We start from the raw sequence: 1,128,932 nt of genomic DNA on the forward strand, positions 1-1,128,932 counted from the left end.
TCAAAAAATCATAGGGACATACTATAAAAGCATATACTCCACAAAGTATGAAAATCTGAAAGAAATGGCTGATTTCCTTCATCTATATGACCTACCTAAATTAAATCAAAATGAGGTTAATCACTTAAATAGACCTATAACAAACATGGAGATCCGAACAGTTATCAATAATCTCCCAACTAAAAAAAGCCCAGGCCCGGATGGATTCACTGCTGAATTTTACCAGACTTTTAAGGAAGAGCTAACACCATTGCTTCTTAAGCTTTTCCAGGAAATAGAAAAAGAAGGAATTCTACCAAACTCCTTCTATGAGGCCAGCATCACCCTGATACCAAAACCAGGCAAAGATAGAACAAAAAAAGAAAATTACAGACCAATCTCCCTCATGAACATAGATGCAAAAATTCTCAACAAAATATTGGCAAACTAAAGAAAATCACAAAGGCCCAGAGGCAAAGACAGAGTGATTCATACGGTGGTCTTGGGGGACTTCAAGGCAGAGGAAACGGCCAGTCCTGAGGCTGTTTAGGGAACTGATCTATAGGAAGGAGGCCTGTGAGGCCAGGGAGTAAGCTGGAGAAAAGTTAGAGAGGAAGCAAGGCTGGGTCTGAGAGCCAGCAGGACTCAGCCTTCCTATCTGAGTCGGCCAAATTCCTTGCTGCTAAATGTGCTTGTTGGCACTTTAAAGGTTAATGCTGCCACCAGTCTACTTGATGGAAATCACACACTCAGATACAGGCATTAAAATCATGTAGCAGACATCTATGACGGGTGAGGGGGCGGGGGGCAGTGGTCAGACATCTGGATTATTCACAAAGGGGAAAATAGCATTTAATACCTATTTCAGGAATGGGAAGATGGCTCAGTTGGTAAAATGCTTGTCACACAAGTATGAGGACCTGAGTTCAGATCCCCAGTGCTCACATAAAAGCTGGAAACAGCAACACATGCCAGGGAGGCCAGAGACAGGAGGATGGTTTGCTGGCCAGTTAAGTCTAGCCAAACCGCTGAGCTCTAGGTTCGGTGAGAGACCCTGCTTCAAAATTAAAGTGGAGAATAATTAAGGAAGACACCAACCCTGAACCTCTGACTTCCACAGTCACACACACATATGAACACACATGTATGCCACAAACACACACATGTTAAAACAACGTCCCCCACCTATTTCAGAGGGTGGAGTTTGAAAACCCCTCTTTTGACACACATGCATTGGAGCTGACAGAGGGTCAGATCATAATAAACCCTGTGATTTATGGCTGCCTGGGAAGACAGGAAAGCAAGAGGGACTTGGAGGTCCTGCCATAAAAGCACAAAGCACTGAGGCTTCAGAAGGGAGAGAGACACAGAGACACACAGAGGATAGGAGCTGGTGTCTGAGTGATGTCTGACTCGTTTGAGCAATGGCCTTTCTCGAACGGGGTGCTGTCATTCTTTTAGGGCCTGGGGCGAACGTTTGTAAATGTTTCAACCACACCCTGTAGGTTCCTATCTTGAAAGGAGGACATCTTCAGTGGTTCCTAACAGAAGAGGCGGGAGAGGCAGAAATAACGCTGCTGACAGCATTTCTCCACGTGCAGTTCAGAGACCTGTGCAACATGGCAGAACCACATTGCAGGAATCTTTGAAGAAAACCAGACTTCTAGCCTCAGGTTAGATCTTTGGAATATGTAGGTGTGGGACCCAAGAACCTACTTTTTTTTTTTTTTTTTTTTTTGAGGCAAGTCCAACAGATTGCCTGTTTTTTGTATTTTTTTTTTAATGAGAGCCAGAGAGAGAATGGGCACTCTAGGGCCTCTTCACTGCAATCGAACTCCAGACACGTGCACCTCCTTGTGAGCATGTGTGACCTTGTGCGCTTGCATCATTGGGCATCTGGCTTATGTGGGACCTGGAGAGTCAAACACGAGTCCTTAGACTTCACAGGAAAGTACCTTAACACTCAACAATCTCTCCAGCCCAAGAACCTACATTTTATAATTTATTATAAGAATCTGTTGTCTAAGTTGAGTGTCGGGCACATGCCTTTAATCCCAGCCCTAGAGAGGCTGAGGTAAGAGGATCTCAGTGAATCCGAGGCTAGCCTGAGACTATATAGTGAATTCCAGGCCATCCTGGGCTACAGTGAGACCCTATTTTGAACAAAATCAAAAGACAAACAAACAAAAAAGAGTCTTATGTGCACTAAAGAACTTTTGTTTTGGTTTGGGGTATTTAATCTACAGGACTATGTGTGCTAAGACTGCACTATACCACTGAGCTGCATATAAACCCCGTACTCAGACTGTATAATATTTGCCTGTGACTTCAGCACGTATACACCCACACCACAGCCTGAGTAACAGACTGAGGGGAGGAAATCTGATTAAGAAATAACGATCTTGGGCTGGAGAGATGCACAAGGGGGCGCACGCATCTGGAGTTCGTTTGCAGAGGCTGGAAGCCCTGGTGCGCCCATTCTCTCTCCCTCTATCTGTCTTTCTCTCTGTGTCTGTCGCTCTCAAATAAATAAATAAATAAAAATTTAAAAAAAAAGAAATAACGATCTTGCCGGGTGTGTTGGCGCATGGCTTTAATCCCAGCACTTGGGAGGCAGAGGTAGGAGGATCACTATGAGTTCAAGGCCACTCTGAGACTACATAGCGAATTCCAGGTCAGCCTGGGCTAGAGTGAGACCCTACCTTGAAAAACCAAAAAAAAAAAAAAAGAAAGAAAGAAAAAAGAAAGAAAAGAAATAACAATCTTGTAGTTCCAACTGATGCCCAATTTTATTTTCATTTTTTGTTAGACAAGGTCTCACTTTATAGCTCAGTCTGGCCTCAAACTCATAATCTTCCTGCCTCAGTCTCCAGAATAGGATGACAGCTGTTTACCACCACATATGGCTGACAGCTTTTTCTTGTTCTTGCTATAGCGTGTGAATGTGTGTGTGTGCACACGTGGTACATGGGCATGTGTCTATATGTACACGCCCTGCATACACACAGGCAGAGGCCAGAGGCAGGCATCCAGTGTCCTTGTATACCTTTGTTCTGCCTTAGTGCCCTGATGCATCGTTTCTCAGGGAGCTCCCGTGTTCATTTAGGCTGCCCGTAGCTAGTGAGACTAGCTGCCCAGACTGCCCCAGCCATCCTTCCGTCTCTATCCACTTCGGTGCTGGAGTTCCAGGCCTGTGCAGCCATACTAGACTTTCTTACACAGGTGCTGGGAATCAAACTCAGGTCCCCGTGCTTGGGTGGTTAGCACTCTTACCTGCTGTGTCGTCTCCTCAGCCCCCAACATTAGTTTCTTTTTTTTTTTTTTTAATATTTTTTGTTCATTTTTTATTTATTTGAGAGCGACAGACACAGGGAGAAAGACAGATAGAGGGAGAGAGAGAGAATGGGTGCACCAGGGCTTCCAGCCACTGCAAACGAACTCCAGACGCGTGCGCCCCTTGTGCATCTGGCTAACGTGGGACCTGGGGAACCGAGCCTCGAACCGGGGTCTTTAGGCTTCACAGGCAAGCGCTTAACCGCTAAGCCATCTCTCCAGCCCAACATTAGCTTCTTATGCACATACAAAGGGTTAGAAAAGAAAGAGGAGGTAGAGAGAGGCCATTCTTGACAGGCCAGTAGGGACTCTAGATGTCAGGCTCTCTGACCTTGACCTTGAGTTCCTCTCTTGAGGCCAATAACAAAAAATCATGTGACAGGAGAGGAGACAGGAATGAGGGCAGTGTCAAGTTGGGGATGTTTGTTAAGGGGATGGGACATTAGACACGCCAGGGTATGTGGGACCCACATGAAGCCAACCCCAAAAAGGTATGACTCTCAGAAAGGATCTGGGTGAGTTGGGGAAGAGGGGAGGATGTTTACTTTTTGCCTTAAGCCTTTTCATGTCTTCTGAAATTTGCTTATACCTATTTAAAAATAAAGAAATTCTCCTTGGTGGGGGAGCCTCATATTTTTACAAAATTATTTTGTTTTTTATTTCCACTGCCCAAGAGCAAGCCACAGTTCCTCCACCCATCAAGGCTCTGACTACATCAGGCACCACAATGTATGCTTTGCTGGGAGGAAACAGCTGTTATTCAAGAGCCCTTTCTGCTATTGGGAATTCACACCACAGAGGGATGGAACAGAAAAGAGGACTTTTGGATGAAGATAAAAGAGAAAGAAAACATAGTTACCGTGACCTTGGGACCAGGAACTATGTTTTCCTGACATTGTTGGTAACAAAATGCCAGGGAAGCATTTTGGAGCACTTCAAGGACCCAAGACTGTGGAAAGTCACAGCTAGGCAGTGATGGTCACCCGAGAACATGTTCTTGCTCGGCTCACCAGTTCATTCCTGAGATGCTGGAAACCTGATCTGTGCCCAGGAGTGAGCTGTGTTCCCACCTCCTGGTGACATTTCAAGAACAGGGATGCTGTTCGGCCTGCCCAGTGCTCTGGTGACCTTCTAGTGTTGCATGGATGACACATCACAGGATTTCCTCAACTGCGCCCTGGCGTCCTGTTGGGACGGCTTTCTCATTTTTTCCATGGCACACAGTCATTGCATCACAGTGCAAACAGGCCGTCCAGAGATGCTTCTGTAAACATGAGTCACATGAAGTTAAAGGGACCCATGTTCAGCTGGGGACAATAATTCTCCAGGCAGATAGATCGTCTTTGCATCAGGAGTGTGCTTTGATGAGCGTCATAGAATTTTGTCCCAAGATGTCTGAGCCGTGAGTGCTCCAGGCAGCGGTCACCGTGGCCTGCAGAGACACTTTGCCCTCCCTCATCCTCCTTCCCCTCCCAGGATGCCGTTCTCCAGCTGTCACATCAGAAAATGGCACTCAACTGTGTCGTGTGAGCTTTGTTTTTATTTCCTTCTCCCCTCGATTCCTTTTTCTTTTCTTTCTTTCTGTCTTTTATTTTTCCTTTTTGTCTCTCTGGTACTGGAGATCTAACCCATGCTAGGCAGTTGTTCTACTGCTGATCTATATCCTCTCTTTTCACTTCTTTTTTAGAGGCAGGGTCTCACTAAGTTGTTGGGAGTGGCCTTGAACTCTCTTTGGTCCAGATAGACTTTGAATTTGTGATTCTTTTGTCCCAGCCTCCTGAGTGGTTGGGATTTCAGGCCTACACCATAGCCAGGCAGTGTGAACCCTTTCAGGGGAGGACTGCTTTCCCCAAGTAGAGCACCAACATTACAGTAACATACAAGTTCTTCAATATTCAACTTGGAAAACCCAGGAGTTTATTAGGCTTCCTTACAGAGCACGAGAAAGGGACTATTTCCAGGAACCTAGATGGCCTCAGAACGACCTGAGCATGGAAAAGCCTCACTCCAGCATGGGTGATGGCTTCATACTCACATAGCTCGAGTTCCCCAAATCGATCTCCTCCCAAGGCTACAGGATCTCCTATAGCCTTGCATTTAGCTGGAACTATATAGCTATATAACTACATAGCTGGGTGCATGTGGTCTCAGGTGAGGATCTCAGGCTGCTCCCCATCCCTCATCTTCTTTGGGGGAACATCAACAGGCCCAATCTTGAGGACCTGTTGTGAGTGGTTACAGCTATTCCTGCTCATGATGGTAATGCTTGTTTGACTCAGAGGATAGGGCGGCCTGACAGTTACTATAACAGAATACCTGAGCCTGCATAATTTTTAGAGAACAAAGGTTCATTTTGACTCATAATTAACAGGAGTGGGAAATCTAAGATTGGGAATCCACATCCCTTGAAGGCCTCACGATGCTTCACAACATGTGAAGGTGAGAAGTAGATCACGGGGGGAGGGGTGTGGTTAGCCCAGTTTATAACAATCTGCACCTTTTGTTGTTTGTTCCATCTGGTGTCAGGTAGCCCAGGCTAGCCTGGAACTTGCTATGTAGCCTCGATTGGCCCTGACCTCCTCCTATTTCTGTGTCTAGAGTGTTGGGATTACAAGCATGTGCCAATATTCTGTAATCTCTTATTGAACTAACTAATGCAGTTCTGCAAGAAAGGCCTGAATACCTCTTGAAGACTCCACCACCTCCCAAGACCGTGACATGGAGACTCAAATTTCAACATGAGTTTTGGAGGAGACAAAACATATTCAATGGTGGCACATACCTTTAATCCCAGCATTCAGGTGATAGGAGAATCACTGTGAGTTCAAGGCCACCCCGAGACTACATAGTGAATTCCAAGTAAGCCTGGACTAGAGCAAGATCCTACCTCAACAAAACAAAAATCCACACACTCAAACCACAGCAACTTCCTCAAGCTTCTCTCAGGTCCTTGATGCTATCACCTTGCCCAGCCTTGGTCACCTCAACCAGAACAGGCACAAGTCTCCTTCTTGCTTTGCCTTAAAGAATAAAGGCCACACACATCAACCTGACAAACAGCCTGCTCGGGATGTCTGCCTGCTGAAATTCCATCTCCTTTATGGGTCCTCAGAGCTACTTGTTCCTAGATGATCTTGATGAGTTATGATGAGCTCATGACCCCTTGTACTATAGGATTTCTGGCCTGTTCTTCTTTGTTTGTAATCACAGGTTGACATGTGTGTGTGTGTGTGTGTGTGTGTGTGTGTGTGTTGTGCATACATGTACGCATGTTTATATTTGTGTGGGTGCATGCGTATGTGTGGATCGTCCTGCTCTCCACCTTACTTATTGAGACAGGCTCTCTCACAAATCCCGGGCTCACTGACTCAGAGAAGCTGGCCAGCTTGCCCCAGGGATCCCCAGCCTCCACCTCCTGAGCACGGGATTGCACGTGGGGCATCAGGCCTGCTGAGCAGTTACATGGGTTCTAATATCTGAGCTCAGATCCTCAAAACCATTCTTCGCTGACCGAGCCAGCTCCCCAGCCCTGATTTGTCTTTGGTTATTAATGTGCACACCCCTTTAGAAAGACTCTTGGAAATCCCCTGAAAGTGCTGCCCAGTGCTACGTGGGCTGTACCTCTTATTCCTAAGCAGTGTACTGTGACAAACCATTTGCCTTTCTGCAGTGAGCAGCAAGGATTATCTTGTGTCTGACAGCACTTGGTAAAAAAAAAACAACAAAAAACCAACCCTTCCAGAACATTGCTTGCTAGCTTTATAATTACTCTGTCGTTAGCTTGATAGAAGCAATTCAGAAGGACAGAACAACATGTGTTCAACAATGTACCAAATACAGAAGAATTAATCTGGGGCTTGATGTCATGATACACTCTCAATCTCTTGCCTCTAAAATGGCGAGAGGAGTAGGGACACCACCCCTGTCACCTCACTGTGCTCAGTGCTAAGGTCTCCAGGTGAAGGCCACACCCCTTTGTTCTCTGCCTGCAATGCTGAGCGAGCTAATTCTGAACCAGCTCTGTGGCCTATACCTCCACATCTAGGCAGACAAACTGAAAATAACAAGGCCAGTAAAATCCTTCATTGAAGTTACCAGGGAAGAATCAAAGGCTAAAACCCCCTGTGGTCTCAATGCTGTGGTAATCTAAATCTGAATACGGTCTCAGCCATGCAAAGCTGCCTCAACTTTGTTCAGAGGTGACCAGCTTTGGTCCTTATACCGTCGGGTACATGCATCCGAACAGCAGCCCTCATCTCTCTCCCAGTCTTCTGCAATCTGCAGTAACCAGCTTTCTTTGCATTCTGCATTTAGATTCTCCTAGAGTCACATATTAACACATTGTATACAATTGCACGGATTTGCCACCCCAGCTGTGAACTCTCACATCTTCTTAAACTGGGATGGAATCTGTTACCTACTGCGTGTATGAGTGAGTGAGTTAATTGAAATTGGATTACGTTATCTTTATTTATTTATTTTGTTTGGTGCTGAGGATTGAACCCCAGCCTTGGCACACTAAGTGTGTGCTGTGACCCTGAACTGCACCCGCAGACCCTGGACAGATCACCTTGTTGATATGCTTAAGTCTTTTTTTCTTAACTTTTTTTTTGTTTATTTTTATTTATTTGAGAGCCACAGACAGAGAGAAAGAGGCAGACAGAGAGAGAGGAAGAGAAAATGGGTACGCCAGGGCCTCCAGCCACTGCAAACGAACTCCAGACATGTGTGCCCCCTGTGCATCTGGCTAACGCGGGTCCTGGGGAAATGAACCTAGAACCTGGGTCCTTCAGCTTGACAGGCAAGAGCTTAACCACTAAGCAGTCTCTCCAGCCCTCTTTTTCTTTTGTTAATTTTTATAATTTTATTTTTTATATGAGAGATGAAAGAGAGTGAGAGAAGGAGAGAGAGAAAGAGAAAGAGAGACAGAGATCCACACCAGGGCCTCCAGCCAGTGCAGTCAGACTCAAGATGTGTGCTCCACCTTGTGCACATGTGCGTCTGACTCACATGGGTTCTGGCAAGTTGAACCTGGGTCCTTAGGCTTTGCAGGCAATCCCCTTAGCCATTAAGCAATCTCTGCAGCCCTCTTCTTTCTTTTTGATGGGGTCTCATTTAGTCCAAGCTTATCTCAAACATGCTCTTTAGCCGAGACTGGCCTTGAACTCCTGATCTTTCTGCCTCTACCGAATGCTAGGATTACATGTGTGCCCTACCACATCTAAGGATTGAATCCAGGGTTTCATCTATACTAGGTAAGCACTCTATCAGCTGAGCCCTATCCCCAGCCACAAGCCAAGTCTTTAGACGTCCTAACAGTGCACTATTTTCTATTGCACTTGCTTCAGTGCTATAAAAAAAAAAAAATGCATGTAACTCTACTACATATTTCAAATGCCAATTCACATGAGGGAACAATTTCCCATCAGTGTTATCTAGATTTTTCTCAAGTTCCCTAGGTTGAGGTCAGTCTTTGTAGCCAATGTTGGGTTCCTGACCCAAACATAACCCGTGCCAATTATGAAAAAAGAAAAAGCCAGTTTTCCATCGTTTGGATAAAGAGACGACCGTGGGAACATGCACAGCTCTTTCTGTAATTCTGGTAAAGTCAGTGAAAAGCCAGCCCAGCCTGGCTCTCCTGTGCGCCCACGCGGAAATGGGGACACATGAGCGCCGTGGAGCCAGAGGAAGCGGAGTGAGAGGAAATGGGCGCATTTGGCGTGGCCCAGTTCTGCAAGTGGATCAGAGGGACGGGCAGGTCTCATCCCGGAGGGGACTATCTCCTCGGCTATGCACTGGGAAACACTGAAGGAATCTTGAAACCCTGGCATGGAAGGAAAAAAACACGGACCCAGTCTAATCAAGGAAAAAGAAAAAAAAAAACAAGTGCAGACGCAGACTCACGACCAGAAATGAGTCATTAGAGCCGTGCTGATGAGCGCTAGAAATAGGAACCAAGTGTCTGAGAGAACACACACTAGACCGTCTCACTGCTTATTACACAATTCGGAATTATTTTACAAGGAAGGTCTAATGACATGGGAAACCTCTAGTGGTAAAGCTTGTAAGACCTAAAGCTGCATACCCAGCATAATATTATAAAGAAAAATATTTCTTTTCACATAGAAAAGTCTAAAAGAAGATGTGCTAACAGATTTAAGGGCAGCGATTTCTCAATAATGATAGACCAGGGAAGGGGTTCATGAGGCCTCACCCTCCCTGAGGAGCTATTGGGGATAGTGGTTGCTGGGGAAGCGGGGGACATTTTCTTCAGTGGCATAACCACTGGTGAGTTGCCCATACTCCAGTAGCTAACCTGCCGCCCATGCACATGCAGTCAACACTAATTAAACTCAACGTGCTACACACACAATAGGGGTGAAAGTAGGAGGTGATGAGTTGGGAAGAAGAAAGCTTTCAGGAGGGGAAGTGCAATAAGGAAAGGTAATGGGAGCTCACGTGACCAAAATATACATGTATATAAAATTGTCAAAATAATTAAGAGCCGGGCATAGTATCGCATGCCTTTAATCCTAGCACTCAGGAGGCAGAGGTAGGAGATTGCCATGAGTTCAAGGTCACCTTGAGACTACGCAGTGAGTTCCAGGTCAGCCTAGGCTAGAGCAAGACCCTCTCTTGGGGAAAACCAATATTAAGGGCTGGAGAGATGGCTTAGCCGTTAAGCGCTTGCCTGTGAAGCCTAAGGACCCCAGTTCAAGGCTCAGTTCCCCAGTACACAAGGGAGTGCATGTGTCTGGAGTTTGATTGCAGTGGCTAGAGGCTCTGGCATGCCAGTTCTCTCTCTCTCTTTCTCTCTCTCTCATAAGAAAAAAGGCAGTCTGTTGGGGTTGCCTCAAAAAACAAAACAACAAAATAAAAATTCTTCTAACATAATCAGTACTTTGAAAATCAGAAAGAAACTTAAAAATAATCTATGTAGGGCTGGAGAAGGTGCTTGCCTGCAAAGACTAAGGGCCCAGGACCAATTTCCCAGTACCCACCTAAGCCAGATGCACACGGTGGCACGTGTGTCTGGAGTTCATTTGCAGTGGCTGGAGGCCCTGGTGTGTCCATTCTCTCTCTGCTATCTGCCTCTCTCTCTCTCTGTCTCACATAAATAAATAAAAATTTAAAAATCTATGTAGTCAACAGCAAATGCAAAGCTTCCCCAGGAATGAATACATAAGTTAGATAGGAGTGTGCATTTACATCAGGGTGACTATGGCACTGGCCATGGGGATTTCACAATTTCTCTGTGGGAGGCTTTACCATTTCCTTAATACTGCTTTTTTAATACTGCTTTTCTCCAGTGAGAGTCTTATAATCCCCATTAGTAAGCATGCCATTGAGCTAGGGAAGGGCTCCAGGATCAACTGGATTCCTTCTTGCAGGAATTTATACTGGATTACCAGTGGGTTTGGGAAGGGGGAGAAAGAGAGGAGACACAAAATGATGCCAAGATCAAGAGACAGCTACAGTAACAGTTAAGCCATAATGACCTCCAAAGAAGTGGCCCTATAGTCTCTCTGACACATGCCCATGTGAATTACCTCCCACACTGAGCCAAGCCACATGTCTTATTTGCCAGTGTGACGGATAGGTACGTGATGGGCGTCTACACATTGGTGCTGGCCCTTTTAGAACCCTGAGTCCATCATCCCATTAAGAAGCCCAGGATAGGGGCTGACAGTGTAGCTCAGAGGCAGAGCACACACTTAGCATTTATGAAGCTCTGGGTTCCACTCCAAACCCACCCCCTCCAGAAAAAAAAAAAATAAATAAAGCTCAGGATTAACAACACTATGCTGAGAGCCCCAGCTCTGCAAAGTGAACCCAGAAGAGACAGGTAGAGCTACTGGTCGATGCACTGAATTTTAAAAAACTTAGAAAAAGAAATCATTAGCACTCCCAGCTTGTTACCAGCAACAGGTTACTAGGGCAGTTAGAGCAAGGGGACTCTGTTGCTGGCCTAAGCCTTGAGTTCTCTCATATCCAAAGTGCTCCTGTAAGCCTAGCGGAATGTCTTGGGATTCTTTAAGATTTATTTCCATCTTCCACATGGCCCCCTACAGCCTGACAGTACAGCCTATCATTTTTAAAAAATATTTTTACTTATTTATTTGACAGAGAAAGAGGGAGAGAGAGAATGGGCGCACCAAGGCCTCCAGCCACATCAAAGGAACTCCAGACACATGCGCCCCCTTGTGATCTGGCTAACTTGGGTCCTGGGGAATCCAACCTGGGTACTTTGGCTTTGCAGGCAAGTGCCTCAATCGCTAAGCCATCCCTCCAGCCACACCCCACCCCCGCCGAGCCTATCATTTTTAGGCAGTGGTTCTCAAACTCCGCTTCAAAGAGCTGAGCCAAACCATGTCTCCCTTCCCTGAGACAGAAATATATCTTGTCTCTTGATGATCTGCTGAGTTTCCTGGATTACACACCTCACGTCCTAAGAGTGCGCTCGTGCTCTCTCTCTCTCTCTCTCTCTCTCTCTCTCGCTGTGTAAGTAAGAAGATATATGTTCTCTCCATTCACCTCACACTGTTTTTCACACCAGTCCCAAGTCCTGCTTCTGCTTGTGGACCTCCTTATGGTTTACTTGGCTTCTTGCATGTGACCTCCCAATTGGTGCTCCAGTCCCTCCCCGCCCGAGCCCTCTCCATACAGGCACAACGTTAAAGCACAGGTGTGTCGGAGTTACTCTACACCTCTGCTTGAAAACTCATAAAGGCATCCACACAGGGTAGTGCTCAAACTCCTTAGTCTGCATCATATTGGACCATCATGAAGATATCTAATTTAGGATGTCACCTTTGCAGCTGGGGAGATGGCTTAGTGGCTAAAGGTACTTGCTTGCAAAGCTTGTTGGCCTGGGTTCAATTTCCCAGCACCCGCACAAAGCCACATGCAAAGTGGTGCATGCATCTGTGATCTTATGACAGTTGAAGGATTCAAGAGGATTTGAGACTCCTGGACCCACAATGACATTTCTTTTTTTTAAAAAGTATTTTATTGGGCTGAAGAGATGGCTTAGCAGTTAAGCGCTTGCCTGTGAAGCCTAAGGACCCCAGTTCGAGGCTTGATTCCCCAGGTCCCACGTTAGCCAGATGCACAAGGGGCGCATGCGTCTGGATTTCGTTTGCAGTGGCTGGAGGCCCTGGCGCGCCCATTCTCTCTCTCTCTCTCTCTATCTGCCTCTTTCTCTCTCTATCACTCTCAAATAAATAAATAAAAAATGAACAAAAAAAATTAAAAAAAAAAGTATTTTATTTATTTATTAGAAAGAAGAGAGAGAGAGAGAGAGAGGATAGGTGTGCAGGGCCTCCAGCCACTGCAAACGAACTTCAGATGCATGTGTCACTTTGTGCATCTGGCTTTACATGGGTACTGGAGAATCGAATCCAAGTCCTTACTTTGCTTTAAGTGATAAGCCATCTCTCCAGCCCCAAACCCTGATGTTCTTGTTTGCAGCAGCAAGAGACCTTGTCTCAAAGAAGGTGGAGTATAAACACTTCAAAGTTTTTCTCTGACCGCCACATGCATGCCATGCCTGTATGTCTACACGCACAAATATAAGCAAACAAACATCAAACAAATAATATCTTAAAAACATATGTTACCTCTGGGAAGTGAGAACGTGAGGAAGAGGCAGGGAGGGGCATTCATCAACAAATACTCATTAGCACTAACTGTGTTCCACGCACAATTTTAAGTTCTGGGGATATGCAGAAAAAAGGATTTATGGAGTTTACATATGAGAAGAGAAAAATGAAGCCATTGGTATCTGCTCATGAGAGGACCAAGTAACTAGGGGTGTGCCCTGCGAACTGGGGAATGCGGTTGCTTGTATAGTCCATGCCATCGGCTCCAGTTCTTTCCTCCTCTCTACACAGTGAGCTTTGCCATGTGGCTCTGTAGTGTCGTCCATGCAAATTAGAACTTACCTCAACTTTGGGCTTGGCCATGAGACTTGCTTTGGGATGTTAGCAGGTGGGATATGATTATACTCATTCCCCCCCACCTTTTTGAGGTAGGGTCTCACTCTAGCCCAGGCTGACCTGGAATTCACTATGTAGTCTCAGGCTGGCCTCAAACTCACAGTGATCCTCCTACCTCTACTCCCAAGTTCTGGGATTAAAGGCAATCGCCACCATGCCAGTCAACCCTCTTTTACTTCCACTTCTGACAATGCCCCAGGCAGACTGTTCGTCAGGAGGTGAAAGACATGAAGCACAACTGAACCACAAGTAGATGGTTGTCTCATAACATTGAGTTTTCAGGGTGGCTGGTCATTCTGCATTGTCAGGGCAACCACTGACTGATCCAAGGGGTGTTAATTCCATCTTCTGAGAGGTCTATATGACATCTGTGGTGGTTTGATTCAGGTGTCCCCCCATAAACTTAGGTGTTCTGGATGTTGGGTTCCCCAGCTGAAGGCAATTAGAAATTAAAGCCTCCTGGAGGTGGTGTATTGTTGGGCTTATGGGTGTTATAGCCAGTTTCTCCATGCCAGTGTTTGGCACACTCTCCTGTTGCTATGGTCCACCTTACGTTGCCCTAGGAGATGATGTCCACCCTCTGCTCATGTCATCATTTTCCCCTGACATCATGGAACTTACCCCTCGAGCCTGTGAGCCAAAATAACTTCTTTATTCCCACAATCTGCTCTTGGTTGGGTGATTTCTACCAGCAATGCGAACCTGACTGCAACAACATCCATGCAACGAAGATGCTAGTCTAGAGGGACTGGGCGGCTATTAGGAAGGGCTTCTCCTGTTCCTTAGTTCTATACGAGAAAAATTCCCATAGAAGGAATATCTTCATATATCTATTTCATCAGTGCCTAAGAAATCTGAGGGTCTTTTCTTTATAGCCTGAGAGAGCCACTTAATAAGATAACATCTCCCTACCAATCAGGAGGTCCCAGTGGGGTGAGATAGCTCTTCATTGCTACATTGGCTCAGAACTGGTGGATTCTTTTAGTATACTCTACTAGTTGTGAAACCTAATTTAACTTTTGCCAAAATTAGTGAGTTTAACAAAATAATATACTCTACCTTCTCTCTCCTGAAAGATATCTTTTCATGTAAGAGGGTATTGTTAATTTGGTTTACTGTCCTCCTGTCTATCCAATCACTCATGGTAACTGGAGAACAGTATGTAGGCATGAGGGTTCTAAGGAAATTTAATGCAACTGATTCTGAGAGAGCTCACAGAATAGGAGAAGGAACCCCACCTGACGTAAGGTGGTGAGATCACTCCATATGAGGTAAGAGTGATGCCGTGGAAGCATAGACTCACCCCATTGGATGGGCCAGAGACTACAAGGATCAGGTGACTTGTGATGAGTTTGACAGGCAAGGAGTAGCTGATGGGGTACAGGATGGGAAGAACACTTCAGGAAGAAGGCGAGCAAAGGCATGAATGTAAGATTCCCCCATGTAGGCAGAGGGGTGTCAGGGAGTATATTAGTTACATTCTCATTGTTGTGAACAGACACCTGACCAGAAGCAACTTAAGGAAGGAAAGGGTTTATTTTGGCTTACAATGCCGGGGAGACACATTGTTGCACTACTGATAGGAAAGCATGGTGACAGCAGTGGGAAGCTGGCTTGTCACATTGCTGTCAGGAAGCAGAGGGAGAGTAGGAAGCAGAGCCAGGCTAAAAACCTGAGATCCCCACCCCTCCCTGTGGCCTACTTCCTCTAACAAGGATCTATGTCCTAAAGGTTCCACAGCCTTCCCAAACATCCATTAGCTGAGGGCTAAGTATCAAACACATGAACTTCTGGGGGACATTTCACACTCAGACATCAGGGAGGGAGTAGAGACAGCAGGGAAATAAGGTAGAAATTCAAATGGGAAGAGCCTTCTGTGCCTCACGGAGGGGTCTGGACCTGGTCCCATAGGCACTGTGGAGCAATGAGGACCCTAAAGGAGAGTGATATATTTAGAATTTGCATAAGTAATGGATCCCTCTTGCAGCAATGATTTGGAGGCAGACAAGGAAGCTTATTGTCCCTTGCACTAGCTAAGGGGGGCAATAAAGACCATCTGGTGGGAAACTGCAGAAGTGAAGGAATGGGAGTGCTAGGGATGGATAAATAGATCTGGTCCTTGAATCATAAGAGGCAGGGGTTTCAAAGATAGCTTCCTAGGGGTCTGGGGAGATGCCTCAGCGGTTCAAGGTGATTGTTTGCAAAGCCTGCTGGTGCTGGTTCTATGCCCAACTCACCCACATAAGCCAGATGCAAAAAAAAAAAAAAAAAATGGCACAGGTGTCTGGTGTTCATTTGCAGTGGCCAAGAGGCCTGATGGGTATGCACACACACACACATAGCTTTCTGCGTAAACAATAGGTGGCTATCTTCTAGACAGTGACACCATTTGCTGAGGTTAGGAGATCGAAAATAAGTCCTCCTGAGTGCCTGTGTACAGGAGGGCACTATGGGATCTCATACATACACTCTGTAGGCAGCTATATATCCAGAAATCCGGGTGCAACTGTCCTGGCAGGAGAGGGAGAGTCTAAGGAGACACTTGTGCCCCTCACTTTGGATATCAAATTATCTAAATTTCTCCAGGAATCTCATGTTAGGAGAAGGAAAAGGCTGGAGCCTGGCACAAACCCGAGGAGAAACTTGACTCCTAGAAACAGATTTCTCACAGTTCTGACAACTTGTCAAGTCACCTGGCAGGAGAGACTGGAACCCAGACAAAAGTGATGATGGTGGGACCATAGCTTGACCACCACTGCCTAATGCACCTGCCTCTTGCCATCTCTTGACACCTAAACCTCCTATGACCCGAAGTGGGCTGGGTGGGGAGGCACTGGTCCTCTTTATTTGTTTCTTTTCCCAATATGGCCACATTGAATAAATCTCCTCTCTGTGCTTTTCACTATTGCTTATTTCTTTAATTGGCCTATTGAGGTCATGTGGCTGAGTGAAGCTTAAGGGAGCTCCCAGGGCCCAGGCCCTTGCTTATTTGCCTCCCCAGAGCTTGAGAGTCCTCTCCTCCTTGGGGATGATTTTTGGAAGCTTAGAAAAATCCTGAATGGTATCTAAGTTACTGTAAGAAATCCCAGACAGGGGACCCCTGCTCACTTCTTTGTTATCAGAACCCTCCAAAGAGCCTGGGCATGATACATTCGGTGAATAGAGGCACCAGGTTCCTTGTCCTTTGGACATCACAGATAGAGGAAACAATATCATCAGATCCCATGCCCTGGAGGTGATTCTGTAAATTCAGCCTATGAATTTGTCAGGCTCAGAAATCTCATCATCCCATGCTTCCCAGAGATCCTGGGTCAGCCCTTCCTACTGCACCATTCAAATCACCCATTCAGAAGAGTGGTTCTGAGATCACTTCTTAGAAATACAGATTCCCAGGACCCATGGATGGATATTTTTACTTAGTGGGTCTGCGTTGGACCCCAGGAAACTGTGTTTGAAATCAGCTCCCGAAGTGGTTCTGTTGCCGGCTCAATGTGCCCCCTGTTTTGAGCACAGCCGTCTGCATGGGGCCTTCCTCAGCCGACGGTCCACATGTGTTCCCTTCCCTTCACTGAGCTCTGGCTCCCGGGAAGCTGCCATCCAGGCCACTGCGCTCTGGGCTCCTTTGTTAACCTTGGGCCCCAAACACTGAGAGAGAACGACAGGAGGAGGTAAGAGGCAGGAGGGAGGACAAAGAGGGTGGGATGGGTCCCCTAGCTCTGTCCCCAAGCTGCACCTCACCAAGTTCTTCCCCAGCTCCCTTCCTTTAGGTTTGGGAGAAATAACCACTTTCCAGGCCGGCAAATGGCTGGGCGTTTCCCTGTTTTTAATCTCCTGTAGCCTGTGCTGTCTTCTCTAGGTAATTCCTCCACAACACTCTCAATTACCTTTTTGAGTGTACCCTCCGCTTCCTGCCAAGACAGGAAAACAAAAACATTGCCTGGAAAGGGTCGATAATTCCGGGCTTGGTGCAGCTCAGTTCAGTTCAATTCAGCAAACATTGACTGAGCCAGGTCCTCTCTGTCAGGCTCTGTGCCAGGAGCTGGGGACAGGGAAAACATGGGCACAGAACCCACCTGCAGGCACCCAGCCACAGCTTCTGGGAGGTTGGATGGTGGGTGCAAGGAGAAGGTGAAGGGGGATCAGGGGAATGCCACAAAGGCCAGCCTATCTCTACCTCTGCCCAGGGCGGCAGGCAGCAGAGGCTTCCCAGACATGGTGACACCAAATATGGGTGGGCAGAGAAAGGAGGAAAGAGAACAGTTGGGGCAGAACCAGGTTGATGGCATGTCAGTACATAAAGGCAAGCTGGCCTTGCCAACTCCGCAAAGGGTGCAGCCGGGTCTTGAGCCATGGTGCTCCCCTCGACAAACCCTGCTCAGGGTGCCCCTTCCTCTGGGTGATCTGTGTCACCTGGGTGCCTCCCACTCTTTTCAAATTGCTGTAATTTGGGCTTCTTTCCTCCTCAAGCGGTCCTAAATCCATCGGTTTCCTCAGGCCCCATACTTCTCATCAGAGTGATTTCTGGGAGAACACAGAGAGGTTTAGAGTCAAGACTCTGGGCACCCTGAGGGGAGGAGGGAAGAAAAGTTCTGAAATGTGCCATTGACCTTCCATTTGGGATTCCTGCTTCTGTAAACTACTATGGGCCTTCAAGGAGATGAAGCTCTTAAATTTCACTTCCTCCAGGGAGACTTCCTGGAAGCCTAACCAGTGCTCCTTCTCTTCCTGTTTTTCTTCCCTTTGTTCTCTCTTTCTTTTTGTTTGTTTGTTTTTCCTTCCTTCCTTCCCTCCCTCCCTCCTTCCCTCCCTCCTTCCTTCCTTCCTTTCTTTTTTTTTTTTTGGTAGTGCTGGGAATCAAACTCAGGTCCTATGCATACTAAGCATGCGCTGTATTACTGAGCAAAAACCCTGTTCTTCTCCTAGCCCCTTAAAAATAATTTGAGGCAGGGTCTTACTACTAATTACTCACGCTGGCTTTGGGCTCACTCTAGCCGGAGTAGGTCTTCAAGCTTTTAGTTGAACTGCCTGAGCCTCTTGTGCCTCCGGGATCACAGGCAACGAGGCCTGTTCCTCTTATTTCCGTTTCAGTCTTTGCTAATTTGCTATGATCACCAGCTTAAATAGCCCACTCAGCTGCTAGAACCCCAGACATTTTTCTCTAGGATCCAGCACTGCACCTAAGGCAGTAGAATATGTTTGTTGGACTGAATTAAAAGGATTCTTGGGCTGGAGAGAGGGCTTAGTGGTTAAGGCACATGTCTTTAAAGCCTAAGGACCCCCGTTTGATTCTTCAGGTCCCATGTAAGCCAGATGCACATGGTGATGCATGTGTCTGGAGTTTGTTTGCACTCTCTCTCCTTCTGTCTGTCTGTAATAAATAAATAAAAATAAAATCTTTAAAAAAACGATTCTTGGGGGCTGGAGAGATGGCTTAGCGGTTAAGCGCTTGCCTGTGAAGCCTAAGGACCCCGGTTCGAGGCTCGGTTCCCCAGGTCTCACGTTAGCCAGATGCACAAGGGGGCACATGCGTCTGGAGTTCGTTTGCAGAGGCTGGAAGCCCTGGCGCGCCCATTCTCTCTCTCTCCCTCTATCTGTCTTTCTCTCTGTGTCTGTCACTCTCAAATAAATAAATAAAAAAAAACAAAAAACAAAAAAAACAAAAAACGATTCTTGGGCTGGGCGTGGTGGCGCACGCCTTTAATCCCAGCACTTGGGAGGCAGAAGTAGGAGGATCGCTGTGAGTCCGAGGTCATCCTGAGACTACATAGTGAACTCCATGTCAACCTGAGCTATAGTGAAACTCTACCTCAAAAAACCAAAAAAAAAAAAAAAAAAAAAAGAAAGAAAGAAAGAAAGAAAAGGATTCTTGCTGCAGTAGAAGCAGAATAATAGGGATATTGTGATTTTTGTTTGGATAAGGTGGAGACTATAGCTCAAGTCAGAGAAGGGACTTGCGTCTTTTGTGACACAGCTCATAAATAACAATGCAGGATGGGGGGATTTGGAGCATAGCACACCTGCTGACTGCAAGGGCTCCATGGGCTGCTGGGCTTCTCATTCATATGGACACAGCGCAGCGCTTTCTGCCCCGTGCTGTTTGAGCAGGAAAATGCAATGCGCGCACTCCTTGCTGGTTGGTTGCTCCTGCGTGGAGCACATTCCCATCAACTCAGCCGCTAAAGCGCTTGCTGTGCAAACATGAGTTCAACCCCCAAAGCCTACATCTAAAAGGCCAGGCCCAGGGACATGCCCCTGTAATCCCAGTGTTGGAGAGGCAGAGATGGGCCTTGCTCAACACTGCTGACTGATTTCAAGGTGTCTGTGTGAACGTGGCCTGATTTTGCAGTTTGGGATCCAGAGATTTGAAGCAACGCATGTATGATCGCACCAACAAGAGGCAGAACTTAGATTCAAATTGTGACTCCCAGGCTTGGCCACCCTGCTTTCCTCTGGGAACTGTTCACCAATTTCAGATTTAGGAGAAACCAGACAGATTGCATCAAACACAAGTCTGTTGGTGCCCTCTACTGTCCAGTTCAAACATTGCCAGCGGTCTGCTTTGAAAAGCAAATGGTAAGGGAGGCAGTTAACTTCATGCTTAAAATAAGCTGTGAGCTACCAAGTGCACCCACAGAAGTCCATAACATGACAAAGGAAACCCAGACATGCTCCATGCCATCAACTTGGAAGTTCTGTTGACCCTGCCCACGCGATTTCAGCTATTCTCCTAAGTGCTTGCTCTGGGAATGAACAAGCACACTCCCTCCTTAACCCTACCCAGCACCTCCATGACTATGGTCATCACACTACATGCTAACTGCCGGTGGACACATCTCTCTTCTTGAGCTCAAGGCTGGTGTGGCTCACCTTCAGATTTCCTCCCTGTCTTCTTTATTTCACGTGAACCTGTTTCTTCAATGGTTATGACAGCCGGAAGAACAAATGAACAAAAGAGGGCAACCGGGCTGAGGAAATGGCTCAGTGGATAAAGCGCTGGCCATGCAGCTCTGAGTACCTCAGTTCAGATCCCAGGACCCCTCGGCAAGCTGGTAGGTGTGTCGGGCTCCTATACTCTTAGTGGGCTTAGAGTGAGAAGGAATTTGGAGATCAACACTTTTCCTGAGGCTTGTGAACCAAGTGATGGACACTGAAAGACTTTGCCTAAAAGTGAGGGGGAAGGTGAGGAAATCTTCCCTTGACCTCCACATAGATGCAGGGCCATGTGGACACACAGTACATTTAGACAACGAGGGCAATGGCCAAGCGAAGGGCTGAGGGGGTAGGGAAGAGCACTGCAGAGGGAAGTTTTGAGTTCAGAACTACAGAATTTACTATTCAACAAGGTCCCCACATGATCCCAGGGGATGCCAGTAAGCTGGCATCATTTTCAAACTGGGGTACAGGGAAGTGGCAGGTGCCAGTGAGTCGCAGGACAAATGGAGGGCTTTGGGGGTGGTGCTGTTTGCACAGGGTGCCCACCTTGTAAAACTGCACAGAGCGGCTTATAGCTGGGCACTCGGGATTTCTATGTTATTCTTTAATAAACCATGTACTTGAGTTAAGTGTGAAAGGGGCAACTGGAGCCTCAAGCCTATTCCAAGGGAGGGGTGCCTTGCTGAGGTTATTTGAAGTAGTTTTCCCCATTTGCCGTCTCAAAGTTCAGCTTCCTCACCCATGCTGGGCAAATAAGTACTCTGCTATTGGGCCACCCCTCCCATCCAAGAGAGTCTAGTCTCTCTCTCTCCTCCTCCCTCTCTCTCTCTCTCTCTCTGTGTGTGTGTGTGTGCGCGCAGGTGTATTGTGTGACGGCACATGCACATGTGTAGAGGCCAGAGGCCAGCCTCTAGTGTCATTACTCAGGAGCCACCCACTTTTTTTTTAACCACAGACTCTCCCATTGGCTTGAAATTCAATATGTAGGCTAGACTGGCTGAGTAGTGAGCCCCAAGGATCTGCTTGTCTCTGTGTCCTTGGCACTGGGATGACAAGATAGACCTGATTTAAAAACAAAACAAAACAAAACAAAACTTGGGGCTGGGGAGATGGCTTAGCAGTTAAAGTGCTTGCCTGTGAAGCGTAAGGACCCATGTTTGACTCTTCGGGTTGCACCTAAGCCAGATGCGCAAGGCGGCAGACACAAGTGCGCGAGCTCACACGTGCGTACCAGCTGGTGGACAAGCCTGCAGTTCAGTTTCACTAGTTGGAGGCCCTGGTGTGCCAATTCTCTCTCTCATTAAAAAAAAAACAAAACAAACAAACAAACAAAAAAAAAACAGACCAGTCTATTGGGTTTGCCTCAAAACAACAACAACAACAATAATAACAACAAAAAACCAAACCCTAGGGCTCTAGGATGAAACTCAGGTCCTCATGTTTGCAATGCCAGCATTTTACCCACTGAGTTACTTTTTCAACCCCTGGAAGCTACTTTTGGTCTCCTCACACTACTGAAATTGATCTCCTGTGACCAGCCCCTCCTTCTCTCTCTCTTCCTTGAAATACTCCCGTTTTGAACTTCTAGAGACCCTGTCTCCACTCCCCTTTGCAGGTGTTCTGACCGCGCTGTGCTCGGCCTGCCCTGAGAGCTGTCCCAGGATGAGCTCATCCCCTCGCCTGACTAAGCCCATGCCGATGACTCACCATGACTATCTCAGCCCATCCTCACTGGGGACCATCTGTCCAGATGTCCTTTTGACACTTGTGTTGGAACATCTCAGCCGCACCACCACTCGGGACAGTGTACTCTTCATTTTCCTCAGTAGCTCTACTTTTTCTGTATTCCTATTGTCAGTGAGTGGCCACACTGTCTCCCGAGAGCTAGGCCAGGCTCCTGCTCGCTGTCCCTTGCCTTGTCACCTTGGAATATACATGTGTACTTGGGTGAGGAAACGACGACACGGAAGGCCTAGTGGCCCTGTGCTGGGGGCCCTGGTCTCCCTCCGTGCTCCTGCCATGCATGGTGAGAACAGGAGGTTGCTGCGGATGCCCAGGTGGCTGTTAGACTTTCAGCCTGGATCTCTGAATGGGAAACACACACAGCAGACCTGTACTTGATCTAAATCAAGCCCAGCTGAGCAAGCTTAAGCCTGTGGGTCCGCAGACCCGTGAGCGGCACACGGTTGTTGGTGGCAGTAAGCTGCTAAGCTGCATGCCCGCTTCCACACCTTGCTTTCCTCATCTTGCCCATTTTGCTTTCCACATTTTCCCTGACTTGTTTGTCTCATTTCCCAGTGCAGCTGCCATAGTGCAGGCTTTACCAGCCTTGCTTGGACTCTTAAAAGTCTCTCTCATTGGGCTGGAGAAATGGCTTAGTGGTTAAGGTATTTGCCTGAGAAGCCTAAGAAGCTTAGTTTGATTCTGCAGAAACCGTGTAAGTCAGATGCACAAGGTGATGCATGCATCTGGAGTTCGTTTGCGGTGGCTAGAGGCCCTAACAAACCCATTCTTTCCCCTTCTCTCTCTCTCTCAGTAAATAAACAAAAATTAAAAGGTCGTCTTCATAGGGTGCTTACATTTTATCTTGTCCCTACTAGGCTCAGCTCTGTACTATATAGAACAAGCACTTTTCCTAAACTTTAACCCCTAGCTCTGTGTGTGTGTGTGAGTGTGTGTGTGTGTGTGTGTGTGTGTGTGTGTGTGTGTGTGTGGTGTTGTGTACCATGGCATGTGTGAAGGCTGGAGGACAACTTTGGGGTGCCAGTCCTCACCTTCCATCTTGTTTGAGACAGTGTCTCTCGTGAGGGCCAGGCTGGCCGGCCTGCGACCTTCTGGGCTCTTCCTGTCTGCTGCTGGGATGACAGACACGGGTGTAACTTGTGTCCAGTTTTATGTGGGTTCTGGAGATCTGAATTCTGAACATCAGACTCGTGCAGCAGGTGCTTTTTTCCTCTCTTTTTTAAAAAATTATTTATTGAGCTGGAGAGATGGCTTTGCAGTTAAGATGCTTGCCTCCAAAGCCAAAGGACCCAGGTTCATTCCCACATAAGCCAGATGCCCACACAAGGGGGCACATGCATCTGGAGTTCGTTTGGAGTGCATGGAGGCCCTGGCGCGCCCGTTCTGTCTCTGTCTCCTCTCTCAGCAGGTGCTTTTAACCAATGAGCCATCCCACCCCTTCTGCAGGCCCCTCAAAGGCTTGCCACCACCCTTAAAGAAATGTCCATGCCTGCGTCCTAGGAAGCCCTCAGAGCTTGTTCCTTTCTCAGAATTTCTGTTCCACATCCCGCCCTCTGCAGCCTCTTTCAGTTCATTACTGGCATCATGCCCTTTCTTGCTCTGGGCCCTCCGTGATGCCTTTTCCCTCTGCCTGGAATGTGCTCCCATTCCCCTGGCCCAACTTTTTCTGTCTCATGCTCCTCAGCTGTGAACTGAGCAGCGATTCCCTAGGGGAGCTCCCTGTTGAATCCTACTGGTCTAGGTGAGACTCATTTTTCTGTTTGTTCCCATAGCATCAGATTCATTTTTTCTATTGGTTTCCACAGCATCCTAGGCTTTTCCCATTGAAATATTTACCAAACTAACTCTCAACTCTAATATGCTTGTCTTGATCCCAGAAGACTCCCACCAAGCAGAACTATGTCTAGTTCCTTGATCCTTGTATTCCCAGCACTTAAACAGGGGCTGGGACAATCCTCGTGGCTCAAGAACTGCTTGTTGAATGAACATTGTGTGGAAATAATACGAGCACGTTAAATACTTCTGAGAAGCAAATGAACGTCAAAGAAGGGACTTACAGAGGGTCTAGTCATTCTTTCACTACACAGATGGTTAAACTGAGGCTCAGAGAAGGTCTGGAGACCATGGGCCTGGAACCTGCCCATGGCAGATCTGGAATTAGGGAGCTGTAGGGATTGTGTGGGCTTTGTTTGCTCTCTGACTTGTTTAAGAATGAAAGATGATTATCTGCCATGTGGGAGGCCCTAGATACAATCCCTCCCTGGCAACTGAAGTGGGCGGGGGAGGAGTCTTACTATCTTGTTCCGCAAAGTGGGGTCTGAAGAGCAGCAGCATCAGCAGCGTATGGTAGCTCATTAATTCCTGGGTTCTGCCCTTGACCCCTGAACCAGCAGAATCAGAGTCTTCATTTTAACAAGATCTCTGGGAGCTTGTAGATAAGATAAAGATGAGATGCTCTGGTTTGTGTGAGCAGGAGGACAGCTGGGATAACTAGGCTGGCTTTAAAATCTTTCTGATTCCATGAAAACTGAAAAAAAATTGGACTGGAGAGATGGCTTAGCGGTCAAGCACTTGCCTGTGAAGCCTAAGGACCCCTGTTCGAGGCTCGAGTCCCCAGGATCCACATAAACCAGATGCACAAGGGGGCGCACGCAGCTGGAGCTCGTTTGCAGTGGCTGGAGGCCCTGGTGCGCCCATTCTCTCTCTATCTGCCTCTTTCTGTCTTCTGTCACTCTCAAATAAATAAATAAAAATAAACAAAAAAACTTTAAAAATGGCCAAGATCTTATGGCATTCAGCACATGTCATAGACAGAAGGTCAAAAGCATAAATCCCTTATCTCCAACGCTCTACATAGTCTAGAAGTCCAGGGGTAAAAGTGTGAACCCCTTTACCTCCAGAGTTCCACGGTGTGGAAGTCCAGGGCCTAGACTGATGGAGGGTGGAATTCAACTTTAGATAAGCTGACTTGCATGGTGAAAGAACCTTGAATATGGTGAAACTCCCAGGAGCTGAAAGAATATTCATGATGCCTGATGCTTTAAATTTCCAACCAGCTCCCAACCTTGTAGCTCTTAAAGTGAAATGATGTCGGAATGGACATTTACTTATGCAGACAATGCCACCTTGGCTGCTTGAGATGGTGATGAGGGTAGTGAACTTATACTAGCTAGTGACACTGGAAGCTGGTGTAGCCTGTTTGGCAAATACTGCTATATGTAGCAACAACTAAAAAGTCATTGATTGGGCTGGAGAGATGGCTTAGCGGTTAAGCGCTTGCCTGTGAAACCTAAGGACCCCGGTTCGAGGCTTGGTTCCCCAGGTCCCACGTTAGCCAGATGCACAAGGGGGCACACACGTCTGGAGTTCGTTTGCAGAGGCTGGAAGCCCCGGTGCGCCCATTCTCTCTCTCTCCCTCTACCTGTCTTTCTCTCTGTGTCTGTCACTCTCAAATAAATAAATAAAAAATTAAAAAAAAAAAAAGTCATTGATCCCCTTGGACAGAGTTACGGCAGGCACTAAGGAGGGAACCTAAAAAGATCATTTAACAGAAGTGAAAAATTACATGCATGGAGATATTTATTATAGCTAAAATATTAAATGAAATCACTGAACAAATTATTGATATGATATCTTCATGAAGACCACCCAAATCACTTAGGAGAACAATCTGTCCCATGTCACCTGCTTGGAGACCAGTGGTGGATAAGAACATGGTCCCTATCACTGCCTGCATGACCTTGGACAAGCTTATTTAACCACCCTATGCCTTCATTTCCTCATCTGGAAAAGAGAGATAATAACAATATCTACTTCACAGGACTGTTGGATGACTACATGACTAATTAAGTTCATTAAAGGGCTCAAAATAGTGCCTCTCCATAGATTTATATCGCTATTTTTGTTAACATTCAGATGGCACGGCTGGATACTGCCACGCTGCCCGACACCAGAATGCTTTTCTTTCTGCAGAGCCTGAGATATCCCATGGTAAATCCGAGCCACTCAAGGAGAGTCCCCAGTCTTCCTTGAAGGCAGCCAGCTTTCCCAAACAAACGAGCGGATAACGGATCTCTAGGGTGAATTCATTATGTCTTTTGTGGTTGTTACTCTGTCATCTTTGAGACAGTTGATCTGGGAGCTTCTTGAATATGCCCTGGCCCTACCACTGAATTACGCCCAGGTGCAGTAAGTCCGCCAGAAGTGGACCTGGACGTGCAGCTCGGTAGTGTCCATATGGATGCACATATATGTGCTCACACGAACCCAGCTTCCTTTTGTCCAATGCTAGCAGCCACCATTCAATGAAAGGCTGGTGTGTGCCAGTTGTTTGCTGCCGTGACCTCACAAACATCAGTCCTAAGCATTCACCCCGAGGTGGGTACACCATTTGTCCTATCTCACAGCCACAGCCTCTGAAGTTCAGATTCTTTCGTTCTTTCTTTTTTGGTTTTACGAGGTAGAGTCTCACTTGAGCTCAGGCTGACCTGGAATTCTCTATGGAGTCTCAGGGTGGCCTCGAACTCACAGTGATCCTCCTACCTCTGCCTCCCCTCCCGAGTGCTGGGATTAAAGGTGTGCGCCACCACGCCCGGCTAGATTCTTAAGGAGTTTGCTTGACGTCTCCCCAGAGAAAGCTGAGGGGTGTGTAGAGTATGTGTGGCATGGTATATTGTCTCGTATATGCACATGTGTGTGCAGATGTATGCACCATGCATACGCATGCAGAAGGCAGAGAACTTCAGAGGCCCTTCTCTATTGCTCATCCACATACTTTCATGAGACAGGGTCTCTTCCTCAATCTGGAGCTGCAGTTTTTCAGTTAGTGAGCCTCAGCAATTCTTCAGCCCCTCCCCCATCTGATTAAAGACATATGTGACCATGTCAGCCGTTTTTTTCCATGCTTTCTATAGTCTCAGGTCCTCCCAGTCCCTCGTGCCTAAGTGGCAAGTGCTCTTAACCACTGAGCCATCTCCCCAGCCCTGAAGCTGAGATTTTAAACCCAAGTTTGTATAATGCCAAGCCCACACTTGGAATAATAATCCTGAACTGCCTCCTTATGTAGGAATGTAAGCAAAATGTTTATAATAAATGCTAACTGTGATGGTTTCAATGTGAATGTCCTCCATAGCCTCAAGTGTTTGTATTTAAGCTTCCTACTTTGTCCCAGCTGGCGGGACCTCTGGGAAGTGGAGCTCTGCTGGAGGAGGAGTGGCACTGGGGTGGCAGGTCTTGAGCGTAACCAGTGTTGAGGGCCAGCTTGCTCCTCCTGCTTGCTCTATGTGGCTGAGGAATGGCTGCCAGCTCTGCCATGATGAAACCTCCCCTTGAAACTGCAAAACCCTTTCCTCCCATAAACTACTTCAGTTTGGGTGTTTGTCTCTGCAAGGAGAAAGTAACTGCTATGGTAACGAAAAAAGAAAATAAAATACTAAGTTCAGCCCCCCAATAGTATGTGTGCAGGCAGACAAAGCCTTGAGAATATTTTCTGAGCAAGAGTGAAAGACTTGTGTATTTGTCTTTTTAAAACATTTCCTTTGGTGACGGTTGCTATTTGGATCCCACAAATTTGATTTTACATAGTTATTCTCTACTGGCAAAAATTCTGTTCTTTAAGCTCAGTCATTCTCAGCCTTGGTTGCAAATAGAACTCATCTTTATGGGCTTTTTATTTTATTTTTTAAAATAAATTTCTTTCAAAAATTTAAGTTTTCTGAGACAGAGTCTTATGTAGCCCAAGCTGGTTTCCATCTTCATGTGTAGTTATGACTCTGAACTCCTGCTCCTCCTGCCTCTACTTCCCAAAATGCCTATGTGAGGGCTGGAAAGATGGTTCAGTGGTTAAAGGTGCTTATAGTAATCCTGTCAGCCTGAGTTTAATTCCCCAGCACTCATGTACAGCCAGACACAAAGTGGCACATGCATCTGTAATCCCTATGCATCTGTGGCAAAGAGAGACAGAGCCGGGATAATTCAGAACCTCACTGGCCAGTTAGACAGGCACATACACAGTGGTATCAAGCAAACAAAAACAAGCATAAAACAAGGAAGACCTTGTCTCAAGCAAGGTGACAAATACCTGAGGTTGTTCTCTGACCTCCACATATGCAGAATAAATAAGAAATCCATGACTACTGAAAAGAAGGAAATACAACTATTGTTCACAGACAGCACATTTTACAAATAATGCCAACACCTGAAATGAATCATTAGCTATGTTCATTTAGCAAAAGGAGCTAAACCGTAGATCACAGACAGCCACTAAAACATGGAGGTTTGAAAATACCTGAGATGGTTGATCGCTGGCTATTAACTTGACAAGATCTCCAGGAATATTTGTGAGGGATTTTCTGTATTACTATTTTCTATATTTTCTACATCCTAACTGTGAGCAGCACTATGCCATGGGCTGGGGTCTTGGACTGAATATCAAGGAGGGAGATGAGCACCCCTGTTTACCACTCTTTGCTTCCCTGTGGTCTGAACGTGTCCAGGTGCCTGAAGTTCCTGTCATCAGGTCTTCCCCACCATGAGGGATTGTAACCCTGAACTGTAAACTGAAATAAACTTTTCCTTCTTGAAGTTGCTTCTCGTCAGGTATTTTGTCTCGGCAGTGAGAAAGCAACAAATGTAGTACTATTTATATAGTAACAACAAACCCCATAAAATATTATGAAACTATAAGTGATTGAACGAAATAGAATTGAGTGCCTAGTCCCACTTGTATAAAGACTCTTGATTTAGGAACATGGTCTAAATATATCGTAAGTGGGTTGAAAAATTTGTCAATAAACTTTAATTAAATGGTGTGGTATTGGGTCAATTGAATAAAAAAGAGAAGGAAAGAAAGAGAGAGAAAGAAAGAAAGGAAGGAAGGAAGGCATTAGATCCTTCCCATCATATACAGAATATATAATGGACCATAGGTATAAACATGAAGGAGAAACTGATTAATAAAGATTCTAAGAGAAAATATGGCAGAATATCTTCAAGTTCTTGGAGTAAGCAACTAAAGTTTTGTTTGAGAAATTTACTTTATAGTTCATGCTGTCCTGAAATTCAATATACATATAATTCAGACTGCCTTTGAATTCATTATAATCCTGTTGTCTCAGTTTCCTGGGTACTGGGATTACAGGGGTGGAGCCACCATGCCTAGCTGATTTTTTTTCTTTCAAGGTAGGGTTTCACTCTAGCCCAGGCTGACCTGGAATTCACTATGTAGTCTCAGGGTGGCCTTGAGCTCAGAGTGATCCTCATATCTCTGCCTCCTGAGTGCTGTGATCAAAGGTGTGTGCCACCATGCCTGGTTTAACTGAATTTTTTAATTGAGTTTTTGAGAGTTAGGGTTTTGTGTAAATCAGGCTGGCCTTGAAATTGCTACATAGCAGAGGATGACCTTGAACTTCTTATCTTTCTGCTTCTAATGCAGACCAGAAGCAAGATAGCCTTCTTCTAAAGGTCATCAGTTTAGGAGCACAGGCTCAAAGGAACATGGATGCCACCCTACCCTGGTGAGACTAGAACTCTAGTCTGATTCTTCTCTGGGCTTTTCCTTGGCTTAGCACTCTTTCGAAGTCAGAACTCCTCCCAGGCTCAACAATCAATATCCTTCATTTACATTCGGACTTGGCAATGAGGCTCATCTTAATTAGATGCATAATTTACGTAAATAGACCTGATTCAAGCCTCCAAGTGAGATTCTTCCCCTGTCCTCCCACCCCCTGAACTTCCTGTAGCCTGGGAGCTTTCCTGCTTTATTCTCTCTCTTACTTTGACTCTTTTCAAAATAAATCCTTCACAATTTACCCCTTTCTCTGTTTATGTTTCTCATTGGTTTGCTAAGTGTGGACAATAACTCAAGACTTGAGAGCCACTGGCTCAGGGGTTTTAAGCTCACCCAGAGCTCAGCTCTCTCCAGTAACACTTCCACCTCTCAAGGCCTGGGATTACAGGTGCGTCTCACCATGCCCAGTTTATGCAGTACTGGAGGATGAATCCAGGGCTTCATGCATGTTTGGCAAGCATGCTACCAACTGAACTACATCCCTGACCTCACAGTGATATTTAAAAGAAGATATAAAGAAGTACAAATTAAGAGAAAAGCTTGATCAATTGGACTTTATTAAAATGAGTAACATCTAATCACTAGAAAGCATCACTATGAGAGCTAGAAGGCAAGCCACAGCCTTAGTAGAGAACATTAGCAATACACATGTCTCTGACAAAGGATTTGTATGTACCATGTATCAATAAGAAAAAGGCTAATCCATGAACAAAATAGGCTCAAGACTAAAGATTACTACACAAAGGAGGGTATCCAAATGATCAATCAGAGTATGCAAATGCTATCCTTAGTTAGGATTAGGCAAATTAAAACCACTTAATACTTCTCTCCCCCATCATTTTCTGTAATTAAAATGATAACATCTGGTGCTGGCAAAGATATAGAGAAACTGCAATTCTCATACATTGATGACGAGTACAACCACTTTGGAAAGCCATTTCCACAGTACTTATTAAAGTCAAGTGCATCTTACGTCTAAGCAATGTGCGTCAGCACAGGCACAAGACGAAAGGTCTCTATTAATTCATCAGCATACACATACGCAAACCTCCTTCGCCGCATCATTTACAAGAGCCAAGGTGGACACAACCCAAATGTCCACCAACAGTTGAGTCAAAAGCTGACATCCTTCCACGGCCGACTGCTATCAGTGGGAAAGGCTGTGTTACTGCTATACTTAACCAGGGGGAATGGATGTCAAAACAGTTTCATGAAAGAAATCAGACACTAAGGAGCACAGTTTTGGGTTCCATTAACATGAGCCTCAAAAACAGACTGAATAGACATGGACCAACCCAGCACTTGTTGCTCTTCTGCTTCCTCCCTGCTGCTGTGGTGCTGTGTTGCTGGTTTCCTGTCCCTGCTATGTTGGTCTCTACCTTTTGGAACTGTAAGCCAAAATAAATTCTTTCCCTAAACAGCTGCCGGTCTAGTATTTTGTCTCAGCAATGAGAGGTCATTGACTGGGAAAGGAATCTTCTGGAAGGTTGAATCTGGTTTATCCTTTTATTTTTCTATTCTACAATTTTTTTCATCTTTTTGTTACTTATATTTAATTTTAGAGGCAGCATCTCACAGTATAGTCCAGGCTGGACATGTATTAGCCAGGGTTCTCTAGAGGAACAGAACAGAGAGATGAAATATATTTACAATGGGATTTATGAGATTAATTTGCAAGATACAGGCTGGGTAATCCAACAGTGGCCAGCTACAACCGGAGTCTATGAACCTGGTAGTGCTTAGTTCACAAGGCTGGATCTTCAGCACTCCCAGTCTGGTGTGGGAGGCCTGAAGGACTCCTGGAGAGCCACTGGTCTTCAGTACGTGTTGGAAGGCAAAGAATGTGGGTTCAGATGTCAGTGAAAGATGGAGTAACAGTGATGCACTCACCGTCAGTGAGCAAAGGCAGCCTGCAGAAAGGCCATTCCCCCCACCCCCGCCCCATCCTCTTTACATATAGGCTGCCTTTAGAAATTGCTGCTCACTGTGAAGGAAGTACTTTTTCCCTCACAGTCCTGCCCAGGTGGTATGTCTCTTATTTGATTCCTGATCCGATCAAATTGACAATAGAGATTGACCATCGCAGGGCTCAAATTGAGATCCTCCAGCCTCAGCCTTCAGAGTCTTGACTTTCAGGCGCTCCTCATCGTGCCTGACCCTCGATCCCTTCTTTATTTTGACTTGGTGGTGACTTTAAAGGTGAATACAGTGTAAGTATACACTGAGCTATGCTCCCAATATTGGTGCACTAGATAGATAGATAGATAGATAGATAGATAGATAGATAGATAGATAGATAGATATTGTAGATATGTTAGGCTTAAAAAAAATCAAAACTGGGAGTGCATGTTTTTAACACTTTTTTCCTTCCTTTTCTTTCTCCTCCTCGCTTCACCTCTTTCTTTCTTGTGTCTCCGCAGTGTATCTGAAAAGATTAGCTGTCCATATGTTGACATCTTTCCACATTTTCCTTACTGACACTGGTGCTCTTCCCCAGCATTGGCTTTCCTTAAATAGATCTTGGCTCCTCTCTTCTTTGACTTTAGGGACGTGTTAAACTTACGATCACTGCAGATACAGTCTCCGGGAGCTGCCTCTCATCACTGTGGGAGGACAGGCTCATTAGTCCTGATAGTTGTCCTGGTATGTAGATCCCTGGTCCTCCACCCTAAGTGCCCTTGTGTCTGCATGCTGTGCCTCCTCCTGGAAGAGAGGCTGTGTCTCTCAGGACAGGCTTTGGAGAGGAAGGGCAGACAGCACCAGCATCACCCAGCACTTATCAGACATGCAGAGCCCCACCCAGATCAACTAAATCAGACAGTTTGGGCAGGCCAACAATCTACTTTCACCTGCCCTCTGGGTTCTCAGGCGGCCCCAGAGTGAGAGCCCCTGGACCACAGAACGCCCCACTAGACTTTCTGGAGCAACCAGGCCTCCTCTTCTTTGACTCTGTTTCACTGGAGGAAGTTACCAGCTGAGGTCCTCATCCCTGTTTCTTCTTCAACCTAGCCTCATCTAGTTATTTGATCCCCACTCAGCATTTCCTCACAGTTTCTAGTGGGTTCATGGCATTCTTTCTTTTGTTCTTTCTTTTTATTTAATATAGCTCAGGCTGGCTTGTAACTCATGAGCCTCCTCTCTCAGCCTCCTGAATGCTGGGATTATAGGTGTGTGTCACCTCACCCAGCCTTCTGATAGATATCCCTAAAAGTTTTAATTATAAAATAGACAACAGGGCTGGACAGATGGCTTGGTGGTTGAGATGCTTGCCTGCAGAACCAAAGGAACCAGGTTCAATTCCCCAGGACCCACATAACCCAGATGAACAAGGTGGCACATGCGTCTGGAGTTTGTTTGCAGTGGCGAGAGGCCCTGGCACACCCATTCTCTCCCTTTCTGTCTCTCTGAAATAAACAAATAAATAATAAAATATACAACATAAAACTTGCCATCTTAACCATTTTTAAATGTCCAGGTTCAGTTCATTCACATTATAATATGGAAATCTTTAGAACTCGTCACCTTCCAGAACTGAAATTCCTCATTTAATTTTTTTAAAATATTTTTGTTTTATTATTTATTTATTTATTTGAGAGTGACAGAGAGAAAGAGAGAGAGACGCCAGGGCCTCCAGCCACTGCAAATGCACTCCAGACTTGCGCATCTGGCTAATGTGTATCCTGGGGAACTGAGCCTCGAATTGGGGTCCTTAGGCTTCACAGACAAGCGCTTAACCACTAAGCCAGCTCTCCAGCACTATATTTTGTTTTATGAAACAGGGTCTTGCTATGCAGTGCAGGATAGCCTTGAACTAGCGATCTTCTTGCCTTAGCCTCCTGAGTGCTAGGATTGTAAGTGTGTGCCACTGTGCCTGCTTTAATTCACACACGTGTGCATGTGTGTGTGTAGATGTGCATGGACCATGGTGCACACGTGGAGGTCAGGGGACAGCTTTTGGGCATAGGTCCTCACCTTTTACTTTATTTTGAGGCACAGTCTTTTGTTCTCCAGTCTGTTCACTGGTCTAACTTCTGGAAGCTTCTCCTTTCTCTGCCATAGGCATGCTAGGATTACAGACATCTGTTGCAGTGTCTGGGTTTTATGGAGGTTCTGGGAATCCAAACTCAGGCATGGCAAGTACTTATTCCACTGAACCACTTCCCTAGCCCCTTGATACTTTATTATTATTATTATTTTATTTTTTATTGTTTTTGGTTTTTCAAAGTAGGGTCTCACTCTGGCTCAGGCTGACCTGGAATTCACTATGTAGTCTCAGGGTTGCCTTGAACTCACGGCGATCCTCCTACCTCTGCCTCCCGAGTGCTGGGATTAAAGGCATGCACCACCATGCCTGGCTCCTTGATACTTTTTGAAAAGTATATATATTTTTAACTATCATTTGTAATTTTGGGGGAATATGAGTCAGTAGTACTCTGTATGATATTTTTGTCTTATTGTGCTAAAAATAGATACAATGTACCATTTTGACCATTTGTATGCTATAGTTAAGTGTCATTAAGTACAATCATATTGTGCTGCCATCAACATTATGCACCATCCATCTCTGAATGTTTCCCCCATCCTAATGGAAATTCTAAAATTCTACCCTCATGAAGCCACATCTATCCCCACCCCTGGCAATCACCACTCTCCTGTCACTATGGATGGGACAAGTGGGAGCATACAGTGCTTGTCTTGTCTTGTGTGTCTGGTTGATTTTACTCGGCATGATGTTTTCAGGGTTCCTCCGTGTAGCAGCATGCGTTAGGATGCCATTCCTTTTGAAGTCTAGATATTGTCCCATTCTGTGTATATAGTACACTTTGTTTATTCATCTGTAAGTGAACACTGGTTGCTTCCACATTCTGGGTCTATAAATAAGGTTTCCCATCTCTACTTTCAACTCCCTTGACTTTGAGGAATTTAGTAGAATTAATTGTTAGGTTATATGGTAATTCTAAATTTCAAGTTTTGGGGGAACTGTTCTGCCATTGTTATATTCCCACTAGGGGTGCACAAGGGTCCCAATTGCTCTATGGCCTTTGCCACCAATTAGTATTCATTTTGATTGGACATCAGCCATTTTAATGAACGTGAGGCGTGATTCCCCCTTTTACTCTGTGGATTCCATTCTGACTGTACTGTAGTCTCCTTTGATGCACGTGCACAAGTTTTTCATTTTTTTAAAAAATATTTTATTTATGAAAAAGAGGGATAGAGATTGAGCACGTAAGGACTTCGTGTCACTACAAACAAGTTCTAGACACATTGGCCACCTTGGGCATCTGGCTTTATGTGGATACTGAGGAATCAAACCCAGGTCCTTAGGCTATATAGGTAAGTGCTTTAGCCCCTAAGCCATCTCTCTGGCCCCAAAGTTTTTCATTTTGAAGAAGTTCAATGAGTCTGTTTAAAATTTTTATCTTATGCTTTTAGTAACTTATCTAGTAAATCATTATCAAAGTCAATGTCATAAAACTTTTCCTTAATGTTTTCTTCTCTGTGTGCCTCCACTATGCAATCTCTAACAGTAATTTCCAATTGTCTGCTAGTTAAACATCAATATCTAACTACACCACCCCCACTCCCCTGTGCCATGAACATGTGTGTTTAAAACATGGCAGCTTTGCTACTAATTCAGAGTATAGGCATATAGCTTGCCATAGCACTTACTTTCTCAGGGTTGAGCAAAATACCTGACCCGAAGCAGTTTATAGAAGGAAAGGATGTATTTTGGCTTATATTTTTAAGGGCAATTTCATCACGGAGGGGAAGACATGGCAGGAACAGATAGCCAGACATTGTATCTTCTCATCAGCGGGAAGAAGTAGAGAGAGAGCTAGGTGCAGGAAGTGGGGCTGGACCATAAAACCCCAAGAGCTCCCCATCCCAGTGACATACTTTCTCTAATAAAGGCCCACCTCCTTAAAGGCTCCACAACCTTCCTGAATACCACCAAGGGGGATTAGGTATTCAAACACGGGGGGGGGGGGTTATGGGAGACATTTCACGGCAGATGAAGGGCCCCCAGCAGTAGCAGAACAGCATAGATATGGGAATCAAACGGAAGCTGCTAAGTCTTGTGTTAACACTTTGCCTCTGCCGCTACTAGCTGGGTGGCCTTGGGTAAATTCCAGAACCTCTTTTAAGCTTGGGTTTTAATTTTCTTATCTTTAAAACCGGGATAATAACACTTACTACGACATTTTGTTATGAGAATGAGAGATAATTCATGTAAATATCTTGCTCGTAGAGGCTGTGACCTCTAATTACTAATTTCATTGTGTGAGACCCAGGTGTCTCCTGCTGTTTCTCCTCTGCTCAGCCTGCAGCTTGGGAGCGCCTCCGGAGGCCAGCCTGGCACATCTTGTCTATGGATGGATCAAGGTTCATTCTTGAAGGAAACCACTGACGAGTCCTCAGGCCTCTGCGCAGCTGTACTACTGCCCTTGCCGGAGGCCAAGTCCTGCCTTTCCTCTCCTTGCAACTCTTGCAACTCTGAGTATCAGAGACCCACAGTGCCCTAGGCAGCACTGACCAGGACTGGATGCCACAAACAGTTGATGCCACAAACAGTTCCTCTGGCCTCAAGGAATCATTTGAGAGCTAGGTGACCAGCTTGAGTTAGCTTTAAATTCATTTAAAAAAATTCTTTATTTATTTAGTTGAGAGCAACACAGAGAGCGAGAGAGAGCAAGAGAGAGCGAGCGAGAGAGAGATAATGGGTGCATCAGGGCCTCCAGCCACTGGAAACGATCTCCAGACATGGGTCCTGGAGAACTGAGCCTCGAACCGGGGTCTTTAGGCTTCACAGGCAAGTGCTTAAATGCTAAGCCAGCTCTCCAGCCCTTTAAATTCCTTTTGAGTTTACCGATAGCTTTTCGTTGTTGCTGATAACCACAATTCCTCCTCCTGAATTCCTCCTATTGTACTACAACTGCAGACAAGTTTAAAAACTGGTGAGGGCTAGATGGCTTAAGATGGATTGATTCATTTCTGCTTTTCTTAAATTTTTTTTTTTTCTAAGATAGCATCTCTCTCAGGCTGGCCTTGGACTTATAGCAACCTTCCTGCCTTTACTTGAATATTGGGAATACAAGCATTCACTAAGTATGGCCAACTAAGTTTTTGCTTTTTAAGATGGTTCCACATGTTATTAATGGGAATGTTGAATTCTTGCTGTCCCACAGGAGCCTCTAGAGCAAAAACTTTATATATTTTTGACTTTAGCAATTGAACCCTGTGTTTCCTGTATGCTAAGCACACATTCTGCCCCTGAGCTACACTGCCAGTTCCAGATAGACACTTTCTTTTTTTTTTTTTTTTTTTTTTGGTTTTTCAAGGTAGGGTCTCACTCTGGTCCATGCTGACCTGGAATTCACTCTGTAGTCTCAGGGTGGCCTTGAACTCACGGTGATCCTCCTACCTCTGCCTCCCGAGTGCTGGGATTAAAGGCGTGCGCCACCACGCCCGGCAACACTTTCTGCTTGTGAATGAAATTTAAGGTTAGCTAGCAATAAGCCTGAAATATAGGTACAAATCTGCTTCCAGTGCATTTCACGGAAGGCGCCATCCACTTCCTTCTTCGAACTGATCAAACACGTGCAAGGGACTTCCCCATTGCTAGAGCCTTTTCAACTTTCCATGACCTCCACACCTCCCATTTCCTCATTCCTTTCATCCTCCCTTGGGACAGTGATTCTTGGCTTGGGCAGTGGCTGCTAACAGTGACAGATTCACCTTTGGGCACAGCAGGCCCACACAGGGTACTCTCCTGGGTATCCTGGGCCACATCCTGGCTACTGTTGACTCTGGGAATGACCTTTTTCTCTCCAAGGCTTGGATGACATCCTCAGGAGCTCGAGGCACCTCCCACAATGGTCTACTTCCTTTTTTTTTTTCCTGTTTATGTTGGGTCTTCAGGTCAGTAAGGATTTTTTCTGTCCATGTTGTCACAATACTGTGTCTCACTGTTTTGCACCCCAAAGACATTATTTTGAGGGATGACATCACAGACTTCAACACAACACTTGTAAAGGGTTTCCTTAGCTTCCCTAATTTTCTGCGTTTACTTGGAGGTGATGGTGTCCTGACAGGGCTGGAGAGATGGCTTAACGATTAAGCTGCTTGCTTCTAAAGCCACAGGACCCGGGTTTGATTCCTCAGTACCCATGTAAAGTCTGATTCACAAGGTGGCACATGTGTCTGGAGTTTGTTCAAAGAGGCTAGAAGTCTGGCATACCCATTCTCTCTTTCTATCTGTCTCCCCTCTGTAATAAATAAAATAAAATAAAACAAAATAAAATAAAATAAAATAAAACTTCAAGCTAAAGGCCCATATCATTGTCTGACCTTGACAGAATTCAGTGAAGGTGACTTTAGGAACCTTTGGATGGAAAGCTCATCTTTCAGTGGAGTCAGTTGCATTTCTTTCCCAGCATGCAGCTGTGACTCCTTAGTCTTTTTGTAAGTTGCAAACTGTCTTGGAAGATTCCCTTTAACAAACTCTAATTCATCTCCTCTGCCATGATCTCCATGATGCCTCCTGTATTTATAGAAGTAGCTTCGGGGAGTTCACCCCCTTTTTATGTAGCTCAATCTTCCTTTATGCTTCTTTTTTTTTTTTGTTTTTCGAGGTAAGGACTCACTCTAGCCCAAGCTGAACTGGAATTCACTCTGTAGTCTCTCAGGCTGGCCTTGAACTCACTGTGATCCCCCTACCTCTGCCTCCAGAGTGCTGGGATTAAAGGCATGCGCCACTACCCCCGGCTCCTTTATGCTTTCTGTTTTGGGAATGTGGCACAGGAAATCTTGGCTTACAACTGGTTGGCAAAAAAGAGAGGGTTACACATGCAAAAGTCAGATTATCTCTGATTCTTCTCTAAGAGCAACCATCAGCAGTGTCTTCTGTGGCACTTTTACATTTTTATGAAATCAGATAAATTATTTCTTTCCACATTTTTCTTGGCGTAGTTGAGACACACACCATCTACTTCTGTCGCAAGGAAAAACCAGCCACTTAAGGTTGCTCCAGGTAAGGGATAGATGCAGGATGCTCCAGTGCCTATGTCAATTCCTTCTGCTTTCAATTGCTTTTGTCAGAATCCTGGTGACCGATCATATCTTCTACCCAATGACTATAGTTGAGTCTCAAGAGATGTGGGAATTCCTCTCTCCAGTGGGATAGCAATAGAAAGTCCACAATCTTCCTGTAGGAGAGTCTAATCTAGAGGTCTGGGTGCTTCAGCATCTTTAAAAATATTTTATTTATTTATTTGCAAGGAGAGAAAAAGAGAGAGAGAGAGAGAGAGAGAGAGAGAGAGAGAGAGAGAGGCGCCTAAGCGCACCAGTGCCTCCTGCCACCGCAAGTGAGCTCCAGATACATGTGTCACTTTATGCATCTGGCTTTATGTGGGTACTGGGGAATTGAATCCAGGTCATTAGGCTTTCCAGGCAAATGCCTTAACCACTGAGCCATCTCTCCAGCCCTCCTTCTGGGTCTTTTACATTAAGATTCTAAGGCTTATGTTCCTACTCAACAGGGTGTCTCACCTCTTGCTCTTTGAATGTGCAGTCCTCCCTCCATGTTCATGGGGGATTGGTTCCAGGACATTCTATGGAAATCAAAATCCTGTATACTCAAGAACCTTGCATGAAATGGTGCTGTGTATGCATGTAGTTAGAGCGCAGATGTGGTCACTTGAAGAGGCAGATGTTGACTAATCACTTCACTCTCTTATCCCTGCGCCTTCCTGCCTCCCCCAGCCCCACCTCTGCTCTGAGAAGGAACACAGCAGGCCCACTCTTAGAGAGCGTCTTCGTCTCCCACTCTGTCCTCCATTGCCTACTTGACTCCTAGCATGTCGTCTAGGCACAGACCCACTCCTCTGGTCCCATAAAGATTGTCCTCTTGGGATAGGGATAACTTGCTTTATTCCTCAGAACAAAAGCCCCTCTCTCTGGCTTCAGGACCCCCCCCATCCTCATTCATGGTATACTAACTCCTCAATTACAGCCCCTTCCCACAATGAAATCTGTCTCAAGTGAACCTGCTTTAAATTTCTTTCTTTTAGGGCTGGAGAGATGGCTTAGCGGTTAAGCACTTGCCTGTGAAGCCTAAGGACCCCGGTTCGAGGCTCGGTTCCCCAGGTCCCACTTTAGCCAGATGCACAAAGGGGCGCACATGTCTGGAGTTCGTTTGCAGTGGCTGGAAGCCCTGGCGCGCCCATTCCCTCTCTCTCCCTCTATCTGTCTTTCTCTCTGTGTCTGTCGCTCTCAAATAAATAAATAAAAAATGAACAAAAAATATTTTTTAAAAAATTTCTTTCTTTTATTATCTTCTATATATAACCTATGCGATCCTCTTGCATGTGCTAACCATTTCTAGATTATCAAATCTGACACAATGTAAATGCTATACAAAAATTGCTATGCTGTAGATTCAATTTTTGACACTTTCATACGTGTGTACAATGCAGTTTGATCCTCCTTCCCCGCTTACTCTCTTTCTTCTCCCTTCCCCTCCCACTAACAGCCTTCTTCCCTCTACTTTAGAGATGCTTGATGTTTATTGCCAGTAGGAAACAGAATCTGTCTAGATGCCCATCAATTGATGAATGGATTATGAAGATGTGGTACTATGTAATGGAGTTTTAGTAGGCTATTGAGAAAAATGAAATTATGAAACTTTCAGAAAAATGACGAACTGGAAAAGATCAGAAACACCAGCACCACATGCTGGCTCTCATATGCAGATCCTTGCTTCAAATTTCTAGTTTAAGTAGGAATGAGGATGGAGGATGAGGAAGGGAAAGAAAAACTAAGAACGTGTGGATATACTGTAATTTTAAAAGCCAAGAAGAAAAATGTCAGTTCATGTTCAATACAGATGCATTTGTTTGCCTGAATATTTTCCACCTGGGGTTGAATTTTCAGATGCAGGATCCATCGGCACAGAACCAGAACTGTGGACCCTGAAGAGGGAAACCCAAGGATCAGGGGACACGGAGGCCACTGTGTTTCCTTCCACACCACCACTGGGAAGAGCTGCCAGAATTCGCCCTCATCTTCATTGCTCCTGTCTTTGTTTTTGGCTTTTTGAATAAACGGAGTCTGTACCTGAGAAGAGATTTTGGAGGAGGTTTGGATGGAGGTGAAAACCGTGTCCTTAGAAGCTTGGGTTTTATAGTTGACAGCCAGGCAACGCCCCCCTCAGTCCTGGGCTTCCCTCAGAGTGGCCGGTTATTCTAGTGACAAGGACAAGCAGAGTGTCAGATTCATCCAGTATAAGACAAAGGTGTTGGAATTCCCTCTGAGGTTTGGTTTGACAGGTTCTGTCTGCTTCTGATAGGTCACATGGAATTCCTTCTGTCTTCATTCAGAACTGAATTCGGAAGCTTGAGAGAGCAGTTAAAGGTGCTTGCTTATAAAGCCTGACTGCCTGGGTTTGATTTCCTAGCACTTACATAAAACCAGGTGCACATATGTCTGGAGTTCATTTGCAGTGCTAGGAGGCCCTGGAGCGCCCATGCTCTTTAGCTCTGTCTCTCTCAAATAACAAATAAGTAAGCAAAGAACAAATAACTGAATTCTGTGTGGACACGTAACCCATTATGTGAAATTCTTTTTTATATATATTTAAAAAAATTTTTTGTTTATTTTTATTTATTTATTTGAGAGTGACACAGAGAGAGAGAGACAGAGAGAGAAACAGAGAAAGAGAGAGAATGGGTGCGCCAGGGCCTCCAGCCACTGCAAATGAACTCCAGACACATGTGCCCCCTTGTGCATCTGGCTAACGTGGGTCCTGGGGAATTGAGCCTCAAACTGGGGTCCTTAGGCTTCACAGGCAAGCGCTTAACAATTAAACCATCTCTCCAGCCCAAATTATTTTTTGTTTATTTGTTTTTATTTTAGACACAGAGAGAGAGAGAGAGAGAGAGAGAGAGAGAGAGAGAGAGAGAGAGAGAGGGAGACAGACAGAAACTTGTCATGTCAGGACCTCAGTCACTGAAATTGAACTCCAGGTGCTTGTGCCACCTAGTGGGCATGTGTGACTTTGCACTTGACTCACCTTTGTGTGTCTGACTTGTGTGGATTTGGAGAGTTGAACATGTGTCCTTAGGCTTTGCAGGCAACTGCCTTAACCTCTAAGCCATCTCTCCAGCCCTAGTATGCAAAATCCCTCACAGGCTAATGTGCCCCAAACTAATAGGGATGTAATGAGCATGTTAACTTTGGATCTGGGCTCCTCTTCTAAACCTACTTTCTGATTGCAGCTAGCTCTCAGGCTTGCTTCGTTGGTGAGGTATTTGTGCAAGGACAAGTCATTATGAGTAATCTTTACAGGAAGAGGAAGTAGGTTAATTTTACCTTAAAAAGTCTGTGGGATGCCAAAGCTGGTGGGCTATGCAAAAAGATGGGCTTATGCTAGTTTTTAAAATTGGCTTGGAAAGAACTGTGACCAGATTTTTCATCCCAGCTAATATTTCTGAGTTTGAATTTAGCAGGAGATACTTCCAACAATGTAACCAAAACATGATCAGGGAGGTGTGTGTGTGTGTGTGTGTGTGTGTGTGTGTGTGTGTGTGTGTGTATACATTTGAGATATATATATATATATATATGACATTTTTTTCCTACTGAGCTGGTTGACTCCACATATTATTTTTATGAGTCCAGAGTCTTCTGCCATTGTCAGTTCTCTGCTCAAATGCCCAGTCCAAACCACAGATCTGAATAAAATACCATCTGGCTTACATGGGTCCTGGGGAATCGAACCTGGATCCTTTGGCTTTGCAGGCAAGCACCTTAACCACTAAGCTATCTCTCCAGCCCTCCCATAGCTTCTTTACAGTCCTCCACTTTCCCTGTCTCATTCTTACTCTTTTTAAAAATGAGGTAACAGTGGGAGCTGGGGAGATATCCCAGAGGTTAAAGGCAATTGTTTGCAAAGCCTGTCAGCTTGGGTTCAATTCCTTAGCACCACATCAGGCCAGACCCCCAAAGTGGTACAAGTATCTGGTGTTTGCTTGCAGCTGCAAGATACCCTGTCATGAGTACCCACATATACACACACATGCAAGTAAATAAACTAGTAAAAAAGCTTTTAAAAAAATAAAGTAAAATTCACATTAAATACAACAATTAAATAGAGTGATTCACTGGCATTTGATTAATTTACAAGGTGGTGTAAATATCACTGCTATCTAGGTTTTTATTTTATAAATGTATTTATTTATTTGAGAGAGAGAAAGAGGCAAAGAGAGAAAAAGAGAGAGTGAGAAAATGAGTGCTCTAAGGCCTCTAGCCACTGCAAACAAACTCCAGATGCATGTGCCCCCTTCTGGCTTACGTGGGTCCCAGAGAATCAAACCAGGATCCTTTGGCTTTGTAGGCAAATGCCTTAACCACTAAGCCGTCTCTCCAGCCCTGCTATCTAGTTTTGAAGCATTTTCACCGCCTCCGAAAGCCCCTCATTCCCACTCTCCCAGCCCCTGGCCGTCTAGTCTGCATCTCCGTGAATTTGCCTATTCTGGATATTGCATATAAATGGGATTATACAAGTTCTGACTTTTGTGTCTAGCTTCCTTTGCTTAGTCCAGTGTTTTCACATCTCATCCTCATGGAAGCCTGTCTCAGCGTTTCAGCATTCCACTGTATGAGGACCACATTTTGTTTATCCATTCATCCACTGATGGCCATTTGAGCTACCACTATCTTTTGGCTAGAGTGGCTAGTACCTGCATGTCATGTGTTTGTTTGCGTCTCATTTTCTATTCTTTTGGGTATGTCTGTATCTGGATTTTCTGCCTCCTATGGTAATTCCATGTTCAATGTGCTGAAGAACTGCCAGACTGTTCACTTTTAGGTTCAGTTACCACAGTGCATTCAAGAGAACATCTGTCACAGTTCAATTGTAGGGTGTCTTTGGTTCCAGTAGGCTGTACACATACTGGGATTGTGTCTCAAATTCACACATGAATCTCTAGTACCTGACACAGAGCAGCACAAGGAAGGTACTCAATAAACGCTGTGGGATTAGTCGGGCTTTAGAAAAGCTACGTACACTTTCATCTTTATGGAAGATGTGGTGCATGTGGTGTGAGTGAGGCTTTGGAATCTGAGAGGTAACCTAGATGGTATAGGGAGTGGGTGGGGTCTGGACGGCTTGATGAACTCCTTTGAACGAAGGGAAAGGAAGACCAGGGTGGTAGAACTTGTTTTCCACCTGCTTGACTTTTACTATTGGTTTGCCTTTGACTAACTCATTGTCATTCTCTGGGAAGATTCATTCTGAAAAGATTGAATATTTTAGTGAATTTTAGTTTTTGTTTGTTTCATGCAATTTTTTTTTTAAATATGAGCTCATAAATGAAAGCTGTGTGTGTTTGGACAATGCATTTGAGGGGAGAGTTGGGGGCAGAGTGCAAGGCAGGGCAAATACATTGCCAGACACTCTCTCTATGTTCCCTAGGGACTCTTGCAGGACTTCAAGATTGCAAGCTACCTGCATATTCCGAGGCTCTTTTGGTGGCTTGGAGACACCTCTGTTCTACAAAGATGAAGGAAGTATTTACAGACATAATTACATATTATTCCACAAATATTTTTTTCTAAGCAGTAGAGAGAATTTAAAGATCCAATAATGGTTGGGGGCATAGCTCAGTAGTATAGAGCGTTTACTTTGCAGGCATAAGACTCTATATTTTTTCCCCATAGCATGAAATAAATAAATAAAAAGTAAACAAAAATCAATCTTTCTGAGCAATATTTAGTAGTATCCTCTGCTAAAAAGGGGGCCTCTAATCCCCTGCTCATGTATTTACACTTAGAATGAAAGATTTCATGACCTGAACTACCAAATACTTATATTGCTAACTGAATGGATTCCTGTCCCATGAGAGCATTCCCTCGGAAAATGTTTTGCCCTGTACCTAAAAGCTGAACATGCGAATAAACAGGCCTTGTCTTGTCCTGACACTGGCTCCTTTGCTCTCATTTCCTCTCCTCTCCTCTCTTTTTTTCTCTTTCTTTATCTCTTCTGGCAAAATGTCTTGAAAACATGGCATTTACATTTCACCTTCATGTTTCATCTCCCTAGATTTTTGCTTCTGAATTAGTCTGCCAAATCAGGGATGAACTGAGTCCTCTAAACATTTCCAGATTGCCATTTCTAGGGCCCAGCTTTACTTGTCCCCCAGCAGTGCTCCTTGCTGTCCCTTGCCCCTGTTTGTTCCTTTATTCCCACTGAAGCACACTGGTGAGCAACCCTCCTAGAAACAAGCGCTGAACCTCCAAATCTCTGTTTGTTCAGACTGAGAGACAGGAGTTATTTCAGGCAATGATAGGAAAGATGGCTTACACAGATGTCTGAATTAGCCAAAAAAAACCCACGATGTTCTTACCATTAACTTTCTCACTTGCTGTCAGCAAACCTTAGACTAAGCAGCAATAACCAACGTGATTCCTTTCCCACTGTTAACCCTCTCATCCTCTTTTTGTGAAGCTTTTCTTGGAAATTTGGGACCTTTAGAAGAAATGCCTTTTTTGTAGGACAGCCTGATTTACAAATAGAAAGGAACCATGAAGCTAATATCCTTGGCGTTTGCTTCCTTAGCATTTGCTTTCACATCAGAACAGGCGTAAAGACAAACACTGCAGTATCATCTACCACTTCTTTGGGTGCGTCTTTGAAGGGAACTCACAGTTTTCTGGGGAGTGCCCGCCGGCCGATAGTCCCTCTCGTTCCACCATGACGCCGTTGCACTAATGGTGATGCTGTAATCCCGTAAGTAGCACTTCACAAGTGATGCAGGGAAGCCCCAGTCCGTCCTGGAGACCTCAGGGCCGTCTCGGAACTCTCGCCTCCACCGGCTTTCCGGGGCTCATGTTACCCGATGCGCTTCCTCTGGGGAAACCTGTGCAACAGGTCTTTGCGCTCCATTTAATGTGTCAGAGCTTTAATTGATTCTTTACCAGATCTATCCGCCCCGTAATAGCAGTGCTAAGCGCAGGGCGTGTTTTACAGGAATAGTCACTCAGAGTTAATTTGTTGTCACATAGCAGACAGACTGTTTCACAATGAAAATAAATCTGTTTTGTGCCTGGAGAATTTCTGCTTGATCAAGGATGCTCTGGCGACATTGACAGTGAGGTCCTGGGTTAGTACTGAGGTAGCTCCAGGGACAATGGAGACGTTGCCAGGTTTTTCTTCTTTTCTTTTTTCTTTTGCATGTGTATGTGTGTACTGTGTTTATATGTATGGGGGTGCATGTGTGTATGTGCACATGTGTATGTGTGAGGAGGCCAAAAGTTCACGTGGGGTGTCTTTCTTGATCCGTGGGCACCGTATTCATTCATCTGTTTGGTCATTATTTTTCAGTTGCAGACGCCTTGTGCAGGCAAAGGTAGTGATCTTGTGCAGAGACACATCCTCTGCCTCCACCTTCTTTATTGACACAGAACCTTTCATCTGAACCCAGAGCTCAGTGACTCAGCTAGACTAGCTAGCCAGCTTGCCCAGGTTCCCCTGTCCCTGCCTCCCCAGGGCTATTACTGGTTGGCTGCCATGCATGCCTGGCATTTATGTGGGTACTTGGATTTGATCTGTGTTCACCACTCTATCCCTCCTTGCCAGCTAGGAAAGGAAAGAACCCACAAAACCGAAACAGATTTGGTAGAGAAGAGGGGTGCTATAGACCTATGAACCTCAAATTCCTAGGCCACATGACAAGGGTAATCTCCATACCCTTGTAATTCCAGATCAAATATCTTCATGTATGTTATCTTGTTTAACCCTCTTGATGATCTCACAAGAAAGGCAGGGTGTCTACCATTATCCTCAATTTACTGATAAGAAAACAGAGACCCAAAGAGGCTTGTGACTACTCAAGAAACCACAGATAATAAGTGGCCAAACAAGGCTAGATAGCAGGTGCTCGTTTTTAGTAATTACTATCTTAGTGAGCAGCCAAGAGTGCCCCAGAAATAGCAGGCTGCACAGACCCACCCCCTACCTCCCATCCTCAGGCCCTCATTCTTCCTGCTGGTAGAAATTCATGGGAATTCTGCATGCTGAGCAATATTAGTTTACATCACAAAATAATCGAAACTTTTACTTCTATCTCACCAAAGTCCTAAAGAAAGTGGTTTTTTTGGTGACAGAACAGATCCTCTATTCTGCTTTATGTTCTTTTCTTTCTCCCCCCATTTTCCTTTTTTTTCTTTTGGTTTTCTGAGATAGGGTCTCACTGTAGCTCAAGCTGACCTGGAATTCACTATGTAGTCTCAGGGTAGCCTCAAACTCACAGTGATCCTCCTACATCTGCCTCTCAAGTGCTGGGATTAAAGGCGTGCACCACCATGCCCAGCTTCCCATTTTCTTTTTACTTGCTCTATCAATCCATCTTTCTATCCATAATACATCTATCATCTATTTATTATTCATTCACTCACCTATTTTACAATCATCTTCTCTCTTTAGTCCAGACTCCTATCCCAGATCTCTTCTTACTTTTCTTTTTTTTGAGTTAGGGCCTCGCTTTATCCCAGGCAGACCTGGTATTCACCATGCAATCTCAGGGTGGCCTCACACTCATGGCTAGACTCTTACCTGTGCCTCCCAAGTGCTGGGATTGAAGGTGTGCGCCACCACAGCTGCCTCCCAGCCTCAGATTTCTTCAACCTCTTTCCATTTCATGTATCTTTCTCTTCTTTCCCCCTCTTCTCCTCCATTCCCCCTCTTTATCATCCTCTTCTTCTTCCTTTCCCTCCTTTCTCTCTCTGTTCCTTTCAACATAAATAGAAACATTTCCTTAATCTGCATAACAGATCAGGAGAAAGACTCCAGTGAAGACAGAAACATCTGTGCCATGTTGGAAGTAATAGTGTGGGTGATAGAGTGGAAGAGGGAGAATCAGGAAAATGGAATTTTCCTCAGTGACTGAAGAAGTTAAAAAATACTACTGTTTACTCATGTCATTTGTCCCATTTGACAGATGGGAAAGTAGAGGCCCAGCTTCTCAAGGTCATGCAGCTGGTGACAAGAGCAGCTTTAAATCTAAATTATTGATGTGCATGTCTATGTCTCTTAATGAGTCAATTTCTGGTTTCTGGATAATTCAACGGGAAGTGTATCACTTTATTGCTGAGATCAAATACCTGACAAGACATTAAGGGAGGAAGGGTTTATTTTGGCTCAAGGCTGGAGGTATAGTCCTTTATGTCAGGGAAGGTGTGGCAGTGGGAATGACCCCCAGCTGAGTGGCAGGGCCATGAGGCTGTTCAGAAAGAAGAAACAGGGGAATGCTCAGTCATCTTTCTCTTTCTTCCCTTTTTATTCAGTCCATCCTGATGGTGCCAACTCATACTCAGGACAGATCTGGAAAAGTCCTCACAGATACACTCTATGCCTCATTAATGCCTTGGATGTTTCTTCATCCAGTAAAATTGCTAATAAATTGACCATCACAGGAAGAACATTCAGATGACCGAGCTTCGGCCAGAAACAGTGACACAGAGGTCAGTTAGTAGAGAGAAGGACACAAATCCTGACCTGTGAGCCATGGTTTCCTGGTACTTGACAGGGAGCAGGTGATGGCCCCTGTTGTCATAGGACAGCGGGATCCTGCAGGGAGGGAGGGAGGGTGCCGAGGGTGGCAGGTTTGGTCAGCACTCAAACTGTGGATTCTGGTGATTCAGGATCAGCTGCACACAGGGAAGCCTGAGAGAGCTGGGGTAATGCTGAGGAAAAATGTGCTGATACTTGTCAAACAATCAGAACAAAGAGGCCGGGTGTGGTGGCGCACGCCTTTAATCCCAGCACTTGGGAGGCAGAGGTAGGAGGATCGCCATGAGTTCGAGGCCACCCTGAGACTCCACAGTGAATTCCAGGTCAGCCTGGGCCAGAGTGAGACTCTACCTTGAAAAACCAAAGAAGAACAAAGAGTTCCAGCAACATTTCCTCATTGTAGAATGGGCTTGATAAAAATTAAAATACAGAAGGGCAGAAGAGAAAGTGAACCATTGTAAGTCCTGACTCACACACCTATTAAAATCCTGAAGGAATTCTTCTATATTTTTTTATGCAAATACTAAGATGGTCACAGAATAGTAGACTATTATTTGTAGTTTGTTTAATATTAATTAAAAATTAATCTTTGGGGGAAAGGTGAGATGGCTTAGTGGTTAAGGCATTTGCCTGAGAAGCCAAAGGATGCAGGTTTGATTTCCCAGGACCAACAATAGCCAGATGCACAAGGTGGCACATGCATCTGGAGTTTGTTTGCAGTGGCTGAATGCCCTGGTGTGCCCATTCTCTCTCTGTCCCCCTCAGTCTGCCTCTTTATCTCTCAAATAAATAAAATAAAATTAATAAAACAAAATTAATCTTAAGAATGTGTTAGATTTTATTCTATGGTCCAGAATATCAGTCTTGTGTGCTCCACGTGACCTGAACAAATGTCTATTTTACTGTGTTGGAGTGGCATCCTCTATCACTGTCAACATGATTAAGTTGGTTAAGGGCGTTATTGAGATTTATTAACTTTTACCAAATTTTAATGTACTTTAAAATTGCTGAGAGAGCTGGGTGTGGTGTTGCACGCCTTTAATCCCAGCACTCGGGAGGCAGAGGTAGGAGAATCACCATGACTTTGAGGCCACCCTGAGACTACATAGTGAATTCCATGTCAGCCTGAGCTACAGTGAGTCCCTACCTCGAAAAACCAAAGGAAAAAAAATGCAGAGAGAAATATTGAACTGTCCAACTATGTGCATATATCTACATCTACTTCTTATTTTTTGTTCTTTTGGGGGGTGGGGTTCGAGGTAGAGTCTCACTGTAGCGCAGGCTGACCTGGATCTTACTCTGTAGTTCCAGGATGGCCTTGAACTCACAGCAATCCTCTTACCTCTGCCTCCCAAGTGCTTGGATTAAATGCATGTGCCACCAGACCCGTCTTCATTTTTCCTTCAGGTATTTTAAATATTTATTTGTTATTCTGTTTTTTCCAGGTAGGGTTTCACTCTAGCTCAGGCTGACCTGTAATTCAATACGTAGTCTCAGGGTGGCCTTGAACTCACAGCGATCCTCCTACCTCTGCCTCCCAAGAGCTGGGATTAAAGGTGTGTGCCACCATGCCTGGCTTTCAAAGATTTATTTTTAAGCACAGATGCTTTTATGATTCTGATGTGTTCTTGGTGAAGTGACATATATGACCATCCCCATGTCTTGTCCTTCTTTCTTATGGGTAATGAACATGCCTTATCATGATTTCTACTCTGCCTACCTTTCATAGATTTTTTTTTTTGTGATGTCTTTCCTCATTCTTTTACCTTTACAGGCATTTAAAAACATATTCATTTATTTATTTATTGTGTGTGTGTGCGTGTGTGTGTGCATGCACGTGTGTGTGTGCATGCACGTGTGTGTGTGCATGTGTGTTTGCTGTAAACAAAGTTCTGATGCTTTTGCTGCCTTTTGCATCTGGCTTTGTGTGGCCGCTAGGGAATTGAACCTGGCCTGCCAGGCTGTGCAAAGAGGCACCTTTAACTGCTAAGCCATCTCCCAGCCACTCTTTATTCTTCTTTTTTAAAAATTTACTTATTTATTTGCAAGAAGAGAGAGGGAGACAGAGACAGAGGAAGAAAATATGGGTGCACCAGAGCCTCTAGCCATTGCAAATGAACTCTAGGTGCACGTTCTATTTTGTGCATCTGGCTTTCTGACTCAAACCCAGGATCCTTAGGTTTTACAGGCAAGTACCTTAACCAGTGAGTCATCTCTTCAGCCCTCTTACTTTCTTAAAATATTTATTTATTTTGAGAGAGAGATGGAAAGAAGAGAGAAGGGGAGAATGGGTGTGCCAGGGCCTCTTGCTGATATAAATCAACTTCAGACACATGCACCACTTTGTGAGTCTGTCTTTATGTAGGTACTAGAAAATCAAACCAAGGCTTTCAAACAAGCACCTTTAACCAACGCGCCATCTTTCCAGCCCCCAAACCTGGTATTCACATAGGATTTTTATTTCTCTCTCTCTCTCTCTCTCTCTCTCTCTGTGTGTGTGTGTGTGTGTGTGTGTGTGTACATGCATGGGTATGCAGGGTCTTTTTTTAAAAAAAAAATTTATTTATTTGAGAGCGACAGACACAGAGATAATGGCAGATAGAGGAAGAGAGAGAGAATGGACATGCCAGGGCTTCCAGCCTCTGCAAACGAACTCCAGACGCGTGTGCCCCCTTGTGCATCCGGCTAACGTGGGACCTGGGGAACCAAGCCTTGAACCGGGGTCCTTAGGCTTCACAGGCAAGTGCTTAACCGCTAAGCCATCTCTCCAGCCCATGCAGGGTCTTTTGCTTATGTAAGTGGAACACCTGATGCTTGCACTACTTTTTCCACCTGGCAGTACAACACACAGCCGTTTATTTATTTATTTATGTGTGTATTTATTGGTTTTGTTTTAGTGCTGGGACTCAAATATAGGGTCTCACACATGCTAGGCAAATGCTTTATCACTGAGCTATATTCCCAGCCCTACACTTAGACTTTTATAGTCTACTTAGAGTTAATATTTTACTACAACAGGCAAAATAGGGAAATCTTACAATGACATAGCTTTCTTTTCTCCATAGACATACTATTTATTACATTTGCATCCACTGAAAACACAACAGTAGTAAATGCTCCTGTTTTAGCTTTCAACAGTCATAGATACGTTAAAAACATAGAGGGCAAGTGGTATTTTATTTACCCCAGCAGCTGCCATTTGTATTGATGGTTGCTTTTCATTTTGGGAGCGTTTCCTGTTAGTCTGACGATCTCCTTTCACTTGTGTCTTCGGGCCTGCCTGCTGCTGCTGCTGGATTCTCTTCGAGTCTCTTCATCTGCAATGTCTTTGTCTCATCTTCATTCCTTTAAGACATTTTCACTGCATATAGCACTGATTGAGTCTTTTTCTTCCAGAACTTCAAAGAAGTTCATCTGGCCTGCGTGGCTCACAGGAGAAATCTTAATAGTTATTTATAGCATTTGTGCTCCAGAAGCAAGCATTGTTTCTTTCCAGACTCAAAATGTTCTGTTTTTCTCCATGTGTATTTAGCAATTTTATTAGCATGTATCTGGACATTTGTTTGAGTTTGTCTTGTTTGAAATTTATTTTCTTTTTAAAAATATTTTTAGTTATTTATTTATGAGAGAGAGAGAGAGAGAGAGAGAGAGAGACAGACAGACAGACAGACAGACAGACAGACAGACAGAAAGAAAGAAGGGGCACACCAGGGCCTCCAGCCACTGCAAACTCCAGACGCATGTGCCACCTTGTGCATCAGGCTTTACGTGGGTCCTGGGGAATCAAACCCGTGTCCTTTGGCTTTGAAGACAAGCACTTTAACTGCTAAGCCATCTTTCCAGCCCTGTTTAATTTCTAAAACATTTAAATTTATGTTTTTCACCAAATTAGGGAAATTTTGGCCTCTATTTTCCAAGATTTTTTTTTTTTTTTTTCTCATTCTCTTCGCCTATCTCTTATTTTCTTTAGGGACTCCAGTGACATGAATGTGAAACCTTCTGTGTCACTCTCACAATTCCCTCAGGCTCTGCTGCTTTTCATGCTTTATTCTCCCTCTTATTAAATTTGGTAATTTCTATTCATCTGTCTTCATGTTCAAGGATTCCTACCTCTGTCACCTCCATTCAGTTACTGAGTTTGTCCAGTGACTTTTAATTTCTGTATATGACTTTGGACTTGCTGTGTAGCCTAGATGACCCGAGTTCCTGGTCCTCCTGCCTCTATCTCTCAAGTGCTGGGGTATCAGACATGTACCACCACACAATCTTAGATATATTCCACATTCAAAATTTTCATTTCATTCTCTGTAGAGTTTCCTTTTATAAAACATATTTTATTTTTATTTATTTATTTGACAGAGAAAGAGGGAGAGAGAGAGAGAGAGAGAGGGAGAGAGAAAGAGAGAGAGAGAGAGAGAATGGGCGCACCAGGGCCTCCAACCACTGCGAAAGAACTCCAGACATATGTACCCCCTGTGCATCTGGCTAATGTGGGTCCTAGGGAACAAAACCTGGGTCTTTTGGATTTGCAGGCAAACACCTTAACTGCTAAGCCATCCCTCCAGCCTTTTTTTTAAAAAAAAATATTTTTATTTATTTACTTATTTGACAGAGAAAGAGGGTGAAAGAGAGAGAGAGAGAGAGAGAATGAATGGGCGCACCAGGATCTCCAACCACTGCCAATGAACTCCAGACGTGTGAGCCCCCTTGTGCATCTGGCTAACGTGGGTCCTGGGGAGCTGAACCTGGGTCCTTTGGCTTTGCAGGCAAATGCCTTAACCACTAAGTCATCCCTCCAGGCTTTTTTTTTTTTTTAAAGGCAGGGTCTCACTCTAGCCAAGGCTGACCTGGGATTCATTCTGTACTCAGGCTAACCCCAAACTCGTGGCAATTCTCTTACCTCAGCTACCTAAGTGCTGGGATTGAAAGCGTGCACCATATTGGGTGTGGAGGCACATGCCTTTGATCCCAGCACTTGGGAGGCAGAGGTAGGAGGATCACTGTGAGTTTGAGGCCACCCTGAGAATACAGAGTGAATTCCAGGTCAGCCTGGGCTAGAGCAGAACCCTACGTCAAAAAACGAAAACAAAAAAAACCAAAACAACAAAAAAGCATGCACCAACACAACTGGCTGCCTTTCTTGTTTTCTTTCTCACCTACTTTCTTTCTTTCTTCCTTCATTTATGTATTTTTTAGAACTAGTGGATTTATTTATTTATTTGCAAAGAGAGAGACAGAAGAGAATGCCACTGCAAATGAACTCCAGATACCTGTACCAGTTTGTGCATCTGGCTTTCTGTGGTACTGGAGAATCAAACCCAGGGTCCTTAGGCTTTGCAGACAAGTACCTTAACCACTGAACAATTTCTTCAGCCCTCTTCCTTTCTTAAAACATTTATTTATTTTGAGAGAGAGAGATGCTGAGACACCTCCCCAGTCCCCTGTCGTTTCTGTTCTTTTGCTAAAAATGTTTTTTTTTTTTTTTCCAAATTTTTGAATATGTGTGTGGAGGGCCTGTGGTGTGTTTGTGTGTATGTGTGTGTGTGTGTGTGTGGTGTGTGTAGGCCAGTGAACAACTTCAGGTATTATCCTAAGGAACACCATCTACCTGTTTTTGAGACAGGGTCTCTTATTGGCCTTGAGCTTACCAATTAGGCTAGACTGACTGACCAGTGAGCCTTTGCCTCCTCAGTGCTGGGATTACAGGCATGTGCTGCCATGCCCAGCATTTTCCATGGGTAGTACAGACTGAACTCAGATCACTTCACCCATGGAGAACTACTGCCCCAGCCCTGAAAACTTTCATCTTACCGTTCACTTTGAAAGTCTTCCTCTTTATCTCCTGGGCCATGTCTATGACAGTTGCTTTAGCATCTTTTATAATTCCAACAGCAAGATAATCTAATTTGAGTGCTTGATATCTTTATTTATTTGTTTTATTAGAGAGAGAGAGAGAGAGAGAGAGAGAGAGAGAGAGAGAGAGAGAATTGGCATGCTAGGACCTCAGCCACTGCAATTGAACTCCAGATGCTTGTGCCACTTAGTGGGCATGTGATACCTTATGCTTGTCTCCCCTTTGTGCATCTGACTTACATGGGATCAGGAGAGTAGAACATTGGTCCACAGGCTTTGAGGGCAAGCACCTAACTGCTAAGCCATCTCTCTAGCCCCTTGACATCTTTTCACTGCTTTTATCTTCCCTCGCTCCGTCCCTCCCTCTTTCTTTCTTTCTTTCTTTCTTTCTTTCTTTCTTTCTTTCTTTCTTTCTTTCTTTCTTTCTTTCTTTCTTTTTTGTCTTATGGGCACAGCCACTGCAAATAAATTCCAGATGCATGAGCCCCCTTGTGCATCTGGTTACATGGAACCTGGAGAGTTGAACCAAGATCCTTTTTGCTTTTCAGGCAAACACCTTAAGTGCTAAGCCATCTCTCCAGCCTTCACTGCTTTTATTCTTGGTAGATAACATGATATTCTTCTTCTTTATAAACTAAAGTATCTTGGGATTCTATTTTGGGCATTTAAAATATTGTTTTGTATTCAGTATCTTATTAAACTCTGAGTTTTAAAAAATATTTAATTTATTTATTTATGAGAGAGAAAGACAGATAGAGAGAGAGAGAGAAAGAGAGAATGGGCATGCCACTGGGCCTCTAGACACTGCATGCTAACTCCAGACACATGTGTCCCCTTGTGCATCTGGCTTATGTGAGTCCTGGGGAATTGAACCCCGGTCCTTGGGCTTCACAGGCAAATGCCATAACTGTTAAGCCATTTCCCCAGTCCCTCAAACTCCATTTTTTAAATGATTTCTCAGGCCCCATTAGATTCAGATTGCAAGTTTTATTTATTTATTTTTAAATATTTTATTCATTAAAAAATTATTTGTTTATTTATTTGAGAGCGACAGACACAGAGAGAAAGACAGATAGAGGGAGAGAGAGAGAATGGGCGCGCCAGGGCTTCCAGCCTCTGCAAACGAACTCCAGACGCGTGCGCCCCCTTGTGCATCTGGCTAACATGGGACCTGGGGAACCGAGCCTCGAACCGGGGTCCTTAGGCTTCACAGGCAAGCGCTTAACCGCTAAGCCATCTCTCCAGCCCTTATTCATTTATTTGAGAAAGACACACACACACACACACACACAGAGTCAGAATGGGTATGCCAGGGTCTCTAGCCATTGCAAACAAACTCCAGACACATGCAGCACCTTGCACATTTGGCATAAGTGGGGACTAGGGAATCAAACCTAGGTCCTTAGGCTTCACAGCCAAACATCTTATCTGCTAAGCAATCTCTCCAGCCCAATTGCAAGTTTTATATCCTCTTCAGTAGGGCATTGTTCCAGTGAAAGTTTAGTTTTCAAACCTCTGCTATTGTGTCTTGGGTCTATTTGTTGCTTGTGCCACTTAGAGTCAGTCTGAGAGGTGAGAGGTTATTGAAATCATAGTTCAGTTCTCAAGGCCAGGCAAGAAATCATACTCCTGCACTCCCAGCACTTGGGAGGCTGAGGTAGGAGGATCTTGAGTTTGAAGTAAGCCTGGCTACACGGTGGGTTCAAGTATAGCCTGGGCTACAAAGGGAGACCTGTTTCAAAGAAAACAACAAAAAAATAAAGGAAGAAAGAAAGCAAAAAAATAGAAACCAAGAGGCTATGGAAATAGCTTGGTGGATAAAGCACTTACCACATAGCAATGAGCACTGGAGTTCAGATCCCTAGATTCCATGTAAAAGCTTGAAGCTGAGGTATGCTTTTGTAATGCCTAAGCAAGATGGGAAGTAGAGATGAGAGAATTTCCCAGAAGTTCATGGGCCAGCTAGCTGGCCAGTGGAGCGGCGAACATGTGAGATCCTGCCTCAAACAAGGTGGCATATGAAGACCCACACCAGAGTGTCCATTCTGTGGTACATGTGTGCCTACACTCATACACACATGAAGATGCACACCTTCTACACATCCCAACACTCCCTCCCCTTTAAAAGAACATAACAACCCACCACAGAAACAAAAAACAAACAAAAAAAGCAGATTCCTGAAGCCAGCGGTGTGGTGGTGCACACTTTTCATCCCAGCACTCGGGGGGCAGAGGTAGGAGGATCACTATGAGTTTGAGGCCACCCTGAGACTCCATAGTGAATTCCAGGTCAGCCTGGGCTAGAGTGAGACCGTACCTCAAAAAACCAAAAAACAAAAAACAAAGAAACAAAACCAAAAACCAAACCAAAACAAACAAACAAACAAAAACTTAGATTCCTTCCATACTTTTAGACTGGATGAACCTCTTTCCCACTCATCCAGAAAAATGATTTTGGCTGCAGATAACACCCCACTCTCACAGCCTTATGATGGGGCCTAAAAGGAGGAAAACCTGGGAAAGTTATCATCCCCAGTTTGCTACTCTCAGTTTGATCCCCATTCCTAACCTTCCCCCTTTTGTTTACTTTTTATGTAGCTGTTTTCTAGACTGTGTTTAGTTTTAGTTGTAATTAGAGATTAGGGACAGATGGGGTATAGTGAGATTCTCTATAATGTCTGGCAACAGAATCCTTAATGCTCCTTCAGGTTTTATTTTTTAGAGTTTTGATCTTCCCAGGATTTATTTTGATGTGAAGAATGATACATCACCAATGTTGTAGGAAACTGTAGGCAAATGAGCCAGGAACATCAGAGGAGAGACAATATAGGATGCACTTGCAAGTTTGAGGTCTTGGATCTAACCTTCCCCAACCTCAGTTTCCTCATTGGGGTGGTGGGGATAATGATAGCATGTGCCTCATGGGGTTACTGTGACTATTCAGGGAGACAATGCTAATGAAATATTTTGCACCGTGTCTGACACTTAGTAGGAGCTTAATACATGGCAGTTACTGTGGACGTGATGAGGGTGATCATTATTGCTGTAATGACACACAATGAGACCATGTCACCATACGCGTGAGTCAGGCGCATGGATGGCTTGGGAAACCACAGTGCATGCTTTAGGTGATGCAGAGCCATCTCTGTGCCCCAGAATGGGTGTGAGTCCCGGATGAGAGACATGGCTTTGAGTGTTTACGATCAGGATTCATAGATCGTTCCACGGTAGCCATTTAGTTGATCAGGAGGTGTTGAATGTAGCTGTGAATCACAAGACTGCAGAGAGACCAAGGAAAAAGATACGTCACCCTGTGGTGGAGAATCACGCACTGGCCCCACAGCCAGCCTGCCAGGATTCAGCATGGCAGGGCAGGTATAGAGGCCTGCATTGCATAGAGCTGGACAGTTGAAGTGGGCCAATCAGCTCAAACTAGTGAGATAGAAAATGGTATTTGAGTTGGACCCATACTGTGAGATATTGCCCTTAAACCCTTTTCACTCGGTGACGTGTATGTGCACAGGTGTGCATATGTGTTGGCACACATGTGTGTGAGTGTGGGTGGAGGCCAGAGGTGGACATCGGGTGATTTCCTTGATCACTCTCCCCCTTCTTTTTCTTGTGGGGTGGTGGGCATTCAAGGTAAGATCTCACTCTAGCCCAGGCTGACCTGGAATTCACTCTGTAGTCTCAGGGTGGCCTCGAACTCACATTGATCTTCCTACCTCTGCCTCCCGAGTGCTGGGATGAAAGGCGTGCTCCACTACCCCGGCTCACTCTCCACCTCTACTGAGGCAGGGTCTCACTTGAACCGGAGTTCGCTGATCTAGCTAGTAGAGCTAGCCCTCTTGCCCTTGGGGATGTCTTATCTCAGCCTGCCAAGTGCTGGGATTATAGGCAGGCCCACCCTTCATCTATGTGGGTGTCGGGGATTCGAACTCAGACCATCATGTTTGTGTGGCAAGTGCTTTACCAACTGGGCCATCACCCCAGCCCCCGACTTGGAAAATTTTAGTGGATTCTTTTTCCATCCATAAATATGAGCCTACACTGCAGCCCTCATTTCTAGCAGCTCTGTTGCTCACTTCTGACATCTCATTGTCTCTGGGCTGTAGAATTCCTTGGCTTGATGTACATCCATTTCCTGCGTTGTTCCTCTTGTCATCTTCATTGTCAGCTCCACCCACCACCTCCCTCAGTCTCAGATCCCTTGCCTGTGACCCACTCTTGATCCAGGAAATCAGAACTGTGCACGAGGCTCACAGTCAGAGCAACTTGATACTCAGTAAATGTACATCTGTCCCATCACCTGCTAAACACTCCGATGTCTCCCTATGGCCTTCAGGATGAGGTCCCAGCTCTTCTGGGCTGGGTCAGGTAGCTTTCTTGTCAACCTCTGCACCCTCCATCACCTGCAGTCACCCCTTCCTGACGCTTGTCCCTCTTGTGGCGCAGCAATCCAGATCTGCTTTACTTCCTGCCGCTTGCTTGCCTGCAGTGGCTCCGGAGGCCCATCCGCCGGCACACGCCTGTGTTCCCCAGACCGACTCCAGCTCACTCTTTAAGACTTCCCTCAGCTCTCAGTCATCACCTCCCTCTCCTTCCTGAGTGTCTCTGGTACAACGCAGTGTGATGAGCTGCCGCACCTGTGCACTCCAGGAACACTGCACTTCCTAGGGTGTGGCTCTATCACCTTATGTTAGAACGGTCACATTGCGTGTCCTCCTCACTGGCTCCTTGCCGTCCTCAGCATTGTATCCCTAGAGCCTCGAGTGTCTGGGTATTCAATATATGCATTTGTTGAACAGAACTGTATCTTTGTGGAGGGGCATAGTCATTACACGCTGTTATATTCTCAGACCACCCCTCCTGGTGTTTCAGATCTCTGCCCTGTGCCTTCAACTTGAACCCCTGGTTACTTCTTTGAGCTGCCTCAGGATTGGCACCTGGACCTTGTGTTTAGTTTGAGCCTGGCTTGTGGTGTTCACTTCCCGCCTTGTTCTCGGTCTTGTACTGATCTTCTGGTTTGGATACCTATTGCACACTGTTCCCTGCGAGCCAGTGGTTTCTTTTCATCTGGGTTGTCTGAGCTCCCAGACACAGCTTTCTCTGTCCAATCGACTTTGTCACCTCAGAAAATTCTGTCTCCTCAAAATTCCTTGGGAATAAGACTGGAGACATTAAACATTATTGTAAGTTTTGTTTGTAATAATGACTTGATTAAAAAAATGTCCTTTGAAACAACCTATCTGTGCGTTGTGTGGTTTTATGATGTTTACAGGGTACTTTCACACATTTTCTTTCACTCAGTCCTCATAACGATCTTGCATGATGGGCTATTATCCCCATTTTACAGATGAGAAAATTAAGGTGCAAATAGTTGTTTGAGGTGTCGTTGACAAGAGAATGAGAGCCTGGGGCTCCACTGAGATCTTTTCACTCTAAGAGTTTGCTGTCCCTGGTGTCTGTTATGACATTCAAACCTTGGACGTCTCTTGGATATGTCAGGCTGAGAAGAGGCCCTCTCCAAATCCATTCTCTCCACTGCTGTTAGCGTGACTTAAACCAACCCTTGAATTCATTTCTGATTTCTTCTCTGATTGTAATCCTTCAGCAAACCCTTGTTCTTCATCCAACCATGTGTGGCTTTGCTGACCCTCGTCTGTCTTACCACTTTTAACAATGTCTACCACCACTTACCTTTTCCTAAAAGCCAAACTTGAACTGCAGATGCATGCGTACTTAGTTCTCCTTGGCATCCTAACTCCCACCTCTACCCTGCCTGACTTTTGCTAACACTTCCTATCTAGTTTAGGCAGTACCTCTACTTTGGAACTATTTATTGTTTCTAGAAAAAAAGCATTTGTTCACGTGTCTGAGTGCACACATGCATGTCATGGCACACACGTGGAGGTCAGAGGACAATCTCGAGGTATCTTCCTCACCTTCTTTGAGACAGGGGTCATTTGCCACTGCCAATGAGTGTCATAATGGCTGGACCATGAGCTGGACTGCCTCCCCTTGTCATAGGTGAGTTGTGATCACAGACACGTGACAGCTTGAGCCTGGCTTTATGAGGGTGCTGGGTAAGATCAAATTCATGTTGGCAGGCTTTGTAAACAAGTGCCTTTAACCACTGATCCATCACTACTCCCCCAACCTAGAGCTATTTTTAACAGGTCCCAGCCTCACATGCCACTATCTCCTTTGTGGGGTCACTGGGTTAGCCATGCACTTGTCCCAGCACCTGTCACCCTCTATGACATTGTTTTGATTCTTTCTTTAGCACCTTTAGGAGATGTCTTACCATATCCATTAAAAAAAAATACACACACACACACACACACACACACACACACACACACGTACAGGCCCAAGTCCCATGTTTGTAGACATAGTACTCAGCACGAAGGACAGCGCATGTTTACTTACTGGATGGACAGTTTGGTGGTTGGATGGATACATGGATAATTTGATGGCTATAGGGTGGACTGGATGGATGAACAGCTACACGCATGGATGGATGATGGGTGGATGAACAGGTGGGAGGAACAAGGAAATTCAAGATGTTATTTCAAACCTAGGTCTTTGACTAGTTAGAATGCATTTCCCTTCCCTCTTTTGTGCACAAAATGGCAAAGTATGATTCTTCAATAGAATACAAGAAGTAGGGTTAATTTTTCTTCCCATGGAATATTTTCACCATTGAGCTTTAGTGGAAGCGCAGTTACCAGGATCAGCCCCTGCTTTCCAGTTGCCAGAGGCCCAGTCAGCTTATCTGTAGATCATACTAACCTCCCAGTAGTTAGAAAGAACTTCTTGAACCTCCTGCTGCAGCCCTGACACTGGCGTCCATGATTGGTGGTTTTGAACTAATCTGGATGACTAATACTTCTTTCAACGGGTGCATTTTAACACATTCAGTCACAGCTTGCCTTATTCATGACTCTGCTGCAAATGACAGGAAACAAATTCAACTCAGATAAAGGAAGGACCCTTACTGCCCCCTGTCAACCAACCGCAGCATAGTGCGGGTCCCGCAGCTCTCCCCACAGTTGAATGAACCTAAGGATTCCACCACTCAGGTGGCTTCAGTTCGTGAGTTTGCTCCTCCAAATGGCTGGGCTACAAGTCTGGCCGTCTCTGCAAATGTGTCCTTTAGCTCACAACCCAAGGACGAAAAGACAAAATTCCCAAGGAAGAGCTTTCACCAATGTGGTTCAGGTGATGTGACTGTTCCTGTGGCCAGAGGGTAGAGCGCTGAACCAGCACCTCATACACTGTGGGTCTAAGGAGGCCCAAATAGGACATTTTCTGCAGCCCAAACTCTTATCTTGGCATCTTGCTTATCTTGGTGTCTTGCTTATCTTGGTAACTTAGATCTTTTTGAAATATATATGTTTAAAATTTTTTATTTTATTCAGCCAGGTGTGGTGGCACATGCCTTTAATCCCATCACTCGGGAGGAAGGATCGCCCTGAGTTCAAGGCTACCCTGAGACTACATAGTGAGTTCCAGGTCAGCTTGGGCTAGAGTGAGACCCTACCTTGAAAAACTGAAAAGACAAACAAACAAAAATTTTTATTTTATTATTAGAGAAAGACAGAGAGAGAGAGAGAGAGAGAGAGAGAGAGAGAGAGAGAGAGAGAGGGAGAGAATGGGCATGACAGGGACTTCAGCCACTGCAAATGAACTCCAGATGCATGTGCTACCCTGTGTATCCAGCTTATGTGGGTACTGGGGAATTGAACCTGGGTCCTTAGGCTTGGCAGATAAGCTCCTTAACTACTAAGCCATCTCTTCAGTCCTGTCCCTTAGATTTTTAAGATGTAGGATCAGGATAAGGAGTATTTTTTTAAAATTTATTTTTATTTATTTATTTGACAGAGAAAGAGGGAGAGAGAGAAAGAGAGGGAGGGAGGGGGAGGAATGGGCACACCAGGGCCTCCAGCCACTGCAAACGAATTCCAGATGCGTGCGCCCCTTTGTGCATCTGGCTAATGTGGGTCTTGGGGAATTGAACCCTCCAGCCCTGTTTTTTAAAATATATTTTATTTATTTGATACAGAGAGAGAGAGAGAATAGGCACGCCAGGGCCTTCAGCTACTGCAAACAAATTCAGACGCATGCTCTGCCTTGTGCATCTGGTTTACTTGGGTCCTGAGGAATTGAACCAAGGTCCTTTGGCTTTGCAGGCAAATGCCTTAACCGCTAAGCCATCCCTCCAGCACAGGAGCGGCTTTATTGTCCTACTTCCCCCTAGAAGCACTTGCTTCTCAGAATTTCATCCATGACCAGAGCCCTGCCCTCCTGCTGGGGCATCTGTCCTTCTAGAGGGATCATCTACACACGGCCCTGCATAGCAGCTTCTTTTCTCACTCTCAGCATTGGCCATTGCGCCAGGCCCTTAGGGGGCGCTCGATATGCAGTGAGGGAAGCAAATCAAGGTGCCCCGTGGACTCCGAAGACAAAGCAGATGATGCACCCAGTGGGGGAGGCTGTGGAGCACTGTAAGGGGGCCAGCTGTACCCCTTGCCCGGTGTTTCCAGCGTGACTGCTTCCAGACAGTGCTCTGCTCTCCTCTAAACTTCTGCTTCATCGGAGTGGCCTATTCCTTTCACCCTCCCAAGGCAGACACAGCAGGTAATGAAGAGAGTTTCAACACATAAACCAAAAGGATGCGTGTTCTTTCTTGGCATATGATTTGAGTGATCACAGATAAAACCACAGTGATCTAAATACAATGCGTTATTTGTTGAAGTAATTCAGGGGTAAGAAGGCTAAGATGGCAGATCCCCCGTCACTGGGGACCCGGGCTTGCTCTTGTTTGCCCAGCTTGTTGATCCCAGGTAACGGCCCAAGTCATCATCACACGTAAATCAGGAACCCTGGTTCAAACCAGGCAAACAAGAGTGATTAAAAGGAGAGGGGAAAGGCATGCTGATAAAGTCTTTTAAACTTTTCTTTTCCCCTCCCTCCCTCCCTTCCTTCTTTCTTTTTTGAGTCTCCCTCTATAGTCCAGGGTGGCGTGGAACTCACCATCCTTAGCCTCTGTGGTGCTGGGATTATAGACAAGAGCCACCACATCTGGCTTTAGCATTTTCAGGGATCTCCACGCACTTTATTTCTATCTCATAGATGGAATTTAGCTCTAGATCTGAGCAAGAGCTGCAAGTGTGTACGTAAGGACACGTGTATCTATTCACTTATTATTTGTCCAGTGATGTGATGTGGTGCGTGTTTGTGTATACACACACAGGTGCATGTGGAGATCAGAGGACACACTTGGGTGTCATCTCAGGAATGCTCTGCCTCCTTTACCCATACCACTCACTGTAAAGGAAGACTTGGGGTTCCTTGCCAATACACCAATATATACCAACACACCAATAAATTTGGGGTATCCTTGGATGTTTGTCTTATGAGTTTAAAGAATTAAAACCCACAGGCTAGAGGTAAGATTTAGAAACTTCATTAGATTAAGAGAAGGAAAGAGGAGAAAGTACAGAGATCTCCTGCCATGTGGGAGGCAGGAGGGGGTAGAGACCATGGGAGAGTAGGGGACCCCTTCCCCCATTGTCCCAGCCTAGTTGGGCTCGGGTAATAGGGACTTATCAGAACAGGTGGCTGGAGGTTTGGGGGTCAGGTAATATGAACAGCTGAAAAGAAACTGTGCCCCACCTGGTAAGCTAGTATTTATAATCTTATTGTGGTGGGCCTTACCCTCAGGCTCAGGCGGATCTGAGAGAGACAGCTGATTGGTTTGGGCTCAGGCGCTGGATCAGGAAAAGGCCAGCACACCTGACTAGGGGGCAAGAGAGCTGATTGGATGAAACTGGATCCCAAGTTGAGCTCTGGTTCTGCTGAAGCAGGTGGTGACGTCTCTTCTGCCTCTCTCTTTGGACTTTCTACTCACCGGTTACCTGGAAACAAAGCTACCCAACTAATTCCCTCTCACCACCATCCCTGACATTTTATTTCTTTTCATGAGCATTCTGGGGATTGAACTCAGGTCCTCATGCTTGCAAGGCAAGCACTTTACTGCGTCCCCAGCCCATGGAACATGCCGTCATCCCAAGCAGCTTTGTGCTGTGATTTAGCTGGGAGCTCTGTTACAATGGGAGAAGTCGGAAGTGGACATTGTCAATGTCCCTCAATTGTGCCAGGAAGGAAACAGAGGTAGGAAAGGAGGACACAGCCTGCAGCGCCCGCGCTCTGCTTCAGGGGGGCTTTTGTGGAGGAAGACCCGGCCTGCCATCATCGCTGCTGCCAGAGCTCATCTTCCTCAAAGGGAACCTGATCAGATCCCTGCTCTGCTCAGGGTTTCCTGTGAGCCAGACTGCCCAGCGTGGCATGCCAGGCATCCACACCTGGCCCCATGTTACCTCCCTCCCCTTAGCAACTGCCATTCCTACGCAGCAGCCACACCCGGCTCCTCGTCATCTTTAAACATGCTCAGCCTGTTTCCTCCCTCTATTTGGGCAGCACCTGGAATGCACTTTCTTTTGGTCTTTGCATGAAATGTCCTCAATATTGAGCTTTCAAGTTGAAGCTCACCATTACTTCCTCCTTGGGTCCACAGACCACCGTTCTTCCCTTTGTGACTGCTTAAAGCAGTCCTCAGGTTTCTCATACTTTTTATTTATTTATATTTAAATATTTTATTTATTTATTTATTAGAGAGAGAGAATACTAGAGAGAGAGGGAGAGAAAGAATGGGCATGTCAGGGCCTCCAGCCACTGCAAATGCACTCCAGATGCATGCACCACCTTGTGCATCTGGCTTTACATGGGTACTGTGGAATAGATCCCAGGTCCTTAGGCTTTGCAGGCAAGTGCCTTAATTGCTAAGCTATCTCTCCAGCCCCACTTATTATTATTATTATTATTTAATTATTTTTATTTATTTATTCGAAGGTGACAGAGAGATAGAGGCAGGTAGAGACAGAGAGAACAGGCGCGCCAGGGTCTCCAGCCACTGCAAACGAACTCCAGATGCATGCACCCCCTTGTGCATCTGGCTAATGTGGGTCCTGGGGAATTGAGCCTTGAACCGGGGTCCTTAGGCTTCACAGGCAAGCGCTTAGCTGGTAAGCCCTATTATTATTTTTTAAAAATATTTTATTTATTTGATACAGAGAGAGAGAGAGAGAGAGAGAGCGAGAGCGAGAGCGAGAGAGAGAGAGAGAGAGAGAGAGAGAGAGAGAGAATTGGCATACCAGGGTCTCCAGCCACTGCAAGCGATCTCCAGATGCATGCACCACCTTTTACATCTGGTGTACTTTTAATTTTTTTTTGAGATGTTTTGCTATGTAGCCCTGTCTGGCTTCAAATCACCACATTCCTGCCACAGCAGTGGGATGATAGGCCAGCTAGATTATCCACACTGCTTTCCGTGTTTTCCTCATCACTGACCAATGAGGATGGCACCATCCCCTGGGTAGGGAGTCCCCGACTGAATAAAAAGCAAGGAAGCCAAGCACCACACTCAGTCCTGGGCTTCTTGATGGTGGACACATGACCAGCTGTCCCACACGCCTGCTGCCATGACTTCTCCACTCTCTTGTACTCTACCCTCTAACTGGGAGCCCAAATAAATACTTCCTCAAGTTGCTCTTCTCAGGTATTTTGTCACAGCAACAAATAACTAATTTAGCAACCTTATTTAAAGCCACACACCCAGCTTTCTTTGGCCCTGACTCCTTTGATTTTCTTTTTAGCAAATAACATCACCTCACATTTTCTTATGTATTCATATTTCCATATGTTATTTATTTATTTTCTGTACCTCCTATAAGAAAGTTTGCCAAATCTGATAGGTATTTACCTTAGGGATTTATGAACAAAAAAATGAAATTTTTTGTACTACTTGGGAATTCTGTCAATTATTATTCTTTGGGAAAATGTCAACTATTTTTTAAAATACTTTGTTTTAAAATAATGAGTGACCATAATAGTAAAGAGGGAATCATTGTTTTTCTATGACCGTGTTGTATCAAATTATGAATCAATGTGTTGTGATAGCATTTATATTTCAAAACCATGATTTGTACCTGATACATGTATTTGATAACACAAAAGATTAAGAGAAGGTGGTATTAGTATAAATTATCTTTTTGTATTGTTTTGTTTTGAGATAGGGTCTTTCTCTCACCCAGGATGACCTGGAATTCACTCTGTATTCTCAGGGTGGCCTCAAACTCATGGTGATCCCCTACTTCTGCCTCTCAAAGTGCTGGGATTAAAGGTGTGCGCCACCACTGCCCGCTTGGTATAAATTATCTTTTAAGTGACAAGTATTCCAGGTGTGGAAAAACTTTTATTTTGCAATGATTTGCATTTCCGTTTCTGTTTTTTCTTATTTATTTTTGTCTGTGTGTGGTTGCAGGTTCATATGCATGTGGAAGCCAGAAGGTGACCATGGATATTGTCCTCAGGAACACCATTCACTTCTTTTTGAGACAGGGACTCTCACTGGCTTGGAGATCGCCAATTAGGATAGACTGGCTGGCCAGCCAGCTTTTAGGGTCCATCTGTCTTCACCTCCTCAGTGCTAGGATTACAGGTACACACTACCGTGCCTCATTTTTTATGTGGATACTGGGGATAAGACTTAGGTCCTCATACTTATGTGGCAGATGTTTTACTCACAGTGTTATCTCCCCAGTTTCAGCCTCTTTTCTTTCTTATTTTATTTGGGTGGGGGGGGAATATGGGCCAGCCAGGGCCTTCAACCACTGCAAACAAACTCCAGATGCGTGCGCCCCCTTGTGCACATGTGTGACATTGCACTCTTGTGTCACTGTGTATCTGGTTTACATGGGACCTGGAATTTGAACATGAGTTCTTAGCTTAGCATGCAAGTACCTTAACTACCAAGCCATCTCTCCAGTCCTGCCTCTTTTTCTTCCAATTTTTAAAAATATTTATTTTATTTTTATTTATCTATTTGAGAGCAACAGACACAGAGAGAAAGAGGCAGAGGAGAGAGAGAATGGGCGCACCAGGGCCTCCAGCCACTGTAAACGAACTCCAGACGCGTGCATCTGGCTAATGTGGGTCCTGGGGAATCCAGCATTGAACCGGGGTCCTTAGGCTTCACAGGCAAGCACTTAACCACTAAGCAATTCTTCCAAATTTTTATTAACAATTTTTATAACTATAAAAAAACCCCATGGTAATACCCTCCCTCCCCCCACTTTAGCCTTTGAAACTCCATTCTCCACCATATCCCCTCCCCATCTCAATCAGTCTCTCTTTTAATTTTGATGTCACGATCTTTTCCTCCTCTTATAACGGTCTTGTGCAGGTAGTGTCAGGCATTGTGAGGCCATGGATATCCAGGCCATTTTGTGTCTGAAGGGAGCATGTTGTATGGAGTCCTACCCTTCCTTTGGCTCTTACATTCTTTCCACCACCTCTTCCGCATTAGACCCTGAGCCTTGGAAGGTGTGATACAGATATTGCAGTACTGAGCACTGCGGTCATTTCTTTCCATCATTGTGATACCTTCTGAGTTGTCCCAAGATCACTGCCATCTGAAAAGAGAAGATTCTCTACCAAAAGTGAGAGTAGCATTAATATAAGGGTATGAACATTAATAGGAGTGCTAACTGGGCAGTTTGATAAGCATAACATATGCATTTAGCCAGACAATAGCAGACGTTACACCCCTAGGGCTCATGACTATCCCTGTTTTAAGTTTTTAGTATCAGGGATGTATTTCCTCCCATGGATTGGGCCTCCAGTCCAATTAGAGGGCACTTTTTTCCCCTCATAACAGACATGCCACTATTGCACCCGTTGGCTCATTTGGCCTGGTTGGCCAAATATAAGGCTTTCGGTGTCCACTGTTGAGTATCTTCACTGGTGATTTCTCTCTCTCCCATTGAACTGCATGCAGAATGGCTTCTTCCAGTTTTCTGTCAGCTGGCCTACATAGAGGAGGTTATCAGCTCAGTTCCAACAGGATTTCTCAGTGGCCTTGCAGCCCAAGTATGTTGAGGCTTCAGCAATAGGGTCTTACCATCTATTCCTGGTGGGAAACCAAGGGCCTTGGCAATGGCCTATAATGTTTTGGGGGCATCCAGGACCTCCCTGGCCAACAACTCACTGGAAGGTATTTCATTCCTGGCACTGAAAATTTTCTAGCAACAGTCTATGGCTCCTGAGTGTTCCATTGTCCAAACAAGTAGGATTCCATATTATTTATTTATATCCTCTTAGATTTTGACTAGTCCTCCCTCCAACTTTCCTTTACTCAGTCTCTTCCCCTGACCTCATTTTGGTCCTTTTCACCCCCATTAATTTATTCTTCTACTTACATATATACAATACCATCCTATTAAGTACCCTCCTCCCTTCCTTTCTCTTCCTTTTATATCTCTTTTCTAGCTTTATGGCCTCTACTACTGAGTTTTTTCCTTCACATACAGAAGCCCAGTCGTCTGTAGCTAGGATCCACATATGAGAGAGAACATGCAACGCTTCTGCCTCTTTTTCTATAGAGTGTCTCACTATGTGCCCTTGAATGTCATGGAACTCACTATGTAGGACAGACTACTTTGAAAGTGCCACATTCCTCTTGCCTCTTCTGCCATCTGAGATTATAAGCATGCACCAACACATGCAGTTGAATTGTTAAGAGTGAACCCAGAAGCATCTCCAAGTTGGGTATGTAAAGTTAGGTTCATAGAAGCTCATTCCCTTAAACACAAAAATATTTTGTATATTATATTCACCTCAATAAGTACCTAAGAAGCTTGCTCTGTCTATGTGATCCAAAGTACAGATCCCCCCTATTATGTTTCCATTTTTTCCCCTAACCAATAAACCATAAGCTCTAGGAAAGCAGGGGCAGACTGGTGAGCTCCAGGCCAGTGAGAGCCTCATCTCAAAAAGAGGTAGAAGGGGGCTAGAGAGACAGTTCAGCCATTAAGGCATTTGCCTGCAAAGCCTGAGGACCAGGGTTCAACACCCATGTGAAGCCAGATCCACAAGGTGTGCTTATTTTGTCTCTTTCTCTGTCAAATAAATAAACAAAATGCTAAAATATCATTCTTTAAAAACAGAAAAGAGGCAGATGGCACACCTCAGGAATGACATCTAGCTTGTCCACTGACCTCCTCCACACGTGTGTGCTCACACAGTTATTTGTGCATGCATGTGTGTGTGTGCATGCATGCGCGCGCGCACACACACACACACACACACACACACATGAGCATAGGAGCAATAATTTGTAAGCATTAACAAAGTCCTAAACAGTCCTTAAGTTCTGGGACTAAATGTCACCAAGGAGGTGAAAAATAGGTCCACAGGCAGCTATAAGACTCTGATAGAACAAATGGAAGATTACATGGATAAAACGACACCCTGTGTTCACAGAAGAATTAACATTGTTAAAGTGGCCACAATACCCAAAGCAATTTGTGGATTTAATTAAATTTGTATTATAAATTCTCATGGCAGTATCACAGCAGACATATGGGCCACTGGAATAGAACAGAAGGCCTAGAAATAACCCACAGGCTGGTGTCCCACATAAGGCCACAGATGCACGAGAACAGGGAAGAGTGCGTGGATAAATCATATGGACGAAACCTATAGATATGCAGAAAGTTCTCTTTGACACTATTTCATGCCACACACACACACACACACACACACACACACACACACCAATACCAATAGAGAGAGAGAGAGAGACAGACAGACGCACATGCACACTCAAAATGTATGACACTTAAACATAAGTCCTAAAACCATAAACATGCTATTAGATGTTAGGGGGCAGCTCTATAACTTTGATCTAAGCAACGAGTTTTTGGGTGCAACCCAAGCAAAACACAGCCTATGGAATGAGAGGAGATATTTACTCTATATCCAATCAGAAGCCAGTTTCTGAAACACGTGAGGAACTCATTCAACTCAAAAGCAAATTCCCAGCTACATAGAAGTGTGGTGGTGGATGCCCAGCAACTGAGAGGCAAAGATGGGAGGATCAGGAGTTCAAGGCCATCGTTGGTTGCATAGTGAGTTTTAGGCCATTCTGGGTTACCTATCACCAAAAAACCTGCAAATTCCCACCTAAAAATAAACAAAAGATCTGATTAGATATTCTTATTTATTCATATTTATTTTTGGTGTGTGTGTGTGTACTGTGTGTGATATGGGGTGTAATGTGTGCATATGTATGCCTGGGTGCAGGCACCCTGTGTGCACGTGCAGAGACCTCAGGAGAATGCTGGGTGTCCTCCTCTTTGTTGCTTTCTTCTTCCTTTCTTTTTTTCTTCCCTTCCTTCCTTCCTTCCTTCCTTCCTTCCTTCCTTCCTTCCTTCCTTCCTTCCTTCCTTCCTTCCTTCCTCCTTCCTTCCCTCCTTACTTCCTTCCTTCCTTCCTTGCCTCCCTCCCTCCCTCTCTCCCTCCCTTCTTTCTTTCTTTCCCTCAAGGCCCAGTGATTCTTTGGTCTCTCTGTCCCTTACAGACCAGAGTTACAGATATATGTGGTCATGCCCAGCTGTTTGTGTGGGTGCTAGGGAGCTGGGGAATTGAACTTGGGTCATCTCAGACCCTCTTAGAACTTGATGCTTGGGTAGCAAACACTTTTAACAACTGAGCCATCTCCCCAGTCCTGATAAAACAAAGAAACATCACTAATTATCAGGGGAATGTTTCATGTGTCGAAACTCCTATTGTGAGGCAGTAAGAAGGTCAAAACTTCATCTAAGCATGGGACTTAGCTTCAGGGCTGTTGAGAGACTCTGCTAGTGAGAAGCCCCACAGTGTTGGACTTCCAGAATCATGAGCCCAAATAAGCATCTTTTCCTTGAGAAGCTAGTCTATCTCAGATATTTTGCACTAAAAGACCACACAAAGTTCTGTGTTTGGCTTTTGGTGGTATTAAGCTAAAGTCCCTGTGAGAGGGAGTGAGGTGGCTTTGATAGGCAGTTAGGTTGACTAGACCTCTGAAAGTAAGAAGCAGAAATGGCTTTGGGCCTATCCTTGCAGTCTCCACTTTGCTAGAGATCAAAGTATGATCTTACTTCTTATCTCTTTCCTAGATCTGTTTTCCTATAAACAACCTGGGCCCCTCCTGGAGGGAGGTCTTTCCTAGGATTTAAACATTGTGGTTGGCCAAATTCAACCAGGGAACTTGTTGTCATGGCTAGCCTCTTCCTGAGACAGCCCTTAGCCCAGACCAATCACTATCCCTCTGGGTCACCTGAGCCAGAAGGTAGGGCCCACCACCATAGGGCTATGCAGACATTTGTGAGGGAAGAGCAAAGTCTCTGGGCTGCCTGGTCACTCCTGAACCTCCACCTTCTGGTTTTTCCTAGGGGTGAGGGGCAAACCCTGTAACCCCTACTTCCCACATGGGCTCTTTACGCCTCCTGCTCCTGCCACATGGCGTGTCTGGCTAATGTGGGATCTGGATAGTAGAATGTAGGACCTTAGGGTTCGCAAGCAAGCGCCTTAACCACTAAGCCATCTCTCCAACTTGATTAAAAGCATTTCTAAAGGTAAACACAATGAACCAGGTATACTGTCAGTAACAGTCCAGGAATAGGCCTCCCAGGCCGAGAATGGAGGCCTTGTGGGTGAAGTACCCTTTTCTGAAAAAGCCACGGGTGTGTAGAAGGTTTGGCTGCATCCTTGGCTGATTGGAATCCCACATTAGCCAGACACACAAAAGTGAGGTAAGCACAAGCTCACACATGCCCACAAGGTGGCGCAGCATCTGGAGTTTGATTGCAGTGGCTGAAGCCCTGACGTGCCAATTCTCTCTCTCTCAAAAATAAAAATATGTTTTTAATCAATTCATATGAACTTTTTATTTTAACAATAATGGTAGCTATGACTGTAGACAGAGGTGGATTAGGAGCATTTCAGCAAACATTTTTTGTTTTGCTTTTATTTATTTATTTATTTATTTATTTATTTATTTATTTATTTATTTGAGAGTGACAGACAGGCAGAGAGAGAGAGAGGGGGGCACAGAAAGAGAGAGATAATACACACGCCAGGGCCTCCAGCCACTGAAAACAAACTCCAGATGCATGTGCCACTTTGTGCATCTGGCTGACGTGGGCTCTGGGGAATCAAGCCTTGAACCGGGGTCCTTAGGCTTCACAGGCAAGCACTTAACTGCTAAGGCATCTCTCCAGCCCCTTAGCAAGGGCTTCCTGAAGGAAGGCCATGCCCATTAGAAACGTCCTGTCCGATATGGAGGAGGCAAGCCTACAGGAGGGGACTGGGTCTCTTTTGTAGACACTCTAGTCAAGGAAAAGACAAGATAGTGGTCAGTAGCTGGTCTCCACAACTTGGAGGGTGTAATACACAGCCACGGCGTGACATCTTGACTTCCACTTCATCATGGATCAGCTGACACAAAAGCAGCCAAATGCGGGGACTGCCTCAGCTCTCCACACCCTTGGACAGCGAGGCCACAGAAGCAGGGCCGGAGCAGGACCTGCCCTCCTCCTTATGAACGTAATAGTATGTCTGGGAGCTGATGTGTGTGGACCACACGTGAACCAACTGCCAGACAGGGCTGGTGATACTGAGACTCTGAGGCAGCAAGGTGTAGACTCAAGATTGTCGAAGGAAGGCACGAGGTTTGCAAGGGGGAGGGGGCTGTACGGCCTTGCGAGCTGTGGCTCTTGGAGGTCAAGGTGGCTCAGCTTCAATGCCTCCCTACTTCCTGAGTGATCAACAGACCATGCACTGGGTAGACCGCTTTGACAAAGTTTGTCTGTAGCCAAGGGCTACATGGTAGCTATGAGACAGATTCTTTCCCCGATCTCAGCCCTAATTGTGGGGGTAGGGGAAGGAGAGAGAAAACCAAAGGCCTTCTTTAGTCTCTGAAATGCTAGAAGCTACTAGAACCTGCTTCTACTGACAACTGTGTGTGAGGAAGGCGCTCTGGTTTGCATCTGCAATGTCCCCCTGAGGGAGGAGGTTGCATGGAGTGGGGTGTCCTCCCAGGGCTTGTTTCCTGAAGGGCATCCAGGGTGTCCAGGGGGACCCAAGTCCACCATGACCACATTTGGAGCACTCAAGTCTCATTCTTTTTCTTTTTTTTTTTCGAGGTAGGGTCTCACTCTGGTCCAGGCTGACCTGGAATTAACTCTGTAGTCTCAGGGTGGCCTTGAACTCATGGCGATCCTCCTACCTCTGCCTCCCGAGTGCTGGGTCAAGTCTCATTCTTTATTTGTGTCTCAGTGGAGAATGTTCCAGGCACACTCCCAGGAACTAGAACAGATGGTGGGAAGAAGTTAAACAAACACAAGTCAGTGTCATAGTGTCTGGTATGGTCATGGCTGGACTCCATGATGCTCAAAGGAATGGGCAGTGAGGTCACGGACTAGGGTGGTTCTTTTCTTCCCAGGGTGGGCATCAGTGACATTCCCTGGCTGGCGAAGTGAGTGTGCACACACAGAGACACATCTCATGTGGTAGCAGCAAACATAGCTTGCGGCTTTAGAGAGGAGGCTGGGAGGACAGCATGTGCAGGGCGGCGGGGCTTCGCCTGTTACCGGGGAGCCAGGAACAGCAGTCAGCAGACTTCAAGGCTGTCAGGCGAGCTCACTCTGGGCTGTGGAAGTGCTTCATGATCTGACTTCTCTGCTATGGTGTCCACTACTTCCATGTGGCTACTGAGTCCTTGGAATGGGACCACGGCAACTTGGGAAGCGGATTTTAAATGTTACTTAATTTTTGGTCATCTAAACTTCAACGTAAAGAGCTACCATCGTGGCTGATAGTTATCCCATCAGAGAGCACAGTGAGAGAGACCTGCCTGGAGCTAAATTCGGAGTTTGGGCTCTGGAGTCAGGCAGAGGGGATTGGCTCGGTCTCTTTCTAGCCTTGGGAGCTCGGATAAGCAAGTCACTGCCGCTTCTGTCTCTTCTTCTCTAAACTGTGCAATGGCACCAACCTGTTAACCTTCAGCTTGCAGGGAACAGTGCCCATTAGCAGTCTAGCTCTGGGGCTGTGGAGACGGCTCAGTGGATAGGAGTTCTGGCTGGGTGGGTGGGGGGCGGGTTGGCTGGAAACATTTTGATCACTGTGTCTTGCTGATCAGCCAGTGTAGCAAAACCAACCAACCAGCCAACCAAACACAACAAAACATGGTGAGACTCTGTCTCAAGGAAATAAGGTGTAATAAGAGCAATAGAGGAGGACATGTGACATCCTCCTCTGGTCTCCGCACACATGTGCACAGGAGTGTGTATACACACATGGGCGCACACACAGAGACACATCTCATGTGGTAGCAGCAAACATAGCTTGCATAATTCTGTCACACTGAGAACCGGCAACTGTAGACCAAGGTGAAGCCCCTGAGAACTTTTAAGGTATCTAGGAAGCTCACGGACCTCAAGCTTGGAAAGGCAAGGGTGGCCTCTGAGGTCCCAGCTTCTGCTAGGAAAGAGCTAAGCTAGTTTGGCAGACTCCTTTTCTGAGGGTGTCTCCAAGGCCAAGGAGGTTTATCATTCTTATCCACCTTGCCTTTGACAAACCCTTAACGAGACTCTGGGACAAGTGGACCAGAGTGAGGGAATGGGGAGCTGGACTCCATGATGCTCAAAGGAATGGGCAGTGAGGTCACAGACTAGGGTGGTTCTTTTCTTCCCAGGGTGGGCATCAGTGACATTCCCTGGCTGGCGAAGTGAGTGTGCAGCCAACAGGCCCGTGCCCTGGCTGCCAGGGATGGGTTGAAGAGGAGAAGCATTGTCCTAGGAAGTTGCAAGTCACGTCCACTGCCCTGCCTCTGCCTGTAAACCCAGAAGTACCTCACTGCCAGTCATTCTGACTTATTAAGTAACAGAGCTGGGTGAGGATGAGATTGCACGGCTCTGTGTTCTCTGACATTCCTCACGGCCTGTAGTGCTCCAGCTATGTGTTCCGGGGGCTGAGAATGCCCCCACTGGCCTCCAGTCCCCATCTCTTCTATACTCTGTGGTTCCGTGTGTCTGGAAGTTACTTCCCTCATGGCCCTGCCTGGTTTCCTGGTCCTCTTCTCACATTCCCAGCCCATTCTTCTAACATTTAAGCCCTGTGGGGACCTGGGTGGCATTTTTTTTTTTTAAATTATTTAGTTTCAAGGAGAAAGAGAGGATGAGAATAGGCACACCAGGGCCTCTAGCCACTACAAACCAATTCAAGATGCATGTGCCGCCTTGTGCATCTGGCTTTATGTGGGCACTGGGGAATTGAACCCAGTTTGTTAGGCTCTGCAGGTAAGCGCCTTAACCATTGAGCCATCTCTCCAGTCCCTGGGCTGTATCTCATAAGTCAGACTCATCTGTATTTTGGTCTTCATTCCATAGCCTCTTCCATCTACTGTTACTCTCTGCCAAAAGAAGGTCCTTCCAATCCACGCACTACCCCATCGCTTGAATAAGTCTGTGTCTTCAAGGCCTTTCCAAGCACCCTAGCCACACTGCCTTCTCCACTTGGGTTTTGACCTTGTTCCCCTCCTTTGAGAGGATATTTGCTCCTGAACAGAAAGCATCCTATCACTGCTGCTGTCAGGAAATCCTCCAACATAGAATTCCCAAAATAGAATCTAATCTGATGGAGGGGTTGGGGTCCTGGGAGATTCTTTTCCCTGACAAAACCCCTTGACCTTTTTCTCCCACACAGTCTCACTTGGTTTGGTGAAGTGCCAAGATTCTCACCAGAGAACAAATGTCCAGAGCATCACCCATGACCCTCATCGTGGGTCTCTGGGGCAGGGAGTCCAGGTGATGCCATCAGACTCCAAATCTAGCCAATCTGAGCACCTGGCTATATTAGAATGCCAAAGACGGGTCATTTGCAGTTTCACCTGAAGGGCTGTTTTTGTTCTTTTGCTCCAGAACTTCCTACCAGGCTCAGCTGTTTCTTAAGACCAATTCTAGAATGGCAGGGTAAAGCTACATTGTCAATATGGGGGAGGACATTGATTACTAGGAAAGCACACATCTCAGTTGTCCAAGACAATATCCTCATTAGAGGTACCCTGGCCTATGGTGTAAGAGCAAGCTCCCTTCTGCTTTGCACAACATGATGACAGCCCTGGTGGGAATGATGAATAGAATTAGAGGCAGGTCTAGGTTTACATCTCTCCTCTAGTAGTTTATTTTTTATTTTTATTTATTTGTAAGAGAGAGAGAGAGAGAAAGAGAGAATGGGAGCACCAGGACCTCTAGCCACTGCTAATGAACTCCACAAGCATGTGCCCCTTGTGCATCTGGTTAATGTGGGTCCTGGGGAATTGAACTTGGGTACTTTGCCTTTACAGGCAAATGCCTTAATCACTTAGCTGTCCCTCTTGCCCAGGATTTTTTATTTTTAATTTTTATTAAGATTTTCCATGATTATAAAATATATCCCATGGTAATTCCCTCCCTCCCCAACCCCACACTTTCCCGTTTGAAATTCCATTCTCCATCATATTACCTCCCCATTACAATCATTGTAATTAAATATATACAATATCAACCTATTAAGTATCCTCCTCCCTTCCTTTCTCCACCCTTTATGTCTCCTTTTCAACTTACTGGCCTCTGCTACTAAGTATTTTCATTCTCACGCAGAAGCCCAGTCATCTGTAGCTAGGATCCACATATGAGAGAGAACATGTGGCGCTTGGCTTTCTGGGCCTGGGTTACCTCACTTAGTATAATACTTTCCAGGTCCATCCATTTTTCTGCAAATTTCATAACTTCATTTTTCTTTACCGCTGAGTAGAACTCCATTGTATAAATGTGCCACATCTTCATTATCCACTCATCTGTCGAGGGACATCTAGGCTGGTTCCATTTCCCAGCTATTAGAAATTGAGCAGCAATAAACATGGTTGAGCACGTACTTCTAAGGAAATGAGATGAGTCCTTTGGATATATGCCTAGGAGTGCTATAGCTGGGTCATATGGTAGATCAATCTCTAGCTGTTTTAGGAACCTCCACACTGTTTTCCACAATGGCTGGACCAGATTGCATTCCCACCAGCAGTGTAGAAGGGTTCCTTTTTTTCCACATCCCCACCAACATTTATGATCATTTGTTTTCATGATGGTGGCCATTCTGACAGGAGTGAGATGGAATCTCAGTGTAATTTTAATCTGCATTTCCCTGATGACTAGTGATGTAGAACATTTTTTTAGATGCTTATATGCCATTCATATTTCTTCCTTTGAGAACTCTCTGTTTAGCTCCATAGCCCATTTTTTGATTGGCTTGTTTGATTCCTTATTATTTAACTTTTTGAGTTCTTTGTATATCCTAGATATTAATCCTCTATCAGATATATAGCTGGCAAAGATTTTTTCCCATTCAGTAGGTTGCCTCTTTGCTTTTTTCACTGTGTCCTTTGTGGTGCAAAATCTTTGTAATTTCATTAGGTCCCAGTGGTTAATCTGTGGTTTTATTGCCTGAGCAATTGGGGTTGTATTCAGAAAGTCTTTGCCAAGACCAATATGTTGAAGGGTTTCCCCTACTTTTTCCTCTAGCAGTTTCAAAGTTTCTGGTCTGATGTTAAGGTCTTTAATCCATTTGGACTTAATTCTTGTGCATGGTGAGAGAGAAGAATCTATTTTCATCGTTCTGCAGATATATATCCAGTTTTCAAAATACCATTTGCTGAAGAGGCTGTCTCTTCTCCAGTGAGTATTTTTGGCATTTTTATTGAATATCAGGTGGCTATAGCTACTTGGGCTTACATCTGGGTCCTCTATTCTGTTCCACTGATCTACATGTCTGTTTTTGTGCCAGTACCATGCTGTTTTTGTTACTATGGCTCTGTAGTATAGGTTAAAATCAGGTATGGTGATACCACCAGCCTCTTTTTTGTTGCTCAGTATTATTTTAGATATTCGAGGTTTTTTTGTGATTCCAAATGAATTTTTGGATTGTTTTTTCTATTTCCATGAAGAAAGCCTTTGGAATTTTGATAGGGATTGCATTAAATGTGTAGATTGCTTTTGGTAAGATTGCCATTTTCACGATATTGATTCTTCCAAGCCAGGAACAAGGGATGTTTCTCCACTTTCTCGTGTCTTCTGCAATTTCTCGCTTGAGTGTTTTAAAGTTCTCATTGTATAGATTCTTTACTTCCTTGGTTAGGTTTATTCCAAGGTATTTTATTTTTTTTGATGCAATTGTGAATGGGAGTGATTCTCTGATTTCATCCTCTGTGTGTTTGTTGTTAGCATATATGAAGGCTACTGATTTCTGTGTATTTATTTTATATCCTGCTACATTGCTGTAGGTTTTGATCAGCTCTAACAGCTTGCTAGTAGAGTCTTTAGGGTCCTTTATGTATAGAATCATGTCATCTGCAAATAATGATAACTTGATTTCTTCCTTTCCAATTTGTATCCCTTTTATGTGTGTCTCTTGCCTTATTGCTATGGCTAAGACTTCCAAAACTATATTAAATAGAAGTGGGGACAGTGGACACCCTTGTCTTGTTCCTGATTTTAGTGGAAAAGCTTCCAGTTTTTCCCCATTTAGTAATATGTTGGCTGTAGGCTTGTCATAAATAGCCTTTATTATATTGAGATATGTTCCTTCTATTCCCAGTCTCTGTAGGACTTTTATCATGAAGGGATGTTGGATTTTGTCAAATGCTTTCTCTGCATCTAATGAGATGATCATGTGATTTTTGTCCCTCAACCCGTTTATGTAATGTATTACATTTATAGATTTGCGTATGTTGAACCATCCCTGCATCTCTGGGATAAAGCCTACTTGGTCAGGGTGAATGATCTTTTTGATATACTCTTGTATTCTGTTTGCCAATATTTTGTTGAGAATTTTTGCATCTATGTTCATGAGGGAGATTGGTCTGTAATTTTCTTTTTTTGTTCTATCTTTGCCTGGTTTTGGTATCAGGGTGATGCTGGCCTCATAGAAGGAGTTTGGTAGGATTCCTTCTTTTTCTATTTCCTGGAAAAGCTTAAGAAGCAATGGTGTTTGCTCTTCCTTAAAAGTCTGGTAAAATTCAGCAGTGAATCCATCTGGGCCTGGGCTTTTTTTAGTTGGGAGATTATTGATAACTGTTCGGATCTCCATGACATGTTTGTTATAGGTCTATTTAAGTGATTAATCTCATTTTGATTTAATTTAGGTAGGTCATATAGATCAAGGAAATCATCCATTTCTTTCAGATTTTCATACTTTGTGGAGTATATGCTTTTATAGTATGTCCCTATGATTTTTTGAATTTCTCTGGAATCTGTTGTGATGTTACCTTGTTCATCTCTGATTTTATTAATTTGTGTCTCTTCTCTCTTTCTTTTGGTCAGATTTGCTAAGGGTTTATCAATCTTGTTTATCCTTTCAAAGAACCAACTCTTTGTTTCATTAATTCTTTGGATTGTTCTTTTTGTTTCTATTTCATTAATTTCTGCCCTAATCTTTATTATTTCTTCCCGTCTACTGATTTTTGGTTTGCCTTGTTCTTCTTTTTCCAAGGCTTTAAGGTGAAGCATTAGGTCGTTTACTTGCGACCTTTCTAATTTCTTAATATAGGCACTTAAGGCTATAAATTTACCTCTTAGAACTGCCTTCATTGTGTCCCAGAGATTTTGGTATGTTGTGTTCTCATTATCATTTGACTCTATAAATTTTTTGATTTCCTTTTTGATTTCTTCATTGACCCACTCATCATTTAGTAGTGTATTGTTTAGTTTCCATGATTTTGTGTATGCTCTATAGCCTTTCTTGCTACTGATTTGTAGTTTAATTCCATTGTGGTCAGATAGAATGCAAGGAATTATTTCAATTTTCCTGAATTTGTTAAGATTTGCTTTGTGTCCTAATATATGGTCTATTTTAGAGAATGTTCCATGTGCTGCTGAAAAGAATGTATATTCTGCAGCCTTTGGATGAAATGTCCTGTATATATCTGTTAGGTCCATTCCTTCTATGACCTCATTTAGTCCAGATGCCTCTCTGTTTATTCTTTCCCTGGATGACCTGTCAATTGATGAGAGTGGGGTGTTAAAGTCACCCACCACCACTGTGTTTGGTGTTATCTGTGACCTTAGTTCTAATAGTGTTTGTTTGACGAATTTGGGAGCCCCCATGTTAGGTGCATATATGTTTAGGATTGTAATGTCCTCCTGTTGGAGTGTGCCCTTGATCAATATAAAGTGACCTTCCTTATCTTTCTTGACTAACGTCGGACTAAAGTCTACCCTGTCTGATATTAGGATAGCAACCCCTGCTTGTTTTCTAGGCCCATTTGCTTGAAACACCTTTTTCCAACCTTTCACCCTAAGATAATGTCTATCCTTTGTAGAAAGGTGAGTTTCTTGGAGACAACAAATTGTAGGATCCTGCTTTTTAACCCAGTCTGCAAATCTATGTCTTTTCATTGGGGCATTGAGACCGTTGATATTAAGAGATATTATTGAAAGGTGTGTATTTATGTTTGCCATTTTTTTTTGTGTGTGTGTTTCTGGTTCTACCTGTGCTCTCTTCTGTTAACTGGTACTTGAGTATAGCTTGTTTTTTCTAGGTTCCTTATATGTGTGCTTTTCCTTTTCTTCAGCATGGAGGATTCTATCAAGTATTTTCTGTAGAGCTGGTTTTGTCTTCAAATACTCCTTTAACCTGCTTTTGTCATGGAATGTCTTTATTTCTCCATCTATTTGAATGGATAACTTTGCAGGATAAAGTAACCTTGGTTGACAGTTGTTATCTTTCAGAACTTGGAATATATCACTCCAAGCCCTTCTGGCTTTAAAAGTTTGTGTTGAATAATCTGCTGTAATCCTGATGGGCTTGCTTTTGTAGGTAACTTGATTTTTCTCTCTAACTGCTTTCAATATTTTTTCTTTGGTGTGTGTGCTTGGAAGTTTGATTATAATATGGCGAGGAGAGGTTCTTTCTGAGTTTTGTCTCCTGGGGTTCTAAAGGCTTCCTGTATCTGTATTGGCACCTCTTTCCCAATTTGGGGGAAATTTTCCTCTATGATTTTGTTGAAGATGCCTACTATGCCTCTGGAGTGGAGTTCTTCTCCTTCTACTATGCCCTGAATTCTTATATTGGATCTTTTCATAGTGTCCCGAATATCTTGAAATTCCCACTCATTCTTTTCTATAAGTTTGTCTTTCTCTTTGTTGGACTGCATTAGGTCTGCCACCTGGTCTTCTAGCTTAGATATCCTGTCCTCTCCCTCATCCATCCTACTGGTGAGATTTTCTACAGAGTTTTTTATTTCATTAACTGTGTTCTTCATTGCTAGTAATTCTGACTGGTTTTTCTTTATTATTTCTATTTCCCTATTTATGTCTTGTATTGCCTTCTTTATTTCATTAAATTGGTGTCCTGCCTCTTCTTTGATTCCTTTGATTTCCTCTTTGATTTCTTCTTTGATTGTTTTCATGTGTTCTTTGACCTCTTTGAACATATTTATAATTATTCTTTTGAACTCTTTCTCAGGCATTTCCTCTAACTCTTTCTCACTGGAGGACATTTCTGATGCATTAATACTTTTAGGTGGGTTTATATCGTCTTGCTTTTTAGTGTTTCTTGTGTTATAATGTATATATTTTTGCATCTTGGATTAAGTTAATGCTTGGATTTTCTAGCTAGCTGTGTATTCTTAGCTGTATCAATTGATTTGATGTAATATATTTTCAGGGTAGGACCTTAAGCTATTAGGTGTGGCTCTTAAGACTCTCAGAGTATCTACAAAGATGTTCTTAGGGGTTGAGTTTCCCTGCTATAGGAGTATTCAAGCAGGCTGAGTGGAATAAAATACAGGTAGATTCTAAAATTTAACTAAACACTGTACACATTCAATCAAAAACAGCCCCGAGTATGTATGCAAGAGTAGTTATTATAATGACCAGATCCTCTATCAACAAAGAGGTTTAGATTTCTGGTCTGTTGAGGTATCCAAGTCAGCTTGTGACCAAGTGAGACCCTTCCCTGGTGCAATCCCAGTTACCTTGGGTGATTTTGGTCTCAGTCAAGTTGCTCCCTGGGTCGTCGGGCTGCTGTTCTGATTTCTGGAGCTGGGCACTTGCTTTTCCTATGGGGCAAACTGAGCCACTGCTGCTGCCTCTGCTGCTGCTGTGTCCACTGCCGCTGCTCCCCCTGAAGCTGCTGCTGCGGGATCTGCCGCTGCTGCCGCTCCTGTGTCTGTTGCTTCTGGGGCTGCTGTTACTGGTGCTGGAGCCGCTGAAGTTGCTGCCGAACTCTGCTCCTGCTTGGGTCCTGCTGTCAGCCCAAGTTGGCGTGGCTGGGTCCCGGGCCGCTGCTGTGTTCGCTGGAGCTGGGTTCAGGCGTTGGGGGAGGGGAGGGAGCCGCGGCTGCTCTGGTTGTCTCGCTGCTCCACGTGTTCTTCTACATCGCGGTCTGCTCCTCCGCTGCTCGCTGCCGCTCTCCCCTCACATTTCTGAGTTGCAGAGAGCGCGGTGTGAGGGGAAAATCCCGCACCTGGCTTTTCCTGCGGCTCGAGCCGAGTCTGGCGGTTTTCTGCTGCGCCGCGGCCGCGGCGGTTGGCCGAGCTGCTGGAGTCGCTTTTCCCGCCTGTGCGGGCTCTGGATGCTCTGGATCTCTCCTACTTCTCCGCTGCCGCTTCAATTTCCCATACACCTCACTTTTTAGTAAAAGTGTGTATTTTGCTGAGTTTTTTTGGTCTTTTTCCCCCCTAGGCTGCTTTGGTGTGGTACCTACGCCGCCATCTTAACCGGAAGTCCCTGGATTTTTTTTTTTTTAAGGCAAGCCCAACAGACTGGCCTTGACACATGTGCCCCCTTGTGCACTTATGTGATTTTGTGTGTCTGGCTTATGTGGGTCTTGGAGAGTCAAACATAAGTCCTTAGGCTTTGCAGGCAAGCACCTTAACTTCTAAGCCATCTCTCCAGCCCTCCTCTATTATTTGAAGGTGGTAAGTGAGTTCATTATCTTTGAGTCCCAGTTTGTTCATCGATCAAATGTGGTTCATAATGCTGGGTACCTCATAGAAGGTGAAGAGGATGAAGGGAATTCACATTTCAAGGACTGCTCGCAGTTGAGGATAATGTAAGTGCTCAGTAGGTATAAGTCAACATCAAATGTATATGAAGAGCAGGAGCAATGGAGATAGATCTGTGGTACGAGCATCCGCACCATCCATTGGGTTTTAGAAGGAAGCACTTGATTAGAAAGCTGTGAACTTTTGGCCTTTCTTTATCTTTTGTGTGTATGTGTGTGTGTGTGTGTGTGTGTGTGCATATGACCTGTGTGTTTGTGAGTATGGGTGTGAATGCCATGGCCTATATGTGGAGGTCAGAGCACAATCTTGGGTGTTGGTCCTTGCCCACCCCCTCATTTGAGGCTGGCTCTCTTTGCTGATCTCTGCTGCATAAGCCAGGCTGGCTGGCTGCCAGGCTTTGGAGGGTTGTCCGTTCTCTGTCGTCCATCTCCCAGCAAGTGTGCTAGAGCCACACTCCAGTGGCATTCATCTTTATATGGACTCTAAGGAGCCGGACGCAGGTCCTCATGCTTTCGTGGGAATCATTTTACCCACTGAGTCCCTGGCCCCAAGTTTTGGCTCTCTTGTGACTATAGAGCTAAGGACACTGATTGTGGCTGACAAGAGTTGGCCTGAACGTCTCTATAGATTGCCTGAGTTTTGCTACCCTGTGTCCTCCCTGCCCTCTGTCGCTTCTAAAGAGGGTGGGCATGGAAGTCAGCCTCATAACTCCCATGGTACTGTTATTGACAGTCCCCTACAAGCCATAGAGCTGGGAAACGTGGAGAAGGCAAAAAGACATTAGCAAGTAGTAAAAGATAAGAATCAATGCTGAAGTCTCCAGTCTACTTCTTCAAAAGCAAAAGCCAGAGATAGCATGAAGAACCTGCCTGGCAAGGTAAGTATATCATCACTTCCTCCCTCCAAGAACATTCTTGACAGGGCATTGTGTGATAAAATTGTCTTAAGTAACCCTCAATCTGACATTAAAAATCCAGGGGCTTGGGCTGGAGAGATGGCGTAGCAGTTAAGCGCTTGCCTGAGAAGCCTAAGGACCCCGGTTCGAGGCTCAATTCCCCAGGACTCATGTTAGCCAGATGCACAAGGGGGCGCACGTATCTGGAGTTTGTTTGCAGTGGCTGGAGGCCATGGCGCGCCCATTCTCTGACTCTAAATGCCTATTTCTCTCTCTGTCACTCTCAAATAAATAAATAAAATATTAAAAATAATCTAGGGGCCATTATCTCTCTCTCTCTCTTTTTTTTTTTTTTTTGCATGTATAGTAACTGGTGTGATGGTGGTGGTTGCTTGTGTGGTGTAGGCGCATGTATATTCAGATGTACTTGCAGGCATGGAGAGGCCAGAGGGAAAGTCAGATAGCCTTCCTTTGTAGCTCATCTGCATATTTCCTTGTGTGTGTGTGTGTGTGTGTGTGTGTGTGTGTGAGAGAGAGAGAGAGAGAGAGAGAGAGAGAGAGAGAGAAAGAGAGAGAGAGAGAGAGGGAGAGGGAGAGAGAGAGGGAGGGATTCTCTGAATGTGGAACTGCAGTTTTCATGAGCTCTAGCAATTCTCTGGTCTCTGTTTGCCATAGGACTGGCGTTGCAGATGTTCACAGCCATGCATAGCTAGGGTGCTGGGGCACTCAGGTGGTCTTGGGCCCTTGTGCTTGTGGCAAGCACTCTTGTTCTTTGAGCCATCTCCCCACCCCCATTATATTTGTTCTACAGATAGCGGAGCAGAAGATCAAAAAGCTTAATGCTCTTTTCTGTGTTGGTCCAGTTAATAAAATGAGAGTGGAATTTGAATGAAGCCTCTCTCTTTCTCTCTCTCTACTATAGAGATAGGGTCTAATGTAAATCCAGTCTGTTCTCAAGCAAACTCCTTCTGGTAGCTAAAGGTGACTTTGAACTTCTGATTTTTATGCCTCCACCTAAGTTCTCTTATTTATATCCTAGATTTTCCCCCACCTTCTTTCTTAGTGAAATGGGGCCATGAAATCAATTCTGAGGTCATTGTTCTAACCTTGGTGGCCATCAGGCATCAGAAAATAGCCAAGCATAGAAGAGGACCAGTATGGAGTTCTTACCAAGTAGGAATGGGAGTCTGACTTTTCTAGACCATGTCCCTGCAGAAGGACATTAAAAATACCAGCCTCAGGGGGCTGGAGAGATGGCCTAGTGGTTAAGGCACTTGCGTGTGAAGTTTAAGAGCTCATATTCAAATCTCCAGGTCCATATACCCAGACACACAGTGATGCAAGTGCACAATTTTGCACACACGCACAAGGGGGCATGTGCATTTGGAGTTCATTCATAGCAGGCTGAAGGTCCTGGCATGCCCATTCTCTCTCCCTCTTTGTCTCTTTATCTCTCTCTCTAAATAAAAATAATAGAGCCAGGTATGCATGCCTTTAATCCTAACACTTGGGAGGAAGAGGTAGGAGGATTGCTATGAGTTTGAGGCCAACCTGAGACTATAAAATTCCAGGTCAGTCTGGGCTAGAGTGAGACACTACCTTGAAAAACCAAAAGATAGAACAAAATAAAATAAAATAAAGTAAAATAAAAATAAATTATAAAAATACAAGCCTCCCCTGGTCCGGTCTGCCCTTTCCCCCCACCATGAAGCCTGGGTTTCACTCTAACTTCTCTACTGGAGGTTCTATTCCTCTTCCACCAGCCTTGTGCCAACAGACTTGGCTCTAAGTCCTTCTTACCAGACTCTTTTCATTCCTCTCCACCACAGGCTGGTCACCAATATAGCCAAGCACACGTGAGAGTGTCTCACGTTTCCTTTTCTTTGCATCTAGCAACATGTAACTTCTCTGGAACCTGGTGAGAATTACCCAAGTACAGAAGTGCTAACCATAGCCTCTCAAAATGCATGGAGTCTTTCTGTGTTCCTTGAGCTGGCAATGCCAAGAGGCACTGCTCTCTGTCCATGGCACTAATATGACTGAATGTTCTTATTTTAGTTATATCTTGTCTGCCATACCTCTAGAAGTACCAATGTCTTCCTGGCCTTTAACTCTGATGTTTATGCTTCTGGCTTTCAGGGAAGCAACACAAAGCATCCCCATGATCTGTGCCTGATCCACCAAACATTCCCTGGACATCAACATCAGATCCCTATGATCTGTGCCTGATCCACCAAATATTCCCTGGACATCAACATCAGATCCCTATGATCTGTGCCTGATCCACCGAACATTCCGTGGACATCAACATCAGTTTCATCAAACAAACACTATTAGACTTAAGGTCACAAATAACATCAAACACAATTGTAGTGGGAGACTTCAATACCCCATTTTCATCAATTGAAAGGTCATCCAGGCAAAAAATAAACAGAGAGACATCCAAATTAAATGATGTCATAGAACAAATGGACTCAACAGATGTCTATAGAACATTCCATCCAAATGCTGCAGAATATACATTTTTCTCAGCAGCACATGGAACACTCTCTAAAATAGACCATATATTATGACACAAAGCAAATCTCCACAAATGCGGGAAAATTGAAATAATCCTTTTTACTCTGTTGCAAATCAGCAACAAGAAAAGCTGGAGAGCATGCAGAAATTCATAGAGACTGAACAGTACACTATTGAATGATCAATGGGTCACTCAGGAAATAAAAAAGGAAATCAATAAATTCATAGAATCAAATGATGATGATAATACAACATACCAAAACCTATGAGACACAGTGAAGGCAGTCCTAAGAGGGAAATTTATAGCTATAAGTGCTTATATTAAGAAATTAGAGAGATCACAAATAAACAATTTGCTTTTTACCTTAACGCCTTGGAAAAAGAAGAACAAGGCAAACCAAAAATCAGTAGATAAGAAGAAATTATAAAGATTAGGGCAAAACTTAATGAAACAGAAACCAAAAGAACAATCCAAAGAATCAATGAAACAAAGAGTTGGTTCTTTGAAAGGATAAACAAGATTGATAAACCCTTAGCAAATTTGAACAGAAGGAAGAGAGAAGAGACAAAAATTAATAAAATTAGTGATGAAAAAGACACCATTACAACAGATACAAAGAAATTCAGAAAATTATAAGGACATACTTTAAGAATATATATGCCTCTAAATTTGAAAATCTGAAAGAAATGGATGATTTCTTTGATCCATATGACCTACCAAAATTAAATCAAGATGAGAGAAACCATTTAAATAGACCTATAACAAGTATGGAGATCCACGAAGTTATAAGCAGTCTTCCAACTAAAACAAGTCCAGGACCAGATGTATTCACTGGTGAATTTTACCAGACCTTCATGGAAGAACTAGCATCAATGCTTCTCAAGTTTTTCCATAAAATAGAAGAGGAAAGAATTCTACCAAGCTCCTTCTATGAAGCCAGCATCACCCTCATACCCAAACCAGACAAAGACAGAAAAAAGGAAATTACAGACCAATCTCTTTCATGAACATAGATGAAAAAATTCTGAACGAGATATTGGAAAATGGAATACAAGAATATATCAAAAAGATTATTCACCCCAACCAAGTTGGCTTTATCCCAGGGATGCAGGGATGGTTCAACATATGCAAACTGACAAATGTAATACATTATATAAACGGTATGCAGGACAAAAATATACCATTATCTCAATAGATGCAGAAAAGGCATTTGACAAAATCTAACATCCTTTCATGGTAAAAGTATTACAGAAACTGGGAATAGAAGGAACATATCTCAACATAATAAAGCTATTTATGACATACCTACAGCCAACAAAATACTAAACGGAGAAAAATTTGAAGCTTTTCCATTAAATTCAGGAACAAAACAAGGGTGTCCACTGTTCCCACTTTTATTTAGTATAGTACTAGAAGACTTAGCTATAGCAATAAGGCAAGAGACACACATAAAAAGATACAAATTGGAAAGGATGAGATCAACTTATCACTATTTACAGATAATATGATTCTATACATAAAAGACCCTAAAAACTCTACTAGAAAACTACTAGAGCTGATAAACACTTTTAGCACTGTAGCAAGATACAAAATAAATACACAGAAATCAGTAGCTTTCCTATATACTAACAACAAACATGCAGAGGATGAAGTCAGGGAATCTCTCCCATTCACAATTGCCTAAAAATAAATAAATAAATAAATGAAAGTACCTTGGAATGAACCTAACCACGGAAGTGGAGTATCTCTACAATGAGAACTTTAAAACACTCAAGTGACAAATTGCAGAAGACACATGGAAATGGAAAGACTTCCCATATTCTTGGATTGGAAGAATCAATCGTGTGAAAATGTCAATCTTACCAAAAGCAATCTACATATTTAATGCAATCCCATTAAAATTCCAATGGCATTTTTCACAAAAATAGAAAAAAAAACAATCCTATAATTCATTTGGAAGCACAAAAACCCTCAAATAGTCAAAAAGATTTTGAGCAACAAAAATAAGACCAGTGGTATCACCAAACCAGATATTAAGCTATATTACAGAGCCATAGTAGCAAAAACAGCATGGTATTGGCACAAAGGCAGACATTTAGATCAATGGTACAGAATAGAGGACCCAGATGTTAATCCAGGGAGCTACAACCATTTTATTTTTGACAAAAATGCCAAAAATATTCAATGGAGAAAAGATAGCCTCTTCAACATGTGGTGCTGGGAGAACTGGATAACTATATGTAGAAAGATGAAAATAGATCCTTGTCTTTCTCCATGTACAAGAATCAAATCCAAGTGGATCAGGGACCTTAATATCAGACCTGAAACTCTGAAATTGCTAGAGGAAAATGTGGGGGAACCCCTTCAACATATTGGAATAGGTAATGACTTTCTGAATATAACCCCAATTACTCAGAAAATAAAATCAGTAATCAACCACCGGTATCTCATGAAATTACAAAGCTTTTATACAGCAAAGGACACTATGAATAGACCAAAGAGACAACCTACAGAATGGGAGAAATCTTTGCCTGCTATACATCTGACAGAGGATTAATATCCAGAATATACAAAGAACACAAAAAACAGAACAATAAGAAATCAAACAACCCAATTAAAAAGTGGGCTATGGAATTAAATAGAGAATTCTCATCGGAAGAAATACAGATTGCATATAAACATCTGAAAAAGTATTCTACATCCTTAGCCATCAGGGAAATGTAAATTAAATCTACCTTGAGATTCCATCTCTTTCCTGTCAGAATGGCTACCATCAAGAAAACAAATGACAATAAATGTGGGTGAGGATGTGGCAAAAGGGGAACCCTTCTCACTGTTGGTGGGAATGTAATATTGTACAGCCATTGTGGACATCAGTGTGGGTGTTTTGAGACAGCTAAAAATAGATTTACTATAGGGCTGGAGAGATGGCTTAGCAGTTAAGCACTTGTCTGTGAAGCCTAAGGACCCCGGTTCGAGGCTCGAGTCCCAGGACCCACCTTAGCTGGGGCAGTCTCTCATTGTCCTGGAGCTCATGAATTTGGCAAGAGTGGCTGCCAGTGAGTCCCAGGGACCCTCATGTTTCCACCTCCTAAGTGTTCGAATGAGCAACATGTGCCATGCCTGGCATTTTTATGTGGGTACTAGGGACAGAACTCACATCCTGAATTTCCCCACAGGATCATGTCCCTGGCCCTTAACCTACATCCTCGTTATTTCCAGTACACTTAGTATTATTGTCTAGACCTAACCTCTCATCTGGTGTTAGTTTCTTTCTCCTGGAATATTTTTCTTTTAAAAACAACGATAACTTTTCTTGCAGGGAAAATTTACTGGTGCATTATTTCACGTTCTTTTCTAAGGAGATTTAATTTAGCTCCATTGTTTTTTGAGGCAAACCCAACAGACTGACCTTTTCTTTTATGAGAGAGTGAGAGAGAGAGAGAGAGAGAGAGAGAGAGAGAATTGGTGTGCCATGGCCTCCAGCCACTGCAGTTGAACTCTAGACGTATGTGCCCTCTTGTGCCCATGTGCAACTTGGAATGCTTGTGTCACTGTGTGTCTGGCTTACATGGGATCTGAAGAGTCAAACATGAGTCCTTAGGCTTCTAGGCAAGTGCCTTAACAGCTAAGCCATCTCTCTAGCCCTTAGCTCCATTTAAAAAAAATGTTATTTTTGAGGTAGGGTCTCACTCTAGCCCAGGCTGATCTGGAATTCACTCTATTCTCAGGGTGGCCTTTAACTCAAGGTGATCCTCCTATCTCTGCCTCCCGAGTACTGGGATTAAAGGCATGTGCCACCACGCTCAGCCCTTAGCTCCATTTTTGGAGGATTTTAAAAAACTCTTTCTTCTGGCTGTTTTAAAGTTCTTTTTTTTTTTATTAGTGTTTTTAACATTTATTTTTTTTTAAAGATTATTTTTATTCATTTTATTAGAGACAGAGAGAGAGGGAGAGAGAGTGAGAGAGAATGGGTGCACCAGGGCCTCTAGCCACTGCAAACGAACTCCAGACACATGCACCACTATGTGCATCTGGCTTATGTGGGACCTGGAGAATCGAACCTGGGTCCTAAGGCTTAGCAGCCACATGCCTTAACTGCTAAGCCATCTCTACAGCATCATATATAATTTTTGGGTGCCATGTGTATGTGTGTACATATGTGTGAACTCCTACCTCAAACATAGTGGAAGGTCAAGACCCAAATTTGACATTATCTTTTGATCTTCACTTTTTTTTTAATTGTTGTTGTTTTTGAGGTAGGGTTTTACTCTAGGCTGACCTGGAATTCACTCTGTATTTTCAGGGTGGCCTCGAACTCTCAGAGATCCTCCTACCTCTGCCTCCCCAGTGCTGGGATTTGCCACCATGCCCATTTTTTTTTTTTTAATGTGAGAGAGAGAAGAGAGAGAGAGAGACACTTGGCATGCCAGGGCCTCCAGCAACTGCAATCAACCTCCAGACGCTACTGCCACCTTGTGAGCACGTGCGACCTTGCACGCTTGCATCACTGGGTGCGTCTGGCTTATGGGATCTGAAGAGCTGAATGGGTCCTTAGGCTTCACAGGCAAGGACCTTAACCACTAAGCCATCTCTTCAGCCCTTGTTGCTGTTTTTAACAGTTACTAATTGGCGTCTGACTTTCCTTAAGCTGCTTCCGCTAGATGTCATTGAGCTTCTTACATCTGTGTGTTTATGGATTTCTTTTCAATTCCTTATGCTTATGTTTACTGACCGAGCTATCTCCTCAGCCCTATATTTTCTTTCTTTTGTGAAGAATTAACTAATTAACTCTTCGCTTTTATGAGAAAACACTAAGCTTGGAGCTGGGAAGATGGCTCAGCAGGAATGAGCACTTACTGCACAAGCATGAGGGCCTGAGATGGCTGGAGTTCAATCCCCGGTACCCACATAAAAAGCTGGGTGGGATTCTCAGGCCTGCAACCCCATGCTATGGGAGCTGGAGACAGGACAGTCTCTGGGACTTGCTGGTCAACTAGACTGAACAAAAGCGGCAGCTCCAGGTTCAGTGAGCTCTCTCTGCAGGAGAAGAAAGAGAAGACATTCACTGTCCTCCTTCAGCCTCTGCATGCGCGCACACACAAACCACATCAAACCCATGACACACCATAAAAATCTTCAGGCTTTACAAAGTATACTACATAAAACCTAAACTTCCTGTAATCAGCAGGAATCCATGTTCTGAGGTTTAGTTTATATTAGTTAATACGTTTTGAAAAGGTTGATCTTTTTGTCTTGGCTTTTTATTTTTATTTTTATTTTTTGGTTTTCCAAGGTAGGGTTTTACTCTAGCTCAGGCTGACCTGGAATTTAGTATGTAGTGTCAGGGTGGCCTCGAATTTATGGCGATCCTCCTACTTCTGTCTCCTGAGTGCTGGGATTAAAAGCATGTGCCACCACGCCCGGCTTTTGTCTTGGCTTTTATGAGAAGTATATATGGTCAGCATAAGAAAATTTATTTGTAATTTGTACAGTGAAGATCTTTCAAACTTTCCAGAGCTTACAGTATTTTTTTTGTAAAACAATTTTTTAAAAATTTTATTTTAGGGAGGGAATTAACATGGGATTTTTTTTTATAATCATGAAAAATGCTAATAAAAATAAAAAAATAAAAATTTTATTTTAAATTATTTATTTATTTGAGAGAAAGGCAAGAGGAAGAGGCAGTTAGAGAGAGAAAGGATGGGCACATAAACAAACTCCAAATGCATGTGCCACCTTGTGCATATGGCTTATGTGGGTCCTGGGGAATTGAATCTGGTCCTTTGGCTTTATAGGCAAGCAACTTAACTGAAAAGCCATCTCTCTAGCTTTGTAAAACAACTTTTATTGACACAGAAATTTGTTTAATTTGTTTTCAGAAATGAAACAACATTGCTAACCTTTCAAACTTGTAGAAATATAGAAAGTAGAATTTAAAAAAAAATAATCCAGTTCCCTTGAGGTTACTGCGTTCTCACAGACACCACAGGACCGGAAGTCTGCTGGCACATGATATGCTTTGAACATACATGCCTCTGCTCCTGGCCTTCCTTTAGTCTGAAATAGCCTGCATTCTCTACGTGCTAAATCACTGCTCTCTGAGGCCTGTCTGAAATGCATCTCTTGCTCCTTTAAGCCCCCAGCTCTTTCAGCAGTTAGTGTCCTGGTCTCCATGTACTGCTAGGCCTTACATGCAGCTCTGTTCTGCTCCTTGCCTTGAAAGCATAGCTCCTTCTACTTCTTAAGTCCACCTGCTTTTGTGTGTTATCTATTTCCTTGATTTTTTTCTTTTTCCTTTGTATTTTTATTTATTTATTTGAGAGCGACAGACAGAGAGAGAATGGCGCGCCAGGGCCTCTAGCCACTGCAAATGAACTCCAGACATGTGCGCCTCCTTGTGCATCTGGCTTCACAATCAAGTGCTTAACTGCTAAGCCATCTCTCCAGCCCTCTTTTTCTTTTTTTTATTTCAGGCAGGGTCTCACTATGTAGCCTAGGCTGGCCGTGAACTGTTGATCCACTTGCTTCAGTTTTCTGGGGGCTTGAATTACAGGTATTCCTTAGAATTTTTCTTTGATATATATTATTTTTTAATTTATTTGAGACACACAGAAAAAGAGGGAGAGAGAGAGAGAAAGAGACAGAGAGAAAGAGAGAATGGACCAGGGCTTCTGCCACTGCAAACGAACTCCAAACAAATGTGCCACCTTGTGCATCTGGCTTTATATGGGTACTGGGGAATCAAACCTGAATCGTTAGGCTTCATAGGCAAGTGAGCCACTGAGCCATCACTCCAACCCTCCTTAAAATTTTTCTATTGGATTTAGAGCAGCATCCCTTGGTCCTTAATTTCCTATGCTCCCTCTTTACTTTAAAAAATTGGGACTTCATCCATTTATCACACAATTCATCTGGGAAAGGAGCACAACTCATTGCCATTGCTGCAGAGTTGTAAGTAACATCTTCCTTATGGTTTTCCCCTCACAGTGCCTGTGTATCTTTTTCATCATCACCACAGCTAGCCAGCAGGGAGGAACCTTCCAGCACAGTTCCAGTTTGATTTCTTGGTGTCCTGTAATTGAAGCACTTGGTGTCTTCAGCAAGATGGTCTTGTCATCTAGTTCTGGAGTGCAACCAAAAGCAGCGGCAATGGCCTGTATTGTTTTGGGAGCTTCAGAGACCTCACTGACCAGCAACTCAAGGTGGGGGGGCTTATCTCACTTCTGGACTAGGATTTTCTGTAACAACCTGTGGCTTCTGAGAGCAGCATTATCCACTCATGAAGGATACCTCTGCTCAATCTCTTTCTAAAAAATTATGTTTTTTTTGGTCTGGAGAGATGGCTTAGCGGTTAAGCGCTTGCCTGTGAAGCCTAAGGACCCTTGTTCGAGGCTTGGTTCCCCAGGACCCACGTTAGCCAGATGCACAAGAGGGTGCACACATCTGGAGTTCGTTTGCAGTGGCTGGAAGCCCTGGCATGCCCATTCTCAATCTCTCTCTCTCTCTCTCTCTCTGTCTCTGTCTCTCTCTCTGTCACTCTCAAATAAATACATAAAAAATGAACAAAAAAATTTTTTTTAAATTATGTTTTTAAATTGGCTAACAAAAAAGTAGGTTCTCATATGGCTTACTCATAACATCTTTGGCTTTTGTTAACCCTTCTCCACCCACTCCCACTCTCAATCCTCTCACCCCATCCCCGTTTAAAATCTTCCCACCTGCAGCCTACTGCCCCCTCCCCTTAAGTCCTTCCCTCTTGCCCCCGTTATACCATTATATACAACATTGTCAATAAAAATTCCTTATGGCATGAAGTGGTGGCACATGCCTTTAATCCTAGCACTTGAGAGGCAGAGATAGGAGGAACACTGTGAGTTCGAGTCCATGCTGGGACTAGAGTATGTTCCAGGTCAGCCTGGGCTAGAGTGAGACCTTACCTCAAAAATGCCAAAAAAATATTTTTTATGGAAAGAACTATATTTATGCAAGTATTTTTAGTTCAGTGCTTAACAATAGTAAGACACTGAAGAAACGTTTCTGGAATAAAGATTAAATGTTTATCACATGTTTTGAGCCAGTATTCATTCATTCCCTCATTCTTCTTTTTCTTCCATTGCCTCTCTTCCTTTTTCTCTTTTCTTTCTTCTCTTTCCTTCCTCTCACTCCATTTCCTCCCTTTTCCCCCATCCTCCTTGTTCTTTTTTATTCTTTTTGTCAGCCTTCTCCCATCCTTCCCATCTTCCTCCTTCTTCATGATGTGTCTCTGTGACTGTGTGTGCGTGTGCGTGTGTGGTGTGCATGCATGCATGCGTGTGTGTGCGCATGTGTGCTTGTATATGTGTGCAGGTGTTTGCACATGGGTGTGTGTGCCTGTGGAGGCCACTGGGTGACACTGGATGTCTTCCTCAATCATCCTCCACCTCAGTTTTTGAGACAAGATGGGGGTCTCTTTGCTGAGTTTAGAGCTCAACAATTTGGAAAGACTAGCCAGCCAGTGAACCCAAGGGTCCCTCCTCTCTCCATCTCCCCAGATCTGGAACTATAGGTATGCTTCACTGCACCTAGCTTTTATGTGGGTGCTGGGAATCTGAACTCAGGTCCTCATGTTTGTGAGGTAGGTACTTTACCATCACCCCAGCTCAAGGCAGTAGTTATTTGAAAATTTGTTTTTATTAGTTATGGACATACTTAGTATGTTAACAACACATGTTGGTCCCATCCTTTCCCTCCTCCCTGCCCCTGTTCTGAAGAGGCCTTTCTTGTTGGGGATGCAGGTCATCCCCATGGGGATTGTGGGTCATGCATCGTGAGGGCAGCAGTCGGCTATGGGGGTGTGGCAATGTCTCTGTGCATAATGTCCCAACTTGTGGCTCTAGAAATCTTTCTTCCCCCTCTTCCACAAAATTCTCTGAGCCATGTCGGGTGCATTTTAAGTCTACTTCAGTGATGGGCTCTTCGGAGCCTCTGGATCTCTGGTTTGGTAGGTGTTGCGTATCCTCAGTGTCTTTCTCCATCACCCTTGTGCTGATATCAGGTTCACCAAGACAGCAGCACTCTTGCTCATTTCCCCAATTCCTCTGTGGTTTCAGCTGGGGCTGGGGTGGAGTGCGCTGGGTCATTTATGTCCTCAGGTTCAGCTCCCATCTGAAAAAGAGAAGCAGATTCTCCAACAGACAGTGAAGTCAGCACAGGTTAAATGGGATAAGCATTATTAAGTTAGAGAGAAATTAATGGGTATAGTCCCTCTTATAGCCCAAGATTAGTAGGAGCTTGATATTGGAAAGCAAAGTCATTATTTGGATATGATTCTGACTTGTTTCACAGTTCCAGATATGGGTTCCTTTCTACCGGGCAGGTCTGTTAGCCAATCCAAGAGCAGTTGTTTACCTACCATGGCTGTGTGCCACTATTGCACTTGTGTGAGCATCACGTCAGGTTGTTTGCTTCTGAGTCGCTGAGCCCTGGAATTGCTTGGGCAGATGTTGGCCACTTTCTCCCAGTAGCTCATGTAGTACTTTTTTTCCCTTAAATTTATTTAGTTAGTTATTTTGAGAAAGAGGGAGGGAGGGAGCGAGAGAGAGAGAGAGAGAATGGGTCTGCAGCCAGTGCAAATGAACTAGACGCATGCACCACCTTGTGCATCTGGCTTACTGGGGAATCAAACCTGGGTCCTTAGGTTTTGCAGGCAAGTGCCTTAAACACTAAACTATCTTTCCAGCCCAAAGTAGTACTTTTAAAACTCAATATACATAAAATCATTCTGGAAGCTATGAAATGCAGATTCTGATTCAGGAGTAGAGCCAGAAATCGATACTTTTCACAAGCTCATAGGCCACGCCTGTGCTAGTGATTTGAGGCTCATACATTGAATTATAGCAGAATGGAGGCAGTTCCCCTAAGCCCCCACAAGGGGGTGCACTGGGCAAACATTTCTACAGTTAACTTGGAATAATGTATTGAACAAATTCGTATCCCTTGCTTTTCAGCAGCTGTTTTGCTAATTGTTATCTATTTCATGGAGGAGGTACAGTTTAACCTCAGTCTTCTAAAAATAGAGCTTCCTTTAAGCCTTATTGTGCATATTTTTCCGAGATTGTACTTATATAGAAGCTGGAAACATTCAGTAACTTTGCTAGAAATGTCAAGACTACTACTGAAAGTTATTCAGCATGATTCTAACAATAACAGTAAAAGTAATAAGGACAATAGCAGTCAGCACGTGGTCCCTACTAAGTGTGGAGAATAGCCTTAGTGTGGTAGTTGACAGATGTGGTTTCATTTAATCCAACCCCTCCACCCTCTCCCCCAAACCCCTTGAGTTAGGTAATGCTCTCATTTTACAGGTAAGGAAACTGAGTTTTTACAGGGAAGCAAAGGAGATTTAATTGAGAAAACAGCAAGAAATCCCCGAGTGTCACGGCAGGCCTGCTTACAATTTGAGGAGGCATTCCAAGAAGAGACAGAAAGAGGGAAAGAAAAGGCTGTGCTTTTTATTTTTATTTTTAAGGTTGTGCTTTTTGAATTAGAAATCAGGAAAGGGGGCAGGCTTGGCAGTGAACTTGAATCCAAAGCTCGAGTTCTGGAAGTTTTGAGTGCAGAGCAGAACTTGGATAGGCTCCAGAGAAGGTACTCCTGTGTGCTGTGCTGCCTTCTAGAAGCGTCTGCTGGGCACACAGCAGCGGTCGGCGATTCCTGGTGCGTCTTTCTCTTTAATACACTTACATGCTGTCCGACCTCTCAAAGGACACAGTTCAATCATGGGCAGCCCAGGTACGGGCTGTACAAGCACCATCTAGTTCCGGGATACTTTCAGCAACTCCCTTAGCTCACCCCCCTCAAAAAAAAAAATCAATCCCCCCAACATACTCTAGCACTTTCTCATGCTTTCTTTCCCCCAGCCCCTGAGAACCACTCATTCATGTTATGAATCTAAGTGTTCCCCATCTTGGCTCTGTATGTAAACAGAGCCACGTACGTGGCCTTTCTTGTTTGTGTGTTTAGCTGCTGCTTTTGCTTTTTTTTTTTTTTTGGTTTTCCTCCGAGGTAAGGTCTCACTCTAGCTCAGGCTGACCTGGAATTCACTATGTAGTCTCAGGGTGGCCTTGAACTCATGGCGATCCTCCTACCTCTGCCTCCCAAGTGCTGGGATTAAAGGCGTATGCCACCACACCCAGTTTATCGTGTTTGGCTTCTTTTGCTGAGTTCGTTGTCCTCAAAATGTACCCATGTTGCAGCATGAATCAACACCTCCTTCCCTCTTATGCCCAGGTAATATTGCATTGTGGGGGTGGGTATGCCACACGTGCTGATGATCGTAGGATTATTGTGGTGGTTTGATTCAGGTGTCCCCATAAACGTAGGTGTTCTGAATGCTAGGTTCCCAGCTGATGGAGATTTGGGAATTAATGCCTCCTGGAGGGAGTATATTGTTGGGGGCGGACTTATGGGCTTTATAGCCAGTTTCCTCTTGCCAGTGTTTGGCACACCCTTCTGTTGCTGTGTCCATCTTATGTTGGCCAGAGGGTGATGTCCACCCTCTGCTCATGCCATCGTTTTCCCCTGCCATCGTGGAGTTCTCCCCAAGCCTGTAAGCCAAAGTAAACCTCTTTTTTCCAGAAGCTGCTCTTGGTTGGGTGATTTCTATCAGCAATGTGAACCAGACTGCAACAATTATCATCACAGGAAGGTCGGGAAACAGAATCTGAAGCCCACGGAGAGGCTAGTTCGGACAACAAACTCGAGTCTCATCTCCATGAGTGAGAGCACTTAGGGAAAGGAGGGACGCTGATCCCAGAGGCGCTTAGAGCTCCCAGCCGCAGGTGCGAGTCCATGGAGGGAGGTGTGGCCTGGGAGATGGGAAGCCAGGAAGAAACAGACTCACAGAAGACTTGGGGGCCTCCTCGGGAAGTCGCAAGGTGGAAACAGTGAGAACACAGCACAGAGGATCAGTATGACATACCGCAGCTGTGGCCATGTCCTTGGTGTGGCTTTTTTGGAACGAGTGGTTGTGCTGCCCGTTAGCTGTGGGAAGCAGAGTATATGCATGGACAGCAAGTAGTTTGAATGGAAACTGAGGAGAAATGGAGAGTTAAGTTATACTGATTTCTCACAGTAGTGAAGAATCAAGTCAAATCTGTAATTCTGATAATTAAACTAATCCATTTGAGATGTATTACATAGTTCTTATGTGGGGCATACAAACACTCATAGCTGCTATTTATTTATTGTTTGGTTGAGATAGGATCTCACTCTAGTCCTGGCTGATCTAGAATTCACTATAGACTCGGGCTGGCCTCGAACTCACGGCGATCCTTCTACCTCTGCCTCCTGAGCGCTGGCATGAAAGGCGTGCGCACCACGCCGGGCTCTAGCTGTTTCGTGTGCACTTTCACTGTGGCAAGCACTTCGCACACGCTGTCTTATGCTGTGCTCTCTGCGCTGCATCAGGACCAAAGCCTGGCTGGTGCTTCAAGACCCTCAGCAGGCTGCTCGCTGACTCACCTCTACTCGGAGCCACAGCAGCCAGTTGGGTTTATTTCGACCCACGGAAAATCCATGTTCATGGCAATAAACCTCAACTCCAACCTGAAAACATCCTCTTATGTTTAAGTACCTAAAAAGAAAAAAAAAAATCAATTAAAAATCAATTTAAAAACTCCCGCTCTATTGTGACCATCTTTTCAAATAAAAATGCTGATGGTTCATGTGTAGGTTCAAAAAGGCAATCACTATTGGCCACAGTGCACCTTCCCCTCAGAAGTGCTGAAAGCACTAAGATGTCACTGTGCTGAGAGAACATGGTGGAACAAGGATTTTCTTTCCCACCTCAGCTCTGCTTGAGAAGAACAAGTTGACTTTGTGTATCTTTCAGCCCCAGAAAAGGGAGCTTGTCTGAGTGAAAGAGTAAGTTTCATCTGAACTGTTTTCATGTCTTCACGGAGGCCTGAAGCCTTGCCAACACTCACGCGTAGGAAACCAGCCCCCAGACACCTTGGGCAGTCTGCCTCAGGCTCTGCCAGGAGTGAGGCTCACCCAGGGCGAGTGCCCCTGGTCCTTGAGGCGCCCCACACGCGTTAGTCGGCACATCACCTGCGTGTCACAAGTACCTCTGGGCTGTGTGGAAGGTTTGTTTCCTAATACGTTTCAAAGGATAGTGCTTAAAAGTGTAAGGTCACCACTTTCATAAAAAAGAAGAAACATTTCTTCGATGGAGGAATAAATAAATAAAAATGGGGTCATTCATTTTGTGAACAACTAGGGAACTAAAAAGCAACTCTGTCTTTTTGATACAACTTGTAGGGTGTTGTGCAGCAAGTTCCTTGGCTTTGAACCCTAACACTCCCCCCTGGAAGGAGAAGGGGTGCTAGTGAGGCTCAAGTGCTAAACAAGTCCAGGAGAGCTGAAACCTACGAAGGTCACAGGACCCCTCCCTAAGGTTGAAGGAGTTGTATCAGGGAGGCAAGGTCTAGTGATGCAGCTCTGCTGGGCCATCACCTATGCTGGGGTGTCATCTATTGGCCGGCCATCCGTCCCTGTCTGAGGTGAATGGACATTTTCTTAAGTCTTCCCAGGCAGAGCTTCACACAACAGTACAACTTGAAAGGAATGCTTACAGCTGGAATGCCTGGCGACGCGCCTGTGATTCTGGTTCTCCAGAGGCCAGGGCAGAAGGGCTGCAAGCTCAAGGCCAGCCTAGACTACATAGTGGAACTTTGCCCCAAAGAAACAAACAAACAAACAAAACCTTCAGGGAAATAGCACATTTCAAAATGGCATAAAAACCTGAACTATGTATTTTCTTTTTTTTTTTTTTTTTTGTTTTTTTGAGGTAGGGTCTCACTGTAGCCCAGGCTGACCTGGAATTCACTATGGAGTCTCAGGGTGGCCTCGAACTCATGGCAATCCTCCCACCTTTGCCTCCCGAGTGCTAGGATTAAAGGCGTGAGCCACCACGCCTGTCTGAACTATATATTTTCTTTTTAAAAAATTTTTTTTTTAAAATTTATTTGAGAGCGACAGACACAGAGAGAAAGACAGATAGAGGGAGAGAGAGAGAGTGGGCGCGCCAGGGCTTCCAGCCTCTGCAAACGAACTCCAGACGCGTGCGCCCCCTTGTACATCTGGCTAACGTGGGACCTGGGGAACCGAGCCTCGAACCGGGGTCCTTAGGCTTCACAGGCAAGCGCTTAACCGCTAAGCCATCTCTCCAGCCCTGAACTATATATTTTCAATGGATAAAGCCATATATAAAAGCATACATTAAGGATAGGTACCTGTCTTTTAAAAAGTATTTTTATTCATTTATTTGAGAGAGTGGGGGGAAGGCAGATATATAGAGAGAATGGGCACGCCAGAGCCCCTACCCACTGCAAACGAACTCCAGATGCATGTGCCATCTTGTGCATCTGGCTTATGTGAATACTGGAGAATTGAACCTGGGTCCTTAGACTTCACATGCAAGTGCCTTAACCACTAAGCCATCTTTCCAGCCCCTGATACCTGTCTTTTGATTGTGGTTGCCTTGGTGGCTGGCAGGTGATGGTGGTGATGGAAGAATTGGAACCCAAGGAGGCTGAGGAGGATTTCAGCTAAGTCTATGATAGTCCTCTGAAGTCTTGTCTTGGAATCACTAGGTGTCTCCATGGCCCTCTTTAGGGGATATTCTAAGTCAAAACTATTTTCATAATAGCAGTGTCTTAGTGTGTTCACGCTGCTATGACAATATACTGTAAATGGGGTGGCTTTTACACAATCGAAACATTTCTTCAGTTCAGAGGCTGGTAAACCTGGCTCATAGATCATTCCCAGTAGCCTCTCATAAAGGAATGGTGAAGGCAGCTTTCTGAGTCCTCTTTTAAAATAAGGGCATTAATTCTATTTAGAAAGGCCTCACCCACCATGATCAGATCACCCTCCAAGGTCCCACCTCCTCATCCCATCACCCCGGTGATGAGGTTTCCAACATTTGAATGCGGAGGGGATACAGACATTGAGTTCACAGTAAACATCAAAGTGCTGTTTTCCTTTTGCACTGGGCTGACATTTGCACTGAGGGCACAAAACCAGTGGCTGTAAAGACGAGCTGGGCTTTAACACAAATCTTGGCCACAGCCCTAAACCACGCTCTCGGTCTGTGTAACCTGAATGCCACACAGTCAAAGGAAAAGATAAACTTGCCAGCCCACTCAAGAATGACCTTGATCACTGTCATCTTTATTAATTGATTAAACCTGGCCCTCGCCTATGGCATCAAAAAACATTTGGGGCAATGTGTGACAAAGTATAGGTACAGCACCTCTGCTGCCCCCCCACACTCCACCCCACCCAGGCACAGTGAGTGTGCGAAGGAAAACACTTGTCTGAGTTGAGAGCTCTTTTCATGGACGCCCTGATCGACAGGCAAACTGTGGTTACTCAGATGAGGGGATTTGGCAGATGTTTTCCTGTAAATGAACCCAATGAGCCTGCCACTTCAAGAAAAACAACTGACTCTATTTGTTAGCAGTGAACAAATACATGTTTTCAAGCGAAATTTAGTCCTGGAGAATTTACTTCTGCCACCACGAACTTGACAAGGTGGCAATACTTGCATACATTTCTGGTGAGTGGCCGTGGTATGGCCACGTGGGAATTTTGCTATTGCATAATTGATCAAATGCAGCAACATTTGGAAGAGGTACACAGCCAATGAGTCCATATTTTCCAAATATCTCTGCGGGTCATTACAGTATCATTTTATTCTGTTTCTCTGCATTTTCCACTCTAAAAATTATTTGGGACTGGAGAGATGGCTTAGCAGTTAAGGTGCCTGCCTTTGAGGCCCAAGGACCCAGTTTTGATTCCCAAATACACACGTAAGCCAGATTCATAAGATGGTACATGTGTCTGGAGTTTGTTTACAGTGGCTAGAGGCCCTGGCATGCTCATTCTCTCTCTTTCTATCTGCCTCTTTCTCTCCTTCTCAGGTAAATAAGTAAAAATATTAAACAAATTTTGAGGGCTGGAGGGATGGCTTAGCTGGTAAGGTGTTTGCCTTCAAAGCCAAAGGACCCAGTTTTGATTCCCCAGGACTCATGTTAGCCAGATGCGCAAGAGGGTGCCCAAGTCTGGAGCTTGGTTGCAGTGGCTGGAGGCCTGGCGTGCCCATTCCCTCTCTCCCTTTCTCTGTCAAATGAATAAATAAAATAAAATAAAATAAAAATAACATAAAATAAAAAAAGCCAGGCATGGTGGAACATGCCTTTAAAAAATATCGATGTTGGGCTGGAGAGATGGCTTAGCGGTTAAGTGCTTGCCCTTGAAGCCTAAGGACCCCGGTTCAAGGCTCGGTTCCCCAGGTCCCACGTTAGCCAGATGCACAAGGGGGCGCACGCGTCTGGAGTTCGTTTGCAGTGGCTGGAAGCCCTGGTGCGCCCATTCTCTCTCTCCCTCTATCTGTCTTTCTCTCTATGTCTGTTGCTCTCAAATAAATAAATAAATAAAAATGAACAAAAAAAATTAAAAAAAATATTGATGCAAGATTACTGTTATGGAGGAATTGTACCACTGTAGGCTCATGTGTTGAAGTCCTAACCACTAGCACTACAGAATCTAACTCTATGTGGAGGGGAGCCCTTTAAAGAGGGGGTGGAGTTGAAAAGAGGCTGTGAGGGTGGGCTCGAATAAGGTGTGACTGGCACCCTTCCAGTGCGAAGAGACTCCAGGGGCCTGGGCACAGGGAAGGAAGGTCACCTGGGGGACAGTGAGAAGTCAGCCACTGCAAGGCAAGCAGAGAGGCTCCAGAGGAAAGGACTCCTTTTCACCTTTTTCTCAGGCTCCCGGCCCCCGGAACTGTGAACAAATAAACTTCTGCTACTTAAATTGATTTGTTTTGGCAGCCCTAAAAAGCCAATACAATAGCTTATTTTGTGAGGAAACCAGATTCCTGGAACTAAAGTTATTTAGGGGTGTGGCAGCAAACAACATATATAGATCTTAAGAACCTTGTCTACTTCTTCCCAATTATATTAGACTTTCTCTTTTATCATCATCATCATCATCATCATCATCATCATCATCATTATTGCCATTCCTTCTTTTCTCATTTCCCTGGCCCAAATGCCTTGCAGACCATGACTGCCATGGTTGTTGGCATGTGTGCACATACATGCAGAAAATGTAAGGTTACAGAATAACAAGTAATTGGCTTTTGCTTCCTTGTGTTGGTGCTAAGAGAACACCCTTTTTCTCTGTGCTACTATTGTGAGAGGAACTGCAAATTCAGAGAGAAGGGATTTGATCTTGGCCCAAATATCACAACAGAGGCATTTGGGGTTTACGTGGAGACCTTTTAAAATGAAGAAATGCAGGGAGTGGTGGTATGGGCCTGTAATACCAGCACTCAGGAGGCTGAGGTAGGAGGATTAGGAACTCAAGGCCAGCCTAGGCTACATAGAAAAACCCTGTTTCAAGAAATAAATGACAAGAAGGAAATAGAGAAAGGAAGAAAGAACACATGGACAGAAGTTCACCTGGAAAATAAGGTGAGGGCCTTACTTTTCAAAGCTTAGGGCCAACATGAAATCAGTAGGATGAACATCATCCATCTCGCAGCCCAGTGTGTGCCTTTGGAGGGAAGAGTGATGCTTCTGTTTGCAAGTCATGGCAGCCTGCCAGTATTTTGAGATGAGCATTTGCCAGCCTGGGGTAGGTAAAGTCTGTAGGACAATTTAAGAACACATTTTCCCCTCTTCCTGACTTGGAACTAAAGCCCACTTTCTTCCTTGCTTGGAAACTATGAGTTGAGTTGGTGCCCTTGAGCCTGTAGTGGGCAGTGGGTGGCTTGTGGCTCCACACAGGCTGGACCATGTCTGTCGTCATGGAAACAATGCCAGCAACAATAGCCATGGAGCCCTCTCTGCTCACCTGGGCGACCGCTCCTCTTGTTTCATCCAACAACACACAATTCTATGAGGCTACCCCATGGGAAAGACTAGCTGGATTTGCTTCTCGTTCTGGGCGCACAGTAAGACTATTTCCCAGGCTCCCTTGCAGTGACCCGTGGTGAGTGTGTTTGGCGACAAGCATGTTCGTGAAAGCACTGTCCCTTGCCACGTGACCCTTTTCTCCTCCTCCATCTGCGCAGATGACAAAGCATCAAAAGCTTTGAACTTGGAGGGCAGCTGCCACTCAGTAGGACCCATTTTGGACTCCAGGAGAGTAACCCAACAAACGTCTGTTGGGTTAAGGCACTGAGAATTTCGGAGTTTGCCTTTTAAAGCAACTTGTGACACCTACATTAATATTCATTCCCATATTACAGGAGAAAAAGCTGAGTTCAATTTAATTTAGGCTGAATTAGTTTATCCAAAGTCCAACTGTGAATAAGTTCTAAGTTCTTTTTAATTTTTTTTAATTTATTATTATTTTTTTTTATTTTGAGAGAGAGAGAGAGAAAGAGAGAATGGATGCCCAAGGGCCTTCACCTGCTGCGAAAGAACTCCAGGCATGTGCGCCCCCTTGTGGCACATGTGCAACATTGCGTGCTTGAGTCACTGTGCATCTGCTATGTGGGACCTGGAGATTCGAACATGAGTTCTTAGGCTTTACAGGAAAGCACCTTACCTGCTAAGCCATTTTATAAGCCAGGATATGTATATATATATATATATATATATGTTTTATTTTTTTTATTTTTTTAATTTTTCGAGGTAGGGTCTCACTCTGGTCCAGGCTGACCTGGAATTAACTCTGTAGTCTCAGGGTGGCCTCGAACTCTTGGCAATCCTCCTACCTCTGCCTCCTGAGTGCTGGGATTAAAGGTGTGCACCACCACGCCCGGCTATATATATATATTTTTTAAATATTTTATTTATATATTTATTTGAGAAAGAAAAGGAGGGAGAGAGAAAGAGAGAAGAAGAGGCGCTTAGAGAGAGAATGGGCACACCAGGGCTTCTAACCACTACAAATGAACTCCAGACACACATGCCACTTGGTGAGTCTGGCTTTACACGGGTACTGGGAAATCAAACCTTAGGCTTATGTCCTTAGGCTTTGTAGGCAAGTGCCTTAACTGCTAAGCCATCTCTTTAGCCCCATAAGTTGTAAGTTCTCCAGAAGCCTAAGGTGTTTGTATTTCTTCAGGATGGAAGGGTCAAATGGTAGAGAATGATGTGTGTGTGTGTGTGTGTGTGTGTGTGTGTGTGTGTGTGTGTACATGTGTATGCATGCATGTATATGTATTATCATTCTACCAGAATTTCTGGGCTCTATGACTCCTCAGGTACTCTCTATCGTTTTTGGTGGATACTTGGGTTTGAACCCAGAGTCTTGTGCCTAGAAAGTGCTCTACCAACTGAACTACACCCCCAGCCCTGACCAAGGTCAGCTCTGGTGACATAATGCACTCTAGTCCAGGGATGGAGACACCTCCATGCACTCTGCACATTGCTGGGCAAGAAGCAGTGGCCCACACAAAGAATGAAATCCCCTCTCAGGCCTCTGTGTCACTGACCAACAGGATCCCAGCTCTTAGGTGGAGGCCAATCTGTGAGAGAACATGGCTCAGTAAGAAGTCAGCCTTTCCCAGGGGTATTGGTATCGGCAGCCTGGCAGAGCCTGTGGGAGGATGCAGCCTCAGTCACTGAGGCACATTGGCATGTGGAACCTCCACTGGAGTCCCCTGCTCTGGCCCTCTCCTGCCCTTATCAGGGCTGTCTCACCTTTCTTTTGTAGTTATGTCAGAATGGGATTCTGCATTTGTGAGGCCTGCACAGTGACAGGGTTCGTTTCCCAGGCACACGCCCATTCCTTTGCTGCTTGAAAGTTGAGAAAATGTTCCAATGTTGGTGTTCAAAAGTCACACAGTGACTACTTAGGACTGATGCCTTCATTGCAGGGATCAGAAAAATGACGCCAGGGAGATGAAGGTCATATAATTGGCCGGTACACATTTGAGTCCTCATTACATGCTCAGATTTTCTCCCCTTTGCAAGATTAGCTGCCCTGGGGGCAAGAGACCTAGAGGCGCTAAGGATGGTATCAAGAATTATATTGGATAGCACCCTTGGGAATACCCTTGTCATGGAGCAAAAGAGATAGGATTTAGCAGAGGGAGAAGTTTCACTGCTATGTAGTTGAGACAGCCACCTCTGATCCCACAGGGAGATTTGAAGCTGAGGTGGCCCTTTAACATGTTTCAAACTGAGGGGAGAGGGCTGAAACTGTGTCTCCTCACCAGAACTGGTCATTGCCTCTGGGCTACGACCTTGAATGAGAGCAGCCTCCAAGGAGGGGCTGGGTTATGACTGGGGTGAGTGGTGGGGGAGGTGGGAGGGAAAAGGAAGTGTGGGAGGTATGTGAATAGCTCAGTCCTGAGCGGAGGATAGGAAACTGAGCTCCTGTTTACACTTACGGATGGACTGAGGTTTGGGGTCAGGGAATCTTAGTTTACCTAGCTGTGCGCGGAGCTGGTAGAACTCAAGGTTCTGTTCTCAGCTCTCACCTTTAGAGTTCGAAGTGGGAGCCTGATGTCACTGCAGCAGAAAACAACAGAAAGGTTACTGGTGAGGCTGGCGGACTTGCAGGCATGGAAGTGGCCATGGAGCCCTGAATGCGTGTACTGGAGGAGAGCTAAGAGGTCAGGCTTGAAATAGAGAGGGAGAAGAGATTGGCAGCTGGGCCAAGTGTGTGTGTATGTGGAGGGAAGCCTGATGCTGAACTACAGAAAACCTTGCTTCTCCCAGGGACCTAAGAACGTCCTGTATCCTCTGAGGAATTGAAGTTTCCTGGCAGTGGGGCCTTGGGAGCAGCAAGAGCAGGGTAGTAAAGTCCTTCTTTGAGGGAGTGGTGTTTGGGACAGGAACTCACTCTTTATCTCAGGCTGGTCTCAAACTCAAGATCCTCTTACCTCAACCTCCCAAGGGTTGGAAGTACAGGCATGTGTCAACATACCCAGCTGAGAGGGCACCCTAATAATGCCTGAGACTTGAACGAGGCTAATCCCTCTCTATCCAATGGATCCCTACCTGCTAGGGACATCAATGCTTTCAGTCACTGAAGGCATCTGAGCAGGCATTCCTAGTACCTGGGAGGCATCTGCTCACTCACTCATTCGTTTACTGATTTTTGCAACAGGGTCTCCCTTATACCATTCTAGCGGGAACTCATGTAACAAGGATAACTTTGAACTTCTGATTCTTCTGCCTCTGCCTCTGCCTCCTGAGTACTGGGATTATAGACACATGTCACCACACCTGATTCCCATGGCGCTGGATTTCAAGACCGGTGCTTCATGCATGTTAAGAGAGCATTCTACCAACTGGCTTTATCTCCAGTCCTGGGAGGCATATAGTCTGCCGTGAAAAGTTGTGAGCAACCTTGAAATGGGGGGAAATGACTCCCCAGGACCTTGTTTAGAGCATCCTGCCTGATTATCACCACCTTTCCTTGCCTCTGAGCTTTTTTGATAACTATAATTCATAGAAAACTGCTGATAGTCATGCAAATGATTCTGGTTCATAGAAATGCAAATGAGTTTTGTCCAGTGGTGATGCACTTGGTTATTGCATTTTGGATATTGGCTATTTTTCATTTATTTGTAAATTCCTCTTAGCATTCTAGATTATCTTGATATCCATGTTCACCCTAGGATTCTTTGGTCTGGTTGTATCATCTTATTGATTCTCCTATCAATGTGTTAAGTAAATATTTGACATATGCTAATTGAGAAAAAAATAGATTAAGGTTAATTACCTCTCAGTTTGGTTGGTCCAAAGCTGAGTGAAGCTGAATGGCACTGTGTGGGCTTACAGAGCTGGCCGGATGGGGAGGACTGAAGGGGAGGGGCTTAGCTTCTAGTTTACCACTCTATGCCAATGAGAGGAAACCGATTTTTATTAATTAAATATTTTTGTTCATTTATTTATGCATTTATTTGAGAGTTACAGACACAGAGAAAAAAGCAGAAAGAGAGAGAGAGAGAGAGAGAGAGAGAGAGAGAGAGAGAGAGAATGGGCGCATCAGGGCCTCCAGCCACTGCAAACAAAGTCCAGATGCATATGCCCTCTTGTGCATCTGGCTAACGTGGGTCCTGGGGAATTGAGCCTTGAACCGGGGTCCTTAGGCTTCACAGGCAAGCGCTTAACCGCTAAGTCATGTCTCCAGCCCAGAAATCGAGGAATTGAAGTTTCCCGGCAGTGAAATTTGTTTTTGTGAGGTAGGGTCTCACTCTAGCCCAGGCTGACCTGGAATTCACTATGTAGTCTCAGGGTGGCCTTGAACTCACAGCAGTCCTACCTCTGCTTCCCAAGTGCTGGGATTAAGGCTTGTACCACCATGCCCAACTTTGATTTTTTTTTTTTTAAGGAATTTGATTCTTATATGTGTTTTTCTTTTTTTTTTTTCTTCACAACAGGGATCATCCACATAAGATTTAATCAGAACCAAGATGACATGTGTTGGATTGTGTCACCCCAAAATATGTTGAAGTCCTAATTCTTAGGCCCTGTGAATATCTGAAAACATGATCTTTGCAGCTGATAAAGTTTAAGTTAAGGCCATTAAGCTAAGCCTTAATCCAATATGATTGTGTCCTTACAAGAAGGGGGCATTCGGACATTGAGTCTCGTGTGTGCCCAGGGAGATATCATGTAAACATGAACACAGAGATTGGGGTGGCCTGCAAATCCTCCCTCACAGTGCACAGAAACAACAAACTTTGCTGACATGATCTTGAGCTTCCAGAACTGAGAGAGGACACATTCCTGCTCTTTAAACCCACAGTTTGTGGTGAGGCCACCTTAGGAAACTGCTGCATGAGGATTCAACAGCTGCATGAAATACTCACCACCAGATTGTGGCTGGCTACCCGCTCTTCACCACAAAGAGTGTAATTAGGAGCGTAGAGTGCTTCAGGGCCTCAAGTACCTTCAATACAGCCACCACTCCAGTGGGAGGCTCTTCATCGTTTTGGTTGGAAAATATGAAATACAAAATAGTGTGCCCAGTTGCAATTTGACATTGTATAATTATGTAAACGACCCTCACTGAATCTTCACAGAGGAAGTGAGGATTGCTTGAATGACATTCAGTTACTGTGTCCTCAATTTTCTAATCAGAACTTCCCGGGACTGCACTTAATTAAGCTCTTTCCCCCAGATCCTGGCATCTGACAGGCTCCCATAGTAATGACCAAGCTTTCCAAGCTGGTTTCCCCTGGTCTCTGCCCCACTCCCGTGGCCGGTGAAGGTAGTTTGGGCTGATACAAGGTCTTGGCTTTTCCTACAGCCTAGCCTAGAAAAAGCTGCTTGAGTTTAAACACTATTTTTTTGAAATTTTTGTTGAATGAACTTTTCAGCAAGAACATGTCTACCAAAGAAAACCCAGAAAGGCCTGGATAGGGGTGACCCAGGGGCGGGGCCACTCTCTTTCTGTCTTGGGGGGTCTCTGGCTATTCTATAGAATGCTGGAGGAAATGGAGTGAGTGTGTAGTGAGCCTGGAGAATCTACATTATGCATCCCTCAGGCCAGAGTCTTTAACCAGATCTGTCTACGGATACCCTTGAAGCCTGTCAGATGCCTAGTACCACGTGCATTTCCTGGACCAAGTATACACTGGATTCTGATGGCGAGATCCAGTCAATTGCTTTCCTGCAGGAAATTCTGGTAAATATTAAAGCTGAGTGCTGGGGAGGGCAGCAGTGGAAAGGCAAGGACAGAGAATGGGGATTCTGTTCTGTGACTTCCTGGCTTGCCACAGTGTACTTGGCATTTAGGAATGCCTATTTCCTACGATGATTACTTCATCCCCCAAGCTCCCTTTCTTTAATCTGAGAGATACCACTCTGTCTTTTTTAAAAAAAAATTTATTTGTATTTATTTATTTGAGAGTGACAGACAGAGAAAGAGGCAGATAGATAGATAGATAGATAGATAGATAGATAGATAGATAGATAGATTAGATTGATAGAATGGGTGTGCCAGGGCCTCCAGCCCCTGCAAACGAACTCCAGACGCGTGCACCCCCTTGTGCATCTGGCTAACGTGCGTCCTGGGGAATCGAGCCTCAAACCCGGGTCCTTAGGCTTCATAGGCAAGCGCTTAACCACTAAGCCATCTCTCCAGCCCAGTACTCCGTCTTTTGGATCCAGCATGCTCTCAACCCGTAGAAACAACATGAAACAAACTCAGTGTCATCTTGTGGGCACAAGATCTGATGCCCTGGCTTTCAAACAGCAATCCGTGGAGTCACTCCTGGCACCTTCAGAACATGTCTTCTGGCTTTCTTTTCATTAGCCACTTCTAGTCTCCTGCTGGGGCGCTTCTCCCCACCCAATAGAGGGATGTCTTCACCTCTTCGACCCTGGGGCATCATAAGGCAGTGCCTCAACTCTGCTGCTGGACACAGCTCAGTGAGGTGCCGAGGCCCACAAGAAAGACATCGGTCTCCTGTGGCTGCTGCTGCTGCTGCCAGCTGAAAAGACGACTGCCCACAGGTCATGGCTGTACTTTTGCCTGGCAGGATTCCAGGTGAGGAGGTCTCTTCTCTATTCTATGCCATACTTTGACCCTGGCAAAGAAAATATATGCTGGGATGGCTTAGCCACAGCCAAAAACCAAAGCCTCAAGAGCACAGTCAACAAGTAGTGGCGCGTTCCAGTTGGGGCTGTGGAATCCTGAGCTGACAGCGGGCGGTGGCACCCATGTAGAGCTATCTCTGTCAGTGTCTCTTCTCATAACAACAAAGATCCCGTACAAGGTATTTGCTTGTCCTGGCGTGAAGCAGCAACTATGGCTTGTGTTCCTCTGACACGCAGACTTCACGGTGCCAGTTGCCTTGTAGCTGCTTAGTAAATATTTATCAAAAAAAAAACCCAAACCTGCAGGACCAAAACTGTCTGGTCAATTGTGCTCTCAGAACACAAACCTCTACTACCTTTTCCTGTTAGCTGGAAAGAAGATTCTAGAGCAAACAGGGGATATCTACCTAAGAGCCTAGCAGAAGTAGGAGCTTCGACTGGACAAGCTGAAATCATAATAAAGGAAACTACTGGATAGTCGCCCATGTTGGGGCAGGGAGCTAGAAAGTGACTCTAAATAAGATTTTCTCTTTTGTTAAAAAATATTTCTGGTTCCTCAATTAGCTCATTATTATGACGTTTGGTTTACAAAAGAAAAGATGACTTAAGTGTGTGGAGCTTGTCCAGGTCTGTGGATCTCTCAGTTTGAGAGGAAATCAAGCCTGCATGCAACACGAGACTTGTGTGCCTTACTGGCCCTCTGGAGCACCGGTTGGGCCGTCCCCAAGGGGAAGCGCCCAGCTCCTGGTCACCGTGGTTTGCCAGCCCATACCAGCCAAGTGCAGTCAGGAGACGGGCCTCACACTTGCTACTTAAACATGGGGAAGAATTATTATACTAACCATGCATGTCTGCATGGACTCGTCAGAACACATTCCATGTGTTTTATTGTACTTAAATCACTACAAAATTAGGTAAGGAAGCCAGCATTCTTTTTCCTTATGTAACTAAGTGAATATGATTTCAAGGTGTTTTTGTACACGTGTAAAAAGCTATACATGTGCATGGAAAAGTATCACATGAAACAAAAATGAACAGTAAAGAAGCCCTGATCCCTACTCTTTTTTTTTTTTCAGGATTTTATCAATTCTGCTGCCTATTTTCTCTGCAAGTACAAGTACACGCACATATCCACACGCACGTGTGCATTTAACATAGCTGCATAGTTACATGTAGCCACTAAACAGAAAATTAATGTAGTTTCCTGTCATATGTGTGCATGTGCGCTTTTGTTTACACTAAAGATTGTAGTACAGTGAGTTTGTTTTCCTCTTGCATTTTTTTTTTTTTGTGTGTGTGTAATTTCTCTGCTGGTTCCTCATCCATTCATTTGCTTAGCAAATAGAGACTGAGAAGCCGTGCTGTTCCCTGCACTGTGACAGGGTGTGGGAGCATATCCAAGAGGAAAAGAGATCAACCTCACAGTGCCGCCGTCTCCTGCCATCTACCGTGGTCAGTGTGTGTGGCCAGAGAGCCGCTGCAGGGGTCAGCCTCAGGGGCGTTTCCCACCTCTCTTGAGACGGGCTCTCTCCCTGCCCTGGTGCTCACAAATTAGACTAGATTGGTTGGTCAGTGAGCTTTAGGGATCCTTCAGTCTCTGCCTCCCCGCACTGGAATTACAAGGGCATGCCACCCCATTGGGCATTTTTTGTTTTTTTTCCAGCCAGGGTTTCGCTCTAGCCCAGGCTGACCTGGAACTTACTATGTAGTCTCAGGGTGGCCTCTAAATTATGGCAATCCTCCTACCCCTGCCTCCCAAGTGCTGGGATTAAAGGCATGAGCTACTGTGCCCGCCCCCCTCCGACTGGGCATTTTTATGTGTTCTGAGGATCAAACTCAAAGCGCTTTGCCCACTGAGCTATTTCCCCACTCCCCTGGGAGAGTTTGATGGACCCTGGGAGAGGCTAAGAGAATGGAATGAAAAGGTGTTTGGCTGGTACTAAAAACGTGGTTGCTTTCCATGAACAGCTTGAATTGTTTTATTTACTTTTGTTTATTTCAAAACAATTCCATACAGAAAATAAAGTTGCACCAAGCTCCAGTTATATTTTAAATATGACTTCAGGCTTCTGATGTTAGCCATGACGAGTCACTCATCTTGGTGCTTGCCACGGAGCTGGGCCTTAATATATATTTATGGAAAAATGCACGGATGCATGTGCGGATGAATGAATGATTTGTTAGGACAAGAGCCTCACAACTGAGGTGCTTGTCACACTTAGTTCTTCCACAACTCTGATGACCTGAGGACCTGAGGAGGTGGTGTAACACTGACCATCACCCCAAGGTTAAACTGGGGACAGCCAGCGGCATTCCTGACAGAGGGAGGAGGGAGGCCAGGAGAAATGTGCACAATTATAAAGAAGGAGCTTGAAGAGAAAACATTTTTTTTTTTTTTTGAGGAAATGTCTTGTTGAAGACAACTTAAAAATGAAGGAAAGGACAGTGATCACTTTTGTGGCACCACCCCTTTCCTGTCACTGTGGAGAAAAATGAGTGAGAATATTAGACCAGAAAGAGAGGAATCCCAGTTTCCATGCCTATGCTGCTTGCCAGGTGTGCTGACAGATTTGCCTCAGGGGACACCCTGCTTCACCCAGGGGGAGGTCTGCAGGCCAGCTGGGAAACAGTCATGATGGACTGAGTGGTAAGTTTTTAGAATGGGAAACTGACTTCAAAAAAAAAAAAAAATTAAACTTAGGAGTCCCAGGGAAAGGAAAAAAGGAGGTCTTTGGTTGAGAGAAAGAAAAAGAAGACAGAACTTAACAATCACATGAAATTGATGAGGACAAGGGACTATAAAGCTGGCGTGAAATTAGAAGCTTGATCAATGGCAGTAGTCAGTGAAACAGCCCTAAACAAGGGACAAAGAGTTTGGGACCAGTTTTCATGGCCAACCTGACTGGTTTTGGAATTTTCTAGAAGACATACACACCTTAGTGTGTGACTGTAAGGGCATTCCCAGAGAGGTTTAACTGAGGAGGGAAGATCCTAAATATTGGTGACATCTTCCTATGGACTGGTGTTCAGACTGAATAAAAAGGAGAACGTGAACTCAATACCAGCATTCATCTCTCTCTGTTTCCTGATCGTGGTTGCAATGTGACCAGCAGTTTCATGTTCCTGCTGCCGTGCCTCCCCCACTGTGGTGGACTGTGTCCCCTTGAACTTTAACCCCAAATGAACTCTTCCTTTCTTAAGTTGTTTCTCATCAAGAATTTTGTTCCCAGTGAAGAGAAAAATAACTAAGACAACTGGACAGGGACAGGAGGATTGGAGAAAGGGACTCCAGAGTTCATGACAAAAGCCAAAGTGACATGTCTACACTTGGCCCATGGCCAGTCTGTTTATCCCTCCTCTCTCAAAGATAGGATCTTTAAAAGGAAGGGTAGAGCAACGACTATGTGGAATGGGTGTTGCAGCCAAAATAAAGCTCAGGAGACAATAAGAACCAGGCCCAGAGGGGCTGGATCCCAGAGGCTGACGGAACTGGGGCCACATGAAGCTGCCACCCACAATGTGTGAGAGGCTCAGGAGCTGGTGTGCACAGCCGAATGCAGGCGCTGACCCCATGTGCAGAGTTGAGGTGGACTACACGCTTCCTCGAGATGTGTTGCTTCCATCTGTTGGAAACACTATAATGATTTCAAAGAAGGCACTGCAGAGTCATCTTCCAGAGCAGTTTTAAACTCCTCAGCACCCAAATCTATAGTATCTACCATGTCGTGGTCCCTTTCCATCTGCGGGCACCAGAAAGCAATAGACCATCCGCACATGCCGAGAGGGGTCTCTGACTCCCAGGATAGCATTATAGAACATGATGTCGATCTTTTGGGAAAAATTACGCAGTTACCGTAAGGGGAGATTCAGAAAATAATCTTTTCACAAGAATGTATTAGGAATGCTGACTGATAGAGATGTTTACCTGGAGATTTCTAGGCCTTGTTAGAACACTCTGCTCAGTTCTGTCTCATTTTACATTTTAGCCAATTCAAGCTGGGCTGTGCTAGGGAGGAGGTAGAAATGACAAGGGTGTGGGTAACAGAACTGGGGGCACAGGGTGTGATAGAATAACCGGTTAAAACTAGATCCAGTAGGATTTGTTGATCTCAACCCTTGTATCTATAAACAACCTCTTAAGAATAGGACAGGGTTTATAGGGTATGAAAAATGGAATTTTATATTGCTAGAGGGTCTTAAAATAATCAGTGAAGAGTGATTCTTTAAATATTTTATTTGAGAGAAAAAGAGGCAGATAGACGAGACAGAGAGACTGAGAGGAAATGGGTGTGCCAGGCCCTCTAGCCACTGCAAATAAACTCCAGTCATGTGCCACTATGTGCACCTGGCTTACGTGGGTACTGGGGGATTGAACCTGCATTTAGGCTTCAAAGGCAAGTGCCTTAACCACTAAGCAATCTCTCCAACCCAAAATGTGATTCTTACACAATTCTTTTGGGTCCTAGACCATATCAATGGGAATAAAATTATTGGGATGATAGTTGTTATAATCCTGTTCTATTTAGTTATTTCAGATGACATATTCACATTCTGAGTGTACACACACACGTCTGAACTAGAATAAAATTCAAATGGGAAAATAAATTAGCTGCCATATAAGGAATTGGAGGCATCAGTGTGTGGTAGAGAAAAATGATAGGAAATCATTACTTGTAATATAACTTTCCCATTGGATTTTTGTGGTTGAGCACTCTCCAGAAAGCAAAGATATTCCCATAATAAGTCTCTGGAATTCTGGAAGTTGGAGAGAAGCCTTGGAGACCAAAGAGTGGGCAGCCAGCAAGAGCAACATGGAGGAGAAAGGACGAGTTGGATGGGGATTGGCGGGGTGTGAGCCTTTTCTTCACAGCATCAATGGAATCTGTCATGAAGTTTATCTTGTTTACTCTTGCTCAGCGGTAAGTACTCTTGCTGCAGCCTGGTATGAAGCTTTGCGGTCTGGCCCAAGTGTTGATGACATCATGGAAAAGAGCATTCTCCTATGGAAGGCAATCATTTTAACACTAAGTTGGAAATATCAGTAGACAGTCAATGTAAAGCTAGTGGGTGGAACTTCAACTAATAAACAGAAGTCACAGCAAGGTTTTTCTGTAGCGGGAAGAACAGTTGTGAGTATCCTATTACTGAGGTTTATAATCAAGCTACATGATGCTTTTTTTTTTTTTTTTTTTTTTTTAGCTAAAAGAAAGCATTTTATTTTGTATCTATATTCATTGGACACTTGCTGTTCCAGTCAAATTCTCTTATGTGAGATATAGGATAGGAGATCATATGATATCATTTCTGCTTCTTAAGTAAAAAAAATGTATCAAGGGATTATGATCAGTGTGCTTTGTGTATATTTATTGTGGTTGTCAACACAAATTTAAAAAGTGAGTGCAAAGTATACAGCATATTCAAGGGAAGTAAAATAAAATTAAAACATGAAAGATGTCATTGTAGCAAAAGGTCAGCCCAGAGAAGCATAAGCTGTAACCAGATAATAATAAGATGAAATGGAGCTATGTACACTAATATTCACTATATAAAGAGTGAAATGATCATAAGACATCTATAAAAGAGAAATATTTCATGTTTAACTCACTTTTTTAAAATTTAATTTATTAGTTTTCTTTTCAGTGAATACAGGCAGTTTGGTACCATTATTTAGGCTCATCTGTGATCTACCCCCTCCCATTAGACCCTCCTTGTTATTGAAAATGGGTCGTGCATTGTGGAGTTAGCCCCCAGTTATTAGTATGATAAATGTCTCTGAAAATCATGACCCAACATGTAACTCTGACATTCTTTCCGCCCCCTCTTCCGCAAGATTTCCCTGAGCCATGTTGGGTTCATTTTTGGTCTGCTTCAGTGCTGAGGTGTTGGGGGCCTCTGAGGCTCTGGCTCTCTGATTTGGTAGGAGTTGATTTTTCTCTGCATTGATCTCCTTCCCCTTTGTGCTGGTATCCAGTTCACAGGAAAACATCACCCTTGCTTATTTCGCCAGTTGTCCTTAGTTTCAGTTGGGCCCCTTCTGAGGTATGTTGGGGCAGCTCTCTTCTTAGGATCTGCATCTATCTGGAAAAGAGAAGCAGATTCTCCAACGGAGAGTAAGTTAGCACCCAGAAAATTGAGATAACACTTACTTTTTTGATAGACAGTTTGATAGGTGTAGGCCCTCTTATACCCAGTGATTGATGGTAGCTTGATATTGTAGAGTGGGCTTGTGTTTGGGTATGGTTCTGACTTGTTTCCCAGCTCCAGCTAAGGGTCTAGTACCACTGAGTGGATCAGTTAGCCAAATCAAGAGCAATTGATTCCTCACCATGGCTGTGTACCACTATTGCACTTGTGTGGGTATCACATCCGGTTAATTGTTGCTACTTAGGTTAAACAATGTGTTGCTTGGACAGATCTTGGTCACTTCCCCCAGTCGCCTATGTAGCGCCTTCTGGCAGTAGACACGCTGACTGTCTGGGGACTGACTCTCTCCTGGCTTCCAGCCATGTCATTCCATTTTGCGTGTGTCAGCTGCGTATGGAGTCTTCAGCAATAGGGTCATGATGCTTTTTAAAGGAGAAATAGGATTAAACCTGAGGAAGGAATACATTTTAATTTAAACCCTTAATATTCCTTCCCAGCTTAAAAATTAATTTTTTCATTTTTGTTTATTTATTTAGAGTGACAGAGAGAGAGAGAAAGAGAATGGGCACACCAGGGCCTCCAGCCACTGCAAATGAACTCCAGATACGTGCACCCTCTTGTGCATCAGGCTTAGGTGGGTCCTGGGGAATGGAGCCTCAAACTGGGGTCCTTAGGCTTCACAGGCAAGTGCTTAACTGCTAAGCCACTTCTCCAGCTCCCAGCTCAAAATCTATGCATTTGTGGTGCTGGGGATCAAACCCAAATCCTCCTGAATGGTAGGCTTCATTTTTCAGCCACTATTTCTTTAAGTTTTGACAGAAATTTCCTGGGATGGCTTAATTTGTATTTACCACATTTTTAACCGTATGTTCTTTTGTAAAGTAATTTGGAAGGGTGGATGAATAGTCTGACCTTGAACTCTGGTATATTTATACCCAGATCTTAAACTTTCTTCTTAGTAAGTGGATAACCATGACAATATTATCAACCTTCTTGGAGCTTTACTTCTTCCTCTGAAAAAGAGTACAACATCATATATGAAAATGTCATAATGAAATCCATTATTATGTTTAATTGTGCTAATAAAGCTTTGTTTAAAATTATTTATTTATTTATTTATTTATTTGAGAGCGACAGACACAGGGAGAAAGACAGATAGAGGGAGAGAGAGAGAATGGGTGCGCCAGGGCTTCCAGCCTCTGCAAACGAACTCCAGACGCGTGCGCCCCCTTGTGCATCTGGCTAACGTGGGACCTGGGGAACCGAGCCTCGAACCGGGGTCCTTAGGCTTCACAGGCAAGCGCTTAACCGCTAAGCCATCTCTCCAGCCCTAATAAAGCTTTTTAAAACAGTATAATAATCATATTCACTTTGAGTGTTACTATGATTGTTAAGTGAGATAATGTATATCAAATTGTTAACCCAGACCCTACCAGGTGCAAAATGTTAAAAATATTAAGAACTATTAGTGTGGGAACACTTTGAAACAGACTTTCGCCCGTTGATCTATCAGGCACATTAGAATCCACGGTCAACGTTAATAATAGCTTGTCCCCACTAGTCACATACAGAGTCAGTTTGCTCAATCCTGGATCAGAATTTAGCTGTAGAATTCCAAAGATTGGGCAGCTGAGCCCCCTAAACGTGCCTGAGTGGAACTTGGTCCCTGACGAAAGCCTAACAGATTGGCTTTTTTTTTTTTTTTTTATGAGAGAAGGAGAATTGGCACACCAGAGCCTCCAGCCACTGTAATTGAACTCCTGACACGTGTGCCACCTTGTGCACATGTGTGACCTTGCACATGCATCACCTTGTGCTTCTGGCTAATGTGGGATCTGGGGAGTTGAACATGGATCCTTAGGCTTCTCAGGCAAGTGCTTTAACTGCTAAGCCTTCTCTCCAGCCCATGATTACATACATGCGTGCATGCACACACACACACATACATACATACATACATATATATATATACATACACACACATACATATCTATATCTGTATCTATATCTATCTATATCTATATCATCTATATATTGATTGGTGTTTTTGAGGTAGGGTTTCACTTTATCTCAGGCTGACCTGGAATTCACTATGTAGTCTCAGGATGGCCTCGAACTCACGGCGATCCTCCTACCTCTGACTCCTGCATGCTGGGATTAAAGGCGTGTGCCACCATATTCAGCTCCATGATTATATATTTTTAATGTCGACGTTATTCATCACGTATTTATTTCTTTAAACATGAAATGTGGGGTGGGGGCTGGAGTAAGTTGATGGCTTTATTACCAGTCACTGTGGGCTGGCGGCAGGGCTACATGCAGCTCCTGCTGGTAGCCCCTCCCTGTCTTACCTACATTTAGAAATTCAGCTTCAGACAAGGTATCAGCTCCTCCTTGTTTCAAGCCATAGGTTCACGTATCATCTGAGGTTGCTTTTCCTGAATTCTGTATTTGTCAGTTGTGCTGTGACAAAATACCTGAGGTACAGGTTGAAAAGAAGAAAGATTTATTTTGGCTAATGATTTTGGAGGATTTGTTCCATGACCACATGGCTCCGTTGTTTTGGAGCTGTGGTGAAGCCAGTAATCACAGTGGGAAGCAATGGGTGGAGCAAACCTTATGATGGCCAGGAAGCAGAAAGGAGGAGGAGCCACAGTGCTGAAGTCCCCTTCAAGAGCATAACCTCACTTCCTACACTTGGTTCTGCCTCCTAAAGGATGTACCCCCTCCCACAGAGTCACAGACTGGTGACAAGGACAGAGCCAAACCATAAGGCTCCCCTTGACTATGTAAGTAACACTTTCATTAATCTCTGCTCAACAATTTAAGTGTGTTCCTGAATGCTATGTACCAAGTTGTTTGTGTTAAAAAAGGAGAGTAAACAAATTAAAATAATTTTCATTATAATTTTTTAGTCTGTAAAATATGCATCCACCTGAATTCAAGTTTTTAAAATTAATTAAGTTAAAAATTTAAACTTTCAAGTAGTTTTTTCCATTTTCATATATGTATTCAGTATATTTTGATATTACTCTTCCTAGTTACCCTCTTTTATTATATACTTCCTCCTTCCATTAACACCTGCTCTCTTCCTCCTTAATCTCATTTTACTTTCATGTCTTTGAAAAAACTGAGTTAAACTAGGGTTGCTTGCATGATCATGGGTAGAAGGTTATTTACTATGGAATGGAGAACTTAACAGTGGCTATACCATTGATGAACCTGACTCTCCTCTCCAGCATCCATTAGCTGCCATGAGCTACCCTGGAGGCCTGGGGTCTCATGTATCCTCCCATCCCATGGTGAAGTACTGACAAGTTTAGTCTTGTGCAGGAAACCACAGCTGCTGTGAAATCATTGTGCGAAGGCCATGTTATATCTGGAAGACAGCGTTTTGCAGCCCTCCTCTCCATCCTCCTGCTATGACATTCTTTCTGCCCCCTCTTCTGTTGAGGTTTCCTGAGCCTCATGGTGGAGAGGGCTTGGGTAAGCTGTCCTATTAGAAGCTGAGCCTACAGTAGCTATTTATCTTGACAATTTTGCCAGCTACACATCTCTGCCTTTCAAAAGCACATTTAATGAATATCTAATGACAAATGTTTATAGTCTAATATTATGCTAGAAGATTATCCAGTTATACAGGATTATTCAACTTTGTAAAATAAAGTACCTGTTGGTGTGTGTGTGTGAACACAGCAAAATGTGAGAAGTTGGCATTAGTTTTTGAGAAGATTGTGGCTAAGTTGAACTGCATTCATGCTTGTTATGCTTCCCTCCCCAAATTAAATGATAAGACTATTATGGGTACATTTCATTATTTTTATATTATTGAAATGGGCTTGTTTAATGTCACAAGTGTCAATTATGGGATTGCCAAAATAGTTACTTTAGGTAGATGCTCTTTTCTATTTGTATACTGTTATGATGTCTGTAATTTGCTTTAAATTACTTGAGCACAGATGGTGTGAATGTGGAAATGTGTGTATGTGAGTGTATGCATATTAGTCGGAGCTACACTCTACAAGTTGACAATTTACACTCCAGGGGTAATCACTAGCATTTGATCAGAAGGCTACACTCCAAAGGCAGTTGCTGTAGTTGTCATGTTGTGTCCACCTCAAACACCTTGTATGTTAGTCAAGAACTCTACCACCAAGCCGCATCACCATCCCACTATCAGAGACTAATAATTAGGATGATGACTGTCACAACTGGCTTTTCTTTTCTTTTCAATAAAAAGGGAAGAGGGCTGGAGAGATGAGTCAGCAGTTAAAGGTTCTTGCTTGCAATGTCTGAGTACCTTGGTTTGATTCCCCAGTACCCATGTAAAGTCAGGTACATACAAAGTGGCACATGTGTCTGGAGTTCATTTGCAGTGGCAAAAGGTCCTGGTGTGCCCATTCTCATTCATTCTCTCTCTCTCTTTCTCATGCACATGGTCTCTCCCTGCAAACAAATAAGCAAAAAAAAAAAAAAAAAAATTAAAAATTAAACAAAGTAAAAAGGAATGGGGTTTCATGGATAAAGTTTATATTTGCATAACAGATGTTGGTCAAGACAATGAACCTGAGAGTCTTTAATGATCAGAATAGCTAAGACCCTTGAAGACTGGGAGAATTTGGTGCTAAAGCCTGGTATGGTGTGGAGAGACTACAACATAGCCAAGGAGCTACTTGAGGAACAGTCAGGATGGGTGGCACCCCTTTCCTAAAGGGGATGCAGCAGAAATGAGATGCTCACCATAGCTCAGAAGCTAACCTGTGCTGCTAGTGAGCCTATGCCTTTGTGCTTGCAAATAAACATTGTTTTTTTTAAAGACATCAAAAAGAAGAAAGACTAGTTGAAAAGAAGAAGGAGGTCAGTGGGAAAGGGAATGAGGGAAGGGTTACAAAAGAAGGCAACAGGAGGAGATCATGATGAACATACACTAGGTATATATTAACACATAATTTTCACAAATTGTTAATAGTTTTTAGAAAACAAGAACTTCCTGTCTCCCAATCTCTGCGACAAGTCCTCATGCTTGTCCTCCTATGACAAGTGAGGGGCTGTGACTCTACTTCACATCCTACGTAGTGGCCCCATGCTATTGTTCTCAGCTAAAACTCTGTGATGAAAGAGAACTTCACACTTCTCATCCTGTCATTCTCATCTCCAGAGGAACTGTCCAGAAACATTCCAGGGGAGTCACGATGAGTAAGATTCTACAAAAAAGGCAGTGGGTGGTGATGTCACAAAATCTACTGGGCCAGCTTCGCCACATTTGCTGTGGTTCACGGTGAAGAATACGGAGACTTAAACACATTCAGTCCGCAGGGTTCAATAGCTTTGGGAGCTCCTTTGAGACCTCCATGTTGCATCAATTGCCAAAAAAGTCTCTGTTGCTATTCTGCCTGAAACCCATCACAGGACAGAGCAGGCTACTCCTTCAGTGGTCTTTGTAGGACTAGAACCTAACTCCACAGCTTTCCTGGAGGGTGAGTAGAATGAGCAAACATACACAATTTCCTGTGAGTTATATCTGAAACATCAGGAGAGGAAAAAAAAAAAAAAGCAAACAATGGCAAAATAACCAACTACTTTAATCTGTCTTCTTATAAACACCAAAGTTGTGAAATAAAGCTGGCAATCCCAGAGATCAATTCTAGAACCCCAGAGCATCAACACTGCCTTGCTTTCAACTCCAATGAAATGAGAGTTCAGAGTAGAAGGAAACACAAATCTGAAAATTGGCACATTGCAAGTCATTATTCTGCCTCATTTTGGAACAAATCCTATTATAAGTGGACAGCAAAACACAATTTTATGGAACTTGCAGTAACTGTCTGGACCAAAATGAAAGAAGGAGTAATTGGGAATATTTATTTTAAATGCCAAGTAAAAAAAAAAAAAACACCAGTTTTCATAACAACAGAAAGTATCCTTAAACTGAAGCATTTTCCTTGTCCTCCGGCCTCTCTCAAAATCTTCATAGCCCAGAGCACTCTTACTCTTTCTTAATCTTTTATTTATTATAATTAAATAAAAGACATATTTAGACATTTTTTTCCTAGCTTCCCTCTCCCCATGAAATTTTAATTCCATAGATATATCTGTACTGAATGCATATCTGTGTTTTACATATAAGAGAAATAAAATTGTTTTTCACTTCTTAGAGAAATTTTCTAATTAATTTTGTATGGCATACTTGGTGGCTGCTGTGTTTTGAACATATCTCCTCTAAGTTTTTGTGTCAGAAATGTAATCCTCCAAACTCCTATATGGGTAGTGCTTGGAGGTCTATCTTAAGAAAGTTATTATGAATTGAGTGAAGTGATGAGGATAGAGCTCCTGTGATGGCCTTAGTGGCCTTATAAAAGGAGAAAGAGTCCTGAGCGAGCACATTTGCTTTATCTTGCCATGTGATACCCCTCACATGTCTTGATGCAGTTGATGGTTTGAATAGGAAACATTCCCAACAGGTTTATGCACAGGAGATTGGCCTCCAGCTGGGGGTCGTGGGAACTTCAAGAAGTAGGACCTAGCTGGATGGAGCAGATGGCGGGGAGCGTGACTCTGCTGGCCCCTGTGTCTCTCTCCGCGTCCTGGCCCTTGTGAAATGAGCGGCTCCGCTCTGCCACACCGTCTCCGTCATCAAGTTCAGCTTCAGCTCAGACCCAACATAATGGAGCCCAACACCCATGGGCTGAAATCACAATGCCATGAGCTTAAAACAAATCTTTCCTTCCTTACATTGTCTATATCAGGTATTTGACCATGGTGACAAAAGGTCCTGACCAGATATGGGATTCTCCATCTTGGAAGTCACATCTTTAAAACTGTTAAGAAGTAAATCTCTGTTCTTTTTACTTACCCAGTCTCAAGCATTATGTTAAACACACTAAGACAGTGGCTTAAGAAGACAGAGATTTTATTTTCTCATAGATTTTGAGGCTAGAACTCTGATATCACAATATCAGCAGGGCTATGCTCCCTCTGAAAGCTCTAGGGGACATTCCTTCCCAATCTTATCACTGTCATGGCTCTAGAATTCCCTTGACTTGTTGCTGGAGAACTCCCATCTCTGCCTCTATGTTCACCTTTCTGTGTCTGTCTGTGCCCTAGTCTGTCTCTTAGAAGGACACACTCATTGGATGTATAGCTCACTCCCAGTAAGTATCCCATCTTTATCCTTACCTTAATGATAGCAATTCTCAAATAAAGATACATTCCAAGGATCTGGATGGATATGAATTTTGGAGACTCCTGTTCCGTCCACCTCAGGCCTCAGAAGCCAGTTTGCACTGTTGTTTTGCTAAGTGGCTATGTAGCAGTGCCCACCAAATTGCCCTCTACATGTTTCTTTATGCCATAGATCAATGCTGCTCTCAGCTTTGGTCAGTTGGCAGTGATAAATGGGGTGGCTCAAAACTCATCAAAGTGCTGAGAATAAGGGACTCTTGGGAGCTCAGTGCTAAAAGGGACATCTATATCATCCCCTCCGAGGCTCAGGGAATACTGCTGAAGAGGAGGTAGAAAGCACAATATAGCTAGAGGATGAGGGAGTGGTATGGAGCACTGTTTTCTGGACATATGTGGCCATTGTATTCACCACCCAGCAACTATTGTCACCCGCACAAGACCTACACAGTATCGAGCTAATCAGGATTCCATCATGGATGACAGAGGAGGACATGAACCCTCCTCCCTCCCTGACGAGTCATCGGGAGTTAATGGTTGCTGGGGGAGTGGGACACTCTTTTTTTTTTTTTTTCCTTTTTATTTTTTCGAGGTAGGGTCTCACTCTAGGCCAGACTGACCTGGAATTCACTATGTAGTCTCAGGGTAGCCTTGAACTCATGGTGATCTTCCTACCTATGCCTCCTGAGTCCTGGGATTAAAGGTGTGTGCCACCATGCCTTGCTAAGAGACTCTTTAATGGTGTGGCCACACACATCTATTATAAAAAAAAAATCACACCCATGTTTATGCCAGCAACCCTAATTAATTCAGTATGCCACCCCTGCACACACACATGCAAGATAAAATATTACATCAACTTAGAAGAGGGGCTAATTAGGAAGGAGTTCAGAGGAAGGAGGATGAGGAGGGATGACAAGAAGAAGTAGTGGGAGGGTATTATGATCAAAATACATTATATACATGTATAAAAATTGTTCACAAAGATATTGAAAATAGGTACCAGTTTACCTAGAGAAGTGGATGTTTCCCACTATCAGAAAAGCTTCCTACAAATCCTTCTGGTGTCTTGCTTTTTGTTCTTCACAATAACGGTGATTGGCAGGGTTTTTAAATTTTATTTTTTATTTTCTCCATGGATTAAGCACCTGGGCTCTATCTAACAAGAATCTTATCCAAGGCAATTCACCTGCTAAATAGGGCAATAGGCATGGATTCCCCACTCTGGATTTTTTAGTTTCCAACCCATAATATGTCTTTTCCATAGATACTGTCCACCAACTGCCCTCCCCATGTGGTGGGCAAACCCTCTCATTCTTAATGCACCCTGATTTTCCCTGACAACCCTTTTAACAAATATGTGAATAACACTCCGCAGAGGGCCATTTCTACTTTCATTTTCTGTGATTTAAAAGCCAAAAGCAATGTGCAAAGTGTGTTTCTTCTTCCACACTTCCAAGTTCTGCTGCAGGATCCAGCGTCTCCTGCCCCGGACAATGTGAATGAACGCTGCGGGAGAAGCAGGGGTTTGATGTCTCAGCCGTCCCACCCCCTGCAGCCTCACCACATAGCGTTGCAGTTGTCACCACCGCTGTTCCCTGGGAAGTGAGTTCCCACTGGCTCACCACACATGTGCAGATTGTGTGGATTCTAAGGGAGATAACACCCCCATATTCTGGAACAAAGCTTGTATTTGCTACAGCATGTCCCAGTAACTAGTAAGACACATCCTGCTTTGAAATCAGAATAGTCTTGGAAAGCAACATTTTGATGATGGCATGATGATTTGGTTGTGTGTGCGTGTGTGCGTGTGTGTCAGAGAGAGAGAGAGAGAGAGAGAGAGAGAGAGAGAGGGAGAGAGAGAGGGAGAGGGAGAGGGAGAGAGAGATTCCTAACCATGTTCCTCACGTCATCTAGCATGGAGAACCCAAAACTTCTAGAATATTTTTATGAAGATATATCACGTAACATATCTCTTTGCCATCTTTTTTTAAAAAATATTATTTATTTATTTATTTGAGAGTGACAGACACAGAAAGACAGATAGAGGGAGAGAGAGAATGGGCACGCCAGGGCTTCCAGCCTCTGCAAACGAACTCCAGACGCATGCGCCCCCTTGTGCATCTGGCTAACGTGGGACCTGGGGAACTGAGCCTCGAACCGGGGTCCTTAGGCTTCACAGACAAGCGCTTAACCGCTAAGCCATCTCTCCAGCCCATCTTTGCCATCTTTTTAAAAACTTAAAAAAAATGTTTATTTGCAAGCAGAGAGAGACAGAGAGAAAGAGAACGAGAATGAGAGAAAGAGGGGGGAATGGGCATGCCAGGGTCCCCTGGCACTGCAAATGAACTCCAGATGCATGTACTGCTTTGTGCACCTGGCTTTACATTGGGTACTGGGATTTTGAACTCTAAGCCTCCAGGTTTTGCAAGCAAGCACCTTTAACCACTGAGTCATCGCTCCAGCTCTCCTCCCTGTCTTCTTATCCTGGCCTTATTTTACACAAATTCCTCAAAACAATGGCTTGTGGATGGCGCTTCTCCCTAGCTTCCAGAGAGATGCGGCATCCTCCTATTTGAACGGTCCTGGCCATTTCATTGGAATGTCTGAGCGGGCAGCCTGGTCTGCAGCGTTTTAGTCATGGTATGTTAGGCCGTGCTGGGACAACACTCCCCACCTTAATAAACAAGCCTGTGTCTTTCGTGGACCCATTGTGGGATTTGGTTCTCAATCTCTTTATTGTGGGACCCAGGCTGAGGACGCTGGCCACTGAGGAAGAGGCAAAAAGAGAAGTAGAGGCTCATAAAAGTTTAACTCATCAATTAAGTTCCATGGCCTCACCCAACTTCAGGAAGCAGAGCGATATTCACACATAGCCTCTTGCCTCTTTAGGTAGACCAAGAACCCTAACCCTGTGGGATTCAGATCTCAGGTGAAACACACCTAAATACAGGAGCTCAGCTTCCGAGTACCCCTCCCTTTTTGGGTCTCTGACCCTCTGCCTTCTCTTTGTCCTGCCCCTGCTGCCCCTGGCATCTGGTTCCGTGGACACTTTGCCTTATGGCCAAGTATCTCTGCTGAATCATGGGCAGATTAACAGTGAATCTTTTCATTCCTCAGAACAGGGCGCCTTTCGGTCAAATTCACCTTTCTCTTCTACTATCTCCTAATTGTAACTTTTTTTTTAATTTATTTTTTTTAATGTTTTTTTTTTTTATTTTTATTTATTTGAGAGCGACAGACACAGAGAGAAAGACCGATAGAGGGAGAGAGAGAGAACGGGCGCGCCAGCGCTTCCAGCCTCTGCAAACGAACTCCAGACACGTGCGCCCCCTTGTGCATCTGGCTAACGTGGGACCTGGGGAACCGAGCCTCGAACCGGGGTTCTTAGGCTTCACAGGCGAGCGCTTAACCGCTAAGCCATCTCTCCAGCCCTCCTAATTGTAACTTTGATGCACTACTGTGCAAAGACTTCATCTGTTAGGAGAGGGGGAGGGGGCAGAGCCACCTGGAGCAGATGAGGCAAAGGGAGTGGCCTCTGCTTTGATTTGTTCACCACCATCTCTGCCAACCTTCCTTCTTCAGGGTTAGGCAAAAGATCCCTGGGAGCAAGGCGGCCAGCTCACCCCTAGAGATGACCTAAAGCGTTCTGCTCAGTTCCTCCAGGCTATATAAGCCAATGGCTTTGGACTCTTACGGGCTGGGGGAGACAGGCAGAATGGCTCAAAGGTAACGTGACAGCGCCTCTGTGGTGAGGTATTCTGTCCTTAGAAAATCTTCCGTGGTTCTCCATAATACTGGGCACGGCCACAGGGCCAGTTATCATGCGGGCAGGGCTCCTTTTCTTTTGCTTTAGCTTCAGTGCTGACATCCCTTCTAGACTACAGCGGTGCTGGCTGAGTCTATATTTTTAGATGGGTCCCAGCTGGCTATTGCCTGTCTGCTGTGGCTGCTGAAAAGGAAGAAACAGCTGCCCCATAATACAAGCGTCATTATATTCTTAGAGGTGGGTTGATCAGATTTACAATCCCCAAGGCTAGCCCTGCATTTTGAAATGCTGCATTACGGTGGTTTATATTCATTCATTACTTTGGTTTACATTCATTTTGGAGCTCTTTTTCTTTATCTTTTTCTTTTTCTGTTCTCTCTTCTCCTCCCCTCTCCTCCCCTCCCCTCCCCTCCCCTCCCCTCTCCTCCCCTCCCCTTCCCTCCCCTCCCCTCCCTTCCTCTCCTCTCCTCTTCTTTTCTTTTTGTTTTTGGAGGCAGAGTCTTGCTCTAGCCCAGCCTGACCTGGAATTCACTCTGTAGTCTCAGGGTGGCCTCAAACTCATGGCGACCCTCCTACCTTTGCATCCTGAGTACTGGAATTAAAGGCGTGCGCCAGCATACCCAGCCTTTCTTTCTTTTTTTAAGAAAAAGTGAGAGAGCGAATATGAATTGGCACACCAGGGCCTCAGCCACTGCAACCAACTCCAGACACTTGTGGGCATGTGCAACCTTGCATTTGCCTCACCTTTGTGCGTGTGGCTTATGTGGGATCTGGAGAGAGCTGGAACGTGGGTCTTTAGGCTTCACAGGTGAGTGCCTTAACGGCTAAGCCATCTCTCCAGCCCTGGAGCTAGCTCTTGACCTAGCACCCTAGGGTCTTGCTTGCATCTCCCGGAAGCAGCTTTATAGCAGAGTGGTGCTCTCCCACCTTCCCTCCCCACAGGCCATCATACTCTCTTTCAGTTGTTATTTTATACTCTGATCAAATCATACAGTGATCATATCTAAATACTACCTGTTTTCAAATTCTCCCCACCATGGCAACCTTTGCAGAAGGCACTGTGAGTCTTCTTTATACCAATTGGTTTCTAATTCTACCACCACGATTTGCACATGGTCCATGTTCATAGATAGGTAATTTTTTTTTGAGTGACCACCATGTGACATCCTTGCTGAAGAATGTTTGATGGCTTCCCAGAACTCTAGACTTCTTCCTAACTTTAAGTATTTAGCTAAGAACCACTTAGTGTGTCTTGGAGATTGGGGACTTAATGTATATTTTGGGGTCTGTGACTGAAGGCCTTCTGTTTTATCCCAATGCTTACCAACTCTCATAAGCTCATGAAGGCTATCCTATATCATGTCCACATTAGCTATCACTTGAATTACTATAATGGTCTCTTGCATGTTTTCCTTGCACTTGATTCTCCCTCACTTAAATGACTCATAACCTCTATATTCTGAGGTAAGCACTGGCCATGTTGTTTGCAGGCATTGATTTTGAAATAATCTATAATGACCAACTGATTGCTATGCTTACTGATGAGGGAATTCTGAAAGCTGAAATTAAACCAACTTGTTGCTTTATTCAGCCATTCATCTAGTCCTTCTCAGGAGCATTCATTCACTTCCTGTCTTTTCTCTCATTCAGAGTGTAGTCACCTATACTTCATGAATGAGAGTCAGAGGCTTTTCACAGCTAGATGAATAATGCCTCCATTGGACAACCAGACAATGTTTCCTCTATATCCATGTCTCTAAATCACACCCTGAGTGCCCATGGATGTTATTCTCTTTGGGTAAAGCAACCCAGGGTTCTGGAGTTGCAAAGAGCCTGGGAAGCTGTTGTCTACTAATGCCATCGGAGGGAGCAAGGGCAAAAGTTAAATGTACTGTGCTATCATGCACAATAGTATAATTAAATACCAGTCTGTGTGAATGCATGTTTCTAATGCTCTTACAATGCAAAGGTTTTCTTATCATTATGAAACACTATTATGGGTTAATGAGAAAAAGAGGCAGAATACCAACTCCATGCTATTCACGTAATTTTCCCCCATTAGGGGATTTGGGCTGAAATTGATTTGGAGACACTGTAACTTTTCGGTTTTATATCTTTTTACTATTTCCTTTTAAAAATATTTTTATTCATTTATGAGAGCAGGGGGGAGGAGTGTGGGCGTGCCAGGTCCAATCGCCATTGCAAATGAACTTCAGATGTGTTGCAGTCAGGTTTGCATTGCTGGTGGAGATCACTCAACCAAGAGCACCTTGTGGGAAAAAAGAAGTTTATTTTGCCTTACAGGCATGCGTAGGAAGCTCCATGGCGGCAAGGAAAACAATGGCATGAGCAGAGGGTGACATCACCACCTAGCCAACATCAGGTGGACCATAGCAACAATAGAGTGTGCCCAACACTGGCATGGGGAAACTGGCTATAACACCCCTAAGCCCACCTTCAACAATACACTGCCTCCAGGAGGCTTTAATTTCCAATTGCTATCAGCTGAGGAGACTAGCATTCAGAATCCTAAGTTTATGGGGGACACCTCAATCAAACCGCCACATGGTGCCCCTGGCCCCCATAAACTGATAACCATATATGATTTAAAATGCAATGCATTCATCCAACATTTAATGTCCCCATAGTTTTTTTTTTCCTAATTTTATTTTATTTTATTGACAACTTCCATAATTGTAAACAATATCCCATGGTAATTCCCTCCCTCACCCCACTTTCCCTTTGAAACTCAGCTCTCCATCATATTCCCTCCCCACTCAGTCTCTCTTTTATTTTGATGTCATCATCTTTTCTTCCTATTATGATGGTCTTGTGTAAGTAGTGTCAGGCATTCTGAGGTCAGGGATATCTAGGCCATTTTGTGTCTGGAGGAGTATGTTGTAAGGAGACCTACCCTTCCTTAGGCTCTTACATTCTTTCCGCCACCTCTTCCACAATGGACTCTGAGCCTTGGAAGGTGTGATTGAGATATTGCAGTGCTGAGCACTCCTCTGTCACTTCTTCTCAGCACCATGGTGCCTTCTGTGTCTTCCCAAGGTCACTGCCATCTGAAAAGAGAAGGTTCTCTAACCAAAAGTGAGAGTAGCATTAATAAATGGGTATGAACATTAAGGGAAATGCTTACTGGGAAGTTTGGAGAGCATAGTATATACATTTATCCAGACATCAGCAGACGTTACACCCCTAGGGCTCATGACTACCCCTGTTTTAAGTTTTCAGTATCAGGGATGTATTCCCTCCCATGGAGTGGGCCTCCAGTCCAATTAGAGGGCAGTTGGTTTCCACCATGATTAGACATGCCACTATTGCACCTATTGGCTCATTTGGCCTGGCTGGCCAATATAAGGCTTGCAGTGTCCACTGTTGAGTATCTTCACTGATGATTTCTCTTTCTCCCATTGAACTGCATGCAGAATGGCTTCTTCCAGCTTTCTGTCAGCTGGTCTACATGGAGGAGGTTATCAGCTCAGTTCCAGCATGATTTCTCAGTGGCCTTGCAGCCCAAGTATGTGGATGCTTCAGCAATAGGGTCTTACCATCTATTCCTGGTGGGAAACCAAGGGCCTCGGCAATAGCCTATAATGTTTTTGGGGCATCTAGGACCTGCCTGGCCAACACTGGAAGGTATCCATCCCTGGCACGGAAAATTTTCTAGCAACAATCTATGTTTCCTGAGTGTTCCATTGTCCAAAAAAGTGGGATTCCATATGATTTATTTATATCCTCTTAGATTTTTATTAGCCCTCCCTCCACCTTTCCTTTACTTGATCTCTTCCCCTGACCTCATTTTGGGCCTTTTCACCCCCATTAATCTATTCTTCTACTAACATACTGCAATACCATCCTATTAAGTGTCCCCTCCCTTCCTTTCTCTTTCCTTTATATCTCTTTTCTAGCTTACTGGCCTCTGCTACTGAGGCTTTTCCTTCTCACACAGAAGCCCAATCATCTGTAGCTAGGATCCACATATGAGAGAGAACATGCAGCACTTGGCTTTCTGGGCCTGGGTTACCTCACTTATTCTAATCCTTTCCAGATCCATCCATTTTCCTGCAAATTTCATAACTTTATTTTTCTTTACCGCTGAGTAGAACTCCATTGTATAAATGTGCCATATCTTCATTATCCACTCATTAGTTGAGGGACATCTAGGCTGGTTCCATTTCCCAGCTATTGTGAATTGAGTGGCAATAAACATGGTTGAGCAAGTATTTGTAAGGTAATGAGATGAGTCCTTTGGATATATGCCTAAGAGTGCTATAGCTGGGTCATATGGTAGATCAATTTTTAGCTGTCTTAGAAACCTCTACACTGATTTCCACAATGGTTGGACCAGATTGCATTCCCACCAGCAGTGTGGAAGGGTTTCTCTTTTTCCACATGCTAACCAGCATTTATGGTCATTTGTTTTCATGATGGTAGCCAATCTGATAAGAGTGAGATGGAACCTCAACATAGTTTTAATCTGAATTTCTCTGATTACTAGGGACATAGAACATTTTTTTTAGATTCTTATACACCATCCGTATTTCTTCTTTTGAGAACTCTCTATTTAGTTCCATAGCCCATTTTTTAGTTGGTTTGTTTGATTTCTTATTATTTAATGTTGTGAGTTCTTTGAATAACCTAGGTGTTAATCCTCTATCAGATGTATAGCTGACAAAGATGTTTTCTCCCATTCTGTAGGAGCCTCTCTGCTCTATTCACAGTGTCCCTTGCCGTACAAAAGCTTTGCAATTTCATGAGGTCCCTGTGGTTGATCTGTGGTTTTATTTTCTGAGCATTTTGGGCTATATTCAGAAAGTCTTTTCCAAGACCAATATGAAGGGCTTCCCCTACTTTTTCCTCTAGCAGTTTCAGAATTTCAGGTGTAATATTAAGGTCTTTGGTCCATTTGGACTTAATTCTTGTGCATGGGGAGAGATAAGGATCTACTTTCATCCTTCTACAGAAACACATCCAGTTTTCCAGCACTGTTTGCTGAAGAGGCCGTCTTTTCTCCAATGAGTATTTGTGGCATTTTTGTCAAAGATCAGGTAACTATAGCTACCCAGACTTACAGCTGGGTCCTCTATCCTGTTCCCTTGATCTACATGTCTGTTTTTGTGCCAGTACTATGTCGTTTTTGTTACTAAAGCTCTGTAATATAGGTTAAAATCAGGTATGGTGATACTATCAGACTTATTTTTGTTGCTCAAAATTATTTTACATATTTGAGGATTTTTGTGCTTCCAAATAAATTTTTGGATTTTTTTTTCTGTTTCTGTGAAGAATGCCACTGGAATTTTGATGAGGATTGCACTAAATGTATAGATTGCTTTTGGTAAGATTGCCATTTTCACAATATTGATTCTTCCAATTTAAGAACAAGGAATGTTTTTTCATTTCCTAGTGTATTCTACAATTTCTTGCTTGAGTGTTTTAAAGTGTTCATTATAGAGATCTTTCACTTCCTTGGTTAGGTTTATTCCAAGGTATTTTATTTATTTTTTTGATGCAATTGTGAATGAGAGTGATTCTCTGATTTCATCCTCTGTGTGTTTGTTGTTAGCATATAGGAAGGCTACTGATTTCTGTGTGTTTATTTTGTATCCTGCTACATGGCTATAGGTGTTTATCAGCTCTAACAGTTTTCCAGTAGAGTCTTTAGGGTCCTTTATGTATAGAATCATGTCATCTGCAAATAATGATAACTTGATCTCTTCCTTTCCAATTTGTATCCCTTCTATGTGTGTCTCTTGCCTTGTTGCTGTGGCTAAGATAAAAGCCCCCATAGATCAATCCCAATGATGTTCAAACATCTCCATAGGCCAAGATCTTTTAACTGAGCCATAATACCAAAAAATTTTCCCCAAACCCATAATGGCACAGAATTAACATCACACTGCAAAAGATGACATTGGGCATAGCAAAGAAATATTCAACCAATACAAGATTTAAAAAGGGCATACATAAAACTCTGTAGCCTCAAGTCCAACAACTCTAGCCAGTGACAAATCTCCAAGTCTGATAATTCTAACCAGCAACAAGTCTCTGGAGTTCCAATTCTGCCCCTCCAGCTAGGCTACTCACAGTCCTTAAAAACTTCATTTGGGGCTGGTGACTTTCCTTAGCAGCCAGGTCGTGGTCCCAGCATCTCAACTGGGTCTCCACTGTAAGCCAAGGTTCATCCTCATGGCTCCATTGGGTCTCCATGCAGGCATCCAGTAATCCTGCTTCACACTACCCATGGACATTTCTAAAACACAAGACTGCATTGCAAACTCAATGACCCTCTCTTCCCTGCATTTCTTATATTCCACAATACCAGTTAGGGTACCAATTTGTTAATATAGAGGTGAATAAAGCAGACTTTGAAGAACAGGACACTCTTTAAGCACTCAGACCCCTTCAAAAGAGTCTACATTCATCCCATTGCCCCAGTGCAGGTCAGATGGCCCAATAACAACGGTTGTAATCTCTCAAACAATTTGCAGGTGAATGGGCAGCAGTTTCAGTACAAGGATTTCATTTATTTTTATTACTTTTATATATATAGTGTACATATAGCCATGATGGTACCATTGTTGGCCTTCTCCCTATTGTGCCCCCTGCAGATTGTGGGTGTTGCATTGTGGGAGTGGCCAACAGTTATGGGGGTCAGGCAATGTCGCTGTGCATAATGACCCAATTTATGACAATCTTTCTGCTCCCTCTTCCGCGAATTTCCCTGAGCCACATTGGGTTCATTTTAGGTCTATTTCAATGATGGGAGGTCTTGGGAGTCTCTGTGTCTCTGGATATCTGATTTGGTATGAGTTGAGTGTTCTCTGTGTCTGTCTCCTTCACCCTTGCACTGATACCAGGTTCACCAAGAAAGCACACAGATTTCATTTTTTCTGTGCCACATCCCTCTGCTCATACCAGTCCATTTCTATGCAATGCAACCCTGCACAACTTCTCAGGATGTGGGCATAACAGCAAGCCTCTCAAACTGCTTCTAGACCAATCCAAGCAAAGCTCTTTCTCACCCTCATTAGCCAAATCTCACAGTCCATAGTTCTTACTGCATTCAGGTCTTTCAACTCTGACCATAATAGTCCATCAAGCTGTACTTATGGCACTGCAAGGCGTCTCTTAGGCCAAGGTTTCAAATCCTTCCACATTCCTCTTGAAAGGGCCAAAGCCATACAGTCAGATGTCCAGCAGCAGCCCCACTCCTCGGTACCACTTTACTGTTGCATTCAGGTTCACATTGCTGATAGAAATCCCCCAACCAAGAGCAGTTTGTGGGAAGAAAAGAGGTTTATTTTGGCTTGCAGGCTTGAGGGGGAAGCTCCACAATGGCAGGGGAAAATGATGGCATGAGCAGAGGGTGGACATCACCCCCTGGCCAACTTAAGGTGGAACACAGCAACAGGAGGGTGTGCCAAACACTGGCATGGCAGGGGGACTGGCTATAACACCCATAAGCTCACCCCCAACAATACACCACCTCCAGGAGGTGTTAATTTCCAGTTGCTATCAGCTGGGGAGACTGGCATTCAGAATACCTAAGTTTATGGGGGATACCCAAATCAAACCACCACAAGATGCATGCACCACTTTATGTGTCTGGCTGGATGCTGGGGAATTGAATCTGGGTGTTAGTCTTTAACTGCTGAGCTATCATTCCAGCCCTGTAATGTTTTCTTTAATTTCTTAAATTAGTAAATAACTGTCAGGTAGGTTGCCTTTTTTCTTTGAGTTGTTAGATTCTGTGCTAACAGTAAGCCTAATAGAGACCCGTGCATGCACACATACACACACGTGCGCATGAGCCCACCACTAAGTTTTTTGGTTTGTTGAGGTAGGGTTTCACTACAAGCCAGGCTGACCTAGAATTCACTATGTAGTCTCAGGGTGGCCTTGAACTCACAGCGATCCTCCTACCTCTGCCTCCCGAGTTGTCAGACAGCTTAGGCTTGCTCATATGCAATTTGAGCTAAGGAAATGCAGACTAAGGCTGAATTGAGACAAAAGACTCAAGGCTTCTGAGCACATGGAAGAGCCAGCATTGCACCCTTTGTTGCCCCATCTGTCTACCTCAAGCTTCCTTTGTAGATGAGGATGACTTTGAACTTCAGATCCTCCTGCCTCTCCTTCCTGAGTGCTGGGATTACAGGTATACACCACTCTGTTTTTTATGGTGCTAGGGATCAGAGCCAGGGCTTTATGCATGAGATGTAAGCACTGTACCAACTAGGATACAGCCTGGGTCTTTTCTGTCTTATATTATGCTGCTTGTTACAGCATTCTCCTCTAACTTCTTTAAGACATGACTAACATTCTATCTGTAGATATGAAATAGGGTTTGGACAAACAAATAGATAACTACACGTTGTCTACTCAAGAGAGAGCTAACACATCAGATGGTAAGGCTTCATATGCCTGCTGGAGCAAGTATATTTTCCATTACCATTTTATAAATAGTTTCAAAATGTTAGCTGCTTATCATATAAATGTAACAAAAGAGAGACCAAACATTCTAAGTACCACTTAAATTAGTTGACTATAAGAAAAATTTCTGGCTAAATTGAATCTTGATGGGAAAGCGATTTACTTATAACTTTTATTAACAGTCTCAGTTAGTAACTGGATTGGAATATGAATTGCAAATTTTGACCTTCATAATCAGTATTAAACTGGAAATAGACTAATTTAATAAATTTATTAAAAATTACTTTATCTCTTCCTTCTATGCCAGTATTGGTTATAAATATGTTTTTCATAAAAAGCTTAATTAACTTGAATTTCCTAAATTATATCTATTGATTTGGTTGATCAAACAAATTAATATAACTTTCTTTAGGATTATGATATCACAAATTATGAATTTTAATAAATGAAGTCATAAAATATATTATAAAAGATTTATAAAATTATAGAACACACACACGCATATATATGACTTTACATGGGAAAATCAGCTATATAGTTTATGGTTTCTGCTTTTACACTTTTTGGATCTGAAGCAAAAAATGTTGGTTACTTTGGTTAGAGATTATAATTAATAAAAATGCTGAGGTTGGGCTGAGGTGATGGCTGGTTTGCAAAGCCTGATGGCCCAGGTTCAATTCCTTAGTCCTCACGTAAAAGCTAGGTGCACAAAATGGCACATGTGTCTAGCATTCATTTGGAGTGGCAAGAGGTCCTGGTGTACCCAATCTCAATCTCTTTCTCTGCAAATAGATTAAAAATATTTTTTAAAAAATGCTGAGATTGCCAGGCATGATAGTGCACGCCTTTAATCACAGTTCTCAGGAGGCAGAGGTAGGAGGATCACTGTGAGTTTGAGGCCACCCTGAGACTACATAGTGAATTCCAGGTCAGCCTCATCTAGAGTGAGACCCTACCTCAAAAAACAAAACAAAACAAAAAAGCTGAGATTAAGCTGGCATAATACTTTACAAAACCTACATGTGCAAGATCATGAATATATTTTGACTGTTTATCAAGGGAATTGTTATAAAGGTTGTAAACTACATAGCTAGTATACATTTATTATACACATATAACATGTATGCATCTAGCAAGTGTAGATATACACATACATGTAATCTGCCATATTAATAGATTTTGACAATTTTCCTTGTAAACAGACAGAAGATCCATGATCTTATATACACATAGTTATTCTGTAAGAGGCTATTCCAGTGTATATTACATATGATACAAGATGTGTGTATTCTTATACATTGACGCAGATGTAGTATAAATTTTGAAAGTCTAAGATCTTTTATTTTTTAAAAAATACCTTATTTATTTGTAAGAGGAGAGGGAGAGAGATTGAGAGAGAATTGGGTGTGCCAGGGCCTGTGCCCCACTGTAAATGAACTCCAGTTGCACACACCACTTTGTGTATCTGGCTTTATGTGGATACTGGGGAGTCAAATCCAGGTCGTTAGGCACTGCAGGCAAGTGCCTTAACCACTGAGCCATCTCTACAGCCTGACCTTTCATTTTTGGAGCCATTTGCAAGTACTTCACCAGCCTGGTGCCCTATCATTATGACTAGTATATCTAAGATTTACATCAAGCAAAACCAGTTTTCTCTAAAATTACAATACAACCATCAAAACGGACATATTACTGGTATATTAGTATTACCCCATATCCTTGAACTGCATTCATATTCCTTCCTCCATACAACATTCTTTTTTCTTTTATTTTTAAATTTTATTTTTATTTTTACTTTTTATTTATTAATATTTTGGTTTTTTGTGGTAGGGTCTCACTGTAGCTAGCCCAGGCTGACCTGGAATTCACTATGGAGTCTCAGGGCAGCCTCAAACTCACAGCAATCTTCCTACCTCTGCCTCCCGAGGGCTGGGATTAAAGGCGTGCACCACCACACCCAGCTATTTTTAATATTTAAAAAAAAATTTATTTGTTTTATTTGAGAGAGAGAGGGAGTGAGGGAGGGAGAAAGAGAAAGAGACAGATAGAGAATGGGCACATCAGGGCCTCCAGCTGCTGCAAACAACCTCCAGATGCATGTGCCACCTTGCACATCTGGCTTATGTGGGTCCTGGGTAGTTGAATCTGGGTCCTTTGGCTTGCCAGGCAAGTATCTCAACCACAAAGCCATCTCTCCAGTCCACATTCTTTATTGAGGAAAAAAAAGCCCATGACCACAAGTTGTATTTAGTTGTCATATGTCTTCTGTATCCTTCAGTCTGCAATAGCTCCTCACTCTTTGCTTGATTTGTATGACCTTGACCATTAGAGGTCAGTTATTTTGTCAAATGTGCCTCAGTTCAAATGTTTGATGTTTGCTTGGGACCAGCACTGTGCCAGCACTTTTGATTGGAATATGAAACACTCCACATTGCATCTTCTTTACTGAATTCTGTCAGGTGCCCATCATGTCAGGTGGTCCCATCACTTGATGCTCACCTTGGTAACTAGATGAAGGTGGCACTGCCATGCTTCTTTGGCAGCAAGGTAACTTTCTCCATGACTCATTCATTATCCATCCTAGTCTGTATGTCTCTCTCTCTCATTCTCTTTACCCCTTTCTCTCTCTCTTCTTCCTTTTCCTTCCTCGTACCCTCCCCTCTTTCTCTTCCTGTCGTCCTTCCTCCCTGAGTGTGTGTTCCTCCCTTCTCTGACACCAAGGAAGTTGGCTCCCATTTTTTCTGTAGGCAACTAACTTCCTATCCATGGGATTTTGACGATGTTCAATCCTGATGATAATCCTAATGTTATATTATTTGATAACGCCTCACATATAAAAAATAATCACAGTATACTTTGCTCAGACATAACTTTTAAACATTTTATTGTCTACATTTTGTCACTTAGAACTCATTCTATCCAGATAGCCATTTCATCAGAGGCCCAAAAGCTGCCGTACAAACTCCTAGTGGACCTGGACGTGCCAGTGCCCACCTATTATGCCAGTGCTTGGAAGGTGAGGGCAGGAGGATCCGGAGTCAAAGATCATCCTTGGCTACATGGCAAGCTCAAGATCAGCCTAGGCTACACGGGTCCCCATCTTACAGAAACAGAAACAACGACAGACCCACAGGTGGACATGTCATCAGGGTTGGTTGTGATTTTGACATAGTGTTTTTTAAAAAAAGGTGATAACTGATTATTAGACACTCCAACATTTGGAGAAAAGTGCAGTTATTAAGATTAAAGCCTCAAGTAAATGTCCCAAGGACTGACAGACAAACCAGCACCCATTGTCCATAGAGACTCCAGGATTCTGTTGAGGTAAGATATGCCCCAACGATATTCAGATCAAAACTCCTCAGATTGGGCTGGAGAGATGGCTTAGTGGTTAAGCGCTTGCCTGTAAAGCCTAAGGACCCCGGTTCGAGGCTCGGTTCCCCAGGCCCCATGTTAGCCAGATGCACAAGGGGGCGCACGTGTCTGGAGTTCGGTTGCAGAGGCTGGAAGCCCTGGCGCGCCCATTTTCTCTTTCCCCCTCTATCTGTCTTTCTCTCTCTGTCTGTCGCTCTCAAAAAAAAAAAAAAAAAAAAAAAAAACTCCCCAGACTTTCAGAAGTTCTAACTCTTTTCATTTAGCTCTAATAATAGTACATGCCTGAGAACTCCTGTGCTCACACCTGTAAGGTGTTTCCAGAAGCATTGGGGTGGGCTCCTGGATTGTCTTCTTAAGGGAAAGAACTAAGTTTAAGCAGAAGTCTGTAGTGAGATGTCCTAAAAGGAGGTGCCCAGTGAGGTGTTATGAATATTTATGAGGTGAATAGCATGTTCGTGGACTGAGCTGGCCTTTCTCCCTGCCAAGTCATGATGGGTCAGCTCTCTTTTTTAGGGTATTCCATCCCATGATCCTTTGGCAAAGCCCATGGAAAGATGTTGGGGGGGTCAAGACTGCAGTGCAAATGATATTATAATAGAGTACATATGATATTATAATAAAGTCAAAGTCATTTGCCCCAGAACCTTAGTTTCTGATTATAGCAGGAACTACCTAACTAGCTTCAAGGATGTTTAACCTCTAAGGGACAGTCTGACAATCAGCCACAAAATGCAGCTGCCGTTTCCTTGGTTCCCACACATCTCACTTGGGAACCAAAGCCTCCAAGATGATGCAGCTGTAGTTTCCCTTAGGTCCCACACATTCCACTCCTCGACTACCTAGTAACAGAACTTTCTTTATTCTTCCTCTAAAACTCCACCTCATTGTATTCTGATATTGCTACTCATGAGATTAAACACTTTTATTTTATTGTGCTTCTTGGAGTTCTCCCTTTTGTAACCCCTCCAGTTTGCTGGTTCTGATCTCAGCTTGTTGCCAAGTCTGGTGTCCTCTGCTCACCCCAGCATGGACTTGGCAGTCAGCTCCCGTTGGGTTCTTGATCTGGCTCCAGGAGCTGATTAGAGAAGGGACCACTTTTCTTGTCACAGGGGAATAGAAGGCACAAAACAAAGAAGCAAGATATTCCACAACAATTTTGCCTGGTAGCACAGGAAACCAAATCTCAGGACTATTCTGGAAAAGATGGTTGGCATTTTATTTGGATGGGATTCTCTTAGTATTTACACAGAATTGCATTTGATCAGGCCAATCTGCTGCAATAGTCTGTAAGCATAATATCCATTTAAAATATTTTAAATATTTTAAATATTTCATTGGGCTGGAGAGATGGCTTAGTGGTTGAGTGCTTGCCTGTGAAGCCTAAGGAGCCCCATTCAAGGCTCGATTCTCCAGGACCCACGTTAGCCAGATGCACAAGGGAGCGCACATATCTGGAGCTCGTTTGCAGTGGCTGGAAGCCCTGGCGCGCCCATTTTTCTCTCTGTCTATCTATCTGCCTCTTTCTCTCTCTGTTACTGTCAAATAAATAAAAAGGAACAACAAAAAAATTTAAAAAAATATTTTAAATATTTCATTTATTTATTTGAGAGAGGCGGGGGAGAGAGAGGGAGAAAGAGAGAGAGGCAGGGGAGACAGAGGGAGGGAGGGAGGGGGAGAGAGAGAGAGAGAGAGAGAGAAAGAGAGAGAGGGAGAGAGAGAGAGTGGGAGCACCAGGGCCTCTTGCCATTGCAAACAAACTTCAAACGCATGAACCACCTTATACATCTGGCTTTATGTGAGCATTGGGGAATTGAACTCAGGTCCTTAGGTTTTACAGGTAAGAACTTTAACTATTGAATGATCTCTCTAGCCCTATAATACCCATTTTTAAAAGCAATGTTATTTGAAAGAGATCCCCAAGCCAAATTATTTTTCCGGAGGCCAGTCAGTATCTGACAGTGTACCTCAAGACTTAATTCATGAGAAAGAGCCCTCTAAAATATTTTTGGTTCCTAAATGGCCTACATGGAACTATGAATCTCGTGCGAGGGTTGTGAGGACCAGAGAGTCCTGGGCTACTCCAGATAACTTTCTTTTCTCAGAGCCAGTCCATCTCCTGCCCTCTTTTTATGTTTCAACCTCTCAAAATACTTGCTAATGTTTTGGGTTGGGATCGCTGTGGGAATGGTGCTTCTGAATATAGAAAGTTAAAAGAAAAATAGTTATTTATGTTGTTGGGACCAGTATATTTAGCTCAAGTTCATCTGTGTAAGTTGCTTAAACTGCTGGCAGAGAAGGGTTTTAATTCGAGTTAGAGTGTTCAGAAAAAAGTGATCTGTAGGGCTAGGGAGATGACTTGGTAAGTGCTTGGGGACCTGAGTTCCAGTCCCCAGCATCCATGTAAAATAAAGTCTGGTCCTCAGGACTATGTGAAAATTTTTAGTTACTCATCATTTTCTTGAGGGAGATTTTACAGAAAAATAAAAGTATTTTTTCTTCTTTTTCAGAGAAAATTTAGAACAACTGGATATATCAAACCTACCTACATTCCTACATGGTGGTAGCTGGCTGGGCCTAAGTGTGGAGACGGTGTGTAATAGACTTCTGGTTGATCACAGTGTCCACCATTCCTTATTGAGTCTCTATCTAACCCACTTCACTCACTTAATATATGTGTATGAAGGGCTGAAATATGCATCAGGAAGTTTGAAGCCAGGGTTTGTTTGCCCAAGACATTCAGATAGGACTTACAGAAGCGATTTAATGACAATGTTGGTTTGAAGAGGAAGTTGGGTCATTTTAATCAGTGTGGGCAACAGGTAACAGTGATGGGAAAGGTTGGTTGGTATAGCTAACTTGGGTCCAAGGACAACACTGAAAAATTTCATCTAGTAATGGAATTTGATGGGGGAGAAGTGATTTATGGCTATGAGAATACTCAGCCCAATTTATTGGTGTTTTTGTTTGATGGAAAGTTTGCTACCTGAAACCAAATGCTTTCTTTTTTAGAATAACTTTCCTAGTTCTCTAGATTAATAGCCAAAAGTACAACTTTCAAATAACCAGAGACATCACTTATCCCCGCCCTCCACCCTCTGACACTTTTCAATTGGATATATTGTGGAAAGTCAAGTTCATTTGGTTTCTATTAGCTGAATGATCTGGCTTTTCCATGACCACTGCAAGCAGATTAGTATACTTTCTAGTTACACCTGGAGTACAAGGTGGTCCCAGTCCAGAGAGAAATAATGATGCACTTTCTTTTGTGTTGCTGCACGTTCATGTGTGGAAGTCAGCATCCCCCAACGGCACCTGGCAGCTTCTCCCGGACATTCTGCTCAGTTGGTGTTATCACTTTACAGTGAGTCATCTGAGCCGTGAGAACCAGGCTGGATGCCTTTCTCTTACCCACACATTCTGAGTCCTGGCACATAGCTAGCCCTATTCTATGCCAACTCCCACTGCCCTAATCGAGAACCTTATTAGTGTTTGTCTGCAGCATGGCCGAAGCTTTCTAACTAACTTTTCTGCCTCCACTCTGGTCCGTCATCTACACCTATGCCGGTACTCTGCCAGTGTGATGTGCAGCCGTGACAGGAGGCTGATCACCATACTGTCCAACTTCCAGACGTAAGACATGCTTGCAGCTTCTCAGATGGGAGAAAATCTAAGGCATTAGAACATAAATTATAGTCACAGATAAAATGAGTGATGCCAATCATGAGACGTGATTCTATTTGTTCTATGTCTCAATAAATTTTTTAAAAAATATTTTATTTATTTATTTATTTGAAAGAGAGAGAGAGAGAGAGAGAGAGAGAGAGAGAGAGAGAGAGAGAATGGGCATGACAGGTCCTTCAGCTACTGCAATTGAACCCCAGATGCATGTGCCACCTTGTGCATCTGTCTTATGTGGGTCCTGGGGAATCACACCAGGGTCCTTATTCTTTGCAAGCAAGTGCCATAACCACTGAGAAATCTCTCTAGCCCAGTGCTTAAAAAATTATTTATTTATTTATTTGAGGAAGAGGGAGAGAGAGAAAGAGGTAGATAGAGAATATTGATACTTTTAAGTAGAAATTATAGACTAGGTGATACTTGCCTGTGATTGGGACTGTCTGGAGGTGATTTGGGGTGACGCTGTGTGGCCCTCTCACCTGCCCTGCATCTGCGCTTCTGCATTAAGATACATTTGTCCCATCTCCAGCCTCAACTTTAGCTTCAGGACTGCTGCCTTTCACAAGCCAAGAAGTGACGTCACAACGTGCTGCACGTAAATGGTACCCCTGGAATTGAGCACTACCATGGTCCTTACCCCATACTCAAGCCAATGCCAGAAGCATGTAGGCCTCACCCTGTAGATTTTTTTTTATGCTGTACAAGCAGCTGACTTAGAACAACAGGATTCTTTTTTAAAAAATTTATTTATTTATTTATTTGAGAGCGACAGACACAGAGAGAAAGACAGATAGAGGGAGAGAGAGAGAATGGGCACGCCAGGGCTTCCAGCCTCTGCAAACGAACTCCAGACGCGTGCGCCCCCTTGTGCATCTGGCTAACGTGGGACCTGGGGAACCGAGCCTCGAACCGGGGTCCTTAGGCTTCACAGGCAAGCGCTTAACCGCTAAGCCATCTCTCCAGCCCACCCTGTAGATTTTTGTCCATCTTTGATTTTGCTTGTATCTCTTCCTAGAAAATATTCCCATTCCCCACCCCCATTCTTAGACAGAGGCATGTAGAGGTAGGTACACACATGCTCGCTTGTGGCTAATTGCTATTCATCCTCAAAGTTATCGCCTAGGCATCAACTCCTCCAGCAAGCTTTTCCTGTTTCCTTTCTCACCTCCATCCTTGCCAGCACTTACAACATTGGATTTTAATATAAATTATATGTACATGGTTCCTTACTACATCCTGAGATTCTCAGATGAAGACCCTGTGTCTTATGTGCCTTCCAGTTCATTCCATAGTACCTCACACTAATAGTAACCCCTCTCTGAGGTTCACATTTTCCATCCCGAGGATGATGGATGGTACAGTTATCCCTGGAAACTGCCCTACTGATGAGGGAATGATTTTATCTTAAGGACCCTTGAAAGACACCAAACATAACATTTTGGTCCCAAACATTTGTTCAAAGTCTAGGTTTATTGAGTATTAATAACAGAGGTAGGACATAGGCAATCCAGGTAAAGCTGTATCTCTGTATTGCCTCAAGAACAGATGAGTTCATTTTTGGTTTTCTCTAGAATCAAAAGAAGATAGTTCTGCAGATTCTCTTGCTGTGTGTGTGTGTGTGTGTGTGTGTGTGTGTGTGTGTGTAGTGTTTTGGATCTTTCAGATACTAACAAATAATATAACACAAGCAAAGGGTAGCCACTGCAAAAAGAAATATTGCTGTGGGAACCATCAGCTGTAATGACTTTATCCAGATTAAAGCTACACTCAAGGAAGTATAAATCCAAGAAAGTATAACTTCTTAAGTTCTTGATCAAGAAAAAAATTAAATTATTTTCTTTAACAACTGTGCATACATTGTAGAGTACATATGAAAGAATGTCGAATTATAAATCCCTGCCCCATTGGGCTCACATTGTGGTGGGCATTTGATTATGTTTACATGAAATGTTCTATTTGCATTTTTTCCTAGCACAAAATAACACTGACTTGGGGATAAATCCAAGTTTCCAACTCTCTGAAGGCAAAATGAGCTTTAACTTTTCAGATGCTTTGCCCCCCCCAAAAAAAAATCTCAAGGCTCATCTTTGTTGGGATTGTTTCAATATCATCATTTAATATTATACTAGTATATTAAAATATTTAGTAATGATATACATAAGCCCTCCGTTTAAAAATAATACCAGGGGCTGGAGAGATTGCTTAGTGGTTAAAGGTACTTGTTTTCAAGGCCTGACAGTCTGGGTTTGATTCCCTAGTACCCACATAAAGCCAGATGCACGAAGTGGCACATGCATCTGGAGTTAATTTGCAGTGGCAAGAACTGGTGCGCCCATACTCATTCTCTCTCTCTTCCTCTCTGTCTGCTTTTTTCTCTCTGTGCCTAAAATAAATAAATAAACTTAAAAAGAAATTAAAATAATAATAATGCCAACTAACCAAATAGCTCAGAAGCTTCATTCAGCATCGAAGAGCTTACATGATTATACTAAGTTAAGTATAAATAGCCTTATGGTAATTAAATATAACCAAAGTCTTCTGACTCATGACCTAACCGACGTACAGCATTTCTGGGTGACATCGGATTGGTTTCTCCGTAGTGTGTGGTTAAGGGGCAGCCATTGTCTCAGGCAGAGTCCCCTGGATGAGTCCATGGTGTCATCGGGTTATCTCTGAGAGTTCATTGTTCATCTTCTATCGTAGGTCAGACTTGGCAATGGTGAGATAAATGTTCTGGCTACATCTGTATGCTCATAATCATAGGCTGTTCTGAACACATACGTCATTTTGTGGGTGGGTGAGAGGATTCTGAAAACAAAAAACAAGTATGTCTTTCAGCCTTCTGAGCTATACGCAGACAATTCATCCAGGGGTGGTCCCAGGTCAATTGTAGACATTTGCATTGGTGATTGGGCTAGGTAACTCCCAGGAGACTGTCATTTCAACAATGACAACAATGATCCCTGTGTCAGAAGTCAGTGCTAGTCTGTCTTTCCTGAGCCTGCTCATAAACCCATGTAAAGAAATCAATAGAAGGCAGTGCAGAAGAGAGATCATCTTTGCCCATGTTTAAAGAAACTGCGTTTTGCCAACATCCTTTCTGCTATGATCTATGGCCTCCTTTTACCCAGAGTCAGTAGAATCATAAACAAGTCTCGGAGGGTGATGTTTTAGAGAGAATCTGTGAGTGAGTGGTAGAAGTGGTCTGAGATGTGAATGCTAATAGCAACTCCATAAATAAGCATCTGTAAATCAACGAGCTCCACGCATGACTTAATTACACATCCCAACACACACACACACACACACACAGTTGTAGGTGAACAAACACTTGTTTCTGTTAGAGATGTTTCTTTCCTCCACTTCCTCGATAGTAACATACCCATGGAAGTATAAAAGGGTCAGAGTATGTTATAAAATACAAACAGCCTAGAAAGCTTTAAGCGACACAATAGTTCTTGTCAAAGGGAGACAACTGAAACCCAGTAAAGCCAAGTGAATGGGAAGACCAGGCTTGTTTTGTGTTTAGTGATCAATCTGATGGCTTGCTCTTCGCTTGTCAATATATTGGCGTCTTGAGTGGCTCAACACTGGGCTTATTTTTATTCCCTTTTTGTTTAACCGGACATGTAAAATTGTAGCACAGGGTCCTGCACTGAAAAGACACGAGAGCGTCACAGAAACCCTGAATACATTTTCTAAATAACTGAACTTTAGCGTCACTAAAAGGTAAACACAAGAAGCATTGGGAACAGGATTTAACAAAAACGCTTTATAGTAACAATGTCCATACATATCCACACTATACCGTGATCGAAATCCCTTCCCACCTCCCTCCTTTGTCACCCTCCCCCATAGCCCTCCACCGAATCCCTTCTTCCTGCCGTCTAGTCCCTGGGAATGGGAAACTCTGAACGCTCTGTAGCCTTAACCACAGGTACAGTACTGCTGTGCGTGTCTCTGTGGAGTGGTCTCTAACTCACGTGACTGTGTATTGTGCCACTTTCATACTTGTTTTCCTCATCTGTAGCTATTACTGTTTGAAGTAACACTTTTCCCATTTCTTTCCAGGCCCTTCTAATTATATGCTTCTATTTCTAGTAACCCAAAAGAACCATGCACCAAACAAGCTGAGTGCTATATTTAAATATGTTTAGTTTGTTTGTTTGGAATCAGGAAACATTGAGATCCTGGTCAGAGTTCCAGACCCTCCCTCTCCTTCTTTCACATCTTCCCAACCCATAATTCTGCCTAGAATCCCAGGCAGATCGAAAGTCCACATGATTTTCAGCTTGAGGCTGCCCTGCCTGAAGCATATACAAATGCAGAAAACCCCCACCAAATTTTCTCTCAGAGCTGGCTCATTCTTTTTTAGACCAGCAGTTGTGCTGGTGATGGATGATTCTTGCTGACATTGATCTGAGCAGGTTACTTACTTGATGCTCCCATTTCTTTATCTACAAAATGTTGGTAACAAGATGATACATACATGAGCATGTTACAGCCCTGAGCAAACTTCAGGTCTCTGGGCAGTGGATAGCCTTCAGGAATCAATGAGCCATCTGATATTGTTTGTAAGCAAAATGTGGGGTTGGGCCACGTGTGTGTTTTTTTCCTGAGAAAAAGATCTGTAGGTTTTTATTTTCAGATATGTCAGTATCTTATCAACCTAGTCAATAAATACATAGCCTAGGCTAACATTCTCATTACATTGGGAGTAAACAAATGTTTATTATCTATATTTGGTTTCATTTCTTCAAAGGGAAAATGATGATAAGTAAAGATCTCTCTATTAAATGTTTATGATTTCAGTAGAAAGTTACATTGTAATGATAACAATGATGACAACAGCTTATTAGAGCTTACTGTTTGCTGAATACTAAATACTATACTCTGTGCTGGACACAGTATACATTGTATGTAATTTTCAAAACAATATTTAAAGATAGGTACTATTCTTTTCATTCTGCAGCTGAAGAAACCTGAGGTTTAGATTAAGTAGTGGGTCCATGGTCACAAAACTGAAGAATATCCTGACATTTCAACTACAATCCAAACATAAAGCCTGTTATTTTTTCCATAGTTAATGTAGCAGGCGATATGACTTTTTAAAATAAGGTGTAATCCAGCCCTATAAAATGAATGTGCTCTTATTTTTCTATTGCCTTTGAAAATTGTAGGCTGGCAAGAGTTTTTATTCATTAAGGCACTTGCCTGCACAACCAAAGGACCCAGGTTTGATTCTCTAGTACCCGCATAAGCCAGATGCACATGAATCTGGAGTTTGTTTGCAGTGGCCAGAGGCCCTGATGTGCCCATTCTCTCTCTCCCGCCCTCTTTCTCACTCTCTCACAAATAAATAAATAAAATATTTAAAAATTGCAATACCCCACTAATTAGGATGCAGCTACAATTCAATGTAAGCTCTATCTTAAAGCTAAGAGATGGCCAGAGACAGGTTTGAGGCAAGATAGTATGTTAAATATGTGTCTTTGAGAGAATGCGCGGGCTGTAGGCCTCCGTGGGTTGGAAGATGAGTCTGGAAGCAAGGAGGCCAAAAGGGAGGTTGCCTGAGCTAGGGCAGGATTATTGGAGAAAAGCCAGTGGGTCCTACAGTTGTTCAGGTCACTTGGAGAAATGTTTAGAGATGGGAAGTCACCATGGCAACGAATCAAGGCAAATGCCAAGGGTTTCAGTGTGCAGACTTGGAGACATACATCTTTCTGTTCCTAGGATAGGCAGGCAGATTTTACAGGTGAAAATCATGCATGCTCTTCAAACATTTGGGTTTTAGGTGTTTATGAAGATATCACAGTGCTCTTGAATATATTTTTCTGTTTGTTTTTTGAGGTAGGGTCTCGCTCTAGTCTGGGCTGACCTGGAATTCACTATGTAGCCTCTGGGTGGCCTCCAACTCACAGCGATCCTATGACCTCTGCCTCCTCAGTGCTGAGATTAAATGTGCGTGCCACCATGCCTGGCTTGAATGTATTGTTTTGAGGTTTAAGAGAGTGATATGGGCTATAGACAGCACTGGAAGGGACTACCGTAGCCATCATTAAATAAAGCCAGGGATGTAAATGGAATTGCTTGAGCAGGAAATGGACAGGATGAGGTGAATGGAGCTTAGGCTAGAACATTACAGAACAGCAACATTAAAAAAAAATGTTTATTATTTATTTATTTGAGAATGACAGAGAGAAAGAGGCAGAGAGCGAGAGAGAGAATGGGCATGCCAGGGGCTCCAGCCACTGCAAATGAACTCCAGACGTGTGTGCCCCCTTGTGCATCTGGCTTACATGGGCCCTGGGGAAATCAAGCCTCAAAGGTAATTGAGACTTGAGCCAGAGTCCTTAGGCTTCACAGGCAAGTGCTTAACTGATAAGCCATCTCTCTGGCCCTGAGAACAGCAACATTTTAGAAGCAAGTAGCAGAGAAAGGGCAGCTGGAGAGCCATAGAGAGAAGTGTCCCAGAAGAGCACCAAAATGGCTTGAGTGCAGACATCATAGCTGGAATTGGAGTGGCCAACTTGGTCCACGAAATGATTTTAGGAAATGAGATCACATGGGACAGAGCCATATCTGGAAGGAGCCTGGTGTTTTTGCTCTTTGAAGAACACTGCAAATTAGTCTGGACTGTTTTTCTCTGAACTTTGTTTTTTGGGGGGGCTTCAAGGTAGGGTCTCACCCTAGCCCAGGCTGACCTGGAACTCACTATGTAGTCTAGGGTGGCCTCAAACTCATGGCAATCCCCTACCTCTGCCTCCCGAGTGCTGGGATTAAAGGTGTGTGCCACGATGCCCAGCTTTTCTCTGGACTCTTTTTAAAAAAATATTTTATTTATTTATTTGCAAGCGACAGAGACAGAAAGAAAGACAGATAGAGGGAGAGAGAGAGAATGGACGCGCCAGGGCTTCCAGCCTCTGCCAATGAACTCCAGACGTGTGCACCCCCTTGTGCATCTGGCTAACGTGGGACCTGGGGAACCGAGCCTCAAACCCGGGTCCTTAGGCTTCACAGGCGAGCACTTAACCACTAAGCCATCTCTCCAGCCCCCTTTTCTCTGAACTTTTAAGAGCAGAAACACAGATTGCTTTCCTGTTTAAGCCTCACCAGTGCTCACACCTGTACATAACCTATGCTAGGGAGGAAACGAAGTGGGTTGATCCAACCAGTACATGTGGAAAACAATGAAAGGGAAGAGTAAAGGCAGAGGAGAGCTAGGGAGGAGGGTGGGTGGAGGGCAGGTTTGATAAGTTCCAAATTCATGCTAGATCTTCCATGACCTTGAGCCAATCACTCTGAAGAGATTCAGAATCTCTGCCTATAGCCAGCCCTGTGAATGGTCCCAGGCTTTGACTTCGTGGCTCACACACCACAGTGAAAGCAGGAACCAGAAGCACATTTTGAACATCTTGACCTGATCTCCTCTGTCCCTGGATTGTTGCTGTTTTTCCTCACCTGTAGCCCACATAGTGATGCCAGCTGGTTGCAACTTCTGCCCTTTCCAGTTTGGAGGGAGGCCTGGAAGAGCACCTGCCCATGCAGGCCCATTCCCTCACTTGTTTTACTTATTCATTTAATTTTTTAAAAATTTTATTTATGTATTTGTTTATTTGTTTGAGAGAGAGGCAGATAGAGGGGGAATGGGCAAATCAGGGTCTTTAGCCACTGCAAATGAACTCCAGATGCATGGACCACCTTGTGCATCTGGCTTTATGTGGGTGCTGAGGAATGCAACCTGGGTCCTTTGGCTTTGCAGGCAAGCACCTTAACTGCTAAGCCATCTCTCCAGTCCTATTCATTTAAATTTTGAGACAGGATCTCATATAGCCAAGGCTGACCTGGACTTCAGTCTTTAACCCAGGCTGGTATGGAATTTGTGATCTTTCTGCCCTGCTGGGTTTTATAGTCACAGGCCACCACACTCAGCTCATGCTTTCAAGGCAGAGGTTGGAGGATCACCGTGAGTTCGAGGCCACCGTGAGACTACAAAGTTAATTCTGGGTCAGCCTGGGCCAGAGTGAGACCCTACCTTGAACCCCCCAACAACAACAAAAAAAGATATGCCATTCATAGTAAAGTTCAACCAAGCGGTACAATTCAACAGTTTCAGGTGACTCGCCTAATTGTGTGATATCACAAGTTAACTTGAGGACGTGAACACTGGCAGCATCTTTTTACTTCTCATAGCAAGATTTTCAGCCTTGAATTTTCTATATGTGCCTTGCCTTTCTCCTTCAATGTGTGAGCTAGGCTAGGGCAGGGGCTGTGGTGCTTGGACTAGGGGGCACACAGGAGCGCCAGCACCCTCCACACACACAGGATCCAGGCAGTAAGTGTGACCACCTACTGTTCATTGCAATGGGTGTGGGGCCTGTTGGTAGAAGATTCTCCAAGGGGGTGTAGGCAGAAGATCATTGGAACTTGTTACCATGGGGTGGGTTGACGTAATTTGGGAAACAATATACAATATGACTATTGTTTTATTTATTTAATTTTATTTTGTTTATATTTTATCTCCCCCCCTCCCGCCCCAGGGGAAGTAAAGCTAAACCTATCTCCCCAGCAGGCAGGAGTATGCAGAATATAGAGTGAAAGGGAGAAGGGCGTGGAGTCACCAAAGTGCTGAAACCCCGCATTGAACTTGCTGCAACGCAGCTGGATCGTTGGTATCTCAGGAGGATGCTGGTTGCAGGGGCATAAAGGCGTTTCGGAGTCCGTGTCCCGCCCCACGTGTGTGTGTGTGTGTGTGTGTGTGTGTGTGTGTGTCTTCGCTATTTGCAGAGGCTAGAAGCTCTTTGCAACTTCCAAGAGGCCAGAGCTGCCACCTTGCCAATGACTCAATCGTTTCCCTGTGCCCCATGGGCTGTGCCAGCCGCCCCTCGTCGTCCCCTCCCACCCGTGCCCCTCCTACATCCCAGCTCCACGGGGTCCCAGGAGAGTCTCCGGCGCACCTGGCACCTCGGGCGCGGACGGACCCCCCCCCACCCACTCCTCGAGGGGTGGCCACCTCGCCCCGTGCCCAGCTTCGCGGGGCGCTCCCTCCCTGAACTCCTGAAGTGGAGAGAGCGGCTCGCCCAGCGCCCGGCGAACGAACCACGTTATCCAATTGCTTCCCGTTTTATTCGCAGGCTGGGAGGGAGCTGCGAGAGCCCGAGCGAGCGGTTCCCTCGCAAGCCTCCGAGGGAGGAGGGCGGGGAGGGGTGGACGGTGCCCGGCTCCACCTCGCGCGCGCGGCGGCGCGGCACAGCGCTCGGCCCCGGCCCCCGGTCCCCCCGCCTCCGGCACGGCACCGGCGAGCAGCGAGCGCCCGCAGCCCGGCCACGGAGTGAGTATCCCCGCGCCGCGCACCCGCTAGCTTGCCTCCCTGGGCACGTTGCCATGGCGACCGAGGCAGCCGGCCGATCGCCCGCTCGGTCCCGGTCCAGCCCGAGTGTTTCATTTCAGCCCCGTGTGTACGCCGCCGGGGCGTTTCTATAGCAGCCGCCGGCGGAGGCGGGAGGCGAAGGGTAGCCAGCTCCAGACGGCGGCGGCGGGGGGTCTCGGGCGGCTTCCCGGAGGGCCAGCCCTGCCTTCTGGAGGGCGATGCTGCGGAGGAGCCAGGCACGGTCTAGGGCCTCCTGGTCTTCACCCCAACCTTCTGTCTCTCTGGGAGCAACAGCCATTACTGCTGATTCCTAACCTTGCCAGCATTATTGGACTGCAGTTAAGAGCTGTGGGTGTGTGTGTGTGTGTGGGGGGGTGTCACTGCGGATTGGAAGCCATTGTGGCTTAGTGGGAAGGATGGTGAGTTGGTGGGTAACATGAGCCAAGGCTACAATGTGCTGGCTACAGGGCACCGTCAGGGAACCCAGAAGAATTGACTGGCCCCTGAAGGAAGGAGACGGAAACATACTAGCGCAGTCCCGAGGTTCAGTTTCAGCACGGGGCATCACGGGTACTGCATGGGAGGGTGGGGAAGAGGAGATGGCATGAAGAACGAGAGAGGCGGTACCCAGGCAAAGACACAATAAAGGGCATCGGGACTAGGCTCGCTCTCTCTCTGCGTTTCCTCCTGGTCACACTCCTAGGCTGCTGCAGCAGCAAGGCCACGGTGACAGGCGACAACCTAACACTCCAAGAAAGAAGAGCTTAGATCCCCGCTCCCTTACTCAGTGTGCCCTGGTCTCTTCTCACGGGTACACGCTGACATTCAGGCCATATGAAGTCCTAGTTCAGGCTGGAGATAACGTCAGGTTTTCAGATACCACGACCTCCATGCCAAGTCTGTGAACCCTAGATCGGGCTCTTACCCTCCTGCATGGCCAATTGTGTGGACGCAGTGTAACCCTCACCGAGCCTGAAGTCGAGAGCCCGAGAGCCGGTGTGACATGTTAGAAGCGAGGAGTGCAAGATCTCAGGCCTGGGCTGCTAATGGTGCTATTGATTTCCCACGCTATCACGTTAATGTCCCCGAGTCTTACTTCCCCTAATTGCACAACAGAGAAAGATTTCCCTTTTTCATGGTTAAGTGTTGTTGAGAGGATCCGATAATTTTTTATTATCTTTTGTAAAGGGCTTTGTGAATTGTAAAGTACAAACAGAAGGAGCGAATGCTGTGCTTAAGAACTGGGCTTTGTCAATTTGTCTGGGGTTGAGTCCTCTGACACATTGCTGAGTGATGTGAGATCTCTCTGGGCTTCATTTTCCCCATCTGGAAAATAGGAGTAAGTCTCTACCTGTGAGTACTGTCTCTGGTTTATTATTGCTACCATGTCTCTGGCCTTCTCCACTGGCATTTTATGGAGTCTCAGGGTGGCTGTAGGCTATACTTTTTTTTTTTTTTGGACAATTTAAAAGGGTAACCTCTGTTGAGGTGGAGCATCAAGCTTGGGTACTTGTGATAGAAACTGGGTAACTAAGGCTCTGGAATGTTCCATTCTCATTACTCGTGTTCCTAGACATGGAGATTTTCCTTTAGAAGAGATTGAATGAAGGTCAATAGTCTGTGCACAGTCAAGGCTACTCTGGTGTTAGGAAGGACGGTGACATTCACCCTCATACTCTCGTATTGGTGAATTTCTCTTGGTCTTAGCATTTGAGGGTTCCGTCACTGTGGAACAACACCCTCAGAACACTCTCCACCATTTCTTCCTGGCTACCTCACCTCTGAAGCTTTCAGGGAACAAGGGCTTTCTTTGTCACACTCCTCCTCTCTCTTCTCAAGGTCCCCATTACTGCTTCAGTCTGTTTTTGCCCCGTTGAGCCTGGGCCTTGGCTTTCCCATCTATATTCCAAAGTGTTCCTCACCTTTCAACCAACCTCTGCAATTTACAGCTGTCTGTTCATTGTCCTTCTTCCTTTACTTTATTAATAAATTAATATAATTAGTATTTTCCCTCTCCTCCCCGTCAGAATACCACCTTCTCTGTCCTGTGTGCTAATCCCTATACTTTCCTCAGGAATTCCAGTCCCCTCCCCCATCTCATCCTAGGCAGCCAGGCTGCTTTGAATGTGAGTGAAGTAGGCACTCATGTCTACTGGCCCAACTTCTATTGGTAACAACATTAATGTAAAGGGGAATGATATTCATGTAGTGTTTTTTTTCCATTTAACCAGTAAGTGTTCATTGAGGTCCAGTGATGGATGATAAAACAGTCATAATTGTTATCATCTGGGGTTAAAAGTCTAATAATGGATAGCTAGATTAAATCAGTAAGCACAAGCACATATATAATACAGGTGTCAACCATGCTGTGTAAGGAAAGGACACAGGACGTGACAGAAGGAGAGAATAGAATAGATCAGAGGGTCTGAAAAATTTCCCTGAGAAACTGATACTTAATGTGAGACCTAAGGATTACAGCCTGTGCAGGGCTGTGATATTACTTATGCTTTAGCCCCCACCCAAAGTCCAGAAATGGTAAAATAACACGAGGCTAAGGAGATAGCCAGTGTGTCAAGTGCTTGTTGCTGAAGCATGAAGACCTGAGTTTGAATCCTCCAGAACCCATGTAAAATCTGGGCCTGGTGCTATGTGCCTGCAATCCCCACATGAGAGGTTGAGATAGGCGTTCTTGGAGCTCACTGGCTGGCTAGTCTAGCTGCATAGTGAGCTCTGGGTTCAGCGAGACACCATGTCTCAAAGAATAAGGTGGGGAGAGGTTGAGTTAGACCCTGTGGTGGTTTGAATAGAATAGGTGACCCCCAATATATTCAGTTGTTTGTTTGTAGTTTGCATCTGTAGCCACTTGCTGGAGGAAATGTCACTGGGTGATCTTAAGGTGTGGTGGTGGGTTTCAGATTTCAATCTAAAGATATGCAAAGTGTGCCTAGCTGGAGCTCCTGAAGTGTGCTATATGGCTTTTGACCTTTCAGCTTGTACTTCTCTGTCTCTGCTTGGTCCTGTGAAAGCAGGCCAGTTTCTTCTGCCGTTATGGAACTTCCAATGGATCTATAAGCTTCAATAAAAATCCTTTCCTCCATAACTGTGCCTGGTCTGGAAGTTCATCTCAGCGAACCTGAAGCTGTCTACTACAGACCCCTTATGTCCAACTCTGGCCTCCACGTGCACAGGCACACATGCACATCTATGCCCCCTCATATAAATATATATGTACACCACACACATAAATAGATTATAAAAAAACCAACAACTGTCTTTTCTTCTGAAGGAACTTAAAACAGGTGGCTTCAAAAACTGACCATAGCTGAGCATCAGAAAGCTGTAACTGTCTGCCACTAGAGAGAAGGGGGACAGTCAATTAAGAAAGGAAAATTGAGGGCTGAGAAGGTGGCTTAGCATTTAAGGCACTTGCCTGCAAAACCTAAAGACACATGTTCAATTCCCTAGATCCCACATAAGCCAGACACACAAGGTGACCCATGCACAAGGTCACACGCACATCTGGAGTTTGGTTGCAGTGGTTGGAAGCCCTGGTGTGCCAATCTTCTCTCTTTCACTCACTCATCAAAAAGGACAATTGATAGTGTGTCAATATCAGATAGTCTTAGACACCTCAAAAGAGACTAAATGAAAATAAAACTTCTTAGTCACTTATTTATGAATATAATTGGTATTGATAGAATCAGAGCTTCTTAGTTTAAATAAAAAAAAGCTAGGAGTGGATGTGTAAAGAAGGCAGCCGATGATTGAATCTAGAATCATTTTTGCTAAAGTGCCCTTTCCGAGACCTTTCGATCAGAAAAGACAAACTCTGGAGAGCCAGACACAGGGATGATGTGGTCTGTGGATGCCAGCGCTCTGGGCACCGTGTTACAGATGAGGAATGGCAGCAGGTCCTCGGCCGCTGTCCTTAGCAGTGGTGTGGGCAGGAGACGGGTGTGGCTGTGGCAATGCACTTTAGTGTGTGCGCTCTCTAATTTGATGCCACATGCGTTTGCTTTGCCTCACACTTCTCTGGAACAGTCTGCAAAACAGTGTGGGATCAAAACGGCGCAGAGAACAGAGCACGGAACTCTTTGAATGGTGTCATTCCCACACATGCTGCCTGTCACAGCAGCCGCCGAGCAGCACTGACACCCTCCACCCCTGCCAGAGGCTGGCTTGTCACATGGGCGAAGGGCACATTTACATCACCCAGAGAAAGTCACACAGCGGCTAACAGTGAGGGTTTTGATTGGGGAAAGAGATGAAACAGGATCTCACTGTAGCTCAGGCTGGCCTAGAACTCACTGCATAGCCCAGGCTGGCTTCCAACTCATGACTCTTCTGACTCACCCTCGGCAAGGCTGGGATTATGAGCAGGTCCCACCACAGCTGCTTTCAAGCTGCATTTTGCAAAAGGACAAATCTAGGCTTACCAAGGTGTAAGTATGGTGAGAACAACGAATCACAAGATCGGGATCTAAAGTATATGCCTTCACTCATCAAGGCCACCTATTTAGCAGATTTTTACTGCATATTTTCTCTGTACTAAATGTGATAGGTAATTAGGATAAATGATGACCAAACATCTCTAACCTTGTCGTCAAGGAGTTTATGGGTTAGTCTGTAGTGACGACACATGCCGTGTGATGTTGAAGTGGTTTTCTTACTAACTCTATCCTCCTATGACACGAAATGTACTCAGTACTTTGTGGGCATTAAATAAATGTGCTTAAAAATGTAGGGGCTAGCCGGGTATGGTGGTGTGTGCCTTTAATCCCAGCACTCTGGAGGCAGAGGTAGGAGGATTGCCATGAGTTCAAGGCCACCCTAAGAGTACACAGTAATTCCCAGGTCAGCCTGAGTGGCAGTGAAACCCTACCTTGAAACAATCTGAAACAAAACAAAAAAGTAGGGGCTAGAGGTATAGTTTAATGATAGGTCATGTGCCTAGCATGTGTGAAGCCCTGGTTTGATCCTAAGCACTGAAAAAAAAAAAGTAACAAAATTTCAAGTTAATTTTTTTAAACTTTTTTTGTTTATTTTTATTTATTTATTTGAGAGCGACAGACAGAGAGAAAAAGGCAGATAGGTAGAGAGAATGGGTGCGCCAGGGCTTCCAGCCACTGCAAATGAACTCCAGATGCATGCACCACCTTGTGCATCTGGCTTACATGGGTCCTGGGGAATAGAGCCTTGAACTGGGTCCTTAGGCTTCACAGGCAAGCACTTAACCACTAAGCCATTTCTCCAGCTCATCAAGTTAATTTTTGTGTTTAACTTTTTATTAAGTAGGAAGTTGTCTGGATACATCATATGTTAGTAGCATCATTTCCATCCTCTCTACCCCTGCTCTGCTGAGGACCATCCTTAGCGAGGCTGCTGGTATTCCCGCCAGGTTTGTGCGGTGTACATGAGAGCAGCAGTCAGTCACTGCAGAGCCTCCGCACATCCCCTTCCTCTCGTGGCTCCTACATTCTTTCCACCCTGTCTTCGGCAAAATTCCCTGAGCCGTGGCGGGCGTGTCTGAAGTCCACTTCAGTGCTGCGCTCTCAGCAGTCCCCAGTTTCTGCCTTGACGTGTCTGGAGCGTGCTCTGTGTCTGTTTCCATGACGCTGGCGCTGGTTGACAGGCTCGCTATGGAAGTGCTCATCTCGCCAATTCCTCTGTGGTTTCACCTGGGCCCTGGCTGATGTGTGAGGATTTAGAGAGATTTAGGTGGGTGTAGCCTCTCTTGTGGCTAAAGTCTACTAAGAGCTTGTTGTTGGAGTCCACGATTTTGGTCTCCACAGAATTCTGACTTGGTTCCCAGACCCAGCTAAGGGCTCCTTTCCACTGAGCAGATCTCTCAGCCAATCAGAGCCATTGGTTACTCACCTAGGCTGGGTGCCACTAGTGCACAGGCATTTCCATCTTGTCAGGCTGGCTGCTTTGTTATAGCTGCGTTCCCTGTTACCACACAAGGTTGTTGGCCATTTTCCCCCAGCAGCCCACATAGCACTTTCCAGCCCTATATGGGCAGACCATCGGGGGACTGGCGTCCTTCGAGGTTCCATCTGGATCTCTCCATGTCCTGTGTTGGCAGTATGTGGTGTCTTCACAATACATCAGGCTGGAAATCAAGTGCTTTGACAGAAGCCTGTCTTGTTTGGGGGACCTCGAAGGTCTCTCTGACCAACAGCTCATTGTGGATCATGTCTGATTCCTGGTGCTGGGAGTTACAAGCTGGAGCCAAATGTTTTAGAGTTAAGCTTCATTCCATCCTCTCCAGGGCCCTTCTTTTTTTTAAGTATATTTTTAAAAATTCTTATTTATTTATTTGAGAGTGACAGGCAGAGAGAGAAAGAGGCAGATAGAGAGAGGGAGAGAGAATAGGCACGCCAGGGCCTCTAGCCACTGCAAATGAACTCCAGATGTGTGCGCCCCCTTGTACATCTGGCTAACCTGAGTCCTGGAGAATCGAGGGTCCTTAGACTTCACAGGCAAATGCTTAACCACTAAGCCATCTCTCTAGCCCTCCAGGGCCCTTTTTACCTGACAAATCTGCGTAACTCCTGTTGAGGGTTGCATCATTTAGTCTGTTATCCAGGAGAAGGGTTTCTATGGAACAAATTCATTTTGGATTTAGTTTTGTGTGTATTTCCTCCACCCTCTTATTCCCTATCCCTGACAAACTTTTGTTCCTATTATCTGACCCTTGAATTGCCTGTCTGGTATGCCTGTAACGGAAGGTGTTCCAGGTGAGGGAGCACATGCAGCATTTGTCATTCTGTGCTTTTGTGAGTTTGCTTAGTATTATCTGTTCTGAGTCCATCCATTTTCCTACAGATTTCATTGTATTATGTTTTCATTTATTTATTTGACAAAGAGAAAGAGAAAGAGGGAGGGAGAGAGGGAGGAAGGGAGAGGGAGAGAGAAAGAGAATGGGTGCACCAGGGCCTCCAGCTGCTGCAAACGAACTCCAGATGCATGCTCCACCTTGTGCATCCAGCAAACTGGGCCCTTTGGCTTTGCAGGCTGATGCCTTAACCGCTAAGCCATCCCTCCAGCCCTGTATTATGTTTTTAAAAGATGAGTAGAATATTATAGAATTTTTGAAGTAGACCTCCCTATTTTCCATTCTTTTCTCCAAATATCAGTTCCTAGAGGTGGTCGCCATGAGTGCTTTGGAAATATCCTTCCAGATTATTTACATGTTGGAATGTAAATACAGAGTGGGAGACATGTACTCACATGGGTAAATACTTCTTTACATAAGTGACATCACATATGCTGTCTGTGGCTGGCTTCTTCCTCCTCTCGTTATATTGTGCACACTTTTACACATATCAACATGCCCACATCTTATTTGCATTAACTAACTAGTCATTTACTGTGAGAGTATAATCAGCCAGCTTCTGGTTGGTGGGAGATTTGATTTGTTTCCATCTCTTCCTGTTATGTGCAATGCCACTGTGAACATCCTTGGAAACTTGGAAAATGAATTTAAGTACTACTTTCTAAAGACAGAATTTCAATTTTATCAGACACCATTAAAGTCTCCACAAGGCTGTACCATCTGTATGCCATCATATTATTACCAGTGACATTTGAAAGCCCTTACCACCTCGTGCTTTGTAGGGCTAAGTGTTAGATTTGGACCTAAATGGAATCAGATCTCCAGCAGAAGTTCATTGATGGCTTCCTCTTTCTGAACGTCTTATATGGATTTGGTACTTAGCTGAAAGATTTGTTTCTAAGCAGGACCCAAAGATATTAAATTCTGGATATATGTCTCTGAATAAACACATTGACTGTATACGATAACTTTAGAATCATGGATTTGGGATGTATTTCAGTTGATAGAATGTTTATCTGCCATGCATGAAGTCCTGGGTTTGATTCCTAGTACCCCATGAGTTAAGCATGGTAATACATGACTCTAATCCTAGCCCTGGGGAGATAAAGACAGGGAGGTCAGAAATTCAAAGTCACCCTTGGAATACATAGCGAGTTCAGTGTTAGACCTGTCTCAAACAGAGCTGGGGCAAGGGGATAAAAGAGTATGACCCGGTATATTTTATATAAAACAAAAATTTAAAACAAGAGAATCATGTCTTTTCCTCTCATATTTTATATATTGTTGTTCTGTGGTATTCTAGCATTGGCTGTTACTCTGGAAAGTCTGAGGTTACCTAATTATTTCTACCTTGAGGGTGGCTTGATACCTATCCTCCCCTACTCTTATAATTAAAAAATATTTAATTTATTTACTTATTTGGGAGAGAGGGGGAGACAGAGACAGAGAGAAAGAGAGAGAGAGAGAGAGAAAGAGAGAAAGAGGGGGAGAGAATGAGCACACTGGGGCCTCTAGACAGAGCAAATGAACTCCAGATACATATGCCACCATGTGTATCTGGCTTACATGGGTTCTGGAGAATTGAACCTGGGTCCTTTGGCTTTGTAGGCAAGCACCTTAACCACTAAGCCATCTCTCCAGCCCTACTGTTATAATTTTATTTTATTTTTTGAACTTGATTCTCACAGAATTATTTTTTTAATATTGCTATTTACTTATTTTCAAGAAGAGAGAGGGAGAGAGAATGGGTGTGCCAGGGCCTCTAACCACTGAAAATAAACTCCAGATGCATGTGGCACTTTGTGTAACTGTCTTTACAGTGGTACTGGGGAATCAAACCCTGGTTGTTAGGCTTTGCAGGCAAGTTCCTTAACCACTGAGCCATCTCTCCAGCCCCTCTGATAGAATTATTTTAAGCACTGAAAGCTTTGTTACTTCTTTGTGATATATTTTTTTACTGCAAGCCACTGTCTTAGTGTATCTTGGAAAAATTAAGGCTCCTTTGATCTGAAGATTCATGTATTTATTTGTTTGTTTGTTTTTTGAGACAGTGTGTTGTTGGTTTGAATGTGAAATGTCCCCTTTAGACTCATGTGTCTGAGTACTTGGTCCCCAGCTGGTGGCACTGTTTGAGAAGGTTGAGGAACCTTTGGGAGATAGAGCCTTGCCCCAGCCCCGCTTCCTGTTCCTTTCTCATTCCTGTGACTAGCCACACTCATCTCCTGTCAGAGGGCCTTCCTTGACACACTAGACTATATCCCCTAGAACTGTAAGCCAAGACAAAGACCTCTTCCCGTAAGATGTGTCTTTTCAGGTATTTGGTAACAGCAGTGAGGAAAGTAACTAATACTCAAGGTCTCACTGCAAGTCCTTGGCTGGCCTCACACTCGTGATCCTGCCGCCTCAGCCTCCTGGATTGCAGGTGTGTGCCTCCATCCTTGCCTGCTTTTGTTTTTATAAAGACATTTTATTCATAGTTTTCAACTTACAAAAATTCGTTTGTTCTGTTATCTGTTACAGGAGCAGCTCACAGTTATGCTTTCTGTACCTATTAATTTTAAATTGCTTTCATTTTTCCCTTGAGTTACCCCCAGGTCTTTCTTATGCTTAAAAATCTGTAGGTAATTGACTCTCTTTTTCTAAAGCAATACTTGCTTGATTCTTATTCTGATGTAGCATTCACATTTGTGATGGTTTTATTGTTACCTTCAATTATTTTTCTTGACTCTTGCTAACTCACTTTGTGCTTATTTCCAAAGGGCTCATAATTTCTCTAATTTTTTGCATCTGTGGAGACTAATTTAACTGAAAATGCCATGCACTCTTGTGTTTTTTTCTGAAGTGTATTTGTCTCTGCTATTTGCCTGGAAATCTTTTGCTAAAAAAAAAAATCAGTAACTGTGCATGCAGCATATATGCATGTTGAAGGCTTTGTACTCACTACCTATTTCCATATGGAGAAAATTCTTTCCAAACCTGCAATGTGCTGTACAAGAAAGAGGGATGGAGACATTTTGGGGATAAACTGACTTGAGATAAGACTTTTTATCTCACCAACACTTCTTCTAAGTTTGTCATGTTTTTGTTTCAAAAATACCTCTTAATGACTGAGTAGACAAACTTGTGTGATCACATATCCCAAAGTTCTCTCAATCTCTCTCTCTCTCTCTCTCTCTCTCTCTCTGTCTCTGTAGGACAGGCAAGTATTTATTACTTATTTTACTTGTTAGTTGCTTTGATTAGCACCTGCATTCATTACTTTTCTCATTGCTGTGACAAAACAATGAAAAAAGCAATGGAAGGAAGCAAGGGTTTATTTTGGCTCACAGTTTGAGGGTGAGTCCATTATGGTGGGGAAGTCATGGGGGAAGAAGTATGAGGTCCTGTATCCAGTCAGAAACACGAGAAATAATGGTTGGTGCTCAACTTATTTTCTCTTTAGTCAGTCCAGGACCCCAGCCCATGGGATTTGTCCCTCTTCCTTACATTCAGGTGGGTCTTCTCTGCTCTGTTAAAACTTTCTGGAAATATTCTCATAGACACATTTACAGGGGTGTTTTCATAGTGATTCTAAATTTCATCAAGTTGTAATGAAGATCAATTATCACAGCATCTATGAAGTGAGATGGGAGCAACTCACCTACCAAGATAATTGTGATTTTCTTTTCTTTTCCTATATTTTTTTTGTCTTCAGATAATTCTTCTGCACTGTTTTAAGTTTTCAGGTTTCAAAGATAACAGGATGGGGCTGGAGAGATGGCTTAGTGGTTAAGCACTTGCCTGTGAAGCCTAAGGACCCTGGTTCGAGGCTTGATTCCCCAGGACCCACGTTAGCCAGATGCACAAGGGGGTGCATGTCTGGAGTTCATTTGCAGTGGCTGGAGGCCCTGGCGTGCCCATTCTCTCTCTATATCTGCTTTCTCTCTGTCTGTTGCTCTCAAATAAATAAATAAAAATAAACAACAACAACAAAAAGATACAAGGATGGATGGCTCATGTTTCCTCTGGTAGTCATTCTTGGCTTTAGTTGCCTATGAAGCCAGCTGCTCTATATAGGTTACACCTCTTGTCCCCCAACCTTGGGCCTCCCTGAATTTGTTCTTTTCCTAGAGAGGAATTCGAATGCATTGACTTTTAGATTTTACATTGACTTAATTAAGATCTTACTTTGTGGAGGAAAATCTTTGCAGTCTGTGATTTCAATTTATTTTTATTTTTATTTTTTGAGGCACAGTCTCACTGTAGCCCAGGCTGAACTGGAATTCATCCTATAGCTCAGGCTGACCTCATACTTATAAGGCAATCCTCTTCCCCCGGGCTCCCAAGTGTTTGGATTAAAGGCGTGAAACACCATGCCTGGCTTGATTTCAGAATCTTAACCTTACTGATTTCACAAGACATGCAACTTTCTTTCTGACTTTTATTCTTTAACTCATTTCTGCATGTTTCAGGTAGTTACAGAGAAAACTTGCCTTTGTTAAATCTTTGAAGGACTGAGTCATGAATTTTACATTCCTATAAAATATTGAATGCTATCAAATAACATTGCCATTGACAAATTCATTTTTATTATGTATCGATTTTCTCTCAGTTCTTAGGACTATATGTGGCAACATCATTCATGAATGAAGCAGTCAGTTTGTCTCAGAGAGGAATCTTGAAAGGGTGTGCGTGGCGGGTATGCTGCATCTCACACTTTAACTCCATACTCTGTCTTGGCCTGAGTTTGACTTCTCTGCTTTGCATCAGCTTTGTATGCTTTGCAACTTGGAGGCTGGAGCTGGAGGCAGCTGGCCGCCTTCAGTGCACAGAGAGGAAACTGAAGAATCCTGCTGCTCAGCCAGCTCTCTCCTTTTTATATTTTAATTGGCAAGCAGAGAGAGAGAGGGAGAGTCAGAGAGAAAGAGAGAGAGAGAGGGAGAGAGAGGGAGAGAATGGGCATGCCATGGCCTCCAGATGTCTGCCCCACCTTTTGCTTCTGGCTTTATATAGGTACTGGGGAATCGAACTTGGGTTGTTAGGCTTTTAAAGGCAAGTGCAATCTCGATATCCCCTCTGTCCTTTTAAATAGGCCAGGACTCCTGCCCATGGAATGGTACCAGTCATAGTTAAGGAGGGTCTTCCCACCTTAATTAATCTAATCAAGATAATCCCTCACAGATGTTCACAGTGGCCACCTAATTTACAGAATCCCTCACAGGTGATTTTAGGTCTCATCAAATTGACACTCAATATAAGTTGTCACACAGATGAAATGTCATAGCAAGGACGACATAAACCAGATGAAATTTAGGAGTCCAGGGATACTTAAATCTAAGTCTTAGCTTTTGGGATTAATTTAGCATGAAACCACTGTAGCTAATGCCTGGACTAATTATCTTGCAACTGTTTAAGACTGATTTCTTTTTTGAAAGAAATATTTTATTTATTTGAGAGAGACGGAAAGCGAGAGAGGCAGATAAAGAGAGAGACAGAAAGAGATAGAGAGAATGGGCTACTGCAAATGAACTCCAGACGCATGAGCCACCTTGCGCACTTGGCTTACGTGGGTCCTGGGGAATCGAGCCTAGGTCCTTAGGCTTTGCTGGCAAATGCCTTAACTGCTAAGCCATCTTTCCAGTCCATAAGACATTTTTCTTAGAAAAAGCATCCCAGTCAGTTCCAATATGAAACGTAATTTGAAAATTAGACTTACCTTCATCTATCTTTGCTTGCACCAGTGAATCCGTGACTAAGGCTTCCTCCATGATGCTGCAGTGTGCTGGAGAATGCCTGCCCCCCTGAGGAACCGGAAACTCAGTTTCTTTCAGATGACAGTGCAGAGAAAAATCACTAACAAAACAAAAGAAAAGAAATGAAACAAAAGAGCAAAGCAGGAAAATAAAAATCAAGAGAGCCCTTGCCAGGGAATTGGTGTGCTGAAACTGTATCATAAGCTTCAGGACCACCGAAAGGCATTGAATACTGCCAACCTGCAGCTACCAGACCTTCAGAGAAGCCACTCGAACACTGGGTTCAGGAATTGTGTGTGTGTGTGTGTGTGTGTGTGTGTGTGTGTGTGTTTACATATGTGCTGTGGCATAAGTGTCAACCCTCATCTTCTACTTTGAGTCAGGGTCTCCTGTTCACTGCTATGTTCTACAGGTGAGCTGGCCCACAAGTTCTGGGAGATTCTACTGTCTCTACCTCCTCCATCCCCACAGGTGCACTGGGATCACAGACGCTCATGCTACCCTAGCTGGAGGTCTGAACCCAGATACACTTATGCAGCAGGTGCTTTATCCATGGAACCGTCTCCTAGCCAAGTTTTTTTTTTTTTGCATGTGTATGTGTGTGTGTGTGTGTGTGTGTGTGTGTGTGCACGCACACATATGTGTGTTCATGTGGAAGCCAGAGGTGAATGTTAAGGTCTTCCTCAGTTACTCTCCATTTGAGACAGGCTTTCTCACAGAACCTAGAGCTCACCAATTCAGCTAGACCACCTAACTAGTGAGGCCCAGGGATTCACTTGTCTCTGCCTCCCCAGTGATGACTTTATAGGCACATACCACCATGCCTGACTTTTTACTTTTTATTTTTAAAAATATTTTGTTTGTTTATATCAGAGAGGGAGAGGAAGATGCAGAGAGAAAGAGAGAATGGGCACACCAGGGCCTCCAGCCACTAAAGCTAAGCCATCCCTCCAGCCAAGGCCATTAACTTTAAATGCTCTGCACTTTGCTCTGGAAAAGGCAAGGTAAGACTTCTATTGGAAGGATGGAGGAGTTCAAAATTGTCCCTGAGGCCAAGGAGGTGACTTGGTGAGTAAAATGCTTGCTGTGCAAGCATGATGGCCTGAGTTTGAATCTCTAGCACCCACATAAAATACTCAGGCATGGGTCAGGTGTGGTGGCACACGCCTTTAATCCCAGAATTTGGGAGGCAAAGGTAGGAGGATCACTGTGATTTCAAGGCTACCCTGAGATTATGTGGTCAATTACAGATTAGCCTGGGCTAATGCAAGACCCTACCTCAAAAAAAAAAAAAAAAAAAAAGAAAGAAAGAAAGAAAGAAAAGAAAAGAAAAAGCAGAGATGGCTTATCAGTTAAGGGACTTGGCTGAAAAGCCTAAAGACCAGGTTTGATTCCCTAGTACCCACATAAGCCAGATGCACAAGGTGGTGCATGCATCTGGAGTTCATTTGCAGTGGCCCTGGGTGCCCATTCTCTCTATCTGTGTCTCCTCTCTCTCTCACATAATTTTTCAAGGTAGGGTTTTGCTGTAGCCCAGGCTGACCTGGAATTCACTATATAGTCTCAGGGTGGCCTTGAACTCGCCTCCCAAATGCTGGAATTAAAGGTGTGTGCCACCACGCCCCATATTTTTTTTTTAAAAAAGGGGGTTTGGGGAAATGGCTTAGTGGTTAAGGCATTTGCCTGCAACACCTAAGGACTGTAGTTCATTTCCCCAGGACCCACGTTAGCCAGAAGCACAAGGGGGCGCACGCGTCTGGAGTTCCTGTGCAGTGGCTGGAGGCCCTGGCGCGCCCATTCTCTCTCCCTCCCTCTTTCTCTGTCAAATAAATAAATAAAATATTAAAAAAATTAATGGCCTCAAGAACAAGGTCATAGCTCAGAAGACAGCAGCACCTCTCACTTTGTGGCTTTTTCAGGTTTGGGGTGGGGCTTGAGATTCCCCATCTTCCAAAGGAGTTGGATGCAGGCAGTGGGGGGAGGGGGAGTCTCATCCTTCACACTACCTTGGCCAGGTTTCCTGGCAAGGAATTTCACTGGAAAACATACAACACAAAACCTGGTTGTTCATTTTATTTCTCATAACTTAGCATCTCCATGTGAATGGGTAAAGTAAAAAGGTTTGCAGTGGCTAGAGGCCTTGGCATGCCCATTCTCTTTCTCTCTCTAATTAAAAAAAACAACTGGGCTGGGGAGATGGCCTAGCGGTTGAGCGCTTGCCTGTGAAGCCTGAGGACCCCGGTTCGAGGCTCGGTTCCCCAGGACCCACGTTAGCCAGATGCACAAGGGGGCGCACGCGTCTGGAGTTCGTTTGCAGAGGCTGGAAGCCCTGGCGCGCCCATTCTCTCTCTCTCTCCCTCTATCTGTCTTTCTCTCTGTGTCTGTCGCTCTCAAATAAATAAATAAATAAAAATTAAAAAAAAAACAACTGTTTACAAGCTAGATAAGGGTAATCTTATCTTTTAAATATGAGTGTGAAAATGTCATCATTCGAAAGTCTAGATCTATGTTTTCTTTGGCCAGTTCTTTGATATTTTAAAAATAACTGCTGAGGGGCTGGGAAGATGGCTCAGCCATTAAAGGCACTTGCTTTTACAGACTGCTGGTCTGGGTTCAATTCCCAAGCCAACCACATTAAGTGGATGCAAAAAGAGAAGCAAGCATTTGGTGTTTGTTTGCAGTGTCAGGAGGCCTTCTCCCCTCCCATGCATCCCCTCTCACAAAATAAATATGTGCAAATGAATAAAAATTAAAATCTTCCGATGAATCTAATCGTTCGCGGTGCTATGAGCCAGTGCTGTCTGGTATGGGCAGGGCCATCCTCACGTGGCGCTGCTGCTCTGATGAATGGGGAATGGGTTGTGCCGGAACCAAGATGCTGCTGCTTTGTTTTCTGAAACAGATCAGTCAATAAGCTTGGGGACCCTTACTGCTAAATGACAGGAAAGCACAGTCTCTTATAATGAGTAATTTGAGGCCGGAGAGATGGCTCAGCAGTCAAGGCATTTGCCCGCAAAGTCAAAGGACCCAGGTTCGATTACCCAGGACCCACATGAGCCAGATGCACAAGGGGGCGCAGGCATCTGGAGTTTGTTTGCAGTGGCTGGAGGCCCTGGCGTGCCCATTCTCTCTGTCTCTCTCTCTCTCTCTCAAATAAATAATGAGTAATTTGAGCACAGTACAATTTATTTTTAGTACACATGTATGCATATTTGCATGTATGTGAGCTCACATATATGGGAGGATGCATGTGTGTGCATGTGTTCATGAAGTCTAGAGGTTGACTTTGAGTATGTTGCTCAATCACTCTCCACAATATTTTTAAAGTTTATTATTTATTTGAGAGTGAGCGAGCAAGAGAGAGACAGATATATAGAAAGAAAATGGGCACATCAGGGCCTCTAGCCACTGCAAATGAACTCCAGATACGTGTGCCACCTTGTACATCTGGCTTATGTGGGGTACTGGGGAATCAAACCTGGGTCCATAGGCTTTGCAAGCAAGTGCCTTAACTAAGCCATCTTTCCAGCACGTCCACAGTATTTTTTGAGACAGGATTTCTCACTGATTTGGCTAGAAGAAGCTAGACAGCAAGCCTCAGGGGTCTTCCTGTCTGCTTCCCCAGTGCTGGGATGACAGGCATATGTTGCTATGCCTGGCTTTTTATTCCTGAGCCATCTCTCTAAGCCCTTCTCCCTGTATTAGAGTTTTAAGTTAGTGTTTTCATTTATGTAAGATGAGAGTTATCTCCCCAGTTTTTTCATTCTCAGTGTTTCAAGCTAGCCTTTCTAAAGATAACACACATTTGAGAATTAAACTGTACTCTCGATTGCTTAATGAAATAATGACTCGGAACCTAAGTAGGTTCAGGCGAATTGAAACACGATGTCTAAGGATGCTGTGTGTCCCTGTCCTCATCAGCTGCACAGTGTGCGCTCCTCTTGGTTCCGCTGCACGTCTTGACACTCAAAGCTTTCCGTCCCAGTGCGCGTCTGACTTCACTGCACGCAGGTTCTGCTCTGCGAACGACAAAAATCTAATATGTGTATGTGAGTATGTGCATGTATGTTTGTGTGCGGCTGTACTTTTTAAGGCCTCCTAAAATTTCGCCTTTGAACATGCATCTCTCTGTTCTTTCCTACCATCCTTTTTTCCACACTCATCCTTCTCTTGGGCATTAGGGAAAAAATTCCTAAAATTGAACCCCCCAAGTTGCTGGGAAAAAAATTGGCACCTGTCCCCCCTCTGCGTAAATTTCCCTACCCACAAGATTGGTGCACAGGTCTCTCTCAGTGACAAAATTTGCCTTTATATTTGCTTATTTATTAATTTAATTTAATTTTGTATTGCTGGGGGTCAATCTCAGAGCCTCACACGTGGCAGACAGGACTTCTACTGCAGAGCTACATAATCAGCCTCCAGAGGTTTGAATAGTCCATGGTACACAATAGAGATCAAGGCAAATATATAGTATGAACAATAAGTGTGAGTGGTATACATATATACGTACATAGAAATATCACATCACTTTCAACACTGCAACCACCTAAAAGCATATCAAACAGTGGCATAAAGCATATTCACCTTGTGTATAACCTTCATCACCATAACTTCCAGAACTTTCCCATTATCTCAAACGGAAACTCAATACTCATTCACCAATAACGTCTTATTCCTCTGCCTCTCCCTATATTCTGCTTTGCTTATGAACTTACCTAATTGAGGTGCCTCATGTAGGTACAGTATTTTTGCTTTGTATCTGCCTGATTTAATTTGGCATAATATTTTCCATGCTCATCCAATTTTGCAGCATGTGTTAGAATTTCAATCCTTCTGAAAAGATGAGCAATATTCTTTTCTATGGCTGTGTGTATTTTATCCTCTTTCATCTGTTGTGGGATGTTTGAGTTGCTTAGACTTTCTGAATCTCATGAATAAGTGCCTCGGGCAATATGGGTATATATGCATCTTCTTGAATCATTCTTTCAGTTCTTTAGAGTGTAAGGGTCAGTGGATGTTTCTTGAAGACCTATAAGCCAGGTACAATATTTCCTAGATCCTGGGGATACAGAAGAAATGAATAGAGTCCCAGCCCTCACATACATAACATAAATGATAAGTAAATAATTTTAGGTACTGATAAATTAAATATGAGAAAAAATTAAGAGTTCACTTAGATCTTTGAGAGTGGAGTGAGAGGTGAGGAAGATGATGGTGGTGAGGTCTGAGACTGGCCTCGTAGGGCTTTCTAGACTCCTATATTAGTGACTTTTCTCTTTGTTGTGACAAATACTAGGTAAAAACACTTAGGAAAAGAAGAGTTTGTTTCGGTTTACAGTTCAAGGGGAAGTAGTCTATCATGACAGGAAAGACATGGTGAAACAGCTGGTCACACTGAAGCCCAAGTCATGAAGCAGAGAGCTATGAACGCTGATGCTCAGCAAGCTTCTTCCTTTCTGTTCCGTCTAGAACCCCAGCTTATAAGGACAGTGCTGCACATATTTAGGGTGAGTCTTCCTGCCTCAGTTAACCTAATCCAGAAAATTCTTCACAGACACACCAGACATCTGCTTGCTTGGTGATTCTAAATCCTGTCAAGTTGATAAGCCAGATTAACTATTATACTAGTGATGACCTGAACATCTCCCAGTAGACCACACATCCCAATGCTGCCACTCTGGGAATTACAGTTTTACCCCACGAACATCCAGGGGAACTTTCAAACCATGCAAGCTCTGATGATGAAAGGGTTTTAAGCAGAGAAATGGCATGATGTGATTTGTGGATTGGTAAAATAGCTTTAGCTGCTATGTGAGGAATGGCCAGTAGGGGGCAGAAGAGAATTCAGGGCAAGGTTAGTAGGCTGATCAATATTACAGAAAGGTTTGAGGGTGTTTGGACTGATGGCTATAGCAGTTGGGATGGAAGGAAGTAGAGTTCCTACAGTCTTTGAGGAGAGAATTCATAATTGGGATTACTAACAACAGGCTGACATCATGAATACACCCTACGGTGATTGATATAAAGGAGGCTCGTTCCCCACATTGCTTCTCAGCCTCCTCAAGCCCTGCTCTCACATACTCCTGCAGTGATACCATCAGAGTTTAAAAGATAAATGGTTCCTTCCAACTTTCTTGAAGTTTTCATGATGTTAACCCAGAACAAAAAAGCATTATACCTCTGCTTGTGGCTGAAATCCTTGAACATTGAAAAGTGAGTTCTCAGAGAAAGAAATGTTAGTGAATCACATGAAAGAACAGGGGCCCCCAGGGTCTCATTCTCTGTGGTCTGCTTTCCTCACATTTTTCAACACTGTGAGATCATGTCAGATTTAGGAGAAAACCAGCCCTTAATCATCTGAAGTTTGTGACTGTTCATGTCTTCAGTAGATGGCCTTTCATTGGGGCTGTGGAATATAATGATTCAGTTTTGTTTTTTTTTTTTTTTTTTTTTTGAGGAGGTAGAGAGAATGCTCTTGCTTCCTAAACCAGCACATTTTAGGCTGAGAAGAAAGCTTTATTTGAGAGGAATCAGTCAGTTGTTAGCATCTTTGGGGAAAATAAATGTAGTATGGTGTTTTCTGGTGAGAATATATATATATGAGAGAGAGAGAGAGAGAGAGAGAGAGAGAGAGGTGATCAGTTGAAGGTCTTAAGAGTAGAGGAGAGATGTGAAGAAGGAAATGAGGGGAAAAGAGAGCTAGAGAGGAAGAGAGGTGAGACACAGGCAAACATGGCGGAGAGGAGAAGGAGGGAAGGAGGGACAGAGGGAGGGAGAGGGAGGGAGGGAGGAGGAGAGGAGAGAGAGTAGGAAGGAGGGAGGAGGAGAGGAGAGAGAGAGAGAGAGAATGGAAGGTTCATTGGCCTGGTAGAGGGAGTTAAGTAGATTTGGAGGACTGTGTCTTCAGAGCACTGAGGTATAGGGAATGTCAGCTGGGCTGGGTGTTTGCTGATGAGCAGGAAGCTGGGTCACTGATTCAAGAACCTGACTTTTGTCTGCTCAGAGCACATTTCTGTGGGTCTCAGGAAGTGAAATGAAAAGTGACAATACCTGGCAGCCAGGGGGCGGCAGTGGAGGTCATGAAGAAGGGTCAGTTTTATAATGATTGAGGACCTAGCTCACAGAGTAATATTTTTGACAGATTTCATGTGTACTGTGACAGATACAATGAGAGAGGACTCATGAAGGGGCCAAGGCATTTTGGCTTGCATGGTAGTTAAATGAAGTATCATTTGCTGAGAGAGGAAATCCCTGTTTTGGGGAAGAGGAGAAGGTTGGATTTAAGATGTCTATTGGGTATCCAAATGGAAATGTCAAGGAGGTGATTAACTATAATGAGTCTTATTTAGGGGGATTAAGGCACTAAATTATGGAGTCTTCTGTTCATGGGTGGTGTTTAAGGTCATGACAGTCATGAGATCCTATATGTTCAGTGTAGATGCTGTAGAGTAAACAGAGACAAGATCACAACTGATAGCAAACTTTCCACTATTTTATAGCCAATAGTTTCAGGATCTTTATCTACTATTTCCATAAATATGACTTTCCAAAAATCTCATTAAAATGCATATGACATATACATATATGTATGTATAAATACATAATATGAACATTTATATCAAGAAAATTTAAAAATAATGGGGTTAGTACATCAGTGTCCATATATAATAAAGATTTCAAATAATTCAGAAATGAAAAATTAACCTACTAAAAACTCATAGCTTGCTTAATATGTAAGGGCAAACAATCCCTTCACAAACAAGAATAACATAGTAATCCCACAGCATGACTTCAATTAAACATAGAACAAAAAACCTTACATGTAGTAAAAGTAGAAAAATGTGATAAGAAGTTTGTGAAATTTGAATGGAGGAAATAGCAGTTCTATTATTGGCTGAAGTATTCAAGAGTCTGTGAATGTTTAGAGTTGTTAGATACCAGATAAATACACAAAAATCACTTTTATTCTAATGATCTCACAATGTACAAGTAGAAAATCTAGTGTATCATATAAAAATATAATCTAAACAGCAACAAAGCATGAGAAGTACCTACAAACGAATCTAACACAGATGTGTTGGGGGAGGGCTGATCAAAACCTAAGAGGATATAAGTAAATCATGTGGAAACCTACTTTTTTGGACAATGAAACACTCAGGAGCCATAGATTTTTACTGGAAGGTTTTCATTGCCAGGGTTGGGATACCTTCCAGTGAGTTATTGGTCAGGGAGGTCTCTGATGCCCCCCCCAAAATTCCAGGCCATTGCCAAAGCCCTTGGTTTCCCACCAGGAATAGATGGTAAGACCCTATTGCTGAAGACTACACATACTTGGGCTACAAGGCCACTGAGAAATCCTGCTGGAACTGAGCTGAAAACCTCCTCCATGTAGACCAGCTAACAGAAAGCTGGAAGAAGCCATTCTGCATGCAGTTCAATGGGAGAGAGAGCGAGAAACCAGTGAAGATGACTCACCAGTGGATGCTGCAAGCCTTATATTTTGCCAGCCAGACCAAATGAGCCAACGGGTGCAATAGTGGCACATCTGTCATGGTGGAAACCAACTGCCCTCTAATTGGACTGGAGGCCCGCTCCAAGGGAGGAAATACATCCCTGATACTGAAAACCTACAACAGGGCAGTAATGAGCCCTAGGGGTGTAACGTCTGCTGATGTCTGGCTAAATGTATATACTATGCTCATCAAACTTCCCAGTAAGCACTTCTTTTAATGTTCATACCCATATATTACTGCTACTCTCACTTTTGGAAGAGAACCTTCTGTTTTCAGATGGCAGTTACCTTGGGATGACTCAGAAGGCATCATGGTGCTGAGAAGTGACAGAGGTGTGCTCAGCACTGCAATATCTCTGTCACACATTCCAAGGCTTAGGGTCCATTGTGGAAGAGGTGGCTGAAAGAATGTAAGAGCCAAAGGAAGGTTAGGACTCCTTACAACATACTCCTCCAGACACAAAATGGCCTAGATATCCATGACCCCACAGTATCTGACACTACCTACACAAGACCATCATAATAGGAAGAAAAGATGATGACATCAAAATAAAACAGACTGGGCTGGAGAGATGGCTTAGCGGTTAAGTGCTTGCCTGTGAAGCCTAAGGACCCCGGTTCGAGGCTCGGTTCCCCAGGTCCCACGTTAGCCAGATGCACAAGGGGGCGCACGCGTCTGGAGTTCGTTTGCAGAGGCTGGAAGCCCTGGCGCGCCCATTCTCTCTCTCTCCCTCTATCTGTCTTTCTCTCTGTGTCTGTCGCTCTCAAATAAATAAATAAATAATTTAAAATAAATAAATAAATAAATAAAACAGACTGACTGAGAGGGGGTGGGAATATGATGGAGAGCTGGGTTTCAAAGAGAAAAGTGGGGTGAGGGAGGGAATTACCATGGGATATTGTTTATAGTCATGGAAGTTGTTAATAAAAATAATTAAATTACAAAAATAATTTAGTACATCTTGCAAATTAATGTTTAATTCTGTGTATCTCTATAGATGATTCCCCTATCAGAGTAAATGAAGGAAAGATCTTTCAAACAAAGATGACACAATAATAAAAAAGATGTTGAGACTAGAGAGATTGGTCAGCAGTTAAGGCACTTTCCTACAAAGCCTAAGGACCTGGGTTTGATTCCTCAGTGCCCATGTAAAGCCAAATACACAAAGTGGTGCATGCACCTGGTGTTTGTTTGCAATGGCTAAAGGCCCTGGTGTGCCCATTCTCTCTCTCATAAATAAATAAATAAATAAATAAATAAATATTGTAAAAAAAAATGTAGCCTAAGGTGGCTATGGACTTCTAATCCTCTTGCCTTCTTCTTCTGAGTTCTGATATGACAACCATTGTGGTGGTTTGATTCAGGTGTCCCCCATAAACCTAGGTGTTCTGAATGCTAGGTTCCCAGCTGATGGATATTTGGGAATTAATGCCTCCTGGAGGGAGTGTATCATTGGGGGTGGGCTTATGGGCTTTATAGCCAGTTTCCCCTTGCCAGTGTTTGGCACACCCTCCTGTTGCTGTGATCCATCTTCTGTTGGCCAGGGGGTGATGTCCACCCTCTGCTCATGCCATCGTTTTCCCCTGCCATCGTGGAGCTTCCCCTCGAGCCTGTAAGCCAAATAAACCTCTTTTTCCTAGAAGCTGCTCTTGGTTGGGTGATTTCTAACAGCAATGCGAACCGGACTGCAACAGTAAAGTGGTACCGAGGAGTGGGATTGCTGCTAGACACCCGACTGTGTGGCTTCGGCCTTTTGGAGCTGATTTTCAAGAGGAATGTGGAAGGAGTTGAAACCTTGGCCTAAGAGATGCCTTGCAGTGCTGTAAGTACATCCTGATGGACTATTCTGGTCTGAGCTGAAAGACCTGAAGGCAGTAAGAACTATGGACTGTGAGGTTTGGCTTATGAGGGTGAGAAAGAGCTGTGCCTGGACTGGGCTAGCAGTTTGTGTGAGAAGCTTGCTCTTGTGCCCATGTCCTGAGAAGTTGTGCAGGGTTGCTTAGCGTAGAAATGAACTGGTGTGTGCAGAGGGATATGGCACAGAAAGGAAAATCTTTGGGTGAACTGTTGCCCGTTCAGCTGCAACTGAGAGATTACAACCTTTGAGACTGGGCTAGCTGACCTGCGCTAGGGCAACAAGAAGAATGTCAACTCTTTTGAAGGGGTCTGAGTGCTCAAGGAGTGTCCTGTTCTTCAAAGTCTGCTTTATTCCCCCCTGGATTAACAAATTGGCACCCTACCTGGTATTGTGGAGTATAAGAAATGCTGGAAAGTGGGTCATTGAGTTTGCAACACGGTCTTGTGTTTTGGAAATGGCCATGGGCAGTGTGAAGCAGGTTTGCTGGTTGCCTGCATAGAGACCCCATGGAGCCATGAGGATGAACCGTGGCTTGCAGTGGAGACCCAGTGGAGATGCTGGGACCATGAGATGGCTGCCGAGGAGCTGCCGGCCCCGATGAAGTTTCCCAGGACTGTGAGTAGCCTAGCTGGAGGGGCGGAATTGGAATGCCAGAGACTTGTTGCTGGTTAGAATTATCGGACTTGAAGATTTGTCACTGGCTAGAGTTGCTGGACTTGAAGCTACAGAGTTTGACGTTTGCCCTGGTTGTTTTAAATTTTGTATTGGTTGAATGTTTCTTTGCTATGCCCAATGCCATCTTTTGCAGTGTGAATATTTATTCTGTGCCATTCTGGGTTTTTTTGAGGTTATATTTTGGTATTATGGCTCAGTTAAAAGATCTTGAACTATGGGGATGTATGAACATCATTGAGATTGATAAAAACTATGGGGACTTTTAAGTCAGACTGAATGCATTACATTTTACATCATGCATGGATATCAGTTTATGGGGCCAGGGGCGGAATGTGGTGGTTTGATTCAGGTGTCCCCCATAAACCTAGGTGTTCTGAATGCTAGGTTCCCAGCTGATGGATATTTGGGAATTAATGCCTCCTGGAGGGAGTGTATCACTGGGGGCGGGCTTATGGGCTTTATAGCCAGTTTCCCCTTGCCAGTGTTTGGCACACCCTCCTGTTGCTGTGATCCATCTTCTGTTGGCCAGGGGGTGATGTCCACCCTCTGCTCATGCCATCGTTTTCCCCTGCCATCGTGGAGCTTCCCCTCAAGCCTGTAAGCCAAATAAACCTCTTTTTCCCAGAAGCTGCTCTTGGTTGGGTGATTTCTAACAGCAATGCGAACCGGACTGCAACAACCATGTACCACTATGCCCAGCCATAGTAAATTATTTTTAGCAACAGTCACTCCACTGTGCTGAAGACCACAAAAACTTAGTTCTGACTCTAGTTTTGGACACTTTGTCAGCCTTTTCCAGTCTTCCTTTTCCACCTGCCTTCTCCCGCCTTTGGTAACCACTATTCTACTCCACTTCCATATGATCAACTACTTTTAACTTCCACATACAAGTGAGAGCAGATGGTGTTTATCTTTCTGTAATAAGAAGGGTTTTTAAATAGGTTTATTGAAATAGACTTCAAATACCACACAATTAATTCACATAAAATATGCAGTCCAGTGGCTTTTACTATATTCAAAGTTATATATTTATATCATCAATTTTAGAACAAGTTAATTAGCTCAAGAAGATACCTTCACACCTTCCCTGTCACTCTAACTCCCCAATTTCCCAGCCCTTGACAACCCATTTTCTATCTATAAATTTTCCTATTCATGATGTTTCATATAAATGAAACCATAAAACATGTGGTCCTGTGTGGCTGGCTTCTTTTACTTAGTATAATGTTTCCAAGGCTTATCTGCATTGGAACATGTGCATACTTCCTTTCTTTTCATTGCTGCATAATATATCATTATATAAGTAAGTGTTTTTAAGTATTTGACACTACAAAGATACCAATCAGCTCTAAGTAAAATTACATCATACATGATTTTAGTCATGCCAATTTTATTCTAACTGAAACTATGCTATTCCATTAAAAACTTTTAAAAAGTTTATTATTTTTATTTTTATGACAGAGAGAGAGAGAGAGAGAGAGGGAGGGAGGGAGAATTGGCATGCCAGGGCCTCTAGCCATGGTATTCAAACTCCAGATTGGTGCACCATCTTGTGTAGATGTGTGACCTTGCATGCATCACATTGTGCATCTGGCTTACGTGGTACCTGGAGAGTCGAACATGAGTCCTTAGGCTTTGCAGGCAAGCACCTTAACTGCTAAGCCATCTCTCCAGCCCTAAAAACTTAAAAACATATATATTTTTTAATTTGAGAGAGGCAAAGAGGAGAGAGAGAGAGGAAAAGAATGGATGCACCAGGACCTCTAACCACTGCAAACAAACTCCAAACACATGTGCTACCTTGTGCATTTATGTGGGTACTGTAGAATCAAACCTGGGTCCTTTGGCTTTGCCAGCAAGCACCTTAACTACTAAGTCATTTCTCTAGGCCCCACTAAAAACTTTTTTATAGGGCCGGTAGTGCATATGTATAATCCCAGCACTTGGGAGGCTGAGGTAGGAGAATTGCAAGTTTGAGGCTGACCTGAGCCAATTAGCAAGTTCAAGATGAACAATAACAACACAATAAACACTTTTGTTAGAAAAATACAGATAAATGCTACATAAAGCAAACCAATAAAATAATTATACTTAAATGATGGGGTCTTAGAAAAAATAAATTTATTGTAACATTGTTTCCAGTGGCTTCTTGAGCTACAAACTCAACAAATTCATTCTTATTAATTACATGGCATTGGGGATTAAATCCAAGGCATTGCATTGCTCAGCAAGCACCCTATCTCTGTGCTATATCCCAAAGTATGTAATTGGAGGTATCTCTTTGTGTGTGTACGAAAGGGTGAGGGTGCACATATGCCATGGCACGTGTGGTGAGGTCAGAGGACAACGTTCACTGGCAGTCTTCACCTTCCACCTTGTGTGAGGCAGGGTCTCTCATTATTCACTGCTGTGTTCACCAGGCTAGCTGGCCTATGAGCTTCTCTGGGATTGGCCTGTCTCCATCTTTCTTCTCACTGTAGGCACATGGGGATTACAGACATTCACGCTACAGGTTGTGGCTTTACGTAAATTTTGAGGGTGAGTTAAGTGCTCTCATAGTCTTCCTTTACCCAGGTCATAGAGGTGGCATAACATACATATTTCTTTTACATTTTATGCAATTTTTACTTCTCTCCCACTCTCGGGTTTTTTGCATATGTATTTGTTTAGGGGCACATGTGTGTATGTGAGTGCATGTACACATGTGTGCATGCCTGCAGAGGCCAGAGGTTGACACTGGTTGTCTATCCTAGTTGCTTTCCACCTTATTATTTGATACAGGGTCTTTTTTTGGAGGCAAGCCCAACAGAATGGCCTTCTCTATGTGAGACAGAGAGAGAGAGAGAGAGAGAATTAGCATGTCAGGGCCTTGAGCCACTGTCATCAAACTCCAGACACATGCACCACCATGTGTGTGTGCATGACCATGTGCATGAATCACCTTGTGTGTCTGTCTTATGTAGGATCTGGGGAGTTGAACATGGGTCCTTAGGCTTCACATGCAAACACCTTAATCACTAAACCATCTCTCCAGCCCAGTATAGGGTCTTTTCTGAACCTAGAGGTCACTTGTTCATTTAGAGTAGCTAATCAGTGAGGTCGAGAGTCCCTCTTCCTGGCTTCCCAGTGCCGGCATTAGAGGTTCACTCTACTACATCTGGATCTTACACAGGTGCTGGGGACTCCAAGTGTGATCCTCATGCTTGAGAGTAAGCCTTCTCCTCAGCCTCCACCCTTAGATTTTTTCCTCATCCCTCATTCTTCTGCTCTTCCTTATCTCTTTCTGTTTAGGTTAGCCTTTTTTAGGTTATCTGCTCTTTTGAGGCTTGGCATCCTTGCTACCAGAATGCTTGTAGTCCGCAGTAGGTCCCACATCAATTGTCAGACTGGGTTTGCTGTGAGCAGTGTACTAACAACAGGGCAAGTGTGGTGACCCACAGAAGAACCAAGTGTAAGAGTCAGCCCAGAGGCACAACAGGCATGTATTAGCTCAGTGAGATTCTTTCTGTGCAAGCAAGGACTGCTGGCTATGCAGCAGAGAATGACTGGGAAAAGTGTGAAACTATCTAAGGGCATTGAAGGCAGAGAGAAAAGCCTATCTTCCAGACTTACAGAAGCCCATGAAACTCCCATGTCTGAACACCAAGATTCAACAGCCTCTTCAAGAGCTTGCAGACAGGATGAACAGTGTTCAGAATTTTGAGTCATTCAATGCAAGATTCAGAGACACCCCACCCCTCTTGGAATTGGGGACTAGGGTACAGAAGATATAGAAGTAGAAGGAATTATGGGCTGTGCTGCAATTTGAGAGAGAAGAATGAGGTGAAGGAAAGAAAGAACAGCTGTCTCCAAAGCAGAGGTGCTACCTTGCTAACATCAGAGGTTCCTCAAGTTACATAGTATTTTCCTGTAATAAAGATGTGGATAATCTTAGGTCCAAAGTTATTCCCCAGAGAGTCTGATTCAGTGATTTTTATCCTAAGAAAACCACCCCACTCACCCGTCTAGTCATCCATCTATCTATTCATCCATCCATTCACCCATTCAAATAACCAGCCTGTCAGCCAGCCAACCAGAGCAATGAACCAACCAACCCAAACCTTCTGAACATATGACACAAGTCAGTTATGACATGGGACAGGTTAGCTCAGTAAGCTGAATGAGAATGAAGATGCCAGTGTGAATGTGCATGGAATTTTAGGGGACATCTTTAAAAAATGATGGCTTTGGTCTTAAATAATCAAGTGACACATCCATCTGCCAAGAACAAGAGAGAAAATTTGGAAGCTCACTGTTAACGTACTTATTAAACTGTCATTTGTATATTGAGGACAATTTTGTTTTGTTATACTTTCTAGAAGCCCATAATAAACATTCAATAGAGAAATGACCAAACCACATCCTCATTTTAGCCCATCAGAAATGCCATGTTATCTATTAAGAGACCTTGGACTATCTATTAAGCCCACATTGTACTTTCAGTCACAGCATAGAAGAGCCTTAACTGTGTATGAGGAAGATTAATTATGTGGAGATTTTGACTCTGGGTAAAGGCAAGATGTATGAATGAGAAATTCATGGCCTGAGGCACTGGGGCAGTCTCTTTCTCTCTCCTCTCTTCCATACAGGAAATAAAACTTAGAATAGAAAGCCTGCAGAGTTGAAATGCATAAGCCAGAGATCAGAGATAATGTCTAAATATGCCCCAAGTCTGCCTAGTTTTGGAGGGGAAGCCCAGGCTTGCCATGGACAAAAGAACTCAGCTACATAGTAAGCTTCACTTTTCACCATTAGGTATGATTGTAGTTATAGGTTTTTTTTTCATAGATGATTTCTATGGTGGTTTCAATAGATGGCCCCCAATATATTCAGCATTTTATTCGTTCGTAGTTTGTATCTGCAGCCAACTGGCTGGAGGTGGTGTCACTGGGCAGATTTACGGTGTGGTGGTGGGTCTGGGATTTCAATCTAAAGATAGGCAAAGTGTGCCTAGCAGGAGTTCCTGAAGTGTGCTGTACTGTGCAGCTTTTGGCTTTTAGGCTTGTGCTTCTCTGTGTTTGGTCCTGTGAAAGCAGATCAGCTTCTTCTGCCATTATGGGACTTCCATTGACTCTGTAAGCTTCAATAAATAACTGTGCCTGGTCTGGAAGGTCATCTCAGCGAACCTGAAACTGTCTGCTACAATTTCCCTCTATTTTTATTATTTATTTGGGGTGTATGTGTGTGTGTGAGAGGGAGAGAGAAAGAGCAAGAGAGCACCACAGTGTGCATGTGGGGGGTCAAAGGACAACCTTAAGGTGTTTCTCCTCTTTTTTTTTAATGTTTCAACTTATATTTATTTTAAAATTCTTGTTATGTGTGTATATTGTCAATTGTTCTTAAATCTAAAGTACTCTTCTTTTCTCTCTCTCTCTCTCTCTCTTTTAAAATTAGTTTTCTATTCAGCAAATACAGGCAGTTTGGTACCATTATTAGGCTCATCTGTGACCTACCCCCTCCCCATTGGCCCCTCCTTGTTGAGGTATATGGGTATATTGTGGAGTTAGCCCATAGTTATTGGTACAATAAATGTCTCTGCATATCCTGACCCCACATGTGGCTCTGACATTCTTTCCGCCCCCTCTTCCGCAAAATTTCCCTGAGCCATGTTGGGTTCATTTTTGGTCTGCTTCAGTGATGAGGTGTTGGGGGCCTCTGATGCTCTGGCTCTCTGATTTGGTAGGAGTTGATTTTTCTCTGTGTTGGTCTCCTTCCCCCTTTTGCTGGTACCCAGTTCACCAGGGAAAAAGCACTCTTGCTGGTTTCACCAGTTTTCCTTAGTTTCAGCCAGGGCTCTTTTGAGGTATGATGGGGTGGTTCTCTCCTTAGGATCTGCATCTATCTGAAAAAGAGAAGCAGGTTCTCCAACGGAGAGTAAGTTAGCTCCAGGACAAATGAAATAACCCTTACTTTTTTTTATATAGAGAGTTTAATAGGTGTAGGCCCTCTTGTACCCCATGATTGATGGTAGCTTGATATTGGAGAGAGAGCTTATGTTTGGATATGATTCTGACTTGTTTCCCAGCTCCAGCTATGGGTCCCATACCACTGAGGGGATCAGTTAGCCAAATCAAGAGCAGTTGGTTCCCCACCATGGCTGTGTGCCACTATTGCATTTGTGTGGGCATCACAACTGGTTATTTGTTGCTAAGTAGGTTAGACCATGAGTTGCTTGGACAGGTATTGGTCATTTCCCCCAGTCGCCCATGTAGCACCTTCTGGCACTAGATACACTGACTGTCTGGGGACCAACTCTCTCCTGGCTTCCAGCCATGCTGTTCCATTTTACATGTCAGCTGCATATGGAGTCTTCAGCGATAGGGTCTTACCACTAACCTTTGGTGGGCCATCAAGTACTCTGACAGAAATCTGTCATTCTTTTAGGAAACCTTTTAGGTTTCTCTGATCCAAAGCTCATTGTGGATGATAGCCCCATGCTGGTACTGGGAGTTACAGGTCAGTGTCCACTAAGAAAATGCAGAAAAATATAACTAATATACAAGAGTTAGAGAGGAGAGAGAGAGAGGGAGAGAGGGAGAGGGAGGGAGGGAAGATATAGAAGGTTTAGGTTAGACTTGATCCTACCCTCTCCAGTATCTTGTGGTTCAGGTGTTTCCTGTAAGGACCTGGTGAAGGTTCAACCATTTGGTCTGCCTTTTAGGAAGTAGATTTTTATGGTACCATTGCCGTTTGAGTCTAGATCAGTGTTTCCCACCCCTTCGATGCCCTCCCTTCCTTCCCTGTCCATCTTAGTGTCTAGTCCATGAGATGCTTTGAGGGTATGTAAGGTATCTTGGGTAGATTCAGGTTAGATGCTATAGATGAGTGAGACTGTGTGTCAATTTTTTTTTCTGTGATTGGGTAAGTTCACTGAGAATGATCTGTTCCAGGTTTACCCATTTTTCCTAAAATTTCTTTGTGTCATTTTTTCTTACTGTTGTGTAGAATTCCATTGTGTAGTGTACCACATCTTAGTTATCCATTCTTCTACTGATGGACATCTGGATTGATTCCAGCTCTTAGCTATTATGAATTGAGCTGCTACAAACATGGTTGAGTAAATCTCTCTGGCCTGTGGTTTGAAGGTTTTAGGGTAGATGCCCAGTAAAGGAATAACTGGGTCTGTTGGTATCTCTATAGTCAGCTTTTTCATGAGTCTCCATATTGCTTTCCAAAGTGGTTGTACCATCCCACATTCCCGCCAACATTGGATGAGTGTCCCTACTTCTCCGCATCTTCGCCAGCATTTATTTTCGTTTGATTTTTTTTAAAACTTTTTTTAAAAAATTATTTATTTATTTATTTGAGAGCGACAGACATAGAGAGAAAGACAGATAGAGGGAGAGAGAGAGAATGGGCGCGCCAGGGCTTCCAGCCTCTGCAAACGAACTCCAGACGCATGCGTCCCCTTGTGCATCTGGATAACGTGGGACCTGGGGAACCGAGCCTCGAACCGGGGTCCTTAGGCTTCACAGGCAAGTGCTTAACTGCTAAGCCATCTCTCCAGCCCTTGTTTGATTTTTTTGATGTTTGCTATCCTTATTGGGGTAAGGTGGAATCTCATAGTTGTTTTAAGTTGCAATTCTCTGATGATTAGGGATGATGAACATTTTCTTAAGTGTGTGTTTGCCATTTGTGTTTCTTCCTCTGTGAACTGCCTGTTCATCTCTTTGCCCCATTTTGTGAGTGGGGTGTTTAACTTCTTTTTGTTTAGATTTTTGAGTTCTTTGTAGATTCTAGAGAGTAGGCCTCTATCAGTTGAATAACCCGCAAATATTTTCTCCCATTCTGTGGGTAATTTACTGGCTTTGCTTATTGTATGCTTGTCTGTAAAGAAACTGTTCAGCTTCATGTGATCCCATTGGTTGAGTGACTGTTTAAGATCGTGAGCTCCTGGGGTTTTGTTCAGGAAGTTTTTTTCCATTCCTATATCATGGAAAGTACTTCCTAAGTTTTCTTCCAGAAGTATTCAAGTGTCTGGTCTTATATTGAGGTCTTTGATCCATTTGGACTTGAGTGTAGTGTATGGTGAAATGTGTGGATCAAGTTTAAGTTTCCTGCATGTGGTTATCCAGTTTGTCCAGCACCATTTGTTCAAGATGCTGTCTTTTTTTCCAGCCTGTATTGTTTGGGCCTTTGTTGAATATCAAGTAGCTATAGTTGCTTTACCCAAAGCCGGGTCCTCAAGTCTATTCCACTGGTCTTTACTCCCGTTTTTATGCCAGTACCATGATGTTTTTATTACTATGGCTTTGTAATATAGCTTTGGATCAGGTATGGTGATGCCTCCAGAGGTATTTCTTTTGCTGAGGATATGTTTGGATATGTGAGGCCTTCTGCCTTTCCATATGAAATTTGAGATCATTTGTTCTATCTCTGTGAAGAACACTGTAGGGATTTTAATTGGAATTGTATTAAATCTATATATTGCCTTTGGTAGGATTGTCATCTTCACAATGTTAATTCTGCCTACACAGGAGCATGGGAGGTATTTCCATTTTCTCAAGTCCTCCTCAATTTCTTTTTTGAGTGTTTTTATGTTTTCATTGTATAGATCTTTCACTTCCTTGGTTAATGGTATTTCAAGGTATTTTATTATTTTTTTGTTGCTATTGAACATGGGACTATGTCCCTTATTTCTTTCTCTGTATCTCTGTCATTTGCATATAGAAATGTTACTGATTTTTGTGCATTGATTTTGTATCCTGCTACTTTGCTATAGGAGTTAATCACTTTCAGAAATTTTGGGATGGAGTCTTTCGGGTCTCTTACATATACAATCATGTCATCAGTGAATAGCGATAACTTAACTTCTTCCTTTCCAAATTGTATCCCTTTTATTTCCTTCTCCTGTCTTATTGCTTGAGCTAGGACTTCCAGTACTATATTGAAAAGCAGAGGTGAGAGAGGACAACCCTGTCTTGTTCCTGATCTTAATGGAAGTCCTCCAGTCTCTCTCCATTAAGTATTATTTGGGCCTATGGAGCTTTGTATATTGCCTTTATTATGTTAACATATGAACCAACCATGCCAATTCTCTCCAATGTTTTGATCATGAAGTGATGTTGTATCTTGTCAAAGGCTTTTTCTGCATCTATCGAAATGATCATGTGGTTTTTATGTTTAATCTTCTTTTTTTTAAAAATTTTTTTAAATTTATTTGAGAGCGACAGACACAGAGAGAAAGACAGATAGAGGGAGAGAGAGAGAATGGGCGCGCCAGGGCTTCCAGCCTCTGCAAACGAACTCCAGACGCGTGCGCCCCCTTGTGCATCTGGCTAACGTGGGACCTGGGGAACCGAGCCTCGAACCGGGGTCCTTAGGCTTCACAGGCAAGCGCTTAACCGCTACGCCATCTCTCCAGCCCTGTTTAATCTTCTTTATGTGGTGTATTACATTGACAGATTTCCGTATGTTGAACCACCCTTGTGTTCCTGGGATAAATCCCACTTAGTCAAGGTGGATAATGCTTTTGATGTGTTGTTGGATTTGGTTTGCAAGGATTTTGTTCAGGATCTTTCCATCTAAGTTCATTAGGGAAATAGGCTGGTAGTTTTCTTTTCTTGTGGCATCTCTGCCTGGTTTTGGGATTAGGGTGATACTAGCTTCATAAAAGGAGTTGGGTAGCTTTCCCTGTTCTTTATTTGTGTGGCACAGTTTTAGGAAGACTGGTTTGAGTTCTTCCATGAAGGTTTGGTAGAATTCAGCTGAGAAGCCATCTGATCCTGGACTCTTCTTTTTGGGGAGTATTTTTTTAAATTACTTTTTCAATCTCCATGAGTGTTATGGGTTCATTGAGGTGATTAATCTGCTCTGAGTTTAGCTTTGATAGATGGTATGTGTCCAAGAATTTATCCATCTCCTCCACATTATCCAGTTTTTTGGAGTAGAGGTTTTTGAAATAAGTCCTGATGATTCTCCCAATTTCACTTATGTCTGTTGTGATCTCTCCATTTTCATTTTGAATTTTGTTAATTTGAAGCTTCTCCTTTTTTGCTTAATCAAATTGGCCAGGGGTTTGTCAATCTTGTTTATTTTTTCAATGAACCAGCTGTTTGTTTTGTCAATTGTCTTAATTGCTTCCTTGGTTTTCAATTAATTAATTAATTTCTGCTCTAATTTTAATTATTTCTTTCCTTCTGGAGCTCTTTGGGTTGGATTTTTCTTGTTTTTTTTTTTTCCAGTGCCTTTAGGTGGATGGTTAGGTTATAGGTTTGGGATCTTTCTGTCTTTTTTATGAAGGCATTGAGTGCTATGAATTTTCTCCTGAGGACCACCTTCATTGTGTCCCATAAGTTTTGGTATGATGTATTCTCATTGTCATTCAATTCCAGAAATTTTGCAATTTCAGTTTTTATTTTATCCATTATCCATTTGTTGTTTAAAAGTGTGCTGTTCAGTTTCCAGGTGCCATTGGGATTCTTGGTGGGTCTTTTGTTGTTGATTTCTAGCAATATAGCATTGTGATCTGATGTCATACAGGGAATTATGTCAATTTTCCTAAATATGTGGCACAGTCTTTGTGACCCAGTATATGGTCTATTTTAGAGAGTATTCCATGGGCTGCTGAGAAGAATGTGTAGTCTGTGGATTTGGGATGGAAAGTTCTGTAGATGTCCATTAGGTCAAAGTGCTCTGTGGTTTTGTTGAGATCTCTTACTTCCCTGTTGAGTTTCTGTTTGGATGATCTGTCTATTATTGATAATTGATAATGGTGTATTGAAGTCCCCAGCTATGATGGTGTTGGTGGTTGTTTCTGTTTTATTGTCAAGTAGGTCTTGTTTTATGAACTGTGGTGCCCTTGTGTTTGGTGCATACAAATTTATGATTGTAATATCTTCTTGATGGATTGTTTCCTTGATGAGTAGGAAGTAGCCTTCTTTGTCTTTTTTTTTTTTTTTGATTATTTTTGGTTTGAAGTCTATTTTATCCGATATTAATATAGCTACACCTGCTTGTTTCTTATTCCCATTTGCTTGGTATATTGTCTTCCGCCCCATTTACCCTGAGGAGGTGTCTTTCTTTACTGGTGAGGTGGGTTTCTTGAAGGCAACAGATTGAGGGGTCTAATTTTTTGATCCATCCTGTTAGCTTGTGTCTCTTGATGGGTGAATTAAGGCCATTAATATTTAGGGTAATGACTGTGAGATTTGATTTGATTCCTGCCATATTGTGGTGGTAGACGTGTGTTGGTGTTTTCATGGGCTTAGAAGTTTTGTTTTTTTTTTTGTGCCTACTCTGGGTTTGGTTGTTGTGATCTGCTTCTTGTAGGCATTTGAGTTTGGTTATTTGTTTCTTCTTTGTGGAGAATTTCCTGAAATACTCTCTGTAGGTTTGGTTTTGTGTCCATATAATTGTAAAGCTGAGTTTTGTCATGGAAAGTTTTACTTTCACCATCTATTATGAGGTATACTTTTGCTGGTTAGAGTAGTTTGGGTTGGAATCCATAGGTTCTTAGACTTATGAGAGTTTCACTCCAGGCCCTTCTAGCTTTCAGGGTTTCCATTGAGAAGTCTGAAGTAATTCTGATGGGGTTACCTTTGAAAGTGGTGTGCTGTTTTTCCCTAACTGCTTTTAGGATTTTCTCTTTTGGTGTCAATGTTTAGAGTCTTATATGTATTGAAGATTTTTTCGTTTGGTCCCATCTGTTTGGAGTTCTGTTGGCTTCTTATATCTCGATGGGCCTTTCTTTTAAGAGACTGGGGAAGTTTTCTTCAATTATTTTGTTAAATAAATTCTCCATGCCTTTTGTCTGAAATTCTTCTCTCTCTGGTATTCCAATGATTCTGATATTAGGACATTTAAGTATATCCCACAATTCCCTCATGTTCTGTTCACAGGAACTTTTGAACTTACTGAAGTTTTTGAGCTCTCGAACTGTTTCTTCCATCTTGTCTTCTATATCAGAGTTTCTATCCTGTACTTCGCTAACTCTATTCTTGAGAGCCTCTAGAGAGTTTTGGACTTGTTTGATTAGGTTTTCATTTTCTACTACTTTTCTATGTATCATTTCCATTGTTCTGTCAAACTCCCTTTTCACATCATTTTCTGATTTTCTTGAATATTCTTGGAATTCATCCTTGCATTTCTTTATGTCTTCATTTAGTATGGCCAGCTGATTTTTAAGGTCCTCTTTTTTTTCCACTCTCCCTTAAAACTTAACTGTCTTTGAACTCCTTCAAATATCTTATCAAATTATTCTAGCTTAGTGATGGTAGCATTCACACAATTATCGGTCCTTTGTTGCTTTCCTGCAAGTTCTACCAGTAGGTTGGTCAGGGTTGCATTGCTCATAGCTTCAATTTGATGTTCTGATCCTAATAACTCTTCTCTGTTTTGGTTCGATGCATTTATTGTAGGACTGGGTGTTCTAACTGGGTTTTCTTGCATTTGATTTTTCATGTTATTTCTTTTGTGCTGTGGTTTGCCCATGACAGTGTATGGGCAGGTAGGTGGGTGGATCAGTCTGGGCTCTAGCGCAATGGGAATCTGAGGCAGCCTGGGGCAGTTGCCAAGCAGCCTGGGCTTTGGCTCCCACTTGCTAAAGCTGCCTATCTACTGCCTGACAGGGGCACCAAAGTTGCCTGAATTCTCAAGCGGTAATGCACCAACGTTGCCTGTGTTCATGGGAGCTTGGAACGGGAATGAGATACCAAGCCCTGAAGCAGCCCAAACTCTGGCTGGGAACACTGGGACTCGGAAACAGTCTGCTCTCCCCCGCCACAGGAGAATGGGGGATGGCGGGCATGGCAGACAGGTAGGGGAGGGCACCTGAGCTGGCGCAAGCGAGAGGCACAGTCTGGGCTTCTGTGGCAGTTGCTGTGGGACTGGGCTCGCTGAACAGTAATGTGGGCAAGTGTGCAGAGCAGTTTAAGGTTTCGCACGCAGGGATCTGGCGTGATCAGAGTGTGGAGGCAGGCGCGGCGTTAGCGGGGCGTGGGCCCATGGTGGCGGGACGCGAGGGCTATTTGGTGTTAGGGGTGGTCTACCCGCCCGTGAGGGGATCAACGATTCCCTGTTCCCCCCACCCCCATCGTGCCCTCCCACTGATAAGAAGACCCAGAAAACCCTTAATGTCTTGCCTTTCTTTCCCCGGGATTTGCAGCGCAGCTAGGCGGTCGCTCTCTTGGCCGGAGTCCCCTCCTCTTGTTGTACCTTCCTTTGAGATAGGTTTTCTCTCTTACTAATGCTGCTTGTGAGCTTCTAGATTTTCTTGGCTCTGCCTCCCATTGCTGTAGACATTGGGATTAGAGATCTTTGTGCCACTTTGTGCCTGGCTTCATGCAGGCACGGAGGAGAATCAAACTTGGGTTGGCAGTCTTGAAAGCAAGCTCCTTTACCACTGAATCATTTCCTCTGCCCTCATAGATAGTTTTTTTTTTAAAAAAATGTTTTTTTTATTATTTATTTATTTATTTGGAAGAAGAGAGAGAGCAAAAGAGGAAATGGTCATATAAGGGCGACTAGCCACTACAAACTTCCAACAAATGCACCACCATGTGCATCTGGCTTATGTGGGTTCTGGGGAATCAAACATGGGTCCTTAGTGTTTGCAGGCAAGTACCTTAACCATTAAGCAATCTCTCCAGCTCTCCCCTTTTTTTTTCTTAAAAAAAATCAATTTGGGTTCTATTCTTTTCATTATATTTTGACAGGAATTTTTGTTTCTTTTCATTTTCAAGTGAGTGTTACAGTTTTAAGTATATTTTCTAGATCTGTTGAGACTTTGGATTATATTCTGTTGAGGATGTTGTATCTATGTCCATGAAAGATGTCTCCTGTAATGCTCTTTTCTCACCATAGTCTTGTTGGGTTTTAGCATTAGTGTTCTGATGGCATCTAAACACTAATGGGGAAGGTGAGGTCCTCCATTTTTTCTGGAATAGTGTAGGTAGGGATGTTACTGTTTCTTTGAATGTTTGAGAGAATTCACTAGTAAAATGGTCCAAATTGAGTGTTTTTCTTAGTTGGAAGGTCTTTGACTACAAATTCAAATGCGTAATATATAAAAGACTATTCAGCATTTTAAATATCTTTGCATGTTAATATATATCATTTTCAAGGTATTTCCTCATATGATTTAAGTCATTAAATTCTTTGGTATAAAGCTTCCCATGATATTTACTTATCTTGTTTTAAATTTTGTTTATATTTATTTATTTGAGAGCAACAGGCAGAGAAAGAGGAAGAGAGAGGGAAAGAGGGAGAGAATGGGAACACCAGGGCCTCCAGCCACTGAAAACAAACTCCAGATGCATGCGCCACCTTGTGCATCTGGCTTATGTGGGTCCTGGGGAATTGAGCCTTGAACTGGGGTCCTTAGACTTCACAGGCAAGTGCTTAATTACTAAGCCATCTCTCCAGCCCCTCCCTTATCTTTTTAATTTTTCTATGAATCTGAAGCAATGGTTTCTCTTTTATTCTTTTATATTTGCTACTGTTTTCTTTTTGCTAGTTCTTTTTCTTAGATCATTAGTGTTATTGTTTTTTTCTTCAGGCATCAACTTTTGTACCCATTGAGGATGCTATTAATTTTTTTTTTCCAGCTCATTGATTTCCATTTCAAATTTCCATCCTTAGATGTATTTTGGGTATATGTTGTTTAGCATCTTAAAATGGACATCAAATCCACTAAAAGATCTTTCTCTTCATGCTGGGGAGATGGCTTTGACAGTAACGAGCTTCCAACAAAAGCATGAGGACCTGAGTTTGAATCCCCAGCACCCACGTGAAAGCTGGGGCCACAGTACTCACTTGTAATCTCAGTTTGAGGGAAGCACAGGAGCCTTGCTGGCCAGCTAGTCTAGCTGATGCTGAATTGGTGAGTTCTGGGTTCAGTGAGGGACCCTGCCTCAAAGAAAAATAGAAAACAAGTGAGGAAGGCTCACAACATGTACCTCTGGCCTCCACATGTGCATGGCACATGCTGTGCACACACAAGCACAGACATTAGATGCACACCCTATGAGTATACAAAAATTATCTCCCCACTTCCAATATGAATATTTGAAATGACAAATTTACTTCTAAGTACCTTAGATTTATACTGCCATTTTTTGGCATTGTGCTTTTTGAAGTATTTTCTAATTCTTAAAAATTTTGTCTATCTATCTATCTATCTATCTATCTATCTATCTATCTATCTATCTATCTATGAGATAGAGAGAATGAGTATGGGCATGCCAGGGCCTCTTGCCACTGCAAACAAACTCTAGGCAAGTGCAGTTTTGTGCATCTGGCTCTATGTGGGTGCTGGGGAATCTAACCCACGCTGCCAGGCTTTGCAAGCAAACGCCTTTAACCGCTGAGCCATCTCTTCAGCCCCACTTGCTAATTTTTATTGTCATTTCTCCTTTTGATCTGTATGATATCACCTGGTATTTTCTTGGATTTCCTTTAGCACATTTTTCTGTAACATGTCTTTGCTGTTGGCAAATTCAGAATTTTGCTTATCCGAGAATGTCTTTGTTTCACTTCAATTTTTAAAGACTATTTTTGCTGGCCATGGAGTTACAGATTAAGAACTTTTTGTCTTTTAGTATTCTTGGTATATTCTGTTGTCTTTTGTGTTCATTATTTGCTATAAGAAGTCACTGTAAAGCATGCACAAGGTCCTGGGTTTGATCCCTGCCATCACAAATGAACTTCTTGACAGATGTGTTGATGGAGGTCTGTAATCCCCACATTTGGGATATAGAAACAAGAATATCAGGAGTTCAAGGCCAGCTTTGGCTACATAGCAAGATTGAGGCCTACAGGTAGGGCCATATGAGCTCCCTTTCCTTTCCTTTTATTTTAAATATTTATTTATTTATTTGAGAGAGAGAAAGAAGCAGAGGCAGGGAGGGAGGGAGAGAGAGAGAGATTGAGAGAGAGAGAGAGACTGGGGCACACCAGGGCCTCCAGCCACTGCAAATGAACTCCAGATGCATGCTTCTCCTTGTGCATCTGGCTTATGTGGGTCCTAGAGAGTTGAATTGGGATCCTTTGGCTTTGCAGGAAAATGCCTTAATCTCCAAGCCATCTCTCCAGCCCCCATCCCTCTCCTTTCTTCTAAAATAAAATTTTTTAAAAGTCACCAACATTCTATCACCAATTTCCTATATGTTTTATGCCATTTTCTTTGGTTGCTAATAGGGTTTTTCCATTTATCTGTCATTTTCTATTGTTGGACTAGGATGTGCCTAAATGTATCTTTCTTATATTTGTTGTTTGAGATTTAGAGAATTCTCAGTGCATATATTTTCGAAATGACATTTTCTGCCCCATTCCTAAGATCATTTCCTCTGGATCTCTGATTATTTATCTATTAGGCCACTCTATACTTGGTCAGAAGTCATTTTAATTATTCTTATGGTTTTTCCTTTTTAACTTTAAATAAGTTTTAAACTTTAAATAGTTTTAGTTTTAGAAAATGAGTTCATATTTATATAACCTTATATCCTATGTTGTTAACATTTCATATCATTAGTGTGTATTTGCCACAACTAAGGATCAGTATATTGTCATATGCAAACTCCACAGTTTATTTGGATTTTACTCATTATTCTCTAGTGCTCTGTTTTTGGACCTGAGACTCCACCCCGAATACCATATGACATTTAGTCATCTTGCCTTCTTGGTCTTCTCTGGCTTTGATTACTTCTCAGTCTCCTGTGTTTTTAATGACCTTGATGTTTTGAGAAGTAGTGGTCAGATATTCTCAAGCATAGAGGCGAGTGAGGGATTCGAGGGAGGGAGATCCTGCAAGTGAAGTGCCGAGGGCTGGGGAAGTGGCGTGGTGAGTAAACTGTTTGAGTCTGTATAAAGCTGTAGGGCCTGTATAGAAAGCCAGAGCCCGAGGCTGGTGCCTGTGGTCCCAGCATGTCCACAGTGGGAAGGGAGCCGAGGCAGGAGAATTCCTGCATGCTCGTGGACCCACTAGCCTGGAGAACGCAGCGGTGCACAATAAGGGGAAACCCTGCCTCAAAGCAAAGGTGGGGGGCAATGACCAACACCCCAAATTGTCCTCTGACGTCCACATACATGCTGTGGCATATGCATGGCCACACACACACACAGGAGCGCATGCGCGTGCACACACACACACACACACACACACACACACACACACAGCGTCAATCTTAGCACGTGACTTCAGTATTACATGCTGACAGCATGGCTCCATACCAAGGACAGTCACCTTGATTATGTAGCCAAGATCTCCCATGAAAAGTCACCCCCATGTTCCTCTTCCCTAGGGCTGGGGAATTACATTCCCTCTCTCAGGTGGGGACTACCTGAACCATTTATTTGAAAAGCTGTATGGTGGATGCATCTCTTCTCCCCTGCTAACCCATCGCTTACCTTCATTGGCGTGGACTTCAGGCTGCTTATTGCACACTTCCGTCTATGGTCCAGCGCATCTTTGTTTGTCCTGTTCTTTAGATTTCCCCACTTTGGTCATAGGGGCTCTTTCAAGTCGATGATTACACTTGCCTAAATGAAGTTTCCTCTGTATTTTTCTGGCTTGGGGTGTGAGAAGAGTCTCAGTGTATTTTTTTCCCTCAAATATGTTTTTTTTTAAACCACATTATTTACTCTCCCTATGTGACTGCAATTGCTTATGTGCTAGAGTGTTTGATCTCCTCCCATAAGTCAGTATGTGGCGATCCTCCTTTTCTGCTTAGACTCATATCTATATGTTGCTCCCACCTTATGAAGTTTTAGACTGATCTTCAAATTCAATTATTTTTTCTTCTGCATTGTACAGTCTGCTGTTAATCCCATCCAGTAAATTTTTCATTCCATCTAGAATTTCTGTTTGGTTGCTAGTTGTCATATGTCTCCTGAATTTTCTTACATTTTTACCCACTGTATCCATTTGCCTATAGATTGTTGATGTGTCTACCAATTATTCCAAAGTCCTTATATGCTAATTCTGATATCTGGGCTGCTTCACCCAACCATTTTTTTTTTCTTTTTGACTGTGGCACACTGAAATACTCAGCTATATTTCACTGTGACAAAATACCTGAAAAAACAGAAAAAGAAAGAGTGGAGGAAAGACTTATTTGGGCTGCACATGTTGGTACACGCGTTTAATCCTTTGATCCCAGCACTTGGAAGGCAGAGGTAGGAGGTTCACTGTGAGTTTGATGCCAGCCTGAGACTACAAAGTCAATTATAGGTCAGCCTAGGCTAAAGAACAAGAAGAAGACTTACTTGGTACTGAGTTTCAGAGCTTTCAGTCCATCATCACCTGGACCCACAGCCCATGAGCCCACGCAGGGCGAGGCAGAACTCAGAAGCAGAAGACAGCCAAAGGAGCAACGAGGCTCACCTCAGGGTGAGAGGAGAAAGACCAAGAGAAGGGGGGCCAGGGACAAGACACGCCCTTCAAAGGAACCCCTGTAAACTCCTTCTGCCACACTACTTAGGTCAGAGTCCTCCCTCAGGATCCATTCACTTCCCCAAAATCCATCAGCTGGCAACCCAGCCTTTAACACAGGAGCCTTTTGGGGGACATTTCCTATTCAAATCATAGGTGTCACATTTTCCTTTGTCTACGAGTTTATTTATTTGTGTGTATATATGTGTGTGTGTGTGTGTGTGTGTGTGTGTGTGTGTGTGTGTTGTTGTTGTTGTTGTTGTGTATGAGAGTGCCAGGGTCTCTTGCCAATGAAAACAAATGCCTGTCTAGCTTTACATGGGTGGTTGGGGAATTGAATCTGGGCTGAAGGTTATTGCAAACAAAGACGTTTAACACCTGAGCCATCTTCCCAGCCCCTGTTTAGTAATTTTAAATTATACAATGTAACTTTGAACTAATGGATTAACTAATTTTCTTAATATGTAGTAAAGACAAGAAAAGATGCTAAAAAAATAATAAACACATATGCTAAGCAAATGATCCCAAGAACCCTGCTGACCTGGAAGACCCTGTAACCCCTTGGGACTTTGATGGAATGTCCAAGAGGTTATAAGTCCTTATTTGTCAAATAAATAAAAAAGAAATACATTTGATTAGCCTGGAGGATGTTTTGTACAGGAATCTTGTCTACCTCCTATTGTGTGCAAGGTTTTGCTCTGAGCCTGGCTTGTCTATTTGTTTTAATCAGATATATTTTATGGTGACGGGGAGTAACCTCAGGGCCTTATATGTGCTAGGCAAGTATTCTATCACTGAGCCACATCCATCCCCAGTACCTCATATATATTTTTAATCAATATTTTTGAAAATATTAATACTTAAATCAGGGATCCTATGTCAGAAAAAAATCAACTGTTTTCTACTCAAAAAATAGAAGAATTAACATGTTCAAATTTAGTGGATGAGTACAAACCCAGGCCAGTTTCAAATACCTTGTGTTTCATTTCGAATCTTAAGATGGTAGGATGCTTGAATGTTTTTGTGAAAATATTTGTCTATCTTTCTAATAGTGAATGTCAAATTAATTGTTAATTTGAGTGCTTTTCAGGTAACTTAGTAATGGGAAAACTTCTAAATAAGCAAACTGTTTACCTACCAGCATTTGTGGTCTTTTAGTTTGTTTATTTTGAGATAGGGTCTCATTCTAGGCCAGGCTGACCTGAAACTCACTCTGTAGTCCCAGGCTGGCCTCGAACCCACAGCATTCCTCCTACCTCTGCCTCCCAAACGTTGAAGGTGTGCACCAGCATACCTAGATTTTCATTATGTTTTAAAAATCTCCACTTCTCTTTTTTTAAATCACATATTAACAAAATGTCTCATCATTACATTTGCAAAATCCTGCCCACATTTTGAGACACAGAGCTATTGAACTTCAACTTGTCTGTCATTCAGAGCAAAGTTCAAACTCTGCATTACTCATCACTGTTTGATGTGATATACAAAAGCAAAGGCGTTCGTACACCTCTGATGGGAACATTTCCTCATCAGGCTCAATCCTTTTACCTTTCTTGTCTTATTCAGACACAGTGGGCGTTTTGCACACAAATATTCCATGCACACTGTTCAAAACTTAGGCATGATTTCCCTCCTTGAGATGGCTCTCTTCACTTTTAGTATCTCTGTCGAAGGCTGGGGAAAGGTGATGGAAGTCTCCCACTTAGGTGGCATCCTTCTGTCTCTTAAGCAGCCTGCTATGCAAAATTTCTTCAGAAAATGTACAGAAGAGGCCAATATGATAACATTTTAATACATGAAATTGAGACAGATGACTTTTGGCTCCCTCCAAAAGGAATTTTCACTAATTATGGTCAGTGGAGCCGAGCACAAGTAAACACTGTCCCACCCATGCTTTGCTTTATGAGGGACTCGCCTTGCATCCATGAAGAGGTTACAGAGACTTCCCACCCCCTCTCTTTCCTCTCCATCCTCTACAGCATTCAAACAGGCGGGCAGCTTTATCTCTGTTAATTTCTAGGTAGAGAAAACTGCGACCATGAGATGCTAAGAAGGCTGAGAAAATAAGGAGTCACTATTTGTCCACTGTTACCTTGTAGCTAATGAGGAAAGTCCTCCAGGACAAGGAAAACATACCTGGGGAGATGGCGGTGACCTCGTGAAGGAGTATTGGAGGCAACTACACGAATGATGATGAACTCATTTTGCACCTGCTGAGTCTCAGGCTCCAGTGGTGGTTGAATTGTTGAGATTTGAGACACTTTCATCTCATTTCTAATCATAAATACATTTCAAATGGAGTCAGGGGAAATCACTGTTATGAACTCGGGCATGTGATTAGCATTTAAGCCAAAATTAATATGGGTTGGGAAAATATATCTCAGTTGAAGCCATGAGTCTAGATAAGAGAGAGGGAGAAGGGCCCTGAGTAAATCTCCAGGAGGCACTGACATTTTAAGTGCAGGCAAAGGGAAAGGGGCAGGACAAGATACAGGGATACAGAAGGACAGATGGAAAGGTGTCAAGGACAGAGTGACATCCCAGACTCCAAAGGAAGAAGGCCTTTTAAAATAAGAAGAAGGAAGGCCGAGTGTGGTGTCACACACCTTTAACCCTAGCACTTGGGAGGCAGAGGTAGGAGGATCACTGTGAGTTTGAGGCCAGCCCAAGACTACATAGCAAATTCCAGGTCAGCCTGGGCTAGAGCAAGACCCTACCTTAAAAAGAAAGAAAGGAACAGTTTACAGTAACAACTGTTCCCGAGTGAGTAGTTAAGTAGATTAAACTGTACCTGTGTGTAAACTCTTAAAAGATGAATAGGTGGCAGCTGAGAAGTGAGGGAGGCACTGTATGCTACTTAGGCACTGGTTATCTTTGGCAGAGACATTTCAGAGGAGTGATGACAGGAAAAGAGAGGACCCCATGTGTGGTATGGAATGAAAGGGACAATGTGAGGATCACAAAAGTTTTTTCTAGAAATCTGACTTTAAAAGTAAAACAGGGGCTGGAGAGATGGCTTAGCGGTTAAGCGCTGGCCTGTGAAGCCTAAGGACCCCGGTTTGAGGCTCGGTTCCCCAGGTCCCACGTTAGCCAGATGCACAAGGGGGCGCACGCGTCTGGAGTTCGTTTGCAGAGGCTGGAAGCCCTGGCGCGCCCATTCTCTCTCTCTCCCTCTATCTGTCTTTCTCTCTGTGTCTGTCGCTCTCAAAATAAAAAAAAAAAAATAAAATAAAAATTAAAAAAAAAAAAAAGTAAAACAGTAGCAACAAAGTTAATGTGAAATTACAGAAGGTTTCTTTTGTTTGTGACAAAGACTTGAATACATTTATTCTTACCAAAGAAAGCAGTGAGATTAATGAGAAAGAGAAAATAATGAACAAGTTCTCAGCAGATTGGCCTAGAGAGGAGCAGTATATTTATTAGCCAAAAGAGCCCTTATTCTGTGGTTTACATGACCCAGTTTCGAGTGGTTTGGATGGTTAAGCTCTTAGGTGATATCATGTCGCTGTAGATCATGGAGCGCTTTACCATACAACTTGGCTTTTTACATAGCCAGGCTGGGGTTGACCTCGCGCAGCATGGTAACACAGAGGTCTGTCATATCGCAGGCCCAGCATGCCCCACCAACACTCATAATGCTAGCCGACCATCCTGGCAGAAACCCTTTCACTCCGCAAGGGATTTGAGATGACAAAAATAAGCCATACAATTGGATAAAAAAAGAAATGGGTGATAACATCAAGGCAAAGGGGAAATTGGATTTGGAATATATATTAATGCTGGGCCAGGATTACTGCCCAGTGAATTGATGTTTCATTGTTCTGCTCAGCTGATAAAGCTGGGCTGAGATTTGACTCTAAGGTTATTAGTGGCCAGAGCAAGGAAAAGTACCACTGGTTACATGATTCAAAATGTTGACATGACACAAACAGGTTAGTCCTTGAGGAGCGTACAGATTTTCTTAGTGCTGGGGTTTGAGGGACACTTCCCTCTCGTGAATGCTCTGCTTTATCCCAACAAGTACACATGTAGGCCTTGTAGGGACTTCTTCACAATGTTCTTCATTAAAATTAGGTCATGAGGGCTGGAGAGATGGCTTAGCGGTTAAGTACTTGCCTGTGAAGCCTAAGGACCCCAGTTCGAGGCTTCATTCCCCAGGACCCACATTAGCCAGATGCACAAGGGGCCGCACGCGTCTGGAGTTCGTTTGCAGTGGCTGGAGGCCCTGGCGTGCCCATTCTCTCTCTCTCTCTCATTCTCTCTCTGTGCCTGTCATTCTCAAATAAATAAATAAATAAATAAATAAATAAATAAATAAATAAAAACAAATTAAAAACAAATCAGATCACGAAACCAGACAGCAAATGAAATCTTAGCAAGAGTCCCACAAAGGTACAGCAAGGAGCACAAAGCTTTTCACAGGTCTCCTTGTTTACACTGACCCGTTCCTCAGATCACATCTCCCCAGGGTTCCACACTTAATTTCCATTCCTCTGAAAATCTGGGACATAAAGATGATTTCCATTTCACTTCATCGTGGATTAAAAGATTATCTCCATTTCAGATGCTGTTTGCATTGTTTGCCACGCTTTACCCTCGAGGGGTGAGAGGCAAAACACTTGGGGATAGGGGCTGATAAGAACATTAAGTTTCATTTATAATCATTACAATTTTCAAATTGATACCATTTCTTGGGACACATGCTTATCTGGGAGAGACGATCATTGGGCCAGTGTCCAGTAGAGACAAGGTGCAGACAGAGGAAATTAAAGTGCTGGGAAGAGGAAATCATTGTTAGTCCAGTTGTTACAGTGGCTTTTTTTCCCCTGCTGACCAGAGGTAAGCCAAAATTTAATTATACTGCTGATGCTTTTGGCTTGATAAGTATAATGGATAGTAAGTCACAGATGGCTGGAGATCAATACATGTTTTTCAGTGAGTAATAGCATGTGTGCTTTGAAATACTGTGTCCCAGCATGAGGTTCAACGTGTAAATCTTCCCATCCATCTTTGAAGAAAGAACTCCAAGAAATGCAATATGGCAATGGCAGACTCAAGTTTGGGGTGGGGACTGCCTTGACAGAGCCTCATCTTTGTAGGATCATACTAGAAAATTCCTGACCCCCACCCTGATCCAAGCATTTCACATGATGTGCATGCATTTAAATGCCACACTGTACTCTTTGGCCATGAGCCATTATTATATGTCAAAATAAAACTAACTAAATAGCAGCAAATATCTGTGGACCAGAAATCTCTCTATATAGTATTTTTGTCTGGAACTCTATTCATTTTCTGCTTGGTGCTTCTCACAAGTATTCCAGATCGCATATTGCCAAGCTGTGGCTGTGAATGACTTCCTCTTGAGAATGGCAACTTAAATAAAAACGGTTTCATTTTGGAGCCATATCATGTGAGAGAGAACATTAAAGACAGCTGCTTTAGAAGTGAGAAGAGTAATGACGTCATGTTAAGAGACAAGCGGAATGAGAAGGGACTGCCTGTGTCTAGCGCAACAAGCTGTAAGCAGAGCTCAAATCCTAGTTCTTCAACTATTCCTGATGACTTCCTTCTCTTCCATGTCACAGACGTGGACCCTGTCTTTCACCAGGAATAATAACTGAGCTGTAGAGATTCATATAAAAAAGAGAGATCCTTTTCAACTCTTACGTGTTAATGCTATTTTATATTTCATTGACATTTATTCTGGGAGCTAACCAGTTTTCATGAATGACTCATGCTAGCTTTATGGACCGCAAAGATTCTCAGGTGTTTCTGACTACATTTAGGCCTGCCCAGTCAATTTCCTCCCACCTGGGAAGTATATGGTGTGGTTTTAAATCAAATAGTGCAGATTTGGTTTAAATTCCATTCCCCAGTAACGAAGCCCAGCGAGCACATAGAGACACCCTCAGCTGCACATGGGTCCATTTTCCCTTGTATGCGGTCAGAGCAGGACAGTCACAAGGAGGTGTGGAAACACACAGTGCCTTGCATGCTTCCAACATGTGACCGTTCCACAGTAGATGAACCATGCATGTGTAGCTGAGTTCAAAGCTCCACCCAGTCTTTGAATGTTACCTCAGAAAAAGAACTCAACTGTATTCTAAAAATAGATATTTGGGCTGGAGAGATGGCTTAGCGGTTAAGTGCTTGCCTGTGAAGCCTAAGGACCCCGGTTCGAGGCTCAGCTCCCCAGGTCCCACGTTAGCCAGATGCACAAGGGGGCGCACGCGTCTGGAGTTCGTTTGCAGAGGCTGGAAGCCCTGGCACACCCATTCTCTCTCTCTCCCTCTATCTGTCTTTCTCTCTGTGTCTGTCGCTCTCAAATAAATAAATAAAAATTAAAAAAAAATAGATATTATCAAGACACAGACCAAGGGTCAAACTATTTTTTTGTGTTACAGATCTCTTTGGTAGTTTGGTGAAGCCTAGGAACTCCCTAAAAATGTTCTATTAAACATACAAGATTACAAAGTTAAAAAATATATATACTGTTATATAACGATTAAAATATAAAAACAATCATAGGCATGTGATTTTTATGTGTGCAGTAGGTATGATATGGTATGTATAGTATGTATGTGTGTGTTGTATGCATGTGTGTGTAGATGCAGTCCCTTGTGAGCCAGGGAGGCCAAAAGAGACTATGAGGTGTCCCTCTCCATTGATTAGCGGTCTGTCTCCTTGAGGAGAGCCTTAGTAGTTTCAGGAGCTGCAGCAAATCTCTGGTCTCTGCTCACCACAGGATTAGGATTATAGTGTGTGTGTGGCCATGTTTAGCAATTTACATGGACTCTGAGAATCAAACTCAGCAGTCATAGGACTTGCTGGCTTTCAGGCTTGCACTGGAAGAGTCTTAACCACTTAACCATCTTTCCAATTCAATTCATGCACTTTTAAATATTTATTTATATGATAGAGAAAGAGAAAGATGGAGAGACAGAGGGAGAGAATGGGCACAACAGGGCCTCTAGCCACTGCAAACAAACTCCAGGTACGTTCACCACCTTGGCTTACCTGGGTCCTGTTGAATTAATCCAACCTGGATCCTTAGGCTTTCCAGGCAAGTGCCTTAACTGCTAAGATGTCTCTCAAGTCCCGCATATGGTTTTTAATGTATGCATGGAATACAACCCAAAAGTGGCTCAAATAACTAACTTTAAAGCTGTGATGTTTGTAACAGGTATTTCAACATATCTGCAGTAAGTGTAATGAACATGAAAGTACATGAAACTTCTGTTGGTGACAAAGTCACAGGCATGGCTAATCCTACTGTTTTACCTGTATTCAAAATAGAAAGAAATGCTAAATTTTAGTTAGAAATTAGTGAAAATAAATGTATAAGCACTTTTTCTATCCAAGTTTATAGATCTCCAGAATTCTATTTCATGCTAAGGATCCTAGATTTAGATAAAAAGGAAGACAGAAGAAAATGTAAGTTATTTTTAATGTTGTTATCAGAAATGTCAATTACATTTCAAATCAATAGTTATCAATGTACATACACTGATTAAAAATTTTTAAATAAGAATAAATGTGTCATAGTGTAGTCATTAGCACAGATTTTTTGCATGCAGTCATCTCTCCATAAATATCGAGTACTTTGCACTGTGACTCATCCATTGTCTTTTCCTTCCATTTGGACTATGAGCTTTTGGGAGCATATTAATGGCCCCATAGCACAAATCCCAGTAATGTTGAATGCAAAACTGGAAGAATATGATATAGACATTACACGTGGATTGTATCAGGGCAGCTCCAAAATGTCATCTGTGTAGCTTTGTAATACTTAATCAGACAGGAAAGAGAGCTCTCCCTGATTTCTGGCAGAGTTCTGTTCAATCGCCCACACTTACCGAGTATTCATTACATGTCATTTTATACTCACAGCTAGCTTGCGCTGGCCTGGCCAACAATGCATTTCCACTGGTGTTGAGGGTTCATGACAAGAAGCCATGACAGGTGCTACACTAAGCCGGTGGCACGATGAGATTGTAGAGAAAAGAAAGACGATTCCTGCTCGCAGATGGCGCATGATCTGGTGGTGCCGAAAGACATGGGTAGGCCTAATTGCAAACAAGGATGGGGGGGCACATATGACAAAAAGCACTGGACAGAGTGGAGGTTTTTTCTGTAATTTTGGATTTTTTTTTTCTTTTGGTTTCTTGAGGTAGGGTCTCACTCTAGCCCAGGCTGACCTGGAATTCACTATGGAGTCTCAGGGTGGCCTCGAACTCATGGCAATCCTCCTTCCTCTGCCTCCCGAGTGCTGGGATTAAAGGCGTGCACCACCATGCCTGGCTAATTTTGGATTTTTCACAGAAAGCTGAAGAAAGAGACTCAAATACCCTTCTCCTAATGCCAGTGGAAGGGGCGCTCCAAGCATCCATGGATGCTGGGGAGATGGCTCAAATGGGTAAAAAATACTTGCTGTGCAAACATGAGGATTTGAATTTGAACCTCCTGAACGCTCATAAAAACCAGGAACGGTGGTGTGTCCAGAATCCTACTGGGGTGACAGAGAAAGGGGGATCTCTGGGGTTTGCTGGCCAGCCAGGCTAGCTTAATCAGGGGGTTCTGGATTTAGTGAGAGACCGTGACTCAAAACAGAAGTCTGGAGAGATTTCTTAGTGGTTAAAGGCACTTGCTTGCAAAGCCTGTACCCACATGAAGCCATGTGCACAAAGTGGCACATGCACCTGGAATTAGCTTGCAGAAGCAGGAGGCCCTGCCTTACCCGTTCTCTCTCTCCATCTCTCTCTCTCATCAATCAATATTTAATCCCAGGCTTAGTGACACATGCCTTTAGTCCCAGCAGTCAGGAGACAGAAGTAGGAGGATTGCCATGAGTTCAAGCCAGTCTGGGACTACATAGTGAATTCTAGGTCAGTCTTGGCTAAACTGAGACTCTACCTCAAAAAACAAATAATTAAAATAATTTAAAAGTAACACAATGTAGAGAACCATTGAGGAAGACACTTGACATTGATCTCTGGCCTCCATATGCATGTGAACTTACATATACACACACATATATAAGCCAATTCCCCCCGCCATGCATACAAGCCATATACACATTCACATGCCAAAATACCAAACCCAGTCCACCCTGGATTTGTGGCAGGAGGAAAAACTACCTGCTTTGCCATTTGTGTGTTATTAATGCTGTCGGACTCAGAGGCCAGGCATCCTGGCAGTACTTCATGGTAATTTCTGCAAATCAGAAATTTCAGACGATTAATAACACAAAGTAATTTGGTCTAGCTTTGTTCTGTTGGACTAGTCAAGATAGTTAAGGAGGCATCATCTGTGCCATGCACCCAGACCGAGAGTGCCCTGAGGAGCTCCCTGACTGATAATGCAGCCTGGCAGCTTAATGTAGCTCAAAACAATTTGTAAACTCTAATGACCAGAGCGTTAGCCATAAGCTTGGCACAGACGGAACCTTTCCTCAGAATATTTGCTGTGTCGATGCCTCTGAATTATGTTGCGTGGTTCATGCTAAGAAAAATACTGCCTTGTACACAGTTCACTAGATAATGCAACAGTAGCATCTTCTACTGAAAATATGGTTCTCCCAGAACCATCCGTCTATAGCATGTTTGGCCTTTGAGTGGATAGTCATGGGATGTTGAAATAGGAAAAGGCTTGAATATTATTTAATGTAACTAAATTATTTCACATGTGAAGATTCAGGCAGATAGAGAGGGGGGATAGAGGGGGAGAGAAGAGAGAGAGAGAGAGAGAGAGAGAGAGAGAGAGAGAGAGAGGCAGAGGCAGAGAAACTTGCCAAATATCAAATAACTTCTTAGTAAAAGACCTTGGATTAGAATATGGGCTGGTGCAATTGGTAGTTTTTAAGTTATTTGGTCATTTGTTTTCTTCTTTTCCTTTTTTTTTCCTTTCTCTCCTCCCTCCTTCCTTCCCTTCCATCAAGTGGAGAAGTGATACTATTGGTGAGACAGTGCTCCCTTGCCTCTGACTTCTTGCCTGTTTCCAAATTCCCTGTATTTGGTAGAATTGTGGATCTCCAAAAAAGATGCATTTCCTAAATCCAAAACCTGTGAACATAACTTTATTTGGACAAAAAGGAGCTTTGCAGGTGTAATTAACTTAAAGATCTCAAGATGAGATCATGCTTGGTTTAGGGTGGGCCCTAAGTTCACTGTCAGCTGCTCTTTATATGAGAAAGGGAAATGTATGCTGCACAGACAGACACCAGAAGGCGCGTGAGGATGGAGGCTGAGATTGGAATGAGGCAGCTACCAGCTGCGTGTGCCAGCAGCTTCGGGAAGCATGTTCACTTCTGGAGCCTTTTCCTGGGGCTGCTCTGAGGAGACTTGCTGAGGGGACTGTGTGCTGAGGAGGCTGTGCACCCACAGTGAGGGCTACAACCCTGGGTGGGTGAAGTCCCTGCAAAAAGGTGTGAAGTCAGCTGTGATTGATAAATAAGATGCAATCCTCTTCCTTATCCACAGGGAATATCCTCATGTACCTTGTAGAGCCCTAAAATTCTAGATACTACAGAACCCTATATATTTTATGTTTTCTCCTATTAAACATGTCTCTGATAATATTTCCTTTGTAACTTGGGCACTAAGAAGCAATGAAAATAGAATAATTATAAAGATATACTGCAACAAATTTACATGAATGCGGTCTCTCTCAAAATCCCTTGATTCCTAATTGTATGGTAATGACATTTTTGGAGCATGGTTGACCTCGGGTAATTGAAACTGCACAGGCAGCATATCTACAAGCAAGTGTGTGTGTTGGGGGGGTTGTTGTGATGCACATGAGGTGCTTATCGTAGGGCCCGGAGCACAGGGAACACTTCCCATGAGAACAGGCGTTAGAATGTGACCAGCCTCTTTCTATTGCTCCTTGCTTGTGCCAAGAAGACTCATTGGCACTGTGTAGCCCAAGGAACCCCAGCAGCAGCTGTTGTGTGGCAAGCTCCACCAGGGAGGAAGTTCTCCCTCACACAAGCGCTCTTCCCAGCAGCCCCCAGAGCTTCCCATAGCCCCAGGCCAGCTTCTGAGCTAGTCCCTTCCTGTGGTGCTGGCGTAATGGGGTCTCTACTCTGGCTTCACACCAGAGCCATCTGCAGAGGTTTGAGGTGCCAGAGCTCAGGCTCCACTCCAGACACCCTGGATTTCCTGCATATTTATGGGTCTTCATTCGGTAGCATGGTCTCAGTCCCCACATCAATGAGGCCTTGCCTAGATTTTTAGGCATGAAACACTCTGGCATTCCTAATCTGAGACTTCTGGGGGTAGGAAAGGAAAGTGAGACTTACCATCACTTGATAGGTTTTCAAACGATCTGAGGTCCAGTCAGCTTAAAAAGCATTTCTAATCCATCACAGATGGTGTTTTAGTAAAATACAATAAAAAGTGAATTATGCAGGACGGAGGAGATGGCTTAGTGGTTAAGGCACTTGCCAGTGAAGCCTAAGCAGTCATTTTGGAATCTCCAGGTCCCACATAAGCCAGATGTAGTGACGCAAGCATGCAATGTTGCACATGCACACAAGGGGGCGCAGGCGTCTGGAGTCCGCTTGCAGTGGCTGAAGGCCTGGACACACCCGTTCCCTCTTTCTCTGCCTCTTTCTCTTGCTCTGAAAAATAAACTAAAAAAGTGAATTATGCAGATTCCACAAAATATCTGACCAGTATTCCTCACAAATGAAGTACTTGAAAAATAAAATTTTAAACACAGACAAAACAAGATGCCTAAATTTTTATTATTAAGCTAACATAAATTATTTTGTCAAATAATCCTTAATACCTAACAAATAACCTAGCAATTCTACTTCTAAAAAATGAAGTCTTGAAGCATCAAAGAATTGTGAGCGCTCATGACAGCCTGACTCCCAACACCTCTAAACTGTTATTAATCCAGTTGTCCACCAGCAGGTGAGTGGATAAGCAAACCAGCCAAAACAGTAAAATATTACTTAGGAATGCAAAGCAGAGCTGAGCATGTGACTCACATGTACTAGGCATGTACTGTAGAGTGCTTTCTTAGTGAAGGAGGATAGGAGAAAGCTAGCTTTTTATTTTTTTAAGGTAGTCTCGGTTAGGGATTGGGGCTCGAGGAGAACAAGGAGGTGCCAGCTCGCTCGCCCTTGCACCAGAAACTCTTGGCAAACGTGTCTGATTGAGACTCATCCACAGCGCCCCCTGCTGCCTACACTGTACTGCGCTGCTACCTGCGTGGGCTGGCCCTTGGGTTCATCCTCCAAATTTACCAGCCAATCAGGTCTTCTTCCCCTTGCATACCTGAATCACTGAATCTGATGCTTTAAAGGCTGTGACCTTTCAGCCCCTCCCTCTCTCTGGACATGACCCTCTGTGTGTGTGTGTGTGTGTGTGTGTGTGTGTGTGTGTGTGTGTGTGTGTGTGTGTGTGTGTGTGTGTGTGTGTGTGTGTGTGTGTGTGTGTGTGTGTGTGTGTGTGTGTGTGTGTGTGTGTGTGTGTCTCTCTCCCCTCTGCTTGGGCCACAGAGACACAGGGGAGTCTGGCCTCTACCCCCACCCAGGCTGGGTGTGTGGGAGGTGGGAGAACATTACATTGTTTCTTGATCTAGGTTTTCTGCTTGTCTCTGCTTTACAGTTTGGAGGAACTTCTCACTTTAATTACAGGTATGATCTTTCTCTGATATCCAAATCTATCACATGGGTGCTCTTACCAACCCTAGACTTGCCACCTTTGTAGTTACTCTGAACTCAGGGTGGCCATGAATGCAACGTTCTCATCACTTCCTTCTCCTCTGACTCTCTTCCTTGACATCTGCTCTCCTGTTTCTTCCTATCGAGCCTCACCATTTGTCCTCTTAACTGCCCTAAAAATATGTGCCAGATGCCATGTGGGCTCCTCCTAGGTCTCCCTACACAAGCTCCTAGATTCTGCTTTTCATGTTTGCAGCTTTACCTTAATTTCTCTCTAAGAGCCTCAGTTTCTCTCAAGTTCACATGCTTGTGGTTCTATCCCAGTTTTTCCCTGCAGACCCGCAATTCCTCTTCAGGAAAGCACATAGCAGATGCCATGTGTGTGTTTTCTGAGTCTCTCTACATATACAGCCAAGTGCTACTTTTCATGTGCTTACAACTCTGTCTTTTCTAAAGACCTAAATTTCTCGTAAATGAACCTTATAAACTATACAGTGTTCCCACATGACAGTGTGCTTCCTAAACCCCACAATTTGTGATTTTCACTAAATAAATTTAATAATTTTTCCTTCTTGAGTCTGTCTTTATTAATTCTTTATTAAAGGTAGGACAGAACCCAAAACTTTGGGTTCATAAATTCTGGGTGACCTCTCCTGAAGCCCCAAATCCTGCATTATTAGTATGTCCAATCCATAGCACTAAACAACAACAACAAAAAAACAAGAAACAAGCAAACAAACAAAAAGCAGTCACCAATACACACAAAACATGGACTCATTGTTAAACAAAGAAGGTAAACCTTAAAGATTCATTTGTGAGAATTTCTAGAAAAGACAAAAACAGTGATGGGCAGTAAATCAGTGCTTGAGTTCAAGGTTGGTCAGAGGAAGACTGTGAAGGAGTAGGAGGGAATTTTCTACTTATAGAAATGATCTACATTTTGACCATAAGGGAAATCCCGTGATTCTGCATATTTGGCATTACATATATTTGTTCATATGACATTTCATTTGCTATAAAACTTTCTACAGTGTTGGAGAGATTGCTTAATGGTTAAGGCGCTTGCCTGTGAAGCCTAAGGACCCGGGCTTAATTCACCAGAACCCATGTAAGCCAGATGCACAAGGTGGCACATGCATCTGGAGTTTGTTGGCAGTGGCTGGAGGCTGTGGTGCTCTCATTTTCTCTCTCTCCAATAGATAAATAAATAAAAATTTAAAATCTCTGTAAGCATACCATTTTGATTTCTATACTTTTTTTATTTATTTAAGAGAGAGACAGATAGAAATAATGGGCACACTAGGGTCTCTAGCCACTGCAAATGAACTCCGTATGCATGTACCACTTTGTGCTTCTGGGTACATTTATGTGAGTACTGGGGAATCAATCCCGGGTCCTTAGGCTTTGCAGGCAAGTGCCTTAACTGCTAAGCCATCTCTCCAGCCCTTGATTTCTATGCGCTTGGCACTAGTGCCTGGACCAGACTTTGAGAAGTGCTGAGCTAGGAGGTGGGGCCTCTATGGACTGCATGCAGAGCCTTGTTCCAACTAAGGCCCAGCTTCCTGGGAGGTGATCATCTGACACAGACGGGCTGGGTCCTTCAAGATAATCCTCCAAAGGGTTCTAGAGACCTTGCAAACACCACATTGAATATCTGCTTGGCTACCAACAAGACTGAAGAGCACAGCCTCAGGCTCCATTAAAGTTGTGAGGAGGCCATGCCCCCCCCCCCCCATTTTAAGGTGACTTAATTTTGACCATTCTAAGAAGAGGCAGGATGATTAAGTCTGAAGTTGGGGCTGAGAACTGCTTTATGCAAAGTAGATGCTTCTGAATATTTATGGGTTGTATGGAAGACGAATATATGCATACTTCTAGAAAGTATATAAGGGACCAGCTCATTAGGCTGCCAAGAAATTAGGTACTGCAGAGATGATACGAGGTGGAAACTCAAAGGAAAGGCGAACTGTTTGTCATGTCAAATGTTTCATTCTGTAATGATCAGTGGAAAGAGCTTAGAATTCCATCTCTGAGGATCTTACAGCTTTCCACAAGGCCCACTATTGGTCAGAAGGGGGCCTAATGTCCCTTCAAGTAGATATAGGTTCTGTAGACTTCTATTCTTATGAGAATGCTGACAGTGATAAGAAACACTGAGTTCAGTGGTTGGCTCTGGGGACCCTTCATCCTTCTGATTCTCAAATTTTCATCTGTAAAGTGCATAGAAACAATACCTTTGTGCAAACCTTGTTGAGGTCACAACATGGAACAGTAAACAGCACAGTGAACACTTGATAGTCTTCCTGTGACTCACTTAAAAAAAGACAGGAAAGGAGAAAGACCATGACAAAGCACCAAGAAGTAGAAAACAGAAGTGTCATCTTTATGGATAGATAATAAAGGCTGCGATGGCCTCTACTGCTCAGGGTGAGACTCCCGTGTGCTATTAAATCCCAGCTTTGCCCTTCCAGTCCCAGGCCCCATGAATCCTGCTGCAGGGACAGAGCTGGTCCCTGGTGGAGCAGAGTAAGCTGAGTGCTTTCTGAGGTCTGGCCCACTTCTGTGAAGAACAGGCACGATATTCAGGTTAAATGCCTGCCAATGACTTCACAACACAATTGATCTCTCCCAGGGGAAGAGGGTGTGAGGGCTGGAATGAGGCCATGCATGTCCTGGAAACAGAGCCCTTTCTTCATGAAGAGCCTTGTCAGTGGTGGAAGGAGCTTTCTGTCTTAACCTGGCAGGGCTGGCCCTTCAGCCCGAGCCCATCCATGATGTGGCCTTCCTGGGCCTGCAGGGATTTCAGTCTGTCAGCAAGATTGTCATGTCCCCAACCCTCAGGAGGCTGCTACTGTTCATCAGCACACTACCTTGCCTTGGGTTATGTCTAAAACAATATACTTTTTTAAAAAAATATTTTTTGTTCATTTTTTATTTATTTATTTGAGAGCGACAGACACAGAGAGAAAGACAGATGAGAGGGAGAGAGACAGAATGGGCATGCCAGGGCTTCCAGCCTCTGCAAACGAACTCCAGACGCGTGCGCCCCCTTGTGCATCTGGCTAACGTGGGACCTGGGGAACCGAGCCTCGAACCGGCGTCCATAGGCTTCACAGGCGAGCGCTTAACTGCTAAGCCATCTCTCCAGCCCACAATATACTTTTTAAAAATTACTTTCCATCTAGAAATATGTACTTTGAAGCTATCTAATAGTTGGTTAAACATCTCAAAAGCAATCAGATATAAGTAAATATATTTTGAAGATTTTAAGTATATATTGAAATACATCTTTGTATAATTCGAAAGTTAGAATAAAAAGCCTTTTTCTGTTGTGGATGTTGGCTCAAAGAGGTTCAGATTTCCCCCGTTAGAATTTTGCTCTGAATTTATCTCCCTCCAATCTTGGGGGACCACACTCTGTGGTGGCATGCAAAATGTTCCCCATAGTCTCATATGTTTGTGATTAAGCCTCATACTTAAACCCCAGCTGGCGAGGGCCCTGGGAGGTGGAGACTTGCTGAAGAAGGTGTGTCACCGGGGCGGGCCCAGCTCTGCTTGCAGCGTGCAGTGCTCACTCTGCTTCCTCCCTGCTGATGTGGAGATGTGACCCCTGAGCTGTGAGCTTCTGCCATGCTCTCTCCACCATGATGCCGCATCCCCTTGCATCCATAAACCCAGAAACAATCCCGTGCTTTCCATAAACTGCTTCTGGTTGGATGCTTTCTCCAAGCAATGAGAAGGTAGCTACTCCAAAATTTGGAAATGCCCTTCTATTTCCTTTAGTTGACAGAGCTTGATGCTACAGAATCAGAAGGTTTAAGGCTCATCATGCATAATCGCTATGTAGCTGAAATTGGTTTCATGTGTACTATGGGGTTTTCCCTCCCTCCCCCAGACTGAATTCAAAGATTAAGACTAACAGGAGGGGTGTGGAGGCCTGATATTAAATGTTCTGAGTAACTCTATATATTTGCTCCATGAGTATCACTTATGAGCTGTAGATCTTGAGGACGATTCTCCATAGTGCGTTTTCCCAGCACACACTGCAGCAACTGATGGAGTTACAGTTGCATGCTGTCCCAGTGTGAGATGAAGCAAGGTCCTAGTCACCTGTTCTGAATCGGCAGTTCTACCTCTTGGTTCTACCTCTCTGGGCCTGTGCACACTGGCCACATCTCAGCCTGAAGAATGGGCACAACAAATTCTGTAAAAGTGACTTTTAAGTCCCTTTAGGAGAGGCCTGGAAAAGAAGTAGAGAGGGGAGAAGTCGAAGGGTTAGTGGAAAAACTTACTACTAGCATAAAATCAGAAGAGATTAAAACATAACCACATTATCAAATGTTTTCAAGCACTTTGATCTAAGATGTTATACGTTACATGTTTTGAGATGCACACACACACACACGCACACACACACACACACACATGCACACACATATCAACACACACATTGCTTATATGTTCTACAGATAACTACAAACTGTCAGCAGATAGGCAGAGAAAGTAAGGACGAGACTGGATTAGTATTAGATTGAATTGCAAGGCAGAAAAATTCCTCCCTATCTTCTTGTGATTTTCATTCTGCCTTGAATATTGGAACTATGTCTATTAACTATGTGGCCTGGTGGATCCTGGGAGATAGAGAACCACTTCAGCTTCCTTTATTTTTTGCAGGTTACATTTCCCCCAGTATTTCACTTCTAATGCATTTGTCTCTAAAGTAGTTATTTGGTGATAGCACAAAATTGATTCATGCTTTTTGCCATCCAGTAGAACAGTTTCTCCCTTCTTATTGTAGTGTTTAGGTTGCTAGTGTTTGACATAGCTATCAATTCAGTTTGATGCAAATCTCCTATATTCTTGTTTTCTATATAAACCATACATTTTCCTTTCTCTTCTTTCCCTGCTTTCTTTTTCATTAATTGACATTTTCATGATTTTATCTTCCATATTTGTTAAGTATGCCTTCTGTTTGTTTATTTACAGTGGCTATAGTATTTGCAATTTGCAGTTTTAACCTTCAAATGATATTATACCACTCCACAAATAATGGAACACCTCAGAGATTTATGCTATCTTTCCTCCTTCCAATCTTTGAGATATTGTATCATACATCTTTTATACAATGCAAACCCCACAATACATTTTTGTTAGCTTTTGCTAAGCAGTCAATTATTTTTTTTAAAACAAATGATAAGAATGTCTTTCATATTTACTCACATCAGTTCTGCCAGTCTTCATTCCTACTGTATTATCCAAATTCCTATCAAATATATTTATTTCTATTGGAAGAATCCGACTTCTGCATTTATTTCTATATGTCTGCTGAAAACGAATTTTTCTTACTGTTGGTTTGTCTGCATTGTATCTTCATTTTTGAAAGATATTTTGAACATTTAATTAATTTAATGCCTCATGAATTTACAGGCATGTGGCCTGCTATTTGGAAAATATAGTTTTTAAAAGTTCTACCCCTAGTTTATTCCTTATAACACAATAAATTCCATTTGGATCAAATATTTCAATGTGAAAAATAAAATCCTGAAGCTCAAAAACAAAATCATCAAAGAAGTTTTTTTTTTTTTTTTAATAATGCTGGAGACTTTAGAAGTATGACCCAAAATACAAATCCATTAAAAAGAAAAGTACCTCTGACTACTAACATTTTAATTTTTTGTTGTTTCGTTTTGAGGTAGGGTCTCACTCTAGCCCAGGATGACCTGGAATTTACTGTGTAATCTCGGGGTGACCTCAAACTTAGGACAACCCATTTTCCTTTTCCTCCCAAGTGCCTAGCTTAACATTTTAAAACGTTGTATATAAACACTAGAAGCATGATAAAAATATATGTTAGCTACTATCATTTACTCATTTTCACATTGTTATTGCTGTAGCTTATATTTTAAGTTCTTCCCCTTCACTATTGATTAGCACAAGGGCACTGGCGAGTATCCACAGGTGTATGATGTCCCCAGGATGTGGCGTCCCTCCCTCCATCTCCATCCCTTACCCACTCTACTCATCTCCAGCCACCTTGAGTGTTGGCTGCTGTTATGATTTAAATGTGAAACGTTCCCCACAGGTGCTTGTGTTTGAAAACTTGGTTGCCAGCTTATGGGAGCTCTAACACTTCTATGGGGTGGCTAGCAGGCAGATACAGGCTACTGGAGCAGGCTTTTCAAAGTGATAGTCCACCTGTCGCTCTGGTTTATAAGCTTGCATGCCTGTACTCTAAATGGAAACATAGTTTGGAAAGTTTTTGGAGAATGAAAACCTATTTAACTATCTATATCCTCAGGATTCCCTTTGTAATTTGAATTTGTTTAGTAAATGCTTCCTTTGTGGTTAATGTCACAGAGACTTCCAACTGGGCCTTTCCTGATGACCACAAGTTGCCACGTGCCTTCATTTAACTGAGTGTGCTTTTTCTGAACTTGTATTTAATGCTACTTATTTTACTTCATTAATTATTATTGGTCTCCTGCCTTATTTATACCTGTTGCCACATAGACATTGCACTTCATTACTTACTGTTGGCTTTCAAAAGGGTTGAAATCATGCACAAATATCGCTCAAAGATCATAGACTAGCGGCTTTTCTGTAGAAAGTGACGTTAATGCTCAGTGACCTGAGCCCATGTATAGTCTCTGCCTCATAACCCAGAGCTCTCACTGTTCATTCCCCAAGAATAGGACGTGTAAAACCTCCAAATGCTTTATCTTTCACAAGCATAAGAGTTACCTTTTTAGGACTGGAGAGATGGCTTAGTGGTTAAGGTGTTTGCCTGCAAAGCCAAAGTACCCAGGTTCGGTTCCCCAGGACCCACATAAGCCAGATACACAAGGGGCACATGCGTCTGAAGTTTGTTTGCAGTGGCTATTGGCCCCGGTGTGCCCATCCTTTCTCTGTCTGTCTCTCTTCTCTCTCTCTGCTTGCAAATATGTAAATAAAAATAAAAAGTTATTTAAAAAAAGAGTTACCTTTTTGTTTTTCATGTCTATGCATATGGTGTGTGTGTGTGTGTGTGTGTGTGTGTGTGTGTGTGTGTGTGTATCAGAGGACAACCCCAGGTGTCATCCTCATGTAAGCCTGTCTACTGAGTCTGGAACTCACCATTTAGGTTAAACTGGATGGCCAGTGAGTGCCAGGGATCCACCTAGGTCTGCCTCCACAATGCTGGGGTTACAGGCATAAGCCACCATGGTTATATAGGTCCTGGGGATCTAACTTGAGTCCTCATGCTTACAAGGCAAGCACTTTACTGACTGAGCTCTCTTCCCAGTCCAGGAGCTACTTTTTGTCAGACCAAGTGACACTGAGAAGCATTTCAGCTCACTGTCTCTGCTTCCCTTCCCTCCCCTCGCACCTCATGGATCCATTTAGACACAGCCTGGGGAAGGCATGGCAGGATGGCTGGTGTGAAGGCTTCTTTTGGAGGGTCATTTGTTGTCTTATTTGTTCTTTAATTCATTAACATTAGATGGGTCCTTATACTGTGCCTTGTACTAAACCAAAAGTCTTTGCAGCCTTGGGAAATTGAGAAATGCTTTAGAGAGCCAAGTGGTCAGTTAACTATCATTGTAACACACACACATGGGAAAGGGAACCATTATGACAGTTAGCACATGCAATAGTTGCACATATAATTTGACTGTATAATACACGAAATTTTGTGCTCTAAAATTAGCACAAACAAAGTTGAACGGCTAAAGAGGACACCGTGGTGGTGGCGCATAGGACGCGGAAGGGTGGGACACTTACAAATCAGTAACAGAGGAGCTGGGGAGATGGCTCAGTGAGGAAAGTGCTTGCTGCACAAGCGTGAGCCCAGGAGTTCAGATCCCCAGAGCCCATGTAGCAGATGCTGGGCTGGTGTGGCGATCACCTGTCATCCCAGCCTGTGGCCAGTGGAGATAGCAGATCCCAGGACTAGCCAAATTGGTGAGCCCTAGGTTCAAGTGGGAGGTCCTACCTCAGTGAATAAAGTGCAGAGCCGCTGTCAACCTTTGCCTTCTACACATGCTCGCATACACACATGCGCCCATACACACGCAAACATGCATGCACATACATGCACACCACACACATATGAAAAAAGGAACAGAAAGACAGACAACCCAACAGAAAAATGAGCAAAAGATATGAATGGAGATTCACCAGAATTATCACATTTGACAAGGAGATATCATTTTCCTCCGCTGAAGTAACAGAATGCTGCCACTGTTCAACACAATGAGGCAGGAATGTGATTGCAAAGACAGTGTGTCTGTTCGTAGTGGTAGCATATACAATGACACCTCCTTTCTGATACCTGCCAGTGGACAGACAGACATTATCAAGCAAAAGCTGAAACCTGTTCTTACTGTTTGACTCTGTAATTCCCCTGTCAGAATTCTACCTTGAGGCAATAATCTGAGGTATCAATAAAGTCTTTGGTGTGAGGATGTTTTACGGCAGCATTATTTGTAATCATGAAAAACTGTGCACAATCGATTTTAAAATTAGATGGTTAAATTTACTGACATTATAAAATTATTCCACTATGAAAATCCATATTTTCTAGGAGTAAAGCTGTGGGAAACCACTGGGACAGATTGCTATATAAGGTATAATGAAGGCTCAGAAGAACCTAGGTGGCTAGAAATGTCCCCGTGGGCAGGAAGGAGGAATGGGAAAGAACCAGAATGGTCCTTTCTATGTGATGGAGTAAGGGGTAATTTTTATTTCTTTTTTTTCCCTGCATTTTCCAGTTTCAACTTGACCAATATTAAAAGATTGATCAATATTAAAAGATCATGCCAAATGATAAAGGAAAGATAAAAATACCACAAAATTTATGCTTCACTCCAACCAAATATTTACACACAGAAATGTCTGAAATGACATTTTTGCCCACAGTCTTTAAAGATACCCAATGCCTTTCGGAATACAGCTATTCCATGTCTCAAAATTCCTCCTTGTTCTCAAGTGCCTTACTGGAAACACTGGACTGTTTCTCAAAACTCACTCTAAACCATTTCTTGGTATCATGCCAAAATACCTATTTGAAAATGTTTGTAGGCTACTCTACATCACCTGGGATGCTTTGAGGTTCAGGGTCCCTTAATCCAAGAAAGCAGGGGTATTAGGTCTTTGTTTTCTTTTCTCCCACTCTCCAGTTTATGCTCTCAGAGTTTGCATTTTAACACCAGATAAAATGGCCCTTCACAGAAAAATCAAAACATGAGTATAGCTGGCAAAAATGTATTAGGTTAACAGTATGACTTGAACTATAACAGGGATAAAATACAGGATTGTGCATATCACGCACCTGGAAATTGCAGCTGAAATACAGCATTTTATAGATGGGGAAAGGGGAATGTTTAAAAGAAGGTTTTTAAGTAAGTATTAAATTTTAAGAGATAATGTAATGTTGGGATACAAAAACGATTCTTTGGGCACCACCAAAAAACTGACTGTATTTTATGGTTATAAAGTAAATCCTTGGACATAATAATGGAAAATTTTATCATCTTGTTAAAACATTTCTCATTTGGCTGAGGTTTGAAATTCAAATACACACATATGCCAACTTGTAGTTGTCTCTGCATTGTTGTAGGCTTTCGGATCAATATTCTCAATAAAATGTATTCAATATCCCTTTCCCCACGTTTCATCTGGCATGAAAAGTTTTAGTTCAATATATTATCTGTGTTGTGATTAAAGAGAAGGACTCTTATTACCTAAGTTTTCAATATGTAAGATCGCAGAGTGGCTTGTCTTCAAAAATATGATTGCACACCCAATATTTTGAGGTAATATGCTTCTGTGCCAATTTCATTATGTCTTCAAAACGATATTGAATGATGACAAAATATTGGGCAAAATTCACATGCATCTACTTTTGAAAATTTTATTTTTTTATTTGCAAAAAGACAGATGAGAGGGAGAGAATGGGCATGCCAGGGCCTCTTTGCCACTGCGAACCAACTCTGGATGCAGGTGCCACTTTGTGCATCTGGCTTCATGTGGGTACTGGGTAATCTAACCTTGGCTGTCAGGCTTTGTAAACAAGTGCCTTTAACCAGTGACCCATCTCTCCAGCCCTGCATGTATTTTTAAAAATCAAAGTAGCATCTCTGCTATATGCCAAAAAAGTCAGAAATGAACAAATTGTCTTGTCAACTGTGGGGATTAATTTAGAATCACTGAGAATAATTGTGCTCATTCAAATAAAAACATAAAAGCATTATTGGAAAGAGGGATGGGAGTAGTGTGAAAGAGTCACAGCAGATATAACTTAGGCCTCTAAATTTAATATTCATAAATAATTCAGAATGATAGGTGACAAAGATCTTCCATAGCCATAATAGAGGTAAGAAGAAAATTCGTTACCTGAGTGATAGATTGAAAATATTTTAATTAATCTACTGAAGACAGTCTAATTATATAATTCTTGGATATAAAGAGTCTCATATTCTTAAATTTCCTGTAATTATATTCATCTGCTGTGGACCTCTACATTTGTGGGAAGGGAATTCAATCCTAGCCTGCTTTTCTGAAGCTGTCTCCTCACTGAGGGTCCTAGGAAAATCCAGGGGTCTTCTGCCATGTAGACCACTGGGGAAGGGCTCAGTTGTCTTCAATTCATACTGGTTGCTTCTGGAAAGTTTCTGTGCCAGGCCTGTGTGTCTGGGGCCTCATGCTGCAGCCTTCCAGCTTTGGGACAGGTGAGGGGATCTTTGTAAGAGAACAGAGTGATGACTTCCTGGCTTGAGATGGAGTTTAGGGCAGAAGATGCCAGTGCCCAGGGGCTGAAAGGCGGAACAGAGATGTTCTCCTGGGAGGAGCCTGAATCCATCTCCTAGACAGTGAGCTGATCCCTATATGAGGCAAGCTCTCACCCATGACCGGAAGCCTTCGGGTCACGAATCTTCCAATCTCCCCCTAACACCACAGCTAGGTTAGCCACAACTTCTGAATTATCTCCCCATGTCTGATGGGTAAAGCACTGAAATACCATGAACCTGGCCTGTCAATAATCCGTTTGTATTAATATGCAAATTATTGACATAGATCTGATTAAATGTGGGGAGATAGCAAGAGGTAGTCTCCTTGCACACTTGCAGCAGTCTCCAAACCTAACTGGGTAATCGCTAGGTTCCCCCTCTGGCTCTTCTGCTCCCCGAGGATCTGAGAAGAACAGTGCTTTCCATGTCTTCTCTCCGTTCTGCTTGGCAGCTCTCCAACGCCTGCTTTAAGCCATTTCCTCTCACCTGCTGCCAGCCCCACCTGCTGAGAGCCGGCGAGTTAGCTGTGTGAGGGCACGGGTGAGGGCATCAGACAGAGCTCTGCTCTCTCCAGCTGCAGGCTCTTGGCACGATTTCCTAACTGCATCAGGAATACAACAGGGCTGGTGCCCAGAACTTAACCTTTGAACCCCAAGCGCATGCCTCAAAAGATAATGTGTCTGCAAAGAACCCAACCCTGTGACTGTCATGGGTGACTGTGGGTGCCCTCAAGTGAATGAATGACTTCCTTCATCATGTTCTTGGGACATGAAGTGCCCTCAGCACACAGTCCTTCAAAGACTTGATATTATTTTCCATTATTTCCTTTATTAATTCCATTCCTCCATGTTTTCCAAGATGTACCTCCAAACCTGTGGTCTTCAATGTCACTATTAACATCCAGATTATATCCTTATCCCATATTCTCTGGGGCTTTCCCTGACTTCCAGGTACACGTTCTGCTCTGGAGCAAACATCTGGAAATGATGCCCTCCCCTGGATCACTTGGCACTGCCCGCTGCTACATGTCACTGTGTTTCTGCTTCTTGTGTCACTGTTCGTGTTTCTGTTCTGAGCAGTTTTCTCTTTGTTTTTGGAATGACTCACTCTGAGGGCTTGCAGCGGATGTTGAGTGGGACAGAATGTTGCTGTGTGTCACACATTCTAAGAAGAACCAACAACAGCTGAAGTTAAATATCTTCCCTTAGGAGAAATAACTGCCTAGTTACATAAAGTGATAGCATGATGATGAAAATGTGTGTGTGTGTGTGTGTGTGTGTGTGTGTGTTTGTGTTTGGGGGTGGGAATCACACTACTTGGGTTTGAATGCTGCTTTTGTATGCCCTTAATTGAATTTTATTCTAGGTCCTTTTTGTTGTTGTTGTTGTTTTGTTTGTTTGTTTGTTTTGAGGCAGGTATTCACTTAGCCCAAGCTGACCTGAAACTCATTCTCTAACCAAGGCTGGTTGTGAATATTTTAAAAATATTTTTATGTATTTAAGAGAGAGGGAGAGAGAGAGAATGAGCACTCTAGGGCCTCTAGCCACTTCAAATGAACTCCAGATGTATGTACCACTTTGTGGATAATGGAGAATAAAACCTCAGTCCTTTGGCTTTGCAGGCAATCACCTTAACCGCTAAGCCATCTCTCAAGCCTCCTGGCCTTGAACTCTTGATGATTCTCCTCCCTCAGCCTCCTGACTATTGGAGTTAAAGGCATGAGCTACCATCACCAACTTAATTGAATATCTACTCTCCAAGTGCCTCTGGTTTCTTTTTTTTAATGTATCTTATTTCTCTTTATTTGCAAGCAGAGAGAGAAACAGAGGGACAGAGACAGAGAATGGGCCCTCCAGGGTCTCACCCTAGCCCAGGCTGACCTGGAATTCACTATGGAGTCTCAGGGTGGCCTAGAACTCATGGCGATCCTTCTACCTCTGCCTCCCAAGTGCTGGGATTAAAGGCATGTGCCACCATGCCCAGCTTAGGATCTTCCTTTTTGTTTTAAAATATTATTTTATTTTTAGCTAGGCATGGTGGCATACAAATTCTAGGAGCATTCACCTCTTTGTGCACTTGCCTTTATATGGGTACTGGGGAATTGAACCAGGCTGTGAGGCTTTGCAAGAAAGTGCCTTTACCACTGAGCATCTCTTCAGGCCTGCCTCTGGCTTCTTATCTGTAAAGTGAAGATAATAATTATACCTACTGAATGATTCAATTAAGCCAAATAAATCCATTATTATGAACAGTGATATTATTGTGATAATACCCAATCCTTCTGTTGGCTCAAGTCCCACAGGGGGGAGAGAGACATGAAGGAATAAACCACTTTCCTACCTCATGCTGAGCTTTTGTAGCAGGAGTCAAGCCTGTGCAGGAGGACAGAGGTGGGCAATTGAGGAGGGGGATGAGATTTAAGGCACATTTGTAATGCTTGTAACATTAATGTATTTTCAGAAAATGTCCTTAGGTTTCTGTCCAAGGTGAAATTAAGAGTGCCTTAAAGAGATTCATTATAATTTCTGAGAAACAAAGACCTATTTTGCCTTTTGTATTTTGCCAACTCAACTCCAGATCAGTGATGATGATGGCAATGATAGCTAAGCATGGTCAGGTTAGGTTTCCTTGCGTACTGAAGCTGACCAATTAGCTTATTACTCATGCATGTTAAGACAGCTGGAATCAAAACTACAGACAAGGGCTGGAGAGATGGTTCAGCAGTTAAGGTGCTTGCCTGCGAAGCCTAAAGACCCAGGCTTCATTCCCCAGTACCTACGTAAGCCAGAGGCACCAGGTGACACATGCATCTGGAGTTCATTACAATGGTTGGAGGCTCTGGGCTGCCAATTCTTCTCTCTCTCTCTATCTTCCCTCTTTTTCTCACATAAATAAAATATTTAAAATAAATAAACAAAAAATTAATAAAGCTACAGACAAGAACAGTTATTGTCAAGGATGTGGGGAAACTGGAATGCACATACATTACTGGTGGGAATGCAAAATGGTGCAGCTACTTTGAAAAATAGTATGCCAGTTAGTCAGAATGATAAACACTGAGTTATCAAATGACCTGACAATCCTATTACTAGTTATCTTTCCAAGAGAGACAAACACTTATGGCTACACAATGTTATCCAGAAATGTTCATAGCAATGTGAAATGTGATACCCCAAAAGTAAATACAACACAAACTTCCTTCAGTGGGTGAAGAAAATGTGTTAGTCATACAGTAGAACACTATTCATCCAGGAAAAAATGAGGCAGATATATATTACAACACACTTTTTGATAGTGACTGTGGTAGTTTAAACAGATGCCCCCCAATATGTTTAGTGTTTTATTAGTTTGTAGTTTGGATCTACAGCCACCTGGCTGGAGGAGGTGTCACTGAGTGGATTTTAGAGTCCAGCCCTGAAGTGTGGTGGTGGATTTGTAATTCCAGTCTAAAGATATACAAAGTGTCTAGTTTTCCCTGGAGTTCCTAAAGTGTAGTGTGTGGTGTGGCTTTTCACTCTCTCTGCTTAAACCTGTAAAAACAACAAAGCAAGACAAAAACAAAAAACAGGCCAGTTTTTTCTGCCATTATAGAACTTCCCCTGGATCTGTAAGCTTCAATAAATCCGTTCCTTCTCTAACTGTTCCTGGTCTAAAAGTTCATCTTAATGACCTAAAACTGTCTACTACAGTGACCGTTATCCTCCAGCAGCTCGCGTAGCACTTTCTAGCACTATGGTAACTCGCCATCCCTCAGTCCTAGCATGATCTCTCTCTATCCCGTGGTACCTTCAGCAACAAGATGTGACCATTTAGCTCTGGTGGGTAACTCAGCTTTGGCAATAGCCTGTTTTGGGGACTGCCCTCACCAACAGCTCTCTGTGGCAAGTTCTCAGCTTTGTTACTGGGATTTACCAGCTCAGATCCTGTGGTATTGGGGTTTTCTCCAATCCACACAGGCACTTCTGCCTGGACAATTCTACCCCTCACTTTACTATGAGTTATATCTTTTAATCAGCTAACCAGGAGGAAGGGTTCTATCAGAAAAAAACAAAGCAGCTGGGGGGATTGCTGAGCAGGTAAAGTGCTTGTAGAACAAGTATGGAGGTGTGCATACCCACCCACACTCAAGTAAACACACATACACATGCACACAGCCATATACACATACAAAAATAAAATATATGTTATTTTGTGGTAATTTTATTTTTTGAGGTAGGGTCTTGCTCTAGTCCAGGCTGACCTGGAATTCACTATGGAGCCTCAGGGTGGCCTCAAACTCTCGGCAATCCTCCTTCCTCTGCCTCCCAAGTGCTGGGATTAAAGGCGTATGCCACCATGCCTAGCTAAAAATAAAATAATATTTTTAAACAAAAAGGAAGATTCTAAGCTGGGCATGGTGGCACATGCCTTTAATCCCAGTACTTGGGAGGCAGAGGTAGGAGGATAGTTGTGAGTTTGAGGCCACCCTGAGGCTCCATAGTGAATTCCAGGTCAGCCTGGGCTAGGGTGAGGCCCTACCTTGAAAAAAAAAAAAAGAAAAAAAAGGAAGATCCTTACCAATCACCAATTGCTGGTCCATTGATTTTGAACTTCTTGGCCTCCCAAACCATGAGAAATTCTTTTCCTTATAAATTACCCTGCCTCAGGTGTCTTGTTATAGCAGCATAAATGTACCGACACAGTCTCTCATCCTGAAAACTGAAAATACTGGATACTGGCTTGAAATTGGGTTAGAGACACTGACCCCAACCCAAGCTTGGCCAACCTACTCCAGACCTAGAGTCATGTGCTAGGGATCTATGCAAAGTGACAGGGACATTCCGACATCCATTCTAATGTCAGATGAGCCAGGCTGGTTCCCAGGAATAGTATCTATGTCCAGGGTCAAGCAGTGGGCGTGACCAAAGGTGTGGCATAATGTGCTCAGCAGCAAGGGGCAGGGAGGATGTTATCAGGTTGATTGTTCCCTTGCTTTGTGCAGCTCCAGAGGGTTTTCCAGTGAGTGTGTGAGCCAATTAAACACTCGATTTCTTTCCTCACTTGTCTCTGTTTACAACTGAGAATCCTGTTTGATACAGTCAGCACAGCAGGGTGACCTCAGACACTGTCAGCATCTATTTACTCTGTGACTACTTAGTGCCACCCATAGCCTTGTCTACCCTTCCTAATAACCTAGGGATGTAGACAGAGGGTGTAGGCGCATGGGAATGAATAATGGGCATTCAAACCAATCAGCCCAGCTCAGTATGCTGTAGTTAGAACTCTGGGATTCCTTTTGCTGCCCACCAGGCCACATCTTGTCCATTAACTAGGGATTGAGCTCTCCCAACTTCTCCCTCCCTCTATTCTCTTCCTCCTTTAATGGGGTATGCATGGCTGCCGGACTTCTTTACAAAATTATCGCTTAGTTCTCTGTGCGAGAGCCGGTAGCCACTTTAAGCTGACCTGATCTCAGGAAGGCACTTGTTGTGGATGGCCATTGCCTTTTTCCAATGTCTCTTACTCATTTTGAACAAGTTCATCACAGGTCCTAAGGGTAAATATTGTTTTCCCTTAGTCTGGTTTTATTTACTATAGACAGTAGGCCCTCAATAAATATCCTTAGTCTTAAGTTAGACTGAAGACAAAATATTGCACTCACTCCTTATATTTCTATCACAAACTACAAATTCTATGGCAATATGATTGGGAGAACAATACAATAAGCATCAAGCATCATATGGCAAAATGTATTGGAGTGTGAGATTCTTGGCAGGAAATCATTTCGGAGTGGAGAATGTTTGCTAAATATAAACACAGTAAAAACATGTGCACCATCTAGTTTTTATTATTAGATTCCCTGGGATTTTTATTTAGAAGCCGAAGGATTTGTGAGGCTATACAATTCCTGGAATGGAATTTGGGTTTGCTTTCTGAAATCAATCCAGCCAAGCCTTTTTGCACATGAGCATTCTTAGAAAGTCTTTGAACATCTATTCCTACTCACTTGAACTAGTGGCACAAAGTCCAAAAATAAAATCGCCGTGAGGTTCTGCTTGCTTCCTGCTTTAGATACTCTGGAAAAGTTCCAAGGAAAGCTCATGCATGTTGCAAGTTCTCCTTTGCCTCCTCCACTGACAGCATTGGAGAGTTGATGTCTTACCTCAGGGTAAAGTCTGGGAATGGTACTGAAAGGGCTGAGCAGGAAAATACCAAGGACTGGCCCATTCCTGCCAAGGATAGATCTAGAAAGCAAAGCAACCATGAAGGGCTGGTCAGGACGGCCGTGTCACCCACAGTGGGTACTGGAGCCTGTTGAAGGTCTGAGCAGACAGCCTTGTTTGCAATTCTCTTCTTCATCTAAACATGACTGCTGTGGGCTAAACAGAGTCTAAGTATCTGCAGGAAAAGTCAAAGACACAGCTACAGCTCACATTCTGGGATGCTACATGTCCCTATGATGGTTGTATCTGGCCCTAACTTTGAACCCTGAGTATGCTCCTCTGTAAGTCCATCTTGTTAAATTCCCCTTGTAAGATCCACCCTGATGGATCCACCTCTCACCTGCTTCATCCCTCCGTTTTCTATTGCTTCCCATGGGACTTTCACAAGAGGGCTGCTTTCCATTCTTGCTGCTATGAGCTTTGAGTCTATGGAGTGAGTGATCATCTGATCCCTGGGGCTACAGCCCGTCACTAATACACTGGCTTTCCACTAGTGCCATCCTGCCCACCTCTTGTCAACTAGAGTCTGTGCTTTTCAGGAGGTTGTCAGAGGCTCACCCATGGGCAAAGTCCTCAACAGCATGAACAGAAGGAATGTGTCAAAAGACTAAAATGTTCGTATGCAGGAATCAGGAAAATGTACACAGGAGACCAGGGCTCTGTTAGCCCGTACGTGCTTTTGTGCTAAAGAAAGAAGCACATTCCTTTGGATGCAACTCTGCTCTTCTTCCAGAAAATGCAATAGGTTAATGGTAGCCTTCAAATAATATAGGCAAGCCCTAACATCCAGTATGTATAAATGAGCTCTTAGCTGGTGCTAGGACAAATATCCAATTAGACACAGTTTCTGGGATGTTGCAGTCAGGTTTGCATTGCTTGTAGAAATCACCCAACTAAGAGCAGCTTGTGGGAGAAGGAGGTTTATTTTGGCTTACAGGCTTGAGGGGAAGAGCCACGATGGCAGGGAAAAATGATGGCATGAGCAGAGAGGGTGGACATCACCCCCTGGCCCATGTAAGGTGGACAATAGCAACAGGAGAGTGTGCCAAACACTGGCATGGGGAAGCTGGCTATAATGCCCATAAGCCCACCTCCAACAATGCATTCCCTCCTGGAGGCTTTAATTTCCAATTGCCATCAGCTGGGAACCTAGCATTCAGAACACCTAAGTTTATGGGGACACCTGAATCAAACCACCACATGGGAAGAATGTGTTTATTTCAGATGACAGATCCAGGGGCAGTTCCATGGATGGCTGAAGTAGCTGTTGCCTTTAATACATAGATCCAGACAGAGAGAAACCACCCTATGTCAGCAAACACCAAAAACAAGTAAGAACAGAACCTATGCTGTCTCCACACCTTGGGGCTGAAATGAAGATCTGCCCCTAAATACACCTCAGGGCTAGACTCCAGTATCCACCTCCCAGTGACACCTCCTCCAGCCAGGGCAGCTAGAGACCTAAGTTACAAGTTTAATTTGAATAAAACACCTGAGTCTATGGGGCCATGCACTTACATTATCACACTCAAGCTCCCACACCTGGGACAAGGATCTTTGTAGGTGAAATGAAGTATCTGGAAATGAGATCACCCTAGATTGTCCAGTGGGCCCTAAATCCAGCGACAGGTATCCTAATAAAGAAAGAAACAGAAAAGACAGAGATGGAATCAGATATCCAAATGCCAAGGAGGAGCATGACTTTTCAGCAGCTATGAGAAACTAGGAGTAAAATGTGAAACAGATGCCTCCTCAGAAACTGTGGAAGGAAGCAACCTGCTGACTCCATAGTTCAGGATTTGTAGCTTCTAGAACTGTGGGGATACGTGTCTTGTTGCTTTGAGTTAGTTGTCCTTCATTGTTTGTGGCAGACCTAGGAAACTAATTTATACCCCAGCAAGAAGACATGTCTTCCTGGTCAGAATTCAGGCCAGCCTTCAGCCTCTTCCTTCCCTACATCCCAGTTTCACAACCATTCACCAAGGCTTTGACTGAGTCCAAGGTACCAGAACCCAAATCCACACAATGAGTTAAAGAGTTGGCATACAGTAGTGGAAAATGACTGGACTCTAGAGGCAGATAGAAGCCTGAATTCAGTCTAAGCATTATTTTCTCTCACCCCCTAGGTCCTTAAACTTTCACAGCCAGCCCTTTATCCACTGAACTTGCTTTCAAGCTCCCACAGGTATTACCTTTAAAAACAAACTTTATGAAAAAACATTTACATAGTCCCTGTGACAGTTTGAATCTATGTTGCCCAGTGGACTCAAGTATTACTAAAATTGAGTTTTTAGCTTCTGCCCCTGGCAGGCCAACTCCTGTTCTCGGGGCGTGGTCTCCCTGGGGGAAGATCTGAATGCCAGCGAAGGTGCACAGAGTGGGCTCTGCCTGGGTCCCTGCTGTTTTGCTGTTGCTTGTGTGCTTGTTTGGGGTACTGGCTGGCTGGGGGTGGCTTTTCCTCTCTTCTTGGATTTGTGAAAGGGGCTCAGCTTCTTCCACCATCAATGGAGTTTCCTTTGGATCTGTAAGCTTCAAATAAATCCCTTCCTCCCACAAACTGTGTCCAGGTTTTGAAGTTCATCCCAGCAGCGTGGAGCTGACTACAACAGTTTCCTTACTCTAATCTTCCTCCCCCCCCCCCTTTCCTACGGAGCTCTCTGTCCTTTCTAACCTTTTTTTGGCTCTCATCTACCATCCACGTCATGTTGATGGTCCCAGTATTATGCAGGTCTCATGTAGGTAACTGCAGCTCGTGTGAGGTCATGAATGCAGTGACTACTAGTGTCTGCAAGACAGGGTTCAAAGCACTCCTTCCCACGCTTTGCCTCTTAGATGCTTCCTGCCACCTCTTCTGCTATAGCCTGCATGCCATCGGAGGGTGTGATAGAAATGCTTCACTTAGTGATGAACACTCCACTGTCACTTCTTCTCAGCACTTTGATGCATTTTAAAGTCTCTCCACCGTCACTGTCAACTGACAAGAGAAACTTTGTAAGCATAAACATAAATATTTAGGAGGCAACTTGTTGGGCATGGTTCATCCACGTAGCCAGACAACAGGGTCGCGTCTCCCCCTAGGTCTGCCTCCTAGCCGTAGGCTGCTGACGAGGATTTCAGGATCAGGCCCGAATTCTCTCCCACGATGCAGGCCTCAGATCTAACGTGAGAGCTGTCAGCCACCCCTGTAGTAGGCATGCTGCTATGGCACTAGTGAGCGCGTCTGGCCTGGCTGGCCGGCCGTGCGGCTTGCGGGCTCCACTGCTGGTTACGACTGCTGCCGGCCTTCCCCCCCAGCAGGATGCGTAGCACTTTCCAGCACTAGTCACGCTTGCTTTCCACGGAAAGTCAGTCGGCAGGGGGGAGGCTTCTCCTCGAGCTCTTGCTTCGTCTCCTGGTGCTCTACAACTCACGCACATGGTGTCTTCAGCGATAGAGTCGTGCGATCTCATCCTCGTGAACAGCCAAGAGCTTCCTTTCCCGGGGTAACCGGGACACGTGCTGCAGGAGCAAGAGAGCTATTTCGGCCTGGGCTGAAAGTTTGCTTCGGCTCTGGAATGTTTGAAGCCTCTTGAAATAACAGCTGGTGGTAGCGGCCCTTGGGCCTTGTGGGAGAATGAAATAGACACAGCCCCTGGAAAATAAAGGTAAGAGACAAAGCAGGAACACTGTAGCCTATGACTGCTCTTCCCTGACACGACCACCGTTTGAAGTCTCTTCGTGTTTGCTTTACATATACACGAGGTGCGTGAAAGCCTGCCTTAGGACAGTTTTCATGTTGAACACAAGTATTCTAACTGTCATTTTGATCCCAGTAGGGACTCAAGTGGGGGAAAGGATTCTTTATTCCAGTATGCCCATATTTGGATATTATTGTCTTTGCCATAAAAGAGGGAATGAATTTATTTTCATTTCTAAAAGTGGGGACTGGGGAGATAGCTCAGTCAGTAAAGTACTTGCTGTGCAAAGATGAGGGCCTGACTTCAATCCCCAGTACCCACTTAAAATGCCAAACATGATGGTGCATGCTTATAATCCCAGTGCTGGGAAAGTAGAGATAGGAGAATCCTTGAAGCTTGGTGAACAGCCAGTCTAGCCTAATTGGTGAGCTCCAGACCAGTGAGACCCTATCAAAAGAAAAAAAAAAAAAAAAAAAAAGATTTGGACAGCATGCTGCCCTTGTTATACTAAGTTCTACTTAGCTATACTAACGAATAACTCCTAAGGATATCCTCTGACCTCTGCATGCATGTGCACACCCACACATGCATAAATACTTGTAAACACACATACACACATACATGAATGCACACAATGAACACCCCTACCCCCCCACCCCCTCCCCATATGAAAGTTGGTCAGCATGGGTCAAAGAAAGAATCTGTATTTAGCAAGTGTAGCCATTTTGCCACCCTGGAGCTTAGATAGCTTGTTTATATCATTAACCTGAAAAAAAAAGAGTGTTTGAAATAACAATATTCATATGAGTTGTACATTTTTCATTTGATAATATTTTGTGTTGTGTTATACATATTTGGTAGATGAAGGGAAGTCTTTGTTTTTAAAACATACTCCAGTGTGACATTGGAGGTATGGTTTGTGTGTCTGAATTAGATGATGACCACCCTGAGTACCCTGCTTATAGAGATTTCAGAGCAGCACTGTGAACCCACAGATTGTCAGGAGAGAAGGACGACCATATCTTGTACCCTCGTGAAGCTCACGCTGAGCCTAGGGTGGAGCCAAGGGCGGCTGAGGAGAGAGCTAAGTACACATTACCTTTCTTTTCAGAGGTTTCTGAGCACAGTTCTGTTGGATGCATCAGGTCCTTAGTGAGAGAATGTTAGACTCTTCAGCAACCAGGGGCCTTGTAGTCCTTTCAGAGAAGGTGACAACAAAATTATGGCTTTTGACATCTTTCTGATTGTAATTATTTTTTAAAATATTTTCTCTATTTGTGTGTGTGTGTGTGTGTGTGTGTGTGTGTGTGTGAGAGAGAGAGAGAGAGAGAGAGAGAGAGAGAGAGAGAGAGAGAGAGAGAGAGAGAGAAGAGAGCAAAAGAGGCAGATAGAGAGAATGGGTGTGCCAGGGCCTCCAGCCACTGTAAACAAACCACAGATGCATCACTATGTTGTGCATCTGGCTTTACGTGGATTCTAGGGAATCAAACCCAGGTCCTTTGGCTGTACCAGCAAGCACCTAACCAGTGAGCAATCTCTCCAGACCCCGAATGCAATCATTAGTGAAGACTTATTCTAAATGAGTGGTGGCTTATGCACTTGGCCTTGTAGCCTGTGCCTGTCCTGGTGCCTGCTTGAAGTGTGTGCATGTGAGCAAGCAACTCACATAAATAGGAGGTGGCAAAGGGCTGAATTAAGCCTTTTGAATAGACATGTGTGTGCTTTGAGAGTGTGAGCTTGATCATCCAGTGAAGCAGAGATAATATGAGTCTTTTATATCTTTATGTCCCATGTCAGTATTAGCAGAACCTCTCAGACAGCAGTTCATTGCTTACAGGGTAGTTAAATAAGGATGCTGAAGGCCTTGGTAAAACATTATCCATATGTTATGGTGGAGTCAGTGGTAATATCTACTGACAAAGGAGAAGATTAATTTCAGAGCCTTTTGCTAAACAGCACGCTGATACCCAGATCACGTCTCAACACACTTCTTTGCAGGGAGGCTGTTTTATCTCTATCCAGGGTAGTGAGGATAGACTTATGGAATGAATTTTCCTAGTCTCCAGAAGCTTGTCAGCAGTCCAGTGACATGTTATTTCTAATAATTCAACTAGTCAGACCCATCTGGAAACAGTTGTTTTGATGCCTCCTGTCTGTCTTTCATGTGACCCCATTTAAAAAAAAAAAAAGCTGCAGAAAAAGTGTCCCAAAGCAGTATGAATGCCCTGCTAGCTGACATCCAAACACACAGAGGCTTCTTCTTTGGAAGCACACATATTAGCAGGAGCCACAAAGGCCTGCAAGTGTAGAATGTTGGGCTCAGAAGGGCCTGTGGGCCCCTTACCCACCTCCCATTTGGGGAGACAGCCCCTGTGGCTTCCAGTGTAGGTGGTCTCCAGTCTTGGTCTCTGAACACTCTGAACACTTCTTGAAGAGCCTGTCTCCAAAGACAGTTCCTCTGTCAAGCTAAAATATCTTATGTAACAGTTGGTCCAGGTTCTGTTTTCTAAAGCAACAAAAGACTAAATCTCTTTCTCTGAGATGAGCTGTACAGTGTAGACTAGTAGGTAGAGATATTGAGGTCAATTCTGCCCCATCACTTAAGTAAAAGGGCAATTTAGAATCTCTTCTCATCGCTAAAGTGAAGGTCAGAGTCCCTGTCTCCTGGCTCATTGTGGGGTTTGGGCCAAACATTACATACATTAGCCATCCATCATGGTGCTCGGCACATGGTAGGCATTTGTTGAATATTTGCCTCCTCCCTCTTCTTGGCAGCTCTTCAGATACTTAGAAGAAGCAAGTCTGTTTCCTTTGGTGTTCTCTCTTCCTGGGCCACTGTACTGTGGATCAAAGAACAGAGCTGAAGTGAGGGCTGGGAAATATCTAAGTCAGTGCATTCTGAAGCGTGGGCATCAACAGATGGTGAGAAAGAGGACTATTTTTAGATAGCACGTGGATGATCACTTTGCAATTAAATGTTTCTGTCGAAAGGACGTCTTTCATAGCTGTCATGGCAGGTGGTACTATTTTTCTGTGTAGGTTAGTGATATAAAGTCTGCTTTTAAAATAAGCTTAAGAATAAAGGTGAATCAAGCACAAAGCAAATGAGCTCTTTTTATTAACCTTGTGTGAAATCAAATGAGTTGCCAAGCGAATCAAATTCTATTTCAACATCTCATTATCATATTGAATTGAAAATGCTACCTGCTGCTGTATGACACTCAGGAATGGGTAAAAGAGACAGTGAAAAGATCAGTGGTGGCCAGGGGCTTGGAGAAAGAGTGCGATGGGTAGGTGGAAGACAGAGAGTTTTTAGGGCAGTGAAACTACCTTATGGTCCTGCAATGTTGGATAGTTTTACACTTTACACTTTTTCACAACCCATAGAATGTACAACACAGCAGATTCTGAGAAAGCTTTGGGTTTAATTAATAATGTCTGGATATTGGCGGATCAACTGTAGCAAGATGGTAGAAATGAGAGAAACTGGAGGGGGAGTATGGAAACTGGGCTTTTCTGTTCAACTTTTCTACAAGCCTAAGCCTGTTTATTTTATTTTTTTATTTTTAAGGCTTTATTATTGGTATTATTATTTATTTATTTATTTGAGAGTGACAGACAGAGAGAGAGAGAGAGGGAGAGGGAGAGAGAAAGAGAATGGGCGCGCCAGGGCCTCCAGCCACTGCAAACGAACTCCAGATGTGTGTGCCCCCTTGTGCATCTGGCTAACGTGGGACCTGGGGAACCAAGCCTCGAACCAGGGTCCTTTGGCTTCACAGGCAAGTGCTTAACTGCTAAGCCATCTCCCCAGCCCAGTATGAAACTTTGTACGGACATGTCACGTGTTGGTGCCATCATTCCCCTCCTCCCTGATTCTATTCCACTGAGGGCACTCCTTAGTGGGATTGCTGGTATTCACCATGGAGTTGTGGGTTATGTGTTGTGAGAGCTGCTGACAGTCACTGTGGGGTGTGGGGGAAAATGCCTCTGGATATTCCCTCATACTCTGTGCCTCTTACATTCTTTCTGCACCTTCTTCTGCAAACTTCCCTGAGCCTTGATGGGTGTGCTTTAAGTCTACAATAGGGTTGAGCTCTCAGCAGCTTCTGGGTTTCTGCTTTGGTGCATTTTGAGTCTCCTCAGTGTCTGTGTCCATCACCCTGGCCCAGGTTGTCAGGCTGCTGGGGAAGCAGAACTCTTGTTCAAATCAGCAGTTCCTCTCTGTGGTTTTACCTGGGCCCTGATGGCTGTGGGAGGGGTGATTTATCTCCTGCAGGGAATCAGCTATCCTTGTCTTGTTCCTAAATTTTGGTTGTCCTCAGTTTTAGCTGGTTTCTGAAAAAGAAAAACAGAAACAGATTCTCCAACGGAGAGTGAGATCAGGGTAGGTTAAAGGGCATAAAGTTTTCTTAATTTAGAGAGATTTTGATGGCTATAGCCTCCTGTTTGGACAAAGATTGGTAGGAGTTTCTCACTGGAGTCCATAATCTTCGTCTCCATAGGATTCTGACTTGGCTCCCAGTTCCAGTTATGGGTTCCTTGTCACTGAGCAGATCTCATAGCCAATCAGAGAGCCACTGGTTACCCATGGAGGCTGTGTCACTGTTGCATTGGTGTGCAAATCTTGTCAGGCTGGTTGCTATCATATGGCAGTGGCCCCTGCATGCTCACAATATCATTGGCCACTTTCTCCCAGCAGCTTGGGTAGTGCTTTTAAGCATCATACAGGCTAACCACCTGGGAACTGGCTCCCTTCCAGATTCCACAGGTGCGGTGGCATGTGCCTATAATCCTAGTGCAGGATCCCTGGGCTCACTGGCATTGCTAGACTCTCAAAAATAAAGTGGAGAGGAGCTGAGAAGACCGCTGACATTGACCACTGGCCCACATACACATATGTATACATGTAAATGTGCACCCATGCACATGTGTGTTCACACATGCAACCATGCATACACATATGCACGCATACCACACTCACACGAAAAGAAAAAACCAAGTTAGTCATATTTTCCTATAAAATGGTACCCTGTTACTACCAATTGCTGATGCTGGAGATTCTCAGGGCCATGGTCTTAAGAGACGTAGTTCTCCTCTCTCTTGTAGTCACATCTCCAGCGCATGACCAAGTCTTGCTGTCCATTCTTTTCCTCCCTTGGCTCTCCAGGAACTCACTTCTCTTTAATTTATGCAGCAACTAATATGGACTGGATCTCTCAGCACTCCAACCATGGTCTTCTCTGACAGACTCCCCGGTGGTCTGATAATCTCTCATTTCTCCCTCGTTTCGGGATCATCCACCAGGATTTGTCAAAATTATATTCTGATACCAATTTCATTTCATTCCATCTTTGCTTGAGAATTTACCAACCTCTGTTTCCAATCATCAAGTGGGGGTGGAATGATCAAAAGCCTGAATACTCCATGTGCTCAACTCAGGACAGGGACTTGGATGGAGATCAGCTGCTGATCCAGCAAAGCTAATTAATAAAGATAAGTGTGGCCACTTGCTGAGCAGTAGAAGAGGATCTGAGGTGTGCCTAGACTGAGGCTCTTATTTTCCAACTGCAGTAGTTTGTCCCCAGAATTCATACGTTGGAACTTAATCCTCAGATTCATATGTCGATGGCATGTGGAGGTCAAATGTTCAGAAGGTAATTAGGATTCCATGTGGACTTGAGGGCGGGGACCTGATTACATCAACAGCTTCATAAGAAGGCTCAGACAGACTCGTCCTAGCATGCTGGCTCTGTGTCATCGTGGGATACCCTCTGTCACGTTAGGATATCCAAGAAGGCCCCTCACTGGATGCTGGCACTATGCTCTTGGACTTCCCAGCCTTCGGAACAATGAACTAGCGGGACCTTTTCTCTTCATAAGTGACAGTCTGTACTAGGCAGCTAAAGCCGCAGAAAATGATGGCTGGCAATTCTCAGGTGAACTCCCTTCTAGACCTTGCCTTCACTTGAAGACAGCCATATCTCAAGGCCAGCTCATTCCTGATGACTGGAGCAAGAAGCGGTATATGTGCCCTAGCTCTTAGCCTTAAAGATGATATTCAGAAAGATCATCTGAGTGTTGAAGCTGGCACAAGACAGACTGGATGCCCTGTATGCCATCAAAATCCTGCCCTTCCCCCACCTCCTTCCAGGACTGGCTGCCCGGTAGAGCCCAATCATCTTCCTTCCTATTAATCTCTCTTGTCATCTACTTCATGGAGAAGCCCTCACAGTCTACCATTCTAGGTCAGTTAGACTACATTACATTATTTTCTAGTGCGTGTGTGCGTGTGCATACGTGTATGAGTATTTATATGTATGTGTGTACATGTGTATGTGTGCACACGTATGTAGATGAGTCTTTATATATGTGTGGGTGTGCACATGTGTGTGTGTGTGTATGCATGTGCATGGAGGCCAGAGGCTGACATCAGATGTCTTCTTCAGTTGCTTTCCACCTTATTTGATGAGACAGAGTCTCACACTGAACCTGTAGCTGACTAATTCAGCTAGATGACCTACCCGACAAGCCCGAGGAATCCACCTGTCTCCACCTCCCAAGCACAGGGATTAGACACAGGCTGACACCACCATACTCAGCTTTTGCATGGACCTGGGGACCCAAGCTCAGGTCTTCATTCTTTTGTGGCAAACACTTTACCCACTGATCCGTCTGCCAAACTCCAAACCATTTTTTTTGGTTATTTTTATTTATTTATTTGAGAGTGACAGAGAAAGAGGCAGAGAGAGAGAGAGAGAGAGAGAGAGAGAGAGAAGAGAATGGGCGCGCCAGGGCTTCTAGCCACTGCAAACGAATTCCAGACGTGTGCGCCCCCTTGTGCATCTGGCTAACGTGGTCCCTGGAGAATCAAGCCTCAAACCGGGGTCCTTAGGCTTCACAGTCAAGCACTTAACCGCTAAACCATCTCTCCAGCCCTCCAACCACTTTTTCTCCATCATTCACATCCATTTTCTTGGGCTTACACAGCTTTCTATAAGAATAATAAAATATTAGCTGTGTCTGTCTAGATTCTGGTGCACTGCTAGAATATTTTATTTTAGGAGTCTTAATCTCAACCCTTATGATAATGGCCTCTTTTCCAGATGAGAATACCAAGAAGTAAAGAGCATGGAAGTGAGTAGGAGAGGTCTCTGCTTTGAAGTTCTTGGCATCTCACTCAAGGAACGGAAGAAAGGCTCACACAAGTAGTTAAGGAACACTGGGGCAGGACGGGTTCGAGTACACTGCCTACGGGGCAGCGGGCCACTCAAGTGGAGATTACTCAAAGACCCCGGGAAGTGGTCTGGGCTTCCTTTTGTAGGATTTTTAGGAGAGAATGGGTTGTCTGCTAGAATATTGTTTGAGTAGTCCTTTGATTTGATTGACAAGCTAGGTTATGTCATATTTTCTCTAGTGTACATATTCCTTCCCATGATGCATCTGTATACCCAGCAATATATAGGCATATGAGGATCAGTAGGGGTTTCTCCTCCAAAGTTCACTCAGAGGACACAGTTCACCCTACTGCATGTGCACCCCAAACTAGTCTAATGGCTCTCTGCTTTTTCAATCCCGTGTCTTTCTAAGAACAGATTTGAATAGGAGCTGGTCATTACTAGTGGTCCCTAAGGGGAGGAGAACACTAGTTCATGGAGTGAAGGTGGGGCACTTATGTGCAGCTCAGTGTGGGTGTGGGGACTGGGTGGCCAACAGGAGGCTCAGTGCATTGCTCAGGAGAAGGCTGTGCTAACTGCTCAAGCCAAGCAGGGTCCTAGATGGCTAAACTATTCACTGTACTTGCTCACCTCACCACAGGGGTTTTAACTTAGGGAAGTCCCGTCAGTGGCCCCAGGGAGGCTTGGGACGTAAGTGACCTGAGAGTAAATTACTTATCCAGAGACAGCTTTGGTGCCAGGAGATAAAGGCTAAATGGAGCCAGGAGGATGGGCAGTCATCCATTCGGTCTGCTCTTCACCGCCTCCCTCCCCAGGGTCCTATCTCCACATACTCTGACTCCTACATGAGAGCCCTCAGCTCCTGACCCAGCTCCTCTGTTTTCCTGTCTCTTCCTGAATGTAGCCCAGGCCCCTGCCTTGTCTTTAGAAATGCTCATTCTTCAGGCTCTACTCATCCAGTCCTTTTCAGTTTGGCTACAAAACTACCTTCTTCAGGAAGCTTTTCCAGATGCTGCTCTCACATCAAGAACTCCCCCTCGCCCCTGGGTACCTGGTGGTTCCGGCCCCTCTGTCCCCCTCCTTCTTAGACCTCACTGGAGGAGGGTGCCCTGGAAGTTGGAAGCTGCTTCCTGCAAGGCTGAAGCTTTGCTCTTGGGTGAGGGTGCTAATTTCAGGTGCATTTCAAATCAATTCAAATAAAGCCTAGGAAGCTAGTTACAGTACTAAATCTGTTGAGAATTCCTGGCTACTAGCTTAGAGGAGGTAGCTCTGGGCCCCTAGTCATTCCCGAAATCTGGACTGTGGGACCTGATGCAGGTGTAGTTATCACAGGATATAGGGACAGAGTAAGTGCCTGTGTGGATTCTGGTAGGTCTGAGAGTGAGAAAGTCATGTTTTAAATTATTTAATTAACTTATTTTTCTGGAGGCAGGGTCTCACTCTAGCCCAGACTGACCTGGAACTGATTCTCTACCCCAGTCTGGCCTTCATGGCAATCCTCCTACTTCAGCCTCCTGAACACTGGGTTTATAGGTGTGAGCCACCATGTCTACCTAGACCAGTTTAGTTTTGTTTTAATGTTTATTTATTTATTTGAGAGCGACAGACACAGAGAGAAAGACAGATAGAGGGAGAGAGAGAGAATGGGCGCGCCAGGGCTTCCGGCCTCTGCAAACGAACTCCAGACGCGTGTGCCCCCTTGTGCATCTGGCTAACGTGGGACCTGGGGAGCCGAGCCTCGAACCGGGGTCCTTAGGCTTCACAGGCAAGCGCTTAACCGCTAAGCCATCTCTCCAGCCCTAGACCAGTTTAGTTTGATGAGGCAGGAGAAAGGAAATGAAGCCAGGAGGGGATGGGAGTCACACATGCTCTTTCAGTATTATGAGAGAGGGGAGACCTCTCTCTTGCAGAAATAGAAGGAATGAGATGAAATGCCCTTTCCCTCCCCCTCTGAGCAAGTGGGGTTCTGATTCCTGGAGCAGAATGCAAGCTCCCGGTGGGCAGCTATGTCACTCTCCTCTCCTGAGCTCTTATTTGTTGTCCAGCCTTGAAGTCTGGCAGCATCTCAAGAATGACATCACTGTCACACTTTCATGGAATACCAACACTGTTCAAAATAAAAGACCCTAGAATGCCCATTTAACCAACTCTGCTAAGCCAAGATCCTTTTCTCCATTTATTATCCCTGCACTGACGCTCGTGTGTTCTCTAAGCATTTTTGAATGCTATTAGGCCAAGACTGTTCTGCCAGGTCGACTGAACAGCTAGAACATTTGAGCATCTGCAGCTAGGAAATCATGGAAGAAATGTCTGAATATTTTTGTACATGAGTGATTGTTATGTCAGCCACGGCAGCAGTAAGATTTGAAATAAGCCACAACTGTTGTGTGATGTGACTAGGAGTGAGAATTATGTAAAATTTATGTGGAAAATAAAGTTTTTTTTAATGGTGATAACTTAGCCAGGCAGAACTCATTCCACTTTATATCATGTCGCACCTAAGAAAGCCTTAATCTGCTTCTCATTCTTATGATGGTATTGAGCAAGGCGTGGCTCTGCATAGATGCAATAGATGCATTAGCCACTGAGTTCCCACGGGAGAGATGAATTCTTTCTCATTTGTTTGTTTAAGGTAGGGTCTCAGGTATCCTAGCCTGGTCTCAAACTCGCTATGTAGTGGAAGATTGCCTTAAATTCCTGATCCTCCTGTCCATTTCACACGAGCTGGGATTATAGGAATGTGCTAGCTACCACACTCCCCTGAGCAGAGGAATTCTATGTTGTTGCAGTCAGCTTTGTGTTGCTGGGACAAACACCTGATCAGAAACCACTTATGAGAGGAAAGGGTTTATTTCAGGTTTATGAATTCCAGGAAAATACCATTAACGGCAGAAGAAGCTGGCTCATTTCCATAGATACAAGCAGAGGGACATCACCAAATAGACAGAAAACACCAACACCAGCAAGCACAAACAGCCAGAGTGCCAAAGTGCTCTCCACCCACCTTAGGGCTGGACTGAAGATCCGTCCCCAAACCCACCTTAGGGCTGGACTCTAAGAGCCCCTCCACCCCTGTGACATACCTTTTCCCAGTAATGCTCCGCCCACTGGAGACTCAAGATTTAAGCCTGAGTCTATGGGGCCACCCATTTAAACCACTGCAGTCTTCTAATACTGAGGAGGGTGTCTTGGTTATTGCTTGTCTGGATCCCACTCATTATGCCCGAGAAGGTCTGGCGGGTAGAATCCAGCATGCCCAGGTGTATCCAAATTACAGATACCAAAATATTTATTCTTACCTGAAATTTATACTAAGTCTGACAAAGTTCAAATGTGAAGAATCAAGAGGGACCGTCTTCAAAGAGAAAACCAGGTCTATAGGAAAGGTTTTCACAGGGAAAACCTTTTAGTTTTTAGTGATGCCTAAGGTCAAGGTAAGGCATGTCACTCATTGGAAACTCTTCGCCCTTTGAAAGCAGACACGCTCACAGGAAGGTGAAGGAAGCCTGTGGTCTCTGAAGGCAGAGGACAACAGAGATGAGCCCTGTGACTGCTGTCGGGTCGTCAGCGGATCCACGAGTTAGGCTGGCCACGAGTTGTGCCAGCCTCGTACAAGTGTGAGGGAGGAAGAGGTTATGGGGAGTAGAGCTAGCTTGGTTGAAGGCCTGGCTCCTGACCTATCTGATTGCTTAATGACCAGTATTCACCATTACAGGGAAAACAGCCTTAGTTCTGGTGGCTTTGATGACCAGTAAGATGGCTGGAGAAATAGCTCAGTCAGTGAGATGATTGGCTTGCAAGCATGAGGACTTAGGTTCAATCTCCAGAACTCATGGTGGCATATGCTTGTAATCCCAGTACTGGGGAGGTAGGGATGTAGGATTCCTAGGGCTTGCTGGCCAGCCAGGTACAGGCCTGTCTCAAAATAGGTGGGCAGTACCTGATGAATAATATCGGAGGTTGCCATCTGGCCTCTACACACATATACATGTACGCAAAGACATACACATATACAAAATCTAAAGAAAGGGGCTGGACACATAGCTTACTTGGTAGAGTACTTGCCCAACGTGTGTGAAGCCCTGGGCTCAAACCCACGTGCATTCCTGTAGTCCTAGCACTTAGGAGGGAGAAGCAAGAGGATCATATATTCAAGGTTGGGCTGGGAAATACCAAACTGGTAAAGTGGTTGCCTAGCATGCACAAGGCCTTGTAACACACACACACACACACACACACACACACACACACACACACACACAGAAATTCAAGGTCATCCTCAGGAACCTAGTGAATTCAAGGCTAGTCTAGACTATGTGCAACCCTATCTTAACAAAACAAACAAAAGAAAACTCCAAACAATGCCCAGTGAGATCTAATGCAGCATCCCAGGATGAGAGAAAGGATGTTCCTGAAGAGAAGAGGTCAGAAAGCATTCGAACCATAGACAGGACTCCTGACCCATTAGGGACTGGGAGCACCTGGTGGTAATGGTGAAAGCAATAGAAGGCCAGGGTAGAGAAGTGAATGAAGACACCAGCTATAGCTCTTGGACTCTCAGGTTTTTCTTAGCATGAAGGACCCTGGCAAGGTAGCTTTTTGTTTTGAGTCTATCCCAAAGATAGCTCATGACCAGGCTGTTGAGGGTCCAAAGGGTGGTCACTCATGAGACCAATGATAAATGCCAAGATTAGAGTGCCTCAAGAGCGATGCTGGGGAAGCAACCTTCAAATTGTCCTCACTGGCTCTAGGAAAAGTGTGTGAGATAGAGTGCAAGCCAGTCATCACCTGAAAAAGCAGCAGAAGCAGTTGGAAAGGCAGGCCTGGATGAAACAGGACAGTGTAGGCCAAAAAGGCAGGTGCGTCATCCTGTAAAGATAGCGCTAGATGCCATGGAAGGTCTTCCTTTGGAGAACAGGAGCGGTGATAAAAAGGTGGGGCTAGGCTTCTGTAGAAGGGATACGATCTCTGGCTGGGCTCACAAGCCCAGCAGGAGCCTGTCCTAAAAAGGCTGTCACTAGAGCTATCTTTCAGCTGAGCAGCCCATGCCCTTCACAGAAAAGCACATGTTTCCATGAGGCCTGAAGTCTCTGCGGACTGCACCGGATGCGGCCTGCGTTGTAAAGGAAACCCTTTGGTGTGGCAGGCACAACGGCTGAAGAAGAGGGTTCTGGGAAGTGAAGAGAGAGAGTGCAGGAGATGAGGGGAGAGAGCACACGCTCATGCCTGGAGCCCTGGCTTAGAGCCCAGTGCCACATAAGCCTGGCATGGTGGTTCATGTGTAACCCCAGCACTCAGGGGTGGGTTTTGTTTGTTTTGTTTTGTCTTGTCTTAGTTCCATAGAGTTCAGTGGTATGGCTGCGGATTAGGGTTTGCCAGGTCTTCCATGACATGCCCTTTCAGTATCTAAGTTAGATGTTCCATAAAAAAAATGTGTGCAATATAATTAACTCCATTGGAATTTCATCCTCACATTACTTTCTTCTAAGTTGATTCATATAAAAGTGTTGGAAAATTCACTATTTGGTTGTGGCAAGTGTTGGTGTAAAATGCTTCCTGGTCTAACTTTTAAATGCCAGACACCTTGAGAGTTAAAAGGTTCATGTCTGTATCTGCGTTTACCCAACTCTGGGAGCCTGACCTCTCAGTCTTGGGTTTGGTGTCAATGTGTGGTCTCTGCCCAAATGTTGTTTTTTTCTTTCTTTCTTTTGCATTTATTTGATTTCTTTTGTATTTATCAAATCTCCATTTACATTCTCAAATGTAAAATAAACTATTTCAAAATGATTTTTAAAAATACTTTTGTTTATTTTTATTTATTTGGGAGCAACAGAGAGAGAGAGAGAAAGAGGCAGAGAGAAAAGAGAGAGAGAGAGAGAAAGAATGGGTGCATCAGAGCCTCCAGCCACTGTAAACAAACTCCAGACACATGCACCACCTTGTGCATCTGGCTTATGTGGGTCCTGGGGAATCGAGCCTTGAACCAGGATCCTTAGGTTTCACAGACAAGCGCTTAACCACTAAGCAATCTTTCCAGCCCTCAAAATGATTTTTGTTTTGTTTTGTTTTTTGAGGTAGGGTTTCCTCTAGTCCAGGCTGACCTGGAATTCACTATGTAGTCTCAGGGTGGCCTCAAACTCATGGCGATCCTCCTATCTCTGCCTCCCGAGTGCTGGGATTAAAGACATACACCACCACACCCAGCTACAAAATGATTTTTTTACACTTCTAAAAAAGTATTGTTCTATCAAGGAAAAATATATTAATAAGAGTGTATAATAAAAACACTCACTTCTCAAATTCAAGACCAAACTGGGAAATTTAAACATCTTTTATAAAAATAAACCACTTTTGAAAGTTCCTCAATGCATCACTGGTTGAGTGTGGGCATTCAATAAAGAAGTCAAGACAAGAGCTTGAGAGACGGCTCAGTCAGTAAAGTGCGTGTGTGTGCACATGAAGACCTAAGTTCAGTCCCCAGGAGCCATGTAAGATATCACTATGCAGTGGTGCCCACGTGTACTCCAGTGCTGGGGATGTGGATGCAGGTGGATCCCTGGAACTCAGTAGCCAGCCAGTTGGTGAGATCCAGGATCATGAGAGATCCTGTCTCAGAAAAGGTGGATGATGCCTGAGGAGTGACACCACACCCAAGGTTGCTCGGTCTTTACACACATGGCACTGAAGTGCACACCCCCCCATAAACGTGTGCCTGCACACACATGCGGAAACAAGGACACTGAAACTCTGAGCGGGGATGGAAGGGCCAAAGCATGTCACTGTCAGCATTTACAGTGATAGACAATCACTCGTACCACTCTGAATAAAAGCTCAGATTCAAGGCAAGCTCTGTGAGTGTGACACCAACGTGTCATGGCAGGGGTGTATGAACCCGGGACGAGAATACTGTTTGCCTCTTCTTAGGCCAACCATCGTTTAATACAAGAACTTAATGTCAGGTCTCGACGTCTTCACCTATTAGTGAGAGCTTGAAATAGACCGCTGAGGTTGCCCTGAATACTAGCTCAGCAGTCACGTTCCCTCATTGCTAAGGACTTTGACTATCACTTGCTGCTTCACTGGGCAGTGAGGATCCTGCTGTGGAGGAAGGTCACCAATATGAATGTTGACTACGGTGTCCATGGATATACTGCTGAGAATTAATGGAGATTGCGGGGTGGGGGGGGAGGGAAGGGGTTACAGACAAGTACTGAGTCCTACTTAGGATGGGAAACTAAAGCAAACAGATGAGGGTGTTTAAGTCTCAGGCACTGGCTCCTGGCACTTAGATTCCCTAGACTCTTCCCCAGGAACAAAACAAGGGATTTCTTGGACACTGATCCCTAACCCAGTCACAGTTAAAAACGAGCACCACAGTCAGAAACCCCTGGACTAGAAAACTCTTTCCAGAATGGAGAGCAACATGATGCATGAAAACCATGATAGCTAGTGAGGATTACACTCCTGAATAGTGTGCTATTTTTTTACTCACATTTTTTAGGTCTAGAGTAAATGGTAAGGAACAGACTTGAAAAGGGAGAGGGAATAGGTCAGCCCATGATGTCTTGATTCTGAGGTACCGCTAAAACATGTAAGTGTAGATGTTGACATGATAGGTATATAACTGGGTCTCCAAGTCATAGGAGAGTTCTGAGATGGGCTTTGGGAAGTCTTTAGCCTATAGATGACCATTGAAGCCATGGATGGAGGCTGGGAGGAAGGAGGAGGAGGAAGGGGAGGCAGAGGAAGGAGGACTAGAATCAGATAGAGGAAGAAGGAAGGAGGACGAGGTGGAGAGAAGAGAAGAAGGCACTGGACATGTATCTCGAGAGAGCACTGGTATTTAGGGGGTTTGCAGAGAGATGGAGCTAGCAAAATCCATGGAGCTCATTGGGAACTACTCAACAGGTGACTAAAGTAATTTCACATGCAAAACTTATAAGACAAGAGTTGTTCACTCATTGTAGGAAATGCATTCATTCTTTTAGCCAACATGTTCCTGGCCTTAATTCTAGCCATACAGTGATACAGCAGTGAGAAAACTAGGTCAGATTCCTTATACACACACACACACACACACACACACACACACACACACACACACACACACTCCCTTACAGCCTGCTCCCCAAGAGGCAAAGCAGCATGTGTACAGTCTTGTATGTGTAGGACAAGGATCCTCTGCCGTTCTACAGGATGGCCACAACACATGGCTCTGTTATACTTGGCTCTTAGCCACTTCAAAGTTAACTAGATGGTTCAGTTACAGGATGATAGCCCAAGCTTGCTTCCCTCAAAAGAATTCCCTGTTAACCAGGGAGCTGAGCTGAGCTGGCCTCTGTATGACATTGCTCAGGAGCTGGGCATCTGCAGGTGGAGCTCACTCTGCAAGGGCTCAGCAGGACTTTGATCTCCTTCCCGCAGTCACTACTGGATGATGGACGGGGCACAATGGAAGTCACAGCTCTCAGCTAATGCAGTGCGTCTGAGGACAAAGCCCACAGGGATGACTTTTATTAGAAACTCATTTTAATCCATTGTAAGATACTCCTACTTTGGGTATCTTAACTCCAAAGAAAGTGAAGACAAATCTATGTACCATTTTCTTTCTCCAAGGTTAGTGTTTATGTTAAAATATTTTTAGAAAATTAGAAGATTATAGTTTTTTGTTTTTTTTTTTTCCATTTCGGGGCATGCTTTGGCTTTTCATTGGCTGTTTGTTTGGTTACATCTTCAGGCCTTTCTGTTTTTACCAGTATCTGTCCAACACTGTCTCTAGTTCTACCTATGCAAGTAGTGCTCCTCCTCTTCCACCCTTCTCCCTTCCCCGTTGTCTTGTTGAGATGGGGGCAAGGTGTGGATAGTAGAGGAAGTGGGAAAGTAGATGGTCTATAGGTGAGGAAATACTCAATTTTGCCCCTTACTGTCCAGTTTCTATTAATGAACTTGGAATAACCTTACCCTCCTCTGCCATATCTATTTAGTTATATCAGATATATTTCCTAAAATACTATATGTACTCTTTAATGCACCCCCATCACAGATTGGAGCCAAATTCATTAGCCTAGTCTTTTATCTAGTGGTGAACACCTTTAGGAGTCTATTTTTCACATAGTATTTGGTTCCATTATGTATCACATACAGAATGACTTATATTTGCAAAATTATTCTTTATAGCATTATATATAATAGCGAAATATAGGAAGTGACTAAGTTTTCTGTATTAAGGTTTTCTATGTTTAATGTTAAATGTCTGCTAATTAGTGGCTGATATAATGTGTACATATAGTGAATTATAATATAGCTGTTTTAAGTGTTCTTTATATATTATATATTTATATATTGATGATAACAATCTCTAACCTATATTATAAAATGCAAAAAGTTAAAGTTGATTTTAAAAAGGATATAGGCACATATTTTCTTATAGAAGTCTATACCATCCCTAGGCATGTATATAAGAAACATTGGCTGAGGGTTTAATTTAATTCCAGCACTTGGGAAACTGAGGGAGGAGGAGGCCAGTCTGAGTCTACTTAGTGAATTCCATGTCAGTCTGGGTTAGAGCGAGATCCTACCTCGAAATAAAAATATCAGTAGTGGGCTGGAGAGATGGCTTAGCGGTTAAGCGCTTGCCTGTGAAGCCTAAGGACTCCGGTTCGAGGCTCGGTTCCCCAGGTCCCACATTAGCCAGATGCACAAGGGGCGCACGCGTCTGGAGTTCGTTTGCAGAGGCTGGAAGCCCTGGAGCGCCCATTCTCTCTCTCTCTCCCTCTATCTGTCTTTCTCTGTGTGTCTGTCGCTCTCAAATAAATAAATAAAAATTAAAAAAAAATATCAGTAGTATCTGGAGCAGGGAATTGAGTGACTGAAGGATAGGAGTTGTAGCAAGACATTAATTATAATATACTATGGTACCTTTTGACTTTTTAGCCACATGAGCTACCGTAAATAAATATTAACAGAAACATACCTTAAAATTTAAATATTGCTGGGAGTGGTGGCACATGCATTTAATGCCAACATTCAGGAGGCAGAGGTAGGAGGATCACTGAGTTCAAGGCCAGCCTGAGACTACATAGTGAATTCTAGGTCAGCCTGGGCTAGAGTTAGACCTACCTCATAAAATACCATATATATGTATTCTCTTGCCTACAAAGCCTAATGACTATGCTTTGATTCCCCAGTAACCACATAAAGCCAGATGCACAGTGGCATATGCATCTACAGTTCATTTGCAGTGGCTACAGGCCCTGGGACATATATATTCTCTCTCTCTCCTCTCTATTTCTCTCTGCTTGCAAATAGATAAGTAAATAATTTTAGTATTAATTTTTTTATCCAATCCTTCCCTATCTGGTTCTTGATGATATTTTCAGGCCAACTTCCAAAATCCCCTATCTTCCTTTGCACAAGTCTCTGTTCTTGTCAGATATGTCTTCCCATCAGTCACCCTCCTATCTTTTGTACAGTTCCATCTAGATCCCTTCAACATCAAATTTTCAGGTTCCAATTCCGACCAACTGTTCTGGAATCTTGGTGAGAAGTAACGAGCCAGCAGCCTGCTCCCCACATGTTCATGGAGCCTCTCCGTACTCTGCACTCCTCCGGCTGAAGAATGTGACTTGGCACAGCCTCCTTCCGATGAGGTCATATCACAGAACACATTCTAAGGATTGATCCACAGCTCTGCCTTCCTAGGCCTGAGCTTTCCTGCCCCTGAAAACAAATAAGAACATAAGATCACTCCTGACTAGAGGTCAGGACCAGTTTTCTCCTTCTCCCTAAGATGATGTGTAAGTGAAGAGCTCCTGCCTCTGTGGCAGGCTCCTGAGTCCCCAGGCAGGAATCCCAGGCTTGTCCATCACTAGACATAGGCAGCCTATAGGTGGGATGTTGCCTAACAGGCCTGAAGAAAGGTACACTTGTGATTTGATGTCCTTTGGGAACATGTGATGACCCATAAGTGGCTCTCTTTTGCAGTTGATGTCACATCCGGTGACTCACTGAGATGTTGTTCACTGCGTCTACAGTGACACTAACTTTATAATGTCTGTATCTCAGAGATGCTTCCCAGTACAGAAGTCTTTCAATTAACTATATTCATCTTTTCCACTAATAGGGAAATACCACTAAGAGGGGAAAACTCTATAAATTTTCTTGGTCCACCCAAACAGTGTCAGATGCCAGACAATGTTCGGATGATAATGTACACCTTATGCCACACTACTGCCCAAGTAGTAAACATGCACTAACTCATGGATGCCTCACAACAACTTTTTAGCGTCGATTTTATCAGCCCTATTTTAAATATACAAAATCTGAGACTCATAGAGGCCAAGTCTATGCCCAAGGTCACAGAGCTACTAAGTGATGCTAGGGTTTGATCCTGCAGCATGTCTCCCATACCCTTCAATGCTTCACATGGCGCACCAAAGGCTTTGCATTCTGTTGATTCAATGATCTCCTTGGGATCATTTTTCTTTGTCAAGCAATGATTCTCTCCTTTTGGTATTTACTTTTAACTTATTTGTCCAAGATCACACAGAGCTAAAGAGCAGAAGCCCCAGATCTAGAATCAGGCCTTCTGGGTCCTGAGGCTAAGTACTTGTTCACTTTGACATACTGTCCCATTGGACTGAGCATGGGGCCATGGTTTTGGCTCAAATCCCAGTGCTGTCATGGAGCACAGAAGAAACTGAGGCAGGAAGGTTGTTTTCACTTCCTTCCTTCTGAGAGTCCACACCTGGGCAGACCAGTCTAGATCATACGGACTTCGTGAGAATGGCACAGTGGAGAGAGCAGGAATTGGGGTTTCTCCATGAAGCAAGTTGATACCCCTTGCTATGATCTGAATGTGTGTGCCCCGCCAAATCTGTATGATGAAATCGTAAGGCTCAATGTAGTGATATTAAAGGATGGGGCTCTTGGAAGACAAGTTAAGAGAGTAGAGACCTCAAGAATGGGATTAGTGCCTCAACAAAAGATGAAAGGTTGTTTCTCTTTCTTTTCCTCTCCACACTCTCTCCCATCCCTCTCACGTGTGAGAATATGAGGGGAAACCACCTTCTAAAAACCAGGAGGGCTTTACTGGACTCCAGATGGGCTGGCAGCTTGATCTTGGACTTCATAACCTCCAGACCTATGAGAAATAAATGACTGTCATTTAAGACCCCCAGTCTATGACATATGTATCATAGCAACATACCTGAACAAACCAAAATATGTATCTTTTTTGGGGGGAAGGATTGAGGTAAGGTCTCGCTCTAGCCTAGGCTGACCTGGAATTCACCATGTAATCTCAGGGTGGCCTTGAACTCACAGCAAACCTCCTATCTCTGCCTTCCAAGTGTTGGGATTAAAAAGGTGTGTGCCATCATGCCAGGCATCAAAATACCCCCTTTCCTAGTATTTTGTTCCTACAAATGTGGCCCAGTGACTTTAGACCAGACATACCCTTAGCAGTCTCATTCTTAATGAGTGTAGGAGGTCTTACCTTTGATTGTAGGCCCTTTTGTTGAAGGAAAGAGAGAATAGGGTGGAAATTGCTGACAGAAGCCTCAGCTTTTTCAGGGTCCACTTATAAGCTCATTCTTTCCAGGCTTCCAGGCCTGCCCACTCAGCCATGGTGATCTTCCCTGAGCACCTGAAAAACTAAGTATGACAGGCTATACACAAAAAGTTGACTTTGGCCATTACCTCAACACATGTGAGTGTGTGCCCATCCTTCAGCTCAATATATGTAAGCCTTCAATGAGTGTTTATTGCTACCATATCTCAAGGGAATAGAAGATGACCAGATCCATTCCTGCCCTCAAGAAACCCATGGACAAATGAAGAAAGAATTATAATCTAAGAAGTCACCTCTGAGACCAGTAGAACACGGAGGCACAGAGACCTCCACCCTTTCAAGAGATCAGAGAGAGCTGCTCATGAGTCATGAGGTTATAGAGGAGCATTCTGGAAGAACATGTGGCAAAAGAACCAGGGGAAAGGGCATCAAACAGAAAGGCTGAAAAAGGTGCACCACAACAAACGGACTAGAGTTGAAGCTCAACAGTGTCTGTCTGGGCAGAGGCAGAGGAAGAGGCCATGGGTGGATTCATGGACATGAGCTATAGGAACACAAGGTAGGCTCTTCCCTAGCCAGGACCACCTCTGTGAGTCAGTGGCTCTCTGCTGCTCCTCAGTGCATGGGACATAAAAAGTGAAATACATATTTGTTTATAGGAGACACTTAGAGATAGATAAACAACTGCATTGTGGTCACAGAACTTTGAACTTTACTCTGTAGGTTTACTGAAGAACTTTAGGTTGATAACTGAGAAAGGGGTCATACATTTATTTTGGATCAGCACATAGTTAACTGTGAAGTTAAAATAATATAAAGACTCAAAATGAAGATTGAAATAAAATATGCAAATACTGTGTACCTATATGTAATTTTGATAATAAGAAATATCAGAAATAATTAGAAATACCAAGTAAAATAAGAGGGTATAAGACACATATTCAAGAGACAGTAACACTTGATAGACAATAAGAGGAGGATTTAATAGAATAAAGACAGGAAACATTATATAGATGTTATGCTTCTCTAAAACAATATATAAAATTAATACAGTTGCAGTTAAAATCAGTGTGATTTTTATGGTGGTTGAAAAATAGCCTTTAAAATTTTTTTGTATGTATAGATAGATGAGGAGAGCCAAGAAAAATTTGAAAAACCAAGAAAAATGAGAAGAAGGCTTGCTTAACCAGATCAAAACACATTATATAAATCTGTGGTAATTTAAACAGTATGGTACTGGAGGAGGAACAGAACATGGAAGAGAATAGCATATCCCAAGCCAGTCTCATATGTGGATACATAGCGTACTAACATAGCTAACATGAACTAACAAGAACTTCCTATGTTCAGGTCACTGTTCTGAGAATTTGTCATTTTTAATGCAATTCTCACAAAACCCTCTAAGGTAATTTCTAAGCAATGCAGATAATGATGCATGCCTAGGGCTACTAGTGAGTCCATTCACACTGTGGGCCTCAAATGCTCATTTTCAGTTGAGCATGGGGACACACACCTGTGATCTCATCACTTGGGAGGTGGAGGCAGGAGGGCCAGGATTGCAAGGCCCTTCTTGGCTACCCATCAAGTTTGAGGCCATCCTGAGCTACATGAGACCCTATCTTACTGCCTTCCCCAGTTTATTATTAATTATGATAAATTGATCTTTCTGCAGGTGAAAAAAGAGAAATTAAAAGGAAAGATTGACAGATTTGGGTATATTTAGTGTACTTATTGTAGAAAAAAATGGAATTAAAAAACAAAGAAAGTGAAAAGTGAGGAAGATATTTATAAAGCATATGTTGGCAGAGTCATGAGCAATGAGTTTTTCCACAGCAGTAAAGAGCAACTAGCTTTCACATACAACACATTCTTCCACAGTAGCCAAACACAAGTACCTGATAGGAGAGTTAAGCCATCACAGTGGAGATGCCAACAGCCAATATAGACATAAGGTGCTCCATTTCCAGGATTGTCAGGTAATAAAATTAAGAGATAGCATTTTTCTGCTTTCAGAATGATAGACTGGAAAAGCTTTAAAAGATGTCTGTATTGTTCTCTCCCCCTCCAGAGACTGGCTAACTGAAGCTTTCATGACCCCAGTGTGAGAACCAATAACCCTACTGAGAGGGGTCCTTAGTAGAATGGGAGTGGGAGAAAGGGGACATCAGAGGATAACCCAAGGGAACTATGACCAACGTGTGATTTGTTCATGCAATAAAGTTTTTAATAAAAAGTTATTAAAATGCCTGAGGGCTGGAGAGATGGCTTAGTGGTTAAGCACTTTCCTGTGAAGCCTAAAGACCATGGTTCAAGGCTCAATTCCCCAAGACCCACATTAGCTAGATGCACAAGGGGGCGCACGTGTCTGTAGTTCATCTGCAGTGGCTAGAGGCCCTGGTGCACCCATTCTCTCCCTCTCTCTCTGTCTTTGCCTCTTTTTCTCTCTCTGTCCATTGCTCTCAAATAAATAAACAAAAAATATTTTTTAAATGCCTGGGAATTTTTGCATCTATGTTCATGAGGGAGATTGGTCTATAATTTTCTTGTTTTGTTTTATCTTTGCCTAGTTTTGGTATCAAGGTGATGCTAGCTTCGTAGAAGGAGTTTGGTAGGATTGCTTCTTTTTCTATTTTATGGAAAAACTTGAGAAGCATTGGTGTTAGTTCTTCCATGCAGGCCTGGTAAAATTCACCACTGAATCCTTCTGGGCCTGGACTTTTTTCTAGTTGGGAGATTTAAAACAATTTTTTTTTGTTTTATGTTTATTTATTTATTTGAAAGTGACAGACAGAGAAAAAGGGAGAGAGAGAGAGAGAGAGAGAGGGAGAGAGAGAGAGAGAGAGAGAGAATGGGCACACCAGGGCCTCCAGCCACTGCAAACTAACTCCAGACATGTGTGCCCCCTTGTGCATCTGGCTAACGTGGGTCCTGGGGAATTGAGCCTCGAACCGGGGTCCTTAGGCTTCACAGGCAAGCATTTAACCACTAAGCCATCTCTCCAGCCCAAGGGAGATTTTTGATAACTTCTTGGATCTCCATACATATTATAGGTTTATTTAAGTGGTTAATTCCATCTTGATTTAATTTAGGTAGGTCATATAAATCAAGGAAATCATCCATTTCTTTCAGATTTTCATACTTAGTGGAGTATATGTTTTTATCATATGTCTCTATGATTTTTTGAATTTCTCTGGTATCTGTTGTTATGTTTTATTACATGGAATGTTAGGCCAAAGCTTCTTGAGAAGCAAGTGGATTTTAGGGGAGAGGCCACAAAGCACTTTCAGACTTCATAGCATTTAGGTTCTGTGTTTAGCATTTTCTCTCACTAACATGGGCATGCCTTATCACCAGCAAGGAACATATGTTGTGATGCAATTACAGTGCCATTTGTTGAGCATTTTCTATACATTAAAACAATTTATATGCATTATAGATTTGTGCTACTCTCTATCTGATGTGGAAATAGAAGCTCTGAGAGGCTTAGCAACTTACCCTGCCTTCTGTCTCCACGTTAATCAACAGAGTCATGGGGAGAGGGCTTGAAGGTGGACGATGTTTGTACACATCTTGCCACCATATGCAGATGGAAATGATGACAACACACAGGAGATGGAAGCAAGAAAAGTGAGCTGAGAAAAGTTTTGTCCTGATGACAGTAATTGATTCCTGAAGTCAGTTGTGCCTGATGCCAGCTCTAACCCAGGATGCTGAAACTTTGTAGAGTCTGTCAAGTTCCCTCTAACCTAAGCTTTATCTGCCAGTGTTTCATTCACATGAACTTGCAAGAATCACGCAACCTTAGTTTAATTCGTGTTATCAATGCGAAGATACAGAACCTTACACAAGGTATAAAATTCAGTATGGGAGTGTGTAAACCAATCCTCCTCCCTGGCCTACTAAAGCCAGTAAAAACCACATTACACCACCTCCACAGGACTTCTGGGATCCTGTTAGACCTGGAGGTCCATATGTCACACTTATCCATCTCCTCATTCTGGGATATAAGCCCTGATTTGCACCAGAGAAATAATTTAATGTGGCATTTTGCTGAAATACCCTGTAGATATTTTGGGTATTTGCGCAGGGAATTTTTTGACCTTTGAATAATATACGTGCTAAAAAAGGTCTGGGGATATTTTAACATGTTAAACTGAGAAATTCCTGAAGAGATTTATTTTGGTCTCTATTGGCTGCTACTTTACTTCAAAGCCTGTTGGATTTTTTTTTTAGTTTCTATAAGGATATACAACACATACACACACACACACACACACACACACACACACACGCATCTAGTTCAGGTTGGCCTCCAACCCACAGTATAGCCAAAAATGACCTTGGATTTCTTATCCTCCCGCTTCTGTCTCCTGTGTGCTGAGAATGCAGGCATGCACCACCATGCTGGTGTTATGCAATGCTGGGAAGTGAATCCAGGGTGTCATGCATGCTAAGCAAGCTCTCACCAACTGAGCTATATCCCCAGCCCTCAAGGTATTTTTTCCTGCAGCAATTTCCTGCTAGTTGATTGTTCTCTTAGTTGATGTGACATCCAGTCAGTTGATAAGTGCTCCTTATCTCCCCATAAGGCCTTTCCTCCTTTGATAAGTGAGGTAAATTACTGCTGACTTGTGGTGGCCATGTGAGCCTCCAGTAGGGACCTCCAATATTCTATCCTGAGTGCTTGTGCTTAAAATGGACACATACATTCTCAATATTTAAAACCTCTGTGTCATCACCCAAAAGTATAAGCACAAAGGATCGCAGCTCTCGCCTGGCCAGAGAAACCAACTGTCTCATGAGGATGGATTTCTTCCATAGGCACTTTATTCTGGAGAAATAAACATGCTCAGATCCACCTCATTAGATCTGTGGTCAAAGATGGCAGAATAATCCTGCTGCCAGTGCAGTGTGATGGACTGCAACTTAAACTGGGGTGGCGATAGGGGGGGGTGTGATTGACTATTTTGCCTAGAACATAAGAAACTGATGCTTCTAGAATGCAGGATGGCTCCTCATCTAAGGTTTGGCCTCTGGAAAACCTGTTGGTCTTTCCATGCAATTAGAATATCGGGAAATGCATTTATGCCCCAGAGGACATTCTTTCCTAAAAATGAGGAACTTGCAATGTAGATATTTGTGAATGAGAATACAATGAGATAGTCTCTAAATTGCATGAAGCTTGCCTTTCTTCTACTGTAGTAAAAGTACATGGGTTGGTCCTATTTTGCTCATTGCTGAGTTTCTAGGATGTATTCTAATGATTGTATATAGTCAGAAGCAAGTAATTATTTCTTGAATACGTGCACTAAAGGGGTAACTAAATGCCTTGAGGAGGGCTGGAGAGATGGCTTAACAGTTAAGGCACTTGCCTGCAAAGCCCAAGGATCTAGGTTTGATTCTACAGAACCCATGTAAGCTAGCTGCACATGGTGGTGCATGTGTCCAGAGTTCATTTCATTTGCAGTGGCTAGAGGCCCTGGCAAATCCATTCTCTCTCTCTCTCTCTTTCTCTTTCTCTAATATGTAGAAAATGCTTTGGGGAGAATGGAACTGGGTGTTAAGGAATGAGCAGGAGCTCTTGTTGAAAGCAGGTGGAGAGAAAGAACAGGAATTATAGCCAAAGGAAATTAAAAGGAGTGCAGGCAACAACTTTGAACATCAGATCATTTTTTAACAAGAACACATGAGTACAATGTTATAGCAGGTAATCAATGTCAAATTTTCACAATAGAAGTGCAGATGAGGAGCTCAGGAGAGGGCTCAGTGGGTAATGTGCTGACAGAGCATGAGGTCCTAAGTTTAATTCCTTGTACCATGTACAAATGCTCAGGGCAGAAATCCCAGTGCTGGGGAGCTGGAGAAAGGAAGATCCATGGAACTTGCTGGCTAGATAGTCCAGCTGAATTGGCAAACTCTAGGCTAAGCGCAAGACCCTGACTCAAAATATATATGTATGTATTAGAGAGGCCAATTGTGGTGGTACATGCTTTTAATCCCAGCACTCAGGAGGCAGTTAGAAGAATCACCTTGAATTTGAGGCCACCCTGAGACTACAGAATGAATTCCAGGTCAGTCTGAGCTAGGGTGAGGCCCTTTTTTGAAAAAGAAAACAAAACAAAACCAAATACCCAAGCATAGGGGCTGGAGAGATGGCTTAGCTGTTAAGGCGTTTGCCTGCAAAGCCAAAGGATCCCTGTTCAACTCTCCAGGACCTGCATAAACCAGATGAGCAAGGGGGTGCATGCATCTGGAGTTTGTAGTGGCTGGAGGCCCTGGTGCAATCTCTCTCTATCTCTCAAATAAATAAATAAATAATATATTTTTTAAAAACCCAAGCATTGCCGGGTGTGGTGGTGCACACCTTTAATTCCAGCACTCAGGAGGCAGAGGTCAGTCGGAGGATCACCATGAGTTCGAGGCCACCCTGAGACTACATAGTGAATTCCAGGTCAGCCTGGGCCAGAGTGAGACCCTACCTAGAAAAAAAAAGAAGAAGAAGGAGGAGAGGAAGAGGAGGAGGAGGAGGAGGAGGAAGTGGAGGGGGGGGAGGAGGAGGAGGAGGAGGAGGAGGAGGGGAAGAAACAACAACAACAACAACAACAAAAACAAGCATAAAAACAAACCAAAAACAAAACAAGTGGAGAGTGATTATTGAAGAGGGTACCCAATGTCAATCTCCAGCCTCCATGTTCACATGCAAACACACATGCCTACTATACATACACATACAAAAGAATAAATGTGCCCTAACAAAATCTTAGTTTATAAGTGTCCTGCTGTGAACGTTGGCTGAGAATTGACTTAAAATATCGGCATTGTTTAAGCTGATTACTGTTGTGAGGTATCAAACAATTTCTAGAATGTCACCAGTTCCTCTCTACTATAAGGCTATTGCATCATGTTGACTTATTCTAGAATGTCACCTGGGATTGTATCACTTGGAGAACTAACAACTCAAAGATTGATTGTTGAGGAAAATGAAGTAACTTTTGCTATCTGGTAGTGGGAAATTCTTTCACAATTTGGCTTTGGTTAACTTCTGAGATTCTGGGTTTGGCTCAGGAAATCTCAGACAATTTTAGGTATCCCTGTATTAAGAAATCTTTAAACATACTTCACACCTTTTATGGAGTTAATGCATGCCAACAGAAAGTCCTTCTGGAATTCTATCATCCTTTCCTCTGCCTTATGGGGTGCTTCACAAAAGGGGGTGGTAGTGCCATCATTTCCAGGGGTGTTAGGCTATTGAGCTTGCCAATTGAAGTACCCACACTTGCATGTGTGGAAACGGCTGCATCCTTTTCACTAATGACCCATCTCCAGTAGCACTTATTTTCCAGTAGGGAAAAGAAACAGAGTGTGACCTGACATCCTTTACATGAACGAGCAAACTGTCTAGCACACATTTAGATAGCTCTTCTTGAAGGGCTTGCTTGGCTTTCCAATTAGGGCCCCTCAAATGCCAACCAGGCACCACATGCAACATACTATATGATTTAGTCTCAGATACTCAGGGACTAACTAATTACACCTAGTTTATAGATTCCAGTTAACTAATATAGATATACACAACCATGGACTCTATGTTGAAGAAATATTTCAAAGTGATGACAGAAAAGGTGTGTCTTGCTTCTTTATTTTTTTCTTTTGCTGGATGACATAGTTCTCAAGCATCTTGGGGTAGCTTGGTTTTCAGCAAACTTACCCCTTTCCTATCTATCTCATTTTATAGCCTTCCAAAAATAAAAAAAAGTAAATTTAAGGATAAAAATTATTCTTGACCCCAATATCCAAACAAAATCACTTTCAAAACTTTTATTAAGCCGGGCGTGGTGGCGCATGGCCTTTAATTCCAGCACTTGAGAGGCAGAGGTAGGAGAATAGCGGTGAGTTGGACTCCATAGTGAATTCTAGGTCAGCCTGAGCTGCAGTGAAACCCTCCCTCCAAAAAACAAAAACAAAAAAAAAATTAGTAAAAGAATGTTCAACTAAGAAGGTTATTTTTATTAATTGTTTCAATTAGTATACAAAATAATGTGTTTTCTTATGACATTCTCACACCTAACATCTTGTGCTTTGCTCATGTTCACCTTCTCCTCCTACCTTCCCTTGTCCTTTCTTTCCCTCTTCTCACTGACCCTCTCTCCCCTCAAATAGTTCTCCTGCTTTCATGTCGCATATATATTACACTGTATAAAGCAAAGTGGAATTATAACTTAGAATTATACCTTTGTCTGCATAATCTGCCCAACTGAACTTTGTCCCACTGGACCTCAGATATAATTATATTAAACTAATTTCTTACTCATGGTAATTAAACCCTGAAGCTTTTTTAAATTTAATGATATAAACTAGAATAGATTAAATCTGTTAGGCCCTCAACACGTTCTTGGGAGGGAAGAGGTACAGCTAACGCCACGCACAGGTAAATAGCTGTGTGTTTGTAATGTGAACGTCAGGAGGAAGGGGTGAGATCACGGTCTTACTTTCACTGGAGATGCTAAAGTACGGAGCGGTCTTGGCTTTGATTTTCTCTCCATCCACAAAGCCAGATAAGAACTAATGTGAGTGGGGCTGCTAATGGTACCCCAACCAGATATGCAGCGGGCCTGTGATTCGGGAAGCCCAGCACTGTACTGACTTCTGTGGGAGGCACTTTGGCAGAAAGGACAATGAGATAGAAAGACCCCAGTGAGACTAATCTTTCTCAAGGCAATTTCAAGTCGCTTGCTTCATTTGAGGTTAAAGGGCTGGGCATTGTGCAGAGCAGTGTCCAGATCAATGGAAGTGAGAGAAGCTGTGACAAGAAGAGCAATCTTTCCCCATGCTTCCTCAGAGCTCCTGGTGAGTTGCCACAGGAGACTGAGAGGGAAGTGGAGCCGAAGAGCCAGCAAGCTCAGCTACGTGGCTCTGAACGGCTTAAACCCAATGTCGTCCTCATCCCTCCCTCTGTCCTCACATGTCTGTTAAGCCCACACCTCCATGACCGGTTCATGTGATGCCTGATGAGATGCCCCGTGGAACAAAAGGAATTTTTATTTGTCATGGACTGCTGTTCCCAAAGGAAGGTGGATGATAATAATCAAAGGACTCATCAGCTTGATGGGTGTCGAATATGTACCTATCTAGAAGAATTAGGAAAAAGTCAAATTTCTTCCACATTCAACCAGCGCATGGAAGTTTGAGATGTGGGTGAACTAGGTAGGCAGAGAACCTGTTCACCCAGCATTTGCCTTCCACTTGGCACAGGAAGATAATAGACAAATAGTTAAATAGAGAAACAATGTAACTGCAGGGCTAGGGTTGTAACTCGGCTGGTGCTTGCCTAGCATACACAAGAGTCCTGGGTTTCATCGCCAGTCCCACAGAAACCCATAAACCAAGTGTGACAGTGCACCGCCATAATCCCAGCATTTGGGAGGTGGAAGCAGGAGGATTAGAAGTTCAAGGTCATCCTCAGAGGCATAGTAAGTCTGAGACAAGTCTGGGCTACATGAGATCCTGACTCAAAAGAAGATAACAATATAGTGGGGGTAATGGCGAGTGCGAGCTAAGAAAGAGCTAGACAGTGACTGGAAGGGAAGGGATGCCGGAGCACATGTCCGGCCTGGGTGTTTAAAGAAGTCCCTTCTCTGAGTTGGAAGGACAGGCCATGCAAAACTTGGGAAAACTTAGGATTTAGAGTGTCTTGGGTAGAGGATACCCTGTTACAGAGCGAGCTAGATGTGCTGGTGGGTTCTCACGGGGATGTCCACACTGCAGGAGAGAGAAGGATGTGTGGCAGGAGGTGAGATCTGAGAGGTGGGCCAGGCCCAGAGCATGTAGACCGGCTCGGCAAAGAGTTCAGATTTGTATCCTACATGGAATGGGAAGTCACCAAGGGTGCTGTAAAGGATGCTCTCATTGGTGTGTGTAAGGGGTTGGGATTTTGAGGCTTGGAAGGGAGCTGGAAGCCGAAAGTAGAGTGACTTCTACGTATCCTGGAAAAGGGTTGGTTGGGGGTAGGGGAAGCCACTCCCTGTTTTATTTTCTCACTGGCCTAATCAAAGGTGATCCATTCGCTTGACTGTTCAAATTGTGGTACATGATGAAGCCCTTCACCTCCATGTTATCTAAAGAACCTTCACAACTTCCCACACTGACCAGTAATACTCTGGAATGAGTCAAGGCTGAAGGGTGAGTAGGAAGCAGTGGTTGGTCTGGTGTAATGACAAATCAGAGCGACCGAGCAGAGAGGATGTGACATGTAGAAACCCTAGCATGATGCACAGCAGAGACTGGTGGAGTGGGCTTTTCTCCTTCCTCAGGGCTCACTTTGTTTTCAATTAGTGTGTTGAATCATTTCCTTACTTGTGGGTTGACATTGACCCAGCCTGAGTCCATACCAGGGCTGACAGTTTATAACTCTATGACTTTTATCTCCTAGAGAAAGGAATTCACTATTTGTAAAGTCTCCCTTAATGTTAATCATAGCACTTAACAGTCATTTAGGGGGTCAATCTGGAAACTGTCAGGGTTTCCTTTTTCTTTGACTGCTACCTTGGGTAGCAATTGTGCATAGGGATGGTGGAAAGATGTTTAGTTTTGATGTTGCAATTACAGGAAATGGAAAGTCACTGCAGTCAGCTATTTGGTCACAGTTACCATTTCTTTTGTACCACAAAAGAAGGACTTGGAGCAGACTGGAGTATGGTTCTGGACGGCCTGACTATCTACCCGATGATGAATGTGCCATTGCGCAGGGAAGGCGCAGCTATGTCTGAGTTATTTGATCAACAACTAAAACAGCTTCCAGATGACTTAACCTTGACTTGAAGGAAGCCCGGGGGAAGACCACAATTATAACTCACTTCCCTTTTTCTTGGCAGAGTCTAGAGGCCATTTTGTTTGCAATCCACTTTAGGTACCCCTGCTACTTAATTATCTCCCTTTTTCTTTCTTTACTTTTCTTTTTTTCTTTTTTGGATAGCCATACCTCTCCCTCTCCATAGCTTTTAATGTTTTAAGGACGGAGTAGTCATTTTTTCCTTTCAGTGCTAGTCCAAGGAATCAATCCAGACTAGCACTCAGGAATAAATAATGCACCATAAAGGGCATCTCAGAGCTAGTGAGGAGAGAATCAATGAGTCAGATGAATGTTGAAAGTAAATTAGAGCTGTGTTAACAAGTGGCCACATGGCATATGCATTTACTTAAATTTAAATTAATTATAACTCAACAATGCTAAAATGTACTTCCTTAGTTATGCTAGCCACATTTCAGGTGCTCCAGGTAACCACCATGTTATGGGCATTTCCTTCTTTGCAGATAAGTCTACTGGATCTAGGAACTGGAATGGCAGGAGACAGAAAGAATAGTTCTTTAGAATGTATAAAGAGGCAGAAGGCCTGGGCAAATAGTTTCCAGGACATTTTAATTTCATACATTTTGGCTCCTGACATCTTGCAATGGATTCATGTATTGGACTCAACTAGTTTCCTCAGAGAAAGGGAAGGAAAGATAACTTTCCTATGACTTATGATTGGCGGTGTTTTAGCATCCCCCAAATCTTGGATTATTTTGCAATGTAGAAATAAGCATTTGCAGCAGGTGGAAAGGGGCCTGACCTGACCATTTGCAGTACACTCATCCACCCCACCCGAGAAGTAGACTGAAGCCTCTTCACTATCTTGCCAAACACAGCTGCATTGCTCAACTGGCCTAGAGAGAAAATGGCTTTCCAAGTAGGAAACTCATAGGTCAGGCTGCTTATCAACAGAGAAATGGTAACCACTTGATTATTCTGATGTCACCCTGGGAAGACGAAGCACACAACCTTGTCCTCCACAGTTGAAAGAATGCCAGCCACAGGTTCTTGGTTTCTGAGAAAAACTACACACAAGAGCACAGGCTCTAATCTCTATCATCATTGGGAACTTGGCAGCATTTTAAAGCTGATTAGGAGGACAATACACCATGGGCTTCGTTTACCTCATGGGACGTCTTCTGGGAAAATCTTTGCCAAGTTACATTCTTTCTCATTCTAAGCCAGAAGCATTGCAGGAAGATGAACATGGATGGCTTCGTGGAACAGAAGGAGCACAGGGCTGCTGGCAGTCTTATGACTAGACTTGCTTATTGAGAGGCAGAAAAGACCGGTGGTCAGGATAGACAATGTGAAGGAGAGTAGACCATGTAGCCTGAGTGGTCACCACAGCTGGAAATAAGTGGGCTGGGAGATAGCTCTGTCCATAAAGTGCTTGCCTTATAAGTGTGAGAACCTGAGTTCAATTCTCTGAACCCATCCAGAAGTGCCAGGTGTGGTGGTGTATGCAATTGTAATCTCACTGCTGGGGAGGTGGAGACAGAAGGATCCCTGGGACTCACTGATCAGATGGTCTTGCCTAGCTGGTAAGCTCTAAGCCAATAAGACACTATCTGAAAAAGTGGATGGCATTGTTCCTGAGAAACAACACCTGGGGTTGTTCTCTGCCCCCCCCACCACATGTGCACATGTACCCATCCATATCTACCCACACTTACAAGTACACACACACACACACACACACACACACAGCTTGAGGAAGTTAACAAACTCATTGACTCCACTGTTATGTGCCAACAGGGAGGTCGAGCTTGATTGTGCAGAGGAGTGTCACTTACATTGCCAAGTGTGTGTTTGAAAATAGGCAGAGGCCACCACCCCTGTACACTGACGTGAAGGCCCGCCAGGAGAGCTGTCACAGACAGGGGGAAGTAAGCCAGGCCCTTGGAATGGAAGGATGAAGGAAAGCAGGAACACAGACTGGGTGCCATGCTAATTTCACTTGATGCATTCACCGACCTCACTGGGAGAGCAAGCTGTACTCCAGCAAGAGTTTCTGGTTTCCACCCGACATAATCATAGTGAATTTGGGTGCTACATTGTTTTTCAAATCATGTGATTCTCACAGGAACTTGTGACTAAGGAAAGTCTGAAATCACTGCCTCAGTTGTCTCAGTTTCATTGCTGATAGATAGACTCACATGCATCCATCTCAACCAAGGTCCCTGGGCTTTGCAGTGACAGAGCTACAACTGGAAGGAAAGTCTACTTTGAAAACACAGATTCACCAGAAGTGCCAGACTTAGCTGACATTGATAAAAAATCTCCTTCATTCAAGTAGTCAGGTGATTGTTGACTTTCACTGAGTTTGGGCATTGAGACATACTGAAGGCAACACAAGCTCTTACATCTGCTTACTTCCACCAATGGATAACATGGATGGCCAAAGAGCAGTGAGGTTTACTGTTTATCAGAATATTGTCAATTCTAAAAAGAAACAACAATAGTGTGTTTGTGATATGCCTGCTTCCTTTTTCCTGCCTTGGCCATTTTATTAACATTTTTATTAAGAATTTTAATACATAAACATACTGTAACTTGTTTATGTTCCCATCCTGTTACCCTCTTTTTGTTCCCCCTCCCTTATCCCCCTTCTACTGAGCCCCCTCCTCTTTCCAAGTACTTCTTCTGTTTTGATGTCTCATTCCTTTTGTCCATCCTCTATGTCAAACTTGTTGGTGGGCTCAGAACTGTGCATGTCTGGTGTGGATAATGATAAAACACAGTGTGGTCATGAATGCATCAGTCATTTCATGTCTGAATGACAGTACCCCCCAAATGTAGATATCACAAGTAGAGGCATGACTTATAGAAAGTTCAACTCTTCCTTGGCTTATAGTATATAGTGCAATTAAAATTTGAAAAGAGATCGTAGGGGTAGTCTAGTTTAGGAAGTTTGAGAGTTTAGCTAGTTACTTGAGATCATTTCACTAATGAGTGGCAGAATTGGTCTTGGAATTCAGGACCAGTTCCAGTTCCCAGTCTGTGGTATACAGCCCAAACTTGGGCAGCTGCCTCCCTGCTTGTAGTTTGTGTTAGGCGGTGTCAGGAGCTCTCAGGTCCCCAGGTCTGAATGGCCATGGTTGTAGAATGCTAATGATGGCCGCTTGGAAGCTCTGTCACTGACCTTCACGGTGCCCATGGGGAAAGGCTACAGAACCCTGTTACTCCCCGGGTCTCCTCAGTCCCTGGAACTTCTGCCTTGAACATGGAAGACAGTCTCCTGTATCATCCTGCTCCAAGACTTCTCATCTTAAAAGGTTTGTCAAAGCTGGCTACGTAGGTCCTTGAAAGTATCATAGAGTTCTTTGAAGTTGGTTGTTTATTTTCCCTGAAGCACATCTGCTATTCATTTTATTTGGATTTTAAAATGTAGTGTTTTGGCCAGTCATTTGAAAGAACAGTCTCTTTTTTTAAAAAAAAGCACAGGGTGATATTTTCATCTCATCTACTGTTACCTTCTAGTCATTTGTTCATTTATTCACTCAACAACTATCTAATGGGTGTTCCCTTCATGCCATAAACTGTTCTAGCAGCTCAGGAAATAGCAGCGAGCAAAATGAAGTCACTTCTGTCAAGACACTTTCATTCCAGGAGCAAGAGGCAGACAGTAGACACAGGTATAATAGTGTTTTCAGTATTAAGTGTTGATGAACATTGGGGCCATAATGTAGGGTGAGTGGGGATAGAGAATGGGAGGGAAGTGACTGTGATTTTACATAGGATGGTTAAGGAAGGCTGCTTTGCCAGGGTGGTGGTGTAGTTGCCTTTGTGTTGCTGGGACAAACCACGCACCCAAAAGTAGCTGATGGGGGGGAAGGATTTATTTTGGCTTACAGTCTTGAAGGATTGCTTCGTCACAGCAGGGAAAGGACTGTAGAGCAGAAACTGGGCCTTGCGTCTTCCCACAGCAGCAGGCAGGAAGCCTGCGCTCTGGCAGGGTGACCTATTTGGGAGACACAGTCCTGAATTTAGAAAGGACTAACCTCTTGAACTTTCCTATCTAGAAGTAAGCAAAGTGTTTCTAGGAGCAGAGCCTGGAAGCTGAGAGACCTAACTCCTGAAACCCCCATCTCAGGAGTGGGCTCGCTGCCTCTAGCAGCAGCCTGAAGAAAAAAGAAACTGAGTAGATGTTTTGTTTAAGCCATTAGTAAACCTGCTGCATCTGTTGGCACTGCTGTTCTGACCTTATTGCAGCTGTGGCTTCTGTATGGAGGCACTCATTGGCACTTTTATCGAATAGCAAAAAACAAAACAGCAGAACAACAACAACAACAAAAAACCCAGAAAACAAAAAACCACTCCAGTAATAATTTGAATAAGTACCATATTGCATGAGCAAAGGGTTAGGAACTTAACACTTAAATATTTATTAGATAATACTTAAATATTAAATAATACTTAAAGATTTATTAGAGGAAGGGATTTAGGGGTATGACTAGCTGGGCTCTACTGATCCAGAACACAAATACACTCTGCAACCACCTTAAACCCTCTTGTTGCCTTCAACAGCTCTGTGGGCCCACAGTGCCCACAATGCTATGATCAGCACTTCTTACGCAAGTGTGTTTGTTCTGAGTTGAGTCCAGCCCAGCCGCTGAGGGAAGGAGCACAGAGCATATCTTAAGATGAGTCAGCATCTCTAAACACTGCTATATTGGTCATCTGTGCTGTTTAGGCCAAAGGGACACCAAGGCAGAGGAAACTTACATTGTTTTAAGCAGGTGGATTGTCCAGTTGTAAGATTAACTTTAGAGCAAGTTACAAGTAAGGAGTTAAGCATCCACAGCAATAATATCACAAAAGCTATTTGTAAGATATTGCAGTTAGGTTTGCATTGCTGGCAGAAATCAACGGACCAAGAGCAGCTTGTGGTGAAAAAAGGGTTTATTTTGGCTTACAGATTCAAGGGGAAGCTCCATGATGGCAGGGGAAAACAATGGCATGAGCAGAGGGTGGACATCACCTTGTCAACATCAATTGGATAACAACAGCAGGAGAGTATGTTAAATACTGGCAAGGGGAAAATAGCTATAATACCCGTAAATCTGCCCCCAACAATAAACTGCCTCCAGGAGGTGTTAATTCCTAAATCTCCATCAGCTGGGAACCTAGCATTCAAAACACCTAAGTTTATGGGGGACATCTGAATCAAACCACCACATAAGGTCAATAAGAAACATTTCCACAGTTCTTTCCCATACTCTGTTTTCACAGCTTGTTTCCACAGTTTGTCTTATTGTTCATCCCCACAGCATGGAGACGGCTGGCCTATAATCCGCACGTCGTACGATGATTTCGAGGCTGAGCTCTTTGACTCACTGTGGTGTTCTAGGGAGATGCACCCATGCTGCCTGACCAGTGAGTGGATCATTGACTCCTCTCTAGTGGGAATATCCTACCTAGGTCACTTATTATCCCATCAATTCACAGTTAGGTTGTGTATTGGTTATCTTCCTGTTACTAGGACAAAATTATCTGACAAAAAAATCAGTTTAATGAGCTGGGCATGGTGGTGCACACCTTTAATCCCAGCACTTGGGAGGCAGAAGTTGGAGGATCGCCATGAGTTCAAGACCGCCCTGAGAATACATAATGAATTCCAGGTCAGCCTGAGCTAGCGTGACACCCACCTCAAAAAAAAAAAAATCAGTTTAATGGAGGAAGGGTGTATTTCAGCATGTATTTCCAGGTTATAGTCTGTCATGACAAGGAGTTTTAAGACTTGAAAGCAATGAATACTTTATAATTGCTTAGCTGTTCACATGGACTCTTTAATTTTTTTTTTTTCTTTTTTGAGGCAGGGTCTCAGACTGACCTTCAACTCATGGAGATCCTCCTACCTCAGCCTCCCACGTGCTAGAATGAAATATTCTCCACCATGCCGGGACGTGTGCTTTTCATACACTATAGATCCATATCCCAAAATTTTGAGAACAAGGACATGTCTTGCTTGTGTTTTTATCCACAAATTCAGCACCTAGGATACAGCTTGACTTACTGTAGATACTTAGTGAAGAATGAATGGCTGAGAGGTAGCAACTGCCAGTCAGCCTTTCTTCTTTTCCTCCAGCACATAGATGGTGCATATGTCTGGGTTCTATACGGCTCCCACACAGACCGTGACCATGTCCATTTAGGGCTGTGAGTCTCAGATTCACAGGACATTTATAATGTGTATGCAAGATTACATATTCCTTTGACCCATACCACATGAACATATGTTGGCCCCTTGCATGGTTAACTTTGCTGCTATTTTTAATTTCACATCTTGCTTGTCATGGTGGGGTTGAGAAGATGAAAAGGCATTTGTGGACACAGAGGAATGAGGTCTGGAGAACAGCCCTGGTGCAGTACTTCTGACTTCCCTTGGAAATGCTCAGAAAGACCAAAAAGAGAGGCAATGTGACCCCAGCATTGCCTGAAAGGTGTGGTTGTCAGATGGCCTGTGGCCAGAATTGACCAAGTCAAGAGAGGGGAGGGGAGCTGGGCATGGTGGCGCATGCCTTTAATCCCAACACTTGGGAGGCGGAGGTAGGAGGATCACTGTAAGTTCAAGGCCACCCTGAGACTACATAGTGAATTCCAGGTCAGCCTGGACTAGAGTGAAACTCTACATCAAAAAAAAAAAAAAAAAAAAAAAGAGGGGAGGGGCAGACTGGAAGGCGAGTGTCTTTTGTAATCCTCAGAGCTTCCTTTTAAGGCAGCTGAAAGCTGATCCTCATCTACCCTTCTGTTCTCTGACCATTCAAGCTTAGCAATTCTCCAGATCAACAGTGTCAAAGACAGAAACCTCTTTCCCTTCCACAAAACATGTGTGGGCATACTTGCATCCTGGGAAATGTAGTTTTGTACAGTCAGCACATTGATGGCCCAAGGAGTACGATTTCTGGCAGCAGTGCCCCGCACCCTGTGGTTGTGGTTTTGAACATAGGTTGAGTCAGAGTGTCAAAGAATCACAGCTGCAGTGGAATCTGAATCCTGGTTAGAAGCTGCATGTCTGTCTGTCCTGCAGCTGCAAGCATGAGGTCAGAGTAAAATTGAAGGATGGGCGTTCATAGGGCCAACCCCATCCCATACAGGCTTGTTCACACATAGCCTAGGAGGAGCCCAACTTACTTAAATAGTTAAATTGAAAAATCAAGTTATGCAAAAGATTACTGGAAAAAATGCTGCAGACATCAATTTTAGGGGTCAGAAGGAAAAATTAAAATGCATAGCACTAAGCCTTTCTTAAGGCAGATGACACTTTCTACCTCGCATATAATAATGATGGTTAATGAGTAGAATTTTTTCCTATACAGAGAAACTGAACCCAGGGACTGGTGCATACTAGGCAAGTACTTGACCACTGAGCTACATCTCTTGCTTCAACATCAAATTCTTTTTGTCTTTCATATTTTTATTTATTTGCAAGGAGAGAGAGAGAAAGAGAATGGTAGTATGCATGACAAGGCATCTTACCACTGCTAACAAACTGCACACACATGTGCCACTTTGTGCATTTGGTGTTATATGGGTTCTGGGGCCGTCAGGCTTTTCAAGCAAGCACCTTTAACTGCTGCTGAGCCATATCTGCAGCCCTCAACACACAATCCCTAATGCATATATGCATGAACACTTACATGCACACTTTAATATCAGGAGACACATCTTGTTTGTGTTTTCCAGACATCAACACTCAGTGTAGTAATTGTCATAAGTGTCATGGATGAATACAGAATGAATGGTAGCAAATTCTTTACTGTCTTTGATCTGTACATGCGTGCTTTCATTTATGCTCTATGGGGCCTTATAAAGGCAGGGGGAAACTTTTCAAGGTCATCTGGATGGCAGGGAAGAAACAAAGTGAGTCTGGAAAAGGGATACATGAGTCTGAAAGCTATAAAGTCACAAACAGCTAAAGTTCTTAGACAGTAAGTCATAAAGCTGAACAAGGGAAGATCAAATCGATGTTGGAGAAGATACATTTGAAATTTCCCTCAGAACGCAAGGAGACAGGGAAAAGATATGAGAACGTCAGGGGAGAGATCACTGGATCCCGAGAGCAGAGAATGCGGTACTGCCTAATATGGATGGGTACTTTGAGTTGGTAAGAATAACGAACGGGCACCACCATCATCATAAACACTTAGAAGAAACCCTTTTTTTCTGTAGTGAAACACAAGATAATGTCACATTCCAGGCAAATTGAATGACAATTTTTCTCAATTATGAGGATACAGAACAATATTTTATAAATCTTTGCTGACACTGTAGCTGTGTGGCTGGGCGTGTCTCTGGACCTCAGCCTCTTCCTTTTTTAAAGGAGAAGGTTTCCCGAGGGTCGATAGGTCTCTGAAGACTGAATTATCTGATGATTTCATAGACATTTTAAGGGCTAGAGAGGTTAAGGTAATAATTGTTTTGACTTCGCATTCTCATTGGAGATAAATCAAGAAAACAATAGTTGGAATCACCCCCACAAATCTCTCCCTTTCTTCTTTGTTTCTTTCTTTCCTTATTTATCCATTCATGTATTTGTGTGTATGTGGGCATGATGTATGTGAATGTGTGTGTGTGTGTGTGTGTGTGTGTGTGTGTGTAGATCACAGGCAATGGTGGGCATTGGTCCCTACCTTCCACCTTGTTTGAGGCAGGGGCACCTCTGTCTTCATCACACTTCTCAGTCTGGGTGCTGAGATTGTACATGCTAATGCTATAGCATCCATCTTTGCATGGGGTTTGGGGGTCCAAACTCAGACACTCAAGCTTTCACAATCAGTGCTTTATCCTCTGAGCTGTCTCCCCTGTTACCATAAATTTAAAAATCTTATGGATAATTATGGATATTTAATTAATTTATTTATTTGAAAGTGACAGAGAGAGTAAGAGGCAGATATATAGAGAGAATGGGCCCGTCGGGGCTTCCAGCCACTGCAAATGAACTCCAGAGGAGTGCGCCCCCTTGTGCATCTGGCTAACGTGGGTTCTTAGGTTTCACAGGCAAGCGCTTAACGGCTAAGCAATCTCTCCAGCCCTGTCCCCATAAATCATTATGGTCCCTTAATCTCACCACATTCATTCATTAACTCCGGAAGTGTTCTAAGGATGACATATGTTCTCATAGTAACAACAGGATGTCACAACTTCTGGGACATTACCTGCCCTTATCCTTTGGTGAGCAGAAACCTGCTGACCAGGCTGATGTCAGCTGAGCTCAGCATGTAACACTTTAGAAATTAGGTCCCCTAAACTTCCATCAGATTTTGGTTCACATACTGCTCTCCTTGTCTCTTCTAGGAAACTCTAGGGCTAAGGCCTCTCCACAAAAGCGCCCCATTCCTGGAGCTTGGGACCCCAGGCACTCCTAACTCCCAGAGCTCCATCCTCATAGCTTAGGAAAAAAACAAAGCACCAACTTCTCTGATAGCGCTGACCTCAGCTCCACAGTGAGCAAGGTGTTCTTTTTGCTCATTCTGAGCCCAGGGGTTTCATAGAATGGCAGGTCCAAATCACTTGCCATGACTAAAATGGCCCCCACTTAGGATGGAATTTGTAGTACAAGGTTGTCACTTCCTCTCTGAGGTGCTGTTGGTTGTAGGGGTTGCTGCCTCACCCCTCTTCTGCCCGAACCCTGCCAGTCACCTCTAATGACTGTGTGTATGTGCACATGCATGTCATACAGATATGTGCTCAGAGACGTGAATGACAGGAATGTATGCTTACAAACACTCTCCAGTCTTACTCCAAAATGTTAAATCAGTTCTTGCTTAGCAACAACAAAAATGAATAGAGCTGGGCGTGGTGATGCACGCCTTTAATCCCAGCACTTAGGAGGGAGGCTGAGGTACGAATATTGTTGTGAGTTCGAGGCCAGCCTGAGACTCATAGTGAAGTCCAGGTCAGCCCGGGCTAACAGCGAGGCCCTACCTCAAAAAAACCAAAGAACAGAGACAGAGAAATCTTCATATCAGCAAACAATGAATACCTTTGGAGGGAAAAAATGTGAAGTAAATCAAGAGTAAAGTCTGTTGGGAAGTGTTCCTAAGCCTTTTCCTCACATGAGCATGCAAGGGCCAGCTGCCAGGCCCTCTGGCTTCTGTACTTGATTTACACGAGGGTTTGAATTGTACCATTGGTGACCGTGCAGCTTGGCTCTGGGTTTCATAAATTTGGAGTCCAGAACATAGTTTATTTGTGTTATGACTCCATCCAACACAGTGCAGGGAAGCCAAGGGCCCCCATCCCATTAAAAGGTAGAATGTGTATTTTTGCCATCACTTGGAGCTCAGCACTCTGAAGTAACAATATGTGCTTTGTTGCTGCTCAAGTTGGCCATGAAGCATGCTGGAATCTTTGCCAGGAGTGTGTTGCTCCCTCCTGGGAGGGTTCACCACCTCAGGAACACTTCAGGCTGCTTAATGGCCTGCCTGGGCTTCCCTTATATGGAATTTTACCTTCTGTAGAGGGGAATGACAGCCACTTAGAGTGTCAGCCAGCAGAGAAGGGTGATAGTGTACAGTGTCCTTGGCTCTCAGCCCCAGGAAGTCCTATCTGTCTTGACCTCTTGCTCATGCGCCAGCTCCCTGATAAAGGATTTGGGAATGCCAACAGATTCTTAGGGAAATAGGAGTCACTTATAGCAGCTAGACAGATAATTCCATGTGAGAAAGCATGAAGGAATGTTGTCCTCCACCCTGGCATGTTAGCTAATAAGCACAGGGCACAAGAAATAGAAAAAAAAAAAAAAAAAAAAACGGAGCAAAATATAAACTGTAAATTAGGTGTTTGATCACATGCATTGATATTTAATCATATAATTTAATTCAGTCTTGAGGTCAGAGTTCATAAAATGATGATTCAACATTAATTATTATTGATTAATAATTATGAGAATTATTCCGACGTGTCACTGACACAAAGCCCAGTAAGCAAGCCTTGTAGAGAGAAGTATCAGCACGGGCTGAGGAAATAACTCAGTTGGTCGAGAGCTTGCCTCCTGGGCATGAGGGCCTGAGTTCAGTTCTAATGTGAAAAAGCTGGGTGTGATGTTATGCACTTGTTATCCCAACACTGCGGAGGTGGGTACAGGAGGACCTCTGGGGCTGCTGGCTCCCTAGTGTACCCTAATTTCAGAGCTCCAGGCCAACTAGAGACCTTGTCTCAAAAAGATGGATATAGCCAAGTGTGGTGGCATGCGCCTTTCATCCAAGCATACGGGAGGCAGAGGCAGGAGGATTGTTGTGAGTTCGAGGCTACCCTGAGACTACATAGTGAATTCCAGATCAGACTGAGCTAGAGTGAGATCTTACCTTGAAAAGCAAAAACAAAACAAAACAAAGAAAAGATGGATAGTATTCTTGAGGAAGATACCTAAGGTTATCCTCTGACCTCCACATGTATGTGTACACATGTGCACCCCCTATGAGCACATGCACACACGTTAAAACAAGGAGTTAACACAGAAAGAAGTCCCAGGGATATCCCCAGGAGACTGAAGGGAGGTCAGTGTGGATCTTTCCTGGTGCATTTAGATACAGCATCTCATTTAATATCACATCAACCCTAAAGGTTGTATTATTTTTAATCCTCAGTTCTCACATGATGAAACAAAGGTACAGAGAGGAGGATAAATGTGCCCAACATCACACAGTTAGTCTGTGGCAGCCCACACTTCAATCCCTGCCTGTCTGGTTCAGTGATGATTTTAACAGGTGCAGAGGGGAGGGACCATGGCCACAACAGAAGTGACAAAACAAACATGAATAAAGCGAGTTACAGGCAATGGGGACGCCTTGAGCTGGACTGGAACATGTATAAGAGGGTGGTGGGAAATCACAGCAGAAATAAAAACTATGGTCATACAATGGGGAGCTGATGCTGAAATGTCATAATTATTATTCCTGCTACTAAAGAAGCCAAGACTGCTCTAGTTCTTTATTGCTTACGGTATCTGTAATAGTTTAGTCTTGAAAAAGACCACCAGCTGACAGATTTTCTGGCCATCTTTGTTTGCCCTTATCATAAGGGTGGTTGACATTGAGCAGATCCCATGCCACCAGCCTGTCAGTTACCAAGTCTCCACTATTGGGTTTCTTATTATCAATGTGTGTGTGTGTGTGTGCGCGCGCCAGAGGACCACATCAGTGTCATCCTCAGCAACACCATCCACCATTTCTTAAAACATTTTATTTATTTAGTTAGTTAATAATTTATTGAGAGAGAGAGAATGGGTACATCAGGGCCTTCAGCCATTGCAAATGAACTCCAGATGCATATGCCACCTTGTGCATCTGGTTTTTGTGGGTATTGGGGAATTGAACCTCATCCTTAGTCTGTGTAGGCAAGTGCCTTAACCACTAAGCCATCCCTACAGCCCAGCCACCCATTTTTGAAACAGAATTTCTTGTTGGTCTGGAGCTCACCAACCAGGCTGGCCAGCTATCTTTAGAGATCCACCTGCTTCCACCTCCCCAATGCTGGTGTTATAGGCACATGCCACCATGCCTGGCATTTAGGTGGCTTCTGTGGATGGAGCTCAGATATTCATGCCTGCAAGGCAAACGTGTTACTGACTGAGCCATCTCCTCACTCAGTGAGTGCTTCCTAGATGGCTATGTACCAACGTTGTCAAAAGCAGGTCCTATTCGATTCTTTTTAAATTTTTATTTATTTATTTGAGAGTTACAGAGAGAGAGAGAGAGAGAGAGAGAGAGGCAGATAGAGAGAGAGAGAGAATGGATGCGCCAGGGCTTCCAGCCACTGCAAACGAACTCCAGATGCATATACCCCCTTGTGCATCTGGCTAACATGGGTCCTGGGGAATCTAGCCTTGAACCAGAGTCCTTAGGCTTCACAGGCAAGCACTTAACTGCTAAGCCATCTCTCCAGCCCCTATTAGATTTTTAGAAATGGCTGACAAAGTTGCTTGGGTAGTGTGCCTCATGATTCATACAGAATCTGATATGAAATTAGAATCATAAGAAGAACAAAAAAATGAAAGCATTCTTCCTGATGGCCATTTTTATATTGCAAAACAGCATTTTAAAGTGGGAAGCATCACCAGCCATGATTTTGCTAAATGTTGCTTATGTGAGCAAGGGTCAACAAATGCGAATCTGACAAGAAACGTCCTTCTCATCTCTAAAATATTGTGGCGCCATCATTTCAAAGAATGCCAGCTGCACAGTTCTTCTCTTGACCAGTCACACCAAAATATTTACCAGCTGCAAGTGGATTTTATGCTGTGGAGGCTGGTGCCCGTCTTGGTATTTACATGTTTAATTCATTCCAGAGGACTTATTTGATGAATCATTGGATGAAGTAGGAATTTGTCATTTCACTTAAGCTGAGTGTCTAGAGGAAAAAGGAAGAGAGGATTTGACTTGTGACAAGTGTGCTCACCCTGTGCTCTTCCCATCTGGGCTCCGGGAATGTGGCTGCCTGCCCTTCTGCAGGGCTGCTACCAACCCCACTTCTCATTCCCACTAGGAGGCTGGGATCTGCAGGGCGTGAGGCCGGTTAGTTTTTATAGACTGTGTCCACCTGCCAGGCCATGCATGACGCTCTTAGATGTGCCCAGTTCTTCCACTATGTGTCACACGGGTCTCCAGGCTACTCCAACAAGCTACGGAAATTGGTCACATGCCTACCATATTAGAACTGCTGTCTTGTGCTGCGGCATACCCGAAGGATGGGAAAATAATCACAAGAATCAAGAGATCTTGTTCTTGTCCTGATACCCCCAGCCTGCTCTTATGAAAATCTCTTACTTGTCTGTGCCTGTCTCATATAGAAAACGAAGAGTTTTGTGACTCCTCGAGTTGGCCAAATATCAACTGCCCCAGCATTGGAAAACACATTTTCTTGGTTTATATATATTCTAGGAATTGCATTAACTTTTCCTAGAGGGATGTGAACAAATATCTCCTCCACCTAGATAGACAGCAGCAGATGTAAGCAATGACTTCACCCACATCCAGCTTGGTAAACCAACGAGTTTATTGGGCTTGCTTATGAGAACAGGTAGAAAGACACAGGACTACTTGCTACTGTGTCACGCTGAGCATGTGGTCTTCCTTTTCTTTGTGTGACAGTCATCCACTGAGTTCTGACCCTATACCAGGCTCTGTGCTGAGTACTGTCTGTATATGTGGGGAGTGGGCCTGGTTCTGTACTCCCAGGGAGCTCAGAATCAAGTTGTTTTCCTTTGGATGTTCAGGAGCTGTGGTGCTTGTCCATGGTATCTGTATTGAAGGCCACAGGCTTTCATTCATGGCTAGTCCATATATCTAAATAGAGCCTACACAGCTCCACACTGGTAGTTATCTTAACATGACTTTATTGTTCTCACAAGTGAAAAATGTGTCCTTCAGTCGACATGATTTGCAGGGTGCCCAATATATTTTAAAAGCTACAAATTGAGTTTAATCTTAATCCTTAATTTAAGAATTTAAGGACAGAAAGATAAGGACAGGGGCTGGAGAGATGGCTCAGTGGATAAAACACTTGTCACATAAATATGAGGACCTGAGTTCAAATCTCAAGCACCCATGTAAAAGCCAGTTGTAGCATATTGCAGTCAGGTTCGCATTGCTAGCATCCAACCAACAACAGCTTGTGGGGGAAAAGAGGTTTATTTTGGTTTACAGGCTTGAGGGGGAAGATCCATGATAGCAGGGAAAATGATGCATGAGCAGAGGGTGGACGTCACCTCCTGTCCTACATAGGGTGGACAACAGCAACAGGAGAGTGTGCCGAACATTGGCATGAGGAAACTGGCTATAACACCCATAAGCCCACCCCCAACAATATACTGCCTTCAGGAGGCTTTAATTTCCAATTGCCATCAGCTGGGGAGACTAGCATTCAGAACACCTAAAGTTATGGGGGACACCTGAATGAAACCACCAATATACACACCTGTAGTTCCAGTGCTGGGAGTCAGAGACTCCTTAGGACTTGTTTGCTAGCTAGTTTAGCTGAATCAGTGATCTTCAGATTCAGTGAGAGACTTTGTCTCAAAAAATAAGGTGGAGGGGATGGAAAGAGAGCTGGGATTAAAGGTACTTACTCCACAAGCCTGCCAAGTGGAGTTTGGATTCTAACACCTGAAGTCAGGTGCAAAGTGACATATACATGTTTAATTCCAATGTGCCTGTAGCAACATGAAGTGGAATCCAGCTGTGGTAGTTTGAATATATGCCGCCCATAAGCTCAGGTGGGTTTTTTAATGATTTACTTATTTATTTATTTATTTATTTATTTATTTGAGAGTAACAGACAAGAGAAGGAGAGAGAATGACCATTCCAGGGCCTCCAGCCACTGCAAACGAACTCCAGATTCATGCGCCCCCTTGTGCATCTAGATTATGTGGGTCCTGGGGACTTGAGCCTCGAACGGGGGTCCTTAGGCTTCACAGGCAAGCACTTAACTGCTTAGCCATCTCTCCAGCCCAACTCAGGTGCTTTATTAAAGCTTGTAACTTGGGTCTCCAGCCACCTGTCTGGAGAAAGTGTCACTGGGGGGTGGATCCTCTGGCCCAGTCCAAAGGTATGTTTGGGGGTGGATCTGAATCCAGCCCAAAGGTGTGGGAAGCAGTGTGAGCTGGGTGGGGGTCCTGCTTGCTTCTGGCATGTGCTCATTGCTTTTTGGTGTTTGGTGGCTGGTAATGGATGGAAGGCAGCAGCGTCTTCTGCCACTGATGGAACTTCCCCTGGATCTGTAAGCTGAAACACATCCCTCCCTCCTCTAAACTGTGCATGGTTTGGATGTCCATCCCAGCAACGTGGAGCTGTCTACTACACAAGTGAATTCTGAAGCTCATAGGCCAGCTAGTCTGGCAATCCTGGTGGCAAAAACAAGAAGAGAGACCTTGCCTCAACCAAGTTGTCCTTTCATCATCACACTCACATGTATCATGTACAACCCCCCCCCACATATAATAATAACAACAATAATAATATGAAAAGCTATTGAGAAAGACACCTAATATTAGTCTCTGGTCTCCATGTGCACACATAGTTGCACATATACACATGTACCTACATACATATGAACACACATACATATAGCACAGAGAGAGAGAGAGAGAGAGAGAAGGAAGGAAAGAAAGAAAGAAAGGAAGGAAGGAAGGAAGGAAGGAAGGAAGGAAGGAAGGAAGGAAGGAAGAGAAGTAGAAAGGAGCTATAAGAGAAGCCACAGGCCTGTCTTACTTGAGTAAAGGCTACTCACAGAACTGCTGCAGACACTGGTACATTTCATTGAAGAAGGAAAAGAAAAAAGAGGAAAGAAAGAAGAATGAGAATTCGCATTTGCAAAAGTCATGCAAAGAAGGTTCCTCCATGCTCAACGAGGAAAACCATGCAACACCAAGCCCAATGTGGCCAACCAGGAGATGAGCCTCATCTCCTCACCTTTATGGCTCTGCAGAGGCTCATGCACACAAGCACCGGAGAGCAGGCCTGGATGGATTTCTTGGGCTCTATGTAAGCAGGTGGTTGAAACTGGTGCAAACCGGCATGTGTGTCTTTTCTAAAGAGGATTATGGTTCAGACCCAGCCAACCATTGCCATACAGGCATTTTGTATGAGTTGGCAACCAATTTAAGACATTGTTGGTGTGTTATTGTTTTTTTTTTTTTTAATAGCATCTCACTATATAGCCCAGGCTGGCCTTGAATCACATGATCCTCCTGCCTCAGCCTCCTGAGTTCTGGGGTAACAGGTGTGCATTATTGTACCTGTCTTAAGATCTTCTTTTTAAAGATATAGTATATGCCACCACCACCCACATGACTTGGTCACTAATTTGCAATCTCTGTGCGAGAGCAAGAAGCGCAATCCTAGGCAAATTTTCCAACGGGGCAACTCCAGACAGTAGCCTGACCAGGCAGGAACCTTGCTGGCCTTGCCATCCCTGCCCTCACTTCTGGTGTCCTGAGCCAGCTGTACCATGTGAATTTCATGTGCATTTCTCAGAGTATACCAGCCAAGCAGGCCTACATTTTCGCAGGCAGTTCTGTTCCATTTGCTTGCCAGTGCTTTACTTTCCAAGGTTCGCTCAGAAAAGCTCTAAGTGGGATGAGGGATTGCAGTCAGGTTGGTGATGAGCAGAGCCATCTCACTTCTGCACCCTCCGTACACATCCATGGGGGGGGGGCTTTAATAATAAGTTACTCCAGTGTGTATTCATTCTTGAAACATTTTAAGGATGTTTACATTGAAACCAGATGCCTGCTCCACAGACACAGGCCCCATTTCTATTGATTTTACAGCTTTTACTACTTCTTGAGTTTTCTCAGTAGGGTCTTTGTTTCCCCCAGGGCTAGAAAGAATGTTTCTTTTGTTTGCTTTTCTTCACTCCTTGGGTTGGCCAGCCATGCTGCGATTTGGCAAGCATCCCTCCCCGGTCAGTCCTGAAAGTCACATGTATGCATGCCCGTCCACGGATATTGAGATGCCACATCCCTGTGCTTTTCTGGGTTCTTTTTCTTTCTGTGTGTGACTGGGACTTTGCAGCAGTCTGAGAAACAGTTAGCTAATACTCCCAAGTAGAGAAGTTGAAGTATGCAGCAAATCCAGCAAGAAGAAGCTAATATTTCTTCAAAACTCTTATCTGAAATCCAGAGCTTTTATTTCTACCTGGGCTGAATCCAGAGCCTAGTAAAGAGGCAGAAGACTCATTTGTTCAAAGCCCACCGCCGCTGTCCTGAGGGGATGTGGGGACAGCAGCTCTTCCCAAGGGTACTCTTGATCTGAGTGGAGGCAGTTGGACACGTACTAAAAACCAGAAAGGAGAAATTAAAAGAAAGTGGAAAAAAAAAAAAGATAACTAAGGAACTATCTCTATTCATAATTGTGTTTGGTCTGGTGGGTTCTTTGCATTACTGGTGGGAGAATTTTTCAGCATCCTCTGCCGGTCCCTGTAAATAATGTGGAGAGAAGCGCATAGGACAGAGGGAGATTAGAGAAAGACCTTCACACAGATGCAGATGGTGTAGAATCAGAAGTACAGGGAGACACTTCAGGACGGAGGTGGGGCTTGAATCATGAGCATGAGCCTGAACCACTGAGGTTACAGCTTCTCAAACTGTCGTGAATTTAGCAGTCACTTGGGAGTCTTGTTTGAATGAAAAGTCTAATCCATGAGCTCTGAAAATTAGCCTTTCTCTGCTGCGCTCATGAGATGCTAATGCTTCTTTGTGTAGGACAAAGCTAAAATGGGGACTTGGTGTGAGAAGAAGGAAAAGGAGATTGAAGAGAACACTCCAGCCAGAAGGAATGCTCTATCAAAAGATCCTGGAGGTGTAGAAGCACTTTGAGCATGGCATAGCAAGGCTGAGCTTGACACTGGGTGGGTCATAATCATAGTGTGAAGGAGTTAGGGCTTTCTCCCAGTTCATTTCGGGACGCTTGACCGAGCTGCAATGTGACGGGTGGATCAGGGATAGTCCTTGCTGGATGCAGGACAGCAGTGGTGAAACAACAGTTATTATCTAATTGAGAACAGGTAAGGCGCTGAATGAAAACAGTAGCAGTGGATAGAGAGCGCACCCAACTTTGGAGGGTTACGGAGATAAATCTTGATGACTTTTAGTCTTAGCTAATCCTGTCATTTAATTTAAAAAAATGAATAAAAACTTCTACATGCCTTGATGAATTAACTAAATGATTCTTGGTATGAGTCAATTTCCTATTAAATGTAGAAAAGCATCTCACATGAATCTGAACAGCACTCACACATCTGCAAGGCAGTTTGAAACGTGTCAATCACCCCAACTTCATGACTCCATCTCTGTACTCCTCCGAGGCTGCCTGACTCTAGGAGGTAGGGTGTAGTTTGCAGGAGGAATAGGAGGCTAGAGTTTGGCCTTTGAAGGTCATAGTTGTCTTTGGTTCCAGTCTAGCTTGCTTTCTGATCTGCCAAGATGTAAGGATCTTCCACCCATATTCCCACTATTGTAACATAGGAGGCTAGGCAGTTTAAGGGTGACAGGACCCCAAAGTGAATAGCTTTCTTCTTGACTAAAAGTGGGAAATATCATTAAGCGTATTAAGAGAACTTGGATATTTTTATTATCTCTTTACCCCCTGGAAATTTACTCCCTCCAGGAAAGGTTTCTAGATTAAGTTTACGCCTTTTCTAGATGACAGAAAGCCTGATCTCTATCTACGATTTCTGGAAATATTGCCCCATTTTACAGAGACTTGTGAAATCTGGACTTCTGAAGAAATTACCTGTGAAATCTGCTCTTCCCAACATACTCCTTCCCCACCTCAGTCTCCAGAGGGACTTCACAAACCCCCACTTTCCTCAATGAGCAAGAGCTCACCTAGCTTTCTTCTCTTGTGTTCTGGGCTTAAGTCTCCCATCTCTGCTTCCTCTTAAAATTTTAAGCTATAATAAAATCTTTCTGAACCTTATCCCAGGGACTTCAAATTCATAAAGACAGGATCCAGGAACACTTAAAATTACTGGTGCATTGGTGTATAATGGTATATTGGCAGAGAGACCCCCCAAATTCCTGGATCACTATCATGAAAGATCACCATGCCTTCCTTGTATGATGGACTACAACCTTCTGAAACCATGAGCTGAAACAAACCCTCCTTTAAGTTGTCTCTGCCAGGTATTTTGCTACAGTGATGAGAAAAGTAACTAATACAGTGCCTGCTTTCTGGCTGTAGTTGAAATTCATCTGTCTATCACAATACTGGGAACAACTCCTACACAAGGTAATAACTGGTTATCGCTTTCTTCCCTGGAAAGTTATACCTTCCAGGAAAGATGCCACAGGCAGCTTCCAAGACCAACACTAGAACAAAGATTATCACCATGGCTCCTTGACTCAAAGCCTGTGTTCATTATTTGATACCTTGTTGCTTCTTGGAAGATTTAATTCAAAGCCACAGGAGAGAAATTAGGAAATACCCACCAAACTGAGCCATGGGGACTGCCTAGAGAGGGGAGAAAGCAGGGCTGCAGTATATATACCACAGTGGCTGGGATGCTCTATGATGATGTCCAAAATGTTCAGCTTCTGGGCTGGAGGGATGGCTTAATGGTTAAGGCATTTGCCTACAAAGCCCAGGTTCGATTCCCCAGAACCCATGTTAGTCAGATGCACAAGGGGGCGCATGTGTCTGGAGTTCATTTTTAGTGGCTGGAGGCCCTGGCGTGCCCATTCCCTCTCTTCCTCCCTCACTCCCTCTTTCTCTGTCAAATAAATAAACAAAATGTTCAGCTTCTCCTCTAACAAATAGGAAAGGGGAAGAAACAATGTTTCCTTTTCCAGTTTATCCAAAATATTCCATTTCCTGTATTCAAAAACATATCTTACTTAAGAAAGCAGTAAGGGATCTGTCAATCTGTACCCTGTGTCGTGGGACTATTTGTGACGTAAGGTTCTGCCTCTCTGGGCTTTCTGCAACTTTCAGAAAGTGTCTGTATTTGATGATTGTAGCAAGACAAGTCTACAATTCTAACTTGCTTCAAGTTGCTCTGTGAAAATGTGTGTGAGCATTTTTCAAAGTCATGCTCAATGTTCTCCTACAAGTAATGGAGAATTTGACCCACATCCCACACAGTCCCTTAAAGTTAACTCATCAAGGCATGTAGAGGCCTTACCTAGTGTTCACTGACAAAATGGATTAGCTAAGATTAAACATTATTAAGATATGAGATTCTCATCTTACAGAAAAATCACTGAGTTCTACTCTTAACTTTCCAAAAATTAAAAGTGCCCTTTGCTTTCTGACTTTAAGGTGTCCAGCATGGATACATACCTGCAATCCCAGCTCCAAGGAGGCTGGGATCAGAGGATTACCATGAGTTTTAGGCTAGTCTGGGGCTACAGAGTAAGTTTCATGTTAGCCTGGGCTAGAATGAGCCCCTCCCTTAAAAAAAATAAAGGAGACTGGAGAGATTGGTCAGTGATTAAAGGCACTTTCTTGTGAAGTCTGATGAACTGGTGGTGCCCATGTCAAGCCAGATGTACAAGGTGTACATGCATCTGTAGTTTGTTTGCAGTGGCGAGAGGCCCTGGTCTGCCCACTCTCTCTCTTTCTCTCTCTCTCCTTGAAGATACATAAAAACAATTTTTAAAGGCAATGCAAGCCATTGGTGGAAATTTTAAAGACAAGTATAGAAATGACTAAGAAATAAAAATAATAATTTCACAGTCGCAGTTCAACAACAATCAGCATGTGGGCATGGGTGTTCTCATCTTTTGATCACACATGCACGTGTGCATAGCTTTTCAATGACTGTCATGCTATATGCACCACTTCCTCACGATATATTAAACGTTTTCCTTTAATCTCTTTAAACTAGATTTCATTGGCATGTCAAGCATCAAACATGTGACATGAGCAATGACACAGAAAGAATCCTAAGATATAAAGAGCTACTTTTATTCTAATTTACAAAAACAAAGCCTGTTAAGCTACTTTTTGAAGACCACATACTTAGGGACAAACAGGACTCGAATTTAGGACTTTTTCATTTCAGTCAATGAAATACCTGAGGCAGGCTAACTTAATTGTTTAAGCAAGTTTATTTAGTTCATATTTTGGGTGAGTGAACACCCAAACAGCCTGACAGAGGCTCTGGGGATTCCCACTTCATTGTAGATGGCAATGGGGAAGCGGATGGAATGGAGCGTGGATGGCCAAGATCACATTCTGAAGCAGGAAGACAGGTAGAGACCCAAGCCCCACACTGCTTTCCCTGCCTACCTGCCAATTTCCTGAGAACCTCTCGATCAACTCCATTCCTTATTTTCACACATATATGTGTGTGCAAGTGCACGTGAACTTGTGTACATGAGGATCCCAGAGGTTGGTATCACGCATCTCTCTCAGGTGTCCTTCACGTGAGTTGCTTCTCAAATAATGCCTCCTAGGCAGGTGTGGTGGTGCATGCCTGTAATCCCAGCCACACAGGAGGCTGAAGCAGGAGGACTGCAAGTTTGAGGCTGTCCTGCATCACAGAGTGAGACTTTGTCACATGTTAAATAAAAAAAAAATAATGGGCTGGAGAGATGGCTTAGCGGTTAAGCGCTTGCCTGTGAAGCCTAAGGACCCCGGTTCGAGGCTCGGTTCCCCAGGTCCCACGTTAGCCAGATGCACAAGGGGGCGCATGTGTCTGGAGTTCGTTTGCAGAGGCTGGAAGCCCTGGCGCGCCCATTCTCTCTCTCTCCCTCTATCTGTCTTTCTCTCTGTGTCTGTCGCTCTCAAATAAATAAATAAATAATTAAAAAAATAAAAATAAAAGATAAAAAATAATAAATAAATAAATGAATGTCTTGTAATTTGAGGATAGGGACACCTTCCCTGTAAAACCTAGTAAACATTTCATTAAACAACCCCCACTTTCACCTTTAAGCTACCCCTTTATCCTGCTTTGCTTTTGCTAAAAAGCCTTCATGACCTCCTGTCTACCCACCAGCAAAGCTGCATTATTTATTTATTTTTACATGTGTTAAGAGCCTCACAAGAATGCAGACTTCATGAATACTTCAGCACATGCATTACTGAATGAAGGAAAAGTGAAAACAGCCCATTTATCACATGGAGGAGCCACAGTGAGCACTCAGGGTGACTGATTTTTCACTGTTAGAGATAGTACCTTGATGAGCCTCCCTCTATAGGAATCCTTGTACCCTTCTCTAACTAATTTCATTGCCTAAATTCCTAAAGATTGTCACCTAATCAGTGGGCACATACACCTACCACACTCTCGGATATCAGTGCCAAATACGACTCCAAAGAACTTACAGCAATTTCAGTCTGCACTTTTCTCAACAGTGTATGAGGTGATTCCTTAAGTTTTCATGAATTCCGAGTGTAATCTCCCTTGAGAAGCCATCATCAGATTGACTATGATAGTCAAAATAACAGCCTCATGGTTATTATTAGGCTTGTGTGTGCAAGCGTGCGTGTGTGTGTGTGTGTGGAGTGTGCGTGTACCTGTGTGAGCATATGTGCAAAAGTTACCACCTTAAGTGTCATCATCAGAAACTCCATCCACATTTTGCGAGACTGGGTCTCCCACTGGCCTTGGAGACCCTATACAGGCTAGACTGGCTGGCCGGGATTCTTCCTACCTCTGCCTCCCCAGCACTGGACCACAGTCACGTATCATCAGGCCCAGCACATTTACATGGGTGCTGGGAATAAAACCCAGATCCTCCTGCTTGCAAAGCAGCAATTCATCAACCAAGCTGTCCCCCCCAGCCCCACATTTTTGTGATTCCTGAAATACCTGTGAAATGAACATGTTTCTCATGTCTGCCTGCACATGTGGGCATTTGTGTAACTGACTTACTTCGGTGCTGGGATTGAACATGTGGCTTCATATATTCTGAACATGTGCCACGTGTTTTAATTTTTAGATTGGACCCATCATTAATCTTAATCTTTTTTCCTAATTATTTATAAGAACTTGAGTTGTTGGTGTGTTACATGTAGATACAGTTTCCTACTCTGTTTCTTGGCTTCTTGGAGGCAGGGTCTCGCTATGTTACCCAGGCTGGTAGTTTTGATCTTGCAGTGTTTGTGCCTCCAACTCCTGAGTGCTGGATTCCGGAAATATGCCACTACAGCACGCTGTTATTTACTTTATCTATTTATTTAAGAGAGAGAAAGAGAAGCATATATAGAGAGAATGGGTATGCCAGCACCTCTAGCTACTGCAAATGAACTCCAGACACGTGCACCATCTTGTGCATCTGGCTTTACATGGGCACTGAGGAATCAAAACCTGGATCCTTTGGCTGTTATAGGCAAGTTCCTTAACCACTAAGCAATCTCTCCAGCCCCTCTTTTATTGGTGCAGAATTTCACTCTAGGCCAGGCTTACCTTGAATTCACTCTATGTCTCACTAAAACACAGTGACCCTCCTACCTGAGCCTCCTGAGAACCGAGTGTAACTTAACTGTGAAATTTTAACATGATACTATGTCTTTCACAGCATTTTGTTTGGTTAGAGGCCAATTGTATCTGTTGTTCCTTTTGAATATATTTGGTTCCCCTTAATACCTTCAAAAATCTCTTCCCATTCTGAAATTAGATATTTCTATTTTGTTTAGTTCTTTAATCCATGCAGAATTTTCTGAGTGTCAGTTGTGGCATATAGAGTCTAGCAACAGTTAATTTTATCCACGAAGTTAGACATTTTTCTATTAATAGGAACTTCAATGTTATCACATAGCTTATTTTTGATCACTTGATATTATTTAAGACATGGTCAACTATTAGAAATTTTAAGCACCTTTATATGTCTTAAACATTTAAGGGGAAAGAGTACTATACAGGCTTACATTATGTATCTCTCCTCCATTAATCAATTTAACATGTAATTGCTTTGCTTGAAATTAAAAGCCTTTGCTCTCTGATGCCTTTACCATGTGTGAAGAAACAACTGGTTTCCACCAGGCTTGGGACCCAGAGTTCTTCACGAACGTCTATAGGCAACACTAGGGGGGGTTTGGAGTCCCATGGCGCTGCACCGCGCAGCTGCAGGGAACATGTGTCACACAGCAAGTTTACAAGTGCGTGTCAGTGCTACAGTCTGCAGTCTGTGGTCTGTGTGTAGTGTCTTGAAGGGATAATTCTTTGTGCATCCCTCTCAGCCTTCAAACAAACAAACAAGTGCAGTACAGGGTCTGCTAGAGCTTGCTAAGTCTTAGAGCTCAGTTTCATTATTGTCCCAAAATATATGCCAAGGTTCAAAGAGAATGGATTTCTACATGGCCACAAAACTTTGGGGTAGAACAAGAAACACGTCCCAGATTACTCTCTTTTCCAATAAGTAAGTTAGTTTGTCTTTTATTAATTTAAAATTTAATTTTTGAGTTGATAACATATTAACATGGTTCAAAATTTAAAGGCACAGAAAATGCCTACTTACAAGAGTTCTTGCTATCTTCGCCTCTTTTCCCTTCCACCACCCCCATGAACATACCCTGAGGCTAGTTGCTAACATCCTTTTCTTAGAAACGGTCCAGTATATCAATAAAATAGATCCGTGTGTTCTTGGACATTGTCTGCATTGGTTATTCTTCTTGTTGCCATGACAAATGCCCGATAAGAGAGAGGGAAGGGCTTGCTTGGCTCACAGTTCAGAGGAGTATAGTCCATCCTGGGAGGGAAGGATGGCGGCTGGGGCCCCTGGCACGAGCCAAGAAGCACCGAAGAGAATGGCAGTGCTCAGCTTGCTTTCTTTGCCTTTTTTCATCTAGTCAAAACCCCTAAATGGTGGGATGGTGCTGTCTACGGTCAGGGTGGGTTTCCATGCTCAGTTAAACTTCTCTGGAAAATAATCTTCACAGGCACACCTACAGGTCAGTTACCTGAGCATTTCTTTTTTAAAAATATTTTTATTATTATTTATTAATTTGAGAGCGATAGACAGAGGGAAAGAGGCAGAGAGAGAGAGAGAGAATGGGTGTACCAGGGCCTCCAGCCACTGCAAACAAACTCCAGATGCATGCGCCCCCTTGTGCATCTGGCTAATGTGGGTCCTGGAGAATCGAACCTCAAATCAGAGTCCTTAGGCTTCACAGGCAAGCGCTTAACCACTAAGCCATCTCTCCAGCTCCTGAGCATTTCTTAAGCAAATCAGTTTGACAATTAATTAACCATTACACTCCCCCCTTCACCTGAATGCTCATCCACAGCTCAGTCATCTGCATTTTCACATTGTGATTTGTCAACATGAAGCCCTTTCTCAGCATCTCTGACAGCAAAGTATGTTATATTGAATGCCGTAACTCATTTAACTCTACTGGGGAACAACAATTTGTTATCACAGTAACTTATTTATGTTACTTTGCACATGGAGGATACGTAGGATAAAGTTCACGTAAGTGGGATGACTGGGTCAAAGTCACTGCTTATGTGCTAGACTAATAGCTATTGTCAGGTAGTCTCCACCAAGGTTTTCCCAGAAGTAGCTGATTTTCCCACACCCTCCTTGACGCCTTGTTAACAAATAGGGTGTATTAGTCAACTTATCATTGCTGGGACAAAACGTCTCCCCCAAAAAATCAGTTTAAGAGTGGAAGGGTTCACTGGGGCTAACGGCTCGGTTTGCAGTCTGTGTGATGGGGACGGGATGGTGGTAAGAGCCTGAGGCAGCTGACTGCATGTAGCGTGGTGAGGAAGCCGCGACCAATGCCTGGGCTTACGGGACCACAACCCACGGTCCTCAATTAACCTGCTCCAGATAATTCCTCACTAATCCGCCCCAGTATTCCCAGAGACTATTCCAATCTAAATAATGCCTCGTGAGTGATTCTAGTCCTATCAAGTTGACGGTCACTATAAACCATCTCAAGTGGTATACTTTGCCAACCCAATGCGGACATAATGGTGCTATTTTCATTTACCTTTCTCTTAGTATAGCTGAATTTAAGTATCTTTTATTTAGTTAGTTAAAATATTTGTTGATCAGGCTGAAGAGCTGGCTTAGTAGTTAAGTTCTTGCCTATGAAGCCTAAGGACCCCAGTTTGAGGCTTGATTCCCCAGGACCCATGTTTGCTGGATGCACAAGGGGGCGCACGTATCTGGAGTTCGTTTCCAGAGGCTGGAGGACCTGGTGTGCCCATTCTCTCTCTCTCTCTCTCTCCCCCCCCCCTTTCTTTCTCTGTCTATCACTCACAAATAAATAAATAAAAATAAACCAAAATAAAATTTAAAAAAAATATTGATTGATGAAAGACAGAATAGGTGCCAGGGCCTCCTGCTGCTGCAAAGAACTCCAGATGTAATCACCACTTTGTGCATCTGGCTTTACATGGGTATTGGGGAGTTGCACTCAGGCCATCAGGCTTTGCAGGCAAGGGCCTTTAACTACTGAGCCATCTCTGTAGCCTGTTAAATACCTTTTTATGTTTCAGCCTCCAGTTAGCTGGGATCTTAGGCTTTTGCTGCCAGGCCCAGCTGGATCTTTCCCATTATGATTTGTAGGCAGTCATAAGTTAAAGAACCTAGCTCTTGGATCCCTACTCCCATCCCTTACACTTAAATGTCCTGTAATGGCATTATACTTTTCTTCATAGACTGGAACAACACTTTATAAGTGCACATCCAAAATACAAAGAGATAGTTTCCCAAATGGCATAAACTTAGACAATGTATCTTCAACACTGTGCTGATCTGTTTAATGGGCAAGATAATGTGAGATATGAATAATTTCATTTCTGGAGAATATAACATAAATAAGAAATTTTAGAAATAGAAAAATGACCCAGGCATGATAACACATGCCTGTAATCCCAGCAGGAAGAAGGGGCATAAGTTCAAGGACAGTTTCAACCATATTTTGAAGTCAGCTCAGGGAGAAAGAGAGAGAGAGAGAGAGAGAGAGAGAGACTAAACCTGTAACCAATTTTGCAGGCAATATATAAATATATGCTGGAGTGTAGTGTATTTCTCACAGTTGGTAGAGAAGGGAGAAAACCAGTAGTGAATTCAGTCTATCAGGTCCAGTTTAAATGCAACTTCCTCTATGACATGCCTCTTGATTTTCCTGGGCAGATGCTTGCCTTCTGTCTATGCTTGCTTCTGAGTTGCCAGAGAACTTTGGCTCTCTCTTAGGGAGCTCTCAATGCCTGTCCTCCAGTATTGTTAGTTACTTACTTACAAGAATAGTCTTAAGACTAATTTCCTATGCTAATCGTAGAGTTTTCCTTAAGGAGGCCTTAAAAGTCCCAAACCACAGTCTTCTTTTTTAAAGTAAGGGTTATTGAAGTGTAACTTATGTACAGTAAGATTTGCCCTTCTCAAGCATATAGGCCAATGAGTCATGAATAACGTGTAGAAGACCATAACCACCCCCCAGGTCAAGACTCAGAAACAGCCCGTGACCACGCAGTGTTCCTCTCTCTGCCGCAGCCCCCATCCATCAATCTGATTTCTGTCTCTCTCAATAGTTTGCCTTTTCCAGGCTGTCTCATAAAAGGAGTCATGCATTTTGTAGCTTTCTATTTTTACTCTTAGTCACAGTACTTTCCAATTAGACCCTGGGGAAATCATTTCCTCCTGGCTCTGTGGAATTTAGGCTGAGTGGGCTTGCTCACCAGAATCAGTCCAGTGGTTAGAGAGCTGCCGTGGGAAGGAGCAAAGAGGAAGGGGAGCGAGGACAGACCCGGAGGCAGAGCAGAAGCCAAGTTCAGTGTGGATTGTTGTGTTCGTTACCCTTCAGAAATCATTTCCTATGGAACTCTCCCGATGTGCCCAGAGTTTTCTGGAATTCTCATGACATCCTTAGGAATGGCTGTTATTCCCACTATGCAGATGAGGAGGCTGGGCTCCTGTCCTCTCAGTGGCTCATTACCAGACAGAATGAACTCTGGCTAGGAGGATGGTTCTGTGGATTCGTTCAGTCTCCCTCTCCCCCGAAGCCTAGCGGGAGTGATTTATGGGGAGCATGTGTAAAGTTCAGGAAGGAAGAGGCTCCCATTCACTCCCCACAGTAAGCCTACAGCGAGTACTAGGTCCTCTGTATAGTAAGTGCTCATCAGCAACGTTAAGCGTACCGATCAATGATGTACCTAACCTTCCTGGTCCTTCCAAGGCAAATGAATTTAATTTCCCCTCCCCACAGCTCAGTGGGTGTTTTCAACTGCCATGGTTTTTCAAATTTTTTGCTATAAAGATAATACAAACTACCTTTGCTCCGTGTGTGCGTGTGCTCACACCCATGCCATGCCCACGTGTGGAAGTGAGAGGACCCCATGATGTTGGTCCTCTCCTTCTCCCTTGGTTGAGACAGGTCTTCTCTCTTTAATTGCCATTGAGAAGGCCAGGCTGGCTGGCCTGTGAGCTTCAAGCTTCTCCTGACTCCAGCACCTCTTGCCTTGGGTAGAGATTATGGATGCCTGGGCCATTTGGCTTCCTTCGTTACTTGGGTGCGGGGGATCTGAACTCTGGCTGCAGAACAAGTAGCTTCAATCACTGAGCAATCTCCCCACCCCAGCCCATATCTGTAGATCTCACTGATTTTTGTGTCAAGGCACATTGTTCCAACATATGCCATGGTACAGTGTACATAGTTTCACCCCTCAGTTTTGTTTGTTTGTTTGTTTTTGGTTTTTCGAGGAAGGGTCTCACTGTAGTCCAGGCTGACCTGGAATTCACTATGTAGTCTCAGGCTGGCCTCGAATTCGTGGCGATCTTCCTACCTCTGCCTCCCGAGTGCTGGGATTAAACCACGCCTGGCTCTCTTCAGTTTTTTAATTTTTTTTGTTGTTTAGTTTTGTTTATTTATTTGGCAGCAACAGATAGAGAGAGGAAGAGAGTGAGATAGAGAGAGAATGGGCATGCCAGGGCCTCCAGCCACTGCAGACGAACTCCAGAAGCATGCGCCCCCTTGTGCATCTGGCTAACGTGGGTCCTGGGGAACCGAGCCTCAGACTGGGGTCCTTAGGTTTCCCAGGCAAGTGCTTAACTGTTAAGCCATCTCTCCAGCCCTCCCCTCAGTTTTTACTTGTCTGTCATGTGAATGAATATAGGAAATATTCATTAAAGATCATGCCAGAGGCAATATTCAGTTAATCATTTTTTTTTAATTTTTATTTATTTATTTATTTGAGAGCGACAGACACAGAGAGAAAGACAGATAGAGGGAGAGAGAGAGAATGGGCGCGCCAGGGCTTCTGGCCTCTGCAAATGAACTCCAGACGCGTGCGCCCCCTTGTGCACCTGGCTAATGTGGTACCTGGGGAACTGAGCCTTGAACCGGGGTCCTTAGGCTTCACAGGCAAGCGCTTAACCGCTACGCCATCTCTCCAGCCCTCAGTTAATCATTTCTTAACTGTGGTATCTCTGTAGACCACAGGCGTAAGAATCAACATTAAGTAAAATGAGCTAACTGTGAATGTCTGGGAATGAAATAAATATTTTACATCTCAGTCCTATTTGAATAAAATACAGGTTTTATATAAAATCATACCAAAATGAATGGAAAATATAATTTTATGGCATTTTAGGATGTTGGCATATTCATAGGGTAATGGGCAAAGTACCCCCAAATAATGTTACTGCTTTCCTGAAAACAACCTGTATTGTTTGAAATACAAGCTATAATGTTTGAAAGCAGGTGACTGTGCTAGGGATGGAGCCCAAGGCTTTATGCAGGCTGGGTAAGTGTTTTGACACTGAGCTACATCTCCAGCCAGAAAACTGTTCATTTTAAAAGTGGACATGGGAGAACCAGTTAGACAATGGGACCTTTTGCCTTGGAAGGGACAATTTTCCCAACGTGCCCTTTACATGGACTGGGAGCAGGGACAGAAAGGGGACAGGGCTACTCAGGGCAGAAACAAGAGTAAAATTAAAAATTTTAGGGTCATTAATTTGAGTCCAAGAGGAAATCTCAATGATGGAAAAGCATGCTATGGGGTCAGAAACAGGCATGTGCCCAAAGGGATGGCAGGGGGCAAGAAAAAAATTGAGCACAGCACAGTTCAGGCAGGGAAAGGACCACTTAGAGGCCACATGTGCTGCTGCTGGAACCTCTGATGGACCTTCAGTAGCTGGCTCTGCACATGTTCTTCCCTCTGGGCTGTGTGTCCCAATCCACTCACTCTTCTCTCTTATAAAGACAATAATTGGTCTGGGAAGATGGCTTAGTCATGGGGTCATTTGCTTTCAAAGACTGCCAGCCCATGTCTAATTCCTTAGCACCCAATGTAGGCGAGCTGCAAAAAGTGGTCCAAGTGTCTGGCGTTCATTTGCAGTGGTAAGAGGCCCTGGTGTGCCCATAAACACATACACACAGGTGGAAATAAATGAAATAAAAGGCAATCATCATTGGACTTAGGAATCACTGTAAGTTCAGAACGCTCTCATTTCAAAATCCTTAATATTATTAGATCTGCAGGTCTTATTTCCAAATTTAGTCCCATTCACAAGTCTTAGACACTGGGAGCTTGAATTATCTATTGGAGAAACACTATTCAGCTCAGTACAATTGTCAGAATTATTATTTTCTAAGATACTATTGTCAGGCTGGGCATAGTGACACACCACTGTGGTTCCAGCTCATAGGAAATATAGGCAGGAGGATCAAATTCAAGGCCAGTTTGGACTTCATAATAAGAAAGACCCTGTCTCAAAAACCAAACAGTCTTACTTTTTTTTTTTTTTTTTTGGTTTTTTGAGGTAGGATCTCACTCTAGCTCAGGCTGACCTGGAATTCACTAGGTAGTCTCAGGGTGGCCTTGAACTCACAACAATCCTCCTACCTCTGCCTCCTGAGTGCTGAGATTAAGGGCATGTGCCACCATGCCCAGCCTCAGTCTTACTCTTTGGACAATGCAATTATCATAGAGTCCTTGCCCACAGTCTTCACTCAGCAATTCATCCTTCATCAAACAGGCCACTTCTGAAATAAGTCTTCAGTGGCCCCCAATTGCCTGCAGCAGAACATCCGGTGGATGGGACCCTGGGGCTGGAGCTCGCATCATGGCTGTGGTGCTGTTTCCCACACTTTCACTTTGTACTTTGCTTTCCAGGCAACTTGACTTTCGTTGCCCCAAATGCACACTCATTCGTGCCCTGGCCTTTGCTCACAGCCTGATCCCTCTGCATATGCACCATGCCGCTTCCTGCTGAGGGCCCGTGCGGCCTTTGAGATTCCCTTCCTACTCCATCTCCCTGGAGAAGCCTTCCTACACTCTTCCCCCGGAGCTCCTCCAGATGTCAAGAGTTGGCTTCCTCATCCACACCCCTATTGCATCTTGGGATCCTCCCTGTCACCCCATTACATGCATTGTACCTTAAACGTCTGTCAATGTTGCTCCTTGAGGGTTATCTCTCACTCAGCCTTACACCTGCAATGCCAGTGCAGACATGTTCAGTCATGAATGGCTGGGTGAGTGGGTGGGTGGATGAATGGGAGGGAAAGTAAGATGTGTCGAAGAGTAGATGGTCGGATAGGTGGATGAAGTGGAATGGGATAAGATGTGTGAGTAAGTGGATAGATGAATGGGTAGATTAACACATGCATGGGTAGTCGAGTGGATGGATAGAAAGATGCATAAGTAGAAATAAGAAAGTCCTGAGCCAGAGACCTTGAAAAACCACAAAGTGAATTCTGGACCAGAAGTTTCCCATGTGTGGCTAAGTGCTCTGACGAGTTCCGAGCGAGAAGGGCAAGTGGCTGCTTCAGGATCATGCCTGCATCATGCAGGTCACAAATTGCTGTGCTTCTCCTCAGTCCTGTGTGGGATAGCCAGAGTCAGTTTGAAAAACTCATGATAGTATGCAGAGAGCCCTGATCCTTAGCAATTTTCAAAGATGCAAATTAAAGAAGCCCCTTTGTTGGGAGCTGAAGCATGAGTCCCTGTCTTACACTTCAGTATGAGTAGGGTTCTCCTGGTGGCTAAGTATAACCTTTGGATACTGAACCTTCACCCCAAAAAATTCTGCAGGCTCAAGAACTTAGGGAGAGCTTACATGTGTGAATTCTAGCTCTGTCTTGGGACAATATAACCATAAACAGTTTCTTAATTCTTCATCTATGAAGTGGAGAACATAATTACTCCTCCTCATGGGGCTGCAGTGAGTTACTATGGTGATAAGAGTTTGGTGCATGTAGGTGCTCTGCTCAGTATGTTACCTGTAAACCATCATCATTGATGACATCAGTGGACATTAATCCTAACTGCATAATAAAAGCACTTGGAAAATTTAAAAACATAACCTGGTGTAGTGCGGAGTGGGTCTTGGACATGGGTAAACTTTAAAACATCCACAGTTATGGTCTGGTGTGCAGTTACAAGGAAAACCCAGTAGGCTCTTGATCAAGGTTTCTCAAACTGACATGTATGTAAAAATCATGTGGAGAATCCTGGAAAATTGCAGATGCTCTGTTAACATATCTGACTGGGATGGGTTGATTTTCTGTAGTCTAAATAGGCTTACAAGTGCTTCTGCCACTTCATGCAGCCCCCACTGTGAGTGGCATTAAGGGGCTCTGGTATGTGTGAATCCCCCCACCCAAGAGATGCAACCCCAACTTTGTCAGGAGTTCGGTGTCAACACAGCTCCTGTTTGTGATGGAGGCCATGTGGCTCCTGATGATCCCCAGGCCTGCCACATGCCGACTGCCTCACTCTGCCTGGAAGCTGCTGGGTTCCAACTAGACTTCGGAAGGATGCTGGAAGGCTCTCTCCGACTTCTTGGATCAGACTTTTCAAGTGCATGATCATTACCAGCCTTGTAGAGTGCTTTCAAAATGCATTTAAGGAAAGGCTATACACACTTGGCACTTAGCTCTCAGATTGTGGGGCTCAGGGTCACTGTTTTTCTCATAAAAGAACCATTTGTGTGTCAAACTGCCAAGCCAATGACCATACCAAGTGAGAATGGTATTTTCCCCTTCTTTGGCATAAATGACTTCAGTTTTTTCCAAATATTGTTGGATGCCAAAGTCCCTGGCTCTTGATTTGGTCCAGGTGTAGCAACTCAGAGGCCTACAGCCAACCTGGGCAAGGGAGAGCTGAGGGTGAGCATGGGATTCTGAGTCTTAGAGGCCGGCTGTGCGTCTCCGTGCAGGCTCCTTGTGATTCTCCCACAGCATTCCTCCTTAAGGCTCAGGCTGTAAGCAGGAGCCCTCACCTATTCCTGGGTGGTCAGTGTGGAGTACACGGTATCAGAAAACTGGCTTTAAGGTGAAGCTGGATCCTCATTTAAATAACCGACTGACTTTCTATGTACTAACTCTATACTTTAGCTTTATTGTTTTAGATTCCTGAAAGCTAGCATCAACCTCATTTTTTTCCTTTTGGAATCCATGTATAATTAATTTAGTTTGCTCCTCATCTCTAGAATAATAAAAGCTGACAGCCCCTCTCTCATCGGCCCATGAGATGGACATTATGACTGTCTCAGTTACCAAGGATGGCTTTAAGGCACAGAGAGGTTAGCTACCCACCTAGTAAACATGGAGCTGGTATTGGACCCCAGAGCTCCCTGGTGTCAGCGCTCTGAGCACTGCCTATGGCTCCTTTTGAATGAGTGTCACTAACTGCCTTTCATGCAAGTGCAAGTGATTGACAGGCACCGACATTACTTGGGTTTTCTGCTGTTGCCCTGAAAATGCTGATATAGGTTCAGCACATTGCTTTCATTTTCTGATTGAAGGAACCGATGTGAGAGAAATGATTTATTTCCCCAGAGTTTACACTGTACTTTGTGGGAGCACCGATCCCTAACCAGTAGCCCATCACTGCTTACATTTTATTTTGTTAAGCATCACAGCTGTGGGTGAACTCCAGGGTCCTTGTTTCTCTCCCATATCTCTTACATCTTCCTCAGGGAACTTGTGATTCTTGTGCCTTTCCACACCCTCCTCCAACCCAAAGTGAGGTTTCCAGCAGCTGTAAGGGTATTTGTTCTGTTGATGTCCGCCAGCCCTTGGAGACCCTAACACCACTCACTCCCAGAGAGTTTCCTTTGCCACAAATGACATGGGCTAGGACACGGGCTGCCTGTAGGACTGTTATACCGCCCAGGGCCACACAGGTCCATAGGTCTCTCACAAGAGTCTTTCAGGACCCTCCTTTGGGTCTCCCTGCTTATACCTGTTTCCAGTCCTCATCTCTGACAGCCAGGTAACCTTTCCAAATGGATGTGCATTACTTTACAGCTTGCCTAACCAGCATGAACCTTCCCGAGCCCTGGGTCAAGGCGCTCTCTGGCCTCGGGTCCCATATCTCTCCACGTCCTCTGTCTGCCTGTGCCCACTCGTCTCCCTGCTGCTCTCACGGTGTGCTGAACATAGTCACATCCTGCAGGCTGGCTGCTCACGGACCCTTGGCCTTCCATGTTCACGTGACTCCGTGGCCCCTTCCACTCGAGTCCTCCTGTCCAGTGCTCATGATCCAGTGCTCATGATCCAGTGCTCATGATCCAGTGCTCATGCCAGCCTCTCCCCTTACTGCGGGCGCTTTCCTTGGAACGTGTCTGAGAGTATAATGAGCCCCTTCTGCTCTTAATGACTTCTTCTCATCCTTGCTCTGTAAGTGCAAAAAGGCTGCTACTTTCTGGCACAAGGGACGCACTCTCATTTGTAGTGTAGACCCAGGCCCCTGTCAGGATGGAAGGAGGGAGGAGAGAAGGAGAGAAAGGGAAGGAAAAGGCGGGAGAGAAATGAGGGAAGATCTTATTCCTTAGAAATGATGATACACCAAGTACTTCAAAGGGAAAGGAATCACATTTGCCTCTGCCAAATGCATACTTTTTGGTTTTAAGAAGTTTTTTTTTTTTTTTTTTTTTTTTTTAGTATTGAAAACGTCTATACTTATAGACAATAAACCATGATGCTTCCCTCCCCCTCACTTTCCCCTTCACTGCTCTACTCTCTTAACGTAGCTAAATGTTACTAACATTTGCTTTCACAAAAGCATGTCCTTGAAACGGAATCTCTGTTTTCTCTTCTCTAAAATGGGGATAAGGGTAGTGTTGAGATGGCTGGGTGGGTAGAGTGCTTGCTGCGCAAGTGTGGGGGCCTTCATTTGCATCCCCAGCACACACAGGGAATCCAGTCATGGGGGCATGCACCTACAATCCCAGTGGTGGGGCTGGCAGAGACAGAGGATCCTTGGAGATTGCTGGCTAGCTCAGTTGGTGAGCTCTAGGTTCACTGAGAGACATTGTCTCAAAATAATGAGATGGAGAGTGATTGAGGAAGATGTCAATCTCCTGGCCTCCACGTGCATGTTCACACAGGGGCAAGCACACCCACACAGACACATGATCCCACATACATATGGGCAAGCAATATACATATACACGTTCGTGTACACACACAATGAATAGCGGTGCCGTCATAGGACTGCTGTGAAAATTACGTTAGTATTTGTGGAGCACTCAAAATGGATTCCAAGACAGAGCAGGTATCATGTGTTTATTAAATTTGAAAACATTTATAGTTAAGTACAAACCAATATCTCCAATCTTCGGGTCAAACTTTTACTTAATTTAGAAAAAAGTATATGTAAACTTTCCTGTTTTCGCTGGAATTGATTTGTCTGTGTCTTACTCAAAAAAAAAAAATGCTGGTTTGATTACTGTTAAAGTAAAAGGGCAAATGTGTGTCTTTGCCCATTTTTCCCCCTTACCAGTGATTATATTCTTCCCAAAGAAAACTGTTTTCTCTGTGGGTTCGGGCTTTTACAATGTTTAATTTTTTTTAATAAAGAAATTATCAAATTTAGGGTTTTATTTGCTCAGAGGACAAGTATAAAATCTTGAGGCTGCACCAGAGTCTCTGAGGCTGGCGTTTGAAGCCAGATGCGCATTTGCATCTTGCCTCATTAGGTCACCACCTTGAAAGATCAAGGCTCCCTCCTGGAGAAGTGCCGGCTACACTTGTCTTGGCTTGAACCAAACTGCTTGCCTTGGAAGCGGATGGCCATTGGTTTTAGATCAAGCTCAGATTCTGGCTGGAAGTTCCTAACTGGAAGTCAAATGACTTCACTCAATAGCAGTTGGAGGAGGAGGTTGGACAGGACTTTGGAAAGTGGATTTTGAGTGTTGGAGGCTATTCATCAAGGTACCTAATGAGGCAGAACCTAAACCCAGTTTGAGGGAGACGTGGACAAATATTTCATGATTGCCTGTGCTGTCCTGTGTTCTCAGTTACATGAGTTTGAAATATGTGGTCCTGCTTTTCTCTTTTGTTTCTTTTGCCTGTTTCCACATAGAAGAGAAAACAGTTCCAACCTAATCCTGGGAGGTAAGACGTACCTGCTGTGTATATAGCTGAGGACAGGGAAAAGGCCACTGGGGAAGGACTGAAGGCTGACTAGGTGTTCAGTGAGAGGACACCTTGGCTGGGAGGAAGTCATGGAAGTGGACTGGTCCCGGGAGCGAATTCCCTGGCACTTGTGACTTCCCTCAGCCAGCAGCTGATACTAAGATTGAAGGAAGGGCAGGTCTTGCGGGGCAGAGAATGAGATGGCAGCCCAGCTCAGATGTGGATGGCCAGATCTGGGGCTGTAGTCCAGTGCCGGAGTTTCCCAGAGTTCTGGTGCTCTGGCCGAAGTGAACTTTCTGGCTCCTGATATAACTCCACTGTCTGTTGTTTTTCTAAGGTCCTCTTATATGCTAACTTCTGGGGCAGAAACTTCTTTCTCTTCTTTTATAGACCAGATATCCTTGGGTCTTCTGTGAGTGTGCTTGGAAGACTTCTGGAAGCTCCAGAACGTACATACAAAATGCTGCCTGCATAAGCATTTGTTTTGGGGAAATGTCCATCATTATTAGCACCCTCAGAAGGACTCTGGGACCTCCCTGCCCTGCTGTAAAACTTAAAAATCACTGTCATTGGATGGTGTGGTGGCAGTTGTGATGGGGAGGGCATATAAAGAACACTTTGAGGCTGGAGATATGGCTTAGCAGTTAATGCATTTGCCTGCAAAGCCAAAGGACCTCGGTTCAATTTTCCAGGCCCCACATAAGCCAGATGCACAAGGTGGCATATGAGTCTGGAGTTTGTTTGCAGTGGCTGGAGGCCCTAGCATGCCCATTCTCTCTCTCTCTCTCTCTCTCTCTCTCTCTCTCTCTCTCTCTCACTCTCTCAAATAAATCAATAAAAATTAAAGTCCTAAAAAGAAGAACACTTTGAAATTTTGTCTTGTCTCTTGTGATGAAAGCAGAATTTGGCATAACCAAAATATTACAGAATGGTTTGCACAACATCAGAAGTCTTAGGATTATAAACTCTGAATGTGAAAGAAAATGAGCAGGTTGGCAAAAGTCAAGGGCATTCATGAGCCAATGCTGGTCAGGGCCGAAAGGCCGCTCTGGGTACAGCTAGACACACTTAGTGTTAGACCAAACATGCCACTCCGCAGCTCCCACGCCAGCACGGGCACCCCTCCCTGGAAGCACTGCCAAAGCAGTACAGTATCAACCAATAAATGGACCTTGTGCATAGTCACAACAGGATGTGTTGAAGGCCTGTAATATGCCAGGAGGTTTGGATCACTTGCCTCATTTGATCATCACAAAACTCTCATGAAATGGATAATTATTATCAATCCTATTTCAACAGAAAAGAGCTGAAGCGCATACCAGTCAAGTAGATTCCTCAAGGTTATTAAGAAGTAGAACTGGAGACAAAACTGGTCAAGGGGTTTTGACATCAGAACGTGCTTCCCTAGGGGTGCACAAGGATGGGAAGGTGTGGGGATTGAGGCACTGACGAAGGGTCTGTTTTTCAGTTGATATGTAAAACAGCATATGTATTCATGGGCTAGCATGTATGTTTTGATCAGCACCCCATGGATAATGTTTAAACCAGATTAAAAGATCTATCTTCTCAAAAAAAAAAAAAAAAAAAGTTAATCTGGGCTCTCTGGTCAGATTTGTCTAATCCACGTCTCCTCCCACTTTAAGTAGCTTCTTGCCATGCAAACAACCATCATGGTGGCTTCAGTCGAACAAGATCTCCTGCAAAGCTGGGACTTTATGATGTCTAAAGTTACCTGAAAGAGTGACCAGTGGAGCCATCAATTTGCCAGTCGCACGTTATGTGAGGAATTAGAAGGGATTACCACTTCTCCTTCCCCTAGGGTCTGAGGAGCATACCCTGAGTGGGTGGGATTTCTGGAACTCTGTGAAGTTAACAAGAGGAGACTTGGGAGGTCAGAGGAGGGAGGGGGAGGCTGCATTCCAGGCATAGCTCATGGTACGAGAGAGCACCAAATTTGGAGTGGGACAAACAGATGAAGAAGGTGTCAAGTTCTCTAGGGAGGAGGAGAGAGTAGTGGAGGCCAAATATGGGGGAAAGCTCTGGCAACTTTCTTTGGTGGCTTAGCTGAGCCTAAAACAAAGGAGAGCCAAGAGCTCTGGGAACCTTCCCTCCCCCTGTCTAACAAAGAGAAGGATGTTCCTCAGAATCTGAGGACAGAGTCCCAGAAAGAAATCCATTTCCTTTTCTATGGGGAGGGCTTCAGTTACGTGAGACAGCTCTCTGGTCACAGGAGAAGCTACCTCAGTTTCAGTTGTCACATTGCAGATGAACGACATAACAAGAGCTGGTGTTGGGGTGAGCGAGGGATAAGGAATTAGAGGAAAAAGCCCCCAGTGGAGCAGGAAGACGGAGAACACAACATCCACAGGAGGCTCCTGGGCCTCTCCCCCCACCGACACACAGACACATTAGCCATCTTCTATCCAGTGATGGGTGCCAGCACTTAATCCTGCCCAGATGGTGGACGACAGCAACCTCCTCTCCTGCACCCCACCCTAGGGAGCCACTCCAGCAGGGAAACAACTGCAGTGACACCCCAATAGAGAGCAAACTCAACTTGACATCAGCAGCCTCTGGGGACAAATAACTGCTGTCCCAGGAGAGGCCTGGAGCAGAGTTTCCATTTCCTGGAGGGGTCAGGTCAGACTTGGGAGCCCGTGAGAGTTAGGGAACTGCTTGCTCTGAAGCACAAGATCCGAAGTGTGGTCAGAGGGGTGCAGAAACCCCATTGAGATTGTCTTCCAGTGACACGATCCACACACCATGCCTTGGGACTGGCTCTTTGTGTACTGCCTTCTTCTCCAGGGCGCTCCATGGTGCTCCTGGCTCCGTGTCAGGCAGCTGCCCTTGCGTCTACTCCTTTCCCACCCCACCTCCTCAAGTCTGCCTTCCTGGAGTGGGGTAAATTTAGCCCTGAATGAAGGCAGAAAGAAGAACATGTGGAAGCAAGCACGGGCCAAATAGCATTCAAATATAGGCTTGGCACACATGCAACTGGCCCCAAAACAGATCCAAGATTTTGTTTCCTTTTCTGCTGCCTTCCTCTTTCTCCCATCTCATCCTCAGACCGCTGCAGCCCTTTCTGCATTGGCCTAAGCTAATTCCACATGTAGATCAGGATGGGAGGTTGTCTTCCGAGCCTGTGAAGTAGGAATCATTTGAGCATTTGGGAACATCTAGGACTCAAAGACAGACAGCCATGCATGGGCTCGGTCGTGTCCATTTACTGGTTCGGTTCATTAGACACCTCTACATAGCCTGGAAACACTTCTTGTTTTATGTAAGTCACCGTGTCCCCAACCCCCTACCTGTGAAGCTGTCCACAGTGAGAGTGCTTGCAGTTCTCAAAGCACTTTTTTATTTGTAAGCTCCTTGAATAATAGCAGGCATCGTGGGTAGAGAGTTAGCTGTCCTTGTCCCCTGTTTACTAATAGAAAACCTATCCCTGAGTTACAGGTAGGAAAGCTCAGCCTAGAACAGTGAAGGGGACACATATGAGGTCACACAAGAAGAGGTAAAGAGTTAGAACCTAGATTTGAACCTTTGTCTCCTGTTCTTTCTACTTTACTGTGAGCTGCTTTGGAGGGAGGTGACTTGTCCAGGAGGCTCCACCAGAGAGGGTTACCTATGAGTAAGGGGAGACTCTGAGACTGGCTAGCGCCATTGAGTTAAATGTCCTCTGTTTTGTTTGGATATGGGGAGTAGGTAAGGGCTGGGCCTATGAAGTTAATAATTCTGGATTTCAGAGGGCATCAGGAGGGCACGGCCTCCACTGGTGGTGGGAGCAGAAGCTAGACTTGCCCAGTCTCACTGTTCATTCCCCAGCCATCAGGGCAGACGGGATTTCAGTGGCAGGCCATCGTTTTCCCCGCTGCCAACCCGGCAGCAAATCTCACTCTCATCAGCAGTGCTGGCTTGCAAAATGTAGATGGCATTATCGAATCACGGCGAACAATGAAAGTGTTGATGGATACACTACAAAAAGGGATTCCACGCTGACAGGGCACATCGTGGTCATTGTCCTAGGGCAAGCGAGACTGGCCCCTAAGCTCTCTGTGAAGCCAATGACCCAACTGTGTCTACTGGCATCAGATCACCAGGCTGGGGTAGCACTGACTTTCCCAAAGAACGTTCTGGCTTGTAGCTCATTCACATGCAAGCCTAGGATCAATTCCATAGCATATCACTTTTAATATGTAGACACGTAGCTCTTTTCCTAAGCATTCAAAAATTAAGCATTTCTTTCCATTTTCTAAGATCTAGTTTATCTCCTCTTAAGAACTATCACCCAACTCTTTCTTATTTATAGGCATTAAATTAAACCAGGGCAAAAAAAAAATGACTATTGTTACCTAGGAAGCATTAAAAGGAGAGTCTAGTAAATATATTTCTAGGAAGTAAATGACAGAGCAGAATCCTTCTTTTTAAGGGACACAAAAAGAGAAATGCCTACTAATGTTAGACATTTTAAGATTAATAGCTCATCCCTTTTTTCCTTATATTACAAAAGTTGCATTAAAATAGTGGCTATGGGCTGGAGAGATGGCGTAGCGGTTAAGGCGTTTGCCTGCAAAGCCAAAGGATGCCAGTTTGATTCTCCAGGACCCACGTAAGCCAGATGCACAAGGGAGTGCATGCATCTGGAGTTCATTTGCAGTGGCTGGAGCCCCTGGTGTGCCCATTCTCTGTCTCTCTGTCTCTTCTCTCTCTTTCTTTTCTCTCTCTGCCTCTTTAGCTCTCTCAAATAAATAAATAAAATATTTTTTTTTTAAGTGGCTGGGAAGAAAACAAGCCATTCACTTAATCTGGTCCATGGTGCCTTGATTAGGCCAAATCATTAGGATCAACCAGTTCTGCAGCTTCCACTGTGGCCCAACCAAGCCCTTGATAATCCTGTCCTTATCTCATAATAGTCCCTGGAGGGGCCTGAGGTGCCAGCTTGTTTTTAGCCCTCATGTCTATTCTGTGTCACACCCACCTCCCATTTCCTAATTCTAGTTTCCTAAACTTTTTATCATTAATAAGACTTTTCTGAACCAACATTTGAATAATACAATGTTATCCCCTAATTCATCTCATATAACAACATACTGAAACTGGATGCCACATGATTTTACTTCCTTTTTGTGACCAAGAAAACTGCACTTCTGGTCTATGATGGGACTTGCCCAAGGCATGGTGGTAAGGTATGGGGGCTGGGGGGGATGTTATATAAGCATTCAACACTGATTCTTGAATGCTATCCCTCTACTACCCAGCTCTCTCCAGGGAGTCGCGTCAATCAAGTGACCCTGCCAAAGTTGACCTAGACAAAAGGAAGTCATCCTACTGAGTACCAAAACACATTTCTATTTTAAAAGATTTATTTTTATTTATTTACGAGATAGAGAGAGAATGGGTGTGCCGGGGCTTCTAGCCACTGCAAACGAACTCCAGACACATGTGTCACCTTGTGCATCTGGCTTCTGTGGGATCCTGGAGAATTGAACCTGGATCCTTAAGCTTTGTAGACATGTGCCTTAACCGCTAAGCCATCTCTCCAGTCCCCAAAACACATTTCAAGTCTTACTGAATCTGCTGAGAAAACCAGGTGTCTGAGTTGTTGCATGAGCAACGCCAGCCTAGTTCAATACTCTGGTAGTGGCGTTGCTAACCTCGTTCTCTGTCTTTCTGCTTTGTGGGGGCCTTCCTATATGGATCTATCATTTGAATCTCACAGAAAACCAGCATGTCCTTGCAGGCCTATCAAGTTTTCCAGAGAAAGGATAAGCAAAGGAGCCACGAGCATTGTTTCCTTTTCTATGTAGCAATCACATACTTTTAAGTTAATGTATATTAACTGTACAAAGCCAAAGGTTTCATGGTGACATTTCCATGCATGGATACAATGTGCTTTCATCACATATACCCGATACCCTTTCTGTTTCCTTTCTTTTCCTTTCCCCATCTCCAACGGTTTTCCTGTGCTTGAATGTCTTTTCTCTCCCCCTGGATTCCACATGCCATATATTTGAAATGACCATGTAGTCTTAAATGATGCCATGCAAAAAAAGAACCAAGACAAATGTTTTGGGGGATGTTGGCCATAGCCCTTACCTTTACATTTTTGGGAACAAACACCTGACCAGAAGCAGTGGATGGAAAGATGGGGTTTATTTCCAGCTTATGATTTCAAGGGGACATTCCATCATGGCCAGAAAAGCCAGGAAGGAGAGGAAGCTGAATGTCACATCTCTACACACACCAGCAGGGAGGATGTAGAGAGTGAGTTTGCTACTAACACCCAGTGGGGCTGGACTAATAAACTGACCTCCAGGTTTGCCCCCCACCTTGTGACAATTCTCCTCCTGTAAGGCTCCAGCTCCCAAAGGCTCCACCAATTAGGGGTTAAGTATGAGGCTTAATTACAAGCACATGAGGCTTTAGGGGCCATTTTACATTGGGATCACCACATTGGTATTCCTTTCAAGTCGCTTTTATAGAAGGCAGGCTTCAGGTTGCTAAGAAAGTTTGCCATCTTAAATGCTCTTCAATATGACTTTAGCTTTAACCTGAAGGTGGGCTTTCAAAAGTCATTTCCCTCTTGGTTTACAGAGTTTCTGTTTCCCCCTACAAGGGCATAGTCTGTGCTCATTTGTGGTTCCCAAAGGACTCATGTCCTAAGATACATTTCTGAAATGCTTATTAGCTAAACATTTATTTCACATATTTAGCATTCTGTTTTCACTCCCAAAATGCTTCACAATGTAGCAGCTACCAGAAAAACACATCCAACCATCTGGAAGGTATTTTAAAACACAGTTTAATGCCTCAGGAAGAATTAGTGGCTTGTGACACAGATCAATGTGTAATGTATCAATCTAAATATATATATTTATTTATTTTTGGTTTTTCAAGATAGGGTCTCACTCTAGCTCAGGCTGACCTGGAATTTACTATGTAGTCTCAGGGTAGCCTCAAACTCATGGCAATCCTCCTACTTCTGCCTCCTGAGTGCTGGGTTTAAAGGCATGCACCACCACACCTGACTTCAATCTAAATTTCTTATGTTTGGAGGGCAAATGGTCACCAATATAACTGTGGCAGTGGACTTTGAGGCAATGTAGCCATTGCCTAATATCTGGTACAGAATAGTTGCAAAATAAGTTTATTAAATAAATGGTGAGCTGGAGAGATGACCCAGTGTTTAAGTGTTCTTCGTGGGTAAACATGAAGGCCTGAGACAAGAGTTTGTGTCTCCAGATTTCACATAAACAGCTGGGCACAGCCATGCACACTTGTATCCTCAGTACCACACAGGAGAAGACACTCTGGAATCAGGGAAGAGGCTCTGGCTGAAAACAAGACCAGGGCTGGAGAGGTGGTTCAGCAATCAAAGGCACTTGCTTCAAAGCCTGGTGGCCTGGGTTTGATTCCTGAGTACCCACATAAATCCAGACACACAAAGTAACACAGAAATCTAGAGTTTGTTTGCAGTGGCAGAAAGCCCTGGCCTGTCCATACTCTTATTTTGCCTTTTACTTTGTCTTCCTGTCAAATAAATAAATAAGTTAAATTTAAAAAATAAAAGTAAAAACAAGACCAGGCCCAAGGGTGGTAGAGCAGGACACCTCATATTCCACTCTGGCCACTATATGTGAATGCCCCCCACTACTGCAGGGTAGCGTATGGGGCATCACACCACATACCATATACCCTCCCCCATGCACCAGGTTACACAAACATACCACCACACTCTCTCTCACACACACACATACACACACAAAAATGATGTAATTTACTTTCTTTTTTGTTTTATTTTTATTTATTTATTTGAGAGTGACAGACAGAGAAGAGAGAAAGGGCAGAGAGAGAGAGAGAATGGGCGCGCCAGGGCCTCCAGCCACTGCAAACGAACTCCAGATGTGTGTGCCCCCTTGTGCATCTTGCTAACGTGGGTCCTGGGGAATTGAGGCTCAAACAGGGGTCCTTAGGCTTCACGGGCAAGTGCTTAACCACTAAGCCATCTCTCCAGCCTAGTAATTTACTTTTTAAGTGTCTTTTTGCAGTGGGCTCAATGATTTTAAAATTCTAGGGGCTTGGGAAATGGCTCTATCTGGCAAGTGTTTGCTGTGCAAGCACAAGAAATTGAGCTCATATGATCCCAGCATCCACATAAAAGCCAGACATAGCAGTGGGCTCTTGTAATCCCAGTGTTAGGGATATGGAGACAAGCGACTCTCTGGGGCTTGCTGAGCAGATAGTCTAGCCAAATCAGTAAGCTCCAGGTTCAAGGACAGATCTCTGTCTTACAGACTAAGGGGGAGAATCCTCGAGGAAGACACTCAGTATCTACCACTGGCCTTCATGTGCATATACATACACATGCACGTGGATATGCACACACATGTGCACCCACATGCATGGAAACCAAGTAAACACACAAAATAAAACTCTGAAATTTAGACAGTTGCAGGGAGAAGTGTCAGAAGAGAAAATATTCTTCCTGTGTTTCTTGAGCAGCCCTCAACCATTCATTTTCTTTTTTTTTTCAACCATTCATTTTCATATATCTTCCTGTTTCACTTAGGGTCCTTGGTCCCAGGCTTCAGAAATGGACTCCAGTTGATAGACACAGAAAGGAATCAACTGTCATTGTACCTCATAGCTCACTGAATAGGTGGGAGGTTGTGGCAGACAGCCCCAGACCAGACACAATTATGGAAGGAAGGATTTATTTGAAGCTTACAGATCCAGGGGAAGTTCCACAATGGCAGAAGAAGCTGGCCTGCCTTTCCAAGTCCAAGCAGAAAGAGAGAAAAACACAAGTCCAAAGCCACACAGCACAGCACATTTCAGGGACTCCAGCTAGGCACACTCAACACCACACCTTAGGGGTGGACCCTAGGATCTGCCCAGTGATGTTTCCTCCAGCCAAGTGACTGCAGATCTAAACTATTGGCTTTAATAAAACCCTGCATATATTGGGGCATCCATTCAAACTACCACAGAGGTCTGTAGGAGAAGGCTTGGACAATGTCAAAACTAAAGGTGAGCTAGCAGCCTGAGAGAATTCTCAGAAGTGCAGTGAATGTCTTCAGACTTAGTGGCGGATGCATGTGTCTGGCTGAGCCCAGATTGCAGGCCATGTTGTAGCTTCTGGAAGATCTGGAAAAGCAGGTGTCTGGCATTTCCCAACTTCTGAAATGGGATGTAGCTCTATCTTTCACTATGGCTTAAATGTGAGAAGTCCTCAAAGATGAGAAGGGGTTTACCAGTTAGGCAGCTGAAAAAAGATTTATGTCTGCCAAAACTCAGTGTCTGGCATTCTGGATGTCCTCTTTTTGACTCTTCTCATACCTGCTTTGACATTCCTCAGTACTGAGTAAAGACTACTATTGCTTACTGTGGGTTTCAAGCTTTGGAAAACCACCACGGGGGCCTGGGGAGATTGCCCAGTGAGTAACACAAGTGCCATGCAAGTATGGGACTTCAGTTCTCCAGTACCTACCTGAATACACACACCTGCAGTCCCAGTACTGCGGAGGCATGGATAGGCTTACTGGCTGGCCAGGTTAGCTCAATCTGTGAGCTTTGGGTTCAACAAGAGACCCTGTCTCAAAGAATATGATGGAAAACAATTGAGGAATATTCTTGACATCTACCCCTGGATCCTGTACACATGTGCACACATGCTCCAAACATGCATGTACACACCACACACAAACATGCATGCAAAAATACCCATTCCATTCATGCAATGATTCTGTGCTCACTCTTAACTTCCATTCCATCCCACAGAAGTTTAATTCTGTGCGTGTGTTCAGTAGATTCTAATATAGACATCTGTTTGGGAACAAGTTCTAGTTCTCTGTTTTTTGTTTTTTGTTTTTTTTCCCCAGGGAACCTTTACAACTCATCCTGATCTACTGACGTCCCTTTGCCCCTGCCTCCCATCAGTCTCAATCGCTCACCCTTCCTCCAGGTGGAAAAACCAGGCCACATGATGCCTGAGCTTGTCTATGGAGACTATAGCTCAGAATCCCACCCTTGCTCCCAGTAGCGTTCTTCCTGCTCTCCAAGGCTGATAAGGCATGCTATCTAATCTTAATGCACTTTGGGCTAATTTGAGACCATTCCTGATACTGCCCTTCCCCTTGGACTGCCACTGACATCTCTTTCCTTATGTCTGAGTGGCTTTTTAACCACCCCCTCCCCAAAATAGTTAAGTCTTGCTTGACCCTAAAAATCCCTGGAGCCGGATGTTACTTCCCATGTACTACCTTCCCATTCCCTGTGCTTATCTGTCCTTCCTGAGATCAGAAAGTGATGCTTCGGTCTCCCAGATACTCCTTCCCCACTTCTCTTCTCTCTCACACGCTTCCTGGCTCCTGCTCTGCTTCTCAGTGCACTGGGGGGCTTCCTGACTGCTGAAACCAATGGCTTCTTCTTAGTCGGCTTCCCTGACCTCCCAGAAACACAGGCCCTGTGGAGATTCCCTGTCCTCTCTTGTGGTCTTAGTGCAAATGCCCCCGTTTTCTTTCTACTTTTCATGTTTTCTATGTCACCACACTCCCTGGCTGGGCTTCCTTGTCTATTTGCTCCCTTTTGTCATCCTGGCTCTTCTCATTTCAATGTCAGCTCCGACTGCCAAAGAGAGAAACATGGAGAACTGTGGACCAAACCTGATACTTCTATTCTGAAGTTCGAATCCTTACAACTGATTGTTTCCAAAGAGTGTCCAGGCTCTTTCCCTTCCCCATTTCCCTTTCCATCTCATTTTTTTAAATTAATTGGAGTTAAGTATACATAACACTAAAATTATAAAGACATTAACTATTTTAATCATTTTTGATAACATCAAGTATATTCATCTTGTGCTCCCTCCTTCTCTTCTTCTTCCCCCTCCCCCTCTTTCTCCTCCTCCTCATCTTCCTTCTCCTTCTTTATCTGAGGACCCAACCTAGGATTGTTAAGCCACTGCATGCAAGACAAGTGCTCCTCCACTGAGCTACATCTCCAGCTTCCATTGTTCTTCTTAGATACCTGCCTAGCTAAGGGGAGAGGACCATTTCTTGTCCATGTATGGTGATGCGCATCTGTATCATCAGCTGAGCACAGATGAGCACAGTATTTAATGGTCAAGTACATGGGCTGTGGAGGCCCTGCTCTGGATTTGCCTTCCACATGGATGCCCGAGTTGTTGGCTGAGTCCCTCCTCTCTCTGGTGCTGCTTCCTTCTCTTGGTATTCCCTAGTTTTATCCCTCCATCAAAGAAATCACTGCTTTGTTTCTTAATAAATTTTTGCATGCGTTTGTAACACGTGTGATGTGCCTTGTAGTGTGATGTGTGTACGTATGTGCAGACGTTCGTGCCCTACGCCCACACATGCAGAGGCCAGGGGCGAATATTGGGTGTCTGCTATCACTGTTTTGCATTGTTTCCTTGAGATGGAGTCTGTGACTGAACCTGGAGCTGCTGATTTTTTTTCTTACCAGAGTGGCCGAATTGTGAGGCCCAGAATTCTCCTGTCTCTAGCCCCCAACCCCAATGGGACTGCACGCACTGCTGAGTATCAAACTCGGGACTTCACAGGTCCTCTCCGGCCCTCATGCTTGCACAGCAGACACGCGTACCCACCGAGCCATCCCCCTAGTTCCTGCTTCATTTGTGAAAATCTGCTTCTCCACCCTCAAATTACTTGGCCTGTGGAGGATCGAGCTGGAAATGAAGAGAAATTGGAGCATTTGCAGAAAAGTGATGGGTCTTAGCCAGAAAGCAGTTCCGGTTATATTGGCGTGTGCTATCTTGCATGCATGTATGTCACAAACAGCACCGTCGGCCTACCTGTGTCCTGAGGACGAAGGGGGAAGGGTCCCTCAATGAAGCATGGTGACTGTTTGCATCCCTAGCCCGTGGAGACTTTGGTCAAGGGACAGGTAACAACATCTCCATGAACTGGAAGAGTGATTTGGTGAATGGAAAGAATTTACCCAGGGAACATATGATTTGAGGAAATTTGCTGTGTCTGTGTTTTATAATGCTTTCTTAGGTCCCTAGTTTCTAGAATCATCATGAGGTAAAAGAGGCCACATTGGTTTTATGTTTGTTTTTCTGTTAGTATTTTTACTTCATTGAGTGCAGGAAAGTGGGCTTGTGAACACTCCGTTGTGAATTTCAGCAACCCATCCTGAATGTGAGAAGCATTCTGTTTGCTCTTAGCACTTATTTCCGTTGAGACCAGATCTGAACAACTTTTACATGCAGCCCAGGGACTGTCATAAGTGACCCATGTGGTGTCCTGTTTGGGTAAAGAATTAGAAAAGTACTTAAGTGCCCAGATCCTATTGTGTCTTTTTAAATTTTAAAAAAATATTTAGTAGAGAGAAAGGGAGAGAGGCAGAGAGCGAGAGAAAAAAAGAGAGAGAATGGGCACACCAGGCCCTCTAGCCCGAACTCCAGACACATGCACCACCTTGTGCATTTGGGTTACTTGGGCACTGGGGAATCGAACCCTAGTCCTTAGGCTTTGTAGGCAAGAGCCTTAACTGCTAAGTCATCTCTCCAGCCCCTATTGTGTCTTTCTGTGACTATGTACAGAAGTAGAGACCCTCAAAGGTTTCCAACAACACAATGCCATGGGATGCTGTAGAAACAGATGTCTCCTGCCTTTTACACATACATGTATTTATTTAGTATCTCATTCATGTCTAAAGATTCGTCTGCAGGGCATTTTGTGATCTCCACCATTTTCATACAAAGAACTGAGACTCAGAGTAGCTAAACTGCCCAAGTAGGGCCCTCAGGGCTTCCAACTGTCAAAGCCACAGTTGGTCTCACCCAGAAGAACTGCTTCTTTGGAGATAAACTCTGCCTTCAGCCAGCTGATTTGATGCGTGGTGTCCCTGCCATCCAAATGCACGTAAACCTGGCAGCCTTCCGGCTGGGAGCCCAACGTCCTGCAGAGACCTAGAAGGCTCCCAGGCCACTGGGTGGTCGCAAGCGACCCTTGCTGGGGCCCCCACTCTGCCCAAGGCCCGGCCACTGGCACAGGCTGCGCAGAGGTGACACCTCGCCCTGTGTGGGCACGCCACCCTCGCTGCTGGGGCCCTCGGAGCTCCCGCGTCCCCGGTGGCCGCTCGCGCGCGGCATCTCCTGCCCGGGCGGGTGGCGGCGGGTCCCCCACACCCCAGGGGCGGAGCGAGGCGCTCAGACGTCAGGGCGGGGAAGCGGCGTGGAGGAGCGCGCCCTCCCGGCGGCTGCCCGCGGCCCAGGTCCCCGGCTGGCGCGGCCGGCGGTGGCGGCGACCGTGAGCTGCAGTTGGCGGTGGCGCTGGGGCGCAGCCAGGCGGCCGCGCGCGCGCGCGGGGACAGGGGCTGAGTCCAGAGCCAGCCGTGCGCACAGCTCTGCCCACCGCCCCCTGCGCACCCCCCGGCTCTCTCAGCTCTCCCCGGGGTCCCACTAAGCCCCCCGCGTGCCCCTCTATCTCCTTGGGTGACTACAGCGTGTGTTTTTTCTTTCTTTTTTTTCTTTCTCTCCTTCCTTCCCCTGCCTGTGTGCCCTTCTCCAGGATGGCAGAGGCGGAATTGCACAAGGAGAGGCTGCAAGCCATAGCAGTAAGTCCACTTCCATTTCATTTCTCTTGCTCTATTGTCTGGGGTGCACGGGGACCCGAGGGCTCGAGGCCAGCCGCATGCCAGCCAGCACAGTAGCCGCAGGCCCCGGGCTGGGGTTAAGTGTGTGCAGGCTTTTGCTTTTATACTGTAGACTAAACGCCCGGGGCGCGCTGGGGACTGGGGATTTGAACGTGGAAGATCGCCTAGAAATAAGATGCTTTTTGCTATGCTTTGAGAGCAGACTAAACAGAGGCTGGAGGGCGCTGGGTGGGAGAGGAGACTCCGGGAATATTACCTCCCAGGGCTCAGGTGTGCCCTGAAGAAGGGACCGAAGGGTGACCCACATGCTGGCTTGCCTTCCTCTGCGGAGCCGCTCACTCAGCCAGTTACGTGGTAGAGCCTCCTCCCAGAAACCAGGAATGCTCCTCTCCTCTCCGCTGCTCAGTGGTGAGAAGGGCTCGGGCAGAGGCCGCTGCCCTGGAGAGGAGTATGCTGGCTTCTTACAACTGGGTCCGGGGAATGATATTCCAAGGGAGTTTCTTATGGGTGTGGACTCTGACAACCACGGTTCCATACAAAGGAGCAACCAGCTGGGGCCAAGTTCATGTACACTTTCAGCAAAGTGTGCTCGTGTGCATCCTGGGTTCGAAAAAGAGCTCTCTGGAGACTGCCTAGACTGCCGCGGTCTCGCCAGTGTTGCCAATCACTCACAGATGTGGTATTTTTTACTGGAGCCACCACAGCTGGATTATATATTTCTTCTGCGGACAAGGGGACGGCTCCCGCTGCTATATGAAATAATAGCAATTAAATGAGACGATCTGTTAACATGTTGGCATAAAAAAGTCTTCAGACTCCAGACATTCTTCTACTTAAGTACTTATTTTATTTCATCATTTTATTTTATTTTTGGTCCAGGAGTTTTCTGGAAACACGTATAAATTTGTTGGAGAAATACTGTGCAATGTCTTGGAAACAAAGTATATGAAAGTATATGTGTGCGCGCGCGCGCGCGCGCGCGTGTGTGTGTGTGTGTGTGTGTGTGTGTGTGCGTGCGTGCATTTGATTTGGTCTCTTTGGCTGAGAAACCCCTTTCCTCAAACTCTTCCAATCTGCAAGGTGCTGGGCACTTCACACCTGGAAGGAGAGAGCCTTCCGCGGTGAAGCGGCCACTGGGTCCATCCTGGGGGCTCAGAGGCTGTTTGTTCTTTTCTTCCCCGCAAGGCATGTGCCTTTTGAGGGTTAATGAGTTTGCTCCCGGGACTCTCTAGTTAGTGTGGAGGTCGTGTGCAGTGTGTCTTGAACTTGGTTAAGAATGGTGCCATGGAGCTGAGGGTGTTTTGTGTCACTGGATAATGGGCCGCTTTAACCACGGACACGTGTCTGCTCCGGAGAACCCGCCCTCACTGCCACCGGCTGCTGCTGGCTCTTTGCAGCAGTTGTCACATTCTGCCTATGCATGACCGGCTTCGCAGGATGCCTGAGGGACAGCTGAACGCCCCCGTGAAAGGACTTGCTTTCTCAACACACAGGGGGCACCCCTCCCCAGTGGGGTTGAGCAGTCCCAGCAGTGGCTGAGTCTGTTTTCAAGAAAACTGGAAGGAAGCCTTTTGGAGTTTTCTTGAGCAGAGGAGGCGATAGAGACCTACTGGCGTCTGTTGAGTTGGGCAACTGACAGCGGCCAGTGGCCTGAGGAGCTCTTGATGAGTCCTGAATGGACGGGTCAGCGCCAGCGGAAACATGTCAGTGCAGGCTTCTCAGCCATATCTGTGTGAAAGATAGATAGGTAGATGGTAGCTAGCTAGCTAGCTAGACTAGACAGATAGATAGACAGACAGACAGGTGACACATAGACAGATAGAATTGAGACAGGAGCGTGGGAGGACTCGTGGCTAGAAGTAGATGGTTTTATGCCACTGTTGGCTTAATGCACCATCTCCAGATTCAGCAACTCCTGCCTCTCTCAACCACTTCCCCCGAATTCTCACAGACTTGCCCCAGAACCTAGCATGCCTGATGTCTCTCAAAATATATCAGGGAAAAAGTGAATGAGTCCTCGCCTCTTTACTTACTCTGGCTTCTGGCTCTTGTGCAGTCTTAAATCCCAACCTCAGCTTCTTTTTCTTTTTTTCTTCCCAGAGTGTTAAAGGCTTTTAATTGACATTTCCATATTGCTATTTATTTTGATCATATTATTATTTTGACCACAATCCACCTCCTTTTACCTTCTTTTGTCCTCCCTCCTTGTCCTCCTTTCACTGAACCCCTTCTTCTCAGCTAGTCCTTCTGCTCCGCTGTCTCCTCTCCTCTCCTCTCCTCTATCATCTATGATGGAATGTTGCTGGGCCCAACATTGTGCAAGTCTTATAGAGGTCATAAATGCAATGGCCACTTCATGTCCAGAAGACGGTGTTCCAGAACACTCTTCCCCACCCTCTGGGTCTTAAATTCTTTCTGCTTCCTCTTCTGCAATGCTCCCTGAGCTCAGAAAAGGGGGGTGTAGATGTCTCACTTAGCACTGAGCACTCAATGGTCACTTACTCTGCACTTTGACAGGTTTTGTGTCTCTTCAGTAGTTGCTTCTAACTGCAAATAGAAGCTTCTCTGACCAAAGATGAGAGCAGCACTCGTCTATGGACATAGAAATTAATATTTAGGTGGCAATTTGATAAGCATTACATATCCACTTAGCTAAATTACAGTAGTAGCTTCCCTCCTAGACTGACTTTAGTTTCTTTATCCAAAAAGTAAGTTTAGGAGTTTACCTCCTGGGCTGTCTTTAAGGATTAATGGGCATGGGGGTGACGCACTTGGCACACGGTTGCCATTGTTCAGGCGCAGCCCCCAGTGCCTGTCCGCACTGTGACCTTGTTGAGGTGCACGCTGGGGGACAGCCTTCAACTCTCAGTGACGCTAGGGTCTAGGCTGGATCACTTCCTCTCTCTACTTCAGGCAGGGGCTGGGAGATTTGAGGGTTCATTCATCTGTTCATTCAGCAGGTTTTTATTGAGTACCTTCTGGCAGGTTCTGCCAATGTTAAGGGTTGAAAGGGCAGGTCTCTTGTCCAAGGTGTTCGTTTCATGACCATGTGTGGGATTCCACAGCCCTCATCCTGGGCATTACTCTGCAGCTACCGTTCCTTAGTTGGATCTGTTAGTTCAGTGCAGAGGTTAATCAATGAGAAAAGACGGATCTCATTCACTGCTGCCAAGAGAAGAGAAGGGCAGCTCCATCTTTGACAACTCTGTCCTCTGTGAACCCCTTTCATCTCCAGGGACACTCCCAAAGCTACTGATTTAGAAGCTACAAAATGCTTCTGCAACAGAGCACATGGGAGTGGTGACTCCTGGGAATGAGAAAAACAGTAGCCATTTGTTGAACCTCGTGCATTCAGTGAGGCATGGGTGAAGCGCCGCTCTCCCTCAAACCTAAAGCCCTTTGTAGCCACGGGGAAGTGGAAAGCACAGGAGTCTTTGCTATCTAGTAAAGCGGAGCTGGGCCTTGAACACACAAGTTCAACACACAAACCCGCCCCAGGGAGCGCAGGACCCCTCCCCAGAAGGTGACATCCGAGCAAGGCTTAGAGATTGAGTAAAATAACATAGACACTGACATCACGACCTTCCACGTACCAACATATTTGTTTATTATTCCTTTGAAACAGTTGGTATGAGAAAGGTTAAAGCCAAAAGCACGAGGCAGTTGAGTCAGTAGCAAACAGCACAAGCTGGTAAAAGATTGAGATGCTTTGTTGGCACGTGCGTGGGTGTTTGTAGGTGTGAGGGCGTACATCCATGTGCAGGTGCATGCATGCATGTGGGGGGAGGGGTGCATGCAGAGTCCAGAGGTCAATATTGGGAGTCTTCCTCAATCACTCCCCACTTTGTTTTTTGTTTGTTTGTTTGTTTTTGGTTTTTCAAGGTAGGGTCCCACTCTAGCTTAGGCTGACCTGGAATTCACTATGTAGTCCCAGAGTGTCCTCAAACTGTTGGCGATCCTTCTACCTCTGCTTCCCGAGTGCTGGGATTAAAGGTGTGTGCCACCACACCTGGCCTACCTTTTTTTTTTTTGTTGTTGTTAAAGTTTTATTTATTTATTTGAGAGTGACAGAGAGAAAGAGGCAGACAGAGAGAGAGAATGGGTGTGCCAGGGCTTCCAGCCACTGCAAATGAACTCCAGATGTGTGCGCCCCCTTGTGCATCTGGCTAATGTGGGTCCTGGGGAACCGAGCCTCGAACTGAGGTCCTTAGGCTTCACAGGCAAGGGCTTAACCGCTAAGCCATCTCTTCAACCCCTACCTTGGTTTTTCAGACAGGATCTTTCATTGAATCCAAAGCTCACTGGTTTGTCTAGAGTAGCTACCCAGTAAATCCAGGGGATCCTCCTGTCTCTGTCTCCCCAGTGCTGGGATTATAGGCACATGCTGATGTACCCAGATTTTACATGAGTGCTGGAGATCTGAACTCAGGTCTTCATGTGTGCCTCATGATGGGAGGCTTGTCTCCAGTTCCCCTGGGATGCCTTTTAATGTATGTTATCTCACTTAATTCTACCAAAAAGCTTGTGAGGTAGACATCCTAGTTTCTAGATGAGTAGGTTATAGAATTGGAACCTTGCAGGCTGCTGGAGCCCATGTTTTTACTCCTGCCCTGACCTACCTCCCAGATGGTATCAGTACCTCACCCTGTTTCACTGAGCACAAGGTGCAGATGGTCCACCACCTAAGCACGAGCCCAGGGCCCAGGAGCCGAGTGCATAGCTCTAGAGAGAGCTTGAGATAAACCCGAAGGTCTGCATCCTTCTGAGACTCTCCCAAGACCAGGCTCAGTACATGGTAACTCCCAAAATAAACTCCGACAGAATGAATATGATTCCCTCGGGGAAGAGGCTGTTATATTTCAATGGAAACCAACTTCGGGGAGGGCGTCGTTATGTCTACACATCCAAGGAGAAGATAGTTTTCCTTGGGAATGAGGGAAAATAATTAAATGTTACAAAGGTTGCCTTGGGTAAAGTCCCAAGCGCCCCATGGGAAAGGCCCTCAGCTAGCACCGGCGACCAACATGAAAGTGTTTACATGTGCTGAAATATGCAATGCTAGTTTATCCTACTCTCGCTCCTTAGGGGAATGTCATTTATTTAGACCCCACTCAGCGGAATCATCAAAACAGCCCTTTGCATTTGCACAGTGCTTCGCAATTCACAGGAGCCTCGTGCATGCCACCTTCATCCTGGGGGGCGTAGGCAGGTCTCATTGTCACCACAGAGGTATCCAGACTCCCACGGTGACATATGCAAGAGGCGGGTGAAGCCCTGTTCTCCTTAGCTCCCTGCTCTTTGTGATAGTGTCACATCCAGCCCTAGGGGTGCTGGGACATGAGCAGGAACTACCACTGGATCCTGCTGAGCTGAAATCCTCTGTCTGGGATGAGAAGGACGAGTATGGGGGTTCTGGGCCTGGACGTGCGCTGGGAATCTGTCATTTCTGAGATCTTGCTTTGAATCTGCACTTTGGCCCATAGGGGTGCAGGGGAGGTTAGTGAGTGGAGAGCTGCTACCTGGTCCCATTGTTTGTTCTGAGTAGACATAATGAGCTGGCTGTGCTCCGGGTTTTCAGAGAAATATTTTCTGCTTCTTCCTTAAGTTCATCTCTTCATGCCTCTTTTTGCCTTGTAGTGGTAAGAAGTGGGGTCTGGGTACCTGTCTGTGGTTGATCTGTGCCATTGGGGCCAGTCTGCCTAAGCTGGGCCAAAGTCCTCACTGTGATTTACACATGAATCTGTGCCCCAGGTCTGTCCCTTAGTGGTGTTAGAGACCTAATCCCAAACCCCATAGTAACAAAAACTGATTCATGTGGGGACCAGCCACATGTCCCTTGTGGGCCTGTGCCATTGGTGGACAGTTGCCAAAGAATTAGAGAATCAATATCTTAGCTAGTCATCTGTTGCATACTACTATCTCAGTGACATGGCTAACTTTGCTTCTAAAGTCCCATGTTCATGCCTAGGAGATTCTGTTCGTCCGTCCTTCCTTCCTTCCTTCCTTCCTTCCTTCCTTCCTTCCTTCCTTCCTTCCTTCCTTCCTTCCCTCCCTCCCTCCCTCCTTCCTCCTTTCTTTCCATCTACCTACCTTTTTTCCTTTCATTCTTATTTATTTATTTATGTGCAAGCAGAGAGAGAAGAGAGAGAGAGAGGTATGGGGGCAGGAGAGAATGGGCATGCCAGGGCCTCTAGCTGTTGCAAAGGAAGTTTAATACATGTGCCACTTTGTGCGTCTGGCTTTACATGGGTACTCGGGAATTGAACCCAGGTCTTTAGACTCTGCAGGCAAACACCTTAACCATGGAGCAATTTCTCCAGCCCAAGATATCATTTTCTAAGGCCAGTAGTTCACTCTGGCTTGAATTAGTAGGCCTTCCTAGTGGATAGTTGACACTTTGAGACCTTTCAGGGTCATTGCTGGGCTTGGGAGTGCCAAAAATGTTTTACACGGGCTGAAGAGATGGCTTAGTGGTTGAGCGCTTGCCTGTGAAGCCTAAGGACCCCGGTTCAAGGCTCCATTCCCCAGGACCCACGTTAGCCAGATGCACAAGGGGGCACATGCGTCTGGAGTTCGTTTGCAGTGGCTAGAAGCCCTGGCATGCCCACTCTCCTCTCTCTCTCTCTGCCTCTTTCTCTCTCTGTCTGTCACTCTCAAATAAATAAATAAAAATTTTAAAAAAAAGAGAAAAAAAAATGTTTTACACAGCATGTGTAAGGGTCACACATGTCTCTAGGCCCTTATTTGTATCTGGGTATTTCAGAATTTAGCCTCTTAGGACAAAGGGTAGCTGCTCTGGCAAACTTCACATGACCCTGGAAATAGAGCACTCACATTTTATAGTTATTTTTTTTTAATCTAAGCAAGGGGAATTGTGGGTTATGATTTGTCAATGTCTGAAGGACAGCCAGGACTCAACCCTGTGTGGGGCTCTCCAGTACCTGTGGGACCACGGCCATTTGTTCTTTGAGTTAGTTACATTTCATCATTGATTCCTTTGGGGGATGTTAATCAACTTATTTGTTGGTAAGAGTTGGTCTTTACGTGGCATGGCTCTGGCTGAGATGAGAAGTTGGCATGATGCACAGGACAGAGGTCTCTCAGGCTGCCAGTGCCTTGCCCAATCTGACGGGGTAGTTAGGAGAATGAATTCTGGGCTCCAATCCTGGTTTTTTGTTTTGTTTCTATATGATGCCTTTGCCCCTTGCTTTCCTTACTTCTAAGATGTAATGATAATCCTCCCTTTGTGAAATTGCCCTAGGGGTCACGAGCACGTATACAGTAAGCACTCACAGATGTTTCTTATTTTAATAGATGAGTAAATAATTCATAACTCATGCATCTTTAAATAGAAAAGTGGCACAGAGGAAGCATTCTGTTATCGTCAACATTTTTGCCATATTAGGAAATTTCAGATGAATGTAGCATCTACTGAGAGTTTTCAATGTATAAGGTGGATGATAATGACAGTAATAACAAATGAGAATCTTTCATAGTGAGCAGGAGTTGCAAACTTAACAGGCTCCAGGGGTCACAATGCAACCTAAATAAGGGATGTAAACTGAGTGAAAAGTTGGAGCTCTGTAAAGCAGATGCCACCTCTCAGTTAAGACGCAGTTAATTTATGGTGTGTAAGAACATGGGTACTTTCCAAGAGAAGCCAGAAACTGAATTTTTAAAAATATTTTATTCATTTTAATTTATTTATTTGAGAGCAACAGACAGAGAAAGAAAGAGAGAGAGAGAGAGAGAGGGAATGGCGTGCCAGGTCCTCCAGCCACTGCAAATGAACTCCAGACACATGTGCCCCCTTGTACATCTGGCTAATGTGGGTCCTGGAAAATTGAGCCTCGAACCGGGGTCCTTAGGCTTCACAGGCAGATGCTGAACCACTAAGCCATCCCTCCAGCCCAAGAAACTGAACTTTTCAAAATGTAGCATCTCCCATTTAAAAAAATAACATGAAGGAGTTTCAAAACTTTCAAGAGACTCGTGTTCACCTGCATTTCCATTTGGTCAACAGGTTGGCATTTCGTGACCTTCAGATGTGCATGGAGCTTTGAACTTTACAGTGTGCTTCTCACACGCATTGGTTTAGTTGAGTTTCATAAAGACACTGTGAAATAGTCCTCCAGTCTTCCCCCAGGACTTTCATACTGTTGCAAAATCAGGTTTTACTTTCATTAGGGCTTTGTGGGTTTGGCATTTAAATGTTTGAACCTTTGGGAAAAGAATGCCTCTTGGCTATATTGTGGGCCAACAAGCCCCTTTCAGCCCGCAACCCAGTCTACTCACACATGAGTTTCAAAATTGACGGAAGACTCTAAAAAAGAAAGCACCTCAGTATCTTGATGTGGAATGTTTTTTATTATAGGAATATCTTTACAAACACTTACCCTAGATGTGCAAATCAGATATACAAATCTGAGCCTATCTCTTATCAGTTGAGATGTTTGAGATGATCCTGGTGTATCATCAAGTTCAAACAATAGAAAATCTAGGGAGACCCTGCTGGCCTAATGACTTAAAACAGTAACAATGGACATTTGATCCAGATAGTTCTGTGAAAGGTGAAAATTTATATATATATATATATATATATATATATATATATATATATATATATAATGATATATATATATATAATGATATATATATATAATGATATATATATATAATGATATATATATATATCATTGGGATTTACAGTACTTAAGTTTATCCGGAGGGCTCCTTAAAACACAGATTGCTGCTCTGTACTCCCAGAGGGTGCGAATCAGTAGACTTTGGAAGGGGCCTGAGAATTTGCATTTCTAGAAAGTGTCCAGCTGTAGCTGCTGTTCTAGGGTGCACACTTTGAAGACCACCAGTAAAGAGGTAGGAGACCAATGGCCTGGGGTCTTCCCAGTTGTTCATATGGTTTATATATTTTGATGAGAGACAATAAATAACTAAATTCAGTCCTGTTGCACAAGAACCTAAAACAGCCGAGTGTGAAGGTTATGAAATTGTATTCTTTCATCAGATCAGGAGGAGGTCTTTCCTGGGATTGGAGTGTAGTGGTCATACACAAGGTCCTAAGTTTGATCCCCAGCACCATAGTGGGGCAGGAGAGAGCAGGCCTCTGGTTATTTTGAGTGCGTGTTTAATTTTGCTCAGGTGAACTGGGAATGCTGTTAGCCACCAGAAGACAGCTTTGGGGAGGGTTTGGGATTGGCTGAGTGAGTTAGGGGTGGGGCGTTGTACGTGATTGACGCAGTGGGTTGTGGGGATTTGCCTGGGATTGGCCAAATAAGTTGTAAGTGTTTGCATAGATTGGTTTAGCAGTTTGGGAGGATTTTGAGGGATCGACTAAGCAGGTTTTGAAGATTTGCATGGGATTGGCTGAGCAAATCTATGCACCAGAAACTTTACTCTGGGCAGCCTTTGTGAATGGTTCAGTGAGATAAGCTGTACAGTAAAAATGATTCCCAGCAATGCACTGAGAAGCCTTTGGAAGAGATGCAGCATGGTGCCACGGAGCCACACATGCCAACGGCTCCTTGCTGATCAGCCAGTTCCATCTCATGGGGACTCCTTCGGTAGCATGCCAGCACCGGCCACAACAGATGTCCTTGACTGCTGCGCTTTCTTACTGATGCTTAAGGATTCTCCTAAGCCCACGTGTACATCATACAAGGGGGGGGGAGGTTTATTTTCCAAGGCTGCCATCCAGCTAGCCCTCACTCTGGTTTGTAGCATTCATTGTTTGGGCCAACTCTTCATGCCTGGCAGGATTCACCCAGTCTCGTCTTTGTCTTAGAACACAAAGCATAGAAGCTGATTGCACTGAATGAGGCCTGAAGAATAAGGACAGACTGTGAATGGTGGGCCACACAGCGCAGAGTGCTTGGTAGAAGGAAGGTCACCCAGGAGCACTCTGTGCTGGAGAATACCATGCAGCTGAGACCTATTTTGGACACGAAAGGCCAGTGGAGCTGCGGTTGGAGTGGGAAGTGCATGATCTGCACATGTCCTGGATAGCTTCATTTGAGTTGGAATGCTCATGAGATTATTAGACACAGACGCACACAAAGAATGAGACAGACACCAAAATATCGCCTGTTTGCCTAATGCCTGAACATATAATTAAAAATACTCTGGAGCTGGATGTGGTGGCGCATGCCTTTAATCCCAGCACTCGGAAGGCAGAGGTAGGAGGATTGCTGTGAGTTCGAGGCCACCCTGAGGCTACGTAGTAAATTTCAGGTCAGCCTGAGCTAGAGTGAGACCCTATCTCGAAAAACCAACCAAACAAACAAAAAATACTCTGGGCTAGTCTTTGACCCTGAGCTTCTGTCCTTCTGCAGCAGCCTATGATCTTAGCTAGAAGAAAGATATAAGGAAACTGTTACCTTTCCCTTGCTTGCTGTGGAAGAAGAAAGAAAACCCATTTGAGCAAGATTAAAGCCCCTGCAATGGATGAAAAGGCCTGCGTTCTGTCCACAGAACACGTCTTTCTACCCGTCACTTCCCCCACCACAGATGACTTCATTACCTCAACAGCCTTCATGTGCCGACAGTCTGTGCACAACCAGATATCTTCAAGGCATTTGTAAAACATGCCCTTACTTTTTTGCGGAAAACTAAAAGGCCCTTTTTCTGGCTTACTTACTATTCTAGGTGGGTGGGATTCCCACCCCCCTTCCTCTGCTAAATTATAACCAGTCATCTAAGTGTTCCCTTTATTTTCAAGTTCTGACTGAAACAAAACATTGAGGGTTGCCAAAATATGTTCTTCTTCTTTTCTTTCTTTCTTTTTTTTTTTTTTTTTGGCAGCTTGATGTATGTCTGGTGTATGTATGTGTATGTGCCTATGAAAACCAAAACTCAATGTCTTAATCAATATCTGCCTTATTTTTTTTTTTTTTTCCCGAGGTAGGATCTCACGCTAGCCCAGGCTGACCTGGAATTCACTATGGAGTCCCAGGATGGCCTTGAACTCTCAGTGATCCTCCTACGTCTGCCTCCCGAGTGCTGGGATTAAAGGTATGCGCCACTATGTCCAGCTGTTTTTTTTTTTTTTTTTACATAAACTCTTATGCATGGAGTATAGCAGTTCTGCTATACTAGCTAGCCAGCAAGTCCTGGGAATCCTCCTGCCTCTGCTTCCCAAGCACTGAAAATACATACATGTGTACTGAACCTGGCTTTTAAGTGAATGCTGATGACCCGACCTCAGCTTGGCATGCCTGTACAGCAAGCACCTTATCAACTGACCTGTCTCCCCAGCCCCAAATGTCATCCCTAAAAGAAAAACATGCTTGAAATCAGGGGGTTTTCTTTCTCTGAGTTCAAACGCTGATGTCAATGAAGTTGAGGCCAATAAATACCACACAGGGCCTCAGGATTTGGGTAGCTGTGATAGTGTGTGGACTCCATGGGTGACGTACAACAAGGCCAGGGTTTAGAAAGGACGCCTCTTGTCTGAGTGGCATGGTGTCAGATCAGCAGCTTTGCGCCAGACTCCCTGGGCTTCTCCACTTTGACTCCCGTCCTGGGCTGATGTCACTTGCCATCTCTAGCAGGGTGGGAAGTGCTTGCAAATGTTAAAGCTGGGGCATATTTGAGAAGCTCAAGACTAATGTGAGTGACCTCCAGTGGAAGCCAGTGCAAGGCTATAGGGCTTTCATCATCTGTGTGCCGCACAGTCCTTCTGCACACGCTTACCGTGGATCACCCATGTTTAAGACTGGGAATCTGTGTCCAAAACCCAGGGCTCTGAATCAAGTAAAAGACCAGCACTCCAGCACATTAACAGTGGGCAGGATGAGCTGGGTACAGCTGAACAGCAAGGTCCCCGTGGCTGGGTATGGAACTGCTAGAAATAGAGGGCTCCTGCAGCCCCAGCGCTCTCCAGCCTCCTTCCCAGTAAGAGAGATGGATGCCCGTCCAGCCCTGGATCTGATGAGGGCACTGAAGAGAAAGCACTGGCTCTGAAGACAAAGAGAAGAGGAAGCTGAGGAGAAGTCATTCCCATTCTCAGTGCCCGGCCCCCCCTCCCCTCTGAGCATCATTTCTCTGGGCGTGGCATGTTCCTGCTACTGCCACCCGTTGCTTTTAGCTCTCCATCCCTATTAAGCCTGGATGCATAGAAGGAAAATAAACAAAACAAGACAAAACTGGAAACAGCCTGTTTTAGTGGTAAGAGAGGTCTTTTAGGCCTTCCCAGAGGTAGGCACCCTGAGGGTCTGAAAACTGATTGATTGAAAGACAATCACTTTATCCTAAAGAACCTTGTAAGGGGAGGGTGGGTGGGCTCTCAAGCCCAAGGGTTATCCATGTGAAAGAGACCCTAGAAAGTTCCAGGGATGCATGGGGGCTAGGATGGTGCAGCCGAGTTCCGGGGAGAATGGTGAAAGAGCCCAGGCTCCTCGGGAGGCAGAGGGGCAGGGAAATTCCAAACTCCAAGTGATTGGGTTTGTGGAATTCAAACCAAGGTTCTGCTTTTCCAGGAAAACCTGGAAATCCAGCTTTTGAAAGAAACTGGTTGCTGCTTACATGCTCACAACAGCTTAAACACCATGTGGGCCAAGCCAAACATGAGATTTTAAGATGGTACTGCCTGGACTCATTCCCCACCGTAAACCCGCACTCCCTCAGCCTCCAGCGTGGGCCACCAGTGCCTTACTTGTGCCTTTTACAGTTCACTTTATTTAATTCTAAAGCTAACAGTGTATAGGATGGATGTGGAGAGGTGGTACAGCTTAGGGCTGAGTGAGATATAAATACATTTATATCTGTTGGACAGATTTGTGGGGTAGGCCCACCAGAAGCAAGGATGTCACGGACTCACAGGACCCCTGAGATCTGGCCCCTGTAAGAAAACCACAGGCTGAGGTCAGAATCAAGGCGCTGCTGCTACAACCAGTGCCTCCCCCAGCACACTGCAGGAACTGGGAGTTTTCTGGAAGAAGTAAAACCTGCAAAAGTGCTGTCGAAGAAGGGAATTTATCAAACAAAAGAGCAAAGTTGACTTGAATTTTTTTTAATTTAATTTATTAGTTTTCTTTTCAGCAAATACAGGCAGTTTGGTACCATTGTTTAGGCTCATCCATGATCTACCCCCTCCCAATGTACCCTCCTTGTTGATATAAATGGGTCGTGCCTTGTGGAGTGAGCCCACAGTTATTGGTACGATAAATGTCTCTGCATATCCTGACCCAACATGTGACTCTGACAGTCTTTCTGCCCCCACTTCCACAAAATTTCCCTGAGCCATGTTGGGTTCATTTTTGGTCTGCTTCAGTGCTGAGGTGTTGGGGGCCTCTAAGGCTCTGGCTCTCTGATTTGGTAGGAGTTGATTTTTCTCTGTGTTGGTCTCCTTCCCCTTTGTGCATGTATCCGGTTCATCAGGAAAACAGCACCCTTGCTTGTTTCGCCAATTTTCCTTAGTTTCTGTCAGGCCCCTTTTGAGGTATGTTGGGGCAGCTCCCTCCTTAGGATCTGCATCTATCTGAAAACGAGAAGCAGATTCTCCAACGGAGAGTAAGTTAGCACCCGGAAAATTGAGATAACACTTTTTTGAGAGAGAGTTTAATAGGTGTAGACCCTCTTGTACCCCATGATTGATGGTAGCTTGATATTGGAGAGTGGGCTTATGTTTGGATTTGGTTCTGACTTGTTTCCCAGCTCCAGCTATGGGTCTCGTACCACTGAGGGGATCAGTTAGCTGCATCAAGAGCAGTTGGTTCCCCACCATGGCTGTGTACCACTATTGCACTTGTGTGGGCATCGTACCAGGTTATTTGTTGCTAATTAGGTTAAACAATGTGTTGCTTGGACAGATCTTGGTCATTTCCCCCAGTCGCCCATGCAGCACCTTCTGGCACTAGACGTGCTGACTGTCTGGGGACTGACTCTCTCCTGGCTTCCAGCCATGCCATTCCATTTTACATGTCAGCTGAGTATGGATTGACTTGAATTTTTATATCTGAATTTTAACCCATGTAGTTGTTGTAGCCAACAGCACAACCAGGATGGAATTACCACCCTCCAAGTCTCCTGCCGAACTCTGGCATGTGAGTCGTTCACTTGGCCCCACCTTGTACCTCACACTGGAAGCTCTAGCTAGGAAGCAGGTAAGGGTAGGAGGGTTGACCAAAACAGGAAACTGGAATTAGTGGTCATTGGTGAGGAACTGAGTGGTCATGAACCATGAGCCCTCAAACCTATAAAACAAATTTTTGCTTCTCCCTGGTAGCTACCTCTTCCTCCAGTCTGGCTCATGTATTTCCTTTCCCCCAACTCCATCTATCACATGTATCAGTGTAAGACATAAGATGCCAGGTTGTTGTATGGGACATACTTGTATTAACAATTATTTGTTAGTGATTGCCTGAGATTTACATCAAAATGAACATTTTTATTTTGTTTGGTAAGGCCAACTCCTTCCCATAAAGGTCATCTCCAGATGACCAGAACACACTTCTTCTAAGTCTGTTTTACACTTCTGTTGTAGGGTGAAAATAATAGCTTTAAATTTTAACTAGCATGTTTTGCAGGGTGAGAGGTCAAGCGCTGGAAGGATATGCACATCCTTAATACATTAACGTGTTTTTAGGAAATGTTTTCTGAGTGATAGCTCATGTCTGAAATCCTAGCTCTGGGGAGGCAGAGACAGGAGATTAATTCAAGGCCTGCTTGAACTCCATAATGAGACCCTATATTCAAAAAACAAGGGCTGGGGCTGGAGAGATGGCTTAGCGGTTAAGCCCTTGCCTGTGAAGCCTAAGGACCCTGGTTCAAGGCTCGGTTCCCCAGGTCCCACGTTAGCCAGATGCACAAGGGGGCGCACGCGTCTGGAATTCGTTTGCAGTGGCTGGAAGCCCTGGTGCGCCCATTATTTCTCTCTCTCTCTCTCTCTCTGTCTCTCTCTCCTCCTCCTCTCTGTCACTCTCAAATAAATAAATAAACAAAAAAAATTAAAAAAAAAACAAAAAAACAAGGGCTGGGCCTGTAGTTTAGTGGTAGAACACTTCCCTAGTATGTACAAGGTCCTAGGTTCATATCTCATCACTATAAACCAACTAACCATCAACCACAACCAAAAAGGTAGATTTTTTTATTTTTATTTTAGAGAGAGTGCACACGTGAGAGAGCTACTATCACACTCCAGATGCTTGTGCCACCTAGTGGGCATGTGTGACCTTGCACTTTCCTTGCCTTTGTGTGTCTGGCTTACATGGGATTTGCAGAGTTGAACATGGGACTTTAGGCTTTGAACACAAGTACCTTAACTGCTAAGCTGTCTCTCTAGCCCAAAAAGATAGGGTTTATGACAAACTGGTTATATCCTTTCAGGGGAACAAGAAATGGTTGATAATATGTTTGAAGGGGGAAACAAATAGGCCTGAGAAATTAGTGTATTTTCTCACTCTCCTCCTTTCTCTCTCTGGCCCACCATTTGAATAACATAAAAATACAAAGACTAAGCAAAGATATTGTTCACACTGAGCAAGTTTAAAAATAATGCTGGAATGTTAGCCTTGAGCAACTCCTAGATCTTAGACTGCATTGAGCAAGAGGTGTCGTACCAGGTAGTGAAGGAGTCATGGAGTCGCAGTCACCACTTCCCTGGGGAGTCTTTGATGGGGAATGTTGTGGTAGTTGACTTATTGGTGTGATTTGTTTCTTTTTCATCTGTCTATTTTATTATTGTGATTTAAGAATCACAGAGACAAGAAAGAAAATTAATTTTGGACAGCAACTTTGAAATGAAGAATGAATGGAAATCACAACTTTTCTTTTTAAAAATATTTTACTTATTTATTTGCAAGGAGGGAAGAGAGAAAAAGAAAGAGAAAAAGAGAGAGAATGGATATACCAAGGCCTCTAGCCATAGCAAACAAACTCCATATACATGCACCACTTTGTGCATCTGGCTTTATGTAAGGACTAGGGAATCAAACTCTGGCTGTTAGGCATTGCAGGCAAGCACCTTAACCACTGAGCTACCTCTCCAGCCCTGAAAATCACAGTTTTCAATATGGATCAAGAGCCAACAAACCATACATAACCTATGGCCCAACATGTCCAGTGTCCTCTTTCTAGAAGGGCTGTGAACAATACATGGTTTACATATCCTTAAGTGATCAAAAAAAATTGAGTATTTCATGACACTTAAAAATTAAATTAAATTTGGAGCTTGGGAGATAGCTTAATCAGTAAACTGCTTGCCCAACAAACATGAGGATCCGAGTTTGATCTCCAGGTCCCATGTAAAAATGCTTGGCATGGTGCGGCTCATGCTTACAATCCAAGGGCTAGGGAGGCAGAGAGAGAGAATCCCTAGAGCTCACTGGCCAGCGAGTCTCACCTAATCAGTTAGCTTTAGGCCAATGAGAATCCCTGTCTCAGAAAAGGTAGCTGGCGCTCCTGAGGATAACATCTGATGCTGTCCTCTGGCCTACACGCATATATATGCACACAAACGTGAACATGCACACACATATGCACACATACAAAAGAGTTAAATAAAACTTACATTTCAGTATCCACAAATAAAACCTTGTGGGACCATAGCCTGGCCTGCTCATTTCTGTGTTGTGTGCGTCTGCATTTTGTGGGGGGACTTGCAGAATGTAGCCATTGTAGCAGACACCATATGGCCTCCAAGGCTGGAAATATTTACTGTCTGTTGAGAGAAAAACTTTGCTGACCCATGCTCCCCACATAGCATGTGTTCTGTGATTGCATTTGCTATGAAGGCTGTAGGAGTCTTGAGCTTGGACAGCGTGTACTGTCTGTCTCATTGTGGGCCATCCAGAATAGCAAAGCATCTCACGCATCTTGTTCACTATTTTCTAAGCACCATAAGAAAGAGTGGGTGTGAGAGCTTTGTCCTATAGAGTTTTCCCACAAAATCTTCACCACCTAAATAAACTGCCTGCTCTTTTCTTATTTAATTTTCTTTCCTTCCTTCCTTCCTTCCTTCCTTCCTTCCTTCCTTCCTTCCTTCCTTCTTTCTTTCCTTCTTTCCTCCTTTCTTTCTTTTCCTTCCTTCCTCCCTCCCCCTCCCTCTTCCCTCCCTCCTTCCTTCCCTCCTTCCTCCCTCCCTCCCTCCCTCCCTCCCTCCCTCCCTCCCTCCCTCCCTCCCTCCCTCCCTCCCTCCCTCCCTTCTTTCTTTCTTTCTTTCTTTCTTTCTTTCTTTCTTTCTTTCTTTCTTTCGAGTCTCACTCTAATCCAGGATGAACTGGAATTTACTGTGTAGTCTCAGGGTGGCCTTGAACTCATGGTGATCCTCCTACCTCTGCCTCCCAAGTGCTAGGATTAAAGGCATGTGCCACCACGCCTGGCTACTATTTTCTGATTTCTTTCTTAGAGGTCGTGGCTTGACACATGTAAAAATGAATCAGTACACTTTAAAACACTCATGTGTGTGCATGTTCCTTGTGTGAATGAAGGTGTGTGACATGACCTGTACGTGGAAGTCGGAAGACAACTTCAGGTGTTGGCCCGTGCCTTCCACCTTATTTGAGACAGGGTCTCTTGTTCACCATTCCATTTGCCAAGCTAGCTGGCCTGCAAGCTTCCTGTCAGAAGGAATTCTCTTGTTTCCATCTTCCTTCTTTTTAAATATAAAATTTATTTGAAAGAAAGAGGGAGAGAGAGAGAGTGCGCACCAGGGCTCTTGCACTGAGAACAAACTCTAGCCACCTGCACCACTTTGCGTATCAGGCTTTATGTGGGTGCTGGGGAGTATGACCTAAATTGTTGGGGCTTGTAAGTAAGAGCTTTTAACCACTGAGCCATCTCTTTGGTAGTAGGCGTGTTGGGATTACAGATGCTGGCCTCACTGTATCAGCCCTGATGCAGGTGCCTTTGATGTGGATGCTGGGATCTGAACTTAGGGACTCAGGCCTGTGCACCAAACACTTTCTCCACAGAGCCATCGCGCCAGCCCACATTTTTTCTACCAACAGGGATGGCAGGCAGGGGGAAATTTTCAGATGAATTTTCCATACTCCTTGTAATTTTCCAGAACTCTCGCTTTCCTCTTCCAAGGAACTTTAAGGGGGAGTGTCAAACTGGAGGTCAGTGACACTACTGCTACATTCCCTGTGTCTGAGCAAGGAGCCAAGGAGAGGTGGTTTCTAGCCAGGCAAGCCCTGCACCTAGGGTACGCCCTCGTGGAGCCCCTCAGGCCAGGGCCTTTATTTGCAGATAAAGTGACCCTCAAGTAAAAGTAGCACCCTTTCTGGTGTTTCTTTTTTGCTCTCTTTCATGCTGTGAGCTAGAGAGATTGCTCAGTTGGTTGCAAAGCCTGACAGCCTGAGTTCGATTCCCCAGTATAGTCAGATGCCCCAAATGGTGCATGCATCTGGAGTGTTTGCAATGACAAGAGGTCCTGACGCACCCATATCCACACACCCCCACAAGTCTCTGCTTGCATATAAATAAAAATATTTAAAAAGAAACAAAAAGGTCAGCTACAACTTGGAGTCTTTCTGCTTGGAAATTTCCCAAGAAAATTTGGTGGCTTACTAACATTTTCAAATTGCCCAAGGTCTGGGGAGACAGCAAAACTCTGACTGTGATGAAGGTAAGTTCAAAACATGGTGAGTACAGGACTTGGGCTGTCCATGGGGACATCCTGAGAGAGTGTGCGTCCTGACGGCTGCTTACTGTGAAGGCAGATAGCTGCTGGGTCTCTGTCCCCGCGTACCCTTGCTCCTGACATGCTCCACATGGGCTGCTACTGAGCAGCTACAAGGAGAAGGGGATGCCTACTGTGCATGGAGAAGCTCTCACCTGTGTAATCACTCACATTGCAGGCCATTCTCTGCCGTGGGGACTGACCTACGTATCGTAGGATACCTGGTCTCTGCCCATCAGATGCTGGTAGACTCCTCTCCTGCTCGTGGCGACACTCACAAACATTTATGAACTTTGCCAAGTATCCCCGAATAACAAAATAACTCCCTTTGAGGATTACTGTCTTGTAGCATAATGTACTTCCTGTATTCACGGTATTGGATTTGTTCTTTTAAGTCCTGACTTTCACCGTCAAGGTTTGACTCTTTAAAAACCTTAGGGTGTTTATTTTAGTTTTTATTTCCAGAATTCCCGTGAAAATACAAATTCCTCAAAAGGGGGAAAGAAAGCCTCAAGCTTGTGATAGTTAGTGACTGTTCTTCATATTCTATGTGGCCTCAGGTAGTGGCCACCTGCCAGGCTGTCTTGAAGAAGAGATCTGAAACTGCATTTTGGTGCATTTGGTGATGGGGCAAGATGCCAGCTAGATCAGAGATGTGAGGGAGCAGCCGGGTGTGTGGAGGGAGCCCGCTGCCCTGGCATCCCTGCGGTCTTAGCTGAGCTGCTACCAGAGCATTGACATTCACATGAGGTCCCCTAAGGGCATGTTAGGGCAATTTTCCAACAGGTATCAGCAAGGTGTGTGGAGGGAGGGGCACCCTTTCTAAATCCCTGTGTACTGTATGGGTTGGCGAAGGGTGATGTAGTCCATTGGTGGGTGCAAAGAACTTCACTTCCTGTACCTTATCTTTACCTGTGGTTTATTGCCTCTGAGTTCTCAAGGCCAGAACGCTGAAGTCAAGGTCTTGGATGGGGGTGAGGGGATGCATGATTTCTTCTGAGGATGTGAGGGGAGGATCTGGCGATCATCATCCTTCTGTATCTGATCCTGTGTCCAAATCTTCCATCTTTTTAATTTTTTAAAAAAATCTATTTATTCATCAGAGAGAGGGGGAGAGAATGGGCGTGCCACACTGCCAACTCCAGACATATGAGCCACCCTTTGCATCTGGCTTACCTGGGTTCTAGGGAGTAGAATCTGGGTCCTTAGGCTTCACAGGCAAAAGTCTAAATGGCTAAGCCATCTCCCCAGCCCAAATCTTCCACCTTTGTCAGGACCCCAGTTATATCAGGGCCTGCCGTGGAGATGTACTATTTATTTGATTACTTCTACAAAGACTTTCTCCAGTGAGCCACCTTTGTAGGACCCGAGAGTTAGGAATTCAGAAAGACGAGTTGGGCATCCATTGGCACCATCCCAGAATCCTTGCTGGTCATCAGGCACTGCGGCTGACTCGGTCTCTCAGTGAAGAGTAGATGCTCTCTGCTCTGCTTCGGGCTGTAGCAGCTGAAACTGGGCCCCAAGGAAAATAGCCTCAGGGACATGCACAGTGAGAACCATTTGTCTCCAGAGGTTTTCTCTGCCTTCACACTCACAGCATCCTCTCAGCCCTAGAGCCTTCAGCATCCCTTAACCCTTACATCCTTTTACCTGGAAGGTGACAGCATTTCACACTGCAGTGTCTCCAGTATTAAACATCACTCCCAAGCCAGCAGAGAGACTGGCTGAGAAGCATTTCATAAGAGCTCGAGTGAGAACTTGGTCACCCCTTGGGGCTGCCTGGATTTTGTTCAGGACTCTGGGCTTCTTTCTCTCTTTGATGAAGAAAGCATTCCCTTGGGTGGTCTCAGGCTTACCACCTTCTCTCCCTGCCCTCACCGGTGGGCTGTCTTATTTGTCAGTGAGCAGGCCTGGTATTGGTTTCCACAGAGGGAGGAAAGGCTCAGCTGAGCAGTTTGTCCCAGATCAACAGGGTTCCAGCCTGAACCGCACTGTGTCAGCTCTGTCCTCTTGGCCCATTGCCCTGGTTGCTCCTCTGGGTCCCCATCCTACAGTCCATGCCACTGGACCCGCAGAGACTCACAGATATCCCCTGTCCATGACCCAGTCATGATTCCTCCTTCCCTCCCAAGAGATCAAATGCTAGTCTCATGGGCCTAGACCTTACTCCAAGTCAGCTTATAGGCCAAAGAAAGAGTCTAGACAAGGCCGCAGGGTGCAGGACAATGCAGAGTAATCAGGAGACATCCTGAAGTCCATCATGGCTGGATCCTGCTAGGCAATAAGTCCAGCTGGCCTAGCCTGCAGATTTGGTCCCATGGCTTGCAGGAAGCCCTGGAGATAGTGGCAGAGGCGGGGTGGGATGAGGATGAGGTGGGAGCCCTCCTGGCCCCTGATTATCTATTGGGGTCAATGCTAGACCATTCCTGTCATGACTCCCTGGCTGCCCGTGTAGCAGTCACCTTTAGCTCTGATAACATTTCCAGTATTTTCATTGTACTGAACCCAGAACAGCCTCCTTGCCGGCTTTAACTGAAGGCCCTGGAGCCCTCAGAGAGTCAGTTCAGACTTGGAATCTGGAGGCTATTTCTGGACCAATGTGACATCCTGTTCAACTTTCAGAGCAGCCTGGGAATAAAGAGGTGACTCAATCTGTGCACTTATTTTTAGGGAAAGCTAGGAATTCATCCTAGAGCCACTCTCATTCCCCATTGCCCACCAGTGTGATGAGCTATTGAGGAAGCAATTGCCAGACAGAAATGCTGCAGTTGTGATCAGGCTTATGAATTTAAAAAGTGGGCATCAGTCAACAGAGGATACAATACAACAATCTTTCAGGTCACTCACATTCGAGAACTAACCTTGGGACTAAAGAACTGACACCGTAAGAGCTGCTGTTACTGGGAACTTTCGATGTCTGGCATATTATGGCAGCTTTGCAAAATCTCATGTAATGGAAACATTGAGGTACTGTCGTCCCTGTTTTAATCAGAAATGAATATTAACCTCGGGAGGTTAAACACAGACCCAAGACCAATAAAGAGTTGCCCAGATTTGAACTACAAAACCCTTGCACATGAGCCCAACAGGGTTTGGCAAACATGGTTCCCTTGCTGCCACCCTTTGGCTGGTCTCCTATATCACTAATTGATCTTGGGACTTGACCTCAGGATCCTTTTCCACACAGCATTGTTCTCTTCCCAACTGAGCTTTGGTAGTACTAAAAATACAGCCTGTCTTCTTAGTTTTATCTTTCCCTGTGTTTGCTCCAAATAGTCTTTAACTCTGCAGGGGGTTTGTTGTTATTATTGCACATATCTTCAGATGTATTGTAACTTTTGTTTCTTAAACCCTTGTAGAAAGTGGAAGATTCATTATGGTTTTCTATAGTCAATGGAGAGTCTTCTTTTTTTTATTAGGGGATCTTCAGTGCCCTGGTGGGAAGCATATCCTTTTAGAACCCAAAGCCTTGGTACTGATAATCAGTTTAAGTGTCTGTCTAGGGTGAGAATGGGAGGTGGGGGAGTGGCTGTAAGAGCTCAGGCCTAGACAAACAGTAAAGCTTTCAAGTGGTGCAGTGTGATTGATTACAGGGGTTGGCAGGTGACCTGAGGAGGTGATGAGAAGGCTAAGGACACACGAGGATGATGGACACACTTGGAAGGAACATGCATAGCTTCCACTGCTGTGAGAAATAGCGCAGCAGGCACGTTGGTTATCCTAAAGGCACAGCACCAAGTGAGCCTGCGCCCAGCAGGGAAAAGGGAGTTCTTTAAAGAGAAACTTAAATGAGAGAACGTGGAAGACAACTCCCAGGACGCTGGTGAAGGGAGAACTAGGATGCAGCCAGGCAGCAGGAAGAGGCAGTAATTGGTCCAGGAGGAAGACCTTGGACTGTGTTTAAACATGAACATCAAGACACAATCATAGAAACATATTACTTAGGCACATGGAAACTGCCATGGCTTCTTTAGAATTCACACACTGAGTTGAAACACAGCTGCACAGGTGAAGTGGGTGGAAGGTGACATGAATGGATCACCCTCACAGGGTTCAACAGAAACAAAACCTTTTGCTTTATTTATTTTAACAAAAATAAAAGGTCTTTGCCTAACAGGCTCTGGAGACCTGTTTAGCAGAGAGCAGTACTTCAGACACTGGCCTAGGCCTTAGGACCAGGGTTCCTGGCCCTACAGTATGGCAAGGATCATGGCTATCTGGTCTTCAGAACTGAGGCCAGAGACCAGGCAAGAGGTATACCAGCTGCCCAGGTATGGACATGGAATGATAGAACAGTGTGTACGCAAAGGAGAGGTGTAGGAAAGGAAATTGCATCTACTTGCACAATCTTGGTGAGATATTAGGCTTGGTCAATTGACCTGAAGAGGTGTTTGGCCTTTAAGAGGGTCCTTCAAAATGGACACCATGGTAAGAAGTTGGGCCATCAAACAGCTTCTATTTGCCTGAAGCCTTCCTTGGGCTGCCGAGAGAGGCCACTGGGAGAGGTGATAGCTAAAAAAATCCACCAAGGTTCCTAATGACTGACTCATTGGCAGCTGGCCTTATACCCTCACAGGTCCCTAATTGTCAAAATGCTGCTTTGGGGCTGGAGGGATTTCTCAGTGGTTAAAGGCACTTGTTTGTAAAGCCTGATGGCTTGGGTTAGATTGCCCAGTACCCACGTCAAGCCAAATTCACAAAGTGGCGCATGCATCTGGAGTTCATTTGTAGCAGCAGGAGATCCTGGGGCACCCATTCTCTTTCTCAAATAACTAAATATATTATAAACATATATAAATAAAAATATATATTATGAAAAATATTTTTTAAAAAAATATGCTACTTTGGAGGGTCCATTTATGCAACTATGTCACCCCTATTTTTGTCATTCTTAAGGAAGCCAGAAGGTTCTGAATGTATTTTCCCAAAACTGCACAGTAATCCTAGTCTTAATTTTATCTTTTCATGGCTGCTTAAGTGAGATTACTGCTGTTAAAAGAAGGCTGTGTTGGGCTGGAGAGATGGCTTAGTGGTTAAGTGCTTGCCTGTAAAGCCTAAGGACCCCATTTCAAGGCTTGAATCCCCAGGACCCACGTTAGCCAGATGCACAAGGGGGCGCACACATCTGGAGTTCATTTGCAGTGGCCCTGGTGTGCCCATTCTCTCTCTATCTGCCTCTTTCTCTGTCTGTCACTTTCAAATAAATAAATAAAAATAAACAAATAAAAGATATTTTAAAAAATACAAAGAATGCTGTGTCATTGACATGATATTGGGTCTTCGGGGTAGAGCAGGTAGGCTTCATAGGCATGTGACCTCTGCAGTCCTGGCACTGGGTCTTTGCTGGGTTAAAGTTATATAGAGATTTTTAAATTGAATTTATATCATACAAATAAGTCTCCAAATGCCAGAGGCTTTGCTGTTGCAGAGTGCTTCCCACCACCAACAGTCCACTGTGGGCATTCCTCGTCAGTACTCAGGTTTCATCCATGTGGTGACTTGGGTTTCTGGTTTTGGTGACTTTGTGGTTACCCAGGGTTTCAGAATCCTTGGCCTCAAGTGTGGCAGAGGAAAGTAAAGTTTGATGGGGTGGGGTCACTCCCTTCTTAATTGCCTTGCACCAGAAGTGACTCACATCACCTCTCCTCAAGGTAGCAGTCACGTGACTATGCCTACATGCAAAGGGAGCTAGGAAACTTGGTACTGGCTTCTGACTGGTGGCTTTGGCTTTGAGACATCATGTCATCCTATGGAAGGAAGAACATAAATTTAGGTCAATTCTTAGCTTTTTCTACCACATAGATTCTTTTCCCAGAGGAAGGGTCTCCATCTGAAAGCAATCAGCTGTACCAGGTAGAAGTCATAGAAAGCCAGGTCTTTTTTTAACATCATGCTAGTCTTGGAAGCTTCCTGGGTAAAGAATGTACATTAAGCCAGGCACGGTGGCACACGCCTTTAATCCCAGCACTTGGGAGGAAGAGGTAGGAGGATCACTGTGAGTTCAAGGCCACCCTGAGGCTACATAGTGAATTCTAGGTCAGCCTGGGCTAGAGTGAAACCCTACCTTAAAAAACAAAGAAAAAACAAAACAAAAGAATGAACATTAAGGATGATCACAGATTTCACAGTGATGAGAGACCAGAATCATAGAGGGTTTGGCCTTGCCTCTCACTTATTATTTATTTAAAGTAATAGGCTTTCAGGAAAACATGAGATATCAACACATTAAAATGTATGTGCACAGGGCTAGGGAGATGGTTCAGTGATTACAGGCAGTTGTTTGCAAAGCCTGCTGGTCTGAGTTCAATTCCTCAGTTCCCACATAAAGCCTGATGAACAAAGTGGCTCATGTATCTGGATTTAATTCTTAGCAACAAGAAGTCTTGGCAGGCCCATTCTCTCTCTCCCTCTCTCTATCTCTTTCTCTCTGTCTTCCCTCTTCTCTTCTGCTTCTTCTCTCTCCTCCCAAATAAATAAATAAAAATATTTTTGAATGTACACATGAACTTTAAGAGCATTATCATCTCCATCAGATAACTGTGGGAGCTGGGCGTGGTGGTGCACGCCTTTAATCCCAGCCCTCGGGAGGCAGAGGTAGGAGGATCACCGTGAGTTCAAGGCCACCCTGAGACTCCATAGTGAATTCCAGGTCAGCCTGGGCTAGAGTGAGACCCTACCTCTAAAAACCAAAAAAAAAAAAAAAAGATAATTGTGGGGAAGAATACAAAATCCTACCATAGGCTTTTGAAAATGGAGTGACTGTCACTATTGATCATTGGTTTAGTTATTTTTCAGTAATATTTTTGCCATCATATATGGTGGCCATGCTTACAAGTGGACAGCTATATTTTTTTTGTTGTTGTGTTTGTTTTTTGGGGGTTTTCAAGGTAGAGTTTCACTGTAGCTCAGGCTGACCTGGAATTCACTATGTAGTCTCAGGGTGGCCTTGAACTCATGGTGGGTGGTCCTCCTACCACTGCCTCCCAAGTGCTGAGATTAAAGGTGTGCACCACCATGCCCAGCTTGACAGCTATGTTTTGATATTTGGATCTACTTGATTCTTTCTGACCATCTAAATCAAAATGCTCACAGGCTGCCCTGATGAATACCACCCCCTGCTTCCTGGACCCATATCACTGAGCCTAGGTTCTGTTGTGCGTTATGCGAGTTCTGGAGTCCTCAAAATCATTTGGATCCCAAGAAGAAAGAGGACTGCCTTGGAGACTGTCTTACCTTTGTTCTGAAATGTTGATGGTCTGGCCAGCGGTGATGAGAAACTTGGAAAGCTCCCCAAAGTCACTGATAGATACATCCCCATCCGCTCTCACACCACAGCCTGAGGTGGATGCAGAGAGAGTCACTGGAGTGCCTGGGAGAGAGGCAGCAGGTGCGAGGGAACAGACCCTCCAGTCTCAATCCTCTGCTACACCCCGCTTCTCTCTGCTCTCCGAGGTAAACCGTGTGGGAAGAGGAGACGTTGGCTTGGAATTCCTAGTGCCTGCCTTTGATGGGGATGTGCTCCTTGGGAGTTAAGGAAGTCAGTAAGGTTAACTGATGTGAAATATATTCCAGAGCCATGTACTAAGAAAATCAAAGGTTTCTGTCACAAAACAGCTTTTCTGGCCATTCGAAGAAGCTCGCCTTCTCTCTGGCAGCTCTAAAGAAAGCACTCCCAGGCCAGCCCTGACAGGTGAGGTGAAAGGCTGACTTGTGGATGGCTGTCGCCAAAACCACTTGTGTTGTTCTCCCACGGGGCTTCTGGATGCAGCCAAGTTCCCCACTTCACCCCAGGTCAAGGGAAGCCTTCACCTGCCGCACTGCTACGTCCGTGTCGTGTCATCCCTGGAGAAAGCACATTACAGGCGCCCGCAGTCCTTTCCAGGAGCAGAGCGAGCGCTGGGCAGAGGAAATGAGATGTCGCAGCGGGTCAGAACCAGCATCCTCCACGTAGTTTGATTACATTTGGAAGCTCAGTTTGCTCACAATTAGGGTGCATTTAATTAATTGCAAGCTGTGGCATCAGTCTAGGTTTGCATGAGTCTGCATTTGAATAGCTTCTTCCTCGAAAATAACATTTCTGCGGCCATCCTTCCCATGCCAAAATCATAGAGATTGGCTGGTCCTCCTTCAGTTTTCAGTAATGATGAAGACTGATGCGACAGTACTGTCTGTTGCCATTTTGGTAGCTGAGGATCATTTGTTAATTTCCTGCTAGACTTCTGCTCTGTTTGGATAAGTGTTCTCCAAAAGCCCATGTGTTAAGAGATTGATCTGTGGTGCTATTGATGGAATCCTTAGGAGGTGAAACCTAGTGAAAGGGAGTTAGGTCATTGGGGCATGACCTGGAAGAGGCTATTTGGACCTCTGCCCTTCTCTCTCTCTCCCTCTCTGTCTCTGTCTCTGTCTCTGTCTCTCTCTCTCTCTCTTTGCTTCTTTGCCCACATAAGGTAAGTTGCTTCCTCTCCCAGCTTTCCCACAGTTTCTGTCTCACCTCAGGCCTCAAGGTAATGGAGCTAACTGACCATAGACCAAAACCTTTGAAACCAAAGTTAATGTGTCCTCCTTATAAATTGTTTGTCTCAGGTATTTTTTTCAGGAATGGAAAGTTGACTGAGATGATTCCACTATGCGCAATTTTTCCCATTAGCTAATAAATCAAAATGTTAATGATGATAGAGCAAAGAGAACTGTCAAAGCTTATTCTTTGTTCTTATTCTTAAAAACAATATTTATTTATTTATTTATTTATTTATTTATTTATTTATTTATTTATTTATGGGGGGGAGAGAATGGGCACACTAGGTCCTCCAGCCACTGAAAACGAACTCCAGATACATGCACCCCTTGCACATCTGGCTTACATGGGTCCTGGAGAATTGGTCTGGAATCCTTTGGCTTTGCAGGCAAACACCTTAACCACTCAGCCATCTCTCCAGCCCTATTCTATGTTAGTTCTAGTTCTGTGAATTACCAAATTATAATTGGTTTATGTTTTTTGTTTAGGTTTTTTTTTCAGGATAGAGGATCTTACAATGTTATTAATATTTTTTAATTGAAACAAAATGTGATATGTAAGAAAAAAAAATGGAAAGAAGACTGGAGAGAGAGCTCAGTCAGCAAAGTGCTTGCCTTGCAAGCACAAGGACCTAAGGTCAATCCTCAGAGCCCACGCTGGAAAAGCCAGGTTTCGGATGTGTGCTTGCAATCCCAACACGGGGAGGTGGAAACCACTGGCTCCTTGGGACTCACTAGCCAGCCATTGCAGCCTAGTTGGGGAGTTCAAGGCCAATGTAAGACCTTGTCTCAGGAAAATGAAAAGGAGATGAATAATTCCTGAGGCATGACGCCTCTGACTTCCACACACATGCACACTTTTAAAGTAGAAAATCATGTAAAAAACCACTAAGCACAGGGTTTCCCACACAATAAATATTTTAACATTTAAAAGAGCAAAAAGGACTCCTCACTAGACAAATAGGAGGTCTTTGCCCAGATTTTTTTGTTGAGTTGTAATTATACTATGTAAATTTTCCATCAAGCTTTTTCATTTAGCATTTTTATAAATATTTTCTCCTGCCATTGTGAGCTTTTCATGATTTAATTGACTGCATAATTGTTCACCAGGAGGACATTTGCTATTTTAGAAAACCTGAGAAATAGTAATTTAAGGGGGCTTTTGGTTCGATGGAGAAGAAATTGAGACAACAGTGGAGACTCCAGGGATGACGGCCTTGCTCGTGGGGACACGGGGACCAGCGCTTGCGGCTGTGCCAGTCGTGGTGATGGCTGCCGCAAGCCAGGCCTCCCTAGACGAAGCCAGAGGCTGTGCAGCATACAGGCTGAGTCACATATCACCCTGGCTCCGAAAGACACTAGGAGACGGGCTGGCGGCACAAGCCTATAATGCTAGCCACTCTGGAGGCTAAAGCATGAGGATCAAGTTAAAAGCCTGACTGAGCTACAGAGAGAGTTCAAGACCAACTTGGGCAAACTTTATGAGACTGTCTCAAAATAAAAAGTAAACAAAAATAAAATGACTGGGGATGTGGCTGATTGTAGATTGCTTGCTAAGCAAGGCAAGGCCCTCCTTTGAGTCCCTACTACCAAAATAAGTAAATAAAAGACTCCACCAAGGTGAATTCAGGGCTGGAGAGATGGCTCAGCTGTTAAGGAGCTTGGCTGCAAAGCCCAAGGACCCAGGTGGGATTCCCCAGGACTCACGTAAGCCAGATGCACATGGTGGTGCATGTGTCTGGAGTTCGTTTGCAGTGGCTAGTGGCATGCCCATTCTCTCACTCTCTCTATCTGCCTCTGTCTTTCAACTAAATAAATAAATAGAATAAAAAGCATTTCACCTTATTTTCTAGTTGGTTAATGTCAAATCAAGAGCCAACATTGTTTCCCCCATAAGGAACACATACATTTTGTTGGCACAAAAGGGAACTATATGACATTAAGTAACAGTGAGGAAAGATTTGTCACCTTGTATGGGACTGTACATGGAGTTTCTTTACCACTGTCCTAGCCAGGAGCCTAGGAGATGAATCACTCTTCATGGGTACATTTCAGGGGAACTATATTGGATCTGAAGTAATGTTGGTGAACAGTTCCACCATACAAGATATCCTTTAAAATCATGCAGACATACAGATATGACAGGCCACCTGGTCTGCTTTACCAGATGGATAAATCAGTTCTTCCACCAACTCCAAGTATGTATCCAATCCTTCCATACCGGGATACTGATCCAGCTTCCAATGGCACAGTGAATTCCAAGTCAGGGAAGCTCTAAGCTTGAAGAACCTCCAGACCCCATGGATTGTGGGGACATCTAGCTCCCCAAAACTCACATCCATTGGTTTTGGTTTTGATCCTATTTCATAGCTCCTTGTACCTCTGTGAATACTGCAACTCATATGGGAAACAGTCATACCACAATCATGAAAAAAAACAGCAGCTGCTCTTTGATGCAATAATTCTACTTTATGTCATTTTATCCTAAGTGATCTTTATCTGCAGAAATAAAAAAGTTACCAACTCAGCTTTTAAAAGACATTTATTTATTTATTTATTAGAGACAGAGTGAGAGATAGAAAGAAAGAATGGGCACACCAGGGCCTCCAGCCACTGAAAATGAACTCCAGACACATGTGCCCCCTTATACATCTGGCTTACGTGGGTCCTGGGAAATCGAACCTGGGCCCTTTGGCTTTGCAGGCAAATACCTTAACTGCTAAGCCATCTCTCCAGCCCAAGAAATATTTTTTTTTGAATTGTCCTTTTTTATTGAACTTGTAAACTCCCACTGAAGTGAACTTAACACTCTGAGGTCATGTATGTTCAGTAAATCTGCATGTCTGAGTTTGTGTAATTCAGTCTGCAAGCACGTTTTAACATCTATATTGCAGAAACACTTGTGAGTGTGGAGGATGTCTCAGTAAGTACAGTACAGTCCCTGCCTTCATGGGACTTGCATTCTTATGGGAGAGCGAGGAAGGAAATTGACAACTAAGTAAGTGAATGTGAGTTGGGCATGGTTGTACACATCTGTCATCCAAGGACTCAAGAGGCTGAGGCAGGAGGCTTGCCATGAGTTTAAGAACAGCCTGGACTGCATATTTAGTACCAGGTCAGCCAGGGATACATGCATATAGCAAGATCCTGTCTCAAAATAAAACCAACAAAAAAAGGCTGGAAATATGGCTTAATGGGTCAAATGCTTGCTGCACAGCATAAGAATGTGAGTTCAGATCTCCAGAACCCACATAAATGCTGGACATGGATGTGCAATCCTAGAATCCCAGCACTGGGGAGGCCGTGGGGCTCACTGGCTAGCCAGTCTAGCTGAATCTGAGTCAGTGAGCTGTAGGTTCAGTGCAAGATCCTGTCTCACAGAACAGAGTGGAGAGCGATAGAGTGACATCAAATTTTGGTCACTGTGAACACACACATGTGCATCTGCATATACATGCCCCCCACATACACACATACATACACACACACCACACACTCAGGTAAAAGGAAGAAGATAACAAAAGTAAATGAATAAATTAAAAACCCTTCATGAATGTGTACTATGTTTGCAGAAAGGGGTTGGGGCGTTCAGAGGAGAGGGGATGACATTAGAACCTGCCCAGACAAGGCCTGTCAAGGAAGATGACATCTGTGCAGAGGAGCGAGTCACATGGGTATCTGCAGGAAGCACTCCTGGGGAAAGGAGTAGCAAGTGCACAGGCCCCGAGTTCAGGGCAGACATGATGTGTTCAAGAAGCAGGGGAAATCTAGTGTGGCAAGAGTGGAGTGGGTGAAGGGGACAGGCAGAAGGTGACCCAAGAGGTGGGAGTCCAGCTGGATTATGAGGCATCATTTTACTGGTGTAGAGACATGGCTTTTTTAATTTGAGATCAGACTCTTACAGAAGGTTTGGAACACAGGAACTGCACAGTCTGACCTTTTTTTTTTTTTTTTTTAAAGGATTACTTTGGCTCATGTGGTGCGACTAGTTAATAAGCAGGGGCCAGGGGTGGAGGCAGAGGACCTGTTGGAAAAACACTGGAAGTTCAAGGGGAGGAAGGCCTGTGAGAGCTAAGATGGAGGCAGAGGAATGGATTGTCTCATCCTAGAAAGCTGGACTTGGACAGAAAGGACAAAATCAAGGGTCCCCAAAGGTTGGGCTTAAGCAAGTAAGAGGATGGAGTTTCACTGTAATGAGCTGGGATAACTCCTGGAAGGCCTATTTGGGAAGGAAAATAGGAAATTTGGGACATGATGAGTAGGAGATAACCATTTGATGCTCAAGTGGAAATGTGAAGTGGGGAGTGCCTTAGTCTGTTGAGGCCTCCATGACACTGTGCTGTACACTGAGTGGCTTACAGAGAAAGGAGGGCATTTGTGGCAGTGCTGGTGGTGGGGATTAGATGAGGATGATGCCAGGTCTGTGGGGCTCATTTCTGGGCTCATAAGGCACCTCCTGTGTGGGAACTTGCATGGTGAAAGGGGACACAGAAGTTCTCTGGACCTCCTTTTGTTTCTTTTATTTCTTTTATATATTTTGCTCTTTTCTCCCTTCCTCCTTTTCTTTCTAGAGAGGCAGAGAATATCAGTACACATAAGAACTTATCACACATGAGACTAATAGTTTAATTAATTGGCAAAAAGATGCATTGTTTGAACATTAACTATGACGAAGGGGAAGAAAATAAACATGGACTCTGGGACCTCTTGTATAAGGGAACTGGTCTCATTCATGATGGCTCTTTCCTTGTAATCTAATTGCTCCCCAAAGCCTACTTACATTGTTGATCAAGGGTTTGTTTTTTTTTTGCATGCATTTGTGTGTGGTGTGCATGTGTGAGTATATGTTTGTATATGTGTACATGTATATGTGTCTGTATACACATATGTGTGGAGGCCAGAGGTTGATGTCAAATGTCTTTCTCAATCTCTCACTGCTTTATTTTTGAGACAGGGTCTCTCGTTAAACCAAGAGCTCACTTACTCAGCTAGACCTGCTAGCCAGCAAAGCCCTGGGATCCTTCTGTCTCTGCCTCCTGAGCTCTGGGATTACAGAAGTGTTCTGCCATACTCATCTTCTTGTGGGTGCTGGAGATCTGAACTTGGGTCATCATACTTGGGGGCCAAGCACTTTACCCCCTGAGCCATCTCCCCAGCCCTGTGACATGTTCTTATATATTTTGGAAAGGACAAAATCTTCACACCCAAAAAGCAGCCAGATGTGCAAGTATGGCATTCAAAAGAGGTGTGTATTGAGAATCCAACATCTGGATGGGATTCAAGTCTGGAGATCAGATGTGGTCCCCAAGGCAGTGACGTAGATGGAGAAGCCAAGGGTGGAGTTTGGTGTTGTTAGGTGAGGTAACAAGTAAACCAGCAAATGAAAACTGTCACCAGTGAGTTCTGAGTTCGAAGTGCTTCTAGAAAGAGGGGTGGTCATCTTGTCAAATGCTGATGAGTGCCCAGAAGCTTGTAGCCTGAGCATTGCTTATTGTGGTTAGCAATGTGGAGGTTCCCCTATAGGACCTCTTGAGGGGAAAAGGTGAGGAACCCTCAGTGGGTGGGATTTCAGATACAATGAGATGCTGGGGGGGACTGGACTGCAGGAGTGTTGACTTTCATGGCATCTTGCTGGGGGAACAATAGTGATGGATGAAGGGAATATGGCCCAGAGAGGCTGCTGCTGGAGATGTCAGCGTGTGTGAGTACCACTGACAACTACACAGAGCCTGGCAAACACTGGGGAGGCAGGAGAGAGGGACCAGGCGAGAAGGCAGTCCTTGAATGGGGAGTGGGGAGGACATGGCATGCGCATCATACGCGGGGATGCTATGCGTGGCAAGTCTGCCTGCTTCTGCAATCTCCGCGAAGCGGGAAGCAATGCCAGCTGGTGGCGCTGAGGCAGTGGGGAGAGGTGTGGAGATTTGTGGAGTGAAGGGAAGGTGGGAAGTAATCCTCTCTGACAGCTGGAGAGAAATTGATACAGAGTGAGGTGAGGGCACGGGGTGTGTAAAGACAGTGCAAGGATCACAAGCTTACAGCAGTATAATACCAAGCTTTCTTCATTATTTAGCTGTGTGTGCACCTACATGCATGTTGTGTTTCTGCCCGTGTGCACTGGCGCTTCTGGTCTCCTGTGGGTTCCAGGAATCTGCATGCTACTTGTAAAGCTTGCGCAGAAAGTCTTTACCCCCTGAGCTGGCTCCCCAGCCTCTCTGTGGCAGTTGTTTAAAGCTTATCGTAGAATGTCTAGAAAAATCGAAGCACAGGGCATTAATGGAGAAATCCTAGAGCAGTCGGCAGACTGGGAGCAGAAACTCCGTGAAAGGAGGGGTGTCTGGCTCATCCCCTTGACTGGAGTTGAATGTGCAACTGGTGGCCGCTGGCTGAAGGAGCAACAGCTTTGTGGATGATCATAGAAGTGATGACCGGTAGGGTGTCCACTCAGAGAGAGACTCCTTGCTAGCAGGGAGGCTGGAGTGAGAACTGGCCATCTGGAGCCAGGATTTGCCCAAGGCAGGAAGAATTGGCAGGAGTTGTGGACATCTCGCCAGAGGGAACCACACGTGGGAGAAGGAGCAAGGCAGCAGGCATGCGCCAGACAGAGCCCCCTGGAGGGATAGCGTGGAATCCTGACCTGCCCTCCTTGCTTGTCAGGTGTGCATTTGGGAGCCAAGACTGCCTCTCAAATCAGAGAGGTTGTAGAAATAGCCAAGAGACAGAAGGTATTGAGTTACACTTATTTTTGCTGGGGATGCACTTCCCACCACTGTCTGGGCTGGCTCTAAGTGGGTAGGGCTGAACACAGGGGTGGGGGCCCTCACAGACCCAGCTGCAGGATCTGGGAAAGGCAGGGACAGAGGAAGCAAGGAGAGGCTGACGGGGAACATCTGCTGGCTGCCCACAGTGCAGATGGGAGACCTAAATACCACACACCATTTATTTCATCCTTGGCAAAATCCATGTCTGTTTCATCCATAGACCCATGTTCTAAATTTAACATAAATTAGGACAAGCTGGGCTGGAGAGATGGCTTAGAGGTTAAGGCACTTGCCTGTAAAGCCAAAGGACCCAGGCCAGATTCCCCAGTATCCACATAAAGCCAGATGCACAAGGTGGCACATGGATCTGGAGTTCATTTGCAGTGGCTAGAGGCCCTAGTACACCCATTCTCTCTTCTTATCTGCCTCTGTGTGTGTGTCTCTCTCTCTCTTAAATAAATAAATAAGTTGGAACAAGTTGAAGAGGTCTTCCTCTTGGCATCTTTATTTTACCTGGGACAGGTATGCCATTTTAGTGTTGTGGGGTGACAGAAGATTCTACCGGACCATGAATCCTCAGTCAAATCCAATAACATCATTAACTGGCCCCATGGTCTTGCCATTTTTGGATCTCTTGAGCCTTCATATGGAGATGGCAACAAGCATTCTCTCAGAAGCAGGAGATAAGAGGAATGAGAGTGCTTTAGAAAATGCCACACAAAGCCCAGCTGGGAGGCTTCAGTGGTGGGTTGGAATACAGACAGAGGCCTTGGCCTTGCGAAATGAAGTAAGGTCAGCCCAGCTTAAGCAGGCCAAATGAAATCTTTAATGGTCGAGTGATTTTTAAAAAATGATTTCAGGTCTGCACAATTTAACGAGACTGCCCATAGTGGCTGAAAATATTTTCCAGAGCAGATCAGATAAAGCCAAGTTAGAAATTGGTCATTGCTGTAAATCAAGTGGCAGACTATCAATGACCTAGATTCCCCCAGAAGTTCTCCCACAGGGAGGGAAAGCAGATCCACTGTGTGGCTGCTGGGGCTTGATTTGTCAAGAGCCGAGAGATCTCCACAGCATTAAAAGATTGCCTGTCACTCAGCTGGCTGTAATGAACTGGGACTTGTGTCATTCAGAAGTTGGTAAGATGTGTAAATCACATCTATACACTAAACGGTCAGATTTCAACTCCAGTTGCCAGCACAGCGTGGCAGCCTCTGGTTACATTATTCTTTTCTTAACTCTTGGCTCCTTGCTGAAGCTGCTATTTTTTAATGCTTAACACTGTGAGGACAGTATTTACCCCAAGTTTTGCCTTGCCTTTAAAGAGGTAGAAATGAGGAATGGGAGGAAGAGAGGGCTTGCTGTGACCCTCGAGCTAGGTATCTTTGGTCCATCTATGCTGCAGGGCTGGAGTCTACTGAGGGCTGCCTAGGACTAGAGATCTTCCAGGATATTCTGGACCTTTCAAGAGAACTTGTAACCAGGGAGAACCAGGACCCAAACTCTCCTCTTCTGCTTATGTCACCATACTCTGCATCCTACTTGGGAAAAGTCAAAAAAACTGGGCGTGGCGGTGCATGCCTTTAATCCCAGCAGAGGGAGGAGGATCGCCATGAGTTCAAGGCCACCCTGAGAATAGAGTGAATCCCAGGTAAACCTAGACTAGAGTGAAACCCTATCTCGAAAAACAAAAACAAAAACAAACAAACAAACAAAAAAAGTCAGCCATGGTCAGTCACCAAGGATGGTTCAGAACCTTCCCTGTGATCCCTTTTGCACATTCAGAACTCAGCCCTTGGTTGGTTTTACCATACCTTCGGCCCTTTGCATTTGGATGACTGCCACAACTGTGCTGGCTTGACCCATATTCTGGCTCCCACCACCTTGGGCAGTTGAAGGTTGGCGTGCCCTTAGTGACCACATCACAAAGCTCCTTGAAAGAGGAAAAGCATATGGCTCCTTAAAGGAGATGTACAATGTTCATGATAAAATTTCAAATAAAGAAAACATTGGAACATGATAGTGTACATCTAAGGACACTACATGAATCTTAACGTGATTGTTGGAGGAGTCTAATACTCTGGATGATCCATCTGAAGAATTTCATAACAAATATAAGCAAATTTGCAATATTTGGCTCTAGGGAAAAAAAAAATCTTGTCACTGGAAAATTTTCTTGTTCTCAGAATAAGAACTGATGGTCTAGCTGGGTATGGTGGCACAGGCCTTTAATCCCAGCACTCAGGAGGCAGAGTTAAGGGATCACTGTGAGTTCAAGGTCAGCCTGAGACTACATTGTGAATTCTAGGTCAGCCTGGGCTAGAGAGACCCTACCTCAAAAAAAAAAAAAAAAAAAAAAACTGATGGTCTAGTGTGTGCTTGAAATTCATGGAGAGTCCAATGGGAAAAATAGATTTACAGAGCTATCTATGGCAATGAGTACTCTAAGAGAGAAGCATTTAGTGTTTGTTCCCAGAGGCAAAATAACTTACCCATGGTCACAAACTAGAAAGTGGTAACTCAATTTACATGTCTTAAGGAACCAAGTTTCATCAGTCGTTAGCCAATGCTACTAAACAAGCCCGTTTAACTGATTGAAGTTCTGAGGTAAGAATGGTGGAGAAGGAGAGAAGGGTAATGAGCGGTAGGTAGCCTTGTGGGTTGTGTAGGTGAAGGAGGGCATTGAGAATCCCGCGGGGAGCAGTGTGTGTTGTATGCATCTTCAAAGAGCATTCTGCCATAGTGAAGAATATAATTTGAATTGGGAGAGGTAGGTGGAGGACAGGAGCATCACTGAGTGACAGATACAGTAATACTGATCCAAGAATAGATTAGGGAGAGCCTGCTGCAGTCAGGTTCGCATTGCTGGTAGAAATCACCCAACCAAGAGTGAGCAGCTTGTGGGAGAAAAGAGGCTTATTTTTGCTCACAGGCTTAAGGGGAAGCCCCACTATGGCAGGGGAAAACAATGGCATGAGCAGAGAGTGGACATCACCCTTGGGTTAACATAAGGTGTACCGTAGCAATAGGAAAGTGGGCCAAACACGGGCATGGGTTTAGGCTATAACACCCATAAGGCCATCTCCAACAATACACTCCCTCCAGCAGGTGTTAGTTCCCCAATCTCCATTGGCTGGGAACCTAGCATTCAGAACACCTAAGTTTATGGGGGACATCTGAGTCAACCCACCACAGAGCCTGAAGGAAGAATGTTGCTGTAGAGATGAGGAAGGAGGCATGGTGGTGATAAGGATGTGGCTGAATTCATGGCACTTGGTACTGCTTGAATAAATGGCAAGAGCATTGAAGGAAAAGGTACATTTCTAGCACATATGCGTGGATGGTTGGTGCTGAACACAAGAGGACCTACTTGGGGGAAGATGACATGTGCATAGGTGAGATGGTAAGACAAATGGGCATAATATAAGTGTAGGACTCACGAGTGTGATCTGGTGTGGGGGCTCTAGCCATAGTAGTGAGTGATCCTATCCAGAGAGAGAGTGCAGAAAATAAAGTTAATCCAGTGACTCACAGTGAAGGCATGAGAGCAGCCAGAGGGCTGGGAGGGGAATCACAGGCAGCAGGAGGGTGAGTGGGGAAGGTGAAAGAGCCTTTCTAGAAGAATGGAGCAGTGCATGATGCTGACTACTGCTGGTGGCGATTGTGTAAGCTCTGGAAAGTGTCCACTGACCGTACCAACCAGAAGGTCACTGGCAGCCTGAGCAGAATGGAAAAGCAGATTCAGTAGAGTGGTGGCTGTGATGCTGAGAAAGGAAGTGGGGATATTGAATGGAAGCTTTGTCTCTCAAAGGGATGTGGTTATGTAGGGGGGTAAGACTTTCATTAGAGAGGATATAGTTTACATAGATTTAAAAAATAGAAGTCTAAATTCTTCAATGAAATATCAGGGGAAAATAGAGAAAGTGGTGAAAGCTACAGACCAGTGCAAAGATAAATGGTGGCATAGGGTCCCGACAGGTTATAAAATGATCGAATGCAGAGCACTGGTGATTAACCTTTTATTAACTAATAAAAGTGGGCTGAGGAGATGGCTTAGCAGTTAAGGTGCTTTCCCGCAGAGCCTAAAGATATAGGTTCAATTCCCCAGTACCCACATAAAGGCAGATGCACAAAGTGGTGCCTGCGTCTGGAGTTTGTTTGTAGTGGCTAGAGACCCTGGTGTGTCCATTCTCTCCCTCTCTCTCTCTCTCTTTAATAAATAAATAAATAAATAAAATTTCAAAACGTTTAGTGTCTATGTGCAGATTTGAACTGGGGAGGAAGCATCTTTCACTGGTGTTGGCGTTATCAACAATACAAAGATTATTGGGCCACATTAAGTGCCAGGTTGAGGTGAAAGACCAAGCCTGTGGAGTGGTATTACCTGTAGATATTTTATCTTGGGAAGTGAGGACAGACTTGACCCCGATTTGAAATTTTGCCAGATGGCTACAGCCAAAAGGATGAGGAGGCTGAAAGATTACTGGGACTCAGGATGATAATTATTCAAACTGATTATTCACCAAAGAGATGAGGGGGTATTGAAGAGCTATGGTAGACCAAGAGAAAATGGAAGTTGCAGGTGAGATTCAAGTCTATGTGTGCTGAGGATAAACCAGCGATAGGCGGGGAAGACTGGGGTGTTGTCATTGGAGGCTGGACAATCACACGTGGACATTTCAAACCACACTTACTTGTGATGAGGCCAGATTTTGGGCTTGGGTCTGGCTGGTTGTGAAAAAGGTCATTAGAAACGAAGCTGTCATGGAGCCATGGGTATAGGAGTTCAGTGAGTCATCTACACAAATGCTAAAGTCACCCAGGACAATGGTGGGATTTCATGTGATTACCATGAGCCAAGGAATGAAGTCATCAGTTGATGTGGGAAAGTGACCAGAATATCCGTCAGTGGCTGAGCTGAAGAGAGCATGAGGGGATAGATGAGACATTTCGTGGGGGCAGAGGAGTCATGGTCTAGAAATGCCATCAGAGGATAAGGAAAGTGCCAAACTTCCTGATCCTGATGCTATGTGACTTCAAAGCCCAGATTCTCTGGACTTTCTGCTGAGTCTGAATCTGAACTAACTCCCGAGCAAACAACACCAATAGTCCTGGGTATAGTCTGGCCTCAGCAATCATTCATCCCCTATTGAATTTTCCAAATCAGCAAGTCAGTACTTTAGGGTAAAAATCTTAAGCACACAGAGTAGTAATGATGTGTGGCACAAAACTCCTTTAATCAATACAAGCTAAACCTATGTCTATGGTTAACATTTACATTTCAGTAGGTATTTAAAATATGAAAACATTCCGGTTGACACTTCTATGGCTGTTTGTTTGGCACTTGGACACAGTTGCTGGTCTTTTGGCTGACATGCAGCCAGTTTTGAACTAGGAATACCCCATACATATATGCAATGCCCCACTCTAAGACATGCTTTGCATACAAGCTTGATTCTAATACTGGGAATTGCCAGACCAGAAACTGTAAATAGCTGTGAATCACAGTAGTGGAAAATTTAATTTTAATAATTTGAAATTTCATCACACTACATTGTATATATGTACGAAATTATAAAGAATAAAAAAAACCCAAGCTTCTATAATTAAAGAGTTCAGATATCTTTGTAGGTTTATTTCTTAGATTTTTCAAGTCTGAAACCCAAAAGCAAGAAAATGATGGGATAAAAGCAGAGGTTGTAGGGCTGGGCTCAGTGAAGAAAACACTTGACCCAAGCATGAGGACCTGAGTTTGGATCCCCAGCACCCATGTCAACACTGGGCTGGCATAGTGGTCCCCTGTAATCCCAGCCCTTGGGAGGGATGCTCAGAAGCTCCAGTACAAGCTGGCTCTACCCTAGCTGAATTAGTGAGCCCCAGGTTGACATGAGAGGCTGTGTGTGGTGGTTTGATTCAGGTGTCTCCCATAAACATAGGTGTTGTGAATGCTAGGTTCCTAGCTGATGGAGATTTGGGAATTAACGCCTCCTGGAGGCAGTGTATTGTAGGGGGAAGCCTTATGGGTGTTATATAACCAGTTTCTCCTTGCCACTGTTTGGCACACTCTCCTGTTGCTATTGTCCACCTTATGTGGGCCAGGGGGTGATGTCCACCCTCTGCTCATGCCGTCGTTCCCCCCTGCCATTATGGAGCTTCTCCTCAAGTCTGTAAGCCAAAATAAACCTCTTTTTCCCCCACAAGCTTCTATTGATAGTTGATTTCTGCCAACAATGTGAACCTGACTGCAACACCTTGTCTCAAAGGTGGACAATGATTAAGGAAGACACTCCATGTCAACCTCTGGTCTCCACATGCACATTCTCTCTCTCTCTCTCTCTCTCTCTCTCTCTCTCTCTCGCACACACACACACACACACACACACACACACACACGCGCGCGCGCGCGCGCGCCCATATATGAACATATGAACACAAGGCCCGTCACACATTTTAAAAAGGAGAGGATAAAATTTGTGGAAATTTGCCTTTCTACTGAGTTGGATATGGGTAGATACAATGTATACGGGTCAAAAAGTGAATCCTGGAAATGAGTAATTGGTGAGCCCATACAGTTGCTCAGAAATTTTTAACATCATAGTGGTCACCAGTGACAGTTTCATTGTGTTCGTGACTTGGCGTGCAGTGGGGAAGGTAGCAGTAAAACTATAAGCCAGCTGTATTTCATTTAGACTTGGAAACAGGGTGCCTTTGTCTGTTCCAAATGTTCTTGGCTCCCCCTCCCTCAATTTCATGCACTTTGGTTGTTAGTAGAAAAGTAGTTGTTGAAAGATAGGTTCAACTCTTGGAACCTACCACTCACCAGGTCTTCTCACAACCTTTGAGGGTTGAAATTAAGCCAATGGGCCGTTCTATGATATCCAACAAGGTAAAGAAGTCATTAAGTGGATTTCCCACGTGTCCTTCTGTGACTTCATTTGTAGACGGGAGCTGAGAACTGAGCAATCATTAAGGGCGCTTAACCTAGCTGAGAACATAAAGGTTTGGGGCGCCCCCTGGTGGAGGAAATTTCTTAGTATGCGTTCTCTCTCACAGACACCCCACTTTTTGTGTGCCACAAGATATTAGCAAGTACTCTAGTGAGTATGCTTCTGAACTGTGGGCAGTTGTAAAACAAGAAAGATATAAATAAGCTTTCAGAAGCTTGCTTTAATCTCCAGTCTTTTCATGATGCAGTCATGACTGACCCACGGCCCCTTGTAACCACAGAGCCTGTGGAGAGTCATAACACACAAACCGAAGTTGGGGTTCCTCCCCACTGGAGAAAGAGGGCTTGAAGTTGGCAGGAGCTTCTTAAAGTGCCCCCACAGTGTGTTTATTTTTAACTGGGTCGTGTTTTCATGAGAATTCACTTGCTAAACACTGATTTCATTGTGTTTCAGTGCCTGTGTTTAATAAAATTATTTTCTAAAAGGAACTTTTGATCACTCATAGCATCTCCTGAATGCATAGCCCTTTCACAAAAACAACTCAAAGATGCTTTTTGGCCCATTTCATCATACTTTCAAAATAAAGCGTAGGTATTGATGGACTCATTTTGACAGGCCTGGTGGTGTCATTGAAACTTGAGTCTCACGTTCTCGGTGATGCACACTTGTCCCCTATGCCGCTCTTCAGAGACGCCCAAATTCAGAATCGCACTTGGTACATTTGGTTTCCATGGGGGTGACCTATTAGGTTACAAGGTCATGTGTGTGTGGAGGGAGGGAGGGAGGGAGGGAGGGAGGGAGGGAGGGAGGGAGGGAGGGAGGCAGAAAGAGACTAGATAAAGAAACTAATAATTTCATGGGCAGACATCCCACCAATAGAAAAGTTCTTTTCAGAGTTCCTACTTTGGAAAAGAAATCACATTTTGTTTTAGAATTGGGATGCAAATGAAGGCATATTTGATGCCTCCCACAAAGGTGACAACCAAAGAACATTTTAACAGGACACTAAATTTAGGAGTCACAGAATGGAAGGCAAGCCAACCTTTGTAATATTCAGTCCAACATGGTTAATTCTATGTTATTAAATAATAAATTGCTTAACACAAAAAGCGTTAGAAATTTATCTTCAGGGTTGGAGAGATGGCTTAGTGGTTAAGGTGTTTGCCTGCAAAGCCAAAGGACCCAGGTTTGACTCCACAGGACCCACGTAAGCCAGATGCACAAGGGGGCACAAACACCTGAAGTTCATTTGCAGTGGCTGGAGGCCCTGATGTGTGTGCCCATTCCCCTCTCTCTCTCTCTCTCTCTCTCTCTCTCCCCCTGCCTATTTCTGTATCTGCCTCTCTCTCAAATAAAATAAATAAAAATAAAATACTTTTTCAAAAAATACTTACCTTAAGGGAAATTTCAAAAAGGCTTTCACATTTGTATAACCTATATGAGAAATGGGTTTGTTTTTTTTTTTTTTTCAAAAGAACAATGAAGTTCAAAGACAGATAGATTCCAGAAGCATGTGTCAGGAAGTTTACCTTAATCCTGTTAGCTGTTTTGTAGACTTGGGAAGAGGAAGGACTCCTGTCCAGGTTTTTCTAGTAGGGAGATGAAATTGTGATGTGGACAAGCTGATCTTGTATGCTCACCCATGTCTCTTGCTTCATCATAGACACACCTGCTTCCTCAGGAGCACACAATGCCAGAGCAAGACTCCCTTCAGTGGCCACTTCACATGTCACTGAACTCTGCCAGCTCCTGGAGGCCTGCCTCTCTCACTGTCTTGTTCTCTCTCTTTTCCTTCATTTCCTACTTTCCTCCCTTTTCCCCACTCTTCCACTGGGTCATGTGTGTGTCATGTATGTTCAGCACTTTTTAAATCTTTTTTTTTCTTCCTACATATTATCTTCAACCCCTCTGAATTAGATAAGCTGTAATGAGTTGCTTGGTGTTACAAGACAACAAACTACCTAAAGCTCACCTTTTTAAAATTTTTATTATATTTTTTGAGGCAAGCCCAACAGACTGGCCTTCTTTTTTAATGTAAGAGAGAGAGAGAATTGGCATGCCAGGGCCTCCAGCTACTGCATTCTAACTCCAGACATGAGTACCCCTTGTGCACATGTGTGACCTTGCGCACTTGCATCACTTTGCATCTGGCTTACATGGGAACTGGAGAGTCAAACATGAGTCCCTAGCCTTCGCAGCAAGCGCCTTAACCACTGACCCATCTCTCCAGCCCAACTCAGCTCTTTTTAGATGTAAAATCAAGATGAGAACACTTGCTGAAGACAGAGGGAGCAGAAAATTTATTTTAAAACTGTGTGTAGTAATAAAAACTTGGGAACAATTCAAAAGGAGGACTGTTGAATATGTTATATCCAGAATGTGGAATACTATATGGCCATTATAAAATGGCAAAATAGATCAATGTATGTGGATATGAAAAAGGACAAACGGGCACATACCTTGCATACATAAAGAGGAGGCTAGACCATTTAGAAGGCATATTTGTCACTTTGAATTAGAATGACAAAGATTCATAACACAAACAACTAAAGAGAGGAGGTATTTATTTATATCTATGGTTTCAGAGGCACCCATCCATCAGGGTGAAGAAAACACAGAGGAACACCTCAGTTTGTGTTACAGTGGGCCAGGAGGTGGAGAAAAGGGAACGCTGTACACTGCTGGTTTTTCTTTCCCTCCCCTTTCATCCCAGCCAGGCCTCAGCCCATGGGATGGTGTTACCCACATTCAGGGTTGGTCTTCCCCTATCAGTGGATTCTCTTTGGATATGTTCTCAGAGATATGCCCAGAGGCAGGCCTCAGCAGCCTCCTGGGGGTTCTAAATCTACAATTGACAGTGAATACTGAGTCACTGACTTCAGGATTTGCTCCCTGAAGGTTGTCCTAGCTGGTGTCTGACTACCTCAGGACCTCCACACAAAACAACATCCAGTGTCCCTCAAATACATGGGTTGAATTTAATCTCCTCAGTTTCAAATCATTTTGAAGTGTTCTGTTCTCCTGTGCTAGGCAGAAATTCCACCTTCAACTTCTGTCACCAAAGGAAGGGACATCCTTTGTGAGCCACCAGGTGGCTCCAGCTACAACCTACACAGTAGGACCACCCAACATCAGAATCTGGAACTGACATGTAATGAACAGTGATATAACAGTGAATTAACAGTGGTATAATCTGGTCAAATAAGTGGACCACTCCCTTTTTACCACAGATCCTCTGTAAGTGAGGTTCTCTCAGCAGCTGTTATACACTTATTTTTTTCATGCATTCATTCAACAAATATTAAGAATTCTTGTCTGGGGTGATGACTCAGCACCTAAACGTGCTTGCTTACAAAGCCTGCTGGCCCTGGGCTCAATTCTGCAGCACCCACATAAATCAGGACACAATCTGAGTACACACACACACACACACACACACACACACACAAAATACATAATTTTTTAAAAGATTTTTTTGAGGTAGGGTCTCACTCTATTCCAGGCTGACCTAGAATTCAGTGTGTAGTCAGGGTGATTTTGAACTTACAGTGATCCTCATACTTCTGCCTCCTGAGTGTGCTGGGGTTAAAGGTGTGCACCACCACAGCTGGGCTTAAAAATGAATTCTTATCTATATTAAAGAATGTACTAAGCAATGGGGATGTGAAGGGGAGAAGGATGTACATCTCCCAGCTCAAGCTGCACAGGAGAGAGGAACAGATATGGTGGGATAGATGTAGTGTTCTGCATAACCCTCACACATCACAATGAAACGTTTTCTGTGTGCTTTGGATAGTGAAGGATTAAGATATCTATAAAACAGGGAGCTTTTCTGTTCCTGCCTAAGACCTCCAGCCCAGCTTTATTTCCATCAGCTCCCTGGATATTTTTCCGCCACTCTCAGAGGAACTTTGTGAAATGGTCTTTTACGTGTCAAAAACATAAAATACCTTCAATTCCATTGCTTACAGTGGGTACTTGGGGACCAAAGGCATTTAATTTTTTTCAATGAAAATAGTTTTTCATAAGGTAATTTTTTTTCTTTGTGACCTGAGTGCCTTTTTCTTATTCATCCTCTGCTCATACAGCTAATTAGATTTGAAGAGGAAAATAACACCAGCCTCATGGCTGCATGTTACCTGTGAAATGTATTTATGAGGAGCTTGGGGTTCTAAGAAGTAGAGTCCAGCTTGAGCTAGCTCAAGGAAAAAGAAGGGAAGGTATCACAAAGGTGCAGGGCAAGTTCCCAGAATCAGAAACAAATGTCATTCTGTCTCATGAAAGCTCTAGGAAGTTACTAGAAAAGTTGTCTTTCTCTTTCCTGAGTCCTTTCCATCTCTCCTTCTTTCTCATCCCTTCTTTTCCTTCCTTTCCATACCTAGTTTTTGCTGTTGTTCTGATACAACAGTTCATAAAATATGGCTGCCTCCAAGTCTCTAATCTCCTAGACACACCACCCAGTCCCTTCAAATCAGCTATGGCCATAATCCATAAGTACATTAATCCAGAATTGTTACTCGAGGTCACTTTTCTAGAACCTTGTCAGCCTCTAAAGGGACATGTTTTGAACAGGATAGACATGCCCATCAGTTTGTACATTCTTTCAAAGCCTTTGAACAAACCATTTTTTAATATCTGCAGCCGAAGAGTTTTAAAGGCCACGGGCCTAAGAGCGGAGGGATGGAAAATGAGTGGCGCGTCCTAGATGCTGGGATTGTGCCTCACCTACACTTCTATGTCCTTTTTCACCCTGCTAGGAACAGAGTCCAGAGAGCAGACTTTTCAAATCTAACATTAAACCCTGGAGCCTGCTGAGGGGTCTTGGGACCCAGGACAAGTGTGCCCCTTCTGGTTCTCCAGTCATTGCTACTGGTGCTGGGGTGGGCCATCATTGTCCTTGCCACCATTACCTCTGCTACAGTCCCTTGTTGCACTTGTGGCTAGAGTTGACACAAGAGGGCAGTTCTGACTTTGGCAGGGTATATTAACCAGGGCCCTGAGGCCAGGTGTGACCCTTTGCATCCTTGGGCTGTAGTGCCCCCTCCAGATGGATCTTTCAAAGGTCGTATGTTGTCTGATAGTAACATGACTTTCTGTTTGTATCAACCCATGGTTGGGTTTTTCGGTGCTAATAAAACCAGCGAGATGTACACATGTGTGAATCATGACACAGGACAGGCATGGTTATGTAGCGTGACCTTCACCAATGAAGAGATTCATGCCTCTTCCATGCCATAAAGGCACTTAAAAATGTAAAATGCAGGGTCAGATTTCTTGGGCATGCTGTTTTGTGCCTTGCTTTTATTATGATTGCTATGAATGCCTTATTTATCAAGTAAGGTAAGAAGGTTGTGAAATTACTATATATTACTATATGTAGAAGATCTACTCTAAGATGACCTATGGCCTAGAATTTAAATGCAAAAAGGGTTTATCTTCTCAGATGAATCCACAATTAACTGTTTAACATAATGAGTTAGAACATATTTACATATTTAGTACACATTTAGGAAAAATAGATGCCTCAGAAATCTAGCAATGAAATAAAACAGATCTCTAACATTAAACTTACATATAATTTTCCTGCTTTTAAATCATGAAGGTTGATGCTTGAAGAAAAGAATGTTTAATCAGGCATTAAGGGGGTACTGGCGTGTTCCATGGAGATTCTCAGAGGGATTCTTAGACCCCCTCAAGAGGTTTAGAAGACAATGCTGCTTCTTCATTAAGTTTAATTACATTGGAAAATGCACATTTGATATGGTTATAATTGTTATGGCTTACTTTATCATTTGGGTAGCTTTTGCCTTGTAAAAGAGGACGCTAGAGAAATAACTTTCTGAAATAATTGGAAAACAAAGGAGAAATAAGTGAGAGTTAAATATTAGCAAATATCTGTGGAAATAATTGCCTGGAAGTGCAAAGAGTACGGGAATTGAGAGTGGACAAATTCCACAGCATTACCAGCTATTTCTGTTGGAATAGGCTTTGAGACCATGGGGTCATTAACATCTTCTGTAAAGGGGCATCATTGACTCAGAACAGCAAGGGTACAAGCTAGGACAGTGATCCCCAAAACACAGCCTGCTCAAAAGTATAGGACTCTTGGCTATGAATCAGATGAAAACACAAGTCCTGCATAGATGAATGATGAACAACCAATAATAATAGTTTTATGTATGATCGGGGGTGGCTAGAGTAACCTACTAAGTGAGATATTAAGGGTCTCTGTGAACTCAAATTGTCATGTTCCTGTAGACTAATTAGTCCAAGGATGCTTATTAGTACTAAAAAACCCATTTGCTCTTCTATAACATCACTGAAACAATGTAAAGAGTTGGAACTTACAAGAGGGAGAGGCGTAGGTGAGGCACTGAATGCCCTAGAATAGTTATGCTTGGCAGAATTGTCTGGGATACTTTTTGAGTATATATATGCACACATATATGTATGTACATGGTTGTGGATGCATGTATGTCTGTGTGCGTATGGAGGCCAGAGGACAACCTTGAGTGTTATTTCTCAAGAACACTTCAGGGCTGGAGAGATGGCTTAGCGGTTAAGCACTTGCCTGTGAAGCCTAAGGACCCCGGTTCGAGGCTCGGTTCCCCAGGTCCCACGTTAGCCAGATGCACAAGGGGGCGCACACGTCTGGAGTTCGTTTGCAGAGGCTGGAAGCCCTGGCGCGCCCATTCTCTCTTTCTCCCTCTATCTGTCTTTCTCTCTGTGTCTGTTGCTCTCAAATAAATAAATAAATAATTTAAAAAAAAAAAAAGAACACTTTACCCTTTTGAAACTTTTTTTTTTTTTTTTCTGAGAGAAAGAGAAATGGCATGCCAGGGCCTCCAGCCACTACATTTGAACTCCAGACATGGGCACCACCTTGTGTGTATGTGCAACCTTGCATGCTTCTGTCACCTTGTGGGTCTGGCTTACATGGGACCTGGAAAGTCAAACATGGGTCCTTGGGCTTTGCAGGCAAGGGCCTTAACCACTAAGCCATCTCCCCAGCAACACCCCCTTTTTTGAGACAGTGTCTCACTGGCCTGGATCTTACTAATTAAGCCAGACTGGCTGGCCAGTAAGCCCCGAGTACCCTTCTGTCTCTGCCACCTCAGTGCAGGGATTATGAGTGAATGCAACTACGTCCAACATTTTCACATGGGTATGGAGTTTCAAGTTCAGGTTCTCAGGCTTGCAGTGTAAGCACGTTACCACTGAGCTCTCTCCCCAGCCTGCCAGTTCTTGTAGAAATATGAGTTGCCACACTTTCCCCTGCAGATTTGGCCTCCGACACATAGCTAGAGCTCACTTGCACATCCAGCACAGGGAAACAGGAGTGGGAAGAGTCATCTTCTGGAGCTGAAGCACTGCTGTCTGAACACACCATTGTCACTGCATCTGCTGCTCAGTGGCAGGTCAGGTGTCCGCTTAAGAGCAAAGAGCAGTGGGGAGATGGCTTAGAAGTTGAAGACACTGCTCACAAAGTCTGCTGGACCAGGTTTGGTTCCCAAGCTACTAATGTAAGCCAGGTGCAAAAATTAGTACAAAGATCTGGTGTTTCTTTGCAGCAGCTAGAGTCCCTAGTGCATGTGTACACATGTGTGCACACCATACACAACATTAGCTGTAAGAAGTAAGAAAAAGTGTTCTGCCCTCAAACATTGGAAGGCATGGCTGGATAACTAATCCACACAGGGCAAGAGTAGAGCCAACCTGAATTAAATATTTGCCTGCATGTCATCCCCTTTAATCTTCTAGTGTAATACAATGTTCTGCAGATATAAAAACTCTGTAGGCATAGAATTTAGAGGATAAGAACAGGATCACCTGTCTAGAATGAGTAATCCAGAGCTAATGTCTTCTTGTCTTTCAAGTTTGTTTTGGTTTTGCCTTGTGGCAGCTTACTATACTATCTCTTTTTTTTTTAATTATGTTTTATATATATAATACATTATATATTACAACAGGTTATACTCTTTTTTTTTTTTCTTTTTTGGTTTTTCGAGATAGAATTTCACTCTAGCTCAGGCTGACCTGGAATTCACTATATAGTCTCAGGGTGGCCTGGAACTCTTGGCAATCCTCCTACCTCTGCCTCCTGAGTGCTGGGATTAAAGGCATGTGCCACCACACCAGGCCAGGTTATACTCTTTTATCCTTTGCCCCAGCTTCCATTACCCTGGGGGCCCATCCTCAGTGGAGTTACGGTATTCACTGGAGGGTCATGAAGGCCTCAGTCAATCCTCATGGGGTAAAGGGGAGGCAGGGACCATCCATGCCCCAGGATATACCTACCTACTCTGCGGACCTTACAGTCTTGCTGCCCCTTCTTCCCCAGTGTTCCCTGAGCTGTGGCAGGCCTTTTGACAGTCTGATTTAGTGTTAAGTTCTTTGTAGCCTCTGGATTTCTGCTTTGATAGGTTTTGATCGATCTCCATTCTGCCACCCTAACCCTGGAGCTGGTTGTCAGGCTAGCAGTAAGAGCAGTGTTCATGTCACAGCTTCCTCTGCAAGTTCTCCTGGGCCCTGGCAGACAGGGTAGAGGTGGAAAGTCTCATAGTGGGTAGTCAGCTATCTTCTTGTCTTATCAATAGATCTCAGTTCTCTTCTATTTTCTCTACTGTCTGTAAAATAAAACAGATTCTCCAACCAAGCATGAGTGCAGCTTGGGTTAAAGGGGCTATGCAAAGTTATTTGAGAGTTTTGGTGTGTAAAACCACTCTTCTTATCCAGAGAATAGTGGTGGATCCTCTCTGAGGTCTATGAGTTTCCTGACCATGGGATTCTTACTTGGTTTCCAGTACCAGATATGAGTTCTTTCCCACTGAGTGGGCCTCACGTCCACTCAGAGAACAGTTGGTTACTCACAGAGGCTGCGAGCCGCTATTGCACAAGCGTGTACTTCTTGTCCAGCTGGTTGATTTCATAGTCTAGAGTGTCCCTTGCTTATTCATGCTATTGGTGACCATTGTCCTCCAGTGGCTCCCATAGGGCTCTCCAGCACTATGAGGGCTAGCCAGGAGGAAGCTAGCTTCCCTTTCAGTTCAAGCATGATACTACAATTTCTCATGATTACAGCATTTGTCTACCATCTCTCAACTAATAAGGAGATGCATTGTTCTGGTTCCAGATTTCCAATTGTGACTTGATCAAAATGGATTTTCTTCCTGTTCTTAGAGTTTTTACACGCAGATTCAGAGTGGGTGTATGTCTTCTCAGAACCTTTCATGCATGAATCTCTTTTAGTTGGCACAGAACTGTGAAGCATCATTCTGTTCTGTTCATCAACTGTCAGTACTCATTGGCAGCACTAATAAGTGGTCTACTCATATGACTGCATGATGATTTGTGTGTGACAACATGATCTCCCTTCCCCTTCTGCTCCAGCCTAGTGTGCTGTGTAATATAGAAATGATCGATGTGTGACACTTGGTCTGTTGGGGTGCCGCTAGGGGAAATATTCACCACAAGTATTTGTTTGACTATCACAATGATTTCACAAAGTGGGGATTCATTTCATAATACAAGTTCACACAGACTCATTACACTTTGGCTTTTCTTAAGAGATGATGAGTGTTTTGACATTGCGATGAATGAATGGTTCATGGTTTCTGATCCTATGGAAAGGAAAGACTATCAGCATATGAATCTAATAATAGGAGGGAATAAAGCAACTCTGTAGAAACAGACCTAAAATAAGTTCAATTAATTATAATTAGAAAATGGATCTTGAAAAGGCCTTGCCAGAAGGTGAATATGTGGTGATAGGGTGTACAGGTTTTCTGTGAATGAAGAATGACTTCTTTTATCACAACTCTAGTGAGATGGAAGAAATATGGTTCATTGATAATGCTTTGGTTATTGATTTTGTAGGAGTTTGTTTTCTGCACTAGCTCTTGTTCACAGATAGTAACAGGTGAACCAAGGAAATATTGCTTAATATATAAAGGATTTTTAAGATGGTAAAAATTCCCTACAGTTCATTAAACTAAACTTGGGTATTTGCATAGGCTGTCTGTCTCTGCAATGTCTATGTCATTTCTTTGTTGCTGTGGGGAGCACATACCCTACCTCATATCCCTGACTAGGCTCTACTGACATCCTGTCCCAGAACCTTGCATTCTATCAAGTGTGCCTTGTTAAACTCATACCACACAGTGAATTGTTTTTTAACTGCCTTTCAGTAATAGATTGTGTAGCCTTACAGGACAGAGAAAGTAGCTGATTTATATTGGTTCCTCCAGCACCACAGAGCAAAGATCACAGCCTGTGGGTAATTGTGGTAATCTACCTTGAGGAATCTCTGGATTGCTTTGATCCAGAGATTCTCTTTCTTCTTCCCCGGGGCCATTCTTCTAAACTAGGCTCAGAACTATTGGCCCAGTCTTCTGTTGTTGTTAAAATCCCATGTACACACTCCATTCTCCTTAGAGAATGGAACAACTGCTTGGGCTAATGTTATCCACATGTTATGTGGATAGAGAATAGCTGAGGCTTCACTCTGTCCATCTTCCATGAAGTTCTGGGATGAAAAAGTATGAAACATTCCTTTCTGCACATAAGAAGTCTTCCATAATGTAATTTTCCATCTTTTCTATCATCTCCACTCTTCTTTTTTTTTTTTAATTTATTTATTGGAGAGCCACAGACACAGAGAGAAAGACAGATAGAGGGAGAGAGAGAGAATGGGCGCACCAGGGCTTCTAGCCTCTGCAAACGAACTCCAGACGCATGTGCCCCCTTGTGCATCTGGCTAACGTGGGACCTGGGGAACCAAGCCTCGAACCAGGGTCCTTAGGCTTCACAGGCAAGCACTTAACCGCTAAGCCATCTCTCCAGTCCATCTCCGCTCTTCTTTATCAGGGCTACCCATCCTCTCTCCTGGCCAGGGCACTGTTTGAGGTATGCCTATGCTGTTTTCAGTGTCTCCAATTAAAGTCTCAGGACTGATATAACCAGTTGTGTTTAGTAATCCTGTCCACTTCCCAAAAGTCATTCAATCAATCATTAACTTTTGTAAAAAGTACAATACAAAATAAACCTTGATTTAGAATTGGATCACATAAACATTTAAGGTGAGTTCATTTGGGCAAACAAAGCAAAACCAAAAAGGAGCAAGATGGAGAGAAGAGAAAGAATGAACTATTTTAATATTAGGGCTGATTATAAGCACATGCCCCAGGTGGATGAGAGGTGGGAGACTCAGGTGTTGTTAATTTGCATTGTCACTCCCTCATTTATAATAGTGTAGGAGACATGTCTCTGGGGGTGTCCTTGAAGGCGTTTTCAGAGAAGTTGTAACTCAGGAGGGAAAGCACACCTTTTGCAGTCAGGTTTGCATTGCTGGTAGAAACCACCCAACCCAGAGCAGCTTTGGGGGGGTGGGGAAGAGGTTTATTTTGGGTTAGAGGATTGGGTTGGAAGCTCCATGATGGCAAGGAAAATGATGGCATGAGCAGAGGGTGGACATCACCCCCTAGCCAACATCAGGTAGACAATAGGAACAGGAGAGTGTGCCAAACACTGGCAAGGGGAAATTGGCTATAACACTCATAAGCCCGCCCCCAACAATACACTGCCTCCAGGAGGCGTGACCTTCCAAATCTCCATCAGCTGGGAATCTAGCATTCAGAACACCTAAGTTTATGGGGGACACCTGAATCAAACCACCACATTCCACCCCTGACCCCCATAAACTGATAACTGTAGATGATTTAAAATGCAATACATCCAGTTCAACTTTAAAAGTCCCCATAGTTTTTATCAATCCCAATGATATTCAAATATCCCCATAATCCAAGGTCTTTTAATTGAGCCATAATACCAAAAAATCCCCCCAAAATCCATAATGGCACAGAATACTCACACTGCAAAAGATAGCATTGGGCATAGCAAAGCAATATTCAACCAATACAAGATTTAAAACAGGGCAGGGCTGGAGGAGATGGATTAGCGGTTAAGGCGTTAGCTTGCAAAGCCAAAGGACCCCGGTGTGATCCCCCAGGACCCACATAAGCCAGATTGACAAGAAGGTGCATACATCTGGAGTTTGTTTGCAGTGGCTGGAGGCCCTGGCATGCCCATGCTCTCTCTCTTTCCCCCACCTCTTTCTCTCTCTCTCTCTCTTAAATAAATGAATTAAAAAAAAAAAAACAGGGCAAACACCAAACTCTGAGGCTCAAAGTCCAACAACTCTAGCCAAGTCTAAAAGTCCTATAATTCTAACCAGCAACACGTCTCTGGAATTCCAATTCTGCCCCTCCAGCTCGGCTACTCACAGTCCTGGAAAACTTCATCAGGGCCAGCAGCTTTCCTTAGCAACCATTTTATAGTCCCAGCATCTCCAGTGGGTCTCCATTGCAATCCATGGTTCATCCTCATGGCTCCATCAGGTCTCCATTCAGGCATCCAGCACACCTGCTTCACACTGCCCATGGCCATTTCCAAAATACAAGACCATGTTGCAAACTCAATGACCCTCTCTTTCCTGCATTTCTTATACTCCACAATACCAGGTAGGGTGCCAATTTGTTAATCCAGGGGGAATAAAACAGACTTTGAAGAATAGGGCACTCCATGAGCACTTGAGTCCCTTCAAAAGAGTCTACATTCTTCCTGTTGTCCCAGTGCATCACCCCCTGACCCACATAAGGTGGACAACAGGAACAGGAGAGTGTGCCAAACACTGCCATAGGGAAACTGGCTATAACACCAATAAGCCTGCCCCCAATAATACACTCCCTCCAGGAGGTATTAATTTCCAAAACTCTATCAGCTGGGAACTTAGCACTCAGCACACCTAAGTGTATGGGGGACACCTGAATCAAACCAGCACACCACCTGAATGTGGGACCCACCCATCCCATGTACTGGGATCTCAAGCTTAATACAAAGGAGGCAAAGAGAAAGCCAGGTGAGAGCTAGTGTTCCTCTTTCTCATCTTTCTGATGTGCCCACGTGTGGGCAAGCTTCCCCCACCACAGCTATGAGCTGCCTTCAAACCATGAGCCCAAACAGAGCCTTCTTCCCTCAAGTTTCTTCTTGCCAGGATTTTGGACATAGAAACATAGTTAATGTACCTGTGATTTTGCAGAAATACCTGTTTTCCTTTGTTGATTATTTTACTGTTTAAAGAATTAGATTTTGTCATGCCTCCTGGCCCCCAAACACAAGCGAGCTCTTTTTTGTCTGATGGTTGAGCAGAGCAGTGATCTGGCCCACAGTAGGAGAAAAGGTGACTGTGCCGTTGGGGATTTCATGGACGTTCTAAGGGACTTTTAAGTGTGATTTTGATTATAGGACATTCTTGCCTTACGTGTTGACTAGAAACTAAATGTGACTTTACTTCAGAGACACAGAATTCATTGTCTGGGAACGCTATGGTTGGCGGGCCTTGTGCCGCATTTCTAATATGCATGGGGGAGCAGAGCGGGTTAGCCAGGGTCTGGTTAGTTCACCAATCCAGGGACCAGTACTGATGGTTGATCAACAAAACACACACATCTAGGTTTGAATCTCTGGTCTTGGTCCAACTGCCAAGTTAGGCTGAGTAAAGCCTTTTCTTGAATATCTTCCCTGCCTTAGTCAGCTGGAACAAAAGAAGGAGCTGTCAAAAAAAAAAAAAAAAAAAAAATAACAGCCTAAGCAGTGGTTCCATTCTCTAAGGAGAATGGAGTGTGCTTGTGAGATTTCAATAAAAACAACCGAACCAGTAGTTCTAAGCCTGGGTTGGAAGGATGGCCCTGAGGAAGAAGAAGGAGGATGCCTGGTTGTCAGAGTGTGTGCAATGCTGTGTGCTGGGTTAATGCTCAGGACAACTTTCCACGGAGGGAAGTACTCACCATTTTCCAGATCATCCCTTGAAGCGCAGGTCTACTGAGGGGACTTCAAAACCAGTAACAGATGAAATTGGAATCACGCTAGCCCTGTTGTTTGTTTGTAACTAATATGTTGAGTATTTCTTGATGATCTTTAGAAAATAGGGAACTTTATAGTACTTAAAGTAACCTATTTCTCTGATGAGCCAAGTCTGTGCACCAATGTAGAACTCTGTCATTTGATTGCTGAATTGGTCCCTTTTTTTGTTTGTTTGTTTGTTTTTCTTCTGCTTAGAAAAAAGATGTTTTGAGCCAGGCATGGTGGCACACACCTTTAATCTCAGCACTCAGGAGGGAGGCACAAGTGGGAGGATTGCCATGAGTTCGAGGCCACCCTGAGACTACATAGTGAACTCCAGGTCAGCCTGGGTTACAGTAAAGCCATACCTCAAAAAAAAAAAAGAAAAGAAAAGAAAAGAAAAGAAAAGAAAAGAAAAGAAAAGAAAAGAAAAGAAAAGAAAAGAAAGAAAAAGATGTTTTAACAGGTTTTCATTTTGAGTGACTTGAGCTGTCCATTGAATTCATAATGCTAATATTTTGAAGCAGCAGAGCCTTAAAAATTCTAAAATGTGAACCATAGCCAACTGTATTAATTACAGTCTCGTTGTGAGCAATATCTGACCAGAAGCAACTTAAGGATGGAGAGGTCTTACCTAGCTTGGAGTTTTGAGGGGAAGTTTCGTGGTGGGGAAGAGCAGGAAGCTAAGCTGGTCACATCGCAATTACCAAGGAAGCAGAGGGTCAACAGGAAGGTAGCATGTGGGGATGTAAATCCTCAGTGCACGTCCCCAGTGACTCACTTCCTCTAGCAAGGCTTTACCTCCTTATGGTTCCATACTCTTCCAAACGGTGCCATCAGCTGGGGACCCAGTGTTCAAACAGACGAGCCCATGGAAGGCATGTTACACTCAAACCGCACCACCAACCATCCAGAGTATAAGTATTTTCATTTTAATTCTGGTGGCCCACCTCCATGAGAAAAGGAGAACCTTACTCGTTGGCCAGGCTGATCAGGTATAGAGGACTGAGCTCATCAAGAAGCAAGGTTCTGGTTCTCCAGTGGGGTCAAATGCAATGTATCCTTATACCATAATGCAATTTTCATTACACAGAAGGTGCTAGAGTATTCCAGGCTTAAGGTTTAGCAAGTCTTGCTGAGCTCAAGCAAGCACCTTGAGATGGCACGTTACGTGTCATCTCTCCAACCCTGTCTTGCTAAGTTCAAATCTTGGTTCTTGGTTCAGTAACTTACTAGACTATGAAAATAGTCAAGTTAGTTTTTTCCTATAAAATGGGACTAATGGTAACTGTGTTCAGCTCAAAAGGACCTTGAATTATGAGGGGGAAAAAATGAGCCATCTAGGCTGGAGAGATGGCTTAGTGATTAAGGCACTTGCCTGCAAAGCCTAAAGACTCAGGTTCAATTCCCCAGTACCCACATCAATCCAGAAACACAAGGTGGATACAAGCATGCATCTGGAATTCATTTGCAGTGGCTGGAGGCCCTGGTGTACCCATTTTCTCTCTGCCTCCTTTTTGCTCTCAAATTAATAAATACATAAAGAAAGAAAGAGAAAAGAAGGAAGGAAAGGGTTTTGTTTGTTTGTTTAAAGAAAAGGAAAAAATGAGCCATTCAGTGCCAAATACAAGTCTGGCTTGACCCACACTAGCACTCAGTTGATGTCAGCTGTTAGTTCTTTGGAACTTTCTAACTTTACTCCCGAGAGCTACATTGTAGAAATTCTCTTCTTGTTACTGGGCCAAAACACCCAACCAGAAGCAGCTTATGGAAGGAAAGGGTTTATTCCTGGCTTACACCTTGGAGGGGAGATTTCGCCGTGGCTGGGAGAGCATGGCAGAACCAAACAGCTGTGCATCCCATCTGCACACCAGCAGGGAGGTAGAGAAAGTGAAGTAAATAGGGCAAGAGAGGTTGTGCTATAACACCCCAGGGCCCGCCCCGTGTCACACCTCCTCCAGCAAGGCTCCACCTCCCAGAACCTCTTCTAGCTGGGGATTACCTCCGTATGAGGCTGTGGTAGATATTTTACATCCAAACCACCACATACATTAATGTCTCTTCCTTTTTTTTTCTAGAATGACACTGCAGGAAGGTTGCTTTTTGCCCCAAGAGAGGCTATTATTCTTTTATTTTTAGAGAGAGAGAATTGGCATGCCAGGGCCTCAGCCATTGCAATCAAACTCCAGATGCTTGTGCTACCTAGTGTGACCTTGCATGCTTGCCTTACCTTTGTGCATCTGGTTAATGTGGGATCTGGAGGGTCAAACGTGGGTCCTTAGGCTTCGCAGGCAAGTGCCTTAACAACCAAGCCATCTCTCCAGCCCTAATGTCTCTTTCTTACAAAGCAATATTCTGAAGCTGATAGCCATTTTTAGAAGAAATAGTCATTTAAAGTTAAGAAAAATAAAACTAGGAAGTACATTTTTAATTTAGTTGCTATGCTTTTACCCCAACACAGACTCCTTAAAAGTTTTGCACAAGATATGGATTTCTGATCCAGAATTCATCAGCAGGAGTGTCAACAAGCTGTAGGCAGCTGCACATTTCCTGCATCTCAACAGAACCAGCCCACTATGCATATAGCAAACTTGAGTGATTGATGCCATGGCTGTACTTGAGAAGGTGCTTCTCTAGGGCTTGGTTTCCCTTCATTTGTACCTGTTCCTCCCAGGACAGGCATTCCTCTGTAATTCCTAAGTAGTCCACAGGAGGCAAAGGGAAACCCAGTTGACCTCTTAAAAACATCTTTTATGTGGATGCATTGTATGTGTAGGTGCATGTGCACATGTGTTGGGGGGGTATGCAGGCCAGTGGTCAACATCAGGTGTCTGCCTCAGTGGGTCTCCACATTATTTTTTAAAATATTTTATTTGTTTATTTGAGAGAGAGAGAGAGAGAGAGAGAGAGAGAGGCATATAGAGAAGGCATGCCAGGGCCTTCAGCTGCTGTAAATGAACAGCAGACACATGTGCTACCTTGTACAGCTGGTGTTAAGTGGGTACTGGGAAATCGAACTCAGGCCCTTAGGCATTGCACTCAGGCACCTTAACCACTGAGCAATCTCTCCAGCCCTCTACCTTATTTTGTGAGTCAGGGTCCTCTTGATGAAAGTAGAGCTCACCAAGAGTCAATTAGACTAGCAAGTCAGCAAGCCCTTGGAATCCTCCCAACATCAGAGTTACAGGCACACGCTGCCATGCTTAGCTGTCTTGTTGGGGTTCCAAACTGAGATCCTCAGACTTGCCTGTCAGGCACTTGATCCTCCACCTCCATCCATCTCCCTGGCATATTTATATTAGTATAATATTAGTATATTAGTATATATATACTATATATAGTATATATATATAGTAATATTATAATAATAGTATAATTAGTATATGGGAAGTTGGCATGATATCAACCAAGGGGAGGAAAGAGACATTCCAGAGAGAGAAAGTAACTGGGAAAGTAACAACTCAGTCATTTTTTTTTTTTGTTGTTCATTTTTTATTTATTTATTTGAGAGTGACAGACACAGGGAGAAAGACAGATAGAGGGAGAGAGAGAGAATGGGCGCGCCAGGGCTTCCAGCCACTGCAAACGAACTCCAGACGCGTGCGCCCCCTTGTGCATCTGGCTAACGTGGGACCTGGGGAACCGAGCCTCGAACCAGGGTCCTTAGGCTTCACAGGCAAGCGCTTAACCGCTAAGCCATCTCTCCAGCCCATCAGTCATTTTTTTTTAAATTAATTTTGTACTCAGTGAATACAGTCAGGTTGGTACCATTGTTAGCCTCTTCCCTGACTACCCTCTTCCGCAGGGACCCTCCTGGATATGGAGTATATTATTCTTAATGGTTTTATGTCCTTTAGAAAGGACCCCTTCCAGTGATATACAGGTAAGAGCCTTCATAGGGTTGCCTTAGTATGTAAATATGAAGGTTTATAGTCAGCGTGTGTTGAGATGCAAAGTGGGGTGGGGTCTGAGGTTGGCTCTTTGTGGTGTGGGATCTTTCTGGGGGGGGGGGCACCTTGAGCAGCCTGACCTTGGCCTTGCAGGGTGAAGGTTCCCATGACTACCTGGTTCTTCTTGGTCATGCTCCCATTGAGAAATCAAGTTGGAGTGACAGCTTCTGTGTGCTCAGTGTTCCCACATGTCAGGAACTATGCCAGCATCTGTGAAGTACTCCTGAATGCCACAACAACCAGAGTCTTAGGATTTTACATATGTAAAAATAGGCTTACTATCGAGGCCGTACGGCAAGCAAGGGTACAGCTAAGACTTACGTTCAGGTCTTTCATATCGAGAGCTGGGATTCTTTTCTTTTGTCTTCCTAGATATGATTAATGATTGAGAAGATGGAAATGCATCTTACCCTGATTTGATCACTATACATTGAAACATGTATAGGGTTATCTTATGGTAGCTTAGGGGCTATGACTGTAGCTCAGTGGTAGAGTGCATGCCTAGAAATGAGGTTCCATCTCAGCATGTCATCTTGCAAAGAACTATCACTATATTGCATAAATAGGTACAAATATTATACACCAACAAAAGCGGAAATTAAATTATCTGCTGAGGAAAATAAATTAATGGCTCTGGCTTTTCACATGATGTCCCCTACCATATCATGGTGTAGGAAGAAAGACCTCACCAGTGCCAAGCCACTGCGGCCATGCTATTGAGGTTCCCAATTTTAATAGTGGCGTTTTTGTCACTGTGACTGCAATGCCTGAGAGAAACAACTTAAGGAGGGGTAGATGCTTAAAAATATTTTCATTTATTTTTGAGAAAGACAGAGAGAGATGGATTATGGACATGCCAGAACCTCTTGCCACTGAAGATGAACTCTAGATCTGTGTATTGTTACTTTGTACATCTGGCTTTATATGAGCACTAGGGAGCCTAACCTGGGCCAGCAGACTATGCAAGCAAACATCTTTAATTGCTGAACCATCTCCCCAGCCCCAAGGGTGGATTTTATTTTGGCTCATGATTTCAGTTTATTATGGCTGGGCAAGTGTGGTGGAGAAGTCCAGTTTATGGAGGTGGAACTGTGTGGCAGAGATTGTGCACATCATGGAGAGCAAGGCAGGAACCAGAGGTGAACACCTTCGAAGGCCCATCCCTAGCAAAGAACATCTACCAGCTGGGCCTCACCTCCTAAAAGCTCCCAGCCTCCCAAATAGCTTCACTAGCTTCAGAACAAACATTGAAAAGAGGAGCCTGTGAGAGACATTGCAGATTGAAACCATCACACCAGAAACCCTCATGAAAGGGAGGGGGGGGCAGAAAGAATGTAAAAGAGCGAGGATGTTAAGGATGGCTACAAGATGCTGTCTTCGGGAAGAGACATGTCTGTTACACTCAAGAATTTATAGCAGCTGTGGTGTCCTGCACAAGACTGAGTGTGTCAATGGGTCACCATGGGTAGGGGAAGGATGCATAAGCCCCCACAACTAATTCCCAGGGTAGCTAATGGAAGGTAATGGTTGCTGCGAGGGGGAGTCATGCTCATGAATGGTGTAGCCATAGGTAAGATGCCTATTCCACGGAGACTAACCACCTACCCATGATCATGCAAGCAGTCTTAATCTAACAGAGTGGGTGAGAAAGCAAAGGACAAGAAAGTCAAATGAGGGTTGGTGGGGAATAAGAGGGGCTTTAGTGGGAGAGCAGGGGGATCAGAGGGGGCAGTTGGGGGGGAATAAGATAAAAGTACATTATATACATGTTATATACATGTATGAAAGGGTGAAGAATGAAAAAAGACATATTTTTTTAAAAAATTCATTTCCTTACTAAAAGAGAAAAGCTTAAATGAATAGTGTCCCCATTAACTTAAAAACATCAGGGCTGGTGCTTCTCCTTTGGGACTAGTTTTGAAGTAAATCTGTGTGAGCTGTGAAAACAAAGGTGGGCTAATCATATCAGATAAGAAATTGCTCCCGCCAGGCATGGTGGCACACGCCTTTAATCCCAGCACTCGGGAGGCAGAGGTAGGAGGATCACCGTGAGTTCGAGGCCACCCTGAGATGACAGAGTTAATTCCAGGTCAGCCTGGACCAGAGTGAGACCCTACCTCGTAAAACCAAAAAAAAAAAAGAAAAAGAAATTGCTCCCCTCAAAGTTGAAAATAATCAAGAAGATACCAGGCATGTCCAATCTATGTTCCATGGGTATATGTGCTCCGGAATATCTATAGACATGACCCAGAGAAAATCCCAAACATACTTATAAAACATTATGAAAATTTTAGTGATATTTTTGGAACTCCATTGTGTAGTACATGAATATTTATTTTGTAGATGACATTATGCTGTCAAATTTCAAAGGTTCACTTGCCAATAGTCCTTTTGGATTTAATAGATGAACCACATTGTTTATTTCATCTGCAAGGTTTTTTAAACACCTATTTTGGTACATAATACATAATATATACATTACCTCACTAGTACCTATATATTACTTATCTGTGTCTACTTTCATGGAAATACGTGGTTCAGTGATTTGAATCAGATATCCCCTTAAATGCTTGTGTTGTGAATGTTTGGTCCCAAGATGGTAGCAATTTGGGAGGTGGAGCCATGCAGGCGGAGGTGTGTTGCTGAGGGTGGACATCGAGGTTTATTAGCCCTTGCTTGCCAGTGTTAGTTTGGCTCATTCTCTTGCTGCTGTTTTCCCCCTGCTGTGGCAGGGAGGTGGTGCTTCCCTTGCTTTCCCTTGCCATTATGAAGCTTCCCCTCCAGACTGTAAGCAAAAAAAAAAAAAAAAAAAAAAAAACACTCCCAAACTTCCCACTAGCTGCTTTTGGTTGGGTGCTTTGTCCCACCATTTGAAAAGGTAACTGCAACATACTATATGTGGTCAGAATATTTTAGGAAAGGAGTGTGTGAAGACAAACTGAAGCCAGGCATGTTGGCACACACCTTTAATCCCAGCACTAGGGAAGCAGAGCTTCGTGGATCACTGTGAGTTCAAGGCCAGCCTGAGACTACATAGTGAATTCTAGGTCAGCCTGAACTACAGCAAGGCCCTACCTAAAAAAAAAAAAAAGGAAAAAGACAAAAGAAAAAGAGCTGGGCATGGTGGTGCATGCTTTTAATCCCAGCACTCGGGAGGCAGAGGTAGGAGGATTGCCATGAGTTTGAGGTCACCCTGATATTACATAGTGAATTCCAGGTCAGCCTGTGACCCTATCTCGAAAAAAGAAGAAAGAAGAAAATGAAAGGGAAGAAAGGAAAGAAACACACCCACACAAGGCGGAAGCCCACTGTGCATGGCCCACACGTGGAATAAGTAAGTGGCTGTGTGTCCCCTTCCCCCACGGATGCAGTCAGCCATGCTCACTGGGACCTCAGCGCCTCAAGAGCAGCTGCTTTGGTTTATGGGCCAAGGTGCAGCTTGGGCTAATGGGTAATAGCACCTGAGGCCTGGCCTTATCCCAGCTACTCACACTGAGCTCCAGACATATGTGGGGTGAAGACCAGGGCATCTGGCTACTAATCAATGGTCCCCTCTGTCACCACAACACAGTTGTCACAGCCCTGGTATCCACCAGACACAGCCAAGGAGAAGCCAAGACTCAAACTTGTAGTTCCTGATCCCAGCAATCAGCCCCTGCTCAGAGATTTAGTAGAACACAGAAACCACAGCTTTCCAGATTTGGGGTGAACTCCTCAAAAAACTCTTGGCCCATTCATTTGTTTGGCAAATTCAGACACAGATGCCATCACTCCTTTTGTCAACAAGAGCTCATGCCTGTGGCAGCATTGACTGGGTAGTCAGCCTGGCCTTCCCCTGAGCACTTTACAGAATTATTTTATGCAATTTTCCAAATGGTCACTCAAACACATTTTACTACTGGCTCCATTTTACAAACAGCAAACTGCACAAGCTAAGTAATTTTATGAAAGGGAAGAAAAGATTGGAGTAAGAAATCACAGTATCCCCCCTTGGTCTGAGAACCATTTCCTCCACTTCTAAGACCCACTTTCTAAGTTATTGAGGGGGTGTGCCATCCTAAATCTTCAAAATGGAAATGGCCTAAATGCAGTGTGGTGCCCTGAATTGCATTCTGGAACAGAGAAAGGACAGTTGGGGTGGGGGGGGATAGAAAGAAAAAGAGTGAGCCAAAGATGAAATCCGTAGTCTTTCATTTAGTTAATATTACCATATTGATATCAACGTTTTCATTTTGACAAGGACACCCTGGGACCCCGGTTATGTAAAATGTAAGCATTGCAGGAAGCTGGATAAATGATCTATGACGAGTTTCTACACAATCTTTGTCCCATTTATTATAAATCTAAAAAGATTTAAAAGGTGTTTCAAAAACAGAACTGCTAGCTTTGCTTATGCACGAGTGCGTGTGTGTGCATTTGGACTTGTGTGACGCTGACTGTTGCACGCCCCCGGCTATGCCCCCCATGCTCTGGGGCTCAGGGGCAGAGCCATCCAACACCCATCACAATGTCCCCCAGGAGGGAAGCTCTCTGCAGGCTCTTGTTAGGATGCTGTGGTGTTTGTTCTCCCCATCTTGAAAAACGAAGCCGAATGATCTTTCGGGGTAACTGAGCAGCAGAAAGGCAAGCTTAGGAGCTGCTGCCCATAGGGTTTTTCTTTGTTTCTCACATACCTTGTGTCAACGCCAAGATGATATTTTGCCTGGGAGTTAATGACTGTCTCCTGGGCGACCACAGAAAGCAAAGATACTTCACAATTTAGGAGAGGACAATCATTTCCCTGAGTTGCTGTGGGATGGCTGCAAAAGTGCTTCTTCTTGCTAAAAATTGCTCTATTAGCTAGATTCGGGGATTTTCAGGATTGATGGGCTACACTGTGCTCATGTCTTAGTGCTTCCCCCTGCCGTTGCAGACAGAGGCAGTGTGCGTTCACGCTGTCCTGGGTGCCAGGGGAAGAGAAACGCTGCTTGGCTACCTGCTGTCCTGGCTGGTGCAGAAATAACATGGGCTGGGTTCCCAGTGCGGGTCTGAGCCGTAACCTCAGGGGGCGGGGGCGGGGGCAGGGGGGCTCCACCAGGCTCCACAACTTCACTAGAAATAACCTACTGGCGCGTGTTTGTCCTCACCTACTGATTTGTTTATTGAGCGGCCACCATGCGCCAGACACCTTAATGGACATAAGACAAGACATTAGAAACTCCCAGACTCAGCTAGTGTGTAAACTAGGTGCTTTCAGATGGCAAGACAGTAACCATAGACGTGACAGGGCAGGTTCTGTGTGAGGCAGGGTGATTGCTTTAGACTGAGTTGGGTCTCAGGTTGTCTTTGGAATGGAGATCTGAAGGAGAGGTAGGAGGAAGTGACAACCCTGGTGGGACCACAGCTTCTCCCTGTCCCTCCCCATTTCTCTGAGGTGCACAAATGGGTGTGGTGGGGCGGGGGGGGGGTGGGTAAAGTAACAATGAGAGGTCCCAGATAGGTGGTAAAGTCCTGTGGTTTCGGCTGGGACAGAAGCTCATTGGCACCAAGATCAAGGCCTGTAGTACTAGGAGCTGGCTTTCAAAGGAATGGGTGTAGGCAGCAGATTGACTGCAGGGCTGCTGCATAGATGATTCTAGAAGGTGCCCAAGGGTGGGGCGGCTACCTTGAGAAGGCCCTAGCATTGCATGTGGAGTCTCTGGCTACTGTGGATCTTGGCCAGTTCCTTTTGAAGGCCTGGCCATCCTGTGTCATTGCAGTTTGATTTTGAGGAGTCCACAGTGTGGGTGCAGAGCCAGACAGAGCTGTGTGCAAATGAGAAGAGTACCCCACACTCCTCCCTCTGTGCCCTGTACATTTAATGCTTCTGAACCTTAGTTTTTTCTGCAAAGTACAGACGACGCTGACTCCTCATGATGCTGTGAGACCCAGACATAAACACAGACAATGCTGTCTCTTCATGGCCGTGAGACTCAAACACAAGAACATCTGACACTTCCTCATGTATGCAATACTCAGTGAGACTCTTCCCGCATCGCCCAACCTTCCCCCTCGCTTTCCTGCAGGAATAAGGAATATATCAGGTCAGGATTTGTCCTTTGTTTTTCTCTAGTAAGGCCACCATCAGTCCAATGGCCACTACGACCTTTTTTATTTGGTTTAGAATCCCTGTTTTAATGTTAGCCAAGAAAACAGCATTTCCATTTTTTTTTCCACAGTCCCTCCATGGCTAATGATCTAACAGGCATCTGGATTTCAGTTCCACCGGACAGGCAGCCAGTGAAGATGTGGGTGTGTCAGTACCACCTGTCTGAGTTAGGCAAACGCACACACACACAAACACACACACCAATTTTTGTTGTCAAGTCTCTGGAATCTCACTGTGATTTTGTTTGGAAGAAAGATCTTTTACACATGTTATGACGTTAGGGATATTGCAATGAAAAGAACATCTGGAATTATTGAGATGGACTTCCCAACCATGACAACTATCCTTATAAAGTGGCATACAAGGGAGATGTGGCAGACAGAAAAGGGGGAGTCAGTGTGACCACAAAGAACCTCCAGAGCCACTGGAAGTCTGAAGAGGCTGAGGATGGAGCGCCCCAAGGGCCTCCAAGGAGACTGTCAGTGGACGCTTTCATTTCTGACCTCTTGCCCCCAGAACTGTGAGGAAAGAAGTTTCCGTGGCTTCAGCTCACCCAGTCTGTGGCAGTTGCTCTGACCATCATAGAGGAAAAGACAGCATTGTGTTACCCTGGTTACAGGTGGTTTCCAGGGCCACCATTTGACTTCTTTTGTGAATAATCAGAAGATTGTATTCTTGTACTAAGTCTAGATAATATGACAAATGGTTGCTAGGATCATGGTTTTAGAAATTATAATTCTACTTCCCTCATTCTCTTTTTCCTTCCCTCTTTGGTTCGCAAACGTGTTCCAATAAAAGTACTTGAGTGGCTGGCAAGATGGCCCAGGAGACAAAGTGCTTGTCATGTCCACATGAAGATCTATGTTTGGATCCCCAGAACTCAAAATGCTAGGTGGGTGTGGCAGTATGCCTATAATCCCAGTGCTGAGGAGGCAGAGACCGAAGGGTCCCCAAGACTACTGGCTAGCTGCTCTAGCTGAATGGGTAAGCTCTAGATTCAAAGAGAGACCCTACCTCAAAATAAGGTGGAGACTGATAGAGGAAGACACCCAGCGTCAACCTTCGTCCTCCACACACACATACACATACATCAACATACCAACACACATTTGAACACACATGTAGAAAAAAAAATTACTTGACTGAGTGGAGACTGTGCATGTCTGAATCAATGCGATGACGCTTTTAACCTTCAGCCCTAGGAACAAGGCAATGCAAACTGTCCTTCAAACTCTCCTATAGATATACGAGCTGAAGGCTCTGACATGTCAGTAAGTAAGTAAGTCAGTAGTGTTGCTCTGGCCTTGAGAGACTTGCTGTTTATGTCATGCCTTTTCCCTTGGCATATTTTTGTGTGCCCCTCGATGCCACCTCTAGCACGTGCGTACCTCGGTGGTCACACCTCAGCACCCCTGAGCCTGTGTGGTAGCAGGGCTGAGGCTGGGGGTCAGTTACTGAAGCTCAGTAGCAAAGCTTTTCAACTCTGTGCCACAGCTCCGTGTGGGGGCGTATAACGATATGGGAGGGGCGGTCATGAAAAATTTGGCAACAGTAAAAAGTTTCTGAAAGTATAGAAACCAAGGATTAGTTCAAAATCAAGTGTTTCATGAATACAAGGGGTCTGTGGCAGTATTTGCCTCTGTGGAGTTATAAGACTCCTCTGTAGCCTTGGTTCTTAATAGGTAACATGACACTTTGCTCTGTGTCCGCCTTCATTGCCAACGAATGCTGCCTGAGACCCCACAGCTAAGAATGGAGACTGATGTTAAGTTTTGAGCTGCAGAGTTCTTACTGTATGCGTGAGTCAAGGTTCTCTAGAGGAACAGAGCTGATAGAATGTATTGGAGTTATAAAGAGGATTTATTGGATTAGCTTCTGGCAGCCCAGCAATAGCTGTCTGCAGGCTTGAGCATTGAGGAAGCCCCCTGTAGCTGCTCAGTCCTTGTGGCCGGAAGACCCTGCAGTCCCAGCCAGGCACTGACGGCCTAGAGGACTCCTGGAGAGCTGATGGTCTTCAGTCCACATTGGAAGGCTGATGAAACTTGGTTCCAGTGCAGATCAAGGACAGCTGAAGTGGGGGAGATGCACATGGGGCTACACGGTGGGTGCAGCCAGGTAAAAAGCTCTCACCCGCAGGTGGAGAACAATTATCCACCATGGAAGGGCTGCCCACTCAGACAGGAAGGACTGCCTTTTTCAGTCTATCCCTCCGGGAAACAACCTCATAGAGGAATGTCTCTTATTTCCTAATCTAATCAAGTTGACAGCAGAACTTGACTATCACAAGGTACAATGAACATACAGTTTTTTCTTGTTATAGTAACAATGGTTTCATTGTGGAAAACAAATACTTTTCATATTTTTCTACTGTCATCCCTCAGTATGTAAATATCAACTTAGTATATCTTTGGATTTTGTTGTGTTCAGACAAATGAGTACATTCCTCTCACTTGAATACAAATTTACTTTTGTCATTAATAAATGGTAAAATCGGGCTGGAGAGATGGCTTGGCGGTTAAGCGCTTGCCTGTGAAACCTAAGCACCCCGGTTCAAGGCTCCATTCACCAGGACCCACGTTAGTCAGATGCACAAGGGGGCGCATGCATCTGGAGTTCGTTTGCAGTGGCTGGAGGCCCTGTCGTGCCCATTCTCTCCCTCTCTCTCTCTCTGTCACTCTCAAATAGATAAATAAAAATGAACAAAAAAAATTTTTTAAATAAAAATAAATGGTAAAATTGAGAATTGTTTTTTAAATAAATTTAGTTATGATTTACTGTCGGTGAATTTTTTTTCTTTTTTTTTTTTTTTTTTGGTTTTTCGAGGTAGGGTCTCACTCTAGCTGAGGCCGACCTGGAATTCACTATGTAGTCTCAGGGTGGCCTTGAACTCAGGGCAATCCACCTACCTCTGCCTTCTGAGTGCTGGGATTAAAGGCATGCACCACCATGCCTGGCTATTGGTGAATTTTTGATTGTCTATACCTGTACTCCTGGGGTAAAGCATAAAATTTCTTAAGCAAAAAACACTGATAAGTGTAAAAGGTTTAAGCAGCTGTGTTATGGTCGAGGGATGTGGCTTGGTGAATAGGCTGCTTACCATGCAGGAAGCCTTGAGTTTGATCCTCAGCACTGCATAAACTAGGTATGGTGGTACATACCACCACTCAGGAGGTGAAGGAAAGAGGCTCAGAAGTTCAAGGTTATCCTCAGCTACATAAAAAGTTTGAGGCCAGGGCTGGAGAGATGGCTTAGTGGTTAAGGCATTTGCCTACAAAGCCAAAGGACCCAGGTTTGATTCCCCAAGATCCACGTTAGCCAGATGCACAAGGGGGCACATGCATCTGGAGTTTGTTTGCAGTGGCTGGAAGCCCTGGCGTGCCCATTTTCATTCTCTCTCTCTCTCCTTCTTTATCTGTCAAATAAATAAATAATTAAAAATAAAAAAAAAATTCTTTTAAAGTTTGAGGCCAGGCTGAGCTCCCTAACCCTGTCTCAAAACAATGGAAATGAATAAAAATCCCTCTTGCCAAGTAGAAGGTAGGGAGCATGTTGTAGTAGGGCCTGCAGCTGCAGCTGGGGGCCCCACTCATTGGCTTGTGCACTGTCTGTGATGGATGCTGAGCTATAGAAGGTCACATAACAAGTTGTGTCATTGACAGAGCTGAGGAATAGTGACAGAGACCAGAAGGCTTAAGGCATCATTAGCCAGTTGCTCTTGAGAAAGGCAGACTTCTTAAGCGAGCCTGACCACGAGATGCACAGCAGGGCTCTGAAGGGAAGTGTCTCCTTTTTGACTAGTTGGCTCACTTAATAAAATTTGTGTTTCTTGGTTAACATTTTTCTTTTGCTAATGAGTTGGCTTTCACGTGTCAAAAAACAAACTTTCAGAACAACTTAAAAGCAGATAAACATCCTTCCACAGACAAACATTCCCCCCCACACACCAAAAAAAAAAAAAAAAATGAGGGGCTGGAAAGATGGCTTAACAGTTAAGGCATTTGCCTGAAAAGCCTAAGGATCCTGGTTCGATTCTCTAGGACCCACATATGCCAGATGCACAAGGGGGCGCACGCATCTGGAGTTCATTTGTAGTGGCTGGAGGCCCTGGCATGTACATTTTCTCTTTCTCTCAAATAAATAAATGAAAATAAAATACATTTTTTTAAAACCCAAATGAGAAGTGGAAACAAAATCAAGTGGTAGGGAAGCCTGCCATTGGCCATGTTTATGATTTCCCATTTTACATTATTTTATATGTGTGTGTATGTGTATATATATATATATATATATATATATATATATATTTGAGATAGAGAGAAAATGGGCATGCCAGGGCCTCTAGCCACTGCAAATGAGCTCTAGACGTATGTACCACCTTGTGCGTCTGGATTACATGGTGGCTGGGGAATTGAACCTGGGACCTTAGGCTCCACGGCAAGTGCCTTAACTGCTAAGCCATCTCTCCAGCCCTGCATTACTTTTTAAACTTTTCATTCATTACTTTAGACCTTTAGTAAATATCAGTGTTGATTCTTCAGGCTTCATCCTGGTCAGAAATTTGCCTGAAATTAATTCTGGTTAAGATTATAGAAAGAGCCAGAACAAGGAGCAGGGTAGAAGGTCCCTTGCTCATTTTGACAGCATGTCCTCCAGGGAGGCTGAACTGATCCAGAGAGACTCCAAGACCTCACAGTCTTTGGTACAACTGATTCCTTCTCAGTTCTTGGGCTGTCACAAGGCACTGATAGGGGGTCTGTGAGGGTTTGGAGGCATCTGTGGCATCTTTTGTCTGGGACTCAAAGCTGGCTGACCACTTGTTTAGGTAAACATTAGGGTCTTCTGCAGGACCCACCAGGTGTTATTCATGGAGGTCGCACAGAAGATGCCTGCTATGAGGGAGTGACTGCTTCTTAAAGCCTGTCCTTCTGAATGTTGGAGTTCACTGTAGCACCAGAGCATGAAAACACGTCCTTTACTTATTTTACTTTATTTATTTTTTATTTATTAGATAGAGAGAGGAGAGAGAGAGAGTGGGCACACCAGGGCCTTCAGCCACTGCAAACAAACTCCAGACGCATGTGCCACCTTGTGCATTGGCACAAGGTATTGGGGAATCAAACCTGGGTCCTTTGGCTTTGCAGGCAAGCCCCTTAACCACTAAACCATCTCTCTAGCCTGTAAACACATTTTTTGAAGCACAAAATTCAGTTTGCCTCAATTCAAAAGCAAAGTCTCTTTGGCCCATGTTTGTGGTGGTTCCTGAGGGTCTGATTCCCACCTGTTGCCTTGTCCCTCCGCCCTGCTTTATCACCCTTGCCTTGGGCAGGAATCAGTACTCTGAGCTAACCCCAGGAAGTCTCCTGGGAAGGGAAGAGACATCGGACCTGCAGTGGTGAGGGCAAGAACTACTGTAGTGAAGAAACAGCACTGTGGTGGTTTGATTCAGGTGTTCCCATAAACTTAGGTGTTCTGAGTGCTAGGTCTCTAGCTGATGGAGATTTGGGAATTAATGCCTCCTGGAAGCAGTGTATTGTTGGGAGCGGGATTATGGGTGTTATAGCCAATGTCCCCTTGCCAGTGCTTGGCACACTCTCCTGTTGCTGTTATCCACCTGATGTTGGTCAGGAGGTAATGTCCACTCTCTGCTCATGCCATCATTTTCTCCTGTCATCATGGAGCTTCCCTTCGTGTCTGTAAGCCAAAATAAACCCCCCCCCCCCCAGCTCACAAGCTGCTTTTGGTCAGGTGTTTTCTGCCAGCAATGTGAACCTGCCTGCAGCAGTCATTAACACTCCAGGACCAGCTGGGGAAAAGCTCTGCCCTCCCTCCTGAGTTGCACACCCCACTGCTGTTTGGCAGAGACCCAGGCTTTAAAGAGCCAGGACAGCCAGCATTTAGCCACAAAGACAGAAAAATGGCTCATTGCTGGGTCTTCTAACAACATTGACCAGGGAGCTTAATTGAGACCAAGCGATGAAGAGAGAGCTTAAAGGTACGTGAGCAACAGCAGACACTTGTCATCCAGGAGCAAGACATTGCCACATGCTCAGCAAGGACTTTCCACCTTGACTGACGTTGAAACCACTCGGTAGTGTTTACAGCCTCCAGTAGCAGACCAGTATGGTCCAAATCTCTGAGGATAAGATTGGCTTTTTAAAATGTTCTCAGGTGACCTTAATGATTTTCTAGGGTCACTTACCATGGGGAGAGTTAAGGTCAAGATGTGGCGACATCAAACTGGTCTATGCATATTACACGCTTGATGAGACTGGAGTCAGGTGTTAGCAGTAGCAAGGCCAGAGTGCCATTTACATGATGTGAATAGCCAGAGTTCTCAAACCTTGACCCGAACTGCAGCCAGGACTCTAGAAAGTTCCCTATAATAGACAGACACATGGAAATAATGACAGAGTAAAGAAAGTCTCACTTGTTTCTGGGCTAGCCTTGGCCTAGAGCCCTCCTTCCCATCTCCACCCACCTCCAGGCACACCTCCCCCAGGACAGATTTAGGTTATCTAAGTCATCTAGGCTTAGGTAGATCTGTCTACTTTTCTGGATTACCTCAAACCAAAACCTGAGCCTGCAAACTGCCTGTGTATGAGCGGACAGAAGATACATACATCTGGAAGAACCCGAGTCAGCTTGTTGCTTCCGTGGCCCACGAAGCTGGGCCCATGAGCTTATCCTTTAAAGTAGGGCAAACCCTTGTGTGTGCAAAGGATTCTGCAGGATTGTCAGTCACATTAGCAACTTCCTGCAAGGCAGGGAGGGTTCAAGGGAAAGGAGGATGGGAAAGATAGGAACATAGTTTCCCCTCAGGTGTCCACCGAAAAGCTAAGCTTTGTAAGGAATTCCTTTCTAACTCATTCACTCATCTGTCCATAAGTGCTTATTTGGACATAACATATTTTTATTCTGGCATGAGAGACAGTTAAGCGAGACACCAAAGCCGACAGAGAGCCATGGTCTTTCGTGGACGGCGCGTTTGACTGATGGAGACAGATGAGGAAAGAGGAGGACAGGGGAGAAGAAAATTTCTGGGGGTGGTGAGATCTCTGAAGAAAACAAGACGGACATGTATGGAGATAGACAGAGTAAAGGGGAAGGAAATTAAAGTGAGCTCCTAAGAAAGGCATCTCTGGGGAGGTGCCCCGATGCCAGTCACATGACAGTCAAGGGCAAAGCATTTCAGGTAGAAGAAATAACAATACCTGGACCCTAGAGTAGAAACAAGTAATTACATTTTTATAAAATTATTTATTTATGTTTCCCCTTTTTAATACTTTCTGTAAGGGTCTGAGAATCGCTGAAGAAAGACCCTTGATCCTGTCACTTTCATACACGTATATAATGTATCTTGACCTTAATTCCCCCAGTCACCCTCTTTTATCCCCTCTCCTCCCATTAATACTCTGCTTTGTCCCGATTTATCCCCACTTAACTTTCATGCCTTTTCTAAAACTCCATTGGATTGAATCAGAGTTATTTGCCTGATCATAGGTAGGTTATTTACTGTGGAATGGGAAACTTAGCAGAGGCTACACCAGTGATGAACTTGGCTCCCCTTTTCCAGCAACCACTACCTTCCATTAGCTACTCTGGGAGATGAAGGTGGGTCCCATGTTCCCTTCCCTCATCGATGATATTGTTAGGCTACTGTGACTGGGGTAGAGAATGAGGAGAAGGAGAGAGGGACAAGATGAACTGTGAGGAGACAGTCTCTTGGATCCTTAAAAGTTTGACTTGATTTGATTCCAAATGGGAAAGGAAGTCATGATATATATCACTTTATTTAACTGCTTGCTGTTAAAATGTTTTTATCTTGCATATATCCTTGTGTTAAATATTTCTTTTCATATAATTCATCAAGTATATCAAAGAAAATTTTCTTGGAAGAAATTCTTTAGGATAAAATCAGTGGAAACTTGTGAAATACCCTTCCAGAAAGGCCATTGCTAGTTATGATTCTGCCAGAGATTAAAGAGAGGGTCCATTTTCCTCACGTTGATCCTAAAGAGAGTGTTTGTTTCATAAGTGGAAAATGGCATCTTAACATTTACTTTGCATTTCTCTATCTATTAAAAATGTCGAGGGCTGGAGAGATGGCTTAGCAATTAAGGTGCTTGCCTGTAAAGCCTAAAGACCCAGGTTTGATTCCCCAGTACCCATGTAAACCAGATGCACAAAGTGACACATGCATCTGGAGTTTGTTTGCAGTGGCTAGAGGCCCTGATGCACCCATTCCTCTCTCTCTCTCTCTCTCTATCTATCTATCATCTATATTTGAGAGAGAGCCACAGAGAGAATATATATATATATATATATTTGAGAGAGAGGCAGAGAGAACATATATATATATGTGTGTGTGTGTGTGTGTGTGTGTGTGTGTGTGTGTGTGTGTGTATGTATATATATATACACACACACACACATATATATATATTTGAGCATTTCCCCTATATTTTGCTCTTTTTCCTACACTGAAGAACTCTTAGTTTCTACATATATCATATTGGTTTATAGAGCTCTTTGTGTTTACTGAAGGTCTTGGCCCTTTGACATATACTGCAGATATTTCTTCAGTGAGCCCTTGCCTCTCAGTTACTGTTTTGTTGGTACTACAAAGACCAAAGTTCTAAATTTCCCATAAAAAGTTGGCTAACTTCACATTTAGAGTTTTTTATGACCTTTGAAGTATTCCTTCCCACCATAAAGTCATATAGTCACTCTGTTTTCTTATTATTTTCACTTTTTAAAATGCCTGAGCCCATCTTGAAATTATTTTAGTGGATTGAAAAAATGTTCTTTCAGACCATGGAGGACAGCGGCCACAGAAGAGAGTGTCTTTTATTGGAGTCGGTGGGCACGATTTGTCTGTGTGGTTATTCCAACATTAATGGGCAGAGAGGTATAGACTTGAGTTCTCTGGGAAATTATCAGAGTCACCCTGGACTTCTGGTCACAAGGTAGCAGGTCAATTTTTGTCTTTGTTTCAATAGGGCCTCGCTGTGTAGCCCAGGCTGTCCTTGAACTCATGACCCTTGTGTGTCAGTTTCCCCAGTGCCAAGATTACAGGCGTGTACTATCATGCCCAGCTCATCATCTTTTTTAACCTAAAAACGTGTCTTTGTAATCTGAAAAGACAAAGTAATAGTAGATAAGGACAAGTTACCAAATATGTTTTGAGACTATTGCAGTTATTAACAAAAGAGTAGACACTTCCTTTCATTTAAAATCCCCTCGGGACCTAAATATGTGGGCCTAACAAGCTGGAAAACTGTCAAAACTTGTTAGTTGGTTGCATTTTATGTCCTGCTTAGAGTTATGTCATTTATTGTGGAGAGCAATTTGTCCCTATTAAAGTCTAAATGTTCAAATTGACTGACTTAACAGTAGTACTGTTTGAAATTTGCCTCGTGGATAACCCGTGGAACACCAACTAAGATGCATGTAGAGGAAGATTCAGTGCCCCCTGTTTGTAGTAACAAACAAAACACAGGGTCTTCTTAAACATTCAATTGGCAGCTAGCTGGTAAGGTAAATGAAGCTGCATCTGTGAGCTGCCTGGCCAGAGTTACAAGGAATGACTCTTATTTATAACCCCATCCGCACACTGACATGGACCCCCAAGATGCGTCACTAACGCACCAAGCAGGTATGGCATGTTAACTGCATAGACCCGCCAATCATGTAGCATGTTGGGATACTCGCTGCTTTCTTAGTAGAAAACACTGAACTAATAGGAGTTGTTGCCTAAAGAAACAAAGCAAATGGGAGTGGTGTGATGGAAATTCAACTATTCTTTTTATTTATTTATTTATTTGAGAGGGAGAGAGAGAGAAAGAGAGAGAGAATGGGCATGCCAGGACCTCCAGCCACTGCAAACGAACTCTAGATGCATGTGCGCCCCCTTGTGCATCTGGCTTACGTGGGTCCTGGGGAATTGAGCCTAGAACCGGGGTCCTTAGTCTTCACAGGCAAGCGCTTAACAACTAAGCCATCTCTTCAGCCTATTCTTTTTATTTTTTTGTACACATTGTGTGACTATTTTACCATGTATGCTTGTTGTATTTATTCTGTGTGGAGGGTGTGTGAACAAGTGTGTATGTATATTTGTATGTATGCAGGGGGACATGTGTGTACATACATGTAGAGGCCAGAGGTTGATGTTGGGTGTCTTCCTCTATTGTCTTCCTATATCACTCTGCACCTTATTTTTGTTTGTTTGTTTTTTTTAGATAGTCACTGAACCTAGAGCTCATCAGTTTGAAGAGAGAAGCTATCCAGCAAGTGCTGGGGGTCTCCTCTGCCCACCTCCCCAGCATTGGAATCATAGGCGTGCACCACCATGCTTATTTCCTTATTAATACTTTTCTATGTTTACAAAACTGGATAAAGGGCTGTGGAGATGGCTCAGTGGATAAAAGGCTTGCCATGCAAGCATGAAGACCTGAATTCAGATCCCTAGTACCACATGAAAGGCCAGTGCCACGAGCCATGGTGCGTGTCTGTGATCCCAGGGCTGAGAAGGTGGAGACAGGGATTCCTGGGGCTTGCTGGTTTAGCCAAATTGGTAAGTTCCCAGTTCACTGAGAGGCCTTGTTTCAAAAACCAATAAGCCAGGCATGGTGGTGCATGCCTTTAATCCCAGCACTCAGGAGGCAGAGGTAGGAGGATTGCCATGAGTTCAAGGCCACCCTGAGACTACATAGTGAATTCCAGGTCAGCCTGGGCTAGAGTAAGACCCTACCTTGAAAAACCAAAAAAAAAAAAAAAAAAAAAAAAAAAGCAATAATAATAAGGTGGAGAAGGAATAGAGGAAGGCACTTGATTTCAATCTCTGGCCTCCACACATACCCATACACACATGTGGACACAAAGTGTGCCCATGCACATATGAACATGGATGCAAACATGCATGTAGACCATACACATACACATGCAAGAAGAAAAACTGATTGTACATCAGAAATAGTCATCAGACATTAGCTTCTGAGGACTGTACAGACACATGGCTGGGAAAGATGAGACGAGATGCTCACGACCGGCCACTTTGCGGCCTTTTGGCTGAGGTCAGGTGCAGAAGGGAGCTCCTGCCTGCGGCCTCCTCCTGGTGTCTGTGATTCGCCTTTGTTGTGCTCTAGATATGCAGCAGCCAGACGCACTTGTTCTCTTTCTGCTTTTGTGCACACTATTTCATGCGGCACATCCTGTCATGAAAGCTATGTTTAAGTGCACCCCAACCTCCCTACCGTTCCAAGGCCTGAACGCCTGCCGCCACACAGGAGCCCATGGCCATGATGCTGGTTGAAGATCTGTGCACCACCCACCCGCTTCCTGCCCTGGGTCTTGTACGCCTTGCTCATGTTCCCAAGGCAGGGCCACCAGCTTAGCAGTGTTCTCTGCCCCTTCCTCTTCCTGGCATCTAACTTTCAGGAGCTGTTCTCTGCTATCCAGGGACTCCAGATTTAGAGACTCCCCTATTGATGGTAAAACTGACAGCCACTGTGATGTCTGTAGCTACCCCCCACCCACCTTCCAAGAGAAACACTCAAAAGGGAGAGCAAAATTTTGCATTGCTCTCTTTATTAGATCAGCCAGTCTCCTGAAAGTGTTTCCTGCAGGGATTAAAGGAAATGAATATGTAGTGATTCACCAGGCATTGCTCAAGGTTCCAACACAGCTTTGGCCTAGTTTTGTTTGAAATTGGGAAATGCTTACAATTTTTTAAGAGGGCCTCCTTTGTCAAGGGCTGGGGGGACTTGACATCCAAATGTCTTGCATTTTCAACATCTCACTGGCTCTGGAAGGTGTTTGGCATGTGAACGTAAAGGTAAAGAAAAGGTAAATGTGGACTTCACTCGGTGAGCTAAACGCCGGTGAGTGGTTGTGTACAAGTCAGCTCTGCTCACAGGAAAGTGGTCAGAAATACAAGTCAACACATTTGGTTCCTTCTTATCTTCGATGACCTCGAGTACTTTACAAACCCACTCAAAACAATAAAACCGAGGACAGTAAAGGGGCATGAGTCAGAATGTTCTGAGATCAGATGAAAAACCAATGGGAAGTTCTTAGAATAATGCTTTCTTGACACTTGATAAGTTTAGTTGTGCTATTATTACTGCTGTCCTTTGGTATCCCAGGAGGATTGGTTCTAGAATCTCCGTGGATACCAAAATCCTCACATGCTCAGTAGGCCCTTATATATAAAAGGGTGCACTATTTGCATATGCCTACACATATCCCATCTGTATGCTCTAAGTCATCTCTAAATTACATGTGGTGCCTAAGACAATGTAAATGCTATGTAAGGGGTTGTTACAGTACACTATCTAGGGAATAATGATGAGAAAAAATGGCTGTGTGCATTCAATACAGTTTATACATTCAAAAATGATTTTTCCAAAATCTGCTCAATTCTCAGTTCATTGAATATGTGGCTGTAAAAGCCTCCGAAATGGAAGAAGGTCCTGTTATCATTATGGTGTCTACCACTGTTTTCATTGTTATCCCTAGGTCCAAGCACAACTGAAATTTGTTTCATGAATAAATTATAATTTCCCTCAAAAGTCCTAAGCCAAATTTACTGCATTGAGTACAAAGGGAGCTCCTTTATTTTATTTTATTTTTTTTTTGTGTGTGTGTGTGTGTGTGTGTGTGTGTGTGTGGAGAAGGTGTGGTATGGTGCCCTGTATTGGTGGCCAAGTGGTGGGGAGTGCTTGCCTACGATGGCCAGAGTGGAGTACTTGCTGTCCGACTCCATCACTCTTCCACCTGGTCTTTGTTTTGAGCCTGTCTCTTTTCTCATTCCAGAGCTTGCAGGACTTTAAGTCTCGGGTCTCTGCTTCCCTGAGCGTAACTGAGGTTACAGGCATGCATGGCTATACCCACCTGTTTCTGTGGGATCTGGAAATTCAGACTCTGGCGGTCTCAGCTTCCCTTGGGCCCCCCTTCTTATGCAAGAAACACATTACCACTGAGCCATCTTTCTAGCCCTATGGAAGGCCCTTTACTTATTGAGCTCCTGTACTCTGCCAGTTTGCTCCTGGCTCTGTTTCTATGGTACCTAATTTCAGCCCTGCATTAGCGCCCTAAGACATTTCTGTTTCCATATTTCCTATGGGGTTTCAATCCTGCTTTATTCTAGCCATGTGACCCTGTTTCATTAATCTCCTTGTGCCTCAGTTTCTCCTCTTTTAAATGAAGATAGAGTTTAACCCATCGGGTGTTGTGAAGATATACACTGCTAACATTTGTACATATACAGAGATCACACAGGCACTGGCTGGCACAGGAAGCATTATGTAACTTTTGGTCAATTGCATAGGAACACCGTAGGGGCAGTAGGGCATCTGGACCATTAGAACATGTGAAGTTGTCTTCTCCTTAACCTTAGGAAGTGTCAGAGATGGGAGGAACCTTGTATCTGAGCGGGTGCTATTTACTCATTGTTCACAGGGGGAATCCAAGGCCCAGAAACAACAAGGGGTTCCACCAAGTCACTTGGTTAGTGGTAGAGCATCCACCTGTCATTGGGTCTGTTGACTCTGACTAAAGTGTTCACAGTGGCTTCATGGAGCATGTTGGATTGCATTCTACGGGAGTTGCTATTTCTTGAGACATCTTCAGAGTTCTCTGCCATTCTATATTGTGCAGAAAACGCTTGATTTTTTTTTTCACCACAAAGTGCTTATAAATGTGATACCATGAAGCAGGTTTTATCTTCTCATCAGTTACATTAGACCATGCTCATTCCTGTTTTTTAGAGGAGAATAAAGCATTTCTAGCAAAGAATTTGATGTTAGAATCACAAAGACCAAAGTCCAGGAAATGAATGAATGAAGCTGCAGAATTTTCCACATCACAAGAAGATGCAGTAGGTAGAATGGGCGCATAGCAAGGGAGCAGTTGTGACGATAGGAAACCTATTTTATTTAAAGAGTACCTCTGAGAGGTAGACTTAAGACATGATCCACATGGACTGTAGAGTGTCTACAAAAGATCTTTAACTGAAACTTTGCACTGCTGGGGATTTAACTCTATATTAACAAGCTACCTATATTAACTGTTTGTTGTAATTCACAAAATTACATCTAATCCCTATATGATATTTTCAAGTCAGGGGTGGTGGCACATGCCTTTAATCCAGCAGGCTGAGGTAAGCGGATCACCATAAATTCAAAGCCAGCCTGGAGCTACTGAGTGAGTTCCAGGTAAGCCTGGGCTAGAGTGAGACCTTGGCTCAAACAAACAAACAACAACAAGAAACCTCAACCTACATGATAATAAGATTGTCCTTTCAAAAAACATTTTTAAAGTTTAAATCAGTCAATGTCTTTGTCTCTTCAAGAGTCTTCTCTTGGCCTAATGGCTCCTGTAATAAACAAAACAAAGCAAACAGTTCCTTGATTTACCATAGATAACAAACTCAAGATTAGAATCAGTTACATAAAAGAGAAGTTACACAGAGGCTGTTGAAATGGCTCAGTGGTTAAGGCACTTGCTTGCAAAACCTAACAACCCAGGTTTGATTCCCCGGTACCCATGTAAAGCTAGATTCATAAAGTGGCACATATATCTGGGGTTCGCTTGCAGTGGCTAGAGGTCTGGTGTGCCCATTCTCATTCATTCTCTCATTCTGTCCCCCACTCTCTCTCCTTCTCTCTCTCTGTCTCTCTCTGTTCACAAACAAACAAAAACATTTTAAAAGAGAGAGGTCATGAAAATGGAAGTACTAATCAAAACTAAACCACAGGAAGTGAATGAAGTTGTAGAATTTTCCACATCACATGAAGATTCAGTATGTAGAATGGGCGCATAGCAAGGCAGTGGTTGTGACGATAGGAAATCTACTTTACTTGCTCTTCTGACCAAACCTTTTTTTTTAGGTGACTAAACTCCTTCCAGATTCTATTTCTTAGTTTCATAGGATCAAAAAATGATATGCTGATTTAGCTTTCAGTGTGCTTGCCTGCATATGCAAGCACTGGCTGCCTCATTTCACAGTGGGTGGACATATCACAGGGACCTAGCACGTGACACCTCTCTATTTAGCTAACTAGTGGGGAAGCCTGGATATGATCAGGACCATGACTGCTGGCCTTGACATTAGAGTTAGTGAGTGTGTGTTACTATCTAATAGCAATGGGATGAGCTACCTGATCTTGAATATGGATAGGACTGCCAAGCAAACTCAGCCTTCATGGTTAATTGGACAGACAGTTGGGCAAACCTGAATGGGCACCTCTTTGATTATTTTATGCTTGATTGCCTTGGTTCTCAGTTTTTGGTTGCCCACCCTCCTTTCTTATCCTCAGGTATATAAATAGCATCGACTCCATTGCAGCATTAAACATGTAATTATAATCCAACCATGACTGGGATGATGTTCTGATTCCTTAATGGATAAGGCTCCTCTGGTCCCCATTTGCAAGTTGATTCTCAATAATTTAATTCTCAAATGTCATTTCATGTCTTAGTGTAACCTATATAAAATCTTGGCACCCTGGCAATCAAGTTAAAGAGCCAAGTCACAGAGAAATACAATCTAGTTGGCAAATTAATTCTAGTGTCCTCACTGGACTCCTTGGGGAGCACCAACGCAGATATATTTCATCGACCACAAGGCAGTATTTTCAGATTCTCTCTCTCTCTCTCTGATCTTTAACCTTAATATTTCAGCTCCTTCAATTTATACTTTTTGTGGTATTGGGGATTGATCCTAGGGCCTCAAGCAGTCTAAGCTAGTGCTCTATCACTGAGCCATGTTCCCATTTCTTTAAGAGTCAAAGAACCCAGAGCTCCATCGGCACAATTGGTTAGCACGCGGTACTTATATGAGAGTCAAACAACTGTCAAGCCCTTTCCATCCTTTACTTTTTCATTCTTTTTTTTCTCTTTGATGTAGTATCCCACCCACCCCATTTCAACGGTAAGCTATTTAAAACTATTTCTTTCCATTTCCAGTACTGTACCCTCTTTCTCTCTTCTGCATTGCAGAAGCTTAGGAACCAGCTGACAGCAAGTCACATAGATGTGTGGGGGCGGGGCACAGAATCCTCTTAGCCTACTATGGGTGGACTCAAAGCATAATTCTCCTTAAATAGCAATAGAAGGAAGAAACATTGTTGGGGATTTTTTTGGCCATCTACATGTTTCTTTTACCATTTGTGTCTTTTTCTCTTATATAAATTCTGAGATCTCTGGATGGCAATCCTACCTTGGGTATGTCTTTTGGTTTCTTCCCATGGCAAGGCCCTAGGATGCTGGGTGTCAGCACAAATCACAAAGGTGCTTCAGGGCAGGAAATGCATAGCTTTGCTTCTTATAGCTCCTGTGCCCCCAGCTACCAACTGCCTGGTATTTCCCAGAGTCCAGGGAGTAGTGCAGGCAACAGGAGTCTCAAGTTGCACAAAGGTGGAGACAGGCTTCCCTAATGCCTTGTGATCCTCATCTTCCCATTGTACTTCCTGGCCACCACTGTGTGCTCCACTCTCCGTAGGTGCTCCTTATAATGCTGAGAGTTTACAGGATTTATAATGTTGTAATACTTCCAGAAAATACATATAAGTTACTATATATATATATATATTACAGAAAATAGGAGAATGAGAATGGGTTGCAAGATCTCCCAGGTAATAAGGGATCTGGAAATCTTCCTGATGGATTGAGGTTACTTCATCCACATGTCTCTTGGGGCATATAGCCTCCTGCCCATCAGTTGATATCATGCTTTCCCCTGGAATTTCTCCTTTCCCAGCCTTTCCATGGTATTTTTCTCCCAAATTAGATTTATCTACTCTTTTAAAAATCTTCATAGCAACGGTGATTCAAATGGGCTGATGTCTTCATCATCAGAATACATGTGCATTCAATGAATACTTGCTGCACTGCTCAGAATGCACGCTCACAGTGCATTTGAATGACAGATACGGAGATACGGAGACACCCCCAGTACAGAGAGAGAGGATAGCTCCTTCATTCAGAGACACTCAGTAGGAATCTATGACGTGAACTCAACAGGCACTGGCTGCCTTAGGCTTCAGATATATTAGCTGATGTCCTCGCCTTCTAGAAGCCCATAGTTTGGTAAAGGGAGAAGATGTATGAATAAAGTGCTAAATAAACTAATGTAGACAAGCTTACATCTCTGGATCATGAGTTTAAGGCTAACCTGATTACATAAAGAGACCCTGTCTATAAAGAAAATAAATCCTCCACCTATGGAAAAGAGGGAGAAAGGAGGGAGTGATGAGATCTACAAGGGAGTAGACAACACTCAGTATTTGGGAATGCCCTGTGAGTTGTAAGTGACATAAATATCAATCAAACTGGCTTAAGCCAAGTGAAGACATGGCAGTGTTGGTAATTGAGGAATCCAAGGATGGCTCCAGTTTCATGCCTGACTAGAACTGGGACTCAGTGCACAATGATCCTGTTTTCTCTGTTGTTCACTGTCTTTCTGTGTTGACCTCATATTTTCCAACTTAGATGCCTTTCTTCCATGTGGCTTGGGGTATTAACTACTCAGACATACATTCCCTCATTTTATCTTAACCCTTGGAGAAAAGAAGCATTTATTCCTTTTTTTCTTAGTATTTATGTGTCTTGTCTCTAGAAATGTCTTTTGGTTCTACTTAGCTCACCTATTAGATCAGTCACTATTGCAAAGAGGTAAGGTAGTATGATTGGTCCGAACTGAATCATGTGTAAATCTTGGGGCAAAGATGAACCATGACTGGCATTCTCATCAGAGCCCTTGGCAGTGAAGGTAGATATGCTGCTCAAAGGAAGGAAGACAGAGAAGATCAAAATCGACAGCTGGCACTACAGCTTCATGGATATTTTAGCTGTGCTGTCAGAGATGATAGATTTTTGTCAAACGAAGTGGTAAGAGACCTCCATTTTTTTTTTTTTTTTAGTGCTTTATTTTTATTTTTATTTTGGCTTTTCTTTTTTTTTGACATTGACGTACGTTTCTTTTTTTTTTTAATTTAATTTATTAGTTTTCTTTTCAGCGAATACAGGCAGTTTGGTACCATTATTTAGGCTCATCTGTGATCTACCCCCTCCCATTAGACCCTCCTTGTTAATGAAAATGAGACCTCCATTTTTGTTAGAGAAGCAGAAGAAGAAAAACCAGGCAGTCGTGTGCCAGCCTCATAGGTAAAGAGGCTACAGGGTATTGTTAAGTTTGGAGAATATGAGGAGGGTTGAAGCTGTGAGACAGGCAGGAGGCTCCTTGGCCATGCTAAGGGGCTTAACCTTTGCATTATAGGCAGGAGACAGGTTCTGAGTTTTAGGCAGGAAAATATTACTCTGGCCTGCCCATTGATCTGTACCCACCCATAACTCACCTGCTCTCATAGAAACAGCTTGGAAGCTCCATCCATGCTGAGTATGTAAGTTTATAGTGACCATCACGAGTCTATTGCTGGGTTAGGTAGGGTCCATCTGGAGACATGTCTTCTGCTCAGAGATTGGTTCATTGATATGATGGTCAGCTCTGGAGTAAGAACTTTGCAGAGGTGAAGGCACAAGGTGGGAAAACCTGGGAAAGGTTTAAAAAGATAGGGCATGTAGTTCCAGCACATGTATTTACTCATCAGCACCTTGTAACCATTACATACTGTATCTTGTTCTGGACTTAAATGGAGGAAACCTGAATCTATTGATAAGGGAATGAATGATGTGATCTGGAGAAATACCAGGACCTGAATGGAGGTTCTTGTCTTATGAAACATCTGTGGTATTCTGCATAGGTAGTCTCTCCCCACGCGGTCTGCTGTCATGGGTGGTATAACTTTGAACATACTGCAAGATTCTATAGAATTTGTCATGGACAATTACTTAGAATCCTTTCTTAAAGTCTTACAATATTTGTGGCTAACTGTGGCATTCTATCCCTGACTTAGATATTATAGTCTAGTGACACTCAGGATTCTGAGTGAATATGTCTTGAAATAAATGTATGCCAAAACGAATAGTAACAAACAGCAATAATTATTGCTCTCACATCTCATAACCCATACCCCCAGGGGGAGTACCAGCAATCCCACTGAGGAGGGCCCTCAGCAGAATGGGGACAGGGAGGAGGGAAATGATGGCACCAATACATGGTGTGTCCATACAAAGATTCTACTTTAATAAAAAAAAAAAATTAGGACTGGAGAGATGGCTTAGCAGTTAAGGTGCATGCCTGTGAAGCCTAAGGACCCAGGTTCAATTCTCCAGATCCCACATAAGCCAGAAGACAAGGTGGCACATTCATCTGGGGTTCGTTTGCAGTGGCCAGAGGCCCTGATGCACCCATTCTCTCTTTCTCTAATAAATAAATAAATAAAAATAAATATTTTCAAAAAGTTGAATGTTTACTGTAGGCCAAACAGTTCTAGGAGACTACATGTGTATATGTATGTATGTATGTGTATGTGTGTGTGTATGTGTGTATATATATATATATATGTGTGTATATATATATACACATACACATACACACACACATACACATACATACATACATATATAGACACACACACACATACATATATGAAATCACCCTGAATGCACATTCCAGCCATATAGTTTGGGTACAATTTATAACTGGAAGATAACTAAAGCATAGAGAGGCTAAAGAACTTACCAGAAGAAACACAGGGAGCAAAGAGTAGGTCTGGCATTTAGATCCAGACATCTTATTTACCATAATCTCTTTGAGTCCCACCCCTATGAAATGCTTCCCCTGGGGCTTAGTTAAGCAAGGACCGCCCCCTCATTTGCATCTTTGGTGTGTTCAACTGGATGATTTTGCCCTACCACATTTGAAATTACATCATGTTATTTACATATCTGATTTTGATGCAAAGACTCTAACCCTAGAATTCCCCCACGGTTTTATTCTCTTCTCTGCAATTTGTAACAAGCTCTGTCTTTTGGATTGTGACATTTTTATTCTTTGTTTCTAAATTAACATTGCACAGCCCAGAGCGCTCTCTCTCTCTCTCTCTCTCTCTCTCTCTCTCTCTCTCTCTCTCTGTGTGTGTGTGTGTGTGTGTGTGTGTTGTGTGTGTGGATTAAATTGTGGCAGCCTAGCAGAGTGAGGAGGATTTCTCCCACACATCGAGCCCACCGCAGACACGTTCAGAGATAGCTGCTGCTTGCAGTACACCCAGCCACGGCGGGGCAGGTGACGCTGTGCTTGTGGCCAGCGTCTCTGGAAGTGTCTGCACAGATGTGTGCCACTTCTTCTCCTGCTCCCTGCCTTCAGATTCCTGGAGCCAACACCCACCCACTCTGACAGCCTCTCTCTCTCTTTCTCTCTCTCTCCCCCTTGATTTTCAAGGAAAAAAGAAAGCGGCAGACAGAAATAGAAGGCAAGAGACAACAGCTCGACGGGCAGGTGCTGCTGCTGCAGTATTCCAAGGTAAGCAGCGGATTCCACGAGCCCAGGTCACGATTAGCCATGCAGATCACACTTCCTTCCGAGAGCCGGCCGGCCGGAGCCTGCCCTGCCGTGGAGGCGCTGTGCCTGCTGAACCAGCCTTTTTCATTCAACCGGGAAAGCATCTCTTGGCTTTCCTTGTGAATTTCTCAGATTCAGGCATCCTGATTGCTGTAAGCATGAGATTACAGTGTGCATGTGTATTGTGGTGGTTATATATAGAAATGGGATGAGAATACTCCACACAGTCCGGGGCTTGCTCTCTCCCTCCTGTGCATTTTTTCAGAGGCTCTAAAAGCTACACTTCACATAATGTACTTTTTAAACATGAAAAATAATTGCTGTCGTAATGAGGGAGGAAGGGAGATAAAACAGCATGATCTGATCAAAGAGCAACACTGCATTTCAGATTGTTTCTTTTATTTGTACTTTGCAATGTGGGGAGTGTTCTGTTAGAACAAACAGTTGGTCAAAGATGGCTTTCAAATGATTTCACTGGAGTCTCCGTTCACCTGATTAAAAAGAGGGAGTGTTATTTTTTTTTCTTTAAGACCTAATGCACTTAAGGCTCTGTAATTGATTATGGCCACAGAACAGCTCTGTTACTGTCACAAGGACTCCACTGGAGGCTGAATGTTGCTTTCTGCATAATATGACCACATTCAAGGGCCAGCTAGGAGTTGCTGTCTGCTTTTGACTGGGTGGTGGTTTTTTCTTTAAAGGAAAACCTTATACTGCTGGTCTCAAGTTGCTGTGACCTTGTGTGTGCAGCCTCGCTTCGCTCAGAGCTGGCTGGGAAGGTGGGGCTCACTGTCAGGTGATGCTAGGTATGGACCAAGGGACTCTTGAACAAGGTAGACCTTTGTGCTTGCATGGCTCCTTCTCCAGAAAGCCTAGTTATGCTTAATGAATCCTCAGAGGGAAAATCACGAGCAGACCACCTTGTGGTCTCAGAGAGCAACATGACCTATATCTGCAACATGTGCATATCAGTCACTGAGAACTTGAACCTGAGAAATGGGTTCTAATGGAAGAGGCGTAGCACAGCACTGAGAATATTGTCTCTTTTTCTATGCGTCATGTTGGAGCTTCAGATCTTTTTGTGTAGGAGCCTGTACTGTATTCCAGAGCTGCCACTGCCTCCCAACAACATGACCATAGGAGGATGGAGGCTAAAATCAGGATCCTGTTCTTACAGACTAGGGTTTACAAATACTGTCTGGACTGAGTGAATTGTTCAGGATAGGTCTGAACAGAGCAATCTCTGGCCCAGAGGGCAGACAGTTCCCACATTGAAAGAGAGAAATATGTACTAAGGCCTCAGTGAATTCTTGGTTAAATGGAGAACTTATTTTATTTGAGAAAGAGAGAAAGCAGAGAGAGAGGGCACTCCAGGGCCTTCAGCTGCTACAAATGAACTCCAGATGTGTGTGCCCCCTTGTGTACCTGTGTGACATTGAGCACTTGTGTCTGTGCATCTGGCTTACGTGGGACCTGGAGATTTGAACAGGAGTTCTTAGGCTTCACAGGCAAGTGCCTTAACCACTAAGTCATCTCTGCAGCCTGAGAACTTTTGTGACAAGTGCAGAGGCTTTGAGCACACAACTTCTCAGCATAGCGTCCTGCTTTGCATTCTTTGAATACATAAGTCAGGCAATGAACATATGTCACACACCAAGTTCCTTCTCTCCCATTGGTGCCATAACCTGTCATATTCCATCTACTTTCTGTCTGTCTATCCAGTTAATATAAACAATAATAAAATTGGCTGAGTTGTATATGAGGAAGCAGTGAGTTTCCCTTCAGCATGTGAAAATGATGGCAATAAATTCTTTCTGAGACAGGATCCACCCAACATTTTCATCTAGGCAATCTTGCTGGAACGGGGGGGGGGGGGGAGTGATGGAGGTGAGTGTAGTTTTGTGAGCGGACCCCAGTGCATTGTCTTTTCCTCTCTCTGAGGAAGGCTTGGGTACACAGAATGAGGATGGACTGTTAACCTTGAAAACTAGAAAAGAAAAAGGCTTCAAAAAAGGTGGTATAGGGCTAGGGAGATAGCTCGGTGGATAAAGGCACTTGCTTGCAAAGCCCGTTGGCCTAGGTTAGATTGCCCAGTACCCATGTAAAGGCAGATGCACAAAGAGGCTCTGGCACACCCATAACATGTCTCTCTTTCTCCTCTGTCATGCAAATAAATAAATAAATAAGCAAATAAATAAATATTTTTTAAGAGGCAGTATGTACCTGGTGCCACTTAGGGAGGTACCCAGTTTCTATATATGAGGAGGCAGGGTCCGTGGTAAGGCAGGGAGACTCACTGGGCTTCACTGTGGGTAGCTCAGGTAAAGCTTCTGTGATGCAGCCTCACTGTTCTGAGCCCATCCTCCCTAAAACAACTGCCTAATTTCCATATAAGGAAGAGAGTGAGTGCCTGACTGGGGGATAAGATCACCACCCACCATAGAAAAGAATAAATTCCATTTTAAATTTACCAACTGTTGACTGAACTGAATCATGTCACCTTCCCTGGGATCCTTCTGTTTCCAGCTTGGTGGCCTCACCCCTTGATGGAAGCAAATGGCCCCGAGGTTATATTTCCTCCTCCATGGGTTTCTCAGATGAGAGCTACCAACTGTCCCCTGCCACACAACCACCTTGTCGTCCTCTTGCCCATAGTTAGTAATAGTTAACTTTTTTTTTTTTTTTTTTTTTTTAGTCCCAGCATGTGCCTGGTACTTTAAATACAAACTCAGTAATGGCCACCAGATAGATTCTGCCCTCTCCAGCACACAGTCTGGAAATGAATTCATAGGATCAAGTAACTGCCCAAGGATACAGAGACTGTAAGTGCAGCGTGCCGAGCTGAATGCCAAGGCTGTCTGCTTCCAAAGGCCAGGCTCTTCTCAGGACACTGATCTCTTTGAATGAAATAGTTCCTATTGGGTAATTTGTCTAGACAGGTGCCAGTTGCCATCATCATTGTCTCTCTTATTCTCCGCGTATTTTTGTGGACTGCAGGAAATTTAGACCATGTGGAGACATGTCACAGTGATTACTGTGGATTCCCTAATGTAGAAAATATTAGAAAATATGTCAGTAATTGATGTGTATTTCCCTAATTGACAAAGTCCCAGCTGCTTTTGAAGAAAATATTCTCAGTGCAAAGACAATGGAAGAGCATTCAAGTTAGGTTTCATGTTAAGATGTAACTCTCATAATCTTTGGCTGAGTCTCATAACTGTATTTTTCTGTGGTTGCTTATTGCCATGCAATGGGATATGAATTATTTAGGCAGATTCACTGCTCTATCGTCAAAGCAAATAAGTGGAATACAAGGCAGTGGTTTGGCACTTGTATATATGCTTAATATTCTTGCCCATTGCAGTATTTAGGAGTACACAGTAACTCCACAGAATGAAATCTCACTACTGTACACAGGGAATGTGGGCAAATTCGTTTTTTAAAAAAATATTTTATTTGTTCATTAGAGAGAGAGAGAAAGAGGAAGAGAAAGAAATGGTACACCAGGGCCTCTAGCGATTAAAAATGGACTCCAGACACATATGCCATCTTGTACATCCACCTTTGTGTGGGTACTGGGAAATTGAACCTGGTCCTTTGGCTTTACCAGCAAGTGCCTTAACCACTAAGCCATCTCTCTAGCCCCATGGGCAAATTCTTTAATGCAATAAAAGAGATAAGGATGAAATGCTAAAATGTCACCTGCTATGTCCCAGTGAGTTGGAAACCTTAAGTTACTTCAGTTTCTGGCCAAATAAAATTGAGACTTTTTAAATACTCAATCATCTATACATAATAAGTAATATTTTTGTTACAGGTCAGAAATACTTGCAAATGGGATCAGCAAACAATTTTAATAGCTGTATTTTTGCTTACTATAAAGGGAAGACAATGTGATCAGTGCAAAAATTACATTTACATGAATAAGGACATATCAAAAAGTCAACTGAGTACTCACCGTACAGACATAGCCTTCATGGGATAAAATATACTTCTTTCTATACTCCGTCTGCTACCAACATACTGCTACAGATTAAGATACATAACCCTTGTTCACAGGCTTCATTAGCCTTGGGGCAAATGAATTATTTTAATATTTGTGTCTAAATTACCTCTTTTAATTTTTTGCATGTGGATTCTTTTAACTTCCCATGCTCAAATTTATAAATTTTATGGACTTTCATTTGGCATTGTTTTACTTTATGACTTTATAATATTTGATTTTGAAGTCGCCCTCAGGAAGATTTTTTATTTCAATGTGTACTGGTAAGGTTTCCTATCTTTCAATAACTTTAATTCTTTTAGAATTTATTTTCTCTATGCAGTATGATGTAGAAATAAAGCTTTACACTTTTACTCACAGTGAGCCACTGTCTTAACATGATTTATTAATCCATCCTTTCCCTCATTGATTTAAATGCCATCTTTATCACATACATAATTCACCCTTATACTCAAATCTACCATTTGATTCTTTTTATTCCATTAATCTTCTCATTTCTGAGCCAGTACCATTCTCATTTAATCCCTATAGCTTCTTAATATATAATAATATTTCAAAAAGCAAGGGCCATCATTATTCTACTTTTGAAAAATTGTCTTGGCTTTTTAATTCTATGGCAACAATTATTTATTGTTATTGTTTTTATAATATGACTTATGATAATATGCATCTTAAAAAATAAATCAGCTGCTGTATTACACCGACACAGACTGAATTTAATATTTCCTTTTGCCCCTTGGTTGAATGGCCAGAGATTTGTCTATTTTATTGGTCTGTTCAAAGTCCAAGCCCCAGAGTATTCACACTGTATATACTGCAACCTGCATTCCTTTGGGCCTGTCTTATTTATAAAGGTTTGTTTGAGAGTTGACACTGTCAGAATCAAATTGCTAGTAGCACATGTTCAGTATAGTTCAGTCTGTGAATTACTTATTCATGAGCAGGGAACCTTGACTAGAGTTTTCTTCTAACCCTAGCTATAAAAATTGTGTTTTACAAACCATAGTGTTTTCTTTAGAGATGACTAAATAAGAAGAGATCAAAAAGTACACTATGACCTTGTGTAGTATTGACTGTCACCTCTCCAAAGCCATCTCCTGCATCCCCCTGAGGTGTCAGGAGTATCCCTGTGGAGCTATTACGGTGTGTCTCGCTATTTTGAAACTTTAGCATGAATTTTAGGTGCTTCTTAGTTTTTAGTATGTACAAAAGGTCAGTGTTAAAATGTTAAATATTCTACAGCTAGGCATAGTATTCCACATAAAGGAATTTCATTTATTTTTTCTTCTGTCATATCTCCCCTAAAAGTTCTCTGATGGAGGGTGAAATCCCACTTTTCCCCAAGGTCTTTACTTGGCTTCTCCCTGTGTGAACTGAGTCATGTAGATAAACCTCAAAACCAAACCAACATCATTTTAGGCATCAAAGAGGAAGAAAGGAGAGGATTAGGAAAGGTTAGGAGAAGCGGAGGAGGAAAGGAACATGAGGGGATATTGAAAATACAAAAAAATCATGATTACCTCATGGAGTCTAAGCCATTTCCTGTTATAAAACTGCAGTTAGCCAGATTCCAACCACCGCCCACTAATACAGTCCATCTCAGTTTTAGCCAGATTACCGATTTAGAACAAACAGTAAAAATCATAAAGCCACAAGAATAAATCAATCACGGGTGAATATTTTTATAGTCTGGGGATGAGGATGTCTTATCTAAACCCAACCTCAGTACCAGAATTATAAAGCAAAAAGATTGTTAAATAGGACTTTCCGACAATAAATGCCTGGTAAGAAAATTATACAGACACACTGCTAATCCTGATCTGTCTCCCACTGCCCCATGTTGCCCTTGCCCACTGCCTCAGACATTTCTCACTGTTTACCTAGGGCACCTCAAAAGCTGCTTCATGTCAGTTACCTGATCTGTAGATGATGAAGATTTAATTAAAATATCTCAAAAGGGCTGGCGAGATGGCTCAGCAGTTAAGGCATTTGCCTGCAAGGCCTAAGGACCAGAGTTCAATTCCCCAGTACCCACCTAATACCAGATGTACAAAGTGGCACATGCATCTGGAGTTCATTTGCTGTGGCTAGATGTCCTGATACACCCATTATTTCTCTTTCTATCTGACTCTTTCTCTCTCTCTCTTGCTCAAATAAATAAATAATAGATAAAAGATCTTGAAGATCTTTCTTAGCTTCATAGGCCTAAGATTTTACACTTTCTCAAATGCAGTGTGTGCAATGCTTTCAGTAATTCCTTCCTTCAACTGCTCCTTGTTCCAATCAGCCATAAGTTCAAAAGTTAGCTTCAGGTATGGATAGAAGACACAGCACTTTACTGTGAGAGCCTCAGGGGTGGGGGTAGGGTGGCATCAAGGTGAAGCCCACTGTTGCAGAGGCTGGAGACTGGTTATCCATGTGAGGGAGAAGGCGGTGGTGCCTGATGCTTGTAAATCTTACTTGGGTGCTTTTTGATGCTAAGATGGAAGCCAGGATTTCATATATACTAAATACATGCTTTTCCACTGACCTATATCCCCAAAGTGATTCTTGGGTCATTTTATAGAGTCGTAGGATAATACAGCCCCTATACTGTCACTTTAGCATACAAGTACCAATCACTTACATGGGAAATAAAATCGGGTCTTTAAGTCTAGATTAGAAACTGCAGCTCAGTGGCTGAGATCATGTGCTGTTCCAGCATGAAGACTGGAGTTCAAACCTATGTGAATGTAAAAAGCTCACTGCCTTGCTGAGGAGGGAGGAGGCTAGGGGATCTCTGGAGCTTGCTAGTCAGCCAGTCGAGCTGGAAAATGGCAAGCTGCAGGTTCAGTGAGAAACCCTATCTCACAGACATAAGGTAGAGGAGTAACAGAGAAGGACATCTGAATGCTCTTTTGGCCTCTGTGTGCACACATACCCCCCCCCACATATATACACATATATACAAAAAAGGAAGGAAAGAAAATTGCAGGTTGAGTACTCTGTTTGCCTCTTAACATACTATAACCAAATGGATCTCTACAGTGATTTATAATGAAACTGTTTATAATTAAAAGCAGGAAAAAGACAGGCCATGCATGGTGGTGCATATTGATAATGCCAGCAGTCAGGAAGCTGAGCCCAAAGCAGTCATTATTCCTTCCCAACCACTGGACTGAAATGAAACAGTTTATTCTAGTCTATGATATATTAGTCCTCTGGCACAGGTGGGAAGTAAGATTCTACCAACACTAGAGACTACTGCTGAGGATGTTTGGAAGGCTTTTCACTAGAAACACGACATTGATTAATCTTTTCAATGAAAACAGCTTAACATAACTAAATATGGTGTGGCATTTTACAATAAGGCTGTAGTTGCATAGGAAAAGATCCTTATCTTTTTGGTGACTCAGACTCAAATATGGGTGGGTGTCACATCATGGTGTTTGATATTTACTTTAAAATGCTTTGCTGAAAAAAATGCGTGCAAAATATTTATGATCCTTAAATCTAGATGAGATTTCACGAGTATTCATACATTATACATTTGTACTCTATTTTCTGGTTTTTGAGTCAAAAAAATAATATAAAGCACAGATAATCACCAGCAGCTTTCTCAGAGCCGTACTTTTCCCAGATAACTGCACACAGCTTGTTCCTTGCTTCCTATAGGACCCTGCTCAAATGTCACTTTATCAGTGAACCCTTTTGGATCAATCCCATAAATATAGAAAAACCCTCTTTAATCCCCCCATCTACTACTTTTATTCCCAGAACCCTCTGGGTGGAGGAAAAAACATGCATATGTGTGTATTTCCCTATACATATATGGCCCACAAATGACAAAATACATGTGTGTATACACATATGCATGTATGTGTGTGTGAAATATGTGTTTGTCTCCTGACTACAATAGAAGCTGCATAAAGTAGGAATTTGTTTCATCTTAGCAGCCAGAATGCTGCTGAGTATGCCACAGCATCTCCATAAATATTCAACTGAATTTTTAAAAAATGAAAGAAAATGTAGAGACAAATCCATCCAGGAACCCTCAAGAAACCAAGTCAAAGAGGGCATGAAGGCCAAGGTTCAGGCCTAGCCAGTCAAATGGCGTAGCTAAAACAGAGACCTTAAGAATGCACAGAAAGGCTACACTGAAAGGTGTCGTTTTGTCTGTTACCTTCTCTCATTGCTACAGTCCAAAGTGCTTCGGGAAAAATGGCTGCTCCAGGGCGTACCCGCAGGAACAGCGGAGGAGGAGGAAGCCAGGCAGCGGCAGTCTGAAGAGGATGAGTTCAAAGTCAAGCAACTTGAAGATAACATTCAGAGGTAGGTGACCTCCAGCCTGGAAATAACACGCGCTCTCCTCCAGGGGGCGCTCATCCATGCTGTGCCTTAGAACCACTCTCCTAAAGCAGACACCGAGGCCATTTGCCTTTTCCGTTGACCCGAGGTTGTTCCTCGAGTACTAATATTGTACTGGGCTGTAATACGTACAGTGACGACTTCTCAGGCCAGTGGTGGTGTGAGCAGCTCCTCTCTTCCTAAATGCCCCCTCTTGAGGTCTTCGATCAGCTATCGTTTTCTGCCTTGGGTTGCCATTGTCAGGCAGGTCTGCCCATGTGACCAATGGCAATGGGAGAACTGAAGCACGTGGGGCTTAGGACGGAAATGAATAGGTACAGAAGAGCTGGTGAAAAGTGCTGACCTCTGCTCATGAACTGTGCATGGCTTCCCTATCCTGTTGGAGGGGGGGGGGGAGTGATTTGTTTGCTTTATGGCTCATTCTGGGGAAGAGATGACCTACCTGTGGCCAGTTGGCTGACCAGGCTCATCGAGAAGGAAAAGTGTGGGTATACACTTGGCCACCGGAGCCATCCTGGGTCTCAGGATACCTGGGCAGAAGCAGGGGCTGAAGGTGGAAGGTGGTGAGTGTAGATGTCATTCGAGCCCTGCCTGCCAAATTCTCCCTGGGGTGCTTTTGTCTCCCTCTCCTGAGATTATGAGCTCTTCTAAGAGTGCAAAGCGTTGTCAGGTGTGTTAGCCACACAGCTTTCATCCCAGCACTTAGTAGGCTGAAGCAGTTCTTCAGTTCAGGGTCAGCCTGAGCTACACAGTGACACCCTGTCTCAAAAACAAACAAACAAAAACAAACAACAAACCCTGCTACCCACAGGTGAGCAATTGCTGATGCTGAGGGCACCTCAGGGACTCCAGTGTTGTCATTAAATGGGCAAGCAAGCTGACTGGAAACCCCAGGCCTACTTCAGCCTATGCTCCTATTTTGCCTAGGTCTGAATGTCTGCTAAAGAGCTGTCAGAACAGCTTGGATAAACTTATCTTGTGGGGGAAATGGTCAAGAAAAAAAATTGGTGTGTGTGTATATATACACAAAGACACACATACACATAAACATGCACCTCTGCATGGACACATACTTTAAAAAATACAAGAAGTAGAGATTAAACTGTTTCTAGCCATTTATATCATGAGAGAGGGGGGAAAGAAAGAGAAAGAGAAAGAAAGAAAGAAAGAAAGAAAGAAAGAAAGAAAGAAAGAAAGAAAGAAAGAAAGAAATGCATTGTTGTAGATAGAAGGGAAAAAAATTGGAAAAAGGAAAGAATTATTATATGACCTTTTCTATGTTTCTTGTGGGCTTGAGCAGAGATAGTTGTTTTGTATGCATGCATACATGTATGTGTGTGTGTGTAAAATGTGTGGTAGGGTGTGTGTGTTGAGTGTGTATGTGGTGTATGCACATGTATGTGCTGATGTGGTGTTCAGTGGTCTTGTCTGCAGCACCACACGGCTTGATGCAGCAGCCAGAAAAGTCCATCAGGTCCCTCTTCCATCAGTCACCTGCCTGATTTTCCTTGTGATTCTGGAGTTTGCTTCAGAAATTCTCCAGTCTCTGCCCCACCCCCTCCTACAGAACTGGCATTATGGACATGCATGGCCACACAGATGTTTCTGGAAATTCAAACTCAAGTGATCTCAGGCTCCGTCAGAACCCCATACTTGTACAGGAGGCACACTTAACTGCTGAGCCAGAGATAGGTGTTTTTATGGTCCAGGAGTTGGCAGCTCTTGACAGGCAGGTTAAGCCGTCACACTGGATGCTCATCTTAAATGAAGACTCCATCTTTTTGGCTAAGGCAGTGATTGAAGTGAGCTGGAAGAGTTAGGGGATGCCTTATTGTTCAGGTGAGCACAGTCATTCTCAGGGGGGAAAAAAGCATATCTTTTCATCTTTGAATCAAGAGATAATGAGCTCACGCAAGTGGCACAATCTTTTGCAGCCCATTTAATAGCTGGACAGTCAAGCCGGAAGGAGAGAAATCACAGACTGCAGGGCGAGGGTGAGGCTCTGATTAAGGGTGCATTGCTTTCTGCGTGTCATGGCCTTGCCAGGCCTTGGCCACGTGAACCGTGGAGTGTAGACTGGGCATGAACTGCATTCCTGGAGCTGCTTTCTGTGAGCAGACTGCTGAGGGCGCCTTCTCCTCCTCTGGGCCTCCTGAGGGAGAACTTCCTACTTGGGAAATCGTTCTGCTTCCCCACGTTTTCCCATAGATTGAGTCATCCTTATGCAACATGCTTGGTACCAGAAATGCTTAAATTTTGGATTTTTTTTATTTTCTAGATTTTGGGATATTTATTATTATTATATAATGAGAAGTGTTGGAGATGAGCTCCAGATCTATTCAGAAGAGTCATTTACATGTCATGTATACACCTGTACACATAACTTGCTGGTAACTTTATAAAATATTTTTAATAGTTTTGTGCATGAACACTTGTGATCAGAGGACAGGCATGGAAATTTCCACTTGTAAGTGCTCAGAAAGTTTCAGAAGTTGGAACATTTTCAATGTAGGCTTTCAGATTAGGCGTGCTTAACCTATACATTTATAGTTTTAGTCTTCCAGTCCCAAGGGAAGACAGGAGGCTGTTCTGCCTTCTTTTGTGAGAGACACTCAGGCCCCCAAGCCCCTTGTGGTCAGCATAGGTGAGTTCTCTCTCTCTCCCTCCCTCCCTCCCTCCCTTCCTCTCTCCCTCTCTTTCTCAGGGTTATTGGAACAGCTGTTGGGCTCTGGGTACACATGAGCACACTGTGACAAAGTCTATTGATAGGCCAGGACTCTGCTTACCTTGGCTGACCTGGGCTAAGTGGTTCTCAGCTGTAGGTTGATGCATCTGCTCTTATTTTCTCTGAACTGATAGGCCAATAGGTTACTCTTATCTTTTTCATGGCAATAGCAGAGGAGCAAGAAGCTTAGCAGAAGAAATAAGCCTTTGCCCTTAAGACACTAGCCAAAGCATGCCAGTGGCCATGACAGCAGCCAAGATAAGGAGATGGACAGCAAGCTCGTAGTGAAGAAACAGAGCAGAGTTGAGAATGGGGGTGAATGATTCAACCTTCCACAAACATTATTGCTGACCTGAATTAGGGAAAACTGGCCAGCATGGAGGAAATCACAGAAAGGCCAGTTACTAAAAAGAAGAAAAACTGGGCTGGAGAGATGGCTTAGCAGTTAAGCGCTTGCCTGTGAAGCCTAAGGACCCCGGTTCGAGGCTCGGTTCCCCAGGTCCCACGTTAGCCAGATGCACAAGGGGGCGCACGCGTCTGGAGTTCGTTTGCAGAGGCTGAAGCCCTGGCGCGCCCATTCTCTCTCTCTCCCTCTATCTGTCTTTCTCTCTGTGTCTGTCACTCTCAAATAAATAAATAAATTTTTTTTTAAAATGTCATTAAAAAGAAGAAACACTGAAACACCACAGTCATACAGAGGAAAGGAAGAAGGGACTAGAGAGAAGAGGAGCGCTTTCAAGATCATGTTCAGAAGCTGCTCGTAGTAGAACAGGAGACCTGGGATGACCTACAGGTGGGACGCCACAGAGCCACTAGATTAAAGGACATCAGTCTTTGCAGCAAGACATCAACCTGACGAGCCTGCGTCACTCCCTAGCAGTAAATCAGAGTCTCCTAAAGGCTGTCTTCAAAAGCTAAAGTAAGCCAGACATGGGGACGGTCACTTATAACTTGCATTTGGGAGATGGAGGCAAGAAGACACAGTGAGCTTGAGACTAGCCTGGGTACATGCGGTCTCAAAACCAAACAAAAAGCCACTCAAGTTTACTAGTACAAGTATGTTCTGAAGGCAGTTTAGGCCTTGTTGAATGAGCAGTAGCTTAAAAACCTGAAGGAAGTGTGGGGTATGATGGCTCATATTTACAATTCTGGCTCTCGGGAGGCTGAAGCAAGAGGATTGCTGTAAGTTTGAGGCTAGGCTTGGCTACAAAGTGAGTTCCAGGTCAGCCTGGGTTGCAGAGTGAGACCCTGTCTCAAAAACAAACAAATAAATAAACAGAAATGGAATATTAAAAACTGAAGGAAAAATATAGATTAGTAATCAAAAAAACAGAGACAATTCTCCAAAATAAATAAAGAAGACACATTTGGGTCATTTCATTTAGAGAAAGTAGCAAGTAACATGTAGAATTTAGAGTATAACTAAAATGTACACTGCTATATTCATTTATTCTTTATGTTCAAATAAAGCATGCATCTTTGCACTTAGACATATGTCTATCTCCCTAGACATCATCAAATGCAGAGGACAGAATCAACCACCTTTTTTTTCTAGAAACCATGGCCGTATAACAGGTATCAGGTGTGTGGGTGTCTTATCTTTCAAAATGTTCTTTATACATTGGTGATGATTTGGTATGGAAAACTGTCCGTCAGAGCTATGGTTGGTGATGCTTAATTTTTTAAAGCCAGTCCAAGAGGAAAAAAAGAAGGTCAGAAGGAGGGAAAGAGTGAGAAAGAAAAGGAAGAGAAAAAAAAGAATAAGTTGATGGAGGGAGGGAGGAAAGGAGAGAAGGAAGGGGGGAGAAGGGAAGGGAGAAGGGTATCCTGAGCACTAGAATCACCTGAGAAGTTTTAAAAAAACAAGAATTCTAAGGCCTCACTCCAGAAACTTGGATTCAGTGGCCCAAACAAGGAGCCCTGGAATCTGGTTTATTGCAGCATTCTCCAGGCAGTTACATTGAACATTCAGGCTCTAGAAGGATTGTTGTGAAGGGGGAAAAAACAGACTGTAATTGGAATCCCATTTCAGTATCTATTACAGAGAGTTTCCACATTTCTGGAATAAGCATCCAACCAAACACAGTTTATGGGAGGAAATGGATTTTAGTTCAAGCTTACAGATGCAGGGGAAGTTCCATCGATGGTGGAAGAGGCTGGCTCCTTTTCACAGATACAAGGAGAGAGAGAGAAATAATCAGCAACACTCAGCAGCAAGCAAGGGACCTTGCCAGAGCTCCTTGCATACCTTTGGGCTGGACTTCACATCTGCCCCCAGTGACACTACCCATGTAGAGGGAGTTGGCCTGCTAACCACTGCAACCGAACTCCAGATGCATGCGCCACCTTGTGCATGTGTGTCTGTCTTATGTGGGTTCTGGGAAGTAGAGCCTGGGTCCTTAGGCTTCACAGGCAAGTGCTTCATCTGCTAAGTTACATCTCCAGCCCTGCAAACTCAATTGTAATAGAACACCTGAGTCTACGGGACCGTATATTTAAAGTACCACAGTATCTAACTTTCCTCAAAGGAGAGTGGGTCATAAATAGCCTGGGTAAGAAATCAGTAGTCCAGGGGTCAAGGTGTTAGCTCAGGGCTGGAGAGCTCTAGGCCCTGGGTTCCTTCCTGAGCACCAGAGGAAGAGAAAATACAAAAAGGAATTGGGGCACAGTCTCCCTCTCTCTCTCTCTCTCTCTCTCTCTCTCTCTCTCTCTCTCTCACACACACACACACACACACACACACACACACACACACACACAGAAAGAGAGAGAGAATAGCCCAGATCCTTGGTTTCAGACTGATTCTGGGCATGAGGACTCCTGTAGGCCTTGCAGTGGAACCCAGCTTCTCTTTGAGCTTGATTAGAAATAGCCTTGGTTCTACAGGCCAGATTGAGAAATCTGGCTACTTCCTCAAAGGCCAAAAAATCCTACCATCTTTCAAAGATTGACAACTGAAATTCTAAGCAGTATGGCCTGGTAGTGATGGTGCTCAACCAGCTGGAAAGGGCGGGGAGAGCCTGTCACCATGGTGGGCAGCTTGTGGCTGACTGCACTATACTGCCTTCCCTGGGTAACGGCGGGGTTGTGTTCTTGGCTTGTGGAAACTAGAGACAGAAGAGCTAAGTGAGGTCAGAGCTGTTGAAAACACATGCTTCTTAAGTTACAAAACAATCCAGATGTTGACATCTGGGTGAGTTATCCCTTGTTGGATTTTTACACTGAGGAAGCCTAAGGGATCTTTTCAGGCTTGAACCCATGGTCAGCCATACACCATGTGGCCACTGTGTGGACAGGTCCTCAGGGCCACAGCCCCACATCAATGCTTTTCCAGATTTTAGACAGTTCCACGCTAGTCTCATCTATCTCATATATGTTCAAGTCAACAATTCTCATTGCTTGCCTTGTGATGTTTTTCCACCCAAGATTATCTTTCTGTGGCTGGGGAGACAGAGCAGTCGGCAAAGCACTTGCCACATAGCATGAGGATCCAAGTTTGGGTCCCCAGTACCCACTTAAGTGCTCAGTGTGGTTGTACATACCTGAGGTCTCAGCCCCAGGGAGGACAGACAGGGGACCCTTGGGGCAAGCACACTAGTAGACCAGCTGAGTTAGAGAGCCCTGGGCGCTGACAGCCCCTGTGCCAATCAATAACACGGAGAGGGACAGAAAGAGATGCCTGATGCCAACTTCTGGCCTCCACATGCACACACACATACACCTGCACCTGCACCCACACACCTGCACACACGCACACCTGTACACACACAACTGCAGACACACACTTACACCTGCACCCCCACACACATGTACACACACATACACCTGCACACACACACACACAACCATACAACTGCACACACATACACACACACACACCTGCACCCACATACCTGAACACACACACACATGCACACACACACATACACAACCATATACCTGCATCCACACACATGCACACACATACACCTGCACACGCCCCACACACATACCTGCACACACACACACATATTCACACACACATACTCCTGTACCCACACATGCACACACACATACACCTGCACACACACACACATACACCTGCACCCACACATGTGCACCCACACATGCGCCCACACATTCATCGGCACCCACACATGTGCACACATATACAGCTGCACCCACACGTGCACACACATACACCTGCACACACCTCACACACATACCTGCGCACACACACACACATATGCACACACACATACTCCTGCACCCACACATGCACACACACATACACCTGCAGCCACACCTACACCTACACCCCCACACACATGCACAACACAAAACCTGCACCCACACACGTGCGCACACGTACACAACACACACACATGCCAGTAAAAAGATTATCTTTCTAGTTTCATTGGAGCTGTTACTCTTCTCACCACTTAAGAGATGGAAGGTTTGTTTCCCACAGCTCCAGAGTCTGGAGGGGCTGGGCCCGTGCACTTGGGCGGACGAGCGGGGCAGTGGTGGCAATGGGAGGCTTTGCTGGCTTCTTCCTTCTTCAGGCAGGAAGCAGGAAGAATGGGATGCTGGCACTCAGCTGGCTGTCTGCATTCTCCCTCTTTGTTCGATACTGCCCACATTCAGGGTGAGTCCTCCCCTAACTGTTAACCCCTTTGGAAAACACCCCCACAGATATACCCAGGGTGTGGCTCATCAGTCTCCCAGGTAAGTCCAAATCCAGTCAAGGTGACAATGGAGTTGACCCATCATAATTAGGTTTTATTCAAGTGAATAGTGTTCTCAATTTTCTTTTTTTAAATATTTCATTTTTATTTATTTATTTATGATAAAGAGAGAGAGAATGGGCGTGTCAGGGCCTCTAGCAACTGCAAATGAATCCCAGCCCTGTGCGCCACCACCACGTGCATCTCGCTTATATGGGACCTGGGGAATTGAACCTGGGTCCTTAGGCTTTGCAGGCAAGTGCCTTAACTGCATTTCTGCAGCCCTCAATTTTCTTGATTAGTGAGACTCATAAGGAAATTTGTTCCACTACTCTTCTCTTGGAATTACTCCTATGAAGATGAAAACTTCTTGCACTATGAAATGAAAATGGAATGAACTGCCTCAAAGCTCTGCTGGTTTTTCGCTGTGTGACCTTGGGCAAGTCTCTCACTGGTTTGGTCTCACAATGCTCATTCACTGAGAGGTCTCTCAGTATCTCTCAGCTGTGACATTTTGAGGTTCTTTAATTTGATGAGTTGGGTAGACAGCTCTTCTCTACGCAAATGCACCCTTGCAGAGAAGTGTCCCTGCTGCGGCAGGAAGTGGTTTTGGATGTAGCTTAGAACTGCAGAGAGCAGTCAGGTTCTTAGGAAACAAAAGCGCTGTGTGTAAGGAACTGATTTACTGCAGGGATGACTAACTCCTTAGAACAGCTGTCAGTTCTAAAATATGTCGTATCAATATTCATTGAATAAAACATCAAAATCCCACGTGCTAACTCAGAGAGCTGTACTGTAGTTTTGTTGTTCTAAGTTCAAGGGCTGGGTGTGACTCAGTGGATAAAATCCTTGCCATTCGAGCCAGGGTACCTGCGTATGACTCTTAGACCCCATGTAAAAAGCTGGATGCCCTGGGGCCTTCTACAGTCCTGGCCAGCTGGGAGGTGGAGATGGAAGAATGTCTGAGAAGCACATCAGGGGACAGCAAAGATGACAACAGTAGAGTGAGAATCCAAAGAGAGAATCCCCGCCTCAAAGGAAGTGAAATGGTCATAACTGTCCCAAAGTTGCCCTCTGGCTTCCACACCTGCTCCATAGCACATGCTCGCCCCCCCCCCCCCCACATGAACATGCAGCACACAAGTGCACACACAGACACAAAAAGTCAAGATACAAATAGGCCAGTCACTTTCTGCTTCTGACCCGAGCGTCTCTGCGTGACGGAGGTCAGTCTCTGGTGAATGTCAGAATGCACTTAACTTTCTGTGTTCTTACGAGGCTCAGAGCAGAATACCGGCCGCTGTAGGCAGAGGTATGTGTGTGTTATAGGAGGTAGCGACCAAGAAGACAGTCGTCATTCACGGCTGTTCAAGAATCCATATCCACAGAAGTGGTCGATGAGATCACAAAGGATGCCTACTTGGGATTCATTGCACCCTTGGTACTTGCTATTTTTAGCTCCACGATGGGCTGTTCATTCACAGCAGGGATGGAGTCATCCACATTGGCATGCTGTGTCTGTGTTCTCCCAGCTTGTTCCCACCCCACATGTAGCAGCATTCAGAAATGTAGTCCAGTTAGTGTTTCCATTTTCCCCCCTGCCAAATTAAAACTCTGTGCACTACATATACTCTCAGCTATAGAGCGACATTATATATGTTCTCTTACTCTGCTCTGGGTCCTGCTCTAACTTCCTTGTCTCCATTTAATGTATTAATCTTCTCATTTAAGCCTCATAACGCTCCTAGGGCATGGAGTTAATGATTATGATGAACATAGGCAATGTCGCCACATGAACCGTAAAAAGTAAAAGACCAGGTTGTTTGAATTCAGCTCTGCTAATTCCAAAACATACCTCAGGGATTCTCAACCACTGTAATTTTAATATAAGATATTGTAAAACCTGTGATACTAAGTGAATGATACTGGCATTCACTTCATGGTGTAAGAGGATGGATAGGCGAGTGTTCCTCAGTAATGCCTCTTGTGAAGCTGTATATGAAGGCACCATGGTCTGGGAGATGGAGGCTTCTACTTACCGCAAGTGATTTTGTGACGGGCAAGACTGCCTCCTTCAGGTTTGTGCAGGAAATGAAGGCTCCGCCTCAGGCTTGGCTCCCTTCTGTTTCTGTCAGAAGGCCTTTGCTCTCCAAGTGCACATTCCTACAGCCCGAACCTCTGTGTTGGTCCTTCCCTTCTGCCTTGCTTGAGGCAGGGTCTCTTGTTATTCACCACAGCATCTGCCAGGTTAGCTGACCCATGAGCTTCTGGGAAACTCTCCTGTCTCCACCTCCCTCCTCACTGTAGGCATGCAGGGATTACAAATGCTTGCACTACAGCGTCCAACTTTGCGTGGGACTTGGTGGAACCAAACTCGGACACTCATGATTGCACAGCAAGCACTTTATCCACGGAGCCACCTTCTCAGCCTGTACCACTGACATTTTTTTTTTTTTTTTATTTGAGAGCGACAGACACAGAGAGAAAGACAGATAGAGGGAGAGAGAGAGAATGGGCGCGCCAGGGCTTCCAGCCTCTGCAAACGAACTCCAGACGCGTGCGCCCCCTTGTGCATCTGGCTAACGTGGGACCTGGGGAACCGAGCCTCGAACTGGGGTCCTTAGGCTTCACAGGCAAGTGCTTAACCGCTAAGCCATCTCTCCAGCCCACCACTGACATTTCAAGCCCAATAATTATTTGTTGTTGGAGGCAACTTTATGTATTGCAAGATGTTTTATAACATCCCTGGGCTCAACCTACTAGTTTCCAGTAGCACCAGCCCCCATCCTCACTCACTAGATTAAAAAAAAGTCCATGTCTCCAGATGGTATTAACTGTCCTTGGGGAACAAATTGCTTCCAGTTGGGAACTATGGCCCTAAAGTCTGGAGTTGCGTGTTGTGAGTCACTGCGAGGAAGTCACCTTAAAGGAGGAAAAGTCTCCTTAGGCTCAGGGTTGCAGACGTTTCTGTCTCTTCATTGTTTCTACACCTACCGTTGAGACAGAATGTCACAGGAGGAAGCCAGCTGCTCTCCTCTTGATGGTCCCAAAGTACAGAGAGGTCTGACTGTTCTACAAAAGCCCCTCCCACTAACTCTGTAAAGCTATGAATCTCACCTCTGAATTCTGCTGTGTTGGAGACCAAGCCTTTAACACATAAGTTTAAGGAACGTTTAAAAGAACATAAAATCTAAACCAGCTAGGTGTGGTGTGATATATGTGTACAAAATTCAAAACTTAAAAACAAAACAAAACAAAATCCAAACCATATCACAGGCATTGACAATGAAATAAAAATCTCAGGCTGGAGAGATGGCTCAGCAGTTAAGGACCCAGGTTTGATTTCCCAGTGCCCATGTAAGCCAGCTGCACAAGGTAGCATATGCATCTGGACTTTGTTTGCAGTGGCTAGAGGCCCTGGCGTGCCTGTTCTCTCCTTCACCCTCCCTTTCTCTATCTGCACCCCCAAAGTAAATAAATAAAAATTTTTAAACAGTGAAAATCTTGCCACCGTGTAGTTTCAAAGATGGCTGGGGATGTAACTAAGTTATTACAAGTACTTGCTTAGCATGTAGAAGTGGGGTTCCACCTCCACAATTACATGAACCAGGAATGGTGGCACAGGCCTGTAATCCTAGGACTCAGGAAGTAGAGGCAGGAAGATCAGAAGTTCAAGGTCATCCTCAGGCTACATATTAGGTTCAAGACCAGCCTACACTACTACATGTGACCCCTGCTGACAGAGAGAGATTCAAAATCCAGAACCCAGAGGTAGGAGGATCGCTGTGAGTTTGAGGCCAGCCTGAGACTGCATAGTGAATTCCTGGTTAGCCTGGGCTAAAGTGAGACCCTACCTTTGCAAAACAAAAATATAGAACCCTAACAAGATTACTAACATAAATTTAATGATACTCAGTAGAGACTGACGAAGTTTTTCAGTTGTCATCGGGCACTGAGACATGAAAGTCAGCTCTAAATTTAAAAGAAAGTGCCTCCCCTCTCTTTCTTGCATCTAGTATGTGCTGGTTTTGCAACGTCGGTAATGTTATGACAGCTCATAAGACCACAGAATCTTACAGTGTGGATAGCTGAGACAGTTATCTGGATCACCTCCTATCTAATGCTTGAATTTGCAATGAACCAAGTGAGTGGGAGGCAATATACAGTCTCTTCAGAAGGCTGAAAATGACATGGAATGCACTTGCAAAGTTGAGCTTAAGCCCTGATGATAAAGACTCAAATGTCCTTGTAAAGAATCCTGCTTTGGGATGAAATTTTCGTTTCCTGAAATTTCCACCATCTGGTGTCTATTCCACCCTTTTGAGACCACACAGAAAAACCTCTCATCACAGACTGTAAAAGTCTGAATGCTTCTGCTTTGTGGTCAGCCTTGACCATTCATTCAGGTGAGGAAAGATACACTGTGTTGCTTAGTGACAGTCCCAAGAGTCATGCCTCACCCTGGCTCTGTAGGATCCATTATAATCACCTTGTTTAGCATCTGGTAAATTGGCATAGTGTCCAGAACGATGAAAATAGTGGGAGAATCTCACTCCTTCATGAGCCCAGTTTGGGGAATGCTTGCACACTCAGACCAGTTGCTGCAATGGAAGGAATGGGGCAAAGCCAACTTCTTTTGGCAGCCTATCACAGACATTTTAGCTTATGAGTCTCATTCCCCAAGTTTCTCTGTTACAACAAACTTTGAAAACTGTATTTTCCTTTTAAAAATCGCTGTGTGTAGCCCATATAGCTTGTAATCTTATTTCTTACTCCTCTGTATTCTTAGAGTAATGAGAACATTGATCCTCCTGTGTATATCTTCCCTGGTTCTCACTGACCATGCATTCTGAAGGCAGTCGACAAAGTAGTTTGTTACTCCATTGCTATAATGAAATGTTTGAGGTTGGATCCTTCATAAAGAAGTGTGTCTAGATCACCATTTTAAAGGCAAAAAAAAAGCATGATGCTATCTCTACTGAGGGTTCTCTGATAATACCACATGTATGTGGTCAGCAGGAGAGTATGACAGAGAAAGAGATCACATAGACAGGAAGCCAAGGACAGATTCAGGAATCAGTATCACTCTTATAAATTGCTTTGATAACAGCTAATTTAGAAATCCTTCCCAAAATATTCAAAGGGTGGGACCCTCAACCACTTAAACAATCTTCCCTGGGCCCAACTAAGTAAAGGTCCCACCATCTCTCAACATTGTTACTCTGGGGGTCAGACTTCCAACAATGCATGTGGGAACATAAACTGTATCCACGGGCAGAGGGTCTCTCAGTCTTTTCCAGCTATGTTAGAGCCTGGGTTTCTATCACAAAAGTCCCAAAGCCCAGTGGTTACACATGTGAGTGCATGTGCACACGTGTGTGCATGTTTGTGGAGGACAGAGGTTGACATCAAGTGTCTTCCTCGATTGTTTATCTTGCAGGGGGATGGGTGCACCAGGGCCTCCAGCCACTGCAAACACACTCCAGATGCATGCACCACCTTGTGCATTTGGCTTATATGGGTCCTGGGGAATCGAACCTGGGTTCTTTGGCTTTGCAGCCAAAGCACCTTAACTGCTAAGCCAACCCTCCAGCCCTCTATCTTATTTTTTTGAGACAAGATCTCTCACTGAACTTGGAGCTCACTTATTTGGCTAGACTAGAAATTCAGCAAGTCCTGGGTGTCCTCCTGTCTTTACCTCCCTAGCCTGGTGCTGCGATTACAGGCATGTACCAGCACACACCCAGACGTTACGTGGGTGCTGAAGGTTCAAACTCAGGTCCTCATGCCTGCCCTGACTGAGCCATCTCCCAGCCACTGCCAGTTGACATTTGAGCACACTCATCCTGGCCACTTCTCCTTCTCGCGGCATCAACCCCAGAAGACAGATCAGCAGTAGCACAACTGCTTGATGCTGGCATTTCGAGGCCTGCTTCCCTGACTTCCCCATTGCACCTGACCTTGAGCCCAGGCTTAGAGCTGCCCAGGCAGCAAATGGGATACAAGGTGGCCAGACACTCCCTTACAGAGTTCTAGTTCCTTAGCAAACACAAGCGCTGCTCTTCCATCTCCCACCCTCGAGCAACCTCAGACATCCAGCACAAGCTTGGCTCTCTCACCCAGAGGCCTGCGGTAAACCTGGCCAGTGGAAGGTTCAGGCCTGCTGAGAGGAGAGGGCTGCGCAGTTAACAGGCGAGTTGAATTTGGGACAGGCTTATTGGGAGGGGGTTGCCCGCACCATAGTTCTCATCCTCTTTGAGAAGCTGCTTTTAGAACACTTGAAGCATGTGTTCTTTCGTTTGCAAAGTGAAGGATTAAGCAGTGAGGTCTAAGCGGGACTTTGCTAAGTGATGAGGCCACTTGCCTCCTGCTGACCAGAAGCATCTCCCACCTCCCTGCCAAGCCACTTTGTTTCCTTGGTAACCGGCTCTCCATTGGAATAAACCCGCTCTAGGGATCCTAATGCCACGCTTGGTTTTCCAACAGAGAAAGACAAAGGCAAAAAGAAATGCATGTCTGACAACTGCTGCCCAGAGAATTACAGGGACACTTCAGCACAAAGGAATGTCACTGTTTCCATGCCTCGAGGCATGAGAGCTGCCACCTTAACCAGATTCTACCTACAAGGACCAGATAGCTTTAAGTACCAGCGGCAGTCGGCTATTCCGAGGACCATGCGGCGCCACTGTGCACATCAGGAAATGCAGCTCTACATGGAAGTCACTGCTTGTAAAGGCCCCTGGCTGGACTTCTGCCCTATGGGCTCCCTCAGCCACATCGCTGGGGAGTGACAGAGCGCTCAGAGCATGTCCAGAGGCGCTGTGTCCTTCCGATCTCCCCTGGCCTCCTTGCAGGTCATTAAGGTTTCCCACCCTGCTGCCTGCCATTCCTTACCTTGGGTTGGTCTGAGAGGGTGGAGAGGAATCATCTGCACAGTCCAGCTAAGCCAGACATGTCGCCCATCAACTACAAAGTGGCCGGCTGACCCCTGCCACAGAAAGCAGGCAGCTGCGACAGTGCAAAACAAGGAGCAGCCTCCTTGCTCCAGAGCGGCTCTCAGCCGCCCTTGCCAAGGCTGTATACCCGGGAATGGTTCTTGTCTTTTCAGCCTCTCCTCCATCTAACTTCTCAGCAGGAATGCCGGGGCTGTTTGCCAAGCCCAGGGCCTGCCTGCTGACATTAGAGGATGAAGAGCAACTCCAGGGACAGAAAATTGAAGTCAGTATCATAGACGGATTGGAGAGGAGGAGAAGTCACAGTTACCTCAGTAAGTCAGTAAAACAACAAAAAAAAGTGACATCCTGTTGTCTAGTTGTTTTCTAAGAGAAAACGGACTGTCAAAGTCATCCGAGTGATATTCCACTGAAATATAGAGAGAACTTGCTTGGCTACAGAAAAATGTAACACTGGTGCTAGTCAGAATGTGGTTCTTGGGTTGCTTTGAGGCAGTTGGGAACTTTCTTTCATGGCAACTTGACATTGCTGTGTCCTTGAAGTGGTCTCATCCTTTCCCCTCCCCCCACCCTTGGTGCTGGAGATTGAAGCCAGAGCCTTAAGCAAGTGTGCAAACACCCCCATACACACACTGGCATGCACATTCTGGCATGCCATACATGCATGTGTATGTGCATGAAAGCCCTGCTGCATACCTAATGTTGGAAGTGACTGTGGGCCCCAAGTTCTTTTTTTTTTTTTTTACCTGAATGTTAAACTCACCATTGCTGTCGTAGTACACCAATTTATCTTTGGATTGAGGAAAGAACTTGGAGAGTCAATGAATTCCCTCCTCATAATTCCAGTTTTCAAGGCAACTATGTTGAGGCATGACAGCAGCTCACAGGATTTCAGAATGGCCCAGCTGACCAGTGACCACCCCTCACCCCCTCTACCTTCTAGGAACTAAGCTCAAGCCCTCAGTGTTCTGTCAAGGCCACTGTCCTTTTCCTGTGTCATTGTCAAAGCAGGCCTCAGCCCTTGACAAGGACCCACACATTCTACAGCTAGTTTCCTAGAACAATTGATCTGAGCAGCTATTCTAGAAACAGGACTTGGGGCCGTATCAGCCTTCCATCCCAAGCACTTTTGCTGGGGTCTGCTCTGTGAAGCTAATGATACAAACCTAAGACACTGACATTTTAATAACAGCCACACAGATATCTTGGTTTGTGATCTTGAGGAAACAAGTTAATGTTCCTTATGGATCTGTAAATAGGAACCCAGACAAGTTTAACTGTCCCTGAAGACATCCTAAGAATTTTTGTCAGACTGCAGGGAGAAGCCTGAACAGACAGTCTGGTCTGGGAAAAGAGAAGAAAACTTGGCTCTTCATTCTGTGAGATCCCCGTGCTTAAAATTCCAGCCAAGAGTTCCTTCCACTGCCTGCTCTGCTATGGGACCACACTCAGCTTTTCTGGCAGGGGGTGGGGGTGCACATTTCTCCTGCAAGAAGAGGGCTGGCAATGTAGCTCAGTGGCAGTGTGCTTGTCTGACAAGTGCAAGGCCCCAGGACCACAACCCCGGCACGAGCAGGTCAGTAAGTAGAGAGATTTTGCAGTGGGTAGTGTCATGTGTGATGACGGTGTGAAGCTTGGCTTTCTCAAGGCACACTCTCCGCTGGTGGGAGGTCGGCAGGGATAGTGGTATTCAAATTTTATGCGTGTCTTGGACATGGATGGAGCTCTGCCGAGAACCTCACTAAGATAGTCCTCAGGCTCCCGCTGTCATGTTTAAAATTTCACCGACTTCCCGATGTCCTTCTTGGAATCTTCTTCAGCCAGCTTTGGTTTATTCACTAATTAGCTCCAAGTTTCTCTTGCCTCTCCTTATAGTAGTCCTATGCTGGGTAAATAATTCCAGTAGCAGGAAAACAAAACAAACAACAACAACAAAAACATGTTTTCTCACAAAATCTTAGTATCCATCATTCCATCTCTTTTTCTTTTTAAGGAATTCTAATGGGAGAAAACATACCATTTTAATATTTTCTTGATTTACTTGAGAGAGAAAAGAAGGGAGAGAGAGGGAAATAGAGAGGAAGAGGAAGAGGTAGATAGAGTGAGTGGGTGTGCCAGGGCCTCCAGCCACTGCAAACAAACTTCAGATGCAGATACCACCTTGTGCATCAGGCTTATGTGGGTCTTGGGGAATTGAAACTAGGTCTTTAGGCTTCGCAGGCAAGCACCTTAACTGCTAAGCCATCTCCAGCCCCACTGCTCCACCTTTTTGGCAGGGAGTGTTTAGTCTACCCTGACCTGGTTATAAGGAAAAGGGTTGTGAGCAAACATCCTCCTGTTTGCCCATTCTATAGCATTGAATTGGTTACCCAAGCTTTGAGGGCTCAATTTCCTCATTTTTTAAATAGAAACATTCATAGCATATTCACTGAGGATGATTATGAGGAGCAAGTGAGTTAACACATGGAAGTTGTTTGACACTGTATAATTTTACCTTTCTCCCCGAATTTTCTACCCAAGTCATTAGTGTTGCTGAGGAAAGAGGCCACAGTGCTGTCTCACGTGCTGAGTCTATAGCTCTGCATTTGTGGATAATGAACTATCTGTTGCCTAGGCTGCGTTATATCCTTCACCTTCTTAAGAGCTGGCTGTCCTTTCTTTGGACACGCTCATCTCTGCACCTTGCAAAAGTGCCGAGGATGTAGCTCAGTTGGTGGGGTGCTTGCCTAGAGGTGTGGTGGGGTACCTTTGTAATATCAATGCTTGGAGGCAAAAAGATCAGAAGTTGAAGGTCATCCTGCACTACATATTGAATTCAAGGCCAACCTGGTATTCGCAAAATCAATTCCTTCAATTTGATTGTTTTAAAAGATGGTATTTTGTGAAGATCTTAAGAATGGCTAACTCTAGAATAGCGACTTGTTTAAAAAAATGATTTTGATCCTCAGACTCTTCCAACTCCAATGAGCGTACCTCTGCTTCCAGTAATCCCAGCTCCTCCTTTTACTTCACTCTTGGAGCAGCGGTCCGTGCTCAGCATCTCTGCCTCTCTTTCACTCTCCTATCCATGCGTGAACTTGCACTTGCCAAGTCGTCAGTGACAGTTCAGTGGCTATGTGCAATGTACACTTTCCAATTTCTGTCTTAGCTGACTGCCATTGACTCTGCGATGCTCATGTGTCTTCATGAAATATATATGCTGCTTGATTTCTTTGAAGTTACCTTGATTTTCTGTCTTCTTTGAGTCCTGGATGCTCTTTTCTTCTCATCTCTGAGTGAATTCATCTGCTCCCGTGGCTTCTGAAATATAAACCTTCTTTCATCCCAGGTTTTGTCTCCAGCTCCTGATATAGCCATCTTTGCCACCTGCATTCCCATTTGGATGCCCCCCCCCAAACAAAAAAAAACATGTATAGCTCAACAGGTCATACACGGAGCTCAGGAGGGTATGGTGGCTCCAGCCTGTAACCCCAGCCCTTGGCAGGCTGAAGTAGGAGAATCATGAGTTCCAGGGTAGCCTAGGTTTTTTTTTTTTTTTTTTTTTAAGTGAGACCTATTAAGTGGGCTGGGAGGATTGTTCAATGGTTAAAGGCACTGGCTTGAAAATCTTGTTGGTCTGGGCTGGCCTGGGTTTGATTTCCCTAGCACCCACATAAAGCCAGATGCACAAATTGATGCACATGTCTGGAGTTTATTTGTAGTGGCAGGAGGCCCTGGTGCACTCATTCTCTCCTCTCTTCTCCTCTCCTCTCCTCTCCTCTCCTCTCCTCTCCTCTCCTCTCCTCTCCTCTCCTCTCCTCTCCTCTCCTCTCCTCTCCTCTCCTCTGCCCTGCCCTGCCCTGCCCTGCCTTTCCCTTCCCTTCCCTTCCCTTCCCTTCCCTCCTCTCCTCTCCTCTCCTCTCCTCTCCTCTCCTCTCCTCTCCTCTCCTCTCCTCTCCTCTCCTCTCCTCTTCTCTCTCTCTCTTTCTCTCTGCTCTGTCTTGCTTTCTGTATTTGCAAGTAAACAAATACAACAAAAATAAAAATTTCCTGAAAGATACATACTGTTTCTCATAGTACCAAAGACATTTTCACAGCACAGTAAACCGATCTATAAATTTTGTTATGCTATAAACAGATAATAACTTAATTTTAATAAATATAAAAATATTTTATAGTAGTGAGACCTTGTCCCAAAACAAATAAACAAACAAACCACAGGGCTGAGGTGTAGTTCTTTGGTAGAACAGTGTACCTAGCATGCATGGACCCTGGGGTCTGATCACAAGCACTGCAAAACAGGAGTCAACATCATTGTTTTAAATGGTTCCTTCTCTTGGTTCTAAACATCATTGAAAAGACATCACTATTCATAGATTGTTTAAGCCTAAAATCAGAATATCAGCCTGGACTCTCTTTCTTATCTCATCCCCTAACCATAATCAGCTATTTTATGTCACACACACTTCTTGAGATCTTCTGCTTTCCTTTCTCACTGCCACGACACGAGTGCAGACCATTGTTTTTGTTTTGTCTTGTTTTGCCTAGTTTGTGGCAACATCCTCTTACCCAACTTCAGAAGCATATGTTTCTAGTTGATGATGTCTCTCTTCAGTCTGAAAGTCCCTTTGGGCCTTAGAGGAACATTTATGGTAGGACCCCTGTTGATTTCTTTGGTTTTGTCACCCATGTTTGTGTCCTTTCATCCTGGGAAGACAGTGACTATCTGCAGGTCCCTGGAGTACCCAGCTCTTTGTGGGTCCTATTCTTTGGGCATGCTGCACCTTTTTCCAAGAACACCCATTGAGTTCCTCTAGGCTAACCTTTGCTGGTTATTCAGGTCTTTGTTAAAATACTGCTTTTCCTGAGCCCCAATACTTTCATGGCTTAAGCCTGGCTTAATACTCTCTAAAGGCACTTTTAGCTCAGAATTAACTATGTCAACATGTGAGGAACTGTTTTTGCTTTCTTTCCTCCTATAGCCTAGCCTCCTTAAGGCAATGAGGATATAGTGTTGACCTTACCATTCTCAGATCCTAGTATATGTTTTGAGCCAAAGGGGTTTTCTATACATGTATAAAAGAGGAAGAAAAGGTTGAAGTACAGGTCACCTACCACAGGTGTTCTAGTAAGACCTCTCTCTCTCTCTCTCTCTTTCTGCTTGAAATTTGGGTCTTTGTTTCTAATGCAGTTTTGTTTTCTTAAGTTTTTTTGAGACAGGTTTCACTATATAGACCAGGCTGGTCTTGAACTCATGATCCTCCTGCTTCAGCCTCCTGAGAGCTGAGATTACAGCTATGAGCTACCATGTGTGATTAGATTGGTATGTAATCATGACATGAGATAAAGGAAAGAAATGTTCTTGACATGAGCTTTCATTCACCTGGAAACATGGACAAATACTCCCCAAATGTCCACACTGCGCTGATGTGGTGGGTGTAACCTTCCTGTGGATCAGAGTTATGAAATAGGTGTCCACCTAGCATCATGGGTCCCAGTGGCTAGTGCTGGAGTTAGAGAAGTGAAGATCTTTCCCCCTGCCTAGGCACAATGTGGATGGGATGTGCAGATAGTGGGTGCTGAGAAATGCCATACCTGTTCTCAGGGTACAAGTTTGGAAAAAGGAAGGACCATAGAAAATCTTAGGATCTGGGCTTTTACCTCAGGGGGAAGAGGTTGTCTGAGGCTATCTTTCTAAGATTTATTCATCCATCAAACAAATGTTAATTAAGTACTTAATCTGGAGGCCAAAGTAGGTCAGAGTTACAGAGATGAAAAAAATAGTCATTATCCTTCAGAGATCTACCCATAGTGATGGGAAACAACTTTTCAGAATACCTTAACTTCGACTTTTAAGAGCTTTCTGGAAGCTTCTGAATGTATGCTTGTATTGCATGAGACCCATCATTTAGAAATTTACTTTCCATGAAAGACCTTATTTTTATGCCTTATATTTATGCCTTATATTCTGGTCCCCACCCAGAATCTTTTTTTCTTTTCTCTTTCTTCTCTTCTCCCTTAGCTTCTCCTCCCCTCCTCTCCTCTTCCTCTCTCCTGCCTAATCCTTCCAAGTGCTGGTATTACAGGCATGAGCCATAACACTTAGCCAGAATCTTCATTAGTCAATAAATAGCTGAATCTTTTAAAGCAGTAATGGACCCTTTCCAAAAATAAAATATGCTGAGTCAAGTTCAATGTGTTTCAATGAGCTGGGTGGAAATTTCTGACTCACAGAGCATGAACTACGAAAGCTGTGTTAGGATATGAGCTGAATGGCTGTCATTAAGAGGTGGCATTAAATGAGACCAGACTGGAAGAGTGAAGGCCCTTCCAGGATCTCAGTGAGGCATTGGTTCCTTTCAGACTCACACAGGATCCTGGTTTAGAGCTGGATGTGAGGTACTGGGTGATGCCATATTTAGGGAGCTGTGGCTGCATGGGTGTTGGAATGGAGCTGAGCTGGCACTGTCAGTCAGCAGGTCATCATGGATGCTATGTGCCAAGCAAGCCTGTTGCACTCTCTCCAGCTCAGCCACCTGTTGCAACCAGCTGATGCGTCAGAGCTCCACTTGGAAGCTCTCACTCTCGCTGGAATATTGGTTCTTCTTGAGGAAGAAGAGGAGGCATGGAAACAGGAGAGTGAACATCACTGTTCTCAAGGAGTCACTTCTGTTAGGAACAATAGTTGGTCATGAGGTGAGTGCTCTGTACAGGTCTTGTGGTCCTTTTGAAGACAGGATAATCTTGGGCCTAATCACAGAAGTAGCTCTTCAGAAAGACCAGAATAGCAGATCAGGACCAGTTCGTGGATGCTAAGTGGAGGGATATAGAATTTATCACATAGACCTTGAAGGACAATTAAGAGTTTCAGAGTTATAATAAACACAGTGGTCAAGCTTTCCTCTTCGTCCTCTCTGCCCTTCCTGTCTTTTCTCCTCCCTCCCCTTTCCCTTTTTTTCTTTCCTTTCTTTTCTCTCATCTCGATAATATTGTGGGCCCAAATGGAGTTTTGGCATGGAGTAGAGAGATTCCTCTTTCTCTGAGATTCCCAAAGTGTGAGCAAGATCTTGTTGTAACCTCAATGTCAGAGGCGAGCTCCACACCGTAATTGCAGGGACCTTGGACCAGCCAAGCTTAACTTAGTTAATATACAGAAGGTTCCAGTCAGCGCCTACCACAGCAGTTCGCCCTGTCAGCGTCCTTCTGTCTTTCTCTTCTTAGGGGACAGAGAGCTTGTCCTCTGTGGACCTATTCTATGGTCAGAGGCACAGCCTTCATGGGAGGGATGTCATCAGAGCAGCGACACTCTTTTCACTATGAAATCAACTCAACCATCTGTCATAATGCTCTGGGGCCTTGAAAGGCTATCTGGCAAACCACCAAGTTGAGGTAGAAAAGTAGCTCACTCCCTGGGGGAGACAGTCCCCTGTCAGGTGAGGTGGGTCATCAGTGACTTCTTCAGAAATACTATTTCGGCCCTAAGAAAGGTGGGTTGGGGAGATGGCTCCGTGGGTGAAGTGCCTGCCACACAAGCATGACGCCCGAGTGTGGGTCCCCAGCGCTGGTACAAAATGCTGCGTGGGGCAGCCCGCCTGTTACCCCCGTGCTAGAGAGGCAGAGACTGGGCTCTGGGCTGGCACTGGGGCATGCTGGCTGGCTAGTCGGCTGGATCCTTGAGCTCCAGGTTCAGTGTGAGGTGCTGTCTCAAAGAATAGGGTGGAGAGCGATTGAACACAACACTGCCCATCAACAGAGTGATGAGAAGAAGGGACAGAGGAGTGTCCAGAACTGAAATATCCCCATCACACCCTCCACGGCTCAGGGTCCATTGCCGAAGAGGTGGCAGAAAGAATGTAAGAGCCAAAGGAAGGGTAGGACTCCTTACAATGCAACTGTCCAGACAGAAATTGGTCTCAATATCCACAACCTCACAGTGCCTAGCAATACCTACACAACACCCCCATAATAGGAGAAAAAGACAACATCAAAATAAAAGAGAGACTAACGGAGAGAGGGAGGGATATGATGGAGAGCAAAGTTGTGAATGGAAAAGTGGGGGGGGTGTCATGGTTTATTGTCTGTAAGTATAGAAGTTGTCAATAAAAAGTAAAAATTAATGGGTTGGAGAGATGGCTTCACAGTTAAGCGCTTGCCTGTGAAGTCCAAGGACTCCAGTTCGAGGCTTGATTCCCTAGGACCCACATTAGCCAGATGCACGAGAGGACGCATATGTCTGGAGTTCGTTTGCAGTGGCTGGAAGCCCTGGTACACCCATGCTCTCTCTCTCTCTGTCAATCTCTTTCTCTCTTTGTTGCTCTCAAGTAAATAAATAAAAGTAACAAAAAAATGTTTTTTAAAACTAAAATTAAATTAAAATTAAAAAAAGAAAGACTGCCCATGTTGCCCTCTGGCCTCCACATGCATGTATGTACATGTGCCCTGCACACACATGTGCACCCACATACATATAAACATACATACCTGGATGCACATCACACACATGAAAATTTTAAGCAATGAACTTGATTCCTCAGCCACGGCTCAGCACTTAGAGTGGAGGACCCACAGCCACTCTGGAAGGTGAACTGTCCCTCCATCCCGGCTGGACTTTAGAAAACAAAAGATACATAGAACCAAACTCCCTGTCTCGAAGCACACAGCAGCACCTCGGCCTGGTCCAAATGAGAGGAGACTGGCGGAAGTGAGCACGCACACCCACGGGAACAGGTCCCATTTATTTTCTCAATACCCAGGTGTACTCTGTGTGCCCCTGTGTGGGTGCTGGGGCTCCTGAGATGACAGAGCTTGTGGCCTTATGAACCTCTTCCTCTGCTTTACTCCAGCAGCCAGTTGTCACTGTTGGCTACCAGATGTACAGACGAGAGAGCCACTCCTGAAGCAGAGGCAGGCCATGCGTGGGGGTGGACAGTGAGACTGCTGAGCCAGCTTGGGGAGGAGGGCGTGGTGGCGCACGCCTTTAATCCCAGCACTCGGGAGGCAGAGGTAGGAGGACTGCCATGAGTTCGAGGCCACCCTGAGACTACATAGTGAGTTCCAGGTCAGCCTGGGCTAGAGCGAGACCCTACCTCGAAAAACCAAAAAAAAAAAAAAAAAAAGAGAATGGCACAAGGGCTTCTAACATAATTTTGCCCAATCTTTAATATTTTTGTTGTACTGTGGCAGCATTAACCATATATCTGAGGCGTAGGAAGTAGGCACGTTTCACATTTTAAATATCTAATATTTATAAATATAGGCAGAACCTGTTATCAGTCTTGAAAACAAAACCAATTAATTTACAAACTAATTAACCTAAAAATTGTCAGAAAAGGACAAATAAGACAGTATAAAGTCTTAGCACCTGTGTTTGAAAACATCTTTGATTAGTTCAGATACCTGTGTGGGTACCAATTACCCAGAAAACATTGGAAACAGAACCATAGAGCTTGACTATTATTTTTTTCAGATGAGGACCATTGTTTGAGCATAAGGCTATACTCTAAAGCAGGGAATATGTCTTAAGAGTTAATTTTGTTATAAGCATTGGACTTAATTGAGACAGTTACTTAACATACAATAGAGCAGAATCTGGTCTTTTCTGAGCCAAAATAGCTAGCTAAATTTTAATATAACCCTTGATAAATCTTTGTTGAAAGAAAAGACACCATTTGACAACCAATGATTTTGGCTTAATCTTGATAGCTATAGATTTTATGTACCATAGAAATTTTTATTAACATAAAACAATTTTATGTTTTACCCATGACTTAAATTTGACAAAGCTTACACAAGCTATCCCAACATATTTTAGCCTGAAAATTATTTTTTTGTTCCTTAAGAGTTTGTAAACATTTGAAAAATCTCTAACTTTAGGCATGGTGTTTAGGTTTAACCTAAAAATTCTTTCCTACATACGCACATCTTTATACACATACTTTAACATTTTGATCTATGTACCACTCAAAAAGCATTTTTAATAAGCATTCTATGTCCCAACATTGAAAAATTCCTTTCCAGTTCCTTTAATCAACTCATCTCACCCCATTATTAACCATCTTCTTTATAAGGCTATTAAGAAAAACTACACCAAATTAATTAATCTTATTACTGACTGACAAGCAAGTGTCTAAAGACAATTTTATGTCGTTAATACCAATAACACACTTGGAAATGATCTTATTAGGAATAACTAAGGCAAATATCTTGAGACAGGTTAGCCTAGAAGTCAGGTCAGTTGCCTCCTCCTTTTAAGTAGCAAGACATTACAATCTTTTTAAAAATATTTTTTTAACTTTAAAATACCTGACAAATTATAACTCACCACTTCAGAGAGAATTCTGTTGTTTTCAATAATCTTCTATGTAAGTTGAAGTTACCTAGAACATAAACTCAGTAATTATATTTATGATATCATGTTACAAAGTATGGCATTCTTTATGTAAAACTTCAGACAGTTCACCAAAGGCCTTAGCTAAATGTGACTTTTTTTTCTTGCTGCTGTTACGTGCGCTGCGGCGGCTGGGTGGGGCTTGCATACACCCTAGATCGGCCCTGCCTGGCTTTGACCCCGCCCTACGCCCTGGCACTCACCTGGGGTCCAGTCTAGTACCCGTGGAGGTAATGGCCAAGACTGGCCGAGACCACTGCTCGATGGACTCCGGCTACCTGAAGGGGAAACAAGAGGGCGGGGCGGGGGGCTGGGACCGTTAGGAAAAGAGGGGGCCTCCAGGACCACAAGGAGGCCACTGAAGATGGGGGCCCGCTGGGAGAGGAGGCGGAGACATGGCACCTGGGCCGAGGAGCCGTTGTCTGTCTGCCACCTGACTGACCCAAGCCGCTTTGGAGCGCTTGCAAAGCCAGCTTGTAGTTTTGCTGCTTAAGGGGAGTGAGGGGAAATTTCCTTCCTGAACTTTTCGTTTGCTAGCCAGATAAGCTGTGTGGGTCCACATGTCTGGGCCACATGGATGCCCAGAAATCCAGAGGGCAACCTGGAGGACTTTTTCCCAAAAGGAGCTGGCCTCCTTCTGGGAGAGCTTAATTCCCTTAACTTTCAGAAGAGCTCTTATTCCATGGATCTGAGATTTCTTTTGGCAGAGGCAATGTCACCCATGACAGAAAGGTTAGAAATGCCAAGACCAGAGGGCAACGTTCCCGAGGGCTGATTAGCACACGGGGGGTTCCCCAAAGATCTGGGTGTGAGCCTGTCCACAAGTTTAAGAGGCCGGTGACCAGCCCTACAGGCTTTGAAGGAGGTTGATGTGTTACCGGTTTGTTTGTTTGTTTGTTTGTTTTTCTGTTAGAGAGAAATAGATCGAGGGTTTTTGCCAACACCCAACAGGCTGTCAGGGTCCAGGCAGAGGACGGCAGGTCTTCAGTCAATACCAAAGAGTGGCCTCGGCCAAGAGACATCAGTTGCCAGTTCATTGTATCTGGTCCCGTGCAATGGTGCACACCAAAAATAAAGGAGGAGAAAGAGAAACCTGCCAGCCCAAAAAAACATGGAGGCAAGGCCGCATGGGCCGATGTCTCCCCGTCCCTCTGGGAGAGCACTCACCCACCCTGTCCATCTCATAAGGTTCAGGTGCCAGATGTGGGTTCCTGGGTTCTTGCTCCAGGGGCCAGCCGTGGTTCCCCCCGAAAGGCTTCCAGGCAACCAGGGTGGGTGAGTGCAGGTGGGTGTGCACATGATGAGAGAAACACTCCATTTATCATCAGGGAAATAGGTTTATAAGCATCTAAGGGTGGGCAGAAGGGTCTTAAGGGGATTGGACTACCAAGTTCATTTCTGATACATGCCTAATTAGCAAATGGAGACATTCATTTTAGCCCATAGGCAATGGTGGGGTGGTCAGGTGATCTAGGGTCTCAGGAGGATGGGCTGTTTGAAGGCTGATAAGGAGTTTCCTAGGCAACTGGCCAGAGGTCACAGGGCTATGGGCAGAGCCTAAATTCAGGTATGCTGGGCATAGAGAGGGGGTGGCCTCCTGTAGCTGGGGGTCCTTAGCCATGCCTGGAAGCTCAGGCCCCTCTCCTGAAGGCGCCAGCCTGTGCCTGGCAGTGCCCGAAAGAGGGCTGTGTGCAGGAGCACCCCTCTCTCAGCTTGGGGAGGGGGCTGTGCAGGAGCACCCCTCTCTCAGCTTGGGGAGGGTGGCTGTGCAGGAGCACCCCTCTCAGCTTGGGGAGGGGGCTGTGCAGGAGCACCCATCTGGCCCTGTGGACTCTCTGCTGCACCCACCAGAGGCTGAGAGTCCATGCCATCACTGTCTAGTCTTCTGCAGCAGGGTGGACAGAGTCATTTGGCTTGTTCATGCTTAGCCTTTGGGACACCTCTTGTAACCCATTTGTCACTTGGCCCCTGTAAAAGCCGTGTCCCCATCAAGCTGGTTCTCAGGCTCTCAGCCTCTACTTCATGAAGGCCCAAACCTCTGCAGCTCTCAGCCAGTGTCTCTTGAAGTTGTGACTGAAGTAACAAGTTGGAGTCACAGGTTACATAACTTTGCAAGAGATTTCTGCCTACAGTCCTACAAGTAAACACATGGGCCCTTCGAGAACAGCACATTTATAGAGTATTCAGGGTTGTGGACATTTTAACGTCAATAAAATAAACTTTTTCTTCCCAAGTGATCACACTATCAGATCCACAAATAACACTTTTACCTCAATTCCCACCTCAGTGCCTCAGTTGTGGAGTGGGTTGGACCACCACTAGATGGCCCCCCAAGTGCACATAAACCTCTCAGCACAGAGAATTTGAATCAGATTTTTCTGCATTCATTTTCTATTTTTATTCTTATTTTATGATAGTGGTTTTTCATCGTAGGGTCTTGCTCTAGCCCAGGCTGACCTGGAATTCATTATGGAGTCTCAGGGTGGCCTCGAACTCACAGCGATCCTCCTACTTCTGTCACCTCAGTGCTGGGATTAAAGGTGTGTACCACCATGCCTGGCTCTACTTTCATTTTTATTTTTTGAAGCTGAGGCTAGAACCCAGGACCTATTACATGCTAAATCAGTACTCTACCAGTAAGCTACATTCCCAGCCCAGCAGGATTATAGTAAATGTAGACCCATGCATATGACCTTAATTAACATTTACCATTCTTAAGCATTGGCTTAGTCAGCCCTTTAATTTTTCCTTTAAGCATTCAAATGGTAGCATTCAGTAAAATTCTCTGGGAAATTTAACATAACCTACAGGTGATCCCAAGTCTTTCAGGACACACACCACAGGATTAAGACAAAGAATAGGAATTCATTTTACTAAGCACTCTTTTGATTTGTCTTACAAAGAGGCTCATGTTGTATTTAAAGACTGGCCTTCAGTTTCTCTTAAATCACTGGAATTGGAGAACAAACATTTAAATAGTGCTTACACCATATCAGGCAGTGTTTTGAGATCTTTAAAAATACTTTATTTATGTGTTTATTTGCGAGAGAGGTGGGGGAGAGAAAATAAGTGAGTATTGGTGCACCACGCCTCCTGAAAATACAAATGAACTTCATGTGCATGTGTCTCTTTGTGGGCCTGGCTTTATGTGGGTACTGGGGAATCAAACCCAGACGTTGAACAAGCACCTTTAATCACTGAACTCTCTCTCCAGCCCCATATTTTTTTTAAATATTTATTTATTTATTTGAGAGAGACAGACACAGAGAGAAAGACAGATAGAGGGAGAGATAGAGAATGGGCGCGCCAGGGCTTCCAGCCTCTGCAAACGAACTCCAGACGCGTGCGCCCCCTTGTGCATCTGGCTAACGTGGGACCTGGGGAACCGAGCCTCGAACCGGGGTCCGTAGGCTTCACAGGCAAGCGCTTAACCGCTAAGCCATCTCTCCAGCCCTCCAGCCCCATATTTTGAGCTTTATTGCTAGTGTATTTTTTTTTGAGTCAAAATAACATAATAGATATGATGTGACAATGACAGCTCAGCTGACTTAATCTGGGAATTTCAAGAGCTCATGCCACCTAGGCTCATCCAAGGCCATTCCGTCTCTGGACCTGTGCGGCACCAGGCCGCCAGGGGGCGTGCACCGACCAAAACTAAGATGTAACTATCATGGTCTCAAAACCCAAAAGCCTTTGGAAAGAGCCCCAGAGGGCCCTCTCATTGGTATTTTAAAGACAACGTGTCTGTGTCGTTTCTGTAGGTTAGAAAAAATGGCAGTACAGAATGAGAGAGACTGCAAAGAATGTGCCGAGTGGAAACCAGCAGTGCTGGTCCCAGATGGGCCCACAGGCCGTGCAGGGGACACTCCCTCCGGATTGACTGTGTCCTGGGACTCCACGCAGTCCTGCAGGCTGTTCCCCGCAGCCCTTTCCTGCCCCGGCCTGCAGGGGGCAGCGAGTCGCTCCTCAGGCGAGAGCGGGCTGTTCGTGCAGGGGAAACGTGCGGAATGGAGCCACTTTCAGCCCTCGGAGGATCTTAAACATGGGCTTTGAAGTGCACAGCTATCAGGGTGGTCTTTCTAGAAGATAGGTGGTCCTATCACTTCGTTAAAATAGACAAGCTTTTGATGTTTCCTGCTGCCTTCAGGATCTGACTCCTTCCTGTCATGCTCCCAAACCCTCACACCCTCTCATGGCTTTCTTCCTGCCGCCAGCGCACTCCTGTCCATCCCTGCAGAGGTCCCACTCACTCAGTGAACCTTCCAGATGCCTTTCCGCCATTGCTGTCACCTTGTCTGGACATGTCTCCTAAACTCCTCTGAGCTTCTATAATTTTGCTCATCCTTTAAGATCCTCCTGATGGAGCTGGGATTATAGCTCAGTCAGTAAAGTGCTTGCCTCACAAATCTGAGAACCTGTGTCTTAATCCTAGATCCCAAGTTTTAAAACACCACTGTGTAAGGGCTAGAGAGATGGCTTAGCAGTTAAGGCACTTGCCTCGGAAGCCTAAGGACCCAGGTTTGACTCCCCAGAACCCACGTAAGCCAGATGCACAAGGTGACGCATGAGCACAAGGTGACGCTTGCGTCTGGACTTCATATGCAGTGGGTAAGGCCCTGGCATGCCAATTCTCTCTCTCTCTGTCATAAAAAAGAAAGAAAAGAAAAAGCCACTGTGTGGTAGCATGTGCTTGTAAACCCAGCACTGGGGAGGTAATGACAGGCTAGGGCTCACTAGGCAGCCATCCTAGCCTACTGGGCAAGTTCTAGGCCAATGAAAGACCCTGTCTCAAAACAAAGAATAAACAAAATAAAGGTGGATAATGATAAAGTCACAGCACCTGAGGTTGTTTTTTGATCTTCACCCACATTTGAACATGCTCCTTTTACACTCCCCCCCCCCCCCCACTATTGACAGCTTCTGGAACCTGTCCTGCCCTTCCGAAGCAGTTAGCCAATGCTCTTCTTCACAATCCCACAGCATTTTAGCCTCACAATCTTAGCTCTGCTGAGCACTGTATCTTAATTGTCTATACGCCATCCGCACTAGTTGATGGGTTTCCCAAAAGTAGAGGACCAGGCAGCTACCCCTGTGCCTACCTCAATGTGCTTGTAAACCTTAAAGAACAACCCTGAACATTGCAGACTTCTCTTTCAAGGCCACGGAGACCCATGCTTCCTAAACATTTGTAAGTGCATTCATTAATTTCTGCTTTGGTCCCCTAAATCAGGAGCCTCCCCTGTTTTCATTACAGGCTTTTCCTCCCTGCCAGGTGCCTGGTCTCTGAGCTTTGTGGATCTTGCCCACAGCGGGAACAGCAGCCTTTGGGTCCTAAGAGGAAGGGGCAGGGCCCAGTGCTTGCTTCAGAGAACAAGGCGAAGAACAATAGCCGGAAGTGTCCAAGTGGGAAACAATCCACTGGGTCCAGCCCATGTGGAGGAGCTTCCTGATTGGCTTGATCTCCCCTGAGCAGGAACTCTTAGAATAACCTTGGAATTATCCCAGTAGAGTGACAAATTTCTCCACTGAGACGGAGCTGTCACCTGATAATGCCAAGCATGGAAAATATTAGAAAAACCCCAAAGCTATGATGAATTTCCTTCAGGAAGATCTGTTGGTATTTACTCAGCCTCCCATCGCCTGCCACACCAGCCACCTGCTGAGCCTCTGTCACAGGCACAATGAGTTTGTCACCAGCACCTTCCAGGTGGATAGTATCCTCCTTACTAGGGTTCAAAGGCCAGAGGTTCTCTTGAGCTAGGCAACTCAATGGATGCCCATGGTGTGGGTGCTCACAGAAGGAAGGCTACCTTCCAGAAGCATCTGCCTGCAGCAGACTCTGAGGTCTGGCTGTGGATAAACACTCTTCCAGGCACAGTGGAGGCCATAACACCACACAAGATGCTGTTTCTGTGTTGATAGAGCAATGCTACCCAAGTTCGGCTTCTTCTTCTTCGTTCTTTTTTTCTGGTTGTCATTGTGTGTGTACAGGTGTGCCCTCACATGCCACAGCGTACATGTAGAGGTCAGAGGATAACCTCAGGTAGTAGTCCTCCCCTCTTGTTGGAGGCAGGGCTTCTTGTTTACTGCTATGTGTGCCAGGCTCGCTGGCCTGTGAGCATCCAGGGATTCTCCTGTCTCCACCTCCCATCTCAACATAGTGTGCTGGGATTGCAGACTTGTGCTCTCAGGCTTGGCTTGACGTGGGTCCTAGGGCTCCAAATTCATGTTACCCACTTGTGCAGCAAGCACTTTGGCCCGCTAACCCATCTCCCCAGCTCCTACAAAGTCTATCTCTGTTTCATGGACTAGCTAAGCTAAGGCAAGAGGTAGTGTGGACAGAGGTTCCAGTCAGCTGTCTTCTCCACCTGAGCAGCTCTATGTGGTCAAAGCATTGGGATAAGCAGATCCTATACCAGCATGAGGAAATACTGAAAACCTCCGGAGTACGAGGATCCTTGTTTGGCCGGAGGTGCATCGAGTGGCAGTGATCCCAAGTTTCAGCAACAGGCAGAGTTGGGTTTGAATACCAGCCTTGTCTCTCTTTTTTTTTTTTAATTAATTTATTTATTTATTTGAGAGCGACAGACACAGAGAGAAAGACAGATAGAGGGAGAGAGAGAGAATGGGCACGCCAGGGCTTCCAGCCTCTGCAAACGAACTCCAGATGCGTGCGCCCCCTTGTGCATCTGGCTAACGTGGGACCTGGGGAACCGAGCCTCGAACTGGGGTCCTTAGGCTTCACAGGCAAGCGCTTAACCACTAAGCCATCTCTCCAGCCCTGGCCTTGTCTCTTAAATGTGTGGCTTATACATTGCTTAGCCTCTCAGGCTCATCCTCTGTTTGGTACAGGTGACAGTGTTAGCAGTTTTTCAGTGTGCAGAGAGCTGAATAATGCTTATCTATTCATGCATTATCTAGCTCATGATAAATGCTCAGTGAATGTTGCCCATTCTCACTACGACTCTTATTAGACATTAAATAATCTTTTTTTTTAAGTGAGTGCCTCTCTAAGATGCTAACTCAAGCATCTTAAAGCCCTACCAGTCTCCCCAGAGTAACTTCCAAAATGGGCAGCAGGCAACAATGTGTTGATGATCATCACTTGGGGGGTTTATAGAAGCTGCGGCTGAGGTCTTCTGGATGTGCACACGTATGCACACAGAAGCTGATGGGAAATCCCAAATCAGCAGGAAAGCCATCGTGGAGTGCTGGATTTAGGCATAAACAACGCGCGTAAACAGGGATTTGGAAGAGAGGAATGCGCCACGTAAACAATTTTCACAATCTGGTGTGGGAGCCCAGATGCTTCCTATACTGGGGAGAAAAGGGGGCGGCAGGGGTCAACCAAAGAGTATGACGAGGGGAACTGAAGTAATTGGCCACATTCCCATCATTCTGGCCGTGTCCACATGCTTGCATCTCTCCCGCCCGTGCTTTCATTTAGGGCGTCCCAGAGCAAATAAAGGAGAGCTCATCACAGACAGACAGACACACACACACCTACAGTCAGAGGGAATTATCAGTTTAGCAGACCTGGAAGAAAGAATAGAAGCACAGAAAACATAACAGTTACTTCTGCATTATTGTCTATCAGACAAAGCAAAGAGGACAAGTTGAAGAGAAGTTTCGTCTTGACGAATTGTTTTGAACCAAGTCCAGAGTTCCATTTATTTTGAAGTTTCTATGTCTTCACGATTTATTAATTCATTCAATAGATACTTTGGATGTCTGCATAGTAGCTATTATTTATATTCAAGGATCAGAATACAGAGCAAAGCATTGGACTGTTTTCATTCAATGAATTGAAAACATTTTGGGGCTGGGGAGATGGCTCAGTGAGTTGTCATGCAAGCATGAGGTCCTGAGTTCGGATCCCCAGCGCCCACCTAAAATGCCAGGCATGATGACATGTGTGTGGCTCTGAATCCCCTGAGCTTCCTAATTGGTTTTTAGTCTCTAGCTCAACTGGTGAGCTCCAAAGTTGGTGAGAGACCCTGTCTCAAAAAGAAAAGAGAGGGCTGGAGAGATGGCTTATGTGATTAAGGTGCTTGCTTGCAAAGCCTAACTACCAAAGTTTTATTCCCCAGTACCCCCATAAAGTCAGATGCATAAAGTAAAGTATGTGTCTGGAGTTCATTTGCAGTTGTTGGAGACCCTGGCATGCCCCCCCCCCTCTCTCTTTCTCTCCTTGCAAATAAATAAAAATATCTTTTTAGGGCTGGAGAGGTGGCTTAGTGGTTAAGCGCTTGCCTGTGAAGCCTAAGGACCCCGGTTTGAGACTTGATTTCCTAGAACCTACAGCCAGATGCACAAAGGGGTGCACACATCTGGAGTTCATTTGCAGTGGTTGGAGGCTCTGGCGCACCCATTCTGTCTCTCTCTATATATCTGTCCCTTTCTCTCTCTGTGTCTGTCACTCTCAAATAAATAAATAAGAATAAACAAAAAAATTAAAAATGGATCTTATTAAAAACACAAATAAAAAAGAAAAAGAGAAAGAATTGTTTACTACCGAAGAAATTGAGCGGCAGGTGTCCCAAGGTTACATCCCGGGGAGAAAAAAACTTAGGCACTGAAGGAAACATCTGTCTCCTCAACCAACAGTTCCTAAGAGGGGTTAGTGAACCAGTTCCTTGTTCCATGCAAGGCTAGCTAAACGCACCGAGCCACATGCAAAGAACCAGAAGAGGTAGCAATTGTCCTCAAGACATTTGCAGAGTGCAGCTGTGGCGGCAGCTCCAGATCTATCCGCAGCCATGAGAATACAATGTGTGGACAAGATCTGGAAGAAAAGGCAGCAGAAAGGATGGGTGTCAGCAGGACTTCCACAAAGAAGTGAGATCAAAGCAGGCTCTGAAGGAGTGAGCCCAGAGGAAGCGGGGAGCACAGGTTATCCACCAAGAGGGCCAGGGCACCACAGGGATCCACCAGGAAATCGTAGTTGCTGAAGGTGGATGGGAGTTGGGAGTATGTCATATTAAGAGCTCATAGCAGAGAGCCCGTGAGAGGTTCTAGCAGGGATGTCCCATTGTGGTATTCCAGGTCCATGCTGAAGTTGAGGGTGTTGAGGCTGTGTGGAGGTAGAAGTCAGCTGGAAGGCTGCTGTAGGCATCTAAGGGAAAGGAGGAGGCAGCCTGTGCTCATTGGTTGAAGAGGACGAGATGAGAGACATGTGTGAGGCAAACTGGCAGAACTTAGTGGCTATACATATACAGATGGTCCCCAGCTTAGGGTGGTTTCACGTTTCAAGAGTGGCACACGTTGAGAAGGAACCATACTTTGGATTTAAAAAAAAAATTATTTGATACTTTTATTTATTTGAGAGGGGAAGGCAGATAAAGAGGTTAAGCATGACTTTTTCTTTCTAGAAAAAGAGATGTTTCTTGGAAAGAAAATATTGAAGCCACTGAGAAACATTCTGCTTGGAAAGGAGACCATCTCATTTTCCTATAATCAAAACTCTTGATCTTTTAAAGAAACAGCCTCAAGAATCACACCCAAGAAATCAATGCTCAGCTCCAGCTTGGAAGTGATTTTCGGAGCAGAAATCAACTTCCATATACTCTGATGGTGCAAGCCGTGTGATTCCAGATGGAATAAGCATTCAAATGGAAAAGGAAGCTGGTCTTCCTGTAACAAAGACAGCATGTACACACTTATCACAATCACTCGTGTGTGTGTGTGTGTGTGTGTGCATGCCAAGTATTCCTATGTCTCCTTCCAGCTATATACCTAGATCGCTCCAGGCCAGCCAGGCCAATTTAGCAAGACCCTGCCTCAAAATGAAATATCAAAAGGGCATCAAATGTAGCGCAGCGGTATAGTGCTTATATGCAAAGCTGTGGGTTCAACTCCCAGTGGCAAAAAAAAAAAAAAAAAAGTTTAAACCAGTCCAATATTGGTGTCCTTTTATTCCTGTTGAATATCTAAACCAACATGTTTTTCAAGGATGGAAAGATAAAGCCAAACCACTATTTTTACAAATTATATTTGCTGTCACCATCTCTGTGATATTCATTATCAGATCCTTTTAAAGTATATTTGTATGTTGATTGGCTTTTTGTTCATTCACCCAGTGTTTGCTGAGAATCTATGTATACAGGGAAAAGAGCCAGTACAATAATAAAATCATGCATAATCCTTTCAGCAAGCTTACACTTAGAAGATGGGTGGGACAGGTACAGTTGGTGAGGATAGAGACTTTTTTCTTTTTTAAAGTTATTATTATTAGTAACCACATATTTCATTTAGGTATATCCTGTGTTGGTAGCCTCTTTGCCCTCACCCCTGCCCCTTTTCCATTAGGGACCCTCCTTAGTAGGGTTGTAGGTATTCCTTATGGGGTTGTGGTTTGTGTGTTTTTACCACTCTTACTACAAGGCAGGGTACACCCAGTTCCTGAGGACGCCGAAGGAACCACGCCATCAGGCTGGGAAAGCATGACTGAAGGTGTGGACCTGAGCTGGAGTTTTCTCACTGGGTCAGTTTGCAGTAGATGGTGTTGAAAGTGGAGTCCTGCTGGCTTTTCCATTGCAGTCAGTGTTTCAGGAGCTCAAAGGACTGTGTCAGGCTGGGAAGGGGTTGGAACTGAGCCTGGAAGGTGTGAACTCCCAGCCTGGGAACTTCCATGGATTTGGGAAGGAGGTGATAGAGAATCGCTGGAGCTTTTCAGTAGGGAGAGGATGTGAGCTATACGCTTGGAATTCTAAGAGGGACCTTTCACTTCTTGTTCATATTCCTGTCTCAGAGATGATGTGGAAAGAAAAATGGGCTTGAGTTTCCCCTGTCACCTTGGCGTGGGGGGGGGGGGGTGGGCTCTGTTCTTTCCTAAGGACAAGTGGAAATCCTTTGTTTATTTAAAGGCCAGGAACATTTATTCACAGTAGTACTGCCTTGACTTCAGATAGACTCATCTCAGTAAAAGGAAGCTGTTGCTTTGTGTATGGGGTCACAAGTGAAAAATATTTGGGGAGTGTCATAGAAACAATTGCACTGCCTTCCCAAAGCATGGAAAATGGATGTGGTAGCATCTATTTGTGTAAAAGCAATTGGTATGTTCAAAACAGAGAACTATTAAGGTAGAGATACAGAGATGAGGAGAATTAGGTGATAAAGAGAGCTCAGAAAATCAGCAAAGCTGGGAATTCCAGCAATAGGAACTAACAGAAAATCCTCCACAGGGTCCTTTGGTGGGAATGCTTTAGCTCCGATTACTTTCTGGTCTTGGATGACTCTCAAAGCACCGATTTTTAGGCAAAAGTCTATCTAGTTGGCCTAGATTAGTTCTATTTGTACTCCTTGGCTGGGAAGGTGGGAATCTCTGATCAATAATTTCATTAGATCCATAAGGCAGTGCAGAGAGATTTTTCACACCGGAAGAACCGGATATTATGTAAAAGGAAAGTCTTGAGGGAAATGGAAGGTCCTAGACACAAGATTTACAGCTTCCCGCCACCTTTGCTTCTATTACTGCACTCTCTTCTGAGCTGCATATCATCTGTCTTCTGCTCCCATCATGTAACTGGAACTTCAAGGTCACAGGTGAGCTCTGTTGTTAAGTCTGATGTGTGAGGGTGATTAATGTGTTACACCACAGCAGTGGGTGTTTAAGGCTCTCTTCCTCTTGGTATCAGCTGGTGAAGGCTCTAGGAGTCAGAGTGACATGAACAGCACGTCCAGAGGTGCTGAATCACAGATGTCGTTCCTGCAGGAAGTTGAAACTTCCCTTCCGAGACCCTGGGTGCAGCCAGGATTTGGGCGGTTAAGGCAGTTCTAGCCATGCCTTATTTGGAAGATTATTAGCAGTAAGGAATTCCAAACCTACCATTTGTGTTAGTAACTTTCTCATTGGCATGACCAAACTATCTGACAAAAATCATAGTGATGCAGAGTGGGAAGAAATATCCACAGACATTGCCCCCCCCCCACACACACACACAATGACTGACTGATGCTCTCACAACCCGTAACCTACAACTCCATGGTGAAGAGCAGCAACCCCACTAAGGCGGGCCCTCAGAGGAGTGGGGCAGGGAGGAGGGGAATGACGGTACCAGCACATGATGTGTCCATACAACGTTTCTACTTAATAAAAGAAATCACTGTGCTGGAGGAAGCATTTCTTTCAGCTTACAGTTGGAGGTGATGGTCCATCACAGGGAAGGCATGGTAGCAGGAGCATGGAGCAGCTGGTCACATTCAGCCCACAGTCAGGAAGCAGAGAGAGGAGTGTTGCTGCTCTGCTTGTCTTCTCCTTTTGATTCAGTCTGGGACTCTAGGCCAAGGGCTGGTGCCACCCGTAGCTAGAGTGGCTCTTCCCAGCTCAATGAACCTATTCTAGAAAATCCTTCGCAAACATTCCTAGAGATTTGTTTCCATGGCGATTCTAAATCCTGTCAAATTGACAACCAGAGATTAACCATCACACCATTCATTCCCCCCTTCTACTGTGTTATTGGTAGTGCTCTGGGTTGTGACTAACCTTGGCTCCCAATCCTCAGCAAATTTCTAAGCATTCACTCAAAATTCAGCAATATATGGCAAGTGTCTTGTATTGATTAGAATAGATTAGATTTGGAAGCATGTGACAGATACCCATTATCACAGGGGCTTAAACACATGTTGTTCCTCCCTCTTGTGAAAATCCAGTTATCAGATATTTGCTGATGTGTTCGGTGAGTTAGTCAGGAGCACAGCCATCTCCCAGTTATCACTCTCCTAAATGTAAGGAATGATCCCTTGTCATAAAAGCTGGGTATAGTGACTGAAATCCTAGGGCTGGCAAAGCAGAGATAGGAGGATCCCAAGGCTTGCTGACTAGCCCACATAGATATGTGTGAATACACATATTAACATACAAGAAACACCACAAACACATACCCTTCCAATAAAATTTAAAGAAAGAAAAAGGGCTGGAGAGATTGCTTAGTGGTTAAAGCCAAAGGATGCAGGTTCAATTCCCCAGGCTCCATATAAGCCAGATGTACAAGGTGGCACATGTGTCTGGAATTCATTTGCAGTGGTTGGAGGCTCTGTCATGCCCATTCTCTCTCTCTCTCTTTGTCTCTCTTTCGCTCTCTATCTCTAGCTCAATGAACTTATTCTAGAATAAGTGCCTCACTCTCAAATAAAAAAAAAAAATGTTTTTTTTTTTTTTTAAAGAACGAAAAAATACCCAGGTAAAGGAAACATTTTTAGTTGGAGAGCAAGTGTGTAGCAGAGCATCATGGGAGACAGGAAGTGGAGGACGATGGGAAGCAGGGCTGAGTGCCACTATTAGACAGCCAGCCTTTCCTGTATCCTTTCTTTGCTTAGGTCTGGAAGAAAGAGTGTTTTCAGCAGAGTCCTGGAGTCCAGGTATTTTGGGGCTAGGCAAGCCACAACAGGAGAGTGTGTGGTAAGCCACTGGGAAGTCGACAGGAAGTTGGGGGCCTGTCTGAAGCACTGTGCTGAACCATGTCATGGAAGGAGAGCTGGGTGTGACCCTCAGGGCATGGGGACATAGGATATTCTGAGCTGTTTCCTCTATTTAGTACATGTCCTTCACTTTCTCACCCTTTGAATGTGTCCTCCAAAACCTACCTGACCTCCCACCTACTCAGTCAAGTTTCCTCAGCACCTGTAGCAGCTGAAAATTTTATTTGTGTGGTCACAACAGTGGCTCAAATTTATGACAAGTAATCTGGAAGTGGACCGTCCAGAGGTAGGGCAGTTGCTCCATATTGTCAGGGGGACCCGGGTTGTTTCTGCCTTTTTATGCCCCTTAGCACATTCTTGCCTCCGCAGATGCCACCGGCTACTCTGCCTTAAGTGCCACATCCCTTAGTCAGCAGAACAGTGAGCCCCCAAACATGTTCATGTCCCCATCCCTGGATCCATGAATGTGTTCACGTACATGATAGAGGGGAAGTAAGGTTCGTATTTGTCTAACGTCTGTTGCTATAAGAAAATGTCTGAGGAATTTACTGTACAGTTTTTGAGCTGAAAGTAAAAATCCAAACCCATCCGTCCATCTGGCCTCTGGTAAGGCCCCATGGCTCCTTGGCGGATGGCGCTGGAGTAGGAGTGAAGCAAGCGGGAGAGATCACTTGGCGAGACAGGAAATCAGAAGGATTTGGGGGATCCTTTTTTATACCGTGCTATAGTAACTAAGTGGGGGTCCCTTGAGATCTACATTAATCCCTTCCAAGGGTAGCTCCCCCAATGACCTAAGCAAGTTCCGCTGGGTTCCATCTAGTGAAGGATTCACCGTCTCAACACTGACACACTGCCAAGCTTTAGCACTTGAACTTGGGGGTGGGGGGTATGCTCGAACCATATCAAGCAAGACAGAAGTCAGAAGAGTTGGGGAGTGCCAACTGCAGAACAGGGAAGAGCCGCCTGCTGGCTCAAAGACGAGGAAGAGGGCTGTGAGGCGGGAGCTGTGGGCGGCCTTAGGGCACTGGACAAGGGAGGACATGGAGCCTCCAGAAGGGAACACAACTCCCTCGACTCCTTCATTTAGTCTGATGAGCGCATGCGGCCTGTGGAAATGTAAGATAATGTATTCATATCAAAAGCCACTGCGTTTGTGGCAGGTGCCACGGCAGCAACTGGAAGCTGTCAGTGCTCTGCAGCCTGAGGTGCACGCAAGAAAAGGGAAAGAGCCCTCCATGGCTACTTTTTTTGTTTTTTCAAAGTAGGGTCTCCCTCTAGCTCAGGCTGACCTGGAATTCACTGTGTAGTCTCAGAGTGGCCTCGAACTCACAGTGATCCTCCTACCTCTGCCTCCCCAAGGGCTGGGATTAAAGGTGTGCGCCACCATGCCCGGCCTTTCCTTCAGCTCTTGACAGAGCTTTCCCAGAAGTCCTTCCTAACAATATTTCGCGTGCGTCATTGGCCACCGCTGCCCCGTGGCTGTCTCTAGTATTATCTACAATGAAAGCTGCTCTGTAGACATTTTCAGCCCGATTCATTGTCACTCCAAGTAATTTAGAGGTAAGGTGGCATGGAAGAAGGACAGACAGTGGGTCAAGAACGTGGGGCTCTTACCGCACACTGTCAGGCAGAACCGACTATTCCACGTGTTCTTTCCTCACATTGCATTGGCATTTTTTGTTTTGTTCTGTTTTTTTGAGGTAGGGTCTCACTCTAGCCCAGGCTGACCTGTAATTCACTATGTAGTCTCAGGGTGACCTTGAACTCACGGCGATCATCCTACCTCTACCTCCCGAGGGCTGGGATTAAAAGCGTGTGTCACCACACCCGGCTACATGGACATTGGACATTGTTATTAGTTGACCAAGAGCTCTTAAGAGCGGATACCGTGTTTGTTTTATCTTCCTGTCCCTGATGCTCAGCACATTGCCTGCCACAGAGAAAGTGTTTGCATAGAGTTAAATAGATGAATGCATGAATGAATTTTGAAAGAGAGGATGATGGATGCACTTCATAGAATCAGAAGTCTTTCGTGTTCTCTTATGAGGATCTGGTGGGGTTGGGTACATTTTTTAAGATCCTTCTTTGGCCATGATAGAAACCTCTTCTCCAGTGAACTAAGCCACCATGGCTGCAGTGTGCCACCTCTCCTGATAGAGCGTTACAGCCTGCTTTGTGTTCAGAAGGAACTGAGCAGGTGGGCCAGAGGCTGTGGTGTGTACCTGCCACAGCCCAGAGAGCCGCAGTTAACCTCTGGTATATATTACACTTCCTGCCCGGCTGTTATTTTTAGCACTCCAATATGTCCTTGGCGCTTCCAGAGGAGACCGCATCAGGTTTCAGTCAGGAACCTGACTGGGATGACAGTTGGTAACCAAGAAACACTGCTTTCTGGGACATTCCCCAGGACTTGGGTTTGTATGAGCAAGGCGGTGGCCTGCACCATCCAGTGTGCTCAGAGCCTGGGCCAAAGTCATGTGCACTTTGTGAGAAATTTTAATAGAAAAAAGAAAAACTGCTTCCTGGATCTGACTTGCTTAGACTGGCATAGACTGCCCATTTCCTCCAGTCATGCCCTGTGGGGGAAAACTCAGTTGTTACAACAGAGGGTTTAGTTTCATGGTTTTCTTTTTCTTCTTCTTCTTTGCTTTCTCTCTCCATTCCTTCTCAGTTACGAAGCACAGTATCGTGACCCAAATCTTTAGCACCTGAACTATATAGCTGAGCTCCCTGAAACCCAAAGAGGGGGGCAGGATGTGGAGACACATGGGCCAGTGGGCATCAGGTCACAGAGAACGCTTAACCACCTGCAGCTGCTGCGCCAGAAGTGAGCTCCTTGTTTCAAGTTGCTCATATTTGACACAATTTTGATTCTTCTAGAATCCACTGAAGTGCTTCCTTATGCTACCAGCCAAACATGCTCAGGAAATGTTGGTTTTGAAGTTTGTTGCAGTCCGGTTCGCATTGCTGGTAGAAATCACCCAACCAAGAGTAGCTTCTGGGAAAAAGAGGTTTATTTGGCTTACAGGCTCGAGGGGAAGCTCCACGATGGCAGGGGAAAACGATGGCATGAGCAGAGGGTGGACATCACCCCCTGGCCAACAGAAGATGGACCACAGCAACAGGAGGGTGTGCCAAACACTGGCAAGGGGAAACTGGCTATAAAGCCCATAAGCCCGCCCCCAACAATACACTCCCTCCAGGAGGCATTAATTCCCAAATCTCCATCAGCTGGGGAGCTAGCATTCAGAACACCTAAGTTTATGGGGGACACCTGAATCAAACCACCACATTCCGCCCCTGGCCCCCATAAACTGATATCCATACATGATGTAAAATACAATGCATTCAGTCTGACTTTAAAAGTCCCCATAGTTTTTATCAATCTCAATGATGTTCATACATCCCCATAGTTTAAGATCTTTTAACTGAGCCATAATACTAAAATATAACCTCAAAAAACCCAGAATGGCACAGAATAAATATTCACACTGCAAAAGATGGCATTGGGCATAGCAAAGAAACTTTCAACCAATACAAGATTTAAAATAACCAGGGCAAACATCAAACTCTATAGCTTCAAGTCCAGCAACTCAAACCAGTGACAAATCTTCAAGTCCGATAATTCTAACCAGCAACAAGTCTCTGGCATTCCAATTCCGCCCCTCCAGCTAGGCTACTCACAGTCCTGGGAAACTTCATCGGGCCGGCAGCTCCTCGGCAGCCATCTCATGGTCCCGGCATCTCCACTGGGTCTCCACTGCAAGCCACGGTTCATCCTCATGGCCCCATGGGGTCTCTATGCAGGCAACCAGTAAACCCGCTTCACACTGCCCATGGCCATTTCCAAAACACAAGACCGTGTTGCAAACTCAATGACCCTCTTTCCAGCATTTCTTATACTCCACGATACCAGGTAGGGTGCCAATTTGTTAATCCAGGGGGGAATAAAGCAGACTTTGAAGAACAGGACACTCCTTGAGCACTCAGACACCTTCAAAAGAGTTGACATTCTTCTTGTTGCCCTAGCGCAGGTCAGCTAGCCCAGTCTCAAAGGTTGTAATCTCTCAGTTGCAGCTGAACGGGCAGCAGTTCACCCAAAGATTTTCCTTTCTGTGCCATATCCCTCTGCACACACCAGTTCATTTCTACGCTAAGCAACCCTGCACAACTTCTCAGGACATGGGCACAAGAGCAAGCTTCTCACACAAACTGCTAGCCCAGTCCAGGCACAGCTCTTTCTCACCCTCATAAGCCAAACCTCACAGTCCATAGTTCTTACTGCCTTCAGGTCTTTCAGCTCTGACCAGGATAGACCACCAAGCTGTACTTACAGCACTGCAAGGCATCTCTTAGGCCAAGGTTTCAACTCCTTCCACATTCCTCTTGAAAATCAGCTTCAAAAGGCCGAAGCCACACAGTCAGGTGTCTAGCAGCAACCCCACTCCTCGGTACCACTTTACTGTTGCAGTCCGGTTCGCATTGCTGGTAGAAATCACCCAACCAAGAGTAGCTTCTGGGAAAAAGAGGTTTATTTGGCTTACAGGCTCGAGGGGAAGCTCCACGATGGCAGGGGAAAACGATGGCATGAGCAGAGGGTGGACATCACCCCCTGGCCAACAGAAGATGGACCACAGCAACAGGAGGGTGTGCCAAACACTGGCAAGGGGAAACTGGCTATAAAGCCCATAAGCCCGCCCCCAACAATACACTCCCTCCAGGAGGCATTAATTCCCAAATCTCCATCAGCTGGGGAGCTAGCATTCAGAACACCTAAGTTTATGGGGGACACCTGAATCAAACCACCACAAAGTTACATAGAAGTAAATGGGAGTGTGCAATTGAACCTCCTTACTTAACACTGAAAAGCAGATGGCCTGCTCCTTTTTTGGCGGGGTGGGGTGGGGGGTTAAAAAGGATTTTACATGGCAAAATAGTTTTGCCCTAGAGTAAAGAATTGTTCCAAAATGGAAATGGATAAATGCAAACTCAGAAGGTTAAAATATGCCAAAAAGGTTTCTCAAGGATAAAACCCATATAGAAATAGCACATATAATACTGCCTACTGGTCCTGATCCCTTTTTTATTATTTATTTTTATTTATTTATCTATTTGACAGAGAAAGGAGGGGAGAGAATGGGCATGCCAGGGCATCTAGCCACTACAAATTAACTCCAGACATGTGCGCCCCTTGTGCACTTGGCTTACGCGGATCCTTGAGAATCGAACCTGGGTCCTTTGCAGGCAGATGCCTTAACTGTTGAGCCATCCCTCAGCCCTGGTCCCTTTTTATTCCACGGTCATTAAGACCTCACCACAAGACTCCAGGAGGCATCTGTTTTAAAGGCAATTAATTGTTTTCTGAACAAAATCTAGTTAGATAAGTAATACATAGGGGTTTTTTTTTAGTGTTAGGATCAAAGTTGAGGTCTTGCAGGCCCTGAAAATTATATTAAAAATTATAAAAACAAAATGAAAATTACTTGTCTCTTACCCAGAGACAGCTACCCCTAACATTTTCCTGTTGTTTTTTTTAATCTTAATCTTTATGAAGGAGTGGCCTGTTCCCTTCAAAATTCCCCTCCAGATTAGGGAGAAGGGCAAAGTAACTAATATTCCTCTAACCTCTTGGCTTTAGATACTAATGGAAATATAAATATACATCTCATATAGAATGATGATATGCATATATCTACTAGTACAAACATAAGCATATATATTAATATATCTCAAATGTAACTGAGTGAGACCCCATCTTGAAAAATAAAAAAAAAAAATCAAATGTAACTGAGATACATTATTGGTATTTATATCACTGATATCTAACTACATATAATTTATGCATACACATATTTCACCAGTCTCAGTTAGCTATTACCACAATAATGCTACACAGCAAACTCCCTCCACCTCTAATCCTAGCACTGAGAAGCCAAGGTAGGAGCATCACAAATTCAAGGCCTGCCTGGACTACCTAGCAAGACCCTGTCTCAAATGTAAATAAATGAATAAAAAACTCCATTATTGACTTGAACCAGAACTTTTTCGTGCTTGCTGACACATCTGTAAGAAAGCTGGGCTGTGCTAAATGCCTCTGCTCTGAGGTGTGCATTAACTGGGCAGCCTTCCAACTATGATCTAGGCTCTCCTCTTTTCCATGTGTGTTCCTTCTGAGGTCCGGGCTTCAAATGCCCAGAGAAGCTCTTCTCTCGGCACTGGCAGAGGTACAGAGAGAGAAACCCAACCCAAGCTGAACTGTGTCTCTGCTTGTGCCATGTCTGCCGGCATCTCTTGGCCAAAACGCATCGCGTGGCCACGGCTGCACCCAAAGTCGAGGCTCAGGGAGTGAATCATATGGACATGATCAACATCGGTGCACCAGGGAAGTAGATGTTCTTTCCAGGGAGGTAAAGGGAGAGGCAGGATTTTTAAAGTAATATCTCCCTGTCTGACACATGGCTGAAGGACACTGTCCTTTGAGATTTAAATAAAATCTCTGAATGCCGTGGCCAGTATCATGCATTCTATCTATAGGAGACATCAGCCAAGCTCCTCTACCCATCAAATTTGTTCAGCTTATAAGTCATTTGACTGCCCTATATATGTTGTTCTTGTTCCAGATTCACATCCTTTGCCTAGATTTCCCACCCCTCCCCACAAAAAAACTTCACATAGATGTATGCAAATTATTTTGTTGAACATTTGGGCCAGCAAAGGAGCTTTACATCTGTGTTTATAACTCCCTAACTCCACCCCTCCCCTCTGAATTCTGTTTCCATTCAGCCCACACACACGGACTCTCCAGTCAAAGCTTGTTGAAGAGTTTGCTCTGGTCTCAGGAATTTTGATGGTCTCATCTGGGCTGGGCCACACCTTTGTGCAACTTCACTCAGGCTTTGTTGTTTTTTTAATTCATTGAGAAAATGTGTATAGAGAATTTTGTCCTCTCCCTGATGAAGTTTTAATCTGGATTTGGGGAAATAAATGATGTATGCTGCGATTTGGGGGCAAATAATCCCTTTCTGCAGGGGGGGGGGTGGTTGATCTGGGTATTGCAGGGTGTTTGGCAGCATCCCTGGCACCTACTTGCCAGACCCCAGTAACACCAGGCTTCCTGCCTTGGAGTTACACACAACCAGAATAGAGACAGGTCCACAGACATACCCTGGGGACAAAACAATCACCTCTGTAAAGAACTACTGCTGTAGTGTGTAGTGGACTTGGTAAGAGCTCAGGTAAACACCAGCAGTGGACTGAGAATGGTGCAGAGCTCGTCAGCAGTACCTCTTGGTGACTGTGAAAACCCAATGAGGCACGAGGCATCTGAGAAAAGACCTAGGGTGAGTTTTCTGGAGGAGAGAGATGGGGCGCATCACTGCAAAGAGGGAGCAGATGTGTGAGGGTAGAGGTCAGGTAGCACCAGGAGGCGGGACACTTTGGGGTCTTGTAAAAGGTAGAACCCCCACTTCTACGGAGTGAAGTGATGTGTGTATCCAAAGCTGTGTTTATTAGAAGGAAGCACATCTGGACTTAGGGTTTGTCATCCCAGGCTGATTCCTACCATAAACTCTCATCCATCTACAGACCATTTTTCTGACCCCTCTGGAAGGAGAGAGAAGAGGCCTCAGAAGGGGCACAGTCTCTCTCTAAATCAACCCGTGCCGGTATCTTGATGTCTCTTGCTCTCAGAAGATCTAATGTACTTAGTAGCCAGTTCTCAAGAGCAGATTAGAAAATAGGAGAGGAGGGGACACCAGCAAAGCTTCTAGCATGACCATGGGAAATGACTAGCAGCAAAATGGATGAGTGAGTAACCAAATGAATGAATGAATGAATGAGTTCAGACAAAAGAATTCAAAGGCACAGTAGTATGGGGTCTTCCAGCAGGAGAGATCTTTTTCTCCATAACTACCAAAGACCTGGCCATACTTCAGCACCATCCCACAATAGCAATACATGTGATGTTTGTGAGGGAAGGACTATGTAAGATGCTATGGAAACCATATGGTGAGAGTTTAGCACAATGATAAAGAACAGGGGCTGGAGTTAGACCTCCTGGCTTGCATCCTTTTGCCAAGAGTCTGCAGCAATGAACTTGTTATTTAACCATGCCAAGCCTTGGCTCTCTCATCTGTAAAATGAGGGATTGCTACTCTTATGGTCATTGGGAAGGTTAAATGAAATAACCTAGGTGATTTCCTAGTTCTTGGCACAAGTAAGCACTCAATATAACCTACTGGGTTTATTCCTGTCATTTCACTGAAAGAATATAGATACTGAGATTCCCCCCCCCCCATAGTTAGTAGTTATAGCTACTTTTCTGAAATATTCTCATAGTCTTCTTCTGGCAGTTGATGAAATTTCCCTTCCTGAAAGTGATACAGGATGGCGGTGGAGACCAAGGAAAGTTCTAGACGAGTAGGAGCAGTTGCGTCTACCCCTTCCACCACTCCTCTTTTTGGCAGTAGAGAGCAGGCCACTAAGGGAGAGACAGCAGGATCGCCAGGGTTCTGGCCACCGGCCACTTCTTAGCAGTGTATTTCCTGTGAGCAAAGCTGCCCTTTCACCCTTTGGCCATCCTGAGAAAGAAAAGCGTCATGATTCTGAGTTAGTTAGGAGGAACTGAAGCTATTTCCTTCAGATACTTTGTTCCAGGGCCATGTAAACATCATTTACTTCCAAATAAGAGGTATGCACATCAGTGGTTGGGGGAGAGGAGACTCCAAACAGTGTGGCTCTATGAACCAATGGAGGAGCCCTGGGTCGTTTCCCTTTGGCTTTTGTGTACAGGACACTCTGTAAAGTACAATCTTGGCCTGGCTCCTCAATATAGTGTACAATGGAAGGTACAAGTCGCCCGGCAGGAAGGGGCTGCTCCTTGCCCATAGACAGCCAGACAATAAAGCAACTCGTCCTCTGTTTGTGTGTCTTTCAGGCTGGAGCAGGAAATACAAGCGCTGGAAAGTGAGGAGTCCCAGATATCTGCCAAAGAGCAAATCATCCTAGAGAAGCTAAAGGAGACCGAGAAATCCTTCAAGGACTTGCAGAAGGTGAAGAAAACAATGGAGATTGCTGTTAAGCTGCAGCCACAGGAAGCAAGCCCTAGCAACATGTAGAGAAGAGGCCAGGCGATGTCACTAAAATCCGAGCCTCACCCTTTGTGACATGGGAGTAGCCTTGTCGTGGGGCGTGGGGTCATCGCACCTGCTGAGAGGCACCAGGAAGAGTCATTGGGAGGTTGGGGAGGTGTCTAGAGGGTGAGGTACTTCAGCTTGAGGACCAGAGTGTAGATCTTCAGCACCCATGTAAATTCTGGGTGTGTGTGTGAGGTGGAGATAGGGTGTCCCCAGGGCAAACTGGCTGGCTACATTTGGTGGCTCTGGGTGCGAATTAGAGATCCAGTCTCAGTAAATAAAGTGAAGAATGGCCCAGGAAGACAGCTGACATCAACCTCTAGCCTCCATGTGCACATACACAAATGCACCCACGTCCATACTTCTGTGCGCACCCAACACATGTATGCAAAAGATGTAAATTAGTAACTTAAAAAGAAAAATCTGAAATGAATCCATGGGCTTGCTGCTCCTCATCATCTGCCTAATGTCTGAGAAGTCCTCTCTGGACTCTCGAATTCTAAAGCCAATATTTATTCAGCAGCTCAGACACCTCCCTGTGGCTTTAATTATACCTTGCCTTTCGAAAGGGGCAGAGGCAATACCATATCAAATAGGCATAAATTCCAAAAAGTTTAAATACACGGAATTTGGCTGAATGTAAAACCACATGGTGCCATGTACTCAAAAGTCAAGTCTGAATATCTCAGAACCTTCCTTCTATCTCCTGCCCCCTTAGTACCTCAGTGATACCAAAACTATTGAATAAAATGAAGTTTAAGATGGGATTTCCTAATACCTTTCCTCTGTCTTCGCCCAAGATAATTGCTGGATAGTTGAAATTCATCTGTCAATAAACTGACCGAGATTCAATATAAGATAGGAGTTGGGATCTAAAACAAGCTACCCAGAAGAAAAGTGAGCATGGGGCTTGTAGGCTGTTAGCAAGTTCTGGGCCTAGGCCTGGGCTGGGGGCAGTGGCTGAGTAAACGAGGGTCACAGCAGCCGACATGCACAGTGACTCTCTGTCCTGCTTTTGTTCCCACAGAGCTTCTCCGCCGCGGATGGGGGTAAGTGTGCTCTGCCCTGGCTGTAGGTGGGTGTTTGCCTCCAGGTCCGCTTAGTGATTGTCATTCACACAGACTCACCAGGAGCGGTGGAGTGGGACTTTGGAAGGGCTTCACCAGGCAGGGTCAGCGAGGCTGGCAGAGGCTTGCTGCCTGGCCATTATTGAAGAGGTTGGCAAGGGAATGGACTGGCATTAGGACTAGCTCTTTTGCAGAAACCAGCCTATGGTCCCAGTAGACTGGTCCCCGGGTCACACCACAAGGTCTTGAGTATTAATGGGTATTAAGGAAGCCTTCCTAAAACTTCTAGTGCTTTCTTCTCCCTCCCTCCCTCCCCTTTACTCTCTCTCTCCTTTTCTCTCCACACATCAGTTTTTCTGTCTCTTTCTTCCTCCATCTTTCCCTCCATTTTCCTCCTTTCTTCCTTCTTTCTTCCCTCCCTTCTTCTCCTCCTCCCTGAGCAGTGAAGTATCTTTAGCCTTCAAGAGAAACCAGATCAGGGATAATGTCTTTCCCTGTGGGGATCCACAGTGTCCCCCAAAGTATAGGAGGAGAATGGGAGAAAGGCCTTTGCCCCTGAGCCCATCCCAGTGGGAGCAGGTCTGTCTCCTCTCCTATGCTTACCTGGGCCTGCATACTTTTGCTCGGCAACGTGTTCCTCTGACCTCAGCTACAAACCTATGGCTCCTGCCTTCACTTTGCCCCTCAGCTAGATGTGCTTTGAAGCACAGGAACACGGTGGAAGGGTAACATGTCACCTGCTTGCCTAGCTCTCTCGAGGTCAGCCTGTACCCCAGCAAGACATTCAGGGGCCTGAAGAGTTAGCATCAAGACATTTGCCAATGTGTCATTTGAAAAACTATGGGGAAAGTTTACAAATGCAATGATGCATAATACATTTTTTTTTCTGAATTAGCCACAGACCAAAGATATTTGCATGGAGGACACTTCTGACTTGGGCAAAAATACAAACAAAATAAAACAACAAAATGACAAATAAAAAAAGGTATCATGATTTTTTTTTAAATTCCCATGCAAAGTAAAAAGCAAGAGGCCTGTATCTGGGGTAGCGGGGTGTTCTTTGGAAAGGTACTAGCTGTTCTGTTCTTGGGCATATAGAAGGGCTTTGTCAGGGGCATACCAGCAGGGACCCTGGGAGAGGAGGACCTAGCAGCACGGTTTGAGGAGAGCAGCTGAGCTCCTGTGAGGTGTGACCCAACGGGGCACTTGTTCTGTGCTGTGATGGGGGCAGAGCATGAACAAAGGAGCTGGCCTTGGGGACCCAAGGGCTCTGCATGGAGAGGAGATGCCACCAGAGTGGAGCAAGTGCCAAGCTAGGCTGGGGCTGGGAGGTTGACCACAGATCCTGCATATGAGAAGGCGCATTATCCTGCCATTTCCCTTCTTTTTCCTTCCCCTTTTCAAACAAAGGCCTTCCCTGAGCTTCTCCCTGATAACTAAAGTATGGAAAAACCCTATATGTCCTGCCCCAGAGCAGCTCATGTGAGGCATGGTGGCCTTGGTAGTCTATGACTTAATAAGCCAAAAGGAAGCCATGTTATAAATTCTCACGGCTGTCTCATCTGCACTGTGAAAGTCACCACCAATTTCCTCCTGCAAACTTCCCACCATTCTCCTACCCCCAGCCTCTAAGGATTGACATAGGTGGATGCACCCCGATTATAACTGACAAGGGCCTCCAGCCGCCATCGGCTTTTGCCAACATGGGTAAACTTAGGCTTAGGAGATGTGAAATTTAGGGAACCCAGGGAGTTGAACCTCTCCTGTCACCCTGAGTTGTGATTCCTGCCTTCTGTGGTTTTAACCAAGCCTGGGTATCTTTTCCTTCTCGTTTGTTCAACTAGCAAATCAGAGTGAAGGAAAGAACACACGCTTCCAAAGAATATGACCGATGCATTTAGGTTGCCCTGGGGTCTGAGGGTAAAACTCAAGACATATCCCGCTTGGGGGACTTTGCGATTTCTGTTTCCTCAATCTTTGTTTCAAGGGACGTAATTTGCCAACCGCTTTTTAGTGTTGTTGCTAAGACCTAGTAATAAATTTCTATAGAACAGTGATAACTGGACTATAATAACTGTATAGATTCTACAGATAGCCAACTCAAGTATCCCTTGTCTGTGATGTACTGTGGAGGGGTGTGTGTGGGCGTACGACCCTTCTTCAGATGATACCTCATGCATATGAGCTCATACGACTTGGAGAAAGTGGCAATATTACTTGTTAGCTGATGGCTTTTTGTGTCACAATGCCCCGAGTCACCGAGAGCAACTCATTCCACTCAAGTAGAATTTCCTGATCAAGACACATGATGAAGCTCCCCTCCCCACGCCCTTATATGGCATTATTACCCAGCAGGGCCTTTAATGACAACATGGGTTGCTTGGGCTGCTCCTGATGGGCATGGTATAGTGGGTGACTATAAAGTGTTCATGGTATATAGCTACTGTTACCTCTGTGCTTTGCCCACCCAGTTGCTGGTGTGAAGCCATCAGCTAGAAGAGGCAAAGGAAGATGTAAAGTATGCGCCATGGGCCAATCCCAGTCCTGGATGTCGGATCGTGATCTTAGGTGCCCATCCTATCCCAATCCACGGTGCTCTGCAGTCTTCCCCACACCAAAACCTTCACGCTATAATTGGGAAATCGCAATCTTCGGTTAATTAAAAGTCCCATTTCGAGGAGAATTTTCATGACTTTGTGCCTCTAGCTTCAGCTAGAGCTTTGGCATGCTTCTTTTCTGTTCTGTAAACAGCGCGCTGTACCGTTTCTGACAGAAGAGAATGCAGATAAACTTCCTGACTTTGGCAGGAAAGAGGGCAGCTTAGTGACTTAAGCCGCCCAAAGGCCCTGTTTGCTATTCCTTGAGCTGAGCTTTAGACACCTTTTGGCTGCATGGCCTTAGGATTTAGTACTTAGTGATGCATTATGGGGGCTGTCCTGTCCCCTTAAGGAATTAAGCCCCACTCTCCATTCTCTTGTCTCTCAGTAGCAGCCACATAGCCCTCGCTCTTCAGGAGCTGTGGCCATGGAGCTCATAGGCAGTGAGTGGCGGGCAAGGGTTCTTCTATCACCCACTCAGTTCTGGCCAGGAGCTGCATCGTGGAGGAAACTAAGACGTGAACCCTGAAATTGCAAGCTCTTTTACAGGCAAAACCCTCTACAGGCAGTTTTCATTTCTAGCTGCTTATTGCAATCAGGTTTGCATTGCTGGTAGAAATCAACCGACCAAGAGCAGCTTCTGGGGGGAAAAAAAAAAAAAAAGAGAGAGGTTTATTTTGGTTTACAGACTTGAGGGGGAAGCTCCATGATGACAGAGAAAATGATGGCATGGGCAGAGGGTGGACATCACCCCATGGTCAACATAAGGTGGACAAGGCAGACAATAGCAACACGAGAGTGTACCAAACGCTGGCAAGGGTCACTGGCTATAACACCCATAAACCCGCCCCCCAACAATACACTCCTCCCAAAAGGTGTTAATTCTGAAATCTCCATCAGCTGAGAACCTAGCATTCAGAACACCTAAGTTTGGGCTGGAGAGATGGCTTAGCGGTTAAGCGCTTGCCTGTGAAGCCTAAGGACCCCGGTTCGAGGCTCGGTTCCCCAGGTCCCACGTTAGCCAGATGCACAAGGGGGCGCACGCGTCTGGAGTTCGTTTGCAGAGGCTGGAAGCCCTGGCGCGCCCATTCTCTCTCTCTCCCTCTATCTTTCTCTCTGTGTCTGTCGCTCTCAAATAAATAAATAAATAAATAATTAAAAAAATTATAAAAAAAAAAGAACACCTAAGTTTATGGGGGACACCTGATCACACCACCACACTGCTAAAGCTTTAACCAGCAGAGACTACATTTAGCACCAAATACACTACGTGTACAAGTGACCAGTGCCTGAGGTCTCACTTGCTCTTAATAGTTTGAGCCTCCATCTCATCTGAATGAGAAAGTCCAACTTACTGGTTCCCATGCTACAGATTTCTCGACATCTTCAGCGATACTTTGAAGATTTACAAGTCTCTCCTGATCATCTTTTCTCCTAAACCATCCCTCTAGTCCCACTTCTATGAACTGCTACAGCAGACTTCCCCTAGCCCTCAAAGACTGGCTATCTCAAGCTGCTGCTTTCTCCAGTCCTGTTTTGGGCTGGGCTGGGACGTGCCTCCTTTCCCCGGTTCCCTACAGTGAGAGTAGAGACACATCAGCGGCTTTCTGTCGGGAGTAACAGGAGCACAATTTAACATAGAAAAGGAGGTTCAACACCATATGTGATTATGCAGAGTCCCCGGTGACTCATATCTTCACTGATCCTCGGGGGCTCCCTGTAGGCTGCTGCATAGCCATCTCCCAGCCCACCGTCATCTCAAAGGTCCAACTTCACTCTCTGCAGTGAGAAGACTTTTAACTATACCTTCCCTACCAAAGATTTAAGCTTTAGCCCAGATAAGGCCAGAGGGAGAAAGGGGAACCTGAGCCCTACTCCAGCCTCATTCCCTGCTCTTTTTTGTTTTAATTTTGGGTTTTGATTTCTTTGAGAAGAAAAGTCTCACTACCCTGGCTGGCTGGCTGTGAACTTTCAGAAATCCTCCTACTTTTGCTTCCTAATGGCTAGAATTATAGGCATGCACCACCATACCTGGCTGGGTTTTGTTCATTTTTGGTATGAGAGAGGGTTTCACTGCAGCCAAGGCTGCCTGGGAACTCGATATGTAGATCAGACTGGCCTCAAAGTGTGTCAGTCCTTCTGCTCAGCTGCCGAAGGGCCGGGATTGCTGGTGTGAGCCACCATACCCAGCTCACCTCCGTTTTCTTCTTCCCAAATTCTTTTTTTTTTTTTTTTTTTTTTTCATTTTTCGAGGTAGGGTCTCACTCTAGCCCAGGCTGACCTGGAATTCACTATGTAGTCTCAGGGTGGCCTCGAACTCATGGCGATCCTCCTACCTCTGCCTCCCAAGTGCTGGGATTAAAGGCGTACACCACCTCACCCGGCTTTTCCCAAATTCTTAATATGACAAAAGCCATTGTCTTAGAGAAATTCCTCATTTGCCCTAAGAACATAATAAATGATCCTGTATTGTTCTATATCATTTCCACTTACACAAGTCAGCAAGTGCTGTGCTTGTAGAACAGGACTAAGCCAAATCCAGGGCTGTAGTCTCTCGTGTGGAATTCAAAAGGGAAGCAATTAAAACACCCTGTTCAGAACTAAGGCATCAGTGGCATAGAAAGAGGGGAGTCAGTAATGAAAACTGGAGGAGGTATAGGCTATGGACTTGTGGATACTGGGAGGGGGCTGGACTAGGGCATCACTGAGAGACGAGTCCAGGAGAGCCCCCAGAGGAGGGTCCCTTGGGCATATAAGGAGGCTCGGGAGAGACACAGGAAGCAGGTGGAATGGCTGAAGAGTAACTGTTCTCCCAACATTCTGTGCCTCGTGACACGAGCATCACACAGACCCCAGCTCTCTAGAATCTTCTTTTGCTTCCCCCACTTCTCCCTGGGAGATGACCAGGGTCTTCTTGCCTCACTCCAGGGCTTGGCTTTTCTTTGCTGATAACCTTGACACACGTTTGCGAATGCCCATGCCCTTCATCTCACCTCCTGAACAAGCTTGCCAAGGGGTTCATCCAAGCAAACGAGATGGCTTCCCTTCCTAGGGCAGCAACACTTCCTGTGCTGAGCTAAGGTGGGTTCGCCAGAGGGTGTTCTTTGCAACCTCAGGATTTTTCTACTGTAACCCCAACCTGAAGTGGAAGACTCGTGGGATACGTTCTAGAATTTGTCTCAGTGCGTCTATATAAAGTTGGTCTCTTCAAATGAATAAGGCACACAGCTGCATCCAGTTCAGAGAATATATTGTTTAATGCACATTTTTAGTGTGATGTGCCATATTTGGTCAATTCCACCACATTTGCAATGCCTCTGACTGGCCCGTCTAGGCTTCTTTTCACCACTGAACTCATTATCCTAGAATCTGGAGCTTTCTGATGACTCTTCCCGCACGCAGAGTGGTCCCGGGCCTTGAGCTCTGGCCTAGATCCCCCCAGCCTCAGCTACTCTGTTGAACATCAGTCATTGGGCGAATGCTTGGCTTTGTTTACGCTGATCCTCTCATCCAGTGGCCGCCTCAGTGGGCCTCTATGTAGGGCAGACAAGCTGCCGTCTGGGCAGTGAGGCCATTGGGCCTCTCAATACTGTGCCCAATTGTACTCCCTGTTCTGAGCTACCAGACGCAGAAAGTTTCCTTCCAGCAACTCGCCCTGCCAGTCCTCTGTTCACAAAGAGCAGAAGCATCACCTGAGCAGGAGGGAACCAGCAGAGTGGCTGGTAAGTCCTGGAGAACCCTATGGCTGTGACATCAGGACTGTCCGGGGGGCTCGGACATCTCTGAACTTGATTACTGAGACAGGTGTCTTAATGTCCTCACACAAGACGATTTCTCCTTCAGCCTAGTCTCGGGTACTGGCACCTATAGATAGCCGAAAACTACTAGCAGGAGAGGCTTGTGAGGGAGTCATAGTGGTTTCTCTGCACCTGTGGGGAAGTTGTCTCTCATGCTCATGGTTTTTGAATCTATCTTTGTTCTTAAAGCAAATCTGTTGTACTGGGCCTCCAGGGAATTTTACGTTCCTCGTTGGGACTGCACAAACTGAAAGGGCCTCCATAGAGGCTGGGCGGAAAAGTCTCAAAGCATATGACTCCATTGCAAGAACCCTGTGGGATCTGAGCCCTTTGCATATCATGGAGATTTTATATGTACGTATATATGTGTATATATATTGAAGATTTCACTTCACTCTTCTGGATTTACTTCTCAGTTGTTATAGTATATTTGGGAGTAGCAATTTAAAGAATGTTTCTTATTAATGTTTCTGACAATGGTGGCTTTTTAACAAAATCACACATTTGTGAGTGTAGAATCTACGAAGAACCATGCTCAGAAGTGTGGCTCAGATCAGAACTGAAAGGACATGAACACTAAGTCTCTATGACAACCAACTTTTTTTTAACCCCAAACACATTGAGGACCAGAGGTTAAATGCAAAAATGAATTGCTTAGAGTTGTGCACTGAGTGACAGTGTCAGTGAATTCATATGTGAACACTAGATTTTGCTTTCTTTAGATAAATTTATGTTTTGCTTTCTTCCCTAGTTAAATTTATGTTTAAAACAAATCACAATAATATTGTTTATAAAGCAAAACAATCACGAAACAAACAAGCCAGATGAAACCTTTGAGTATATCAGCCTGGATATTTTATGAAACAAATAGTCTCTCCACATTTTTAAAATTTAATTAATTTATTTTTTTTAATATTTTATTTTATTTATTTGTTTGACACAGAAAGAGGGGGAAAGAGAGAGATGCTCCAGGGCCTCCAGTCACTGCAAATGAGCTACAGATGCATGTGCCCCCTTATGCATCTGGCTAACATGGGTCCTGGGAAATTGAACCTAGGTTCCTTTGGCCTTGCAGGCAGATGCCTGAACCTCTAAGTCATCCCTCCAGTCCATTTTTTTATTTCTTATCTTTTGAGAGACAGAGAGAATGGGAGCACCAGGGCCTTCAGCTGCTGCAAATGAACCTTCAGGCACGTGCGCCCCTTTGTGGTGCATGTGTGACATTGAGGCTTGTATCACTGTGCATCTGGCTATGTGGGACCTGGAGATTCACACATGCAATCTTAGGTTTGCAGGCAAGCACCTTAACTGCTAAGCCATCTCTCCAGCCCTCCCTCTTACTTTTAATACAAAAGCAAGATAGAAGGTGATAATTATTGTCATAGCTGTCACGTCCATTGACTAAGTTCATATGTCAACAAGACAACTTGCTATATAACCTCACTGCTCTTACAAGCAGACTTCTAGAGCTGAGTGGGACTCTAAGTAGCAACTGGCCATGCTCAGGATAGGTCCAGATATCCTTGGACAGTCAGGATGCGTGAACAGCCTACATGTGTCTATATAGGACTCATTGGAAGTCAGACTGGGACTCTAGAGTGTTACATGTGTGTTTCTAGGGTCAACTGGGAAAATGGCTGTTGAAAAGTCATACACCTTCCAACTTGTTACTAGAGACTTCCTAGTAGTTGTGGGTCAGCATCTTTGCAGCTCTTCTCCACAAGTTCCTGTGCCTCAAAACTCCCATGCACGAGGTGTGTGAGAATTCATTTTTAGAGCTAGAAAAAGGACTGTAGCCAAATGGCATAATGGTCAAAAGAATTATGTCAGGCTAGGAGATGGCTCAGTCAAGAAAATATTTATTGCAAAAGTGTGACAGCCTGAGAATGAATCCCCAGAATCCACATAAAATGCTGGGAATGGTAGCACACGCCTGTAATCCAGTGCTGAGGAGACAGAGACCGGGAGCCCCTGGGCTCACTGGCTAGCTGCTCTACCTGAATGGTGAGCTCAACGTTCAGTGAGAGACCCTGTCTCAAAACATAAAGTGAGGGCTAGAGAGGTGGCTTAGCGGTTAAGCGCTTGCCTGTGAAGCCTAAGGACCCTGGCTTGAGGCTCGGTTCCCCAGGACCCACGTTAGCCAGATGCACAAGGGGGCGCACGCATCTGGAGTTCGTTTGCAGTGGCTGGAGGACCTGGTATGCCCATTCTCTCCCTCTCTCTCTCTCTCTCTCTCTGTTGCTCTCAAATAAATAAATAAAAATAAACAAAAAAATTTAAGAAAAAAAAATAAATAAAGTGAGACAGGCATGGCGGTGCACACTTTAACCCCAGCACTCAGGAGGCAGAGGTAGGAGGACTCCTCTGAGTTTGAGGCCAGCCTGGAATTACAGAATAAATTCTAGGTTAGCCTTGGCTGGAGTGAGACCCTACCTCAAAAACATACACATGTACACACACACACAAGGTAGACAGTGAGTGAGAACAACCTCTGATGTGAACCCACAAACACATGCACACACACAAATACACATGTAAAAAAGTAATCTATTGGTGTGGTTGAATTGTCATGAAGTAGGAATGCATGTCACTCCCTACTTCAAACTATTTGGAGATATTGCAAAAGTACAGTGATCCAGATAACAAACACATTTTCAGAAGTGTAATGTGAACTAACTGTATAGTGTTAAAATTCTATCATGAGATAATAATAAATATTAGTTAAGAACTAATTTGCAAAAATTCACTGTTTATATGCATGTGTCTAAGCAAAACTGTGGAAGCCATCAAATTTCATGTGGTTAACCTACTTGCCCAGGATGTTTCTATAATGGGTATTCAGATGATCATCTATACTTAATAGTGACTACACAGAGCAGGTGTGACATTACATTAATGACATTTATCACTAGAGTTCTCCTAGATACAATCCACCTTGCTTTGGGAATGTTATTTTGGAAATTTTACAATCCCGGGGCTGGTTTTAATGTTAGTAATAAATATTATTAACAATGACTTGGTTGTTTAGAGTTTGGAAGGCTTGGGATTCTGTACAAATGAAATGTATTTGGAATCATAACTTTAGAGAAACGGGAGGCTCTATTCCGGTGTCTGCAAACACTAAGTCCCCTGCTATAGTGGCCCTATAATGAGGTCCTCAGACCACAGTCACGCCCCTCCATGATCAGAGCTTAGCTTCCTTCCGGGTGGCCCATTCCACCTCTAGTTGGCCTATCGGTACACTGGATTCCTGATGAAGCCCTCAATTTGTCTGCTTTGGACCTTATTCTGCCTCATGGAGTCCCATTGATGACACAACCCATTCTGCTGGACTCAAGATGGTAGGATTGTTTTGAGACAACTTCCACCATTCCTACCCCTTTCCCCTTCATGCCCCACCTCTCTCCAGTCTTCCTAAAGGGGGATGCTCAGAGCTCTCCACTACCCACCGGAGTAGACTCGCCATCTCCTGAAATAAATCGTGATGTTGCAGGCTGTGTGGCTGACTCGCAGGCACCATAGTCTTTCCATGTTCTTGTCTACAGGAAACCCTCAGTGTTGTTCCTACAGGGGCCACTGCTCAGCTTTCCTGCCCATTCTGGCCCAGGCATCATATCTGAATGCTTCTAGCTGAATCATGTCAGCTGTTCCCCCATAACGTTTCACATAGAAGAGCTTTGCTCTCTTAATCTGAAAAGACAAAACAGAGAATGAGCTGTGTGTCTTTGTGTCCTCTGTCAATTTGCTATGACTGTTACAGTCCTTCTCGACTGATCATCTCTTCTGCGTGTTGGGGGTTTTGTGGAGCTGCAGCAGGAAGGTGGGAGGGGAATGATGTCACGGGATCTGACAGGCAGAGTTGCAGGGTTCTGCCTCCATTCCAACACAGCAGCCGCTCCATCCTCGTGTTTACACCTTTTCTTTCTGCAATGGATTTCATTTTAAACAAGTATTAACAGCATTTTTGCAGAGAGGACCTTTTTTTTGTGGTTTTTGGAGGTAGTGTCTCACTGTCGTCCAGACTGACTTGGAATTCGCTATGTATTCTCAGGGTGGCCTTGAACTCATGGTGATCCTCCTACCTCTGCCTCCCAAGTGGTGGGATTAAAGATGTGTGCCACGATGCCTGACTCAAGGGAGGGCTTTTTGTTTTGTTTTGTTTTGTTTTTAAGATAGAGTCTTGCTCTAGTCCAGGCTGACCTGAAATTCACTATGTAGTCTCAGGCTGGCCTGGAACTCACAGGAATCCTCCTACCTCTGCCTCCTGAGTGCTGGGATTAAAGGCATGCGCCACTGCGCCTGGCCTTGTTTAACAGTTTTGAAAGGAGAAAACTCCCTTCTGGGTTGTTAGAGTCTTTCTAGCTCATCACTATGCTACCTCTTAACCTCACTTCTCAATTGCTTACCAACTCAGATACAAAATGCATTATTTTCATCATTTTATTGGCAAGCGTGTTGCAATTTGGAACTGTGACACACCATTAGGGACCTGTCGGCCCTTGGTAACTTTAAATCAGCACCTGTGGGATATGATGATTTAACAAGTGCTGGCACATGGTCCTGTCTTGTCCACAGGAGGACAAGGTCTGTGTGATGACTCAGACATACTGTATCTCTCTATTGGCTAAACTTTCTAGAGACCTTGAACAAAAAAAAAAAAAAAAAAAAAAAATGAAAATGAGATTCCTCTGTGCAGTCTCACATGATGATCCCATGCGGACTCTAGGTCTCTGTTGGAGAATTGAGTCACCCAGTCTGTCCTACCCCTTCTATGGAATCTAGAATCCCTTCTTGGTTTCTTAACATCAGAACTTTGAGTGCCAACATCCAGTATCTTCCCCAGTGCCTAACATTCTTGAGCCAACATGAATGAGGCAGGAATTGGGACCCTGTGCTCCAAGCCCACAGCGGTGACAGCCCAGGTGCTGAGTGAGTTTCCGGAGCCTCTACTCGCTGGGGCTCTGGGCTCTCTCAACACCATGTTCCTGGTTACTTTTTAGCCTGACTTGATTCTTCTGACCAAAAAGGAAGTAAATTCAGATAGGAAAAATTGGCTTCTGCCTTTGTTATCCATCTACATGACACATTTGTTAATTTTTGTAACCGTGAAAGCTCACCGTGTACTGCTCCTTGAGGCTACACGGCCCAAGAGCGGTGGGTGCTGCTTTGGGTCCCTGTGAGGTCTGTGAAGGCAAATCTGCTGCAGGCCTCTTCTCTAGCTTGTTTTTTTTTTATTTTCTTGCTTTTTTATAGATGCTTAGAGTTTTTAATTTTAATTTTATTTATTCAAGCGAGAGAGCATGACATGGGTGCACCAGGGCCTCTCACTGCTACTGCAGATTAATTCCAGACGCATGTGCCACTTTGTACACCTGGCTTTACATGGGTACTGGGAAATTTAACTACAGGTGGGCAGGCTTTACAAGCAAGCACCTTTATCTGCTGAACCATTTCTCCAGCCCAGCTTAGGGTTTTTATTTGATCCAGGATAAGTGTACATATTTGTGGAGTACGATGTAATAATTCAATGTAAGTATACAGTGCATAGTGATCAAATCATGAAAAATAGTTCAAATCCTTAAACACGTCATTTTTTTCTGTGCTGGGTACCTTTGAACTCTGTATTCTGGTTCATAGGATATATGATAAAGTGTTGTAAAAAATTATTACAGTCACCCTATCATTGCTGAAGTGGGGAAACAGTTGATTCAACAACATTTTTATCATTGGTTTTTTTTACGTATTGTGTGGTATGTGTGTGTATGCTTGTTATGTGTGTGGGCATGCATATTTTTGGGTGTATGTATGTATATGTGTGTTGTATGTATGTGTGTGTGTGTAAGTGTGTGTGTGTTTGTGTGTGAGTTCAGAGGTTGATGTGAGGGGTCTTCCTCTGTCAATTTCCACCTTGTTATTTTCTTCAAGGCAGTGTCTTGTCCTGAACTTGGAGCTCATCCCCTTGACTAAACTAGCTAGTCAGTGAGCCCCAGGGAGTCTCCTCCCTCTGCCTTCCCCATGCTTGGACGACAGACACCCTGCTACATCTTGGCCTTCACACGGGTACTTGGGATTGAACTCCATCCTCGCGCTTGCATAGCAAGCACTTTACTCACTGAGCTAGCTCTGTAATTCCCTGATCATTGGTCTTTGAAGTTAAAGGTGGAGCTCTGAAATGAGAGGGAGCATCAACTCTGAATTAAGTCCTTCTTTTCATGGTTGACATCCCAGTAGCCGGTATGACATGTCCAAGCTCAAGAGAAGGTGGGCACGTGCATGCGTGTGCTTAACCGTGTGCTCAGACATGTGCATGTCCACTCAATAAGTGAAGCATACACACTGCGTGTCTGTCACTCACCAGGTTACAGTACTGGAAGTTCCTTCTAGTCAGTGGCCCTAGCTAAACATGTCCTCTGGTGTGTGGCCATCATGATCTTCCTACTCTCCTGTCAACTTCACATTTGCCACACAGGTTGTTCTCTGCACGAGAAAACACCAAAGCTGTAAAAATGAGGGAAAATTAACCTCAAAGATGGTCTGTGACCTGACTTTGTGCCTCACCCCCCTACACCTGCCTCCACACTGACAAACAAGAATGGGACATGTGGTACTGGTGATATGCACCTGGGCCTCAGCTTTCACCCCTCTCCCATGATCGCAGAGAGGCAAAGGAAGTGGGCTGGGAGAAGCTGCGCTCAAAGGATTTCACGGTGCTGGATTTTTCCATCCTCTTGGGTTACAGCCTTGTTTGCTGTGTTCTTGGACCAGTGCTGGTGTAGAATCATCTCAGTTCCTCATCCTCTTACCTGTGTCAGGTGCTCTGTTCCCTCTTCTCTTGCTCTTTACTGTCTCAGTTATTTTCTGTTTGCCAAAGGTGGAGGTAACAGGCAACAGGAGAGTCTAGAGCCAGGGCAATGCATCGAAGTAAGCATTGTCTGCTGCTGGGATCCATCACTCTGGGCCCCAAAAGCCTCAGATCACAAAGGCTTCTCTTCTTGACAACCTTACTTGGTCTCTTAGGCAGACACCATTGCCAAAGGTCTCACACTCTTCTCCACATCTGGTGTTTCCAGAACCAGCAGATGCGATGAAAGAGCTATGGGTGGTGGTGTACTGAGGCTGAAAATCAAGACGCCAAAGTACAAGTTCATCTGTGGGTCTTTGAAGATACTAACTAGCCCCGCTATTCTTAACCTCTGTCCATAAACAACATGTTACACAGTTGTCTCGCTGAATTATGGGAAGTAGTGAAGCTTCATATGCTCCACCCTTATTAGCGTCAGTGCAGAACGTTGGGAAATCAATGGCTGAATATATTCAATCAAAACACGCTTTCAGACTCCTGGCAGCCACTCCATGAAGTTTTCATTGAATTGTCTTAAATCTCTTGTCCCCCATCCCAGGTCATCCCCCTAGGACACTGTGGTCGACCTTCCTTCAAATGCTTTTCCTTATGTGCATAGGACTCTCAGGCTGTCTTTCAGGGGCTGTTCAGAAAGGCCTTTCCCATTCTCCCCACAAGAGGAACAAAGGCTCTAGGTCCTCTGAGCCCTCCCCACTCCTAAGACCGCTCGCGTTTCAGTGTGGGGAAGCCGAAGGGGCCCTGTCACGGTCAGCTTCCATTGCTGGGATGAAGCTCCAAACCACGTACAGGTTATGGGAGGAAGGACTTACTGAAGCTCACAGATCCAGGGGAAGTTCCATAATGGTGGAAGAAGCTGGTCCTCTTGCACGCGTCGTGCAGAGAGAAATACCCCCGGCAGGTCCACAAGCAAGCGTGCGCCCGGAACCCTGGCACAGCTCAAGCACTCTGCAGATCTTTAGTCTGGAATCCCAGACCCTCCCCCAAACACACCTTAGGAATATCAAGTTACAAGCTCAAACCAAACTTCTGAATCTACTGGGGGGATTCAAACTACCACAGACACCAAGAGCAGATTGAAGGCTAGAGGTGGCTAGAGGTGAAGAGATGCTAGTGGGAGAAATTTGGGGTGTAAATTGCTTGACAGGAATGGAAAGAACAAATTGTTTCAAACTTGTGTGCATCAAAAACAGAATGTTGGTTGGGGAGTTCTGCTCAGTGGTAAAAGGTACTTGCTGGCAAAGCTTACTGGCCTGGATTTGATTCCCTAATACTCATGTAATACCAGATGCCCAAAGTGGCACATGCATCTGGAGTTCGTTTGCAGAGGCTAGAGGCCCTGGTTCACCTGTGTTCATAATTTTTTCTCTCTCTTTGCAAATAAAGAAATAAAAATGTTTAAAAAAAACAAAGGATGTGGACATTGTCAGACCTTATGGTGTCAACCCATAATCCAAGTAGGCCTGCCTGAGTTCAAGGTCAGTGAAAATAGCTTACTGTTAAAAGAGAACAGGAAACCAAATGTAGCTAGGGCTGACCTCCTGCATTCTCCTTCCATGGACTGGGAGAATGCAGGAGGTCAGCCCTAGCTACAAAGTGAGTTCAAGACCAGCCTGGGAATAACTATGACCCTATCTCCAACACACATACATGGAGGGGAAGGCTAGGAATGCAGCTCAGTGACAGACTACTTGTCTAGCATGCAAGAGACCCTATGATCAATACCTACCACCACAAACAGATGAAAATAGAACCCCAAAGATTGTCAGCATGGTGGCACACACCTGTTAGCCTAGCACTCAGGAGACGGAGGCAGGAGAATGACAAATTTGAGTCAAGGCCTGTGCTATGTAATGAGTTCCTGCCTCAAAAACAAAAAAAGATGCAATCTGGTCTGGAGGTGGAGCTCAGTGGTAGTGCACATGTTTAGTGTGTACAAGGCCTTGTGTTCAGTCCTGGCATCCAAAAAGGAACGAAAGGGGCTGGAGAGATGGCTTAGCGGTTAAGCGCTTGCCTGTGAAGCCTAAGGACCCCGGTTCGAGGCTCGATTCCCCAGGACCCACGTTAGCCAGATGCACAAGGGGGCGCACGCGTCTGGAGTTCGTTTGCAGCGGCTGGAGGCCCTGGTGTGCCCATTCTCTCTCTCCCTCTCACTCTCAAATAAATAAATAAAATAAACCAAAAAAAAAAAAAAGGAACGAAAGAAAGAAACTATTGAATTTAAAACCTTATGTTGTGCTCCGGGTTCACCTGTTATCCTGCCGATTCCCCATTTGGTGCATTGTTGGCTGAGGACTGAAGCAAACTGCAAGTGTTTACTCAGAAAGAACACATTTAGGGGAAGCACGCACACCTCCAGCATAGGCTTTGGGGTGCTTAAACAACATCCTTGTATTATTTATCCAGGAGGACTAAGTATTGCCTTTGGGGGAAGCCAGTTTCTCAAAGGGTCTTCCTAGGTCCCCTGATGGGGGAAGAGAGTCAATGGTCAATGCAGAAAGAAATTGGGACCACATTCCTGAGTGACCTGATGCAAAACCTGTTGCTTGCTCTGAAACCTGAAATCTTGTGCTCTACCTAGAGGGGGGGAAAGGCATGCAAATATTGCATTTTATAGCATAACACATCTATGTTTATGTCATTTTAAAGGTATATTAAAATGCTTCAATATTTGATGCTCAGCTGTAGAACTGTTGACAGAACCATGTCTAATATATACATATAAATACACATGTGTCACCCTCATGTCATGTGGCTCAGTCCCATTAAATACAGTTTAAGATGACAGAAAAAGTGTAAAAGGAGCCTGGGGAGATGGCTCGGTGGGGTAGAGTACTTCCTGTGCAAACAGGAGACCCTGAGTTCAATCCCTAGCACCCACACATAGCTGTTCATGCCTGTAAGCTCAGTGCTGAGTGAATCAGAGGACGGGGCGCAGGGGGGAGATCACTGGAGCTCACTGGTCCAACCAAAACCACAGTGAGCTCCAGGCTCGCTGAAAGGCTCTGCCTCAGAGAAATTAGGTGGAAGAGCGATAGAGAAAAATACCTGATGTCTTCCTCTACTGTCTGTTCATGTGTACATGGGGCATGCACATCTGCACATACTATATACACACATATTCCAAAAAAAGAATAGAAATTAAAAAGTATTTAGAGCCCATTCTAGTGAAATATGCCTGTAATCTTGGTACTCAAGAGGCTGAAGTAGGAAAAGAGCAAGTTCAAGGTTAGCCTGAGCTAATAATAAGAATCTGTCTTAATTGGTGTTTTGATTAGTTCTCCTGAAGGAGACTAAGAGGTTCCTAATTCACACCTCCGCTCAGCAGTAATTCTCAGATACCTTCTCTTTCCTTCTCTCCCCCCTCCCTCTCTCTTTCTTTCTCTCTCTGTCGCACACACACATACGCATCAGTGAGCACCACAAAGAACTGCCTCTCTATCCCACAGAGCTTTATTCCCCCCATAAAACCCTTTCTTCATCTCTTTATTGCATGGATTTATCTAACCTTTTCAGAAGAGGACTCCAAATTATTTCTTTTTTTTTTTTTTCTGCTTCTCTTTTAATTCCAGGAGCAGGCAAAGATGAAATGAGGCTGGACATAGGGTGGTGGGGCAAGAGCAGTAATGGACTAACAATAACAGTCATCTGGGCAGAGAGAGAAGCGCACCCCTAAACATCCCCAGTTTGGCAGTGGCAGTGGTCTGGGCAGAGAGGGAGGTGTACCCCTAAACATCCTCATGTTAGTTACTGACACTGGCCTGGGCAGACTGAGGTGCACCCCTAAACATCCTCATGTTAGTTAATGACACTGGCCTGGACAGATTGAGGGGCACCCCTAAACATCCCCATGTTGGACTGAACCAGAGGTGTACTCCTAAACATCTCCAGGTTAGTCAGTAGTGTTCTGTCACACATGGGTTAGAACACAGAAACACTTTGCTCTGTGTTCTGGATTGATGGCAGGTTGATGTGTTATTTTGTTCACATATCACTGGGTGATTGAAGGATAATTTAATACTGTACCTACAAACTGGAATCAATGGGTCCAGAATAACAAGATATGATATTTTAAACTAAAACTGTTTTAACACACCTATAACATCTCAAGAGCAGGCTTTTGGAGTTCGTGCATAATTTTAAATATACATCCTATTTTGTGATTGTATGGAAAATCAACAACTAACTAAGATAAATACTTCTTTTGATATCAGTCTTTGTGGGTGAGCCCATGTATCTTCTGTAACAAATGGTAGGTCACTCGTTCTGTCACTTGAAGAAACTTATAGCTTCATGTTAAAGCAACTAAAACCTTAAAAATAGATATTGTGAAAATCAAGCATTGGATTTTTCTTCTTAATCATTTTGGCTAGAAGTGTTAACCATGAGTATACTGTATCATCCTGTTTTATCAAACCATTATACACATTATGTGCTGTGCATTCTCTTGTCATATCTGTTTTAACTTAAGTTTTATTTATTTTTTTCTTATGGACATACTTAGTAGGATACATCATGCGTTGGTGCCATCCTTTCCCTTGCCCCTGTCCCCATTCCTCTGAGGGCCCTTCTCAGCAGGGTATCAGGTATTCCACGTGGGGTTGTGGGTTGTGCATTATGGGAGCTTCAGTCAGTTGTTGGGGGGCCATGGTGTCATATTATGCAAAGTACGGTGACTATATGGAGACCATCGCATCAGACTCTTCAGGATCATGTGTTTCATAAGTGTGTGCATCAGTACCTTCTATGGAAAAGGTTCTGGGATAGGTGCTGGCAGATGAGTGAGTCATGGGAAGATTTTAAGCAAGGATCCTAAAAGTCTATCTAACTGATTAATCATTCCCACAAACACCAACCTAGTGTGGTGGTGCATGCTGTAATCCCAGTCATCAGGATTCTGAGGCAAGAGGACTTTGAGTTTAAAGACAACCTGGGCTACAAATACACTATAGGATGAAATTTGTTCAGCATGCTCAGAGAGGTTTAGAAAGTTCAGAGACTTGGGCTAGAGAGATGGCTTAGTGGTTAAGTGTTTGCCTGTGAAGCCTAAGGACTCGGTTTGAGGCTTGATTTGCCAGTACCCACATAACCCAGATGCACAAGGTGACACATGCATCTGGAGTTCGTTTGCAGTGGCTGGAGGCCCTGAATGTGCCCATTCTCTCTCTCTCTCTCTCTCTCTTTCTCTCTCACCCTCCCTGTTTCTCTGTCTGTTGCTGTCAAATAAATAAGAATTTTAAAAAAATTAAAAAGAAAGTGTTCAGAGAGTCTTAAACAGTGACAGATAACTTAGAGAAAGTTCAAAGAAAACTCATAGGAGGAAGGGCATTGATGAGTGAGTCATATTTGGACATGTAGAAAGTCAAATGAAGAAGGAAGGACATTTCAGATGAGAATCTTAAAATCACGGAATTGGTGAATACAGGACGGGGGTTATTGGGTTGTGCTAAGGGAGAAGGAATGGTAGATCATACAGGTAAGAAGACAGTTTGGAGCTTAACAAGTTGTAGAGACTCAGCAAGAGTCCGGGACCCCAGCAATGATAAGCACACATGTGGCCAAGATTGTAAAACACTGGCTCCCAGTGGAGAAGGATGACAGGCAGGTTAGGCAGAGGGACTGCAGGACCAGGAAGCCCAGTAGTGTCTTGTGCATTGGGGGATATTTGCTGTGGCCAGAGCATGCAGAGAGCAAGACAGGCTGTGAGACCTACATATGAAGGAAGGGAGGTGATGGATTGTGAAGATGTACATCAAACTAGGGAACCTGTGTTTACCCCATACCAGGAAAGGGGTTCTGTGAAAGGGAACTATGGGGCAGGATGGAGCACAGGCTAGCCCTAGTCTACTTGGCAGACTTTATCAATAAATGGCCTAATTGTAAATCTTCTAGACTCTCAGAACCCCATATAGTATCTGTTGAATCCTTCTCTCCATCCCCTCCTTCCTTCCTTCCCTACCTCCCTTCCTTTTCCCTCTCTCTTTCCTCCTTTAATTTCCCTTCTTGCTGTCCCCTTCCTGTCTTTTTTTTTTTTTCTGAGACAGGGTCTCATGTAGGCCAGGCTGACTTCTAAGACTCTGAAGCAAAGGATGACTGTGAACTCCAGATCCTTCTGTCTCCATCTCCCAAGTGCCTGCTTCCCTTTAATAAATGTGAAAAACCATTCCTCCTTCTCTGGCCATATAGGAACAGGCCCCAGGCTGACGTTGGCTCTCTGGCCATATCTACAGTCCCCGACAGTAGAGCAGGAAAGCAGAAGAGTCAGAAAAACTTGAAATAAACCAGGCTGTTGTGCTGAGCAGAAAGGGGTCCTGGGCTGAGGCCGTGGTGGAAGGGGCGGTGGTGAGGAAGTGGGAGGGGAGCCCTGATGCACAATTAGTTGCTCTAGATTGCCTGTGAGAGATTGGAAAGAAAAAGGCAGACCAGGTGGGATTTAAGGCTTCCTGCTTAAACAGAGCAGTGCTGCCCCTGGTACCTCACACGGAGGCAACAGAAGGGTTTTGAGAGAAGATGGCATCGTTTTGAACCTGCTGAGGCCAAAGTGTCTGAGTGTCACCCAGGTGAAAGGAGCCTGCTGCCAGGAGCTCTGCCAGTCTGGTACACATTCTGTACACAATGTATGTCCTGCAAAGAGCCTACGAGGGAACAGACATGAGAGGTTGGTGTCCCAAGAGGCTGCAAGGAATAGCTCGCGCTTGAGGACACCAGACAGGTAGCAGGACGTGAGGTGGGTTAGTGAGAGATTCTCCCTCAGTCTGGGGAAAGAGGAAAGAAGATCCTCACACTGGGAAAAGCAGAGTGAAAGATAGCAGATGGGAAGGGTATAACAGGGCAGAATCATGAGACCTGGCACTGCGTAGACGGGAGAAGAAAGAGGCTGCCTGCGGTACGTGTTGTCCTCAGGTTGCAGTGTCGCAGGCACGGCTGCTTTGGGCTTCCTTTGCTGGTTCTCATTTTAGAAACCTTGGTGAGTGACCGAAATACTCTCAGACCATGTAATTCCAGTGCTTTCATTATTACGTAGGATTTTGCAAGTAGCCGGTTTATAGTGTAGTGGAGGACAACTATGTCTCAGTTGAAGAAAAAACTGTTGGCATCTGCTTGGTTCATAATAGCAGCACATGTAGAAAAGCCAGGAGCAGGTCAAAGAGTTGGGCAACAATTTAAGATTTTGGAATTAGGACACATCTTTTTCAGTCAAGGTAATATGTTTGTTGGCAACCTTCTCTAACTTTTTCCACCTAGATCTGAAGTCTCTTATTTTAGCAGGTCGCTTAAAAAACACGAGTGCCATTGAGTTACGATGACTGTGCACATCGGCCTCCCCAGTCCCTTAAGCTGCCGCGTTAATACTCACGTAAACGCCTCTGTCCACAGTGCACACCTCCTGCTAACACTCAGGATGGATGCTTGGTGGTTAGAATAGGAAGGGCACAAAACCACTTTTTTTTTTTTTTTTTTTTTTTTTGGTCTGTTTGGCAATTAACCATTCACTGGCTTTTTTTTGTTGTAACATGCACTTCCTTTCTCTTGTTTTCATTCAAGCTATATACGCCATGGAAATTAATGTGGAGAAAGACAAACAAACAGGAGAGACCAAGATTCTCTCTGCTTCCACCATTGGCCCAGAGCGGGTCCATCAGAGAGGAGTCAAAGTCTATGAGGATGGTACCAAAGTAGTGTATGAGGTGCACTCAGGAGGCACGGTGCTAGAAAACGGAGTGCACAAACTGAGCGCAAAGGACGTGGAAGAGCTAATTCAGAAGGCCGGGCAATCAAGCTTAAGAGGAGGGCACATGCCGGAAAGGACTGTTCTTGCGGATGGGAGCCTGGGCCATCCCAAGGAGCACATGCTCTGCAAAGAAGCCAAGTTAGAAGTGGTGCATAGTAAGTCCAGGAAAGATCAGTCTTCCGGGAAGCCAGGGCAGCCAGCCCAGGCCCCCGGCACTGAAGGGCAAGAGGCAAACCTGGATCAGCCAGTCACCATGATTTTTATGGGCTACCAAAACATCGAGGATGAAGAGGAGACCAAAAAGGTGCTAGGCTACGACGAAACCATCAAGGCGGAATTGGTCCTCATCGATGAAGACGACGAGAAGTCCCTAAGAGAGAAGACCGTGACGGACGTGTCCACCATCGACGGGAACGCGGCCGAGCTTGTGTCCGGGAGGCCGCTGTCAGACACCACAGAGCCCTCGTCCCCAGAAGGCAAAGAAGAGAGCCTGGCCACAGAGCCGGCCCCAGGTACCCAAAAGAAAAAGCGCTGTCAGTGCTGTGTTGTCATGTGACCGCTCTTTCCTCCCTCTCCTTCCGGGCAGCCTCTCTACTCCCCGCCACTCGCGGTGGACCCCACGCGCACTGCACTGCTGTGAACTGGAAGCAAACACCTGCCTTGCCTTGCAGTTGGATTGCTTTGATCTCTCATCTTGTTTTTCCTTCTCCTCACTGGGGAAACAACGTGCATGTGTGTGCTTCAGTTTTTTTTTTTTTTCTTTTTTCCCCAAGAACTTACTTTTCCTATAAGCCTTTCCTTGTGTCTTCAAGAGAGAATCAGTACCATACTTCTTGATTGGAGTGGACTCTTCATAGCAGCCAGTTATCTAGTAGCCTTAATTGATTTGACTGGACCTGAACCCATTGGCACCGGGAGGGTTTCACTTTGCCATGTGTTTCTCTGATGTAGTCACACACACTCACACTGCCACAGATCCTGGACCTCTCACTTGCCTCCCATGCTGTGGGTCTTTGCTTTTAAATCTGTGTGGCAAAATGCTGTGGGCTCTAGCCGGTTGCTAGTATAGCCAAAAGTGGACCTTATTAATCTGTCCATGCTAGGGTGATGCTTTTTGCTGCCTTACATACGCTTCCAGATTACAGTATTGTGGAACTCTGGCTTTCCTTCTGTTAAAACTAAAGTTGATACAAGAGTTAAGAATCATTCCTTTCACAGCCAAAGCATAGGGACTGATTCAACACCTGCTTATCAGCAGTGCCATCTCAATATCTCCCCCACCCCCCCCCCCTCTCTCTCTCTCTCTCTCTCTCTCTCTCTCTCTCTCTGGCTTACTTGTTGAGCCCTTTATACAAGCAGCACCATTTTGAATTTTCTAAGGACCTGAGACAACCAGTGTTTTCAGCATCAGTAGTGATCTCCAAGTTGAGACAAGCCAATCCTTGAGCCTTGTTTTTATTCTCCAAAAACTGTAAAGTTTTCTATTGTTTTCTTTTTCATGGATACTTTCTGATCACATTTATCTGTTTTCAAAGAGGGGATCATTTTTGAGAAGTATGTCTGCAGTGACCATATTTCTAAAACAGTTTTTCTGACCAGTGGGGGTTGCTGTGATACTCCCCACCTTTCCAAGGATGGTGCTGTAAGCATTAGCTGTCCATCTCACGTGCCCAGCTGGCTACAGTCCTGATTCTGTACTTTTCTTTCTGTCCCCATGAGAAAGAGAAGGTTTCAGGTAACTTCAACATGTACATTTCTTCACCATTAAAAAAAAAAAAAGCAAAAACTTGAACATATTGAAAGGCAAAGAAAGATCTTAAATTCTTTCCCACAGACTGATTGAGGGACATACTATTGAACTCCTTTATTGTTAAGCTTTGTTGCTTAAACTACTGAAGGTTCTAGAATATCGGGGAAATATTTGTTACCTAAAACATAATGAACAGACCTTGACATACACTCTTAGTACTGCCCCAAAGTGACCAGCTATATGGATAGTAAAACCAAAGTGAAGGAAGTTAGAAAAAGAACAATAATATAGAAATGAAGAGGTAATATGTTAATTCATTTTAATAAGAGATAGCTTATTTATTTATTTTTCCCAAGTGCTCATAGCATTGTTGCACATCAGTCATAGACTTTCTATATTCCCATAGAATACAAGTCTTGATAAAACATATAATATGACCGCTACATCAAGTCTCCATTTCTGTGAGAAGTAGCCCAGAAAAAAAAAAAAAAACCTAAGGCAGTCTGGAGGATTATATTCTGCAGAGCAAGTAAATATGCCCTATTGTTCAGTGCTAAATCTATCATCATTTTAATTTCTTGGCTTGGAATTATATTTATCACAATTAGAGAGAATGACATTTTAATTTCCCAGTTGTTATTTCTCAAGTCATTAACATTTTATTGAGTGCACAATGAGTCATTTTAATCTATAATAAATAAACAAGAAAAAATGTGAAGGGAAAAGCAATGGAGTGGCAAGTCCCTCCTTGGTTTCACGGTAGGCAGCTGAGGGATTCTCCCCCAGTCTCATGTTCACCAGTAGCTGCAGTGGAATAAAACCATCCCATCAGCAAGAAGCCTGGACTCATGCTAAGAAGCTACACTCTTCTCGTTCTTCCAGAAGCAACTGTTTAAATAGCACTTAAACGTTAAACAAAAGGACATGCATTTCCACAGAAGGAGAAAATAGCTTCAAGTGTTTTGGACAATCTACTATTTTAAGAATTTATTTAGGAAAGAAACAATCTAAAAGTTTATCGTAGCTTACCTTTTTTACTTAGCAATGAAAATTGTTCAAGATGTGTTTGAATGCAGGGGAGTAAAAGAACAGAGCTTGGACCCTATGGACTTGCTGTTTAGTAAGCAGAATCTGGGATTGATTACTCCATGAGGGAACTAGTTACCCACAAACAAATTGGTCTGTACCTCTCACTACAGCACTCCTCATAAGATATTTAAAAAAGTTAAGTTTATCAGTCATTATTATGGGGAGTACTGACTGGAAAACTTTATATTAGGATTCTCTCTATAATTTTATTATTAAAGCTTGTCATTTAATAGTATTTGAAGTAAGACATGTTGCCTTTATTAAAATTATTTGTGGCCACAGTAAATGAAGATGTGTTTGAAAATAACATAATTTGTGTGTTTCTGTCTTAACGGGGATTCAGGCTCAGCCAGTCTTTTTAAGGGATGAGACCAATCATCCCACCTGGAGCAGCAGATTGTACCCTTGATAATGAAAATGTAAACAGAGTCATAATTGTGAGTCTGTCTTTCTGACTGTTATTGAGAGCTTCTCTCCAAAATTTGTTTTCTGGATATGAATTTAGGGTATATGGTTGCATAATCAAACTAAATTAAAAATCAGTTCCCTTTTTAATAGGAAGAGATTTTCAATGGCATTTATGATTTAAAACTTTTTGAAGTTAGGATTTGATGTTTAGGTGCCATTCATTTTGGTATGATGATATAGTATAGCCCTACATGTTCTGAAACGTCCTCATAACTTCTTACTTTGTCTTTCTCTCTTTTAATGTACAGGAAGACAAAATAGGGGATTTTTAAAAAGTGTACTTCTTTTACCCATAATGATATTGTTTTCCTTATATAATCAAAATAGTAGTTGCCTCTAAAAGGATTCGCTGGTGTCCAGTGATTCACTTACCATTGTGGGTAGAAAAGGGCTGGGAATTCCCTTCTGGGACAAGATTTTATGAAAGAAGGAAAAACATAGTCTCCTAGAGTTACAGTATCATCTCTGGGACAAAAATTCAGAGTCCCACCCCTTCATTTCCTATAGAACTTCACTTCACTGAGCCACAGAACTTCCCTGAACCTGTAATTTATTTAGGATCAGTGAGCCAATGGGCATTGAAAGGGGACGAAGGAGAATATGGTGGCAGAGGCAAAACTCAAGCTACTCTATCTGGTCTTTCTTGTTGAGAAGCAGTGTCTCTTTAAAACACAGATGAACATATACAGAACATGCAAACACGGAGGACTTTTGTTGTTGTTGTTTTGGTTCCCACTTAAAACCTAGAAACTCAGTTGTCTCTCTTCGTCGCTACACCCACGGGTGAGTTCAAACCACCCAGGCTCCCTTATCTCATCAACACATTCTCATTTCCCACAATACTCGTTTACAACACAAACCTTCCAAAGTGAGTAGTCTCGTGTTACATCTCTGTAACTTGCATATTTATAATTAAATCCACAAATTCTCAGCATTTTCAAGAGATAGACTCCATGAAACTTAAATATACAATCTTTTGAATACTCCTCAATTTCTTAACCAAGTTCTGATGACTAGGATTGAAACCAAAAGCACCCTTTGTTCTATTGGGTTAGTGAACACTGGGGAACACTGAGTTACTCACCCATATAAGACATCTCAGAGTCATGAGGAAGATGGGATCTAGGAATCCTACCACCAGTTCACTGTCATTGCTTAGCTGCCTTCTGGTTACTAGGACAATGTAAAAACTCACTTACTTGGAGCGCAATACAGCAATGTATCTACATTTTCAGCCAATTTCTCAATACCCCAAAGCCAAAATACTTCTTGTGTGAATGTAGAAAGGCATTAAAGATGATATCCTGAGAGTTTCAAAAGAAATCTCCCTGGGGATCCTTAGTCCAGCTCCTCCAGCTTAATTTTATACCGCTTAAGTAGACCCTCTGTTTACTGTCTCCCCACTGATCTAACTCCAAGAGGCCAGAACTGTTGCACAAAAATCTTGCTGTCAATGTGAAAATATGTGATTTTGGGGGACCACGAACTTCTGCATCAAAGATCTGGACAGCCTTAACTTTTATAAAAAGTAATAATAGTAATAATAATAATTTTTCATGTTCTCTCTTGCTAAGCAGGAAAACAAGCTGTTTCCTGATATCAGTGACTTTTTTATATTTTGTGACTATTTTGTAAGTTTCTACAGGTTGAGGTGTGGATGGTCAACTTCTTCCCATATTGCCTCTTAACTGGTCACCTGGGACAATTTTTTTGTTTGTTTTTTTGCAAGTCACTACATTTTTATCAAAAGAAAAGCTTAACTCCCAAACCATAGCACTCTCCCTATACTTCAGGCACTCCATCCTTCTGGTGTGAAGAACAGATTTACAGAAAGAAAAAATATACAGGGTGGCTTTCTTTTCATTTCCTGATGGTCAATGTACTGTATAGCATATATGTTTACAGAATGTATCTGCCTTGTGCTGTCCACAAGATGAATGACAAGAAAAGTTCTGACGTGCCATTTGATAGCTTGCCTTAGCATCACTGTTTCTGTTCTTTTCTGTTCTGTTCCAGAAAATAAGACTGCGGGCTGTATTATTCCCAAGCTGTATTAACACAACATTCTCTTCCCCACTCTAGCCCAGACTTGTGAATTTCATTGCAGGAACCTCAGGCAGAGCTTGCAGGCATCGCCCAGAGGGGCTAATGTGGGCATACCCTGGGCTTGACCTCTGCCTCTACCAAACAGACATGTTTCTGCGTTCCCTCTGAACCCACAGAACCACACTCTGACATTCCGGGGGTGAGCCACGTGGCACATGACCTCTTGCTGTCACTTCCCCACTGTGCTTCCCACAGTGAGAGAAATGAACTTGTGGGCCCCCTAACTAGGCCCAGCAGCATAGTTTTAAGCACAATTGGCATCACTTGAAAAGCCAGAGATGGACTCATATGGAGCCATCCCTAAGCTTATGTCTACTCAGTATAGTCTAAGATGAACAGAGCGCAATATGAGTGGGGGCAAGGAGTCACTATAGAAATGGATTATTTTGCATTTATGTATTTTTTTAAAGAATAATATTTTTATAATGAAATCTATATTCATTATGGAGCTTGAGTTTGGAAGCACCCTTGACTGACTAAGTTCTTTCTCCATTTCATTAGGGTTACTTTCTGGTGAGTTCCCTAGCACTAACTTGGATCTTGGAGGTGGATGCAAAGGCTCTGTGACTTGACTTTGTACTGCCCTTGTAAGAAATCCAATGTTTCCAACAGACAGACCAGGCTTGTAGCAATGAGCTTCCTGTTCTTGCCATGTTAGGTTTGAGAGCCCTTTGGATTACAGCTTTAAAGATATTTAACAGTCTTTTGCAAGGTGATGGCTCTTTTATATGCAAGCCAAGCCTAACAGAAACCTAACTGTTAAGAGTCTAACCCTTTCCCATATTTAAGGAATCATTGCTATAAGTACGGTTAAGGAACCATTCACTTTAGCACATTTGAATCCAATATATGAAATGTTTCTGACTTTACAGTCTATGCAGACATGTATAAACCAAACCAATGATGTCAAACCTACCAGCCCTGTTGGCCTTGCATATATTCCTAAGTCTGCATCAGACTTTCAGAGACAGTAGAAATAGGAAAGAATTATCTTTACATATCTATAGAGGAGATCATGAATTTTTAGAGTTCCTGAACCTTTCCCCCAAACTTTTTGCCAGATTTACAAGCCCCCACTTTGGCCACACTCATTTTTTATGAAATTCTTCACCCACCCCACTTTCTGTAGCTGGCTCACTGCGTGGGTCAAACCTCAGTCTTCCTACTACTCCTGCTAGACTGTTTTGCCAAATAGCATCCTTCCCTGCCCTAAAAGATCAAGATCCATTTCTCCAACAAGGCAAAGTCATAAACATTCTTTCCATTACCAGAAAAATAACCCCTGTGGTTCCCTGGCACAATTTTAACACCTTCATTACCAGAATCCCTCCATCAAGCCCAGCTCAGGCTATCTGTGAACATGACTGTCAAGGAGACAAAGGCAAAAATGAAAGAACTCTGTAATTGCCTGCAAGTGCTAAGTGAGTCAGTTCATCCTATCACCAAGGAAACCTGCTGGTTTCCAGATGAGATGGGCAAGGAGACATCTAGTTGTGTGGGTTTGCAGTGACAAGTCTTTCTATACCATGAGGTCATCAGGCAATGCCGGACCTGACTGTTCTGCATGTAGCTCTGCTCTAATACTATGATATCCTATACTGGCCTGTGGGAAGAGGACTGTCCTTTGTAGGATTCTGGAACATTCTTTCTTCCTCTCAAACTCCTGATTTAGGAGATATAAATCTTAGAAAGTTTCCAGAAAATGTTGTGTCTGATACAGCTTTTTGGTGAATGTGGGTTGTCAACGGAATTTTCAGCTTTAGTAGCTCGCTCCAGGCGAGTGACGTCTCTGTAAATACACCCATTTGTGGTTGGTTGGTGGGGTGGGGGGGGGGGAGCCTGTTGTGCTTAACTCTGAATTAGACTTGCTGGGCTAGCAGCTGTACTTTGTAACCTGAAGTGTACTTTGACTGTTCTATTTCCTTCTGATGAAAAAAAAAAAAAAACCACAAATACACACACACAAAACTTCAGAAAAAAAAAAAAACAACACTGCCAGCAACAACAGATGCTGCATGTGTAGTTTCTCTTTGTTCCTCTGTACAGTATTAATAGACAATAAACTGCCTTTTCACTGCATCTACCTCTGCGTGTCTGTGCCCTAATTCTTTCCCCTTCTCACCTGCTATGAGTAGACTTCGGACTTGACCATATACTGACTTTAGCCACTCCCTACCAGCTCAGGTGAATCCAAGTGGCTCTCATCTCAATAAGGCCTCCCAGTCACCTGGAAGTACCTAAATTAATAAGAAAGCCGCATCTTTGGAATTCAGATTCTAATTCCTGGGTGGGTCCCAGTCACCTGCATTATAAATGAAAGTTCTGGGTGGTTTGGATGCATGTGGTACCCAGCCCTTGGGTTTGCTTGCCCCTTGAGAGAAATCCTTATAGCTTGCATGTCCCGACTGGTTTCCACAATGACCAATCCAATCTCTCAGCTTTCCGTCTCTCAGGCTTCCCTTTGTGCATCTCTCTCCATACCTGTCACACTCTTTCCTTTCCTTGAGAGCAGTGCCCATGGTATCTGAGGCTGTGATCCCATGGATAATCCAGGGTTCCCCCAGGCTAAGTAACAGGATTTAGCTAGAGCAGGCTTCTAACCAGGAGATCCCAAAGGCACGTGGGTACTTTATTTCTCTTGTCCCATGGTGTCCTCTTTTCCTACAACAGGGCCAGCAAATGTCTTCTGTTAATAATCACCAGATAATATTTTGGGGTTTGTGGGACAAATGATCCTGTCACAACTACTTCCGTCAGCTGAAAAGTGGCCCTATGAATGTTTCAATAACTATGTTTCAATAAACTAATTACATGGCAGATGGTAACCCTAATTTTGCTGATAGGCTTATAAATTGTCAACTCCTCACCTAGGATGGGGCTTGGCACATACTAAGTGCATAATAAAAAGTTGAGCCGGGCATGGTAGCACACGCCTTTAATCCCAGCACTCGAGAGGCAGAGGTAGGAGGATTGCTGTGAGTTCAAGGCCACCCTGAGACTCCATAGTGAATTCCAGGTCAGCCTGGGCTAGAGTGAGACCCTACCTTGAAAAACCAAAAAAAATAAAAATAAAAAGTTGAAAAATTGCCAGGCATGGTGGCTCATGCCTTTAATCCCAGCACTTGGGAGGCAGAGGTAGGATGATCGCCGTGAGTCTGAGGCCACCCTGAGACTACATAGTGAATTCCAGGTCAGCCTGAGCTAGAGTGAGACCCTATCTCAAAAAACCAAACAACAAAAAAGTTCAAGCTTATGGCATGAAAGAATGAACAAGAACAGAACTGTCACAGAAAACTGGGGCCTTGGATGGCAAAGTGCAAATGAAGTCAGTTGAGAAGTTCTCATCTATTTTGGTTTCATAGAGGATTTTTTTTTTTTGATGTCTTTATCCATTGAAGGTAACTAAAGACAGAAACCTGAGTAATATCTTGTAGATTATTCATGATTCCAGGTTAAAACTGATGATTTTCATTCAATATAAAGTGGAGGAAGTGCAAGGCTATCTTGCTGTTGTCAAAAGAGCTAGGAATGTTGTCACTGGGTGGTTCCTAGGTATCTAAACATTTAGTCCAAGTATTGGTGGGGCCGTGTTTTGTCTGATCCATCTTACAGTGTAGGTCGTAAGACTTTATTCTTCTTCTTGTCAATTGAAATATTGCAGTGTAGGGCTGGAGAAATGACTCAGTCATTAAAGATGCTGGTTGCAAATCCTGCCAGCCCAGGTTCAACTCCCCAGCATCACATAAGGCTAGATGCAAAAACTGGTGTATGTCTGGTGTTTGTTTGCCATGGCAAGAGATCCTGGCATGCCCATACACACATACATACACACAATGTAAAAATAAGTGAATAAATAAGTGAACACTGTAACGTAGGAACACATCAGCTGGATCCATGGTAGCCCTCTACACACCCTAAAACTCCAGGGAATGCCAGTAGGGACAAATTTCAGAGTCTATGAAATGTGCTTATCTCCCTTCCCACTTATTTTTTTAAACAATTTTTTATTTATTTGTTTATTTATTTAGAGCGACAGACACAGAGAGAAAGACAGATAGAGGGAGAGAGAGAGAATGGGCACGCCAGGGCTTCCAGCCACTGCAAACGAACTCCAGACACATGCGCCCCCTTGTGCATCTGGCTAACGTGGGTCCTGGGGAATCGAGTCTCGAACCAGGGTCCTTAGGCTTCGCAGGCAAGTGCTTAACTGCTAAGCCATCTCTCCAGCCCTCCCACTTATTATTGAGTTGAGCAATTATGCAAAGAATATGTAAGTTGGAAGTTGATGATAAATATTAGTTAACTTGTAATAATTACAGTGTTTTTTCCCCCTACCCTTACTAGATATTAAGATTTTAAACTGCAGCCGGGTGCTGTGGTGTATGCCTTTAATACCAGCACTCGGGAGGCAGAGGTAGGAGGATCACTGTGAGTTCAAGGCCACCCTGAGACTACATAGTAAATTCCAGGTCAGCCTGGACCAAAGAGAGACCCTACCTCAAAAAACAAAAATAACAAAAAACAAACTTAAAAAAAAAAGATGATAAGCTGTATATGTGTTTTGGAATTCATCTAACAAGAGAAGCTTCATGTTTGTTACTGTTTTTTTAACATATTGAATCACATGCCATTTTGTAGGTCAATGATGTTGAATATTATCCATTTCACATAATCCAAACTAGTAATCCTACTCCTAAGACCATTTCTGACTATATGGGGTAGAAAGGAACACTGCCAGGAAATTCTAACTATATAGGAAGAATTTAGATGTGAATATTTTAAAGGAACTTAGTTCAAAACTACCAAGGTAGACTTTGATATTTTGCCTTGGAAGGTTACAATAGCTGTTGTTTGATTTGTTTTTGTTGTGTTTTGTGTGTGCATGTGTGCAGTATGTGCAGTGTGGTATGTGTGTGTGGTATGGTGGGTGTGCAGACGTGTGCACCTCATGTGGAGGTGAGGCCAAAGCATGTTGGGTATCCTCTTCTATTGCTCATCTGAATACTCCGGGAGACAAAGTCTCTCACTGAGCCCAGAGCTACTGTCTTCTGTCAGAGTGGCTGAACAGCAAGTCCCAGAGATGTCCCAGTCTCTGCTTTCCACGACACTGAGGTTACACGGCATTTGTATGACAGGTGCTCTTACCTGCTGAGCCATCTCTCCAACCCATAACATGGGTTAATCCATCAACCCTGTGGGGTTGGCATTGCTGTCATTTGGCTTTAATACCGGAGAAATCTGAGTTTAAGGAGATAGTAGGCATCCTGCCCAATGCAGCAGAAGTAAAAATTGACAAGGGGTTCCTAGTTTCATATTCCGCTCTCCATTCCCTACCACATAGAAGGCTCTACATCATGAAGATGATGTGTGGGTGCCTGTGAGATTGGAGACAGAAGGATTTGGAAACTGGGGTCATCCATACAAGAAAAGACAAAATGTCACCCATTGTAATTTGCACTATATCTACTCACATAGTTGGTAGAGGCTGGGCTGTGTCTCCTCGGTACTTTCTTACTCAAAGAGAACTCAGGCACCACCAGTGACTAGTCCCTGGTTACCTGGAGTCCTGCTGTTCTTCGCAGTTCTCCTTCCCTAGTCATGAACAGGATGAACAGAATTGCCTGTGTTCAGTAAAGTCTAGAAGTGACATCAATCTCTGAGTAAGCCTCCGTGGTTTAGTTCTTGTTGATGATGGCATTGCTCTTATTATTATTATTTCTGCCCGTGTCATGACAGCTGAGAGGAACAGTGTACCTGTGAGTTGTGCAAGAGCTTTGAATCTAGGGCATACCACTGTCTGGAGCCACCCATAGATCACACACCCCCAGCAGCCTTGAAAACCAACTCCACTTTTTGTTTGAGCAGAATAAAATTGTCAACTTAATCATAAGCATAGAACAGCAAGCTTTTGCGAGCAAGAAGTTAAGGATACAGGGGCTGGGGAGATGACTGCGCCAGTGGTCAAAGGTACTTGCTTGCAAAACCTGCAGCTCGGGGTCATTTTCTCCACCATCCACATAAAGGTAGACAGGGACATTCCTTTGCAGCAGCAAGAAACCTTGGTGTGCATCTGCCCCACCACCACCACCATGCAAATTGATAAAGGTTTTTTTAAAAAAAATTAAAGTATATTTTATTTATTTATTTGAGAGAGAAAAAGAGGCAGAGAGAAAAAGAGAGAAACAATGGGTGCGCCAGGGCCTCTTGCCACTGCAAACTCCAGACACATGCACCCCCCCCTTGTGCATCTGGCTTATGTGTGTCCTAGATACTTGGACTGGAACCTTTTGGCTTTGCAGGCAAATGTCTTAACCACCAAGCCATCTCTCCAGCTCAACAGATACAATTTTAATTTAAAAAGAAGGTAAGGGCTGGGGAGATGGCTTGGTGGTTAAAAGTACTTCATTGCAAAGCCGCTGTGCCCAGGTTCGATTTCCCAGTACCCACATGAAACCAGATGTACAAAGTGGCACATGCATCTGGAATGCGTTTGTAATAGCAGGAGACCCTTGTAATTATTTTCTGTTCTCTATCTGTCCCTCCTCAAATAAATAAAAAGTTAAGACTATAGAATCTAAGAAGTCACAAAAATCATTATCCATAGACAGAATCTGCCTATAGTTACATAGCTTTACCTACAAGTATATAAAAGTCATTTTGAATTCATTGCCAGTAATACAGAATTCTGATTTTAAAGGGTGGGTTTCCATCTTCTCTTCAGTCTCTGGAAGCCACAGGCTACTGTCTACCTTGGATCTGACAATCCTGGAACTAAGAGAAGTGGCCACTTTTAGAAGACCCATGCTGTCTTATCCACCACCACCATTGTGTATTATCTTCACCACTTCTAGTCAACTTCCTATTTATATCACCCACCTGCCCCTCCTGTGGTCCTACAGTCTATTAGAATCCACTCAATCTCATGGCTGGGTTGTGTGATTCCTAGGTAAAATTGGAATTTACCCAAAACAAAATAATAGCAAAGCCAGAATTAAGGTTGCCAGACTTCTCCTTACAGTTTATTTGGATATGAGTCTGCTTAAGACATTTTGAGTTTTGAATAGGCTACAAGCAGAGAGCCAATACCATCAGAAGTTGGGGCTTTTGCCACAGTACTCACATGGTTTATATAATGACTGCTTAGCATAAGGCTGCTGAGCTCAAATACAGCTTAAGTGAAAAAATTATTTCCTTGGGCTGGAGAGATGGCTTAGTGGTTAAGCGCTTGCCTGTGAAGCCTAGGGACACCGGTTCAAGGCTCGATTCCCCAGGACCCACGTTAGCCAGATGCACAAGGGGGCGCAGATGTCTGGAGTTCGTTTGCCGTGGCTGGAAGCCCTGGTTCGCCCATTCTCTCTCTCTCTCTCTCTCTCTCTCTCTCTCTCTCTCTCTCTCTCTCTCTCTCTCTCTGTGTGTGTGTGTGTGTGTGTGTCACTCTCCAATAAGTAAAGAACAAAAAAAAATTTTTTTTTAATTATTTCCTAAAATAGTTTATAGACTATCGATTACCCTACCTCTTCCTTGTGCTAAAAGGGGAAATTGCAGCTGGAGAGATGGCTTAGCCTGTGAAGCCTAAGGATCCAGGGTTTATTTCCCCGTACCCACATAAGCTAGATGCACAAGGTGGCCCATGCTTCTGGAGTTCTTTTAGAGTGGCTGGAGGACCTGGTGTGTCCATTCTCTATCTCTGTGTCTGTCTGTACATCTGTCTCTCTCTCTCTCTCTCTCTCTCTCTCTCTCTCTCTCTTTCTCAAATAAGTGAATAAATAGAATCTTTTAAAAGGGGTGTGGGGAATAGGTTACAGGAGGGTCACAAATATACCCCTTTCTCTGATCAGATGAAGGGGAAGAGAGTTAAAATGGTGATCGTTTTCTTATCATGAGAATCACTTATATAATGCCATGCCACATTTACCCAAAATGTCAGAAACACTACCTTGCCTGTCTGCCTTCTTTATACAGAAATCCCAGTTCCTCAATTCCAAGCGCAGAGTGAGAAGCACCAAGTGACTTGCTCAAGACCACAGGAGAGCAGGGACAGAGCTGGGATTCAAACACGGCTCAGGCGCTTCACAGGGCTGCTGCGCCATGCGTCTGCTTGCTGCTCCTTTTGTAGGGGATAAACCGAGCGCATCCGCAGTGAACTCCAACTCTTCCATAAGATCCTGATTGTTTAAGCGCATAAAAGGAACATCTGTTCAGCCAAAGAGCTGTTTTTGGCGTAAGCAGTTTTTCACCCACTGACTCCCATCCGACTGAGTGCTGGCTGTGCTACTTGAGCAGAGCCAGTGGCCAGATGTGAGTTTTCGGAGCGCGCTGGCAGGGGAGGGCAGGCTGCAAGCGCACGGGGCCACTGATGGGATCAGCGGCTGGCTCCACTGCAATGAACGCCTCCCTTCAGCTTCTGTGTGCTTCCTCTCTGGCACCTGCTCCAAAGTCTCCTCGGTGTACTCTTGAAGGGCCAGGAATTAGTCAGTGTGAGCTGTAAACTGGCTCAGTACTAGGGAAGGAGAGGACTCGAAATGGAATAGAAGCTCTCAAGGACAGCAGCCTTCTTTCCTCTCATCCCCCCCACTCTTCTCTGTTCCACTCCCCTCTTTTCCTTTTGTATTAGATAAACATGTTTCCCTCCAGGCTCACATTCCCACCTACCTTATTCCCTTTCCTGCTGCTATAGCAAAAGACCCATATTTATTTAGCTTGTAGTCTGGAAGCTGGAAGCTTGGGCTCAAGGGCATAGCTACTAAGGTCAGAAGTACTCATACAGTGGAAGGAAAAAGGACAAGCAAATATTCGGAGACAGAACAGGAACAGCCTCTCCCTAGGTAACAAGCCACCCTGGCTAATGAATGCAGTCCCTGGAGAGCAAGAACTTACACCCACAAGGTCATCGATTCCTCTTAGCCACCTAATCACCTCTTAAGGTCCCCATCTTCTAGCCCACCACAGTGACAATCAAATTTCAATGTGGATTTTAGAAGTGACAAACCATATTTGGCCCATAGCATCATGTGTCCATGGAGTGAGAACTTTTCAGAGAGTTGGTGAGCTCTCCCATGCCCTAGCTCCCTGGTTATCTTTTCTTGCTTAGTACATGATGGAAGCTGTGAGATTTTCTGAAAACTGTAAGGATGAAGGCCTCATACCCTGATAGTATTGGTGTGCGGGCAATCTGAGATCTTTGCTCAGCAGTTTTGGGTGAGTCTAGTGAATGGGTGGTGCTGGGGCAAGTGGGAGTTCTCCACATCAGTTCTCTTGGCTCTTCTAGCCAAGAGAAGATGTGGGCTTTGGATTCAGGAATGAAGTAAAATCCCAAGTGTGCCACTGACCAGTAGCAGTCTTGGACAATTAATTTCGATTCACCAGACCTGCCTGCTCCTCTAGAAAATATTTATATTACAGACTCTTGAAGCTGGGCGTGGTGAATGCCTGTAACCCCTGCTGTACACAGTATTCAAAGCAAGACCTCTTGATCCCAGTAAACTGTTTTAAAATATTGGAACATTGTATGCCAGGCAGCCAACCACATCACTTTATTTCTTTGCCACTTTTATATTTTTATGGACAATTAATGAAAAGGCTCAGTTAAAGCAAGACAGAAGGACCACTGTCAAACCCACTACTTACCAGACAGATAGAGACCCAAGAGAGGACATTGGCTCTTGGCTGGTATATGTTGTGTGCAGCTTATAGTTACTGATACTGATACGGGGGGGGCGGGGTTCACGGGTGGGTGTGTTCAGTAGTTCTAATTCCCATGGACAGTGCACAGGAGGGAGGAGAAGAGCTTATAATCCCATGCACATTCATGTAATAAGAACCAAAAAACACGTTAGGACAATGCAGGTGCTCTCCAAGGTCTGACCCATGCCCTGCAGCAGCTCAGAATCAGGGTTTGCAAGTCCAACCACCATTTCTTTGTGCCTCAATTTCTTTATGAATAGTGTAGCAATAAGGTCTTCACTTGTTATAAAGTGTTCTGAGTCCTGTCTGGTAAATACTGACAGAATCAAAGTGTTAGGGATCACAGATAGCTTCGCTGACAGCTAAGGAGTGAGCCCAAAAATGATATGCTCACGTGTCATGGCTTTGAGCCAAACTGAGCCCTTTGCTTGTTTTTGTAAGTAAAGTTTTATTGGAACATGATTATGTGATCATGTGTTTTTAAAAATTATCTCCTTAATTTATTTGAGACAGAGATAGAGTGTGACTGAGTATGGTTATGCCAGGGCTTCTTGTCACTGTAACTGAACTCCAGATACAGACACCACTTTGTGTATCTGGCTTTACATGGCTATTGGCGATTCAAACCCGAGCCATCAGGCTTTGCAAGCAAGTGCCTTTAACCACTGAGCCATATCCCAGGCATCTATGTCCACATATTTTTATGTGTTGTCCATAGATGCTTTGTTGAGTAGTCAGAACAGAAAACATAAAGCCCATAAAAAAATCTAAACTATTTTCAGAAGTAACAAACATACCATCAGTAAGCATATTGAAGTATTCTGGCCTCTGGATCAAGTGTATGTCAAACATTCAAAATCACACTCCCACATTTGTTAATTAAATGCCCTGAACTCAGCTAAGTTGTGTTTGTGTTTGAGGCATAGTCTTTCTCAAGCCCAGGCTGACCTGGAACTTACTCTGTAGCTTAGACTGGCCTTGAACTGACTATGATCCTCCTGCCTCAACCTCCCAAGTGCTGGGATTGTAGGTGTTAGCCAGCATATCTGCCTTGTTAAATGGCTTAATGCATATTATCTTGTTTAACTTTCACAAGCAGTAGCTCTTCAAGGTTGGTGGAAATATCGCCTCCATTTTATATGTGGTTCAGAGTCCTATGGCTTATGCAAAATTGAAAAGCCAGGGTTCAAACTCTGGCCACTGACCAGAAGTTCAGAAGTTATGAGGACAGTCATCACTGAGAATGTGGATTTTCCCCTGCTCGTAAAGAACGTGGTGATCAATAAACAAAGAGCAGACACAGGGAGGATATTTCAGATAGGAGGTGATGCTCAAAGGGCCTGAAGTTTGACCCAAGGAACCTGAAGGGATGGTGTCAGGAGAAGCAGCTGGGGGAAAGGCTGTGCATGGACAGGTTGTTTCTTAAAGAAAATGTTAACAAACTAGAAAGTTTAAGACAGACCCACAGACATTTTGTGCTTGACCTTTAATTGAATTGACTCACACAAAATGTATTAGTGTTTTTTTTTTTTTCTTGTTGCTGTGAAAAAAATCCTGACAAGTGTAACTCAAGGAAGAAATTGGTTTCAGCTTACAGTTTGTGAGGATGCAGTCCGGCGTGGCAAAGGCACAGCGACAGAAGCCCGAAGCAGAGCTCGTCACATTGCACTCAGTCAGGAAGCAGAGTGACAAGTGTCATGCTCAGCATTGTCTCCGTGTGTGTGTGTGTGTGTGTGTGTGTGTGTGTGTGTGTGTGTGTGTGTTATGGAATGTGTGTGGCATCTGCATGTGTGTGTACCCTTGCAACACCCCATGTACTCTCCAGCAGCAGGGGTGCTGGGTGCTCACCTGTGGTGGCCACAGCAGCATGTCAGGTATCCTGCTCCATTGCTCTTCTGCCTGTTCTTGCTTGACCGGGGGATACCAGAGCTCCCTGGTGTTTCATGAGCCTGGTTGGTTCTCTGGTCTGCTCCACTTTGTGGGACTGGAGTGACAGGCCCACGTGGCCGCACCCAGCTGCTTACGTGGGCTCCGGAGATACAGACTTAGGAAGCTTCAAGCCCCCTCAGATCCTCATGCTTGTGCAAGAAACATGCTTAACTGCTGAGCCATCTCTCCAGCCCTCACTTGCTCTTTTTTCATTCAGTCTGAGACCCCAGCCCATTGAATAATGCCACCCATAGTGATTCTTACCACCTCCATTAACCTAATCTAGAAACTCCCTCACAGACATGGCCAGAGCTTTGTATCCTAGGTAATTTTAGATCCAGGCAAGTTAACAACAGAGACTAACCATCACAGAAAGATATTAGGTTTGGTTTTGGTAACCAGCAATTTTTATATTTTCATCTTCTCTTGAAAAAAAAAACCAAACAAACAGATTTAGCTGCATGAAACACACATGTCCAAGAAATAAGAATTAGCTGGTGTTGAATTCAGCTGCCTTTTAGTAGGGCCATCTGCTTTCCTAAGGTCTGACCAGTACCACCTTAGACCCAAGCCAGGGGTGTCCTTGTCCTGAGCCTTATATGGCCTTGTCTTGCTCATACCCTGGGTCTTTGAACCAAGGATGTTCATCTACTTCCTGGGATCTCTCCCTGCTCTAAGTAGGGCCTCAAATACCAGTGCTCAAAATTCTTTTCTTGATTTATCCAACTTGTTCCCAGGACTTTGAAAGGCCGATTTCTTAGAGCTGCTTTTCCAAAAGACAGTGGCCCACAATGAGGGGTATCCCAGGAGAAGCAGTATGGGTTGGGGAAGGTGGTGTGGGGGTGGGACTTTGAAGTAGGTTGGGTCATTCTCTGTAGTCTGCAAGGTCCTGGAGGTGCAGGATAGAACATGGAGGGAGCAGTGAAGCACTCAGAAGGCCAAGCGGGTAGCTGGCCAGAGGAGGCAGCTCTATACTAATGGATCTCAACAGATCTGTGTGGGACTCCCAGGAATCCAAGAATTTATAGTTGAACTTGGCTTTCTGAGCCAATAGGAAGTATATTTACCAACTTAGGGAGAATATAGTGTGAAAGTTTTGAATTTGATTTCTAAATTTCTTTTTTAAAAATATTTTATTATGTATTTGTGTGTGAGAGAGAGAACACCGCAACAGGGTGTTCCAGCCACTGCAAATGAACTCCAGACACATGTTAACATCTTGTGCATCTGGCTTACATGGGTACTGGGGAATCAAATCGGGGTCTTTAGTCTTTGCAGGCAAGTGCCGTAACTGATAAGCCATCTCTCCAGCCCTCTAAATGTTTTCTCATTAAAAATATTTCCTGCCAGGCATGGTGGCACACGCCTTTAGTCCCAGCACTCAGAAGGCAGTTAGTAGGATCACCAGTGAGTTAAAGGTCACCCTGAGGCTACATAGTGAATTCCAGGTCAGCCTACGCTAGAGTGGGACTCTACCTTGAAAAACAAATATGTGTGTGTGTGTGTGTGTGTGTGTGTGTGTGTGTGTGTGTGTGTGTGTATTTCCTTATATATTTGTTTGCAAGTGAAAGAAGTAGACAGGGAGAGAATGGTCCCTCCAGGGAATCCTGGCACTGCAAAAGAATTCCAGACACACGCACCCCTTTGTGTCTCTGGCTTTATGTGAGTACTAGGGAATCTAACTTAAGCCCTCTGGCTTTGCAACCAAGCACCTTTAATGACTGAGCCATCTCTCCAGCCCTTGTAACTTTCAAATATTGAGATATACTTTATCTGTCTCTGGGTCTGTGCTTACCCCAAACTCCAAAACTATTTTAGGTGGGCCTGATTACGTGTCTCCAGCTCCTATTGCCTCATACCATAGCTGTGTCCTGAACCTGCCTGATCATTTATAGGCATGGGATTTAGGAGTCCTTGTGATAAGCAATGAGCGAGGAAGAATTCTTTTATTAACTTTTTAAACTAGAATACAAAGTAATGGGTTTTGTGATGGTAACAGGTTGTATTAAGTCGTTGGCTTCATTCAGGTAGACTGGAGACCAGTGAGTGGGCTACTATAAGAATCCTGTAGAATGTCATAGGTTTGAGCCAGTGGGAACAAGAAGAGTGCAAGAACTTTTTTCCCCTCAGAAATGGTTAAGGTAACAAGCATTTTACTGTTATTTTCCTGGAATTTCCTTGGATTTTGCTCTGAAAGCTCATGTCCCAGGAAACTGTGGACTGTCTCAGTCACAGTGGAAAGTTTGATCCACCTGTCTATGACCTCAACATCAGCCACCATCATACTGAGATTTTACTGCACCTCAGTGGGCAACAAACCAGGGGCTTTAGAACACAGCACAGCTGTGCCTTTGGAAGCAAACTGCCCAATTCTTTCTTTCCTTTCACCATAAACCAAAAAATTCTTCAGCTGGGAAGATGGCTTGGTGATTAAAGGTGCTCCCTTACAAAGCCTGCCAGCCTGGGTTCAATTCTCAAGGTGTAAGCCAGACTCAAAAATGTAATACAAGCATCTGGTGGTCATTTGTAGGGGCAGGAGGCCCTGGTGTGCCTACACACACACACACATGCATGCACACAAATAAATAAACACAAATTTAAATAAAAAAATTATCATGCCTAAGGCAGATAGTGCTCAGGCCAAGACTCTCAAATGTCCAGTTATTCACAGTGTTTAGGGCTTGACTCATCTGGAGACATAGAACCCAGTTATGAGCCAGAAGAAAAGTAGCTATCTCTCCTAGCCCACCTTGCTGGACCCAGGGATGTCCATTCTGTGGTCATTTCTGGTCATCAGCACATTACCAACAGAACAGAGATGACATGAATGTCCTTGAGATATGGGACCCAATTAAATTAAATATTCATCTATTCTAGAAAAAAAAAGTGTATATTAATACACTCAGATTCCCTTCCCAGCCAGGCACTGTGGTGCGCAAGCACAATCCCAGCACTCAGAAGGCAGAAGTAGGAGGACCCTAACAAGTTCAAGGCCAGTCTGGTCTACATAGTGAGTACCAGCCACCTGGGGTTATAGAGTGAGACTTTATTTTAAAAGTCTATCAAAATAATGGGGCAGGTGGGAGATGGCTTAGCGGTTCATGTGCTTGTCTGCAAAGCCTAAAGACCCAAGTTTGATCCCCCAGTACCCATGTAAGCCAGATGTACAAGGTGGCACATGCGTCTGGAGTTCATTTGCAGTGTCTAGATGCCCTGACGCACCCATTCTCTTTCTCTTTCTATCTGCCTCTTTATTTATCTCTCTCTAATAAATAAAATAAAAATTTTTACTAAAATCAAATAAAAATCCTTGGGAAAACTATGTTTAAACTCTAGATTCATGGCCTTGGACACATCTCTTTACTGCCCTCATCTGTGATGTAGAACTAACAATTCCTGCCATTAATTGGTTGTGAGAATAAAATTTTAAATGTCGCAACCAAAATATTTGAGGGCTGGAGAGATGGTTTAGCAGTTAAGGTGCTTGCCTACAAAGCCCAAGAATCCAGGTTCAGTTTTCCAGGTCCCACATAAGCCAGATGCACAAGGTAGCACATGTATCTGGAGTTTGTTTGCAGTGGCTAGATACCCTGATGTGCCCATTCTCTCTCTCTCTCTCTCTCTCTTTCTCTCTCATAAATAAATAAAATAAATCTTAGAAAATAGTTGAAAAATATGTAGGAAAAATTCTAAGTATCACGGCACACTTCTGTAATCCCAGCACTTAATAAAGATGTAGAGACAAGAAGATCAGAGAGTCAAAGCTACCCTTGGCTGCATAAGAAATTCAAAGCTAGCCTAAGCTACAGGAGTCCCTGTCTCAAAAAAAAAAAAAAAAAAAACCCTCAAAGATCTGCATATAAACATTTGAACAAGTTCCACTGCAGTAGTCAAAGAAAGGAGACCCCCTGCAAAGTCCATCAACAAATAGCTATCTAGCCACACAATAGGATATTATTGAGTCATTAAAAAAAATGAAATCTTGATATATGCTATAAGTAAACATTGATAAATTATGATGAATTAAGTAATCCAGGCAGGAAAGAGAAAAGTTGCATTATTCTACCTATACAAGTTTCCCAGACTAAGTAAAATCAGGGTGACAGAAAGTAGGATAAAAGAGAAGGGATAAATGGGGAGGACTGTTTAATATGTATAAACTATGTTTGGGATGAAGGAAAAGTCAGGTTCGCAATGCTGGCAGAAATCACCTGACCAAGAGTAGCTTGTGGGGAAAAGAAAAGTTCATTTTGGCTTACAGACTCAAAGGGAAGCTCCATGATGGCAGGGAAATAATGACATGAGCAAAGGGTGGACATCACCCCCTTTCCAACATCAGGTGGACAACAGGAACAGGACAGTGTGCCAAACACTTGCAAGGAGAAACTGGCTATAACACCCATAAGCCCACCCTCAACATTACACTCCCTCCAGGAGAAGTTAATTCCAAATCTCCATCAGTTGGGAACCTAGCATTCAGACCACCTAAGTTTATGGGGGACACCTGAATCAAACCACCACACATGTAAAGCCAGGTGTACAAAATAGCACATGTACCTGGAATTTGCTTGCAGCCATAAGGTTGTGGTGGCATCTTATGCTCTCGCGCTCTCTCTCTCTCTCTCTCTCTCTCTCTCTCTCTCTCCCCCCCCTTGCAAACAAATTAATAAAACTAAGAGTAAAAATGGTTAAAATAAGATACTAAGATGCTACTAAATCTCTATTAAGTTTAAATATGAGATCATGCTTAACTACAATCAGTCAAGGAAGAATTTGCCAAGGAGATGGCATTTGCAAAAGAATTTGTAGAACAAGAGATAGCAGCCAAAGACAGAGGGAAACTCAGGCAGGAGGAAATATACAAACTGCAGAACTGTGTTTGTTGTCGTGGAGACCTGGTGATGCTGTGATCTGTTCTCATTTCTGCTGGATACGAGAGGAAAGACCAGGTTTTAAGAGCACTGAGGTCCAGATTGCCCTTGTGGTTACCAAGCAGCACGAAGACACTGACGGTGTGTAGGCAAGGAGGGTGGTAGAAGCGGGGGCTACATGAAAATTAACCTGAAAAAAGATTAAAACAAAAAATATGTAGCTGGGTGTGGCATCACATACCTCTAATTCCAGCACTCTGGAGTAAAGTGAATCACTATGAGTTCAAGGCCACCTTGAGATTACATAGTGTATTCCAGGTCAGCCTGGAGAGTGAGACCCTACCTCTAAAAACAAAACGAAGTTATATTTAAAAAATAGAAAAGCCTTACTGTCTTTGCTAGGTCAGAAGGAAGGGCATCCTGAGGGTAAGACCCACCCATTGAAGGCTCTAACTTGTGAAAATGGAAAAGTTTTTGAAAGGAGAAAACCTGAATATAGAATGCCACAGAAAGGGTTCCCTGCTCAAAATCATTGACCCAAGAAACTGTTTACACAAATTCAGCAACCCAAGCACACAGATATCACTATGGCTCTGTCTAAGGGGACCAGGCTCCATCTTAAACTGGTAGAAATTATGAGCAACAGACACATAGCACTGGTTTTGTTGGCATAAATGATGCAAGATGGACAGGTTATGGTGTCCTTCCCCATGAATCTGGGCAATATGAGACAGGATCAGACTCCCTGCAAAGAGGCCCATATGTGATGCGCTGAAAGTTAAGCCTAAATTGCAGTTGGAGACCCCAGGATCATAGAGATGCCAGGACCATGGGACATCTGCCCTGAAAAGCATAGAACCATAGCCTGAGAGAGAGGCTTGGTGTGCCACAGGCAGCCAGAGCTGGAGGGTTGAGGCCGCCAAGACCCCTGGGGCTCAGACTTCTACTATAAGTCCAAGACATTGGACATGAAACTACAGGATTAGTGTTTGCCCCGCTGGGCTTCAGTCTTGCCTCGGCCCAGTCTTTCTTGCTATGCTCCATTCTTCCCTTTTGGAACAGGAATGTTAAAATATATAATTTGTTATCTGATTTTTATGGTGTGGGGAGACACAGTTAAGAGGGTACCTTGAGTCTCAGACAAGACTTTGACTTTGAATTTTCAAATAGTGTTGAGACTCTTAAAGGCTATGAGGACACTGGAAGTTGGACTAAATGCATTTTGCATCATGATACATCCAATAGCCTGTAGGAAACAGGGCGGAATGTTGTCATTTGGATGTGAAGTGTCCCCTAGAGGCTCATGTGTTTGAGCGATTGGTCCCAGCTGGCACTGCTCTTTGGGAAGGTGGTGGAACCTTTATGGGGTGGTGCCTTTCTGGACAACGTGCATCGCTGAAGGTGGGCCGTGAGGTTTATGGCCTGGTACCCATTCCTGTTCTTTCCCTCTGCTTTCCACCCGTGGATGCAGTGTACTGCTGGCTTCCCACTCCTGCTCACCATGCCCTCCCTGCCTTGGTGGACTGCACCCACTGGAACTGCAAGCCAAAACAAACCTTCTTTCCTCTAAAGGAAAGAAAATAAAGAAAGATTAACCCAAGGCACAGTATAAATGGACTGGGGTCTGAGTCCAAGGACAGATAGGTACATTCCTAAATAAAACTAGAGGTGAGGACCACTGGGCACAACAAAAGGAGAGATAGGACCTAATTCCAAGGGAAATTTGACAGACTTTTAGTATGTAATGGGGAAAGAGGAACTTAAATGTCTAGAAGTAGGACAGCTTTACCTTGGAGCGGGGCTCCTTGCCTTCAAACACCACTGCTATTGCTTATGACCTTGTGTGACCTTGGGTGGGTTACATAAGCTCTCTGTCCTCAGTTTCCTCATTGCTAATATAAAAATGAGTGACAAGCTGGTGTCTTTCTCACCAGGCTGCCATAAAAGTCAAGTAAGTTAGTATTTGTGAAGTGCTTAAAATAGTGTTTGGCACAGAATATAAGCTTTGCTATTTTTATCTTATCAAATCTTAGTGGGGATCTGGAATGTTGCTATCCATTACCCTTTTATTTGTCTGTTTGAACGTTTTCAAACATGACATAAAATGAGGTGCCTGTGAAAAGGGACAGTGGCAAGCAGCGTGTTAGTTTTCCTATTGCTCTGAGCAAATGCTGGAAGGAAGGAAGGAGAGAGGGAAGGGAGGGCTTATTTTGGCTGAGTTCCAGGAGACCGGCCCGGCGTGGCAGCAGGAGCAGAACGCAGGCAGGCGCGCGGAGCCGCAGCCAGGGCGCGCAGGGCCATGAATGCGCTCACACGCCACTCGCTTTCTCCTTGTTGTTCAAACCGGGACCCCAGCCCATGGCGTGGGACTAGCTACAGTTAGGGTAGATTAACCGGATCTAGAAACACCCTCACTGATATCCCCCAAAACCTGTCCCTACGTAATTCCAGATCCTGTCACGCTGACAATCGACGTTAAGCATCACATCGTGTAACGTGAAACATTCAGCAGCGTTGGTCAAATGGAGGCTCATGCAGGGTGGTCAGGCAGGCCCAAGGAGCCTCTCCCACAGGCTCCCAGGAGCTCTGACTCTGCAGGTCACTGGCCTGTCTTATAGTTGTAAAGTGATTGAACAGTGAAAGTCACCCATTTATGAGGACTGAATGCTGTTCTGTTGTCTTATGCTAGATAACAGACACACATTAGTTTAAAACAAAAACAGTGAGAATTCTCCCTCCACACCCTTGAGTCTCACATCTATTGATCCAACTGACCTTGAATCAAAAATATTCATGGGAGCCAGGCATGGTGGTGCACATCTTTAGTCTCAGCACTTGGGAGGCAGAAGTAGGAGGATCACCGTGAGTTCGAGGCCACCCTGAGACTACATAGTGACTTCCAGGTCAGCCTGGGCTACAGTGAAACCCTACCTTGTAAAAACAAACAAACAAATAATTGTGGGAGGAAAAATGCATCTGTACTAATCATGCTACTGATATTTTTTTTCTTGTCATGCCTAAAGAATAACAACTATTTGCATAGTCTTACATAGTGTTAGGCATTGAATCTGGTATAACGAGATAATTTTTAAGTATAGAGGAGGTTGTCTGTAGGTTATATGCAGATGCTGTGCTGTTCATAGGAAGGACTTGAGCATCTGTACATTTGGCATCCTCTGTGCCATTTTCCTACAGGTTCTGAGAGCTGACTGACTGTATTTATTATCATTGTTACTATTATCCTCATAGTTCTCTATGCAGTTCTTGCTCAGAGCCTCTTCTGAGGTGGTGGACAGACAGTAGCTGGAGTTACAGCCACCTTAAGGCTTCCTCACTCTCGGGTTTGATACTTGGGGCTCTCTGTCCCCTGAGACCTCCGCAGGGGTTGTCATATAGAACATCGCCTTGGTGGACCCACACGTCCTCAGGTGTCAGGGAGCTCTTCATATCTCAGCAGCTGGGTTCCAAGAGTGAATGTTGTGAGTAAGAGCCAGACCCAAACTACATCACCTTCTCTAGCCTAGTCTCCCCAGACACACAGGATTGCCTCGGTCACCTCCCACTTGTTTTAGGTGAGTCACTAAGGCCACCCATATGCAAGAAGAGAACAACTACATGCTGTCTATTAAAGGGGGAAGTGTCAAGCAAGCTGCATATGCCTCAGAGGTACTACAAGGTGCCTGCTTCAGGAAGCTCTGTCAGGAACAGAAAGCCGAGAGCAAGTCTGCCAGGGTTGTGTTGAATATGTGGGCTTGAGGAGTCAGAGGCCAAATGGGGCTGTTCCTTAATAAGCCAGGTAGTGTGTGAATATTGGGGCATTGATTGCTCCCAGTAGACTATAGGCTTTGGGACAGCAGGACTTTGTCACGCTCTGCGGGAATCCCTGTCACAGCACAGTGCTTGACACACAAAAAGGACCCAATAAGCATTTGTCAGATGGACGAAGGAAGGAAGGAAGGAATGTGAAAGGAGTTGGAACCACAAATCTGGGATGTGAAGAAAGAAGAATCCTGGAATTCTGTGAACCTGCCCAGAACTTTTCTCCCAAGGAAAGGGGTGCCTGTGTATGCTCACCAGCCCCCAGGACAGTAGTTCCCTGGCCTCTTCTGTAATCCTGGGCTCTTGTAAGACCAGTGGCTGTGGGAGACCTGGAAAGCCTCCTTTTCATTTGTAATAACTGGAAACTGAAACTTGAGATTTCAGAGGAAAATGAAAGCGGACAGTGGCTAGTCTACTGCAGTGGTATCTTCCTTTAAAGCAGCTGTCCCCATTTCCTGTTTGCAGATGTGATCAAAGCTCACCGAGGACATTTTTCTCTAGGGGCTTCAGATAGATCATGAACAGGAAGCAGTCAGGACTTTCCCAAGACAGAAGCCCCAACTTCCGGCCAATCTGCATGTCTGCTCGCTCGATCCCTCCAAGGAGTGTGGGAATCTCCACATGGGGACCCCATCATCTGTCCCTCACAGACAGTGCAAAGAATTAGGGAGGGAGCTCCCAGGAGCCCCACGTGACTGCCAGGGCTGACCAAGCAATTTCCTCTGCTTTCTGATAGCCAGTGTGTCTGTCAGTAAAGAAGACATGGGAAAGCCTGTCTCGTAGGGCAAGGGTAAGGTAATGGACCATCAGAATTCCTATCCCAAGATCTCTTCCAGTGACAGAACGGGGCCTGGTTTGTCTTGGCTATGAAACTGTAGAGGCTTGACACAGGCGAGGGACCTGGAGTTTTAAGAACTGAGAGAAAACGAGCAAGAGCACTGAGTTGTAAAATGCCAGGACTTCTGACCTGACAGCTCTTCCTTGCATGGCCTCAGGCATTTGTGAGGGTGTGTACAAATGCATACATGCTCATGTGTACACCCACTTGCACAAATACACATGTACATGCAAGTACATAGGCATGCACACTATATGCATGCATATATGTTCACACAAACACATGTACACACTCATGTCTCCTGGAAAGACCTCACAGAAGATTGGTCATCTCGGCTGACGTTTAAAGATGAGGAAGGCAGGAAGGCTGAGAATATTCCAGGCCTCATTGCAAAGATTGCAGCTCCAAACCGGCTGACCTGAGTCAAATAGGTCACCTTGTGGGTAGAGAATACAGGTACTAATTTATTATTACAAAAATCAACACACTGTTGTGAAAGTTTCTAAACATTCTCTCTCTTCTTTTCTTCTCTCTTCTTTCCCTTCCCTTCCCTTCCTTCCTCTGTCTCTTTCTCTCTCTTCTTTCCTTCTTTCTGGTGTTGTTGAAAGAGGGGCTGATATAGCCCCGGTTGGTGTCAAACTCTTATGTAGCCAGTAATAAGCTTGAACTTCTGATGTTCCTACTTCCACCTCTAGAGTGCTGGGACTATAGGCATGGGCCACCTCCCTTGAATTTTATTCTCTCCTTTTCTGACCTTATCTGATCATACATGGGTCAGTTGGCAGCTGTGGAGAGGCACACACTGGTAGACTGCACACTTGAGTAGCCTTGTCTCACAGTCCTCAGGAGGAAAGCTCTTGTCACTTCTAGAGACATGGATTTAGTAAAGTCTAGCCTCTTCAGTGGGGTAAGTGGAAACAGGACACAGGGATAGCCCTTCCCTTGTGAGCAGAGAAACTCTAAATGGGGTCTCTTCTTAAGGCTGTTTGCAGTATAGGGACAGACTAGACTTCCTCTGAGCAAGCTGCCTTGTGACCCATCAAGCTCTGCCATTTGCTGTCTTGACCCAAGATGAGTTAACACCTCCGAGCCTCCATCTTCCCATCTGTCCAATTAGGAAGGCAGTGCCGCTTTCACGGGGCGTTTGCGGAGACTGGCTGAGTTAGCAAGTGCACAATATCTCACAGATGCTTCTTGCCTTTGGCAAATGTGAAAAATGCAAGCTAATGCTAAGAGTTTCCTTGAAAGGGAAGCTTTAGCAACCAGGTACGGTGACGCATGCCTGCAATTCCAGCCCTCGAGAAGCTGGGGCAGGAAGATTACAGGGCTACATAGCAAGTTCCAGGCCAGCCTGAGCTATACAACTCTGTCTAAGACAAAAGAAGTAAATGAACCAAAAGCAAAAGGAAAACTTGAGGAGGGCACAGATTTTCTTTCCCCAATATTGTCCAAATGCCCCGAGCTAGTGTGGACATACAGATGGTGCTCAGTCAGTACCTGAGCAGCGAATGACTGCTCACCCACGCTCAGTTTCCGACTTTGTGTTAATCCCGCTCTCAACCCTGCTTTTCAAAGAAGAAGGGGTGGTTCCTTGCTCTCTGGGCTAACATCCTACTGAGTGTCCATAGGACATTTTCTAAGGCTTAGGCCACTTGGCGGTTTTGCTTCCAAGCCCCACACGTCCAAGAAAGACTTGAATTGCTTCTCAAGCCTGAGCTTTTCTGTGCACAATGAAGACTGGGCTGAAGATTTTATTGTTGTTTTGAGACAGGATCATACTGTGTGGCCCAGGCTGGCATGCAGCTCCTTATTCTTTTGCTTCAGCCTCCTGAGGGCTGGATTAACACACACACACATACACACTAGAAGCCAGTCTTGGTGACACACACTTATAAGCCCAGCACTTAGGAGGCCAAGGCAGAAGGATAAGGAGTTCAAGACCATCCTTGGCCACATAGTTTGTTAAGTTCAGCCTGGATCACATGAGACCCTGTCTCAAAAGAAAAAAAAATTACATGTATATATTATAGACTGCAAAACCAGATCTTAGGCTGGGATTTATGCCTTGTGAACTCCCAGGCATCTGACCTGCAAACTCCACTACCCCAGCCAGGACTGTCTCCCCTGAACCCAGGGTCCTGTTCTAAGATGTCCTTTCAACCTGTGCCTGCTGAGAGATTATTTGTTCTACCAAGCCAGGCTTACTGCTGCCTGCTCCCCAAAGCCAGAGTTCATGGCTCTCCTTTACATCTAACTCTCTCTTTTCTACTCGTCCTGAAGAAAGCCTTCTACTTCAGCTCCTTGTTTACATACCTGTCCCTCTGCTGAGGTGGAATTGGTTCAGGAGGAGCAGCCAGTTCTGAATAGCACTGGCGCTTACTGACGGACCTCACAGAAGGACAGACACTGCGTGCAGTCGGTGGAAGTTGGTGGTAGGGTTGTAAGCATAAGAGAAGGAGGCTTCGTCCTATGTGAACAAAGCAGATCCATCAGAAATCAAGGGGGCTCAGTGGTTAAAGGCACTCACTTGCAAAGCCTGATGACCTGGGGTCAATTTCCCAGTACCTACGTAAAGTCAGGTGCACAAGGTGGCGCATCATCTGCAGTTTGTTTACAGTGGTAGGAGGCCCTAGGTGAGGTTTATTAGGCTCCTGTTCTGTGGTTTAGTCAGCTTCTCTTGGGTTGGCTGCTGTAGTCTTTCTTGCCCCTGGATTCTGTTGGCAATAGTCATAGTGGTGTTTTGTTCTTTTTTTTTTTTTTGAGATATTAATTCATGAGGCTAGCTTAGAACTCCTGATCCTCCTGCCTCCACCTCCCAAGTACTGGGATTATAGGCATGAGCCACCATACTTGGCTGGCTCATGTTTTATTTATTTATTTGTTTATTTATTTGAGAGAGAGACGGGGAGAGAGAGAGAGAAAATGGGCACACAAGGTCCTTTGGCCACCACAAACAAACTCCAGACACATGTACCACCCTGTGCATTTGGTTCACATGGGTACTGGAGAGTCAAACCTGGGTCCTTAAGCTTCACAGGCAAGCACCTTAGCCACTAAGCCATCTCTCCAACCCTTTGGCTCATATCTTATAGTGCATGGGGGTGGTTGTAGCTCAGTTCCAAGCAGCCTCATCTAGGACCTGGGGCCCAGGGCCCACATGCACATGACAAAGGAAAGAGAACCAGCAGAGTCGCACACTGGCTTATGTGGCTCTTGCTTGGGTGTGGTACATGTAGCTTCTATTCCACTGGTGCTGGAAAATCACGTGGCTAGGCCTGGAATTGGAAGGGGAGGGAAGTATATTCCTGTGGGCAGCACTGCCAGTTTCTTAGCACTGGGTGAGGGTGGATAACCCTGTCACAGGGGAGGCATGCAGTAATGGAAGTGATGGTACACTGTGCCCATGCTGTCATGAGGGTTGTCTAATTTTAGTCGTATAATAACACTATGACATAGGTATTATTATCCCCATTTTGCAGAATGGAAAATTGAGGCTTGGTATGACTAACTAACTTGTCCAAGATGTAGCCGGTAATTAGTATAAGTATCTGTCTTGAAGCTGAGTGCAGTGGTGTGTAACCAGCTTGGGCTGGGCAGCAATTTTTCAGGGACTCACTGTCAGCTGATATTGAACGAACGTTTGCAGAGCAGCTGTTGTGTCTAGTCCTGTGCCAGGAGTTGGAAACTTGATGTACAAGACAGATGCTCTTCCTAACCTTCGAGAGCTTAGAATCAGATGAGAAGAGAGAGCCCACTGGAAGCACATGTCCATCCGCCACACTCAGGCCCAAGCAGTGGATCTGTCTCTGATGACAACGTAGAGACTGAGAGCCAAAGACTGTAGCACATGTCTCTCGTCAAGGACATGCCTGGTAGGGAGAGTGCCAAGGACAGTTTCCAATCCAAAATTCTAAAGAGCAGTCGCGGGAGGTCAGGACTGATGGCTGAGCACCTGCCCAGCCTCCTGCCAACAGGCCTTGCCAAACTGGTGAGTGCATAGCAGGCTCCTAGCCTGGGCTTCCTATTATGTTTCCTGACCCAAAGACCTTGGTGCCCCAGGTCTGTACACTCACAGAACTGCGTGTACACAAGAGCAAAGACCCAGAGAGTTCAATGGCAGCCCCAGAGAGAAAGGCACACCAGATCCGGTCTGACTTTGAATCAACGTGCAGACACACATTGGTGAGACTACCGGAGCACGTCACTCTCACTTCCCTAAATGCTTTCCATTTTAATATCACGGAGACAAAGAGAAGAAGGAAAGAAATCCCCTGTCACGGTTTGCAAAGTGAGTCACAAGAGATAATACTTTTTTAATCATAAGCTTGGGTACCAGAGCATGGGGCCCAGCATTACCCTGGCTCCACAAGCCCAGCGGATGACCTAAGCCATTGCTCATCAAACAAGATGACACGTAAACTTGGAAGCAGGCCACTAGAAATGCGAGGCCTATGTCCCATAGCTGAGTCTCTGGCCAAATACCACAGCTCCAAGAAAATGCTTCTTGTAAGTTGTGGCCCTACGTTCAGCTTGGTTGGTGGTAGTCACGTACATCCTTGAACATTTTAGATCATACTGCAAAGCCACATTATACATGTATACACACACTTCTCCATATATGTACATGCTATTATCCAGGAAACAGGATAGATATGGGAGATAGGAAGGGACTGGTGTGTTTGAGTGGGAAGGTGACGAGCCCCATGGTCTCTGTCTTCAAGCTGGAGGTCTAGGGAAGCTGGATGTCAGTAGCACAGATCCAGTCCAAGCCTACTAGCCAGAACCAGGGGAGCCAATGGTGTAACCCTTCTTCCACCTTTTAAAAAAATATTTTTTAATTTTTATTTATTTATGTGGGAGAGGAAGAGAGAGAAAGAGACAGATACAGAGTGAGAATAGTTGTACCTGGGCCTCCAGCCACTGCAGACAAGCTCCACATGCACATACCACCTTGTGCATTTGGCTTACATGGGTTCTAGGGAATCAAACCTAGGTCCTTTGGTTTTGCACACAAGTGCTTTAACCACTAGGCCATCTCTCCAGCCCCCTTCCTCCACCTCTTTGTTCCTTCCAGCCCTCAGCAGATGGGATGAAGCCCACCACATTGATGAGGGCCAATCTTTACCCAATTTCTCAGTGCAAATCCTGACCTCTTTGGGGAATGACTTCTCAGACATGCTGAGAAAAAATGTTTCAGCAGCTATCTGGGTGCACGTTAGCCCAGTCACATTGAAAGATGCAATTAGGCATCACAATATGCATGTGTATGGGCAAATGCTTTTCATACCTTTGGCTGAACCTAAACGCAAATATACTTTGAATTTTAAAAAATCCATCAGAGCCAGGTGTGGTGCCGCATGCCTTTAATCCCAGCACTTGGGAGGCAGAGGTAGGAGGATCGCCATGAGCTCGAAGCCATTCCAGGTCAGCCTGGGCTAGAGTGAGACCTTACCTAGAAAAACCAAAATAATAAAAAAATCCGTCAGGAGGGGGAATGACTTGGCAGTTAAAGACATTGGTTCGCAAGCCTGCCAACCCTAGTTTGATGTCCCCACCTCCCGTGTCCCCACAAAGTAGGTTGCAAGGTGACTCACACATCTGTAATCCCAACATGCCTCCAGCCATGGGAGGCAGAACCACAAGAACCTGGAAGCTTGCAAGCAGCAGGAGGAAGAGTGACCTTGTCTCAAAAGAGTGGGAGCCCTGGGTGTAGTAGAGCGTGCCTTCAGTCCCAGCACTCAGGGGACAGAAGTAAGAGGATCACTGTGAGTTTGAGGCCAGCCTGAGACTACATAGTGGATTCCAGGTCAGCCTGAGCAAGACCCAGTGAAGCCTAAAGTCTCATGTTTGACTCTCCAGATCCCAGACGCACAAAGTGACATAAGCTCACAAGATCATGCATGTACACAAGGGGGTGCATGCATCTGGAGATCGATTACAGTGGTTGGAGGCCCTGATGCACCCTTCCCCCTCCCCTCTCTCTCTCTCTCTCTGTCTCTCTTTCTCTCATGCTCTCTCACATACAAAGAAAGGCCAATGTGTTTGGCTGCCTCAAAAAAAAAAAAAAAAGAGTGGGAGGATAGGAGAAACACCTCAAGGTTGTCCCTCTGGTCTCCACATGTGTGTCAAAGTGTGCACCCATGTACACCCACACATCATACACACATATGTACACACACACACACACACATACAGAGAGAGAGAGAGAGAGATAAATAATAAAAAACGAAAAACATTCTGTCTTGAAAAGCCAGATGTGGTGGTTTACTCCTATAATCCCAGAACTCAGGAAGTTGACTAAGGCAAGAGGATTGCCTTGGTTTGAGGCAACCATAGGTTAAATAATGAGTTGCAGGCCAGCTTTGGCTATAGACTGAGACTCTGTCTCAAAAAAGCTCATTTAGGACTGGAGAGATGGCTTAGCAGTTAAGGCGCTTGCCTGCAAAGACAAAGGACCCAGGTTAGATTCTCCAGGACCCAGGCAAGCCAGATGCACAAGGGGCACATGCATCTGGAGTTCGTTTACAATGGCTGGATGCCCTGGCACATCCATTCTCCCCCGCTCCTTCCCCTTCTGTCCCTCACTCTCTCTCATAAATAATTTTTTTTAAAAAAAAACTCATTCATTCATTCCATCGGTCCTTCTTAGACAAGCAGACTCACTCAGTCTTGGACAATGAGCAGGAAGCCTGCAGACAGGGTGCTTTGAAATCATCATTGTAGAAGCAAGAAAGAGCTCACGTGGTTGGTATCCACAAGGCCTGTGCTTTCAGGTCAGCCATAGGGGGAGGCGCAGGCAAAGCGATTGTGTTCTGTTCCCTGCACCTCAGTAATGAAGAGCAACGCTTTTTACTGCAATATTTGTCAAACAATCAAATTAGCAAATTAGCATATTACCAAATTTTGGGGAATGACTCCAAGTTGTAGTGGAACTGAGTTGATCTCACATCTTACGGCTTTCTGCCTGTGCAGACTTTCACAGTTTCAACCTCATGCTGGAGCTTTTCCAGAATGAGCTGATCCCATGGATGTTTCACTAGCTCTTTTCTAGGCAGTATGTGCCTCTCGGATGAACCCAAACTTCACCTGTCACTGGGAGGGAGGTGGTCTGTGAGCATGTGCTTCCCGATGCTTCTCTGGCTCCAGAAAGGACTCAATTACATGTCCCATCTATTAGTCAGGACTCTTTGGGTTGCTAGTGACAAAACATAATTTGAACTGGTCTGGAAAAATTTGGAACTAATGACTCACAGAACCTGGTGACAGGAAAGGCAAGAGGGCAACTGGGTGACATGACTCAGAAGAATTTAAACGTGACTAACCAGGGGTTCTAGAAGCCATGGAGATTCTGCTCCACCCTGCCTCTCTCTGACCATTGACAGCATCCTAGCAGGCTGTTCCTCTCCACAGTTGGAGATATGGCTGCCTTGAACCCCCAAGCTCTCCGTTTTTACCTCCAAACAAGAATAAAGGGCTTGATTGTGGAGAAGAATTCCTAAGTAGCTCAAAATGGGTAATTGCTCATTCTTGGACCAGAGCCCCAGCCCTTCCTGAGGCTCTCGGTGAGGAGGAGAAGGGTAGGAGGATCTTAGCTCCCCCTTAGGCCACAGTGTTGGAATGAACGAAGAAGCATTTACCAGAAGACAGGGAAGCCCCAGAAATGAGTGGATGAGTAAAGGGTTGGATACTTGCCTTCTGGATGGCAGAAGCTATATGGGTGTCTGGAATAGATGCTGAGAAGAGAGGCTAAAACAAGCCCAGCCTTCCCGGCACTCACTGTCTAGAGAGCAAGCTGAGACATCGTGACGGAGGTCAGTGGTACGTGGCTGAAATGTCTCTGGTGTCAAGTCCTTTGAGAAGACCTAAGTTCTCCTGGGTGGGTTCATGTATCCAACCAACTTCTGAGACCCTGTGATTAATTCAATAACACATCTGCGCTGTCAGGTGGCATCAGATCTGATCTCCCTCTGATCAGCTGCTCCCAAAGGCAGATTTAAAGTTCCTTGAAAAAGACCATCAAAGTGACTGGGATGATGGCTCTGCAGTTAAAGGCGCTTGCTTGTGAAGCTTGCCAGCCTGGGTTCAATTCCCTAAAACCCATGTAGAGTCAAACGCACAAAGCAACACATGCGTTTGGAGTTGGTTTGCAGTGGCAAGAAGCCACTGTCTCTTCTCACAAATAAATGACTGTTTTTTAAAGACCCTACTCATCTCAGCTAGTTCTGGTCTCTACTCCAACTCTGCTGCCTGGGGCCTTGCATCGTTCCTGCAGGGTAGTGTTATTAAGGGTTGTTAGTCTTGCCTCATTCTGGATCTTTGAGTAGAGGTGCTCCTTCCATCCCTTCATGTCATCTGCTTTGTTTTTCCTGAAATTCTATCTGACATTCCTTGGCCATCTGGAGATGTGACTTCTAGAGCTTTTTCTTTAAATAAATAAATAAATAAAGCAATCAGCTGGATTTAGTGGCAGTTCTAGAAGCCAGGAAGCTAAGGCAAGAAGCTCAAGGCCAGCATGGGCTACATAGTGAGTTTGAAGCCAGCACAAGGTATCACAGCATGACCCTGTCAAATAATGGCCTGGAACAAACATAGCCAACTCCCCTGAGCCATTCAGAGGTGTCACTGCGGTGCACACGACTCCATTTCTATGACAAGGTAGTTGGCGGTGATGATACCGAGAGGGGGGGGGGGGGCAGGAGGCGACGTGTCACTGGTCTCCTGGTTCTCCCTTGCACATGTCAGCCTTCTGGGGTCTCCTCTTTGAAGAGTTGAGCCATGAGTGGGCAGAGACCACATGAACCCTGTCCTCAATCCCCTCTTGGGTCAGAGTTTAGGATACTGTGGTTTATGTGTGGCAGAAAGAGAAAAAAAAGAAAGGAAAAGAAAGGAAGGAAATAAGGAAGGGGAGGGGAGGGAGAGACAGGAGGGGAAGAGAAGGGAGGGCAGTTGAGGGAGGAGAAGGAAAGGAAGGGGAGGGAAAGAAAGCGAAAGAAAGGAAGAGGAGGTGAGGGGAAGGGAGGGGAAGGAAAGAGTCACTAGGTGGGAGCTCTGGCTGCCAGATGACAGTTCACTGGAGCTGCCCCATATAGCTCTCTCTGTTCTACCTGGTTATTTTCTATTTTCATCTCTGTCATTTCACTGGTGACTTAGCATCGGTACTTACCTCTTTAAGCACAAGGTACTTTCCCAAACATTACTCTATTTAGCTGATAGGAAGAACCTCATAGTAGTTAAGACTCTAGTTTCTGGTACTAAATTGCCTGAGGTCCAAGCCCAGTCAAGGCGCTTGCTAGCTACATGATTGATGCCTGTTTCCTTTTCTGTAAAATAAAAGGGCATCCAGTGCTCTATTGTTCAGAGGACAGGTTTCTGTACACCTACGTGAGGGACCTAGCGGAGGGTCCAGCATGGAGCAGAGGCTGATTCTCTGACTACACGGCAATGAGGAAGCCCAGGACACACTTGCACAGGGTCTCACAGTGAGTGGTCAGGCCGCCACGCAAGCTGGGGTCATCTGGCTCTTCTTCCAGACTCTTAAGCACTTCATCTTTGTTTGTCTTTCCGGGTCACTTAAACTTGACATCCCTAAAAGTATCTTGTCAACCAGTGGGTTTGCACTGCTTCCAGGTAAGAATTGGAGGCTGAAGAAGGATCCGCGTGGGCGTTCTCAGCCACAGCCAAGCCGCATGGGCATGAAGGGCTGAGAAGTCAGAGACACGATAGAGGAGAGCTTTTGCAGGGCAGGGGCTGTCAGAGAGCTGAGGCCAAGAGCAGATGCTGAACTGCCCGGTTCCCATAGGCCACGATGCTTGAATTAAGACGTGATCATGCAGATGCCTCTGTGCAACTTGACACGTCACGGATACATACATATAGCACAGAGCTTAGCCAAGCTCTTCCTATTGTCACCCTGAGACTAGGCCAGCAACACAAGTGGAAGATTTTCTGTTTGGTTTTGCTTTTTGGTTTGTTTTGCAACCGGGGAGAGCTACGAGGTTCTCTGGCCACTGAGGGTCTTCAAGCCACATGAAGACTACACTGTTAGCCTTGGGAAGGAAGTGCTTAGATACAGAAAATTGGGACAGAATTGTACCTGCTCCAAAGGTTTCCCCTAGCTAGGGTCTGGTAGATAGCCTATAACTCCGGCCACTCCAGATGCTGAGGCCAAAGGATGGATCTTGAGTCCTGGACTACACACAGAGAGAGAAAGAAACACAGTTTTCCTGATAACATCCTTTGAGCAGGTAGGAGTGGATGAGAATGAAGATGTTGTCCTCTTCTTTATTTTATTTTCTTTGGAGAGTAGGGACTCCTCTATGAAGTCCCCCATTCTCAGGGTGTGGGGTTCACATTAAAGTTCTGTGGGTTAGCTGGAAATCCAAAGTTATTCCTTGGGCAAACTGTGTCATAGTTCTGGAGAATGATCTGCTCGACATCAAAGTGTTTTCTCTCCCTCTCTCCTGCCTTCCCTTTGCTTTCTTTACACACTCTCTCCTCTCTCATCCCTTCCATTCATGCTGTCCTCCCCTCCTCTTCTTCCTCCTACTGCCCCCTCCTCCTCATCCTCCTCCCTCCTCTTTCTTCCTAACCTGTCCATTGATCTCCTCTTGACTTTAAGTAGAGAGGTGTATGGACACATCATTTGTTAGCACCATCAGTTTCCTCCTCCCTGCCCCCACTGCACTGAGGGCCCTCCTCAGTGGCATTGCTGGTATTGCTCCCAGGGCTTGGGGTGTGGGGGTGAAAGCAGCAGTCAGTCATTGTTAGGGAGGGGGATGCCTCTGGACTTTCCCTTCCTCTCTGTGGCTCTTACAATCTTTCCACCCCCTCTTTTGCAAAATCCCCTGAGCTGTGGTAGGAATGGATTTTTTTGTTGTTGTTGTTGTTTGTTTTTTATAGTATTGTGCTCTCAACAAGTTCTGAATTTCCACTTTGGTGTATTTTGAGTATCCTCAGTGTCTGTCTCCATGACCCCAGCACTGGTTGACAGGCTCTCTATGGAAGCGCTCTTGCTCATCTCTCCAGCTCCTCTGGGGTTTCACCTGGGCCCTAGCTGATGTGTGAGGGGTGGTGTACCTCCATGTTCTAGCTGCCGTCTGAAAAAGAAAAACAGGTTCTCCAAAGGAGACTGAGGTCAGCGTAGGTTCAATGGGTTACGTGTTATTAAGAGAGATTTTGATGGGTGTAGCCTCTCTTTGTTAAAGACTGATGGGAGCTTCTTGTTGGAGTCTGAGGTTTTGGTCTCCATAGGCTTAGGACTTGGTTCCCAGTTCTAGCTAAAGGTTCCCTTCCACTGAGAGGGTCTCTTAGCCAGTCAGAAAACTGTTGGTTACCCACCTAGGCTGGGTGCTACTGATGTACAGACATGTCCCTCTTGCCAGGCTGGTTGCTTTTGTTTGGCGGTGTCCCCCGTTAACACGTGACATTGTTGGCCATTTCTCCCCAGCAGCTCAGGTAGTGCTTTCCAGCACTACACAGGCAGACCATCTGTGGAATTTTTCTTCCAGATTCTATCCGGGTCTCTCAATGTTCTGTGTTAGCAGCATGTGGTGTCTTCAGCAATATCTCCTCTTGTTTTACCATCACATCCCTCAAAGCAGTTAGGATGGCTTGGGGATGTGGACACTTAACAGCAGGCATAGTGGTGTACCAGCTTGTAATCCGAGCACTCAAGAGACTGAGACAGGATTATTGCTGTGAGTTCAAAGCCAGCCTGGGCTACATAATGAGCTGCTGTTTCAAAAAGTAAAAATAAGCCAGAAATGGAAACTAACACTGTAAAATTTAAGTATGATATGTAAGACCCAAATGATATAGTTAGAATGCACTTCCAGGGTGACCTGGGCCTAGGCTTCACCCTGTGACATTCATACCTGTAGAGCTGCTATGTGTCAGTGGAGTCCCCAAGACTGAGCCGAATGCCCCCTAGTTAAGAGGCAATTCAGAGGCATGACAAAGAATGGGCATACCAGGGCCTCCAGCAGCTGCAAACAAACTCCAGACACATGTTTCACTTTGCGCATCTAGCTTTTGCGTGGGAAGTGGGGAATTGAACCTGGGTCCTTAGGCTTTGCAGGCAAGCACCTTACCTGCTAAGCCATTTCTCCAGCCCAAGTTGTTCTTTTGCTACATTATACAGTCACAGAAGTCAAAATGATATCTAAAGGTATATATTGAGGGCTAGAGAGATGGCTTAGCAGGTAAGACTCCCTCCTCAGCAAATGTGAGGGCCTAAGACCAACTGAATTCAATTCCCCAGCACCCACATAAATAACTCGGCATGACCACACATGACTTAACAAAGGTCAGCAGGGAGCTGAGGCCCAAGAGTCACTGGGACCTGCGAAAACTGCAAACTCCAGAGTTAATGATAGATGCCATCTCAAGGAAACATGCAGATGAGCAATGAAAATCTGCACACACACACACACACACACATATGCATACGCCATGCATATACCACATGTACTACACACACACACACACACACACACACACACACACACACACAAACTCAAAAGCATACATTTAGGGCTGGAGAGATGACTTGGCAGTTAAGGTGCTTGCCTGTGAAGCCTAAGAACTCATGTTTCAATCTCCATGTCCCATGTAAACCAGATACACAGTGATACAAGGGTGCAATGTCACACATGCACACAAGGGGGCGCACACATCTGGAATCCATTCATAGTGGCTGAAGGCCCTGGCATGCCCAGTCTCTCTCTTTCAATAAAAAGTATACATTGAGATATTTCTCTTTTGTTTGTTTTTGTTTCATTAAGTAGAATTTTGTATGGACAAATCCTGTGTTGATACCATTCCCCTTTTCCCAGGCCCCACTCCACTGAGGACCCTCCTCAGTTGGGTTGCTATTTTTCCCCGTGGGGATGAGTTGCAAGAGCAGCAGTTAGTCGTTGTTGGGGTGGGGATGCCTCTGGACACTAACATGTCTCATTTTGAATGCTTATTTCTGCTACCTTGATTATAAATATAGTTTTTTTCAAGGTTGGGTCTCACTCTAGCTCAGGCTGACCTGAAATCCACTATGTAGTCTCAGGGTGGCCTCGAACTGATGGCAATCTTCCTGCCTTTGCCTCCTGAATGCTGGGATTAAAGGCATGCGCCACCACACCCAGCTTTATTATAAATATTTCTGATGCAAGTGTAATAAATATTCTCAGCAGCTACTTCCAGATCTTCATTGCTGACCCTGTCAGCTTTTCTGAATTCTAACTCAAAAGGTGCAACTTCTCTTTTCTGTCTGTTGTGGGGTTACTGGATGAAACCCTAAGCATACTTGCCCTGACACTTTCAGCTTTCTTGCTGTTTTCTCAATTAATTTCCTATGCTTTACTTTCCATATATATTTTTTTTTCTTATTGCTTTCTATTTTTACACATGGGTATTATATATAATACTATGCACCTTTTTCCTTTCAGTAATGACATATTCTGAAAAGCTTCCTATTTCAATACAAATGAAATGTATGTCTAAAAGAATAAAGTATTTCCATGTCCATCAGATGAAATATTATGTTGGCATTATTACATGGTGCCATAATTTCCTGTCATGCAGATGTGGAAATACTTTCTTCCAACTTGCAACTTTGACAGTTTTTCTGATAATACCCTCTGGGCTCTGGCCTCTCTGTGCCTTGCACTGCATTTAGGGACCACTCAGAACAATGTGGGGGGACCGCCAATGCCTAGAACAGGAGATAGACCTTCCTTGTTGCTGTAACTCAACGTTTGAATGGTCCAACCACTGAAATTCTCTGTATAACCACAAGATGTTTGACATGAAATCGTAAGTTGAGGTGCCCTACTGAGATACGGATTTATTAAATAAATCACTATAGTTAATGTCTTTTCTCAGCATCAAGAGATGAAAAGTTACTTAGGAAAATTCCCCTGAGATATGCATGACTTCATCTTTTCCTTCTGGATCAGTTTTTGGATATAACTGCTCCATTGTCTTTCCTTCTGTTTTTTTTATGCAAGTTCTCACTATAGTCCGGACCAATGTGAAACTTACTTTTGCAATTCAGGCTGACTTCTAATTTGATCCTGGAGAATTGAACCTGGGTCCTTAGGCTTCGCAGGCATGCACCTTAATTGCTCCTACCTCAGCCTCTCGAATGCTGGGATTAATGGCATGTGCCAGCATGCCCAGCTCCATTATCTCTGGGAGCCTTCTTCCTAAGTGCTTTTTTTTAAAGATAATTTTTATTTATTTATTGGAGAGAGAGGGAGAGAGAGAATGGGCACACCAGGTTCTATAGCAAACGAACTCCTGACTCATGCACCACCATGTGCTTCTGGCTTATGTGGGACCTGGAGAATTGAACCTGGGTCCTTAGGCTTCTCAGTCATGCACCTTAATTGCTAAACCATCTCTCCAGCCCCCCTAAGTGCTTTTTAATAACCCCATTAATATAGATAAATTAGTATTATGATAAATATCACTAGCCTCTTAAATGGATCTCTTGGTAACAAATACATTCCTGAATATCTACTTGCATGTATAATCATTGCAAATCAAATTTTTAAAAAATTATTTATTGAGCCAGGCGTGGTGGTGCACGCCTTAATCCCAGCACTCAGAAGGCAGAAGTAGGAGGATTGCCATGAGTTCAAAGCCACCCTGAGACTTTTTAGTGAATTCCAGGTCAGCCTGGGCTACAGTGAGACCCTACCTCAAAATAAAACAAAAAAAAATTAAAAATTTATTTATTTATTTACTTGAGAGAAAGAAAGAAAGTGGGTGTTCCCAGGCTTCTAGCCTCTGCAAGTAAACTCCAGACACATGTGCCACTTTGTACATCTGGCTTACGTGGGTACTAGGGAGTCAAATCTGGGTCTTTAGGCTTCACAGACAAGCTCCTTAACTGTTAAGCTATTTCTCCAGCCCGCAAGTCAAACCTTTGTCTTCATCGAAAACTGACATTTTGCAGGCATGGTGGTACACGCCTTTAGTCCCAGCACTCAGGAGGCTGAGGTAGGAAGATCATTATGAGTATGAAGCCAACCTGGGCTAGTATGAGACCCTACCTTGACCAAAAACAAAAAGAATAGAAGGAAGGAAGAAAACTAACATATTTTTTTAAATGATACAAGACTGAGTGTGGCTCAGTGGTAGATTCCTTGCTTAGCATTCACTGCGGCCCCAGGTTTCTTCCCCAGCGCTGCAAAATAAATAAAATAATTAATTGATTGATTAATTAAAGGTAGTACACATTCCCAAAGCTTATCATTAAGGGATTGGGGTTTAGGTCGACAAAAGAGAACCTGCTTAGCACACATGAGACCTGGTTTCAGCCTCCAGAGCCCCACAGAGATCACTAATGATACAATGTAGTTCCTTATTCTCATGCTTTATATGCATGTTTACTCACATTTTAGAAAGCAAGACATAGCTTCCTAATATTCCTGAAGGAGGCATTTGCTACCTGTAATGAGGCTGAAGCCCCTCCAAACTGGATTAAATATGCTGAATTGTGAATTCTTGTCTTTTCTTCTACTACAGACTCCCAGATAAGCCGACACCTCTCTAACCTCATTAAACTGGCTCCAGCTGGTAATTCCTCATCAAATTCAAAAGAAATGTGACCACTCACTACCTAAATCCAAGTCTGAAAACAATTAACCCTGGGCTGTGGTTCAAAAGACAAAGGAAGCTCATGTCCAGTGAAGCCTTGGCATAATGTGTGCTTTGAGGCCACACTGGAGAGATTGAAAGCCCTGACGCTATGTGAACGCTTAGGGGGCAAAGTGTATTTGATTAGATGCTATTAAATGTGTTTTCCTGAATTATTTCACCACAGTTCATAGCAAACCTCCCAATTTTACAGCGATTTTCTTGGCCTTGGTTTTCTGATCTGTCTTAATTTAGCTGTCAATGCTATGAACAGACCCCAGCTTCACGGGTGGCCCCCTGGCAGGGGTTCTGAAATAAAGGGCGGTAAGTGCTTCCTACCAGAAGGTTCTGAGATGTATTTGGTAGGTTTTCTTCAGTCTAAATTTCCCTACCCATCATCTTCTCTGACATCCAGGCACAGAGGACAATCTTCTCAAGGTTACAACCCCTCTGACTTAAATTCACTATTTCCCTTGTGTTTGTGCCAATTAAAACAGGCCTCAGGCTGTGCCCACGACATATTTTTGGAAATTCCTTGTGTAAGAAAAGATGCTCCTTGTTGTACTAGTTTCCCCGTCTTTCTCCTCACTGCCTCCCGGTTGTTCCCTTTCTCTTCTCTGACTCCATGTGCTTGATAGAAGCTGAAAAGTTCCCTCTGGACTGGAAAGCTGTCTCAGTGGTTAATGTGCTCCCCACTAAAGCATGCAAGCCTGAGGGAGCCCAAGTCTCATCTGAGTTCATTCCTTGGTATCCACATAAACGGCTGGGCATGGCCACATACACCTTTAAGCCCAGTCCTATGGGGAGCAGAGGAGAGACTTGGCTGGGCCTCAGGAGAATGGCAAGCTCCGAATTAGTGAGAGACTTAGTCTCAAGGTGATGGACAATGAAGGAGGATCCTCCACGTTCTCCTCTGGCCTCCACATGCAAGTACATGCAAAGGGTGCACACATGTACATAAACACACATTCACACATCACACACACAGACTATGCACAAGCCAAAAGCAAAATGTTTTTCTCAGGTGTTTTGGTTACAATAATGGGACAGTGTGATTCTTAGCACAGAATGACTGCATCGTCAGGCATTTCCTAAAGTGCATGCCACTCCTCTTCCAAACATAATTATCTGCCATTTATTTTATGCAAAAAATCTTATTGGTAGTCTTAAACTGTTATCTTTAGTGGAAAACTATTCTGGGGTGCTAGCAATTGAACCTGGGGGGAGTCATGCAGGCTAAGCTCTACCACTGACCTGCACCTTCAGCCTCTGTCAGAAATGTTTTGTTGGTGGTGGTGTGTCTGTGTTCCTCTGTATGAGCATGGGTGCACACCTGCCCTGGTGCACTTGTGGGGGTCAAAGGCAAACTTGAGGGTGCCAGTCCTCACCTTCCACCTCATTTTGAGGAGGGTCTCTTGGTCACCACTGCATTGACCACGTGAGCTAGTCTGAGAGCTTGCAGGATCTCATCTCCACCTCCCAAATTGCTGTAGGCATGCTGGGATTATTGAAACCTGAGACAGCTTCCAGCTTTTATGTAGGGTGTGGAGATCCAAAATCAGCCCCTAAGAAACCTAATAAGTAATTGAACTGGAGTAAGAATTTATTAATTCTAGATATATTAATTTATGAACTCGAGCTATTCAGTGTTTCAGCATCATTCAGTGTTTTGTCTCCTTTGACCCTGAAAGTGCCATTTTAACCAATTTTATATAACAATTATATTTATTATCCCTACATTTACCACATTATTTTCTACCACTCATCAATACTACAGGATTTGTGAATCACAAGACCAAAGCTTATTTTTCTAAACAGTTCTGTTAAGTAAGCCCATCTTACCAAAATCTTCCTCATAAAATGTTAAAATTGAAAAGTAGGGGGGAAAGTAGGAAGGGGAGAGGAAAGGAGAGAATAGGGGTTAGAGGGGGAAAAGGAAGAGAGGGAGAGAGATAAAAAAAGGAAGGAAAGGAAAGAGAAAGGAAGGGAAAGGACTAGCTACTAGGCTGACGATAAAAAGAGAACAAAGAGGCAAAGGGAAGGTTGAGAGGCAAAGAATTACAGATACTTTGGGGTGGAAGAACCATCTTTGTAAATTTAATTTTATATTTTGAGAAGACCTCATGCATCCCATGTTGGCCTTGACTACTTTGTGTAACCCAAGATGACCTTGAACTTCTGGCCTTCCTGCCTTCGCTTCCTTCCTGAGTTCTGAGAATACAGGTGTGCTCCACCATGCCTAGCTTACGGAGTGAGAGAGCTCAAACCCAGAGCTCTGTGCAAGCTTGGCAAGCGCCCTGCCAACTGAGCCGCATCCCCAGCCCCAGCCCAGCCTTCCTTGATTACATTGTAATTTGCTGCAGGCGGCCACCCCTCACTACTAACTATGTGGGCACATAGGTCCTAGCTCTGTGTCTCTAAAGATCCTGTATTAATGACTTTCCTTGTTTGTGACAAAATTCCTGACAAAAACAACTCAAGGAGGGATTTGTTTTCACTGGTGGCCTGAAGATCTAGCCCATCCCAGCAAGGGAAAGATGAAGACAAGAACATGTGGTGTCCAGTCAAGAAGCAGAGCGATATGAATGCTGGCATTGAGTTTGCCTCCTCCTTTTCCCCAGGACGCCATCCAGCAGGATGGTGGTGCCAACATTCAGAATGGGTCTCCCCTCTTCAGTGAAACCTCTCTGGAAGCAGCCTCATGGGCATAGTCAGCGATGCATCTCCTTGCTGATTATAAATCCAGTCAAGTTGACAATGAAGCTTAACTATCACAGATCCCCATCCTGACATAAATGTTGGGCTTCCTTCCATGTTAACTAAGAATTGTTGGATTGCTTCTCGACCTTTTGGCTAAGATCAAGTGAAGATAAATTTGGGGGCTGGAGAGATGACTTATTGGTTTAGGTGCTTGCTTGTGAACCTAAGGATTCAGGTTTGATTCCCTAGTGCCCACCTACATAAGCCAGATGCAGAAGGTGGCACATGTGTTTAGAGTTCATTTGCAGTGACTAGAGGCTCTGGTGTGCTCATTCTCTCTTTCAAATAAAAAAATAAATACATAATACATTTCACCACCCTGAGACTACATAGTGAATTCCAGGTCAGCCTGAACAAGAGTGAGATCCTACCTCGAGAAAAAAAAGAAAAAGAAAAAGAAACTTAAAAAAAAGATTTTGGGGGCTGGAGAGATGGCTTGCCAGTTAAGTCTCTTGCCTTTGAAGCCTAAGGACTGTCTTTGAATTCCCAGAACACATGTAAGCCATATGCACATGGTGGTGCATGGGCCTAGAATTTATTTGTAGTGGCTAGAGGCCCAGGCACACCCATGCTCTCTCTTAAATAAATAAATACTAAAAAATATATTAATAATTTTTTTAATTTTAAAAAAGAATTATTTCTGAGGCTAGAGAGATAGCTTAGGGTTAAAGGTGCTTACTTGCAAAGCCTCCTGCCTGAAATTCAACTTCCCAGCACCCCCATAGAGCCGTATGCAAAGTGGCAGATGCACTTGTTCGCAAACATGTATGGACGCATGCATGCACAAATAAATAATCTTAAAGAATTATTTCTTTCTAGGAGGAGGACTACTTGCAGAGAAGGGGCTCAGTAGGAATGGGAGGGGGACAAGAGAAGGTACTGGGATAAATATGATCAAAGCACATTATATAGATAATGAAATAGTCTAAATAGATAAATAATTTTTAATTAAAATAAAAAATTGTTCTATGATTAAGGCATATTTGCCTGCAAAGCCTAAGGATCGGGGTTTGATTCTCAAGTACCCATGTAAAGTCAGATGCACAAAGTGGTTCATGCATCTAGAGTTTGTTTGCAGCAGCTGGAGGCCTTGGTGTGCCCATTCTCTCCCTCCCTCTTCTTTCTTTCTCTCTCTCTCTCTCTCTTTGCAAATAAATAAATAAGCTATTTAAAATAATAATGATAACAACTGTGTCTGGAAACACCTACTGAAGAGAAAAAATAAAGCCATTTCCTGAACTCTCTAGCAGGATGAGAAAATTTTAGGAGAAACAGACTCCTGAAGTTTGTCACTGTTGAAGGTGTGATGCCCTTACAGGATGGTTAAAAGTCCTTATGAAGATACAGTGGGCTGCCCTTCAATGTGTCATCACAGGTGGGTAAGACAGTGCACCCACATAAGCACTTTCCATAAGAGACATGACACAAGAGTTCTCATGTTGACCCCAATCTACAAGTAGAAACCCAGATAGATTGCGAAACCAGCTCTTCTTCTCAGTCCTCATTAAAAGATCTACTGTTGAAACACCTTCATGCAGGATGTGGTGGCACACTCCTTCAATCCTAGCACTCAGGAGATGGGGGCAAGATGATCACTGCATGTTTCAGATCAGTCCAGGATACATAGTGAGGCACCTGCCTCAAAAATAATGAATGTGTCCAGTGTGGTGGCACACGCCTTTAATCCTATCACTCAGGAGGCAGAAGTAGGAGGATCAAGGCCAGCCTGAGACTACATAGTTTATTCCAGATCAGCCTGAGCTAGAGTGAGACCCTACCTTGAACCCCCCCAAAATAATAATAATAACTAAAAATAATAAAATAAATAATGAATGAGCCAGGCATGGTGGTGCATGCCTTTAATCCCAGTACTTGGGAGGCAGAGGTAGGAGGATCATGAGTTCGAGGCTAGCCTGAGACTACATAGTAAATTCCAGATCAGCTTGAGCTAGAGTGAGACCCTACTTCAAAAAAAAAAAACAAAAAAAACAAAAAAAAAAACAAACGAATGAGAGCCAGGAGTGGTGGTGCATGCCTTTAATCCTAGCACTTGGGAGGCAGAGGTAGGAGGATCGCTGTGAGTTCAAAGCCACCCTGAGACTACCTAGTGAATTATCCCAGGTCAGCCTGGATTAGAATAAGACCCTACCCCCCAGAAAAACAAAAAAGAAAAAATAATAATGAATGGCAAACATTGGAGCATTGTCAGAACACCCTGCCTCTGTTTGCTATGTGATGGGCATGAGCCCAGAATCCTGTGGGTTTCACTAACATTTTCCTTAACCCTTAAAGGAAGAAAGAGATGACATTAGCAGGATTTTCCAAATTTTCCAAAAGCAGAGAATCAATCTATTTTCAACTAACACAGGACTTACTCATAGGCCCAATAGGATGAACTCTCCATTCAGGTCCAGGATATGGGCTTCCTGAGGACACCTACTCCTCCCTTCAGGTTTCTGACTAAGGCACAGTTTAGGGTGGGACAGCTCTGAGAGGAACAACCCTGTATCCCTGATTGGGAAATAAGACAAGGTATTTAAGGTATTTACATTATCTATTATGTATCTTGAGGCAGGGTCTCATGTAGTCCAGGCGATAGCTGAAAGTGACCCTGAACTTCTTATCTCAACTTCCTGAGTGCTAGGAGGACATTCACACACCATCACACTGGGATTATGTGGTTCTAGGGAATCAAACTCAGGACCTCACAAGTGCTAGGAAAGCACTCTACCAACTGAGCCCCATTCCCAGCCCTAAAAGTCGTCATAATTGCTGTCTTCTGACAACTTTAGCCCTGCTTCTCCCCCTTGCTTCCGCCAGTGGCCATCAGCCTTAAGCATCAGCATCATTCCTTTTGGGTTGCACATGAGGAAGTATCACTATGCACGGTCCTCCGAGGGTGTCTCTGCTCTATGTGGGATTTCAGCCCATCCCCAAACCTCATTAGTTCCCATCCTAAAGATCCTGAGGGCGTCAAGGGCAGAATAGCTCTGATGGCTATAAAAGAAGTAACAACAGGGCTGGAGAGATGGCTTAGCGGTTAAGCGCTTGCCTGTGAAGCCTAAGGACCCCGGTTCGAGGCTCGGTTCCCCAGGTCCCACGTTAGCCAGATGCACAAGGGGGCGCCCGTGTCTGGAGTTCGTTTGCAGAGGCTGGAAGCCCTGGCACGCCCATTCTCTCTCTCCCTCTATCTGTCTTTATCTCTGTGTCTGTCGCTCTCAAATAAATAAATAAATAATATTAAAAAAAAAAAAAAGAAGTAACAACGGGCTGTACCATGAGAGCCACCGAGCTGCATTGTGTTTGCACTGGGACGTGGCAGCAAGAGTCTTGGAAGGCTACTCTGTGGAGGAGTCTCCCCCGTGGTTCGGGCTCTATAGAGCCAAACTAGGACCAACAATTGCATGGGATTAAATTTTAGCCCAGAATCAAGAAGTCCATTATGGGGGTTCTGGAGAAATGGCTTAGTGGTTAAGGCACTTGCTTGCAAAGCCAAGGGACCCAGGTTCAATTCCCCAGGACCCATGTAAGCCAGGTGATGCACACGGGGGCATATGTGTCTGGAGTTGGTTTAAAGTGGCTGGAGACCCTGGCGCACCCATCCTCTCTCTCTCCCTCTCCCTATTTCTCTCTTTCAAATAAATAAAGAAAAATAAACTATTAAAAGAAGCCCATTATGGGGACCGAGGAGATGGCTCAGCAGCTAAAGACACTTGCTTGCAAAGCTTGCCAACCCAGGTTCAAATCCCCAGTACCCACGTCGAGCCAGACACATAAAGTGGCACATGTGTCTAGTTTGTTTGCAGCAGCAGGAGGTTTGGGCATATCTCACTGCCCCCTCTCAAACAAACAAATAAAAATAGTTGTAAAAAGAAGAAGAAGAAGAAGTCTATTTTGACACAGAGCCTTGTTTTCTTGGCTGATGTGTTTTCTCTCACAGTCTTAGGGATCTGGAGGTCCAAAATCAAGGTGTTCTCAGGTCTGTGTTCTCTGGAGCCATGGAGAAGAGGCTTCCTGACCCTCAGTTTCCGGATGCTCCAGGAATTCCTGGGTTTATGGCAGTTTAACTCCAATCTCTGCCTGTGTTCATGGGACCGGTTCCCTGGGTGTGTCGTCTGTGACCATGCTCTTCCTCCTCATGATGTTGCTGCCCTCCTCCTATTTCTCTTCCTCCCTCTCCTTTCATTCCAGTTTTCTTTCTGTTTGTGCATTGGCAGTATGTGGTGTGAGTATACATAAAGTGTGTGCAAGTGTGCCTGCCCCATGCACACCTCCAGAGAGGCCAGAAGATGCCAGCTGTCCTCCTCTATTCCTCCACCTTACTTCCCTGAGACAGGGTCTCTCACTGTACCTACAGCATGCCATTTTTGGGTGGGGCTGGGTCACCAGAGAGCCACGGTGATCCTCCTGCCTCCACCCCTCAGCACTGAGGTTCAGGTATACACAGCCATGTTTGGCTTTCTGTATGGACATTGGGGATTGAAATCATGCCCTTTCACACTGATCTGTTGCCCCAGCCCTATGGTCCTTTTTGTATAAGGACATCACTTGTATTGGCTTAGAGCCATCCTACTTACCTCATTGGTTATGGCTGCAAAGACCTTGTTGACAAATAAGGTCATTGTGGTTTGATTAAGGTTTCTCTTATGTGTTCAGAATGCATGGTCCCCAGCTGGTAGCAATTTGGGAATTGGATCCTCTTGGGGGCAGTGTATTGTTGGGGGTGGACTTATGGGTGTTATAGCTGGCTTCCCCTTACTCTCCGGCATACTCTCCGGCTGCTATTGTCCACCTGATGTTGGCTAGGAGGTGATGTCCACCTCTGGTCATGCCATTGGCTTTCCCTGCCATCATGGAGCTTCCTCTCGAGTCTGTAAGCCAAAATAAACCCTTTTCTCCCCCAAACTGCCTTTGGTCGGGTACTTTCTATCAGCAAGGAGAAGCTGACTGCAACAGTCATATTCTGAGAAATTTGGTATAGGAATTTCAACTTATTTTTTGGAGGGACACAGTTCAGCCCGTAAAAGGCCTGGATAGAAGTAAGTTCTTTATCCCTGGAACTGTGCAAATGGAATTAGGGCTTTTCAAGAAGCTTAATGAGATCTAAGCATTAAGTACAGATGCAGATCCGGTATCCTTCTGACCCTAGCATCTCATAGTTCTACAAGTCCGGTTGCAAATGCTGTACTAAATCCTGGGGAAACTTTTGGTCTTAGTGAAATGTCATATGACATCTCCAAAAACCATTCAAAAGAGACCAACTATTGCAATTACCTTCTCATTGCTAGGACAGAACACCCAGCCAGAGATGGCTGGTGGAAGGAAAGGGTTTTGAGGGGAGGTGCTGTCAGGAATGGGAAAGCATGGCATGATCAGGAAGCTGCCTCACATCATCACATGCCAGTGGGAACAAAGGAGCAAGAGTGAGCTCCCTCTGAACCCAGTGGCCTGGACTAGTAAGCCAAAAAGAACATTCACGTTACACACCTCCTCCAGCAAGGCTCCACCTCCCAAAGGCTCCACCAGCTAGGGGTCAAGGATGAGGCTTGATCACAAACCCTTGAGGCTGTGGGGGACTTCTTACATTCTAACACCACACCAGCCTTTCCTTTTCGTTCCTGAGGAACATCAGTGGAGACTCCCCCCTTTTGTCCTTGCCACTGCCTCTCTTGGAATCTCTTCACCAATGCTATTTTGGTCGCATGTGACATAATCCTAATTCAAAGTATATTATAAACCGAGATGCCCAAGACTTCCTCTTCTGCAAAGCTTTTCCCAAAAAGAGAACCCCAAACCTAAGTGTTAACAATGTAACAAACTCATTGAGGAAGGTTTCCCTTTTCCAACTGTCCTGATGGAATCCCCAGGCCTGGTCTCCTTGAGTCAACTTGGTCACTTGTATTTGTGCACATCTCTAAACTTGTCAAGAGGTGTCTGATGGTTCCCTGAGGAAGAACGGAGACCCTTGTGAGCCCTGTGGACCAGGAATGGAGGAGGACTGCATCCCAAAGGGAAACTGGGGTGCTGTGAATATAATAAGGGCAAGCCAGAGGCCAAGACAATTATTCTCTAACCACTGTTCTCTCTCCTCCTTCTTTCTCTCCTCCAGCCTCTTAATTTCTCTCTCCCCCAGCTACTCTGTCTCTGTCTCTCAAATTAGGCAGCTCTGCATCTGTGTTTTCCCCTCCCCCTTTTCTCCTTCCTCTCCGCTTGCTTCTTCCTATTTTCCAGGTTTTGTATTATAAAAGCCTAGCTACTAGGTAGGCAAAAGCTGATCTCATTTTAAAAGGCAAGGAATGAAACCAGCCAAACCTGAATTCTTTTAACAGCTGAAGGGAAGGAGAGGAGGAAGTGCCATTGATCATTTTCCCCATCCTGTGTCAAATCACCAGAGAGGGCTTGTGTCATCTTGGGTTGTGGGTGCTTTAAAAGTCTGCATCTGTGTCCAAGACAGGGAAAGAGAAACTTGGGGATAGGAAGGCTCTGATGCTAAGTTATGGATGCAGCCCAAAGTCTACTCTCTGACGCCGGCTGGGTTTCCACTTCTGGCTTCTGTGATGGGTGAAGGCAGACTCCCAAAGGGGTTTTATAACTTTGAGAATTATCAGCCTTACCTGTTTCCAATTGTGCAGAACATTTGAATTGAAAACAACCCCAGATCATAAAAGAACACGCAGACTAATTCTTACCTTTTATCCTTGAGCACGTGCAGCCCCACGGTAACTCAGACCCAAACCCTTGAAACACACCATGCTTCTCCGCTCACACATGTACACGCAGTCCACTACCAGCCAAGGGCTCCAGAATCCATCCTGACCACCTCCTGCTTTCCCATCCTCCAGTGCTTGCCTTGCCTTATGCTGGTCATTTCTGTTTCCTCTGTCATCTGACTCCGGCCCCCCCTCCCCCCCCCCGCCATCTCCATCTGCAGGCTTTATAAGCTGGTGCCCAGTACTCACACTCAGTCTCCCTCCACAGAGCTCTTCCTTTGGGCCTGACCCTGGTGGGAGGCTCTGACCTGCAACCGTGCCACACACCTGGCTGCATCCATCAGTCCTGTGTCCGGTGCTCTCCCGTTTTCTCACTGGGAAAACTCTTGAGAGTCATGATAGGGAAGACGGACCAGAGTTGAGGACTTCAGTCAAAGCTCACACACTGGGGTGAGGCTGGAAAGGAGGGCAGAGTCAGATGGGGAAGCCCCTGCAGAATGCAGCTGACCCATGTTTCCAGCGTTCCGCATTTCACTGTGCCATCAGGGAACAGCTGGGCACACCAGCGGGGTAATTGGCCTTTCAGAGAATCCAGAGGTCTAAATATGTCCAGCCTACCACCCACCCTGCAGGTTTAAAAAAAAAAAAAAACTACTTTATTTTTATTTATTTATTTATTTATTTGACAGAGAAGGAAGGGAAGATAGAGAGAGAAAGAGTGAGAGAATGGGTGTGTCAGGGCCTCCAGCCACTGCAAACAAACTCCAGACATGTGCATCACCTTCTGCAGCTGACTAACATGGGTCCTAGGGAATTGAACCTGGGTCCTTTGGCTTTGCAGGCAAACGCCTTAACCACTAAGTCATCCCTCTAACCCTGACCTGCAATTTTTAATTATTACTTATCAAAGCTGTTCCTCAAAATAGTGGCTTGGATTTTGGTTTACATTCCATAGTATGTGTGTAATGTATGCATGTTCATATGTACGTGAACACACTTGTGTAGGTTACGTGAATGGGTGTGCACATCCATTTGGAGGCCAGAGATTGACGCTGGATGTTTTCTTCAATGACTTGCCACCTTATTTTCTCTTACTGAACCTAGAGTTTACCAATTCAGCCAGACTAGCTAGCAAACCCTAGGCATCCACCCGTCTCCCCCTCTGCAGAGCTGAGATCACAGGTGTGCATCATGCCAAGCTTTACGTGGATGCTGGAGGATCCAAACTCGGGTCTTCATATTTTCACTGCAAGTACTTCACCCACCGAGCCATCTCCCTATCCCCTAATTCCGTTACACACTTTAGAAGGATTAAACACCAATTCTCTTTCCAAGCCCAGTACAACCAGGTTGGCAAACCTATCAACTCAAGTGTGTGCAGAGTATAATGGAATCCACTATTGGACTTGAGGAGGCATCCCCACTGAATGATAATGATATGGAAATTGAGTGTTGGCACCTTTTAAGGCTCTTGGGTGGTCAATAACTCAGGAGTTAGGGTACCAGACGGTCACACAGAGATTCTATTGAATTAGTGGCCTCTGGATTCTTGTCTTAAAATTTTTGATTAATAAACCCAGAGACCAGAGGCTAAAGTTTAGAAAGATTTTATTGTAGAGCTTATGGAGATAGAACTTAAGAGGAGGGGGAAATACAGACTCTTGCCCAAAAAGAAGGTAAAAAGGGGTTCCCAGAAAATGGGAAAGCCCACCTAGGAACCCAGATGGGTTATTTTGTGGGAGCCTTACAAGATGCAGGATGAACTGGTTAGTCCAGTCCCACCTGTCACCAGATTTTCAGGAAGAGAAATACTCTCATCTAATTTTCTCTTGAAAGAAAGAAAGAAGGAAGGAAGGAAGAAAGGAAGGAAGGAAGGAAGGAAGGAAGGAAGGAAGGAAGGAAGGAAGGAAGGAAGAAAAGAAAGAAAGAAAAGTGAGATTCTCCCCTTACATTCCTGGCCTCTAGCAAAATGGAGGTTGCAAGGATTCCTTTAGGGAGAAGGAGATGAGGAGGACCCAGATTCCCCCCTACAGGCTCAATGACATTCCTTGCTTTGACTTTCAGGGCCCTGTCACCCCTGTACTACCTCATAATGGATGCAAAAGGACTGGAGAGCCAGTCAGGGTTTAAGCCATTAGTCTTCTCACCCACGTGAAGACCCTGTCTGGAAACAGTCCCTTGGGCTGCCTGTACACAGTATGGTTGCCTAGAAGGGACTTATTTATGAGCACTTGAAGAAGCCAGCCAAAACAAACCATTTTCAAAATAAGCTTGGGCCACAAGTGTTTTATGAAACTCACTGTAAATTGCACTGGGATCCTTTTCTGATCTCATTTTCCTGTAGTTGAAGTCCACATCATACTAAGTGGGGTGCTTAAAGCACACCTTTGAGAGCAGGGGGTGAAACACCCAGTTTTCTGACCCATTCTCAGACAGTATGATGAAGAAAGACACTTTTTACCTTCAAAGGCTCTTTTGGTCAGACAGGTAGCTGGAAAACTGCTTCCTGCTCAGATCTGCACCAGCTTGTGCACACACACTCATGAATATGTGTGTGAGAGCTGCATGTGTACGTGCACAAGTCTGCACGTGGAGATACAAGCGTGCATGGAGGTGTTTGTGTGTACACATGTGCATGGGTGTGCATAAGAGCATTTGCATGCGTCAGGCAGGAATGCGTGTGCACACATCTTTTCCATCCAGAGGGGGTGTTCCTTCTGGTCATTCAAACCAATAGCACTTTTATTAGCCGATGTGATTTGGAGCTGCTTGTTGAGCACTGGACTGAGAGCCTCGTGCAAACCCAGTTAGTTCTTCTCACTGGGTCCTTGAATAGTTATTTACCTCTTGAAGTCTCCCCAGCTCTCTCTCTCTTTTATTTTTTTACTTGTTCTTTGAGACAGAGTCTCATTCTATCTTAGGCTGGTATACTACCACACTCAGTCATAGCATTATTTTGTTAGCTGTTGATTAAGAATAAAATTGGTGCCTATTTTCTTTCTTTTTCTCTATTTACTTCTGAGGTCTCAGGTATCCTAGGCTGGCCTAGATCTCACTACGTAGCCAAAGATGACATCGTATCTCAGATGTTCCTGCCTCTCACCTGCTGAGTAATGTAATGATAGACATACCCCACCATTCCTGGTGTGTGTGATGCTGGGCATAGAACCCAGGGTCTTGTGCATGCTACTCAAGTACTCTCCCAAGTGAGCCACATCCCCGGCCCAGTAATGCCTGTCTTATTTGGGAATATTTATTATTCATGAGGTATATACACACAGCACAGCACAGTGAAGAGCTCATGCTGGGCCCTCGAGAAACAGTGGTTTCTACATCTTCACTCCTTGTGCTCAGAGGGAGCAGACCCAGCGGAAGCAGCAGGAGCTCTGCTCTCCCTTAGGTGCTGGGGGAGACAGTTGGCCCCAGTCTCTCCACAGGCAGTGTAAACCCCAGCTGGAGCTCTGAGGCTCCTTGCACCCGCTTCTGTCTTGGTAAAGCTCTGCTGATCAGGTGTTCCTCTGCAAGCTAGGTTGTCCCATATCCACAGAGGAGTGTGTCCTAGAGTGCTTTGAGCAGAAATGGAGAGAACTGCGCACATCCTGGTTAGCAAAGAGTAGCCTCAGCCCTATGTCTGGCGCTGGGTCTTACAGCATATAAACATTAGGGACCCCGCCCCCAGACCTTTCCTTGACTCATAATAGCAATCTCAACTGGGCATTAAGTACATTGTTTATTAACTTGTTTTCTGGCTCAACTGGAGTGATTTCGACAATTTTCTATTCTACGCTTAGCTCTTGAGGAAAGCCTTGCTGAGGCATCGTCTTAAGTATTTTTCTTCATTTTAACCCCTGAAAAATTTAATTGCATATTGATTTTTCTGTTTTCTCTACTAAACTGTAAGCCCCACTCGTGGGTCTTTAATGTTTCGCTTAATATATTACTGAATTCTTTGGAAAGAGAGGTCACTCATAACTGATGATGCAATTGACGCGGTAGTGTCAACAGCAATGCTCTGAGTGGAGCCTGTGAACTCAACCTTAGCCTGACCTTAGAAGTCCCCCTCTGAGAAGCTTCTTTTTCAACAAAACCTCAAACTTCCTGTCCCCATCTCTAAAAACAAACAGAACACTCGTTCTTTGGGTTGTAGTCAAGTACAGAGGATAAGCAAGAAGTCAGTGAGCTCAGAGGGTTTGGGTTTAAATGCTGGTTCCTTGGGAGGCTGAGGCAGGAGGATCACACCATGAGTTTTAGGCCAGCCTATGTGGCAAATGAGTTTCAGGCCACCATAGGCTGCAGCGTGAGACCCTGTGTGAAAACAAAGAAACAATAAATAAATAAACAAACAAATAAATAAATAAATACACATACATAATAAATACTGCTTCCATCACTGGCTGGTTCAGTAATTTTAACTTTTTTTTTAAATTTTTTATTTATTTATTTGAGAGCGACAGACACAGAGAGAAAGACAGATAGAGGAAGAGAGAGAGAATGGGCGCGCCAGGGCTTCCAGCCTCTGCCAACGAATTCCAGACACGTGCGCCCCCTTGTGCATCTGGCTAACATGGGACCTGGGGAACCGAGCCTCGAACCGGGCTCCTTAGGCTTCACAGGCAAGCACTTAACTGCTAAGCCATCTCTCCAGCCCTTAACTTTTTTTATAATAGAGAAAAAACTTTGTTTGTTTTTGTTTTTTGAGGTAGGGTTTCACTCTAGCTCAGGCTAACCTGGAAATCACTACATAGTCTCAGGGTAGCCTCAAACTCATGGTGATCCTTCTACCTCTGCCACCCAAGTGCTGGGATTAAAGGTGTGCGCCACCACGCCTGGGAAGGGAAAACATTTAGGTGTGTGTGTGTGTGTGTGTGTGTGTGTGTGTGTGTGTGTGTGTGTTTGCACGTGCATGCCTTTGCATGTGAGGACACAGAACAACCTCACATATCATCCTCAAAAACATCATACGCCTCCTTTAAGACAGAGTCTCTCATTGCCCTGTAGCTCACCAAGCAGGCCGGACTGGCCAGCCAGCAAGCTTCAAGGAGACTCCTGTCTCTCCCTCTCCAGGGCAAGGATTATAGTCATGCCACCACACCCACATTTTGTAGGTAGTGGGGATTGAACTCAGCTCCTCATGCTTGCAGGGCAAGCATTGTACTTACTGAACTATCTCCTCAGCTTTAACGTTTTAAAAAATGCATGTGTGGGCTGGCGGGATGGCTGCAAAGCCAAAGGACTCAGGTTCAACTCCCCAGGACCCATGTTAGCCAGATGCACAAGGGGGCAGGTGCACGTGTCCGGAGTTCATTGGCAGTGACTGGAGGCCCTGGCATGCCCATTCTCTCCCTCCCTCCCTATTTCTCTCTCTCCCTCTTTCTCTGTCAAATAAATAAATAATAAAATATTTTAAAATATTTTTAAAAATGTGTGTGTAGGTGCATGTGCACATCTACGTGGATGCACGTGTATATGTGTACACTCGCAAGTGTATCCCATAGGACAACCTTGGATATTGTTCCTCAGATTATTCCCCAACCACTCTCCACCTTATTTTTTTTAGTATTTTATTTTTATTTATTTATTTGAGAGAGGGAAAGAGGCAGAGAGAGAGAGAATGCAAATGGGCACACCAGGGCCTCCAGCCACAGCAAATGAACTCCAGATGCATGCGCCACCTTGTGCATCTGGCTTACGTGGGTACCGAGGAATCAAACCGAGGTCCTTTGACTTTGAAGACAAGCTCCTTAAACACCCAGCCATCTCTGCAGCCCTCCACCTTATTTTTTGAGACAGGATTTCACAGTGGACTTAGGACCCACTGATTTGGCTAGACCAGCTAAGCAACGAACCCCAGGGATCCCCCGTCTTCATTCCACAGTGCTGGGAGGCCTGGCTTTTAGGTGGACACGATTGACCCAAAGTCAGGTCTCCATGCTTGTATGGCCAGCTGTTTCCTAGCCCTGTGTTCTTTGGGTTTTTGGCAGACGGTCTTACTCTGTGGCTCGGGCTGGCCTCAAACTCACAGCAACCTTCCTGCCTTGGCCTCTGTAGAGTGCCGGGCCTGTAAATGTGAGCCACCACACCTAGCTCTCTGTGCCTCTTTGAGATACCCAAACACACCCTCACTGGAGGCCCCTGGGGAGCCTTTCCTGACTCAGGGAGGTAGAGACAGAAGATGGGCTCAGTGACCTCTGGGCAAGTTTACCAGAACTACCTTGTCATTCAAAAGGTGGATATTTCTCTTTCCCAATGGGCTCTCCTCAGAAAGAAGAGGAAACACTCCTGATGTCATTGCTTTTACAGCTCCCACGGCCTGGCATGCCCATCTGCCCCAAGCTGGGGCTCAGGAAGGATGAGACACTACCTGGAGCAGGGTGGCTGGGTGGAGTGACATCCTGCCCTTCTTTCTCCTCCAAAGCCCTGGGCAGGGCTTCTCAGCCCTAGGAAGAGAGCCCTATTGGGCTTATCCTGGGGTGGGGCTTCCCGAAGGCAAGTGTTTAAAGGCAAATCATTGTTCAGAAGTTCCGCTAAGTTTTTGTAATGACCCTGCCAACAAATCCTCCAAAAACAAAGTGAGATGTTTTGTAAAACTCAAGATTACTTTGAGCCAAAGGGAATTAAAAGGAAAAATGCCCAAGACTAGTTTCTGGGGCTCTTAGGCAGAAACCTGGTGAGGGAGAGAGCAAAGCTGCAGCCTCAACCCCATTCTTTTTAACGTGATCAGTGATCTCACAATGGGCTGATCTTTTGTCTGTAAAATGGGGTCATAGCATCCCAGGAAGAAGTCTGGGTAGGAGCGAGACACGGCATTCTCATCTTTCAGTCACAGCCTAGCACGAACTGCCTGTGAGGACTGGGAAAATTCTTTCTACCTCAGCACCAGAGATCTCAAAAGCTGTGTTCAACACTTCCCACAGTTCCGTGGCTGTGTCAAGGAACTTCAGTGGTAGATGAGGAGAACAGGATGGATAAGATGATCAGAAGACATGGAGAAAGTTTCTAGAAAGTTCCGGCAAGGGCTGGAGAGATGGCTTAGTGGTTAAGGCACATACCTGTGAAGCCTAAGGACCGAGGTTCAATTCTCCAGGTTCCACATAAGCCAGAATCACATGGTGGCACATGGATCTGGAGCATATGCCACACATCAAAAAAAAGTGACTCTCTTGGGCTCACTAATTATAATTTGTAGAAGATTGAAGGAATTTGCAAAGACAGTTTTGACTCGAATGTCTTTTGCCTTTATCTATACAAATTATCCCCTTTAAGACCTGCGCATAAACTGTGATAAGTACTGTGCTCAGTGGGAAGGGAGTGGTCCCAACGAGAAGCAAGTATAGACCATTGTGGCCTTGTGGAAGTGATGGAACGTGAAGGACAGAGCATATCACATTTTGTCTCTTTGGGAACTTGAGGGACGGAGTGTAGCTCATGGGCAGTCCATCTGCCTAGCATGCACAAAGACCTGGGTTTCATCTCCAACAGTACAAAGAAATCAACAAAGGTAGAGACTTGAGGTTGATGGAGAGGGCAAGCCTGGTAGGGCTCTTTGTCCATGAAAGTCCCTAGGTGAGTTGAGCCTGTTGGTACATGGCAGAAACCTAGCACAGGAGGACCATGAGTTTGGTGCCAGCCTGGTTTACAACAAATAAAATATTAATAAGGGCTGGAGAGATAGCTTAGCAGTTGAAGCACTTGCCTGGGAAGCCTAAGGACTCAGGTTCAATTCCCTATTACCCACATAAGCCAGATGCACAGGTGGCACATGCATCTGAGGTTCGTTGGCAGGGGCTGGAGGCCATGGTGCGCCCATTCTCTCTCATTCTATGTCTGCCTCTTTCTCTCTCTTTCAAATAAATAAATAATTAAAAATTGTAAAATAAACAAAATAAGCTGAGCATGGTGGTAAATATCTGTAATCCCACCACCAGACAGGTAAAGCAAAGAGTTCAAGGCCATTCTTGGTTACATAGTTCAAGGCCAGCCTGGGCTACAATAGAACCTCTCAAAAAAGTCTGCACTAGGAGATGCTGCTGTAATAAGCAAACCTCAATCTCTGGGTTTAGTTCTTACTCATTTGCCATTTTGAGTTGACTATGTCTTGGCTCTGCATTATCTTCATGCTGGGACCTCCTCTAACAGAAATGCTATTTTGTCATCATTTTCTAGAACTTGCCAGCAACTGTGGTTGAAAAGAAGGGTGCCCTGCAAGGTCCTAAACTAGTAGTCCAATGCTCCAGCACAGAAATGATAGACAGATGTCACTACCGTCCATATCCGTTAGCCATTGCTAGTCCCGTGACCATCAGCTCTAAGGAGGTGAGGAAGTGAACTTCTATTATGTGTCTGCAAAGAAAAGCCTGGAAATACTAGGGAGGCAGCAGTCACTTCCGTTGTCCAGTGATCATCTAAACTTGTGTGTAGATGAGACAGAGCACACACTTGTGTCCTTTCAGACTTGGCTTCCTGTCCGTCATTCTCTGCTCTCACCTAGTGATACCTGGTGATTCCAAAGTATCTGAACACAGCTGATACCATCCTGAGCAGTGCTATTCCCTCTACTGGATCTCTAATGCTTTCTTTTTTATTTTGTTTTAGAGAGTGAGTAAATGAGGGGTGGGGGGAAGAGAGAGAATTGTTGTTCCAGGGTCTCAGCCACTGCAATTGAACTCCAGACATTTGTGCCACCTAGTGGGCATGTGTGGCCTTGCACTTGCCTCACCTTTGTGCATCTGGCTTACATGGGATCTGGAGAGTCAACCCCTCCTTTTTATTTTAGAGCAGGAGAGAGAGCCTTTCTTTTTATTTTCACACTAACTAGGATCAGAATGAAGTCTCCCAGCATTTATCTCTGTAGTGTCCTAAATTGTTGGGCTCCCAGTTCTCCTCCACTGCTGCCTTGCTGCCTGCATTACTCAGGGTTCCATTCTGTCTCCTTTAGTGCCAGTGTGCAAAGCTATGTTGTCTGCAGATTACTATACTGAAGCCCTTGTGGCTCCCTACCCACAGCCCACAGCCCACAGCCCACAGTTCAGATCCCTCTCCTGACAGATCCTCCCACATACCTCTGGCTTCTCTTGAGCTTGGCTCTCTACCTCAGTGGCTCTGTCCTATTAACTCACACACTTCAATCCAATGCAATCACTAGGTGAAGAGCCAAATGTAAATTAGCAGAGTCTGCTTTGCGCTTGCAAATAGGGTAGTCAGGGCAAGGAATCTGGAATTTGAGCTAAGGGACTTACTCTTCTAGCCTCAGCTGGGTTAGAAGATGCATCAGAAGCAATAAAAAGCAAAGCTGGGGCTGGAGAAATTGCTTGGTGGTTAAAGCTCTTGCTTGCTTGCAACGCCAAAGGACCTTGGTTCAATTCCCCAGGACCCATGTAAGCCAGATGCATGAGGTGGTGCATGCGTCTGGAGTTGGTTTGCAGTGGCTGGAGGCCCTGGCATGCCTATTTTCTCTCTTTCTTTCTCTATGCCTCTCTCTCTCTCAAATAAATAAAATAATTTTTGTTTAAAAAAAAAAAAGCTGGAGAGATGGCTCAGTGATTAAAGCTATTCATTTGCAAAACCGGATGGCCCAGGTTTGATTCCCCAGCATCCACATAAAAGCCAGGTGCACAACATGGCACATGCATCTGTAGTTCATTTGCAGTGGCAAGAGGCCAGGCCCATCTCTTCTTGCAAATAATACATTATTTTCTTTAAAATAAGCATTAAAAATAAAATAAAATAAAACATGGCAGCTGATTGATTTATGCCTGAAAGATCTTTCTAAAACTGTCCTTGGTGGAATATTTATAAATATTACCTCTGCTACAAGAACACAGCTCTCAATTTCTCTTACTGAAGGGAAATGCAAGCTTACTGTCTGCTTGGAAGAAGATGTTATTTTTTCCTGAAGGTCTCATTTGATTTGATTATTTATTTGTTTGTTTTGAGACAGAGTCTACCTCTAGCCCAGGCTGACCTGGAATTCACTATGTAGTGTCAGGCTGGTCTCAAACTCATAGCAATTCTCCATCTCTGTCTCCCGAGTGCTGGGATTAAAGGCATGTGCCCCCACGCCTGGCTCATCTGGAATAAAATGGAATAAAAATAGTAGTAGCATTGCTAGGGCTTGAAGGAATAATAGCAAATATGATTTCTCTTCTCAAAGAAGCTATAAAGAAGGGGTAGGGATATAGCTCAGTTGGTAGAGTGCTTGCTTAACACTCATGAAGCCCTGAGTTCAATCCCCAGCCTTGGGTCAACCAAGCACAGTGTCCTAAACCTATAATCCCAACACTCAGGAGGTCGAGGCAGGAGGCTCAAGAGTTCAAAACTACATAGGAAATTTGAGACCAGTCTGGGATACAGGAGAACCTGCCTCAAAGAATCAAAAAAGAGGTTAGAAATAAGAATTTGAGCAAAGATTGTATTAGAGTGCTTGGCTACCATGCACAAAGCCCTGGATTTAATCCTCAACTCCAGAAAAAGAAAATAAAGGAATTTGAGCAATGAAAAAGAAACATAAAAGGAAAGTTGAAAAATACTTTATGGATGCTGGATGTGGTGGCAAGCCTAGAACTTGGGAGTTAAAGGCAGAAGCTTCAACAGTTCAAGGTCATCTCCAAGTATACAGTGAGTCCTGGGCTACAGGAGACCCTGTCTATCTCAAACAAAAGTACTTCATGGATACAGACACGGTGGCTCACACCTGTAATCCCTGTACTTGGAGACTGAAGCAGGAGGATTGTGGCAAGTTCAAGGTCAGCCAGAATGACACAGTGAGGCTCTATCCCAAAAAGCCAAACAAAAAAGTACTTTATATAGAGATATAATATGTGTGAATGTGTGAATGTGTACACTATAACTCAAATCTTAAGTCAAACTCTCTTTATTTATTGCTGCTCTCACATTTCATAACCCACAACCTCATAGTGGATGCCAACAATCCCACTGAGGAAAGTCCTCAGTGGAATGGGGGCAGGGAGGAGGAAAATGATGGTGCCAACACATGGTATGTCCACACAAAGTTTCTACTTAATAAAAAAAATCTTTTTATTTACATTGCTACAATTTTATATACATATGTAATGTACTTTGATCATATTCACCCCCATCATCTTCTCTTATTTCCCTTCCACTACACCCTTCTTTTCCCCAACTAGTACCGCTTCTACTTTGATGTTCTTTTTTGGTGATCTACTGAGTTTAAATCCGAATTGTTTGCATGATCATAGGTGGGAGGTTATTTACTGGAGCATGGGCAATTTGCCAGTGGCTACAATACTGAAAAAAAAACCTCTTCCTCTCCCAGCAAATTCATTATTTGGATTCTTTTCTTCATATCAAAGGGGATTGCACTTATGTGATTAATAACAGAAACACATCCATCTGAACTGTCTTTGATCGGAGCTGGTTACGTATACAAAGAATATAAATCATGGATCTTAGGGGAGTGGTGATTCTCCAGAAGCCAAACACAAAAGCAGATGTGGAAAGTCATGGACAGTATTCTAGAGCCGAAGGACTCACAGACAAGCCTTTCGAGCCATCCTCCTGCCCCCTGGTGCTGTGATGCATGTGCATGTTGGTGGGCTGGCCATCGCCACTTTGGGAAGGGAAAGCAGTATCTTCTGATGGCTTAAACATTCTCCTATGGGAAAGTGTCAGGTGTCTTTCATCTTTCAATCAACATGGAAGGTTCTGCTTCCCTTTGCTATTCAAACAGAATTAGACTGTAGTCCTGTCTTGTGCACTGTGCTGGTTAAATACCTTATCTGACACTTAACACAGGGTCTACCTCATAGTCCATGTGTGCAAGGGGGTCCCATGTGTACATGGCCACTTCCTTCTTTCTTCCCTGAAGTCCAAATGTGGGGTCTCATTCTGGTTCCACCAGACAACACCAACACAAGATTTGGGGTGCAGAGTAGGGGAAAATATGGCATCATGGCACTGAATGATACATTAGTAATTTAACACTGATTTGTGAACATTGCTATTACCCAAAGTCCTTCTCATCGCCGCTGGGAATTACTTTTGTGTTTCCTTTTGTTTTTCGAGGTAGGGTCTCACTCTAGCCCACGCTGACCTGAATTCACTGTGTAGTCTCAGACTAGCCTGCAAACTCACAGCAATCCTCTTATCCCTGCCTCACAAGGGCTGGGCTTAAAGGTGTGTGCCACCATGCCCAGCACCCCAGGGAATTTCTTTCTGCCAATTCTTGCTCCAACTTCATTTTTAAGGCACACAGGTCATGATGCACACGTGGAGGTACAGGGCAAGCTTTGGGTCAGCCTTCCCCTCCCACCTCATTTTGAGGCAGGGTCTCTCACTGTTTGCTGCTCAATTCTCCAGACTCTCTGGTCCAAAGGCTTCTGGGAAATGATCCTGTCTTTCCTTTCCCTCTGGCCTAGCAAGCACTTTGCTGACTGAGCCATCTCCCCCGGTCTGCTCTAACCCTTGTCAGGTTCTTTCTTCTAATCACACTCCTTCCTTTCTCTCCTCCTTATGTGGTGTGGAATCCACATTTTCATACCAAAAAGATTGGTTAAAGTTGCTTTGTTCTCCAGTTTTTGTCCCTGAAAGAATTTCACAGCTTTATTTTTAAAACCTCTCTCTCTCTCTCTCTCTCTCTCTCTCTCTCTCTCTCTCTCTCTCTCTCTCCAAGAGAGACAGAAAGAGAAAGACAGAGGGAGAGAGAGAATGGGTGTCCCAGGACCTCCTCCCACTGCAAATGAACTCCAGATGCAGGTGCCACTTTGTGCATCTGGTTTTACATGAGTCCTGGGGAATTGACCCTGGGCTGTCAGGTTTTGCAAGCAAGTGCCTTTAACCACTGATCTATCTCTCCAGCACCACACCCATCTTTTAAAATAGCTTATCTATCTTTGCCTGCTTATTATCAGGATTAATAACATTTTAAAATTAAAGTGCCATGTCTGTTTTCTCTTATTTTTGCCATGAAATAATGGGCTATCTAATTCAAAGCTTTCTCTTGATTGCATGCTAAACATTTAAGAATACCAATATATTTAAGTCTCTTATACTATCTGTATGGCCATAAAGCTTTTAATAAAGATATTATTGATCACAATGGATATAATAATAGCAGAAAGAAAATACTTCTGAAAGGAGAATAACCCGTCTTGATGAGACCCTGTCCTTTAAATGAAAACTGCATGTTACAAAGGGAGTTACATTTGCAAAGCTAAACATGACTGTCCACCTCATCCAACAGCTGCGGCTCTGTGAGTCAGACCCACCAACAGTGACTGGAGCCAAGAGGGATTATTAGTCCACCAATGCAAGATAGGTCATGAAATCATCTATCCCATCTAGCTACATCCTAATTTATCCATGTAGGAGTAAAGGTTTCTCTCTCCCAGAACCTTCTAGTTAAGACAAAGCTGAGGGCCAAAGCTGGAGCTCAATGTCATGTCACTAAACTTCCCTGACCCAATTTCTACTTTAAAAAAAAAAACCACCTTTTTAAATGACCTCTATACATATACACAATGTACCCTGATTATAATGCCCTTCTACCACGTTCCTTTGCCCATCCCTCCCTCTCTTCTATCCTCCCTCCACTGAACCTCTTCCTTCTAACTAATACAACTCATATTTTGATATTATCATTTTTTGCCCTCATAATATGTAGGTTTTGTGTAGGTAGCATCAGCCACAGTGGACTCATGAAGGTAACAGCCACTTTGTATCTGGAAGACAGAATTCCAAAGCACTTCTCCTTTCTTCTGGCTCTTACACTCTTTCTGCCACCTCTTCTACAATGGTCTCTGGACCTTAGAGAGTGTGGTAGAAAGGTCTCACAGTGCTAAACATTCTACTGTCTTTTCTTTTCAGCACTTTGAGGAGTTTGAGTCTCCCCAAATATAGAAACATTGAGACTGGGATGTGGCTCAGTTGGTAGAGTACTTGCCTAGCATACACAGAGCTCTGGGTTTAATCCCTAGCATTGCATAAACTAGACATGGTGACATCTAAAAGGAGAAACTTTTCTAACCAAAAGTGAGAATAATAGTAATATAAGGGCATAAGCATAAATTTCTGCAGCATGGTCAGACAATAAATTTTGGAGCTTGGAACAAACTACAACACAATAATCTTAAGTAACCCATTTAATATATATATAACCTGTAAAATGAGGAGCCAGTATTATGTCAACTCAATTGCTAGTATTTTATTTATTAGAAATACTATCTTACACATCTTTAGTTTCATTGATCATTTTAGTGTGGGGATTGAAACCCAAAGTATGATATATAGCCTTAGCGCCTGGCTTTTTCATTTAGTATAGAGACTGGTAAAATGTGTCTCATGGGACAAATCTGGCCCACTGCTTCTTTGGGAAAATAAAGTTTTATTTGAGCTTAGCATTGCTCATTTATTTATGTGTTATCTCTGACTGCTTTGAATCCACAAGGACTGCAGGAGAAAATGCAAGGAAAATGCGGAAAGGCAAAACCACAAAGCCTAAAATAAATAGTTAGTGTGCCAAACAGAAAAGTTTGCCAATTCTGAATTAACATGATGTGAGACAGAGATGAATTTTTTTTTTCTTTCTTTGTAGTATTGGGAATTGAACCCTAGACCTTAGCTCATGCTAGGCAAGTGCTCTATTACCATGTAACATCCCTAACCCTAACAGTTTTATTTGGGCTATTCATACAATACACAAGATCCTGTTTAAAAATAAGTAATAAACCAGGCATGGTGGTTCATGCCTTTAATCCCAGCACCCCGGAGGCTGAGGTAGGAGGATCACTGTGAGTTCAAGGCCACCCTGAGAGTAGAGATGAATTCCAGGTCAGCCTGAGCTAGAGTGAGACCCTACCTCAAAAAATAAAATAAAATAAAATAAAATAAATAATAAAATAAAATAAAAATCTGACAACAGATTCTCAATGATTTTCAATGGATACATGGACCTAAGAACAGGGAGCAATCTAGAGTCATTTTTTGGCATTGTTTTGTGTTGATTGGGGATTTTTTTTTTTTGAGACAGAATCTTAAAAGTAACCCAGGCTGGCTTTGAACTCCCTATGTAGCCCCAGTTGGTATCAAACTCACCATCCTCTTGCCTGAGTCTCCTGAGTGCTGAGATGACAGGTGTGCAGAACAGCCCCAGTACTGGAATCATTTCTATTCGTTATTGAGTCACATGTGTATATATATATATGTCTGTGTTCTTTAGTTCACTTTAAGCCCCAAATGAGACCTCAGTTTACAGTTTAAATGTCTGAGAAAGTCATTCCAGCCCTTTCTCCAGTCTGGGCTAGAAATAGAACTCTCTAAGGTAAAGGACCTGAAGCTGAGCATGGTGACACATTCCTGTAACCTTAGCACTTGAAAGGCAGAGGCAGGAAGATCAGGAGTTTAAGGCCAGCCTGGGTTACAGGAGACTGTCTCCAACAGCAGACACATACGGGACCTGGACAGTGACTCCAAACTTGGAGATTAAGTAAAAACAACAGCCCTGCTAACTCGGTGTTGGGAGCATCAACACTCCCTTATGGATGACGGTGAGAGAGGAGGGAGTGAGGTTCCCATTTATCCCTGAGGAATTATTGGCAGCTAATGATTCCTGAGGGAGCAGAAGACATTTTCTTCAGTGGTGTAGCTATAGTTAATTTCATATGCTCTGGTAAATAACCCTTCGGTGCTTTGAATCTGATGTCCCCCCTACAATCACGTGTCCTGAATTCTTGGTCCCCAGCTGACAGCAGTTTGGGAGGCTTGCAGGAGGAGGTGTGCTGTTGGGGGCAGGCTTAGGGGTGTCATGGCCAGCGCCCGCTTGCTCCTACGGTTGCTGTCCACCTGCTGTGGCAGAGGTGATGCCCAGCTTCTGCTCATGCCTTGCTTTCCCCTGCTGTCATGAAGCTTGCCCTCATCAGCTGCTTTTGGCTGGGAACCTTGTCCCAGCAATGTGAGGGGAACTACAGTAGTCCCCCACCCATGCCCAAGTGAGCAAGCCCAGTTAAACCCACTGGGTCACATGTACACAGACGAAGACAGGGCATCAAACAGAAGAGGGACCCTTTGGGAAGAAGAGGGGGTTCAATGGAAGAGGCCTGAGAAGCGACTACAAGAGAAGGCAATAGGGAGGAATTATGATCAAAATGTATTGTATCCATGTATCAAAACTGTCAATAAAATGTTTTTTTTAAAGACTCACTAGCCATAAAAGACTAACTTTCCATACCTCGGGAGGAAAGATTTCTGAGCAACCTACAACTACAGGGTAGATTAGGTGTGTGGGTCATCATGCATTTCAGTCTGCAAAAAGACAGCTTTGCAGCTCGTCCTTTCAAGCGAATCCACTTGGCTCAGATGCCCCTGTCACTTCTCTTTCCAGGAGCTGGGTGGTCGAGGATGCTGCTACAGGGAGATGAGGCCATTGCAGATGCTGCAGAAACATCCGGCACAGACATGACCGTCAAGGTAAGGGATTTCTCTCAAATGGCTTCTCCACGTCGCAAAGGGAGTCTCTGCCAGGCTCCTCTGGGGGCAGAATAAGCACTTTCCTGCCACCCTGCTGGCTTCCTTTCTCTTTGCAAAACAAGACTGAGTGAAGCAAGCAGGGTCCTAGGAGTTCCTGAAATCTGGGCGTGAATTAGGAAACCATCTGAAAGCTGGGCTCTAAGGCTGATGGCCAGTGGAGCTGCCCAAGGGTCTTCAGTGAGCATCTGCACCACATAGGTTATTTGCAAGTGGTCGTCTCAGCGGGTCAGTGAAGCAAATCTGAAATTCTGAGCTGAGAAGTTCGGGCACCACTGTGCATTGTAAGGAAAGGTCAGAGAGACACAAAGTCGCTTTGATCTGCACTCTGGAGTTCCAGTGAGGTCAGCAGGACGGCAGCACATGGCCCACTCCCGGGGGAAGGCTGAAGGCCAGAGGTTGACAAAATGAGTCATATGGAAATTAACTAAGTTAGTGCCATTCAAATTAAATGCCTGAAATTTGTAATCATTGTGTGGACGAAAGACCTCAGAGATTCAACCACTGCCTTTCTGTCACTGGATTAGAGACACAGGAATGGTCCTCCTCTCTTAGAATCCAGCTGTGTTTTAGTTAACAAAGGTAGGGAGAAGGGCTTCCTTACATTTTTCCCTCTAATGATTAGAATTTTCATATATGCCACCTCTGAATGTATCTTTGAAAAACCAAGTCCTTGTTTTGTTTTGGCTTATTTTTGTTTTGAGTCAAGGTCTTACCATAAAGCCCTGGCTGGCCTGGTTCTTGCTATGCAATGCAGCTGAGTCTTGAACTCCCAGAAATTCCCCTGCCTCAGCCTCTCAAGTGCTGCTATTAGAGGTATGTACCATCACTCCCTGCGTTGCTCTGCTCCTTTGTACACTGAGACATAACTGGAGATACTTTATTTATGCATGGAGTTATTAGAAGGTATACAAAGTAATATGCAGGATGGGGCTGGAGAGATTGCTCAATGGCTAAAGGCACATGCTTGCAAAGCCTGACAGCATGGGTTTCAATTCTTCAGAACCTACATTAAGCCAAGTGCACAAAGTGATGCATGAAACTAGAATTTGTTTGCACTGACAGGAGGCCCTAGCACACCCATACTCACTTAGTCTGCTTGTCTCTCTGTCCCTCTCTCTCAACTAAATAAATAATTGAAAAAAAAATAATGGTAAGATGAATTAATTTAAGCTATTTTTGAAGTGTGAAGGCTAACATTAGGTTAGTTGTGTTCAAAAGTTAAAAGCTGTAAGCTAGTGTTCCCATAGTGAAATTACATGAAAGGTTTGGTAGCAGACTGATTGCTCAAGAATCAGGTAAGAGCCCAGTGTGGTGGCGCACGCCTTTAATTCCTGCACTTGGGAGGCAGAGGTAGAAGGATCGCCATGAGTTCAAGTCCATCCCGAGACTACATAGTGAATTCCAGGTAAGATGGACTAGAGTGAGACCCTACCATGGGGGGGGAGGGAGTCAGGTAAGGATTTGTTTGGGGTGTGGCTCATTAGGGGACCACTTACTTAGCATATACAAAATCTTAGATTCAACCCCCAGCACCAACACTGTCGATAATAATAATAACAATAATAACTACTGAGTACCGAAAGTTTTTCTGCCAGTAATTATAGTTTGCAAAACAATAGTACAAATTGCAATGGCATGACCATTGTGGCAAGGATAGAAAAGTTTGAATTTAGGACTTTAAACAAAAAAAAGGCATGGATGCAAATAGAAAAAAAAACTTGGGAAATTGATTGGCCATCTAATGATCTCATCATTTTGAGAACTAGTTCTTGAGATGTATTGTCAACATAGCAGTCATTGTGGTATAAATGGAAAAATAAATAATCAGAAAGACTGGAGTTGGGTTTTTCCTTTTAATTTTTCTTTTATTTACTTGCATGTATGGAAAAGGGGCAGCTCTAGGGTCTCTTACCACTACAAACAAAAGCCTGCCTGGCTTTCTGTGGCAGCTTGGGAACTGAACTTGGACCAGCAGGCTTTGTAAGCAAGCACCTTTAACTACTTTTGGAATTGGTTTTTATTTTTATATTTATTTATTTTGGGAATTTTTGAGGTTGGGTCTCGCTCTGGCCCAGGCTGACCTGGAATTGACTATGTAGTCTCAGGCTGGTCTCAAATTCACAACAATCTTCCTACCTCTGCCTCCCTAGTGCTGGGATTAAAGGTGTGTGCCACCATGGCCAGTTTTGGAGTTGGTTTTTACAAAAGGAAATGGCAGAGCTAAGGTTATGGCTTATTAGTTGCATGCTTGCCTAACATATATTTGGCCTTGAGCTATATAGGCCTATGTATATTTTATGTTATGTATATATTATAAGTATACATAATTTATAACATATAACAATTACATAAAATTAAAACATAATTTATAATATTTAGTTATACTAAGAAATCACTATAAATATTCTGGGCTGCCTCTGTTAATGCCCCTTTTCACTAAGGAATCTCTAAAACCTCTCAGTAGATGTAACTCAAAGAAATGTTTCTGCTTAGATCTTCAGCTTTCAGACTCCCAGTTAGCTACTGATTACTAATGCTTTTTTTTTTTTTTTCTTTCTGGAAGGTTTTTCAAAATTTAAGTTAGTATTCAAAGCGGCAAGTCTCCTCATGGTATTTTCAAACAAATATGTCATTATGTTTTCTTATTCATCCCTTTCCCTCACTGTCCTCCCTGTACCTCCCCTTCTTCCTAAAGATCTTTCTTCCTTCTCATGGTCCCCATTTCTACTTTACGATACACACACACACACACACACACACACAGAGTTTACTTATGAGAAAAAAAACATGCATTTTTTTCTGCATAAGCCTGACTTATTTTATTTACTGTAATGATCTCTTGTTGCCTGTTGATGTTATGTTTTCATTCTTTTTTAAATTATTTATTTATTTATTTGACAGAGAAAGAGGGAGAGAGAGAGAATAGGCATGCCAGGGTCTCTAGCCACTGCAAGTGAACTCCAGATGCATGAGCCCCCTTGTGTATCTAGTTAACGTGGAGAATTGAACTTGGGTCCTTTGACTTTGCAGGCAAAACACCTTAACTGCTAAGCCATCTCTCCAGCCTGGTTTTCATTCTTTTTAATGGCTAGGTAACATTCCATGTGTTTATATACCATGTCTTCCTTATTCATGCATCTGTCTGTGAACATCTAGGCTGGTTCCATTTACTAGCTATTGTGTCTAATATAACAATAAGCAGGGTTGTGCAAGTATCTCTGTGAAATGTTGACTCAGAGTCCTTTAAATATATGCCCAGGAATTCATACAGCTGGATCATATACTAGTTCTAGTTTTAGGTTTTTGAAGAATTTTTACATTGACATCCATAGCAGCTATAGCACATTACATTCCTACCGGGGTATATAAGGTTATCCTCCCTCACCCCATCCTTACAAGCAGTTTCTCCCCTCCCCCCACTCCCCAGGTAGTTTCTCGCTCTAGCCCAGGCTGACCTGAAATTCACTATGTAGTCTCAGGTTGGCCTTGAACTCACAGTGACCCTCCTACCTCTTCCTCTCAAGTGCTAGGCTTAAAGTTGTGCAACACCATGCCCGGCTCACTTATGTGTTGATGACAGACGTGTGTTAGTGTATGCACACATGTGTACCGATGCACATGCCCCATGCTCATGCAGAGGCCATACGATACCGTGAGGTGTCCTTCTCTATCACTCCTCAGCTTTATGTCCTCGAAATGGAGTCTCTCACTGAACCCAGAACTGCTGTTTCTCAGTCAGACTGGCAGACCAATGAACCCCAGAAACTCTCCATTCTCTGCAATGGGACTGGGGTTACAGGCATGCATAGTCATACCCACTTACTATTTAGCACTGTTGAATTTGACTCAGGCCAAATCAGGCCCTGTCAGGCCTTCATGCTTATGCAGCAAGCACCCACTGATCCATCTCCCCAGCCCTGATGATAACCATTTTAATTGGAGTGAGAAGGAATCTCCCAATAGTTTATTTCTTTATTTATGAAAGAGATGGATAGAGAGAAAGATAGAGAGAGAGAATGGGTGTACCAGGGCCTCTATCCGCTGCAAATGAACTCCAGATGAATGCGCCACTTTGTGCATCTAGTTTATTTGGATCCTGGGAAATTTAACCTAGATCCTTTGGCTTTGCAGGCAAGTGCCTTAACCATTAAGCAATCTCTCTAGCTCATCCCAATAGTTTTAATAATTGCTAACAATGTTAAATGCTTTTAAAAAATATTTGTTGTGGGACCCAAAAGATGGTACAGTGGTTAATGGCACTTGCCTAGAAAGTCTACTGGCCCAGGGTCAATTCCCCAGCTGCCTTCGTAGGGCCAGAGGGACCTTCATTTGCAGTGGCAAGAATCTCTGGTGTGCCCATACACACACAAATAAATCAATAATTTTAAAAAGTATTTATTGGCCATCTGTAGTTTTTTTTTTTTTTTCTTTTTCAGATCTGTCTATTCAGTTCATTAGCCCACTTATTAATTGGATGGTTTGGCTTTTTTTTTAAATTTTTTTTTGTTTATTTTCATTTATTTGAAAGTGACAGAGAGACAAAGAGGCAGATAGAGAGAGAGAGAGAGAGAATGGGTGAGCCAGGGCTTCCAGCTTCTGCAAATGAACTCCAGACGCGTGCGCCCCCTTGTGCATCTGGCTAACGTGGGACCTGGGGAACCGAGCCTCGAACCAGGGTCCTTAGGCTTCACAGGCAAGCGCTTAACCGCTAAGCCATCTCTCCAGCCCTGGTTTGGCTTTTTGATGTTTAACTTTTGCAGTTCTTTATATATTCTAGATGGTGATGACCTGTCTGATGTATAATTGGCAAAGGTTTCTCCCCTCTGGAGGCTATTTTTTCTAGTGATTTCCCTCTGCTGTGCAAAAGCTTTCATGTAATCCCCATTTATCAATTTTTGTGATTCTTTCCAATGTTATTGGAATCTTTTTTAGAAAGTCCTTCCATATGCCAGTATCTTGAAATCCTTAACTTGTTTTCCTGAAGCAGTTTCAAAGTTTCATGTCTTACTTTGATGCATTTTAAATGGGTTTTGTGTAGGGTGAGAGATATGGGTCTAGTTTTATTAGTCTACTGGTAGATAGATATCCAGTTTTTCAGTATCATTTGTTGAAGATGCTGGGTTTTTTTTCTCAATACATATTTTTGACACCTTTGTTAAAAATTAGGTAGCTATAGTTGTGTGGGTTTATTTCTGGTCCTCTATCCATATGTCTATGTGCATTGGTCTGTATATCTTTTTTGTTTGTTTGTTTGTTTGTTTTAAAAACTTTTTAAGTCATTTATTTTCAAGCAGAGAGAGATAAAAGAGAGACAGAGAGAATGGGCATGTCAGGGCCTCCAACTGCTACTAATGGGCTCCAGATGCATGTGACATTCTGCTTCTAGCTTTACTTGGGTACTGGGGAATTAATCTCAGGTCATCAGGCCTTGTAGGCAAACACGTTAACTGCTTAGCCACCTGTCCAGCCCTGTTTGTCTATTTTTGTGACGGTACCAAGCTATTATTGTCAACAGGGCTCTGTAATGTAGTTTGAGATCAAGTATTGTAATATCTCCAGCATTGTTCTTTGTACTTAAGATTTCTTTGGCAATTCTGAGACATGTACTTCCACACAAACTGTAGCATTATTTTTAGAAAATGGTAATGGGTATACATTGAATCTAGATCACTTTCAATAACATAGTCATTGTAACAATGCTAATTCTGCCTAATTGTGAACATGGGAAATCTTTTTATCTTCTAGTATCTTCTTCAAATTTTTAAGTGTCTTTAAATTTTAATTGTAGAGATATTCCAAGTACTTAGTTAGGTTCTTTATTTTTTTCAACTTATTATGAATGAAATATTTTTCCTGATTTCTTTATCAGGAATCTCAGTATTAATATAAATATTATTGATTTCTGCATGTTATTATTACATCTTGCTACTTTGCTGAAAGTGTTCATCATATCTAAGCATTTTCTGGTGGTATAATTGGGATCTTTTAAATAAAATACCTTATCATCTGTAAATTAGAAAATTTTGACTTTCTCCTATTTGTATCCTTAATTCTTTCTCTTTTCTGATTGCTATAGCAAAGGCTTTGAACACTATACTGAGTAACAGTGGTGAGAGTGGGCACTCTTGCTTCACTCCTAAGCACACAGAAAATGTGTTCAGGAGGCTGGGGAGATTTCTCAGTGGTTAAAGGCACCTGCTTGCAAAGCCTAATAGCCTAGATTTGATTCCCCAGCACCCATGTAGAGTCAGATGCACAAAATGGTACATGCATCTGGAGTTTGTTTGTAGTGGCAGGAAGTCCTGGCATGCCTGTTCCTTCTCTCTCACTCTTTCTTCTCTACCTGCTTGCAAAAAAATAAATTAAAAAAAAAAGAATATGTGTTCAGTTTTTTCCAATGTAGTATAATTTTTGTTACAGGTTCGTCATATTGAGCCTTTCTTATGATGATATGTGTCCTGCCTATCCCTAGTTTCTTTGTGGTTTTTTTCATTAAAGAGTAGGGTAACATTTTTTGTTTATTTACTTATGAGAGACAGAGAGAAAGAGACAGACAGAGAGAGAGATAGAGAGAGAGAATGGGCGTACTAGGGCCTTCAGCCACTACAAATGAGTTCCAGATGCATGTGCCACCTTGTGCATCTGGCTTACATGGGTTTTGGAGAATTGAAGCTGGGTTCTTTGGCCTTGCTGGCAAGCTCTCTTTGTGGTTTTTATCATGAAGGGATGATAAACTTTGTCAAAGGCATTTTCTGAGTCTATTAAGATCATGTGATTTCTGTTTATTTAGGTATTCTATTGCATTTATGGATTTGCAAATGCTGAACCAACCTTTCATCCCTGGCATGAAACCAGCTTGGTTATGTTACATGATATTCATAATGTATTCCTGAATACTTTGCAAAAAGTTTATTGAGAATTTTTGGTTCTATGTTCATCAGGCACATCAGTGTGTGGTTTTATTTTGTTGTGTCTTTATCGGTCTTTGGTATCAGGGCAATACTAATTTTGTAAGATGAGTTTAATAGTGTGATTTTCTTTTCTTTTTTGTGGAATGGTTTGAAGAGTACTGATGTTAGATCTTCCTTAGAAGTTTGGTAAAGAGGGCTGGGGAGGGCTGGAGAGATGGCTTAGCAGTTAAGCGCGTGCCTGTGAAGCCTAAGGACCCTGGTTCGAGGCTCGGTTCCCCAGGTCCCATGTTAGCCAGATGCACAAGGGGGCGCACGCATCTGGAGTTCGTTTGCAGAGGCTGGAAGCCCTGGCGCGCCAATTCTCTCTCTCTCCCTCTATCTGTCTTTCTCTCTGTGTCTGTCGCTCTCAAATAAATAAATAAAAATTTAAAAAAAAATTTTTAAAACAAAGAGGGCTAGGGAGATGGCTTAGCAGTTAAGGTGCTTGCCTGCAAAGCCAAAGGACCCAGGTTCAATTCCCCAGGACCTACATAAGCCAGATGCACAAAGTGGCACATGCATCTGGAGTTAGTTTTCAGTGGCTAGAAGCCCTGGCCTCCCCATTCTCTCTCTCTCTTCCTCTTAAGTAAAAATAAAATATTTTTAAGCAAGTTTGGTAAAGGGCTAGAGAGATGTCTTAGTGGTTAAGGTGCTTGCCTGCAAAGCCTAAGGAACCAGGCTCCATTCCCATGTACCCACGTAAGCCATACACACAAGTTGGCACATGCATCTGGAGTTCGTTTGCAGTGGCTGGAGGCCCTGGTGTGCTCATTTTCTCTCTCTCTCTCTCAAAAATAAATAAATAAATAAAATATTTTTGAAAAGTTTGGTAGAAGCCAGGCATGGTGGTACATGCCTTTAATCCTAGCACTTGAGAGGCTGAGGTAGGAGGATCACTATGAGTTTGAGGCCAGCCTGGAACTACAGAGTACTTTCCAGATCAGCTTGCACTAGAACCAAAAAAAAAAAAAAAAAAAAGTAGGAATCTACAATGAATCTATTGAGCACTAGGTTTGCTGGTGTGGGGAGATTTTCTTTACTGTTTCAGTCTTGTTGCTTGCTACAGATCTGTTTAAATTGTTTGTATCTCCTTGATTTAATTTTGGTAGGTAATATGTGTCAGAGAATTTATCCATTTCTTTAGATTTGCACTCCATTAGTGGCCTTCCAGGTTCTTGTTTTGTGAATTTCAACAAATGAAACCAACAGACCAGAGGATAAAGCTCAGAAAGATTTTATCATATAGTTTGTAGAGATAGGGCTTAAGAGAAGCAAGGAATGCAGAACTCTTGCTCAAAGAGGAGGCAAGAGGAAGTTCCTAGAAAATGGGAAAGCCCATCTAGAAACCCAGATTGCAATCTTTTAAGGGAGTTTACTAGATGGGCAACTGAACTGGTTAGTTCAGCCCCAAAGCCAATTGTCTTGGAGTGGCCAGGACTTTGGGAAGAGGAATGACCTCATCTCTTATTTTTCTCTTTTGGGAAAGGAAACGATAAGGCAAAACCAGATTGTCTCCTTGTTTCTGGCAAGTAGCCAAGTAGAGGCTGTGAGGACTCTTTTAAGAGAGAGAAAGGTAAGGATGATTCAGATTCAGGGACATTCCCTAATTTACTTTTAAAGGGCCCTGTTACCCTTAACTGCCTCAACGGGGTCCCAGGTCTGTGACACTGTGCCCCGTTTATGGGGTGATGGGTATTGAACCCAGGACTTCGTGTATACTAAACAAATATTCTGCTAACTGAGCTATACCTCTAATTCTGAGGCAACATTTTTGACCCATTGTACACAAGAATAAAGGATGCATGTCTTGGATAACCTGCCTCAAACATACTCCCGATAGCCTCTTCCTGAGGGTACAGCCTTAAATTCTGCTTTTCGTACCACCACTTTTTTTTCCCCCTTTAAGGCCATTTCTTAATTCTTGAAGGCCTATACATAAAATTCTCTATTGTTTGGATAACAGTGCATTGTTTCTCAAATACTGACATAGTGAGTCCTGCTGTGGCCTGTTGTTCTAGGTATATTAAGAATAAAGACAAAGTGTTTTTGTTTTGTTTTGTTGTTTTCTTAAGATAGGATCTCACTCTAGCCCAGGCTGACTTGGACCTCACTCTGTCGTCCCAGGCTGGCCTTGAATTCACAGTGATCCTCCTACCTGGTATTAAAGGCATGTGCTACCAGGCCTGGAAAAGCAAGTGTTTATAAAAAAGAGCATTCCAGGACTTTTCTCAGAAAGAAGCTGTGTACATCGATAGCATTTCTCACTTGCTGAAGCAAGGCACAAGATTCCTTTAGGCAGGTTAGAGATTGGGCTGAGGGAGGGGGAGGAAGAAAGCCACATTAGAGAAGGATGTGTCTTCTCTCTTAGTGAAGCTCCTTGCTGGGAGAAGCTGTTCCCTGAGAGTACAGATGTTCTCCGTTACAAAGTGGGGGAAAGCTCTCAGACTCTTCCTGCTGGTGAATGGAGGGCACAGGCTAGGCTTTTTCTTCTTTTTCTTTTTCTTTTTCTTTCTTTTTTTTGGCTTTGGATATAAAAGGCCATTGGACAGAACCTTTCCTTGCCCTTTGTTCCTGATGATGACAATGGCTTTAAGGAGGATTGTTTTAGGCAGGGGATCTAGACAAAAAGACACATTTGGGACCAGAAATCATTTCTACATTGTGTCCACACACAAAGATTGCTCTAAATTTACTTCCTGGCCAAAGATATTTTACCATAGATCCTTTTTTTAGCTCTTTGAGTCTATTTAGGGTAGTTGATCTCACAGGGGTTGGCAGTGGTAGGAAGGAGGCAGACCTGTGTGATATGAGTTCATTTTTACAAGATCCACTTTTTGAGAATCACTGCCCTTAATTTCCTTTAAAATACATATTTCAGTCAGAAGTGGCCTCAGCACTGGGGAGGCTTAGCCAAGAGGATTGTTATGAGGTTACACTTAGCCAGGGTTATTAGTGAGTTCCAGGACCATCTCAGCTGTGTGAGACTCTGTCACAAAATAATCATAGTTGATAATAAATCAAATAATATACTCATTTTTAGCTGGGTGTTGTGACATATGCTTGAATACAGGTGTGTGGGAGGTTGAGAGAGGCAGGAGGTTTGGGAGCTCAAGGCCAACATTAGTTACCTGGGCTACATAAGAACCCGTGGCAAAAAAGCTAATAATCAAACAAAACCAAACCGATAACCACATTTAAATAAAATGTAAAGAAAGTAGGTATTGTAACAGGGTTTGAGGGGTTCAGGAGAAATTCTTGAATTCCAAACCTAGAGTTTGGGTCTGTTTTTAACCAAAGAATTGGATGAACCAGACTGAGAAGTATTCTTACTAAATTATTACATTTAGTCAGGAATATGTGAGGGAGTGGGAAGTGCCACAAACCGAGGAAGGGAGAATGGATACACCCATGTGGCCCAGGAACTCACGTGGGAAGTGAGCCTAGGCCTGAATCAGGAAAGGGGATTCAGAGAGGAGAGAGAAGAACGTCCAGAGAGCCCATGTGGGAGCGGGGGAAGAAGGATTCTCCCCTCATCTCAGCCCAGCCAGAGTGAGGGGAGGTTACTAGCCTGGAAGTTTAGGAGACATGAGCAGGTAGGGACAAGAGGGGCCTGCCCACCTGGTAAGCGTCTACTTATGACCTTATTGTGGAGGGCCTCCGGTGAGCCACAGTGAGGGCAGATTGGTCTGGGCTAGGGGCTGGCCCAAGAAGAGGCCAGCCATGAAGCCGGGTTTTGGTGCTGAGTTTAACCAACCACAATGCCAGGATCAGATTTAAATTCTAGAAAAGGGAAACTCCCTCCCAGGAGGGTCTCAGGTTATTTATGGAAAAACTGGTCACTCCCATACTCAGGAGATAGGAAAAGAGAGTTCCTTCTCTGACCTCTGGTAAAGTGGAGTTTGTAAGGGCAGACTTAAGGACATTTCTGCTTTTTACCTTTGGGGCACAGTCACCATAAACTACCTAACAAAGCTACCTGACTCCCTCTCAGTATGAAAGGCTGTGTTGTAAACCACTGTACTCTGTCACTGGCTGCTGATTATGCCTTCGCGCTCCTGTTTGTAAAGTAAAATGAATGTCAAATTAAGGAAGCCACAGCCGCCTATTGCACTCCATCCTCTGTATAAGAGTGTGCCTAATGACGGAGGCCCCCGCTACCTTCTTTGCCATTTTATTTCTCACTCTGTTCTCTTGATAAACAGTAGCATCTTTTAAAAATTATTATTTTGTTTTTTTCAAGGTAGGGCCTTGCTCTAGTGCAAGCTGGCCTGGAATTCGCTGTGTAGTCTCAGGGTGGCCTCGAACTCATGGTGATCCTCCTACCTCAGTCTCAGTGCTGGGATTAAAGGCGTGCGCCACCACGCCCAGCCCATTTCTTTTGTTTAAGTGGTTTTTACTTTATTTATTTATTTACTTTTGTTTTTCGAGGTAGGGTCTCACTCTGGTCCAGGCTGACCTGGAATTAACTCTGTAGTCTCAGAGTGGCCTTGAACTCCCGGCGATCCTCCTACCTCTGCCTCCTGAGTGCTGGGATTAAAGGCATGCACCACCATGCCCGGCTCAACTTTATTTTTGTTTTCTGTCAACCTCAAATAATTCTCAAAACAACCCCACAAAGGAGAGAGAGCTTGTTATAGTATTACAGACATAACTGTGACATGATAAAGTTAGGCCACTTAACCTAAGATTCCAAAGCCAGTTTGTTTTTTGTTTTCTCAAGGTAGGGTCTTGTTCTAGCCCAGGCAAACCTGGAATTAGTCTCAAATTGGCCTCAAACTCACAGCGATCCTCCTACCTCAGCCTCCCAAGTGCTGGGATTAAAGCCACGCACCACCACACCCAGCTAATGACAGTTTTGAACCAGGAAGAAAGATACTTTGTAGCCTGATATGGTGGCTCCAGTCTTTATCCCAACACTTAGGAGTTTGAGGCAAGAGGATTGCTGCAAGTTTAAGATCAACCTGAGCTTCACAGTTGAGTTCCAAGCCAGTCTGGACTACAGAATTTTGAAAGAGAAAAATCCTCCTGCCTCAGTCTCCTAAATGCTGGGATTACAGGCATGAGCCATCACACTTGGCTTTACTTCAAAGTTCTTGATTGGCATCGTTTTTTCTCATGTATGTATGCATGGGGGTGAGTGCATATGTGTATATATGTTTGTATGTATGTAGGTGCACGTGGGTGTGTAAGTGTGTATGCACATGTGGGTGCATATGGAAGCCAGAGGTTGTCTTCCTCAATAGCTCTCTACTTTCTTATCGAGACAGAGTGTTCCATCGAACTCAGAGCTTACAAATTTGCCTAGGCTAGCGAGCCAGTAGGCCCCGGGATCCTCCTATCTTCTGCCTTCAGGGCTCTGGGACTACACGCAGGCACCACCATGCCTGGCTGTTACGTGGATGCTAGGAATTCAAACTCAGGCCCTTGCACTTTTGTGAAAAGAGGTTTCCCAACTGAATCAAGTACCCTGCCCCTTAATCGCCTTTATTTCCATTCTAGAATTCTTTAGAAGCAGTGTTAGAATTGGCTGAGCAGATAGTGTGCAGATAGAAAAAGGCAGAGAAAGGACAGAAACACATCACAAAAGCAGGTTAGTCCTTTCAGAGCAGCGTCCTTAGAGGATTGGGGGGGGGCATAGAAAACAATAGAAGAGTAACTGATGGGTTAACAGCAGATCCTTTTGTAAGGAACAAAGGATTAAAGGCTGGAAGAAATGAAGCAGAAAGAGCTCCTTGTTAAAACCATTGACCTGTTAGGGGAGTTAGACTATCTCTCATTGTTCTGATTTCTCAAAAGATCAGATAACTTAATATCAGTGTGGTGACATGGGTGTTTAGCATGGGTAACTCTATTTTGATTGTAGTGTGGTTTGTTGTGGCCTAGTGAGAAAGCCTAGTGTAAAATAATAACCTTCTGTAATTTTTATTTGGAATAAAATATTCTATGAAGGTTTAAGCCAAACAAATATAGTAGTTTCAGTGTATACAAAGTCCTGGCAACTATAGGGCATGGTGGCCCATGCCTGTAATCCCAGCACTAGGAGGCAGGGGGATTCCAGGTTCAAGGACAGCCTGGACCACATAGGGAGACACTGATCACTTATTAATGAATGTCTCCTTATGCACTTCATTTTCCTAGTAATCAAAGCATCTAGAATTTACTCCTGTAATTTTTGTGCCTCACTGGTTTCTCTATACTGTAAAAATATAGAAAACTGCCACATTTACTCTTTTCTTTCCTTCGTTCCTGTTTTTTTTTTTTTTGAGATGCATTATCACGTAGCCCAGGTTGGACTTGAGCTTGTCATGTAGCTGCGGGTGATCTTAAATTCCTGATCCTCCTGCCTCTACCTCAAAGGCTGTGAGAGCACAGGCACGGGATATCTAGCTCTGTTTCTTGTTTTGCTTTTGCATGGTGCTGGGATTGAATCTGGGGCTCTGTTGTTGCTAGGCAAGAACTTTACCAGTAAGCTACAATCCCAGCCTCATTTTATTATGACAGGACCATGCTAACTTGCTAGGCTGGCCATGAACTCATTCTATAACTTAAACAGGCCTTGAACTTTTGGTCTTCCTACCCCAGCCTCCAGAATAGCTGAGACTACAAGATGGTGGTGCCACCAAGCTCAGCTATCATCCCAGTTTTTAAAAAGTTGATGAAATATTCTGTGCTTTTTAACAACTCGAATAGTTGGTAAAATCCCCTTTCTCAAAAGTCAGGCATGCCTTTAATCCCAGCACTTGGGAGGCAGAGGTAGGAGGATCGCTGTAAATTTGAAAACGCCCTGAGACTACATGGTGAATTCCAGATCAGCCTAGACTAGAGTGAGACCCTATCTTGAAAAACCAAAAAAAAAGAAAGAAAGAAAAAAAGGCAGGCCTGCTGGCACACATCTGGAATCCCAGCACTCAGAAGGTAGAAACAGGAAAATCACTGCAAAGAGAGACCATGTGTCGAAACTAAACAAAACAAAACAATAACAACAAAAAAACCTCTGAGTGATTACCTCCTAAAATAGATGACATTCGCCTGCATATTCCCAGCTGAAGTTCCGGAGCATTCACAAATATTTCCTGAATACATCAGTGGGTTTCCTTCTACGCACGTTTTGAGCGTTCTCGAGGTGGGAGTGACTAATGACAGCAGATCCCTACAAAGTGACCGCGTGAACTGCAGCTCCCGTGCCAGAGTCCAGTGCACATACGCCTGCTTTCTCCAGGACAATGCGCCTCAATTCGACTAGTTTTGAAGCAGGGCTCGTGTGTGACTCCCAGAGCCTATGACTTACAGCAGAACTAAGCCAAGCCAAGCAAACACGGAACCCACCAACAAAACCTTAGAAGCCACTGGTGTCTGGTGCCGCTGAAAGTTGGCAAAGCCAGTTGCCATTTAGGCAGGGAAATAGTCTGTCTACCCAGCTCAGGTATGAATGAATGAGCATTAATGTTCTTGGCTGTTTCAAATGGTGAGAAATGATTTCTGAAAACCTGGGTAGAATGCATGTGGTCATTTACAATGGCCTCGTGGTTCTGAAGCAAGTCAGAGATCAGAACAAACTCTCAGGAGCGCCTGCTGAATCCATCTTGCTTTTCATTCTGTAAGTGCGTGTTGTGAAGTGAGCACCGAGAGCTTCTGTCTTTTCGTTTCCATCTCTCTACCTCTTCTCTAATGGCTCTCCTCCTTGCGTTTGCCTTTATAGTGAAAACAATGGTTTAAAAGTACTTGATAGAAGCCGGGCATGGTGGTGCACGCCTTTAATCCCAGCACTTGAGAGGCAGAGGTAGGAGGACTGCCATGAGTTCAACGCCACCCTGAGACTATGTAGTTAATTCCAGGTCAGCCATGACCAGAGTGAGACCCTACCTCGAAAACCCATTAAAAAAAAAAAGTACTTGCTGGGGGCTGGAGAGATGGCTTAGCGGTTGAGGCACTTGCCTATGAAACCTAAGGACCCAGGTTCAATTCTCCAGGTCCCATGCTAGCCAGATGCACTTCGTGGCACATGTGTCTGGAGTTCGTTTGCAATGGCTAGAGGCCCTGTTGTACCCATTCTCTCTCCCTCTGTCGTTTGCAATGGCTAGAGGCCCTGTTGTACCCATTCTCTCTCTGTCCCTGTGTATCTAATAAATAAATAAAATGATAAAAAATAAAAGTACTTGATGGGGGCTGGAGAGATGACCCAGCACTCAAATTCACAAAGTGGTATGCATCTGGACTTTATTTGCAAAGGCTGGGGGCCCTGGTATGCCCATTCTCTCTCTCTCTCTCTCTCCCTCTCCCTCTCTCTCTCTCTTTCTCTCTCCTTGCAAATGAATAAATAAATAAAAGTACTTGATGAGGCATGAATATAGCCCAGTGGTAAAGCAGTTGTCTAGCATACACAAGGACCTAGGTGTGAGTCCCTTGAGACAGGGTCTTTCTGTGTAGCCCAGACTAGCTTGGACTTCATGACAGTTCTTCTGCTTCACCTTCCCAAATGTTGGGATTATAGATATAAACCACCATGCCTGCTGTTAACACTTGCTTCTTCCTCAGAAACGAGTTGGTGGAGACATTTATTTTAAAATAGCTTAGCATTCTTTTTCTTTGTTGTTGTTGTTGTTGTACTGGGGATTGAACCCAGGACCTCACTTATGCTGGGGAAATGATGTGCCACTGAGCTATCCCCTGCCCTAGCTCAGCTTTCTTCAGTGTGTTTCTGAAAAGAGCTCAGTGTCAACAACTACAAACCCCACTTCCTGTCCCAAAGGAGTACAGAAGAGGGTTAAGATCAGATTTTCCTTGTGCTTCCAGATTTTGAATTTTGATCCCCAACACTGTGAGTCTTTTGGCAAATTTTAGTTGAGTAAAATAAGTAATAAGAATAATAGATAACAGGGCTGTAGCTGAGTTGGTAGTGTGCTTGCCTGTCATGAACATGACCCTTAGTTTCAATGCTTCACTCCCCAGTACAGTCAGACAAACAGACAGAGAATAGGGAGCTTTCTGTGTGCTAGGCATTGCTGTGGGTACTTAAGGCATTACATTATTTTTAAAGATATATTTATTTAAAAAAATAAAAATATATATTTATTTATTTATTTATTTGAGAGAGAGAGGCAGATATAGAGACAGAATGAGCAATCCAGGACTTCCAGCCACTGCAAACAAACAAACTCCAGGTGCATGTGCCACCTTGTGTATCTGGCTTACATGGGTGGATAATGAAGAATCAAACCTGGATCCTTAGCCTTTGCAGGCAAGTGCCTTAACTGTAAACCCATCTCTCCAGACCCCGCATTACATTATTTAATCCCTACAATAACCCTGAGGCAGGCACTATGAGTATTGACTGTCTCCACTTGACAGAGAATGAAGACCAAGTATAGACAGCTTCAAGACTTGTGTCTAAGGACAGACACACAGCAATTTAACTATCTTGATTGCCTTCATTTTGTGATTCTAGAAATAGGTGACACTTTATTCCATAAACTGAAATAAACACAAGAGGTGAACACCAAAGAAATCAGAAAAAAAGAGTGGAAAGGGAATTGGTCAGCCAGGGGTGGTGGTATGCACCTGGAATCCCAGCACTCAGGAGCCCAAGGCAGGAGGATTACCTTGAGGTGAGGCTAGCCTGGGCTACATAGTAAGGCTTTGTCTCAAAAAGAATCAAAGAAGCTCTCTCTGATGGCAGAGCCTGGTGACAAGGCACAGAAATGGTTCCTTTCAGGCTGGAGAGATGGCTCCAACAGTGAAGACACTTGCCTGCAAAGCCCAAGGACCCAGGTTCAATTCCCCAGTACCCCCGTAAGCCAGATGCACCCTTCAGTGACACCTTTGCCCATGCCACTGGTCTTTTGACCAGGAAACATCTGCTGTGGGACTGCTTAGTGTGACGGTGAAGACTGACCAAGATGAATCCTCCCCCTATGCTGCCATATTGGCGGCCCAGAGTATAGCCAGAGGTACAAGGAGCTAGGCCGTCAAGGCCCCACATCAACCTTCAGGCCACAAGCAGAAATAGAAACAAGACTTCTGGGCCTGCAGCCCAGTGAGCCCTGAGAGTCCTTGCTCACTCAGGGATGAAGATGTGGTGTGCTGAGCTATCACCCCCATCTCCTCTAGCAGCATCTGGAGGAAGTGGGGGTCTTCACAGTTGCTGTACTTTTCAAATTATTTTCTTTTGGGGGTGAGGGGTTAAGGTACTTTCTTGCTATTGCCCAGGCTGACCTGGAATTAGTCTCAGACTGGCCTCAGACTCACAGAGATCCTCCTACGTCACCCTCCTGAGTGCTGGGATCAAAGGTGTGTGCCAACACGCCTGACTATTTTCATTTTTATAATATTTACTTACTTATTTACTTACTTACTTATGAGACAGAGAGAGAGAGAATGTATGCACCCAGGCCTTTAGCCAATGCAAAGGAACTCTAGACACATTAGCCACTTCGTATATCTGGCATTCCATGGGTACTGAGGAATCAAACTAGGGTCTTCAGGCTTTGCAGGTAAGTGCCTTAATCATTGAGCATCTCTCCAGCTCTCGAATTACTTTATATTCATAAACTGCTTTCATGCAAGCTAGAAAGAATCAAAGAAGAGAAAGAAATCAGAAAAGAGGAGACGAGGAAAATGGATTGGTCATTTCAAAGTAATTTTCCTTGTAAGGCAGTGGACAGAGAGACAGATTCATGGGAAAATAACTGACTAGCTAACGTAAGTTACTTTAGGTTAGCTTTTTCATGCGAAGATTAGAGCAGAACTTCAGTTATTCCAAGTGCCGTTTTTGGAAATCTGGCTTTGAGGCTTAGTTTGAGTTTGGTGACTTTGGACTTTAGCATGGGTGACTCCATTTTTTATTTTTAGTCTGGTCTGTTGCAAGAACCTAGTCCAAAACAAAAGCCTCCGGTAACACTGACGTAACGCTGGTTATGTAGCCATGGGGTCTCAGGGCTTAGCAGTAACCCAGGCAGCCCTTACCATCAGTGGAAATGCCCTGCTGCTGTGCCCCATAGAACAAGACGTCTGAGTGCAGGAGTAAGAAGTCTTCCTTGAATCCAGAAGTCACAATGAATTATTCTCTATAGAATGAATAAGTCTTTCTTTCTTTTTAACCTCCCCCCCCCCTTTTTTTTTTAATTAAGTAGAAACTTTGTTTGGATATCTCATATGTTGGTACCATCACTTCCCTCCTCCCTGACTCTGTTCCACTGAGGGCCCTCAGTGGGGTTGCTGGTATTCACCATGGAGTTGTGGGTTATGAGCTGTGAGAGCGGCAGTCAGTCATTGGGGGGCTGGGGGAGAGATGCCTCTGGGTGTGCCCTGTGGCTCTTACAATCTTTCTACCCGCTGTTCCACAAACTTCCCTGAGCCTTGGGTGTGCTTTAAGTCTACATTAGGGTTGAGCTCTCAGCAGCTTCTGGATTTCTGCTTTGGTGCATTTTGAGTCTCCTCAGTGTCTGTCTCCTGGCTCAGGTGTCAAGCTCACCATGAGAGCAGCACTCTTGCTCATCTCGCCCCAATTCCTCTGTGGTTTCACCTGGGCCCTAGCTGCTGTGTTAGGTGTCATTCATCTGCTGACAGAAAGTCAGCGATCTACTCTAGTCTTGTTGATAGATTTTCGTTGTCCTTGGTTCTTGCTGCTTTCTGAAAAAAAAAAAGAAAACCAGATTTTTCTAATGGAGAATGAGATCAGGATAGGTTAAAGGGATTAAGCATTGTTAATTTAGAGAGATTTTGAGGGTGTAGCCTCACTTTTGGCCAAAGACTAGTGGGAGCATCTCACTGGAGTCCATAATCTTGGTCTCCATAGGATTCTGACTTGGTTTCCAGTTCCAGCTATGGGTTCCTTTCCTCTGAATGGATCTCTTAGCCAATGAAAGAGCCACTGGTTACCCACCAAAGCTGTGTACTACTATTGCACATATGTGTACATCTTATCAGGCTGGTTGCTTTCATATAACAGTGTCCCCTGCTTGCTCACCACATTGTTGGCCATTTTCTCCCAGTAGGTCATGTAGCACTTTCTAGCACTATGTGTGATAACCGTCTGGTAGCTGGCTTCCTTTCACATTCAGCTCGATCTATCTCGATGTTCTGCATCAGCAGCATGTGATGTCTTCAGTAACGGTCTTACCTTTCACCTCAGGCAGAAAATCAAGAGCTATGACAGAAGTCTGTCTTATTTGGGGGACCTTGTAAGTCTCTCTGAACAATAGCTCAACATGGGTTGCTACCAATTTCTGGTACTGGGAGTTACAAGTGAGGGCCAAATATTTTAAGGTTAGACTTCGTTCCACCCCTTCCAGGGCCCTTCTTACCAGATCCCTCCATGCTCCTAGTGAGGGTTATATTTTTTAGTCTGCTGTCCAGTTGGAAAATATTTCTTTTAAAACAACTTTTATTAAATTTTAAGACTGGAAAATTGTTCTGATCTTCTAGAAGGGGTTGGTTAAGGACTGATCAACATTGATTGCTTCCCTAACATGCCCAAGACCCTAAGTTTGATCTTTAGTTAATTAAAAGAACCAATCTGGGCAGGTATGGTGCTGCATGCCTTTAATCCCAGCACTTGGGAGGCAGAGGTAGGAGGATCGCAGTGAGTTCAAGGCCACCCTGAGACTACATAGTGAATTCCTTCCAGGTCAGCCTGTGCTGGAGTGAGACCCTACCTCAAAACAAAACAAACAAACAAACAAAAAACTTGGTCAATTGATGTCATTGTTTTTGAGCCTGTGATGAGGCAGCACATTATTGTCAGAGCAATAGTAAAGGAAGGTGCTTGCCTCATGATAGCCAAGAAGCTAAGAGAGGGAAAAGAAGAGTTAGGGTCCCATCATTTCTGTAAGACACACCCCAATGACCTGACTTCCTCTCACTAGGCCCTACCTCTAAACAATTCCATCTCACAATAGTATCACAGGCCAGTAACCCGGCCTTCAATACATGGCCTTTAGGGATTAAGATTTAAACTAAAAAGGGCTGGAGAGATGGCTTAAAAGTTAAGGTGATTGCCTGCAATGCCTAAGGACCCAGGTTCAATTCCCCAGTACTCACATAAGCCAGATGCCCAAGGTAGAACATGCATCTGGGGTTCGTTTGCAGTGGCTAGAGTCCCTGCTGCACCCATTCTCTCTCTATCTGCCTCTTTCTCTCCATGTGTGTCCTCTGTGAAATAAATATTAAGAAAAAAAAAAAAAGAAGATTTAAACTGTAGTAGAACCAGAAAGGGAGACCAAAATATAATGGCAGTGAGGTCTAAGAGGAATTCAGACAGAATTTGGAAGCCAGATGAAAAGTTGCTCAATAGAGTCTCAGATTCTGTGCTGAATCCACCGGAAGGAGCAGGTCCAATGGCTTGGAGAAATCTGCTTAGACTGGTCACTCTGAGTTTATGGTTGACTTGACATGAGTTGTGTTGGAATGATGGGAGCCACAAAAGAAAAGGACTAAAAGGATAAGCAATTGAGACAGTATAGCAGACAGCTTCAAGTTCTCTGAGATGACCTTCCAGACTAGGCAAAGTTATGGAGGAAGGGATATTTATTGAAGCTTACAGATCCAGAGGAAGTTCCATAATGGCAGAAGAAGCTGGCCTGCCTTCACAGGTCCAAGCAGAGAGAAGCACAGGTCAAAAAGCCACACAGCATAGCACACTTCAGGAACTCCAGCTAGGCACACTTTGTATATCTTTAGATTGGCATCTCAAACCCACCACCTTACCTTAGGGCTGGACTCTAAGATTCACCCAGTGACACCTCCTCCAGCCAGGTATCTTCAGATCCAAACTACAAGCTAATAAAGCACTGAATATATTGGGGGCCATGTATTCAGGCTACCACAAACAGTAAGCAGAAACATTTCTTTTAAGAATACCTATTCTATATTTGTACAGCCTTTAATGGCACCCAATGGGTCTGTGGTCCCAACCTTTGGCCCTGACTACCTCCAGAACAAACTTAATAAGGTACACTCTGGAAGGTTATTATACAAAATATGGTATAAAAGTTATGTTCCTGATAACTCTGCTAATATTTTATCTGTTCTACAAGCCATACAGAAACAGGTTCAGGCCACGTCAGACACTACTGTGCCATTCGATGAACAATTATGGAAGAAAAACTCAGCCAGCTCATGCTCAGATGGTCCTGAAAAACTCCAACTCCACCTACCTGGGTTCCCTCAAATACTCCCTAAAGCCTACAAGTCCATAAGAAGGACAATCCTGAAAGTGACCAGTTTGCTGTGTGCTCATTTCTCATTAACTCCTTACTTTTATTCTTTCTCCCCAACATTCTTTTCCAAGGCTGTCTTCCTGCACTCCATCAGTACAGTTTTGGGGTCCTTCAGAGTAGTTCCTCTCTCTGGGAGAGTCTCTCTGTCACAAACAACTTTATGCTCCACTCAGCAGGAAATAGTTCATGATCTGACTTCATCGCCCCTTGTCCTCTACCCGCAGTTAGAGTGTCTTCTCATGAGAGGGGGAAGAAAAAGGGGATACAGATTGAGTGACTGGACCCCTGAAGGTGAAAAGTGCAGGCTGATGTCTTATCTCTTGCCTAATTCCCTAGAGACCTGTTTTTCCAGGACCCCTCCTGGGAGGGAGGTCTTTCATAAGATTTAAACATTGTGGTTTGTCAAGTTCAGCTGCCAGAGCTAATCTCTTCCTGAGACAGCCTCTAGCTCTAACCAACCAGCTGGCCCTCTGGTTCACCTTGGCCACAAGATAGCCCACCACCCTAAGGTTATAAATACCTTTGCAAGGGGAGAGCAGTGGCTCTCTTTGATCACTTGGGAACTTCCAGCTGTGGCTGAGATTTTTCCTTGGCTGGGAGAGCCTCAGCCTAGGCTCTAGCCCAGACCCAGCAGGGAGGGCTCCCTAGCCCTTACTCTCCACATGGGTTCTTTATCCCCTCCTGCTCCCCACATGGCAGGAGCTCCTTGAACTTTCTTTTCTTTATTCCTTCTGTACTTTTTTCCCCCAGATCTGCGTCTGGTCTCCTGAGCTACACGTGGCCCACGTGGGTTTTTGGGCTCCACGTGGTGTACTTCTCTTTTTCCCTCTCCATCTCCCCTTACCTCCCAGCTGTCCCCTTTCCCCGCTTCTTTGTAAAATCTGAATAAAATGTGGAATTGAAAAAAAAAGAATGCCTGTTCTAGGCTACTGAAACAGCTCAGTTGGTAGAGCTTGCCCAATGTGAACAAAGCCCTTGGTTCAATCTCCAACGCCTAAACCCTGGGCATGCCAGTGCTCGCCTCTAATCCCAGAACTTGTGAGGCAGATCAGAAGTTCTGTGTCATCCTCCACTACATAGTAAGTTTGAGGCCAGACTGAGCTCTATGGAACTCTGTCTAAAATGGCAGTCATAGCTGGGGAAGAATAGAAGAATACAGGAGAAAAGTTGTTTTGATTTTCAACTATAGTGGCAGAAGTGTATCCCGTGAAGCCTGCCCTCTCCAGGCTGAAAGGGTGCAGCGTATCGTGGCTGACTACAAGCAGTACACAGGAGATGTTCGTTCGAAGCAAATTTATTGAGGTGACAGAATCGTGCTTTTGTCCTTACTCTTTCTCTTCCCTCTCACTCTCATTCTCTCTCTCTCTCTCTCTCTCTCTCTCTGAGTCTCACTATATACCCCAGGCTAGCCTAGAAATCACCATCCTCCTGCCTCAGCCACCTTGATATTCTGGGCATACAACACTATGCCCACCTGGCTAGACTTTTTCTGCTGCAGGATAGACTTGTCAGGATAGATTCCTGGGAATGGCTCAGTGATTAAGTGCATGCCTGCGAAGCTAACAGCCTCAGTGACCTGGGTTTGATTCCTCAGGACCCACATAAAGCCCGGTGCCCAAAGAGGCACATGCATCTGGAGTTCATTTGCAATGGCTGGAGGCTGTGGCACCCCCATACTTATTCTCTCTCTGTCTCTCTGCTTGCAAATAAATACATAATATATGTATATATATTTTTAATTCCTGGAAACAATAAGGAGGAGACCAGGATTGGAAGAACAGAGAGGCTGAGCAACTTTCTCAAGTTCCCATAGTCCACAGAGATGGATCAGGACTTGACCACTTGGTGCTCCAGACTCATCTGTCTGCATGTGTGTAGTATTTGTGGTGTGGCATTGTGTGTGTGTGTGTGTGTGTGTGTTTGGGCAGTGTATGCATACCTGTGACAGCGAGAGGAGGAGAATCTTGGATGTACCCCGCTATATGTCATCTGCTGGGTTTTTTTTTTCCTCCTTGAAATGGACTCTCTTACTAATTCTGGAGCTTGCCAGGGTTGTTTGTTTTGTATTTATTTTTTTTCCACAAGCTCCAGTGATTCACTTGAGTGTCGGTTCCCCACAGGATTGGGGCTACGGATGTGCATGCATGGCCATGTCCAGCATTAATGCGGGGGGGGGGGGGGGGGGAATTGAATTTAGCATCTTCGGGCCCTCAGGTCTTCATGTTTGTGCAAAGAGCCTCCAGGCCATCTCTACAGCTCATTCTCTTCCTACTCCAATTTAAAAAAACAGAAGTACTGGTATTTTGCTGTATTGAAAAGTGGCTTTGGTGTCTTGTAACTTAGCTATGATTATTATATCTCTGACACTTTGATGGGCCCTCAGCTGTCTACGCAAGGGGAAGAACTGGTCAGGCACAGCACAAGCACAGCAGCGGACACCAGCGACCAGAACACACCGCTCTTTTCTCCCTGTCGCCTTTCTTATCTCGCCTGTCGATGGATTACTTAGCAGTCGGGCACTTGGATCCTCAGTGCCTGAGCTTTTATGGGAGTCAGGCTGCTGAGCTGGGCTTCTCATGGAATTTGATTTTGGAATGTTTGCTCCCAAAAGTAACTAGGCAGTGTCTAAAAAGAAAAGTAGCTAGGTGGGGTGGTACATGTCTTTAATCCCAGCAGGTAGGAGGATCACTGTGAGTTCAAGGGCACCCTGAGACTACATAGTGAATTCCAGGTCAGTCTGGGCTAGAGCAAGACCCTACCTAGAAAGAAAAGAAAGGAAGGAAGGAAGAAAGATGGAAAGAAAAAGTAGGACACCCACCATCATAGGTACTCAAGACTTTGTTTGGAGAAATAGCTGGGTGAGCAGGGCAGCAGCATCTCAGCTGCCTTGTCTATCAGCTTCCTCCGTGAAGCCCGCCTTGTCGGAGAGAAGGTTGTTTGTGTGTGTCTGTGTTTGTAGACACACTGTACATACATGTTGACTTAGCTGTACAGGCTTTCTGTGCATGTACTAGAAAAGAACAAATTATAATAAATTAGCCACTTTGTGGCCCTTACGCTAAAAAAAAAAAAGAAAGAAAGAAAAGAAAAGAAAAAAGCCCTGTATGTCTCTCCTCCCAGTATTTGGAAGCTGAGACAGGAGCCTGAGGCTAACTTGGGTTAAGCTGTCCAAGTGCTTGCCTGTGAAGCCTAAGGACTTGTGTTTGACTCTGCAGATCCCATGTAAGTCAGACACACAAAGGTGAGGCAAGTACAAGGTTGCACATGCCCACTAGGTGACACAGGTGTCTGGAGTTTGATTGCAGTAGCTGAGGCCGTGGCATGCCAATTCTCTCTGTCTCTCTCTAACAAAATAAATAGACAGATAGATAGATAGATAGATAGATAGATAGATAGATAGATAGATGGATACATACATACATACATACATACATACATACATACATACATAGATACCAAAAACAAAACAACAACAAACTAAAATCATAGGCCTATGACTCAATAACATTGTGTCTTCTTAGTGAAGTTTTGGGTTTGAATCCCAGCACCAAAAACAAAACCAAACACAAACAAACCGAGAGGCTGGCACATAGCCCACTGAAAGGACAAGTGCCTCCTACTTTACTTACAATTGAGAAGGAGGTAAACATTGCTGGCATTGAAAGGTAGGTTGGCATTTCAAATCCTGGTCACCAATGTGAAGAGAGTAGCTTGGTCAACTTCAGGAAAATTGTCTTCTAGAGTTTCATGTTGTTGACACTGGACTGGAGCATCCCATTTGTGAAGAAGCTATGTGCATTCCAGATATATTAGGCATATTTTGTGTTCTCAGAGTGTGCTCAAAGAGTACTTGTTTTATGCTGTCTCTCCTTAGGGCATGAACTCTGGAGTGTTTACGAGATTGTTTAAATGCTTCGATTGTTAAGTGAGATGAAATTCTCAGCCAAGACAAAAAGCACTTGGACCTCTTGGGATTCTGTTGTTGTTAATAACCTAAGTAATACATGAGTGCATTCTTGTAATAAGCATACAAGCTGCACGGGTCTCCAGAGCCAAGAAACGAGGGACCCACCAGCATCTGGTATAGGTACCTGTGCAGCTCTCTCCCTCCTTGTTGCTTTCTTTTCTTTCCCTCCTTTCCTCCCTGTTTCTCTCTCTGTCTTTCTTTCTTTTGTTTTTATGTAGTCTTCCAGACTGGTTTGGAACTCACTAAGCTGTCCTTAACCTTATGACTCTCCTATCTCAGCCTTCCAATTACCATTCCACCATTCCCAGTTTAATTTCTCTGTTTTTGCCACAGGGGCCCCGGCCCCTTGCCTCGCCCGCTTTCCCCACTTTCTGTCTTTCCCTCCACAGTAGGACTCTGTTCATCACCCTCTCCAACAGAGGCTCTTGCCCAGGCTGCTTTGTTTTGTTGAAGATGTTAGTGTGGAGTCGTTTTTAGACTGTTTCTTCATAGTGGTACAATTTAAATGTATATTTCTGTGGGTCATCCAGATAATACAGAGTGAAATCATAATGGAGAGCGGGCAAGTCCAGAGTCCAGCTGCAGTGTGGGCTACAATGAAAACAGAACGAGGCCACGTGCTGGGACTTGGGAATGTTCTATGAGATCTTTCCCCTTCCTTCTTCCTGTCCTCTTTTTCCCCTTCTCTCTCCCTCCCTCCTTCCCTCTGTCCCTTCTTCCCTCCTTCTTTCTCTCTCTCTCTCTCTCTCTCTTTCTGTTCCTCTGTTTTTAACTTTCTGGGGTTTTTGTTTGTTTGTTTATTTAAGGTATGGTGGCCCTATAGCCCAAGCTGACCTGGAATTCACTGTGTAGTCTCAGGGTGGCCTTGAAGTCACAGTGATCTTCCTACCTCTGCATCCTGAGTGCTAGGATTAAAGGTGTGCATTACCACACCCAGTGAGTTTTCTTTATCTTTTTTGAGATGAATTCTCACAGCTCAGGCCGGCCTGGAACTCACCATGTGGCCCAGGCAGGCCTTCAAATTGCAGTAATACCACTGTCTCAGTCTCCAGAAAGCTGGGATGACAGGCATGAACCACCTCACCTGGCTTTCATCAGAGTTCTAAAGGATTTTTTCTTTTTTTTTTAAGAAAAGCTAAAGGTTGGGGATTTGGCTCCATGGAACAGTAATTGCCTAGCAACCAAAAGGCCCTGGATTCAGTCCTCATCACCGAACAAACACAAAACCCAGAAGATATAGCTAGGGTGAATGTAATCAGGTCACCATTTCCTTCTGTTACAGAGTTTGGCAGAGGACAGACTAAGTGTAAGGATGCAGGGAAAGGAAATAAATGTGGAATAGGCAGGAAAGAAACTTCCCTGGGTACAGGAAATCGGGGACCCTGGACAGGAAGTGAAGGAAAGACAAGCACTGCAAAATGGGCCAGAAATAGGAGTAAACACAGTCCAGGAGCCACGTGTTCTCATATGACATTGTCCCTGTCACCGTGCTCGCTTACTCTTTCTCTCCTTCCCCAACCTAGGACGACTCTGTGTCTGTCCTCTCAAGAGGTTTTCTACAACAGCATGGGAAACAATCAGAATACAGACTCCTCAGTGCTTATTATTTTTATTCTTATTTTCCTAGCCAGGCGGGGTGTTGTTTGTGACAGGGTCTCACACTCCAGCTCAGGCTGGCCTCTAGCACTTGGCAATACTTCTGCCCTGCTTCGGCTGAGCAAGTGCTGGGAAGGCTGCTTATCTTGAGGTAAGAGCTTGCTGTGTAGCTCAGATTGGCTTTGAATTTAAGATTCACCTCCCTCAGGTTCATTATTATGCTACCATGGCTGGCTCTGGAAAGGTGGTCTTGTTTTTGTTTGTTTTATTTGATTCTGTCAAGGTAGGGTCTCATTCTAACACGGGATGAACTGGAACTCACTCTGTAAGCCCAGGTTGGCCTGAAACTCAATGATCCTCCTAACTCAGCCTCCTGATTTGTTCCTAGCATTTTATTTATTTATTAATATTTCTTATTTGTTTTTAAGAGTTTGTTTGGACCCAAGTGCCCTTGGCTGAAGAATGGTCCCTTGCTAGTAGAGGTTTCTTCAACTCAGTGTGTAGCTTTGGGAGGAAGATGAGGGAGCAAGGGGAGCCCCCCATCTATAATTGTCTTCTTCTGCTTTTTCCTCTTTCACTTTCCCTCCCTAACAATCTTTTATTTTCTGTGGCACGCATTCAGCAGTGGGGAATTCCCCCTAGCTTTTTGGCCCTTCTCCTTGTTAGAAGAAGACATGGTGAATTCTCTTTTATAAAAAATTAGGCCAGTCTTGGCCCCTTCTTTTGGTTTTGATATCAGCTCTCTGAGACAGTGTGAAGTCTTTCTGAGCTTCTCCTGTAAGCCCGGGGTGGGGCTCTGCTGCTGGGCCATTATGGAGTTAGTTCCTTTTGCTGGGTTTGGAGAGCCAGGGAAAAAAGCTTCTGTCAGCCATTATCTAGTCTGACTTCCTTCCCAGAAACAGCCTTTACTCTCTGTTTCTCAGTAATGCATCCTACTACTTGGGTCCCCTGATGGACACTCTGGCTCGGGGCATGGCTTCAAGTGGGCCAGTAGCAGAGGACAGGAAACATGAGTCAGAAATGTACACTTCAACCCCAGTGACAGAACTCCTGGCCGCCCCTCAGACAGTCTCCATAGAAGGCTTTGTGCGGGGCTTCTGTGAGCAGATGGCATTTACTCCTTCCCTTACACCTCTTCCATAGGTTTTCTTCACACGCACTCCTAAAGTACACCAAGGACAGCAAATGTGCTTGTTTTGTGATACGTTCTCAACTTTAATCACTATTATTGGCTTAGGAAACAGAAAGTGTGATCAACAAGACAGGCTTGTGCTGAGGGAAAGCCAGCCTTCCCAGCTCCACTGTTTCACTTTCTTGTTCCCAAGGATCACATGGGAGCTGTTCAATACAGCCTTCCTGCTCCTGTTTCCAGGGGTTCTGAGTGAAAGTGAAGCTCAGGAGTCCTTCTGGTATCTATAGCTCTTATTACTGACTCTGAGAACCACTGTCCTGGGGCCAGGAAGCACCCTCAGTGCTATGAACATTGGGGCTCAATATTTCTTTCTTGTTGAGGACTATTCTGTAGATGCAGAAACATCCTTAAAGGAAAAACCTCAGAATACTATCAACTAACATATGAGCACTGTGAGTTATCAGGCAACTCCTTCCTAAAGGAGAACAAAGCATCAATGTAAAAAAAAAAAAAAATTACTTAATGGTATTTTTGTCGTTGTTGTTTTCTTTCTTATTTAACTCTGGATTCTCCTGCCTTGAGGAGCTGAGATTACAGGCCTGTACCACCAGACCAGACTGGTTAGCTTCTAATTTTTATTTTTAGTTTTTACTTTCACATGGAGCCTTTCACATCCTTGTGCTGATTTTATTGAAAAACAAATTAAACATATATTTCTGTTATATATAAGATGTCAGCTGGGCATAGTGGCACACACCTTTAATCCCAGCACTCAGGAGGCAGAGGTAGGAGAGGAACACACACACACACATATATATCTGTCTATGTCTGAGAGGGGCTGGAGGATGGCTTAGCAGTTAAGGGGCTTGCCTTCGAAGCCTAAGGACCGACGTTCAATTCCCCAATACCCATGTAAGCCAGAAGCACGAGGTGGTGCTGCATCTGGAGTTCCTTTGCAGTGGCTAGAGGCCTTGGCACGCCCATGTGTGTGCACGCAGCACACACTCTCTCTCTCTGCCTCTTTCTCTCTCAAATAAAGAAAAATGTCTGGGAGGCTGGGGAGATGGCTCAGCGGGTGAGGCCCTGGCCGTGCAGGCTTAGGTGTCAGAGTTTGAACCCTCAGAACCCATGTGAAAACACTGAATGTGGTGGTACCAGTCTGCAATCCTAGGGCAGGAGAGACAGAGACAGGGGATCCCTGGGGCTCACTGACTGGCTAACCACCTGGTGAGCTTGCAGGTTCAGCTAGAGACCCTGTCTCAAAGAGCAAGTTGGACAGTGACCAAGGAAGACCTTTGATGTGGACCTCTGGACTTCATACACATACATGTGTCCATACACATATGAACATATACACATAAGTATGCAAACCACACACACAAAAGGTGTTTAACCATAGTTATGTCATTAATTCTTTGGAACATGAAAGAAAAGGAAATGTTTCTGTACATTAATATCCATTGAATTTGCCTTTTCTCCATAATAATCAACAGTATTTTTCTATAGAATGATATTCTTGAAGTTTTAACATGTTTTTATTATTTATTTATTTATTTATTTATTTATTTATTTTTCAAGGTAGGGTTGAACTCTAGCCCAGGCTGACCTGGAATTCACTATGAGGTTTCAGGCTGGCCTCGAACTCATGGTGATCCTCCTACCTCTGCCTCCCAAGTGCTGGGATTAAAGGTGTGTGCCACCACGCCTGGTTTAAAATGTTTTAAAATTAACTTTAATAGAACACTGGCATTGCTTTAGAAAATAAGTATTTCAGAATAAATGACGTAACAGGCTTGACTTATTCCAGGAATGAGAAACTTTTTTTTTCAGAATTTTATCTACTTATTTATTTCACAGAAAGAAAGGACACACCAAGGCCTTTAATCACTGCATATGTACTCCAGACACATGTGCCACTTTGTACATCTGGCTTTATGTGGATATGGGAGCATCAAACCTGGGTCCTTAGGCTGTACAGGCAAGTGTCTTAACCACTGAGCCATCTCTCCAGTCCATGAGCAACTTTTATTTGTAAGCTTCATGCTTACTCTAATTTGAGCATATATGAAGAGAGAATGACCAAGCACCTGCCATGGAACTGTTTATAAGGTACCCTCACTGGTGTGATCTTGGAAACCTTCCTTGGAGAGGCATAGTCCATAGAAATAAGTAACGGTGATACCAACCATGCTCATTTCAGGGTAAGTTTTCACATGACATTAAAATTCTAAGAATAGATCAGGATATAGGACACTCAAATATTTAACTTTTTATTTTTTTAGGAGACAAAGTTCTCCACTGTAGTAGCCCAGGCTAGCTTGGAACCCACTATCTAGGTCAAACTGTCTTCTAAGTCATAACAATTCTCCTGCCTCAGCCTCTCAAGTGCTGGGATCATGGACATAAGACACTATGCCTGGCTAACCTCTTAGCTTCTTAAATCAGTAACAGGAGTGGGTCAGGGATGACAGGAGGAAAGAAGAAGGAGTGAGAGAGAGGGAAAGGAAGAAGGGAGGAGGGAGGGAAAGAGAAAAATTGGTTCAAGGTTAGTGCTATAGGATCAGTAGCCCCTGGCTAATAAATACCACAGAAACTCAGAATTGTCAGAGAAAAATAAACAAAACAGATGGTGAAAATCGGGCATGGTGGCCCCCATGCCTGCGATGGTAGCAATCGGAGGAGGCAGAGGCAGAGGCAGAAGAACCAGGCCAGACAGGACTACAGAGTGAGACAAACAGACGAAACTAAAATGGATGGTAAAACACCCTCTAAATGCCAAGGAACAGGAGCCTACTGACATCTCAGGACCCCTGAGGACCTTGGACTTTCCTCCTCCCAGGTAGAAGGTTGGAGAAAAGGCAGAGAGGCCTGCGCTGTTGGTGGTTCCTTCGTGGAGGCTATCATTCCTTTGTATTGGAAATGGAGAATCACTGTGGGCTTGGGAAGTGGAGTCAAGCTAGGCAGTGTCTTTCCTAATGCGTGTGTGGGGGAAGGGGGAGGTTGTTGGGGGGGGGGTTGGGAAATTCCCAAGAGGGGTTTCTCGCAAAGGGGTTAGACTTGGAAAGCGGAGAGTGAGAATCCCTGGCAACTCGCCCAGTGAAAAGTTGAATCAGACCTTATTTTACTAGGCAGAGAACGTGCCCTAAAGCAAAGTAAGCCACACAATAGCTTGGCTTTCCAAAATGCTGTTTTCTGTGTCGGGCATCTATGTGTGTGTGGTGATGTCCTCTTAGGATCTCTAGAAGGTCCATTTTCAGAGGGTCATTAACATTATTTAAATATTCATGTTGGGGGAGGGGATGACGGACTGAAATTTCAGACAGACCAGCTCCGAAGTGAGGGATGCCTGGCCACCTGCCTAATGAAGCGCCATGCTGCGTTTCAGCTGCATTGTTAACGCAGGCTGGGCGACCTGGAGGCTTCGGGACGAGCCCGAGCTCTCGGAGCATCTGTTCACATCTCAGCTTCTGGACCCCCCTCAGAGGAAGCCCCGAAACACCGTGACTATCACAAAGACACGGTGGCACTTACCCTAGGGGTCAGTCACAGTGTTGAATAAGAAAAGAGGGGCTCTCTCCCCGCTGGGATTAGGCTGGGTATCTGGGCGATGTGCACGCTCACAGGCACCCCCAAACTCCCAACAAACACGCATCCACGCATATGCGTGCACCAACACCCACGCAGCACGCCCATCCATGCCCACAAACGCAGCGCCCTCCCAAGTCAGAAAACACTGGGGCCACGCGCACCCCATCTCGCCATCCCTAAGTCTCCCCCTTCACTGCAGTTTCATTCATTTCTCTGGGCATAGGTTCGGGTCCCCGCTGCGGAGAGGAGGAGTGTGTGGGGTGAATGGAGAGATGTGGGAGGGAAGGAGCGGGGTGGGTAGCCCCGCCGGGCTCGCGGGCGAGGCGGGGCAGGGGCGTGGTCCAGGCGGGTGGGCGTGGCTCCCGGGCCCCCAGCGAGCCCAGCGGCCGCCGATCCCAGCAGATGCGCTCGCCCCGGCCGGGGGCCACCGCGCGCTTTTCCCCTGGACGCTTCCGGACTCCAGGAGCTGGAACCCGAGGACCACCGCGTCCCCAGGAGCCGGAGCCCGGAGGTGTGTGTCCAAGTTGAGGCGCGGCCGTTCTGGACGGTGGCGCTCGTGTCCTCGGGCGTGGGGAGCGGGTGGCAGGCGAGGGGCCAGAGGTCCGCGGAAGCGCCGCGGGCTTTTAGAGAGCTTTTGATGGCTCTAGCCCTGAGGGTCGTGTGCAGGGAGCTGGTCTGGATGGAATGATTTTTTTTTTTTTTTTTAGCCATGTGCATTTGAATTCCTAGGTTTGGGGGAGGGCCAGGCTTTTGGCTACTTTATTGAATACTTACACATGTTAAAAAAATAAACAGTTCCCCCTTCTGTAGCCGAGATGTACCGGAAAGGCAGCCAAATAAACTGTCCGTGCCCGTGGGCCGGTGGGGGATGGAGCCTCCGGCACCAGCCCGCAAACAAGGCGCAGGTCTTGGCTTCAGGGGGTGGCAGCGCAGGGAACATGTGTGGAAGTCCTGAGCTGGAGACTGGGGCCGGGGGTGGACTCGTCCTTGGTTGGCCGGAGCACTTTTGAACGCGGGGCCTGGGAGCTGAACTCCGGGGACCGTGAAGCCGGAGGGAGCAGCGGCTCCCTGCTGGAACGAAGGGAGGTCCGGGTGGCCGCCGGGCATCTGGGGTTTTATTGCGGAGAGAGGCGGGCGGTCCTCGGAGCCTTTCCTGGGACTGCTCGGGGAGAAACGGAGGGAGCACGTCGCCTCGGGGGGAAGGCGTCTCCGGTAAAGCCGGTGGAGGCGGAACTCGGGCCGGGCGAGAGCCGGGAATCTGGGGACCGCGGGAAGTTCTCGAGAAACCGAGGGACCGAAACGAAGCCCTTGAGAGCGGTGGCGCAGGTGGCCCTGAGCTGCGTCGCCAGCCGGGTCGCCGAGCTCTGCAACACGGATGCAGGATGCTGTCCGGCCCAAGCCATACAGAGGGCTTGTCTGGAACGAGGTGACTCGTTTAGAGAGCCCGTGGCTCTCTCTCCAGCCCCGGCAGGCAGTGGCTTGGCTCTGAAAGATTGCGTATTCAGACTCTGAGGAGTCCGTCTCCTTGCCCTCCCTCCCCCTCCCCCTCCCCTGGGGAATTTTTTAAGTGCCGTGTCAATAATCGGGCATGCTTACTAGAGACATTTCTTTTTAAAAAGAGATTTTTACCCAGCCCAACGCCTATACAGATCGCATTTTTAAGAATCTCCAAACAAGTTTGCCTTCTCCCAGGAAGCGCTTCTCTGACTCTCAGCACATGGTCACCGGCGTGGCGCCCAGCGGCTGAAGTACAAATGCACCTGTCATCTCCAACCCTGGCGACCGGTTTCCTCGAGGTTGTGCTGATTAGCATTCACGTGTACATCACCCTTTCCTTCCTGGAGGCATTTCCAATTGATTAAACACCCCCACCCCAAGTCTGGCAGCATCCCCAATTTTGATCAATTAGATTTCATATGACTATGTCTAAAAATTAGGTATCTCTGGGAAGGAATCTATCTTTTTAAAAAAAAGATTATTTGTTTATTCGGGGGGTGGGTAGAGGGAATGGGCACACCAGGGCCCTTGGCTACTGCAAAAGAACTCCAGACACATGAGCCACCATGTGCATCGCTGGCTTAAGTGGGACCTGGAGAATCGAACCTGGGTCCTTAGGCTTCGCAGGCATGTGCCTTGGCCGCTAAGCCATTTCTCCAGCCCAGAAATCTACCTTTTTAAAGACAAAACAAAAGGGAGAAAACTAGACTTGCCCATTCTGAACAACTGCCTGCTGTCATCTCTCCCCTCCTCGGTTTTGACCTTTGAACTTTTCATTAAAGAGCATCTTCTCCCTTGGGTGAGAGCACCCGAGTCAAGTGGATTCCCCCCCCCCCAAGTCCCACTCCACCACCCACCGGTTACTTAGCCACACCAACAAAATGAGCACTGAACCCAGAAAGTAAAAGGAATTCTGCCTGGGTTCCAGGGCCAGACCAACCGACGGCGTGGTGGAGTTCGTTTCAATTTCTCTGGGATGCCGAGTTGCTATCATGAGAGGCTTAGCTGGCCCTTAAGTTGGGACAAACATTTTGAAATCCCCATTATCTCATGGTTCTGGCATGACAGTTGGCACGGCTTCCTGCCTGCGGAGTTCAGAGTAATGTCCTCAGAACTCATTTCCCTTTCGTAAATGGTTTGTTGTGACTCAGTAGTAGTCTGAGGATGTCTGATGAACAAGGTGAGACAGGTTAGGCTGTCTTAACTTACTGATCAAGCGCAGGGAACATGACCTACTGCTGGATCTGTTTCTCGAACTTTCAGTATTTTATTGTGGGACTAACCCATTGACACAGTGGACTTGCTAGTGTGGAGGTGCTGTCTAGATTGAGTGCGCTCTTGCTGGGTGAGGTGGCTCAGGTCTGTGATCTAGTATTCTGGAAGCAAAAGCAGGAGCATTGAAGGATTTAAAGTCCCAGGTCAGACTGGGCTACAGAGCGAGACCTTGTCTCCAAAAGAAAAAAGAAAAACACTCTGAGAGTCCCATTGTGTCAAGTGGAGGACGTTGAGTTCATGTGGACAGAGAGGAAAGTCACTGAGTTTGTGCCTCAGCCATCCAAAGTCAGGATCCCAGCAGCAGCCACACTTCTGACCTGTGTCAAAAGAAGAAGAAGAAGAAAAAAAAGTGGGCTCCTAAAATACCTGTGGCCTAGATTTCTATCACAGTTGTTATTACTTGCATTTGCTTATAGGGTAATGAGAAGAGTTTCAAATAAAGGAGAAATTGAATTTAGATGGAGGTTGGGTTAAGGGGTTTTAATGTTTGAAGCAGGAACTGAAGACGAAAGGTTTGTTGTTTTGTTCCACTCATTTATTTTATTTTATTTATTTGCGGGCAGAGAGAGCTAGAGAGAAGACACACACACACAGAATTGGTGTGCCAGGGCCTCTAGCTGCTGCAAACAAACTCCAAATGCATGTACCACTTTGTGCTTCTGGCTTTGTGTGGGTACTAGGGAACCAAACCCAGGTCATTAGTCTTAAGTCAACTTCTTGGGTGGCTGTTCTTTGATCTTAAACACACAGGGGTCACCAGCTTGCTAAGATAGTTAGTTGGTCAGGGGTACCAGGTCAGCTATTGGCAGTTGGAAATAATTTTTCAACATATTTAAGAGGTTTAATGATTTTAGTAAGTTTGGGTAAAAAAAAAAAAGGTATAGTTTGTTTATGTTATGCAAATGCAACAAACACCCTGAGATAGATTTCCTATGAAGCTCAAGAACAAACAAACAAACAAACAAAACAAAAATCTTCAGCATAATAGTAGAGGCAGGAAGATCAGGTGTTCAAGGCCAACTTAGGCTACATGAGACCTTGTCTCAAAAAGAAAAGGGCTGTGGTCCATCAAAAAGAAAAGGAAGTTGGGGCTAGAAAGATGGCATAGCAGTTAAGGTGTTTGCCTGTGAAGCCTAAGGACCCCGTTTCCATTCCCCAGGACCCACGTAAGTGAGATGCACAAGGGGGTGCATGTGTCTGGAGTTCATTTGCAGTGGCTGGAGGCCCTGGCATGCCCATTTGCTCTTTCTCTCTGCCTGTTACTCTCTTTCAAATAAATAAATAAATAAAATATTTTAGGGGCTAGAGAGATGGCTTAGCAGTTAAAGTACTTGCCTGTGAAGCCAAAGGACCTAGGTTCAATTCCCCAGTACCCACATAAGCCAGATGGACAAAGTGGCACATGAGTCTGGAGTTCATTTGCAGTGGCTGGAGGCCCTGGCATGTGCCCATCCTCTCTCTCTGTCTCAGATAATTAAATAAATAAAATATTTTAAAAAATAAAATATTTAAAAAAAGAAAAAAGAAAGTTGATTACCAGAAAAATAAAATGATCACACCTCTCCCTTCTTCCCAAAGTAAAATAGAATGTGTTTTCTCCAGGGTCTGGGGCAGGTTCCTTTTTCCTACAGAGTTGGATTCTGAGATGAAGAGCAGGAGGAAGAGTCATGGTAGGAGGGACCGAGAATGTTTACAGGTTCTGGAGCCCCTTCTTCTAGGGCATCCATATCTCACCCAGAACCTCCACTCTTTCTAGTCCTACAGGGGAACAATTGAGTATAGTTGAGAGACATGTACCTGGAACTTGTTCCAATCTTGGTGACCAAATGGACCATGCAACTGGAGGAGATAGATGCCCTGTGGAGGCAGAATCTGCTGTGTCCTTGTCCCAGTGGAGGCTGGGGGTGGGGGGAAAGGCAATGGGGTTTTCCTTAAAGGATTTGAGGGGTTGGATTTTTTTTAAGCCTTGGGATGATACCTGTGCTGGTTCAGGGGTTCTGATGTGAATGTTAAAGAAGAAGTGGGTGCTGTTGAACTTAGTAGGGAATCTTGCTATGACTTGATGCCTTTCTTTTCCCTTAAGGGTGGCAGGGACCACCAGAAATAGTAGCCTCTTCAAATGATATAAAGGTGCACTTTATTTTATTTTTTAATTTTATTACTGGCAAGGAGAAAGAGAGGAAGAATATGAACATGAGTGGAAATGCCAGATCTTCTTGCCACTGCAAATGAACTCCAGATACACACACCACACCACTTTGTGCATCTGGGGAATTGAACCCAGACCATCAGGCTTTGCAAGCAAGCACCTTTAACCGTTGAACCATAAGGATGCACTTTGTCATTTTGAACCTGTCTGAATCTATTCAGACTGCTATAGCAAAGTATCCTACACTGATAACTGACAGACCACAGAAATTCACACCTTAGTTTTGATGACTGGGACTTGGTGTTTGGTGAGGTTTGCTGTCTGGCAAGGGCTCACTTTCTACTTCATAGATGGCACTTTTGCTGTGTCCTCACATGGTAAGAGGGACAAGGGTTCTCTGTCTCTCTTTTTTGTTTTTCCAGGTAGGGTCTCACTTTAGCCCAGGCTGACCTGGAATTCACTATGTAGTCTCAGGGTGGCCTCAAATTCACAGCGATCCTCCTACCTCTGCCTCCCGAGTGCTGGGATTAAAGGTGTGAGCCACCATGCCCTGCATTTTTTTATAAGGGTACTAATCTGCCAGGCATGTTGGCACTTGGGAGGCTGAGGCAGGAGAATTGAATGTTGGTAGCCAGCCTAGGCTACATAGTGAGAGATCTTGTCTCAAAACCAAAACCAAAAAAGGCAGACCTCTATCTACTCTTGTCAGAACTCTGTCCTTAGGAAATAATTACTTCCCTAGAGCCAACACCTCCAAATTCTATCATGGAAGGAGTTCATAAACATTCAGGCCACCTTGGGACTTTGGGAAGGACGTTGCCTGTGCAAAGTAAAGCTAAGCAGTGGTGTTAGAGCAGCTTTTTTGGACTGCTAGAAGTTGCCCTCCAGTGCTTGGAGTATCCTAGGTTGGTTAGATGTCAGCTTTAGAGGAGAATTTGGTAGAATTTACAGGTTTTTGGTCTGCTGTGGGTTAGAAGAGCGTGTGCTTGGGACGGCCACTACACCACACCACGTTCCCGGAGGAGGGAGCGGCTCCTGAGGACACCGCGCTGCCCGTACCCCACGGCCTCCTGGGTGGTGGTTGTGGTGAGCTGTGGGGCCAGGACTGAGCTAATGCTTCCGGTAGGTAAGATCCTCAGTGGAAAGTGCCAGCTCTAAGGCAGGATACTACCCGCCCATCTTCCCACCCTGCACATGGTTGCCTCTCTTCAGTATCTAATGCAGAGCTCAGCCAGTGCCCACTTGAGGCCAGTATCTGGGCCAAACATGTATAGAAGGTTTGAGGAAGGCCAGACCATGTTTTCAGAGCAGTGGGTAACTGACCACTTTCAGCCCCTCCCCCTTGTTGCTGACTAAAGTTTATATTATCATGATGTCATGACCACTGTCTACTTTGGAGCAGGGCTTCACTCTGTACAATTTTTTGATACAGCCTACAAACACAGAAAGATACTATTGTTTAGCTGTTTTATGTAGGAGTTGGAGAAAATGACTTTTCCCAAAGGAATACATTTTTGTTCTGGTTCTAGAAAATTCAAGTACCACACAATCCAGAATTCACAAGCTTTTTTTCTGCATGTGAATTAAAATGAGGGGTTGGGGCTGGAGCTGTGGCTCAGTGGTTAAGGTGCTTACCTCCAGAGCCTAACGACCCAGGTTCAATTCCTCAGTACCCATAAGCTATACGCACAAAATGGCGCATGCAACTAGAGTCCATTTGCAGTGGCTAGAGACCTTGGTGCACCCATACTTTCTCTCCCCCCCCTCTCTCTCTCTCTCTCACACACACACACACACACACACACACACATCCTGTCTCTCTCTCTCTATATATATCTCTTTGCTTGCAAATAAATAAAATATTAGAAAAAGAAAAAAACAAACAAGGGTCCATGGACATGTACTGTGTGATTCCAAAGCTAATTTGGCTTGGAAATTAGTATTTTGCATCAGAATATTTTATCCTGGTGAAGGATAGCAAGCATTCTCCCAACACAATTACAAATTAGCAGAATTCACTCATCTCAGGAAGAAAATGAACAAATAGTATTGGAAACCAATATCAGATCCAAAATGACTGTGACAATTCCTGCTTAGCATCATTTCCTTAGAGAAGGATTCATCAGTGTTGAATGAAGCATGCATGGACACGGGCCTAGAGACCCGGAGACACTGTTTCTGCATGCTATCATGGAGTGAACATGGCTTCTGCGGGCTGTCACGATGTGTGCATTGTTTGTAAGTATTCTTTTCACTGCACCCTTCATTATCAAAACAGCCTGCAGCCTCAAAGGATGACATATGTTATGGTGGAACCATAAATTAGCAGCTGCCTTGCGTTTCTTCGTTTGCATTTCTCCTGGGTCCCTCCTTTCAGTGCCCACGCAGGTTGAGCTGGGTCAGCTGTGCCACCTGGAGGCTGGGGGAGGGAAAAAGGAATGGCAGCCAGGCTGGGAAAGGATGGGCGAACACGTTCACAGCCCTTCCTCCTTGCTCCTCCTTGTGCTTTTCTTCCTCAGACCCACGTGCCCTGCCACCCCACAGGGCATTTCCACTGCCCAGCACTTCTGCGGTGTCCCTGATTCTCTCTTAACTTGTTTCTTGAGATTCTGGCTCTAAACAACGGGAAACTAGGACCTGGCTGCCCCCTCTGCCTCTTTCCCTCCGTTTCTTCCTTTGCTGAAGTGACAATCAACCTGACTCTTGCCTGGGAAGTGGTCATGTAGATTGCGCATGGAGCCCCACCCGCCATGGTTCTGAATGGCATGATGTCTGAGATAGAGCCTGTTGGGGGGGATTGGGGAGCTGGCTCAATGGATGAAGCTCTTGCAGCACGTGTGAGGACCGGCGCTCGTGTAAATGCTGAGGAAGCAGGGACAGCCTGTCTACATACAGTCCCAGCGCTCCGGAGGCAGAAACGCGATCCTGGGGCAAGCTGGCTAGCTAGACGAAGTGAGTTGGCGAGCTTTGGGTTCGAGAGACCCTGCCTCAGTAAATAAGTGGAGATTGATCAAGGAAGGCACCACAGTCAACCCTTCGCCTCCACATGTACTCGCCCACACATGCCACATACACCCAATCACATATGAACAGCCCTGCACACATTCATACACACAAAAAAATAAAACCCACCAAAAAACACTTGTTAATCTGCACTGCCTGCACATGCTAAGAAAGTGGACTCCAACTGGCCTTTTGATCTACCTTCATTTTCTTTTTCTCTTTCTCTCTCTCCTTTTTTTCTTTTTTGAGACAGATCTCATTTAGCCCAGGTTGGCCTCGAACTCTGTGTAGACAAGGATGACCTTCAACTTCTGATTCCCCCTCTCTGCATAGATGTGAACCACCACACCTGATTTTTTTCCCCCTGCTTTTTTGTTTTTGTTTTTCAAGGTAAGATCTTGCTCTAGCCCAAGCTCCCCCTGTTTTCTTATTTTAAAGTACAAAATTCTTTATTTTTTGAGTCAGGCTTTCTCTCTAGCCCAGGCTGACCTTGAGCTGAAGGCAGTCTTCCTACTTTAGTCTCCCAAGTGCGCGGGTCATAGAGATGAGCCACTACCCCTGGCTAGTCCAAAATTCCAAAATATTTTTTTCTCAGTCTTATTATGTCTTCCAGCCTTCTTTACTAGTTAGCAGTAGAATAATCATGCTCAGCTACTCCTTTTTTTGTTGTTTTTTCAAGGTAGGGTCTCACTCTAACTCAGGTTGACCTGGAATTCATTATGTTGTTTTAGGGTGGCCTTCAACTCATAGCAGTCCTCCTACCTCTGCCTCCCAAATGTCGCGATTAAAGGTGGGCGCCACGACGCCCGGCCCTCAGCTACTCTTTACTGGACATTAGCCGAATTGTTCTAGGCAAGCTTTTGTCATGAGGGTGTCCCAAGGCAAAGAAACCTCTTTGCAACTCCTGTGACTTTTCATAACTTTCATCTCCCTTACAAATGGGCCAGGGCCTTTTGCTGGATAGAAGGTCACCACAGGGCCTGACTGGCTACAGAACACTTGTCCCCAGTATTTGGACTCAGAAGCCTGAGTACTGGCCCTTGGCCAGAGTGGAATGTGTCTTCTCCAGGCTGGGAAGCCTGTGTTTTTCCAGCTGATCTGCTCTATGGGGCCCTAACTTAACAAACAAGGAGCTACTCCGCAATGTGGAAAGGGTAGGGAGGTGGTGACCATGGGACGGTGCTGTGGAGAATTACCAGCTAGGCCACCAAAACGGAAGGCTTGGCACCTGGAATTGACTCTTGCTAATTGTCTTGAGAACATAATTTGGAATCCAATATTAGGAACTTTTTTTTTTTGTGCTCTACACCCCAAAGCTATACCCCAGCCACCAATTAAGAAAATAAGTCTAAAAAGTATATAAATGACGCGCTAGAGTGATGGCTCAGTGGTTAAGGCTCTTGCCAAAGGATCCAGGTTTGACTTCCCAGGACCCACATAAGCTAGATGCACAGTGCATCTGGAGCTAGAAGTGGCACATGCATCTGGAGTTTGTTTGAAGTGGCTGAAGGCCTTGGAGTGTCGGTTCTCTATCTGCCTCTCCTTCTCCCCCGCATCAAATAAATAATAAAATAAAAGTTTTTTTAAAGTATATAAATGAGAGGAAGAAAGTCAAAGTCAGGGTGCCCCAGAGATGGCCTACTGTGCTTATATGTTTTTCTGAGATAGAATATAGGGATTTTACTGCGTTGCTCAGGGTAGCCTTGAACTTCAGGGCTCAAGTGATCCTTCTTTAACCTCCCGATAGCCACACACACACACACACACACACACGCACGCACGCACGCACGCACGCACGCACACACACACTTTCTTTTTCTTTTTTTCTTTCTTCTTCTTTTTTTGTTTTTGTTTTTGTTTTTGAGGTAGGTTCTCACTCTAACCCAGGCTGACCTGAAATTCACTAGGTACTCTCAGGGTGGCCTTTGAACCCATAGCAATCCTCCTACCTCTGCCTCCCGAGTGCTGGGATTAAAGGTGTGTGCCACCACACCAGGCTAGCTGGGACTATATTGGTATCAATAATTTAATGCTTGCCAGGTACAACTTATTTTACCACCCTGTGCATAGGCTTTTTTTGTTTTTAAATTTTTTTTGTTCATTTTTTATTAATTTATTTGAGAGTGACAGAGAGAGAGAAAGAGACAGAGGGAATGATTGAGAAATGGCGTGCCAGGGCTTCCAGCCACTGCAAACGAACTCCAGACACGTGCGCCCCCTTGTGCATCTGGCTAACGTGGGTCCTGGGGAACCGAGCCTCGAACCGGGGTCCTTAGGCTTCACAGGCAAGCGCTTAACCGCTAAGCCATCTCTCCAGCCCCTTTTTTTTTTAATTAAGATTTTCATGGTAGGGTCTTACTCTAACCCAGGCTGACCTGGAATTCACTATGTATTCTCAGGGTGGCCTCGAACTCATGGTGATCCTCCTACCTCTGCCTCCCGAATGCTGGAATTAAAGGAGTGTGTTGCCACCCCAGCTTTTTTTTTTTTTTTTTGAGAACTCTTTGAGGTCTTGAACTCTTAGCAATCTACCTGCCTCCTCAGCCTTCTGAGTATTGGGAGTGTTCATCCCAGACAGCAGCACTGTGATGGCAGGGAAGGGTGGGAGTTGGATGCCTGCTGCCTGGCCAGGGTCTGGGGCAGCTCTTCATTTCCCTGCCTCTGGCACAGGAAGAGGGGCCTGTGGAGGTCACCGAGACACACTTGCCTGCATTTGATGTTCTGTTTGTCAGAGAAGCATGTTCTGAGAATGGCCTGTGGGTTGAAAGAACACAGCAGAGGCAGACTTAAATGGCTTGTCCCCATTAGAGGGCTTTGGTGTCATACCAGCAGGATGCCTTCCTGTAGAGGGCCAGTTTTCTGATGTCTGTGACAGCGATGTGACTTGTGCTGGCTTTTTTTCTTCTTTCTTCCTCTTTTTCTCTTTCCTTCTGTCTTTCTTTTTTTTCTCTCTTCTTTCTTTCTTTTCTCTTTGGTGCACCATTTTTTTGAGACAGTCTCACACTGGAACCCTGGGCCAGCCTGGAAGTCGGTGTCTAGGCTAGGCTGTCTAATGCTTGAGTCATTTATTATTTATTTATTTGTAACAGGGTCTCTCCTTCAGCCTCTAGTGTAGCTGGCACTACATGGCATGGTATGTTCCACTGTACTTGCAGCCCCACAGTTTTTGGCTTCTTGTTGAGACAGGATTTTCCTATTTTGGTTATTTGCATATTTTGGTGATTGTTGAGACAGGGCTTTGCTATGGAGCCCTGGCTGGCCTGATACTTGCTATATATAAAGCAATCCTTCTGCCTCAGTCTCTCAAATTCTAGGCTTACTGGCATGTGCCATCACACCCTGCTTTTTGATTTCCTTTAAAGCTGAATATATGGGCTTTATGCACATGGCTGCAAAAGAAGAACTGAAATAATATTTCTTTGGTGAACCTCCTCTGTTAGCCCATCCAGCCTTTCATGAACACGTGAGTTGTTTGTATCTTTTCTCTCGCTGATCCTGCTTGAGGTGTGCTCCATCTGGAAGCTTTTTGGGGATTACATTCTCTGGCCAGACTTTGTCAGAGTTTATCGCAGGTAAGGATGTACAAATGCACTAAAAGAGTACATACAACTGTTGTGGAATGTGTCACACGTGCAGGGTTGCCAGATGGTTGGCTTGTGGTCTTGGGAAGTGGATATGTCTAGAAGCAAGTAGGTTTAAAGTGTAGATTCCAGTGAGGCGATATTAATCCCTAGCTCGAATCCCGGCTTTGTCATTCTTCTCTATGTCAGTTTGGGCAAATGATCGAACCCTGTTTGTAAGCTCCTTGACTTCATCTGTCAAATGGGGATAGTGGTACTTACTTCAGAGTTGGGGAGGAGTAAATGAGAAAATATATTTAAGAATTTAACAGGGTTGGAGAGATGGCTTAGTGGTTAAGTGCTTGCCTGTGAAGCCGAAGGACCCCGGTTCAAGGCTCAATTCCCCAGGACCCACATTAGCCAGATGCACAAGGGGGCGCACGAATCTGGAGTTCATTTGCAGTGGCTGGAGGCCATGGTGCCCCCATTCTCTCTCTCTCTTCCCCCCTCTTTCTGTCTTTGTCACTCTCAAATAAATAAATGAAAATAAAACACACACAAAAAAAAGAGTTTAACAGAGAACTGGCATGTGGTTAACTCTCAGAACTGAAATATAGAGAAGGCAAAATATTATCCACTGATTGTCAGTCTGGCTATTTGTCAATTGTTCTTATCTGCTTAACACAATCTTAAATGTTACAATCTATATTTGCTGCAATTTTTAAAGCATTCATGGTCTTTATTTGGCCTTTCCCACCTTCCACATTACCTTCTTCTAACATCATGATGATTTTAGAGCCATTACCAAGTAAAAAGACAGACTGACACTTGTATTTATTTCATCTTATTTATTTGAGCGAGTGAGCGAGCAAGAGAGAGTGCGTGCGTGTGTGTGTGGGGGGGTCGTAGCTACCGCTGCAAATGAACTCCAGATGCATGTGCTACATTGTGCATCTGGCTGTACATGGGTCCTGGGGAATTGAACTCTGGGCTGGCAAGCTTTTCAAGTAAGCACCTTTAACCACTGAACCCTTGTTTGTGTTTTTAGTCAGATAATTGAAGTGAAAGACCCCAGAGCCCACCTTTCTTACGATTGGGAAGACAGAGAAGAATGAAGAAAGGTGACAATTAGTCTGTTAGTCTGTGAGGGTGTCCAACTTTTTGACATTATGACATGGGCATGATGTTGCCATCTACAAATAGCTATCCTTTGGGTGCATGTGGCTTATGGGCCACAGACTGGACATGCCTGGATCTAGCTTAATCTTGGGTCTTGAAATACTCTCTTTTCTAGCACTATATATATTTTTTTTTGTGGGGGATGCTGGGATCCAAACCAGGGTGTTGTGGGTGTTAAGCATAGGTAGGCTCCACTACTAAACTAACTACACACCCTCCAGCACCTAGTAACATTCTCAGCTGCAGTAAAGCTTTTTAAGGTTAAAATAAAGTAAAATAGGTTTGCTGAATGAAATAATTTTTCTATTGAAGAGTGCTCTGAGGTTTTCTAGAATGTAGGCACAGCATCCTATAGTGCATTGCTTCTAGATTCCTTTTTGTCTGCTCGGCATTCCAATCACTCAGAAATGCACTGCTTCACGGCAACCGAGTACATTATTAGGAGGAAAACACATCTGAGTTGCCCTAGTCCCAACAATAGATTTTTAAATGCATTGTGCACGGTCCTCTTTACAAAGCCATTCAAGGGGGGTGGGTGTGACCCATGGAATTTCCTCCTCCACCCTGGCTGCTGCTAAGCTGTAAGCTAATATTGTGAGAGAAGAAATGGCCAGGTCTCTGCTCGCTGACATATTGCTTTGCATTCTTGTTCACGACTATTCATGAAGACGTCCCTCCATACACTGGGTAAAGCAGGGTGCTTTGCGTTTTAATTCTCAGACTTGGACTTTGCTTACATAACATGGAGGCATCTCTGGCCCCTACGAGGGGTTCTTCCCATCATGTTATTCTGGTGCTCTCTATCAGCACTTCTCTCCCCTTCCCCCCCTTCCTTTCCTCCCTTCCCCTCCCCTCCCCTCTCTTCTCCCTTGTGTGATTTGAGACTGGGACTCTGTAGCCTAAGCAGGCCGGGAAACTCACAGACAATCCTGTTGCTTCAGCCTCACACCCCCATCTATTAACACTTCTGATAACGATTTTCTTTTATGTTTAGCATTGTTCCTGTCTCTCTGATGTAAGAATGTTGTGATGCTGTGCTGTCCTAAAGTTTGTTTTTGTAGCTGTCATTGAAAGTGAAAATGAGCCCTGGATATTTATTTCATTTGTGTATTTAAACGTGGATGCCCTTTCTTTTGCATGTCTGAGGTACTGTGATGTGGGATGTGTTGGTGTACGCACGTTAATGTGCTGATGCTCTACTTGGCGCACTCACCTGCAGTGGCAAAGGAGAAAGTTGGCTGTCCCCCTCTTTCGCTCACCCACTGTTTCTGATGCTGCAGATGAATCTCCCACTGATTCTGGGACTTGCCATTCATGAGCCCCAGAGGTTCTCTGGCCTCAGCTCCACTAGGACTGGGGCTATAGTCAGTTGTTTATATGGGTTCTGCGCATTTGAATGTTGGTGGTCTCAGTCCTCATGTTTGTACAGGAAGCACACTTAACTGCTGAAACATCTCTCCAAATTTTTTTTTTTTTTTTGCCAAAATTTCTTAATAATGACAAGGCTGCTGTGGCTGAAATCTTCTGTGGCTTTAGGCAACTGAGAAATTTCTGATTGGGTTTCAATTCACTTTTATGTTCCAAACTTTTACACACACACACACACACACACACACACCCCACCATAGTTTTAAGGATCTGTAGAACTTAGAGCAGATGGAATTACATGGAATGTATAATCCTTTTGGGTTTTGTGTTCTGTTTAAATAAGGTTCCATGATGAATTGACTAAGATGAATGGAGTTTCCAGCAGATTTCTCTTGGCTGCTTTTGTGTTTTTTGTTCTTTTTCTGTTTTCCCAATTAGGCTTCTGTACTGTTGATGCAGTATTTTGGGGTTCAATGAGGACCTGTGAACCCCAACTTTTGGTTCATCATCCAATTTTAGGAAAGAACTCATAATACAGACTCAGAGAAGGGTAAATTATGAATTATGAAGTTTATTTAAGGATAATTAAGATGGGGAGGGAAGGGTAGCTGAAAGACTTAAGGCACAGAATTCTCCTTGCCCAGGTGGGAGGGCACAGGAGACAGACAGCATCTCCATCACAGAGAAATCCCTGGGGTAAAGGCTCTGGAGGAGGAACACCCACCCACACGTGGAAGGCAAAGCTTATGAACCCCCAAATCCCCTTCATATGAGAAACCAGAGACGATTAAGAAATAGTGAAGGGGCTGGAGAGATGGCTTAGTGGTTAAGCACTTGCCTGTGAAGCCTAAGGACCCTTGTTCGAGGCTCGATTCCCCAGGTCCCACGTTAGCCAGATGCACAAGGGGGCGCACGCGTCTGGAGTTTGTTTGCAGAGGCTGGAAGCCCTGGCGCGCCCATTCTCTCTCTCTCCCTCTATCTGTCTTTCTCTCTGTGTCTGTCGCTCTCAAATAAATAAATAAAATAAAAAATAAAATAAAGTTTTAAAAAAAGAAATAGTGAAGGACTCAGATCAAAGAAAGAGCACATATTTCAAAAAGTGAATAAGCACCTCAAAGCAAGACACATGTAGGAAGCAAGCAGGAAAATACCCAGACTGAAAGAAATGTCCCCCCTTCCCATCCCAGCCAGTCTGGGAAGAGGAGAGGGAGACCTCAACACTGGTGTTCAGGTGAAAATCACGGGAAGAAAAAAAAAAAAAAAGAGCCTACACACGGGGTTACCTCAGCTCTTCTATACAGACCAGACAGTCAATTAGGGTGAGCCTTGTTTTCAGACCCAGGTGAGAAAGAAGAGACCTGATTGGTTCGTGGGCTCAAAGGGGCCAAGCTCTGATTGGCTCATGAAGTCGAGGGGCTGACCCAGGAGGGGCGAGGCCCGGTTGTTTCTCCTACCCGGGACTGACTCCTGACTGGGGAGGGAACAGCCCACCTGGAAGTGCTAAGCTGAGGAAGAAGCCGGAAGTTCCTGCTGGCGAATGTAGCTTGGGGCCATCTTGGATGGGACTGGATCAGGCGTGAGTTTTAGTTTGGCCTGGGCAGGTGGGGTGACATCTTGTTCCTGGCTGCAAAAGCTATCTTGCTCTTGTTTCTCCTTCACTATCTCATTAAAGAGGCCATCGGATAGAATGTGAAAGAGGGTGTGCGATGGTGTGCTGCCGAGGGAACCACGGGGGACTTGGTAATACTTGATGCTAATAATAAGCTGGGGAGAGCCGGGTGTGGTGGCGCACGCCTTTATAATCCCAGCACTCGGTAGGCAGAGGTAGGAGGATCGCTGTGATTTCAGGGACACCCTAAGACTCCATAGTGAATTCCAGGTCGGCTTGGGCTAGAGCAAGACCCTACCTTGAAAAAAAAACCCAAAAACAAAACAATGAGCCGGTGAGACATCAACGGCTCTGGTGAGTCTGGGGTGTTCTTAACAGAAGAGCGTTCATGGGCTCAGAAACGTAGCTCCGTTGGTAGAATGCCTGTCTTGTATGTATGAGGCCCTGGGTTTGATTCCCAGCACTGTATATACCACATGCTTGTTACCCCAGTACTCAAGTCTTAAGAGCCAGTCCTGGCAGCTCTTGTTTTTCCCGAATAAAAGCTTCCATCTTTGCCTCAGAATGGTCACCGTGGTCTTGGTCACTCCTGAACCTTACAAGTTCAAGGTCATCTTCAGCTACATAAGTGAATTTGAGGCTAGCCTGGGCTACATGACACTGTCTAAAACAAAACAATGATTGAAAAAGAACAAGCCGGGCGTGGTGGCACACACTTTTCATCCTAGCACTCAGGAGGATCCCTGTGAGTTCAAGGCCACCCTAAGATGGAAGACCCTACCTCAGGGGGGTGAGGGGGGGAAGCAATTGAAAGCCCAGGGTAGTTGTGCATGCCTGTAATTCCAACACTTGGGAGGCAGAAGTTGGAGGATCACTGTGAGGCCAGCCTGAAACTAAGTAGAGAATTCCAGGCCAGCTTGGGTTACAGGGAGATTACCTTGAAAAACAAAAATAAAACAAACAAACAAGAAAATTGAAAAGCAAAAGGAGAAAAGAGTGAACCTTAAAAAAAAAAAAAAAAAAAAAAGAACCGCTCCACCCCTCCTGCTTTCTCATGAGTGGGAGCTCCTGTACTTTCTCTTTCCTTCTCTTAATCTAGTAAAATAAAAAAGAGCAGCTCTATACCTCTGGGTAAGCAAGATGCCAGAAACAATCAGCTTTGGTTGAGAGTATTCACCAATGAAGGACCTTCTAGTATGAATAGTGTGGCAGTCAGTTTCACGCAGCTGGCAGAAAACACCTGACCAAGAGCAGCTTGTGGGAGAAAAGGGTTTATTTTGGCTTACAGATTCAAGGGGAAGCTCCATGATGGCAGGGGGAAACGATGGCATGAGCAGAGGGTGGACATCACCTCCTGGCCAACATCAGATGGACAACAGCAACAAGAGAGTGTGCCAAACACTGGCAAGGGGAAGCTGGCTTTAGCTCCCATAAGCCCGCCCCCAACCTTACCCTGCCTCTAGGAGGTTCTGATTGTCAAATTGCTACCAGCTGAGAACCTGGCATTCAGAACACAAATTTATAGGAGACACCTGAATCAAACCACCACAGACATGAATAGCATAGAATTTGGGGTTCACAGTTTTCAGTGTCTCCCTTGATTTAATATTTGCAAAATGTTTTGATTTTTCCAAAGCCACAGAGTGGTCCAGACTCAGGTTCAGATGTTAGTCTCTAAGGGGGAGAAGTTACAGGGAAAGAGTACAAAAATAGCAGCCCACAGTGACCTGTCAATATTCTATCTCTGAAAACCTGCCACTACGATTAACTATTGCTGGTAAGAAGTACATGTAAGTGCTGGATATGGGGCATATCTGTAATTTCAGAATTTAGGAGGTTGAGGCAAGAGGATTTGAGGCTTGAAGCTACATGGACTCCATAGTAAGACAGTACCTCAAAAAAAAATGGTGGTGCACACCTATAATCCCAGCACTCAGGAAGCAGAGGTAGGAGGATTGCTGTAAATTCAAGGCTAGCCTGAGACTACATAGTGGATTCTAGGTCAGCCTGGGCTAGAGGGAGATCCTACCTCACCCCCCAAATATATATGTATATATATAATAAGTTTAAAAAGGTGCAATAATAACTTCAAAGTGATTGGCACATTCTTATCTTTTCTTCTCTTTTCAGTATCTATAAATTGTCCTTCAAACATTCAGTTTCAAATGCATTAACATTTGGAGTTTTGTTTTTATTTATTTGGGGAGTCTCACTCTATAGCTCAGGCTGCTCTGGAACTCGCAGCACTCCTCCTGACTCAGCCTCCCAAGTGCTGGGATTATAGGTGTAAACCACTATGCTGAGCTGACATACATTTTTAAAACTTCTTAAAATATTTATTATTTGAGAGAGAGAGGAAGATGCAGAGAGAGAGAGAGAGAGAGAGAGAGAGAAGGAAAGAACGGGCATGCCAGGGCCTTCAACCACTGCAAACGAACTCCAGATGCATGTGCCTCCTTGTGCATCTGGCTTACGTGGGTCCTGGGGAATTAAACCAGGGTCCTTAGGCTTCACAGGCAAATGCCTTAACCACTAGGCCATTTCCCTGCCCCTGACATGCATTTATTTTTACCTTTTTAATTTTTATTTTATTATTTTTTATTAACTTCCATGATTGTAAACAATATCCCATGGTAATGCCTCCCCTTTCCCCTTTGAAACTCCATTCTCCATCATCTCCCCTCCCCCTCTCAATCCATCTCTCTTTTATTTTGATGTCATGATCTTTTCCTCCTTTTATGATGGTCTTGTGTAGGTAGTGTCAGGCACTGTGAGGTCATGGATATCCAGGTCATTTTGTGTCTGGAGGAGCAAGTTGTAAGCCTACCCTTCCTTTGGCTCTTATATTCTTTTCACCACCTCTTCCGCAATGGTCCCTGAGCCTTGGAAAGTGTGATAGAGATACTGTAGTGCTGAGCACTCCTCTGTCACTTCTTCCCAGCACCATGATGGCTTCTGAGTCATCCCAAGGTCACTGCCATCTGAAAAGAGAAGGTTCTCTACCAAAAGTGAGAGTAGCATTAATGTAAGAGTATGAATATTAAGAGAAGTGCTTACTGGGCAGTGCGATGAGCATAGTATATACATTTAGCCAGACAGCAGCAGCAGATGTTACACCCCTAGGGCTCATGACTACCCCTATTTTAGGTTTTCAATATCAGGGATGTTTCCCTCCCATGGAGCGGGCCTCCAGTCCAATTAGAGGCCAGTTGGTTTCCACCATGACAGATGTGCCACTATTGCACCCTTTGGCTCATTTGACCTGGCTGGCCAAATATAAGGCTTGCAGTGTCCACTCTGACATGCATTTTTAAAACTACAGATATTGATTACAATTTGTGTATGCCTGATCACTGACTTCAAAGCATTTCTTCCAGGAACAGCAGAGAAATATACTTTGGTTAGGAAACATACATTTCAGCATGTTAAGTTGACTGCCTATCAATCTTGTTATTCTACCCTTCCATTTATTTTTATTTATTTATTTATTTTCCCTGAGGTAGGGCCTCACTCTAGCCCAAGTGACCTGGAACTCACTCTGTAGCTCTAGGCTTGCCTTGAACTCATGTTGATCTTCCTGCTTCAGCCTCCTGAGTGTGGCACTGAAGGTGTGCCACCCATCCAGCTCAACCTTCCAGATGCTTGATTGAACAGAGTTTTCAACTTTCTTCATCAGTTACACTTCTGGAATGTACTAGTGGGTGATCTTATGGCTTGACTTCATCGCCCTAACACTGACAAATGCGGCTGTGGGCCTGGGAAGATGATGGCCTCCAGGCTGTTCACCTGTTTCCAGAGCCTTGGTCTCCTGGTGGACAAGTGAGCTGGAGTTACAGTTGCCACTAAATGAGTCTCAATAGCTACTCCCATGCTTCAGCTTCTGCCTGGTCTGACTTATCAGGAGGATGCAAATGTGACTCAGAGATCATTTTATGTGCATTTTTACTTTGGTTAGGTCATCAAGTGGTTTATTTCTGTTTTATAAAAATATCATTTGATTAGCTCAAGGATGCCCTCCTTTCATTGTCCTGATCACTGAGGGTGGCTACTTGCTAAGTAACCTGGAGAGGAAGGGGGTTGGCAGCATCCCCTCCCGATGGGCACCCTGGCACTCTGCAGAAAGGGAAACCAGAGTGATCAGCAACCCGGCACAGAACTCATTGTAGGAGCACGTTCACCTGCCTTAACGTGTTGTCCTCCTGAGAAAAACTGGACCAAATACTCACATTGACCACACAACCCCACTCTGCACACAAAGAAATGGAGTTTCAACTGGTGTAGTGCCACATGCCTGTAATCTCAGCACCAGGAGACTGAGGTAGAAGGATCAGGAATTCAAGGCCAGCCTTGGCTATAGAAGACACTGTCAGAATGAAGGAAGGAAAAGAAAGAGAGAGAAAAGAATGAAAGACAGAAAGATGGGGCTTGAAAGATGACTCACTGGTTAAATGCCTGACTGCCTGGGTTCAATGTCCTAGTACCTACGTAAACCTAGGTGTACAAAGTGGTGCATGTATCTGGAGTTCATTTGTGATGGCAAGAGGCTGTGGTGCAACCAGATTCATTCATTTCTCCCCTCCCCCTCCTTCCCTACCTCCGTCTCCTTGCAAATAAATAATAAATAAAAAAAATAAAAAAGAAAGAAATTTAGTTTTAGAGATGCTAATTGAATGGTAAGGTCATACGCTTGCACCTGTCAAAATTCCAGATGCAGACCACCAAAGTTAGGAGTGGGGAGACTTCCTATTTTAAACTTTCCTATATAGTTTATCTGTAAATATTCAAAATGTGTGAGAGCATTTCAAACTAAAGATCTGGCTACTTGGGATTTTCCGGTTAGTATATATTTATATCAAGTCCAGACAGTGAATTTTAGTGAAACAGTGAGAGGGTATGTTATAAATAGTTGACATTATTAGTTTTTTTAAAATTTTTTGTTCATTTTTATTTATTTATTTGAAAGTGACAGACAGGGAGAGAGAGGGGGGGGGGAGGGAGGGAGAGAGAGAGAGAGAGAGAGAGAGGGAGAGAGGAGATATGAATGGGCGCACCAGGACTTCCAGCCACTGCAAATAAACTCCGGACGTGTGTGCCCCCTTGTGCATCTGGCTGAAGTGTAGGCCTTGGGGAATCGAGCCTCGAACTGGGGTCCTTAAGGCTTCACAGGCAAGCGCTTCACCGCTAAGCCATCTCTCCAGCCCAACATTATTAATTTATATTATTGGATTTTCACTGGGGAGGCTGAGGTAGGAGGATAGTTGTGAGTTCCAAAGTCAACCGAGGCTAGAGGGAGACCCTGCCTCAAAACATTTATTTTTTTTTTTTTCTGAAGAAATATACTACTATGTGAATACCATACTTAAGCCTTTGGGAAAATGTAGAATTTTAACCATGTTCCATTATACAGCAAATTGTTGATATAGGCAGAGGAAACGATGACAATGAGAAGGAAGAGAAAATGAGAAAACCTTATCGTTACCATTTTGCAAAAGTCTCAACCCAGTTTTTTACTTCCAAAGGTGACAGGCAGAGACAGGGTCATATGTAGCCATTTAGGCCTCAAAACCACTGTGTAGCTGAGGATGGCTTCTAACTCTTGATTCTCCTGACTTTACCTTCCATATGAACCACCATGCCCAGTTCAGTTGTTGTATTTTGAAAGAAGAACATAAAAGGATGCTAACATTATATAAATCTTAAGTCACTCGACAACTTCATATACCAAGTGATAGTGTACAGCCTTCTGAATATATTTTCAAGGCTTCTATTATTCCATGAAAGCTGCAGACGTGTACCATCTGTTTTACTTGCGTGCTGGGCACTGTATTAGACTTCAAATCTAGACAAAGGCAGGAAATTGAAGAAATGGAAAAATTAGGAGAAGAAATTCCACTCCTTCTGTGTGGTACGGCAGTGACTATCACTAATGTTGTCTGGAAGGGTCAGAGCACTGCATCTAGATGGCCTAGTAAGAAACCAGACCTAATATTAGCAAAAAAGATTTAAAACCATCTTGAACGTTGTTATCATTTGGTTACATTTCTCAGAAATGGAGGGGATGGAATCAGATGGTCACAGTAATTGAAGTCCAGTGAGGGACGACAGAGACAGGCCTTTTCTCTCCTGGCCTTGCCTTTGACCTCTCATTGGGCTCCGCTCCCATCCTTCCTTCTTTTGTCTTTTCTGCTCCAAGAGGGCAGGACTGTCAACATCAGGCACTTACATTATGCTCTGGGACTCTCCCAAGTCAATTCTTGCTTTCCATAAATAGCATCTGGTTCACCAGCCAGGGTGGCACTGAAGACAAACAGAATGGAACGTCATACGGTGACGTGGTCTGCCAGTGCCCGAGAAGCACTTCCTGCGAGTATCTCTCCCCTTGTTATGTGCAAGGTAGATGAAACATGAGCCCAGGCCCAGAGGTTAGCCTCTCAAAGGACCCTGGAGTCAGGCCTCTCACTGTTGCTTGGGAAGACAGAAGAAATGGAAGAACTGGACCACTTCTGTGGCTCAGCCATTGATAAGTGGCTAAGCAGAACCCAAGGGCTAAGGTCTTTGATATATCATGAGGCTTTAAATAGTGTCTGCTGCTAAGCTTGGATCTCTCCAGAATAAAGTGGATGATAAAGTTAGCCTGTGGTATCATTGGTGGAAAAAAGAACTGCAGGTAGACCTAAGGGAAAGGACCTGTGTTGTGTCTTCTAGCATCTTGGAGACATGTGCTAAGTGTTGTTGAAAGGATGGTGTTCGAGATGGAGGAGGCATTGGTTTGAGTGGTTTTGGAGCCTATTCTTAGAGGCAGGAATAGTATCTGGTTTGGGGGGCAAAAATTCTCTTGCAGTGTGCCTGAGCCACTGGGAGGCACCAATGTGTCCATCTGAGTCTCGGCTTTCAGATACCACAGGCCTCCTCACATAACCCGGTTCTCCAGCTGCCCTCTGATTAGTTCACCCCTGACCCTCTTGTGGCCTGTGCCCACCTCCCTGTCATGCCTGCACCCTGTGTCTTCTGAGCTCTGCCCCACATCTCCCCTAATCAATCTGATACCCCCTGTGATCTTTCCTCACTTTCTCCTCTTCTCTCTTGCTTAACTTTGCAATATCAAATCCATTTTGATTCTCTCAAGAGAAGCGTTTAGGGGTTGGGGAGGTGGCTCAGTGGATAAAGCAAGCATTTACTATGTAACTGTCAGTACATAAGTTCAGATCCTCACACTCCATGTAAAAGCCACAAGCATTGGTCATCTGTAGTCCTGATGTGCCTACTGTGAGAAGGGAGACAGGAGAGTTTCCCAGAGTGGAGTGATAAAAAACGAGAGACCCCGTGGACACGTGCGTGTGCGTGCGCACACACATACACACACACACACACACACACACATAATAAATAAATATAAATAAAAATAGAATTGTTTAATCAGAAAAAGGAATTCAGAGTCAAGGTACATGACTATCACTGGTGATTTTTAGAACCTTCACCTAGCGCCTAACTCTGACAGTGGAGGATTACCTAAGGAAAGGTCTCCACTCTTCTGCTTGCCAGGTGAAAGAAACAAAAATTACAATTAGTTCTGCCTTTCTCTTGTAATAACCCCATGATCCATTCTAAAACACAGAACGAGCCTCTAGTTGCTCAGTGGGCCAGAGGCGTCTGTCTGCAAGTTGATCTTCACTGACAGCTCTCTGAGCCAAGAGTTTGTCATCCCTGGTCTTATGCTTTCCAATGTGGACAGCTTGTGGGGGAAAATAAGATGCTTAAATAAAAAGACTGCAAGTTGCTCTCCTGTGGGGAAGCCCTCTTAGCTGGGACCCTTTAAATAAATCCCATAACCTGAAGTGAGAAATGCTGAAAACACTATGGCTGTTAGGACTCTGATAGGACCACCCTGTGTAGACCTGTGATGCTTTATGAACCACTTTGGAGAACTAGGTGAGGCTTAGTCTAGCCTGTTCCATCTTCATCAAAAGCCTTTGGCTTAGCCAGGCGTGGTGGCACATGCCTTTAATCCTAGTACTCAGGAGGCAGAGGTAGGAGGATCACCATGAGTTCGCAGCCACTCTCTAAAACCACATAGTGAATTCCAGGTCAACCTGGACTGGTCTGAAACTCTGCCTGGGGCCGGAGACTGGGGGTGAGGGGTGGGGAGAGGGATGGGGGGCCAGGAGGGTGTTGCGTGGGTGGGGGATTGGTTTAAAGAACAAACATGCAAGTTCAGATGGATCAAGAATATATTTTAGATGCTAGCTCTGAGGACATAACTAGAGGACACATCATGTGTTTTTCAGTGTCTGCAGGAACAAAGGTTACATATTTAAATGTCACTACCTCTGTAATTTGTGCAGATAAAAGATTTATCTTTGGCTGTGTTGGGTCTACATTATGGGAACTCTTTCCCAAAAGTACAAGTTTTCAAAAATTGTTTTAGGGATACTCTATTTCCTAAAGGTAATTAACAAGTATATTGTAGAGATCTGGTTTTTTGTTTGTTTGTTTTGTTTTTTTCAAGGTAGGGTCTTGCTCTAGCCCAGGCCGACCTGGCATTCACTATGTAGTCTCAGGGTGGCCTTGAATGCATGGCGATCCTCCTACCTTGCTTCCCTAGTGCTGGGATTAAAGGCATGCACCACCACGCCCAGCTAAAATCTGCTATTTTTATTTATTTATTTATTTATTTATTATATTTTATATATTTATTTATTTGAGAGAAGGAAAGAGGCAGAGTGAGAGAGAGAGAGAGAGAGAGAGAGAGTGTAGCTTCCAGCCACTGCAGATGAACTCCAGATGCACGCAACACCTTGTGCATCTGGCTTGACGTGGGTACTGGGGATTCAAACTGAAGTCCTTTGGCTTTGCAGGCAAGTATCTTAACTGCTAAGCTATCTCTCCAGCCCAGATCTGCTATTTTTAAAAAGTGCGTGTGTGTATGTGTGTGTGTGTGTGTGTGTTTGATACAGGTGTGTGCATGCCATGGTGTACTTGTGATGGTCGGAGGACAGCCTCGGGTGTTAGTGTTCACCTTCTGTCTTGTTTGAGGCAGGGTCTCTCGACGTCAGCTGCTGCCTGTACTAGGTTAGCTGGGCCAGGATCTTCAGCATTCCACTGCCTCCTCTCTTCTCATGGTGGATATGCTGGGGTTACAAATACTTGCACTATGCATCCGGCTTTCCATGGGTTCTGAGGATCTGACCTTGGTTTGTCAGGCTTGCACAACAAATGCTTTGCTCACTCACACATCTTCCCAGTCCCCCTCTTTCCTATAGGTTATTGATTATTACTTATTATAAATTCTAACTATTGTTATGTTGTCCCATTGAAATGATTGGTCAATAATCTTTAGGTGTCAGGGTCATGAATGATAAGGAAAGACCCAGAATGTGTTTCAAACTGGAGAAGACTAGTGATATAAAAACTAAATGCAGCATGGGACCCTGGGTTGGGTCATTTTGTCTAATAACATCATTGAGATGACTTATTTATTTTTTGAGGTAGAGTCTTGCCTTATTCCAGGCTGACCAGGAGTCTCAGGGTGGCCTTAAACTCACAGTGATCCTCCTACCTTGGCCTCCCAAGTGCTGGGATTAAAGGGGTGTACCACTACACCTGGTGAGATGTCTTAAATTTTGTATGGGTTTGTGATTAGATGTTAGAATTTGATTAAATTAATTGCAAAATGTTGTTTTTAGAAAATATACACTGAATTTTTTTTTTTAAATACAAAAGAAAAAAAGAAAATACATACTGATGAGGAATCATGGGCATTATGCTAGCAGGGACTTCGTTGTTTCAGAAAAAAAATTACCTCACACACACATGCAGTCATGTAATATTCTAATTTTTAGAAGTGTAAGTAGATAAAAATTATAAGAAAATATTAACTAAAAATTATTAAATAAAATAATCCTCTCCTGGGTACAGCTAAAGGTATGTCTGGTCACCTTGGGAAAATTCTGGAAGAATCTTAGAGGGTGAGCTGTGTCATACACCAATCCAGTAGTCCAGCCCTGCTCTTCTGAAGTTTCAGTGGAAAGTAATTCCAAGTATGTTATGAAATTTACTAGTATGGTATTGCTGTTGCAAACAAAGTTTAATCTGCTTGGATCAGGTGCCTTATCTTCAAATTCCACTCATGGGAAGTATCAAGCTGGTACGTAAAGTGTTTTAAGATTGACTCAGATGCTTATGTGACCCATAAAAATGTATAATTAAAAAAATTTGTTTTATTTATTTATTTGAGAGCAACAGAGAGAGAAAGAGGCAGAGAGAGAGAGAGAGAGAGAGAGAGAGAGAGAATGAGAATGGGCGTGCCAGGGATTCCAGCCACTGCAAATGAACTCCAGACGCATGCGCCCCCTTGTGCATCTGGCTAATGTGGGTCCTGGGGAATCAAGCCTCGAACTGGGGTCCTTAGGCTTCACAGGCAAGCGCTTAACCATAAGCCATCTCTCCAGCCCAAAAATGTATAATAATTTTACCGTAATAGTTTTCTGAAAACAACAGTTGCTTGTTATAAAAAAGCTGGACATAGTGTAAAAAGCCTGTAATGCCAGCACTCAAGAGTGAGGCAGGAAGACCCCCAAGTGTGAGGAAAGAGCTGGAGAGATGGCTTATCAGTTAAAGGCTCTTGCTTCCATGTTTGAGGGTAGCCTGGGCTACATAGTGAAACCCTGTCTCAAAAGTAAAACAAAATGAAACAAAACAAAAACAACAAAACAGTATAAAAATAATGAAAAAAAAATCTCAAACAGAATCTCACCTCTCAAACATGACCTGTCACTGGTATTGCAGTCTTCTTTCTGTGTAGTAGACATTTTTTAAGTTGTGCTCTTGAGATGTCATAGATAGTGTTGAATGTGTAGTTTTTCTTTTTTTGAGTCAAAGTGTCATGTAGGGCAGGTTGGCCTCAAACTCACTATGTCACTGAGGATGGCTTTGAACTCTTGATCTTCCTGCTTCCACCTCTAGAGTGCTGGGTTATAGGTATGTGCCATCACATCCAGTTTATGCAGTTATGGAAACCGAACACAGAGCCTTGTGCATGCTAAGCAAGCAGTCTGTCAACTGTGGGCCCATCCTCAGCCCTGAGAGCTTCTTCATGTATATATTTTTCTATGAGAAACTGCTATTTTGTTTTCATTCTCATGCACTGAAGGTAATTTTCAGTTAAAACTCTCCCTGGTAGATTCAGACAGCTTTTGTTTAAATTAGGAAGACATCTCCCTTGCACCCTGGTACTACTGTTGACTCAATTAAAAATAGTGCCTGAGGAGATAATTATTCTTTCAGAGTCAGCTACCACCCCGTGGAATCTAGACAAGACCTGGCATAGAGATGTGCATGGGGCGTTTGCTTTGAGAACATTCCTCAGGACAGTAGTGTCCCCCCAACCCTTGAGCTAAGGTACACTTAACTACATTTCATTTACAAAGGTGTCCCACAATAGCAACTGCTATGATCACAAACTTTAGGAAACTTGTGTAGTTCATTTGAAAAATTCCCCTGGGCAGTTTAACCTTGGCTGGGTGAAGATGTTTGCTTTTAAAATAAGTACTTTTTTCCCTCCCTTCAATGTTTATTCTACTGTAGCCTGCAAGAAATATTCTTTCTCATTTGTAAATCCTGGTAAAGTGTCTCAAAATCTCCTGACCATGGTCAACAGTTCATCTGAAAGAAAGCCAGCATGATGGTCTGATGTATAGTGAGTGAAGATGTATATACAGTGTATTTTTTAATCTCCATACCGGGCTGTGGGGGACTGCGGTATGGATCAGAAGTTTAGTGCTTTGCAAGCATGCAGAAATTTTGGGTTTGATCCATGGCAAAACATGCATGTGTGCGTGTACACACACACACACACACACACGCACACCCAGAAGCCCAAAAGAAACAAAAACTGCCAGGCGTGGTAGTCAATGCCTTTAATCCTAGCATTTGAGAGGGAGGCAGAGCTAGGAAGATCATGAGTTTGAGGCCACCCTGAGACTACATAGTGAATTCCAGGTCAGCCTGGGCTCGAAGAAATAAAAACAAAACAAAAAGTAAGAGATTAAGGATATTCTGTATTCTGGATTTTTCTGTAAATAATGGTTAGTTTTCTTTAAAAAAATATTTTATTATTATTTATTTGACAGAAAGAGGGAGGGGGGAAGGGAGAGAATGGGCATGCCAGGGCCTCCAGCCACTGCAAACGAACTCCAGATGCATGCGCCCCCTTGTGCATCTGATGTGGGTCCCGGGGAATTGAACCGAGGTTCTTTGGCTTTTTAGGCAAATGGCTTAATCACTAAACCATCCCTCTAGCCTTGTTAGTTACTTTTCTTGATGATGTGACCAAATATTTGCCAAGGAGCAATTTAAGGAAGGAGGGGTTTCTTTTGGCTCACGTTGAAGCGATACAGTCCATCCTGGTGGGGAAGGCGCCACAGCAGGCAGGGAGCAGCTGGTCACATTCCATCTGCAGTCAAGAACAGAGAGCCATGAATGCTGGTGACCAGGTTGCTTTATAGTTCTTACTCAGTCTGGGAAACCACCTCTGGGATGGCACTGCCTGTAGGTAGGGTGGGTTCTCCTACCTTAACTAACCTCATCTAGAAACTCTCACAGACATGCCTAGAGCCTGTCAACTTGACAGTATTAACCATCACGATGGTATGGAAAAGACCCGAGAGAAATACCCATTCTGACGATGAGAATAGCAAAGATTCATTCTTCTTCTCTCTTTCTCTTTTTCTCCTTCATTCCCTCCTTCTCTCCCATTTTCCTTCCTGTTCTTTGTTTTTTTTTTTGGTGGTCCCGGGGATAGAACCCAGGGCTTTAGCACTGTGCTGTGTCCCCTGCCTGCCAGCACTGTCATTTCCAGAGAGTAGAGACACTATGCTGTGCATCTGTCTCTCTGTGCATTTTTGCTACTGAAAACAAGGACAGACTTGGATTTGAGGGTTGGCGTTCCCTAGCTTAAAACTGACTTTGTTCTCTGACTCCCCATCATTTGGTTTCATGAGCAAACATTTGAAAGCAGCTGAATACTGGACCTAGAGCGAGGCAGCCCTGGGGGCCCACATGTCAACCATCACGGATCACTGTCACCCTGCTGGCTATTTGAAGGCTGCATCTTGGAAAGAGACCAGTGTGAGTGGCGCCAAGAGGCAGCGAAAGTCGCTTCCAGGTCTGCGTTGTGTTCTGGGCTCCCAAGAGAAGGAAAACTTTGGGGAGAAAATACAGCAGTCCATACAATGAGTTTTCATCTTTATTCTTCAATGTTTTTAGGAGACGATTCCATAGAAATTGCCAGAGGCATGCTATCAGCTGTGATTGCGGGGTGGGGGGAAGCACCGTGTGGAGTGCCTACCACATTCCTTCCTGGGTCTAATTGCAAAAGAGAAGCCTAGGCTTGAGATGCTAGGGACAAGTAGTGCTTGCTGCCATTCCCGTGATACTCCGAGTGTTCCTCCTATGAAAGTTACACCCCAGGGGCTGGAGAGATGGCTTAGCGGTTAAGTGCTTGCCTGTGAAGCCTAAGGACCCCGGTTCGAGGCTCGGTTCCCCAGGTCCCACGTTAGCCAGATGCACAAGGGGGCGCACGTGTCTGGAGTTCGTTTGCAGAGGCTGGAAGCCCTGGCGTGCCCATTCTCTCTCTCTCCCTCTATCTGTCTTTCTCTCTGTGTCTGTCGCTCTCAAATAAATAAATAAATAAATAAATAATTTTTTAAAAAAGAAAGTTACGCCCAGGGCTGGAGAGCTGGGTCAGTTAGGAAAGTGCTTACCTCACAACCATGAGGACCCGAGTTGGGTCCCCAGAATCCATGTAAAAATGCCAGGCAACCTGACCCACATCTGGAATCCCAGTGCTTGGGAAGAGGAGATAGGAGAATCCTGGGGGCTTGCTGGCCTGCTAGCGAGAGACCCTGTCTCAAAGGAGGTGGATGGTGTTCCTGAGGATTGTTGCTGGACACGCGAACACACGCACACACACACAAGGACACACACACATGAGGGAAAATGTTGTACACATTGTTAATTTATTTAAGCTTCTCAGAGAAACCAATGAATAAAAAGTTCGCGAGCTTATGTTTCTGTGACATCTTTCCAGAAAAACTGAGTGACACACATCTCAGAAATAAGTACAATGAGTAACAGGAGGCCCTTGAAGCACATGTGGGAAATAGCGTTGGGGGTCTGCCAGTAAAAGTTTTCGCCTAATAAACGGGAGAAAGTAACTCATCTGCTATTTTATGTATTTCATTTCCCAGAGCCTTCTAGAAAATGAGTATTTGAAAGGAAAAGTAGTTCAAGGATATTTTTCCTAGGAAGAGAGAATTCACAACTTACACCAGAATGTTTCATTGAAGATGATTGCTGTTTATGTTTTGGAATTTGCATTGTTAAAAAGGGCAAGTTTGGAAAGGCGGGGTGAGCACTGGGGCTTGCCTGTTGCTTCTAATCACACAGGTCTTTTTTCGGAGCCTGTTTTCTTTAGGGAATGGCATCCTTAAAATAGGGCATTCTGTTTACTCTGCCATGTCAGGGCCCAGAGTTTTGATTACGGCTTGAGCCAGTGTGCTATGAGCAGGAGCACAGTAGGAAAGGTCTCCTGAAGGTCAGCCAGTCGGAGCCCCAGCAGCCTCTTGGCAAGTGGTCTTCCTGCCCCAAGCAGGGCCTCATTCTCCACTGGGAGCCCAGCCCAAGAAACAGGAAGCTCTCCCTGTTTCCTGTCATCCAATTCTTTTCTCTCACCTTGAGGCTTCTCTGCTGAGCCCATTCTTGATGGGGCTTCTCTGAGTCCATGCAATGCCCCCTTCCCATGAAGAACCCTGCCGATGTTAGAGGCACTCTGGTTTACCCACTTGGAATCACATGGTACAGGACTTTTGTCCAGGTCATTTGTGTTTTTCCTGTTTGTTTTGAGAGAGAGGGTCTTACTGTGCTATGACTGCTCTAAAACTCTTGGTCCTGCCTCTGCTTCCCAAATGCTGGCATTACTGTACCCTCCCAACTTCAAGGGGTGTGTGTGTGTATGTGTGTGTGACATAGGCCCACAGGTACAAGGATATCAGGAGGGGAGACAGTAGCAATACAATCTGGGACAACAGGCTAAAGATGTGTATGGCTAAAATAAGGAAACTTGGTTGCCATGGAGAAAGTTCAACCATTCCTGGGCCTTTTGCACCATGTTACATAAATTGGCTGCCTCGAAGCTCCATTGCACCATCAACCAGTGTGAGATCGTTAGTTATATACTGGTTGGCTACCTGCTTTCCTCACTAGCAGCTGAGGATACAATTTGTTTTCCTTTTTCGGTCTGCAAAATCTGTTGTTTTTGTCATTTTATTACTCTGTCTGTTTCTATCTTCTGAATTGTTGTTTTCTATAAAATCCGTGGAATTATTAAGCATCATAAACTTGTACCTATATCACTTTAATACAAACAGTAATTAAAATTAAACAGAATGTCAGAAGAGGAATGAGAGGGGTACTGGACAGTATGCTGTGGCAGGGTGAGTGAGGAAATGAGGAAAGTAGAAGACATGAGTGAAAAAACCAGGGATCACTCCCAGGAGAGTGTAAGGTGACCTGACAAAGAGCCATGGGACAAAATGGAGTGAACACATTTCAATATTAGACAAAGGTATTGGGGCCAGGAGTGATGGCACATAGCCATGAGTTCAAGGCCACCCTGAGAGTACATAGTGAATTCCAGGTCAGCCTGGGCCAAAGCAAGACCCTACCTGGAAAAAAAGAAAGAAAGAACAGAAAAAGTGATTGGGAAGACTCACGTATTGGAAGTGGGGGTGAGTTAACAGTATGCTCATAGAAAGCTTAGCAACAGAGGAATGTGAATTACCAGTTAAGTTCAGAGAGAAACCAGAAAATGAGGCACAAATACTAATTATAATATACTGCTTACATCAGCACTACAAAATCTACATAACCCTGCCGAGCATGGTGGCACACACCTTTAGAATCCCAGCACTCAGGAGGCAGAAGTAGGAGGATCGCCTTGAGTTCGAGGCCACCCTGAGGCTACATAGTGAATTCTAGGTCAGCCTGGGCTATAGAGTGAGACCCTACCTTGAAAAACCAAAGACAAAAACTACATAACCCTAACAATACAGCAGAATAACTATTCAAAGTTCCTGAAGTAAATAAAAATATTGGGAGGACAAACAGAGAAGTTGGTGGATGTCTAAACTGATAAATAAGTAGCAATGTAATAAAAACCATAAGAAATAACTACAAAGAATTAAAAGTGGTATAAGGCAGAGGAGTGAGAGTGTGGGGGAACAACTGTTTGGTGTTTTAACCCTTAAACTATGACTTGATTTAACAAAAAAGGCATATGATACGTGTTTTTAATCCAGTGAAGCTACAAATTAATTAAAACATTAAAAAAAAGAAAATCTCGATGCAGTTTATAAAGGGTCTTTATCCTTTGAGGAGAGGTACTCATTACTCTGATTATTGAAGAGATAATGTCTGTATTCATTTGCTAGTCAATGTTTTATTTCTTTGAATGTAAAGCCCACATAGAGCTAGTTCCTTGAAAAGCTACAGAGAATGACTCAGTCACCTTTCCTTAACTTTCCAAAATGCCATTTATTGCTTTGGTTCTACCAGTGACCACTTTTGTACCCATGGGCATTGGGTTCATGACCCCACAGGGTATGTGTATGTGTGTGTGTGTTTATGTGTGTACACTTTAGCTTATAAAAGTGGTTCAAATGACACAACTGCATCAGCCTGTTTTGGCAGCCACCTCAGTTTGGACCTCATTGACACCATCAGCCTGCTGGATGCAGGCAGCATTTTCCACCTCTGTCCTACTTAGTGCATTATTCATTTCAAGTGTTCCCTTTCCATGGGTTCATCTCTGGGATTATGAAGCTCATGAGAAAACAGAGTCATTCCACCTCCTTTTAAAAAATTTTTTTTTTTCCTCATGTCAAATTTTTTGATTTTTATTTATTTATTTGACAGTGACAGATAGAGAAAGAGGCAAGTAGAGAGAATGGGCACACCAGGGCCTCCAGCCACTGCAAACGAACATCAGACGTGTGTGCCCCCTTGTGCATCAGGCTAACATGGGTCCTGGGGAACCAAGCCTTGAACTGGGGCCCTTAGGCTTCACAGGCAAGTGCTTAACCACTGAGCCATCTCTCCAGCCCTCCACCTCCTTTTTAAAAGCCTTTCCCCATGGCCCTAAGGACAAAACCCCGAAGCCTTGGCATTCAAGGCCCATGACTCTCCCTAGTTTCCCACCCGCTGCTCTGGTCTTATTTCGTGTATTCCACACATAACTCCAGTGAAGTTATGTGTTAGCACTGTGCCATTTATGACCATCTATGCTCTTTTTAAAAATAGTAAAATTTGGGCTGGAGGGATGGTTTAGTGGTTAAAGCATTTGCCTGCAAAGCCAAAGGACCCAGGTTTGATTTCCCCAGGACCCATGTTAGCCAGATGCACAGGGGGGTGCACACACCTGGAGTTTGTTTGCAGTGACTGGAGGCCCTGGTGCACTCATTCTCTCTTTCTCTCTCTCCTCCTTTCTCTCTGTCAAATAAAATACTAATAAATAAATAAAATATTAAAATTTATTTTGCAGTTTCTTAGATGTTTGTAATGTATTTTGATCATATTTACCTCTTACTATCCTCTTTTCTTCCACTCCCACCAAGCCTTTTCTCCCCAACAAGCCCCCCTCTTACTTTCATGTCTTTATCGTGACCCACTGATGTTAATTAGGATTGCTGGCATTAGCGGGGTAGATTTACCAGGGGCTACACCAGTGAAGATAATGACTCTCCCCTCCCAGCAGCCATTACTGCCAGTAGTTCCTCAGGGAAGGGTGGGGCTTCATGAGTCCCTCCCTTACCCATGACAGAATGTTGTGAGACCCAGTCGTGTGCAGGTTTTGCTTAGGTGACCACAGCTGCTGTGAGTTTATGAGTGTGGCACCCATGTCATATTTATAAGACAGAATTTTGTAGCTCTCCTCCCCATCCTTTGCTCTTAGATTCTTTCTGCCCCATCTTCTAGGATGTGGCCAGGGTGGTATGATCACTTACTCTCAGTACTTTGAACTTCTGATCCTCCTGTGAGCCTTGGCTTTGGAGTCTCCTTCACCTTCCTTGCCGTTATATTTTTCTCTTTTCAATTTTTTTTTATTAACAACTTCCATGATTATAAAAAATATCCCATGGTTTAATAGGTTGATATTGTATATATGTAATTACAATGATTGTAATGGGGAGGTGATATGATGGAGAATGGAATTTCAAATGGGAAAGTGTGGGGGTGGGAAGGGAGGGAATTACCAAGGGATATATTTTATAATCATGGAAAATGTTAATAAAAATTAAAAAAAATATATCCCATGGTAATACCGTCCCTCCCCCCACTTTCCCCTTTGAAACTCTATTCTCCATCATATCCCCTCCCCATCTCAATCAGTCTCTCTTTTATTTTGATGTCATCATCTTTTCATGGTCTTGTGTAGGTAGTGTCAGGCACTGTGAGGTCATAAATATCCAGGCTATTTTGTGTCTGGGGGGAGCACGTTGTAAGGAGTCTTACCCTTCCTTTGGCTCTTACATTCTTTCCGCCACCTCTTCCTCAACAGACCCTGAGCCTTAGAAGGTGTGATAGAGACATTGCAGTGCTGAGCACACCTGTCACTCCTTTCCAGCACCATGATGCCTTCTGAGTCATTCTAAAGTCACTGCCATCTGAAAAGAGAAGATTCTCTACCCAAAGTGATAGTAGCATTAATATAAGGGTAGCAACATTAAGAGAAATGCTTACTGGGCAGTTTGATAAGCATAATATATACATTTAGCCAGAAAGCAGCAGACATTACAACCCTAGGGCTCATGACTACCCCTGTTTTAACTTTTCAGTATCAGGGATGTATTCCTTCCCATGGAGCGGGCCTCCAGTCCAATTAGAGGCCAGTTGGTTTACACCATGACAGACGTGCCACTATTGCACCTGTTGGCTCATTTGTCCTGGCTGGCCAAATATAAGGCTTGCATTGTCCATTGTTGAGTATCTTCAGTGGTGATTTCTCTTTCTCCCATGAACTGCATGCAGAATGGCTTCTTCCAGCTTTCCGTCAGCTGGTCTACATGGAGGAGGTTTTCAGTTCAGTTCCAGCAGGATTTCTCAGTGGCCTTGCAGCCCAAGTATGTGAATTCTTCTGCAATATGGTCTTACCATCTATTGCTGGTTGGAAACCAAGGGCCTCGTCCTTGCCCTTATTTTTTAATTAATTATTTTGAGAGAGAAAGTGAGGGAGGGAGAGAGTGAGTATGGGTCTTGCCACTACAAATGAACTCCAGACCCACGTGCTACTTTGTGCATCTAGGTTTACATGGGTACTGGGGAATTGAACCCAGGCTATCGAGCTTTGCAAGCAAGTGCCTTTAACCACTGAGCCATCTTCCCAACCCCCTCCTTGACATTTAAGTGTAGAGTTGGGTATTGTGAGTGAGCTATGGAGCCTGGCTCCATTCCAAAGGGTTCTGAAGAAGATTCACTAGCCATGCTGAGCAGATTACTCTCTTTACCCATCCCATCAAGACACTACCTTGGCTAAGTAAACTGATTTCGTCCTTGACTGACTCAGCACATATCTCCTAAGGCACAGTGAGTACTGGGCATGTGCAGGTAGCAATGAGCACTGTGGATGGGCTCTCTGCCTTTAAGGACTTCTATCTCTGTAGAGGAAGGCAATGTAGAGCAAACTTACACAAAATAACTTTGGGGAGGTGGAGTGTGCTGAGAAAGGGAGGAGTGGGGGGGGGGTGAATCAGTTATTGAGAGGAGATAGGCAGGGACAACCTGTATGAGGAGGCAGCAGTGTGTGCGGAATGATGACAAGCTCAAATAAAGAACTGTGGCTGCTGCACTCTTCAACGTGGTGGCTGCTGGCCACATGGACCTATTTAAATTTGCACTTAATCAGTTAACTACAGTTGGAAAGATAAAGTCTACAGTCACGGCAGCCACATTCCTAGTAGGCAACATATGACAGGTGACCATTTTGGGCAAAGTAGAGTTAGGATAAGCCCACCCTCTCAGAGAAGTTTCTGGGCAGAGTTGAGCTGAGAAGGAATATTCAGAGGAGAGAGATCAGTAAACACAAAGACCTCTCTGGAGGCAGGGCCACAGCGAAGCTGTTTCTTCAGCATTGAGAGCGGTGGGAGGGAAGGCACCAGTGAGGGTGACGTGAGAAGGTAAGAAAAGGAAACCGAACATGGTGTTGCAGGTCTGTAACCCTAATGCATAGGAGCTGAAGCAGGGAAGGTTGCTAGTTCAAAGGCAGTCTGGTCTATGTAGTGAAATTCTTCCTGTCTTGATACCCACCCATCTTCTCCTGCCAAATAAGAAGGAAAAAATAAAAAGAAAATAGATTACTTGTCAAAGAGCATGTTGACAGGGCTGGAGAGATGGGTTAGCAGTTCAGGCGCTTGCCTGAGAAGCCTAAGGACATATGTTGGACTCCCTATATCCCACATAAGCCAGACACACAAGTTAGCGCATGTGCAAGGTTGCACACACACACACCAGGTGGTGTACATGCCTGGAGTTCAATTGTAGACCCTGGTGTGCCGGTTTTCTCTCTACCCATTAAAAAAAAAGAAAAAGAAAAAAAGAGCATGTTGATATTCTGTCAAGAAATACTGCCTTATGTTATAGTGAAGCCAAAACTAGATGTGCCTGACAGAAGTTTTTAAAGTGTAATTGAAATGATTTCTAGAGATGACACAGTACCAACTGAGAGGTGATTTCTGTGGAAGAATATGGTGTGGCTATTACCAGCCCTTAGATGCAGTTGTTAGTTTTCCATTACTGTGACAGAATACCTGAGATTATCGAAATAAAGGAAAGGTTTATTTGGGAGCATAGTCTTAAAGGCCGTGGTCGGTGGTCTCTCGTTTCTGTTGCTTTGGGGCTGTGATGGCGTGGTATATCGTGGTAGAATCTGTGGTGGAAGAGGCCATACTCACAGCATAGCAGCAGGACAAAAACAAACAAACAAACAAAAAAAACAGACAGGAAAGAGCCAGGGCCCCACTAGCCCCTTCAAGGGCATGTCTCCAGTGACCCAATTCCTTCTTCTAGGAATTTCGAAGGTTCCCGTAGCACCATGGTCTGATGACTTAGCTTTCAACCTGTGGCCTTTGAAGGACATTCTAACCCTAGCTAAGACTGGGTGAAATGGTATACACCTATAATCTCTGATGAGGAAGCTGAGGCTAGAGGAAGTCTCAAAAAAACTAAAACATTCAAGTCATTACAAGAAGTAACTCCAGCGGTCAGTGGATGAGGTACCAGGGTGGCCTCTCAGACTTAGGAGGAAGGCAGCCATTATTACTGATGCCCCAAACAGAACTTTCCATTAAAAAAAAAACCAACTCCATTTTTAATTAAAAACAAAAAGGCCTCAGAGGTAAGAAGATCATTGCTAATTCAAGGCCAGCCTGGTCTACAGAATGAGTTCCAGGTCAGCCAGAATTAGAGCAGAAAAAAAAAAAAAAAAAAAAGAGAAAGAGAAGGCAATATTAAAAAAAAAAAATCCTTTTCAATGTGATTTAAGTAGAAGTAGGATTTTGAACTATGCCTTAGAAAGCTAGAATTTATATTCTTGTTCCATTGACAGGAGCATCAGAGCCCTGATGTCATTCGGTATCCCTTTACACAAGTTTCCCTGTCCCTTTTTTTGTGCCTGCACTCTTGATAAACAGGTTTTCTCCTTCTCTGTAAAGGTGCCTTTGTTCGAACTAACAAGTTACTTCTCTTTACTGTAAACACAGTGTCCAGTGACTGTGGAGAGCCAATAGCGTTATAACAGGTCAAAAAATCTTAAAGGTCACACACTGGTGTTAATAGTAGAAAACAAGCCATGAGCAACTCAATGAGAAAAAACAAAAATGATAGTTCCCTGCTATCCTAGTCAGGTTAGCCCTTTCTGCTTAAATTCAGCTAACAGTCAGCCTTCCTTGAATCATAATCAAGCCGATAAAATGTAATCTGATCACTAGTAGGTGTGCTAAAATAAATACACCCGACTCCTGTTTCATTTGCCCTTGAGGGCGCTAACATGCTTCCAAGGCGTACCTTTGAATTGGAGAAGGCGGTTGGGGTCACATTGCAGTCCCTGCAAGGCCCATCCAGTACGAGCACAGGTGCAGACTGCTAGTTCCGTCCTGCTGGCTTCACCTGAAGCACAGTGACCTGGCCAGGGCCAGTGTCCTTTGCTCGCATGTGTGCTCAGAGAAAGGGAAGCCACCCGAAGCTTCAGGAGCAGCTGCTTGTCAAGGTTGGGTGTAGCGGACAGGCTGGTCATGATTGCTACCTGGATGGTCTTCTCTCTCTTCACGGTAGGTCACTGAGCTGGTCACCTGTCCTGTGGAGTCCTGCCGCTGGCCCTTGAGAATGTATGTCTTGTATGCTTCACATCTGGGAGGGACATTCCCCTTCTGCCCTTTAAAGACATTGCATTTATGAACTCAAGGCATGGAGTCACCCAGAGAGAAGAAATGCACCCCTGTCCTTTCCAACTCTGGAAGTCCTCAGTGGCCAACCGTGTGCTCTTGTGACCACTGTTGCTTGAAGAAGCTGAAGCCAAGTAGCTCTCAGGTCACAGAGATGCTATTCCGCTTCAAGTTCCAGTTTTATTCTAAATGCTTGCTTTTTTCTCTCCTGGTAGCTACTGAAGTTCCTTGCTGTTTTAGGACACAGCACTTTCTCTTCGGGCTGGCAGTTCAGTAGAAGTGCTTCCTGGGGTCTTTACCAGATGACCTTATGCTGTAATGATTTCTAACCTGGCTTGTAATGAATGATCTTAGGTCCTTGGCCTGGATTTAGGCATGCAGCTCTTAGCTGAAAAATGTATGCCACACTTTAAAATCTGCTCTGTTTACCATGACCTTGAATGTACTGGCAAAATAAAAGGGGAGGGGTGCATAGGTCAAAGTAGGAAGTACTTTTTCCATATGGTTTGAAAATTCCATGGATTCCCTTTTAGACTCTCTTCTGACCAAGCATTCTGTACCATGTGGGGGTTTGGAGATAGTTTCTGTATTGGTGTGCTTGTTAGGTTAGGGCCGAGAGCTGGGAAGAGAGAGAATGGAATAACCTGTCTGCATGTCAAAACAGTGATATGAAGTACTGCAAGGAAGTTTGGAGCCTGCATGTGAACTTTTTTCTCAGTCCACAAAGATTAGGCATTGTCCATGCTCATTATAGATTGTCAAAATATCCAGTTGAGGGGCTGGAGAGACAACTCAGCAGTTAAGGCATTTGCCTGCAAAGCCTAGGGACCTGAGTTTGATTCCCCAGTTCCCATGTAGAGCCAGATGCACGAGGTGGCACATGTTTACATTGTCTAGAGGCCCTGGCATGCCCGTCCTGTCTGCCTCTTTTTCTCTATCAAATAAATAAATAAAATATTTCTTAAGAAATCCAGTTGAGTCAGGAGAGAGGGCTTTGGGGTTGACATGTAGCTCAGTTGGTAGGGTGCTTGCTTAGCATGAAGCCCTGGGTTCAGTCCCCATCACTGCATAAAACTGGGGAGTGATAAGTGATACCCACCTGTAATCACCACTCGGGAGGTGGAGGAAGAGGTATCAAAAATGCAAAAAGAAATGCCGGGTCATGGTGGCACACACCTTTAATCCCAGCACTCGGAAGGCAGAGGTAGGAGGATTGCCGTGAGTTCAAGGCCAGCCTGAGACTACATAGTGAGTTCCAGGTCAGCCTGAGCTAGAGTGAGACCTTACCTCCATAAACCAAAAAAAAAAAATATTTTTCAAAAAATTCAAAGTCATCTCTGACTCCATAGCGAGTTTGAGGCCAGCCTGAGACCTTGTCTCAAAATAATTATCTGTAAAGTTGTGTGTGCAATCTTTCTTTCTTCTCTAATCCCGGGTAGCCTCATGTGGTTTGGGAGAGGGGTGGATGAGCTTGTGTGTATGTGAAATTGATTTTTAAAATATCCATTTATTTATTTATTTTTTAATTTAAATACACTTTCCCCCAAATTTCTGCTGGCCCCCTTTGGCATCGGTTATAGTGTCCTTCTGAAGCTGGAGCCACTTTGTAACAAATAGCACAGCTGTGCCCAGCTTCTGTGGAGATGGCGGAGCTGACAGAAGTGGCATCTCATGGGCTGAGCTTTCTCAGTGACTGAAAAAAGGCGAGATCTCATTAGTTCTTTTTTCTTTTTTAATTAGTGGGTGTAAAATAATATAATCCATTATGCAATGTTTTAAAACCAGAAGTACTATGTAATAAATATTGTAGTGACTATCAATAACTTACTGAAAAATTTAAAAGTCGCTGGGCATGGTGGCTCATTCCTGTAATTCCAGCACTAGGGAGCCTGAGTTCAAGGCCATCCTAGGCTGCAGAGTGAGGCTCTCCCAAAAAAGGAAACAAAGAAAGGGGGGGGGGAGGAGGGAAAGAAAGAAGGAGGGAGGAAGGGAAACAAGTCAGTGTTTACAGTTTAGATGTTCTTGGTTTTTTTTTTTTTTCTATCAGCTTAAGCATAAACTTTATTTAATTTTTCCATGCCTGGTTCCACAATGCCAGATGTAGGACCGAGGTAAGAAATAGTGGTTAAGTACGACTTGAATGAGAATATGAAATCGTTTCCTAGTTGAGTGACCAGTGGACATTTGGCTGCAGGCATTAGTCATCTTCACACTAGGCAGCCTTGGGCCCAGCTGAGTGTAATTTGTTCTTGTTGCTGCCACAAAATACCTGACTAGAAAGAAGTAAGTCTGGAGAGGAAGGGCTCATTTCAGCTCAGTTGCAGGGAATACAGTCCATCGTGATAGGAAAATCGTGGCATCGGGAGCATGAAGTCTCTGGTCACATTCAGTGTCCAGTCAGGTAGCAGAGAGGAAGGAATGCTCGTGCTCAGCTAGCTTCCTTCTATTTATCCAGTCTGGGATTCCAGCTCGTGGCATGGTGCCGCCCACATTAGAGCGAGTCTTCCCACCTCAACTGACCGAACCTAGAAACCTGCTTACCGAAATTGCCCAGGGGTTTGTCTCCTCGTGACTCTAGGTCCTGCCAAGTGCACAGTATTAACCATCTTGTCGAGGTTCCTTTTATCTCATTGTATCTTTCCTTGTCTTCTCATGCTTTTGAAAAAAAAAAAGAGCTTTTGGGCTTATTCCAACAAATAATGAAAGATGTTCAAGATACACTAGTAGCATAGTTCTTGGTCACAGTGTTGTTATTTGAGTAGTATGTCTTTTGGCAATGAGTGGCTTAGGGATGGACTAGCTATTCAAACTGAAATGACTTTCAAAGATTTAACATTTGAGGAAAAATCTACTGAACACCACACCCCTGATCGGTGGGCTCCTATCTTAGAGCAGGCATTTAATAATTACTTGTTAAATTTAATCTTTATGATGTCATTGAAGATTTGGAATGAATTACCTCCAATCTGTGCATCTTTTGTAAAACAGTGGTGACTTTCAAGACTCATCAGGAACTATGTATTCTTGTGCCAAATATATGTGTTCTGGGGACCATGTTAGTGTGTCTGTTTGTGACCTATGCTGTAAAACCAATATTTAGCCCCTCTAGCAAGAGAAATCCTCAGTGTATGTATGAATCATAAGATTCTGTGGAATCTCACAAGGGTGAGTGGGCAACAAGCTGGAGAGAGAGAGCTGCATGGATTTTTTTTTTTTCCCTTCTGCAGGTGAAATCACTTTGAGAATTATTGGTGTGATGCTTTGGAGTGTATTTGACTCTGGGGCATCCATGATGTGGCTGGTGAGGGGTGCTCTGTAAACAGCACTCTACTGCATAGGTGGCCAGGTTGGCAGGCATTTGAATAGCTGCAACTAATGACCTGGCTGGTGTTGGGTGCCAGTGATACAAAGATGGCTATATTCTCCTGGCCATGACTGTGTGTGTGTGTGTGTGTGTGTGTGTGTGTGTGCGCGCGCGCACATGTAGATATGTGTAACAAAATCTTAACCATTTACCAAACAGAATCAGACAACATGTCCTTTTCCATCTGGTTTCCTTCCTTTGTTGTGCTATTTTCTAGGTTCATCCATATTTCATGACTGAATAATACTCTTTTGTATTTTCTTTTTTTTTTTTATTTACTCATTGGTAGACATGGTTTTTTTTATTCCTCTTTTGGCTGTTAAATGTTAAATGGGTGTGCAGTTTCTTTTGAAGTTCTTGCTTTCAATTCTCTGGGGTCTAGACCAAAGTGGCTGTGATTTTAATGTTTTGCATAGTGAGCTAGGTAGCACAGCCATATCCTTTAGCTGCTGCTGCTGGCATTGACTTGTGTTGCTTACCCTTACCTCTGAGCACTCTGATTTTCCTTACTGATCTGTGGGCAATGGATTGGTAAAATATGATGAGAAAAATCAGAAACTAGCGAGTCTGAAAGCAGAAATCAAGAATCGCAAGTCATCTGGCTGCTGGTGATTTTTCTTCTTGTGCCAAATGTCAGTGCTCAAGGTTGTGGTTCTTTTTTGCCTGGGAGTAAAAGGATGCCGGAAAACCCAGGAACCTTCCCATGGAGACCTCAGAAAATCTTGTTAATAGGGACTCTACGAGAGAGGGGGTCATTATGCATACATGATACAGGATGGCAGCCCGTGTAGTTATTATTTCCGACCAAGATACTGCCTGTGAGTCCCAGGGTCGGTAAGCTGTTAACTGGAGCTGCTTGTATTTTAATTGGTGACAGGTCTTAGAAAGAGAAATGGGCCAGCCCTCTCTTCAGCCACCCAAGCCCATGGCTGGCCTTCCTTTTGACCCTGCAATTTCCCATAGAGCCCAAGCATTGAAAGTAGATCTCATCTGGCTCGCTGTCAGGCACGAGAATTACCTTTTTGTTCTTGGTGAGCCACACAAAGCAAGTGGGAGGGGAAGAAGAAGACCTTTTTTTTTTTTTTTTTTTTTTTTCTGTTTTAAAGCATGAAAATACATGACTATAATTCTTCCTTCTCATTGTCCCTTCTCCATCTTGTGCTATTTGGGGCACTGGGATTTTTTTTTTCTTTTTTTTTTTCTAGACCATTGTACAGTGTTTATCCTCAGCAATGGAAAAGGGCTGATTGCCAGAGGTCTTAAAGGGGGCCGGGGCAGGGCACAGTGGTGAAGCAGTTGGCTAGCATGTGTAAGGGCAGGGTCTGATCTGTAGCACTGGGCGGGGTGGGGGGGAGCTTAGAAGGAAAGAATATAGAACTGCTAGTCTGCCTACCTTGGGGATGCGTGTATGTGTTGGGGGTTGTATATATATAAATGGGTGTGTATGAGTGCTGCTATGTGCATGTGGATGTAAGTGGAGGTCAGCCTCAGGAGTTAGGCCTCACCTTCCACCTTGTTTGAGCCAGTATCTCTTCTTAAGTGTTGCATACTCCAGGCTAGCTGGCCCATGGACTTCCCGGATTCTCCTGTCTTCTCTCATCTCACCCTGGCGTGATAGGGTTACCGACACATGATGTTCACATGGTTCCTGGGATCCAGCCTCAAGTCGTCATGCTTTCTACAGCAAGCACTTCATCCACTTTCCTTCTCCCCAGACGTTGTTGGGGTGTTGGGACTGGGTGTTTGTTATTCAGACTTTCTGTGAAATCCCCAAAGAACAACTTCAAGGGAGGAAAGAGTTGTTCAGTCCATGGTCAGCTTCTCCAAGGCTGAGGGACTGTGCTAAGCAGAACATCTGACCTCAAGAGCATGTGGTAGAGCAAAGTCCCTCACCTATGGCAGCCGCAAAACAGAGAGAAGAAGGAAGGGACTGGGAGCATGACACTCGCCACTCCCCCCACCCCCACCCCGTCAGGCCCCATCATTCACAGTTCCACTTACTTCCTCCCCAGAGCCTCTTCAGGTTTTCACTCTATCAGCAGCTGATCCATTGATAAAAGGAGAACCCTTGTGACCCACTCACTTCCCCAAAGCCCCAAGCTCTATACGCTGCTTGCATGCAGGACTGTATTAGTTTACACAGCAACTGTCATTCCTGTGACAAAAGGCAGGACAGGAACAATTTGAGAGAAGGGTTTGTTTTGGCTCATAGTTTCAGAAGGGATCCAGGCCCTCATGCTGGGAGGGCAAGGCAGTGTTGCATCCACAGTTAGAAACAGAAAATGAATGCTGATGTTCAGCTCACTTCCTCCTCGCTTTTTTTTAGTCTTTCCTGTCCATAGGATGATGCCACTTGCATTCAGAGTGTGTCATCCCTCTTTAGTTGAACCTCTGTAGAAACCCTCTCACAGATATACCCCGTGCTGTGTCTCCTGAGTAATTCACATCTAGTCAGGTTGACAGTGAGGGTCATCCACCATAGGAACCAACAGTTCATATCAAAACCATAACAGTCTGAATTGAAGCTCGCACACTAGTGAAGGAACCCACCTTCTCCCTGCCTACCTAGATGTTCACTCATACCCAGCCAAGCTTTGGGAATAAGGGAGCCTCTGATGTCTGAAAGCATGTGCTTATGCCTGACTCCCACTTAGTGAGGAGTAAGCTGCGTGGTTCTGTGCTGTCCTCTTGTGAATGCAAGATGGGCACCTTCCTTCTCCTGACCATTTTATTCTTTTCCTTTTCTGAAGGCAGGGTCTCATTCTAACCCAGGCTGACCCGGAGCTCTTAGGCTGGCCTCAAACTCATAGCAGTTCTCCTAACTAAGCCTTCTGAGTGTCATCCAGCTTTTTTGTTTTGGTTTTTTGAGGTAGGGTCTCACTCTAGCCCATGCTGATGTGGAATTCACTATGTAGTCTCAGGGTGGCCTCAAACTCATGGTGATCCTCCTACCTCTGCCTCCCAAGCGCTGGGATTAAAGGCGTGTGCCACCATGCCCGGCTTTTAAACAGATTTTTAAAAAAATATATATTTAATTTATTTATTTATTTATTTGAGAGAGAGAGAGAGAAGCTAGGTGCACCAGGGCCTCCAGCCACTGCAAAGGAACTCCAGACACAGACTCCCTTGTGTATCTATCTGGCTTACATGAGTCCTGGAGAATTGAGCCTGGATCTTTTGGCTTTGCAGACAAACTCCTTAACTGCTAAGCCATCTCTCCAGGCCCCCTCACCCCCCCGCCCCTTTTCTTTAATGCAAGAGAGTGCTCTTGCCTCACCTTGTGCTTCTGGCTTATGTGGGACCTGGAGAGTCGAACATGGGTCCCTAGGCTTCACAGGCATATGCCTTAACCACTAAGCCATCTCTCCAGCCTGTGATCCAGCTTTTCCTTTTTTAAATCTGTTGTTAACATGCAGAGAAACGAGTTTCACTGTGGCATCTTCATACATACACGGCACTGTACTTGTAGGCTATGTTAGCCTCACTCACACTGTGCAGGGAAGGCAGTCTTTGAACTCCCAATCTTCCTGCTAGGAACACAGGCAGGTGCCATCATCCTGGGCTTACACTGTGTTTTTTTTTTGTTTGTTTGTTTTTTCGAGGTAGGGTCTCACTCTAGCTCAGGCTGACCTGGATTTACTATGTAGTCTCAGGGTGGCCTCGAACTCACAGCGGTCCTTCTACCTCTGCCTCCCAAGTGCTGGGATTAAAGGCGTGTGCCACCACGTCCGGCCTGTGTTCTTATTAGCTCCCCTTCCTCACCCTTCCCTGTCCCCCTGCCCTTGCAGCTGACCAGTTTATCCTTGCCACTCCAAAGAGAGAGCTGCAGATTACTTCTCGAATCCTAGGCCAGATGCCTAACCCAAAGTGGTCTCAACAGACCAGGATCTGCTACACACTGACTTGGAAGTCCTGTCAGAGATGTGAGTGGTGCTTAGCAAGAAAGGAAGTTACTATTATAAATTATTAGAGGGAGAGAGTGGGCTCACCAGGGCTTCCAGCTGCTGCAAATGAACTCCAGATGCATGCGCCACCTTATGCATTTGGCCTATGTGGGTCCTGGGGAATCAAACCTGGGTCCTTTGGTTTTGCCGACAAGTGTCTTAACTGCTAAGCCATCCCTCCAGCCCTGAGCATTCTCTGGAGTTGCATTGTGTAACGTCATGTGCAGTGCAAAGTGCACGTGCTGTGTTCAGAGCCCAGACCGCAGTGAGGTCCTGTAGGACAACACAGGCCAGCATGGCTTGAAATACCTTGGGTGCATTACATGCTGGGTTTGAATTACTTCTTGGATTGTTACATGTTTAGAAACTTTACTACTGCTAACTTTTTCATGACTCCCACATTCAGTTACATGAGCCCCAAGACTCTGTGGAAAGTCTGTCCATTCCAAGGTTAGGAAAAGCACTATGATTTGAGGCAATTTAGCTTCCACGTGGGGGGAGGGGCATCCTTGACATCTGGGGTCATTGATTCCACCTAGGGAGCAGCCTTGGTTTCATTGTGGACAAGGTGGTCTTCCTGCAGGGCTTTTTGTCCCAGGAATTAAATACCTTAGTTATTTCTAGTGTCTTTAGCTTTTGGCTGTGGAAAACACACACACACACACATAAAAATTGTGAAAAAGCCAGGTGTGGTGGCATACGCCTTTAATCTCAGCATTCAAGAAGTAGAGGTAGGACTGCATGAGTTTGAGGCCACCCTGAGACTACATAGGTCAGCCTGGGCTACAGTGAGATCCTACCTTGAAAAACCAAAAGATAAAAAAAAAAAAAGAAAGAAAGAAAAATACATGGACATTTCTACTTGTTATCCCTCTTTCCAGCCTTGGATATAGAATAAATATTTTTCAGTTAGGATTTTTCAGCTATACTGTTTATTTTCCTAATTTTTGACACTTAAAACTATAGCTTCCTGGGGCCTTTCCCCTCCTGCCTTCTCATGGGCAGGAGCTCTTCATATTCTTTACTCTTAATCAAGTTTCTCCAAACAAACAAACAAACAAGAAACTATAGCTTCCTATTGCAATGGAGAAATAGTGTTTAATCATTGCCTATACTCATCTACTCAGCACCAGTACCAAGAGCTAATAGCAAGTTTGTTTCTGTGGTTTAAAAAAGAAAAATTCTTGCTCCTTGAGAATGGCTGCCCAAGTTTAAAAATCTCAATATATAAGAAGAGGAGCCGGGCGTGGTGGCGCATGCCTTTAATCCCAGCACTCGGGAGGCAGAGGTAGGAGGATCGCCGAGAGTTCAAGGCCACCCTGAGACTACATAGTGAATTCCAGGTCAGCCTGAGCCAAAGTGAGACTCTACCTCGAAAAAAAAAAAAAAAAGAAGAGGAAAGAGAGATGGAGAGACGGCTTAGTAGTTAAGGTGCTTGCCTGCAAAGCCTAAGGATCCATGTTCAACTCTTCAGATCCCATGTAAGCCTGATGCACAGAAGTGAGGTAAACCCAGGGTCACACATGCCTACTAGGTGGTGCATGCATCTGGAGTTCGATTGCAGTGGTTGAGGCCCTGGCATGCCAATTCTGTCTCTCTTCCTCTCTCTTTCTCACTTTCTCTAAAATAATAATAATAATAAAAAAAGAGGAAAGAGTGTTTTAGGAATCAAGGCTGTTATTTTCTCTACAAATCCTTGTGTATTGTAATTGAAACCATCCTGGTTGGTTCCCATGGGCTTCTGCATCTGCGAACCTCCTACTTTTTCTCTGCCATCTGCTTCATTCTGGGATTTCTTCCTGCTGCCGACATCTGGTACTTAGGAGAAGGGAAAACTGCTCGAGTTTCCAGGCACCTGTGAGTGATGTCTTTCTGAGCATCCTGAGCAGTGAACAGTTGGAAGGGAAAGAGCTGTAAGAAGATACCAGTTATCAGCCTGGGTTCCCTAAGGTGAACTTGAGCCAGATCTTCCCACAGGCTTCTCCCGGCAGCTGAGCATTGAACATCATAGATGCTTAATGAATAGGTTTGTCCCCGGAGGCTGGAATTGGAGTAGAGGCTGTTATGAAATCTCATTTGCTTTGCATGAATCAGTTCGAGAGTCTCCAGAAATATGAAATCTGGAAAGTAAGAAATGGCCAGTGAGGGCTGTAATAGACAGCTCCCCCATGCGAATTGGGCTTGCTGTGAAATTGATCTGACTTGGCAGGCAGGAATCACAGAGTTTGCACTTTTGTGATGGAGAGGGCTTTCAGTTCATCTCCATTTCTTGTGAAAAGGAGCAAAACTAGTAGACAATCTTTTGGCTTCCTGCTTCTCCATCTTTTTCTAGCAGTGAGGCATAAAATTAAGTTCAGAAAGTAGGAAGCTAGAGAGGAAGGGGGTGAGGGGATGGTCAGGGAGAGTCACTCAGTTCACACAGAGAATGTGTATGTGTATACCCATTTTGTATGCATATTTGCACTGTATATAACATATGTATATTTATATAGTGTTGCTGGGGATGAGGTCCAGAGCCTGTGCAAGAATGTTACCACTAAGCCACATCCCCAGCCCTATGTATAGATTTTTAAATATAAGCACTTTATCAAGAAAGGTACTGAGGGGCCAGGTGTGGTGGCTCATGCCTTTAATCCCAGCACTCCAGAGGCAGAGGTGGGAGGATCGCTGTGAATTCAAGGCCAGTCTGGAGAGCTTCAGAGTTTCAGGTCAGCTTAGGTTAGAGTGAGACCCTACTTCTAAAAAGAAAAAGACTTAAGATATAGCATTTAAAGGTGCTTGCTTACAAAGTCTACTGACCCATGTTCATTTCTTAAGTCACTCACATGAGCCAGATGTAAAAAGTGGCACAAGCATCGGGTGAGTGACAAGAGGCCCTGGAATGCAACACGTGCACACACACACATGCACAAGCACATAAATAAATTCCAATTTTAAAAAAGACACAGTTGCTTTGCTTTCTTTCATTCTCATGAACTCTATAACAAAATGTTTCTAAATTTCAAGAAAAAAGAAAGGTCCGAGAACTGAGTAATAGATTTCTTTAGCAAACTACCTCACTGTTTTTTTTTTGAGATTTTATTTTTACTTATGTGTTTATTAGAGACACAGAGAGAGAATGAGAATGGGCACACCAGGCTTCTAAACCACTGCAAACAAACTCCAGATGCATGTGCCACCATGTGCATCTAGCTTATGTGGGACCTGGAGAATTGAACTTGTGTTCTTAGGCTTTGCAGGCATGCACCTTAACTGCTAAGACATCTCTCCAACCCCACACCTCACTGTTTTTTGTTTGTTTTTCGAGGGTAGGGTCTCACTTTATCCCAGGATGTCCTGGAATTCACTATGTAGTCTCAGGGTGGCCTCTAACTCACAGTGATCCTCCTACTTCTGTCTCCCATGTGCTGGGATTAAAGGTGTGCAGCACCATGCCAGGCCACTTGTTTTAATTTTTGTCCCTGGACTGTCTCTTTCCACTCACTAGGGAATACTGTGGCAGCTTATAACACCAGAAACCTTTATGCGCACTGGGCTCAGGGTTTGGTTTAGATAATAGCACCCTCTTCCCACACAGAAAACCCCCTGTGCCCAAGAAAGGTAGACTGCCACGTTACTCCATCACTTGCTTGTGTCAACCTCATACTGTTCCCTGGGCCCTTGAAGACCAGCTGCTCAGTTTTGCAAGTTTGTACAGTGTGCATCAAAGAACTTTGGTGGAAACCCTCTTAAATTGCTACAGAAATTCTGGAGATATTATTACACTGGATACATGATGGGATATGTGAAGCTAGCCCAAGCTCTGCTCAGCCTGATAAAGAATGGATTTTCCCAGATAGCTGAAAGCCAGTGTGTGGATTTACTGTGAGACTGAAGGGCTCTGCTAAGTGAGCTTGGGTAATTCCTTGGAAGGTTGCTTCCTAAAGAGTGTTCCCAGAAGCCACAGTGTGGTGCCTCCAGGTGTCCAGTGAATGCCTCACCAAATCTTATGTGGAAATCTAGACTAGAGGGGCTGTGAAGAAAGATGATGAAAAATATGTTGTAGTTGTGGAAGGCTTTGGGAGATAAGGTGCATTCATTGTGCATCTGAGGTCTGTAGTGTGACTGTGGCTTTCTATCAGATGTCATCTCTTGTGTCAGCTATCTACCATTGTAATGAAATGCCATAAGCAATCAACTGACAAAGAGAAAAGGCATATTTTTAGCTCAGAGTTATGGAGGCCTCAGTACATGAGTGATTGGCCCTATTGCATTGGAGCAAAACCACCTACCATGTGAGCCTGGGACAAAGAGAGCAAGGAGGGCCCCTGCTCTCATAATCACCTTCCAGGGCATATCCCCAATGACCTAAGGACTTCTGCTATGTCCTAGCCCCTCAAGTTTCTGTAGTCTCCCAATAGTGGTGCTCTGAGAACCAGTTCTTTAATACTGGGGGCTGGGAGACATCTTTGAACCAAAAACATCCCATTACTTCTTCAGCTTTTACTTAATCTTACTAGGAATGAAATCTTGCTAATGCCAAAAATTTTTTTTAAAATATTTTATTTTTTAAAATTTATTTGTTTAAGAGAGAGGGATACAGAAATAGGCAAGGGGAGAGAGAGAGAGAAAGAGAATGGGTGCACCAGGGCCTCCAGCCACTGCAAATGAACTCCAGATGTGTGCGCCCCCTTGTGCATCTGGCTTGTGTGGGTCCTGGGGAGTAGAACCTGGGTCCTTTGGCTTTGCAGGCAAGCACCTTAACGGCTAAGCCATCTCTCCAGCTCATAATGCAAAAAATTTTAAGGGGGGAAAAACATGAAAAATACTGAGCTTTCCCTAGGAGTTTGCTCTGGTGCTCTGAGCCCTGTATGCTTAATGCATCAGTGTCCAAGGCTAGATGTCCAGAAATTGAGCCCCTTACTCCCATCCCTGCACATTGCCTGGTAGCTAATCCTTCTCTTTTTGTCACTTTCTGGATATGCTTGATTGACAGATCAACAATAGGAAAATATACCAGTGCCACTGTAGAGACAGGATAGCACAAAACAACTGGCTGGAGATCCTCTTGCAGCGCCCCCGCCCCCATGCAGGGGAGCATGCGCAGCTGGCTTCTGTAAACCCCTCAAACCATCCACAGCTGCTTGCATGCTTTTAAAATGCAAGCAAAGGGGTTCCAGCTGAGATTGACCAGGGAAGTTCTCTGTATGTCATAGGGAAGAAAGAGTCCACTGTTCTCTTTGCTGTCGGAGGTAGTGTATGACCCGCTTACTATGTAGCCGGTTCCATCCACCCACAAAGGGCTGTGGCTATTCTCCCAGATGATTTCCTCAACCCATAGTGCTTCCCCTTCCATGAGGTCCACTGGCACCTGGGCACTATAGTGCATGTTACACACGAGATCTGCAACATGGCCATACTGCAGGCACTTTATCTTTTGTCCCATTTTCAGATAAGAACCCTGGGATGGTTTGAATCAGAGGTCCCTGTATTAGTCCGGGTTCTCTAGAGGAACAGAACCAATAGAATGAATTGTATTAAAAGGGAATTTATTGATTTAGTTTATGACAGTCCAACATTAGCTGATTACAGTCAAGGAACCTGGTAGCTGCTCAGTCCATGAGCCTGGATGCCTCAGCAGTCCCAATCCGGCCCTGCTGCTCTTCAGTCCACGCTGGTCTTTGGTCCACGTTGGTCTTCAGTCCACACTGGACAGCAGCACAGGCAGCCAGGTGGGAGGGGAGGAGAATACCTTCCAGAGCTTCTTTTGATAAAGCTCCCCTCCCAATAGGAACCGCCCACTCTGGGGGAAGGGCTCACCCTCCTTTCACTAATCCTTCCTGGAAGCCACCTCAGACACCCACTTAGGAGGAATGTCTGTAGATTCCTAATCAGATCAAATTGACACAAAGTTAACCATCACAGTTCCCCGTAAACTCATGTGCTTTGAATGCTTGGTCCCCTGGTGGCAGTTTTGGAAGTATAGCCCTGACAGAGGAAGTATGTGTTTGGGGCCAGGTTTAGGGGTATTATAGCCAGCTTCCCCTTTTCAGAGCTTGGCTCACTCTCCTGTTGCTGTTGTCCACCTGCTGTGGCAAGGAGGTGATGTCCAGTCTCTGCTCTGTCACCTTTTCCCTGCCATCATGATGCTTCCCTACAGACTGTCTCAGCCACCATAACTCCTTTCCTCCCCTCAGCGCCCTTTGGTCAGGCGTTTTGTCCTGAAGTGCACAGGTACCTACAACAGAAACTAAGGGTTTACATATCCTACAGTGAGCAGGTGTAGAACCAGGATCCAAACAAGTTTTGCTTGGTGCTGAAATACACTCCCTTTCCTCCTGGGCACTGCAATTTTGTGTCTCACCAGCACTTCCAGCCTCAGTTGCTAGTCAAATCCCTGCCAAGAGCAGAATCTTCCTGTTAATAGAATAGCGTATAAAGAGAGAGGGCTCCCGTGTCTAGGCAGTGTGTACCGAGCTGTCAGGACATAACCTTCAGAAACAGCCCAGGGCCTTGTTATTATGGAACTAAGTGTAAACTTCATCAAGCAGAGTACATTTGTCATCCAGTTTTATTGGCATTGTTGGCTTTTGTGTTGACTCTAGGGTTGGATGCAGAAAGATTACAAAAATAAGAGCACACATTCTCCATTAAATTTCGGGTCTGGTCACACTGTTTTGCTGTGGAGTTGAGAGCCTGGGCGCTGGATGAGCTTAGAACTTCTCAAACCAGTGGCTTTCAAATTCTTGTTTATGATTAGTAAAGAAGTGAAAAACAGACATGAAGCAGGATAAATTATGAAATACTTATTTTAAGAGTAGAAACAAGAGAGAAGAAAAGCACAGAAACTCTCAAGCTGGGCATGGTGGCGCACGCCTTTAATCCCAACACTCGGAAGGCAGAGGTAGGAGGATTGCTGTAAGTTCGAGGCCACCCTGAGACTACACAGTGAATTCCAGGTCAGCCTGGGTGGGCTAGAGTGAGACCCTACCTTGAAAAACCAAAAAACCAAAAACAGCAACAACAACAACAAAAAACACCTCTCAAGTTAAGAGGGATTCTCCTCCCCGCCCCGCCCCCCAGGAGGTGTTCCAACAGGGAAAACCCAGAAAATACCCCATGCAACTTGGATCAGGTCTTTTTATGAATTAAGTATCCAATTGGGATGAGCCTCAATGCCAAGTCCAAATGTATATGAAGAACTTTAGTTGGTTGGTGGGCCCAGGAGGAGAGTGCAGACTTAGAAAGGGCCTGCCTGCCAGTGGAGGCACAAGCCCAGGAAAAGTTAAGGAGAGGAATCAGGAACTAGTCCTTATCATCTGTCTTCATGAATCAGACTGAGGTTCTCTGAAGGTCTCACTGGGCAGGGTGGCATGTGTGGTTTTCTGGGCCTATGCTCCTAATCTGACTATCTGCAAAGGGAAGCTTCCTTGTTCCTAATCTCGGTTTTGTTTTTTATTTTAATGGGTGTATGGAATTGCAGTCTCAGAGTCCTTGGGCTAATGTCCCCTGTAGGCCCCAGGCGATGTGGGTACTGCCAGGGCCCAGGTGCTGGAACCCTATCCCTGGCTGTAGGAGAGAGACACCACTATGAGAGCTGCATTCTCTACTTTTTCTTTTCCTTTTCCTTTTTTTTTTTTTGGTTTTTTAAGGTAGGGTGTCACTCTAGCCCAGGCTGACTTGAAATTCACTATGGAGTCTCAGGGTGACCTTGAACTCGTCGCAATCCTCCTACCTCTGCCTCCTAAGTGCTGGGATTAAAGATACGCCACCGTGCCCAGCCATTCTACTTTTTCTTGAATTTTTATCTTCAGGAGAAAAGTCTCCCTATGAAGCCACGTGGCATAAGTGAACTGTCCTGACAGCTTTGCTTATGTTTGCGACTTGATCTGCTATGGACTGAGACACCAAAACTAAGACCACCCCCCCCCCCATTATTTCCAGAGCCACTACTTCCCTCCCTTCCTTTCTTTCTCTGTCCCTCTCTCTTTCCCTCTTCTTTCTCTTTTGGCCATATGAGCCTGGATCTGTCTGTTCCTCTTCCTTTTCTAGCCTGTTGTTTTATTCTGTTTTCTGCTTGGTGGCAGGAACATGAGGTAGCTTGCTTATAAAGAATAGAAGGTGAGGCTGTGCATGGTGGCGCACACCTTTAATCCTGGCACTCGGGAGGCAGAGGTAGGAGGATTGCCACGAGTTGGAGGCCACCCTGAGACTCCATAGTGAATTTGCAGGTCAGCCTGGGCTAGAGTGAGACCCTACCTCGAAAAATTGAAAAACCAAAAAAAAAAAAAAAAAAAAAAAAAAAAAAAAGAAAGAAAGAAAGAAGGGATGGCTTAGTGGCTAAGGCACTTGGCTATGAAGCCTAAGGATCCAGGTTCGATTCTCCAGGTCCCACATAAGCCAGATGCATAAGTTGGCGCATGCATCTGGAGTTCTTCTGCAGTAGCTAGAGGCCCTGGCAGGCCCATTCTCTCTCTCTTTCTCTCTAATAAATAAATGAATGAATAAAATAGTAAACCTTAAAAAAAAGAGTAGAAGGTTATGTAGCTTATGGTTCTTGAGGCTGGGTCTTTCAAGACTGCACAGCATTGGCATCTACTGGGCATCTAGTGAGGGCTTCCCTGCTCCTGTGGTGGGGCCGAGCGAGTGTGGAAGGGGAGCTTTTCATGACAGAGCTGCTTCTGTGATAACCCAGGGCAGAGCTGTCTTGTCCTAGTCACCTGTGAAAGGCCCCACCTGGCCTCACTCGACGGTGAGAGGTTACCTTCCAACTGTAACGTCTGTCTTCTCTGGTCTCTTGAGCATCTCAGTTCAAATGCCAGCCCCTCACAGCGGTCTCCATCCCAAAACAGGGGAACCTATTTTATTCCCCACAGGCTTCTTCCTGTATTACAATTTGCTTGTCACCTGGCCAAAAGTTCTAGTCTTTCCTCCATATCTAGAACCTAATTGCAGCCAAGGAAGATTATGGGAGTTCTGCAGCTCCCCTTCCCCACCCCCCAATCCCAGGACAAACTGTCATAGTTTGAGTTCAGTCCAGTCTCAAACTGGAATCTTCTCAGGTTTTTTTTTTTTTTTTTTTTTTGGTGGGGGTTTTAGATATTTACCACCAAACAAACAGATTTACATTGAAACTGTTCCAGATTAGGTGGTGCTTACGATCTCTGCTGGAGTACACACACCCATCATCTCCCTCCCCCATCCCCGCAGCCTCTGAGAGTGCATCTCCCAATAAACACTCATGGCAAAACAGTTAATAATTAATATGTGTGTGTTCTGGTGACTCAAAAAACAAGCATTAGCACCTCAGAGACCTCCTCTTATCACATTCTGAAGGATGGCTTCAAGAGCTGCTCTAAGCCCTTGCGTTATCAGCTCCAGTGGCCTGGAAACCCCTCAGACCAGAGTATTGGGGATGAGCAGAGCAGACCCAGCTGTGGAATTCCAAGAAGGCAGAATCAAGATAGTGAGCTGCCAAGGTTCACAGACGTGGAATGAAGCGAATTTCAAAATCTGACTGTACTGCTTAGCTGGAATGCATTTAAAATCCAAGCTCAGGGGAGATCTGTGCACCTGACTAGAACGTACCGACTCTGCTTTTCGGCGAATCTGTGGGAGGTAAAGGTGAAATCCCGGGCTGTTCCTGAGAGCTCTGGAGCTCTCACTTTATCTTTCTAGCACCACAGAAATGCAAAATGGAGGCAGGTATGTCCTGTGCATCCTGAGACGACCTTGAGCCTTTCACCGATAAACTTGCTGTCCATGACATTATTGTCTTTTAGATTCTATACTGTGTGGTCCAGCAAAGCATCCCATCTTACAAGAAAAGAAATAAGGATGGCAGGAGGAAAAAGGCTAGAATGCCTTCTAGACTGGAAATTCAGGCAAGGGTCTGGATATCTTTCACTGGTTGGTTTCAGAAGAATTTACCTTGAGGACTAATAAATCAGAAGGTTAAATATTCAAGTATCCTATGTCTTCTTTTAAAATTGGCTTTTAGGAAAGCCTTTGGATTATTGATACCAGAAAAGAACACAGAGGATGAATTTGCAACAAGATGACAGAATGCATGCCTTTGAATAGCATTTAATAATAGCTGCAACATTGCTACTTTAAACTGGGCTGCTTTTAGGTCGAGTAGTGCATACATCACTCTAAGTACCAGGGAGGCTAGGGCAGGAGGATAGAAAGTTAGAGGCCAGCCTGGGCTACGTAGTGAGACTCTTTCAACCTGGATCCCCAAATTGGGTTGCTTCATTGATTCACCTTGGGAACTGAAATAACCTCAATGCAACTCATGGAAGCCATATCTTTTTCTAAAGTTTTACACAAGTTTTGTCATTTCCATTATGTGATTGTTGATTTAAAAGACTTGTATTATTTATCTGCCTGTGTCCATATATACCGTGTATATGCCATTAAAGACATAATCTCCCAGGTATGTGACACATATGTATAAAACTAGCACTTGGGAGGTAGAAGCAGGAGGTAGAAGAAGGAAGGAAGGGAGAGAGGGAGGGAGAGGGAAGGAAGAGGAAGGGAGGGATTCAGAGTGTTAATTTTCAGTAAGGCTTGCTTGGTAGCTACCAAACTCTGATACTTGACCCTGCTCAGCCTTTCCTGCTGCTGACTGGTGATAAGCCAAGCCGCAGAGCTCATGAGATGCCTGAGGGCTGGTTTCATCTCTTCTTACTGTAAGAGTCAGTTTCTTTCTCCCTCTCTTCTCAATCCCTCTCTCCTTCTTTTCCTTCTTTCTTATCTTCTGTGCATAGACAGAAACTTTATCGGCAGGCATATTCTGGAAGAACTAACTATTACAAGTGTCCTTTTAGACTTGCAAGTTCCTTGAGCTACTTACAATTGAACACTAGTCTAGGAATGATCCATGTGGTCTCCTCTCCTTACCTCTTCCTCTCCAGGGTCTTGTGTAGCCCAGGCTGGCTTTGGATTCTCACCATGCAAGCAAGGAGGATGTTGGTCCTCCTGCCTCCACCTCCCAAGAGCTAGGATTGCAAGTGTATGACACTATACCTGGCTTATGGGGTAATGGAGGTTGAACCTAGGGCTTTGTGCATGCTAGGAAGCTCTGTACAACTGAGCTACACCTCCAACCCTGTCAATGGGTTTCCAGTTCAAAGCTTTCCAGAAAGAAGTATGCTATAAGAAGGGTTTGTCAGTAAAACAAACAGTCCAGGCATGCTTATCTATCTAATCTATCTAATCTATCTCATCTAGCTATTGTCTGTCTGTCTGTCTATCTCTCTCTCTGTCTCTCTCTCTCTCTCTCTCTCTCTATCTATCTCATCTATCTATCTGTCTGCCTATCTATCTATCTATCTATCTATCTATCTATCTATCATCTATTTCATCTATCTAATCATCTATCTATGTGTCTATCTGTCATCTATCTATCTGGGTGAACACAGAGGAGAACGTCAACAAGAGAGTGGAGGTGGTTGCTTAGAGCTCATTGTGACCCAGAGCAGCTCCATGGTTCCAGGTGTGTGAAGACCACGGTGCCCCTCCAGGAACACTAGGGCAGGAGGCTAGGGGAAGGAAGAGAATGCCAGCCAGCACTGGACTCCAGAGGTCCTGAGGACAAAGGCTTGCATTCCTCTTTGTGTGTGCGCGTGCAAACACCGGGATGATGTGTGTGCATAGACATCCATCATCAGTCCAGAAATTGGATTGCCATTTCAGGTCTCAAGTAAATGGCTTGTTTAAAATTAAACCAAAAGCTGCTGCTTCCATTAGGAAACATTGGAGTCCAGCAATTAGCCCTGAGGGTTAAAGAACTCCCCGCCCGCCCCTTCTGTAGCTCTGTTCCAAGCCGTGCTTTGAAGTGCAAGGGTCTCCTAATGGAAGATAAGTCATCAATTAACCCAATGTAAGGTTAAGCTGAAAATAGACTTTTCAAGGAAGGGATTATCTCTGAGCCCTCAGCCGCTGATTAACTTTATCTCTCTGGGGATGTAGTCTTATGTGGAGACTTAATCTTCACCCAAGCTGGGAGTTTATGAAGTTGTAAAAGTATTCTAGTTATTTGCTTTGTTTTAAAAGTGAGTTTAGAAATAGGATCTTAGCTCCATTGTAGCTGGGGAAAGGACCTTCGTTTCTTTTCAAAATTAGTAACCATTTCAATGCCTTTAAGAATAGTTATTCACAATGCTGTTAATTGGTAGGTTTTTTTAAATTAAAAAGCTAAGGAGGATCATCTATTTTTTGTGACACTATGTTGAAATAAACAACATACATTTAGGCACAATACAAGTGAAATAAATTTGCGTGCTGGTTTGAAAATTAAATAAGTAAAACAATATACATATTTTAAAACTTTCAGATAGCTTAAACTAATGACAAAAGAGAGTTAAATGACACAAAATTTGGAAGAGAAATTTAGAACACTACAATGGCACATCCAGTAGTCATTTTATTGCCTTTTAGTCCTTTTTTTTCCCTGCAAGATAAATCCATTTACCTAGATTCCATGTCCTAATTAATCTCATAGGATGTTCAGAAACCATGACCCATATTGCTTAATGAGTGCAGTTTCGCTTTGGGTGGTGGAGACGTTTTGGAAGTAACACCGACATTCGCACAATGGGAAAGTAATAACCAACACTGGACAATATGTTTTGGCTTTTATCTGTTTTTAAAAACATTTATTTATTTATGTGAGAGCGAAAGAAAGACAAAGAGAAAATAGGTCATGTCAAGGGGCCCTGTTGCTCTATAAACGAAGTCCAGTTGCATGTGCCATTTTGTGCATCTGCCTTTATGTGGGTACTGGGGGATCAAACCAGGGCTAGCACTTTACAAGCAAGTCCCTTTAACTGCTGTGACATCTTCCCAGCCCTGAATTGTATGTTTTAAATAGTCAAAATGGCAAACCTTATGCTATATAGATCATATTACACTCTTCGAAATTATATAAAATTGTGCTCCCAAACTTGTTTTATCATTTTTTGTTTGTTTTTTTCGGGGTAAGGCCTCACTGTAGCCCAGGCTGACCTGGCACTCACTCTGTAGTTTCATGCTGGCCTCAAACTCACAGCAGTCCTTCTGCCTCTGCCTCCCAAGTGCTGGGATTAAAGGTGTGCGCTGCTGTGCCCAGCCTGTTTTAGCTTTTTTAAAAGTAAAGTATGGATAGATACCTGAGTATGTAGTGTGAGGAGAAAATTCTAATAAAAAACTTATTTCCAATGGGACCCAAACTTAAAACTTTCAATTACTGTTGGCAGTAATTGGCCTGTAATTTGAAGGAAAAATTTCAGCAGCAGAGAAGCAGTTTTTAAAACTTCAGAAATCTTCTGAGGTTAGAGGTCAAGGTTCAGGTTAGGGTACCTCAAGCCCTCTAGGAAACCAAAAACCTCAGAGGCCTCCTTGGCGATAGGAAGGAGGGCAGCAGGGACAGCCCTGACTGATGAAAAGCTCCAAAAGCAAATTGTCCCCCGGGGGCCCCATACATAGCACCCCCCCCCACAACCCCCAGTTTTTTAGAACCACTTGCACTTGTGACTGGGCAGACACTCAGGAAGTCACCAGGTCCCCCTCACAGGAAGCAGGTTTGACCAGGGCCTGGGAGAAGCCCTATGTGAACTTTAGGATTGAAAAGGGCGACCAGTCTGTATTTCCCAGGTGGGTTTGTTTGTTTGGTTGGTTGGTTGTTTTTCTTTCTTTCTTTTTAGTTTTTGGATTTTTCCAGGTAGGGTCTTCTTGCTCTAACCCAGGCTGGCCTAGAATTCACTATTTGGTCTCAGGGTGGCCTCGAACTCATAGGAATCCTCCTATCTGAGTGCTGGTATTAAAGGTGTGTGTCACCATGCCTGGTTTAATTAATTATTATTGTTATTATTATTATTATTTTTTTTTTGAGGTAGGGTATCGCTGTTGCTCAGGATGACCTGGAAGTCACTCTGTATTCTCAGGGTGGCCTTGAACTCTAGGCAATCCTCTTAGCTCTGCTTCTGAGTTTGGGATCAAAGACAAGTGTTGGGATCAAAGGCGTTCGCCACAATGCCCGGCCTTAATTTATGTTTAAAAAAATAATTTTTTAAATAGTATAGAATCAAAAAGTAAAATAAATAAAAGTATTTTATGATCCAGAACTCTCACTTCTGGATAAAAATCCAAAGGAAATGCAGTCAGTATGTTAAAGCAACTCTATAGTCAAATGTACACACTAACATTATTCACAGCAGCAAAACTATGTAGTCAGCCTAATATCCATGTATGGATGGATAAAGAAATGTGGTGTAGGGCCACGAGTGGTGGCGCACAAATTTGATCCCAGCACTCGGGAGGCTGAAGAAGGAGGATCACAGTGAGTTTGAGGCCATCCTGAGACTACTCAGTGAATTTCAGGTCAGCCTGGGCTCGAAAAAAGAAAAACAAAACCCTACCTGGAAAACCCAAAAAGAACAAAGAAAGAGAGAGAGAGAGAGAGGGAAGGAGGAAGGGAGGGAGGGAGGAAGGAAGGAAGAAAGAGAGAGAGAGAGAGAAAGAAAGAAAGAAAGAAAGAAAGAAAGAAAGAAAGAAAGAAAGAAAGAAAGAAAGAAAGAAATGTGTAGGGCTGGAGAGATGGCCCAGTAGTTAAAGTGCTTGCTTGCAAAACCTAATGGCCTGGGTTCTATTCCCCAGTACCCACGTAAAATCAGATGCTCAAAGTGGTGCATACATCTAGAATTCATTTACAGTGGCATGAGACCCTGGCACAACCATACTTTCTCCCTCTTGCTTTGCAAATGAATAAATAAAATTTTAAGTGAAAAAAGAAAAGTGGTATAGATATACAGTGGACTATCACTCAGCATGGATGAACCTAGAGGGCATTATGCTAAATGATATAAATCTGGGAAGATAAGTATCATATGATCCTACTCATGTGAACATAAAAAAGTTGATTCACAGAAGTAGAGTAAAAATTGCAGTTACAGCGGGGTGAGACAAAGGTTCTGAGTTCAATGATTGAAGTAGGCCTATTTATTCAGTGCTCATCACTTTTATAATATTGAAAAGTTAAAAAAAAATAGCGTGGACTGTAATCTAATCTACTCAGAAGGCTGAGCCAAGAGGATGTTGAGTGTAAGATCTGTCTGAGTTACATTGTGGGGAGCCCCTCGGCCCGCATGGCCAAGGCCTATTGGGAGAGTACCCCTGGCCAAGCCCTAAAGATGGCGCCTGACGGAAGTTCAGTGTTTGGGACAAACAAGTCCATATTTGGAGGAGTTTGCCATGTCTGCCGCTCATTGGTTTCTGATGCTTGTCTGGAGGGGTTGCGTAGCCTGGGGTGATTGGGCAGAGTGAGTGCGCTTATAAGGAATCCCCGCCCGAGGCTCGGGGGAGATGAAGCTTGAAGTTGCCTGAATAAACTGCTGTAAGAAGAACTGGTGGTTGTGTCTTCCTTGGTCGAGGCGGACGCGACATTACATAGCTTGTAATTTATAAAGACCATGTCTCAAAGTAAAAATATAAAAATAAAAGGCCCCCAGCACACGCCTTTCATCCCAGTCCTCTAGAGGAGGCGGAGGTAGGAGGGTTGCTGTGAGTTTGAGGCCAGCTTGGGCTACATACAATGAGACCCTCCCTCAAAAAAAGAAAATGGCCTAGGATTTAGCTCAGTGGTAGAACACTTGCCTAGCATGTGAGTAGCTCTTATTGGCTCCCCAGCAGCGCGTGCGCACACACGCACGCACGCATGCACGCACGCACGCACGCACGCACGCATGAAAAGTAAAACAACAAGAACAAAAATCCCAATAGCAACATCTTGCTGCAGTCAACCTTTTGATCCCTGCAGCTGCAGAGCAGCTCGTAGCTTAGGTGTTTGCTGATTTTGTTTCTGAGATGTACCCCTACACCCCAACACTTACATATACCCTAGTCCCTGCTATTTCCTTTTCTTAGATCCCTGCCTTCTGCCCTGCTTGTCTGGGGACAGGTCCACATCTGGAATGCCCTTGCTGCTCTGTTATTGTGTTGAGACCTGTGTACCAAACAAACAGACATTCTTGGGAGTGGCCCAGACACACTATCTGGAGAATTCCAGCCACTCAGCTAGAGAAAACTCACCTAGAGCTTTGGAGAAGGAGGAGTGCTGAGAACGCTAGGCATGCTAAGGAGCAGGCTGGCAGGCCCAGCTTCTGTTCTTAGCTGAGATGCAGCTGAGCGCCTCTGGGGCATTCTTCAGTTCAGTGAGCCACTGCACATCATGTGTCTTGGGGAGGCAGGAAGGGGGTCAAGATGAGTCTCTGTGCAGTGGCCTTTGGAGAGCAGACAGGCCTGGGCTCAGATCCCCGCCTGGCCTCCTGCACTTGCTCTGTCCCTTGAGCAGGTTCCTCCGTCCCTGAGCTTCAGTGTCTTCGTAGAGGAAGTGGAGATTACCCAGACTTCACAGAGTTGCTCCGAGGATTTATAGAGGTCATGTATGTAGAATGCCTACACAGTGTCGATGTTCTATGAGTAACTGTTGCTGTTGTCATCTGTGGTGTTTCTTTTCTGTAAAGGAAACTGGCATCCTAGCCTAACGAGGTGAGTTCTAGGACCTATTTAGAGGACAGCTATCTTTCTGCGTCCATGGAGGACTGGTTTTCAGACCCTTCTTCCATACTAAAATCAAATCCCTTGTGTAAAATAATGTATCGCCTTAAGTTGTCTCCAGATTACTTATAATCCCTAACACAGTGCAAATGTGATATACAGGATTCTTCTGTATTGTTTAGGGAGCAGTGATAAGGGGGAAAGTCTGTATGTTTGGTGCAGGCACACTCTCCTTTGCTGATATTTTCTATCCACAGTTGGCTGAATCTATGGTTGTGGAACCAGTAATAAGATGGGCTGGCCATAGGAGGTAAAGCAGGAAAAGCCAGTCTGCCTCCTTTGAGAAGTCTCTGGTGCAGGTGGCTGTAGTTTCTACTTCCACACGAGTTAGAGGCAAGCTAGTGGCTAAAGGCCCTGAGCCAGGCTGTGCTTTCTTTAGTCTCCAGCTTGCTGTTGGGGCGCTTGGGCAAGGAAGTTGTCTGAACCTGGGTGGGCCTGGTGGCACAGGTAGCCCAGCAGCATGGGAAGATGAAGTGGGAGGATCACAAGTTCAAGGTCAGTTTGCACTACACAGTTCAAGAAACTTAGGGAGACTATATGTTAACATAAAAAGTAAAAGAGACGGGGGCTAGAGAAATTGCTTAGTGGTTAAGGTGCTTGCCTGCAAAGCCAAAATACTCCGGTTTGACTTCCCAGGACACACGTAAGCCAGATGTACGGGGTGGGGGTGCATGCATCTGGAGTTCGTTGGCAGTGGCTGGAGGCCCTGGCATGCCCATTCTCTCTCTCGCTGTCAGATAAACAAAATATATATTTTTTAAATTTTTTGTTTATTTTTATTTATTTATTTGAGAGTGAGAGAAAGAGAGAAAGAGGCAGATAGAGAGAGAGGAGAGTGGGCTGCAAATGAACTCCAGATGCGTGTGCCCCCTTGTACATCTGGCTAACGTGGGTCCTGGGGAATCGAGCCTTGAACTGGGGTCCTTAGGCTTCACAGGCAAGCGCTTAACCACTAAGCCATCTCTCCAGCTCTAAATAAAATATTTTAAGAGTAAAAAAGAGGACTGGAATGTAGCTTGTGGTAGAGCACATGCATAGCATGCACAAGGTCCTGGATCCAAGCCCTATTGCCTCACAAACAAAACAGCAAATCACACCTCTGAATTTTGCCTTCCTGACTATAAAATAGAGATTTCAAGACTGCTGGCCTGGGCCTGGGAAGATGCCTTGGCAGTTAAAGATGGTTGCTTACGAAGCCTCCTAGCCCAGGTTCAATTCCACAGCACCCATATAAAGCTATATGCAAAGTGGCTTATTCATCAGTTTCTTTGCAGCAGCAAGAGACCCTGTTGTACACACACACACACACACACACACACACACACACACACACACTATGTGCAAATAAGTAAATATTCTTTTGAAAATGAGTACTGGTTTCACAGGCTTGGTTTGAAGAAAATGTGATTGTGTTTAAAAATCTCCTCTTTGGATGTCTGCTTTGTTAAATAGCCAATAAAAGTTAGGGTCACTTGCTCAGCAGGCTCATCCAACACCTTCCAGGACTCCTGTCCCCTGCCCTTCCTTCTGCAATTTGATGGTGCATGCCCATCACCAGCTCTGGGACAATCTGTCATTGTGAACTGGCTTTGAGCTGGCTTCTGCTCCAGTTAGGCAGCCCTGGCCACAGATACTTCTCTGCACTTACAGATTTATCCACATGCTTAAAAAAGCCCAGGTACCAGGAGGCAACCCCTCTCCTACAATGCTTGACAGGTCCCGCTATTGGCCTGCTGCCAGCGTAGAGCCCAAAAGAATGAGCGACCTCATTTTGAAGGCCTGGCATGTCCTCATCAGGAGTCCCTTTTAGGTAACTCTCTTGTGATGGCCTTATAAGGTCGAAGTGTTTGTTTTCTGTTGCTTCTCAGGAGTGGATCTGCTTTCAGGAGGCCCGGACATCTGAAAAGAAGGATAATGGGGTGGCTTCCTTCACAGGCTCCATTAGAGACTATTCCCTGCCTTTTCTTAGCTGCTGGGATGGCTAATCATTCTTGTCTTATAAATGGCTCACTCCAGTGTCCGTCTCCATCTTCACACAGATGGACTCCTTTCTTACAAGGATACTTGTCCTTGGAGTTAGACCTTCCTTCACCTAGTCTGACCTCATAGTTACACATTACATCTGCAGAGACCTTGTATCCAAATAAGGTCACATTCTGTAGTTCCATCTGGACATGAACTTTGAGGAACACAGTTCAACCCATGACAGTAATTATTATACCCGTTTAACAGACGAGGAAGCTGAGCGTCAGAGGCAGAAGTCTCTTGCACAAATCTCACACAGTCTGTTGGAGATACCAAAGACTCCAGCTTAACTCACAGATGAACAGGAACAATAATAGGACCTTAGCAGCAAGATGGCCAGCAGCAGGTGGCTCCAGATCAAAGCTGCCTCTGAGGGTAAACAGGATGAAGCAGAGACCGGCTGAGCTGACTGCAGTGACCCCTTCCTTGTGGCCAGTTCTCGGACTGCCCTGCTCCCACTGTCAGTGTGACCCATGGGCTCCCAGCCACAGTGCTGTGCTCCAGGACCCCCCCCCCCCCAGCCAGGCAGGGTAGAGAGATGAACTGTAAGTGAGAGCAGGTAGGGCTGGGTCCTGCTGGCATCAAGGGAAGGGAGGGAGCACATTTCTTCAAGTGAAGCCCCACTGTCCTCAAGACTCCCCATGGTCCCCTGGTCATTATTCCTAAGGATGTCACACATGCCCTGCGTGGATGGAGAAACGCTCTGCATTCCTTCTCCCACAGAGGTTCCTTCCGGCCATTCAGAGTCATCAAGGCATGGACGGAAGCAGGTGGCCAGCCCTCAACTGTTCCCAGAGTCGGCAGCCTGAACCTTCCCAAGTGTGGTTTGTCCCGGGTCGATTCGGGAGAGCAGATCTGCGGATGAGGGGCAAGATCCCAAGTGTTTGCCCTGACTAGGATGCAGAGTCAGGTGCTCAGGGCATAGATCTTGATTTAAACTACAAGTGCACCTTGGTGACAAAGCTCAAAATTTTGTACAGACAATAACATGGATTAGATGTATAAGAAGGCCATCAGAAAATATGGGAAGGCCTGGATTGAATCTTTTTTTTTTTAATAATGATTTTTTCTTTTCTTTTTTAAAACAAATTTTATTTATTTATTTATTTCAGAGAGAGAATGGGCACACCAGGGCAGCCAGCCACTGCAGACAAACTCCAGATGCATGTGCCCCCTTGAGCATTTGGCTTACATGGCTCCTGGAGAATCGAACTGGGATCCTTTGACTTTGCAGGCAAACGCCTTAACCACTAAGCCATCTCTCTAGCTTTTTTTTTTTTAAACATTTATTTTATTTTATTTATTAGAGAGAAAGAGGGAGAGAGAGAGAAAATGGACATGCCAGAGCCTTCAACTGCTACAAACGAACTCCAGCCGCCTTATGCGTCTGGCTTATGTGGGCCCTGGGGAATTGAACCTGAGTCCTTAGGCTTTGCAGGCAAGTGCGTTAACCACTAACCCAACTCTCCAGCTCTTTTTTTTTTTTTTTTTTTTGAGACAGGTTCCCACTCGGTAAATCCAGTTCAGCCTGGAACTCACTCTGTAGCACAAGATGGTCTCAAAACTCACAGACATCCTCCTGCCTTAGGCTTCAGAGTGCTGAGATTACAAGTATGAGCTGCCACATCCAGCCTCTGTCTTATCATTGCTCTGTGGCTACCAGCATACCCATTCCTCCCTCTCCTTCATCAGGCCTGAGTCCCCGGCACCAGTCCTGATCCTGAGGCACCACCCAGTCCTGCTGGAGGAGCACTCTTCACTGACAGCTGGACTTTCCTAGAGTTCTCTTTTCCTGCCAGAGTCTGTTGGCTGGACAGTCTGGCTTGTTGGGTGGCTCTGTGCTTTTGAAGAAACAAGTGGGTGGCAATTTATAGTGATGCCTACATCTGCAGTCATGGGACAGTGGATGGAGGTCTGAACCTTTTACAGCCTTCTGCCAGTTTTCTTGCAATCAAAGATTCAATCACAGGACACCTTTACCTGCTGGAAGGTGGTAGGTCTGTTTGTTAAATGTCCTCAGACTCCATCAGCTATGCCTTTTAAATAACACCTCTGATAAATATCTTTTCCTCTCTGGAACTGCGAATGCTGCTTTGGGAAAGTAAATGTGTGCATTCACAACCCTGTCTCATCATCTCTTTCTTGGCCCCGCTTTAGTCCTCTTGCTGATCTTAGATCCTTGGGTCCTGCTGAGGACTAGAACTGGGTGCTAGGTGGAGGTTGGCATTTGGTCCTAGGTTTGGGATTAAGTAGAGATTTGTCAGTCTGTCTCAACCCCCAGCATTCACTTTAGACATTAATGGGAAATAGTGTGCTTTCGGTGATAGTAGACTAGATTCAACAAGCTCAAATTGCTATTTTTGAAACTTTACTCAAAGCATTTTACTGAAACAAAAGTTGACTTCAGTTTGATGAGCCCATGTGTGTTCCTGTGTGCTCATATGTGTGCATGGTGTAGGTGGATGGGGAGATTACAAAATTTATTTATCTGTGCTTTTAATTTGAATGGAGGCAGTGTCTCACTATATAGGCCACACTGACTTTGAATTCACTATATAAATTCGGGCTAGTCTTGAACTCTTGATCCTTCTTTCTTAATATCTAAGGTGCTGGGATTATGGGTATGTACTATTATGACCAGCCAAGGGCCATTATTTAGAATAATCAAGTTAGCCTCCAAGTTTTGCTCTTTACTTGGATGGTCAGGTCTTGGGAAGTTCCTCGCTGGAGCTTTCCTGGAACATTTTCTATCTGTGACATAGTCCATGAAGTTCTATGACATTTGGCTTCAGGGAGGAATTTGGCGACTCAGAGTATTTCACAACTTTTCTGGGAAAGGGCAGCTCATGAAAGGAAAGTGTCCGAGTCGTTTGTCTTCCATGGAGAAGGGAAGTTGTGCTGATACACAGTCGTGGAAAGTTGGTGTGTTCCTACACTGAGATGCACACAGCAAGAACGTGGAACTGCATGGAAAAAGGAACAGTTGGAGACACCCATCTGCTCTTCCTAACTAAGGCATGGCTTCACTATCAGACACATGGGTGGAAAACCGAGATCAGTACGTCTTGCTAAACCCACCAAGTAGGCACCCCCTACGCACACTTTAAAATGTGTGTGAGCATGAGCCCCGCGGCGCGTGGACCTAGGACTTTGTCGCTCGCTGCTGTGTGTGCTGGGGTAGCTGGCTAGCAAGCGAACTCCCGGGGACTCTCCTGTCCCCACCTCCCATCTTGCTGTAGGGGTGCTGGGATTCCAGGTCTGTACTACCATGTCCGGCTTTATGTGGGTTCTGAGGTTCTTACTCAGAGGTTTCATGTTTGCAACAGTTAAACCCTCCTACTTTGACCTTTGTTCAGTGTACTTGTCTTCAAAGCTTAAATTTGCCAGGTCAGCCTGGGCTCGAGTGAGACCCTACCTCGAAAAACCAAAAAAAAAAAAAAAAAAAAAAAGCTTAAATTTATACTTATTAATACATTTTTTATTCAATTATATTTTCTTATTATGAAAGTAACATGTTTCATAATAAAGCACAAATCATAGGTGCACACCACCTTTTCATCATACCTTCAGTAAGTGAGCTTCCCTTGTTCTCTGGGGTTAACCATAGGGAATCCATTGATGTGATTCTTTCAAACGTATACAAAGGATGTCCATAACTTTTAGACAGTGAAGTAAGTTATCTCATCCAGGTACCCAATGGGCCATAATAGGCACTGTATTTCCTTCTGTTTTTGCTTTCCTCTCTCTACCTCTCCCCCAACCCCCTGTGTGTGTGTGTGTGTGTGTGTGTGTGTGTGTGTGTCTTTCTTTCTCTCTGAGTCCCAGGAAGCAAAAAAAAAAAAAAAATTGCGGGGCAAGATAGCACACACCTTTAATCCCAGCATGTGGTAGGCAGAGATAGGAGGATCACTGTGAGTTCAAGGCCACCCTGATATTACATAGTAAATTCCAGATCAGCCTACACTAGAGTGAGACCCTACCTTGGAAAAAAACAAAACAAAACAAAACATTTTTTTATTTATTTGAGAGAGAGAGACCCCGAAAGAAGCAGAAACAGAGTGAAAGTGGGTGTGCCAGGCTTTCCTGCCACTGCAATGCAATGAACGCCAGACTCATGTGCCATTTTTGTGCATCTGGCTTCATGTGGGCACTGGGGAATGGAACCCAAGCCATCAGGCTTTGAAAGTAGGTACCTTTAACTGCTTAGCCATGTCTCCAGCCCAGGGTCTTACTACTTTTAAAGCCAGCTAGCCTCTGTGGAGCTCCCCGACTCCACCACACCCATACGTACCCTCGCATTAAGGCACTGGTTTGGCGACCATCATAAAAGGGAGGGTTGCACTTAGCAGAGGGAAATCCTTCCATGAAAGTGATGACATTTAGCTGAGAGGCAGGTCTCAGACAGAAGGTATTCCTGCTGGGGCCGCTTGTGGAAGTGTTTGTGGTCCACATTCTCCGCATTGGAGCTGCCATTGCTTACTGCCGGCTTGTTTTCTGTCTCTTCAGTGCCTATGCTCACTTTACCTTTGCTCAAGGTTAGTAGTTGGTGCAGAATTACAGAAGGACAGAGATCAGGAAAAGTGAATTTTATGGGTTTTCCTTATTGGGTCATCTCATCTTGTAGTCCGGAGAACTGAGACCTAGAAAAGCAACAGCAGCAGGCTGAGAGGTCCGTGGCAGGCTGTTGCTGACATTACAGATACTTTTAAAACCTTCCTTTGCCTCCTCTTGTAGGTTGGCATACTTCCCGTGACTCTTCTCTCCTGAACTGCCCAGTGGCCCGCAGACAAGAGCCCTGCCAGATAGGTTAGAATGTAGGTTTTCGCCGGGGCTCTGCTCCTGACCAGCAGTGTCCGTGGAGGGTTGGCCACTGTGGGCTTGCTGTCTTCCGCCCTGCAGAGGGAAAGATCCCCACTGAATGGAGGGTTATCTAGAAGGCATGTAAGGGTAGATAACATCTACCTGGCACAGGTAGGAATAAATGCTTGTGGAATGATGAGGTATTGACTGTCTCCAAAACTACCTGCTGGGTCCTTATAAGTTATACCTTGCTTCGTAGCCAGCCAGCAGGCCCAAAGGTCAAAATGACTTAATTTCTCCTAGCAGAGGTCTCCTCAAACGGACCTGAAGATCTGTTTTTAAAACTAGAACTAAACTGGCAGTACACATTTTTAAAACTGATTTTGTGTGTGTGTGGTGTATGCATGTGTGTGTGCAGATTAGCATCCCTGTGTTCCCGTGTGTGGAAGCCAGAGGAAAATATCAGGTAACCTCCTCAATCATTCTTCAGACAGGTTCTCTCACTGAAACTGGGTCTGTTTAGACTAGCAGACTGGGAACTTGCAGTGATCCTCCTGCCTCTGCCCTTCCCAGCAGTGGAGTCAGGCATGCTCAGCCATGCCCGGCTTTACATGGCTGCTGGGGTGGGGGCCAGGGATGGTGGTGGTCCTGCTTGGGGTCTCATGCTTGTGCAGCAGCTGCTCTTACCCACTGAGCCATCTTCCTAGCCCTCAAATTTATTTATTTTTTTTAAACTTAAAAGACCCACCTCCCAGATTCAGAGCCTGTACTATGGCTGGTAGAACAGTCACTAGGGGCCAACCCCTGGATTTCTCTCTGACCGGCTTGCTGTCCAGAAAACTCCAGATGACGCTGGAGCTCGGGATGCTTCTTCAGTCTAATCTGGCTTGCTCATCTCACTTCTCCCTCTGCCTCTGAGTATAAACCTTTACCCCGGAGCCCCTAAGGGGGCTTTTGTAACAGGCTGTTTTTCTAAGCCCTACCCACATTTTGTAGTTAGGCAATGTGCATGCATTGTATGAACACATGTATGTGCATGTCTATGTATGTGTACCCACAAATACATGCTCTTGAGCATGTATGTGTAAGAGTATGTATCATTTTGGTGGGGTGGCCTGAGCAACAGGACACGTATTGTTTCATGGGCCTGAGGGCGCAAGTATAGGCAGGGTGTTCTTTGAGTGTGTTCCTTCTGAAGGTGGAGGGTAGCCTGTGTTCTAGATCCCTCTTCCTGGCTGATGAGTAATTGTCTCTCTCTGTGTCTGATTTTCCTCTGGCTATAAAGACACTAGTCCCATTCCATTAGGATTCACTTTTATGGCCTCACTTAAATTTGATTACTCTGTAAAGACTGTAACTATTATGATTGCCATTGCAGTAGTAGTTGTAGTTGTAATAGTCATGATACTATTATATTTGTCATAATAGTATTATTGTAATAGTCATAATAATAAAGACTCTTGTCTCAAAAGATAGTCATACTCCAAGCTTCTGAGAATTAAGGTTTCAGCAGCATATAAACTTGTGGAGAGAACACAACTTAATTCATAAATACACATTTGTTCATGCATGTGGTGTGAATATGTGCATAGTGACCCTGGATTCTAACTTGAAAAATTGCACTTTAGGGGCACACCTATTTTTGTCTTTGGTGAACAAGCAGATTTAAAACAACCCCCCCTCCCCCCCTCCCCGCTCACACACAGATCTCCACTGGCAAGAGAGGGTGACAGGGTGGGTATGACTATGTCTTGGGTGTTGGGTACCATCCTTGCCTCACAATGAGCTGAAAGTCCTGTTCCGGTTCCTCAGCTTTTTGGCTGTTTTTTGTTTTTGTTTTTGTTTTTTCGAGGTAGGGTCTCAGTCTATAGCTCAGGCTGACCTGTAATTCACTATGTAGTCTCAGGGTGGCTTCGGACTCTCGACAATCCTCCTACTCTGTCTCCCAAATGCTGGGATTAAAGGCGTGTGCCACCATGCCCAGCTGGCTTGTTTATTTTATTTTATTTTTACTTTTTTGAGAGGGGGTTTTGCTATGTCACCCAGGCAGGCCCTGCACTCCTGGGATCAAGGAGTCCTGCCCAGGCTCAGCCTCCTGTGTAGCAGGGACTACAGGAATGTGTCACTGTGGCCAGTGCAGGTTCCTCATGCTAAATCAAAACAGTGTGGTCCTTTGGCATGTGATTTCTCCACCTGATCTGACTTTGAACTGCTAAGAAGCATCTTGAAATTCCTATGCCTGTTAATAACATTCCAATTATTCCTAAGGGCCACATACAATCAGAGTTCCCAGAGAGCTCCTTAGTGACTTGGTATCACAAAGCCAGGCGTTGAAAAATCCCCCAGATATGTCCAAATAAATTTCATCACATGAAAAATATTATTTAGATGTTGTAAATATTTGGAGAGAAGACTTTAACTTCCCTTTCAAAGGAAGCCCCCCGCTCCTGCCTGGGCTCCATCAACTTTAGTTATTTCTTCCTGACCCTTATGTGCACTCAGGAGGGTTCCAGGGACCTACGTTGCTGACCAACTTACAGGCCATAGAGGAACTCTGCTGCCGTCTTATGTGCTGATGTCTCCATGTCACCAGAGTAAACTGCTCCCAAATTGACTTTGGGTCAGCTGGCCCTGTAGGACCATGCAGTGTTTGTGGTTCTTTCCCCACTCAGTTTACTGGTTCTTTCTGTCTCCTTAGAGCTCACTGAAGAAAGTTTGCATGCCATGGCATTGACTTGGCCTAGAATTCTGATTGACTTTCTAGTCTTCCAGAGCCCAAGTTATGTCCTGAATTTTCAGGTCAACCTGGAGTTCCAGAGAATGAGTGAGTGGGACCTGGGGACAAGACTGGGAGGCAGTGGCTGTCCCCAGGCAGCATTGATAAACTCTTAACACTGTGAGACTTAGTGTACTTCTGGGGTCTGATTCTGGAGGAACAAGTCAGTGAATGAGCCACATGAATAGCCCTTATTTATGTCTCTACCCAAAGCGAAGGTTGATCTGGCTTTTGGGGAGCCAGAGACTGACTGTTGGTGAGTTGTGAGATGGAACCACCTCACCATGAGACTCCTTGAGGTGACAGCCTTCATTCCCGTCCTCAGTTCATCTGTGCTCTTCAGCCTGGGCTGTCATGTACAGGGACAGGAAAGACAGCTCAGTATATAGGGTGCTTGCTGCTCAAACTGGAGCACCTGGCTGAATTTGACCCGCAGATCCCATGTATAGAGCTGGAAGCTCTGGTGGACTTCTGTAACCCCAGCATGCTGACACTGACTGTGAGCGGGAGGTGGAGACAGGAGTTTCCCATAGGTGAGCACAGCCAGGAGCAGCGCACTGAGACTCCGGAGCTGGACGCTCTCCCTCCGTGAAGTAGGCAGGGCCCAACCTGAGCTGTCCTCAGACCACCACACGTGGGCTGTGGCAGACACATGCATACAAACAAACAAGGGAATAATTACAATTTTAAAGCGTAAAATACACTGTGCAACAAGACCATCATAATAAGAGGAAAAGATTATGACAACACATTAGAGACTGATTGAGAGGGGGGAGGGGATATGATGGAGAATGGAGGTTCAAAGGGGAAAGTGGGGGGAGGGAGGACATTACCATGCGATACTGTTTACAATCATGGAAGTTGTTAATAAAAAAAATTAAATACATTTTTTAAAAAAGTGAGCGTTTTCCAGGAAAGAACACAAGGAGACAACAGGTTTTAGCTTTCAGGTAGAAAAAATGTAATCAGGACCTGTGTGATACCCTGGCTTCAATTCCCAGTATCCTCCTCCCCCAAAATTAATGTTAAACAAAATTTAATCAGTTTTTCAAGACCAGAAAAAAAAAAAAAAAACACTGTGCAAATCTCAGTTCAGTTACTTGGGAGGCTGAGGCAAGACAATCACACAGCCTGGGTAATTTAGTGAGACCCTATCTTGAAACTTAAAATAGGGCTGTAGAGATGGCTTAGTGATTAAGGCACAAGCCTGCAAAGCCAAAGGACCCAGATTCTATTCTTTAGTACCATGTAAAGCCAGATGGACAAGGTGGTTTATAGATCTGGAGTTCACCTGCAGTGGCTACAGGCCCTGCTTCGCTCTGTCTGTCTCTCTATCTATCTATCTATCTATCTATCTATCTATCTATCTATCTATCTATCTACCTACCTACCTACCTACCTACCTACCTACCTACCAACCAACCTCTTTCTCTCAAATAAATAATTTTTTAAAAAAATTTAAAAGAAAAAAAATTTAAAATAAATGAACAGCTAAAATAAGAAAATGAAAGAGCTGGGATAGTGGCAAAGCACTTATTTAGCCATGTACAAGGCCCAGGGTTTAATTCCTAAGCACCACAAAAATAAATAAAAAATTAAAAATTGTATAGTGACCATTAAATAACATGAAAAATGCTTGTGAGGTAATGTGGAGCAGAAAACAAAAAAGTTGACCACCACACTGCAGCATCGAGCTTCAACTATGGTAAATATGCACTTCCAGAAAGACGACAAGGGAATGCACCAAGATTCTGCTTTTCTTTATAAAACTGCTCTGAAGTGTAGCTGTCCCTCGGCAATCTCTTAGATCTTTTTTATAGCCGCAATACCACTGGGATATCATTTCCCTGCTTGTCGCAAGGTCCTTCTCTGACTGTCAAAGAAGTGGTAACTGGGGTCACTCATGTCCACACCTTCGAGCACCCTCCCGCCCACCCCAGAGCATGACAGAGGGCACTAGAGCCGCCTCTGGCAGGAAAGCCACTGCCCGCCCCCCCACTCCCCAAGTCCTGTCGGCTAACTAGGGAGGAGCCAGGCCTCTGAAGAGGGCTAAAGTCCTTCTCAGTGTGAATGGCCTTTTAGGAAACGGAGGGAGGGCCCCAGTGACATCACAGTCTCCAGCCTGGAGGCTCTGAAGGAATTTGTCTCAGTGGAGCCAGTGTGTGCTGGAATCTGTCTGGAGAAAGAGGCATTTCTGACTGGGGACTTCGAGGTGCATACTCTGGGCTTTTGCTCTGGGCAGGGTAAGCCAGGTCTGCTGACCTATTTTATGGCCCTTTCTATCCGATCTGAGAGGAGAAAGTTGTCTTGTGGAGGCCAGCTTCTGTAGAGGGAGGGAATTAGGGTCTGTACTGCAATGCCTGTCCTGCTAGAGAATGGGCAGCTGAGCTCATATTGGTGAATTGCTGCTTTTTTTATTTTAATTTTTCTTGCAAATCTCATAAAGCTCCCAATGTTATGCTTAAAGTCAAAGGAAGCTTCACAGTACACAGACAGGGGAGAGCTACCAAAATCCTCTCTGGAGGAAAATGCTTTTAAAGGACGGGCACACAAGCCAGTGAGAATTTGCGTGCTCTGTTCCAGAACAGAATTGGAGTCCGGACTCAGCGGCTCTGTTGGCTAGTTCTCCTCTTGGACTGCTTTGTGGGTATGGGGAGTGTGGGAGTCCTGGTGGTCCATGGAGATGGCAGGAGATCCTCTGCAGCTACGCCCCCAAGCACAGCCTCCTCCCTGTGTGCCCAAAGGGTTAATCTCTCCCTCACCTGGCACAGTTCTCTCTGGGCTCTGCTTCAACACAGTGGGTTCCGCTGGATCTGCTTGACATGTCCTTGCCATCGTTGCTCAGCCAGGCATAAGCCCAAAGATCCTGAACTATTCAGAAGCAAGGGAGCTAGGTGTGGTGGTGCAAGCCTTTAATCCCAGCTCTCATGAGGCTGAGGTAGGAGGATCGCGCCTGAGGCTGCATAGTGAATTCCAGGCCAGCCTGGGCTAGAGTGAGACCCTCCCTCACATAAAAACCAAGAACAAAACAGAACACCAACAACACAAAGGGAGATACGGCAGCTGGAAAGCACTGAAATAGACTGGTGTTTGCTTTCCACATAATCTGTTATTTTAGAAATTTCAGGATGCCGGGGTCAGAGTTTGTGATGTGGCCCTGATCTTAGGGTGGGGACTTCCCTGCAAAGTAGCCTTAATGAGAAGTCTCTTAGTGGGAAAAGCACCCCCCCCCCCCGTGACTCCTTGGTAACTTCTGTGTGTCTCACGTTGTGTTTCCAAAGGAGAGAGAGAAACACGTTGGCCCAGCCTAGTGGCACACACCTGGAATCCCAGCACTTGAGATACTGAGGTGGGAGGATAGCGAGTTTGAGGCCAGACTAGGCTACAAAGTGAGAGTCCGTCTCCAAAAAGGAAAAGAAAGAAAAAAAGGCAGGGTGCAGAGGAAGAAACAACCCTTTCACCAAAGGCAAGGCAACAATTTCCTTCCTTGCCTCCCTCCCCGTTCCTCACCCCACCACATACACACCAGCTTCAGTTTCTTTCACAGAAAGCCCAAGCTGTAAACGCGTTAATCAAACAACAGCACCTTAACATTTTCCAGATGTACAACCTGACAAATGTGTTGCTGGTTTTCCTGCCAGGGCTGAGGATGGGAGGGGCATTACCAGGGCAGTCAGGCTGTGGTGCTGGGGAGACTGCCTTGGCTTAAAAGTTGATGGCTTTCCTTTATGGGAACATGAGCCCATACACAGGTGACTTTGTTCCCTATGTTCTAGAATGTGTGTGTGTACATATAGATGTATGTATGTGTGTGTGTGTGTGTGTGTGTGTATATAAAATATACATATATATATGTGTGTGTATATATATATGTATGTATATGCGTGTGCATACACACACATACACACACATACACATAATCTTGGAGCTGTAGCAGAGGCTTGAGCCAGTGGGTCACTGCTGTGACCAAGCTCACCCACAAAGCCTCTCAGAAAAAAAAAAAAAAAAAAAGCCTGGGTGTCTTGAGCAGGAGAGGAGCTCCTGGCCACCAAAGGGTTGGGTTCTCTTTTCAAAACTGCCCTGGTCACATTGATTTGTGATGGCTTCATAGTAGGAGGTTCCAAGGAGGGACACTCAGGCATTGTTAGTGTTAGCCCCTTTCAGGGGTCACAGCAATGACCTGAGCCCTGGGTAGTCTAAATTTAACTTGCAAGGACCACTCAGGAAGGCTTGGGTCTGCAAGTCTGGCAGCCTGACTTCCTTAAAGCAGGAGGGGGTGTGGGGGTGCGCATCTGACCCCTGTCTCTAGTGTTTTGGTGCCTGGTTTCCCACAATTAACACAGGCCCTTAGTTCTGCAGGCCGGAAGCAGCTCTGTTGGGGCGGGGGCGGGGGTTGGAAGAGGAAAAGGCTGCCTAGGTCTGGAATGTGGCCCAGGTTGTAGCCTTTTCTCCTGCACTTCCCCCAAGCAAAATTAACTGAGGAAGCTAGCATTCCTGTTCTGTGGCTTCTAGGGAGGATGGGCCAGCCACTTGGTACCCGCCCATGCTCCAGTCTGCTACCTTCACCAGGAAGGCCTGAGGAGCTACTAGTCACCTGCTAGGGACCCTCCATGGGCTCTGCTGTGCAGCCCACACACACCCTTCATGCTGTGGAAGAAGAGAGCCAATCCTTCTTTCCTGTGGTGGTTGCTATAGCACCGTTGATTGCTCTTTTATGTGAATGGATAATCCCTCCCTTCCAGGCTGTCAGCTCCTGGTTTGGGAAGTGGGCAGTCAGTGAGCTTGGGAACACCACTTGGCCCCAGGCAAAGACATGCCAGCATGTAGGATCTCTGGGTAGTGAATGGATAGAAGACAGTATTGCAGGACAGCACTTGAGGTCTGTTCCCCCTCAGTGTCTCCCTTTCAGACTCCCTACCTGCCCCTCTACCTGTATTCCCGAGGGCTGAGGAGGTTCTGCTGGTACAGAGGTCTCTGAGCAGCAGTAGCCACATTGTACCACTTTTGCCTTTGGAGAGATATCTTTATTCTCCCATTGGATGGAGATATCTTTGTTCAGAAAGTTAAGAATCCAGAAACAACCATCCTAGAGGCAGCCAAACGTGATCCACTTCTTTTCTGTGTAGCGACTGTGCCCTCCTTACCAAACATGTGACTTGTGAAAGAGAGGGAGGGTATGAAGAGGGGACAGAGATGGCCTTTGATTTCCCAGCTATGAGGGAGTTTCATTTTATAGCTATGCCTCTGTTCCTAGGCCAACAGTGAGTACATATTTTTGATGGAACTTAAAAATAACTGGATTAAAAGGATCAGGTCACCTACTACCTGGGGAAAAGCATTTCTAATTTAACCGTCATGGTTGTAGCAGGAAGTAATCTGGGTTGTTAAGAGCTGAGAAACCTGGCTGTGCAATGCAGCAGGCACCTGACGTTTGAACAATTTGGGTCATGTTGTGCATTTAGGCTAGGAGCCCAAAAGGTCGCCATGGTCCTAGACACTGTCAAGAGGTGAACACCCTTATGGTAATGAGGAAGAGGAATCACTGTGAACTGAGCACACATTTGAAGTAGGCAGGAATAACTTCTGCTCCTCCTCTTCCTTCACCTCTTCTGTAGGAGAGGTTTGTTTTGGCTCATGATTTGAAGGGATACAGGCCATCTTAATGGGAAATGCATGGTTGCTAGAGTAACTTGTTTCTGTGGCAACAGGAGTGTGAGCCTGCTTGCTCACACTTGAGCAGATCAGGATTCAGAGAAGAGAGATGGATGTGAGTGCTCAGATGCCTGGCCCTCCCTCTCTGTCTCTCTCTCCTTTTCTACCTCTCTTTATTATAGACAGCTTAGCTTCTTGATGTCCTTAGAGTAAAGGGCACCTTTCTGGTGTCCTACTGCTGAGGAAAATGTACTTCCTTCAAGTTCCTTCCAGTAGTGATATGCCTCTCTGCAGGTGCGGGTCCCCCGTGTTGTATTTTCTGTGCTAACTAAACAGGCTTCTAGAATCTCACCTGTGCCATTGACTCTGGTATGGGAGGGGGTTGTGGTCATTTGCCTCTGAGAAACTGTCAGCAGAGACTCAGCTCAGTGCCAGCCCAGAAGGGAGACATGTATGCCCAGAGTCCCGTCTCTAACTGCAGGGCCTGGTAGATAAAGTACAAGGTAAGAAGGGAGGCCATCTTTCTTTCCATCAGAATAAAGACAGAAGTCAGTGGATTTGTTTGTTTGTTTGTTTGTTTTGTTTTTCGAGGCAAGGTCTCACTCTAGCCCAGGCTGACCTGGGATTCACTCTGTATTCTCAGGGTGGCCTCAAACTTAACAGCGATCCCCCTACCTCTGCCTCTCGAGTACTGGGATTAAAGACATGACCCACCATGCCCAGTCGAAGTCAGTGGATTTTAAAAGCAAATTCTGAGTCTCCTTTCATCTCTAGAGATTCAGGTTATCAAAAATCAACAAAAGAACCAAACAAAGATTCCCTCAATCCATTTTTCCTGACCTTGTCATGTCTGTCTGGAAGCTTTTTGTTATTAAGAATGACATGTTGGGATGATATTAAGAATCAGCTTTGTCACTAACTAGCCAGGTATGATTTTAGGAGAAAAATCCCTGTATTTTTATCGATCAAGTATCCTGGAGTCTTAAAACACCAGTAAAATTCCCACCTTTGCCACTAATCAGAAAGACCCTGTTACTGTGTATCAGTTGAGAATCTATATGTGCATATACTGAGGCATGATAAGTGACCAGGCTAATAACCATAATTAAATGAGGATATGGCACTTGTGCCTACAGGACAGGCTAGCCGTGCTGCCCTGATCACACCAGCATTGCTGGGGCACAACACCCGACCAGAAGCAACTGATGGGAACAAAAGGTTTATTTCAGCTTTTAGTCTCAGGGGAAAGTTTCATCATGACAGGAAAGCATGGCATAGCCGAGGCTGGGCGCCACATCACGTCACATTAGGGTGGTAGCAGCACTAATGAACACGCAGTGGGGCTCCACTAACACACTTCAAGGTCTGGCCCCAGTTACACACCTCCTCTAGCAAGGCTTCGCCTCCCAGACTGCCACCAGCTGGTACCAAGCATTCAAAACACATGAAGCTGGTGGGGCGGGGGGGGGGGGGGGCTTCACATCCAAACCACCACACATGACTAGTTGAGTGCTGAGGATGGAGACAGCCTCGCCTCCATACCATAAGTGACCCCCATGCTACTTCCTTGTGCTGAGGAACCCAGCCCCCTCACCTGCTAGGTAAGCATGTGCTATACCTACCTCTTGGGTGGTTCTCGACTGACCCTTCTATTGCATCTTCAGGATTTGACTTGTAAGGACACTTTATGAAATTATTCTGCGTTCTTTAAAAAAATATTTTATTTATTTATTTGAGAGACAGTGAGGGAGAGAGAGAGAGAGCAAGAGAGAGGAAAAGGCAGATAGAAAATGGGTGTGGCAGGGCCTCTAGCCACTACAAATAAACTCCAAACACATGTACCACCTGGCTTACATGGGTACTGGAGAATTGAACCTAGATCCTTAGTTTTCACAGGCAAGTGCCTTAACCATTAAGTCATCTCTCCAATCTTTATTCTGCTTTCTTTTCAGCAGTAAATACATGGTCTAATTGTGTTTAGTTTCAACTAAAATGAACATTTAAAGATCCAGGGTGTGCCAGGTATGGTGGTGCACGCCTCTAAACCCAGCACATGGGAGGCAGAGGTTGGAAGATCCCTGTAAGTTTCAAGCCACCCTGAATTCAGGTCAGCCTGGACTAGCTCAAGAAAAAAAAAGAAGAATTAAAAAAAAAAAAAAAAAAGATCCAGGAAGGAGTATGGAGCAAGACTAGGGCAATTAGAGGTAATTTAGGGTCTAACTTTTTAGCCTTTTGTAGGCTATTTATTTGTACTTGTGTGTGTGGGGTAGGGGGAGAGGGTGCACCAGGGCCTTTTGCCACTACAAATGAGCACCATGCCTTTTTAAAAAATTATTTTTGTTTATTTTTATTTATTTATTTGAGGGCAACAGACAGAGAGAGAAAGAGGCAGAGAGAGAGATCAGAGAGAATGGGTGTGCCAGGGCCTCCAGCCACTGCAAATGAACGTGGGTCCTGGGGAATCAAGTCTTGTACCGGGGTCCTTAGACTTCACAGGCAAGCGTTAACCATTAAGCCATCTCTCCAGCCTGAGCAGCATATTTTCGCATCACCTTTTGCATTGGGCTTATGTGTGTGGCTTGGGAGTTGAACCTGGGGCTGGCAGGCTTTGCAAACAACTGCCTTTAACCGCTGAGTCATCTTCCCAGCCCCATTTCCTTCAATTTTCCCTTCAATCTTAGGCTTATTGCTTTTTCTTCTCAAAATTAAAACTTCCACATCTTCTGTTGAATTCTCAGAAGAAAGTCAGTCTTCTCCTAGAAAGAATTTAATATTAGCTGTAATATTAGCCATTTACATGTTGGTTTAAAATTGCTTAATAATAACAAACATCAGTACTTTACACTCTGCATAATGCTTTTGCATACTTATTCTAATTTAATTATCACAAATATCTGGGGGCTATTATTAGCCCTGCTTGCAAAAGAGTTGCATTGGCAGGAGTATTCCAAAATTGTCTTATGAACTCGTATCTCTCGGCAGAGCCAAGAAATAACCACAGATCTGGTCGTTACACTCCACAAGTGGCTCCTAAGTCATAAATTCACCCATGGTGATTTGCTTAACATAACTGTTAAGTGCTTTTTAAAAAGTTTTTATTGGGCTGGAGTGATGGCTTAGTGGTTAAGCGCTTGCCTGTGAAGCGTGAGGACCCAAGTTCGAGGCTCAATCCCCCAGAACCCACGTTAGCTAGATGCACAAGGGGGCGCACATGTCTGGAGTTCGTTTGCAGTGACTGGAGGCCCTGGCATGCCCATTCTCTCTCTCTGTCTGCCTCTTTCTCGGTCTGTCGCTCTCAAATAAATAAAAATAAATTTTAAAAAATTTATTATTTGAGAGAGAGAGAGAGAGAGAGGAAGAAGCAGAGAGAAAGAGAGAATGGATGTGCCAGAGCCTCTAGCCACTGCAAATGAACCCCAGACGCATGTGCCCCCTTGAGCATCTGGTTTACGTGGGTCCCAGGGAATCAAACCAGGGTTCTTAGGCTTTGCAGGCAAATGCCTTAACCACAAAATCATTTCCCCAGCACTGCTTTTTTTTTTAAATTATTTATTTATTTATTTGAGAGCGACAGACACAGAGAGAAAGACAGAGGGAGAGAGAGAGAATGGGCGCGCCAGGGCTTCCAGCCACTACAAACGGACTCCAGACGCGTGCGCCCCCTTGTGCATCTGGCTAACGTGGGACCTGGGGAACCGAGCCTCGAACCGGGGTCCTTAGGCTTCACAGGCAAGCGCTTAACCACTAAGCCATCTCTCCAGCCCATGCTTTTTATTCTTTGATAAATAGTGGTGGCTTTAGATGTAGATGGGTTATCAGGCAATATTAAAAGCAGGTCTTGGGCCAAATTCTAGCACTCAGGCTAACATTTATTAAGTGAACATTGTAAAAATAAGTACTGACTGGTCATCTCACAGAAGTCTCAGCTAAGGTCCTGGCAGCTCCAATTCCACCTTGCATGAATTTTGCAAAGGCAGGCTTTTATTATGGGATAATAGGTGTTGTACTTCCACCTCCAAGGCCGGAAGCGAAACTATTAGCTCTCAGACCTCCAATTCCCCCAGCCCTGAGGTTGAGCAAGGTCTGAGCCGGGGGCTCACTCTTCCTGAAAAGTGGTGAGTGTTGCCAGTCCACAAATGGGGCCTCCACCCATCTCGCTTGCTTCTCACATTCATTACGCTAATTGACACGCCACTAATTTCACCAGTGAAACCCTATTTCTCACTTTAATTATGGCAATTAGTAAAGCCACAGGGGTCATCAGGAGTCTAAGGGAGCTGGAAGTGCTATGGAGCACCTGTGGAACGTGGGCTTTCTGATTGAGCCCTAGCTAACCACACCATGACTTGAAATTAGCATGGCTGTCTGCCTCTAGAATATAATTTAAACTCATCTCCAAAGCACACAGATGCCAGAAGATTCCAGAGTAAATTGCAGATATTCTAACCAGCTGCTGGCTCTTCTAGGAGGCCTGTGGCAGGGCAGGTAGTGTGTACCATGGTGTTAGGGCTCCACCTGGAGGGCTGGCTGGGCCAGGCAGATTACCCACAGACCCTGACCTTAGAAAAGGCAGTGGGCTCTGATTCCTCTAGACTGTTCTGGGTAGCTCATTTCAGAAAGTCTTGTTCTGACAAGGTTACAAATTGCATTGTGTCTGAATCTGTAATCGGGTTCCCCGTATCTGGGAGAAGATTCAGCCTCTGCTTGTCTACAAAGGGAGCAGTGGGCATTGGTGGGTTTAACAAGATGTTATTTAATGACCAGCCCAGACTCCTGTCTAATCCCACACACTTCCGATTCCCAACTTTGTCCCCATTTATCTGGTACAGTTATGGGTGCCTTTGATCACATCAGGTAATGGGCAAGAAGGTGAATTCTTCCTGCTGAGAGCAGGACTCAGGAATTTGCTCTTTTGTTAGAATTGTTGCCTAACTTTACAAAACCTCCAGAGTTCTAAAGCCTATCTTTGAATAAGGCAAGATTGTTTATCTCATCCAAGTGTTTCTCCCTGAAATAGCTTGTGGCTCCTCTGAAGTAGAAGAGTTCTGGAAAAAACTTCTGAATTTATAGGAAGAACAAGACTGGCTCTTGTATAACTCACAGGATGGCAGCCTCTTTCATATTTATGCTTTTCAGTGTCTAGATTGAAAAACAAAATGTAATGGATGGATCTGAAAAGGATTATACTAAGTGAGGTAACCCAGGCCCAGAATGCCAAGCACCACATGTTCTCTGTCATATGTGGATACTAGCTACAGATGACTGGGCTTCTGCATGAGAAGGAAAATACTTAGTAGCACAGGCCAGTAAGTTAAAAAGGAGATATAAAGGGAAGAGAAAGGAAGGGCGGAGGATACTTAATAGGTTGATTTGTATATATGTAAGTACAATGATTGTGATGGGGAGGTAATATGATGGAGAATGGAATTTCAAAGGGGAAAGTGGGGGGGAGGGAATTAACATGGGATATTAAAAAAATTTTTTTTGTTCATTTTTATTTATTTATTTGAGAGTGACAGAGAGAGAGAGAGAGTGAGAGAGAGAGAGGGAGGGAGAGAGAGAGAGGGGCAAATAGACAGAGAGAGAGAGAATGGGCGCGGCAGGGCCTCCAGCCACTGCAAACGAACTCCAGACACGTGCGCCCCCTTGTGCATCTGGCTAACGTGGGTCCTGGGGAATCGAGCCTCGAATCAGGGTCCTCAGGCTTCACAGGCAAGCGCTTAACTGCTAAGCTATCTCTCCAGCCCAACATGGGATATTTTTTTATAATCATGGAAAATGCTAATAAAGATTAAAAAAAAAACAAAATGTATTGGCAAGAGATCATCTGAAATTATACTGAAGACCATAAGCTTATTTATTTTTTTTTTTTTTGAGTAGGGTCTCACTCTGGCCCATGCTAACCTGGAATTCACTATGTAGTCTCAGGGTGGCCTTGAACTCACAGCGATCCTCCTACCTCTGCCTCCTGAGTGCTGGGATTAAAGGCGTGCCACCACACTGGCGCCTCCTCCTCCTCTTCTCCTTTTTCTTCTTCTTCTTCTTTGTTCTTCTTCTGCTTTCTTCTTCTTTCTTTCTTCTTATTCCTTCTTCTTTTCCTCCTCCTCCTCCTCCTTCTTCTGAATAAAGCTTTTATTTTTTCCAAATGCAGTCAGTTGAGCCTGTTCATGCATCTTTGCCAACAGCTGCGGCAGCTATACACTTGATATTTCTGGTATAAATAGCTTGAGCTCTCTGCTTTGAAACCTGTTTATTAAGTTTTTTACTAAGGAGCACCTGAAGGGCCGCCCCTGGCCAGGGAACCAGGGATCCTCAGTCTCTCAGGTCTTCCTTACAGAGTTTATTGGAATAGCTGTATCAAACAGGACAAGGTTTCTGAGTTGGTCCTGAACTTTGCCTTTTTTTTTTTGAACCTCCTCTGGTCCTGCCCCAGACTTGTCTAGTGGGTCTTTGTCTTTCTTAGCTGACTATCTGGTGGCTTTCTTCTTGGGGACCTTGCATGGCAAAGCTTGGAGAGCCACAGAGAACACTGCAGCTTCGCTCAGATGTTGGACAATTTTTTTTTCTTTTTTCTTTTCAGCCCAAAAAGTAAATTTTAAAATTTATAAATCTGGGCTGGAGAGATGGCTCAGCTGTTAAGACGCTTGCCTGCAAAGCCTAGCAACCCAGCATCAGTTCCCTAGTACCCATGTAAAGGCAGATGCACAAAGTGGCACATGTGTCTAGAGTTCATTTGCAGTGGCTAGAGGCCCTGGTGCACCCATTCTCTGTGTGTGTGTGTCTCTCTCTCTCTGCTTGCAAATAAATAAATAAAAATATTGTTTTAAAACATTTATAAAACTAAGCTGGGTGTGGTGGCACACGCCTTTAATCCCAGCACTCGGGAGGCAGAGGTAGGAGGATTGCCATGAGTTCAAGGCCACCCTGAGACTACAGAGTTAATTCCAGGTCAGCCTGAACCAGAGTGAGACTCTACCACGAAAAAAAAAACCAAAAAAAAAAAAAAAGTTATAAAACTAAAATGTCATAAAAAATCCATAGGGGCTGGGCGTGGTGGTACAAACCTTTAATTCCAGCACTCCAGAGGCAGAGGTAGGAGGATCATTGTGAGTTTGAAGCCATCCTGAGACTACATTCCAGGCCAGGGTGGGCTAGAGCAAGACCCTACCATGAAAAACAAAAACAAAAACAATCCAAAGGGCACAGTTGGCTGTTTCTGAAGTAGTTGTTCTGGAGTGATATGGGAGAATGTATTTACACTATTTATGACTTTTGATCAGCTGACTCTAGTTCTTAGAATTTAACTTAAGGGGGAACAAAACCAAGCAAAATGACAAAAATACCTGCACAAAGATGTAGTCACAGTATGATACCCACACAGACTACAAGCCACATAATGCAAACATGTGGAGGTTCACCCAGGGCTTTTTAACACATGGGGAAATGTGTGCCATTTAATATTAAGCTACAAGAAAGGCATGGTAGCCGGGCGTGGTGGCGCATGCCTTTAATCCCAGCACTAGGGAGGCAGAGGTAGGAGGATTGCCGAGAGTTCGAGGCCACCCTGAGACTACATAGTGAATTCCAGGTCAGCCTGGGCTAGAGTGAGACCCTACCTCAAAAAACCATAAAAAAAAAAAAGAAAGAAAGAAAGGCATGGTGGTGCGCACCTTTAATCCCAGCACTTGGGAGGCAGAGGTGGAAGGATGGCCTGGAGTTTGAGGCCAGCCTGAGGCTACATAGTGAATTTCAGGTCAGCCTGAGCTAGAATGAGACCCCACCTCAAAAAGCAAAATAAAAACAAGCAAACAAAAAAGAAAGAGTATAAAATAAATAGCCCAGTTCTAGATGTGTATTAAGAACCTTATAAAGTACTAGAATATTAACATTTTGCTAATTAAAAAAAATATTTATATATTTGAGAGAGGGAGAGTGTATGGGTGTGTCAGGGCCTTTTGCCATTGCAAATAAGCTCTGAGTTAACATGGGTACTGGGAAATTGAACCTAGGCTAGCAGGCTAAGCCATCACCACAGCCCCAATCTTTGACTTTTAAAAAAATTTTATTTATTTATTTGCAAACAGAGAGAGGTAAGAGAGACAGAGAGAGAATGGGCACTCCAGGGCCTCCAGCCACTGCAAACAAACTCCAGACACATATGCTCCTTGTGCATCTGGTTTATATGGGTCCTGGGGAATCGAACCTGTGTCCTTTGGATTTGTAGACAAATGCCTTAACTGCTAAGCCATCCCTTTTATTTAGCTGCTTTTAATATGGCATCACCCTCCTCACCATTCTAACATGCTTTTGTTTCATTCATTTTTATTCGATTTTTTAACCATATTTTTACTCCCAGGCGCTTGCTAGTATCTTCCATCTTTTCCTCTTTAAAGTCAAAAGAGATGGAAGGAAGAGGCTCTGTTCTCCAGTGGATTGTATAGTCAGCCATGTGCAGAGGAAGCGGGAAGTCAGTGTGTCACTCTCTGTAGCAGCAATGTTTTTTCTTCCTTTATTTGTCTGTTTATTCAGTAACAATTTACCATGGATTGGGCCAACTTTGAAACTGAAATGTACTTGAAATGTACTTGAAACTGAATGTCAGCCAACAAATTTCAGTCATTAAAAGTCTATGTATTTTTTTCTTTTTTGCTACCACTGGGAATTAAACACAGAGCTTCATACAGGTTAGGCAAGTGCTCTTCCACAAGCTACACCCCCATCATATTTCTGTCATTCTTAACAACATGAATAGAAGTTACTAACAGTCACCTCATCAAAACAAAACCTTAGCTTTAATGGCTTTAAAATGGTAGTGAAAGGCCGAGGATATAGGTCAACAATTGTGTTTGCCTAACGTGCACACGACCCTGGTTTTAGTCTCCAGCACCAGAAAATAAGTGAGTAAAATGGCAGTAAAAGTGTACTTGACCTGACTCTAGTTCATTCTAAAGATACTAGAGCCACTAGTTAAGGCTGGTCAAGAGTAAAAGTGAACGCATTAGTGTTACAGGGTTGGAGAGGGTGAGATGAATGTGAGCAAGGCCTGGTGACTCAGATGAATGCAAATGTCACAATAAAGCCCACTGTTTTGAATGATACATAAAACTACTTTAAAATGATGTTAGTGTTTGTAACTTGTTTTGTGTGGATGAAAACCCAAAGGACCTCATGCTTATAAATGCTAATTGCATTAAGTACCAGACTTTGACAAAGACTAAACTAGTTTGGAAAAACTTCAGAGGCTGCCAGAAGGCATTGACAAAGAAGAAATGCTTGTAGTTACTTAGTATTAGGGATAAAAGAAATCTGCATTACCTACTTGATTTAAGTTTGTAGGGGACTGTGGAATGTGACCACATCTCCAGTTCATGGATAACCTGAGATTTCTTCCACACTTAGGGCAATGCAGAGCACAAAAGGAACCCCGTGCTTCTAAATCTCATGAACAAGACTTTAATGATGTACCTTCCTTGTCATGGTTTTGAAATAAATCCTCTGAAAATCATCATACTTTAAGCTTGTGTCCTAAGCTTTTAAAATTGTTGAAAACTTTAAATGAAAAATTAACCTGTGGGACATTTTTGTGTTAAACCCTGTGTGCAATATCAAGCACACACTAAACTTGAGACAGGAAAACAGAGCTGACCAGGGTGGAAGGGAGATCCTCAAATCAAGTTTGTAACTCACTGCTGGTATTCTTTTGAGATAAACTACAATCCTTTGATATGAAAAAAATTCACCCTACAACTTGACACATTAATCTCACGAAGTAACGAGCTGGGACTGGTGAGGTCGCCTGTTGGCAGAGTACTTGCCTCGCACGCACGAAGCCCTGCATTTCATCCCAGCATAACATTGGGTATGGTGGTGTGTGCTCGTTGTCATGGCACTCTGCAGGTGGAGGCGGGGGCTCAGAAGCTCAAAGTCATGTGGCCCAGGCTACATAGGATCCTGTCACACAAAAATCAGAGCAACAAGTAGATGTCCAGCATAATAACAAATTTACATGTGTTAGACAACTGAGTGGAAAATGATGCATTCAGAGACATCCTGTTAACCACAAATAGAGCTATTATACAGCAAGCATTTTAGAAAATGGGAGGTGCCATTGGCCACTAGCATTTCAAAGTGACAGAACTGAGGAGCATTGTGTGGACACAGTTCTGGAGAACAGAACTTTGCAGTCAGTGGCTTTGGTTCTGGTGTTTAGAATGCACATGGTCAGTTACAGCCACGGCAATGGAGCCCTGTAGCCTGCAAGAGGCCATTGAAGGGATCTTCTGTTTTTTCTAGTACGTTGTTATGGAAAGATTTTCCCAAAGTTCCTTGCCTCCGGAATCATTGCATTGCATCTGGCAGAGAATCATGGTTTTTTTTTTGTTTTTTTTTTTTTGAGGTAGGGCCTCACTCTAGTTCAGGCTGACCTGGAATTTACTATGTACTCTCAGGTTGGCCTTGAACTCATGGCGATCCTCCTACCTCTGCCTTCTGAGTGCTGGGATTAAAGGGGTGTGTAACCATGCCTGGCAAATCATGTGTTTTTAAGAAGGCAAATTGTTCTTGCATAAGGACCCTTTTTTCACAAAATAATCTGGGGTTATAGAAATAGTCCTATTACAAAGCCTGTAGCAGTTCACAATGAAATAATTTGTGTATTAACCCTATCATTTCTTCTACTTTAGAAGATAACTGTTTTGGCATGTATATATTGTAGTATGCATGGTGTGATATGTATGTATAACGTATGTACATGTATGTGTGCAGATGTGCCCACCCTATATGCACGTGTACAGAGGACAGAAGAGAATAGGGGTGTCCTCTATCACCCTTCCATGTTTGCTTGAGATAACTTCTCACTGAACCTGGGGCTGCTATTTTCTGTCAGGCTGGCTGACCAGCAAGCTCCAGTGATTCTACTGTCTCTGCTTTCCATAGGTGTGCATGAGCATGTATGATCTTTTTCATGGGTGCTTGGGATTGAACTCAGGCCCTGGATTTGCATAGCAAGGGTGATGCATCTTCTCAGCACTAGAAGATAACATTTTTTCTTTTCTTTTTTTTAAATTATTTATTTATTTATTTATTTGAGAGCGACAGACACAGAGAGAAAGACATATAGAGGGAGAGAGAGAGGGAATGGGTGCGCCAGGGCTTCCAGCCTCTGCAAACGAACTCCAGACGCGTGTGCCCCCTTGTGCATCTGGCTAACGTGGGACCTGGGGAACCGAGCCTCGAACCGGGGTCCTTAGGCTTCACAGGCAAGCGCTTAACCGCTAAGCCATCTCTCCAGCCCCATTTTTTCTTTTTTTAAACAATTATTTTATTTATTTATTTATTTGAGAGAAAGATGGGGGGGCAGATACAGAGAGAATGGATGTGCCAGAGCCTCCAGCCACTGCAAACAAACTCCAGACACATGCGCCCCCTTGCGCATCTGGCTTATGTGGGTCCTGGAGATTTGAACCTAGGTCCTTTGGTTTTGCAGGCAAACACCTTAAGTGCTAAGCCATTTCTCCAGCCCCCCAGAAGATAACATTTTTCAATGGAACTTGCATGCGTTGAACACCCAGTGGACAAAATGGAGCCTATAGATTTTGAGAGAGTGATTTTGAGAGAGTTGGGGACCTGTTACCTCACGGAATATAAGCGAGATCTTTATTTAGAATAAAGTGTCCTTGTTCTGTTCCATTTCCTTTTCTGTCATGAGTGACTTTCTCAGCATTAGCATCCATAACAAATAAGCATTTGACCCTGACTCTTCTGTATTGTCTTTATTCTAGAAGCCTCCCCAGATTTGCGAGGATGATAACCAGCTGAGGAATACGCAAGACAACTGTGGTGCCAGTCTCCTGGAGCCTGCCACCAGCTCTCTTTCCCCAGATCACAAAAACATGGAAATTGAGGTATCTGTTACAGAATGTAAAAGTGTTCCTGGAATCACCTCTGCCCCCCATCCCATGGACCACTCCTCCCCTTTCTATTTGCCCCCCCATAATGGCCTACTCAGTGATCACCATGCGTCCCTGGATCATGATGTGGCCAGAGAGATCCAGTATCTAGACGAGGTGCTGGAGGCCAACTGCTGCGATTCTGCCTTGGATGGAACTTACAACGGAACCTCCTCTCCAGAGCCCAGTGCCGCTGTCCTGGTGAGCAGTCCACCTGCCCACACACCTGCCCACGCAGCCACCCGGCCAGAACCTGCTGAGAGAACAGCTGGCAGGCAAGTGCCTCCTCACATCGAGCTCAGTAGAAGCCCTTCTGACACCATGGCAGAGGGGGGCAGAGCAAACGGCCACGCCCCCGCCCAGGCCCCGGACATGCTGGGGAGCAGCCTGCAGGCCCCTGCCAGTCCCAGCTCCTCCACCAGCTCCCGCTGCTCCTCCCGAGATGGGGAGTTCACGCTTGCCACGCTGAAGAAGGAGGCCAAGTTCGAGCTGCGGGCCTACCATGAGGACAAGAAACCCTCGAGGCTCTTTGAGGAAGACGAGCGTGAGAAGGAACAGTTCTGTGTCAGGAAAGTGAGGCCCTCGGAAGAGATGCTGGAGCTGGAGAAGGAGCGGAGGGAGCTTATCCGGAGTCAGGCCATGAAGAAGAACCCTGGCATCGCAGCCAAGTGGTGGAATCCCCCTCAGGAGAAGACCATTGAGGAGCAGATGGACGAGGAGCATCTGGAGTCACACAAGAAGTACAAAGAGCGCAAGGAGAAAAGGGCCCAGCAGGAGCAGTTCCTGCTGCAACAGCAGCAGCAGCAGCAGCAGCAGCAGCCCCCTCCGCAGCTTTGCACAGCCCCTGCTCCCTCTCAGGAACATCTTGGTGGCACTGGCATTGCTAAGGACATTGTCACAGAGCAGATTGACTTCTCTGCTGCTCGCAAGCAGTTCCAGCAGATGGAGAATTCCAGGCAAACATTGGCAAAGGGCCAGAGCACACCGAGGTTGTTCTCCATCAAGCCTTTCTACAGGCCTCTGGGATCCATCCATTCAGATAAGCCACCGACCATCTTGAGACCAGCTTCGGTTGGGTCACTTCCAGAAGACGGTGGTACATCAGTAGCCAAGGGGTCAAAAACAGCCTGTGTGTTAGAGAGCCAGTCTGTGGGAGCAGGTCCAGGTAGCAGTGCTCCTCAGGGAAAGGAAGGGCCCTACAGCGAGCCCTCCAAACACGGGCCCTTAGCTAAACTGTGGGGAGAAGATGGAGAGTTCACAAGTGCCCGAGCTGTCCTTACCGTGGTCAAGGATGATGAGCATGGCATTTTGGATCAGTTTTCAAGATCGGTTAATGTCTCTTTGACCCAAGAGGAGCTTGACTCAGGTCTGGATGAGTTGTCAGTTAGGTCTCAGGACACCACTGTCCTGGAGACCCTGTCCAACGACTTCAGCATGGACAACATCAGTGATAGTGGGGCTTCCAATGAGACACCCAACGCGCTCCAGGAAAATTCCCTGGCTGATTTCTCTCTGCCTCAGACTCCCCAAACAGACAACCCCTCAGAGAGCCGAGAAGGGGTCTCCAAGTCATTCATCGACCATGGTTTCTATTCCCCTTCCTCCACACTGGGCGGCTCTCCGACAGTTGATGACCCCTTAGAATATCAGGCTGGGCTCCTGGTGCAAAATGCTATTCAACAAGCTATGGCCGAGCAGGTGGATAAGGACACACCCCCAGCCATCAAGGAAGGACCAGAACGTCAGGGACCCAGAACAACCCAAGAGGAAGGTGAAAGCAGGGCTCCCAGCTCCCAGAAGCCCCAGAACATGTTTGCGCCACCTCAGGTGTCTTCTCCTGTTCAAGAGAAAAGGGATGTATTACCAAAGATTCTGCCTGTGGAGGACAGGGCACTCAGGGAAACGGGGCCCTCCCAGCCACTGCCCGCTGTGCAGCCTAGTGGCCCCATCAACATGGAGGAGACCAGGCCCGAAGGAGGCTATTTCAGCAAGTATTCCGAGGCAGCCGAGCTGAGAAGCACAGCCTCCCTCCTGGCTACTCAAGAATCTGATGTGATGGTTGGGCCCTTCAAGCTGCGATCCCGGAAGCAGAGGACTTTGTCCATGATCGAAGAAGAGATCCGAGCAGCCCAGGAGAGGGAGGAGGAGCTGAAGAGACAAAGACAGGTCATGCAGAGTGCACCGAGCCCCAGGGCCAGGAATGCCTCATCATCACTGCCTTCTAGAAGCTCCTGCTACAAAACCGCCCCAGGTGAGTGACCTCTACATCCCATGTACATGGATGCGGTCAAGATCGGATGCCAGCCTGCAGGGTTCCATGGGGAGTGGATTTCAGTAACAGCAGAGTCTGGGTGTCTGCTAGAGGGACATCAAGCCTGGATAGTGTTTGCTATTTCCCAGCAGATGCAGTAGCTCCCTGCCTGTCATTCTTCTCTGTTGTGGTTTATTATGTGGATTCGTTCGCTCTTTCTTTTTTTGAGAGTTGTTTTGGCTGCAAGAGGGACTCTGTGTGGCCTAGAACTCATCAGAATGAGCCCATATGTGTGGTCTGTGTCTGAGCTGTTCAGTGTTTGGAATTAAACCAAACCCATCCAATCTGGAGGATGGGTAAGAACCCATCTAACCCCTTTGGGTTGCTGGCTCTCTTTCCAGCAGTGATAGTCGTGACTCTGGTGTGGATTGGCCCACTGAAGATATTTTTATCCAACTTTTATGTTACTGGGTTTCACTTTCTTTACATCATCCCAAACCAGTTGTAGCCATGTGTTATTCAATGTTACAGTTGGTGACAGACCACATGTGTAATAGTGTCCCTAAGAAATCGTCTAATGGCATCCTAGCCAGCCATCCTGTCTCTGAAAGCACACCCTGCAATGTTCCCACAATCGCAAGATGGCTTAACAAGGCATTTCTCAGAATGTGTCCCCATCTTCTAGCAATGCATGGTGATACCTGGGGTCAGGAGCGTTCTCATCCATTCTTGTTATCTGACCCATTTAGAGCCAAGCCAAGACACAACTTCACATTGTCGTGCAGTCTCTTTCTTGAACCCTTCATATAGATGACTGATGTTAATCAGGGCAGTCCCTGCGGAAACAGTGTGGCCAACAGATCTTGTTTCCCATGTGGATATGATGATGATTGGGGATTGTCTTGTCTTAGAGAAACACCGCTACTAAGAGTGGGCTCAAAGTAAGTCCATGGGCTCCTTGTCATCTGCCCTGCTAAGTTCAGGCACTGAAAATAAGCGTTTATGGGCTTGGGATGAAACTCAGTTCGTAGCATGCATACCTATTAAGTAAACAGAGCCCTGGGTACAATCCCTAGCACTCCATCAACCTGACATGGTAGCACATGCCTGTGATCTTAGCACTCAGAGGGAAAAGTTCAAGGTCATCCTCAGCTACATAGCAAGTTTGAGATCACTCTAGGCTACGTGAAGGCACATCTCAAAACAGAGCCTCTTGTAACAATTTGTTATAATCTTGAAATCCAAGCATGTGATCATGTTAGTATTTGTTGTTTGTTTGTTTTTATGAGGTAGTGTCTCCTAGCCCAGGTTGACCTGGAATTCACTATATAGTCTCAGGGTGGTCTCAAACTCACGGTGATCTTCCTACTCTGCCTTCCGAGTGCTGGGATTAAAGGCATGCGTCACCACACCCTTGAGAGCGACAGAGAAAGGGGGGGAGAAAGAGAGAGAGAGAGAGAGAGAGAGAGAATGGGCATGCATGCCAGGACTTCCAGCCACTGCAAATGAACTCCAGATGCGTGCGCCCCTTTGTGCATCTGGCTAATGTGGGTCCTGGGGAATCAAGCCTCAAACCGGGGTCCTTAGGCTTCACAGGCAAGTGCTTAACAGCTAAGCCATCTCTCCAGCCCAAAAGTATTGATCCACAATGGACTTATGGAAGCCTATCTTCCAGTAGAGATCATTTAAAAAGCATTAAAGTAAGCCAGGTGTGGTGGTGCACGCCTTTAATCCCAGCACTGGGGAGGCAGAGGTAGGAGGATCACCATGAGTTCGAGGCCACCTTGAGGCTACGTAGTGAATTCCAGGTCAGCCTGGACTAGAGTGAAACCCTACCTTAAAAAAAAAAAAAAAAAAAGCTTTAAAGTTAGTGCTTAACTTGGTTCATCCAAAGCTTAGTGAAGTCACTTGATGCTGGCTTTTATCACAGTGACACAAGGTCATGTTTATTAGTTCTTAAAATTTGAAATAATTTTAAACCTAAAGAAAAAGTTCTCAATTATATCACAAATATGTATTTATTCTATACTTTTTGAGAGTAAATTTACAACATGCTGCCTCTTACCCCAAGTTTTGCAGCATGCCCCTCAATCTGGGTCTTCCAGATGCTTTCATGTGACTGCATTCAGGTCATGCATCTTTGGTGGAGCACCACACACAACTGATGCTGTGTCTTCATTGTATCCAAGCAGACAGTACTTGGTATCAGTTTGTGCCAGGATGGGGATAGGTATTTGCTCTGGCCATTTGACTGAGGACATGAATGCAAAGCATTCATATGACAGTTGTTTCCCTTTTGTAGTTAATATTTTGTCTGGAGATACATGAGGATTATGTAATTTTTTAATCTCACCCAATACCAGGCTTTAAATCTACTATTTATTTACATCAGTATGGCCTCATGGGTTCCTATTATATATGTAGGTATTTTTATGTTTATTTGGGTTTTCGAGGTAGGGTCTCACTCTGGTCCAGGCTGAGCTGGAATTCACTATGTAGTCTCAGGGTGGCCTCGAACTCATGCAGATCTTCCTACCTCTGCCTCCCAAGTGCTGGGATTAAAGGCGTGTGCCACCATGCCTGGCTTGGGTTCCTATTATATTTGATCACTTATCATTTTTTATATTATTTCTTCCTTGATTTGCTCAGATATGGCTCATAGGAGTTCTCAAGCTAACTTCTGTGTCTTTTTGAGGTGCCATGTGGTCCTTGGTGTGTGTCCTTGCTTTCTGGGATTACAAGGCATTCATTCCTCTCAGACTTTCCCAGTCTCAAAATCCATCCTTCCTGCAAAGAGTTTGGAGTTTCTTTTATTGGGGAACTGTGTATACAAACCAAGATCTGCATGCTAGGTATGCACAGTAGCGTGGATTGTCACTGCTTCCAGGCACACTCAATGGACAGAATTAGTGATTAAGTATATCATCTACCTATCTACCTATCTGTTTATCTATCATAACCTGGTTATACTGAGGAAACATGAGTTCACCAAGAAATCTTTTAATTCTGATGTAATAAAAAAATTTTTAATTGATTTATTTATTTGAGAAAGCAAGAGAGGGAAAGAGACACAGAGAGAGAATGGGCATGCCAGGGCCTCCAGCCACTGCATACGAACTCCAGATGCATGCCCCACCTTGTGCATCTGATTACATGGGTCTTGGGGAATCAAACCGAGGTCCTTTGGCTTTGCAGGCAAATGCCTTAACTGCTAAGCTATCCCTCCAGCCCCTTCCCTTTCCATATTTATAGCCTACTTATGGATAATAAAATGCCTGGTTTCTATTATCTTTAATGTTGTAGTCAGCTTTACGTTGCTTGATGAACATCCGAACCAGACACAGTCTATAGGAGTAAGGGATTCCTTTCAAGCCTGCAGATCCAGGGGGAAAGTGCCATCAAAGACAGGAGAAGCTGCTCCCATGGGTCCAGGCAGAGAGGAGCAACCAGACAGCCCAACCAAAAGCAACTGACCTGAATGGGCAGCAGGGACCCTGCCAGAGCTCAAACCTCTCTGCATACGCTTTCATTTTCCTCACCCAACTTGAACACCAACATTACTTTCTGGGTGGTGACTGCTACTCCCATCATCAAGCTCACCTCACTTGGCCCTGATGTCCTATGCTGGCCCACTGCTGTCCCCTTCCCCTTCTCACTCTGTTGTAGCTTCAGCATACCCCATGGGTCACTGTGGCTCCTCCCATCCCACCGCAGGCACCCTGCTTTTCAGCCCCACCTAATGACTCTTGGACTGAATTGTTCAGGAAGGAAAGGAAAGGGAGGAGGAAGAGGAGCACAGAAACATTCTTGATGGGTTTTTAATTTTTTCAGGTCACAGGCCACAGCCAGCTAAGTGCCTGAGGCAGTGAGACTTTCAGGGAAGGTTGTCCATGGTTAGCAGCTAGACAGATGTTAGCTTTTCCCAGGCCTCTTAGTTGTCAGTGTCCCTTGAAGTTCTCTCTCTGTGTGTCCTTGTCTGCCTCTGTCTCTTAAGAACTGGCTTGGTACAGAGATGGCTGTTGAGCATTCTGTCCTGGGGCTGGGAGAGTCTTTGTACAAAGATTCCAGCCTAAACTGAGGAGCAACTGGTTAAGATTTCACCCCAAGCTGAGGAGCTACTGGTTAAGATTCCAGGCCAAGCTGAGGAGCTACTGGTTAAGATTCCAGGCCAAGCTGAGGAGCTACTGGTTAAGTAAGTGATACTAATGCATACAGGCCGGCAGAGACACCTGCAGCCTCTCGCATGGAGCACATGGCACCTTCTGCTCACACAGAAGTCAGGTACCATGGTTCCCTTATACCTACCAGTTGTACTGCTTGGCCCGCCAGCCTGAGTTCCTGCGCACAGAGGATGCTGACACATTTGTCTGAGCCACCAAGCTGAGCAATTAATTCATGGCCAGAGTCAGAACTGCTATCTCCACCGTTAGTTTTGTGAATGAGATATTGATGTTTCTATGTACTGCTTGCTACACGTTTCCTGCCAGAAGTGACTCAGCTGGTTTGTCTTGTGACTCAAGATTGAAGGTTGGCTATTATTAACTGGTGGAAATCATGCTGGTGACATGCTGAATCCACTGAGAGCAAGATGTGATAAGGAAGGAGAGATATACACATTCCTCCCATTGATAATTATCTAGACAAACTGCACTCCCTAGGTGTTGAAAAGATACTTGTTTTCATAGTTAGCAGCAAGAAATTGGCTTTTCCCAGAGAGTCTCAGTTGTCAAGTTCATGGGGATATTTTTTGTTGTTGAACTGGCTCTCTTGGCTCTGAATGCTTGCCTCCACTCCATTCAAAGATTGAAATTGAATCAACAATGTAATGATAGGAGGTAAGGGCCTTTTTTGTTGCTTTAGGGATTTTTTCCCCCCAAGGCAGGATCTCCCTCTAGCCCAAGTTAGACTAGAATTCACAGTGATTCTCCAACGTTGGCCTCCCCAAGGCTGGGATTAAAGACTGTGCCACCACACCTGGTTAGGAAGGGGCCTTTGAGAGGTGGTTACATCAAATGGTGTTGGATTGAATTGTGTAGGAAGATATGATCATTTAAACAGACCATTACCTGGAGATTTTACCTTCTTGATTCTTTTTTTTTTAATTAATTTTTTTTCTTTAGTTATTAGTGACAGAGAGAGGGAGAGGAAGAGAATGGGCATGCCAGGACTTCCAGCCACTGTAAACGGACTCCAGATGCATGCAGCACCATGTGCATCTGGCTTATGTAAGACCTGGAGAATCGAACCTGGGTCCTTAGGCTTCACAGGCATGTGCCTTAGCTGCTAAGCCATCTCCCCAGCCCACCTTCTTGATTCTTATTTGACCTTTAAAGAAAGAAGATGCACTTGAATAGAATTTGTGATGCTTGTTCGTACAGAGGTAAAACAACCACACGTTTTCTGCTGTCAGGAAGCTCTGGTTCAGTAAGGAAAACACTAGCAACAAATGTGGCAGTTCTGTGACAAGCATGAGAACCTGTGGGAATACAGAAGAGTAAGGCCTCGCCATTTGGAAGTCAGGGAAAGGGTTCTTCTGGGTGGGGAGGACTACCCCCCCCCAAGGCTGACAACTGAAGGAATGAAGGGCTGCAGGCCAGGGAAGAGTGTCCCTGTCAGAAAGTTGGGCACCCAGAGAGGCTTAGGAAGAATAACAGACTTGGAACATATTTGAGACATTTACTAAGGCCAGGATGGGTTAAAGGCAAAGATTTAAACAAAACAAAAGTTGACTCAGAGACAGACAACAAAGAGCTGTATCAGTCATGTTAAAGGCTTTAGACTTCATCCCATGGCCAGTCTGGGCTTTCAGAGAGGTAATTATGTCCACATGGTTCTGAGCCATCCCGACTTTACCATGAACTGTTGGTGTTCCTGCCTGAGTGAGAATATTCCACAGCCTCAGGTACGCTCTTTCTGTATGAGTGCTTCTGTACCCCCTTAGGATGCACACACACATGTGACCTCTGCTGATGGCACATAGAAGAACATGAGGGAAGCACACTGGAAGTTGCACCTGGTGGCACAGACCCCAGCTACTGGGAGGCCGAGGAAGGAGGATCACAAGTTCAAGGCCTGCCTGAATAACTTAGCAGACCCTGTCTCAAATAAGTCAAAAAAAGGGGGGGGGGATAACAATGCATCTCAGTGGTAGAGCACTTCCATAGCATGTGCCAGCCTGGTTTTGATTCCCAGTGTGGCATGCAGGGGTCAGGGGGTGGCGAGTAGAGAAAGAAACACTTTGGCAGGTATAGGAGCCTTATTTGAAGCAGAAACACACACACTAGTGTCACAGACCTTTGAGGAGAGGGCAGAGGAAAGATGCCTAAACATTTTTTTAATGGAAGTTAGAATTATATCTTTTCCTGCAGACAGAGCTCACCTCAGTGCCTGTGTCTATAGTGTCTATTATCAAACATCCTGGTTTCATGTCTGGGTTCTAAGTATGTCAGAGAAATTCAGTTAGGTAATGAATAGCTTTGTTTTCTGAACTAGTTTCTAGTTTTGTGCCAGATGTTGAATCAATTGTCAAATCAGGTGATTTTGCTGGGGCAATGATGCATTATGAGGGTGGTGAAAATGTAGATATGGGGTGTTGAGTCACGTGACTTTGGAGTATCTGCAGCGGTCTCTTAGTGGTGGAAGGCTATGCTTGCTATAAGTCTTACACATACAATAAAATGTAGCCAGTTGTTGTGGCACATGTCTGAAGTCCTAGCAATCAAGAGGCTGAGGCAAGAGGATCATCTAGAGGATATGAACTGCACAGGGGAGCTCAAGGCCAGTCTGAGGCACATGGCAAGCACCTTACTCAGCCCACACTTAGTGCCTCCCAAAGAAAAGGCATTTATTTATCTGTTGTCAGTTTGGATAAAGAAAATTGATTTTCACAGCTATTTTGGGTTTTGTAATTAGTTGTAAAGGGTTGTGTACCTGTAATCGAATTTCCTCTTGAGTAATTAAGACTGGATTACAGAACGGTTAGGTTGCCTGGGCTCACTCAGGTAGGAATGGGGAGAGTTGGTTTCAACTCCAGGCTCATTTGTCTCCAAGATCCATTTCCTTCCCCAGGCCTCTTCTGCACCTCTGCTAAGCCCACCTGCACAGTAACACTGCCTTCCCTAATCTGTGGTCCCTGAGCTCAGTCAGTCACTGTCCTCTTTAGTCCTGGGTCTGACTTCTGCATTTCCGGGTTCTTTTTTGGGAACCGCTGTAGCTCTAGGATTCTCTGTTTGCATTTACCTGTATGTATGAGTCTGACTTGCAGAGAAGAAACAGAGTGACCTGGATGACCTGGACAGCTCCCTTGGTACTGGCAGAACTGAATTCCAGCGTCCTAATTAAATATAATAAATAGGTTCGATTGCTGGCGCTGTCCAAAGATGTAGGCAGGTGGCATGAGGGGGTGGAGCATCTCAGGCAGTCCATGTTAGCTGTCTAGTCTGGCTGGCATGTGAGTTCTTTCTACAAGTTCATTCCCCACGAAGAAGCTCAGCCATTCACTCCAGAGTCAGGTTTGTTCCCTGAACTCTCTGAAAGAACTGGATATACAAACCAAGAATTGACTTCATGATTTGAGCGAAGAGCAGGGGTGAGTGTTCACTCCACTTATAGGCCACACACGTGTGTGGTGAGGTGAGGTCAAGGACAACATTTGGTCCCTGGTAGTCATCAAGCATCATGATTCCATTCTGTTGCTCTCTCCTGTCCAAGGATCCCTGGATTGTGTTTCTTTCACAAGTACCCAGTAGGGTAAGGGGGTGGCCTGGTAGATAAGAGCACTTGCCCTGCAAGCACCAGGGCCTGGCTCGCTTGAGTCTGATCTTTCAGCACCCGTATGAACAGGTAGCTGTGACTACGCATGCCTGGAACCTCAGCCCTGTGGGGGTCAGAGATGAAAGAATTTCTGTGGCTTGCTGGTCAACAGTCTGACCAAACACGGCAGCTGTAGGTTCAGGGAGAGACTCCACCTCAAGGAAACGTGTGGCTGAGCCACACTGGAGGACACTCAGTATTCTCCTCATTCCCCCACACATGTGCACATATCCGTACCTGTGTGTAAACCAAACATGTGCAATATTTCAGAATGAATTGATGGGAAAAGCCTGCGTTGAAGCAGCGTTTGGCAAGAGGTGGGAGTATCTTATACAAAGTAGACTTTTCAGATTATAGAATTCACAGTTCCTTTTGGACATTGTCCTCAAAGGTTTGGAAGGTAACTGTCATAATTAAGCCTCTCAGCCTCCATCTTGAGGGGGTATAGACTTCAAGTTGTCTTTTGGGATAAGTCTGTTGGCCTCTAAATAGCAGGACTTTGGAAAAAGCAGGTGTCTTCCATTGATTTAACTCCTTCCCATATAGCTGGGCGTGGTGGTGTACTTTAATCCCAGCACTCGGGAGGCAGAGGTGGGAGGATTGTTGTGAGTTCGAGGCCACCCTGAGACTCCATAGTGAATTTCAGGTCAGCCTGGGCTAGAGTGAGACCCTACCTTGAAACCTCCCCCCCCCAAAAAAAAAAATACCTCCTTCCTATATAAGCAGGTTCTGCCAGCTAATTATGCTGGCTTTTCTGCAATTCAATCCCAGTGGCTGGGTGGCCTCCTGGTTGCAAGGGCCATCACATGGTGTCCTTAATGACACATGCTCTGAGTGAGGGGAGTACTTTCCATGCAATTAGACTCAGCCCCGTATACAAAGGAAACACAACCTTGAGCTGACAAAACAGAAATGAATCAAAGGATCTAATTCTCGCAAGATCCCTGTTGTGAGACCTGTGAGCTAATCAAAGCCAGCTTGGGAGCAGGATGTCTCCTGTGATGCTGGAGCCAAGGCAGGATGTGGCTGTGTCTCTTGCTAGCCACAGAGATTGGCATTTCAAATGCATTTGATCTTTGTGGATAAGTCTCTACTTAGGGAGCAAAAGACTAGTAGAGGGGGGCTTAGACAGGAGGGGGCAAAGCAGACAGTGTAGGTCAGACCATGAGAGCCCCTTAAGAATCCTTTGTGGTTCATGTGATGGGATTTTGTTCCTCGTGACTTTAAAGGTAAACCTAGAATTTGCACAAAGCTTATTTGTGCCAGATATCACCAGTTTCCCCCCCATTACCCCAAAATAAGTTTAGACCTTGTATTCAAAAGGCATTCATGGAAAACAGTTGCATAAATGGGCCAGTTACCTCTGGATTCATATGTAACATTCATTTCCTGACTCCAATGCTGCCTAGCTCATTTCATCTTCGTACACCCATCCTTACTAGCAAAACTGGAAATAACATCATACCAACTTCACAGAAGTTAAGCCAGTGTCCTGAACTTAAGACTCCTGGTAGGAATTTCTGCTGATGAAATCACAGCTACTGTTGGGAAAGGACTAGAAATCTTGGCAGAGCCACAGGTGCATTGCTTGGCTGCAGCATCTATCAACCTGAAATAAATAACTCAGCATGATCACGAAGTTGCTTTCTGGGACTGAGGAGATGGCTCAGTGGACAAGAGTGCTTGCTCTGCAAGCATGAAGGGGATAAGAGGACCTGAGGCCATCTGAGTTCCATTCCCTAGGAGCTGTGTAAAACAGCTGAGCATGGCCATTCAAATTTATAACCCAGTCCTGTGAGGAGTGGAGATGAGAGATTTGCTGGGCCTTACTGACTGAAAATAGCAGCTCTCGGTTGAATGAGGGACTTGTCTCAAAACATCATGCAGATGAGCAATAGAGGAAGGACACTTGATATTCTTCTCTGGCCTCTGCACGTGTGTGCAGTCATCTGCACATGTGTGCATATGACACAAGTAAGCACACACCACACATACACTACACACATATGCACCAAAAAAAGTCGCTTTCAGCCGGGCGTGGTGGCGCACGCCTTTAATCCCAGCACTTGGGAGGCAGAGGTAGGAGGATTGCTGTGAATTCGAGGCCACCCTGAAACTCCATAGTGAATTCCAGGTCAACCTGGGCTAGAGTGAAACCTTACCTCGAAAAACCAAAAAAAAAGTCGCTTTCATTTCTCATTGAGAACTTTCTTTTGAATTACTTCCCTAATAGAACTTGTGGCTAGAAAAAAGTTTTCAATAGCTATTAAAAGAGAGAGGGGGGGGAGGGAGGGAGGGAGGGAGAGAGGGGGAGAGGGGGAGCACTGGAGAGATGGCTTAGTGGTAAAGGTGCTTGCCTGCAAAGCCATAGGACCCAGGTTCAACTATGAGGACCCATGTAAACCAGTGCACAAGGTGGCACATGCAGCTGGAGTTCGTTTGCAGTGGCTGGAGGCCTTGGCATGCCCATTCTTTCTCTCTCTCCCTGACTCTCTCTCTTTCTCTCAAATAAATAATAAATATTTAATAAACGAGAGAGAGAGAGTGAGTGAATGACTGTCCATCATCAAATGCATTGGGTGACATTAAAATTCCCAGTGTTCCAACCCCTGCTTTGAGAGAATCTCAAAAGCCCACCATGTTGGCAGTAATAATTTTAGCACAGTGATCTTGGTGGGTGGATTGCTATTCACCAAGCTTTTCCTTTTTCCTTCCTTTATGTCTGTGACTTTCTGTAGTGACAGGGATCTTGTGTATACTGGGTGATTACCTTGCCCCTGACTTACACCCCTAGCTCTCACTCTTTACAAAAAAAATTTTTTGTTATTTTTATTTATTGAGAGTGATAGAGGAAGAGGCAGATAGAGAGAGAGAGAGAATGGCTTCCAGCCACTGCAAACGAACTCCAGACGCGTGTGCCCCCTTGTGCATCTGGCTAATGTGGGTCCTGCAGATTCGAGCCTCGAACCAGGGTCCTTAGGCTTCACAGGCAAGTGCTTAACCGCTAAGCCATCTCTCCAGCCCTGCCCAGCTCTCACTCTTAATGTTTTAATGAGCTTCCTTCTTTTTATTTTCTGCTAGATTTTTATCTGAAGCTAAGCTGCTGGAGAAGCCGAGCTCTTCCTGGAGTTCTGGGTCTTCCCTGTGGGTCTGCAGGGGAGACCCCGTGCCAGCAGCTCATCCACCCCCTTGGTGTATTTGGAGGCAGCCACTTTTGAGTTTCTCAGATTTGTTTCACCAGGCAGGGTGATTTCTCCATTCCTGAGCTATACTTCTGATCTGAAGAGTCCCACCCCAGGCCTTCAAAGGAGGGGATGAAAGAAGCAGGACCAGCTCATGGGGTGGGGTGGGGTCACAGCTAGAGCAGCACTTTGCACTCAGGGATGAAAAGCAGGTCCCTCCCTTTCTCTGAGAAGAAAGGAAATGGAGTGCATAGCCCAGGGGGCTTTCTGAGTGGATTCAGATATTGGCCAGCTTGCCCCAGTGCATGAAGAAAGGTCACTGGCTGAGGCCCTGGCCAAGGCACGTCATTGGGTGGGTGTTTTGTTCAGTTTGGTTTGTTTTTTAAGTAGGAGTGGGTGATGGCTTTTCTTCTCTCCTTTTGATAAATGTAGAAACAAAGGGTCTTTGAATTATGACCTCTGGCTCCACATATATGGAATATAAGAATTGCCCAAACCTAAAGTTTGGAATCTGCCTTCTGGGCTTTCTAGACATTAGACCTGTGTCCTACAAAGGGAGAAGGAGGGCCTGGGCCACCACAGATGGCAACTGCTATGTCCTGAATATGCATAGCTCTCTCTCTGGGCTTCCTTGGGTAGGAGGAATTGCAGATTCTTTCTGTCCCCTGCCAGCACAGCCTACTGCAGATGCCCTAGGGAAATCCTGGCCGTGCAGCCAAACCTGGCTGGTTTTCTCTGGACCAGAAGAAAGTGGTTTTAACTTTCTGATACAGAAATAGGAAACAAAAGTTCATACTTCCTAGTTTTCTTTTCCCTCCTCGTAGGAGGCCACATCAGCTCATTTGCAGTGGATTTCTTTAGCTCCACTTGCTCCTGAGTCGGCGTCATGGTCCTGCAGCCCCTGGGTTCCACTGTTGCAAGGAATCCTGTATGAATACTGCCTAGGAAGATGGGCTCTTGGATCTGAGGAGTCTGTGAGGGTTAAAGTGAGCAGGTTTTTCCATGTATCTCTACATAGACTAATTATATTTAACATAAATATTTTCAAGTTGGGGTGGTGCATGCCTGTAATTCTAGCACTTTAGGTGTAGAGGCAGGAGGATCAGGAGTTCAAGGCTTGTGACACGTAGGGAGTTTGAAGAGTTTGAAGTCAGACTGATCTATATGACATCTTGTTTAAAAAAAAATTAGAAAAAAATTTCTGGTTTATTTTTTATTTTAGAATTAATTTGTGCTGAGCCAGATGCCCTGGCTTGAAATCCTAGCACTTGGGAGCCTGAGGCAAGAGGATCACCATGAGTTTCAGGTTGATCTGTGCTAGAGTGAGATCTTGTCTCAGTTTTTTAAATTCACATTTATTATGGAAAAATAATGGATAATAAAAAATTAAAGTCAACTCATCACCCTAGTCCCCCAGGAATAGCCACACCCTTCAGTTTTTTTCCATTGCTCATATGTCCACAGAGTAGTGTTGGGTTTCTGCTTCTATTGGTTTATTTATTTGAGAGGGGAGAGTATGTGTGTACAGGTACATGAGGGCCTTTTGCCACTGCAAACAAATTCTAGACACATGCACTGTATTGTGCATCATAGGTACTGGAGAGTTGAACCCTTGCTGGCAGGCTTTGCAAGTAAGCATCTTGAACCACTAAGCCATCTCCAGAGCCTTCTATTAGTTTCTTATTGCTGCAGTGATGAGGTTCTGCAAGGGTGGTACCTTTACAGTGCATAGTTAACATCTCAAGGTTCTAGCAGCCAGAAATGTGTCTGCCATAGACTGAATTATGACCCCTCTAGTTTCATGTTTGGCAGCCCTAACCTTCAACGTTAGAATCCTTGGAAGTGAGGCCTTTGGGGGGTAAGCGTGAGGGTTAGGGTGTAACCCTCAGCATGGGATTAGTGCCTCTGTGAGACTATATACCAAAGAGTATTCCTTCTCCCCAGCACATGAGGGCACAATGAGAGGGTAGCCAGTGTGAGCCAGGAGGATAAGAGCCATCTTCAGAAACCTCCCATGTGGCACCTTGATTTTGGATTCCAGGCTCCAGAACTGAGGAAAAGAAATCTGTTGTTCAGTCCCTCATGCCCATCTGTGGCATTTTGTTAGGCAGCCTGAGCAGAGTAGACTGGCCTAAAGTCACAGTATCAGTAAGGGCAGCATCTGTCTGGGAGGCCCTAGGGGAGTTCTCTGTCTCCAAGACACATTCTCGTGTGACCTACATGCCTTGGCTGGTGACTCTCTTCCTCCATCTTCAAGGCCAGCACTGGAGCACCCTCCAGCTACTCTCTCTTGGTTCCATTTTTGTGACCACACAAGAACCAGTTCATGATAGTCTTCCTGCCTCAGGTACTTAAACTTTGTCACATCTACAAAGTCCTTTTTGCTGTGTCAGGCAGTGTAGTCACATATGTTAGGATTAGGGTCTGGAAATTCTTAGGGAGGCTGACAACAATGTTGTTTATCCGGTACTGACTGAAGATTGGCCATGACCTTGCATGTCTGCCTTCTTCCCACAGCCAGCCAGTGGGGAACCAGTATTTGAACCTAGGTAGTTTGGCTCTGGAGCTGACCTACATTTGTTTGTTTGTTTGTTGTTTATGGCAGTACTAGGAGTGGAACCCAGGGCCATGCTAAGCATTACTCTGCCACTGAGTTAAACACCCAGCCCTGGTTGTTATATTGGTAGTAGTATTATTTTAATATTTTCTTGTTTGAGAGAGAGAGAGAGAGAGAATGGGCGCATCAGGGCATTTATCCACAGCATATGAATTCCAGACACATGTGGCACCTTGGGTATCTGGCTTACGTGGGTCCTGGAAAATTGAGCCTGGGTCCTTTGGCTTTGCAGGCAAGCACCTTAAACACTAAGCTATCTCTCCAGCCATCATTTTGTTTTTATTATGTATCTCAGGCTGGCATAGAATTTACTATACAGTCCAATCTGTCCTGTACCTCTGGGATACTGGGATTACAAATTGCTATCATCTGCTAAGACCTGGCATTCTTAAACCCTTTCAGTAAATAAGCTTTTGTGACCTCCTATTTATCTCAATGTATGTTGAATATTTCTCTATAACCTTAACTATTCTTCAAATTTGAGAGTCTGAAACATGATTTGTAATGATGCCATATTCAAATAATTCTCCATCATCGAAATTAAACTAATGTAACTGTTCTCCCATAGGTAGATAAAAGATATGATGGTAAAAGTTTTTGGGCAGCTTTTATGCCTTTAGTTATTGACTGCACTTCCATCAAAACTTTCTTGGGAGCTGGTTAGCCAGTACTCATTAGAGAATAACCTTTCCCAAACTTTTCCATGAGCTATTAATAGAAATTTCATGAACCCTGGGTCTGTGCTTAAATGAATTTGGGAGATGCTGCATTCCATTTCTTGTATTCAAGATTCACTGGAAATCTTCTCATAAAGAAATCACAATCTCTCTGCAGTAGGAATCAGCATAGCTACATGACTTTGCCTATTTCAGACACCTTCAAAATTCTAAGTCAAAAATTACTGCACACGCCTTTAATCCCAACACTCAGGAGGCAGAGGTAGGAGGATTACCTTGGGTTTGAGACCAACCTGAGACTACATAGTGAGTTCCAGGTCAGCCTGGGCTAGAGCGAGACCCTGCCTCAAAAAACAAAAACAAGAATACAAACAAACAAACAAAAATTTACTCTTGATAGAATGGTTTGAATAAAATCATTCTTATGAAACAAATGAGAAGGTGTTTTCTATCTGCCACTTAGCCTTCCAGGCTTTTGTCCTGTTGGTTCTTAATGGCAGTTGTAGAGGTCACACTGTACCTGTTCCCTGCTCTGTAAATGTCAGCTCCGACCTCCAGCCAAAACCAACACAGGGTTGCTTTGAGCTCTGCATGGATGGCATGGTCTGTTCCTGTTTCCCAGTGACAGTGCCAGGCCTATCAGGAGAGCTGTCCTGTAAGAAGACTCAGGGCAGGTGAGAGATTGTGTGGTAGGATGTTGGTCATTTCACACAGAGGCTGTTTCCAGATGCCATTAATCATCAACTCATTCCTCAAGTGAATTAAACGGATATTAGAACAAGGTTTGATGAGGATACCTGGCATGGAGCCTGGGGTCCTGGAGAAATGAGGTGCATACCAGAGAGTACCAGATATAACCCACTGTTTGAGAATTCTAGTGGGGTATGTCCTCTAGGCCAGAGAGTTTCTAGGGGCCTATGGGGTCATAGACTAATGTGACAGTCTGGGCCTGTGGCACATACCATTGCTTCACACTCCCATGATGACCTCTGAAGTCCAAACAGTGGTGGTGATGGTGTCCCAAGTATTCTTTCCTGGGGGTGAAGCATCCTACACAAAAAGACTATTGGCTATAACTCAAGACCCCGAGATAGGAGGAGTTAGGTATGGAATAGTACCTGATCAGCTTTTCAGTGCCTATGCGATTTCTATGGGGCATGGAATTCTAAGGCATAGATAGCTTGGGCCATATTGTAAAGAGGATGCTTGGAGATCTGGGGGTGCAACTGAGAAGGCTAAGAGAACTTCCCCAATACTGCCCAGATTGACCAGGAGTCAGAGGATGAGGCAGTGTCTCCTTTGTCCAAGGCCTGTGACTGCCGCTCCTGAGCCTCTGACTTGGGTGTGGTCACCCTAAGCCTCTTCTCTCCAGTTCCCTCCTTCAGAGACTGCTCCTTAGAACTCTTGCAGCCTTGCTTCCTGTGACCTCTAGTGGCTCCCCCAAGTAACATTTGGTCCGGCAATAGGATTTTGTTTCCAGGGAATAAGAAACAAGCAGGAAGTGGTGCCTTCTTTATAAGAATCTTTTCTTATTGCAACTCATTCCATCATGTAAGTTGTCCATAATAAACACTGAGTTTGAATGTCACACTCTTATGGTTGCTATCAAATGTGACCTGGGCTAGAACGAGTGTCTGGGCTTTCATGGCCTAAAGCCATTCCCATGTCATATTACCCACCCTAGCCAACCATCCATGTAGGTGACATGAAGGCCATGGAGGAAATACCATATAAATTAACTCATTATTATTACAGGCCATTGAGTCGGGGATTCTGTAATGCTAGAATGCTTTATTTCACATGCTTTGGGAAAGACATTGGACCTCTTTCCTGGGAGTCACTGTGGCAATTTTGTCCTTATACATAAATTTTTACTGAGTGTCTGATATATATATGTATATGCATGTATATATGTATATATACGTATGTATGTATGTATACACATATATATACATATATATGTATATATGTGTGTGTGTATGTGTGTATGTATGTATGTGTGTGTGTGTGTATATATATACACACACATATATATATATATATATATATGATGTTTATTGATTTATTCAGTACATACCAGTTCCTACTGTGTGTCTTGTACCACAGTTACTGCTGGAGGCCGCAGTGACCAGCACAGATGAGGCTCTACTCTGATGGGTCTATGTTGAAATGAATTAAGGGGATTCATACATCATTGAAATAGTCATTGCCTTCCTGTGTGATTGCACTGTTTCACCGAGACCAGCACTTCAAGGCTACGTACAATACAAGGCAGTGCATGAGAATGGTTTTCCCAGAAGTGTAAACCAAGTAGTAGGTGATAGCAGGCCCACTGAAGCCTGTCTGAGAGGCAGAATTTAGAGCATTTAGATTCTGCTCACTAGACAGTTCATGTTGAAAGGGTGGCTGATGGGAGAGGTACGCTGGAAAGTAATGACCATTAGCCTGGCAATGTGGCATTTATTTATGGTCTTAGAAAAGTTGCAAAAATTATCTGCAGAAAACACAAGGAATTGCTATCATACCATGGTCATATTGTTCTTAAAAAATGGTGGGGGAGCAGTTGTTGGAGATTTAGCTTAGCAGTTAAGACACTTGCCTGCGAAGCTTAAGGACTCATGGTTGACACTCCAGGATCCACGTAAGCCAGATGCACAATGATGTGTATGAGGAGGCACACATGTCTGAAGTCCCATTGCATTGGCTGGAGGCCCTGTGCCAATTCTCTCTCATACACATTAAAAAAAAAAAAAAAAGGCAAGTTTATTGGGCTTGCCTCAAAAAAGAAAAAAAAAAGTGTAAAAGCAAAGTATATGTGGTATGTGTGAGAGAAAAATACTGACTGTGGGTTCTTCTTGCCATTGCAAACAAACTTAAGACATATGCATCACTTTGTGCATCTGGCTTTACATGGGTACTAAGGAATCAAATTCAGGTTGGCAGGCTTTGCAAGTAAGCACCTTTAATTGCCCAATTCCATATTATGCTTTCAGATGGCAATCAAATAATATCTAGACTCATTAGATGCTTTCTGCTTCAGAATATTTTTGTCATTATTAAATCCCAAGGCTCTGGCATCAACTACATAAGGGTGTCTACACTCCTAGGAAAGCTATTTTCATATATTATATCTGTCTACATGCAGTGGCAAGGGCCCACAGCAGTGTGTGAAAATCAGGAGAAGTGGGCCCATGTAAGACCAGGGTTACCTGGGAGGCACAGGGCTCATTCTCATTCAAATGAGAACGAGCTTTGCAACACTGTGTTGTCCATGCAGAAGGCCTAGGCAGGTCAGCTGACCACTGTTAACCTTTGATGGAGTGGACAGAGGGAGCCAGGCAGCCTGGGTACCATCCCTGGCCCTAGTGTCCTTGGCATAGCCTTCTCCTTGCAGAAGCTCAGCTTTCCTCACCTGTAAAAAGTAAGTCTCTATGGTGCCATCTCCTCTGACAGTCTGATGGTATGATCTGTGATAGAATGTGTCTTCAGAATGCTTAGAGCCTGTGTCTATCTGTCTGTCTGTGTATCTGTACCATGTTTGCCAAGTGCCTGCGAGAGCCTTTTGAGCTGACTTTTTAGGCCTGGTGTCCTTGAGGCCTCTGTTGGATGGGTTTGTGCTTTTTCCTCAAGCATCATTTTGTTCCCTGTAATGAACTGGCCTCCACTTAAGCATCATTCTGTTTCCATTCTTGATTTTTTTTCCCGCTAGTTTTTTTCTTCTTTCTAGAAGCAGCCATGAGTGGACAAGCTTAGAAAGGGTGTTCTCTTCGTGTTGTTTCAGGGAAGATAGAGAAGGTCAAACCTCCGCCATCCCCCACAACTGAAGGTCCCAGCCTGCAGCCTGACTTAGCCCCTGAAGAGGCCGCCGGGACCCAGCGGCCCAAGAATCTGATGCAGACCCTCATGGAAGACTATGAGACACACAAATCTAAAAGGCGCGAGAGAATGGATGATAGTAGTGTAAGTCTTTCTTCCTTTCCTTTCACTTCTGAAGATGACTCTCCGTGTGGCACGCGATGTCCTGATTCAGGCATGGGTGTGTATGTGGTTGTCTGGCGCGCATCATGGGACCCAAACCAGTTTTCAGTTGTGCAGTTTAACTTGCCTGGGGTTGGGCTTGGGATTCTGCCTTATAGCTCATGAGTATTGATGGTCAAGGATCTTTTGCTATACCAGTTCAGCTTGAGCCTGCTAGCAGGGCTAGTGCACGAGGTGGTGGGCATGAAAGAAAAGCAACATGCCAGGGCTACATGGGGAAGGACTCAGACCCTCTGGAAGCCCTTTGCAAGTCCTGGGTAAGCTGCCCGGCTTACTCCATAGAGAGGAACTGTACTGCTCCTTCAAGATCTCTTCTGTGGGTACGCCCTGTACACGTAACATGATGCCCAAGAGACTGAGGCTGTTTCCAAGTCCATGCACACAGCTGGGCAGGAAAGAGACATTGTAAATGACAGTTGCAAACCACTCAGCTATCACACTACCCTCAGCCCTCAGAGCTCTGCATGTGATGGTCACATGCACTTTGATGGACGTTATCTGCTTTGTGGTTTCCTTGTCTAGTAAGACTTAATTCTTTTTTAATTGTTTTGTTAACTTTTTTTAAGAGAGAGAGAGAGACTGTGGATGCACCAGGCTGCAAACAAACTCTAGACGCATGTGCCACCTTGTGCACTGGCATTATGTGGGTCCTGGGAAATCAAACCTGGATCCTTTTGGCTTTGCAGGCAAGAGCCTTAACCACTGAGCAATCTCTCCAGCCCTGACTTAGTTCTTTCATGTGGTCCTCAGGAGCCTGAAGGAGCCTCAGGTTTCATGCCAACATTCTAGGATCTTTGATATCAGTCTCTTGCCATATATAAAAGTGACTTCCTCTACCCCCAGATGTACTCAGGTCTCAAATAGCTTGAAATGATAAAGCTGCCTAGCTTAGCTGGGATGTACCTGTGTTCTAGCTGTGGTCCTGGAATAATTCTGAATTATTTTCCCTTTCCCTTTTAAAAGTATCTCAGTTCAGATGATAGGCTATGTGGTCACCTTAAACTTGAATGCTAAAAGTGGTTCCCAGTGGGAAGCCCAGGCCCACTTACTGCCTTTCATACTTTAGCTGGACAATCTCAAATTCATACATTTCTGGGATTGAAAACAAATACTCTTAAGTGTTTTTCAAACTATGGGGTGGTAAAGAAAGGATGAAAGCACACAGAGAACAGCTCATTGGGCACTTTCCATGCCTGCCCTCTGTTTACCCATTTACTGCAGGGAGTGGTAGCTTAGCCACCATGGGAGCCTGGACTTCTCTGTGTCTCACACACTGCAGGATGGAGCTCAGGCCTCAGTCAGCGGCTGCTGTAGACATTTCTCCTGGGCTTCACTGCAGGTGGCAGCAGCTCCTTCCTGACTCCCCACTACGTCACTTTCACATCCCCAGGTTTTATAGAGCCCATGTTTAGATGCTTTTAGTTGCCTGCAGCCATTTTGAAGTATATTCTCATAGTGTATTTTTTTTTCTCCCAGTGATTTAACACTTTACACGAACAACTTTGCTGAAAGTTAGCTGAGAGGCAGGGGCACTGAGCAGTTTTTCTAAGCATACCCTGCCAATCTCTTGTGCACACTCTTTGCATTGGAGTATAGCTATCATTGGCCTGGCCTCTTGGTGCAAAGCTAAAATCCCAACTATTCAGGAGGCTGAGGCAGGAGGGTCACAAGTGCAAGTCATGTCATAAGCAGAGGGTTCAGTGCCTCCTTCAGGCTTAATGATATGTAAGCAGCTGCCTAATAAATACTAGCAGGATTAAGTTTCACATTAATGATGCCATGTGGAATCAGCATTTTAATATACTGACCACCCTTCACTTTGGGAGCATCCAACCTATAATTTTAATGTAGTTATGAATATGCAATCCAACACATTTGTAGATCATGTCACAGTACCACAAGGTTGGGCATACTGAGTCTTACATAGTGAAGGGGCGGCCTCTGGTCTCTGTTTTACCAAGTAAACACTTAACTTAAAGAAATTTACTAACTGTCAAACTATTGCTATCTTGGGGTTTTGGACTCAAGACCAGATTTTTGAACTGTTTGCTGACACTATCATAGAAATGAAGATTGTTATTGCTGAAAATTTGTAAGAATGGGACAAAATCTATTCAATCTACTGTTTTCTTCTTTTCAAAAAAGAGACCATACAGTCGCTTCTAGAGTAATTATGTGAACGTTAGCTGGCCTTAGTTCACGGCACCTGTCTCCTGACCCTGTAACATCAGGGAATATTTCCTGTTACCTGTGAGTTGCTTGCTGGTACATGTGTCCAGTTTACCTGCAGAGATGAACAAGCTCCACTCTTGCCCCCTAGCTGATCTCTGCCCCATCTCCATTTTTTTTGTCTCCTATAGCAGAGGATATTACTAAGGAGCAGACACAGGGCTTGGAGGCTGGTTATTAGCTGACTTCTCTGTCTCTAGAAGCTAGAGGCGATGTTGAAGGCCACGTCATATCATTCCGTTCTGGCTCTGTTCACACACTCCCTTCTCGTGGTGATACATGGCTTCTTAGATTCTCTACTTGTAAGAGTTCACACTGCCCGTGGCTCATGCTGGCATCCTGCCACATCACCCATGGCTGTGTTATGGCATACCCTTTTGGGAGATTAGAAACACTCCTGAGAAGCCTGGGGTTCTTATCCAGGACCAGAGCTCTGTGTTTCCCCACAGAAAGTAACAAGACCTTTGTGAGTCAATGAAAGGAATTCCCCTTTGCTTCTCAGGAAGAAGGCAGACTTAAAAACAAATGACAGACAGCTGGATGGTGTGTGCGGTGTGGCATGTTACACACTGTCACAGGAGTGAACACAAAGTTTAGGAGAGAAAAGAAGCCTCACAAAGCCATTCCTGCAGTTGTTCTGAGAAACTTCTGCCAAGAGAACTGAGGAAAAATGTCCCTCGCCATCAAAACAGGCTCAATGTCTCCACAGCCACCTCAGAGCATTGGAGGTTTCTGGAGTGCTGTTTACAGCTCTGGGCCTCGTTCCCCTCAATTTCCCCATTTTATGAGAACTCTTGGGCAGGTTACACGGGGAGGCTCCCGGGGAGGAGTGTGGGAAGCCATGCGGTGCCGTCTTTGGTGGTCATTGTCGTGTTCCTAAACTGTCCTGCTGTTCTGCTGGAAAACAGCGGGTGGCTTTAAGGCTCAACTGATGACCGAGGATGGAAAATGAGACAGAGTCATCTTTGGGAGTATTTGCTCACATGTGTCATTGATAGAAGTCACCTGTGGATGGCCTTGTTTTGCAGTTGGTTAAAAAAAAAAAAAAAAAGGCCAAGGAAAGGAATAGGAGAAAAAAGATGGAGTCCTTGGCTGATATTTGTGAAAGCAGGGGATGCCATTCACACCCCCATTGGTAGAGCTGTTTGGTAGCCTTCACGGAGCCTTTGTATGAATTAGGGAAAGGTACCCTTACCCTCTGGGAGGTTGTGGACCTGCCCCAGCCTCACACTTTGGTGGATGTAGAAGGGAACTGGCCTTCAGAGTGTTTTCTCCTTTTAGCTTTGTGTTTGTGTGCAGGGTGCACATAGCACACCCAGGTACAGCAGTCCTACCTAAGAGTAGCTTCCTCTTAGCTGGAAATGCTCCCTTATCTGGGTCTAATGCCATCTCTGGTCAGCCGTGCCATTCAGAATGGACTGGTGTGTCATAGTATCCTGAAGGGCTTCTTGGTGCCTCACAAAGCAGTTGCCTTGAAGCTGGGGTTGGAAAATTCCTTCATCTGGAAGACATGCGGGCTGGAAGGCACAAACGATGGGCCATTTGTATTGCTTTCCATAAGGTACCAAAGAGCCCGTCAGGAAACTCTGACGTCCCCATCTGTTGTGACTTGGATGACTGTATGTAGGCAACGGTGTCCTTCTTGCAACTTATTCCCTCAACCTCTACTGAGCACCAGAAGGTTGAAGGGATGCTGGCTTGAACACACATCCCAGCCTCGTTTTCACTTGTAGCATAGGGTCTCCTCCCTCCCTCCCATCCTACTCTTCCTCCCTCCTCAGCACACTATTACTGAGAGGTCTTCCAAGCCTCCTTGCCTATCTTGGAAAAAGAAATCTTAATCAGTTACGTGGGCTCTATCAGAGCTGGAGGCTGGCCGTTACCATTTTCCAAAGAACCCCTAGCTCCATGGCCTGCCAAGTGGGAGCACACACTAGGGGCTGTGAGTGTACCCGCTGGGTGGCTGATGGAAGTCTGTCTGCCCCAGCGCCAGTTCCTCCACAGGCTCTAAGGAAGTCTGAAGATGCTCTGTGCAGCCACCGCTCCTGGGTTCTCACTCACGCTGTAGGGAAGGTGCACAGGGGAGAGCTAGCTCATCGTCTTCCAACCCCGTATTAACCAGGTCACTACATAACTACAGTTTTCATGAGCTGCCAGTAAGAAGTGTGAGCCCACCTTTTATCATTCCTATCAGTGCACCCCAAAGGAAATGCCTTAAATGTAAATAAAAAGTTATTGCAGTACAGAAGGGGCTGTGCCAAGTTGGTACAGTTACCTCCTTATTTTCCATACTTGGGAGAATTTTTTGTTTAATGTTTTTCCTACGGAAGATCTTTAGTCTTCTACAGAAACTAAAGGATCCTTTGACTTCCTAGGCACTCATATTGACCCTAAATAATCATCCTAAACGATCTTACAAGGACCATCTCTCTCTTGGGATATCTTGGTCCTTTGTGCATGCTAGGCAAGCACTCTACCACTGTGCTACATCCCCATGCCCCTCTTGGCATCTTATCCAGACCAGCAGGGTTCTGATGAGGGAGGTTGGTTCTTGTTAGTGCCACCCTTAGGTCAGTTATAGAGATTCTGCCTCTCAAACCCGGCACGCAGGATATCTCCTTTTATAATTATGGTTCTCGTCCTCTCCCCATCCCTCAGGTAGTATTTCACTATAGCCACATTGATCTGGAACTCACTCTGTAGTCCCAGGCTGGTCTGGAATTTATGGCAGTCCTCCTACCTCAGCCTCCCAAGTGCTGGGATTAAGGCACACACCACTGTGCCTGGCTAAGGTCTTCTTTTAATAACCCAAAAGGCTACAATATTGTTTAAGATTCAGAGACATACACAGGAAGAGGAAAAAGCCATTTAGTTGCAGAGTCTATCAGAATGCAGAATGGCCATCAAGAACCTTACTGCTGGTGGGCAGTGGGTTAAATACACAGGGGGCGGGGAGGAAGAAGCTTGTTAATTCAATGTGCAGAAAAGCAACATCTTGAAATAACAAAGTCTGGCTTCTCTGATATTTCTATCAATGGATAATAGAGTATCTACTTGCTGCTCTAAGAGATACAGGCTTTTCGCTGAATGAATATCAGATGAACCAAGTCTTGGTAAGGTTGTGTAATGGTCCCCTGAGTTCACTCCCCCTTCCACCCACCCCTGATACGGTGCTGGTTTCCAGCTGGGGAGTGTTCTGTGAGTGTGCCTTGACCATGTACTAACCCTGGTCTTTTTCCTCTCTGCCAGTACACCTCTAAGTTACTGTCTTGCAAGGTGACTTCCGAGGTACTTTTCAACTTGTCTGTCTTGGTCTTGATGCTGCATGGTCCAGGTGCATGCTGGTGTGGTTTGCTGTCTCCTGCCGTGTTTCCTAAGAAAGGCAAGAAGAATGCCTTCCCTTGTGTCTTCTTCCTGACTTTTCTCAATCGGGGGATGCACTGCAAATGCTGGAGCCCATGGGATAGTGTATGCTGTGCTGTGTGGGGTGGGGTTGGAGAAGACCCTGCCCACCCATGGATCTGGAAGATGTTTGAACTAGAGGGCAGAACCGGCAGGCTGTTTCGAGTCCTTTTAGTTTCTTTCAGCATTAGTAAATTAGCAAATATACTCTGGTCTGGTAAGAACAATACCACTCATGCAGGCAGTTGGTTTTGATTCTAACCAGTCCTCTGTTACCTTAATGTGAGCCCCAAGAGCTGCATCCTATGGATTTGGGATACATTATTTCAAATGCATATAGATAGCAGTCCTGGGAATTGGACTGTGGGCCTCATGCATGATCAGAAAGCACTCTACTCTGAGCTCTATCCCTAGGTCTGTTTTTCTTTTCTTTTTCTTTTTTTGTTTTGTTTCATTTTTAGCTCCAGGCTGGAGGAGATAGCTCAAACAGTAAAGTGCTTGCTTGTCTTATAAGCATGAGGATCTGAGTTTGACCCCCACCCCAGGACCTACATAAAAATGGCAAATGTGGTGGTGCCGGCACTAGGAGGGTGGAGACAGGAGGATCCCTGAGACTCACTGGTCAGACAGCCTAGTCCGATTGGCAAGCTCCACACCAACGAGAGACCCTGTCTCATAGAAGGTGGATGTCAGACCTGAAAAATGACACACAAGGTTGTCCTGCGGCCTCCAGATGCATGCACACTTGTACACATGAAACCCATACACATTCATGCACACACATACACATAACATATATAATTTTATTTTATATTTTTCTATGAAAAAAACAATATTTAATTTCTATAGTATTATACTTTTATTTGTAAACAGTTTTTCAACTATCCAGAATTGTAGAGAGAACCATTCACTCATCAGTTAATAATCTATAGAGATTCTACTATATGTCAGACATAGTATTAGATCCCAAGAAGAAAACAGTCAACAAACATAGCTACTGACTTCATAGGACCATCCTGCAAAGATCCCAGTAACGTAATGAAACAAGATAGTAAAACCTACTCCTGCAGTTTTGGTCATGCTTATTATTTCATAGTATTTGCTGGATTTTTGTTGTTGTTGTTTGTTTGTTTGTTTTTGTTTTTCCAGGTAGGGTTTAGCTCAGGTTGACCTGGAATTCACTCTAGTCTCAGGGTGGCCTCGAACTCACTGTGATCCTCCTACCTCTGCCTCCCGAGTGGTGGGATTAAAGGTGTGCGCTGCTGCACCGGCTTTTTTTTTTTTTTTTTTTAACGTAGGGTTTCACTCTAGCCCAGTGTGACCCAGAATTCACTCTCTAGTCCAGCCTGGCCTCAAACTCACTTCAATCCTTTCACGTCAGCCTCCCGAATGCTGGGATTATAGATGTGTACCACCATCCCTGGCTTGCTAGATAGGTTTTAAAAGAAGTGAAAGTTGCAAATATAATTCAAGCCCTCTTGTTACTTCTTCCAGCTCCTCTTTTTATATCTCTGTCACACTCTTTCTCTTCTGAGATGTAACTGTTCTGGGCCTTGGTGTGCATTTCCATGCATGTTTTTATACTACACATATACAGAGACATCAACAATAGCTTGTGTTTTGCATGTTTTTAAACTTTCTGTAAGTGGTAAGTTGCATCTCCTTTGCTGCTTTCTTCTGTCTGTATTGTCTTTAGGTGTGTCTGTGTGTTTACCTGTGGTTCTGTTACGTTCATTACAACTGCTGGGTCCTGTTCTGTTCAATGGATGGACACTATTTACTCACTTTCCTGTTGAGGGAAATGTACACAAAGTTGTTTCCCTTTTTTGTTGGCTTTTTTTTTTGTTTTGTTTTCATTTCAAACAAATCTTCAATTAATGTTTTAAATGTTGTTTTGTTTTGTGGTGCTGGGGAGGAAACTTGGGTCTCTGGCATGCTAGGTAAGCACTGTTGATGTATCATATATATGCTTCTATGAGTCTGTGGAACAGTTCCTTGACTAAGAACCGAGTGGACAACTTGTCCATCCACACATCCACTAGATATTGCAAATTAGTTTTCAAGTTGGTTGTTATGCTCCAAACTGCAGCATAATATGTATTTTGAACATACTTCACTACTAGCAAAATAAGTTTATTTAACTGTAGATTTGAGCTGTTGGTTAGTGTAGGTTTGGTTTATATGGTTTAAAGTGAATGCTGAGAACGTACCAGCCTCATTTCTAGTTGTGGTTCTTATCCAAGGAGTTGCAACTTGAGATTTAGGCCCAAATTGCATGTCCTAGTTGAGTCAGTGTAGTTTACAACAGTAGAAAACTGGTCAGGGATATCCAAGCAAGATAGAATTGGGCCCGTCTTATCTTCAGTTGTAGAGGAAACTGGAAGATAGCAGATTAACATCCATATTAATGGCATGACTCATGTTTTAATATGTTTGTCTTTTGATTCATAACCCCCATTTGATTGCCATCTAAAATTTGGCAAGTGATTTGAAATCCCTGAGAATTAAAAAGACAATATTAGAGATAGTTCAAAGGGAATGGATTTTTTCCCCATCATATCTGAGTTTGAATTAAAACTTAATCAAGACATACATACACACACTCACACATGCATTTTCCTCTGTTCATTTCCAAGGAGAATGTCTTCTGCTCTGGGCTCTTTGCAGCCTCTGAGCACCCAGGTACCCTGATGGACTCAAGCATCAACTCCATGTACAGACTGCCGAGTTCAAGTCTTGACTTTTCCTTCTGATGGGAAAACACTGGGCAGGTTACTTACCCTCCCTGTGCTTCAGCCTCCACGTAGGTGTGGTGGGGAAAACAGTGGCATGAATCTTGTAGAAAAGTCCTAACGACTAAAACACTGATGGGTTCATAGTGCCTGTGCTTGAGTGGTACTATGACTAGAAACACAGGGTGTGCACTTTTAGCCCAGAAAAGATTTTAGAAAGTAAAGTTAATATGCTATAGTAAAAATATTAAGAGCTCTAAATTTGCTAGAGATTTACACACATACACACACACACAGAATTAATTATGGAATAAGTGCTCATTCATACCTTCCCTGAGTCCTTGGCTTTTGAATCTCCCGAGGGCTGTGGTAGTAGGATGGCTTTGCTGCAAGGCATTCCTGTATATAAGCCTTAAGAGAGCACAGGAACAGCTTTATACTGTTGTTACCAGCTGTTTTGACACTAATTTATTTTCTTTCCTGTGCCATCCCCCAGAAATTGAAATTTCATCCAAAATTTGGGATCATGTTAAGTTGCTATACACAAATTAGGGGGAATGAATTAAGACATCATATATAAATGTGTGATTTGAGCTCTTGACCAGATGGCCAAACCCAAGCTATGCTACATGTTTCCATGATTATAAATAACATTCTTGTGTCCATGTCACCGTATGTGAGTGAACTCCATGAAGAAAGCGACTGGTCTAACTCCAGCACTGCCTATCCCATGTTAATAACCCAGGGAAATATTTGTGAGATCGATGGATAGAGAGATCCTACGGTGAGTTCATGCAGAACAGAACAGGCTAGCCTTAATGAAATTGATTAAGCATTCAAATAGGGTTTCAAGCTGGGTGTGGTGGAGACACACCTGTAATCCCAGCAAGCTCTGGAGGCTGAGGCAGTAGGACGCGTGGGTTTGAGCTAGTCTGGGCTACATGGTGAGAAGTCTGAAAGAAAGACAAAGAAAATAATGAAGGAAAGGAAAGAGTAAAGCAGTTAAATAACAAGGCAGTACCACTTGAAATGCACAGGACCTTTTTTTTTCCCCAGGACCTTAGGTTTTGGGTTTTTGTTGTTGTTGTTGTTGTTTTCCTTTTCAGTCTTTTGTGGGAATCTTTCAGTTTTTATCTGGAAGGCAAACAGATCAACATTTTACTGAGCAGAGTTCCTTATGAAATGCATAGTGTTTCACGTCAGCGTTTGTTAGTCTTCTCACATTAGAAATGATTCTCGTTTGAGAACTTCGTGTGCACTGGGAACTGTGTTCCTTGGGCCAGCTCTGTTATGAGGATGCAGAGGGGTCGGGATGAGTGACTTCCAAGGTCATCCAATCACAAGGCTTTGAGCTTCCTTAGGCTTTAGAGTTCATATTGCGTCCTGAGAAAGTCAGTGAAGTGGGGACAGTGCAGTCTACATTCTACAGACAGAGGAATGTGAATACAAAAGGAGCAGTAAGGGCCAGATGTGCTGGCACACGCCTTTAATCCCAGCACTCAGGAGACAGAGGTGGAAGGACTGTTGTGAGTTTGAGGCCACCCTGAAAACAGTGAGTTATTTCAGGTCAACCTGGGCTAGAGGGAGACTCTACCTCCAAACACAAACAAACAAAATGCAAAGTGAACAATAAGAGGTGAAACTGGAAGTAGGACCCAGACCTTACCAGTCTAGCCCATGGTTCCATGCTCATTCATTATCCAGAAAGCTGATGTATTTAGCTCTCAGGCTTGGAAGGATGGCTTCTTCTGTGTTGTTATTCTCGGATAGTATGTGACCTTGGTGTGCTGTATACAGGACTGTTTATGCTGTGGCTGGGGTGCTTGACAACATTGCATTCCCACGTGACAGACTGCATTCTGCATGTCAAGTCCAGCCATCCCTGAGTGAGGACAGGTGAAGGCCTTCCAGACAGGAACTCACCAAAGCTCTGGGTCATTCATGCATCTGATGCAGGAGCAGGGAATCAGGCTGAGGGGAACCCTGACCCTCCATCTGCCTAGAACATGCTTCTGCCTGGCCTCCCCCCTCCTTTGCTATCTCCCTGTCTCTTGCCTAAATGATAATCTTTAGGATAAGCAAAGCCTTAGTTACAGTTTGGAAACCAAGCAGGATTTTTCTTTAATGTCGGGAACTGCATCCTAAACAAATGCCAGAGTGACTGGCAGCCTGGAACCTTGTATTGGCCACCTGCATGCCATTCATCTGGACTTCATCTGACCCACACTGAAGCTGGGACTGATTGGCTGAAGTCTCCCTTCACTCTATTGTACAGGAAGGAAGGAGGCCCTACCTCAGTGGGGTGAGCCTACCTGGGCCCAGTGTTACCACCATTCATGTCATTTATTAATATACACGGCTCTGAAGTTACCACAGAATGCTCATTACTTATTACTGGTCTGAAAGTTTTATCCCTTTCCCACCTATACTGTTATTGACTGTTAGTGTTTAATTATTCTTGTGATGTAAGTATGCCCATGGTTTGTATAGAGCCATAAAACTTGATGGATGGGACCCACACCGGCCCATAGTTAGGCATTGCATCACCAAGTTTTAGTTATGAAGAGATTGAAGAGGATGTATAGTTGTTGTCCAATGAGATAGTCACTAGTCACATGGGACCATTTAGATTTAAGCTAAAATTTAGTAAAATATTTAAGTTCTCAGACATTTGACCTTATTTCAAGTGTTCAGTAGCAACATATGGACATTGAGTGCCATTTGGATGGTATGTACAGACAGGAGATTCAGTTCCACATAAGGTTCTGCTGGATAGTGCAGTAGTGGAGAGCTTGGAGAGAGCTGTTTGACTGAACACTCAGCTCTGGGCTGTACATATAGCTCAGCTGCAGAGTGCTTGCCTAGCACGTGCAAGACCTTGAGGTTAGTCACCAGCACCCAAAAAACCCAACCAAACAAACAACCATAAAGAACCAACCAGAAAACCTGACATAGAGTCAAATCTAGCTTAAAGAAACTTGCAAATCTTTTATGAAAATGATAGTCCCTGTTTTGAAAACTATGGGTCTGGTAGTAAGTGAATTTTGGCTTTGAAAAGGAGTCACACCCAACCCTTCCCCTTCCCCTTTTCTTCAGTCTCTCTCCTTCCTGTCATCTATCCCCAGCAATATCAGGTGTTTGTTACTTTCCTCTCGTGTCGATAGTATTGAGGGAGGGAGTGGAGGGAAACATGGAGGAAGTTGATCTGTGTGCACGTTTATGTCCATGAACTCTGTGTGATTTTTTTTCTTCTCTCTCTCTTCAGGTCCTCGAGGCCACACGGGTTAATAGAAGAAAGAGTGCTCTGGCCTTGCGTTGGGAGGCAGGGATTTATGCCAACCAGGAGGAGGAAGACAATGAATGAACTATCTTTAGCCCAGGAAACTAGTTTGGTGCTTGAGGGTACCAAGAAACCAAGAAATTATCCAATCAAAGCATTTTAATGGACTATTTATTAAAGTGCATACAAACTCAACAATCCTTATGTAGACCAGAAGCTGCAATACATAATGAAAATAAATAAATAAATAAATAAATAAATAAATAAATAAATAAATAAAGAGGAAAGGAAGTCCACCCATCAAACTCTGAGATCCAGGAGTCAGAAGAAACAGATTTCTTTGTGACTCAATGAAGCCCCTGGATTTGGACCATTCCACAGTTGATCCCAAAGGAACAGATGCTCCAAGCATATCACCATGGCTGCTGCAGTCAGAACTGAGAGCAGCCTTCCTGGGTGATGAGGAGGACCAATGGTGACAGGGCCATTTCCAGACAACAAGGCCCAGGCTGATGCAGTGGGCATGGCAGAGGGTATTTCTCCACACCAGCTTCCCACCCCTTCCTTGCTTGCCACATCAGAAGTGTTGGGTTGACTCCATTTTCTCCGGCAGCCATAATGTGAATGCTGTTTCTTTCCAGAGTTGCCCTGAAGGGCAGGGATGATTCAGTTTCTCTCACATGTAATTATTTTTAATTGGGAACAATTAATGGTTTCAATTCACAAAATTTCACATTTTTAGATGATTATCTCTTCATGTTGCAGATACAATCTATTCTACACTAGGAGATGGAGAAAGGTGGGGAAGAAAGCCAAACCAAATGGGTTATTTTAGCTTTAGGATCTTGTCTGCTTATACTATTGACTGATCTACAGTTTAGGTGAACGCATTTTCACAGTTTATGTTTCTTCATATGAAAACTATATTTAGTGGGCAATGACTATTTTTGTGATGGGATAGGGAGATATAAACATGGTTACAATCTGTACAGCTTGGTTCAAGATGGTAGGAGTATTTTTAGTGTGGCAATAATTGAATTACAAAAGGGGTGAACTCTGCCTTAGAGTGGTAAATGACCAGAAATTAAAGTGTTTATAACTATTTTGTATTTTAGAGGTAGTAGGATGAAGAATAGATGTGTTGGATCTCTGAGAAAGGAAACATTAAAGTCATGAGGGGAGGGAGAGAAGAAAGGGAGGGAGAGGAGAAGTAGGATAGAAGGAAGTAAGAGAGATTATTTTTGCTGAGCAACCAGTGTTTTTCAGGATGATAAAGAAAAAAATATAGAATAAAAATCTAAGTGCAGGCTTGGAATCAGCTACAAATCCTAAGGATGGGTGTGTGTGTGTGTGTGTGTGTGTGTGTGTGTGTGTGTGTGTGAAAATTTCAGGTTGATCATGACACATGAGTGTTCACTGTTTCCCTCATGGCTGTTCACCAGCTTCAGGAGTGTGTGAGAATTGTCTTTTTTTATGAAAAGGGATATAAAGGCACAGGGCAGATGCAGTATTTGTAATATTGAGTTGACCTGACATGGTATTTGCATGCCAGAATGGCAATGTTTTTGAGCAGTTTTGTAACATGACATTTAGAGGATATTCTATTTATTCTCATGCTTTGTGTCCATGCTTAGTGTACTGTATAGGATGCCAGCTTTACTCTTACTGTCATTTAAAGCAATATAAGGGCATTCACTGATTGGGTGCCCTAAATTTCTGGATGAGAAATGTTCAATTTCTGGCCATAAAAAAAAAAAATCCTAACCAGCCTTCATTATTTTTTTTATTTTAAAACTTTGTTGTTTTTAAACAGCAATAATTAAATCAGACCTCACTAAAGTTCATTTCTTTTCTCACACTGTTATGCTGTAAGCTCTGATATGTTATCCTAACAAGTAGATTCCATGAGATTTTTATGTAGTATTAAATAGATTGACTTTGTTCTTTTTGTGTTAGACTAGTGTTGTCTTTGGGGGAAAGTTTATTCACAGAAAGTGGTGGGCATGAAGTAAAAATGGATCTGTTGAATGACTTAAGTACTCTTAAAATTGCCAAGGGAACCTGTAATTTGAAGCCAAATTCTGCAGTTAGTAGCCAAAATTGTGCATGGGGTTAGGTACCACCTTTTGATGGCTCGTTTTCCTAGGTAGAATGTTCAACAACATTCTAGTGATTGGAAGCACAAAACAAATCATATTCCAGCTGTAAGATTCACTTTATAGTGGGGGAGGCTGGCACGGAGGCAGATATCCCCAGAGAAATGCCATCCATGTTAAATCAGAAGGCCTGCCAGGTAGAATGGGAGGCCCAGGGAAGGAGGACCATCTTTGTCTAAGGATTTCCAGCAGGAGATCCAAGGTGCCTGGGCTGAGGAGCCAATGCTGAGGGCATTTGTTTCCAAGGAAGATTTAGATCGGGACAGAGAAAGCAGCCATAGCGCCCAGTGGCCCCAGGCATAGCTGGATTTCCAGTGGCCGGAGACTAGAGTAGCTCTGTGGGTTGCACAGAAAATTAAATGTGCTTCATGTATCCTGGATTTACACATGGACCTGCTAGAGACCATAGACACCCATGGAAACACCCATATTTCACAAGAGGAAACTGTCTTTGTAACGTCTTAGACTGTTTTCTTGTTTGGAAGGTGCCCTTGGATCCATGTGAGAATTTGCACCTGGAAAGAAGTGTAAAGAGGCCACACAAGTCATGGAATTGCTTTGCACACTGACACAGCGGTCTTGGCAGTTGATGGAACAAGTAGCACTTACTGCTTAAGACGTTAGCAGAGCGGGGGTCCTTTGGGTTCTGTGACTGTAGTCGCACAGCTGTTTTAATTGTGGCCCCTAAACTTCTAACTTTTGCTAGTTCCCCTTAACTGCCTTCTGTTTCTTTGCAGGTATGTGCCTTTGATATGTAAATTAAGTTTTCTTGAAAGAACCAACTCTTTCCTGTATTATTGTCTTTTTATTTTTATTTTTTAACTCATTCAAGAAACATTGGGCCACCACTTTGGACATAACACTGTGCTAGGCTCTAGGATCCCTCATGTGTCCTCGTAACTTGTTTAGTTTTTTTTTTCCAAGGTAGGGTTTCACTCGAGCCCAGGCTGACCTGGAGCTCACTCTGTAGTCCCAGGCCGGCCTCAACTCACCGTGATCCTCCTACCTCTGCCTCCCGAGTGCTGGGATTAAAGGCGTGCCACCATGCCCCAGCAGAGGTAACACTGGTAACTTTTTGACCATGGAGCAGATCCTCCCTGCCTCATAGCGGAGACAAAGAGGTTTGTGGCCCATTTTGCGTCTGAGGCTCGGCCCTACCCACAAACAGCATGCAGGCTTGTTATTCTTAATGATAACAAAAGCTTAGTCTGTAGACCTTTGAAAGTTTCCTGAAAGTGTTCTATGCTACAGTGTTTCTAAATGTTCACTTTCCCCTGGAGCTGACATGCCTTGACTTTTTCATCCAGAAATTAGGGAAACAGGGTCTGTCAGTGGCAGGGGCCGGACTGTGTTCTACTGGGATGATACAATACAATTTCCTTGCTCTTTATACCCATGCATGCTGCCCACCCTAGGCAATGGCATATAGAAGCACTATAGAGATCAGTGTCCACATATATAATATATATATATACACACACACACATGTGCGCGTGCGCACACACACACACACATACATATATATATATATATATATATCAAGAAACACTAAAACAGTGTTGACTCTTGTCTCTAAAGACATTTTTCTTTCCAATTGAATGGACTTAATTAAACTCTGTATTGAAAACAGATAGCCTAAGTGTTAGAGATGGTGAATAGATCCAGTTTTAGTTACAGACCCAATTTCCTGGATTTTAAGTATTCAGTGAGCTGCCAATTTTGATTTTGTGTTGCTCTTTACTCAAATGACTTTATATTTTTTTTCTTTTTTTTTAATTGGAGGAGGGAACAAAGCAGCAATACTGTGTTTGAAAATTATACTCTGTATCTGGCTTTCCTGTGTTATGTTAACCACTTAAATGTTATTATCTTGCTTCGGTTTTATAGTGATTGTGAGGCATTCAATGCAAGTATACAGTTATTTTCTCATTAAAACTTGAAGTGTGTGTGTGTTTTTATTTTTTTTTAAAGGAGGGTTCTTTGTTTGACTGTGTGAGGGGGGGTTGGTTGGAAGCTGGTTGGCCAGGCTGTGAATGACATGCAGGTGTTCTTGGCATCTGTCTTGACTCCTCTCTTGTAGGAAGCAGGAAGCAGTCCTCGCTGGGCAATGGCACAGTGACACATTATTCCCTATACCCTCTTCTTGCTGTCCAGCCGCCCTTCCTAGATCCAGAAGCCTCTGGCAAGACCCACAAAAATGGCATTAGGATCTCTCGATGATGTAGCGAGACCCTGTAGCCAACATGGATATTGGGCAAATGGTATAATGAACGCTGAAGTCTGTCCCCTTGTGTGGTGCTTTAGTTCTAAGTCTTTATTACATTCCCAGCATCCGTGTGCAGTTCTCCTCTGTAAAGGACCACGGGTTTCAGACTTTATTTTTATGAAGCAGAGCTGGTATTTACAAAAATTCTTTATGTACTTATTTGACAGAAAGAAAGGCAGATGAGAGAGAGACTGGGTGTGCCAAGGCCTCCAGCCACTGCACATAAACTCCAGATGCATGGATCACCTTGTATGTCTGGCTTATGTGGGTACAGGGGAATCGAATCTAAGTCCTTAGGCCTCACAGGCAAATACCTTAACCACTAAGCCATCACTCTAGCCCCAGAGTTGGAATTTATTAAACAACAATTTGAACAGATTGAAGCACGGGATTGATACACTTAGGAAAAGAAGAGTACATACTTCAGAGCATGGGTGGGAGCTTCTCAAGAGAGTTCCAGAGTTTCGGACCTCGAAGAACATGGAGACCACAGGTTCTTCAGTATCCCCCCTGCCCCCCCCCCCATGTCCTGCTGTCCCCCCTTGCAATCAGTGTCCAGATGCTCTGTCTCCTAACTCAGCCCCTGCACTCACGGGCCCCGTGCTTCAGTTTCCCCTTCCTTCCCTACCCCACCTGTTCCAGCCTTTTCTCTTTCTCCAACTTGGATCTCTGGTCTTGTCCTCAGGATTCCCAGTCATCTCTTCTTGCTCTGAGCATATGGGAGTTTCCTATTGTACCATCATGGGCAGCTTCTCCCAAACTCTATGTGGTGAGAGTTGTAAACTTGATGGGGAGGGAGGTGATAGTCCCCTTTGGAAATCTGATTCAACCCTAGGAATTGTGAGTAATGTTTATGGAGTGCTGTGAATGGGTCAGGCACTTCAAACTCTTCTGTCACATTTCCCATACAATCCAGCATAACAACTAACTCCACAGCATTCACATTATATGACTTGTATTGAGTTAAAGAATGTGGGTAAGCCGGGCGTGGTGGCACACGCCTTTAATCCCGGCACATCGGAGGCAGAGGTAGGAGGATCGCTGTGAGTTCGAGGCCACCCTGAGACTACATAGTGAATTCCAGGCCAGCCTGGGCTAGAATGAGACTCTACCTCAAAAAACAGACAAACAAAAAAAGAATGTGGGTAGTTTATCTGCAAATGCTACACCATTTCACATAATGGACTTGAGCATCTGTGGATCTTGGTTTCCGTCGAGGATCCTGGAACCGCTAACCCATGGGTGAACGGGGACCACTGCATTTATTTCCTGCAACAAGTGATGGGCTGGGCTACTTTGATTTCCATTTTGCATGTGAGAAAACTGAGGCCCTGAGAGGTTAGCTTGTCAATATCACATAGACCATGGATGGCAGCTTTGATTTTGAGCTTGTGTGTTCTACCTTGAGGCACCCCCCCCCCCGAATAACACAGAAAATTTCTTCACATGCAAAGTTGGACAAGCCTGCCGATGTTTGAGCTGGGTGAGGTGGCATGGTCTCCTCCCACGGTGCTCTTCAGGGTCATGAATTAAGGACAAGACCATACTGGCCACTCGAGTCTTCAGGAAGAGTGGGACTTGGAGGAAGCAGGACAGAAGTTTCTTCCTTTGAATGAATGTTCCCTGGGTTCCTCTCTGAGATCATCTGGCCTGGAAGACGATGACAAGATGGCCCAGGCATCCCTGTTGCCAAATGGGAACCCACAGTGAACCCCCAAAAGGGAGCAGAAATGTGCTAAAATTTAGTTGTGATGGTTGCACAACCCTAAACTTACTACAGATCCTTAAAGTACGATTGAAATGGGAAAATTGTATTGTTTACATTATCCCACAATAAAGCTCAAGCCATAAAAAAGAAAAACCGAACATAAAATAGTGCACTGTGGATGGAATAGGGAAATTAGGTAATCAGAATAAAAGTTTGGGGAAAGAGCCAAGGAAGATACATGGTTTTTAAAATATATATATATTGATTTATTTGCAATCACAGAAAGCCAGAGAAGAGGCAGAGGGAGTGGGCACACCAGGACCCCGGCCACTGCAAATGGACTCCAGATGCATGTGTTGCTTTGTGCATCTGGCTTTCTGTGGGTGCTGGGGAAGTGAACTCAGGTCGTTAGGCTTTGCAGGCAAGTAAGTGCCTTAACTGCTGAGCCATCTCCCCACATAGTCTTGTGTTGAAAACAATACAACAACTGCAACAATAAAAGGAGTCCTTGACATAGCCGTGTGGCCTGCAGCTCACCGCTAGTCGGCGAGCACACATGCTCTCCCTGGAGTGCCAGGATCAGGGCCGTGGAGCTGTCTTTGGTTTCAGAGTCCTGGGTCTGCACACCAGGCAAAGCCAGGTAAGTCAAGAAGTAACCAGGACTGAGACTTGGCGGGCAGACAACTTGGGAGTTGGGGCTGTGACAAGCAAGGCTCCTGAACTAGTAAAGGGAGTGGGATATGTAGTCTAGTACAGTCCAAATAGAAATAATCTTTCCAGGATCTCCACTGGGCAAAGGGCAGGCTTATGGATGTATGGTGGAGAGCATCATAGGCGGGCCAGGAAGGGAGGTTTGATGTCTACTGTCCTGGGTTCATGTCCCCATGTTCTGTTGGTGGCAAAGATATGACCACTATGGGCCATGCAAAGGGACGAGGGTCACCTGTGTTAATTACAGGGTCCCCAGGCCTTGTGAGGATGGTGACTGTGTCCCCCTGCCCCTGCATATGACCAATAGACTTCAGAATCATACTGTAAGGGGCATATGGAATGGAAACTGATTGCAGACAAGTTGTGGGGGGGGGGGAGTGAGATTAGACCTCACTCTAGTCCTGGCTGGACTGGAACTCATGGTAATCTGCCTGCTTCAAGTTGCTTGGGTTACACATAAGTTGTGGAGATGCTTCCTCTAGGAGGAGGAAGAAATGTCTGTGCAGAGTGATTTACTGTGTGGAGCACAGTGAGCTCGGGCTGGGAGATGGCGTACACAGCAAAGCACTCGTACACAAAGTGTGAGGATATGAGTTTGAATTCTCAGCACCCAGGTAAATGCCGGGCGGGTGTGGTGCCCATCTAATCCCACGGCACCACTTCCCTGGGCAAGATGGCTACCTAGACTAGCAAAATCCCTGAGCTCTGGATTCAGAGGAGAGCCTATCTCAGTAAGGTGGACAGTGATAGAGGGAGCACATGACATCCACCTCTGGCTTCCTCTCTCTCTCTCTCTCTCTCTCTCTCTCTCTCACACACACACACACACACACACACGCACACACACACACACACACACGACCATGCATACACTCTTGCACATGCACCACGTACATAAACATATACAAAATAAAATCAATAGTGATTTCATTTCAATGTCTGTTACCCTTTGAAGTTCACAGATGGTGGATTAGGAAGAACAGGGAAAGAAAAATCACAAATCAGTCTAGAGAGATGGCTTAGTGGTTAAGGCATTTGCCTGTAAAACCAAAAGGATCCCAGTTTGACTCTCCAGGACCCACATTAGCCAGATGCACAAGGGGCACATGCATTTGGAGTTCCTTTGCAGTGGCTGGAGGCCCTGGCACACCCATTCTCTCTCTCTCTCAAATAAATAACACAAACCTCTCTTTTTGGCTCTTTTCTCTGCCCACTCATGTTAAGAACTTTCTATTTTCGAAGTGGTCTCTAGCTGGTAACATCCAAGTGACTGTATAGATGACACTCTAATTTAGGTGGGCCCCACATAACCTGGAAGGCATCTGGGACACAGGTAAAGCTGTCCCCATAGTTGACAGTTCATTAGGTCTGAACAGCAGCCCAGGAATATTCTCACTCATTCTCTGGAGATGTTGTACCTGCTGGAGCAGGGACCTCACTGTGGGACTCATGGGTCTAGGGTGCAAGTCATAAATAGGCCTGGGATTACCACTTACATTTCAAAAATGGGAAACTGGGCTAGGAATGTGGCTAAATGGTAGAGTGCTTGCCTAGCACGTGTAAGACCAAAGATTGAATCCCCAGCACCACAAACAAACCAACCCTACAGAGTTGGGTGTGGTGGTAAACACCTGAAATCCCAGCACTTAGGAGGGGGAGGCAGGAGGATCGTCACAAGTCTGAGGCCAGCCTGGTTCACATAATGATTTCCAGACCAGCCAGGGATACATAGAGAGACCTGTCTCAGACAAAAAAAAAAAAAAAAAAAACAAAAAAAACCCAGAAAATAAAACAAAAATCCACATGCAATTTTCATCCACCTTAGAGGTTCATCTTTCCTGCAAGTATGGGCTGTGACCACATGGTGGCAGTGTTGCCTGAAGTAAAGCAGTTCCATAGCTGGTGTCTTTCTTAGGGGTACCCATGCTTCCTGACAGACAGGAATCTCCCAAACACTGCAATTAGAAAACACCACGGCATGACCAGGCAGTGACTCACGCCTATAATTTCAGCACTTGGGAGGCAGAAGCAAAGGCAGACAGATCAATGCAAGTTTAAAGCCATCTGGTTCTCAGGCCAGCCTGGGCTACACAAGGAGACCCTGTCTCAACAAACCAATATAAATAAATATAAAAAGTGTATTAGTCATAAGCTAACATGGGAGCTTCTTAAACTCCCTCTTACCTCCCTGGGCAAGAGCTCTGCTTTGCTTCCTTCTCTTAAGTTCTGGGCTAAAACTCCCCTTCTCCTAAAGCTCTCTCTCCTAAAACTCTATGCTCTATAACATCTCTCTGAACTTTTAGAAATAAAAGCTAGTATGGAGGAGGAGATGAGAGGATAGAAGTAGGAGAAATCAAAACTAAAGATGTTGAGCTGGGAAAATGGCTTAGGAGCTTGCCTACAAAGCTAAAGGACCCAGGTTCGATTCTGCAGACCCATGTAAGGCAGATGCACAAGGTGGTGCATGCGTCTGGAGTTTGTTTGCAGTGGCAAGAGACTCTGGTGCGCCCATTTTTTCCCTCTCTCTCTAATAAATAAGCAAAAATAAAACATTAAAAAAGCTAAAGAGTAAGCCACATGGAATCTCATTTCTTTGCTAGCCAATAATATATTTGTTTGAAAAAGAATGTGGTCAGAAGTCATAGATTGTTAAAAAAAAATTCAATGCCAGGGGTGGGATACCATCCAGTGAGTTGTTGGTTAGGGAGGCCCCTGATGCTCCTGTAACATTACAGGTTATTGCTGACACTCTTGGTTGCCTAGCAGAACTGGATGGTAAGACCTTATTGCTGAAGACTCCATGGGTTTGGCCTGCAGGTCACTGAGAAATCAAGCTGGAGCTGAGCTGGAGGTCTTCTCGCTATTGACTTGCTGTCATGATGCTGGAAAGAGCAATGTAGCCTTTTGGAGAAGAAAAGTCATCAATGGTTTTAACCAGCAGTGGACCCTGTAAGCTTTATTGCTGGGTAGCCAGGCCAAATGTACCAACTGGTACAGTGGTGGGATGTCTGTTATGGGGGAAAACAATTGCTCTCTGATTGGCAGTGAACGCTTGCCTAGTACTGAAAACCTAATCAAAAGTTTATAGTTGGGAGGGCCTGTTCTTGGGGGAAACTACTACTGTTGTCTGACTAAATGGATATATTATGCCCACAAAACAGCCCCCTAAATATTTATGTTTATGCTCATATATTAATGCTGCTCTCACTTTTGGTTAGAGAAGCTTCTCTTTTCAGATGACGGTGACCACTGGGAACACTTAAAACTCATCAAAGTTCTGAGAAGAAATGACAGTGGAGTGTTCAGCATTAAGTGAGGTATCTCTATCACACTCTCCAAAGCTCAAGGACCATTTTGGAAGAGGTAGAGGGAAGAGTAAAAGAGCCAAAGAAAGGGAGGAGTGCTTACAATGCTGTCATCCAGACACAAAGTGGTGTTACTATTTGTGACTTCACAGTGGCTAATGCTACCTGCACAGGACCTGCATAATAGGAGGAAAAATGATGACCTCAAAATAGAAGAGGCTAGACTAGTTGGAAAGAAGAAGGGACTCGGTGGAGGGAGGATTTGGAAGGGGGAAAGGGAGAGTGGTGCGAAGGCAATATGATCATGGCATATTGTCTGTATGTATGGAAGTCGCCAATAAAAATTAAAAACTAAATAAAAACGAAGAAGCTAACAAACAAATGAATCTACGTGTGCACATGCCTACTCTATTTATTTATTAATTATTTATTTGACAGAGAAAGAGAGAGAATGAGAGAATGGGCATGCCAAGGCTTCCAGCCACTGCAAAGGAACTCCAGACACGTGTGCCCCCTTGTGCATCTGGCTAACGTGGGTCCTAGGTAATCGAACCTGGGTCCTTTGGCTTTGCAAGCAAAGGCCTTAACCACTAAACAATCCCTCCAGCCTGCCACATGCCTATTTTTGAGTTGAATGTAGCACTTCACTTACATTTCCGTGGAAAACTGGCCATTGTTACTAGGTATCCAGAGACACTTGCATGTTTCTATCAGTAATCACAGCCCATAGTTCCTCCTCACTAGCTCTCTAGGAAGCCCTGTGATGAGCACTTTGCATGGATTACTTCAGTTAATGCGTACTACACCCCTCTGAGGTACAAACTCTTAGTATGGCTTCCATGTGACATGTAGAAACTCTCATTCAGAATTTGAGTAACTTGTGACAACCAGTGATGAAAGAAACCTTCCAACCCAGGCATTGTGAGTGAAAACCTTACCTCCCACCCTCCCCTTCTCCTCACCTGGATTCAGTGGTCAACGGACCTCCCATTCTAGGCAGGCTCTGCTCTCTCTCAGAGCTGCGCAGCCCGTCTTCAACACAGACCAGCACCGAGCAGGGCGATGGAGCTACCGACAGAGGGAAAGTGGACCGTGTACCTTGAAGGCATGGGGACGTGGTGTGGTGCTAACAGTGTCATCCTGAAGAGCCCACACACTCATACCCTGCCTCTTTCCAGCTGCTTCCCAAAAGCACACAGGCATGTGGTCAGCCTCGAGGTTACCCCAGACATTTACTTGTGAAAATGTTCTGTCCTGCCATAAAGATGACTTTAGCTTGCCAACCCGCAGCTTCTGTTTTCCTTGCCTCCTGCTAACACGCACGTGCACACACACACACACACACACACACACACACACACACACACACAAACATATATGCAAACACACATACCACATCATTTCAGTATGAGGTGTCCCTTTCTGTATTGGGTGATGTTAAATGCTCAATAAAGAGAACCAATAAATCCGATATCAGAAAACCATCACTTGATTGCTTGATCCCACAAATCCCATACATCATGGGATTATTCTTGGCACGTTTTATAAGGGCTCATGAGGGACTGAGACCCTCCCCCCAAAGGACTACTGCACAGAAGTAAAAGTAAATTTTCTATGTTTAGCTGTTCCTTGGCCTGCTTGGGGCCTCTTAGGAGTAGCCTCTTGTTCTTGCATTTGTTTCTCTACCTCGGAGTTGCAAGTCTTGCAAATAGACCAGCTCGATATGAGAGATGCCGCCCCAAGTAGATTTGCATCTCAAGAACTTGGGTGCTTTGTATGCACCCGTGATGGTTTGAGACCTGCAGATAAAGCACGTCCTTGTAACTTGGTGATGGGAAGACAGAGAAGCCCATGTGTAAGATCTCTATGTCTCTCATAGTTGCTGGGGTGCATGCTTTGCCTGCAAATGAAACTGAGTAGAAACTACCAATCCTGTGATTACTCTCAGTGATAGAACATTTCAGGCAATGCATAGTTCACACACACATCTTCTTCACATGCCTTCATTTTTTTTTTTTTTCTGGTTTTTTGAGGTAGGGTCTCACTCTAGCCCAGGCTGACCTGGAATTGACTATGTAGTCTCAGGGTGGCCTCGAACTCACGGTGATCCTCCTACCTCTGCCTCCCAAGTGCTGGGATTAAAGGCGTGCGCCACCACGCCCGGCTACATGCCTTCATTTTTTAGCATGTATGTATGCATGTGTGTACAGATGCATGTACCCACACATGCTTGCAGAAGTCAGAGGAGGACATTGGGCACCCTTCCTCTTATATTACTCTTCTGCCTCATTTCCTTGAGCCAGGGTCTCTCACTGAACCTGGGGGCTGCCGTTTTGCAATTAAACGGGCTGGCTCGTGAACCCCAACAAATCCTCCTGTGTGGGGGTTACAGGCATGCATAGTCATGGCCTGGCTTTTGACATGGGTGCTGGTGATCAAACCTGGGTCCTTGTGCTTGCGCAGAAGCGCTCTTACCCGCAGAGCCATCTCCCCAGCCCCTACACCCCCATAATGTCAATGCCTTCCAAAACGTTTGTTTGCTGGGTGCTGCCGTCAGGTTCGCATTGCTGGTAGAAATCACCCAACCAAGAGCAGCTTGTGGAAAATAGAAGTTTATTGTGGCTTACAGGCTTGAGGGGGAGGCTCCATGATAGCAGAGAAATCGATAGCATGAGCAGAGGGTGGACATCACCCCCTGACCAGCATCAGGTGGACAACAGGAACAGGAGAGTGTGCCAAACACTGGCAAGGGGAAACTGGCTATAACACCCATCAGCCCAGCCCCAACAATACACCGCCTCCAGAGGCGTTAATTTCCAAATTTCCATCAGCTGGGAACCTAGCATTCAGAACATCTATGTTTGTGGGGGACACCTGAATCAAACCACCACACTAGTACGTTTGGTCTTTTGCTATCAGTTTTATTAACTGGAAACATACAATCCGGGCTCACTGTGAGGGGAACAATGAGAGATCTTGACTTACAACCCTTGGGACTCCATTAACTGCAAGAGAGAATCCGAGGTGTCAACTGTACCTGCATGTGGGATGTAAAAGGCACACAGCTCACCCTGGGAAAACAGAGGGGTGCGAGGAGTTTGCAGCTTGAGACAAATCTGAGCTGTCTTCTAGCATCATATTCCTCCTTTTAAGTTTCATCTCCAGCTTATGATCAGCTTGTGAGGCACAGAAGAGGCAAGACCACAGAGAAATGTGGTGCAGTGGGTTCAGGTGACAGCTCCACAATGTATATTTTATAATTTATAATGGGTTCTGGGTTTCAGGAGAGTGGGCAGGACTGGGTCTCCCTGTGCAGATGTGAGGGTAGAGGGCACAGACTGGCTCCCCGTGGACAAGGTAAACAGAAGAAGAGCCCAGAACCCTGGACAGGACTGTATGGATGACGCTGGGGGCCAAGGAAGAGGAGAGCAGAAAGCATCAGGGGGGTTGCGCTTCAATGCAAAGAGCTGGTAGGAGCAAAGATGCCTCCTCCCATATCAAAGAAGACCTAGCTGTGAAAAGGTGAGCCCCCCAAAACCAGGAAAAAGACTCAACGCTTAACTTGTTTGCGGTCGATCACATGAGTGTATGTGCTGAGGAAGGTCCTCCTTAAGCTGCCTCTTTCCCTCCCTGCTTCTCTCCCGGTGCTTGCCCACCCTCAGCCCTGGCTGCACAAGGCTAAAGTGAAGTTATTCACAATTATTTCCTGTTACGGACTGAGTGTGCCTACACTCACAATCATATGCTGAAATCTAATGCCCCACAGGATGGTGTGAAGAAGTAAGTCCTTTAGGCGGTGCTAAGGTCATGAAGATGGGTCCTTCATGAAGAGGACTTGTACACCTCTAAGGGGTGTACACAGGGCTGGGCAGATAGCTCAGGAAGTAGTGTGCTTGACGTAAAACCATTAGAAGCTGAATTCCATGCCCAGAACCCACATAAGAATGCAGGGTGTAGTACAACTGGCCAGCCAGTCTAGCCTAACTGCTGAACTCCAGCCCACTGCGGGACCCTGTCTTAAATAAGGTTAATGACTGGCATTCCTGACCACCCAAGGTTGTCCTCTGGCCTCCCCTTGCACATTTCACAAATCAACATGCACATACGTTTAAAGGCGACCACAAAAGAGATCTCTCAGCCTTGGCCCCACATGAAAACTCAGGAAGAAGTCAGCCATTTATGAGTCAGAAACAAGGCCCCAAATCTCTACTGGTGCATGATGTTATTACTTTTTTTTTTGTTATAAAAGCAGTTTGTTTTGCATCTGAGGTAATGGGGGGATGGAGCCAACCCTAACATGGCTTCATTAAGCAAACACTTAAGCTTTTTATATATCATGTTCCAGCAACTTTTATGAGTAAATAACACTTACAACTTAGAAATAAATAAACAAGAAGATTCTGACAGGGCTTTGCTTCTTCTCATAGAGTCCTTGGGGCAATTGTTATCCCGTGGTTTGCATCGTGTGGCCTCATGCCAGAGCCTCTCTGCTCAGTTGGAAATTTAGAACCACCAGGAGAGCCTCTGAAAACCATCTATGCCCAGGGACCGTGGGTACAGTCCTGGCCCAGCATGCACAAAACCCACGGTTCCATCTGCAGCACCACACCTGAAACAAGGAGGTAGAAGTGGGTAGGTCAGAAGTTCAAGACCATCCTCAGTATCACAGCACCTGAGAGGCCAGCATGATATGAGACCCTGTCAGAAACAAAACCATCTATGCTGATGACCAGGACTCAGAGAAGCAGAGTCATTCAACAAAACAATGAGAATTGTCCTAATCTGGATCTAGGGCTACTTTTCATTTTCGGGTCTGGATGAGGGCCACCTTAAAAACACCTGGATGGAGGTTGTGGGGTGTTGGACCCCACAGCTTTCCCACGACTGACTAGCCTTTCCCTCCTCCTCCTCCTGTTTGCCTGCCAGGGCGGAGGGGGTAGGCATGTTACCAAGTCTTGATTATGATCCTGGTTTTAGGGCATTAGTGGGGTGAATTCAAATACAGCCAGGTGGTGGAGTCATCAGGGGACAAAAGAGTGGGTGTATCATCTTTCTGGATGGAAGTTCTGGGGAAAACCTGATGTAATCGGCACAAATCTAAGGCCAAGAACTACAATTACAAGTTCAGTCCCTTTTATGCTGTGTGGTGGCCTTGAATACTGAATCAAGGAATCCTGTTCACTAGCTGTGGGGGAAACATCAGCACAGCAGGTGATAATTTTCCATGAATGGGGAAATCCAGACAATACTGGAAGTAGGTGAGTTAGGTCTTTCTCATCAATCAGAAGTTGACCTAAACAGAGATTTGGGAAGATAAGAGTGTTAATCAGGACCTCAAAGGCTAGGCTTTAGGGAAGAAGGTCTACAAAACATGATATGGTCCTCTCTCGCCTCCTGTTAGCCATACCAATTTTACTATTGGCAAAAATATTTTAAGGGGGTTTTCCAGCTATGGTAATGCAGAAGTAATTGAAGGGAAGAGTCATAAAAAACCAGCTTAACATAATGGAGGGTTTACCCAGGAGTGATGGTGCAATTACGGTGTAATTCCAGCCTTTGGAAGCTGGGGCAAGAGGATTGCCATAAGTTTGAAGCCAGTTTGCCTACATAATCAATTCTAGACTAGGACTTTCTAGTGAGATCCTGTCTCAAAATACTCAAATCAACCAAACAAACACAGAGTTTAGACTCCGGACCGTGTTTACTTGAGTTTGGATCTTCCTTTGCGAGTGACTTGTGGTATCACCCAACACAGTAGATAACCTTCGAAATATCTGTTTGCAGGCTGGAGAGATGGCTTAGTGGTTAAGGTGTTTGCTTGTGAAGCCTAAGGACCCAGGTTTGATTCTCCAGTACCCACGTAAGCCAGATGCACAAGGTGGTGCATGCATCTGGAGTTTACAGTGACTAAAGGCCCTGGCATGCCCATTATCTCTCTCTCTCTCTCTGCCTCCCTCTCTCAAATAAATAAATAAAGTGCATTTTTTTAAGGAAATATAGGGCTGGAGAGATGGCTTAGTAGACAAAGCATTTTCCTACAAAGCCTAATGACCAGAGTTTGATTTCCCAGTACCCACATAAAGCCAGATCACAAAGTGGCATATGCTTCTGGAGTTTACAGTGCAAGACACCCATTCTCTCTCTCTTCTCTTCTGTGTCTCTCTTCTCCCTATCTCTCTCTCTGCTTGCAAATAAGCAAATAAAATATTTTTAATATATTTATTTGACAGAGAAAGAGGGAGAGAGAGAGAGAGGGAGAGAATGAGTGCACCAGGGCCTCCAGCCACTGTAAACAAATTCTAGAAGCATGTGCCCCCTTGTGCATCTGGCTAACGTGGGTCCTGAGGAACCATACCTGGGTCCTTTGGCTTTGCAGGCAAACACCTTAACTGCTAAGCAACTCCTCCAGCCCAAATAAAAAATTTTTTTCTCATGTGCCTTTTTTTAGTGACAACTTCCATAATTATAAACAATATCCCATGGTAATTCCCTCCCTCCCCCCACTTTCCCCTTTGAAACTCCACTCTCCATCATACCCCTCTCCCTCTCAATCAGTCTCTCTTTTATTTTGATGTCACGATCTTTTTTCCTATTATGATGGTCTTGTGTAAGTAGTGTCAGGCACTGTGAAGTCATGGATATCCAGGCCATTTTGTGTCTGGAGGAGCACGTTGTAAGGACTCCTACCCTTCCTTTGGCTCTTCCGCAATGCACCTTGAACCACGGAAGGTGTCATAGAGATGTTGCAGTGCTGAGCACTCCTCTGTCAGTTCTTTGGCACTATGGTGTCTTCTGAGTCATCCCAAGGTCACTGCTGTCTGAAAAGAGAAGGTTCTCTAACCAAAAGTGAGAGTAGCATTCATATATGGGTATGAACATTAAGAGGAGTGTTTACTGGGCAGTTTGGTGAGCATTGTATATACATTTAGCCAGACAGCAGCAGACGTTACCCTCCTAGAGCTTATGACTACCCCTGTTGTAGGTTTTCAGTATCAGGGATGTATCTGTACATGCTGTATCCTCACAAGCTGGAGTTCAGAGACTATAGACCAGTAAGAGTCTCACTCAATATAAGGGTTCTTCCAGGAAGAAAATGAGGCTGTATATGCTATTCAGTAGCTAATTAGATATAATATAAAGCCTGTATAACCATGTAGATTGGCACCATGGTCTTTGGGGCCAGTATGCATGAGAATTTTATCTTCTATAACAGCCCCTTTTGCCCTTGTCTGCTCTCATCCTTGAAAGTGTTTCATATTATTCTGTAATAAACCTTACCCTTCTTTTACACTATGCTATGTGTGCCTTCTTTGATTTTTAAAATTTGTGTGTATATGCGTGTATGTAATGTATGCCATGGTGCACATATGGAGGTCAAAGGAAAATCTCAGGGTGTTGAACCTCTCATCCCACCTTGTTGTAGACAGTCTCTCTTATTTGTCCCTGGGAAGACCAGACTAGCTGGCCCTTGAGCTTTGGGGTCTTCCTAACTCTTTCACCCATTGCCATAGGCATGCTAGGATTTTAGACACATGTACCACTTTGTGTACAAGTTTACACAGATGCTGGGGATCTGAACCAGTTTGCAGGCGTGCAGAGCAAGCACCTTTAACCACTGAGCCATCTCCCCGGCCCACTATTTGAATCTTTAAATGGAGATCACAAGGACTAAGACATTAAGGGCAAACCAGAGAAAGAGCCTAGTAGCAGTGCCATTGATACTTTCTCCCAAAGCTGAAAGAATTTCAAATCCCCATGTCAAAGCCAAAGAAAACCAAGTAAAAACTTTTCTCAAACTAATATGAAGTATTATTCCTGCTGGCTAGCTGTGGTAGTGCTGGAAAGTTCTATGCAGACAGTTGAGGGACAAGGGTCATCAGTGGCTTCACTTGGCAGTGAATCCTGCAGGCACAATGTGCCCACTGGTTTAATAGTGGCATGACTGCTGTGGGGGTAGCCAATTGCTCTCTGATGACATGTGAGGCCCATTCCAGGAGAGGGAATTCATGCCTGGAGCTGAAAGTCTAGTCAACAGTATATGGCCAGGGAGGTCAGAGGCTTTAGAAGAGAAACTACTCTGTTGTTTGACTCAAAGCACATTTTGTGCTTATCAAATTTCCCACTAACTATTTATGTCTACATGCATAGCCACAGACGAGCGTTGCACTCACCCTGGGTCAGAGAAGCTTCTATTCGCAGTTGGCAGTGACTATGGAGGAGACACAAGACTTGTTAAAGTGCTGAGAATAAGTGACTGTGGAGGACTTAACACTAAATGAATATCTACCACACTCTCTGGGGCTCGGGGAAGTGTGTAGAAGAGAGGTGGAAAGAATGTAAGAGCCAGAGGAGGAGGAGAAGTGTACGGAATGTTATTTTCTGGACATGAAGTGGTAATTGCGTTCGTGACCTCACAGAGACTGTCATACCTGCAGAAGACCTGCGTGACACTGGGCTTATCAACAGCTCATCACAGTTGGTAGAGGAGAGTAAAAATAGAAAAAAAGAAAGACAAAAAGGTATGAGAAATTAGTTAGAAAGAAGAACTTGTTTCTACATGTATGAAAATTATCAATCAAAAAACGAAAGGGCTGGAAGGCTGGCATGGTGGTGCACACCTTTAATCCCAGCACTCGGGAGGCAGAGATAGGAGGATCACCATGAGGTTGAGGCTACAGAGTGAATTTCAGGTCAGCCTGAGCTACAGCAAGACTCTCCCTTGGAAAACAAAAAAAAATAAAAGGCTGGCGAGATGGCTTAGCAGTTAAGGCACTTGTGTGTGAAGCCTAAGAACCCATATTTGATGCTCTAGATCCCACACAAGCCAGACACACAAAGGTGAGGCAAGTGCAAGGTTGCACATGGCCACTAGGTGGTGCAAGTGTCTGGAGTTCAGTTTCAGTGGCTGCGGCCCTAGCTCACCAATTCTGTCTGTCTCTGTCTCTCTCTGTAAAAGAAAAAAAAAGAAGAAAAATTAAAAACAGTTATTTTAGGGGCTGAAGAAATGGCTTAGCAGTTAAGGTGCTTGTCTGCAAAGGCTAATGATCCAGGTTTGATTCCCCAGTACCCAGGTAAGCCAGATGCACAAAGTGGTGCATGCATCTGGAGCTCATTTGCAGTGGCCAGAGACCCTGGCACACCCATTCACTTTGGCTGGCTTCCTTTTCTTTCTCTCTCTCTTTCTGGCTGCTTGCAAAGAAATAAAAATATTTAAATAAAAAGGTTTTTTGAGGGCTAGAGAGATGGCTTAGCAGTTCAGTGCTTGCCTGTGAAGTCTAAGGACCCAGTTAGAGACTATATTCCCCAGGACCCACGTTAGCCAGATGCACAAGGGGGCACACGGGTCTGGATTTCATTTGCAGTGGCTGGAGGCCCTGGTGTGCCCATTCTCTCTCTCTGCCTCTTTCTCCCTCTGTCTCTCTCAAATAAATAAATAAATAAATAAATAAATAAATAAACAAACAAAAAGGTTTTTTGAAAACATGAAAGTAATGAATAGTTACAACAAAAATCCCAAATAAATAATACAGAAGATATAGGAAAAAAAAAAAAAAAGACCAGAATGAGTAGGGATGGTGGTTGATTGCTAAGTACTTGCCTGGCAGGCATGAATGTCTGAGTTTAATTCCTAGAACCCATATAAAAGAGCTGGGCATAGGGGCATGTGCTTTTAATCCCAACACTGGAGGTGTGTCTAGCTCCTTTCCCTCCACTCATTGCTGCCAATCTAGGGTGTTAGCCATGAGGGATGAGGGGAGCCCCCTTCCACTGCACAGCTATGCTCTGATGGGCTAGCAAAGCCCTGGTGTTGGGAGCCAGGGGTGGAAGAAGCCCTGCTCTTTGTTAAGAAGGCATCAGCTGGTTCCTGTGGGGTGAGCTCTGGGAGGGACCTGAAGCCTGAAGTGAGGACCAGGAGCCAGCCACAGGCAAGAGGCACTATTTTCTTCTGTAGGTTCTGCCTGGAACAGAAATGTCCAAGAAGGGAATTCTAGGCTTAAAATGGTTGTGAATTTTGGAATTTCTTTTAGTTTTCTAAATTTTTATTTATTTTTTGAGGCCAGCACAACAGACTGCCCTTTCTTTTTTATGAGAGAGAGAGAGAAGGAGAACTGGGACACCAGGGCCTCCAGCCACTGCAATTGAACTCCAGATGAATGAGCCCCCCTGTGCGCATGTGTGACCTTATGTCACTTGGTGAGTCTGGCTTTCATGGGACCAAGAGAGCCAAACATGGGTCGTTAGGCTTCATAGGCAAATGCCTTAACTGCTAAGCCATCTCTCCAGCCCTCTTTTTATTTTATTTTATTTTATTAAAATTTTTTTGTTCATTTTTTATTTATTTATTTGAGAGCGACAGACACAGAGAGAAAGACAGATAGAGGGAGAGAGAGAGAATGGGCGCGCCAGGGCTTCCAGCCTCTGCAAACGAACTCCAGACGCGTGCGCCCCCTTGTGCATCTGGCTAACGTGGGACCTGGGGAACCGAGCCTCGAACCGGGGTCCTTAGGCTTCACAGGCAAGCGCTTAACTGCTAAGCCATCTCTCCTGCCCCTCTTTTTATTTTTGATATAGTGTCTCACGTAGCCCAGGCTGGCATGGAAGTCACTATGTAGCTGAGGCTGTCCTTGAATTCCTGATCCTCCTGCTGCCCTGTCTCTAGTGCTGGGATTACAGTCATAGTCCAACACGCTCAGTTTGATTTGGGTGTATTCTTGTGCTCAGACAACAAACAACTCACTTGGCTCCTGGAAGGAAATTCTTCTTTCATACAGAGATCCCCAGTAGGATTTAATGCCTACTAAAAGGTGGAGTTGACCCTCCCACTCAACTGAGGCATAGCCAGACTGTGGCCCAGCGCCCCCTCTCTGCCCACAGCTTCCTTCCATCTCTAGGGAATAAATGGGGTTGGGGGTGATGCCATTGCCAAGTTACTGTAATAGAATATTCATGGCGCCAATGATAACTTCTTCTTTTCATCAAAATAGTTTCTATAGAGTTGGAGAGATGGCTTAGCAGGTAAACGCTTGCCTGTGAAGGTAAGAACCCTGGTTCAAGGTTCAATTCCCCAGGACCCACGTAAACCAGATGCACAAGGTGGCACGTGCACCTGGAGTTCGTTTGCAGTGGCTGGAGCTGGCACACCCATTCTCTGTCTCTGTCTCTCTCTCTCTCTCTGCCTCTTTCTCTGTCTGTCTGTCTCTCTCAAATAAATTTAAAAAAAGTAAACAAAAAATTAAAGAAAAGTAGTTTCTATAATCCACTGCTGGAAACAAATGGTCCCAAAGATCTGTACATTCTGAAAACCGTCAGTCTTGTAGGCTGGCTATGTTCCTAAGAGCAGGTGGCACACACCTTTAATCCCAGCACTCAGGAGGCAGAGGTAGGAGGATCGCTGTGAGTTTGAGGCCACTCTGAGACTACATAGTGAATTCCAGGTCAGCCTGAGCTAGAGGGAGACCCTACCTTTAAAAAAGAAGAAGAAGAAGAAGGAGGAGGAGGAGGAGGAGGAGGAGGAGGAGGAGGAGGAGGCAGGTGCCAGACCAGGAACATCAACCCACCTGTCCCAGAGGAAAACCAGCATCCCCATTCTCCGCCCCTCTGCTTCAGAGTCCGAAGCTGCAATGAATCTGCAATCTCTGTGTTAATAAGCACTCCACATGGATCTGGAGGGACACAGAAACTTCTAGAGCTTGCTGAGGGCTAAATACTGCTCACACAGAGTGGGCTTCTATTAGGCTGGGAGGAAGCCACCTTTGGGGGTCATCCTGTGTAGGGGGCCTGGGCTTTGTTAGGATCAGCAAGAAGAGCAGGCACGTGCTATTCTCTGATTGGATGATTGCTCAGGCTCCAGGCTTGCAATCTAGAGAATGGGGGGACACAGTAGGGGTGGCATGAGAAGCAACGGTATGGAACTGCCAGGAAGGAAAGGTGCACAGGTGCAGAAAGGCTCATTTGGGCCAACAGAGGTAGGTACAGAAATTGGGGCAAAGGGTGGACTTCCACTCCAATGGGGTGAGGGGAAGGCAGCTTGAGCAGACACAGTTGTCCTCACAAGGGACCCCCAGTGCACAGAGCTTCTTGGGGCTAAGTCACTCCCAGCAAGAGTGGGCCACCAATAGCCCACACTGAGCCTGAAGATGGTGAGGTAGGCCAGGGTAGCCCTAAGGAAATGGCAGCTGCTCCGCAACCAGCCCCATAAAGTGTCATGTGTGCTCTTGCCATCTTTCCTGGCTTCAAAAGCGCACAGATGGGGGAAGAAAGCATGAGTAAGAAAGCCATGCACTTCTCTCCCACCTTCAAGATATCCCTCCATTGAGGTCCACCTTTATCAAGGCTGTGCTGGGAGGGCACAAGGTAAACCTCACTTGATTCTGAAATGGGACTGTTGCAGTCAGGTTCGCATTGTTGGTAGAAATCACCCAACTAAGAGCAGCTTGTGGGGAAAAGCGGTTTATTTTGGCTTACAGGCTCAAGGGGAAGCTCCACGATGGCAGGGGAAAACAATGGCATGAGCAGAGGGTGGACATCACCCCTGGCCAACATAAGGTGGACAATAGCAACAGGAGGGTGTGCCAAACACTGGCAAGGGGAGACTGGCTATAACACCCGTAAGCCCACCTCCAACAATACACTCCCTCCAGGAGGCGTTAATTCTCAAATCTCCATCAGCTGGGAACCTATCATTCAGAACACCTAAGTTTATGGGGGCATCTGAATCAAACCACCACAAAGACTATCTATCTATCATGCATGTGGGTTAATTTTATTATTATTATTTATATGCGTGTGTGTTCCTGAGTGGGAGTGGGCTTGCAGAAGGTTAAAGGATGACTTTCGGGTCAGTCCATGACCATCTGCCGCTGGATCTGTGGGTTTCTGGCTTTTGATGCAAGCTCTAGAGCTCAAACTAGGGTACTATGGCTTGAGCAGTGAGTGCTTCTCCCCCCCCCCCATGAACCATCCCCCAGCTCTTATCTGCCTATCATCTATCCATCTAATCTCTCCATCCGTCCATGAGGCAGGGTCTCATGTTGGCCAGACTGGTCTCAAACCAGCCTTGTAGCTGAAGATGACCTTGAACTCCTGATCCCCCTTCATCCCCCTAGGATTAGAGGCCTTGTACCACCTGATTTTTTTTTTTAACTTTATTTGATTGACAAGCAGAGAGAGAGAGAAAGAATGGGCGTGCCAGGGCCTCCAGCCACTGCAAACAAACTCCAGATGCTTGCACCATGGTGCATCTGGGGAATTGAACCTGGTTGCAGGTAAGTGCCTTCACTGCTGAGCCATCTCTCCAGCCCCACCTGATGGTGTTTTGAAACAAGGTTTCATGTCGTCCAAGATGACCTTGAACTCTTGATCCTCTTGTCCCTACCTCCTGAGTGCTGGGATTACAGAATATGTCACTACACTTGACTTAAAAAAGGATTAAAAATATTTTTATTTGGGCTGGAGAGATGGCTTAGCGGTTAAGCGCTTGCCTGTGAAGCCTAAGGACCCCGGTTCGAGGCTCGGTTCCCCAGGTCCCACGTTAGCCAGATGCACAAGGGGGTGCCACGCGTCTGGAGTTCGTTTGCAGAGGCTGGAAGCCCTGGTGCGCCCATTCTCTCTCTCTCTCTCCCTCTATCTAGCTTTCTGTCTGTCTCTGTCGCTCTCAAATAAATAAATAAATAAAACAAAAAAAAAAAACAGAACACTTCTTTAAAAAAAAATGGGTTTTTAACTTCAAGGAGCTTCATGTCTTAAGTACTGGAAGGTACAGGTTTAATAACAGAAAATGCCTGCAACTCAGCAAATCAGGCGGAGACAGCATATGGAACCTGCCCCCTAGTGGACAAAGGCAGGTTGGACTTAGCTGGGTAGGTTAACCATTAAAGGGAAGGACCTTTTCCATTCCAGGAAGGACAGTTCTATCCCTAGCCTAGGGAAACAGCAAACAGCTCTCTCTCCTCCCCTATTCTCCTGCAGCCCCAGGGAAAGAAGGTGAAAGCCTGTGGCAATAGCCAGGTCTTCTAAATGAAGGCTTTCATTTTTAGTAAATCCTATGAATTCTATCTCAAAAATATACATCAACCCAGCTACTTTTTCTTTGTCTCTTCTGCTTCTACTCAGTAGGGACCCTCTGTCATGCTTTCGTTTCCTCTCTCCTTCCAGACATATGGGATGACTGCACTTCCTCATACCCCTGAAGGGAAAAGATAATTGTGTGACTTGCTTGGGACAATGAAACATGAGAAAAAGTGGTTTTCAAGTCAGTACATGACTATCAGTATTGATGAGGTGGTTATACTGGAGATAAGACTGGGAAGTGTGAACTACTGATACATTGTTCATGGAGGAGAGCTGCCTGGTAGTTTGCCCAAATGCATGGTGGGCTTAATAAAAAAAAGTTGAGCTTTTGCTGTGAGATTTTGGGGTCGCTTGTTACCACAGCAAAACACAGCTTAACCTGCTTACCTTTGCATCTGCTCCCTCCCTTGGTTATAGCATTTGAACCACAAGGCCCTCATTTCAGGATCTGGTGTATCCTGATCCATTGTCCTTCAGAGTCATCTCACACACTGTCCCTCTGCCTAGCAGGGTCTTATTTCTGCTCAATGTTCTGATTTAACCACTAGCAGAAAGCATAAAAGGGAAAACATTAAGCCAAGATCTAGAAAGTCTACAAATTAGGAGGAGAGGAGAGAAATGGCTCCTATGTGGGAGGCATTAAAGACACATGACACTCATTTTCTTAATCATTTAAGCAAGCACCCAGTCTATATGTCAAGCTGTATTCTAAGTTCTGGGACAATACGATGATTTAGACATATCCCCTGAATTAAAGGAGCTCATAGACTGGTTGGGGAGATCCCAAAACTATAGTAGGAGTAAGAGAGTGGAAAGTACAGGACATCAGCAGTAATTGTCATGAACGCTATAGACAGAAAAGAGAAGAAAGAAGAAATCAGCTAGACCGGCTTGGCTAGTGATCTTCAGAGCAGAAGTAGTTCAGAGCAGGTTGATGCCTGAGAGGGAGGTGAAGAGAGAGATGTAGAGGACTTTAAAAACTAATGACTTACCATCTCTTATTGAGAATAGCAAGAACTTTATACCATTGTTTCAAATCCTGTCAAAAGCCAGTATTATGTCTCTCAGCTTACATATGATGAAACCTAAACTGAAAGACTGAGTAACTTGGTCCAAGTCATCCATGAAGAATGGCTGGATTAAGGACCAGGTTTCCAACTGCACATCCCAAGGGCTCTCCATCGCTTTGTACCAGGGGATAGGCACTCTACAAAAGCTGCCCATGCTGAGGGAAGCTTTAGTGCAACAAGGAGTTAAAGATTTAGAAATTGTACAAAGAGGTTTCTTGTTTAAAACAAAAGCCATGGACAAAGTTTTAGTTTTAGAAAATGTCCTTGATTTTCATTTGAGTATGTAAAACACCTGGCACTTTATTAATTATCCATCAAAAGAATAACAATGAATTGTCAAAGTGAAGGGAGCTTCTGGGGGTGGGGTCTATGAGCAGGTGGATGGAGGGAGAGTCTAATAGGGAGAAAAGACACCCTGAATGTGTTTCACTGTCATTCCTGAAGTTAGACATTAACCAGGAAAGAATGCTTGCTTTCCCATCACTCAAGTTAACTCAAACTTCACTGTTTCAGGTTTAAAAATGCATAACTTATAGCAGGAAGTGCCTCGATGATCCAACAGGCCATGAAGGAAGCTGTTTGTGGGGGACACATAAGCAGGAAAATATGTCTTGTTTAACCGTGAACCCCAGGCTTCCGTGACTGTGTATTTCCAATGAGTGACAGGATTTTGATTTGTTTTATTCTGATTGAGATAGGGTCTCATGTAGCCCAGGCTGGCTTCACTAAGACTGTACCTAAGGAAGACCTTGAAGTTCTGATCCTCCTGCCTCTACCTCCCAAGTGCTGGGTTTATAGTTGTACATCACCATACCTAGCAAGTAGTTGATGGTTTTTAATGTGAAATTAATTTTCAGAGAGAGAGACAGGGAAGACAAAGTGAGAGGGATGGAAGAAGGGAGGAAAAGATAGAAGGAAATAAATTTATAAGAGGTTTGAATGTGCAGTCTCGGTGACAGGTAAAAAAGTCCTGTTTTCCAAGGACCTTTAAACACAGAAAGGATAGGTGGCATTGACTTAACCCTTCTTACCCATGGCATCCATATTTTGGGGGACTCAAGATGAAATGATATGACAGCTACTAATATATGCAGTGGCTCTTAATCCCTAGGCAGGGCAATCAGAGAAGAGGTTCCGAATTCTTGGGAATCATCTTCTCTCGAATATGCAATGAATAAGAAAATATTGCCAACAAGATCACTACATCCATTAACTGCACTCATTGCTAAGACATCTCATTGGTTAAAGTTACTGCTTTATGTTTCAAAATTCTCTACTTCAAAGGAGCCAAGTGTGATGCAACAGGCATATTGGTAGACCCCCAAGGAATGGCATCCAGGACCCCATAGTAATGCCTTCATATATAATTGGAATGGGGCTGCATCTATCAGTTAGTTCTTTCATCCTAAATGGTGAACAATTTGACCTGGGCAATCTCTTGTGTTTTGAAGGGTGATGCCATGTTCCCACTGTGAGGTTCATTTCTCATAATGTCTGCAATTGGAATAGTCCAGTCCTTGATTACAGCTCAAGGCTCTGGCTGTGGGTCTCTCTTTTTGGTTCGTTAATGAGTTTATTAATGACCTCACAAATGAGACACCTAACAGAGTAGAAAGCTTCAGGTGTGGCCATATAAACCCAGGTTCCGGGCAGCTTGGGAGATCCGGGGAGTTTTCCTCTGGGGAAACGGATAGTGTGTGGCTTGGTCAGCCCTGCGTGAGTTCTTTGTGGAAGGAAGGAGCTGCCTGCGGGGTTTTAAGCTGGAGCCTGCTGCCTCTGTTCGGGTACTGTCCCCTTGACCTTGACACTGGGACGCCTTTGGGATTTGGGTTATTTGTTGAGTTTTCTCATTGTTTTCCGAAAAATGTTGCTCAGACCCAATAAGATGGACCTTGGGCATTACTTGATGATTGGATTCCTGATGGAATGTTTGGACCAAGCAATGCATTTCTAGGTGTGTGTGCCATGGAGACTCAGGAGCCCAATGGCAGCTTCTGTCAGCTTCCTCCAGCATCCCCTCCACCTCACAGTCTGTTTCATCCGGGGACATTGAGCTCTTCCTCTCCTTGTTAATCCAGAAAGCACTGATCATGGATTCCGCAGGAGTCCCTCCTGAGGAGAGAAGGCACAGGAGCATTATCACTGGGAGGTATCTGTGTAACTCCCTCTGAGGGGAAGCCACAGCTTTTAGGGTAAAGGAAGGCCACACCCACAGTGTCAAAGGGGCCAGATACCCAGAACATTGCATATGCATTCCCATACATGGAAACAAACATGCCCTTACATATATGTGTTCATACACACACATTTTCCTCCAACATATAAAATTACACACAATTAATTATTCATTCAACAAATACTTATCAAGCACTGTAGTATGTGCCAGGCTTCATTTATTCAAGATCTCATGAATGTAGCACTGAGTGCTGAGACCAAAGCTATACCTTCATGGATGCGCCCTCACAGGGTAGAAAGACAAGGAGCAAATGAATATGTTAAAATATCTAGTGCTAACCAATGGTATGGAAGAGTTCATTCAAGAATTGGAGGTGAGTCTGTGAATTCTGGAAAAAGGTGGGAAGTAGCACTTAAGGTCAGAAGAAGTAAGCTATAAGGAGTAAACACACACACACACTCATTGCTATGATTGAGACCTGGAATGTCCCTCACAGGCCTGGTCCCCAGCCTGTGGGACGATGAGGTGGTGATGGAAGTTTGGCAGGTGAGGCCTACTTGAAGGAAACTGGGTGGCTGGGGTCATGCCCTTGAAGTGGGTGCTGGGATGCCGGTGTATTCCCCTTTCTTCTTGTTTCCTGGCCACCATGAGGTGAGCAGCCTCTTGCATCACACACTCCTGCCACCATGTTCTGTGCTGCCAAAGGCTGTGACCAAGACAAGTGACCATGGACTCGAACCCTGAACCAAAACACACCTTTCCTCCTGTGAAGGTTATTTTGCCACAGCAATGGCAAGCTGAGTAACACAGCCATAAACAGATGGAATCTCATATCCTCAGACGAGAACATTATGGTGTTCTAAGCTTCTAATAATTTACCACCCAAGACAGGGAGGGAACTGTGTTTGAAAGCAGCTTCTTGAAGAGAACTGGCCATTATCTTTCCCCTAGGCCACAGGTGAATTCTTTTTTTCTGTTTTCTTTTTGTTTTTTTGAGGTAGGGTTTCACTCTAGTCCAGGCTGACCTGAATTCACCATGTAGTCTCAGGGTAGCCTCGAACTCATGGCGATCTTCCTACCTCTGCCTCCCGAGTGCTGGGATTAAAGGCGTGCGCCACCACGCCTGGCTACAGGTGAGTTCTGAGACGACATCCTCAGCATCTGCTCTTCCTCTGAGCTGGCTTCAGAGCTCAGGATGCAGACAGATGACTCTTCTTCCTTGGGGACTTTATTTTTACTACTTTGTAGCACATAACAATTCATTGTGAACGTTTGGAGACAGTGAAAACTGTGGGAATGAAAGGCATTTTTCCCAGGGTCCTGTCCTGGCACTATAGGAGGTCCTGTAGGTGCTCTGTGGGTAGGTATTGGAGGAAGAAAGTCATAGGGAGACCTCCGAACCCCAGTTTCAGGAATCCACAAGAACCAGAAGAAATAGAACAGATGCAGCCATTTCCACCAATAGCTACAGTGAACACCAGTGGAAAGACTGAAGATCTGTTCTTAGCTTGTAACACCGACATATTCTTTGTTTGTTTATTTGAGGTAGGGTCTCACTACCAATATATTCTTGTCAGGATAAGCATGACAATCTTCACAGGTGTTTGAACTTCTGTGCATTTATTGGATTTATTGGAAAGATGAGGAGGTGATGGGAAAACCTAGGAACTGGCATCTTCTTTCAATCTGAGTCTACCAGGAAAGGAAGTAACAGAGGACAGGCAGCCCTTCATAGCAGGACCTGGTTAACTTTCAGCCTGTGCTCCACAGGGGAGGTGGGGAGCAGGAAGAAAACAGAAGGAGGTAGCTATGCCTACTGCCCTAAGTAGAACCTTTTGTCCCCTTGCCTCCCCCCCCCCCCGCCAGTTCTTTGGAATAGTGCCTTTTCTCCATTGTCCCAGCAAAAGAGAATGAAGGTCATTGAGGAGCCAGGAAAAAACTCACTTTTTTTTCTTTAAATCTATTTTGGTTTGAGTTGGTTAATAGGAGACTGGGGATGGCAAATTCAGGCTCTGCTCAAAGGCCCATGCACATAACCACTCCATTATGCAGCATAGTACATGCCTCAATGTAGAATGCAAAATTTCAGATTGCTGAAAGTATCCTGAAAGTCTCTGACCTAGTCTGGGCTCAAAGTCTTCCCTGAAAGAGGTACTTGCACAATCTGTGTCAATCTGTCCTAACGTATTACATGCTGTTATGGTTTGAATATGAAACGCCTCCTCATACATGTTGAATACTTGGTCCCAGCTTTGGTACTATTTTATGAGGTGGTGGAAATTTAGGGAGTAGGACCTAGCACATTCTCTCTCTGCCCCCATTTGTCATGAGTTGAACAGTCTTTTTTTTTTAAAGAAAAAAAAATTTAGGGCTGGGGAGTTGGCTTAGCAGTTAATGCACATGCCTGCAAAGCCTAAGGACCCAGGTTTAATTCTCTAGGTCCCACATAAGCCAGATGCACATGTGCCTGGAGTTCATTTGCAGTGGCTAGAGGCCCTAGTGTGCCCATTCTCTATCTCTTTCTCTCTCCCTTTCTCTGTGTTTCTAGTCAACCAATAAATAAAAATAAATCTTTAAAAAATTATTTATTTATTTGCAAGCAGAGTGAGATGAGAGAGAGAGAAATAGAAGGAGAAAGAGAGGGAAAGAATGGGCACGGCAGGGCCTCTAGTTGCTGCAAACTTCAAATGCATACACCACTGTGCATCTGGTTTTACATGGGTACTGGGGAATTGAACCTGGATCCTTTGGTTTTGCAGGCTAGTGCCTTAATCACTGAGCCACTTCTCCAGCTTCCTCCCCACCCTTTTAAAATAAGTACACTTCCAATACCATGATGTTTTGTCTAAGCACTCTGGGTCAAGCAACCATGTACTGAACCCTCAGAATCCATGAACAAAAGAAGTTCTTCCTGTTTTAAGTTGCTGTCTCAGGTATTTTGGTCACACAGCAGTAATAAATGTAACAAGTAGACATAGTACTGAAGGAAGAGTGAGAATTAAGTTACCAAGAGCAGGAGAAAGATCCAGAAGGGAGTGTTCAGGGCTGGTGGTAGTGAATTCTATGAGGTACGCTGAGTTTGAGATGTTTTGTGTCCAATAAACAACTGGATTTGTGATTCTGAATCACAGGTGTGATCAACATGGTTCTTTCATTTGGGAGTTTAATTTAATAAATAATTGTTGAATGGATGAGGAAGGAGAACTGTTGAGGGTAGGATGGGACTTTAGAACCTTCCTGGTATGCGCTGCAGAGATGGAGGCACTGGGCTATGCCAGTTCTGCCAGAGCACACTAGTTGGAAACAGCCCAAGTAATGAGAGAAGCTACTTCTGCTCAGAGGTGCCCCTTTTGTCACCCTGGGGTGTCCTTTTGGTGAGCCTCCTTTTGAAGGGCACTTCCTGCCTTGAAGGGGAGAATCTCTCTGGCTCCACATTGCCTCCCAGACCGGCCTGAGAAGTGGCAGCCCAGAGCGTTTGTCTACGGAACTGTACACACACCTCTCCGAAACTCCCAGGCCAGGGCCTTGACCTTTCAGTCATCCCCGCCCCCACACCCTTAGGTGCTCTTCTCTGTGGGAAGATGAGGGTTGAGATTGGACAACCATGAACTTCCTCCTGGAACAGAAATCTGAGCTCCCGATGGGAAGATAATTCTTCAGCAAGGGCCTTCTTTGTCAGCATGTCTTTCTTAGAACCCATTTCTCTGCTTTGCAAGAGGTGGACCCAGCTGAGCCCCCATCACACCAAACAGCCTCACCCAGGGGCCCGATCCAGCTCACCCAGCTCACCAGTTTAGCCAGACCAGAACTGGGAAGACAGGCAGCCTTGGCCCTTTATAGCCTGACTGCCAGACTGGGCAGAGCCGCCTTCCCCTGCTCTGGTTCTGTTCTTCCCGGGCCAGCCGTTACTTAACCTGGCTCTTCACCAGGAGGCTGGCAGAGCCATCGCCCTGTCCCCCCTGACATTGCCACTCTGCCGACCCACAGGCTTACCCCACAGGCCTTCCCCGGGCCCCTGCCCAGCCCTACCTTTTGGCAGCACCATGAGGTGCTGCCTCCGCAGGTCTTCGTACTGGGCTCGCAGGAATCGGAGGTCCACTGGGGGCCCTTGCCCTGGAGCCTGAGCGCGGGCAGCCTCAGCCATGGAGCCCGAGCCCCGCTCCCAGAAGCAGGGTAGGGCAGGGCATGGGTAGGCCAAGCTTTTCATCCGGTTTGGATCCGGATCTGGGAGAAAAGCAAACACTGAGCCTGAGGTCTGGGGAGTGGAGGAGGAAAGGAGGAAGGGAGGTGGTGAGGTGATAGGCGGGTAGAAGAGGAACTGGGGAGAGAAGGCTGCGAGATAAGGGAGGGAGGGGGGACGCTGAGAGGGATAGAGGGGCGGAAGGGGAAGGAACGAGGAGAAAAGGTCAGTTGGGAGGAAGCTCTGGGGAGGGGAGGGAACAAGAAATGAGTTAGTGGAGTGGGAAAGAAGGCTGGAGTGACAGTGACCAAGAGGGAACAATGCAGTGAGAGAAGAGAATGGGGCAGGCAGATTGGGGAGTGGGAGCGGAACAGGGGGGCAGCCACAGCGCCCGGAATCTTTCTGGCAGTCTAAGGAGGTCTAACTGCTTCGTCGCTGGGGGATCCCCGTTAGATTCATTTTGAGAGCTAGGCAAGCTCCCGGCTTCTTGGCGGAGCTACAGCTGGGCTGAGGAGTGCCGGGTGCTTGCTCAGCTCACACATCTTGCACTGGACTTCGCAGGTCCTCATGCTGGTGACAGTCCAAAGGAACCACCTTAACAGCCTCTAAGGTGGAGCTCGGGATGTGCCCTCCATAGCCATGCACAAGATCTCCCTACATCTTCACACAGCTCCCCAAGAGATCTTCCAGGCAAGCTCCCAGCCTTAAAGTCGGCTATGGGTTCAGAGCCCAGGGGAGCTCTGGCGTCTCTCCAGCCCCACCTCTTTGACATTTGATCAGCCTCTGTGGGCTTGGTATTTTCCAAAGAAAGGGTAAGTTGGTGTTTATCTTGCCCACAGCTATGTGTACCCTCGCTCCCTCTCTGCCACCATCTCTTTGTATGACAGGTCCTGCCTCCTCTTACACTAGCTTTGGTCTAGCCTCCTCTACTTGGACAAGTAAGGCCTTTTCTGGCTTCTAACGTGACCGTGATACTCAGAGCTGGCCAGCTGCCCAGTCCACCTGCACAGCAATGGGTGAGGAGATGGGGGCAGGGTAAGTCTTCCCTGGGCAGTGTATTTGTTTGCCAGGGATATATAATGAAGTCACACAAACTGAGCATCTTAAACCACAGGCACTTTTTTTTTTTTTTTTCAAGGTAGGGTCTCATTGTAGCCCAGGCTGACCTGGAATTCACTATGGAGTCTCAGAGTGGCCTCGAACTCTTGGTGATCCTCCTACCTCTGCCTCCCGAGTGCTGGGATTAAAGGCGTGCGCCACCACGCCCGGCAACAGGCACTTTTTTGTTTGTTTCCCAGAGGCTAGAAGTCCAAGATCAAGCTATCAGTGGGGTTGGTACTTTCAGGAGACGGTGAGGGGGAATCTGTCCCGGCTTCCGGTCGCTTGCTGTCACTCCTTGGTGTCGTCTTGGGGCCCTCTCTCTTCGCATTCACCTTCACATGATGTTCTTGTGTGCGCTTCTGTGCCCAGTTCCACCTCTATAGGGATACAAGTGATTGAATTATAGCCCCAAACTAATGACTTCATCTTAACCACTTGCATCTTCAGTAAATCTGTTTCCAAGTGGGATCACATGATGAAGCCCCACGACACCTCCATTCACAGAAACAGGCACAGGAGAGAACAGAGACAGAAGGCAGTGAAAAGAGACGGAATGAAGATAGGCACAAGGGAGGTGAGGGTCAGCAAGGGAAGAAGGGACTGTTGCCTTAAATGCTACAATTGCGGTACTGTGATCTTTGAGTTATCAGAGACGGAGTTAGATGCTTGGTAGAAAATTCTGAATCAAAAAGGCAGTCAGTACTATTTGTGAAAATGATAGTCTGTCACTGGAAAAGTTTTAACCATTGGTCATTGGAGTACAGAGAATCAAGATATGGCCACCTCCCTCTCTCCCTCCCTTTATTTCTTTCATTTTTTGTTTTCTTTTTTTAAAGATTTTTATTTATGTATTTATTTATTTATGTAAGAGAGAAAGAGGGAGAGAGAGAGAATGGGTGCACCATGGCCTCCAGCCACTGCAAATGAACTCCAGACACATGTGCCCCCTTGTGCATCTGGCTAATATGGGTCCTGGGGAATAGAACCTGGGTCCTTTGCTTTGCAGGCAAACGCCTTAACCACTAAGCCATTCCTCCAGCCCCCTTTATTTCTTCTTACTTTTCTTTTTTTGTTTAATTTTATTTATTTGAGAGAAAAAGGCCGAGAGAGAGAGAGAGAGAGAGAGAGAGAGAGAGAGGGAGGGAGGGAGAGAACAAGCATGCCAGGACCTTCAGCCACTGCAAACAAACTCTAGATGCATGCGCCACCTTGTGCAGCTGGCTTATGTGGGTCCTGGGGAATCGAACCTGGGTCCTTTGGCTTTGCAGGCATGTGTCTAAACTGCTAAGCCATCTCTCCAGCCCACATTTTTCCTTTTGTGAGACAGGGTCTCACATTGTAGCCCAGGTTGACCTAGATATCATGTAGCTCAGACTGGTCTTGAACTCTTGTTTAAGCATTTTCTCCCACAGCTAGTTATATTCAATCTGCATCCAGGAAGCGGAGTGCAATGCCTGCTGGTGCTCAGCTCGCTTCATTTTACTTAGCCAGGGATCCCAGGCCATGGAATGGCACCACCCACTGTTAGGGTGGGTCTTCCCACCTCACTTAACCTAATCTACATACTCCCTCTCAGGCACTTCCAGAGATTGTCTCTTAGATAATTCTAGATATAATTAAGTTAACAGTTGATATGAACTATCACAAAAGGTAATGTTTAAAAATGGAAAAGTGGGGCTAGAGAGATGGCTTAGTGGTTAAGCACTTGCCTGTGAAACTTAAGAACCTGGGTTTGAGTCTTGATTCCCCAGGACCCACATAAGGCAGAAGCACAAGGTGGCATATGCATCTGGAGTTCGTTTGCAGTGGCTGGAGGCCCTGGTGTGCCCGTTCTCTCTCTCTCTCTCTCTCTGCCTCTTTCTCTGTCTGTTGCTCTCAAATAATAAATAATAAAAATAATACCTCTGCCTCCTGAGTGCTGGGATTAAAGGTGTGCACCACCATGCCTGGTGTGTCCTGCCATTAAAAAAAAAAAAAAAAAAAAAAGCAAAAATGTAGGTAGCCAAAATAATAGAAGAAACAGTGAAGAAGGGTGTTCCAGACTGTGGGGAGGGAGAAGGTGTCACACAATGGGAAGGATGGTGCATTAGTTACTTTTGTTTTTGTTGTTTTTTAATTTATTTTTTTGACAGCAACAGACAGAGAAATAGGCAGATAGAGAGAGAGAATGGGCGCGCCAGGGCCTCCAACCACTGCAAACAAACTCCAGACGCATGCGCCCCCTTGTGCATCTGGCTAACGTGGGTCCTGGGGAATCAAGCCTCCAACCAGGGTCCTTAGGCTTCATAGGCAAGCGCTTAACTGCTAAGCCATCTCTCCAGCCCCTGCACTAGTTACTTTTGGGTTGCTATGACAAAATGCTTAACAGAAACAACTGATGGGAGGAACGATTTGTTTTAGCTCGTGGCGTCAGAGGACTGCAGTGCATCATAGCAAACAGAACAGGTAGCTCCAAGCGGAGGGAAGAGCCTCCTCATCTCCCTGCCTTCCCTATGGAATAACATCTGGCCCACGTGTGTGCAAGGCTGGTTAATCGGCCTGGCTACAGTCAATTCTTCACTGTGGGCTGTGCTCCCCAAGCATTCTGATTTAATTAGTCCATGGTAGCACCTGGAGATGAGCATGCTACTAAATTTCTCTACTGCTCTAGAGAGCCATTAGTCCAGTTTTCTGGGTCCCTGGGACTCTTGTTAAGAGACAAGTGGTGGAAAAGTCTCCATCCTTTCTGTGTTTTTTTTTTTTTTCTTCAGGATGGTCTTCTGTAGCTCAGGCTAGCCTCAAACTTGCTATGTAGCTGAGGCTGACCTTTAACTCACGATTCTCCTGTTCCTACCTCCCAAGTGCTTGGATTGCAGTCATATACCACAAAGCCTAGTTTGGTTCCTGTCTCTTTACCACCCAAATCTTTAAGCTATTTGGAATTGATTTTAGCATGAGAGCATTCCATATAAGGCCAGGTTATAGCTATTTTTCTCTTATAAACATTTGCCTAGTTTTCCCAATGCCATTTTATTGACTAAACCTTCCTTTTCCTATGACATGACAACAACAGTAAGAGTGTCAATAAAAAGGACAACTGTATGCCGTCGCAGGGAGTCTTCAGAAGTTAGTGAAGAAATACTGCTGAGGGAGGCACCCATCTAGGGAAATGGTGACAAGTGCTGCCACTGTAAGGCGTCACTTGTTGCTCAGGTACACTCTTCAGGGGAGCAGGGGACAAATGGCAAAGCAGGTAGCAAGCAAGGCTCTGGAGTTGGGGTGAGCTTCTCTGTTGTCTGAGGAAATATTTTCTCCTATGCATACTTCAACCATATTGAAGCAGTGATGTGATGTTTGTGGTGGAAAGAGAAGCCCGTGCGTCATCCACCAGGTCTGCTGATGAGCCAATGCCAGGCTCTCCATCCCCATAACTCTTTTTTAAATTTATTATTATTTTTACTTTTGGTTTCCGAGGTAGGGTCTCACTCTAGCCCAGGCTGACCTGGAATTCACTGTGCAGTCTCAGGGTGGCCTAGAACTCTCGGCGATCCTTCTACCTCTGCCTCCCGAGTGCTGGGATTAAAGGCGTGCACCAGCACACCTGAGCTATTGTTATTATTTTTTTAATTAATAACGTCCATGATTGTAAATAATACCCCATGGTAATTCCCTGCCTCCCTCTACCCCATAACTCTTAACCGCAGTCTGCAGCAAAGGAACTAGACTTCCAGGGCACAGGGATCGTCTGCAAGCGATCCTGATATTCAGTAAAGCTTGGTGTGGCCACAAGTGTCACTCACCACTGTGGCCCTGATCATGGGGACCTGTCATGGAAAGGTCAGCCTCCGTGGGTGGAGATTTGGAGACTTAAAGCCCTTTGAGGAGCTTCCGTGAGAGTGAAAGGTGGAGATAGCCTGATATTCACTGGGAGCAGAGTAGATCTGGCCCTGGTGAAGGATTTTAGTTTGAGTTTTTTCCACTGGAGACTCTGGAATAGCTCAGTACTCTGATCCTTAGCTTTTCCTTTCTCCACAGTAATCTTGTTCTGACGTGACCCCACCCCTGCAGCTTTGGTGTGTTTTTGGTGTGTTTCGTGGATTAGACAAACCCAAAGGGCAGAATAATGAGGAAAGGGAGGCCGCTCAGGGCCCTGGCTCAAGTGAAGAGGGGGCCTTATCCTATGGAGTGCACTGTGATTTGGGGGTCTGTGTGGTGAGAGGTAATGCCCATGGGAGAGTCAGATGTGATGAGGAAGAACTCAGATGTCAAGAAGTGTGCCGGGGCTGGGCGTGGTGGCGCACCCCTTTAATCCCAGCACTCGGGAGGCAGAGGTAGGAGGACCACTGTGAGTTCGAGGCCACCCTGAGGCTATATAGTGAATTCCAGGTCAGCCTGAGCTAGAGTGAGACCTTACCTCGAAAAACCAAAAAAAAAAAAAAAAAAAAAGGAAGTGTGCTGGGACAGACCACCTCATAACTTGCTACTTCTCATCCTTATGAAGTAAGGGAGATGTCTCTGTAAGAGACGGCCAGCCAGACATGCAAAATAATGGTTGCATACCATGCAAATACTTCACATCAATGTTTATTATAGCACTATTCACAATAGCCAAATATGGAACTAACATGGGTTGCTGTCAATAGAGGAATAGATAAAGAAAAATCTATAAAGCAGATTTTTTTTTTCAGCCATAAAGAAGAGTGAAGCTATATCGTCTGAAGGAAAATGGTGTAATCAAAGCTAGTCATATTAAGAGAAGTAAGGCAGATTCTGAAAGACAAATATCATGTCTTCTACGTTCCTAAAATTTATATAGATATTTTAAATCAAATATGTGTATCTGATATGACAATAGAAATGACACTGTCTATTGGAATAGTGGGAAGATGAGGGATGAGAAACAGGAAATTATAGGGTATTGGGCATAACCTCAAAGTGCATTATATATGAGAATAAAAATTTCCCACATACAGTGAATATATGTATGCTGTATTAGGGTTCTCTAGAGGAACAGAACTGCTAGAATGAATTCTATTAAAAAGGCAATTTATTGAATTAGCTTACAGTAGTCCAATAGCAGTTGTAGGCCTAAGAATCAAGGAACCTGGTAGCTGCTCAGTCCACATGGCTGAATGCCCCAGCAGTCCCCATCCGGCACTGAAGGCCTGGAGGCTTCCTAGGAGCCACTGGGTTTCCATCCACACAGGTCTTCAGTTGATGCTGGTCTTCAGTCCTTGCTGGAAGGCAGCGAGCAGCCAAGTGGAAAGAAGGAAGGAAGGAAGGAAGGAAGGAAGGAAGGAAGGAAGGAAGGAAGGAAGGGAGGGAGGGAGGGAGGGAGGGAGGGAGGGAGGGAGGGAGGGAGGGAGGAAAGGGCTCTTTTCACCCAGAGCTTCCTTATATAAAGTCTCCCTCTGAGAGGGGCCACCTACTCTGGGGGAAGGGCTCACTCTGGGGGAAGGGCTTTCTCCTTCAGTTAATCCTTCCTGGAAGCAACCTCAGAGACCCACCCAAAAGGGATTTCTGTGGATTGCTAAACAGATCAAGTTGACAACACCTTAACTATCACAAGTCCACTCCTTATCAACTTGAAACCAAACCATATTGCCTTACATCATACTTAATTTCCAAATGAAAACAGTAACGAGCTCATAATTCTGCCTAACATGGTATAACTATCCCTCGTACAACCAGAACCACAAAATCTTCCCTCTAGCACAAAGCAAGGTTTCTTAAGAAATGCTTAGTCTCTAATGTAATAGGTCTAAAATAAATTCAACAATAGTTAACTAGTGATATAATCTTCATATTGGTGTAGATATGTACAAACACTCTGTATCTAGTTAGGACAGAAACATTGCAATTACAATCCTTGTTTCTGTGACTGGTCATGTGGCCTTAATTGTCTTCTCCTACTAACCATTCTGTATTTCCTCTACCTTCAACAAGCACCTCAGCAGGTCTTGGTTCCTTACCTGGAGGGGTGACCCATACCTTCATTCCTGAAAGATCTGAGCCATTTATCACACTACCTTGATTGGGTTGTTGCAGTTGTCTATTGACTTTGAAAACAGGGCATGGTAACGCTAAGAGACACCCTAAAGGATCTCCTGCACTCCAGACATAATCTTCCTTACCTCTATTGTGGAGAAGCAGTACAATTTCCCTCTAGTAGTCTAGATCAATCACCCCTACTAACACTGTAACTCCTTTCTCAGCCTGTTCACTCAAGGACATCAGGAGCCCAAAGTGGCCAGGGGGAAGTCTTAGCTTCCAGTTCAATAGAATATTCTTTGTGTCTCCTGGCAAAAGCACTCCCCCATCTGAAACCGAGATTTGTAGGCCAGCAGATTGAGGGAACAGGAAGCAAGAATTTAGCTAATGGGTCACTTGGGGTGATGGTAAGTGGGACCATTCACACCTCCACCCCTTGATTTCTGGACCCATGAATCCGGGCTATAGGAGAAAAACAAAACCCAAATAGGTCCACTAGACGTTGTGCTTCTTTCTTAGTGGTAGGAGGAGCCAAGTGCAACAACTTATCCTTCACCTTAGAAGACATATCCCTGCATGTCCCACACCACTGAACTCCTAGAAGTTTCACTGAGGTGGAAGGTCCTTGGATTTTGGATGGATTTATTTCCCATCCCCTGATGAGCATATGCTGTACCAGCAACTCCAGAGTGGTTGTCACCTCCTGCTCATTCGATCCAACCAGCATAATGTCATTGATATAATGAACCAACGTGACACCTTGTGGAAGGGACAGGTGATCAAGATCCCTGCGAACTAAGCTATGACACAGGGCTGGGGAGTTAATATAATCTTGAGGTAAAGCAGTAAAGGTGTACTGCTGACCTTGCCAGATGAAGACAAGTTGCTTCTGGTGATCCTTATGGACAGATATGAAGAAGAAAGCATTCGTAAGATCAATAGCTGCATACCAGGCACCAGGAGATCCGTTAATCTGCCCAAGTAAAGAAACCACATCTAGTACAGCAGCTGCAATTGGAGTCACCAGCTGATTAAGTTTCTGATAACCCACTGTCATTCCCCAGGATCTGTCTGTCTGCTGAACAGGCCAAATAGGAGAGGTAAAGGGAGATGTGATGGGAACCACCACTTCTGCATCCTTCAAGTCCTTTATAATGGCATTAATTTCTGAAATCCCTCTAGGGATGCGATACTGTTTTTGAGTAACCATTTTCCCTAGTGGTGGGAGCCTCAATGGCTTCCATTTGGCCTTTCCAACCATAATAGCCCTCACTCCACAAGTCAATATGGGGGTTCTGCCAACTCCTAAGTATATATCTATCCCAATTATGAATTCTGGGACTGGGGAAATAACCACAAGGTGAGTTTGGGGACCCACTGTTAGTCTAACATTTGCCAAAACTCCATTGATCTCCTGACCTCTGTAAGCACCTGCTTTAACTGGAGGCCCACAATGCTTTCTGGGGTCTCCTGGAATCAATGTCAATTCAGAACCAGTGTCCAGTAAGCTCCAGAAGTCTGATTATTTCTTTTATGCAGTGTACAGTTACCCTAGGAAAAGACCACAGGTCCCTCTGAGGAAGGATAGGAGTAAACTTAATAGTGAAACTTTTGGGGATTGTAGGAGGGTCCTTCCTCAAGGGAACCCAACCACCCCTTCAATCAAGGGGCTCAGGATCTGTAAACTGGCTAAGGTCTGGAAATTGATTAAGAGGCCTGGATTCCCTGTTACTTTAATTCAAAGTGGCTTTATGTTTCTTTGCTCTGGAACTTTTCTGCTTAAGGTGTTTGCCTGCAAAGCCAAAGGACCCAGGTTCAATTCCCCAGGACCCATGTAAACCAGATCCACAAGGTGACACATATATCTTGAGTTTGTCTGCAGTGGCTGGAGGCCCTGGTGTACCCATTCTCTCTATCTCTCAAATAAATTAGGTTAAATTAAAAAGAAAAACTTCCGGAGAGTAAAGACAATCTCATAACCTTTAAAGATTGAAGACATAAAGGATCTCTACAAATTGTATTAAGTATGCACTTACTACTTCAGTGTTTGCTTTCTGTGCTCTTAAAATGTCTATGAGAAGCCGGGTGTGGTGGTGCACACCTTTAATCCCAGCACTCGGGAGGGAGGCAGAGGTAGGAGGATCGCCATGAGCTCGAGGCCATCCTGAGAATGCAGAGTGAATTCCAGGTCAGCCTGAGCTAGAGTGAGACCCTACTTAAAAAAAAAAAAAAAAAAGTCTATGAGAGAAGCAAGAAGATTCCTAGTGTCTGTTGGCAATAGAGTCAAGTAAGTGCTTTGAACCAGTAGGCTGTCTCTCTAGCCTGGCAATAGGTTCAAAAGCAGATGTTGCAGGGCTATAGTTTGATGAAATTTGTAGTTTTTTTTAAAGCTAAATTATTAATTATCTAGTATTTTTATTGAAATTATATGTGTGGTGATTTGACTATAAAATGCCCCATTCATATATTTGAATTTTGGATCCCCAGCTGGTGGTACCATTCAGGAACCTTTAGGAGGTGGAGCGTTGCTGAAGAAAGTGAGTCACTGGGGGCGGGTTTCGTATTTTAGGTCCACTTTTCTCCCTCTGCTTTCTGACTCTGGTGACATATATATTTCCTGCTCCATCTTGCCATGCCTTCCATACTATGATGAAACACAGAATTAAACCCCTTTTCTTCCATAAACTGTTTCTGGTGGGATATTTTTTTTACATCAACAAGAAAATAACTGATATAATCTATTCCCAGAATACACCTAAAGAAACAAAAGTAAGGTACATAGGTCTACAAAGCATTTGATTTCCTGATTAGATAACGAAGTTCTCATAAAGGAAATTCAAAAAACAACTGCCATTCCAATCAGGTGAAGTATGCCAACAATTATTTTCATCTTATGTAAAATGAAATATAACCCTTACCACTATACATCTGTTAGGAGTTGAGATTAAAAGTACTCAGTTTTGACTTCTGTTACCTTCTGCTTTGAAATTACTGAGAGAAAACATCATTTTCCCAAGATTTAAAGAAAAAAATTCTTTTTTCACAGTTTCATTTTTATTATGTGTGTGCAGATCTATATGAATGGATGGATGTCGGGGGTCACATGTGTATCATGGTATACGTGTGGAGGTCTGAAGACAGCCTTGGGGTGTTTGTCCTCTCATTCTATCCTACTTGAGACAGTGTCTCCCTTGTTGCTTCTTCTTGTGTCTTCATTTTGTGTGCCCCTGTCTAGCTTGCCTGTGGGTTTCTGGATTCTCCAGGCTCTGCCTCTCACTGATGTGGGCCCACTGGGTTCACAAATGCATGCACCACATTGTGTCTTGCTTTATGTGGGTGCTGGGGAGTCAAACCTGGGCTGACAGGCTTGCAAGCAAGTTCCTATAACCCTGAGCCCTCTCCTCAGCACCCCCGGCAAAGAAACTCTTTTTACTCAACGAATATGTCATTGAAGTTATTGACAGAAACAAGTTATTGTTTTTTTTCCCACTATAATTCTCTCTGATGAAATCATTCTTTCTCAATTTCTACAAAAATACTACATTTTCAAAGACAAAAGGAATTATCAGCAGGCATTCTTCAAGTTTTAAGTTATTTGTCTATAAAATACATCAAGTAAACTATTGAAGATTCAGGGAGGAGCAGTGTCATGATTTTTTCTCTCTCCCAGTAGATTCTGTGGGTGCTTATCTAGCTTCATGACTTCACTGTGGTCTTTCCCTTCTTCATCTTTTCTATCTTCTTCCATTTTCTCATCTTTCTCATTATCTAAGACCAAGGAATAAGCTGATCTCCCATGGACATGTGTTAACTCACTGCTTAACTCTCTCTCTGTGTCGTGATTTCTTTTTCAGGAAGGGTTGTGCTGTAGCCCAGGCTGACCTGGAATTCACTATGCAGTCTCAGGCTGGCCTAAGTCTCACAGCAATCCTCCTACCCCTGCCTCCCGAGTGCTGGGATTAAAGGTATGAGCCATCATATCCGGCTTACTTCTCTCTTTTTTCCTTTTAGGAGTTGCCCTTGGAGGAGTTGCCTCTTGGCCTGCATCTCATCATTTGTGAAATTTCTAAGTGTGCATTGAATGTCAAATGTAAATAGGAGCCAAATCTTGTCAATTCCTAGCAGCCCATGGGGGGAAGGAAGTCCTACAGAATCTGGTTTGCCTTTATCATTCTTACATGGTTGTACTAGTGGAGCGAGTGACACAGACAGGAGGGATATTCCTACTTTCCCAAGTTTGCTGATCTGTGTTAACTGACCCTCGGGCAGCATACCCATGGACCCCAGCTCCACAGTCAATTCATTCATACTGGTGCTGATCAGGTGCTACCTGCAGGCAAGTACCAACCTCCATGGTAGGTTCACAGAACGCAAATCTCAGCAGTGATTTTCTTGACAGATGAATCTTCAGATGGACAGCTGATTTCTTTTACAGCAGGGGATCTTGCCAACTGGCCCATATGACTCTTTTGAAAAGATGCTGGGAGACCAGGTGTGGTAGTTTGAGTAGATGACCCCCCCAATATATTCAGTGTCTTATTAGTTTGTAGTTTGCATCTGCAGCCACCTGGCTGGAGGTAGTGTGACTGTGCGGATCTTAAGGTGTGGTGATAGGTTTGAGATTTCAATCCAAAGCTATGCAAAGTGTGCCTAACTGGAGTTCCTGAAGTGTGCTGTGCTGTATGGCTTTTGGCTTGTGCTTCTCTCTCTCTGCTTGGGCCTGTGAAAGCAGGCCAGCTTCTTCTGCCATTGTGGAACTTCCCCTGGATCTGTAAGCTTCAATAAATCCTTTCCTCCTTAACTGTGCCTGGCCTGAAAGTTCATCTCAGTGAACCTGAAGCTGTCTGCTACACTGTCTTAGAGAGACTGGCTCCCTCAAAGGTGATACTCTAGATCTAGGAATGATTATCAAAGCTGTCACTACTTTTGTGAAGCTCTCTAGTTTTTCCTTGGCCTTTTCTGTCACTTTTTTTTTTTAAATTTATTTATTTGAGAGCGACAGACACAGAGAGAAAGACAGATAGAGGGAGAGAGAGAGAATGGATGCGCCAGGGCTTCCAGCCTCTGCAAACGAACTCCAGACGCGTGCGCCCCCTTGTGCATCTGGCTAACGTGGGACCTGGGGAACCGAGCCTCGAACCGGGGTCCTTAGGCTTCACAGGCAAGCGCTTAACTGCTAAGCCATCTCTCCAGCCCTTCTGTCACTTTTGAATGGAGCTCAGTCCCATAATTTATTCCAGAAGGATAATAGGGGTTTCGTCTACTGCAAGCCTGCTTGAATAAAGCTTGATAACTAAAGCACAGCATCTTCCTGGTGTCTTTGTTTCTCCCCCACAGACCTACGGAACTATTAACACACCCAAAGTAGTAGCAGATGCTCAAACAACAACAAAAGTCAAATTGTTGTGTGGCAAGCCTTTGTTTTGTGCAGGCAAAACTCATACTATATAATTCATTACTTTGTTATTTGGATTTTTGAGGTAGGGTCTCATTCTAGACCAGGGTGACCTTGAACTCGCAGCAATCCTCCTACCTCCGACTTCCAGAGCTAGGATTAAAGGCGTGTGCTACCACACTCAGCAGAATCCGTTGCTTTAAAGTGAACACTTTAGTGGCATTTAGTACTCTGACAGCGCTGCTCAACTGCTAACTCTGCCGCACAATCTTTTCATTCACCACTCCAGCCAGAAACCCATTGAGAAGTTACAGCTCAGCAGGTAAGGGCATTGGCTGAACAAGCATGAAGACCTGGGACAGCCTGGGTTCGATTCCCCAGCACCCATGTAAATAACTAGACATGGCCAGGCACGGCTGTAAATCTCACTCAGACCTAGGGTGGAGACCCGAGAATCACTGGATCTTGCTTAATGAAGAAAAAAATGGCAAAAAATGGCAGCTTTGGATGGAGAGAGAGACTATCTTAGAGAAATAGGCAGATGAGCAAAAAGAGGATGCCTTACCTTCTCTTTTAGCCTCTCCATGTGTGTACACAGGGTGTGCACATCTGCACGAACACATGCATACACTGCATACACATCACAATACTCTACTTACACAGATATACACAAGCGTGCACACCCCCCCACACAGAAAATAAAGTCACTCTCCTTCCCCTTTGTCCCCTGTCTTTTACAGCCAGCACTCTACTTTTATGAATTTGACAATTCTGGTTTTTTTTTTTTTTTTTTGAGGTAGGGTCTCACTCTAGCCCAGGCTGACCTAGAATTCACTATGGAGTCTCAGGGTGGCCTCAAATTCACAGTGATCCTCCTACCTCTGCCTCCCAAGTGCTGGGATTAAAGGCGTGTGCCACCACACCTGGTTTCAATTCTGTATATTTTATATAAATGGAACTGGACAACATGTAACCTTTCTGACTGGCTTCTTTTGCTTTGCACAATGTAATCAAGATTCACTTCACTTAGGTTGTTGCACATATCCCTACTTCATTCAGTTTTATTTTTATTTTTAAAATTTTGGCACACTTAGATACTACGTGTGGTGTCTGTATGTATAGTGCGTGTGCGTTTGTGTGTGCAGATATGTGCACGCTGTGTGCACGTGTGTGGGGATGGAGGCCAAATGAGAACACTGAGCGTTTTCCTCAATTGCCCTTTTGTGTTGTTGCCTTGGGGCAGAGCCTCTCACTGAACCCAGAGCTGCTGTCTGACCAGTGAGCCCCAGCAAATCTCCTGTCTCCATCCTTTACAGGACTGGGGTTTCAGGCATATGTGGCCACACCTAGCTTCTTACTTGGGTGCGAGAGGTTGACCGTAGGGCATCTTAGGCCCTCTCGGACCCTCATGCTTGTGTGGCAAGTGCTCTTAGCCCCTGGTCTATTTCCCCAGAGCTTCCATTCATTTTTGTTGCTGAACAATGTTCCACTGTATGGATATGTGGTTTTATTTTCTGTTTGATAGGTCTCTCTCTGTAGCCCAGGGTATCCTGGAACTCACCAGGTAGCTGCCTTTGAACCTGTAGTGATCTTTCTGCCTAAGTCTCCCAAGTAATGTGATTGTAGGTGTGAGCCACCATGCTTGGCTTTATACATTACTTTTGTAAAAACCCACTCATACATTAATAGGCAGCTCTTTGGCTATTATGTATTAGTTTTTGTCTGAACACCCAGTTTTAATCATTTGTGACGTATACCTGTGGTGAAGAATTGCTAGGATTTCTGGTTCTTATGGTGTTTGCATTTTGGCTGAATACTCACTGCACTTTGAGGATATTAAAAGATTATTTGCACTGTATGCTTTGGCTTGTTCTAAAATTGCTATATCAAGAGCTCCAAGACCCTGCATTGGCTATCTGTGACATTGGTTGGTTAGTATTTGGCTTGTTACAAAGAGGACTACAGCTTATCAAGTTTTTTTTTTTTTTTTCTCATGTGATGTCAAAATAAATCCCTGGGTAAAACAATATTTTATAAGAAAATGACACTTGATCTGTCTTAACTCACCATATCTCTGTTGTTTCAAATGGATTGTGGGGCTGAGTGATGGCTTGGCACTTGAGGCATTTGCCTGGAAAGCCTAAGGACACAGATTCGATTCCCCAGTACCCATGCAAGCCAGATAGAGACACAAGGTAGCACGTGCATCTGGAGCTCATTTGCTGTGGCTGGAGGCCCTGGCGTGCCCATGTTCTCTCTCTCCCTCTCTTCCTCTCTCTTTCTCTCTGTCTCTTTTGGTTTTTCAAGGTAGGATGTCACTCTAGCCCAGTCTGTCCTGGAATTCACTATGTAGTCTCAGGGTGGCCTCGAACTCACAGCAATCCTCCTACCTCTGCCTCCCGAGTGCTGGGATTAAAGGCATGCACCACCACGTCTGGCTCTCTCTTTATCTAGCTGCCCATTTCTCTCTCAAATAAGTAAATAAATAGAGAAAGAAAATGGACTGTGAAAAATGCACAGAATTTTTCCCAACTTTGCTTTTCTGCTTCCTCTCAGGATCAGTTGCCTCTGCAGTTACAGCTTGGTGAGGTTATTGTGCACAGCCCTTAAGCAGTAATTCTGAGATGCTGAAGTGATTCTGTAACTGGGTTCTGCAGCCAGAGCACCAAGGTTTTAGTTCTGGCCTGTCCACATACTACTAGGGATATCCATGGCAAACTCCTCACTCTCTCTGGACCTCAGTTTCCACATTCATAAATAAGTACCTTTGAAGGCTGAAAAGTCCTTAGTCCAGATAGTTACAATACCCACAGTCAAGATAGCACCTGTTGCAGTGCAGTTCACATTGCTGGTAGAAATCACCCAACCAAGAGCACCTTCTGGGAAAGAGATTTATTTTGGATTATAGGCTTGAGAGGAAGCTCCAAAATGGCAGAGGAAAATGATGGCATGAGCAGAGGGTGGACATCACCCCCTGGCCAACATAAGGTGGACAATAGCAACAGGAGAGTGTGCCAAACACTGGCATGGGGAAACTGGCTATAACACCCATAAACCTGCCCCCAACAATACACTCCCTCTAGGAGGCGTTAATTCCCAAATCTCCATCAGCTGGGAACCTAGCATTCAGAACACCTAAGTTTATGGGGGACACCTGAATCAAACCATCACAGCACCTTAGTGATGCATATTTTTTTTATAGGAAGCGCTTACTGATTTTAGTTTTGACAATGCTTATCCTTCTCTACAAAAGAACAAGGGGTTTCCACTATAATAGCACATATAAAGGCCACTGATGAAATCCTATGGGACAACAAAGATTAATAGGGACAAGCTCAAGGACTTAAAAGGAGATAGCAGAAAAACTGAAAGTAATTTTACCAATGGCAAAGTACAATGCTTTGAAGTCAGGTTCATCAAAAACATTTGGCAATTGCAAGTTCCTGACACAGCACTAAGAATAAACCAGTGAACAAAACAAGCATTATTCTCACAGTCTTATAGTCCATTGCTGAGGGCAAAAAATTCAAAACAAGCTAGCAATGGAATAACAACAGTTATGAGTAAGAACCAGGTGAAGGGAATGTAGCAAGTGTCAAAGTCATGCAAATGAAGGTATGTAGGGATGACTGGACCTGAGAAAGTGTACAGTAGATGTGCCTATTTATTTGTTATCATGAATCATTCCAATAATTATATTTTTAAATTATTTTTATTTATTTATTTGAGAGAGAGAGAGAGTATGGGCACACCAGGGCCTCTTGCACTGCAAACAAACTCCAGATGCATGTGCCACTTTGCACATCTGGAAAATATATAGGTATATATAGGTATGGGGAATTGAACTTGGGCTGGAAGGCTTTGCAACAAGGGCCTTTACCACTGAGCTACCCCCCAGCTTCTATAATGATGTTTTGTCCAGTTTGTTCGCCTGCTTTTAAAGGGTCCATCTTAAATGTAAGTTTCCTGCCCTCTAGTGGGAACTTTAAGTCATGTCACATGAGTAGCTGTGAGGTCTAGCGCAGTCCAGCAGCTGTTTCATGAGACCATGTCTGGGAGTATTAAGGCACGCTCAGCCCCCAGGCATCATGGTCTCATGAAACAGCTGCTGGACTGCACTCAATCGTTTACAACTACCTCCCAAGTGTTTATGTCTCTGCCCATAGATCAGTGTTGCTCTCAACTTTGGTCACAGAAGCTTCTTTTTGCAGTGGTGGCTACTGCAGAGTCGTAACTGGTCTATAAGGGACTGTCGCATGCTCAGCACTAAATGAGACAATTAAATGGGACATCTAAGCCACAGCTTCTGCCTCAGGGAGCATTGAAGATGGGATGAGAAGAAGGTGAGACATGGAGGGTGGGGAGAAGTGCTGTGGAACACTATCTTTCGGATGTGATATGGTTGTTGAATTTTTAAAAAATGACACAAGAACAAAAGAGAGAGAAAGAGAGAGAGAAAGGTTTTCACACAGCCTGGGGCTGGGGCTGGGGCTGAGTGGAAGAGCACACACGTGGCATGGGTTCAACCTCTGACAACTCCCTCCACTCCTAGGAAAGGGCTACAGAGGTCAGCACTCCTCAGAACGAAGCTTGAGCATTAAATAATCATGTTGAGGACTGATTTTGTAAATAAACCTAGCCTTTGCATAAAAAAATAAAAAAAAACCCAAACAACAGCAAAACAAAGAACAACAAACCCACAAAAATTACCCAAGTTACTTTTATTTTTTTTAAATTTTTTGTTTATTTTATTTTTTATATTTGGTTTTTCAAGGTAGAGTCTCACTCTAGCCCAGGCTGACTTGGAATTCACTATGTAGTCTCAGGGTGGCCTCGAACTCACGGTGACCCTCCTACCTCTGCCTCCCAAGTGCTGGGATTAAAGACATGCACCACCATGCCTGGATTTTTTGTTTGTTTTAATTTATTTATTTGAGAGTGACAGACAGAGAGAGAAAGAGGCAGATATATATAGAGAGAATGGGCATGTCAGGGCCTCCAGCTGCTGCAAATGAACTCCAGATGCATGCACCCCCTTGTGCATATGGCTAACTTGGGACCTGGGGAATCGAGCCTCCAACCAGGGTCCTTAGGCTTCACAGGCAAGCGCTTAACTGCTAAGCCATCCCTCCAGCTGCACTTTTATTTTTTTAAAGATTCATTTATTTATTAGAGATACAGAGAGAAAGAGAGAGAGAGAGAGAGAGAGAGAGACAGAGAGAGAGAGAGGGAGATTGGGAATGGGAATGGGAATGGGCATGCCAGGGCCTTCAGCCACTGCAAATGAACTACAGATGCATGTGTCACCATGTGCATCTGGCTTATGTGGGACCTGGAGAATTGAACCTAGGTCCTTAAGCTCCCCAGGCATGCGTCTTTAACCAGTAAGCAATCTCTCCAGCACCCAGGTTACTTTTTAAATTATGTATGCTAGAGTTCAGGTCACACCAACTGAATCCAAATTGCAGGAGGAAGTGGAAGGACCCAGCAGGCATATATACTTTTGGAACTTGCCAAGGTGACATCCACAACCAGTAATCACTACACTAAATGTTTACTAGACAAACTACCTACATTCAGGTAAAAAATTTTCTGTTCCCGTTCCTGGCTCGTGTGACAGAGTCAGGAGTGGCAGTGGAAGGGGAAGGGTTTCTTTTTCTTTTCCCATTCCTGGCTAGTTCTATGTAATCAGCACTGTCAGTGAACGGGGCAATGTTTGCCTCTAGTCTCCATTGTCCTTGTGTTCCTGTCCTGTGACCTCTGCTTCATCTAAGCATGACTGAGACTCGGACCTTCTTCAGTCCTCCATGAACTCTGAACCTGTTCACAGAATGAGGCAAACAAAACAAGTCTACATGTCACTCCACACACTTTTGACCTGGACGTCCCTGCAGCGCTCCCACCGTGCGTTGCCCGGCTCGTTATCGGTGCCCCGAGCTTTCCCTCGGCCTCTGCTGCCCAAGCAGCAGCCTGTGTTCTGTTGTCACCTGCACGGCGTCACCTGAGCAGCATGTGAACTTGGGCACAGGTCTACACGGTGTGTACTAAGCTCCAGGAAATGTGTTGAGAAGCCTGTTGTCTGCCCTTGTTTTTACCAGAGATTTGTTTTTATAGTCCTCTGCTTTATTCAGCCCTCTGTGGTTAAGGATTATCCACATCGACATCTATAGATTGTTTACTCAGTGTGTGTGTGAAGGTCTGTCAGAGGTCAATGTCACGTGCATTCCTCAATCACGCTCCACCTTCTTTTCTCCCCTCCTCTCTCCTGTATCATTCTCTCCATTCTCTCCCCTCTTTTCTTGTCTCTTCTTGGAGACAGACTTTCTCACTGAAATCAGAGCTCACCAGTTGGGCTTTATGATGTAGGCAGTATGTCAGCGCTGGGAATGCAGGTGCATCATGCTACCATGCTCAGCTTTCATGTGGGTGCCGTGGACCCAAACCTCACTCCTCATGTTTGTGCATAAGGGCTTGGCTGACTGAGCCACGTCCCCAGCCCCCCATCTGCAACGTTTGAGAGGAGTGACAGGCACGTAAGTAACTAAAGTGTAGCGCTTGCTTGGCGAATCTTGTCACTCATTTGGTTTTCTGTGTAATTACACATGCAAACATTAGGATGCAGTTTAGCTCTCTGGCCCCGGTAGCTTTGCTGACTGAGCCTGGGAGCGCTACTTTGAGGCCTCTCACCCTTCATGGTATGGTTCTCACCGTTCATGGTATGTTTCTCAGCGTCTTCACACACTCCAGGGCATGCTTCTTGAAGGCCACACTACGCATGTGTCATCTCTCTCTCGCAATGGCAGAACAGTACCCTTCCTCTTGCCTCCCTTCTGTGACAGAGCCTCTCTGAAGAGCCTATATTGGGAAAGGAGAAAAAGATTTTTGAATCCCAACTGATTTTGCTAATGACTCTTGGGCTTATTGAATTCTATCCAGGTAAAAGTTCTTTAGCTTGATACAGCTTCCCTCTTGAGTTTTGATATGTAATTTGGCCTTTTCTACTTCTTTTCTTCTTCTTTTTTTTTTTTTTCAAGGCAGAGTCTCCCTCTAGCTCAGGCTTACCTGGAATTCTAGTCTCAAGGTGGCCTTGAACTCAGAGCGCTCCTCCTACCTCTGCTTCTTCAGTGCTGAGATGTGATTAGCCCCAGCCCTAAACCAGATATGGCCCTTTGAGAATCTGATTCAAGTTTAATCCTTCGCTAAAGTTCTTTTTGTTTGTTCCCAATTATTTAGCTTTTCTTAGAAACTGGAGAGAGATAACTCCCATTTCCTGTCTGGAGTGTGACAAAGGAATCATCTTTTCTGTGTCTTTGCTTAGGTATGAGGTCTCCTGGGAGAGTGGGCATTCAGCCTCTTGCATATTTGTAGACGGTTCTGGAACAAGAGATTCTCCATGTTATTTTGGTGGTGGCTCTGGAATAATAAGGAAGGTGCATAAAGAGCCTGAGTATAAGAGACTGACGTGGGTGTGGGCTCTGGGTGGGTGGGGTTATATGTGAAAAACAAGCTCCCAGGTATGTTCTTTGTCATCTATGGGAATTGGCTGACCCCATCCGTGAGGCCTCAGGTGTCAAACCCTCATGACAAAAAGATGTGCTCTATCTGTCTATTTTTGAAGAACTGCTTTTAAACTCCATATTCCCTGTTTTGTTTAACCAATGGAAAACACTAACAGTAAGTGAATCCACTGTATGTGGCTAGAAATAATCTCATTTTCGAAAGGTGTCAGAGTCACTACCTGTAGGAATATCCAGGAAACACAGGAGCACTTCACAGTTTCTTTGTTTTTATCCATTTGTTAATTTCATGGATATAACTTCCATTGTCTTGTAATGTGCAGCCCTGTGACATATGTTCTTTCTGAATTGAACATCCAATGCAAATAATTCTTTTTTCTATCTCTGTGCTTTAGTAGTTAAAGGGCCATTTTGCAAATAACAAAGAGTGAAACTGACTTCAAATTTAGGCTATAGATTTGATAAGAATAACTATCTGTTTCATTTTCCTTATTTTCATGAGTAATTAAGTCTTCATTAACAACTTATAATACCCTGTTTCTGAGTTTTACATGGTTTATGCTCAACAGTATTTGCTAATTATCAGTGTTGTCAATATTAAAATTAAGATTGCTTTACTTAAAATTTTTCTTTCTTTTTTCTCTTCTATTTCACTTAAATTTTTTTTTTTTTTTTTTTTTTTTTGGTTTTTCAAGGTAGGGTCTCACTCTGGCTCAGGCTGACCTGGAATTCACTCTGTAGTCTCAGGGTGGCCTTGAACTCATGGTGATCCTCCTACCTCTGCCTCCCGAGTGCTGGATTAAAGGCGTGCGCCATCACACCCGGCTTAAATTTTTTTTAAAAAAATATTTAGTTTAATTTATTTATTTGGGAGAGAAAGAGAGAGAGAGAGAGAATGGGTGTGTCAGGGCCTCCAGCCACTGCAAATGAGCTCCAGATGCATACACCCCCTTGTGCATCTGACTAATGTGGGTCCTGGGGAATTGAACCTGGGTCCTTTGGTTTTGTAGGTAAATGCCTTAACTGCTAAGCCATCCCTCCAGCCCAAAAGTATTTTAAAAAATTATTTCACTTTTTAAATTTTTTTTAAAAATATTTTATTTTTATTTATTTATTTGAGAGAAAGAGCATGCATGCACGAGAGAGAGAGAGAGAGAAAGAGAGAGAGGGAGAGAGGCAGAATGGGAATGGGTAACCAGGGCCTCCAGCTACTGTAAAAGAACTCCAGATGCATATACCACCTTTGGGCATTTGGTTTATGTGGGTCCTGGGGAACTGAACCTGTGTCCTTTGGCTTTGCAGGCAAGTGCCTTAACTGCTAAGCCATCTTTCCAGCCCTTTACTTATTTTGAGATAAGGCTTCTCATCCTTACAGTCCAGGCTGGCCTGTAGACTAGGCTTGCCTTGAACTCACAGCAATCTACTTACCTTGGCTTCCCAAGTGCAAGGGTTACAGATATGAACTACCATGCCCTGCTAAATTTTGAGGTGTTTTGTTTTTGTTTGTGTTTTGAGAGAGGTTTCACTCTGCAGCCCAGGTTTACCAGGATCTCATGGCAGTCCTGCTTCAACCTCCCAAGTGCTGGGGTTATAGATTTGCATTATCACACCTAGTATGAGCTTCACTTTCATATTACCTGTTTCCATGATGATCTTGACATATTGGTTTCAATGACAGAATAATTAAGAAGTGGAGTGTAGTTAATTTTAAATAACCAAAATTGGAATATATTTTATTTAACATTGTAAAGTCAAAGTTAGGAAAATTTCAAAATTAGAAAGGTCTTATGTTTTCAAAAGATAATTTTCTCAAACCAGATGTGGTGGCTCATTCCTGTGATCTCAGCACTTGGGAGGCCAAGCCTGGAGGATTATGAGTTCAAGGCCAGTCTGGGCTACATAGTGAGTTAAAGGCCATCCTGAGACAATGAGACCCTATCTCAAGCAAACACAAGCAAAAGAAAACTCCAAACCTTAAAAGTATTTTTCTGCTTAGTCAATATTGTCCTAAAATTTAAGGGTCCAAAATATAAAAGAATCACTTAATAAACCAAAAGCTTTAAACTTGTGAAATATAAGTTAAATATTACAACATATTTTTATTGAAAGTAAGCCTGCTCAGTTCTAATGTCCAATGTTTGGCCAGATGCCATTGTAAAGAATCATAATTAATATCACAGTTCACATGTTACATTTCAGCTTAGAAATTGATGTATGCATTGCAGAGTGAGATGAATTTTGTAATATGACAAAATGTTCCCAGCTGCCTGTGACAGTTGCAACGTCACACTAGTCTGAGGGTAGGCACTGAGAAGTGAAGGGAAAAGAAAAGAAAGAAAAAGGCAGGGAAGCACTTTGATATCCAAGTATAAACTTGCTGCCAGGAAGAGAGAGTGGGCAGCTAATTATTCTCTCCCCTTCCCTCCTGTTCTTTTTTGCACTTGGAAGCTATGCCCATCTCCCCAATCAAAACCCATCAGAAGGGCCTGGAGAGATGGCTCCGTGGTTAAGGCACTTGCCTGCAAAGCCTAATGACCCAGGTTTGATTCCCTAGCACCCACATACAGCCAGATACACAACGTGGCACATGCAGCTGGAGCTCCTTTGCAGTAGCTAGAGGCCCTGGCGCACCCATTCTCACTGTTTTTCTTCTCTTTGCTGGCAAATAAATAGAAATATTTCAAAAGAAAACCCATCAAACCAAAAGATAGATCAGTTATGGCACGCTGTGCAATAAGCAAGGTCAAACCAAGGATTAGAGAAACAACGGCGTCTGAATTTTCTGAAAATTAGTTCTGCACTTTAAAAAAGGCTTCTTTGCTCTTTTGGTTTTTCGAGGTAGGGTCTCACGCTAGCCCAGGATAACCTGGAATTCACTATGTAGACTCAGGGTGGCCTTGAACTCACAGCGATCCTTCTACCTCTGCTTCCTGAGTGCTGGGATTAAAGGTGTGTACCACCATGCCTGGCTTAAAAAACCTTAAAAAAAAAAAATCATGTTCCTTCTTATCTGTATCAAAACTCATACTTAACCGTGAGCTTTGGGTTGCAAAAGAGGATTTATTTTTGCACCTGTCTTTAAGTCTTTGTCCATCAGTTTAACAAAGTTTAACAAGTGCTATAAAAAGCTTTTTATTGACAACTTCCATTCATATAAACTATGTGCCATGATCATAACCCTCTTCCATCACCTTCACTTGTTCCCCCTCTTTTAATTTTTTTGGTTTTTCAAGATAGGGTCTCGTACCCCAAGCTGGCCTGAAACGCACTATGTAGTCTCAGGCTGGCCTCGAGCTCATCTCTGCTTCCTGAGTGCTGGGATTGAAGGCATGCGCCACCACGCCCAGCGTCCCCTCTCCCTTAGCTCCCCACCACTGAACCCCTTCTTCTTTTCAACCAGTCCTTCTACTTGATGGCATTATATTTTTCCCTCCTATTATGCAGATCTTGTGTGTGACTAGTATGCACAAAGCCCCGAGTTCTATTCCCAGCACCACATCAACTGGGCATAGTGGTGTAGTCCCAGTGCTGGGGAGGTAGCGGTAGGGGATTCCGTAGTTCAAGGCCATCTTCCCCTATATAGCAAGTTAGAGGCTAGTTTGGGACACGCGAGAGCCTGTTTCAACAAACCACGCACATACACACAAATAAACACTGAATTCAACACTATTGTTCTTTTAATCTGTAATAACAACAAAAATCAATGCAGGACAGATATCCTGAATGGATAAAGAATGACCAATAATAGTGGCTCAGCAGGTAAAGGTACCTGCTTACAAAGCCTATCGGCTTGAGTTCCATTCTCCGCCACCCACATAAAGCCAGAGGTACAAAGTGGCATGTGCATTTGGAGTTTGTTTACAGTGGCAAGAGGCCCTGGTGTGCCCATGCACACACACACTCTCTCCCTTGCTCAAATAAATAATTAAAATATTTTTTAAGTGCCTGAAAAATCAATTGCTATTATGAATAAATCCTGTTGTGGTTTGCAGGTAAAATATCCCCTGTGGCCTCATGTGCTTGAACACCTGTTCCCTAGCTGGTGGGGCTATTAGGAAGGTTGTAAAGCCTTCAGGAGGCACAGCCTTGCTGGAGGAAGTGAGTCACTGGGGGCAGGCACTGAGGTCTCACAGCCTGGCCTCCCTTCCTGTTCTTCCGTCTGCTCTCTGGTTGTGGACAGTGTGGCGGTCCCTGTGTCAGGCTCCTGCTGCTGCTATGTGTTCCCCATCACCGTGAAATGTATCCCCTTGAAACTGTAAACCAGAATAAACCCTTTCTGCCTTAAATTGCTTCCTGCCAGGTATTTGGTCACAGCAGTAAGTAAATAACACAGATCCCCACTGATATATTCATTTCAAAGTTTTTTCCCCTTTGAACACCTCCCATTACTCCCAAACTCTCAGCTCTGACTTTGACAGTTTTACATTCCACATATAAATGACATCAGATTGTATTTGTCTTTCTCTGTTAAGCTTAATGTCCTCCCATGCTTTCTTTTTCTTTCTTTCTTTCTATTGTTTTGGTTCTTTGAGGTAGGGTCTCACTCTAGCTCAGGCTGACCAGGAATTCACTATGTAGTCTCAGGGTGGCCTGGAACTCATGGCAATTCTCCTACCTGTGCTGGGATTAAATGCGTGCACCACCACACCCGACCCCTCCCATGCTTTCTTGACTGCACATTTTTTAAAATTTTTATTTGAGGGCTGGAGAGATGGCTTAGCAGTTAAGCGCTTGCCTGTAAGCCTAAGGACCCTGGTTCGAGGCTGGATTCCCCTGGACCCATGTTAGCCAGATGCACAAGGGGATGCACACATCTGGAGTTCGTTTGCAGTGGCTGCAGGCCCTGGCACACCCATTCTCTCTCTCTCTCTATCTGCCTCTTCCTCTCTATGTCTGTTGCTCTCAAATATAAATAAATAAACAACAACAACAAAAATAAAATTTTTATTTGAGAGAGAAAAAGAGAGGGAGAGAAAGAAAGAGAGGGAGAGAATGTACATGTCAGGGCCTCCAGCCACTGCAAATGAACTCCAGACGCATGTGCCCCCTTGTGCATCTGGCTTATGTGGGACCTGGAGACTCAAACAAGCGCCTTAAGAGCTAAACCATCTTTGCATTCCTTGACTGCACATTTTAAGAATTCTCTTTTGCAGGTACCATGTGTATCTTACAAGAGTTTCATTTTGGCTTGCAGTTTCGAGGGGAAGCTCCATGCTGGCTGGTGAAAGGGGGCGGAGCAGAGGCTGTGCGTTCCACCCTTGCCACAGCCCCTGGCAGAGAGCAGCGCGAGCGAGGCGAGCTCTGGCAAGCAGCAGCTGGCTGTAACGTCCCTAAGCCTACCCCATCGCCCCATCCCTGTGCCTCGTTTTCTCTCAGCCATCCCTGTACCATCCCTTCCCCAGACAGTCAACATGTACCACAGTGACTGCTATCTCTCCTGAGATTCCCCATTCCTTTTCTCATTTTATTTTCACTTATAAGTTAGCATGTTGGGGCTAGAGGGAGGGCTCAGCCGTTAAGGGTTCATCTTTACGTACAAGCATAAGGATGGAGGCGTGGGAGGGCCTCATTCACCCTAAATTCAAGCTCCGGTTGTTTTGCCCAGTTCTCGGAGCCCCCAGTGGCCTCCAAGGAGAATCAAACACGTACGCAAAGGCAAGGAGCTTTATTTTGGGCTTAAGTTCGGACTCTTGACTTTACCAACGTAGTGGATCCATACAAGAGCCCTGAGCAGCAGGGGGGCAGGTTTTTTATAGGGATTTGGACAAATAAGTAGGGGAATGGTTGCATGATTGATAGATTTAAGTAGTAACTGCACTTGTATTTTTCTGATAGGCTTAGAATGCTGGGGGCAGAGCTGGTGGGCAGGGGGCTAGGGGAATTTCAAGCAATTAGGTAACCTTTATTGTGATTGGCTATGTGTGTTTGAGGAACTTAAGCAACTTGTCTTATGACTATAGAAATGTATGGCATAGGCAATTTGTGATCTTTCTTCAGTAACTGTTAAATTCTTATCTAAACCTTGCTGGGAAACAGAAACTTAGGCCTACTGGTGACTCTGAAGCCTGTCATGGCGTCCCTCTGGTTCCTGAGTCCTTCACAGTAAACCACACGTGCAGAGATGGGACCATGCCTGGGGCTCACTGATCAGCCAGTCTAACTGAAAAATGGTAGTAGTGCTATAAGTTTCATAATTTTCTTTGCTGGGGAAGAAGCATCTACCTTACCTAGAGCCCCCACTACCTTTACCTGCTTCTGGTGACCCTCCTCTCGTGACTTGGCACCCCAGCCACCCAGGTGCCTGACACATAGTCTCGGGTCCTACTCTCAAAACCTTCAGATTCTTTGGTCCATCCATACCACCTCCCTATCAGGCCCTCTGACCACAGCTTCTATGTCCTCAACTACAGAAGTCTATCTGACTTCCATTTTAGTCTCCATTTCCAATGCAGCCATCAAAATGAACTTGCTTAATACCACGGCATGTTAGCCTCCAGTGGCTTCCTGTTGTTGCTTCTAGAACAAGGCAGGCCTTGGATGACTGGGTTCTGCTACTCTGAGCAGCTTTTACTTCATGCTTCTCTGACAGTTCCTTACAGCAGCAAGCTCTTCACTGCCAGGTCTTTGTGCCCGTTCTTTGGTCTGGAAAGCTGACTCCCTGGCACACAGCATATCAGAGTCCTTCTCATCTATCAAGTTTCAGCTCAGCCACCTCTCAGTGCCCCACCAAGCACCCCAACAGAGGTCCTGGGTTATTCTCAATTACCATGGCCAGTCTCTTGGTTCTTTTTGGCCCACAGAATAAACCACAGTCCATATACACTAGCTTAATCTTCTCCTCTGGCATGTAAGCTATGCGAGGTCTTATTCAGTTTTATTCCAAGCCTACAGTGCCCTGAACAAAAGACACAATCATCAGATTAAGATCACCTATGTTCATCATCCTTACTTTAAATTTATTTATTTAAGAGAGCCAGAAAGAAAGAGGCAGATAGAAAAAGAGACTAAAGCTGGGCGTGGTGGTGCATGCCTTTAATCCCAGCACTCGGGAAGCAGAGGTAGGAGCATCACCGTGAGTTTGAGGCCAACCTGAGACTCCATAGTGAATTCCAGGTCAGCCTGAGCTAGAGTGAGGCCCTACCTCGAAAAAAAAAAAAAAAAAAAAGCAAAAAGAGACTAGGAGTATTCCTGCCACTGCAAACTCCAGGTGCACACCTCACGTTGTGCATCTGGCTGGATGTGGGTACTAGAGAATTGAACCCAGGCCATCATGCTTTGCAAGCAAGCACACTTTAACTGTTGAGCCATCTTTCTAGCCCCACCCTCATTTTTGAAGAGGCAAGAAATCCAGGTAGGTGCCCCATCACTGAACACTCAGATGCTACATGGAGAGGCACAATGAGGCATTGAATTAGGCGTCTCCCTAAAACTCACGTTTTTTGAATGCCTGGTTGCCAGCTAATGGCAGTTCGGGAATTGGAGCCTTGCTGGAGGAGGTGTGTGGGTCCATGCAGGCTTAGGGGTGTTATAGCCAGTTTCTTCTTGCCAGTGTTTGGCACACTGTCCTGCTGCTGTCGTCTATGTTGGCCAGGAGGTGGTGTCCAGCCTCTGCTGATGCCACGATTTCCCCATCATCAAGCAGTTTCCCCAACAGGAACAGGAGTTTCTGCAAGGCAAAAACCAGCCCTCTCCTCTGACAAGCTGATTTGGTTGGATGCTTTATTCCAACCGTGAGAAGGCAGCTATAACAGTAAAGCGGGTACTGAGAGAGGGGTTACTTACGGCATGGGTACCTCGAAGCCAACAGCACCACCAGAGTCCCACCCTATCCTGGACGGTGACCTCATGGAAGCTGTGTCATGAGCCCCCAGAGTTTTTATCCATCCCAATACCGTTCAATCACCCACATAGGCCAAGCTATGGGTAGCAAGGTCTGCAACCAAGGCTGAGGCTGGAGCACTGGGAAATCCCGACCCGGCCACCCCTGCTGCTGTGGTGACGTGTCTTCAGGCAATTGTGCTGGTTGTCTGGTCTTGCCATGGGCACCGAGACCTGTATGTAACTAGTCTGTGCCATCAGGAGGAAGAGCGTCAGTGGGAGGAATCCCAGGGTGGCACGCAAGCTGGATGAGTGAGATCTGCTGTGGGAACAAATACCCTGGAAACAGTTGAAAAAGTACAGAATATGTTGAAGTCCTTGAGCGTGGCAGGGAAGGGGCATGCTGGCAAGCTGACAAGAGGTGGCCTGGCCATTGTTATGTGTAATAAGAGATGTGTCTGCTGCCATCTCAACTTCAGACCCATCTCTACTCTTCCTTCGGTTCTTCCATTCTTTCTGCCACCTCCTTGCAGCGGGTAGGACCATACTTTCTTGGTTCAAGTCCCAGCTGACCCATCTGATTAGTTCTAGCTGTGACACTGGGCGAATTGCTTACCTCAGCCTGTCTTCACTGGTCACTGGGAATTAAATTATAGCATTATGCTGAATAAGACCGTGACAGGTATTTATGAGACTAACCTATGATCGATAAAATTCTATGGTTTTCATTATTAAACCTGAAAACTGGTTCTTCAAGAAGTTCATGTCCCCTTGCTGGGTTTGGAACATTAAAGCAACAACATTCTATGAGTCATTTCCACACCCTTTACCACGTGGGTTGGAACCTCTGGCTTATAAAACCAGTTATGTTTTCAAAAAATTATTTTTATTTATTTGAGTGGGAGAAAGAGGCAGATAGAGTGGGTGTGCCAGGTCTCCAGCCGCGGCAAATGAACTCCAGACACATGTGCTCCCTTGTGTATCTGACTGAGGTAGCTCCTGGGGAGTGGCACCGGGTCCTTTGGCCTTGCAGGCAAATGCCTTACTGCTAGCTAAGCCAACTCTCCAGTGCTAAATCCAGTTATTTTTGAGAAAGTTCCTGAATGGCCTGGAACTTGCTGTATAGCTACCGGTGACCTTGAACTCCTGATCCTCCTGCCTTTATCTCCAATTACTGGGATTATACATGTGTGCTACTATACTCAGCCAAAACCAGGCTTCCATAAAAATCAATCTCTCCATGTTTGGGACACCTTCCTTGAGTAAACCATGGGGAATTACTGATTGATATAGGAAGTCTGTCAACATTAGCAGCTCCCTGACCTCTGACACCAGAGATCTTAAGCCTGAGAACAAGTCTGTCCTGGGTGGACTTCAACAATGGTCAGGCTCATTATTCAGGGCCCCGTGAATTGCCTGCTAGGACAGTACTGTTTTCTGTTTATAGAGGCAGAAAGACAAGAGTTCTATGCGTGCATGCACCCATGGGCCAGGGTCTCTTGCCACCACACACACATACACAAAAGTCCTATCCAGCTTTACGTGGATGGCTGGGGAATTGAACCCAGGCTGGCAGTCTTTGCAAGTAAGCACTCTTAACTGCCATCTCCCCAGGTCCTGCCCAAAAGAATTTTAATATATTACTGCAGTGCTCCTAGTGGCTTTTCTAGAAATACACTAAAGCAGTGATATTTTTTATTAAATTAAATTTTTTTTTATATTTATTGGAGAGTGACAGAGAGACAAAGAGGCAGGTAAAAGTGAGAGAATGGGAGCACCAGGGCCTCCAGCCACTATAAACGAACTCCAGATGCATGTGCCCCTTGTGCATCTGGCTAATGTGGATCCTGGGGGAAACGAGCCTTGAACTGGAGTCCTTAGGCTTCACAGGAAAGTGCTTAACTGCTAAGCCATCTCTCCAGCCCCAAACGGATATTTTTGCATGGTGTGTATATGCATTACTATACAGCATGTGCACATGCATATAGAAGCCAAGGGTTGACACGGGGTCTTTTTCCATCTCCATGGTATTTTTTGAGACAAGGTCTTCAATTTAACCTAGTGCTTATTACTTCAGATAGTGCAGCTCAATCAGCTTTGTCTGGGGACCCTTCTCTACCTCCTAAGCACTGGTATTACAGGCTGGTCACTAGGCCCACCCAGCATTTATGAGGGTACTGAGGATCTGAACTCTGGTCCTCATGTTTGCATGGCAAGTGCTCTGCCCACTGAGCCGTCTCACCAGCCCAGGTAGTAACTTTTTTTAAAACCTCAACTAGTAGGCAAATGTTACTAAAAAGTTAGAGAACATAGGAAAATAACAAGTTCATTAAACCAGGCCATTTCTCATTTACACCGAAACCTACTCACACTCCACGTTTTTTTACAAAGGGTAGAATTAATATTTTATTGTTATTTATAATCAGGTGGCAGTTGGGCATAGAGTCCCCCCCCCCGAACATGATACGTTTCAAATTAAAAAAAAAAATTACACATTTCAAACAGTTGATGGCTGGTGACACTTTCCAGAACACAATTACGCAAACTCATTAATAGTGGCTTCAAGCTTTTCCTTGTTTGCTCCAGAAAACTCAGCTACCTGTTGAGAGATGAGGTGGACATAAGATAAGAGATTATAGCACTATTCTATATGTAAGCTATGATCATAGAATGAGCAAACAATGGAGTATGGAGTGCAATCACCTTTCAAATAAACTTCCCTGAGTAACAGTTCTCCTTACAACAAAACAAACAAACAAAAAGAAAAACCCGAAGACAAAGGTACAAGTGCATTTTTTTCCACAAATACCTCTTTAACAAGGACAAATCATCTGCCAGAAAAATGACAACAGTAAGAACTCCTCTATACTGTATAATGTAAACACGAGGCACCTATCAAGTTGAGTGTCATATATTCTTAATTAGACATATTTTTTACTTTTTACTTTACTTTTTTATGCTATGATGAGTAATCTTGTCAATTTGATGTGATTTAGAACCACCATGGAAACAGCTCTGGGTCTATCTGTGAGGGACCTTCCAGAGTAGGTTAACTGAGGCGGGAACACCCACCCTAACTGGATGGTACCAGTCCATGGGCTGGAGGCCTTGGATCACAGAAAAGGGAAGTGAGCTGGGCTCTAGCATTCATCTCTTTGCCTCCTGATTGCTAATGGAATGTGACCAGCTGCTTCACACTTCTGCCACCATGCCTTTGCCTCTGTGATGATATGATAGACTACACCCCCTCCTATTGCAAGCAGAAATAAACCTTTGTCCCTTAAGCTATCAGGTATTTTTTTGTAGCAGCAAGGAAAGTCAACTGCAACAGTTTCATGTATCCCAGGCTGGCCTCGAACTTACTATGTAGCTTGGGCTGCCCTTGAGCTCCTGATTCTTTTGTCTCTATCAAGTAGGTGCTGGCATTACAGCCATGAGCCACTCCTCCTGGTTTATGCAGTGCCAGGGAGCAAACCCAGGGGTCTGTGCCCACTTGACAAGCAAGCTATCAACTGGGCTCCATACCCAGCCCCTCTTTACAGACTCTGTCTCTTATGTAGCCCGGGCTGGCCTGGGGCTTGTGGCAATGCTCCGCCTCAGACTCCCACGTGTGGGGGTGAACAGGTGTGCACTCCCACTATTTTCCTTTTTTCTTCTTTTGCTACTTGACTGTTTTGTTGTTTATAGTGTATTTTGATCATATTCCCCTCATTCCTGCTGCACTCCTTCCTCCCCAGAAATCCAGTCAGTGTGCTTATAAGTTCTTTGTACATACCTTTTCGCCCTTTTTGAAAAACTGGAATGTTGGCATGCATTTCACTTCACAGTCTGCAGCAACATCCTGTGGGGGAGGGGCGGCGGTAAAAACACTGTGAATATTAATTAGGGTTTGCTGCAGTAATCTAAAATCCTGATTCCTTTTCCCATTTTGTCCTGCACACCTCAGCATTAACATATTTGCTTTTCTTTTTTTTTGGTTATCTGAGGAAGGGTTTCACTTTAGCTCAGGCTGACCTGGAATTCACTATGTAGTGTCAGGATGGCCACGAACCCATGGAGATCCTCCTACCTCTGCCTCCTGAGTGCTGGGATTAAAGGCGTGCGCCACCACGCCCGGCTAACATATTTTCTTTATAACATGAATATCAATTCAACGAATACAATGGCAGCACAAAAGCCAACAGGCTGTATTCAATTAGAAATTCATATTAGCATCTACTGCCTGAGAGGGAGTTCCCATGCATACACAGTGATTCAATACACTATTTAATTCAATTAAATCTTTGTTTTATTTCCAGTCTCCTGGAGAAGTAATGACAAATTCTTCTGTTTCTCAGAACTGGCAACTCTTATTTCTTGCTCATCTTTTCCCCAGTTTTGTGAAAAAAGGGGGGTACAAAGTGATGATAATTATAAGGATTGGACTCTTTTGAGACAAGACCTTATCATATGCCTGTGTGGGCTTGCAACGTGAGATCCTCCTGCCTTAGCCTCTGGAGAGCTGGGCTTACAGGTCACAGGTCAGGCATTTCACTAACTCTGATCAAAAAGCTACCCTTATCCAAAACATGGTTTGCTAGTTAATATGTTACACAGAAATACATTAGTCTTTAAAGTCCACGCTATATGCACTGGGCATGTATGCATTGGTACACAGGGACCATCTCCTATGAAAACATGCCACATCAACCACTGTGGATGCAACATCATTTTAGCCAATCTAGCTTGCTATGGAAATGGCTTTGATTTTGCCCAGGGTGAGCACTTAATCTTCATTAGTGTCTCTGCATTATTGGTCCTTCCTTGCCCCTCACCCCTTGAAGTAGGTCTGCTCAGAGTGCTCACCCAGGCTTTGTATCAAAAAGCCTCAGCCCTCTACTTCCTCAGCGGCGAGAGGCAGAGAGGTGCTAAGACTACATAGGCAAGATAGGGGATTTCCAGTGCCCATCATTACCTATGCTCAGTATATCTGCAAGGTTTTCATGGAATAGAGTATGAGGTAGGTAATATCTTAACCCCACACAGTTAGTTATAAATACATGGTTAAAAGGTGGTTAAATATTGTTGCTTTCATTTTTTTTGGACTATTCTATATCATTCTATTCATTAATCCACTCTAGTTAAAACAACACATTAAGGGAAAGGGAGGGAGGGAAGGAATTACAATGGTTTATTGTCTATAATTATGGAAACTGTCAATAAAAACAAATAAATAAAATTTTTAAAAAACCACTTTAACTAATGCTACTAATTATGTGTGTGTTTGGTGCTTCTATTAGCGTCTTCCTGACTTTGTTTTTAAAAATTACTTTCTAAGACTTTCCTGTGTACTTGTCTATACAATGTCAGAACAGCAAGACAGATTTCCCAAATGCCAGCTAGAGATTGGGGTTAAATTTAACTTTGGGGATACTGATGTTTTAATAGTTCTGAGCCAACACCCATGAATACAGTGCTACCGTCTATTACAAACTTTATGGAGCACAGGAAAGCGCGACCGTCCCAGTCATTCCAGATCTTTACCGTGTCCAGCTAAGGCTGTACAGTTCTTGTTCCGTGGACCACAGTGCTGACTCCTACAGCCGCTTAAACGAGCGGCAGACTGTTCTCCACGCTTGCTCCTATGACACGGGGTCTCACAGTATAGCCCAGGCTGGCTTCAAACTCACGGCCACCCTTCCAATCAGCTGAGCCACAGCCAGGTCACACATACTGTTCTTATTCTCCATCCTACGCTTATCACGCCCTTCATTTAAGAACAGGAGGGTTGCCTGTTCCTGGTGATATCCACATGTCCTTGCTCTTTGCACCTGAAAATCCTGTCTAGAAAACCTCACTTTTTCCAGAGTATACAAGTTCTGTGAGTTTTGACCAGTCATGTGACCACCACCACCACCACCAAGGTGAAAAACACCAACTGTGCTCGCCCTGAAAAACAGTCTTCCTCCTCTTTGTAGCCAGACACTTACTCCACAATCAGCAACTGCCCATCTGCTCTCTATCCTCATTGCCCAACCTCAGGGTTTCATGAGCACACAAGAGGATTACACTGAACCTTACAAAACTTAACTTCACCAGTGTCTAGGTTAGGACTCTACACAGCAAAGTAGCTTTAAGCCTGCTTCTGTAACATAACTCATTCCTGGCTCTTTTGATCAAAATTGAATTACCGGGGTCTTCCAAAAAGTTGTTGAAGTATTTTGCTTCTTGTTTCAATTCATAAAATATAAATCATATTCCCATGGCTACTAATGAGGTATGATGAGTGTGTCATTTTCAAATGGGACAGTACTCATACTTTTCTTCAAATAGAAAATTATTTTCCTTGTTTCCCTTTATTTTTTGGGGGGGGGTTGAAGTAGGGTCTCACTCTAGTCCAGGCCGAGCTGGAATTCACTATGGAGTCTCAGGGTGGCCTCGAACTCATGGTGATCCTCCTACCTCTGCCTCCCGAGTGCTGGCCCCATACACATTTTTTGTGCAGACCTAATTGTCCATCTCAACCCAGGATGTCTGCAAGGTAATTATTTTCTACTCAAGTGTTTAAAGATCTTTCCGTTAATGTTTAGAATATGGGGGCACAGTTAAAGGTCCCTAGTTTGTCACACTCAAGTTCTGAAGGATTCTCTTAGGGTGATGAATGTGCTCAAAGGAGCCATCACATCAAGTCCTTTTTGCTTCTTCCCCAAAGTACAAGACTAAGCAGGAGGAACATCTACCCTTGGTGTGTGTCCACCTGTCTGAGCTGTGAGTCCCTCCCCTCCCTGACCACCTCAGGCAGGTGCTGAAACCTATTCTCAAAGTCACTACTGATCTAACCCAGGGGCACATTTCTTCTGGATTAAGTGACCATATAGTGGCAGGGACGGGTAGAGTAAAAAAGCAAAACAAACAAACAAACAAAAAAAAAACAAAAAACACAAGCTTATTAAACCATGGGACAAGGATTGTCCCATCCACCCACAAAGATGAACAATTATACCCAATCCCCTCCCAACTCTGGAACACATTTAGAACAATCGCTTTACTTAACCATAAGTTCATTCATGCCACACCTGCACTACAGGCCAGGCAGGTGCGCTCGAGGTGAAACAAAGATAAGATAGGTCTTGGCCAAGTATAGCAGCCCACACACTTGAGAGGCAGAGATAAAAGGACTGCAGTTTGAGGGCTGGAGAGATGGCTTAGTGGTTAAGTGCTTGTCTGTGAAGTCTAAGGACCCTGGTTCAAGGCTCAATTCTCCAGTATCCACGTAAGCCAGATGCACAAGGTGGCGCATACATTTGGAGTTCATTTGCAGTGGCTGGAAGCCATGGTGCGCCCATTCTCTCTCTCTGTCACTCTCAAATTAAAAAAAAAAAAAAAGGGAAAGGACAAAAGATATTGGAGCTGAGTATTCCTTATCCAAACTTGGGACCACCAAGTGAATTAGTCTTTGAATTTTAGAACCATGGAATAAAATGTACTATTTGATCCATTTAGAAAACAAACATGCTGAGTGAGGTGGCACACACTCTTAATGCCAGCACCTGAGAGACAGAGGTAGAAGGATCGCCATGAGTTCGAGGCCACCCTGAGAATCCACTGTGAATCCCAGGTTAGCCTGGACTATAGCGAGCCCCTACCTTGAAAATCAAAAAAGAAACAAAACAAAAACACCCCAAATGCTTCTCCAGTCCAAAACCTTTGCACAAAATGTCTGGCCTTCTGAACCCTCTGAAGGTGGGCTCAGCCTGTGTCAGAGCCTCGCCTCCACGGGTGCTGATCATGTGGGCAGCACTGTTTGAGTGTTTTGCACTTATGATCTATGTGATCTCGATCATCACTACCTTATGATGCCAGACCAACACTGCTATTTTAGAGGAAGAAAGTGAAGCAGAGATGAGAAGTCACTCAAAGCAAATGTCCAGTGTAGTGCGTGGGAAATAGAGCAAGTAGCATGGGCACAGGAAGGGGGGACAAGACTAGCATGGAGAGACCAAGGAGGGAAGGCCTAATGAAAGGGGGTGTCACAGAGCAGAAGCGAGACTGATAAGTCGGCGTCTGTCAGGTAGAAAGGGCAGTGTGATGGTTAAGTTTGGTGTCAACTTGATCTGTTCAGGAATCCACAGACATTCCCCATAAGTGGTTCCCTGTGATTGCTTCCAGGAAGGACTGGAATCCTTCTCCCAGGGTGAGGCCTTCCCCCAGAGTGGGTGGGCCCCTCTCAGAGGGTCTTTATCTAAGGCAGATCTGATTCCCTCCTCTCTCCTGGCTGCTGGTGCTGCTAGCTGCTTTCCAGTGTGGACTGAGGAGCAGCGGCTCTCCGGGCAGCTTCCAGGCCTCCAGGCCTGATTGGGACTGCTGAGGCATCCAGCCTCGTGCTCTGAGCAGCTACCAGGTTCCTTGACTCTCGGGCCTGCAAAATGCTGTTGTTGGACTGCTGTAAATTAGTCCAATAAATTCCCTTTTAATACAATTCATTCTATTGGTTCTGTTCCTCTAGAGAACCCTGACTAATACAGATGGGCAGGGCAGAAGAGATGGCAGAGGTGTTATCAAGGTGTGGAGCCACAGAAGGAGTTGGGGAGCCACCTTAAGGGATGATATGTGCATTAGATGTTCCATGTACGTGAAACGCAGTGATCTTGTGAGGCTGGTGGGTGAGGAAATCCCACTAGAGACTAGGGTTCAATCAGAAAAGTGTGTGTTGGGGGCAGGACTTACAGCATAAGCCAGGAAATGAGTCAGAACTGGAACCCATTCCAAAGTCTCTGTGGTCACATCCCTCTAGACCCTCCTGTCCCATAGGGTAAGTGAAAGTGCTTCCACATCTGGAGTACTGGGTGCTAAGAACTCTATGTGAGTGTGAGTGTGAGTGTGTGTGGGTGTGTAGTGGGGTAGTAACAAGGGAAGAAGCGCCACGCCACCTCACTTAACATTCTGGCTTTGCCACGTACTCTAATGCAGCTCCAAGGATACTCTCCCGGTTTCACTTTCTCACCTCTAAGTTAGGGTTAATGGCAGCACAAGAGACTCAAGGGATCCATACTTCTGAAGAATACACAGCAGTAAGCCTGGTATTTATCACATATCAAATAAGAATTTGGTAAATAAAACCAGCCTGGAACTCTTCCTCAATTACCCTCCCAACTTCTAAGGCACGAAGGCAAATTGGGTTGGTTTTCTCATTGAGGTCAACTATGACTGGAACAGATTTGTGAATACGTCCCCATGCCGGAAGAAGTTCACAGAGAACCTCAAAAGTGGCCTCACAATGCCGTAATGCCGGCAAGCCTATGAATTATCATAGCTTAATTCAATTTATATTTATTGAGCATCTCAGAATGGTAGGTGGTGCACAGGCCTATGACACAGGACACCTCAACCACCTGTACCTCATTTTTATCATTGTTTTAGGATGTGCTACACAGAGCTCCTGGTATGTAGGATTCAACCTGTTAACTGTCTGAAAAAGAACTTTTAGACAGGGTGGGAGCTCTAGTATGACTTAGGACGTGCATTTTAAAAAGCATCAAGTAATTCAGAACAAAGCCCATGTGAGAAGCTCAGCAGCTCATCTAATGTCCCAGTACATACCTGGCAGTCATCCACGTCTACTTCAAGGAACACCACGCTGGAATACTTCTCAGAGAGGGACTGGAAAATTAGAAATGAAACCCCCCCCAAAGCTTTAGAACTGGGGAATGGTTGTCAATATACTCAAGTTCTTCAATGGAAGCTTAATAGAGACAGAGCCTAATTAAATATGTAAAACGCCAACTCGGGTACTAGGTAAGCATAAGGAATTGCTTATGCTCGAGTCAAATACATCCCAGAGTCAAAGAATCAGGCTGTTAATTTACAGGTCCCAACTTCTGTTAAGACTCATATGTTTCAACTGGGCAAAAAGTGACATTATTTACGACAAACATTTAACTTCTGAAAGCTGTACTTAAGGAGCTATATTAAGGGCTAGAGGGATGGCTTAGTGGTTAAGGCATTTGTTGCAAAGCCAAAGGACCCAGTTTCGATTCCCCAGGACCCATGTTAGCCAGATGCGCAAGGGGAGGCACAAGCTTTTGGAGTTTGTTTGCAGTGGCTGGAGACCCTGGTATGCCCATTCTCTCTCCCTCTGTTGCACTCTCCCTCTTTCTTTGTCAAATAAATAAAAATAAAAAATAATAAAAAAAGGAGCTATATTACTTTAGTTGCTATGCCTTCCTCTTTTAGACCAAATATCTAGACAAACCAAGCCAAACTCCCAAGCCCTTTAACTGTCTTTTACTGTCATTATAAACCCCAAAGCAGAAATCTATACTCACATGGAAGAAAGGCTTGATCATTTTGCAAGGCCCACACCACGTGGCTGAGAAGTCCACCACGACCAGCTTATCTCCTGCAGCATTCAAGGCCTCTTGAAAAGCATCCTGAACAGGCGCAAAGAAATGCACATGCTGAATATTTTCATTGTCAGCAAGATGATACAGAGCACAACCTAAGAGGTTCAACTTTTAAGGCAGGCTTTCTTTTTACCTAACAACGCCCTACATCAAGTAAGCCATATAGGAGTCTGGCATATGGCTGGTACTGTTGTACTTGATAAGAAGAAATGAGAGAATACGAAATCTATTGCTCATCATGTCTTCAGGATTATCTTATGGAATACTGAACTAGGGGCTTTGCACAAACTAGGGAAGTGCTCTCACTGAGCTATATTCCCAGCCATAACTCATTTACATTCAAACTAAGCAAAGCAAAGGAAAGGAAGACATCTGTACTAAAAATGTTTTCATATCCGATCCAGTTTTATGGTAGATGCTCACCGAATTCCTAAAAGTTGATGAAACGAGTCACTTAGTCTCACAAAGACAGATTTTAGCAATGGAAACATCTTACGTTATGTAATTTTAAAAAAAAAGAGCTCATGATTTAATTAATTCAGGGTAGAATATGGAAGTTTCCCTATCTTGCCCCAAGATCCAGAAAACTACCCCCACAACCCTACACTCAGACAATTTCTATTAATATAAACATACCTCATATGTTTAAAAGTTTATTTATTTATTTATTTGACAGAGAAAGAGGGAGGGAAAGTGAGAGAATGGGCAGCCGCTGCCAACGAACTCCAGACACATGCGGGCCCCGTGTGCATCTGGCTTACGTCATATGTGTTTTAAATGGGCTTTCCAGAGCCGAGATCAAACTGCTTATCAACCACTGATTTTCCCTTTAGCTCAAAACTATACCCTCCTTGTTCCTTAAACGAATCAGCTTGAGTTCTTCATAAAGAGAATTTTTCTTAGATATTATTTTGCACAAGGGTGTCATGTAATTCCCAGCAAAACGGAGCAATAAATTCCACACCACTAACTTCCTTGAATTATTCACCACTAGTCTTGCTGCTACCACTTTAGGAACTTAACATTCTAGTTACCAGAGAGACTCACTTTAACCACAGTAGTCAGCTGGTGCTGACCAAAACCCACACTGTGGCAGCAAAATCAAACACAAACATCTATCACCCAAAGTCTAGGCCTTCTTCAGGGGGGGAAAAATACTGGCTAAACTGGTTTAATCAAAACATTTTCCCTCTCTCATAAGTGAAGAATTATGAACAAAGGAAATACATAAAGCACCATAAGGCTAAAACATGCACACATACTCAAAACAAAAATTTAATGTGAGTTTTGTTTTAATGGAGTACGGTTATTTTTCTAGGTCTTTAATTTCTATCTCATTTTTTTCCTTTGGCAGCAGGGAGGAGAGAAATACAAGTTCACAAACGCCATTCCCGAGAGCAGTGCCAAATGGTATGACATCTATTACTTCTAAAATAAGTAAGTCACAAGTATGGAAACAAATCTCCCAAACCATGGGATCCAGATGAATTTCATTCAGAGCCTTGCCTCATATGATTTTCAAAAAGGACAAAGCAACCATCCTTTAGGGCAAGACACTGGTTACATGGTCGAGAAGGCCAAGAACCGTGTCTAGCCTGAAGACATTCGTATTTGGAAGATGGTTGATTTTCAATAAAAACTTGATGAGATGAGCTTTCAAGCACTCAAGATTTGCCCCAGTTTTGAATCAAATTCAGGCAAAACGACTTAAAATTCTGAAAAGACTTGCAACAGTAGCTTTTGGCTTAAGTGAACAGGAGTTACAGAGACAGGCACGCACAAATTTCACATGCAAGTTCTCTTCCTTAGGTAATCAAATTTGCCTGAATTATTCAGGATTACCTATTAAGAAGAAAAATCATAATTTTAGCTATAGAAATTCATAATCCGAATAAAGTTCTCATCATTGACACCAATAATCTAGAAACCAAAACAAATGTAATATGAGTAGTTAACAGCAGTCTTAACCCCTCTTTCTTTGAGACAGTTTCACTCTGTAGCCCAGGCTGGCCTTGAACTCATGGTGATCCTCTTGACTCAGCCTCTGGTGTCCTTAACATGGGTCACCACAAGTGGTTTGTAATGTATTTAGCAAAGCGTCTTGTGTAGGAGTTCAATACATGGTAGCTGTGATCCCTTGTTCCACTTGTGTCCCCTTGGCCTCGAACTTCTCTACCCCTACAGGGTGTCTCTGAAACAGAGCTGCTCTGCATGGCCAAAGGCACCAACCTTGGCCCACCCGGATGAAAACAAGCAAAAAAACCGGGCACTCCTGACTGATGACTCTGGCTCATAACCAGCCGTGTTAACAAGACCTCTGGGACCCAAGCTAGTGCTTTTATGAGTAAGGAGTTTCCCATCACAGGGTGCTATAATTAGGGTAACTAAGGTAAGGCCCCACCTGTGTGGGCCAGGAAGCTAAACCACCCCTCCCGTTTGTGGTGGGTACAGGTCACTAAAAGGTCTTCACAACGCTTTAATGAGCCACCTGCTGGCTTACGCGGATGAGAGGGTGTTAGAGGCTGCAGTACCGAACCACAGACAACCTTCCTTCCCAGGCCACAGGTTAGTTTGTCATACAGGTGTTGAAAAGACCAGGGACCACTACAGAGTTGCCGTTATCTCTGCCTCTGGGACCCATGCAGCATCACAGGCGTGGAGGATGAGGATCTGCCGTCCCCAAGTGCCGTGGGACACACGGGAGGGTGCATGCCTGCGAGGGGTCTTTCATCCACCCACCACCCCCCAACTCACTTTCTGATTTTCCACTTAATAAACATGTCCTGAGTGGCTGAGGTACAACATGATCTGGGTTTCTCAATCTGGAGATTATTTTGGCTTAGTACTAACTTCCAAATACTGGAACACTTTTCCCCTTGGGCACTTCTTTTTTTTTAAAGGCCAAAACCAACGGGCTTGGTACACGATAACCTTAACAGCGCCACGGGGGTCGGCTGCAGCCAGGGGGAAGGGAAAGCGCGGTCCCCTCCCAATCTACCGATCGCGGGTGAATCATCGAAGCGAGAGGACAGCGAGGCCCCTGGGCCCAGCTTTGGGGACTGAGTCATTCCAGAGCCAGCGCTGCCGGAAACACGCCCTGCGCCGCAGGAGGAGGAGTCCCGCGGGCGCGCCCCGGACCTCACTTCCTCGCTTGGCTACCTGGGGCACGCGCCCCCGGAGGCTCCGGCGGGCCGGGACCTGCACCCCTCCACGCTCACGCACCTCCGCTGCACGCGTCATCTGAGAATGGCCACGGATCGGTGCAAGTGGGGGTGCTCAGGGCACCCCGCCCGCGCGGATCGTGCACCGCGGCAGGCGACCCCGTGGCCTCCTTCCCCTAAGGGGCCCTGCATCTCCCCAGATAAAAACGATCTGGGCCACGAAAGGAACCCCCCGCCATCCCTTCGTTTTCTCCCGGTTCCGGTTGGCTGGTTGGGAGGGTGCAGTTCGGGAAACCCTGGGCGCTCCCCACGCGCGCCCATCTCCCAGGCACCCCGACTCCGCCCTCTAGGGGGGGCTCCCCGTCCCTCCTAACCCCCCCCCAAGGCGTGGGATCCCCCAGACTCCGGCGGCTCGATGTTCCCGCATGCCCCAGGGGATGTCTTCCCCACCTCCGGTCCACCGTCTTCCCCGGGAGCGCGTACCTTGCTCTCGATCAGCTTCACCATCTTGGCTGCTGGAAGGGCTGGCGGGAGGCTGCAGATGGAAATGGATCCCAGGCGCCGGACCGAGCTTAGAACGGAGCGCGGCGCCCCTCCTTCCCTTTATAGCGGCGGGGCGGGGCGGGGCGGGGCGGGCGCGCGCGGCGTGCACGTGGCGGGGACGCGCTCGCTCGGCCTCCCGCGCTGGCCGGGGCCCCGCCCCGGGAGCGGCCGGACGCCGACCGCGGTCTCCGGGAGGAGGGGCCGGCGCAGGCGCACGGAGCCGCTCCGACGACCGCCCCTCGCCCCGACCTCTTGCGCCGCGGGATGCCGGAGCTTGCTCCAGAGCTCCAGGGTTCTCAAGGGCGCTTTCCCTGGGCACTTTGGTTGGGAGTGGGATCGTCACCCTGGAGTCACTCCCCTCCTTCCCCGCGGGTCACTTGGGAAGGCCTTAGCCGGATCCTCCCAGGCTCTAGCTGGAGACAGTGTGCTGGGAATGTTCAGACAGGATTCCTCGGAAAAAGGGCGGCGGGCGCCTCGCAAAGTGCTGAGTAACGATGACTAGGAAGTGTTTGGGTGTGCGGCCTCGCCTCCACGGATTTTCTGCGACTCTGGTCTCCTTCCCACTTGCACTTTCGCCGGTGAACCTGCTACCGGGAAGGGACAGCAGTTTAGTGACCAGCAGGTCGCGGCGTGTGAGCTGTGAGTGTGCCCTAAGTGAGCTCCACAGTGTGGGGTAGCACATGTGACCCTGGACGGCTTTCCCTCCTGGTGGTGCCTTGAAGGACAGTGCTTGGCACATAGCAAGCGCTCAACAAACCGTTCTGCTGGTCCTGTGGGCACTGAATTAGGCTCGCTGGGTGCATGCATTGCTGAGCTTGGCTACCTTGCATTTACAGTAACAACGCACACGCATTTGCTGGAAGAGTGTCTTTGGGATGACAATGTAGGGCGAGTCTGGAGTACTGGGCGTTATGGGAGCTAAACATGTTGTTAGTTTAGCATTGGGAGGGAGGCCCGTTGGAGGTGGAGCGAGCATGATTGACAGCCAGCATTCTAGTTATCCAGGCCCCCTGACTCAGTTGCAGGGAGTCCTGACTGCCCACCTCTACGGGACTACATGTGTGGGAAGCCAGAGTGTGTGTTCCTGGGTCTGGCTCTGCAATTAGATTCCCTCATCTGCATCCCTATTTAGTAGCTGGGTTACTCTAGGTCAGTCTGTGTAGCCTTTCTTTACGTCAGTGTCCTTGTTTGTGAAAGACTTGGAGATATTCAAAGATTTGATCTAAAATACTGTATATGTAAAATGCTTAGAACTGTGTTTTATTAGTGAGTGCCATGTAAACTGTGACTGCGGACTATTCCATGCAACACAGGCCATCTGGGATGAGGGCAGAGCTTGGGTGGATGTGGGTACGGTAAAACAGGGGCTCATCTTAAGCAGTCAGGAAGTCTGGAATGAACAGAGTTCTGTAACCTGAGTCTCAAAGAAAAAGGACTATTTTCTTCCCAAGGGTGGTCCGAAGAAGCAAAGAGACTTGTCTATAGGGACATGGGAAACGTGAATCCTTAGAAATTCAGTTGTAGCCAAGAGGACTTAGGAGAGCAGTGTACAAGAGAATTTCTGGGGAGTCCAGAAAAGATGGATTCAATTGTGCAGAGCAGAGGGGAATATAAAGGCCTTAATTTGGGGGACCAGCTCCATATTTCGATCAGTTCTGTGACTTGCAAGGAAATCCAGTTCACACTGTGTTAAACCCCAGGCAAGTAGGAAGTCATTGCTCCAGGGGCCTAAAGCTGCCTTTCATGGGCCACCATCTCTATTCTTCACTTAACAGGTAGGCTCTCCACCTCACTCAAGGGCAGCCCAAGCAGCTGTAGGCATAGGTTCCTCTAGTGAGCATCATTCCAGGAAGAGAACTGTGTCTCTCCCTTGTTCCTGTAAATGTCCCAGACATTCATAGACTTGGAGAGGAGGGTTAGTTTTGCTTGAACCATTAGACTGCAGTAAGCGAAGTCCGACTGGCAGAGAAAGGGGAAAAGGATGCTGAAAGAGCTAGGCAGGTATTTTCACACTAGTGAGGATTACTCAGTCTGAGACTCCATGTGAGAAAGAAATGGAGGTCTGCTGTGTTTACCCTGTTCTTGATGAAAATGTAGCTGTAGGGCTTCTGAGGCAGATTCCTCTAATCACACACGTCTTTGACCACCTCATTCCACATAGCAAGAGGGCTAGGCAAAATAGAGTCCCGAATGATATCCAGACACGGGGAGACTTGGAATGTGCATTTAACAAAACATCCCATTTCATTAAGCACACTAGGATTTGATCAACTTTGCCCTGTATGGTGTCTAGCAAGAGAGTTGACATGAGGACATGTCAAGTGACATAACTAAGTTCAGAGTACTATGATAAAAGAAGTGGTAGAAAGAAAAAGCAATGAACACGTGTGGGGCAATCATGACTGCCAGGCCCAGAGCAGGGTGTGTCCCCTGCTTCCTTTCAGTGCCCTTAAGTGGTGGATATCATCCTCTCTCTTTTACCAGGAAGAAAATCAAGGAGGTCATCCAGTCATACCAGAAGCTCACCAGTTCTTATATAAGTTCATGAAGAAAAGGGAGTGCCAGCACAATTTACAGTCCCACCTGTAGATCTTGAACACTTTTTTTAAAATCAGTAAAAATATCTAACACCATTTATTCCAGCTTTTGAGCTCTGTGGATTACAGTACTTTAAATGTTAGTCATTTGCATATTAAAACTACACAAAATGGGCTGGAGAGATGGCTTAGCGATTAAGCGCTTGCCTGTGAAGCCTAAGGACCCCGGTTCGAGGCTCGGTTCCCCAGGTCCCACGTTAGCCAGATGCACAAGGGGGCGCACGCGTCTGGAGTTCCTTTGCAGAGGCTGGAAGCCCTGGCGCGCCCATTCTCTCTCTCTCCCTCTATCTGTCTTTCTCTCTGTGTCTGTCGCTCTCAAATAAATAAATAAAAAATATTAAAAAAAAACTACACAAAATAAGATGGCACACTCTCAATGCTGAGTATTTTAATGTAAGACTCAGATACTACAGTAACCCTGTGAATAGCCTACAGCGCACGATGCTGGTTTTGTTTTCCGCTGGCCTGTTGGTTTGCCTTTTCTGCCCCTTAAGCCTTGTCCTGGTACACCATGGATTCATCCGGGCTTGGCAGGTACAACTGTACTCTACGATGTTTCTTTGGTCTTAACCAAACTTAAGCTCTCCTCAGGCTATGTGATTGTATTACCTGCAGTGTTTCATATGCAGGAGGCAACCAGGCCAGTGCTCCCAGTCGTTCCTCTACAAATACCATGAAGTTGGTGGGGGGGGGGATATTCATATTTTTTAGAAAAAATGTGAAACTTGATCTTAATGTCACACCATGAAACTAAATTTCTTAAAATGAACTGTGCAACTTCTAGACTATATTGGCAATCTTTGCAACCTTGAGGTAAGACACAGAATACAACTATAAAAAAATAACAAATTTGATTTCATTTTAGCTAAAAAGTGGCAAGTATATAAGGTGATGGATATGCTAATTTGCTTGATTTAGCCATTCTACATAATGTGTACTTGCGTACATAAGAACATGTTGTACGCTGTGAATATACAATTGTTGTCAGTTAAAAAATGAGACAAAGCCATTAGTCTTGTGAAGCTATGACAGGATGTATGTTCCAGTGGAAGATTATCATCTAAAGAAAATTAAATGACATAAATTGTTAAGTAAAAGCCTCTGGTCTTTACAAAGCAATGTTTAAAATCGAGTGAAATGGCAAGTCATTGAGTAGAAGAAAAGGTGGTCAGTATACCTGACAATGACAATCTGGACCGTATATAGTATCTGGACTTTCATTCAGAAAATGTAAAGAACTTTTACAACTCAGTAAGGCAAACAACAAGTAAGAATATAGCAACAGATCTTTTTTTTTTTTTTTTTTTTCTGACATAGGTCTCACTGCAGCCCAGGCTGACTGGAACTCACTCTAGTCACAGGTTGGCTCTTCAAACTCATAGAGATCCTTTAACCTCTGTCTCCCATGTTTTGGGATTAAAGGCATGTGCCACCACACCCAGCTGATTGATTGATTTCTTTCTTTCTTTCTTTCTTTCTTTCTTTCTTTCTTTCTTTCTTTCTTTCTTCTTTTTAAAATATTTAGTCATTTGTTTATTTATTTATTTGCAAGAAGAGAGAGAGAGAGAAACAAAGAGAGACAGAGAGAATGGGCATGCCAGGGCCTCCAGCCACTAAAAAGGAACTCTGGATACATGAGCCACTTTGTGCATCTGGCTTTATGTGGGTACTGGGGAATTGAACCCTGGTTGTTAGGCTTTGCAGGCAAGTGCCTTGACCTCTGAGCCATCTCTTCAGCCCAGCAATAGATTTCTAGCACACATTTCTTTAAAAAAGTAAGCATATGAGTAGAGAGACACTCAACATCATTAGTCCTCAGGAACATTCAATTGAAAATCACATTGAAATTCCACTAGGCTGGTTAAGGAGAAAAAATGAAAACCACCAACTGTGGCTTAATGAAATAATTCACACATTACTGATAGGAATGTGAAATTACTTAGGATTTGGCAAGTCCATTTTTTATTTCTCTTGGGAAGTCAAGCATGCATTTGCCATGTGACCTAGTGATTTCACTTTTCGACACTTAACAAAAAGAAGCAAAGTCCATATTCACAGAGAGAATTGCATATGAATACACCTGGATGCTTTTTCATAATAGTCCCAATCAACCTAAATGTTCATCTGTAGATGAAATAACAAATGTGATATATCTACACTATAGAATACTTACCAGCTGCAAGAAGGAACAAGCTGTTTCTCTACATAGTAATATTGTTATAACTAAGATAGTAATATTAACATGAATATTAGTATATGCTGAGTGGAAGAAGCTGGGCCCTAGAAATTGTAAGAATCCATTCATGTGAGGCTCTAGAACAGGCAAGTCTACAGTGACAAGGCAAATCTCCACTAGGGGCTGGATACTGCAGAGGACTAGGGGAGCTTCTTGGTGTATTTTCTCATGGAAAAAAGTGTATTGGGCTGGAAGAATGGCTTAGTGATTAAGGCGCTTGTCTACAAAGCCTAAGGACCCATATTCTCTCCAGATCCCACCTTAGCCAGCCGCACAAGGGTGAAGCAAATGCAAGGTTTCACATGCCCACTAGGTGGTGAAAGCCTCTGGAGTTCAATTGTAGTGGCTGAGGCACTGGCATACCAATTCTCTCTCTGTCTCTCACTCTTTCTTTCTCTCTAAAGATAAAAAAATTTAAATGTATTAAAATAGACATTTTCTTTAGTATTGTTATAAGTTATACTCTTAATAAAGTTGATTTACCTGTAAAAACATGATCTGCATAATCCTTTCTAGATATAGGAAACATTTTTAAGGACATTAAAATAACATTTACATAGCTATGAACAGGAGATCAATTGAAACATTTAGGCAGTGCTATAATTTTGGCAAAGGATGGCTAACTGGAAAAGTGCATTTAAGAGTGATAAACTTTTTATAGCTATTGAGCTTTCAAACAGGATATAAATATTAAATGTTCACAAACTAATTGAATGCCCTGCCATACTTACTCTAAATCTAGAGACATGGCCAACCAGAAGGTGCTAGCTTTCCATCTCTGTGACAAAATAACTGTGATAAATAACTTATAAAGAGGAAAGGTTTATTTTTACTCATGCTTGGCTGGCTCTGTTGCTTTGGAGCATGTGGGGAGTGAGGGGTGGGGCACATCTTCTCATTTTAGGGTAGTCAGGAAGCAGAAAGAGACCAGAAAGGACAGAGCTCCCATTATCCTCTCTAAGAGAAGGCCTCCAAACCTAAGTTCTTTTATGCTAGGTGTGGTGGTTAATTTTGATTGTCAACTTGATTAGATTAGAAGTACTCAGGGCATCGGTGCGGCACACCTCTGAGAGCCTTTCCAGAGAGAATAAATGGAGAGGAAGCTGTGCAGGATACCGTCCACGGCCTGAGGACCAAGCCTTTCACACATGGGTCTTTGGGGGACATTTGAGATACAAACTATAGGGACCACTGAGGGAAAAATACCAGTGGCCAGAACCTGATGGGCTTTTACAAAGGACCACAATGGGAGATTCTGAGCTGTCCACATCAGTGCTTCAAAAGAGGGGAGTCATGTTCTCCACTGAGAAGTTTCCCATACTCCAGTAACTCCTCACAATATGAGAAACCCCAATTTAATCCAGTGGGTCATAAATAAAAGATATTAAAATAGGATTAGTTGGGAAGAAAGGTTTTAGTGAGTATGGAAGAGGGATGAGAAGGTAATGGGGGTGACTAAGCAAATTACATTAAATAGATATATGAAATTATCAAATAAAAATTTTACCAAATATAAAATGTTGCACATAGCTCAGCAAGGTACACTTAGGTAAAATTCCAGGATGTCTCTTCTCATTATTTCTAGCCAATACTATTGCAAGATTAAGCCAGAGTCAAGTGAGAGAAAGGGAAAACATCCAGATTGGAAAGTGTGTTGAGTTACTTTTCTCATTGCTGTGAACAAATACCTGACAAGAAACAACTTCGAGGAGGAAAGAAAGGTTATTTTGACTCACTCATAGTTCAGGGGACGTGCTGGGTCACAGCAGGGAAAGCACGGAGGTGGTGGGAGAGGGGTTTCTTCTCACACCTCAGTGGCTCAGGAGACCAAGAAGGGGAATGACACTCAGCTGGATTTTCCCTTTTTATTTAGTATAAGCACCAGGAGATGGTCCTGCCAGCATTTAGGACAGGTATACCACCTTCAGTTAATATTCAGACATGGTGGGGCAGGCCTGTAATCCCAGTAGTGAGGAGGCTGAGGCAGAAGGGAGAATGGAAGGCAGTCTGGGCTATATATTGCATCGCTGGCTTGAAAACAAAGCAACAAAAAGACATACTGATCAATGAAACATTAGAGTCCAGAAACAAACTCAAATCTATGCAGTAGGACAGTGAGGCCCTACTTGAAAAACCCAAGCAAACAAACAAACAAAAACACCCAGTGCAGTGGGGATGAGAACACTGTCTTCTGTCAATGGTGTCGGTACAACTGGAAATATACATGCTGAGGAGTGCTGATGGACTTTGTCCTGCACCACTTACAAAAATCAAAGTGCACCATGGCCTAAACTCTGAAGCTCTTTGAAGGAAGGATGTGTAAATTCTTGTGATCTTGGAATAGGTTATGATTCCTTGGAGGTGAGCTCTAAAGACTAAGCAAACAAGAAATGAGTTGCATGTCTTCAGAGATGGCATAGCGGTTAAGGCATTTGCCTGCAAAGCCAAAGGGTCCAGGTTTGATTCTCCAGGACCCAAGTAAGTCAGATGCACAAGGAGGAGCATGCATCTGGAGTTTGTTTACGGCAGCTGAAGGCCCTGGTGTACCCATTGTCTTTTTCTCTGCCTCTTTCTCTGTATCATATATATATATATATGCCATGAAGCACAGTACCCGGCTCCAGTTTTGGATTAAAAAAAAAATGAAAAGTCAGCCCTCAGAATAGGAGGGAATATATGTCAATTATGTGCCTGATCAGAGAGAGACATCTGGAATACACAAAGGATGCTTGCAACTAGTCAGTAAAATGTCAAGATATTTTTATTTAAAAAATATATTTTAATTTATTTAAGACAGGAAGAACAAGGCAGATAAAGAATACTGGCTTGCCAGGGCCTTCTGCCACTGTAAACAAACTCCAGTGCATGTGCCACTTTGTACATCTGGCTTTACATAGGTACTAGTGAACTGAACCCCAGCCGTTAGGTGTTGAAAGCAAGTGTCTTTAACTGCTGACCCATCTCTTCCACCCTGAGACAAGCCATTTTAAATGCAGACAAAGGATTTGAACAGATACTTCTCCAATGAAGAGATGTAAGTGGCCAATGAGCACATGGCGTGGCTAATACCATTAACCATTACTGAAAAGCAAACCAAAACTACAGTGATACCACTTTATTTCTACTAAGCTGGTTTTAATAAAAAGGCACATAATAACAAGTTGGTGATAATGTGGAAAACTTGGAACCCTCATATATTGCAGGTGGGAATGAAAAAATGGTGCAGTTGCTGTGGAAACCATTTGACAGCTCTACAGTAAGTTAAACATGGTAATCATATAATGTAACAACTCTTGGGAGGCTTTTGCTTATACAAGGCAACAGCTCTGCCACTGAAATATGTGCCCAGCCCTATAATCCAACTAATTCTGTTTGTAGGAATACGCCTGCTGTGGGTTAGATATGAAATATCTCCTATAGGAGATACTTGGTCCTGAGCTAGTGGCGCCATTTGAGGTTGTGGAACCTTTAGGATGTGGCATCTTGCAGGAGGAAGTGGGTCACCGGAGGAGGCCCTTGAGGCCCAGCCCTACCTGCTATTAGCCTTAAGTTTCCTAACCACCGTGTACTCAGATCTGCTTCCACTCCTGGTGCCCTGCCTTCTCCACCATGAAACTTCTCCTTGACTTTGTGAGCGAAATTAAAGCCTTTTCATTCCATAAACTGCTTCTGGCTGAATTTTTGTTCACAACAATGAGAAAGTAACTGATAAAACACACAACAAAGGTGAATACATGTACACAAAAATTTGTGCATGATTTTTTCTTTTTTCTTTTTCTTTCATTTTCTTCCTCCCTTCTCTTCTCCTTCCCTTTCTTTCTATCCTTCCCTCTCTTCCTCTCTTTCTTTTTCCATCTTTATTTATTTATTTATTTATTTGTTTATTTATTTGAGGCAGGGTGTTACTTTCACCCAGGATGACATGGAAATCTGTAGCTCTAGGATGGTCTTGAACTCACATCAATCCTCTTACTTTAGCCTTCTGAGTGCTGGGATTAAAAGTGCGTGCCTTCAGCCTTCTTCCCTCCCTCCCTCCCTCCTTTTTTTCCTTCCTTCCTTCTTTCCTTCTTTCCTTCCTTCCTTTCTTTCAGACAGGATCTCATTACATAGACCAGGCTGGTCTTGAACATATGCTTTTCCTGCCTCTGCCTCTCAAGTTCTGGGATTACAAACATGAGCCCCTATGCCTGGCTAAGTATAGGGTCTGTTATAACCCTCCTCAGGAAACAAAGTCAGTCCTTGAATAAGGATCTTCCTCAGCAAAGGAGAATTAAAGGGACAATTTAAAAAGCTACCATAAGTAATTCTTATCAGATATGAGTCATCTTTACCTTGCTGAAGGTTGTCTTGACTCCAATATAGTATTTAGAAAGGCTGGTAAATGTGAAGTTTTCATAAGTTTATTGAGTTTATCGAAGTGTTTCTGAGAATTCATGAAGGGTTGTTTGGAACAGCACTCTTTAGGCAAGAAATTGAACAATACTTAATAAAAAAATGTATGACTTAAGCCAAGTTTGGAGGCATATGCCTGTAATCCTAGCACATGGGAGATAGAAGTAGGAGGATCAGGAGTTTAAGATCATCTGCTACATAGTGAGTTCAAGGCCAGCCTGAGCTGCATGAGACCCTGTCTTAAGAAATCATAAAAAAAAAAAAAAAAGAGAAACAAATACAATAGCAGCAGCTTGAGCTGGGATTATAGCTCAGCAGAGGAGTACTAGCTTAGCTAGCATGTGTGAGATGCAGGGTTCCATTCTTAGCACCCATAACAAAACATTAAATGGCAAAAGAAAGAATCTTTAGGTGAATGAAAGTATTGTGGCTCAGATGACTGTAAAATCTACTATTGCTTTAATTAAATTGTGTGCAAATCACCAATTTGTTTTTCATCATAGCTTTTCTTCTGTGCTGATCAGAATTGATTGTAGTCAAACAATAGATGAGAAACACAAATGTACTGAAGTTAAAGTATTTTAAATAAGGGGAAAGAAGAGAAACATGATTTTTCATCCCGATTAGCCCAGATTTGTTTCTTTTATTTTTATTTTTATTTTGTTGTTGTTGTTGCTTTTGGCTTTTCAAGATAGGGTCTCACTGAAGCTCAGGCTGACCTGGAATTCTGTAGTCTCAGGGTGGCCTTGAACTCACAGTAATGTTCATACCTCTGCCTCCCAAGTGCTGGGATTAAAGACATGAGCTACCTTGCCTGGTTATTTTGATTTAAAAATGTAACTTCATATTTCAGAGTGTTTAAATTTCCAAGTCTCATAATAATAGAGCCAACACATTTAATTTAAGTATGAAACTATCTAATGTATTATGTATAGCTCATGCTGGTTGTTGGCTGAAGCACTGTCTCTTCCTTGGACTTTCATCCTCCAGTAGGTTATACCTGGATTCTCATGGTGGACTCAGGGCAGTGTTGGAAGAGGGTACAATCTACCAGGCCTCTTGAAGTTTAGGGTTGTTAAGCCCTATAATATCATTGTATCTAGAAGTATCATGGCATCATCTGTCAATATCTTCTAGTCAAAGATAATCAGAAGATTAGCCCAATTTTAAGAAAAAATGATCCCTTGATGTCTATTCAAATGTCAGAGCTACACTGTGAAAAGGTGTATTTATAAAGGGATGGGATAAATCATTGGGATCATCTTTGCAAGAAACTTATCTTAGTCTTCATTGCTGTGATACAAATGACAGCAGCCATCCAGAAATCCAGGCACTGGGGCAAGGGAGGAAACGCAAGGGTTGGAAGACTTTCTCCTTAGGGATATGCCCCACACAATCACTTCCCTATCGTTGATTGGAACTTACTTATACAGCCAAATGTAATTATAAAAGAGTGTGAAATATAATGTTCATTCCACATAGCCAAGTGCCCAGGTGAAAACTACTACTCGGTATTATAGAAGATAAGAATGAACTTTAACGGGACAAATACCTCTCACTGCCAAGTAAAATGCATTATTGTGTTATGCTAATTCCATCCCAAAAATTTCACACTGGAATCCACATTTCTTAGTATCTATTTCCACTGGCACTGTCCCACTTCAGACCACCTTGTGGTCACCTTACCAGGACCATAGCCACATCTGATGGCTCATTTCTTCTTTGTTTCCCTATTATCCATTCTTCATACAACAGTATGCAAATATGAAGGTAACACGCTTCTGCTTGCAATTTTCAATGATTTTTCCCCCATTGGTTTCTGAATAAACCTCAACTAAGATCACAGCCTCAGGGAGCCATGTAGTCCCCACATCTTGCTCACACATCCTGTGCTGCTTCGCGCCTGCACTCACTGTGTCTCCCACACACCATCTTCCCCGACTTCTCTCCCAAGTACGTTGCCACTTGTAAGGGTTTGTGCAGCAGTACCTGACCATAGCTATCTTCTTTTAACAGTTTGAAATTGGGGCTAGAGAGATGGCTTAGTGGTTAAGGCACTTGTCTGTAAAGTTCCCCAGTACCCATGTAAAGCCATATGCACACGGTGATACATGAGTCTGGAGTTCATTTGCAGTGGCTAGAAGCCCTGACACACTCATTCTCTCTCTCTTTCTCTGTCTCTCAAATAAATAAATAAATAAATAATAAATAAAATATTAAAAAAAAAGACTTTGAAATCAACTGGGAAGAAGACAGAAGACTCAGACCCACAGAGACTATAATGTAAGCTTTATGGAAACACTTGATTAAAGATAAGCTTGAAACATGCAACTACAATCAGACTTTCTTGGAAACTATAGCATTACTTTCTTGTAACTGGGACAACACATGACTTACGGAAGGGCAGGGTTTATTCTTTCCAGCTTACTGTTTCAAGGGGGACTTCCATTATGACAGGGAAAGCATGGCAAGAGCAGGTAGCTGAGTGTCACATCTTGTCACATCAACAGAGAGGAAGGCGAGAGAGTGACTTTGTGAGCACTGGCAAGCGCGGCTGGACTATAAAATTGCAAGGCCTATCTGCGGTGACACACCTCCTCCAAAGCTCCACCAGCTGGGGCTAAGTATGAGGCTTAATCACAAACATGTGAGGCTACACTTTACATTCAAGCGAATACAGGATCAAATTTTTCTTGTGGTAATACAAGGACTGAAAGTCAGAAATGGTAGCACTTAAGCAATATCTGGAGACTGAAGCAGAAAGATTATGAGTTCAAGGCCAGCTTGGGCTACATACAGAAACCCTGTCTCAGAAAACCAAAACCAAAGCTGGGTGTGGTGGCTCCCACTGATGATCTCAGCACTCAAAAGGCTTAACTACAAGAATTGCCATCAGTCTAAGGCCAACCTGTGCTACAGCATGAGTTCTAGGCTAGCCTGGACTATAGTGAGACTCTGTTTCATCACCAAATCAAGAACACACACACTTCCAGAGAGAGAGAGAGAGAGAGAGAGAGAGAGAGAGAGAGAGAGAGAGAGAGAGAGTGTCAATAACCAAGGATTAGATGATTTCATTGCTTTTTTGTTGTTGTTTTCATGGTAGAGTCTTACTCTAGCAAATGGGGCACACCATGGCCTCCTGACACTGTAAACCAACCCCAGAAGGATGTCTACTTTGTGTATGTGGCTTTATGTGGGTACTTGGGACTCGAACCTAGGCCATCAGTCTTTGCAAGCAAGTGCCTTTAGCCACTGAGCCATCTCTCTAGCCCTCTGTCTTATTTCTTAATCATTCTGGAAACTACTAAACTTTTGTCTAATCATAAAACAGCATGCTTACCAGTCCTGATGTTATTTGTTTTTGCATGTGTATGTGTGTGTGCATGTGTGTGCATCCTGTGAGCTGACTTATTTTAGACAACCATCTTCACTATGGCAGGTGTTCAGTTTCAGGAGTTCTAACTCTAATGTGTCACATCACTTTAGACCCAATGAAGAAGAGAAAATAAGCAATCCCTTTAGACATGCCATCCCAAATTATTTTTCCTCTCTTCTCTCTCTTTCTTTTTTTTTGGCAGTTATATGTGTACATTCTTTACATGTATGCCTATTGGCATGTGCATGGATATGTATGTGTGGGGTGCATGTGGAGGCCAGGGTTTAATGCCTGGTGTCTTCTTTGATGGCTCTCTACCTTATTTATTTATTTGAGAGAGAAAGAAAGAATGGGCACACCAGGGCCTCCAACCACTGCAAACAAACTCCAGATACATGCACCACCTTGTGCATCTGGCTAAAGTGGGTCCTGGGGAATCAAACTGAGGTCCTTTGGCTTTGCAGGCAGATGCCTCAGCCACTAAGCCATCTCTCCAGCCCATCTCTACTTTATTTATTAAGGCAGAATCTTTTACTTGAATCCAGAGCTTGCCAATTTGGCTAGTTTAGCCAATCCAGCTAATTCCTGGATCCTGTTTCCACCTCCTGCGCTATGGATTACAGGTAGGCTGGTAGGCCTGACTCACGTTTCCATAGGTGCAGCAAGCACTTTACTGTCTGAACCAGTTCCTGGACTGCAGCCAAGGTTTTACTGTGTCCTGTGGGTCCTGATGGAGGGGACAAGTCACTACATTGCTATGGCCACATATTCCACTACTTTGGGGAACCTTGAGGTAATTTTGCAGAAACTGGAGCCCTGTGGTAATCCATGGGAGCCTTTAGGGGTGATTTCTGCTGCTTTGGTAGAATGATAGACCTTTTCATAATCTCTCTCCACTTTCAAGTATTGTGGGAGAAACTTTCAGTTTCAGTGAAGAAAGTAGTGCATATAAGAAAAGAAGGATGGATGCTGGGTGGGGAACAATGCCAGCATGGCTATGCTGTTGTAGCCTGTTCATACTTGGAATAAAAAAAAAAAAAAACTTTTATTTATTTATTTGCAAGTAGAGATAGAGAGAGAGAGAGAGGAAGAGAGGGCTTCCACCCACTACAAATGAACTCCAGACACATGCATACCTTGTGCATCTGGCTTCTGTTGGTCCAAGGGAATCGATCTTGGGTCCTGAGGCTTTGCAGGTGAGTGCCTTAAGTGCTAAGCTATTTTTCCAGCCTGTAATGCTTCATTTTTAAGTCACAGGCCAATTCAGAATTGTTCTCACTTTGCTCTTAGCTGAGTGGAGGCAGGAAGGCTTGTGTGCATTTCCTCCAACCTCTGACAGAATGGGAACTTGCGCAGGCCTGTGTTCTCCTTGGAGCCAGAAGGCCACACTATGTTACTTACGCTTCCCAAAATCGTGGTTTCTGTCTTCTCCCCTTATGTTTAATGGTAGTCTCAGAACCATGACAGGTTCAGATTTTCACAGTGGATACCGAGATTGTCGTGATCAAGGTTTATAGCTGTGAGCGACACAAGCTTACAATATGGTCTCACAGAGTTTCTGATATGGCGGTAGAAGAAAGGGAGGGAAAGCAAGCCACACACCCAGTGAGACGACGATTCTCCTGCCTTTGCCCACTCAACAGTTGGCTGCCATTGGACACACAGTCCCTCTGGGCTACGCTTGTCAGATAACATGCAGTTAACTCTATTGGAATTTCAAATACATGATAATTTTAGTGTCAACAATATATCATGTGTGATATTCGTGGTTATTAACTAAAAGTTAAACTAAAAATATTTGCTATTCATCGGAAGTTCAAGTTTCTGCTGGCATACTGCATTTTTGCATTATATCTGTCAACCCTGCACTGCATGTCCCTTTGCTGCTGCCACTGCTGGGCTTGGAAATGAGCCAACACTTGCCACACAAGTGGATTTTCACAGTGGTTCCTTGTTCTTTGGATTCTGTGTTCCAAAAATACCCTGACTGACGCAGGGTTGTGTGGTGAGTGGAGCCTCTCTCTCAAGTCCCAGCCCCAGCTGGGAGAGAGCCAAGAAAACTGCTGTCTTCAGCACTGTTGGAGGATAATGGCCTCTATCTTCCACTAGGAATTACATTTCTCGAAGATGGAGGTGGGAAGTCATGTGGTCCAGATACCTGGGTTTGAGGAGACCAATGCCTACCCAATTTTCATATCTATAAAATTTTATTTATTTATTTATTTAGAGAGAATGGGCACACCAGAGCCTCTAGCCTTTGAAAAAGAACTCCAGATGCATGTGCCACTTTGTGCATCTGCCTTTATGTGGGCACTGGGGAAATCAAACCTGGGACTTTAGGTTTTGCAGGCAAGTGCCTTAACCAGTGAGCCATCTGTCCACATTTTTTTTTTCAAGGTAGGATCTCACTCTAGTTGAGGCTGACCTGGAATTCACTATGTAGTCTCAGGGTGGCCTTGAACTCACAGAGATCTTCCTACCTCTGCCTTCCAAGCACTGGGATTAATGGTGTGCACCACCACGCCCGGCTGTACACATATTTTGATTTTTGCTATTGTCTAGAGGCCTATGAGGTGGGATTCAGGTTTGTTTTATAGAACTTTGTCACTGATGAGTTCAAGATGGCATTGTTTTGGCCAAGGCTATTTCAGAATTAAGCACTAGATCATACTTGGACCAATGAGATGAGAATATAGTTTGCTACAAGAATCTAGAGAATATTTCATTCTTGAGACCTACCTAAAGAAACGTTATTGGACTTGGGGTATAGCTCAGTGATGGAGAGCTTTCCTAGCTTGATTATTGACCTCCTCTCTGGAGAGACAAAGAGAGAGAGAGAGAGAGAGAGAGAGAGAGAGGGAGGGAGGGAGGGAGGGAGGGAGAGATCTCATCTTCCTCTAGATATTGTTTTGTGTACTGGGGAATCCTGGAGATTCTGCAGACATTTTGCTTGCAGCCTCACATGAACACCACAGAAACACGGGCAACATGGTGGCTGTTACTGGGAACAGAGCTGAAAACACTGATCATAGCACAAAGTCCACCTTACATCTGGATGCCCAGGTCTGTGTGCGAATACGTTTGTGCTTGGTTTCTACAACTTTGAGTTGGGTGTTTTGGTACCCGAGCCCAAACAACCCAGCTGAAAAACGGATTCATGAATATGTGAGGCACCTCTGTGAGCCTGTTATATCTTGAAATCTGAAAGTTTGGCATAAGGCTGTTTTGGTTGAATTAGAAATTATTGCTATTATAAAACTGTGAGGTAAAGATTCATATTTAAATATGTTCAGCACAAACAATTAGAGATCTGTTTCATTAGGCCAGGGAAAAAGGCAGTGTTCAGTTACTGCCAGGTTCTTGCTCTTTTCGAGTGAATGGCAGGAGGATGAGCGAAGGCCTGCGGGGGCAGGTATTCTCTGAGGAGAGAAGCATGCTTACATTTCTGGCATGGCTTACAAAGCCAGGGTGAGTGGTGCTTTTCAAAATGCTGCCTTCCCTTTTCAGCCTTTCTTCATGTGGGGAGCAGCTGCTGCTCTCGCCTGCCTTGCTGTCATCCCCACCTTTCCTTTTGGTTTTCCGAGGTAGGGTCTCACTCTAGCTCAGGCTAACCTAGGATTCACTATGTAGTCTCAGACTGGCCTTGAACTCACTGTGATCCTCCTACCTCTGCCTCCGGAGTGCTGGGATTAAAGGCGTGCGCCACCACAACCGGCTCCCACTTAAAAAAAAAAAAACCACAAAATTTTTATTTATTTATGAGAGAGAGAGAGAGAGAGAGAATGGGCACTCCAGGGCCTCTAGACACTGCAAACAAACTCCGGAAGCATGCACCACAATGTGCATCTGGCTTATGTGGGGCCTGGAGAAGTGAACCTGGGTCCTTAGGCTTCACAGGCAAGTGTCTGTTTTGTTAAGCTATCTCTCTGGCTCCATCCCCACTTTTTTGAGTGCTAGCATCTTGCTTTTCCTCTGTGTCACTCTCTTCTGCATTGTATCCTGTAATCCTGTTGGGAGCAGACATATCTGTTCACGGACAGATGTAGTCATGTGGCTTTAGGCCACTCAAACTCTGAAAAGAATTCATGTCTCTAAGGGAATGATGCAAGAGAGAACTTCTTGGAGTCATCCCCAGAGGGATTCTCCTTAGATCATTGCACTTGAGATCCCCAGAGACCACCTTTCAGAGACTTGATCCCATGGCCCCTTGGGAGTGATTAGGCAAGTGCTGGGGCTTGTCTAGGACTCAGGTGTTAGAAGCTTGGTTTTCAGTGTGTGATGTTGCTAGAATCTTTTTTTTTTTTTCTCAAATAAATTTTATTTATTTATTTTCAAGCAGAGAAAGATAGATGAGAGACAGAGAGAGAATGGGCACACCAGGGCCTGCAGCCACTGCAAACGAGCTCCAGATGCATGTGCCCCTTGTGCATCTGGCTTACATGGGTCCTGGGGAATTGAACCTGAGTCTTTGGCTTCGCAGGCAAATGACTTAACCACTAAGCCATTTCTCCAGCCCTGTTTGTAGAATCTTTTAAGGAGTAAAGCTCAGTCCAAGGTGACTGGGACATTGAGGGAATCATCCTTGGAAGAGATTAAGTTGTTCGCATGGGATCCCGGTTAGTTCGTGTTGCAATTACTTTCTCACCACTGGGACAAACACCTGATGAGAAACAGCATATGGGAGGAAAGGGTTTATTTCAGACTTGTGGCTTTCAGGGGAAATGGCAGAAGGAGCTGGCCGCTTCCATAGATGCGTATCAGAGAAACACCACCAAACAGCCAGAGCCCAAACTGCTCTGAACACACCTTAGGGCTGGACTACATGATCATCCCCCAGTGATACTCCATCCAGCAGGTTGCTGGAGACTTAAGCAGGAAGTTTAACTTTAATCAAAAACCCTTGAGGCTATGGGGGACTTACATTCACATTCAAACTACCACAGTTCATAGAAGAGAGTTTAGCCCCTTGCCTTCTTCTGGCTTCTGTTGTGCTATGTGATATCTCCTTTTTTTCCCCCCACACCTTTCTACTATGATGCTCCCTGCCATGATGTAATGTAGCCAAGGGGCCCTCACGAGAGCCGAGTATGTATAGGTGCTATGCTCTTATACCTACAAAGCTATGAGCTAAAAAAAAAGTCATCTTTTTTTTAAACTTAAAATAATTATTTATTTATTTGACAGAGAAAGGGGTAGAGAGAGTGTGAGAGAGAGAATGGGTGCGCCAGGGCCTCCAGCCACTGCAAACAAACTCTAGATGCATGTGTCTTCTTGTGCATCTGGCTAACGTGGGTCCTGGGGAATCGAACCTGGGTCCTTTGGCTCTGCAGGCAAATGCCTTAACTGCTAAACCATCCCTCCAGCCCAAAAGTCATTCTTTATAAAGTACCTGGCCTCAGGTATTTTGTTACAGTAATAGACAATGGACTAATATAGGAATCTACTGTGAGTTTCTATCATATGCCACCAAAAACCTTAGCAATATTCTCTAGCAAACAATCACTGGATAAAACCCAGTGTTTATGTGGGGGTTCCATATATATATTTGGTTAGGCAAGTGTGAATATATGCATAATATTAATATACTATTAATAATTTCTTAAACTATTGGGAACTAAATTATATTATGCTTATATGCTTGACATTCACACAGCATTTCTTGTGTTTGAGGCATTATTTATTTCTTTCATCTTCATTGCCACCAACTAGTGTGCCATTACTATGTATGTCCTTTTTACAGATTTTGAAACAACATCCAGGTAACATGCTCTAAGTCACACAGCGAATAAATGACAGAGCTGCCATTTAGATGGTGGCCACTTGACCTCATTCTGTGCTCTTGTCCATGGTGTAAAAGTGACATCATTAGAAGCTTGGGAATTAAACTATAAAGTCAAGCCATAATGGGTAGATTACATACGTGCAAAAGCACCCTAATGCCAGAAGCAAAAAAGTTCAACAGAAGTACACAAAAGCCACTGAGTTCCAACGATCTTTATTTTATTTTATTTTATTTTATTTTATTTTATTTTATTTATTTTATTTTATTTTATTTTATTTTGTGTGTGTGTGTCAAATAAAAACTGCTTAGGATTTCTAAGGGGAAAATATTCACTTCATTAGTTAGCAAGCATGAACCAAGTCCAAACACCTGCTACTGCTTGTCTTGCCTGGTTGCTAGGTGACCTATGAGCCCTCAGATCAATAAGTAATTGCAATTTATACAGAGTATAATTAATTATATAATGGTAGCTTCTGAAGTTTATGTCTATTAAAATTGGCCCAGAAAACTAGGGTATTTAAAAGGCTTGCATGGCAGAGGGGGTAGAAGGGGATTGTACTCTTATGTTGACTCAGCTGTGAGTCACATCCTTCTCAGAGTGAACCCTCTCAACCTACCATGATTAACTCCGTTAAACATACATGGAATGATGCACTCATCCGCTGCACTCCAGCACCTAGCAAGGGGCTCTGGGCTCTGGGCTCTGGCGCCATGGCAGGGGGGGCAGGCAGACGTGAGCCTTTGCCATCCTGGTGCTGATGTATCGGGGAGCTGCCATCCAACCACAGCCTGGATTTCTACAAACATCTAATTCTATCACCACAGAGTGAAGAACTGAGTTTGTCCAGAGGTTGTGCTGAGTCTTTTGGGGAGGCATTAGATGGCTTGGTTTTCCCAGAGCTCCCCAAGAAACAGACTGTAAGGCCAAAGACTGCCTGGTGGAGGTGATGGCAGATGCCAGCTAATAATGAAGACTTGTGATTAGGTGCCCAAGTTGTCACAGGAAAAAATGTACATGTCACATGTGCAAATGTACTGGAGAAATGTACATGCAACCTGTGTTAATGATGTAATGTAGTCTCACAATATAAGATCAACTGCTCTTCAGAAATTTGATGTTGATCTCCTTGTCATATCTTGACTTCTGTGGTTTCTTATCATTGCTGTCGGCAAGGCTGTGGTTGTGATGGGGTTGTTGCCTGGTGATGTTGCACTTGACCATAGCTGTTTGTCTAAAGACATCTTTTCCAGTGCCAGGTGTTGAACCCAGGACCTCATGTGAAGGGCTCTAGGACTGAGCTACCCTCTAACTTTCAGTTAATTGTAGAAACTGTTGTGCTTACTTTGGCAGCACATATACTAAAATTGGAATGATACGGAAAAGATTAGCATGGCCCCTGTGTGAGAATGGCATGCAAATTCGTGAAGCAGTCCATATTCTTTATCTTTTCTTTTTTTTTGGGTTTTCAAGGTAGAGTCTCACTCTAGCTCAGGCTGACCTGGAATTCACTCTTAGGTAGTCTTAGGGTGGCCTTGAACTCATGGCAATCCTCCTATCTCTGCCTCCTGAGTGCTGGGATTAAGGGCATGCACCACCACGCCCGGCTTGCATTCCATATTTTTTAAAGAAAAAAATAAAAAAAGAAATTTTAGATGCAGTTATACTGCATGTTGGCTTATTTGCTGATTACAGTGGTTTTTCTTGGTCTTTTCTGAAATTCCTTGCTGTCTGTGGGTGAGATCACCTTGCAGAATAGATGTCAGTGGCATGAAAGCAGTCTCCTCAGGGGGCCGGGGTGTTAGGTGCAGTGTGCATCAGGCTCCACTATGGTAGGAAAGGGTGCTTCACCATCACATGTATGCAGCAGAGGTTTGAAAGAGTTGACATACTCTCACTGTGCACAATATGTGTTCTAGTCAAGAGCATTGGTGACTCAGTGAACTACTGGATTATCATCCCCATTTTACAGATGGGAAAGCAGAGGCAAAATAATATTTCACAATTTGCTCCAAATCCTACAGTTAGGCATAGCACAGCCAAAACCTATGCAGAATTATTTGGCTTCAGAGTCTTTAGACTCAGTTGACCTTGTGCTCTACTTCAGTGGAGATGTGGCTGGTTGGGGAAGGTTATCACAGCCTTAGTTTCTCCTTTAGTCAGTCTGAGTTCACTGAGTGCCTACTCTACAGTTATTGGCACGCTACCTGAAGAAAGTACAGTGATGAGCAAGAACTTGGAGCAATTTCACACAGCACATAGCTAAGAGAGAGGGCAGGTCTTAATCTAACACAAGTGGAATAGGTGGAACATAGTAACTGTGCAGGGAAGGGCAGAACTGCACAGTACTGGTGGAATGGAAAATGAAGCACCCTTTAGGAACCTGGGAAATCAAGGAGGGCTTCCTGGAAAAGTTTCTTCATTTGAAAGGTTAGTAGGAGGCTAGAGAAATGGCTTAGCAGTTAAGTCACTTACCTGCAAAGCCAAAGGACCTCGGTTCAATTCCCCAGGAACCCATGTAAGCCAGATGCACAAGGTGGTGCATACATTTGGAGTTTGTTTGCAGTGGCTGGAGGCCCTGGCACTCCCATTCTCTCTCTATCATCTCTCAAGTAAATTAGTAAATAAATAAAAGTAAAGTATTTACAAAAAAGGTTAACAGGCCCCTTGTAATTCTAGCGCTTGGAAGGTACAGGTAAAAGAATCATGAGGTTGATATTAGCGTCAGCTACCTAACAAGGACTATGCAAGCCTGGACTGCACAGTGAGACCTTGTCTTGAAATAGCGGCAGCAACGCGCCCCATGCTGGCTCCAGGCCTACCCTGGAGTATCTGACAAAGATACAGCTGAGGGCTTTTGATGTCCTGCTGTGTGAAACCCTGCAGTAAGACAACAGCAACAGTGGCAACAAAGCATTCTTTGACTTCAAAAGTTAAATGGGGCTGGAGGCATGGCTTAATGGTTAAGGCATTTGCCTGCAAAGTCAAAGGACCCAGGTTCAATTCCCCAGGACCCACGTTAGCCAGATGCACAAGGGGGTGCATGCACCTGGAGTTCGTTAGCAGTAGCTGGAAGCCCTGGCATGCCCATTCTTTCTCTCTCTCTCTCTCTCTCTCCCTCTTTCTCTGTTAAATAAATAAAGCTAAAAATTATTTTTTTTAAAAAAGTTAAATGGTCCTGGAATCCTAGCACAGGCAAGAGATCATGAGTTTGAGATCAGCCTCGATTATCTAATAATTAGTGTGCTGGTATGGGCTACAAGGTGAAACCCTGTCTTAAAGCAAAAAACAACAGCAGCAAACGGCACAGAAATTCATACTCCAGAAAGGGGAAATAGCACATATGGAAGGACCAATGGTGGAAAAGAACCTGAGCTTTTCCAAGTTGGAAAGAAACTGGTGTGGCATGTCTCTGTGCATATGTGCCTGTGTGTGCACTCATGTGTGTGCATATGTGTAAGCGGTACAGAGGAGTATCAGGTGAGGGTAGGGCTAGCTAGGAGTGTGCTCACACACGGGCCCGTGGTCACACTAAGAGCCGTAACCTTCATCATGAAGCAACGTTGCTCTTCTGAGCTTTAATTGTCCCTCTTGTTGCCCCTGTGGTCCATTTCATGGGTCTGCTGCTATCCCCAATTCACACTCCTTGGACAGCAGTTATCTTACAGCAAAATCTTGACAAGCCTCTATACATCTATGGCATTGCCCTACTGCCACCTTCTCTGATTCACAATATGGTGAAACTTCTCCACAAACAAGAGCTTGAAAGCTAACTTCGATGTGTGGGTCTCAGGTTTGTAAATTACTACCAAGCTTAATTGCCTGCCTGCATGTTATATACTTGAGACTGGTTCTCTTGAATGAATGTAATTTTAAATTCTATACTTCATTAGTTCAAAGATGAACCATTTTTTAAAACATTTTGATTCTCCTAAAATTAAAGGATGTGCCACTACTACTGGCCTATCACACATTAATTGTCAATATCATTCTTGTTGGTACATAAGATGATAGCTCTGGAGTTGATAGTGTCTTAAACACAATGACAGAGTTAGTATGAGTCAATGAGTCAAGTTCTGAGGAGCAGAGCCCAAGGCATGTGTTGGGGTTTCATATTAGTTCATTTTCTGTGACAATAATTAGATTCCTGGGCTGGAGAGATGGCTTAGCGGTTAAGCGCTTGCCTGTGAAGCCTAAGGACTACCTGGTTCGAGACTTGATTCCCCAGGACCCACTTTAGCCAGATGCACAAGGGGGCGCACGTGTCTAGACTTTGTTTGCAGTGGCTGGAGGCCCTGGTGCACCCATTCTCTCTCTCTCTGCCTCTTTCTCTCTGTGTCTGTCACTGTCAAAATAAATAAATAAAAATAAAACAAAAATTAAAAAAATTAGATTCCTAAGGCTATTTACTTTATTAAGACAAAAGATTTATTTAGCTCACAGTTCTGGAGGTTTAAGGGAATGGAAGCAGTTCCTGCTGGGTTCTGGTGAAGGCTTCATGGTGGACAGATCACAGTGGCAGGACCCCATTGCATTGCAAGGTAAGAGGCCAGAGTGCGGGAAAGGACAATCTTGAGATCCTTCCACCAGGCTCCCTCTCCTAAAGATCCTACTACCCTTTCCCATTGCTACACAGAGGACCAAGCTCCTCCCCTGCGATGTTCTGGGGGACTACATCCAAACCATAGCATCTTGATTCAACTTTTGAATGCCTTCTGGAAAAGACTGCGAGAGAGTGAAGCCACGGAGGGAAGGAGAAAAGTTCAAACCAGGTCAAGGCTAGCCTCTGGCTGACCAATAAGAGGGGCCTCTGCAGCCTACATTCCACAGTTTATGCCCTTTAGGCATCCTGTATCCCCAAGTAGCCCTCCCCTAGGGGTGCCTTTGGAAGGGCCATCGTCTCCTAGGCAAAGCATTGACATTAGTCAAGAGAGATGGGGTGGAAAAAGTTAGCTGGTGCCAGCGGTCATGGTACCTGCTGCTTCGTCTCTGAGCTTGCTGTAGGGAGGCGGGGGAGCTGAGGAGCACGCCTCGCACTTGCTCAGCTTCGCAGTTCACTGTGCCCACAAAATAAGAACCAACTGCTCTGAAGAAAGAGAATCACCCTTATTTGAGCAGGGTTGGCTACCAAGTGTTCTAAGGCTGCTCAGAATGGAACAATCAGAAACTTCGAGAAATCCCATGCCCCGTGACTACGGAGCTATTGTGATAATGCGACACAGCTGGACGCTAAAAGGATCGACACTCCCAGCTCTACTCAGGGCACAGCAGACCCTGGAATCATAAAGCAAGTGCAGGGAATCTCCTCTGCTTTGTGCCCTCCGCAGTCTTTCCTCTTCCACTGGGCCATCACCTTCCTCTACCTGATTTCCCAAGGAGGACTCTTTGTCCACGACACTCCTTTCTTTTCTTTTCTTCCTTCAAGGAACTTATCTTTAAAAAGAAAACGGGAATTTAGTGTGGTATACCTAGGAATATTTGCCTTCTAAATAGTGTTGGTCATAAGGAAATGGTTACTCATGTAATTTAGGTCTTTGGAATTCTTTAAGTCATATAATCTGAATAAAATCCTCATAAAATTGTATGCACAGCGTGCTCAAATAAGGAAACAACTGAGAAAAGTTGAGATGTTTAATTTCTGGCCCCACTTTCCCTACAGGTGATATGTCCCTTTCTCTGAGTAATTTTTTTCCCTCTTCCTTTTGTATCCTGAATCTTTTTACAAGTGATAAAAAGCCCGAGTAGACAGCCTTCCAAGGCCCTGCCCAGGACATAGACGAAGATGAGAGTCATTCTAGTGCATGCATTCCTCCTACTACACTAACAGCAGCCATGACAGCAATAATACTAACTGAAAGTTGTCTGACCTCTTTCAGTCCCAAGCCTGAAGGTGTTGACCTTTCTGGTGAATAAGATTTTTTTTAAATTTTTTTGTTCATTTTTTATTTATTTATTTGAGAGTGACAGAGTGAGAGAGAGAGAGAGAGAGAGAGAGAGAGAGAGAGAGAGAGAGAATGGTTGCACCAGGGCCTCCAGCCACTGCAAACGAACTCCAGATGTGTGCGCCCCCTTGTGCATCTGGCTAACATGGCTCCTGGGGAACTGAGCCTTGAACCGGGGTCCGTAGGCTTGACAGTCAAGTGCTTAACCACTAAGCCATCTCTCCAGCCCGTGAATAAGATTTTTGTGTGCTTTTTACCCGGATGAGCTTGAGCATACATGTGAACTGACCTAGGATAAGTGCTAAAATGAGTAAACACATTTTCACCAATGTAGACCTTCATAGACTTAAACTCAGGGTTGGGAAGACCCTGGGTTAGTTTAAGGGAAATATATCATAGGCAAATTGTCCAAAGCTACAGAGCTCCAAGAAGAGACTGTGGTGTAGGAGTGTGGTGGTGCACACCTTTAATCTCAGCACTAGGGAGGCAGAGGTAGGATGATCGCTGTGAACTCGAGGCCACCCTGAGATTGCAGAGTGAATTCTAGGTCAACCTGGGCTAGAGTGAGACCCTACCTTGAACAACAAAACGAAACAAACAAACCAACAAACAAAACAGACAAGTGCCAGTGAAGATTTAGCCAGTGTGAGTAAATTTTTGTTTATTTGTTTGTAGGTACGTGTGTGTGGAGTTCAGAGGTTGACATTGGGTATCTTCCTTAATCGTGCTCCAGCTGCATTTAACTGGTACAGTCTCGCATTTGAACCCAAAGCTCACCAAGTCGGCTAGTCTGGCCAGCCAGCTTGCCCTGAGGACCCCTTTCTCCACTGCCAGAGCACCAGGAGTTCGGGTGGGCTACCACAACTGCCAAGCATTGACGTGGGTGCTGGAGCATGCGCGTGTGGCTTTACCCACTGAACCATCTTCCCAGCCCAAGCTAAGGTCTTTTTTTTTTTTTAATTATTTACTTATTTATTTGAGAGAGACAGGCAGAGAGAGAAAGAGACAGATAGAGAGAGAGAAAGAGAGAGAGAATGGGCGCCTCCAGCCACTGCAAATGAACTCCAAACGCGTGGGCCCGCTAGTGCATCTGGCTAACATGGGTCCTGGGGAATTGGGCCTTGAACCAGGGTCCTTAGGCTTCACAAGCAAGTGCTTAACCACTGAGCCATCTCTCTAGCCCCCAAGTTAAGGTATTTTATTTTGGAAAAATGTTTAATGATAACTGCATTTGAATTAAGCCAGTAACAAATAAGGACTTGTACATGGTGAATTTTCACATTGAAAATGGGCTGCTAGTCACCCAAAACTCCTTCCTGGGGCAGTTCTGTTGATCTGTTCACAACGACCAATATCTGTGATTAGAGAATAAATTTAAATTTTAATTAAACAATTAATTAATTTAATTCAACAGAAGTTGGTGAGAAATGTGGGAAGAGCAATTTTTATACTAAAATCATTCTTTGCTATCTTAAGTGACTACTTCATTTCTCTAGAGTTTCTTTCTTTTTAATATAAATTATTATTGGGATATAGTCATAGAACATACTATAAAGTTTCATGAATGCAATTGCATACAAGTGAAATATGTAGTTTGGTCAGGCATAGAGGCACACACCTTTCTTCCTAAGCACTTGGGAGGCAGAAGTAAGAGGATCACCATGAGTTTGAGGCCAGTCTGGAGGACATAGTGAATTCTAGATCAGCTTGGGCTAGAGTGAGACCATACCTCAAAAAACAAAAACAAAACCAAAAAGAAATATGTATTTTGACAATACTTATTCCCACCCTTCACTTCTCCCTCCCTCCTGTTATTCCCATCCGTTCTCCCATCTTCCTGCCAGAGATGTGGTCTTATGTGTCTACACACAGTCCAGAACTCACAAATGAGAGAAAGTTGTCTTTCTGAGTTTGACTTATTTCACTTAATGTGATAATCTCCCGTTGCACCCATTTTCAACAACCAACATAACTTCATCCTTCTCTGTGGCAGAATAAAATTCCATTGTGTTCACACACCATGATTTTCCTTGTCTATTCATCTGTTGACAGACAGCTATGCTGACTCCATAGCATGACTTGTGAATAATGCTACAACAAATGCAGATGTATGTGTACCCCTGAGGTCGGTTGACTTAGAGTTATGTGGATATGTCCTCAGAAGTAATATAGTTGGATCACATGTTAAACTTTCTTATCTGCCCAAACTTAATTTGTCAATGATTAATGAAAGACAATATGTAGTCTGCCAGTCACCTACAGTGCTTAATTTATTTTCTCACACCTTATCCTTCTGTGGTTAAACATTGCCAACTTTATGAAAGGCACTAAACTACCAAACATTTATACAACTTCAGTTTCTTTGACTGTCTACAAGATGACTACTGTTTATTGCACTTTATAGTAGACTGTTAGAGAAGATGAAGGAAGGAAGGGAGAAAGGAAGGAAGGAAAGAAGAAAGGACAAGGGAAAGAAAGAATGAAAAGAAGGAAGCAAGGAATTGCTGAGCTTGGTGACCCATACTTGTAACCCTAGCACTCAGGAAGTTGAAGCAGGACTATGTATATATAGCCTGGGCTATATAGTGAGAATCTTACCCATAAACACACACACAAAAGAAGGGAAGACAGGTGGATGTATGTATGGGGATGGGGGAGAGAAAAAGAAGAAAATATGTGCAAAGACATTGTAATATTTCTAGAAAGGTAGCCATGAAAGCAACCTTATTTTATCACCTGTCACCATGACCCTCAAACACCTGTTTTGGGCAAGTGCCATCCATAGCACTTCACGGACAATATCCCATTTAATACTCTCAGTGACCTTTTGGAGGTAGCCATTATCAGGTGGTTTACAGATGTGAAGACTGACCTCCACGGGTGCCTCCGGCTTGGCATTGGTTGAGTCATAGCTGCAAACCTGGATCTGTCTGGCTTCAGAGCCTGTGATTTTTCCATTAAGGTACACTGCCCCTACCTGAAAGCTTTGCAGCCAAATGCAGTGATTAATTGCCAACTCAATTAATAGAGACAGAACTAGTCACAACATGGAGTAGATTGAGTCTTGGCTGTTGCTGTTTATTGTGGCTGGCTTTGGACTGGCTATAATTCTCACCATCGTGATGTGATCTGTGTGGGAGCAGACTGCCAACTTGTAAAGTGTATGGAAACCAGGCAGTAAGTGAGTTATTATGTGTGTCACAGATGAGACAGTGAATAGCTCAGACATTGCTCCTTCCCACTGGGTCATCTTATAGGTGATAGCATGTACTAACTTTGAGCACGTTACCTTCCTTTCTTCATTTCCAAATGCCTTTCTTGGTAGAAATAGAAATGGACTCCGATCATAGCTGAAATCCTACATGTAATCTTTCATGCAGCCAATATTTTTAAGCTTATATTACATATCTGGTGATATCTTAGACACTGGGAATGTAAAAATGGAAAGTAAAAGCCTTTGTCTTCCAGAAGCAGGGTGTTCCAGTCAGTGCCTTGTTTCTGGGACAAGTATTCAACCAGAAGCAGCTCATGGAAGGAAAAGGTTTATTTCAGGGTTACCTTCAATAGTGGAAGAAACTGGCTCATTTCCATAGATCCAAGCACAGAGGCACCACCAACACACACCAGCAAACACCAAAGACCAGAGCTCAGACTGGATCTTCATGCACTTAGTAGGGCTGGAATCAGATCTGCCCCAATGACATGCACCCTGGAGCAGGGATCAGCCTACTAGGGCGTCAAGTTGCAAGCTCAATTTTAATAAAATACCTGAGCCTATGGGGCCATACATTCAAACTACCACACAACGTTTCTTTGGAGGCAGACACAGGTGTGAGAGTTAGAAATAAAAGCATATAGGAGACCCTGATAACTATTGCATGGGATACCTTTTGACTTAAAAATCACCTTGTTTAAATGAAAGTAAAGTATAGCTAGATACCATGTATGTTATTGGGAAACCTTGGGAAGATGTGACCTCTGCCCCTGAAAACAAACAAAACAAACCAAAACCAAAACCATGGCTACTCAAAGGGATGTTCAAGCTGACATCATAGCCATGCGAAAGAAGGACCAAAGGGAGCGTCATGGAAGAACTGTGACATGTGGGTTCACTTGAAGGGATGGGGAGTTTGCTTGGTGATCTCAAAGGAAGAAAAAAAGACTTGATAGACAAAGATGGGAGAAGTTCTAGAAGCAAGGAAGCACACAGAAGTTAAAAAACGATGCTCATGGCACATGGACAATTAAAGGAGGGGAATAGTGAATGTGAAAACCAGGTCATGAGGGGTCAGGCGGAAAGACGAGTGATGTGACGCCTCACCCGGCCACCATTCAAACAGGAGACTTCACAGTTCCTTATCGGAGCCAACTCTGGCTAAGCAGGCGAACGTTTCAAGTGATCATTCGATAAATTTGGATGGGACACTAAATAAATGTGTTAATGTTTCTTACCCTAGGGAGATATTTCTTGAAGGAAATTTAAAGTCCTGATTCTGTTTTCATATGGATAGTTAAGAAAATCAGAAGTATTTTTGTTTTTTTTGAGCAGGTTTATGCTCACAGAAAAATCGAATAGAAATGATAGGGGTTCCCAGATATCCAATTCTTAGTTTCCTTATAATCCTCATTTTATGAACCATTGTAACAGTTGCTATTTGTGCTTGAGGAGGGGATAAGTGGGAGCGTGAAGGAGGAAGGGAGAGAGATATTGAGAGGGCGCCGGCACGGCTGTGTGAACTCACGCACTCTGGCTTTGAATCTGTTCCAAGCCACATTCAAGTTAGAATTGAAAACAAAAGTAATTTTCCTCTCAATGAATTCATTTCTGCAGGTTTTTGACTTCTGAGCACAATATTCACTTTCCATTTAAGATACAGCAATTCAAACATGTAAAATATCTAGTTCTGTACAGAAATATGACTAGATTAATTGATAATAATAAAATGGCATGTGGATGACTAGACTTGAAGTTGAGGGCTACAGAGTTCAAGCAGAGGTTGTATTCTTATCTCTGGTAAGTATTGCCTGGCCAGTTAAATATTGCTGGAATTTTTTAGGAAAAAGCCCCACCCTCTTGAGGGTGGATAAGGATTACCTTGGGGAGAAATGCAGAATGTTGCTTAATCGCTGGACCTTGTCTGTTACACTCTGACTTCACATCCCTGCTCCTATTTCTCGAAAGCCCAATGGGCTGGGGTAGAATTCTGAGGTAGAACTTGGTCTATCATGTGCAAAGCCTGGGTTCAATCTCCAGCATCACAAAGAAAAAAAGCTTTGAATAACAAAGTAAGATAAATGCTTCCTTTATTTAAGAGGGCAGCAAGAAGTGGGGGAGAAGGAAAATTAAAAGCAAACAAACCTAAATTTTGTTTGAAAATCAATGCAGTAACAAAACCCAATAATGTGCATGCTAATTAAAAACAAAACATTGCCTGAAGGAGGAGTGGGACAGTCTAGACAGACGGTGGAAAGAGCTTAACCTTAAAACCAGAGTGTGGTAATTCCCAGATCTGGAGTTGGGTTGCCTCCCGTCCCCAGAGTGAACTGCTGGCCAGAGAGATCCATGAGGCCCCCCAAACATTGTAAGCCATTGCCAAGACCTTGATTACTTGCCAGAGTTAAATGGTAAGACCCTATTGCTGAAGGCTCCACAGGCTGCTGTCACAGACCATCCGGATGCCATGCTGGAACTGAAAGGGAAACTAGCTCCCTCCTGACTAACCCTCAGAGTGCTGGGGAGCCCTGTGGAGCTGCTGGAGGATGACAGTCATCAACAGCATGAATAAGCAGGGGACCCTGCAGTCTGTGAAATAACCAACTGGACAAGCAGTCCACACCTGTGCCATAATGGCACACAGCCTCTGAGTGTAACCAACTATTCTCTCATTGGACATGAGGCCCGCACAGTGGGAAAATAACTCATTCCTGGTGCTGGAAACCAAGTCAGATTCCCACAGTCAGAAAACTCATTACTTCAGAGAGAAGCCCTGCTCTCTGGCGAAGAAGAGTGAGCTTGCATACTGAAAACCTCTTAAATAACTTTAGATACCCTCTTCAACACAAGCTGCTCTCACTCTTGGTTGGAAAATCTGTTTTGTTTTACAGATGGCACAGAAAACAGAGGAGAGCCAAGAGCCATCGATAAGACAAGAAGATAACCTACTGCCCGCCATGAGACTTGCCGCCTCTTCCACGTCTGCCAGGGCCCAGGAGAACTTGCCGTGGAAGCAGCACCATGAGCCCTCTGTTACTGCGCGACTGACGACCAGCTCCAGGGTGATGGTGGCAGATGTGGTGATCAAGCAAAACCCACCGAAGCAGAAATCCAGACACTACAAAGAACTCAGCACTAAGCACACTGTCAACAGGCCTGCTGAGACTCAGGGAACTTTGCAGAAGGGGGGTGGAAAGATTGTAAGAGCCACAGAGTGGGTGGGAGTACCCTGAGGCATTGTACCACCACTATCCCACTGACTGACTGAGGACTTCACTACCCTACAGTGAATACCAGACCTGCTTAGCCATTTGGCCTGTGACAGCTTCTCAGCCCAAGTGCTTTATATACGCTTGGTAGTTTTTTTTTTTTTTTAATTTTTTTTTGTTCATTTTTTATTTATTTATTTGAGAGCGACAGACACAGAGAGAAAGACAGATAGAGGGAGAGAGAGAGAATGGGCACGCCAGGGCTTCCAGCCTCTGCAAACGAACTCCAGATGCGTGCGCCCCCTTGTGCATCTGGCTAACGTGGGACCTGGGGAACCGAGCCTCGAACCGGGGTCCATAGGCTTCACAGGCAAGCGCTTAACCGCTAAGCCATCTCTCCAGCCCACGCTTGGTAGTTTTGAGGGGTGCTGGTGGGATCTGCAGGCTGAGGGTGCATTAGAACTGTAGGAAAAGCAGTAGGCACAGGAATGTTGGCACACAGATGCCCTCATCTCTCATTTCTCTCCCAGCAACAGCAGTACTGGTATAGTATTTTCTTGAATGTCCCTCAACTTAGATGCAACTGAAGTGATGCTCACACTTACACCAGGGCTGCTGTAGGTTTCTGGAAAGAGTAGCATGGAAAGGAGCTTGCTCTTCTCAGCATATCATATCAGAGGATCTGATAGTAACATGAAATCAATGTTGATGCCAACCTTGGTTGTGTGGCTTAGGCAATGGTGTTGGGGGTGGGGGAGATGACCATGCTTCAGGGAATTCTTACCCACTCTGTGGCTCTTAAGATCTTTCTGCCCCACCTCAATGCTTCCTGAGCCATGGCAGGCCTGCTGGCAATCTGACTTAGTGTTGAGTTCTCTGTAGCCTCTGGATTTCTGTTTTGATAGGCTTTCATTGATCACCATATTTGTCACCATCAACCCTGGGCTGGTTGTCAGGCTAGCACTAAGAGCAGTATTCATGTTGCCTTTTCCTCTCCAATTTCTTCTGGGCCCTGGCAGATGTGGTAGAGGTGGCAAGTGTCATGGTGGGTAGTCAGTTCTCTTATTGACAGATCTTGGCTTTCCTTCATTTTTTTCTGCCATTTGTAAAATAAAACAGATTCTCCAAGAAGAGTGAGAGCAGCATGGGCTAAAGGGGGAGTGCAAAGTTATTTGGGAGGTTTTTGGTGTGTAAATCCACTCTTCTCCAAAGAGCAGAGGGGGGGGGGGGGCTTCTCTCTGAAGTCTGTTTCCTGACTATGGGATTCTGCCTTGGTTTCCAGTACCAGATATAAGTTCTCTCCCACTGAGAATGCCTCATGTCCAATCAGAGAACAGTTGGCTGTCCACAAAGGCTGTGTACCACTATTGTACAAGTGTGTGCTTCTTTTCTAGCTGGTTGATTTTGTAGACAGCAGGGTTCCCCGCTTATTCATGCTGTTGGTGACCTTTGTTCCCCAGGGGCTCCCATAGGGCTTTCCAGCACTATGGAGGGCTTGCCAGGAGGGAGCTAATTTCCCTTTCGGTTCCATCATGGTATTCTGATGTTCTGTGACTGCAGCCTGTGGTGTCTTAAAAAGTGGGGTCTAACCTTTTAGCTCTGGCAAGTAACAAGGGTTTTGGCAATGGCCTACATTGTTTTGGAGACCTTGTGGGTCTCCCTGTAGCAGGCTCTTTTGCTGCTGCAAATGAATGCCTATCTGGCTTTATGTGGGTGACTGGGGAGTTGAACCTGGGTCAGCAGACTTTGCAAGCAAGCACCTTGTAACTACTGAGCCATCTCCCTAGCCCCTGAAATGTGTATTTTAGTTTTGTTTTTTGCTTTTATGAGGTAGGGTCTCACTCTAGCCCAGGCTGACCTAGAATTCACTATGGAGCCTCAGGGTAGCCTTGAACTCATGGTGATCCTCCTACCTCTGCCTCCCAAGTGCTGGTATTAAAGGCATGTGCCACCACGCCCACCTTGAAGTGTGCATTTCTAACAAGCTTCTAGGCCATAATGACATGTTTTTTTCTTTTTTTTAAAAGACTTTATTTATTTATTTATTTGAGACAGAGACAGTGAGAGAAAGAGAGAGAAAGTGTGTGTGTGTGTGTGTGTGTGTGTGTGAGAGAGAGAGAGAGAGAGAGAGAGAGAGAGAGAGAGAGAGAGAGAGAGAGAGAGAGAGGGAGAGGGAGAGGGAGAGGGAGAGGGAGAGGGAGAGGGAGAGGGAGAGGGAGAGGGAGAGGGAGAGGGAGAGGGAGAGGGAGAGGGAGAGGGAGAGGGAGAGGGAGAGGGAGAGGGAGAGGGAGAGGGAGAGGGAGAGGGAACATGCCAGAGCCCCTGGCCACTGCAAACAAACTTCAGATACACATGCCAACATGTGTATCTGGCTTATATGGGACCTGGAGAATTGAACCTGGTCCTTAGGCTTCATAGGCATGTGCCTTAACCACTAAGCCATCTCTCCAGCCCAACATTAAAAAAAAAAATCTTTGTGTGTATGTGTGTGTGTGTGTGTGTGTGTGTGTGTGTGAGAGAGAGAGAGAGAGAGAGAGAGAGAGAGAGAGAGAGAGAGAGAGGGCGGGGGGAGTGTATGTGTGCCATGGCATGCATATGGAGGTCAAAGTAAACCTCAAGTGTTGGTCTTCACCTTACACCTTGCTTGAGGCAGGATTTCTTGTTCATCATTGCATTTGCAAGAATCTGGCCCATGGGCTTCTGGGGAATCTCTTCGCTCTACCTCCCATCTTGATGTAGAGACACCATGGTTATAGATTTATGCTACTGTGTCTGTTTTTTTTTTTTTTTTTTGAGGTAGGATTTCACTCTAGCTCAGGCTGACCTGGAATTTACTATGTAGTCTCAGGGTGGCCTTGAACTCATGGCAATCCTCCTACCTCTGCTTTCCAAGTGTTGGGATTAAAGGCATGCACCGCCACACCTGGCTGTTTGGTTTTATCGCATTCTGGAGATCTGAACGCGGGTCCTCACACTTGTGTGGCAAACATTTTACCCACTGAGCCATATACTCAGTCCCCAAATTGACATCTTTTATACAGACCTATACTAAGTTACTCTAACACAGATAAGGCTCATTGGCTGTCAGACTTGACTCACTAGAAAGCACAAGAATTATATTTGTTGGCAGCACCCTCTTATAAATAGCCAAGAAAGCTTCATGAAACAATACTTACCATCCCTATGTATAGTAGATGAACTCTGATGATCTTCCTTTTTTAAGATAATACTGATTCACGAACTGTATTTTGTTTTTAAATATTTTTATTTATTTATTTATTTGCAAGCAGAAAGAGAGAGAGAGAGAGAGAGAGAAAGAGAGAGAGAGAGCGAGCATGGGTGTCCCAGGGCCTCTTGCCACTGCAAATGAACTCCATCTGCATGTGCCACTTTGTGCATCTATCTTACATGGGTACTGGAGATCAAACTCAGGCCATTTGGATTTACAAGCAAGCACCTTTAACCATCTTTAAGCCATCTCTCCAGCCCAAACTGCATTTTATTATTGAAAAATATTAGTGTATGATAGTAAATATTAAATTGGTTAAAAAGCACCCACAATTTAGCTTTAGACAATAAAGTAAAAATTAATTACATCTCTCTTTTCCTGTTAGAGTATGAAGACCATTATGAAGGCAAAGGACCTCATGCTTTTAAGCAAGTGAAGCTCCACTGAGCCCTTAGCTTCAGAAGGTGAGATGGAAAAGTCCTTTGTCGGCAGTGACTTCTCCTGGACGTTGAGTCTGCACTGTTTCATTGTTAAGGTACAAGGCAGGCCTGAAATTGCAATGAGGAAAACTAGATATCCACCTGCTCCAGCATGTAGAATGCAAACTGCCCAGGGCGGCAGGAGTGATTCATGTGTCACTGGCCGCATCTGGACATGGAATTCATTCTCCACCCTGTTCTTCCTCTCCAGATGTATCCCCATGACTGTGCTTTCCAGAAGGCCAGTGGCTTTTGAGACTTAGCTTGGGTCCTTTACTTGTATTTGTCTAATTTGTTCACAATACTTCTTATATTAAAAAATAATTTTTTTTAAACTTGTACATGTGTATTGTACTTATCTTCCCATTGCTGGGACAAAGCACCTGACCAAGAGCAGCTGATGGGGGGAACATTTTTATTTTGGTTTGCAGTCTCAAGAGGAAGCTTCATGAAGGCAGGGGAGAGGATAGCATGAGCAGAGGCTGGACATCACCTCTGCCACAGCAGATGGAAAACAGCAGCAGATGAGTAAGCTGAGTTCTAGCAAGGGGGAAGCTGGCTATAGCACCCCAAAGCCCACCATCAATAACACACCTCCTCCAGCAAGACTCCAAAATTGCCATCAGCTTCCCACCAAGCATTCAGGACACATGAGTTTATGGGGGGTGGATATCTGATTCAAACCGTGTGTGTGTGTGTGTGTGTGTGTGTGTGTGTGTGGTGGGTACCCTGTAAACTTGCCTGAGGTGGGGACATTCACGTATGGTGACCAGAGTGAAATGCTGGATGTCCTACTTCGTAGTGTTTCCTCCTGGTCTAAGCGGAGCTAGAGCTTGTGGGCGCTTACCATTCTCTGGTCTTTGCTCCCTTGAGGGAATGGGCATGTTCAGCTATTTAAGTGGGTTCTGGAAATTCCATCTCTGCTGGTCTCAGTCTCCCTCATGCCTTCACACTTGTGCAGGAAGTGCACTTAACTGCTGAGCTATCTCTCCAGCCCCTTGTTATGGTTTGAATGTAATGTGTCCCCCAAAGTGAGTTAGAAATTTAATCCTCAATGTCACTATGACAATTAGTCAATTAGTGTCATTATTGGGAGAGTGGGTTAATTATCATAACAGCAAATTTCTTTTGAGAGTTTCTATTAGCATATATATTAATTGTACATAACAATGGGTTTCATCATTACATTTTCATACAAGTGTATAATGTATTTTGATCAAATCCACCCCTATTACCTGCTTTTGTTCCTCTCCCACTGATACCTTTTCTCAAATCCCCTTCTACTTTCATTCTTTTGTTGTCTTTTTTAGTGAACTAATGTGTTTAATCACGGTTACGTAAAAGAATGATACTGGTTAGGAGCAAGATGACTCTTTTCTGGTCCTCCTGAGTGAACCCCTTGAGTCCACCAACCAATCAGGTCTGTCCCTTACACACCTGGACCTGATGATAAGGCTCATCCGAATTGGATGTTTGATCCATATAAATGGGCCTGAGCCATGCCTACGAGCTCTCTCAGTCCCTAATGTCTCTCTTAGCTCCCTCCACTCCTCTTTCCTAGCCTGGCCAGGGAAGGGGGAAGATTTCCTTTTGTCCTGAGAGCTTTCCTGCTTGCTTCCCAGGTGAATGTATGTCTTCCTGGAGGCCTTTACCTGTATGAGGGAAATTTTCTCAATCTTCCCCTCTCCCTTCACAGCATGAGAATTTCTTTTGGCTTGGACTTTCTTGCTTTGCTTTCCCTAAAATAAATCTCATAATTTATAATTTAACCTTCTCTGGGATTGCAATTTTAATTTTTTGATAACTTGGACAAGCACTCGATGTGGGAATTCACTGGCCTGGGGTCTCCTGCATTTTTATGGACATCATATCCATCTTGAAACTCCAACCCCTGCATCAGGAGCATGTGTGAAGGGCTATTTACCGAAGCATGGGGTACTTACCAGTGATGGCACGACTGAAGAAAATCTCCCCACCCCCCCTCAGCAACCATCAGCTGTCTATAAGTTGTCAGGGAGGGCTGAGCCAGATGGGTGGATTACTATTTTTCTTTTCCTTTGCTCTCTTTCTATTTTTTGTTTTCCTTTTTGAGACTGGGTTTCATATGTCCTAGGTGGTCTCAAACTCATTATGTAGTAGAGAATGACCTTGAATTTTTTTTTTAAATTATTTATTTATTTATTTATTTGAGAGCGACAGACACAGAGAGAAAGACAGATAGAGGGAGAGAGAGAGAATGGGCGCGCCAGGGCTTCCAGCCTCTGCAAACGAACTCCAGATGCGTGCACCCCCTTGTGCATCTGGCTAACGTGGGACCTGGGGAACCGAGCCTCGAACCGGGGTCCTTAGGCTTCACAGGCAAGCGCTTAACTGCTAAGCCATCTCTCCAGCCCTGACCTTGAATTTTTGATCCTTTTGAATGCTGGGATTACAAGTATATGAGGCCACTCCCAATTTACATCATGCTGGCATTTGGACTCAGGGCTTCAAGCATGCTAGGCTGGAACTCTACCAACTGAGCCACAATCCCAGACCAGGAGTAGATTTCTCCTAAGAGCAAGTTTTAGGATTATACACTCAGAACCCTCCTCCTGCTTTAGAGGAGCTTTACTTTTTTTTCTTCTTTTAAGCTCTACAATAAGTCTCTCCAAACGTCTCAGAAAGAGTGAATTCACTCTCTGCTGCCTCTCTCACACATGTGCTCTCTGACTTGTCCACCTTTCACCATGGGATGATACATCAAGAAGACCTTGAACTGATTCTTGTACCTTGGAAAATATATTTCCCAGCTGTGATGGTTAAGGTGATGTAAACTTGATCTGTTTAGTAGTCCACAGAAGTCCCTTTTGGGTGGGTCTCTTAGGTTGCTTCCAGGAAGGATTAACTGAAGGAAGAATCCTTCCCCCAGAGTGGGTGGCCCCTCTCGGGGGGGGGGGGCGCTTTATCTAAGGAGGGTCTGAGAGAAAAGAATTCCTTCCTCACACCTGGCTGCCCATGCTGCTTGCTGCCTTCTAGCGGGGACTGCAGACCAGTGTGGACTGCAGACCAGCGTCTCTCCAGGAAGCTTTTGGTGCTGGTTTGGGAATGCTGAGTCATCCAGCCACCTGGACTGAGTCTGGGCCTGCAGACTGCTATTGGACTACCATAAGCTAAACCAATAAATTCCCTTTTTAATATAACTCATTCTAGCAGTTCTGTTCCTCTAGAGAACCCTAATACACCAACCTCTAGAGCTGTGACAAAGAAATAACTTTTATTTACCCATGAGAAGTCTGTGGCATTGTTATAGCAGTACAAAATGCACTAAGACCTTACACACTGACATTAAAACTTTATACCGATAAAGTTGACATGTTCACTGTGACCAGCTATATGATAACTTTCAAGTTCTCATACCTAAAAGTGTCCTGTGATCTGGGATGTGTGAGACCTTAGCTGAGGAGCCAGACATATTCACTCGTGTGTCCTCGAGTCAGTGCTGGCCTAGGCTCTGCAGCCTCATTCTGGTAACTCGCTGGCTACAGCCTGACCCTCTAAGTGGGTTGGCTCTAGGATTTTACCTGGCTTGGTAGGTTGATGCATACGGGGATGGATAAAGAGAAGCAGGCTCAGTCCTACTGGGTTCTTGCTTTGGTGGAGTGAAAGCATCAATTTTTTTTTTTGTCGTCTTGTTCAATGCAAGTAGCACATACTATGGCCAAAGAGTAACGAATCCCCTAAGACATGGGATCTTCAACCCTTGTCTTGATGTTCAAGGACAGGCTGAAAGAAGTGATGGACTTGAGATAAGCAGTTTAACCCCTAAAAAGCTGGGTTCATTCTCCTTATACAATGAAGGTTTTTATCTGACCACCTCCTAAAGAGGAGGGTTCTTGAGCTAAAAAGATGTGTTGGAATAACACTTGTGACATATTTAAAAGGGAAAGGGGGAAATGTTGGGGGACCAAACTGCACTTTTAATTTATTTATTTGAGAGGGGGAGAAAGAGAGAAAGAGAGAGAGAGAGAGAGAGAGAGACAGAGAGAGAGAGAGAGAGAAAGAGAGAATGGGCACAGTAGGACCTCCACCCACTGTAAATGAACTCCAGATTCATGAACCACCTTGTACATCTGGCTTACATGGCTCCTAGGGAATTGATACTGTGTCTTTCGGCTTTACAGGCAACTGCTTTAACTGCTAAGCCATCTTTCCAGCCCCCAAAATGCACTTTTAAATTCTTTTCTATATAACTCATTTCCCTTGTTCCTTTCTTCCTCCTTTTCTTTCTGCAGAGCCGGGGATTGAATCTAGGACATTGAACATACTAAGCAAGTACTTTACCACTGAATTACATCCAGAGCCCTTAAAATGGCTCTTATTAAAATGAGAGTACAGAGAAGATAATATGAAATGTCTTGGCCCCTAATTTGTTACATTGTGAGTATGATTGGTAGAGTTTATAAAGCATGGCACTATTAGATGTGTTCAGCATACCATGTCTTCATCCTTGGCTTCAACTTGGGCACCACATAGCCAGGAGTCCAAGACAGATTCTTCTGGGAAAATCTGAAGAAGTCATTAAATTATTTTGTGTTGCTTTCTTCCCTATAAGACAATAGTGATAGAGCTGGAGAGATGGCTTAGTGGTTAAGGCACTTGCCTGCAAAGCTAAAGGATCCAGGTTTAGTTCCCCAGGATCTAGGTAAGCCAGATGCACAAGGTGGCACATACATCTGGAGTTCATTTGCAGTGGCTAGAGGTCCTGGTGTGACCATCCTCTCTCTCATTCTCTCTCTCTGCCTATTTCTCCCTCTCAAATAAATAACTACTTTAAAAAAAAAAAAGGAGTATAGTGATAAAAGTAGTTACTTCTCAGGCGGGCTGCAGCTCAATGGTAGTATGCATAGAGTAGCATATGTGAGGCATATTTTGACTTCACACTGAAAACAAAACGATTTCCCAAATAGTGGCATACTCAAGTTTCCTGACCTTGCAAAGCCTTGCATCCTTGGCAACCTCTGGAAGACCTTGGTGACTTCCTGTTACTTAGATACACAGGGGCTCTGCTGTGAAGACCACCAAAGCATTGCCCAGGGGATATTTTCAGAACTGCGTGATGACTGACGAGCTGTCATCTCATCAGTACTCCTCCAGCAAGACACTGGGGAAAAACAAAGCTGATAGTATATTAGAATATTTGCCGAAAATTAAACCATGAACACGTTTACTGTTGCCTTTGACAATGTCACACATATATTTTGTTCCAGATGGCAGCTTACATCAGTTCTTTGATCTTCTCTTCCAGTTTTTTGGGATCAGCTCCAGAAACTTCATAGATCTGTTTCAAATACACAAAGGCAAACCATTTACTGGTTCAAGAATTGGAAAGATGTTGAAGTCTTGAGGAGCTTTATTCCTGATTAAAAACAATGATTCCTCAGAGACTTATGCTTAAATATGAGTACACGTGAGACATATTATTACATCCATGATCTTTTACTGTTTGTTACCTGTGATAGTCTGGAAAAACAACCTGTCCTCCACAGGCTCATGTGTTTTCAGTGCTTGGTCCTCAGCTGGTGGCAGTTTGGGATAGCTGTGGAGCCTTTGGGAGGTGGAGCCTTGTTAGAGGAGGGTATGTCACTTCCATTGAGCCTTACAGTTTATTAGTCCAGCCCCACTGGGTATAGCCAGGTCACTCTCACACTATTTCTTCCTACTTGACGGGACAAGACATGATGCGCGTCTGCCTGGTGAGCTTTCCCTGCTGGGCTGAAACATCCCTTGAGACTGGAAGCCAAAACAAACCCTTTCCTCCCATCAGCTGAATTTGGCCTGGTGTTTGGTCCTGGCAATGAGAAAGTAACTGCCACATTACTCTTTCAAGATTGCTTATGTAGATACGTTGCGAGAGCTCTGTAACTCTGCTAATATTCTTCTAGTCTAAGACCTAAGCCGCTTAATGTAAAGTTCCTGGTAATGACGAAGCACAACTTGAAACTTAGAGCTTTTATCTGTTGGTGTCAAGGGCTTGTTTACTTTTATACAGCATCCTCTGAGGCCAGGTTGTGACTTCCTACTCTATGACTGCTGGTAATAGTTGTATCATTGATTCTGACGAGAGCGTTTTCTCTTTCACATTCCCCAATCTCTGAAATCTAGGTGCATTTTACAGTGGTTGGTATATTTTAATTGGGACACTTTTTAATATTCCACAAACTAACATAGCTTTTTCCCTTTGGATTTTTTAATATAAAATTTTATTATCAGTAGATTAAATAATTCGCTTTTTTTTGACAGGGCCTCATGTGGCCCAGGCTTATTTAAAACTGGCTATATGTAGGCTATATAGTTGAGTCTGACATGAATTCTCAATCCTCCTATTTCTGACTCTTGAGTACTGGGATTACCGGTGTGCACCATCATGCCTAGCTTCTTTTCTTTTTAGGACAGGCTCTCATGTAGTCAATCTTGCCTTGAACTCCTGATCTTTCTGCTGTCATCTCCCATGTTCTAGGATTGCAGATGACTATTATACTCAGTTTTGAGTACTTCTAAGTATCTTACATTTTCATATTTGATGAAATGTGGAAGTTAAATAATTTTTGCACCCATTACTACTTTGGTGCTAAGAGTGTTAGGTAGTTGGAAAGAATGAAGTGTGTAAGTGAACAGGCTGTGATTGAGTGAAGACTTGAATTTGTGGTAAGAGGAGTTTTAGCAGCTAGGAATGGTGATAGGACTTTGAAAGAGGGGCTATAAAAGTTCAGAACAAGCCTCTATGCTTAGTGTGCTGCAGAGAAGTAACTTTCCCCACACCTCATGGTTCTGTTTCCCTGGTCAGCAGCATCCCCTCCGGGTCCTGTCATCTTATTCACTCCTTGAATGGAAAGGCAGTAGTAGCTCCATCTTGATCACATTCCACTCACCTCCTTGACCTCGAATCCACTTCTGACACAGCAAAGTGTTCTTTTGAATCTTGAGAATAGATTTACCTATGTGTGGGTGCAGAATTTCATGATTTATCGGAATTGTCTGGTAGCTATTTTCCTATAAGTAGTTTTCCTGGCTTTGGCCAGGGGAGAAAGGTTTTAGAAGGCATCTGCCAAGGATTCTGTTTCCTTATAGTCCAATGGCAGCTAGAGGGTGGCTCTGGGGCATGAGGGGAGTTTCATAACTGAGTATTAAAGAACTTTGTCCCTTGTTCCTAACCAAAGCTGGGATGGAATGTAGTGTACAGGTGGCTTGGCTCTCTCTTTCTCCAGTGGAATCTGCAAGTGGGCATCAGTATGTGGAAACAGTGGCTCCCTCTTATCCTTCCTCTTGGGCTTCCTGTCCCCCGAATCAGTCATATGTTACTAACGCTTCTATGCTGTTGTTACATTACTACTCAAATAATTCCAAACATGAGGAGCTGGGACATGGCTCAGTGGACAAGAGTACTTGCCCAATTTGAGGTCTTGAGTTTGCTCTCCAGCACCCATGTAAGAAACTAGACATGGTGGTGCCCTCCTGTAAAACCAGAACTACAGTGAGCAGAGACGAAAAGATTACTGGGGCTTGTTGTTTTAGCCAATCTAGCCATAAGTAACACCGCACAGCAAGCTCCAGATTCATTTGTAGACTGTATCAAGGAGATAAGGTACAAAAATGATGGAAGAGGACAGCTGGCATCCTCCTCTGGCTTTAGCATGCGCACAGGTGTAGACATCTATTCACAGATGCATGTACTACATACACACTGAACAATAGATAAACCATTTCAAACACATAACGTGCTATGCTATAACTTTCTGCTTCTCATCATTCAGTCTTAGCTATTCTTCAGGATGATTTGACTTATGAAATTATCTCTGAACCTTTTATTCATGATCCCACAGTATTCTATACCTTCCACCATTAAATAATTGATTCTGTTATCAGTCTTCCCTATTAGATCATGGGTCAAGTCATGCCTTATTTTTTTCTTCATATTTTTAGCATCTTACACAAATTAGGTCTCTGTTAATGGATTTAAGCCTGCGTTGTGGTACATTCACCTTTTAATCATTGACATTTGGGAAGTAGATCACATTTTGGGAAGTAGATGTTATGTGTTTCTTTCCGTCTCTCCCCTTCTTCTATTCTCTTTCCTTTCCTCATGTTGGAAATTGAACCTAGGACCTAGGCTAGTGTTCTGCCACCAAGTCACATCATCAGTGCTGCCTTCCTTCTTTGTCCAGTGATCAAAGATAAAGGTTTTATTTCTGTCTCCCTACCTGGCATTACATGCACCTGGGAGCTTAATAAATGAGTCAATGAATGAGAAACATCTGCTGATCAGAGTTTATTTTAAAACTTCTCTTGAGCTGGGGTGATGATGACTCAGTGGTTGAAGGTATTTGCTTGCAAAGCCTGATGGCCTGGGTTCCATTTCCCGCTACCCGCATAAAGCCAGATGCACAGGGTGGTGCATACATCTAGAGTTTGTTTACAAAACTAGGAGGCCCCATTCTCTTTCTCTCTGTCCTCTTCCAAATAAATAAGTATTTTTATAAACTTCTCTTGCTAGACTTATTTTTCCATTTTATTTATACCATCTAATGCCTCAGCAAATCCTTGTAAATAAAGACAATGTATTACTATACATTAGGAGAGTGTATTATACGTATAAACATTTCTACAACCATCCCCCAAAGAGGCCTCTTGTTGTTTATGCTCTTTTGTTTAGTGTTGTTATTGTTGCTGATGCTTTGGGGTTTGCTGTGCTGCGGCCGCTAGCAACACATGTCTGGAAAATTAATGAACTCAATTTAGGCCATACATCTGGTCCAAATATAACTTCAGTGTTCACTCAACCAAAACTGCACATCAACTGGATAAGACATTTTATTATAATTATTTTATGTATGCATCATTAGTCACTGTGAAGACTAATTTTGACTCTCGGATGTCCATTTGTTAGGAGACTATTGTCTCCAACTTCTTTGCATGTTCTTAGCAACAGCAATAGACTCTTTTAGGTAACCAAATATCTTTGACATATTAAAAAAAATTGCCTCTTATTGAGCCAAATGGGGGAAGGGACCACTTACCACTTTATTATCTATTTTTGTGTATGTTTGAAAATGTTCATAGTGAAAGTTGTTATTTAAAAATAAGGATTGGACTGGAGGCCCACACTATGGAAGGGAATACATGTCTGGTACTGAAAACCTAATCAAAAGCCTGTGGCAGGGGAGGTAATATGCCTTAGGGGTATAAAGCCTGCTCTTGCCTGGCTAGATGCATATATTATGCTTACCAAACTGCTCTGTACAAGATGCACAAGGTAGCACATGTGTCTGGAGTTTGATTGCTGTGATGGGAGGCCCTGGTATGCCTATTCTTTCTTTCTGCCTCTTTTTCTTATAAATAAATAAAAATACAATTTAAAAATAACTGAGGCTGTGAGGGACATACTTTCACATTCAAATCACCACACTCCTGGCCCCCATAGACTCATGACCATCTCACAGTGGAAATTGCATTCAGCCTAATTTCAAAGGTCTCAAAAGCTTTACCAACTTTAAGACTGTTCCAAAGTTCCAAGTCTCATCTGAGATTTAAGACTATCTCCTAACTGTGAGTCCTATAAAATCAAAACAAGTTATATACTTTCAACACATAATGACACAAAGTAAACACTTCCATTGCAGTAAGGCATAGAAGGGAGACCAGAGAAATACAAAATCAATAATCACCAGGTAAACATCAAATATCTGTAGTTCAAGTTTGACATCCATTACTAGTGATGAAACTCTCTGGATTTCCAAATCCATCCTTCTAGCTGGCTGAGTAGCCTGGAGAAAACATTCATCCTGAGAAAACAGTGCTCCATGGTAACCTTTGCACAGTCCTTGTACATCCAATACATCTTCAGGTCTCCATTGCAAACCATCGTCCATTTTTATCCAATGGCATTTTTGACCTCCAGTATAGGGTTTATTTCAACCCTGTTTCCCATGTCACATCTCAGTGGTAGCTTTTTGAACCCTGTGTACTTCATGACCCACTTCCATGCATTTTTTTTCAAGGTAGGGTTTCACTCTAGTTCAGACTGACCTGGAATTCACTATGTAGTCTCAGGCTGGTCTTGAACTCATGGAGATCCTCCTACCTCTGCCTGCCAAATGCTGGGATTAAAGGTATGCAATGCTATGTTGGCTCCATGAATTTTTAATGTTTCCAATATTAATCCCAGGTGTGCAATGGCAGAGCCAAGTTGGCAACCCAAGGAGGAAATAAATCTTGACCTTGCAACTTCAAAATTCTTCCTTTCAGTAATCTCCTTTCAAATGAGTTTGCATTTCTATCATTGAACCTTTTCTGGGTGGATTTTATCCACATGCACATTTTCTATTGTTTCATGTAAAAGTTTGCCAACCCTTAATGGTGATAATGTTTTAACAATTACAGATTTAGTAACCTAAAACCAGTCTCTGTGTCAGTAATTTTAAACTTGGTTGAATTTTTCTTGTGATAAATTGTACATCTTCCAGTTACATATTTTCCACCAAGTACACTAGTCCATTACTTTCAAATTCAACCTTAATCAAGTTCTCTGGGCACGGGCAGCAGAACTCAGCCAGCCTTTATGCCAGTAGCCTAGTTCTAACAATGTTTTCTGCTGTCTTTCCTTCCACTTTGAAGTTCATAAACTAACACAATTCTCTTTGCATTTACCATTTTCAAATTCTCACCAGAATAGCTCATAAAATTTGGCTTACTGCTCTGTAATGTTTCTTTAGTCCCAAGCACCAAATCCATCCACATTCCTCCAGCACAGTCCATATGGTCAGATCCATCACAGCAAGAATCCACTCTTCTGGTATAAAATTCTGCCATAGTCAGCTCCATGTTGCTGGGATGAAGATCCAACCAGACACAGTTTATTGGAGAAATAGGTTTATTTCAAGCTTATAGATCCAGGGGAAGTTCCATCAATGGCAGAAGAAGCCGGCTCCCTTTCATAGTGCCAAGCGGAGAAAAACCACCAATAGCCAGCACTACAAAGGTGAACAATCCATTCTCAAACCATGCTTTTCACACCTTTGGGCTGGAATGAAGATATGCTCCCAAACATACCTTAGCTGGACCCTGAGATTCACCCCCCAGTCACATCTCCAGCAAGCTTCTGGAGACTTAGGCAGGAAGCTTAACCTTAATCAAAATACCTGAGGCTATGGGGACATACATCCACATTCAAACCACCTTGGTTATGAGCATCCCACCTGGAGGGCCACAGTCCTGGAAGTACTTAAAAGGTTGGGATTGCTTCAGCACCAAGCAAGGAGTAAGTAGCCAGATCTGCTGTGTTAGCTCATTTTTCACAAGGAGTCATGTAGGTAATCACAATAAGACCTTTACTATGAGTTCTATAGTCTGGTGATGAATCACAGTCACTAAAGAACATGGACACAAACCATGTCAACAAATTTACAGTTATTCTGTCCTAGGGAAGAGACATGCTTGGCCCCTTCAGTTGCTAAAGCATCTTTAGTGTTGGTACTAATGATTGCTGAATGGTGATGAATAGCTGTGGCACTTTGCTAGCTCTCCGTCCATCTTGCTTAGTTGTTGCCCTTCTGCAATGAATCTTTGTCAATAGTATCAGCTGATTGTGGGGCTGACAGTCAATCATCTGAGACCATGTGAGATTTTTATCCTATGAAGCCAGAAATCTTCTTGGTTTAATACTGTTTATAACATGTCAAGTATCACTAGGTAGATAACTCTTGAGGGTTTAGATGACTTAGCCTATGTGGATGTTTTAGTTATTGATCTCTTGTCAACTTTATTTGTATTTGTTTCTATGTTTTCAGAGAGATGGACACAGTTGGATCCTTGGGTTCTAATAATAGCTACCTTGTACAGTGTGAAATAAGTTGTGGGATAGACATTTTCTATATATTATTGCAAAAATTTAAGACAATTATTCAAAGATGAGTGATGCAGTATTCATCACAGAGAAGAAAAATGAACCTTATGATGGTTTATTACATTCCTAATGTCACTCAGAAATAAGAAGAAGATGTAAAAATCAATCCATGGTTGCCTGACTCCTAGAATGGTAAAACCCAAGTTATAGATAGTCTTTACAGAGAAGAGTCAAGCACTATTTTATTATTTTATTTTTGTTTTTTTGAGGCAGGGTCTCACTCTAGCTCAGGCTTAATTCACTATTTAGTCTTAGGGTGGCCTTGAACTCACGGTGATCCTCCTACCTCTGCCTCTTGAATGCTGGGATTAAAGGCATGCTCTACCACACCCTGCCACAAGCACTAATTTTTATGTAGCTGAACAGAAAGTATTTGGGAAGAATTGTATGGGTACACCATCAGCCTAACTTTATATTATTTCACCTGTTTCCCCTGCCCTGCCATGAAGACATACAAGGTATGACCTTGCTTCCAGTCCTATCCTCTTTTTTTTCCCTTCAATATTTTTACTTATTTGCTCAAGGCAGAGAAAGAGGGAGGGAGAGAGAGAGAAAGAGAAAGAGTGTAGAGAGAGTGTCTGGGCATTCTAGGGCCTCCTGCAAGTGCAAACAAACTCTAGATGCATGCACCACTTTGTACATCTGGCTTTATGTGGTTCTTGGGGAATCAAACTCAGGCCATCTGGCTTTGCAAGTAAGTGCCTTTAACTGCTGATACACTTCTCTAGCCCTCTGTCCTCTTTTTTTTTTTTTTTTTTGCATACTATCTGCTTCCTACTTGGTATTCTTCTCATCACTATACCAGCTTTATAGAAGATGCTGGTTGGAAATAGCTTTTGTGTCCTCTATAAGATCCCCACAACTCATAGATGTATTGGCAAGAGCTGCCTCCCATTTAAATGAGCCAGCAGACACTGTATCTCATTGCCAAGAACAAATACCTGACCAGAAGCAACTTAAGAAAAGGGAAGGGTTTATGTTAGGCTTATAGTCTCAAGGGGAAATTTCATGACGGAGGACACTATGGCAGGAGCGGAGAGCTAGTTTGTCACATTGGTAAGCAGGAAGCAGAGGTCAAAGAGGAAGCCGGGCAGTTCCATAAAACCTCAATGCCTGGTTCTAGTGATCCACTTCCTCTAGCAAGGGTCTACAGCCTTCGCCAGCAGTGATGCCAGCTGGGGACCAGGTGTTCAAACACATGAGCCTATGGGGGCATTTTACATTCAAACTACCACAGATGGTTTCTTCTGGATTATTTGTGAGCAACTTACTTATTAGCATATATGTGCCCAAATTCTGTTGCTCTTACTGTATATCAAAGTGCTTTGGGAAACCATTTAACCTTAATATCAAAGAATAAAAGATGCAATCAGCTTAGTTGATTCTTGTTTAAGTACTTGGCTAAGATTTTTTAACTTTTTTTTTCTTCTTTTCCTACTTCATAGACAGCTGCCTACAATGAAACCAAAGTTGCCACCCTAGTGGCTCCATTGTTGGGACTTAGAGTCATGTGGCACCCTAATATTATCTGCCCATGTCAGTTTATGTGCATTTGTTCATATTTCTAGAATGCATGACTGTTTAATTAAATAGTTTGTGAGCAGAGATACAGAGAAGATTGGGAGAGGAAGAGGGAGAGAGAGAAAGAGAAATAATGGGCATGCTAGGGTCTCTAGGCACTGCTTTACCTGGGTAGTGGGAAATCAGACCAGGATCAATATGCTTTACCGGCAAATGCCTCAACTGCTGGACCATTTCTCTAGCTCAGTTTTTGATTTAAAAAAAAATTTTTTTTTTTGAAAGGAGAGAATAAGTATGCCAGAGCCTCTTTCTGCTGCAAACTCCAGATGCTTGTGGCACTTTGTGCATCTGGCTTTATTCAGGCTTTGAAAGAAAGTGCCTTTAACTGATGAGCCATCTCTCCAGCTTGTAGTTTTGGATTTTAGAAGAGTCTATAAATCAAATTTGTGAGCTATGATAGTATCCCCATCTTTTTGTAGTTTTACTTCCCATGATTTTAGGTACCAAGCCAACAATAAACCAAAAATATTAAATGGAAAATTACTGAAGTAAACACTTCATAAGTTGTTAATTGTATTCCATCCTGAGTAGTATAATGAAGTCTCAGGCCATCCCATTCTGTCCTGCTTGAGGAGTGAATCACTCCTCTGTCCAGTGTATCCAGATTGTATATGCTACCTGACCACTATTCACTTAGTCATCACTGTCAGATCAACTGTCAGAATTTCATAGGGCTTGTGTTCAAGTAACCTTGGCTTTACTTAATAATGGTCCCTCAGTGTAATATCAGTGATGTTAGCAATCCATATATGCCAAAGAGAAGTTGTAAATACATTTACATGAAAGGTAAGAATCCTTGGCTTATTAAACAAAGAAAGAAGTACAATGAATTCTTAATATCTACAATAAGAACTGATAGGAAAAACATACTTTAGTAGATAGGCACATGTTGCTGGAATGAACTTTCAAACTAGGCACAGTTATGGGAGGAACAGGGGACTTATTTGAAGCTTACAGATCCAGGGCAAGTTCTGTAATGGCAGAAGAAGCTGGCCTGATTTCACATTTTCATGCCAAGAGAGAAAAGCCACCATCAACATCATAAGCAAGCACACACACACACACACACACACACACACACACACACACACACACACACATTCCAGGAACCCCAGGCAAAGCTCAGGCACTTTGCATAGCTTTAGTCTGGAATTCCAGATCCACCCCCACACCTTAGGGTTGGGCACTAGGATCCGCCAAGTGAGACCTCCTCCAGTAAGGCAGCTGGAGATCTAAATTATAAGCTTTAATAAAATACTGAATATATAGGGGGCCATCCATTCAAGCTACCACACATACTGTATACAGGATTCAGTAGTATCTGTAGTTTCAAGTATCCACAGGAGGTCTTGGACCAAATTTCTCTTTAAAAAAAATTGTTTGGGGGCCTGGAGAGATGGCTTGGCAGTTAAGGCGTTTGCCTGCAAAGCCAAAGGACCTTGGTTTGATTCCCCAGGACCCACGTCAAGCCAGATGCACAAGGTGTTTAAAATAATTGAGATGAGCAAGAATTATGGGCCCTGGGGAGAGGGAACATGACATACAAAGATAACCCAATGAGAACACAACCAATTGGTCATATATGCATATATTACAGTTCCCAATAAAAGTTAAATTAAAAAAATCAATGGCAAGATAAAAGAGTGAAAACGCAGAGTGACGTAGTGTGGGAATGTGTATTCAGGAATCCAAGGACACTGTGGATGAGAGGGTCACTGAATTTGAGCAGTGGAGGTAATCCTGAAAGCATTGACAGTAATGGACAAAAGAGAAATTGTAACTCTTCCGATGTGATGCAGAGATGCAGATCGTATTTCCCGGGAGGCAAGTATTTTCCTTACTCTGTGTTCTAGGAGGCAGTACATAAAGCCTTTTAGACCATGAACATTTAAGAAGGCATAATACACAGTGGCCCTATGCTAGATGTTTTCCCAGAATATGAAGACATTTCCTGTAATAACCCTTAATAGAAATGGAACTGTTTTTTTTTTTAAATAATGGAAAAATGGAGCTCAATTACTTTTTAATAAGTCAATTTGCAGTTGTGTTGGATGCGAGGGTACTGCTCATTTCCAGAAGTGGTTTCAAAGAAGTGAATTTCATTTTTCTCTACCCACAGGAAGACGGTGAATGTGAGTGAAAACCTTCAGAGTCAGTTCTGGGAGATAAGAAGGGTCACATGAATAAACTTCTTGCCTGCACACCCTAAACCTTCTCTGGTTCCCATGACTTTCTCTACAGACCATTTGAGATAGAATTTGGTGAGAGAGGTTCAGAGGTGATATGGTTTGAATGTGTAACTGTATCTCTGGATGGTATTAATGAGAACCTTATGGTGACCTAAGCATAAAAGAATACTATATATTTGTATGTCATGTGGGGCCAATGTTACAATTTTTGGGGCGGTTTTCAAATGATTACATGTAGACATTTGCGTATGAATACTTTTAGATTGTCTATTTTTTAAACTTTGTAACCAGGATGCTACACAAATATTTAATGAACAATTCAACTCGCAAGGAAACTTTCTGGGACATGGCTAGCCATGTTATAGTCAGAGGCTTGTTGAGTAATTCTGCAGTTAGAATAAAGGGATGGCTGAATGGCTAAAGGCACTTTCTTCCAAAGCCTGATGTCCTGGGTTCATTTCCCTAGTATCCACATAAAGCCAGGTGCACAAAGTGGCCCATGTGTCTGGAGTTTGTTTGCAGTGGCAAGAATCCCTGGCTTGCCCATCCTCTCTCTGCCTTTCTCTCTCTCAAATAAATGAACTATCTTATAAAAGAATATAGGGAAGTAGATGAATTTACTGGCAGTACCATCAGTTTGGTTGATTTCATTTTCTAATAGTTGCTAAGTAGTGGATTTAAATCTGAGGTCCCTTGTGCTACAGTGGATACTTCAAGTGTTCTTCCCCCTAAAATCCATGTGGCAGTTTTTGCTATCTATGAGAGTCAGGGGAAGAATGTGGTGGTTTGAATGTAAAATGTCCCCTATAGCCTCATGTGTTTGTGACTAAGCCTCTGGCTTAATACATAGCTGGAAGAGCCTTGGGGAGGTGGAGCCTTGCTGAAGGAGGTGGGAGTGGGCCTTGAGGTTTATTAGTCTGGATGTTCAGAACTCACTCTCCCTGCTTCCTCCTTGTTGCTGTGGAGATGTCTTGCCCAGCTTCCTGCTCCTACTATCTTTCCCCCGCCATGATGAAACTTCTCTTTGAAACTATAAGCCAGAAATAAGCCCTTTGCTTCCAGGAGTTGATTCAGGTTGAGTATCTTGTCCAGAAACAGGAAAGTACCTGCTACAGTGCTGATCTCTTTGACAACTACAGATTTTCATCAGCCTGAATCTTATCCTGTCTTGAGATTACTCTGACTGAGCAAACTAGTCCATTACTTTTGAGTTCAGAATCATTCAGGTTTTCAGAACAGTGGCAGAATGACGCCAGTTCCTTTGACAGCATGCAACATGAACTACCACTAGCCTAGCTTCTGATAGAAGCTTTGTTCCTCTCTGAAACATCATGAGCCAGGCTTCCACTATTTGTGTTTCTCTCTTCATTCTTGTCTTCCAAGTTCTCACCTGAATGGGCCCATTTAGCTTATAGCAGTCAAGTGCTTCTCTAGCCCAAAGTTAGAATTTTTGGGGGACTGGAAAGATGGCTTAGTGGTTAAGTGCTTGCCTGTGATGCCTAAGGACCTGGGTTGGAGGCTTGATTCCCCAGGACCCATGTTAGCCAGATGCACAGGGGGGGACACACATCTGGAGTTCATTTGCAGTGGCTGGAGGCCCTGGCACGCCCATTCTCTCAATCTGTCTCTCTTTGTCTCTTTCTCTCTTTGTGTCTGTCGCTCTCAAAATAAATAAATAAATAAATAAATAAAAATAAGCAAAGTTACAAATTCTTGCAAGTTTTTCCTGCAAACCAGTTCCAAAGGTCTACAAATAACATGGTCAGGTTTATCACAACAACAACCCTACTTCTGTTACCATATTTATGTCCTGCTTTCTCATTGCTGTGACCAAATATCTGACCAGAAGCAGCTTAAGTAAGGAATTTATTTCAGCTTATAGTGTGAGGTTATTATTCATCATAATGGGGAAGGCATTGCTGGCAGGAGCTTGAAGTAGCCAGTCCCATTCCACTCACAGTCAAAAAGCAGACAGCAATGAATCTTGGTCACCTAGCATCTCCTGGTTATAGAGTCCAGAATCTCTGTCCATGGAATGGTACCACCCACATTTAGGGTGGGTCTTCCCACCTCAAATAATCTAGAAAATCCTTTCCAGACATGCTTAGCCATTTGTTTCTATGGCGATTTTAGATCCTATAAGGTTCTTAACTAGAGATTAACCACCACAAGTGTGGACTAAGAGAATAACATATGTATTAACTACAAATATTTTGGTTGTAATGGAAAAATACTCTGAAGTTTTACATAAATGAATAACCTATGGGAACATTTTAAGATTCAGGCATGGATAAATTCAGGGTTTAATGGTATGAGTACCTTGGCCTAAGTGCTTTTCCTGCATGGTGCCTTTGTTATCAGGTTCCATGTGGTGACAAGATAGTTGAAATAGTTTCAGCCTGATACTTCCTAAATTCAAATCTAATAATATCAAAAGAGACTTTTACCTAGCTGCTTAACCAAACTCCTGGAATTAGTTCTGGTTTGGTCAAAATTGGTTTGACTAGATCAAAGGGTCCATTCCTGATGGAGATGGATTTTACTGATTGGTTGAAACCTAAGGGGTCTGAAGAAAGTACATGGCCAAAGATGGGAAAAGGGATGCAGACCATTCAGGAGAAAAATCTAAGGACTTCTAAAAGACAGTAAGCACAGATACACATGGAAAAATATAAGTCCCAATGTTAAGTTTAGAGAGGGTAACTGATGAATACAGACAAGCAGAAGGGAGGGGATGTAGTAAATTTTTATGGAATCATTTTTCAAAAAGGAGAGCATTATCATTTCTAACATGGGGCACAAGATAATAAATGATACACAGGCAATTTGACATGTAGGTGGGGCAAATGGAAAGTACTTGTGTTAAATAGCTTTCATTTCAACTGAACGTCCACTGAAGGGAATGATATCTACTAATTATGTTTCAGTAAATTCAATCAAAAAGTAGCAACTAAAAATAAAATTCTACTGCTATCAATATTTGTGTTTTGTTTTTGCACATGTATGTGGTGTGCATGCATGTGTATATACGTATGGGCACACAGTGTGTGGGAGGTGGGTGCATATGCACATGTGTATGAACTTAGAGGTCTGAGGTTGAAGTCAGGTAGCTTCTTTGATCACTTTCCTCTTTAGTTGTGCTGAGTTTGGCATTTACTTGAGCCCAGAGCTTGCTGATTCAGCTACTCTACCTAGCCAGCTTGTTGTTATTCCCTGTTTCCAGTGCTTGTGTGTTGGGATTTCAGGTGGCTGTCATGCCCACCATACATTTATGTGAGTTCTGGGGAACTTAACTTCAACTCTCATGCTTGCATAGCAAGTGTTTTGATCTATCTCCCATATGTTTTCATTTGTCACACTACAGATATAATTTTTACAAAGTATAAGCATGATATTTTAAAACTCCATATATGATTTTCATCACATATTCATTGCACACTATTTCACAGGATGGCGATATCTTGCTTCATTCAGCCGTTCTACTCACAATGATTTAGTTGGCTTGTATTTTCAGTGTTAGAAAGAACACTATGATTACTATCCACTTAGTTGCTTATTTTTCCTGAAGGTATTTCTGTAGCATACATTGCCAGGGATGAGACAATTGTGTAAAAGACAATGAACATTTTTGTCCCTGCTAAGTGTGTTGCAAAATGACATTTCATGAAGTATGAATAATTGTGATTGCCCTCCAGTCATATAAGAAGCTACTAGTTTTATCATGTGTGGAATGTTTTAGAAGTAATATTCCATTAATGTCTTCAAGACAACAACTAATATGACATGTTAAGCCTCTGATGCCAGTATGGGTCTAACACTTCAGTCATGTTAATGCATTTAATAGTCACAACAATTCTAAGAGGGAAATTTATTATGATATCTGTTTTAACAGATAGGATGCAAAGAGACTAAGTGAACTACTCAAGGCCACACAGCTAGGAAGCAGAAGAACTGGTTGGTATTTGAATGATGGGAACTGAGTCCAGACTCTGCATACAAAGGCACAAGGCTTGGCTGCCTGGTGATAGTTTTGAATGAACACTTCCACATTAACTTGTTATTAATGACTTTACATTTGTGTTTGAATTTCATCATGTTCTTCTCTGAAAGATTTTTGATAATTCTGCTGGGGAATAGAGGTAATAATGGGATAATTCTTATGGATTTGAACACCTCAAATGAGGACAGATTTACAATGCCATGCATTTTCCCCCCCACCACCAATATGTAATGTTTGAAGTTAAGAATTACATTGCTTGGTATTAAAAATAAATGAAGCTGTTTCATCCACCAAGAAACATTATAGCTTTTGGTGCATAAGGGGTAGGAGGCAGTGGGTTCTGATGATCTAATTGTTGTGTAATGTAATTTACCCCTGCTTATTTCCACAGCAACTTACCTTCGTGTTTTGCTTGAACATTTGAAAGGTGGGTACTGCTTTGATGTTGCAAGTTTCAGCCAACTCCTGGAAAGAAAAATGGCATGGAGTTAGTTTTGGTATCATTTCTTTTGCTAATGATGTTGCTTGGTGGCTTATCAGGAGGAATGTCTTAAAGTCAAACTATACCTAATTCTATAGACATAAGAACTTTTTAAAAAAATTTTTTAAAATATTTTTTAATTTAATTATTTGAGAGCAACAGACACAGAGAGAAAGACAGATAGAGGGAGAGAGAGAGAATGGGCGTGCCAGGGCTTCCAGCTTCTGCAAACGAACTCCAGACGCATGCGCCCCCTTGTGCATCTGGCTAACGTGGGACCTGGGGAACCGAGCCTCGAACCGGGCTCCTTAGGCTTCACAGGCAAGCGCTTGACTGCTAAGCCATCTCTCCAGCCCAATATAAGAACTTTTTCTAACATACCATCAGCACCTCCAGGAATATGGCTTTGGAAAATGGACATTGCAGTTTTCCTAGGGTTTATTCATTCCAGTGCTCTAGGAGAGGGCTGAGAGCTGGAGGACAGTCAGAGTGGATCCTGAATGGCTAAGGGAGCACAGTTTAAAGCTCTTTGACAGATTTCAGAGAAGCCTCAGGGAATTCAATATAGAAGACCCTATTGTAAAATTAGGAAGGAGAAAGCATGTCTGTAGAAAGCACACCTGAGACATGGCATGGTATGTTGATCTCACTTTTTTTTTTTTTGGTGTTTCAAGGTAGGGTCTTGCTCTAGCCCAGGCTGACCTGGAATTTACAATGTAGTCTCAGGGTGGCCTGGAACTCACGGCGATTCTCCTACCTTGCCTCCCGAGTGCTGCCGAGTGCTGGGATTAAAAACGTGCACCACCATGCCTGGCTGATCTCACATTTTTAAGGAAAGCTTATACATATCTTTTTTTTTTTTTAAAGTTCTTTTATTTTTATTTATTTATTTAAGAGGGAGAGAGAGACAGAGAATGGTCAAACCAGGGCCTCTAGCTGCTGTAAACAAACTCCAGACGCATTCACCACCTTGTGCATCTGGCTTACAATGGGTTCTGGGGAATAGAATCTGGGTCCTTTGGCTTTCCTGGAAAGCACCTTAACCATAAAGCCCTCCAGCCCCTATATATCTTTCTTTTAAGCCTTATATTCCCTTCACAGCTCATCTTTAGTTGTAAGATTTGGACCCTAAAGACAAGAAAATAGGCCAGTGTTTCAATGGTTTTGATGCATTTTAAGCTGCTTCCAAGTGGCAGTTTTTGTTTTTCTTATTTAGGAGTTGAGCAAAATTAGCCATCCTTAGGATCAATGGAATTAGACAGCTCCCACTAGCATGCCTATTGCTGGCATTAAATCTCTTTGTTCACCTTTAACACATATATACAAGCACACATGCACATGTATGCACACTACATTATAATTTTCATGACTGCAACAATGACAATACCTAATAAGTTACTATTAGAAAAGTATAGTTTTTGCTTCACCTTAAAAGATAAAGAGCTATAATCAAAGAGCTGTGCAATAACTTGTTCTGGCAAGGGTGTGGAGAAATCAGAACTCTCCTACTATGGTGGTGAGGATGTAAAATGGAACAATTTCTTTGAGAAAAATTTGTCAATTCTTCAAGAAGTTACTAAATGCAGAGCTATCAAAATGCAGTATCAGCAAGTATACCTACAGTCATATTCCCAAGGGAAATGAAAACTCATGTTCACATAGAAACTTGCACTAAAGTTGGGATCAATATTATTCACAATAGCTAAAACATAAGCAACCCAAAATGTCTTTGGGCAGATGAATGGACAAATAAAAAGTGTTGTATCCACACAATGGAATATTTTTCAACCATAAAAAGGAATGAAGTATTAACAGACTCTGTAACATGGATGAACCTTGAAAGCATGTTTAGTGAAAAATGTCATTTCATTTATATAAAGTGTTCAGACTAAGCAAGTCTGTAGATAGAATATAGGTTTATGGCTACCTAGGGATAGCTAGAAGACAGAGGGAACTGCATGGACTAACAGAGTCCAGTGTTTCTTTTTGGAGTGGTAAAAGCATTCTAAAATTAACCGTAGTGATGGCTGCTACAGTTCATTTAGAAACAATTGACACATTGTTTTACATTAATGATGTCATCCTAGTGATAGGGCTACTCAGCCACATTGCATTTGGGTTTAGTAATTCACAAGGAGGATTGAAGATTCTTACCCGAGACTGGTCCACATCCACATTAGCAAAAACGACATTTTTGTATTTTAAAGACATTTCCTTCAAAACAAAAGAATAAAAGTCTCCTATTAGCTTAGTGTTAGTATTAAAATACACATCAGAAGTGTTATTCTGCAACAACAAAAAAGGGATGTAGCAAAAGATTGTTAAAGAGAACCAAGTATTATTTCAGCATCTCCCAACTGTCCAGAACTTGGAGCATGCTAAAGTCAAGCAAGGGCTAATGACAGAACCAGCCTAAGAGCAAAACTGAAGACCAGGGCTTCAAAGCAAAGGAGTCATGTCATGAAATGTGTGCAGTGGGTTCAGCTTTACTCTGTGGGTTGGGGGAAGTGTAATGGTGTTCTTAGAGAGGTTGTAGAGGAGAACACCTTCCATGATCCTCAAGCTACAACTCCCAACTCAGTAGCATAGCTCAATGACAGAAAGTGTACCAAGACTCTGGGCTCAGCCCAGCAAAAGATGCCATTTTCTGTGTATTTATTTTGTATCCTGCTACATGGCTATAGGTGTTTATCAGCTTTAACAGTTTGCTGGTAAAGTCTTTAGGGTTCTTTATGTATAGAATCATGTCATCCGCAAATAATGACAACTTGATCTCTTCCTTTCCAATTTGTATCCCTTTTATGTGCATCTCTTGCCTTACTGCTATGGCTAAGACTTCCAGTACTATATTAAATAAAAGTTGGAACAGTGGATACCATTGTCTTGTTCCTGATTTTAGTGGAAAGCTTCCAGTTTTCCCCCATTTAGAAATATGTTGGCTGTAGGCTTGTCATAAACAGCCTTTATTATATTGAGATATGTTCCTTCTATTCCCAGTCTCTGTATGACTTTCATCATGAAGTGATGTTGGATTTTGTCAAATGCTTTCTCTGCATCTAATGAGATGATCATGTGATTTTGTCCTTCAATCCAATATGTATTACATTTATCGATTTGCATATGTTGAATCGTCCCTGTATCTCTGGGATAAAGCCTACTTGGTCAGGGTGAATGATCTTTTTGATATACTCTTGTATTCTGTTTGCCAATATTTTGTTGAGAATTTTTGCATCTATGTTCGTGAGGGAGATTGGTCTGTGATTTTCTTCTTTTGTTCTATCTTTGCCTGGTTTTGGTGTCAGGGTGATGCTGGCTTCATAGAAGGAGTTTGGTAGGATTCCTTCTTTTTTTATTTTATGGAAAAGCTTAAGAAGAAATGGCATTAGTTCTTCCCTGTAGGTCTGGTAAAATTCAGCAATGAATCCATCTGGGCCTGGACTTTTTTTAGTTGGGAGATTTTTGATAACTGCTCGGATCTCCATACTTGTTATAGGTTTATTTAAGTGATTAATCTCATCTTGATTTAATTTAGATAGTTCATATAAATCAAGGAAATCATCCATTTCTTTCATATTTTCATACTTAGTGGAGTATATGTTTTTATAGTATGTCCTTATGATTTTTTGAATTTCTCTAGTATCTGTTATGATGTTGCCTTTTTTATATTTAATTTTCTTAATTTGTGTCCCTTCTCTCTTTGTCTTGGTCACATTTGCTAAGGGTTTATCAATCTTGTTTATCCTTTCCAAGAATCAACTCTTTGTTTCATTGATTCTTTGGATTGTTTTTTTTGGTTTCTATTTCATTAATTTCTGCCCTAATCTTTATTATTTCTTCCCATCTACTGATTTTTGGTTTGTCTTGTTCTTCTTTTTCCAAGGCTTTAAGGTGAAGCATTAGGTCATTTACTTGACACTTTTCTAATTCCTTAATATAGGCACTTAAAGCTATAAATTTACCTCTTAGGATTGCCTTCATTGTATCCCAAAGGTTTTAATATGTTGTGTTCTCATTATCATTTGACTCTATGAATTTTTTGATTTCCTTCTTGATTTCTTCATTGACCCATCCATCATTTAGTAGTGTATTGTTTAGTTTCCATGAATTTGTGTATGCTCTGTGGCTTTTCTTGCTACGGATTTATAGTTTGATTCCATTGTGGTCAGATAGAATGCAAGGAATTATGTCAATTTTCCTGAATTTGTTAAGATTTGCTTTGTGTCCTAATATATGGTCTATTTTAGAGAATGTTCCATGTGCTGCTGAAAAGAATGTATATTCTGCAGCATTTGGATGAAGTGTCCTGTATATATCTGTTAGGTCCACTTCTTCTATGACCTCATTTAATCCAGATGCCTCTCTGTTTATTTTTTGCTGGGATGACCTTCCAATTAATGAGAGTGGGATGTTGAAGTCACCCACCACCACTGTGTTTGGTGTTATCTGTGACCTTAGTTCTAATAGCATTTGTTTGATGAAGTTGGGAGCCCCCACATTAGGTGCATGTATGTTTAGGATTGTAATGCCCTCCTGTTGGAATGTGAATTAAATCAATATAAAGTGACCTTCCTTGTCTTTCCTAACTAATGTTGGACTGAAGTCTACCTTATCAGATATTAGGATAGCAACCCCTGATTGTTTTCTAGGCCCATTTTCTTGAAACACCATTTTCTAACCTTTCACCATAAGATAGTGCACATCCTTTGTAGAAAGGTGAGTTTCTTGGAGGCAACAAATTGCAGGATCCTGCTTTTTAACCCAGTCTGCAAACCTATGTCTTTTGGTTGGGGTATTGAGACTGTTGATATTAAGAGATATTATTGAAAGGCGTATATTTATTTTTGCCATTTTTTGTAGTTCTTCTGGTTTTACCTTTGCTTTCTTGTGTTAACCAGTATTTGAGTATTGTTTAATTTTTCTGTGTTCCTTATATGTGTGCTTTTCTTTCTCTTCAGCATGGATGATTCTTTCAAGTATTTTCTGTAGAGCTAGTTTTGTCTTCAAATATTCTTTAGCCTGCTTTTGTTGTGGAATGCCCATATTTCTCCATCTGTTTGAATGGATAGCTTTGCAGGATAAAGTAACCTTGTTTGCAGGATAAAGTAACCTTGGTTGACAGTTTTTATCTTTCAGAACTTGGAATACATCACTCCAAGCCCTTTTGGCTTTTAAAGTTTGTGTTGAGTAATCTGCTGTGATCCTGATGGGCTTGCCTTTGTAGGTAACTTGATTTTTCTCTCTGACTGCTTTCAATATTTTTTTCTTTGGTTTGTATGTTTGGTAGCTTAATTATAATGTGGCAAGAAGAGGTTCTTTCCAGGTTGTGTCTAGTTGGTGTTCTAAAGGATTCCTTTGTCTGCACTGGCACCTCTTTCTCAATTTGGGGGAAGTTTCATCTATGAATTTGTTGAAGACACCTTCTATGCCTTTGGAGTGAAATTCTTCTCCTTCTACTATGCCCTGAATTCTAATGTTTGATCTTTTCATCATGTCCCAAATATTTTGAAATTCCCATTCATACTTTCCTATTAGTTTGTCTTTCTCTTTGTTGGACTGTATTAAATCTGCCACCTTGGCTTCAAGTTTAGATATTCTGTCCTCTCCTTCATCCATTCTACAGGTGAGATTTTCTACAGAGTTTTTTTTATTTCATTAACTGTGTTCTTCATTGCTAGTAATTCTGACTGGTTTTTCTTTATTATTTCTATTTCCTTATTCATGTATTGATCTCTTTATTTCATTAAATTGGTTTCCTGTGTCTTCTTTGATTCCTTTGATTTCCTCTTTCATTTCTGTGACTTCTTTGAGCATATTTGTAATCATTCTTTGGAAATCTTTCTTAGGTATTTCTTCTATCTCATTGTCACTGGAGGTCATTTCTAATGCATTAGTGCTTTTTGGTGGATTTATATTGTCTTGATTTTTGGTATTTCTTGTGTTATAATGTATATATTTTTGCATCTTGCATTAGTTTAATGCTTGGATTTTCTAGTTAGCTGCAGTATTATTAGATGTATCAATCAATCTCTTGGTATATATCTTCAGGGTAGGAGCTTAAGGTGCTAGGTGTGGCTCTCAAGGGTCTCAGAGTATCTACAAAATTGAACATAGGTGTTGGGTTTGCCTGCTATGAGAGTATTCAAGTAGGCTGAGTGGAACAAAATGCAGGAAGATTGTAAAATTTAACTAAACAATGTACACATTCAATGAAAAACAATATAGAGTATTTATGAAAGAGTAGGTATAATGACAAACAGATCATCTAACAATGTCACTGTCCCTTAGGGTGTGTGGTGCCCCATACTCTTAATCCTGTCAACAAAGAGGTTAAGATTTCTTGTCTGTTGATGGTTCCAAGTCAGCTTGTGACCAAGTGAGACCCTTCCCTAATGTAATACAAAAGATGAAACAAAGCTACTATAAATCAAGAAGCAATAAATAACAAGCTCAAAATATAGCTTATTGAAGAATGGCAAATCTGACCATCCATCAGATTTAACATATATTTTATTCTGATGTGGAAGGTGCAACTAGCATTTCTGGTTCAGGCCTATATACCAGGCTTATTTGGTGGGGACTGACCTGTTACCTTAATCCCAGTTACCTTTTGGGATGATTTTGGTCTCAGTTATGCTGCGCTCCTGCTTGTGTCCCTTTTTGGTGCACTGTGGGTTCAGGTAGGCTGGCTGGGTTGTTGGATCACTGCTGTGTTCGCCCGTGCTGGGTGCTGTGAGCTCCCATCCCCTGGCCTCTGGTGCTTGCTGGCACTTGTGCTGTTGTTGCCAGAGGGGAGGCTGTGGATGGTGGCTCTAGTTATCCCACTGGTCCACATGATCCTCTACCTCGTAATCTGCTGCTCCTTTGTTCGCTGCAGTTCTCCACCTTTCTTGAGCTTGCAAAGAGCTCCGGTGTGAGTGGAAAATCCCCTCACCTGGCTTTTCCTGCAGCTCAAGCTGAGCCTTGCAGCTGTGGCCCCGCGGACCTGGTGCCGCCACTGCCGGAGCTGCTTCTGCCTGCCTGTGGGGGCTCTGGGCGCTCTGGGTCTCTCTTCTTTGCTGCTGTTGGTAATTTCTTATACACCTCACTTTTTAGTAGAAGAGTGTATTTTGGTGAGGTTTTTTTCTTTTGGCTTTTTCTCCCCTAGGCTGTTTTGGCATGGTTCCTATTTCACCATCTTAACCAGAAGCCAATGCCATTTTCTGAACCAAAAATTTACTTCTTACATTTACCTCCTCCTCTTAACAGGCGTTTGGGAAGGTAGTGATGATGGTGCCTATGGAATGCTATCCAAGCTGAGGTGATATCCATGTGTTCATGCTACCAGCCTACTTGTTTCCCACCCACTGCTACCCTCTCTGCCTTTGCTCTGCTTAGACTCCCTTTCCATCTAACTTCCAACTCCATCCTGCCAATGGGAGGCACTGGCTAGAAATGGAAGGTGTAGGGGAGGAAGAATCAGGTCTCTCCTGCTTTTGTTTTGTTTTGTTTTGCTTTGGGAACATCTTTGGCAGCAGTGGTGACAAAGACATTGCCAATGGCCCTGGGGGTAGGAGCCTCTAAGTGTTAGCATAGGTTTATTTTCAGACATCTGTGTCCATATCTCACAGGTACTCAATAATATCTTGACCTATTCATTTAAAAATCCTATTGCAAGCATTTCTAGTGACCTATGTCAAACAAGACTACTCCATGATAGTTACCCAAGGTGTCCAATGCTTGGCTGAGTGGAATAAATAACAGATGGTGCTGTCACTGGAGTGGTGGCCCAGGGATTCTCTCATGGAGAAGAAGCAGGAAGATGCATGGCATGGAAACTCTGGGATGGTGTAGTGGTGTGAATGTAAACTATTTGCTACAGCCTCATGTGTTTGTGATTAAGCCTCATTCTTCATCCCCAGATGATGGTGCTGCTTGGGAAGTTTGTGGAGCCTTTGGGAGTTTGAGTCTTCCTGGAGGAGGTGGCTGCTGGCTTCATGCACTTGGCTCACTTTCTATACTTCTTCCATGCTGTGAAGATGTGGTGCAGGCTGTGTGCTCCTGCCATGCTTCCCCCACCATTAGGAAACTTTTCCTCAAAATTGTGAGTTGGAAATAAACCCTTTCTTCTGTAAGCTGTCTCTGGTCAGGTGTTTTATCCAAGCAATGAGTAAGTAACCACTGTAAATGGATGCGTAGAATTATGTTGTTGGAAATTCTTCCTACTTTGTGGATTGGGATTGAAATGAGAGTTCTAGTGGTTCCTCATGATGTGGTTTGGAAGTGCTTTGCAGATTAAAAAGATACAGCTTCTGAGGTGCTGGATAGATGGATCAGCAGTTAAGGTGCTTGTCTGCAAAGTCTAATGACCTAGGTTAGACCCCCCAGTACCTACATAAACTTAGATGCATAAAGTGGCATAAGCATCTGGAGTTCCTTTGCAGCAGCTAGAGGCTCTGGCATGCCCATTCTATCATCCTCTCTCTCTCTCTCTCTGCTTGAAAATAAATAAGCAAATAAATAAAATATTTAAAGAAGATACAATTCTGAGCTGAGTCTAGTAGCACCCATCTCTAGTACCAGAACTTGGGAAGCCAAGGAAGGAGATTCATACGTTTGATGCCTGAGTTCGTGGATGACACCATGGTCCCGCCAGCCACGGAGATGCTGCCATTCTTTGTCAACATCCATTCATGTTGTTTGTTGGTTTTTCTGTTTTTGGTTTTGATCTTTTGAGATAGGGCCTCACTGGTACATTCAAGAGTTCAAAAAAGAAAAGCTGAAACGTTAAGCATTTGAATGAAGCCGGGTGTGGTGGCGCATGCCTTTAATCCCAGCACTTGGGAGGCAGAGGTAGGAGGATTGCTGTGAGTTCGAGGCCACCCTGAGACTTCAAAGTGAATTCCAGGTCAGCCTGGGCTACAGCAAGATCCTACCTTGAAAAACAAACAAACAAAAAAAAGAATTTGAATGAAAATAGATGAGAATATTCTCAGTGGTGACATAGAGGAGTTAAAGATTCTGTAGGTTTGAAGGAAGAGATACGTTTCACAAAGGGGGCCATAGTAAATGTAAGACTTTTATACAATAAGGAAAAGTGAAACAAAATTCCCTGAGATTCTTTGCTGAATATTTTGCTAACAACAAATAAAATGATGAAAACTCTTAAGTGGGACAATAGAGAAATCAGATAGCACAGTCTATAGAAATTAATATCCTAATGTGAAGAATCTATGAAAACATGATTTTATGTAGAAAAAAGGCTAAGTACAAAGATATAGTTGCAGCTAAGCAGAATCTTTTATGAGAACATTTAACAAAGTAGGACAAACACAAGAAAGGACTGTATAAGCCATTGAATGGATCTGAAGAGGTAAGGCAGAAAAGGATAAGCACTACATGGCTTCACTTACATGAAGCATCTGCAATAGTCGCACTTATAGAAATAGAAAATAGAGTGGTGATGGAGAGGGAAAGGAAACTGCTCAATGGGTACGAAGTTGTAGAAGATGAATAAGTTTGGGAGCTCTGCTTACAATGTAGTGTAAAATGTACTTAAAAGGTTCTTAAAAGATCTTATGTTGTTTTCTTACCATGGATTGGGGGGGGGCAAAGAAAAAATACACAAGGAGCCAGGTGTGGTGGTGCATGCCCTTAATCCTATCACTTGGGAGGCCGAGGTAGGAGGATTGTTGTGAGATTGAGGCCACCTTGAAACTGTAGTGAATTCCAGGTCAGCCTGTGCTAGAGTGAAACCCTACCTTGAAAAACCAACAATAACAATAACAACAACAAAACAAAAATACACAAGGACATTTGAAAATGAAAGATATACAGTTTTTATTATTGTGTATATATCTGTATGCATGGGTACAATGTGTATGGTGTGTGTGTGTGTGTGTGGCCATGCACCTGCCATGACACATGCATAGAGGTCTAAGGACAGCCTTGTAGCAGTGTTTGTTTCCTTCTTCTTTGCTTGAGACAGGGTCTCCTTGTTTAGTTTTTGCAGCTACATGTGTGCTAGTCTATCTAGCCTGGGAGCTTCAGGATTCTCCGGGCTGCTTTTCCCATTGCCATAGGCATGTTGGAACCACAGATGCATGCATCCCGTTGTGTCTGGCTTTATGTGGGTGCTAGGGAATTGAACTCAGTTCGGCAAGCTTGCAAACTAATGCCTTTACTGATCCAACTTCCAGGCCCTATAGTTTTTTTAAAAAAATTACTCATTTTTTATTTATTTCAGAGAGAAAGGGAGAGAGAAAGAGAGAGAGAGAGAGAGAGAGAGAGAGAGAGAGAGAGAGAGAGAGATTGTGCACTTGGTTTTAGGTAGTAGGAACTGTGTCATTGAAACCCAGTAGGTAGGCTTTACAAGCAAATTCCTTTAACCATTGAACCATCTCCCCATTCCACCTCATAGTTTTTAATCAATCAATTATATCTCAATAAAATTGTATAAAAATAATTTCTTTTAAAGAAATCTAATGTTTGCTCTAATAATAGGAGTAAAGAATTGGGGGGATGTTTATACTTTATAGCTAAAAATAAGTATAATGTTTATTTGTGATCTATTCCAATATTTGCAAGTTTGGAGCTCTGAAATTTTATTATGATATGAAAACACATTCCCTTGTACAGCTGGTTTCTTCTGCTGAATTATCCATAGAAAAATAGTCCTAATCTTCCCTGACATTGAATGAGATCCCAGTATGTTACTTCTGGTTCATTGGGATGCTTCAGAAAAACAATACCCCTCTAATAGAAAACACTTTTTCTTCCTTTTTCTGTCTGAGGAAGTGTCTCACTACAGTCCAGGTTGACCTGGAACTCATACTGTTCCAGGCTGGCCTTGAACTCACAGCGTCCTCCTGCCTCTGCCCTGCTGGGTGCTATGATTAAAAGTGTAAACCACTACACACCAAGCTAGTACAAAACTTCTAAATGTTACTGGGAAAACTTTTTGGGACTTAAGTTCCTTTTGCAAACATGAGATAGATACTGGTGATACTTACCTCAAAAATTGGACGCATTTTTTTGCAGGGAACACACCATTTTGCAGAAAATTCTACCACAACAAGTCTGTGTCCAGCAGCTATCAACAATGCTTTCAATTCTTTCTGAAACCAGAACAGACATGAGGAAACGCACATAATCACTGAATCTCATAAGTTCTTGTAAGGAAAAAAATGAAACAAAATGACCTTACCTTTTCTAAATGTGTCCGAGGTTGCATATAGTACTCTTTATAAGTACACATTAGTGGTGACAGATCCACAGAAACAATTAGAAGTCCATTCACCCAGTGGGTTGGCAATAGAGTTTGGAAATTGTAGTTATCTTTGCATAGAAATTGAGATCAACCAGGAGGAAACGAAAGTGGAAGGTGAGAGCAAACGTTAAGGTGAATATCTGTGTTTGGTACTTGTAAACAAGGGCAAATATATAACAGTGAAGTTAAAATGAGAAGTACTAGTTTACTTAACCAGCTACTATTGAGCCATTTTTTTGTTTTGTTTTGGGAGAGTGATTGTTATGAATGTCCTATCTAGTCAATTCCTTACTTTCATTAAGGATTTTAGGAGCTGACATGCTTCTTGCTAAGTGTATCCAATAAAATTTCCATTAAAGTTTTAGATATTTTATTTATTTATAAGGAGAGAAAGGGAGAGAGGGGGTAGGAAAGAGAGAGAGAGAGTAAGCAAGTGAAAGTGAGAGAGGAGCATATAAGGACCTCTTGCCACTGCAAAAGAACTCCAGTTGCATGCACCATTAGGTGCATGGGTACTAGGGAATTGAACCCTGGGTTGGCCGGCTTTGCAAGCAAATACCTTTAACTGCTCAGCCATTCCCCAGTCACTGAGTTGTTTTTTATTAAAGGCAAGGTCTCATGTAACCCAAGTTATCCTCAAATTCACTATATTGTCAAGGATAAACTTGAACTTCTGATTTTCCTGCCTCGACTTCTGGCATGCTGGGAATTATGAATGTACCATCACTCTTGGTTTATATGTGCTTGAGACTGAACCCAGGGCCTCATGCATGTCAGGCCAGCACCTACCAACTGAGCCACGTCTCCAGTCTCATCTATTTTTTTTTTCTTGATGTAGTTTTTCACTCTAGCCCAGGCTGACCTGGAATTCACTATGGAGTCTCAGGTTGGCCTCAAACTACCTCTGCCTCCTAAGTGCTGAGATTAAAGTTGTGCATGATCATGACAGGCCAGTCCCATCTATTAAATGTTGATATCATCTAATTAAAGTCTTTTGTCCTGAGACCCTGGATTTATAAACAACTAGCTATTTTATACTTGGCTTATTTCCCCAAGTTCCTGTTCCTCCCCAGCCCTTCATTTGTACCTGGTAAGTACTTATGAAATCTTTACTGGATGAGTGAAGAATCTATGACATAGCATGCTCTCTTTAAGATTTGGTTTTCCTTTATTCATTGGAATTGCAATAAGAATAGCCCTTTTACTATGTGCTTGGTATTTTGTCCCATACTATTTTTATTTATTTATTCATTTATTTGTGAGTGACAGGCAGAGAGAGAAAGAGGGAGAGAGAGAGAGACAGAAAGAATGGGCACACCAGGGCCTCTAGCCACTGCAAAGGAACCCCAGACACGTGTGCCCCCTTGTGCATCTGGCTGGTCCTGGGGAATGAAACCTCTAACTGGGGTCCTTAGGCTTCACAGGCAAGCGCTTAACTTCTAAGCCATCTCTCCAGCTCTTGTCTCATACTCTTTATGCCCAAATGCCTACACATTCTTAAATGCAACCATCCCTTAGCCTCTCCTTTGGAGGTGATTTTCTGCCTTATAAGTAATTAGTTCTGCCTCGTTTACAGATTTAGATGTGTTTTAGTGGTAACATTGGGCAATGGACAGAAAGTAGCTTATAAAAATCTACCCAAGGAATTGTTTGTGCTACTGCCAATTCTGTCTTATCCCAATTCAGTTGGCAGGCCAGGGTCTCTGCTCTCTTTCTTAGGGTACAAGAAAACACAGGGTCTCTCTTTCATAGTTTTCCAGGTACAACAGTGGTAGAATGTGTGAAATAAGATAGAGGACATGGTGTCAGGAGCTAGTTTGGATCTAGCTCGAGTCAGGGCAAGCAAGAAGGATCAGAGAAGAAAATCCTTGGTTACTCTTCTAGACAGTGCCATCCCTCAAGCAAACACGTGAAGACATCGCAGTTGGGTATGGGGGACCACATCTGTTACGTGAGCACTTGAAAGGCCAAGGCTGGAAGATCATTGTGAGTTTGAGACCATCCTGGGCTACATAGAGATTCAGGCAAGCCTAGGCTATATAAATCCTCTTTTAATGAGACCCTATTTCAAAACAACAACAACAACAACAAACAAACCATAAAACAGCCAAGACAATGTATAAAACCTTCCTTACTATGCTGCAATGAAGGAGTACTGGGTGGAGGCAATAATTCAGAGAGTTTTTAGAGTATCATTGACTGTCTTCTGAAATAGTCAATGAAATCACATGAGTACTTGCCATGTCTTTAATGGTCTGCACCATGACTGACACCTGGGACTTGCTGATGAAACTCCTCTGTTGGTTCAGGAAGATCACTGTAGCTGTCTCAATAATTATGAATTCTGACTGGAATATAAGGGTACCTTTTCTATGACATCATTGAACATGTTGTCTCAGAACCTGGAACTTTGGCACTCTTCAAACCCAGTTTTATTTATTTATTTATTTTGGTTTTTCGAGATAGGGTCTCGCTCTAGTCCAGGCTGACCTGTAATTCACTATGGAGTCTAAGGGTGGCCTCGAACTCACAGTGATGCTCCTACCTCTGGCTCCTGGGATCTGGGATTCTGGGATTAAAGGAGTGTGCCACCACACCGGCTGCCAGTTTCTTTTTTAATTTTTTTTTGTTTATTTTTATTTATTTATTTGAGAGGGACAGAAAGAGAAAGAGGCAGAGAGAGAGAGAATGGGCACTCCAGGGCCTCCAGCCACTGCAAACGAACTCCAGATGCATGCGCTCCCTTGTGCATCTGGCTAACGTGGGTCCTGGGGAATTGAGCCTAGAACTGGGGTCCTTGGCTTCACAGGCAAGTGCTTAACCGCTAAGCCATCTCTCCAGTCCCTGGCTGCTAGTTTTATTTTTATGCTATGACTAGTCAACTTGTGACCAGGCAAGAACCAGCAAACAGGGCCTTGTATGTGAACCAATCATGTGTCTGTCTCATTTTGTTCTTGGTCTTTTGTCACTGACGTCCACACATTCCTCTCTCTGATGTATCACCATCACCAAATAAGTGACCATGGTGATAGTTCATGGGAAAAGAAGTTTTATTTAGGATCTCAAACAAATTATTCAGCTGTGGAGAAAAAAAAAATACTAAAACCTTAATTCTGTAATAAGTTTCCTATAAATTTATTTTATGAGGTACAGATTCCCAGAACTCTCTTATTTTACTCCGTTTAGCAGGTAAACAAACTTCATTTTTAGGCACTCCATCAGAAATTGGCCAGCTTGCTTCCCCCCTCCCCCGCCAAGGGACAGATAATATTGAAGGCTTTGCAGACGCATATGGTTTTTGTTGCACATTCTTTGTGTTTATAACTTTTGCAAAATGCAGAAATCATTATTGGATATTAGCCATACAAAACAGCAACAGTTTAAGATTTTTCAGATTTGAGTAATTTCAGGTCAGACCAGAAAAGAAAGCAAACACAGCCACCAGTTATGTTCAGAGTGACAAGAACAACAAAAATATGAACAATAGATTTTATAATAAAACAAAGCAATGGGCTGGAGAGTTGGCTTAGTGGTTAAGCGCTTGTCTGTGAAGCCTAAGGACCCCGGTTCGAGGCTTGGTTCCCCAGGTCCCACGTTAGCCAGATGCACAAGGGGGCGCACGCGTCTGGAGTTCGTTTGCAGAGGCTGGAAGCCCTGGCGCATCCATTCTGTCTCTCTCCCTCTACCTATCTTTCTCTCTATGTCTGTCACTCTCAAATAAATAAATAATGAACAAAAAATTTTTTAAAACAAAACAAAATAGAAAAAAACCCTTCTTTTGGATTTTCTATAGTCCAGTCTTACGTGAATGATAGCTAGTAGGTGAGGAGACACGTGGGTGGGCCCGGGGTGGGGGGGCTCATGCTCCTTCTAGTTGACCGTTGTCCCCACTAGCTTCTATTGCTTCAAGGACCAGAGAGGGAGTTGTCAAACAGCAAGATGTTACTTTTGTTGTGGACGAGCAGCTACTTTTCTTCTTTAAGGACGGTAGATAGGTGGAACATTCTTGTGGTACGTGTAGCACTCTTGGCATGTGTACATGCAGACCCTGGGCGTGGAAGGGTGTATGTGCATTCGCATATGTACAGGTCCATGAATTCACATGTCTGTGGAGGCCAAAGGTCTATGCTGGGGCTGGATCTTCCTCAGTCTTATTATTATTATTATAGTCACCAGATTTTTTGAGGCAGTCTCTCACCGAGCCTATAACTCACTGATTTGGCTAGACTAGCTTTCCAGTGAGCCTTAGGGATTCCCTGTCTCTGATTTCCCAGTAGTGAAATTACAGGCACCTGTCACCACACTTGGCTTTTTTTTTTTTTTAAAGGAAATAATTAGTAAATTTTACTCAAATGAAAGATGTTTAAGTGTTTATAGAAGATGAAAAAGTATTAGAAATCTATATGCAATAAAAAGTAGGGTTGGAGAGAAGGCTTAGTGGTTAAGGCACTTGCCTGCAAAGCCTAAGGACACAGGTTCCATTCTCCAGTACCCATGTAAGCCAGATGCACATGATGGCACATGCGTCTGGAGTTCATTTTCAGGGGCTGGAGGCCCAGGCATGCCCATTCTGTCTCTCTCTCTCATTATCTACTTTCTGTCTTTCTTAAATAAAATAAATAAATGAAATATTTTTAAAGAATATGAATTAGTCATTTTAGCTAAACATTCATATAAATACAAATTCACCTTTTCCCTTTATATAAGGATAACACAAACATACAAACATGAACACCTGACTTTTACGTGGGTGCTCGAGATCCACACTCAGGTCTTTATGCTTGCATGGCAAACACTTTACCAAGTGAGTCGTCTTTTCCGTTCCATGTGGACTCTTTCTCAAGTCTTTCTGTCTCTCCCCCCCTCCTATTTCTTTGACCCTGGAATGTAGTACTTATTCATATTATTTGTCTGGCCCCTGCTGACACTTGAATTTTGCACCCCCAATTGTGGTGCTTCTGCCATCCTAGACAGGAATTTTACTCATCATTATATATTGGAGCTCTTCTCAGATATCCCCTCATTTTATTCAAAAAGGAAAGATAGATATTGACAACTGCTGAGCATCTCCTGAGCAAAGTTTCTCTGGCTCTCTCACTCTTTTTTTTTTTTTTTTTTTTTTTTTTTTTGAGGTCGGGTCTCACTCTGGTCCAAGCTGACCTGGAATTAACTCTGTAGTCTCAGGGTGGCCTTGAACTCACGGCGATCCTCCTCCCTCTGCCTCCCGAGTGCCTTGAACTCACGGCGATCCTCCTCCCTCTGCCTCCCGAGTGCTGGGATTAAAGGCGTGCGCCACCACGCCTGGCTTTTTTCTCTGGCTCTCTTGATGCTGTAGAGCCACAGGTGTTTGCTGGGGATGGGAGGGGAGTAAAGTATTTTCTTGTAAAGTATCTAGCAGCATCCCTGACCTCTACTTTCTGGGTGTCAGTAGCGCCCTCAAGTGGTACCAACCACAAGTGTCTCCTGGGGGTAAATTTTTCCCCAGTTGGGAAGCACTGCTTCAGTGGAAGTGCTTGGGGTTCTGAGCATCCCTTCTATGTGCGTGCTCTTACAAGGACCCAGACAGCTGTGTTCCCTCGAAGATTAGGTGATTGGGGTGCAGCAAGTTTAGAAACTATGCTAGCTAGAATTCATTTAGAGTTCTAGTCTGGGTCACTTGTCACATCAGGGGGAACACAAGGTCAAGTAAAGTTATACAGGACAATCAGAAAGCCACTTAACATGGGATGAGAGAATGGGTTCAGCAGGAGTGTGAGGAGGACCAGAGAGAGTGGCTGGAGTGAATATGGGCGACCAAAGCACGTTCTACACGCATGATATTGTGAGAAAGAGAGAGAGGGAGAGGGAGAGGGAGAAGCCCTTTAGCCCTGCATTAACTGAGGTCAAGGTGAATTCCTGTTTTTCTTTATGCTCCAGGAAGATATTTATTATTTATATTTTCCTTTTCTTTAGTGAACAAGGTTTTCTTTTCCCCTGAAACTGTACATTTGGAAAGAGGGTAATTCAAAATTAACTCTCAGGCACAGTTACTCAAACAACAAACTTGTCATGTCTTTGAGTTTCTGGAAGGTTATCAAGGCTGGGTCAGTACTGAGTCCCTCAGTGCTAGGACTTGAAGGCTCCCAAGGGAGGGACAGTACAAGCTGAGGGCCCACAAGTTTGTTTCTTCCCAAATTTTTGCAGAAAATAGCCAGATATGCCAAAACTGGTAACATTTTTTTTTTTTAAAATGTTCTGTAGAATGGACTTAGTGATTAGGAAAAATTTCTAGTTCTGGAAAAATGCTTTTAGTTGAGAACTTTCTAGAAAATAATGTGCATATTTCCTTTGTACTTGGCTGGCTGCTTTGTTTTCCTAATATGTGCTTACATGCCTTTTCCTACACTCATTTCTGTCACTGGAACCAAGGAAGTCTAGGTGGAGTCTTTGCATGAGAAATCAAGATTGCATTTTTTGTTTTTACTTATTTATTTACTTATTATTATTATTATTATTTGTTTTCCCAGGTAGGGTCTTACTCTACCCCAGGCTATGTGGTCTCAGGGTGGCCTTGAACTCTCAGCAATCCTCTTCCCTCTGAGTCCTGAGTTCTGGGATTAAAGGTGTACGCCACCATGCCTGGCTAATTTTATTTTTTAATTTAATCAGAGGTATAGTTCTCAGAGTGGTCTGGTAATTTAAAGTATTTAAAAGTGAGTAAAAGAGCAAGAATGGGAGGAAGTAGAGAGAAAAAAAGGAAGTAGACGAGAGGAAAAAGAAATAAGAGCCGGGCGTGGTGGCACACGACTTCAATCCCAGCACTCGGGAGGCAGAGGTAGGAGGATGGCAGAGAGTTTGAGGCCACCCTGAGACTGCATAGAGAATTCCAGGTCAGACTGAGCTAGAGTGAGACCCTACCTCGAAAACCATTAAAGAGAGAGAGAGAGAGAGAGAGAGAGAGAGAGAGAGAGAGAGGGAGAGGGGGAGGAGAGGAGAGTAGAGAGGCAGAGTGAACATATCTAATAAATGAAAGAAAGAAAACAAGGAAGGAAGTGAATATAGAGAGAACAGACTTACAGGCAGAACTTCCATTGAGTGGAAGAAAAGGACAAATTCTCTTGAGTGCTCCTGTACTTGCCATTCAAGATCCTGTGTAGAGCTTGACTTTCAAGGGGAAGGTTTCATGTGCTCCATCTGGGAACTTGGCACATGCAAAACTTCAGGCTTTGTGTCAGATCTGCTGAGCAAGAATTCATTACACCACTCTCCACGTTTCTCCTGCACATACTGATGCATGAGAAGCACTGCCCTCAAGAAGATCCATTTCTTTTTTTCTTTTCTTTTTTTTCTCACTCTAGCCCAGGCTGACCTGGAATTCACTATGTAGTCTCAGGGTGGCCTCGAACTCATGGTGATCCTCTTACCTCTGCCACCCGAGTGCTAGGATTAAAGTCGTGCACCACCATGCCTGGTTTCAAGATCCATTTTTAACAGGGGCTCTGTGGACCTGTGGACTAGCTGCAACCACCCTTCATGGGAACTGTGTGCACATTCCCAGGCTCCACCCTGGCCTTCCTGATTCATAGCCTCTGACGTGAGGTCCAGCAATGCATGTTTCAACAAGCCCTCCAGGGATTCTGTTTCATACTCAAGTTTGAGAATTACTGGTAGAATCTTAAGCAAAACTAAGTACAATAGCATTGGGTGGACTTGTGTTAGTCATGTGTATGATGTTTTCAACACCCCAAGGGCCCATGGATAGCATTCAATATCTGTAATACCTGGGTGACTTGGTGCTGATTAATAACAAGGAATAACAGCTATGCATCTGCTCAGCTAGGTAGCAACCCTTTTGGCTGTTCGATTTGAGGGAGATTCAGGGTGTTCTGGAGGATGGACTGGTTTAGCTTCAATGAGGTAGACAAGTAGACAAGGTAAGGGGACCATAGGCTATTAACCATTGTATGTGATGTTATGGATCAACTATAGGGTCTTGGGCATCCTAAGTGAGTGCTTTACCACTGAGTTACATCTCCAGCTTATTATTATTATTGTTGTTGAAGTCAGGCTGTACTCTGCTCTAACTTAGTCCATCTAGCTTATAAAACTGCTTGGCAGACTGCCTTGCCCTGGTGCATGTAATTTTGGAGGTGGAGGATAACTCTGCTTCTTGATGGACACATGGATGGCACCAACTATGCAGCACGGATTGACAAATGGCTTATTCCTGGGCATACAAAGGATGCCACGCTATAGATTTATCAGGGTGAATTGGGACGACAGAAACACATGGGTATATTAAGATCATATCAGGAAAACCAGGCCCAAGGACATATTGGACACACCAGAGCTAGGGATGTGTGGAACTTTCTTACTTGGACCCCACAAAAAAGTGGACATGTAGCACTGTGATGGCGGTGGCCCCCACCGACTTGTCATCTGACCGGCCACAGTGTGAAAGCCTGACTGTTCCCCACTGCTGATGGTATTTAATTGCCGTTGCCTGTCTTGCCTGCTGTCCTGCTGTCCATCAGTCCATCCCTTCGCTGGACCCTGTCCTGCCTTTCACTTGGCTCCTGCAGCTCAGCTGTGCCCTGCAGTCTGACTCGGTAGGCAGCAGTTCCTCCAGCTTCTCTTCCAAGCAGGACTTTTGCATTTCTATCAGTTTTTAGGCTCTCTGGCCTCTTGGGTATTCCTTGACTTTTAAAACCCCTTTAGTGAGATGTGATGCTCATTGTGTGATCTGAGAGTTAAAAATCAATAATTAAGATGGAATAAAAGAGCCATGTTGGCCTTGGAGAAGTCTATCAAGGAGAGCTAGACTTCTGCCTCTGAAACTGCTGTACCTTGTGAATAAATTCTGATGGTGTGGAAAAACAAGCGTGTCCATCTATGGTTCTGACCTGGTGGGATTGTGACCATTGCGCACTTGAATAATTTACTCCCTAGTCTAGCTGTCCATGTGCGCCGGCTAAGCATCGCTCTCCTTGGGACACAGAGGATACATGGGGCCACTCCTCCTAGCAATCTAGTCTACTACTCCTCTCAGAAAGGTGCTTATTGAAAATCATCACATTTTTATGTGAATGTAGCATTGATATGGGGCACCTCAATGGAATTTATGCCCTTCAGTGATTCCTTTACAATTAGGGAGCAAAGCACAGCAAGGTGGTGGCTCATGCCTGCAATCCCAGAACATGGGAGGCTGAGATAGGAGAATTGCCAGGAATTAGAAGCCAGCCTGCACTACACAGTGAGTTCCAGGTTAGCCTGGGTTAGAAAGAGACACAAAACAAAACAAAGCAAAACAAAAATACATGAAACAAAATTCTGCTGAATCCAAGGCCAGGGCAGGAAGGGGAACCATTCGTTTGACACTGGCTCATGGAGCCGTGATGGCGGGAGGTGTGGGCATGCTGCATCTTGGGTAGAATGAGGGAAGGTATAGGGTCAAGCCCTCAAAGACAAGGATTGGAAAAAAGAGTTCTCGGTCTTCACTCAACTTCTGCCTCAAGCATGGAAGGAAATGAATGACTACTTAACTGAGAGACAGAAAAAGCTGTGCCAAGGGCAGTGTTGTGAGTTTCTCCATGTTGTGGCAACTTTCGCCATCATGAATCAAGCTCATGGACCAGGCTGATGTGCCCTGCATCGGTGGTGTGTTGATGGGAGATAGCTCTTTACTGGGGTCACAGTGAGGAGCAACAGGGGCATTATTCCTTTAGGCAGAAAAGGCTGGAGCCCAGAGATGGGAGTCTCTAGAAAGTTCTTCCACTGATGGTATGTTTTGGGAAGCAACTTAGGGACAGCAAATCTGTTTCAGGAGATGAAAATGAACTCCAGTTCATTAATGCAAGGGGATTATGAAAGATTACCAAGGAAGAAGATTTGCTAATATCCAGCTGTTGCTTCCCCTGTTTAAGATTCCTTCATTTTCTGTATATGAAGGAATGCAGAAATGTTGAATGAGTTTCCATGTCATCCTGTATTTTCACAGGGGCTCACAGTCTTGTGATAGGCCTTCACTGCTTCCTGTAGGACTCCATAGTTAACTATAGGTTCCCACTTATTTTTATAAACATTCAAAACATTTGAAGAGCTGGGTGTGCCCAGCACTTGGGAGGCAGAGGATAGCAGAGTTTGAGGCACCTTGACACTATATAGTGAATTCTTGGTCAACCTGACCTAGAGTGAGATCCTACCTCAAAAATCAAAATAATAATAATAATAAACAACAATAATAAATAAAATAAAATAGATTGAAGACATTGAAAACTAAAGCAGAAAATAATTATCCAGGATAACATCCCTAAATACTGTGTTGTCTTACCACCACTATCTCCATTTTAGTATATTTTTTTTGTCATACGCATGCACACACTCTAGACTATAGTTAGTTCCATTGAATTTTCACTTACTTACTGCATAGACCATAGATTTGTGATATTCATGTACCATTCTGTTATTTGGGGGCACAATGTTCTAATTGTTTTGAATTTTATGTTCTTTACTATCTTACAATATTTTGTTGTTTTGGGACAGGGTCTTGTTGGATAGCTTAGGCTAGCCTTGAACTTGAGAGCCCCCTTTCTTTTCCTCTTGAGGGCAGGTGTTGCAGACAGTGTGCCATCACTGATGGCATCTGGGTATGTTCGTAATTTTAATGTGTAATGTCAAGCTTCCTTGAGTGTTTATTCTCCTCATCAAAGGTCACCAGCATTATTATTTATTTCTATGATTTAAATTTATTTATTTATTTTTAGTTTTTTAACTTTACTTATATTTATTTATTTCAGAGAGAGGAAGGGAGAGAGAGAATGGGTGCACCAGTGCTTCCAGCTACTGCAAACAAACTCCAGATGCATGTGCCCCCTTGTGCATCTGGCTTAAGTGGGTCCTTGAGAGTCAGGATCCTTTGGCTTTGCAGGCAAATGCCTTAACTGCTAAGCCATCTCTACAGACATAAGGTCTCACTCTACCTCTGGCTGATCTGGAATTAACTATGTAGTCTCAGGGTGGTCTCGAACTCACAGCCTACCTCTGCCTCTCAAGTGCTGGGATTAAAGGCATGTGCCACCATGCCAGGCTTTTAATTTATTTTTATTAGATAGCAAAGATTATATTTTTAAAATTTCAATTTAAATTTCTTTCATTAATAATGTGGCTGAACATATTTTAATTTAATTTTTAATTCATTTGCAAAGAGAGATAGAAAGAGAGAGAAAGAGAAAGAGAGAATATGGGCATGCTAGCTCCTCCAGGCACTGCAAGCAAACTCTAGATACATGTGCCATCTTGTGCATCTGGCTTTACATGGGCACTGGGGAATGAAACCTGGGTCATTATGCTTTGTAAGCAAGAGCCTCAACAGCTGAGCCATCTCTCCAGCCCTATTTGAATTGTTTTATGTAAAAATATTTGGCATTTACTCATTGCTGTTGTTTGATTTTAAGTTTTAAGAGACATTTTAAATAATGTGTTTTTAGTGCAAATTTTTATTTAAATATTTTAATCTTATCTTTTTGTCATTTTCCCATTGCTTACATGCTCTAAAAGACACTAATATTTTTTTTTTAAATTTTTTATTTATTTATTTGAGAGGGACAGACACAGAGAGAAAGACAGATAGAGGGAGAGAGAGAGAATGGGCACGCCAGGGCTTCCAGCCTCTGCAAATGAACTCCAGACGCGTGCGCCCCCTTGTGCATCTGGCTAACGTGGGACCTGGGGAACCGAGCCTCGAACCGGGGTCCTTAGGCTTCACAGGCAAGCGCTTAACCGCTAAGCCATCTCTCCAGCCCTAAAAGACACTAATATTTTTAAGTTATTTAAATATTCTCATATTGTTCCTAGTAGCAAATAGTAATTTTAGTTTTCAAACTAACCTTTTTGTGGTAATGATTTAAACATTTATCATAAAAAACCTAGAATAAAGATGTATAAAGAGTTGGGTATAGTGTATCATGCCTTTATTCCCAATGCTGAGGAGCTGAGGATTTTGAGTTTGAGAACAACATGGCCTTCATAAAAAGTCCCTAGCTTTTTGAAAAAAGAAAAGAAACAAATAACCAAAAACAAAAACCAAGCAGGCAAACAAAAAAAACTCGGTACATAAATGCCACCCTGTTGTTTTTTATTTTATTTATTTATTTTTTGAGGTAGGGTCTCACTCTAGCCCCCAGGCTGACCTGGAATTCACTCTGTAGTCTCAGGGTGGCCTCTGCCTCCGGAGCGCTGGGATTAAAGGGATGTGCCACCACGTGCGGCTCCTGTTGTTTATTTTAATCTTTACTACTTTCCCAATTCATTTTGTTGGTCAGGAAAGAAGTGAGAATCTACATTTGTCTCCTGCTAATTTCCTGTGTATCAACTTTCTCCTCTGTGGCATATGGTTCTTGTATAAACTACTGAGGCCATATGCAGCAGAGCATGTTTAAACATTTCCCACTGACTCATATATTTACCAAACCCATATTTACTTAGTAGATATTTAATTAGGATATAAAAGTTAGCACCATTATTTGTGCTTCATTCACTTTTCTTAGTTCAGAACAAAACTCTAAAAATCTTTGCTGGTGAGGTTGTATAAAATGAATTTTTGCATATAAATGACAATAGTGTTCTAGAAATGTCAATCGCATAAGACAACTGTTTGAAAATTGAAGCAACTTTGAAATGTAAGAAGACTTAAATGAGGTAATTAAACCAGATTTAGGTTATAGAGACACTTCAAAAACCAGACTCCTAGGTTAATAAGCAATGAAATATTAAGTATCCTTAAGTATTTTTTTTGAGTAGAGATGGTGAGACAGGATGTCATGTATAGAAAGGATGAGTATGGGGCTGGAGAGAGCTCTCTGGTTGAAGGTGCTTTCTTGCAAAGCCTGATGGCCTTGTTTCAATTCCCTGTTACTCATGTAATTCCAGATGCATCTGAAGTTCATTTGCCGTGGCAGGAAACCCTAATGTGCCCATTCTCTGTCTCTCTCCCTGCCTGTTTCTCTGTTTACAAATCAAGAAAGAAAGAATGAAAGAAAGGAAGAAAGAAAGAAAAAAAAAGAGTATGATGATCCTCTACAAGTTAGTAGGAGAGAGATTAGACTCAGAGCAGCATGCTGGAAATTTCGGAAATGTATTCATGATAAATTGTGGAAGTTTACAAGAGCAGCAGTGCAGCAGAAGGCAAAGGCTTCTCCACATGGAAAGGAGAAATGATCATGTTGACTCAGAAAATAAATATCAAGTTTCTATGTACAGTAGGTATGTAAACAACAGGAAACTCAAAGGGCTGCTCCACTGCCAGCCTCATGCCTTGAAGAAATAGTAATTTCACTGATCAGAATGGGAATATTCACTCCAGTCCTGGGACTGCTGGGTACCCCTTTTCCATTTAGCCCCACAAAATGCTGCTTTCATCGCTGTCTCGCCATGGCTTTCAAGGGGTCTTCGGTTCCTGGATGAGGAGTCCAGAAATGGTAATTTCTCATAATCCTTGTTGATGCGGTGTTATAGTCCCCTCAACTTCTTCCCAAGAACGATAAGCTCTAGCGTGAGCCTTTCACCCGAAGTGGCTATGGTCAGTGTAGAAGGAGGAAAAGGGCCCAACTTCTCTTACGCTTCCTGTTGGTCTTGAAGACAACTGCCAAAGCAAGTACCACCCATCTTACCAGATGGTAAAGTGGCTGTCACTCACTTACTTCACCATTTTGATCCCGAGGTTTTGACTAATTTCAGAATAAACTCCAAACTCAAGATGTTGTCAGTGGCCTCAGTTTTCCTGCTTCTTTATAAAATGTAAGGCATAGCTTAGTGTTAAAACTTCTTCACAGAGCATGTCCTCTTTTGGCCTCTGCATGTATGCATATAGCTGTGAAAAATCTACACACATGTGCACACACATACCATATAAACACCACAATACACACCACATACACACACACTAAAAAAGTTTGTTGCAATGTTAATGCACGCTAAGAAAGAGTGACTCCAGTAAGTTTAGGAAAGCTGTCCCACTGGAATAACAAATCATCAGAAAGAGACAAGTAGAAGGGACAGTGGTATTAAGGTGAGTCATAAATGCATATGGCTTGTAGACAGAGTTTCTAATGCTACCTATGCAGGAGCCATTCATAAAAACGTATGTAGCTCTTTTGCTCCTGCTGCTCCAAGGTGTGTGTACCCCCCTGCTCCCCTCTTTAGCCTCTCTATCCCTCCTCTCTCTCTCTCCTTTCCCTGTCTGCTCTATACATCCTCTTTCTTTCTCTCCCTTTCCTACTTCTCCCTATCCCCCATTACAATAACATCTTGAATTCAAGGGAAAAAATATATATATGCGCTGTGATTATTTCAAAAGTAACCATTCAAAAACATTTTCTCAATTAGATAATATAAGTATATTCGTGGAGAGGGGAAACTGTCAAAGTGGTTGAAGGGGAAATAAATAGCCGCATAGTACTCAAAATTGATTATTACTGTGCAAGCTTGTTTAACTGATGTTTTTATTGTTTTTTTTCAAGGTAGGGTTTCATTCTAGCCCAGGATGACCTGGAATTCACTATGTAGTCTCAGGGTGGCCTTGAACTCATGGTGATCCTCCTACTTCTGCCTCCCAAGTGCTGGGATTAGAGGCGTGCGCTGCCATGCCTAACCTTGGTGGCATGCTTAAGATAGAAGTTACCTGCCAAATCATTACAATTTAATTCCATCATATATTTAGACAATGCAGGTATGGAATAGACCCAATGTTCCTAGCTTTAGGTAATCCAAGGACGGGAAGAGAAGGTTAGTTATAATGGGGAGGTTTACATTGGGAAGGGCACTTATTCTTTTAGGAATAAATTGAAATGAATCAATCATAGATCAGGATGGGTACAGAGTTCTTCTAAGAGGAAAGAAAAGAGGAAGCAACAAGTCAGTGGGGTTTAAAAGAGGGAAATAACTCAGGTTTCAATACAGTTGCACACAACAAATTCTGTGTCTTGTAACTAGGTGTGTGCCAATAGAGTGGCTTGCTGATGTTGTCATTTTAGAGGGGAAAAACTTGGCAATACTAGAACAGGCAGATGGACTTGGGATGCAAACAAAAGTTTAAAGGGCTTATTTTCATTTAGGCATTTCACAAAATAGTTGGTAAAATAATACGCTTTATGTCAGTTTTATTAAAAGAATAATATATTTTTGAAGGAAATTTACAAACAACAATCAAGAAATAAGAAAAAATACCCTTTACCTAAGTAAAGAAACAATTAGCAGTGTGTTAGTGTACTATCTTCCTGGCTTTTCTTTGTGTGTACGTATAGAGTGTGCAGAAGTGTGTGTGCATGCCGAGGCCAGAGAAGAATTTTGGGTGATCTCTTCTGCTTTTCTGCATTGCTTCTTCGAGATGGAGTCTCTCATTGAATGTAGAGCTGTGGGGACATTTCATGTTCAATAATAACACAGTAATAGCACTAGCAGTATTCCCAGCAAACACGTCTGGTTGCAGCAGAATTTTTTTCTTCATTTTTCTTTTTTGTCAAGAACAGGGTCATTAAGGATGGCGCTCGTGCGCGCACGCATACACACACACACACACACACACACACACACACACACCCTGTGAAGAAACCTAGCCCTTGGTCATCTTCACTCATTTTTTCTAAGAAGTAAAACTAGAAAATTAATCCAAAGGGCACCTGGATTCATTATCCTTCTTTCTAGCCCATAGACCACTCTCCCTACATCAATGACATCAGTGACAAGGCTTGAGTATGCACATTCTCTGGTAAAATATAATTCCGAACAGCAGTCTTCTGACAGAACCTTTTCTACAAAGCCTCTTTTTTGGTGGGAGCTTGATATTGGAGAGTGAACTCGTGTTTTGGATATGGTTCTGACTTGTTTCCCAGTTCCAGCTATGTAAAAATATTTTTAAAATATTATTTATTTTATGAGAGAGAGAGAAAATTGGCGCGCCAGGGCCTCTAGCCACAGCATTTGAACTCCAGATGCTTGCGCCTCCTTGTGCACATATGTGACTTTGTGTGCATGTGTCACCTTTTGTGTCTGGCTTATGTGCGTTCTGGGGAGTCAAATCTGGGTCCTTAGGCTTTGCAGGTAAGGGATTAACCACTGAGCCATCTCTCCAGTCCCGTAAAATCTCTTATATATGGGAGCCTTTATTTATTACTATCGGTTTGGGCACAAGTTGCCCATATTTGAAAATTATTTTATAGGAGAATCACTCTTATTTTTTAAAACCATTTAATGACAACTTCCATAAGTGTGGGCAATATACTGTGATCCTAATCCCCTCTCACAAGCTTCCCAGTGCCCTCCCTGCACTGAATCTCTTCTTTCCAACTAGTCTCTCTTCTACGTCGATGCCATCAGTGTTTCCTCCTATTATAGTGTAGGTAGCTCCAGCCACTGTGAGGTCATGAATATCAAGGCCACTTTATATCTGAATGACAGCATTGTAAGCAGTCTCCTTTTATTTTTACATTTTTCTTTTATTTATTCATTTTTTATGCTTTAGTTTTACTGATAATTTTTATACATATAAAATGCATTTTGATTATAAATGCCTCTTATTGTCTTCTTTTTTTAATTAGGTAGAAACTTTGTATAGAAACACCATGTGTTGGTACCATCATTTCCCTCCTCCCTAACCCCCCACCCCCACTCCTTTGAGGCCCCTCCTCAGTGGGCGTTGCTGGTATATTCACCATGGGGTTGGGAGTTATCAATTGTGAGAGCAGCAGACAGTCATTGTGGAGTCACACCTCTGGATAGTCCCTCCCACCCTGTCTGTGGCTCTTACAATCTTTGCAAATTCCCTGAGCCACAGTGGGAGTGTTTTAAGTCTACTTTAAGACTGTGCTCTCAGCAGCTTCTGGATTTCTGCTTTGGTACCTTTTGATTATCCTCAGTGTCTGCCTACATCACCCTGGAGAAGGTTATCGGGTTTGCCAAGGAAGCAGCACTCTTGCTCATCTCACCAATTCCTATCTATCTATATTTGTTCATGTGTTAATAGTCATCCAAAACTGGTTTCATTTCTAAGCCATTGTGAATAGTGTATCAATAAATGTAGATATGCAAATTTTTATGCTAACTAAGTTCAATTTAAAAAGGTTACATGGTTTCATAGAAAACATTTTGGAATTGATGGATTACTGCTTGTGTGTGACAGGAAAAAGATCCATTTTAATCTCTTATGAATAAGTATTTTCACTCCCAAATGTTTGTTTTAAAACTGTGTTTTGGGGCTTGGAGAGTTGTCTTAGCAGTTAAGGCACTCACCTGCAAAGCCAAAGAAGCAAGGTTCAATTCCCCAGGATCCATGTAAGCTAGATGCACAAGGTGGCACATGTGTCTGGAGTTCACTTGCAGTGGTTGGATGCTCTGGTGTGCCCATTCTCTCTCTTCCTCTTTCTCCCTCTTTCCCTCTCTCTGCCTCTTTCTTTCTTTCTCTCTCTCTCTCAAATAAATAAATAAAAATAAAACTTTGCTTCAGGCTGGAGAAATGGCTTAGTGGTTAAGGTGCCCCACATAAGCCAGACACACAGTGACACAAGTACTCAAGGTCACACATGTGCACAAGGAGTCACATGAATCTGGGATTTGATTGCAGTAGCTGCAGGCCCTGGGAAAGTTGTATCTCTTTTCTTCTTTCACTACTTGAGTTGCATATTTCATCTTTCTTGCTTTTGCATGGCATTTATATTAGATGCCTCAATTCTCATCCTTAGACTGAGATCAAATCACATTAGCCTGCTTTTCTGATCCAACCACTTGAAGCTGATAGATCATGGGGCATCTCAGTCTCAGTTCCTCACAGTAAACACACAGACACATACAAACACACACACACACACACACACACACACACACACACACACACACACACGATTCTGTTTCTCGACACAGCCTTATCTAAACACTCCCCATTAGCCCACATGACTTCTGTTTAGCCTATAGCCAAGATGACTGCCCCAGAATCTACAGAAAATGGCTACCTCATTTGACATATTAGTAGCCCATGCTGTTCCTGATATGACATCTGGTTACTCCAACCCAAAACATGTTTGAGAGCTGCTGATCTATGAAATGGGGTATCTACCTAAGTTGTGAGGATCCACTGAGATTATCTATGGAAATAGCTGTGAAGCACTCCACCAATGCACAAGATTATGACTGTCATTTATTTACTATGAAGCTAACGGTCGTTGGGTGCCTATACTGGGATATAAATATGGATACTTAGGACATTTAGAAGGTCAGGAAAATCTAAGTCTTAAGTTTACTGAAGTGGGGAAATATCCTGAAGTTTGGAGAGGTTGCAGTCTCAGAGAAGGGACCACTTGGCTCTGGGATTTTGATACTGTTATCTCACTGTGGTAGTTTGAATTAATGCCCCCCATTAGGCTCAAATATTTCCTTAAAGTTTGGAACTTGGATTTCCAGCCATCTAGCTGGAAGAAGTGTCACTGTGGGTGGGTCCAGCCCTAAGGTGTGTTTCTGGGCGGTTCTGGAATTCCAGCCTTGAAGGTTTACCGAGTGCTTGAGCTCTGTCTGGGGCTCCTGGTATGTGCGCTTGCTCTTGGTGGTGCTTGTGGTGGTTTCTTCTCTTTCCCCATGGATCTGCAAAAGGGCATCAGCTTTTTCTACCATTATGGGGCTTCCTTGGATCTGTAAGCTTAAAATAAATCTCTTCCTTCCATAAACTGTGTCTTGTTTGGAGGTTCATCCCAGCAGTGTGAAGCTGACCACAATACGCATCATGGAAACAAAATAATTAAAACAAAGAATAAAAAGATCATACACACACACACACACATGCACACACACACATATGCTTCTGAACATGTGTACATCAAATGTGGGGGAAAAGAGGTAGATTTCCAAGGATGGGCCCTCATCTTTCTAGAAGTGCTCCCTTGTCCAGTGCAGGGATTTAGAGCCTGGTCCCTTCTAAGTAAGCACTTTACCACTGAACTACATCCCAATCCTCTAGCAGCTCTTGGGTGATCAGGCATATAGATCAGTCTCTTGTGACTCCCTGGACTGTTGCCACTGTCATTCCCTCGAATGATGCTTCTTGGGACCTATTTTGTTGTCTTATTTGGGAATGGTATCACAGTGAGTGGAGTATGCTGTAGAATAGGGGCAAGACATCGTCTGTCATTCCTAGTTTGCTTACAGTGAACTATTTTTGAGCACAAACACCTACATGATGCTTCCTGAGCACTGGAGTTGGTGGTCAATTACTCAGCCTTGGTCAAAACCTTTTGCATTCACTCTTCTCCCTCCATCCCATTCTTCCTTGCCTTCTATTCTTTCTCCCTTCCATCTTCCTTTCCCCAAGAAATGAAGACAAACACAGCACAAAGCACCCAGACTTGTCTGGGCAATGATCCCCAGAACTCCCAGCAGGAAGGGCTGGAGGCCGTGGCTGGGATTCTGTTGTCCACCAGCTCATGGTTGATGGTGCCTCTCTGTGCGAGTCCCTCGGTCTCTGGGCCTCAGTTTCAAAACTGGAAAATCAAGAAAGGCCCTAAGGCACTGTGCTACAAGGCCCTTTTTCCTCACAGCTTCAAGACTGTGGAGGAAACTGAGTGGTCTTGATTTTTGACTACAGAAGCTGGTTTGGGGGAGTGGCACACATTCCAGGAGAGGACATGAAGCTGAAGGAAATTGTTCTGGAGAAAAGGGAAGGATGATCATATCTGCAATACGGAGACAAAGAAAGGTGCAGGGTGTAGTCCGGATGCTTCTGCCAGAAAGGCAGGCCTGCAGTGTGTTTGTGTGAATCACCAGGGCACTTGATGACAAGGCTGATATTGGGTGGAGAAGGGAGTTCAAGTGTATGAAAGTAGACAAGCCTGTTATAAATGGCAAAGAGAAACTCTAAGAACTCTTCATTCCTATATTCTCCACTCAGCTGCCAGGGAAACTAATGAGGGGACAGTGTCAGAGTTTTGAGTGACATTGCATTATGACCCACATAAAAAAAAATGATGTTGGGCTGGAGAAATGGCTTAGTGTTTAAGGCACTTTCCTGCAAAGCCAAAAGACCTTGGTTTGATTCCCCGGTCCCACAAAAGCCAGATGCACAAGGTGGTACATGCATTTGGAGTTCGTTTGCAGAGGCTGGAGGCCCCGGCGTGCCCATTCATTCTCTATCTGCCTCTTTCTCTCTCTCAAATAAATAAATAAAAATATTTAAAATAATTTTTGTTTATAAAAAATTGATGATTAAGAAAGAGCCTTTATGAAACCAAGGCTCTCAAAGAACTCATATGTTGCTGTTTTCCTTTATCTTGCTTTTAATTTTTCTACTAAAAATTACTATTATTGCATAAACAGTACTGAAATGTTAAAAAGAAATTTAGAAAACAGAACACAAATTATATTCCCACCATCAGTGTAGTCATCTGTACAAATCTCTTCCTATTTGTTTCCAGTGTGGCTAACAATTACTAAATGGGAACAATTTAAACGTGGAATTACTTGGAAGCTAATCATAAACCTATTTGCTTTATGTTACAAAACAGTAATCCATTTCATCTTATCAAACTATCTGGTTCTGAGCATTCAGTAAAAGCCTGAGGAACAGAATTAAAGGGGGATCTTCCATCTCAGGTCCACATACCACCAAACTAGGTGGATGGCCGCCATAGTGTGACTTCTACGGCAGGTTTTCATCACTGATGTTGATTTCAATTATTTTAATTTATCTTTTTCTTGACAACTTCCATAATTACAGACAATAACCCATGGTAATTCCTTCCCTCCCCCCATTTTCCCCTTTGAAACTCCACTCTCTATCATACACTTTACCCTTCTCAATCAGTCTCTCTTTTATTTTGATGTCATCATCTTTTCCTCCTATTATGATGGACTTGTGTAGGTAGTGTCAGGCCATTTTATGTCTGGAGAAGCACATTGTAAGGAGTCCTACCCTTCCTTTGGCTCTTACATTCTTTCTGTCACCTCTTCCACAATGGACCCTGAGCCTTGGAAGGTGTGATAGAGATATTTCAGTGCTGAGCATTCCTGTGTCACTTCTCAGAACCATGGTGCCTTCTGAGTCATCCCAAGGTCACTTCCATCTGAAAAGAGAAGCTTTTATAACCAAAAGTGAGAGCATCATTAATATATAGGTATGAACATTAACAGAAGTGCTTACTGGGCAGTTGGGTGAGCACAGTATATACTTTTGCCAGACACCAGCAGCTGTTACATGCCTAGGGTTCTGACTACCCCTGTTGTAGGTTTTCAGTATCAGGCATGTATTCCCTCCCTTGGAACAGGCCTCCAGTCCAATTAGGGAGCGGTTGGTTTATCCTATAACAGATGTGCCACTATTGCACCTGTTGGCCCATTTGGCCTGGCTGGCCAAATTTAAGGCTTGCAGTGTCCACTGTTGAATATCTCCACTGGTGATTTCTCTCTCTCCCATTGAATTGCACGCAGCATAGCTTTTTCCAGCTTTCTGTCAGCTGGTCTACAGGAAGGAGGTTTTCAACTCAGCTCCAGTAGGATTTCTCAGTAAGCTTGCAGTCCAAGTATGTGGAGTCTTCAGCAATAGGGTCTTAACATCTATTCCTGGTGGGAGACCAAGAGCCTTAGCCTTGGTCTGTAATGTTTTAGGGGCATCAGGAATCTCCCTGGCCAACAACTTAATGTAAGGTATGCCATCCCTGGCACTGAAAATTTTCTAGTAACAATTTATGGCTTCTGGGTGTGCCATTGTCCAAAAATGTAGGTTTCCATATGACTTATTCATATCCTCTTAGATTTTAATTAGCCCTCTCCCCATCTTTACTTTACTCAAACTCTTCCCCTGACCTCACTTAGGTGTTTCCATCCCATTAATCTGTTCTACTTACATATGTACAATACTATCCTAATTTGTCTACTGCCATACCGCCGTGAACATACCCAATCTTGTCTGGTTTTAATTTTTATTAGGAAGCATAGGGTTTTGAGATCATAGCCCTGGACCATAAGGCTTTTCTCAGGCACAGAAAATACCTCTAGAGTCTCAGATGAGCAATTCACCTAATGTTTATAATAATAAACATCATACAGGCTGGAGAGATGGATTAGCGGTGAAGCGCTTGCCTGTGAAGCCTAAGAACCTGGGTTCAAGGCTCGATTCTCCAAGACCCATGTTAGCCAGATGCACAAGGAGGCGCATGCATCTGGAGTTCGTTTGCAGTGGCTGGAGGCCCTGGTGCACCCATTCTTCTCCCTTTCTCTATCTGCATCTTCCTCTATCTGTCTGTCGCTGTTAAGAAAAAAAAAGAGTGACATATAGGTTTGTATATCTGCAGAAACAAAATATTTCTGAAGAGCATTTTAGGTGGTTAGGAAATAAAAATGAAAATAAATAAAGTTTTATAAATTTCAGATAGAGTATAACATTATTGATACGGTTGAAACCACCAGCTATGTTGAGAAATAGTTGGCACCAATGGAAATGAAACTGCCCATGCCAGGGTGGGTACAGCAATGGTGAGCTGTCAAAACCGACTCATGGTGGGGCGCAATGCCATATGCACTGGCAGGTCAAACAGTAACTTTAATGCTGTTTCACTGGCTTTCTCTAATCCAAGTAATTTTCACTATCAGATGACTCCCGAAGCCTCAGCAGTACAACATGTTGTGAAAACCTCTTTGCGTTTTTGAACTGATCCAGCCTTCAAGGTAACACTGTATCTTTCAAATAGATTTTTGTCTTTGGTATCGGAAAGGAAAATTATAGACACAGAATTAAAAAAAAAAAAAGGCTAAGTTGTATTGTCTTCCTCAGGGTGGGCAGGGGAAGGAATCATGTGTGTATGTGTGTGTGTGTGTGTAAACACATAGAAAAATTACCTGGAATACTGCATCAGTGGGAACTCTCCTACATGCTTTCTTTACTGAAGTTGTGTGAAACATTTCTCCCCTTAAATGTAGTATTTTCCCCCAGAACTCACTGAGCACTTACTAGATTGTTACCATGATATCACCATGATGCATGAGCAAAGAAGACGTGATTCTTCTCTGCAAGGAGGAAGGAGGGAGTCAGGCTGGTGATAACCACTTGCTAGGAGCTATGCTCAGGAACCTAGTGGAGGGACACCTATCATTGATTAGTGGGAAATCAGAAGTGGGGGCGGGGGAGGAAGTTCAATTATACAGGAAGAGGAAAAAGCAGCAGTCAAATTAGTTACTTAAAGTATACCAGAGAGTGCAATTAGAGGACAGACCAGAAAGAATTATCTGGAATGATTTGTAATCTTTTAAGCATAAAAGAAACAATGAAGAATAACAGGAATTTATAAACAGTTCCATTTTTAAAAAAAATATTTTTTGTTCTTTTTTTATTTATTTACTTGAGAGTGACAGAGAGAGAGGGAGAGAAAGAGACAGATAGAGAATGGGCGTGCCAGGGCTTCCAGCCACTGCAAGTGAACTCCAGACATGTGCACCCCCTTGTGCATCTGGCTAATGTGGGTCCTGGGGAATCGAGCCTCGAACTGTGGTCCTTAGGCTTCACAGAAAAGTGCTTAACCGCTAAACCATCTCTCCAGCCCAACAGTTCCATTTTTTAAGGCCAAGTTTTATGTAGCTCAGGCTGGCCTTGAACTTGCTGTGCAGCCAAAGATGGCCATAGACCCCTGATTCTCTTTCCTCTACATCCCAGTGCTGCATCTCTGTTTTTTGTGTCCTATGTGCTCGTCACTCCTAAGTGGTGTGGTCCTAGATACTGAGATTTCAACAGCACACAAAAACTGTGTTAAAATCTAAAGCACAGGGCTAGGGAGAGGGATCAGTGGCTGAGATCACATGCTGTGCAAGCATAAAGGCCTATGAGGGCTCAAGACTGCCCATGTTCAGTTCTCCAGTGCCCACGTAAAGAGGTGGGCATGGCCCTGTAACCCCAGTCCTGCAGTGGGGAAGCAGAGACCAGAGAAGTACTGGGACTCGCATAAGTCTCTGGGTTCTTGTTCTGATGTTATATATTTTCAGGATAGGAGCTTAAGGTGTTAGGTGTGGCTCTTACAACTCTCAGAGTATCTACAAAGGTGCTCCTAGGGGTTGAGTTTCCCTGCTATGGGAGTATTCCAGTAGGCTGAGTGGAATAAAGTACAGGTAGATTCTAACAGTTAACTAAACACTGTACCCATTCAGTCAAAAACAGCCCCAAGTATGTATGCCAGAGTAGTTATTATAACAACCAGATCCTCTATCAATCAAGAGGTTAAGATTTCTGGTCTATTGAGGGATCCAAGTCAGCTTGTGACCAAGTGAGATCCTTCCCTGGTGCAATCCCAGTTACCTTGGATGATTTTGGTCTCAGTCAAGTTGCTGCCTGGTCGTCGGGCTGCTGTTCTGATTTCTGGAGCTGGGCACTGGCTTTTCCTGTGGGGCAAACCAAGCCTAGCAACTGTGGCTCTGCAGTTCAGCACCCCCGCTGCTGGAACTGCTGCTGCTAAAGCTGCCTCTGCTGGGTCTGTCAGTAGCTGAAGCTGCTGCTGCTGGGCCCACCGCTGCTGCTGTTGCCTCTGCTGCTGCTGCTGCTGTAGCTGCCACTTCTGGAGCCACTGCTGCTGCTGAAGCTGAAGCTGCTGCTGGGTCTGCCGCTGCTGCTGCTCCTGGGTCTGCTGCTGCTGGGTCTGCTGCTGTTGGGGCCTCTGTTACTGGTGCCGGACTCTGTTCCTGCTTGGGTCCCACTGTCAGCTCAAGTTGGTGTGGCCAGGTCCCATGACCGCTGCTCTGTTGGCTGGAGCTGGGCTCAGGTGGTGGGGGAGGGGACAGAGCCGTAGCTGCTCTGGATCTCTCGCTGCTCCAAACGTTCTTCTCCCTCGCGGTCTGCTCCTCCGTTGCTCGCTGCCGCTCTCCCCTCACGTTTCCTGAGTTGCGGAGAGTGCGGTGTGAGGGGAAGCTCCCGCACCTGGATTTTCCTGCGGCTGGAGCCGAGCCTGGCGGCTTTCTGGTGCGCTGCCGCTGCGGTTGGCAGAGCTGCCGGGGCCACTTTTGCCGCCTGTGCAGGCTCTGGGTGCTCTGGATCTCTTCTGCTTCTCTGCTGCTGCTTCAATTTCCCATACACCTCACTTTTTAGTAAAAGTGTGTATTTTGCTGGGGTTTTTGGTCTTTTTTCTTCCCAGGCTGCTTTGGCGTGGTACCTACGCCGCCATCTTAACCGGAAGTCTCTGGGTTCTTGTTCTGCATGTTTGGGCCTCCTTGGGTTCCAGTCAGGGGCAGTGGGGGCAATGGTGAAAATGGCAAACAGGTGGATGAGCTAAAAGCGGAGGACCCCTGATGTTCCCTGACCTCTGTCCATGTGAGCACAGGGTATGTGCTTCTGCAATCATAAGTGCATATATTATATATATACACACACTCCACACACACACACACACACACACACACACACAAATATACAAAAGTCTAAAGCATAAGCAAATATAGTTTGAGGAAGGAGTCCATGGTCTAGCTAGTTTCACATTGTGGGGAAGGGAGCTCTTGCATGTGGTTTGGTGGGGGATTGTGAAGTCAGAAGTTCAGTAGCCAAGGCCATGAAGATCAGTTCTGCTGCACAAATGGAGAGAAACGTGCCTCTGACTTATGAAGAAGATAGCAAAATAGCCCTATAATGATACACACGAGATCAATGATATGAACAAAGGGCGTGCCTTCCTGCTGACTCCTGAGGCTACTTGATAGGGTTATCAGTCTGATGAACTTGGCAGCCTGTGCAGAGAGGGCATCAGATGAAGCTTGGGCCTGCTTTACCTTTCATACCACCAAAAAACACTTCAGCTTGTAGCCTACTAACACAGGAACATGCTGCCATGGGCATAGGTCTTGGGGTTTCCATTCTGTGTGTTTGGGTTGATATGGGTTCAAGTGTGGTAAGCTGGGAAGTGACATGAATAGTCATGAACTATTTTGAGAAGGATAAAAAGATTTGTGGTATATATGTGAATGTTTCAGAAAGCTTTTGGATATATTTGCCTCATTGCTTCTTGAGTCTTAATGCAACACACACACACACACACACACACACACACACACACACACACACACATCCTATAGTCAGATATCCATGTTGATACCTGTTTTACTCATTGGCACTGTTGACTACAAGGAGCCTGGGGATGAATGAGAAGGACAGAACTTGCTTTTTCAGTGTTCTGGGTCAATTCCTTGAGGTAGAGGTGGGAGGGTTTAGAACACTGTCAACAGCCTCGGAGACCTCAAGAACAAATGGTAGAGGAAGACTGTGGGGGGTGGGGGGATTGGGAAAGTGCTGGGAGAAGAGAGAGATGGTGACAGTAACAATAACAACTTGTGCAAAGGCCCCAGAAGGAGAGCTTGGCATATCCAGGGAACTGAAAGCCATTCATCATGAGGTCTTCTCAGTGTTGCAATGATGACTTATGGAACATTCTGGGCTGTCCTTTAAACGTAGCCTGAAGTTATTTGGTGGGACTCTCACATAAACCAAAGGTGCTTTGTGATTAAGAACATTTTCCTATACAAACATCAGAAACCTGGGCTGTAATAATAAGCTACTGTAGCTGTAAAGCCTCCATGAGGTTGAAAATACGAAGGTCAGGGTGAAGCTAATGGTCATTCTCTGGAACAGGGTGCTTTGGCTTGGCCTGGGCTTGAGGTGTTGGACTTCCAAACCTTGTAAGCATTGTTCTTTTGTACTTTTCCCTCTCCCCAGGCCTTATGTATCCCAGGCTGGCCTGAACCTTACTATGTACTTAGGGATGACCTTGAAGTCTGGATCCTCCTGTCTCTACCTCCCGAGTGGTGGCATTGCGGGCAGACATCATTACTCCTGGTTTATGGAGTATGAGATTGAAGCCTCGGCTCTGGGCATGCTAGGCAAGCCCTCTACCAACTGACAGACACCATTTTATTCACTGGGAAGAGAGGGCTTTACAGAATGTGCTGAGACAGGTTGGGGAGGGGCTGAGCAGGAGGAAAGAACACTAACATTTATTCAGGAATTGCTAAATGTCAGACATCCACAGAGCTTTCCATTTTTACAGTTTGTGAGACAGTATTAAGAGAAATTGAACTTTAAATTACAAAGCAGGTTGTAAACTTGAAGGTGTGCAAAAAAAGGCTTTGGAAGTATTTCTCCTCCGACTGTTTCATAGATTCAAAAGAGGTCATTCTTTTGAGGAATGTGGTGCCACTGAGGAATGCATTGCAGGTAGCCTCTTGCTTGGTTTTTGCCTTAATTCATCCTTTCAGGTTTTTCTAGTCCATCAGGTCCCTGTTTATTATGCTTACTGATAGGACAACCTTATAACCTACAGAAGATATCCTCCCTTGAACCCTGCTAAAGTAAAGAGATCCAGTGAACACGATGAAAGGAGGAACACTAATGACTCGAATGGGTGAGGGTCAGCTGTGTGGCTCAGTAGCTCAGGACTTAAGAGTGTGATGAAGACTCACTTGAAGAAGATTTCTTTGAGCAGTGGGTGTGATCAGCATTGCCTCCAGAAGAGAGAACAGTCTGTTCCATAACTCAGTTACTTAAAAAGCCTGTATCTTTAGGTAGCTGTTGACAGTGGCTTTGCTTAGTTCAAACAAACAAACAAACAAGCAAGTAAACGAACTTGGGGCTGGAGAGATGACTTAATGGTTAAGGTGTTTTCCTACAAAGCCATGTAAGCCAGATGTACATGGGGGCACATGTATCTGGAGTTCCTTTGCAGTGGCTAGAGGCTCTGGCATGCACATGCTTTCTCTGTAATAAATAAATAAACAAATTAAATACCCAGAAACACTCAGAATCTTATGTATCTTTTAAATATATATATTTTTTATTTGTTTGAGAGAAAGAGAGGAAAGAGAGAGAGCAAGCAAGCAAGCATGGGCGTACCAGGGCCTCCTGTCACTATAAATGAATTCCCGATGCCTGTACCACTTTGTACACCTGGCTTTATGTAGTACTGGGCATTGAATTGAAGGCTTTGCAAGCAAGTACCCTTAACCACTGAGTCATATCTCCAGCCCCAGAATCACATATTTTAAGTGAGGTTGAGATGTTGCAGATGTCCCTCATGAAGACCTCCAGCCCTTAAAATGTGCCCGGCAGCTATTCATGATGTCTAGGATGCTCTCTTTCCTTCAAGTTCCATCCAAGCCTACCGTTGGAAGTCCAAGTTTCCTTGACAGGGCAGCTTATGATTAGGGGGAAAGAAAGGTCAAAGGTGCTGCTCTTGCCTTTGGGTCATTTAGGAGAGAATTATGAATATGTATCTATGATCTCTTCAAAGAAATCTTTGCTGCTGCTATGTTGGTTGCTAAGGAAGCCCAAGAAAGTGTGATGTAACGTGACTGGTAAATTTGAGATATAAGTATTTGTCTCTTATGGACATCCCTACCTGGAGAGCCACAAAGCACAAGGATATACTGTAAAAATTCACAGATAATTTTAATACTTGATTTAAAATTCCTTAATTAAATCATCAACTATTTTTCTTATATACACAAATGATTCAAAATGAATTGAAATTTCTCTTGGAAAAACACTTTCTATTCTGTTTCTCTTTTCAACAGTCTCACTATATAGCCTGGAACTTTCTTTCTTTCTTTTTTTTTTAAGGTAGGGTTTCATTCTAGCTCAGTCTGACCTAGAACTCACTATGTAATCTCAGTGTGGCCTTGAACTCACGGCGATCCTCCTACCTCTGTCTCCTGAGTGCTGAGATTAAAGTTGTGTGCCACCACGCCTAGCTCTGTAGCCTGGAACTTTCTATGTAGAACAATATGGTTTCAAAACCATAGATGTCTTCCTGCCTCAGCCTCCCAAGTGCTGAGGTTATAGGTGTGTACCACCTAGTTTCCTTACTTCATATTAAACCAATAACCATCTTTATTTGAACTCTTCTCCAATGACTTCTGAAGCTGTGTTTAAACCAAACTATATGGAGACAGATTTTCAATTTTATATCATATATGCCAGTGCCTGTGAAAAGTTCATTACTAAAATGTACATTCACTAAAGAAGACTTATCACATGCCCTCCAAGGCTTGGGGAACATTGTGGAAGATGTAAGAGCCACAAGGTGGGAAGGTTATACTCTGAAGCATTGTACTCCCCACAAAAACCAATAACCCCACTGAGGAGGGCCTTCATTGGGGTTGGGGTGAGGGGGAGGGAACATGAGTATAACCCAGTGGGTATATGACCAATATGCACTATAGTCATATATTAAAGTTCTCAATAAAATATATATTAATATGGAGATTTTTTTTTTTACTTCAGTTAAGTTTTATGAAAATGGTTTATTTTTTTGGTTTTCTTTTTGAGGTAGTGTCTCACTCTAGCCCAGGCTGATCTGGAACTCACTCTGTAGTCCCAGGCTGACCACAAACTCACAATGATCCTCCTACCTTTGTCTCCCGAGTGCTGGGATTAAAGGCGTGCCCTACCATGCATGGCAATAATTGCTTTTTATGAAAATGAAAGTATATATACAAATGTAAAAGGGATCTACCTCATTTTTCATCAGTAACTTTTTTTTTTTAGTACTGAGTTACTTTTTTCATGTTTCTGCCTAAAACAAATTGTTGTCTTAAGGATATCTATTAGATAATGTTTTAAAACATTACTTTATCGTGTGTATTTTGCTTGGCTTAAATTTTCAGTTTATGAGTTGGGGAGGTGATTCAGCGGATAAGAGCACTTTCCATAAGGACCTGATTTGCCTTGAGTTTGATTCTTCAGCACCATGTAAAAACCTGGGCATGACCACACACACCTGTAACCCCAGCTTATTGGAGCAGACTGGGGTCACCAGTAAGCCTGTCTAACAGGAAGTGACAGCCCCAGATTCGGTGAGAGACTGTATCTCAAGGATGAGTGCTAGAGAAAGAAATCTGATGCTTTTCTCTGCATACATGTGCATGTATCTGCACACATGCTTGCATGCATTACACATATACCATATACCACACACATGGATCCCCACACACAAGATTTTTTAATTCAATGTCTGGGCTGGAGGGATGGCTTAGCAGTTAAGGCACTTGCTTGCAAAGCCAAAGGACCCTGGTTCAACTCTCCAGGACCCATGTTAGCCAGATACACAAGAGGGTGCACGTGTCTGGAATTCGTTTGCAGTGGCTGGAGGCCCTGGCATGCCCATTCTCTCTCTCTGACAAATAAACAAATAAATAAAAATAAAATATTAAAAAAATTCAGTGTCTGCTGGACATAGTGGCTTCATGCCTGTAATCTTAGCACTTGTGAGCTTGAGGCAGGCTGATATTTATGAGCTCATGGCCAGCCTGGGTTACATAGCATATGAGTTCTAGACCAGCCTGGACTGTACAGTGAGACCTTGTCTCAAAAATCCAAACATAAAAGTCAATTTATGTTAATTTTTGACTTGTGAGAGAAGTATCTACACTTGGTCATCAAACATATTTTGGGACCTTAGAAATTTTTATTTTTAAATTTATTTTTATACTTTAATTATTTTTATTGTAAATATTTTTATTTAAATTTAATTTTAAATCAAATAAAACTAAATTATTTTTATTATGAACAGTATAAACATATTGAATATTGGTCATATTCTCATCAGGTTATACTCTTATATCCTTTCTCCCCACCTCCATTCCTAAAGCTTTTATTTTAAGATGATTTCCAAAGTATACATTAGTAATTTCTCCAGTGAGGCAACCAGTATTATTTTATTCCAGATTTTTGTTTTTTAAATTTTTTTTGTTTATTTTTATTTATTTATTTGAGAGCAACAGACAGAGAACGAGGCAGAGAGAAAGAGAGGGAGAGAATGGGCGCGCCAGGGCTACCAGCCTCTGCAAACGAACTCCAGACGCGTGCGCCCCCTTGTGCATCTGGCTAACGTGGGACCTGGGGAACCGAGCCTCGAACCGGGGTCCTTAGGCTTCACAGGCAAGCACTTAACCGCTAAGCCATCTCTCCAGCCCTTTATTCCAGATTTTTAAGCACATATGTGTGTATGATGTGCATCTGTGTGTGTGTGTGCACATTTGTATACATGTAGGTGCACGTGTGTTTGAATGAGCATGCATGTGTGTCCTCACGTGTGCAGAGAGTAAAGGTCAATGTCAAGTGTCTTCCTTAATCACTTTCCATGCTATTTGTTTGAGACAGGCTTTCTCCCTGAACCTTGTGCTCACTGATTTGCTTGAGTATCTCACCACCAAGTCTTAGGATCCTCCTGTCTACGTCCCCAGTGCTAGGATTTCAGACACACTAAGTCACATGCCACTTTAAAAAATATTTTATTTTTTTTAAATTTATTTATTAGAGAGATAGAAGATAAATGGATAAACAGAGAGAGACAGGTAAAGAGAGAGAGAAAGACAGAATTGGTGTGCCAGGGCCTCCAGCCACTGCAAATGAACTCCAGATCCATGTGCCATCACGTGCATCTGGCTCATGTGGGTTCTGGGGAATTAAGCCTGGGTCCTTAGGCTTTGCAGACAAGTGCCTTAACCACTAATCCATCTCTCCAGCCACATCCAACTTAAAAACATTTTATTTATTTATTTATTTGTCTGTTTGAGAGAGAGAATGAGAATGGGCATGCCAGGGCATCCAGCTGCTGCAAACAAACTCCAGATGCATCTAGCTCACATGGATAGTGGGGAATTGAACCTGGGTCCTTAGGCTTCATAGGCTAGTGCCTTAACCACTAAGAAATTTCTTCAATCCCGATCCAACTTTTATGTGGATGCTGAGGTTACAAACCCAGCCCCTCATGGTCAGTACTTTAACCATTGAACTATTTCCCTAACCTCAGATTTTTATGTTGAGACAAGAAGTGGCCACATAACCCAGGCTAGCCTCATCTCACTATGTAGTCTGGCCTTGAACTTGTGGCAGCCCTTCTGTTTCAGCCTCCTGAGCCATGTGCTGACAGGTGTGTGTATTTTCTAGCGCCACAGATTTGTTCAATCTGTACATGTAACATGATGGGAATTACACAATATGTCACATTTTGGGTCTGCCTTCTTTCACTTAGTACAATTTTTTTAGGGTTCACAATTCAAATGCCCATTAGTAGATTAATCAACTATTCAAATATAATAGATCCATTCAGGCACAAAAGAATAAAGTATTAATAAAATTACAGCCATTGAACTTTGTGGTATCTGTTAAGCTCCAAGAGTCATTAATTTTCCAGATACAAAGACAAAGACATCCATGTTCTCTTCTTTTTAAGATCTGGGTATTCACATTTAACTCATTAACCCAACTGAATAATTTTGGTGACTATTGGGAGATGAGGCTATATACTAATAGGTTTTCCAAGTAATAACTTGACTTGCTGCAGCTGTGTGTTGACTAGTTCTTCCTCTTCCTCCTGAGTGAATGAGGCTGACTAGAAGTCATTGCTCTCAGACTTTTCACCCCAGTGAGCATCAGTGGACTCCAGTAGCTGCACCTGCCATCCATCACCACTGTGCTGAGTTCTGAGACTGCCCCATAGCTGATCCTGACCAGACACTCCCAAATAGCCAGGATCCTTTTCTATTTCTCTTTTGTTTGTTCTTTCTTTCCTTTTTTTGTTGAGACAGGACCTTAGGTAGTCCAGGCTAACCTAGATCTTACCATGTAGCTAAGAATGACCTTAAACTTGAACATCTGATCTCCCTGTCTCTAGCTCCTGAATGCTAGGGTTGCAGGCTTGTGCCACCACCTTCTGCCTGTGTAGCACTTTCCTCTTTTTGCTGGGACAAAACACCTGGAGAGAAACAGCTTATTGCAGTCAGCTCCATATTGCTGGGAGTTAACATCCAACCAGCTTATGGGAGGAAGGGATTTACTTCATGCTTACAGATCCAGGGAAAGTTCCATGATGGTGGAAGAAGCTGGCCCCCTGTCACAGATTCAAGCAGAGAGACCACCAGAAGCCAGCATCATAAACAGGAACAGCTAGAGCTTAAAGCACTCTCTCTACACCTTGGGGCTGAAATGAAGCCCCACCCCCAAACACACCTTAGGGCTGGTCTCTAAGATCCAGTGACATGCCTCCCTGTAACAGGAATCTGCCTGCTCAGGTAGGAAGTTTAATCAAATCCAGGGCCTTGTTTGCATTAGGCAAACACTCTACATACTGAGTTACATCTCTAGCTCAATAGCAGAGATTCTAGGACAAACCTATTCCTGGGAATCTCCTCTGATGGCATTTCTAAACTTCTCTAAGAACTGAATTGCAATATAAAGTGTTTTCCTTTCTCTCTCCAGTTAGGCCCAGGGCTGCATGGAGCCTGAAATTCAATATAAATGTCCTGACAAGGCCCAGGTGTTAGAGGCTGAGTCCCCAGCTTGTGGCACTTTGGGGAGCTGGTTGAGCTTCTGGGAGGTGGGAGCTGGTGGAAGGAAGTTTGGTCAATGGAGATGTGCTATTGACCCCCCTGGAACCCTGGGTCATTTTCCTCTGTCTCTCCAATGATGTGAAGAGAACCCTACCACAAACTTCCTGCCCACATGTGCTCAGGTACAGAGCAACAGGGCCAGCTGTGCACTGAGACTGACGATAAACCTTTCCCCTAAATGAGGTGATTGTCTTAGGCACAGGGTGACTAACACAGCCTGATAACCCCTCGCTTCTTCAGTCCCCTTTCATTGTATTATCTGTGGATTTTAAATGTTATTTTGTAGTTTTGTTTTTTTTTATAATTGACAGAGATCAACACCGTGTGGAAGCGGGCAGACCGTAAGCTGAGAAAAAGCAGGCCCACAGCTGACAAGCATGGCGAAGTGAGGGAATGCCAACAGCTGAGGAAAGAGGACCGCTGGGAAAAGCAAGGTCCTTCGCACCCTCCTCAGTCCACCTGTGCCCTGCGGAAGCCGCTCTCCCAGGGGACAGAGGCAGGTTGATCAAATGAAAATCTAAGGTTTGGCTCTGTTTTCTGGAGTCTGGGCAAGTCTTTATCCTGATGGAAGTAGAGGAAGCCGTGGAAACCTGGGAGCAGTTTGGCTGTCTCCTGAGGAGCTGCGAGCCTCTTTTTACAGGAGGATGAGGAGCACGCCTCTGGGAACTTTCCCACTTGCCTTTGCCTTTCTCTTTCCCCTTCTTGTCCTTCTCCCCACCACCCCTTTTTTTCTGAAGCAGGGTTTTGTAACAGATATGAGCTCCTTTTCAATTGCTAAGTCTCCATAGTTCTTATTTCAGTTGTGAGAAGGAAGACAGATAGCCCATCAGCTTTTGAACCTTGGTCATTTTGCTTTCCCCCACCCACTGCGTTGAAGTCTACAGCTTTCCAAATGCTAGACCAGGAAGCATTCGGATCACCCACAACAGTAGGACAGAATTCTCTGTGGATTACACTCGATTCTACAGGGTCTCTTTTATTACAGAAAGAAAATTTTGCTGTTAAACATATTGTATGGCTGGAGAGATAGCTTTGTGGGTAAGGTGCTTGCTTGCAAAACCCAAGGACTCAGATTTGATTCCCCAGGACCCATGTAAGCCAGATGCACAAGGTGGCACATGCATCTGGAGTTCGTTTGCAGCAGTTGGAGGCCCTGGCGCGCCCATTCTCATTCTCTCTCTTACCCTCTTTCTGCCTGTTTCTCTCTGTCTCTCAAATAAATAAAAAACACCCCTATTGTAAAGAAGACTGGCCTGGAAAGAAGGGGTCTCCTTTATTGCAACTGCTTGGTACGCTCCACGTGGGCATGTGTTATACCAGAAGCTTAGAAGGAAAACCATGAACCCTCTTTAGTATTCTCTGGCTACCGGATGAAATGGCAGTATCCAGCAAAATAGCATTTAGTAGCAAAATATATTTTAATGCAAAATCACTTTAAGTAACTGGATACAAATGTGTTCCAGGAATTTTCCCAATAGATAGTAAAGTATGTACATTATGAGGGTGAGCAGCATCCATTTAATATAAATTTTATATAGAAAATACAGGCATATTTAAACATGGAAACAAGTAACGAAGGATGCCACAAAGAATAACAAAATAGATCCCAACATTTAAAAAAAAAGTCAACCTCAAACAACAAGTTTACTAAATCCACTAGTCCCGGCACCACGGTGGCTTCCTTGGTGTAGGTTCCAGGAGTCCCATGGTTACCATGAAGAGATGATCCTGCTTTAGGGAAGCTGGTTGGGTGCGTGGTGATTAAAACCCAGTCCTCCTCTTCCTGAAAGACAAAACCGAAAATCAAAAACAAGAGAGTCAAGAGAAAAGACTAAATTGAGGTGGTAGGAACTTTTTCTTTTTTTCCTCGAGGTAGGGTCTCAGTCTAGCCCAGGCTGACCTGGGATTCACCATGGAGTCTCAGGGTGGCCTTGAACTCACGGCACTCCTCCTACCTCTGCCTCCCAAGTGCTGGGATTAAAGGTGTGCACCCCCATGCCCTGCGGTAGGAACTTATTTTTTGCCTATCTGTGATGAAACTTGTGAGGGTAGAGGGTGTCTCGTTGGGGCACAAGGACAGTGTTAACTTAGGAAAAGATAGATAAGTGTGTGTGTGTGTACATGTGCATGCACATGTGTGTGGACACACGTGCCCCATGCATATGTGTGTAGAGGTCAAATGAAAAGATCAGCTAACCTTTCCTATCTCTCTCTCACTGACTGGAGCCCCCATTTTTCAGTCAGACTAGCTGATCAGCAAATTTTCACAATCCTTCTGTCTCTTTCTGCTTCAGTACTGGAGTTTCAGGCATGTGGGGCTATTTCTGGGTTCTGGGATTTGAACTCAGGTCCTCATATTTGTGCTGCAAACACTCTTACTTATGAAGACATTTCCCCAGCCCTGGTCAGAGAAAGACTTTCCTGTCTCTTGTTTCCTACACAATGCTCTCTTCTGCAAAACAAAGCATGAGACTTCATGGTTCTGCATGTTCCTTGGAGCACTGACCATTGGATTTTAGTGATAGCGTTTGTTTAGGATTAGCTTCTGGAAGATGTGCAGAAGAAACACGACTTATGTCTTAAGAATAGAAGCATCTAGGGATGGAGAGATGGCTTAGTGGTTAAGCGCTTGCCTGTGAAGCCTAACAACCCCGGTTCGAGGCCCAACTCCCCAGGACCCATGTTAGCCAGATGCACAAGGGGGCACACGCATCTGGAATTCATTTTCAATGACTGGAGACCCTGGTGCGCCCATTCTCTCTCCTTCTCTCTATCTGCCTTTTTTCTCTGTCTGTCGCTCTCAAATAAATAAAAAAAAAATTTTAAAAAAGAATTGAAGCATCTAGGAGCAAGACCTAGGCCCGTCTATTCATCCCTTCAGGTCATAGGTTAAGGGATTTCATGGATGCTGCAAGACATTTCTCTACCTGCCAAAACTTATGCCACGCATGTACCCCATTGCCAGCAAGCACTGAGCATCAGGTTTTGCTTCTGCACATGTACTAAGCATGTAATCCTTAGTGTGCTCAGTCTTGTGGGAGAGAAGAGAACAATGATTTGTAAACATTCGTTGTTTGGATTCTTCCTCCCCATCCCATTGTATGGAATTATGCCCCGCCCTCCTTTCTTCTATACACTACCTGACTCCCCTCACTCTTTTAAAAAAAAATCTTTTGTTTATTTTTATTTATTTATTTGAGAGCGACAGACAGAGAGAGAAAGAGGCAGATGGAAAAAGAGAGAGGATGGGCGTGCCAGGGCCTCCAACCATTGCAAACAAACTCCAAAGTGGGTCCTGGGGAATCGAGCCTCGAACCGGGGTCTTTAGGCTTCACAGGCAAGTGCTTAACCGCTAAGCCATCTCTCCAGCCCCTCCCCTCACTTTTACCAATGCCTTGACAGAGCTACCTTTCCTGCTGTTATAGTATCACCCAGGCCAGAACTACAATTCACTGATGCATGCTGAGCCTTGGATCAAGCTGGACTACTCAGGGTCCTTCTGTGTAATTTTTTTTCTAAAATATTTTATTATTCATTTTAATTTATTTATTTGAGAGAGACAGACAAAGAGAATGGGCACACCAGGGCCTCCAACCACTGCAAACAAACTCCAGACGCGTGTGCTCCTTTGTGCATCTGGCTAACGTGGGTCCTGGGGAATTGAGCCTTGAACCGGGGTCCTTAGGCTTCACAGGCAAGCGTTTAACCGCTAAGCCATCTCTCCAGCCCCTTCTGTGTAATTTTTAAATCAGAGTAATACACAGTCTCTAGATGTGGTATAATGACATGTAAGGGTGAGAGCTGGGGGCAGTTCTGCTCTTCCCCATGTTTTTGGATGACACACAGGTCTTTGTTCTTTCTTCTTCTGTTGCTGCTGCTCCTCCTTTTTTTTTTTTTTGGCTTTAACTAATTACAGTATTAGCAAGATTTCTAATTCATTTGGGTCTTTGATCATAGTATAGGAGGGGAGTCAACAGGTCCTCTGGGTGGATGGTCTTTCTATATAAAAACTATAGATAAAAAATATACAAAACACCCATCTAATGGATGTGCTACAGATGTGCATATCAAAAGTCTCATTAAGCTGGACCTATTTTAGGAGTGCAACATTTGTGAGGGCCTTGGTTCTCGGCGAGTGCTTGCGTGCTGAACTCGGGTTTCTTTTCTATATCTATGGAATATAGTCAAAAAGGACAAGGAAGATTAAGTGCTTTTTTTGTAGCAGTTTTTTGTTCCTCCCCTTTCTTCCCTTCTGCTCTTACTCTTTCAATTCTATTCTCAGATAAAACTATTTTGTTTTCTAAATAATGGCTGCTTCTACATATATTTGTTCATTCCCATTTCTCTTTAGGACTCCATTTATTATTTCCCTCTCTATAGAACTGCATATAGTTAAGATGATATAAGAAAATGCATAGACACAGATAGATCTGTTTTGATTACATTTTTACTTTTATAGATTAAAAAATTGATTTTAATATTTTAGTAAAAATGATATAATAATAAATAAAAGTGAGATTTTTTTTTTCTAGTCAACTTCATTTTAAGTTTAAAAATGACTACAGCAAACCCATTTGTTTAAAGTCATTCCTATAACATGGAGGTAAATGTACAAAATGCAGATCTAAGGGATGTACTGCAATCTTTATATCAAAAGTCTTATTAAACTGAAAACTGACATTTGAACATTGTAACATTTGTGAGGCCTGTATTTGAGTGTTGAAATTATTTTATCCAGAGACCAGCACAGTGTACCTGGCATAAGATCTGAACCCACCTTTGGGACTTTGAGTCGGGTAGATTGCAGGCCCCAGGCCAGTCATCTTTGATCAGGGTCCACATTCATCTCTGTGTTGTTCCAGTTTTCATCTCTGTGCTGATGTAGTAGCTCAGGACTACTTGTTTCTGAGATACCATTTCCTTTGTGAATGCTGAACAAAGCTTTTAGCTTTGGTTCTAATCAAATTTAAAGAGTATGTCTAGAGTTCTGGAATACAAAGTACTTACCCTCAGACTAAAGACGCCTTCTGGCTCCTGAGAGAACTTACCCCGAATTTCAGGCTGATGTTATACATAAACATTGGTTTGGGGTTACCCTACCTGGAACAGTCATGTCCTGTCCAGGCTGAGAGACAATGGCATCGGTTTGGTCTTACACATTTTCCACCATTTAAGCAGGGAGACTGGCAAGTAGCTGGGATGAAAAAAAAAATGCAACATTTACTTAATTGATGCTTAAAACTTCTTAAGATCTCCATGAAGGCTCATGGGGCAAGACGTGCCTCCATTTCCTACTGCACGATCACTCACTATTCCTCACATCCTGTTTCCTCATCCATTTCTGTCACCTCACAGCCATGTAAACTATCAGTTTTCACATTTAAGTTCCCACGCTAAACTTTACCTACTTATTAAGAGCTTGGCAGATTATACCAAGCCAATCAGTTTTAGACTTTAAAAAAGATATTTTTGCAGTCAGCCTGGCACTGTGATTATCTTAACTGTAAATTTTTCTTCTGCTCATTTAGGCTGTGAGTCTCCTAAGGAAGCCAGCCATAGACTCCGTGACTGACTAAGCCAGACACCAAGCAACTTTTAGGAGAATAATTCAGGTATGAGGAGCATCTAGGATAACAGATGATTCGACAGTGCTTTGTGTTTGGCCAAGAGACACATTTCATGGTTTTTACCACTATTCATCAAAATTAGAGAACCTGAATTAAGAGTTAAAATTAGCCAGGCGTGGTGGCACATGCCTTTAGTCCCAGCACTTGGGAGGCAGAGGTAGGACGATCACAGTGAGTTCAAGGCCACCCTGAGACTCCATAGTGAATTCCAGGTCAGCCTGGGCTAGAGTAAGACCCTACCTCGAAAAAAACAAAAAAACAAACAAAAAAGAGTTAAAATTAGTCATAGCTGAAGCCTAGAAGGAACAGGCAAAAAGTTTACTATCTAGTCATCTTTCTCATAAATCTACAACTTTTCACCCTTTTGTAAAAAACCTGAGGATGTTCAAAATAGATGAAGACCCAACACCACCACCAAACTTAACATGCCAAAGATAGAGGAGCACTCCTTGGAGGAAGAAAGTAGGATGTCAGTCAGGTGAAAGCTGGAGATAAACATTTCAGTTTCATTCTAGCTCAGCAAGGCAGGCTGTGTCCTGGGTGAAAACCCCATCTTTGGTGAGATATAAATCAATGCCATTCTTTTAATTGTTTATTCAAAAACTATGAGCTGATGCCTGCTGAGCAAGTACCCAGCAATTGAGAGGGTGAGGAGGAGAAGACAGGACAACAAGGAAATAAGAGTCTTTTCCTTTGAGAAGAACTGGTAAGTTAGAAAACAAAGAAGCCAGCAGAATACACGTATTTACAATTTCACAGGAAAGGAACTGATAAGGTAAACAGGATAAAACACAGAAAAAATGAAACCAAATAATCTCAAACCAACTCCCCATAGTTTGTTCACTGATAGAAGAAAACATGACTCCCTTTAAGGGAATGAAGTAGTTCTTGACTGTACTAGTTAGCCATTCTTTCTACTTTTCTGTCTAAAAGCTTAACAGCTTCCTCCTTCCCTATCATTTTGGTGTCCCCAGCGTTATGTCCTGAGCTACCTTCTTAGTTATGTGTCTTCTATATAGTGTTATTTTCTTCCCCGTGCATGTTCTCATTGATGATTTACAAATCTCCGTGTTCAATCCAGATGCATTCCTGGAGACATAAACTGTCATGTAACTGCCTTTTAGAACACTGCTCTCATATGTTCCACAGACCCCTCAAATTGAGCATGCCCATCCTCAACTCCTTACCTTCACACCCAAACCCGCTTCTCCTGGCTTCTGTGGCTCAGCAAATGACACCACTTTCATTTCCTGGGTCCGTCTTGGACCCTCACCCCACAGTAGATGCAGCATTGATTTATTTCCCTAGTATCTCTGAAACTCGTTCCTTCTGTTAACATTTTTCCAGATGTCACTACTTCTTGTCCATTGTATTTCTATAACTTCCCAACTAATATCTCTATTGAAAATCTTACTTTCTTCTATTATCTCTGCTGCTGCCCAAGTCACTGAAAAAAGAAAATTTGAACACATATTTTTCCTGCCTTTATAAAACCCTCTAGGACTTTCTGATATTCATAAAGGCATAACCCAGTACCTTGAACTTGACATATGCATTTCTTAACATGACACTGCCCACCTTACACACACGCACACCCTTTATTTCCACTCTGGCTTCAGTTACACTTGGTGTATACCTGTGTGTTTCTGTGCTCAGTACCTTTGACTAGAATGTTATCCCCATGACTCATGCTATGCTTCAGATTCTTTGCTTGGGAAGTTTCTCCTTGGCTTCCATTCTTGGGCAGGGTGGGAGTGGGAGCTACCCATCTCCATTGATGTCAAATCCCATTTTATAAGATTCAGGTAGCCTCTATCCAAACATGCCCCTGTTTGACAGGCCATTTTGCATCCCTGCTGCCATTATAGATGGAAACCTTGGAGTGCAGGGGCACTTGCTTTATATCCTCGGGTGTGTCTAGCACTTAGGAGGTGTGAGGAGGATATGAGCTGAGGAATTGATACAAGATCTAAGTGAGGAGAATGATATGGCTCACTGTCAGTAAGGAGCTTATTCCCATCAGAGGATGGTGAAGCTAAAGGAGACACAAATAACTCAGATCAATGGAATTGTAAACTGCATGCTTTGACTTATGTAAACATCCATGGGAATGCAATGTGGGACCATAGGTTCCTGTGATGGAGAACGAGGTAGGAGACAAGAGGACTCTTGGGTAGGCCTCTGTGTATAGTGGGTACAGGAAGCAGGGAGACCAGGGGAGCAGGCTAAGCGACTGGACACAGGGAGAAGGGGCTGTGTTGGGAGTGCTGAGCGCTCTCAGTGCATAAATGGCAGCATGGGGAGTAGTAGGTTGTGGTGGATGTCTGAAGAGTTCAGGCTGGCTGTGGACAAAGTAGACACCCAGTGAAAGTTCTTAAATGGGGCAAAGACATTCCAAACGTAGCAATGAATGATGGTTGGTCTGGAAATATAAATGGGAAAGTCACCTCTTAGATTCTGGTCATAATCTAGAAAAGAGGCCTTTTAATAGCTGGTGAGGTAGAGCAATGTATGACAGTAACATACAGGAAGGGACAAGAAGAGATGCCATGATCTCAGGTGAGGGAGCAGGAGAGTCAAGAATGGCTCATTTGGGGCTGGAGAGATGGCTTAGTGGTTAAGGCATTTGCCTGCAAAGCCAAAGGATCCTGGTTTGACTTTCCAGAGCCCATGTAAGCCAGATGCACAAGGAAACACATGTACCTGGAGTTCATCTGCAGTGGCTGGAGACTCTGGTGCGCCCATTCTCTCTCTTTCTGTCTCTTTCTTTCTCATAAGTAAATTATATATATATATATATATATATACATATATATACATACATACACTTTCATATATATATATATATATATATATATATATATATATATATATATATATATATATATATACACACACACACACACACACATACTGTTGTTGTTGTTTATTTTTCGAGGTAGGTTCTTGCTCTAGCCCAAGTTGACCAGGAATTCACTCTGTAATCTCAAGGTGCCCTCGAACTCACAGTGATTCTCCTACTTCTGCTGAGTGCTGGTATTAAAGGCGTGCACCACCACACCCAGCCTAATAAAATGTCTTTTTATTTTTAATTTTTTTTTCTTTTCATAATTTTTATTAACATTTTCCATGATTATAAAAACTATCCCATGGTAATTCCCTCCCTCCCCCACTGCACTTTCCCCTTTGAAATTCCATTCTCCATCATATTACCTCCCCATCTCAATCATTGTACTTACATATATACAATACTAACCTATTAAGTACCCTCCTCCCTTCCTTTCTCTTCCCTTTATATCTACATTTTAAATTACTAGCCTCTGCTACTAAGTATTTTCCTTCTCATGCAGAAGCCCAATCATCTGTGGCTAGTATCCACATATGAGGGAGAACACGTGGCACTTGGCTTTCTGAGCTTGGGTTACCTCACTTAGTATAATCCTTTCCAGATCCATCCATTTTTCTGCTAATTTCATAACTTCATTTTTATTTACTGCTGAGTAGAACTCTATTGTATAAATGTGCCACATCTTCATTATCTATCCATCAGTTCAGGGATATCTAGGCTGGTTCTATTTTTCAGCTATTATAAATTGAGCAGCAATAAACATGGTTGAGCACATACTTCTAAGGAAATGAGATGAGTCCTTAGGATATATACCTAGGAGTGCTATAGCTGGGTCATATGGTAGATCAATCTTTAGCTGTTTTAGGAACCTCCACACTGATTTCCACAATGGCTGGACCAGATTGCATTCCCACCAGCAGTGTAGAAGGGTTCCTGTTTTTCCACATCCCCGCCAACATTTATGATCATTTGTTTTCATGATGGTAGCCAATCTGACAGGAGTGAGATGGAATCTCAATGTAGTTTTAATCTGCATTTCCCTGATGACTAGTGATGTAGAACCTTTTTTTAGATGCTTATATGCCATTCATATTTCTTCCTTTGAGAATGCTCTATTTAGCTCCATAGCCCATTTTTTGATTGGCTTGTTTGCTTCCTTATTATTTAACTTTTTGAGTTCTTTGTATATCCTAGATATTAATCCTCTATCAGATATATAGCTGGCAAAGATTTTTTCCTATTCCGTAGGTTGCCTCTTTGCTGTTTTCACTGTGTCCTTGGCAGTGCAAAAGCTTTGTAATTTCATGAGGTCCCAGTGATTAATCTGTGGTTTTATTGCCTGAACAATTGGTGTTGTATTCAGAAAGTCTTTGCCCAGACCCATATGTTTAAGGGTTTCCCCTACTTTTTCCTCTAGCAGTTTCAGAGTTTCAGGTCTGATGTTAAGGTCTTTAATCCATTTGGACTTAATTCTTGTTCATGGAGAGAGAGAAGAATCTATTTTCATCCTTCTACAGATATATATCCAGTTTTCCCAACACCATTTGCTGAAGAGGCTGTCTTTTCTCCAATGAGCATTTTTGGCATTTTTATCGAATATCAGGTGGCTATAGCTACTTGGGCTTACATCTGGGTCCTCTATTCTGTTCCACTGATCTACATGTCTGTTTTTGTGCCAGTACCATGCTGTTTTTGTTACTATGGCTCTGTAGTATAGGTTAAAATCAGGTATGGTGATACCACCAGCCTTATTTTTGTTGCTCAGTATTATTTTAGATATTCAAGGTTTTTTTGTGATTCCAAATGAATTTTTGGATTGTTTTTTCTATTTCCATGAAGAATGCCTTTGGAATTTTGATAGGGATTGCATTAAATGTGTAGATTGCTTTTGGTAAGATTGCCATTTTCACAATATTGATTCTTCCTATCCAGGAACAAGGGATGTTTCTCCACTTTCTAGTGTCTTCTGCAATTTCTCGCTTGAGTGTTTTAAAGTTCTCATTGTAGAGATTCTTTACTTCCTTGGTTAGGTTTATTCCAGAGTACTTTATTTTTTTGGATGCAATTGTGAATGGGAGTGATTCTCTGATTCCATCCTCTGTGTGTTTGTTGTTAGCATATATGAAGGCTACTGATTTCTTTGTATTTATTTTGTATCCTGCTACATGGCTGTAGGTTTTTATCAGCTCTAACAGTTTGCTAGTAGAGGCTTTAGGGTCCTTTCTTTATGTATAGAATCATGTCATCTGCAAATAATGATAACTTGATCTCTTCCTTTCCAATTTGTATCCCTTTCATTTGTGTCTCTTGCCTTCTTGCTATGGCTAAGACTTCCAGTACCATATTAAATAAAAGTGGGGACAATGGACACTCTTGTCTTTTTCCTGATTTTAGTGGAAAAGCTTTCAGTTTTTCCCCATTTAGTAATATGTTGGGTGTAGGGTTGTCATTAATAGCTTTTATTATATTGAGATATGTTCCTTCTATTCCCAGTCTCTGTTAGACTTTTAACATGAAGGGATATTGGATTTTGTCGAATGCTTTCTCTGCATCTAATGAGATGATCATGTGATTTTTGTCCTTCAACCTATTTATATAATGTATTACATTTATAGATTTGTGTATATTGAACCATCCTTACATCTCTGGGATAAAGCCTACTTGGTCAGGGTGAATGAACTTTTTGATATATTCTTGTATTCTGTTTGCCAATATTTTGTTAAGAATTTTTGCATCTATGTTCATGAGGGAGATTGGTCTGTAATTTTCTTTTTTTTTGTTCTATCTTTGCCTGGTTTTGGTATCAGGGTGATGCTGGCTTCATAGAAGGAGTTTGGTAGAATTACTTCTGTTTCTATTTCCTGGAAAAGCTTAAGAAGCAATGGTGTTAGCTCTTCCTTGAAGGTCTGGTAAAATTCAGCAGTGAATCCATCTGGGCCTGGGCTTTTTTTAGTTGGGAGATGATTGATAACTGTTCGGATATCCATGCTTGTCATAGGCCTATTTAAGTGACTAATCTCATCTTGATTTAATTTAGGTAGGTTATATAAATCAAGGAAATCATCCATTTCTTTCAGATTTTCATACTTTGTGGAGTATATGCTTTTATAATATGTCCCTATGATTTCTAAATTTCTCTGGAATCTGTTGTGATGTTACATTTTTCATCTCTGATTTTATTAATTTGTGTCTCTTCTCTCTTTCTTTTGGTCACATTTGCTAAGGGTTTATCAATCTTGTTTATCCTTTCACAGAACGAACTTGTTGTTTCATTAATTCTTTGGATTGGTTTTTTTTTTGTTTCTATTTCATTAATTTCTGCCCTAATCTTTATTATTTCTTCCCATCTACTGATTTTTGGTTTGCCTTGTTCTTCTTTTTCCAAGGCTTTAAGGTAAAGCATTAGGTCGTTTACTTGTGACCTTTCTAATTTCTTAATATAGGGAATTAAGGCTATAAATTTACCTATTAGAACTGCCTTCATTGTGTCCCAGAGATTTTTGGTATGTTGTGTTCTCATTATAGTTTGACTCTATACATTTTTTGATTTCCTTCTTGATTTCTTCATTGACCCATTCATCATTTAGTAGTATATTGTTCAGTTTCCATGATCTTGTGTGTGCTCTATAGCCTTTCTTGCTACTGATTTGTAGTTTAATTCCATTGTGGTCAGATAGAATGCAAGGAATTATTTCAATTTTCCTGAATTTGTTAAGATTTGCTTTGTGTCCTAATATATGGTCTATTTTAGAAAATGTTCCATGTGCTGCTGTAAAGAATGTATATTCTGCAGCATTTGGATGAAATGTTCTGTATATATCTGTTAGGTCCATTCCTTCTATGATCTCATTTAGTCCAGATGCCTCCCTAATTTTTGCTGGGATGACCTTCCTATTAATGAGAGTGGGATGTTGAAGTAACCCACTACCACTGTGTTTGGTGTTATCTGTGACCTTAGTTCTAATAGCATTTGTTTGATGAAGTTGGGAGCCCCCATGTTAGGTGCATGTATGTTTAGGATTGTAATGCCCTCCTGTTGGAATGTGCCTTAAATCAATATAAAGTGACCTTCCTTGTCTTTCCTAACTAATGTTGGACTGAAGTCTACCTTGTCAGATATTAGGATAGCAACCCCTGATTGTTTTCTAGGCCCATTTGCTTGAAACGCCTTTTTCCAACCTTTCACCCTAAGATAATTTCCATCCTTTGTAGAAAGGTGAGTTTCTTGGAGACAACAAATTGTAGGATCCTGCTTTTTAACCCAGTCTGCAAACCTATGTCTTTTCATTGGGGCATTGAGGCCATTGATATTAAGAGATATTATTGAAAGGTGTGTATTTAAGTTTTCCTTTTTTTTTTTTTTTTTTTTGTGGTTCTGGTTCTACCTTTGCTCTCTTGTGTTAACTAGTATTTGAGTATTGCTTGTTTTTTCCAGGTTCCTAATATGTGTGCTTTTCCTTTTCTTCAGCATGGAGGATTCTATCAAGTATTTTCTATACAGCTGGTTTTGTCTTCAAATACTTCTTTAACCTGCTTTTGTCATGGAATGTCCTTATTTTTCTGTCTATTTGAATGGATAGCTTTGTAGGATAAAGTAACCTTGGTTGACAGTTGTTCTCTTTCAGAACTTGGAATACATCGCTCCAAGCCCTTCTGGCTTTTAAAGTTTGTGTTGAATAATCTGCTGTAATCCTGATGGGCTTTCCTTTGTAGGTAACTTGATTTTTCTCTCTAACTGCTTTCAATATTTTTTTCTTTGGTTTGTGTGTTTGGAAGTTTGATTTTAATATGGCGAGGAGAGGTTCTTTCCAAGTTTTGTATGGCTGGGGTTCTAAAGGCTCCCTGTATCTGCATTGGCACCTCTTTCCCAGTTTGGGGAAAATTTTCTTCTATGATTTTGTTGAAGATTCCTACTATGCCTTTGGAGTGGAATTCTTCTCCTTCTACTATGTCCTGAATTCTTATATTTGATCTTTTCATAGTGTCCCGAATATCTTGAAATTCCCACCCATACTTTGCTATAAGTTTGTCTTTCTCCTTGTTGGACTGTATTAGATCTGCTACCTGGTCTTCTAGCTTAGATATTCTGTCCTTTCCTTCATCCATTCTACTGGTGAGATTTTCTACAGAGTTTTTTATTTCATTAACTGTGTTCTTCATTGCTAGTAATTTTGACTGGTTTTTCTTTATTATTTCCATTTCCTTATTTATGTCTTGTATTGCCTTTTATTTCATTAAATTGGTGTCCTATGTCTTCTTTGATTTCCTCTTTGATTCCTTTGATTTCCTCTTTGATTCCTTTGATTTGTTCTTTGACCTCTTTGAACATATTTACAATCATTCTTTTGAAATCTTTCTCAGGTATTTCCTATAACTCATTCTCACTGGAGGTTGTTTCTGATGCATTAATACTTTCACGTGGATTTATATTGTCTTATTTTTTAGTGTTTTTTGTGTTATAATGTTTATATATTGCATCTTGGATTAAGTTAATGCTTTGATTTTCTCGCTACCTGGGTATTTTTAGCTATATCAATTTATTTGATGTTATATATCTTCAGGGTAGGTGCTTAAGATGTTAGGTGTGGCTCTTAAGACTCTCAGAGTATCTACAAAGGTGTTCCTAGGGGTTGAGTTTCCCTGTTATGGGAGTATTCAAGTAGGCTGAGTGGAATAAAATACAGGTAGATTCTAAAATTTAACTAAACACTGTACACATTCAATCAATTACAGCCCCGAGTATTTATGCAAGAGTAGTTATTATAACAACCAGATACTTTATCACTAAAGAGGTTAAGATTTCTGGTCTGTTGAGGGATCCAAGTCAGCTTGTGGCCAAGTGAGATCCTTCCCTGGTGCAATCCCAGTTACCTTGGATGATTTTGGTCTCAGTTAAGTTGCTGGCTGGGTCTTTGGGCTACTGTTCTGATTTCTGGAGCTGGGCACTGGCTTTTCCTGTGGGGCAAACTGAGCCTGGCAACTGTGGCCCTGCAGATCAGCACCCCCACTGCTGGAACTGCTACTACTGCTGCTGAAGCTACCCCTGCTGGGTCTGTCGCCGCTGCCTCTGAAGCTGTTGCTGCTAGGTCTGCCACTGCTGCTGTTGAGGCTGCTGCTGAGGCTGCCACTCCTGGATCCACCACTGATTGGGCCACTGTTGCTGGTGCTGGGGCCGCTGATGTTGTTGCTGGACCCTGCCCCTGCTTGGGTCCTGCTGTTGGCTCAAGTTGGTGTGGCCAGTCCCAGGATTGCTGCTCTGTTCGCTGGAGCTGGGCACAGGTGTTGGAGGAGTGGAGGGAGCTGCAGCTGTTCTAGCTCTCTCGCTGTTCCACCTGTTCTTCTACCTTGTGATCTGCTCCTCCGTTGTTCACTGCCACTCACCCTTCCCATTTCTAGAGTTTGGGGAGAGCTCTGGTGTGAGTGGAAACTCCCCTCACCTGGCTTTTCCTGTGGCTCGAGCCGAGCCTTGCTGCTTTCTGGTGCGCCACCGCCGCTGTGGTGAGCAGACCTGCCAGGGCCGCTTTTGCCGGCCTGTGTAGACTCTGGATGCTCTGGATCTCTTCTACTTCTCCGCTGCCACTTCAATTTCCTATACACCTCGCTTTTTAGTAAAAGTGTGTATTTTGCTGAGATTTTTTGGTCTTTCCCCCTAGGCTGCTTTGGCGTGGTACCTAAGCCGCCATCTTAACCAGAAATCTAAAATATGTTTTTAAAAAAAGAATGGTTCATTTATTTGGAGGAACAGACCATTACCCAAAGTGGTAAGGTGTGTGGAAAAAGGCAAGGTGGTTTGCAGGTGAATTCAAGTTTGAGAAGCAAACATAAGTATAAAATCTGATTTGTCCTAAGCAAACAAATATACTTCTTTAGGAGCCCTGCACAAAGGCTTCAGATTCAGCCTTCAGGGTGCATTTCCCTTACATCATTCATGGATGGCAACTTGGGCTTTATGCAGGGCCACTACATACCTGACTTTGCCTTTGACATAGTATCTTCATGCAATTTCTACATTTATTTATTGTGTCTATTTCCTTTTATTGAGGCAAGCCCAACAGACTGGACTTTTTTTTTTTATGAGAGTAAAAGCAAGCTCACGAGAGAGAATTGGTGTGCCAGGGCTTCCAGCTAATGTAATCGAACTCCAGACATGTGTGCCAATTTGTGTGTGTGTGCAACTGCGCATGCTGTGTCATTGTGCGTCTGGCTTATGTGGAAGCTGGGAAGTTGACCATGGGTCCTTAGGCTTTGCAGGCAAGTGTCATAACCATTAAGTCATCTCTCCAGCCTAATGGTGTCTATTTTCTAAGAGTATTTCATTATGTAGCCCATGGTAGTTTTGAACTCATGATCCTCCTGCTTCAGTTTCCTCAGTGACAGGACTATAGGCTTGTGCTACCATGCCCACCTTCTTCCTCAGATTACTTATTCCTGTGTCGTATTTAAAAATGTCTTGGTTGGGAGGCATTGTTACCCCATCTTTGTGCTCATGACAAGCCCACTTTCAACAAGCCTGTTCTGTTTCCCTTTTACTCCCCTGAGCAAGTGGTATAAACATTTTTGATGGAGGGATGATAGAGTGTCTGAGTTCATCCTGAATAAATACAGCAGGTCTTGTTCTTTTAAAAATATTTTATTTATTTATTTATTTATTAGAAAGAGAGAGAGGGAATGGTGCATCAGGGCCTCTAGTCACTGCAAATGATTTCCAGATACAGCGCCACCTTGTGCATCTGCCTTACATGGGTCCTGGGGAATCAAACCTGGGTCCTTTGGCTTTGCAGGCAAACACCATAATGGCTAAGCCATCTCTCCAGCCCCAGCAGGTCTAATTCTTTTAACAATTTATTAAAATTTCTAAGACCTTAAAAAGGTTTAAAACATGCCATTTTAAGTTGATCTATTTGATCTTTACTGAAAACCCTGTCATAGTGGGACATTTTGCTGGGTTGTGGGACTACAAATATGACAAAGAAGCATCTCCACTCATGTGGCATGTAACCTAGTAGGGACAGGGACAGACAGACAGTCAAGCAGTTAAACAGATGGAAATGTGCTATGGGCTTAATGCTCTATCTGAAGTAGTTAAAGGTTGCTTAGGGGACTTGCTTGTCCCCAAATAACCATAGTTTGTTCTTGTTACCTATTAAGAAACTATCTCATTATTCAATTCTTTCATTTCAACTGAAAATAAATACAATTATACCTAAATTATATAAATATATATATATATATAATATATAAATATAAAATCATATATAAATTATACATAAATACACTTATTTCTGTCCCTATTCTTTCTAGGTGATAATGAGTTCATGGATATTAAGAAAAATCTTCAGAAACTCTGTGTGACACTGTGCTGCTTGCTATGTGAGTAGATGCAGACAGTATTATACGTTGCATGTACTGGTAAAGTATTTTTTCAGCATGATCTAGTGCAGTGTTGGGGTCACAATCAACTTGCTTATCTTGAGATATTCTTGATAAATGTTTGTTATGCTTCTGTTTCAACACCACATCCTATGCCCATGTTAAAATCATCAATTTCTCCTGGGGCTTCATGGGAACAAACCACATAAGACAACAAGTGATGAGAGGAAGCCTACCTGTATGACAGCGGGACCCAGTCCAGCCAGGTGGGCAGTCACACTGATACGGGGACACACAGCGTCCACCATTCAAACATGGAAGGATGCATATTGCTTTAGAAAGAAAATATTGAAAATGCTTTAATCAAAATGTTCATGCTCAATTATGCTCAAGTGTTCAACAAAAAATTTGGCAGGCAAGTTAGAAGCTTTCCTGATCCTGTAGAGAACGTTCCCATCTGGGCTCTGCTTATTAATGAACATTACAGGGAAGACACAGTTGGGAAAGAAGGCTGGGACCTCAAGCAGATGGGATGGCTGATGTTAGATGTACTCTTTCATTGACAGCACTGTCACCTGTGATTGCTAAGTGCTTTGCTTCAGTTCTTCATCAAATAAGCAGAATGAAGTCTATTTGTTATCATTTTAAATTTCCATTACAAAGTGTATGAGGTGCTTTAGGAAAGTTTGGTTGAGTGTGAGGATGGGAATCAGATGAGCTGTACTGTAGGCTTGTGTTTGTAACAATTTAGTAGTAATGCGACAATTCATTCTTTATTTCCTAGGAATGGAGGCCTGATGGTGACTGAATGTGACTTCCCTTGCATCCTCCACAGCAATTGTTCCTCCCTCTAGGACAAGGAGCATTTATTCAAAAGATGTGAGATTGTAGCCTCACTACTCCAAATGCAATTCTCTATAGAACATCAGGCCCCAACTCAGGTGTACTGAACCACCATGTTAAGATGATGTCTATGCAAACTAAAGCATAGGAAGCTCCACACTTCTGTGAAGGAGTGAGTGCAGGCATATGTTCAGAAAGCGAGTCAGTTCTGTAATTGGGGTGCCCCAGAGGAAACACTTCCTGAAGGTTTGGAGTCTTGGTACTATGGTAGCTAAGCCTAAGAGCCCTAAATGAAAAGAAATCAATGAGAAGTGGGAGGAAAAAATATTATTTCTTTCTTAACTATTGTGAGAACACTTGCACTGATGAGTTGATAGAAGCCTATTTATTTCCATTATTTATCTTCCTTTAAAAAGTATCTGAAAAACATCCTGTTGAATAAGCTTTAAAGTTGCCTCTACAACGCCTGCTTTTTAGGAGAAAAACTGGTGTAGATCAATGGCCACTACACTTAATGATTCATCATGGTATTACATATTGCTTCCAAAGAAACCATTTATTTCCACTTAAAAGTAATTATTTATGCTACCCTAGTATGTTGCATATATTTTTATAAGGTTCAAAACTCTGTCTTAATTTACCAAACATTGTGTAGAGTAGGAGTGCCAAGTTCTTTTGTTTTATTTATTAGGAGGTACTATTTCTGAGGACAAAGAGTAATGGTGGACTCAAATATCTCCTGTCTCTATTACAGCACAGTGATCTATAATGCTGGGTATTATAGCAACTGTACCACAGTGTATTGTTGAACTGACATAATGGAAGAGAGGGCTGGGGGCTTATTATCATTTACCAGAGTCTGTTTAGGAAGAGTGTACATGTGTTCCAGGAGGCCTGTAGCTGATCACTTTAAATGGTTCATTAATATTCTAGAACTTCTGCAAACAAGTGACATATGAGCTCAGCCTTATGCACTCTGGATGACTACAAGGATTTGTGCCAGTGAATTCCTCACAGTTCCTAGGAAGTCCTCGAAGTCAGCAGCTTCCCAGAAAATTATCAGTTATCAAAGTAAGATTTAAGGATAGACTCACGCTCTTCACAGAGTCGCCCCATCCAGCCGTCTGGGCAGGAACAAGCATTTGGGCGTTGACAGACACCTCCATTCTGACATGGAAATCTACAAACAGCTGTAGAGAAAGCAGGATTGTTCATAATTCTCTGGAATTCTGGAAGGATGATAGTAGGCAACAGAATTTCTCCTTTCCAGTTAATAAACAGCACAGGCTTTAGGAAAGAGACACTTGAATCTCAAGAAGGGATTTCAGTGTATGGAGAAGTATGTATGGTATCTGCCCTTCCTATCATAGTCTCCCTACCCACAGCTTTATTGAGGTCTAGTAGACAAATGCAAATAGTATTTATAATTTGTAACTTGATGTTTTGCCTTATGTAGATATTGAGAAATAGCCACAATCAAGCTAATTACCATATCTATCATCTCATAGAGATACCATTTCCTTCCTTCTTTCCGTTCTTCTGATGCAAATTTCAAAAAGACAATATAGCTTTAACTCTGCTAAATATTGTCACAATACTATGCAATAGATCTCACCAAAATGTTCTCATCTTGCATAATTAAAACTTTAGACTCTGACTGACATCTCCTCATATACCTCTTGCCACTGCTCCCACCGTTGCCTAAGCAACCACTGCTGTACTCTGCTTCTCTGAGTTTGATTATTTTAGATTCCACGTATCAGTGAGATCATGTGGCACTTATCTTTCTGTGCCTGGGTTATTTTGTTAGCATAATGTAACTCAAAAATATCACATTTATATTGGTAACAAATAACAGATTTTCTTCTTTTTAAAGACTAATATTTTACTTATCTATTAATCACCTCCTATCTTCTCATATTTTTAATTTATGTGCTGATATCCAATTAGATTGATTCCATATTTTAAGGTTTTTTAATAAAACTTAAATCATTGAAATTTGGATTTATGATAATTTCTATCAGAAATTTCAGACACTTAGGTCAGAGAGAGCCTAAAAAGCCATGTATTATTAGGGAGGTATAAGCTTTAGAGGATATACTTGGATACTTTACTTTTCCATTGTTCAATAATGGAATTTAGGCATTCTATGTGCAAGCTTTTAAAACACAGATAATGACCTTAAGGAATATACCCAGATGTTAAACCCAATCTAATATCAAAAAAAGTGTAAGTATGAAGAGATAAGAGGATAAGGGAGAGAGGGGCAGATATTGCCAAAATATATTATAAATATGTATGAAATCACCAAAAATAAAATTAAATAAATAGAAATAAAGTAGCATGCATACAAATTTTGGTGATATTGAACTTCCACATATTAAGAAATACTCATTCAAATGCCTCCTTACCTCTGCAAACAGGAGGTGAAGTCCATGTTCCATTTTCTAGGCAAACACTCCTCAGGGAGCCTTCTAACATATACCCACTGTAACAGGAGTAGGTGACCATGTCCCCATATTGGTAATGCACTCCTCGAGCAATTGCATTTTCTACATGAGCTGGTGGACCACATGAAATTTCTGCCGTGAAACAAAACAATAATTAAGCCTATGTTACTAACCTAGACTGAGAACAGCACCTTACCTCTAAGGATGAATTAATTAAAAGAGAAGATATAAAACCCATAGCAGAAAAATTTTCATGGACATCTTATCTCAAATAGTAGGAATGAAAAGAATGATCTGAAGCAGGGCATGGTGGTGCACAACTTTAATCCCAGCACTCTGGAGGGAGGCAGACATAAAAGAATTGCTATGAGTTTGAGGCCACCCTGAGACTACATAGTAAGTTGCAGGTCAGCCTGGGCTAGAGTGAGACCCTACCTCAGAAAAAAAAAAAAGAAGAAGAAGAATCTGTACCAGATGGAGAAGGTTGTTGAGGCAACCAAGAATGAGCTGTTACACCTCACCAAAGAGGTAGCTGCAAGCAAAGAATGCTTATCAAATTGGAAAGGGCAAAACCACAGGAAGGTAGCCTACCATTCCAGTCATGCTCGTGAATTGTGAGATATTTTCACTACTGCTTTGAATAATGTATGGCTTGTGGTGATTTCTCAGTATAGATCTGGAAAGTGAATGAATACTGCCAGTAGCTTATGGGTGACCTTTATGAAATCCAAGGCCTCACACTAGTTTCTCTTTTTAATACTGTAAAGGAGTGGTGCTCTACTTTTGTGAAGTGTGTTCGATTGACTAGCCTCCTTTTTTTTTTTTCAAAAGGGCATGTGCTGTATATTTAAATAAAAATTATTACAACTAATTTTACTTTGGGCATTTTATTGGTTTCCTTTAGATAGAATTTTTATGGGGTGGGTCACAAAGAAAGGACAGGATTAGAGTCAGGAGGCTAGCCAGTAGCCAGTTTGTGTAAATCCAACTTTTGGATGGTAGGCCATCGTGAATTGACTTATAAAAAGTATACTCTGATGTCATGTTACTCTGAAAATGTAGAGCCAGGCGTGGTGGTGCACGCCTTTAATCCCAGCAGAGGTAGGAGGGTCACTGTGAGTTCAAGGCCACCCTGAGGCTACAGAGTGAATTCTAGGTCAGCCTGAGCTAGAGTGAGACCCTACCTCAAAAAACAAAACAAAACAAAATGTAGTCATGGAGATGATAAATTTGTTGTATGATCTTTCTAAATTTTCTTTTCCTACTAAAATAGATAAAATGCTCTATTATGTATCAGAACTTGCCAGGAAATAACTAAAGAAAGTGCTGTCCTTTTTCTCAGACAAGTAGAGAAAGACAAAGAAACACAACATCCAACCTCATCTGAGTGTGGATCATACTTCAGAAACATTCTAGTGGATGTAACTGTGCTTAGAACTGTCAGGGCACAAATCACAGTGAAGTGGTGTTTGGCCAAGGATAGAATGCTTCAGTGATCAGAGGGAAAAGAGATTCTAGATGGGGGCCACAATATGGAGAAAGACAAGATTGGTTTATAGCAGTTTGCTAATCAAAACATGGATTTAAGAACGCCAAATGGGGTTCTTATTAAAAATGCACATCTCCAAGAATTATGTCTTATGAATATGCATTTTGATATACTCTCCATATGTGATTTTCTTGTACATTAACTTTTAATCACTGACTTGTGGGGATAAGTATCAGAAGTAAGTGGCCACAATGAGTAGGTTGCTGAGTAGGCCAAGGAAGGATGTTTGTTTTAATCCAAAAAGACTTCCTGTCTAATCGAAAATGCAAAAGAGGATGGAGGATTAAGAGAAGTGGAAACTGTCTCCTCTCCAAGGCAGCTTGTGGCCCTCTCTAGCATACTGAGGAATGATTAGGCAGGCAAGGAAGGGACATTTGTAATCTGTGCACATCTCTTCCTGTCCTTACTTCCAGTGGTCTGAATGGTAAGTCTTGGGGAGCCAAGACAAGGTGAGGATGTGTGGGCAGAATGAGGCCACTTGGCCTGCTTCTCTTTAGGCTGGTGGCTCTAAACTAGACTACAGAGCCAAAAAGGAAATCCAAGTTTCAAATACTTATTTTCCCTTTCCTTATGAATAGATTTCATAAGTATTTGGGAGCCAAATCCTAGCCAAAATGTCATTACACATTTTCTGGAGTAAAAATCAGCTTTCTAATGCTGTAGTTGGTTTCTAATTGAAAGTTTTTGAGTTTTGGCTACTGGGTATATTTTTCTATCTGGAGATATTGTTAATATACTATACACCAATTTATTAATTCTTGAAAAAAATCCCATAAGATAGATATTAATACTATTAACAAATGAAAATTCCTAGATTTAGTGAAGGTAAGACATTCATATGTTTTAAAGTTAAAAATTTTGAGGATAGACTTGAAGTCCAGGTCTTCACATGCCTGTTTCTTAACCAATTAATTGAAGTGCAAGTGCCCTGAAGATGGAGACCATTGTGGCCATATAGAATGCTATTTTGTGTGTGTTATATTTCATTAATATTGCTAATGATTACTGTTGTCAGTAGGGTGGGCAACAAAGGATCTTGGAGAGGAGGATGCTGAGCACGGGAGATGTTTAAAGTAGAGATATCAGGGTTGTCATAAGATAGCAACACATTAGAGGATGTAGTGTTGTGGCATGAATGGATCAGCTCAGCCAGCGGTTCTCCAATTGTGGTTCCCAGACCAACAGCATACTTCTGTTAGCCACTTTGCTCACCATGGTGATAAAATGTCCGACAGAAACATCCTAATAGAACTTAGACTTATCTTGGCTAATGGTCTCAGAGGGAACAGTCCATGGTTGTAGGCCATGTGTGTTGCAGTTACTTTCTCATTGCTGGGCCAAAGCACCCAGCCCAAGCAGCTGATGGGAGGGAAGTTTTGTTTTTACTTATAGTCGAGGGGAAGCTTCATGAGGGCAGAGGACAACATGGCATGATCAGAGGTTGGCCATCACCTCTGCCATACCAGTTGAAAAACTGCAATAAGAGAGTGACCCTCTCTTTGGCAAGGGAGAGCTGAACTATAACAACCCTAAACTCATCCCCCAAGACACACCTCCTCTAGCAAGGCTCCACTTTCCAAATTGTCACCAGCTGGGGACCAAGCATTCAGAACATATGAATTTATGAGGGACATCGGATTTAAACCTGTCACATGTGCTGTGACAGAACATTGCTGGCTGTGGGAGCGTATGGCGGAGGTGATTATTCACCTAATAGCAGCCAGGAAGCTGAGAGTGAGGCACGAGGGGGCCAAGGACAAGGCACTTCAATGACCCACCTCCCAGTGTCCTGATTCCTCTAGTTAGGTGCCACTTCCCAAGGTTTCAGAACCTCCCCAAGTACTGCCACTAGTAGGTGATCAAAAATTCAAACCATGATTAAGCAGGAGACATTTCATACTGAAATCAGAACAACCCTCAAGAACCCTCAGGAACTGCTAGAAATGAAAATTCTCAGTCTTCACCTCAGACCCAGTGGCCAGAAACTCAGAGGTGAACTGCAGCATTTCTGTTTTAGCAAGGCCTCAATGTGGTTCTGATGTAGACTGAAGTATGGGGACCGCTACGGGAAAATTTTTATAACACAAAACAGTCCTAGTCTATTAAAGAATAATTTGAGGGCTTATGGTGTGGAAAAATATGTATTTTAAACTTATTTTCTTACTTGTCCTTGGCAGAACACATTTTAAAATCATGCTCAGTAAATCTTAGGTAGGTTTTAGCTGAGTTCTGGAAAGTCTTAATTTTTATTGTATGGTATTTTAAAATGTATTTATTTATTAGAGAAAGTGTGTGTGTGTGTGTGTGTGTGTGTGTGTGTGAGAGAGAGAGAGAGAGAGAGAGAGAGAGAGAGAGAGAGAGAGAGAGAGAGAGAAAGTGTGCCAGGACCCCCAACCACTGCAAATGAGCTCCAGATACATGCATCACCTTGTTTATCTGGCTTATGTGGGTCTTGGAGAGTCAAGCCTGGGTCCTTAGGCTTTGTAAGCAAGTGCCTTAACTTCTAAGTAATCTCTCCAGCTCTAATGTATAGTATTTAAATATCATTTTTCTAATTTCTTAATTTTTTTGAAGCAGGATCTCACTCTAGTCCAGGATGACTTTGAACTCACTCTGTAGCCCAGGTTAGACTCAAACTCATGGTAATCCTGTGACCTCAGCCTCCCAAGTGCTGGAATTAAAGGTGAGCACCACTACATCTGACAAAATATCATTTTTTGAGTTGTAAGCATTAATGTAGAAGAAGATAGCTATGAGAGTACAGATATCTAAATACACACAGTGAAGTAACTTGATGGGAAATAGCCTCTCAAAGATGAAACTCACTGGGTTCCACCTGTGGACTTACTTTCACATCTGGCACTTGTCAACGTCCACGTCTCATCTGGGCTACAGGTGATAACACCGTGGCCCTTGAGCATGAAGCCTTCCCTGCATTTGATTGATACATTCTGGTCAACAAAAAACTCCTTTTCAGAAAGCAGAGCATTCTCAGGAATCACAAAAGGAACTGGGCATGGATTTGCTGTTAAAAAGAAAAAAAAAAAAAAAGAAAATGTTTACTGTTATTTTCCCTAATCTTAAAGTAGAGTTATACAAGTTGTGGATTTTAAATGATGATAGTGCAATAATTTCTTTCATTCTCTTATTTTTTAGATGTGTAGCTCAGGCTGGCTTTGAATTCATGGTCCTCCTCCTGCCTCAGTCTCCTGAGTGCTGGAATTATAGGCCTGTGTTACTGTGCCCTGTATGAGTCTTTAACATTATAGAATTCAAACATTAAGGAGAGATTTATTTTTAATCCACATGAAATTATTTGTAAGTATAACAACATGCATATAAGAAAACAAGGGGTATAACAAATATTCTCTCAATGTTTGAATAGTTCTAAGAAGAGCAAATTCTTTCTGTCAAATTACTTTATTTTATTGAATACTCTTCACTGAATGGAACGAGAAGCCATCAGACATTTCTGTGTGAGTTGGACTTTATACTCACTCTGCTATGAACAGAATATTAGAACTATGCATTGAGCTTCCAAGTCTGATTAATAGATTGGTTTTCATAGGTCTGAAGGAAACACAGTGAATGATGATGGTGCTAGGCTTGTTCGGTGCAAGTGTGTGTCACGTGTCAATGCACACTTCAAGCAAGGCCACTTTTTCTTATATTAAGTAGATACAAAATTAGTCTTGGCTGGTAAGGTAGGTTTTCATTTAATTCTAAAGGCTTAGAGTATTGTTTTCAATCAAGTGGTTAACATATCTCTTTTAAACCACATTTATATTAACTTACTATATTAACATTGTACTTTAAATATACCTTCTTTACTCCTCTAGTGACAATAGATTTCATTATAGCTTTTTGTCAAAATGTTTTCATGAACGAGAACTTTCTTTTAATGTCTAAGCTTATTATTAGCCAAAGACTGATAAGAGCTGATTCTTGGGCTGTTTTAGCATAACACAAGTAGACTTTCTAACACCCCCATAACGTTTGTTTGGTTTGATAGCCACAAATTGCCTACTCTGACCCAATCTCATTTATCAGTGGGGTTATCAGTGTTTGAGCAATGTGGGAAGCTATCACAAATCTCAATATGATTAAGATTGGCCCTAAAGTCAACACACACGTTTGCAGAGAGGAACTGGGTGGCTCCAAGTTCCATTTTCAGTGCAGCGTGCCTCAGGAGACCCTTCCAGGCTATAGCCTCTGTGGCAGGAGTAGACCATGCTGGGCCCAGATGTAGTGTTTTCCAGGACAGCCTTCCCATGCTGCAGCTCGGATGGTGCTTCACATCTGCTCTCTAGGAGGAAGAATAAAAGCCTTGTAGTAAATGCTTCCCTCATTCTCCTTATTTGTTTTCATATAATTGCTAAATGTATTTAATGCAGAACATGTATATTATATAACAATATAATACATAATTTATAATGTATAAAATCTAATTAAAATATTGTGGCCTACTCATGAATGAGAAAAAATGGGCATGGAAAGACCTAAATGAGGTCAGGGGAAGAGATCGAGTAAAGTAAAGTTTGGGGAGGGCTAATTAAAATCTAAGAGGGTATGAATAAGTCATATGGAAACCTACTTTTCTGGACAAGTGATACATAAAGAAAATGTGAAGGCATTGCTATTTTGTATACCCAGAATCATTTTTGGCACCACTAGGCACCATTTAACTTACTTTTGCATGTTGCTACCTCTCCACTCCACTGTCCGTTCTCCTGACAGACACGTTCCCTGTTCCCCTGTTAACCAAAGAAGAAAGATCATGAACAACATTATAATTCTAGAATACAGAAATAACAAGGGCATATAAGGCCACTTTAGCCATGGACTTGAATGGCTCAGCACTTTAATGCCTAGTAAATGCATTAAATGAAGATAGTATCATGAGTAGGTTTAGATTCTCCCAATCATTTCATCATAATATTTTAAAATTCATCCTTGGCAGAGTAGTGTGATATAAAGTACAGACAGCTCCTCCTTTTAATTTAAGTGACAACTAATTGAATTCTACAACAAAGACTGACAAAGAATGGGTTCAAGGAGATAAATCTGCTTAGTCTATTCATACTATTTTGAATTATAACTATCTTTAAATATCTGAGATAAGCCACAAAGAATATGAGATACTATATTACAATGAGGACTGAATTTTTGTTTGAGACTTGTCTATTAGCCATAAACTTCATTAACTATGCATTCATTAAAAATTACTCTAGATAAACTCTAAAATTTACTTCACTGTTCCACAATATAATTTTCTTGAAAATGATTTATAGTAGTTATTGAGGACTGTCTATGCTGTTTGCCTCCAGTGGTTATTTGCATAGGTGTTCTTGGATTTCTGAGTATAATTTTTAGGTCTTGGCTTCGTCCTCCTTTGTCATCTCTTACTGTAACCCTCTGTGTTCGTAACTCTGTTTTATGCATCATGTTCCTAATTTATGATGAAATAATGACTAAAGGCTTATAACATGATATGTTAAAAAAAGACCAAGATCTAAACAACGTCATATGGGGCTTGCCTCGAAGCCAAGTGTGGACTTCTATACATGATCGTGTGACATTCATTGGGTTAAGCCTTTGGCTATCATGTTTTTTTGTGTGTTCCAAAGCAGCAAGCCAGCTAAAATGCTGCTAGTCATTTACTTTGCTTTCAATCAGATCAACCAATATCCTTTTCATTCTCCTACTCAGAAGCATTTTTTTCTTGAGCATCAGTTTAATTATGGAGAAATCTTTATAAAAGTTCTATTGACTTCAGAGAAAGGGTCTTGTCCTATCTTTCCAAGAAAATACTTGGTCCTATAAGTGTGAATGTTTTTTACTTTTTTTTTTTTTTTTTTTTTTACTGAAACACTAATATTTTTCAACTGTAGGAAAGTTGGAAATTAGAAAAGAGAAACAGAATGTTTTCTCTGAATCTTAATCTGGAGATAAATATTAACACTTATGCTTCTGTACCAAGAAAAATATTTTCTAGCTTGTGAATTACTTTTTATTAGTTTAGAGAAAACAGATAACAAGTAGCTTACTAACTAACTTTCAACTAACAAATGAACTAACAGCTAACTAAAACTAAGTACTTCCACAGTACGTTGCACACAAGTAGGTGAGTCAGTAGTTCAGTATTTTACCAGTTATTTTTTTTTGTCCTTTTCCTCTAATGATTGAGTGACAAACATTCTGTTCTATGTCAATTTTCATTCCCATACAAACTCAATTATAAGTAACTATTGACTTAAGTAAGCAAAACACCATCTGTTGCCTCCATGCTTTGTAAGTAACAATATTTCTCACACAGTTCCTGCTTTCCTCTTTGTACCCTTTCACTGAACTTGTTTTAGAACCACGAAGCACTATATATAATTTATATATTTATATTTTTCCTATCTCATCTACCTGGATTCTAGTAATTAGCAGGAATTCCTATATTCAACTGTAGAGCAATATGAATAACTTTACCACTTATTAGTAGTGATTTTTGTAACAATACCATCCCAATCTTGAATTCTTTATTTTGATTAATTTTCTAGTTGATATATATATTATTAGAGTTTATGGTAAAAAGTTCAAATTTTAAATAGCTCAAAAATAGTTGTCTACCTCATGAACAATTTTATTTTCATAGTAGAAGCATTTAGCATCATTTGTGTCAGATGTCCTGATTGCTTTGGCTGACTTTGGTAGTAATAAAATACCAGGAGTGATGACAGTAACTACCCTATCTTGAACTCAGACAATGCATGAAGGGAAATGTTGCCACTGTCCTTCATCATGAGGACATCATGGCCATGTGGAAAGGATGGCTGTTGTACTACATGAGTAAATACGGGCTGAGAGAGCAGGTGAGCCCCTCCCAGAATCCTTCGTCTAGCAGAGAAGAGAGCCTGTGGTAGGTCAGCGGGGACAAAGACCTGATTCTGAGCTACTTTGGCATCTGGGATGACTATTAACTCTCTCTCTCAATCTCTGCTTCTCTTTCAAATAAATATAAACATAAAAAATTGTAAATCCCACTGATCTCTATCACACCTTCCAAGGCTCAGGGTCTAATGCAGAAGAGGTGGCAGAAAGAATGTAAGAGCCAAAGGAAGGGTAGGACTCCTTACAACATGCTCCCCCCAGACACAAAATGGCCTGGATATCCATGGCCTCACAGTGCCTGACACTACCTACACAAGACCATCATAATAGGAGGAAAAGATGATGACATCAAAATAAAAGAGACTGATTGAGAGGGGGAGGGGATATGATGGAGAGTGGAGTTGTGAAGGGGAAAGTGAGACGAGAAGGGAATTATCATGGTTTATTGTCTGTACCTTATGGAAGTTATCAATAATAAAAATTGTTTTTAAAAAATGCAATTCCCTTGTGTAGTAGCATGCACGACTATAGTAAAGTGCATTATAGGCTAATAAAAATCAGTGTCTCTAAATCAGTAGGCTACTTTTCCATTTCCTCTCCTTGACCTTGTCAATTTGTTTCATTTCAGTACTGGAAAACTGGGCCATTATTTTGCAGATGTTCCCACAGACTGGATTTGCTGGTTGCTTTCAATGGTATTGCTAATACTATTTATTGCACTTAAAAGCTTGATAATATCCAAATTCTATTTTTTTTTTTTTTTTGGTTTTTTTGAGGTAGGGTCTCACTCTGGTCCAGGCTGACCTGGAATTAACTCTGTAGTCTCAGGGTGGCCTTGAACTCATGGCGATCCTCCTACCTCTGCCTCCCGAGTGCTGGGATTAAAGGTGTGCGCCACCACGCCCGGCTTCCAAATTCTATTTTTTTTGACAGAAGGTAAGTAATTTTCATAAATGGAGTGCATTTTCACCTAGAGACAAGTACTATCTAGTTGTCTGCATTTGTTGTGACATCAGCTAGCATAGATGACCAAATCTAAATCCATTCATTCATAGGGGCTGTATATTCTGGCATTTAAATTCTTTCATTTATTAACTGGAATATTTATAAAGGTGAACTTCCTCTCATTTGCTATTTGATTATTGGGACATCCAATCAGCAATAAAAAGACAATCCTTCCTCTTTAGTTACCTGGTTTCAGAATAAGTTTGCTAATAAATGCCTACTAATAATTACTAATGAACTATTTTTTAGTATTGTAACAAGTCTCATATCAATTGATGATATGTGACACATTATAGTACATGGACATTATTATCTTTATTTTCACTAAAATGACTTTTGGGAATGTTAATCAGTTGGCTCCAAATATTTCTTGACAAGAGTCTGGTAAGTTCCTATTATCTCAGGTGACAAGAGTTTCCTGACAATCTTTATATTTCTTGCTCCAGACCTGCCTGCATCAGTTTTTTCTGCAGGACACTGGGCTTTGATGCTTTAGAAAATTTCTCATGTAGGTTAGAATGTGAATGGCTTTTATTGCAATTTTCTTAATTTTATAATTAACACTAGACTGTTTCCCTCACATTTAAAGTTAAATTACCTACTTCACATTTAATGAGTTTGTTGCATATTTTGCCTTCTTTCCTCTCTTCTCTATGCATACAACTTTTCTGAGTAAATTGCAAGATAACTACTCTCACACAAAGAGCATCTAAGCTTCAAAAATCAGAAAAACTCCCTAGTTGCAATAAGTCATTTTCACCCTCCTTTTTATGCTTACTTACTTAACCTTTTGAGAGAATAACACAAACTCATAGAAACCCAATTCAAGTTTTCATAGATTTGACTTACGCCAATTTTTTGATTACATGATCAGAAAATAATGGGCCACACTACACAAACTTAACAATTACTGGTAATGAATACTTCCACAAAACCTGTATTTTAACATCACTTTAAGAATAAAAAGCTTCCTGGAAAACCAGATGACAATATTAAATAATGCAAAATGGGCCCCTTAAACTTTGAGTGTGATGATAAGACAAGCTTTCAGCAAAAGTAATTCAGCATTCCCTCTGAAATTCAGAGAGATGGAGGGGCTGCAAATGGAATTTTCCTATTGTAACTAAGAGTGTTCTTAAGGATAAAGTTAGGATTGTTCTTAGCCGATGTATCATCAGGGCACTTGATTTCTTAATCAAGAGCCTCTCAGCGCCCATCAGCTCATTGTTGGGAAGTTCTGGCTTTGCGTAGGAAAATCATTGCTGTGGCTGCAGTATGGTGACGGGTGAATTTCATCGTCATAAAGTGTGGTTACCAATAAACAAAAATAAGTTTAAATGGTCATTTGAGGTTACCATTATGTCTCGATGGATAGAAAACTAACAATTTTATTTCCCTTTTCCTTTTTTCATAGCCTTTTCTTTAAAAAATTGGGAACTTCTTTTTTAATAAAATTATTTTTATTTATTTATTTGAGAGAAAGAGAGAGAAAGGGGAGAGAGAGAGGCAAATTAGAGAGATGTGGACATGCCAGGACCTCCAGCTACTGCAAACTCCTGACACATCTGTCCCTTTGTGCATCTGGCTTATATGGATCCTGGAGAATTGAACCTAGGTCTTTTGGTTTTGCAGGCAAGTGGCTTAACTACTAAGCCATCTCTCCAGCCCCTTATACTGTGGATTGAATCAGGGCCTTTGCTAGGTAAGCACTCTATCACTGAGCCACATCCTAAGATGTTTTTGTACTTTTCATTCGTGACAAGGTCTCACAAAGTCGCCCAGGCTGGCCTTCAACTTGTGTTGTTATGTAGTCAGAAAGACCTTAAACTTGCTAGTCTCCTGTCTCTGCCTTCTTAACAACTAGGTAACCTGGGTGATTTTTTTGTTGTTGTTTTTTCAAGGTAGGGTCTCACTCTAGCCCAGGCTGACCTGGAATTCACTATGGAGTCTCAGGGTGGCCTCGAATTCATGGTGATCCTCCTACCTCTGCCTCCCGAGTGCTGGGATTAAAGGTGTGCACCACCACACCTGGCCCCTGATTTTTTTTTTTTTTAATTGAAGTGAACTATTTCATGAAAAGTGTTCGAGAACAAGGCAACAAAATGTAATAGGAGGTTTTAGAAACAATGTTGGTGGAATAAATTCGTATTAATATTAAAAATATTTTCAAGTTTGTCACAACAGCAAATTGATTCTAGTTAAACAATTTATTTGCATACCTCTAATTCATAGCCAGGGTCACAATGATAAACAATTGTATTCTCAAAGCTGTATTTACTGCCGACTACAAATCCATGTTCTGGACTTTCAGGTTGCCCACAAGAAACTGGGTGGCAGAATTCATCAGAAAATGGTGGGTCCCAAGTGCTGTCAAACTGGGGAACAAAGCACAGACTGTAAGTTACGGTTAAGAGTTAATGCATATGGGGCTGGAGAGATGGCTTAGCGGTTAAGCGCTTGTCTGTGAAGCCTAAGGACCCCGGTTCAAGGCTCGGTTCCCCAGGTCCCACGTTAGCCAGATGCACAAGGGGGCGCACGTGTCTGGAGAACGTTTGCAGAGGCTGGAAGCCCTGGCGCGCCCATTCTCTCTCTCTTCCTCTATCTGTCTTTCTCTCTGTGTCTGTCACTCTCAAATAAATAAATAAATAAAAATTTAAAAAAAAAAGAAAAAAAAGAGTTAATGCATGTGAGTGAAGACTATCAAAGTCATCTTCAGGGCTGGAGAGATGGGTTAGTGGTTAAGTGCTTGCCTATGAAGCCTAAGGACCCCGGCTTGAGGCTCGATTCTCCAGGACCCACGTTAGCCAGATGCACAAGGGGGCACACGCATCTGGAGTTTGTTTGCTGGAGTTTGTGGCTGGAGGCTCTGGCGCGCCCATTTTCTCTCTCTCTCTCTCTCTCTCTCTCTCTCTCTGCCTCTCTCAAATAAATAAATAAAAATGAACAAAAATATTAAATAAGTCATCTCCAAAGTGACAGTCAAAAGGACTTAAAGTTTATCCATAGCTCTAAAAATCCAAATTAATTATTGGATGGTGTTTATATTTGTCAATAAACATTTACTGACACTTCTTTAACACATAAAATAAGCATATTCTTCTGAATAGAAATCCATCCCAAGTCAAGAACACTAAGCAGGATGTTCTCTTTACGATACATGAGGACTCTAGGGTTGATGTAAATACTCCACATCTTGTACCAATGCACCCTTATGTTCTATACAATTCCACATTTCAATTAAAGTTTATGCAAAATAGTAACTTTATGTATGCTCCTCAAAGTTTTAAAAGCTGTTTTTTTGCTATACACTAATATGAATTATTGAAAACATTTGATCATTGATTTTTGAAGAGTCTACATAGAAAAAATAATATTTTCTTTGAATATATATTCTTCTCTATATCATCACAATATTTTTGTTAAGGTGAAGCACATGTAGCTGTTTCTCCTTAAGGCTGTTGAGACTTTGTGTGCACATTTGTGCATACACACACACACACACACACACATATATGTATGTATGCAACTATCCTTTGATGTGAAGGGAAACTTGAAGTCTTTTTTTCTTTCCAGGACAGCAAGATCTACAGTTTGCCATGGCCATTTGTGTAGGAGTTAGGCTTACATACTCAATTAAAATAGTCTTACCTGACATGTGGATGTGTTAACTCCCTCATACATATACCCTTCCACACATGACAAAGAAACTTGCTTAGTTACATGGAAGTCATCTCCAAAAACACGTATATGTGTTAAATTGGAGGGCAGAGGACACGTTTTAGGACTGCAGGAGATTCTTTCAGGGGACCAGCGACCATCTTTCTGGCAGGTGAATGTGTCTACATCCGTATCCATCATGTAACCCTCTAGACATCTGCAATGAAAACACAAAGATGCAATGGGAAACCTTCAAGAAAGTACCATGCTATTCTTGAACTATGCTTGGATTTAAGAAGCTGTCAGCAGGCTCAGTACAAATCTTGCGTGAAACTAGCTCAAAGTTTAGGTGGAAAAACAATATAATTACAGCAAGAATGATCCTTAGTGATCAGTATTTAAGAACAGCCAAGACTAAAGTTACTTTAAATGTTATGGATATTATTTATCTTTGTAGTATATATCAGTATTGATTTTATTTTTATTTATTTATTTGGTTTTTTGAGGCAGGGTCTCACTCTAGGCCAGGCTGACCTTGAATTCACTCTGTATTCTCAGAGTGGCCTTGAAGTCCTAACTCTGCCTCCCAAGTGCTGGGATTAAAGGCATGCACTGCCACACCTGGCTCTGATTAGTTTACTTAAATAGTAGTTTGAAACTCCTTTATATATATTTTAAAAACATTTTATTTATATTTATTTATTTGAGAGAGAGAGAGAGAGAAAGAGGCAGAGAGAGGGAGACAGACAGAGAAAATGGGCATGCCAAGACATCCAGCCACTGCAGATGAACTCCAGACACATGCACCACCTTATGCATCTGGCTTACATGGGCCCTGGGGAATCGAACATGGGTCCTTTGGCTTTGCAGGCAAGTGCCTTAACTGCTAAGCCATCTCTCTCTCCAGACTTTTAATTTTTTATTGTTTTGGTGTGCATGTACATGCATGTGTGTGTGTGTGTGCACGTGCACGCATGTGTGCATATGGAGGCCTGAGGACCTCTGGTGTCGTCCTTAGGTTTAGGTACTGTCCATCTTTTTCTTCCTGCTGTGGCATGTGTGGTGTGTGTAGGCTGCATATACATGTATATGCCCAGTGGCACCCATGTGCTTACTTGTGCAGGATGCACTTGCCTGTGGTGGCCAGAGGAAAACTTTGGGGGTCTTACTCCATCACTTTTCTACTCATTATTTTTGTTGGTTTTTCAAGGTAGGGTTTTGCTCTAGTCCAGGCTGATCTAGAATTCACTATGTAGTCTCAGGGTGGCCTTGAACTCATGGCGATCCTCCTACCTCTGCCTGCTGAGTGCTGGGATTAAAGATGTGCTCCACCACGCCTGGCTTCCACTCATTCTTGTTTAAGCCAGAGTCCCTTACTCATCTCAGAAACTGGAAACTGGAAACTGGAAACACACCCTTTCCTGCGATAACCTGCTTCTGATCAGGTGCTTTGTGTTAGCAACGAGAACGAAACTGCTATAGATCTGACCACTCATTTCACAGTTCTCCTGCCCACACCACTTGCCATGATTTTACCTGAGTTTCACCGTGCTTTCATAGGTATATGCCTCTCCAGTTGCCACTGCATTGGCAACAGACGGTGGTGGCCCACAGGACAAGGGCTCACAGACCGGATGAGGCTGGCTCCATGCCCCTTTCTCAGTACAAATCAGTTCTGAACGGCCTTGCATGACATAGCCAGGTCTGCAGCTGTAAGTTATCACATTTCCCTCTGAAGAGCTGCTGTCGCTCACGAATGCATTCGGTATGGCTGGGACAGAGCCACAGACAGTGTGTTCACAGTGTGGGAAGCCAGAGCTCCACTGACCATTGGCTTCACAAGCGATTTCAGAAAGTCCCTGGAGCCTGAAACCTCTGAAGCACTCAATCTGGGCTGTCGTCCCACAGTCAAAGTCCGTCCTGTTGACGGTTGCATATTGAATCACAGGTGTGGAACACCTGCAAGGCAGGCAGGCAGGTGTGCTGTCACTCCATGAGCCGCTGGAGAGGCACCTTCTGGAAGGACTTCCATGGAGCTTATAACCGGGAAAGCACTGATACTGGATCTGGCCCCCGTGATAAAAGGAAAAGCCATTGGGGAAGCCGTGGGGGAGGTCCTCGGGAGGACCGCAGTGGAGAGGTTTGCAGACGGGAGCCTCTGCGTCCCAGGTCCCATCTGACTGGCAGGTGAGCTTTGAAGCTCCGTACAGCACATAGCCCTCCACACATCGGAACACCACTTCCTTTTTGAAGCCAGAATCCGGGCCATCCATCACCCCATTTGCCACCTGTGGTGGGGTGGCACATCTGACGGGAACACAGGAGGGAGTGGCGCCACTCCAGCTCCCATTGGCAAGGCAAACACGACGTCTGCCTCCTTCAAGCAAGAAGCCTTCCTTGCACGTGTGCTCAACCTCTCTTTGGAACGTGTACTCCTCTCCTTTCACTTGGCCATTGGCTGGGACTGGGGGCGAGCCGCAATCCACAGGAAGACACATGGGCTCGTGTCCATCCCAGTTTTTATTTTCCTGGCATGTTCTCCTCTCAGTGCCATTCAGCACATATCCAGGGTCACATTCATAGTGCAACACGCTCAGGTAGGTGTAGTTGCCTCCTTTGACGGATCCATTCCTGACCGGGGCTGGTTTTTTGCATGAAATGGCCTCACAGCGTGGTGAAGTACCACTCCACTTCTTACTCTGTAGACAGAGCCTTAAGTCAGAGCCTTCCAGAATGTACCCAGGTTTGCAGCTATACTGCACAGCGCTGCCCATGGTAGTCTGTGTAAAATGCAAAAAGCCATTTTCAGGAGCAACAGGAAAATCACATTCAATGGAAATGCAGGCAGGCGCGCTGCCATTCCAAGTCCCGTCTTCCTGGCACACCAGCATGGGGTTCCCCACAAGCTCATACCCTGGATTACAGGTGTAGGAAACCACAGTGCCATAGAGAAAGGGGGGTGAATGTGTAGCAGGGGACTCTTTGGTATTTTCCAAAGTTTTAGCCACTGCTCCCAAAGGATGAGGGTGAGGAGACAGATACGGGACTTCCATCATGTCTTCTTCTTGGTCAAAGTAGCCCTGGACATCTTTGACTTTGGTACAGTCTCCAAAATCGATGTGAGGAGGGAGACCACAGTCTATGGGCACACATGCTGGCATGGAGCTTGACCATCCTGCCTCTTCGCAGGTCTGCATGGCATGGCCAGCCATCTGAAACCCCGGGAGGCAGCTGTAGATGATCATGGCCCCATAGCTGTAATCAGCCCCTTCAACAAAACCATTCTCAATGGGCTGTGGGGCGTTACAGTGGATGGCATTGCAGGATGGGGCAACCATATCCCAGTTGCCTGTCTCTAAACAGGTCAGGGCTTTGGGACCTTCAAGCCGGAAGCCTCGGTGACAAGAGTACATGATGGTCTGTCCATAGTGAAGGCTTGTGTAAGAGAATTTTCCATTCAAAATCTCCCTGGGCTCCGGGCACTCAATGGGTCTACACGTTGGTGTCCCCCCAAGCCAGTGACCATTTTCCCCACAGAGGGTGGTCGTGTTGCCCATTAACTCAAAACCAGGCTTACAGGTGTAGAGAGCGGTGCTGAGGTAGGCAAGCCCTTGCACATCAATGATGCCATTGGGGATCTCCTCAGGTTGGGGACATTCTACGGGGACACATTCTGGCAGTGGAGAACTCCAGGCGCCATCAGCTTGGCAGAGGGTGGTGGGATGTCCTCTTAGGAAAAACCCATCCACACAAGAATACTCGATAGTACTTCCGAAATGCCGAGCAGGAGAAGCAGGGACTCCGAAGGCAATCAGCGGCGGCGGGGGGCACAGGACCAGCTTACACACAGGGAAAGAGTCGTTCCACCGCCGGGATGGCAAGCACTTCAGGACGGAGGGCCCTAGCAGGGCATGGCCTTCCTTGCAGGAAATCGTCACCACCCCCACGTCGGACGTCGACTCCTTCAGTACAAGCTGGTTCTCCAAGAGCGGTGGCTCCGGGCACTCGGTGGGCACACACTTGGGGACTGGCTTCTTACTCCACTTACCAGATTTCTGGCAAGTCCAGGAACTATCACCAACAAGCTCGTAACCCTCATTGCAGAAAAACTGAACCTTGGAGCCAACTTCAAAGCTTTCTCCTTTCACGAAGCCATTCTGGATCGGGGCAGGTTTTCCACAGTTGAGAGGGACGCAGGACAGAGGGGACTCGCTATGCCAGTGGCGATTGGCTTGGCAGACAAACATGGGACTTCCGACTGCCTTATAGCCTGGGTTGCATCGATACCTCACTTCACTCTCAAAGGTCCTGCCGGTGGTGTGCTGGGCCACAGGGAAAAAAACCAAGTGAGTACATCTCATATGACAGGTAATCCAGTGGCCTGAATGCACCCATGGAAGAAAACTAGAAGACCTGTCTTTAACATGAATCAATTAGGACTACAATGAATAAAGATTTATGCTTTGTAATAAGTGGAAATGGGGCAGGAGAGATGGCTCAGTAGTGAAGGTGCTTAACTGCAAAGCCTAACGACCCGGGGTTCAATTCCCCAGTACCCAGGCAAAGCCAGATGTACAAAGTGGCACATGAATCTGGAGTTCGTTTGCAGTGGCTAGAGGCTCTAGTGTGCCCATTCTATCTCTCTCTCTCTCCTTGCAAAATGAATAAATAAAATATTTTTAAAAAACTAGTGGGAATGCATAGAAGTAAAATGTAGGAGGTCGAACTAGGCATTTATCACAGAAAAGTGGGAAGGCCAAGCCCATCAGACATAAGGTCAGCAGTCTCTACACTGAGTGGCTAATGCACAGGGCAGTCTCAAAAGCTATAGAGAAGTTGGACAGTTCAAAAAGTCTTGTTGACCAAGAAATGGTACAGTTTGTTGTTTTAACCACAGAAAAGTAAACCTCTACAGCAAATGCACATGCATCTGTTCTTGCTAGGCCATCAAAATACAAATAAACAATTTTATGGGTATATGCTAATAGTGCTATTTGAGTTTTGTTGGCTTCATAATAAACATTAAAAACTGTTGCTGTAACAAAGGGCGGAAATTAAAGACCAACTTTCCACCTTTTGAAATTTGAGTAAATGTGTTATTTTTAAGCAGCTAAATTGATCAACATCATTTTTGTATGTGTGTATAGTATATGTGGCACGTGCGATATGGGTGTGGTGTAAGTGTGTGTGTGTACACATGTGTGCCCGATGTGCTTATGTGCCGAGTACTGGTGTCCGCTTCTGTCATGCGTCTGGTTTATTTCCTTGAGGCGGAGTCTCTCTGTGAACTCAGAGCTATTGTTTTCAGTCAGACTGCAGAGCAGGGACCACCAGCAATTCTCCTGTATCTGCCTACCCAAGACTGCAGTGAAAAGAGTACGCGGCTACATTCAGTGTTTTACGTGGGTGCTGAGACAGTGAGCTCAGATCTCAGGCCCTCTCAGGTCCTCATGCTTGTGCAGCACGTGCTCCTGACCACCGAGCATCTCCCCAGCCTTCCTTCAATTTTTTTTTTTTTTTCAAGAGAGGGTCTCACTGTAGCTCAGGCTGACCTGGAATTCACTATGGAGTCTCAAGGTGGCCTTGAACTCATGACCATCTTGCTACCTCGGCCTCCCGAGTGCTGGGATTAAAGGTGTGCGCCACCACACCCAATAATTTGTCTTTTTGAGGTAGTGCCTCGCTCTAGTCCAGTCTAACCTGGAATTCAGTATGTAGTCTCAGGCTGGCCTTGAACTAACCTCAGCCTCCCAAATGTTGGGATGAAGGTGTGTGCCACCATGTCCAGCAAAATCTTATTTATTTATTTTTATTTATTTATTTATTATTTTTGAGATAGAATCTCACTCTATCTCCTTCGGACTTAGAACTCACTCTGTAGTCCCAAGATAACCTCGAACTCACAGTGATCCTCCTACCTCTGCATCTGAGGACTGGGATTAAAGGCGTGAGCCACCATACCTAGCTTTCCTTAAAATGTTCTTTGTTCCTTAAAACATATATTTTCTTGTTTTTTTCTTTTTGGTTTTTCGAGGTAGGGTCTCACTCCAGCCCAGGCTGACCTAGAATCTACTCTGTACTCAGGGTGGCCGTGAACTCACAGTGATCCTCCTGCTCCTGCCTCCCTAGTGCTGGAATTAAAGGCATGCGCCACTATGTCCAGCTCTTAAAACACTTTTTAAAGGTTGTTATGGTCCTTTGCCATTATTAAAGGGCATTTCTACCTACAAGCCTGCAGAGAGCTTGGTAACGTCTGGCACTGTTCATCATCTGTGCTGGCTGAAGTATTCCATGTGCATGTAAGCATGGTGCCACCACAGACTGACGCCGTGTCACGCAATGCTGTATCTCCACCTGCATCTTGGAGGAGCTCTAGAAGCATTTGTTCAACAACTAAGAAATACTTTCCTATGTATGCTTTTCTATCGTCTGCCAATGGACAGCTAGAAGAGCTGAGCAAAAGCCTTAAGAAGGCTTCCACAATTGTTTTGATATTTTCAAATACAAAGCAGAAAAGGTAGTATATATGTAGGCTTTAAGAAGTGTTTCAATTAAAGTATTGTCTATTTAAAGTGTCCCTTGGTTTGAGGGAACAGACTGCTACGCCTGTCTTCTTCATGGGCTAGTGAGAGTCCACTTTAGTGTGGAAAGAGAACATGTTTGAGTCAGACTTAACTCTGTCCATTGGGGTGATATCACCTTTAAATCTATCAAAAGACCAATGCAAAAACTCCATCTTGGCTGGCTTACACCATATTTTCTTTAAGAATAAGGAGTATCAATATATTTTTCTAGGTTCCATTTAGGTATTGATTTCTTAAATGACATGTCTACTTTGGAGCAACTTATATAAAACAAAATGATATTTTATTAAGATTGGCTTACTGTCTGGATGTGATAGCTCACACCTATAATTCTAGGGAAATTACTGGGGAAGCAGAGGTAAATCTGAGGCCAGCTTGGCTAGAGTGAGACCCTACCTCAATCACCGAGTCACCAAAAAGTTTGGCTTGCTTTGACTTCACTTCATATTTAAGACTAAGATGTTGTTACAAAGGGCTTGGAGTGCTTACAGACTACTACTGATCATATATGTTAAGTGGATTCATATTCATCTTTATTCATTTTTTTCATTCATTATGAACTTCACTGTATGAAACAACTTTGGCTCATGTTTGTCCAATACTCATTACCTGGGAGTGCACTGGAGCCACTTCTTTGTTTCAACAATTAATTTTCTCATTGCTTCTGAATACTGAACTAGCTACAACTGAGCTGGCTTCATGAGTGATAAAAGTGACAGACCGTTTGCTCAGGCATCTCTTACCTCCAGAAGGCCGTTCTCAATCTTAGGTGGTTCATTACAAGACACAGGGTGGCATGTGGGTATGGGGCCACTCCACTGTCCAGTGGCCTCACAGGTGCTCTTCTTCTCCCCTTTGATGTAGAACCCCTTGTGGCAGCTGTAAGCTACCATGGCCCCAAAACTGTAGTTCGATCCACTCGCATAGCCATTCAAGATGCTGGGCGGCTCTCCGCAGCGCACAGGGATGCACTGGATGGACAGAGGGGAGGGGTTCCACTGACCTCCTCTCATGCACTCAATCTTTGCCGAAGTGTTCAGCACGAAACCTTCCATGCACTTGAAGCTCACTACCGAGCCAGCTGCAAATCTCACTTTGCTCACAGACTCCAAGATGCTGTAGGAAACAGATGGAGGTTTTTCACAGAAATGAGCGATGCACCGGGGCATGTCCTGGCCCTCGGGGGGGACCCACTTGCCCTGAGCATTACAGAGGAGCTGGGCATTGTCTGCCAGGCTGTAACCATCCGCACAGTAGTAGAATGCAGTGTCTCCAAAGAGCCGATGGGCAGTCTCTGGAGAGGCGTGGTCCACGTTGGGGGGTTCATCACAGGAGACAGCTAGGCACTGCTGGTTACTTCCGCTCCACTGGCCATTGGCCAGGCATTCAATAGTATCAGGACCAGCAAGGGTATAGCTATGAGATTGAGGGCCAAAGAGGAAATAAGCTTAATGTTTAAGAAAAAGCATTTGAATCATCTGTTTTCCCCCATCTTTCTAACATAACTTTGCCTTTCTTTTTTAATAATATGTATGCTTGAATATTGGCCAAATCTCTTTTAATTTTTGTTCAAAAAGGGAAGTATATTTATGAACTTTTGCTACTTTAAGAAATCTAATGATTGTTACACATTTTAAATAAAAATGAGGAGTAAGGGGTTGGGAGATGGCTTATTGGTTAAAGGTTCCTATTTGTGTAGCCTGCTGGCCCAGGTTCAATACCTCAGTACCCACATAAAGCCAGATACAAAAAGTGGTTCATTCATCTGGAGTTTGTGTGCAGTAGCAAGAGACAATGGCGTATCCATTCTCATCTCTCTCTCTCTATCTCCCTCTCTGCTTGAAAATAGATAATTAAGAAACATTTTCAAAATGAGGAGTAAGCTATAGTCCTATTTGACTCAGCTTAATACTGGGTATGCATCTTTTGATGGATTTAGTTTGGTGATCTCAGCACTCACATTTGGAACTAACTGAAATGAACCATATTTTTCCTAAATAAAGCTCACTGTTGCACACCACACTTCTCACTGAAATAAAACAGCTATGGTAACTCTAGTCTCCATTACCTCCAAAACCTTTACCCGTGTGGTTAGAATTAAAAGCTGTGTTCTGCATAAGGCTGTGCTCTATAATCAGCATGAATACATTTTGTTTAACAGCTTCCAGCTTTTTAACAAAAAAATACCAGGTATTTGCCCATATATGATGACAGATTAAAGATGTGCAAAACTCTGAAAGTGCTTCCAAGTGCTGTCTCAGTGAAGCAGAACAAATATTAGGAAAAGCAGAAAATGTTAGGATACACAGTATTAGAGAACTGTGCATGAGTCATTCTTATTCCTCTTTATCATTCTCTTATCAATGAGAATGACAGAGCTCTAAAAGACTAATGCCTGATTAGTCTGTCATTTTTTTTAACTAAGCACTAGTGGAGGGACTAGGGTAATTAGGCATCTAATTGATCCTGGATAGACAAAGTGACTGTTTATTTTATAGATCCTTGAATGGTGACATAGATAGGCTCAGCAATTGTCTATAGTCAACCAGTTGTGAGCAGCAGAGTCGGAATCTGAATTTGAGTTATCAGATCCCAACACTTGCACCTTCTGCACAATACTGCATGCTTCTCTCTCTCTCTAGTTATTTGGGGTGTGCTGTGAAAATCTATTTCAGTATCACTAGTACAAATTATCTGACCCACCCATGTATCAGTTACAAAAAACTGTCACACGAGGCCCCCATTAATTTTGTAAAGGATCAGCTACTAATTAGACAGTAGTTGGGATTCTTGCATGCTAGCCAGCAATATTTGTGAAATCTACAGGAGATATATAGATCAACAGAAATTATAAAGTATCAGCAGAGATATATACATCCACCCTACCAATGGCCATATGTCATGGCATGCATGGAATTGGTCTCTAGATACCTCACCATATAGCTGAGGGAGGTCTCTACTTAGTGCTTCTTAAATTCATGGTTTTGGATAAGCTGTGTTCTTTGAGGATGTGAGCTTAACAGGTGCTAGAAGATGCAGGAAGTCATCCAGAGACAGTATGCCAAGAGTATAACTTTATTACTTAAAAAATCCCAAAAAACCCATCACTCCTGGCCTACTGACTTTATTGCTCCTATATAGAAGGTAGTCTGGTAGAAGTTCCATTTGTTGAGGCTCTCAATGTTTTATAGGACCATTTTCTTAACTCACACACTTTGAAATATGTACCATTATGTCCATAGATCTCTTGACATGGTGGGCACCTGCCTCCAGAATTCTTTCAGAGAGAACACAAACTTGTGTTTTATAATTTGGTGGTCCTTGGTGGGACTATGACCTTTGGTCTTCTGAAAACTCTCCATCAACAACCCCTTTTATGAAACATCACAGCAAGCCTGCACTTCAATTTAATTAAAAATTACCACCAAACACACATTTTGAATAAATTAATTTTTACAAGGTACATTTTCAACACTACCATAATTTCTTAGAGCTTTCACTACCCCTGGTCTGAATAAAGATGTTGACTTTTCTTCATAACTTTCAATTAACATTTAATTATTCATAAATAAATTGCTTTTCCAAGTCACTGTGGGCCAGGTCACCTCCTTAGGGCCACTGACGCTATACCAGGGTAGTATTTGTTTACAAGCCTTTCTCCAACCCCACAAGTACCTGGAGCCCTGAAGTAGGAGGGATTAGTTCTAGGGAAGCATAGGAAGAGAGGACAGGCAGGCTGCGGTGGCTTGGGAGGGGAGCCAGGAGAGAAGGGGAGAACAGTCATTTGGGAAAACAATGGCAAAAGCAAAGAAACTGGAGTGGGATGTAGCCAGAACACACTGGGAATGCGCAGATGAGAGAGACACACAGAAATCTGCAAAAGGAGTATCCGCTCGAATCTTGCCTGTTTTATGAACAGGGTTACTGGGAAGGTTGATGGGCACTGATGGGGCAGGCAGAAGTTAACTGTGGAACATCAAAAGACACACATTTGGTGTCTGCCTGTGTTCCAGAAACAGAACTCCTAAAGAATTTGTAATTTCTTAAGTAACAGGGTGTCAGGGCTTTCAGATGTAGCTCGATGATGTGCTCAATGAAAATGAGGCTACAGGCTGACCAAAAGCAACCAACCAACCAACCAAACAAACAAACAGAAAAAAAAAAAATCCAAACAGCTCTCTTAAAACATGTCAGCCTTTTAAGATGAGAAAGAAGGACATTTCTTTAAAATGAGGCAAAAAGAAAATTAATAATTATCTACTGCATCATCACATCAGTGGTTTTTGATCCAATCCAGCACTGGTTAATTCTAAGTTTTTTTAAAACTTTTTTTTTGTTTATTTTTATTTATTTATTTGAGAGCAACAGACAGAGAAAGAGAGAGGGGAAGAGAGAGAGAGAGAGAGAGAGAGAGAGAGAGAGAGAGAGAGAGAGAGAGAGAGAGAGAGAGAAAGAGAGAGAGAGAGAGAATGGGCATTCTAGGGCTTCCAGCCACTGCAAACAAACTCCAGACATGTGCACCCACTTGTGCATCTGGGTAATGTGGGTCCTGGGGAATAGAGCCTCAAACTGGGGTCCTCAGGCTTCACAGGCAAGTGCTTAACTGCTAAGCCATCTCTTCAGCTCTCTGTTACAAGTTTTAAGGTGTGCTGTGATCTACAGGACATATTTCTTTTGCTTATTTTACCAACAAATCATTAAGAGAATGATCACATTTTAAACTGATGATGAAATATGCCCATAAATGTTGGCCTCCAAAGACGAAAGCTTGCAACTAGTTTAAGCCTGCAAAGCAAGAAAACTTGGAACTGGTATATATCTAAGATGAAGGGAAATTCTGGGCAATGTTTTATACTCTCCTTTATGAGGCTTTGGGGGCAGTCTTTCAGACTTTTGTTAAATTAAACATCAGGCCCATAAAACAAATTGTCTTGTGCCATAAGTCCAGGGCAGAATGTCCATCAATACCACACTGGTGCTTTAGAAGGGCACATCACAGTAGAGACTGGCCGGAATATATTCTCACACTTCTGGAGCAATAAACAATCCTTTAAAAACGGGCATGATCATTTTCAGTGATTGGATCCACACCCCAAGTGGAAGCTCACTCACCATAATGTGCCCTGCAAGCTTTATGAGGGTGTCCCCAGGGTGTATTAGCTCCTTTGCTAAGAGCACACCCATTTAACAGCTGTAGTTTCATATGACAATCGAAGGCATGAATAAGCACCAGTAATTAATCTTGCTTGCAATTCATAACCATGATCAAAGCATTTCACTTCACATATATGCGAGAAGAATCAAGAGGGAGACCATTTGAAGAGGGTTTTAACAATATCATTAACCCTTCCACACCCAAGTTTCACTCCATAGCTGCATCCCTAAGGAAGAAAAATGAGGAACAAAGAACTGCTTATATATTTGTCCAACTGAAACCAGTTCTTCAGCATTTGGGGGTGCTGATAAAAAGTTTAAGAAGCTGGACATGGTAGCGCACCTATTCAACCCCAGCATTTGGGAGGCAGAGGTAGAAGGATCACTGTGAATTCAAGGCCACCCTGAGAGTACATAGTGAATTCCAGCTTAGCCTGGACTAGCGTGAGACACTACCTTGAACTGTCCTTCCCCACCGCCAAAAAAAAAAAAAAATAATAATAATAAATTTTTTTAAGACAGATAATTATTTTGGTTAGAGAGAAATTAGAATGGTAAGTTTAAAGCAGGATACTAAAGTGAGGCTTCTTGCATCTTACCCTGCCCAGCAATCATCACTATAGCCTAGTTTCCTAAAGTCTCGTTGCAAACCTGAGAGTGGATCCCACTCCTGCATTTCTAGGAAGAGTGAGTGGAGCACAGCGCCAGCATCAGTTCAGCAGCAGCAAGAATGCATGCTCACTCGTGCACACTGAAGGCCGGGGTGGCTTCTATGGGTGCCAGCAGAGAATACAGAATTGGGACTAAGACTTCTTATGAGGTCCACCACACCTTAGGGAGTGGAAGGAGAGCACAAAGCAGGTCACTTGGGTACAATGAGGTCACCCTCGAATACAGCAAGGCACAGAGTGTGTGCCAAATGACTCCTTGAGGGAAAATAGTAGCTATACACAGAGCCTGAAAGCCCTCCCTCCAAAATACTTGATGAAATATCACAGGCATTACTTTGAATGCATAGCTGAGCTAACCAGAAAGGAAATCTCCACATTCCAGACACGAAGAGGAAATTAAAACCAGAAAAGTCAGCCTGTGAATGAATGCCGTGGCTGCCCTTGGATTAGACAAAGAAGCCAAGGAAATAGTAAATGCGCCTTGGAATTGAATTAGAAAGTCACAGTAGAGTCTCTGGCAAGAATCTACATCCTAGAAGGACATTCACTGAAAGGGTAAACTTGCACAATTCCGTGATAGACTCATCTCTGGGTTTTCAGGGGCGATGTGCAGATTAACACACTCCCTGCTAATTAGCATTCTGCAAATCTCCACCCAATCAAATTAGAAGTTTGAATTTACAACTGAAAAAAAAAAAGATTTATGCCACTTAGTTTGCATGGAAAACCTTCAAATTGATAAATTAATGTAAAATTACGTTCAAGGCTGGTGATATCCTGGGGTACCTTGTAGATAGTCAGATCATGTGGGATTGTTGTGGATAAAGTAAACCCTGTTTACTACAAGGACCAAATCTGAAATTACAAAGCATACAATTATGTTTCCCAGTAGCAATGGGTCAGTTGACATGCAGTGTGCAAGATTAGATGGCCAATAAAGGAGATACTAGAAGAAAATTGCTAAGATTTGTGTTCAAAAGGTGGCTGTTATAGAAATTTAGAGTAGAGTGGTGGTTACTGGAGGCTAGAGACAGGGAGGGTTAAGGCGGGAGGGGGAAGGTTGACCAGTGGGCATTCAATTACATTCACACCAGAATTCACACCAGATGGGAGATTGTTGATAATTATCATGTACTGTGCATTTCAGTATCTAGAAGAAAGGATTGGAAAGCTTTTCTATAAAGAAGTGAATGACATTTGTGTCACTAGTGTTTAACCTGATATAAACACACATGCAGTGCTAAGTAAGCATTGAAGAATGATATAGTGGCACAGGACTGTGTATAATTTTTATGCTTGTCCGTATCAGTTTTGTTAAAAAATCATTTGGGATTCCAGATAGCTATTTATGAATGACTATCAAGGACCATTTGCATGAAAATGTTGCCGCCACCTGCTGGCAGCTGTTTATAACTTACATATTACCTCTGGTGTGTTAGCTGGTCTGATGGTTACTTTGGGGAGCCATTGTTACTATCTTTTTTTAAGGCTCAAAATGTAGATGTCTCATGCTCAAAGATTCTAACCCTAAATGTCTCGAGATAAAATAAAAATAAAACAGAGACATTCTGTTTTACTGGTATCATGAAACATGTGAAAAAATGTTTGCTACATCGCCAATTTAATTAGCTAGTAAAATGGCCACAACCAGTAGAAAAATAGGTGATTTAGAGTTAGTGCATTTATATAAAGAAACCATATATAGAAGTGAAAAATGAGGGCTTAGCGATTAAGGTGTTTGCCTGCAAAGCCAAAGGACCCAGGTTTGATTCCCCAAGACCCACGTTAGCCATATGCACAAGGGGGCACATGCATCTGAAGTTCATTTGCAGTGGCTAGAGACCCAGGCCCTCCATTCTCTCCCTCTCTCTCCCTTTCTCTGTCAAATAAATAAATAAATAAATAAATAAAATAAAAAAGAAGTGAAAAATGAGTTCAGTTGACTGCCATGTATCAAGAAGATAACAGATTACACAAAGTGAAAATCAAACTTTAAAAGATTCTTAGATGATGAAACAATATATAATATATAGACACATAAATTATGAGAATATTTGTCTATGAGAACACATGTATGTGATAATGACAAAAACACATATTCTCCACTTAGAGGAGAAGAATAGAGGAGTGATGAGAAGATCTTCTAGGTGAATCTGTCATATTGTTTACCTTTTATAAAAGGAGATCTAATTATGGAAAAATTTAACAGGCACTAAATGTATGTGGGGTGTGTGTATGTATGTGTGTGAGTATACATGTATGAACATGTATGTGTCTATGGAAACCAGAGGTCCATCTTAGTTTTTGAAACAAGATCTCTTGCTGAACTTGGACCTCACTGATTTGACTAGATTAGTTATCCAGTAAGCCAAAGGGATCTTACCATCTACATCTTCCCAGCGCTGGGCTTGTAGGTGCATGCCACCCTGCCTAGCCTTTATATGGGTGCCAAGGATCAACTCAGGTCCTCATGTTTGTATGGAATGTGCTTTACCATCAGAGAAGTCTCTCCAGCCCCTAACATGTACTTCGTCTCAGTAAAGGAAATGGGTAATTGAAAACATTTTATTTATTTAATTCTGTGCGTTTCAAATGCTGGATTAGAAATATGGCTAGAAAAAAAGGGAAATATATTTCCTGTATGACCACCTCCAGGCCACCCTAATGAGAAGATAGTATCCATAAAGAGCTTAATGTGTTTTTGCTTATTAAGACTTTTAACTCCAGAAAATGAAACCATGTCCTAATAGAGGAGTTTTTTCTTTGAGAAAAAAAATATAGGCCCTAGGGTTTTGTGATTGTGCCTACTTTATGTTAATGTGTATAATCAGCTAAGATAGTTTCCTTCCATGTTATTGAAATGCTAGCACTTTCTATAATGATACTTGCACTGAAGATGAAACTAAAGTCATAGTCACACCAGTGCTTCGTGTCTATATGAAATACCATTGTAAAACTGATCATCTTTCCTTTAGAAGCTATGTGACTTATGTAAGCAGCATTAGTTCAAGGACAAACACCCCACAGACCATCTTTCTGCATGGTCCAGACAAGACAGCCTCTGGTCTATGTGGTTTTGTGCTTTCACATCCCAGCTGTAAGATGAGAATAACAGTTCTTCTGTCAAACCTCCTCTTTGTAGAAGTTAGAACATGAAATAATTTGCATGGAAGACCCTTGAATAACACAAAAATCAAAGAGTTTGTTCATTATAATTTATATCACTATCTTACTGTTTCTACCAATAAATCACTCTAAGAACCAGACTTAACATTAGGAAGGCATAAAAAACTCTTTTTTAATAATGTAGATAAGAAATTTGTGGAGAAATACATGATTTGTGAGGAACAGATAACTCTTAAAATTTCATATATCATGACTGTTAATGATAAAATTATAGATGCCAAGACAAATTTCTGGAAAGAAATAAAGTACTGATATCATTACTTTACTGTGTGGTAAGCCTTCAGGTAACTGTTAAATACAGATTTGACATTTTCTCATTTCATATGACAATTATACATTACTTTATTAATCAGAAAGAGCCCCAGAAATTGTCCATAGCTAGAAATTGTATGCTAAGAATTTTATAAACACTAAGTGACTAATTTAAAATAGTTCTATGCTGTCCACAACGGGAAGTCCTTATGTGAGTCAATCTTCAGTGCCCAGCAAGACCCTCAGAAGACACTTCCATACTGACATTTTAATACTAAAGATTTATGTCCTCAAAAAGAAGTTAATATTTGAGATTCAAAAAAGTTGATCTGATAGCAGTAGAGAGTAGAATGTGGTTACCAGAGGCCAGAGAGACTGGGATGGGGAGAGGGGAAAGGCTGCTCAGTGAGAGTACTAAGTTGCAGTTAGACAGGAGTAAGAAATGGAATTATACACAAACCACCATGTATACATTTCAATCAATCAGAGGAAAGAATTTTGAGTATGTTTATCATAAAGAAATGATAATAACCATTTGAGGAGATGTTTAACTCGAGGTACATATTACACAGTGTGTAAGTATGTCAAAACGTCGTATGGTACCCATTAATGTGTCAATTAAAAATGTTCTTTTATTTGAGAGAAGAGAGAGAGAGGTGAGAGGAGGGAGTGAGAGAGAATGGTTGTGCCAGGGCTTCTTGCTGCTGCAAATGAATGTCACATGCACACACCACTTTGTGCATCTGGCTTTACGTGGGCTATGGGGAATCAAGCCTGGATCTACCTAGGCCAGTAGGCTTTGCAAGTGCCTTTAACCACTGAGAAATCTCCCCAGCTCTAATGTGTCAAATTTTCATGCATCAGATTATTTTTTTAAATATAGGATTTCAGGAAACTATTTATATAGGTATTTTAAACCTTTTGAAGAACATGTTGTTGCCCCTGCTGGGAGTTGTGTGTCAGTGAGATGATCTACAGGTGAAATGAAAGCTACCCTGTAGGGAGCGGAGACTGCATCCTCTCTTCATCATAGGAACGACAGCTTTGCTGGCCTATTGAGTTTTGTGCTAGATAAGCCACTTTCATACTACCCACAAAGATGAGCCTTTAACGAACCCGCATTACCTAAGAGGACAACCAAGGGACAGAAGGGCCACACCACTTCCTTATGGTCATACCGCTAGTGAAGGACAGAGCTGAGATACAAGTTCGAAGAATGTCAATCCCTGTGCTGTGTCTGTCACCTAGTATGGAAAGAGCCACTGTGGTGTGTGGAGTACTTGAAATGGTGAAAATATTTAATAAGGAAACATAAGTAAAAGGAGAGGAAAAAAACTACATTGACCTCAATGAAATGCAAGTCAGATGGCCTGGGATTTAGCCACTTCTCAGTGCCTTTGGCAGCCGTGAAACCCTAAACAGATCATCCTAGAGAGTCCTCCCTTCTCTGCACCTCACAGGGCTTTCCTGCAAACCTCATAAGGCCACAGGTATGAACGCCCCTTTGCAGTCTGCTGGCTGTTTTTCCAACTATCATCCCTCAGTATGGTAAGATAGTCAGAAATGGAAAAATCTAAGCATCCTTTTTATATTCTTGCCAACATATCATCTTTATATCATGACTTGAAGACTTGCCTTTAGTCCTGTGGAAGATCAGTACATACCTGCTTAGATGTGTCTTGCACATCTTTGGTTAAAGCAGAAAGATATTTTTCACTGCATTGCTCAATGTTTGTTATTTGAGGCAACATTTAATAAATATAATACATTCCAGAAAGACGTTTCCACAGAAAGGTATGTTCTCTCTTGTCAGAAAATAAGAACGTAAAACCCTCTGATTTAATTTTGTGTCTAATGGACCGGGTCTGCGGGCAGCGTCCCGTCTCTTGACACTCAGCGTTCCTTCCCACACTGGCTTTACTCACCCTTCTTTGCAAGTGTAACTGACAGTGTTGCCGAAAGTGAAGTTACTCCCAGTGATGACAGCATCTTTGATGGCAGGTGGCTGGCCACAGAAGACAAGGTGACAGGTAGGTGGCGCTCTATCCCAGCTGCCTGAAGCAGTGCATTCCATGAGGGAAGGGCCCTGTAAACTATTGGAAGGAAGGACTCAGATCAGCCCTGTCGATACTTAATTTTGTACTGCTAATGAAGGCCATAGAGAAGGATGTAGAATGAAATTGAGTGTGCATAATTGGTTTTAGTAATGAAATGTTTCTTTAGAAGTTCAGTCCCCACCTCCTAGTTCCATGGGCCCTGCACCCCTGCTACTGGCTTGGGGCCCTGCATGCATGCTGCAGAAGCCGGCCTTTTGCTGTGCCTTCCTGACTGAATGGCCCCTGGATCCTCTGATCCTGAGGGTGCATGCACAGAGTTCACATTTAAAACAGAATGCTCACTGAAGATCCTACAAAGACAAATACTTGCTTCCTCCTCAATGAAATAAAACTTCTGAGGTTAGACCACAGTGGGAAAAAAAAAGAACAATGCAAGTCAGAAAACTGAGATATCTCCACCAAGGATACCTAGTCCCACAATGGAAACTTGCAGTGAACTCGAGGGGAAAACAACAGAATTTGAATTCCAAAATGAAAACATAACAAGCTATGTGACCCTGATCAAATAAATTGCTGAACTGGAAGCAAAGGATCAAAAAACCAATAATCATATGAATTAAATTGAGCAGAATCATCTTTTAGAGCACTCAGCTTTTGTCACTAGGCTTAACTTCATGGAAGAAAACACACCAACCAGGGCTCAGGGAATTTTGCAGAAGAGGGGGTGGGAAGCTTGTAAGAGCCACAGATTGGGACATCATACCCAGAGGCATTGTTCCCCCCATATCTGAGTGCTCCTCTCACAAGTCATAACCCACAACCCCATGGGGAATACCTGCAAACCCATTGAGGAGGGCCCCTGTGGAATGGTGGCAGAGAGGAGGGAAAAGATGGTTCCAATACATGAGGTAGCCATACATAGTATGTTCTTAATTAAAAATAGTTAAAAATAAAAAGTAACTTGCAAAAAAGTATCTTTACATGTTATTGCTTTGTATAAATCAAAATACATCTAAATGGGTTCTATCATTTAAAACAGTGATTAGGTTAAAATATAATAACCACTTGGTACAAAGTAAAAAAATACTAATGTACTCATTGGTGATTGGGAAGGGCACTCTAGACCTTGTGAATGGCAGATTCCTGGAATGAGAATGGTGCCAGGTGGAAGAGAAACACCTGAACAGAGTAAGTGAGGTCTAAGGCCACTGCTCTTTCATGAGTCTGAGATTTGGACCTGTTGCTCATAGCTCTGACCTCTGGTCTTCCTTCAACTGCAAAAACCGCATTGCTATGTTAGGGTTGCCCAGCTTTGCCTGCCACCATCATGTTGACTGGCTTCCTGTTCATGTCATCTGTTTCCCTTCGGATCCTTTTGACTGATTTTCAGGTTATAGCCTGGTGCGCGCTCATACACTCTCTCTCTCCCTCTCTCTCTCTTTTTCTGTCTCTGACTCTCTCCATCAAGTTAACTTCTTACACTATTAAAATCTTAGGCCCTTCACTTGGCATTTTCTTTCTTTCCTTCCTTCTTTCTTTCTTCTTCCTTCCTTTCTTTTCTTTCTCTTTACAACCTTTCACGCAATGTGGACTCTTAATTTGATAAGCTGCCTACAAAGAAGATTCATGATAAAAGCCTCTGGCCAGGGACTATGCTATGCTTCACAAGCAATTTTTGCTTTCCTCTTTAAAGTCAGAACTCAGAGGCATTTGAACTGTAAGTACTCCTGGAATCAACATTAAATCGACTATTTCTCTGGTCATTTAAGGTAAGAGAGGCCCTGGGAAGCAGAAAAAATTGAGAGTATCCTTACATTTATGAGTCTGCTTTTAAAGTCAATCAGTCACATACAATAGAAACCTAATGACTACTTCAGGAGTAGGGGACTCTGGAGAGCTCTGGTGTCAGGTGCTGCTCCCTTTACCTGTATCCACTATCGCATGAATACGATGCAGTGGAAAGGTAGGTGAGCCCGCTCAAGAGGTATTTCCCATTACTTATTTCTTCAGGACTGGAACACTTCACTAGTTCACACACAGGAAAAGAATGGCTCCAAGAACCACTGGCAAGACAGGCTGTCTCTTTATCACCAGCCAGAGTATATCCCTTATCACACCTGAAGAAGACACAAGAAGATTATAGACTATTAAAAGAGAGTTATTTTGCATAATTATACATGTACTAGAAGTCTCTTAAGCTATTGGGAACTTGCACATATTGGGATTTTTTTTTTCCTATTGAAACAATGCTTTAAAGTGTGTTTTCTTCAAGGTGGAAGTCTTCCTCACAGTAACCTTGCTGGGTAATAAGCAAAGGAAACATTTGAGAATTTGGCTTGCCTCCAGTTTGCCCTATGGGTGAGTAGCTGAAAACAGAAAATTCTGGGTTTGAAAGTGATGTGGTAAAATCACTAGGCTACCAGAAAAGAATTGTTTATCACTGAGATTTTCCATCATCAGGGATTGTCTTTCTCCACAGGTGCCTCAAGGGGGCACTAGTGGTAATAATAGGTTTTTGGTTAGGGGATTTAAGATTATAGGACTACCATGACATTATTGGACTAGATTCTTCACAGTACACGTCAATCACATATTAAGAAAGACATTATCTGAGATTATTTCCCCTTTCCTTCCAGTATTGTACTACCACTAGCATGCTACAAACAACCTCCACACAAGTAATTTTAGACCCTTACCTGTAAGTCACCTTGCTACCATAAGTAAATACTGTCCCATCAATGCCTCCATTTTCCGGAACGGCAGGTGCACCACAGGAAATAGCTGAAAGGAAGGACATAAAAAGCATGGTGCTCTGAGATCATGGCGCAAAACTCTGAGAGCCTAAGGGGTAGCTTGAGATTTGATTTCTTTTTTTAAGTAATTGAATTTTTTATTTTAATACACAGTATGAGAAACATGGGAATCAATTGAATTGTATAGAAAATGAAATGGCAAATAAATCAGATTTGCCTTTGCTGTTTGTTGTGTTGCGTTTAGACGTAAGTCCAATACCTGAGTTTCAGAACAGAGAGGACAGATATGACATAATACTTGACAAGTCAACATGTTGCTTTTCTAGCCAGCCTGACACAACAGACATGGAGCTACTCGATGTACCTTCACAGGATGGTCCTGGGTGGTCCCATTCTCCAGACTCCAGGCATGTGATTTTGCTCTCTCCTGTCAGCTGGTGTCCTTCCTCACACCAAAACGTGACTTCAGCACCCACTGTATAAATCTCACCAAAAGAGTGGCCATTTTCTGGATTTTCAGGAACCTTACATTTTATAGGTTCTTGAAACAAAAAAAGTTTTTGTCAAATAATGTGGTTTTCACACTGCCATGCAAATAATCACAGCAATAAATCAATCAATAAATAAAATCTACATGGTTAAGGTATTTATGAAAATGGTGTGAGAAAAGCTTTGATGGGAGGTGCACGGAAGCCAGGAACATGATAAACATTAGGTCAGAAAATAGATTTAATAAACATCAAACAATAATATTTTGAAACAGAGATGACTAATAAAAACAGACAAGATTTATCTGGCCATGAAGGGAGTTTTTTTGTTTGTTTGTTTGTTTTTGTTTTTTAAGGTAGTGTCTCACTCTAGCCCAGGCTGATCTGGAATTCACTATGTAGTCTCAGGCTGGCCTCAGACTCTCCGCGATCCACCTCCCTCTGCCTCCAGAGAGCTGTGATTATAGGAGTGTGCCAGGAGTTGTTTTAATGAGGGCAGTGACAATTGTGCCTGAGCATGGCTAAGAATGATGTTTCCTCCTCTTCCCCAACCTCACACCCACTTAGAAACAGCAAATAACTTGGTCTTGAGCAGCTATAAAGGTTGTCCAAGAGCATATTCAAAGAAGTTTCTAGCCTCCCTTTTCAGACTGTGGACATCTGCCTCTGTTATGTAAAACCGGGGTCAGTCACAGTAGGGAAAATTGCTAATGAAAAGTTTAAGGCTAGAGTTTATCAATATAAGTGAATATAGTAATTATCAAAGGGGGAGGATGTTTGATTTAATTTTTCATAGGATCATTTGAGTGATGGAAATCAAGGGTTTTCTTTCCTTATTTAATTATATATTCATTTTGTAGGTTTGAGAATCTAACCCAGACTCTTGTGTGTATTAAGCAATCACTCTTCCACCGAGCAACATCTCAAGCCGTTTACTTAAGTTAGGGACTGATCTCAAAAAGCAAATGCAGTTACAAGACTGCATTTTGGAGAAATAGGTAGGCACACAAGTTTATATCCAAAGGTGCATATTAAACTACTTTCCATACTGGCTATCAGCTAATGTTTGCAGCAAAGTTATAAAACAGAAATTAAAATTATGTTGTCAAACTATTTTGTGACATAAAACCATAGATTAAGTGATGTTCCATGAAATAACTAAAAAGAAGGACTTGCTTATAGAAAGCCTACAGAAAAACATCAGAGGCATATGTCTCTGATTTCTAACACTAGGTCTTTATGGGTGTGGTTTATATACAGATCATCTTAACTTTTTTATTTTTTGTTTTTTCGAAGTAGAGTCTCACTCTAGCCCACACTGCATGGGATTTACTCTCAGGGTGGCCTCGAACTCACAGCGATCCTCCTCTCTCTGCCTCCCAAGTGCTGGGATTAAAGGTGTGCACCACCATGCCCGGCATCTTAACTTTTGTTTTAATAATTTGAATATTTTCCAAGGATGTTGTGTAACTTTATGATTAAAAACCTATGAAAACACTTGGGTAGACAGCCTTCTCTTTAGTATTGTGATAGTCCTACGCAGCAAGAAATGGAATAAAATACTAAGATTTCTAACAATAAAGCTATCCAACAGAATCATTCCTCCTGCAAAGTACACATTTCTACCTAAGAAGTAGATTTAATATTTGTGACTTCTTTAATGTGACTGATGGAAGTGGATCTGTATCTGGCAGAGTAACATTTATACACTTTTTTATAAAGCAGATTTTTAAAATACAAATGAAACAACATTTTCCCTAAGAAATGATTACTTTAAAAACTTTTTGTAATTAAGCTTAAGGTATGTTAGATAGATGTGGAAAATGATTAAAAATGAAAATTCTTTTAAGCATCAACTTAAAAAGAATTTTTCTAAATAGGACATAAAAATTTTCATCAAAAACAATACTTTGTCTATTGAAGAGGTCACTAGTGGGTAATTGCTGCAGAAAGGGGAGCTTTGTTCCATCTCTGGTGCCATGATCTTAGGGATATAAGCCTCAGTAACTGGAATACCTGTGGAATATGGTTCTGCTTAACTCAAGATTAGCCAATGCTGCAGTAACTGTTCAGAAAAGTACTTCTTCCTTAACAAGTATGGCATGCCAGAGGTAAGTTAGTGTTTCTAACTAGACAGTTGGGGCATTTCACATGCCTTGTGTTTAACTAAGAAATTGTAACTGAATGTAGCCAAGGAAGGTATAAGAAATGGAACCACTTACTGACATTGTGATATCACTTGAAATTAAAAAGTAAATTCTCTTTTTATTTTTTAAAAAAAAACCTATGAAAACATTGTTTGACTTCCAATTTGTTTGACTATTTATACATATACATTATAATTGCACCCTCTGAGCCCTTTATAAACTCACCTACTTTACCATTCTTATATTTCCTTACCCTCTCCATACATCCATCTCTGCTTCTAATGTATACTTCTAATATAACAATATGCACTTCTAATATATATTTCATTACATTGCTTAACTTACACTTCACTAATTAATTGCAATTGCATGCAAGTTGAACCCAAGTCTTGAATATCTATGTAGAACAAACCCTACAATGAATTGGTTTCACGCCTCCCAGTTTCTGATATATTTACTTTCCTCTTTGTAGAATTTGCCTTTCTGTCTTAAAAAAAAAAATCTGAGTATCTTTTCTCCTTATGGCTTAGTGTTTTTAAACCTAAAGAGAGAAATAATGTGTCATTGTCACCTGTGGGGTACAGGTCTCTTGAGATTGTCTTCTGGTTTCTCTATTAACTCATTTTCAGACTCATCTTCTTTAGGATTATTTTCCCCTCTCTCTTTAAGGAGGAATATTTTTTGCAAAGCTCTTATATTTCAATTTTGTTTAATTTTACTTATCTCTTTAAGAGAAGAAACATCTCTAAATCTAAGGTATTTCCTTAGTTTTGCATTGTTTTAAAATACTAGGGAGAGAATATACAGATTTTCAGCCTGATAATCAGATGACATATGCATAAATATACAACATGCTATGATTAAATAAGAGAATATTTTCTAGCTTAACGTAGTTTATGTTTCTATTGGATGACTCACTGACATTTTGTTTGTGCTGCTACTGTTACTGTTCTTTCTCTCTCCCAGTTTGTTTTACACTGGAAAAAGTGATCCCTATATCATATAGTCATATATAACTCCACAGTAACTTTTGTTTCAAATTGCTATACTTTTCTTTGGGGATCCAAAGCCGGATGATTTGACTCAGTATTTAAAATTCCCTTTTACTTTCTAACTTAATGTTTTATGGTAGTTGTTTCTTATAAGAACTATAGAAGGACATCAATCAGTTGAGAAGAGGACCCATGCTATCAAAGTTATTACAGAATACAGAGATGGGGCAAGGCTAGACATCTATTTTCTTCAATCACAGAACTTTGTGTGACTGAGGGAGAGGGAAGATATTGATGGTGAAGAAGTGGAAAGCACCTTCTTGGCTCTGTTTGAGGCAGAAGAGGCCATTGGTACTGCTTCTGCATCTATCCTGATATTCTTGTATTACATAGGCATTTCCTCAATAATTTGGCAATATAGTTGGCTTTCATCTTTGTTTTCTAGACACCAAGAAGCTGGAGAAGCCATGCTAACTTGAAGCATCTTTAGGAGTTACTCATGTGTCTCTAATACATGGTTATCTTCTCCACCAGTCTGAAAGCTCTTTGAACTTGAAGCTATTGTCTTAATTAAAAATGACATATCCTTAAACAACATGCTTTAATTTAAAGAATTAAAATATGAATGTCAAATTGTACATATATTAATTACCTGCACAGTTTTTACCATCTCCTGTATATGGTGGGATACATGAGCATATGTAGGATCCATTTGTATTCAGGCAGGAAGCGTACTCATTACAATCTGATCCAACTGCACACTCATCAACATCTAAGATGAGGACAGCAGACAATATTCAAGTAGATTCATGTTTCATGTCTCAAATATGTTTTTTTCTTTTTAGAGCACTGCAGCTCCCCTAATGCATTAATACTATGTACATTTTAAATAAAATTTAAATACAAAAATCATGATTATGGGCTGGAGAGATGGTTTAGCAGTTAAAGTCTCTTGCTTGCAAAGCCTGATAACCTGGGTTCAATTCCCCAGTATCCTCATAAAGCCAGATGCACACTGTTGCACAGGAGTCTGGACTTCATTTACAGCAGTGAAAGTCCCTGGCATGCCCATTCTCTCCCTCCTCTCTCTTAAATACATGCATAAATATTTTAAAAATCATTATTATATTGTAGGTCTATGATTAAAGCTATTGCTTCTCTAGGTTATAGCTGGACAAGTAGAAGAACAGATGTACAGATAAAGTTTTAATATTGACTCTGAGAAAATTTAAGACATTTTTTGCTCCTTTGGGGATATATGATAGCTGCTTGTCCTATGGCTTGTCCAGGGTTTGGGAGGAAGTAGGGCTAAGGACTGCCATCAGGAACTTGGGGCGTTGTTTGATAGAATTAGAATGAAGCCACATAGCAACCGCCAGTGTTCATCTCACCGAGGCACAGTGGTGAGACGCCATTCCAGCTCCCGTTATCTGTACAGAACATTCTAGAGTCACCCAGCAGGTAGTAGCCATTGTTGCACTGGTAGGTCACTGTACTGCCAGCGTGGAAGTCCTCGGCTGAATAGAAGCCATTCTCCAAAGGGGGCGGTACCCCACAGCGGATGCCTGGAATGGGACCAGGAAGAACAGCACTGTGTGGGGAGCACAATGCTCGAAGGACGTCTTATTTACATGAACCTGGTTCATGGTTAGATGACAGCTTGCTCCAGAAGGAAGTTTTTATTGTACACAAACACTGACTTTAGAGTACTCGAGATGTTATAGTAGCTTGGAACACATATACACCCTCAGGATGTAGCCCACTGGCTTATAGTGGGCATGCAAATTATACACTCATTCTTTATTCAAGAAAATCTATGAAGCCTTCTTAGTACCCATTAAATACTGCCGTAGGTGCTGAGGTTATAGCAGTGAACCAAATAGATAAAACCCCTGCTCTGTGGCACCTACTATCTAGTGAAGTAGACAGGGAAGAAGACCAGTGCGCGGTGACAACTGCTTTTCACTATTCAGGGCAGCTGTCTTATCTCTGCTCAACTCATCACTGCATTTCCCCCTCATCTGCTCATTTTGCTAGGCTATTATTTTTATCTACTATGAATAAATGATATTATACTTACTTGTATATTTTTTCTGCCTCTTTTACTAGAAGGTAAGTTTATAAGAAGAGACTTAAAACAAAACAAACTCCTTGGGCTTTATTGGCCATGGTGGCACATGCCTTTAATCCCAATCTTTGAGAGGCAGAGGGAGAATTGTTGTGAGTTTGAAGCCAGCCTGAGATGACATAGTAAGTATCAGGTCAGCCTAGGCTAGAGCTAGACCATATCCTGAGAAGAAACAAAGGCAATAAGCAAATAAACAAGAACAGGCTTGTTCTTAGCTGACATATTCTCAGAACTTGCATTAGTGTATGACTCCTCATAGTATTTTAACAACTACTGAGTTGAATGATTGAGTGTCCTGAGCTCAAACAGCCTCTTCCTATTTCCCCACCCAGCAGACTCATGTCCCTCTTGTGGCCTACATGATATGTCTTTCTTTCACATCTAGCTCCTTGAACCGCCTCAGATGGAGTGGTCAATCATCTCTTTGGGTTTTCACCTATGACCCCTTATATGGTTTCGGGCACAGTTCCTTACACAAAGCAAGGATTCAAGGGATGCTTGCTCTGGTTGCTACTGTGAAGCATTAGGCATTCCTAAAGTGCTCATGAAGCTTCTATACTCTTCAAAAGCCACTGGAGTGAGATAACAAAGGCAGCTCACGTTCACAGTGAGGGAGTGGCTGTGTCCACTGTCCTTGATTCAGACAGTACTGCACAGGATTCCCGACCATCTGGAAGCCTGGATCACAGAACAGACTGACTTTGGAGCCCGGCTTTAGATCTGCCGACACAGTTCTCAGGTGAGGTACTGATGCTTCTAAAGGTGGACAATCTGAGGGCAGAGAGCACAGGTACACAGCTTGTAAGCAACACTGCAGTGGTACCACCAAGTCAAGGAGCTCACATCCTATTTCGTGCCAGCATGGGAGACGTGCACTGATTAGATTAAAACCAGATATCACATACTCTGTCCACTGGCAAGTAAAATTAAAATAAATATCATTTGTGCCATCAAGCAATTTTCCTTCCTTCAACAGAAATATGCTGAGAATTTTCAAAGGAACAAATAGCATTTGGAGAATAGTAATACAATAAATTATCAAAAGCAATGAAGTATAGGACAGCTTAAATATATTTATTTTGGGAGACATTTTTTGGCCATTCAGAGTTTGACTATTCACTGTGTATGTAGATGGCAACATCCATGCTTTTAATTCTGTTTTGTTTCTAGGAAATATATAACTCAAAAAGTAACCTCATTGCAACTAGGAGAATAGGAATTTGATAGGCATTAAAAAACACCCCACAGGGCTGGAGAAATTGCTTAGTGGTTAGGGCGTTTGCCTGTGAAGACTAAGGACCCGTGTTCAACTCTCCAGATCCTGCATAAGCCAGAAGCACAAAAGGTGAGACAAGTGCAAGGTCGCATATGCCCACTAGGTGGCGCAATCATCTGGAGTTCTATTTCAGTGCTTGAGGCCCTGGCATACCAATTCTCTCTCTCCTCTCTAAAATAAGAAAAATTAAGAACATAAAACACCCACAAACATGTATTTCTATACCTCCATTCTATCTTTCTAATATTATTTTACTTATATCAAAATATTTTCCTTAGTTTGTAATCTGCTATACAGAAAATATTTCAATATTAAAAGGCAATTCAGATGGTTAAAACAGTAAATGTGAACTACTAGTTAAGGACTGACACACACCCAAGACTAGACCATAAGACAGTTGTGGGTTAGTCCCCTTTGATAGAAAACTCCAGAGTAAGGAAGAGATGGCAAAGGTGATGGAAGAGAGAAATTCTCACCAGAACAGAATATGCTCTTGGAATTAACCTTCACCTTCCCCATGATTCCTGATAAGAAATCAGGCCAGGCTAACACATTTCCTCGACTGAGTTCCTCTGGGCAGGAGGTAGCCAGTGATTTCACCTGCAAGTTTAAAGCACATCTTTAGACGAGCCTCACTTGTTCTGCTAAGGCAGAGTTAAAAATATTAGCATTTAGCACTATTGAGAACATTCTCAGTGTTAGTGGGGTAGAGCTGAAGTGAGGCAGGCTTTTGCATAGAATTATTTCAGAGGCAACAGGAAAAATCTCTTTCCTCTCCCCAGTCCCAACTCTTCTCCCAAATATTTCTCCCACCAAAATTCATTGTTGCCTATAATTAACATTGAAATATTGAAAATCCTATACATAAAGCCTCTTGCCCAACACTTTAAGTTTGGTTAAGGAGTTGGAAAGGAGCCTCACCCCTACATTCTATGTCACTGGCCTCTGACAGCATTGGGGAAACTGAGGCTTAGAGTAATTCTGTTTCCTTTGTAGATAAGAAACTGAAGTTTAAAGAGATGAGCAATGTGGTCAAAGTCATTCCACAGACTCTGGTAGAACTGGGCTCTGAGCCAGGCTGCCTGACTCCAGACTGGATTCAACACTAGCTTATCAGTGCTGCTTGGGAAAGAGCTGGCACCAGTCCCAAGCTTAGTCACAGAAATTTTAAGTATGACTTTACATCTTTCCAGCTCTCAAATTAGAAGATCTTTTGCAAAATACTAATTTGCAATAGAATGACTGAATTCTATTCTCTCACTGAGAAACTAAAATGGATAACTTCTAACACAGACCATGCCATTCAATGATATCAGTGATAAGTTCTGATAATTAAGAGCTTATAAGATAGGTCATCAGTGCGCTGTTCACAGTGTGACTAGGTTTGTACCTTTGTAGCTCATTACTGTCATACACTGAAAATGGAATTGACCTGCTGTGGAGACAGAACATAGTCCCAGAGGTTGAGCTGGCTTATGGAGCCTACAAAAGACTCAGCTGGGTTGAATCCCTCTCCCTTTTTGTCTTGCTCTTGCCCAAGAACTAATGCGCCACCACCTGAAGAAAAAGAGAGAGAGACAAAAAGGAGGAAAACTGGCCTAATCGCCTTTTATTCTTAAAATGCTCATTTAATGAAAGTGTATCTAATGGAAATATCCAAAAACTAAATTATGTAACTTCTTTGCATGTTTTTATAAGACAAATTCAAAGTAAGTTTATATAGCAACTCAGAAGTATTTGAATACAGTTTAGATTATTATAGCAAACATATAACTTATATATATATATATATATATACACACACACGTATATACATATAACATTTTTGCCAACAAAATAAGTAAGTCCTATTTGGCTTATTTTTAATTTATAAAATTACTTAAATTACCTTTCATGGCAGGCTTCTAGAACCTGTTCCTCATTTTCCTTATTTCTTAGGCCCAAATGCTCTCATTTCTATCACCAGTTCCAAGGAACCTTTAAGGTTGTTAGGGGGCTCCTAATTGCTAACCCCAGAGGAGACATCAGTGTTCATCTCTCATAATTTATCTGCATCATCCACTCATCCACTTTGTTGAGGGGGCAGTGTGTGACATAGCTGAGGTTACTCATGGTGTAGCCGAGGATGACCTTGGACTCATCCTCTGGCGTCCGTGTCCCCAGTGCTTGGATTGCAGGCATGTGGCCACTGCACCGGGCTGTGTCACCGTCTTCTCTGGAGCTTTCTGCTCTGTGAACTGGACGTTCTGCGCTTGCTCCATCAGATCTACCTTCTGCCTTTCTCTATCCTGCTTTGTGTGGTCGAGGTTGTCATCTGAGCAGTGCACCGCTGGGCTTCCTTCTCCACTAGCTTCAGTTTGTGGACTGGTTCATGGAAAGCTAAGTCTGAGATGAGAAGGTGGCGTGAGAGAAAGTTTAATCTCCTGGATCCCTTCGTGTGGGGTGATTGATTGAGAGTGGTTGTTTTGTTTCATCCAAGGTGAGCTCTGTTCACTACCAGTTAGCCTGAATTCTGGCCAATGACTCTATGTCACTTTGGGCCTGTCCCTTGCAGTTTCCACTCGTGCCACGCAAACATTGTTGGCGATCCTATTTTGGTTTTCTTAACTTTGCCCACAGATTGGAAAATACCCTTGTATTGAGTTCTTTGCAGACACCCCCTCTCATGTGCCTCCTGTATCCTACCAGGAGCTTGACTGATGGTACTTGGCCTCCAGGATAATATCTCTCCTGGTTTTCTTCCCACTCTTTTCTGCCCCTCCTTACTCTCTCTCCCTTCTGTCTGTTTCTTGGGAGCTGATATAACAAGGATTTGATTCTGGAGCTTTCTCTTCTCTTCCTTTAACTACTCTTCCTACCTGCCCTTCAATGTCTGAAGATTTTTTTTTTTTTGTGATGTTCTAGACTATGTTTAAAAAGCTAAATCAATAATTTAAAATTTACCACAAGCACCAGAGAAAATTTAGAAAATACAGAGTTCTTCAGAAATCATCCTTTAATAATGCATGTATTTTCTTCTAGATTTTAACTTTTTTCTACTTTCTTGTTGTTTTATAATTTTTTTATTTTTCATAATTAACAACTTCCATGATTGGAAACAATATCCCATAGTAATTCCCTTCCTCCCCCTACTTTCCCCTTTGAAACTCCACTCTCCATCATATATCCTCCCCCTCTCAATCAGTGTCTCTTTTATTTTGATTTCATCATCTTTTCCTCCTACTATGATGGTCTTGTGTAGGTAGTGTCAGGCACCATGAGGTCATGGATATCCAGGCCATTTTGTGTCTGGTGTCTGGAGGAGCACGTTGTAAAGAGTCCTACCCTTCCTTTGGCTCTTACATTCTTTCCTCCACCTCTTCCACAATGGACCCTGAGCCTTGGAAGGTGTGATTGAGATATTGCAGTGCTGAGCACTCCTCTGTAACTTCTCAGCACCATGATGCTTTTTGAGCCATCCCAAGTTCACTGCCATCTGAAAAAGAGAAAGGTCTCTAACAAAAAAGTGAGAGTAGCATTCATATATGGGTATGAACATTAACAGAAGTGCTTCCTGGGCAGTTCAGTGAGCACAGTACATACATTTAGCCAGACAGCAGCAGACGTTATACCCGTAGGGCTCATGACTCCCCCTGTTGTAGGTTTTCAGTATCAGGCCATGGAGCGGGCCTCCACTCAAATTAGAGGGTGGTTGGTTTCCCCCAAGCAGATGTGTCACTATTGCACCTGTTGACTCATTTGGCCCGTGTGGCCAAATATAAGGCTTGTGGTGTCCCCTGTTGAGTATCTTCACTGGTGATTTCTCTCTCTTCCATTGAGCTGCATGCAGTGTGGCTTTTTCTGGCTTTCTGTCAGCTGGTCTACATGGAGGAGGTTTTTAGCTCAGTTCTGGCAGGATCTTGCAGCCCAAGTATGTGGAGTCTTCAGCAATAGAGACTTACCATAGATTTTAATTTATGTTACATTTTTTAATTTATACATATGTAGATATTTTAAGACACACAGCTCAAGGCCTGGAGTGATTGCTCAGTGGTTAAGGTACTTGCCTGAAAAACCTAACAACTTGGATTTGATTCACCAGTGCCCACATAAATACAGATGTACAAGGTGGCTCATGCATCCAGAGTTATTTTGCAGTGGATGTAGGCCCTGGTGCAATCAAATCTCTCTCTCTCTCTCTCTCTCTCTCTCTCTCTCTCTCTCCCAATTTCTCTCTGTCATTCATAAATAAACATTTTAAAAAGGAAGACTAATGTTTAGAAAAACACACACAACTCACGATCATACTCTATACCATGTTAGAAACTTGTTTTTCTTCTCAAGCATGTCCTTACTTCATGAGTTTCCATAGCTTTGCTCTTCTATAGTAATGGATGTACAACCCATAATTAAACACTAAGTACTGGATATTGGAGCTGTTCCATGTTTGGTACTAAAATATCATTGAGATAAACATATGGTCAGATCTTGGATTACTTCCTTTATTTTAATTACTGGTCATTGAATTGACAGTTGATGGAAATGGTTTCTCTAAGGTAGGGTGTGTATATGAGGGATAAGAACGTAAGCCCCATGTGTATGAATGTAGAGGCCAGAGGAGAGTGTCAGCTGTTCTCTATCATTCTTCTGCACATTGCTTTAGTCTCTCACTGAACCTGTAGCTGCTGCTTTTGAAATCATTCTAGCTAACCAGTAAGCCACATTCTCCTGTTTACACTTCCCACAGGACTGTGGTTAAAGGCATTCATGGACACTCCCAACTGATTATGTGGGTTCTGGGGTATTGAAGTTAGCACATGCTTGCATAGCAAGTGCTCTTATCTGATGAAGCCAACTCCACAAGCCCTCTCTAAGGTGTTTTTTTGTTATTGTTGTTTACTTGTTTAAGCAGAAACTTCGTATGGACATGACACATCACGTCTCGGTCATATTTCCTTCATCCCTGCCTACACTCCACCGAGGGCCCTCCTCAGTGGGATTGTTGGTATTCACCATGGGATTGTGGGTTATGAGTTGTGAGAACAGCAGTCAGTCATGGGGGTGGGGGCATGCCTCTGGTTATTCCCTCTCATTCTGTGGCTCTTACAATGTTTCTAAATGGCTTCCCAGAAAGGTTTCATCATCTTTCATCCTTCCCAGCATTTCATAAAAGTGACTACCATGCTGAATCCTTGTCAATTGTATTGGCTAAACCAACTTTACTAATTTGATATAACATGGTATCAGGTATATATTTTTTGAGCTGCATATTTCTCTGTGATTAGAAATACATCAGAGACCTCAAACTCAATATGGCCTCAAACTTGTGACCTTCCTGTTTCAACATCTCAAATATATCTTAAACTAAATCCATAACCCACCCCTTTCCAGTTAACCCCTTTCTTTCCAATTCTTATTTCAACTAATGGACTGTTTCATAAATTTGGTTAACAAATTGAAGTTCTCTAATCATTTCTATGGCCTGACCTGTGTCTCTCCCCCAATTCGTATGATCAAAGACCCCACTGTGGTGATATTTAGAAGGTACTGAGGGTCAGATGAGGACATGAGGTTGGGGATCTGCTGACAAGGTCTTCTCCTATAAGAAGAGACAGCAGGGAGCTTGCTCTCTTTCTCCTTCCCCCTCCCACCTGAGGACACAGTAAGTAGGTGACTGTTGATGAGCCTGGAAGAGAGCCCCTGACAGAAATAGACCATGATGACACCTCAGATGTCATCATCTTCAGCCTTAAGATGTAAGAGAAAGTATACTCCTGTTTCTTAAGCCACCTAAGCCAATGAAGATAGCCATTAAGTCTGTCAACCAGAACTCCACAACATTATGGATTCTAATTCACCCTACACATCTTTAACTCACTGCTGTGGTCAGACGACCATCTTCATAGGCAGTTTCCATAAAAGTGTTCTGGTTTTATTTTCATGTTTCTTCAATCTACTTTTTACTCTTCCATCATGGCTTAATTCATTGAAAAAAGGATAAATTATCTCTCTGTGTTTGTGTGTGTGTATGTAAGCACATGCTCATATGTGCATGTGTGTGGTGACCAGAGGCCAATATCAAGATCTTCCTCAATTGTTTTCCAACTTATTTTTTGAGACAGGGTCTCTCACTGAACTCAGAATTTACCAACCTGGTAAAACTAACTAGCCATCTTACCCCAGGGATTTGCCTGTCTCTGTCCCTAGCACTGTGATTAAAGACATTAGCCACCATGGCTTTAACATGGGTGCTTTCACATGGTGCGAGAGGTCCTCATGCTTGTATAGTGAATGCTTTACTGACTGCCTGACTGACTGATGCATTTCCCTAGCCTCTACGTGTTCTTTGTTTATCAATAAAAGATAAGAAATATCAGAATATCAGAAAAGAAACCACCACCCCAATTCACCTGATAATGTCACTTCCTGTTGACTCTCCTTAATGTCTCCTAATTTACTGGAGAAGTGTGCATTCCTGTGGGAATACACAATTGTATTACAGTAAGATAATATTTTAGCATCTTTCTCCATCATATCTTCTTTTTTTTCTCCATACACACTGTGCTACAAATGATAAGGATCTGCCAATCTCTCCTTCTCACACAAATCCATTTACAGATGTCTGCCTCTGCACTCACAGTGCCTTCCATCCCCAATACCTTTCCCCTTCTTCCTGCCCAGCCAGCTCTGACTCAGCCCTCCAGACCCGCCAGCCCAATTCAGCACATGCTTTTGAAGCTCTAATGGCATGTTGCAAGCAAATGGAGATGCTGGGGTTACAGATGTGACAACAGAGCTGAGGCTGTTTTCTGCCCCTAAGAGATTATAATTCCAAGAGAAAATACATACATGTAACACTTTTTAATAGTGTGGTGAATATAACAATGGAGGTGTATTGCATAGAAGAATGCAGAGACAATGCAAAAGAGAAAGAGAGAGAGAGGGAGAAAGAGAGAGAGAGAGAGAGAGAGAGAGAGAGAGAGAGAGAGAGAGAGAGAGAGAGAGAGAATGCGGGGATCAGTAATGCCTAAATTAGAGTTGATCTAATGTGGAAGGAAGATATAAAATTTCTAAGCAAAGGGGTAAAACATGGGCTGGAGAGATGGCTTATTGGCTAAGGCACTTGCCTGCAAAGTCTAAGGACCCAGGATTGATTTCTCAGTATCCACGTAAGCCAGATGCAAAAGGTGGCACATGTGACTGGAAGTTGTTTGCAGTGGCTGGGAGCCCTGGTGTGCCCATTCTTTCTCTCTACCTGCCTCTTTCTCAAATCTTTCTATCTCCCTCTCCCCTCTCTCAAATACATAAATAAATTAAATATTTAAAAAATATGAAAAGGAGTAAAGTACAAGAAGGAATATAGCACTGTGGTGTGGGGAATGGAGCTGAGGTTGTTGAACTACAGCCTCCTGGATCCCTCCACTACTTCTGTGGACTTTTGTTTATAATTGGCCCACACCAGCCACATGTGCGGACATGGATCTATGTACTAATATAAGGAGAAAAGGTAGAGGAGGCAAAGAGATGGGTACAGTTACAAGTCAGAGGAGTTAGGCTTTGGCAATGCAACTTGAGAGAGTCCTTTCAACTTTTATGAGCCTCTCTCTTCCTGAAGAAGAAGTTTGGGTGTATCTAGTGGCTTTCTGTTCAATTTTATAAAGGGGCAAATGTTGATAGAACATGCTATTTTAAATTTATCGAATGATTTTATCAACACCTTATCAGTCTTGTCCCAATTCATAAGATAATCATGACTTTCAAAAGCTACTTCTATATACATTTCCCAACATTCCCACCCGGCATGACTTGTGCAGTGTTATTGGGTCTGTCTGTTTTCATTCCCTCTTTCTCTAAGTTAATGTTCCCAATATATTCCCTTACAAATTGTCTTCTGTTTAATTTCACTGAACTCCGTGAATTTCCTCTTTTCCCTCTCATCATAACACAAGCAAGTATCGTTATTTATACAGTTCTAGCTTCCCCATGAGGCTGCCATTTCTACAATCTCAAGACCCAGGCTGCCCTGTTAGCTGAGTTTGGGCACACAGTTATTGTGTGGATACTTGTGAGAGGACCTGCGTGTGTTTCACCCATGCCTTCAATCACTCTTAGGTTAAGATAGGCTGCTTCTCCTTTTTCATTTATCCAAAGTTCCTTTCCCAGTGGAGGCACAGCAAATGCTCCACATCATTCTAGTAACAATGCTCAGTGGCCTCCCTATACTGGGGCATCCTTTGTTCACTGCTGGTAAGAGACTTCTTGGTTGCTTAAGGTGTTGAAGGCTTTTCACACATCCCCTGTTGCTTCATTCTGACCATGCCAGGATATCCAAGGTATCTCTTCTGTCTAAAACATCCATCTTTAAGCCCAACAGTGACTAATTATTAATTCTGGAATGAAAAATCTTCACCCTTAACATGCCTACAGGTTTTGTGGTTTTTGTTTTTTTTTTCCCCACGACCTTGTGCTGTAGCCACACACAATGCTTATCATGTTCAGTCTGCATTCCACAATCATTTGTTGATTTTCCTTTAGCATTTGCAATGAGGGGGGCATTCCTTCACTAGTCAATGCACACATATCCTTGAGATTAAGCTCGGCTATCTCTGCAGCCTTCAGTGTGCATCAAGTCCTCATTCTACATCAGCTCCTTGACTATGAACTTCGTGGAATGGTGTCTCATTCCTCCATCGTGCTTGAAGCCACACGTCATTTAGGGTGATTATGGGGTTCATATCTCATTCTCCAACCACAGCAAAAACTTGGGGAGAGCTGGGATCATGTGAATCTTGCTCACCATTGAATACCCAGGCCTTATACAGATGCCTGCCTCCCTAGTGGGTGCTCACTATATATTTTCTTTTATTATTATTTGTTTTTGTGTATGTGTGGCACATGGGGAACACTTTGCTGTGCTTTTCCTCTCTTTCCATCTTCTTTTTGAAAGAAAAAGTCTCCCTTGCTCTTTCTGTTGGGGTGTGTGTGTGTACCAGTTTAGCTGAGCATACCAGCCTAGCTGGTCTGAGAGCATCTCCTGGCGCTTCCTCCCATTGCTATGGGTGTGGCAGGATTCCAGAAAAAAAGAAATGTGCCACTTGACATCTGGCTTTATGTGGGTGCTGAGGAATCAAACTTGGGATGGCAGGCTTGTAAGGAAGTGCCTCTAACTTCTGAGCCGCTCCCTGGTCCTGTTTTCTATATTCACAAATGAATTAACTTCAGTTTGAGTTCCATGGACCTTAGTATAAAAGTAAGTACAGATTTCTAAAATATAAAACAAGATCCATGTTGAGGTTTTGGAAAGGCATTACAACACATTTCCATGGATATTCATCTTCCTTGTATTATATATATTAATATGCTTATCGTAGCTCAGTACAACATACTTCTAGAATATGTTAGCCAATTTAGTATTTTAAATTATTCTTATTTAATTTCCTTTTACCCAGACACCATGTTTAAATAATACAAGCATGAGGAAGGTTTTAAAATGTCAAGGATATAATTCTTCTATTTATTAACTCACATGTATCAAATTCATTGCCATGTAATACTTTTGCATTTTTCAGTTCATAGCTTCCTGAATATTGACTTATTATATTTGAGACAGTATCTCAAATCCCAAACTTGTCTGAGACTTGCTATGTAGCAGAGAATGACACTGAATGTTTGATTCTCTTGTCTCTACCTCCCAAGTGCTGGGATTACAGGTGTGGTGACAGGATCAAATCCAGTGTGGTATACATTTCATATAAGTACTTTATATAAAATTAAATGATATGTGTAAAATTTTATGCAAAAATGCTTAAAAATAAGTGGTAAGTACATTACTTAAAAAGTCATGGATGTAATTCTTCTATTTATTAACTCACACGTAACCAACTGTGCTACATCCTCAGCCTTAAATATTTATCTTAAAGAACTATATAGTTGACTTTTTTCATGAAAAGTTTTTCTTTCACCATCTCTTATGAGGGATACTTTTGCTGGGTAAAGTGGCTTGGGTTGGAAGCCATAGTTTTTCAGACTTTGAAGTGTTTTATTCTAGGCCCTTTTGGCTTTCAGGGTTTCCTTTGAGAAATCTGATGTTATCCTAATGGGATTGCCTTTGTATGTTGTGAATTGCTTCTCTCTTGCTGCTTTTAACACACTCTGTTTTCAATGTTAAGGGTTTTAGCTATGATATGTCTTGGAGAGTTTCTTCTTTGGTTCTGCCTGTTTGGTGTTTTGTGGGCTTCTTGTATCTGGATAGGTCTCTGTTTTGCAAGATTTGGAAAACTTTCTTCAATAATTTTGTTGTGTATGTTTTCTATGCTTCTGGTCTGGATTTCCTCTCCTTGTGGTATGCCCATGATCTGGATTTGGTCATTTTAGAGTAGTGCCCTTGTATTCTGTTCACTTGATTTTTGAATGTAGCAAAGCTTTTGGCCTCCCAAACAATTTCTTCTGTCTTATTTTCCAGGTCAGAGGTTCTGTCTTCCACATGAGTAACTCTGTTAGTGAGTGGTTATAGAGAGGTTTTCATAAATTCTGTTTAATTTTTGTTGTCTGTTGTATTGTTTTGTATAATGTCCATCCCTTTTTTGAAGTATGATTTCAATTCAAATTCTGATTTTCTTGATGCTTCCTGTAGTTCACTCTTGCATTTGAGCAAGTCTTCATTAAGCTTAATCAACTGGTTGTTGAGGTCTTCCATTTCTTGACTTATCTTCAATTTATCCATATCTCTTTGGAGGACTCTAACGTTTTCTTCCATTAACTTAAGCTTACTGTCAAAAGCTGAATGCTGTAGGAGATGATTCTGTTCAATTTCATTGATATGACTGTTGGTTCATTGATAGTTAGTTTCAAGTTCAGTGATTTTTTTTTTTTTTTTTTTTTTTTTACCAGGGTCTCATTGGTTGTTGTGACTTCAATGGGATCTCATGAAGATAAAAACCTTTCACATAGACAAACATACTCTAAGCAGAGCCAATAGATTACCCACTGAATGGGAGAAAATCTTTGCCAGCTATAACACTGACATAAGCCTAACATCTAGAATCTATGAAGAACTCAAAAACTAAACAATAAAAAAAAAAAAATCAAACAACCCACTCCATAAGTGGGGCAGAGAACCAAATAGGAAGTTCTCAGAGGAAGAATTACAAAACTTAAGAAAATGTTCAACACATTGAAATTTGTAGAAAAATGGTTGAACTTGGAACAGATCATTTTGCATGAATTCACAAAATCACCGAAAAACAATCGTCACATGATCTCACTGATGTGAAGTTCCTAACCTGGATTAGCCCAAGTTGATGACATAATTGAAGAGCATCTTGAGGCTTGGACCATATGGAGGGTAGGACTTGAGGGAAGAGAAAAGGAGTGGGGGAAACAAAATCTGAACCCAAATTGAAGTGGTACCATATAATCCTATATCCTGGAAATCAGACTAAAAGGTGGAACCCTCAAGCAAACCTTAGAGGGAGCACCTGAATCGAAGGGACATGGAGAGAGTGAGATGAAACCTAACCTCAAATTTCTCCTGTTTCTCTTTCTTCTCTGGCTTTTTCTTTTTTCCCTTTCCCTTGGTGTTGGCCTATAATTCCTTGTACCAGGATGTGGTCTACATCCACAATGTGCTGTTGATCAGAGAGATCTACTAGGTCTCCTAAAACAAACATGACAGATTCTGTCAGAGCACTTAATTACCCACCAGAGGTTAATGCTAAGATCCTACTGCTGAAGACACCAATCTCTGCTGGCACGGACCATGGAGAGACCTGACTGTAATCCAGAGGAGATCCAGTCCTCAGATAATAGCCCATCTAGTGCTGGAAGGTGCTACATGAGCCACCAGGGGAATGTGGCCAACATCTGTCCAAGCAACTCAAAGTCTAAGTGACTCAGAAACAAACAACCTGACATGATGCTCACACAAGTGCAGTAGTGGCACACAGTCATGGTAGGTAACCAACTTCTCTTGGATTGGCTAACAGATCTGCTTAGTGGAGAGGAAACTATATCTGGAACTGGGAAACAAGTCAGAATCATATCCAGACAATGATTCTGCTTTCCATTATCAAGCTCCCACTAACCTTACACTACAATAGTGTCTAAACCCTTATAATTCTCTCTAAATTAATAATGGTTATCCCATTTAACTGGTGCTGACTTCACTCTCCATTGGAGAAGCTGCTTCTCTTTTTCAGATGGGAACTGGACTTGAGTTGATAAATGACCCAGCACACTGCACCCTGGCCCCAGCTGAAACCACAGAGGAATTAGGGAAATTATAATGCTGCTCTCTTAGTTAAGCTGATATCAGCACAAAGGTGATGGAGAAAGATACTGAGGACACTCAACACCTACCAAACCAGACATCTAGATGCTCCTAATTGCCCATAACTGAAGTAGACTTAAAAATGCTCCCAGCATGGCTCAGGGAATTTTGCGGAAGTGGGGGCAGAGAGATTGTTAGAGCCACAAGTTGGGACATTTTGCACAGAGACATTGCCTCTCCCCCATAACTGATTGCTGCCCCAATAATGCATGACCCACAATTCCCCTGGGGTTGATGTGCATCCCCAATGAGGAAGGCCTGTTCAGAAAAGGTGTAGGGAGGAAGGAAAGGATGATATCAACATGTTGTGTTTACATACAAAATATGTCCTTATCTAATAATAAAAAAAATGAAATAAAAGGAAAAAAAAGAACTTTTAGATAAAATACTGAATTCTATTTGAAAAGATGGAAAACTGTTATCAGTGGTCCAGCCTATATACTTATATCCCCAAACAGACAGAAAGCCCCTAACACAAACAAATAAGTAGTAAAGCAGAACACATTCACAGTTCATCTCCTCCTTCCAAGACAGTTTAGCAACCACATGTCAGCTCGGTTCTGTCTTAAAGTCACAAAGAAATCTCTTACAGAGCCACACAGTTCATCTAAGAAAACACTCTACTAGCTCACAGTCCAAATGCTCGGCAACTGGCGAGTGAGAGGCACAAGTGTAGATCTCTGTCTGAAAGCATGGACAACAAAGCTCATGACCTTGATGCTCACGTGAGCTCCACCTCCTCTAGAGTCTGACAGAAATACACCCCGTTTGCCAAGACATACCAGGTATGGCTGTGCCGACAGAGAGGCCAGTTCCGCTGTCAGATAATTTTCCATCAACATAGACTTTCCAGGCTCCACCAGCACTTGTCCAAGTGACTGCGATGTGATGCCAAGCACCATCATTCACGGAGGGACAGTTGGTTATCTTTTCCTTGCCATTCACATACAGAACCCAGCTGTGGAGAGGAAGAGTCCAGGAAACACAGTCATTAGTTATGTGCTGCAATCCTTTTGGGGAGGCACAATACTATTTATTTATTTATTTATTTATTTTTGTGGGTAAAGTATTTTGTGTAAATCCACTAGTGACTTTTCTCCATTTGGTGATATTTTAGAAGCACACTTGATTTAGTAATTGTGCTCAATTCTAGTTTAGCATTTCTCCAACATTGAGGGATGAGAAAATTTCTTAGGATGAGCCAAGACAACAATTGTACAATTTGAGACAATTTACCACCTGGTGACTTTGGAGAGTCAAGGATGAATGAGAGTTAGGCTGAGGAGATTAAGTGTTTGGCATGCAAGCATGAGGACAGGGGCTTGATCCCCAGAACCCATGTAAAATAGTCAGGCTCAGTGGGTTTTAGAAAATGCATTTGTAATCCCAGCACTGCGGTGATGGAGACCAGCAGATCCTTGGGGCTCACTGGCCTGCCAGTTTTGCCTAATTGGTCAGTTCCAGGCCAATGAAAGAATCTGTATTAAAAAAATCCAGACAGCATTTCTGAGGAATGACATGTGAGGTTGCCCTCTGGCCTCCACATGCAAAGACACATGTGTGTGTGCTCACTCTGGCACCTGCACACACACACTCTCATACACATTTTAAGAAAAGAAAGAGAGCTACATAAATGTTGGACTGATATGCTTCCTCTAGGCATTATGCTTCCCAACCCCAAGACCCACTTTCATAGCCCATGTGAGCACTTGTGCTTACCCGTTATAATCAGTCAGGAGGAAGGTATTGTCACTGTCATCCTCAAGAGCATAGGAGATTGGAGTTCCATAGTTGATGGTGTCAGAGGAGTTCATCCAGAATGCACAGGTGATAGCATGGAGCGATGGAAGTACTCCATCAAGCATGACATAGCCATAGATGCCCGAGACCTCAAAATCCAGGTTAAAACCTGCAGACTGTTCTGCAACAAACAAGGAAATGTGCAGAATGTGGTACTGGTTTCCAATGGTCTCAAGTAAGCAGCAGGTAAGAGGCTCTCAGTGTCAAAGAAGTTAATGTTCTATAAATACAATGACTTGAGAAGCAATTTCAAAATTAAACACAGGTTATTTGCAAAATACATGTACATTCTTAAATAAAATAAATAGTGAATATATAAGAGAGGGCAAGGGGCTGGAGAGAGAGCTACGCAGTTAAGGTGTTTGCCTGCAAAGCCTAAAGACCTGGGTTTGATTCCCTAGTACCCACATAAAGCCGGATGCACAAAATGGTGCATGTGTCTGGAGTTTGTTTGCAGTGGCTAGAGGCCCTGGTGGATCCATTCTATCTCTTTCTCTGTCTCTGTGTGTCTCTGTCTGATTATACATAAATAACTTTAAAACAAGAAAGGGCAAAACCTCAATTGTAAGAGGGAGCAGAGTAAGAGGAAAAAAACATAGAATTAGAGTGTTATAGTAGCTGAGAGAAGGGTGGAGAGATTGCTTAGGGGTTAAGATGATTGCCTGTGAAGCCTGAGGACCCATATTCGATTCTCCAATACCCATGCAAACCAGATGCACAAGGTGGTGAGTATGGCTGGAATTTGTTTGCAGTGGCTGTAGACCCTGGTATACCCATTCTCTCACTGTTTGTCTCTCATAAATAAATAAGACATATTTTTAAAAGGTTGAGAGAAGGCACAGCAGATGTTTATGCCGATGAGAAAGACTCAGAGGAGAGGAAGGGTTTGGTGTTGCTGGAGAGTACAGGCAGTAACTCAAGGGCAATGTCTGACCCTGCTCAGGGCTCCAGGTCTTCCCTAGTTCATGAACAATTCCACTCTGATCCAAACCTACAAAACCTACTCAATGAAACACAAGTCTGTCAGCTATAAGACCTCAGTTTTCTGCAGAGCAATTTAGCACTGGTCTACTGATTCTCTCACATGTCCATAAACTCTCATGGTCTAAGTTAAGTAGCTTTTCAAAGAATCCTTTCTAAACATGCTGAAGAAGTGATGATTAACGCTTACAAAACCTCAGAAAAGAGTAAAAAGTGGTTTTGTTCATTCATTGGCTTGAGTTCTATTGCATAGCATGGTAAATATGTTAATACTGTAATGATATGTTTCAAAACTGCTAAGATAGTACATTTCAAGTGTTCTCACCAAAAACAATGTTAAGCATTTGAGGCAATGGATGTGTTAACTAAATTGATTTAAATAGTGCACACTGTATTCATAAATTCACTTTACACCACGTAAATATACACAATTATAGATGGTCAACTTTCAACTTTAAAAATAGTATTAAAATGAACAAGACTGAAAAAAAAAAAAAAAGGGAAGGGGTAGGTGTGGTAGTACATACATTTAATCCCAGGAGGGAGAATTAGGAGGATCACTGTGAGTTCAAGGCCACCCTGAGACCATACTGAAAACAAAAACAAAAACAAAACAAAACAAAAGAGTAACGGGAAGAGTAGGGAAAGGAGGAGAGCAGGATGAAGAGATACGGGGGATTTCCTTCATTTTCCCTTTGTATTTCTAAGGTGCAGTTTCCTCATCTGTGTGCTACTTAGGGTTACTGACAACAGCACCTCCTGTATTGGATGAGTATGAGGACTGAGAAAGTATAAACACCTAGCATAGCCCTTGGCATGTAGGCAGTACTCAGTACAGATGAAAATTGACAGTGTTATTCTGTTACCATTTTTAGTTTTTTAATAATCATATTAAGTTCATATATACCTGTTTCACACCTGCTGCCTGAAAATCCCGGGTGGCATTTACAACTGTATGAGTTTAGTTGATCTATACATGTGGCCTGATTTCTACATGGGTTGGACTGGCATTCATTGATGTTCAACTCACAGTGTGGCCCTGTGAATCCTGGTACACACTGGCACCTAAAAAGAAACAAAATGCTGTAGCAATCAGAACAGTTATAGGAAGCCATTAGAGGAAATCTCTCATTTATGATAACTTGGTCTCAGAGGACTCTGAATATTGATATGGCAAAGCCTATTTCCTACATCAAAATTGTGCTTTAATTATTAGCTACATTTTTCTGTTCACCTGATAATAAATCTATTTAAAATAATATGTATTAGAGATGTAGTAGAAAAATAAGAAAAGTACTTTCAGCCCGGGTGAAATATTATTTACCTGTTGTAGGTTTTCTCCCCGTAGACGTTCATAGGATAATATAAACAAGTATGGATATCATTCTATAACCTTTATGTATATCTTTACAGCAATGAGATATTTTTCTTTCTCCTATTTCATGATAAGTTAAAATGGGTCAAAAAGGTTGATTGTGTTTGTGTGGGTGCATCAGGTGCTAGTGGCAGAGGTTGTCATAAGTGTCTTCCTCAACTGCTGCCTGTCTTAGTCTTTGAGATAGGGTTTTTCATGAGCGTGGAGGTCACCAATTTGGCTAGACTAGTGAACCAGCAAGCCCAGGGAATTCTCCTCTCTCTGACTCCCCAGAGCTGGAATTACAGGTGTGCACCACGGAGTCTAGCATATTCTTTGAGTACTAGGGATCCAAACTCAAGTCCTCATGCTTGCACACTAAGCACTTTACCAATTGGGTTGTCTCTCCAACCCCTGGTTAAGTAATTTGATTAAGACCTGTTGTTTCTGACTGGTAGAGCAGGATTTTCAACTTTGTTCTTACTCTGAGTGTTGGTCTTTGTGGTATACAACAAATTGTTTACACCCACAGGAATGAAGAATGCATCTGATAATAACAAATATTAACCAGGATGTTTGGAAATAGGAAATCTAGAGATAGCAAGTAGAATTGCAATTTGATATTGTCAAGAGAAGGCAAGAGCTTTCATTCTTAGAATTCCATTTACCCATTTCCTATTATCTGTTCTAGAAGACTACTGCACAAGGTACGTGTGAACCTAGTAACCAGTATTCATGGCAGCATTATTTTAATGGTAAGAATAGGAAATTAAGGCAAGATTTAATCATGTAATGGGACACTAAGCAATAGCTGAATGAATAAACCACAGCCAGATGTATCAACATTCAATACCTGCAATTACAAAAGGATATCAATGTAATATGATATCACTTATCTAACAAGTAAGTACAAATATAATTTATAGAAGTGATGTATGTATAATATGTAAACCCTAAATAAGTAAATAAGAAAGACATATGCCTATTTCAAGATAGTGGTTATCAGTGAGAAAGCTGTGTGCATGTGTGTGTGTGTATGTACCCCAACTCTATTTTATACAAAATATATGAATCAGGGCTGAAGAGATGGCTTAGCATTTAAGGTGCTTGCCTGCAAAGCCTATAAGGATTTATGTTCAACTCTCCAGGTCCCTTACACAAAGGTGTAAGAGTGCACATGTGTACAAGATGGCACATGCATCTAGAGTTCAATTACAGTGGCTGGAGGCCCTGGCACACCAATTCTCAATCTCTCTCTCTCTTCCTGATAAAAAATATATATGAATCAAATTTGGCAACATACTAAGAGTTGATAACCAGCTATGGATGCATCCTTTTAATATTCTTTGCAATTCTGTGTGATTGAAATATTTGTAACTAGAGGAATAACATTAGCACAGATTCATATGGAGATGTCTTTGATATTGAACTAAGTAAAGATGACCAACATGGATAAATGGTAATTAGAGAATTTAAAGGGGATTCTGAGTTGAAAGTGTGGGATCATCTTTACTGGGTTTCTGCATTTTCTGGTAAGTATATTTCAGATAAAATTTTGCTCAACTTCATCTCACCTTACATGTTTGATATCATTACAACACTACCAGTTGCTCAGCCATGAAATATGTTCATTCTGTCCACAGTCTACATCATTCTGAATTTTATCTTTTTCTTTCCTGCAATTAGCATTTAGATTAATTTGATATTCTTCCAACTTTTTTGAAGCCTGGAGAGAATTTAGAACATTTGTTCATTTGGAAATTTGTCACTGTGTGTCGTTAGGTGCTGGAAAATGTAACACCCCCATGAGAAAACACTGCTGTATTGATAAGACCTCATGACTATAAATCATGGATGGTAAATCTATATGTGTACAGAGTCAGTGTGATTTTGTGAACAGTTCTGCTTCTTTTTTTTTTTAATCTTCTATGGTTTGAATATAAACTGTTCCTCATAGGCTCATGTTTCACTAAGAGTTTGAGCCTTTAGTCCCCAGTTGGTGGCACAACTTGGGAAGGTTATGAAACATTTAAGAGATGGAACCTTGCTAGAAGAAGTATATCATTGGGGGTAGAACCTGAGGCTTTATAGCCCAGCCACATTTCCCTTTTATCTTCCTGTTCCTGACTCCATTCTTTCCCTGACATTAAACTTCTATTCAATGCTGTAAGTCAAAAAATAAACCTTCCCTTCCTTAAGTTGTTTCTGGTCAGGTCTTCATACACAGAAATGAGAAAGTGGCTGATATACCTAGTGTAAAAACTTCAGCTAGAATGTAAAAACATTTGAAATATGGGTTGCTTTTGTGTACTTGAATTATATATCCTTTCATTTTGTTATGAACTCCTAAGTTTACAGCAGAAGTTACCAAACCTGGCTAGGCATCAGAATCATATAGCAACTTCCAACATCATAGTTGCCTTCTTAAAAGCTGTAGCCTCACCTCCAGGCTGCCTTTCCTCAAGTGGCATTGAGATTGTATTGCATCTATCCTTGGGTCAGCAGATGAGGAGTACTGCCTTGAGGACTTTCAGTTAATGCTTCATAAGGCTTGTACAATGACACAATGGTCAAGAAGATAGAAAGTGGAAGTCCAGACTTGGCCTTTTACCTGAAGCTGTTGGCACCATCCTTACAAGTGGCTCCATTTTGACACGGCTGACTGAGACACTCATCCACGTTTTTCTCACACCGGGTACCCAAAAATCCAGGTGGACATTTGCACAAGAACCTTCCAACTTGGTCTTCACAGGCTCCATTGTTTAAGCATGGGCTTGATTGACATTCATTGACTTTTGTTTCACAGTGTAGGCCTGAGGATGAGTGAGGATGCGAATGATCTTTAATGATTGCCCCCGTGGGAAACATGAGTATTGGCTTCTTGGAGGAAACTAGGCCTAAATGAGTAGGAGAGAGATTGCCTTGCTACTTGCCAATTAAACCTACTCAAAATCAATTTTACAATGAACAATGGCTTTTGTGAGCCATTTTAGGACTCTATATTTTTGACAATCTTCTCTCTTATCTTCTTTCTAAATCTAAGATTAGTAATAGGTATCCAGTTGAGATAATGTCAAAAATGATAATTAGTAAACTTAGTTTAATTTTTTCCTGTTTCTTTGACCTTGTCTTTTTCCTTCACTAGCCATTTTCTTTCTTAGGCTACTACCCTATCAATTAAGTATACATTTTTATGTATTATTTTCCATGAACTTTTAATATTCATTTGTTATAAATATTGTTCACATTATTTGTCTTCAATTTTTCCTAAAAGTTTGTCTTGACACACACATGAATCTACCTAACAGTATGTTCCTAAAATCCAAGAATAACATTTATATTTTATGTCAGTAAATGTACTAATTTTAATGGATTCACAGACTCTCAAGTCAAAGGAGAAAGAATGGCAACGTCTTACCACTATATCCTCTCATACACACACAGCGATAGCCAGCCAGACCATCAATGCAGGTTCCTTTATTTAAACAAGGACTGGAGTTACACTCATTTATATTTTCTTCACATATTTGACCTGAAAAGAAATGCACAATCTTTAGGCTAGAAAAAAACCTGAAAAGACTTTAAGACCAACAGAGTTCAAGCAAGTTGTCCGGGTGCATTAATGAAGCAACTAGAAATCATGGCTACTATAGTTGTAGAGTATTTTGCTCACTGACAAACACACTGAGACACAAACTTCTCTTGTAGGGCTGGAGGGGGCTTAACAGTTAAGGTACTTGTCTGCAAAGCCAAAGTATTCAGGTTCGGTTCTCCAGGACCCGTGTAAGCCAGATTCACAGTACAGCATGCATCTGGAGTTTGTTTGCAATGGCTAGAGGCCCTGGTGCACCCATTCTCTCTCTCTCTCTCTCTCTCTCTCTCTCTCTAATAAATAAAAATAAATACAAAAAAATTTCCTGCATGCTTTGAATAGCAAAAGAAAAAAAAAAAAGGCTGGAAAGATGGCTTAGTGATTCAGGGGCTTGCCTACAAAGCCAAAGGACCCTTGTTCGCTGTCCCAGTGCACAGGTAAAGCCAGACACACAAGGTGGTGCACCCATTCACTCTCCCTCCCAACTACCCCACTCTCTCATAAATAATAAAATAAATAAATAAATGAACGAATTAAATATATAAAAACTTATCAAATTGCCAGAAACTTAACCTGCTTTGATACAATGGAAATAAACATTATGAACATCTGGCAATTTTCTTCAGTGTGACTATTAAAAATATTTTATTTAGTTATAAGAGAAAGAAGGAGAGAGAGAGAGAGAGGGATAGAGAGAGAGAGAATGGGCATGCTAGGGTCTCTAGCCACTGCAAACGAACTCCAGATGCATGTCCATCTTGGGCATCTGGCTTACGTGGGTCCTGGGGAATCAAATCTGGCTCCTCAGGCTACGAAGACAAGTGTCTTAACTGCTAGGCCATCTCCCCAGACTTCTTCCTTGCGATTTTGCATCGAACTGTTTTCATACGTTATTTATTCACTAAGTATTGATATTTTCTAAGTTTATTCCTTTTATGACTAACAGCAACAGAAAAATGTTGACATAAATTATGGAAGAAATATATTGAATTAAGAAAATAAGGCCTTTTGTTCTGTAAGCAGTCAGACTTCTGTGCAGCTTGCCCATGTTCTGTATCAATGCAATTTGAGAATGACTGAGGTCATTTGTATCCTTTCTTCCACACGCCTAGAAGGAGACCCAAAGGGATCTGTGACATTTGCCAAGGACAGGCATAGAGATGAGTCTAGAACCATAAACCTTCAAACTCCAGTGCATATGTGCTTGAAGAGTTGGGGAAGCTTAGGTTCATGACATACATGGAATGATATACCACATACCTAAAATTTTTTGTAGCTTGTCATGTAAAATGTGCTAAAAGGAAATTTCAGAGTTAGTTTTTTTTTAAACTTTTTTGTTTATTTTTCTATTTATTTGAGAGCGACAGACATAGAAAGAGGCAGACACAGAGAGACAGAGAGAATGGCACACCAGGGCCTCCAGCCACTGCAAATGAACTCCAGACGCGTGCGCCCCCTTGTGCATCTGGCTAACGTGGGTCCTGGGGAATTGAGCCTCAAACCAGGGTCCTTAGGCTTCAAAGGCAAGTGCTTAACAGCTAAGTCAAGAGTTAGTTTTTGAGAATATTAAGTCTAACAAATCTAAACTTTCATGTGTACTTTTATTGTGAAATTGCACAGTAAACTTTGTAGTAAATAACATGGTGCATCTGATGTCAAATACATATTATTTAGGAGCTTGGATCTATTTTTCTCATGGTTATGTCTGCCATTCTGTTCACAAACTTTTAGGTTTCAACCTGAGTGATAGCAACATGATACTTTGAATTGTTGGAAAAGAACTGTACGGCTGAGTTGCACCATTTTTATACTGCATGTGGGAAGGGTATCATAGGGGCATGGCAAAGAGAGAAGAGAAAGCACAGGAAATGAAATTGCAAGAAATTTGTCTTTGAGCACACCTCCTGAGGGCTGCTATCAAACATGAAAAATCTCTTCAGTTAGCCTCAGAGCATGTGTGCCTCTTGCAGTATCAGCTGAATTCAAGATGCATGTGACATGTCCCCTAAATGAAACTACCCACTTTAATTAATATTCATAAGACAAAATTATCTCTCTCCTGGTTGGAGGAAAAATAGGCATATTGCAAAACAACATGCCTAACCACCCCACTTGATTGTTGATTTGAAGACTCTTCAGTGCTATTTTCATTGATTAAATTCCAGACAAAATTTATCTCCTTTTAACTTAAAACACACACAGCTCTTACCTCAAAGGGAGTAAAACATTGTTTATTCTTGAGCCAAATATGAGTGGCCCAGGAATACAGATTTGGGTTATCCCAAATTTTATGTTCCACTGTGGTCAGAATTTTTTAACATTATTATAGTTACAACACAAAAGAAGTTATAAACCAGGATACTTTTCAAATACATCAAGTAGGTGAGTTATAGCAAAATGGTAAATCTGCATTGGCTTTCAGCTGCTATATGACAATATAAAGATGGTGGTCTGTCAGTGCATTCCAAAAAGGCTTCACCTGACCATTTGGCAGTCACAAGGATGTTAGTTCAGACACAGAAGTGGGCAATAAATAGCTGTTAAGGGTCAAAAGAGCCCAAGATAATTTGGCTGTGGACCTTCAACATTCTAATCTCTCTACATTAAAATTCTAGGATGTGGTAGTTTGAATGTTTGGCCCTATAGACTCAGGTGTTTAACTAAAATTGAGCGTGCAACTTGAGCCCCTACTAGGGAGATATCTGCTACAGGGCTACGTCATTTTGGGAACAGAACAGGAAGTCCAGCCCAAAGGGGTGTCTGCGGGGCAGATCTTAAGTCCAGCCCTAAGGTGGGTGGTGAGCAGTTTTAAGCTCTGGTGGTTCATGCTGGCTGGCTGTTTGATGGTATCTCCCTGCTTGGATATATGGAAATGAGCCAATTTCTTCCATCATGGAATTTGTAAGCCTGAAATAAACCCATTTCTCTTATAAGCTGCTTTTGGTCAGGCATTTCTTCAGCAATATGAAGCTGACTTCAGCACAGGGTATTTGAGGGAGGCACAGAACTTTAGTTTATACTTGTCATATGACTAAGATTAAGATTTTTTTCGTGGATTCCAGACAGACAAAATATGAGCTGGTTCAAATTATTGTCACTGTAAATTATAATGCTAACTTCTTATTTTACTATGAAAACTGTTTTCATGATAAAGTTGTTAGAATCTGGTTTCTATGAAATGTTGTGATGGTTTCATTGAATGCATTAAATATAGAAAATCATATACCCATATGAATATACTGAAATATGTTTTTACTATAATAATAATTTCATGAATTAGATACAGTGCTAGATTATTTAAGATGAATGATCTCCACTCCATAATGGTATAATGAGGTTGTTGACACAAGATCATAAATCATACTTATTTTATGAGAATATATTATCAATATTAGAATAAACATAATGTGATTAGACAAGGGAACCTAACGGTCAGGTCAATGTTTCTGAATTTTTTTTAGGGAGGATGCTGAAGGCTGTAACTCTCTGACTTAAGACACACACTTCATATTGAGACAGTTTAGCAAACTGAAAGTGCGTAAAGATGAAAATGTCCTTGAGCCTGTAGGGGGAGAGGTGGTTCTTCCTTCTCTAATCTCCATAAATGAGTCCTTGCAGCCTCCACTTTGCTGGAGGCCAAAAACATCAGAAGGCTCTGGTCATTCCCTATCTGTTCTTCCAGAAAGAGTTCTTCCTTTCCTGAAAGATATAATTACTCCCTTCCAAGTAGGATAATCCCCTTTCCTAGGAATATAAATAGGTTTATTCCCTTTTCTGAAAACCTGGCTGTGCTTGACACCTGAGATGGGGTCTAGACTGACCAACTCAGCCCCTATCCAGTAAATGCAAATAAAAGACCCCAATATGAGTCTCTGGGCAGGCATTTCCATTCCCAGGAGTCCCCTTTTGCCCCCTAGCAGCAGCTCTGTTTTCTTTTTTTCTTCTCTTTTTTTCCTTCTTCCCTTATGTTAAGATTTATAATAAAATCTTCCTAACCTTAATCCTCTCTAGTCTGCAAATGGCACTGGTCAGATTCATACAATGAGAACTCAGAGGCTACTGACTCAGTGGTAGTTTTGTGTGGCCATGAACTTCTGTCATCCTGACTCCCGAGTTATTACCTACCCAAGAGCTAAGAAGAGCCTCATCATTCTCAATTCATAATTTGAATTCCCATATCAATATGTACACTCATTTAAGTTAAAGCAGAAGCAAGTAGATTATAGCAACATAAATGTATAGTTCTTAGTTAGTAATGATTACAAATACATTTACATGCACAGCATCCTGAAGGAAGTACAATTCATAAATAAGGTAAAATGCTGGTAAAGAGTCACATTAGGACCTACTACCTGTCTGATACCCTATGAGGATTTACATATTTCCTATTTTATTTCCTGATTAATTTTTCATATGAAAAACAGATGCAGAGAGGTTTAACAGCTCTAAGTCCACATATGTAGTAGATAAAAAATAGTAGTCAAACAATTTCACACTTCCATATTGCTTTCTCATTCTAATATAATATAATGAAAACAACACTTTCCCAATTTATATAAAAGATACACATGCCTGTTCTGTACATTTGCAATACTTCATTAGCAATCAGAACAATGTAGTTTAAATTCATCTTAGTGAGGAAATCTTAATGATTCCAAGGCTTGTATTATCACACTATGAGATTCCCCCCCCCCCTTACCTGTGTATCCCAATGAGCATTCACAAGTGAATCCCCCAACTTGGTCTTTACACATTCCATTGTTGAGGCAGGGCTGTGAGCTACATTCATTGATATCTGTTTCACACTTCAAGCCTAAAATGCAAACCAAGCACTGAAGGGCAATCAAAGACAGGGAGTAACAGCAACATAACCATAATGATTTCAAGGTAATCATCCCATAATCCACAGTGATGGAGGAGATAAGTCTTTAATGAACATATTATCTGTTTCATGCAGATTTAAGCTCCCTTACTAGACTATGTGGAAGATAGGAAAAGATCTCAGATTAGAAGTAGGCAGCCAGGAGTGAAGCTTGGACATGAACACTGGAACAAGAAATTACATTCATTTCAAAGTGAAAAATATGAAGTCATATATATTTGCTGCCAGCATCACTTGGCTAAGTGAGGGACATGGGGCTAAGTTTTGCCAGATCTGAGCTTGTATGTCAGGACCCTTTTATAGGATTCTCAGACAAGATACATTATTTATCATGTATTGTCAGGACACATTTTTGAAAGAAAAATTCACATACATGAGTCAAGCATAGTACACAGAATGCCAGTATTCTTTATTTTGCATTTTTAAAACATTTTTGGCAGCTTCCATACTTACAGAAAATAAACCATGATAATTCCTAACTTTCCCCTTTACAAATCCGCTCTTCATCATATCCCCTCCCTTTTCCATTAGTCTCTCTTTTATTTTGAAGTCATCATCTTTTCCTCCTATTGTGAGGGTCTTAGGAAGGTAGTTCTGGGCACTGTGATGTCAAGGATATCGAGGCCATTTTCTGCCTGGACAATTGCTTTGTAAGCAGTCCTACTCTTCCTTTGACGCTTACATAGAATGTCAACATTCTTGCTAGCTCTTGGCTGTCTTTTGTTTTCCAATTTTCCTTTTGCTTTATTTTGTGAATTATTTATTTAATTATTATATTATATTAATTATTATATTAATTATTTAATTATTATTATTTAAGTACTGATTCTTCCCATTAAAAACTTTCAAGTTGGTTGCATCATTTTTTTAACAAAGCAAAACAAACTATCTTGAAGAAAACATAATTATTTTACATTAATTGCAATTTTGAGGTATACTTCATTTCCTCCTAAAAATTGTACCAGGACACAGCTGTAATATGAACCAAATTGTAAGTAAGCATAATTGTTACAAAATTTCTACATAGTCAAGTTCAAAGCTATCTTGTTCTCCTAAATCTTGAAACAGAGCAACAAAATCTTAGCTATGAGTGAGAGTTTCCATGATTGTGTAATAAATGAGAAAAACTAGGAATTTGTTTTAAAATGTCATTCTGGACAATTTGTTCTATGTGAGTGTCATGCATATAATTTGTGTTAGAATGGAACCTTGGACATGTCTCTCAGAACTGCATTTCAATTTAAATCATGAATTTGGATATAAAGTTTTCATAATGAGGAGGTTTCTTTTTTCTTCCTCCAAACTATGCAAAAACAAAACAAAGAACCCCAGTACTTGTTAAGGATTATACTTTTGTCAATTACTGGCTTATGTTTTTCAACTCTATTTTTTTCCCATTGAGATGGCTTCATGTCTTTTACATGATGAATGTTTAGTATTCCCAAGTTTTATTCTGCACAGTATAATGATTCATGTAAAATACATTAGCATTGCATTCTTCTATGTTACCTGTATATCCAGGCGGACAGAGACAAATGTAACCACGTCCAAGTTGTTGGCAGGTCCCACTGTTGCGGCAAGGGTTTAAGAAGCATTCATGGAAAACCTACCAGTGGCAGAAAAGACACAAGTCAGAGACAAAACACTCTATCCATTTCAGAGCAGTCCTGCTTAGGGAGCAGAAGGTTGAAATGCTAGTGAGCTGGTTCTTGCTTCCAGGTGAATTCACTCAAGCGAGTTGGACCACTGCCCGAATAACATTGATGCCTACCATATGTGAGTATGAATGCTAAATATTATTCTTTAGCAATACTCTGGTAAACCTGAGTAATGCTCCGAAATCCTGGCTATGTGTTTGACTCCATTAAAGAAGTTTTACAAATAGATGAAGAATCTATTAGATGACTCAGGCCAGCTAAACCAGAATCCTCAGTGTGGAATCCACCATACATTATTATTTAATTGCAATCAGTGGATTCTATCTTGACCCTGTGTGAGGGGCTCCTAAAAATACCTATGTCCAGTGGACTCAGCCTCAAGTATAACATGTAAAGCCTTAGCAAGCCCTTACTTTGGACTGCAGGAAGTTGAAATAGGAAATAGAGTGTCATGCATCTTACAAACACTGAAGGCAATGGAATTCATGATAGTGGGGGTACGGTGAATTCAGGGTAAAAGGAGAATCTATACAACTAAGCAGACAATAGCTTGTCTTAAAAACAAACAAACAAAAAACAACAACAACAACAACAACAAAAAAAACCCAGCCAGGCATGATGGCACATGCCTTTAATCTGCACTTGGGAGGCAGAGGTATGATGATCTTAGTGAGTTCCTGGCCAACTTGAGACTACATAGTGAATTTCAGGTCAGCCTGGGCTAGAGTGAGACTCTACCTCAAAAAAAAAAAAAAAAAAAAAAAGAAAAAGAAAAAAAGAAGAAGGAGAAGAGGAGGAGGAGAAAGATAAAGAGGAAGGAGGTGGAAGAGGAGAAGGAGAAAACACCCAAAACCTCAAGAAATCCAGGGCTGGGAGTATAATTCAGTGACAGAGCATTGCCCTGGGATCGAGAAACAGAAACACACACACACACACAGAGCACGAAGAAATTTGTTTCTGAGTTATTTTTTTCAAACCCGCATACTATTCCAAGAAATGATTTCTTTGCTGGCAAAAATATGTAAATAATTTTGAAATGAAAGTTGTATAATTATGCCACTCAGAACAAGCCTTGGGGCAAACCAAATACCCATTCTCAAAAGATGGGTTATGCTTATGATAAGTGTTGGTTAGTGGATCAAAGCCTGCCTCCCTTATCTACATACTCATGAGCAGACATTTCTGGGAAAAAAAACAAAAACAAAAAACACTTGTTTTCGGTACAGCAGTTTTTGAAGTTCTTATTAAGAGCAAAGCATAACTATGATTATTCCTTTATAGTATTCATGAATCTATATGATTAAATTTTCAAAAATAATAGCTCTCTGTGATGAGTATAATGGAAAATAATTTTCCAAGCATTCCACCAAAGAAAGTTTTGTAGGTAGGAAATTGACTTGCCTGACTGCTGACTTCGTACTTCTTGTGGATATGTCCAGGGGAGGCAAGGGGCTCTATGCTCTCTTCTGCTGCTGAAAAAGTTGAACTAAAACCTAACAAAACAAATAGGCAAATATATCAGTGTGTGGTAGACATGGCTCACATTTTAGACCCTGTCTAAATACTCTGGTTGGGATTCTGATTGTGGAGGGAGCGAAGCCACATAGATTTTGTTTCAGTAACACTAAACAAGAGTCTAGTGATGGGTGGCACAACATTAAATCCTAGACGCTGGGAAAGATGTTTAGAAGTTACCAGGAGCAACCTTCCAAAATAATTCTTCAAGCCATTTTCATCAAATGGGCTTAAAAGGCAAGAGAGAAGGCTTAGTTGGTAAGGCACTTGCTAGCAATGCAGACCTCCAGCATCCATGAAAAGCCAGATGTGGTGGCACTTGCCTTCCATAGGACCAACTGGGAAGGTGTGAACAGGAGGATGCCTGGAGTGTGCTGACTACATTGCCTAGTCCAATCAGTGAGTTCCAGGTTCAGTGAAAGAGCCTGTCTCAAGGAATAAAGTGGAAAGTGATGGAGGGATATACCCGATACCAACATCTGGTCTCCACAGGCATGTGCACACGTACACAAACACACTTAGACACAGACACCCTTAAAAAGGGACTAAATAAATCAGCTGCTCAAACCAACCAAAACTTGTGATTCAGATAGAAAAGCAAAAGAAAGTATCCAACCTGGAATTAGTAAGATATGAAACATGCCATGCAAGCTTACTTGAGCAATCCGTGATGGATCTGGCACCAGTGATGGTTGTAGTCCCATAAAAGGGACAAGATAGGCAGAAGGACTTCCCAGGGTTAGGTTGGTAATAGTCTCGAGGGCATGGGTAGCAGGGTTTTAATCCAGAACGGGAGAATTCTCCCACTGGACAGGGTACTGCAAAGGAAAAAAAATCACTTATATACATAAAGCAATGCATTATATTGAGAAGAAATGACTTAACCTTTGGCTGTAAAAAATTACTGAAATAGTAATAGAATCCTTCACATATTTAATATCCAGATCATCTTAATAACCAGGTAAATATTTTACTCCTCTCTTTAATAATACACATTCGCTCATTTGAGATAGAATTGACTATATATTGTACATAGACATTTCTATTTAATGTCATAAGTATTTCCCAAGCCATTCCCAAGTTCATTAAGTAAGGTGATTGTGATAGGCTGAAAATAGTGGAACCATAGAAGGCGGAGCTAGGGATGTGCTTCAGTTGGGAGTGTGCTTGCTTCACATGCATAAAGCCCTGAATATGAATCACAGGACTGTGTAAACCAGGCATGGAGGTGCATGTGTGCAATCTCAGCACTTGGAGGCAGAGACAGGAATATCAGAAGATGAAGGTCTTCTTTGGCTACATAGTGAGTTTACATCAGCCTGATTTTATTTTTATCTCATGTATCTTAAAATAATTAAAAATCATCTTAGGGCTGGAGAAATGACTTAGTAGATAAGGTGCCTGCCTGCAAACCCAAAGGACCCAGGTTCAAAACCCTAGTACCCACATAAGCCAGATACACAAGGTGGCACATGTGTCTGGAGTTGTTTTCAGCAGCTGAAGGCCCTGGCACATCCATTCTCTATCTGTCTCTATCTCTCAAATAAATGAAGTAAATAAAAATTTTAAAAAATGATCTCATTAAAATACTATCACAGTAAAATAAAAAGTACGATATATATTCTTAATTAAATCTTACAAATTATACACTATAAATTTTCTGTTCTTACTGGTGCCTATTTAATCTTAGAAAAACAATGAAGGCATTAAAATCTTCCATTGAAAATTCAACTTCTCCAATTTCCAACTGCAAGACTTAGGTTTTCTTTCCTATGTGTCAATACTGTCATATGGTGGCAAAGCTGATCATAACGAATTGAATCTGTTTGTTGTGTGAATTTTTAAAAATAAATATCACTCTTTTTCTTCATTCACTTGTGAAGGTATAAAACTTTTATTTGAGAGAACAAATATGTATGAAAAACGAAAATGGAAAATTCTATCAGTAAAACTCATGATGTTATAATGAATTCAACCATTTTACATATTTTTACTGTAACAATATTTAAAAACATTAAAAGTAAATTTTAAATGCAACGGTTGCCTTCTCAAAATAGCTAGTACATGATCTTGATGTCTATATTTTACATTTTATTTATGCACTGTTAGGGATTGAATCTAGGGCCTTTCTTGGGCTACTCAGGTGTTCTTTCTCTGAGATATAATCCCAGTCCTCTGCTTTACTTTCTAGCATAGAAAATGTAAAGTAAATTTTCATGTGCTAGTTTAAATTACATTTCAAAGTCAGCAAAACGATGCTATCAAGGAGCAGTCAACTGGCACTTAGTATGGACAGTCCCTGACTTACAATAGCTGAATTTTTCAACTTTATGAATATGAAAATATATTATGCATTCAGTAGAAGCCATACTTCTGCTTTTGAATTTTGATATTTTTCATGGGTAGCCGTGTGGGGCGCAGTACTCTCTTGTGACTCTGGGCTGCTGCGGCAGCTCCCAGTCTTCCGTGCAAACACGAGGATAAACAGTGCCTGGTGTTTCGTCACGCTCTGAGACTCGGCAGGCTATGTTTATTAAGTGCATTTTGTACCTACAATATTTCAATCTATAAATTTATTGGAATGAAACCCAACTGTAAACCAAGAAATAACATTTATAATGAAGTAAACATGTGCACACATATATGCACATGTATGCATAGTTTTACAATTTATTACATAATGCTGAATTAAACACATAGAATGTAAAGTTCTTAATGTGATAATGTCATGAGAAAAGAAGGGAGAAATCTTATTCAATGTTAACATTGATGATAGTGTCAGATTTAAAATAGTGCATCAAAATTATCAAGGAAAAATATTACCCCACAGATGCTGTTTACTTATGGCATTAAGGATAATATGTATAGCCCTGGTTTTCAATGGAATTCACCTTTTTAATGAGCTTGATGACCACATTTAATAATATTTTATTATATACTTGAACTTTGCTAATGCCATGGATTTCAGGTTCTCATATCACATAAAAAGGGCAAAACAATGTGAGACAATGAGATGTGTTAATATGTTTGACTACAGTAAGGGCATCATTATAGATGTCAACATGTTTTACACATTCAATGTACATAATAATTAAATTTAAAAATTAGGTTTTTCAAAGATAAATCAAGAGGTCAACAACTCTAATTCTTTTTCTTTCTTTATTCTTTTATTTTGGAGGTAGGTTGACATGGAACTCATTTTGTAGCCAAGGCTGGATTCACTGCAATCCTACTATCTAAGCCTGAGTACTGGGATTAAAGCACTGGGATAAAGGCATGTAGCCATAATACTGGCCAACAATTCTCATTCTTGACTGAAGTATGTCAGAGTATGAAGGGGTATCATCCTTGTCAACAAAAGGCCAACCCTGCTCTTATGGAGACATGTTAACAATGATAACAAGACATACTTCATGGGAATGAAAAATCTTCAGGTTTTGTAGCCACAGCCAAAGATAGGACCTTAGAAGTGATGAGAGGTAAAATGTATAGAGAATGTACATAGTTAATGAAAGAACAGAAAGAAAAGCAGAAAAAGAAAGGGCAGAAAGAAGGAAGGAAGGAAGGAAGGAAGGAAAAGAAGCAAAGAAAAAGGAGTGAATTGAAAAAATTTAAAAATGTAAAGATACATTTTGGCAGCAATATATTTAAATTTAAATTTGGGTAAAACAGAGTTTATCCATCTCTGAAAGACAGAGAGAGGAAACAAGTGAGCTGAATCTTGTTACTCCAAGTTCTCACTCATGACAAACAGAATGTGGTTAAACTTGTGCTAGGAATATTAGAAGTGGGACCAGTTACCAGAATTTTCTCTTCATTCTGGGAATTATAGCTGCTTAATTACAAATCTGGTGTCAGACAAACCTCAAGGCATATTTAGAAAGCTGAAAGAAAAAATGTCAAACATGAATTTGTTTCAATATAAAAATCCTAGTTGCTTTTGTGGTTGGAGGAAGTAAGGGGAACAGATTTTTTTTTTTTTCTGTAGACTTTGTTCCAAAATTAGCTCTTATATTAAAATGAAAAAACTCTGTTGCAAACCAGTTTCAACTATATTATGAAGCCTTATTTGACTTCAAATAAAATATCTAAGGATATTCTACACAAAAGGCATGATTCTGAGTTTCAACGATAGGCTAATGAACACTACCTACATAATCCCTCAGGCCTAACATTTTAAAATTTAATTTCATATTTTATTTTTGCATGTGTGTGTGGATGACACGTATTCATATGTGTGTTTGTGTATGCATGTGTTTGTGTGTGTGTGTAGGCCAGAAGACAACCTTGGGGGTTATCCTCAGATACACTGTTCACCTCCATTGGCCTGGAGTTCACCCACTAGGCTAGACTTGCTGGTCAGTGTGTGTCAGGGATCCTCTCTCTGCCCATCACCACCTCCCCAAGTGCTTGAATTGCAGGCATATCTCACCATTTATGTGGTTACTGAGGACTGAAGTCAGGTCCTCATGCTTGTGTGACGAGCACTTTACTGACTAAGACATCTCTCAAGCCCAACTCTGCCACTTTTATCTACCATTATTCTAGTAGATTGATATAGTTTAAACAGATTAGGATATATAAAAGTCTATAATTGAACATATGTTCTCCCTTCTTCCTAGGGCACTTAATGTGTAAGGATCCCAAGATGCAGTGCAGAACATGCCACACTTAGCTGCTTTCTAGAGAATCTCAGTCTCTTCTTGGTTGTAGCTGTGTATGGCTGAAGTGCAGAGTATAGTGTGTGTGTGTGCATTTGTACTTTAGACTAGAAGTGGGAAAGCTTCAGTATGGCTTCTTAAAAGCATCACTCTTACAATAAGAAAATGTCTTTTAAATCTTTGGGTTGCCATAAGCTTTGGGTTTTCAAGTCAGAATAAAGAGTGAGGAGATGGGGAGGATACTTTTTTTCAGTTCTTCCTATTGGCAGACTTGCTCTGTCTTGAAAGCTGCAGCAGAGGCAGTCCATCAACCAGTTTTGTTTTTTTTTTTTTTTTAATTTGAAACAATCCCACTAGCTGTGCAGTTTCCAAGAGTTTTGGAATTTCTAGCAGCAGGTTGACCTTGCTGCATCAGTTCTGTTTCATGGTCATTCTAAGGTTTCATTCTTTATTTCCATTTGCATCTTCAAAGTGTTTTGGTGGATAATTTAGTATGCATGTTAGAAATATTGAAAAAGGAGAAAGTTAATTCTTTCATTTCTACTAAAAACTGAAAACTAGTTAGAAATGCCAATTGTCAGATTATCCCTCAGACTTAATAAATAAAAACTCTGAGAATAGGGCCCAGAAATCTGTATTTCTGATATACCATGAAACCATATTTGTTGCTAAGGCCTGGGACCAAGTCTTGATCTATTTTTGTCTTTTTAATGGTGCTAGTCCAGAACTCTCTATGACGAGCTAGTTGTTTATATTCCTTGCTTATTTTAGACATATAGCTTTGCTGAAAACATTTTACTCCCCATGCAAAGAAATATCTGTCTAGTGCTTTAACCACCTCCACAAGCAGAAATATCCATGGCCCCTCTCTTCACAGTTGTAGTGGGTTCTGGGCATAAGATACAGCTCTGAGATCCAATTTTTGGCTGATAACTGCCCAGTGGGCAGGATTCACAGGTCTCAAGTCCATTGGGTGAATATGTGCCTTGTTTACACTGAGCTGAAATAGAAAACATATAAGATTAGTGACAGTGTTAAGCTGCACAAAATTAGCTGTGTGTAGGATAAGGCTTCCCCCTATTTAACTGAGGGCAGAAGAATCAAAGCATGAAATGGCACGACATAACAGAAACAGGATCCCAAACTGGGATGCAGCCCATTGAGAAGAATAGGAAAAATATTTGGAAAATATTGCATAATTTGATACCAAGAATATGTATGCTTGTGACTGCTGCAACTAAAGCATTGATCTTATCACATCAAATATACTATCCTAATGGAAGGTAAGCTAATGCTTGCTAAGTATAGTGAAAGCCCCCTTCCTAATCAACGAGAGCTTTAAATAAAGGTTCAGGCTACTTGATGGCTGAGTAGAATTAGATTTAGAGAAAACAATGGAATAGTTCCCAAAAGAAAGATAATGGACTGTGGGTCTGGGAGATGGCTCAGTGGACAAGAACTTGCTGTGCAAGAGTGAAGACTTGAGCTCAGAACCCCAGTACTCATGTAAATTCCAGCTCAGCGTGGTGGCCTGCCTGGAACCCCTGTTGCTTGGGAGGCAGAGACAAGGGGTCCCTAGGGAAAGCTGGCTAGCTAGACTTGTTAAATTCCAGCTCTGGAGTCAAGTGAGAACTCAGTCAATGAAATGAGTGGAGAGTGGTTGAGGAGAAAGTCAACATCAACCTCTGACCTCTGCATGCATGGGCATCCCAGGAGGGCAAAGCTTGTACTCCAGGTGTCCAGAGAAACATGCAGGTAATATTTTATAGTTAAAAGATAGTGAGCTTTTGATCAGAGAGACCTACAAGGTTTCCTCAAAGAAAGACAGATTTCTGTCAGAGTACTTGATGACCCACCAAAGGTTAGTGGTAAGACCCTACTGCTGAAGACACCTTATGTGGTTGACACATAAAATGGAGTGGCATGATTGGAAGCTGGAAGAGAATCAGTCAATGCATCTAGTGCCAGAAGGTGCTACATGGACGACTGGGGGAAATGACCAATATCTGTCCAAGCAACTCATGGTCTAACCTACTTAGCAGCAAATAATCTGTCGTGATGCCCACACAAGTGCAATAGTGGCACACAGTCATGGTGGGAAACCAATTGCTCTTGGTTCGGCTAACTGATCCTCTCAGTGGAAGGGGACCCATAGCTGGAGCTGGGAAACAAGTCAGAACCATAATATCCAAACATAAGCCTGCTCTCCATTATCAAGCTACCACCAATCGTGGGTTATAAGGAGGCCTACACCTATTAAATTCTTTATAACAAAGTAAGAGTTATTTCATTTGTCTGGTGATAACTTACTGTCCATTGGAGACTCTGCTTTTCTTTTTCAGATAGATGCAGATCCTAAAGAGAGAGCCACCCCATCATACCTCAAAAGGGCCCCAGTTGAAACTACAAACAATTGGCAAAACAAGCAAGGGTGCTGTTTTCTTGGTGAACCGGGTACCAGCACAAGGGTTAAGGAGAATAACACCTACCAGCACAAGGGTGAAGGAGATCAACACAGAAAAATCAACTCCTACCAAATCAGATTTCCAGAGACCCAGAGGCCCCCAACACCTCATCACTGAAGCAGACCAAAAATGAACCCAACATGGCTCAGGGAAATTTTGCAGAAGAGGGGGTGGAAAGAATGTCAAAGCCACATGTTGGGTCATGATATGCAGAGACATTTATCCTACCCATAACTGTGGGCTAACTCCAGAATGCACAACCCATATACCTCAACAAGGAGGGGCCAGAGGGATGGGGTAGATCATGGATGAGCCTAACAATGGTACCAAATTGACTGTATTCACTGAGTACAAAACTAATTAATAAAATAAATAAATAAATAAATAAATAAATAAATAAATAAATAAATAAGATAGAAAAAACTTATTAAAATAGCTTTAAATTGTGTATTTATTTCATTCCATTTTCTGAGTTGTGATGGAGCTCAGGACCTCTATTCCAAAATATGGTGACTTGGTAATATCTTGGATGTTTAGCGTTGAAGGAACTTGAGAATGGTGCAGAAGCAGAAAGGTCTCTTTGACCTTTTCCTGCCCTCTTCTCCCAAAGCAAGTCCTAAGACCCTCATGTGAGAGATGTCTGTTCTACTACCAGGGGAAGGGAGTATCTTAATCTCGGAAAACACAGAGAAGAAGCTGAATAAGCAGGCCTTACTAACAGCCTTGTGTATCACATGATGCATACCCCTTTGTTCAATCACACATTTCCACAGCTTCTTCATCTAACAGCATAAACATGCACACATTTCCTTCTGTCTTTGGGTTTTAGCTTCTGAAAACTTTTGTACCCCATAAATCTCTTTCTTTCTTTCTTTCTTTCTTTCTTTCTTTCTTTCTTTCTTTCTTTCTTTCTTTCTTTCTTTCTTTTTTTCTCTCTCTCTCTCTCCTTCCTTCCTTCCTTCCTTCCTTCCTTCCTTCCTTCCTTCCTTCCTTCCTTCCTTCCTTCTCTCTCTCTCTCTCTCTCTCTCTTTCTTTCTTTCTCTCTTTCTTTCTTTCTTATTTTCTTTCCTTCTTGGGAGAGAAAGAGAGAGAGAAAGAGAGAGAGAATTGGCCCAGGGCCTCAGTCACTGCAATCAAACTGCAGATGCGTGAGTCACCTAGCGGGCATATGTGACCTTGCGCTTGTGTCACCTTGTGGGTCTGGCCTACGTGAGATCTGGAGAGAGATGAAACATGGCTCATTAGGCTTTGCAGGCAAATGCCTTAACCACTAAGCCATCTCTCTCCACCCTCCATAAATCTTACATTTAATAAGCAAGCAAGCTCTTCTCTGATTAATCTGTCTTTTATTATGAGTACCTTGGCAATTAAACCAAGGGATGGATAAAGAAAAGTTTTCTTCCTCTGCAACTGGGCACAGAATGGAGGTTCCTGGGGTCGGAGTGTCTACCCCGTCTACCTTTGCATTCGGAGAGGCTTCTTGAATGCAGATACTCCGTGTGAGTTCCAGGAGGGCAGAGCTTGCACTCAAGCTGTCCTTCTTCATCTTGATAGGATCCCATCTGACAGCTTTCACAGACAGAATGCTCCATAGAATAATGGGTTCCCAATGGGCAATTGACTGTGGAGGAAACACCCATGAAATACAGAATAAAGTCCCACCCACCTAAGCACACTTAATTTTTTTTGTCTTATGACATAAAATTAGTAAAGCATGCTTCTAGATATTGTTACTCATAAACAAATTGCACTGCCACAGTTTTACATCCAAGATAAGGAAACCTGCCAGAAATATATTTCTAGAAACCAACAGTAGCAGATTTTTTTTTTTTTGAAAAGATGCAAACTTTTATTGACCACTATTGGGGCATACATGATAGGATTTTAAAGTGTGAAGAAAAGCCATGATAAGCTAGAGCATCATTGGAAACACATAATTAACCAAAATATAACTGCCAAAAAAGAGATGGAAATAATTTTTAGATCAATTTGAGGGTTTATTATATTTAAATGTTCTAATTACTTCACTGAATGATTCCCTTATAAAACTGGTTGCTTATGACAGAATCATTTATATAGACTATATATGCAATGAGACTAAAGCAGGTGAGGTAAGTAGAGTCTTGGCCCTGCTTTTAGGACTCACTGGCTTCTGAGGGCATGTCTGAAGCAAGCTCAGACATAACGGCCCTCAGGAGACATGTCAATTCTAGAATATTCCTTCCTTGGACAATCAATTTATTTGGCAGATTTGTAGTGGCTCAGAAATTCTGAAGCCAAAGTAGAATGAACATTAAACTACCACTAAGGGCTGTTATCGAGTTGGCATTCTTCTAGAGAGACACTTGAGATCAACACCAGGTAATTCTGAGATGGTAGGTATGTAATCATCACCTGAGTGCTCACTAAAATTACACATTCTTATATCTCTGTCCCCAAAGTTCCAGGTGAATTGGGGTGAGGCCCCAGTCACAACTCACTCACAAGAACTTGAAGGGATGTTGACACAGGTGTCCCTAAGACTCTGAGACTTGACAAACACCAGTGATTTCTAATTGTTCCCATTAAATGGGGAAGAAACCAGAGTGGGTTTTGAATGACTTACTTTATTTTTCTTGACAATTTTTGAACTTGAACATAATATAATCTGATCATAATCCATCCCAATATTTTCTTTTGCCTCTCTTCCCCCAACAAAACTTTCTTTTTGAGGTAGGGTTCTCACTCTAGCCTAGGCTGACCTGGAACTCCCTCTATAATACCAGGCTGACCTCAAACTCACAATGATACACCTACCTCTTGCCTCCCCAGTGCTGGGATTAAAGGCATGCTCCATCACACCCAGCTCCCTCCCCCCCCCTTTTTTTTGTGGTAGGGTCCGGCTATAGCCCAGACTCACTTGGAATTAACTATACAGTCACAGGCTGGCCTCAAACTCCCAGTGATCCTCTACCTCTGCTTCCCAAGTGCTGGGATGAAAGGTGTGTGCTGTCACACCTGGCTTCCTCCCCCCATTTTTTAATTCTTCAGATGTGCTGAATTTGTTATGCCACGGAAAACTCATCTGAGCCCTTGGAATGGTAAAATTAAGTTTTCTGGACAGGACAAACAGCCAGGTTTATGTAGAAATTAACTTGACACTCATGTATTCATGGGGTTCAGTTGGGTATATGATGACTTCTTTGGGAAACAGATTGGAGTTTCCCCAGATTGTGGCAGTATAGAGTAGGAGTTAATGGGCTGAGGAAGGACAGACTAGAGTGACTGATTGCTTAACAAGTGTGTGTGTGTGTGTGTGTGTGTGTGTGTGTGTGTGTGTGTGTGCGCAGTGATGAAGATGTTCTGGAAATAGATAAAGTCATAGTTGTACAAATCTGAATGTACCTAATGTCACTAACTTGTACATGTTGGTTAATTTAATTTTATGTTATGTGAATTTTACCTAAACTGAGAATAAAAGTCAGTACTCTAGAACTGGCTGTATGGGTAGGAATCTTTGTTACACCTCTTACTGTTTTTTGTTTTGTTTTCTTTGATTTTTTGAGGTAGGGTCTCTCTGTAGCTCAGGCTGACCTGGAATTCACTACAAAGTCTCAGGGTGGCCTTGAACTCACGGCAATCTTCCCACCTCTGCCTCCTGAGTGCTGGGATTAAAGGGGTGCACCACTATGCCCGGCTACTTACTGCTTTAATAGATACCTTTTATGTCTATCTGGCCTCAGTTTTCTCATCTTAAATATGTTCGTAGTAATAGTGGCACAGCATGGAGGTGGTGCCTCGGACTAAGCAGCGGGGTGTTCGTGTGGCATGTTAGAAGTGCTTTAGGAGGAGTGCACTCCGATTACTGGAGCTCCTGCTAAAAGCTATGAGGTTTAGAGCTGTGAGTAAAAATAAGATCTGTGTTTCTTACATCAAACAAGTTTCTTTGTCCTGAAAAAATAGTGCTTACTTAGATTCTTGAGATAATAAATATAATAACCACACAACAGCAGAAAGATTTCTACTTCTTAGCAACATCCCTTTATACACAGTTGGAAATGGTTCTGCCAATTTTCTTTGACCCAATACACACTCAGCATCTGTGATCTCTGGGGACAGTCTTACCACACATGCGTCCCCTCAGCACTGAGCCTGGTCTACAGAAGAGAAAAGCCTTTTCTGTTTCCAGGGAGTTGCTGTCAACCACCAGCATTTCGGAGGCAAGCTGGAAGGAATACATGGGTTCTTTATTCAAGGTCCTTTTCAGCCTATTTGTGATCGTTTCCAATGTCCTAATGAGTCGTTGCTGATTTTTCAATTCAAGGGTATCATTTCTTTCATCAGGTAGTGGCACACTAGCTGAGATAAAAACATAACAATATTAAACATAACACACAAATGTAGGGTTTTAGGAAACCACTTGTAGTTCATTTATACTTCACAGAAATAGTATCTTAAAAGTCCTTTAGGAAGAATTAATTCAGAATAAGTTCAACTAATTCTCAGCAACTTGTACATGGGTAATACGGAGAATATAAGGTGTCTGAGCCCACTCAGTTATTGGATGTATATCACTTCTAGCGAGGGAACATGTCACTGTAGCACATGAAATAGCTATAATAATCACACTACAGAAAGCCATCTTTGTTCATCATGCCAACATGTGAACAAAGTAAGGCATTCATTGCTGCAGGTACCATGAAACATACTTGTGACATTAAACAGCAAAATATGAAAAACATAAAACTTGGCTGCACTTTCTGTAATTCTCAGTGCCAGGGTTATTTCCTAATAATGATAATAGATGAGAGACTTGGGAAATAAATTTCTAACCCTAAACTTCACATTATATTACTTTGCAAATAGATAGTTTATCCCTACCTGTGATGTTAAAAATCAACTTAATTTTGTAGTCAGACAATGGGACATTCCTTCTGACCCGTGATGATCTGGTTCTGTCCACAACTGTGGGTGTCTCCTGCACCACCTCCAGGAAGTCATCATACGAGTAATCCAGCCTGTTAGCTGCGCCCCAGCCCCCTGGCCCTGATGACAGTTGAGGCAGAGAAAGGAATGGTCAAAAGAGATGCATCTTCATCAGTGTTTAGGTTCCAATGCTATGTCACAAGTCAAACTCTACTTGACTATTTCCTCAATTGCCCATGATGTATCACTTACAAGGTTTGGTCTGCGGGCTTATATTATAATTTATGATCACTTTATATTTAGTTTAGATTACTAAATTACCTATGAAAGTGAAAAAGCATTTGTGGCATTCTGCCTCAGGTCAATAGCTCATTGTCTCCCCTTTGGATGTAAATGGGTGGCTGAAGAAATCTAATCAATTTCTATTTCCCTATAGTACTTGCTGTAATATAAAATAAAAGGCCTTATAAACTCAATGCACATCAAAAGATTTCCTTTTGCAAAGATTACTTAGAATATCTGTCTCATAATTTAAAAGGGGGTTAGCTTGTGAAGGCAGTCTATAAGCAAATGTTTATAACATGAAGTCACACTAGAGATCAGATGTGGTTGGGTACAATTTGCTAGATGCCCTTTGTGAAACTGTAATTCACAGCCAGGTTTCAGATTATGACTTCATGATATCTGATACATAACTGTACAATCTTAGTAAAATTGCTTTCATCTTTTTGAACTTTAGTTCTCTTATTTATAAATGGAGATAATGAGTCTTGCCTCATAGGCTTGCCTTTGGTAAGATGGGAATGAATACATATGTTTACACATATATGTATGAATATATATATCTCAGATAGCTCAGTATTTGGCTCATTATGAAACTTCAGAAAGTTATATTAATGTAAGTTTTGTTCTGGTCATAATGATACTTAGTTATATTTTTTAAATAATAAATTCTAACTATACAGGCTGTTCACTTAAATTGTTTTCAGAGGTTTTTGGCATTATTTATACATTTGGGTATTAAAATGAGGTAGGACTAATGTTTTTATTTCACATGCACATTTATCCCACAAATATTATGTAGCAATTATAGAAAAATGATGGTCTGTACTTAGGGAGAACATTGATTAAAATGTAAAGTATACATGCAGGAACTTTCAAAATTACACTGAGACATTAACTTGAGTGATTAGATCTTATATTCTGGGTGAGAAATGTGATTATTTTCCATGTATTAACCATGTTACATTGGTGGTTTACTTGCAACATATAAATGCCATATAAATTGCTATTTTAATACTTTATAAGAATTGTGATTCTATGCTATGATATTGTATCACTACTTGACTTTCACTGTCATTATATGACTTTGTTTTTTTTAAATCCTGAAGAGTTTTGGCTAATACCTTGAAGTAATTTACCAAAATTTGAGATATTCATACAGCTACCTTAGAATAGTTGATGAATACATTAACAAAAGTAAAATTTTCTAGCTTGGTCTGTGCTCTTTTGAAGTTATTTTATTTTGCAGATCAATCTTATAAACTACACAATATTAAATAACATAGCTACCAATTGCAAAGCCATTTTCATAGTCATAGTTATATTCCAGGCAGTATTTTTTGGTCAGTTCCTCAAGTCGGCAGTCAATGTCATCAGCATCATTACAAAATGATGGGACCTGCGAATGGAAATGAAGAAGAGGATAACATGCCGCGACACCTCTGTGTGCTTCGGATGAACACTAGATACCCCGGCCCTGGCATCTTCACCAGCAGCAGAAGGAAGGCTCTGCATCATCTAGAACTCTGCATGTGCCTGAAAAGGCTCCTGGCTCCCCCTACACTTCAATACAGACTCTAACTGCTTCAGACCATTAGGATTAGCCTCATACTTTTTATCTCAAATTATAGTATTCATCCCATAAAGCCCTTATCTCTATTTCTAGATTCTCATTCCATCTTGTTCTTTAATCCCTTCCTCAACCCCTCGTCCGCTCCGCAGATTCCCCCTTTGTGTCCTCTGCGACTCAGCCAGTGAAACATGAATCTCTTGTGCCCTACTTTCTTTATGTTCTCTTTGCCATTGCTCCAAATCAAACCCAACCTTCCATCTTTCTGGAATATTTTTGAGAAAATGATTTCATAATAGTTTCTCGAAAATGATTTGGGGGAGTTATTTGTTTCCCCTAGAATGTGTGTCTGGGGTCATTAGAACTTCTAAATCCTGAACTTGTGAGTTGGCCTAGAAGTAGAGGACCTACCCGACTCAGTCCCCATTTCAATTTCCAACTCCATTCTCTTGTGTCTCCTTATGAAGCCTCTGGCGAATATGCTGTGACCTGTACTCTCACTGTCCCTCCTTGTGGCTGTTGGCAGCATTTCTTTCTCTGCAGCCCTCTCAATCCTTCCTGATACTTCCATCTTGGTTGCTCAGTTCCTTTTTCCCCTGCTTTCTTGTCGTCCAGTGGCCTGACTTTGCCATGCACTCTTGTGGTCACTGTGCCATTGCCAGCAGCTGCGCCCTCCGGTACTCTCAGGGCTCTGACAACTCCGTGACTCCCTCACAGTGTATAACCCAGGCACTCCTGCCTCTTCACGCTCCCTCAGCCTGTCTGATTTCCCTACGCTTATCGATCTCAGACCGCATGGTCTCTCCTCATGAAATGCCTCCTTCTTAGTTTATTTGCCAGAAGAATCCTTAAACCTAGTTGAAGTAATCGCTCTCTTTGACAATTGTACCCAGATGCCTTGATGGCTTGGGAGAACTCATGATTGCTATTTGCCAGTCAAACTACATTTCTTCTGGTTATTTATTCAGGTTCTAGAAAACTATCTTCCATCATTTTCTCTGGCCACACATCTCTAAGGCATCTCCCTGCCCTTAGGCACATCCTCAATGCTACCCAAGCCACCGCCATCTCTTGAATCAGTTTCTTACGTGATCTTCTCCCCCCACCCTCTGTTTTATATCCATTATTCAAGTTCATGAGAAAGTTGTTCTACTTGACTGGCTTTCTATCTCAGAAAAGACAAAGCAAAGTCTTTACAGTGACTTTTATGGCTCTCCCCAGCCTCCCTTTTCCTCTTACTCTTACTGTATCTACTCCACGTGGTCTCTTGGAGCATCTCCTACTTAATTCATCCCATTGTTCTCTCCACTCAGAAGTCATTATTGTGGTTCAAATTCCAAAAACACACTCTTGGCCAGGAGCCTTGCACTTGTTCTCCTGCGTGGAGTGCTCTTACCCTAGGTAGTTTCATAGCTTCTTCTCAAGCAGGAAGCTTGCATGTGAGGCTCCCCAGCATTTAATAATGTTCTGCTTTACTTTATTCTATAACAGTGAACACCTAGCTTGCTACATATTTTTGTTATAATTTTTTCTTACAATTTTGTTCTTTTTTATTTATTTATTTATTTGAGAGAGAGAGAGAGAGAGAAGGGGGGGGGGAGGAGAGAATGGGTGTGCCAGGGCTTTCAGCCACTGCAAACTCCAGATGCATGTGCCCCCTTGTGCATCTGGCTAACCTGGGTCCTAGGGAATTGAGCCTCAAACCAGGGTCCTTAGGCTTCACAGGCAAGTGCTTAACTGATAAGCCATCTCTCTATCCCTCTTGTAATTTTTTTAAAAAAATATTTATTTATTTTCAAGGAGAGAGGAAGAAAGAGAGAAAGAAAGAAAGGAAGGAAGAGAGGGAGGAAGGAAGGAAGGTAGGTAGGAAGGAAGGAAGGGCACATCAGGGCCTCTTGCTGTTGCAAATGAACTCCAGATGCATATGCCACTTTGTGCATCTGGCTTTGCATGAGTACTGGGGAATCAAACCTGGACTGTCAGGTTTTGTAAGCAAGTGCCTTAATCACTGAACCATCTCTCTACCCCTTGTAATTTTTTAAAAGTGTTCACCTACACATTAGTCCATGATTTCAATAAATGGATGGAGTTTTGTTTTAACCATATCAAAATCCTTAGAGTCTTGGATAGGCAATAGATGCTTATTAGATATTAATTAAATGAATGTACTTTCAATATCATACTTTGATCCATTTAACCATCTTTAAGCTACTATACATGCAGCTTGTGATAGTAACAGGGAATCACTGAAGCATATGAAAGTCACTTCCACACAATTTTAGTATTTACTATTTGAGGAAGACTTTAACAATCTGTGATAGGGTATAATTTCTGTGTGCATTGCATTTCAAAGTATCAACTTCTAATAACAATGGCCTAATTAGTACAATATGGTTTTTCACTGGAAATAATGACATTATTTTTTTTCTTTTAGAATTTAGATATACTCAACAGATTTAAGTAAAACCTTTTAGTTATTTATTTTTAATATATTTTATTTATTTATGAGAGAAAGAGAAAGAGAGAAAGAGATAAAGCATGGGCACACCAGGGCCTCCAGCCACTGCAAATGAACTCCAGATGCATGCACCGCCTTGTGCATCTGGCTTATGTAGGTCCTGGAGAGTTGAACTGGGATCCTTTGGCTTTGCAAGCAAGTGCCTTAACTGCTAAGCCATCTTTCCAGCCCAGTAAAACATTTTAAAACAAGTGTTTACTGAATGGATGCCAATTGATATATTTAACATTAATGCACATGCTTGGCACATGACAAGCAACATTATGAAATGGTTGTTAGCAAATAATGCTGTGTTTGGGATACATGAAAATATTAGCATGGTTCCCACCTTCTAGATAGTCTATAAAGGTAAATACATTGCTATACTGACTCATAATTTCTGAAAAAGACCTAAATAAAACTTCATGGCAAAGACAAACTTTAAATTTTCTATTAGCTCCACATCATAAAAGAATATAATTTATAATGTTTTGTGGTAATTTTATCAGAATGTAAATAATAAGGCAGGCATTCTCACACCACAAGAACTTAAAACTTCTCTGACTTTTCTGGATCAGGGTATTTAAAAAATAACCTATTACTGTGATGTACTTATACTATACTCTAGAAGTCTAGCATCAATAAATAATTTTAAATATTAGGTACAATTTGGGTCACAAAAAGGGATATATTAAGAGAGAATTTGAGTTGCAAGTGACCCATAGAAGTTTTAACAGCCTAAGTAATGTTCTTTAAAAATATGATACAATGATGGTCTACCAGTAACATACCATTTTCCCCAGGGTAGTCTCAAATGCTTCGGAAAATTTCTTCAACAGATCCCTGTCATCACAGCGAGTTGCTTTGTACAACATCTCAAAGGACTTGAATCCATGGTTGGCAAAACGTTTAACTGGAAAATGTTGAGCAGAACAGTTTTAGTTGGTTAGTGTTTTCCAAACAGATTTAACTTTTTCCCCCTCCCTTTCTTTTTTCTTTTCTTTTCTTCTTTTTCTCTTTCTTTCTTTCTTTCTTTCTTTCTTTCTTTCTTTCTTTCTTTCTTTCTTTCTTCCTTCCTTTCTTTCTTTTCTTTCTCTCTCTCTCTCTTTCTTTCTCTTGTAGTTCTGGAGATTGAAATTTTAGAAAAGTGCTCTATCACCTGGTTACATCGCCATCCTAAAATTTATGTCATACATTTATATTTCTAACAAATATTAAAGATTATTTTCTCAAAATTATGTGTAACCATATTCCTTGAAAGTAAAATTACCATAGTCAAATATTTCCTTGGATAAAGTTTGGATTGTGGGCTAGAAGTATAGTTCACAGACAGAGCACTTGTTTAGCATATGGTAAGCTTTGAATTTGTTTCCCCAAAGCAACCACCACTACACAAAGTCTATATTTTTGCAATGTTAGATTTAGCAAGCAGTCTCAAAATACTCAGAGGCAGTGACTGCTAATAACAGTCAGTAGTCAGCTTGTGAGTGTTGAGCGATTTTGCTTCTCTTTACTTTGCTCACTTAAAAAAAAAAAAAGAGTTCAATGTAAATAGGCTTTGCTTTTTATATGACATTGGTATTTAAACTGTGTCTGGGGTACTATGTCAATGATTGCCTCCAGAGAATACTTTCTTACAGTAGACAAATATATTGTACTATTTTTATAACAAAGGATATTTCACATTCTGGAATTTCTCTAAATCCAAATCAGATCTAAAGAAATTACAAGATTTGCTTATTTTATTACCTATGTTGGATATTATGTTAAACATGAACTATTTTCATAGACTATGAAACTTCAAGTTTATGTTTAATGGTCAAGAATTCCAATCTTGACCTTCTTCAGATATTTCTGGTAAGCCATGTGTGGGTCATGATGGTTTTGCCTTCATACAAAAACTCTATCTATAAAAGAGTATTATGGCTAATATTGTAAATTCAGGGAAGAACACTCATGCATTTCAAGCTCATGGCACCATTTCCAAATAATTCTTATTGTAAAGCAAGTTTCTTCTTTAACATACACACACACACACACACACACACACACACACACACACACACAGTGTCCAGAATGGAATTAGAACTTACTAGCACAGTCTGGCCATTCAGTAGAATATGGTGGCCTCCAGATACCATCTTCAAAAGCACAGTAATACTTCTCAGTAGACCCTTCTGTGAAATCATAGCCCTCCAGACAACTTAGGGTACAGTTAACTCCAGCTTTATCTTGGGCACAGATAAAGTCTCCATTTATAGGTGTGAAGGGAACTTCACAGGGAGAACCTGCAGGAAGAATCAAATTCTGGGAATTAAAGCTGAGGTGTTATGGTTTTACCTTTACAGGTTTGATCCACATTTGCCCCTCTTTCTATTGGGCATACAGAGATGAACTGGAAGAGAGGCAAGGGAAGGGCTAAAGGACATATGTGACATGTGAACAGAAATAAGCAAGATACTGGTGGGTGGGGAAGGGAGATTGTGAATGGGGAGAAGGAGTCAACAAAAATAAATTTTAGTTAAAAATGTCAGAATGAATGATACATAAATTTTTGGTATGCCAACATAAAGAAAGAAAGAAACCTGCATTGTTACAAGGACTAATTTTGAAGAAACTCAAATTAAAAATTATTTTTAAAAATCTCTAAATGCGGGCTGGAGAGATGGCTTAGCGGTTAAGCGCTTGCCTGCGAAGCCTAAGGACCCCGGTTCGAGGCTCGGTTCCCCAGGTCCCACGATAACCAGATGCACAAGGGGGCGCATGTGTCTGGAGTTCATTTGCAGTGGCTGGAAGCCCTGGCGCGCCCATTCTCTCTCTCTCCCTCTATCTGTCTTTCTCCCTGTGTCTGTCGCTCTCAAATAAATAAATAAAAAATATTTAAAAAAAAATCTCTAAATGAATTTTGGCTTGAAATTAGGACAGAATTCCCACCAAATTTTGAAATGTCCTAGGACTACTTCTGTTATTTTATACCATGTATTTATAAAAAGTTGCATACTCAGCACTGGTGATTACAAAAATAAAAATACCAATTAATTCAGAAAAGTGTTGAAGATTCTCTTATCCTGCAATATCAGATACTCCATCCAGATTTAACGCTTTATATTAAAATAAGCAATAATCTCATTAGTATGAAAATTTGCCTTTATTTTTATTAAATACTAAAATTGGGGCTGGAGAGATGGCTTAGCGGTTAAGCACTTGCCTGTGAAGCCTAAGGACCCCAGTTTGAGGCTCGGTTCCCCAGGTCCCACGTTAGCCAGATGCACAGGGGCGCACGCATCTGGAGTTTGTTTGCAGAGGCTGGAAGCCCTCGTGCGCCCATTCTCTCTCTCTCCCTCTATCTGTCTTTCTCTCTGTGTCTGTCGTTCTCAAATAAATAAATAAATAATTTTAAAAAATACTAAAATTATATTATAAAAATATAAAGGAACTCCTCCTGTGTAATGCTGTTTCTAGAAAAATTCTATCACAGGTCATCAGTGAAGGAGAGTGCTTTTGGGTTTCTGTGTGGGAATACATGAAGAAGTTGTACCTATGTCCTGCACACAAAAGTATGTCTGATTTTGGACTACTATTTTTGATTCCTTTAATAAAAATAAAGACTGAATGCTATTAACTACAAAGACATTTTCAAAAAAATGTTTCTTTCTTTCTTTCTTTCTTTCTTTATTTTATTTTTTTACAGAATATCATTATAATAGTACTACATAACCTTGGGGAAAAAGGTTATAAAGTGGTAATTGTGATAGTGAATTGTGCCTTCAGCTGGATGGGCAGATGTTTAGTAAAGTATCCCTCTCAGTGTTGTGTGTCTGAGAAGCATTTCTAGGGAGGACTGACATGTAGGACAGTAACAGAGGGTTTTCCCACTCTGAGTCTAGGCAGCAGCAGCCAATAATTGGCTGGGGTCTGCATGGTGTGTGTGTGTGTGTGTGTGTGTGTGTGTGTGTGTGTGTACACACGCATGCGCGCACAGTGTGAAAGTGGAAAAGAAAGTATGTTCAAGCATCATGCATCTGTGACTGCTTCATCCCTCTTGGCTCTTCATCCTTCCCATGTGGACTCACTCCAGCGACTCTCCAGGGAGCTTCCAGTCTTTCAGCATTGCACTGGGACTGCATCATGGTGGTCTTCTCTTCTAAGCCCATCTCCCAGATTTCAAAATTTGTGGACTGAGCAACTACTAGGGAATTTGTTTGTCGGGCATTAGAAGCCACTATTATATCCACTGTTAAATTCTCTAGACCTTATTGAATAAACCAAGGAAGAAATTATCTTTTCTAATTTTCTTCTACCTCTAGAGAACCCTAGATTTATATAGTAAATTGCATATGTATCTATAGCTATCTATATCTATATCATCTATCCTTCTACCTACCCATCTCTGAAAGAAAATATCTCTACCTCTTATGAGGTCAAGGACAATTGATAACATCTGTCAGTATTTCAACTGAAAATTCAATGCTGATAACATATTTTCTCTCACAAAACAGAGGACTGTAGCAACCATATATATGAAATGTCACTAGGATGTGGGGAGTCTCAAGAATAGAATACCTTTTATGACAATGTGGATCTCACATGTTCTATTGTTGCCTGAGGGGTCAGTGGCTGTGTACCGCACTATTGTTTCCCCATGAGGAAAAAGGTCTCCTTGCGTATGACTTCTGGTGATGACCAAGTCAGCCCCTGCAAAGGAAAGAAGGGACCTGAGTTTTGAGTTATAGTGGTTTTCAGTTACTTTAGTAGTCCATATGCCTTATGTAATTATTCATTCTACTTCCACAGCTTTTATTCACTTTTTTAAAATCCTTCTTTAAGACTTTAACAAAATAAAAAAATAATCAGCATTACCATGATGCCAACTAAATCTATGCATTCTCACCGGAGTTGTCTGAGAACTGAGGCTCATCCCAGTTGGCAGCGTGCTCCTTCTCAGAGACCTGGACTGGAGGTGGTGACCGGCACCAGTCTATGACAGGTGGTTCTACATCTAAAAACATAAGTCAGACAAAGAACTCACAACTGATCTTCAAAAAATGATGAAAGGACTTGTTAAAGAGAATTGAAGTCTGATTGTGCTAGCTGAGAACTTGACCTTATAAGAAGTAAGGCTGACCCTGTGGCTCCTTACCCCTTACCCCAAGATCAGAAGAATTGCTTTTTGTTGTGCTTTCCTCTGTCTGTTGAAGAAGAAAAACCAGGTTTCTATAATTGCCATTAGCAAGATGTATAAAAAGCATTCTACATGTGGTTTTTGAACGGAAGGTTCTGCCCATAGTATTCACCTGATTCACCTAGAAGAAAAGACAACCTTCTGAGATAATCTGAAGGAGTGACAAGACCTGACCAGTCACTTCCATGATCCCCCTCTTATTTGTAGGCTCAGGATAGGGTTGATAAGTTAGCTAAGTTGAAGCATTATGGGAGCAAGAGATGAGGCATATGACAAAATAAGCAAGACCCATGTGAGGGAGTATGTGGCATTTCTGGACGGCGAGGAGGTTATGTTTAAAGGTGGGGAATTCTAGATCAAGATTTCTGTGGTTTATAATTCAACATGAAGACAAAGGATGAGGTGTGGACCTAAATTTAGGGAAATACAGAGGAGATAAAAGCCAGAGTAGACAACTTCTCAGCACTTTTGCTCACTCTGAACAGGGCATACTTATCACCCTCTCCAAAGCTCAGGGAACATTGTGGTGGAGAAGGTAGAAAGAATGTAAGAGCTGGAGGGGAGGAGAAGGGCTGTCTTCTGGAGACAACATGGCCATTACAGTCATGGATTTATAGTAGCTGTGGTTTCCTGCACATTAGCACATCATGGACTAAGAAGGGACTCATGAGATCCTGCTTCTCTCACAGGAACTACTGGCAATTAATGGCTGCTGGATGAAAGGAATCCCATTCTTCAATAGTTTAGCCATTTGTAAGTTATCAATACTCTGGTTAATAATCCCCCCATGCTAATAATGGGTCACAGAAGAGGGACATAAAAGCACGAAGGGGATTATTTGGGAAGAAGGAGTTTAGCAGGAGTGGGAGGGGGATAAGAGGGTAATGGGGAAGAATATGATCAAAATACATTATATGCATATATGAAAATGTCAAAATAAAATAAACATAAAAGCCACAGTAAAGGTGAAAGAGCTGTGAATTTGTGTTACTTCAGATTGTTGCAGAGTGAGGGTGTTGGTGAGGTCGCATGCATGATTCATTCATCTTGCAAAGTCCTGTTGAATGTGGTGGAATTTTTAAACCTCCATAAAAGACAATTAGGAGGATTGTGTAGGAAGTGATTTTAATAAGGTGTCAGATGTCACACATTTGAAGTGCTCTTATCACATGCCTTTGAAGTTAGAAGGAGACAGGACAAATTACTTCTCTAATTTTATCAGGGAGGCATCTAGACTAGGGAACATAAGGAATTTGCCTGAGGCCATTAAGCTAGTAAACTGTAGTCATAAGCATATAGACGGATGCATTTGCATCCAAAATATATGAGGACACATCCTCTGAAACCAAATGAGCTGCTGCACACCTTGGAAGACATGTGTTTGTATTTTAACTTATGTCTTATGAGTAAATGCTCAATTCTTGTCTGTCTCTCCTCCTTGTCATTTCGCAAGTGAAGTCATTTAGGTTTACTGCTTTTATAGGTTGTAAACTCTGTAGACTAGTAACAGAGTCTCTACCATGCAAGCATCTACACTAGAATATCACAGGAGGTCAAAAAAAGTAGTTGCTGAAAAGAAAGGATGAAGAAATGCTCATGGCAGGTCACTGTTTTTCCTGGCATTGGATCAAGTCAATCCATAGCTAAATGCATAGCTCTGATGGTTTGAAATTTTTTCCTTGAAGAAATTGCAAATGCATATTTCAAGCTCACTGAAGCTTATCTGATTTTAGCCAAACATTTGAAAATTAAATCATAATTACAATACCTGTACTTATGGTCTCTGCAATTGCTATTGGAAGGGTTGGAGTGCCAGGAGTGGTGGCACACACCATTAATCCCAGCACTCGGGAGACAGAGGGAAGAGGATCACTGTAAGTTCAAGGTCACCCTGAGACTACATGGTGAATTCCAGGTGAGCTACAGTGAGACCATACCTTGAAAAAACAAACAAACAAACCAAAACAACAACAAAAAAGGGTTGGAGTGGATGCATGGGTAGTAAAGCTGAGGGAGAGCACACCTCAGAGTGAGCTGAGGGAGAACCCACTTCAGAAAGCACCAGGCAGCATTCTGCGGCATGCCAGAGAAGCATCCTTGTTGCCTCCCAGTTTTCAGACATGTGCATCCTTGAAGACAGGACGAAAAATGTAGGGAATATTTTGTCTCTCTCTTCTCGTTTCTGTCTTCCTCTCTCCCCCCTCCCACTTCCTCTTTTATAATTGGGAAACTGAGCTAACCTCTACTTAGACACGAGCACATATTTCCCATTTCACAACACTGACTTCACGGGAATGATTAAAACTTGGCAAACTCTTAAAACACATTTCCAATTAAAAGTCATAAAGTCAGATGAAAAGATTAAAGAATTTTGAAACTGTTGGTATATGTTTAAATCAATATTGAGAAAGCAACTATTATACTAAGCACAGTGAAATGAGTTAGTACTGTAGTGTTTTATTTATTTTAAAATAAAGCCTATCATTTAGGGTAACAGGCCAGTTTGAGATACAAGAAGTTATGCAGAATGCTTAAAATAAAATGTATTTTTAAGCTTAAAAATAATGAGAATAGGGCTGAAGAAATTGCTTAGTGGTTAAGGTGTTGCCTGCAAAGCCAAAGGACCCAAGTTCAATTCCCCAGTACCCATGTCAAGCCAGATGCAGAAGGTGGCACATGCTTCTGGAGCCTGTTTGTGGTGGCTACAAGCCCTGGTATGCCCATTCTTTCTCTCTCTCTCTCTCTCTCTCTCTTTCTCTTCCTCTTTCTCTCTCAAATAAATAAATAATAAAATATTTTGAAAAGATGAGAATAGGTTTGAAATGAATATAGAAAAATGTGAATATATTATTTACCTTTTTTTTTTTTGTATTTTTTGAGGTAGGGTCTTACTCTAGCTCAGGCTGACCTGGAATTCACTATGTTGTCTCAGTCTGACCTCAAAGTCATGGTGACTCTCCTACCTCTGCCTCCTGAGTGCTGGGATTAAAGGCGTGTACCACCACACTCAGCACATTATCTAACTTTTACATAGTGCTTAATATATGTCAGACAACAATATAACTGGGTTACATATCTTACCTAAAACCACCATAAAATAATTTGATAGGGTAATACATATAAATTTTTTATTTATTTGCATGTGTGTGTACACATGCAAACCTGGGTCTTTTACTGCTGCAAGTTTGTGTCTGGTTTTATATGGAAATTGGGGAATTAAACCTGGGCTGGTAAGGTTAGCAAGCAAATGACATTAACCACTGAGCTCTCTCTCCTACTCTGCAGATATATTTTAAATCAAATTTTTATATGAATGTAGAAGTTACTAGTGAAACTGCATTTCCTCAGGAACGCTGGATATGAACCCATACAGCTGGGGTTCAGAGTTTATGTTCTTGACCAGTAGAGGTTTCTACATATCTCACCTCTCCATGTTTCATACCATATAAATTTTGAGACAGGGTATTGTATCTCAGGCTGGCTTTGAACTCATAATAATCCTCCTGGAAGGATTACAGATATGAGCCATCATATTCAACCACATCTTGCTAAAGTGTATCTAGTACCTAATGAACTGATTGAAGTACAAAGATCAATTGGTCAATGATGCAGTAAATGATCTCTATTTCCCCTTCAAAAAAAAAAAAAAAAAAAGACTGACCTACACTAGTGGTTGTGAAGAGACTGAGGCAGACTCTTTAGAGATACCAAGTTGGTGAAAGCAATGGAATCCAATAACTTATTAGATGTTGGTAATGGAGGAGGAAGAGTCAAGAATGACTTCTAAGATTCACTCATAAGCTAGCAGGTTAGTCATACTATTTCTGAAATAGAAATATGTTAGGCTTGCAGGAGTCTGAGATACCTGCTGGGAAAATCCAAATGGGACAAACTGGGATGTAGGGTTTGCTATTGTTTTGAAACAGTCTCACTCTGTAGTGCAGGCTGTCTTTGAACTCATGGGAAATCCTCCTACTTCCACCTCCCAAGTGCTGGAATTACAGGCATAAACTACCATGCCTGGAATTAGGATTATTTTCATAGTTGGGTTTGAATTTCAGAAAAGAGATCTAAGTTTTAAAAAGACATATAGGACCTTCTAGTCAACAAATTCACCCCCCTGCACACACAAAAAAACCAAAAAAAAAAAAAAAACAGAAAGAAAAGAGAGGTCCCAGGGTGGAACACTGGGGCTCATCAACATTTGAGACTTGATATTGAAAACAGAAACCTAGGAAAGAGACAAAAAAGGAGAGATGAGAAAAAATGGGAAAGGAGACCCAGTAAAGACTGGTAGTAGAGTAGCTAGGGAAGAAGGAAATGTGGTTAATAATACAAAATCTGAGGAAAGATTATGGAAAATAAGGGTTGATATGTGGGCAATCAGAGCAATACCAGAGATAATTGGTGACTTTGATGACAGTAAGTTTATAGGCATGCAGGGGACAGACCAGATGCCAGCTTTGGTAATAAGTGATAATAACTGGGAGATAAGGAGAGATGGCTCACGAGGAAGAAATAAAGAACTATGGTGAGAGTTACTGAGTATGTGGGGCACCAGTGAGAGATGGCTTGGGATGGTTTTAATACCAGGAGAAGACTAGGTGGGAAGGAAGCTGCTGAATAACCAGAAGGAGTAAAGTCTTGCTTTTGGAAATTATTCACATGCTTGAAGAAGACTTACCAATAACCTTAATATGGAATGTGCAGCTGGCTTGGTTGCCGGACAGGTCAGTGGCTGTGTAGGTGATGGCCACTTCTCCAATGGGAAAAAGGTAAGGTGGAGTAAAGGCTGGATGGACATGGACTGAGACCTTTTAGATACAAATGTTTCAGAAATTAATGTCAATAATCCACTTACTCTCTTTTGGTTCATATAGTATCAACAATGTCATAATAAAATCATACATTATTTCATAACATTTGGGAAAGAGAAAAATGAAGTACAGCCTGTGGTACACTTGTTTTTAGACAACTCTTATTTTTATCTTATTTCATTTTTTTATCTATGAAATGCTTTATATTTCCTGAATTTCTATTTTATTTTTTTAAAGTATATAACTAAAGATTGTTTTACCTTGCATTGTAAAGAATTCCTTTTAATTGCCTTTTATTGTATAAATTTTTATTAATGGCAGGCATGTGGGATATGAATTCATATGTGCATATTAAATTTAGGTAGATGTTTAGTACCAGAAAATTAAATTAGAAATATTAAAAATAAGTTGACTAGTCTTATTCAGAACCCCAAAGAAAAGCCTTAAGCACTAATTCTAACATAGACAGTAAGTAGAGATTTGAAATGGGAGCAGTTGATGATCCCCGTTGTTCCTCTACTTCCTCTGCACTGAAATTTTCCCCTTTGGTGGAAGAAGGGAGGCTTGTGAGGGTCAGGAAGCTAAGGAAACTTTTAAGGCTCAGGAAGATCCTGATACTTAAGGGCTCAGGAAGCTCAGAACATTACAAGATTCACCAGGCCCCTTCCAGGGTTATAAAAACAGTAAACAGTTGCTGTAGAGAGAAGACTCCACTGGAGCTGCCTGCAAACTTGGCAGGACGCTGAAGGGATGCAGCTTTTGTGACTTGTACTCATGTCAGGATGGGTTTTCCAGTGAGGCAGCTCTGCCTTTGAGTCATGCGTGCTTGCACCCATTTCAAAGCCCCCATCCATGCTCTGTAAGTAGCTCCAACAAATTCTCTCATTCATCAAGCTACACATGGGTGGAATTACTTCTATGGTCTGTTGTTAGTGCCTTTTTGGGGGTGGATAGACATTTGCTCATGTCTCCCTAGGAAAAGTTATACAACATTCCTGAAAAAGAAAATACAACAAATAGAATAGGAAAAATTCTCTGAAGTAGAGAAGCAAAATTTGAGCTGAAGAAGGCTATAACTCAGAGAAAAAGGACTTAGTATACCAGGCAAAATCAATGAAGAAAAACCAACATCTACAACAATCTTAGATAATTTTATGTACAGTGACACTTCCATAACATTTTGGAAGAAAGAGTTAACATGAAAGGGGAGGATAATCATCTTGTATCAAATTCTCTGTCATTAAATGTGAGGTTGGAATAAAGGATATTCTTGGATATGTAAAATTTCTAAATATATACTGAGAATATATATATATATATATATATATATATATATATATATACACATACATATATATATATATATACACACATATATGTATATTGGAGAGAGTATATACTTTTTATCATTTGACATATTTTGTGAGAATTTTCATACATGAAGAAAATGTAATTTGATCATAATCTCTTCCCAGTTTCTTCCATACATAGGTTTTTAATGACAGAATGAATTTTGAGCATACTAAAACAGAAAAATCACAAAACTCCCTCCCAAGTGAAAAAAGTCATGGTATGAAAGAACTGCCTGCAAACAACAAAACCCTGTACATGTAGACTTAGTTTGAAGAATAGATATGCATGTGGCTACAATAAAGATCTAAAAAATTGTAATCTTTAGAAGGTAATATATAGCATTTATGGTCATTTGTTTTCATGATGGTAGCCATTCTGACAGGAGTGAGATGGAATCTCGACGTAGTTTTCGTCTGCATTTCCCTGATGACTAGGGATGTAGAAACTTTTTTTAGATGCTTATATTCCATCTGTATTTCTTCTTTTGAGAACTCTCTATTTAGTTCCATGGTCTATTTTTTAATTGGGTTGTTTGATTCTTATTATTTAATTTTTTCTCTCTCTCTTTCTCTCTCAAAATAAATAGCTAAAAATTTTTTTAGACTGTTTGTTGCTTCCATATATGACTGAAGCTTAAGTCTCAAAGATGATAATATCTTGTTATCAAAAGAGCCTCCATGGCCAGGCAATTTGCCAGGAAACTTAATACTCAAGTATATATGGGTTCTGCACTCCAGCACTGACCATCAGCCCACAAGAGCCGAGAGATGAGTGTTCACTTGAATAGAATTCTGGGACTTTTTCCTTTCCTCTCCATGGGAAGGGTGACTCCCCTAAATCAAGTGACTGAGCTTAGTCAACCCCTATAGAATTATATAGTGCAGATTAAGTTTGGGGGCACTTGCATAAAAAGCAACTAGCTTCCTGCTCCAAAGCTCTAGAGGCTTTCTGGGCAGTAGAAATCACCATCAACTCACCCAGTGTGATGAGTGTTGGGTGAGGTTGACACCCATCCTTGGAAGATTAGAGGCAATATGGGAGGGAGGAAGTCATATAGGCCAAGGGGAAAGGAGCAGTACTTGGGGCTCTTCTTCCTTTACTTCATCCTAGATATATCCTCTAGGCTTTAAAGGTTGTGGAATTCTCACAGGGTCTGGGGTTTGAAGAGTGGGCACAATAGGCCCTGTCATGGGAGAGCGGAACACTTTGTAGGGTGTCCTATAGAATCGATACATACATTGGATTTGCATGCTAATTTCTCAGAGTGCATCAATGACATTGAGAAGACAACATGGCATTCTTTCCCTGGAGAACTTGAACATTTCCTCAAAATTATTCCTTGCCCAGCTGCGTTGGTTTCCTATTGTCACAACAAATTCTTAACTTAGCAGTTTAAAACAGAATGCACTTATAATTACAGCACTATAGGTTGGGATATTGATGAATCTTATGGGCTAACATCAAGGTGTTAGCAGAGCTGAATCTGTTTTCTTGTCTTCCTCTCACTTCTCAAGGCTTCTTGAATGGACCCATCAAAAACCAATAGCGCAGGTTTCAGAATCCTTTTCACTTCATGCTTGTCAGTCTTATGTCACAGTATCTCTGTAGCCACAGTATTGACAGGCACTCTTTTCTCAAGGAATAGGGTGATTAAATTCACTTGAGTAATAAAACCTAGTGTTCCCACTTTAAAATACTCTGTTTAATTGAGTGTGATGAGTTTTTGTCCATAAAAGAAGCCATATTCACAGATGCTAGGTGTGGTGGTTTGATTCAGGTGTCCCCTGTAAACATAGGTGTTTTGAATGGTTCCCAGCTGATGGAGATTTGGGAATTAATGCCTCCTGGAGGCATTGCATTATTGGGGGTGGGCTTATGGGTATTATAGCTAGTGTTCCCTTTCCAGTGTTTGGCATATTCTCCTGTTGCTATTGTCTACCCTGTGTTGGCCAGAGGGTGATGTCTACCCTCTACTCATGCCATCATTTTCCCCTGCCATCATGGAGCTTCCCCTTGAATCTGTAAGCTAAAATAAACCCTTTCCCCCAGAAGCTGCTCTTGGTCGGGTGATTTCTGCCAGCAATGCAAGCCTGACTATAACATTGGGGGAGAGGACAAAGGCATCTTTGAAATGCCCATTATTCTGCTTTGCCTCTAAGTCTCGACTCTAGGGAACTGAAAGCAGGAGTGAGAGAAGTGTAGGAGGAATGAGAGAGTCCCATAGCCCTTACTTTCCAAGTCACTTGGACCAGCTCTGGGCCACAGGAGGGAAAAGCTTTGAAGTGGGTTAAGATTCAAATTTTTATTTGGATAGCAAGATTCTTCTTTTTAATCACTGGAAGTGGTTTTTAATTACAGAAGGAAACTGTATACCAAAGTAACCAAAGCATATGACCATAGAAAAATATTTTCTTTTGGTGCATATCCCATTTTAGATGGTTCAAACTGAGTCACACAATTACAGTTTTGATCATATTGTACCTGAAATTTGGCATTCTACTTTTCCACTAAGAAATGTCCCTTTCAAAACTGTTCTAAGGAAGAATCAGAGACAAAAGCAAGATCTAGTGAAAGCATGTTCAGAACACTATCATTAGTTCTTTCCTTTCTTCCTTTGTCCTGCTTCAAGTTCATGTGTCATTGTCCTTCATTACAGTACACATTGTTTCCAGTAGTGTAAGTGGTCTTACCTCTCTGTCTTTTCAAATATTTTGTGTTGTAGAGAAACCCAACTATCTACTGTCTTCATGCTTGCACCAGGCAATTATATTCCTCTTGAGAAATTCATACAATAGTGGTGCAGATTTGTCTCTCTGTAAACATACAACTCAAGTTGGTCTTCAACATGTCCATTAACCTATTGTATGTCTTTGGTCTGCTCTCCTTCCTTTTCAGAATTACTTTGAAAATCTCTTGTCATCTTAGACTCTTCTCTTCTTCCTTCTCTCATGCTCTCTCTCTTTTTCTCCCTCTCCTCCCCCATCTGTCTCTGGTTGGTCCCTTCAGTCTTGCTTGGGCATTTTCAGACCAGGATCCTTACACAAAGGATTGTTTCTTCTTTCCTGTTCAGCATCCCCACTGAATATGGTTCTTTTCATCTGTTATTTGAAGCACATTTGAGTTCTTTTCCATTGTAGTAGGATGAATAATGCCTCCTCTAAAAAAATTCATGTTCCCCTGTGAATGTTATCTTACACAATAAAAAGTGTATTTACGAGATGTGACCAAACTGAGGATCATAAAATAAGATTATCCTAAGTCATCACACCAGATAAATGGAATCACAAAGGTCCTTATAAGGAGGCAGAAGTAAGAGAGAGAAGAAAAAGATGTGTCTATGAAAGCAGAGGTCAGAATGCTGCATCCAAGAGCACAGTAAAGAGGTGGCCTCCAGCACCTGAAGGGAATGCAAAGGATCCTTTCCCTATTTCCCCCAAACAGTCCCCCCTCTAATTTCATATCATACACACACATCTCTCTCTATTTTCTTCCCTCTCTTTTTGTGTTTATGTGTGGGGGGGATTGGGAAGGTTGCTTAGTTGATACAAATATTCTATATAAACATGAGGACTTGAGTTTGACCCAAGAATCCATTAAAAAAGCCACACATGGGGCTGGAGAGATGGCTTAGTGGTTAAGTGCTTGCCTGTGAAGCCTAAGGACCCTGGTTTGAGGCTCGGTTCCCCAGGTCCCACGTTAGCCAGATGCACAAGGGGGCGCACGCGTCTGGAGTTCGTTTGCAGAGGCTGGAAGCCCTGGCATGCCCATTCTCTCTCTCTCCCTCTATCTGTCTTTCTCTCTGTGTCTGTCACTCTCAAATAAATAAATAAATTAATTAAAAAAAAAAGCCACACATGGTGGTGTATGCCTACTAGCCTAAACTTAGGGAGATGAGATAGGAAGACCTGTGCAGCTTGTTGGCCAGCCAGGCTAACCTAATTGATGAGTTCTAGGCCAGGGAGAGGTACTGTCTCAGAAAAAAGGCACATGGCACCTGAGAAGGAATGATCCTAGAGGTTGTCACCAGGCCTCCACATACATGCATAAGCACACATGAGCACACACATACAATCTGGATTCTGAATAAAAGAGAAAACACAGTATTTATTATTTCCCAGTTGTCATCTCTTGTTCCTCCTCCCTTTATACCCATTTTCCCTCCATATAATTCCTCTTTGACTACATGTCACATGTTACATTCTAAATATATCTTGTCATCCTGTCTCTTAGCTTGCCTATCTCTTGACTGCTGATCTTCCTGAAATTAATCTCTGTTCCTTCTTTTCATGTGCACATCCACCCTGGGCTATCTCTTCTACTCTAGTGGCCCTGGCTTTGCTCACTCCAGTGCCCTCAGATGCAGTCAGCAAGATGACACCCTGAAGATTGATGCCTAGAGTACCCATCTTACTATGACTATGCCTCCTCTATGTGGTTCTGTTTGAATATGCTGGAGGCTTCTCTTTCATAGAATCTTATATTTATGAATGTGAGGCTGAGAATAAATGCTGTATAGATTCTCAGACAGCTGTTTAATCTCCTATGAAAATGCGCAGCATGGAAGTCTATGAACCAGAGGTGATGCTGCCTTCATCAACACCAGCCTCCATGGATCCACTCCTCTCCTGTGCACAGAGATTTCTAACACATTCAGGATACATGGTATCCCAGCTAACTCTTCACATTCTTCTAACTAGCTTTTGCGGTAGAAGTTGACATATTTGAGTAGGGTAACAAAAAGCAAATGACTAGGCTGGGGAGTTGGGAGTCAGGCAATGGTCAGAATTTGGGCTGTATGAATGAGTTGAGCTCAAGAAGTGATAAAAAAGAGGCTGTAGCTGAGAAAAACCAAAGTTGCCTTGAATAACACAGCTCTCTGTTCTCTTGCAACAAGGAATATAGACAATGACATATTGGTATAGCCATCCAGATCTGGCCTAAGTGGAGGCAGCAGACATTTTATGTCTTTTGATGGTGGTTGGGCTGTCTCTTCTCAGAGAGTAACAGAAACATCATGTGTTAGTTATCTTTCTTGTTTCTGAGACAAAATGCCTGACAAAAATAAGTTTAAGGGAGGAGGAAGTATTTATTATGGATCATAGTTTGAGCCTAAAGTTCATCATGGCAGGAAAGGCTTGGTAGCAGAGCGTGAGGCAGCTGGTCATATCCAGTACACAGTGAGGAAGCAGAGTGAGGAGTGCTGATGCTCAGTACCTTTTCTCCTCTTACTCAGTCTGGTACCCCAACCCATAGAATAGTACAACCCACAGTTAAGTTGGGTTCTCCTACCTCGATTAACCTACTCTAGACATTATCAAAGATATGTTTCCAGTTCTAAATCCTGTCAGGTTGACAACAGTCACACATGGTTTTTGCATCAGTGTGTGCATAGGAGCTGCATTTAGTGTGGACTACGCTCAGATTCTAAGACACACCCCTTTTTGCCCTTGTCAGTGTTTGACAATGATGATGAAGGTGTGTGTTCACAGGCCTTTTGACAAGATGTAGAAGTATCATGAACTTAAGACCACCAACAGTACATTTCGCTCTTGTGGTCGCATTGGCACTTTTGTAAACAGATTTAGAAGCTTCATTGATTATAACTATATAAAACACAATGTGAAGTTTCCAAACAACACTACATCTACTTTGAACAGGATTGAATGGACTGATAGGACTCCTGTGATCATGGAGAGATGGAATGTAGGATCAGAGGCAAATTATGCTGAACCACTGTAAGCTCTTCATTAGCTATTCCTTGCCCACCTTTGTGTCTGACTTAACATCCTTGCGACTATCAGCTGAATGTGCTGACAGACCACCAGCTGCCACCAGCTCAAAGGCTAAGAACGTCATCAGACAGCATCTGAAACCTATAGCAGAGATTTCCCTGCTTTGCTGTAACCCACCTACCTGATGTTGCCACCAATGTATTCGAAAAGTGCTTTGGTTTATGGCATTGTTTTGTTCTATGACTATAAAACCTTCATGAATTTGTTAATATGTTAGAACATAAAATTTGGGGTAACCTTAATCTGTGTTCCTAGGCCATGCCGCTCATATTTAGCTCCCAAATGAACTATCTCTTAGTACTTTTGAGGTGAGAGTTGTGTTTTATATTGATGACAAACATGAGGACAATTATTATTGCTTTTATTCTTCACCCCCAGTATATCCTGGATGGAAGAACTTCTGTGCATTTACATGCAGGTGTGAAAAAAATTTTCATAAGGGTATCTTTCTACAGGTGAATACTAACACTGTAGATATGAGAGGAAGTTAAATTCCCAAATGAATTATTTTCCTAGCAGCTGGTAATAATCTGTCACCAGTATACATATAATGTTGAAATTCCATGTTCTGCCCAGGTGTGGTGGCACACGCCTTTAATCCCATCACTCGGGAGGTGGAGGTAGGAGGATCGCTGAGTTCAAAGCCATCCTGAGACTACATAGTGAATTCTAGGTCAGCCTGGGCTATAGAGTGAGACCCTACTTTGAAAAGCCAAATAAATAAATAAATAAATAAAAAGTAAAAAATTCCATGTTCTGAGTAATGCTATATTTAGAAAAGCTAAATGGTAAGTATTGATATCCCCTCCTCCAAATTGCCCATTACGCAGTCCTTTAGAGAGCATAGTTCACGAATAGGAATTAAGACAGGTTCTACATCTTTTATTAGAGGATCTTCAGAATCTATCAAGGGTTGAAGTATTCTTGGTGAAGGAACTGTAGTGGAAATAGTAACACAACAATTCTGTGGAGTGAAAAAGATTTTGTTTTAGAGCTATCAACATGAGATTTCTCAATAATGACTCGGGATGACTGTTCTAGTAGATGAAGTACTCTCGTCTGGGTCGTGTATACACAGGGCCCTGAGTATTACTACCAGAGTAAGCGGTCAGTGTCATACACATGTTCAGTGTATTAGAATCTGTTTGAAAAGGATGCATAGAGTTACTCACAACTGACCTTTTCACCAGAGTTGTCTTTAGCGGTTGGGACTTGCCAGGTGATATTAGCAGAGTCCAGCTGCTCCTGAGTCTTAGCTTCCATGTCCTTAGGACAGTTGATTTGGGGAGCCTCCACGTCTGACCCAGAAAATACAGAAATCAGTTAACACTCTAATATGTACTTCCGCATCTTTAAAATAAGAGATAAAAATCTGGTCATATTAATGCTTAGTAATTTATTAGCCTATCAATCATTATTATTTTATAATTTAAAAAATTTACTTATTTATTTAAAGTCGAGAGAGAGACAGAGAGAGAGAAAATGGGTGTGCCAGGGCCTCTTACCACTGCCAATGAACTACAGATGCATGTGCCACTTTGTGCATCTGGCCTTATTTGGGTACTGGGGAATTGAACCCAGACTATTAGGCTTTGCAAGTAAGTGCCTTTAACCACTGAGCAATCTGCCAGCTCATATACCAATTATTGAATCATTTGGAATATACACCCTTTTCCCATAACGTCCTAGCATGGATTATGAGCTTCTGCTGGAGCCAGTCTATGGTGCGATGTTCCCCTCTTGGAATGCATGGTCCACACTGAATTGCTGCCAGGTCCATAAAAACTCAAGTGTTTTGGTTTTTTTCCCTTGACTTGGACCTTTACCTGAGTTATTTTATTTGCCTAAAATAACCCACTCCCCTTACCTTTGTAACAACTGTTGGTCCTTTAGTTCTAAGCTCAAAAAGCTTTCTCCCAGTCTCCAGGACCACTGGGAATACTTGTTACTCGATTTTCCAAGCCTTCTGTTTTATTCAACAATTTCAACTTGAAATATCATTTTCTCTACTAATTGAATTTGTTTCTTTGAAAGCCAGGATATATGCTATCTCATGATTTTTATTTAGGGCCTGGCATATAATAAAGGCCTACTAAGTATTTTGAAGACGCTACATTTTAAAATGAGGTTGTCAGTTAGAAAGAATTAGCATAGAACTAATAATAACACTAGAACATGCTGTCGAAACAAACAACAAATTAAAGCTAAGGACATTTTTTTGCAGTGGAAAAGTTGATGCCACAAATACTAAATTTAGTGTGCTATAAAGATTTGCATAAACCATCAGAAAGTTACTATTATACGTTATAATGCATCCTTTATCTTAAACTATGCTCTTTTTTTCAATTCTGAGGATTAAACCAAGGCACTCATGAATACTAAGCAAGTCCTCTCCCACTGAGTTACGCTCCCAAATTAGGGGTTCTGTAATTTACCATTGGATGTGCCTGAATTTATCACATGGTGTCTCATATCTTATTGTTACTTAAAATTTTACTCGGTTTATAATTTCTTTATCTTGTAGGAGCTTATCTCTGCATAACTTTTACCCCATAAACATGCCCAGTAATATATTGACTCTAACAATCCAAAAGAGGCATTTAATTTTTCATTTTTACTTAAGTAATAACTAGGCTGAATCTGGAATTTAAAGCTCACATTCATTTTCTCTCCATATGGTTTCATTAGTTGAGATATTTACGTTTCCAGCTTATTATTTTTCCTTTCTAAAGAAATTCTCAGTTTGGCACATCAAATCAGTAATATTATTACAATTAAAGATTTGTATATTTGGGATTTGGAGAGGTTGCTCAGTGGTTAAGTATGCTTTTGGCATAGGCATGAGGGCCTGAGGGGGCCTAAGATGTCCAGAGTTCAAATCCCCAAAACCTATGTAAACAGCTGGACTTGGCCATGCATTTGTGTAGTAACTGCAGTTCAGTGGGTGTGAAGATCAGAGAATTTCTGGGGCTTGTGAATGGCAAGCATGGGAATCAGTAAGAGAGCCCATCCCGAGGATGAAAAAGAGTGAGTGATGTAGGGGGCACCAGATGTTCTCCAGATGCCACAGATGGGATTACTGCTTCCCCGGGTGAGTAGAGAGGCACCACACCAGCACATATAGCACACACACACACACACACACACACACACACACACACGCTACACACATGCAAAAAGATTTTTATTTATTGTTTACTTCTAAGGACTGTGTGTGTGTGTGTGTGTTTGGATGTGTGTGCTAAGGGACACATGTTTGGGAGCAGTGGAAGATGTCGACTATGCCTCTATTGCTCTTCTGCCTTATTTTCTTGAGACAGTCTCTCGCTGAACATGAAACACCCTGTTTTTCAGCTAGACTGGATGGCCAGTGAGCCCTAGCAAGCCTCCCACCTCTGTCTTGCTCATCACTTGGGTTATAAGCATGTGTGGCTATACCCAGCTTTTTGCATGGGTACTGGAGATTGAATTCAAGTCCCAAGTCCTTTCTGCACAGTAAGCACATTTACCAACTGAGCCATCTTCTCAGTCCTTTCTCATTTTTACTATGCATGATGGTCTTCTCTCGCTACAGGACAAATAACATTGTCCTCTTACGGATATGATAGGATGCAGGTTTCAAAGTGCTGATAGCTGGTATTTCTTTAAATCAATTCGGTCTTGCCTGAAATATTTTCATCTTCTGATGGTAAATGTATCTAATTTCAGCACTACCATCCTTACTTTTCTACCTTATCTGTTATTACCTGGCAATTGGATTTTTATGAATTCACCATTTTTGAATCAGAAATCCTCTTAGATTGTATTGGATTAACACCTACCATTTTATCATAAACTTGTAGCCAAATTTGCAAATAGGGTGTTCCTATACTATGCTCCTATCATAATTGAGGAGTTTGGGTTTCAGCTGTCAACTGTCAACACCTACCTTTACACACAGCTGTCTGGACTCTGGCACTCCATTTCCCAGAAGTGGCACATCTCACTTCTCTGACCCCAGATAAAATGAATCCTTGGCGGCAGCTGAGCTGACAGTGAGTCCCAGGTCTGGCTGGCTGCTTGCCACAGCTGGGGGGAGAGATGATGACGCCTTTGGGTTTCTGAAAGGTGGTGCAATGGCGTTCTAGTGATGGAAAATGAGAGACTGTTATCTGCATTCCCACAAGTTAAAAGTAATCAATTTTCTTTACTCAAGAATAACATAATTGTGCTGCCTTGCACTTGACATAAGTCCCTATATAAATGTATGTCCCTGCATCATAAAATATAAAAAGTGATAAACTGTACTTAATCTCTTGTTGCAGGGTTTTATGTAGTGCAGGCTGGCATCCACCTTGCTATGTAGCTAAGGGTGACCTTGAACTCTTGATGCTCTTGCCTCTACCTCCAAGGTTCTGGGATTGCATCAGTACCAGTATACCCAATTTTATGCAGTGGCATAGCTTAAGTCCAGGGTTTTGCATATACTAGGCAAGCACTTTCCAAGTGAGCTACATACTTGGCCCACTCTAATTACTTTGATAATGTATCAAAAACTTGAAGACTCTTATAATTTTTCTAATTCTGGCTTTCATAATTTGCTTAAAGAACCATCACAGGATTTTATTTTATGCTGGTGAAATTTAAGTTAGAATCCATCTTTCAAGGACTAAGGGATATGTTAATCAATTTTATTTTATCAGCTTTTGGTTCTATCTTGAAATAAGCACATAATGAGAAATGGCTTTACATCTTCCATAACATCACTATGTTATAATTGGGTCCTTGACCCATGATCTTTGGCATAGAATATAAATTAGGTGGGTTGTAGATAGAATAGGAATTCAAAGATAGGACTTGCTGCAAAAAGCTTGTGCGAATGTGCCCATGTGCATATGAATCTACCATAGTAAAGGTTCTACTGATGTCACTGACTATGACTTCAGCTGCATTTCCCATGTAATTGAAGATAATACTTAGTATCTACTATGTGCTGGGCATCACTCCAAAGACTTTACTGAATCATTTAATTCCATTGAGGAAGGAGTCTTGTTAGTCCCCCTTATAAATAAGAGACTGTAGCCCTGGATTCAGCATAGTAGTAAGCTGCTTGATGTCATCCAGCCGGTAACAGAATGCTCGGAGTCCACATGCCACCAACATGTTACTATTTGAGTCAATTTCTTTCAAAATTCTGGGTCTACAAAAGCCGTCCTTCCTAAGAATTTGGTTTATCTCTGATTTTGGTCACTACAATTCATGAAATGCACAGATTTCCTCATCTACTGTGAGAAGCAGAAAAATTGCAGCAAAACTGTGGCTCACATGTAGTGACTATGCAGGAGTTAATATTCTTAAGAGCTGACCCTTTACAGAGCATGGATATTACCTTTAAGCTCTCAAAATTGTTGCCTGTTTTATTTTCTGTCTCTCTTTTTAACCTCTTACTCATGGTTTTTAAGCCCATCGCACCTCATTAGGGTCCCAGCTGGAACCAAGAGTAATTGGGGAAATGAGCAAGAGTGCTGCTTTCTTGGTGAATATGGTACCAGCATGGTACCAAGGTGGAGTTTTCAATTTATGTGCACAGATTTAGACAATGTCTCATTTTTAACATGCCTAACTACCCCCTGCATGCCATTAAGTTTTTTAGAAAAATTCCATTGCATTTTTCCTACTTCCATTTTAAATTCCATTTTATGATTTTGTTTAAAGGTTTCTCTCTTCAGTTTTACTCTATGCCATCTTATTTTCTGCCTCTATCTCTCTCAAAATAAATAAATAAGGGCTGGAGAGATGGCTTAGTGGTAAAGCACTTGCCTGTGAAGCCTAAGGACCCCGGTTCGAGGCTTGACTCCCCAGGACCCACATTAGCAAGATGCACAAGGGGGCACATGCATACAGAGTTTGTTTGCAATGGCTGGAGGCCCTGGCGCACCCATTCTCTCTCTCTCTCTCTCTCTCTATCTCTATCTCTCAACCTCTTTCTCTCTCTGTCACTCTCAAATAAACAAATAAAAATGAACAAAAAAATTTAAAATAAATGAATAAGCATTACCATTCAAAGCTATAAACATTAATGAGTTGGGAAACTCACTTCAGTATAGAATATAGTGTTTATACCAGTGGAAAGAGAAGGAATAGAATAACTTACATGAAAATGCATCACAACCAAAACCATGCAAATGGTTGCCCCTATCCACTAACAGCCAGTACTTACAAATGCTGCATGTTCTCTCTCATACAAGGATCCTAACTTCTAAGTTTTAGATTTTTATATGGTTGGAGTAAGAGTCAGAAGTAGGGACCAGGAAGCTAGAATGGGGCCAGGAGTGGGGTGGAAGGGGTAAGAGGTAAGGGAGAGGATCATAATATATAAATAGAGGGACAAAAAACTAGGGGTATGAAGGTCTAAATAGGATTAGGAGAGGACAAAAAGATTGAGGGTAGGGTTACCCAAAACTAAAGACGCTATGAATAAGCCATATGGAAACCTACTTCCTCATTAGCTAATTTAAAAAAAAGACAGAGAATTTGGACATAAAGACCTTGCAATTCTGGAAAATGCTAAATCTGGAAGCCATAAGTTATTACAGGAAAGCCTCAGTGCCTAAGGTGGCTACGTCCCCAGTGAATTGTGCAATACAGGCTATTGCCAACACTCTTGGTTGCCCATCAGAATTAGTTGATAAGTTTGAATTGCCAAAGACAACTCATGCATTGGTAGGACACTGAGAAATCAAGCTGGAACTGAGCTGGAGAACTTGTCCCTGCTGGCTAGCTGTCATAGTGCTGGACAGTGCTATGCTGGCTGCTGGGGGAAAAAGTCATCAATAGTCCTAACCTGTAGTGGATCCTGTGAGCAAAACAGTCAGTCAGCAAGGCAAGAAATGCCCACTAGTGCATGACTGGCATAGGCATAAGCAACTGTTCTCTCATTGGATTTATGCCCACTCCATGCCTGGCACTGAATGCCTAGTAAAAAGCCTATGGTTGGGATAATCACAGGCCCTAGAGGGGGAGCTACTCCTGTTGTTTTGATAATTAGATAGCTTGTGCCCATCAAATTGCCCTCTAAATATTTATGATTATGTCCATAGGTTAATACTGCTCTCACTTTTGGTCATAGAACCTTCCTTGTGCTGATGGAGGTGATTACTGTGATGTTATAAAACTTGTCAAAGTGCTGAGAAGATGTCACAGTTGAGAGCTCAACATTAAGAGAAACTCTATCACGCTCCCAAGGCTCAGGGAACATTGTGGAGACCATGGTGAGAAAGAACGTGAGAGCCAAGGGTTGGGGAGGAGTGCTGTGGAACAGACAGACAGTGGATGTGACATTTATGATTTTATAGAGGCTACATAATACTGAGCCCATCAATATGTAGCCATGGAGGATGGGAAGACAAAAGGACATCAAAATAGAAGAAGAAAGGGTTAGAAAGAAGGGGTCTACTAGAGGGAGGAAGGGAAAGGGGGACAAATAAAGCAATGTAACAGGATTATGATCAAACTACATATGTACCTGTATAAAAATTGTCAATAAAAAGTTTAAAAAGCAACCAGTGTTTGGTCTTAGGTCTTTACAGAATCCTGGAGCAATGAGAGAACAGGAGGAATGAGTTACCCAGAGTCCCATAACTTCCAGGCACTTACCCACACACTGGGGTTCTGCACCATCCCACTGTGAGTTTACTTGGCAGGTGAGCTTAGCACTTCCTTCTAATCTGTACCCTTCATTACAGGTAATCAAACACGTGGTGTTATAGGACATTTCCACAGTTGAACAGCTGATATGGCCATGCTTAGGCTGGCGGAGTTGGGGGCATGTTCTCACTACAGAAGATGTGAACAATTAGATCATAGTTTACTAAATAAGTACACACATAAAAATTCTTAGTTCAACATCCTCATGATATGAGCAAGAAAATGTTCTACTATTAAAATGGCAAGTGATAAATAGTGCACCATCATATTCTGAATTCTTGTGGGGTTCTTAAAAACATATGTTTTATCAGATACATTGCCCAAACAATGCCACTATGTACTATTATTATTATTATTATTATTATTTGCTGCTCATGGATGGGAAATTTAAGCAAAGAAGTCTGGTTCCATTCAGATAGTGATGATTGCTGAATCTGGTGGTGATCAAAGCAGCACTCAGTGGGGACTATGCTGAGGGTTTTCAGGTTATGTTCCAACCAAAAGAGGAGATTTTCTGTTTTCAGATAAGCTTAAGTTCACAATCCACTCCATTTTCAGACACCAGAGCCACATTCTGGACTATTGAATGGTCACCGCCTGACAAAATGCCCAGCTCCTGCAGTCTTACACTCTAGTATCCTACAGTCTGATCATATCTCTGGCCCTTCAAGCCTTTTCTCTTCTTTCTTCTCATACACATGTGCAAAATCTCACTCATCATGCTAATTTTGATTTCCATGTTAATATCAGCTGGTGTGGCGTAGACTGTGAATTGTCTACTAATAGCCATTCTTCCCAGTATGTCAGCATAGTCGTATGCACAGCCATGAGACCACAGTTCTTCAACTTCACTGCAATTAACGAGACTCAATAAGATGTGGCTGAAGTTTTAGGGGATTTCTGGGGAAACATTTTAATGGAGACTTCCCGACTGACAGAGAGCTTTGCTTCCCCTTTCCTCTTACTTTCTTCCAAAATAGACATGGGAGCACTGTAGTGTACTCGTACATACGAAAAGTATCATGCACTAACTTGATAATGTAGCCAAAGACATCTCAGTCTCTGATTACAATGGGATTATCGCAGAAGTTTTGAATTGTTTTGTGATCTTTCAGATGAGAAGAAGACCATTAGTTGGTACAAGTCATTGTTATTTCGGTTTTTGATACCAGGAAATATAAACAAAACAGCATTTTTCTATTTAGCATCCATTCACCTTTCCTTCACTCATTTTCTAAAGAAGGACTTTTCCTGTCTTTCAGTTTATGAGACTTGTATATATTCCAAATCTGCTCAGGAGTACAGCATGACATTCCAATATTCTGAGAAGTAAGAAGGTAAGCTTGGTGGTATGGTCCCTTTCTTGATCATCTCTGAATTCACAATGAGAGAGCATCCAGGCGGGTTTTAAGTAAGCCCTAGATGCTTGAAATGTTTCCTTTCTTCAGCTAGCTGCTACTCTTCCATCTGGAGAAGCTCCTTAGAGTGTCCAAAGAAGCTCACATTTTCCCAGATCAGGCATCTATGACCATGTAGCTCCAGCACTCCATCAGAGAAGCTCCAAGAAAGGACCTGGACTGCTCTGTCTCTGCCTGTTTCCAAATGACATCTTTACTCTAAATTCTCCTTGCAAGATGCCTTCATTGCCCAGCCCACCAAAATCCACAGCACATGCCCATTTCAATTACTTTAATTACATTCTATATTTCTGGTCATGACAATCTCTTAGGAAGCCCAAGCCTCAGATCACCCCTCACCTATCAGGATTATTCCATTTGGACGTGATTCAAATCTAATTTTGTAGACTCTTGCATGCTCCCTGGAATGCATGAGCAGGCTTCAGTAACTCCACTCACAGCCCAAGCTTCCCTTTAGAACTTCTTCACTTTCTCACCCTAATCAACATCTTAATGCCTGCTCTATAGATGTGCTTGTATATCAGAGAGTTTTCTTCCTTGTTCACTTCCCTCTAAGATCATTTTATCTTAAAAACCACCAGTTTCATTGAAATATCATGTTCCATGGCCAATATTCGTTTCCTAATTTCTCTTTCAAACTCCCCGCCCCCCCCCCACCTCTCTCTCATCCCTTAGTGATTTCTGTTAGTTAGTATCTGTGTTAATGCTCATCACAGTACCCTGGAGTCATATTCCTATCTTGACCTCTCCATCACAGATCCAAGTATCTTTCTGACAGTTTCTGTCTTCCCAAAATGACTCTTTCAAATCCATGCATACCTGTGCCTTATGGGAGCCATGGCTATATTGTGTGCTCCTCTTTGGAGAAAACCATTTCTAAAGTATTTATCATTTTCCTATACTGCTTTTCCTGTAGTTCAGGATTAGATATACTCTTAATAGGGGAAGTAGGGAAGAAAGTAAAGTGTGAGAGAACGAGAGAAGAGGATGAGGAGGAGAAGATGAAAGAGGAGAAAGGAAAGGTTGGTGTTTTAGGCAATTCCATGTTTCTGCGATGAGCCTCCAACCAGACACAATTTATTGGGAGGAAGGGATTTATTCCAAGATTACAGATCCAGGGGAAATTCCATTAATGGCAAAAGAAGCAAGCAGAGAGAAAAAACATCAAATAGCCAGGAACACTATAAACAAGCAAGCATGAACCTAGAGCTCAAACTCTTCTCTCCATACCTTTGGGAGGGAATAACACATGCCCTCAGTGACATATTCCCTTCTAGCAAGAATCTGCCTGATACAGACTGAAATTGCAAGCTCAGTTTTTAATAATTAATTTATTTAGCTAATTATTTGCAAGCAAAGAAAGACAGAGAGAGAAAAGGGGAAGGAAGAGTATGGGCACACCAGACCCTCTTGCCACTGCCAACCAATCCAAATTCAGACGCACGTTCCACAGTGCATCTGGTTTATGTGAGCACTAGGGAATCAAACCTGGGTTGGGAGACTTCACAAGCAAGTGCCTTTGATGGCTCAGCCAGCTCTCCAGCTCAGCAAACTCAATTTTAATAAAACACCTGAGTCTATGAAGTCATATATTCAAACTACCACTGATGGGGAATGCTAGCTATACCTGTGGGAAGAAGGAAGCTGAAAAAGATTGGGGGGGGATATACAAGTAGAGAAGGAAACATCAAAGAGTTAAGGGTTGTTGAAATATCATAGGACTTTTTTTTTTCTTTCAGTTTTTTGAGGTAGGGTCTTTCTCTAGCCCAGGCTGACTTGGAATTCACTATGTAGTCTCAGGGTGGCTTGGAACTCAACGATGGTCCTCCTACCTCAGCCTTCAGAGTGCTGGGAATAAAGGCATGCACACCAGGCCCTACTAGGGCATTGTTTTTGACTGAGCTCCCATACTGTGTCCCAACAGAAGAGACCAAACCACAATGGAGACTCATTTGTTAAATGCTACATAATCAAACAAAGTTTTGAGAAAATACAAATAAGGCAGATATGGTGGCACACAGTTTAGTTCCAGCACTTGGGAAGCTGAGGTAGGAGAATCACTGAGAGTTTGAAGTCAGCCTGGACCTAAAAGTGAGTTCCAGGGTTAGTATGAGAACATGCCTCAAAAAAAAAAAAAAAAAAAAAAAAGCAAATAAATAAAAAATGTGACAAAGATAGTAGAAAGATCTTGAAGTAGACTGCTTTTTTTCAGGGAGTAGGAGACCTCAGTCTACCCATGTGAGATTATTAGTATTGATCGTTGACTCCCTGGAGACAAATCTCTGGGCATGTCTGTGTGGGAATTGTTACATTGAGACAACTGATATGGGAAGACACACTGAAATGTGAGTAGAGCCCTTCCATGGGCTGGGAGGTCCAGGCTGAATAGAATAAAACGGAGAAAGTGAGCTAAGCACCACCATTCATCCTCTCCTTCCTCACTGTGGAAGCAATGTGACCAGCTGTCTCATGGGAGAGCCACAACTTCCCTGCCATGATGAATCGTACCGTCAACTGTGAAGCAAAAGAAAGCCTTTTCTCTCAAGCTGCTGCTGTCATGTATTCTGTCACAGCAGCAAAAGTGTTTAATACACCAAGTTGATAAATAAAAATTCCACCCCTACTTTTTATCATAAAAATTGTAGTAAACTTATGTCAACCCAATCAGGCTCTGACGTTTTGAGACTTTGTTCCCACATAATTCAAGCCCTCTGGTCTGATACTTATAGAATGGATGCAGTCCAAAAAACATCACAGATAAAAATCACCTGGAACTATGATTATGTTTTCCATGCTTTGTCTTTGATAGGAAAGTGAGGAAAGTAAAAAAAAAAGTGGGGCCAAGATCATGAAAGATGCACCTTTTCATTTGATGCACATTAGTATCAGGGGCAGAGGATGCTGGGAGGAAAGGAATGGATACTTGACTCTGCCAACAGAATGACACATGTATTTATGTTTATAAGGTATGGACAGAATACTCCAATTATCACATATTAAATGAAGAACAAATAAATCAATATACAAATTTTACAAAATGCCAAGTTCAATTTGATTTCAGATAGAACTTTACAACACTGAAAGCCAGGAGACAGCACAGCAATCCCTAAAGAATTTTTTTGTTTTTGTTTTTGTTTTTTGTTTTTTGTTTTTCGAGGTAGGTCTCTTGATCTGGCTCAGGCTGACCTGGAATTCACTATGTAGTCTCAGGGTGGCCTCGAACTCTCGCGATCCTCCTACCTCTGCCTCCCGAGTGCTGGGATTAAAGGCGTGCGCCACCACGCCCGGCTTCCTAAAGAATTTTAAATATGTTTGGAATACAAGAATTTTGTTGGGACTTTGAGTGAGATATATTCTTCTTTCTTGTATTTTTATGAGCTTACCAGTTTTCTTTATAGCAGTCACATATATTCATTTATCACAACAATGTAACCTTTAAATAATAGAAAAGGAAGGAAGCCAGGACAATATTAAAGTGCACATTGAACTGAAGCCGTGTATATAATTTGTTCTCTGGGAATTCATTCAAATTACATTACTTGGCAGAGTATAACTATTGAGTGAATTAAATGCAAGTATAGGACTGATTACTCTGTAAAGAAAATTCAAGGATTAGATGAGAGGTGAAACTCTGAAACGTTAGCCTCTCCCATCCCTGGGATGATTTGGGCTGAAGTCAGCTATTAATAAAATAACAATCAAAATACTTTGTCTTCTACTTTTTGACTGTTATTGAATGTGTCCATCCTGTGCAGTGCAATGTCAAACTGGCTTAAAACAGGAGATAAATTCCTGTGATTAAGACTTATAAAATCTAGACAACCATACTAAGCAACTTCTTATAAAAAAAATTAGCTGGGCGTGGTGGTGCACGCCTTTAATCCCAGCACTAAGGAGGCAGAGGTAGGAGGATTGCTGTGAGTTCTAGGCCACCGTGAGATTACAAAGTGAATTCCAAGTCAGCCTGGGCTAGAACGAGCCCCCACCTTGAAAAACCAAACAAAAAAAGAGTAAAAATTAGCTTCATTTCAAAAACTCACTATGGCTTTCCAAACCTAAGCCAAATGTATTTACAACATGTCTCATGAGTACTGAGGATAAATTAGAGATGGTATCTCAGACAAATGCAAACTGTACCACTTCTCAAATGTCAGTTTTAATAAACTTTCATTGCTCCTCCAGGAAAACAAAGTATGTGCATTGATTTATATTTATTTCTTCGACATTTTATACATGCTTTCACTCAAGGATGAGTCTTTATTATCATTTTAATAGGTATCTATTTATTCCTAAGTTTAACTTAAAGTTTTTGCTTTAATAAGTTTAAAAATCCTTCAATAAATGTTTTTAATATATGTTTATTTAAGATAATCCCTAAATAATTTATTCATTCTAGAAAAGAGCATCTTAGTTTGATTTGGCAATTATGCATTATATGCTTGTATTGAATTATGAAACTGTATTTCATAAATGTATACATTTGTTGTGAACAATTATTATGCACCAGTTAAAAATTTTAAAAAGACATTAAAAAGAAAATCTGGATTTTGGACTTTAAAAGAGAACTGTTTTAAAGAATGGACAGTGGCAGCTTTAAACTTGCTGAGGGTTTGTTTCATCTTCAAAATGAATCTGATCTTTCCCACTGTAGCATACACTTGTCATCCTCTAAGTCATGATAACACCCACTGCTGAAAATAAAGAAAACTTTTTGGTAAGTGTATGCTTCTTGCTGTTGAAATTTTTTCTCAGAAAAAAAATTAGTGTTACAAAATTTAATTTACTATAATGGTATGTTTCAGCTTTACCACTGAGAAACAACAAAAAAATTCTTGGTAGTTTAAAAAGAAAATCATAATTAAAATAAAATTAAAGGTGACTAGAAGTATTTTATGAAGCATGCCTAGGAGAAGTAAGAATCAGGCTTGCTGTTTATTAGTAAACATGACAAAAACATTGATAGCATATACAATATGTGTAAAAATATTTTATATTTTCACTGATCTTTCTTCCCTGACTCACAGTTAAAAAGCTTTTCATGAAATATATGATTCAGAAAATTTATTCTCTACCCTTACAATCAGATTTAAAATTAGGCTTCTAAAAATACTAACTTTTTTCCCCCCATGCTACACTTCTAGGTACAGAAGTGAATCATGCCCAACTCAACTATTTCAGAGTTCCAGACACCCCACTTATAAGATACACCATTACTTTATGGGCCATTATTAAGCCATTAGTACCAATGAGACTGTTACAACTGATTTTAAAGAGCATTCTAATTTTAGAAATATAAAAATGAAAAAATATGTTTTAGATTTGGTAAGAGTGAGTGAGGGTGTGTGTTTTACCTTGATACTACTTGACTGAATATGTCCTTTCTTCCACATATAAACAATAGCTTATCTGAGAATGGAAATCTATGAATTGAATCTTTTCTCCCAGATTCCTAGAAATCTTTTCTTCAAACATTATGATGACCAACAGACAATCTAAGTCTAGTCATATTCCCTTTCCTTTGTAGGTAATGTTATTTCTAACTACGAAGCCAAAACTATTTTCTCTTGTCTCAGGACATTCAGAAATACCACCAAGGTTATTTCCAGACATGGATCTGTTTTTAATAATTGTGTTTTGGCACTTGCTACATGATTTTAAACTGAATATAAAAGTTTCAGTTGTGTACTTTTATTTTCAAAATTTTACCTTGGGGATATATTCTTTGATCTATTACTGCTGCTCCTTGGCTCCATGCCCTCTGAATTCCTCATACGAGAATAGTATTTCCTGTGACTATTCTCATGTCACTATATCCTTTCATAGTGCTGTTCTTTGAAATTCTGCTGGACTTTCAGAGAAATTTCTAGAGTCTATCAATTTATTAATTTGTCTTTGAACTTTGCCCATTGTTATAATACAAGTACTTTTGTTTCTCCTTTCTAACTCTCAGGGATCTTTTTGCTCTTAGACTTCTCTCATTTGTAGGTATTCTGGTCTTATTTGAACCTTTGCATCTCAGTGGTTACATTTTCCATCCTTTCCTGTCAGGCCATTTTTGTTCTATATACTGATCTTGGTTTCTCTTTGACTTTCTATGGAAATAGATGAAGGTTTTGATAGGGTCCTGATTTATTCAGTTTCCTGTGATCAATATTAGCAGCTAATAAGCACAAACAACTGCTATCTCCTGGGCTTTGAAAATGAACTTGGACTGGTGATGTGGTGAGATTCCCCTATGGGAATAGGAGTCCAGGGGAGGCCAGAATACATAATTCCTTACCCAGTGAGCTCAATGAACTGTGGTCTTAGAGGGGCTAAATCCGAGGAGCCCATGGGATAGATTATATACTGTGTGGGGTGGGATAAATTTGCCATGTTTAGCAATAAACCAACCAACCAACATATTCCACTAAATCCTCCTCCCTCTGCCCCTCACATTCTGGAATTAAAGATGTATGCCACCATGCCTGGCTAAAAATGTTAACAAATAACTCTTTTTCATATGCCTTTATCCCAAACCTTATACAGTGCAATAAAAAGCTTCACAGGCTAGGGTTCTGATGGTAGTCCTCAAATCCTTGCTCTTATCCTTTCTTAGAGACACTTTCCTTCCTTGCCTATTTGGGAAGCCGTGGGAGGTTTTGAATGGCTTGATGGTTACGAGAAAGTAGACACTGGAGATAGCAAGTAGGGGTGGATTGAAGTACTCCTTTGTTTATGGCATCCCTGTCTTTAATGTGGGAGCCTCAGGTCCTCAGCCCCTTTTCAGCTGGTTTTGTTGGGTCTCTAGGGATCTCAGTCTCTACTTTCTATAGCATATTATCCACTCTGGGAGAAGGATGGAGACAAGCAAGTTTCTAGGTGTTCCTATTGCAGGACTCTGGTGTGACTCAAAGCCCTGCATCTAGCCCCAACTTTGACTAGCCCCAAATGTGACACTCTTATCTTACTGTTCTTGGTACTCTGTCTTGACTACTTGAAATCTGAAGTTTGAATAAACTGAACCTTTACTCCCCAGTAGGTCTGTCCTTTGTTCATCAAAGTTAAATGAAGGACATGGTTTACTGGATGAAATCAAGTGAATTAAGCAGCTTTGACTTCTAACTTTCTACAGGATTTGTCCTTTCTGTGGCCCATGATCTATAAAGTCCAAAAAAGAAACAAAAGAACCAACTAGTCCCTTAGACTTTAAATCAAGAAAATGAAGCAAGACAAGCAAGAAGCAATGTGAACTGAATGTTTGCATACCTCTGCAGGAGCTCGCCTTCCCAGACCACAAACCATTGGGTAGACACAAGAGGATGCTGCTTCCCACAAGGTCAAATCCAGGGCGACACCGGACCCCACAGGCTGCGTTGAAGTGGTTTTTGCAAGTGTTTTGGATAAAGTAACCATTTTCAGGAGGCTTCAAGGCAGGACAGTGGACGACTAACATTTACAGACATCAGATCAAAAAACAAAGTCAGCATGTGTCTATGCATCCTCCTCTTTGTTTAAGAAGGCATGTGATGTACATCTCAGTTCCCCACAGCTTTCCCATTCACTGCATTTGAATTTGTAAGTGTACTTTTGGAAGAAAAAAGCATTCCTTACACTTGTCTTCTGTTACATATTTATTTTCAACTAAAATATAAATACATGGGGTACATTACATTATAGGCCTTTAAAGCATATTTTGATATCTACATAGATGAATATAAGATTTCTAGCCCCCCCCCTGACTTTTCGTTTTGCGGGTGGAACCCAGGACTCCACATATGCTAACAACGTGCTCTATCACATGCTCAGACCCTAGTTCTTAACTTTTTTATGTCAGTTTCCCTTTTAAGGTGGTATGACTTAATGAAAAAAAAATAAAAAAACAAAAATATATTTGTGACAAACTGGAAGAGCCACAGCTTTTAGAATGTGGTGTACACTATTTAACATTTGGCAGCTTTTGTGTGTGTGTGTGTGACTGTGAAGCGTATTTCTTCATGTGCAAATATGTGTGTGCATGAACATGCACACACGTGCATGTGGAGGCGAGAGGAGAACCTCAGGTATTATCCTCAAGTGCTGTGCACCTCTTTTTGAGATAGGGATTCCTTGGGTTGGAGATCACCAATTTAGCTACACTGGCTAGCCAGCAAGATCCAGAGATCTGCCCATCTCTGCCTCCCTAGCACTGGGATCACAGGTACGTGTTACCATGCTCAGCGTCTTGGTACTGGTACTTGGTACATGGGTACTGAGGATCAAACTCAGGTCTTTATGACTACTAGGCAAGCACTTTACCTACTGAGCTACCTCCCAGCCTTAACATTTTGTATTTTGATATGATTAATATTGTAACACTTTACTTGTGAAGATATATATATGTATGTTTAAATATATATATATATATGTTTAAATGAGTTTGACTACTATCATGGCCAAGACGAGCTCACTTGTTATTCTAATTACCTGCTGAAATTGTGGCATTTCTCATTTCAAAATAGGAAGTCTGTTCCCATGAATCGTGTTATTTTTCTTCTGGAGTGTTCATATTTGTTTAGTGAGAATAAGTGCTATGTAACAAGGGCAGATAATCTTTGCCAATATGACTAGAGCAAGGGATATTGAAGATCATCCTCAAGGAATTGAATGCAATTTCTGTTCCTTCTACCAGAAATCAGCTTTTCTGTTTCCTGTTTGGCAGCAGTGGGAGACTTACCTTCACAGGTCTGGCCAGATGTCCGGTATCCCTCCCGGCACACACAGTCTTCAGGGGCAGTGCTTCCAGGTGGGGAAGTGTGGTTTTCATCAGGACATGGAATGCACGTGCTGACTCCTCCTGGAGAAGCTTCAGGCTTATATGTCCCTGGTGGGCAGGCTATAGCAGACACACAGTTGGAGAGGTTCATTTATGTGCCTCATCCTTAGAGAGTTTGCAAAAATGTTTAAACTAACTGCTGGGGAAAGGCAAACTTTTTTTTTTCATGAAAATAATAATAAATTCAGGCAAGGAAAATAATATCTTTTTACTTTTTTAAAAAAGAGTGACATTGTTGTTATATGCAGATTATCAAGGTTTTTTTTTTCTGGCCCACAATTAGTTTCTATAACATACCACAGCATGGCATGTCTGAGCTGATTTGTGGGAAAATGCAAGATAGTAACATTGGTTAAAGAATGCAAAGGAATGGATGATTTTCAAGAGATTGAAAAATTCCTGGTAAGTATGGTATCTTCCATATTTCATCTCCCTCATTCAGCATGGCTACCCCACCCCCACCTTGAGGACCCTGTGGGCCTCCCCTCAGCAGAGGAGAATCATGATAGATATGCAAAAAGCATTTGTCAAAGGACATGAAGGGCTTGAGGGAAATAATACAACTGATGGAAAATAGGCCCTTTGAAGAAAAAAAGAATTAAAGGCTCTGCTTTTCCAAAGCTCACAGGGGGAAAAGATTAAAAAAACAGGATCTAGTTGACCTTGCCTCATGGATCTTCTGCACTGACAATGTGACTTTGAATTTGTAGTTTCATCCCTTTGGGGTTGTGCATCTGTAAATAACTTGAAATTAAGAAATTTAATAATAAATAGAGTGACTACAGGGACTTGGCTATGCTCTGCTAGGCCAATTAAAAACAGCACAGTCACAAGATAGATCTGATTATTAACAGTGGCAGACAACTAAAGAGCATGCACTTGTATTCTAACAGTACAAGGAATCACATCAAGGGATAGGATCAATAATTATAATACAATTGTTAGGGAAAAACCCACATTGATCTAAAATTCTTGATTTAAACAATAAAGAATACCATATCCCCAGTACATGCAGTAGAAAATTCTAGACCTGAATAAAATTGTAACTATTTAAAAATGCGAGATACATTAAAAAATACTAATAATTATATGTGATTTATGAAACATAACTTAGCAAAAGGAAAGCAACTACCACTGTGAAGCAACAGTTTAGTGAATATTAAATATTATTGGATCATTTGTGTAAACAAATATTTCTTTCTATGAATGTTTCAATGAACATTTGAACAAGATCCTGAAGGAGGTGAAGGATGGGGCTGCGGAGATGGCTGATTGGTGAAACACTTGCCAGGCAACAATGAAGACCTAACTTCAAAGCTCCAACATCTTCCTAAAATCCCAGGTGGACTTGGTAGTCCACTTATAATCCTTATGCTTAAGAAGCACATTCGTGGGGCAATCTGGCTAGCTAGGCTAGCTTAATCACCAAGCTCTGGGTTTGAGAGAGAGAGATTCTACCTCAGAAAACGAGACGAAGAATGATAAGAGGAAGACACCCAATGTCAACCTCTGGCCTCCATATGCATGCACACACTCATGCATATACACCTACACGCATGTACATTTGACACACATACACCAACATACATATACATTTACATGCATATCCATACACATACACATGTAAAAATAAAAATGAACAAATAGGGTTGGAGAGATTGCTTAGTGGTTAAGGTGCCTGCCTGCAAAGCCAAAGGACCCAGGTTCAATTCCCCAGGACCCATGTAAAGCCATATGAACCAAGTAGCACATGTGTCTGGAGTTCACTTGCAGTGGCTAGAGGCTCTGGTGTGTCCATTCTCTCTCTCTCTCTCTCTCTGCTTGCAAATAAATAAATAAAAAATTTCAACAAACATACAAAAAAGAAGCCACAGACATGCGGGTCTCTATTAAACAGAAGTTGGAAATTGTAGAATATAAATATAGACACAGAAAAAATTAAATTGTAACTGAAAAATTAGCATTGTCATTGGGGTTCATCAAAAGAGGCAATATACTTCGGCATGGTGGAACACACCTTCAATCCCAGCACTCAGAAGGCAGAGGTAGGAGGTTCTCCATGAGTTTGAGGCCCCCCTGAGACTACATGGTTAATTCCAGGTCAGCCTGGACCAGAGAAAGACCCTACCTTAAAAAACAAAAAAGAAAACAAAACAAAAATAGCAATGCAATGTCATTAACAATATAACTAAATAGGTCTAGAAAAGTAATAAGAATGATATTAATGCAAAACTGTACTCCCCACTTGAATATTAGTGCAAAGATACTTAACAGTTTCTGAGAAAAACTAATAAAGCCTCATATCACCAGATCATGGAAAAGATTAATAAAATACTGAGGAATGGAAAAATAAAACAAATGCATTTCTCCTATGCAAAACAAATGTCAGGTAAAACAATGGAATATGATACATCACTATGTAATAGAATATTCTGAGTATAAAATATTTGTTGAAAGATGTTAAGCATAAGGGAAAAGAAAGACATTGGCAGATGTGCATAAGTTTAGGAAGAAAAAACAATTGCTGATTGTAAAGGAAGTCAAAATAAAGAACACAAGAATTAGAAAAATGGGACTAAATGCATTGACAACATTGAAGAAAGTCATGGACTATAGAGCAGCTTTCTAGTATCACGCTAAAATAACTGTGAAAATCAAAGCAAATATCAAGTAAAGCATCACTGTATTAAGCAACTAAGTGAAAAAACTGAAGAAAATAATCTTTTCATAATGAAAGAAATGAAAGGTTTAAAATAGAAAAGAAACAGAGAGATGAATGGATTTAGGAAGGATTCATTTTCATATCTCCAAATGTGATAAAATAGAAAAGGGAAGTTCAACTTAGTGCAAAAAATATATACATGGCTATGAATTTGAAAACAATTTATGACCTCTAAGTCAGCAGTGGGTGAAAAAATATCTACAGAATACAAAAATATAGGAACGAAGTAGCAAGAAGTGAAAAAACAAAAGCACATAATCTCAGGTGACAGAAGTACAATCAAATGTATCAGTTGTTATAAACATTTCAGTTAATTTAACTATTGATAAGACACAAATTTAAAAAGTAAGTCAGACCTACAGTTTTAAGTGGTTGTTCAAAGATATGCGAACTATTTGAAAAGAGCTTGATGCAAACTAATACTTGTCTTATGAAGAAGCAGAAAATCTGTAAAGAAAGGCCAGGAGTGGTGTCACACACCTGTAATCCCAGCATGCAGGAAGATGAGGTAGGAAGACTGAGTCCAAGACCAGCAAAACAGAGACAGAGAGATACATTCCACTATACAGGGCAGATATGAATACTCCAACAGAGAAATCGATAAAGAAGAGAAGATTCCTAAAAAAAGAAATGTGACTACTGATCACAGGATAGATGGTTTAACTACTCAAAATAAGTAAATGAAAATGAATAGCTATCTTCTAATTTGGAAAACTTTTTAAATGCCATTGATACCTAGTACCAATAGGCATGTTGAGTAAACAGGCTCTCTTGTGCTGTGGAGTGCACATAAATTTCTGTAGGGTAAACTTCAAGAAGATACCAAAGTCTCAAAAGGTATCAAAGGACACTTTTTCTTTGAGGAAACATGTTTTTAAAATTCCCCAGCTAAAAATAAGCAAAACTTTAAGCACTGTGTATTATTGTATAACTGATATAAACAATACTAATAGAACAATAATCATAGCAATATAATAATAATAATAATAATAATTTATTTTTGGCTTTTTGAGGTAGGGTCTTGCTCTAGCCCAGGCCAACCTGGAATTCACTATGTAGTCTCAGGGTGGCCTGGATCTCACAGGGTTCCTCCTACCTCTGCCTCCCGAATGCTGAGATATGTGTCATCACACCTGGCTTAAATATAATTCATGACATGAAAAGTCATGAACTTTTGCAGTTACATGTTAAAAAAAAATAAAACAACTCATTTAAGCAGGGCATAGTGGTACATCCCTTTAATTCCAGCACTCAGGAGGCAAAGGTAAGAGGATCATCATGAGTTCAAGACCACCCTGAGACTATATAGCGAATTCTGGGCTAGAGCAAGACCGTACCTCAAAACAAAATAAAAAACAACAATAACAACAAAAGTTCATTTCAAATGGTGCTGTTTTGCGTATAAATATGTATATGAGACTCCTGTCTCATATATTTGTTTAAGAAAAGGATCCTTAAGATTATGTTTATATTTTATGTGTTTGTGGTCAAATTCTGAGGCTTTCAAATTCATTTTGTTCATATGAAACTTCTAGTTTTGTTACATTTAAGTATTACTTGGGCAAAAAAGTAAATATAATTACATACAAAAGAAAGTCACCGTCCTAATACATCTATTTTATTTCATGGCCATTGGTTTGCTGAATTTAGAGATTTTCTTGATTTCTTCTTCTGTCTTTTTTCTTCAGTACCTCCTCTGCAAATAATCCTACATTTTTTTTGGACCCAGCTACCTATAAACCTGCATTTCTTTCCTCCCCTCCATCAGCGTTACTTCCATCTTGATGAAACCTTATTGTCTTTCTTTTAGGTTTTCATGATATTCTCCTTCCTGGTTCCAAAGCCTTTATCACCTGTCTACTTTCAATCCATCTTGACACTATTGCCTGAATATTTTTCAAAAATGTGAATTCAGAGCTGGGCATGGTTGCTCATGCTTACAATATCAGCATGCAGGTGGCTGAGACAGGTTGATCACTGTGACCAGCCTGGGTTAGAGTGTGATCCTGCCTCAAAAAACCCATCCAAAAATAAACTCAATTAAATTACATTCGACCTAAGCACTGCACCAACAAGATGCAACCCTTGTTCTTTAGTTAGTAATATAGTCTATTACTTTCCTATCTGCATCAGCTCCAATGAACACATATCCTAGTTAGAATTGGGATCAGCTGGTGCCTAGTTCGATACAGTCTCTTCTCCTTTCCATCACATTTATTGTACTTGAGCATTTGCTAATTACTCTGAAACCGTTACTTTAAGTGTAATAACGGTAGTACTTCCCCTCACGTATAGGGTTTCTTAAATATTTATGTTTATTTATTTTTATTTGCAAGCAAAGAGAGATAGAAGAGTGACAAACAGAGCGAATGGACATGCCAGGACCTCTTGCCACTGCAAACAAACTCCAGACACATGCACCACTTTGTGCATCTGACTTTTAGTGGGTACTAGGGAACTGACTTCTGCTGGGCTATCTCTCCAGCCCAGGGTTTTTTTTTGGGGGGGGGTAGGGGTGAGGTTAAGATTCACTGAAATATTATGAATAAAGCAGCAATGCTAACTATGTAGCTTGGCATTCAGTAAATGTTAAAATAATGTTCCCAATTAAAAAAATTTTTCAACTATAAGGGAATAATCATTCTATTTCTTATGCTAGAAAGATGCTGTAGCACTTGGTAAATATTGTTCCTCTTTCTTTTGATTTTCCTGTCTTCCACTTTCTTGTACATATGTTTTCCTGCCTCACAACCACCTCTAAGATTCTCACTTGTTCTTCAAAGCTCCCACAACTTCTGCAGACTGATTGCGTCGCCTTCTCTTCTGGGCACCCACACCATATCACCCTTCTCTCTGCGTCTGGTGTGGATCACAACATAGGCAATGCATATTTGCCTTTTTATTTTTCTCTTTCCAGTGGGCAGCATGCTTTTATAAGTACAAAGAGTTCCAACATTTGACTGTAGCACTGTCTATTACGGTGCATGGGTCAGCAGACAGTCAATCAAAACAGGGAAGGAAAAATCAAGCCCTGTTGGAGAGTGTGGGGTGAGTTTGGGTGGAGGCCATACTAATGTGAGGAAGGGTTACAATGGGGTGCAGTGAAAGGGCATTGGACTGGGAAGTACAAGCAATTTATTTGCAATCTTGGCTCTTTCACTAACAAGTTATGGGGCCACTAGAAAGTGACTTTTATTTGCTTTTTCTATAGCACACAGAAGTTACAAATAATAATGTCAGATTGTTCCAAAGCTAATGTGATAATTCCATAAATAGAATACTAAAAGGCAACCTAACAATCTAAAAAATGACTTTCCATACAAATGGTCAGATTCAAGCTACATATTTTGTAATTTCACTTTGTGAATAATTGAAGAATTTACAACTCTGGAGAATAGTACTTTAGATAAAAATATCCAAAAGTACATTTAGAAATATATTGTGAAATTTTCAATGATAATGGGAAACAGACTTTAGGAGTGCTTTTAAAAAGCATTGCCCAATTCTAGGGGGAGAGGTGTAATCAACTTCCCTGACTCCCAAGGGGAAAAGTCTTTGTCCAAAACTAAGCAAAAGTTGAAAAGATGAAATAAATCTGAGGTTTGAACAAGTTTCACAAGTCTTGGTAAAGGTCTATGATATTTTTTTTTTCTTCTTTTAAAGTGAGATGTTTCCTTCTTGGGAATAACCCAAATATGATTTCTTCAGTGCTCTTTTTGTTGTTAAAATGAGTACTTTCTCTTTTTAGAAACGTGTTGTTGGTTACTAGCTACTATTACTGGAAGTGTGATTCCTGAAGTTGTCATGCTTTGCTAACACTAAGTTTTTCTTCAGCTGATAGTGAAAATTTTTGAGTTAAGTAGGTTCAAGCCACTTCAGAATGTGTAAAAGACAGAGGCTTCCATTCTGTTTATTCTGACCATTCAATATCAAGATAGGGCTGGGGAGATGGCTCAGTAAAGTGCTTGTTTGCAAAGCTTGCCAGCCCAGTGTCAATTCTCCAACACCATGTAAAGCCAGAGGCAAAGTGGTGCACTCATATGTGATCCCAATGGGAGGCAGAGCCAGGAGAACCCAAAGCTCATGAGTAGCTAGTTTAACATTGATTTGCAGTCTGGCAACACATTAGCAATAGCAAGAGACCCTGTCTCAAACATAGATGGAGAACAGATTCCTTGAAGTTATCATCTGACCTCCACACATGCAACATGCACAAGAACAAGCCCTCAGACTCATATAAAGAAGAGAATAATGACATCAGCTAAAAAGATGGTTCAACTACTTTTTTTTAAAAATTATTTATTTATTTATTTATTTGAGAGCAACAGACACAGAGAGAAAGACAGGTAGAGGGAGAGAGAGAGAATGGGCGCGCCAGGGCTTCCAGCCTCTGCAAACGAACTCCAGATGCGTGCGCCCCCTTGTGCATCTGGCTAACGTGGGACCTGGGGAACCGAGCCTCGAACCGTGGTCCTTAGGCTTCACAGGCAAGCGCTTAACCGCTAAGCCATCTCTCCAGCCCCAACTACTTTTTTTTTAATGTTGGGCATTTACGATGATTTCAATAGTTTGAATTTTTTTTGTTTATTTTAATTTATTAATTTGAGAGTGACAGACAGAGAGAGAGAAAGAGGCAGAGAGAGAGAGAGAGAGAGAGAGAGAGAGAGAGAGAGAGAGAGAGAGAGAGAGAGAATGGGCGCACCAGGGCCTACAGCCACTGCAAATGAACTCCAGACGTGTGTGACCCTTGTGCATCCAGCTAACATGGGTCCTAGGGAGTCGAGCCTCAAACCGGGGTCCTTAGGCTTCACAGGCAAGCACTTAGCTGCTAAGCCATCTCTTCAGCCCAATAGCTTGAAATTTCAAACAACCTTTACATAAATATCTAAGTTTTTAAAGTCCTTGATCTGTTCATTTTTTTCCCCTCAGGTAAAATAGTTTTAACTTTTTAAATGCATAAATCTATTAGAGTTCAGATATTTTATTCTCATTGTCAGATTGGAAATATGATGCAGGATACATTTTCCCATTGAATATTAACAGTTTACAAATTAACAACTAATCGCTATTTAAATGTATAGTCTTGTGACTTATAGTACAAGCAAAAATTAACATACACTCTAAAACATATAGTGTGTGTGTGCAACATATACTGCACAGGGACTTGTATTACAAAAGTCTTGTATATAATCTAAGATTATTTTCAAATTTTTTTGTTTAATTTTATTTATTTATTTATTTATTTATTTATTTATTTGAGAGCAACAGAGAGAGAAAGGCAGACAGAGAGAGAGGGAGAATGGGCGCACCAGGGCCTCCAGCCACTGCAAACAAACTCCAGATGCATGCGCCCCCTTGTGCATCTGGCTAACCGTGGATCCTGGGAAATCAAGCCTCAAACCAGGGTCCTTAGGCTTCACAGGCAAGTGCTTAATCGCTAAGCCCTAAGATTATTTTTTAAGAACAATGATAAACATTGAAAGCCTTTGTTCTTTAGATAATGTGTCTCTAAAAGTGAATGAATAATTGAAGGAGCATGGCTGCAAGGAAATTGAATGAGCTGTATCTGATTATACGTGAGTTCAAGGATGCACACTCATGGACTCTATAATGGTGGCCCATGGAGTTGTGCCATCTGAAACCTTCATTTTTGTTCTATCTAGGTAGGGCACCAAACAAGTGTGGACCCAAGAGAAAGGTCCTTCATTTTGACAAAACTATGTTTCTTTTCAAGATGGGCTAGGATTTTGAGTACCAGGATTCATTGCCCTAAAGAAGAAACAGTCTCCCCCATGCTAAGATGGTGTTTTTACAAATATAAGACAAAGACATAAATACGTTATTATTATTTTTAGTCTGTTTTCATCAATGAATTAGAGTAGGAGACGTTCAATCTCCCTGAAGTCTGTGTGTCAGTGTCTGTGAAACACACCAGCATTCGGCCATTCTCCCTGTGATGGGTTAGCTCATCTGGCTGGAGTACAGATTGTTTGGACAAAATTGTGAATTTGAGCCCTGTGTGGTGCCCAAACAGCAAATGGCACCTTAGCTGCATGATGCCAGGTTTGCGAGTGCATACACCTGTTCAGACCTGCCAGGAGCGTAATGGGTTAGGACACGTTTATCAAAAAACAAACCAACAAACCCCGAAGAAGATTCCCCAGAGGAGAAATTACTGTTTATTAAGAAGTAATATGTACCTATATATTCACATGTAAATACAAACTGGCTGAGTATAGGATATTTAAACAAAGTCTTTTTGTTGAAAACTTTGCTGTTGTTTCTTAAACTGTCTTAAGTTGTTTACTGTCTGAGTGAAAAACATGACCACATAATGAATTTTAGAATTAAAATTTTTTGGGCATGTACTTTTAGAAAAGTCCATCTGAAGAATTTTGGAATTTATTTTGATCTTGCTTTTACTTTCTAAAATTATTCAATGACTAAGAATCATATAGAGAATTAAAAAAAGCCATCAGCTGAAAGGTTGGCTCAACTATATTTTTAACGTTAAGCATTTAGGTTGATGCCAACATTTTGAAATTTCAAGCAACCTTTACATAAACATATAACTTTTTAAAGTTCTTGATCCATTCAATTGTTTTCCTCAGGTAAAATAATACTAATGTTTTAATACTAGCTTTTAAAACTCACAAACTTATTACAGTTAAAATGTTTTATATTCCCATTATCAGATGGGAAGCACATGATTTAATGTACTTTTTCCCATTGAGTACTAGCAGCTTTACAAATGACCAACTAATCACTGTTTAAATATGAAGTCTTGTGACTTGCAGTGCAAGAGCATTTCAACTTGAACCTGGGTGGCTCCAGCCCTTGCATTCACATGGGTACCAGCTCAACAGAGTCAATTTGACTGTAGGACTGGAGTGACTTTTGGGGAAAAACTTCACTCAGGACAGGAATGATTTTAAAATGTTACAATGCAGCATGGTGTAATAATTAATCAGTGAGAACAGACATTGCTATGGTAGCAGTTTCTGCATGCCAACTCACAATCCAGGTGTTACCTGCTCAGGTGTTGGATTGTGGGATGGGACAGTGAGCTACAGAAAGGGTTAGGTCACTCAAAGGGGATTTGAGGGACTTGGGGAAGCAGTTCCTTATGGAGAGGAACATATGTGTTTCAACCTTTAAGCAACTTTTACAGCTGTACTGATGCATTTCTACTGAGTGTCCTTACAAGAGGAAGTCAAACCTAGTAACACTTGACCCTAGCAGCCAGAAACAAAAAAGAAAAGGTATAGTTTGATGTTTGTTGTCACATTTATTTCCCTTTGGTTCCATTGAAGAGTGGGTGAAAATCTCTGGCCAAAGCTGACTGAGGGTTTTCTGTTCCATTCAGGAGGACATTACAGTCTGTGAGATTTGAGAGTACGGATTACATCAATGGCTGTCCTCCATTTCTGTGATTGCTACGTGAATTAGTGCCTTACTATTTTATGCCTTCTTGATTCTGTAACTTCCCCACATTGCATCTGTTCTTTGACTTTTCTTCATTTACTTTGCTTCTTGTTCATAGCTACCAAGTGATATTCCTGCCACACTGTTTCTATTGTGCTACTTTGCCCCCAAATCTTTAGTGGCTCATCATTGCCAGTTAACCAAAGACTAAATCTACAGTCCCAAAGTCAAATCCAAATAACAATCCTCACTTGGAACACCTGACTTTTCTCGTCTCAACTCCCACCTTGTCCACAGATTTGCTGAGTTTCTTATCACAGTCTTCAGGCCCTATCACAGCCTCGTACTTCTCCCTCTTTACTGGCTGTCCAACTCCCATCATTTACACCTAGTTCAAATGCCATCACCTTTATCACTTATATCAAACATTTTTCAATACCAACAGTATTTGTTTGAATATTTATTTATTTGAGACACAGAGAGATAAGGAAGCAGATGAGAGAGAGAGAGAGAGAAAGAATTGATCCTGGGTCCTTAGGCTTCACTAGTAAGTGCCTTAATCATTAAGCCATCTCTCTAAATTTTATTCTAATGGTAGTGTGTCTTTAATTCTTCCATAAAAATAACCTTATTAGGAACTTTATATATATGAACATGTTGGTCATATTTCTATCAGATAATTTTCTTTTCTTTTTTGGTTTTTCAGGGAGGATCTCTAGCTCAAGCTGAGCTGGAATTCACTCTAGAATATTCTCAGGGTGGCCTCAAACTCATGGTGATTCTCCTACCTCTCTTGAGTGCTGGGATTAAAGGCATGTACCACCTCTCCCAGTTCTCCATCAGATTATTTTTTTTTGTCCTACTGTCCCAACCCTTTTTCTACTGAGGACCAATAGTATTTTCATGTCACTTAACATCGCATTATTTCAATCTCTATTCAATCTCAGTTGCTCAGAAATGTGTTTTTGTTCACAATATACATTCTGACTTCTTTGTGGGAATTAAAGTCTAATATCGTAGATAGTAAATTACTTTAAGGGAAGCACTGTATAATAATCATCTCTGCCAAAATACCTAAAAATAATTAATAAGTACTTGAAGGACTCAATGAACAGATTTAAGTGATTTTCTTCTGGAGTTTCTTTTCATAAATCCTGCTTGAGAACAAAGCAATTTGCTGTGTGGTCTAGTCTACCACACCTTGAAGTAATTTCAGTCATCTAGTAGTTTTGTTTTCCTTTAAGGTCCCATATTAAAATATTTGGTGTGTCTTCTGAATAATATGCGTGTAAATAAAATTGCAAGTAGTTTTTGCCAGTTTTGGCAATTACAATGCTTTCAACACATTAAAGTTCATTGTGTTCTCCCTTCTCCCATTTCATCCGCTAAAATAGGGTGTGGTAGAAAGGATTCAAGAGTGAAAAATCTGCAGTTATTCCTGGCTCTGACAGTGGCTGACCCTCTCTAAGTTATGAAACTTGTTAGAACAGTGGTTTTGCATCACTACTGCATGGGTGATCACATGTGCAGTCAAGTTGTAAATTAAAATTGCATGACCCGCAGTAGGGAAGAGAACACAGCAGGTAATTGGAACATGATAAAGTAAGAATACAAGTGAATCCATCAGTGTCTTTGTCAATTGTACTCATAAGGAGATGACTGAAGAACAGGTCGAAGGACTACATTAGATGACCACATAGAATGACATAATTAAGACTGAGAAAGCTATACAGTGGTCAGGTTTTTTGTTTTGTTTTGTTTTTTTAACATTGACTTCAAAGGTAAGACTAGAAAATGCTAAGGAGAGAGGAGAGAAGTAGGAGTAGGGTGATGTCATTCCCTGTAGAAAAAAACAACATAGGCTTACTCTAAGACACAGTGCACTTTAAAACATGAAAAGTCACTCTAGCTGGAGTGCAGAGGGCTAAGGCTATAAAGGCAAGTGAAAGACAGACCACCAAGACCCGATCAGAAGCTTTTATAAGACAAAAGTTTATTATAGAAACAGTGGGGTCAGAGTGACAATCTTTAAGTCAGGATGTGTTTTAGAGACTGACTTGAGTGCAACATCTCATTCTTAATCACATGGTATGACTTCTCATTTTCCTACTAAAGGCAATTAAGGAGAATTATAGCTAGTCAGGCATGTGTTACACACTTGCAATCCCAGCTCTCAAATGGCAGAAGCGGGAGGATTACTGTAAATTTGAGGCCAGTTGAGCGCAGCAAAACCTTTGTCTCAAAAATTTAAGAGCAGGTCTGGTCATAGTGGCCCATGCCTGTAATCTTGGCAATCCTAAAGCTGAAGCAGGATGAGGGTGAGCTTTAGGCCAGCCCAGGCTATGTAATGAGAACTTGCTTAAGCAAAGCAAGGGATGAGAACATAGCCCCATGATAGCGCCTGTGCTTAGAATGCTCAAGATCCATCCCAGTTGAGTCCGACCACCAGCACTGGAAGAAGGAAGGGATAGAAGGAGGGAGGGAAGTAAAAAGTAGGAAGAAATTATGGAAGAGAAAAAGCTTTAAAATGACTGATTAGACGATGTCATGTTTTCTCAATAATTGTTTCCAAAACACTTATTCTTTGTATGTTAGCCAGTAACCGCTTTTTTTCCATTTCACTTTGATTTCAGAAGAAATAAAAGCCATCATTGTGCATAAGATAGTCAAAAAAAATCTGACATCACTACACTTCCACAGAGGGTGTCCTTAATTAATTCAACACATAACAAACATGGGCTATTGGATGGAAATCATCAAAATGAAAAATCCTGATAACGGAGATCCAATCAACACACACAGCAAGCATTCATTTCAGGGAAAATGAAGTATATCTACTTTTTGTCCTTAATCCTCTGCTAAAAAATCCCAGCTATTATATAAAGTAACCACGATGTGGCCCTGCAATGTAGACATAAAAAGAGGAAGTCCAGCCATGAAACCTGAGCTTGTATTATACATCACACTATCTCTTTTCCCTCATGTTTTCCAGGCTCAAGCTGGTGATCCGGATACATCAAAGCAAACGGCCAAAAAATGAGAGCCCTCTAACTAAAGGACAAGGCAAGACGCAGCCCAGAAGGACAGGACACTTGTAGACCACAACCACAAAATACCACAAGAATCAAAATAAACAAACAACAACAGAAAACAGAATTGTGTTCCAACCTCAGTCACGCCATCAGAAGCCAGGTTGGGTGCTATTAAAGTTTAGGTATGAAATACCCACAAAAGTCTTGTGAGTTGAGGGTTTGATCTACAAATGGTCGTGCTATTGGAAGGTGGTGGAAGTTTTAGGAGGTGATGTCAAGTTGAAGGAAGTAGTTTATTGGAAGTATGCCTTTGAAGGGGATACTGAATTTCTCTCTCTCTCTTTCTCTCTCTCTCTCTCCCTCTTCCTCTGTCTCCCTCTCCCCACCCTTTCTTCCCAGCATCATGGCATAGGTTTGATCCATAGCATGTTCCTCACCATAATGTCATGCTTCACCACAGGTCCAGAAATGTAAAGTCAAGTGACGATAATATGAAACCATGAAGCAAAACAAACCTTTCCTCCTGTAAGTTGATTCTTTTCAGATATTTGGCCACAGCAATCGGCAGTTGTCTAACATAGAAGGTTAGATTTCCATTCCTACAAGGCCCTGGTGAAACACTCCAGTACCTGCGCCACAGTGGTATCAGAGAAGGCCAAGTAAAGAGGTGGGACATTCATATCAATGGAGAGGGAATGGATGGTGCCTGACTTCTACCCAGAAGTAAGAAAGGATCCTCCCCACAGTCCCACCAAAGTGAGGTTATGTCCAATGAGGCTTAGTGTTAAATCAGGATATTCACCAAAACCAACAGTAAAGAGGTCCCTGTGGTGTTAGTAGAGGGCATCTGGAGAACGATAACAAGGCCTTCCTACCTCCTCCTACCTAGAATGTTATCAGTGAGGCTTTGTGGGAAGCCAGAACTTATTTTCATCAGCAATGGGTCTCTTTTCCATCAGTGTGAAAAGAAATGAAATAAGGAGGGCAGATTTCTAATTTCATTTAAGAACAGAGAAGTGTTCCTGCTTCTCTATTGGAATGATATCAGGGAAATCCAGATAATACAGTAGTGTTAAATATAATCCAGTCACCCAACATAATATTAAAATGTTCAAAGTTGGGTTGGAGAGATGGTTTAGTGGTTAAGGCATTTGTCTAAGAAGCTTAAGGACCCAGGTTCAATTCCCCATTACCCATGTAAGCCAGATGCAAATGGTGGCACATAAAATTGGAGTTCATCTGCAGTAGCCAGAGGCCCTGACACACCCATTCTCTCTCTCTCTAATAAATAATTTTTTAAATATTTTATTTATTTATTTGCAAGGAGAGAGAGAGAATGGGCAAGTCAGGTCCTCCAGCCACTGCAAACAAACTCCAGATGCATGTGCTCCTTGTGCATCTGGCTTATGTGGGTCCTGGGGAATCAAACCTGGGTCCTTTGGCTTCACAGGGAAAGGCCTTAACCACGAAGCCATTTCTCCAGCCCCAACAAATAAAATTTTGAAAAATAAATAAAGATTAAGAAAAAGTTCAAGGCCCAGTTGGAAATCACAGGTCATATCAGAGATCCAATTTCTCCATACCACTTCCTTAAAAGGCTATTTTTCCTCTATTTAATTGCTTTGGAATGTCTTTTGGGCACATTTAGGGCAGGTTGGATTGTTCTTTATCAATATCACGAAGTCTTGATCACTTCACCTATATAATAAGTCTTTAAATTGAGGATGCTGATTCCTTACCTTTTATTCTTTTTTATCATAATCATCTTATATGTCATGATTTCTTTATAGTTCCATATAAATTTCAAGATAATATTGTCTACATGTACAAAAATCTTGCTGTAATTCACATATGAATTTCATTATATCTGTGTATCACTTGGGAAATGCTGACATTTTTTACCATGCTGAAATTTCTAATCAATGATCATGAAGTTTGTTTAAATCTTTGATTTCTTTTACCAACATTGTATAATATTTCACATATAAATTCTATATTGATTTTGTAAGATTTCCACCTATATTTTTATTTTTGAGAAGTTGTAAATAATCATGAATATATTTTTAATTTGAATGTCCATGTGTTCATTGCTAGCATATAAAATACAATCGACTTTTGTTGGTTTTCCTTGAAGCCTACAGCCTTACTTAAGTCACCTGTCAGTTCTAGGAGGGTTTTAGTTTTGCTATATCCTTTAGAATCTCCTATAAGGAGAATCACATAATATACAAATAAAGTTTTATTTCTTCTAATCTATATATCTTTTATTTCGTTTACTTGCCTCATTATGCTGGCTAGAACTTCCAGCACTATGCTGAATAAGAATTGCTTTGTTTCCATTTTTAGCCTTGGATAAAGAACATTTCGTCCTTCATCATTTACTATGTTATTTATATGGCTTTGATGTTGCTCCTAATCAAGTTTAGGGAAGTATATGTCAGGTTTTACTTTTCATTCATGAATAGTAAATTTTAGTTTCATATCAAATGACATACCTGAAATAAATCTCACTTGTTCATAATGCATCATTTAGTTTATATATTGCTGAATTTCATTTGCCAATATTTTTGATAAGAATTTTTGAGTCAGTATTTCTAACCTAAAGGGTGTCTTTAGATTTTGTGTTCTTTGTTTTTTAATACTTTTTGCATCTGTTTATATATAAGGTTAATATGCTTCAATACAGGCATATGCAAGGACGTTCTGATTTGTACTCCAATAGCACAGGACATAATCCAAGAGTAATAACATGGGATTGGATGAAATTAAAAAGCTTCTTCATCAGCCAGGAACGGTGGCTTATTGCTGAGACCTCAGCACTGGGGAGATTAAGGTATGAGAATCCTGAATTCATAGTCAGCCTGGGCTACAGAGGGAGTTCCAAGTGACCCTGGACTTCAGTGAGACCCTGTTTCAACTTACCTCACCCACCTAAAAAAAAAAAAAGGAAAAAAAAAACCTCCAAAAATATTTGTGGAAGAAGAAATAAGTAGCAGAGGGTAGACAACCTATGGAATGGGAGAAAATCTTATACATTGGACAGGGAGTCAATATCTAGAATCTATAGAGAATTCCAGGTATTAACAGTAATCCCCACATATTCCCAATCAATAAATGTGCTAATAATAAACTAAATAGACAGTTATTAAGGGAAACAATACAAATGACCAATAAATATTTGAAAAAGATTAACACCCTTAGGCCATCAGAAACTATACTCAGATTCCATCTTATCCCACTTAGAATGGCTGTCATCAAGAAGATAAACAATAACAAATGTTGATGAGGATGTGGGGAAAGAAGAATGAATCCTCATGCCCTGTGAAAGCCGGAAGGTGGAGAGGAGTGACATGAAACACTGTCTTCCAGACATGGAGTGACTGTTGCATTTATGACTGCACAGAGCCCATTATTATCCCATCAACATTTCATCCTGGTTATGGAACTGTCTCTATTAAAAAGTGACATTAAAATTGATGATGGAGCCTCATCCATCCAAAAAATAAAATCACATTAAAACAGAAGAGGGATATGGAGAGATTGCTTAGTGGTTAAGGTGCTTGCTTAGGAAGCCTAAAGACCCATGTTCGACTTCCCAGATCCCACATAAGCCAGATGCACAAGGTCACACATAAGCAAGGTTATACATGTGCATAAACTGGTATAGGCATCTGGAGTTCAATTACAGTGGCCGGAAGTCTTGGCTTGCCAATTCTTTTTCTCTCTCTCGTGCACATGTAGAAGAAAAAAGGCCAGTCTCTTAGGCTTTCCTCAAAAAACAAATAAACAAACAAACAAAAAAAAGGTACAATGGGTACAATGGAAGGGTGACAAAGGAAGGGGGCAAAAGAAAGTAATAGGAAGGAATTAGGATTAAAATACATTATGCACATCTGACAACTGTCAATAAAATATTTAAAAATGTTTACAACTTTAACCACATAAGTGAATCTTTCATGAAAAGTTTTTTTAAAATATTTTATTTATTTATTTGAAAGGAGAGAGAGAGAGAGAGAGAATGAAGTAGAGAGAGAGGGAGAGAAAGAGAAGAGAATTTGTGCACCAGGGCCTGTAGCCACTGAAAACGAACTCCAGATACATGCACCACCTTGTGCATCTAGCTTTACATGAATACTGAATTGAACTGGCATCATTAGGCTTTGCAGGCAAGTGCCTTAACTGCTGAGCAATCCCTCTAACCCTGAAAAGTGTTTTATATCAATGTTTCTATCATTATATTTAGACTAGAAAAATACAGAGGATTTATCTATATTAGTTTCCAAAACCTCATAGGACTCTAGTTATTGCATAAAAGAAAATAAAATAAAAATTAAATAGAAGACACAGAAGCAAAATTTCAAGATGCATCCAGAAATAGCCACGGTAGGAAAAAAAAAAAAAATTGCAACTTAATTATTTCTAGTCAGCTCAGAGGCAGGCTAACCAGGGCTTTATCAACATCCTGATATGCAGAACAGAACCTGATGGAAAGTATATGAACTTATTTTTTTAAATTTTTATTAGCATTTTCCATGATTATAAAAAAAATCCCATGTTAATTCCCTCCCTCCCCCCCGAACTTATTTTTTTGGAAAAAAAAAAAAAACTGACATGCATACTCATGTATTAGTTTCAATTAATTTCACAGATTCTCATGAAGATCACTCTCTATAAAAATGTATAAATAGAAACTCTTAATAGAATTTTACCAAATTTATTTTCTTTACTAATAAATTTATTATTATTTATTTATTTTTAGGAGAGAAGCAAGAAATTTTATTCCAAAACCAAGTGAGAGGCTGGGGAATGGCTCAGTGGGTAATCTGTTTCCTGTGGAAGCAAGAAGACCATCAGGACAAATGTAGAAAGCTGGGCAAGGACATGTGTTTTTCTAGCACCACTGCTGAGGGGAGGTGCTGCAGAGGAAGAAAATTGTTATGGTTCCCTGGTGAGCCCGTGTAACTGAAGAATGAGAGCTCTCAATTAAGGGAGAGCTTGTGTTTCAGAAAAAAAAGCTTAACATTTCTTTATACAAAAATTTACTGAATTCAAACTATATATCTTGCCACCTTATTGTACTCTGCTAATGATAGTGGTTTTGGGTTGACTCCTTTTGATTCTAGGGGAACAATAGAATAAGATGCAAATAATACAACTCTTTTGGTTTTATATAGTAACAGATTAAAAAAAAACACGTTAATTAAGTTTTATCCTTTTACCTTAAGTATTTCACATACTCTCATAATGATGTGTTTCTGTTCATAACTGATTTTCATTTAACTGATTTTGTATGTTGGCAAGATTTTTACAGAAAGTTTTAACAGAAAATTTCTCAGAAAATCTCCATCTGTTACCACTATGCTACGTACAGTAATAATTGTTTGTTTTATGTCTATGTTAAATGACTGCTTACATGGCATAAATCTACTTTACTGTGGAATGCTATGCCTTGTAGTGTTATTTGATTTAAAACACTACCAGAAACCATCAATATAGGCCAAGAAACCACTTTTAATACACAAGGCTTTAGCAGAAAATTTGGAAACAATCTTGGTAACTAGATAACATGAAAGAGATAAATGTATGATCAGCCATTTCCCACTGTTGACCTAGGCCTTCCAGATGGCTGACTTTGATAGGGAGCCAGCAGATCCTTCACCTTCCCTTCTCTGTAAAAGGGATGGAAAATCCCGGGAAGTTGAGAACCAAGCAGAGTTCCCATATGCTGTGTTCTAGTATTAAACACTAACTTGTTTTCTTAGCTATTCATTTGTTCATTCACTAACATATGATAGGCACAGGTTATGAAAAATGATCAAAGTGGCAGGGTCAGCACTCAAAAGAGAGGACCAAGACAGTTGCTTAGGCCCAACATTTTAATTAAGGGCAGAAGATACCAGAGGCATCTGAAACAAAGGGGAAGGGAGTTTTGGAATGTCAGGAAAGATTGGTTGGCTCCAAAGCAAAAGAGGGACAACTTGGAACCTGAGTAAGAGGAGGAGAGAGATTTAAAGGACTTTCATTAAGGGAAGCAGGGAGAACTACACGCAAGGGAAAGGTGGTTGATCACCTGTGACTCACTCCTGCATAATGGAAGCATTCCTTTCTACTAGGGCACACTGGCGTGTGTGCAGAAAGCCTCTCAAGGAAATGAAGTTTGGATTGCCACATCCCCACCCAGGGCCCCAGACAGTGGATGGGAGAAGATGACATTCCCCATCCAAGACAGTAAGGCTTAGTCAATTTCCTTAACAGCTAGGGATTATTTGGTCCTGGGCATACCTGTTGGGATTAGGTGGACAGGAAAGAGAGCTTTCTTGAAATCTAACAGGAAGAAGTATAACTTTACCCAGAAGGAATTTGTAGATTATTAGAGAAGAAAGACCTACTGAGATTAACATATTATGTAGTAAGTATAAACAGAAAATAAGAGAACCACTGTCAGGGTGCTTAATCTATGGAGAAAGGCATGGGGGATGGAAGTTCTGCAGGAGAAGTGAGTTTGTTGAGAATCTGGAAGAACTAGCAGGAACTGAACAAGGTGTGGATGATTCTAGGCAAAGAGAGCCGAAAGGCACCCAGGAGCCATGAACTTTGCATGAATTTAACTTGTCAATATAGAATAAGATTTTTCAACCTCTGTACTACTGAGACTTGGAACTTGAGGCTGTGTGGGGAATTCTGAATGTCTTATTACATCTCTGGCCACTACTAGCAGTAGATCCTTCCAGTAGGAGTCTTTCTGTAGACATTGCTAAATATCCCTGGGAGAAATTAAGAATCACCACTGGTAGGTAAAATAGTTAAATACTTACTGTATGCTAAGTAATTTAGTAAGCTTTTAAAATCATTGTCTTATTTTGTTTTTATAACAAGCTTATTGTGGTTGACCCCATTTTACAGACTTTAAAAAATTATTCATTTATTTATTTGAGAGAATAAGAGAGAAAGAGGGAGAAGGAGAAGGAGAGGGAGAGGGAGAGAAAGAGGGAGAGGGAGAGGGGGAGGGGGAGGGAGAGGGAGAGAGAGAGAGAGAGAGAGAGAGAGAGAGAGAGAGAGAGAGAGAGAGAATGTGTGCACCAGGGCCTCCAGCCACTGCAAACGAACTCCAGATGCATTCACAACCTTGCGCATCTAGCTTACATGGGAATCAATCTAAGGTCCTTTGGCTTTTCAGGCAAATATATTAACCACTAAGCCATATCTCCAGCCCTATTTTACAGACTTTTATAGACAATTAAAGTAAGGTCAGTGAAGGCAAACAAAAAATGCTCAGAAGAAAATAAAATGAAAAAAGTAATAGAAGCAGGGTTCATGACACCGATGGTTATCAGTAAATATTTATGGATGTTTAGTCACTTAAAGACTGGATCATATACATATCAGCATCACCAGTATTTAGCACATTACAGACACATTGTGACTTTACCGGGTTTGGAATGAGGAACAGTTTGATTGCATGTAGCTTGAGCTATCATTTTTAAGTCACTAACATTGGCTATCACCTGAGCTGGGAGCTGGAGAGATGGCTCACCAGATAAAGGAGCTTCCCACACAAGCATGAGGACCTAAAGGGGCCGGAGACAACCCCCAGTTTGATTACCCAGCACTCATGTAATTAGTTGGGTGTGGAAACACACCTCTGTAACTCCATCCAGTGGGCAGCAGAGACCTCCAGGGTTGTTAGAGCTCACAAAATCCACAAGCACCAGAATCAATGATATTCCTTCTAAAGGAATCACCAGACACCTGGCATTCCTCCACAGGCATGTGCATGGGGTACATGCATCTGTACATACACACACACATACACTCACTCATGCACACACGAATATACCACATACACATTATACACACATATAAACAAAAAAGAAGCACCCCAAAGTATTGACATGTATAATCCCTTTGTAAATCAATAAGCAAGGCTCCTAGAAGCTTTTCTGAACTACAGGAACTATGTTATACAGCAAACTCCAAAAATTCTCTGCCATCACTGAAACAAGCAAGTAGTCTTTTAATAAATCTTAGTAAAGCTATTGGGGGCCTTCTCAGAAATTGAAAGAGAGTGATGGTAATGGTTGGGTAACAGCTCCTTTTTTGCAAGTTAAAAGTTTTCAAATTCTTTCAGTAAGATTGAAAATTGCAATAAAATTGAATAAAAGGACCTAAGGGGATTGACAGCTGATAGACCATTAATAAAATGTTTTTAATGACAGATAACTGGGGCTAGTTTTGGCATGTTACTTGAGAGGCACTCCAAGAATTGAGTGACATCAACCTAAGACAACTCTGTGAAGTCCCAATGATATATTTATATGAAGAAACTTTTTAGCACTAAAATCTATTTAAAAATTAAAGAATGGAATGGATTTCATATGTTCTTTTAGTCTTAATCTAACAGTGAATAATAGAAATCCATGCATATATTAACTAATTAGCAATCAATTTCATTGAGTTCAATTTCTAATAGAAGATGTGTAATAAGAATCAAGATGTATCTTTAGCAAACTATGTATAAATAAAGGGGTTATCCAATCTGATGATAGTTGTCACAGAATACTTTAACTTGTAACTACAATTTTTGTAGCAGAGAAGTACAATGATGTGGTCAATAAAAGGCTTTGAGACATAAGCATTAGAGTAGAATTAGGTGGGAGAACAGCAAAAGAACTAAGAAAATATGAACCCATGCAAGATTTCTGTATTAAAAATGGTTCTTGGCAGAGAAATCCTGCTGGAACTGAGCTGAAAACCTTCTCCGTGTAGACCAGCTGACAGAAAGCTGGGACAAGCTATGCTGCATGCAGCTCAATGGGACAGAGAGAAATCACCAGGGGATATACTCAACAGCAGATACTACAAGCCTTATATTTGGCCAGCCAGGACAAATTGAGCCAATGGATGCAACAGTGGCATGTCTATGACAGGGGAAACCAAGCACTCTCTAATTTATTCTCAATAAAAAAAGCAAAGAATACAAAGCAAAAAGAAATGGTGCTTGAGCCAGATGTGGTGGTGCACAACTTTAATCTTAGCACTCAGGAAGCTGAGGTAGGAGGATTGCCATGAGTTTGAGGCCAGCCTAGAGCTACAGAGTGAGTTCCAGGTCAGTCTGGGCTAGAGGAGACCCTACTTTGAAACAAACAAACAAACAAACAAATGATAGATACTTGCTCACAAATGAACAGTGAAACAGGCAAACAGGCACTTGGAGGAGCTTTTGCTGGGAACACAGGCTCTTTTCCTTGAGCCCACAGGACAGCTAAAACTGGACTGGACGGAACCAGGGAATGGAAGCCTCCTCTGGATTGTCATTTTGTGTCTGTCTGTGTATCTGTCTCCAACTTTGGCTAAAGGTATGAAGAAAAGACATTGTCCTGAACACTTCCTCTTTTTTAGCTTATATTCCACCACAGAAATTTACAGAACATACCATTTCCCAGATGAGGCAAGCCTATAGGCTAGAGTGGAAGCAATTTTTTCTGAGAATCATCTTGTCACCTCAAGCAAGATGGACTTCCTTAACTTAGAGAACTAGTGCTGAGCTGATGATCAAGGAAACCATAAATAGACCCGGACTGCTTCCTTATGTACACATTTTGTCCTTTGCACCCAATTTCTCCCATGTTGAAACCTAACATTCATATCAATACTCCTAAGATGGACTTAGGGTCACTGGATCTCTTTCTCTGTACTTTTCCCAATGTGGCTATATTGAAAAACTTTCCTTTGTGTACTTTTTATATGTGTATGGTGTATGTGCATGTATACGGTGTGTGTGCATGTGTACATACATGTGTGCATGCAAGTGTGTGTACATGTGTTGGTGCACATGGATATCCCCAGCTCTACCTTCTGAGTGCTGGAATTACAGGCTGGCTGCCATGCCAGCTAGGTATTTACTTGGGTGCTGGAGATCCTAATTCAGACCCTCACACTTACATGCCCATGTTTTACTTACCAAGTTATCTCCCCAGCCTCCCTTCTTATTACTATTATTCTTCTTTGTAAGTGGTGGCAAAGCATAGGCTGTTGAAGTCCTGGGATTTTGTTCTAAAAGGTGCAGTAACAGAATCAAATTTGCTGTCATACTTATATGTCAGTGGGTATATTTGAAAGCGACACAATACTTTCATTTTAAAATATCAACCCCATAATACTGCAATCTTAAAAACTGCTGAACATTTTAGATGGCCACTTGAAAATGAACCGAGGCACACATGGATTTTCACTATTTGGGTGTAAAGGGAGGGTGGCATAAGCAGAAATGTTTGAAGACCATGACAATCATGTTTTTCCTTTGCCCCTTTCTGTTACTGGAAAGAATCACTTGTATTGGGGCTGGGGAAAGAAAAAGAAGCAAGATTTCACAATGATAGGCAGAATTATTGGTCACAATCCTTATTGTGAAATTCTTCAGCCCCTGGATCAACTTTTATGAATATTTTTCAATAACACAATAAACTAACTTGACAGTTTGTGATGTTTCCAGCTGGTAGACTGATGGTATGTGTCTTCCTGTTACAAAATCATGATAGAATGGGAAAGTGCACTTTCAAGGATGACCACCTACCCCACTGAAGGGAAAATGGCAAAGTTGCCTAATCTAGATAGCAGTTACAAGTGCTTCTCCAGCTGATGAGGAGCAGTGTCAGCCCCTAGTGATGTTCCCTCATAACTAGAAAGGAATTCTTTGAATAAATTCCTTACACTTTACAAATCCATTAGTAAGAACCGCTGGGGATATATTTTTTTAGGGGGGCTGGGTGCAGCTAAGCTGTGTTTAGAGAAGACGATTTCCAAATGTTTTGGATTCCTTTCAAGAATTTCTAGACCTCTTTTTCCTCTCTATTTCCAAAAAAGTGATCTAATATGTAGACATGAAAACGTATGTGTATATGCAGTGTGGGGTGAGGCTTATGTATATATTTTATGTACATGTATACTAAGATGTTTCCAAACAAACATTTTAGTGTTTCTATTTCTATACAATATCTTCCTTTAAGGAAATGTAATATAACTGGAAGTTTGGCTCAAGTTATCTGGGCATTGTCCTTGGCACTTATCTAGTTGTGATTTTCAATTGGCTCCTTCCAAACTCACTGAAAAAGTCAGTCTCTGAAAGGCCAGTGTCCTCAAGAGGCATATTGGCTCTACACTCATGCCTCTCAGATCCCTCCTGGGGAAATCCAGAACAGCTGCAACTGCTTGGATTAACAAGAGTTCACTGGCTATTGGCAGCTGGTTTGATGATCTACCCATCTTAAAACGATGATGCTAGCAAACCAGTTATATATAGGATTTAATTTTTGTCGACAAAGGTCAACTAAAATGTAAATATTTTGCTTGCGAATAAATCAAATGGTCTTAAAATTTTTGTGTTATTTTGTATGCTTTTGGATTAGGGATAGTGTGTGTATAAGGCAGGCATGGAAATAATGCAGCTGTGTGAGATTTCAAAAGTAACTTTCTGTCCATAGAGAAGTCTGGTATCTAATTTAACTCATTTTTCAGGTTTTTGTTTTTGTTTTTTGTATCATGGATTGAACCTATGGCTTTGAACGTGCTAAACAAGCACTCTATAATCACTTTTTCTATACTTTTTTTCATGTTTGTATATCCATGTGGGGGCAATTATACATGTAGAAAAGGCAACCAAAGGTGTTTTTCCTCAGGAATATCTACTTTTTTTTTTTTGTTGTTGTTGTTGTTGTTTGTTTTCTTTCTTCTAAAACGATGTTTCTCATTTTCTTGGTGGCCTAGAACTCAACATTCCAGCTAGATTGGCTGGTCAGTGAGCCCCAGAGGTCTCATTATCCTCGCTTCCCCAGTGCTTGGATTACACTACATCGAGCATTTTACATGGGGGTTCTTAGGCACTGCATAACTCAGGTCTTACTGCTTGCGAGGCAAGCAGAACTTTATTGGCTGAGCTATCTCCCCAGCCCCTCTATAGCCTTTCCTTGATCAACTATTATAAGCTCTGCAGGAAAGCAGTGGGAATACAAAAGGAACCATGAAGTCATCTCTTGTCAGTCTGATAAAGCAGAAACAAAGACAGTAGCTGGATATTCTGGGAAGGATGAGGGAAAGTCTGAGAAATGAGATGGCACAGAATTTACAAGAAGGTATATCAAGTTCCACTTTTATCCTCAAGCTAAAGGAGAGATCAAATTAGGGAAATCCTGTATGTTATGCCAACAAATTTGAGTTTGTTCTATAAAGAGGCCATTATTTACATAACACCACTAAGCAGGAGTGTGCAGTGGCCACATTTTTATTTTATGCAATTCATTTTGTTCTTTCTAGAACCATATGAAGCTGCTGTTTTATGAATTGAAATGTAAAATTCTGATAATATCATTATGGATAAATAACACAACTTTAATTTGTAAATACTTTTTTTTTTTTTTTCAGAGAAGGTTGCTATGTATCCCAGTTTAGCTTTGGACTCATCGCTTCTTCTCTGTCTCCCCAGTGTTAAGATTACAGGCATGTGCCACCATGCCCAACTTGAAATTATACTTTTAATTATGAATGTATTTGTTAAATGTCTATCATTATGCCTGGACTACAAATCCTGGAATCAGACAACTTGGGCTCATGTCCCAGCCATGCATGGGCCAAGCATGAGATTGGCCAAGTTACTTAACATTTCAAATTTTCAATTTCTTTATCTCTAACTAAAATGGACCAATATTCCAGAGTCATTGTGAACATTACATGTGTATAAACATATATATATATTCATGTAATGTTCACAACCATATATGTATTTTTTTCTCATAACCATTTATATACACATACATTTATCAACATGCATAGCAACATATCTGTACCCATAGATATCTATGCATCCTGCCTACATAAATCAATCAATCTATCTATCTATATATCTACCTATCTATCTATTCTTACATACCAGAGACATACATATATAACTACATCATTATCAAGCCCATTTTACAGAAGAAGCTGAATTGGAAGAAAACGATTTGCCCAGATCACACAGTTTGTAATTGGCAGATTCTGAAACTGAGTCAGATCTTTCTACGCTTTCAGGTATTTTGAGCATAGTTCTACATCTACAGTAAAAGCAATGCATACAAGTAGTTATTCTGAAAACAGAAGACATAAGCAACATGATATCTTGGAAATAACTTAATACTTAGAGAAACATATCCTTTGCTCTCCTCTATGCTCTGATGATGGCTGGACATGTCACATTGAGCAATATGCTCGTGTTTCATGAGGCCTCAATTTCCTCTTGCAAAATGAGAGGGTTAAAGTGGATAATCTCTAAGGTTGCTTCTGGCTCTAAGAAGGAATGATTGGCTTCTGAAAGGCAGAGTTTCTATGAATAGGGCAAATGCTCAGCATTCCAACTGTGCAGAATGGAGTTAACATCCTCTCTTGGAAAAATAAAACAGTGGTGGCCTCCTCATCCTGCCCCTCATATCACAGGCATCTGTGTTGCCTGTCAGAGTTAAAAGCTTGAGATTACAGCTTGATTACAGGTTGACGTGTGTCATTAGATTGTCAATCCAAGAAGGTAGCAAGCATGTCTTTGTGTCCATCATTGAATCCCTACCTATGTGGTGGTGGTTGGGGGTGCTCAGTATAACATAGTTGACTAAATTGATTCTAGAATATTAATGGGTGTTCCAGGGCTTCCAGCCCCTGCAAACGAACTCCAGACGCGTGCACCCCCTTGTGCATCTGGCTAACGTGGGTCCTGGGGAATCGAGCCTTGAACTGGGGTCCTTAGGCTTCACAGGCAAGCGCTTAACCGCTAAGCCATCTCTCCAGCCCAAGGACATTATTTATTTTCTTTCAGCTTACTTTCTCTTTGGCTAGAGCAACCAGCAACTACACAATGACAGCGTGATCTTGGAGCTCCAATGTCACTTTTCCCAAAAATCTTGGAATCAAAAACTGACAACAACGAGAATATTTACATCAATGCAACCAGGCTTGATTTGCCTTGTCTGTCAGAAAGCATCAAGCAGAGATTTACAAATTAAAAGGGTAGATCAGCTAGTCCTCTCATCCAAGGTCTTGGCTAGAAGAGCAGCACAAGTCTTCCAATCCCCCTCTGATGCTAGTGACAGCTCACCTCACATCCTGCACTGCAAGGGTGGCTGTGTCTCAGAGCCTGAAACTGGCCTCTGCTGGCAGTCAGAACTACTTGATAGTTGGGGACAGAGGGTTTGTGAACTGCCCTCCTCTTCCTTCTTGTAATGTATTCCCTGGGATTCAAGATTCATAACTGGGGGCTGCTGCACATAGGGACTGAGGCCACCACACAGCAACGCCGTGATGGGGGTGGTTTGCTGGCAGGGAAGAGTTCAGTCTGGGACCACACGGAAGGCAGACATGCTGACCGCAACATCAAGCAAAGAAAATAGGACTTTTTCTTTGCCTGTGTTTGGTGGGTTAGGATGAGAGGAGTCAGGGAAGGAGAGTGCCAAACTGGGCTGTTGATGAGAGTGTGGGAAGATTCAGGAGGAGGGAAAAACAAGAGGAGGCATTATGCCAGCTCAGAGGCCATAGAGCTCTTCTCCCTCCCTTTCTGCTGAAGGGAGAAATCCTGCTGGGTGGGGTGGCACAGGGCCAAGAAAGGAGTGATTCTGCTAGATGAACATGGATGGGCAGATCTGGCAAGAATATGTCTGCCAGTTTGTATCAGAGCCTGGGGAGAGAGAGGGGAGGAAAAGGAGAGAAGTATGATGAGGGATATGAATGTAACAGTGTTAGAGAGTGATGTAAGAGGAAATGTTCCATAGGGGGAGAAGAAAAAAGGAGAAAATAAGAAAACATGTGAGAGAGAAGACAGCCATGCTCATGTGCTACAGACATGTCACCATACAAAATGCCAGGAAAAAAAATATTATGTGGGAAAAAAAAGAGCAATCACATGGCATAGGAGAAAGCAAATGTTCTGCTCCTAGATGCTCCTGCTGTGTGACAATTTCCATGGGAATATAGTTTTCCAAAAACATGGAAAGCCATGAACTACTTTTTAAGATTTAAAACAAAATGATATCCAATACAGAATAAAATCTCATACTGCTTCAAAATATTAGACATGCCCAAAACACATGGTCAAGTATAAGAATACTATAAGCCTCACTAATTTTGTATAAGGAAACTTAGAGAGAGTAAAATGCAAACGCTGATGAAGTAAATTCCACTTTGAGATGATAGCACTTTCAGAGCTTTGGATGTCCTTTGAGGGGTCTTGTGATGAGCTAGAAGATGATCAGGTGAATGTTATAGTCTGTGACCATATGATGAGGTATCTGTGGACTGAGGTCTAGAATTCCAGTAGTTTCAATCTCATAGAGAAACTGAGGCATAATTTAGGTTAGGTACCCAGAGGACAGATTAATTACCAAAAGAAGATCCCACAGCTAGGGCTCAGGAGACAGTTCAGTGATAAAGTGCTTGTGTCATGAGCGTCAGGACCTGAGTTCTGTCAGAGTCACGGTTTGCTATAGAGGATGGAGTTAGACAGCTTGGTGGGCTCAACGTTTTATTGAATGCTGGGTGTGAGAGTGGCAGGGTTCAGAGCAAGAGGGAAGGAAACTCTGAGCCACCCAGTAGAGGAATGGAGGGGATTATAAGCCTTTTGGGCAGCAGAAAGGGAGAAGTCAGTCTTGTACTGGAGGTGGGGAGAGGGACTTGAGCATATTTGACTCAAGGTCACTCAAGTCTACATGAAGGGGAGGCATTGCCTTTCTGGACCTGGATTTTATGGGCAGTTATTGGGGTTCTCTGGAGTATCTGAAGGTGCGGATTATCACATCCTCATCCAGGGCCACAAGTAGTGGCTGGGAGGAGGTCTTAGTTCTTATTGAAGCCCTGGAGCAGTAAGGTTTAATCAATATATATATTTTTAACAATACACAGGATTTGTTTGGTCTTGGGCATACCTATTGGGAATGGGTGGATAAGAGAGGCAACTTTCTAGAAATCTAACAAGTTCAATCCCTTGGACCCATGTAAAATGCCAGACATGGTGGTATGCAACTGTCATTCCAACACTGGGAGCAAAGACAGGAGAATCCCCGAGACTAGGTATTTATTTATCCAGTCTAGGCTAACTGATGAACTCCAGGCCAAATCCCAAAAGAGGCATCACTGAGATATATTTGTTTGAAGAAAACTCTCAGAAGGTAGATCCATCAAGATCACAGGATAGAGGACAATTTCAAAACTGATGATCCTGAGAACAACACCCAAGGTTGTACTCTTGTCTCCACATGTATGCACACATACGTGAACATGCACACACACATGCATAAAAGAAGACCTTAGATCTTTTCCCTCCCTATTCTGAATTTAGCCTTTCAGAGGCCTCACAAGCTCTCATTCCTCTTCCTGAAAGCCTACCCAACCATCATCTGAACAAGCCCTGGTTAACCTGATGGAAGATAAGAACAAAGGAAAAAGCCACCTCTAGTCAAGTGACTCAAAAACATATCAAAGTATCCAGCTAAGATCCTACTCAAAAAACACACAGTTCAGCATCTTTGGACCCAGCAGATACACAACTCATGAGCAATAATAAACACATTTGAAGTCATTGACTTTGAGGATCATTTGTCACAGAGACATAGGTAACTGATGTCATTACACCCATACCTGAGACTCACCTGTGCATTCATATTGTAGACCTTTCCCATAATACCCCTTTTCACAGATACATTCAAATTGACCCGTGTGTGTTCCACATTTGCAGCTGGCCATTCGGTCACAGCAGTCTTTGCCAGCTTCACAAAGATATGAGCAGTGGGACATATCCTCTTGAATAAAACTCCCAGAAGGTAGATCTGCCAATAACATAGAATAGAGGACAATTTTAAAAAATGAACAGTTGTCTTCTACATTCTCTAGTCATTGCAATTAAGTGCAAGCTGGAAAAAAATATCTTTTCTCATCTGTCAAATTTCCCACTGTCTCCTAAACCTATCCAAATATGAGTGTGTATTGTTTGCAATACCACACTTTGGGAGTTTGCTTCAGCCAGTTAAGTTATTTTAGTCTTGGACCTCATCATAAGTTCTCAAGGTTATGCAAGGTCAGACAGAAATTAAGTACTTTGGAGAGGAGTCTCCAGATGCAGCAGGAAGTAACACAGCCAGTTTTTCAGGTCATTCCCCTGGCTCCCAAACCAGCAGCATTCCCTTGCCTCTATATGAGGTTAGATAGCAATAACCCAACTTTCAAAATCCTGCTCAAGTTAGAGACAAAACCATAATCCTGACCACTGTATAAGAATGCTGATTGTGGACTTCTTACTTTAGAATAAATACCATTGCTCCTGTAGCTACTTGATTAAAACAAAAAAATAGCACCACATAAATTAAATAATAACATCAAAATCTGATGCAGTTTCTAATCTTCAGTTCATGAAGAAATGTGATATGAAATGAGACTGTTCTGATTACTTGAGTGATTCTCTGAAAGAAAGCACTCTAGGACTCCTTGGCAGAGCTATTCAGAAAACCACTTAAGGCAGAATTAAGGTTTAATATGACTGACCCATGATGGATAGCCTAGAGTGAGCAAATGGTCAGTCCACATAGCCTGTCAAAGAAGCTAAATGTTAGCCTGACTTATGGTCCACAGTGCTTGGAACACACATACAGATGGGACTACAGTAGAAATGAAGGGGGCATCAGCAACACATATGGACTGCATCCTTGACTACCTGGGAAAGAGACTGGTGGTTGTCTTAGCTATAGGACTTCTGTCTTTATGCATTAAGTTTGAACAACCATTAGAGATAAAATAAAAGTTAAGGCTCTATCCACTAAGAAAAGAGACCAGTGAAACCAGGAACCACACTAAGGCACCAGCCAGTGGACTGTGGTGTGGGTTAAAGGTCTGCAATTGGGGGTCCCTTGGACTTAGTGCTAAGGCTTTGGAGGACCACAAGTTTATTTGGCAGTAAAGAAAAAAAAAAAACATGTAAAGACTGGTACACTAGGATTCTTGTCAAGGAGACAGATAAAGTATATGTATTATATAAGCTCTTGTTTTGTAACCTATGTCTGTTGAGAATGGCTAGAAACATAGGCAGTCTTGAGACTGGAAGTGGAGTCATCCCACATGAAAGTAACTTGAGACTGCAAAGGCTGGGGAAATTGGGCCCAAGTGCTTTGATGTGATCATGTCTTCCCAGTGAAAACACTGTTTCTTCTTACCAACCCTGGAAAATCAACCAAAGTGTCACATATTCTAGATGTTATTTTAGTGTAATAATTGTGGCACCACCAAAAGCCAACTTTTTTTGTCCCACCTCATTTCTGGGCCAATGTACTTTAGGAGCAGAACAGCAAGGCTGGAAATTCATATCCCACAACACCCAGAGCTTTCTAATCCCATCTAGTAACACCCACTATGCTCAACCTGGACTTCTCCTTTGCCCCAGTTTTCACATCACTTCTCCTGAAGAAAAGGAGAAATAAAATGTAGCCCCAGCTACCTCAGTTTCTACCAGGAGCTCAGTACCATGAAGGCTTGGTGAAATTTAGATATTCTATTTAACCCTCCTGAGAAAACTGTATGTACATTTTATTATAATTTCCACTTTGAAAGGTGGGGAATTAAAACACAGACTTGATTACCTGAGATAACCAACCACAAAAATATTAACTTCTGTTGCTGTTCAATAAATAACTAATAAATTGTAACTAAAATAGTTATTGAGCTTTAACAGAAACTGCTAATAATTTTCTTATCACTTTATATGCATTACTCTACTTAGCCGTTGAAACAAGCCTGGGAAGAGGTATCAATCTCATTCACTACTCTATGACTAATAAAATTAATAAAAGAAACCCAAGAAATGCAAATGACAGAAAATCTGCCAAAATAAAAGAAGACTATTAACCTCATAGGTGATAAAACTGCTATTTCAAATTCAAGAACAGCAGATTATTGTGTCTGAAAATTGGCTTCATTAAGTTGTAGGCCCAAAACTTAATTTCAAACCTTACTTTTCTCTCCAAATTCATTATTTTTTGTGTGAATGGGTTTTTTTTTAAAGATTTTTATTTATTTATTTGAGAGTAACAGAGAGAGAGAGAGAGAGAGAGAGAGAGAGAGAGAGAGAGAGAGAGAGAGAGAGGGAGAGAGAGAATGGGCGCACCAGGGCCTCCAGCCACTGCAAATGAACTCCAGACGCGTGTGCCCCATTGTGCATCTGGCTAAAGTGGGTCCTGGGGAATCCAGCCTCAAACCAGGGTCCTTAGGCTTCACAGGCAAGCGCTTAACCACTATGCCATCTCTCCAATCCTGTGTGAATGGTTTTTAAGCCCTGCCCTAGGTCCCTTTTCTTTGCTGAGTTCCTTGTTTCCAACATCCTTTCTCAGAGAGTTAAGTCCTTTTTTCTCTATCTAGTGCAATAGCCTGACAGTCTATTCTACACCTGGCTCTTGAAATCAAAGTTGGAATAACCTGCTTATTAGTGCAATCCTGTATTTCTGGGCTTCCTCCCTCACACAGGTACCTGAAGAGACCAAATTTGATGTCACATGTTGGCTGAGCTCCCATTTTGCATTCTTTGCTCCTGGCTCACCAAAACACAGGACTGTATTATCACCAGCAAGCTCACCTCACATAAAAGATACAGCTGAGCATCCATAATTTGATATTCAAAGAAATCTAATGAGTGTATCTGATGATTTATCTTCCCTTCTAGGGCTGGTGCTCTTAAACTTATACAAAAGCACATTTATCTTCAAATTGTCAGGGCAAGAGGTATGCATTCAATATTTATTGTCCCTGTATCTTTGTGTGTATTTTTGGAAGCATTCTGGTGGGATTCACTGTGCATGTGTCTGAATGTTTACCTCATGTGTCTAGATAACTGTAAGTGATATCTAAGTCAAGACTTCCCACTCTCTGTGTGGTCTCCAAACCTCACACCTCAATTCATTCCATTGATTGTAGGTGGGAACATATGGATAAGCTAATGAAAATATATCACAGCTGCTAAGAAACAAAACAAATCAAGGTTGTTTCAAGGTTAGCATGCCATCTCTAGGCAATTCAGATCATCTCACAATACCCAAAACACACCCAGGCATCATGCTCAGCAAGGAGCGTGTGAGGAATTAAATCATTCTTCAATGAGTTTCATGCAATGAGCGAGGAGAACCCATTTCAAGGTACCTGTGCTATGCCATTAGCTTCTATTACCTTCGTGTAGTGCCCGGCGAGCTAAAGCCTCAAACTCTTCAAAACTGTGGAGCAGGTAGCAGTGCTCCTCCTTCGGGGAGGAAGCCATGTCATTCAGTTCCCGAATGTTCCCCTGCCATATGCCAAAAGTGAAGATCTCCACTCCAAAATCTCGCAGTGATGCTGCAATAGGCCTGGGATCTCCACCATTGGAATACCCATCGGTAATGAGAAATATAACTTTGGTCGAGTTTTCTCTTGAGTGACGAAGAATTTGCTGTAAAGACAGAGCAAAAGTCTGAACACAGGCGGTGTGGCCCTGGGATTCCCTTCTCAGATAAGGTGGCATGTGTGGGGGTCATTAGCACTTCACAGCAGTGAGGTACAGAAACAGGCACAGAGTAGGGCCTGCAATGGTCTCACAGAGGCTGTATAAATCTCAAAACAATTTAGAATATTTCATCATTATCACCATTTACATAGAACATATCAATGTTAAACTTATCTTTATGGAACATGCTTTAATCTCTAGCCCCACTTAGCATTAAACTGTCTTTTATTGGTCTTGGGTTCTCAAATATAAACCATAACTGAGTCTGAGTGCTATGCACTACTTTAAAGCATCTATCTATCTATCTATCTATCTATCTATCTATCTATCTATCTCTGTCTCTATGTCAAAATCACCACAAGCCTAATTGAAAGAAAACTTAACAGAATGCGTCTTTTCCAGAGTTTCCAATGGCCAACCCTCTTCCTATATTTATTTTTCCACTGCTCCTACAAAAATGTAAAATAGATTCAATGCTTCATCTTTTTGGACCACCCAGGATTAGCATAAAATCGGTTGGGTTGGGTGGTATCCTATCTACATGAGAAAACACTGATTCACTAAATCTGATACTTGAGCTGTATTATTGTAGGACAAGTGAGTTCTGTTTTACGATGTTATGTGCTTTCCCTTCACTATAGACATTGAAGTCATTGATATATACACTCTATGACCACTGGTGTTTTGTCATATCCAACTGCAAGGCACAAGAACTTCAGGGGTGGATGTGACATTGTCATGCACTTAGCTATTATGGCTTTTCATTAGAATTGTGTAAGAAAGGTCTAAATGGCCAGGGCATATTTTCCAGCATGTCCTGAGAAGGAAGCCTTGTCTATTGGGCAATAATGCAGGAACCACTGCATGTTTTCCAGAAAGTAGGCAAGAATAGCAACAATTGAACATTACATTTTGTTGGAATCAAAATAAGCCATTATGATATAAAATATAAGTTTGACTCCATTTACTTCAAGGGTAGACTCATTAGAGGTTACAGACTTTTCTCAAACTATAAGATTTACATCTATGTAAAGCAAACCTTATTAGTATGGATTCTGTTTATAATTAAATCATTCTTACCTAAGTTTTGCTATTGTGAGCTACTAGTTATAAAACCTGAAGGTAAAGAAAATAGAACTAAAATTTCTCCAGAAAACATCTGAAAGGGCAGTACTTTGAAAAGAGGCATGAAAACATGTTACCCTAACCCAAAAATCAAGTGAGACAGAGCAAACTAGCTCAGATGACAAGGAGCTTAGAAAGGAAGACGGGCACAAAAGACAGGCTGTGTGATCTAACAACACGCAAGATGTTAACAGAGATGTTCACCGAACATGCGCCAGGGCTCAATCCACAGCCTCAAAAGTCTTGCCTCTTCAAGTTTAAAAAGCTGCTCAGATGATGAAAGACAAGAAGAATGGGAAAGAATGTGTGGTAAGTGTGAGATTTTTCCATCCTCCAGACAAGAAAAGCACCCCTGAAGAGGGGAGGAAGGAAAGGGTTAGGGAACAGGAGCAGGGATGAGAGAAAACGGACCACTCTGCCCACCCCTTTGAAACAGAGCTCAAAGACGTCAGAGGTAACAGGTTTGGCATTTCAGGGGCAAAGATGGTTTAAAACAGAAGATGGCCTTCCCCAAATCTAACATCATGGAAGACAGGTACTTCCATATAGATTTTTGCAGTACCCTGAGTCTAAAGTGGCTTGGCAAACAGATCACAGCAGTAACTGATACTAACAAGGCATTTCCATTGCTCAGGCAAAACCCCGTCACCCATCCCCTTTCCTTCCAGTAACTTTAGAAAATTTCTTCAGCCCAAGGTTACCAAGCATTCTATATACTCTATATGCATGTTTTTATCTAAAAAGATTTAAATCCACATAGGTTTTTATCCTTTATGTGAGAAACTGCCTGTATTTTTATTCAACTAAATAAACAATTCCCTCCCACCCTTCTTTACTGATTGATCCATTCTTTCCGTGGTTATAGTCTTTCCATTCTTTATTGGCCTACTTGTTTGTTCTTGATTGAAATCACATCATTTTGGAGGGTATAAATTTATATATTTTTTGAATTAAGGAAAATTTGCCATCTTTTTTTGTCTTTTACAGTGTTTGTGGTCAATATTTTTTCCTAAGTGAATATGAGAGTCAGCAAATTAAATTCATTGTTTTTTCTATCTAATCATTTAATCATGCAATCTCACTTCTAAGAGAGTGATCCCAAACGCCCATGCCTGCATGCACATGAGTCAGTGTATGAGCATGTGCGTGTGCGCACACACACACACACACACACACACACACAGATTCAAGGATCAACTCCAGTAGAAATGAGTGACTTCAGTCTTTAAATGCCATTGCTTCTAGAAAGAGCCAAAATTTCATGAAAAATTATTGATTGCACGTCTACAGCCGAAAATGTACAACATGAACTGGAACATATTCTCATGACAGAAAATAAGGAAGCTTAATGGTTATTAAAGATACTTCAAAGAGAACCAGAAACCAGCCATAAGAGCCTCCTTCTGAAGGATAAGCAAAGGGAAATTTGAATATTAATAAATTGAATATTGATCATTAATAAACTGAGTATTAATAATAAATCAAATGCCTTTGTATCTATAAATCATAATATATGCAGACAGTGATAGGAATTTATAGGAAAAGTTCTATTATTAAATAAGAATGGGAATGAACTGAAATAGATAGATAGATATAGATATATATAGACACACACATATGTATTATTCAGCATTATTTCTTGGGAAAAGTCCACTTATTTTTATGGATGATATGAAATAATCTATCTGTATTATTCTACTTTTACATATTTGAAGGGGAAGTCCTAATGGCTATGTCATGCTTGCTGTATACTAAGTAATAACTCCTCTTTCTTTCCAGTGGTTCCATTCAGAAATCACAATCCCATCTCCATTGACATGTCTCTGACACAGTCTTGACAGTAAACTGTGAGCCAGACCCTTAAGAAGGGAGAAAAAGATGAAAAGAAGACCAGGGAAAATGGCAATTTTCTTTTTCAATTTGGTGTTCATGTAGCATCTGGCATAGAGTATGTGCATATACATATTTATTCAATGACTGAATTGGTGTTATGAGGAGAGGAGATGAACTCTAGAATGCTCTGGAGTGAGCAGTCTTGAGTGAGTAGTAGGAACGTGGATGCACATTCCTACAGTTTCGTAAGAAAGCAAAGTTTCTTTTTGTGCCTTTATTGTCCTGAAATAAACAAATGTTCTCCTGGAATATGAGTCTTAGCTCATGCTAGTATCTTCCCTTCACATACCTTCTAGGAGTTTTCAGGGCTTTATCTCTGTACTGCTGTTGCACGCAAAGCACTTTAAGCTGTGATCCTATTTTCCTTCTCTCTTCGCTGGTGAGTCTTTACAGGAACCATTAGGTCTCTTGGCAAGACAATACATTAAGCTTAAAATAACAATCATAACAGCAGGACTAGTGGTCTGAGGAAAGAATTTCACAAGACCTGGGTTTGGAATGTACTTGAGAGATCGATGAGGAGTGGACGAATTACTGACAGTAATTTACAGCTCCCCCCATATGTGTGTTTCAACATACTTGAATTAAAACATAATTCAATAAAAAAATTTCATACCAGGCAATAAGAGGCAAATAGATCTTTGGTAATGTTTGTGGAATGTGGTAGAATCTTGGCACTTCTCAGTGGTATTCCTGAAATAGTTTACATCATCTGCTGCTCTGGCTGCTGCATCTCAGACCCAGAAACTTGGTCCAAAATACTGAACAAGGCAAACTGCTGCCAAAGAAAAACTCAACATGGACTTTGTAAGGCACAAGGTTATCGCCATCTGTATTGTATCAAGTCTCTGATTAGCTTGTATAAATATCTGGCAGGGAAGGAAGCTCCCCTGTCCAGCAGTAGTCATTAGAATGACAAAAATGCATGGTTGTGTAACATGCTTCTAACAAGGGGAATCCATTACCATTACTCAAGACTGCATCGCCACCCCCACCAGTCCACTGAAGAGCTGCCTTTAAAACATGGTCTTGAAAGAAAAAGAAATGACAACAAACCTGGAATGGGACCAATTATTTGCTCTTGAGCTACCATGTCAAAGTACTTGTAGATATGCTATTAACCACAGCATAGCCTAGGCTATAATCAGCCAATACAACTGGCTGTCACTAAGGACACCAACTAGAACTAGAGAGGGTAAGTCACTGTGTTTTAAATATTTGATATAGTGAATAAATTCCCATTGCAACTGTGTCCGGAAATACCTCTCCACCACGGAGCAGAATCTGAGTTAGTTATGTCAGTGTTTCACATATTTTTTTGTTTGGAAATACTGAATAAAAGCAAAGCTCCTTAAATTACTTATAATGCTATCTTCACTTCATATCTAAAATTTCACCAAGCCTCATTTGCTACTTATTCTTTTTACCTTGAATGCTTTGATGTCCTTTAGTCAGGGGAGGTTGTTTTTTTTTATTTCTGGGTATTATTTATAGGAAAAGAACTTCTTATGTTGCTTTATCCTTTTTTGAATTTTGTGTATTCTAGTCTTTGTGACTTTTATCTCATTCGACTTCCTTCTGAATGTGGTGGGAAGCTTTTCTCATGCCACTTCAGCTTAATGATATTATTTTATTCCTTTCCACTTTTCATTTGGAATTATACCTGTGCTGGAGAGATGGCTCAACAGTAAAAGGCACTTGTTTACAAAGCCTGAAGACCAGGGTTTGATTCATCAGTACCCACATAAAGCCAGATGCACAAAGTGGTGCATGTGTCTGGGATTCATTTGCAGTGGCACTGGGCCCTGGTGCGCCCATTTGCATTCTTTCTCTCTGTCTCTCTACTTGAAAATAAATAAATATTATTTTAAAAATTACCTAACATTACATTTTCCTTTTCCTGTTACAATCTTTATTTTATTCATTTTCTCTTTCTTCCTTTTATTTTTTCAGCCAGTTTTATGTTAATTTCAGTCTGTTTTTTATCCCTCAATTGTCATCTGTTTATTGATTTAAGTGCATGCAACACACGTATTCTAAGATCTAGTTCTCTCTCTCTCTCTCTCTCTCTGTCTCTCTCTCTCTCTCTCTCTCTCTCTCTCTCTCTGTGTGTGTTAGCACTAGTAGAAGTACATGTGTTGTGGTTTACATATGTATGTGTACGGATGCATACATACATTTGGTTTTGCACTGTGTGTGGTGGCAGCAGAAGAAGGACACATGGTGTGTGAAGTTTACACATGCATGTGTACAGATGCACGCAGAAGCCAGAAAAAGATGTCAGGTGTCCTCCTCTATCACTTTTCTGCCCTACTTCCTGGAGACAGACTTTCTTGCTGAACTTGCAGCTCCCGGGTTTTGTTTAGACTAACCGGTCAGGAAGCTCCAGCAGGGAAATTGCAGGCATGTGCCACCATGGTGTGCTCTGGGTCAAAAGCAGGTCCTCATACTTGAGCCCTGTTATCCACTAAGCCACCCACCCAGTCTCTAGCTCTGCTGTTCACAGTGAAGTCATCAGTTATCCACATCTTGCATTCTATCTTTATCTAGGTTAGCAGAACATGATCAGCTTCCAGAGAGAACTGAGTTTTCCCCTGCCCCCTCCCCCATATATCCATGAACAAAGAAGCTTATTCAGTCAAAGCCATTTGCCACGTGTCACTTTGGGAACTTCAGATGAAACTTTTTTTGCAGCTAGAGAAACAAATTGACAATTTTACCTAATTTTAATTAATTTAAATGTAAATTGACCAATGACCAATGGTGTTGTACAGTGCAAGCCAAGAAAGCTCTATCTTCATTCAAGAATGAAAAAACACAGAAAGTCTGAAGTAGTTGGCTGAAAATATTCTGCAAGTGGGCTGAAGAGATGGCTTAGTGGTTAAGGTGGTTGCTTACAAAGCCAAAGGACCTTAGTTCGATTCCCCAGGACCCACATTAGCCAGATGCACAAGGGGTGCACAAATGTGGAATTCATCTGCAGTGACTAGAGGCCTTGATACACCCCTTTGAGCGATCTCTCTCTCTTTCTCTCTCTCTCCCTCTCCCTCTTTCTCTGTCAAATAAATAAATAAAAATAAAATGTTTAAAAAATATTCTATAAGTAAAAGTAATAAAAACTCAACCAGAGGATATAGAAGAAAGCACCCAAGATGATTTCAAAATCTTATTAATAAAAAGTAATATATGCTTTTACAATAGATTCAATTTTGTTTTGTTTTTGTTTTTCGAGGTAGGGTCTCACTCTGGCCCAGGCTGACCTGAAATTCACTATGTAGTCTCAGAGTGGCCTCAAACTCATGGTGATCTTCCTACCTCTGCCTCCCGAATGTTGGGATTAAAGTCATGAGCCACCACTCCTGGCTTTAGATTCAAATTTTAATAAAGATATACAATTCCTAAGATGAACTATCTATTTTTTCCTAATATTTTATTTTATTTGAAAGAGAAAGAGGCAGATAAATAAAGAGAGAATAGGCATGCCAGGGCTTCTAGCCACTGCAAATGAACTCCAGATGCATGCACCACCAGCTGCATATAGCTTATGTGGGCCTTGGGGAATCAAACCTGAGTTCGTTGGCTTTGCAGGCAAGCTTTTTAACCACTAAGAAATCTTTTCAGCCCTGAACTATCATGCTTAAAACAATAGAAACCATGCTCAACTGTAAAATCTCAGTAGATTTGCCAAGTAGATAAATCAGTGACCCAAATATTTTCATTATTATGTTGAAATTTTTGCTCTGAAATTTTTAACCAAAATAATAAGACATATTATTAGACATTGTTCTTTTTAAGTATTCTTCTCTTTCTAAAAAAAAGTCAGAATAAGAAGGTTAGGAGAAAGCTGGGCAATGCATGTATATTGATCAAACACAGTAATAATATCCTTAAAACATAAAGAACTGGGGTTGGGGACTTACCTAGTGGAAGAGTGCTTGTCTAGCAAGCATAAGTTCTGAATTTTGTCCTTAGCGCTGAAATAGATGATAGATAAAAGAGAGATAGATGATTGATAGATAGATTATAGATAACACATAAATATGTTATAAATTATAAATAAATAAAAGTAAACAAGAGAGAACTTTTACAGATACCTAAATAAAAAGAGAGAGAAAAATAACAGGGGCATAAGTCAGTGTTTTTACCAAACAAACCAAAGACAAAGAAAGAAGGGAAGAAGGAAGGAAGAAAGAATTATAGAAAATACAAAAATGTTTAACCTCATTAATGCCAAAATAAGTTAAATAATATTATCTTTACTTTTGATTTCTCACATGGCTATGGTAATTTAACATATTTTACATTATAACATGGATAAAAGCAAAGACTTATTGGGAAAACCATTTGAGAAAGTAATCAAAACCTTAAAATTTTCACACAATTTGAACTTAAATTCTATAGTCAACTTTATTTTAAAGAAATATCCATGGATGTACACATGAAGTAATCAAAAAGGTGCATATTCTAGAATAATTTGAAATAATAAAAAATTAGAACCTATAAAATTCCAGCAACAGAACATTAAACTACCTGGCAATTACGTGATGTAATTATAATAAAAATTTTTCATGTAAGTGTGACATGCACATGTACTATTTGTGTATGTGTGTGTAATACTGACAACATGCACATCCAAATGTGTTGACTATCTCCTGATAGACTATTTATGAAACTTTAATGCTACTTTGTAGACTTCTATACCATTTCTAAATTTCCACTTCCTCTTTCCTCTACTAGGAAATGTCATTTATTTTAATTTGAGGTTAAGGTATCACTCTAGCCAGGCTCTGCAGTCCCAGACTGGTGATCCTCCTACCTCTTTCTCCTGACTGCTGGGATTAAAGGTATGCACTACCATGTCTGGTGGAAATAGCATTTGCAGTCAGAATTTTGAATCTCAGCTACAGGGTAAAGCCTACCTACATCAAATCCTTAAGCTCCATGGGTAAAGTACTAGTGGCTCAGTGGACATCTCTGCCTGAATCCACTCTACATCCTCTCATTTATCCATGCATAAATCAGGGTCCCCACACTTGCCTTCACAATAAGGCACATGTGGCACCCTAATCCTCTACCTTCAAGATCTGAAGCTGGGAGGGTGGTGGTGTCAATTCTGATGCCTTTGCTTCCATCTATCACTTTCAGTGACCTCCTAGAACGATACAGTCACCTCCAAGTCATGCGTTGACCTCCTAAAACCTTGTCTCCTCAGCCTTGGTTCAGGCACCTCACCCTGGAATCCTGAAAACAGAGTTGTTTAAGCATTTCTGCAGGAAGATGCTCTTCTTCCAAATCCATTTTCTAACTTGCCAACAAGCATTCTTCTAAACTTCCAGTTATTTTCTTTGTCTACAATTTGAACTTCTTTCCAAGTTATTTCACTATCTAGCCCTCAATAATCCTTCCAGGCACATTCCTCAGCACACTCCTGTCTGCTTGGCGCTTCCCAGTACTGCTCACTCTGTTCTAGCTACACCAGTCTTTTCGAGGCATTCTTGATGTTTGATGCACCCATGAATTTTTAATAATGCTTTTGCATTTCCCAACAAGCCCACCTCTATTTTTTTTTTTTACCAGTTTGACAGAGTTTAGAACAAAATTCACCTCCTCTTTAAAACTTTACCACAAATTCTGCTGTGCATAAAGTTCCACGCTCTACTCATGTTCTTCACACAAACTCCCTCATAATTACAGTTGCCTGTATCATAAACTAGATGGTAAGCTTTTCTGAGGCAAATTAAATCTGACATTCTCAATCTGATTTTGACAAGAAAGTAATGAGGAGCTGGGTGTTAGTGCATGTCTTAATCATAACACTTGGAAGATAAAGGCAGGAGGAGCAGGAGTTATAGAAAGACTGGGTTACTTACATGAGACCCAGTCTTCAAAAAAAAACTAACCAGATAAACAAACAAATTTGGAAACCAGAAAATGAACAAATACATAAATGCTATAATTTTTGGTTGGATATATGTATAACACGAAGAATACAATAATAAACTAGACAAAAATTTTACAGCAAATCTTGTTCTACACTCATGAAATTTGTGATAAATAGCATCTTTCAATTTGTTTCACTATATATATTGAGCTTCTATTATTGACCAGGCACTATACTAGACTTTTCCAGTTGTGTTACTTGATGAGACAAAACCAAAAGTACTACTAATCAAAAGCCAATTGGCTGGAGAGAGGGCCTAGCACTTAAGGCACTTGCCTGCAAAGCCAAAAGACCCAGGTTCAATTCCTCAGGACCCACGTATGCTAATTACACAAGGGGGTGCACACATCTGGAGTTCATTTGCAGTAGCTGGAGGCCCTGGCAGGACAGTTCCCCCCCCCCTCTCTCTCTCTCCATCCCTCCATCCCTATTTCTCTCTCTCTCAAATAAATAAATAAAAATAAAGTATTTTTTAAAAAACAACGAAAATGATACAAGTATACCGGGAAAGAGTATTTTTCAGTAATAGCTTTCCATTTAATTTTATAATTTCAAATGAATCACATTTAAAATGTCTCATTTGGACTGGAGAGATTGCTTAGTGGTTGAAACACTTGCCTATGAAGTATAATGACCCAGGTTCAATTCCCCAGTACTTCAGCCAGATGCACAAGGTGGCACATGCATCTAGAGTTCAATTGCAGTGGCTGGAGGCCCTGGCATACCCATTCTCTCTCCATCTCCCACCCCCCACCTGTTTCTCTCTCTCTCCCTCAAATAAAATATTGAAAAAATAAAATGTATCATTTATTTTAAGCATTTATTTTATCTTTATAGACTTGTATTCTAGAAAGTAAAAAAAGTTGGCTCTCAGATCCTTCATGGTATTTGTGATAGTCTAGCCAAATCAAAGAAGAAACAGAAGGTCAAAGAAGACGTTAATCTCAGATTTATGGTTACAGTGTTCATCGCCCACATACATGCTTTGTTCATTAAACATGGATACACATCATTTTGAAATGGACCCATAGGGACAGTATATTACATTGGGAAATGGTGTGAGGAGTTGATGAGTAGCTGAACAAATCCAGACTGTGAAAACAACAGAGCAGACATGCAGAGACCAAACAAATTTGTACTCATGCCCACTTCCACGATCTATTCTTACACACAAAGAATCCAGAAAATCTGGTTGGCAAAACCAGAGCCATCAGAATCCCAAATGGCATCACATTTATGCTGATTGTTAATTTATTTCCAGATGAATGTCAAATTAGATTCCCTTTTTAATATTATATATGACTTTATAAGACAGTTTAAATTGACATGCTAAATATCTATATAATATAACCAAGTATCATTTAACAGCCAAAGTCAAAGACACAGAATCTGTGTGTCCCACATTAAATGACTGAAGAAGAAAGATAATCTCAAATGGTATTATTTGTTATTTTGACATCTATTTATAATTTTATAAATGATGTAGGAAAAGAATAGAGTACTACTCAATACTACAAAGAATTATCATAAAACTAATGAAAAACATTATGCTTGAATCATCCTCATTCAATTCAAGAACAAGAAAAAAGGACCATTATTATGAGAGAATACTAGCCGAGGTGACAAGGTGAGAGACAGAGGTAAGTGAAATTATAAAAAGGAACATAATCCAGATAAAACAGAACCAAACTGAAAAAAATGTGGACATGGTGAGAAAAATTTACTTATAACCATCTTAACCTTACAGTTTTATAGTAACATGGGACCATGAATAGATTTGAAAATTCAATTGTGGGCTTGGATTGCATGTCAGTAGTAGAATACTTGTCTAGAATGTGAAAGACTCTGTAATTCAATCCCCAGTACCATACTCCCAAGACAGCCTTTGAAAAATTAAGCTGGAGTTATAGCTATGTAACACAAACTTGAAAAATAATTTTAGAAGAACTTTTCTACATAGGAAAATCTTCATTATGTAATATAAGATATAAAAATTATAAGATATGCTTTTTCTACTGGTACATATTACTATATTTGTTCATATGTTAAAAGACAAAAATTATTAGTTGGGCATGGTGGCACATGCCTTTATTGCCAGCACTCGGGAGGCAGAGGTAGAAGGATCACCATGGTTCGAGGCCACCCTTGAGACTACATAGTGAATTCCAGGTCAGCTTGGACTAGAGTGCAACTCTACCTCAAAAAAAATTATAATAGTTATATTTTCCTGCTTAGCCAAGGATATTCATGGGCATATTATTTATATAATAAGGGAGATAAACAAAAATATCTTGAACCCTTGTGGGAATGAGTAAAGAATTTCACTGTTACCCTTGAATTAAAGATATTTCACTATTAAGAAAAAATTTTCAAAGGATTCCTTGATTACATTTAGTTGCTTATAAGGGTTGTGTATCCGTGAATTTCTTAGACAAAGTGGGAGATTTCCTGGACACATCCAGGAACATGTCTTCCAATACAAGACCAGGGAGAAGCAAGTGTTGGACCTCAAGAGGCTCCAGCCAGAAGCACGAGGCTTCCAGTCATGGCTCCTCCTGCGAACCCCCCTCCTGCTCTCTGGGGCCACACAGTATGTCGTCCCGGCTTCTCTCTCTCTGCACATCCTTATTCCCTCTCTTTACGCTGGTGGGCCTTCTATGCTATCTGACCACAGTCCTAACTCTATCTTCTCTAACTCCCTTGGTCCTTTGTGCTCCAATCCAAATTCGCTAGGAGGAAAACAGTAAAGGATCCACTGGACATCAGAATTGACCCTGTAAATGCAGACAGAGCAGGGCAACGGCCCTGGGTGGTCAAGAGAAGAGAGAGTTTAATTCGATGTTTAGGCATCTCTAGGAGAGAAACCAACTTGGAAATCTAACAGGTCAACTGTCATTCCAAAGAGCACCAAAAATGTCAGGAAACATAGTGTAGCTAATGGGAAAACTCAAGTGTAAGAATACTACTGAAAAATTACAGAAATGTTACTTATGATCCAAAGCCATTAGAAGAAAAGATGTCTTTTTATGAGATAATAAAACATTAACAGGTGTCTAGAATGTGTGAAAGATGCAAGAAAAATAAAAATACCTAACCATTCTGGTGAAAATATCTGTCTTCAGCAATAACTCAATTCTATTTTTTATTTTTATGTATTAGAGTCAGAGAGAGTGACAGAGAGGGAGAGACAGAGAGAGAGAGAGAGAGAAAGAGGGAAGGAGAGAGGGAGGGAGGGAGGGAGGGAGGGAGGGAGGGAGGGAGGGAGGGAGGGAGGGAGGGAGGGAGAGAATGGGCGCACCAGGCTTCTGGCAACTGCAAAGAACTCCAGACGTAGGTGCCCCCTTGTGCATCTGGCTAATGTGGGTCCTTTGGCTATGCAGGCAAGTGCCTCAGCAGCTAAGCCATCCCTCCATCCCACAGCTCTAGAACATTTCAAAAAGCAAACATACTTCAAATCAAATCTAGTAACACATTACATAGTCAAAGGGGTCAGAGAAAGAATATTTTAAGTTCATGAACTTATTATGTATTCCTTTTGTTATAGTTACCCTAAATTTATTTCTAAAAACACATTTAATTAATTTTATTTTAGTAAAATTCCAAGTAAATGATATTTGGAAGTTTGCTTTATTGTTTTTTTTTTTTGCACATTTATCTGTATGAATAATCACATCCATTTTAAACATCATGAATCAAAAGATTCTGTTTATAACTTTAAGAAACTAAAATTAAATCCTAAATCATTTAGAGTTCAGTTCTGCTCATAGACTAGATGATGTATTATAGGCTAGTCATCCTCAGTATGAGAATCTAACATCCTGAGTGCTACAAATTCTGAAACTTTTGAGCACCAACTTGATACACTAAATGGGCATTCCCAACATTCCCAACAATGAAACTTCATTTCATGAGAAAGATTATTCAAGCTATGGCATGAAATCACCTTCAGGCTTTGTGTATATGAAATGAAACTAGGTTGCATGATTAGACTTAGGTCCCATCTCTAAGATATAACACACACACACACACACACACACACGCACACATATGTGTGTATATGCAAGTATTCCAAATATTTCTTAAACAATCTAAAATCTTAAACACTTCTGGTTCCATGTGTTTTAGATAAGGGCTACTCAAACTTTATCTGTACTTAAATATTCAGTCAATAACTTCTGTGGAATTTACATCTATCATCATTCAAAACTGTTGGTTGTTAAAAATTATTTTGAGTATATTATAGTGTCTGGTGGGTTAAAGAATTTGTAATGTTTAGTTACATGGTCATATCAGTGACAGTGTTCTTTAAATATGCATTAGATACATAACTAAACTTAGTTCAATATTTGCAGTACTTGAAGAAAAATTCTCTCTTTAAAAAATGGTTTTTTTTAAATTTGTTAGAGAGAGCAAGTGTGAGTATGGTGTCCACAACCTCCTCCCACTGCAGACAAAGTCTGGACTCCTGTGTCACTTTGTGCATTTGGCTTTATGTCGGTGCTGAGAACTTGGACCAGGGCAAGCAGGCTTTGCAAGGAAGCTCCTTTAACTGCTGAGCCATCTCTCCAGCCTACGAAAGATTTTTCTGAGCATCAGTAATGACAGAACTGATTGCTAAAGCAAGAGATTTTTTTCAGCCATCTAATAAACTGCTAAAGTTGTTTGTGAAATTGGATAGCATACAAAAAGCATAGAAAATGTATGACTCAGGGGAACTTTGAGGATTCTAAATTAGAGTAAATTGAATTTGAATAACCAATGTTTGATACTGAAATTTGTCATTAAAATTGATAGACTTGCTTTTAGGCTATATGGTTATTCAGTGGGACTTAAGACACCTAGGGACTAAAAATATTGATGACTCAGTCCTATTTTTATTTTAATAGAGGACATGACCTAGTGTTGACTCTGGGTTACATAAAATAAGAATTGGGGAAACTGGGCAACTAAGGAGGACAGAGGCAGATGTTCTCTACTAGATGATATTGTCTATTGCATCAGGGTCTTGGGCTTAGGAGTGGTGGTACAGACTTCTGCTAAGGCCCATGAGATGGCTAAGGTAAGCTGATGCATCCATAGCACATGAAAATAGCATTTGGGCAGCAAATCACTGGAATGGAAGTGGGTGAGACAGGTGATGGTCCACCTGGCATGATCGGACATCTCAGAGAGTGCCCATTCAAATGACACTCTCCAAGTGTTCATTCTTCTAGTCCATATCTATCATCCACATACATAAGGCCCACTCATGGCTACTCTCTGTGTCTCAAGATTTTGCCTTGAACTTCACTTGAACTTCACCAGTGTGCTTTGCAATCTACTAAATCTCCTTACAATGTGGTGTCGAGGTAGCTGTGCACGATGGTTAAGAATTCAGAGTTTGGTTCACACTACCTGGATTTGAATTCCTGTTAGTTGATTTTGTCTGCAACATAAGCTTGGTTTTATTTACTTAGCCCTCTCTACGTACACTGTGCTTTGGAGATAATGATAATGTAACTTAGCTGAGCAGGTTTGTCTTGAGAGGGTTTGGTGAATTCATAAAGAGAAAGTGCTAAGAGTGGTACCTGACAAATAAATGTTCTCAGCACTTACTGTTATGATTTTATTGTTACTGTGTAGGCTGCTGACAAGGCTGTACCAGAGTCTAGGGGGAACCAATAACCACCCGATTCCATCTGAACCAGGGAGTTGCTAATTCGCTAAGCAGAGGAGTGGAAAATGACTGGACCCTGTAGTGTTATGAGGACTCTAGGTCTACCAAAGGGCAGTACAGGTGGTGGCAGGGTAAAGACACATGAGTTCCCAACCTGCAGATTCCCTCTGAATTCATCAGACAGGCTTCTCTATGAAAGGGTTAAGATTTGCTTCCTGGACCAGATTTTAGTGGAAAAGAAGGTTGGTATACCCACCTGCCTGACATTCTTCTCAACACTTTCTGTTGCTCCCATGGGAAGGTCACATGAAGGGAAAATTTGTTAACATTCTCCTACCATGCAAAAACTGCAGCATCCACCAACTGTTCTGTTTAGAATCCAATGGGCCTCACCACTGTGAATGAGCCCACGACTGCAGTGTTGTGCAGCAGAACGGAAATCAGAGAAACGCTAGACTGTCCTTCCAGTATGCCAGCACTGGCCCAGTAAAGATCTGCCTTTCAAGGACTGTGAGATTATAATGAGTACTATTTTCTAGATCCTGCAGGAGATACAAAGTCAGGTAAGATGTGATCCCTGTCACCCAAAACAGCAGAGGGAAGAGAAGGAGTGTGAAAGCATTATGTACAAGGTACCCCAGATCCCTGTTAGTTTATTTTCCTATACTATTTTTCCTACATTTTGGGACAATGTCAGAACACAAAAATTCAAAATCAACAACAAAAAGAACCCAAACAACTGGGATGGAGAAATATTTCAGAAGTGATAGACACTTCCTTGCAAAGCCTAATGGCCTGGGTTTGATTCCCTAGTACCCACATAAAGCCAGATCACAAAATGGATCATGTGTCTGGAGTTCGGTTGCAGTGGCAGGAGGCCCTGGCACACCTCTTCCCTCCCTCCCTCTCTCTCTCTCTCTCTCTCTCTCTCTCTCTCTCTCTCTCTCTCTCTCTCTCTCTCTCTCCCTCTTCCTCAAGTAAATAAATAGATTATTTAAAAATAATTTTTATATAAAAAATATCCTGTTAGCACTTGCATCACCTTTGTCTGCTGAATTCTGACTTTGAGTCTTTGGACTTAAAACTATAGAAGAAAGGAAATTCTGAAATAGAAAAAGTAAAAAGAATAAAGAAATATTAACTGCTGCATTTGGTCTCTGGACTGGCCTGTGGGTGAGTTCTTTGGAGAATTCTCCTTTTCTTTTCCTTAGCTACCACTATAATAACATACAGGACTTTTTGATACTGGAGTTTCTTTGTTTAATGGCCACAAACTGACTCAAACAGAATTATTTTCCGCAGCTTTCCTCCTCCAGTGGTAAAGAGCATTCACCCTCATTTTGCAGTACATGTAGCTCTGCCACTGACCTATATTCCCATTCCACCTATATTCTAGGTCTTCCTAAGACTGATGCTCCTGCCCAGATTTCTTATACTAACGTCTTCATCTTCTTGCCTGAAGCTTTCCTGACTGTTTGCAGATCACTCTGCTTCTATGTGGGAGGTGTGGGAGTGACAGAGAATTAATACTTCCTGGTGCCCGATACGAGCTATTTTCTAAAAGCCTGAGGTTCCTTGCCCTCTATTTGTGATACTTGGGACTTGGATTCTACACTAGGTCCGAGTGTTGTCCAGTGGAATTAAGCATCAACTCTCTTTTATGCCATCATTGGCATCCTTCCTCTTTTTCTCTCTTCCCCACTCTGCTATCACTAGTTGCTTGTATAGCCTGCAACATAAGATACTTGTCTTTTTGCACTGTGTGTATGCATGTTCATACATGTCTGGGATACATGCATGGGTATGGCTCTTCATGTGTGAGCACATGATGTGGAAGCCAAAGGTCAATATTAAGTGCCTTCCTTTAATTGCTCTCCATCTTATTCTTTTCTTTTCTTTTCTTTTCTTTTCTTTTCTTTTCTTTTCTTTTCTTTTCTTTTCTTTTCTTTTCTTTTCTTTTCTTTTCTTTTCTTTTCTTTTTTTTATTTGAGAGCGACAGACACAGAGAGAAAGACAGATAGAGGAAGAGAGAGAGAATGGGCGCGCCAGGGCTTCCAGCCTCTGCAAACGAACTCCAGACGCGTGCGCCCCCTTGTGCTTCTGGCTAACGTGGGACCTGGGGAACCGAGCCTCGAACCAGGGTCCTTAGGTTTCATAGGCAAGCGCTTAACCGCTAAGCCATCTCTCCAGCCCATCTTTTATTTTCTTTTTCAAGGTAAGATCTCACTGTAGCCCAGACTGACCTGGAATTTACTATGTATTCTCAGGCTGGCCTCAAACTCACAGCGATCCTCCTACCTCTGCCTTCCTAGTGGTGGGATTAAAGGCGTGTGCCACCGTGCCCAGCCCAATCTTACTTTTTGAGACAGTATCTGTGCACCAAAAGCACATCAAGTAAGCTACACTATCTAGCCAACCATTCACAGGGATCCTCCTATCTCCACCTTCCCAGCACTGGCATTATAGGCATAGGCTGCCATGTCCAGCATTTTTACATGGGTTCTAGAGATTGAACTCATGTCCCCTTTCTAGCGAGTTAAGAGTTTAATTGTCTGAGTGAGCCATCTTCCTAGACCCAAATTAACTATTCTTTAATCCACCACACACACACTTCTCAAATCATGTATCTGTTAAAACCCAAACCAAGACATTGGCTATGTGTCTAGATCACTTCTCCAGCAAAGAGACACACAGTTGAATCAAGGCTTCTGTCCATTTAAAGTAACAAGCAGTATTCAGAATGTGGGCCTCCCTTCAGTTTGGCTGGTACAGGGGGTGCATGCAACCTGAAGGACAGGAAGGAGAGATCTACCACTCTATACAGACAATGCCATCCCTCCAAACCCAGACCTCCATGCATTTACTATTTCCTTTGCTATTTCCCTCTGGTTCCTCAGTTCATTCATCACAGAAACCAGAGCAAGGTGCTGGGCAGAGGGGAGGGGTAGATGGGCACATTATCCCTGAACTCTGGAGTGTATCCTTCTTGATTGTTAGTGGCTCTCATTAAAATGTGGAATACACAGTGCTCTTTAATGCAAGCTATGGGTCTTGGCACCAAATCTGGGATAACAGAGAAATCTCACATAACATCCTGGGCAGATGCTTACTTACAATGTGGGGTTTTATTAATCCTATTGGGCTATGTACAATAGCCTTAACTCTTGGTATACTTTATTGCCAAAAAACTCTAACAACTTCCTGAAATCACTTTTGGAGCAACATTTAAAGCCAAGCATGCATATTTTGAAGGGAATGTAACTAAAAAAAAAGACAAACATTGGCTAGACACAGTAGTGTGCAAAAAACAGAAATAAGCAAATGAAATTTGATTAATTTTTCTTGAAGTCCATTCAGATGCATCTGGAAAGGCCAAGCTGTAATATAGGGCCAAAATCAGTAATGTCTTATTCTTCAGAAAGGATTAAATCAGTGTAGGTCAAAATGAGTGTGCCAAGTTGAAAGAAAGCCTGAACAAAGCACAGTGACAAACGGCACATCAGAGTGTGCCTGAACCCCCTCCAGCGACAGCATCAAACAGACTGAGTTTTAGTTCACAAACAAAATTCACAATGAACATGAGGCTGGGAATTAGGAAAGGAGGATTATCTATAAAAATGAGTCTTTTGAGGCACCTACTTTATATATATATGGCATAATGAAAGACATTACTCCCCTGAATGTTCTTTGATATGTACGAATAGTGACAGTAAGAGAGATTGACAGAACAGTGGGTCACTGTCCTGTCCATGTGTGACAGACCAGAGAGGGACAGGTCCTCCTGACTTCTCAGTGAGAGGATAGGCTCAATTGCTCAATTATCTCTCCACCATCTGCAGCCTTAACATGTGTTTGGTATCATCTCTTGGGGGATTTAGTGGGAGACAACCACCACCACCTGTTCGCAAATTTGTGTGTGTGTGTGTGTGTGTGTGTGTTCTCAGGTTGTAGTGTGGACTGGGCAGGAGGAGGGTACAGCCAGCGTGAGCAACAGGGTCCATGGGGTGACTCCTCCATCCAGCACAGCTTGCCAATCCTCACAGACTCAAGACAACAGTCGCTGGCATTTGACAAAAGGAAAATGGAATTCTTTCATTTCCTGACAATAAACTAAGGCACTATCCTGCTTGTTTCTTTCTTCTTTTGATCAGAGCTCTATTGTAGAGTAGAACACTAAGTCTTCATGAATATTTAAGACAAAAGCTGAGTCTTAAATGGATTTTTACACTTGAGACTATCCATGGTCCCAAAGACGTTATGACCTTTCAATCATCTCTGCTCATGTAAGAGAAAGATACTCAACTTTCTAGTAAGACATACATGCTTATTACAGCTAATTTTTCAAATACAGGAGAAATGGACTCATTAAAATTGGCAAATATGGGCTGGAGAGATGGCTTAGTGGTTAAGCGCTTGATTGTGAAGCCGAAGGACCCCGGTTCAAGGCTTGATTCCCCAGGACCCACGTTAGCCAGATGCACAAGGGAGCGCATGCATCTGGAGTTCGTTTGCAGTGGCTGGAGGCCCTGGTGCACCCATTCTCTCTCTCTCTCTCTCTCTGCCTCTTTCTCTCTCTGTTGCTCTCAAATAAATAAATAGTAAACAAAAAATTTTTTAAAAATTGGTAAATATACTCCTTGTATGTATGCATACATACATATGTATCCATATGCCACCAGAATTGCACCCATGGACACCTGGCATAAATATGGGTTTCACTGGCTCTGTACCTTCTGTGACACTTTTGAAGCCCTGGAATGGAATCCGTTCTTTTCCCTAGCTTTTGATACAATTTCAACAGAGAAGGAGTATAGTAAAATGGGGGGCAAGGGGATGACAGGTCCAAAGACTCCCTTTGACATTTGCTTGTCTCTGGGGTGAGTATTTAGCTATTGCTCCATTCTCTGCTGGATTTTCCGCAATACTAAGATAAAAATCATACTATAGGGCTGGAGGGATGGCTTAGCTATTAAGGCATTTGCCTGCAATGCCAAAGGACCCAAGTTCGATTCCCCAGGACCCACATTAGCCAGATGCATAAGGAGGAACATGCATCTGGAGCTTGTTTGCAGTGGCTAGAGGTCCTGGTGTGCCCATTCTCTCTCTCTCCCTCTTTCTCTGTCAAATAAATAAATTATAGTAAAATATTTAAAAAATCATACTATAAAAGTATCTTGTAAATACTAAATCAGTTTAGAAATTAGAGATCTATCTGTTCAAAAGTGAATAGGAATTATCCTTCAAGGTCACTGTTAAAGAGACATCCTCTGAATGCATTTATAACACTTAAGACATTGGTGGTGAACTTCTCTACCATGTGACTAGGTGGGAATCTGTCCTCTGGGGAGCAGGGCACAAGGCCACTACTGGCATTCAAACCAAGGCATTTCAACTGAGCATTACACAGTTCTGGCAACCGATGATGACACATGTATTTAACAGTTGCTTAGGTAGACGTTATTATTATATTCCAAGTACATACCTCAGTGCACACAGAATAGCAAAACTAATGAATAAAACTTATGCAAACACTAGACTAATAAGAGTTGGGTTTTGATCTTTGAGACTTATTTTCTCACTCTTTTCAAATTACAATTTTTTTCATTTTTTTATTTACTTATTTGAGAGCAACAGACAGAGAGAGAGAGACAGACAGACAGACAGACAGACAGAGAATGGGCGCGCCAGGGCCTCTAGCCACTGCAAACAAACTCCAGATGCGTGCGCCCCCTTGTGCATCTGGCTAACATGGGTCCTGGGGAATCGAGCCTCAAACTGAGGTCCTTAGGCTTCACAGGCAAGAGCTTAACCGCTAAGCCACCTCTCCAGCCCTCAAATTACAATTTTTATAGCCTGTTTTTTTCCTTTTGGCCTGGGAAGTATGTTTTTATCTACGTTTTCCACTGAAGATTAATTCTATCACATTCTATTATTCTATTCTATTCATTTATGTGTCTAAAGTTCTTTTTGTGTTTTTTTTATGTGTGTATATGTGTATTGTATGTTTCATATATATATGAAATCTAGGACTATATATATGCCTGTTTCTTTGCATGTGGTTGCACATATGTATAGGTATATGTGTTTGTATGTGTGTATACATGGAAGTCAGAGGCTGAAGTCAAGTATCTTCTCTTTCTTCATTACTCTCCACTTCATTTACTGAGGCAGAATCTCCCACCTGAACCCAGAGCTTGCTTGTTTGGCTAGTCTTGCCAGCCAGCTTGCCCTGAGGATCCTTTGTTTCTTCTCCTGTGCTGGGATTACAGATGGCTGCCATGACAGCCTGGTACAAACCTGTAGTTCCAGCTACTCAGAGGCTGAGGCAGGAGGACTTCTTGAGTCCTATAATTCAAGGCCGTAGTGTGCTATGCCTATCATGTGCCCTCACTAAGTTGAGCAACAGTATGGTGGCCTCTGGGGAGTGGGAGACCATCATGTTGCCTAAGGAGAGATGAACTGGCCCAGGTCAAAAAGAACATTTGCAAATACAGCTCAGGGAGAAAGATCAAAAAGAAAGGTGGTGATAATCATCCCAACAAAACTGAAGAGCTGTCCATTGATTTATAAAAGGAATTTGTGCAATTGAGCTCAAGGTGCTGAATCTCCCTCCTGGTAATTGGTTTTGATTGTGTCTCTGGAAGGGGCTGTGCCATCTATTCACTGCTCTAATCCTGGCATTCTTTGGTGAGTGCCAGGGGCAGTGTCTAAAGAGAACATAAATCTACCCGGTAGTTCATCCACCCAAATCTAGTGTGGTGACAGTGTGTTTCCAAATACTTATGGCTACTAAGCTGTGCAATGCTGATACAAAATTATTAAAAGCATAAAGCTATTAACCTTTTTGTTTAGTCAATCATATGTGTTGAGAGATAACAGCGCATTTCATGTTAGTAAAGGAAGTGCTATGTTTTAAGATGTTTATGAAGGTATAAAGTGCCCAAATTATGAGAAGTAATTATATCTATGTGTATATATGTTTGTGTGTCTGTATGCTGGTGAATGTTTCTGTGTAAGTTATATGACAACCAGTTTTGAGTGGAAAAGGCTTGAAAAATGATTTTCTCAGAAAGTTATCAGTAAACTCAAAAACATTCTTGTGATGTCCAATCTCATATGAAGGACAATCATTTCAGATGCATTCTGCAAACACATGGGAAACTGATGAATGATCATGTTTCTATGATGAATAGAGTAAGTTTCATATCTGAACCCAAACTACACAATTTTCCATTTGCAAACTAACTAGATACCTGCCTGATATATATGCAGAAATTCAAACTTACCCTAACACCATTTGTAAGTGCTAGATTTTTTTTAATCTAGTTTCTCTAAATATATTTTATAACTAAGAATGTACTTGGAACACTTGCAAAGTTTACAATAAAGACATGTATGTTTCTGGGTGAGAGAGGGAGTGGGTCAAACTGATCATCTGTACCTTATCATACCTCAACCAAAGTAATAAATGAAAAGTAGAGTCAAGGAGATCTTCAGTAAATATAAACTTTTGAGAAATTTCTGCTTGTTAGATTGCAAACAGCTCCAAAATGAATAAATACAACAGGAACTTGGTCTTGGCAATTCTACTTTCCAAGTGAAGACATAGTATTTGGAATGGGAAAACTGAAGACAGAGTTGGTCTTGTGAGGAGCAGTGTGTGCTCATTACCCATTTCACTGTCTTGGATCAGCATTCACAGAAACCTGGGGCAAGCCCAGCCAGAGCAAGCAGAAGAGCTAGTTTATGGTATGTTTTCCTCAGATGAAGAGATGTTATTCTCCAGTGAAGAGGGTGTGAAGTGGTGTAGCAGACAGTTTTAGTCACTGAGATGAACTTCCAAACCAGGCACAGGTATGGAGGAAGGGATATTTGTTGATGCTTACAAAAAAAACAGGGGAAGTTTCATAATGGCAGAAGCTGGCCCTCTTTCTCAAGACCAAGGAGAGAGAAAGAGAGAGAGAGAGAGAAATCCACAAACCAGAACCCAAGAGTTACACCACAAACAAGTACATTTCAGAAACTCCAGGCACTTTGCATATGTTTAGACTGGAATTATTAATCCACCACCACACCTGAGGGCTGGACCCTAAGATCCTCCCACTGATACTTCCTCCAGCCAGGTGACTAGAAATCCAAGAAGTCTGTTTTTTTTTTTTTTTTTAAGTTTAGTTTACTTATTTGAGAGAGAAAGAGAGAGAGAGAGAAAGAATAAGCACACTAGGGCCTTCAGCTGCTGCAAATAAACTCCATATGCATGTGCCACCTTGTGAAACTGGCTTACATGGGCACTGGGGAATCAAACTGGGGTCCTAGGTGTTGCAGGCAAGTGCCTTAACCATTGAGACATTTCTCCAGCCCCTAGACTAAAACTTATTATTAACAACTTCCATACATATGGGCAATATACCATTCATGCAGGATTTGGGAGTCCCCAAGTTTGTGAACCCCAATTTGGGTCCTTATCCTATTAAACAAAGGATTAATAAACTAGACTCAAGAAGGCTAATTTATGAATTACTGAGTCCATTTAGGGGATTGGCATCTAGGAAAAGGCTGGGGCAGCTCCATATCCATGTGGGAGATGGAACATAGAAGCCCCTTCAGATAACAGACCAGAGAGGATTAAGAAATAGTGGAGGCATGCCTGGGCTGCAAGGTCACTGAGAAATCAAACTGTGGCTGAGCTGAAGACCTCCTCCCTGTAGACAGAGAGCTGGAAAAAAGCTGCACAGCATTCAGCCCTATGGGAGACAGAAGTCATCAATAGTGAAAACAATGCACACTGCAAGCCTCAAGTTTGGCCAGCCAGGCCAAATGAACAAATGGGTGCAATAGTAGCATGTCTGTTATGGGGGAAGCAAACTGCTTTCTATTTGGACTGGAGGCCCACTCTATGGGAGGGAATACATACCTGGTACTGAAAACCTAATCAAAAGCCTATGTGGGGGTGGTCATGAGCATTAGGAGTGTAACACCTGCTCTTGTCTGGCTAGATGCATCTATTATGCTCACCAAACTTCCCTGTAGGCACTTTACTTAATATTCGTACCCATATGTTAATGCTACTCTCACTTTTGGTTAGAGAAGCTTCTCTTTTCAGATGGTGGTGACAACTGGGATGACCCAAAAGGCAACATAGTGCTGAGAAGAAGTGACGGAGGAGTGCTCAGCACTGTAACATCTCTATCACATCTTCGAAGGCTCAGGGTCCATTGAAGAAGAGGTGGCAGGAGGAATGTAAGAGCCAAAAGAAAGATAGTACTCCTTACAGGGTACCCTTCCAGTCACAAGATGGCCTGGATATCCATGACCTCTCAGTGCCTAGAACTGCCTTCACAAGACACTCATAATAGGAAGAAAAGCTGATGACACCAAAATAAAAGAGAAACTGATAGAGAAAGAGAGGGGATAGGATGGAGTGTGGGTTTGTGAAGGGGAAGGTGGGGGAGGAAATTATCATGATTTATTGTCTGTAAGTATGGAAGCTGTCAATAATAATTATAACAAGAAGAAGAGGAGGAGGAGGAGGCAGCAGCGGCGGCGGAGGAGGAGGAAGAAGAAGAGGAGGAGGAAATAGTGAAGGATTGGAGTGATGACTCAGATGTTAAGGCACTTGCCTATAATAAAACCTAACAACTCTGGAGTTCATTTGCAGTAGTGAGAGGCCCTGGTGCATCCATTCGCTCTCTCTCTGCCTGGTGTGATGATACACTCCTTTAATCCCAGCACTTGGGAGGCTGAGGTAGGATCACTATGAGTTCAAGATGAGCTTGAGAATATCATGATTCCAGAAAGCTCACAGGGAAGAGAAACCTGGGGAAGAAGAGCCAAGAAGTTTTAATAAACTCCTGAATCTATTGTGGGGGGCATCTACTGAAACTACCACAATGGCATAAAGGATAAAGCCAGCATAGGGTGTCATGAATGCTTAGAGTGGAAGCCAGGCCAGTGAATCATCTGCAAAACCTAACTGCATGATGTGACTATTTCAATGAACTGAGAGCATCCCTCAGTAGTCACTTCATCTCTTAAAGACAAACAAGATTTAAGAAAAATATATCCAATAGATTGATAAAATGATAGATGCTATCACACTAAGTAAAGTTAGAAGAGACAAAGAACTGAAAAAATGCTAAAGAATTGACAGCTGAGAGTTACTACTAAGATTAAAAGAGAATTTGTAAGCCAGTTAGTAAAAGAACCATTCCTGAATGAAAAAAAATGGTAATTTCAAAAATGTTAATGGATATCTATTCAAAAATAAGCAGCTAAATTTGGCCAGAATATGTAGGAGAATATGTTTGGCCTCATCAGTAGAGTTATATAATTTACAACAAGATTCCATTTCCAACATAAAGTTGGAAAGACCTTCAAAGGATACTGGCCTGTGTTGCCACTCTGCCTCCTAGGTACTGATATGGGCACTATCCTGGAAGTACAATTAGGTACCATGTTTTTTTGTTTTTTTTTTTTTTTTCAGATTAACTTGGTACATGTATCCAAAGCATGCACGACCTCTTTTAATGAAGTAATACTCTTTCAAAAACTTGCATTGATGAGATGGTTAGAGATATGTGAAAATATTTAATATGCTGTTTGTAATGGCCTAAATATGTCATCATAGGTAATTGCATGATCAAAACAAAGGCACAACCTCCAGTGGAAAAGTGTATGTGTGACCATACAAAGATGACAAAGTAGAAATGCACTGCCTATGTCATGTGGAGAGAAAAGAAGACCACCAATCATGGTGGATAAGAGAATATAAGTCAAGAGAATTCAGTCTCTTTGTAGGTAAATATTACTTATGAATGCATATATACAAAGATGTGTATGAAGATATACCTGTTACCTAATCAACTTCAAAATTCAAGGAAAGTATGGCAAAACTATACCAGTGTAATTATTTTCCAAATATTTATTATTAGTTAAGAGGAGTTTATAGAGGAAAGAAAAAATGAATCAAGGCGACTACAACAAGAATCCAGATTGCTGAGCATGACAGCATTTGTTTGCAGTCTCAGCGGCACCAGAGGCTGAGACAGGTATTCAAAGACAGCCTGGTCAGTATAAGATTTGTCTCGGGGAGAGACGCAGGGAAGGGTGGGTGGAGAGCTAAGTAGAGAGACAAAAATCAATTTTAAATTAAATTAAAATATATTGTCAAAGATGAGTTGGGCTTGTTGGTGCAGGTTTGTAATCCCTGCTACTCAGGAGGTTGAGTCAAGAAGATCACAAGTTCAGGGCCAGCCTGGATCAATTATCAAGATTCTGCTCAAAAATCAAACCAAAAGTTAAATAAAATTCTAAAAGGGTTAGGTATGCAGCTTAGTGAGAGTACTTGCCAAACATGTGTGAGGCCCTCGGTTCAGTGCCCAGTACTGCAAAAGATGCATTCATGGTTAGAATATTGAATGAAATATATTTAAACTATATGTATATATAACTTCTAAAAACCTACAATTTCATTGATAGATATAAGAAGGAATTTGTATAACGAACATATAATACTTTTGACTTGGGAGAATGATTATAAAAGGTTACTAGTTCCTAATTACTTTAACATTCTCTATTTGAAATCAAAAATCCTTACTGGTTTCACTTTGAATATATAAAAATAAACTAAAATTTCACATTACATAAACCATAAGTAAGACTGACTGGAAAAGAAAAAATAATAAAAAGGAGAGAATTTTACTACTTCATATAGTGTAAAGTAACAGTAACTAAATCATTTTGACAGAGTTTAAATTAAGATAGGTAATAGGATGAAATGAATGGCCAGTAGGAAGCCAAGTGCTTATTCATGGTTACTGGGGGTAAAAGAGACATTCCAGTCAAACGCGAGAGGATGAATGACCTGGAAATAACTGGTGCTGGCATAATCAGCTAACTACTTATTTAAAAACAATGTAGACATCTTTGTCATTGAACACCTCAAACAAGTTCCAGAGAAGGACACTGATAAGTGGAAATCTATTTATTTTTCTGATTAAGAAGAAAGTTATTGTAACAAGATAACCAAGTATAGGATTTTAAAAATAACCTGATAGGTTTGAGCATACGAAAAGTTAAACCACCCGTCTACTGACACTTATATTAACAAAAATAAGATACAGTGAACTGAACAAGGCGTTTGCTGCATGTACAAAGAAGGCCCCTGACCTCCCTACACAAAGAGCTTCCACAAAGCATCAAGCAAGGACCTTTAGGCACTGAGCCATCTCTCTAGTCCTACAAATCAGTAAGAAGAAACAAATGAGACTGTGATGACAAAAGGGCAAAAAATATGACCGGTTATGGCAAAAATAAGAGACAGATGCCCTGTAAATATATTAGATGCTTGTCCTCAAAATTCAATTTGTTAAAAAAGTTGCAGTGGATAGAATGATTCTTCTACCAGTAGTATATGAATGTGCATGTAACAGGGGAAACGTAAACTTATACAACTCCAAGGGAAGAATGGGCAATATATATCCAAAGTTAAAAATGTTCGTTGCCTTTCATTCAAGAATTTATAAAATTTTCCTAAAGAAGTAATCAGACAGACCTACAGGTAGTTGTGTTCCCTATAAATCAGAGTTAGAAGAACAAGTGTCCAACAGTAAGTGGTTGGTAAAACAGCCTGTGGCACTTGCATGCCTAGAGACAGAGTAATAATAAGCGGATGTGCACGTCAATCACGGCGGAGCTGGAGAGCGCAGACTGCGCAGCCTCAGGACACCTGGGTTGAAGCGGTTTGTAATAAGCACACTAGCCTGCTCTTCAACCATACATTGACTGAAATTCTAAGGATGAGGGGTTGGCGGTGAGTTTATGTTTCATTCACTCTACAAACACTACCTGGTGTTAGGCTACATATACACTATGTTTCAATTATCTTCAACTCTCTAACCGGAAGAAGAGGCACAGTTTTGTTAACGATCCATCATGCAGAACTGACTTCTGTTTAATGCTTAAAAAATAAAAAATTGAATCACGGACTTGGAGCAGTCAGGTGTGGTGGCGGCACATGCTTGTGATCCCAGCACTCGGAGAGGTATATGTCGGGGCATCAGGAATGCACAGTACTCTTTGGGTACATAACCAGTCTGGGCTACAGGAGCCCCTACCACGAAGAAGACCTGGAGACAAGTTCAGGTCACACACTAGCTACCGAAACGTAAAACAACGTGAAGAAGAACGAAGGGCGGCCTCTGCTCACCTTTCCAGTTATTCCGTGAGCCAGGCTCACCTGCTTGTGCCCTACAAGAGTGCATGTGAGCCGAGGCACAAGGGTCCCTTCTCCATGGGATCCCCCAAAATGGACCCTTTAAAGCTTCTGACATCTCATTAAGTAACCGCTTGTGATCCAGGATTCCCACTGGACCCCCAAGCAGGTTCAGTGGTGACGGGTTTTGTGGATGAGGACGCTTGCCTGGGGCATGTTCCGCCTGGCACGGGACCAAGCCGGGCAGGAGAAGGACCCGCAGCGGTGGTCAGGAAGGGCCTGCGGGGCACGATGGCCGGGGGTGGGGTGGGGCGGGCGTCTTACCGCGGCTTGCTGGAAGGCGCCCTTGGTGTAGGTGCCGCCGCCGCGGTAGGTGATGGCCGGGATCTCGCGGCTGAGCAGCGCGCACTTGTGCTGGTGCGCGCGGCGCGCCGAGATGTAATCCACGCGCGGCACCACGTTGTTCTTGGACGAGAAGGTGACGATGGCCACGCGCGTGGCAGTGGACACCACGGGGAAGTCGGACAGCAGCTTGCGGACGAACTTGAGCTCGTTGAGGAAGTTGGCTTGGCCCACGCTGGACGACTCGTCCACCAGGAAGACGAGCTCCAGGCGCGCGCTGAGCTCCCGCAGCCGCCGCACGCGTCTCCGGAACGCCTGGCCCAGGCGCTCCACTTTGCCCACCGTCGCCTCCGCCTCGCCCCGTGCGGCCGGCGCGGGCACACGTCCCGAGGCCCCCGGGGCGACCTCCGGAAAGAAGAGGAAGCTGAAATTGCGCGACGGGGACATCTGCTGAAAGGTCGTCCAACCTGAAACGAGCGCCAGACCCCAGCAACAAAAGGCCAGGCGCGGCCACATCGCGTCGGGGACCGGGCGGCCGCCCCGGAGCGGTGGTGGCAACAGTCCCCAGCCGAGAGAGGCGCCGGGTGTCCCGGGGCTGGCGGAGGGGCGTGCGCCGAGCCGGGTGGCGAGCCTCAGCGCCCTTTCATCTGACACTGGGGACACAAGCCAGACTCCTCCGTCAGCTGGGGACGCGGGAGGGACTGGCCCGCGCTCGGCCCCTCAATTTCGCGTCTCCTCCTCCTCCACCTCCTCTCTCTGAAGCCTATAAAATGTTTGAAGGAAAGGGGGCAGTGAAGAAGAAGAAAAATCTCCCACTTCCCTCCTTCCCGGTCTTCCCCCTCCTCTCTCCGACTCTCCTTCTGGCCTCTCCCGTCTCCTTTCCCTATCTCTCCTCTATCTCTCTCCACCCCCTCTCATCCTGGTCCCGGGATACAGCCAAAGACTTGGAGATTCCTTGACACCAGAACCCCGCGCCTGTCAGGCCTTCAGCATTCCCTCGCAAGAGCACCAGCCCCAGAGCCCTGATTGATCCCATATGTCTGGCAGGAGCCGTGGAGGAATTCGCTGGAGATGGATCCAGATACCGAGAGTGCCACAGTAATTGGAAACACTTTGTAGAGGAAAACACACACGCGGACTGGCCCGAGAGTGGGAAGCATCCTTTGAAACCTGCTTGCTCACCTTTTGGTTTCTTTTCCACTCTTCAGGACCCCACAAAACCTTCACTGGTGGTGTGTGATGGCATGTAGCCTTGGCGACCCCGCAAAAGACATTTTATTGAGGCTCCTCCAGCCCTATGCACCCATAGAGATTTATTGTGACTGTTGCCTTATTTGTGCATTTATTCCTTCGTGTAACACACAATTTTTGAATGTATAGTATGTATGAGGTTATCAAGGTTTGGTACCAAAATCATGATAAACAACAAAACCTGTCATGGGCCCTTCCTCAAGTAATTTATCAGGTAGCAAGTGATGAGTGAGTTAATCATCAAGTGAACATTCATATTAGAGTACACGCACACATGTATGCACGGTTACAACTGAGCTTGCTAAATTCTATAACGACAGCCTGGGAGGATACACTTGACTTTGGTCAAGCCAGGGAAGCTGTCTACGCAGGTGTGAAGTTTATGCTGAACACGGAAGTATGTCCAGGAACCCCTTTTCATTACTTTCCTCTCTCTTCATCTAAATGCACAAGGTGAGAGCCACCTGGCCTGAACACACACACACACACACACACACACACACACACACACACTGGAACACTAGCTACTATGTGAGGCGACTTTTTTTGAAAAATAACTTCAGGCAGATGAGTGTGAAACAACCTCACCCCCCCCCCCCCCCCCGCACACACACACACTCTGGTACAGACACTGTATGATGGCTTAGGCCATTGGTTGAAGGAATCTAGCTAGCCTGGGCAGTTATGTCTGTGTCAAAAGAGAGTCACAGCTGGGTGTAGTGTCGCACGCCTTTAATCCCAGCACTCGGGAGGCAGAGGTAGGAGGATCACCGAGAGTTCGAGGCCACCCTGAGACTACATAGTGAATTCCAAGTCAGCCTGAGCCAGAGTGAGACCCTACCTTAGAAAACCAAAAAATAAGAGAGAGAGAGAGTCACCTCCAAGCCTTGGCTCAGTTTCTGAATCTATTTTGTAATGGAATTTAGTCACCTCAATGTTTCCTCAGTGTCTAACAGTGAATGAAAGTCCATGTCTTTTTAAAGTGAAATTTGAACAGGAGAGATATCACAGCATATTGATTGAAATGTTAGTGCACTAGGATGCTTGCCTGACAAAATCTTGGCTGTGCTATGGATGAGTTGTATCAGTTTTCTATTTTGAAAATGGAGCAAAATAGCACATTATGAGTTAGTAGAGGGATTAAACAATAAAGAGAAAAGCTCTTAGGAAAGTGCTTGGAACACAGCATGTACTCAGTACATGCCAGTTACCCTTATTGCCATTTTAATCATGAATGCTCTCCAAGTCCTTATTTTTTCAACAGCATTTATTGACCATCTAGTTTGTATGTGAAATACTGAGAACTGAAAAGTGAATTGGACTCAATTCCAGTCCTCCAGAAGTTCATATTACCATAAGAGCATGTAGACTTGGAAATGATTCCAGAATGGAAGACGAGGGAGCACGGAGAAGAATGATCTAGATCTTCCTGTGACTGAACAAAATCTCTGCTGACTTGGAACTTTTTTAAAAAAGAAAAATTTTTATCTACTGTGCGTTATTTAAAACACATCATTAAGAGCTAGCATTTCAGGACTTTTATGTGTAAGGCACCATAGCAACTGCTATGTACACTATCTCCTGTGTTCCCCACAAAAGCCTAAGGAGGTAGGCTGTTGCCTTAGGATACCTTAGCTGCAAGAAATAAGCAACCAACTTCTTATTTAAACAAAGAAGGATTTACTGGCTCAAGAAAGTAAACTAGGAAAATCAGGGTGGCGTAGTTGGTCTCAAAAAGTCTTGGGGGAAGAAATCAGAGTAGTACATGCCTGAAATCTGATCTCCCAGCACTTGGGAGGCTGATACAGGAGGATGAGGAGTTCCAGACCATAGTGAGACAGTGCTCCGCAGGAAGGATGAGGAAGAGGAGGAGAAGAAGAAAAGGAAATATGGAAGAAATAGGAACTACCTTTGCATCGTTTGACATGCTACATTTAGTTTCTTCAGATTTATGATCTGAGAAAGCGGAGTCTTCTCACAAGCTCAAGTTTTGTGGAACCCACCATTACTACCTTAAAGGACTGTGTCAGCACAGGCATTCATCACAGGCCTCTTTGTGGTGGTTTGAATATGGATATATGTGCCCCATAGCCTCCTGGATTTTTGGTTAAGGTTAAGCTTTCTACTTAAGTCTCCGTTTGTGTAGGAGGTGTCACTGGAGGTTGATCTTGTCATCCATCCCTAAGGTGCATAAAAAGCTAGTTTGGAGCACTGGCTGTTCATGTGTGCTGCCTGCTGGTGCTTGCTGGTGGTCTTTCTGTGCTGTGGATGCATCTATGGAAGTAAGCCAGCTTTTTCCATCATGATAGAACTTCCCTAGGGATCTGTAATCCTGAAATAAACCCTTTTCTCCCATAAGCTGCTTTGGGTCAGGTGTTTTTCATAGCAATGAAAATTAACTGCACCACCCTCAACCCAGCATTGTGAGTTTAGGAAGAGGTCACCAGAATTTCCTAGCTTGGGTCATATCATCACGGTGACTGATGTTCATAGTCACCTACCTAACTTCACAGTCTATTTCCTCCTTCTAAAGCAGCAGCATCCCTAAATTTTAGCTAAAAAACAATGATACCTGGAATGAAAATTATTTCCCAGTCTCTCCTGCCATGAAGTGACCATGTAACTGGGTTCTAAGCTTTCCTTATGTGGTAGCTTCCAGAAATCCTCTTCAAAAGATGGTTGCTATCTTTAACTGTCAGCTTCCTTTTGTCCTTCACATTCTTTTCAATGTATTGAACATGAACATGGTAAGAGAATTCCAGCAGCTAATTTCGAATGTGGTTGGTCATATTCTAAGCATGTGAGTGATAAGACTACATTTCATAATGTGGAACCAACATCTTCATCCCAGCTTGCCTGTGTTACGCTTTTCATAATGAATTTTTGCCAAACAGTCAGGTTATGCTAATTTTCTGTATGTTAGGAGAATGAGATCCATCAGAGGTAGAGCAGTCTTGCTGAATGCTGAGATTACAGCTCTGAGTTATACCACGGCTTCCCCCACAGCACTCAGACCCATGCCTAATTGTGAAATGTCCTTCAAAAGCTCATGTGTTACAAAGTCTAGGTCCTCAGTTATTGCACAACTTTGTGAGGTTCTGGAAACTTTAGCTGGAGTAAGAAGGCCACTGGGAGAGTGTCCTTGGACACCAAATCTTGTCCTAGGCCACTCTCTAGCTCTCCCTGCCAAGAGGCCATGGACTAAGCCTCTGAAACCAAGAACCACAATAAATCCCTCCATAATTTGTTTCTGTCACTTTTTTGTTCAGAACAATGACAAAACAAAACAACAATTCCATCAATTCAACAATTCTCTGTAAAGCTGTGGTTATCAAAAAGGGGAGAGAGCTGATTTTGTTCCCCAGCTTTGAAAACACTGGGGGGCGGGGTTCCAAGATATTTGGAATGTATGTGTGGTGAAGATGGGTGCTACTGGCCTCTAGTCCCTATAGACAAATGATCACTGCAGTGTCCCGCGCAGCTCACACAGAAAAAGACATCCAGCCCAGTATGTCAGTATTGCTGAGGTTGAGAAGTTCTGGGCAACCAAAGTAGTAACAGACACAGAATACCGTAGAAATGCACTCCCTCTACACTCTAAGCACCTACACAAGCTGACAACACAGAGCTAAACTGAGAAAAGAAAAAAAAAAAAAAAAACTGCCCTGGCTTCATCTTATAAAATAATGGCTTCTGTAGAGAAAAATGTTCACATTGGTAAGTAGGGGATGAAAGATACTTCCTAACTTTCTCTTCTACATCCTCATTCAGGTGCCATGGGTCCAACACTGGAAATGGAGCCTCGAGCCCTGTGTACCTGCTGGGACCTGTCCCTGAGCTGAAGATAACCACTTTGCCGTCCTTCACTGGCACCATTTTCTCATGTTAAAGCAGTCACTGTAATGAGATAAGAGGCATTTATTTTGGGTAAAGCTGAAAGGGAGATTGAAGAAGAGAAAAGAGGATAGTGCTGGTAAAAATTCTTCTTATCAAGAATCAAGTGAGGCAATGGCAGCAGAGGTCAGGTAACGTTCAGCTTACATGCAGGCTGGGAATTGCATCCTGTTTGTTGGAAATTCTCTGATGAATCCCAGCCGCAGGCAATAGGGACAGGAGGAAGATGCCACCTTGTGACTATAATAAGAATATCTCTCTCTTTTTTTTTTTAATCTCTGCATTGTGAATTTAAAAGACATTATTCCATAGACAGCTCGAGAAAATATGACATTCTATGATTTTTTTTCTAAATAGAATTAGTTGGACATGGAGTTTATGGTGGAAAAATCCTGCTACAGAGACAGAGAGTGACCTCAGTGTCTGTCACCATCACCCTGGCACAGGTTGTCAGGCTAGCTGTGGAAGCAGCACTCTTGCTCATCTTTCCACCTTCTCTGTGGCTTCACCTGGGCCCTGGCTGGTGGGAAAGGGGTGACTCAACTGCCAGGGAGTCAGTTATCTTTTCTTGTCTTGTTGACAGATTTTGGTTGTCCTTGGTTTTTGCTGCCTTCTATAAAAGAAAAACAGACTCTCCAATGGAGAGTGAGGTCAGCATAGATTAAAGCTATGACAGGGCTGGAGAGATGGCTTAGCGGTTAAGCGCTTGCCTGTGAAGCCTAAGGACCCCGGTTCGAGGCTCGGTTCCCCAGGTCCCACGTTAGCCAGATGCACAAGGGGGCGCACGCGTCTGGAGTTCGTTTGCAGAGGCTGGAAGCCCTGGCACGCCCGTTCTCTCTCTCTCTCCCTCTATCTGTCTTTCTCCTTGTGTCTGTCGCTCTCAAATAAATAAATAAAAAATGAACAAAAAATATTTTAAAAAAAGCTATGACAGATGCTTTGCTTGCTCCCCTCTAAGTCTTTCCATCTCTTTATTGGAATCTTCTCACACTACGGAAATTTAAAATAACTGCATCTTATTTTCTAATGATCTCCACTTGCAGCTCATGGTCAGGTGAAGCAGTTTTACAAAAGTGATGGAAAGGGAAGTCAGAGTGCAGACTTTTAGAGCTCCTCTCTCTGAGCACAAGCCAGGTGTGGTGGCACACACCTTTAATCCCAGCACTTGGGAGCCAGAAGTAAGAGGATTTCCATGAGTTCAAGGCCACATTAAGACTAATTCTAGGTCCACCTTGACAAGAGCAAGACCCTACTTTGATAAAGAGAGAGAGAGTGTGTGTGTGTTCAATGACACTTTCCCCTCAGTGCTATCCCTGTTCCTCTATGTCACACACCCTAAATGTACCCTGTGGGGACTTTGTGCTATAGAATGTGCAGAGCTACCCATCAGCTTGAGATATGATGTGTAGGGACTCAGAATAAAAAGTCAACACAGGACCAAAGAGAACAGAGGATCCCAGAACCAAGTCTGAGACATTTGCTTTAGATCTTTCTCATGGGACTATGAAATGTCAAAGTTTTAAAACTTTGTGTGGTTTTTGATTTTGTTATTGTCTTTTGAGGCTGAAAATGCCCTCATAAAATAGATATAAAAATCCTTAATCCACTTGTAATTTATAACAATATATTTTTTCTGATTTATTTTTATTTATTTATTGGAGACAGGGAGAGGGATGGAGGGAGAGAGAAAAAGAAAGAAAGAGAGACAGAGAGAGAGGGAGAAAATGGGTATGCCAGGGCCTCTAGCCACTGAAAACGAATTCCAGATGCATGTTCCACCATTTGCATCAGGTTTAAGTGGGACCTGGAAAATCGAACTTGGGCTTCACAGGCAAGCGCCTTAACCACTAAGCAATTTCTCCAGACCTATATATAATTTAATATACTTTTGATAACTCCTTTTAAATTGTTTGTTTATTTTTATTTATTTATTTGAGAGCAACAAACAGGGAGGGAAAATGGGCACAGGAGGGCTTCCAGCCACTGCAAACAAACTCCAGATGCATGTGCCACCTTATGCATCTGGCTTAGGTGGCTACTGGGGAATTGAGCCTTGGACCGGGGTTCTTAGACTTCATAGGCAAGCGCTTAGCCACTAAGCCATCTCTCCAGCCCTTGATAACTCCTTTTTAAAATTTGTACTGTTTGCAAGCATGTGTGTGTGTGTGGTGTGTGTGTGTGTGTGTGTGTGTGTGTGTGTGTGTGTGTGCCAGGGCATCTTAATGCTGTAAGCAAACACCACTTAAATCCATTTTGTACCTGGTTTATGGTAGAAGTTTATAAACCAATGTTTTGCATCCTTTTTCTTCTTTTCTGTCCAATGTGGCCTCTGTCTTCCTACGTGGAGATTGATGGGACATGGTCTGGTCATTGGCTGCTTTTAGGAAGTAGATTGTCCTTAGATTTTTTATTCGGTCAGTGTGTCCTATATCTGTACCAGTGTGTTTAGAAACATCCAACAAGGTCCCCATCAGAAGATACCTGGTCTTTTGAATACTCTTCAGGAAAATGAATTCCCTTGGGGATTAGTCATGCCTGTAACCTATACTTTGCTTGTCTGCCACCATTCTCTGCTAAACTGCCATTGCCTCATCTCATCTCTGTGCAATTCCCAGCAGAGCCTTTGGTTACCATACCCTGAACATCCCGCTTCAGGAAGCTGATGGGACCAGCCTGGGGTAAAGGGAATCAGACATTTGCCTTGAGCACAAAATACAGGGTGACAAAAATTCTGAGAAATCAAAATCAATTGTGTCTCAGTGTTGTCTTTCCAAGAATAAAAATGAATGTCAATAAGTATCAAAGTTTTAATTAGTGACGGGGTCTGTCCCTTCAGTCTCATGACCTGGCCTCATTCATCTCACCCTGACACTAGTCATCCAGTGGGAATCTTCTTCCGTATGCTGCAGGCTACTGTGCTATTCAATCTCTCCTAGAGATGTGTCACCCGTTTCTTAGGTGGCTTCCTGTCTGAAATCTAGATAGCACAGTTAAGAGGCTAGTCTTTATATATTAATTCATCTTATCTTTTCTATTATTTTTTAAAATATTTATTCATTTATTGCCAAGAAGAGAGAGAAAAGAGAATGATAGAGAGGGGGAGAGAAAGAGAATGAATGGATGGGTTCACCATAATCTCTTGCCATAGCAAATGAACTCAAAGCACATGTGCCAGTTTGGGCAGCTGGCTTTATGTGGGTATTGAGGAATGGAACACAGCAAGCACTTTTAACTGCTGAGCCATCTCTCCAGCTTTGGTCCTGTCTAAAGATTAGAATTTTGTCCTGCTGATCCTACTAACCACTGCTCATCCAAACCATTGGTTCTGTCTCAAAAAGGAGAGGCCAGAAAAAAAATCATATCCAAAATCTCTATTTTATATAGACATGGAAGAATACCTGATCTTGCCTGAATAGCTTTGTTGTCCAGTAGGAATGATAGAAGTATCATGGAGGATAAAAATAGTTTGTACCTGGGCTGAAGAGATGGCTTAGCGGTTAAGCGCTTGCCTGTGAAGCCTAAGGACCCCGGCTCGAGGCTCGGTTCCCCAGGTCCCACGTTAGCCAGATGCACAAGGGGGCGCACGCGTCTGGAGTTCGTTTTCAGTGGCTGGAAGCCCTGGCGCGCCCATTCTCTCTCTCTCCCTCTATCTGTCCTTCTCTCTGTGTCTGTCGCTCTCAAATAAATAAATAAATAATAATAAATAGTTTGTACCTTTATGGTCTACTCATGCATGTGTATATGTGGGCATGTGTGTGTGCACATACATGCTTGTATATGTGGCACATGTGAATACCAAGAAGACAAACTCAGATGTCATCCTCAGAAATGTTTTCCAGTTTCTTTGAGACAGGGTTTCTCATTGACCTAGAACTCAATTAGCTTATACTGGCTGGCCAGTTAGCCTCAAGGATCCTTCTGTCTCATCTCCATGCCTAACTGGTACTGGTTTTACAAGTGTATACCAGCACATCCAGCACCATATACAGGTACTGAAGATAGAACTCAGGCTGCTAGGCATGGACTTTACAATTGAACTATACCCCTCCAGTCCAATCTAGTTTATTTTTTTTCTTAAAGTTTACCACACACCAGATGACTCAGGTGTTGAAGAAATTATGTATTCATCTGCCAGATATTAATGAAATCACTCAAGCTTTTTGCGTGTATTCTATTATGTGAAATGCGTGATTTCCCCTCAAGGTTCAGTGATTTCACTTTGCAATATAAGATTGTTCGATTAGGAATGAGAACATACTTCCAGTGCTTGCTCTAATGAAGGGTGCTGGCTTGGTAGGAGTCATATTCACTATCACCCTCTTCTATCCCTCACCCCAAATTTTATTTATAAATGAGTAGATTTGTCTAGATAGAAACAGAGAAGCTTTCCTGTACCTCAGTTGCTCTTTTGTGCTCTGTTTTTCCCCCTTACATGTCCATCATAGTGACCAATCTGCAAAGCCCAAGGACTGTGGTAATTTGGGGGTTAGGAGATAAAGGGCCTTAATTAACATGGCTCATGTAATTTTCCAATTTATTTGTTTAATGTTTGTATTTGTGTGTCAGGATCTTGCCACGTAGCCCAGGCTGGTTGAGATTTTTCTACCTTAGCTGATTGCAGGTGTCTACCACTGTGCCTGACATTATTTTTCTTTAGGGTGAAGCTAATTTGGAACTTCAACATTGAGAGTTTGATTTTGAGCTTGAACATTTGTGCCTATTAAAAAATTAAGTTCTGAAGCTGAAGGTCATGACTCATCACAGAATGTTTAACTCAACTGGGATAGCAACAGTAACATAGTACAGGGCCATGCTCAAAATCATCAAAACAATGCAAAAATATCTTATAAAGTCAAGTGACCACTGGGTGGTATAAGACTTGTTCCAAGAGTTGGTCTTATTCAGAAATCCCGAAGAAGGGCAATATGGAGGAAAACAAAACCAAGAAAGTGAAAAGAATATCTTCCTCCTGTCAGCTCTTTAAAGATGCCAGTCAATCTGTGCCAACGGCCCAGAATCTACTGCCTATCAAGCCTTGACTTGCAACATCTAGCTTCCCATGTCCCAGAGGACAGTACTCATCTTCTTCCCCCCCCAGAGGCTGGCATTTCAAACATCTTGTCTGTCCAAAAGGAAATTAACAGTAGCTCAGCTGCCAGTCTCCAGGCTTTTTTTTAAAGTTCCTTCTTTTTTACTTTACTCTTGAAACTTTTAAACTTCAACTCTTCTTTAAAACTTTTCCCAAATCTTTCCTGACACCACAAAATTCATTTGTGTGTGGTCTTTCCTTCTTGGTAAAGGCAAATAAGTAAATTACAAGGCTTTCCTTTGTTCACAATCTCATCTTCTGATCTTTCCCCCACACTTCTCCAGGACATTTGGGCCACAGGGTTTCCTCATCTATCAGCTCTCTGCATCCTTTGTCCGCAGGGGAAGAAGGAAAGGCAGTGTGATCATTTCTACCGGTTATGTGTTTTCTGTCAAGAGAATCCCCAGTGATGAGGAATCATCAAAAATGCTAAAATAGGGCTGGAGAAATTGCTCAGTGACTAAAGCACTTGCCTGCAAAGCCTAACAACCCAGGTTCGATTTCCCAGTATACACATAAAGCCAGATATTCAAAAAGACTCATGCATCTGGAGTTGGTTGGCAGATGGTGGAGGCCCTGAGGTGCCCATTCTCTGTCGTCTGTCTGTCTGTCTGTCTTTCTTTTCTCTATATCTCTCTGCTAGCAAATAAATTAATGAAAAATATTTAATTTTTTAAAATACCACAGGTAAGGAATCCCCAAGACTTAAAACATTCAGGTCCCCAATTCTTAGGGACCATACCTTCCTTTTCTAACCAAGAAGCAAAAGTTTTCAATCCATTCACTTGTGATGCTCTTAGAAAATATTAGTACCCAGACAACATCTGAGAACAATTAAGTGGGAATCTCTGATGTCTTTTATTTTGTTTACTTTAAAATTCTCTGATTCATTCTCTGTGATACAGTCATCTCTGAGAACAATTGTAACAGAGCCAAGGTGTCCTCCTGGCCCACGGGCAGAACTCTTTCTTCTTCAAAGGAAAAGAGATGGGCAGCTTTGAGTGCCCCCTACATCTCTAAGTCTCCATCAGAGGCAAGAGAGTACATCACACAAAGATTATCTGGATGCTATGGTATTTAATAAAGTGCACACAATAGAGTTTAATTCAGCAATAAAGAAGAACAAAATTTTGTTGTTTCAGGAAAATGGATGAAACTGGAGAGATCATCATACTAAGCAAAAATTAGCAGGTCTTAAAAAGACAAGTAGTGGGCTGGAGAGATAGCTTAGCGGTTAAGCGCTTCCCTGTGAAGCCTAAGGACCCCGGTTCGAGGCTCGATTCCCCAGGACCCACGTTAGCCAGATGCACAAGGGGGCGCACATGTTTGGAGTTCCTTTGCAGTGGCTAGAAGCTCTGGCACGCCATTCTCCTCTCTCTCTCTCTGCCTCTTTCTCTCTCTGTCTGTCACTCTCAAATAAATAAATAAAAACAAACAAATAAACAAACAAAAAGACAAGTAGTATTGTGTATTTCCTTCCAAATGTGGAATTTTGGGAACTGGGAGTATATGAAATTGAAAGGGGTCTACTGGGGATGTGGAAGGTCAAAAGGAGTTGATGGGAAGGGAAAATAAAAATGAGTAAAGAAGGGAATGAATATGACTAAATGAATGACTAAAGTACATTATATGCATGCATGTCAATATCTGAAACCCATTACTATGTAAATTAACAGATGCTAATGACAATATATAAATCAGTACATTTATTTCATTAACTTCAGAATTTTTATGATTATTTTTCAAAAATGTTGGAGCAGGTAAAAAAGTCTTTTACTATTTTTTTTTTCTATAGTTTCAGTGGTTAAGATATTTCCTAGCTGTATACTTGGTAGGCTCTCTCTTCACTGTTTTTCTTGCTGTGCAGCACCTTTTGTGCTAACACTTTTTTGAAAGGGAAATGGATGAATAACTCCATATACTTCATTAAAGTAAGTTTAGGAAAGAAATACAAAATATAAATTTCATGTCATATATATTCTTTGCTAGTCAATCTCAAAACTTCCATCCATTTTTATCCATACTCTCCTTGCTTCCCTTTAAAGGATGTTGAATTGCTGCTCTTCTTTGTTGTATGTGAACCTAAATGAAGTCCATGAGCACAAATCTCACGGGATTCTAAATAACAGGTTCTGTCTTAATGGTTCTAGTGGGACATCAAAAACTGCTCGTCTTAACATAAACTATTTTCTTCTTTCTAAGAACTCTATGTTTGTGATTGTTCTTCCAGAAACTATCTTTTGAGGAACAAAATATGCAAAGGGAGCTCACCAGAGGCAGATAATGTACTTGCATAACACCTGCATGTTCAGTCACTTGCATTTCTGCAGTCTTTTAGTTATCTCTGTATCTTTGGGGAGTTTTTAATATTGTTTGGTTTTGTTTAAATTAAAAGCGAAACTCATTGTCTCAAGCATGGTACACAAGAACTCTTCCACTGAGCCACACCCTTAGTCCCCCACACCTCTCACAGCACTGTTTACCTTCTTTCCACATGTTTGCAAATAAGCAGCAAGGTAATTGTCCACATATCAATTTTTTAAAACACGTTTTAATCTGACTCCTTAGTCTTTGAAAATAATAAACAATACTGACAAATATCTAGAAGCCTGATTTTAAAGAGATTTAAAAAGTAAACTCAGGAGCTAGAGAGATTTCTTAGTGGTTAAGGTGCGTGCCTGTGAAGCCTAAGAACCCATGTTCAATCTCTCTCTGGATCCCTCATAAGCCAGACACACACAGGTGAGGCAAGTGCAAGGTTGCATCTGCCCACTCGGTGGTACAGGCATCTGGAGTTCAATTGCAGTGGCTGAGGCTCTGGCATGCCAATTTGCTCTCTCTCTTTCTCTCTCCCTTTCTAAAATAAAATTCAAAAAATCAAAATAAAAGTAAAGTTGGGCTGAAGAGATCCCTTAGCAGTTAAGGCACTTGATTGCGAAGCCAAAGGCCCCAGGTTAAATTTCCCAGAACTCATATAAGTCAGATGCATATGGTGGCACATGTGTCTGGAGTTTGTTTGCAGTGGCTAAAAGCCCTAGCACACCCATTATCACTCTCTTAAAAATAAATAAATAAAATTTTAAAAGTAATACTTATACTTTCATTAAGGTTGTGTGGAAATTACGAAGATTTAGTTAAAAAAACAATGACAAAATCTACTGCACTGCCTCCTAACAACCATTCACAGTGAGTTAGAAGAGTGGTAAGTTTATTATCAGTGTTATGATTGGAGTTAAGTAGATTGTTTTTACTTGCCCTCACTCACTTTGTCCTCCAGGGGTGTCTGGGCCTGGGGACATTGTGGGGGCTTCCTCATTCACATATCTCTCATTGAGGAGAATCAATGTCACAAAAAGAGCTTGTAAAAATGGCTGAACTGCTACTCATCTTGGAAAATGCACCTGCACACACACACACTATATAGACAGATAGATAGATAGATAGATAGATAGATAGATAGATAGATAGATAGATAGATAGATAGATAAAAAGAGAGTTTTAAAATGATTTATATTCTAAGAAATACAAAATAGTAACAATAATTCAATTAATAGTTCAATTTATGTAAAAATTGTCCAAACAGCCATTCTAAACACATTTGTTTTCTGGCAACTTTTTAAATAAGTAACAAGAAACAAATTTGAAGATACTGTCATGTAATGCAAATTTTTTCTGGGCATATTTTGAGAAAGGAAAAAAAGTCATAATGTCTTGTGAACAAAGCTGAATTAAAGTAGCTTAAGCAGGAAACAATCTTCAGATTCTTTCTTGTGCAAGTATGTTCAAATACTGAGATCAATGCTTCTATTCAGTAGCTATAAAGAATGTGTTAAATTGATTCATTACATTACTAGGTTAAAAGGAAAGTTAAAGCTATCATTTTAAAATGTGACAATGATGTGCATTTGATAACTAAAATGGTACAATTTGGGCCAGGGCTAGGTGTGTTCTTCTGTTTTCTCTGTTCAGGCCCCTAGGTTAGGGCTGAGCTCCGGGAGTGCACGAATAAATAAATATACATGGAAGATGAACAGGGTTCGGCCCCTTTACATTTTCTTCTTCTCCTTGCACCTTATTTTATCCCAACTTCTAAATCTCTTATATGAACAGTAATGAATTAAGGATCAAGCTTCCAATGTCAGGATGGATAATAAATTGATTTGAGAATAGAAGAGGACGAAAGGAAAGAGAGAGAGAAAGAAAGAAAGAGAGATTAATTTTGTCCTTTGTCTCAGAACAAAAAGGAATACCCAAATTGCTACATGGAAAAAGGAAATCAAGTATCAAGTTATGTAAATAATAATAATAAAAATGTGGGCCATGAAAGAAGGTTAGTTTTCTTCAAGGAAGTTTCAATTTATATATGGCTGGCCTGTGAGAGGTGGCTGATAGGAAATAATGAATAAAGGAACATTCCACTCTTTCAGAGTATGCGGTGGGGAAAAGTGCTTTGAAGGGAAATGACAAGTCAAGATTCAACACAATCAGCGGATGATGCCATCGTCTAATCTTCTGAACACACAAGTGGGCATCTGTGTTCTGGTGGAGGGACCACAGCCTATTGCTCTTTCTCCTTTCAGGGCAGTAAGAAATCAAAGTAGTAAAGGAAGAAACAGAGACTGTGGACTCTCAGTGATCTGGGTTTAGTCAGCAGTTCAATACCATAATGATTTAAAAATAATTATTATTTCCATTCCTAGGCTAAAAGTTTGATGAAACTTGAACTAGATACCCGAACAGTTAAGAATCCAGTATGGAAAAAGGTTACTTTGTAACTGCTTAGCATGACCTTTGATTATGAAAAAGATAGATGAGAGATTTATTATTATTATTTATTCACTCATTTATGAGAGAGAGAGAGGATGGGTGCACCAGGGCCACTGGCCACTGCAAACGAACTCCAAACACATGCACCACCATGAGCATATGGCTTACTTAGGTTCTGGAGAATAGAACCTGGGTCCTTACACTTTGCAGGCAAGTGCCTTAACTGCTAAGCCAAATCGCCAGCCCTAAATGATAGATTTAAGATGACTATAAAGAAATTAAAGTATAGGGGCAGGACCAATGGCTCAGCAATTAAGGCACTTGCTTGGAAAGCTTAATGATCCAGGTTTGATTCCTCAGTACCCACTTAAAGCCAGATGAGCAAAGTGACACATGTATCTGGAGTTCTTTTGCAGTGGCGAGAGGCCCTGGTATGCTCATTCTCTCTGTCTCTGTCTCTCTCTCTCTTTCTCTCCTTTCTCTGTGTTAAAATAAATAAAGCTTGATTTAAAAAAGAAGTTAACATGGGATTTTTTTAATAATCATGGAAAATGCTAATAAAAATTTAAAAAATTAAAAATAAAAAAATAAGCTTAAAAAAATAAAAAATAAAAAGAAGTTAAATCATAAAGAAGCTAGAAAAATATGTACATGAATAAATATTATAGGGCAGGGAAGCAGGCACACAAAGGAAGAACCCACAAGGGAAATTCAATTTATTTGACCACAAACAAATGACTCTTTTGTTCATGAGATAATACAACAAATAAAATGCAAATGAACAAATTGGAAAGAGGATTAAAAAATTGTTATGTTACACACACACACACACACACACACACACATACACACATGGCAATCTTATAATGACATATTAGCAAAAGAATTGAAAACATAGGAAAAGGCTATTAGAAGAGCAACTCACAAAAGAATAAATTCAGATAAACACCAAGCATTGAGAAGCCATCCAACCACACTTATAATTATGGAAATATGCATTATAACAAAAACAAGAATTTTTTTTCATTTCATGTTGGCAAAAATTAGTGAATATATCTTCAGCCCCAGAACTGGCTAATTAATGCTGGTGTTGCAGACACAAACCATATGTGCTTAGATGCCTCTATTCTTCATTGAGGTGAAATATACCAGTTTATCTTAGCATTCTTTTCTGCTGTTTCCAGATGTGGTCTTGCAGTCTCTCTCAAAAAGAACAAGGGTATCACTGTTGATTAATAGGGGCAGTTACTGCAGATGAAATTTTATTATCATTACTGAAATAAATTCAATGAAAGTTGGACTTTTCTACATTATTTGCCCTTGGAAGCCCTGATTATATACATACACATATATAAACATATATATGTACATATGTGTGCACATATATGCATATATTTACATAAATTTTCCAAAAGTTATAATAATGACTATATCCTTTAGGTAGGAATATTTTCTAAGAAAATAGAAATGAACATATACACTTATGTATGAGGTTGGAAAACACAGAATTAATTACAAGTGATATGTTAGAAACATTGGAAACAACCTCAACAGATAACATTTAGATAACAGTAAAAAATATATTAGATTCATACAAAGAATGCTGACACAATATTATGTTTAGGATTTCAAAGTATTTAATGCTATAAATATACTCTATACATCTTAGCAAAACAAAAGAGAGGAGGCAAGATACAAAATGTGAAATTTCAAAAAATATGCACATAGAAAAGATAATGAAAAAAACACAAATGTAATATTATTTTAGGGTAGAGCAGATGCCATTGATTATTTCATTCATCATATTTTAAACTAAATAATATAAATTTGTGTCTCCATTCAGATAGATAAAATACATACCCTTGGGTTAAAAATGTAATGGTACCCTGGGGCTAAAATCTTAATATTGTAAATCTCCTAAGAGATCTAAATATAAGAAAATAGTGTTTTGGAAATCCTGGTCTTAAGCCAATAATTTTACTCTTCCCTTCTCTTTCTTTCTTTCTTCTTTTCTTCCTTCCTTCCATTTGTGTGTGAGAGAGAAGCAGATAAAGAGAGAGTATGGGCACACCAGGGCCTCAAGCCAATCAAGATTTTTAGCAAACAAACATCAAATGCATGCACCACCTTTGCCATCTGGCTTATGTGGGTACTGGGGAATCAAACCTGGGTCCTTAGGCTTCATAGGCACCTGTTAAGACATCACTCCAGCCCATATAGTGGTTTCTGATTATCCATTATATACCTCCCCCCAAAAACCTCCATAACATAAAGGATAATGTGTTATTTTTCATAATTATGCTGGTTGGGTGGTTCTTGAGATTTCTCATGTGATCAAGGCTAGGTTTGGAGTTATCCAGAGGCACAATTCATAGACGACCAAATGACTTCTCCTTTGTGTAGAGCTCAATGCATGTCATGCTGCCCTTTTTCCTGAATGAATAGCATGGACTTTTTACCTAGTGGTTCATGGCTCTGCTGGCAGAAAGCATTAGCTGCTGGATCTGCTAGAGAGATGTCAAGAACTGACAGGGCATCACTTCTGCTAGAATTTTTGATGGTCAAAGCCAACATAAGGCTAATCTAGATCCAGAAGTGAAGAAATGAACTCTATATCCAGACAGAGGAACAGCAAGTTCACATCACAACAGAACATGTTTAGTATCTACAACATCACAATGGAACCCTTAGGACAATATACTCTGCCATTCAATATTAGAAGTGGATACATTACTGTTAGGTATGTCCTTGTGCTCTTCTAAATTGCCAGCCCCCAACTAAGACCTGAAAATGCTAAGTGGATCTTAAGTTGATGTAAAGTCTAAAAGCACAGGGACTTATCATTTCATTGCTTGATAAAAAATAAAGTTATAGTAGTTTAATTTATCCCTTAGGGATCTTTATCTCAGACTTAGAATGTCTGCAAACTGTAACAATTTAAAATGAAGGAAACACACACTGCTAACTTCTGTTCATCTTATTAATTTGTACCTTGTTTTATTCCAGCCAGATGTTTCTTATACTTAATGTGCTTAACAATATTCAGACTAGGAAACAATTAAAATGATGCACCAAACATACCCACATTTATTTTCCATATCCTTGGCTCTTTCTAGATCTGCTTTGCTGTTTTCAACATCCTTAGTTTCGATTGAACCCAGATGGAATCTAAATTTGCCAAGAGAAAAAAGAAAACAAAACATGTGACAGTATTTTATATTTTTCCATGTTATGTGGAGAAGGTCTAAAGGTATAATACAGCATTACAAATCACAAGTACCAGACAAGCATCAGAAGATAAAAAAAAAAAAAAGTGTTATAGGCAATTTCAAAATGATCCCTGATTATCTGTGCCTCCTGATGTTTTTAGCCTTGCCTAATTCCTTCCTTGAATATGAGCTTGACTTCATGACTGACCTCTAACAAATAAGATGGCAAAAGGGCTCAAATGATATTTTCAAGATTAACTTACAAAAACACTTTGTTTTGTGTTTTTGGTACTCTTTCACTTTCTTCCTCATTCCTCTGAGAAAAGCCAGTGGCTGTGTTATGTGAAGCTCTATGAAAATGCATATAGAAAGAACCCATTTTTGGCCAATAGCCAATAAGTCCCTCGTTCATCAACAGCCTGTAGTGAGCTTGGAAGTAGAGTTTCTGAAGCACCATGACTGCAGCTCTGTGAGACATACTGAGCCCAGAAAACCCAGTGAAGTGATACTTGGACTCCCAAGTCACTGAAAATGTTACATGCTAAGTGTTTGTTGGGTTCAGTCAGCAATTTCTGGGTGCTTTGCCGTTGCAGGAGACAAGTGAGTGGGAGAGGCTAAGAAAAGGGTCAAGAAATCACTATTGTTTTTGTCTCTTTCCTCTTACTACATCATTCTAAGGGAAGTCTCAGAAACAGACAACCCCTGGAGACACGTTCTCTGAAAAATATCTTGGCTTTATACTCAGAGAAACAAGGAAAGGGATCACATGAAAAAGTGTGAGAGGAATTCTGGGGAGAATAAAACTGGAGACAAATTGCATAATTGTGTATGTAACTGAAACATATTTTTACTAGTGACCCCAAAATGCAGGGAACAGATACAAAAAGTATAGTTTTGAAGAGGGAATTCCCTTCTATAGCCCAGAATAATCTAATGAGGTGAATGCAAGGAACAGACTCAGCATAGGAAAGGATTTAAAGTTAGAGCTACAACCCACAAAAGCACAAAAGCTGTGTTCCAAACCCAAACTTGGTCCATTGCTTGCTAAAACAAAATAAAATCTCCATCTTTAGAAGATTTTTAAAGGCAAAGACATGCACACTCTAATAGTCAAAATTCCAGGGTACAACCACAGATAATGTTAATAAATTATACATTTGCATATTTTTGTGTGGTGTGGATATACGTCATGTGTGGTACAGGTGCTTGTACACATGCGTGTGGAGGTCAGAGGTTGGCCCTGAGTGTCCTCTTCAGTCACCTTCCATCTTAATTTTAGAGACAAGTCCTCTCATTGAACTTAGGGCAGCTGATTTGCCTATGATAGTTGGTCAGCATGCCCTAGAGAGTCAGTTTCTACCTCCCAAGGACTGGAATTATTGGCCCATGAAACAACGTCCAGTATTTTATGCGGGTGCTGAGAATACAAACTCAGGATATGCACACTTTATCCACAGAGCAATGTCCTCGGCCCACATTTTGTAAGAAAGAAAGAATGTGTGTGTGTGTGTGTGTGTGTGTGTGAGAGAGAGAGAGAGAGAGAGAGAGAGAGAGAGAGAGAGAGAGAGAGAAAGAGGGAGGGAAAGGCATGGAGGGAGAATGGAAGAAAGAGAACAGAAGAAGAAAAGGAGTGAGCAAGAGAGTGAGTGGAGGAGAGAGTGGAGAAAGATCTGATCACTTTTCAAGGGAGAATACAATCAACACATGCAAACCCTGGGATGGCCCATTTGAATGATCAAAGATGTTAAAGCAGCTATTAAAAATGTTACAAAACTGTCAAAGTAATTGTTCTTCAAATAAATTAATAATAGGCATTTTAAAAGCAGAGAAACAGGCTGGAGAGATGGCTTAGCTGTTAAGCGCTTGCCTGTGAAGCCTAAGGACCCCCGTTTGAGGCTCGATTCCCCAGGACCCACAGTTAGCCAGATGCACAAGGGGGCACACGCATCTGGAGTTCGTTTTCAGTGGCTGGAGGTCCTGGCGTGCCCATTTTCTCTCTCTCTCTCTCTGCCTTTCTCTCTCCGTCTGTCGCTCTCAAATAAATAAATAAAAATAAACAAAATTTAAAAAATAAAATATTTAAAAAAATAAAATAAAATAAAACAGAGAAATCACAAAGAGAACCAAATGCAAGTTTAAAAGTGGAAAAATACCTCTGAAATAAAGAAAAGTCACTGGATAGGCTCACTATTAGAAAAATAGCAATAGAAGAAATCTGCATTAGACTTGACACTAGATAAAGAGAAATGATAAAATTTGAAGGAAAATGTCATCAAAAGGGTGGGGGTGATGAGGAGAAACCCATATTTAGTACAATATTGATCCTCCAATATTAGACTCCTGGAAAGGAAAGAGAAGTAGGTTGCTATTAAGATATTTTTGATGAAATATAGGTGTATACTTCCTAACTTTTTGTGAATGTAAGGCAAACATTTACATATTTGTTGCAGTCAGCTTCTCATTGCTAGGAAAAATAGCCAACCAGAAACAGCTTATGGGAGAAAAGGTTGTATTTCAGGCTGACAGATCCCAGGGAAACACCATCAATGAGGAAAGAAGCTGCTCATTTCCATGGATCCAATCAGAAAGACACCACCAAACAGCCAGCACCACAAAACTACCAGAGCTCAAGAGAGGGCAAGACTCAATATCCATCCCCAAACACATCTTAGGCCTAGAGTGACACCTCCTCTAGCCAGGCTTTAGGGAACTCAAGTTACAAGGTCACTGTGAGTCTATGGGGCCATACATACATTCATACCACCACAATATTAAAATAGTTCTGTCAACTTTGCATGGGATAATATCAAAGAAAACTAGGTCCAGATAAAACAAAGTCAAAGTTGAATCAATGACCATATATATGCGTGTGTATGTGTGTGTGTGTGTGTGTGTGTGTGGAGAGAGAGAGAGAGAGAGAGAGAGAGAGAGAGAGAAAATAAAGGCAAACAACATTTCACATTTAAGGAAATAGAATATGCAGGCTGCACTTCCAGGTAAGATGGCAGCTCAGGAGCCACGCCAAACCAACCTGGGGAGGGATTTAAGCAAAACTCCAGCAAAATATACTCTTCTTATAAAAAGTGAAGGAGTATAGGCTATTCTTAGACACAGCAGAAAAGCTGGAGAGACGAAGACCCATCAAGAAGGAGGAAAATGGCCAGAGTCTCACTGAGGAGATCGTATTCTGCAATGCACAAGCACCTGCCCAGTGCAGTCCTGCCAAATGCACCAGGCTGCAGCAGCAGAAACCAAGCAACAGATTTTTCAGCTCCATGAGCCTTCTTGCAAAGTTAAAAAATCTGAAGGAAAGACAGCTGAGATGAACTAAAGAGCTACTGAAAGTGTGAGCAAGTCCAGAAGTCTGAACTCTCCCATCCCCCACCATCAGAACCTGGAACCTTCAGCATTTAGTCCCCAGTGGCAGCGCAGCCAGCAGAGCTGATCAGAGGTACAGCTGCACAGCACAGTGCTGAGGGATCGAGGTGGCACTCAGCATTGGTGAGATTGGAAGCCACCCCAAAAGGTAACAAGGCTGACTGACAAAAAACAAACAAACAAACAAACAAACAAACAAACAAACAGTCCTCCATGAGCTAATCTCACTTTCCTTTTCAGGTCAGGATATGGGGTATATATTCTTGGTTGGCTTTACCATTTTCAAATAACCTGTATTTGGGGGTTGAATATTGTTACCTTTGATGGGCCTTTGTTTTTTGCTTCTGTCATTATTGGGGGCAGAGTCTGATCCAGATCCAGGTTGACCTGGAACCCAATTCAGAACAGAAATCTCTACCTCCCAGCTGACAAGATTAAGGGTGTAGAAAAACATACACCCTTAGGGAGTTTGGCTTTTATCTGTTTGTTTTAATCCCCACAATTGCATACTTTGTGTTGGTTTTTATTGATTATCTAGCTACTTGGTTGATGTTTAGAATTTGACAGTAAATTATTCTACAAAGTGCACTAGAATAATGATTAACAAGCAAACTCAACACCTATGATTACTTCTGTGGCTTGATTTGGGCTCAAGAGCTACACCTGGCACCTTGAACTCATATCCTGAGGGTATATAGAGGTGGACTACCACATCTAGGAACACTGCAGATAAGTAGAAAACCCAAGCATCAAATCAATTCAGGATACAAAAGTTGCTACAATATAATACAAGAAACTCAAAGAATCAAGATAATACAGTCCCACCAAAAACTATAAATCCATCAGAAATGATCACCAATGAAACTATTTTATATGAAATGCCTGACAAAGCTCTCAAGAAAATGATGGTATCTATGCTCAAAGAAATCAGAGAAGAAATGAAGGGAATCAAAGAATAAAACAAAGGAATTAAAAAAGCAAACAAACTTCTGAAAGAGAACACAAGAAACAAGCTTAATGAAATAAAGAGCTCATTGCAAGACATAAATAAGGAAATAGAAATACTGAAGAAAAACCAGGCTGAAATCCTGGCTGTTAAGAATACAATCAATAAAAAATAAAAAACTCTGTGGAAAGTCTTGCCAGTAAAATGGATGAAGGAGAGGACCAGAATATCTAAACTAGAAGACCAGGTGGCAGATCTAATACAGTCCAACAAAGAAAAGACAAGCTAATAGCAAGGTATGAATGGGAATTTAAAGATATCCAGGATGCTATGAAAAGATCAAACATAAGAATTCAGGGTATAACAGAAAGAGAAGAATTTCAATCTAGACGCTTAGTGGGTATTTTCAACAAAATCACAGAAGAAAAATTCCCCCAATTGGGAAATGACAATGCAGATACAAGAAGCTTTTAAAACACCAGACAGACAAACAGACAAAATCTGGAAAGACCCTCTCCTCACCATGTTATAATTAAACTACTAAACACACAAACCAAAGAAAATATATTGAAAGCAGTTAGAGAAAAGAAGCAAATCACCTACAAAGGCAAGCCTATTAGAATCACTGCAGATTACTCAACACAAACTTTAAAAGCCAGAAGGGCTTAGAATGATGTATTCCAAGTTCTGAAATATAACAACTGTCAACCAAGATTACTTTATCCTGCAAAGCTATCTACCCAAGTTAATAGAGAAATGAGGACATTCCACAATAAAAACAGGCTAAAGGAATTTATAACAACTAAACCAGCTCTACAGAAAATACTTGAAGGAATTCTTAAGCTGACAAGAAAGCAAAACATGCTCAAGAGGAAATAGGAAAGATAAACCACACTCAAATAACAGTTAAAACAAACAAATAAAGGGAAACAGGAAACACTACAAAATAAGAAGAATGGCAAGAATAAATGCATACTTTTCAAAACAAGGGTGTCCACTGTCCCCACTTTTATTTAATATAGTACTGGAAGTCTTAGCTATAGCAGTAAGGCAAGAGACACTCATAAAAGGTACAAATTGGAAAGGCAGAGATCAAATTATCACTATTTGTATACGATACGATTGTATACATAAAACACCCCCAAAACTCTACCATCAAACTGCTAGAGCTGATAAACATTTTTAGCAATAAAGCAGCATACAAAATAAATACACAGAAAGCAGTATCTTTCCTATATGCTAACAAAAAACATGAGGAGAATGAAATCAGAGAATCTCTCCTATTCACAATTGCCTCAAAAAAAAAGTCCCTTGGAATAAACTTAACTAAGGATGTGAAGGAGCTGTACAATGAGAACTTTAAAACACTCAAGTGAGAAATTGCAGAAGACACAAGGAAAATGGAAAGCTGTCCCATGTTCTTGGATTGGAAGAATCAATGTTGTGAAAATGTCAATCTTACCAAAAGCAATGTACATCTTTAATGCAATCCCCAATAAAATTCCAATGGCACTCTCAACAGGAATAGAAAAAAAAATCCTAAATTTCATTTGGGAGCAGAAAAAACCTCAAATAGCCAATATGATTCTGAGCAACAAAAATAAGGCTGGCGGTATCATCATACCTGATTTTAAGCTGTATTACAAAGCTATAGTAACAAAATCAGCATGGTATTGACACAAAGATAGACATGTATATCAATGGAACAGAATAGAGGATCCAGATGTTAATACAAGCAGCTACAGCCATATGACTTTTGACAAAAATGCCAAAAATATTCATTGGAGAAAGGTAGCCTCTTCAACAAGTGGCTCTGGGAAAACTGGATATCTATATGTAGAAAGATGAAAATAGATCCTTGTGTTTCTCCATGCACAAGAATACAGTCCAGGCGGATCAGAGACCTTAATATCAGACCTGAAACTCTGAAATTGCTAGAAGAAAAGGTAGGGGAATCCTTTCAACATATTGGCATAGGTAATGACTTTCTGAATATAAACCCAATTGCTCAGCAAATAAAAGCACTAATCAACTACTAGGATCTCATGAAATTACAAAGCTTTTGTACATCAAAGGACACTGTGAATAGAAAAAAGAGACAACCTACAAAATGGGAGAAAATTTTTACCAGTTACACATGTGACAGGGGATTAATATCCAGAATACACAAAGAACTCAAAAACAGAATAATAAGAAATCAAACAACCACGGACTTCTGGCCAAGATGGCGACTGCCTAGCTGTGCTGCAAATCCTGGAGAAAGATAGGCAAGACATTAAGGTTTTTCTGGGTCTTCTTGTTTAGGGGAGAGCTCAGAAGGGGGCGCACAGGGAATCATGGATCCCCTCACAGGAACCCCATCCCATGCCCATCCTGTGCCCCGTCCCATGCCCAGTCCCACTCCCATCCCGCGCCCCATCATGGTGCCATCTCCGGCCATCCCCCATTCTCCTGTGGCTGGGGAGCGCAGACTGTTTCCGGGTCCCAGTGTTGCCAGCCAGAGTTTGGGCTGCTACAAGGCTTGGTATCTCAGTCCCCCTGCCAAGCTCAAAGGCAGGCAGCTTTGACGCATTGCCGCTTGAGAATTCAGGCAACTTTGGCCCCCCTGTCAGGCAGTAGATAGGTGGCTTTGGCAAGTTGGAGCCAAAGCCCAGGCTGCTTGGCAACTGCCCCAGGCTGCCTCAGACTCCCATTGTGCTAGAGTCCAGGCTGATCCACCCACCTACATGCCCATACACTGCCATGGGCAGATCACAGTGCAAAATAAATAACATGAAAAATCAAATGCAAGAAAATCCAGTTAGATCACCCAGTCCTACAATGAAGAATACATCTGACCAAAACATAGAAGAATCATTAGGATCAGAACATTAAATTGAACCTATGAACAATGCAACCCTGACCAACCTACTGGTAGAACTTGCAGGAAAGCAACAAAGGACCGATAATCGTGTGGATGCTACCATCACTAAGCTAGAATAAGTTGATAAGAGATTGAAAGGAGTTCAGAGAGAGTTAATAGACTGGAGGGAGAGTGAGAAAAAAAAAAAAGAGGACCTTAAAAACCAGCTGGCCATACTAAATGAAGACATAAAGAAATGCAAGGATGAATTCCAAGAATCATCAAGAAAATCAGAAAATGATGTGAAAAGGGAGATTGACAGAGCAATGGAAATGATACATACAAAAGTAGTAGAAAATGAAAACTTAATTGAATAAGTCCAAAACTCTTGAGAGGCTCTCAAGAATAGAGTCAGCGAAGTGGAGGATAGAAACTCTGATCTGGAAAACAAGATGGAAGAAACAGTTTGAGAGTTCAAAGACTTCAGTAAGTTCAAAAGTTCCTGTGAACAGAACATAAGGGAATTGTGGGATACACTTAAACGTCCTAATATCAGAATCATTGGAATACCAGAAGGAGAAGAATTTCAGACCAAAGGCATGGAGAGCTTATTTAACAAAATAATTGAAGAAAACATCCCTAGTCTCTTAAAAGAAAGGCCCATCAAGATGCAAGAAGCCAACAGAACTCCAAACAGACTGGACCAAAGGAGAAACTCCCCAAGACATATTATCATTAAGACTCTAAACATTGACACCAAAGAGAGAATCCTAAAAGCAGCTAGGGAAAAACAGCACACCACTTTCAAAGGTAACCCCATCAGAATTACTTCAGACTTCTCAATAGAAACCCTGAAAGCTAGAAGGGTCTGGAATGAAACACTCCAAAGTCTAAGAACCTATGGCTTCCAACCCAAACTACTCTACCCAGCAAAAGTATCTCTCACAATAGATGATGAAAGAAAACCTTTTCATGACAAAACTCAGCTTTACAATTATATGAACACAAAACCAAACCTACAGAGAGTATGTCAGGAAATTCTCCACAGAGAAGAAACAAATAACCAAACTCAAATGCCTACAAGAAGCAGATCACAATAACCAAACTCATAATAGGCACAAAAAAACATCAAAGCCCATGAAAACACTAACACACATCTACCATCACAATATGACAGGGATCAAATCAAATCTCACAGTTATTACCCTAAATATTAATGGCCTTAATTCACCCATCGAGAGACACAAGCTAACAGGATGGAATAAAAAATTAGACCCTGTTGCCTTCAAGAAACCCACCTCACCACTAAAGACCGACACCTCCTCAGGGTGAAAGGGTGGAAAACAATATTCCAAGCAAATGGGAATAAGAAACAAGTAGGTGTAGCTATATTAATATTGGATAAAATAGACTTCAAACCAAAAATAATCAAAAAAGACAAAGATAGCCACTTCCTACTTATCAAGGGAACTATCCATCAAGAGGATATTACAATCATAAATCTGTATGCACCAAACACAGGGACACCACAGTTCATAAAACAAAACTTACTTGACAATAAAACAGAAATAACCACCAACACCATCATAGCTGGGGACTTCAATACACCGTTATCAGTAATAGACAGATCATCCAAACAGAAACTCAACAGGGAAGTAAGAGAGCTCAATAAAACCATAGATCACTTAGACCTAACAGACATCTACAGAACTTTCCATCCCAAATCCACAGACTACACATTCTTCTCAGAATCCCATGGAACACTCTCTAAAATAGACCATATACTGGGTCACAAAGACTGCCTCTGCATATTTATGAAAATTGACATAATCCTCTGCATGATATTAGATCACAATGCTATATTGCTAGAAATCAACAACAAAAAACCTACCAAGAATCCCAATGGCACCTGGAAACTGAACAGCACACTCTTAAACAATAAATGGATAGTGGATGGAATAAAAAATGAAATTGCAAAATTCCTGGAATTGACTGACAATGAGAACACATCATACCAAAACTTATGGGACACAATGAAGGCGGTCCTCAGGGGAAAATTCATAGCACACAATGCCTTCATAAAAAAGACAGAAAGATCCCAAATCAATAACTTAGCCATCCACCTAAAGGCACTGAAAAAACGAGAAAAATCCAACCCAAAGAGCTCCAGAAGGAAGGAAATAATTAAAATCAGAGCAGAAATTAATGAATTGGAAACCAAGGAAATAGTCAAGACAATTGACAAAACAAAGAGCTGGTTTTTTAAAAAAATAAACAAGATTGAAAAATCCCTGGCCAATTTGATCAAGTAAAAAAAAAGAGAGGCTCCAAATTAACAAAATTCAAAATGAAAAAGGAGAGATCACAACAGACATAAGTGAAATTGGGAGAATCATCAGGACTTATTTCAAAAACCTCTACTCCACAAAACTGGATAATGTGGAGGAGATGGATAAATTCCTGGATGCATACCATCTATCAAAGCTAAACTCAGAGCAGATTAATCACCTCAATGAACACATCACTCTCAGGGAGATTGAAAAAGTAATAAAAATCCTCCCCAAAAAGAAGAGTCCAGGACCAGATGGCTTCTCAGCTGAATTCTATCAAACCTTCATGGAAGAACTCAAACCAATCTTCCTTAAACTGTGCCACACAATTGAAAAACAGGGAAAGCTACCCAACTCCTTTTATGAAGCTAGTATCACCCTAATTCCAAAACCAGGCAGAGATGCCACAAGAAAAGAAAACTACTGACCCATTTCCCTAATGAACTTAGATGCAAAGATCCTGAACAAAATTCTCGTAAACCAAATCCAACAACACATCAAAAGCATCATCCACTTTGATCAAGTGGGATTCATCCGAGGAACACAAGGGTCATTCACCATACAGAAATCTGTCAATGTAATAGACCACATAAACAAGGTTAAACATAAAAACCACATGATAGATCCTTTCAATAGATGCAGAAAAGGCCTTTGACAAGATACAACATCACTTCGTGATCAAAACATTAGAGAGAATTGGCATAGTTGGTACATATCTTAACATAATAAAGGCAATATACAAAGCTCCGAAGGCCCAAATAATACTTAATGAAGAGAGACTGGAGGAATTCCCATTAAGATCAAGAACAAGACAGGGTTGTCCTCTCTCACCTCTGCTTTACAATATAGTATTGGAAGTCCTAGCTCAAGCAATAAGACAGGAGAAGGAAATAAAAGGGATACAATTTGGAAAAGAAAAAGTTAAGTTAGCTCTATTTGCTGATGACATGATTGTATATGTAAGAGACCTGAGAGACTCCATCCCAAAACTCTTGAAGGTGATTAACTCCGATAGCAAAGTAGCAGGATACAAAATCAATGCACAAAAATCAGTAGCATTTCTATATGCAAATGACAAAGATACAGAGAAAAAAAATAAGGTACATAGTACCATTTTCAATAGCAACAAAAAATAAATAAAATACCTTGGAATAACATTAACCAAGGAAGTGAAAGATCTATACAATGAAAACATAAAAACACTCAAAAAAGAAATTGAGAAGGACTTGAGAAAATGGAAAGACCGCCCGTGCTCCTGGATAGGCAGAATTAACATTGTGAAGACAACAATCCTACAAAATGCAATATATAGATTTAATGCAGTTTAAATTTAAACCCCTACAGTGTTCTTCACAGAAATAGAAAAAATGATCTGCAGAAGGCCTCGCATATCCAAACATATTCACAGAAAAAGAAATACTTCTGGTGGCATCACCATACCTGATCTAAAGCTATATTACAAAGCCATAGTAATAAAAACAGCATGGTACTGGCATAAAAACAGGAGTATAGACCAATGGAATAGACTTGAAGACCCGGACTTTGGGTCAAGCAACTATAGCTACTTGATATTCGACAAAGGCCAGAACAATATAGGCTGGAAAAAAGACAGCATCTTCAGCAAATGGTGCTGTACAAACTGGATAACCACATGCAGGAAACTGAAACTTATTCCACACATTTCACCACGCACTACACCCAAATCCAAATGGGTCAAAGACATCAATATAAGACCAGAAACTCTATTACTACTGGAGGAAAATTTAGGAAGTACTTTTCATGATATAGGAATGGAAAAAGACTTCCTGAACAAAACCCCAGTATCTCACAATCTTAAACAGTCACTCAACCAATGAGATCACATGAAGCTGAACAGTTTCTTTACAGACAAGCATACAATAAGCAAAGCCAATAGATTACCCACAGAATGGGAGAAAATATTTGTGGGTTATCCAACTGACAAAGGCCTAATCTCTAGAATCTACAAAGAACTCAAAAATCTAAATAGTAAGAAGTCAAACACCCCACTCACAAAATGGGACAAAGAGATGAACAAGCAGTTCACAGAGGAAGAAACACAAATGGCAAACACACACTTAAGAAAATGTTCATCATCCCTAATCACCAGAGAAATGCAAATTAAAACAACTATGAGATTCCACCTTACCCAAATAAGGATAGCCACCATCAAAAAATCAAACGAAATTAAATGCAGGTGAGGATGTGGAGAAGCAGAAACACTCATCCACTGTTGGTGGGAATGAAGGATGGTACAACCACTTTGGAAAGCAATATGGAGACTCGTGAAAAAGCTGACTATAGAGATACTAACAGACCCAGTTATTCCCTTACTGGGCATCTACCCTAAAACCTTCAAACCACAGGCCAGAGAGATTTGCTCAACCATGTTTGTAGCGGCTCAATTTGTAATAGCTAAGAGCTGGAATCAACCCAGATGTCCATCACTAGAAGAATGGATAACTAAGATGTGGTATGCGTGCACAATGGAATTCTATACAGCAGTAAGAAAAATGACACAAAGAAATTTGAGGAAGAATGGTTGAATCTGGAACAGATCATTCTCAGTGAACTTACCCAATCACAGAAAAAAAATCATCACATAGTCTCACTCATCTACAGCACCTTACCTGAATCTACTCAAGATACCTTACATACCCAGCAAGCATCTCATGGACTAGACAGTAGGGGCAATGGGGAGGGAGGGGAGGGCATCGAAGAGGTGGGAAACACTAATCTAGACCCAAACAGCAATGGTACCACAAAATTCTTCTCCCTAAAAGGCAGGCCAAATGGCTGAACCTTCACCAGGCCCTTACAGGAAACACCTGAACCACAAGACAATGGAAAGGGTAGGATCAAATCTAACCTAAATCCTCTTCATCTTCCCTCCCTCCCTCTCCCCCTCCCACTCTCTCTCTCTCTCCTCTCCAACTCCTATATATTAGTTACCTTTTTTCCTCAATTTCTTAGGGGGCACCTACCTGTAACTCCCAGTGCCATCATGGGGATATCACCCACAATAAGCTTTTGATCAGAGAAACCTACAAGGTTTTCTAAAAGAATGACAGATTTCTGTCAGAGTACTTGATGACCCACCAAAGGTTAGTGGTAAGACCCTATTGCTGAAGGCAATGTATGCAGCTGACACTTAAAATGGAACCACATGGCTGGAAGCCAGGAGAGAGTCAGTCCCCAGACAGTCAGCGTGTCTAGTGCCAGAAGGTGCTACATGGGCGAATGGGGGAAATGACAAATATCTGTCCAAGCAACTCATGGTCCAACCTACTTAGCAGCAAATAACCTGTTGGGATGCCCACACAAGTGTAATAGTGGCACACAGCCGTGGTGGGGAATCAACTGCTCTTGATTTGGTTAACTGATCCCCTCAGTGGTACGGGACCCATAGCTGGAGCTGGGAAACAAGTCAGAACCCTATCCAAACATAAGCCCACTCTCCAATATCAAGCTACCATCAATCATGGGGTACAAGTGGGCCTACACCTATTAAACTCTCTATAAAAAAAAAAGTAGGGGCCATCTCATTTGTCCTGGTGCTAACTTACTCTCCGTTGGAGAATCTGCTTCTATTTTCCAGATAGATGCAGATCCTAAGGACAGAGCCACCCCATCATACCTCAAAAGGGCCCCGGCTGAAACTAAGGAAAATTGGCGAAACAAGCAAGGGTGCTGTTTTCCTAATGAACCAGATACCAGCACAAGGGGGAAGGAGACCAACACAGAGAAAAATCAACGCCTACCAAATCAGAGAGCCAGAGACCCAGAGGCCCCCAACACCTCATCACTGAAGCAGACTAAAAATGAACCCAACATGGCTCAGGGAAATTTTGCAGAAGAGGGGGTCGGAAAGAATGTCAGAGCCACATGTTGGGTCATGATATGCAGACATTTATAGTACCAATAACTGTGGGCTAACTCCACAATGCACAACCCATATACCTCAACAAGGAGGGGCCAATGGGGAGGGGGTAGGTCATGGATGAGCCTAATAATGGTACCAAACTGCCTGTACTTGCAGAATAGAAAACTAATAAAAAGAAAGAAAGAAAGAAAGAAAGAAAGAAAGAAAGAAAGAAAGGAAGGAAGGAAGGAAGGAAGGAAGGAAGGAAGGAAGGAAGGAAGGAAGGAAGGAAGGAAGGAAGGAAGGGAAGAAAGGGAGAGAGAAATCAAACAACCCAATCATAAAATGGGCTATGGAACTAAATAGACAATTCTCACCAGTAGAAATAGAGATGGCATGTAAACATCTAAAAAATGTTCTACATCCTTAGCCATCAGGGAAATGCAAATTAAAACTACCTTGAGATTCCATGTCTCTCCCATCAGAATGGCTACCATCAAGAAAACAAATGACAGTAAATGTTGGAGAGGATGTGGTAAAAAGGGAGCCCTTCTGCACTGTTGGTTGGAATGTAATCTAGTACAGTCATTGTGGAAATCAGTGTGGAGGTTCTTGAGACAGCTAAAAATAGATTTGCCGTATGATCCAGCTATAGCACTCTTAGGCATATATCCAAATGACTCTTCTCATTACCTTAGAGATACTTGTACAACCATGTTTATTGCTGCTCTATTCACAATAGCTGGGAAATGGAACCAGCCTAAATGTCCATCCACAGATTAATGGATAATAAAGATGTTTTACATCTATACAATGGAATTCTATTCAGCAGTAAAGAAAAATGAAATTATGAAATTTACAGGGAAATGGATGGATCTGGAAAGGATTATACTAAGTGAGGTAACCCCGGCCCAGAAAACCAAATGTCACATATTCTCTCTTATATGTGGATCCTAGCTACAAATGTATAGATTTGTGGGTGATCTTGAACGAAAAATTAGTAGCAGAGGCCCATAAGATAGAAAAAGGCTACAAGGGAGGGAGGAGAGGGAAGGTCTTAAGAGGATGGTATTGTATGTATGTAAGTAGAAGAACATAATACAGGGAGGAGAAAGGCCTAAGCAAGATCAGGGGAAGAGATTGTATAAAAGGGCATGTGGTGAAGGTCAATCACAATTCAAGATATTCTGAATAAGAAATATGAAAATATACTTTCTTAAATAATGGTACAACCAGAAACCACAGATTGTAACTAGAAAATTTTCAGTGTCTGGGATGGATATCTTCCAGTGAGTCATTGGCCAGGGAGGTCCCTGTTGCCTCCAAAACATTATAGGCTATTGCCAAGGCCTTTGGTTCCCCGTGGGAAAGAAATGGTAAGACCCTACTGCTGAAGACTTTACATGCCAGAGAGGCATAGTCACTGAGAAGTCAAGTTGGTGCTGAGCAGAAAACCTTGTCCCTGTAGCCCAGCCTACTGAAAGCTTGAAAAATCTGCACTGTATGCAGTATTATGGGAGATAGAAGGCATCAGTGGTGAAAACAGTGGACACTGGAAGCCTGAAGTTTGGCCAGACATGCCAAATGACTGAACGAGTGCAATAGTGGCGTGTCTGCTCTGGGGAAACCCCGGACTGAAGGCCCACTCTATGGGAGGGAATACATGCCTGGTCCTGAAAACCTAATCAAAAGCCTATGGTAGGGGAGGTCATGAGCCTTAGTGGTATAAAGCCTGCTCTTGTCTGGATAAATGCATATATTACTCTCAGCAAACTGCCTTGAAAGCCCTATACTTAATGTTCATATTCATATATTAATGCTACTCTCACTCTGGTTAGAGAAGCTTCTCTTTTCAGATGGTGGTGACCACTGGGATGACCCAACAGGCAACATAGTGCCGAGAAGAAGGGAGGGAGGAGTGTCTAGCGCTGAAACGTCTCACACCCACCAAGGCTCTGTGTCCATTGTGGAAGAGGTGGCAAAAAGAATGTAACAGCCAAAGGAAGGGTGCCACTCCTTACATACAACTTTCCAGGCAGAATCTGGCCTCGATATTCAAGACCTCGCAGTGCCTAGCAATACCCGCACATGACCCTCATATAGGAGAAAAATGATGATGACATCAAATTAAAAGAGAGACTAATGGAGAGAGGGAGGGGATATGACAGAGAGCAGAGTTATGAAGGAGAAAGTAGTAGTGGAGGGGGAGGGGAGGGGAGGGAAATACCATGGTTTGTTGTCTGTACATATAGAAGTTGTCTATATATATATATATATATATATATATATATATATTTATTTATTTATTTATTTAAAAAAAGAATTTGCAGGCTGGAGAGATGGCTTAGTGGTTAAGGCATCTGCCTTCAAAGTCAAAGGATCCCATCCCTGGCACTGAAAATTTTCTAGTAACAATCTGTGATGACCATATAAGGGGACTTATTTGCTCATAAAAGACTTGACTATATGTGACTACAATATATGTACTTTAAATATACATATATGGGGGCTGTAGAGATGGCTTAGTGTTTAAAGTACTTGCCTTCAAAGCTTAAGGATCTGGGTTCAATTCCCCAGTACCCATATAAAGCCAGATGCACAAGGTGGTGCATGTGTTTGGAGTTTGTATGTTGTGGCTAGAGGCTCTGGTGCTCTGTCTCTTAAATGGATAAATTGTATTTTTTAAAAATAGACTTATATTGATAGATAAAAGAAGAGCAAAAGATAACATGGATGCACCAATTATTGGAATACTGGAATGGTTGTATTCATGTCATAGAATAAAGAATGTTATCAAGAATATTTAGGGACATTAAGTACTGATAGAATTTTTTCCAGAAGACAGTTGAGCTTCTATTGCCTGTCCCTGACAACTGGAATCAAACTATGTAAAGCAAAAACAGAGAAAATAGGCAATGTAACAAACAACATTGGAAATGTCTACACTCAGTTATTAGTAGAAGAGAGAGATGAAAAATCAGCAAAGGTTATGAAAACAAATCAATAGGAATTAACACTTTCAATATTCACCACCCATAAAACAAGCCTCAGCAATTTATATGGATTGAAATCATGCAGTTATGTGCTTTGAGCATAATGAAATTGAACCACAAACTAATAATGGAAGTACATCTGAAAAATTCCAAATATCTAATATCAATAATTTATGGATCAAAGGAAAAAAGTCCCAAGGAAAATGAGAACATATTTTGAACTGAATGAAAATGAAAATAAATTATGATTTATAGATAGAATGTGGCTAAAGTAGTACTTAGAGAAAGCATTACAGCATTAATGTTCATATTAGAAAAAGAAAACATTATAGCATTAAATGCTCATAGTTAAAAAGAAACTGGAGATGAAATTCTTGTTTCTGCACAGCCTGCTGCCCCTTTCAGCATACCAAGTAAGCTTTTCCTCTTGTTTTTCTAAATGATGAAAGACTTCAAATTAGTAATGTAACCTCTTATCTGAAGAAATGAGCTAAAAAGAACAAATTCCATTCAAAATAAGGAGAAGAAAGGAAATAATACTTAAGAATAGGAATAAATAAATTGGAAGGCAGAAAAACAGTAGATAAAATTAGTTAAACCTAGGGTGGTTCTCTGATTAAAACTCACCAAACAGACCCTGGAGCTGGGAGGGAGGAGAGAAAAGAGGCAAATTACCACAGCCAGAACCCAAAGGGTGACTTTATTCCAGAACTTACAAACCAGAGCCATCAAAGGCATATACAGGAATCCTGCGAACAACCCTGCACACCCAAATTTGATGATTTAGGTGAGACTGACCAATCACTTGAAATCTATAGACTACAAAAATCAAAGATTTGGTGACTAGAGAACATTCATTTTAGGAGATTTCATGCTTCAATCAGGACAATTGGTGACTCCCATCAAAGCTTAGTTTGGAATCTCAGCTATTAGCACTTTGGTCTGACCTTTTCCCCTCATTAATCTCTAATTCTCCCACTTTGCTTTTTTCAGACTATATTTACCAGGAAGGAGAATTATCACAACCTTCAGGAATCTTGGACCATTTAGTCTTCTTCAGGAACATCATAAAGATTATTTGATTAGCTTTCCGAAAGGAACCCCCCCCCCCCACTGTCATTCATAAAATTTCTCAGCAACCATGGGTGGGTGCGCATTCCGGAAGATCGAGGACGCTTTCCAGTTACTCTCCACATGGCCAAGGCCTCAGTCAAGGGCTTTCTGCATCCTATATCACCACGGGTGCTCCTGGGGCTTTGGACCATGATCAAAGGAGCTTGTCCATTTCCCCCAGGTCTTCTGGAAATGTTGTCTCTTTTCTGACTCAGATCTTTTCTGTGCTGCAACTGTTGTCACAGAACAGCATTCTCCTGATTTGGGTTTTGTGACGTTGCTCGAGAAATCACCAGACATCCCTAGCATGCGGCCTGTCTCGTGAGTTTTATTTTCTGCTGTAGAAGACCAACAGAGTTCTCTGCAGAACCAAGTTCCTGCCGCAATAATTGTGGTAAGGTTAGGGTACAAACAAAACATCTGCTATAGCTTTTTCTCCTAATCTGAGGAGGAACACAATGGTTTGTACAACTATGTCTGTGGACTCCAGTTTTTGCATTCACATATAGGGTCTGTCCTTTCTTTTCAGCTTTTCAGTGAGTGTGAGTTTATAATGGGAAAAACACAGTGTAAGTAGCTCACTTCTCTGCCTGAGAATGCTTAAATAACCAAAAAAAAAAAAAAAACCCACAATTTATTTTCATTTTGGAGTAGTCTCCCCAAAGTGATATTGTGTGTGAGGGAAACATATACACTTGTAAGCAGTATTTTGCTAGTAGCTTGATAGTCATGAGAAGAGTGTATTCCCAGCAATATTTGGAGAGAGCAATGGAGTGTGCAAAGGATTCACTGGTTAAGCCAAAAAGTTACAATGTTTGAACCTCCCAAGAGCCACCCCCATATTTAATATGGATTTCTTTAAACCGCCGGAGCTGGGCCTCATTCCTCTCCCACACTCCCTAAAAATTCTGACTCTCATCCAAGACCATCCCTGTGCTTTAAGACCAGAAAGACAAGGACTTTGTGGTGACTTCCAAGCTGGATGCTGACTTCTTCTCTCTCAGTGATGTGAGGCCCGCATTTCTAGTGCATCAAAGCTGCCAGCAGCGCCGCCCCCAGGCAGGATCTGTAGCATGCGCTGACCTTCTCATTTAAACCAACGACTTTCACTTCTACTCTACCTGTGAGCAGCCATCAGGCAAGGCCTACCGTTCCCTAACGTCCGCTGAGTCACCTTATTACCGGTTCTTTATACTCCACCGTTTCCTAGAGCAGGTATTTTCCATTGTGTGTTCTTGTTTCCTCTTCCTCATCTCCAGGAGTATGAAAGTCAACATGTTTCTCCTGCCTGTGACACTGATGTCGTCAGAGGACTTCTACCAGAGCAAATGAGGAAAATAAATGCTACGAAGTGGATGAACTATGAACTTCTGGAGCTGGTAAAGCAGAATGGGGCCAGGGGTTATTTCTGATGCATGCAATGACATGCCATACTTTGTGGTCCTTCTGACTTTCAGACCATTGATTTTCAACCTTTAATGCACGCCAAGACATGAGTGTGGGGGTCAGAGAATGACCTCCAGTGTTGGTCCTCAGCATCTGCCTTGCTTGAGGCATGGTCTCTGGTTCACTGCTGCATTCACCAGGATAGCTGGGAATTCTCTTGGCTCCACCCCCCCATCTCATCAAAGAAACTGAAATTTCAGATGCCTGCTATAGCACCCACCTTTATGTGGGTTCTGGGGATACAAATTCAGGTACTCATGCTTGGGTGGCAAACATTTTAATCCATTGAGTAATTCCCCCTCCACACTCCCATTCCAAAGTAACTTTCTTGGCAACAAACTTTAAAAATACATATATAATCAGAATCACCAGGAAATTTTCAAAAAAAAAAAATCATACAGATTCCTGTGGGGGGAGGTTGATTCTGTAGGTTTGTATAGGACCAGAAAATGTCCATCTAGGCAAATTTCCAGCTAAATTCAGTTTTTTTCTTCTGTTCATTTTTCTCCAAGTATAAATGATCAATCTACCCATAATGTAGAAATAGACCAGGGCTATGGTTTGAATATCAAACATCCTCCAAAGGCCCATGAATTAAAAAGCAAAATGATCAGTTGAGTTTTTTTAAAGAGTAATACTGCTAGGAAGTTGTACAATCTTTAAAAGGTAGGACCTAGTGGGAAGTTTTGGGTCCCTGGGGATGTACCCTTGAAGAAGAATGGTGCCCTGGCCCCTTCTCTCTGCCGTGTCTTTGATGTGAGATGAGAAGGTTTGTTCTACCATACACTCCCAACGTTATGTGTTGCTTTGTCGCTGGAACAAACCAAAGAAATGAAGCTAACTTTGAATCTCAAATTCCCAAGCCAAATCGAAACATATCTTCTCTCTTCATGAGTTGATTATCTTGGGCAATTTGTTATAGTAATAGAAAGTTAATTTACAAAGCTAGTAAACTCACTTCTTTTATGGGTAAAATGAACAGTAACAGAATGATCCTGGCAGAGGAACAAAATGAATGCATTAATATTGTGTTTGTATTTTTATTTTGTGGGATGTGCTGAGGATTGCAGTCAGGGCCTTGTGCATGCTAGGCAAGCATTCTCTCACCAAATGTCATCCTAAGGCTCGCATGAAGAATCTGTTTGTGATGAGTGGTCTGCTGTCATACTGGTGTAGTCTCCCAGTCCTCTTACTTGCGCTCATACACTTTCATGACTTCAGGTGTAGTCAGTTGAGTCTGAACTTGAAGAGTTAGTAAAATTTACTCAAAACACGACAGAATTTTTATGAAAGTGTGCCAAGTTGTCTGAGGATATGCTACCAAACAAGTTCACTTGGAAAGCAAATCCAAATGCAAAAACCTTTGCTAGCCACTATATATATATATATATACACACATACATGCATATGTATCAGTGTGGATATTCCTCAGAAAGCTACAGGTAGATCTACCATATGACCCAGACATACCTCTCCTGGGTATTTACTCAAAGTTATTTCAAATCTACATTTCATAGAGATTCTTGCACATCAGTGGGTATTGTACCACTCATCACAATAGCTAAAGTATGTAACCAACCTAGATGTCCATAAATAGAGGAGTTAAGTAAAATGTGATATATATATATCTATATCTATCTATCTATCTATCTATCTATCTATCTATCTATCTACACACACACACACACACACACGCACACACACACATGTATGTGTAATGGAAAATTGTCCAGCCATACAGAACATCAAAGTTATGTTGTTTGCAGAAAATGAATACAATCAAAGATAATCATACTAAGTGAATTAAGTCAGTCTCAGTAAAGAAAATATTGTGCATATGCATTTTCTCTCCCTTGTTGTCAAATATATGTATATATATATATACACACACACACACACATATACATACACACACACACACATATGGAGAGAGAGAGAGAGAGAGAGAAGTATTTTGTCTAAAGACATGAAAGTGAAAGCTAAATCTGCCTTGGGGTACAAACGGGGCTGATGGGAAGGGTGACAAAAGGGAAGATATAGGGGACAGGGAAGATCAGGATATGCTCAAGGTACATTTACATACTAGTATTTAAATATTCCTACATACCATATACAATATACATGCAAAATACATGCCAATGGAGGATATGGGTCTGACACTTGTGTTGCTTTGTAAGATTAGGACCCTTGCTGGGTAGGAATTGCCATCAAAGGAGACAATAGTAACCTCAGAAAAGATCTAAAGTTTTGGCACATGAAGCCCAAGAGCCAGGACAACTACCTAATGTCAGGCTGTATAAATTTCTGACCAGGTAAGCCCACTTCACCTTCAACTAAGTTGCTTCTGAGTTTCATCAAGCAGCCACCTATGTCTTTCCCAATGGTGTAGATGATGAAACTTGCTGGCTAGGAAAGCTGTGGTCATGGCAACTACAAAAGCGGGTGTTCAAGTGGCACAGGAGATGCAGGTACTTGAAGGATTGTGGGCTGCTTGGGAACATTCAGGCTTCTGCATCCTCAAGGCCAAAGACGCTCGCCATTGGCCAGCTGGTTCTGGAGTCCCTCAAGGGCTGCACCATCATCCTGCCTATTGGCCCTTGCAGAGGTCAAGAGAGCTAACAGCATTTTGGCAAGGCTTGGGAAACCTCACACAGCCACCATAAACCCTATGTTCACTACAAAGCTCAAGTATACCAGAGAGTGATGTACCTGCTATGGTAACAAAAACTAACTGAGGGCTTATTCTGTTTATTACAGAGACTTTGAATGCTAGGTTCAAAATAATCCTGAGAACCACTGGATTAATAAATAAATTATTTGGGGAACATTTTCACAAGAGTTTTAATACCACAATTTTGTATTCTGCTGACCACTTCATATTTATATTTTAGGCTTAAACTCAATGGTTTAATAATGTTTGGTCTCCTTCTACTCTATAAATATTTATTTTGCATAAGTGACTAACTTATGGAATTTTCAACTTTCTTAATATTTTAGATACCTTGAAGGGTGAGGATCTTACAAGAGTGCAGAGAGGACATTTGTATCCCATTGCATATTTTTTAAAAAAATTTTTATTTATATGAGAGAGAAAGAGAGGCAGAGAGAGGAAAAAGCAAAGAGAGAGAGAGAGAGAGATAAAGGGAGAAAGAGAGAATGGGCACACCAGGGCCTCTAGCCACTACAAACTAACTCCAGACACATGTGCCACCTTGTGCATCTGGTCTACATGGGTACTAGGAAATCGAACCTCGGTCCTTTGGCTTTGCAGTCAAGTGCCTTAACCACTAAGCAATCTCTCCAGCCCCAAACATGGTCCTTTTGTGTGACAGCTGGAATTGGGATTTATGATCTTAGGTTTTACTGTTCTCTTTTTTTGTGTGTGTGGTAGGGTATCCTGTATTCCAGGCTGGCCTCAAACTTGCTGTGTAACCAAGAATGAGATAGTGACTTTGAACTTCTCATCCTCCTATCTCCACCTCTCAAATGCTGGGATTACAAGTGTTTGTGACCAAACACGTTTTTGGGGAGTGCAGGAGAAGGGTACTGATGATTCAACCCAAGTCTTTGTGTATGCTGGGCAAGCATTTTACCAGATGAGTTACATTCCAAGAGCTGGTTCTAATTTTACAAGGAATGGATAGCTATAAAAATTGACAAGAAAGTGAACTAGCAGAAAACATGAAACAATTGGATAAATATTTGCATTTATATTTGATCTGTTTAATATTTTGGTAATTCATAATACTGAAAGGACAACTTCGAAAGCCTAATTAAGAACAACACATATAGCAGACGTCAATAAAAATAAAACCAGTTATATGTATATTTCTATGTTTCAAGTTGGGATTATTTTTATCACCTGAAAGATCGTGTCTGAAGGTTAAGGGTGATATGTGCAGCCAGCATGATTTGGAGTGACAATCCCTCTGGACTGTCTGGTAAACACGAAGTGTCCATTAGACATCATTCACTGACGTACTTTTGTTGGACAGGGATGTACAAAACAAGGATTTATAAGGAGGAATATACAAAATGTTTTGAGAAGATTATGAAAGCTATGGACTCTGAAAAACATCAGAATGTGAAAGCTATGGACTCTCGAAAGATTCAGAATTTTGCCTATAATTTCTAGAGATTCCAGATTCCTGGAAAGCTACTGATAGCTGAGGACCCCTAGAACCAGGTTAAGCCTAGAGTTCTTACAGCATTAGCATGTGGTTAGTTACATATGTTGGTGACAGATAAACAGCCTTGCTTTATAAGGGGAAAATGGGAATAAAAACACTTATATTGTAAAATTTGACTGTTCAGATCAGTGATAAATGAAGCTTCTCCCCAGGACCTCATACCAAGCTATCAACTTCCCTTAAGAACGTTCACTCTTTGAAATGCTTTTTCATTTCTGGATTTATTCAGCAGTCTTTGGAAATGTGTAAGAGGCTCCTTAAAAATTACTGACTTCTTGCTCTTTACTTTGTAGCAAGCTGCTCTGGTGAGTGAATTCCCTGATAACTCCTTTTCATCCAAGCAAATCCCAATACGCAGGTTTTTATTAATGAAGGAGATGAGACAAAACCCCTTGCAGTTGTCCCATAGTCGACTGTGGCAAGGTCAGTTTGCTTCATAAAATGAAGAACTCAGGAAACTGCAAGTCACGTTTCTCATAAATCACTTCCATTAGTGCAATAATTCCTGGAAATTTCTTCCAGAGTCTACCAACAGTTACTGATGTGAATTTTACATATCTGCTGTTTTGAAGTCTCATTATAATTTGAACTTTATTACATTTTAATAGGGTCTTGAGACATAATAATGTAGCGACAGTCTACCAACAGTTACTGATGTGAATTTTACATATCTGCTGTTTTGAAGTCTCATTATAATTTGAACTTTATTACATTTTAATAGGGTCTTGAGACATAATAATGTAGCGACAGCTAGCCAGAGGCTACCCTAACCCTTCTATCTTCCATTGTGGTTAGAATGGACATCCCCAAGGCCTACTTCCCACCTTGCTGTCTTCTTCATTTCCTGTGACTTTCCCCAGAGCCTTTACCTGGACTATAATCTGAACCATATTTTATGTTCTATACTTGCATATTTTATTATTTTACCCAAACTTGATTTTATACTACATGTGAACTTAGCTAAAAACTTGCCTTTGAAGTCTTAATTGAAAGACTGAAGAAAATAGCATTGCTTTTAGAAATGAGGGTAGATAGTTAACAATTGCTGGGGTAGAGTTTTTGTCCTCCAGCTGCAAAGCCACTGGTAAGCTGCCCATGCTCCAGTAAATAACCCCAAAATAATTAAACTCAGTGGGACATACACACACACTCACACACACACATACACACACACTCACACACATGGATACACACACACACATCAGAGGAGAAGGAAGTTTGGTTGGGAAGAAAGAAGAATATAATAATAATGAGATTATGTTCAACATAGATTATAAGCATAAATAAAAATTATTTAAAAAAATAATAACCTGGGTGTGATGGCACACACTTTTAATACTGGCACTCAGGAGGCAGAAGTAGGAGGATTGCCATGAGTTCGAGGCCACCCTCAGATTACACAGTGAATTCCAGGACAGTCTGGGCTAGAGGGAGACCCTACTCAAAACAACAACAACAACAAAAAAGACTATCTTAAATGACAGTAAATATTATCACATCCAAATTTATTTGCTAAAGTTTTGCCAATAATGTCACTAGGACATGAATACTACTTATAATATAGCCATTTCTTTTCTCTTTTTGGTCTTCTGGACTTATGTCTTTTCTTTTTTGCCATTTAAAGGCTGTTTTCATTCAAATTTCTGTTTCCAGCCTCATAGTTTCAAACTCCCCACATTCTCAAATGGCGATTTTTATCTACCCTCAAAAAATTTATGAAAGCTCATTTCTTTTTCTAACCTAGGCCTCCCTCCACATTCCTCTTTTATTTAATTATTGACAATGTATGTCCATCATCTGTAGTTCATGGGCTACTCATCCAAAATGTTGTTAGCATCCCCCCAAATCCTTCAATCTCCTGTTCCATTCATTTCCTACCCACTATTCACCCTTAAGGAATCCACTTGGGATATTTCTGACTCGCTCATAATAATTACCCTCACTAATTAATCCAGATAAACTTGAGGGTGGCCTGTGCTCCAATCCGTGTGGCCGTTCACTCCTCACGCACTGTGGACGGCTTGTGTAGGTTTGAAGAACAGCCATTTATGTCAGTAGGGATTTTTTTTTAATTAGTTTAAGACCTTTTAAAATATAGCTTCATGTAGTAAAGACAATGAGAATGTCTTGAATGAGTTTAGGTTCAAAATACAACATTTTCTAGCCTTACATGTTTTTTAACTTTTGGCTTAGAAAATATTGATGTTTATATATCCATACTATCTGGCTCCAGGAAATAGCATATGTTTTTGATAATTATATGGGAAAACTTATTATTTATATCTTTAAAAATCTCTCCAGGAATGTTATTTGTTAATATTTTTTTCTTTTCTAACTTGTAATTCAAAGGAAAATTTCTCATGGCATATTTAAACAGTTTTTAAGCAAACATCCCAGATACAAAATAATCAAACTAAAACATGAATAGCAGTAGGTTACTCAAATATTTCTGTGACATACTGCCTTTTATTTTGATATAATTTCTCCCATCTTTAAAAAATCCTTTGGAAGCATCTGTTCCTACAATGTTTTGACATGCTTAAAAATTTGCACTTCCAGACTGCAATTCTGAAGAGCCTCCATGGAAGTTGCTTAAAGAAACAAATCGGAAGATGTTCCATTCCTTCCAGCTTGCTTCTTAATAAACAGCAGACCAAATTATTCAAGACACAGAAAAACATACACATTGTGTTATAGTCACATATTTCCCTAGGAGTTTTCTTCTGACGCTATGGTTATATGGTGCCCACAGAAATAACCATTCATGTGTAATGTGAACAATATATAAGTTTCCTTTAAAATATGCAGATCTAGGGATGGAGAGATGGTTCAGCCTTTAAGGCGCTTGCCTGTAAAGCCAAGTGACAAGAGTTGATTTCCCAGTACCCATGTATGCACCAAGTGGTGCATGCACATGGAGTCTGTTTGCAGTGGCTGGAGGCCGTGGTAAGCCTTCTCTCTGTCTGCCTCTCTTCTATCTCTCTCTGCTTGCAAATAAATGCAAAATATCTCTCAGTTCCCATATGCACAAAGTGGCACATGCACTTGAAATTTCTTTGCAATGGCAGGAGGCCCTACCATGCCTCTACTCATTCCTCATTCTCTCTCTGTCTCTGTTTCTCTCTCTGTCTCTCAAATAGTTTTATAACCTGAATCATAAAATAGAAATATTTTCCAAGCAGTTACATACATTTTAAGGGGAAGCAAACATTTTATAAAGGACTAGACAACCAAAAGAAATATCCCAAGGGAAGTTTATAAGCAAAAGCAATACTACCAGTAATAGATCTCAGCTTTTTAAAATCTAAACCTAATGTATATAAAAAAACCAAACTTTTCCAGTTTTGACAACAGGAATTCAAGATCAAGTCACTCAGTTTTTGCTCTTGTATTTTTATATGTGTGATTGCATCACTGATATGTTTCAGAAATATAAATATGGATACCAAAATAGTGATACTGAAGTTGTACTTGAGAGGCCAAAAGTCTCCTCAGGAAAGCCCCAATAAAGGTGCTATAGTCATCCCCTAAATCCTGTTTTCAAAATACACTAAGTCCTGCTATGTCTAGATCATGTATGTTTCTATAAAGAATCAATATTTTATCATTTTAAAGTAAAAGTTATCCTCCATTTCGTAGGCATAATCAGACTCTCTTCCCTCAGCATTTTCTGCCCTAACCCATTTTTCACACACTATCCAGAGGTACATTTGCAAAGGTAAATAACATGTGAACTAGATCTTCTTCGTAGGCGTTATCATGCATTCTCCTGCGGTCTTGTCCTTCCACATTCACTCCCTAGCACTCCATCCTCTTTCCTCTGCTCCACATGGCTTTCCCTTCTATATTGCTCACTGTTTTATTTATTTTATTTTGCTCTTTATAGACAAATATCTCCTTCTCAGGCAAATCTTCCCTAGGTTGGCCAGAGTAACTCATCACAGTGCTTTCTACCTGCTAGACCCTCACTGACCAAGCTATCTCCGTTTGCGCCTCTCCTGCTAGGCTGTACGCCTCTCGAAGCAGTAAAAATATATTGCCTGTTCTAGAATCCTTAGCACATGCGCTGCTGCTGTAACACATCTGGGTGATAATTGCTGTATGTGTGTGAAAGTATGAACTGTACATTTTCTGCTCTATTTGGGGGAGCACAGGGGTTCACTCCCTGAGACCAGTACATGGGGCGAGTGCCAGTGCCCCTCTGTTTCTCTGAATTCTCGGGTGCTATATCTGATGGCACGTGCACACACATCCATTCTCTCTTTTGTTTTTGCCACACAACATTTTAATTAACAAATGAATCCATCCTCAGTGAATACTAAATGGTTTATTGAACGCCTGTCTCTGCTGCCCCCTAGTGGCACATTGGCTAAGCTCGCTAAAAGGAAAAAAAAATAAACTAGTGCTTTTCATTCTCAGATCCTTATTTGAGGAGAAATGAATGCTCAGGTTTGTAAACCTGGTATTTTTCTTGTAAGGAGTTTTCTGTTTGCCCTTTCGGATATTATCTTGCTACATCAAAATCAATCCCAAGGTCAGATGACTTTCCATCTTCTTCCACCTGCAGAGGTCAAACTGGAGGGCAGTAACAGATGATGTCAGTTAAACACTAATTGTCCATCCACAATTTATAGAATTTCTGAGTGAGTTATAATACAAAGCACTTAGTAAGTAAGTTATGGATATAATAACCACAAGTCACTTATTAGAAATTTCTTCTGTCCCTTAACATACACAGTGAATGATGGTGTTGGTTTTCTCATGCGTTATGTATGAAATGTCACATACATGATACACCTCATGAGAAGCCTAAGGCTATAAATTTACATGTGATCTTAGTGTTGTGCTGTAGCAAAACGTCTTACTTGACAGTAAATGTCATCAAGTATCTTCTTCAATCTGGTGAGAGTTGGAATTCCCTGTTCATGTTGCTCTGGTCTGTGAGAGTTACCGGCTGAATTCATGTCTTCTTTCCTGCTGACATGGGAACTAATCTTATTGACATTGACATAGTCACTTCTAGGTCTCCTGTAGGCCTCAGCCCAGGATTTTAGATAGTAGTGTCCAGTTGAGTCGTCTCGTATGAGTTATTGAAGTGTTTTATCTTCCCCTGTTATAGTTCTGGACTATCTTTTTGTCTTAGGAAGAAGAAAGTTTCACAATTCTGTCCTCAACTGCTACTCTACCTCTAGCTGGTCCATCTTTATGCTCATATAGAGCCATCGTCTTATGAGTTGTATCCTAAACTTTATTTTTTGTCTGTTATGTCCCATTTGTCTTTTATTAAAAATGAAAATTTTGCATTTTTCTCAGTTCAGTTATTGAAAGCACACACACACACACACACACACACACACACACACACATATGTATTTGAGAGAGAAAGGCAGGGAGAGAGTTGTTGCTGTGAATGCACTCTGGATGTGTGCGCCCCCTTGTGGCACATGTGCAACATTGCATGCTTACATCCTTGCTTCTGGCTAAATGGGACCAGAGAGTTGAACATGAGTTCTTAGGTTTCTCACACTAAGCCACCTCTCCAGCTCTGAAAATTTATATAGTTTTATGTTAAGTTCATGGGTGATTTATTCATTGTATCATTTTTTCTTAAAATGGATGAATAATAAGCACATTACTTAAATGAGCTTTTCAATCTACTCCAAATGTTCACAACCACAATTAAGAAATAAACTTTGGGGAAAAAAAGAAAAAGAAAAAAAATTTTGGGGCTTGAGAGATTGCTCAGTGGTTAAGGAGCTTACTTGAACAGCCTGACAGCTGTTCCCAGTACTCATATAAAGCCAGATGCACTGAGTGGTCCATGCACCTAGGGTTCATTTGCAGTGGCAAAAGGCCCCAGTGAGCCCACTCTTTCTTTCTCTCTCGCTCTCTCTTCCCTCACCTCTCTCCTTGCAAGTAAATAACTGAAAGGTAAAAATAATTAAAGTTAAAAGAAATAAGTTTCCATTCCCTCCCCCCTCCAAGATTCCTGCTCATTCTCATGACTGGTAACTTGCCCCTACAAGCCGTCCATCCCTCTGTCCTCTGTGGTGGCACTATGGCCTTTGCTACAATGTCATAGAAATGCAAGCAAAGAGCCTGTTGACTTCGTTGTCTGGCCTCTTCCCTTTAGTGTGTATATTTCTAACATTCATACACATACTTGGGACTGGTCGTGAAGCACAATAAAAATAAAGTTATAAATGTCTAAGAAGCGATATATTATATAAATATATCTATATATATAAAATTATCAAAATGGACTCAAAACTAAAATTATATAGACTTAAACATTCCATTGGTGACAAGTCTATAGAATATCAACTTCCAGCCAAAACCATAAGAAATCTTATACATTTAAAAAAATTAAAAAGAAGACAAGTAGGTGAAGTGTTTTTTTTTTCATTTTTAGAAGCAAATATGCATGAGTACGTTATATATATACATATATATTTGTACATACACATTATATATACATATATATTTATACATATATATACATAAACAAAACTAAATCACTAGCAGTGCTTTTATCCATAACTTGGCTGCCATCAGAATATGAAATATAAAATGTAAATCATACCATCCTTCATGAGGCCTTTAACCCAATTTCCCTGTACCTTAAATTTCTACATATATTATTTGGTTATTTATCCTTTTCTTTATTTTGTGAGACAAAATATAACTGTGTAGCCCAGGCTGATCACAAATTCATGATCCATCTGTCTATTCCACACCAATGCTGGGATTATAAGTATACATTACCATAGACAACATATACTTTCATATGGTTTTTCTAAACACATCTATAAGTTTTACCATAATGCCACACCATTTAAAGCATCACAATGTCATCTTTATTCTATCATTTCTCACTAGTTATTTGAAGACTAGTGTTAAGATTAAATCATTGCTGCTTTATTCACAATTGCTAGGAGATGGACTCAGCCTACATGACCTTCAACTAATGACTAGATAATGATGATGGGCTACAGTTACACAATGAAGTTATAGTCAGCTGTAAGGAAAGTGAAATAATAAAATTTGAAAGGAAATGGATGGATCTGGCAAAGTTTATACTATGTGAGGTAACCCAGACTCAGAGAGTCAAATTCCATGTGTTTTCTCTCATATGTGCATTCTAGCTTCAAATGTCTGGATTTGCCTGTGAGCTGGAGTAAATGTAGTAAAGGCCAGGAAGCTTGGAAAAGAGGGAGGAGAGAGAGGAGAAGACTCTAGGGGGAGGGCATAGTTTATCTGTAAGTAGAAGGGCTGAACACTGGAAGGATGATATACTGGGAGATGGAGGAGAGGACAGGGTGGGAGGAGTGTTAATTAAAATTAACGATGTGGGACTAGAGTGATGTCTCAGTGGGTACGGCACTTGCCTGCAAAGCCTAATGACCTGGGTTCTATACCACAATACCCACATTAAGCCAGATGCACAGTGGTACATGCATCTGGAGTTCACTTGTATTGGCTGGACAGATCTTCTCTCTCTCTCTCTCTCTCTCTCTCTCTCTCTCTCTATCTATCTATTTCTAAGGATATATATATATACACATATATATATGTACATATATATGTGTATATATATATATCCTTAGAAATAAATATACATATATTAAAATATTAAAGATGTAAATAAATAAATAAGCCACATGGAAATCTATTTCTTCATTGGCTAATAATATATGCTGTAAAAGAGAGAGTTTGGGCAAAAGTATTCTGTGGAGGTGGATAATATTGTGCCCAGAAGCCATATGTGGATATTAGCAAAACTTTCAGTGCAAGGGGTGGTATACCTTCCTGTGAGTTGTTGGCCAGGGAGGTGGTCCCTGATTCCCACCCCCCAACTGAACATTACAGACTATTGCCAAGGATCTTGGTTGCCCACTAGGACTAGATGGTAAGACTCTACTGCTAAAGACTCTACGTGCCTGGGTTGCAGGTCACTGACAAATCAAGTTGGAACTGAGGAGGAAACCTCCACACTGGTAACTAGCTATGCTTGAATGCGCTATGCATCCTGTTAGGGAAGAAAAGTCCCCACTAGTGTTAACCAGCATTGGACCCTGCAAGCTTTATGGCTGTCAAGTGAGGCCAAATGTGCCAAATGGTGCAATGATGGCATGTCTCTCAAGGGGGTACCAATTGCTCTCTGATTAAACTTGAGACCCACTCAATGGACTTTGTTGCTGGAAATAAAATCCTAATCAAAAGTCTATGGCTGGGGAAGTCATAATACATAATACATAAACTACTACTGTTGTCTGACTAAATGGTTATATTATGCCCACCAAATTGCTCTCTAAACACACACAACACACACACACACACACACACACACACACACACACACACACACGGTGTTTATGGCTAGAGAAACTTCTCTTTTCAGATACTGGCGACTACTGGGGTGACTCAAAACTCACCAAAATGCTGAGAAGAAGAGAAAGTGGAATGATCAACACTAAGTGAGACATCTCTATCACACCCTCCAAGGCTCAGGGACCATTGCAGAAGAGGTGGCTGAAAGAATGTAAGAGCCAAAGGAAGAGGAGGACTATATGCAATGTTGTTTTCCAGACACAAAGTGACCATGATATTCATGACCTCACAGAGGCTGATACTACCTACACAAGACCTGCATATAGGAGGTAAATTATGATGGCATCAAAATAGAAGAGAGATTGATTGGATAGAAGGGATTCAGTGGTGAGGGGATTTGGGACAGGGGTGGAAGGGGATTATGTTCATCATTTATTGTCTGTATTATGGAGGTTTTCAGAAAAAAGTTAAAAAATAAACAAAAAAGATTAGAGCATTGTTGTAGTTAGCTCACATTTCCAGACTGCACCTCCAAACCAGACACAGTTTATGGGAGTAATGTTTGAAGCTTGCAGATGCAGGGGAATTCCCATAGTGGTGGAAGACATTGGCCTTCTGTCCCAGGTCCATGCATAGAGAAAAGCACCCACCACCAGCCCAAGCAAGTGCTCTCCAGGACCCCAGGCGACCTCAGACACTCTGCGTATCTTTAGCTGGAAATTCCAGATCTGCCCTAGATACCTTAGGCCTGGACCTAGCATCCACCCAAAACTCATGAATCTATCGGGGGACCTCCAGGCTTTCACTACCTCCAGATTTCTGTGAAACCTGTTTGTGGCACACCTCTCAGGACCTGTGAGTGATAAGTTTGTGTTTCACATATATTGGTTTTCCTTTCTTATTTGGTTTCACTTGACAAAATGTAACTCCCTCCATTAGGCCTCTGTGAGAGAGTGGCTGTCCTGGCTTATGGCTACTTTCAAGAGACATACTTCAAGACTAAAGTAAAAAGAAATCATAACAATAGAACTCATAACATAACATATTTTAGCAGGGCAGGGAAGGAAAAACTTTCTTCCAAATTTACAATTCTGTTTCTGGCCATAAGAATTAAACTCCTCTAAGACATTAATATTTTTACACACATGGCAGTCCTTACAAGGAAAATTAAGACCAAAGAAGTCATAAGACTCCTGAATGAATGAACATTTTACAAGAAAGAACGATTAATTGTGGTGATATGGCAAAACAAATTAAAATAATTAATTGTGGTGATATGGTTTGGTTAGGGACACTAAATTGTGGGACAGTAACTAGGAAATATATAGAGAAAACTAATGGAAAAGGAGGATTATTTTAATAGATCAGCTGTACAGATTAATTTGGCATTGACTCCTGATCTCTGGTAAGAAGGGTATTTTTTTTTTTTTCTGGCACAAGGATGACACCTTCCTGGTAGGCAGTTTAGGGAAAAAAAACTTCCTATACATTTGTTATTTCTCAAATGGCATATTAGCTCAAAATAACCAAATTGACAAAACAATGTATTTGGAGGTGACATGTTCTGAACCCCTTCAGAAGCAAAAGACATCAGCTCAGTTAGTTGACATAATGCAAGATAAACATATACTTTAAGAAGATGCTTGTTGTTAAACCTCATGGATGAACCTATGCAACAAGATGTTAGCCAAATGATGTATTGCATTCCATTCTTCTTACAACAAAAGCAAACTGAAGGCTGGGGTTAGGACTCAGTGGAAGAGTGTTTGCCCATGTGACCGAGGCTCTGGGTCTGTTCAATACCTCAAAAGAAAAATTAAAGTGAATCAAGAACACAATAAAAATTTGACTAGGAATTTCAAAGGGGAAAGTCGGGGAGGGGTGGGAGGGAGGAGGGTAGTACCATGGGATATTTTTTATAATCATGGAAAATGTTAGTAAAAATTGAGAAAAAAAAAAGAATTTGACAAGAGCTGGAGAGATGATTTAGAGGTTAAGGCATTTGCCTACAGAGCCAAAGGACTCAGGTTTAATTCCCCAAGACCCATGTAAACCAGATGTACAAGGTTTTGCATACATCTGGAATTCATTTGCAGTGGCTGGAGGTCCTGGAGCACCCATTCTCACTCCCTCTATCTGCCTTTTTTTTCTCTCTCAAATAAGTAAATAAATAATAAAAACAAACATATTAAATATTTAAGAATTTGACTTAATAGAGTTGAAGTGTTATCAAAACCTAAATAGGAATGTAGCATCCCATTTGTTCTAGCAAAGGGGTTCTCCTTTCTATAATAATTACATTTCAACAAGAAAACCTAAAAATTTATATATCTAAATGAAATAAGCAATAATTAAAGATTTTACATAAATCCACTTTAGAGAAAGTTCAACCCCCTTCCTCCAGCAGCCCATGCTCTGTGGTAGGATTAAACTGGGCTTTGCACATGCTGGCTAAGCATTCAACCCAAGCCCCTAAAAAACATCTAAAAAGGAATTGAGGAGAAATTTTTGTTTGAGTTAAAAGTAATTATGAAGAAAAAATCTGAGTAATAAAATTAAATGTTGAAATCAAATCTCTGTGTCTACAAGCTGTTAGCTACCATACATCCCTGCTTCTCTCAATGTCACATAGTGTAGATAGTGGTGACCATATATCCTACTTGTTCTTCCCGAGTAAGGAAGTTCTTTCTGATTAGAAAAAAAATGGTACTTAAAATGATAGAAGCTTATGCTATCAGTGGCCTGTGAAATCTAATGGCTGTCTGGTTGGAAAAATATAGTTAGGGGCTGGAGAGATGGCTTAGCGGTTAAGCGCTCACCTGTGAAGCCTAAGGACCCCGGTTAGAGGCTCGGTTCCCCAGGTCCCACGTTAGCCAGATACACAAGGGGGCGCACGCGTCTGGAGTTCGTTTGCAGAGGCTGGAAGCCCTGGCGCGCCCATTCTCTCTCTCTCCCTCTATCTGTCTTTCTCTCTGTGTCTGTCCCTCTCAAATAAATAAATAAAATATTTAAAAAAATTTTTTAAATGTAGTTAGATTCCTATTTAAAACTAGAGCCACAGGAAAATATCAATTCCTTCAGCCATGTGAAGTTTAAATAGAAGTCCAAAAGTATTTTTAAAAGATAAAGAGGAGCCAGGCATGGTGGGGCACGCCTTTAATCCCAGCACTTGGGAGGCAGAGGTAGGAGAATCTATGAGAGTTCGAGGCCACCCTGAGAATACATAGTTAATTCCAAGTCGGGCTGGACCACAGTGAAACCCTACCTCAAAAAAAAACAAAAACAAAATACAAAAACAGATAAAGAGGGCTTTAAAAATGTTGCAAAAAGAGTGATTCTTTTTTATTTAGTTAGTTTTAGTGTGTGTGTTTGTGATTGTGATTGTAATGTGTGTGTGCACACATCAATGTGGGTACCTTCTGCACATGCACATGTGGGGCCAAAGAAAGGCATTGAGTATCCTCTTCTATTTCATTTTGCCCTTATTTCTCTGAGAAAGGAGCTAACAATTATCTGGTTAAACTGGCTAACCAAATAGACCTATAGATCCTCCTATCTTTCTGTCCTCAGTATTTGGGATTAAAGGCATGCTGGGGCATGCCTAGCTTTTTGAAAAAAAAAATTGACATTTTTTGAATTTGTATTTATTTATTTATTTGACTGAGAGAAAGAGGGAGAGAGAATGAGTGTGCCAGGGCCTCTAGCCATTGCAAGAGAACTCCAGATTCATGTACCACCTTGTGCATCTGGCTAACGTGGATCCTAGGGAACCGACCCCTTGGTTTTGCAGGCAAATGCCTTAACCACTAAGCCATACCTCCAGCCCAAATATTTGACATATTTTAAGCATGTAGACATTGTTTTGATCATGATGCTTGTGTCCTCCCTTTCTCCATCCCCTCCCATTGAACCCCTTCATCTTGCAAACTCATCCCTGCTCTACTTTGATGCCTAGTCTCTCTCTCTCTCTCTCTCTCTCTCTCTCTCTCTCTCTCTCTCTGTGTGTGTGTGTGTGTGTGTGTGTGTGTTCCACTGAGTTTAATTAGGGTTTCATATATGAGCATAGTTGGGGTGTTATTAACCAGAGCACATGTGGCTTACCAGTGGCTAAATCACTGACGAAATTCTCTCCCCTCTTCCCAGAAGCCATTAGTGCCAAAAAAAAGAAACCTCCTTGGGGAGGGGCAGAGACCACCTGCCCTTGTCCACCACCTGTGGCTGATGGAAGGTCAATGGGTTCAATATTGTGCAAAGCAGATACGGGTAAAGACAGTGGCTATGAGGTCTTGAAGGTGTTAGCCATGAAATATCTAGGAGATACCCTTTCATAGAACTTATCACCAACAGCTTCTCTGATCAAACCTGAGACCAGCCCTAATTTGTACCATTCCCAGATTTTTCTTAGATGCTAGGGATTGAACTCAGATATTCATGTTGGCTGAGAAAGCATTTCTACCCACTGAGTCATCTCCTCAGCCTGAGGAACAATTCTTCAACAAAGCATCAAACCCAGTGACCATAAAAACTTTTGACAGCTTTTAGGCTAAGATTCTTTATGAATGTAGCAAAAAAGATATAAAGGTAGAAAATATTTACAACATACACAAGCCAAAGCATTCATATATTGATAGACAAATCTTTCAAGTCATTAAAAAAAGCAAAACTTGACTGAAAAAATGAACAAAGGATATAGAGAGATAATTCACAGGAGAAATACAAATGGTATAGGAACATGAAAAGTAGATAACCTTCTCCAGTCACTTAGAAATGCCCAGCATGTCCTGATCCAATATGAATGCTGTCCTGATGACTAAGACAATAGACAAAGAGACCCCAGGGTAGAAGTCCATGTGAATGAAGGCAGGGACAGACTGGAGAGCTGTTTTTACATTATTTATTCTTTATTTATTTATGAGAGAGAGAGAGAATAGGCACACCAGGGCCTCTAGTCACTGCAAATGAACTCCAGATGCATGTGCCACCTTGTGCATCTAACTTACTTGGATACTGGAGAATCAAACCTGGGTCTTTAGGTTTTGGGCAAGTACCTTAACCACTAAGCCATCTCTCCAGTCCTTGGAGTGTTGTTTTTAATCAAGCAAGTAATATAATAGGAAGCACTATCTGCTATAGTCTTTAGAGAGGAGGACCTGTCAGATTATTCATTCAAAACCTTTGCCTCTAGAATCCTGAGATAATCGCTATTATTTTACTCCACAAAGTTCATTGTGTTCATCATCATGGAAGCTTTAATAAACTAAGACAGTTTCCAGTTTGTGTTGATTTCAAACAACACCTCACTTTGTACCTTTTGCTTTATGGTATTTTCTTTTACATAAATAGTACTAGGCTTATTGTTATATCTCTCATTCAAATGAGAAGTTTATTTATAAAATTGTTTGTTATTATCTATTCTTACCCATGGAAATTCCTGATTTTTACTTTATTATTTCTTGGTTCAGTTTGTTATTAACTTAAGTTGCATCTTCTTTATTTTTTATGTTTGGATTAGTTTGCTCCTTGTCCTGACTTTTAACTTGGAAATTTCATTGATTTATTTTCAATATTTTGTTTTTATTCATTAAAGTGTTTAAGGCCATAAACATTCCTTTAATCAGTGCTTTAAATATGCCACATTTGTACCTATGCAGTTAACTCCTGTTTTATGAGACAAATATGTGCATTAAGTCCATTCATATTTATTAGTAAGTATGAATTATGTAGTCACTGGAACCAATTTTCCATTGCAGTTGCCTTCTCATTGCTGGGAGAAAACACCTGGCCAAGAGCAGATTATTGGAGGATAGTTTTTTATTTTGGCTTACAGTTTTGAGTGGAAGCCTCATGGCAGAAAAAAAAGGAAGAGGTTGGACATCATCTCCTTGGCAATAGCAGGTAGAAAGCCGTTCTGGCAAGAGGGGGCTGCTATTATACCCCAAAGTCCAGCCCAAGCATTACAGCTCTTCCATCAAAGCACTATCTTGCGAATTGCCATCATTTGGGGACCAAACATCCAGAACACATGGTTCATTGGGGGCATCTGATTCAAGCCACAACAGTTATTATTTTAAATATTAATTCTGTTTGACATTTAACTTGTCTTCTTAAGTTCCAACTATAAATTATTTGGTTCTTTTGCCTAAATATTAATTTAACCATGATTTGATCATTGAATTTTTTCTCTTATTTTTATTCCTTTTGTTGTTTCCTTACTTTTAATTATTGTCAATTACTATATTTCATTATAAATTTTTCTTTCTCAAATACCTTGTAATTAAGCCTTTATGTTTTTCAATATTTTTTAAATTGCTTTGTTTACTTTTATTTATTTATTTGAGAGCTACAGAGAGAGAAAGAGGCAGACAGAGAGAGAGAGAGAGAATGGAGGTGCCAGGGCCTCCAGCCACTGCAAACAAACTCCAGACACATGCTCCCCCTTGTGCATCTGGCTAACGTGGGTCCTGGGGAATTGAGTCTTGAACTGGGGTCCTTAGGTTTCACAGGCAAACATTTAACTGCTAAGCCATCTCTCCAGCCCCTTTATGTTTTTTTTTAATTAAATATTTTATTTATTTATTTATTTGTGAGAAGTGAGACTTGAGTGTTAAGTACTAAATAAGACTGTCATTACCTGCAGAAGATCTTTACAATACCAGGCCTATTAATATGTCAACATGGATAATGGAGGAGGGCAAAAAGAATATCAAAATAGAAGAGGGGTCTGGAGTGATGGCTCAGTGGTTAAAGGCACTTGCTTACAAATCCTGACAGACTGGGTTTAATTGCCTAGTAACCACTTAAAGCCAGATGCACAAAGTGACATATGCATCTTGAGTTTGTTTGCAGTAGCAGGAGGCCCTGGTGTGTCTATTTTCTCTATCCTTCTGTCTGTCTCTCAAATAAATAAATAAAAATATTTTTAGCTAGGCCTGGGGGCACATGCCTTTAATCCCAGCACTCAGGAGACAGCAGTAGGATTGCCATGAGTTTGAGGCCACTCTGAGGCCATATGTATTTGGAAGAGGAACTACTTGGAAAGAAGGGGTCCAATGGAAGGAAATCAGAGAATAAAGGGAGGAGATTATGATCAAAATACATTATGTTCATGTATAAAAATGACCAATAAAGAGTTAAGCTAAGTAAATTTCACAAGACTTTGAGCTACCCATTCTACCTTTCTTCTTAACTATTCTATAACATTTAGTTTTGATTATTACTGGCTTCCCTGAGTTCTGGATTTGTTTTTTGAAGGAAACCTCCCAAGATGACCAGCAGGTGGCATTGCTAACTTGAAGAACCAATTATCAGCTGTACTACAAATTGAAAAATATAATTTTGAATGATTTACTGTCAGTATTTTCTATTCACATGTAGATTCTGAAAATGGAGAAAAATACTTAAAATTAACCAAAATTTCATATAAAACATCTATGAAGATTTTAGTATATAGCCAAATTTTTGTTTGTTTGTTTGTTTTTGTTTTTTGAAGTAGGGTCTCACACTGACCCAGGCTGACCTGGAATTCACTATGTAGTCTCAGGGTGACCTTGAGCTCATGGTGATCCTCCTACCTCTGCCTCTCAAGCGCTGGGATTAAAGGCGTGCGCCACCACGCCCGGCTAAAGTTTTGTGTGTGTATATATATATATAGCAGCATACATTTAGTAGCTTACTAACCAGGTGTTTAACATTAATATAAACATAAACATGTTACCATGTATTTAAATTCTCTTCAGCAATATGATTTCTTATGGCTATATAAATTTTGTTAAACTATGACGTTATAGAAAATACAGATTATTCCCAATGTTACACTTTTATAACACTGTCATGAGTATATTTGTACCTAATTCTGTGTGTAGGTCACATGTTTAATAATACTCACTGAATACATTCATAAATTTTATGTATTGAAAATTTTTAAAGTATTATTTCAAACTGAGCACAAAAGACATAATAATTTGAACTCCTTTGACCTACATCCTTGGATATTACATTGAAGAACCATTTGTCTCAAAATAAGCATAATACATAACTTTATTTAAAATGATAGATATTTAATTATAGGTTCACATTCTACTTGATTTTGTGAATTTAACTCCTGTAAAAATACAATAATCATTTGTTTTGTTGGCACAATTATATGCTAAGGTTGTTATTGACATTAAGGCTAGCCTAAATATCTCTCAGTGGCCTTAACTCAAATGTTATGTAGGGAGACAATTACTTTTCTTTAGAGATAATATGTCTGTGCTTGAGGAGAGGGCTCAGTTTCACTTTGGATTCTCAGCAGCCACCTCGATGCCAGGCCGGTGTGGCAGCTCTCCTGTGTTCCCAGCACAGGGTGGAGACGGCAGATGTCTAGGGAAGTTGGCTGGCTAGACTAGCTGACAGTGATTTCTGGGTTTAGGTAAGAGACCACACACTTCAATAAGTAAGGTGAAACATGACCAAGTAAGACACCTGACCTTAACCTCTGGCTTCTACACTCACATGCACCCCATGTATAGGACCATGAAAAGTATTTGTCTTCTTCTTCTTCTTCTTCTTCTTCTTATTATTATTATTATTATTATTTGAATAATTAATTTTTTACTCAGTGAATACAGTCAAGTTGGTACCATTGTTAGCCTCCTCCATGTCCTCCCCCCTCCCCTGGCCCTCCTTGTTGAGGTATATGGGTCATGCATCGTGGAGTTAGCCCAGTTATGGGTAGGAGGAAATGTCTCTGCATATCATGACCCAACGTGTGGCTCTGACATTCTTTAAAGGCCTTTTGCCTCACTATTAGCTTCTTTTCTTTATTTAACTCACGTTATGCTTATATCTTTCCCAATTATCATACCAGTATATCTATTAATAATGCACTAACTAATAAACATTTCAAAAGGGATTCCAAAGTTGGATGTTTTCAGTAGCTTTAAACTTTACTCCGTGTTTCCTCGCTGTTTATGTTGGCTTCTTTCAAAGACTACCATGAACCATACATCACTTATTGTGGATTTATGGGGTCTAAGTTACATCACATAAAATCTGTGGTGGTGAATGCTGAATGTCTCACATGCACTGTGTTTAAAGAACTGCCTAATTGGAATGCAATTATTTGCCATTTAAAACTAGAGTTTTAAAAATTATTGACATTCATCTTATGACAGGTACAAAGGCCTGTTTGCCTAAATAAAAGCTGCAGACAGAGGGTTAGAGGAGCAATTCAGTTGCAGCACCAACCCTGCCCCTCTGCTGCCCACAAACATGCTAATTGACCAAAGACATGTTACGTAATAGGCAATGAGATGGAAGCAGAGAGTTTTGTATGTATCAAAATAGTCTCCTTTCTCCTCTCTATTGATAAGCTGTGGCCTGAGAAAACAGATGATTTCTCTTAAGGAAGAAGCTGTGTTGGTATGGGAAAATGACTGCAGCCCATGTGGTAAGAAGTGCCTTTATGACATCAGGAGATGGGTTTACACAACCCTTATTCACGTGTGGAATCTTGCAGTCTTCATTTTCAGTTGATAGGTCCTTGGACAAATACAATTTGAGAATGATGAAAATTTAATAGGCCTTAGAGGGGAGCTAACGTAGAGCTTGGCAGTTATTCATTCATGGGTTACACTTTAGACCTTTAGGGATGACTACTGCAATTGTTCTCTAAAGCCACATGCTGCAGTCTTGGATGCCAGCCATTGGCACTGTTGGGAGATGGTGGAAGCTTTAAGAAGTGAGGCCTCATTGAAGGACATTAGGTCACCGAGCGACATCACTGAAGGGGTCGTTAGGACTCTGGCTCCTGCTTGTCTCCTCTCTATGCTCCCTGACCTCTGCCCTGTGCTCACTATGATGTAGAGTGCTGTGCTGTGTTGTCACTGGCCCAGAGTGACAAGGCCATGCAACTGTGGGGGTTGGGGGGAGTGTAAGAGCAGTAAGTCAAAACAAACCTTTCCTCCTTGTATGTTGATTTTTCTCAGGCATTTTGTCCCCATGATAGAGAGCTGAATAAGACACCACTAAACTGGCCAATATATACCTCTACAATATCACTTGCCGAGTCGAATCTCTGAAGGGAACATAGACTGCTTTGCTAGAGCCACCAGTGGTGACCTCAGACTTGCCACATCCCAGCTGACATTGACTTTCAAAATTAAAACAAGCCTTTGTCTTATGGCTAATAGCAGTGGCAAATCAAAGTTTTTTCTAATTTTAAAAACAATAAAATGCTGTAAGAGCATGCATTTTAAAAAGACAAGATAGGGGGTTTTCAGGCACAAAAATGAGAATCAAGGGATGGGGCGAAGGGTCAGAGGAAAAAGCACTTGCTATGCAAGTTAAGAACCAGAGTTCAGATCCCACGTGGGTGTGGCACCTGTATGAAATCCTAGCACTTGGGGAGGTGGAGACGGGATCCCCAGGGCAAGCTGGCTGGCTACTCTAGCCCAATTTCAAAGCTCTGAGCTCAAGTGAGAGGTTTGCCTCAGTAAATCCAGAGGAGAATGACCAAGGAAAATACCCAATGTCAGCCTCTGGCCTCCACACACACACATGCATGCATATCACTTACACATACACACACTGAAAAACACACTAGACTTTTTTTGGCCTCAAACTAATAATATGTTATTAAATGTCAGGCGACAGAGAAGAAAAGTCTGCACTTAGTCCTTTATCTTTATTGTGTTTTTTTGTTGTTGTTATTGTTTTGTTTTTCAAGGTAGCAGCTCACTCTGGCTCAGGCTGACCTGGAATTCACTATGTAGTCTCAGGGTGGCCTTGAACTCTCAGTGATCCTCCTACCTCTGCCTCCTAAGTGCTGGGATTAAAGGTGTGCGCCACCTGGCTATTGTGTGTTTATATGTGCACATGTTTGTAGACATGAGAAAACACATGGTCTGTTACCTTTCTGTTAC

General features: G+C 43.1%; 5 protein-coding genes, 2 non-coding genes and 2 pseudogenes across 16 annotated transcripts; 2 read left to right on the plus strand and 7 right to left on the minus strand.

Annotated features, from left to right (window-relative positions):
* Window positions 1-17,772: 17,772 nt before the first annotated feature.
* LOC123464364 lies at window positions 17,773-104,562 on the minus strand (annotated as a pseudogene).
* A 48,228-nt stretch (window positions 104,563-152,790) lies between these two features.
* Palm2akap2 (PALM2 and AKAP2 fusion) lies at window positions 152,791-697,386 on the plus strand. Of its 10 annotated transcripts, XM_045153745.1 has the most exons (12): window positions 152,791-152,855; window positions 309,164-309,209; window positions 394,425-394,505; window positions 402,728-402,858; window positions 449,999-450,113; window positions 451,225-451,246; window positions 472,063-472,761; window positions 540,264-540,349; window positions 660,908-663,326; window positions 681,396-681,574; window positions 687,131-687,169; window positions 693,281-697,386. In XM_045153745.1, the coding sequence occupies exons 2-12, from the start codon at window positions 309,165-309,167 to the stop codon at window positions 693,377-693,379; spliced, it is 3,915 nt and encodes a 1,304-aa protein (XP_045009680.1). In that variant the 5' UTR covers window positions 152,791-152,855; window position 309,164; the 3' UTR covers window positions 693,380-697,386. The 10 variants fall into 10 exon arrangements, with proteins under 10 accessions (XP_045009680.1, XP_045009683.1, XP_045009681.1 ...); XM_045153748.1 differs by lacking the exon at window positions 309,164-309,209 and having other exon boundaries at window positions 152,818-152,855; XM_045153746.1 differs by lacking the exons at window positions 152,791-152,855; window positions 687,131-687,169 and having other exon boundaries at window positions 309,036-309,209.
* Window positions 697,387-717,528: 20,142 nt separating this feature from the next.
* Window positions 717,529-725,126, minus strand: C1H9orf152 (chromosome 1 C9orf152 homolog). The gene is made up of 2 exons (XM_004657054.2): window positions 724,787-725,126; window positions 717,529-720,693 (listed from the first exon to the last, which is right to left on the minus strand). Exons 1-2 carry the CDS (start codon window positions 724,962-724,964, stop codon window positions 720,200-720,202), a joined length of 672 nt encoding a protein of 223 aa, XP_004657111.2. The 5' UTR covers window positions 724,965-725,126; the 3' UTR covers window positions 717,529-720,199.
* A 10,473-nt stretch (window positions 725,127-735,599) lies between these two features.
* On the minus strand, window positions 735,600-738,790 carry LOC123464395 (annotated as a pseudogene).
* Window positions 738,791-747,915: 9,125 nt separating this feature from the next.
* Window positions 747,916-748,040, minus strand: LOC123457909. The gene has a single exon (XR_006635262.1). It is a non-coding gene; the product is annotated as a small nucleolar RNA SNORA40 (small nucleolar RNA).
* Window positions 748,041-755,116: 7,076 nt separating this feature from the next.
* Txn (thioredoxin) lies at window positions 755,117-766,897 on the minus strand. The gene is made up of 5 exons (XM_004656996.2): window positions 766,765-766,897; window positions 763,043-763,147; window positions 762,318-762,377; window positions 756,514-756,579; window positions 755,117-755,337 (listed from the first exon to the last, which is right to left on the minus strand). Exons 1-5 carry the CDS (start codon window positions 766,786-766,788, stop codon window positions 755,275-755,277), a joined length of 318 nt encoding a protein of 105 aa, XP_004657053.1. The 5' UTR covers window positions 766,789-766,897; the 3' UTR covers window positions 755,117-755,274.
* Window positions 766,898-786,542: 19,645 nt separating this feature from the next.
* On the plus strand, window positions 786,543-786,649 carry LOC123458236. The gene has a single exon (XR_006635533.1). It is a non-coding gene; the product is annotated as a U6 spliceosomal RNA (small nuclear RNA).
* Window positions 786,650-806,532: 19,883 nt separating this feature from the next.
* Txndc8 (thioredoxin domain containing 8) lies at window positions 806,533-834,976 on the minus strand. Its single transcript, XM_012948437.2, has 5 exons — window positions 834,953-834,976; window positions 832,456-832,560; window positions 823,622-823,681; window positions 821,386-821,451; window positions 806,533-806,595 (listed from the first exon to the last, which is right to left on the minus strand). The coding sequence occupies exons 1-5, from the start codon at window positions 834,974-834,976 to the stop codon at window positions 806,533-806,535; spliced, it is 318 nt and encodes a 105-aa protein (XP_012803891.2).
* A 32,495-nt stretch (window positions 834,977-867,471) lies between these two features.
* Window positions 867,472-1,069,119, minus strand: Svep1 (sushi, von Willebrand factor type A, EGF and pentraxin domain containing 1). Its single transcript, XM_045146479.1, has 48 exons — window positions 1,068,352-1,069,119; window positions 1,039,890-1,040,145; window positions 1,036,337-1,036,513; window positions 1,006,401-1,006,559; window positions 1,004,954-1,005,133; window positions 996,237-996,416; window positions 992,530-992,724; window positions 989,781-989,899; window positions 981,324-981,453; window positions 976,349-976,456; window positions 976,021-976,152; window positions 973,551-973,745; window positions 972,249-972,370; window positions 968,681-968,789; window positions 967,064-967,228; window positions 966,308-966,541; window positions 963,663-963,824; window positions 960,577-960,738; window positions 955,734-955,895; window positions 954,964-955,055; window positions 953,414-953,510; window positions 951,722-951,835; window positions 946,849-946,962; window positions 946,042-946,243; window positions 942,984-943,141; window positions 941,015-941,216; window positions 940,078-940,253; window positions 928,421-928,545; window positions 927,465-927,588; window positions 926,313-926,483; window positions 924,976-925,149; window positions 924,237-924,356; window positions 920,322-920,498; window positions 919,901-919,985; window positions 919,130-919,321; window positions 917,073-917,240; window positions 906,628-907,300; window positions 900,837-903,622; window positions 899,292-899,517; window positions 897,863-898,018; window positions 892,450-892,513; window positions 891,892-892,065; window positions 890,608-890,784; window positions 886,172-886,342; window positions 884,855-884,950; window positions 883,154-883,249; window positions 871,173-871,266; window positions 867,472-867,855 (listed from the first exon to the last, which is right to left on the minus strand). Exons 1-48 carry the CDS (start codon window positions 1,068,883-1,068,885, stop codon window positions 867,834-867,836), a joined length of 10,707 nt encoding a protein of 3,568 aa, XP_045002414.1. The 5' UTR covers window positions 1,068,886-1,069,119; the 3' UTR covers window positions 867,472-867,833.
* Between the last annotated feature and the right edge of the window lie 59,813 nt (window positions 1,069,120-1,128,932).

This window comes from Jaculus jaculus, chromosome 1 (assembly GCF_020740685.1).
Source record: "Jaculus jaculus isolate mJacJac1 chromosome 1, mJacJac1.mat.Y.cur, whole genome shotgun sequence".
NCBI classification, from domain to species: domain Eukaryota; kingdom Metazoa; phylum Chordata; class Mammalia; order Rodentia; family Dipodidae; genus Jaculus; species Jaculus jaculus.

Coding starts and splice junctions, on each gene's coding strand:
- Palm2akap2 (XM_045153745.1), top strand. CDS start 309,165: ATGGCAGAGGCGGAATTGCACAAGGAGAGGCTGCAAGCCATAGCA. Junction 309,210..394,424: donor AGAGGCTGCAAGCCATAGCA/GTAAGTCCACTT, acceptor TTGATTTTCAAG/GAAAAAAGAAAGCGGCAGAC. Junction 394,506..402,727: donor TGCTGCTGCAGTATTCCAAG/GTAAGCAGCGGA, acceptor TCATTGCTACAG/TCCAAAGTGCTTCGGGAAAA.
- C1H9orf152 (XM_004657054.2), bottom strand. CDS start 724,964: ATGAAAAGCTTGGCCTACCCATGCCCTGCCCTACCCTGCTTCTGGGAG. Junction 720,694..724,786: donor CCTCATGGTGCTGCCAAAAG/GTAGGGCTGGGC, acceptor TTCTCTCCTCAG/GAGGGACTCCTGCGGAATCC.
- Txn (XM_004656996.2), bottom strand. CDS start 766,788: ATGGTGAAGCTGATCGAGAGCAAG. Junction 763,148..766,764: donor TGAAGCTGATCGAGAGCAAG/GTACGCGCTCCC, acceptor GCGCCTGTTCAG/GATGCTTTTCAAGAGGCCTT. Junction 755,338..756,513: donor TTTTCAAAAAGGGCGAAAAG/GTATGTACAAAG, acceptor ATCTCTCAACAG/GTAGCTGAGTTTTCTGGAGC.
- Txndc8 (XM_012948437.2), bottom strand. CDS start 834,976: ATGGTGCAGACCATTAAAGACATG. Junction 823,682..832,455: donor AAATGCGTCCAATTTTTGAG/GTAAGTATCACC, acceptor TTTGTTTTGAAG/GAAATGTCTTTAAAATACAA. Junction 806,596..821,385: donor TGTTCAAGCAAAACACGAAG/GTAAGTTGCTGT, acceptor TATTTGAAACAG/ATCTATGAAGTTTCTGGAGC.
- Svep1 (XM_045146479.1), bottom strand. CDS start 1,068,885: ATGTGGCCGCGCCTGGCCTTTTGTTGCTGGGGTCTGGCGCTCGTTTCA. Junction 955,056..955,733: donor ATCCATCACGGATTGCTCAA/GTAAGCTTGCAT, acceptor TTGTTTTGTTAG/GTTTTAGTTCAACTTTTTCA. Junction 899,518..900,836: donor GAAAGCACGGTGAAACTCAG/GTAAAATCATGG, acceptor TTTTCATTGCAG/ATGTCTAGAGGGTTACATGA.